This window comes from Mastigoproctus giganteus, chromosome 8, assembly GCF_048544385.1.
Source record: "Mastigoproctus giganteus isolate SK-2022 chromosome 8, ASM4854438v1, whole genome shotgun sequence".
Taxonomy (NCBI): Eukaryota; Metazoa; Arthropoda; class Arachnida; order Uropygi; family Thelyphonidae; genus Mastigoproctus; species Mastigoproctus giganteus.
Window position 1 is genome coordinate 210618941 of NC_143582.1, and position 1153433 is coordinate 211772373.

Below are 1153433 nucleotides of genomic sequence, written 5' to 3' on the forward strand. Positions count from 1 at the left end.
TTATGCAGAATATTAAATGTATTTCTGTTTTTAACACTCCTTGATAGAGCAATGAGCATTTTACTTAATCATGTGACTTCCAAGCTACATATCAGATTATACAACACGAAAAAAATGAAGAGCACATTTTGTCATAACCCATTAAAAATCATTTTAGATGTTAAATTAATATTTCCAAGTTGCAGCTGAAGACTGACCCTGTTATGTTTTGCACATTCCACTTTCATCTGGTTGAACTAATTAAGATGAACAGAGCTTCCGTGTTGAAGAATTTGCATTTTAATAAATATTATTTTAAAGAATTATTATAAACATTAAATGAAAGAAGTTAAGACTGTTCTTATAAACATAGTGAATTATTTAGCTTCTTTAATGGCAGCTCTGTAATGTGCGGCATAAGTTGCCACCCTTAATTCAATCAAGTAGCTGCCGATACTTTAAGTTTGATGTGCTGTTAGTGCCCAGTTTCCCCATGATCATAATTTACCAAAGCGCTGCTCAAACTGAAGGTGGGGTAGCAAAGAGAAAAGCAGCTGTATTCAGGGAGATGTGGCTAATTTTTTGAACTCTGTATACAGAAAGAAAATTTCTAGAGATAGTCATGCTTTTTGGACTGTATTCTGTTTTGCAGTTATGCATCTTGCATAAAGTAAGATTCTAATTGCATTCTGTATTAAAAAGACTAAGTTAATCATATGAATAGAAAGTTTGTATGGTTAAATGTGGCTTCTCTGTTGCAGGACATGTTTTTTGTATTATTTTTATTTTTATATTATTATTTTGTATTATTATTGCATTTTAATGTTATTTTAGAGGATTATTATAAAGAAACTGATTAATAAAAGAAACTACTGCATGAATCATTTAGTTTCTTTAATTACAGCTCCTTAGTAATGTCTGGCATTCTAAGTTGCTACCCTTAATACAAACAGGTCGCTGCCAGTACTTTTAAGTTTGATATGCTAGTAGCGCCTAATTTTCCCACAATCATAACTTACCAAAGCACGGTCCAAACTGAATGTGGGGTAGCAAAGAGAAAAGCATTGTATTTAGAGAGATGTGACTAATTTTTTTGAACTCTGTATACAGAAAGAAAATTTATAAGATAAGTCATTGTTTTTGGACTGTATTCTGTTTTGCAGTTATGCATCTTGCATAAAGTAAGAGTCTAATTGCATTCTGTATTAAAAAGACTGCAAGTCAATCATACGAATATAAATAGCTGATTTGTATGGTTAATTGTGGCCTTTCTGTTGCAGGACACGTTTGTTATTTTGTATTATTATTATTTTTTGTATAAATAGAACAGCCTAATAAAGTATTCATGACTGTAATTTGGCTTTTATTCCTTTGATAGCTAAATTATTAAGTATTTCATATATTAATATTCACTTAGTGTGAGAATGACATTACATGGGATGTACTGCTAAGAAAGTTTTTAAGAAATCTCACTTTTTACATCCAAAATAGTGTTTCAGTTAGTTTATTGGTAGGAAAGGGATAAAAATTGACTGCATTTGTGAATTCCATACTGAATTTCACCTTCTTGCTTCTGAAGAAAGATCCTTCATGCTGAGAAGAGGCTGTGCAAGTGAGGCTGTCATATAAAATTAGTGATTTTGAAATTACAGATGACTGTTTATTAGAAAAACTTTCAAGCATAAAGGCAAGTAAGGTTCCTGCAGTTGATGCATACACCCAGTAATTTTGAGGGAGGCCACCTGGGAGTGTATTGAACCATTGAAGTTAATTATGAGGGAGTCTTTGGACTTGGGAGAGAGAGATTCCTTCAGATTGGGGAAGTGCCAACGTATTGCCAATACATAAAGGTGGTTCTAAGAGCGAAGCTTGTAACTAAGGACAGGTAAGTCTGACTTCAGTGGTAGGGAAAATCTCAGAAACAGTGATTAAGAGTGCAGTCCAGGGACATTTAGATAGACATGGCATTCTGAATAACACATGGTTTTTTAGGGAAAAAATCATGTTTAACTAACCTAGAGTGTTATTTTGACACGGTTCCTCGTGAGCTGGATTTAGGGAACAATATTGACATAGTTTATTTGGATTTTATCAAGGCATTTGACGCAATCCCTCGTGAGAGGTGGCCGACCGGGCTAGCCGAGTAGGTAAAGTACCTGCCCGGCAACCCAAAGGTCGCGGGTTCGATTCCCGCCTCGGGCTTGGATCAAAGTACTGCAAAAACCTTGGGAGGTACAATATGGCCACAGAAGCCGATGCGCCAACAACTACCAAATCAAAAAAAAAAAAAAAAATCGTGAGAGGTTATTGTATAAGCTGGAACATGTTAGGGTCACTGGAAAAATTCTAAGATGGATTGCTGTGGGGCTGCAGGGCAGAAGGCAGAGGGTTATGATTAATGGATATCTTCAGACTGTTTATAAAATCAGAAGTGGGGTCCCCAGGGATTGGTTTGCAGTTATGTTTTAATGCAGAAAAATGTAGGGTCTTGGGGAAGGGAATAGCAACTCCAAAATAAATTGCACACTTGAGTTGAACTAAAAACAGTAGAGGAAGAAAGGGATCTGGGAGTGATAATATGGACATGAAGTTTTCTAACCAGTGTAAACAAGCAGGCATGAGAGGGGTTAGTAAAATGAATGAAGACAATTTTCACTGTTAGAGAATTTCAGGAGTCATGGGCATAAATTCAAATTACAGGGGAAGAGGTTTAGACTAGATTGTAGGAAGTCTTCTTTTAGCCAGCGAGGAGTTGATCACTGGAACAGGCTGCCTTCACATGTAATTGAGCTTGACAGTTTGAAAAAATTTAAAGGTCAACTGGATAGTTGCCTATGTGAGGAGGGAAGCAAATAATTTCAATTTTCTTATATGCTTTTTTCTTCTTTTTTTTGACCAGTGCAAAAGCCTCTGACTTGCATTATATGGCTATTACCGTTACTATTACTATATCCAGATACACTGTAGACAGATCTTTTGTATATATGTTTAAAAGAGATAACACTTAGAACTAAGTTGAATGAGGGAGAATTCTAGATCTCACTTATAATTTACTTTATACACAGGGTGTTTCAAAAGTGATGGTCAATAATTTAAAATGTGAACTGTACAGACTACAATATGCAAAAAAAAAGTCTAGTAAACATGGGTCCTTAAGTGAATCGTTTTCAAGATATTGCACATTTCCACCACTGACATGTTTGTTTAGGTTATGCTCGTTCTCTCCATTTCTCCTCTCTCAATGCTCTGAGATGTAGCAGGCATACTAGTACTTGTCAAAGGATAGTCAACATGGAAAGAGGTTACAGCAATGAAGAGTATGCAGACATGCACTTCATGTATGGTAAAGCCAACAGCAGTGCACTCGAGGCTGCACATTTGTACCAAGAAGCATTTCCCTGCCGAAGGCAGCCCAACAGGTGCACATTTATCAGGGTACATCAATGCCTTAGAGAACATAGGCACTTTGCACGTGGAATACGAGCAGGTAGTCCCAGAAGCACAACACCTGATGTTGACAAAAGGGTTAGAAAGAACATCCTGTAACATCTGTAAAATCCTGTGGTGTTGAAACTAACAATTAAAAATGTATTATCCTATGTTTAATAAAACCATCCTTAGCAAAGGATTCACAGCTTTTTGCTAAACTAGGGCTCCCATAGTGGCGGATCTTAAGAGAAAATGTGTATTATCTCTAAAACGGTCCATTTGCGGCCCGATGTTCACTGGGACTTTTTTGCTTATTTTAGTTTGTACTTTTCACCTTTAAATTATTGACCACCACACCCTGTAGGTTGCAAGACAATGCACATGTATTTGTCAGTTATTTTTTCCCCCTTAAAATCAAAAACTTTACACTCATAGGATGCGTGTAAAAGCCAATTGAGGAAAACAGTTGAAAATTAAATTACAGGTTCCAGCAATTAACTACACCCTTAAATCTAAATAAAGCTTTTAAGTAATTATTTCTGTTTGAAGAGGAATAACGTGTTCTTTTGTGATCTTTTGAGTTCCTCGTGCTGTTTAATTTTTTTTAATAGTATCCTTCAAATAAATTGATATCCCTAAAAACTAAGTGATTTAGATAAACTCACTTTTAAATGGGAAATAAATATGATCTTTATTATTTTTTTATTATTATTATTATTAGCTATATGGTGCAAGGAAGCCTGAGGCTTATGCTGCACCTGCCAAAAAAAAAAAAATTCCCCAAGTTACCCTGAGAGAGAGAGAAAGCTAGAAGGGAATCGTTTGTTGTTTCCAATATTTACAATTACATAAAAATTTAACTTCAGTTTCAGCACAATAGAACAGTTGTGACTACTGCTAATCTTGGCATTTCAACATAACACAGTAGCCAGATTTTTTATATATATACTGGTGTTCGAAAAAAAGGCATCACCCCTTAAAATTATAATTGTCGTTTGAATAACGTAAGTTTATGGCAATATTTCTTACAGATTGCATCAGATAAGATTGACACGCATAGGTGATGACATAATATGTTACTTTCGGCTATATAAGCATGCTCTGCAAGAGTTGCAGTCATTCCTTGCTTGTGTCAGGATGGCGAGTTACGTGCAGTTGACACCACGAAGAAAGAGTGCTATTGTTGCTTTACGTGAGGAAGGATGTTCTTCCCGTCGTATTGCTTATGGAGTCTTGTAATCAGTCGCCAGTGAATAGATTTCTTTCCAAACTCACGAGTACTGGTTCTGTTGATAGGAAAAAAAGGAACTGGATTCGAACGAGTCTCTACACCAAAACAGAACCGCGTTTTGAAGCGCTTATGCCTTAAAAACCGTAAAGCTTCTTCGTTTAAGCTGAAAATAGAATGGGAAGAACATACAGGACAGTGGTAGCAAGTGCAGTAACGGTCAGAAGATGACTTAAAAAATGGACTTGTAGCCTGTCATCCTAAGAAGAAGCTCCTCCTAACACAAAAAATGAGAAAGGCCCGATTAATTTGGTGTATGAAGTATGTCAAATGGACAAGAGAGCAGCGGAAGTCAAGTTATTTTCTCGGATGAGAAGAAATTCAACCTGCATGGCTCTGTTGGGAGAGAAGCAATTTGCCGTAGATGTGAAGGAATTATACAGACTGTATGGTGTCTACAGTGAAATTCCCTACCAGCCAAATGATATGGGGGTGCATTTCGTATCGTGGAGTAGGTCACCTGCACTTTATAAAAGGTTCCTTAAATGCCAATGGATTCCTGGCTATATTGAAAGGCAAATTGCTGCCGACCATTAGAGACCATTTCAACCTGCCAAGTAACTGTATCTTTCAGGACGATTCATTTCTGCATTAGAGGTTTGACAGTAATGTGTTTACGTTTGTTACAGGTGAAAAAATGGTTGGAAGAACGGTCCATTACAACTCTTAGCTGGCCAGGAAACAGCCCGGACCTGAATCCTATAGAGAACTGTTGGCATAGTGTGGAATCTACAGTTGCCAAAAAGAAACCAAAGACCCTTTGTGAACTTCAGGAAGCTATAATTCATGTTTGGAACCACGAACTATCAGTTGATTATCTTCAGAAATTGATCTTGCCAATGCCTCGACGGTGTGCTGCTGTCATCAGGGCCAGAGGTGAGCGGTTCAACTAAATATTAGTTTGCACCTGGTAAACCTTTCATTTTGTTTTCCATTTAAAATGATAAACTGAATTGAGGGCTGCTTATAACATTTCAGCCATAATTGTCGTGTTTACCAAAACTGTTGTATAAAGGTTGCAAATGCTGATTTTGGAATATTTTGAGAGTACCTGTCAAATATTACTTAGCTTTGCCTTAACTATTAATAAATATCTTTTGTTTATATTTCTGTTTGTGGTGCTAGTCATTAATATAACGTACCATCGTGAAAAAAGGGTTAGAAATGTGAAATTCCTAGGTGATGCACTTTCTTTGAACACCAGTGTAGATATATATATATATACAGGGTGTTTCAGTTAAACGTTTCAGAACTTCTAAGAGGGGTAGGGTACATCCTGACAACTCGAAATCATATAGCAATGTGGGATCGGAAATGCTTTCCTGAAGCGGTGTTGTACACAGAAGCACCATAAAGAAAAGAGACCGTAAGTGACAAATCGTTTTAATAATACATGAAAAGAAGCAAAAGGTACATGGATTAAAGTAAGTGTTCGAAGTTTCTTCCACGGGCTACAATGCACGCCTCACATCTCCGACGCATGGACATCTGAACATTCTGGAATACTCCAGGCGAATTTCGAATTTCTTCGGCAGCTACTGCGATTCTTGCAACCAGCTCCTCAGCATTGTCAACAGGGGTGTCATAAACTAGCGATTTCATATGACCCCAGAAATAAAAATCAAGACATGATAGGTCGGGTGACCGAGCAGGCCAACGCACGGGACCACCACGTCCGATCCACTGTTGACCAAATGTGGCATCCAGGTAGTTACGAACATCTCCGCTATAATGGGCAGGGGCTCCATCGTGTTGGAACCACATTGTCTGTTGCGTCGAGGCAGAAATCTGTTCATCTCTCAAACGTTGTGGCAATACTTGCTGCAGAAAGATCAAGTAGATAGGTCCGGTTAGACGACACGGTAACAGGTAAGGTCCGATGAGGTGATCTCCCATAATACCGGCCCATACATTGACCGAAAATCGAATCTGTGCTGCACGACGTCGCACGACGACTTCTGTGTACAATACCGCTTCAGGAAAGCATTTCCGACCCCACATTGCTATATGATTTCTAGTTGTCAGGATGTACCCTACCCCTCTTAGAAGTTCTGAAACGTTTAACTGAAACACCCTGTATAAACATATTTTATAGAACAGAATTCAAGGTTGATTAAGTGCTGATTAAACCAGTCTGAAGAATATTCATTAATCACAACCATCTGTCTTCTGCCCTGCAGCCACCCAGCAATCCACCTTATTATTTTTTAGAATTATATATATAAACCTATTTTATAGACCAGAATTCAAGGTTTATTGAGTGCTCTTAAATTTTTTTTTCTTTCATCTTTATTAAACTTAGAATGCTGAATCTTGCTTTAAAAATAATAATGTATTCAAATTTTCTGTTTATACTCTGAGACGACTTCATGGTGAGAGGAGGTCACAAGATAGAATACAAAAAACAGCACCGTATTTAGCAGTCACGGGCTTAAACATGGATGCCTTTTGAACATTAAGTTTTTTTTTTTTTGTCTTTCAAGGTTTGTTGCAGTCCAATTTCCAAATAACAATGAAATGTCTTACCCCAGTTTCTTCTTAAACCTCTGCTTCAAACACTTCATAATAATTGTTTCCAAACATTGTATAGTAGCATACATGCCTTTGTAGCTTCAGTATTATATATCGACTCACCAGTTACTCAAGTGTTATTAGAATTTTAAGAGGTGCTACCCAAAAGTTCCCGAAATGTATTTATAAAATAAATTAGACTCGCCCTGGATCTTTTTTTCCACTATCACCTTCGAAGTAATCCCCATTGAGAGAGTAAACACCGATTCCAGCGCTTCTTCCATAATTTGAATGCGTCCTGAAGTCTTTCGTCATAGTGTTCAATACCGCATGTGATTCGGTTTGGATATCCTCTATGCTGTCAAATCTTCGACCCTTCTGCTTGATTTTCATTCTTGGGAAGAGGAAGAAGGGGGCTAAATGTGGTAAATAAAAGAAATTATTTATTTCTTTTTTAATTTTCTTCTTATTATTATCAATTTGTTTTTAATCTTATTATTTTATTTTATGTATTTTTTGTTATTTTATTTTATTATTATATTTATTTATTTATTTTAATTTTTTTGGCTGGTGCAGTATAAGCCATAGGCTTCCTTGCACCATGTGGCCATTACTAATACTAACACTAAATACCAGATAATCCCGTCAATGTCTGAAAAATCAGCATGGACTTCACATTGCTGGGATGATTGTTGCTTGGTTTCTAGGTCATACCCGTGTACCCAACTCTCATCACCAGTGACGACCGTAGAAAGGAAGTTTTGATCACTTCTGACCCGTTCTTGAAGATCTCTGCTAACTTCCATACGATGCTGCTTTTGGTCTTCACTCAATAACTGTGGCATGAACTTGGCCGCAATCCTTATGTTTAACTCGTCTGACAAAATCCACTGACATGTGCCGTGTCGTGCCGTGCCGTGCCGTACGAGAGCCCTACAATGCCACAAATGTGGATGGTCCACTTGCGGTCTTCACGGATCACAGCCCGAACGTTTGCAACATTTTCCGGGGTGGTGCTCGATGATGGACGCCCGGAGTGATCGTCATCAACTGACATTCGACCGTTATTAGAATGGTTAAACCAGTAGTAGGTCTAGTAGGTTTGACCTAAAGCATTGTCCTCAAAAGCTTATTTCAACTTCTTATGGGTTTATGCTGCTGTATCGTTAAGAAGGAAACAAAACTTGATGCGACCACGTTGCTCTCTCACATCAGCCATCGCAACAATCGCAAACTACACGAAACACATCGCCAAAGAACTGCGTATAAATATTCAATGACTATCCAAACCCAATGATACGTGGCACACTGATTCACAAAGGATACATGCAGTGTTACATAGCACCACTAGTCCGTACTAGAAGCAGTTCCCGCGCAATATTCAAATTTCGGGAACATTTGGGTAGCACCTCGTATACTTGCAAAATTGTATTAACTTTGCAGACAACTAATTTGTTCATTAAGAATTACTATTTCATGCTGTTTATTATTGCTGAGTAGACACTCTCACTTGCAGCACTGAGCAAAAACATCAGAGGAAGTTTTTTTCTGATTTGTGGGAAAAAAAAACGCCTATTGAAAAATCTGGAAATAATGCTGCAAATCCAAAAGCTTATCATACAATTTCGTTAGTGGTTAGTTTAGGAAAAATTTTAAAAAGATTGCCTTTAGGATAATAAATTTGAGATTAACGACTTAAATTCGCTCAGCAATTCAGTTTTAAGTTTAGAAAATGCTGTGAATATGCAGCAGTTGATGTTTCGTTTTGGGTGAATGATAATTCATGTTGAGTGGTTGATATATTTCATGTTGAGTGAAATGCTGTGAAGATTCAGTGGTTGATATTTCATGTTGCGTTCTCTCATACCAAATACGATCTAGCTATTTTTGTGGGTATCGAGGGCATTGATTATGGCGGGAAAACAGATCTCGATCGACTAAGTAGGGCTCTACGTTGTACAAAATAGTCAGAAATGACTAATAATAGTTCTTCCAAGTACTATCAAGATATTTTCCACAAGGTCTCTCTAGAGGATGTCCCCAAGAATCTCTTTGGGGACCCATATGCGAAATTTATTTCTGAACTGATAACTTTTCAAACAATTTGACCAAGTCCACATCATTGCATATGCAGACTACCTACCTACTCATCATTGTATCAGGTTGGTCTCGTTCTAATTTAGAACACGCCAACTGATTTACATTAATGGTCTGTATTGAACAAACAACATTTTGCCTTGGAAATCTAAAAACAGTGTTTAACAATGGATCTCCAATTATAAAAAATGGTACCTTAATCTCGTTGGTTTAGGGAATTAAAATACTTAGGAATAATAGTGCTGAACAGCTTGTTAAGAAATTCAGAAACATAAGCTCTCTTATCAAGATCTCTGAGCTAAATAGGACATTAATCATCAGACAGTTTTTGTCCCTATGGACGTAGTGTGTTGATGGGTTTTTCCATAGGGCCACATATCCTAAACTCTACAATTAGGGCCACATTCCATAGGGCCACATATCCTAAACTCTACAATTAGGGCCACATTCCATAGGGCCACATATCCTAAACTCTACAATTAGGGCCACATTCCATAGGGCCACATCCTAAACTCTTAAATATTACAAAGAGCCATGCTTCTGGCCATTTCGAGGACTTTCAGGGCACTGTCATCGGTTGCGCTGCAGGTTATAGCAGGCAACCCCTCCGTTAAAACTTGCATTTAATATATAAAGGCCTCATATACAGAATTAATCATTAAATATCCACACACTTTTTAAAAATTATAAATAAAAATGGTGATGTTATAATGAGATGAATTGATAGATGCTGAAATGAGTAAGTTAATGTATGACAGACGAGATGGGACACCAATACTGATATCCCACCTCGGTACGAGATTTCATATCCCAGATTTTTCTGTCACTTAATCTGACACAAAATTTTGGTTTATCCTGGTTTGTTTACTTCGTTCTGTTTTTAATTCCTCAATTAAATTCGAATTGGTTAATTCTGATCAGTGTGTATATTGGAGTTTAATAAAATTTCTCTCTTAAAATCAGGATTCCAAGAGAATTGCAATTTGTTGACAATAAAAATACATTCAAAATCTTTCAAACCTTTCAGACCTTCAAAAGAAGATAACAAACCTCTACCAGCTGGATATATCCATGGTTCTTCTACCATGACTACTACTTCTGCATCTTCTCCTGCTTCTAGATGACTTTAAAGTTTCCTCATGATCAGATTGAGATTGGATGACCTGAAATGGAACGACTTGAAATTCCTGACTGTGCCTACAACCGTTTGAAGACTATAACAAATTACACTAAAATGACATAAAAGTTTAGAACTATTTCGGACCATCTGCTCACCATCTTGAAAATGCCTAAATATTTATGAGATACGGACTCCTTTATAATGACCACTGGACTACACCACTTATTGGATCATTTACTGGATTTTATTTGTTTTGATTCTTTTATTTTAGTTTCCAAGATTTGAGAACCAGAAAGGACATCTAGCGTTCGACTTCCAGAATTCACTTAGCACTAGATGCTTTTATAGATTTTTCTGTTTTATGAAAATTATAATTTACTTATGCAGTTTATGAAGAATTGTTTAAAACGATCTAGACATTCCTAATGAAAATTCCTCGTACCTTCTTCAATAGCGGACCTGGCGGTATGGTAGTTTTACTATTAATTTAGGCTTTTTGATTTGACCAATGTACTTGACCACTTGTTGGACCATGTATTGGATTTGAACGACTCAACTGCTTTCTTTCAGACTATTAGAGTTGGTAAACAAATAGGACTTTCAGATTTCATACTTGATGCTCTCATGGATTCTTCAGTTCCGTGAAGAATACGTCCTTTTTGTGCTCTCTTACACTCCCATTTTCTTTCTTATTTTGATTTTTCCGTCATTTGTATTTTGTTTGTGATTTTATTTATTACTTTTATTTTACTGTATTTTACTATTCATTTTGAATAGTAAAATACAGTAAAATAGTAGGCGGGATTGCTGATATCCATGGTCTTGCAGTATTATTTATGCTGGTGCCTATAGGATTTGCACCGCTACCTATGAGTGCGTGACTTAGTTTATTAAGGATAGTATGCATGTAGTGGCCCACCTCCTCGTAGAGTTGACACAGTAGTCGAAGTAGCCTTCCTGCTGATCGCTACCTCTGGGTAACAAAGCGACTAGAACCAACTTAAGAACAGAACAACACAGTAAACAAATATAGCATTGCCTACCTTTGTGTACTCATGTCGCCATTTTAAAATATTCTGTATCAACACAGTATACTACAGCAGAGTTGAACTAACGTTCTGAATACAAGCCGCTGTATACAAAACACAATGCATGTCCATGTCCATCTGTGATATTAATAGTTAATTGTAGCACCAGGGTAGGATCTAGGCGCGGTACTCCAGGCCTCAACATACAGGGGAAAAGTCGGGACAACCTATTAACTGTTGAGCCAAGGAGGCCCCAATGCCTTATTATCAGGACCTTTAAAAATATGTGCACCCAGGCCCCAGACTATTTAAATCTGGCTCTCAGTAGTACCATTATTTATTTTTCTTGAAAATACAAGTTTGAGGTTAAATCCTACAGGTCAATAATATTAGTTATAATATACACTGTGCTGCCACTTTATTAGATACACCCCTGCTGTGCACACAAATGGTTTGCCCTACAACGCTGCAAGTCACATGACCATAGTTTTGGATATAAATGCAGCAGAACAACCTTTCTAGTATCAGTTAAGTGTACAAAGCGTAGCAAGAATGGGGAAAAGGAGTGATCTAACGGACTTTGAATGTGGCATGGTAGTAGGTGCAAGATGTGCTGGACAAAGCATCACTGAAACGGCAGTTCTCCTGAAATTTTCACGCACCACAGTTTCAAGGGTGTATCGAGAATGGTGAAACTAACAGAAAACATCCTCTCAATGGCACTCCTGTGGAAGAAAATCGCTTGTTGATGAGAGAGGTCAGAGGAGGATGGCTAGAATTGTAATTGTGTAAGTAAACAGACGGGCCACAATGTCGCACTTACGGCAATACAACCTTAGTGCGCAGACCAAAATATCGCAACGGACCACTAGTCGCACTTTGTCGCGAATGAGCTACAACAGCCGAAGGCCACATCGCGTACCTTTGTTATCAATGAAGAACAAGAGAGCAAGCCTCCTCTGGGCACAGCGACACCAGCACTGGACTATCGAGGATTGGAAAACAGTTGCTTGGTCTGACGAGTCGAAGTTCCTGGTGCACCATGTTGATGCACCAGGAACAAGGCTCAGAATTTGGCGAAAACCGCATGAATCCATGGACCTGTCATGTCTGACGACTACTTTCAAGGTGGTGGGGGCAGTGTTATGGTGTGGGGAATGTTTTCTTGACACACGTTGGGTCCATTGATACCCGTAGATTCACGTGTGAATGCCACATCGTACCTAAACATCGTTGCTGACCAAGTGCATCCATTCATGTTGACAGTTTATCCTCAGTCAGATGTTTATCCCAGCAGGATAATGCACCGGTGCACAAAGCCCGAATCACTATGGAATGGTTCCAGGAACATGACAATGACTTTTCTTTGCTGCAGTGGCCCGCTCATTTTTTCGGATCTCAATCCTATTGAACATCTTTGGGATGAGCTGGAAAGGGCTGTTCGCTGCAGGCCTACACCTCCGTCGAATCTCAAGGAACTGTGTCCACACATTCATGTCTGCATGGTATTCCATTCCTGCACAACGTTTTCAGCATCTTGTTCAATCCATGCCTAGACGAATTCAGGCTGTTTTGAAGGCTAAAGGAGGCTCAACACGCTACTAGGTAGGTGTACCTAATAAAGTGGCAGCACAGTGTATTATAACTAATTAATTATACTAATTAATCGATTAATTATAATATAGGTCAGTAATATTAAACATATTACTATGGTTCCAGTTGAGATCTCTCCAGTTTTATCCCAAAATTTCCATCTGTATATTCTGACGTCTTTGTTACAACTACTCGCCTTGGTTGCTCTTCTGTCTTGGGAAGATAACGTTTTTGGCTCTAGATGGCCGGAGTACAAACAAAAAATTATTTTTTATTGATAGATTTAGGCGATTTCTTCTTTGGCACGCAGCAAATACGCCCTCGTGGGTAACACCGTTGGTATAATCACCGTGCTCTCCACACTGGGTGGAGAAGACCCGAATTCAAATCGCGTCAATGATGCCAGGAATTTTTATGAGCCTTTTTTTACAACGTGGCTGAGTTACTCGGTCTCAGGCGAGGGTAGCATGATTTTTTCTCCCGGAAACTCGGGTTTTTCTTCCAACAAAACAGCAAATCGACCGCAGACCATACGCAATTTAAAGACATATATACGACATATAAAGACATATATACCATATCAACTTTTTACTAGTCGTATTTACATCTACGCGAATTTTGAATCAACCCATATTAAGGAGTTGTGTATATCTTTACTTAAAAATTTCATAACTTCATACAACATGTCTTCCCCACTACACAATTTTTACCAAAAAGCAGGAGTGCTAAATTATCGCTCAACTGTACTCAATTAACGCTCAACTGTACACAATGCTTGCAAGTTTTGCTACACAAAATTTCAGTAGTAGTTACAGCAGTGGCAGACCATGACGACCTTACAAAGTCTTTATCTCTTTTCTTTTTTGGACCCCCAACGAGCTCAGAGCTCTGGTACAGCTGCCCCACCAACACTGCTGAATGATACCCAACTGAGTTACCGCCCATAGGCCAGCCAAACCTATCCTACCCTTCCGAATTTTTTCAAATTTCCGGAGAGGCAAATCTTCCCTTTTGTCACTGAATTCATATACTTATCAAATATACAGAAAATATTTGTGTGACACTAATTATTTATATTTCCAACAATATTAATTTCAGTAATGAGCCAATTCATATTATAATTAAAAACTTAATAAATTAATTTTACATTATTGTTCTTAATTAATATTCACTCTTCAAAGATCACATACTAATTGAAGTCAGTGCAAATTAAACTTACATCTACTCGCGAAAATTAGATGTGCACTAAGACCCATCTACTCCCGCAAGTTTCAGTAATAGCATCGTTGCTATAGTAACAGAAATATCCCCTGACACACCCTATGATTTTCTTACGTGAACTAGTTGACGTTTTATTACGAGAATTTTTTCTGCATTGCTACTTCTAGCAATGAACTGAGCAGCCATTAGAAGTAAGCTATGTGTGTGCACTGCAATCGTGCTATTTTAGTTCTTAATTACCTCTACGTTGTCTTACATCCAATACAAAGCTGAAGAGAAGTTTTCATAAAACCGAACCTCAGTCATTTCCCAAGCAGTGCCAAAAAACGCCATTACACAAGCACTGTTAGAAGACATCGTGTAAAAGTCACTGTGAAGTCGTAGAAATGCCTGATGTAGTATTGTCACTAATTAGCTGCATGGTTTGAATAACTAGACATCCTTTAAGAAATCCAATGACCTTCGTACACGTACACAACGCTACAGTTCATTTGATTATACTAAAGATTCTTTATTTTAAAGTAATGCCTGAAACTTCTTCCCATTAAGACGAATCTCGACATGCAAGTAGGTGCCATTTCATATTTTAACGTCAATTTGGCTCTCTAGTTCCAACTCAACTGAACTTGCCTAAAACACTGACCAAAACCACATCACATGAATGGAAATTAACTTTTTAAATTAATTTTCTTATGTTAGTTCCTAATTCGGACACAAACAAAATATCGAAACCTCGCATTTTCAGTGAAACCAGTCGTCTTATTTGGAATTACTTGAAAAGTCTTTCCAACTACCTGGAACGAATTTTCAGTTATCGATGAAGAAGAAAACCCAGTGAGAGATCGCAGTTATATTTCATAGAGTAGTAACAAGTAGGACCTTTGGGTTCAAGTCCAAAAGAATGGAATTTACCAAGTAAAGTAATTTATTTGTTCAAAATGAGAACTAAATAACTGTCTACATTTTATGGTGAGTCATGGGACACACCTCTCTGCAGGTACTGTCTAACTACGAAGTTCATTGAAAATGTGGATCAACGATGAGAACACGGAAAGGGCTAATTGAGTTCCGGTGGGGGAATGATAGTTGGATGTTATGTTGGGAAAATGTTTGTGTGCTATTGCAACTTCCAATTCGACAACGCTCCGTGCACAAGGCACGGATTTCGAACTTATTATTTGACGAGATAATCGCAGTCGCCGGCACAAGAAACCTAAACCCAATTGAACATCATTGAGATGAAGCGAAACTCTGAATTCGGGCAATGCCAAGTCGGACTTCGTTAGTGGAGCTCACGAATGCTTTCAAGAAATGGAGAAGCTGTAACGGTCATAGATGGGCCAACATGTTTCTTTGAATTGATGCTTAGGAGCATTATCATGCAACAAAAACCAATTCTCTTCTTGTTTTCATGAAAGTCTGGTCTGACCCGCGAATTCTTTGCAACAATCGTTCCATCACTTCTAAATGCAACTGTTGCAAAGAATTCAACGGGTCAGGCCAGACTTTCATGAAAAAAAGGACTGGTTTCTGCTGCATGAGCCCTCGTGGGGCTCGTGCAGCAGAAATCAGCACAACTGGAAGGATTGCCGTCCTCCCCACACTGAGTGGAAAAGACCTGAGTTCTAGTTCCGTCGATTAGGTGAGGAATTTTTATGGGCCTTTTTCACAATGTGGCTGAGTTAGTTGGTTTCATGCGAGGGCACCATGGTTTTTTCTGCAGGAAACTCGAGTTTTTCGTCGTACACAGGGCAATATGGCCATAGTTGCTGATGCCCCTAAAACCCTACTACTGCTACTGTTGCACGAAAACGCACATGCGCATACCGCGTTAATTGTTCGAAGATTTCTTTCTCAAGAAAAAAGGGGGTTACGGAGATAAAGCCACCCATTCACCTGATTTGGCTCCGGGTGAATTCTTACTTTGCGAAGTTAAAAATGGAGATGAAAGGGAAACGATTTCACATCATCAAAAACATCCAAAAGAATGAAATCGACCATCTCAAGGAGATAACTTTGGAAAAATCTAGAAATGCTTTCAACTATTAAAATGCAGGTGTAAGAAGTGTACAGAGTTCCATGGGTGATATCTTAAAGGATTTCCATAATAAATTTTCTTTCTGAACACTTGCATTTGTTTAGAATTTTTGTCATTACTTTCTGACACACTGCTACATATTTTGTTCATAGCTACCATTTACGTTTGATAGATAGTATAAGCTTAAATTTTATTAGATAACGGAAACACAAAGCCTTCAATACTTGTAACGAATTCTGTTGCTAGGAAGGGAACCAATAAGAGTGTCCCAAATACTGTAATGCAATCAAGTAACATCGGTGTCACAGCACCGATTAAAAGAAAAAAGAAAACTGTAAACAACTGAAGAAAGATCTGTTACGTAACTACGAAAATTTAGGTTACCGGATGTCTAAAAATACCCTTTTTAGATTCGCAACTGGAATTTTCCTCGATAACCTCGGTGCTGTTGGTAGCGAACAAGGTGAAAGGTTTCACCAGGACATAAGTAAAATAAAACAACGCTATCCAGGAAGGTGGGACCCAATTGTTGTTGTAGGATTTTTAAAAGCATCAGCGACAAAGGCCATAGTTCTTCGTGTATATCGTTTGTAAATTGCGTGAGTTCTGTGGTTGATTTTCTGTTTGCTGAACGAAAAACCCGAGTTTTTGGGAGAAAAAAAAAGGTACCCTCGACTAAGACCGACTACCTCAGCCACGTTGTGAAAAAGGCCCATGAAAATTCCTCACGTCATCGAAGGGTCTCGAACTCAAGTCTTTTCCACCTGGTGTGCGGAGGACAGCGATTCTACCACCTGCTACCCAGCAGGAGGATCCAGCCATGACGGGTGGCTGTTCTATTTTGCAGAGGTGGTGAAACTTTATATAAGAGAAATAAATAGCTTTTTTTTATTGAATATTTAGCCGTTTTTTATTTTTTGACTTAATATTAGTACATTATGTAAGAATATGATATTTTCGCTAGAACTACACGAACTCTTAATGTGACTTAATTTTTTCTCAATATAATGTCTTTTAATGAATAAAAGTTTATTCTCTTTAAATTAACGTTATTATTTCAAATTGAATAATATATATATATGCAAGGACATTTGTGCTTGCCTATATATATATATATATATTATACATACATATATACGTAAGTCGTGTGCACGTACAGGGTTGTTAAAATTAAAGTATCCCTATGTAGAGGGCTCTGGAGCGAGTTCTAAGGCTCGTACTGAAAATAAATTTAGACAACAGGTACAATAAAGAATGCGCTCGCCATTTATTGGGGGAAAAAAAATTACAAAAAGTTGCAAATTTTGTCACTGTATGGCGCGTAACTATCTTAGTTACGATATGCAAATACAAATAACATAAGTTATTTGCATAATCGTAAGTTATTGCCACTACTCAGCTCTACTGTACTGTATAAAAGCAAAGCAGTCTCTTCAAAATCATACAGTAGATGTTGGCCTGCACTACAGCAGCAATGCCAACAACGTTGCAGAAAAAGGCACTATTAGTGAAGCTGTACTATCAGAATAGCAACGATGCAGTTGTGGTTATCAGAGAATTCCGGTGTCAGAAACGCATAAGGAGACCTATGACTGTGCTGTCCGCAAAATGATTGCGAAATTTGAAGCGACGGGATATTTGGTGTTCAACCAGGTAGAGGTCGAAAACGAGTGGACTCCTCTCGTGTTGAAGATGTGGCTATGGCTGTCGTGGATTTATCAAGTCAATCTCCATGTGGTAGTGCAAGTGTGCCAGCTGTTTCTCGTGAAGTGGACATGCCGTATTCCACTGTAAGGCTAGTAATGCGTCAGGTGTTGCGGTACTATCCTTAGGTGCACATGTTACAGCAGCTAAAGCATGGTGATGCAGATATTCGTTTCACATACGCACTTCAGTTTCTGACGCAAATGACAGTGGATATCACTGGCCATGGAACATCCTTTGGAGTGAACTTCTGATTAAACGGACAAGTGAATACGCACAACTGTCGCATATGGGCAACAGAAAACCCTCGAATTATACAAGAGGGGACCTCTTGTATAATTCGTTGCATTTTCCAAAAGTGACAGTGTGGTGTGGATTTACGGCCACATTCGTGATTGGGCCATATTTTTTTAACAGGTAACACCGATTGGACCCCGCACCTGTTCCGTCGCTGGAGAGCGATATTATGAAATGTTGGCAAATTTCGCAATATCAGAGCTGCATCAACGTGGGTGTCACATTCATCCAAGATGGTGCGCCACACCACATTCACCGTTGTGTCCAAAGATTGCTAAGGCAACACTTTACAGACGAACAGGTCATCAGCCGTTCTTTTCAGATATCTTGGCCACCCCGATCACCGGACCTCACCCCATGCGACTTCTGGTGGTTTTGGGGTTTTTTGAAGAACCAGGTGTATCGGGAAGGATGTCAAACTCTGGCATATCTGAAGGACAGCATTAGATGTCATGTGCTGCTATTCCAGTTGACATGTTACGTTCTGCTGTAGAAAATGCTGTTCTTCGAATGGAAACTTATTGACGAAAATGGAGGACACAGTGAACAATTGTAGCGCTGTTCAAGTGGTTTGTATTGCCAAAGCGCCATATAGTGACACATCTTGTAACTACTTTTTTTTCCAATAAATGGCGAGGGCATTCTTTATTGTACCTGTTGTCCAAATTTCTCTTCAGTACGAGCCTTAGAACTCGTTCAAGAGCCCTCTACATTGGGATGTTTTAATTTTAAAAACCCTGTATATTTATTGTTAAAGCTGCCATGTTTTTTTTTTTTTTTTTTTTATGAAAACCCCAAACACGAAAGGTATCAAAACCTATAGTACTTAGTACCGTGCATGGGTTGAAGGAGAAGTATGGGGAGAGGGGGATGCCGGAAACTTTGCTCTAAAGACTAAACATGGGTTTCACCACTTCAAGCCTCCAATAAGCAAAGTGGTGGTATTTCACCGGTTGATGAAAGTCATCTACCACCTTATCAATGTTGACCAAGAAATGATCAACCTGGCGGTTTTAGCACTTTTCGTGGTAGAGGTATATTTTACATGAGCTTCCAAAATAGATAAATACTAGTAAATAAATTACTTAAATAAATAAATATAATCCCAGGGGCTCACATCTGGTGAAGTATGGGCTTAGCACACCCAGGGTCCTGAGCTGGATATCATCATTCTTCTCTTTCTTGGTGATTACTTTCTACTTCTGACTCTTGTTTTCTCTCTCTCTCTCTCTCTCTTTTTCTGAGGGTAATTCAGAATACACATAAATATATATATATGTTTTTTTTTGGCTTGTGCAGCATAAGCCTCAGGCTTCCTTGCACCGTATGGCTAATAATAATAATAATAATAATAATTTTTTTTTCTTACTTGTGCATTCATTGTTATTTCGGAATGAACAAATAATATCTGTAAGAAAAATACCATTTCTTTTTAGGAGTTCCGATATTGGTTCCCCTGGTTTGTAAGGTCTTAAACTAAATTTTATGTTGTCACAATTAATTGAATAAAGGTGCAATTTTCAAATGTGAAATACTTTATTTGAAAGAACCGTTGAGCCTTTGGAGATACAAGTATTAAGTGCCTGCAATTTTGAATTTTGAAGAGAGGCTTTTGAATAGATGATTACAGTTGTCGCTATAGAATTTAGGTCGATTACTTATTTGGTTGGAAGACCGAGGACTGGAAATTCCCCAAGGAGAGATACTTATGTTCTCTGCTATTTTTGCTTCAGTTTTTTAGAATTACGCGAAGCGTACTTGGCTGCCTCTTAATGCAATACACAGGTGGAGATCACAAAGCTGGACTGAATTTGTTATGAGCATATATTATGTGTTAAAAATAAAAGCAAAAGGCAGCACTTTGTGAGACAAACAGTTCTTCTCAGGATATCAGGTTTAAATACGAATAATATTTCCTATGAATGTTTTACTCAATCTAAAAAAGTTCTCAGAGAAATTAGTCACTTGTTTTTAGATTATTAATAAAACGAGGATTCACAGAGTGAAATGCACGCACGCGCACTATGATTGATCGGAATTCAAGCCCGCTTGACTGCTGAATACGGTGCTTTCCCCCATTCCCTACCTCTCTCTCTCTCGCTCTCTTTCTCTCTCTCTCTCTCTCTCTCTCTGTATCTTGTGTACTCCTCTGACCGTGTGGCGTCCCAGAATATAAACAGAAATATTTATTTTATGCAAACAGGTGAGAATGAGTGGGCATCTTTCCCGAGTGTAGCGTTGGAGAAGACAAATACGACACATATCGGTTCGAATTGAAAAAGGGCCCACCCTTCTAGCAATTTATCGACGGCATAGATAATGATTTATTCTAAAAATCAGAAGCTTGATTTCATAAATTTTGGGTAATCGTAATTTTCAGAGAATTTCACACACACACACACGAAATTCATTGTTAAACATGATCTTTCATGCCGATCTCAAAATATGAGTGGATAATTTATCGATCGTTCTATCGATCTATCTGTGAATTATTGGTTTTCTTGACCACCACTCATTTCAATTTTACTAATTAGTCACTCTAGGATTTATGCTTTTCTGGTGATACTTGTTCAAAGTAAGGATTTAAACAGAAGCAGCTTAAGTGACTGCTTAGGATGTCAGAATTTAGTGGACCCCCACCAACCAACTCCAAAATTATTATATCAATGCAATTTGCGAATCTCAGCCTTGTTTAGAATCCAAACATTGAATTTTCTGATCCAATTCACCTTAAACTCTAATTTTTTATCTAAACCTGAGTTAAAAAAAAAAAAAAAAAAAAGAAGTGAACGAAAGCTGTTCTGAAGAAAGCTTCCGTGACTTTTTCTGCTTGAAGCAATGCTCGCAATTATATGAATCCTGATGGCATTTATTTTGTCCTAAAGCCTGTGCTTATGAGTCAACTCATGTTTTGTGTTGTCTTTTGAAACTCTTTTTGTCCTATTATTTAACGTTTTACGTCGAAATTTGTCCATGCTCGCTCGATAAAGTTCTAAGAAGGATGACGAATACTGGGTAATCCAGTTATGATTCTATAACTCATACCTCATCTCTTTCTAAAGTCATGGTGAAATCCTTTAATTATCAACTCAAACTATCGCAAAACCTTCCATAAGATTAACAGTCAACATTATGGATTCTGTCAGTGCCGATTCAGAGGCAATAACGACTTATTTCACTCATCCTTGGGAAAGTTGCACTGAAAACTTTGGGGAAAGCTTTTATAGTAGACGTTTGGTCAGGTTTATTATAAAATTCTTCTAAGCAGGTTTCCATCGATAGTCTTTCTTCTGATTTGGCAAATAGGTGGCTTGTTTACTGTCTAGGATTTGATGGTAGAATTTTTGAGAAGCTTTTTTGTAGCAAACCTCAAAAATTCTGGTCTTTCACTTACTTTTCCCCCCTGCTGTATATCTATGACCTTCTCCCACTGACTGCAAATCGAATTCGTGATTTTACTGATAACAGTATACAACAATCCACTTTACGGCCTACCAAAAGTGCACAAAGGAACTTTAGGAACTTCAGAAACTTAGGTTGTATTATATCTCTAAGTTACAATCGTGTCTGTGGTTGATTGCCTGTTTTCTGGACGTAAAACCCGGGTTAGCATTGGCATTAGCATTAGTAGAGGCATATGATGCAAGAAAGCAAGCTTATGCAGCATCAGCCAAAAAAAAAAAAAAAAGAAAAAAAAAACACGCTCCCATTTCACCCCTCCGTTCGTTCCAAGTACCTGTCCAGCTCAGACTTAAATTTATTTAGGCTATCAATTTCCACAACAAAGGATGGAAGTCTGTTCCACCAACCAACCACCCGCTGGCTAAAGGCAAACTTCCGCACATCTATCCTACATCTGTCTTTTCTCAATTTGAATTTATGACGTCTAAAATGATTATTCTGAATAAGAGGAAGAATTCCATCAGCATTGAGCATGCTCAAACCATTCAAGGCTTTGTACACCTCTATCAGATCACCTCGCAGGTGCATAGTCTCCAGACACTGTAATTTGCAAAATGTAAGCCTTTCTTCGTAAGAGCAACCCTTTGTTCCATTCGCTAATCTTGTTGCCCTTCTCTGTACTCGTTCCAGCATCTCTACATCCTTCTTGAAATGAGGCCTCCAGACCTGTATACAGTACTCTAGGTGTGGCCTGACCATTGCCTTATACAAGGGGATAATCACCTGCTTATCCCTGCTAGAAAAATTCCTGTATATCATTGACAGGACACTATGAGCTACTCTTGCACACTGTCTGCACTGCTCAGAAAACTTCACATCTGCCTGCACAATTACCCCCAGGTCCTTTTCGTTCTCTACCACTGTCAGTATAGTACCACAGAGTTGATACGTCACTCTGGGGTTGCTGCTTATCATACGTAGTACTTTACATTTGTCAATGTTAAACTTCAGTTGCCACTTCTCAGCCCATTTTCCAAACTTATCTAGATCCAGTTGGAGTAGCATACAGTCTTTACTGTCATTAAAAACCTTGCCAACCTTTGTATCATCTGCAAACTTCGACACTAAGCCTGATATGCCTTCATCAATGTTATTGATAAATATACAAAACAACAGTGGACCCAACACCGAACCCTGTGAGACTCCACTAATAACATTAGTCCGCAATGAGCAGTATTCATTGATTACCACTCTCTGTCTTCTCCCTTTCAACCACCCCTTTATCCATAGCAGCAATTTGCCTCCAATGCCATACTGCTCCAATTTGTGCAGCAGTCTCCCATGTGCAACAGTATCAAAAGCCGTTCTAAGATCCAAATATAGGATATCAAAATTATTCTTTACAAACAGTTCCTTTGTGACCACATCATAGTATCCAATCAAACTGGTTAGGCAAGACTTTCCCTTAACAAAACCATGCTGTGTCCGAGCTATAACTGAAGTCTTGTCTAGATGATCCTGCAGTGCTTCTTTAACCAGTGCCTCCATTAATTTTCCTGGAACAGAAGTTAAACTAACAGGTCTATAATTACTTGTGTTGCCCTTTGATCCTCCTTTGTGATTTGAGGTTACATTTGCACATCTCCAGTCCATGGGTACTTCCCTTGAGTCCAAAGAAGCTCTCATAATTATGGGTTTGCTTACTTCCTTGCTGCCTCCTTTAATATAACTGGATAGATTCAGTCCACCCCGGTTGCCTTTTTTATGTTTATCTTCAACAATTTCTTCTCCACTTTCCTCTCAGTTATTACAAAATCATCCAGCTCACTGCCAGAGTTTAACTCATCTCTGGAATTCCCCTCCCTGAATAACTCCTCATGGGTGAATGTAGATGTAAAATACTCATTTAGTTTGTTAGCCACCTGAGCAGGATCATCAACAGTTGAGCCATCAATATCCAGTGGACCAATCTGATTCATCCCTTTACTTCTGGAGTTTACATAGGTAAAGAACTCTTTTCTGTTTTTCTTTGCATCCTTTGCCAAGGAATTCTCATAATCTGCCTTTGCCTGCCTAATCACCTTTGTGACTTGGTTACAGACCAGCTTATATCTATCGTAGGCTTCCATGTCACCCATTAATTTATATGTATCCCATGCATTTTTCTTCTCTGCCATATGTCTCATTAGTTCATCTGACATCCATTTAGGCCTAAACCTTGAACAATATTTCCTAGTTGGTATGTAAAGCCTAGTAGCTTCCAAGATAAGTTCTTTGAATGCTTCCCATTTTGAATTTGGTGTTGGTAACATCATCAGTTGGTCCCACTGTATAGAATTTAAATACTGTCTCAGACCATCGTAGTCGCCTTTACAAAAGCAATAACACTTCCCTTTATCCCTAATGGTAGTTACCTCTTTGAGTAAATCCCACTTCAACACACTGTGATCACTGCCACCTAGTGGTTCATTTATCTGCAGATTCTTAATGCATGAAGAATCACTGCTGATAATCAAATCAAGAGTATTACTCCCTCTTGTTGCCTCCCGAACATGCTGATGTAGAAAACAATCATCCAATAAATCCACAAAAGCCTTGCTAGTGTGTGAGTGACCAGCCCCCAAATTCCAGTCAATATCTGGGAAATTAAAATCCCCCATTATAAGACTCTCTGATTTACTGGCCCACTCTATTTCCCCGTACAGTTCCTTATTATACTCATCAGAGTCATTAGGCTTATAACACACTCCTACTCTCAATTTTGATCTCCCAGTGCTTATGTCACACCAAACTGACTCGACACTGCATTGTACAGCGATGTTGACTGGCTTCACTTCCTTGGATTTTATGTGTTTCTTAACTAATAGTATAACCCCTCCTCCCCTCCTGTCCTGTCTATCCTTTCTGTACACATTGTATTCCCCAAATTCCAGTTCTGCATTCCTTATATCTGTGTGATACCACGTCTCTGATATCCCAACATCCACATAACAACTGTGTGGTACTCCACTGAGGGTTGTGGAAAATAAAAAAGAGCTCGGGTAGTTGTGCAGTCAGATATGAAATTGTCTGACAGTGCAGACATGCTGCCAGAACGGGGTTTTGTTAATAATACGAGGGGGCATCAAACAGTTCGTACCTTTACCTAGAAATAATAACCCTAGAAAGGTGAAACTTCACAGGAACTTTAATCCTTTCTATGTACTCTCCATGTATAGTAACACATTTCTTCCATCTATGGATCAGTTGTTTAAGGCCTTGATCATAGAATCCGCACTTTTGCCTGAAACAACGATTCCACTTCATTAATGATTTCCTGAGACGAATCAAAGCGGCGTCCACACAAATGGACGGCACCCACCCTATTCTCCTGGCGGTGCTAGGTCAGGAGAATAGGGTGGGTGCCGAAGTAGTTTGAAGCCGCACTGGGCAACAAAGTTGGTGGTGACAACGGCTTCTGCAAAAGCGTCATCAGTCTTGGAATGCATCGACCGGAGACCTTAGACATGTGCAAATGGTCATATAAAATACTGTGGGCAGACCTATAACTAATTCCCACTGCATTTGCCATGAAATAAATTGTCAGACGTCTGTCACTCAGCCAGCTGGTCAACCTTTGCAACCGTCTCACTGTCTGTGGATGTTGATGGCCCTCCTTCTTTTGGTTCGTCAACGATACTTGTACGACCGCAATGGAACTCCCGTTTCCACTTTTTTACAGTGTCACAAGATAGACAATTCTGCCCAAACACAGCTTTCATTTCTTCATCAATTTCCTAAGCTTTCTTGCCCTGCAAATGCAGCAACTTGATCACTGTTCGATACTCCACTTTGTCAATCATAGCGTCCTTCCTCAGATTCCAGTCTCTACCTCTGGTGTACGATCACCTACGGGAATGAAATTTCACGTGTTAGTTATTGAATATGTAGACAACTTATATTAAAAACGGCATCTTCATACTGATGTTTTATCTAGGTCAGGGTACGAACGTTTTGATACCCCTTCGTATACAGAAACTTTTCTAGCAGGGACAGGAGATAATTATCCCCTTATACAAGGCCATGGTTAAGTTGCATCTAGCGTCCTGTATAGATGCCTCATTTTAGTAAAGATGTAGATCTATTGGAACGGTTCCAGAGAATAGCAATCAAATAGGACAAGGGAAGAAAAGGGTGCTCTTACCAAGAAAGGATTAATTTCTACAGATTTCAGCGTCTGGAGACTAGGTACCTGCGCGGAGATCTGATTGAGGTGTTTAAAGCCCTAAATGGATGGAATAAGCTAAATGTCGATGGCTTTCTTCCTCTTCCTGAGAGTCATGAAGGGGCATAAATTCTAGTTGAGGAAGGATGGTTGCAGGTCTTCGCCGTCAGTCAGCGGATGGTTGATTGTTGGAACAGACTTCCATCTGTTGTTGTGGAAGTGGGTCGTTTGAATAAATTCAAGGAGGAACTAGACAGATTCTTATTCTTACAAATTCTTATTCTTATTCTTATGGGTGGGTGAAATCTGTAGTTTTTTTTGTTTTTTTTGGTTGATGCTTTATAAATTTGCTTTCTTGCATCATTTGTCATTAATATTAGCATTGCTAATGCTAATATTAATACTAACTCATACAGATTTGAAGGAAGCAATCCATCGGGAGGAGGGGAACATTCCATTGGAAATTTAGAAGGCATCGGTGAAGAACGCAATGCCTCATTGACACATGGACACATTGAGATTTATTTTTTCTAAATTAATTACTGTGCTTGCTCTTCTTGTGGTTAAATTTGTAACTAATTTTTATTGATAAAAATCCCATATACAGGGTGTCTCAAAAATATTGGCACAAACGTTTAGGGGAGGTAGGTAACATCTAAAGGAATGTGAATCGCATAGGAACCCATAACCGGAAACGTCACGGGAAAGTAGTAGCAGAGGCACAAGAAGCAGAAATGACACAAGACAGTAATTAGTGGCAAACATTTATTTGATATAATATTAACAATGGAGTACGAGATGGATGCATTTCATGATGTTACAACTGATGCTCGAAGGTTCCACCATGAGACGCGATGCATGCGTGACACCGACGCAGCATGGATTGGCGGACACGGTCGAACACACCTGGAGTTTCTTTGACAGTAGCAGCAGCGCAGACGAGTCTCGCCACGATATCAATTTCTGTTTCCACAGTCGAACAAACCACCCCACCTGCCAAACTCTTATCGGCCAATAGCCCTACTGCCGGTTGCAAGCAAACTGCTTGAAAGACTACTCTGCACAAGGATACATCAGCATTACCAGGCAGCGAAACTCACAGAGACATCGCAATACGGATTCAAGAAGGGTTCGTCTACTGTGGAAGCCTTGCGTAGCCTATCGGAATTAGCAGCAAACTGCAATAATAAATATCTTCTAGCCATCTCCGTTGACTTCGCTGGAGCGTTCGACACCATCTGGTGGCCGAGCGTACTGGCAAGACTAAGGCTGGCACAAGTGCCGATCAACTTATACTCCATAATTAGGTCATATCTCTCCGAGAGACGCATCATCGTGGAAGCACCTTATGGTAGAGTGAATCGTGATGTCCACAGGGGCTGTCCCCAGGGTTCTGTTCTGGGGCCGCTCCTGTGGAATATGGTTTTGGATGGGTTCTTGGCTTTGCACCTCGGTGATGTGCGCTCCCAGGCCTTTGCTGATGATTTGGTCCTCACCATTGCTGCAGATAGCCGGGCCCAGCTAGAGGAAAAGGCCAATCAGGCAATGCTGATATTGCAAAACTGGACCAGAACCCACTGCCTGACGATATCAACAACAAAGACGTCCTCCGTCCTGCTAAAAGGCAAGCTTGATATACGTAGACCGCCACAAATAAAGGTGGGACCTACCACAATAAAATTAGTGACCCAGTTAAAATATTTAGGAGTTATACTGGATGGTAATCTTACCTTTAAACACCATCTAACTTATATCAGAGCCAAAATCAAAAGATACTCTGGATTGGTGGCTAGGATCGTCAGGCGGGACTGGGGGTTAAACCAACGCACCCTGTCATTGTTTTATAAAACAACCTTCCTACCGATCATCACTTACGCCTCAGCAATATGGTTTTCCAAAACAGGAACTGTAGTAAACCGACGCATCCTTGATGCAACGCAGAGAACAATCCTACTGACAGTTACACGTGCTTGTAGGACAACCAGTACCCACGCGCTGCAGGTCTTGGCCGGAGCTCTTCCCCTTGACTTAGAGATCATGCGTAGGGGAATGAACTACCACATAGAGAAAGGAATACCTTGTACATACCATGGCTATACTGTGGACGTTAATGCACCACAAAAAAATGAAAAGACAAGGCTGCAAAAACACCTGATGCAAGTTTGGCAGGAGCGTTGGGCCAACTCAAATAAGGGAAATATCACCAGGAAATTCATTCCGAACATCGACAGGATGTACCCCAGTCCCCCAACTTGGTTTCAACCTGGCTTATACACCACCTATTTATTGACTGGTCACGGGGCCTTTAAAGCCAAGCTGGCAGCGCTGGGGATTGAGGTGGATCCGAGATGTGCCTGTGGGGAGCTTGAGTTCTGGGAGCACATTATGTATGATTGCACCCATTATGAGGACCTCAGGTGCAGACTGATCACTGCAATACACTACCTCCCCAAGAACTTGGAATCACATCTATTGGACTCACTTGAGGAATACAGGGAGCTAAAGGAATATGCCCAAAAACTATTTGGTAGGCGTAAAACACTGATAGCCATCTACAGAAGAAGATAAAAAAAAAAAAAAAAAGGAGACACGGAACACGCGTGGAGAGGACTCAAGGAGAACCTCGCCCAGGAACCTGCTTACTACTAATCATCTAAAACCAGCGATCGCAAGAATAACCCCATGGAGCTGCGGATCTTCCCATGATGAAGAGAACCACAGCCATAGCTAACAGACCAACAATGGACCTGACCAGTGTTCATAGCTGAGGAAAAATATGGCTATCAATGACAGAGAAGACCAACGAAGATAGAGAAACTCCAAGTTGCTGCCTCAACGGAGCCATATTGGCTCTATGCTCTGCACTCTCTTGTGCAGTGCAATTCTTTTACTCCCACTCCCGGCAGGGGAAAGAGGTGACGGCTTGCTGTCGCCTCTCTTCCCTGCCACACCATTTCTTCCCTCTGGTGGGGCATGGGCATGCCTCACTGAAAAATTGGGGGTCACCTACCCTATCGACCCTCTTCTTCCTATTTCACCTCCCAGCCTTCACTCTCCCCTCCCAGCACTTTTTCTTGCACAGCGTATAGCCCTACACGTCCAAATTTAAAATACACCAAAAAATTTCGCCCAACCTTTTAGGCACTTTAGAAACAGGCTTTCAGCGTCAAACCCCATATTAGTGCTTTAATGTAAGTGATTTAAAATCAACCGCGGTCGTTCCAATTTTATTTTAGGTCCTAGCCACTAAAATCCCAGGAAAGTAAGTGGCAGGACCTGCCAGAGTACAATTGACTCAATGGTAACACCCGGCTAGCCTCCACGTGGCGAGGTATGGGCAACGTCTGGTCCCATTAGGGGCCTGGCGGCCAATAAGCCGGATAAACAATGGGCACAACATATAACACTACTCATGACCCACACACTTCTAAATCTCTGGCTTTGACAGGGTACTGTCACCGATACATAGAACATTCGCGGAGATGGGAGAAATCCCAGGAGCCGCTAGACCCTCAATACCTCATACCTCATACCTCATAGGCGATTCATACACGATAGATTTGAGGCCCCCCAGAGAAAGAAATCAAGGCTCGATAAATCAGATGAGCGTGGGGACCAGGAAACGGGTCCACCACGGCCAATCCATCGACGCCCAAAACGCCTGTTCAAATGGTCACGAACACACCTTCCATAATGGGCAGGCAACCCGTCATGTTGAAACCAAATGTTGCGTCTCACATTTGCTGGAACATCGTCAAGGAATATCGCCTGGTAGAACTTGTTCAAGAAAGATCCGATATTTAGCGGGGTTCGTGCGGGATGGTAACAGGTATGGGCCGACTAAGCAGTCACCGACTGCTTAGTTGGTGACTGCTTAGTCGGCCCATACCTGTTACCTGCCCACACATTTATTGCGAAGCGATGTTGTGCCGCATGGGGGCGCACACCGTGCGGGTTGTCGTGAGCCCACACATGAGCATTGTGCTGATTGAATAAGCCTTCCCGAGTGAAGCCTCATCCGTGAACAAAACATAGGCTGGAAAATTCAAGTCTTGAACACTTTCTTGGAGAAACCACTGCGCAAAAGCCACACGTGCAGGATGATCTTGGGGGGGGGGGGAGCAGTAACTGAACCCTTTGGAGATGAAAGGGGTGTAAGGAATCGTCGCTAGACACGCTGTACACTGCAACGAGACACTCCTAAGGCAGAGGCAACGGCATGTGTGCTGGTAGTAGGATTATTCTGGACGGCATTCAACACACTTTCTTCCATGGCGGGAGTTCGCGTCGAACGTGGTCTGCCCACACTACTCCTGTTACCTCTAAATGACCCATAATCGCACAAATTTTGATGCACACGCGCAAACGGTGGTCCGGTACATGTCTGTCTGAGAAGCATTCTCCATAAATTCGTTGAGCGGCTCGTCCATTGCCCTCTACAAATCCATACACTAGGTGCATGTCTGCCAGCGCACAGTTCGTATATCGATGCATACTCTTCGTGCGGCGACTACCGCGCCGTCTACCGACTTACGGTGACGTTTCCGGTTAGGGGTTCCTATGTGATTCACATTCCTTTAGATGTTACCTACCTCTCCTAAACGTTTGTACCAATATTTTTGAGACACTCTGTATATATATATATATATATATATATATATATATATATATATATATATATACTGATTGAAATTCAAGAAACTTTGTTTCGATACTGCCTATACTTTTCCAATTGTTAATTTTGAAAAGCGGAAAAGAATTTCATAGGCACAATACAAATATCGCATATTTTGCATCCAAAAGAAGAAGAAGAAGGAGAAGGGAAAAAATTAAAAAAAAAAAAAAAAAACTAGGCTTTTTTTCGCTCTGTTTCCAGTATTATTTATTCACTGAGCAGCTGCCAATTTTGTACAAATCACAAATTTGTCCTACCAAAGAATATTGTTTCCTCATGTCAGAAAGTCGCTATCCAAATGAGAGTCATCAGATTAGATATTTTTTTCCTCTTTCCTTCCCTTACTATAAACTCATTCCACTCCCAATGATACGTACTGTTTCTGCTGCATGCTTTTTCTGCTCTAAATAACGTTTAATTTTTATAAAAGAGGTTTGTGGACACCCTTTACTGAACTGGGATCTTGTTTTCCAGTCTTCAACAAGCGGACCACTCACGATATTACAGTACTATAGATTCTAATAACCCTTCCTACCCGCGCGAGTTGCACGGTTATTAGAATCGCCATCCTCCCTATAGCGGGTGGTAAAGTTCGAATTCCATCGATGAGGTGAGGAATTTTTAGGGTCTTTTTTACAACGTGGCTGAGTCAGTTGGTCCCAGGAAAGGGTAGCAAACAGGCAAATCGACCACAGAACACGCAATTTACAAACATAATATATAAGGCGTAATGTGATCTTAATCTTTGATGTTCCTAAAAACCTAATACAACAAGAACTTGTCTGCAGCCGTTCCAAGAGATACAAATCTTTCCTAAAATTATGCTTCCGGACCTGTATGCAGTGCTCATGACGTGACCTAACTATTGCTTTATACAACGGGACAACCACCTCCCTATCCTTGCTGGCAAAATTCCTGTATATCATTGACAAAACCCATATGAGCTGTCCTAACAGTGTATACTTCTCCGAGAGCCACAAACAACAACAACAACTGAGAGCCACATGTCCGTACACAATAACCCTCAAGTAACTGTTTCACATGTGACTGTTTTCATGTGATTCAAATGTGCAGCAGAAGGTACACTTTTGCTGAAAGAACGTTGAGCTGGCTTCTCTCAAAGAAATCTCTAAGAAAAAATCACAATTATTGTTTAGAGATACTTGTTTTGACTCTGTATATCCATTTTATTTATCTATTTTGGGAAATAATGTACATACCTGAGTAATTCCTTATTAAACCTTAGATCTTATTACACTTGAAATATTTCGCTTACATTAGAAGAATAATCAGTTATATTTCTTAATGTTAGCACAAATGAATTGTGTTTGGGTTGGAACATTGTTGGTGTAACATGCCAAGTAGTCTTCCGTAAAATTCGGAAACAGTAGCAGATGACGCAACCCTGCCTGGCAAGTACACTTGCGTAAACGATATGCGCATCGTGTGACTCGACGCTGCTAACCGATTTTTCTGTCTGAGGCGAGGGAAGGGCGTCCCTTCAAACTGATGAACGTGTTTATGAACCGCTTCAACGCGAAATTTTGAGACGTGTTGGGGTGGCGTGGAGGCGTCCGTGTGTTATTACGTGCCTGTGTACAGTGTGTGTGTGGCTGTCCTCGCTTAATAAGTGCCCACTCTGACCCGGTGACCTCTGCGTGACACACTCAAAGGTAAGGCTCTCTTTTTTTTTTTTTTTCTTTTTTGTCACGGGTGTAGCGGACTGCAGAAAGAAGGTCATGGCAGCCAAGAAGAGTGAAAGACCTTCCATGGGTCAGGGTTAATGTCGAAAACAACGCTATAAAGAAATCAGCTTGAAAGTGGGAGTGCTGATGTCATTTAGGGAAAATATTTCATTTTGAGGGAAACTGTAAATAGTTTAACCCTTTTTCAAAATGGGTCAGCTAAAGTACGTGTATTAGTTTTATATTTTCTTCAATACTTTGTGTACTGATGGTTTTTCTTTTACTTTACCCCTTCAATCCCTTGATAATTAAGAATAAATGGCTAACCCAATTCGAGACAGAAGCAATTTCAGAAATGTCAATAAATTTATTCTTTGCTAAGCTTCGTCTACTTTTTGTCGCCAATCAAAACATCCTTGTAATCATCCTTCCTTTTCTACTCTCCATTTGAAACGAATAAAGACATAACGAGCTCAAATTAAGTTTACAAGCTGAAAAATGAGGGTAAGTTTGGAGGCCATTTCTTCCGGCTTACAACACAAGACCTACTTTTCTATATATAACCTGTACATCCGTCTCACTGCCAACATCTTTACGTAAAATTCATAAATGACAGCTTCTTTCACCTGACACTCTCTACCAGTTATGAAACATGTTTACATGATCTCAAAGAGATCGTCACCAGCAGCTAGATCGCCTTCAGATAATACGATGCACGTGATTAAGTTTCGAGATCATTATTTAAAAATTGCTTCGAATAAGCAAAAGAAAACTGACATGATTTATTAATCGCGAGACGAAATATAAATCCATCTCCAGGTGGCGCACAACTTTAGTTGCCAATAGCAACAATGTTTCACGGCTAGAAAAGGTACAGAATAGAAAATTGATTAACTGGCTATAAGATGGTGTGAAGAGCGACACCTGGCCTTTCTGAGTTTATTCACTTTTCTCGTAGCCGTTTAAAATAAACGACAATTTGAATCGTTCGATTTTTCTCGTATTTAGATAGGAAACTTGGAGCGTTGTTTTATTCGCGAAATTTATTACAATTCCTCTGTCTTATTTCGATGCCAAACCTTGAAATCTATGTAGAGTTTTATCAGTTACGTGAAAGTTGCTTTGGAGCCAAATTGTTCTGCTTCTCTGCAGAGGGAAGAGCAGAGATTTCTGATGAAGGTGTGACGCTGCGGGGAAACTATTTCAGTTCGAAGAAGGCACTTTTTCAAGGCCTCTTCAAACGTCGGATGAGTCAGCTGTTAAATATGCCTCAGTGAGCTCCATTGTATAACACAACATCTTTAAAACTCGATATGATATTAAGTTGCATGTGATGCTGCAGTGTTCTACTCACCAATACGAATGTGGTATAAACTTGGCAGTGGTGAACAGTTCGCTGAGAACCGAATGAAAAGTGAAACACGCAAGTTCATGGGACATGCAAGAAAACAAAAATAATTTCAATAGCTCATATTTATGTAATGGCTAAAAAAATTCAGAAAATTTGGAAAGCCAAAAGTTGGCCTAACAGTGATGATGCATTCGTCCATCTTATATTAGTTCCCTTAAAGTTGTGTGCTACTAAATCAACTACTTGAGTTATTTATAGCGTATTGGGTTCACGATTCTCCTGAATTATACACCTGGCAGGGGTTTCGTAGTTCGTTACACCCTCACTCCCTTATTGTCATTTTCTATGTTTATCCACGTGCGTTTTTGCTGTTCATTTGTCTCTTTGCGAGAATATTGCGGTTCTTGTGACCTCGTGCTAGTTACACATCGAAATTTGATACGCATACTTTCTTGATGTTCGGAGAATGATGAGCTTTCCATTGAAATATCTGAAGTTTTATTTCTGGGTCATACGAAAACTCCTAGATTTCTTCACCATTTATAGTCCCTCGTAGTTGGCATGTTGGTTAAAAAAGTTGTTCTTCAATATCGTGTGAAAACGGCCTGAGTTTGAATCCCTTCAGAAGGGAAGGCATTTATATGGCATTTGAACAAGTAATTTCTTCCAAAACTCGGATTTTATCCAGCAAAGAGGGAAACTGACCATACAATATACACAATTCACAGACACAAAAGAACCGAGGACCCGTTTTCATTTTGACTTCAAATTTGTGGGACCATCTCGGCAAGACATTTCGTTATGTTCGTGTTCCGTCAAAACGAGTCGTCTCTCAATATATTAACACTTCACCAATTCAGTATAAAGCTATCTAAATAAGTATCCTCTTTCACCTTATGAGTATTTCATTGGTCTTGAGTTAATTAGGTGCCCACTTCCTTCATCATAAGATATTTTAATCTTTGAACCTTTTAAATCAATCAGAAACACTTTCTGTTGTCAACTAGAGTTAACAAATGAATTTTATTATTTACTGATTTTTTTCAGCTTCCTCCGAAATCTGAAACAATATTAATTCTTTTCACTTATTTAGAGACATTATACGGCGTATTAGGATTAAAGAATTTATTAAAATGTCACAATGACAACATTTTAACCATCGGGTAAATTAATTTCTGATAATAGCTATTTTATAATTCCCTAGAGACCTGAGAGTTTATTGTAATCCCGAAACATTGCCAACTTGTATTAAGTGTGCATATTGAGGTGCTATCAGTTTTCACCGTGAAACTTCAGTAAACATCTTAATCATAGTTGTGCTGTTTAATTTTAGAAGCATTAAAGACTAAGGCCATATTGCTCCGTATATACTGTCTGTAAATTGTGCGTGTTCTCTGATCGATTTTCTGTTTGCTGGACGAAAAACCCGAGTTTCCGGGAGGAAAAACCATACTACCCTCGCCTGAGACCGACTAATTGAGTCAAGTTGTGAAAAAGGCCCATAAAAATTCTTCTCGTCATCGACGGGGCTCGGACTCACGTCTTTCCCACCCGGTGTGGGGAGGACGGCGTTTCTACCAACTGTGCTACCTAGGAGGGTAGCACAGTTAGTAGAATCGCCCTATAATGAATAATCACATAACACCCCCCCCCCCCTTTCGATTTTTTAGATTCGAAATTGGTGTTCGGAAGATCAGAAACGCATCATGAAGGACAATGAGTCGCAATCTCGTACATATTATTGTTTGCATGCGATGACTGAATCTCGCTTTTACTTATTGTCTAATATGCTTTTGCATACTGTCCTGTTACTTTTGGTAATGTGGTGCAAATAATTGGAATGATTTCGGGCCAATGATCTCACTTGATACTTTTTAGAGGGAAAAAGCTTTGCAGCGGAAAAAGGTCTGAAGGGAAAGAAGAGAAACTTTGAGGGAAAAAGCTTCGTTGCATTCCCTGTTCCAGAATCGTTACTGAATTCATCTGCTACTATTTTTCTGCGGGCAGATTCGCCATCTTGAAGGGAGGGTTTCCGAAAATAAGCTGCTTCCCACTACATTCTAGAACAACACAGTTACCACCCTTCGTATTGCTAAAACAACATAAAAACACAGTCTCACAAACTGGGGTTACTGAACAGGAATCATATTGTCTCGAAGTTGTGTGACCACTTTTCATGTCGCATGTAACTAACTGTCTGGAAGAATTATAATGGTGAAAGAACGCGATTTTGTTCTTAGAATTTTAACTAAACATTTTTTCCATTATTTGAAAATCAGTTTATTTTTTATTCTTTATTGATAAACCACAGATTGACACTTTCTAACTCCAGCTGACAGAGCTTCATAAATAGCAATTTAATTTTATTGTATATAATAAAATCCGCCCCTTCGATTTTTAATCCTGAGAAACATATAAACCTACTTACAGTATTAGTATCTGTATAATCCATATGGTGAAAGGAAGCCCCAAGTGTTTGCTATACCGGCCAAAAAATAAACACATAAATAAAAAAAATAACCTATATGATTTCCTCCTCACGGAGGTAAATATCCAGCTGTCATTGTCAACAACCCATGGAAGCAGCTTATTCCAGGAATTTCCCGTTTGCCGACTAAAAGAAAACCTTCTACAATCCTATCTAAATTTCTTTTCCCATAATTTGAATTTATATTCTCTAATTCTAGTATCATGTTTAACCATGAACAGGCCCCCGTGGGTATCACTGTTGGTATAATCACCGTCCTCCCAACATATTTGAAGTCTTTCTTCATATGGATGGCCTTTTGACAATCCTCAACGTTGTTGCCCATCTTTGAACTCTCAAAAACTCGTTTTTTTTTTTCCTTTTTTACCTTTTTGAACACATTGGTATAAAGATATTATATGAGGAAAACAAGGCCTCAGTTGTTGGTAGACTTATAGCCGACTCCCAATTATCCGGGGTAAATGGAAAACAACTTTGTTCGGATAGTCGAAATCACGAATAATCCGCAAAATGAAAGAACGACTCAAATGAAACAGCCAAATTTTTATGAATCTGTATTCATATGAAGTATACTTTATATACATCATATTTGAAGTGTACTTTGACATAAAATTTAATACGAAAATATTATTTTCTGGAAAAGGAAGGAATCGAAGGTCCCTTTCTTGTTTGTGAATGGTACTACGTAAATTTCGAAGCATAGTGTTGTCAGCGAAAGCAGTGTCGCCATGTTACTTGTAATCCGGAAACACATATTAAAGTTAACGCCTTACCGCATGTCTATGTTTATTGATGATTTGAAGTGTTTTTCCAACAGAAACAACAGTCCCTCTCCACCTTAACATGATGGACGCAAATTAAAATTTCAGAGAAGAAATGTTAAACTTAACCGAAATACTGTGAAACCGAAGTATTACTGAAAAATGATGTAGAGTGAGTTCTAGACAGAAAGCAAAGTCGGGAATGCAGTTTCTAAGAAATTCAAAGGCCTTGTCTACAGAAGCATTAAAATTTTAAACAAACTGCAGTGAAGAATTTCCACGTAAACGAACCACTAGATGGTGATGATAATGCATTGATATGGGATTTACTTAAAAATATAACTACTGTCAAAGGTGAAGGGAAAAGATTTTGCTTTCGGGTGACTACAATGGTCTCAGACAAATTTTAAATTCTTTCAGTTGGACCAACAAGAACGCCACTTCCAGATCACAGGGAACATATTATACTTTCTCTCCTCTCTTCTGCATAACAGAGTTATAAAGCTTCATACAGGAGATCGCACCCTTACTAGATCCGTCAACGCAGGAGTCCCACAAGGAGGTGTCCTTTCGGGCCTTCTGTTTTCATCTATTATCTTCCCACTGGTTGCACATTCTCGATGTCTACTGAGCTATGCGGATGATATCAAGATACTCACTCCCATCATCCCCGGCAAGATCTAGATCTGGTAAAAGCGGAAATTACCAACACTCTCATTGCAGTCACATTTTACCTCTGGCAGTTTGGACTCAAGATCAATCCTGCTAAGTCCGAATTCATGGTGTATTCATTGCAGCAAACTCCTTCTTCTCTCCAGCCTTCGGTCGGCAACACCCTCATCCCAATTGTGTCCAGCCATCGTGATCTGGGCGTTGTATTCGACTCCAAACTTCGATTCAGCGCCCACATAGACATGCTCCTCACACGTGCTTCAAGACTCCGGTGGATAGCAAAACAGCATCTCCTTCATATCACAGATAAAAAGACAACCGTGAGGTACATAAGAACAGTTATCTTTCCACCTTTACTCTATGCTGCTGAAATTTGGACGTCAGCGGCACCGTCAATAAAGAAACCACTCTTTGCCACAGAATTCTGGCTCCTAAAGTGGGCCAACAGGAAGCACAACCTTCCAGCTCTGATTCGCACCACACAGCTTGCGGACTCTCTCGGGATTCCACGGCTTCCCACCTTAGTTGACGACCAACGCCTCCTACCAACAGTCAAGATGATAACAGGCATAATTGCAACACCTTCCTTCTGGGATACCTGTGGCTGGAGGATTCCCCCTGCTGCCCTTAGGGCCAATCCCGAGCTCTACTCGCATTCAGCACGACTCCATCTCACGGACAGGTTCCTCCCTCAGCAAATGCTCAAGAAAACCCAGGCACTTGACGCCGACCTGAACAAATTCGCTGTTGACCGGACTTACCGGAAAAAAAATTATGACTAGTAGGACTAATCAGCAATGACTGATGTGGACCTTGCATCTGTTCCTGTCTGATTGAGTTGGTGCTCTCTCGTAAGGAGTTCTCTGCTTTGTATTAAAATATGTTTTCATTTGTAAAATTACCTTTTTTTGTAAATAATTTTTCGATTTTCCCGGAAGTTTCGGGAGGCTGTAAACCCCTGGCTTTATGGCCGTGAAGGGCAATAAAGATTATCTCTCTCTCTCTCAACTTCAAATCCAAAAGGGGAAGCGTTCAAGGTAGTAATCATAGAAACTACTATGATATGAGTAATCATAGAAGCTTTTTATGCCAACTAAGAAATGTTCAAGGTTAAGACCTATATGGACGTCAGATAAAGTGATTAGACTAGTGGTAGAGATGAAAAATGCGTGGAAATGGAAAAATTATAAATTACCAGAGGATATGGATCCTACAGAAGTACAAACTAGTCTGCAAATCGGATCACTAAGGTTAGGCAAATTAAGGCAGATTATGAGAAGTCTTTGGTAAAGAATGAGAAGAAAAGTAGCAAAAAATGAGAATTGCTAATGCTCTTAAAAACATATTGCTCCGGGGATATGCGGTGGTCATTCCCTGACATTTCCGCATCCTCCGTATTTGGTGGTTATGGGCTCGAACCCCGGTCTAATCAGGAAGCGTGTGGTACGCACTCCATCTCCTGCTCACCTGGCCACGGAGGTGCCCAAAGAATGAGAAGAAAAGTAGCAAAGAATTGTTTGCTTACACCGATGAACAAAACAGTATGACTGGCGAATCGTTATTAAAATCGAAGCAACTGCAGGTAAACTACGGCGCGTGTGCGGGTCGGGACACGGTATAAAAAACAACTGATACTGAGCTCCGTTAATCAGTGTTACTCTTATTCTTCAGATGGGAAAGGCAGCGGATTTAAGCGAGTTTGACAAAGGCCAAATTGTGATGGCTAGATGACTGGGTCAGAGAATATCTGAAACGACGCGGCTGGTGGGATGCTCATGGTCAACCGTGGTTAGTACCTGCCGAAAGTGGTCCGAGGAAGGGAACCCACGAACCGCCGGCGAGGTGTTGGACGACAACGGCTCATCGATGCTCGAGGTCAGTGAAGGCTCTCCTGGATGGCACGTGGCAACGGAAGGGCGACTGTGGCGCAACTCGCCGGTAATTGGAATGCTGGTGACGGGAGTAATGGGTCACAACACACAGTACATCGAACCCTGCTGAAAATGGGGCTACGTAGCCGCAGGCCGCTCCGAGTGCCCATGCAAACCACGGTTCACTGGTGACAGCGCCAACAATGGGCACGCGAGCATCGAAACTGGACCTTGAGTGATTGGAAGAAGGTCGTCTGGTCTGATGAATCACGTTTCCTGTTGCACCGTGTGGAGACAGGAAAGGTGACAAGAGAGTATTTGCCGAATGTAAGGGAATTCAGGAAAAGGGAACTATTGTGGTTTGCTCCTGGACTATATGGAACATACCTTTTGTCAGGTCACGGCAGCCTCAATAGCAAGCTGTATAAACTTGGACTGTCTCCTTCCCCTCTTTGTCTCTGTGGAGGTGAAGAGGATGCAGATCACATCCTCTTGGAGTGTCACTATTATACCGACTTACGGAATGAACTACAACTCATTACTGGTTCTTATGACAGGGAGAATAAGCCTTCTCTGATCCAATCACAAGATGCATTTGAAGCTTTTAACTTATTTGCAACACGAGCATTTAAGCGACGAGAGGAAACGAGAGCTGCTGCCCTGAGATAGCCTGAACCCGGATCAAGAGAAAGACTTGAACAACGACTGAAATTATCTCTGAAGACTTGAACAAGGACTGTATTATTTCTGAAGACTTGATCAAAGACTGATATTATTTCTGAAGACTTTTAGACTTTCACAAGAACTGCTAACCAGAAAGAATTCATTAATATAAAGTATTTCAATATTTCAAAGAAGCTTCAACTGCTACTTCCTGCATTTTGTCTCACGAACTTGAGGTGATACATCGGGATGGAAACTAAATCCTTATTGATTGGAATGACGAACCTACTGTGTTAGAAATCGTAAATAGTGTTTATAGTATGTCGTTTGACTCTACTTCTAGTGTATTTCTAGTGCTTCAGCTGTGCCATGCCATTGAATACCTATCTAACAATGAAATTAAGCGATTGCTGCAACTACCGAACCTTCTCCTGGTCCGTTGTAGAGTTCTGATATGCCTTTGTTCTAACAGGATTTCCTATCAAACGATGGGAGTGCCAAAGAAATCTTCAACGTTGGAAGAGCTACACTTGAAGCTGAAGGATCTATTGAGAATGCGCCTCGACATCTCCTAATCCTGCTCACAGGATAGGAACTGCTAATCCTAAATTAGGATAGGATTGCACCGCGACATGTGGCTACTACAAAGGCTGAAAATTGCCTCCACCTTTTTTTTTTTTTTTCTTTTTTTTCTCTCACTTTTATCTTTTCTCAATTTCTCTTAACTTCCTTTTATTACGGCGGGTCCCTTCTCTGACCCCCCGCTGCACTTCTTTACTTCCGCACCACCCTAACTTTTCCAGCTATTCTTATTTATTTTTATTTTATTATTTTTGTTTTGTTTTATTTTATTATTATTATTATTATTATTTTATTTATTTATTTTTTTATTATTTTATTTTTTTTATTATTTTTTTTTATTTATTTATTTTTTTTTTATTATTATTATTTTTTTTATTCATTTATTTATTTATTTTTTATTATTATTATTTTTTTTTATTCATTTATTTATTTATTTTTTATTATTATTATTATTTTTTTTTATTCATTTATTTATTATTTTTTTTTTTTTCCGAACTTTGCCTATCCTGGAACTTTGTTCCGGTATAGACTAGCATGAAGGTAGTAGATCCTGGCCGCCTCCACGTGGCGGGGATGGGGGGTGGGAAGCTGTGACCAGGTGTTGCTGCTTCCCACTTGCTAAGAGCCAGGTACCGGCCGACTACATAACAACAGAACACATCATAACATTTACACACCCAACACACTACATACAAATGGCCGGTTCTGGCGTGAGCCTCAAAACAAGAAATAGAAGCGGCTAATGGGGGAAACCCTGGGGTCCGCCACAACAACACATGAATATCCCCTGAATATATATCCCCTGCACCGTGTGGACGGTCTGTGCAGTAGCACAGTGGTATCGTCACCGTCCTCCCCACACCGGATGGAAAAGGTCCGGGTTCGAGTCCCCTCGATGACGCGAGGAACTTTAGTGGGCTTTTTTCACTCCGTGGCTGAGTTAGTCAGTCTCAGGCGTAGATAACAAGTTTCCTCCCAAAAACTGCGGTTTTTTTCGTCCAGCAAACAGGCAAATCGACCACATGCAATTTCCAGACAAAATAAATATAGGTCGATCATGTAATCATTTACAGGGGACCCTAATATCATAATTTTATTGTTTTTGCACCATGTGGACGGCCGGGTACGTGTGCATTGTTTACCTGGGAAACTGATGGCGCCTGGATGCACAGTGGGACGAAACCAAGCCAGTGGCAGTGGTGTCATGCTTTGGGCGATGTTCTGCTGGGATACCCTGGGTCCAGTCATCATTGTACCGGGCACTGTAACGTCTACAACCTACCTAAACATCATTGTAAACAGATCGCGCCTAGGAACTATCCAGCGCTCTCTAATCCTACTGTTCTTACATGCCTGTCGCACTCTCAGCACCCATGCGTTCCAGGGCCTCACTGGATCCCTTCCCCAGGACCTGGAGATAGTTCGTCATGGGTTGCTCTACCAATTGGCTAAAGGAAGAGCAGTTACCTGTGCCCGTTTCGCCACTGACCCAGCAAATAACAGAAACACTGAAAAGAAAACTTAATGAACGCCTAACAGACACCTGGGAAGAAAGATGGCAGACCTCAACTAAAGGCGCTGTCACCAAAAGATTCCTCCCAGACATCAGGGCCTCTTACCCCCAAATACCTGGCTGGTTTTCACCGGGACTCTAGCTACCTACCTCCTCACTAGACATGGCTCCTTCCAGAAAAAACTACATGACTTCGGAATTACAGACACCCTGCTGCCACTGTGGAGAGGATCAGACGTGGGAGCACACTGCCCACAGTTGTGAAATCTACGAAGACTTAAAGAGGATCCTAATAACGAAACTACGCTCCAACTACCAAAACCAAGAACACCTCACCATAGAGAATGAAGAAATTTACCGAGCCCTCACTCAATTTGCAATGGACCTATTCACCAGGCAGAAAGCGCTACCATCACCATAGTATGCGAATCAATAGGTCAAAACAACCAAGGCTGCCAATTATTGCTGTGCATCGCTGAGCCATGGATGGTAACGACTTGGACCAACTTACACAAGACTTGATCAACAAATCATTAAGAGTACATAACCCAACTTGACCCCTCACATCTCAGTAGTCGACTGGTCTCCCCACTTGGTTTGGGCAACTCTAGCGGTGCAATCAAAGACAGGGTCCTCACAAACCTTGACAAATTCCTCATCATTGACTCCTGAACCAACTTCTCCCCGCCGGAAGTTACACATCTCATTACGAAGAGACCTAACATCAGTCCCTGGACTTGACCACCCTATCTTGGACTCCCAGTTTTGACCTCCCCACTATTCATTTACATGGACTACTGGACCAGCCTTCAGTCTGGATGCGACACAGACTCACCGAATGGAGTTCCAATGACGACACCTGGACAAGACCTTCCCGAACATGACCCATCCACCATAGCAGCACTCACGCTGCTGGATTTCCACTAAGTTGTCGGCTCCTACCGATTGGCCATGCAGGATATCTCTCTTTTTTTTGTGTGTGTGTGTGTGGGAGTGGTTTTTCGCCCTGCCTTGCCACCCCACTGTTCCCTCTGGTGAGGCACTGGGCATGGCGCACTGTAAGCAGGGGCCATCTTCCTTGTCGGCTCCTTCCTTCTGTTTCCTACTCTCCAGTCTTCTGCCTCTCCCCTTACTTTTCTCTTACACAACGGGGTTTTTTAAATTTTATATGCCCCGTAGCCGAGTGGGCAGGAGCGGGAGTGCAGTAGCACACGCTCTTTGAGTAGACCGGGGTTCAAGCCCCTGACTGCTGAATACGGTCGATCTGCCAACCCGCACTGGACCAGCGTGGCAGATTATGGTCCATTTCCCTCAGCATGAATTTTTGAGGAGGCTTCCACCCTGCAGTGGGTTGATAATGGCTGCACTTTACCTTTTTTTTTTTTTTTATGCCCCACAGGTCTAAATCGAAATACAGTACATCAAAATTATTGCCCGATCTATTTGGTCCTAGAACAAGTTATCAGCGAACAACCCTACGCTCTGTTAAAATTACAAAAAAAAAACAAACCAAACTATTATATTTAGGCCACTCGAATAATTAAATTCATCTGCCGTGCTGTGTGTCTTATGTCTGTTAATTTCGTGTGTTCTATGGTCGATTTGTCTATTTTTCTGGACGAAAAACCCGTTTCTTTGGGTGAAAACTTTGCCATGTATAAGTTATCATGGTAAAATATGCTTTGCAAACCACGCAAAGCACCAAAAATTTGAGAGAATTTTAGAATTTTGAGAGAAATACTTTAGACAACGTAACATGTACAGATTTGTCGCATTTGAAAACTGGCATTGTTTCTTGCAGAAGAAAGCCGCCGACATTTATTGTAAAACCTTTTGAATCATGATCAAATGAAGCCTGCTTAATGGTACCTGTAATTGTTATGACAACCGTCATGCCACGCCGGTTGGAAAAGACCTGAGTTCCAATCTCATCAATGACGCGATGAATTTGTAGAAGCGTTTTTCACAACATGGCCGAGTTAGTCGCTCTCAAGGCGAGTCGAGGAGTGCATTTTATTTTTACCTCAAAGAAACTGTGGTTTTCACCCAAAAAACATCAAAACCAACCGAAGAATAACTTTTTCATTTCCGAAATTCCTATAGCCTTAGTTGCATTGTACCGCACATAATGGAACTATTGAAAAACTATTTTCAGAAATAAATGCTCAGTTGTTAAATGAACGAAACTGTCTAGATATTTTAATCCAATGTTTGAAAACTAGGCACCTGCGAGGAAGCCAATTTTCAGATACTGTAATCTGCAGAAATGAAGTATTGGCGAGAGGACCAAGAAAGACGTCAAATACAGGAGGAGTACCAAGAAGTACTTTTGTGCCCCTTACTAATCTGGTTGCTCTTCTCTGCACCCTTTCCAATGGATCCACATCCCTCTTAAAAGTAGTCTTACAGACCTATATGCAGTATTCAAGATGTGGCGTAACAGTTGTCTCATACAACGGGATAATCACCTCTTTGCCCACTCTGACAAAATCCATGTATATCACTGACAGAAACCCACAACCTGTCTGCACTGGTCACAGAATTTCATGTCGGACTATACAATTATCCCGAGGTTCTTTTCCTTTTCCACTTTCTTGAATGTGGTACTACCCAATTGCTATGTTGTTCCGAGATTACTGCTCTCCATACGTAATACCTTGCATTTATCAAAGTTCAACCTCAGTTGCCACTTTTCAGCCCATCTCTCTGTTTCTCTGGGTCTTTTTGGAGTAGCATACCCTGATTCCTGTCATTAACCTCCGTTAATGAATAGAGAACAATACTGGGGCCCAGCAATGAACCCTGAGGGACTCCACTAATAACATTAGTCGAAGACGAGTAGTACCCATTAATAACCAGTCTTTCTCTTCTCCGACTCAACCATCCACAGCAGTGACTTATCCCTAATATCACTCTGCTCTAGTTTGTACAACAGTCTTTCATGTAGAACAGTATCAAAGCTTTACTGTAATCTAATCTAAGTATATGAGGTCAAAATCATTACTTGCATCCAGACCCCCTGCTAAAGCGTATTGGTCTTCGATCAGATTAGTCAGAAAGATCTTCCCTTAACAAATACGTGCTGTGGTTTCTTTATAACTCCATTTCTGTCAAGGAATGGAATTATAAGAAAACCACAGTTCATCACTTCTTTAAACATTGACTCCATTGTTTCTTCTGTATGTGTTAATCGTCTAACCTAATGCCTTATGCAAAGAAATGCGAAATTCCTTTTATGGAATCAGGCATTTCTGCAAATTACCAGAACCTGTTGTTGTAGTAGGGTTTAAGAAGCGTTAGCGACTAAGGCCATATTGCTCTGTGTATATTGTCTGTAAATGCGTGTATTCTGAGGTCGATTTTCTATTTGCTGAACGAAAACCTGAGTTTCTGGGAGAAAAAAAAAAAAAAGCATACTACCCCGCCCGAGACCGACTAACTCAGCCACGTTGTGAAAAAGCCCATAAAAATTCCTCACGTCATCGACCGGGCTCGAAATCAGATCTTTTCCATCTAATGTGTGGAGGACGGCGATCCTACCAACAGTGCTACCCACAAGGGGTGTGTGGTAGATGATTAAGGAATTTGATTCGACAGATTGCAGTGATTGCAGCCTTATTAAATTGAAATTGCAATTAGACGACGTCACACCTTCACTTTTAGATTGGATAATTGATTATATCTGTTGAAGACTATACCAAGCAGTCTATCAAGGTAATCTCTCGAGACAAATTAAATTTCATACTGCAGTGCTTCAGGGTTCGGTTTTGGAATCACTATTATTCAATATATATGAGATATGTCCATTTTCCCGAAATACTGTGGTAAGGTTATTTTTTTATGAAGAACGCAAGAGTGTCTTGCCAAACTCAGACTGTATAGTCTGAGTTTGGAAGTTACAGAAGGCCTGACTTTTTTTTTTTTTTTGTAACTGCACCTCAGTAAATAATTTTTTTTGTTGATATCGATAAATGTAAGGTCATCTTTTTCGGGTGACCATAGAGAAAATATAATTCTATGTGACCATAACGTAGAAAACCACATCATACGAAGACATAACTGAACTTCCGATATAAGAATAACTTATATCTAATGTTCTTTTGCATCACACGTCAGCCAAGTAATAAGCAAATATATAATATAATAATAAGCAAATAAGTAAAAATATATACACGTATCGAAGTTGTTGTTGTTGTTGTAATAGGGTTTTAGGAGCGTCGGAAACTAAGGCCATATTGCTCCGTGTATACAATCTGTAAATTGGGTGTGTTCTGTGTTCGATTTTCTGTTTGCTAGATGAAAAACCCGAGTTTCCGGGACAAAAAACCATGCTACCCTCGCCTGAGACCGACTAACTCAGCCACGTTGTGAAAAAGCCCCATAAAAATTCCTCACGTCATCGACGGAACCCGAACTCAGCTCCTTTCCTCCCCGGCGTGGAGAGAACGGCGATTCTACCAGATTAGATGATATCAAGTAAATGTTTCCACAAGAATCACTCAAAATTCAACCACATTCGGAATCACATTCAGAAGAAACACCAATGGAAGAAACAGTCTGCTTAATTCTTTGTTACCGTTACTGGAGGAATACAAAATCAATCCATTTATTACATACCCATGTTTATATTACAGCAAAAAATATTTATTTAGGCCCTATAAAAAGCATTTTTATGCAGTAGATCTAGAATTATGCAGTTCAATTGTCACTATTTTAAATACACAAAATTTCTTTTTGTATATAATATATAACATTCTTCTATATAATATACAAATTTGTACAAAATTATTTTTGGGGAAAATTAATTTTAATATAGTTTTCAGACAATGGCAATTAAAGTACATATGGAATTAATTATTCTTGTGTACGTTGATGAAATATGTTAAAATTGGCATACTTTTTGCACTCTGTATACCAGATTTTGATCCTGTTATCAATTTGAGGCCGAAAATAAATAACATAAAAAGAGAAACCAGAAAAAAAAAAAAAAAAAACAGCCCTCGTGGGTAGGACAGTTGGTAGAATCACCATCCTCTCCACACTGGGCGGTAAAGATCCGAGTTCGAGTCCAGTCGACGATGGGAGAAATCTTGAGGGGCCTTTTTCACAAAGTGGCTGAGTTAGTTGGTCTCAGGCGAGGGTAGCATGGTTTTTTCTCCCGTAAATTCGGGTTTTTCATCCCGCAAACAGAAAATTGACTACAGAACACACTCAATTTACAGTTTTAGGAGCGTCGGCTTAGTTACTGACGCTCCTAAAACCCTATTAGAACAACAACAACAACAGCAATAGGACAAAACATTAAAAATGGAAGCATATGGATTATAATGTCATACAAATCAAGAAATGGATGTCAACGTTAGCTGTTCAAACTAAAGATTGTATGTGTTACACATCAATAGGTCGTATATAGTCTACCTCTACCAGAATATATCCTAGGTATATCTTAATTAACCCTCAAAAAGTCCCTAAGCTACACCCCAGTCAGTGGCATACTAGATGTGGGGTAACAAGGGTCAGTCGCCCCCGGCACAGCTCGAGGAAGGGGAATATGCACAGCACGCACAAGATGATGTGTAAATTTTGGCAGTAATGTACTTCTAGGGACTTATCCTGTACACCGATACATATAAAATAAATTGTCCTAACAAAAGTCATGGAATTAGTGTCCCTTGTCTTTTTATAGGACAGTGCACTTAGTTGCGTCTCTGGTCTCCAGTAAAAAAGCCGATAAAATATACGAATTAAAATGGATAATATTTCAAGCTTTTGGTAATGATGTGCTATTCTACTCTTATTAAGATCTATTATAGCCGAAATTCATATGGTTTTATGTAATGTATTAGGGTCTGTCTTCAGTATATTCGTTAAGCCTAAGTTATCCTAATAATTCCTCGCTGCTAACGATGTAAAATCATTCTTCGTTCAGGGTACGTGAATGAATAATCATTATGTTAATAGTTAAGTAAGCTAATGCCACTAACTAACACACAGCCACAAATGGCAAACAACACAAAGCCAACACCATTAGCATGACGCTGATGTATGTGGTATTCTGTCAACCATCTCACTGCCACTTTGCAGGATCCTTTGTTTAGTTTCTGGCAAGCAGCAAAGTTTCTCATCTACCTGTATTATTTTCGCCTTAGGAACAAGGTTAATGAACTGTCCAACAGAATACAATAAAATACCCGGTTGAGATAATCCTTACGACGTAAACACTTAATTAGAATGAACTTGTGGATCGCACTATACGCACAGTTGAAGGATTCCTAATGACCTGCACCGTATTAATTTGATGCTATTTGTGAAGCCAATCCGGGCTGGAACTGTTTCTTCCAGTTAGATCTGTCCCCACTAAATGTCGTCTAATTTAAAATGTAAACACCTCCGTAATGCAGCTTCAAAAATCTACAAATTCTTCTCATCATTATCATTTTTAAAACAAATTCTTTTACTGTATGTTTGAAAGATTAAACCCTCCAATTCTGTAAGCACTATGTGCATATGCCCGCGCACATTGTCCATGTAATTACAGAAAACTTTAGAATTACTCTGTATGCGCCTGTCATTGTCGATCCCACTACAGGAAACTGCAGCACTAAAGACATGCACCAACAATTCCCACTGTGAAAAACCTTGAGAAACTTGATGGGAAAAGATTGAGTTCTGTTAATGACTTTTCGCACCACTGATTTATTCAGTCACCTTGCGGAATCAGTATGGTAATTAGTTAGATTAAAAATGAAGAGCGCTGCAGAAAAAATTCTTCTCTTCTCTGAAAGAACCAGTTCGGAGAAATACCAAGCGAATCTTTCGTAATTAGTAAATAATATGACTCGAACTTGATCATGTTATTAGGTAAGAATGTGAAGAGAGGGATCAAACTTTGCCCTGATCGCAGGATTCGACTTGAATCAAATCCAGAGAACCTGAATCAAATTGAATCGACTTGAATCAAATTGAATCGACTTGAATCAAATTGAATCGACTTGAATCAAATCCTTTTTGAACATCGTTAGATCATTGCATCTTCTAATTTGATTTTTGGTAATCTGGTCTACCAAAAATCAGATTCGTTCAGATATATTAAGTTGAATTAAATAAATTTTATTCAAGAATGTGTTAAAGAATGTTGCACCCTCCATTGAAATTGTAGCTGGGCAATCTGAAAAAAATACTCGATCCAACAACGTAGGATGCGTCTTGTCGATTAGGGTCCCTTTGCTTTCCCAAATTCATATACAGTGCATGAAGTGTGAAAATGAAACAAGGTTGGTAAGTACAGCCCTCTTTGGCATCAAGCCATGCTGCTATTCGGGTATGAATGGGAGAAGAAAGTTGCTCATTGTCTACCAGGATCTCGGAGACATATCTGAAAGAGTTTATTATGGATACCAGACGATAATTATTCGCACCCCTTCTGAAAACTGTCGTCAGGTTGGCTAGTTTAAAAGAGTATAACGGTTTCTTTAAAATAGCTGCCGACGAGCAAATGTCTCTTTTACAATTAAGACAGCAATATTAGGACGATAGCTTTGCTGCCTTTGACAACTTTGGAGGACGGCGATTGTACTAATTGGGCTATCCTAGGAGGGCATCTGAGAAAGGAAATTATAAACACATTTTCATAAATCGTATAGATATTATTACAACCCAAGATATTACAGCTAAGTTTATGTACAGTTTAGCGTGGGGTGATACTGACACCCAGAACCATCGTGAAACACGCTTCCTAAGTCCTGATAGAATTATAGTAGAGAGAGAATTTCTATAGCGGATCAAAGTTATTTCACGACGCATCTATGTTACAATTCAGCCCCTTCTCATCAACCAATTACTTGTCTAAGAAACGCACTACTTACGTTAATAGTCAGTACCATGAATTATGTGAGTGAAAGGTATAAGGAATGAGAGAGAGAAAACTGAACATTCTGTAGAATTATGTGAGTGAAAGGTATAAGGAATGAGAGAGAGAAAACTGAACATTCTGTAGAATTTCCCTCCGCCATAAACTACAGTTATTTCATTTTGGATATTTTTCAGCGCTCTCAGATTTAAAAAGAATAGAAAAAATAAAACATCTTTTAAAAACACGATATATTAAAAAAAAAACAAAAGCGCTGAGTGCATCATTTTCACTGTCAAGATCCCAAAACTTTTCGTCATTCTGTTTGGCAAAGAGTGCAGGTGGGCGATGTCATACGTTGCCAAATGTCATAGTTTGCTATAAAAAGTGATATAATTTTATAAAATGAACAACATACCCACTTTGGCTGGCCATTTTTCAATGAGCAAATATCCGTTTATAAACCACGTTAAATGTTTATCAATGAAAATTGTAGAAGTTCACACCTCTGATTAGTTCTAACAGTAATATTAAGAGTTTACTATACCACATTATACTATAGTTGGAAAACGGCTAATTGCACAAAGCTGAAATTTAGAATGACTAATAATAAGAAAGAGTGATCTTTCTGCACAAATTTCAGTGAATTTCTTATGTTATCACATATTCTTAATAAGCGTTAATAATAACTGATATTTTACTAGTTTTAATTATTTGGGAAAAAAAGAACCCTTATAAAATTTATCAGCTTCAGAGTTGATATTTCAACAATAACCTGTTCCCAATTTCTGAAATTTTGTATATACCTTACTGCCCTCGTGGGTAGCACAGTTGGTATAATTTACACCCTCCCCACACCGGGCGGAAAAGAACTGAGAAATTCACTGAAATTTGTGCAATAAAGAGTTCTTCTTCTTCATGTCCCATGAGTTCGATGACGTGGGAAATTTTATTGGACTTTTTTACAAGGTGGCTGAGTCAATTGGTCTCATTGAGGGTAGCATGGTCCCCCACCCCCGTAAACTCGGGTTTTTCGTCAAGCAAAACAGAAAATCGACCACAGAACACACGCAATTTACAGGCAGTATACAGGGGACAATATGGCCTAAGTGGCTGACGCGCGAAAAGTCTACAACAGACAAACATACGTGTGCCCAATATGTTTCCCTTTATTATCCATGAGATATTTGATTCCATGAGTGACAGACAAATTGGCAACAACATGGATGTCATCTGGTGTTTTTTACCTCTGTTGAGTAAGTAGGGTTTTTAGGAGCATCAGCAACTAAGGCCATATTACATCTCATATAATGTATCTGCAAACTGCATATGTTCTGTGGTCGATTTTATGTTTGCTGGACGAAAAACCGGAGTTTTCGGGAGAAAAATGCTACCCTCGCCTGAGATCGATTAACTCAGCCACTTTGTTATAAAGGCCCATGAAAATTCTTGACGTCATCGACGGGACTCGAACTCAGGTTTATTTCAGAGGTTTTTACCTCTGTGACAATAGTACAGTACTGCCAAAGATATCCGAACGCCCTTGGGATTTGAGGAAAATGAACTGAGCTTGGCGACTGCCAATGGGATGCCACATTATAGTAAAGAACAAAACAAAGGCGGCTCAAGCTCACTTATGCTTTCCATCTACTCACTACACAGGATGAGTAGGGTGGATAAACCTAGTGAATGATCTTGAGCCTGCTATAGTTTTTCACCTTACTATAGCTATCAATCTGCTCGTGCTGTTGCGACACTCTATAGCCAGAAAACGTTCGGGAAGAATTTAGAAATCGACGTAAAAAATACCGGAGATGGCCCTCAGAAGAGTGGTATGTAGATCCCGTCAATTATCATCGAATACTGTAAACCAGGAGTTCAGGGAATTACTGATAATATTACAAGTGATTATTATATGCACTAAGTTGACTAATTTACAGTTCAATATGGGAAACTTCTACTTGTTTAATAATTAATTCAAAAATTAACAAATACAAACGTTTGAGTTTACCGTGAAAGTAATTAAATAAGTACAAGTTTTACGCTTATTAAATTACAACAGATAGTATATGTCGTAATTATAAATTAAAATTCAGATTTTTGTTTGTTTTAATTAAAAATAGCCATTTCGAGTATAGTATTATTGTATTCTGCGCAATACTAATATGACAAAGCGAGTAGCAACCATAGCTGTTGTTGCAGGAGCATCAGCAACTAAGGACATATTGCTCCGTGTATAGTGTTAGTAAATTGCGTGAGTTCTGAGGTCGATTTTCTATTTGATGGGCGAAAAATTGTAACTGGACTGGCAGATTAGCTGAGGATCTCTTTCATCTCGCCTAAGAGAGAGAGAGAGAGAGAGGTACAGCGCGTTGATCGCCAACCTCCAATAAGAAGCCGGCATCAAAAGGAGACAAAAAGCCGGACTTTCTGGGAGAAAAAACCATACTACCATAACCTGAGACCGACTAACTCAGCCACGTTGTGAAAAATAACCATAAAAATCCCTCACGTCATCGACGGGATTCGAACTTAGGTCTTTTACATCTGGTGTGGGGGGAAGGAGGGTGATCCTACCAACTGTATTACCCACGAGCGTACAACCATTGCATTTGTGTTCATCAGATATTTTGTCTTTAGGGAAAAAAAAAAAAAAAATCAGTTTTCTTTCTTTCTTTATTATTTTTTTCCATAAAAAATATTATAATGTAATTCTTTAATAAAAAATATTAAATATATTATATTTATTTATTATTTATTTTTTCATAAATAAAATATTATAATTCTATATCTTTTTCATGATTTATGAGAGGATTTTAGATGGTGTTTCGAGTGTAATTTTCGTGATTTGTAATGTATAGTTCCTTTATCCGCCAAGAGATGGCAATAGTGAAGTCGACACTTGAAAATATTCCTTAAATAAAATTTGAAATGCCATTTACAGTTAAAATTAAAACACTTATTCCGTTCAAAAAAATTTGAAATATTAGCAATGAATATATATATATATATATGTATATATTATATTTATTTATTTTAATTTTATCACAATGTAAATTCAATTGTAATAAATCTGAAAACGGTGTAACAAAATAAAGCTGAAATGTCAGCTGAATCGGTATGCAGTAAGGTCATAATAACCGATATTTATTTAATTGGAAAAATAGGTAATCAAATTATTATTATTTTTTTTTATATAGATGCCGATGCCACCAGAATTTATAAACTGCATTCGAACCGAGACGGATGCCACTGATGGCGACATCGTTACTTTCCAGATTAGAGTTGAAGGGGATCCAACTCCAGAAGTCACGTGGTACAGATGTGGAGAATTAATCTCCCATTTACCAGGGAGGAGAGAAATAATCACTCATGGAGACGGATGGCATGAACTCATTATCACCAACATTTTGGAGGAAGATGAAGGAGAATTCGAATGCAGAGCAGAAAACACCTACGGAAATGTGTCCTGTTTCGGTGAGCTGTATTACTACAGCGAAGGTAAGTAAGAATAGAACAGAGAGAGCGTGTTTGACTGTTTTTAAGTTGAAGTTGCTAGAGTTCGTCACTAGATGGCAGATTGCGCTCGCATACAGAAACTTGCGCGCAAGCTATTTTGAACATTGGTCAGTATTACAAGATGGTTCTCGAAATTAAATAGCCTAAAATTTGTATTTAATTAACTTAGATTTTAAGATGTTTATGATTGAAAGCTTAGGAGGCATTTTGTAATTTCTTATATGCATACCTTGTCATTTGATTTCTTAATAATGTACTGTACATCTTGAATTGGATTATGTGTTGATGTACGTAAAAAAAATGAATTTTATTAAGAAACATTACTGTTACATGTAAATTCAGAGTTGAAAGACGTCATGATAATGCATCATTATTTTATGTAAACACAAAAGTAGTAGCTGTAAACACAAAAATGTGTGTGCAACTGTATGTAGCTGTAAACACAAAAATAATTTTACTTTTTGGAATCTCTCATATTGTAGAAGTTTATCACTATTAAGTTAGAAGCTCCTACAGTGAGGGCGTCTGGTTATCAGTTGATGAAAGGGGTGTGGCGGGGTGTTGGGAAGGGGCAGTAATTATCCGGAACGGACCATTTCCTAAAATGGTCCGTTCGGGATCACTGCACTCACTGAAAATAAATAGCCAGGACAGACTCTAGGCAGTGCGCGAAATGCATCGACCCGGCCCACGCACCCGGCCCTCTGAAAGCAGACAGAGAGAGAGAGAGAGAGACTAAGTTTAAATTTCGAGGGCTGAACAATTTCATCTAACTTCCTGTTTTCAGATAAGCACACATTCTTTTATATAGTAAAAGAACTGTCTTTTGTATTTTAAATACAATACTCGAGTTTATAATCGTATAATGTTCTTATGTCTTAATGACATGAATTTATTTCATTTTATTTTTCTAAAAATAAACAATAAAAAAATCCTAACAAAAAGCCTTCGAATATTGTCCCTGTTCAGTTATTTGGTACTGAGCACAGACCTTAGAGCCGATCATGTAAATAATATACAGTACTTTCCTTTCAAAAATTTTAAAGTGCTGATTTTTCAAAGTAAAAAGGTGAGGCAACTCTTTGTGATTTGCTTCAAGATGAGAAGTATGATGCTTTTTCGTACATCAGTACCAAATATTAATGTGCACCATGGTAATAAAAATAAATTTATTCAACGAAGTTTGTACATTACTTAAAACACAGCTTCCTATAAATCTTACTTTCTATAGAATCCTCTTATTGTGTCAATTCGAGTTGAATTGGACGGCAAACCCAAAAACTGTTAGGGAAGAGACAGACCCATACACACTGAGTTGGCTTTGCATTAGCAACGCCTCCTTCTGTAGGAATGAGCTGGTCTGTGACTCTGGTGAAAACTAAAATTCGGGAACGACTGATATAAGATTGTGTTAGTACACGTGGCGATCGGTTTTTAAGTGTCTGCGAGGAAGAATGTGTTGGCGTCGAGATCTTTCCGACTTCGAACGTGGAATGATTGTGAAGCACACCACAGAATCACCAAAGACAAAACATATCACCAACCAGCATTTCTCCTCTTTAAACGAAAGAAGATTAAAACCGAAAAACTTGATGACAGACTGCAAGCGCAACCTCAACAACTTGAACTGCAAGTACAGGACTTGTCCCAGGCATGACCTACAACCCTAGAAGTTGACATCTCTTTAGAAGAAGTATAACTTAAATAGAAGACCTACCATGGACTTGACCTCATTGCAGCTCTGCTGCCAACGCCACAGGCTATACCTGTGCTCTCTTGCACGGTACTTTATTTCCACTTTCCTGGGGAGGGAAGGAGATGGTTTCACTGTCTCTTCCCCTCCTCGCCCTCCTTTTCCTCCTGGTGGGACATGGGCCTGCCCCACTGACCACAGGGGTCACCTCCTCTATCGACCCCTTACTTCCTATTTCCTCCCCCTAGCCTTCAGTCTCTTCCCTACTCTGTTCACTTTCACAGCTTAACCCCACATAGTCTAAATTTAAATTTAAAACTTTGACCTGGGGTCGCCTTCCCTATAGGCTCCATATTTCTGACTTTCCCTCCTGTCTTCAGTCTCCTTCCTACTCTGCCTAAACACTAGCGAATGCCCCATACGATGTCAAAATTTTAAAAAAATTGTCAAAATTCCAAATGCATACGAAAACCCCTTTCGGCCTAACCTTTCAGCGACTACTTCCCAATACTATTAAATGATTATTATTATTTATTTTATTATTTTATTTTATTATTTATTTTTTTTATAGGTCCTTGCCACTGAAATCTCAGGAAATTAGGTGGCAGGACCTGCCAGAGTAAAACTTAAAATTACTGGGTACCTGGTCTGCCTCCACGAGGCATAGTGTGGACAACGTTTGGCCCCAGCAGGGGTCCAGCGGCTAAATGGCCAGAAGAACAACGAAACATAACACTACACTTACAAAATCCATACACTTTTAAATCCCTGGCCTTCCCAGTGAACTGGTACACCTACAATGAAAGCAACGCGGAGATGGGGGAAACCCTGGTGCCGTTAGACACGAACACACTATACTATACTATACACAGAATCACCAGGCTCACCACGCTCGTGGTGAGCGTGGTGTGTCTCGTCTCGAAACACAGCAGTGATGCAGCACAGTGGCTCAGCTAGCTACTCAGTACAACATAGGAACAGCAAGACCAATATCCACATGGTCTATGCGTTGAACATTAGCTCATATAGGCTATGGCAGTCGACGGCCGTCACGGGTACCCATGCTCACTGAGAGGCATAAGAAACTGAGCCTTGCATGAGTACGTCAGCACAACACTGAACCACCGACATGTGGAAACCTGTAGCCTTGTCTGACAAATCTCGTTTCGAACTCATCACGCTGATGGGGATGCCTCCGTAGCAGGTGGGAAGGAGCAGCAGTGCGTAGCACACGCTTCTTGATTAGACTGGGGTTCGAGCCCGTCACCACCAAATACGGAGGATGCGGAAAGGTCAGGGTATGACCACCGCATATCCCGGAGCAATATGGCCTTAGTTGCTAATGCTCCTAAAAACCAAATAAACAACAAACAAACAAACAACGCTGATGGGTTTTGCCAGCATTTGGAAAAGGCATCACGAAGCCATGAGATATCACCATGCACTTCTGGTGTTCGGCAGGCAGGGAGTGGTGTTATCGTTTGGGGATTGTTTTCGTGGAATGCCCTGGGTCTTCTGATCACCGTTAATCAACAGCTCGATGAGAATGCCTAACTTTGTATTGTCACCGACCAAGTATACTCCTTCATGATGACAGTGTATCCAGACAACTCCGGAGTCTATTAACAAGACAACGCGCCATGCCACAAGGCCTGGCAGGTTGCTAACTGGTTTCACAAACATGACAATGAATTCTCCGTCCTCCTTTGGTCGACCAACTCAGCCGATCTCGACTCAAAAAAAGGAGGTATTCATAAAAAGGAGGTATTAGAACCTATAGTACTTAGTGCCGTGCTTGGGTTGGAAGTTGAGAAGACGAAAGAAGCTATTTGTTGACATTGGACTCGAACTTCTGTAGACTGTAATTTACTGTAATTAAAATATTGAATACGAGGGATAAATGCAAACTGAGTTCGAATTTTAAGATAACCTAAGAATGCGTTCATTTTTATTTGTTCAGCTTTCATCATTAAAATTATCTGCATTAAAAAGTGTAAATCTTTCATAAAATGTGCTATTTTCTTGCAGGTCGGCCGTCTGCCACCCCCTCTGGCACCGCTGAAGGTCAATACGTGGACACAGACGGTAAGATCCAAAACAGGTGATCATTAACGAAAAAATAATAATCACTAACAAATCATTTACAGTTATAAGCGCATGCATTAAGGCAGTGGTTCCCAACCGGTGTGCCTCGGCACACTGTTGTGCAACGACCCTTTTCAAATATGCCGCGAGATTAGGAAAAATTCCATTGAGTTCGATGGCAATCACTATTTCCGTCTTTTAAAAAAGATTTTGTCACACTTTTAAAAAAAAAGTGTGACAAAAGGATTGGGAGCCACTGCATTAAGGTAAAGAAATAAATTTTTCTGTTACTCTAGAAGTATGCAGCATGTTTTATGCTTTTAATTGAGGGTTATTAACTTTTTAATAAGCACAGCTTTTATTTTAATATTGATTTAAATTAATTTAGTGTATTCTTCCTCGTGGGTATATATATATATTTTTATTTTTATTTTTTTTTTTCCTGGTGAAAGAGGTTTTTACGATAGCTTTTTCAAAAGAACAGTTCCAAAGAAAGAGCTAGTTCCAAATGACCGGACATATTAGTTCTTTGAACATGTTATGGTCAAGTCCCAGCCCTTTTGGACTTTCATCTGTTCGATCTTCTGAAAAGACATCTCAGGGCAAAGTTTTTCAACAGATGAAGGGTTGATGCACGAAGTTCCTCCTTATGCCAGAGGGATAGATACGCTTCTATGACATTGGAACAAATGCCCAAAGAGATGATAAAGACTATGGGATATGAAGACTATATGATAAAAGAGCGGACATACACAGCTCATTTCTGTGCAATTTCTGTTTTGTTGAGTAAAGATCTGTCAAAATAAAGTCTCCCTTCTTTTGAAAGTGTCCTATGTAAAAATAGTCATTTTGCGCTCAGAGGATAATATTTTTATCCTGCGTAATCCATATCGTGTTACAGATTTATAAACTGTCCATAATTTATCAAAAAAAAAAAAGGGGTATCCATTGGAAATTGATGTAACTCTGATAGTTTCACGACCTCGAGAAATATCTGCGGTCGAATTACGAGAGTTATCTCAATAGCTACAAATATGAGCAATTCATAAAAGAATATAGCACGACAGCTGTCCTACCGCATGCAATATAACCACGGCCAAAGTCCAGACACTTCTCCCATCGGTGAAGCAGACGAGCAATCACAATACTGTAATCGGCAACATAATAACCCTGTGATCACCATGTTGATGATATCTTCTGATTCAAAACCAGTGGCCCTGAAGTAGGTCTTCACCCGAAAGAACGAAAAAGAAAAAAGAACTGGCATGAAGGTAAATTAAGAGGGTGTGCAGCACTTACAACTTAACAGCAATTGTTGAACATCCCATGGCGATGTGGTATTGCATTGTTTTGAAGTTAAATGAAGCCACATTTCAAAAGTTCAGGTTGCTTCTGAAACGCTGGACGTTGCGAAACTACTACTGTATAACTTGTTGCAAAATGACAGAGAAAATACTGTTGGCATAAGAAAAAAAAAAATAATAATAAATAATAATAATCCCACGCCCTCTAGAGTGGGATTTTTGCAAAAACTTTCATATCTTAAGGTCTTATTATCAAATCATAACGTTTAAAACACTTAGTTAATATACTCAGTGCATTACATTTCAGGCGCATTAGCAAATAGTAATAATTCAAAATTTATAACAAAGAAGAGCAAAAAGCAACAATTTTATGCACAAATTTCCATTCATTGCTCCAACCAGCGCATGGCAACAAACATAATATCTACTGTTTCAGCTGCAGTATACGGTATAAGGATAGCCTGTGATACGTATGACAAAATAAATAAATAAATACGGAATAACTATTGGTCCGATTTTAAAGAAATCTGGGAAGGCTCAACAAATCGTACCAAAGGAGAGAAATAAAAAATTCCATGAAAATCCATCTACTGGGGATCGAGTTATTGCATGCAGGTGGATGGACAAAGAAATAACAATTGCCGGATTTATTTTGGTCCAGTGCTAATGAAATTTGGGACAGCTCGACAAACCGTTTTATAAGGAACAAATATAAACTCGCATTAAAAGCGATCCTATAGGAGCGAAGTTAATACATGCGGACAGACGGACGGGCATGGTGAAGACAATAAGCGCATTACGCAGCTAAAATGTAGAGTAATAGATGTTTAAGGCGGAGCCCCGCCTTTCCCAATTGTGAAATGATGTTCAATAAAGGAATAATAATTTTTTTCTGGATTTTTTTACATGTATATATTTCCATAAGGCAAGTTCCAACTGCCTATATATTTCTATACAAATAAAACTTAGAAATAGTAAGTTAATTCTTTGAAAGATGATAATTGCTATTAAAATCACTAGATATTCGGTTGCTATTCGTGCTGAAGTGACTATACATTTATTTTTTAACTTCCTCTTAAGCAAGGTATATTAATAGGATATTAAAGGTATATCAATGATTTAACGGCACAAGAAGTAATTTGTTTCATTTTGGGAAACAAAGTAGTAAATATACGCTGAAGTTACTATATTTATTTCCGCTGAGAGACATTGTATTCAAAATGTCCATTTTTTCCCTGGTAATTCTAAAAAACCAAGTAACAGTACGTCTTTCAGATGTTCACTGTATAAAGAAAGTATCAGATTGTCTGATACTTTCTTTAACACACCGTAAAAAGTTAATTTTCAATGAGAAGTGTCACTGCCACTTTCGCATGTGGTGATTTTTTATTAATTAAGATTTGGATCCGTTATTAAATCAAATATAGTATTACGTTATTACGTATTTAATTATGAACATGTATTTGTTTTCAAAGTCATGCATGTAACTAACGGAATTCATCAAGCAATGTATTTATAATTGCCCCGATATTTAAGCCGGCTGTTATAATGAATAGAATAAATAAATAAAACTAAATATCAGTTTTACTGGGGATTCCGTAAAGCCCCTAGTTAAACAGATGTAGAAAGATATAATCTATTAAAGTGTTTTAAAATAAATTTTCACAAATAGTATCATTTCATTTTATATTCTGTGATAGTTCTGTGTTAAAATTTTTGTGAGAATTTATTCATATCATTAGTTAAACGCAACGTATATTAAGCACTACTATACTTCGCTGTTATCTAATTTTTCATCCTATTTATTTATTTTTTATTTTTTTTTAGGAGATGGTAGACAATCTGCCCTTCTTATTCTGATTGATGATGGATCGCAAACTGAGGAAGATGATGGATGTAGTGGTAAGTGATGCTTTAAGGTGAACTGATAAAATCTCTTAAAATAACATATGAAATCTTTCTCAACCAACCAATATTATCGAAACAAGTGTCAAATTATAGAATAGAATCTATAGAATCTTTAATTGCAGCAATGATAGACATACAATTAGTCCCGTCACGGCATGGTGGTGCCAGGGGTTTACAAAACATATTTACAAAAGATACATGAGAAAAACATAAGTTACATCAGATTATTAACAAAGCACAGTTTTACATTTTCAGTTCGACGAGGATCCCTTCCTGTATTTTTTATTATTGACCACTTCTTGGAGGTCCCCGTCGATGGCTTGCAGTGACGGGGACCTCCAAATATGAATTGGTGAATTCAAATATGAATATTTTTGATACCAATTGGTATTCTATCACTCAGTACAAGTGAAGCTTCTTGAGGTTATGATAGGCATCGTGGCGAGTACAATATATTCCTTACATTTTCAAGGTACAGCTTTACAATTTTGACAGGCTGGCCGCTAGATAGTCCATCGGACCGTTGTGGGGTCCCACCAGGGGGCTCTGCGGCCAAATGCCAGGACACACTACAGAACCCAACGCAATACTACACATTCAACACACAACACTTTTCTAGCATTTGCAGTACTACTGTATTTCTTCACAGTGTACATATGGCGCAGATGTGGGGAAATCACAGATGGCCCCTGACCCTAATACTATGCTCACTATGCACACTATGTTGTTGTTGTTGTAGTAGGGTTTTAGGCATATCAGCAACTAAGGCTATGTTGCGTCATATATAATATGTCTTTAAATTGCGTGTGTTCTGTGGCCGATTTGCTGAACGAAGAACCTATATGGTTCTCCCAATTAAAGCAATCACTCAGAACTCGTTGTTTTCCTTCTTTAAAACTCAGAGTTCTCCAGTCTAGCTTTCCTATCAGTGACGTAATTTTCCTTGATGATTTTAATGTTCACATTAAAAAGCCTCAGCATCTTGACCCAGCTGGTCAAGATGCTGAGGCTTTTTTTGATTACTAAATGACTTTATGCATCTTGGTCATCACACAACCTCCACCTTTTTCTTACCAACAACCCTTCAAAGTACACAATCACTGCTAGTGGTCCACTAGGCACCTCGGATCACAACTTGGTGAAGTTTTCTTCTCCAATGGAGCCGCTCTCATGGCCATTCTCAACATCCTGTCGTTTGATATTACAAAATTGCGAAATTGAGTGATATGCGTAATTTCTATTCCTCTTTTCCTTGGTTGGATTTCTGTTTAAATATTCCTATCCCAATGTTTGCTCAGATGGTGTCAGTGAAATTATCCTTGTAGGGATGAAATCCTTTATTCCACATTTCTTCTTAAAATCTCGTCCATTATCTAAACTTTTGCTTTTACAACAAAAACTTCAAAAACTCCAAATGTACTAATATCGTGCAAATAGAACAAAAAAGAATTAAAAAGATTCAAGACAAGAATTCGTGTATCGCAATTGGCTTATAACCAAATCTACAGTTTCATTTTTTGCCTGCCCTGAACCTCATAACAGTTGTAAAACAATTATTATTCAATCCAAAGTCGATTTTTAAGAAGTGTAGACAATCTGCTTCTTGTCCTACTAGTAGTTGAACGTTCAGGTTTCAGGCCATAGCTAGTGGACGGGCACAACTTCTGTACATCTATATTTCCACCTGTGTTACACCTGATGGTTCTTATTCAGCTAAAGATAAAAGCTGACTTATTATCACCCTGCTTTTATTATACCTCTCGCATTAATGAGCTTGGTAAACTTACCATACCAGAAATACTCCACTGAACACCTGCCATGGTCTTTAAAAAAAGGAAAAAAGATAATACAAGAATTTTAAACAATTTTAATACCAAGAAAGCTCTAGTTCCTAATGGCATTTTTCGACTTGTTCTCAAATCCTCTACTCCAGGTTTTCCTCTAGTTTTATGTTGCCTTTTTACACTTTCTTATTCCATCCGAGTTTTCCTTCTGCGCACGGAAATTTGCCCATGACTAACCAGTTCCAAAAAATGATGACACATCCCTCCCTTTACAACTATCGTCCCATTGCACGTCCATCTGTCCAACGACCGCCAATATTGTCTACGTCAGTGTCGATCCCCCTTGTTATATAGTGGCTTATGTTACCCATTTTCGGACAAATTCGATTAAAAAGTTAGTGAAATTCAAGCAATTGTTTCTGATATTTTCAAGTCTTTTTTTATCGTGTTTGGCATAAAGGTCTTCTTATTTATAAGACTCATCTTATGGAGTGCTGTCTGTTTTTTTAAATTGTGATAGTGCAATAATTATAACAGATTTCGGTATGGATTACAGTGATAACATAAGATTTGGGAAAGCAACCCATTTCAGTCAAGTTTGTGCCATGTATCACTGAAGATCACAGACAGCGGCGCGCTCTCACATGTCAGGATCTTTGTTAACGTGCTGCTGACACGCACTTTTTTCCCCATTATTACTAATGGCGAATTGTGGGCATATGGCTATGACCCGGAAACAAAGGCACAGTTTTCTCACTAGACGACTCTGTCTTATCCAAGGCCCCAAAAAGCAAAGCATTCTCGATCAAATGTGAAGATAATGCTTATCTGATTTTTTGACTCACAGGGTATTGTCACTATGAATTTGCTCGCATGGTTAAATAGTGAAAACCGAAATACTACAAAACAGTTGTCTCCAACAGCTAGTTTTTTCTGTGAACGATCACTGCGGATGATGGTAGATCGTTCTGAATATTCTAACTTCTCAACTAGTGTTGGTGTTAGTATTATATTAGCAGGGGCAAACGACGCAAGAAAGCAAGCTTATACGACATAAGCCAAAAAAGCAACCACTTCCAATATTACCTCTCCATCCCTTCTAATAATCTGTTTAGTCCTTCTTTGAATTTATTCAAACTACTCATTTCCACAACACCAGACTTAAGTTTGTTCTTCCAACAATCCACTTCCCGCTGGCGGCTAAACCATCCTGCAACCATTCGTCTTCGATTAGTCTCGTTGGTTATAAATTTATAACCAACGAGGCTAATCTTCTATTCTGTGATACATATCCATCATAAAAATATTGGTCAGTGTGCAAACATAACATATTTTTTGCAGTGTATAAACAATCTAACAGTTTCCTATTTCAAAATTTTAAGTCAAATCTTTTAATGCAGGTCAAAGTAGAAGAAAATCAATGACAGCCTCGGAACAGATGCAGGTGAGTAAATGTAGCAGTTAATTAACGTGTTTGATAGTTTTCCTAATTTCAAATCATTTGAATCTGCTGCTCGCAGCGGTTAGTATTCTGTATCGTAAATTTGGCGAGTCCAATATTTCACATGCAAGTAAATATTTCGAATTAGTCCATGAAATTACAATAGTCAAAATAAGATAAAATAAACTCAAATTGGACAAAAAATAATCTTAACCAAAAACTTCTTTACGCTTTCAGAACTCTTTGAAGAAAACTACAGTTCCGATTGAAGAGGCAGTTACAAATTCTTACAAATTTTTTTACCGTACGTAATTATAGGAGATTGCTGCACCCATACGACTTGAGTTTCTTCCTATGGGTAATAATATATTTAGTTTAGTACGTGTATAGTTGGGCCCGCCTCCTCGTGGCGTGGACGGGTACTAGGAAGCAGCCTTCCTGGTGATCGCTGGTTCCTGGTAGCTAAGTGGCCAGAAACAACTAAACAACACAACAACAGACACACACACACACTGCGCAAACATAGCACTACACTCATTTCTGGCCATTGTACAGAGTTTGTATACTATCAGAGAGAACCATGGCCGAGTTGAACTAACATTTAGGGGCTACTTTACATAAGACACAACACTTGTCTACATGAAAAAAATAATAATAAAGTTATTATAATAAAAGTATGGAATTCCTCGTTTGGAGAGGTCTGGGTTCGAATCCTCTCAAAGGCTGAAAGAATTTTTAACAGTCTCTTCAATCGGAACTGTAGTTTTCTTCAAAGCTGTGAAAGTGTAAATAACTTTTTGGTTAAGATTGGCCATCGAATCAAGGCCAATGTGCCTTTCATTAAAGTGACAACATAATCGGCTACACAATACTACACAGAGTGATAAACTAGAGCGACTGGAGACGTCTTGTATCAGCATGGACATTAAGTAGGGTACTATTAAACTTCCAGAGATAATTTAGGTACCGATAAACGCAGTTGGGATCGCATCAGTGGAATTTTTATGATATAAAACTTATAATAATAAGTTTCTAATAGGTTTGAATCTTATACCTGTTAATATTACACCTTAGATATCGATTTGGATAAGTGCATAATATTTTTGGGCACATGGATTTGTAGATTGAAAGTAGGACAGTGTAGTGGACTTTCTCAATACACTATTGGCTATTTTTGAGAGCCACAAGTTGAGGCTCTCAAAATTTTATATTCCAGCTCTTACGCAACTGCATAAATTTATTTGGAGGTTGCTAACGGAGTTCTAGACACTTGATTATGCTACTTTATGATCCAGTATTTCAACATGAGAAATCGGCTGTAGTAAAAGGATAGGAAGAAGATCAGATAATAGACTCGTATTCATCACTTACGACGGATTGCGTCTCGCTGCCGTTTTAAAACTTCTCGGCAGTAGGTTGTATTAATAGTGACACCTCGGGGAACGAATTCTGATAACATCATCCCTTCGTTATCAAAAGATAAAATCAGCATGGCCGTCACACGTGATCTTTACTGCAACAGCTTTTTTTTGGCTTTGTAACTGACTTTTCAAGTTTGCAACAGAGTTTAACGTTAAAATTTTCATTTTAAATACACGCTAAAAATGGGAAAAACAAGTGTTAAATCAAAAAAGCTTCTCGTTAGACTAGGGCTAACGACAAGTTAAAACTTAAACAAAAGATGTCATTGTAAACTGCGCTCACAATCTTTTAGCTACTGTAATGCGTTAAAAAATTATAAGATCAGTCACTGAACTTCTTGATCAAACTTTGTATCAGGCGACCAAAACGTTCGTGCGGTTTTTAACGTCAATGTTAATATTTTTTGACAAAAATTATGTGGAAGCCATTGTAGATGGCAATTATCCGGTGGAAACACTTCGAGAGTACAAGTAGTATCGAGTCACTTGATGCTTAGCAAGCCTAAGGTGTGGTTCGCTAAACTAGAGAAAATTGACGAAAAGATGGCATGTTTACTTTATGAGTATAAACTGAGTACAAACGCTACACAAAAGGCCGTAAGATATGAACGGCATTAGAAGAAGATACAGTGAGTTAATGTACAACCCAAAAATGGTTCGAAAAACTGAAATCTGGTGGAGTCACTTGATGAGGTACGCAATCAGAGATGACCGATCGCCAATAATGACGACAAACTGCAGTCCACCATCGAGTCGGATTCAAGATAAACATGTCAGGTGCTTGCAGAAAGATTCAATGTGAGTAATGGAACCGTTCGCTTGTAATTTCATGGCCCGGGAAGGTGTGCAAACAGCCAATGAATTCACATAAACATATAGCCGACAACAAATTCCAGAGACTACTCGTATCAATTTGTTTGTCACAATAATGAGCCATTATTAGACCTGTTGTTGACGTGCGAGGTAAAAATGGCTTATATCAGCAACAGAAAACGATCACGTCATTGGTTATCATCCGATTAACCTGCGCAGCATACATCAAATCCCCCATTTCACCAATAGAAGATTTTGCTTTGTCTGGTGGAATACAGCTGATACTGTCCATTACCAGATGCTACCCTCTGTCCGAAGGATTACGGGGAGGGGGAACATGAAGTGTTTTTGTTCATTTTTTTACGTGAGACTTAATTTCATCAAAAATCAGTAAGAACTGTTTGATAACAATATTTATAATACAATGCAAGACAGCAAACTGAGCAGTTCTTCTTTGGATTTTAACATCCTGCTCTAGAATGGTTTGAAACAGTGCTTTAAGGCTCCGTATAGCTTATTTCTAAATTTAGGCTCTAGTCTCTCCTCTTATTTCTAGAGTGTACTTCATGTCTGGGTATCTTTCCTTCAGAATGAGTAATTCATTGTTTAAGAAGTTCGAGAGCCAAATTAGCTGGTTATTTTGGCTTGGTTTCGTGAATGAAATACAATTTGGCATACTACAATGAAAACTTCTAGTATTATTGTTCATAGCTGGAATAAAATTGTTAAGTAGAAAATATAATTCATTAACAAAAAAAAAAAAAACAAACTAAAATCATGTTGCGGTTTTCTTGTAATTTCAATTGTTGTCATGGTAAACGTTTTGGATCCATTCAGGGAAGACAAGAGCTAACGCAGCCTTCTGCAAAGTGAATGACGCGCCTTGGCTTTGTACATGTGGTTGTTTACTCACATGTACGTAGATGCGAAGGTTTGAAAAGTAACAAGTCAATTATAACATATAACAAATCAATAAGATTAAAAAAATGGTATTAGTAAGGCCAAAACAGCATACAAAAAAAAAATAATAGTAATAAAATAAAAAAAAAACATGATAGCATACTCCTCCCAATCCTATAAGTTAACCATTCAATTCTAAACCATCCATACAATTCAAAATAATAAAAACCTTTTTATTATTTTAAGTTTGTAGATTTTTTTCACGATTAAAATTAATTAAATTATCTAAATTTGTAATGTCAAGTTCTCGGTTGGGCCTCGTGAATAATTGCGGGCCCCGGTACTGTACACTCTTAATCCTCTTTTCTCCTCCTTCGTCAGTTTCGGCCCATTCAAACACTATCCTTTGTAACAGACAGAAATTTTGCCCTCGTGGATAACGCAGTTGCTAGAATCGCCGTCCTCCCCACACCGGGTGGAAAAGACCTGAGTTTGAGTGCCGTCAATGACGTGAGGAATTTTTATGGGCTTTTTTCACAACGTGGCCAAGCTAGTCGGTCTCAGGCGAAGGTAGCACGGTTTTCCCTCCCGAAAACTTGTGTTTCGTTCAGAAAACAGAAAATAGACATCAGGACACACGCAATTTACAGACAGTTTACAGTATATACGGAGCAATATCGCGTTAGTCGCTGATGCTCCTAAAACCTGACGACAACAACAGAAAATTTTCTCCATGCACACTACAGTGCAGATAAATTCTACAGGGGCTTCAAGGTTTCCTCTGTTTCACTATGTACTCCTTTCACCCACGTAATTCGTCGTGCTGGCTACTGGAAGAAAGCATTCTTAAACCAACAGTTTGTTGCTGCCATCGATTGTAACCTTCCACCATCACCACCTGTATATTTTAAATATGTTTAAACTGCTGCACTAATTTCTATTAATTTAGTCACAAACGAACACAAATATAATCATAATTAACAACCTGAATTCAAAAAATTACAATATTGAAATAACTTAAAAATTTACGATATTAAAAAATTACAAAATAATGTTGATAGTGACATATTCATAAAGAATGTGAAATAGTATAAATAATTCAAATTCAAAAAATTATATTTCATCATTGTTTGAAAATTATCGAAGCTATCATACCATCACCGTTTAAATGATCCCGAAGTTCCTCTGCATGGCAGACGCTATTATTTTGAAAGCATTATTTTTAACTGAAACTTCTCCCTTCATTTGCGCCCAGATCAGTTTCTACTGAATCATATTGACACTATGATTCAATAGAAATACTGGTATATGTTTTATAGAAGTAGTACAGATGAATCCGAACAACTTCATACCTCATTTCTGTTGCAATTTCATCAAGTTCATATATTTTATATTTTGTTCTGTTGCCTGTTGTTCTTGTTGTTGTAGTAGGGTTTTAGGAGCAGCAGCGACTAAGGCCGTATTGCTCCTTGTATATTGTCTGTAAATTGCGCGAGTTCTGTGATCGATTTTCTGTTTTGCTGGACAAAAATTCCGAGTTTCCGGGAGAAAAAAACCATGCTCCTTCCCTCGCCTGAGACACTAACTCAGCCACGTTGTGAAAAATACCTACAAAAATTCCTCACGTCATCGATGGTACTTGAACTCAGGTCTTTTCCACCTGGTGTGGAGAGGACGGCAATCCTACCAACTTGTGCTGCCAACGAGAGCTTCTGTTGCCTGACTAAAGTGTGCAATCCAGCCACAGTGTGCACTGGATCATGTGTTTGAGTCCCGTTGATGACGTGAGGAATATTTATGGGCTTTTTTCGCAACGTGGCCGAGCTATTCGGTCTCAGGCGAAGGTAGCACGGTTTTTCCCTCCCGAAAACTTGTGTTTCGTCCAGAAAACAGGTACAGAAGCTGGAGAAGCATGGCTACGCACTCTTACTGCGTAGCCATGCAACAGTTTCTGCTTCTCTCCAATTACTCATCGGAATTTTTGCTTTCATGGTGGAATAATTACTCGCGTTATTCGTGACAATAATACAGCCTTCTTCAAAACCTATCAGAAGTTCTACAAGCTATTCTTTAAATCCGGCAGTACTTATCCCACCGTGGTTATGAGCAGCACACTTCGATTGAAACACTAATTTTGCAGTTCCAATAGATCCGTGCTGTGCTGAATCTCCATGGTAGATAATCAAATGCATTCTCTTTCCAATGAGAAATTCAAGACCACTAGTGAATGTGAAATTATATCAGACATATTTTTTCGAATAACTTTGATTTATCCACGTTCCATCCAAATGACTAAAACCAATTTCTTATTGGGTTTAGTTATTTGGATGGAACGTATTTTCAATTTCTCAATTTTCCATAATTCTTATTGAGAATTATGGAAAATTGAGAAATTAAATAAAATGGCAGAGAATAAAATATTTTCGGCTTTTATGTACTGTATTTAACAAATTTATCAATGTAATATATATAAATGCGTATTAAATTAAATATGCATTTAATAATGCGTATTTAATTTAATAAATACTCTCCCCCCCCCCCAAGAAACTAAGGTTTTTTCGTCCAGCAAACAGGCAAATAGACCAGAGAACACACGCAATTTACAGACACAAATACGGGTTTATGTATTAAATTACTAATATAATAATTTGCTTTTTTTTTGTACAAATATTAAAAGTCGTTGTGCCAAACTGCAGTACTATAACGATTTTTTCTAAGCAAAAACTTTATCCACTGTAAAGTATAGTGGTTTTGCCACTTCTCACTCGTTTGGAGAGGTCTTGGTTCGAATTTTATCGCGGACTGAAGGAATTTCTAATTCCTCTTCAATCGGGTCTGCAGTCGGCTGATCTCAGGCAGAGAGAGTATTGTATAGATAATACACAATGACACAACAGGGTCTAAAAAAACTGCAAAAATGTTCTTGCATACTCAAACATGATTAAACTCATAAATATGGCTCTTAATGCAGTCCCTCTATTGTATTTTGCAATAAATATATTTTTAGTTTAAAATCGTGTTAAAAAAGTTTTAAATTTTCCTGTAAGGACATATATCTTGCATAAATCGTATGGTGAATTCCGTTTTCTCCCTAAAAGGGAGTGAACATGTTATTTTCTGGAACACATCCTCTCGTTATAACCATTATAACTAAGGGAAAATCGCTCACGATTTACGAACTACTTTTCAGGAAAGCATGATGTTTGTAAATCGGAAGTTACTGTACCAGCAGTTGCACATACTGGATTTTTACAGGATGCTGCATTCTTGGAACGCCTGACCGATGAGAAACGAGATATTCAATTTGTCGACAAAGAGCAGTTCATCGAAATGCTCTTCAACAACAGACACAACTGCAATGGGTTTTGATGGTCTCCCGCTTCTTGAACATCAGGCGTCTTGTTTCTTCGAAACACTTAACTAGTTGGGATAATTCTGGGGTGATACTGGTCTGGCTCCGCCTGTCGTGTGTCTTTCCGAAGTACCATAAAATAACTGTCACAGACTCGGAATTCTTGTTGTACAACTTAATCGGCAGAGCATGGTCAGCAAGATAACATGGTGTCTAATGGCCAACGAATGACCGTCATTCCTTTTAAAGTAATCTGTGCACCCTCCTGGAGTCGCTTTGCGTAGCAGCGTCCCTTTTAGTGATATTTAAAACTAAATTGTTCTGACTCCATAAAATAAAATAAAAAAAACTCATAATTTGCAAAGTATTAATATAAAAATGGCATTCCTCTATAATAATCTATTTCGGGCTTCTCCTGTAATAAATTTTTAATTTCTGCTAGACGTTTGGACACCTGTACTTTTGTTAAGATAACACGGTTATTAAATTTAAAATATACAATGACTGGTCTGGTGAAATTTAAATATGCCAATTTTTAATGAATTTAATGAATTTTTAATAAAATGTTAATAAAACTAATGTAAAAATTTGCATATTTAATAGCCAACTCCCTGTTTACATCTTCACTCTAACGAGAATGGTAATAACATGGGATGTAATCCATTAACAAGGTACGTTAAGCTAATAACTTTTGACATTTAGGAGAAAACTGTGTTTTCCCTTATAAGAAACAGCATCCACAAGAAAATTATTAAAATACAGCACAGAGACACCACTGATATCAATATGCAAAAATAAATAAAACTGACTTCGACTGGATACATTGATAGGGAAAAGTCAACTATAAGACGAATTAATAATTGTAATGTTATAAATTCCTAGTCATAAATGATGCTGTAGGCGTCGACAAGTTTGATAAGGCCTGTTTAATATACCTTCCGGTAAGTGGATGGTATTGCAAAAAGAATTCATAAATGGCATTACGGTATTATAAAAAGAATTAATAAAAATTAGCATTAGCAGAGGCATATGGTGCAAGAAGGGAAAAGGGAAGCTTATACAGCATCAGCCATCAGCCAAAAAAAAAAAAAAACTTCCCATATCACCCATCCATTCGCTCCAAAAGTTTGTTTAGTTCTTCCTTAAATTTATTTAAGCTATGAACTTCCACAACGACAGATGAAAGTTTGTTCCAGCAATCAACTACCGGCTGGCTAAAGGCAAATTTCCGCACATCTATTCTATAACTGCCTTTGCTCAATTTGAATTTATGCCCCTTCAGGTGCGTAATCTGAGCAAGAGGAAGAATGCCATCAGCACTGAGCTTGCTCAAACCATCAAAGGCCTTATACACCTCAATCCGATCAACTCACAGGTGTATAGTCTCCAGACACTGCGATTTGTAGAACTTAAGCCTTTCTTGGTAAGAGCAACCCTTTGTTCCGCTCACCAATCTCGTTGTACTCATTCTCTGAGAATTGTACCCAATTCTCTGTACTCGTTCCAGCAGCTCTACATCCTTCCTAAAATGAAGCCTCCATACCTTTATGCAGTACTTAAGGTGTGGCCTGACCATTGCCTTATACAAAGGGATAATCATCTCGGTATCCCTGCTAGCAAAATCCAGTATATTATTGACAAGACTCCATGAGCTGCTCTGGCAGCCTGTCTGTACTTCTCAGAAAACGTAATATCTGGCTGCACAATTACTCCCAGGTCTTTTTCATTTTCTACCGCCCTGAGTGTAGTACTGCACAATTGGTACGTTTCTCTGGGGTTACTTCTACCCACATTGCGGAGATGGGGGAAACCCCTGGTGCCGCTTGACACCAAACACACTTTACACTTTACACTTTACCCACATGCAGTACTTTGCATTTGTCAATGCTAAACTTCAGCTTCCACCTCTAAGCCTATCAGCCCAACTGTTCTAGATCCTGTTGCAGTAGCGTACTATCATTAACAACCCTGCCAACCTTCGTATCGTCTGAAAACTTAGACATTAAGTCTGATATACCTTCATCAATATCATTGACAAATATAGAAAACAACAACGGGCCCAAAGCCGAATCCTGAGAGATTCCACTTATAACATTAAAATGTAAAACGCTTCACGATTTTGCGTGTTATATTTGCGCCGGGGCCATGCTAATCTTCTCTGTATAATTCCAATTTTAGTATATGTACTGCCGAAACAAATACTAGAAAAAAATAAATAAGGCTTGTCCTGGATTTGAACCCGGAACCTCTCGCACCCAAAGCGAGAAGCATATCCCTAGACCAACGAACCATTACGAGTAGTAAAAAGGAAGTTTCTGAAGCCCAATCAGCAGAAAAATAATCATATCTAAAATACTCTAATAGAGCTTTTGGTTACCGAAATCTGAAAGTACAACGTTAAGGTAACTTAAAATATTCTTATGTTATTCTTAATCATTTCTTAATTTTCAGATTACCAACCATCTGTTTATTATTATTAATGAAAAGTTCTTGTTTAATGATGATTGCTATACCTAACTATTGCTATAACACAATTAACTGCTATTAATATTTAGGGAATTATTGAGGACTTAGCCCATGATACCCAGGAAGATAATACAGGGAGCATAACTCTAGAGAAAGATGATGAATTTAATTCTGTAGGTGATTTGAGGGACGACCTTTTAGACCAAAACTATACCGAGGTGAGTAGATTGATAATATTCGTCGAAATTAGCTGCAGTGCTCAAATTATAGGTCCCTTTACTCTTTTCTATAGATATTTGACAAAGTACTTTTTTTGGCTTTGTATGTTTATGCAAAAAGTTTTGAAACTATTTAAAATCCATAAAAACAATTTAAAACACTGAAAAATCAATAATTAATTATTGATTAATACTTGTTTTAAATTTCATGCTGGAAATACGAGTGATATAATGCTAATATAATAATGAAAAATGTTCTGGATATAATGGTGTTCTGTTAACTACAAAAATCATTGCGCTAATTTAGCTTGAAACACGAAAAACCTCTCATAGTGTTATTACCATTAAAAGCACTGAGTTCGATTATGACATCAGCTAATGCCAAAGTGTACTCTGTGTAGATTGATGATGTGTAGATGCTAATTGTTGAAGTCTTATTTAAAAAAGACTAATATTAATTGTATCGGACTTACAAATCGTTTTAATGTCGGAGTTGGCGACATTAATTGAATTAATCTGTGTTAAAATGGTTTGTATTCTACTTAAAGAAATACTCAAGCTTCTTGAGTACGAGTACTGGGTTCAAGTAGATTGAAAGTCAAAAGAATATGCTAACCAGTCAAAACATTATGAATAACCCCTATGTTTTAGCAATCGGCTGTTCCTTCCCTGCCTGGTGGCAAACGTGTCGCGGTGAGAACTGGTGGGAGCACAGTCGGTATAATCATCGTCATCCCCACATCGGATGAAAAAGACCTGAGTTCGAATCCTGTCAATGACGCGAGAAATTTTTATGAATCTTTTTCATAACATGGCTGAGTTAGTCGGTTGGAAAAATTCTAGCAGCCATGAAGCGTTCTAAGAGCTAGTCTCGGTTTGCTAGTAGTGAGATTGGTGTGTACGATTTGGCATCGGTACAGGGCTGATCTTGTTTCAAAATAATTTTTAATAAAGCGGATTTCCAAACAGTTGGAAAAACTCGTTCTTCGAGGCATTTATTGTCATTAGGCATATAACACACTCCTACTTTCAGCTTGGTTTTCCCAGTGTCACACCAAACTGACTGAACACAGCACTTTCCATCCAGGTCAACTGAATGCACTTCCTTAATTTTTATGCATTTCTTTACTAGCAGTATCACCCCTCCTTCCCTTCTATACTGTCTCTTCTTTCTGTACGCATTGTACTTCCCAAATTCCGATTCTGCATTCCTTATATCTGTGTGACACCATGTCTCTGATATCCCAACATCAGCCTTTGATGTCTTCACCAGCACCTCAAATTCATCAAATTTATTTACTATACTCCTAGCATTGGTGTTCATGCACAAAAGGAGCAGCACCTGCGGCTTTAGTTCGTGAAAATTAAAAAATAAACACATTTTCCAAAAGTTGAAGTCCAGGGCATTTATTGGAATGAATTTTTGTAGCTGCAAATGGTGCAGTGGATTCATAGATAAAGTATTTGGCATTATCAAGGCGAATAAAGGCAAGTTCAGAAGTATCAATGGATGGATCGTCAGTAGGTTTTAGTAAGTCAAGAATTGCTTCAACATAAGAATCAGTCCAGATAATAGTCTCAATATTACTATGGACAACACTGCTACATATTTCTCCGAGCAGAAAAGATCTGAGTTCGAAACCGTCAATGACGCAAGTAACTTTTATAGGTCTTTTGCGCAACGTGGCTGAGTTAGTAGGTCTCAAGCGAGAGCAGCATGGTTTTTTTCCCCAAAAACTCAGATTTTTCGTCCAACAAACAGCAATTCGACCTCAGAACACATGAAATTTACAGACATATTAGAGACGGTGCAATATGGCCTAAGTTGCTGATGCGTCTAAAACGCTATAACTACCAGCAAACCAGCTACATATTTTAAGTGGGTGAGATTTGTTTCGTGATCTTATAAAAATAAACCAAAGAGTTGAACAAGTTCTTGGGTTGCACAAGTTCTTTCCAGAATTACATCTTGGACAAAAATGGCCTAGACATAGGATCTCTTATGTTCTTCATAGATATTTCTGAGTCTATCCGAAAAGTTAAGGATCCGCCTTATTCATTTAGTGTCAAACAACCCATTGAGTCTTAAAAACCTCAATCGGGTCTCTTCTGGTACCTAGTTTTCATGCGCTACAATTTGCAGAACTCTTAAGTTTTTTTTTTTTTTAGTAAGAAAACTTTTTTTTGCTTCTGACTAATCTTGTCACTGTTTTCTCTGCTCAGCAGATCCACATCCTTCCTAAAATGACGCTTCCAGATACTCAAGATGCGGCCTAACAATTGCTAGAATGTTACCTTTTTTGTCCCGGCTGGAAAAATTCCTGTACTGGTATATCAGTGATGACCTCAATGGGACAAATTGAAAAGGTTGGCTGGTTTTTGATTTTTTATGGCACATCGGCAGCTTAGCCCATAATGGGCCAAATCGAACTTAAATAGGATTGGCAATTCATTTTAATATCGGAATCGATTACTTGGGCAACCTTTATCCATAGGTTGTTCAGGCAACCGACTGCACTGCTCAGAGAACTTCATTCTCCCACTGATTCTCTCACTACCTTGATTCTCCCACTACCTTGAATGTGGTTCCATCCAACTGGTATGGTATGCTGGGATTACTGCTGTCCAAATGCTACTACCTTGCATTCGTCAATGTTAAATCTTGATTGCCACTTTTAAGCTCATCTACTTAATTTATCCATGCCATGTTGGAGTAGCATATCCTTATTACTATCATTAACCACCCTGCTAAACGGTGTATCATCAGCAAACTTAGAAAATAAACTGGACACGATTTCTTCAATATCGTTAATAAATATTGGAACTAGTAAGGGGGCCCAGCACTGATACCTTAGAAAATCTACTAATAACTTTATCCCATGAAGAGCAGTGGCTATTAATAACTACTCTCTGTCTCCTGCCACTCAACTATCCCTTTATCCATCTCAATAACTTTTCCCCTAATGTCATGCTGTTCCACTTTATACATCAGCCGTTCATGTGGAACAGAATCAAAAGCAAGCTGTACTGAAATCTAAGTATATGATGTCAGAATTACTTTGGCACCCAGTTCCTTCGCAACTACCTCATAGTTGCTAATCAGGTTAGTCAGACAAGATATCCCCTTAAGAAATCATGCTGTGATTGCCATAACTGTGTTCCCATCAAGATGATTCTACGTTACTTTTTTAACTACTGACTTCATTAGTTTCCCAGTACAACTGTCACTGTCTTATTCCTGAACAGATCACAAAATTCAGACTTCCCATACTATAAGTATGAATGAAGAAGATATATTGTATTATAGTGGTTTTATGAACAGTCCATGCAGTGAATTACATTATCCTCCCGAAAGTGTCTGAACATCCATCGATAGGTTGGAAGAGGTGATATCACCGTCGGGGTTCTTTCTTATGGCTTGGATTTTGACCACTGGTCATTGTTCCTGGAAGAACAAATGCAATGCAGTACGCTGACAGTCTGGACAATTTCGTTCTTCCTACACTGTGGTAGCAGTATAGTTAGGGATTTTTTGTGTTTCAGCATGCCAGCGTACCATTTCATACTGCACAGCCTGTAAGAAATTGGTGTGAAAAACTTGATTGGTCTGACGAATCTGCAGTCTCGACATCATCGAACACATCTGGGATAACAGGAATGTCGGCTTCTGGCCAGGCTACCTCATCCGCAATCAACAGTCGAAATGAAGCTGTGGTGAAGGAGGACTTGGACCAAAATATTGCCTTCCAGTTATCAAAAATTGGTGTGACTCTCGATCGAAATTGGAATAGCCTTCTAATTTTGTTTTATCAAAGCTGCAGAATTGGTGCGATTTGCATAGACTTCAATTTTCAAAAACAAAGAATAAATCCTTATTACTCAAGAGCCATTTATCAGTGACAAGGAATCTAAGGGTCGTGCTAGGGGGAGCCAGCCTTCAATCAGTTAAAACTAAAATATCTTGGAGTGATGATTGACAGGCAGATGCACTTCATAACCCACATCACATACATTGCGGACAAAATTCGAAAGTTTGTGGGCATGATTTCTCTCGAATTACAAGGAAAGAATGAGGCATCGGGATAAAATATTTGCCTTATTTTATGACTGCATTTTCCTGCCAATTGTGGGATAGCATCACATATCTGGTTGATCTCCGCTTTGCAAAAATTCAATGTGCGAAAGATCTTTTCAATTCAGCGATCTAATCTATTGAAGATGTGTATGGCCTGTCGAACTGTATATACCGATGCACTACAAGTTCTGACAGGTCGTATACCACTGGATTTAACTTGGTGTTTCTATCAATGACTTATCTAAGGAAGGGGCTGCCACAAAACTGTTTTTCACTTAAAATAGAATTTGATGCGAGTTACAAAGAGGAAAGGAAGCGTCTATGGACAGAGTTAGTAAAATGGTGGCAAGAATGGAAAAATTGTGTGAAAGAAGCGGTAACGAAAAAAAAATTTTCCAATGTTAAATGCTAAGGGTAAACTGTGGGAAACTTGGTTTAATCCCAATCTCCATAAAACTTATCTTTAGACTGGACATCGTTCCTTTTTTGCAAAGTTAAGGGAATTTGGAATCACTGAGCGTGCTCTATGCACTTGTGCATGATCCGGAAGATTGGAACCAGCTTTTCTATGAATATGTTGAGCCTTGTGACTTGAAGTAACAATTAACCGAAGAATCTACTAATATGTACTCCCTTACTCCTGGATGCGAACAACTGTTAGTCCCTATAAAAGAAGATTTTTACGCACTTGGAAATTCTGAAATCTAACTATTCAAAAGAAGGAGGATCTTGTTGCAGTTGGAGGAGCATAAGTCAGATACTGAATGAGAGTTAAAAGGGCATGATGTGCTAATTAGAATGGATTACTATTATTCATCAAACACTCCTGTACAGAAATCATCTAGGAGGATGGCCCTACATTTATCCATAAAAACTAATTAGGTTGTAACGTAAAATAACAGAAAATAAATAAATAGAAATAATTACACAGAAACATTTACACTATTAATTGAATCATAAAGTAACTCTATTGTACGGTATTTCCTCCATCCTTTATGAATCTTTTTCAAGACACTGTTAAGCGTTCTTCACATATCACTCAGAGTTTATAGTACCTTATAGTTTTTGTTATGTTAACCCTTCTTTTGTGAATTAAATTCTTCATTAAATTTGTAGTTTGATATAAATTTCAGCTGAAATCAGATTCCCGTAGGTATTGCCATGTACAGTACATTCCTGTATGCAGTACCTGTTCGGTTCGATTTTAAAGTCTGTAAAGAGTTCCAGAGTATTAGCAGAAAACAGCCGCCTCAGTCCCTCTGTGTTATGAAGAGCACTACGAAGGCTATGAAGGTAGTTGAGCCTGGCTTTTGGACGTCGGCTGACCACAAAGTTTTAATTTGAGGGGAATCTAACCTCACAGTCAGAAGTTTTGCAAAAGTGGAGATGTTAAGTAAGGCGACCATCTGAATCCACGGGGCTACGTTCGAGTTTGTGTATAATGTGGCTTTTAATATTGTAAAAGGGCTTGCTTGGCATTTGGAATCCTATTAATTCACCGGAGCATGCAGTACTCAAGACCGAGAAATTTCCTAATAGGTATGTGTGGCAGAGGGCCAAATTGTTGAAGCATATAGGAAAAAGAGAACTATACATTTTTAAATGTATTGGGTGACTAGTTTTTGGTTACATATCCCAGTTATCTCCTGTTTTACAGCCCATATGGCAGCGAAAGTTTTTGTTATGGTGTTTTGAAAGTGCCTTTCAAGGGTGAGGCACTAGCCCCTCATCACTTCAAGGTGTATGAGCAGTGTATGGGTTAACTTTCTTAACCTGTGCTCCATTAATAGATAACTCTGTTTGTTTTTTTATCTTATTAGTTATGGTCAATTGTGCTGACTTGTCAGGGTTTAGCCATAAATCAATTTTACACAAGTATGATAGTAGTTTAAAAAGCTGCCTTCGTGGGTAGCACAGTTGGTAGAATGGCCGCCCTCCCCACACTGAGTGGAAAAGACTTGGGTCTAACTGCCGTCGATGACGAGAGAAACTTTTGTGGGCCTTTTTCATAACGTACTTAAGTTAATCGGTCTCAGGCGAGGTAGCATGGTTTTTTCTCCTCCCGGAAACTCGGGTTTTTCTATCAGCAAACAGAAAATCGACCACAGACCACACAATTTACAGACAGTATACACGGAACAATATGGCCTTAGTCGCTAAAGCTCCTAAAACCCAACAACAACAGTTCATAAAGCTTGGCGTTGGTGTGCATATTGACGTCGGACACAAGAGCTCTTTCTTTAGAGAAATTGTTAAGTTAAACATAAAAAAGGCACCTGGGGCAGATGGAATCTATCCAGTTATATTGAAGGAGGCAGCGAGGGAAGTAAGCAAATCCTTAGGCATAATTATGAAAACATCCTCAGATTCAGAGGAGGTCCCCATGGACTGGAGTTGTGCAAATGTATCCCCAATTCACAAAGGGATTCAACGGATGACACAAATAATTCTAGACCTGTTAGTTTAACTTCTGTTCCGGGGAAAATACTGGAGTCACTGTTAAAGAAGTGATGCAGGATCACCTAGACAAGACCGCAGTAATAGTTCAGACACAGCATGGTTTGTTAAGAGGAAGTCTTGGCTGACCAGTTTGATTGGATACTACGATATGGTCACAAAGGAACTCGATGCAAAAAATATTTTTTATATCATATACTTGGATTTCAGGAAAGCTTTTGATACTGTTGCATGTGGAAGACTGCTGCGCAAATTGGGAGCGGTATGGCATTAATGGAAAGTTGCTGCAATGGATAAAGGGACGGTTGAGTGGGAGATGACAGAGAGTGGTAATAAATGGACACTGCTCTACGTGGACTAAAGTTACCAGTGGAGTTCCCCCAGGGTTCGGTGCTGGGCCCATTGTTGTTTGTGTATTTATCAATGATATCGATGAAGGTATATCAGGCTTAACGTCCAAGTTTGCAGATGATACAAAGGTTGGCAGGGCTCTTAATGATAGTAAAGACAGTATGCTACTGCAACAGGATCTAGAAAAGTTAGTCAAATGGGCTGAGAAGTGGTAACTGAAGTTTAACATTGACAAATGCAAATACTGCATATGAGTAGCAGTAACCCAAGAGAAACGTACCAACTGTTTTGTACTACACTCAGGGAGGTGAAGAATGAAAAAGACCTGGAGGTAGTTGTGCATCCAGATATGAAGTTTTTTGAGCAGTGCAGACGGGCTGGCAGAGCAGGTCATGGAGTTTTGTCAATGATATATAGGAATTTTGCTATCAGAGTCAAGGAGGTGATTATACCTTTGTATAAGACAATGGTGAGGCCAAACCTTGCGTACTGCGTACAGGGCTGGAGGCCTCATTTTCGGAAGGAAGTTGAGTTGCTAGAACGAGTACAGAGAAGGGCAATGAGATTGGTAAGAGGAACAAAAGGGTGCTCTTACCAAGAGAGGCTTAAGTTCTGCAAGTTGCGGCGTCTAGAGACTAGGCACCTGCGAAGTGATCTGATTGAGGTGTACAGGCCTCAGTTTGAGCAGGTTCAATGCTGATAGGATACTTCCGCTTCCTATGATTAAGAACCTGAGGAGATTCATATTGTGGAAAGACAGTTGTAGAATAGATGTGCGGAAGTTTGCCTTTAGCCATCGAGTAGTTGATTGCTGGAACAGACCTCCATTTGTTGTTGTGGAAGTTGATAGCTTAAATAAATTCAAGGCCGAACTAGACAAACATTTGGAGTGATCGGATGGGTGAAATGGGAAGGTTTTTTTTTTTTTTTAGCCAGCGGAGGATCCGGTATTAGGAGACATTTAAGCCAGATCGTTGCCAGGGCTCATACACAGATGCATATAGGGCTACTGGGGATACATATCTAACAATGTATTGCGTGACAAGCGATGGGTGGGAGACACCACGTGAGCCCTTGTTTGGCTCATCACAATACATCTAGGGCCGCGGAGATGGGGGAAACCCCTGGTGCCGTCAGACAATTAACACATTTTACATTTACATTTTACATCTAGGGTTTTCCCCATCTTGGCAATGGCAACGAGCAATCCAAAGGTCATTCATTGGCCATCCCAAACTATTCTGAAATCAAGATTCTGTTGTACTTTTTTGATGATATGTTTTTTTTTTTTTTTTTTTTTTTTTTATGAATGCCATTTGCAATGCTTTTTGATGGGTTTAGATTCAATCCAGTAGTTTTAAATAACGAATTCAGTAAGCTCTGAAATATGCAGAGTGGAATCCGTGGAGACCTTTAATGCATTTGTTGAGTTTCAGAAGTAGATGAACAATGTCAAATTATCTTCATATGACATGAATTCCAATGCATTGACATTGAAAGGATCTAGGGCGACAGCGAAAGAAAAGAGGAGTGTACTCCACCTTGGGGGAACGTCTCTCTTTAGGTAATGTTGGAGGACTTCTCGCCACATGTTACTTTGATTGGCCTGTTAGTTAGCAATGCACTGAGTATATCAAGAATTATGAAAGTTATATAATTCTGTAGAATGATTGATGATTGATAAAGCTGTTCAGTGAGATCCTATCATAAGCTGATCGGATGCCTAGGAAGTCGACGTCCGTCTAGTCCTTGTTGTTCAGTGCAACTTTGCACGCGCACCCAAAGTCTCAAGTTGGTTATTACGGTTTATTGACCTTTTAATATAGAATGAATGAAGATAACTGGCGCGTCCAAAACAGTAGTTCAGGCTTTCACAAAGAGCTTTAGTATGTGGCACCCACTGGAGATCGGCCTAAAATCTTTGGCTGATTTGGGCTTCAATCAGGTCGAAATATCTTCACGTCCAAAGCAAATCAATGAATCAAGCAGCGGTTAATATGATATGGGAAAACAAGGTGCCCCATAACTGCTTGTAACCCAGAACAAATGTCCATCATTGACGATGCCCCATCTGTAAGTAATCCGGCTTACTTTGTCCACTCCATATCTTTGTCAGAGGTGAAATCCTGCTCTACCTTGGTTGGTTGTTGTAGAGTTTTAGGCGCATTAGTAACTTAGGCCATATTGTGCCATATATAATATGTCCGTAAATTGCATGTGTTCTGTGGTCGATTTGCTGTTTTCTGGACGAAAAACCCGAGTTTCCGTGAAAAAAATCATGCTAACCCCACCTCAGAGAGACCAACTAACTCAACCACGTTGTGAAAAAGATCCATTGACAGGATTAGAGCTCAAGTCTTTTCCATTCGGTGTGGGGAAAATGATAATTATATCAACTGTGCTGCCCACGAGAGCCTACGCTATCTTATACACATCTCCGAGAGTATGTTCAGTAGTCCAGAAAAAATATATTTCTCTTTCATAGTCGCGTCGAGCATGAACAAGCAACTTTGCACAGAAGACAACATCCATAGATCCATCTAAATGATGTGAAATAAGGCTTTTTGAAACTTAATACAGGTCCACTCCACTTCATCTCAGAAATACCATTTGGCGCAGAAGTTTCACAACTGTCGCTTATTGCTCTGCAAGAAGAAGTATTGCTAGTAGAAGCAGAGCAGAGCTCTGCTTTGCTTCTACTAGCAATTTTGCTCACTGCTTCTACCAGATCCTCTCCGATTTGATGGTACATTTTACATTAATCAGTATTAACAGAAATGCGAGAAGAAATCTTGAACAGCTTCGTCTGTCTGATCAGTGACCAAGAATCCAAGCCGACAGATTTCAAGATGCATTCCTTCTTAGAGAATTCAATATCTTTTCCTGCAGACTCTGTTCAGTGACTCATAATTCATTTCAGCCGATTTTCCCTTAAGAGAGTTGTAAATCATCATATAATATTATTTCTTGATACACCGAGAAAAAATAAAATAAAATATAAAATTCATAACACATGAAGTATAAAGCAAAAATAAAATATCACCATTAAGAACACAAAGATTTAATGCGTGCGCCTATAGCTACCATACCTCTTTAGTAATTCCCTAATTTCATGTAAGGGAGAAGCTGCTGTTGCTTTGTTTTAGAATTTTTCATCCCAGGTAACTAAAACCACGAAATTTCGGTAAGTCGTGTCTGAAAACTGCATGTATTCTGTGATGAATTTTCCTATTTTATCCGCCTCACCCTCGAGATGGACTAAAACAATAACAAATATAAAAATTCCTCTCGTCTCTCGAGAGAAAGAGAAATCAGATCTTTCTGCATTGTATAGCACCGATTTTCATCCATCAAATAAACAAACTGACACATAATGGAACCTGGGTGGGTAAATTGTATGAAAATGAAAAAGTTTCACTCAGACCCTATTCAGATTTTATCTGTCATCTAAGCATTGTTTCCCAAGTTGACATCTATGCGACATATGCACTGAACCAACTTGTAAAAATAATATTATTATCTACAGAGCCCTTCCTATATTGGGAGGCCAGTCTTTCTTATAGATACCACATGCTCCATATATTTTATACAAGCTGTATATGACCAGCATCACCATCCCCTTAATTTATATAATCGGACAGGTACTTCTGTAATCCTTAAGTATTACTAGAAGCAAGTTAATCCCCCGAATATATTGTTAATCATCTATTAACAATGAATGAATGATTATTGTTAATATGGAACACTCACGACTTCCTTGATTACGCTTCTTATAATAATAATACAGATATATCACTTATGTTCGTTTCTGCTTTCCCCTGCAGCCCTTATTTTTCGACGAAGTCCACGCCAGTCAAGGCACGCTTGTCCCCGAGGTGACATCTCCGGAGGGAGACTTATACAGTGAGCTCACGAAGTCGGAAGGTGCTACTGACCCCTCTGATCAGCCTTGCGGAGACCAAGTTCAAAAATGGATGTCCTCCCCCTCTAACGTTTCCGCCACGAACCAGCCGATAAACAGTACGACAAATGTCGACGGGGTGGTTACGGAAGTCACAACATTTGATGCCGGCCTAGACACGAAGGACAATTTTGGCACGTGGACCGGAGCTGAGGAGCACAACTCTAGGCAAGCCGCCGAGCTCAGCACACGGGTTGCCAACGGGAATGTGTATTATCGCTCCGAAGACGACGACTCGTCACGTGCTCATACAATACATGGCCTTTTGGAAACAAGGATCCCAGATTTGTCTCAGCTCGGTCATTGTGGTTTAGCAGAAAAGCCCATCTCGGAATCAGAATTCTACAAGAGGCATCCTAAAAACAAGGTAAGTTTTCATTTTTTTCTTATTGGATGTGATAAAATTAACTTCGGAATATTATTAATACGATCATTTGGATAAATATTAAAATAAACCACTTTTTACAAATTTCTCTGCTGTTTTTGAGTGACATAACGTACATTATTAATCACGCTATGCACTGTGTTAAACGTTGCTACATTGCCGTGTTTAATTATATTAATTAAACAAATTAAAACTGTATTAATTAATTTACTTAATTAACATTGACCAAATTGTAGTGTTTCGTCGATCGATTTGTGAAATTTCTTAAGGATTTCGTTTCTCTCAGTACTTTGAAAATTCTTTAAGCTGAGAATTTAAAACAATAAGTTAATATTATTTGAGGTAATATAGTAATTTGAAATATTTTATGCACGATATATTTTCTAGAAGCAGTGGGGTTAATAAAAAAAAAGACTAAAATATATCGATACTTTCCATTGCCTATCTCTGACACATTAATTATGATTAGGGGTAGTTTGGGTGATAACTAAATCAATTATTGCAGATTAAGGAATTAAATTAAGAGATATATTGTGACTCTTTGAATTAGGCTTAATATTTAACATAAATGAAAAAATAAATTAATTAAAACTATCCGTTTAATGACATTCTTAGAATATTATCAGTCTTTTCTAGAATATTGTGCAGCTTTAATTACTGAAGTTGTCTTTATATCGTACGAAATTTAGTTGGAAGTAGCTAAAATTTCCAATTGATTCTAGTCGTAACTCAGCGAAATTTCATTGGTGTTAATCACCACACAGACATAGAGATGACTCTGTACGTTAACTACTACATAAAGAGATTTTCTATAATAAACTTTGGTTACAGAATGCCAGAACACGTTGAAAGTAATGTCTGGAAGTGGTACATAAAGTTGAAGGATGCAAAGATTGTATTACTTCTACTTTTAGAAACCCAGTTGGGGGTGGTAGTAGTTTTGGACGCTGTTTCTTGACTCGGTGCCGTAAAGATACTTTGACAACTCCGTTAGACCCACGAGGGCTGAGAGTATTCTGAAATACGACTAATTTTATAAATTGTAAATTTGTTTAATTCAAAAAAAATTTCTAGAGGGCTAATTCATGGCCTTTGCGACTGTCTTCTGCTAGAAAGCATTTTACTGATTATTCAAATTTATTTTATTTATATAAGAAGGTGGGGGATTAGTGGGGTTCACAAGATGGAGACTACAAGGATATTTTGGTGGATTCGTAACTCGTACTGCGTAATTCTTCCGTAATTCGAAATGTGTCATCACAACTATTCAGAGAGAAAACTCGTGTCTTTAGTCTGAATTATTTGAGCATTTTGTGGATTGTGGTTGATTAATTGATTGGTCTCATACTACAGAGTCGATTATTTTCAAAGTGTTTGTGTTTTAGTCTGACAAAATAATAAACCGGATTTAACTTTAGCCTCACTAGACTACCTATAAATACGTATCTATGACAAAGAAATTATTCAACTTGGATATCAAGTCATTTAAAATGACGGATCTGACTCCAGAGTTGATAGAATGGCCATTACCCGGCATAAAACTCTTATTTTTCGCGAATTTTTACTGATCTTTTACTAATCTAACACTGATGTTTTACTCTTAGACATTAGTGAGAGTATACGTGTGCTGACAGAGTAAAATTCTCACTTTTCGTAATAGTAGCAATTTGCTCACTCCTCCAGTCACTAAACCATTACTAGTTAAATTTAAATTACATTTAGTTTAATTAGTTCACTGGATTCCCTTTACCAACACTTTATCTTGCTTGATTACTAGAGTAGATTATTCAATCTACTCTAGTTGATTTTTTTTTTTTGCTGCGATAAAAATATTATCAGGCTTATGAACTTTTTCTATAGATTATTAGTTCCAAGTTCTCTAGTTTCAGTGGCGAAACTACCATACCGCCAGGTCCGCCACCATCGAGCTCCCACGGCTAAATTGGTATAGTTGTTAAAGATCTGGCAGATGGGTGCAGAATGTATTATCTCTGATGTCTTATTTTTTAAGGCTTTCCCATTAATCAGCAATCTTCTAGTCGCTTCCATTCAAGTTTAACTGTGATCCAGTGTTCTTTTCTTTCGTAGAAACGCTGCTTTCTGGTAAACTTTCGTTATATTTCATTTTTACTAAATTCTATTTTCCATTTGACACAAGTTTCCTTCCATGTGTTCGTGTTCTAAAAGAGAAAAAGGACTAGTTCAAGACTGATTCAAGAAAGATAACTAGTCCTAAATTTGACTCATGTAGATGAATTATCATTATTAACAGCTTAACAAATATTATGACGGTCATCGTTTGTCATCTGTTAATTAGCTTTTAAAGTGCTCTGATTGGCGGAAATCATCACGGATTTCTTAGGAGCAGATTGGCGTTGTTATCTTCAAAAGTTTACATTTACTAGAATTGCTCCTCAAGGTTCTCTTCTTTTAACATTTTCATTTCTGACCTGTTGGTTATAGCTAATAACAATGGAGTAAGTTTTGTCTCTTGAGCTGATGATAAGAAGAGTTTTTACATCTGTGACAAATAAAATTAACTGTCTACAACACCAGATTGGTCTTATTAACTTTGGGGGTCAAATACGACATTTGACTCATATTCTTAGAATATCCTAGAATAGATGGTTGGCTGCTAGGCGGTCATTTAAGGATTTCTTCGATCACCTTGTTATGATCAAGATCGATAAAGTGATAGTCATCCGCCTGTGTGAGTATTGCGCCACAGTTTGGTGCCCGTCTAAAAAGACAATATCAAACTCTTTGGAAGCAAAACTTTACAACCAACTTTAACACCAAATCGAATTTTCTGTTTAATTATTGATACTATTGAGAGTCACTTAATTATTGATATTATGCAGATTGTACTGCTGTGTTGATAATTGTCGAAAATTAATCCAAGGGAAAATTATACTTTCTGATGTCACCCATCAGTGAATAAATGATAATTGTATTATATTTTAATATAAATTTGTCTATATTATAACGAAGATTTTAAATAACTATTTGGACATATGGAGGTCAGGTGTTATGTGGAGATGTAGGTTATTCCCACGTTGATCTGAACCGTCAAGGAAGTGACAGATAGTGTTACTCACATATGGTGTGCACATATTTAATTTTACGTCGTTAAAATATTGTAATAATATAGAGAACTTCAAAAATTAATCTGAGGGCATGATTTAGACTTTCTTTCATTTAGCGATATCAGATGGTAAACAAAAATATAAAACGTTTGTATTCCTTTTAAGTTCAGTAACGCAACTGTTCATGATGTACCGTAGAATAAGCCGCGTTTGCAGTTTCTGCTGTTATTCCGTAGCTTATTTATGGTGAAAATTTTGTTGACGTTAAGAATTCCTCTGAGTCAAATTCGGATTTGTTGATGTTAAGAATTCGCTTGAGTTAAAATTAGTTTTTTGATGTTAAGAATTCTGTTTGAGTTAAATTTGGTTTCGTTGAAATTACGAATTCTGAAACATGAAAAAAAAACAAATACTAATTCATAAAACAACAAAATGTGTGCATAATATGCAGTGTTCGTTTTTCTGATCACGAATACGATGCATCTGCATTATATAAGGTACAAAAACAAATAAATAAATAAATAAAATAATCTCTCCCATTTGAAATTTCTTATTTGCAATTCCTTAGCTTAAAATTCCAGAATGTAAAATGAATGAGGACAATTATATGCACTACGCAGACCTGATGCGTACACCATACTGAGGTTGCTGTTTGTCGAGATAAATCAGCGATTTTCTTTTAAAACTGGAAATTAATAGGGCAGACCTATTAAGAGAAGACGTGCAGAATATCTGCTTCATTAAATGGAATCTCTCTCCTATTAAGAAATTACACGGGGTTGTAGAGTTACAAGATTATTTTAGATTATTGCGAGAATTATTTATTATTACTCTTTCAATTTTTAATTAAATAGATATATTTAATTAAAATTCAGCAGATTTAATAAATGAAACATAGAACTATTTTCACATACAGTAAACTCTGTAAAATACAGCATTTTACAATCCGTAAATTTTTAAAATCGGAAAATATTAAATAAGCAATCCAGCACTCGTACCAACGATCGCATTTGTCTTTCATAATCCATTCAAAAAAGGACGACATTTCTTTCTTTACAAGATGTTCGCAGTATTTTGTCCTATAAATCTTGCTAGCCGCAAAACAGTTTAAACTGCATAAATAATGCAATGGTCTTAATTCTCACAACAGAACAAACTTGATTTTACAACGAGTTAGCCTTCGTGGATAGCACAGTTGGTAGAAACGCCGTCCTCAGCTCGAACTCACCACACCGGGTGGAAAAGATCTGAGTTCGAGTCTTGTCGGTGACGTCAGGAATTTTTATGGGCCTTTTTCACAACGTGACTGAGTTAGTCTGTATTAGGCGAGGGTAGCACGGTTTTAACTCCCGGAAATTCGGATTTTTCGTCCAGCAAAACAGAAAATCGACCACAGATAGTATACACAGAACAGTATGGCCTTAGTCGTTGATGCTCCTAAAAAAAGAAAATAAATAAATAAAAATAAACGAGTTGCACTGATACTGTAATGCTTTCAAACAGATGGCCTTACCAACATTTTTTTTTTTAAAAAGGAGACTGCTATGACAGCCTGTTTCAGGGCTAACTTGTCCCTCATCAGAGAGTAGGTGGTCTGTAGTGGCATCACACAGATAAAATAGTTATAAAGAAGTTATTCGATGTGAGCTGCCATACGAAATCAGAGTTTACAAAGTTATTTGTTTTTCTCTGTGTGTTAGAGACTACCTGCTATGTGATGAGAGACTAGTTAGTCCTGGAACAGACTATCAAGCGCCCCATCTTTTAAACCAATAATCAATTAAACTTTTGACTATATCATCTGTTTGAAAGCAGTGCAATACTAGGGCAACTCATTACAAAGGCAAGTTTGTTCTGCTGTGAGAAATAAGACCATTGCCTTACCAGTGATGTGTAAATCTTGTTGGTCGCAAAAGAAGATGAAAAGGCAAGGTAGTCCTGCAAACATCTTATAATTTCTCTGCCATATAACTTTAGCTATATTATAATTTTCAATTTCTCTCTTTTAGTGCTATCTTTTATTCAGTAAACTTTTATTTCGTTTTATTTTATTCAATAATCTTAGAGCGAACTGCACTGACAAATTACAGATATGCGGTTAGTCATACATTTATATTACATTATACATATTTATTGTATTTTGACTCTCCGAGCAGCCTTTGGTATCCCCACCGTCTATCGAACAGATCTAAGGCAGCATAATGAGCTACCATCTAGATCAAAAACAAAAACACAACAATGAATCACATCCAGATTCAATCACTAAGACAACACAACAAGCCACCATCCAATATCAGTCACTAAGGCATTACAATGAAGCACCATCTACAGTGCTTGAGTGAGATGGTGAATTCGACATCACTTTAAAACAATTTAAGAGCAGAGTTTGAAAACGCCCAGTGTGGATACAGCTGGAAACATGTATGCTTCATTAAATCGAAGGTTAATTTCTTCCATAAGCAGCGACTTACTGACACGCGCAAACAATACATTTAAATCCACACAACCAGTTTTTTGACGCCATTATAATTATTCATATAGCTCGTCAGACGCATGACTAAAACAGGGAGAAAAACAACAGGCAACTCAAGGGAGCTCGACCGCTTATTGTTTTCCCTCTGCTATAGTTATAATGGCAGGAAAAACGAAACTTAGTCATAGTCATTAAAAGCAAAATGTCATGTAAACGTAGAGATCTTCTCGTAATAATAATTATTCATTAAGAAGAAAAATAGTTAATTTTTTCTTATACTCATTGCGAAAGTGTTTTTTCTCGAAGCACATCCATTGATATTCTGAAACATTTGCTGTAACTATGTTACAGCAAATGTTTCAATTGCTGTAATTTGTTGATTTATTGATTGTCATTTATTGTCATTTGTTCACGTTTAGAACTGTTATTTACATTTTAGCCACTAGAATTATCGTATAGTCATTATAAGCGTTTGCAGATGTAAATAAATTCAGTTGTTAGTGCTAAATATTCATTCAAATGTGTGCTCTTTCAAAGGAGCCCCTAGGTTGAGCTCGGGGCTCTCTAAATACTGGAATCTCTTAATCCCTGAGAGTGCCTGATTTTAAAGAGTTCACTGTTATTAGTTCTAAAAATATAACCAATAATTTAAAATAACTAATATTAAAGCTTAGAAATAATAAGGTAGTAATGAATTGCAGCAATGTTTGCTCTTAATGACTCTAAAAGCTTACTCGAAACTTAACGCTTGTACTTAAAGCTATTCTATGGACCGAAATGGTATTTTATCTTCTGAAACAACGGCGATAACAGTGTTTTCCACGAAAACCGACTCCTTCAGTGGATGACAAGTAAATTCTGTCAACTTCAAAGATAAAGGACTACCTGCATAGTCGAAATCCTTGGCATTAGCAAGACACTTGACCTGATATACGAGACAGAGATCTTATTCACTGTGAACATGGACGTAAGCCAATTTGTGAACCGAATACTTTTGGAGGATTCTTCCGGTCAGCTCAGGTCGGCGCCTGCCCTAATAGCGATCTCAAATAGGAGTGATCGCTTGGAGATATTTCTTCCCACCAAAATGTTACAAACTGTCCAAATCCTGAACCGTAATCTCCCAAGGTTCCCTAAGACTTGCAGTTCACCCAAATGCTTTAACAACGCCTTCCTTGGCCCTATCCCCAAATAGTTGGATCACTGTATGTACACGACTTCTCGAACAGTCTCCTCATTCAGTGGAACGAAACTCAGTTTTTAATGCCAAAATAATTTGATTATGATAGTGTAGGGATACCTTCTTTATGGGGTGTATAAAGAGAATAACCTAGTGCCACACGGAAGGCCAATAAGACGAACAAGTCTTCCACTTCAAACCTCATTGGAAGTTTACACTAAGTTTATACTTCACATTTTAATTTTTTTACGTTTATATTGCTGCTATTTGTAAAACCTCTGCCAATTACTGTGGCAAGATTGTGTACCACCTTATGTGAATAATGGGCATATTAATAAATATTTATTTAAATTAGCGAGTGAAAACAGAGCAAACACAAGAAACTTACAATGAACTGTAGTAATCATAAAGAATTCAAGTATGAGAGATCATTATGATTACATTTCATTATAAAGAAATGAACTTACAGAATATAAACACGACTGCAAGGGAATATTTCAATGCAATAGTTGATATAAAATAAAATTGGTACAATTTACTCCAATGAATTTTCGATCATTGGAATCATTTTGCTCCCAGTAAAGCCAGAGAACGAGTTTTCGCTGTGGCTTGAACTTATGTTCAACTTGGAAACAAATACCGTCGTCTACAGCCAGTTCTATCATAGTTACCAATACCATTTTAAATTTAAAAGAAAGTGATATCATTATATAGCCAAAGTATCCGGATACCTCTGGGATTTCGAAAAAATGGATCGTCCCGGCAATCTGCGTTTCAGGAATAAGCAGAAAAGCTAGAAGTAAGTAGATGAACGAAATAGAACAGATAGGCCAAGCTTAGCTTAGCTACTTCTAACGGGTAGTCATCATAGGAAGCCATATTAGCAATCGATCTGTTCTTGCCATTGCAACAAAACTGATCAGGGGCCCTTAAAGTGTGGGGTTGCGCGTTGTTTGCATAAAACACCTTTTAACAAAATATGGCAGACATTTTTTTAAAAATTCTTTGCTTGGTTGACGTAGTTCAGTTATCACACAGTACTGTACTTAATAATAATTAGTTTATTTGTTCCTTTTTTGCTACACTTGTTGGGAGGCAACATTAGAAAACGGTGGAGAACTCATAAGCTGAAAGCTTTTTAGGAGGTGTTTTAGGAGATACAAATAACAATATAATACTTATGCAGTTCTGAAATTACAGATATTATAAAAAAACAGATATACCACTAATAAGTTAGAAAAGTATGTACATTTAAATACAGAACAAATTCATACCCCTGAAAAGTTGGAACAGTTTGTTGTTGTAGGGGCTCAGACCATATTGCGCCATATATAATTTGTCTGTAAACTGCTTGTCTTCTGTGGTCGATTTGCTGTTTTCTGGACGAAAATCCCGAGTTTCCAAGAGAAAAAAAACCATGCTACCTTCACCTGAGACCGACTAACTCTGCCATTTTGTGAAAAAGACCCATGAAAGTTCTTCGCGTCATTGACAGGATTCGAACTCAGGTCTTTTCCATCCGGTGTGGGGAGGACGATGATCATACCAACCGTTCTACCCACGAGGGCTATGAAAAGAAATAGGATAGGTCCAAAAAGTGAGACTTGGGGTACTCCCCTGGAGAAATAACACATATCTTAAGAAGACTAATTTGTTTTTACAACAAATGGATGCGCAGTAAGGTAATCTTCAAAGCGAAGGTTAATTTTTCCTCTCAAGCCAAGATTGTAGAGGAGCAGATTATGATTTATGCAATCGAAAGCTTCAGATAAGTTAGGAATAGTGCTATTGCATAGTCGCCCTTTTCAAGGATATAAGGATCTTGGAGCAAAGTCAGCAATTGCCAGTGAGTGAATCTTTTTGAACGGTAGGTATACTGTTGCTGATAGATAATCTTATTTGCTTCAAGGAAATATATGTACATGGGTCTTCCATGAAGAATGTTTTCAAATAGTCTTGCAAAAACTGAGTTGAGGGCTATTGGACGAAAGCTGTTGACAGAGTTGCGATCTACTCCCTTTGGAAGAGGGACAATGACTGCTTTTTTAAACTGAAATTAATCAGATTGAAAGGAAAGATTAAATATATATTTAAGTGATACAAGAATTGAGACAAGGATATTTTTCAGCACAGCAGCAGATATATCATCAAAGACAAAGGCTCCTTTTTCTTTTAAGTGATACCCTGCTTCTAAAATTTCCAGATCAGAGAGTGGAGCAAAGAAAAAGAGTTTCTTATTGGATATTTGGCACATTCTCTTGTGTCATTGTCTCTGGTGTTAACTTTACTTTGAATAAGCTTATCCACACATGAGATAAAGTGGTTACTAAAGGTTGAGGCTTCTTTGAACATTCTCTGAAGAATGTTAAATGTTGTTGTCTCCATCAGTAAAAGACTAAGGGATATGCTTGCAAAGTGAGAAACAAATATCGTCCAGGGTTACAAAACATTTTTTAACAGAAGATGAAGGAGGGCGATATTGACAGCCAGCCACCAAAGCAGCAATGCAGATAAAAATGAATTCACAAGCCTGACCTGGCTGATTTCGGAAAGAAAAGTCAGATCAACACAGATGATTGTGAACATACATAACAACTTCCCCACCTTTTGAAGCATATCTACAATTGTGAAAAAGTAAATAGTCAGTAATTTGAATGGAGACTTCAGGAGAGAAGCAGGTTTCTGTAAAAACCAGCAGATCTGGATGAATATTCCATGTTGTAAGTTGAGCAAGAATTTCATCATAATGTTTCACAAGGCTACGAACACCTATCTTGAACACAGTAATTGCACCTTTTGATACAGCATTAAGACATATGTTTTTTTAGGCTAATGGTTGGCACTGTTCAAATTCTGGTAGGAAAAAGAGAAAGATAAATCATGCGTAGACATCCTTCCTAGTGGGGGACCCCAAAATCCCTGAAAATTGTGTGGATTGTCAATCGTGCCTACTTTATTCGATAGCTCACGCGTTGACAGATGAGCTAGATCCAGGAAGAGGAGGTCTTCCATAGAAAAGGTGAATAATAGCTCACAGAGAACAACAGTAATCCTCCAGTAACTAACTAAAGTCTTAGTGTGTTAGTGTATTAGTCCACTTAGAGTAGTGATTTCAAAACTCCAACCTCGGTATGACAAATCATGTTTCTAGAGTCAGCCGCGTCCGTCCCACTAATCCAGGTATGAAGCATATTTTCATCTGTCTTTAAGATTAAGTTTTTTTTAAAAATTAAACTCACAAATACGAAAGGTATTAAAACATATATTACTGAATACCGTGCATGGGTTGAAGGCTGAGAAGTGAGAAGATACTTGTTCTCGTTAGGATGGAATTTCTGTAGATTGTAATTTTCGGAAAATACATGTGAAGGAAGGTTGTTCCAAAAAAAAACAAACAAAAAAATAGAAGGAATAAATAAAGAAGAGAAAAAGTTAGTTCTGTGAGTTGGACAGAGAATGGATGTTCACTGGTTATAGCACGTGTTTGGAGTGGTTTGTTGAATTGAACTGGTGTGTACTAGAGTACAAGTATATATTCATTTATATAAAAAATGTATAATCAAAGCTAAAATTTACGTGAAATCTGTTTATTTGCACCTGTTCTGGAAGGGAGTGTGAAATTTATGAAATATTTTAAGGGGTGCAAGGTATAAATGTTTGAAAACTTCTGGCCAGATAAATCGTGGAGACGTAATCACCAAATGGAACGTCATGGTGCTATTACAGCCGAGAAATGTTTGGGTAGACTACAGAAATTGACAAAAAGAAACCGAAGAGTGCTTAGAAGAGTAGTAGGTAAGATCCTGTTGGTCAATATTAGGTAAAAACATACTCTTCGAGTTGCGAGACAATGGAGTATGAGATCCCTGTTTAAAAACTTGGTTGAGAAACAGTGGCTTTGGTTTGGAATGTGGAAGTCATAGCTACGTGGGCTGTGGTCAGAGATGAATTTCAAGGAGTAATTTGGAGGTTTGAAAAGTTGTGGTATAGCACGTCGAGTCGTGATTAAAGCAGTAATTGCTTTGTTATAATTAAATCTTCGATATGAAATGCACACGCAAAGCTGCTAAATTATATGTACGGTAGCCTTCACGCGATACGGTGTAATACAGTACGGTATCTTTAATATATTATAGTAAATTATGCGAGTAAATACGGCTTTCAGATTGTAAATGTTTCTCTTATAAAAATATATTCCAGATTTTCGCATTTTTTGGAATATTTCGGACACTAAATTTCAGAGGATGTCTCGTAGCAATTATTAGCGACATATATACATATATATATATTTTTTTTTCTTTCGTTATTCTCCCGGTTTTCCCCTAACACATTTACGTAAATGCTCGGAAAAACAAATTCAGTTGTTAGTAAATTGTTGCTGCAATAAATTTACCGTCTCCCGTACTTAAGTTAAATTTGGTGTCTCTGCTGTTGAGTAAGAGATGAGCTGTGAGTACACAAATACAAGGAATAACTTTCTGTATTTACCTGAAACCACCAGCCCCAAAAATATCCAAAAATAGACACACAAAAAAATTCTTACTGGAAGCCTGTTGATACAGTGACCTATTAACCTGAAGATAACGGATTGTTTAACCGCTTCCTATAAATAGTACAGAGAGCAGAATTGCGAAAATTAGTTTAGAGTAAGAAATGAAAGAAAAAAACCGAATGAGTGGAGCAGTTGTGACAGTGAGTATGTACGTAAAGAGACTAAATATGCAATAGTAAACAACTAAATGGAATGAAGCCGATTTTTTCCCTTCGAAATGTTGTTTCTGTTTATATGAACCTTTCTTGAATAACCTCATCATATGGACTGTTTTTTTTTTGATAATAACGAATATGAGAAATCATTAAAGATCGGAAGTTAATACTTCAAAATGCTTCTCGTTGTCTTTGTACAGATGAAGAAAGATATTCGCTGATAGCGTTTTAGCACATTGCCATTCAGTTGACGAGAGTAATAAATGTGTTCTTGCTGTGGTCAGAAATAGATGCAGTTGTTCCTAGGATTCAAGGGTAGAACTTCAGACAATGCTTTCCGTTATGGAGTTCACTGGCAGTGTTATTTCGGGATGGGGTGATTACTCTCAGAATTCAGACTTCTCTTACGAGGAGGGACGGACTTGTTTTTCATTGTCCGCTCGGTATTTCTGCATAACCTTTTATGTAAACTTGCTTTCAAGTTGGGTAACGTAAACGACAAATAAAAAGATCTCGTATCGTAATAATTTTTAGTGATCCTATCCAGTAGCATAATCTCACGTTCACAAATGCGTGAACGTGCGATTATGCTACTGGATAGGCCACGTCCATCCGCATAACCTTTTCCCATTGGACGGACTTTCATAAAACCTTATAAACATAGGTCTTTAAGAAAGGTTTACCTAGCCATCCTAAAATAAACTGAAGTCTGGCCAATAGAAAATGCGATTTTTTTCTCATAAAATTTATTTCCAGCTGTCTTGTTTCAATTAAAAGGGCAACGGAGTCTCTCTCGCTTATTTTTAAGTTTAGACTATTTGTCGTCTGAACCTTTTTTTTACCCTATCATATCTTTGTCTAAAATTTTTGAATTTAATGTTAAAACTGATCTAAGTATTACCGTTTGAATTTTACGATTTACTAAATTAATTGCTTTGCCTGATCACTGTTTTTTTTTATAATGGGAAAGTTATCTCAGTCTTCAGTTTAGTCCAAAAACGTCATTGATATACTCCTGAAACGAATATAACCCGGCATAGCGAAGAGTGAATATCACATACAACTGTAATGTTTCTTTTTTATATACCAAATGTTATCCCTAAAGGTTAACCCATAACTTTTGTGCAACCCCTCTCATAGAAGAACTGCTACAGAAATCTCGGGTCAATTTTTCTTTCTTTCGATCAAAATAATTAATAATAATAGCCTTAATGCTTTTTTATTTACATAATCATATTTATAATCCTATGGTAAGACATTTCCTTCAGAAATTAATTTGTTAATCCAACCCATTTCTGAAATGTAGGTCATGTCCTGCTTATATCTTTGTTACTTCAGAAAAATCTGTGTAATAACCCTATTTGTAAACCTCTGATTTTGAAGGGCTTTGCATAAGATTATATATGCATATAGCCATTCCATGTGAAGAGATTGCAATAAAGATACTCTCACTCTCTCTTTTGTAGACAATTTATAATTGTAGTGACACACACACAAAGGCAGCCAATTAGCGAACTCAAAGCAGGTGGATCAACTCCAAATTAACCATCACATTGCAAAGGTAATCAGGAGTCACAATATATTTCCTTTATGTATTTCTCGGTAGTTTTTTTATTCTCTTAAGCTCTAATCGTTCTGTTGGTCTTTTATTCCATTTCCAGTTGTTCGATTATTTTTTACTTTGTTACTAAAGAGCGTGTACAGTAACCTGGATAAACTACGCCAATCGTGTGGAGATACACAAAAAGACTCGCGACCACTATTCTTTGATGTACACCAGGTTCTCTGTGGATTAGATCACTTGAGGTGTTCCAGATGAAACACGTAATTCAATAAAGGTTAGGGTCAAAGCTCTACCTTAGCCAATTAGACTAACTTTTGATTCGAAGTTGCTTTTTTTAATGGTCATGTAGCCAATTAAAACAACTCCAAGCTTATATCAAAGCAGACAAAGAAAATCTGATCTTTTCATTTATTGTATTCAGTCTCAACACAGGAAGTAAACGAACGTTTTCCTTTCAGATTCGTCTTCTTTCACTGCATCTGGGTTCCTCTTTCTCTTGTGAGAATTTGCATATTTGGCTGTCGAAAGACAATCTTGCAAAAAATTATTTGTAAGTGAAAAGTAAACCTCGAAAAGATTTGAAAATTTTTTATCGTCACTTAAAACTAATTTATACTCAATGAAATATTCACTACTCCAATTATTGAGCGCGGTATCTAACTTTAAAAGCTAATTATGTAAATAAATCTAAAAGCCGTTACCTTTTAACATTTATGATACTGTAAGTCTATAATGGCGTCCTCTTACGGAAGCTCCTAATACCAATTTGAAATTTATATAGCTTATTCACTAAGCTATATAAATTAATGGATTCATAATGTAACACTTAGACTTAAAAAAAAAAAAAACATAATTAAAAATAAAATAAAAATGACACCTAATAATTCCAAAATTTACAGACATGATACTTGTACACCGACGCCTCATAACCTTAGTTCCTTAGGCACAAAAACAAACCAACTCTTTCGTGACGGCTTCCGGTCTACCATTCACTTGGATTTTAATAAGGTTCAAGCATGACTGAACACCTGTGCGAGATGGGCAAGGTAGGACTTAAATTTTTTCAAAATAATCAAATTCACAAACATGACTCACGATTGGCGATGTCGTACTGTATTTTAATGGTAATTGGTCGATAACTAGAAATCTTTCTTTAACTGTATATCTTCTGAACAGGGAGGGGGGAATGGAAAGAAATAAAGGAATGAAAATGAATTTTTCCTTTCATTTCATTTCATCGTTTTATTGTATTCAGTCTCAACATCAGCTTAGGGGAGGTCCTGTCTCCAAGAATGGACTCTCTTGCTTGCCTTAACGCTGAGAATAGAAGGCTCAGAGCTCAAAATACAGAAATCCTGGATCAAGTTCTCTTGCTGAACGATCAACTCAGAGATTTGAAAATATTTGTTAGTGAATGCTGTCTTCCTTCTAGTCAGACGTCAGTGATGAACCATGGGGAACCCCAGGAGTGTTTAAGTGAAGTGGATGAGGCCACCTCTCGCGATCCTCAGCCCAAACTGTTCGATCCCAGAAAGGGACAACTGATCCAAAAAAACTACTGAACCTCTAGTTACAGAGAGATTGACTCAACAGATCTTCACTCTTGCCGTTCAGCTGAACCCACTGGATACGCACCCCTCGCATTCTGACCCTGTTGAGTTTGATCTGCCCATGGTTGCTGATAGTCAACGTACCCAGGATCAATGTTGGAATCTGGGTGAATATCCCAACTCGTATCAACCCTGCAGATTACAACAGAAGAAGCATGGTCGCCTGGTTTCGAATCCGCCAAACCATGGTAACAACATGATGGAGATGAGGGAACCCCCACGCCAAAACAGGAACGGACGGACCTTTGCTCAGGTGGTTGCCTCGAGTCATCTTCATCAATTGAACCCTCAAGCACAATCTTATAGCCATAACCCCCAAATGGCTATATTCAGCCAAAACATTTTGACAGTGGAACCCCAAGGGAACAGATTACCAATACAGGAGACACAAGTTTCTGCTCTTCGCCAACTGGTTTCGGCCACTCAGTCGAGAAGATTGGAAGAGATTTATAATATATCAGCTGTACAGACCAAAGAAAGAATATTTGTTTCGAGACTGGGTCCTTCAATGCAAGCAGAAAGTATCAAGGCCCTCTTTGCGCATGAACATGGAATTAAGATTGATGCAAAGGCTATCAAAACGAGGTTTCCGACCTACTCTTCCTTTATCATCTCCTGCCCAGCGAATGCGAAGCATATTGTCTTGGATTCTAGCTGCTGGCCCCTATACTCCTCATTAAGCTGTATCAAGAGAGGAGTAGACTGATCGCGTACAACGAATCCAGACAGGACATACAGGCATAACAACAAAAGGGCCATATGCAACCAAGTTCACAAGGCGGAAAGCTTTTGTGGTTCATGCAGAATGTACGCAACATAAAAAACAAGCTCCACTCCCTCCATACCCTTCTTTTTCTTGACGAGTTTGACATCATTTGTCTTACTGAAACATGGCTATCGGCGGATAAGCAGCTTGATCTTGTGCCTCTTAACGCTCCCTACAAGCACATTGGGAATGTGCTTGTAGGGAGCGTTAAGAAACAAGAAACACCAGACGAGGTGGTGGTGTAGAAATATTTTTTAATGGTCGTTTTTAGCCAATAAGGACAAGAGTAAGCCAGTCGAACAACTTTGATGCAATCTGTACAACGCTAAGGAGTCCTCTTATTCAAATTCAGTGCTGCCTGGTTTACATCCCCCCAAATCACAATGAAGACTCTAGATCTGAGCTGCTCACCTGGTTGGCAACAAATTTAGTACCTAAAACTCCAACTAAAGTTGCGGGTGATTTAAACTTGCCGATCCCTAAGCACGAAGATGCCCTTGTGGCTCTTGAAGTCACTCTTCGGACCCTTGACCTTACACGGTTCTTAGCGCCAGCTGCTAGAGGAGGCCAAGCGCTCGACCTAATAATCCATAACCTACCAGACATCAAGCTCCTGCCCAGAAATTTCCAATTTCAATCGGATCACCTGCCAATTGCATGCATGGCAATTCCCTTGAGTTACCTGATGAGTATGCTGCTGAACTGCCTAGGGTTGCCTTCTCTACGAAATATCTCAAGCCGGACATCATTTTACAGTGTTTGAGCGGATTTGACTGGGGGCCTCTATTCTGAATCGATAGAGAATACCACTGTGGCCTTGTCCAAACAATTGAAGTTAACTGCATTCCGTGGTGCATCCAAGAAAATTAGGACTTGTAGCAAGTCGAATCGGTGTTTTAATAAGGAAACCAAATTGGCCTTCATCAGGAAGCAGAAGGCCTACCGGAAATGACAGAAATCTCAGCTTTCCTCAGACCTCACTATATTTAAGAAAGAAAGAGCTTACTTCCTAAAAAAGAAAAGACAAGTCCTAAACCAAGCTGTTCTTGATAGGTTGAAGAGGGGTAGAAAGATTCTACCACACCAAACAAACCATCATATCATTGATCAAAAGTTTGTCCAGGAATGGGTACAGTGCAACCTCCTGCAGGCAAATTTTCCAGATCCAGATTCCCTTCCCTCACAGGAGGACTGGTTACCTAGGGCACAGATGAATGATATAGAAATATCTAGGGAGACCCTGATTGATGTCATCAACAAATTACCTAACAAAGCTACTGTAGGATCAGACGGTTTCCCATTATTCATAGTAAATATATGCAGCACGCACATTGTTGACCTTCTAATCCACATTTTCAGCCAAATCTTACAATCTGGAAGAGTTCCATCAATTTTGAGATCTTACTATGTCAAGCCCATACCAAAGATTAGGAAACCTAAATCTTCGAAAGATCTGCGACCAATTTCCATCAGTTGCTCTTTACTTAAAATCTTTGAAAAAGCTATTCAGCCAGCAATTGCTCAGCACTGCTTTGGTCACAGGCTCGAGTATCTTCATACCGTTCTGCACAATAGATCAATAACTACAAATCTTCTAGATACCCTCTTCAGAATCCAACAGGCCATCAATAACAAATCCCAGATTGACATCATCTTCCTGGACATTAAATCGGCATACGATAGAATATACCTACCAGCTCTCTTTACTATTCTGAAGCACTACTTCGGCCTAGCAGATACCTTGCTACAAATCTTGAAGTTCATCCTACTTCTCAGTCATCTGTCTGTTACTGTCAACGATTTACAGGTAACTTTCGACGTCACAAGAGGCATCCCGCAAGGGAGTGTGCTTTCAACAATTCTCTTCGCAGAAGTTTTGGAACCTTTCCTAGCATGTAATCCTAACTTTGTCTCCTATGCCGATGATCTGAAGTTCTACGTGAGTTCAAACCATCCTGATCAGATCCTCGATATTAACCAACAGGCCTCTACACAGATAATGAAACTGGAAAACTATCTAGCTATAATTGGGTTGCATCTGAACCCTTCCAAATCTGCACAACTACCGATAACCAAAAAAAAAAAAAAAAAAAAAGGAGTTAAAAATGATGTTCAAATCTTCGTTGGCGGGGAAAGGGTGCAAAGGGTAACTTCTCGCACAGACCTATGCCTCACCTGGGATGTTGGACTCACCTTCCAGCCTCACTTTATCAGGATGAGACAGAAGGCATACGCGGTACTTTGGGCAATGCGTCAGGAGCTCGTTGGTGTGCATCAGCCAGCGCTGCTTTGTCGGTACATCCTGAGGTGCATTACCCCTATCCCTCTCTACGCATCTGAAATTTGGTCATCTGCTCCTGTCTCCCACCTAAAAAGTACCTCAGTCTGGAATATTGGTTGCTCAGATGGATGATCAGGGTGGTGGGTCACCCTTTTACTATCTCTCGATCCATCCTCCAAACTAATCTAGGGACCACTCCCTGGAGACTTCTCATTACCAAAAGAAACGTACTCATGCTAGCTCGGCTTATCACAGGCCGAATAGATGCTCCATCTGTATCCACGTTAATCTCTGGCACAAAGAAGACAAGAGGTGAACGCTGCGACTCCTGCCACCCTCTCCGGTTTACACTTACAAACATTGATTCCCTTAGGGGCATGATTCCGGCAAACTGCTTCCAAATCTATAATAAACTAGGCATCAACCCTGATAAGTTCTGTGAGGACAAGCTCTACAGAAAGGAATGCCTCAAGAACTGTTATCAACTATTGAACCTGTGACGACCGCCTACACCTGGACTTTTTGCTGCTGAATTTTTATTTTTATTTTTTTCTATTTATTTGTTTATTTTTTATATTTTTAAAAATTCAGATGTATATTGCTATAAACTTTGTTTTATTTGAAGCGTATGTAAGTTCAATTATGTAAATATCTCGGGTCGAGCAAGCATGTATCGCACCTCAGTATGTAAATCTCTCACCCTTCTGGCACACTGCCGTCCCGGGGTGACCCACAGTTTCAACAATTCTTTTCGCAGCAGTTTTGGAACCTTTCCTAGCATGTAATCCTAACTTTGTCTCCTATGCCGATGATCTGAAGTTTCGTGTGGTTAATAAACGGATAATAATAATAATCGTAATTGCAGAAAAGACCATCGGTTGTTGTTGAGTATGCCGGTGGAGATTTATCTTACAAAAGCAATGCAATGCCAAAACAACTCGTTGGAAAGGGTAGTTGGCATCGAGTGAAAGAACTGACACTGCCGAAAAGAATTTTATGTTTTATGTTTTTTTTTTCCAGAGTAGAAATAAAGACGGGAATGTACCTGCTCTTTTGCATATTTTCGTCATATTGATTCGAGCTTTTTTAAAAAGATCATTTGCAGATAAAAAAATTAAATTTTCTGTTTACTCCGGGACGACCATACGGTCAATAAGCCAGCCATTAATTGATATAATTAGAAGAATCTATAACAATATATGCTACGTTAAAATTGGTTCAAAATTATCAAGAAAATTTAAGACTTCAAAAAGACTACTTCAAGGATGTTGTTTGTCACCGACTTTGTTTAAGCTATACCTAGAAGTTGTTCTAAGACCGTGGTCACAGAAGTGCAGTTCAATGGGTATTATTCCCCTTGGTCAAAATAAGTACCTTTACAATCTCTGTTTGCAGACGACCAAATTGTGGTAGCACAGGACGATAATGATGCAAATTACACGGGCAGAAAGTTAGTAGAGGAATATAAAACATGAGGACCGACAGTAAATTTTAATAAGACAGAGTACATGAATCGAAGTGAGGATGTTCTGGATTTAGATGGAATACAAGTGAAAACTGTACAGCAATTTAAATACTTGGGTGCAGTTATTCAGGCTGACGGATCACATGCGCAGAAAATTGAGAGAAGACTGGGTGAAAGTAGAAAGGTCATAGGAATGCCCAATTCTGTGCTATGGAATAAAAATATTATTAACAAAACTAAACGTCAATTATATAATGCAATATTACAAAGTGTTTTATTATATGGATGCGAAACTTGGACCTTAAATGAAAGACAAAAAATAAACTATTGGCTGTTGAGATGAATTTCTGACGAAGATCGGCAAGAAAGTGTAGGACGACTGAAAAGGTTTGTGATAAGGAACACAAAAGTCCAAAAAACATCATTGATAAAATAGAGGAGAAAAGATTAGAGTGGTTTGGCCATTTGAAGAGAATGGAGGACGATAGATTGCCTAGAGGAGTCATGGAATGGATGTCATGGAGAAGGAAAAAGAGAGAAAGACCAAGAAGGACTTGGATAGAGGGTGTGAGAGCGGCTATGAATAGAAGAGGACTGATGGACGGAGATTGGGAAGATAGAAGAAAATGGGAAAAAAAAAAAAGAATAAAGGAATGACTTTTCGATGTTAGGTTGAGGAGAACCGTTGTAATAACGGAATAAATCCTAAAAAGAAGAAGACGGTTAAAAATGGCAAAGTTTCATTATATTTACTCAGTTCCGGCTATTATATCACAAAAAGTAAGGAAAGACAGCAAATACAACCTTTGCTACACCCTGTCAACAAAATAAAAGGATTCCTACACTTATTATTTATGAACTAAATGTGTATAAGGAAACTCTAATGAGATCTTACTTCAGGTGCTACACTTCCTCACTGTAGCACTAACGTACTTAGCTATCGGGCATGTTTAAGAGCTCCAATCCAAACAGACAACTTAACATGAATGTTCTATATGTTAAGACATTTTTATTATTGCAATACCAGTTATATACGTTTCGCATGCATTTCATTATTCTTATTTTCAGAGGCGTTACTGTAACTTAATAAATAAATATTGATATTATATATTACAATGATATCATTGTTTCACTCAAGTTTTTAGTAATGCACCTCATACAAAGAGGTGCTTCCCCTGTTTTTAAATAAATGAACTTTCCTCCACCCTTGCTCAGATATTTTTAGTCACAAGCACCAACTAGTTTGATGTAGCAACTTCCGGAGTCTGTGTTCTCTTCCCACCACACGGAATCCTCTCCTTATTCGTACACTTAGAAATATCATATGCTCAGTTGTGACGTCGCAGAAACGTCACTGGTAGCGGAAGGCGCATGCGCCATAATCTGCGAACGTTTACTCTCGTTTTTAAATGCTTCCTGTGTTGTCAATTCTTCACATAAGACATAAGAACATAACATAAGACTTTTATTCAAAACATGACTTTCATTAAAAAACAAAAAACTGTCATCAAGCATATGACAAATTCTTATAATTTAACAGGAAGGCTTTTGATATTATGTGGGCGGATAATTAAAATTAAATTGTAACTCCAATTTTTAAAAGGCTTTAGATATGCTTTAGTGCATTTACAATGGAAAATCCTCTATGCAGAATAACTGAATAAATAAATAAAAGTTTCGTGTTAGCCCTCTGATTTCCTCATTGAATCCGTGTTAGCCCACTGATTTTTAAAATAAATAACTTTTCTGTTTATACTCCGGGACTTCACACGGTCAGAGGAGTTCACAAGATGGAGAGAATACAAGAAATAACACCGTATTTAACTGTCACGGGCTTGAACTCCGGTCACCCAAGTCACGTGTACTTATGTACACGTGACTTGGGTGACCACTCGGCTCATAAGTAATTACACTTTTTTCTTATTTTAAATGAAACATCTGTTACAAATTCCATTTTTATTTGGCATATCTAAAATTTTTGTATGTATATTAACCATAGTATTAATCGAAATCGATATATAAATACTAAGTATTCAACTATTTATGCAACTTTCTTGTTTACATAAACAAAGAACACTTGGTAACAACGTATACAGTATCCACTTGCATTTACATATCTTAGTGACCCAATACAAACAGCCATTTAAAAAAAAAAAGATTTATTGAACATTACTCTGAAAAATATGTTAGCGCTCTTCCAAATGCCACTCAAGATGGAATAAACGTAACAGCAACAGAAAAATGAAAACCCTAACCCAGCGCGAAATCCTTCAGAGGGTAGTGCACGTACCAAACTACGCTGTAATGTAAGAAGATTTCTTATCTACAATGGCACCTCCGCTCCCGGCTTTCCGACGCTTGCTGACTACCCTGTTTATATCTGGCTCACAGCTGGCGTCGTATCTGTCCTCTGCTTGTCTTCGCATGCGTTGCATACCAACGCACAATTTTCCCCCATCCTCCCCGCGTCCCTCTAAAAACGGCAACCTACGGCGGTGCACGCGTGCACTAGATGTGTTTGCTCGACGCCTGTTGACGCGGTTGGCTTCCCTCTGACCCAGTACGGACAATCAGTTGGCAGTGACGTAAACGCCAGGTAATAATGTTAATGGTCTTAACATGGGGTGGGTTCTGTTGTTCCATTGTCTTTTCTAAAGTTGACAACGACTTTTCACTTGTGGGTGCGATTCAGATTTTAAAAGGCTCTTCAAATAAAGATCGTTTTTGTGAAGAAAGAGATGGTACAGTTGCATCCCTTGTCGAAAGCGAACCGCAAGCTCAAATAAATGGCTGCCGAATGAACTTTAAATTAGCATCATTACGGATCTTAGCAACAGAGAGATTATAACTACGTAATTCACCTCAATGTCACCAGAACTGCTAGCGCCTTCTGCTATTCAGTTAGCACTCAAACTACTAAAGAAAATTAAACAGATAATCCACGAAATTTTAAAGTTCAACAATTTTAAATAAGATTAATTCTTGTCAGCCCCGAGCGCTTTCGTTTATCAACAAAAGAAGTTAGGTTTTATATATATACATACATGGATTGGATTTCTAGGATCTTCCTGCTTCATTATCTGAACTGGCCATCATTTCAGACTAGTTGAGATAAGATCGCTATTTACTTCAACTATTTAGTATCTAATGCATCATGTATGGTGTGTGTTGTCTTTTTCACGGATATAAATATTTTTTAACTAGATCTTCATACATTAAATAAAGTAGCGTGTTCCTAGCACTTAATTTATAATTATAGCGGCTTATAAATCGGTGCTAAATTTTAAATACTTTATAAAATATGCTAAGAATTTTATTAGAAAGGTGATTCAGAAAGCAATGATAATTTGTTTTAGTTAAAATTTATGGTAATAGAAATTTTTTATATAGTTTCATAATTAAATATTTGTAGTGAACTTTTAAATTGTCCATAGGTGGCGCGAGAAGTTCATTTTTTAAGAATGTCTCTCTTACGAGATTGTACAAAAATCGAACAGCGCCCAATTTTATTCATTTTTTTTTAATGCTGAAACTTGCAAAAATCGACAGAAGAATAAAACAGCACTTTCGTGAATTGCATACTCAAAAAAAAAAAAAAAGAAAGAAAAGTTTACGAATGGCTAGAAATGTTAAAATCAATATATACAAAAAAAAAAAAAAAAAATTATATCTTAATGGTAAAATTGTATGCAGTGTATTTAATATCACTTTAATTGAATAGATTTATAGGATAACTTGTTCACAACTAATCTAAATATTGTTCTAATTAATAAAAAAAGCTTTTTATCGTGTAGTAAATTGTGTGTGAAGGAAACGAGCAATATATGCATTGCAATAAATAAAATTGCTTAGTAAACATTACTTGTAACGTAATTTTCTTATTCGGAATGATTCAAATATATGGAAAAATTATAACGATTTATGTAATTATACATATTTTTCTAAATTTAATACAGTGGATATATTACACTTTTATATATAATACTAATTTATAAAATTCCAAAAAAAATTTGCTGGAGCGTTTAATTCAATATTCACTCATAAAAAAGAAGTGCACAGAGGGCGCTACTTCTTAAGAAACACGATATTGCTGTAATAGCATTAGGGTTAAAATTGGGAAAAATGTGTTTTAAATACTTTGTGCTTTTTTACGTGGCTTAATTAACAATTACAAGTAATTAGTAATAACTTCATCTTACGCCTATAATTACCCTGAATTAAAAATGAACTAAAATTTTGAAGTCATATTTACGTCGTTTTAAAATTGGTTTCGTAATTCAAATATAAACTCGATATTTAATTTCAAGTGTACTCTTTTATCTACTTTATTACATATCCACTTTAATTAAAGTGCGTGTACAATCGAAAATTTATTTGTAGTACTACTAAATTTTGTAAAAAATATGTTATTGCCAGTTGCTTCGTTTCACAGCAGTTTTTAGTGTATAGTAGTAGCAATCTATCATTATATGCGTATATTCAATGATACTTCCTTATAAAACATACGAGGATAATTTTAACTTTTCCGATAAGTTTTAGTTAATTTATAGTGTGTGTTTTTAATGTTTTTTTTTTTTTTTACTTATAAAATCATTTTAAAGGGCGCTCTTATTACAAATGTATGGTGAAACACAAGAGGTGATTCACAAATTACGTAATACAGAAGGGTGAGGTCAGTAACATGTTACAAAGCATTACGGGTGAGAGGAGGGCTGAAAATATAACTTATTGGAATCTTTCATTACATAATAATGGAGGAGGGGATCAATGCTATTTTTACGAAGTGTTACAGGGAGATTGCAAAAAAATGTTTTATAATACGATGTTACGCTATGGGGAAATTATTTTTATTCCTGAAGTAGAGTTATTAATCTTATAAAAATTCGTAACGCGTCATTCTGCGTAAGCACATGGGTTAAGTTATTTCTTCCGCGATTGCTGGATGTATATTTTGAATATTCCGGTGTCATTCATTCACTCATGTTTAGGAGTAAATAATTAATATAGTTAGCGCTTCCGTAGCCAGGTGGGCAGGAGCAGCAGTGTGTAGCACGCGCTTCTTGATTAGACCGGGGTTCGAGCCCGTGACCACCAAATACGGAGGATGCGGAAGGTCACCGCATATCCCCAGCCTGGATAAAGGGTGAGGGTTGGCGTCAGGAAGGGCATCCTGCTGTAAAAAATTTCTTGCCAAAACACTGACCTCAAATATAAAATGGGAAAAATGCGAGGACAAGAAAAAAAAGTGCCTTAATGCCTCTGGATTTCATGGTGATCGTCAGTCACAGTTATCAATTCGACGCGTATTGCAAGGCATAATTCTGGTTCGGTATTGCGATGTTAGTTACATGGATTCAAGACAAAAACCAGACGAATGTTCCTATCAGTGGCCTAGGTTTAAAAGTCAACATCGACGAAGAAAGTTGAAGTTTTATTAAAGGATAGTTTTTGATATTAATGAGATTGGCTTATTTTGGAAATGTCAGCGAGCGAGGAGAAGTTGTTACTTGGATTTACATTTGCCAAACACATTCTTCTCCATGAGGGGAAGCACTCAAAGAGAAGAATCAGTTTGTGCAGTTGTAACATTCAGAGAACCTGAATGATGCACAATTCAGTGCTCTGAAGAGCAACACAAAAAATCCTTTCCATTACATAGTGTTCTCACAAAAAGGCTTATGTTAAGAAAATCTCACTCGAAGAATGGACTACCAGTGTTGCTGGCTCCTCACTGAAAGAGTATTGCATTAGGGGAAAGTTTCTACTCAGAAATTCTCCTGATTTTAAATAATTCCATTCTGTTAATCTCAACGATTGCTGTTAGAACATAAAATTTATGTTCGTGCCATCGAATACAGCTTCTTGATCCAACCTACGGACCAAGCGGCAATTGATATATTCAAAAATTACTATATTTGTCGAACTATTCCCAATTCACTTGGCATTCTTCATTGGAAAGAACAAGAGATAACACTGACCTCAACATCACACCACATAAGACAGATGAAACAAGCTAAGGTTCATTTTATCCCCATGCAGACAGCGGAAAACTACAAATTCATCGTTTAATAAATCATTAGAAAATACGCTAATTTAGAGGTCTACAATTTTTTCTTCTGATAAGGAGGAATACTATTCCTCTTGCTGGCCTACCATCGAACGATGAGGCGCTCAGTTCAGCGTCTTTGTTTCTATAATTTCCACATTCGTTTCTTAGCTTACCTTGACTTAGGTAGGCTATAACGCCCACCATGAAAATTGAATAATTTTATTTTTGTTACCATATTATTTTACTGTAAATATTTATATTTATCATAAATTATAGATACATTCACTTTCACTAATTATGCACTATTTTCCAATTAAATTGTATCACTGTGGCTCAATAAAAATAACTTGTTTCTAAACCCGTTAAAATGTAAATTATGTCTCTTTAGCTCGAAACGTGTTGTTAGCCCCTCCATCCTTACTAATTATTATATTGGAAACTCTTTAATTGCAAATACTGATTCGTTCAAGGATTTAGGTGTCCTACTTCGATCTGACCTTCATCTCTCTTCCCACGTTGATTATGTAATATCCCACACATCTAAACTTCTTGGATTAATCAAGCGTTCTTCTTCTGTTTTCAAGAGTGACAAAGTTATAATTCTTCTCTACAAGCAGTTTATACTTCCCATTTTTGATTATCGTGATATTATCTGGTCCCCACAACAGGAATATCTTTCTCACAGACTTGAGAGAATTCAAATTAAATTCATTAAATTCTTATGCTATCGAAATCACATTGCCTTTCACCGTCGAAATTATAGAGCTCTTTGTGGTCGCTTCAGAATCATTCCTCTTCACTCTACACGACAACTCTATGGGTCTCTTTTTGTCTACAATATCATAAACTCTGTTATCGATTCTCCATATCTTCTTGAACAAATACCTTTCGCTATACCCCGTTTGAATTCTCGTTATAAAATTCATTTCTCACTGCCTGTTCCTCGTACTCATCACTTACTTAGTAGTCCTCTGTTTCGTTTCCTTCAGGTAATGAATTATTACAATATTGATTTTACTCTTAATCCATCTATCTATAAGAATTTGCTCCTTACTCTGTTTTCTTAATGTAAATTTTGTATATATTTTAATTCTAGTTCTATATTAATTACTACCGTTTTGTATTTTATGTAATTCCTAGCGTTCTCTCCTTTATTTGGAGTCTGTGCGTGAGAAACGTGTATATAAATAAATAAATAAATAGTTTCTAGACGCAATTTTTTTTTTTAGGAAAACCCCAAATAGAAAAGGCATTAGAACCTATAGTACTTAGTACCGTGCGTGGTTGAAAGTTGAGAAGATGAAAGAAGATACTTGTTGATATTAGACTTGAACTTCTGTAGACTGTAATATTCAGGAAACACGTGTGAAGGGAGATTGTTCCAGAATACGGAAATTGAAGGGATAAATGAGGAAGAAGAAAAGTTGGTTCTGTGAGTTGGAGAGTAAGTGGATGTTGATGGCAGGTTCGGAATGATTTAGAAAAGAGAGAGAGAGAGAGAGAGAGAGAGAGAGAGAGAGAGAGAGAGAGAGAGAGAGAGAGAGGGAGGGGGGGTTATTATAAGAGCCAATTCAGAAAAACATCTATAAAAAAGTAAATAGAAAATATAAAAAAGTAACAATGAGAGAGAGAGAGAGAGAGAGCGGAGAGACTTTGTAAGAGATGAGTCATTAATTAGCCTAACTGCCCTCTTTTATTATTATTATTATTACTATTAATAGCCATATGGTGCAAGGAAGCCTGAGACTTATGCTGCACCAGGAAAAAAAAAATTCCCAAGTTACCCTGAGAGAGAGAGAGTCAAAAGTAGAAGGGAATCACCAAGAAAATGAAGAATGATGATATCCAGCTCAGGACCCTTGGCACACCTAGGGTCCTGAGCTGGATATCATCATTCTTCATTTTCTTGGTGATTCCCTTCTACTTTTGACTCTCTCTCTCTCAGGGTAACTTGGGAATTTTTTTTTCCTGGTGCAGCATAAGTCTCAGGCTTCCTTGCACCATATGGCTATTAATAGTAATAATAATAATAATAAAAGAGGGCAGTTAGGCTAATTAATGACTCATCTCTTACAAAGTCTCTCCAAGCCTGAGGGAAATATAAAACCATCCCACATGTGGGAACAATATTCCATGTTAGGGCTAATTTGAGATTTGTTCAGAATGAGTTGCTGTGTAGAAGAATAGTAACGCCGAGAGTGAAAGCGAAAACAAATTTTTGTAGATGCAGAGGACGCAATATTAGTCATAGTATTCGTCATACAGTGCAAGGAAGCCATAGGCATTTGCTGCCCTAGCAAACAAAAAACCCCAAGTATATAAGAAAATACAAATATGTTCTTCCCTTCTCACACAGCTGACCTTTGAATTTATTCAAACTGTCAACCTCAACTACCTGCAATGGCAACTCGTTTCAACAATCAACGACTCTCTGGCTAAAATAAAACTTCCTGTAGGTGGTAGATGTCTTTCATCAACCGGTGAAATACCACCACTTTGCTTATTGGAGGCTTGAAGTGGTGAAACCCATGTTTAGTCTCTAGAGCAAAGTTTCCGGCATCCCCCTCCCCCCATACTTCTCCTTCAACCCATGCACGGTACTAAGTACTATAGGTTTTGATACCTTTCGTGTTTGGTGGGTTTTCATAAAAAAAAAAAAAAATCTAATCTAAACCTCAACCACTGTAATTTGAATTTATGGCCACTAGTTCTGGAATTCTTTATAACAGTGAGAATTCCACCTTTATTCAGTTTAATAATCCATCTCAGAGCCTTCTAAACCTCAATTAGGTTGCCGAGCTCTGTAGTCCACATAATGGGAGCCTTTGCTCATACGGTCGTCCTTCTGCCGATCTCACCATTCGAGTTGCCCATCTTCGAACCCTTCGAAGAAGCTCAATATCTTTTTTTCAGATGAGGTCTCCATAGTTGAACACAGTATTTAAAATGTGGTCTAACAATTGCTGTATACAGTTGGATTATGACCACCCTATCTCTACAGGATAACGTTCCATAAATCATCGGTACGTACCGTGGATTTTCCTGCCTGCCTGTCTGTTTACACTGTTCAGAAAACGTCATATCTGTCCGTATTGTAACTCCCAGATCCCTTTCCTCCTCCACTGTTTTTAATTCAATCCCATCAAGTGTATAATTTATTTGGGGGTTGCTGTTCCCCAAGTGTAAGACCTTCCATTTAGCAACATTAAAACATAGCTGCCACTTCTCTGACCATCTTTGAAGTCTGTTCAAGTCATCCTGAAGAAGCGCTGCTTGGCGCTGATCATTAACGACTCTGACAATTTTTATGTCATCTGCAAATTTTGACATCACGCCTTCTATCCCTTCGTCGATGTCATTTATGAAAATGAGAAACAACAGTGGCCCAAGAACCGATCCTTGAGGGACGCCACTCCTTACGTTACACTAATCTGCCTTCTGCCCTGCAGCCACTCAGCAATCCATGTTATAATCTTACCAGTAATAGCAGCATGTTCAAGCTTATACAGTAGCCTCTCATGAGGGACAGAGCCAAATGCTGTGGTAGAATCCAAATAAACTATCGAAATTGTTCCCTAAATTGTTCCATAAATCCAGCTAATGAGTAACTGTGTAAAAATAGCCTACTAAGTTAGTTAAACATGATTTTCATTAACAAAGCCATGTTGTGTGTCCTTCAGAATGCCATATCTATCTAAATGTCTCTGGATTGCGCCATTACTCATTGCCCGAAGATTTTTCCTACCAATGAAGTCAGACTAACCTGTTTGTAGTTGCAAATCCACTCAGTGTATTAGCGATACATTGACACTTCTCCAATCCAAAGGAGTCTCTTCTGAGTCCAAAGACGCCCTCATAACTAACCTCAACGGTTCAATACTCCCTCGCGGTCTCGCTCAAAACTACAGGGTATATGCCATCAACTGCAGGAGCCTTACTTTGCTTTATGCTGAAAAGTTTTTCTAATAAACAATCATTTGTAATTATGACATTACTAATTTTGATATGGCTCGGCCTCACTCGCACAGCCTCTTTTCTGCGTGAGGGATCTTTCGTTAATAAATACTGATGCAAAGTACTTATTCAGTTCATCCGCAACATCAGCTGGGTTATCTAAGGCATTCCCATAACCAGTGTGCAAGGGTCCGATCTGATTAGCTTTTTTCTTCGTTGTATTCACACATACATGAAAATTCCTTGTTTCTATTCTTTGCTTTCTAGCCAAAGTTTCTCATACGCAGCTTTTGCTTCACTGACCTTATTTGTAGTATTATTACAGATCAACTTGCACCTGTCGTAGGCTTCAGTAATTTTCATTCCTCTGTAACTGTATCATGCTATCTTTTTCTGCTCTATTTGACCAGCGAGCTCCGCAGTCATCCATTTCGGCATCCTCTTCCTGCAATAATTTTTTAAAGGTATGTTGCGTTCATGGTTTCTGTGATGTTTGCTTTAAACGTATTCCATAATTCAAATGTATTCACCATCCTCGGCAATCCCCCAATTCACAGTGCCATACAGCGTCATAAATTGTAAAAGTCCTCTCTTCTGAAGTTAAAACCGTACCTTTACCTTTAACTACTGCAATATCTTTCTTCATCTTCCAATTGACGATTGCATGATCACTTCTGAACAACGGTTCTTATACTTTAAGCTCTGTGACGTCATCTGATTCGTTAGTAATGATAAATTCAAGGATATTCTCACTCCTATTACTTTCTCTGACATACTGATACAAATCATAATCATCTAATTTATTAATAAAGGTTTTTTATTAATAAATTATGGCGAGTTTCCTCCCACTTATTCCAATCAATCTGGGGAAGATTGAGTAACCCATAATAAAATATTCTCGCTTGCTTGCCCGTTCCATCAGCATGTAAAGATTCTTGTCATATTCACCAAATCTTCTGGTCTGTAGATTATTACCCTCTCATTGGTCCTTTACTTTAGACTAACTCACACCACACAAATTCTATGCTGGCAGATGTAACTTCAGACTCCGAAAAAGCTCTTTTCGCGCTCAGGTTGCTTTTGATAAGAAGCATGACACCTCAACACCTTCTGTCTTCCCTATCTTTCCTAAATACATTATACATACCGTAGTGCAACTCGTCATCACCAATTTTCACGTGGTACCTTGTTTCTGTTAGCCATTAGAAGTCAGGTAATCCCTAATACACTGATGTGCAAAACTTAAGGACCAGTCAGGTTTTCACCTGTAGCTTCTCATAGGAGTGGCCTGAATATGGAAAAAGTATACCAAAGGAACCTCGTGAGCTACAGAAATGATGAAGGAAACAACACCGACACAACAACGGAAACAAAACGGTACAGAGGGAATTTATTCAAAAATGGCAACATAGCACTGGCTGCCATGATACAGATGTATCACTGCCAAAGATGGAACAAAGGGAAGAGGTGGTCCTCAGTAGGAGATATGGCCACCCCTAATGTCGATCCAGGCTTTGCACCGCCTGTCTATACTTAGAACAATGTTGTTGATAAGTTCTTGCGGTAATATCGTCCATTCCTCTGTCAGCGCCATTTTCAGCTGGTTAACATTTTCTGGTGAGTGTGGACGTGCCGCTAGGCGTCTCCCCAGAGCGTCCCATATGTGTTCCATGGAATTTAGATCGGCGAGAGAACGGGCAGGCCAATCCATATGAACAATGTCCTCACTTTCCAAAAGCATATCAACAGCTGCAGTGCGATGGGGTGTGGCGTTATCATCCATAAACACGAACTCAGTGTCAATGGCACCTCGGAACAAATGCACATGGGGAAGGATTACTTCAGTACAGTAGCGTGTACCGGTTACAGTACTGCCTTCCAGTATCTGGAGTTGTGTACGTCCATCCAAGATAACGCCTCCCCAGACGAGAACACCTTGACCGCAATATCGATCCCTTTCAGTGATGTTTGCGGGGTTATACCGTGTGCCAACCTCTCGCAAGATCAGCTGACGTCCAGTATCGCTGCTGAGACTGAATCTACTCTCATTAGGAAAGAGTACCTTACCCCATTGCGCTGCTGTCCAGTCCTTGCGTTCGATGTACCCCTGTAAACGGTGTCTCCGATGGGCCGATGTTAACGGGACACAGCGTACTGGCCGTCGGGCAAACAGTCCACCTTTGTGGAGTCTCCTGGCCAGAGTAAACCGCGATATCCTGCGTCCTGTGCGGCTGCTGGTTTGCATTGGATCCCGCTGTCTGGTGTACCGTCCCTCTTGGCCTGTAGGAGTATTAGCGGTCATCATTGGGCGTTGTTTTTCGTGGATGACCACCACTGGTCCTTCGAACAGCTGTACCTGTCGTTCTGAAGGTCGATCACGCACGTGAGACGATGCTATGGGCGATACCGAACTCTGCAGCCACACTACTCGCACTTCCACCTTCCTCGAGCTTCCCAATTATTCGACCCCGGGTAAAGTCATGTTTTGTCTACTGGCCATTTCGTTGTCTGTAGCACTGTATGAGACCAATGGAACATCTGTAACAATCGTGCTCACCATTCGGTAATTTGCACTTAACTGCTGAACTGCTGCTTTTATTTGTTTAAATGAGCCCTCGCATCACGATTCAAATTTTTGCATATGCACCAGCTTTCTTCTGAACGGCACAGTAATGCAAATCGCCACAAGCTGTTTCGTTTGATTTTGTGGTTGTAACCTTTATAAATAGTGCTGGTCCTTAGGTTTTGCACACCAGTGTAGGAATGGTGATCTTGTCTAGAAATCTGAGTGTCACCAAAGTTAAACACAGGAGCGAAATCTTTTTGTGAGTTACACTGTGCTGCCATTTTATTAGGTACACCTGTACACAAATGATTTGTCCCACAACGTTGCAAGTCACATGACCACAGATGTGGATATAAATGCAGTAGAACACCTTTTGTAGGATCAGTTAAGCGTGCAAATCGTAGCAAGAATGGGGAAAAGGAGACTTCGAACGTGGCATGGTAGTAGGTGCAAGAAATGCTGGACAAAGCATCTCTGAAACGGCAGTTCTGAACTTTTCACGCACCACAGTTTCAAAGGTGTATCGAGAATGGTGCAACGAACAGAAAACATCCTCTCAACGGCACTCCTGTGGAAAAAAAATCGCTTGTTGATGAGAGAGGTCAGAGGAGGGTGGCTAGAATTGTGCAAGCAAACAGATGGGCCACAATGTAGCACATCTCGTCAGAATACAACATTGGTGTGCAGAACAAAATATCGCAACGGACCACTAGTCGCATTTTGTCACGAATGGGCTACAACAGCCGACGGCCACATCGCGTACCTTTGTTATCAATGAAGAACAATAGAGCATGACTCTTCCTGTGGGCACAGCAACACCAGCACTGGAATATCGAGGATTGGAAAACAGTTGCTTGGTCTAACGAGTCGAAGTTCCTGGTGCATCATGTTGATGGAAGGCTCAGAATTTGGAGAAAACAACATGAATCTATGGACCTGTCATGTCTGATGACTACTGTGCAAGGTGGTGGGGGCAGTGTTATGGTGTGGGGAATGTTTTCTTGGCACACGTTGGGTCCATTGATACCCATAGATTCACGTCTGAATGCCACATCATACCTAAACATCGTTGCTGACCAAGAGCATCCGTTCATGTTGACAGTTTATCCTCAGTAAGATGGTTATTTCCAGCAGGATAATGCACCGGTGCACAAAGCCCGAATCACTATGGAATGGTTCCAGGAACACGACAATGACTTTTCTTTGCTGCAGTGGGCCGCTCAGTCCACGGATTTCAATCCTATTGTTAAAGAAGCACTGCAGGATCATTTAGACAAGACTTCAGTTATAGCTCAGACACAGCATGGTTTTGTTAAGGGGAAGTCTTGCCTGACCAACTTGATTGGATACTATGATGCAGTCACAAAAGAACTGGATGCAGGGAATAACTTTGATATTATATACTTGGATCTTAGAAAGGCTTTTGATACTGTTGCACATGGAAGACTGCTACACAAATTGGAGCAGTGTGACATTGGAGGCAAATTGCTGCTATGGATAAAGGGGTGGTTGAGCGGGAGAAGACAGAGAGTGGTAATCAATGGAAACTGCTCATCGTGGACTGATGTTATTAGTGGAGTCCCTCAGGGCTCAGTGTTGGGTCCATTATTGTTTTCTGTATTTATAAATGATATTGATGATGGTATATCGGGCTTAATGTCCAAGTTTGCAGACGATACAAAGGTTGGCAGGGTTGTCAAGGACACTACTGACACTATGCTGCTGCAACAGGATCTGGAAAGGTTGAGCAGATGGGCTGAGAGGTGGCAAATGAAGTTTAACATTGATAAATGTAAAGTACTACACATGGGAAACAGCAACCCCAGAGCAACGTATCAACTCTGTGGTACTACACTGACAGTGGTAGAGAATGAAAGGGACTTGGGGGGTGGTTGTGCAGGCAGATATGAAGTTCTCTGAGCAGTGCAGACGGGCTGCAAGAGTAGCTCATGGAGTATTGTCAATGATATACAGGAATTTTTCCAGCAGGGATAAGGAGGTGATTATTCCATTGTATAAGGCGATGGTCAGGCCACACCTAGAGTACTGTATACAGGTCTGGAGACCTCATTTCAAGAAGGATGTAGAGCTGCTGGAACGAGTACAGAGAAGGGCAACAAGATTAGTGAATGGAACAAAGGGGTGCTCTTACGAAGAAAGGCTTAAGTTTTGCAAATTACAGTGTCTGGAGACTAGGCACCAGCGAGGTGATCTGATAGAGGTGTATAAAGCCTTGAATGGTTTAAGCATGCTCAATGCTGATGGGATTCTTCCTCTAGCTCAGAAAAATCACCTGAGAGGGCATAAATTCAAACTGAGGAAAGACAGATGTAGGATAGACGTGCGGAAATTTGCCTTTAGCCAGCGGGTGGTTGGTTGGTGGAACAGACTTCCATCCCTTGTGGTGGAGGTTGATAGCCTAAATAAGTTTAAGGCTCAGCTGGACAGGTATTTCGAACGAACAGAGGGGTGAAGTGGAAGTTGGTTTTTTTTTTTTTTTTTTGGCTGATGCTGCATAAGCTTGCTTTCTTGCATCAAATGCCTCTACTAATGCTAATGCTAATGCTAACTTTGGAATGAGCTGGAAACGGCTGTTCGCTGCAGGCCTACGTCGAATCTCAAGGAACTGCGTGAGACACTCATGTCTGCATGGTACTCCATTCCTGCACAACGTTTTCAGCATCTTTTTCAATCCATGCCTAGACGAATTCAGGCTGTTTTGAAGACTAAGGGAGGCTCAACACGGTACTAGATAGGTGTACCTAATAAAGTGGCAGCACAGTTTATAAGACAGGTTGAATTTTAAAAATGACTGAAATTAACTAATTATGTTTTCCAAATTGGAGAATTACCTGGACATCAGCATTTAAGGAACTGATAGTAATAGAGGCATGTGATGCAAGAAAGCAAGCATATGAGCTTATGTAGCATCAGCCAAAAAATAAAAAAAATAATAAATAAATAAAAATTCACACAACCATTCCCTCTAAATGTTTGAATTTATTTAGGCTTTCAACTTCCACAACAAAATATGGAAGTCTGTTCCACCAATCAACTACCCGCTGACTAAAGGCAAATTTCCGCATATCTATTCTACAACTGTCTTTCCTCGATTTGAATTTATGCCCCCTTAGGTTCGTAATCTGAGTAAGTGGAAGAATCCCATCAGAATTCAGCGTGCTCAACTCATTCAAGGCCTTATACACCTCAATCAGATCACCTCGCAGGTGCCAAGTCTCCGGCCGCTGCAATTTGTAGAACTTAAGCCTCTCTTGGTAAAAGGATCCCTTCCTTCCCCTGACCAATCTTGTTGCCCTTCTCTGTTCACGCTCAAACAAATCTACATCCTTCCTAAAATGAGGCCTCCAGACCTGTACGCAGTACTCAAGGCGTGGCCTGACCATTGCACCATTGCCTTATACAAAGGGATAATCACCTCCTTTTTTCTGCAAGCAAAATTCGTGTATATCATTGACAAAACCCCATGACCTGCTCTGGCAGCCTGTCTACATTGCTCAGAAAAATTCATATCTGACTGCACAATTATTCCCAAACCTTTTTCATATTCTACCATCCTAAGTGCAGTACCACACAGTTGGTACATTCCTCTGGGGTTACTTCTACCCATATGCAGTACTTTGCATTTGTCAATGTTAAACTTCAGTTGCCACTTCTCAGCCCATCTGCCCAAATTTTCTAGATCCTGTTGCAATAGCACACTGCCATTACTGTCATTAACAACCCTGCCAACCTTTGTATCATCTGAAAACTTCGACACTAAGCCTGATATACCTTCATCAATATCATTGATAGATATACAAAACAACAGTTGACCCAACACCGAAACCTGGGGGACTCCACTAATAACATTAGTCCACGAAGAGCAGCGTCCATTGATTTCCACCCTCTGTCTTATCCCACTCAGCCACCCTTTCATCCATTGTAGAAACTTACCCTTAATGCCATTCTGCTCCAATTTGTACAGCAGTCTTCCATGCTCAAAATTATTTTTGCATCCAGTTCCTTTCTAACGACATCATAGTACCCAATGAAATTTGTCAGATTCCCTTAACAAACCCATGCTGTGTCTGAATTATTGCTGTAGTCTAGTCTAGATGATCCTGCAATTCATCTTTAACCAGTGACTCCATTATTTTATCCGGAACAGAAGTTAAACTAACTGGTCTGTAATTACTCGTGTCACCCTTCGATCCCCCTTTGTGATAGCCGATATTCGAGAAGTTTAAGATGTTTGAGCATAGCAAGAGTTCTCAAACTGGAAGGTGGAATGCAATTTGCTATCATAAGCAAAACTATGGATAATATGTCTAGTCAATGGCAGAAGGTCTTATTTATATAAGAGGAAAAGAGTGGGATTAACAATTAAACCTTGGGGAACAACAGCATTTTCGAGAAGTTAGAAGACGGCGAGCTGTTCAACCACACTCACAGCGAGCGGGAAGAGAGAGAGAGAGAGAGACAGAGCTGGATACTCAATTACAAAAAACAGTCGGAAATCCATAAGATGGAAGCTTATTTAGAAAACCTTTATGCTAAAAACGATTAAAAGCTTTTGATATGACAAGAGAACTGCTTGAGTACTTTTTCATTGAATTTGTCCACAGATAGATAACATATCACCAGCGCTGACGGAATCTATATAGGAGATCATTGATCAGATGGAATATTTTAAGATAGTTTGGGATTTGGTGGTTAATGGATTTCTCCATTACATTATAAAGAGTAGTAATGAGTATAATGAGTGACGATAACTGAATGGAAGGGATTTGTCACTCTTTCTAGGAATTGGCTGGACATGAGCAAATTTTCAAGTAGAAGGAAAACACCAGTGGAATAAGAAAGTGTAAAGAGGTAACACGGAACAGGAGAAAGCTCAGATGCACAGGTTTTAAGAACAAATGGAAAAATACAATCTGGATGTGGAGCTTTATTAACATCAATATTTTTCAGAATTCTTCTGGCATCTTTTTGATGGAAGATCACAGGAGGCAATGCGTACAGTATACTGGAAATGGTAGGTAATGGTTTACCAAGATCGTCAATACAAGATTTAGAAAAGAAGTACAGCAATGCTAGCAGTTAGGATTTATCTTTAGCTGAAGTGACAATAAAAGAATCAGGTTTTAAGAGAGTTGGAAGTACAGAGACGAGCAAAAGTTAGGGCCAATAGCTTTGACATGAGAAAAAAGATCAAGAATGTTGCCTCTATGGTAAGGATTGTGGCCATTCTTGTGGGTAAATGAACAATCTGTGCGAGTTCTTTAATAACTGCAAAAGCCTCCGCATCTCGACAAGCTGGGTCCGTATGACTAGAAAAATGAAGCCAGATGAAGTTATGAATAATAAAATCATCAAGAAAAATTACTTCACTGTTAGGAAAAGTTGAACTGAAGAAAGTCGAGCTTCGAAGAGAGGAAGTCAAAGAGTTCCAAATGATCAGTGGAAATGGGAGATCGATAGAGGCAACAGATGAATTTGATAGAATGTGGTACAGAGATTTTAAGCCAGAGAAGATAAAAAAAAGGAGATTCCAAATTACTAAGTCTTTGAGAGGGAATACCAGAGCGAGCATATGCACGAGTTCTACATATGCACAAGTTCTACCTTTGAAGCGAAAGGAATCGCATAGCGAATAATTAGGGCAACTGATATGAGCAATGGTTGAATCAACCGATAATTGGGATTTCCTCAGGAAAAGTAAGTGGGGCTTGGAAGACTGTAAGCGAAAATGGACATCATTGAGATTGGAACTGAAACCAGGAATATTTGTGAAATGAAGGAGGAAGTGTTTGGGAGGTTTAGACCTTTTCGCAAATAAGTTTGTTCTATTAATTTGACTTTTCATGATGCATTTAGTAGTAAAGAAAAGGTGAGGAGAACATGTTGTATGAAGTAATAACATTTTTGACATGGCGTACACACAGAATATAATATCAAGCTCCTTGACATATTGTGGCCTTAACAATGCTACCCGATTACACACTTCTGACTCCCTCCAGTCACTATCTAGCATCGCTACCTGGCAGCTCCAGTCACTACTTGGCATCGCCAAAACAGTATGGCTTCCGTCAGGGGCTGTCAACGGTGGATGCCCTGAGAAATCTCTTGGTGCAAGCAGCAGCCACTGATCAAAAGTACTTCCTAGCTATCTCTGTTGACTTTGCCAGGGCGTTCGACACCCTCTGGTGGCCAAGCGTCCTGGCCCGGCTCCGGGAGACCAGCATGCCAGAAAATTTATATAACGTAATAAAAAGCTACCTGTCTGACAGACGTATCACGATAAACACCCCATATAGAACGCTTACAAGACAAATACACAGAGGCTGCCCACAGGGCTCTGTACTGGGACCAATACTGTGGAACATCACAATGGATGAACTCCTTAATACGGACATTGGTGAAGCATCCTCGCAAGCCTTCGCAGATGACCTCATCCTTATGGTCGCCGGAAACAGCAGACTACAACTTGAAACAAAGGCAAACCATGCCCTACAAATTCTTCTGAAATGGACCGAAAAGCACAATCTCAGGATCTCCAAAGAAAAAACTAATTCTATCCTCCTAAGGGGCTTCCTTGATCCGAGGAGACCCCCTCAGATCAAGATTGGTACCACCACACTGAGACTATCAAAAGAGCTCAAGTACCTGGGTGTAATACTTGACGCCACTCTTTCCTTTAAAACGCATCTCAACTACACCAGGAAGAAAATTAGGGGCTACACGGCCCTCATCACCAGGGTCGCAAAAAGGGACTGGGGGCTAAACAGCAAAACCCTCAAGCTCATATACAAAGCAGCCTTTATACCGATAGCAACCTATGCATCGGGAGCATGGTACTCTAAAGTCACCATGGCAGTAAACCACAGGTTACTCGACTCCATTCACAGAGCCATGCTATTAGCCATCACACGGGCCTGCAGCACAGTAAGCACACATGCGCTGCAGGTGCTGGCTGGAACCCTTCCACTCGACCTGGAAGTGGCCAGAATCGGTATCCTCTATGAAATTTCTAAGGGGAACGCCTGCACCTTCATGGGCTTCAATGCAGATCCCACTGCTAACCGAGCGACCGAAAAGAAAAGGCTCACTGCCCACCTCACGCAAATATGGCAATCTAGATGGGACAACTCTTCCAAGGGAGAGATCACTAGGAAATTTCTCCCCAACGTGGAGAAATTGCATCCGAAGGCCCCGCTGTGGTTCTCACCGGGCCTCTATACAACCTTTCTACTTACCGGACACGGAGCATTCAAGGCAAAACTCACAGCCCTGGGCATCACAGAGGACCCTGCCTGCTGCTGTGGAGAGTCTGAGAGCTGGCAGCATCTCATGTACGATTGCCGGCTCTACGATGACCTTCGCTGCCAGCTCATCTCCAGGATCACCTTCTTGCCCAGAGACAGAGAAAAGCACCTACTCGACAGTAAAGAGCAATACATTGCATTCTCCAAATTCGCAGAAGACCTCCACAAGAGGAGACGTACCCTCATTGTACAACAACCAAACCGTGACCAACAGCAATAAAACTAATTCAAGCTGAGAACTGAAAACGACAAAGTGTCATGACTGCCGCATCGTGGACCCTACAAGGAAACGGATTCTACCAAGAATAAAGGACACGGCTTACAACCATTAGAATGACTACAACCCTGGACTTTTCAAAGGAACACACCAACCTGGATCGTGCAGTTCACTGCCACCAAGCCATTTTGGCGAACAAAATCGAGCACCTGACTCGATTACTTTAAACCCAAACCCAGGCGGGAAGAGGGGAGACACCCTGTCCCCCCCTCTCTCCGCCGACCCTCCTTTTCCTTCTGGTGAGGCATGGACATGCCTCACTGACCACCTGGGGACATCTACTCTGTCGCCCCCATACTTCTACCTTTACCCCCCAGCCTTCTGCCTCTCCTCCCCGACTCTATCTATACACGATGTAAACGCCCTACATCCTAAATTAATCAAATAAAAAATAATTTTCGCCCAGTCTCGGTCTATCATATCCACTGCCCTGCTCTTGCCGTTTGAATGCATGGACGCTATGCGCTGTATGCAAACATTCAAAAATAAATTACAACTGCATGTGTATATATATATATATATACACACTTACATATCTTCAATTTTTTTTTTTTTTTTTTTTTTTTAGGTCCTAGCTGCCGAAATCTCAGGAAATTAAGCGGCAGGACCTGCCAGAGTAACTTAAGTCAAGTGAGTTCCTGGTCTGCCTCCACGGGGCGAAAGTGGGGCAACGTTGGGCCTCAATAGGGGTCCAGCGGCTAAATGACCAGATGAACAACGGTACACGACACCACACAAATACAATTCCCACACACTTTTAAATCTCTGGCTTTTCCAGTCAACTGGTTCACCCACAATGTAAACTACGCGGAGATGGGGGAAACCCCTGGTGCCGTTGGACCCTAAACACACTTTCACTTTCACTATCTAGCATCCCGTCGATGACGCGAGGAACTTTAATGGGCTTTTTTCACTCCGTGGCTGATTTAATCGGTCCCAGACGTGGACAGCACGGTTTCCTCCCCACAGAAACTGGGGATTTTTCGTCCAGTAAAACAGGCAAATCGACCAAATAACACAAGCAATTTACAGACAATAAATAAATGGGTATAAGTAAAAAATTACGGGTGGCCCTAATATGATAGTTTGAGTCACTATCTAGCAGAGTAGAGGCAGCGACATCATACACTAGCTGATCCCGATGCCTCCTAAGAGAGATTCTAATTAGGTTCCATCCAATAGACTATCTGGCGTCTACCTGCGAACACCGTTTTAGAGTTGTACTTCCGAAATGTAAATGGGCTGTACTTCGCCATGATGCTCATCGTAATCTCAAAAGACATCAATCGTACTTCATGATGGAAAAGACTGGGGTTTGCCAGAGCGTTTTTCTGGAGACTAAACATGACTTTCACTACTTCAAGCTTCCAGTAAGCAAAGCGTGGTGCATCCGCTGAGGAAAGTCCACCTAGTAAAAAAGTAAAAAGTAAAGTGCAGCCATTATCAACCCACTGCAGGGTGGAAGCCTCCTCAACAATTCATGCTGAGGGAAATGGACCATAATCTGCCACGCTGGTCCAGTGCGGGTTGGCAGATCGACCGTATTCAGCAGGCAGGGGCTTGAACCCCGGTCTACTCAAAGAGCGTGTGCTACTGCACTCCCGCTCCTGCCCACTCGGCTACGGAGTACCGTGTCCACCTAGTATTGCCTGGTAACACATAAGGGCGGCAATACTCTGTGTGGTGTGGATGCCACACCTCCACCCCTGCTTACCTTGGTTCATACCTGGGTGGTCACCTCCAATATACTAGTGCCGTTTTTTGGTACTTACACACGGGTGTTTGACCCATCATTTTGAAGGTGCAAACAGAGGATTTGGTTGTCACAGAAAGATCCGGACTTCGGAGTTACATATCTCAGCTGTTTTAGTTAATCGTTATAGAAATACCCGATCATTTAACGCATTTCATATCTTCCAGGAATGTAATCTCCTGAGGTTAACTGATCATTGCATTATTCCTGAACAAGCACCTCAACAAATTTCATTACATAGTTCCTGTGGTTTCCTTCTTAACAGTGGCACCATGCTGAACATACTGAAATGCCAAACCTTAAAAATTCTTCTCATAAGCAATTAGTTCTAATGTTTCAAGGGAACTGTGTAATGATTTTTTTCTAATTGGTTGAGGGGCGTGCTCAGGGATTAACTTCAATATTAACTTTAAGAATGCAAACATTTTTTTACAAATATTACATGACTTAAAAGACCAACTAACTTACCCTTTAGTTTACTACTCATGCAAAAGCCATCATGGAAGATTAATTGTGAATTTCCAACAGATATTACCTGGAGAATAAGATTCAACACATAATGAACTATAGCATTCTACTTATGAGCAATCAGTTATAAAAAGGTTATATAATGAAAATAATAATAATTAAATAAATATGAAATAGAGCCATATTTCATTGTTGATTTTAAGTTTGTAATACGCCAGATTAATTTAAACTACACTGCACTCGATTTCAATAAAAAAAACTTCTCTAGTTTCTTGAAAATCTTAAAAATTCATTTATAAATGAGCCTGATTTCTTCATTAATTTATTCATTTCTCACACATCCACACTATAAAAAGAATCAGCAATTTCAGTCTGATTAAATTAAGATTAAATTAAATTAAGATCCATTAAAGCAAATAATATAGCACTACTATGAGTTCTAATGTTTTCTTGAAATTTTTATGAATTGAAGAATTAGATCTGATATCATAGGCCAGTCGGGAAATGCTCGTCTGGATTTCAATTTTGCGGAAACAACTCGCTTTCTTTTGTCTTCCTTTGAGATAATTTATTAATTACAAAATTCGGAAATAGTTATCATTGGATGATAACTGATGTACTTCTTGTTTCAATTTCTCTTTATTTAATTCTATTTGATTTGAATCTTTGGCTACATTCATTCCTCTTCTTATACTGGATTGTTCAGAAGTCACGGTGTGATGTCATTTGACATCAAGCGGGCCTTCATGTTTATTCTGTGACAGGCTAACCTGAAAGCTCAGAAAAGCTTTCGTTGTTGCAAAAATAGTGCTAAGCATGATACACAAAAGTATATATTCGGGCGCTTTTATGGTAATAATATTCCGTAGAAGTTTCTTTCGAATGGTTTAATTTCTTCCGGAATTAAACCACTACGTATTCATATTCAAATACGTATTCGTCCTGAATTAAACCACTAATAAAGCTAGCAAAAGTCTTTTCGTAATAATGTAATGTATTACGAGATATTATGGAGCATTTATGATTAGTCCAAGCTGACCGTGTACAGTTCAACGATGATAAAGAGAGAACCTTCGCACTCGATCCTTATATCGGAGAGCTCGGCAAGGGTCTATAATGTTATAAAAGTGCTTAAAAATTACTACCGTAACAATTTAAGGAAAATATTTAATGACACCGCTCATTAACCTTTCTCATAACGAAATGATTAGTTTCACTGCATGCCATCTGTGTATTGCAGTACTGTATGAATCACATCGCGGATAATTTATATATTCGTGGTAGGATGGTCAGGACGTGGTGGACCGTGAAACGATTTTGAGTGGATCACCAAAACGTAAAAAATGTTAATATTATGCAAAATAATGCATATTATTTTGCTTACTATTCGTCTTTAAGACGTTCAAATGCATTTCTTTAAATATACGGGAGATGTCCTTTTGTTAAAAAGTTATAAAAACGTTCTTTCATAAGCACTTAATCTTTTCCTTAAGACATTAAGAAATATATAAATACAAGTGTAACTATGCGTGTTTTTGTGAAGAGCCTATATCTTACTGAAGTTTAGTAGCCCTATGCAGTTTTAATTAACCTGCATTCATTTTTTGTGACATTTAATTGGGACGCTCCCTTGTTTCTTTTTGAATTACCTTATTGAAAAATGAAAAATTCATATGTAGCATAAAAACTCAAATTACTGATAAATGTACCATAAAAAGAAAGACAAGAAGTTATTTACATCGCAAAATGCAAAAACTGTGCGATTAGTAAAATTAATGGAAAGAATACAAACGACAATTAACTAAAATTCTTTCTCCAAAGCAGTTAATAATTATTCAGAACAAATATTTTATTAATTATATTTATTAGTTATATTTCTATGTAGAAATGGAAATGAAGATGCTCTTTGCACGAGGCTATGAGTTAATTCTATTTCAATGATGTTTACTCGCCTGCCCATGGCCTACTAGAGTATAGGCCCCAGCACGAAATCAGGACAGAGGCAATAGTAGAGGTTACTTGAAAGGCTTCTGGGCTAAGGAACATTAAGACAATACGATTTCGAAGTTTCTAATTTACAATTAAAAAAAAGGATACTCTTTTCCAAATTTGGAAAACTCTTTTCCAGATCTTCCAAAGAAATTAAAATGCTAATACATGAAGTACTTTTTTTAAAGGGAAAAATTATTTTAAATTTACGAAGTCATTAATAAATAAATGTAATCGTTCACTGTCACGATATCTCCGCTCATATTATAAATTTCGAATTAAGTAATGCAGAATGAAATCTAAGCAAAATAAACAGTTTTGATAACCAAATATTTATTTATGGTGTACATGTTCAGTTCTTACATTAATTAGAACAAAATAACAGAGACATTCATAAAAATATAGCTCGTAATTTCTTCTTTATGATACAATATATTGCTCATAATTTAAAATATATTTTGCTGAAATTAATGTAAGTGGCTCACATCTGGTGAGTATGGGCTTGGCACACCCAGGGTCCTGAGCAGGATATCATCATTCTTCTCTTTCTTGATGATCTCTCTCTCTCTCTCTCTCTCTCTCTCTCTCTCTCTCTCTCTCTCTCTCTCTCTCTCTCTCTCTCTCTCTCTCAGGGTAACTCAGAATTTTTTTTTTTTTTGGCTGGTACAGCAAATGCCTCAGGCTTCCTTAAACCATATGGCTAATTGTAATAATAAGTTCTGAACATGTACACTATAAATAAAAATTCGTTCAAAACTGTCTGTTTAGCTCAGATTTCATATTATTTCATTCTGCATTAATTAATTCGAATTTTATAATGTGAGCGGAAATATCATGACAGTGGAAGATTACATTTGCCTATTACTGATTTGTAAATTGAAATGAATTTTTCTCTTTATAAAAAAAAGTTCATATATTAGCATTTGATTATCTTTAGCAGCTCTGAAAAAGGGTTTTCCAAATTTGGAAAAAGAGCACCTTTTTTGACTGTAAATTGTAAACTTCGAAATCGTTTTGTCTTAATATTCCTTAGTCCAGATCGCCCTTCTAGTAACGCCTACTACTGCCGCCATCTTGATTTCGTGACGCGTTCTGTTCTTTAGAGTCTAGCTTACCTGTGTATGACGTCACACTCTAACTTATGAGATAAGTAAAAATATCGCATTAGGTTATACAAGAAAAACCTCATTATCTATCCTCATCCATATTATATCCATAAATTGCATGTGTTTCTGGTCGGTTTGACGTTTTGCTGGACAAAAAATCCAATCCGAGTTTCCGGGAGATTAAAAACAATATGCTACCAGAAGGGGCCTGCTAATGATACATAATACTTTGCTGAATAAATACTTTATTTTTTAATTAAGTAGCTTATTGCACACTTCTCGTGAATATATGCTATATCGATCTAACGCGCGAAGAAAATTGAACATTTACAAACGTGATTATACGAACTCCCATTGGCCACTTACCTACCTTCGCTATAAAAAAAAAAGAAAATTTAAAATTAGCATTAATCTCAGTACAGTTATAGATATCTTAATACAGTATACTAAATATTCAGATTTTTTGTAAATGCAAAGGCAATGATATATACCTACAGTTTCTGATCTAAAATTATATTTGGAAAAATAAATGTTATTCTTATCTGTGGCAAGTCTGTGGCGACATCTAGTGAGTATTTTAAAAAACAATACTTTTAAATATGGCAAAATAAAATATTTAAAATAATTACAGAAATGTATTAAAATAGATAGGCTGTAGATCAACCTCAAATAAGTTTATTTGCACTGATATTTCTTAATAACGTACAATATGTTCGTTTTAACTTTAATTATTAGCTCAGAATCGTCGCCATTAAAAGTATCTTTAAACATTGCAATGGATTTTTTTTCTTCTATAGTGTGTTTTGCTACTTTAGCAAGTAGGTCAAGAATTTTGACTCGTTGCCAACAGAAACACAGCTTACGTCGCGCATTCGGTTCAACAACGGGCAACTGAAAGTTTGCTGACATCTTAGATACCTCCTTATCTATTATTGCTCAGACACTCTTTCCAGTTTGATATAAATCTCTGAAGGCTCTTATTAGTTACAGTTCTCAAGCCTACCTACCCACTTAATTACATTATTATTGTTTCCTGTGTGGAATTACATGAGAGTGCGTGGCTATCGTTCCACAACTCAACCCAAATATCTGTTGGCAACTTGTCTGGTCTGCCATGGACGAACTGGTAGTTTTATCTCGTTAGTCGAGAAACTTTATTTATGTGGAAATATTCCAAAAATTTCAGTTGGAGGAAAGGAAGAGTTGTAAAATCAGTAAAACTGGATGATCGAAATGATTCATTTGACATTGTGCCAGATCGTTTTATGCAGATATGTGACATTCATTAAAATAAAATTATTGTTAAGGTAAAACAGAAGAAATATATTAGACGCAGTTATAAGGACCAGTACATACTGATCCTTATAACTGGAATATACTGGACCTACTGAGACCAGTAATCTTGTATATCAGTTACACTTAGCTCCATTGCTGGCATCGATCACTCGATAAGGCGTATCTTGACCATTGAAAGAAAAACCAGAAAGAATTGACGAAGGATGTTCTTCCCGTCATATTGCTTATAGAGTGTCTTGTAATCAGTCGACAGTGAGTAGATTTCTTTCCAAACTCAAGAATATTGGTTCTGCTGATGAGAAAAAAAGAACTGGACGCAAACAAGCCTCTACGCCAAAACAGGACAGCGTTTTGAAGCGATTATCTCTTAAAAACCGTAAAGTTTCTTCGTCTGAGCTGAAAAGAGAATGGGAAGAACATACAGGAGTGGAAGCAAGTGCAGTAACATTCAGAAGACGCCTGTTCAAAAATTGACTTCTAGCCCGTCGTCCTAAGAAGAAGCCCCTCCTCACACAAAAAATGAAAAAGGCCCGATTAATTTAGTGTAAGGAGCATGTCAAATGGACCCCCGAGCAGTGGAAGTTAGTTATTTTTTCGGATGAGAAGAAATTCAACGTGCATGGCTCTGATGGGAGACAAACGATTCACCGTAGAGGTGGTGAAGAATACCATCCAGACTGTATAGTGTCTATAGCGAAATTCCCAACAGCCAAATGACATGGGAGTGCATTTCGTATCACCTGCAGTTTATAAAAGGTTCCGTAAAGGCCAATGGATACCTGGCTATATTGGAAGGCAAATTGCTACCAACCATTAGAGACCATTTCAACCTGCCAAGTAACTGCATCTTTCAGGATGACTCCGCTCCTTGTCATCGGGCGAAAAGTGTAAGAAGGCACTTCTGTAGTTACTTTAGCTTAATTTCTGCATTAGAGGTTCGACAGTAATGTGTTTACATTTGTTACAGGTAAAAAAAATGGTTGGTAGAACGGTCCATTACAACCGTTAGCTGGCCAGGAAACAGTTCGGACCTGAATCCTATAGAGAACTGTTGGCATCGTGTGGAATCTGCAGTTGCCAGAAAGAAACCAAAGACCCTTCGTGAACTTCAGGAAGCCATAATTCGTGTTTGGAACCACGAACTATCAGTTGATTATCTTCAGAAATTGATCTTGTCAATGTCTGGACGATGTGCTGCTCTCATCAGGGCCAGAGGCGGTTCAACTAAATATTAGTTTGCACATAGTGAACTTTTCATTTTGTTTTCCATTTAAAATGATAAACTGAAGCAAATTGAGGGCTTCTGATAACATTTCAGCCATAATTTCTGTGTTTACCAAAACTGTTGTATAAAGGTTGCAAATGCTCATTTTGGAATATTTTGAGAGCACCTGTCAAATATTACTTAGCTTTGCCTTAACTATTAATAAATATCTTTTGTTTATATTTCTATTTGTGATGCTAGTCATTAATGTAACATACCATCGCGAAAAAGGGTTAGAAATGTGAAATTCCTAGGCGATGCACTTACTTTGATCACCAGTGTGTATATAGCTATGTGTTCCCTCCATAAAATGATAGATGAACACCTCATATGCACATTTTCTGTTTGGGCAAAAAGGAATTCTGTGTTAGAATGGAAGTTTTATTTGTAATGGCACTGGGATCTCATATGAATCACTCTCCACCCTTACAACGAGTTGCCTTGATATTGCACTACTTCAAATGAACATCACTTGTCTATTACTCTAAATAAAAGCACATTCCTAATGATATAAGTTCTCAAAGTTTTGTTTATCGGAATACGCTATGCTTTCACCTCCACAACGAGTTTCCTCGCTGTTACACTATTTAAAAGAGTACTTCCTCTTTGAAAAATGGATGCGCTGCTCGAAATAGCACAAGGCAACTTATTGTGACGGTAATGAATTCGCCATATGAGTGACATGTATCATTTATATGGGAAAAATTAATCGTTTGTTCATCTGAAGTGTCCTCTCAGGTAACACAGTGGTTAAATCACCGTTCTCCCCCACACTGTTTGGAAAAGGCCCAGGTTCGAATCTTGCTAATGACGAGAGGAACTTTTATAGGCGTTTTTCGCTCAATGGCTCAATTAGTCAGTCTCATCGAGAACAGCATGGTTTTCTCTCCCCAGAATTCGGGTTTTTCGTCCAGCAAATCAGGCAAACCAAAAAGAGAACATACACAATTTATGAACATAAATACATATGGGTGGATAAGATTCTTCTAGAATAACTCAAATATGACCGGTTTTTTGTTCATTTGAAGTAGTGTAATACCGAGGCAACTCGTTGTGCAGATTAGACGTTTTCGTATGAAAGATTCGTACAATTTGTAGAGAAAAACCTTTTGCTTTTATTTATATATGTTTTCTTTTTTTTTTAAATAAATTGTTGCAGAAAGCAACAATTTATTTTAAATTATTGCTAAATAGGAAGAGGATCATTTTTTACCAAAGAACAAAGTTTTTTACAAGTTATTTAGAATTTTTATTTGCTTGTGCACGTACTTTTCTTTAGGTTTTGAGTACTCGTTATTACGTTAACTGTAGAATTAACTGATTGCGTTAGCTATGTAATTGCACTTGTTAACAAAGCCTAAGTAAAATCCGCTTTGAAAGAAGATTCCCCTTATAAAGAGAATTAACTTCTAAGACTAAAAATGCAAAAATCCTAGAAAAACAAAAGCGTAGTGCACTGTAATATTGGTGCATTAATGATATTATTTAATCTGTAATTCACCCTTACGTTCATATTCCGAAGGAAATTCCGTCACTTTAGCTACAACAACTTGTTTCAATCAGACAATGTTAACAAATAAATCAGTGTCATTTCTACTTAAACGCTATTAGTTTAAAGGATTGGAAAAATCATTAGAACGTATGGACAAATAACGCAGGCAGTTTTTATGACTGATGCTATATGAACTTTGATTCTTAGCATCAGTTTGCCAATACTGATATCGTGCACACTTGACTTCTAAGCACGCCAGAACTCAAACGCTACATAATTAAATTTATTATTATTATTATTATTATTAGCCATATGGTGCAAGAAAGCCTCAGGGTTTTTTTTTTTTTTTGCATATGGTGCAAAAAAAAAAATTCTGAATTACCCTGAGAGAGAGAGAGAGGGAGTCAGAAGTAGAAGGGAATCAGCAAGAAAAAGAATGATGATATCCAACTCAGGATCCTGGGTGTGCCAAGCCCATACTCACCAGATGTGAGCCCCTGGGGTATAGATGTTTTTTGCTCTCTCATCTCAACAGATTTATTACTTGCTAGGCCCCGACCGGGCTAGCCAGGTGGATAAAGTGCCTGCCTGGCAACCCAAAGGTCGCGGGTTCGAATCCTGCCTCGGGCTTGGATCAGAGTAAAATGCAAAAACCTTTGGGAGGTGCATTATGGCCACAGAAGCCGATACGCCAACTAACAAAAAAAAAACTTCTTGGGATTTCTTTTAAACTTAATAACTATAATACTTAAACTTTAATTATTATACTACAATTAAAATTATTCAAGTAGAGAAAGATTTGTACTTACGTATGTAAGAAATATAGTGGCATGTAGTTGAAGTTAATTTTTTTATAATTAAAAAACAGGAGCAGTGTTAAAAGAAAGACAATACATTATTGTATCAATTAACTTAAACTTTCTAACGACAGTATGCCTTGTTATGTTTTAATTAAATTAGTAAAAACAATAAATTAGTATTAATATTATTAACGTGCCATGCTTAATTTTATTTTATAAACATCCTTTTTCTATTTGAGCGTTACAGTTCAAAAAGGAATTCTGTGTTAGAAGAGAAGTTTTCTTTGTAATGGTACTGGGATCTCATATGAATCGCTCTCCACCCTCACAACGAGTTGCCTTGATATTGCACTATTTCAAATGACGATCACTTGTCTATTACTCTAAATAATAAGCATTTCCTTAATGACATAAGTTCACAATCATAAAAACTGTAGTTTGTTTTTTCCACTTTATTTTCATCTATAAAAAATTAAAGCGGTTTTATGTGATATATCTTTTTGTGTTAGATTACCTTTCTAATGGATATAATTAAATAGATAATTCTAAAATTTCATTTATACAAAAATTCGTCTTTTTATCGACTATTTAAAAAAAAGGGAAGTAATGGATCCTTCTCTTCTGAAAAAGCGTCAATTATTATTATTGTTTTTTTTTTTTTTTTTTTTTTTTTTTTTGCTTGTTTGTCGGTTTTGTTTGGTTTGGGTTTCACTCTCAAAAAGAATACATATTTAGGATTATAATTTTATTTTTCTTTAAAAAGTAAACAAAAAATTTTCAGATAAAAATAAAAAATAAAATTGACGCCACCAGTAACTGTCATCAGAATGCATGACGTCACAGAACAAATCCAGTACGCATATGCAAATACCTGGCAGCAGTATGGTATGCTGTGCGACATTTGGCAACTCGTCTTATGACAAGCTGTCATCAACCACGCAAGATCTATCCTCTTCGCTTATGGTTGGCATGTTTGTCAAAAGTTTCCAAACTTTTATTAACTTGCTTTAAAAGGAATGATTCTAGTCAGATATTAATTAAAAATAAATAACGTTTATTTTTATTTAATACTGCAGTACAGCAATATCCTAAATTATTGAAAGTTTTCAGAAATGAAAACATTGAATGTTTTCAGAAACATCACAAAATTTCCTTAGATATTTCATTTTATTTTTAGCGAATATAGCAACGACAAAATCATACCACTGCATATTATATAGCCATAAAGAAAAATAAATAAATAAATAATAATTTCTTATCGAAAATTATTCCAATTTTCGTTCACATCAACCGGATCGAATTTCTGAAAAATAAAAATAAAACTTTATTTTAGCTTCGGTAAGATAATTACACACTGAAAACTGTTCAGATTTTTGTACTTGATCCGGTTTAGAAATTACTGGTTATAAAGCACGCGGTCATTAGTTGTGTAAGGATCTCTACCCTTATGTAAAATGTCTAGATGTTTTAATAAACTCATGCTGCACTTTTAACCATTTTATTTTTTGTTTCAGGCAGTTTTCGCGTCTGAGGAAGACCACGAGCAAGCTGCTATGTCCTATTCTCGGTCTTATCGATCATCTTCCTCGTCGTATAAATACAGAGATGGTAAGAATTGAAAGTAGTGTAGTGTTTGTGTGTGTGTGTGTACGCACGCGTGCGTTTTAACTCTGACTGGTCTTATACACCATGACAGAAATCAGGAGTCGCCTAAATCAGATTTATTTATGTCAACAAATATATAAATGATAAAATAATGAAAATAACAAAATAAAATATAAATTATGTATTTATTTGGGGCAAATTTCTCATTCGATTTAATAGCGCTTTCCTTTTTTATATTATTAACTATACATAATGGTACCCCAAAGCAATGACTATCGAATACATTAAAATCAAAATAAAGTTAAAATTGTTCAATATTATAATTGTATCCAATAGATTTAAGTATAAGAATCGTTCATATGAAACAGACCTTTAGATATGAGAGGTGGGAGCGGCTCCTAGAAGGTCAGTTTGACTGCGCCTCGTATCTTTGTGAAGAACAGCAACACTGCTAAAGGGCCAGTGAGTAATATAGATTTGTGTGTGTTCTGTTGTTGTGTTTGAAATGATGAAATATTTCTCTCGACTCTGAAAATATTCTTCTATCATCTGTAGGCTTCTAATAAACAAATCTTTATGATTGTAGCAGGCAGGCACTCATAATCTACAGTAATACCCAATACGGCGCACAGAATGGAGATTAACATTATGAAAATGTGATAATAGACTATAAAATATTTAAGGGCAAAGGCCTCATGCTACGAGGTAGAATGACTAACATATAGGTTAGTGCAAAAGCATCATTTTAACGTAGCCATCTACCAAAGTAGTTAAATTAATTAATTTAATTGGCATCGTTTTGGTTATATCTCATATTGTGAAACCTTCACAACGAGTTGCCATGGTATTGTACTACCTCGAATAAGTAACACTTCACCAGTGGAGAAGACTACTGTTCGTCATTCTACCTCGTAGCATGAGGCCTTTGCCCTTAAATATTTTATAGTCTATATCACTGCACACCATCAGGCATCTCTCATATTGTGAAGTTATACTTCATAATTGGGTTGTCACTATTGCAACACCAGGGTACCTGCCCACCCACCGAAGAGAAGCCAACAAGCTTGGAAACGGTGCCGTCTGGGGGGCCCTGATGTCCACTGAGTTTCCTCGAATAGGTAACAACAATCTTTTCTACTGGGGAAGTGTTGCCTATTCGAGGAATATATGAGCTTTGAGTGTGAGTTGAAGGAGCAACTGTCCCTTTCTTCTTTCTACGGCATTTCCTTCCTCTACCTCTCCTACTATCACCTTCCTACATCTTTATCTCTTTCCTAAGTCTAATAGGGATAGTATGAGGATAACCGAGAACTTTATCCCATACCATATTTCAAAACGGTGCCGTCTAGGTGGTGGTATCCGCTGAGAATAAATAACGGTAGTCTTCTCCACTGGTGAAGTGTTACTTATTCGAGGTAGTACAATACCATGGCAACTCGTTGTGAAGGCATTCATAATATGAGATATAACCAAAACGATGCCAATTTAATTAATTAATTTAACTGCTTTGGTAGATGGCTATGTTAAAATGATGCTTTTGCACTAACCTATATGTTAGAAAATGTGATAAGTAAGTGGAAATATAAATATTACAGTTAAAATAATATGAGGTTAATCCCATGGATACCAGTCGGAAAGACTGCTGAATACCTAATGAAGTATACAAAACTGCACCTGCTTTATCAAGAATTTGAGTACATCGTCAAAAATAGAGAAACTTGTTGAGGCACTAGAAGAAATCCGCAACTAAGTAAAAGACAGTCCCGGATAATTAATGGGGTTGGCTTAGTGCTAAGTCGGGGTTGTGGATCTTTGATTGTTATTCATCCCAAAACACAAGAGTGTCCCATTGAGTTATTCCAAGTGTTTCAGCCTGCACATAATATCAATTGTCTCGTAAACACACACACACACACACACACACACACACACACACACACACACACACACACACACACACACACACACACACAGGTCAATATAGTCTTAGATGCTAATGTGCTATACAAAGACAAGTGTTCTACCATCCAACAAATCATTTAAGAGTGCTGCCAAGCGAATATGGTCAGGTTTTTTTCAGCGGGACCTAAGAGAGAGAGAGAGAGAGAGAGAGAGAGAGAGAGAGAGAGTAGCTATTATGTTATTAGTGTGTAGCGTGGAAAAGAATTCACATTTGTGTATTAACCATTTAATTTAATAAGCCTCTGCAGGACAGAGATGCAGTCGAAGCTTAGATTTTCACACAGTAGGACTGTTGTCTCAATTATAGAGGACATGTAAGTAATGGCAGCTTTGAGAATTTGTTAAGTTCTTATAGGACCAGCAAAGTGAATAGGCAGCTTAACGTGTAACAGTGTTAATTAGGGCTAGTTGTGGTCCCGAGGAAGGTAACGTACGCGGACGCAAATTCACACTTTGTGAGATTTGCCCATACGCTGCCAAACAAAAAAAAAGTGCACGGTCCATTGTTCGCTATTCCACAGGGAAATTGGCGGCAATAAAATAGTTATAATGAAGTTGTAAACTCTTCTGGCCTTCGCTGTCCACAGTTACAAGTTAGCAGAAGGATCATACTGAAGTAAAAAATATAACTGAATGCAAAAAGCAACAACTTTTATGCTCGAACCGAAAACATTTCGTTTCTGCACATCAGCCATATTTCTCGTTTATTCCTCCAATCAGTACATGGGAACAAAAATAATATCCAGTGCTTCAGCTACAATATGCAGTATACGGATAGCCTGTGTGATATGTAAGAAAAAATATATTTGACAGATTTCTATTGGCTCAATTTTAACGAAATCTGCAAGGTTCGACAAATCATTCTAAAAGTGCCAAATATAAAATTTCATGAAAATCCATCCACTGGGAGTCGAATTATTACATGCGGCCGGACGGACAAAGAAATAATAATTTCCGAATTTCTATTGGTCCGATTATAATGCCCGAATATGCAATGACTCGAAAAATCTTTCTAAGAGAGCCAAATCACTTAGGAAGGAAATTCATAACCAAAACAATAATTACAGCACCCAAATACCTCAATCCTGAAAAGCGAGTTTATGCGGCTCAAACAATCCTATGGGATGTCTTAGAGAAATGCAACTCGGGATTAACCTGATGACAAGATGGATAATCACTCTCTCTGTCTCTGCTGCAACGAAGAAACTAACCATCACAGAGCATTCAAAGGCCTGGTGAAATCCAAAAGTCTGTGAAAGCTTCCGCATCAAACAGGATATGCACAAGGGGTGGAAAAACTCTGGCTCACCCTCGGACAAAAATGCTTTCTCCCGAGCTAGGGCGCTTTTCATTAGGAACAAGAGGGAGGTGATTAAACTTCACCTAGAGGATACCATAAATAAGGGGAAGCCCTTCCATAGAAGTCAATCAGAAGACGCTATTCGCTCACTCAATCTGAGCAGTTGACTCGACAATATAACTAAATTCACCGCTCAGATAGATTCCATTACACCAATGGAATTCCCAACCAATCCGATTTCAACAAAACTCCTTAAATAAATCCAATATAGGGGAATTACACTACTTTTATAGTGTAATTTTTGGTGAGATGTAAGTAATTACATTACTTACATCACACCAAAAATCAGCTGATCGACTCATTAAATAGCGTAGCAACTACGGCCGCGTCTGGTGCCGAAGGGATTCCTCAGCTTATGTTGAAATTCCAGTGTACATTTCTTGTTGATGCTACCCTGTCTTTATTTAACAAGATCCTTCATCAAAAATTTTTCCTCCTACGTGGCATGTCTATCTAGTAAGACTGCTGCCGAAAATACGCTCTGCTTCTCAGAGCCCAGTAACTTTCGTCCAATTTCTTCTACATCAAGCTTATTAAACCTCTTTGAGAAATCTCTTCTGAGAACGTTAACCACTCAAATAATTCCACAACAGCCACCGCAGATCACTATGCTAACCGGTGAAGATTCATCACTATAAATCTAGTCACCACCATTACCAAGATCCTCGGGGCATTTTAGCACGGTTCGGAAATCACCACTACGTATATCGACGTCCAGGCAGCATTTGATTCCAAATCCGTTCACGCATTGGCAAGGCTACTATGTGAGTATTACCTCGTTGGCGGAGACGTCAATGCTCGAGAACAGGACTATTATTGTTCGTCGCAATGGCAATCTGCACTACACCAGAACTATTACAGGTAGAGGACCACATCCAGAGAAGATCGAGAGTGTGGATGTGTAATTTGGTGCTCCGTTTCTATGTGTTTTTAAAAGTAGTGTAATTCCCCTATGTTGGATTTATTTCGTGATATCCAAGATCCCTAGGTGACGGTGAGTCCCCAGATATTATTTTGTGCCGAACTTCTAAGGTGTTTTGGAAATATAGCAGTTTTTAATTTTTGTCTTGTACTGTCAACTCCAACGTAGGACAGCAAGCCAGCGCAATATAGGTTCGGCCGTTGTTTTGCATTGGAATTAACTGCATTGCATCAAAGGCAGATATTGTTGGGATATCAGATACATGGTGTCACACAGATATAAGGAGTGCAGAATTGGAATTTGGGGAGTACAATGTGTACAGAAAGGATAGACAGGGTAGTAAGGGAGGAGGGTTTGTGCTGTTAGTTAAGAAACACAAAATCTAAGGAAGTGCATCCAATTGACACGGGTGGACAGTGCAATGTTTAGTCTTTTTTGGTGTTACATAAACACTTGCAAAGGGAAAATGAGAGTAGGAGTATGTTATAGGCCTAATGACTCTGATTAGTACAATGAACAGTTGTGCAGAGAGATAGAATGGGCCAGTAAATCAGAATGTTTTGTAATGGGGGATTTTAATTTTCCAAATATTGACTTGTTGGTTGGTCACTCACACCGCTAACAAGGCTTTTGTCGATTTATTGGAGGATTGTTTTCTACAGAAATATGTTCGAGAGGAAACCGAAGGGAGTAATACCCTTGATCTGATTATCAGCAGTGATTATTCATACATTAAGAATTTGCAGATAAAGAAATCATTAGATAACAGTGATCAGTGTACTGATGTGGGATTTACTTAAAGATGTACCGGTAACTACCATCCCTTGGTAGTAGTAAAGTAAGGGTTTTTGTTTTCGTAAAGGTGACTACAGCGGTCTCAGAGAGTTTGTAAATTCTATACACTGGGATCAACTGATGATGTTACCAACTGTGAATTTTAAATGTGAAGCCTTCACGGACTTAATCTTGGAGACTACTAGGCTTTTCATACCAACTAGAAAATACTGTTCAAGGTTCAGGCCTAAATAGATGTCAGATGAATTAATGAGGCTCGTGGCAGAAAATAAAAATGCATGGGATAGATATAAATTATCAGGAGACGCAGAAGCCTACGGCAGATATAAGCTAGTCTGTAATCAAGTCACAAATGAGGTTAGGCAGGCGAAGGCAGATTACGAGAAATATTTTTGGAAAAGGACGCAAAGAAAAACAGCAAATAATTCTTTACTTAGGTAAACTCTAGAAGGAAGGGGAACAATCAGATTGGTCCACTTAACATAGATGGTTCGACTGTTGATGATCCTGCTCAAGTAGCTGATAAATTGAATGAGTATTTTGCATCTACATTCACACATGAAGAGTTATTCAAGGGGGTGAGTGCCAAACGTTTATCAAACTCCAACAGGGAGATAAGTGAATTTATAATAACTGAGAGCCAAGTGGAGGAGAAATTGTTGAAGTTAAACATAAAAAAGGCACCTTGGGGCAGACGGAAGCTATCCAGTTATAATGAAGGAGGCAGCAAGGGAAGTAAGCAAACCATTAGCCATAATTATGAGAGCATCCTTAGAGTCAGATGAGATCCCCACGGACTGGAGATGTGCAAATGTATCCCCAATTCACAAAGGGGGTTCAAAGGGTGACACAAATAATTATAGACCTGTTAGTTTAACTTCTACTCCGGGAAAAATAATGGAGTCACTGGTTAAGGAGGTGATATAGGATCACCTAGACAAACAGCAGTAATAGTTCAGACACATCATGGGTTTGTAAAGGGGAAGCCTTGTCTGACCAATTTGATTGGTTACTAAGATGTGGTCACAAAGGAACTGGATGCCAAAAATAATTTTGATATCATATACTTGGATTTCAGGAAAGCGTTTGATACTGTTGCACATGGAAGACTGCTGTACAAATTGGAGCAGAATGGTATTAAGGGTAAGTTACTGCAATGGATAAAGGGATGGTTGAGTGGAAGACGGCAGAGAGTGGTAATAAATGGACACTGCTCTACGTGGACTAATGTTATTAGTGGAGTCCCCCAGGATTCAGTGTTGGGCCCATTGTTGTTTTGTGTATTTATCAATGATATCGATGAAAGTATATCAGGCTTAATGTCCAAGTTTGCAGATGATACAATGGTTGGTAGGGTTGTTAATGACAGTAAAGACAGTATGCTACTGCAACAGGATCTAGAAAAGTTAGGCAGATGGGTGAGAAGTGGCAACTGAAGTTTAACATTGACAAATGTTAAACATTTGTTAAACAACAATTGTTAACCCCAGGGGCTCAACATCTGGTGAGTATGGGTTTGGCACACCCAGGGTTCTGAGCTGGATATCATCATTCTTCTCTTTCTTGGTGATTCTCTTCTACTTTTGACTCTCTCTCTCTCTCAGAGTAACTCGGGAATTTTTTTTTTTATTTGCTGGTGCAGCATAAGCCTCAGGCTTCCTTGCACCATATAGCTAATAATTATAATAATAATATAATAATAAATGCAAAGTACTCCATATGGGTAGCAGTAACCCAGGAGAAACGTAGCAAGTGTGTGGTACTACACTCAGGGAGGTGGAGAATGAAAACGACCTGTGGGCAATTGTGCAGTCAGTTACGAAATTCTCTGAGCAGTGCAGACGGGCTGCCGGAGCAAGTCATGGAGCTTTGTCAATGATATATATAGGAATTTTGCTAGCAGAGACAAAGTGGTGATTATCCCTTTTTATAAGGCAATGGTCAGGCCACACCTTGAGTATAGTGTACAGGTCTGGAGGCCTCATTTTAGGAAGGATGTAAATTTGCTAGAACGAATATAGAGAAGGGCAACAAGATTGGTGAGAGGAACAAAGGGGTGAGCTTACGAAGAAAGGCTTAAGTACTGCAAGTTGCAGCATCTGGAGACTAGGCACCTGCGAAGTGATCTGATCGAGGTGTATAAAGCCTTGAATGGTTTGAGCAGGCTCAATGCTAACGGGATACTTTCGCTTGCTCAGACTAAGAACCTGAGGGTGCTAGATTCAAATTTACAAAAGACAGTTGTAGAATAGATGTGCAGAAAAATGCCTCTAGCCAACGGGTAGTTGATTGCTGGAACAGACTTCCATCTGTTGTTGCGGAAGTTGATAGCTTAAATAAATTTAAGGCTGAACTAGACAAACATTTGGAGTGACCAGATGGGTGAAATGGGAAGTTTTTTTTTTTTTTTTTGGCTGATGCTGTATAAGCTTGCTTTCTTGCATCATATGCCTCAACTAAAGCTAATGCTAATGCTAATCACTGCCATGGATCCATCATTCCAGTGTTCAAACCTTTCTGTGCCTGCTCAGATGACTGTTCTGCACTATAAAAGGACTTCTCCCTGGAAATAATGTCACTTGATAACGCGCTGTTGAAAATATATTTTCATGTGTAAATTTGTCATTTGTGTGCTCCAGGCTTTAATCGTGTTATGTAGTTGGTCATTATGCTGGTTTTTTCCCCCGTCATCTTTGTTTATTATGCTGTGTTTGTAAAATCTGTTGATTCGTTGATTTTTAAGATTCGAGTTATGCATGCGGACGGACATTATTATTATTATTATTATTATTATTATTATTATTACAAGGAATATATAGTACAAGGAAGAAAAAGTCAAGGGGAAACCAAATTAAAACACTAGTAGAACAGATTTCTGGTGCAAACAAACAATATGAGGCTGCAAATAGGTTTGCCAAAGCTGTATTGGATCTCAACAGATATTTAATACATTATTGCCAAAATTCCTTTACTCAACAAGATAGGCTTCCTCAGATAATGAACTCTTGTGTAGTCTTAGCTCCACATTATACTGAGATTCTTAAAATTATAGAACAATTAAAGAACAAGAAATCTTACGGACTGGACTGTATTACAGTAACCGAAGTAAAGAGAAACAAAGAACAGTTCTCTGTTCTCTTGGTAGAGCTAATAGCACGGATGTTAGAGTTGGGAAGCTATCCTACAAACTTACTGTCATTTAAGATAATTCCCATATATAAAAAGGGACCACCAGATGACTTTTGCAACTACAGACCAATAACAATACAGTCAGTTTTAAATAAGATAATAGAAAATTATATATTTTCCCATATAAGCAAATATTTACATCAATATGGACTGTTAAACAACTCTCTATTCTCATATCAGAAGGGCAAGAGCACACAGACATTATTAGAGCACTTAGTAGACTCTCTAAACTTACATTTGAACAACAATAACTTCATATTGATTTTATTTATAGATTTGACCAAAGCATATGACCTAATTGATATCCCAATATTGCAACAGAAATTACTGAAATATGGAATAAGGGGAAGACTCAATCAACTACTAGCAAATTATTTAACCAAGAGAAAAATAACAGTAGAAGTAGAAAATACAAAGGGGAAATCTTATAATGTAAAGAGAGGAGTACCTCAGGGCACTCATGCTGGGCCAATCATGTTCAACATCTATATAAATGACATATTCGAAGTAATTAAGAACTCCTTTATAAAAATTTATGCAGATGATATAATCTTATATACAATAGGAAAGGACCTAACAAAAATGGCGAATGATTTACAACAGGATGCAATACATTTACAATCTTGGCTGCACGATAATAAATTAGCACTCAGCTTTGAAAAAACTAAATTTTTGGTAATAAGGCCTCCTCATCAAACCTTGGACATTCAACCCTCTATCAAATTGCACAAACATGATTGCCTACATGAACAGAATTTCCAGAATTGCGAATGTCTAACTGTGGAAGAAGTCTCAAATCATTGTTACCTTGGGTTATGGATCGACTACAGTCTAAGTTGGATAATGCATATAACAAACTTGTACAAAAAAATGAGATTTTATGTGTACTTTTTCTACTACATTAAGAATAAGTTAAATCTTAGAACAAAAGTAACCTTATATTATGCATTAGTGGACTCCCAACTCAATTATTTAGTAAATATATGGGCACGAGCAAATAAAACAGAAATAAGGGCAATAGACAACTTAATGAATAGGATTCTGAAACTTTTAATGGGGACAAACTCTTGGAATGACCTGAATAAGAGAAGGCAATTTTTGTTGAAACATAAAATATTGTATCCAGTTCAAAAACTGAAGTTAATCTATTCTTAAAAAATCTTAACACTATTTTTGAAGAGTCGAATCTGCAAAGAAATGTCACACATAATTTAAGGAACCCAAAAGCAATTACTTTGCCTCACCCTAGGGTACTAAATAGATTTGGAGATAGGCACACAATGAATGTAATAAACAACTTGTTGGCTAGCATTGATTTCAGGCTCAGGAGAAGTTATCCCATCTCCAAATTAAAATTCCTAATAAGAAAATTCTTGATACTCAATGACACAGTAGATTAGAATTGATATGCAGATAAACTACCTCTGTTTACAGTGTGGAATATACTATGTGTAGTGACTTCATAGTCTTTTCTGTAAGATAACAAATTTGTACAAAACTTGTAAAGGAAGAACTACAACTTGTTGTCAAGAAATTTACTTTTCTTAACAAGTTCATTTATTGTAAACGAATTCTCTTGATAAATAAAATTGTATTGTATTGTATTGTATTGTATTTGCCATATGATGCAAGGAAGCCTGAGGCTTATGCTGCACCAGCCAAAAGAAATTCTCAAGTTACCCTGAGAGAGAGAGAGAGAGAGAGAGAGAGAGAGAGAGATGATGATGATATCCAGCTCAGGACCCTGCGTTTCGTGAAGATAAAATCTGTTCATTAAGATTCGAGTTATGCATGCCGACGGACGGACATCGTGAAGATAATAGACGCTTTATTGCTAACGGGCCTAAAAAAATCTGTATTCTCGATAAAGTTTCTTGTACAAATATAGAATATTTCGATTATAGTTACTATTTGTATTTACTTATATTTAATCAGGAATTCATTCCTAACACCTTCTTTGGTGTCTTTTCAGAGCCCACAGAAGAATACAGTCGAACCTCCCACCGCGCTTCGTCGAGAGTGTCTTCCTCACATTACGATATCGAAGATTCTTTCTCAAGGACCAGTCGGACTTCAATCGGTGACGAAACTTTCTCTTCTCTCCGTCGGTCCGAAACCTACAGAGGTGAAGGGGATGACCTTCTCTCGTCAACAGGACGCAGAACTTCTCGAACTTTGACAGCAAGAGGCGATGATGACAATATTGGCGAAACGAAATCATACCGAAGATCAAAAGTTGCCTACGAAATGGACAATTCCAGTTCGTTCTCGGCCAGTAGAACGGCTGAGCGGTTGACAACGATGACTGCTAGCGACAGTGGTATCATGAGGTCATCGAAATCATACTCGGAAGGTTATACAATTGGCGCTGCTGAACCAAAGGTAAGAAATTGATATTGATATCTATGCCAATATAGTGTATATTAATATACAATATATGTCGATATTGATATTGATATTAAAGCCGCTTTCGATTTTGTTAATGTGCCAGCTCTTCTCAAGTTGCTGGCATACTACTATCACATTAGAGGATATGCGCTCAGTTTTCTATCTTTGCTTTTACGTCACAGAAGATCAAGCTCCATGCTGACAACTGCAATTACATCAGACAGACCTCTGCTCATGTTCCAAGAGGAAGTGTTCTCTCTGGGCTGGCTCCCTCTTCGCAGTTCTCTGATTCCACTCATTAAAAACAGATCTAATCTCACTAGCTATGCCGATTATTTGAAAGCCTTAACCCCGATCTCAGTAAATGGTAACCCTGATGTAACTCTGGAATGCTCAGCAACCCCTCATCTCAGGTCTGCACGGGTAGCACAGTTAGTACAGGGACCGTTCTACCCACGCTAGATGGAAAAGTTCTGAGTTCGAATTCCGGTCAAGGACGCGAGCAACCTTATATAGGTTTTTCTCACTCCGCGACTGAGTTACTGACTTTGATTACTTCCCTGAATACTTCCCATTTATCCCCCATTATGAGATATTCTGATTTGCTAGCCCACTATTTTTCTGTGTGGCTGTTTGATATACTCATGACATTCATTAGGCCTATAACACACTTCTACTCTGAATTTTGTTTTCGCACTAAACTGACTCAACATTCCACTCATCACCCAAGTCACCTGGATACACTGCCTTAGATCTAATATGTTTCTTAACTAAGAGCATAACCCCTCCACCTCTCCTGTCTGTCCTTCCTGTATACATTGTACTCCCCATATTCAAATTCAGCATCGTTTATGTCTGAGTGACCCCATATCAACACTATACCTAGAGTATCTGCATTTGATAGCTTAATCAGTACTTCAAATTCATCAAATTTATTTACAATACTCCTAGCTTTAGTGTACATGCAAGTATACATGCACATGTTCTTACTTTTACTTACCATAACACAGCCCATGTATTCATTTGTTCCATGATAACCCACAACACGGCCGAAGTTCTAGACATCTTGCTTTCCAGGCTGCTGCTGCATGTACCAATAGTAGCAACGCAAGATTCACTTTCACCTCTGCCTGCGTCTCTAGTTAAACCATTAGGCTGTGTCCCCCACAAGCTAGTAGTCTTCCGACACTGCCTCGATATAATCAACAAATAGTCTTGCACCCCCTTCTATTCAAGTGTATCCCATTCCTGTAAAAAGAGTCTCTCCTGCTAAGAAGCACAGACCACGCTGATAAAAACTCTACCCCATGAAATTTGCACATTCTCTTATGGGCCGATTTGACAGAAAAGGCTCTCAAAATATATTTCCACCTGTCGTGTCTGGACAGAATTGCAGGGGCTTTCAAATTCAACCTAACTCGCGACTTTTTTTCCAACGTTGCCCTGTACTTGTTAAGTAATTCCTCAGATCTCCTACTCTTAATATCATTAGTGCTCATGTGTACAACAATGTCACCTTTTGTGCCCTTAAAAGATGATCTGCTCTACAACGTCATCGCCCTCGTCGGTTTCACAGTTGGTAGGATCGCCCTCCTCCTCACACCGGATGAAAAAGATCGTATTTCGAGTCCCGTCGATGACGGGAGGAATTTTTATGGACGTTTTTCACAACGTGGCTGTGGTAGTCGGCTTCAGACGAGGTAGCGTGGTTTTTTCTCCCAGAAACTCGGGTTTTTCATCCAGAAAACAGAAAATCGACCTCAGAACACACGCAATTTACAGACAGTATATACGGAGCAATATGGCCTTAGCTGCTGATGCTCCTAAAACCCTACTACAATAACTACAACATCATCTACTTTTGCCCCTGGCAGGTCTGAGTACCTCCTCATCTTTTCCTCGTATGTTTTCTGGAGGTTGCTCGAATGGGGCACCCGTATGTCGATAAATTAGGTAGCCATTTCCTTCTTGTCGATGAGGGTTATGTCCGGTCTGTTGTGCCAGTACAGTCTGTGAGTAGAGGTCTCTAGTACGGACTGAAGCTCGTACTTGTAATACGGTAAACTTTCTTTCATAATCTATTATTTTTGCGCTAGCTTCTGATGTATTATCCCGACGACCTGGTTATGTCTATGAGTGTACTCCATTTGGGTGATCATCCTACATCTTGCGGTGTTGTGCTGGATTGTTTCTGGGGCCAGGTGGCATCGCCGATATGTGTCATCTGTTATTCCGGGGGTCCTTAGCGATGTATTTCCTGCAGTTCCTAATGTTTATTACCAGGTCTTGGATGGCGAGCATTGATCCTTCGGTCTCTGGGAAGAGCCTTCAGTTCTTGAGCCAAGCGTTGGAAGCAATCTTATCTATGTACTCTTGATGGAGGTCATTATAGTGTCTGCAATGGAGTGTCTTCTTCGCTCATCTTTCTGTCTTTGTTTCTTCTGTCTATCAGTGTGGTCTCCTTGTTGAGGCATGGCTTGGTAGATTGGCGCTGTGATTTCCTGGAAGTAATCGTGCAAGTTCTTAATCGCCTTCTCTGTTCAATGAGGTCAGTCAATCCCCTCCCTCCTTCTTTACGGACGATGGTCAATCTCTCGATGGCCGACTTCGGGTGGTGTTGGCAGATCTTGGTCATCATTATCCTGATCGATCTCATAATCTCCTTCAGCTCGGTGTTGGTGCAATCTCCGATCCCGAAGGAGTATATTAGTACTGGGACTGAGTAAGTGTTTATGGCTGTAACCATATTCCCGCCATTCAGCTTTGATTTTAACAGGCTTCTCAGTCTCTAATGGTATTTATCAGTCAGGCGGGCCTTGATCACCTTGTGTTCTAACTAGTGGGTCTGCATCATCCCCAGATATTTGTGTCTTTTTATAATAATTATTGCTTTATTATTATTAATGGAAATAAATATTGATTTTTACAAATAAGTTGCCTTTACTATTATGCTTTCGAAATTTAAATTTAGATATACTGTATATATATAAATCTTCATCATTTTAATATCTAAATGTCTGTTTAAAAATCTATAAAATTCTAAGGCATTAGGGCTTAAAGCCTCACATAAATCTATAAAACTTAAATGTTTTAAGATATAATATGCATTTTTAAACGAAACCGCAATAGCATATTATAGATTACAGAAAGATATGGAGTTATGAATATTGACGTCAGATGGCGACACTGCAGGATATGAATGGTACCACAAAACCTTGACGTTATTAGGATAAATGGGCCTGTTGTATGAGGATGTTGTGTTTGTTATCCTTGACGTTATTGTTAGGAAAGGTGATTCTTGTTATACAGCTTTTTAAGATATATTTTAAACAAGATTATTAAATAATTTTTCTTTGTTTCTAAAATCTCTCAAACGTATTTTTCTTATCCAATATCTTAGGACTTTGCTGTTTAGCAAAGAACTCTTTGCTAAACAGCAAAGAGTTCTTTGCAAAACAGCTAAGAGTTCTTTACTTATGTAAACTCTAGAAGGAAGGGGATGAATCAGATTGGTCCACTTGATATTGATGGGTCAACTGTTGATGATCCTGCTCAGGTAGCTAACAAACTAAATGAATATTTTGCATCGACATTCACACATGAGGAGTTATTCAGCGAGGGGAATGCCAGAGGTGTATTCAACTCTAGCAGTAAGCTACAGAATCTTTAAATAACTGGGAGTAAAGTGGAGGAGAAACTGTTGAAGATAAACACAAGAAAGGCACCTGGGGTGGATGGGATCTATCCAGTTATATTAAAGGAGGCAGCAAAGGAAGTAAGCAAACCCTTAGCCATAATTATGAGAGCTTCCTTGGACTCAGGGGAGGTACCCATAGACTGGAAATGTGCAAATGTGACCCCAATTCACAAAGGAGGATCGAGGGGAGACCCAGGTAATTACAGACCTGTGAGTTTAACTTCTGTTCCAGGAAAATTAATGGAGGCACTGGTTAAAGAAGCACTGCAGGATCATTTAGACAAGACTTCAGTTATAGCTCGGACACAGCATGGTTTTGTTAAGGGGAAGTCTTGCCTGACCAATTTGATTGGATACTATGATGCAGTCACAAAAGAACTGGATGCAGGGAATAGCTTTGATATTATATACTTGGATCTTAGAAAGGCTTTTGATACTGTTGCACATGGAAGACTGCTACACAAATTGGGGCAGTGTGACATTGGAGGCAAATCGCTGCTATGGATAAAGGGGTGGTTGAGGGGGAGAAGACAGAGAGTGGTAATCAATGGACACTGCTCATCGTGGACTAATGTTATTAGTGGAGTCCCTCAGGGCTCAGTGTTGGGTCCATTATTGTTTTCTGTATTTATAAATGATATTGATGATGGTATATCAAGCTTAATGTCCAAGTTTGCAGACGATACAAAGGTTGGCAGGGTTGTCAAGGACACTACTGACACTATGCTGCTGCAACAGGATCTGGAAAGGTTGAGCAGATGGGCTGAGAGGTGGCAAATGAAGTTTAACATTGACAAATGTAAAGTACTACACATGGGAAACAGCAACCCCAGAGCAACGTATCAACTCTGTGGTACTACACTGACAGTGGTAGAGAATGAAAGGGACTTGGGGGTGGTTGTGCAGGCAGATATGAAGTTCTCTGAGCAGTGCAGACGGGCTGCAAGAGTAGCTCATGGAGTGTTGTCAATGATATACAGGAATTTTTCCAGCAGGGATAAGGAGGTGATTATTCCCTTGTATAAGGCAATGGTCAGGCCACACCTAGAGTACTGTATACAGGTCTGGAGGCCTCATTTCAAGAAGGATGTAGAGCTGCTGGAACGAGTAAAGAGAAGGACAAGATTAGTGAATGGAACAAAGGGGTGCTCTTACGAAGAAAGGCTTAAGTTTTGCAAATTACAGTGTCTGGAGACTAGGCACCAGCGAGGTGATCTGATAGAGGTGTATAAAGCCTTGAATGGTTTGAGCATGCTCAATGCTGATGGGATTCTTCCTCTAGCTCAGAATAATCACCTGAGAGGGCATAAATTCTAATTGAGGAAAGACAGATGTAGGATAGACGTGCGGAAATTTGCCTTTAGCCAGCGGGTGGTTGGTTGGTGGAACAGACTTCCATCCCTTGTAGTGGAGGTTGATAGCCTAAATAAGTTTAAGGCTCAACTGGACAGGTATTTTGAACGAACAGAGGGGTGAAGTGGAAGTGGGTTTTTTTTTTTTTTTTTTGGCTGATGCTGCATAAGCTTGCTTTCTTGCATCAAATGCCTCTACTAATGCTAATGCTAATGCTAATGCTAAAACCGGGATATCACCAAGTTGAACAAATTCCGTATTTCCGATTTTAAGGGTTTTTGCTAATAATGATCAATGGAAGGAAAATCGAAACTATATATACTCCCTTAAGTTTGTTAAATAAAATTAGTAACACGAAAGAATTAGTTAAATTATTTTATTGGCTATATATTAATCTTAATATATAATGTAGCTCATAAGCAGTGGAGTAAACAATTTATCACACAAAATTAAGGAGAAGGTAGCAGAAAGTCCGCAATTTTTCCATTGCATAAATTGATTTTGTCGAAATTTATTTATTTATTTACAAATCTACAGAACAGGAAAAAACACTAACGCAATACCGATACATAAAAGTTCAACGGGCACATTGGAAGACTTTAAAGCATATCAAAATATTTACCAAAAGTTTAAAAATTGCTTGGTTTCATAAATTATCATATTTCATATACGATAATAATTATAATAATACTAAGCTGTCAGCTACTACTACTACTACTAATAATAATAATAATACTAAGCTGTCACTTAATAATAATACTAAGCTGTCAGCTACTACTACTACTACTAATAATAATAATAATACTAAGCTGTCACTTAATAATAATACTAAGCTGTCAGCTTCAAACATCCATGAGGCAACATTCCACTAATCAACAACGCGCTGCCTATAATAATAATAATAAAATCTTGTAGTTCATTCAACTCGAGTTTTGTGTGAGCTTTTTAATACTTTTTTAAATTGCGTCTACGGATTTTCTATGAAGTTCATATCTTCTAAATTACCAGATCAGGATAATGTTTTAACATTTTAGGGCAACAAAAAGTGAGTTCTCGTTACTGAACAGCTCTCTCGCTGTGGGAATATTATGTATACACTGAGTGATAACTGAATTATGACCACCTATCTGATACTTCGTAGGTCCTCCTTTTGCCCTCAGTACAGCAGCTATCCGACATGGCATTGATTCAATAAGATGTCGGAAGAGTCCGAGAGGTATGGCATACCAAGCTGTGTGTAACGCGGTCAGCAATGCAAGTATGGAGGTGATTGGTGTATCCAGACGCCTGATATGCCTTTCCATAACGTCCCACATGTGCTCTATGGGATTGATATCGGCGGAGTTCGGAGGCCAATCAATATGCTGGAAGTCAGAACTGTGTTCCTCAAACCATTCCTGCCCAACAAGTGCCCAATGGCTCGGCGCATTGTCATCTTGGAAGACACCATCGCCATTCGGGAAAAAGTGTAACATAGCGGGGTGTACACAGTGAGCAAGCAGTTGACGATAGCGGAGACCACTGATACGTTGTTCCACATGTACCAGGGGTCCAAGTTCCTGCTAGTGAAACATGCCCCACACCATACAACCTCCTCCACCAGCCTGCACTTTTGATACCATGCATGATGGATGAAGAGCCTCATGTTGTTGACGCCAAATTCGTACACGACCATCCACGGTGTGGAGTAAATAACGTGACTCATCCGACGAGCACACCTTCTTACAGTCTTCTGACGTCCAACTTGCATGTTCTTTGCACCAGGCGAGTCTTTTACGCCGATGAACCTTGTTTAGGGGAGGATGCCGTAGGGGTCATCTGCTGGTATAGCCCATACGTGCCTGGGTGCGACGTATGGTTATGCCAGATATTGTTCCGGATTGGCCCATGTTGTATTGGGTAGTCAACTTTTCAACAGTGCTGCGCCTGTTCGCCTGTACGAGTCGTCGGACCCGGCGCTCACCTCTAACATCAACCTTTCGCAGACCTTTGCAGTTTTGCCGTCGGGTCGTTGTTTGACCATTTTGACGCCAGTCCTGGTACACTTTAACTACAGCGGCTCTCAAACACCCCACCAGTTCAGCCGTTTGGGAAATCGAGGCACCAGCTCGTCGAGCTCTCACAATCTGTCCTTTATCAAAGTCCAATAAATCTTTTCTTTTACCTATCCCGCACCGAATTTTACTACCTACTGAACCACTGACACCTTATCTATGCTACGTAGGTCGACTAACTCCGCACTCTCGTACCTCACGTGGTCAACGGGTCGCATTCAGTTTTCATAGGGTTGGTCATAATTCAGTGATCACTCAGTTTATACGGCGCAATACGGTATAAGTCGTTGATCCCAATAAAATCATACTACATCAACGGCAACAAAGAATTTATATATTCCCACAGTATGGTTAAAAAGACATCCCCAGAAAGGTTCAAGGTAACTGAGTAAAACTCAACGTCAGCAGCTTCTAAAAATTAATTTTATTTCCATCACTAAACAAAACTTTCAGACCAATGCTGTTGCTAAAGAGCACCAGCATTGGTCTGTGTAACTTACACTGCTCGCCTGATTTCATCATTCTGTTCAATTGTGGTCTAAATGCTGCTTTGTGTACACCAATAATTTCGTAATTTGTGTTTTCACATTCCTTCAGCATCTTAATTTTAGAAGCTTTTCTAGAAATAACATCTTCCCCATCTTCACTGCTTTTAAAAGGTTAAATCACATAGAACAGTAAAATTACAGTATCTCTCTTGGAAACAGAACTACGATGCCAATGCAAGCAATTCATATTGGAATACCTACCACTTATGCACAGAATTAAGTCTTAGAAAGTGATTGACACGTAATAATTCCCCAACCAATCCGTGCCGATGGCCTACGAGCTTAAGACAAATTCCAAGGCCGTTTTGTCCATTAGTAGTACAGTTGAAGCTCTTTACAGTGACCTATCTTTTTAGCGTCCCACCCGTTATAACGTCCTATATGGGTGGTACAGGACAATTTCTCATTAACCTAATGCTACTTTATGAACAATCGATATAACGCCCTCCTGATATAACGACCGTTTTCTCATTCCATAGATGAATTGTTATATAGAACTTCGAACGCATACGCCTGAATTTTTTTTTTTTTGCCAAAATCACTATTTTCTAGTCAATATTACCCTGACGTTTACATCTATCCGCGTAGTAGTAGTAGTAGTAGTGGCATGTGATGCAAGAAAGCAAGTGTATGAGCTTATGCAGAATCAGCTAAAAAAAACACACCATTCCCTCCAAATGCCTGTCCAGTTCCTCCTTAAATTTATTTAACCTATCAACTTCCACAACGACAGATGGAAGTTTGTTCCAGCAATTAACCACCCGCTGGTTAAAGGCAAATTTCACTGGTTAAAGGCAAATTAACCACCCACTGGTTAAAGGCAACATCTATTCTACATCTGTCTTTTCTTAATTTGAACTTATGTCCCCGTAGGTTCGTATTCTGAACAAGTGGGAGGATCCCATCAGAATTCAGCGTGCTCAACCCATTCAAGGCCTTATAGACCTCAATCATATCACCGCGCAGGTGCCTAGTCTCCAGCCACTGCAATTTGCAGAACTTAAGCCTCTCTTGGTAAGAGGATCCCTTCATTCCCCTCACCATTCGTGTTGCTCTTCTCTGTACACGCTCAAGCAAATCTACATCCTTCCTAAAATGAGGCCTTCAGATCTGTACGCAGTACTCAAGGCGTGGCCTGACCATTGCCTTATACAGAGGGACAATCACCTCCTTTTCCCTGCTAGCAAAATTCCTATATATCATTGACAAAACCCCATGACCTGCCCTAGCAGCCTGTCTACATTGCTCAGAAAACTTCATATCTGACTGCACAATTACTCCCAGGTCTTTTTCATTTTCTACCACCTTAAGTGTAGTACCACACAGTTGGTACGTTTCTCTGGGGTTACTTCTACCCATATGCAGTACTTTGCACTTGTCAAGGTTAAACTTCAGTTTCCACTTCTCAGCCCATCTGCCCAAATTATCTAGATCCTGTTGCAGTAGCACACTGCCATTACTGTCATTAACAACCCTGCCAACCTTCGTGTCATCTGCAAACTTCGACATTAAGCCTGATATACCTTCATCAATATCATTGATAAATATACAAAACAACAGTGGACCCAACACCGAACCCTGCGGGACTCCACTAATAACATTAGTCCACGAAGAGCAGCACCCATTGATTACCACCCTCTGTCTTCTCCCACTTAACCATCCTTTTATCCATTGTAGCAACTTACCCTTAATACCATTCTGCTCCAATTTGTACAGTAGTCTTCCATGCGCAACAGTGTCAAAAGCTTTCCTGAAATCCAAGTATATGATATCAAAATTATTTTTTGCATCCAGTTCCTTTGTGACCACATCATAATAACCAATCAAATTTGTCAGACAAGACTTTCCCTTAACAAACCCATGCTGTGTCTGAATTATTGCTGCAGTCTTGTCTAGATGATCCTGCAATGCATCTTTAACCAGTGACTCCATTATTTTACCCGGAACAGAAGTTAAACTAACTGGTCTGTAATTATTCGTGTCACCCTTCGAACCTCCTTTGTGAATTGGGGATACAATTCACAAAGGAGTTATGGAAGTTGTTAGTTTAAATAAATTCAATGAAGAACTATAGAAACTATTGGAGGGAATGAATAGGTGAAATGAGAGGTTCGTTTTTTGTAGTTTTATTTTTATTTATTTTTTTTTTTCCTGATGCTGTATAAGTTTGCTTTCTTGCATCATTTGTCGCTGCTAATGCTAAATGGTCCCTCCCGAATTCTGTTGTAGATTCGGAAGTTTTCTGCTGATTAAAGGTCGTAGATTGTATTGCTGTTTCATTCTTTGTGCTTTAAGAAGCATGAAGAATGAAACTGCAATACAATACACGACCTTTTGATTTTAAAATGATTTTACTTCTTTTTCGAAATCGGAATGGAACTCTTGTAGGCTTTTATCAATTCGAAATCTACAACTGACTCCAAAGGTTTCTTATTTTACTAGCTTTAACATTAACTGATTTATAATCATCCTGTTTGTATGATGTTTTATAAAAGAAAAAGTATAAATACTGCTTTTCTACTTTAAAGATAGCAATGTCATTGAAGTTGAATTTTACTTCATCAGTATTTTCATTAAATTTCATAGAAGTGCGTCGGCCAAATCTTTTAGGTCGTAAAAATTGCAATGACTCATCTCTGTCACCTTGAAAGTGTTTCCTGTCTTTCTGTCAGTTCTAGCTAATGTAACATATTGTGATGGGACGAATACAGGACCAGACTTTAGCGATCTTTCAATATTTTTCTATAATAATGAGTGTGCACCCTCGTTTTGCGTATGACCTAGAACAAGAAATTTGTGTGTAATGGTTTTGATTCGAAAGTTCGCCGCAGCATACAAATAGGTTGTTATAATAAATTTGAGTACAATAGTGGTTCAACTAAAATAATGCCAACTGATATTATAAGCAAGAAGGTTGCATTACACTCCAATACTGGCACAACTCAAAAAGGATCACTGTTGCACACAGACCGCGCTCCATTCAGTCCCAAGATTGGGGCACACTGAAGAAGTGCCACTATTGACGCTTCTGGATGCAGTAAAAACTCATATGGCATAATAACACTTGTGTCACCTAGCGAGGTAATACTGAACTCACTTTGTACTCTTATTGCATAAATGTAGAGTCCACTATCCCAACCTCATTAGTTGTATTAACTTAAAAATTAAGAATTTTGAGTTATGCCACTATTGCAGCCAGTGAGCGATATGATCTGACGATCCTCAATTTACTTTTTTTTTTTTTTGCACCAATTGTCGGATGAAAGTGTAGACAGTCTCGTATCCAACACTCAAGCAGCTGAAGGCCATATCATGATATGGAGTATGTTTTATTGGTGTGGACTGTGACTGCTCATACAGTAAGAAGGGCGTGTCACCGCCAATGAATATGTTTCGGTCGTATCGGATCAACTTCACTCTGCAATGCTTCCTTTTTACCCAGACTGCGATGGATTATTTCACGACGACAACTCAACCATCCTCCATGCAGAAACTGTTATGTGAATGGTTGGGGGGAACATTCCCAAGGTTTTCAACATCTACCCTGGCAGCCTGATTTTTCCAGATCTGAATCCAATTGAAAATGTCTGGGATATGCTGGAAAGCACAGTTGGGCTTGGCAGTTCTCTACCGACCACAATATGATAGAAAAATGGTGATATCTGCAGCTAAACTCTCTCAGACACCTATTTAAATTCATGCCACTACGTGTAAGGGCCGTAATACGCAAAAGATAACCCTACTAGATATTGAATAAAAGTTTCTAATTTTTTGGCCAATGAGTGTATCTCATAGAAGTTCCAACGTATGTATCCAGATGTAAGCGTACCAGCTTAAGAATATGAATTTCATAGTACCGAAGCCTTTTGTTCATAAAAAAATGACGTAATTTTGAGGCAAAAAAAGTACGTATATTGCATTTTCTTTTATTATTATTATTAGTGGCATATTATGCAAGGAAGCAAACTTATAAAGCATAAGCCACAAAAAAAAAAAAAAAAAAAAAAAACCCTCCAAAATAATTTGTCCACCTCCTTCAATAATTTGTTTTTCTTTGAATTTATTCAAACTACCCACCTCCATAACACCAGATTGAAGTTTGTTCCAACAATCAACCATCCTCTGGCTGAAGGAAAACCACTTCACGTCTATCCTGCAACCATCCTTCCTCGATTTGAATTTATGCCCCTTCATGTGCGTAGTCTGAGCAAGAGGAAGAATACTATCAGCATTGAGCTTGCTCAATCCATTCAAAGCCTTCAAAACCTCGATCAGATCACCTCGCAGGTGCCTAGTCTCCAGCACCTGCAATTTGCAGAACTGAAGCCTGTTTTGGTAAGACCACCCTTTCATTCCGTTCACCTATCTTGTTGCCCTTCTCTGCACCCGTTCCAGAAGATCTATATCCTTCCTAATCCGAGGCCTGCAGACCTGTATGCAGTACTCAAGGTGCGGGCCATATACAACGGGATAATCACTTCCTTGTTTCTGCAAGCAATGTTCCTTTTTCTTTTTTTTTTTTTATTTCGTATGATGTGATCAATACACGAAGGAATCAGTTTTTTCTTGCTTCCTTCGTGTATCGTGGCCGGGATATCCAACCAACCGGTTGGTTCGGCACCATCGTGATATCCAGCCCGAGGCGGGAATCGAACCCGCGACCTTTGGGTTGCCAGGCAGGCACTTTACCTACCCGGCTAGCCCGGTCGGCGCAATGTTCCTGTTTATCATAAACAAAACTCCATGGCAGCCTGAACCGCAATATTAAACTGAGCCAATTAACTGAGCCGCAATATTAAAAAATCTCTTAAAATTTTAAATTCTTCCCATCCCAACTAATGTATTTATTAATTTCGGCTCGTAACCAGAATCAAACTAAGTGCTTTTTCCGGTTTGTGGGGGTAGCAGAGTGGTTATAATTCTTTTCCTTCTTACAGAGGGTCGAAAAGGTCGGGGTTCGTATCCTGTTAATGACGCGAATTTCTATGAGCTTTTTTATTCACTCCTTGTCTCAGTTAGTCGGTCTCAGCAAGGTTTTTACCCTCGGAAACACAGATAAACAGGAAAATCGAAAAGAGAAAACAAGCAATTTTTTTTTTAACATATTACATACACATGGGAATATGAGCTAGTTCACGGGTGGCCCTAATATGACAGTTTAAGTCCTTTTCCACAGAGACAGAGTAGCACTATCCGTGAGATACAAAAAACCAGAATATGTTAATAAAAACGAAAACTTTGACTATTTACTGAAACAATATAATTTTAGTTTAACGGTCTACAACATTTTTATCAACATTTCACTGTGTGACAGCAGCACATGGTGAAACCATTTACACAAGGAACATGCAATTTGTCATAATGTCTTATTTATTTACCAGTACGACCAACAACGCCCGGTCCGCATTATACTGTCTGTTGCTCTGTATAATGCTCCCATCGTGCACTTCGCTTCAGAAAAGTGTGCATATCTTTTGCACCTATGCAGGGTGTTCGAAATTCCCATAAAAATAAAACGTGATAAATGTAAATGAAGAATAAGTTAGTTAATGTACACCGTGCGTTACATTTCAGGTGCGCTCAATTTTTTTTCTTAAATTAATTGAATTTTTAAAATTTTTCTGTGATTAATAGAAGTGAACAGTAAATTTAGTCATCTCCTTATTAATTAATTACTAAAGTTATAACTTTATAGAACACTTAATAAAGCTCTATAGTTTTACGTTCTCTAACCTTAGCCGTTCAATAAATCAAACTGTATGATATTTATTACTCCCCCTCCAGTATTACTCTTTTATGTTTCTTTACATCTCTTCACAAGAGACAATACGTTCGCAAATATTGCATAACGATACATGCGAAGTGTCCATGGACTGTCTAAAGCTAACAAATACTTCATTAAAACTACATTTAATCTATGGATTTCTTTTTTTTTTTTTTTTTTCATACAAATGGTATGAAAAATATAAATATCAACTGCTGGATTGATATTATTCCGATTTTAATGAAATCTGAATGGCTCGTCAAATATTTTTAAAAGGCTTCTTAAATATAAAATTTTATGAAAATCCTTCCACTGAGGATTCCTCTGCTACAAGCGGACGAAGGCACAGACAGACGGATGGACACGGTAAAGACAACAGGCGCATTATGCATATATACACTGGTGTTTAAAGAAAGTTCGTCACCCCTTAAAACTGTAATTGTCGTCCGAATAACGTAAGTATATGGCAATATTTCTTACAGATTTCATCAGATTAAATTGACACGCGTACGTAATGACGTAATATTGCATCAGCTGTTACTTTCAGCTATATAAGCACGCTCTGCGGGTCGTATACAACGGGATGATGACTTACTTGTTTCTTCTAGCAGTGTTCCTGTATATCATTTTGATTTGCAGTTATTCCTTGCTTGTGTCAGGATGACGAGTTACGTGCAGTTCACGCCACAAAGAAAGACTGCTATTGTTGCTTTACGTGAGGAAGGATGTTCTTCCCGTTATATTTCTTATAGAGTGTCTTGTAATTAGTCGACAGTGAGTAGATTCTTTCCAAACTCAAGAATACTGGTTCTGCTGATAGGAAAAACAGGAACCGGACGCAAACGAGTCTGCGCCAAAACAGGACTGCGTTTTGAAGCGCTTATGCCTTAAAAACCGTAAGGCTTCGTCTGAGCTGAAAAGAGAATGGGAAGAACGTACAGGAATGGTATCAAGTGCATTAACAGTCAGAAGACGCCTCTTCAAAAATGGACTTGTAGCCTGTCGTCCTAAGAAGAAGCCCCTCCTCACACAAAAAATGAAAAAGGCCCGATTCATTTGGTGTAAGGAGCACGTCAAATGGACCCCAAAACGGTGGAAGTCAGTTATTTTCTCGGATGAGAAGAAATTCAACGTGCATGGCTCTGATGGGAGACAAATGATTGGCCGTAGACGTGGTGAAGAATACCATCCAGACTGTATGGTGTCTACAGTGAAATTCCCAACAGCCAAATGATATGGGGGCGCATTTCGTATCACCTGCAGTTCATAAAAGGTTCCGTAAATGCCAATGGATACCTGGCTATATTGGAAGGCAAATTGCTGCCAACCTTTAGAGACCATTTCAACCTTCCAATTAAATGCATCTTTCAGGATGACTCTGCTCCTTGTCATCGAGCGAAAAGTGTAAGTAGGCACTTCTGTAGTTACTTTAGCTTAATTTCTGCATTAGAGGTTCGACAGTAATGTTCTTACATTTGTTACAGATGAAAAAATAGTTGGAAGAAGTAATAAAACTATTGAAAAACAGGAAATGGAGGTGTAAATTACACAAATTTCCAAATCTAGTAGGAGAAGGATAGAAGAAAAAGGAAGAATTGAAGGTGGAAGATAGACAGAAAGAATGAGAATAACCTATATGATATGACGAATTAAATCAAATTATAGGCTGAATTGGTCAGCCAATTAGAAGGCAGAGAACTGCAAAGCAAATTTAATTAGCTACATATATAAAGGAATAGCAAGCATCAGATAAAGGTGGAATAATTTAGCTAAATAGTCTAAAGAGGTGGGGAAAGAAAATTACAAAATTTAAAATCTGATGTAAGCTAAAATATATTGATACATAATACAGGTATTTCATCCGGGGACTACACCTGATTATGTACTTAGGACTACCTTACCTATCTTTGCAGAAATCCGCTTCTTCTTTGATCTCCTTTTAGTTATTTTTTTTTTCAGACTCATTTTTAAATTCCCCTTTTTTCCACAAATACGGGTAGGCATAGAAACGCAGGCTTTGATGCATAATCAGGTGTAGTCCCCTGATGAAATGCCTGTATTATGTAGCAATATATATTTTTAGCTTGCATCAGATTTTAAATTTTGTAATTTTCTTCCACCCTCTTTAGATTATTTAACTAAATTATTCCCCGTTTATCTGATGCTTGCTATTCTTGACACATTTAATTAATTACATTTGCTTTACAGTTCCCTCTCTTCTAATTGGCTTACCAATTCAGCCTATAATTTTATTTAATTCATCATATCATATAGGATATTCTTTCTTTCTATCTATATTCCACCTCTTCTTCTTCTATCCTTTCCTGCTATTTTTGGCATTTTGCGTAATTTACACCTCCATCTACCTGCTTTTCAATAGTTTTATTACTTCTACCTCATATATATACTTATTTCATATCCTTTGTCGCTGCTGCTGCTTTATGCGCTTAGGTACAACTGCCATAACTTTTCGCCTCATATTTTTCATTTTATCCATACTTTATATATATATATATATATATATATATATATAAACATTTCTTTCAACTCAGTCGGAGAACTGCCCTCCCCCAGCACTCAAGAACGAAAGGTCTATAATCCCATTTTAATCTGTTTTTATTTTGCCTATAGTAGACGGATATTTAACTGTAAACCATCTAATTAGACAAATATTCATTACCCAACAAAACATAATTAGGCTTCTTTTGTTATGAGTTAGAAAAAAAATGGGGGAAGAAGACGCATTGTCCTGTGTAGCCAGGCTCATGGAGGTTTTTGGCACGACTCACAGTCTAGACAGTAAAATTAAATTTACTCACTTCTTTTTTTCAATAATTTAAAGGTGCACAATTTCAGACACGTCGAGTTCAGCGAACTTTGGAGTTGTAATTCATAATCTGTTCAGCGCATGAGTGCAAAGTATTCAGCTTTTCTGCGGGGCGTACCCCGACTTACAAAATGATCTTGTTTCTCGGAGCTCTAAGTTTAGCATTTTGTGTTCTTGATGTAGAAAAAAGGTTAGAGAAAAAGTTATAACGTGAATGGTAAGAAAAACACGCTCACTGAAGTACACCGGTTTTACTAATTATGATAGCTAACGCTTCTGAAAGGCCCACCTTAAAATGTGCAATTTTTAAAACCGTTAGCAATGTAGTGTTGTAAAACACTTGTAAGACTGAGTTCAAGAAACACGAATATGGCTCAGTGGAACTAAATTAATGTTGAGGTAAATCTTTTCGAAATGTACTAATTAAATCTGTGATGTCTTGTCTCGTTTGAATATAACTTAGTCATAGTCAAACAGACATATGGATATCATGCCTTTGTTTTAGAAAAAAAACAAAGGAGACTAAGGAACAATCCTCAAGAAACGAAGATAAGTTTAAACATTCTAAACCGAAAGACTATACTACAATATATCTCTGCTAGCTATACAATTCATTTGTTACTTTGTGTTGTGCTCTCAACATTGAATTTCGTGTTAGAATTCCTAATGCTGATGATACTCGAGAAGGTATTTAGTTCTCGAATGATCTTATCCCAAATTATGAAGATTTTATGAGCATATTCACACCAAAGTTTGGGTTTCAATAAGTCCATCATATTTTCTTCAAATTTTGACATGAAAATTTGAAGCAAATGGAACTGGATGAGAAGTTTTCTCATGCCGAAACTTTCTTACCAAAAAAAGAAATTGCTTTGTCAGGTGAAATAGGGATTTATTATGCCTTGTTGGAAAATGGGTTATTGCATTACTTTAAGGTACTTCGGACAATGGATTCTTTTAGGATTAATATCATTTCTTGAAGAAGGATGCAAGCCAGTACAGATTCGACTTCTCAGCGCAGAAAATTGTTAACAGCGGAACTCAGTTTCCTGCAGTACTTTTAAGCGCGAACACACACACACACACACACAGTGAGACAATTGGGACACATATCAGCAACAGCACAGTGAGCAAGACGATGCATGGTATTGATTACCACGGTCATGCAGCTGTCCACAAGCCGCTCATCATCCCAGCTAATGCTAGACGCCGTCAAGCTTGGTGTAAGGCCCGCTGTTCTTGGATGGTCTACAATGGAGAGTGTGCTTTGGACTGATGAGTCAGGAGACATGGTCTACCAGTCTGATTATTGTGCTTGGGTGCGGCGGATGCCTGGAGAAAGCTACTTTGCAGGACTGTATTGTCCCAACAATGAAATCTGGCGGAGGCAATGTGATGATCTAAGGCTGTTTTTCATGATTTTGCCTGGGACTACTGGTTGTTTTGGACAAAATCATGAATGCTGAGGTCTATATAGATGTCCTGGACAACAATACGTTACCTACGGTATGGCAGCACGTCGGGGAAGGTCCTGCTGATACAAGTATGGACATACTTGTATCAGCAGGAAAACGCTCTATGTCACAATGCTCGCAATACAACGGACTGGTTTGAGGATATTAGTGGCGGCAAAAAGTCGGACTGGCAAGTCTAGAGCTCTGAATGTAATGTTATAGACTTTATAGCATTAAATTCAGACCTTGCAGAGCTAGGCTTGCTCTAGCCTCGCTACGCTAGGCTTTCAGAGGTTCTCTATAGTATGAAATGGATTGTCGAGTGCGTGTGAGAAGACATAAAACAGAGCTGAACTGGTCGTCGCTTTGAAAATCGAATGGCAGAAAATATCTGAAGACATTTACAAAAAAAAAAAAAAAACCTGATTGAGCGTGTTCCATGGATACTAGACTGTCAAAACAGCAAAAGGTTTCAGCATACGTTATTAGTTTCCCTGTAAATAAAGGCTATTTGTAGATATGTACGGGTGTCCAGATATTAATGGTAGGAAAATAAAAGAGATTAGTGAAGGAACAGCCAAAGTTGGTTAAACACAATAGCAAAACCTACTTTTGTGTATCCCTGAATCTCAAACTCGGATGGAAAATGGCAGTTGAATTATCGAATGGGGACCAAAACTGAATTTAGTCAATGAATTTTATTTCGTTACGCTGTGCGGAACTCAAATTTCTTCAAAATTATTTCAATATTGTGGTGGTATGGCGTTATATGCCTACAGACAGACGGATATTGTAAAGCTAATATATGCATGTTGCAAAAGTGCCTAAAGGAACCTAGAGCATATTAAAGGCGTCAACTATATTAAAGCGGGAGTGCGACTCCCGCTTTAATATAGTTGCTTTAAATATAGCTTTAATCAATTAGAAAATATCTCATTGGCAAAATATGCTGTTGTCATTGGAAATGAGTGTCAGCGAGTTCTTTGTATATAACAGAATTCGTTAGCGTTACTAACATCTGAAAGCTTGAGAAATCTCCAATATCACAAAAGTTTTATTTCATTTTAGTGTAGAAAAAGAAATAAGTGTTTTTGAATTAATAAGCAACTTATGTCATAAACTATTAATGATCCGTATTTGATTTCTGTTCTGAGTGATGGGCTATTAAAAAGCTAATCTCCCCTCTTCACCGTCACTTTTTTAAGCTAACTATTTGTGCATACTACTCTGAAATTCTGGCAACCACAGTTCGAGAAATTTTGTCCGCAGCGAGTGCAAAGATTATTTAAAACAAAATTCAAAATATGGCCTTTACACATATCGAAACTGCAATTAGCAACTCATTAAATTACGTAAAAAGGAAGAGGAGGGATCCTCTTTTCTATATAAATACGGAGGTAGCAAACATCCTTGTTTATTACTTGTAGTTAGGCATTGTATAATTAAGCCTCATTACAAGTCTGATGCTATATAAAGCTTGCTTTCTTCCCTCATTTGCCACTACTAATACTAATAACTTTTGCTACCGAAATTAAACTCAAGCAATGAATTCATTTTAACCCTCTACTCGCCGTAGTGATCCTATGCATACAACAAGAAGACTCATTGCCTTCTTGTACCTTGTGTTGATTTTGGACATTTTCTCATCTCCTACACACTATTAGCTGTACACATGACAGGAGTTGTCGTCTTGGGAAATTATATGATTCTCACTTCTTGCGCACAAACACATACCAAGGATATTACACTCTTCCACCCATCGGTTTGGAACTGGCAACGAAAAATGATACCACTGAAGGTATTATTAAGGATGACGTTATTTAGAATGTTTTCTTATTCTCTGGTACTCCAAATACCACTTTCTACGTTATTCCGTTCCTCAGTGGTTCCGGTATTATCTGGAACTGAATACCTTCTTTTATTCAATTAAGTTTAGCTAACTGAGTCTAGCCGTCTTGTTGTGTAACAAAAAAAAAAGTTCGCTAATAGCATAAATACACAGCCACGTGGAGTTGTCGTCTGCCAAATTATTCTATTTATATAATTCGAAAGCTCACCGCCTAGTGGGTGGGTGGAGTGGTTATGAAACTGCAGTTGCTCATTTCTCTGAACTGAATCCATGCCAACAAAAAATGATTCACCATCTCCGGTAGACTAGACAGACCGTGTCACGTTAAAGGCGATGAAGAAGTCTAAACAGAAAAAGAATGTGGAGGGATGCAGAAAGAGCTCGTGATCCTTCACTGATCAAAGTTGCGATAAAGGGGGGTACCGCAATAGAACAAAGAAAAAAAATTGTGGTATTTTGGAACAGTTTTCAGGGTAATTGATGGTAAAGCAACGAACATTCTGTAGACTATTTCGTCGAAGTCAGCCATATGCAGAGACTTAAGATTTAGAATATTTTCTTATTCTCTTGTTCTCTAAATACCAGTTTTCGTATAATTGCACCCTCTTACAGATAGCGGAAACTTGTACAAATTAAAATATTTCTTTTATGTATTTCAAGAAATATTTTCGTGTATATGACAGAGTAATTCCCAAATAAAAATCACAGGAAGATATGGAAACACCGATTCCCCGTCTGGTTTCTATTCATAGAGATGGACTTTTAAAAATGCTAATCTCCTCTCTTCCTCCTTGTCGCTTTGGACTTTTTTTAGCTAACTATTTGTATATACCACTCTGAAAATCAAGAAATCACAGTTGGAGAAATCCTGTCCTAAATGGAAAAGAAATGGACCTCCTATGAACAAAAAAACGCTTCTTTGTTCATAGGAGATCAATCATGGCATGATACTTACGTTCATTCTGTAACCAAGAAATATTAGTCTTGGTCACAAGTACATTGATTACAACTACTGTTCTTTCATGTCAAATAGAATGGATCTGGGTTCGATTTCTATCGGGATGGAGAGGATGGACCTCAATCTTCCTTTTTTGAAAACTGTGACAGTTTTTCTTAGTCTGTCTCAGTAAACTTTCTTTTCATCCAAAAACCAGCCAAACCAACCAAGGAATCTTACTAAAAGAATCTCCAGGATCGGGAACATGATCCATAATAAAGTTTAACAAACACCGACCAACTAAACATATTGCCTACAGCTTAAAGTTAAAATACTAAGCTTTCATATTTTAAATTTTATAATATTATTTATATTTAGTCTATATTATAACTTTTTAAACATTGATAAGAGTAATAAGCTATAGGCAATCAGTTTATTTGGTAGATATTTATTAGTAAAAAATACAAGCAATTTTACGGACATGAAATCCTGCCTCCTCGTGGTCCAAATCTGAAAGATGACACCACAAGTTTAATCTTTTCTGATCTTCACGATGGAAAATTTCAAGAAGCCAAAAATCACAAAAATCAATTTGAACGAAAGCTAAGAACTGAACGAATGAAGTATTGGACAGTTAGCGTTAAATTCCGGACATATGACAAAAACCATTAAGGATTTTGTTTTCCATTCCTCTTTCCTCAACATTTGATACCAAACTTTGTTCTTCTTAGAAACTATTGCTGACAGCTTTTATGGCGTTTCTGAGCTGTTCCCTTGGCAGTTTTTCACTTTTATTGTAACTTTCAAGTTTCTGCAAACAACTTTCAAGGTCTAGTATAATATCTCTGATGTCGAACTGGCTCTTGCCTTTTGTTCTCACAGAAGTCCTGGGCTCTGCGCCTATCAGATTGACATTTAAATGTGACTATGGAAACACAGGAGCGAATTCCGCGAATGTCAAGGTTGAGTGACACTTTGGCAGGAAACTTTGAAAAACCATTTGGTAATCTTCGTTCGCTCACCGCAAGTTCTGCAAGAAGTGACAGTTACCGAAATAACTTTGCACTCCAACGATAACACCAGCAATCAAGTTGTTTCGCCACCACCGATTCTTTTGTGTTCAAATCATGATATTGAATAAATGGGTTTTCGCCGTGCACTGTAGACATCAAAAACCATTTAGTTTTAATTTGAATTTGTTGAGAACAAGAGAATGTTAATCTATATCTATAAGATATCATTCTATTTATAAGAACAAATCAATATACGCTAGAAACTTAAACGTCTAGAGAATATTCTCTCCATCAGAAACGATACTTATTTAACAGATTCAGTAAACGGATTTCTGCAAGAATTTATCACTAATGGCTCTTCTTTTCAATACTATGTTTTAGGCGAGTTAGCATATATGCGTCAAGTGCCTTCATCGTGTCTGTTTGTCAGTGTCGTCCACATGTAATGCATCGACTCCGAGCGGATGGATTTTCATGAAATGTTATATTTGACTCTTTTAAAAGGACGTCGAGCCATTGCAAATTTTATTAAAATCGGATCAAAATAAATCTGGAAATTCTTATTCTTTTTTTTTTTTCGTACATATCACATAGGCTATCCCTATACCGTACATATTAACTGAAGCACTGCATATTATCTTTGCTGCCGTGCGCCGATTTTATGAATTAAGTAATATGGGTCAGGAAAAATTGTTCTCGTTTTTGTTATCAGTTTACTAAATATATAAATCATGAATTACTATTATTTACTTATTGTTTTAATCACAGTAGAAGCGTTAAATATATGCTACATTTTATTCTTTTATTAAAATCCAGGAAGAAATAAGTAAACTGCATTAAAAGAGTTGATTGTATACCACGATCGTTTAATTTATTAATCACCGAGCTGAACTACGTGTTGCATTTCACGGACTGTTGATTATAACGTATTACAAAACATAGAGGGAGTATTATGTTCTAAGGTATATGCAATGAAGCGAAAACAATTGTTTTTATATATTCTTAGTAATCAATTACTAATTTATTAGTAATTAATTGTTAAAAAATAATTAGCTATTTACTTTTCGACTTTTCGCTTCTATTAATCACATAAAAAGAAAAAAAAAATTCAATTAATTTAAGAGATAGTATTGTCATCTGCATTTTGAAGCCATAACGCTACTGGAAGAGTATTATTTTCATTTCATAAATTTCGGTTGTTAATAAATTTATTGACCACAACGTCGCTGATATTTTTTTACTCTAATACCCACTTAAACAAACATGAAATTGAATTTAACATTAATGTAAAATGAAAATATACAAAATAACGCAGTGCTATGTGACTAGCTGGTTATGTGATACCAATATTTTGTCACATTACATCGTCGTACATGTGTGCACTTTTCTATGTAATATAATGATATAGGATGACAGCCACCTAATTTTTTTTTTTTTTGTTTCAACTCCTGCGTTGAATTATTTCCCTCGCCATCCAAGTATCGTATGAAACTTTGTTTACTGCTTCATGATGACTGCGTCTGCTTGTGTGCACAAAGCTTACTACCCATAATGCCAGTTTAATGTTGATTACAGTTGAGTTCCTATCGAAACGAGTGGAAGATTTATGAACTTTTTTCATGTGGCGAGTTAGCCAGTTACTAGCAGGGATTGTATGGCGTTTCCCCCTAAAAAATTGGTTTTTCATCCGACAAAACAGGAAAATTGATCATACACACATCGGATTTTTTGTCGCCTTTTCACTCTTGTGTTGGGGCAGAATATTTTGCCGGTACCATTGACTGGGCATCAATGATATGGTAATGCTGGCACACATAGGACTTGCACTGCTGCCTGTGGCTGCTTTATTTAGTCCACAAAGGACGGTACGGGTACACAGTTGTGGTCCACCTTCTCGTGGCGTGACGGGTACTCGGAAGCGGCCTTCCTGGTAGCAAAGTGGTCAGAAATAACTAAATAACACAACAAACACACTGCACAAACATATCACTACACGCATTTCTGGCCATTTTACAGAATTTTGTACATCATCACAGAGAAACAAGGTGGAGTTTGAACTAACGTTTAGGGGCCGCCCTACATAAGGCACAACACATGTTTACACACACTGGCCCAAAACTTAGACACTTTAACATTAGTAGAGGCATATGGTGCAGAAAGCAAGCTTATACAGTATCAGTAAAAAAAAAAAAAAAAAAAAAAACCCTTTCCATTCACCTATTCTTTCGCTCCAAAAGTTTGTCCAGTTCTTCCTTGAATTTATTTAGCCTATCAACTTCCACAACAACAGATGGAAGTTTCTTCTGGCAATCAACCGCCCGCTGGCTAAAAGCAAATTTCTGCACATCTGTTCTACACATCTGTAATCCGAGCAAGAGGAAGAATTTCATCAGTACTGAGTTTGCTCAAACCATTCAAGATCTTATACACCTCAATCAGATTACCTAGCAGGCCTAGTCTCCAAAAGCTGCAATTTGTAGACTTTAGCATTTCTTGATAAGAGAAACTCTTTGTTCCCCTCACCAATCTCGTTGCCCTTCTTTGTACTCGTTCCAGCAGCTCTACATCCTTCCTAAAATGGGGCCTCCAGACCTGTATGCAATACTCAAGGTGTGGCCTGACCATCGCCTTTATTCAGTATCTAGCAGGGCTGATTTTTCCCGAATTACAGCTCATACATGTCGAGGCATGGTTTCCCTAGGTGTTTGAGGGAGCCGAACTCCAGATTTGACCATTCTTCCATCAGGATATTTGTTTAGCTGCCGTATTGAGGTCGATAGAGAACTTAGAAGCCGAACTGTCCTTTCCAACATGTCCCAGATATTCTCAATTTTATTCAGACCTGGAAAATTACGGCCTTGGTAGCTGTTGAAATTTTGGGAATGTTCCTGTAACCATTTATATAATTTTTGCAAGGTTAGTTATCGTCTTAGAAGACGATAACTCAACTATCCGCTTCTTGGGTTATCATCGTAATATGCATAAAAATGAAGCACTGCAGAATAACGTTGATCCAGTACGATAGAAAGATATTCATTAGAGGTAACACAACCATTTAACAATATGAGAGGACCTACTCCATACCAACAGAGCATACCATGATACCGCCCCCAGTCGCTGGAGTGATGGGCACAAGATAGTCTGTATGCATGGCTTCATGTCACACTTTCACTCTACCATTGGTGCAAAAAAAAGTGTAAGTCGAGATACGTCAGCCCACATGAGCTCTTCACACTCTCCTGGCTTGGCATTGGCAGCACCAATCCAGTTGAATCTTTCGCTTTTTTAGAGAAAGAAAGAAGCAACTTTCGTATAGGCATAAGACTACTAAATCCTACACATTCTTCAACCCCTGCCTTACAATTCGTCTGGAAATGGACCTTTCTTTGACTAAATTGATTTTTTCAGTAATTTTATGCACACTGGACCGTCTATTCTGAGGTATAATTCGCTTTGAATTGCTGCAGTCTCGTTCTTGGATTACCAATTTTCTTCTGCATTTATTCCTTTTACAGCTACATTTTCCTTTCACCTTCCGCTAATTGTGTACTTCTGAGATGTTTTTTTTTTTTTTTGACACACCAGTGATTTCCTTTGTTTTCTCAGTTGTGACTCCTGCTAAACGTGCTCCAACAATAACACCTTTTTTCGAAAATCAGGAAGATCACCCACCCATCTTCCCCATGACCGGATCGACATGAAACTCGAGGAAGCATACAATAGTTATAATGGACATAGTGTTTTTCTCAAACGGTTCCTGTGGTTCCCCACAAATCCGCGTTGAGTACTCTGTGATGTATACAACATTGCAAGGCCAGTCAGTGTGGCTTATGTGTGAGTAGTGTGTTGTTTGTCTGGCCTCTTAGTTACTGGAAGGCACGATCACGATGGAAGGAGCCTTTCAACATCCGTCCACCGGCACGAAGAGCCGGGCCAGGAAGGTAGAAGGAATGCCTGATGGGCTCACTCCCCACTTGTAAAGCTAGAGAGGAGAGAGGCTAAGTTAGAGGAACGGAGTGAGTTGGACAGGAAAGGTAAGAAAAGAGGAAGGAAGCAAGAGTAGACAGAGCGGAAAGCTACCCCCAACAGAGGGCCAATCGGCCAGATGATCCCACGCCTGTCAGTTAACCAGCGTCAGCAGAACCCCTTCAATGAGGATTCATCGAGGGTGGTTAAAATCCCGCCTGGGGAGTGTTCCAGGCCAGCAAAAGAGCCCGAAAGCATCTAATCCCACGCCGATGGAGAGGCGGCGTCAGCAAAGGAGCTTCACGGAGAAGAGGTGAATGCAGCAATCCGATTGGTTTATTCCCTGCAGAGAGAAGTGTCGGCGTCGGCAAGAATCTCTGGTGGAAGCTGTGTCAAGGGAAGTTGAGAATCACCCGGCGAAGTCTTCTAGGAGCAGCCATACAATAGTTATCTGATACTAAGGAACTTGTAAACGTGTGATAACTGACATTTGCATACTGTGTGTGCCCTCGTGGCAGCACAGTTGGTAGGCTCGCCGTCCTCCCCACACATGGTGGCTAGTCGGTCTCAGGCGAGGGTAGAATGTTTTTTTCTCCAGGAAGGTCGGATGTTTCGTCCAGCAAACAGAAAATCGACCTAAGAACACATGCAATATACAGACAATAAGCACGGAGCAATATGGCCTTAGTTGCTGACGCTCTACTACAGGCTGACCGGGCTAGCCAGGTGGGTAAAGTGCCTGCCTGGCAACCCAAAGGTCGCGGGTTCGAATCCCGTCTCGGGATTAGATCAAAGTACTGCAAAAACCTTGGGAGGTGCATTATGGCCACAGAAGCCGATGCGCCAACAACTACAAGAAAAAAAAAAGCTCTACTACAACAGCATACTGTGTGTTTAATTCTCTGTTGACGCCAATCGCAAAAGTTTTCTAATTTTTGGCCAGTCAGCGTAGATTACACACAGTTTAAAAACATATGCATTGACTACTCATGGCACTGGCACAATTGAAAATAAACAAACTATATAATAATATCAAAACGTTCATCAATCCGCAATAAACTTTCTGAGATACTATTAAATACAATTTAGAAAAATATGGCCGAGTCTTTCCTAAAGAAAGTAATCTGTTGTGAAGAAAAGTTTTTCAGGGTTACTAAGCGAGGAATGCAGACTTAAAGAACAGATCTAAAACAAACGAGTGAAGTGACTCACTTTCTGATTGTGGTTACCAGGCTAGGATTGTTTCGGAAACAAAGAGCCCTTAGAGAAAACGTTCCATACTTTCTTAAAGCGTCACGTTATGTGGAAGGAGCAAGAAGCAAACAAGTTAGAGTCCACCTCAGTCTGACAGACACGAATACTCCTTTGTCACGGAGAGTGACAAAAAAGAACAAGAAAATGTTTAAAGGTCACTCAAATAGACAGCTATACAGGCTTCATATATGCTGTATAATAATATGATACGACAAAAATATTTTAAACACAAAAGTATACTTCGATAACAAAACAGTATACTGAATACTGAAGTAATCACTGCAGCCTTGATTTTTTGTAACAGCTGGATTACGTAATGCTAAAATTACCAGTTATTATTATTTTATTATTTCTATAAAAAAATTAAAAATGGAACAAACCTATTCATTTTTCGGAAGCGATTAATCAGAGCGATTTACAAAGGATAGGCCTGAGTCGTTTAGTTGTTATTTGGGACATCGAGTTCTATGGCACTCTACTTCATATGGTTTGTAGTAGGGTTTGCATAAAACCGAGTTTAACCAAGTTTACTCTTAAAACCGGTTTTAAAACCGATTTTCTCAGACTTAGGGAAAATAATTAAAAGCTTATAACACAGGTATTTATTTTATCTTGGGTAGATTGTACAAATCGTAATCAAATCTTTTAAACAAAATCTATCACCTCTTATAGTAAAAAAAATAAAAAAATTAAAATGCTCCAAAAAAGTAACCAGCTTGAGATTATACAAAATTACAAATTGTATTCAAATCCTTTGAATAAAAACTATCCTTTCGTATAGTAAACAAAAAAATAATAAGCCCTATAATAATAATAATAAATAAATAAAAATAATGTGAAAAAACAGCTTGGGGAAATTACTTTAGTATTTATTGCTCAGCTTTTTTCTGAAAATGATCCTTTAAAAAACACAGTATATTAAGCATTTTTCCTGATAGACTAGACCTTACTTTTGTGTTAAAGAGACCAGTGATCGAAAACACTCTCTCAGATTGGACAATTGGTGGTTTAATGGTCAGCAGTGCTCTATAAACTTTCTCTAGCTTTTCACTTCTACTGCTAGTTGCCTCCAAAATTTTAAATTCTTTGCTGATTTCCAATTCACTCGGATATTTTGAAGGCTCTTCAGTTAATCTCTTTATTACACTATCATACTCTCGCATGAGTGTATCTCCAACATCGGAACTAGACGAATCTTTGTTTTCTTCTAAAAGAACAGTTCGTTTTATTTCAGTTTCTTCATTCAACGCTAAGACTCCTTCGGAATGTTTTGCAAATAATTTCTGATAAATCTCTTCAGCATGCTTTTTCAAAACTTGCTTACTTGGAAAATCAAAAGTTCTTGAAAATCAAATCTTCTTTCCTAAACTTTTTGGAGTTGTGTAGATAGCTCAGAAAAGCCACAGTTTGGCAATTTCGTCTTGCATTGTAACGCTGCAAAAGGCTTTGGCGAAACTTTAAAGCAAATGGGTTTTCTGCTGTATCAAGCTTAGCAAGCAGAAATTCTATTGAAGACTCTGCTTTAAGTAAGTCTGTATCTTCTGAGGTTATAGCCTTCAGATTCATTTCAACTGGTCGCAAAGTTTCACAGAGCAATTCAAGTGTTTTCCAGTCATCGTCAGACAAGTACTGACTATGTACAGTACTTGATAGTACTGCACATAGAGCATTTAGAATGCAATTTTTCAATTTCACAAATCTCTCAATCAAACAGAATGTGCTATTCCATCTAGTCTTGCAATCTAATATAAGTTTATATTCTTTCCCATTAAATTTTTCTTTAACAAAATTTTGTAATATGTCATTTTTGGTAGGCGATTTTCGAAAAAACTTGCAAATTTTTCTGACTTTGTTAATAGTTTGCGCAATATTGGCCATTGGATTGAAGAAATAAATGAGCTCATCGGTAAAGTCGGTTTGATAAAGCATGCCTTGCTGTCTTTCTTCAACTTCTTCATCATCACTACTTTCTTCATTATTTTCATTTTCTTCATTGTCTTTGGGAGACTCAGAGACTGTGGCACCATAATTGATTGCTTTTTCATAAAGTACATCTATAACTGACAGACGTATACAATGGGCTATACATTGTTGATGATTAGGCGTAATTTGCTTGCCAAACTTAATCATCATTGCTGCTCCATCAATGGTGCAGGCAACAATATCCTCATCCAAGTTCAAACCAAATTCCTTCAAGCGTCCATTCACAATTTGCTCAGTTCTTCTGCTATCAAGTGAACCATTAATCTCAATAAGACCTAATGACCAATGATTGTCTTTTGAATGCACATTTATATTCATATACCTTTTATTTTGTATAGACGTATATTCGTCTAGAGTCAGTGAATACAGTGCACCCAAAACCAATGAATTTTTGAAATGCTGAATGAGTTCTTCTTTCTTAGTTTTATAATAACTCAGAACCATATTTTTAATTCCATTCACTGAGGCTGGTGGTAATTTATCGTTTTTATTTCTATGAAGGTGAAGGCTTGATTGTATAAACTCACTCTTGGCAATTGAATTAAAAGAAAATCCATCTAAAGCAGCTAATTTTGAAATCTCTTCTTCCATAGGTTTTTTAACGATAAAGTTTTCTAATGTTCTTACCATTTTTACGGGAGGTTCACTGTTATCTTGTTTAATGTCAATCTGATGCATTTTCTTTAAATGCAACATCAAAAATGATGTAGATCCTTCAGACGACTTCATTATCTTCTGAAATTTCGAATACTGTGCTTCATCTTTGCTTTTTCGAGCAAAATAATTCCATACATTTGATTTCATCTTAGAAATATTAAGAGTAATAAATATTAATTAGTAGGAATTTATATCACCGACAATTTTAAATAAAACTATTGAAGATAACAAAGGCACAATACTATGCGTCACTCCAGCAAACGCTGAATGAAGAGTCTAAACGAGGCAAGTTTCAAAATTTTCACGAAAGAAATTTTTTATTTATTTACTCGCAATTTTTTCCCCAATTAAATCTATTGTATTTTCAAAATTACATAAAAGCTAAATTTGGAGAAGCTGCTTTTTGGAGAACATTTTATCGCAAATTTAATAGGAATAAAGAAGCAAGAAACTTTCTACGATTGAAATTTGATGCAATATTCAGCGAATCTGTTTCTAGTGGGTAACCATCAATAAGGCACGTTCCATAACTTGCCTGGCGAACAAGATAGATGGAACGGAGAAATGTTGAGCATTTTCTTTTACGCTATCGCTCCGACTCACTCATTCGTAAATGAGTACACCTGCATCGTGCCATGATACAGGTGGGAAGATAAAAGGTACCCCTCCTAGATTTGGGCCACTTGCCCGTGAGGTTCGTACCTAAACATAAAATAAAATAAAAAACATGTTTAAAACATAAAACAGTTGAACGATCCAGACAAACGAACAAACAAAAGAAAATGTGCGTAACAAAAAACTATATTCGAGGGCTAACTAAAAAAATATTCGAATCCGGTTTTAACAACTCAATATGAAAACCGGATTTAACCGGTTTTATAAAACCGGTTTGCAAGCCCTAGTTTGTAGTGTATTATTCCTAAACAAAAACTTGTTCACGGGCCAATTTGCATATTTTTCGCGCTGAAAAATCTGATTAACTTACAGGGGAATATTCCTTACTCCCTCCATCTGAAATCGGCTAACTATACCCCCGACTGAAATATGTTTTTTTAAGAATTCCTCCACTCTTCGAGAGGATTCCACGCAGACCTCTCCAAACGAATGACAAGTGGCGAATCCACTATACTGTCATGGAGGGCTACTTTATACTCTTTACAGTGATTGTCAGCTGCCATACCATCTCATGTTAGCACATTGCAAACCTTCAGAAGTTTTCTTCTTCACCCACTTTGGCTTTCTTCACTCTCTGACAAGAGAGAGAGTGCTGAAATATGTCGCGGTGGTAAGAAAACCCACGTGGAATGAAAGCTTCCTTTATGGAAAAGTGAGCAATATAAGCACTCCTTTCTGAAACTTGGGTGTGCCTGCAAGACAACCTTCGGTCTGATTTTCTTCCTTTTAAAATATAAGATCTTTTGATGTTAGTAAAGGTTGTAAATAAGTAAATGCGCAAAGAAACTTAATCGGGAAACTGCCATGATAAATGAAAATGTAAAATAATTTATATCCAATTAATGTCTAATTATACTAGACTAGATAATACAAAAATCTACAATTAAAAATCCGTAATAAAGTTTAAAATATGCTCAGATTATCTTATTAAAATTTAGAATATTTATTATATATATCCGCACTACATTTATTCCTAACGTAGGTGTAAAAAGCATAGGCAAAACGAAAATGGATTTATAAGGTAAATCCATTTTCATTACATAGCAGTTATTTATAAATAAAGTTTGCGATGAATAGAAATATTTGTTAAATTTGATTACTTCATCATTCAACGTCTGCATTATATTGAAATATTGCCAAAATCACTATTATCTATTTCAAAAAAAAAAAAAAAAAAAATTATTACTCCACAGAATAAAGAGAATTTCTGGTATGTAATAACAGAATAATAAAAAAAAACAGAAACATTATTCTTAAGCTATCTTACTTTAAAATTAATTTAAGCCAACCAGTCTTCTCTTTTTACAAACACTCTAACGACGTATCAACCTTCCTGTTAGCACGATAAAAAAAAAAGACAAATTAACTTCGTTTTGTCGTCTGAAACAGTTCATTGCTGCTAGGGGCGCACGTTGCTATAATTGATGTCTATAAAAACAATTTTCATTTGGAAAATGAATTTTCCAAATTAATAATTATTTTAAATTTCGAATTATCATAAGAAATATGAGAATGCTAATTTTAATACGAATCAAAACCTGAATTTTGTTTATAATTTGAATTATTAATTAAAAATATTTCTATGTTATTTGAAATTATAATAATTATTATAAATAAAAATACAAAAAATGTCATGTAATGGTATTATTTCATTCCAAAATTCTCTCTCCATTAATTGAAATTTTAATTGTAATTTTGCTTTAATCTGATAATTATTATTGCACTAAATCTTATGACTGCTGGGCGTTAAGCTAGAACGTTACTGATTTTACTCTCTCGTCTTCCCTGGTTCATCTTTGTCACTTCTTTTTCTATATATTGCTCTCTCTCTCTCTCTCTCGCTTGCTCGCTCGCTCTCTTACGTCGAACATGTAAACACGCAACTCATGGCTAGTTATATAACTTGAGAGACATTTTGGTGCAGTACGCATCCTTCGCAGAGAACTGACCGCCTAAAATTCAATTGGTCCTACAGGAATGTGCTAAATATAGGCCTAGAGCCCCGTAGCCTATTCTAAAGTATCTCCCACTGTGAAGAGTGTTTCATAACCCCCCTACCCTATTTGACTTACCCTGATGAACAGAGATCCCATCATCCATGTGTGTGTATATGCGCGTGAGAGAGAGAGAGAGAGAGTCACAGTGACAGCAGTAGTTTTACCTCGGCGGGGATGTACCCTACACTCAAATTCCGCTTCCCGCGGTCTGCCTGTAGTCTTTCCATATTTGTGAATACTCTCAGGTGGTGCTAGCCAATCAACGTAGCCGACTAGGGAAAGAGACACTTTCCGTCACTGCACAGGTGACAAGTGACACACACTTAGGGGCAAAGTGTACGTTAACCGTGTGTTGTTGGTAGTCAGCTCCGAGACCACGTTATTCCATGACATATTTCTTGTCGAAATTATTCACGCTTTAATGCCTTTGCCACTGCGCGCGTTTATGTGATATTTCAGGAAATGGTAGCATTAGTTCGTGGTTAGTTGCGGAAATCTTGTATTTACTCCAGAAGTGTCCTGTTTCTGGTGCCAGTTAAGAAGGATGGCTCGAGATTTTGGTGCTCTATTTAATAATGACTCACGTGCTCACTAATTGTACTACTACCAACGCTTTATCGACAACAAAAATGTAACGTAAGCTAATAACTGCTTTCTTCTCTTCTAACCAATGTAATAGTGGGAAAGTTTAATCAAATACTAATAACGAATTAACATCTAATTCGTATAACTCAGTTAAACTAAAGATAGATACTTAAAACAGAGAGAGAGAGAGAGGAGAGTGATAGAGCTGGAGAATATAATAAAAGTTACAATATTTCTTACTTTAGGTGTAAATTTCTGATATTTTTTAAATTTAATATTCGCACAAACTAATTTGAGTAATTCTTTTTTGATAAATGTCACATTCGAAACTTTTATAAATATGAAAGTTTGTAATTTCTATGTAGATAGATAAAGAGCAAGGGTGAGAGAGAGAGAGAGAGAGAGACTCAGTTTCGTTCATTTAACTTTAAACCACAATTCTACTATCGCTCACTTAGTGAAATCGTGATTTTTTTTTTTAAATTCGTTTTTTTTTGTAACCATGGAAGCAACCCCTAATAAGCCACCACCTGCTCGAGCCTTCCGTGCTCACTCAGAGAGAAGAAGTAGTAGCTCGCTTGGACGTTCACTATGTAGAATCACTCAAAAGAGTCATTCAATGGAAGATCATCATTATATCCCCGCTTTCGAACCGCCGAACTTTGACAAACGAGGTAGTTGTCGCATTACCACTAAAAATGCTTACATGGGAAACTATAGATACCTTTATCCGATTATCGATAAAGATGGAACACCACGGATGGTGACCGAAAACGACTTCCATTGCAGAATCACAGCAAAATATCGAGCCATGGCAGGATACAGATATGTGTTTCCCCTTTTAGGGATTACTAAAGAACCAGATAAGGAGAGTTTAATTTCTGCATGCGAAGATGATCAGCTAGGCAATGTACTAGTACTGCAAGAAATAGAAAATATCGTACGTGGAGGTATTGAAGATATATTGACTACATCAAATGGTGAAGAGATATTCATATCAAGCAAAGATGGGGCATTGTTTCCAGCATCGATTAGCACAATTACGCCGAAAAAGAAATCTGTAAAACTTAAAAGAACCAAAACAGCCCCAGCTTGTTTAGATGCAGAGATTAACACTGAAAACTCTGTTACAGAAGAAAAGGAAATAATGGAACCAAAAGTGAAAAAAATCAAGGAGTTCAAAGCACTTGTGGAAGAGCAAAGGATTCTCTTTAATGAGAGGAAAGATACTTGCAGCAGTTTATCGAACCACACACAGGAAGATACAGGCAGTGAACAGTATGAGACCGAATCCATGGCAACGTCTGACAGCGGGACAACAAGTGAACTTTCTATGTATCCTGATATCCCCCTTCAGAATCTCAATGAAGCCGACATCCTTCTTTCAGAGAAATCGAAGAGTGAAGATGGAGAAGAAGAAAAAGAAAATGCATTAAATAAGCCAGATGGAAAGGGAGAAAGAATGAGTAGGCTTGATCGCTTCAAAGCTCAGTTTTCATTATTTACTCCTACAGATCGCGAAAGTGGAAACAGACTCATGCTTGTCGGTGCCTATGACAGAGATGAAGAGGTAGAACTGGACTTTTCTAACAGTCCAGAACAGGAAAATTTTCTACCAACTTACATTAACAAGCAAGATTTTACGACATCAGAAGTAATGGAGGTTATAACTCCCACAATAGTTTCAGTAGATGAGCAACTGGTAGCCGAAGGCAATATAACAAAAACAACTGAAAATACCAGCATAATAGCGACTGAGTCAGCAATGGATTTGGTAAAAGAAAGAAAACTGGCAAATGATCATGGGGTAATTTGCCCAAATGAAATTACTGAGGAGAGTGGAAAGATATGTGAAAGCGTTAAAGATTTTGGAAATTCTCTTACAATAGAAGAATCTCTCAACGATCAAAGGACAATATCCACAAATGAATTTAATGAGGAGGGTAGACAGGTACGCGAAAGTGTGGCAGATTTCCAGAATTCTACTGAAAAACCATTAAATGATATGCAAGGCAACTTTTTATTTGACAGATTTGCTGAGAGTTCTTTAGATGACATTAAAAAGATGACAGATTCAAATGAAAATATCTCAAACCTTACCCAAGTGCCTTCATTAAAAGAGCAAGGTCAAAAAGCTGTAGAAAAATGTCAAAATTTGTTCGATTACGAGAATAATGTTGGAAGAGAATATCAAAGCGAAATAAATGCGAAGTTTGAAAACGTTATTTTAGATATTCACCATAACGAGAGTAATGAGAAGTTTATTGAGAGTGAAGTTGCAGAAGTGGCACCTTTTACCATACTTACTGGAGAACCTGCAAACCAATCTCAAGAATTTTCAAAATTGATAGTAAATAAACATGATTTTGAAATCAATCAGAACTTTCTTGAATTCACACAAACAGTTGAAAGTGGTCAGAAAGACGCTAATATGTATTTTGTAAAAGATATTCAAAATATTCACAAAAAAGTAAATGAACAGAGTACAAACATTTCTGAAAAAGTTGTAGAAAAATTATTGTCCACAATTACAGAGGAAAGTAAGAATCAATATCAAGAACTTTCAAAATCATCAGTACATAAGGACAATATTTGCAATGGTAAGGTGCCAGAGGAATCATCCCAAACAGGCTTAGAAAGGGAAGATGGCAACAATTTCTTCTCTTTAGAAAGTACTCTCCTAAATAAGCCGAAAATGATTGCTGATAACAATATTAGAAGTACTGTCAGAGCAACTACAAATTTTTTCTTAGAAAACTCGGACGAAAAGGATAATCAATTCGCCGTTTTGTCTCATCATGAAAATAGATTCGGAGATTGCTACGCAAGTGTAGTTACTGAAGAAAATTATGAGCATAATAATTCTTCCTCGAATATTATTGAAACAACTGAGAAAGTCAGCTGTTGGTCTGTAGCCCATCTCAAGAATAATAAAGAGTACGAAGAGAGTGTTAAGGATAATAAAAAGGTTAGTTTCCTTTCTTCTTTTGAATAAGACAATACTTACTGCTTTTGTCACAATAATTTAAAAATATATTAATGATATAAATTTTTCTTTTTATATCAGAAATAATATTAGTAAAACCAAGTGATGCAAGGAAACGGGCTTCATCTACATCAGCCAAAAATAATATTAAATTAAAAATATATATTCAAATCATTCTGAATTGCACAAGTTACCCATCCAATTCCGCTTTAAACTTAACCAGACTCATTCCTTCTCCCACTTTAGTAGGCAAGTTATTCCAGCGTTTGACAACGCTGCCCATAGGTGACCCACATGAGATCCAGTCTTCTGTTATTCCCGGATATTTTATATTTGTGTCTCCTAGTTCTTGTCTCACCTACAAGGGAGAACAGACCTTCTTCATTCATTTTACTCAATTTTTTCAGCACGTTACACACCTTAGTTAGATCTCCCCTCATGCCTATTTGTTAAACTTTGCAGTCCACCCCTTCATATATGCATGACTTGCACTCATCACTAATTTGATGTACCTTCCTTGAACCGTCTCCAGAAGTTCTGTCTTTTTAGATGTAGTCACCAGACCTGAATACAATATTCCAATATGGGTCAATGTCTTGTAAAGAAGGATAATTACGTTCTTCTGTCTATTAGCAAAGGCGCTAGAAGTCATGGTCAATCATAGACAAGATATCACATTCCTTTCTAGCTGCCTGTTTAACTGCATGGAAAAGTATGCACTACATTTTTTGTTTTTCATTAGCCACCACATATTTGATCTTTGAACATATGCTAATATTTTATTTTATCACCTTTTCACCTATGTTCACTTCTGGTGTATAAAGAGAAATTTCATTTTATTTAATATTTTATTTTCCTATTTTCCATTATATTATTTTTGTTACAAAGTTAATTGCTTTAAACGAAAATTTAAACGAATCTCTTTAGGTTACGAAATTAATCGCTTTAAGCACTTTTCAATGGCACGGTTATAAAGTAATTTTATTTATATATAGTTTATTTATTTCCTAAAATAATAATGTGGCGTCGCTTTAGATCTCACTTTATGAAAGCCAACAGATACAAATGCATGCTACTGTTTTTATTTTTTATTTAACCAGCCAGTTATGTAGTTTTGCATCTTGTCAGTATAGATTAATATAGGTAGGTAAAATTTATTTGTTTATCACATTATCTGCACAATCCTTTTTATATATTTCATAAACAAAATAATCTTGGAATGTAAAGGGAAGTTTTTGGCAAAGAGCCAAATGTTATATGTAATTCCGATAAAATCAGTAATGACACTAATTTTAAACCGCTAAGGTTATTACTTTTTTTTTTTGATTTGGTAGTTGTTGGCGCATCGGCTTCTGTGGCCATATTGCACCTCCCAAGGTTTTTTGCAGTACTTTGATCCAAGCCCGAGGCGGGAATCGAACCCGCGACCTTGGGGTTGCCGGGCAGGTACTTTACCCACTCGGCTAGCCCGGTCGGCTAAGGTTATTACATTACATGCAAGTAAGGAATTTTGGACGCTTAAATTTCCTTTTAAATTTTTCATCAGCAGTCATTAATGTATGTAACACAGGAATAATTATTAAAGTTGATTAATAATTATTCCTGTACAATAATTAAATGAATAAATGTTTTTATTAATAAATAAATATTATTATTAATAATAAATGTTAATAAATAAATGCTAATGTTAATAAATCTTAATAAATAAATATTTATTGCTACTGCTATTTTTTTTTTTTTTTACTGAGAACGTTTATCTAGCTTATTTTGATATCCTCTTGTATCACTGTTATAATTGAAATTCATGCTTTTGCGTTAATTACAGGTGCTTTAATTCATTCGATAACGAATTTTTCCACTATTTGTTCCACCGGCGCCATGATCTTTGTGTAAAGTGTCTACCTCATTTAGCTATTGACGGGCTTAAAAGACTTCCTTTGATTCATTCGCAACTCATTCATTACCTGTAGACAGCTGTGCTCTTTGCTTTCGGATTCCATACATATCAGATTTAAAGAGGGCGCGTATTTAGAAGGTCAGCCAAATCTAAGCGTGTATTATGGTATGTTGTAATCACGTGTCCTGGAACATGCTTATGTAATGATAATAACAAAGCAATTTGCTGTGATGGACGTTTTCCCTTTGAGTATTACATTTGCATTATAAACGTAAATCATGCTAGTTTTGAACTCACATAATCAAAGGATTGTTGAATGATACTTAAGATTCATCTTTGGTGTGGTTTTAAATTAAAATTTAAAATGCTTAATAACTACCAAGCTGTTACTATACTGAATGCAATTGCAAAAATTTTTGAAGTCCTACTTTATAAATACCTTAGTTCCTAACTTCACCCTTTATCGATAATCACCAGTATGCTTTTATTCGCAGGATATCAACTGTTTCAAACCTGGCCTTTTTTCTCATTTCCTACAAAGTAATTTAGACAAAGTAAATCAAACTGATTCGCTTTTCCCTAATATTTCACATGCATTTGACTCTATTCAAGCTTTCATCTTGTGGTATACTGTCTCCCCTTTACTGGATTTGCTTGATTCACTGCTTAGAAATCGTAAAATATCCGTAATAATTGATGATACTTCATCAACTTCGTTTACTATTTCGCAAGGTGTTCCTCAAGGCTCACTCTTGGGTCTGCTCTTCTTTATTGTTTACGTTAATGATCTGTCAACTTTATTTCAGTCCTTTAATGTTGAGTGGCAACTCTATGCAGATGGTATTAAGCTTTACAAAGTTATTTATTCTTCAACTGACAGCGATGAACTCCAGTCCTGTCTTGACTCCCTCTCACTCTGGCTCAATAAAAATAAGTTATTATCTAAATTATGTCGCTTTCGCACGAATAAAGCAGTTAGACCCTTCGTCATTACTGATTATTAAATTTGAAACTCTCTAATTGCAAGTACTGATACATTTAAGGACTTAGGTGGCTTATTTCGATCTGAACTTCATCCCACCCATGTTGATCATGTAATTCTCAGACTTCCAAACTTCTTGGGTTAATTAAGCATTCTTCTTTGGTTTTCAAGAGTGATAAAGTTATAATTCTTTTCTACAAACAGCTTTTACTTCCCATTTTTGATTATTGTGATATTATTTGGTCCTCACAACTGGAATATCTTTCTCACAGACTTGAGAGAATTCAAATTAAATTCATTAAATTCTTATGCTTTCGAAATCACCTTGCCTTTCGCCGTCGAAACTATGGAGCTCTTTGTTTTCGCTTCAGAATCGTTCCTCTTCTCCAGACAACTCGATGGGTCTCTTTTTGTCTACAATATCATAAACTCTATTATCGATTCTCCAGAGATGTTCTTGAAGAAATATCTTTCACTTTACCCCGCTTGAATTCTCTTTATAAAGCTAATTTCTCACTGCCTGTTCCTCGTACGCAACACTTACTTGGAAATTCTCTGTTCCGTTTCCTTCAGATATTGAATAATCATAATATTAATTTTACACTTAAACCGTTTATGTATAACAAACTACTATTTTCTCTGTTTTGTTAATCCAGTTTTGTATATATTTTAACACTAGTAGCTGTTTTGTATTGATTCTCTATAATTCTCAGCGTTCTCACCATTATCTAGGGTCTACATGTCCTGTGAGTGAGAAGTTTGTAAATGAATAAATAATTTTATTATTAATTCTATAATGAATGTATAAAAAATAAAACGTCAAGTAAATAATATTATGCTAATATATTTTTATTTATATACACTTGCATATTATTACAGAACGCGAAGAAAGGTGCATTCAGTATAATGATGATCGATTTTATAAATGTCACATGTTATATTAAGGGATATCGTTCAACTGACGTTAGAAAGCATATTTTAGTACTGTATACTGATATGGGAGAATTCGCTGCATTCAAACAACCACCGTTCACCTCTGGGCGCTACAAAAACAGGGACTCTGGTTATCATAGGATTGCTTAAGTCTACAATATACAGAATTTACAAGAAAGAGGATAATATGGGAGGAGGGTTGCAAAAAAGTGCGAGTTTGAATCCCAATCTACTGCGGAGCATTTTCGGGATAGGATACTTTGAACCAAGACCCACATCACCTCATACCTGTTCAAAATATATGCAGAGATTTGAGGCGACCTGATTGGACTGCAGAGAAATGGAAACGGGTATTAAAATCTAATGAAACCCGATTTACGCTATGTTGTAAATCGGAACTGATGAAGTGATAGATCCATCATGTATGGTCAAGCTGCAGGAGGTGAAATAATTGTGTGTGTGGAATGTTCTCGTGTCATGGACTGGGTCCATTGGTATATCTAAAAGAATGACAAAAGGTTGTTGTTGGTGGTAGTTTTACGACGAATTCGTATCTTAGGTTATACTGTGATAGTATATTATATCAGTATAAATGTGTTCGCCGGACAATTTGCATGTTTTGTGGGCCGGAAAGCTCAGAATAACTCACTGGACTGAACTCCCTCTATCTATGATTAACTACAGTCGTGATTAGAGGCCTTTAAGGATTTCTCTAGTCTCCGACGGAATTCGGACTCAAACCTCTCCAAAGAAGTGAAAAGTGGTGAAACCATCGTACTGTCACGGGGACGATGATCTGAAAGCAGTTGCATATTAAAGAAATTTTTTAGGTCACGTGCATTCTACACTGATTCGTTTTTTACTCTAAAGGAGACGGCGACTTTCAAAATGATAATTCTGGAGTGCACACGATCCGTTGTCTTCATTGAAAAAACTATTAGAATTACGGCAACAGCATTGATCAACAACTACCCTATATGTTCTGTTTACTGGTGTAACCATATTAGTTTAGTTTTAGTTTTAATGTTTTAAGACTCGGTTTGTTTGACCACGTCTCCTTTCTCTGTTTGGGTCACATAAACTTATGGGGTTTTTGACCTCCCGTTTTTTTTTTCTGAGTACAGGATATCTGTCTTATTCTTGAGAACATACAGGCCTGGTTGTTGAGACCTCCCTCCACGCGGACAGGATGAGATGCTATGAAGGCTTTTTGGTTTTGCCTCTTCTACATTATAAATTGAGAGTGCCCTGTATGAAAGCTACAGATTTAAATGGCGGAGTTGAACAAACATTCCTGGTGCCGCCAAACCTATGACTTACATACATGCATACAACAACTACACTAGGTACCTTCACGTAGCTGAATATCCATGTCGAATTCAGACAAGTGGAGGCCCTATAAATAATGAGGTTCGGTTTCTAATGTTTTGATTGGGCCCTCTACTGTTCATCGTATATTACAATAACCCCGCAAGAGCGCGCCAACCTTTCCACGTCAAATGGCAAATGCTTGCTGGTGACCTTGATGTCTACAAGGTTATCGATTCAATCTCCGATGCTCATATTTTACAGTCTTAGCTCAGTGAAAGCAATGTCCCCAAATATAAGCAAGTGTAACTATGTCAGTGTTTTCCCATCGGCTTAAACCTTTAATATTATTCTATTATCATGTTGATCAGGAAGAGGTCGGTGTTATTGATCACGTCAGAGATGTTGGTGTTATCATACGTCATGATCTGCATCCACCGGCTCATATAAACAGCTTTAACGTTGTAGAGTTTCAGTTGCATCAGCAACTTAGTCCATATCGTGACGTGTATAATATATCTGTAAATTGCGTGTATTCTCTGGTCGATTTGCTGTTTGCTGGACGAACAATGCAAATTTCTGGGAGAAAAACTATGCTACCCTCGCCTGAGACCGACAAACTCAGCCACGTTATGAAAAAGATCTTTAAGAATTTCTCGAGTCATTGACGTGATTTGAACTCGGGTCTTTTCCACCTAGTGTGGGGAGGACGGTGATTATATCAACTGTGCTACCCACGAGTCCAGATAAATAGCATTGTTTCGAAAGCTTTTCGGCTTCTTAGTTAACGCACTACCTTCGCTTTCAGTAATGAGGCTGCAATCGTGACCCTTTTTAAGCAACTAATTTTACCATTATTTGATTCCCGTCCCAGCAATTTTTTTCGGCCTACTCGAATGTATTCAAATAAAATTTATTCGTTTCCATTGTTTCAAGAAACACATCGAATTCAATCGCAAAAATTACAAAAGTCTTTGCAACAGGTTTCGTTTAATTCTTAATTTACGACGTAATCTTCAGTCTTGTTGTTTCATTTATTATTTAGTTCATAATACAATTTTATTGACTTTCCTGCTCTTCTAATTCTTATTCCTTGGTACAATCCTCGACCAAATTTCTGTCATCAATACACATTCTCCTTGCCCCTTCTTAGAACGAATTATTCATGTATGAGTCCAGTATTTCATGGTATGAGATTAATTAATCTTCACAGGATTGATATTTTTGTTCGCAAAATTTCGTTCAGGAAGCTAACTCTTGGTGTGTTAAAGTAATTTATCGTTTTTTTTTTTAAATTCTACTATTAAAAGATTATGTTCAGTTAGAACTAAACAAAGGTATTTAGCTTCTCAATTCTTTGTGTTATTATTCATATGTCATTATATGTTGTTCAAAGTTGTAAATAGTTGCAATTATTAATGATTATTCTACATTCATGTTAATTCTTATTTTGTATTTCTGCAGTTCAATTAAAATAGTGTTTAAGCGCAACTGCCATCGGCATTTGAATATTTTTATTCTGTATAGCCACAAAAGTACCATCATTATTTTTTTTAAATAGTAGTTTTACGTTCCAAACGGTATCCAATAAACAGAGCCCATCTATTATTCCTTCTTTCGAATTTTAATGAGGATAAGTTGAAAGAGATAATTTTATTATTAAATTATTAGCAGAATATTTATTGCGTGGCGGAATTTTATAATTTTACCATTATTTATTAGTAATGGAATTTCCTAATTTCATTATTGTTTTACCACCACAAAGTGACGACTGTTTCCTATGATGGTAAAAGTCCACCATCACAACTATTGCGGAGCAATTTGTAATAAATTTCATAGCGAGAATGCTGCTTCTCAACAGTACTTGTGGTTATGCGGAGAAACATCCCACACCAATGGAGATTTGATCAAAGATAGTTCTATGATCGAGGGGATAATTTGAAAGAAATGGAGACTAATTTGATGTTGGGCCCATGAAGAAACTGATGCGTAATATAATTATGGATCGCAATTTCGTCACGTAATTGTATCATAATTTCTCTAAATATGTATAATAATATTATGATAATTTTATGAGTTTAAATGCTTAAATATCTCAAAGAATTGTATCTTCGTTTAGAAATAAACAACACAAGGCGAGTTCCCAACTTCTCACGGAATAAAGGAAAACGTTTTTCAGATTTTCTCGCAATTTCTATTTCCCGGAACACTTCCTACAACGAATGATCACGTCACTCCAAAACCAAAAAATTCAAAAGTGGACCTCTTCTTAAAGGGAACAAATCATGTTGACAACAAAATCATGTTGACGTTTTGGAATTTTCACGTGCTTATTCTGGAAAATTATCGGGAACGTGGAGAGATTGTCAATGGTGCAAGATATTGTGCCATGCTGGAAGAGAAACTTAAACTTGTTATTTGCAGTAAACTGAGATTCGCTGTCAAAAGGTGTTCTGTTGCAAAATGATAATGCTCAATTCCCCCCACCCTTCAGTCATTGCAACCGTTGAAAGAATTCAAAAACTTCATTTTGATCTCCATCAGCCATTGTGCAGTCCATATCTCGCCCCCTCAGAATATCGCTTCTTTTGGCCTTTTGATAAAATAGCATTACGTGGACGCCCATTTTGAGGTGATGACGAAATCAAAGAAACGTTGCACAGGTAGCTCCACGAACGACCCAAAACGTTTTCCTTAGACGACATTAAGAAGCCAGTGGACCAGTGTAAAAGTATTTACAAAAAGCAAGAGAACTTCTTCGAAAAGTAATACTAAAGTATTTGCATATTTTCCTTTTATTTATTTAATAAAAAAATAAATTTCCTTTATATTTTGATTTACAACACCCTATCACTTATCCTGCTTTTTATATGTGAACTGTTGGAAACGCATAACTCGTCTATATAAGTTACCTTGTCTGGCAACGACTACTTGACATTGATTACTTGTCAATATAATCAGACGGACACACACACAGGCTTACCTACATAAAACACACAACGGTGTTCTTTATACTTTGGAACCAACAGCTACAATTTTATTTATTTTGAGGTTCACAGCCTTCGAGCTCCCAGAAATAGAACGAAGTAATCCTCCTGACATTTCTGACTGTATTTTAACGTGTTTCACTGTAAAAGAAGTGGTTTATGACATGCAACTAGTTCAACAGTTGCTTGCCATAAACAACTAATAGCTACATAGCTGAATCCCCGGAATTGTGGACTGGAAAATCACCGCTTATTACAGACCATTTCAAATAAGTTTGTTATTGGATGCTTAAAAAGGATTATGTTTATTTACCTCTATAAAACGTATTCACTGCGTATATTTTTTTCACTTGAAGCCCGTGAGCTCCAAATTTATACCAGCTACTAAACTAAACTGTTACTTACTAGTTGTTAATTTTAAGACACGAATGTTGAGTGCTTTTGAAAAATTGTGCATTGTGCGTTATTTCATGGAGCTTAGCTAAAAATGGACCATCCATTTTTTGTGTGCAGTTGTGAGGATTCGAATAGAGAATATGTGTACATTCCAGCACATGCGAACACAAGGCCACTGCCCTCCGTTTTTCATTTTTCATTACTGCATCCTGTTATCAGAAATTTTATCCAGCAGGTGCTTTAGTAGTAGTAATCAATGCAAAATTGTAACATCGCAGTGTTTCAATTTGAACTAATATTGTCCTCGCGTGTAGCACAGGAGTTATAATCACCGTTCTTCCCACACCAGGTGGAAAAGAGTCTCCACAATGATGTTATGAGCTTTTGTGGGCTTTTTTTTTTCATTCCGTGGCTGAGTTAGTCGGTCTCAGGTGTTTAAGGTCCCCCCCCTCCGGGAATCAGTTGTATTTCATCCAGCAAACATGCAGACCGATCAGAGAACACACGCAATTTATAGACTTAATACACATGAGTGGATAGGGTTGTCCTCAGGTAACCGTAATATGACAAGGTTTTGACCTAATATTACTAATATAATTTCTTTATGCCTGTATATGTTACTCTTTGAAAGCAATATTAAAAATAATAATAACCTATTCAGCATTAATGGTAACTCATTTAGTATATTGGTTAATATTTAACTGGCTAATTAATACGCATTACGTTGAGAGATAGCTTATTCGTTGCTTTAATTAAAAGTCAGTTATGTTATACATAATACTTTTTTTTTATAAATACAAAATGCTTTCGTTTGTTTAAGTTTCTCATTTAGTGAAACGTGATTTTATTTCAAAGTAAATGCAATTTTTTTCATATTCCTTATTTTTGTTTAAATAACTATTTTTCGAATGAGAATTTCAAGTAGATGTATTAAAAATCGTGTTTCCACGTTTGGCTTGAGGATTCCCTCGTGCATAGTTGGTAGAATCGCCCCATCCCCACACCGGTTGGGAAAGGACTGAGTTCGAATCCCCTCAATGACTCAAGGAATTTTTATGGGCCTTTTTCACAAACATGACTGAATGAGTCGGTCTCATGGAAGGATAGCACGATTTTCTCCCCTGAAAGTCGAATTTTTATTGCAGCAAGCAGCAAATCAACCACGGAATACACGCAATTTACAGACATATTAGGTATGGCGCAATATGGTTTAAGTTGCTAATGCGCCTCTAAACCTTGACTTGGAGTTCAATAAACAGTAGAATAGAATTTTTATTGAACAGTTGAAAATTGTATTCTGAAGCAGTTGCATGTTTCCTTAATAGGATTTTATGTCATCCGCGTAGTGTTCGGATATTTCTTGGAAGCAGTGCTAGGGGCAACACAAAAACTCTTCTTGGGTCTTACATTAGTATTTAGACAGCTCATACAAAAAAATTGCCAGAAGGGTATTTACGGACTCATAAAATAACTATAAAATTCATATATGATCAAAAATTGGAGCAGCTATTTATTTTACATTTTCACCAGATAGCATTAAATCAAAAGCATTATATTGCATAATTGGAGCAGTGCCTTTTATTTTAAGTAGTGCAATACCAAAACAACTTTTGAATTTCCCCCACAATATGAGATCGATGCGCTAAGTAACAAACACAGTATGCTCATAGCGATGTACGAAAAGAGACTATGCCCGACATGTACAGTGACTAACCTTTCCCTTAATTCAGTTTCCATTCTCCCTGTAAATATCTAGTCTCTTTTCAAACACTGTCTTACCTACTGTAATTCTAGTTCTTCATCGTCAGACTCTTGTAGCCTCATTCAAATCCTTGAGGAGAATGCAAGCGTAATCTTCACCCATACCATCAGCCAAATGCATATCTGTGGCTCTCCTATCTTTTCCTCCCCCCTCAAACACACATAAACCAACATTTCCTCTCGATTCCTAACCATTACATAGCTTCTATTCAAATCTATGCCATTCCTGTAAAATAAATTTCTTTTGCCATCTAGAGCAGGTCACGCTGTGCGTTTCAGGAGTAATATGTTTCACCTGAACATTAAACATATTACCTCTACAACGTACAAAATAAATTACGGTTTTTTTTATTACATCATAGAGTTTTTTCTCACTTTGTTTTTGCTTTTTCCCAATTACTAATTTATTTATTTATTTGTATCAGTGGTTCTTAATGTTTTTCATTCTTGTTCCACCAAATTGAGAGTGAAAAAGTTTGAATACTTTTGAGGATTTAAGTATGCGGATTTGAATTTAAAATATGTTGTAAAAAAGTTTGCTTACAATATACTAAAAATTTAATACGAGGAGTGGCCTTATTTCGTAACTTTGTGACATCCGGAGTAATTTTGGTTAATTTTGCAATTGTGCCAAAACAGAAGATTTGGTTCTATATTTGCTTTTAATGATACACATGGCTAAAATTTTGATTTCCTACAAATATATCTCCATTCGAAAGGGAATGGAAATTTCAAACATTTTAAGTTTTACCAGCTTCAAAGCCCTGAAATAAATGTCTTCACGGTAGCACAGTGATCATAATTACAGCCCACACCCGGTGGAAAAAGTCCAGGTTCGAATTCCGTCAATGACGCGAGGAAATGTTATGAGCTGTTTTTTTGGTCTCTAGCGATGATAGCAAGGCTTTCCTCCCGGAAATTCGGATTTTGTCCCAGAAAAACAGGCAACTGGACCAGAGAGCAGAGCATGATACACAAGGGTAGATGGTAATTCTCGGGTAGCCCTAATATGACATTTTTGTCCGAAATAAATGTGAATTCATTTCTTGTTTTTAATTGGAAACTATGTAAATATTCTTTCTTGTTCGTTTTGAAGTTTCCATCGCATGAAAGTTCTTTTAGTTGATCCACTTCCTTTATTTGGTTTATTCGCTAACATTTTACCACTGACTATACACGTGCTATAGTAGACGAGGCACACCCCGTCTACGCATTATGGGCTGAGTGTTTTTCATTACTTTCTCTCCTTGTTTTTTGTTATAACTCCAAGGTTCTAAAGTAGCACTCAATCAGCCTGTGACTTCATTTACGAATACTCCTACATGCATCGGTAACTTGATGTAATTATTTTAAACCACAGTATTAAGGTTAGTTGCTCATGAGTTGTAAAGACCACAGGAGGCTGCAGTAAACCAAAGTCGGCGTTACAAAGGAACTGTCATTCGTTAATGAGGTCGTTGACAAACAGCAACTGCACAAATCAAATTTTATATAGTAATTAGTCACATTTTTATAGGGTAGCGGTTCCCAAACTACTGAGATCTATGGACCCCTTCAAAAATCAAAAAACGTTTGCGGACCCATATATACATATATATATACAGGGTGGGCCAAAGTAGATATACAGTACTGATCGGGTCATGTTTAGTCTCTTAGGTGCTCAAAATGTCCTCCTTCAATGTTGCAACATTCCTGGAACCTGTCCCCGACACTGTGACACACAGTAACACACAAATTCTGGTTAGCACCAATTTCGATAAATGCTTGAGAGGTGAACTCCTTCAATTCGTCCACTGTGTGGGGGCTTACTCTCAAAAACCTTCTCCTTTACTACGCTCCAATAAAAGAAGTCCATAGGTGTGAAGTCGGGTGAACGTGGCGGCCATTCAATGCTGCCACGTCGCCCGATCCAACGTTGTGGGAAGGTCGTGTCAAGGTAGCTCGATACCGTCAAAGCAAAATGAGGAGGGGCCCCATCCTGTTGAAAGAACACTTCGGCGAAGTCAGCCCTGGTTGCGAGTTGTGGCACCACCGCGTTGCGCAACATGTTTAGATAATTGTTACCATCCACAGTTGTATCAAAAAAAAACCGGCCCCATGAAACCATATCGCTGGACAGTCCACCCCACACAGTGACGCCTGGCTGGTTCAGTTCAGTTGTGATAGTCACATGAGGATTTTCATCTGCCCAGTACACACAATTATGCCTGTTCACGTGGCCTGACAACTTGAAACAGCCTGCATCTGACCAGATGATCTTATCAAGAAGGTCTGGTTGGTGAGAAATTTGATTACGCATTATTTCACAGAATTGCAACCGACAGTCTGAATCGTCCTCTAAAAGGCCGTGTAAGAGTCTTGGACGGTACGGCTTCAATTTCAATTTACACATTAAGCGTCGCAAGGAGGTTCTCGGTATGGATAGCTCCTGAGACGCACGTCGCGTTGACTTTTTCTGACTGTTCACGAATGTCAGGGCGACTCTCATCTTATACTCCTCTGTCACAGATGTCCGAGGAAGTCCAGATTTCGGCGCATTAACCACTGAACCCGTTGCATCAAATTTATCTCTTATATGATAAATTGTCAGACGTGTTGGTGGAGCAGTGTCAAATGCCTCCTGCCACGCTCTGCGCAACTTTTCGGCATTTTCAGTCTTCCAATACTGCTCCAGAATCCACTTTCTTTGTTCTTCACCAAGACTCCCTGCCATCGTTCTAAATACCTGTAAAATAAAAGAAATCATAATGAAAAATAAAAATAAAATATGCATGTTATTACCTGTAATAATGAAAAATAAAAATAACATGACCCGATCAGTACTGTATACCTAATTTTGGCCCACTATATGTGTGTGTGTGTGTGTGTGTGTGTGTGTGTGTGTGTGTGTGTGTGTGTGTGTGTGTGTGTGTGTGTGTGTGTGTGTGTGTGAACACTGGGTTTTCTGAAAAGAAAATTCAAAGTTTGATGTATAAAACAACTCACATTTATTCTTATTTTTACACAAATATGTAATAATAACTTTATTTATCATCAATTTGCTATACATAGGACGAATAATTTGACCGGTTCCAGAGGGTTCGTTTCGCGGACCCCCTGAAACTGGTCTACGGACCCCAGTTTGAGAAACGCTATTATAGGGCATTATTTTCATACCGCCTGTTGAATTCATTGGGTCATTTTTTCTAGTATTCCAAATACATAATACGTTTCTTATACCGTCTATTATTTCGAAAGTTTGGTCTTCAATTAGACTATGTAACAATATAGGCAAGGCTGCCCAATCCGCGCCGCCTCCTTCAAATTGAGTGGCGCGCGGCCACAAGTTTAAAAGTAAGGTGTCATAGAATAAAGTTTCACTGATTTGAAAAATGTTTTTAATGCTGCTCTGTTTTTCTAGGTTCTACACTCACTTCATTCATATAATGTTTTATGTATTTTCTTCAGCATTTACCAATATTATTATAATTGCATAATAAGAATGTTGTTAGGGTTATGTAATAGTTATTGGATTTTCGTATTTAATTATTTAATATAAAAAATTAAAATTTGCTTCGAAACATTAAGAATTTTATTTGTTTTGGGCCATAGCCAAAAAATACTGGACGCCTCTGTTATAGGGCATCCGTATTCTGGAAAGATTGAATTCACTGAAAAACTTATATACTGACAAACCTAACGTAACTACAGCACTGCTTGCAGTTACAAGAAGTGACACAAAAAAAAAAAAAAAGAAAAAAAAAATTACTTAATGTGCGGTTTGCGTTACTTTCAGGCGCGCTACATTTTAATTTCTTAAATTATTTTTTTTCTTTTTCTGTGAAAAATAAAAAACAAATTTAAAAGCGAAAGTAAATAACCAATTGTTTTGTTACCAATTAATTATTAATTGATTGACTAATAATAACAAAGGTAATTGTTTTCACTACACTGTACATGCCTTCTGACACTCCTCATTTTGCAATACTGTACTTTTGTAATATAATACTTTCCGGCCTTGTGATTAAACAATCGCTGTATGCTGGCTGTCAACGCTTTCATAATGTACTTTGTTTAATTCTTTCTGTATTTTATAATAATTGAAATATAAGACATATTTAAGGTTTCTATTCTGATTAATATAATAAGAAAATAATAATAATTCATGATTTATTTAGTATTAGTATTAGTATTGGCCGCATGGTGCAAGAAAGCCTATGACTTATACTGCACCAGCCAGAAAAAACCCGAATAAAACAATGATAAAAATATAATAATAAAATAAATAAATAATAATAATTAATAAAAGAAAAGGAAATTAAACCTATCATCCTATGCGCTTCCCTCACCCGAAAGTACTATCTAGATGACCTTTGAATTTCCCCAAACTGTCGGCCTCTACCACCCATGTAGGCAACTTATTCCAGTAATTTATAACTCGCTGGTTAAAATAAAACTTCCTGCAGTCTAATCTAAACATTTCCCCCCGTAACTTGAATTTATATCCCCTAGTTCTAGCATCATTTATAATCTTGAAAATTTCGTCGTCATTCATTTTACTGATGCCTCTCAGAGCCTTAAACACCTCAATCAAATCTCCTCTAAGGTGTCTAGTTTCCAAACTCTGCAACCCACATATTCGAAGTCTTTCTTCATAAGGACGCCCTTTTGCCGATCTCACCAGGCGAGTTACCCGTCTTTGCACCCTTTCAAGAAGCTCGATGTCTTTCTTTAGGTGCGGTCTCCATACTTGAACTGATAAGTAAATTGATAAGAAAAATCGAGCTAAAAACAATTTCTTCTATTTGCTTATCCACCATATTGCCCATTCATTCTTTCAATCAGCGCACAGTAACAAACATAATATCCCGTGCTTCAGCTACAATAAAGGTATATGAATAGTCTATGTTATATGTATGAAAACAAGAAATGATAATTACTGGATTTCTGTTGGATAACTACAGGATTTCTATTAGTCCGTCCGATTTTAATGAAATTTAGGATGACTCGACAAATCTTCTTAAAAGAACTAAATTAATATTTTATGAAATTCCATCCACTAGGAGTTGAGTTATTACTCTTACATGCGGACGGACGGACATGGCGAAAGCAATAGGCGCTTTACGAATATATGCTAACGCGACTAATAGGCCCTTTACGCATATGTAATTGGTGACGCACCTGAAAAGGTGTCTGTATAAATTTGCGTTTAGTAATTGTCACTAATTTTAGTAATGCTACTTCTAGCCTTTTTATCCAGCAGCATCTTCAGTTAACTGTATGAAGGTCACGATGATCATTAAATCGTCCACATTCCAAACTTTCTCTACAGAGAAAGTTTGGAATGTGCACGTATTGAGTTCATTATTACACATCACGTTTAAGGATTTCATGATCAGTTTTTGTGGTATGCTTTCCATAGTGATTATAATGCATAATTTGCACTTTTTATCCCCAATCTCTCATTTTGAATCAGATCAACACAGCTGTCCAGCACATATTGAAGACACTCCGCACTCTCCCTTGTTTTCCTCAGTTTCCCAGACAAAGGCGACATTAGCAGTGGCCTAATTGCTACGTGAGGAAAGTGAATAGCTTGCCAAGCTGTCGTGTCCTTGAGGAACCACTGGATAAGTACACTTGTGTTCCAACTTGATCGTTACGCATCCTGATTCATTAATGATATAAAGACTCTTTCATGACAAATATAGGATGCGCGAAAGGGATATGTAATTTATAGTCTCTTTTAATAGAAAATCCTTATTCGGATTTCTGGAAAATGATCCAATTATACTTCTTGGCACACAATCTGGTTTATCATTTTGGTTTCAGAAGAATACTTATTTCCCGTTCATAACATATACAGCGTTTTTATTACAGAATTTATTACTTTGAACTTATTTGTTTCTAAGCGCATTTAGATGTAAACATTTCGTGTTTGATATAATTATATCCGAGCAGATCTCAATAAACTCTGATATATTTATATTAAGGTTTATTTTGGTCTCTATTGAGTGGGTGCATTATAAACATCCCATTTCATATTAAAGCTTCCAATGTAAATACAAAATGCAGTTGATCGACCAATGAAAACAAATACTGAAATGAAGCAATAAAAACAGTTTTCATGAATTGAAATTATGCACCGCAGCAGTTAAGACTACGAGGCTTTATTACCTGTATAAATTATATAAATAAATAAATAAATAAATAAATCTTTATTGTGAAGTAGATTTACAGCACAATATCCCATCACGGCGACGAGCGCCAGGGGTTCACATATAGATAACATAAGTACAAATTCAAATGGCTACAAAATATAGCGAACACATACAAAAGGCTACAAAATACAGATTACAAATGCAAAAAGAAATACAAATACATCATCAAAACAAGGAGCTGAACACAAATAAAGAAAAACAAATACAAGTTGGCAGTGATTCAGGTTTCAAGAGCTTTGATAAACTTGTGTCTGTCCTTCTTTTTACTTATTATGGTGTCGATGTCGGCGTCCACACGGTTGAGGGCAGCGAGCATCTGCTTGGGCAGAAATCTTTCGGTGAGTACAAGCCTGTTGTGGTGAGCCACAAGTGCTGGTACCGACCTTAGGCTTGGCTGTGGAATCCTCCAAGAGCAAGCATTCCAAATATTTGGAGATGATATTTGGCCTGAGATGAGTTTGGCTGTGAAGACCAGCCTCTTTTCAACGATCAGGAACTTCAACCTCGGGATGTCGAGTGCTTGTGCCATCATGGTAGTTGTGGTAGCGGGAGGTAGCCGAAGCTTGTTATTCGCCCATTTCAGTAGCCAGTATTCAGCAGTGTACACCCGCTTAAGGTTTGTATGTGCAGCAGAGGCCCATATTTCTGCACCATAGAGAATGGCAGGGTAGACGGTGGAGGTGATGAACCTTTTAACAGTGGCAGGATGTCGGACGTGTAGCAGCTGCTGCTTTGAGATCCACCGTAGACGAGAAAATCTGGTACTGAGTTTGTCGATCTGGTGGACAAAGGACATCTTTTGGTCGAACAGAACGCCAAGGTCTGTGTGCGAGGGTACGTTTGGTATTCGTACCCCTGCGAGTGAAACGTTGAGTACTGTCGGCATGGATTTAAGGGAGAATATAACCTGAGCAGACTTCAGAGGGTTGATTTTTAGATTGAAGTTTGCCAGGTACAATTCTAGATCCTTAAGTTGGGAATTGATCCTGTTGCTAAGCTGGGCGGGGTCGTCGCCAGGGTTAATTGGAGTCAGCAGTTTGAAGTCATCGGCATAGCATAGGAGACCATTCGTTGAGGCAATAATGGGCACGATGATGGCTGTGAACAGGACACCAGACAGGACACCCCCCTGCGGTACTCCAGCAGTAATGTCGCAGGATAGGGTATGTTGCTGCCGATGGAGAATAAGTATTCTGTGACTGAGAAGTGATTCCAAAAAGCACAGCATATCACCTCGAATGTGAAAATTCTCCTTAAGTAGGAGGAGCAAGGCCGGAATCGACACGGCATCAAAGGCTGCGCTTATGTCGAGGTATGTGGTTGCTAGCTCAGCTCTTTGTTCGAATGCTGAGAGAATGCGTTCTGTGGTGGCTGCCAAGTTAGTGATTGATGATTTTCCTGCGATAGCATAATGGATTTCAGGTGGTTTCGTCTGGAGGATTTGTTGAGTGATTGTGGGTAGCAAAGCCTTTTCAAGAGTTTTTAACAGACAAGAGGCAACTGATATGGGTCTGAACTGGCTGACGTTTGAGGCAAATTGGTTTTTGGGGATGGGGTACACTCTGTATTTATTCCACTGGGGTGGAAAATAATGCTCAGCGAGGCATCTGTTGTAGATCGAGAGAAGAGGGCCTATGATGAATGTGCTTAAGCATTTGATCATAAATTGTGGAATTCCATCCTCCCCAACAGTGGCTGTTGTGGGAAGGGAATTGATGGCACGTATGAGCTCCTGTTCCTGTTCCGTGATCTGGATAGTCCCTAGGACATCTGAAGGGTTTTCATAGTCAGGCTGGACAACTGTAGATGGGACTGTGGTTGTATTTGAAAATCTGGCGATGTATTTGAGCCATTCTTGAGGATCAAGCATGTGATTGAATCCACCATGTGGGGCAGCATAGAATGGCTTTCCTTTCCTCAAAGTGCGGTTAAGGTTCACTTGGATTGCGTCAGCTTTCTTTCGATTAAAGTGGGCCCTGGCACGGGAAAAGGCGATTCTGTCTTTACTGTCATTTGTATGCTTCCATTTCTTATGTAGGACTTGTTTCATTTTGAAGCTGTTGTTAAGATCAGCAGTCCACCACGATCTGGAACGGGGAGTTACTGTTACTCGTTTGGTGGCAGCATAGTCGGTGACGGATTTAATCCAGTCAGACAGGAGTGTCACTGCAAGGCTGAGGTCGCAGTCAATGAGGACATCCCAAGGAATGCAAGATGCTGCTTCTACACAGAGTTGAGGATTAAGGTATTTAGGTGCTGAAACGTATTTGACTATTTTGTTGTCAGGGATGTTGAAGTTTGGCACCTGCAATGACCATGTCAACACTATGGGCTGGTGATCAGACAGGAAGAATGCGATGGGATCATCCTCAGCTGTGCATGGTGTTGAAGCAAAAGCGAGATCCAGTAGGTTCAATCCCCTGGTGGGGTTCTCATTGACCCGTATCATGTTGATGGATTTGAAGAACTCGCAGAGCCTGATAAAGAGGTGATGTCGATTTGGAGGCAGGTTAAAATCATTACAAACAAGGCGTTGTGCAGACGGACGAAGATGGTTTAAGTGCCAATTCCCCAAATCTTCAATAATTTCAATTGTAGGCCCTGGGGGAATATACACAGATGCGATATCAATGTGGCTGGAGTGGAAGCGTAGCGAGACTATAATCGCTTCGAAATCTTCAGTTGTAGTTGAGGTCGAATTCTCATATGAGAACAGGGAGGAGTTGTACAGTATGGCTACTCCACCTCCTCTAGATTGCTCCCTGGATGCAGACAGCATGTTGTAACCAGCAATAGCTGAGCAGAAGAGTGTATCTTGATTAGGTTGAAGCCACGTTTCTGCGAGGCAGACCACATCAGCGACCTGGGAGAGAAAGATCTGTTCTGCTGAGTCTAGTTTGTTCCTAATGGACCTGATATTTTGGAAGTAGACCCTGATGACAGGTGTTCGACGAACTTCCGTCCTGATTGGAGGTGTTCTGAGTTGGCGTGTTCGAAAGCGAACGGCTCGACGTCCTGACGAAATATGGACTGGTATTTTATGGGGTCCATCACCTAGGGGACTCAGGATACTCTTATCATGGCGGAGTGGTGCCTTAACTGTGGGGTTTGGCAGAGCAGTGGTACGAAAGGAGGACTGTTGAGATCTTTGGAAGTTGTCCGGGAACAAGTCCAGTCAGCTGTGGGTAGTGATGTTGCTGACTTGGTTTTGGAGGTCGGGGAAGGTGACTGGTTCTCCTATTATAGTAGGGTCGAATAATGGTGCCAATAGGCCAGATAGATTCGGTTCCAATTAAATTTAACAGGTCCTGTGCGCATTCAACCCTGAACGATGCGCAGCGGGGGTTCCTGGTGTGAAGTTGCTGCACCTTTAGTCGAAGGTTTAGTTGATCACGTAGAACTTCAGCAACATGATTTGCTGTGGTAGTTGGGGCTAAGCGAGATACGAAAAGTCCGCTAGAGGATCTGGACTTCTGCCGTCTGGGAGGTGTGTGGGAAGGCTGCAGTTTGGAGTTGGTCGATGTGCCAATTCGAAGCCATTCACGTGAAGCCGTACTTGTTCGTTGGCTCACTCTGAGGTTCCTACTTGTACTTTCCTCTGGTTGCATAGGATAGGATGGATATGCAGTGGGGTGAACTGGGAGTGGAAATTGTAATGTGGAGGAATCCGCTGGTTCGAATATTGAATTCGCTCCGACACTTAATCCCAGGCCTTGTGAATATGAGAATTGCGAATGAGGTATGACAGGACAGGCATTGCCAAGAGTTGGGTATGAAGGTGGAAATGATGACTTTTGCCTCATTGGCATAGAGGTAGAGAATTCGTTATTGCAAGTAAGAGAGTTTATGCATGCGGTGCCATTGACCGTAGGTGGAGCCTGCTTCTGTAATTGTGGAAACCTCTCATTTGTTGAGTGGTGATTAATATCAGTTGCCCTTTTCAGGTTCTTCTTGAGCGCACGTGAATAATGCGCTTTTGTGGATGGTTTTTGTCCTTTCCCATCTGTTTTTAGAAGCTGGCTGGAGTGAGGAGATGGCGCTCGACGAAATCCTATGTTTAGCCGTTTTTCAGATTCGTTCCTACCTGGAGCTTCTGATGGAGGACTGGGGATTGATTTTTTGCTACATTCGTGGCAGACTGATACTGTAATGGCCTTTGGATAATTTTTATATAATCTACGAAGTTCGTCTGAGTTCAGAAGGTTAGTGAGTTTGCTCGGATCTGCTAGCTTACTCAGTTCGATCTTATTATAGATATCAAGGAGTATAAATTTCATCTCCTTGTTTTCTTTGTGTAGCACTGTGATGTCGTCTTGTAGCTCTGCCAGTTGTGCTTTTGAGATTTCATTTCCATGATCTATTTTCGCTATTGCTTCTGATGAGGGTGTCCTGAAGTTTAATAATTTATTTTCAAGCTGATTAAATCTGGAGATCAGCCGCTCGGTACTCTCAACAACTGCGTCCTTGGTTCCAGAATATGACACACCGGGTTCAGGTATCCTCAGTTCTAGAAGTTCGTCAGGTTTCGCACCTGTGATGTCGGTTCTCTGTTGCCCTGAGTCCTTTAACTGTGTAAACTCAGCAGAAAGTTGAGAGATTGCGGTCTGAATTTCGTTTACAGAATCACGTAGCTGAATAAAATCCCGAAGGGATACGCACTCCGGATCGGTTTGTAAGTTAGGTGAAGTGTCATCGATATTCCTCGAGTCATTTTCTGCTTGTTTGCAAAGTTGACATTTCCAAGAATTTTTAATTTTCTTTGCGAGTCTTTTCAGATTAGCGTATGGGCTACATGGCCCACAGAGGCGAACGGCTTTGCACGAAGTGCACACGAGGACATAGTCAACTTGATAACCACACCCTGTGCAAGTAGTAGGTTCGCTCATGGCTGCAGAAACCAAAGGTAATTACGATTTAAAGGATTAGCAGCGTCCTTGAAGACAGTGAAATACTGAACGGCAAATACAGAAAATCCCCGGGGAGTTGGAAGTATCGTATCGTATTGATAAAATCAGCCAAGAAATCATATAAAATAAAACATTACCTGAGGAAGATGCAAGCCATTATTACTGGACAGATTATCAATTCAAAAATTTATATACGTATCGTATACACAGCAATATCCACTAGGCCTAACTGTCAACAATGCGCGTGTGGCTACAGCAAAGCGTTAGCAGACTGCTAAGCCTAAAGGGATTTGGTAAATGACGAGAGAGTGCAGACAAGATAACCCTCGTAATAACAAAATTTTTTTACCCACGTAATCCTCTTGCGAAGTTCTTTTAGCTGGTACACTTTTTCAGTGGAAGAAAACACTTTAAACACATTAAAATAACTCAACATTCAGGAGCTCCAGAACACGTGGCTACACTGAATGACGGCCATAATTACTAAGTGAATTACTATATGAATACTGAGTCGAGATTTTGTTTTGCGGTTGAAAAAAACTAAAGTTTCCGTTACAATAATAAAACATGCAACTCTTGCCCACTGCTGACTAATTGGACATGATATGAAATGGTGAATTCATAGTTCCCAGTGATGCTTAGTTTTCTCTGCCGCCTGCCACCAATTTCGAAATGGTTCAAACCCCCTAAATGACAAAAGATATTTGAAGCTTTTTATAAAGTGGATTAAATTACAGATACAACACCTCATATGTCTTAAGGAAAATGATAAGGTTTGAGTTACTGCGGCTCCAATTAGAATTGTCCAAATTCGATCTCCTGTGGCAAGAAACAGTTACTTTTGCATTGTATGGCTGTTCGGATACATATATAGTGAAACAGTATGAATTAATGAATTCTCTATAACATTGACATTGGGGACACTGTAGTTGGCGACAGTGATATGATACTCTTCGTAATGTTTTATTGGAAACAAAACATTACGAAGTATATAGACCACTCGGATACGTATGAATCGTTTTTTAGTTGTTTTCCAGCAGGAGACTACACCATTCTAATGGGCCAGAAATGCTTATTTGTTTGGAAAATGTTGAAAAGACTTTGTGCCTCTCCTCTGGTTGACGAGTTCCCAAAATCCAATCCAATCAAGCAATTAAGGTGTGGTCGAAAGTCTCTCCGAGGGGCTAATTAACCAACATCCACAATACCAATAGGGGTTTTGTCACCTCGAGGTTTTAAAGCTGCTTATTTAAATAGGGGGAAGCTAGGATATTGTTTAGGTAAATATTCATATTTCATTTGCAGATCAGGTTTGTGCTGTAATCAGACTGATATCACCCTCCCAGTTTCCTTTGTTTCGGTCAGGTGAGGTTCCCATTGGGAACACAAGTAAGTACGAGCATGGTTTCGCGTTTCAGGCTCAGTTCTCCTCTCGGGTAACAACACCAAAATGCACCTCCTTTGAAAATGTAAATTAAAACTTAAGTTTGAAACTTATTGTTAGCCTACACCAGGGGAACTATTAACTTTTGTTAAATAAATGGAATAGCAAAAGTTAAATACATTTAAAATTTATTTTGTTAAAAAATTCCCAGTTTTTTCAAGAACGAATTTATAAAACAGTGCAGCCTAATAGGATTTTTCATATAAATAAATCTCTGAAGAAGATACAGGAGGGAGGGGTACCGAAACGTCAGATGCCGTCTGACGTTTTTGTACACTATGGTAAAATGTTATGAATCTTAGTTCAGTACAATAACACAAAGAAAAGTTTTATGAACAGTGCAAACAGGCAGCCAGGAAAATCCATGGTGTCCTATCAATGACTTATCAAACGCTATCAGGCATTGTTAGGCCACATTTATTTATTTAATCAGGAATACTGTGTGTGTGTGTGTGGAGACCTCATCCGAAAAAAGACATCGAGCTTCTTGAAAGGGTCCAAAGACGGGCAACTCGAATGGTGAGATCGGCAGAAGGACAACCGTATGAGGAAAGACACTGATTATGTGGGCTACAGAGCTTGGCAACTAGGCACATGATTGAGGTTTATAAGTCTCTGAGAGGGATTAGTAAAATTAATGAAGGTGGAATTCTCATTGTTATAAAAATTCCAGAACTAGAGCTCATAAATTCAAATTACAGGGATTGAGGTTTAGATTAGATTGGAGGAAGTTTTCTTTTAGCCAGCGAGTCGTTGATTGCTGGAACAAGTTGCCCTCGCAATTGGTTGGGGCTGACGGTTTGAATAAATTCAAAGGTCAACTGGATAGTTACCTGTGTGAGGAAAGATGTATACATATAATTTGTGTTTCCTTATCTACTTGGTTGGTTTTTCTTTTTTTGCCAGTGCAGCAAAATCCTGTGGCTTCCTTGCACTGTAAAGCGAATACTATTACTGGTGCATGAAAACCTGCCATTGCATATATCACAGTTAAACATGTTAAAAATGTATATGCCTCTATACATTACGATTTAAGGATATTTTCTCTTTATCATAACGTATATTTTATAATCTACTCATTTCAAATATCACAGGCTTACTACCTAAAGCTCTTTTACTTGCAGACTCGCGAGGTATATGTGGCTATTATGGACTTCAGGCCTATGGAAAGTGACAAAGATGCCATACCAATGAAAGAGGGTCAAGAGGTAGAGATTATCGATGCCAGTAAACCTCGCAGGTATTCTATTTAATTAAAATAAAATCTGAATGTAACCCTTATTTAGTTTTAATGTTCAATTGTTCAATTAAATTAAAATCACGAATAACTTCAAACCGCAGCACCATGAAATCATATAATTTCATCATATTCATAAAGCAGTGTGAAGCTCACTAGGTCAACAGACATAACTCACTTCGGCATTAAAACTGATTCTTATTTGTGGCCCCTATAAATCTTGTGTTGCTGTTTTCTGACTCTCGAAGCTAACGGAAACTGCAATAGGAAGCACTTCTCAGAAGTCAGTTGTATTTAAAAATAGTTCGGCCGTCACCTGGCGTGCATGAGGTCGATGGCTATGTGTTCCTAAAAATAACTTCTCCCGCAACACTTTGCACCGTCGGTTAACTTTGCTCTTACACGGAAGAGAATGCGTGTAACCATGACAACAGCAGGAGCGGCATCAGTGGCAGACAGCTCTACATTAAAGATAGCATCAAGCTTGATATCGAAGAAGGTTCTTGACCGTGAGATTTGATATTTCTAGGAGTGTTTTTCATATCATTTTGGAAGCCACTCGGTCTTTATTTCTTCTTAGTGAGGCTTCGATTACTGTCTTTGGCTGCAGTGGTGTAATTCTAGATTTCAATGTGCTCGAAAAAACTAAATAAATTCCTAAGTTCTCAACCGGTGTCAGCATAATGAAATAAAACTACTTATTGTCTTCACTTTAAAACTAGTGCACTGGGAACAAAAACCAGTTTCTTAAAGACGAAATGAAATAATAAGAAAAATTTACCGAAAACGCTTTCATACATTTGGCTTATATGGATTTTCTTTAAGAAAATAAATCTGTTTTTCAAGAAATTGTAAATAAAAGTTACAGTTACGTTACAATGAAAGAAGAAAAAAAGGAAAAAAATCGATTAATAAATAATTAGTTTAGATTTTTATAAATCACAGCATGGCATTCTATTCCAAAAAAGAAAGAATCTATTGTAAGGACTTACAACCATATTCATTATTAGGGATTACGATTTTTTTGTTCATTGTATAATTGCTTAATTTCATTATAGACTCTAGTTTAGCTATTTTACCAGGAAGAGGTAAGTTCAAAAGTTAAATAGCATGTAATTAGGTGAAAAAGAATAAATATTTTTATAAATATATGAAAAATAAATAAATGAATGTCTGTCATTAATAGATACATTTTAATAATAAATTAAATAATAATTCTATACATATCGCAAACCTATCATGGCATGTAATACTGTTCCTACGTTCTCACACCTGAATAAGGTGCTCCTTTTTAATATAAAAATCCCAAGCACGAGATGTATTAAAACCTATGGTACTTAGTATCGTGCATGGGTTGAAGGTGCATGGGTAGAAGAGACAACCCAGTTTTTTTTAAATGCAGAGGAAGCAATATTTGTGATGTGCTTATGCCAAGAGAGATTAGAAGTCAGGGTAATCCCTAATCGAAATATGTGATCGTGTTTAGAAATTTGAGTGTAATCAAAGATAAGAATAGGAGCAGAAGAATCCTTTTTGCGAGATATAAGATAGGACTGAGTTTTTGAAGAATTGAAATCAACTAAGTTATCTTTGCCCCACCGTAGAATTACATGGAAATCAGAATTTAGGGAATTGGTAGAGGATATTCAAGAAGTTAAAGCTGTTTGTGCAGGGCAAGGTTTCTTTTACTGGAAGATGGAATGCAATGTGCTATCATCCTAAAATAACTCTAAGTCTCTTTTTGGCTGGTTACTGACAAAAAATCCAATTTTCAGAGAGATAAGAAGTACAACTCTCGCTCGAGACTGACAAACTCGGCCACGTTGTGGGAAAAAATCCCATAAAAATTCCTTGTGTCATTGACTGAATTCGAACCCGGACCTTTTCCATGGAGTGTAGGAGGACGGTGATTATAAGCACTGCACTACCCACTAGGAAACCCTGTGTTCTCTAAGAATCAATTACATACGATTGTAGTTGCAACCTCTATAAAAGTATGGAATTTTGGAGAATGATCTATATGTCTTTCCGTTTTCGTACATAGCTACAAGTAGAAATATATTGTGAGATTTGTGAAGACATTAAATGTGTGGTGGTTAAGTCTAGGCTTTCTTTAATGTATATGGTAAATGATATACAATAGGCACATTTACCTTTATCCTAATCCCTCCGCTACCAGATTCGAGTTCTACCCTTATAGCAGCAAAATTCTGGTTACCATAGTTATCCTTCCACACAGTGAAAAAAAAAAAAGAATCAATTTCCTTGCTGCATGAGCCCACATAAATTCGTTGCAAGACAATTCATTGTACGGCAGTTCGATGCATAATAATTCGCTGTATGCGACAATTCGGCATGACAGCTCGATGTACGGGACAGTTTGGTGAAATATAATAAAATTTGTGTATGCTGACAATTCGGTATATCGCAAAGATCAGAAAGTAACAAAATCAATGAAGTAAAAGGTTTAAAAAACAAGAGAAATTTTGGCGACTTAGAAAGGAGGAATGCAGAAATTTAGAAAAAAAAGAGAATAATATGTTTTTATCCATTTATTTTGTATAAAAAGGATTCGCGCCGATCCTTCTTGTAGGCAGTTTGGAAAGTGAGTACATGCTTATTTTATATGGGTACGTGCAGTCCATATTGTAACGCCTTTAATTCAAATAACATTAATTATTTTAAAATACCTATTCAGTTGAATCCTGTGCTTTTCCAGAAACATGAATTGGTTGAAGGTTGGGAAGCTAGAAGAAAATTACAGGCGCAGAAACCAGGTAATAGGAACAGACCATCGTACCATCCCTTAGTCAGGAGCGTCGAGAACCGTCACCTGCTCTGGTGAAAACGCCTCACTGGGGCAGAACGCTTTTCCATATATGGGAGGACTTCGACTCTAATTCCGATCCTACACAATCTTCAAGGAAGCTTACAAGCCTACCCTTAACAATCCATGGTATTAGCCTACTACTAACTTCTTTCAATAAAAACTATAGTTCGGGTTGCAAACAGAGCATCAGAAAATGCGCATTACCCAGCCGGCATCCATTAATGATCTCTACTTTTGGTCTCTGGAATAACCCCCCCCTCCTCCAAGTGTATTTTCTAAAAATATGCAACTTACAGAAGTGAAAGTAAAGTACCAAAAAGGTTCTTTTGCGTCCGTATCTCTAACCTGTCCTTGAAATTTTTAATACGATCTCCTAAAAAAAAGTAGGTGGATTAATAAACGAAGGTGGATAGTACGCTCCACAGTCTGCGCGGTAGTACAGTGGTATTGTCACCGTCCTCCCCACACCGGATGGAAAAGGCCCGGGTTTGAATCCCGTCGATGATGCGAGGAACTTTAATGGGCTTTTTTCATACCGTAGCTGAGTTAATCAGTCTCATGTGTAGATAGCAAGGTTTTCCCCGCAGAAAGTGGGGTTTTTCCTCCAGCAAAACAGTCTAATCGACCATGGAACATACGCAATTAACAGACATAAGACACTCAGCACGGCAGATGAATCTAATTATTCGGGTGGCCTAAAAATAATAGTTTAGTTTTTTTTTTTTTTTTCAGTACGCTCCACACAAAATATAAAATATCAAAAACGGTATCATGATCACTAAATTCACCATTTACAGAGCACGACATGTTAAAAATTGCATTTTCTCTCTTGCTTTGCCATACACCGAATTCTTCCAAAGAATTCACCGAATTCGTACTCACCACATTGTTGCAGCCACTAATTATCTTTCACCAAATTGTAAGGCTCAGCGAAATGTCGTTCACCAAATTGTCTCGTACACCGAATTGTCATACACCGTATTGTCGCATACAGCGAATTGTCATGTACTGAACTCTCATACAACGAATTGCTTTACAACGAATTGACATCATCCCATCGTGACCAAGTTAGTCAGTCTCAAGCTTGAAACGTATGGTTTTTCTTACCAGAAACTCGTGTTTTTTTTTTTTTTTATTCTCATCAAATATATACAGAATATACGCAGTTTGAAGACACAATTCCAAATCTGCCCACAATGGAATATCTACTCACATCTAAAGTGAGTAAGCCCCCTAAACTATTCAAACTCCTTGACGCTATTCAGAAGAGGATAGGCATGTTAATTAATGACTCGTCTCTTACGAAGTTTCTCCACACTGTCTCAGAGACGTTCAGTTTCTTTTGCATACCCGTTTTTGTAAATAGAGATTGTTCTTCTGAATTGATATCCATTGACTTCACTGCTGTCTTCAAAACCAGTCCTAACACGTACCTCAACTATTTACTGTCCAACTCCAGACTCACGGAACTTACTTTTTCTCTTCCTCATTTATCCCTTCTACTTCGGTTTTTCGCAAATCACCTTCCTTCGAAAGTATTGCCCAAAAATTGTAATCTGCAGAAATTCAAGTCTAATGTCAACAAGTACCTTCTATGTTTTCAAGCTTTAATGCATCCACTGTGCTAAGTACACTGGTGTGCAAAACTTAAGGACCAGTCAGGTTTTCACCTGTAACTTCTCATAGGAGTGGCCTGGATATGGGAAAAGCATACCAAAGAACTTCGTGAGGTACAGAAATGATGAAGGAAATAACACCTACAACGGAAACAAAACTGTACAGAGGGACTTTATTCAAAAATGGCAACATAGCACTGGCTGCAATGATACAGATGCATCACTGCCAAAGATGGAAAAAAGGGAAGAGGTGGTCCTCAGTAGGAGATATGGCCACCCCTAATGTCGATGCAGGCTTTGCCCCGCCTATCTATACTTAGAACACTGTTGTTGGTAAATTCTTGCAGTAATATGTCCGTACCTCTGTCAGCACCATCTTCAGCTTGTGAAAATTTTCTGGCGAGTGTGGACATGCCGCTAGGCGTCTCCCCAGAGCGTCCCATATGTGTTCGATGGGATTTAGATCGGCGAGAGAACGGGCAGGCCAATCCATACGAACAATGTCCTCACTTTCCAAAAGCATATCAACAGCTGCAGTGCGATGGGGTGTGGCGTTAACATCCATAAACACGAAATCGGGGCAAATGGCACCTCGGAACAGATGCACACGGAGAAGGATTGCCACAGTACAGTAGCGTGCACCGGTTACAGCACCGCCTTCCAGTATCTGCAGTTGTGTACGTCCATCCAAGATAACGCCTCCCCAGACGAGAACACCTCGACCGCTATATCGATCCCTTTCAGTGATGTTTGCGGGGTAATACCGTGTGCGAACCTCTCGCCAGATCAGCTGACGTCCAGAATCGCTGCTGAGACTGAATCTACTCTCATCAGTAAAGAGTACCTTACCCCATTGCGCTGCTGTCCAGTCCTTGTGTTTGATGCACAGCTGTGAACGGCGTCTCCGATGGGCAGGTGTTATAGGGACGCAGCGTACTGGCCGTTGGGCAAACAGTCCACATTTGTGGAGTCGCCTGGCCACAGTAAACCGCGATTCGCACTGTCTGGTGTCGGTCCCTCTTGGTCTGTAGGAGTATATTGCGGTCATCACTAGGCGTTGTTTTCCGTTGACGACCACCACTGGTCCTTCGAACAGCTGTACCTGTCGTTCTGAAGGTCGACCACGCACGTGAGACGATACTATGGGCGATACCAAACTGTGCAGCCACACTCCTCGTACTTCGACCTTCCTCGAGCTTCCCAATTATTCTACCCCGGGTAAAGTCATTCAGACGTTGTCTACTGGCCATTTCGTTGTCTGTAGCACTGTATGAAACCAATCGAACGTCTGTAATAATCGTGCTCACCATTCGGTAATTTGCACATAACTGCTGGGCTGCTGCTTTTATCTGTTTATGTGAGCCCTCTCATCACGATTCAAATTTTTGCATGTGCACCAGCTTTCTACTGAACGGCCACAGTTATTCAAATCGCCACAGGCTGTTTCGTTTTATTTTTGGTTGTAACCTTTAAAATAGTGTAATCTTAAAAAAATCCTTAGGTTTTGCACACCAATGTACTATAGGTATTAATACCCTTCGTGTTTGGGGTTTTGATTAAAAAACTACTAACACCTCATAACATTAGTTTCCTTGATGTAAAATCTAAAGTACTTAACTTTTTGCTCAGCAAACTGGATTGTGGATTCTTTTTGCTTATTTCAAGATATGTCATTTATAAATTTACTGAAGACATTAGATATTTAATTTAAAAATAAATAGGTAGTGTATACAGTGAAACTGAACATGGCTGCAAGAGAAATGTAGAGGCATGTTTGAATCCTTGTTGTAAATTGAAAATTTCTAGTCTGATAAAGCAAAATCATTTAATTATTATTTCATAATTTGATACCATTCGATTATTGGTATACATTTTACATTTACAGGTGGTTGGTTCGAACGCGCCCATTTTCCGAGGATGAAACAAGTCAAGAAGGCTGGGTTCCTTCCTGCTACTTGGAGAAAACAGTAGTTACTAAAACAACCGCAATTGAATCCTACATCGATCCCAAAGAACGCGAAATCGCATCAAATAGAGAGTAAGTATCGGTAAAACCATTTTAAAACTTCTCTATCATAGGTATCATAGAGGCTAAGTTATAGTGACAAGAAGTCGCGTGTTTAAGTGAAGTGTCCTCTTGTCCCTACAAAGATGAAAATAGTTCCGGATTTTCCTGCAATACCATTTTATTTAGAAGTTATATGAAAATGTTATGTTACACGCACATTTCTTAAGTGGTACTTTTCTTTCATTATCAGATGGTAAAGTTGACTGCACAACAGGAAACAATCTTTGACTGTTAGGATTAAAAAAAAATTATAATCTCTTTTATCTTTACATTCGGTTTTGTAAGACTTATTATGTGGATAACTTTTTGGACTAAAAGATGTAACGAAAATAGTCAGAATTAAATAATGTTTACTGATTACTATCTGTTTCCAATAGACATCAGTTTATAACGCGCAACGCCCTCTTGGGTTACACAGTTTGTAGGATCGCTGTCCTCCCCACACCGGGTGGAAAAGATCTGAGTTCGAATCTCGTCGATGACGGGAGGAATTATTATCGGTCTTTTTCACAACGTGGCCCAGTTAGTCGGTCTCAGGCGAGGGCAACATGATTTTTTCTCCCAAAATGGGTTTTTTTTCCAGAAAAACAGAAATCGACTACAGAATACACGCAATGTACAGAAAATATACACGGAACAGCATTAGTCGCTGATGCTCCTAAAACATTACTACAACAGCAACAACAACAACAACAACAAAGAAACTTGGGGATTAGGCGGGAAAAGGGCTAGGAGTGCATTTTTACGAAATTGGGAAAACAAAATTAGGCTAGCAAGTGAGACGGTTTTGAAAATATTGCGAATACGTAGAACGTTTGGGAGCCGACTCCGAACAGCCCTAAGCAGCTATAATCGAGAGGGGGGGTAGTAAAATAAAATACATTTTTAGAGAATGAACAATTTTTAATTAATAAATTTCTTTTTTGTATAAGGCCAGTGAGTAAATTAAAAGTTATTGAGGTTAAATGAATTACAACTAATAGCATAGAAAAGATAGAAGGAATATGTAAATAAATAAATGTATTTAGATTAGCCAGATAGTTTAGTGCAAGTTCGGAAATATTTCTTACGAAATTATTTTATTTTAAATTTTTGAAGTCCGGAAATAACAAAAATTATGGTCTGGAATATTATTTTAGCACATGTCTGGTAGGAAAAATGAATAGTTTTGGGCTAGTTCGTATTGATAAGGTTAAGTAATATAGCAAGTCTCTTAAAATAATAATCTCACGATCGGAATTAGTAGGCTAGTATTGATAGGTTTAACTATCATTCATTTAATATTAGAATTAAAATTGTAACTTAATTTTTATAAATCTTCATTTACAAATTGATTTTTATAAATCTTCATTTACAAATTGATTTGAAATTTAATTGTTTCTTGTCATCATTAAGATCACAATAATTTTGGAAATTTTTTCTGATCTGCAGAGCCGTGGTCAAAGAGCTCATCGAAACAGAAGAAGACTTTGCACGTGACATGCAGTATGTAGTAGATAATTATTACCGACAAATGGATAATCCTCGAATCCCTAAGGAAATGCGTGATAAAAAAGAAATATTATTTGGGAACTTCAAAGATATCTGCGACTTTCATAACAAGTAGGTATTTTTATATTTCAATAACTACTCTTTTATTCCTTTCTTACCCTCTTTTCTTCCTTCTTTATTCTCGTAAGCTTTCTTCCTTATTTTCTTTAGCACTCAGTTTTAATAATAAAATGGCATTTGCACTAAGTGACAGGAATATTTTTCAAAAGAGTTGCAATCTAGAAAATATTTATATCGATTTTTATTTTCAATTGGCATATTTATATCGATTTTTATGTTGAAATCGACATGCTTTTGTCTTTAAAACATAAAATTTATTCATTTTTAATTAAATTGCTTAAATACCTGAAAACGAAAGCGGTAAACTTCTTGAAACGTATTACCTGCTGATTTCTTTCCCGCTTAAATAGAATTAGTGCGAATGACCTTGAGTCAATGATGAACCGCTGTATTTTCCGAATGTAGTGCAAAGTGTATGGAAGTCGGTAAATCGATTTAATTACCACGAATTAAGAGAGAACCATGAATATACTGGTTCTCTGTTAATTTGTTTATAATCCGGGACAGACACAGCAATTCATGAAATACGGAAAATACAAGAACATCATCATCTTTAACAGTCGTGCGAGCTTGAACCACGTTCAACTCAAAAGGCATGACTAAGGTTCCCTTGCGTTTGGCCACTCGGTTACTGCTGTGTGATATAACCAATCGAAAGGGATCACGTGGTATTATAGATGAGAGGCTGCACGGGTAACATAGTGGTTATAATCATTATCCTCCCCACACCGGATGGAAAAGGCCCGGGTTCACACCCCGTCAGTGGAGTGAAAAACCTTTATCTGCTTTCTTTTACTCCGTGGCTGAATTAGTAGGTCTCGCGCGTGGACAGCAAGATTTTTCCTCTGGGAACTTTGGTTTTTCGTCAAGCAAAACAGGCAAATGAATCAGAGAACATACGTAGAACTTATGGACATATTGCATATGGGCCGATAACTTCATACTCGGATGGCCCTAATATAACCGGTTTTTTTTTTTTTTTTATTTATTGATGGGAGGCTTGTGGTATTAATAACTTGCTGAAGCATTCTATCCAGGATGATATTCAGTGTAATACCAGCCTTGATAGTTCCGAGATATATCGTATTTCAAATGTATATCGAGGTGTGTCTTTGCAAATTTCTCTGATAAATTGATTTCATGAATACGTTGGATAATTTATTAATTTGGGGGGGGGGGTTAAATCCTTAGTAAAATATTTCGATATTTTAAACAAATTTTCGGTGAAAATTTGATCTACGTACTGGATCACTACGTAGTATTACAATACCAATATGTAAATATTGCCAATGACCTCTCTCTTTCTCGTGCCATTCACTATCTGTTGCATGATAGAAGTTATTAAGGCAAGCGATTTTACTAATATAAATAATTCAGCTAGTAATTCTGAGACTTTTAATTTATTTTCCTTAAAGATGAATGAATTTTCGTTCTTCTCGTTTCAGCGTTTTAATCAAGGGAGTTCAGTATCACGCAAAGGAGCCAACGAAACTCGGAAAAACGTTCCTTCGACTGGTAAGTAAAGCAGTCCAATAGTATAAATTTCTCTAAGAAGGGGAATTGACTATAAAACGTTGACACCTGATAGTTTCTAATTTCAATGATTAGTCGAATATCCTGGTCAGAATAGGATGATAGGCGATTAGTTAAAACTGAAAACTCTTCAGTGAGAAATATAAAGCTCACGTAAATGTACCTAATGCGAATGATATTGTGTGAATTTTTATTGGTTTTAGTATTTTCACTGACTGTGTATTTAATTTTTGTTGAGACTTCGTTTTCAGCTCACTGTAGATCTTTTTTGGGAGGTTTTAAATGACGTTTAAATATTCCTGTCAAAAGAGGCATGTACTTAAGAAATTTAATTTGAAATAGCAATGGTCTTTAAAAGCAAGCTTCGATGCAACTGTCAAACATAATGATGGACGTGAGTGTCGCGGTTCATTAGGGTTTATAGCCCTTTGGAAGAATGCCTGTTTGGCCATCTGCGGAGTCATCACCGTTGTATCCAACTATGTTTCAAAATACGAACTGAATGTGTCATCTCGCAAATTCTACAAAGACCATCCCAGACTATGAGTGACTACAAGACGCAGAGAAAGATCTTAGCTCCAAAAGTAGTAAACGTCCTTTGAAAGTGTCATACATCAAATTCCGTACATTCCCAGAAGACGACGGAAGGAAGTTATTCGTAACGCTTAACGAACGTATATCTGCACCTTAATGCGATAGATACCTTCTCGTCTAATAAATAAGTCAAAATAGTATTCTAAGGCCATTAACTGTTATTTGCATTAAAGACAGACATTCTTTTGTCGAAAATAATCGATTTTCGCAAAGTAGCCATGAACATCAGGTGCTATAGTTGTTATTAAGGAGAGTCTTTATAATGTTTTTTTATTTTAAATTGTAACATGGCCAAATTAATAAAGAAGAAACTTTTTTTTTAAACTAGGATTTTCGTTATGACGTTTTAAATTGCCTAATTTCTTCCTAAATCAACGAATTTCAATGTCTGCGAATTTTATGCGAAGTGCAATTAAAAATAAGAAAACTCCGAATTTTGGTATAATTAATATAAATCCTTTTTTAGTATTGTGTACCAATTCATGAAGGTATCATCAGGTGACCAGAAAAATGTAGAAAACTAAATTACAATTAATAATCAATTTAATCCAAAAAATAAACAGACCATAGTTATGAGGGACTTTTGAAAATTTCGTGGCCTGAATATGAAGAATTTATTTCAGGAGTGTCTGGTAACATGTTACTTTTCAACATAGCCCCTCTAGATTCAATATACTTATGCCACCTATGCTGCAATGCCTTGATTCCATCGGCAAAGAAAGTTTTCTCTTGCGCCTCGAGGAATGCATTCACTGCAGCAATGATGTCACTGCTAGTGGGAAAATGGATGCTAGCCAGGAATTTTTTTTAAATTAGGAAATAGGTGAAAATGCCTTACAAGGTCTGCGTAATATGTCTCTGTAACTCTCTGGCCTTTTAGAAGATAATCCACTAGCCACACTCCGTCAGCATCCCAATAAAGGATGCCATCACCTTGCCAGCAGAAGGAATTGGCTGGACTTTCTTTAGAGGGGAAAGAACTGTTCCACTGTTTGGACTGCTTTTTTGTCTCTGGTTGAAAGTGATATACTCACATCTCATCCATTTCAGAAATTTTGCAAGGAAATTTGCTGGATCTGCTTGAAAAATATGCAAATATTCACTTGGCTTGACAACGCTTGTGCTGTTTTGATCTGCTGTCAACAACTTAGGGACCCATCGTGCTGACACCTTTTCATTGCAAGAATCTCTATTATTATGTGGGACACAGGGGTTCAGACGAAATGCCCAAGACTCCGGCAATGTACCGAAGAGTCGCTCGTCGATCACTCATCACCAGATCATGCACACTGTCAACAACTTCTGGAGTGATGGACGTTGTAGGTCTTCTAAAGGGTGGATCATTTTCCAGGCTGTCCTTTCCTCGTTCACATTCTGCTACCCACTTCTTAACCATGGAAGAGGAAGGAGCACCCTCCTCCCCCACTATTGCAACCATATCCTCATGAATTTTCTTTAGCTTTAGTCCTTTTTTTCCCAAATATTGGATGATTGCGCGGTGACTGATTTTGTCCATCTTTACTCATTTTCGCAAGTTTGTTGACTTCAGCACCTAGAATTAAAAAAAAGACGTTATTGAAACTGGATGAAACTTGGTGGTTTACTATTTGAAGTGTTATTAATTAAATACAGAAATGTTTAACACTTTTCCACTACCCTTTAAAACTTCGTAGGTGGGCCATGGGCCACGAACTTTGCAAACGCCCCTCTTACGGACAAAGTAATCTCGTTTTTTTTTTTTTTTTTTGGAATGCTCAGGTATTGTTACTAAATTTCTTAGTGAGAGAAAGGTTCTGCAATTGCAGACGGCTATTATTCCCATTTCATGAAAAAAATACCGTTTAAAGCTATCAAAGGAAAAAAAGCCGCGAAAGTTTTGGTAAAGTGTTCCCCAAGGCAATACACCCAACCATAAGTTTTCAACCTGAGATGGACATTTTAAGCTGATCTGAACATTCGCTCACTTCTCATGATCTCTCCCTCCTCGTCTTCTATTTGTTTCCAAAACAAGTAGAAGACGACGAGAGATGGACCCACGGAACGCTTTAGGGGAGGGAAATATCAATTTAATAGGTCTGTATCAGTGATATTGCCAGATATACACTGGTGTGCAAAACTTAAGGACCAACACTATTTCTAAAGGTTACAACCACAAAATCTTTACTTAAGGTACTCTTTACTGATGAGAGTAGATTCAGTCTCAGCAGCGATTCTGGACGTCGGCTAATCTGGCGAGAGGTTGGCACACGATATTACCCCGCAAACATCACTGAAAGGGATCGATATGGCGGTCGAGGTGTTCTCATCTGGGGAGGCGTTATCTTGGATGGACGTATACAACTCCAGATATTGTAAGGCGGTGCTGTAACGGGTGCACGCTACTGTACTGAGGTAATCCTTCCCCATGTGCGTCTGTTCCGAGGTACCATTGGCCCCGAGTTCGTGTTTATGGATGATAACGCCACACCCCATCGCACTGCAGCTGTTGATATGCTTTTGGAAAGTGGGGACATTGTTCGTATGGATTGGCCTGCCCGTTCTTTCGCCGATCTAAATCCCATCGAAAACGTATGGGACGCTCTAGGGAGACGCCTAGCGGCACGTCAACACTCACCAGAAAATTTTCACAAGCTGAAGATAGCGCTGACAGAGGAATGGACGATGTTACCGCAAGAACTTATCAACAACATTGTTCTAAATATGGACAGGCGGTGCAAAGCCTGCATCGACATTAGGGGTGACCATATCTCCTACTGAGGACCACCTCTTCCCTTTGTTCCATCTTTGGCAGTGATGCATCTGTATCATGGCAGCCAGTGCTATGTTGCCATTTTGAATAAAGTTCCTCTGTACCGTTTTATTTCCTTTGTTGTGTCTGTGTTGTTTCCTTCATCATTTCTGTATCTCACGAGGTTCTTTGGTATGCTTTTCCCACATCCAGGCCACTATGAGAAGCGACAGGTGAAAACCTGACTGGTCCTTAAATTTTGCACACCAGAGTACGAACACATTTCCGTACCCGCAGTCTTAAATGGAATTATCTCTCCAGATCTATTTACTGCCAATATGGGCCTTTTATGAACGCTTTCATCCACTGACTTCAATGATAATAGGTTACATTTAAAGAAAAGTGGATATGTTTAGATTGTTCATCAGCAGGTGTCAGACTAAAGAAAACGCACGATTTATTTTTTTTTCCATGAGTGTTTTTAAAAGCAGTTTCGTAAACGGGACAAGAGGACAAAAAAATGAATCAGTGGGTTTGCTTATGCCAGTAACAAAAGTCGGTGTACAAGAACTGATTAACTGATTTATCTAAATATCTTATCATAATTTAATTAGCAGTAATAATAATAATAAAATTCTTTAATAAATTAACTGGTATACATTTTTGATTTCCAGCACAGATAACCAGAGGAATCTTACAAAACATTCACTATACAAGTGACCAATCACAAAAGTACAAAGTTCAGCTACAAAGTAAACATTAAAGACAAAATATCTGAACAGGGAATTAATATTAATAAAAACAAGACTACAAATTAAGCGTAATATAAAATGCCATCGGCATACTAGGACCGGCACTTGCAAACCTGTCCTTACATATAGTAAAATAGTCCAAGATGTCATCTCGATATGACTTGTAAATCGACCGTAAATGTGTCCAAGTCGATGTTGATTGAGTTGACAGTGTCCAAAGATACATTTGGGAAGTGTCTATTGGAGCTCTGTAGTCTCTGGAGGCTTGAGCACACACAGAGCGGATACTGCGAAAGTGTCTTCCTGGCAAACACCAACCAGCCGTGTTCCAGATGTTCATATGATCATGCTTAGATGAACACAGATAAAGGAACGCCTTTATTTTCCGCATGTGGGCTCTGTGTTACTGCGGGCGTGTATTACAGGTTGGAGAATATTACAGATTTGGATGTCGTGTAGATCTGGTGAGACCACCCGTTGGCCCACTTCAGCACCCAGAATTCTAGACCCCATAGTTTCTTGAGGCTGGTGGGAGGTGCGGCCCACCAAACTTCCACGGCATAGGTGATCACGCTACTGAAGTACGTTTCGAAGTATTTCCTGATTATTTGTTTATTGTGAGTTCTGCATAAATCTATTTTCATTCCCCAGACGTCTCGCAAGGCTTTGGAATGCTGGTCTTGGATTTGATGTTTAAAAGTGAGATTCGCGTCTGTATTACCCCTAGGAACTTTACACTGTCTGGGGGAGTCAGAACCTTTCCTTCTAATTCCGAAAGTAAGGTATCAGCGGATGTCATGAGACTTGGAGAAAATATGAGATAGCTCGACTTCTGGGGATTAAATGAAAGACCAAAAAATTTAGCATATTGACAGAAAGTATTAAGGTAGTTGTTTAAAATTTCCGAGAAGGTTTGTCTTTCTTGTAGATCAACAACCCGGCGTTTGCATGGCAAGTAACAAACAATATCATCAGCATACGACAAGAACGCCGGAACTTGATCCATAAGTGGAATGAATATTGCAGCGAATAGCAGAGCTGAGAGAGAACCACCTTTTGGGATTCCTACTTCTGCGCTTTTACAGACTGTGCTGTTATTACATGTGAAGTGAAGCATTCTCCTAAGTAAAAGACTTTTGAGGAGCTTGAGTGTATTGCCGGATATCCCGTAGAAACTATTAAGTAATGCAAGGAGGCGTGTGATTTGGACTGAGTCGAATGCAGATTTCACGTCCAGAAAAATGGTGTGTAGGTCTTCATTGTCATTCCAGGCGTGAAGTATTTTCTGCGATAAGGACTGTAGACAGGTTATAGCAGATATATTCGGTATGGCATAATGGGTATGATCTGGCCTATGCGCGAAGAATGCGAGTGCAACGTCATTATAGGTGCACTTCTCGAGGCATTTTAGGAAGGGAGTGGCGATTGATATTGGCCTGAAGTCCGCAGGCGTTTTCGCACGGGACTTTTTTGGAACTGCCACGACTCTGTACGTCAACCAGCTTGCAGGCGCTTGTCCCTGTTTGAGTGTTTTGTTGTAGAGGTGGGTGAGCTCTCTGCTGATAAAATAGGAAGCAATTTTGAGACTAAACAGAGGTATTGCGTCAGGAACATCAACATTGCGTCCTACGGTGGACTTGTCAGGTAGTGAGTTTATTATCTTCATTAGCTGTTCTTCGGAAATTTCGATGTTGCTAGTAGTTGAAGAAACGTTGAGCTCTTCATCCCAAGGATATACTACAGACACTCTGTGACCTCTCTTAAAACGCAACACGTGGTCACACCATTCCTGGACATCCAAAAGCTATGGGGGTGCAGGTATGACTTGTTGACAACACACGTTTGCCTTTGGACAGCCGGCCGTTCATGAAAGTGTCAATAGCTGATTGTTTGATATTCTGGAAATTCATCCTTGCTTTGCAGAATTTGGCATATGACTCTTCTGAAGGCGACTTCTTGTAGGAGGCGTAGGTTGCCTGATTTTCCTCGAAGGCCTTAGTCAGGAGGCCATTCCACCATGGCTTCGAGTGGGGGCTAAGGATACAAGTTTTGGACATTGCAGACCTTGCAATGAATTCTATCCATCTCGAAAGCCAGTAGGCAGCCTCGTTGATGCTAAGCTCTGCCAGTTCCATGGGTAAAGTTTAAAAAAGGGCGGTAACTTTTTCAATATTGGTGTATTTAGGATTGTACACTCTCCTGACAGTGTTTGTAGCTTGTACTGGCGAACGTTCCTCCGTAGGTACTTGCAGTGATATTTTGGCAGCGATCGGATCGTGATCAGACGGGAGGAAGTTATCGGTTATAGTCAGGGTTTCTTTTACAGTACTGTTTGAGAAGATGCGCTGAAGGGTGGCATCGCCATGTGAGGGAGGAACATCAATAAGACCAATGCCAATTTCCGACATGTTCAAATGACAATGTATCTAGGGGCTTCTTGGTGGCTGGCAGTGGTAGGTTAAAGTCTCTGAGGATGATGAGCTTTTGACGATGATTGATTGTGGATGACAGCCATGCCGTCAGATTGAGGACACAATCCTTAGAAACCGGCGGAGTGAAATAAATGGCACACACCGAGATCGAAATTCCAGACACTGTAAATTACCAGAACTGCTTTGTCTCCTCCTGGGTAAGTGCATGCCTTAATTAGAGGGAGTGTGCTCCTTTGACAGATTGCTAGACCGCCACCTCGTCTTTCTGTTCTGTTAGCAGCTGGAGTGTGATAACCAAGGTGAAGGTAGCAATTTCCATCTCATATCTGAGCCAGATTTCGATCAGAATTATGAAATCGTACTCTGCGCAGGAAAGTAAATCGAGTAGGCCACCTAGTTTGCTTTTGACACCCCTGAAGTTTTGTAGGAAGAATCTGATATTTGCAGAGCGTTGTACCAGGATGAAATTTCTATCTGAACAGTATCTGCTGGTCCTACACTGGTGGGCAAAATTTAAGGACCAGTCAGATTTTCACCTGTAGCTTCTCATAGCAGTGGCCTGGATATGGGAAAAGCATACGAAAGGAAACTCGTGAGGTACAGAAATGATGAAGGAAACAACACCGACATAACAACGGAAACAAAACGGTACAGAGGGACTTTATTCAAAAATGGCAACATAGCACTGGCTGCCATGATACAGATGCATCACTGCCAAAGATGGAACAAAGGGAAGAGGTGGTCCTCAGTAGGAGGTATGGCCACCCCTAATGTCGATGCAGGCTTTGTCCATACGTAGAACAATGTTGTTGATAAGTTCTTGCGGTAACATCGTCCATTCCTCTGTCAGCGCCACCTTCAGCTGGTGAACATTTTCTGGTGGGTGGGCACGTGCCGCTAGGCGTCTCCACAGAGCGTCCCATATGTGTTCGATGGGATTTAGGTCGGCGGGGGAAACGTGCAGGCCAATCCATACGAACAATGTCCTCACTTTCCAGAAGCATATCAACAGCTGCAGTGCTCATCCATAAATACGAACTCTGGGCCAATGGCACCGAGTTCTTTGGTAGTCTTCAAGCTGGCTCAGATGTTCTCTTAGAGAGCTTTTTTCCGGGTACAGCTTTCTTAGAATTCCTTCAATGATTTCCAGTTTCTCGGAGTTACAACCGCAAAAAGAGCAGGCGATTGGAGCTCGTGATTCCGTTTGAGTACAGTTATCGGTAATCTGAGGCAAAAGCTTGCTGTTCGTAGCCAGTCGTCGTCACCGTAATAATATTACGGTGGCGACGTGGCGACGAGCCAGTTCACTAAGAGTGGAATCGTTATGCATGTTGACGTCATTAACCTCTTTTAGCATTCCAGAGATAGAGGATGTGGGTGAGGGAGGGAAATTATACAATATATCTGACAATCCCTTTTTTGCTTGTGGCAAAGTGAGCATTTCCATTTCGATTTCCTAATTTGTGCAGCCCGTTTTAAATCTCTTATGCCACTACAAAATTGAAAAAAAAAAAAAAAGCTGCTGCTGTAAATTTAATCAGGCAGTCGGAAAGTTTTGTGCAGCTCGAACAGGATTGCATAATTTTCGACGGTATTGTATTAAAACTGCACTATACAACTGTGGTAGAAGTCTGGCAAGTTGCGGGAAAAGTAAAAACAAAAGAGTACCTACTGACCAAGGAAACATCCTTCAGGCCAGGATTAAGTCAGGTGGATAGACGTGACCGTGTACTTGACACAGTAGGTGGGCTTCAACTAGTAGAAGAGTGTGGCTGTAGTCTAACACTGTGCTCACAATGGCGAACTACGAGGTCTGGTTTACAAATAGCAATACTGCCAGGAACTTCCGAAATTACTGAACGAATTAGTAGCTAGAACCACTTCAATAAACCTGCATCACAAACTGTGAATATTAATCTAAGTCACTCGATGAGAATTTAGATGGTTACACTGGTTTAATAACCTAAAACCATTGAAATTAGCGGAGCGTGTAAATCACCCGACTCAAACAATCACGCGTACGGGTATTCATTCTATGAATTTTAATAGTAAATATAAGCATAAAAATTGTAAATTTAAGTTTATTAACTATCAGTATCACTTTTTAATTCTCATGCGTTTTTTATACGCGCCTGACTCAAGCCTTTATGATGTTCATTTTAGGAACGGGATTTCGATATGCACACCACTTATTGTCAAACCGAGCCACGTGCACAAAGGCATCTTCTTCAAGGCCAGATAAAGGAATATTTCGATGTAAGTACCTTTTAACTAAGCATTAAATGTATAGATACATGTACATCCTTTGCTTTTATTATAAGATCGTTTAGCTTTTTCGCGCGTTTTGATGACGGTATCATCTTTGGCGTCCACTGATTCACTAGACATCATTGTCATTAATTCATTAGAAAAAGAAAATAAATAAAATTATTTCAGAAAATACCTGTGGAGGAAGGCTGTTTTTTCAGCTTTCCTGTTTGAGGGAATGAATGCAGAATAAAACTCAGTTCACCATTTTAAGTTGGCTTTCGTGAATCGATGCTGGCTAGTTTAGAAGACCGATTTACAGATGTCAGTTCGGAAGAACAGTGCTCTTGGTTAAATTGATTTCTCTTTCGGACAGGGTTCAGCTGAACAGCTAGAAAGATTTTAGAAAACCTTCGAAATATGTAACTTGTTAGAGGAAGTGCAAATTTAAGATTTTATGAAAACTTGGTCATTATATAAGATGAGAGCAGATAAAGTGGATTATTTTTTCGAGATGTAAAACAAATTGGTTTAGAAAGGTTAGAAATTAAACAAGTTAATCCTTTTCATTGGAGAAATGACTTGAACAGCTGCGATCAAAGAACAGGCAGTAGTACATGAAATAAAATTGTCATGTAATGTTGGTAATATATGTTGTGGTAAGTCCCTTGATGACTGGACGGACCCCAGTACATGAATTAAAGTTATTACATAACGTGGTTTCTGTGTTAAGTCCATTGGTGACCGGATTGCAGGGTGAACGAAATGTGGGATCATGAGGAAACTGAATATACCTTTGGTAAAGCATAAAGATGCAAAAGCTGAGATCGACAGTACGCTGGAAACACTTGGATTGAAAATACCAACACCGGAAACAGGAAGGCTTCAATATCTAGATTTAATATAATATAACAGTCACGATGTCAATTCGTCTTTACCAAAAAAAAAAATAATAATAATAATAATAATAAATAAAAGAAAAATCAAATTAGTTTTTGTGAATAGCACCCCAGTGCAAAAAGTTCGCTAGCATGTCAACTTTGGGTTTAAGTGGGATGAAGGACTAAACTCCATGCAACATTTTGAATGTATAAGATAAAATACATGCGCATCACTTTGGATGACTAAACAAGAGCTTATTGAGCTCATAAATCCTAACTAATGATACAACACGTTGTAAAACATGTTATCCCAATTTTGTTTTATGCTTCAATTATTTTTTAATCAGCCCCAGAGAGTTTTATTTTATGAAAACTCCAAACCCCGAAGGACATTAGAACCTATAATACTTAATGGGTGGGGTTAAAGGTTTTTTTGACATTAGACTTGAATTTCTGTAGATTGTAATTTTCACGAAATACATATGAAGTAAGGTTATTTGTGAAAACAGAAGTGGTCATTACTAAAAGTATAATTCTATGGAAAATCACGTCCTTCCCCAGCTATATCATGTCATCTCAACCAATCCAGACGTTTTTCACTGCCGGTTTGCTGAACCATATAGTTTCGATAAATATTATAAAAGGGGTCTTGGCCGTCGGGGGTATTCATATTAAAATAATATTGCATCGACCGACGAACTGTTAACAAACTTTAATCGGAAATTCGAAATACATAAAAGTGTGAGTATATAAAAATTAAAGGGTTAAAACTTTGTATAACGAAGTAAAATAGAATAAAACACACAGAAATCAAATAAAGCATAAACTATGGGAAGCTTTCAAGGCGTTGTGCCTCTTTCTCAACCCAACCAAGAAACACGACAACAAATCTGTACCGAAGTTTAACCTTACACATGTGCAAACATTATCTGACGTGGATCGTGGACAACGAAAACCAAAGAACAGAAGAAAGGGGGAGATTAAAAAAAAAAACCGAGGGACGTTAATCGTCAGACTCCAAAAACCCAGTGCGGCGTATATTATTTATGTTATTAGTCTCTCATCTCTCGTGGCACTGTAAAATGACAGCCTCCATAATAGGATATACACTGTGCTGCCACTTTATTAGGTATACCTACCTAGTAGCATGTTGAGCCTCCTTTAGCCGTCAAAACAGCCTGAATTCGTCTAGGCATGGATTGAACAAGATGCTGAAAACGTTGTGCAGGAATGGAGTACCATGCAGACATGAGTGTGTCACGCAGTTCCTTGAGAATCGACGGAGGTGTACGCCTGCAGCGAACAGGCTTTTCCAGCTCATCCCAAAGATGTTCAAGAGATTTGAAATCTGTGGACTGAGCGGGCTACTGCAGCAAAGAAAAGTCATTGTCATGTTCCTGGAACCATTCCATAGTGATTCGGACTTTGTGCACCGGCGCATTATCCTGCTGGAAGTAACCATCTTACTGAGGATAAACTGTCAACATGAACGAATGCACTTGGTCAGCAACGATGTTTAGGTACGGTGTTGCATTCAGACGTAAATCTATGGGTATCAATGGACCCAACTTGTGCCAAGAAAACATTCCCCACCACCTTGCACAGTAGTCGTCAGACATGACGAGCCCATGGATTCATGTTGTTTTCGCCAAATTCTGAGCCTTCCATAACATGATGCACCAGGAACTTCGCTCGTTAGACCAAGCAACTGTTTTCCAATCCTCGATAGTCCAGTGCTAATGTTGCTGTGCCCACAGGAGGCGTGCTCTCTTCTTCTTCATTGATAATAAAGGTACGCGATGTGGCCGTCGGCTGTTGTAGCCCATTCGTGACAAAGTGCGACTAGTGGTCCGTTACGATATTTTGTTCTGCTCACCAATGTTGTATTCTGACGTGATGTGCGACATTGTGGGCCGTCTGTTTGCTTGCAGAAATTCTAGTCATCCTTCTCTGACCTCTCTCATCAACAATCGATTTTCTTCCAAAGGAGTGCCGTTGAGAGGATGTTTTCTGTTCGTTGCACCATTCTCGATACACCCATGAAACTGTGGTGCGTGAAAAGTTCAGGAGAACTGCCGTTACAGAGATGCTTTGGCCAGCACGTCTTGCACCTACTACCATGCCATGTTCGAAGTCCGTTAGATCACTCCTTTTCCCCATTCTTGCTACGGTTTGTACGCTTAACTGATACTAGAAAGGTTGTTCTGCTGCATTTATATCCACAACTGTGGTCATGTGACTTGCAACGTTATGGGACAAACCATTTGTGTGCACAGCAGGGGTGTACCTAATAAAGTGGCAGCACAGTGTATGCTTAATGGGAGAACCCGCCACAGCTATATGGAGGGCTTCCATCCACGAGAGATGGCGAGAAACATGCACGTAGTCCAAAACTTCTACATTTTTCTCCCTAAAAGTGTTTTGCAGTGACTGAGTCAGCGACGTCGGCCCCGCGGATAGCCGCCTCATGTTCAGAGAAAAGATAACAAAATGTGCGTTTAGTTTCCCCAATGTAACACAACACACAATAAGTAGTTTATTAGTTTTTGATTTTTATTAACTTTCATTTGTCTAAATTTAAATTTACTTTTATTTTTAATTTAATTTTATTACTTTTCAATCAATTTTTTCTTTGTTTTTTATCACTAAAGATGTTTTTTATTTCCCATAGGACCACAGTTTTATGATCGATGATGATAAAAAGCTATCAGAGCATTTGAAGCTGCCAATACAGCGAATAAACGACTACCATCTGCTACTTCAGGTTCATAAGTTTATTATTATCACCATTATATTATAATAATAGTGTTTATAATAATACCATTATACTAACCATTATATTTTTTTTCCGAATGGGGTTTTTGAACTGGCAGTCCGTCAAGAATCAAAGCCGTAAAAACATCCTAAATTGATACCAACACATTTGAAAATACCATTTGTTCGTTACAATTTATGCCTTATAGTCCAATATGTTCCTGTGCTTCAGAATCATACCTTAAAAAGTTTAAGCCAAGAATATTGGATATTAAGATGTCTAAACAGATTTTGTTGGGAACTATTCTTACAATATTTGTATTTCCATGAAACTTTTGAAGAGAGACTAATTTGAACGAACAATGAGTTATAAGGGATAAATGGTTGATATTTCGTGATTTTCAGCCAAAATATTGACTAATTTGCACCAAGTGCAAATTAGTCAACATTTTCTGTGGTCAGCCTATTTCTTAACACATTATTTATTAGTAGAATATAAATTCCACTGGGAAAGCTAGAACCAAATGTTTTACATAATATCAGATGCAATTTTCTTAACACAGAAAATTTTGGTCGAAATTACTTCCAACAAGAAGAAATTAAATTAAAATACCATAAATATATTAGATCCCTGTTTGGCGATCCCGTGCCAGTATCTTAAATTTATCTCTCCATTAACTAGAATTTCGTTAATTGATTATTTGATTAATTTAATATCCCTCTCTCAAGTTCGAAGATTTACGATATACAGTGTGTGTTGTAGGCTATGAGGGTCCAGATATGATTATTACTTACAACGAAAAGACAGAATTCATGGGACACCCGGTTCCTGGGCAACCCGACGCTGTCACCCCACCCTCTCTAGTGGACGAACCCACCGCTTGGCAGGTATATAGGTACACTGCCGTAAAGATTCTTATCAGTGTGGATAAACGTCGTGAGTTAACCGACTTTGAAAGAAGGATGATAGTGGGTGCCCGACGCATGGGTCACGCTATTGCGGAGGTGGTAATGTGTCCTCTTCCATTTCTATATAATGACTTATCAGCATTGCTTAAAACTTCTTGATTTATTTTGTTATTTACAATTAAAGCTACTGCAAAGACGCCGGTATGTTTTGTGCATAAATTGCTTCTGTTCCACAGTCACTTTACATTCTTTCCAGGCGCCTCCGTAGCCAGATGGGAAGGAGCAGCAGTGCATAGCACACGCTTCTTGATTAGACCGGGGTTCGAGCCCGTCACCACCAAATACGGAGGATGCGGAAAGGTCAGAAATGACCACCGCATATTCACGGAGCAATATGACCTTAGTTGCTAATGCTCCAAGTAACAAACAAACAAACATTCTTTCCTTAATGAAAATACCGAGTTTTTAGAAATAAAACAGTGCAGTCCTCCCCACACCCAGACTGTCGTAGTGAAGCTACAAAAAGTTATGCCCACTTCAATAATTTTTGCATGCGACATATTTTTTTTTTATAAAATTAACAATTTCCAAAAGGTTTGCATTGTATTAGTGGCAAATGATACAAGAAAAAGCAAGCTTATAAAGCATCAGTCAAAAAAAAAAGAAAACAAAAAACTTCCCACATCACCTGTACATTCCTCTGCAGTAGTTTTTTCAGTTCTTTGAATTCAAACTATCCACCACCACAGCAACACATGGAAGTGTTTAGTCCAACAATCAACTACCCGCTGGCTGATAATAAACCTTCGCACACCTGTCCGGCAACCATGCTTCCTCAGTTTGAATTTATGCGTAGTCTGAGCAAGAGGAAGAATTCCATCGGCATTGACTTACTCAATCCATTCAGACCCTTAAACACCTCAATCAGATCATCACAGATGCCTAAGTCTCCAGATGCTGCAATTTGCAGAGGTGTTCTCCTCACCAATCTCATTGCCTTTGTCTGTGCCCGTTCCAGCAGCCAAATCGTTCTTAAAATGAGACCTGCAGATCTGTACGTATTACTCAAGGTGTGGCCTTGAGTAATCCACACTCCCTCCGACGATAGGAGGGAGTATATGATGAGAGCCTTGTCGATCAATTCGGCCCTGGAAAGATTGTGCAAGGCTCAAGGGGTAGAATTTTTTTCAGCCTGGTCTGTACTTGTTAACAGGAGAGATTGCTTCTACAGGGATGAGATACACTTAAATAGAAAAGGTGCAAGAATATTTGCTGATGCTATCGAGGCAGTGTTAGGTGGGTCGGAAAACTGCTAGCTTGGGGGGAGACAAAGACCAATAGATTGACAGTAGCCACTGGCAGAGGCGAAAGAGATTCTTGCACTGCTTCTATTAGAATGAGCAGAAGCCAGAAAAACAAGATGCATGGTATTTCAGAGACTGCTGGGAGCCATTGCGGTACAAGTAAACACATGGGTTGTGTTAGGGTAGCTAAGAATAGAAACAGGTGCAGGTATACTTGCATATACACCAATGCTAGGAGTTTAGTAAATAAATTTGATGAATTTGAGGTATTGCTCAAAACATCAAAGGCAGATATTGTTGGGATATCAGAGACGTGGTGTCACACAGATATAAGGGATGCAGAACTGCAATTTGGGGAGTACAACGTCTACAGAAAGGATAGACAGGATAGGAAGGGGGGAGGGGTTATGCTATTAGTTGAGAAACACATAAAAACCAAGGAAGTGAAGCCAGTCGACATCGCTGGACAGTGCAGTGTTGAGTCAGTTTGGTGTGACATAAGCATAGGGAAATCAAAATTGAGAGTAGGAGTGTGCTATTGGACTAATGACTCTGATGAGTATAATAAGAAACTGTACAGGGAAATAGAGTGGGCCAGTAAATCAGAGAGTCTTATAATGGGGGATTTTAATTTCCCAGATATTGACTGGAATTTGGGGGCTGGTCACTCACACAGAAGCAAGGCTTTTGTGGATTTATTGGATGATTGTTTTCTACATCAGCATGTTCGGGAGGCAACTAGAGGGAGTAATACTCTTGATTTGATTATCAGTAGTGATTCTTCATGCATTAAGAATCTGCAGATAAATGAACCACTAGGTGGCAGTGATCACAGTGTGCTGAAGTGGGATTTAATCAAAGAGGTAACTACCATTAGGGGTAAAGGGAAGGGTTATTGCTTCCGTAAAGGCGACTACGATGGACTGAGACAGTATTTAAATTCTATACAGTGGGACCAACTGATGATGTTACCAACAGCAAATTCAAAATGGGAAGCATTCAAAGAATTTATCTTGGAAGCTACTAGGCTTTACATACCAACTAAGAAATATTGTTCAAGGTTTAGGCCAAAATGGATGACAGATGAACTAATGAGGCATATGGCAGAGAAGAAAAATGCATGGGATACTTACAAATTAACACATGACACAGAAGCCTATGATAGATAGATACAAGTTGATATGCAACCAAGTTACAAAGGAGGTTAGGCAGGCGAAGGCAGATTAGGAGAAATCCTTGGCAAGGGATGCAAAGAAAAACAGCAAAGAGTTCTTTACTTATGTAAACTCTAGAAGGAAGGGGATGAATCAGATTGGTCCACTTGATATCGATGGGTCAAGTGTTGATGAGCCTGCTCAGGTAGCTAACAAACTAAATGAATATTTTGCATCGAAATTCACACATGAGGAGTTATTCAGCGAGGAGAATGCCAGAGGTGTATTCAACTCTAGCAGTAAGCTACAGAATCTTGAAATAACTGAGCGTAAAGTGGAGGAGAAACTGTTGAAGATAAACACAAGAAAGGCACCCGGGGTGGATGGGATCTATCCAGTTATATTAAAGGAGGCAGCAAAGGAAGTAAGCAAACCCTTAGCCATAATTATGAGAGCTTCCTTGGACTCAGGGGAGGTACCCATAGACTGGAAATGTGCAAATGTGACCCCAATTCACAAAGGAGGATCAAAGGCTGACACAAGTAATTATAGACCTGTGAGCTTAACTTCTGTTCCAGGAAAATTAATGGAGGCACTGGTTAAAGAAGCTCTGCAGGATCATTTAGACAAGACTTCAGTTATAGCTCGGACACAGCATGGTTTTGTTAAGGCGAAGTCTTGCCTGACCAATTTGATTGGATATTATGATGTAGTCACAAAAGAACTGGATGCAGGGAATAGCTTTGATATTATATGCTTGGATCTTAGAAAGGCTTTTGATACTGTTGCACATGGAAGACTGCTAATGCGGCATATGGCAGAGAAGAAAAATGCATGGGACACTTACAAATTAACACATGACACAGAAGCAGTGCCTCCAATGTCACACAATTGGAGCAGTGTGACATTGGAGGCAAATTGCTGCTATGGATAAAGGGGTGGTTGAGGGGGAGAAGACAGAGAGTGGTAATCAATGGACACTGCTCATCGTGGACTAATGTTATTAGTGGAGACCCTCAGGGCTCAGTGTTGGGTCCATTATTGTTTTCTGTATTTATAAATGATATTGATGATGGTATATCAAGCTTAATGTCCAAGTTTGCAGACGATACAAAGGTTGGCAGGGTTGTCAAGGACACTACTGACACTATGCTGCTGCAACAGGATCTGGAAAGGTTGAGCAGATGGGCTGAGAGGTGGCAAATGAAGTTTAACATTGACAAATGTAAAGTACTACACATGGGAAACAGCAACCCCAGAGCAACGTATCAACTCTGTGGTACTACACTGACAGTGGTAGAGAATGAAAGGGACTTGGGGGTGGTTGTGCAGGCAGATATGAAGTTCTCTGAGCAGTGCAGACGGGCTGCAAGAGTAGCTCATGGAGTATTGTCAATGATATACAGGAATTTTTCCAGCATTAATAAGGAGGTGATTATTCCCTTGTATAAGGCAATGGTCAGGCCACGCCTAGAATACTGTATAGAGGTCTGGAGGCCTAATTTCAAGAAGGATGTAGAGCTGCTGGAACGAGTACAGAGAAGGGCAACAAGATAGTGAATGGAACAAAGGAGTGCTCTTACGAAGAAATGCTTAAGTTTTGCAAATTACAGTGTCTGGAGACTAGGCACCAGCGAGGTGAGCTGATAGAGGTGTATAAAGCCTTTAATGGTTTGAGCATGCTCAATGCTGATGGGATTCTTCCTCTAGCTCAGAATAATCACCTGCTGAGAGGGCATAAATTCAAATTGAGGAAAGACAGATGTAGGATAGACGTGCGGAAATTTGCCTTTAGCCAGCGGGTGGTTGGTTGGTGGAGCAGACTTCCATCCCTTGTCGTGGAAGTTGATAGCCTAAATAAGTTTAAGGCTCAGTTGGACAGGTATTTTGAACGAACAGAGGGGTGAAGTGGAAGTGGGTTTTTTTTTTTTTTTTTTTGGCTGATGCTGCATAAGCTTGCTTTATTGCATCAAATGCCTCTACTAATGCTAATGCTAATGCTAATGCTTGACCATTGCCTTATACAATGGGATAATCATATCCTTATCCCTGCTAGCGAAATTCGTCTATATCATTGACAAAACAACCCCGTGAGCTGTCTGCACTGCTCAGAGAACTTCATATCTGACTGCGCAATTACACCCCAGATCTTTTTCATTTAGTTTTTATCAAGTTACATTAGTTTTAAATATTAGGAAGAAAAAATTTAAATTGATTATTTTTGGTCATTCCAATTTGTTGAATTTAAATTGATCAATTTTGGTTATTCCAAAAGTCTAAGATTGACTAAAGTTATTAGAAACACACGCTATACATTACACTTAGTAATGTGTTTTTGTAACACGATTGTCATAAACGCACTTCTGTATTCATTCTGTATAAGAACCACCTGTGACTTTGAAAGTACGTAGAGGTGGGGGACTAGGTTGCCCTGACAGATACAATTTCTGGTTACCTGTTTTTGGCACCGCTTATTGCAAAACTAGTTATTGTTCAATTTTTAACAGAGACTTAACAAACATCACATCGATTTTAATCTAAGCTTCTCTTTATGCAAGAAATAATTTTGTTCTTCGTTTTTTTTCTGATTTTTTTTGTATGTAGTTATGTTACCAGAATATGTCTACACTTAGTACTAAGATCTCCATAAGTCATGCGTATGAAGATCTCTCTCTCTCTCTCTCTTTCTCTCTCTCTCTCACACACACACACACACACACACACGCGCGCGCGCGTATTTGTACCTTCGTAGATAGCACCGTTGGTAGAATGCTCGTCATCTTCGCATTGGGTGGAAAAGTCCTAACTTCGAGTCTCGTCAATGATGTGAGGAATTTTTATGAGCCTTTTACACAACTTGGCTTAGTTAGTCTGTCTCAAGTGAGGGTAGCATGGTGTTTCGTCCAGCAAGCAGAAAATCGACCATACAGTAGAACACACGCAATTTATAGCAGTATATACAGAGAAAATGGCCTTAGGCTCAGATTCTCCTAAAACTCCATTACAACAACAACAGATATTTGCAAATAGTAGCTAAACGACAAATTTTGGCTTCTCCACCAAATTCACTTACGCCCCCCCCCCCCCCTGTGCACTTTAACAAGCACCTCAAACAAATCGTCCAGTTCCCCTGACCCTTTGTGGCACCACGCGAAGGTGGACCTGGAGGCATGGTGGTGTCGCCACTGAATTGGGGCTTCTTTTAATTCAAAAACCTAATATGTACATAGTCGGGTCACCTTTGCACAGCATGACCTCAACCCATCTGGTCATATTTTCTACCAATTTCCTGGACGTGTCAGCTAGAATTTGCCTTAATTCCTCCAGAAAAAGCGCCTGGTAGAGCTGGTTTGGAAGAACAAGAAGAAGGAGAAGGCTGTTTGGTCGGTCACAGCCGAATTCTGGCACTGCAATTCATCCCACAAGTGTTTATTTCCTTTGAGCTCTTGCCTCCTAGTCGGCCAGTCTATCTTTTCGACGTCATTTCCTACATACTAGTCCTGCGTGATCTTCGCTGTTTGACATGGAGTACTTTCCAACTTCAAATCCCGCGGCTGCCTCAAATAATCGGCATGAGGAGAACTGTGACCACAGTCAAAATGCTGGTTGGCAAAATCAACTACCCTGACTTCTGGGATATATGTCAGTGGCATGTTCCACTTCCTTCCCTAAGAGCCACCCCCTCTTCTTCAGCTACAGCGGAACAGGCTGAAGATCAGTGACAGATTCCTACCTGGCCAAGTACTCACTACAATACAAGCCCTGCTAATGATCGGAGTTGACCTCCAGAAATTCGCTTCGGATCGCAATTACAGGCGCTCGATGGCCGAACTTCTTGGTTTGGCCCCTGATGTCGACTCATACTGATATCTCCACCTGCTATCTGCTATGAGGTGCAGAGCTACACTTCGCAGGCACATCGACGAACTGTTTCACAAGAAAATGCGATACCGAACATCAATTTGGCACTGTGAAATATTGTGACTTGTGTGAATATCCTGAAATACCGGTATGTGCTTTGTACATATGAACGTGTACATACCTTGGTGTACTGTCTGCCTTATATTCATATCTATTGAATGGTTAATGGTACGTTTTTAAGTTAATTTCATGTTATGTTATATATACTGTACATATTTTTATATTACCCTATATCATTGTCAAGCCCCTGGCCTCCTGGCTGTGGCGGGCACATTATTGTATCTTTAGTGTACAATAAAGATTTTCTCTCTCTCTCTCTCTACTGCCGTGATGACGTTGACAGGACCGACCATTTCCGTAATAGTGTCATAGAGCAGATAATGTGCAATCATTCGAAACGTTCTAATAGGTCGTGGACTTCCTAGTTTTAGCCCCTAACGCTAACGGATCAAATCTGAACCAGGTGAAACAGTGCCATACTATCACGCTTTCTCCACCAAAGTTAATGGTCGAGGCGATATACTGCAACAGAAAGCGCTGTCTGCAACCAGTCTTCCCAAGCCAAACGTCCATTCGTCATGCCAAGCACTTCTGCCACTGTTCTAAAAGTAGTTATGTTTTTCATTTCGATTACTTAATTTTAAGCCCCGCAAAACAGACACGTTCACATTGTGGACACATCCCGCAAAACAGACACATTGTGGGTATTCTTGCCTATACGGCTAGAATACCCACAGGTTACAGCTATAATATACTGAATCATCATGACCTTAACTGCTTGCCAAATATCACTGTAAATAGTGTTGTAAATAGCCCAATATAATTTGAGTGTGAAACGTTTTTCATGCATTTCACATATAAAAGATATTTTATTTTCTTGATCTCATTTGTTTAAGTATTTTCAAATATATCCAGAATATTCCAAAATTAACAAAATTTTGTTTATATTTTAGGAAATCATCAAATACAGTAAAAAGCTAAAAGATGATACCTCTGACCTTCAAAAAGCGTTGGATTTCTTACAAAGCATTCCCAGACGAGTTACCGATGCCAAATACATTTGTGCAATAGAAGGGTGTAGTGGAAATCTATATAAGATTGGAAATCTTCTGAAACACGTGAGTTCTTTTGGACTTTGATTTAATTTAAAGATACTTCCTTTTACTACGTTTCGAAATTAATAACACAAGACATAACACAACTCAAAATGTAGTAGTAGTAGTAGTGGCATGTGACGCAAGAAAGCAAGCGTATGAGCTTATGTAGCATCAGCCAAAAAAAAAAAAAAAAAAAAAATTTACAAAACAAATCCCTCGAAATGTTTGTCCAGTTCCTCCTTAAATTTATTTAACCTATCAACTTCCACAACGACAGATAGAAGTTTGTTCCAGCAATTAACCACCCGCTGGCTAAAGGCAAATTTCCGCACATCTATTCTACATCTGTCCTTCCTCAATTTGAATTTATGCCTCCTTAGGTTCGTAATCTGAACAAGTGGAGCAATCCCATCAGAATTCGGCTTGCTCATTCTCAATCAGATCACCTCGCAGGTGCCAAGTCTCCAGCCGCTGAAATTTGCAGAACTTAAGCCTCTCTTGGTAAAAGGATCCCTTCATTCCCCTCACCAATCTTGTTGCCCTTCTCTGTACACGCTCAAGTAAATCTACATCCTTCCTAAAATGAGGCCTCCAGACCTGTACGCAGTACTCAAGGCGTGGCCTGACCATTGGCTTATACAGAGGGATAATCACCTCCTTTTCCCTGCTAGCAAAATTCCTGTATATCATTGACAAAACCCCCATGACCTGCCCTGGCAACCTGTCTGCATTGCTCAGAAAACTTCATATCTGCCTGCACAATCACTCCCAGATCTTTTTCATTTTCTACCACCCTAAGTGTAGTACCACAGAGTTAGTACATTCCCCTTGTGTTACTGTGACCCATGTGCAGTACTTTGCATTTGTCAATGTTAAACTTCAGTTGCCACTTCTCAGCCCATCTGCCCAAATTTTCTAGATCCTGTTGCAGTAGCACACTGCCATTACTGTCATTAACAACCCTGCCAACCTTTGTATCATCTGCAAACTTCGACACTAAGCCTGATATACCTTCATCAATATCATTGATAAATATACAAAACAACAGTGGACTCAACACCGAACCCCGTGGGACTCCACTAATAACATTAGTCCACGAAGAGCACCACCCATTGATTACCACCCTCTGTCTTCTCCCACTCAACCATCCTTTTATCCATTGTAGCAACTTACCCTTAATACCATTCTGCTCCAATTTGTACAGTAGTCCATGCGCAACAGTGTCACAAAGACATATGTGTCATATGTCTTTGTGATCATTTTCATTGCGAGATTTACAGTGAACACAAAAGCTAATTACAATTAGAGTACACCTTAGTTTAATTTATAACAAAATGAATAACTGTGTATTTAAAATATTTTGGTTGTGGGTTCTTTAAATACGGAAATTGTAATCCTCTGATCAGAAGCGATTTAGACTACTGGACTTAAGGACGATGACCTGCCAGAGTGTTCGACTGCCGTTGGCTAACAAGGTGTTGAAAAGTGACAAAGTTCTTGAGATCCTATCCATTTACCATTGCCAGTAAACTGACTTGAGAGTTGGCCCAAACGGCTTTATAGTGCTTTCTTGCGCACTATGCTACCCCTCTGATTTATATACACTCAGTAATCATTGAATTATGATCACCTCATCCTTAATGGACTATGCTGCATACGCGCGCAGTATAAAAAGCCAAATAGTTTTGTACGCTAGAACAGTGGTAATTTGCATCTCATCGTACGAGTCAAAGTGATGCAGTAACAAATATGTGACGTAATAAACATATCACGCAGTTTCAAAAGGAAGGTTTGTAGGAGCTCATGTGTGTCAGGTGCTTCCACATCGGAAACGGCATGTCTTGTCGATTTCTCACCGCCCACTGTGGTCAAGGTGAACGAAGAATGGTGTCGAACCACCTCCCGCCGACAGAACTGCTAAGGATTACGCAAGGTGGATGTTCGTCGTAAGCGAAGGGTGCAGCGGGTTATCAGGGCTCAATACCAGGTCACTGTTGACATTTGGCATCGTATTACAATATGAGGAATTCAAGAACAATATCCCGAATGAGGTGCGCCGCACATTCAGATATACGAAGTTCCACAGCAAACGACCCAAGAGACACCTTCTCCTCACCGCTGATCATCGTCGACAATGAATGTTTGTTGTTGTTTGTTTGTTATTTAGTTTTTAGGAGCATTAGCAACTAAGGCCATATTGCTCCGAGGACATGCGGTGGTCATTCCCTGACCTTTCCGCATCCTCCGTATTTGGTGACAGCGAATGATCTGGTGTCAGTAACATGCTGGTTGGACACTGAAAACGAGTGTGCTGGTCGTATGAGTCCAAATACGTAATTACTGTCATAAAGTATAGACATAACTACTGTCAGGGGTAAATAGACCAACTGATGATGTTACCTACAGCAAATTCTAAATGGGAAGCATTCGAAGGATTAATATTAGAAGCTACTAGGCTTTTCATACCGACGAAGAAATACTGTTTAAGGCTTAGACCTAAATGGATGTCAGATGAACTGTTGACACAAGTTTTTTTTTTTTTTTTTTTTGTTAGTTGTTGGCGCATCAGCTTCTATGGCCATATTGCACCTCCCAAAGTTTTTGCATTTTACTGTGATCGATCCAAGCCCGAGGCGGGAATCGAACCCGCGACCTTTGGGTTACAAGTATGCGGCTTGCCCCATGAGTGACAATGAAGAGAAACAGACGTGAGACAAAGGCCATTTTGTAGACCTGAAGAGGGCACTCTAGCCCTCTTCACCTATAATTCCTAACTCCCCGGGAGGAGGGGACGGCCACACGGCCCCCCTTCTCGCCATCCCTTGTTTCCTCTCTGGTGGGGCATGGGCATGCCTCACTGAAACTGGGGCCGCCTTCTCTATTGGCTCCATACTTCTGCCTTTCCCCCCCAGTCTTCTGTCTCCCTCCCCTCTATCTTCACGCTAGCGAAGTCCCACACATCAAAATTAATACATCAAAACCGCCATACGCCCAGCATTCGGTCTAAGAAATTAAAGCGATAATATCCCCACGTCAACGCAAATAACAAAAAACACTTTATTTTATTTTCTTGATAACCATTGGAATATGCCACCCAAAGTTTTTTTTTTTTTTTTTTTTTTGGTCCTAGCCGCCGAAATCTCAGGAAACTAAGCGGCAGGACCTGCCAGAGTAAACTAAGTCTACGGAGTTCCTGGCCTGCCTCCACGGGGGAATGAGTGGGGCAACGTTGGATCCCAACAGGGGTCCAGCGGCTAAATGGCCAGAAGAACAACGATACACGACATTACACGATCCAAGATCCATACACTTTTAAATCTCTGGCATTTACAGTGTACTGTAATACACCACAACGTAAACTACGCGTAGATGGGGGGAACCCCTGGTGCCGCTTGACCCTAAAAACACTTACACTTACCTTTGGGTTGCCAGGCAGGCACTTTACCTACCTGGCTAGCCCGGTCGGCTGTTGACACAAGTGGCAGAGAATAAAAATGCATGGGATGCATATAAGTTATCAGGCTACACAGAAGCCTATGGTAGATATAAATTAGCCTGTAATTAAGTCACAAAGGAGGTTAGGCATGCTAAGGCAGATTATGAGGTGTCTCTGGCAAAGAATACAAAGAAAAGCAGCAAAGACGTCTATGCGTATACTAGGGATTTCCGAAAAGTAAGGTAACACATTTTTTTTCTTAATAATGGTGAAAGGGAATGAGATGAAACGCGGTGGACAGATAGACCAGTTAATAACGTTCAAAAAGACCGCCAGTGCAGTATTGCGTACTGTCGCCTCACAGTAGATTCTAGTTGCAAAATGGCGGTTACCGTGCGAGTGTGGTCCAAAACAGGTGTTCGTGAAGTTATTCGTTTTTTGCAAGCAAACAGGTCTTCACCAAGTGACATTCACCTTAAACTGGTTGCTGTGTATAGCGAAAAGGTGATGACAAAGAAGTAGGTGTGTTTTTGGTGAAATGAATTTAAAGCGGCCGTGTTGACATTGAGGATCGACATCGGGAGGGCAGGCCTTCATCGAGCCAGACAGAAGACAACATTTTGCGCATTAAGGGCATCGTTCTTGAAAACAGGCGAGTGAAACTGCGTGGAATTGCACAAATAGCGAACGTGAGTAAGTCGACTGTTCACGATGTCCTTGACTTTCGAAAAGTGTGCTGCCGCTGGGTGCCCCGACATTTGTCAGAGGGTCACTACCCGCACCACTCGTGAGTGGTTGCGCCGTAATCGTTGGGAAACTCTGCTACATCCCCCCTACAGGCCAGATTTAGCGCCTTCAGACTGCCATTTGTTTGGCCCTCTGAAAAAATACCTTTGAGGAAGTTCATCAGGCGGTGCGATGTTGGTTACTGCGTGTGGCCGCACTGATTTCTTCAGTACTGTTATTAATAAACTGATCCATCGTTGGGACAAGCGCATCAATAAAACTGGAGACTCTGTGGAGAAGTAGTGCATGTTCACTTATTTCTTGGTGTGTAATTTCAACTTCGTATTATTAAACATCATCATCGAGAGAAAATGTGTTACCTTACTTTTCGGAAACCCCTCGTATTAACAGTAGAAGGAAACGATTGAATCACATTGGGCTACTTGATGCCAGTGGGCTAACTATTGATGACCCTACTCAGGTTGCAGACAAATTGAATAGATATTTTTCACCTACATTCACAAATGAAGAATTCTTTAGGGAAGGGGATGCCAGAAGTTTATCAGACTACAACGAGGAGCTTTATGACTTTGTGATAGCTGAAAGGAAAGTGGAGGAGCAGTTGTTGAGGATGGACATACTAAAGGCACCTGGGGTGGACGGGCTCTAGCCAATCATATTAAGAGAGGCAGCAAAGGAGGTAAGCAAGCCTTTAGTCATAATTTTCAAAGCATCCTTGGATTCAGGGGAGGTACCCATGGACTGGTGATGTGCGAATGTATCCCCAATTCACAAAGGGGGATCAAAGGTGATGTGAATAATTACAGACCTGTTAGCTTAACATCTGTTCCAGGGAAAATAATGGAGTCACTGGTTAAAAAATTGATCCAGGACCAGCTACACAGGATTACAGCTATACTTCAGACATAGCATGGGTTTGTTAGGGGGAAATCTTGTCTGTCCAATTTAATTAGATAACATGTGGTCACAAAGGAAATGGATGCAAAAATTAATTTATATCATATACAGTACTTGGATTTCAGAAAGGCTTTTGATACTGTTGCACATAAAAGAATTCTGTACAAACTGGAGAAATATGTGGCATTAAGGGTAAGTTGCCGTTATGGCTAAAAGGGATGGTTAAGTGGAAGAAGACAGGGTGGTTATCAATGGGTACTGCTCTTCGTGGAATAATGTATCAGTAGAGTTCCCCAGGGTTCAATGCTGGGCCCACTGTTGTTTTCGATATTTAACAATGATATTGATGACGGTATATCAGGCTTAATGTCTAAGTTTGCAGACGATATCCAGGTTGGCAGGGTGGTTAACAAGAGTAGTCTGGATGAGCTACTGCAGCAAGATCTGGGGAAATTGGGCCGATGAGCCGAGAAATGGCAGCTGAAGTTTAACATTGACAAATGTAAGGTACTACACCTATGGTAGTAGAAAATGAAAAAAGACCTGGGGGTAATTGCGCAGTCAGATATGAAATTTTGTGAGCAATGCAGACACATTGCCAGAACAGCTCATGGGTTTTGTCAATGATATACAGAAACTATGCTATCAGAGATAAGGAGGTAATTATCCTTTTGTACAAGGCCATGGTTAGGCCTCATCTTGAGTATCGTACACAGGTCTGAAGGACTCACTTTAGGAAGGCTGTAGAAATGCTTGAACGAGTGGAGAGGAGGGGCAACCAGATTGGTAAAGGGAACAAATGGGTGCTCTTACCTTGAAAGGCTTCATGTCTGCAAATTGTACCGTCTGGAGACTAGGCGCCTGCGAGATGAACTGATTCGATGTTTAAGAATTTAAATGGATTGAGCAAGTTCAATGCTGATAGTGTTCTTCCTCGTGCTCAGACTACATACTTGAGGGGGGGGTATAAATTCAAATTCAAGAAAGGCGGTTGTAGGACAGATGTGGGAGACTGGCCTTCAGCCAGCGGGTATTTGATTGTTGGAACAAACTTCCATCTATTTTGTTGAAGTGGGCAGTTTGAATTAAGTTGAAGGAAGAACTCAACAAACTATTGAAGGGGATGGACGGTTAACGAGAGAATTTTTTTTTTATTGATGCTATATAAGCTTGCTTTCTTGTATTACTTGCTGCAACTTATACTTATACTAATAACACACTAAAATCGGCAATTAGCAAAGGATCCAAAGCTGATCCTTGAGGAACTACACAATTTTAGTTGTTCAAATTCGAGAACTTACCATTATTTATAATGATGAGACTCCTCTTATGTTAAAACTGTGTAGCCAAGTAAATGCAGATCATTACACTCCACATTGCTTAAGTATTTCCAATAAAAGATTTTTTTTACAGAGTGTAAAGCTTTTCTAAGGTTAAGTTATAATTGTAAAGTGTAAATATTGGCATTAACGCTCACCAAGCGTGCGCTCATAACTATATGTGTATTATGTCTGTAGAAGCGTGTTCAAAAGCCGGTTTGTTATGCGGTCTCTAAAACTCAGAATAACGCACTGGGGGCAGTTCTGCAACTTTCGCCCGAGATCGGCTAACTACAGTCGCGATTGAAGAGGACTTTAGAAATTTCTCCAGTCACAGCCAGCAATCGAATTCAGAACTCTCCAAATGAGTTCAATCAAGATGTAGAACATCCATTTGTAGTCCTTAAATTAAATATTTCCACAAATCAGCGTTAGATATAAGTAGATTTGTTAGTGTACATCTGCTAAGAAAACCATGATATTCTTCACTGATAATTTTATTAATAAAAGAATTCTGATAATTGACCAAAAATTTCCTTCTGTGATCTTATTCTACGAATTAAGAGTTTGTGTTTTATTTCAGGACTGGTTCGAAGTAACAGACGTTTCTAACGTAACTGCCGAAAGGTACGTCTTTCTTTTCAAGGGCCGTTTGCTTATAACGGAAGTGAGGAAACTCTATCCTGAGGTAGACAGTTATCATGCTAAGAATGCCATTAAGGTAAGACGCATAGTTTTACAATTATTAATAATAAAAAGTTTCTTTATTAATTTAAAGCTAATACAGCAGTGATTATCGAGACATTAGAGGATTCTTTAGTACGTTATTATGGTGAAAAACATTTAATACCTTTAATTGAAGGTCCTTGGGTGCATTTGAAAAGACCCCGAAATCATCTGAAAAAAAACGGTCTTATCAATTACAAAAACACAACACAGAGTAACATGAAATTTTAAAATTAACCTTAAGAAAACAAGAAAATTAACTGTGTATTGCGTTTTTGTAATCGATAAGAATGTTTTGTTATCGATTATTATCGATTACAAAAACTTGTCGTTTTTCTAATCGATAAGACAGTTAGATTTAATGAAAAGATCATGTTTAAATCGCTAATAAGTTTGGGCATTCGCGTTAATATGCTTATTCTACTAAACCCTTTAAACTTTGTGTTGTTTCTTTATTTTTGAAGGTAGAAATGCAGCTCAGATAGACAGGCTATTTATGTGGCATGGATCTGTTATGACCATTACGGAAAGTTAATACACTACATTTTGAAATGTTGGGGAAATTAATGAGGCAAAATGTAGACGATCGGAAGCTTGCAAAGATTTTGTTCAAAAAACTGAGGAGACAAAAAGAAGTCTATCAGTTGTAATCATTCTATCATTCACTATGTTGAATGATAGAATGATTTGAACAAAATCTTTTGCAAGCATTCAGCTGTCTAAATTTTTCTTCATCACGCAATGTGGAACAAATTTATTTATTTATTGTTATTATTACTTTTTATCCTTATGGGATTTTTTTCACCCTGTGACGGTACTCGTAGCAGATGCACGGGATGGTTGGTTGTGTTTGGTAACTATTATTATTCACACCATTTTTCTGGACATGAAATCTGCTTTCGACTCAATCCAAATAACACCCCTTCTTGCCTTACTTGAGAGATTCTACGGGATATCCGGAAATATGCTCGAGATCCTCAATAATTTGCTATCTAGGAGAATGCTTCACTTCAAAGGCGATGGCATTACAGTCACTAAAAGCATCGAAGTAGGGATCCCACAAGGTGGTTGTCTCTCAGTCTTGTTATTTGCGGCAATATTCGTTCCACTAATGGATCAAATTCCAGCTTTCCTATCTGATGCTGATGATATTGTTTGCTACTTGCCATGCAAACGCCATGTTGGTGATTCACAAGAAAGACAAACCGCCTCTGAATCTGTAAACAGCTACCTAAATACATTCTATAAGTATGCTAATTTTTTTGGCCTGTCAGTCAATCCAGAGAAATCAAACTATCTCATCTTTAAGCCAAGTCGGATGACTTCTACTGATACTGCATCTTCTCTACTTCCGGAATTGGGAGGAAATGTTCTGACTCCCACAGACAGTGTCACATTCCTAGGAGTAATCCTTGATGCCAACCTCACCTATAAAAAACAAATCCAAGCTCAGTATTTCAAAGCCCTGAGAGCGTTCTGGGGAATGAAAATTGATCTGTGCAAAACGCACAATAAGCAAATAATCAAGAAATACCTTGCAACTTACTTCTGTAGTGCACTCTCCTGTGCCGTGGAAGTTTGGTCGGCGGCACCACCCACCAGCCTCAGGAAACTATGGGGCCTCGAATTCTGGGTGCTGAAGTGGGCCAACGTGTGCTCGCACCAAATCTACACAACATCTAAATCCACTCTCTGCTGCAACCTGCAATATACGCACATAGTCCATAGAGCCCATGTGCTAAAAATAAAGTCATTCCTTCATTTGTGCTCAGCTAAGCAGGATCACATCAACATCTGGAACACGGTTGGTTGGCGTTTGCCAGGCAGACATCTCCGTAGTACCCCCTCCTTGTGCTCAAGGCTCCAGCGGTTACAGAATTTCAAGAGACACTTCCCTAATGTAACTCTGGACACTCTCAACTCGCTCGACATCGACATCGACCTGTGGACTATACACAAGGCATATCGAGATGGCATCTTGTCCCATCTTGCTGTTTGTAAAGGACATTTATGTAAGTGCCGATGTTAGTTAGCCGATGTCATTTCATGTTCTGTTCAACTTGTAGTCCTTTTTCGCTGTAATTACTACTTCATTTTTACATTTTGATTATCATCAAAAAATTTCCTATTAAATTACCTATTGACGCCAAAAGTTTTCTAATTTTTTTGGCCAGGGAGTGTAGTTTTTTTTTTTTACATCAGTTTAATTCTATGAATATACAAAGCTTGAAACCTTCGAACAACTCTTGTTGTCCAACAGCATGGATGTAATCTGTTTATCAGAAACATGGCTTGAACCTGACCAGGAGTCAATAGCCTATGCTCCGGCCGCTGGATTTTCATCGTTCTTCACGTCAAGATCTCAATCTAGAGGTGGCGGTGTTGCCATCTTCGTCAAAGATTCCAACCTGAAATTTGTGCACGTCACATCTAGCAACTCCTTATTTTATGAAGCAATACTCGTGACTGTGAAGTTTAATGCCTGTTTAATCGATTTATCGGCAATCTACATACCCCCAGCTCCAGATATTGCAACAATTGACGATGCTACCGGCTGGATAATGAGTAAGTTACACCCTTCTGCTACGCACATACTCTGCGACGATTTTAATCTTCCACCCCACCTGAGCCCTCTCTTTCAACGACTAATGTACAATCTTTCTCCATTAAAGTTGACGATTATCAATGAGGAGCCAACGAGAGGCACCAATCGCCTTGACTTGATTCTATGTTCTGGAATTTGCAGAGTCGACATTCCACCAGAAACGTCCTTCAATTCAGATCACGACCCAATTGCATTACTTCTTGTTCTGCCTATGCCCAACTTCAATTGCCATAATACTGTTGAAAAGAAAATCATATTCTCTCCGAATTTTCTGGATCCAAAAAAGTGCCTCGAGGCAGCGCAGTCTATTCCATGGCATGTGCTTGATGGATGTGACCCAATCCTCTCAGTTGATCTAATCACTAGATGGATAAATACAGTCACCCTCTATGCGTCAGCTAAAACCGTACACATTTCTCCAAGAACTAGAGCTTGGTGGACCAAAGATCTAGCGTGCAGTTTCCACAACAAACAGTACCTTCACAGGCAGTGGAAAATCTCTGGCACAACCCAAGATCGAATCCTATACTCCAGAACAAGAGCTATGTTCAACAGACTCAAGGCATCAGCATTAAAGAGATACACTGATGCTACCTTGTCTAAAGGAAAAGCGCCATACCCATCAAGACACAGTCGCATTAATTCAAATCTTGATCTAGATAACTGGATGGACTACATTTCAAGATTCAAAACCAATTCCGCCTCTGCTGAAATTCCTCTCCAAAACTCCCAATTTGCTCCTACTGATGACCTTTCCATAATTTCCATCACAAGACAGCAACTGATATATGCTATTAACTCCCTGCGACCATCTAGTACCGCAGGCCGAGATAAGATACCTCATTTCATAATTAAATGCCTTAGCCCCTATATCCTAGATTCATTACTCTCAATCTACAACTCTATTCTTTCCACACGAGTTTTCCCTACTCAGTGGAATGAATACTCTGTGAGACCACTGCCTAAGGTCAAAGCACCAACAAGCCTAAAAGATTTCAGACCAATCTCAACTTCTTCCACCCTCCTGAAACTTCTAGAAAAGGTACTCCTTCCAGCATTAAACAAACAGCTGATGCCACAGAAGCCGAAACAGTTCCATTTCGCAGTCGAAAATAGATCCACCATAACAAACCTCATGGCCGCACAGACATCAATTCTTCAAGCCTTCGAAACTAAATCTGAATTAGCTATAGTGTACGCTGACATTGAAGCTGCTTTTTACAGCCTAGACGTCACAGCCCTTCTCAGACTCCTGCAATTCTTCTTCAGGATTAATGGAGACCTACTAGCTTTCCTCACCGCCTTATTGAAGAATAGAAGTGTCCACCTCACTTTGAAGAAAACCCACTTTACAAGAAAAATTAATGCAGGAGTCCCACAAGGTGGTGTCCTGTCTGGCCTTCTCTTCCCAGCGATTCTGATTCCTTTCATGAGTCCTCGTGATGATGCTCTAATATATGCCGACGATATAAAGTTTCTTACCTTAATTCCACCATCTGCAAACCCAATGGCAATTACGTCTTCCATCACAGAGAACTTGACCACTCTTTCAACTTACTTGAAGATGTTTGGATTAAACCTTAACCCGTCAAAATCTGCAATAATGACTTACTCATTAAAACAGCAACCAACAATAATTCAACCTTCAGTTTTAGGTACTCTAATTCCAGTGGTTACCTGCCATAAAGATCTCGGGGTCTATTTTGATCCGAAGCTGAAATTTAATGATCACACAGAATACCTCCGGAAGCGTTTTAACACCCTACGCTGGAAAGCGAAACAACACTTACTTCATTCCAACGATGCCGCTACCACTACCAGATATCTTCAAGCCACTGTTTATCCGGCTATTTTATACGCTGCTAAAATTTGGGCATCTGCGTCGCCTTCACTTCAAAAACCGGTGTTCTCGTGTGAATACTGGACCTTGAAATGGGCCACAAATAAGCATCGCCGACCCCCTCAATTGAGAACAACTGACATGGCTGAGCAGCTAAATGTACCCAGGCTCCCGAGGTTAATTGACAGCAGGCGTTTAATGACTTCAGTAAAAATGTACACAGGAGTAATAAACGCCCCAAACATCTGGGATTTCTGTCAGTGGCACAATCCTACGCCATCCTTGAGGTCAGAGCCCACAGTAATCCTCAAATACAACCGGTTGAAACTCTGTAGTCGGTTCCTACCTGCCCAGGCACTCCCCAAAATTCAGGCACTGCTCCGTCTTGGAGTCGACCATCAGAAATTAGCTACCGACTACAAATACCGTCACATGCTCCTCGAGTGGATTCCATCTGTGGAACTGGGATAATTTCCTCCATATGACGTTTAGTCCTCATTTTTCATTATTATAATTTACATGTTTGTAACTCATAATTTCCATGTAATGGTATTTTTTTTCCTTTTTGCCAATTAATTTCATTTATAATTTCATTTATAATGTAAAACTCCTGGCCATATCGCCGTGTTGAGTATTATTGTCTCTAGTACATGTCCTGTACTTATTAGCAATAAAGAATTTATTTATTTATTTATTTATATATAAATTTCTGAATTAGGTAATTAACAGTAAACTCATATAAACCATATAACTAATTGAAATATTCACGGGAGTGATCATTTAATTCGCCGACTGGTGCAAGATCTTATCTTAATTGTCATCATCTGAATCTTCTGTGGATTTCTTCTTGAAATACTCTCCCTTGAACTTTATAAACTTTCGCCATCGTCGTACCCACGCATTAAATGCTTCTTGCAAGCCATTTTTCGAAAGACTGTGAAGTGCTTTTCAGAGCTTTCTTCAGACGTGGAAACAGGAAGAAATCACACGGGACTAAGTCTGGTGAATAAGGGGAATGTGGCAGAACCTGGGCACCTAGGGCTGTGATCACTGTCTGCACAATATTAGCCTATAAGGTCTGGCCTTGTCTTGATCGAGAAACCACTTCACACCGGAAAGTTCGGTCGTACCAGAATATGGCCGTCCTACCAAGACACTCATTACCATACACTTCATTCATCTCTTTTACTGTTTCCGATGCATTTAAGCCCCGCCTGACACAATAACGAATCACACATCGCTGTTCAATCTGTATATCCGACATGATACTTGCTTCAAAACGACCGTCAGTGACACGCGGATAAAAAAAAAAAACTCTTCACGCAGAACTAGCCCGGCAAGTACTGGCATGTATACACAGAGTCTGCTCAGTGGCGACTAGGTAGAGCGCCTCTAGCGGTAGTTATGGAAAGTTCGCGCGATAAACATAAAATCTTGCACCAGTCTGCGAATTAAATGATCACTCCTCGTATATAGTCCTAAATTATCCTATAACAATTTACAAGGTGCTGCTAAAAAGGAACGAAAAATATCTTTTAAATCATTTATTATTTTAAATACAACAATTTCAATGTTTATCCCCTTCAAAGTCCTCTCCAGCCGCGCCTTTGCAGCGCTCCATTCGCGATTTCCAGGTTCTAAAACAGCGGAAGTTCTCGGAAGATACTGCCTTTAATTGCTGCATTGTGTTCTTCGGAATGTCAGCTAAGTCCTCAAATCGTTTTCCTTTGAGGTGGATTTTCATTTTCGGGAACAGAAAAAAAGTCGCACGACGCCAGATCTGAATAATAAGGCTGGTGCTCCAATGTTGTAATCTTGTTTTTCGTTAAAAACTCTCTCACTGCGATAGAAGAATGACACAGCGCATTGTCACGATGAAAAACCGTCTGTCAAAATTGTTCGTACTGTTTCTTTGTCAACGTGTAAAAGTTTTGCGATTAGTCAAATGCTCATACGACGGTCTTGGCGCACGATCTCTCGAATTTTTTCAACATTCTCGTCTGTCGTTGAAGTTGGCGGTCTTCTTGTCGTCGTGGACATCTCCCCGTCCCTCGTGAACCGTTTGTGCCATTTGTACACACGTCGCTGAATCATAGTTTTATCACCGTGCACTTTTCGCAACATTTCCAACGTTTCTGCACCATTTTTACCAGGTTTTACTAAAAATTTAATAACAATCTAAAATTCTAAATTACAATCACTCATTTTTCCTCTGAAGGGCAAAAGCACTGATTCACCGTAGTTCAATGAAAACTTAACCGATTTCAACAAAACAAAAACTTATTTGTATAGGAAATATTCTTGTACAGATCAGATTTTCATATTTCACTTTAAACAAGCTACAGCGGAATATGAATGTTGTTGATATAAGCAGTAGTAATTCATTGGTAAACAACAATTCTCGTTTCATTTTAGCCACACCTTGTAGTAATCTCTTCATGCCTTTTTATTTTTAATTACCTATATGGTAAACTTGTTTGTATTAATCATATGTTCGGGTTAATTCTTCAGTCGTCATCCTTATTGTAAGCAGATATATCTTTAAAATGTATTTAGGGGTGCAGATTTCGTAGAAAAAATATAGTGGGGGAGATACAATAAAAGTTGAAGTGTAAAGGAAGCGTCAACAAAAATATTGAATAAAACTTTAAATAGTGAATTGTGTGCACTGTTTAAAATTTTATCAAACCATACTTTTCATGTGGTCTAATCAACAGCTTCAAGAAGTAGAAATAATCGAAAATATCCCAGAGGACCAACAAAAAATCGTTCTTCGACATCTAAGACACGACGAAAAGGGCTATCCTATAACTTTGAGGGCAAGAAGTATTGAGCAGAAGAATGCCTGGATTAAAGAAATAACTACCACTCCTCAAGGTAAGGAAAATTAATAACCACAAAGACAAAATCAAGTTTTAGTTTTTATATCATTCAAAAGAAAAAGAATAGAATGGTAAAAGAACTTTAAATAAACGTAATTTGGTAATTTAATTTGTGAAAAACGTAATTTAAATTAATGACAAATTTAAATTTATTTATTATGAAAGTGTAGCCAGGTTGCTTTAAAACCTTGGTATGTTTTATTTATCACATTATAAAATCTGTTCTCAATATAATGATAATCAATAGTTGATTCTTTGGAAAATTCTAAACCTTTTAATGTTTTAACATTAATTTGTAAGCTTGGTGCGCGTATATAGCCAACATGGTGGTGTCTGTTGATTTACCCTCACCTTTCCTTTTTTTACTGTGCTATTTCTGAACCGCTTACTTTAAAGTGTTTCCATCACGCACGTGTTTGTTTATAATCTTGGTTTTTGGCTCAAGGATAAATAGATTGCTTCGCTGAGCAATCTTGTGGTAATGCAGTGAAGCGTGCTTTGCCAATAGATGGCGAAGTGTGTTGCTAGCAGCGCCTCAAAGCGTACATTTTTGTTTCCTCTTTCTGTTTAGGAAAAGTTATTGAAAACAATATTGCGAATCTAGAAATTATTAAAATAATAATTCATGTTTATTTTTAATTGATTTCAAATACATTTCAGCTCTGTTAAAACATTTTTAATTGTTTTGTGATTATATTGAATAATGTGGTAATTCGGCAAAATTGCTTGATTTTTCGGTTTTGCAGGTCAAACACGTAAGGTTTTGGTTAAAATTTAAAACTGTTTCATCAATTTCTGATATGGTTTTTGAATGAAGACATTACTTAGTTGTATATAACGCAAACATACAGGTACAAAGAATAAGAGAAAAGATTTTTGTATTATTTCTTTGTCGTATTTTTTGTATCTGTATGGTTGTGTTAGGCACAGAAGAAGAGTCATAGAACAAAGATCTGAAGCGTCTGCGCCACTCTGTTTTAGATTATTTATCAGTATCGAATAATTATTTTAAACTCTTTACCCTTTTAGAGTTAGTATCATTATTTCTATTTTCATTACTGCTGCCTAGCATGAATCTCTTTACGAGCACAGAATTATAGTAAACTAAAGCATTTAAAAACTGCATCTAAGTATCCAAATATGGAGGGAATTAAACGATTTAATCTGAAAGATTAAATGATTTTGGAGACTCACCAGAACACAAAGCCAATTATTTAGATTGGCGTTTATTGGGAATTAAAATATATTTTATCAATTGTTAACTATTCTTATTAATACTGTAATTAATTATTAATTCTTCGAACTAGAACATTGATTATTCCAGATTCAGCACTGAAACGATGGCACTCTGCCAGAATAAAATTGCAAACTTCCTACGGCAATCATGACTGACCCTAGTTACTGGCGAGAAGAGCGACAGCTCAAAGCGCCTAGGTTTTAACTGCATCCTCCTAATTATCTATTTGTTCATTCATTCATTGTGATTGTTCTACTGAAGGCAAATTCTGGTTATTCCCCAGTGTCTTTCGAGCCTTTGTGTGTACAGGTCTGTAGTCATGTGTGTTCAAGGCTAGTTTGCCTGTATGTAGGGAAGGGAAAAGTAAATAAATTGCATGTTTTTCACTCATACCATCAGAAAATTCCTCTGTCTCTAACGAAACTCGAATCCAGACTTTACAGAAAGGATGCCAAGTTGACTAAGCCGCTATAAATGCCACGGGAGGTCTAGTTATTTGTGCATATATGTTATTAAGGGTGTGGGTGGTGCTAGAATGTGTGGTTGTCTCGGGTTCCAAAAATTCTCTATCTCGGCACTCACTTGTAATATTAATAATTTTATTATTATTATCATTAACATCATCGTCCAAAAACTGGGACTTTTCACTTAACAGATTATCTATTTTTTTTTTCTGAAAAACGGGACACTAACCGAAATTGATTTTCCCATATATGCAATGTTATTAATCGGAATTTATCTCTGGGACAAAACTTCGGATGAGCAGATAAGACCAAAAACTCTTCATTATGGATGATTTATGATCGAAATTTTCTTTATGGTTGTGAGAAATGTTTGTTTCATATTTTCATTATCAAGTTGCTCAGGGTTTGGTAATCTGTCGTACTGTGAATTTTATTTTCGTAAGCGACTTTGCACATTTGGTAGTGTGAGAAGGAAGATTTTTCTGAAAACATTCACGAGTTGCAAGAAATCTTTGGACAGAAGCTTGTAGAATTCCGATGAAGAAATATCACCTATCTCTTTTTTTAAGTCATGGTCTTGAAGTTTAGTCAACTCCACTTGCATATATTGAGATTCGAATCATCATAGGAGAATTTTAACTTGTACGGAGATATTTTGCAACAATAGTGTTAATAAAAAAAAAAAAAAAAAAGAAATCACAACGATTTCATGGACAATATAGTGTTAAAACATATCCCGAGATGCATATTAGTCAGTCAGTTTTGGAGGAAACCCTTGTATATTAAAGGATTTGTAGAAATGACTCTTTGGGTTAGGTATCGACTACTCCTTACTCAATAACCTGAAATGTTTTAGTTAACGTACTCAATACATTTGGCAAGTAGATCAGTGTCAAGAAGCATAGCAGTTTTATAATCATTTTTAAAGTAGCGAAAAGAATGTTAGCCATTTTTGAGATAAAAATGTTCTAAACGATTCTGTACATAATGCAAAGAAATTTGCTAACAACGTTTTCGTTATATTCTTTGATGAAGGACAATTTGAAGAATCCGCGATATATATTGACGTAACTTGAAAGTCACTCGTTGAGTCAAATGAATTTGGCCGAAGCTTTGAGTTATGTTGCATCCTTGAGATCACATATCGTTCCTTACAAGCTCCTCTTATCTTTGGGAATAATTACGGAAGTATACTATAATTCGAATATAAGAACGAGACGGAACAAGATCGGCAATTATTTTAATTTTTAAAAATTTATTTCCCTTTATTTCATTTTTTCAATCGGCCATGCAGAAAGAGGAGTTTATATGTGAGCTTATACTGGGTTTCGTAGGCGGTCTCTGGATAAAACTTCATTCCTTCTAAGACTGTCTAAGTGTTTAAAAAAACGAAAAAAAAAAAAAAAAAAACGTTTCTTCTGCCACAGCCTGGATTCGATATAGATTTTTTTCCCGAAATGGATGGCAACCGGCACATATTTTATGAAGAAATAAAATATTACTTACTGGTATTATCGATAAAGTACTAACGCAACACTTCCACTTCAATAGCACTCCAATTTGGATTATTTTTCAAGTGGAATAGTGCAGTGCTAGGATAAAGTACGTTTCACGATTGATAATCTCGTCGTCATTATTTGAAACAAGCAGGCTTCATGAATTGGCACCTTCAAGCTTTAGTGAAAACATTTAGTAAAGATGTGTTCGATGGCGAATTTTTTCTAGATAACACGTGCTCATTGCATGCAAAATTGGCAAGTACCTCCGGAACTCTCTGCGTTTAGATATATAAGACTATGTAGTTGGAATCTTTCCAGGACATCTTCAGACTTTTTTTTTTCTTTTTTTTAATGAAGTTGAAGGAAAATCTCTTCAGTTGATTCACATTATGAATGAACAGAAGACACTTCCAGGAAGTTTGTACGCTTAAATGAAAACTACTGCGAAAAAAATTGCTGTTTGATTTCCAGGCCACTATTTTTATGCTTTGCGGTTTGAATATGACCAACTTAGTTCAGCAGAATTCAGTGGCGTAACTATACCAATGCGGTGCATTGTGCATTGGGGCCCACTGCCCTCCTGGCCGGAAAAAAAAAAAAAAAAAAAAAAAAATTTGAGTAAAAATGTTAAGTTTTTTAGTTACGTTTATGATAAAAGTTACGGTTTACGAACAATAATTTTTTTAATAGCCGCTGCTTCCATGGCAATTTTTAAGGATTTGTTTTAAAGGAATTTTTTATTTTTACCAAAGCAAATATTTTCAGGAGGGGCCCACAGTAAACTTTGCATTGGGGCCCACTTTTTCTTGTTACGACACTTGCAGAGCTCCTTAACTCACCATTACTTACAAGTTTACTATATATTTTGTCATCATTCATAATGTTTATGATAATATCTTATAATTAGTACTAATCTAAAGAACGTTTAACAGTAAACTGTACTTGATCGAATTCATATGAATTACAAAGCTATTATAGCTATTAAAGCAATATTTTAAAGTTTTCACTCTCGATAATGTTCACAACTATCATAGTCACTGAGGTTAAACGGCATATAATACAGAAATTATTTCTGCTCTTCGGTGGAAGTTCATTTATTGTAACCCACTTAAAGAAGCTACTGAACACGTTTTTATTATTATTATTATTATTATTATTAATATTAATATTATCCCATTGCAAGTTTACTTCTGTAAAATTAAGTTCAAAGCATTCTGGTCGTTAAACTTCCCAAGAAAGTTTTACGAAACGTTAAAATAGTTAAGGGATTGAATTATTATAAACGACGCTAATCTACCACATGTAAAGAAAATTTTATTATTTTATTTATTAAATATTTTCTCTTTATTAATATTTAATTTATTTAATATGAAGATCTAACTTGTTTGAATACAACCTTCATAGAAACACTTTAAAGTCTCGCGACGTTTCAGGAAGTCACTGTTTCTCGTCGCGACTTCTCGAAATGTCACCAAAATGTTTAATTGTTTCTTTTAGGATATATTTAATTAAACTGCAACATTTTCGATATAACAACTTAAACTTTACATATGGTAGATTAGTGTCGCTTATTACAGTTAATTTCCATAAGGATGAACAACCATTTAACATATTTAACATCCCTCTTCCAACTAAGATAGTTAAGATAAAAAGATACTAAAAAAGGGTTTAGGGCTGAAAGCCTAAAACTATGGGAACTAGACGAACAAGTTAGTGAAAAGCTTCATTTTAGTTCGTAGTGAATCGCTGAAGTAGGTGACAGGGCCGGCTTCAGGGTCACAGGGCGCAAAAATTTAGGGGGCCCAAAATTCCCCGCAAATTCACTGATTTGCTGTAAATCTCAAGTCACCATCTTCCGAAAGTCGCAATATGAAGTCAATCTTACGTTCCGATTCAAGCTATTCGGAAGAGTTCGGATTTCAGTTATCGTGCATTCGAATGAATAAATAATATATTTGATACTATCCTTCAGGGGCTCTCATACATTGTTTCTTTTTTAAAATAAAAAAGTAAGTATTTTTCAGTTAAATAGTAAAAGTATAATGCATAAACTTAATAGGAAGTTGGAGAGGGCGCACCAAAAAGTCTCGCACAGGGCACTGATAGACCTGCGGCTGGGGCTGGTAGGTGAAATGGAATCGTTTTGTTACATCTCATATTGTGAACACCTTCACAATGAGTAGCCTGTTATTGCACTATCTCGAACAGTAGAGAAGAGGTAGTGTTCGAGGTAGTGCAATAACAGGCTACTCGTTGTGAAGGTGTTCACAGTATGAGATGTAACAGAAACGATGCATTTCACCTGCTCAGTGATTTACTACGAACTAAAATGATGCTTTGAACTAACTTCTTCATCTGATCAAAATATAATAAAAGTGATAAAATGATAAGAAAAAATAATAATAAGCACAGATGTGCCCAATAAAATGATTATTCATACTAGGTACCGTCTCTTCTTATTCTTATTTTTTTTTATTATTTTTATCATTAAAAACTCAGCAGCCGTTTTTTAAAATTCAAACACCATATTTCCGTAATTCTTCAGAATCATATACATGTTTATATAACTTAATTTTGATATAAGTTCCAGAATTTTTTTCACATACTTTTGAAGCACCCTATATATAATTCCCCATAGCTTTCATGTTGAAGTTGTTAATGAGTTGTTCACCATGTTGCTACGTGAATGGCATCAGGTCAAAGTTGGCAAATTTGTGGGCATGCACACACACACAGCAACTATCGAAATCTGGCGGGTTTCAAGTATAGGAGTGACTGCGACAAACGTTAAAAAATATATTCCACTTCTAGTACTTTTTTTTTTTTTTTTTTTTGCTTAGAGTCATCGCAGTACATTTTTATCTGAGAGAAAAAAAAAACAACAACATATGATTAAACAGTTATGCAAAATAAAATGGACAGAGATTCAATGACTTAGGATTCACATTTCCACAAACTTTCCAACATGCGCTTTTCCAAGTATAAAATTATTTCGAGGTTACTTCAGTCCTAATAATGACTTTGTTTCGCCCCCTGGTTAGCTTTTGCAGAATTTATCCCGAAACTTTATCCACGACTTTGCAGTAAATAAGCCCCTAATGAACACTGATAAACGATTACTGAATATATTAGGACTACTTCGTTTAATTATTATTATTTATTATTTATTTTTTTTGATGATGCTGAAGCTTGCATCATTTGCCACTACTAATGCTAATTCGCGGAGAGCAAATTTACCTGCAAGAAAAAAATATAAGGAATAAATTATCACTTACACGAAATACATATATCCAGGTTGACCTGTATTGAATAATATTGTACACTGAATAGTCAGTGGCTTGATCGTTTCTTCGTTCTTCAAATTGCTGTTATGTTAATAACTTCCAGCTTCGACAAACAAACAAAGAAGTTTCGATTTTCTCGGAAGTAATGCTATTTTCTTGCAAGTGAAGCCACTCATTTCTTTATTGAATTATGATCAGGAATAATGAAACAAGTGGAGTCTCAAGTGGCATCTTTAATCAAGGGCAAAGTGTCACAATCTCAGCCTTGAGAAACCTTTGCTCCCAACGAATGATGATACATTGCCAAGGAATTCCGGCGAGCTTATCTAAGTGTTCGTAGGGAAAACAGCAACGCACCTAAAAACAGCATCGTCGAAGGATACGTATTTAGCCGCTCTGGGGCAGTAGAGTGTTGACGGGGAAAAAAAGGGGGGTTTTGCTACACTCAGCCTCTTTCTCTAGGGGCATTTGCAGCTTTCAGCTGCTTACCCTTGTTAATAGTTTTGGATCCAGCCTGCATTCTCGCTGAATCGGGCTACAGCTGAAAGAACTACTCTGCGATACTATTATTTGCTCTTAATCGTTTCTACCCTACGGGCTTCCTTTGGGTGAAAATTAGGCTGCGTTATTTGCCGATGTAATGAAATAAGTAGCTGAATAATATAAGAAAATGCTAACTAAGCACTAAATACAGATTTCCATTTGGATACCATGTGCGTGTGTGAATTTGTGCTAATGTTGACCTTGGTTTGTTTCTCTTGTAGCTGTAGAAGATCTTGGTGAAGAAGAGCCAGCTGTAGTTTATGAAACTATCGAAGAACCTCAAGAACCTGAACCGAAGAAATTAAAGCTCGAGCAAGAACCGGAATCAAAAACAGTCGACGAATCTAAAACAGATCTTCCGTCTTCCGAAACAACAGCGCCGCAGCCTGTACCGATACCAGAATCGAGGACAGAAGAAAAAGAAGCCGAAAGTAAGCCGCAACCGGTAGAAGTAGAACCGAAGAAAGCAGAAACAGAATCCAGGAAAACCAAATCCGAATCCACATCAGAGGAACAAGAACCGGAATCAAAGCGATCAAAAGTTGAATCACCGCCCGAAAATAAAGGTGAGGCAGAACAAAGCGAAGCGTCAGAATTGCTTGTGGAAATGCAAGATGAAATATCAGATCCTCAACTCCAGTCTGATTCCGATGCCCGATTGGATATTTTGGATGGTTTGGATGCCTGTGAGGATGTGACTACCGCAATTTCCGAAAGTTTGCCTTCCGGAACCCTCTCCCCTATGGATGGTATGTGGTATGACACGTGCATGACCTGCATGACTTAATACCCATGACGCAATCTATAGAATATGTTGTACTATCAAATAGCATGAATTAAATGTAAAATAGTTTAGTTAATTATAAGTCACTCTAAGAAGATATTTTTATTTATAATTTTTAATAAAATTATTTATGATTTTCCCCAGTCATTAATATTTTGTATGATTTATCTGAACGTAAAATTCGGAAGTTAAAATAAATTTTGATCAATTGATTTATTAATTAAAATAAATCTTGGTAATATATTTTCTCGTTATTATGTGTTCATGACGAGAATAAAGGAACATGGTTGCGGTTACTTTTTAGAATTCAAGAAGATCAGGATAAAAAATATATAAAAATACATTTTATAATATTTTACAAACTTTTATTATAAAGGTAGATAAATGTTTTCTGCATGTAAAACGTTAATTCATAAAGATTTATTCATGTTGATTGTTATTATTTTTTTTAAGATTGCAAACTACCATTTGTGACTTCTTTTTTTTCTTCCTACCTCCTCCATTTAGAAAATTGGTTTGTTCCTACCACAGAGTAGTATTGTATCTTACTTCTCTGTGGTTGTTACATAGAAAATTTTCATCGTTCGGTTAATATTTGATAGGTTAATTATTTCAAATGAAACTAGATAATGCCATAAGATTACTCTTTATAATAATTGGGGCTTATTTCAAGCAAACTATGTGCCGCTACTTCTCCGCGTTGCATTTTATTTCTCCAGCCATTACTATTGTTAATTAAACAACATTGCATATATACTAATTTTTATATTAAGCTGAAATGTATTAACCGGTACCCCCGTGTTACGTTACGCGACGAACACAAGGTTGTGTGAAGTACGTGAACTGAGCAAAATAGTTGTAATTAGAAGGGGGGGGGGAAGACTTATAAGTGGGGTCATGTTTTTAATTGACTTTCATTTTTGTTTAGTGAAAAAAAGGTTAGATTTTCACGCAACTTCGGGAGAGATTCACGCAAAAACCGATCGTTGGTCACGGCCAGGGGTATTGGATACTAAAGTTTTACTTTATATTATATTATACTATAATTTCACTATATTATAATGTAACAGTGGCATATCCAGGTATCATCATAAGGGGGGGCAATTTTTGGTTAGGGGGCGTATGCCCTCTCTGCCCACCCCTGAATACGCTCCTGTAATGTATGTATATGAGGTACGATTTTTACGACTTCAAGAGGATGATTGAGTGCATTGCCCTGCAAAAACATGTTATGACATGTTTCATTCATGCATGAACCTGGTTAATGCAAATATTAGGCATTTTTGTTACGCTGCTTTGAATATGGCCATGCAATAGGCACTGAGTTACTGTAGATGTTGATTGAAAGCAAAAGAAAAAATTCAGAATAATTGAAATATGACTGCAGTTGTTGTTACTTAAATCGATTATTATAAAAACCTATAAATTTCTATAAAATATATAGACTTTTGGATAATAATTTATTTTATAAATAATAAACATCATATTGTGAAATCCTTCACAAGTTGGCCTACTTATTCTTCAAATAAGTGAAGCTTGCCCATTAGAGAAGACTACTGTTAATTATTTTCGGTTATGTACCACCATTCCAGACAGCAGTGTTCTGAAACTGTTTGGCTTTTCATCAGTGAGCGGGTAGGTACTCAGAGGTATAAGCGTGACAATCCAGTTGTGATTTTTTACACGATAAGAGAGGTGCCAAAAGATGTACCCACTTACTAATGAGAAGCGAGACAACTTTGAAACAGTCTTTCTGAGTGGTAGACTTATCTGAAAATAAGTAACAGATGTCTTCTCTAATGAGGAAGCATTACTTATTTGAAATATAAGTAGGGCACTTTTGAAGGAATTCACAAATATGAGATGATATAATAATGATGCCAATGTACAAACTTCGGTTTGTCTAAAACATTCAACTATGTAGTAATGATGCAAATGCACTAACTAACATCAAACTTTGAATTTTATATAGTTTGAGGCTTTCTGCCCTAAAATATTGTTAGTAGTACATGGATTATGTAATTTTATAGAGCCAAAAATTTAATAGAATTGTATTCATGTCATGTATTTATCAACCTTTGTTAACTTCTCTTTGTAAAGGTTTGTAACTTTGCCTACCTCTTTTGCTGCTTATTTTAATATAATTAGATAGATTCCATCAGAAGGACTGGTATAATGGAAAAGGTTAAGTAGATAGATGACTTACTTAACACTTAATTTCTGATGGCTTAAATTTAGCCAAAACACAGTTGCATTTTGATAACCTCTAGCCACTAGGTGTGTGTGTGTTTATGTGCGTGTAAAGGTAGAAAAAAGAAAACCATGTCATATCAAATACTAATGCATCTTTTGCCACATGGGAAACATGAGAGCAATCAGAAACATGGGAAAAATCAGAGCAATCACTGAAAACCAATGTATCACCACATCAGGCAGATATAAAACCAAGGCACAAAGTATATTGAAATTATTTGAGTTTTTTTTTTTTTTTTTTTTTTGTGAGAACCACAAGCACAAGAGGTGTCAGAACCTATAGTACTTAGTACGGGTTGAAAGTTGATAAGATGTAAAGATATGTGTTGACATTAGACTTGAATTTCTGTAAATTGTGATTTTGGGGAAATAATATGAAGGGAGGTGTTGTTCCAGAAAATGGAAGTTGAATGAGTAAATGAGGAAGGAGGAAAGTTGCTTCTGTGAGTTTAAAGTCGGACAGTAAAAGGACGTTGACTGGTTGTGGCATGTGTTCGGACTGGTTTGGAATAGAGAGAGAGAGTGGGAATTATAGAAGACAATTAAGAAGAACAGTGCCCATGAAAGTATCTATAGAAAAGGCATGCAGCAGAAACAGGACATCTATGAGACAAAGAGTAGAGAAATTTTGTTAGAGATGAGTCATTAATTAACTTAACTGTCCTTTTGAATGGAATCTAGAAGACTGAGAGAAGTTTTGGGGACACTGCCCCAGATTTGCAAACAATATTCCATGGTAGGATGGATTTGTACAGAGTGAACAGCTGTTTGGAAGAAAAGTAGCACTGAGTGAATGAGAAAACCCAGCTTTTTAGATGCAAAGGAAGCAATATTTGTAATGTGCTTGTGCCAAGAGAGATCAGAAGTCAGCGTAATCCCCAATAGAAATATATGATCTTGCCTAGAAATCAGAGTGTCATCAAAGATAAGCATAGGAGCAGAAGAATTAAGAATCCTTTTTGCAAGATATAAGACAGCACTGAGTTTTAGAAGGATTGAAATCAACTAAGTTATCTTTGCCCTACTAGAGAATTACCTGGAGATCAGCATTTAAGGAATTGGTAGTGGATATTTGAGAAGTTGAAGCTGTTTGTGCAGGCAAGATTTCTCAAAATGGAAGGCAGAATGCAGTGTGCTATTATCAGCAAGACCATGGGTAGGATTTCTGGTCAATGGAAGAAGGTCATTAATATACAAGAGGAAAAGAATGGGAGAAAGAATAGAACCTTGGGGAACACCAGCATAAATGGTATTCATGAAAGTACACACCCACAGTGAGTGATCAGAGAGAAAACTAGATACCCAATTACAAAAAACAGTTGGCAAATCATAAGATGGAAGCTTATTTAGAAGACCTTTATGCCAAACATGATCAAAAGCCTTTGAAATGTCAAGAGAACTTCTTGAGTTTCACCGAACTTTTCCATTGAATTTGTCCATAGATTGGGTAACATAAGCCAGAATATCACCAGTGGATTGACATTGATGGAATGCATACTGGCAATCATTGATCAGATGAAAGGTCACTAGATAATTTAAGAGTTGGCGGTTAATTGATTGAGTTACATATGAGATAACTTTAAACTTTAAAGATGTTAAGGGTTTAGACATTACAGGAGAAAAGAGAACTTAAAGATGGATTCTATATTAATGATCATTGCAAGTTGGTTATTGCTTCTCATTGTCTTTAACCACTTTATAACAAAATAGCCAATGATGTAGTCAGTTAACCTTCTTGAAGGTGGGTATCAGATAAAATTCCATTCACAAACCAGGAGATGGATATTTTTTACTATAAAGAGTATTCTTCATAACATAGTCGAGTGGTCAGGAGTGTGAGTGCAGTAGCATACACTCTTTGAGTGGTCCGGGGTTCAAGCCCGTGACTGCTAAATACGATTAACAATTTGTATCGATTGATTTATTGTAAACTCTACTGACCTGGTGGTTGTGCTGGGGTATAAACAGGAATATATATATATATATATATTTTATGGGGGGCAGCAGAGATGGGGAAAACCCCCAGTGTCATCAGACAACTAACTAACACAAGTACTTTATGGGTACTTTTAACTCTTTATTACTGGAGTTTGTCTTGATTTGTCAAGTAAGATACTTAATGCAATATTGAAGTTCTTAACTAGAAAGTGATCTGAAAAATGCTGTAATTACTAAAGCGGTACACACATATCTTATTACATTATAACAAGGCATAGTATTAAATATGATTATATCATAAGAAAGTCCCAATCAGGGGCTTGTCAAGGCTAGTTGATGCCTGGGTGTCAGCCCTCATTTGCTGCCCCCATGTATATATATACAGTATATGTATGTAAAATTTCATATTAGAAAGTACTGTATAAGAAATAGATAAATACATTTAAAAATGTTCGTTTTATTTCCATCCAATTAACAATTGTTATACAAGATAAATATCTCATACAAATACCACATAAAAGCTATATACATAATATAATTGAATTGTATAAAAGAAAAATTAACATTCTGAAATAACTAAATTTTATATTAAATAAAAATATCTATTTTTCTAAACTATAAATGAAGGTACAAAAAATAACATAATAATAATATATAATTTCAGGTAAAATTAACTTTCTTAGCTTTTTTTATTGCAAATGCATTTACAACAACTGAAATTTCTGTGTCTGCAGCAGTTTTATTTTCAGTACTAATAATAATTAAATTCCAAATTATTTCCTGTTTCATATTTGATTATAACTAATTTTTTTTTACCTTAAGTCTGGAAAAAGATCTTTTCCCAGATATCGCTGTTAAGCATCATCAAAAACATTCTTATAGCCGAAACGTTTGGAAACATGTTTATAAGATTATTGGAAAATACATACTCTAAAATGCTTAAGGCATTCATATTAGACTTAATGTAAGTAAAAATAATTTCTGTTTCCTCACACATATCAAAAGCATTTATATCAGATTCTTTTCGTGTAATATCTGATAATTTAATTTGTGAATCCATACAAAATTTAATTTTTGTTTCTCTACTCGTTGTTAATAATGAATAAATTTTATTTAAAAATTAAAAAGGTTGAATCCAAAATAGTGAAATGAAAATTTATTTTTTAATGCCTTTCTGGCAAATCAATAGCGTCATCCAAATTTTCATATATAAACATTCTTTTTTTCCTTGTGTGGTCTAACTACACCAACAGCTGGAAACGTTTTCACAATCTATTTCTTCAGCAGTTTTTTAGTTTTATCTAACATGCCATTAAAACTGTCCACTGTCCTAATTCTTCCTACTTGCTTTAACATTTCTATTATTATCGGTATAAATATATCAGATTTTTGCAAATTTACTTACAACATTCATTTTTGCTAAAATATTATACCAAATCACTATGGAACATATAAACTTTTATGATTTTATTTTTAGTAATAAAGACAGCTAAATTTCTTATATCACTATCTCTAGATGTATCATTAACTGGAATATACAATGCAGTACAGATTACATCCAAATTATATCTCAATACTTTTATAGCATCAATCCTACTTTCCCACCTCATATCAGAGAGCGGTTTTACATTCATTGTTGGGAACTCTTTCTTTAAAATTTGCCAACAGTATATTAATGCCAAAAAGAAAACGTATTCTTGAAAAATGCTGAAAAAGTTTGCAATTTCTAGAGATGCTTTTGCGGCATCGGTTATGACCAAATTTAAGAGATGAGCAGTGTAGGGTGCATAAAATTCTCTAGGGTTCAAGTTCAAAAATTTTTTGAAGCCCATTGCGTTTTCCCTTCATATTAGTCCTGTTATCATAGCCCTACCATGCATATCATGAATGCTAATATTTTCACGATTTAAAACATTTATCAAAAAAGTTGTTAATCCTTCTCCTGTTATATCTGAAATCGAACAAAACCCTAAAAAATGGCCTCCAATTTCAGTTTTGTTTGTATTGTTATTTAAATTTTTGTTTGTTATTTGGTTTTTAGGAGCATTAGCAACTAAGGCCATATTGCTCCGGGATATGCAGTAGTCATTCCCTGACCTTTCCGCATCCTCTGTATTTGGTAGTCACGGGCTTGAACCCTGGTCTATCAAGAAGCGTGTGCTATGCACTGCTGCTCCTGGCTACGGAGGCACCTTTATTTAAATATACAAATCATACAACTATTGTTACTTGTTCTTCATGACTTAAATTGGGAGTATGGTCTAATATAATTGCATAATATTTGCTTGATTTTAATGTATCGTTAATTGTATTCTTTAATTTTTCACCAATTACAAAAATAATTTTGTTCTGTATTTTATTGCCTAAATAATATGGCATATAATTGTTGTTATTTTGAATATGGTTTGCGTGTTCAGCCATGATATTATCAAATTGAACAATTGTTTCTATCAATTTGGAAAAAAATTCTGTTACCATCTTGGTATGATTTATTGTTACGAATCTTTTAATGCTAAATTTTTCCATGCCAAATATTGATAAATACCTGTTTTTTCTAATTTTATCAAGAAAATTCTCCTCTTTTTTTTCTAATTTTATCAAATTTTCATTGACTGCATCAATTGTTTTATCATTTTTTATTGATTTACTGGGTGATTCAAGTCTCCATACATAGGGAAATTGGTCACCTTTTTTTAACAAACTGTCACTTTATTCACAAAATCTGCTCTTCATGGTTGCCATTCCTTTGAAAACACATACGGATGTGTCTCTCCCACTTATGTTGAACTTTTTTTTTTTTTTTTTTTATGAAAATCCCAAACACGAAAGGTATTGAAACCTATAGTACTTAGTACCGTGCATGGGTTGAAGGAGAAGTATGGGGGGGAGGGGAGGGGGATGCCAGAAACTTTGCTCTAGAGACTAAACATGGGTTTCATCACTTCAAGCCTCCAATAAGCAAAGTGGTGGTATTTCACCGGTTGATGAAAGTCATCTACCACCTAGCATTAACATATTTGGTGTTATGTGCGTAATTGCATTTCGAATGCATTCCTTTATGTAATTCATGTTTCATATCTTTTCCTGGTACACCATGACCTTCAAGTGTCCCCACAGGTACAAATCGAGTGGGCTTAGCTCTGGGGACTTCAGAGACCAATCCACGAACTTGGAAACTGCTGATCCAACCATCGGTGCATGCAGATACCGTAATAGGGTGGTGCCCCATCTTGCTGAAAATATGCCAGAAATTATCCATCCTCATTTAGCAGGGAGGGCATGATCATGTCTTGCAGCATGTTTAGGTACATTTCAGCATTCAGATTTATGTCAAAGAAAACAGGTCCAATAAATCCAAAAAAGTCTTACTAGTGTATGAGTGACCAAACTCACAAGTTTCAGTCAATATCTGGAAAGTTAAAATCCCCCATTATAAGACATTGTGATTTACTGGCTCACTCTATTTCTCTGCACAATTGCTAATTATACTCATCAGATTCATTAGGCCTATAACACACACCTACTCTCATTTTTCCTTTTCCAGTACTTATGTCACTCCAAACAGACTCAACATTGCATTGTCCACCAACATCAATTGGATGCACGTCTTTAGATTTTATGTGTTTCTTAACTAACAGCATAACCCCTCCTCCCTTCCTATCCTGTCTATCCTTTCTGTACACATATCTCCCCAAATTCCAGTTCTGCACTGCTTATATCTGTGTAACACCACATCTCTGTTATCCCAACAATATCTGCCTTTGATGTCTTGACTAGTGCTTCAAACAAGCTCATTAAATTTTCAGTTGTGCCTTCATTGGTGGATGTTCATGGATGACCACTTCTTGGTTGGTCAGTAACACTTACAGTCTTTCTGAACTTCTCGATAAGTTTGGCAACAGTGTTGTGTGTGATGTGCTTGCCATGTCTCCTGTTAGATTCCATTGCAACCTTGTGACAGCCTCCTGATCCAGCCATGAGAATGATTTTTATACGCTCTTCTTTAGACACAGGCATTTTAGAAGGGCACCTAACAACAGAAAAAAAGAAACATTATTCCCTAGATATGGAGACGTTCGAATCAACCCATGATTTAAAACTTTTAAAACATGCACTACTTTTTTTGTCTTTCTGTGTTTCTGGATAAAGGTTTCCAGTTGTTGTAGCCATTATCATCATTAAAAGCGTTAATAAAATTTTTAATTGTTATTAAAAATTTTCCAACTGAACAATATGCAATTTTTTTTTTATTTTGAATATACCAACCAACTCCTATGAATTTTTTCTCTATTACTTAATGTTTTGTGAAAATATGCTATAGCAAATGATCTGCTATTATTATCCAAAGGAAAATTAAAATTTTCAATTTGATTTGCCCCTATTTCAATTAGTTATTCTAATTTTATCTGTTAAAAATTTTAGGCCAAAAGCTTGGATTATGAAAATTATTTTCAAGATATTCACTATCTGAAGTATTTTCATTTTCACTTATGTTAAGAGTACATTCTGTATCTTTAGCTGTAGGTGAATGAACCACCACATTGTGTGGTGGTGTTTCCAAAGAAAAATCTTTTGAAGATACAGAATGTTGACTGACCTCATCCTTTTTTTCATCACTGATATTTGATAGTTTTGACAATTTTTTTTGTAGACCCTTTGTATTATGTGTACTTGTTGAAGATGACAGCATAAAACACTTTGTAATTGAGCTAGTTGCTTTTTTAACATTTTCTTATTTTTTATAATTTTTTTTCAATATACAACCCCTGATAATCGTTCATCCATCAGACATCTAATAAGGTGACAAAAATTAAATTCACTAAAACTTTTCCAGTTGTTGTAGTTGTTGTAGCCATTATCATCATTAAAAGCGTTAATAAAATTTTTAATTGTTATTAAAAATTTTATTAACGCTTTGTTTACTTTTAAATTTTACTTTTAAAGACTTTATTATAAATTAATTGAACAAAAAAGTTTAAAAAGTTTCTTTGCTGTCTTTAAAATGCATATCTTAAAAAAAAATGTACAATGGTGCATATCTTAGTTCTTACAAATATGAAATAATTTCTCAACAAGATAACAAACTTACATTTATTTATTAATGCTCATTGTATGGATTCGCCAGCTTTATGTACAAATTTTTAAACTTGTATGAGCACGATTATTCTTTTTTTTAATTAAAAATGTGTGAAGAAATGCTAAATTTTGGAAGGGATGAAAATTATGCAATTGACTGAAATTCCAAATACTGATTGGTTGTCTAATTTAATGTAAATTTGTATTCTGAGAGGTCTGAAATGAATTTTGTCGTAAAATACAAAATTTTAAAAATATTTGCTAGTGTAATAATGTTTACAGTAGTTGCAATAATGTGCAGTTTTACAAAGTATTGAAGTGTACTGCTGCAAAACTAAAGTAGGGAATTACAGACTACAGATGTTGGCCCTTTGTACTGTCACATAGAAACTTACGAAATGTGAATCTTATGAAACTGTTTTTCCCTTGCACCCCTACTTGTCACACCCATGGTCACAGTGTCCAACACATTAGTTTTTTAGGTAACAATAATGGTATCATAATAGTTGCTAAAACATATATAGCTTTACATATTAACCCCAGGGGCTCACATCTGGTGAGTATGGGCTTGGCACACCCAGGGTCCTGAGCTGGATATCATCATTCTTCTCTTTCTTGGTGATTTCCTTCTACTTCTCTCTCTCTCTCTCTCTCTCTCTCTCTCTCTCTCTCTCTCTCTCTCTCTCTCAGGGTAACTCAGAAATTATCTTTGGCTGGTGCAGCATAAGCCTCGGGCTTCCTTGCACCCGCATGCCTAATAATAATAATAATAATAATAATATTGATATTGATTTACTGATTTGATTACTTGTAACCTGTGAAAGAATATATTTGGTTAAAATTCTTTCATGATTATAGATGATATCATTAGTAACAAAAACACTTTTTTTTTAGATTTTCCATATCAATAAGGTAAATCAATAGAGATATGGATGCATTTTAGTGATTGATTTACCAATGCAAATTAATTAATGAGGCCTGATGTAGCTGAGTGATCAATTCAGGGGTACAGTAGTATATGTGTTTGAGTCAAACATGGTTCAAGCCTATGTGATTGCTAAATATATTAATAGTCATATATTCTTTATGTTGTAAACCCCTGTGATCTATATGGCCATGCTGGAGCATAAAAAATAGAACAACAAAGAGAAAAAAATATATCTGGATGGATTAAGATGGAATTGAATAAAGGAAGAGGTGTAGAAAATGAAAGAATGAGAAAATACCAGTGGAAGAAGTCCAAACCAAATTATGAAATACAATACTTGAAATTGCTCATCACATAACGTTCATAAAATGTTGTCCAATAATGTTAAAGTAACTTTTGTGGGCAGTACAAAAATTCTATAAGTATCAAATGATTCAGTTCAGTCAGTTATTATGAGATCCAATCCATCGTGATTTTTTTTCTGCCAGTAGCAGATTAACCCAGAGGCTAATATGGTTTTTTAATATGAAATATTCATTAAATATTAATATTGAAATATTTAATGAATATTTATGTTACTGAAATTTTTATTTCTGAATTATGAGTATTTCAGTAAGACAATCTTACTTAATATTTTATTAGTATTAGTAATGGCAAATGATGCAAGAAAGCAAGCTTATACAGCATCAGCAAAAAAAAAAAAACCAAAAAAAAAAAAACCAACACTTCCCATATCACCATCCATTCCCTCTGATGGTTTGTCTAGATCTTCCTTCAGTTTATTGAGACTAACCACTTCTACAACACCAGATTGAAATTTGTTCCAGCAATCTACTTGCTGGCTGAAGACAATTTTCACATGTCTATCCTGCAACCATCCATTTTCAGTTTGAATATATCCCCCCCACATGTGTGTAGTCTGAGCAAGACGAAGGATTCCATCAGCATTGAGCTTACTCAATTCATTCCATGCCTTAAACACCTCAATCTGATCTCCTCACACGTGTCTAGTCTCCAGGCACTGCAATTTGCAGAACTGAAGCATTTTCTGATAAGAGCCCTTTTCCAGACCTGTATGCAGTACTTGAGATATAGCCTAACCATTGCCTTATACAGTGGGATAATCACCTCCTTATCCCTGCTAGCAAAATTCCTGTATGCCAGGGGTCGACAACCTGCAGCTCTTTGAACGTGTAACTGTGGCTCTTTAACTTTTAGCCCACATATACGACAAGGGACATATTTCTGCGAGCAATTATTTTCAAACATGAACTGTATTAAAAATAAATCAAGAAACTGTCTGAAAACTGCAAATCTCTCAACATTTTTAAAGATGAAAATTATGACATACTTGCCTGATGTTGAGAGACTCGCTCAAGAAGTTCAGCAGCAAAAGTAACATAAATTTGTACCTAATTGGAGATTTGTTACGTTTTTTCAGTATCAATAAATAATATTTCAAAAAATATTTTTTAGTAGAACACCTTCCCACTCTATTCCATTTTATAAAAAGCTCCCACCCCTTCATCCCAGCTTGAGCTGAGGTGTGGTCTTCGGATTCTTTTTTTTTTTTTTTAATTAAATCAAAAATGGCTCTTTCATTCAAAAAAGGTTCCCAATCCCTGCTGTATGCCATTGACAAAAACCCATGAGCTGTCCTGGCAGCCTGTTTGCATTGCTCAGAGAACTTCACATCTGACTGCACAATTGCCCCCCAGTTCTTTTTCATTTTGCACCCTGAGTGTTAGTACCACACAGCTGATACACTAATCTGGGATTACCACTATTCAATTGCCACTGCTCAGCCCACTGTCTAATTTGCCTTTTTGTTGAAAATAATCTAATAAATATAATTTTTATTGAAATACTCTCAAGAAACTCCATTAGAAACTTCTAATATTATTCATAAATTATGAATAATATTAGAACTGGCTACATTCAAAGTTTTAGGAACAGAACCTGTTCTTACTTAGTTTTACCATATGTTATAGCTGTAAAATGGCAGCACAAGTGAAAAAGCAGTGCAATGTATTATAGGTTATTCATTAACTTTTATGCTGATTACTCTGCCTATTTATAGTTGTATATTATTTTTTACATATTATATTTATAATATTTTATAATATAAAATTATTACTGTAAAGATTATTTAACTGTATAGATTCCATTAAACCATTTTTTTTAACATTATATTATCTCAGTAGTAATTGAATTTGAATATATTGTTATTTGTTTACCATTACAATTAGATTTTTATTAATTCATTAAAATGTTAGTAATTCTCTCAATAGTAATTTTATACTTTTCTTAAAAATATATTAATAATAGTGGGTGATTTTATCACTTCCTCATTTCTTTTGTTCATGCTGTCACTAAAAAGCATGCTAACTAACCAGTTGTTGTGGCACCATTTCAAGTGGAGTGAACTAATCATATTCAGCTAATTTTATGCATTTTGTCTTGTGTTTTTTTCTGAAGCATTTATTGTATACTAACCATAGCCTAATCAGTATTTGTATTTGTAGCTTTTCTCTCCTTTTCTTTCTTTCTTTATTTTGTATTTTTAGTTTTTGAGAGAGAGAATGCTTCATTGTTGAAATAAAAATAAGTAAGGTAAGTACATTTCAGTACTGAATTAAGCAGTATCTTAAACTTTTTCATAAAATATCATTTTTATATGTGTATGTAAACCAGTGATTTTAATTGCCAGTTGATAAAAATTAATTGCCATTTAGTTTATAAATTAGGTTGTTCAAAGGAGAGGTATGATCTATATAAATATGAAGAATACATTAACTTTAAGACAAAAAATGTATTTTTTATTAATTTGAATATGTAATGTTGTTGTAAGGATTCATTAAATGCTCTAAATTGGGTTTTCCAATAAAATAAGCTAATGCTTGATTCAGATGAGATATAAAGACAGGAACATGTTAGCATACTTTATATTAAAATCTGATATTATTTTTTAATCATATAAATTCAACACTTTCTTATTTATGAAATTCCTTAAATGTAAAAGTTTGTTTCAATATTAATTAGATTAGAAAGATGTCTGAATAAAAATATGACCTATGAATAATCTTTTTTTTAGCATCTGAAATGGATACTAAACCTAGATTTACTAAACCTATTCGAGGAATTACATGTTCACGTAAGTAATTTTAGATAGTTCTTTTTCTGATATTTTAAATTTTTTCCGGACCATTTGTTTATTATCTATTTTGGATTAAAGGTGCATATATTCAAGAACACAATTTTATATGTAACAAAAAATCATCACAAAACAAATGAAATTGGTGAATGCATTATACAGGGTCATCGAAAAATGTGTCCATGATTTCTCTTTTAATTATCTCTGGAAATATTTGATTGGTTGCTGTGATTATAGCAGCAAACAGTGTGATAACTCACTAAGTTTTACTTGACACCTCAACAATGACCTTGGCTGTGCCATGAATATATGCAGAATGACTCCTACGCGCACTGCTTCAGTCAGTGTCAGTAAGATGGCCACTGCCAGTTTCCATAAACTGATTAAACCAATGTATTATAGTCTTGTCTGTAAATACGTTGGTATTGATGTCGCACTGTTATGACAGATTTAAATTCAGTGTACCACAACACATGCTGAGTTTTGTGTTGCTTGGTCACCGTCTTACTGACACTGACTGAAACAGTGTGCATAGGAGTCATTCTGTGCACACTCACAGTGCAGCCAAGGTCATTGTTGAGGTGTGAAATAAAACTTAGCGAGTTACCACACTGTTTGCTGCTACGTTCACAGCAATCGATCAAATATTTCTGAAGATAATTAAAAGGGAAATCACGGACACTTTTTTTGATGATCCTGTATTATAGCTATGACCACTTTTGATTGATATTTCATTATGACTCTTACTGATAGACCATATTTATTTAATGATGGAGTTTACTTTTCATGCCAAAATGCACTTCTTCCAAAAGTAAGAACCTTTTTAGGATTCCATCTGTGATAAATAAAGAACAAACTACTTACTGAATTTAGCATATTAAGCTTCTTAACCACCAGTAGTACATTCTGCCCTTGGATCTATTGGTGTAGCTATTCTATAGCTAAATATTATAATGCAGTGGTACCTTCTATGACAGTATAGTGGTTGAGTGGAGTATGCTTGCCACAGTCTTTGCAGGATGCTCTGCCACCAGAGCATATCAAATTCTCCAGTAAAATCTGTTGCAATTACCAGTTAATATTTATGTATTGTCGCTGCAGTGACTAATTAGCAGAGAACATCCTCTGTGCAGCATCCTGTGCAAAAACTGAATTGAAGGTCAGCATTGATATAATGTGCTTGGAGCCATGGTTGGAGGAGACTTTTGAAGAGCTTGCTTATCATGGATAAAATATGGTAAGAGTTGGCTGGTTTGGATGGGTTCTTAAGTATGAGTCGAACATTTGCAGTTCTCCCTTCTTCTAGGAAGTAACCAAAATTTAAGCATTTGTTGAAAAGATCCAAGAGGAACTGAGAGTTGATTGTGCTGCTTTCTTAAGGATTTCATGTTTTATGAGGTCTGTTCCAGGGCATTTTTTGTCCTTCATATGAGTGAGGGCCTGCTGCAATTCTTCGATGGTGAATGGAGCTTCAGTTGCCTCATTTTAATAAGTGCTGTTGGATTGGCAGATTTTTTGTTGCTGAGCTGTTTGGGGTTTCACTTTGCTAATAAATAAGGTTTCAAGGATGTTATGTATTGATTCTTCCCAGGACACGATCATAACACTTTGGGGTTGGATAGTAGAATTAGTTATCTCAACCTTAGAGAGCCTGTTAGTGGTGATTCCAGTAGTGTATAGAAGTCTCTCCTAGGAGGAGGCTCTTTTCTGTTGTCTTATTAATGAGTTATAGTTATTCCTAGCACAAATCATGGAGAGCATTGACTTCACTGAGAGACCACAATGTGCGAGCCCACTGAAATGCTTTCCTCTTGGTGTGGACAGAGTGACGGAGGCACTCAAGCTCAGTTCCACCACGGGACGGCAGTTGGCTTACGGTTTTTCCTCCAGATCGACTGGTTGCAGGCATGAGTAATTATTTTCGTTATTAACTTCTGATGTTTGTCGGCACTCATATCTGAGAGAACAGCTGAATTTAGTTCTTGGGAAGATGACTGGAGTGAACTATCAAATAAATCCTAGTTGGCCTTGGTAAGTGCATATCAGTTGATGATATGATGCTGTGGTGGGGTTTGGTCGATGGATCTGTGGAGATTATAAGTGATTACCCTGTGGTCCATGCTTCATTTACATGCCACTCTGACATCTTACCAGAAATAGATCTTGTTGCAATTATTATGTCGATGGTGGATTCCCACAGGATACTGGAGTCTGTAGGAAGTTTATTAGGTCTATTCGGTATAAAAAATAGCATTGTGGCCAGGAAATCTTCTAAGAGTCTCCCGTTTTGGATACCTGTACGATCAGCAGTGTTACTATACCAGGCTGGGGAGTGGCAGTTAATGTCTGCACTCAATATAATTTTACTGTTTGAGAGTGCTTCAAGAACTGCTTGGATATAGGCAATTGTTGCAGTGATGTCCTGGCCAGGTCTACTGTATAAGGAAATTAGGTAGAAGTCACTGAGAAGTCCAATGACATGAGCACCATCGCCCACACTGTGCAAAGTGAATGTATCTTTGTTACCGTGATATTTGAGTCACGACAACTATGGCATCCAAGGGGGTATCTTCGTCAGTTTGAACAATTTTATAAGTTAATGGATAACCTCCGACTTTTTTTGTGTGGATGTAAGGCTCCTTGTAGTAAAAAGATATCTATATTTTCCTCATAAACTTTGAGTCGGACTTGATCGGCAACTGCGCATGCTCGTTGGGCATTTAGCTGCAGTAATATGAGGACATTGTAGTTATATTGCTTAAGCCATGCTGCCATAGTCGGTCTTCAGCTGTTAGTTGTGCTTAGCTTTAATGTAAACATGACATTTGTTATCTCTAATTGAGTGAGCTGCATCAATTTTAGCCGTCTTGAAGTTTGAGCATACTGCAGCAGAAGACTTGTTAGGACAATTGTTGTAGTCATGCCCTTTCTGAGTACAGTGACCACATATGGGCTCTGACTGAGTGCAGGTGTGGCTGGTGTGCCCGAACTTGCAACACCTGAAGCATTTGAAGACTGCCACTTGCTCCCTGAAGCGATAGCTTTGCTACCCCATGAAAATTCGATCTTGTTGCTGGAGCACATTCCAGGCTTGTGGAGAGAGCTCTATAACCTAGTACAGTATTGTGGGGACTTAGAGTTAGTCTGCTACTTAGGCCTGAAGTGGTCTTTGGCATCAGTGATGTCAGAGTCTTGGAAGTTGCAGTGAACTAACTCATCCATGATGTGGTCTGGAGTGAGATCTTTGTCCATGTTGAATATGAGTATAGATGGTTCTTTCCTCTTGGGAAACTCTGTGGTCAGGCCAAGGGAGACGTAACTGTCAGGTTGGAAATGATTGATTGTGCCTCATGCTTTGTGACTGTCCAAATAATTACCCCAATGTTGTGAGTCTTCCTGAGGGACTTTATTCTCGCGGTTTTCAAGTCTTGAGATAACTTCTGTACAACAGTATTTTTCACAGCTTCGCTGGAGCCAAAGGTCGAATTCTCAGTAGGCTTTAGTAGTATGAGGTGTGGTTCATGTAGGAGAGTTTTTTCTTCTGGACTGGAGGTTTGCTGGTATATGGAGCTACACTAGGTGTGTGGTCCTCAGTGCATCAGCATAGGAGAGGGGATGCTGTAGCATTTCATTTCCCCTTCCTTCATGGTAGGCATCTAATTTGGCCTTTGTTCATTCATGTTTTATGTAGAGGTTGAGGAGGAGAAGTTCCATCCTCGACCAGACTTGGACTATCTCTGCTCTGACGGCAGAGGTGATCCTATTACTTTGTTCTGACATCAGGGCCTCCAGATTGAGGTGCAGTGACAGGATTTGATCCATTATTAACCCTACTGGTTCTTGAGTAGTGTCTTTGTCAGTGTTTAGCTGGACTGTACACTCTTCTTAACTTAAGGGTATTGAGTTTCGTAACACAGAAGGTTAAAACTGTGTGAGAAAAAAACATTAGTTTTCATGTACTAGAACAGTAACATTTAGTATTAGCCATATGATTTGAATAAGCCCCAAGCTTTTGCTGTGTTAGCCAAAAAATAATAATATAAAATAAAATAATAATAATGAAAAATTAAATAAACTACATATGTGTCTCTCCTTGTGTAAGTACCATTCCTATTGCCCTTTTATTTTTCCCAAGCTGTTAATCTCAACTTCCCATGAAGGTTACTTATTTTAGCAATTAACAACTTGCGGGTGCCTCCGTAGCTAGGTGGGCAGGAGCAGCAGTGCATAGCACACGCTTCTTGATTAGACCGGGGTTCGAGCCCGTGACCACCAAATACGGAGGATGCGGAAAGGTCAGGGAATGACCACCACATATCCCCGGAGTAATATGGACTTAGTTGCTAATGCTCCTAAAAAAAAACCAAACAAACAAACAACTTGCTGGCCAAGTTGTTAATCGCTAAAATACTTGCTACAGTCCAGTCTAAACCTCTTTCTCCATAATTTAAATTTATGTTCCCTAGTTCTAGTATAACCATGAACATTTTATTTCATTCATTTTACATTCATCTCTACTCAGAGCTTCATAGACTTCAATCAGAGCCCCTCTAAAGTACCTAGTTTCCAAACTCTTTAGCTACTTGTTCGGTCTTCCCATGTATGGGTGCTTTTTGCCAATCTCATCAGGCACATTTTCCATTTTTAGACCCTTTCAAGAAGTTTTTCTTCTGTCTGTTTTTAGGCAGGGTTTTCCTCTGTCTGTTTTTAGGCAGGGTCTCCACTTGGACACAATATTCCAAATGAGGTCTTATAATTGCCTAATATATTGAAATTTGACCTCCCTTTCTCTATAAGCCAATGTTTAGTAAATCATAGGGCACCATGGATCCTCCTTGCCACTCGTCTACACTGCATATAGAACTTCATGTCCACCTGTATTATGATTGCTTACATTTCAGTAGTGGAACCCCATTTAAACCAGTAGTATTCAAACTATGTTACGTGGAACACCGGGGTTCCGTGAGAATCATCCAGGGGTTCTGCGGAACACAGTTTGAATTCACTAATAAAAATTGATTGTTTTGGTTGCATCAAATAATTTAAAAAATATCGTTTTTGAATTCGTGCCTTTTTCAAAACAGGTAGGTATTTCTGACCGTAATTGACCTTGAAGGTTGATTTAATTTTGTTCTCCCACATCTCTCTACATATTTGCCTTTTGTAAAAGCAGTTGTTGCTGGTCAGCTCAACATGGCAGTTTACTGTTGTTTTGTATATTTATCAATGATATTGATGAAGGTATATCAGGCTTAGTGTCGAAGTTTGCAGATGATACAAAGGTTGGCAGGGTTGTTAATGACAGTAATGGCAGTGTGCTACTGCAACAGGATCTAGATAATTTGGGCAGATGGGCTAAGAAGTGGCAACTGAAGTTTAACCTTGACAAATGCAAAGTACTGCATATGGGTAGAAGTAACCCGAGAGAAAAGTACCAACTGTGTGGTACTACACTTAAGGTGGTAAAAAATGAAAAAGACCTGGGAATAATTGTGCAGTCAGATATGAAGTTTTCTGAGCAATGCAGACAGGCTGCTAGGGCAGGTCATGGGGCTTTGTCAATGATATATAGGAATTTTGCTAGCAGGGAAAAGGAGGTGATTGTCCCTCTGTATAAGGCAATGGTCAGGCCACGCCTTGAGTACTGTGTACAGGTCTGGAGGCCTCATTTTAGGAAGGATGTCGATTTGCTTGAGCGTGTACAGAGAAGGGCAACAAGATTGGTGAGGGGAAAGAAGGGATCCTCTTACCAAGAGAGGCTAAAGTTCTGCAAATTGCAGTGGCTGGAGACTAGGCACCTGCACGGTGATCTGATTGAGGTGTATAAGGCCTTGAATGGGTTGAGCACGCTGAATTCTGATGGGATCCTTCCACTTGTTCAGATTACGAACCTAAGGGGGCATAAATTCAAATTAAGAAAAGACAGATGTAGAATAGATGTGGGGAAATTTGCCTTTAGCCAGCGGGTGGTTAATTGCTGGAACAAACTTCCATCTGTTGTTGTCGAAGTTGATATGTTGAAATAATTTAAGGAGGAACTGGACAGGCATTTGGAGGGAATGGTGTGATTTTTTTTTTTTTTTTTTTTTTTTTTTGGCTGATGCTGCATAAGCTCATACACTTGCTTTCTTGCATCACATGCCACTACCACTACTACTACTACTCTTATGATTACAGTGAAGTTGTAAAATCTTTATTCCTTTGTTTTGTTTAAAAGAGAGAAGTCTGCTATATTTTTATTTTAACTATCCTACAGGATATTCTTTTGTGCAAGCCTCCTAAGGATAGAACTACAGGTGAAAACATTTTTGATGTTATAAACATATATATGGAGAAGCATGGACTATCTTGGGATTTATGTTTTCACATTTGTACTGACGGAACAAAATCTTTACTGGGCGCAAAAAAATGAGTCATATCAAGAATAATAAATCGGTAAACTACTGAGTGCCGGGCACTCAGGATGAAGGGTCCATAGTCACGAATGGTTATTAGTGTAGTATCTCAAATAGAGAACTTTATGTTAACTGAAAAAAGTTTCTATTATCCTGGCTTGGCCTATAACTGAGGAATTAATGAAAACGTCAATTTGAGTCTTTCCAGTTGTGAATGACATGGGTGGGAGAAGCAACTCTGACTTCTTCCTGAAGAAGCGATTAAAGCCTTGGGAGGCAGGTAGGGCCATGCAAGACGCCATGCAGGTGCCTCCCCACCACCACCTCAACACTGTCTCTCTGAGTACCTCCTTGCCAGGACAACTCCAGCTTACGACTGGATTAAAAACCCATTTAATCATTGCCAAAGTGAAAATTTATCAATGAAAGAACAGTTAATTTATATATCTACAGATTGGACCTTAAAAATTAAGTACCAACAAGAAGAATTTCTTGGTTTTTGGTTGCAAATTTACAGTAAATATTCTAAAGTGTCTGATTATGCAATAAAGTTTCTTATGTCTTTCATCACAACTTATTTATGCCAAAAGGCTTTTTCCACATATACAGTGACAAAAACAAAATACAGGAATAAAATGGATGCAGAACCGGAAATGTGCTTGCAACTGTCATCAATAATATCAAATTTCGATTTTCTTTGTGGAAAAATACAAGCACATCCAAGTTACTAAAATGAAGTATAATTTTTATATTATTTGTTAATGATGTTATACTAAAATTTAGTATGTGTTCAGTAAATTTAGTATTATTTAGTTACTAAATAATAAATGGGTTCATTAATGCATTTATAAATAGTTCCTGTTTACATTGTACGAAATGTATTATTGCAACTTTAATTGTAACATTTTGTTCAAATAAAATGTATTACATGAAATGTATTTATTAATGGGTTATGCACTGATTTTTCACATTGAGAAGGGTTCCTCGGGTATCTAAAGTTTGAAGACCACTGATTAAAACCAACCCACCCACACATGTATATCATCCTTATCTTTCTTTTAGCCAGTGAGTTGTTGATTATTCTAATAAATTGCCTCTGCAAGTAGTTGAGGCTGACAGTTTGAATAAATTCAAATATGAACTGGATATTTATCTATACATGGAAGAAAGCACATAATTGGTCTATTTTCTTATCTACTTTTTATATATCTTTTATTTTTATACCTTCCCTTATATTTTTCTTTATTTATTTTTATTTTATTCATTTGCTATTATTGTTAATTATTATTATTCTTTTGTTTTTTTATTTAATGTTATTATTATTCTTTTGTTTTTTATTTAATGTTATTATTATTCTTTTGTTTTTACTATTTTTATTTATTTTATTATTTTTTATTTTTTGGCTAGTTGCAGCAGAAGCCTGTGGCTTTCCTGCATTATATGGCTAATACTGTTACCATTTAATTTTGATAGGAAAACATGTTTTGATTTATGTTGATTTGATTTGTCTTGCACTTTTCAGGAATATGTTCTTGACATAAATTGGCATGATCATGTATATTACAACATGCACTTAAGTATACTAAGTTAATAAAATACTTGTTATATTTAATATGAAAATATATTTTCTCTTTTGCTTAAGCAAAGTAAGAAATCTTATTACAATTTATATATATTGTTTTTGTTAAGTTATTTTAAAGTAATCTGTTTCTTTTGATAAAAATTTTACAGAATCTGAAAATGCCACCTTTGAATGTGAGGTAGAGGCAGTCCCTCCTGCTGCAGTCAAATGGCTGAAAAATAACCAACCAGTAACCAAGTCAAGCAGAGTGAAGACTCATACTCAGGGTAATCGGTATTCCTTGACTATTAAGGAGACATCTTTGGAAGATGCTGGTCTGTACACAGTACTTGCTACTAACTCAGGAGGAAGTGCTTCCTGTAGTGCTCCGCTCAACTTGAAAGCATGTAAGCTAACTAATCACCCAAGTTTCTGTAGACTAAACTACTTTCAAGCAAAACTGTATTTTTACTTTAACTAATACTAATACTAGATTGGAATCTAAATAGAAATACTTACATTTCTCAAAAATAATGGAATAATGCCGTATTTTCTAAAATAAGACCTCGAAGTATATCTTTTTATACTGATATTTGCTTGAATACAGAATTATAAATCACAATTTATGCTTGCGATAAAACAAGAGGAGATATTTGTAAACATTTGTTTAATGTCTACATTTTTTTGATCATTTTCTTTGAATATGTTATTCAATTTTTAGAAACAGATTCCTTTGAAAGTGCATACATATTTTTTTATACTGATATTTGCTTGAATACAGAATTATAAATCACAATTTATGCTTGCAATAAAACAAGAGGTTTTTCTTTTATTTACTGAATCAGCTCTTAACAGTTTTGTGACTGATAACTGTTTTTAATCTAGCTTAGATAGCTTATAATAATATATACTGCATTAAATAAGTAATAAATTAAATGGGTGTTGTCTTTTTTTCTCTTCTCTGTGTTATACATAAAAACTTGCTATTCAAGTTATTGATTTAAGTTAGTTATTTTTTCCTCTGTATTTTATTTCTGCCTCATTAAACTTCATATGTTCTTTTAGCTTTGGGAGTTCCAAAAGAAGATTCTAGACCAACAACACCAGGTGGCACAGTGTTACCACATGCTCCTGTTTTTAAAGTAAAACTGAAAGATACCCAACTATTAGAAGGAACATCAGTCCGATTTGAGCTTGTAGTAAGAGGACATCCAGAGCCCAAAGTAACTTTGTATGTTTTTTTACATTTTTCATTCTTACTTCTTAAAAATTAAGATCAGGTTTAACCTACATGCTTGTTAGTTGCACATAACAGACAAGCTAGTATAGTTATCAGTGATAAAAATCTTTTTTACCATTTTGCTTCTTTTCTTTAAAGTGAAATTTCAGTATTCTAGGACTGAAAGATGTGGTTTTTATTTGATATAAAACTGCATTAAAGTTTAAACCTTGTGAGATATGGCTACATTATGTTGTAATTTTAAAACTCATGAATTTAACTAGAAACTATGTTCATTGATGATTGTTTTTGAGGCAGAAAAGTAATAAATATTAATACAGATAGAATATCCAAAATCTGGCTGCTCAAAGCTATTTGTAATGCATGTGTTGAGCACATAGTGGAAATGTAAGCCACAGTTATCCAATTTATTGCTAATGCCAGTACAGTATTAAAGAAGAAAATAAAATATATTTTTGTGACTAAATTTTTGTTACTTTATATTTTTATACTGTATTTAATGTTTTGATAAGCTATATGAATTTAACTAAAAGAGCAGAGCAGAAGTAAATCTTTACTTCTGCTTATCTACTCCACAGCCAGCTGCCATCTACTTTTTGCTAGTTTCTCTTCCTGGGTAGCTTTTATTTTTATATGCAGGATATGTTATGTTGTTGGTAATAATATTAGCATTATTAGAGGCATATGATGTAAGAAAGCAAGCTTATGCAGCATCAGCCAAAAAAAAAAAAAAAAAAACCCTCACATTTCACCCCTCCTTTCTTTCTAAATGCCTTTCCAGCTTAGCCTCAATTTTATTTAAGCGCTATCAACTTCCACAACAAAAGATTGAAGCCTGTTCTACCAATCAACCACCTGCTGGCTAAAGGCAAATTTCTGCACATCTATTCTACAACTGACTTTCCTCAATTTCCTCATCTATGCCCTCTCAGGTTGTTAATCTGAGCAAGAGGAAGAATCCCATCAGCATTCAGCTTGCTCAACCTATTCAAGTCCTTATACACCTCAATCAGATCACCTCGCAGGTGCCTACTCTCCAGGTGCTGCAATTTGCAGGACTTAAGCCTTTCTTGGTAAGAGCACTCCTTTGTTTCCCTTCTTTGTACTCATTCTAGCAACTCTACATCCTTCCTAAAATAAGGCCTCCAGATCTGTACACAGTACACTAGGTGTGGCCTGACCATTGCCTTCTACAATGAAAACTCCATGACCTGCCCTGGCAGCCCGTCTGTAAACAAGATACTATAAACAAGTTTATATCTGCCATAGGCTTCTGTGTCACCTGATAACTGTTTCCCATGTTGCTGTTTCCCATATGATTGCACGATTACCCCCAGATCTTTTTCACTTTCCACTTCCCTGAGTGTAGTACCACACAGTTGATATGTTTCTCTTAGGTTATTGCTACCCGTATGCTGTACTTTGCATTTGTTAATGTTAAACTTCAGTTGCCACTTCTCAGCCCATCTGCCTAACTTTTCTAGATTCAGTTGGAGTAGCATACTATCTTTACTGTTGTTAACAACCCTGCCAACCTTTGTATCGTCTGCAAACTTGAACATTAATCCTGATATTCATCAATATCATTGATGAATACACAAAACAACAATGGGCAGAGCACCGAACCCTGGGGAACTCCACTAATAACATTTGTCCATGAAGAGCAGTGCCCATTGATTACCACTCTCTGTCATCTCCCACTCAACCATCTCTTTATCCACTGTAGCAACTTACCCTTAATGCCATACCGCTCCAATTTGTATAGCAGTCTTCCATGTGCAACAGTTATCAAAAGCCTTTCTAAGATCCAAATATATGATATAAAAATGATTCTTTCCATCCAGTTCCTTTGTGATCACATCATATATCCAATCAAATTGGTCAGACAAGACCTCCCTTTAACAAACCCATGCTGTTTCGTAACTATTGCTGTAGTCTTGTCTAGATCCTGCAATGCTTCTTTAACCAGTGACTCCATTATTTTTCCAGAAACACGAGTTAAACTAATAGGTCTATAGTTACTTGTGTCACCTTTTGAACCACCTTTGTGAATTGGTGAGATATTTGCACACCTCCAGTCAATGGGGACCTCCCATGAGTTTCCATGGAAGCTCTCATAATTATGGCTAAGGGTTTGCTTACTTCCTTTGCTGCCTCCTTTAATATAACTGGATAGATCCCATCCGCCCCAAGTGCCTGCCTTATGTTTAACTTCAACATTTTCTCCTCCACTTTGTTCTCAGTTATTACAAAATCACTTAGCTCCGTGTTAGAGTTTTATAAACTTTTGGCACTCCCCTCATTGAATAACTCCTCATGTAGATGAAAAATACTCATTCATTTTATCAGCTACCTGATCATGATCATCAATATTCAACCCATCCACGTTAAGTGGTTCAATCTGATTCATCTCTTTCCTTTTAGAGTTTATATAAGTAAAGAACTCTTTGCTATTTTTCTTTGCATCCTTTGCCAAAGATTTCGCATAATCTGCCTTCGCCTGTCTAACTTTCTTTGTGACTTTACTATAAACAAGTTTATATCTGCCATAGGCTTCTGTGTCACCTGATAATTTATATGCATCCCATACATTTTTCTTCTGTACCATGACTCATTAATTCATCTGACATCCATTTAGGCCTGAACCTTGAACAGTATTTCTTAGTTGAAATGAAAAGCCTAGTAGCCTCCAAAATTATGTCCCTGAAGGCTTCCCATTTAGAATTCAATGTTGGTAATATCATCAGTTGATCCCGCTGTACAGAATTTAAAAACTGTCTGAGACTCCTGTAGTCACCTTTACGAAAGCAAAAGCCCTTCCCTTTAGCCGTGATTGTATTTACATCTTTAAGTAATTCCCATATCAGTATATTGTGATCACTGTCACCCAGTGGTTCCTTTATGCATGAATAATCACTGCATGAAAATAATCAGGGCATAAATAATCACGTTTGATAATCAGATTAAGGGTATTAAGAGTAGGAGATCGGCGGAATTACTTAACGAGTACAGGTCACTGTTGAAAAAAAGCATTAGTAGAGGCATTTGATGCAAGAAAGCAAGCTTATGCAGCATCAGCCAAAAAAAAAAAAAAAAAAAAAAACCCACTTCCACTTCACCCCTCTGTTCATTCAAAATACCTGTCCAGGTGAGCCTTAAACTTATTTAGGCTATAAACCTCCACTACAAGGGATGGATGTCTGTTCCTCCAACCAACCACCCGCTGGCTAAAGGTAAATTTCTGCACGTCTATCCTACATCTGTCTTTCCTCAATTTGAATTTATGCCCTCTCAGGTGATTTTTCTGAGCTAGAGGAAGAATCCCATCAGCATTGAGCATGCTCAAACCATTCAAGGCTTTATACACCTCTATCAGATCACCTCGCTGGTGCCTAGTCTCCAGACACTGTAATTTGCAAAACTTAAGCCTTTCTTCGTAAGAGCACCCCTTTGTTCCATTCACTAATCTTGTTGCCCTTCTCTGTACTCGTTCCAGCAGATCTACATCCTTCTTGAAATGAGGCCTCCAGACCTGTATACAGTACTCTAGGTGTGGCCTGACCATTGCCTTATACAAGGGAATAATCACTTCCTTATCCCTGCTGGAAAAATTCCTGTATATCATTGACAATACTCCATGAGCTACTCTTGCAGCCCATCTGCACTGCTCAGAGAACTTCATATCTGCCTGCACATCATCATCATCATCATCAGCCATTTTCAATCCACTGCAGGATGAAGGCCTCTCCAGCAACTTTCCAGTTCCTTCTGTTTTGAGCACTGGCCATCCATTTACTACTCAAAAACTCATGAATTTCATCTATCCATCTCCGCCTTTGTCTTCCAGGTTTTCTTCTAGCTCCTCTTGGGTACCATTCTGTTATTTTCTTAGTCCATCTGTCATCATGTCTTCGAGCTATGTGTCCTGCCCAAGACCATTTTAGTTCTTTAGTTTTGATAAGAATGTCCTTTACTTGAGTTTGCTGCCTAATCCATGTGTTTCTCTTCTTATCTAACAGTCTGATTCCCAATATAATTCGTTCCATTCTTCGCTGTGTAGTTCTTAGCTTCTCTTCCATTCTTTTGGTGAGTGCCCAAGTTTCACTTCCATAAGTCATGGTGGGGAGTATACATTGATTCATTATTTTATGTTTCAGACAAACTGCGATATTGCTCTTCAGTATGTGACTATATTTCCTGAATGCTATCCATCCAAAATTTATTCTTCTCTTGACTTCCAGCCATTTATCATTGTAATAATGATAAATGGCTGGAAGTCAAGAGAAGAATAAATTTTGGATGGATAGCATTCAGGAAATATTAGCTGTAATAGCTAATAACTTGTCCCAGATAAGTATATGACTCCACCTTTTCAATTACTGCTCCTTCAATCATTATTTCCCTTTCCGTGGCATACTTGTTCATCATTACTTTTGTTTTAGCCATATTCATCTTTAGTCCAAAATGCTTACTAACTGTGCATAACTGATTAAGATTTTCCTCTAATTCTTTGGAATCGTGGCTTATGACCACAATGTCATCTGCAAATCGTAAATGGTTTAGGTACTCTCCGTTCACATTGACTCCTTTCTGCGACCAGTCTAATCTTCTGAAAGCTTCCTCAAGGGCAGCAGTAAACAGCTTCGGAGATATTGTGTCTCCTTGTCGAACTCCTTTCTCGATTTTAAATTTGCTACTGTCTTTGTCTAGTCTAATAAAGGATGTAGCACTCTCATATATTTTCTTCAAAATCATAATATATGGAGTATCTATGCCTTGTCTTTCCAGTGCCCGAAACATTGCCTTATGCTGTATGGAGTCAAATGCCTTTTCATAATCCACAAATGCCAGGCATAATGGTGTTTTATATTCATTTGCTTTCTCCATTAGCTGTGATATTATGTGAAGGTGATCCATAGTTGAGAATCCTGTCCTAAACCCAGCTTGCTCTTTCGGTTGATTCTCATCAAGTATTCTTTCTAATCTGTTAGTAATGACCCTTGTGAACAACTTGTAGATATGGGATAACAAACTAATTGGTCTATAATTTCCAATTTCTGATTTATCTCCTTTCTTATGCAGCAAAACTATGATTGCATTATTCCACTGCTTAGGCATCTCACCTTTTCTAATGCACTTTGTGAAGAGCCTTGCCAGTTTTTGTGTTATGTCTCTTCCTCCCAATTTTAACAACTTTACAGTAACTTCATCTTCCCCCGGGGCTTTCCGATTCTTCATTTTCTTCAATGCATGTTCTACCTCATCAGGAAGAATATCGGGTATGTCGTATGTGTTGCTACTTTGCAATCCATCTTCCCCACTGCTGGTATCATTCCCTCGCTCCTTGTATAATTCTCTATAGTAGTCTTCTGCTATTTGAATTATGCCTTCTCTGCTGTTTATAAGTACACCATCGCTATTCTTCAGTTTCAGTATCATTTGTCTTTCTGTATTACTGCTCATGGCTGCTGATTTAAATCCTTCGTTTTCCCTTAATGCTTGTTCTACTTTTCTTGTGTTAAATCTTCTTATGTCCTCTCTGAGTCTCTTTCTAATGGCTTTGCATAACTCAGTATACTCAATTTTCTCCCTGTCAGTGTTTTTCTTGCTCTTCATTTGTCGTCTTTGGTTCATCATGACAAGTGTTTCTTGACTAATTTTTTCTTCTTTGGATTTCTGTTTCCCTATAGGTTTCTTGGGCTTTATCACTTTCAAAAAGTTGTAATATTCCTCGTCGATATCTTGGTCCTCAGCAGTCTGCAGAAGCTCATACTTGTTCTTAAGTTCCAGTACATACTGCTTTTTCTCCTCTTCTGTTATCTCAAAGACCTTTGTATTATTTACTCGAGTCAGTTTTTTCCTTTCCTTTCCTACATCTATATCAAGTGTACATCTTACCATTCTGTGATCACTTCCAACATTTACCTTATTCAGGATGGTAACATCAGTCACAATATATCTTCTGTTAGTGAGGATGAAGTCGATTTCATTAGTTGTTAATCCATTTGGACTCTTCCATGTCCACTTTCTGTTCACCCTTTTCTTGAAAAAAGTGTTCATTACTGACATTCCTTGAGATTCTGCAAATTCCACAAGTCTTTCACCTCTTTTATTTCTTTCACCAATTCCAAAATTTCCTATAGTTCCTCTTTCTGCACTGTTTTGCCTTTTTCCAACCTTAGCATTGAAGTCCCCCATAATAATAGTGTAGTGGGTTTTCTGTTCATCTAGAAGACTCTCAATTACAGTGTACATTTCTTCGACCTCTTCATCATCATGGCTCGATGTTGGTGCATAAATCATTATAATCTTTAGCTTGTACCTCTTAGAAATCTTGAGTATTAGTCTTGACACCCTTGGTGATGTACTTTTGAATTCCAAAATGTTGTTTTTAAAATATTTATGGACCAGAAACCCAACTCCACCTTCACTCCTTTCATTGTTTCCATTGGTGTACAGCAGATTTCCACTTGATAAACTTATAAGTGATTCATTTCTTCTTCTTGTTTCAGCCAAACCAATGATATTCCAATTCACATTTTCTAATTCCTTTTCCAGCTCTAGTATCCTGTCTTCACCGATGAGTGATCGTACGTTATAACAGGCCAAGTTCAATTTCCGTGCATGGCAGCCTGGTCGTACCCAGAGATTCTTAGCACCCTCTGCTTCCACTCTGATCCTCTCGCTGCCGTAAGAGGGAGAGTGAAAGCTGCTGGGGACTGAGGGCCATTTGTATTGTTGTGCTCTCATTGCTGGAGGGTTTGGTCTTTTCCTCTTCACGCTGACCAGGCGTCTTGAAGAGAACAACTCTACACGTTCGTTGCCACCTAAGTGACGTAACAGGGCTTACCATCGAGAAGGTGTGCATGAGTGGATTTTAGGGAGGCAGGCCAACCGGACTTCTCCTAAATCTTCTGTAATAGAGAGATATTGGATCCATCAGTGTTTTAGGCTGAGTGTCTGATAACACACAGGATACCTGTTCCCCTCTAAGCCCAAACACACAGGATACCTGTTCCCCTCTCTGCCTGCACAACCACCCCCAAGTCCCTTTCATTCTCTACCACTGTCAGTGTAGTACCACAGAGTTGATACGTTGCTCTGGGGTTGCTGTTTCCCATGTGTAGCACTTTACATTTGTCAATGTAAAACCATTTGCCATCTCTCAGCCCATCTGCTCAACTTTTCCAGATCCTGTTGCAGTAGCATAGTGTAAGTAGTGTCCCTGACAACCCCGCCAACCTTTGTATCGTCTGCAAACTTGGACATTAAGCTTGATATACCATCGTCAATATCATTTATAAATACAGAAAACAATAATGGACCCAACACTGAGCCCTGAGGGACTCCACTAATAACATTAGTCCACGATGAGCAGTGTCCATTGATTACCACTCTCTGTCTTCTCCCCCTCAACCACCCCTTTATCCATAGCAGCAATTTGCCTCCAATGTCACACTGCTCCAATTTGTGTAGCAGTCTTCCATGTGCAACAGTATCAAAAGCCTTTCTAAGATCCAAGTATATAATATCAAAGCTATTCCCTGCATCCAGTTCTTTTGTGACTGCATCATAGTATCCAATCAAATTGGTCAGGCAAGACTTCCCCTTAACAAAACCATGCTGTGTCCGAGCTATAACTGAAGTCTTGTCTAAATGATCCTGCAGTGCTTCTTTAACCAGTGCCTCCATTAATTTTCCTGGAACAGAAGTTAAGCTCACAGGTCTATAATTACTTGTGTCAGCCTTTGATCCTCCTTTGTGAATTGGGGTCACATTTGCACATTTCCAGTCTATGGGTACCTCCCCCGATTCCAAGGAAGCTCTCATAATTATGGCTAAGGGTTTGCTTACTTCCTTTGCTGCCTCCTTTAATATAACTGGATAGATCCCATCCACCCCGGGTGCCTTTCTTGTGTTTATCTTCAACAATTTCTCCTCCACTTTACTCTCAATTATTTCAAGATTCTGTAGTTTACTGCTAGAGTTGAATACACCTCTAGCATTCCCCTCGCTGAATAACTCCTCATGTGTGAATGTCGATGCAAAATATTCATTTAGTTTGTTAGCTACCTGAGCAGGCTCATCAACAGTTGACCCATCAATATCAAGTGGACCAATCTGATTCATCCCCTTCCTTCTAGAGTTTACATAAGTAAAGAACTCTTTGCTGTTTTTCTTTGCATCCCTTGCCAAGGATTTCTCGTAATCTGCCTTCGCCTGCCTAACCTCCTTTGTAACTTGGTTGCATATCAACTTGTATCTATCATAGGCTTCTGTGTCATGTGTTAATTTGTAAGTATCCCATGCATTTTTCTTCTCTGCCATATGCCTCATTAGTTCATCTGACATCCATTTTGGCCTAAACCTTGAACAATATTTCTTAGTTGGTATGTAAAGCCTAGTAACTTCCAAAATAAGTTCTTTGAATGCTTCCCATTTTGAATTTGCTGTTGGTAACATCATCAGTTGGTCCCACTGTATAGAATTTAAATACTGTCTAAGTCCATCGTAGTCGCCTTTACGGAAGCAATAACCCTTCCCTTTACCCCTAATGGTAGTTACCTCTTTGAGTAAATCCCACTTCAGCACACTGTGATCACTGCCACCTAGTGGTTCATTTATCTGCAGATTCTTAATGCATGAAGAATCACTGCTGATAATCAAATCCAGAGTATTACTCCCTCTAGTTGCCTCCCGAACATGCTGATGTAGAAAACAATCATCCAATAAATCCACAAAAGCCTTGCTAGTGTGTGAGTGACCAACCCACAAATTCCAGTCAATATCTGGGAAATTAAAATCCCCCATTATAAGACTCTCTGATATACTGGCCCACTCTATTTCCCTGTACAGTTTCTTATTATACTCATCAGAGTCATTAGGCCTATAGCACACTCCTACTCTCAATTTTGATCTCCCAATGCTTATGTCACACCAAACTGACTCAACACTGCACTGTCCAGCGATGTCGACTGGCTTCACTTCCTTGGTTTTTATGTGTTTCTTATCTAATAGCATAACCCTCCCCCCTTCCTATCCTGTCTATCCTTTCTGTAGACGTTGTACTCCCCAAATTGCAGTTCTGCATCCCTTATATCTGTGTGACACCACGTCTCTGATATCCCAACAATATCTGCCTTTGATGTTTTGAGCAATACCTCAAATTCATCAAATTTATTTACTAAACTCCTAGCATTGGTGTACATGCAAGTATACCTGCACCTGTTTCTATTCTTAGCTACCCTAACACAACCCATGTGTTTACTTGTACCGCAATAGCTCCCAGCAGTCTCTGAAATATCATGCATCTTGTTTTTCAGGCTTCTGCTCATTCTAATAGAAGCAGTGCAAGAATCTCTTTCACCTCTGCTAGTGGCTACTGTCAATCTATTGGTCTTTGTCTCCCCCCAAGCTAGCAGTTTTCCGACCCACCTAACACTACCTCAATAGCATCAGCAAATATTCTTGCACCCTTTCTATTTAAGTGTATGCCATCCCTGTAGAAGCAATCTCTCCTGTTAACAAGTACAGTCCAGGCTGAAAAAAAATTCTATCCCTTGAGCCTTGCACAATCTTTCCAGGGCTGAATTGATCGACAAGGCTCTCATCATATACTCCCTCCTATCGTGTCTGGGCAGAATTGCAGACACTTTCAAATTCAACCCTAATTCTCGGCTTTTGTTCAACAGTGACCTGTACTTGTTAAGTAATTCTGCCGGTCTCCTACTCTTAATATTATTAGTGCCAACGTGTACAACTATATCACCTTTTGTGCTCTTAAAAGATGATATTCGCTCTACAACGTCATCAACCTTTGCCCCTCAGACATACGCTGGTCCTGTTCCACCTATCCTTTTTACAAAGCATGTTCCCCGTTTCCCTGACAATAGAGTCACCAACAACTACTAGTTCCTTTGGGACCAGCGCATTCTGCCTTGGGGGTTGTCTCTGTGTGAATTAGGGCTGAATTTGAAAGTGTCTGCAATTCTGCCCAAACACTATAGGAGGGAGGGAGTATATGATGAGAGCCCTGTCGATCAATTCGGCCCTGGAAAGATTGTGCAAGGCTCAAGGGGTAGAATTTTTTTCAGCCTGTTCTGTACTTGTTAACAGGAGAGACTGCTTCTACAGGGATGGGATACACTTAAATAGAAAGGGTACAAGAATGCTTGCTGATGCTATCGAGGCAGTGTTAGGTGCGTCGGAAAACTGCTAGCTTGGGGGGATACAAGGACTAATAGATTAACAGTAGAAACTGGCAGACGTGAAAGTGATTCTTGCACTGCTTCTATTGGAATGAACAGAAGCCTGGAAAACAAGATGCAGGATGTTTCAGAGACTGCTGGGAGTCATTGCAGTACAAGTAAACACATGGGTTGTGTTAGGGTAGCTAAGAATAGGAACATGTGCATGTATACTTGCGTGTACACCAATGCTAGGAGTTTAGTAAATAAATTTGATGAATTTGTGGTATTGCTCAAAACATCAAAGGCAGATATTGTGGAGATTTCAGAGACGTGGTGTCACACAGATATAAAGAATGCGGAACTGGAATTTGGGGAGTGCATTGTCTACAGAAGGGACAGACAGGATAGGAAGGGAGGAGGGGTTATGCTGTTAGTTAAGAAATACATAAAATCCAAGGAAATGAAGCCAGTCGACATTGCTGGACAGAGCAGTGTCGAGTCAGTTTGGTGTGACATAAGCATTGGGAGATCAGAATTGAGAGTAGGAGTGTGCTATAGGCCTAATGACTCTGATGAGTATAATAAGAAATTGTACAGGGAAATAGAGTGGGCCGGTAAATCAGAGAGTCTTATAATGGGGGATTTTAATTTCGCAGATATTTACTGGAATTTGGGGGCTGGTCACTCACACACTAGCAAGGCTTTTGTGGATTTATTGAATGATTGTTTTCTACATCAGCATATTCGGGAGGCAACTAGAGGGAGTAATGCTCTTGATTTGATTATCAGTAGTGATTCTTCATGCATTAAGAATCTGCAGATAAATGAACCACTAGGTGGCAGTGATCACAGTGTGCTGAAGTGGGATTTACTCAAAGAGGTAACTACCATTAGGGGTAAAGGGAAGGGTTATTGCTTTCGTAAAGGCGACTACGATGGACTGAGACAGTATTTAAATTCTATACAGTGGGACCAACTGATGATGTTACCAACAGCAAATTCAAAATGGGAAGCATTCAAAGAACTTATCTTGGAAGTTACTAGGCTTTACATATCAACTAAGAAATATTGTTCAAGGCCTAAGTGGATGTCAGATGAACTGATGAGACATATGGCAGAGAAGAAAAATGCATGTGATACATACAAATTAACACGTGACACAGAAACCTACGATAGATACAAGTTGATCTGTAACCAAGTTACAAAGGAGGTTAGGCAGGCGAAAGCAGATTACGAGAAATCTTTGACAAGGGATGCAAAGAAAAACAGTAAAGAATTCTTTACTTATGTATACTCTAGAAGGAAGGAGGATGAATCAGATTGGTCCACTTGATATCGATGGGTCAACTGTTGATGATCCTGCTCAGGTAGCTAACAAACTAAATGAATATTTTGCATCGACATTCACACATGAGGAGTTATTCAGCTCGGGGAATGCCAGAGGTGTATTCAACTCTAGCAGTAAGCTAGAGAATCGTGTAATAACTGAGAGTAAAGTGGAGGAGAAATTGTTGAAGATAAATACAAGAAAGACACCTGGGGTGGATGGGATCTATACAGTTATATTAAAGGAGGCAGCAAAGGAAGTAAGCAAACCCTTAGCCATAATTATGAGACCTTCCTTGGACTCAAGGGAAGTACCCATGGACTGGAAGTGTGCAAATGTCACCCCAATTCACAAAGGACGATCAAAGGGCGACACAAGTAATTATAGACCTGTTAGTTTAACTTCTGTTCCCGGAAAATTAATGGAGGCATTGGTTAAAGAAGCTCTGCAGGATCATCTAGACAAGACTTCAGTTATAGCTCAGACACAGCATGGTTTTGTTAAGGGGAAGTCTTGCCTGACCAATTTGATTGGATACTATGATGCAGTCACAAAAGAACTGGATGCAGGGAATAACTTTGATATTATATACTTGGATCTTAGTAAAGCTTTTGATACTGTTGCACATGGAAGACTGCTGCACAAATTGGAGCAGTGTGGCATTGGAGGCAAAATTGCTGCTATGGATAAAGGGGTGGTTGATGGGGAGAAGACAGAGAGTGGTAATCAATGGACACTGCTCATCGTGAACTAATGTTATTAGTGCAGTCCCTCAGGGTTCAGTATTGGGTCCATTATTGTTTTCTGTATTTATAAATGATATTGATGATATCATGATATTGATGAAGGAGGTTAGGCAGGCGAAGGCAGATTACGAGAAATCCTTGGCAAGGGATGCAAAGAAAAACAGCAAAGAGTTCTTTACTTATGTAAACTCTAGAAGGAAGGGGATGAATCAGATTGGTCCACTTGATATTGATGGGTCAACTGTTGATGATCCTGCTCAGGTAGCTAACAAACTAAATGAATATTTTGCATCGACATTCACACATGAGGAGTTATTCAGTGAGGGGAATGCCAGAGGTGTATTCAACTCTAGCAGTAAGCTACAGAATCTTGAAATAACTGGGAGTAAAGTGGAGGAGAAACTGTTGAAGATAAACACAAGAAAGGCACCCGGGGTGGATGGGATCTATCCAGTTATATTAAAGGAGGCAGCAAAGGAAGTAAGCAAACCCTTAGCCATAATTATGAGAGCTTCCTTGGACTCAGGGGAGGTACCCATAGACTGGAAATGTGCAAATGTGACCCCAATTCACAAAGGAGGATCAAAGGCTGACACAAGTAATTATAGACCTGTGAGCTTAACTTCTGTTCCAGGAAAATTAATGGAGGCATTGGTTAAAGAAGCACTGCAGGATCATTTAGACAAGACTTCAGTTATAGCTCAGACACAGCATGGTTTTGTTAAGGGGAAGTCTTGCCTGACCAACTTGATTGGATACTATGATGCAGTCACAAAAGAACTGGATGCAGGGAATAACTTTGATATTATATACTTGGATCTTAGAAAGGCTTTTGATACAGTTGCACATGGAAGACTGCTACACAAATTGGAGCAGTGTGACATTGGAGGCAAATTGCTGCTATGGATAAAGGGGTGGTTGAGGGGGAGAAGACAGAGAGTGGTAATCAATGGACACTGCTCATCGTGGACTAATGTTATTAGTGGAGTCCCTCAGGGCTCAGTGTTGGGTCCATTATTGTTTTCTGTATTTATAAATGATATTGATGATGGTATATCAAGCTTAATGTCCAAGTTTGCAGATGATACAAAGGTTGGCAGGGTTGTCAAGGACACTACTGACACTATGCTGCTGCAACAGGATCTGGAAAGGTTGAGCAGATGGGCTGAGAGGTGGCAAATGAAGTTTAACATTGACAAATGTAAAGTACTACACATGGGAAACAGCAACCCCCGAGCAACGTATCAACTCTGCGGTACTACACTGACAGTGGTAGAGAATGAAAGGGACTTGGGGGTGGTTGTGCAGGCAGATATGAAGTTCTCTGAGCAGTGCAGATGGGCTGCAAGAGTAGCTCATGGAGTATTGTCAATGATATACAGGAATTTTTCCAGCAGGGATAAGGAAGTGATTATTCCATTGTATAAGGCAATGGTCAGGCCACACCTAAAGTACTGTATACAGGTGTGGAGGCCTCATTTCAAGAAGGATGTAGAGCTGCTGGAACGAGTACAGAGAAGGGCAACAAGATTAGTGAATGGAACAAAGGGGTGCTCTTACGAAGAAAGGCTTAAGTTTTGCAAATTACAGTGTCTGGAGACTAGGCACCAGCGAGGTGATCTGATAGAGGTGTATAAAGCCTTGAATGGTTTAAGCATGCTCAATGCTGATGGGATTCTTCCTCTAGCTCAGAAAAATCACCTGAGAGGGCATAAATTCAAATTGAGGAAAGACAGATGTAGGATAGACGTGCGGAAATTTGCCTTTAGCCAACGGGTGGTTGGTTGGTGGAACAGACTGCCATTCCTTGTGGTGGAGGTTGATAGCCTAAATAAGTTTAAGGCTCAGCTGGACAGGTATTTTGAACGAACAGAGAGGTGAAGTGGAAGTGGGTTTTTTTTTTTTTTTTTTGGCTGATGCTGCATAAGCTTGCTTTCTTGCGTCAAATGCCTCTACTAATGCTAATGCTAATGCTAATGGTATATCAAGCTTAATGTCCAAGTTTGCAGACGATACAAAGTTGGCAGGGTTGTCAAGGACGCTACTGACACTATGCTACTACAACAGGATCTGGAAAGGTTGTGCAGATGGGCCGAGAGGTCGCAAATGAAGTTTAACATTGACCAATGTAAAGTACTACATATGGGAAACAGCAACCCCAGAGCAACGTATCAACTCTGTGGTACTACACTGACAGTGGTAGAGAATGAAAGGGACCTGGGGGTGGTTGTGCAGGCAGATATGAAGTTTTCTGAGCAGTGCAGACGGGCTGCAAGAGTAGCTCATGGTGTATTGTCGATGATATATAGGAATTTTTCTAGCAGGGATAAGGAGGTGATTATTCACTTGTATAAGGCAATGGTCAGGCCACACCTAGAGTACTGTATACAGGTCTGGAGGCCTCATTTCAAGAAGGATGTAGAGATGCTGGAATGAGTACAGAGAAGGGCAACAAGATTAGTGAATGGAACAAAGGGGTGCTCTTACGAAGAAAGGCTTAAGTTTTGCAAATTACAGTCTGGAGACTAGGCACCAGCGAGGTGATCTGATAGAGGTGTATAAAGCCTTGAATGGTTTAAGCATGCTCAATGCTGATGGGATTCTTCCTCTTGCTCAGAATAATCACCTGAGAGGGCATAAATTCAAATTGAGGAAAGACAGATGTAGGATAGACATGAGGAAATTTGCCTTTAGCCAGCGGGTGGTTGGTTGGTGGAACAGACATCCATCCTTTGTCGTGGAAGTTGATAGCCTAAATAAGTTTAAGTCTCAGCTGACAGGTATTTCGAACGAATAGAGGGGTGAAGTGGAAGTGGTTATATTTTATTTATTTATTTATTTATTTTTTTTTTTTTTTTGGCTGATGCTGCATAAGCTTGCTTTCTTCCATCAAATGCCTCTACTAATGCTAATGCTATTGCTATTCTGGGGTTACTGCTTCCCATATGCAGTTGTTGTTGTTATTGGTTTTTAGAAACATCAGCAACTAAGGCCATATTGCTCCGGGGATATGCGGTGGTCATTCCCTGACCTTTCAGCATCCTCTGTATTTGGTGGTCACAGGCTCGAACCCCTGTCTAATCAAGAAGTGTGTGCTGTGCACTGCTGCTCCTGGACATATGCAGTACTTTACATTTGTCAATGTTAAACTTCAGTTGCCACCTCTCAGCCCATCTGCTCAACTTTCTAGATCCTGTTGCAGCAGCATACTGTCATTAGTGTCATTAACAACCCTGCCAACCTTCGTATTGTCTGCAAACTTGGATATTAAGCCTGATATACCAGCATCAATATTATTAATGAATACAAAAACAACAATGGACCCAACACTGAACCCTGGAGGACTCCACTAATAACATTAGTCTACGAAGAGCAGTGTTCATTGATTTCCACTCTCTGTGTTCTCCCACTCAACCATCCCTTTATCCATAGCCGCAGTTAGCATTAGCAAGGGCATATGATCCAAGAAAGCCATCTTATATAGCATCAGCCAAAAAAAAAAAAAAAAAAACCCTTATTTCACCCATCCCCTCGATCCAAATTTTTGTCAAGTTCTGCCTTTGCCTTGAATCTATTTAAGCTTCAACTTCTACAATGACAGATGGAAGTTTGTTCAAGCAATCAACAATGCCTCCGTAGTCAGGTGGGCAGGAGCAGCAGTGTGTAGCACATGCTTCTTGATTAGACTGGGGTTCAGGTCCGTGCCCACCAAATATGGAGGATGCAGAAAGGTCAGGGAATGACCACCACATATCCCCGGAGCAATATGGCCTTAGTTGCTAATGCTCCTAAAAACCAAATAACAACAACAACAACAACCAGCAATCAACCACCCGCTGGCTAAAGGCAAACTCAAACTTCCGCACATCCATCCTACAGCCATCTTTCCTCAGTTTGAATTTATGCCCTCTCAGGTGATTATTCTGAGCAAGAGGAAGATGAGTAATTTGCCTCCAGTGCCACACTGCTCCAATTTGTGCAGCAGTCTTCGATGTGTAACAGTATCAAAAGACTTTTTAAGGTGCAAATATATTATATCAAAATTATTCTTTGCATCCTGTGAGCGATTGTATGGGAATATGTGTAAATTAAAATCATTATAGCTTTTTTGCTCGTTACAGTTATAACCAAGTTCGACTGTATATATTCAGTTCTAATTAAAAAAGACTGAATATGAGTGAATCCAACCACTAGGAATAATAATAAGAGTGTCATTGGACTCAGAAGTGCTAATTTCACCTCAATCCACAATTGTCATATGGGAGAATCTCAACAAGAATGGTATCTTGAATTAATCTCAGCATGGATTTGTAAGAACACTTAATGAGATCCATCCTTCTGTATTCTTCTCTCTCACGAATTTTGTAAATTGTGTCCTCTAGTTTTTCCCTCTTCTTACAGTGAAAATATACCTTTCTTGTTTATTTTACTAATTCAGTTCCGACCCTTATATACCTCAATCAGGTGCCCCAAAGATGTTTAGTTGCAAAGTTTTGCAGCCTGCACCTAGGTTTTATAGTTATCTGCTTGTTTTTTGCACAAAAAATGCTCACAAACGTCCTTGAAAATTTTCCAAGCATCCAGTTCCAAACACTGTTTCAAAATCTTCATTTTTCAGTTACCCTCTGATCTGTGGACCGATTAATACTCATTCTTTGATTTTGGCATCACTAATGCATACTAATGTAATGTAACTTTAGTTTTAAATATTGAAAGCCTTCTCAATTCCTGTTCATAGCTTTTACAAAATTCTTCATTAGACCTAACTTTCTGTGAAGCAGTGGTAAATATATGTTTATTCTCCCATCCAGTGGCATATAGATAATATTTTTCTTTCCAGGTGCAAGATTCATGTAAAGTATGTGTGGGGAGGGGCAAATCTTAGTTTCGTAATGAATGGTTTTAGCTCAGCTGTCCCGCTCACACACAAAAAAGCAACAATATTTTGTATAGCCAGATTGTAGACCTAGACCATTCATATCTATAATCTGGCTATGCAAAATATGTCAGAAGTTCTCAACCAGTAGTTCAACTCAACTAATATGAACAGGTTCATATTAGTTGAACTGAATATGTGAAAACTAAAATATGTAATATCTTGAACTGAGGGGTGCTAGAAAAAAATGATCTCCACTTCAAAATCAGCATTAAAAAATTCATTGTCTATCATATGTCTATCATATCAAATTTTTATCATATGATAAAAATTTATCATATTATGTTAAATTTTTTTCATTGTTGTTCAATATGATTAGTATATCAGCTGATTCTTTGAGTGAGATTCACTTTTTTTCTAATAAATTTCAACCTAGAAAAAAAAACTACAACATTTTATAGATATATATATACACAAGGTGTGGCTATTAAATAACAAGACTGCACACACAGCCACTACACACTAAATGCCATCTGTGAAACAAAGACAACAGTTGACCTTAAACCTTTCACTAGTTGTCTGCCAAGCCACGTTCCAACATGCATATTTGCTTTGCAGTGACACAGGTTTTCATTACCTTGTTTTTGCAGTTTGCCGGAAAAATGACAGACAAGAAAATCGAACAAGTCAACTTCAAATTTTTACCAAAACTAAAGAAAACATCAACTGAAAGTTATGAGTTATTATGAAAAGTTTATGGGGAAGATACTATGTCAAGAGCTCGCATGTTTGAATGGAATAAAAGATTTTTAAAAGTAAGAGAGAATGTAGAAGACAGTGAACGACCAAGATGTCTGATATCCATGAAAACTGATGAAAATGTGGATCAGGTGAGGACATCAATTAGAAGTGATCATCATTTAAGCATTAGAATAGGTGCATCAGAACTCAATATGGACAAAGAAACAGAAAAATTTAAACTGAAAATTTAGGCATGAGAAAATTTTTGGCACTAAGATGGTGCCAAAAATTTTGAATGAAGATCAAAGAATAAGGAGACTCCAAGTTTGTGAAGATGTTTTGAAAAAAAATGAAGAAGATCCAGACTTTCTGAGTAATGGAACTACGTGCAATGAAAGTTGGCTCTATGCAGTGGAAGACAAAACAGTCCCTCAGACCAAAAAAGCAAGAATGTCAAAATAAAATAAAATAAAATCCATGCTTCTTGATTTCTTCAATATTAAAGGAATTATTATGTTATAATATGTCCCACCAAATCAGACTATCAATCAAACATAGTACATTGAAGTTCTGACAAGGCTGCATGAAAACATTTTAAGGAAGAACCTGAATTTTGGATGGATGGTTGGATGCCTCATCAAACAATGCTCCAGCATGCATGCATGTACACACGTGCACACACACACACACACACACACACACACACACATGCAACATGCTCTCTGTTTGCCAATTTCTGGCCAAAAAACAAACCCCCGTGTGTGAATTCTGACTTTTTTCTCTTCCTTAAACTGAAAAGTGTACTTAAGGGTACTTGAAAAGTGCATTTACAGTCCATTGAAGGCATTCAGAAAATACCAACCAAAGTGTTAAAAGGGCTTACAGAAGATGACTTCAGAAACTTATGGAACAGTGTGCAAGCCAAAGGCAATTATTTTGAAGGGGATAACATAACTTGTAAGGTATGAAATATTTCATTATATTTATTTTGTTTTGCAACAGTCCCATTATTTAATATAACCACACCTTGTATATATATGTTTGTGTGTGTGCACATGTGTGTGTATGTATGTATGTTAGAATAATAATTTTGATACAGTGGTAAATGATTAGCAAGTATAGAAAACACGTTTGATTTCATTTTTTTACATAGTTATAAAAACAATAAAGAGCTCAAACAAGATGACAGGGTACGAGTATCATTTGAGAGTAAAGAGGTCTTTGAATTAATTATTGACCATGTTACATCTGAAGATGCAGGTAGTTACTCGTGTACAGCTGTTAACACTGAAGGCAAAGACACTACATCAGGAAATATTACTGTTACCAGTAAGTATATCTTTTTTATATGAAAAAGAGAATAATACTTAGAATGGGACTACTTTTGAGAAATAAAAGTTGCCAATTTTTCTTACTATTATGCAGACTTAAATCTCACAATAGAATTAAAACCATTTCCCAAAGCTGCTAAAAAAAGTTAGGTAAATGTATGCTGTATTACATTTCAGGTGCGTTTGATTTTTTATTTCTTAAATTAACTGCATTTTTCTTTTTCACTGATTAATACAAGTAGTAATAATAATTGTGGGTCTAGCTTTGTAGCTGGGAATTGCAGGAAAATAATTAATAGAAATGAAAAGTAAATAACTAATTATCATGTTACTAATTAATTAAACAGTAATATATAAAAAGCAATTGTATTCACATCACTGAACATACCTTACAGTTTAATATTCATGTGACACTTTATTATAATACTCATTTCCTCCTTGATTTTCATATATTTTATTGATCTTTTGTGATTTAATAAAATAAATAGCATATCTCATATCAAATACATATCTCAGATCACAGTATGTAAAAATATTTTTATGGTGTTCCTTACTTATACACACTGGCCAAAAAAAAACCAGATACCAACCTTTGTATTAAGACAATCATAGACAGAAGAAATGCAGAGAGAGAGAGATGCAAAGAAAGCTGTGACATGGGGTGATGATGTGTTGCCTCGTTGAGTATAAAGACTACACAGGTAGTTCAATTACAGTAATCTAAAGCCAAAATGGGGGAAGCACATGATCTATCAAACTTTAAAAAAAGGGCCTTATCATGAGAGTATGTTTAGCAGGAGCACGTGATTCAAGAAATGAAAGACATAACTGGTTAACTAGTTTCTCAAAAGCATCCATCTCAAAGGTTTTTAATTTTTTAATGACTGGAAAGAAAGCAATTCTTCTGCATCTCAAAGGTGTAAATGTGGCAGAAAACAGTACATCAAGAGCGAAGCTGTCATACTCTAAAGAGGGCTTTATGGAAAATAGGACATCCAGTATGCAGAAAATAACATCTGAATTCAACCAAGCCCAGGACAGCCTTATTTCAACCCATACCATGTGCCGGGAATTGAAAAAATTGGGTATTGGCAATTGCCTGCTTATTTGAAAGTCAGAGAAAAGCAGAAAAATAAAAAATAATCCACTTGCAGTGGTGCCAATAACATTATGATTGGAAAATGGAACAGTGGAAGAAAGTCATGTGGTCAAACCAATCATGATACACTTTGATTTGGACTGATGGCAGGCAAAGATTGTGGCAAGAACCTCACAAAGTGATGGACTCTGCTTGCTTAAGATGACCTAAGCATCTGGAAGTGTTTATCATGGTATGGGGAATGTTTCGTTGGCACAGACTGGGTTCGTTGATACCAGTGGAAGGTCAAATGTCATCCAGGGAGTACCTGAATTTTGTATCAGATCTACTGCACCCTGCAATATTACACTTTTATCCCAAAAGTGATGCCCACTTTATGGATGACGTTGCAACAGTGCATCATACCAGAATCATGCAAGAATGGTTCTGAGAACATGACAGGGATTTTCACCATCTGCCGTGGCTCCCACATTCACCTGATCTCAATCCTATTGGGAATGTGTGGATATGCTAGACAGAGCTGTTTGGCAACAAAGTCTTTTTCCTTCAATATTGTCATAGCTACGATATTTTGCTGGAAGAATGGTTACACTTAGACCATAATGAACTAAAACATCTTATAGAATTCATGCTACTCCACACACTTGCTGTTATTTGAAACAAAGGCAGCCCAATTCAATACTGAATAAAAGTTCTTATTTTTATTGGCCAGTGTGTGTATATCCTCCTGGATTTTAAATGCAACTGAAAGATAATATGTATTTCACATTTCTGTTGATTAATTTAATAAGCAAATAGTAATAATTTGTTATTTTATATATTTATTAAACTGATAACCATCCTGACCTCCTATTATTACATTCCAGTCATTCTAGTCTTCCATTATTATTAGGAAGTGAAAATCTAAATAATAATGGAAGACTGGAATACAATAATAGAAGATCATGTAGGAAAAACTGTAGAACCGTATATCCTGGTAAGAAGGAATGAGAAAAATAAAAAAGATTGATGGAATTTTGTGAAACAACATGAACTGTTATTGCTATTATATAATATTCAAAGAACATAAAAGGTGATGATATACTTCAAAAATGTCAGGAGATATAGGAAGATATCAAATTTGACTGTATTCTAGTACAATGTAGATTTATAAATCAGATAAAGCAGTGAAAAGACCAACCTGGTACAGATGTTGATAGTGACCATAATATGGTGGTAATGAAAAGCATTCTTAAATATAAAAAGATAGCTAAAAAAATGTAACAACCACGATGAAACTTAGAAAAATTGAAGAATTCAACAGAAAGGCTGAATTATGCCCAAATAACAGATGAGAGGACAAAAGATATCAGAACTACAGATATTAAAGATAGATAGGCTCATGTAGGGAATATAATTGTAGAGGGAAGAAAATATCTAGGAACAAATCAAAATAAGCCCAGAAAACCTTGGATAACAGAGAGTACCATGGACCTGATTGGACAGAGAAGGACATACATATATACAGCGTGTTTCAGTTAAACGTTTCAGAACTTCTAAAAGGGGTAGGGAACATCCTGACAACTCGAAATCATATAGCAATGTGGGATCGGAAATGCTTTCCTGAAGCGGTGTTGTACACAGAAGCACCATAAAGAAAAGAGACCGTAAGTGAGAAATCGTTTTAATAATACATGAAAAGAAGCAAAAGGTACATGGATTAAAGTAAGTGTTCGAAGTTTCTTCCACGGGCTACAATGCACGCCTCACATCTCCGACGCATGGACATCCGAACATTCCGGAATACTCCAGGCAAATTTCGAATTTCTTCGGCAGCTACTGCAATTCTTGCAACCAGCTCCTCAGCATTGTCAACAGGGGTGTCATAAACTAGCGATTTCATATGACCCCAGAAATAAAAATCAAGACATGATAGGTCGGGTGACAACTTTTGAGAGATGAACAGATTTCTGCATCGACGCAACAGACAATGTGGTTCCAACACGATGGAGCCCCTGCCCATTATAGCGGAGATGTTCGTAACTACCTGGATGTCACATTTGGTCAACAGTGGATCGGACGTGGTGGTCCCGTGCGTTGGCCTGCTCGGTCACCCGACCTATCATGTCTTGATTTTTATTTCTGGGGTCATATGAAATCGCTAGTTTATGACACCCCTGTTGACAATGCTGAGGAGCTGGTTGCAAGAATCGCAGTAGCTGCCGAAGAAATTCGAAATTCGCCTGGAGTATTCCAGAATGTTCGGATGTCCATGCGTCGGAGATGTGAGGCGTGCATTGTAGCCAGAGGAAGAAACTTCGAACACTTACTTTAATCCATGTACCTTTTGCTTCTTTTCATGTATTATTAAAACGATTTCTCACTTACGGTCTCTTTTCTTTTTATGGTGCTTCTGTGTACAACACCGCTTCAGGAAAGCATTTCCGACCCCACATTGCTATATGATTTCGAGTTGTCAGGATGTACCCTACCCCTCTTAGAAGTTCTGAAACGTTTAACTGAAACACCCTGTATAAAAGTGGCCCATATAAAGAAGGAGAATAAAAATATAGAGAACTGTGAAATAGAATCAACAGAGAAGCTAACAAAGCAAAGGTGGATTGGAAGGAAGCCGTCTGTAAAGAAATAGATGAAAAAACAGATCAGGGGAAATATGGGCAGGCTTATAGACTGATAAGTAAAATTTTCCAATAAAAAAAAAACAAAGAATAATACAATAAGATACAAAGAAGGTAACATACTTGTTTTTTTTTTTTTTTTTTGGTAGTTGTTGGCGCATAGGCTTCTGTGGCCATAATGCACCTCCCAAGGTTTTTGCAGTACTTTTATCCAAGCCCGAGGCGGGAATCGAACCTGCGACCTTTGGGTTGCCAGGCAAGCACTTTACCCACCCGGCTAGCCCGGTCAGTAACATACTTGTGGAAGACCTTGATATTGCATATAAATGGAAAGAATATCTTGAAGAATTATGTGAAAAACAACTTGATGAGAGTGCCCTAGAACTAGAGGAAATGGTTAAAAAGAGAAAAAGAGATGAGGTATGAATGAGCATTTTCAGAGCAGAATTTGACAAAGCCTTAAATGACATAAAGAATTGTAAAGCACTAGGATGTGACAATATTTTCACATAGCTTATAACCTGAATGAAGTATAGAATAATAAGTTTAACAACACATGCCTCCAAGATTCTAACAAAAATTGTTACAAGAATAATTGAACATAAAATAGAAAAGAATCTTTCTAAGGACCACTTTGGGTTTAAAATAAATAGCAGCATGAGAGGAGCAATCTTGAACCTTAGAATACTGAATGAAAAACTGATAAAAAATAATTGATCTGCTTTCTCAGCATTCATTGGTATAGAAAACACATTAATATTGTTAACTGGAACATGAAGTTTTCAGTCCTAAAAAATATATGCCTTAATTTTAGTATAGAAGAGTAATACTAAATTTATACAGATGTCAAACAGCAGCAATTAAAATAAAGAATGAAATCTAAGTTTGCAGATGATACAAAGGTTGGCAGGGTGGTTAATGATAGAATCAAAGTAACAAGATATTAGCATTAGTAGAGGCATTTGATGCAAGAAAGCAAGCTTATGCAGCGTCAGCCAAAAAAAAAAAAATAATAAATAAATAAAAAATAACCACTTCACCCCTCTGTTCATTCGAAATACCTGTCCAGCTGAGCCTTAAACTTATTTAGGCTATCAACTTCCACGACAAGGGATGGAAGTCTGTTCCACCTACCAACCACCTGCTGGCTAAAGGCAAATTTCCGCACATCTATCCTACATCTGTCTTTCCTCAATTTGAATTTATGCCCTCTCAGGTGATTATTCTGAGCAAGAGGAAGAATCCCATCAGCATTGAGCATGCTCAAACCATTCAAGGCTTTATACACCTCTATCAGATCACCTCGCTGGTGCCTAGTCTCCAGACACTGTAATTTGCAAAACTTAAGCCTTTCTTCGTAAGAGCACCCCTTTGTTCCATTCACTAATCTTGTTGCCCTTCTCTGTACTCATTCCAGCAGCTCTACATCCTTCTTGAAATGAGGCCTCCAGGCCTGTATACAGTACTCTAGGTGTGGCCTGACCATTGCCTTATACAAGGGAATAATCACCTCCTTATCCCTGCTAGAAAAATTCCTATATATCATTGACAATACACCATGAGCTACTCTTGCAGCCCATCTGCACTGCTCAGAGAACTTCATATCTGCCTGCACAAGCACCCCCAGGTCCCTTTCATTCTCTACCACTGTCAGTGTAGTACCACAGAATTGATATGTTGCTCTGGGGTTGCTATTTCCCATATGTAGTACTTTACATTTGTCAATGTTAAACTTCATTTGCCACCTCTCAGCCCATCTGCTCAACCTTTCCAGATCCTGTTGCAGATCCATATAGAAAAATTAGACAGATGGGCTGAAAAATGGTGGTTGAAGTTTAATATTGACAAATGCAAAATACTACATATGGGTAGCAATAAGTACTACATACAGGTTTGGAGGCTTTATTTTAGGAAGAATATAAATCTGCTGCAGTGGGTGCAGAGAGAGAAGGATAACGAGATTAGTGAAGGGAACAAAAAGATGGTCTTACCATGAAAGGATTCAGTCCTGCAAATTGCAGCATATGGAGATTGGGAACCTGCAAGGTTGATTTGAGGGCATAAATTCAAATTGAGGAAGGATGGTTGCAGGATAGATGTGTGGAAGTTTGCCTTCAACCAGCAGCTTGTTGATTGTTGGAACAAACTTCCATCTGTTGTAGTGGAGGTTGGTAGTTTGAACAAATAATAAATTTTATGAAGAACTAGTCAAATTATTGGCAGGGACTGATGGGTGATGTGGGAAGTTTTTTTTTTTTTTTTTTTTATCAACGCTTTATAAGTTTGCTTTCTTGGTCATTGGCCACTACTAATACTAATACTAAATTAAGGAAACAAAAATGAGAAAGGGTGTAAGACGAGGATGTGTCCTTTCTCCAATACTATTTAAAATATACATTGACGAGGTGATGGAAAAACTGAGAGAGAAGATGGATGGTGGAATAAAAATTATTGGGGAACCAATTACTATGCTTCGATTTGCAGATGACATAGTATCTGTTAGTGAAGACTACCTACAGAGAATTAGCATTAGCATTAGTAGAGGCATTTGATGCAAGAAAGCAAGCTTATGCAGCATCAGCCAAAAAAAAAAAAAAAAAAACCCCCACTTCCACTTCACCCCTCTGTTCGTTCAAAATACCTGTCCAGCTGAGCCTTAAACTTATTTAGGCTATCAACCTCCACCACAAGGGATGGAAGTCTGTTCCACCAACCAACCACCCGCTGGCTAAAGGCAAATTTCCGCACGTCTATCCTACATCTGTCTTTCCTCAATTTGAATTTATGCCCTCTCAGGTGATTTTTCTGAGCTAGAGGAAGAATCCCATCAGCATTGAGCATGCTTAAACCATTCAAGGCTTTATACACCTCTATCAGATCACCTCGCTGGTGCCTAGTCTCCAGACACTGTAATTTGCAAAACTTAAGCCTTTCTTCGTAAGAGCACCCCTTTGTTCCATTCACTAATCTTGTTGCCCTTCTCTGTACTCGTTCCAGCAGCTCTACATCCTTCTTGAAATGAGGCCTCCAGACCTGTATACAGTACTCTAGGTGTGGCCTGACCATCGCCTTATACAATGGAATAATCACTTCCTTATCCCTGCTGGAAAAATTCCTGTATATCATTGACAATACTCCATGAGCTACTCTTGCAGCCCTTCTGCACTGCTCAGAGAACTTCATATCTGCCTGCACAACCACCCCCAAGTCCCTTTCATTCTCTACCACTGTCAGTGTAGTACCACAGAGTTGATACGTTGCTCTGGGGTTGCTGTTTCCCATGTGTAGTACTTTACATTTATCAATGTTAAACTTCATTTGCCACCTCTCAGCCCATCTGCTCAACCTTTCCAGATCCTGTTGCAGCAGCATAGTGTCAGTAGTGTCCTTGACAACCCTGCCAACCTTTGTATCGTCTGCAAACTTGGACATTAAGCCCGATATACCATCATCAATATCATTTATAAATACAGAAAACAATAATGGACCCAACACTGAGCCCTGAGGGACTCCACTAATAACATCAGTCCATGATGAGCAGTGTCCATTGATTACCACTCTCTGTCTTCTCCCCCTCAACCACCCCTTTATCCATAGCAGCAATTTGCCTCCAATGTCACACTGCTCCAATTTGTGTAGCAGTCTTCCATGTGCAACAGTATCAAAAGCCTTTCTAAGATCCAAGTATATAATATCAAAGTTATTCCCTGCATCCAGTTCTTTTGTGACTGCATCATAGTATCCAATCAAGTTGGTCAGGCAAGACTTCCCCTTAACAAAACCATGCTGTGTCTGAGCTATAACTGAAGTCTTGTCTAAATGATCCTGCAGTGCTTCTTTAACCAGTGCCTCCATTAATTTTCCTGGAACAGAAGTTAAGCTCACAGGTCTATAATTACTTGTGTCAGCCTTTGATCCTCCTTTGTGAATTGGGGTCACATTTGCACATTTCCAGTCTATGGGTACCTCCCCTGAGTCCAAGGAAGCTCTCATAATTATGGCTAAGGGTTTGCTTACTTCCTTTGCTGCCTCCTTTAATATAACTGGATAGATCCCATCCACCCCGGGTGCCTTTCTTGTGTTTATCTTCAACAGTTTCTCCTCCACTTTACTCCCAGTTATTTCAAGATTCTGTAGCTTACTGCTAGAGTTGAATACACCTCTGGCATTCCCCTCGCTGAATAACTCCTCATGTGTGAATGTCGATGCAAAATATTCATTTAGTTTGTTAGCTACCTGAGCAGGATCATCAACACTTGACCCATCAATATCAAGTGGACCAATCTGATTCACCCCCTTCCTTCTAGAGTTTACATAAGTAAAGAACTCTTTGCTGTTTTTCTTTGCATCCCTTGCCAAGGATTTCTCGTAATCTGCCTTCGCCTGCCTAACCTCCTTTGTAACTTGGTTGCATATCAACTTGTATCTATCATAGGCGTCTGTGTCATGTGTTAATTTGTATGTATCCCATGCATTTTTCTTCTCTGCCATATGCCTCATTAGTTCATCCGACATCCATTTTGGCCTAAACCTTGAACAATATTTCTTAGTTGGTATGTAAAGCCTAGTAGCTTCCAAGATAAGTTCTTTGAATGCTTCCCATTTTGAATTTGCTGTTGGTAACATCATCAGTTGGTCCCACTGTATAGAATTTAAATACTGTCTCAGTCCATCGTAGTCGCCTTTACGGAAGCAATAACCCTTCCCTTTACCCCTAATGGTAGTTACCTCTTTGAGTAAATCCCACTTCAGCACACTGTGATCACTGCCACCTAGTGGTTCATTTATCTGCAGATTCTTAATGCATGAAGAATCACTGCTGATAATCAAATCAAGAGTATTATTCCCTCAAGTTGCCTCCCGAACATGCTGATGTAGAAAACAATCATCCAATAAATCCACAAAAGTCCTGCTAGTGTGTGAGTAACCAGCCCCCAAATTCCAGTCAATATCTGGGAAATTAAAATCTCCCATTATAAGACACTCTGATTTACTGGCCCACTCTATTTCACTGTACAGTTCCTTATTATACTCATCAGAGTCATTAGGCCTATAGCACACTCCTACTCTCAATTTTGAGAGTAGGAGTGTGCTACCAAACTGACTCCACACTGCACTGTCCAGCGATGTCGACTGGCTTCACTTCCTTGGTTTTTATGTGTTTCTTAACTAATAACATAACCCCTCCTCCCTTCCTATCCTGTCTATCCTTTCTTTAGACGTTGTACTCCCCAAATTGCAGTTCTGCATCCCTTATATCTGTGTGACACCACGTCTCTGATATCCCAACAATATCTGCCTTCGATGTTTTGAGCAATACCTCAAATTCATCAAATTTATTTACTAAACTCCTAGCATTTGTGTACACGCAAGTATACCTGCACCTGTTTCTATTCTTAGCTACCCTAACACAACCCATGTGTTTACTTGTACCGCAATGGCTCCCAGCAGTCTCTGAAATACCATGCATCTTGTTTTTCAGGCTTCTGCTCATTCTAATAGAAGCAGTGCAAGAATCTCTTTCACCTCTGCCAGTGGCTACTGTCAATCTATTGGTCTTTGTCTCCCCCCAAGCTAGCAGTTTTCCGACCCACCTAACACTGCCTCGATAGCATCAGCAAATATTCTTGCACCCTTTCTATTTAAGTGTATCCCATCCCTGTAGAAGCAATCTCTCCTGTTAACAAGTACAGTCCAGGCTGAAAAAAATTCTACCCCTTGAGCCTTGCACAATCTTTCCAGGGCCGAATTGATCGACAAGGCTCTCGTCATATACTCCCTCCTATCGTGTCTGGGCAGAATTGCAGACACTTTCAAATTCAACCCTAATTCTCGGCTTTTGTTCAACAGTGACCTGTACTTGTTAAGTAATTCTGCCGGTCTCCTACTCTTAATATTATTAGTGCCAACGTGTACAACTATATCACCTTTTGTGCCCTTAAAAGATGATATTCGCTCTACGTCATCAACCTTTGCCCCTGGCAGACATACCCTGGTCCTGTTCCACCTATCTTTTTTACAAAGCATGTTCCCCGTTTCCCTGACAATAGAGTCACCAACAACTACTAGTTCCTTCGGGACCAGCGCATTCTGCCTTAGGGGTTGTCTCTGTGTCACGCGATGCCCAAGTGCAAGCTCTGTCGTTGATGTGGGCAGCTGAGAGCTTGATGGGCCCCTCAATTTAGTTTCTTCGAGGGCATCCACCCTGAATTCTGAGGGAATGAGCACAATTTTAAAAACAAAACACAATCTGATAACTATGAATAAAACAAAAGTGATGAAGTGTAACAAAGAAGTCTGAGCAGTAAATATTGATAGAGAATTGGAAGATGGAACTAGTGGTTCCATCCTCCTATTCTCTATCACAAGCTTTATTTATTTATATACAAACTTCTCACCCACAGAGCATGCAGACCCTGGATAATGGTAAAAATGCTGAGAATTATAGAGAATCAATACAAAACAGTATTAATCAATAAAAAAATTTGTCTTAAAATATATAAAAAATTTTGATTAACAAAACAGACTAAAGAGCAAGTTCTTATACATAGACAGTTTAAGTGTAAATAGTGTCAATATTGTGATGTTCAAGACCTGAAGGAAACAGAACAGAGGACTTCCAACTAAGTGTTAAGTACGAAGGACAGGCAGTGAGAAATTAGTTTTATAACGAGAATTCAAGTGGGGTATAGTGAAAGATTCAAGAAGAGATGGAGCATCAATAATAGAATTTATGATATTGTAGACAAAAAGAGACCCATGAAGTTGTTGTCGGGAGTGAAGAGGAATGGTTCTGAAGCGATGGATGACAAAGAGCTCCATAGTTTTGATGGTGAAAGGCAAGGCGATTTTGAAAGCATAAGAATTTAATGAATTTAATTTGAATTCTCTCAAGTCTGAGAAATATATTCCTGTTGTGGGAACTAAATAATATTACAATAATCAAAAATGGGAAGTTTAAGTTGCTTGTAGAGAATTATAACTTTGTCACTCTTGAAAATCAAGGAAAAATGCTTAATTAATCCAAGAAGTTTGGAAGTCTGAGATATTACATGGTCAAAATGGGATGAAGGACAGATCGAAATAGGACACTTAAGCCCTTGAATGTAACAATACTTGAAATTAGAGAGCCTCCAATATAATAATCAGTAAAGACAGAGGGCTACATGATTCAAGCAAAAGCAACATGATTTACATTTGAATGGGTTTAGAAACAAGTTATTTTTATTGAGCCAGAGTGAGAGGGAAACAAGACAGGACTGGAGTTCATCACTGTGAGTTGAAAATAAATAACTTTGTAAAGTTTAATATCATCTGCATAAAGTTCCTACTCAACATTAATGGACTGAAATAAAGTTGAGATAGATCATTAATGTAAACAATAAAGAAGAGCAGACCCAAGGGTGCACCTTGAGGAACACTTTGCAAAACAGTAACCAGAGTAGATGAAGTACCATCAATTATTACAGATATTTTACGATTTCTAAGCAGTGAATCAAGCAAATCCAGTAAAGAGCACAGAATACCACAAGATGAAAGCTTGAAGAGCAGAAGATTGATGTGGACAGGATCAAATGCATGTGAAATATCAGGGAAAGTGAATCAGTTTGATTTCTTTTGTCCAAATTAATTTGTAGGAAATGAGAGAACAAGGCCAGATTTGAAACAGTTGATTTCCTGGGAACAAAAGCATACTGATGATTATTGATAAAAGGGTGAAGTTGGGAACTAAGATATTTTATAAAGTAGGAGTTCAAAAAATTTTGCGATTGTATTCAGTGTAGTAATAGGTTGGTAGTTATTAGAAATAGCTTTCTCACCGTTTTTTTTTATATATGGAATGATATAGGCCTCTTTGAATGCTGAAGGGTAACAACCATGAAGAAGATAGTAACTGAAGATATTTATAAGGATTGGAGTTAGAGACAAACTACGTTTCTTGAAGAAAAGAGCAGGGAGGGTATCAGGATCAGGAGCAGTGAAATCGTTAAGCTGAGAAATGACTAAGTGGACATCATAAGTAGTGAGAACTAATCTATCAAAACAGTCATTAGTATTATATTCAAATGGATAACAGGGAATAAACCGGTGCCGTTCAGGAGAACAAAGTTTCGAAAAATGGGTAGCAAAAAGATTAGCAATGCCAAGAGGACAGTTGATTGAGATGTTCAAATCATTAGTTAACATAATAATTGTGGAAGACCTTGATAACTGTTTGAGATAGCACCATAATGGTGTGGAATTGAAATTCCAAGTAAGTTCAGATTCAACTGAGCGAAGATTGTAAGAATATTGAGATTTCATAACTTTCTTAATGTGGTGTCTAAGGGAAGGAAAAGTAGCTAAAGTTAGTTTTGAGTTTTTTTAAATACCATTCTTTTACTATTCCTATAAGTACTTGGGAAGCAAGATAACAAGTGGAAAAAGCAGAGGAGAAATTATCAAATAGAATAAACTAAGTAAAACAAGCATTTCTTAGACAAAACCAGCTCTTAATATCTAATAATATATATCTACAAACAAGAAAGAAATTTTTAAAAGCTACTTATGGAGCATAGTATTACATGGATGTGAGAGCTTTGGACTTGTAGATAAGAGAAGACTGGAGGCTTTTTAGATGTGGTATTTTAGAAGACTACTGAAGATCCCATATGGTGATAAAGTTAAAGATGAGGAAGTGCTAATATGGACCAACAGAGAAAGATCCTTATGGAAGACGAGAAAGAAAAGATGGGTTAATTGAGCACACATTAAGATTATGAGAGTCCATTGAGAACAATTTTTGAGGGAAGCAGAAGCAGAAACAGGGGAAGGCCCATGACTTTCATGACCAAAAGATGTCATTACTATTACTAATTCCGAAATGAAGAAGGACTAGCAAGAAGAAAAAATGAGTGGAGGACTGCAGCAGACCAATCTGCAGATTGAACTGCAAGAGAGGAAGAGAATCATAACAAAAAAAATGACCTCATCAAAAAGTAGCCACTGAGAACCAAAAACATTTCTTTTCTGTGCATCCACCATATTGTCCATCCATTCCCTCAGTCAGCAGACAGTAACAAACAATATCCAGTACTTCAGCTAAAGTATATGGTATATAGATAGCCTGTGTTATATATATGAAAAAAAAAAAATTGCCAGATTTCCATTTTTATGATTTTAATGAAATTTGGGAGTGGTGAAAAAATCTTTCTAAAGGTCTCAAATATAAAATTTCATGAAAATCCTTGCAGTGTTTCAACTACAGTATACAGCATATACATAGCCTATGACAGTGGTGTATCAAGGTATCATAAGGGGGGGGGGGGGGCATGGTGACCAGGCTTTTGAGTTTTTTTAGAATGCCTCCTGCATTCTGTTTCTTTAATTTCAAATTTTTGGTTAAGTGGGAGGGGGGGGGAATATGCCCTCTCTACCCACTCCTGAATACACCCCTGGCCTATGAGATATTTATGAAAAAATAAAAAAGTAATATTTGCCAGATTTTTGTTTGTCCAGTTTGAATGAAATTTGGGATGGCATAACAGATCTTTCTAAAAGACCGAAATATACAATTTCATGAATATTTGTTCACTGGAAGCTGAGTTATTATATTTAGATTGATGAACAGACTGATGAATGGACATGGTGAACAGTAAGTGCTATATGTATATACGTGAAAACACCAAAAAAAAATTCAAAATCACATAATTAAAACTGGAAGCTTGATTACTATAATCAAGGACAAATAGCCTGCATATAATATTTGCATAAAATGGATATATATATATATATATATATATACTGATTTATCTTTTTATTGACTTACCAAATAAACTAAACTTATGAAAAAATACAAAGTTTTACTTTTTTAATGAATAAGAAAAAACATAGTAGCATTATTTTCTACATTTCTACAAGTATTATCAGCATTAATAGCAACGGCCTTAGTGCAATGCAGTTTCATTTCTGAGCAAATATTTGCTCTCATATTTCTCTCTCTCATAACTAGAATTATGTTGTTATGGAATGATATGAGGAAAACATTGAATTTGTTTAAAGACGAACCTGTTTATTACTTACATATTAATTAAGGATTCTTTTCAATGTGGGTTCTTTGTGTGTAGTGTAAATATAACTTAAATATATGGCTATCTCAGATTGGCTAAACAGGAGTGTATTTCTGCTGACTAAAGTGATGGTAAAATTTTTTTATGTTCCAGCAAATCAGACTATTATCATTTTTATTGTCCTAAGCTAGTCAAAGTAAATTATTACACAACTTATAAATATGAAGAAAATTATTAGTTGTGGCAAATGAAGCAAAAAGGCTTGTGCATACAGCATCAGTAGCAAAAAAATACACTTCCCATACCACCTGTCCATCTCCTCCCCACAATCAACTACTCTACTGGCTGATAGCAAATTTCTTACATCTATCCCACGACCACCTTTCTTCAGTTTGAATTTTTTACCCCTCGAGTAAAAAATGCTGATGGCATCCTTCCTGAGCGAGAGGAAGGATGCCATCAGCATTGAGTTTACTCAATCCATTCAAAGCCTTAAATACCTCAGTCAGATCTCTTTGCAGATGCCTAATCTGCAGAACACTGCAGTTTACAGAACTAAAGTCTTTCTTGGTAAGAGCACCCTTTTGCTCCCCTCACCAACTTGTTGCTCTTCTCAGCACCTATTCCAACAGATTCATGTCCTTCCTAAAATGAACCTTCCAGACCTGCATGCAGTACTCAAGATGTAGCCTAAACTATTGACGTATACAATGGTGTAATCACCTACTTATCCCTGCTGATAAAATTCCTGTATATCATTGAGAAAACCCCATGGGCTGGCCTGGCAGCCTGTCTGCACTGCTCCAAGAACTTAATATCTGACTATACAATTACCCATCAGGTCTTTTTCATTCTCCACTATCCGAGTATAGTACCACACAGTTGGTATGTTATTCTGGGATTGTTGCTACCCATATGCAGTGCCTAGTTTGTCAATGCTAAACTTCAATTGCCACTTCTCAGCCCATTTGCCTAATTTTACCAGATCTTGTTACAGTAGTATACTCTGATTACTGTGATTAACCATCCTACCAACCTTCATATCATCTGCAAACTTAGACATTAAACCTGCTATGCCTTCATCAATATCATTAATAAATATTGAAAACAACAATGGGCCCAGCACTGAACTCTGGGAGATGTCACTGATACCAGTACTGCAGGAAGAGCAGTGTCCATTGATAACCAAAGAACTCTGAGGGCTAGGGGCAAAAAGTTATTATATGCAAAGAAGTTTGATAATATGGTTTTGAAGTCTTGGGGCTTCATTTCTGGTTGATTAACCAGATTATCTGCTGTTTAGAGTTCCAATGCATTGTTCAATTTTTTCTGTCTTTGTTGTTGTGCATTGCAGTTCATTGGATGAACTGTTTTTAAACAGGCTGAGGATTTCTTCTTCTTGGTAGGCTTTGCTGCTTAGGTACTGAGAACATTCAATTATGAAGTGATTTCTGAGCTTCAGCTCATAAATCCCTAATTCAGCACTTCAGTGCTAAGCTGGGGAACAATCTCTCCATCTGGTGGATTCTTGTGAGGTTTGTTCTTAAAGACGGCAGCTTTGTGAATTGTCTCTGGCAGGTACTTTTGTGGTCTTCTGGCTGAGATCTGGTGCTTTGATTATCTGAAATATGATATTAGCAGGATGATGTTAGCTTCCTTAATTCTTAGTTTTGGTAATTTAATTTTGAGGTTCTTTTATAGAATATGGGGGGCCAAGTAAATGTTATAAAATTGTCTAACAAACATTTGCATAAATCTTCTATGGTTCTCCTGCAATACCTACAGTACCCCTGAAATACCTTTTTAAAAATAGGTAGTGACTTTTAATCCTATAGATGGAATTAAGTTGGATGGTTACGAGAATATGCAAAATTGTTGGCAGTGGATCACAGAAAATTCCATTCCAGAGCTACACAAATTACTTTTCTTTCAAGGTTACTTTGTACATATGGGATTTCACTTAATGGAATAATCATGTCTTACTTTGTTTTCATCTTCAAAAAAAAAAAAAAAAAAAAATTTCTTTTAGTCTAACTGTGTTGGAGAGATTGGCCTATTGAACACCTAGTTCCAGTAGGGCATAACACCTGTCATACTGTGAGAATTCCATAGTACAGCAGGAGTCATAATGCAAAAATTTTATGAAAAAGAATGTTTGTTGATAAAATATCTTATTTTTAATAATAAAGTATAATGATAATACTGATTATAATTATAGCCCAATGGCTGCTAGCTACTGTCTTGACTGTGCCAATTTTAATATTAAAATAAAGTTCTATTATATCACACACATTGGTAACGTGTGTGACAAACCAGAATAATGTTCCAGTGTGCTACAGTCTACTCCAAGTCCTACAGTACAGATATTCCAGATTATTTTCAAACAGGAGTAATTGCTGTCAAAATATCACTAGTTCTTTTTATATATTTAGAAGTAAAATGTATTTATGATCTCTACGAACACCTTACACTTCTATTGCTGTACATATCAAATCAAAGTGGTATCACTGTAAATGTTACAATGACCTTGACCTTGTAGTAGAATGAACAACAGTTTGTATTAATACACCTATACTGGTTTATTGATTTACAATAATGTTTGGAGTTTGGCTTTGAAAGTAAATTATTTTATATTTATGTTGTATTTAATTAAGAATTTCTTTTATCAATCACTTTTATAAATCAAGCTCTTTTTAAAAATCTTTCTTTCTTAAGCTGGAAATGCACCTTAACTCACCGTAAAATGATCCAAGGCTAAATCTTATCTACTTCCATCCTCTGTAGCAAATGCTGTACATTTTTTTTTATCAGCTGGTGATATTTGTAATGCCGTATGGATTTCTCATGAATATGACCTCTCATTGGTTTGTTGAACTTTACAGTGAGGTAACAATTGATAGGCAAATTGTTGTGAAAATCCTCTAGAACTAGAGATGAGAACTAGTTTTCTGTTATAGCTGGAGTTACAGTGACACTGATCTTTCAGGAACATTTGGTAGTCTCTTGCTTATAAGTCTCTTACTTGCAAGTGGTGGTCCTCTGTTGCAGGCTATACACACCGGACATCTACTACCTTAAGTTTTTCATCACTTTGTGCATTTTGTTTTGGTGGAAAAGGTCACTTAATACTGCTTAAATGTATTCTCAGTACAGTACTGCTTAAATGAGAATAAGTTTCAATTGTCTCTAATTGCAGAATAGCTAGTAGTTTGAAGTATATGAGGTAATAGCATCATAGGTCGTAAAATAAATGCAGTTACACTAGGTGCCTCTGTAGCCACGTGGGCAGGAGCAGCAGTGCGAAGCACATGCTTCTTGATTAGACCCGTGTTTGAGACCGTGACCACCAAATGCGAGGATGTGGAAAGGTCAGGGAACGACCACCGCATATCCCTGGAACAATATTAGCATTAGCATTAGCATTAGTAGAGGCATATGATGCAAGAAAGCAAGCTTATTCAGCATCAGCCAAAAAAAAAAAAAAAAAAACACACCACTCCCATTTCACCCCTCCGTTCGCTCGAAATACCTGTCCGGTTGAACCTTAAATTTGTTTAGGCTATCAACTTCAACAACAAGTGATGGAAGTCGGTTCAACCAACCAACCACCCGCTGGCCAAAAGCAAATTTCCGCACATCTATCCGATATCCATCCTTCCTCAATTTGAATTTATGCCCTCTGAGCTGATTATTCTGAGCAAGATGAAGAATCCCATTGGCATTGAGCATGCTCAAACCATTCAAAGCCTTATACACCTCTATCAGATCACCTCGCCGGTGCCTAGTCTCCAGACTCTGTAATTTGCAAAACTTAAGCCTTTCTTCGTAAGAGCAACCCTTTGTTCCATTCACTAATCTTGTTGCCCTTCTCTGTACCTGTTCCAGCAGCTCTACATCTTTCTTGAAATGAGGCCTCCAGACCTGTATACAGTACTCAAGATGTGGCCTAACCATTGCCTTATACAAGGGAATAATCACCTCCTTATCCTGCTAGAAAAATTCCTGTATATCATTGACAAGACACCATGAGCTACTCTTGCAGCTCGTCTGCACTGCTCAGAGAACTTCATATCTGCGTGCACAATTACCCCCAGGTCCTTTTCATTCTCCACCACTGTCAGTGTAGTACCGCAGAGTTGATACGTTGCTCTGGGGTTACTGTTTCCCATATGTAGTACTTTACATTTGTCAATGTTAAACTTTATTTGCCACCTCTCAGCCCATCTGTTCAACCTTTCCAGATCCTGTTGCAGCAGCATAGCGTCAGTGGTGTCCTTAACAACCCTGCCAACCTTTGTATCATCTGCAAACTTGGACATTAAACTTGATATCCCATCATCAATATCATTCATAAACACCGAAAACAACAACGGACCCAACACTGAACCCTGAGGAACTCCACTAATAACATTAGTCCACGTTGAGCAGTGTCCATTGATTACCACTCTCTGTCTTCTGCCACTCAACTATCCCCTTATCCATAGCAGCAATTTGCCTCCAATGCCACACTGCTCCAATTTGTGCAGCAGTCTTCCATGTGCAACAGTATCAAAAGCCTTTCTAAGATCCAAATATATAATATCAAAGTTATTCCCTGCATCCAGTTCTTTTGTGACTACATCATAGTATCCAATCAAATTGGTCAGGCAAGACCTGCCCTTAACAAAACCATGCTGCGTCTGAGCTATAACTGAATTCTTGTCTAGATGATCCTGCAGTGCTTCTTTAACCAGTGCTTCCATTAATTTAGCATTTACCTGGAACAGAAGTTAAACTAACAGGTCTATAATTACTTGTGTCAGCCTTTGATCCTCCTTTGTGAATTGGGGTTACATTTGCACATGTCCAGTCTATGGGTACCTCTCCTGAGTCCAAAGAAGCTCTCATAATTATGGCTAGGGGTTTGCTTACTTCCTTTGCTGCCTCCTTTAATATAACTGGATAGATCCCATCCACCTCAGGTGCCTTTTTTATGTTTATCCTCAACAATCTCTCCTCCACTTCCCTCTCAGTTATTACAAAATCATCCAGCTCACTGCCAATGTTTACTTTACCTACATCATTCTCCTTCCTGAATAACTCCTCATGCGTGAATGTAGATGCAAAATACTCGTTTAGATTGTTAGCCACCTGAGCAGGATCCTCAACTGTTGAACCATCAATATCCAGTGGACCAATCTGATTCATCCCTTTCCTTCTTGAGTTTAAATAGGTAAAGAACTCTTTTCTGTTTTTCTTTGCATCCTTTGCCAAGGATTTTTCGTAGTCTGCCTTTGCCTGCCTAATCTCCTTTGTGACTTGGTTACAGACCAGCTTATATCTATCATAGGCTTCCATGTCACCCATTAATTTGTATGTATCCCATGCATTTTTCTTCTCTGCCACATGTCTCATTAGTTCATCTGACAACCATTTAGCCCTATACCTTGAACAATATTTCTTAGTTGGTATGTAAAGCCTGGTAGCCTCCAAGATTAGTTCCTTGAATGCTTCCCATTTTGAGTTTGCTGTTGGTAACATCATCAGTTGGTCCCACTGTATAGAATTTAAATACTGTCTCAGACCATCATAGTCGCCTTTACGAAAGCAATAACCCTTCCCTTTACCCCTAATGGTAGTTACCTCCTTGAGTAAATCCCACTTCAACACACTGTGATCACTGCCACCTAGTGGTTCATTTATCTGCAGATTCTTAATGCATGAAGAATCACTACTGATAATCAGATCAAGAGTATTGCTCCCTCTTGTTGCCTCACGAACATGCTGATGTAGAAAACAATCATCCAATAAATCCACAAAAGCCTTGCTAGTGTGCGAGTGACCAACTCACAAATTCCAGTCAATATCTGGGAAATTAAAATCCCCCATTATAAGACTCTCTGATTTACTGGCCCACTCTATTTCCCTGTACAATATCTTATTATACTCATCAGAGTCATTAGGCCTATAGCACACTCCTACTCTCAATTTTGATTTCCCTATGCTTATGTCACACCAAACTGACTCGACACTGCCCTGTCCATCGATGTCGACTGGCTTCACTTCCTTGGACTTTATGTGTTTCTTAACTAATAGCATAACCCCTCCTCCCCTCCTGTCCTGTCTATCCTTTCTATACACATTGTATTCCCCAAATTCCAGTTCCGCATTCCTTATATCTGTGTGACACCACGTCTCTGATATCCCAACAATATATGCCTTAGATGTTTTGAGCAATACCTCAAATTCATTCAATTTATTTACCAAACTCCTAGCATTGGTGTACACGCAGGTATACATGCACCTGTTTCTATTCTTGGCTACCCTAACACAACCCATGTGTTTACTTGTACCGCAATGACTCCCAGCAGTCTCTGAAATATCCTGCATCTTGTTTTTCAGGCTTCTGCTCATTTCAATAGAAGCAGTGCAAGAATCACTTCCACCTCTGCAAGTGGCTACTATTAATCTGTTAGTCCTTGTATTCCCCCCAACTAGCAGTTTTCCGACCCACCTAACACTGCCTCGACAGCATCAGCAAAAATTCTTGCACCCTTTCTATTTAAGTGTATCCCATCCCTGTAGAAGCAATCTCTCCTGTTAACAAGTAGCCTTGCACAATCCCTCCAGGGCCGAATTGATCGACAAGGCTCTCATCATATACTCCCTCCTATCGTTCCTGGGCAGAATTGCAGACACTTTCAAATTCAACCCTAATTCATGGCTTTTTTTCAACAGTGACCTTTAATTGCTAAGTAATTCCGCCGGTCTCCTACTCTTAATATCATTAGTGCCAACGTGTACAACTATATCACCTTTTGTGCCCTTAAAAGATGATATCCGCTCTACAACGTCATCAACCTTTGCCCCTGGCAGACATACCCTGGTCCTATTCCACCTATCCTTTTTGCAAAGCATGTTCCCCGCTTCCCTGACAATAGAGTCACCAACATCTACTAGTTCCTGTGGGACCAGCGCATTCTGCCTAAGTTCCTAATGCTCCTAAAAAAAAACCAAATAACAATAACAGCAGTACACTATGCTCTGTTGGATGGATATAATAGTATAGAAAAATTAACAGTTACATATAAATTGAACCAATCATAACCTGTTTATTGGGTATTGTTATGCAGCTATGCATGAAGAAGTTTATCACAGATGAAAGATATACAGCAGATTGAATTGCAAAACTTATGCCTCAAATACACAGTAAAATAGAACAGCCTTCCCTGATACAGTCCATGCAAGGATAAAATGGCATACAATTAAAGATTCATATCCGACATACAAAAATCTTAACAGAAACTGTATAACACTGATAAAAAATGAATTATATATCATGTGTAATGTATATATTTCACAATAAATAGAAAAAGATAACAGTGAACATTTTCAGAGGAATTCTGAATGGAATTCTTCCACCTGAATGGAATATGGAATTCTTCCACAATCATTGGAAGAATTCCATATTTCCATGTGCATATTAGGCTTAGCTGTGAACTTCAGAAAAATAGATCATTCCAGTTACTTGTCAGACAAAAAAACCCATATTATAATTATTTTGGTTGTTATGCTGTTCAAGAAATGGCTCAACACTGGGCTCAACACCAAACCCTGGAAGACTCCACTAATAATATTAGTTTCAAGAAGAGCAGTGTTCATTGATTACTGCTCAACTGTCCCTTTATCCACTTTAATACCACACTTCTCCAGTTTGTACAGCAGTCTTTTATGTGCAACAGTATCAAAAGCTTTTCTGAAATCCAAGTATATGATATCAGTTATTTTTTGCATCCAGTTCCTTTGTGACTACATTGTAGCATCCACTCATATTGGTCAGACAAGATTTCTCCTTAACAAATCCATACTTTATCTGAACTTTAACTGCATATCTATCTATATGATCCTGCAGTGCTTCTTTAACCTGGAATAGAAGTTAAAATAGCAGGTTTGTAATTACTCGTGTCATCCTTAGATCTTCCTTTGTGAATTGGGGATTCTTTGCACGTCTCCAGTATGTGGGGACCACCACTGAATCCAAGGATACTGTCATAATTATGGCTAAGGATTTGCTTACTTCCTTTGCTGCCTCCTTTAATATAACTGTATATAACCCATCCACCCCAGGTGCCTTTGTTATGTTTAACTTCAACAATTTCTCCTCCACTTTACACTCAGTTATTACAAAATCATTTAGCTCCCTGTTAGAGTCTGATAAATTTCTGACTTCCACTACTGTACAGAATTCCTCATGTGTGAATGCAGATGCAAAATACCCATTCAGTTTATCAGCTACCTGAGCATGATCATTAATAGTCAACCCATCCATGTTAAGTGGTCCAATCTGATTCATCCCTTTCCTTCTAGAGTTCACATAAGTAAAGAACTCTTTGCTGTTTTTCTTTGCATTCTTTGCCAAAGATTTCTCATTATCTGCCTTCGCCTGCCTAACCTCCTTTGTGACTTGATTACATACTAGCTTATATCTGCCATAGGCTTCTGTGTCACCTGATAATTTATATGCATCCCATACATTTTTCTTCTCTACCATGACTCTCATTAATTCATCTGACATCCATTTATGCCTAAACCTTGAATAGTATTTCTTAGTTGAGAGGAAAAACCTACTAGCTTCCAACATTAATTCTTCAATGCTTCCCATTTAGAATTTGCTGATGATAACATCAGTTGGTTCCACTAAATAGAATTTAAAAACTGCATGAGACCACTGCATTCGCCATTATGAAAGCAAAATCCCTTCCCCGTTCATTATCCTTGTTAGATACATCCTTAAGTAAATCCTACATCAATATGCTGTGAAAACTGCCACCAAGTGGTTTCTTTATCTGCAGATTCTTAATGCATGTATAATCACTGCTGATGATCAGATTAAGAGTATTACTGCCTCTGGTTGCCTTTCAAACATGCTGCTGTAGAAAACAACAATAAATCTACAAAAGCCTAACTAGTATGTGAGTGACCCACCCACAAGTTCTAGTCAATATCTGGGAAGTTAAAATTTCCCATTATGAGAAATTCTGTTTTTTACTGGCCCACTCTATTTCTCTGTATACTTTTTCATTGTATTCATCAAAGTCATTAGGAATATAACACACTCCTGCCCTCATTTTTGCTTTCGAAGTGCTTATATCACACCAAACTGAATCAACATTGCACTATTCACCAGTGCCTCCATAGCCAGGTGGGCAGGAACAGGAGTGCGTAGCATACGCTTCTTGATTAGACCGGGGTTTGAGCCCATGACACCAAATACAGAGGATGCGAAAAGGTCAGGGAATGACCACCGCATATCCCCGGAGCAATATGGCCTTAGTTGCTAATGCTCCTAGAAACCAAATAATAAATAAACAAACAAACAAAAGCACTGTCCACCAATATCAACTGGATGTACTGCCTTAGATTTTGTGTTTCTTAACTAACAACATAATCTCTCCACCCATCCTATCCTGTCTATCCTTTCTGTACACATTGTACTCCCCAAATAATAATAAGGGCTCAGTGGTTACAACACTGGACTACCCGCCTGATGGACATGGGCTCAAGTCCCGTCTTTGCAGATGCGAACGTGACTCCATCATGCTGGGAGACTGGTATAATAATAGTAATAAATTAGAATAATAATAATAAATAAATAAGCATCGTGAAAGTTGCTCCTGTGGACCTACCTACCCCAAGGTCAGAGTGGCAGCTAAAGCAGATTGTTGCGCCATCTGGACCGGAGCAATATGGCCTTAGTTGCTAATGCTCCTAAAAACCAAATAACAAACAACAAAGAAACAGCGCCATCTGGTGTCACTCCTGATAACTTCCACTGGATATTAGCCAAAGCTAAACAGGTCCACCTCCATAGATGGATTGGAACTTGCGTTCAGGCCTTAGGCAGAGGGGTTAGTTCGAAAAGTCAGACAGTCTCCCGAGGAAGACAGTGGAGCAAGTGGTGCTGTCTGCTGTATGGCTACCACAAGAGAAGGACAAGACCATCCAGCCCCACCAACTGGAAGTGCTTCCTGCACATTTGCACTAGTGACCATCCAGGAAGGAAGAAAATGCCAATGCATGAAGTGGAGCATTGAAATGAATATGTACATCATGCAAGCATAATACAAAATAATGAAACTAGAGACCAATATGACCAATGTACAGGGCAAGACTACATAATAAGTGGTTGGAATGATTCCTGGATATTCAGGTCACCGAACAGTGAATAGCAGACCAGAGAAGGACCATCATCATGAAGCTCTTGCAATCTTGGAAAAAATCAAGCAGGATGTGAGCAATCAACTACAAAGTATAATGGTTTGAAGTGCTGGTCATGTCTTGACCAGCACTTCAAACTCATCAAATTTATTAACTATACATCTAGCATTGGTGTTCATATAAGTATACATGCAGCTGTTCTTACTCTTAGTTACCCTAACACAGGCCATGTATTTATTTGTTCCACGATGATTGCCAGCAGTTCTTGAAATCCCCAAAAACTTGCTTTCCAGGCTGCTTCTCATTCCAGTAGAAGCAGTGCAAGAATCACTTCCACCTCTGCCTGCAGCTACTGTTAATTTATTAGTCTGTGTATCTCCCCAAGCTAGATTTTCTGACCCACCTAACACTGCCTCAATAGCATCAGCAAATATTCTTGCACCCTTTTTATTTAAGTGTGACCCATCCCTATAGAAATAGTCTCTCCTGTTAACAAGCACAGGCCACGCTGGGAAAAATTCTATCCCATGAGGCTTGCACAATCTCTCTAGTGCCGAATTGATTGACAAGGCTTTCATCATATACTCCCTCCTATTGTCCTGGAGTAAAATTGCAGACACTTAATGCCAATGTGTACAACAATATCATCTTTTGTGCCCTTAAAAGATGATATCTGCTCTACAGCGTCATAAACTTTTGCCCTTGGCAGACATACTCTGGTTTCCCTGACAATTGAGTCACTGATAATAACTAGCTCCTGTGTGACCAGCTCATTCTGCCTGAAGATTGCCACTGTGTTGTTTGATGCCCAAGAATGAGCTGTGGCAGTGAGTTGGGCAGCTATGAACTTGATGGTCTCCCATTTTAATTCCTTTGAGGGCATCTACCCAACTCCTCAAACTCTCATAGATGCCCTAATTTCTTCACACTCTCTGCACCTACACACACAAAGACATTTTCCTTGGCTAGATCATGTCCTGTTCCAGAAAGGTCTGCATACATTTCAGAAGTTGCACATTTTTTTAGACTGTGATGCATTGGAGAATCGCCACCCTCAGTTCTCCCCTGAGCCACAGCATTCCCACTGCTTTGTGCCCATTACTTTGCTGCTCTGGTCTGGGGCATAATTTCAGTTTAAATTCAATTTAGTTGATTAACAATGAAAATTAATAAATTTAATTGATCAATTGACAACACTACACTATGCTAATAGATTCTAAATACAGTAATACATATTACGTTATCAAGGTTTACATTATAACCTATGCTATGAAGTTCAAGGTATGCACTATGATGTACTGTACGATTTGATTCTTCTTCTTCTTATTATTATTAGCCATTTGGTGCAAGGAAGCCTGACGCTTATGCTGCACCAGCCAAAATATATTTCTAAGTTACCCTGAGAAACAGAGAGAGAGAGAGAGAGAGAGAGAGAAAGAGAAAGAAAACAAGAGTTAGAAGTAGAAGGGAATCACCAAGAAAGAGAAGAATGATGATATCCAATATCCAGCTCAGGACCCTTGGTGTGCCAAGCCCATACTCACCAGATGTGATGGTGGAAAGTTTTGAATGGATAAAGGTTCTACATATATTAAGTAGTAACCTACAAAATCTCTAGCTAAATTCAAAATAAACTAAGGAGTGTGACTAGGACTATTTATAGTCCTAGTTATGCTCCTTAGTTTTATATATTCTATAAGTAGCTTTAGCTACTTATAGAATATAATTTAATATGACAATTGAGTTAATAAAATGCAAAAGTTTATGAAAAACTTATCCATCTGTGGGAGCTGAAAATTCTTTGCTTACATGTGCTTAACCTTGTTCCCGAGAATCTTCAGATTGGTCATCAGGAATGCGGTCCCTCGAGGATCGGTTCTTGGACCACTGTTGTTTCTCATTTTCATAAATGATATGAACAAAGGGATAGAAGGCACAATGTAAAGGATGGTAGAGTTATTAATGATCAGTGCCAAGCACCACTCCTTCAGGATGACTTGAACAGACATCAAAAATGGTCAGAGAAGTGCCAGCTATGTTTCAATTCAGGCTAAATTCAAGGTCTTACACTTGGGGAATAGCAACCCCCAAATAAATTATACACTTGGTGGGGTTGAATTAAAAACAGTGTAGGAGGAAAGGGATCTGGGAGTTACAATATGGGCAGATACGAAGTTTTCTGAACAGTGTAAACAGGCAGCCAGGAAAGCCCATGGTGTTTAGGATTTATATTGAGTATTTATAGAATGCTGTCCTGTAGAGATAGGAAGGTCCTAATCCCACTGTATGAGGCAGTTGGAAGACCACATTTGGAATACTCTGTTCAAGTATGGAGACCTCATCTCAAATGAAGGTGGAATTTTCACTGTTAAATAATTCCAGAATGAGGGGCCATAAATTAAAATTACAGGGGGGTTGAGGTTAAGATTTGTTTGTAGGAAGTTTTCTTTTAGCCAGCAAGTCATGGATTCTGGAACAAGTTGCCCTTGCAGGTAGTTGAGGCTGAATAACTTAAAAGTTTGAATAACTTCAGAGGTCAACTGGGTAGTTACCTGTATGAAAAGGAAAGCATGTAATTCATACATTATCTATTTCTGCATTTCTCAAACTTTTTTAGTCACGGAACACTTTTCATCTCATAACATATTCACTGAACACAAGTTTAGCGGGAGCCAAAGAACTGTTTGCTAATATTTTATTAAATATGACACACTGTGCATCAGGAGCATCTTTATTTCCAACACATGTAAAGCCAAAATTCAAATAACTGTCATCATACTTTTGTTTTGGTCTTTTATTAGTTGGTTTCTGTTTTTTTTACTTCAGATTTTTGAGGAACAAAAGGCTGCGATTGTTCATCCTCACTTTGAAGTGTGACAATATTGTGTTCGTTTTCATTGACCAAAGTTGCACTACTAGAAGCAAATGTGGAGGATGCGGAAAGGTCAGGGAATGATCACCGCATATCCCAGAGCAATATGGCCTTAGTTGCTAATGCTCCTAAAAACCAAATAACAACAACAACTACTAGAAGTACGTTGCTTCTTTTAAATTTCCTTTTTTTTAACCACTAATCCATGGTCACATATTTTAATAATAATATTTCAAAATACTAATAATTATCAAAAAAAATTTATACAAGGAAGTGAGTTTAGTTATGATATTGGTTCGCTTCTTCCTCTCCTTCAACCCATGTACTCCAGGCTAAATTGCATACGAATGGCATACTAGAGTAACTAGATCACTACATTGCTACTTTTTCATAGATGCCATTACCTCTATGCAAAGCCCGCCAATAAAGTGTTCTGCGGTCTATTTGATTATTAGTCTGTGTCAGTATATTAATAACTGAAAAAAAATTATGCTAAATATTATAATGATACAACAGTAGTGTATGCTACAAATATGCAAAATTTATTTTATTTTATTTTTTTAATTATTAATTACGATTTTTCACGGAACACAGTTTGGGTAATGCTGTCTATGTGGTGGTTTTTTTTTTTTTTTTTTTTCGCCAGTGCATCAAAAGCCTGTGACTTCCTTGCACTATATGGCGAATACTATTAATATTACTAATTTGCTACTGCTACTTTGGGCCAATGCTGTCCAGTACTGCGAATTATAGTTGCACATAACTTTCATGATGTGTTATTATTATTATTATTAGTCACATGGTACAAGGAAGCCTGAGGCTTATGCTGTACCAGACAAAAAATACTTTCTGAGTTACCCAGAGAGAGAGAGAGAGAGAGAAAGTTTATTCAGAAACTTTTTTCCATACAGAACTTGGCTGCTTATTTAAATTTGAATTATTATTACCATTTGGCATCATTCTAATTGAGGTCGCTCACTAACTGATGAGATTCCAGTAAGGATCAAAATTTTGTAATGGATAATGGCTTCATGTTATTCTTTTATTTGATTAAAAATGAAATTAGCAATTTATTTTCCTGCTTGTTGAATACAGTGTCACTTTTCTTAAAAAAAATTTTTAATTTATTCCTTTCTGCATGGACTGAATATTATTCATTTCTAATTTAGTGCTGTCCAGTTATCCATTGTTTGTCTACAGATCTTCAAAGTGCTTCATTTTAATTATAATCCACCTCATATATTTTTATTTTTAATATTTAAATTTTATTAGTATCAGTTATGAGCTTTGTTTGATAAAATGATAATAGTAACATTGTTTCTGTTTTTGTATATTTGAATTTAAATGATTTATATAGAATTTTTTTTTAATCCCTTTGGAAAGAGCACAAAGTTTTATTCCAAGGTTTGGAGGATGAAGTGGAGGAAGAACGAGTTCCTACACCACGACTCAAAAAGCCTGTGTTCAAGTGGTAATATGTTTACAGCTTTTTTACTTTTTATATATTGATTTTCAAAACTTGAGCAATATGCCCCTACTTTGTAACATATTTTCTACATGTGTTTTAAACATGCAGTTAATGGACCTTTACATACTCAAAGATAGTGCTGACATCAATTACTGCATGTATTAATGTGGTCTGACTCCACACAGCCTATCCAATACCTGCACCTCAGAAAGGGGTGGGCAGTATAGAGCCTATTCCTTATTTGTAGTAGTAGTAGTATAGTGGCAAATGATGCAAGAAAGCAAGCTTATATAGCATCAGCCAAAAAAAAAAAAAAAAACACTGCATATTTTTCCATCCATACCCTCCAAGAATTTGTGTAGTTCTTCCTTGAATTTATTCAAACCATCCACTTCCACAATAACAGATGAAAGCCCATTCCAACAATTAGTTTGGTGAACAAACCAATCATGTCAGATTTGCTAGTGTGTTCAGGTTTGCGTGTTATCTGAAAGGAACCACCTACAAAAATGTTTGTGCCAGAGAGCTGTTGGCAGGAATGGATCAATAGGTGGTCTGTCTCAAGCAGATATATCCAAATGATTCAGTGTCAGTCATATGATTAGAGAGACCTGTATATTTGCATTTGTTTGTGATGTTGCATTATTATAAATACTCTTAGTAATGAATGGGCCTGGTGTACTGGGGTCCATGGTTGAGAGAAATAGATACGTATAATTATAACCCAGTTTAATGGGTTATAATTATATGTATCTATTTCTCTCATAAATACTCTTCTTTATGTTCACTCTTGTACTGCCAGGCTGGACAGGGATGAACCTAGAGGTAAATAAAGTGATTTATAAACAATAATAACATTAAATAATAAATGTAATCTGGACATTTCTTGAATTGTTGGTTGTATCAAAACAGTGTTTATTACAAAATATTTTTACTTTTCTTTGAAACATTTTCTGATCCATCCAGAAATGTAGAAGATATTTGTTACAGTTGGTGGTGTTGTTCTTCAGGTAAAGTACTAATTTTATTCATTTGATTTTCATAAAACTTGTTCAAATATTTATGTTCCAGCAGTGGTGGCACTCCTCATCAGTGCCACTCCAAATATTGATTTCATGTTAATTGTCAGTGCAAGATTAAAGATTGCAATTTTCTCTACCTTCCTAAATATAGATATACTTTTACTTGAGTAGTTTTTGAAGTGATTTTTATGCTTTTTACAGAGTAATTGCATGAAAATTCCTGGCAAGTGCAATGATTTTTCTTTGGTCTAGAAAAAAATAAAACAAAATATATATAGAGCATTTCAAAATTGCACAGAACAAATGTAGAAGCATATTCTACTACTAAAAACAAGAAAAAGGTTCCCATAATGGAATGGGTCAGTAATTGAGAATGTCTAATAATGGGGGATTTTAATTTTCCAGATATTGATTCGAACTTGTGATCTGGTCACTCACAAAGTAGCAGAGCCTTTCTGGATATATTGAATGGCTACTGTTTTCTGCTGGTGCAGAAAACAGTACAGGCATACCTCGAATAACGAATAGGATGCGTTCCACGAAATTACTTCGTTAAGCGAAACTTCGTTTTCAGAGGTAAAAATACTATGGCCAGAATAGGGATACGTTCCTACGTAAAGAAAATGAAAAGCTTTTTTTTCGAACAAAGAAAAGCTTTATTAAATAAACATTCAACTTATATACAAAGTGAAATCACATTTTAAAATATGAGTCTAAAGTTGATTGCTTATGCTTTTTTTCTCTTTCATTTAACAATTGCCTATACGGAGTTAGTGCATTTAACACTGATCACTTAACAATAACACTTCTTCCTAAATCAGGATCATTTTCACTAAAAAAATTTAAACGTTTTCAATGTCATTTAAGCAGCTTTTTAAATCTTTGTTTGTTAACACTTTTTCGGCAGGAACTTCTTTAACTTCGTCTTCATTATCTTTGTCTTCGTTGCTAACACGGTTTTCTAAATCTTCCACTGAAAAACCATCATCTTCTGCATTCAATAAATTTCTAACATCCTCTTCATCGACATTTTCGAAACCTATTGATTGAGCCATCTGGATAACTTCATTTCTAATTTCTTGGATGCTATTTTCTTCTTCTAGTACAACTTCTGGCCATATTTTGCGCCAAACTCCATTTAAGCATTTCTTAGTGACTTCTTTCCAAGAACTATCAATGTTTTCAATTGCCTTTTTAATGGTGTAGTTTTTCCAAAAAGTTTTAATTGTCATTTCCTCTTTATCCTCTAGTGCAGTTAAATTGCTTAATGTTCGACGCAGATAATAAGCTTTAAATGATGCTATCACTCCCTGATCCAATGGTTGAATCAGAGAAGTTGTGTTTGCTGGAAGAAACACAACTTTGACAGGAATGCATGTGTCCAACGTGTTAAGATCAGTAGGATGTCCCGGAGCATTGGCTAACAACAAAAGAGCTTTTTCTTCAAAGTTGTTTTTTTGACAATACCGTTTTACTTCAGGACAAAAGTGGTTAACAAACCAATCAGTAAATAACTCCTTGGTAACCCACGCTTTTCTATTTGCTTTCCATATTACAGGTAAATTCATTTTTATGTTACCTTTTAACGCCCTCGGATTTTCTGAATGGTAAACTAATAACAATTTTAATTTATAATCGCCAGAGGCATTTGATCCAAAGAGTAACATTAAACGGACTTTAGCTGCTTTGAACCCAGCAGCTGGTTTTTCTTCAATAGAAATGAAACTTTTTGTTGGTGGCCGTTTCCAAAACAAACCGCTTTCGTCAACACTGAACACCAAATTTGGTGGAAAATTTTCACGTTCAATTATTTCCTTTAGTTTTTCTGAAAACTTATTTGCGGCTTCTCCTGTTAATTTTACACTATGAACCCTGGCCCGTTTTTTAAATTTCTCGAACCAACCACGAGAAGCCCAAAAGGTTTCCGTAATTTCGTCAGTTTGTTTAGATTTCAGGTGATTAAACTGGAATATTTTTTTTATGTTAAATGGGGCTTGAAATTGCGGACTTCGTTATATCGAAGCTTCGTTATCAGAGGTAACGTTAACCGAGGTATGCCTGTATTCTTGATTTGATTATTAGTAGTGACTCCTTGTGCATTAGGAATCTCCAGATAAAGAAAACCACTAGGTAGCAGTGATCATAATGTTGGATTTTCTTAAACTACTGTCAAGGGTAAAGGGAAGGGAATTTGCTTTCATAAAAGTGACTACAATAATCATAGACAGTTTTTTAAATTCTTTTCAGTGGGAACAACTGAAAATTATAAATGGGAAGCATGCAGGAAAGTAAATATAGAAGCTACTAGGCTTTTTATACTATCTAAGAGATACTATTCATGGCTTAGACCTAAATGGATGTTCGATCAACTGATGAGACTATTGGCAGAGAAATAAAATCCATGGGATGCAATAAATTTTTGGGGGATACAGAAACCAACAGTAGGTATAAACTAGTTCCCAATCAAGTCACTGAGGGGAATTAGGCAAGGTAAGACAGATTGAAAAGTCTTTTGCTAAGAATGCAAAGAAAAGTAGCAAAGAATTCTTTGATTATATTAACACTAAAAGGAGAAGTATGAACTATACTGGGACACAAGAAATGAATTGCAGTAACTGTTGATGATCCTGCACAGATGGCTGACAAACTGAATAAATATAGTTGATAGTGTAAATAAATGCAAGGAAGAACTGGACAAACTTTTGGAGTAAACGGATGAGTGAAATGATGATTATTATTTCACCACATATATATTAACTCACTAGAGGGATTATTATTTCACCACATATATATTAACTCACTAGAGTGATTATTATTTCATAACGACTAGTTGTTACATTATGTCCTGGATACGGTAGATATGCCTTACACTTTGCATTTGTTCTTATTTCAATTATTAAATTGCGTTCTCTGTCGGGTCAACGATGATCAATATATGCTTACATTTATAATATCTTTCTTTTGATTCTAAAAAAAAATGTTTAACCATCTTTAAGTTGTTTAGATTCAAATTACTTAATTTACTTAATCGCGGAATTTTTATATATCTTAGCAGATATTGATCATTACAGAAACAGAGAACTCCTTGTCATTTTTTGCCTTCAGTGTGGGTGGTTGGCCCCAGTTGAAGTCGTCTAGATTGTGGGTAGACAACGATAAGTTTTATGTGTATATATATATAATTTTTTTTTTTTTTTTTACTTATTTTATTATTTTTTTTTTTAATTATTTTTTTTTAATATATATTTATATACCTTGCATTTCTTTAAATCCAGCTTGGTATTGTCTGCTTGAATTAACTTCTATATTATTATCTTCAATATTATATATTATACAAAATATTTTATACACATTATGGTCGTAATGCATAATTGCTCTAGCAACTACATTGGCCCATAAGTATTAGTTACAGCTTGATACAATTTATTAACTTTCTTTCCATATTACTCGGCGCCTCCGTAGCCAGGTGGGAAGGAGCAGCAGTGCGTAGCACACGCTTCTTGATTAGACCGGGGTTCGAGCCCGTCACCACCAAATACGGAGGATGCGGAAAGGTCAAGGAATGACCACCGCATTTCCCGGAGCAATATGGCCTTAGCTGCTAATGCTCCTAAAAACCAAATAACAAACAAACAACAACATCCATATTACTCATATATATATATATATATATATATATATATTATTTTATTTATATTATTTTATTTATATTATTTTATTTATTTATTTTTTTGTTATAAAACCCCCAAACATGAAAGGTATCAGGATCTATAATACTTAGTACTGCGCATGGGTTGGTGAGAAGACAGAAATACCCATTGGCTTCCTGTATTGACTTGAATTTCTATGGATTGTAATTTTCAGGAAGTGTATGTGAAGGAAGGTTGTTTCAGAAAGCAGAAGTTGAAGGGATAAACGAAGAAGAGGAAAAATTAGCTCTGTGAGTTAGAAGTTGGACAGTAAGCAGATGCTGACTTATGTTACTGCACATGTTCAGACTGGTTTGAAGGATAGAGAGAGGGGAATTATAGATGCCACTTCAGAACAGTGTCCATAGAAGTATCTATAGAAAAAAGCATGCAGCAGAGATGCCTATGAGATATAGACTGGAGAGACTGTAAAGTGGAATTGGATTGTTGCATTTTTTATAAATGGGCAAATTTTGATTAACTGAGATTTTTTTTTTTTTTTTGGCTGATACAAAATAACTTTGCTTTCTTGCACCATTTGAACTGATTAATACCATTGCTAAATCCAAATTTTGCTACTGCTAATTATTATTAGTAGTAGTAGTGGCAAATGATGCAAGAAAGCAAGCTTATATAGCACCAGCCAAAATAACAAATTAAAAAAATATATACTACATACTTCACCCATCCATACCCTCCAAGAATTTGTTTAGTTAACCATTCACTTCCACTACAATAGATGGAAGCCTTTTCCAACAGTCAAGCACCTGATGGCTGAAGGCAGACTTCTGCACATCTATCTTGTAACTTGTTAGTGTAACTTGTTAGTTTGTTTGGAGCATTAGCAACTAAGGCCATGTTGCTCCGGGAATATGCGGTGGTCATTCCTTGATCTTTCCGCATCCTCCGTATTTGGTGGTGACGGGGTCGAACCCCGGTCTAATCAAGAAGCGTGTGCTATGCACTGCTGCTCCTTCCCACCTGGCTACGGAGGCGCCCGTACACATCTATCTTGCAACCATCCTTCCGCAACTTAAATTTATACCCCCTCGTGTGTGGTCTCGGCAAGAGGAAGAGTGCCATTTAACTGTAATTGCTTAGAGTTCCCAGTTCATACAGCTGTTCTGAAACTTTAGCAAACAAATATATTACCAATTGATAGGAACTTTCCACAGAAATGTTACTGTAATAAGACACATTTCAAATTTGGTGTGTGAGGTGTGCAATCACAAAGAACTTTCTGCTCCCTTAAAAGATTGATGCCAAGAACTCAATACTGAAGTTTGGTCTTATATCCAACTTAGAGATAAATATCATTATCCATGGTTCCACCTAATTTTCTAATATCTTTTTAAATTGTATAGCATCATATAAAATTTTCTGAATCTTTCAAGGGAATGGAAAATTTCTTGTGATTGTGCACTTCACTCAGTAATGTGCCCCAAATTAGTAGGTTTGGACTTGTGTTGAACCACCATTGCTTACCTTCAACAACATCCATATGTCTAGTTGGGTACCTATTTCTTCTCTTGGTTTAACCTTAACATCTAGACTTTCGTAGCGTAAGCATAGCTTTTCACTTAGATAAAATACAGTGTTCACACAGTTCAGCATATATTTGCTATAGAGGCTACTTTTCAGCTGATGAGATCCAATACCATCATAGTGGATTCACCTATTCAGGTGACTATACAATTTAAAAAGATATTAGAACTTAGGAAAACTGTAGATGGTGGTATTTGTCTGCAATTTGGACAAACACCATTGTAATGTAGAGAGAGAGAGAGAGAGAGAGACACATAAGACCGAGTCTCAGCACAGATTTCTTGGTGTCAATCTTTTGAGGGAGCTGGAAGTTCCCCATGTTCATGCATCTCATGTAGTAATGTTCTCCAGATTTATTGACTTTGACTTCAGTGCTGAATTATCATCTGCGAATTGCAGATCTTTCTAAATCTTTCAAGGGAATGGAAAATTTCTTGTGATTGTGCAACTCACTCAGTAATGTGCCCCAAATTAGTAGGTTTGGACTTGTGTTGAACCACCATTGCTTACCTTCAACAACATCCATATGTCTAGTTGGGAACCTATATTTTAACTTAAGTTTTCTTGGTGATAGAAATGTATAACTTAAATATGTTAATATTTAAGCCCTTTTCTTTTTTATTTTAAGGTTCAAAGATGGGAAAGACTTTGAAGCTAGTGAAAGATTCAAAGTGGCTTTCAATGAAGAAGAAGATACTCTTGGTTTGCTATTCCAACGGGTCACTCCTGATGATGCAGGTCTTTATACCTGTGTTGCTAGTACCGGTGCTGGTGGTAAAATTTCATGTAGTGCTGAGCTTACAGTGCAAGGTAGTCTTTTTCTTCTGTTTTGTATATTATAAGTCCTATGTCTGATCACCTTTTTGTTTCCTTCCTTCCCCCCACCTATTTGAAACCGTAAGAGAACTTTATACTAGAATCTGTTTTCTAGAAGAAACATGCGTGGTTACTTACAGGTTAGGTAAACTAGGATAAGATAAGAAATGAGCCTGATCTTAAGAAATATCTAGTCATAATTCTGAATAAAAGCACTTCCATCCAAAATGATGAGATATTCTTTCTTTTTAAAGCATATTAGTTTAGTCATGGAGAAAAGATGCACAATTCATTTTTAGTCTATATATGAGATTAATAAAGAAAAACAGTTCCAGATCTCTTGCATTCCATGCAACTGTCATTATGAGAGTTACTTGTGGTTATAAGTGAATCAATATGTACATTATTTTGTATACAGTAATGCAAAACATATATAAAAGAAAATTTGTGTTTTTTTTGTTTTTATTTTAGCTTTAACTTAAGATAGTATAATAATCATTTAGGTGTTCTTCCATTCTTGTATTTGAATATAATATCTTTATCAGTAATATAGCATGCCTAGCATTCAGCATTTGTTATTGCTTTCTTGTGATAATGTGCATACTTACAATTAACTTTCCTTTGAAAAATTTTTTAGTTCATTTTGATTATTTAACATTAACATAACAAAACTTTACTGATTCTAATTGAAGCTTGCTGTTGCAGTGTTTTCTAAACAAAGTTTTGATTAGTTAAAATAATTTTTAGACTATATTTTTAAGGCTTTATATATAGATTATGAAATGTAGCCATAGTCATTATAATGTGTAATATAAAAAATATGCCAGGACAAGTCTTCTTTATGATAGGTTGAGTAATGGGTGGAATGGGGAAGAGAGAGAGAGAGAGAGAGAGAGAGAGCATATGTTCATGTAAGCATGCATTGATTTGTTATATTGTATACTAAAGCTGAAGGTATTTTTGATTTATAGGTGGTGTTAATCAGTTATTACGGGAACCTGAAGCTCCATCAATTAAGGCCCAACTAAGTGATGTGGAAGTTAGTGAAGGTGCTTCAGCAATGCTAGAACTTAAAATATCTGGTTATCCTAAACCCAGTGTTACCTGGTTAGTTTTTTATTAATACTTTTTTTTTAAATGAAACATTCTTAATATGTATACGTATGCATGCATAACACTTAAAAAGAAATCCCAAAAAATAAAATAAAAATATGGATCTTAAATAGTCTTTTAGTGGCATGGTGCCCAGGTATATCAAGAAATGGAACTTTGGTGAAATAACGAGCACTTCAACCTGCACGTACTGTAATCTCAAGCATTTCAAGGTATTTCCTATACCACTTCTTCAGTTATTGTAAAGACAGAGTAACTGGTAAATAATGGTGACTTCATTTACATAGCGTTGTTAATTGGATTACAAATTTCTTACTTGGTAATATTTATCCTTTAGTACTTATATGTGTAATAGATCCTGAGTTAGTCAACAGATGGCTATTAGTAAACATCTGCTAAGGATTAATTTTATCAGTTTAAATCATTTTTAAATCAGTTAATAAGATTAAATTTAATAAAATTAAACTTAAATAAATAGATAGCCATGAATACATACATTCCTGTAATACCATCGTTATGACACCATTAGCCTCACATACCAAGACAGTGGTTTACAATTTGTTATATTTATATGTTCTCTACTGTACTCTCAAACTAAGAATTTTTTTAATTAAAACTCGGGTTAAAGTCTCCTGGGGCCAATCATAGTTTGTACCTGAAAGTGAGGATATTCAGAGAGATTATAGGGGTTTGGATTTTGTAGTATTAGACTTCTGTTTGGCGGCTAATCTTTGTGAGCATCTTAATTGGGTGGGTGAGTTCAAGATTATGTTGGGGGATGGGGATTCTTTGTTTGAGGTATAATTGTTATGGTTTCTATTTTTGTTTTTCATCTGTTCCAATGCTCTGCTCTTGAAAACATGCATCTGGTTAATGTCCATCTGCATGCCTTTGTTTGGCTAAATTATTAACTGATTTAAAAATTATTTATACTGCTAAAATTAGTCTTTTCCCAATGTTCACTAATAGCTATCTGTTGACTAATACAGGATGTATTACACATATAATTACTAAATGATAAATATTACCAAGTAAGAAATTTGTAATCCAATTAACAACTCTATAAATGAAGTCACCATAATTTATCAGTTATGCTGTCACTACAGTCACTGAAGAAGTGGTAAAGGAAATGGCACCTGAGAATAATCTGCAATTCTTTAAGAAATTAAAGGCATATTATACTCCATGCAGGTTGAAGTGCTCATTATTTCACCAATTTCCATTAAAGTAAAAATAATCGAGGCTTTTTGGACATTGCATCTTTATACTGACTTAAATTAAAGTTGTCGATTCCCTTTGTTTGTATATTTATATTTAGCTTTTCTTTTATTTCTAAAAAATAAAATGTAAATTGTATTATGTGCTTCAAGAATATAGAACTGACTTTTCCTGTAAATCTTAAATATTAACTCCTCTGAGCTTATAGGTATAGAAGGGTAATGGCTGCATGTCAAAAAAAAAAAAAAAAAAAACCTACTTCCATATTTGTAGGACCACAGTTCCTCTCTTCTCATAGGAAGAAGAAAAACAGCAGTTCTTTTTAATTTATACAGGCCATTGAATTTCCCATGTTTTTGGCCTCCGTTGCTCATAGAACCAAATTAGTATTGGTGTTATTTGTAGCAAATGATGCAAGGAAGCAAGCTTATTAGCATCAGTCAAAAAAAAAAAAAAAACTCCGTCCATTACTCAAATAATTTGTGTAATTCACTAGATTTATTCAAGCTACCACTTTCAACAGTCACTTACCAAATGTCAGTAATCAACTACCTTTTGGCTGAAAGCAAATATGCAAATAACTATCCTGAAATAATCCTTCCTCACTTTAAATTTATGCCTACTCAATCCACTCAAAGCCTTAAACATCTATTTACAGACACTGCAATTTGCAAAATTGGTCTTTAAGTGAGAGGAACAAAATGGTAAAAGTACCATTTTGTTCCTCTCACTGATCTCATTGCTCTTCTCTGCACCCATTCCAACAGATGCTTATGATTCCTAAAATCAGGTTCAAGACCTGACATATACTGTTATCTGTAGTTCTGCCTAAGTTGTTGATATCTTTATAAATTGTATAGCATCATCAGGATAGTTGAATCTGTTATACCTTTAAAAATCTGAGGCATCTGGACAGATATTTAAGCTTTCTGGCTTCTCATCTGCTGGTCCCTATTAGCAAACAGTATGCGAAATCTGAATAGTGTATTTTTTCTAAGTGAACAACCAAGTTTTGAATGGAATTAAAATTTCCATTTAAAAACATAACTATCATATTTACTTTCAACCTCTAAAGTTGGGTTGTATTTACTTTGTGCAGTACAATACTATAGTATTGCAGAAGTATTTCAGCAATAGTTGAAATTGAATCAAGATTCATTCACCTAGTGCTCTGTCTTCAGTGAGAGCAGAAAGTCTTTTCATGATTGAAAGAGTATGCAGGTAAAACCTATCGATTTTGATTTTATAATATGTTTATTTTTTTAATAACATTGGAGTTGCATCTTCCTATGCACTCTGTTCTAAGGTGATCTAATGTGTTTTTTTGCATTTTATTTTTTTATTCTTATATAAAACATATTCCTGTATATATATATTTTTGTTGTGATAAGCATAGTAAATACAAATATTACATTAATTCATCATGACTGTTCACCTTGATTTCTATAAGAAAGGTAGTAGTAGTAGTGGCATGTGATGCAAGAAAGCAAATGTATGAGCTTATGCAGCATCAGCCAAAAAAAAAAAATCACACCATTCCCTCCAAATGCCTGTCCAGTTCCTCCTTAAATTTATTCAACCTATCAACTTCCACAACGACAGATGGAAGTTTGTTCCAGCAATTAACCACCCGCTGGCTAAAGGCAAATTTTCGAACATCTATTCTACATCTGTCCTTTCTTAATTTGAATTTATGCCCCCTTAGGTTCGTAATCTGAACAAGTGGAAGGATCCCATCAGAATTCAGCGTGCTCAACCCATTCAAGGCCTTATATACCTCAATCAGATCACCGTGCAGGTGCCTAGTCTCCAGCCACTGCAATTTGCAGAACTTAAGCCTCTCTTGGTAAGAGGATCCCTTCATTCCCCTCACCAATCTTGTTGCCCTTCTCTGTACACGCTCAAGTAAATCTACATCCTTCCTAAAATGAGGCCTCCAGACCTGTACGCAGTACTCAAGCCATTTCCTGACCATTGCCTTATACAGAGGGATAATCACCTCCTTTTCCCTGCTAGCAAAATTCCTATATATCATTGACAAAACCCCATGACCTGCCCTAGCAGCCTGTCTGCATTGCTCAGAAAACTTCATATCTGCCTGCACAATTACTCCCAGGTCTTTTTCATTTTCTACCACCTTAAGTGTAGTACCACACAGTTGGTATGTTTCTCTGGGGTTACTTCTACCCATATGCAGTACTTTGCATTTGTCAAGGTTAAACTTCAGTTGCCACTTCTTAGCCCATCTGCCCAAATTATCTAGATCCTGTTGCAGTAGCACACTGCCATTACTGTCATTAACAACCCTGCCAACCTTTGTATCATCTGCAAACTTCGACATTAAGCCTGATATACCTTCATCAATATCATTGATAAATATACAAAACAACAGTGGACCTAACACCGAACCCTGTGGGACTCCACTAATAAGGGGTTCACTTACCCCTTTTCCCATAAGGCTTTGGTTGTAATAGATAAGGTTTTGATATGCGTGGTAATTTCCAAGAAGGTTTCTCTCTCTCTGCAAATATCGAGGGTTTATTGTAATTGCAAACTCTTCTATTTTCAGAAGTATAAACATTGTATTTATTAATTAAAATAAATAAAATGTTTATAATCTTATAAAATTAATAATTTTATTTAAAAGCTTGCAAAAGTTAAAGCCTGCCAACTGACAAGAAGAAGCAATGTTGACAGTACTGTTGAGGACATTGTTTACCTGACAAGTAGATGATTGATGATGCAGATTACTTCAAAACTTTTATTATATATATATATATATAACAGAGTTGTTAAGTGTATTCTTATCCAGTGTTTACAGTACAGGAACTCCTCGACTTAAGTAATACTCGACTTACTCAAATTCGACTTTACATAAGTTTTTGCCGGCTGGTGCAAACTGAAAAAAATATGGAAACATATTTTGCATCTGTAGGGATAAATGAAGGTATTGTGAAAATATCGTAATGAAAACTCAATTTATGGGTTATTTATTTATTTTTTTTTGTAATTCGTTCCAAGTCCTTGGAAGTTGAAAATTTCGTTATATTACTAAGCTATTTATCTCTCTAAAAGGTCATATTTATAACGGAAATTGCACTACACTTTCATCGTTATCATATGCTCCCGTTATAAAAATCAATTTTGGATGCCTTTGTTATATTTTTCAAAAGCATGTTTCTGGAGGTCACAACCAAAAAACAAAAACAGTGTGCACTTTCTGTTTTATTGTACTTTTCTGTTAACTCAATCTATTATAAACAAGTAGTAAACTCGATCTTATTGCATTTGCGATAATCCCGATAACTGGAATTCTGTTTCTATGTTATGGTGAAATGTGTTCCCCTTCACTGAAATCTTCAAAAAAAAAAAAAAAAAATTTTCAGAAACTTCTCTTTGTTCCTATTTACGTATTACAATAATGAAGGGAAAGGGACCAACAGAAAGTACAAGTGCTGGCAGTGCCAGGAAATAAAACAAAATTGATTTCGAAATGAAGGTGATTAATTAAGAAGTATGAAGTAGAACAAAGTTTGTCATCTGTTGCATGGAATTAGGTCCCGCTTCTTTAACAGTGAATGCTATTTTAAGGGACAGTGCACATATAAAAGAACATGTTAAAAGAACAACGCATTTAAGATTGTTTGTTATTTGGTTTTTAGGAGCATTAGCAGCTAAGGCCATATTGCTCTGAGGGGATATGCGGTGATTATTCCCTGACCTTTCCGCATCTTCCGTATTTGGTGGGCATGGGCTCGAACCCCGGTCTAATCAAGAAGCGTGTGCTACGCACTGCTGCTCCTGCTCACCTGGCTACGGAGGCACTGCATTTAAGATAGTGATCACAAAACAGCATTCAGGTGCTATATCGAAGATGGAAAAGCTATTAATAATATGGACGGAAAATCACATTCAGAAGCAAGTGCCCGAGTCCAATGGCCATTCAAGCAAAAATAAGAATTATTTATGAAGATATTAAGGATAAGTACGGTGAACCCCAAGCCAAGTTCGTGGCAAGCAGTGGGTGGTTTAATAGGTTCAAGCATTGCACTGGTTTCCAAAACGGCACCTCCGTAGCCAGGTGGGCATGAGCAGCAGCAGCAGCAGTGCGTAGCACACGTTCATGCCCGTGACCACCAAATATGGAGGATGCGGAAAGGTCAGGGAATGGCCACCGCATATCCCCGGAGCAATATGGCCTTAGTTGCTAATGCTCCTAAAAACCAAATAACATAACAAATAACATAATGTTTCCAAAACATTAAAGTATGTGGTGAAGTTGCCAGTGCCAATTCTGCAGCTGCAGAGAAATTTTGTGATGTGTTGGAAAAAATTATTGATGAAGGTGGCTATTCAATGCAGCAAATTTTTAACGTTGACAAGACTGCTCTGTATTGAAAAAAAATGCCGGATTGAACATACATTGCCAAAGAGAAAAAGACAATGCCAGGTTTCAAGGCTTCAAAAGATAGGGCCATACTCTTGCTTGGGGCTAATGCAGTGGGAGATTGCAGATTAATACCACTGCTTGTGTACCGTTCTGGAAATCCTTGTGCATTTAAGGGCATCAATAAAGCCACCTTACCCTTGCATTTCCGATCGAACCAGAGAGCATGGATAACAATATCTCTCTTTGAGGATTGGTTTAAATGTTGCTTCATTCCCAAGATTGAAAAATATTGTAAAGACAACAACATTCCTTTCAACATTTTGCTTCCGTTAGATAATGCTCCTGGACATCCTATGCATCTAGATGATTTCAATTCAAATGTGAGAGTCATATTTCTACCACCAAACATGACTTCATTCATCCAACCTATGGATTAGGGTGTTATTTCAAATTTAAAAGCATACTGTTTACGCACAACATTTGCTCAGGCATTGTCTGTGGTAGATAGTGAGAAAAATTTTACATTAAGAGACTTTTGGATATCTTACAGTATTTACCATGCCATCTTAAACATTAATAAGGCCTGGGTGGAAATTAATAAAAGTTGTTTAAATGGCGCATGGGAAAAAATATGCCCAAGGCATGTAAAAGGCTTCGAAGGGTTTGAAAAAGACAAATCATATGAAGAGGTTACAGATAAGATTGTAAAGGTTGCAGAGCTACTTCAGTTGGAGGTTGTTGCCAAAGACTTGGAGGAGTTAATAGAGAAAGAAGAGAAGGAATTATATAACGAAGAACTTATTGACTTACAGACAGCGATAGTGAAAGAACAAAATGCTGACGAAGCTCAAGGTGAACCAAATGAGGAGCCGAGATGCTTCATCACCAGAAAGATGGCAATGGCATTGCGTGAAATTGCATCAGCAATGGCCAGGTTTTTTGAAGATGGATCCTGACAGTGAACGATTCTTAAAAGTTAACAGAGGGATGAATGATATGCTTGCTTGCTACAAAGAAATTACAATGAAAAGAAAAAAAGCCACTGTCCAGTCATCCATTAAAATGTACTTTCGTAAGGTTGAGCAGCCGACCCTTTCTAAATCTCCACAGCTTCTGCAGCGGTGTACTTATCAGCTGAAGATGCTGATTCTGGCAATGATGCTTGAGAGGCGAAACTTACTGACATTATGCCTGTCTCCTCTCTTTTTTTTTTGTAATTTTATAATTTAAAAATTTTTTAAATTGCACGCTTTTGTAATTTTTTCTGCGCATGAGATAAAAAATTGAATAAATACAATAAATAATTCTATTCACATGTTCGTCAAACATTTCTTTTTTGATTCAATCAATTCAGTGAGCACAGTTGCGAGTGCTGCACAAGCATGAGTGAAATTCCAACTTACGTTGAGTTCCACAGAATGCAACCCTTACGTTAATCGGGAAGTGGTTGTATTTCATTAATTGTCAGTAAAAATTAGTGCTGAAATGTGTATTTGATATCACTTTTCATTGCAAAAAAATTATGTCGAATACACTTTTCAATATTATTATTATCATTAGCCATATGGTGCAAGGAAGCCTGAGGCTTATGCTGCACCAACCAAAAAAAATTCCCGAGTTATCCTGAGAGAGAGAGAGAGAGAGAGAGAGAGAGAAAGAAGTAAAGGAGTTACCAAGAAAGAGAAGAATGATGATATCCAGCTCAGCACCCTAGGTGTGTCAGATGTGAGCCCCTGGGGTTATTAATGTGAACAATTTGAAGCTAAGTTACACAGGAACTATATTGTTTGCATAGGTATATGCCTTCCCATAGCATCTCCAATGTTAAATTTGGTTTGCTGAAAGTATAATGACAATCTTTAACAAAGAAGAGAGATTAGACATGGGATTAAGCAGAGTATAAAGTTTAAGGAAGCCTGTTGAAAAATTGATTTGGAGAAAAAAGAGAAATTAGTCTGAATACAAAGTTAGCTGTTTATGAAGTTAAATACTTCATTTACAGAGCTGAAACTATAAATATTACACCCCTATGTGATCTTCAAAAACCATACCAAGCCAGCTATCAGATTCAACTGTAGGCAGTCAAAGGGAACAGATATCTCTAACTATATTAGAGCAGATATGTTTTAAGTTGGCTCTAGCAGATTAACTGAAGAGGATTAGGATCAGGTGACTGGTAGACAAAATATTTTGTTTAAGATTTGTTTAACTTTAATTTCTCTAATTGTTATATCTTATTTTAGTAATTTTGTAAACTTTATTTTAATAATTTTGTGAATTAGTGTCTCCAATATTATGTAAATTTAATTCTTAAGTTTTTTTAAGTATTTCTGCTAAGTTAAATTTTTTCTTGTAACTTCACTAGCTTAATTTTAAATTCATTTGTGGATAAAGTTATGGTGACAGTTTAATTTCTGTATTACTTTGTTAATTTAAATTCTCTAATAGATTGTATGTAAAGTTAAATTTTGTAATTTTTCTGACACAAATTTTACCTAAATAATGGTTGTTACAAGATCCACTTTCAAATACATTGTGCAAGGACATAGTGTTAATTGTAATGCAGCTCCGAGGGTTCCCCCCATCTCCACATTGTCCAAGGACATTGTGACCCGGACTGAATGCCTGCAGGCATTTACTGTTTCAGTCATGAGTTTGTCAGTTGTATAACTGACACACTCATGACTTAAACATATTAGTAGTAGTAGTAGTGGCATGTGATGCAAGAAAGCAAATGTATGAGCTTATGCAGCATCAGCCAAAAAAAAAAAAAAAAAAATCACACCATTCCCTCCAAATGCCTGTCCAGTTCCTCCTTAAATTTATTCAACCTATCAACTTCCACAACAACAGATGGAAGTTTGTTCCAGCAATTAACCACCCGCTGGCTAAAGGCAAATTTTCGAACATCTATTCTACATCTGTCCTTTCTTAATTTGAATTTATGCCCCCTTAGGTTCGTAATCTGAACAAGTGGAAGGATCCCATCAGAATTCAGCGTGCTCAACCCATTCAAGGCCTTATATACCTCAATCAGATCACCGTGCAGGTGCCTAGTCTCCAGCCACTGCAATTTGCAGAACTTAAGCCTCTCTTGGTAAGAGGATCCCTTCATTCCCCTCACCAATCTTGTTGCCCTTCTCTGTACACGCTCAAGTAAATCTACATCCTTCCTAAAATGAGGCCTCCAGACCTGTACGCAGTACTCAAGCCATTTCCTGACCATTGCCTTATACAGAGGGATAATCACCTCCTTTTCCCTGCTAGCAAAATTCCTATATATCATTGACAAAATCCCATGACCTGCCCTGGCAGCCTGTCTGCATTGCTCAGAAAACTTCATATCTGCCTGCACAATTACTCCCAGGTCTTTTTCATTTTCTACCACCTTAAGTGTAGTACCACACAGTTGGTATGTTTCTCTGGGGTTACTTTTACCCATATGTAGTACTTTGCATTTGTCAAGGTTAAACTTCAGTTGCCACTTCTTAGCCCATCTGCCCAAATTATCTAGATCCTGTTGCAGTAGCACACTGCCATTACTGTCATTAACAACCCTGCCAACCTTTGTATCATCTGCAAACTTCGACATTAAGCCTGATATACCTTCATCAATATCATTGATAAATATACAAAACAACAGTGGACCTAACACCGAACCCTGTGGGACTCCACTAATAACATTAGTCCAAGAAGAGCAGCACCCATTGATTACCACCCTCTGTCTTCTAGCATGTAACCATCCTTTTATCCATTGTAGCAACTTACCCTTAATACCATTCTGCTCCAATTTGTACAATAGTCTTCCATGTGCAACAGTGTCAAAAGCTTCCTGAAATCCAAATATATGATATCAAAATTATTTTTTGCATCCAGTTCCTTTCTAACCACATCATAATATCCTATCAAATTTGTCAGACAAGACTTTCCCTTAACAAACCCATGCTGTGTCTGAATTATTGCTGCAGTCTTGTCTAGATGATCCTGCAATGCATCTTTAACCAGTGACTCCATTATTTTACCCGGAACAGAAGTTAAACTAACTGGTCTGTATTTACTCGTGTCACCTTTCGATCCCCCTTTGTGAATTGGGGATACATTTGCACATCTCCAGTCCGTGGGAACCTCCCCTGAGTCCAAGGATGCTCTCATAATTATGGCTAAGGGTTTGCTTAGTTGCTTTGCCGCCTCCTTTAATATAACTGGATAGATCCCATCCACCCCAGGTGTAGCCAGGTGGGAAGGAGCAGCAGTGCGTAGCACATGTTTCTTGATTAGACCGGGGTTCGAGCCCGTCACCACCAAATACGGAGGATGCGGAAAGGTCAGGAAATGACCACCGCATATCCCGGAGCAATATGGCCTTAGTTGCTAATGCTCCTAAAAACCAAATAACAACAACAACAACCACCCCAGGTGCTTTTCTTACGTTTAACTTCAACAATTTCTCTTCCACTTTGCTCTCAGTTATTACAAAATCATTAAGTATCTTGCTACAATTTGATAACCTTCTGCCATTTTCAAACCTTAATAAGCATGGTTTAGCATGGTGTAGACCATGCTAAACTGAAGATTCTTTTCTTTGTGCTCATCGTAAGGAGTGACTGATCTCAAATTAAAACATGGTGCATTACTGAAAAATTTTGAGTAACTGAAGAAATGGGTGCTTGTCATAAGAAGTTTTCTTTTAGCCAGCAAGTTGTTGATTACTAGAACAAGTTGTCTCTGCAGGTAGTTGAAGCTGACAGAAGAAATTCAGAGGTCAAATGGACAGTTTAGATGGGAAGCACATAATTTGTATTTTCTTATTTACTTTAATTTGCACTATATTTTTAATACTAATACTATAACATATTTTTAAACATTGAAATTGTAGATCTGGGAAATGAATACAGGGATTGATGAAAAATTATAATCCTCAGAAATGATATTTTTAAATAATAATAAAATTCTTTATTCACAAAATTTTACAAGGATACAATTCTCATCACAGGCATCCAGAGGAATCTAACGATCTAATTGGAGACATTATATTTACTTACATACAAACTGATAAAACATAGAAAAACTGCATAGAATACATAGAACATCTATTGAATACACACAACATCCATATAATACATTGAACACCAATATAATATAACAGTCATAGAATACATGAATCACAGCGAATATATTGCTTATCCAACATAAGATTAACCTAAATAGCTTTGAGTTATCGATAATTGCATTTGAACTGGATCTTCTGAGATACTGATGATATAAGGCTGTACCATAGAGTAGGATACGGGTATAATCTGATAGGCCGGTTGAACCAGTCTAGACATCTTTCGCTTGGAGTCAGTTTTAGTTTTAATGACAGTTACAGGAATGGTGACAGCATGTGAATATGGATTTTCTCTTTTCTTCCCTGTAGGCCAAATCACTAGACCACAGATCAAAATCAATGTCGGCAGAGCTCAGTGTGTGGATGATGCTGTTGGGAAAGTGCCACTTGAAGGTCGAGAGCTTCTGCAGGTTTCAGCAGAGTACTGGAGGGTTTCTGAGAGCTCTACCTAGGATTTTCCAGCCCACGAATTCCCAGATGTTGATGAAGTCGTGAACTGCAGAGCACAGGTTGAGTGCCATTGCAAGCTTCCGTGAATATGGCAAGTGCTGGGCTGGGGTGTAGCTTAGATTTTTACAGAGCTGTGATCTTGATGTCATATAGGAAAGGTGAGCCCAATTGTTGGTCCACTTCAGGACCCAGAATTCTAGACCCCTAAGCATCTTCAGGCTGGTCAAAGGAGCTGTGGACCAGACTTCAATACCGTAACCAACGATTGAGCTGAAGTAGTAGAAGAGAAATTTCCTGACTGTTTCTTTATTATGTGATCTACAGAAGTCAGTCACATAATAAATGGTATGAGCATGTAGAATGGAAGGAAAAAGGGAGATTAGCTAAACAGATATTCAAAGCAAAAAATAAATGTTCATTATATAATTAGCTTAGTAGCAGAATGAGAGGGAGTTGGATTGATAGTGTCAGGCGATCATCAGAAGAAAGGGTGCTTATTTTGGTCACTGCTGAGGTCTAATAGCAAACAGTGAATAGAAGTCCACTAGTCGGGGTCTAATTCATACTGTTTTATTGATTTAAAACCCAGTGGATGTGATGATTATTAAATGGAAGTTTATAGTTAATTTTTTTCTGCATGTAAGCAAAAACCATTATAAACTGCAGTGCTTTAGAGGGTTTATTTCTGTCATCAATTAGGCATTTGTTATAGCTGCCAAATTTACTAACTGAATTATGATTTTCTTTCTTCATTTATTATTTATTTATTTTACAGCTCAGTAAATTACTTGCTTTTAAATAAATAGTTTATCCAGCTACAAAATTCTGTTTACCCCAAACTGAGATTAATATGTTTTTTCATATTTAACAGCCAAAAATCAATGTTTACTTGGGAACAAGAATGCCTCTACTTGGCAAGATGCCCTAAGTTAAGGCGCCTCCGTAGCCAGGTGGGAAGGAGCAGCAGTGCTTCTTGTAGCACATGCTTCAAGGTGGGAAGGAGCAGCAGTAGCACACGCTTCTTGATTAGACCGGGGTTCGAGCCCGTCACCACCAAATACGGAGGATGCGGAAAGGTCAGGAAATGACCACCGCATATTCCCGGAGAAATATGGCCTTAGTTGCTAATGCTCCTAAAAAAAAAAACCAAATAACAAATAACAAATGCCCTAAGTTGTTTTTCTGTGTTAAGGTACTATATGCCTTATACTGTTATTATATTTAAATATAGTATATGTGAATAAATGCACACATGGATATCCTGTTTTTTATATGTAGGAATAAAGATGGAAAACAAGTTGAAATGGGAGGACGGTTCAAGCTTTTATTTGAAGATGAATCAGCAATTACACTAGTTATTAAAAATGTCACAAAAACTGATGCAGGAAAATATGGTGTTAAAGTTGCAAATGAACTTGGTGAAGCAATTACTTCATGTCAGCTTATAGTTACATGTGAGTTAAAGGCTATTTTTTATAATTTCCTACTTTGCTAAAATTTAATTAAAATAATTAATGAAATATTATTACTAACTGTTATTATTATTATATTTTGCTTTTTTAATGAATATTAATGAGGTTTTAATTGTGAAATGTACCCCTGCAATCCTATAGTATTTTAAAATATTAGGGATTGCAGGAATATATTTGAATGTAGTAGTTGAAATAAAATAAATTTTATATGCTTTTCTGCATTCCATTTTAATCATGGAGAGATCTGTGCTCTGAGAGCACTGAGGACTAAGGGTTAAGTTTTCAGTCTGAAGGCTTGAACTTGCATTGAACTTAAGAGAAAAATACCATTATTCATGATTCTACCTAGGTGGTAATAGCTTTTTAAATTGCATCACCAGAATAGGAAAATCTGAGATACTGCCATTTTGAGCTTAGGGAGGCCAAGGCTGATTTTAGAAAGCACTGGCTAAGAGAGAAAAGAATATGGACAAGGAGTTTTTTATGTATATGAATAAAAATAAGAAGAAAACAAATCAAATTGGACCCTTGTATACTGGGTGTAGAAATGTCTTAGGTAACCCACCTTCCCATCAGCTGACAAGTGGTATCTATTATCAAATGTATGTCAAACTGTGAACAATGTGTTTTCTCTAAGTGAACATCCAAGCAGTGTACAGAAGTAAAACATTTCATTTGAAAATATAACGTTGTGTGTACTACCTTTAATCCCTAGAATAAGGTACTGTTTTCCCTACTTGTTTCCCTGTGCTTCAGATGAGCAATGTTTTTTTTCAGATTGAAAAAAAACATTGGATGCAGTGTGAAAATGATCATCTGCCGAATCCAGAAAGTATGCTTTTGAAAGTAATGTTGAAAATATGCTCAATAAAATTCAGAAATTAGGATATAAGATGAGCTTCAAAGTTCACTTCTTGCACTCCATGTACTTTTTTACCAGAAAATCTTGGCTCCATCAGTAATTCCACTATGTTATCAGGGAAGGTGGCAAAGTGATGGAAGATCACTGCAAGGTTGCAAATGATGAAAAAACCACAAAATGTTCATTTGATACAAAAGATCAGGATGGGGATCAATAAATCCAAGTTCTCTTTCTTTTCTTGTCACAAAAAAGTGACTATCTAATTGTGCCCTGAACTGTATAAAACTTGCTACCTCAACTACCTTGGGAGATTGCCCTACATTACTGCCCAAAGGTAAACATGAGATCCAATGTTTTCTTTTTGTTAATATTTTAACAAAATTAGATCGTATGTATAGATTAGCTTAACTAGATAACTAGATCGTATGTATAGCTTAGCTTAATTTTCAGCACTCACTCATGAGTGCTGAAAATTAAGCTAAGCTATACATACGATCTAGTTATTACATTACAGCACATAAGGACTCCTTAAAAATCCAAGAGTTATTTTAACAAAATTAAGATTTTATATTTGTGTTCTCTTGTTGATGTGAAACATCCTTGTGGGCACCTACAAAAATTTCAACGAAGTAAATCTGATTGGTCATGAAAACATGCATTACAGAGTGGTTACATCTGCAGCCTCTGTCAGAGGCATTTCCACCACTAGTCTGTGCCGAGCACTTGTTGCAGCGGTAGTGTAATTAGAGTGCATGGTGCATATTTTTGTGACCAGTATGATATCTCAAGTTCTAGAGAACCGATTTACAAAACTCCAATGCCATTTGTCTGAAATTTGTTGAACTACATTAGAAAAACAGTAAAACAAATAAATTTCAAAAAAAAAATTTGAGCTTTCAACTATGCTGAAGTCAAGTGCATTCTTGAGAGTATCGAGCAAGAATAAAAACAACAAGACCTAAGAGAAACTTAAGAAATATGGACAAGGAGTTTTTTATGTATGTGAATAAAAATAAGAATAAAATGAATCAGATTGGACCCTTGTGTACTGGGTCTAGGAATGTCTTAGGTAACCCAGCAATGAGTGTGGAGAATGAAAGATTATTGAGATTGTGTAAAAGACAAACAGAAAATCAAGCGTTAGATTTAGCAGTGCCTTCAACCAGCAATGCTGCTCCATCTAAAATTGATGTACCCGAAGTGACTATTATTTATGTATAACAGAACATTTCTCCAATTGCGGAGCAGATGAGTTTTTAAATGATCAAAATGATCAAGCTCCTTTTACTTACACCAACTACTATTTACATAACAGTGTGCATCCAACTGATTTCATTGGCACTCCAGAGTCAAGGACACTGTAGGTTTACCGAGCTGTCTAATCATAGTGAATCCAGTTAGGTCGAGTTTGGAATTGTCCTTAGGAAGGTGACTGTTCAAGCTCGTTGCAGTCACAAGTATACACCTCTTACTTTAGCTATCACAAATTCATTGTACCTTGTCTTCCAACTGAAATTATGGAAATTTGTTAATGATCAATAAAATATTTACAATATAAAAGCTCTTTTATTTTGTAATCAATATATACAAATCAAAATACCTAAAAGAAACGCGAAGGATGTTTCACATAAAACCATCTACCATGCATGCTTGGCACATGCACCATTTTTTTTTTTTTTTTTATCTCTTTTGCCAGTGAAAATATACCACCTCATTCATTTTGATTATCCCTTCAGTGCTTTATGCACCTCAGTCAGTTTTCCTCTAAGATGTGTTGCCAATCTCTACAGTCCACACCTTCTAAGCCATTCCTCATAGGCACCTCCGTAGCCAGGTGGGCAGGAGCAGCAGTGCGTAGCACACGCTTCTTGATTAGACTGGGGTTCGAGCCCATGACCACCGAATATGGAGAATGCGGAAAGGTCAGGGAATGACCACCGCATATCCCTGGAGCAATATGGCCTTAGTTGCTAATGCTCCTAAAAACCAAAAATAACAACATAACCATTCCTCATAAAAACACTGATTATTACCCCTTACCAATCCAATTTCCCTTCTTTGAACCTGCTCTAGAAGTTTTGTCTTTTTTGTAGGCCTCTGGACTTATATACTACTACCCAAATTGCTCTTATCATTACAGCATACGTCAAAAAAAAGTACCATAATTCATCAAGAGGATACCATGTGTCTTTCAGGCTACCTGCTTACACTGCATAATAAACTTCATATTTGATTGTATTGTAACTCCTAAATCTTTTCCTTTCTGAAAGAATTTAGTAAAAGGTCAAAATCCATTTGAAGCAACATACTCTGACTCTGGTGGCGAGCATACTTTGACAGCTTCCTTTGTATTTTCCCTCATACAGTCCACACTCGTTTCATTAATGAAGATTTTGAACAAATAGGTCTGGCACTGATCCCTGGAGAACTCCACTTGCTAGAATAGTTCAGAATGAACTAGTGTAGCATTCAATTCCTGATCCATTGCAATTTTCTCCAGCTTATGCACTAACCCTCCTTTTTGGGTACAGCATATGCACTAACCATCCTTTGGGGGGGTCCAGCTTATACACTAACCTTCCTTGGGGGGTATATATATTGTGTCTGGGCAATTCTGCCCAGACACAATACAGTGGAGTATATTTTGAGAGCCTTATCAATAAATTTGGCCCTGGAGAGAATGTGCTAATGGGATAGAATTTTTCTCAGCATGGTCTGTGCTTATTAACAGGAGAGACTGTTTTTACAGGGATAGGCTACACTTGAATAGAAATGGTGCAATAATATTTGCTGATGCTATCAAGGCATTGATAGATGGGTCTGAAAACTGCTGGCTTGGGGGGAGATGCACAGAATAATAGCTTAACTAGAGCTGCAAGCAGAGGTGAAAGTGATTTTTGCATTGCTACCATTGGTACATGCAACAGCCTGGAAAGCAAGGTGTCTGGGATTTCATTCCCTTGTTGTGAGTCATCTTGGAACAAATAAATACATGGACTGTGTGAGGGTAACTAAAAATAAGAATATGTGCATGTATACTTGCATGTGCACTAATGGTAAAAAAAAAAGTAAAGTGCAGCCATTATCAACCCACTGCAGGATGTAAGCCTCCTCAACAATTCATGCTGAGGGAAATAGACCATAATCTGCCACGCTGGTCCAGTGCGGGTTGGCAGATTGACCGTATTCAGCAGTCAGGGGCTTGAACCCCGGTCTATTCAAAGAACGTGTGTTATTGCACTCCCGCTCCTGCCCACTTGGCTACAATGGTAGGAGCAGTGTAAATAAATTTGATGAATTTGAAGTACTGATTAAGTCTTCAAATGCTGACATTGTAGGAATAGCAAAGATGGTGTCACTCAAACATAAGTGATGCTGAATGTGAATATGTGGAGTACATTGTATATAGGAAGGACAGAGAGGACAGGAGAAGTGGAGGGGGCGTTGTGCTACTTGTTAAGAAGCATATTAAATCGAAAGCAATGCAACCAGTTTACATGGGTTATGAGTGCAATGTTGAGTCAGTTTGGTGTGATGTAAGCACTGGGAAAACAAAATTGAGAGTGGGAGTGTGTTATAGGCTTAATTACTGTGAGGAGTATGCCAGATAGGTATACAAAGATATAGGGTGGCCAGCAATTCAGAATGTCTCATAATGGTGGATTTTAACTTTCCAGATGTTGACTGGAATTTCTCGATTAGTCACTCACATTCTAGCAAGACTTTTGTGGATTTCTGGGATGAATGTTTTCCACAGCAGCAGCATGTTAGAAAGGCAATAGGAGGAAGCAACATTCTTGATCTGGTTGTCAGTGATGATTCTTCATGCATTAAGAATCTGCAGGTAAAAAACCCATTGGGTGCCAGTGATCACAGTGTAGTAATGTGGAATGTAATTAAAGATATAACTATTGTCGAGGGTAAAGGGAAAGGATTTTACTTCCGTAAGGGTGACTACAGTGATCTCAAGCAGTTTTTAAATTGTGTGCAGTGGGACCAACTGATGATATTACCAAAAGCAAATCCTAAACGACAAGTATTCTAGGAGGTAATCAGTGAAGCTACTAGTCTTTTCATACCAACAAAGAAATATTGTTCAAGGCTTAAACCTAAATGAATGACTGATGAACATTATTATTATTAGCCATATGGTGCAAGGAAGCCTGAGGCTTATGCTATACCAGCATGAGAGAGAGAGAGAGAGAGAGAGAGAGAGAGAGAGAGAGAGAGAGAGAGAGAGAGAGAGAGAGAGAGAGAGAGTCAGTCAGTCAGAAGTAGAAAGAAATCATCAAGAAAGAGAAGATTGATTATATCCAGCTCAGGACCCTTGGTGTGCCAAGCCCATACCTACCAGATGTGAGCCTCTGAGGTTGTTTTTAAACATATGGCAGAGAAAAAAGTGCATGGGATGCATATAAATTAATTTATATTTGGACCATTTAGACAAGCATGCAATTATACTACATTTGTAGTATAATTAGACAAGACCACCCATGATTTGTCAAGGGTGGTCTTGTCTAACCAATCTGATGTGTTACTATGATTCAATGACCAAGGAACCAGATGCAAAAAATATTTTTGACATCATATACTTAGATTTCAGGAAGGCTTTTGATACTATTGCACATAAAAGATTACTATACAAACTGGAGCAATGTGGCATTAAGGGCAAGTTACTTCTATGGATAAAGGGATGGTTAAGTTTAAAATACAAGAGTGGTTATCAGTTGGCACTGATAACCACTTCGTGAACTAATATTATTAGTGGAGTTCCCCAGGGTTCAGTGCTGGGCCCATTGTTTTCAATATTTATGAATGATATGTGACTGTACAATTAGCCCCCAGGTCGTTTTCATTTTTCACTACCCTGAGTGTAGAACCACACAGTTGATAAGTTACTGCTACCTATATGCAGTACCTTGAATTTGTCAATGTTAAACTTCAACTGCCTTCAACTGCGCATATATGCAGTCACAAAGATATTGATCAATGATTCTTCCTCTTCCTCAGATTATGAAACTGAGGGGGCATAAATTCAAATTGAGGAAGGGCAGTTGTAGAATAGATGTTCAGAAATTTGCCTTTATCCAGCAGATGGTTGATTGCTGGAACAAACTTCCATCTGTAGTTGTGGAAGTTGATTGGTTAAAAAAAATTCAAGGAAGAACTGACAAACTTTTAGAGTGAATGGTTGCGTGAAATGGGATTTTTTTTATTTTTTTTTTATTTATGGCTGATACTGTATAAGCCTGCTTTTTTGAATCATATGCTACTAATGCCAATGCTAATGTAGGTATATCAGATTTAATGTCTAAGTTTGTAGATGATACAAAGGTTGGCAGAATGGTTAATGGCAGTCATCAGGGAGAGCTACTGAAACAACATCTATAAAATTGGGTCAGTGGACTAAGAAATTGCAGTTGAAGTTTAACATTGACAAATGCAAGGTACTGCATATAGGTAGCAGTAGCTTATCAGCTGTGTGGTACTACACTCAGGATAGTGGAGAATGAAAAAGACCTGGGGGTAATTGTGCAGTAACATATTAAATTCTCTGAGCAGTGCAGACATGCTGCCAGGATACATGGGGTTTTATCAATGATATACAGAAACTTTGCAGGCAGGGATAACGAGGTGATTATCCCTTTGTATAAGGCCATGGTTAGGCCACATCTTAAGTACTGTATACAGGTCTGGAGGCCTCACTTTAAGAAGGATGTAGATCTGAAGGAACAGCAACAAGTTAGTCAGGGACACAAAAAGGTACCCTTATAAAGTTCAGTTCTATGAATCGCAAAACTGAAAACTAGACACCTGCAAGGATTGAAGTGTTTATGGTCTTAAATGGATCAAGTGAATTAAATGCTAGTGACATCATAATGTTTGCTTCAATGATACACATAAGGGGACATACATTCATTTAAATTGAAAATAAATGTTCTTTAAATTAAGCCATAAAGTGAATGATTTGTTGAACAGACTTCCATCTGGAGTTGATTAGAGAGGTGGGTAGTTTGAATCAATTTAAGGAAGAATTAGACAAATTATCAGAGATGATGAAATGAGGTGTGCAGTGTTTTTTTTTTTTTTTTTTTTTTTTTTTGGCTGATGCTCTACAAGCTTGCTTCCATGCATCTTTTGCCACTGCTAATACTAATATTAATGTTTTGGTACACCCATGTGCTACCTTTTTAGTGTAATTGGATTCATATCCCTCAGCCTCCTAACCTTAACAGGCATATTACTAATTTTACAATGGACTGAGTCCTCCTCTTCACTGTTCTCCCCTGTTGTACACTCTCAGTTGAAATATCACTGCCAAATAGCTGTTTGATTCATCTACCACATTGTCAGGGTTGTGTGATTCACTTCTATTTTTTTAAAGGGAATCTATCTGATTTACTCTTTTCTTTTTTACTTTCACATATGCATCTCCTTTCATAGCTTCTTTGTCTGCTCTCTTGGCTGTCTTTGCCATGGATTTCTCATACTCAACTTTCACATGTCTTACCCCATCAGTGGTTTTTGTTACAAATATGCTTATAATTGTCATATGAAATGGTGTCTTGCCAATAATCTAGAACTGTTCCATGTTTTTCTTTTTCTCACTTAAACCTTTCAGCTCTCCAATAATCCAGCTTGCTTCTTTATTTTGTGGGACTTTCAAAATGGAACTAATATATTAGTGGCTTCTGTGATAAATCCTGCCAATGACGTGAACTTGGTGAGTTCTCCTGTAATTTATCTTCTTCTGCTTTTTAACTTTGTGTTGCTTGGATATGGTGATGTTTTGTTATTAATTTATAAAATACTGACATATCAGAGTACAAGCCACTGGAAATTGCAGACTCAAGAAAAGTTCCAATAAGACAGTTATGGTTTTTAGGTCCAACTGAACTTTTCTGTAGTTTCCAAAGCAGTGTGTTTGCTGGTATCAGTTAGATTCATGTTGTGATGTGATTGGATTGTCTGCTGAACATCAAACTCTATGTCTCTCAAATTTTGACTAATGGCCTACATGGATACATAAATAAATTAAATAAATACTATACACTACTCATATAAATAAATAGAAAACCCTCTAATTTTCATGTGTAACGTAACAAATGAAGATTGTTTCATTGTTAATTGAGTTGTGTATACTGTACATTACTCATATAAATAAATTGAAAAGCTTCTGATTTTGAGAGTTTGTAATGAAGATTGTTTTGTTGTTAATTGTGTTATGTATTTTACAGTTTTATGAATTTTCTATCATATCAAATAAGTAACTCAAAATTGTTGAATCATCCTTCTTTCTACGTTCTAAGCAGCTCTACATCCTTCTTGAAAACAGGCCTGGAGGCCTCATTTCAAGAAGGATGTAGAGCTGCTGGAACGAGTACAGAGAAGGGCAACAAGATTGGTAAATGGGACAAAGGGGTGCTCTTATGAAGAAAGGCTTAAGTTTTACGAATTACAGTGTCTGGAAACTAGGCACCAGCGAGGTGATCTGATAGAGGTGTACAAAGCCTTGAATGGTTTGAGCATGCTCAATGCTGATGGGATTCTTCCTCTTGCTCAGAATAATCACCTGAGAGGGCATAAATTCAAATTGAGGAAAGACAGATGTAGGATAGATGTGCGGAAATTTGCCTTTAGCCAGCGGGTGGTTGGTAGGTGGAACAGACTTCCATCCCTTGTCGTGGAAGTTGATAGCCTAAATAAGTTTAAGGCTCAGCTGGACAGGTATTTCGAACGAACAGAGGGGTGAAGTGGAAGTGGTTATTTTTTATTTATGTTACTTTTTTTTTCGGCTGATGTCTGCATAAGCTTGCTTTCTTGCATCAGATGCCTCTACTAATGCTAATGCTAATGCTAATGCTAATCACTTGAAGGCTTCATAAATTTTTTCTTTCTTTTATTTTTTTTAAATGAAAACATCCAGTAATCTGAAATATCTGATAATCTGGCACTGCCATGAGCCAGTGGATGCTAAGTTATCAGATTTCTAATGTTTTATGAATTTTACAATTCATATTTTTATGCCTGCCAATTTTCCTTGTATTCCTGAAGAGTCTAAATATCTTTTGTCTGGTTTCTTTTGGAAAGTTTACTTTCCCTCCAATTCCAGTAAAATTTGTTATATGTATTTCAAATGTTTTTCAATTATAGACCTACCAAACATATTTATGTGGGTTTAATAGCTAACCTTAGCTGACTTTGTTCATATTTAGTGTAGAGAATAGCACATACTGAACTTGTAACTTGGGTTTTGCTTTATTATTGGCCAGTAATAACATCTCCATGTTTTTTTGTGATTTGTGCCCTTTATAGACACACAGATTTTCTTAACTGATTTTTTTTTTTGTTCTAGTAAAAGATAATAGGGATGGGCGGCTTACTTGAGGAGTGGTTTATTTTCTGTTAAGTATTGTTCTCTCCAAGTTTACTGGATTTGGAATGACTACTCCAGAATGAAAAAAATGTTTCTATTTTATATATGAAAAAAGTGTTATTTTTTATTCAGACTGTTCTTTTCCACAATACTCTAAAAGTGATTTGTTATATTGCTCATTATTATACTTTGTTTTTCGTGGTCATAAAAAAGTGTGTTTTTTTTTATTAGTTATAATAAAATGGTGACAGTGTAATTTAATATGGATTTCAACATATTTGTGATAGTAACTTAAGTATTATGTTGATTTAGCGCCTCCATCTTTCCGTAAGAAGTTAAAAGATATGGCTGTAATGACAGATGAGCCTGTTCGATTTGAAGTTGATGTTGATGGTACACCAACTCCAGAAATTAAGTGGTAAGTTTGATTGCACATAGAAACAATTAAAAACTAAATGACTGTATAAGCATTCAGGTATCCCTTAATGAATGCCTAGTATAATTATTTGATATTTCTTAGAATGAATGCCTATTGACAGTATTTTATATTTGGATGTCAACTAAACAAATTATATAATTCTCAAGTTTGTGTTACTTAGAACACACTGCAAGTATAACAAGTACTTGTAGAGCTTCAACAAAAAACATAATTGGCACTATTCAGAAAGATAGAAATAACAAGAATGTTTTACTTGTTACATATATACAAGTATATACTGTTTTTCCCAGGCCATAAGGTGCACTTTTTTTTTTTTTAACCTGGAAAATATTAGCTAATCTTTCCTGTGTCTTATGATCCAAAGGTATACTAGATGCACACTGTATTGTTTTTTATCTCTACCTGTCTTGAGAAGGTATGGTCAGAATGTCTATGTAGCATTCTGGAAAGTGTGTGACCCTTTTAGTATGACCAGCTCAGATCACATGTAATGGAGGCAGAAAAAAAAAGGATAGTTCTGAATTAATCAGAGAGTTAGCTGTAATTCCAGCAGGCATTAGCTAACTGCAGCCACTGAGCATCTCAATTAACAAACCCTTTAAAACATCTGTGCATGAGGATTGAGTCAAATAGATGGTGGCACCAAACCATGATTTGACACCAACCAGGTGAATAAAGCAACCAGCAATTTCTTAGATATGTGAATTGGTTAAAAATTCATGGAAATTAGTGAAAAAGGACATAGTTGACAAGTCTTTTAAGAAATGTGGAACTAGAAATAGCTTTGATGGCAATGAAGTTTATATACTCTTTGAAGAAAATTCAGACTATATTATCAGTAATGATACACTTTTGCAGTTCTACAAGTAAATTCTGCTGACATTTTGTGTAGTAAGCACTTTTAAATTTGTGTTATATGCAATAAAATACTACTTATTTAGCAGTAATAATAAAATGAAAGATAATAAAATACGACCATCGCATATGCTACCAATAGCATATGTAGTGATATTTAGTTTTACTCTTTTCTGCATTTTTATCAAACAGCTTATTCCTTGATCCTTGGCTGTCTAACTTATTACACTCACTGGTATGTGTGAACACTTTTCTCTTGACTGACTTGACTTAAAAAGAGTGGAAGTTAAGACAGGACTGAGTTTTGGAGGGATTAAAGTTAACTAAGTTTTCTTTACTTCACTGAAGAATTACCTGGAGATCCACATTTAAGTTGAAAAATTGAAGCTGTTTGTGCAGGACAAGGTTTTCAAATTGTAAGGTGGAATGTAATGTGCTATTATCAGCAAAAGTATGGATAGGAATTCCAGTCAGTGGAAGAAGCCCCTTAATATACAAGAGCAAAAGAGTGGGAGAAAGAACTGAAGTTTAGGGAACATCAGAATTAAATTAAAAAGTTAGAAGACAAGTAGCCATCACCTGCAGGGAGTGGTCAAAAAGAAAACTGGATAGACATATTATACTGGAGTTTACTTATTTCGCGCTCGGGCTTCTTTGGACGACACGGCTGTGTTGTGGGAGGCGTTTCTTCCTTGGGTACTTGTTCCTGAGCGTAACCCCAGTATACTCATGTGACTGCCTAGTGGCTTTTTATATTAGGACAATGGTCTCGACTCTCAATAAAACTATCCGTCGGATGGGAATAGAAATCGCGGCTTTGACCAGTGCTGTGTTTTCACTACAAAACCCTTTCAGACATAGTCGGATCTTGAGTGCCACAGTATAAGTTCTTTTATTCTAATCCTCTACTTACTGATCATCATGTGAATGGAGAACAGGTCTGAGGCATAGATGTTTAAACAAAACATAGTTTAATACATGGATTATATTATAGAAATGGTACATATATGGTAGATACAGCTCGAATGGCAGTGACAGGTAAATAATAAATCATTTAGTTACAACAATTTAAACTGACTCTATAGAAGTAGTTAAGAGTTTTTAACATTGTTGATAATTTGGTAATTAATGAGCCCTTCGTGTGGACCACTCATCTCTGGCACGAACTGGCAAGTGACATACTGGTTACATTCACTGTCAGTGAAACATAATAGGTATCAATACTAAATGTCGCGCTATTTAGGATAGCACTCATAAGATAAGTTTTAACCTGTTATACATCATGTTATCTATAGTGAATTTATGATAGACGACAATACTAAGTGGTGTGCTATTTAAGATAGCAGCATTAGGATAGTCTATAACTTAACAGTACTAACATAATTAATCATATTACTGAGGAGTAAGGTTTATGTATAGCTGTAGGGAGTTATTATAACTTACCGAAATGAGGACGACTCATTCTACAGGGTGCGGAACTCGGCAAGGGGATTCCGTGCTTTCTCAGTTTTTCAATATGTGAGTGAGAATAGCAGACTTTTTAATTTTTTTTTATATCTTCTTATGCTGTCCATTAAACTTCCATCTGTAACTGGCACTCTGTAACGTCTTGTGCTGTTCCTCTCTCTCTCTCTCTCTTTCTTTTTTCTTGTATTCTTGCCGTTCGTATATATGCTCTTTGTCATTTGAACTTCCACCAATCTGGTGTTTGGAAACAGGGAGGGGAAAAGATAATCTGCGGTGCTTAGCGAGAAAACAGCACAAAGTAGTTTCTCTGAGAGCAAGTGGTGCTCATATTTTTGGACTCACAAACTTACTTCTTCGAAAGTGACTGTTATCTCGAGTTAAGACAGTAGTGACCAGGGGAATTTGTAACCGTGAAAGCTACTAAGTTCAGATAAGGAATTGACACTACCGACTTTAGAAATCTTATTATTTGTCGAAGAGTGGATACGCAGTTAGTCATTTTAGATTAGTATTTATGTTTTCCGCTGGAATGGCCAAAACAACTCTTTAGCAAAAGGGGCACTGCAAAGGGGGGGAGAAGAAATGTATGGGAAATGCCTGCAAATTAAGACAAATGTGGGCATTTTACAGACAATTGCAAAAAAACAACCAGTAAACACTAAGATGTAAGCTTATTTAGAATCCCTTTGTGCTAAACATGATCTAAAGCCTTACAAAAATCAAGAGCAACTGCTTGAGATTCACTGAACTTTTCCATTGAATTTTTCCATAGTTAGTTAACATTAATCAGCCAATATATCACCATTGGATCAACACTAACGGAATACATATTGGTGATCACTTATTTGATGGAAAGTTTCTGACAGTTGGTGCTTAATAAACTTCTCCATTATATTGGAAAGAGTAGAGGCAAGCACAATGGGACAATAATGGGATGGGAGGGATTTGTCACCCTCTTTGGGACTGACTAGATATGAGCAAATTTCCAAGCAGAAGGGAAAAAACCTGTGGAATAAGAAAGTTTAAAATGTGAACTTAGAGAAGAGCAAGCTCAGCACAAGTTTTGAGAACAAGTGGAGAAATGCCATCAGGATCTGGAGTTTTTTGGCATTGAGATTGTTCAGATTTCTTCTAACATACTTTTGTTGGAAGCCCACAGGAGGCATTGAGTCAAATCTACTCAATATGGCAGGAGGAGCTTTGCCAATATCATTAGTGCAAGAGTTATAAGAAACATAGGATGCTAATAAATCGGCTTTATTTTTAGCTGAGGATGTAATAGAATCATCAGGTTTTAACATAGGCGAGAGTATAGATGGAACAGAAGTCATGGCCAGTAGTTTTGGCAAGAGCATAGAATGCTTGACTATGATTTGGACAAGAGCAAGTTTTCTGCTCTTAGCCTGTTCAGATTCAAATTTGGAATGATTAATAACTGTTTTGCAATTATTGTGAGCTTTGGTGTAGGTATAAAAAGCTGGAGATTTTGATGCAAGCTGATTGCAATATGCAGCATTCTTATCTTGAATAGCTTTAGTGCATTTATTGGAAAACTGAGGTTTAGATAAAGAACAAAGTTTTAAGGTGGAATGTTGGAATAAAAGATTTCATCCCTGCAAGAATAATTTTTCTGCTAATGTTTCTCCCGAGTATGAGTGATGTCATTTGAGGCTATGATAGGCATCATGGTGACATCCATTATTCCTAATTTTGAGGATACAGCATTAAAATGGTGTTTGCAACCCCCACTAGATAATCCATCATACTGAACCTGATGGTAATTCTGTGGGAGGCATCTGGATCAGCCAGTATTTAATCTTGCTGCCTCTTGAAAGGAATCTGAGTAGTGTGTATATGAGGGGGACACTGTTGAGTCCACAATATGTAAAGGAGGAGCTGGGTATATACTTTCTGTGTCTATGCTATATCCAAAATTTCATTAATTCATACAAATCCCCCACTCTACTTTTACATCATCTACTGAATGCATCATCACGAATAGTCAAACTAATAGAACAATTTAACCTCCAAAAAACTTCCTTACTCATTTCACAAATATAAGTGGTCTTAGTTCCAATCTCAGTGACATCCGTTTCCACCTATTGTCTGCCAAACCCCAATTACTTTTCCTGATAGAATCCCAATTGGTGGTTGCTTCAACCACTACTCATCTCAGTTTCCCTAATTATTCACTGCATAATTCCTTTCAATTCAAAGGTTATACTTGTGCATATTTCTATTCAGATATTCCTTGTCAGAGACTTCTAATTTGGAATGACCTCTTTTTTTTTTTATCTCTTCTTGCTTAAAATCTCTCTCTACCCTTTTTTGTCGAATTCATCTCTTGCCTCTATCATTCTCTGAATTTCCACTAATCAATCTGACCTTACCAGAATACCAGAATACCAGACAACCCTGACCACACCCAAAATCTCTTGATTTTCAGTCAACTTTTAAGTGATTTTAAATTGATTTAAAGTGTTGTGTTTAGTGTGTGTGTGTGTATGAATCTATCATTCTGATGTAGAAATTTAACAGTCAGTTATATTGAACAGATTTAACTTGGAAAAAATTGCCATTTTGTGAGGAATTATTATCTCATTACCAAAAAACTATCTCTAAAATATGTGTTTACTTGCAGACTTCTAAAGATTTTAAAAAAATAATTAAAATTCTAAAATTATGCTTAATAAAAAATGTGTTATTTTTTTTTTCCTAATTTAATGTGAAAATAAGTAAAGCTTAAGAAGCTGAAAGTGAAAAGGCTATGCTGCATCCTTCTTGCCATTTTCTGATTTATTATGGATCTTTCACACTACCATAAAACTTATAGACACATCCATATATAAGTGGTTGGTATTCAAGTGCAAAGTTATGTACACTGCAAGTTCAAATTGATGTGATACCATAAAATGCAGTAATAATTATGTCTCTACCTTATGAACTCCTCTGACACTATGTGATCCTCCCAAATTATAAACAGAAAATTGATTTTGTTTGTACATATATCTTTACATATATAATTATATTATATCATATTATCTTTGTATTAAAACCTTCCCTGTTTTAATTACCTTAATTCTCTGATGTACCATATTCATAATGACTGTTATAGCCCTTTTTAAAAAAAAAACAAAAAAAAACCATAAATATTATGTTTGTAGATTAAACTGACATTTTTTTTTTTATATTTACATATTATACTGGTTAATACTCCCCCAAACTACCATTTCACCCTTTGAGACCATTTGTGAAATCGCAAATGGAGAGATTAATAAAATATATAAAAATATATATACTACATGTTTATTGTTGTTGTTTTAGTATTTGTCAGTTTCCTATTTGCTAGATTAAAATCACAAGTTGGCAGGAAGCAAAAATGATACACCTGAGACCAACTGATTGAGCCGCAGTGTGAAAAAAGCCCATAACAATTGCTTCCATTTCAATTGGATTTTAACTTGTTTTGCACAGTGTGGAGAAACGCTAGTTGTAACTTCTCTGCTATCTGAAAAAGCATTATATAGGTAAATAATAACTTGAAAACTGCTGTTCATTTTTGTTCATCATGAGCTGACCAAAAATGCCTCCATTTTTGTCAAATTGCATAGCATTTTATGTCAGATTGTGAACATGTTAATACAACATGCTGTTTTCTTTTCTTTGTTGATGTTTTTAATAAATTCACTTAATATAAAGAATAATTAAAGAATAACCATATAGTTTTTATTTTTACATCAGGTAAGATATTTTAAAACATTTAACTTGCAGCTAATTAAGAGAAGGCTGGACCTTTGGTTGAATAATAGCTGGTGGAAAAGCCCAAATGTGAAGTGTTTCTGTGCTGATTTATCTATTTACTGCAGTTTAAAAATACGGATGTGACATATGATATGCAAATATTTATGTGTGAGGGAGTAATTTAGATATTAGATATCTGTAGTTGAGACATATCCTTCATAGACCAAAAGTGGTACTGAACACATAAGCTAGATTCTTCTATACAAATCAGCCTTCTAAAATTTGAATCAAATCAACAATCCTGATTTGTATCAGATCAGGATTGTTGAATCAGGGCTCTGTGCTGGAACCTCTTCTTTTAAATTGCACTAAAATTTAATTTTTGTATTAATATGCAAAAAACTAACATATTAATATTTGTAAATTAGCCATAAGTTAATGTCTATGGTTCATTCTGCAGTTCTTAATGTGTGGGTTATTAAAAATTCTGTACAGTACTCTATTTCTTAAAAATAAAATATGCTTTCAAAATGGTAATCTCTATTCAAATATATTTACTTTTGTAATATGTATTTTTGTTATTTTAATTACCCATTATTCATTTTGAAGTCTATATTTAAGTAAAATAAAGGAGAAATTACTATTTTTTTAATTTAGAAAAAGTGCAGCAGAACTTATTTGAATAAATAGTGGGTCTTATAAAATAATATTGGAGCAATATTCCTTAGAACAAAATTTTGCTGAAAAGTTAGACATTTGAAAACTATTACAATAAAATGATATATACAACTAGAAGTTTTGTTGCAACGAAGCTTTACTGTAATATTTTTCCAGTGTATAACCAGTATATCCCAGATCAGTAACACAAGCTGTATTCTGCTGGTATTATTACTTGTTTTATAGGTATAAGGATGGCCAACAGCTTAGTCCAAGTGACAGACTCAAAATGATCCATGAAACAGATCATATATATGCCCTTGCAATTGATAAGGCTAAAGTCGAAGATTCGGGGAGCTATTCCTGTGTTCTAAGTAATTCTAGTGGGAGCCAAGCTGGTTTTGGAAATCTTGTAGTTAATGGTAAGACATTTTAATTTCAAGTTTTCAATTATACATGTTAACAAATTTTAACTTACTTTTTTTATTGATTGTATAAGTTTTTTTTGGCAGATGGGGAATACGTTTTCTTTCTTGTATCATTATGCCACTTTAATACTAATAAGTGAATTGAGTGTATCGTTATTGATGTAGAAATTAACCTGGTGTACTGTGGGTAGGATTAAAAGTTATTGCCTTGCACATGGATTTTTTAAAATAAATATGTAAATACTAAACTTATAGCTATAGTACTAACTTCTAACATTACATTCTTTCAAATATCTTTCAATAAAGTCAGATTTTTAAAAATTCTTCTTACCAAATTAAAGATATCAATAATTATTGATTAATCAGTAAAACAAAATAAACAGTTATTTAAAAATAACAATTTGCAGTACCCTTATATACAGTGCTTGAATTTTAGTTTAGTTTTGTTATTAATAACATCTTTTGTTAGAATGCATTACTTTATAAAACTTTGTGATAGACAGTATTTTCAGTGTAGACTTATTTTGATGAGATCTGAATCTGCCTTGTAATGGATATTTCTAAATTAACTGTTCATATTCTTTACTTAATCAATAATATTTATTCATATCTTTAATTTGACAATAAAGGCTAACTTGTGAGGTAGAGATTCTTGACCTTATAATGAATGTTGATTTTATATAGTAATAAATGTTTTTGAAAAGCAACTATATTCAAAGATATTTGATAATTTGCATTATAAATGTTAAAAGTTAGAAATATGATTACTTACTTAGTTTACTTCTTTGTAGAGTAAAATGATTACTTTGCACATATGCAGAGTAGTTATTTTACTTTACTTGGAGTATTCTGCGATTTACTTGTCTGTGATATTTGTGATTCAAGTGGATCACAAAATGCAATGGAGATTAACTATAAAGGCACCTCCGTAGCCAGGTGGGCAGAAGCAGCAGTGCGTAGCACACACTTCTTGATTAGATCCGGGTTCGAGCCCATGACTACCAAATACAGAGGATGCAGAAAGGTCAGGGAATGACCACCACATATCCCTGGAGCAATATTGCCTTAGTTGCTAATGCTCCTAAAAACCAAATAACAAACAAACAAACAATTAACCATAAAGACCAGAAATAAAGTTCTAATTTAATATTCAGTAATTACTTTAATTTAATCAATGGTTAGTAAATTCCCTCCCTGGTTTCATTTAATCAATGGTTAGTAAATTCCCTCCCTGGTTTCATTTAATCAATGGTTAGTAAATTCCTCCCTGGTTTCATGCTTTTTATTTATATCTCTGATTTTATCACTTTTATTTATACCATTTTTTTGTAAAAAATCAGAATAGTTAGCGAGGAAAAAGAAAATATGCCTATATGTAGATGTGATCATGTATAGCTGATTTAATAAAAAGGCAGATTAAACTATTCTCAATTCATCAGTAATAGTCTTCCTCAGTCTCTCTCTCTCTGGGTCTCTTCCCCTCAGCTTTTCCCTCCCTCACTTCCTTCATCAATCCCTCACCTTGAACACATTCAGTCCAGTGTTTCTTCTACCTTTTGATTATTTCAGTTAAACAACTCTTCTCACCCACCCACCTTTCTGAAAATCTCTTCATTTCTCACTTTAGTAACTGATCTTATCTTTTCCATCTTCCCCTCCATACCCACATCTCAAAACTTTTAGTCATGTTGATTTCCTCCATTCTTAATGTCCATGTCTCTGCTCTATAAATTACCACACTCTATACCAGACATCGTACCAGTTGTTTCCTTAAACCAGTTCTCATCTTACCTATAGCATGGGACAGTTACAGAGTGATGAAAAGTACTGAAGCCTACAACAGGTACAAGTTGATCTGTAATCGTACCACAAATAAGGTCAGGGAGGCCACAGCTGTGAATGAGAAAGCATTGGCTAAGAGAGCAAAGAATGGGGACAAGGAATTTTTCATGTAGTAGTAGTAGTAGTAGCAGTGACATTTGATGCAAGAAAGCAACTGTATGAGCTTATGCAGCATCGGCCAAAAAAAAAATAATCACACCATTCCCTCCAATTAACCACCCACTGGCTAAAAAGGCAAATTTCCACACAACTAATCTACATCTGTCTTTTCTTAATTTGAATTTATGTTCCCTTAGGTTCGTAATCTGAACAAGTGGAAGGATCCCATCAGAATTCAGCGTGCTCAACCCATTCAAGGCCTTATACACCTCAATCAGATCACCGCGCAGGTGCCTAGTCTCCAGCCACTGCAATTTGCAGAACTTAAGCCTCTCTTGGTAAGAGGATCCCTTCATTCCCCTCACCAATCTTGTTGCCCTTCTCTGTACACGCTCAAGTAAATCTACATCCTTCCTAAAATGAGGCCTCCAGACCTGTACGCAGTACTCAAGACGTGGCCTGACCGTTGCCTTATACAGAGGGATAATCACCTCCTTTTCCCTGCTAGCAAAATTCCTATATATCATTGACAAAACCCCATGACCTGCCCTGGCAGCCTGTCTGCATTGCTCAGAAAACTTCATATCTGCCTGCACAATTACTCCCAGGTCTTTTTCATTTTCTACCACCTTAAGTGTAGTACCACACAGTTGGTACGTTTCTCTGGGGTTACTTCTACCCATATGCAGTACTTTGCATTTGTCAAGGTTAAACTTCAGTTGCCACTTCTTAGCCCATCTGCCCAAATTATCTAGATCCTGTTGCAGTAGCACACTGTCATTACTGTCATTAACAACCCTGCCAACCTTTGTATCATCTGCAAACTTCAACATTAAGCCTGATATACCTTCATCAATATCATTGATAAATATACAAAACAACAGTGGACCTAACACCGAACCCTGTGGGACTCCACTAATAACATTAGTCCAAGAAGAGCAGCACCCATTGATTACCACCCTCTGTCTTCTAGCATGTAACCATCCTTTTATCCATTGTAGCAACTTACCCTTAATACCATTCTGCTCCAATTTGTACAATAGTCTTCCATGTGCAACAGTGTCAAAAGCTTCCTGAAATCCAAATATATGATATCAAAATTATTTTTTGCATCCAGTTCCTTTCTAACCACATCATAATATCCTATCAAATTTGTCAGACAAGACTTTCCCTTAACAAACCCATGCTGTGTCTGAATTATTGCTGCAGTCTTGTCTAGATGATCCTGCAATGCATCTTTAACCAGTGACTCCATTATTTTACCCAGAACAGAAGTTAAACTAACTGGTCTGTATTTACTCGTGTCACCCTTCGATCCCCCTTTGTGAATTGGGGATACATTTGCACATCTCCAGTCCGTGGGAACCTCCCCTGAGTCCAAGGATGCTCTCATAATTATGGCTAAGGGTTTGCTTAGTTGCTTTGCCGCCTCCTTTAATATAACTGGATAGATCCTATCCACCCCAGGTGCTTTTCTTATGTTTAACTTCAACAATTTCTCCTCCACTTTTCTTTCAGTTATTACAAAATCATTAAGTATCCTGCTACAATTTGATAACTTTCTGCCATTTTCAAACCTTAATAATTCCTCATGTGTGAATGTAGATGCAAAATACTCATTCAGTTTGTTTGCTATCTGAGCAGGAGCATCAACAGTCGAACTATCGATGTCAAGTGGACCAATCAGATTCATCCCCTTCCTTTTAGAGTTTATATAAGTAAAGAAATCCTTGCTGTTTTTCTTAGCATCTTTTGCCAAGGATTTCTTGTAATCTGCCTTCGCCTGCCTAACCTCCTTTGTCACCTGATTACAGACTAGCTTATATCTGCCATAGGCTTCTGAGTCGCTTGATAATTTATATACATCCCATGCATTTTTCTTCTCTATTACGAGTCTCATTAGTTCATTAGATAACCATTTAGGCCTAAACATTGAACAATATTTCTTAATAGGTATGAAACTTTTAGTAGCTTCCACGATTAATTCCTTGAATGCTTCCCTTAGAATTTACTGTTGGTAACATCGTCAGTTTATCCCACTGTATGTATGTGAATACAGCAAAGAAGAAAGCTAATCAGATCACACCCTTGTGCACTGGGTGTGGAAAAGTCTTAGATAACCCAGCTGATGTTGCGGATGAATTGAATAGGTACTTTACATTTGTCTTTACTGATGAAAGACCTTTCATGCTGAGAAGAGGTTGTGCGAGTGAGGCTGAGCCATATGAAATTAGTAATGTTGTAATTGCAGATGATTTTTATTAGAAAAACTTTTGAACATAAAGACAAGTAAAGCTCCGAGTTGATTGCATATACCCTGTAGTTTTGAGGGGGAGCTTGAGGGAGTGTATTGAATCATTGAGGTTAATTATAAGGGCATCTTTGGACTCGGGGGAGATTCCTTTGGATTGGAGAAGTGCCAGCGTATCACCAGTACATAAAAGTGGTTCTAAGAGTGAAGTCAGTAACTACCGACTGGTTAGTCCGACATCAGTAGTAGGAAAAATTTTAGAAGCAATGATTAATAGTGCAATCCAGAGACATTTAAGTAGATACGACATTATGAAAGACACACACAACATAGTTTTGCTAAGGAAAAATTGTGCTTAACTTACTTACTAGGCTATTTTTACGCAGTTACTCATGAGCTGGATTTAGCGACAAATTTCGACATATTTTATTCGGATTTTAACAAAGCATTTGGCTCTGCCTCTCACAAGAGGCTACTGTATAACCTCATGAGAGGTTAGTAATAGTAGAGGCATGTGAAGCAAGGAAGCAAACTTATGTAGCATCAGCCAAAAAAAAAAAAAAAAAAAACATTTCACACATCCGTTCCCTCTAAACATTTGTCCAGTTCCTCCTTGAATTTATTTAAGCTATCAACTTCCACAACAGCAGATGGCAGTTTGTTCCAGCAATCAACTACCCTCTGGCTAAAGGCAAATTTCCACACATTTATTCTACAACTGTCTTTCTTTGAATTTGAATTTTTCTCAATTTGAATTTATGCCCTCACAGGTTTGTAATCTGAACAAGAGGAAGAATCCCATCAGAATTGAGTCTGCTCAACCCATTCAATGCCTTATACACCTCGCAGGTGCCTAGTCTCCAGATACTGCAGTTTGCAGAACTTAAGCCTTTCTTCGTAAGACCTCCCATTCCTTCCCTCACCAATCTTATTGTCCTTCTCTATACTTGCTCAAGCTACTCTACATCCTTCCTAAAATGAGCCCTCCAGACCTGTACACAGTACTAAAGGCATGGCTTGACCATTGCCTTATACAAAGGGATAATCACCTCCTTTTCCCTACTTACAAAATTCCTGTATATCACTGACAAAACCCCATGACCTGCTCTGGCAGTCTGTCTGCATTGCTCAGAAAACTTCATATCTGACTGTAAAATTACTCCCAGGTCTTTTTCATTTTGTAAAACCCTAAGGGTAGTACCACACAGTTGATACATTTCTCTGGGGTTACTTCTACCCATATGCAGTACTTTGCATTTGTAAATGTTAAACTTCAGTTGCCACTTCTCGGCCCATCTGCCCCACTTTTCTAGATCCTGTTGTAGTAGCACATTCAATATCATTGATAAATATACAAAACAACAGTGAGCCCAACACAAAACCCTGGGAGACTCCGCTAATAACATTAGTCCACGAAGAGCAGCATCCATTGATTACCACTCTCTGTCTTCTCGCACTCAACCACCCTTTTATCCATTGTAGTAACTTGTCCTTAATACCACACTGCTCCAATTTGTACAGTAGTCTTCCATGTTCAACAGTATCAAAAGCTTTCCTAAAATACAAGTATATAATATCAAAACTGGCGAAGGTAAAGAAAGCCTGCACGATAAGCATGCAAAAGTTCAATGAAATTTACTGGTAAAAGTACTTTGCTGTAATGGCATTTGTATTGTTGCTCGCTTGGAAACAGACGGTGGGTGTTATCGGTCAGGAGTATTGAAACCCTCCCGAAGTGGAGGGGGTAACCTGACCTTTTTTCTTTAGAATCACTGGTGGACTAGTGGATAAATTGTTTATTAAGAAAAAAAAAAAGGCAAAGGAAGCCCACATGAGAAGCACAGAAAACTTCGAAAAAGTTTACCGGTGAAACTACATTACGAACATTTTTTACAACCCCAGAACTTCCAATATGACTCTGTTCGTGATTCAGTTAGTTAATTCATTCAATTAGTGATTCTAAAGAAAAAAGGTCAGGTTACATCCCTGCACTTCAGGAGGGTTTCAAGCTCCCGTGGGATTCAACTTCTACTCCAGACTGATAACACCCACCGTCTGTTTGCTGAGCAAGCTACAATACAAATGCCGTTACAGCAAAGTACTTTTACCAGTAAATTTCATCGAACTTTTGCATGCTTCTCATGCAGGCTTTCCTTACCTAAGCCTCAAAACTATTTTTTGCATCCAGTTTCTTTGTAATCACATCATAGTAACCAATAAAATTGGTCAGACAAGACTACCCTTAACAAACCAATGCTGTGTCTGAATTATTACTGTCGTCATGTCTAGATGATCCTGCAATGCTTGTTTAACCAGTGACTCCATATTTTCCCTGGAACAGAAGTCAAACTAACAGATCTGTAATTACTCGTGTCAAAATTAGTTCTCCCTTTGTAAATTGGGGATACATTTGCACATCTCCAGTCTGCCGGGACTTCCCCTGAATTCAAGGATGCTCTTATAATTATGGCTCAAGGGTTTGCTTACTTCCTTTACCGCCTCCTTCAGTATAACTGGATAGATCCCATCCACTCCAGGTGCCTTTCTTATTTTTAACTTCAAAAATTTCTCCTCCACTTTGCTCTCGGTTATTACAAAATCATTTAGCTCCCTGTTAGTTTGATAAACTTCTTGCATTCTCCTCCCTTAATAACTCCTCATTTGTGAATGTAGATACAAAATACTCATTCAGATTGTTAGCTATCTAAGCAGGATCATCAACAGTTGAACCATTGATATCAATTGGACCAATCTGATTCATCCCCTTCCTTCTAGAGTTTATATAACTAAAGAAGTTCTTTCTGTTTTCTTAGCATCCTTTGCCAAAGATTTCTTGTAATCTGCCTTCACTTGTCTAACCTCCTTTGTGACTTGATTATAGACTAGCTTATATCTACCATAGGCTTCTGTGTCGCCTGATAATTTATATGTATCCCATGCATTTTTCTTCTCTGCTAGGAGTCTCATTAGTTCATTTGACATCCGTTTAGGCCTAAACCTTGAACAGCATTTCTTAATCAGCAAGCCTAGTAGCTGCCATGATTACTTCCTTGAATGTAATTTCTCATTTAGAATTTGCTGTTGGTATCATCATCAGTTGTTCCCACCATATAGAATTTAAAAACTGGCTGAGACCACTATAGTCACCACTATGCAAGCAAAAACCCTTCCCTTTACCCTTGATAGTAGTTACGTCTTTAAGTAAATCCCACATCAGTACACCATGATTACTGCCACCTAGTGGTTCCTTTATCTGCAGATTCTTAATGCACAAATAATCACTGCTGATAACCTGGTTACTCTATAAGCTGTATATCATTAAGATTACTTAATGATTACAGGTTAAGATTACTTGTACGATTATAAGATGGACTGCTGGGTGGTTGATAGCAGAAGGCAGAGGGTCGTGATTAATGGATACTCTTCAGATTGGTGTAGCATCAAGGGTGTGGTCCCTCGAGGGCCTGTTCTTGGACCACTGTTGTTTCTTATTTTCATAAATGATATTGACAAAGGGATAGAAGCTGTGAATTCAAAATTTGTAGATGATGTAAGGATTGGCAGAATTGATAATTTTCAGTGTCAAGCAGCATAACTCCTTCAGGATAACTTGAAAAGACTTCAGAGATGGTCATAGAAGTGGCAGAGGCGCCTCCATAGCCAGGTGGGAAGGAGCAGCAGTGCGTAGCACACGCTTCTTGATTAGACCGGGGTTTGAACCCGTCACCACCAAATACGGAGGATGCAGAAAGGTCAGGGAATGACCACCGCATATTCCCGGAGCAATATGGCCTTAGTTGCTAATGCTCCTAAAAACCAAATAACAAAAAAAAAAAAAAAAAAAAAAAAAGTGGCAGCTATGTTTTAATGCTGCTGAATGCAAGGTTTTACACTTGCGGATTAGCAGCCCACAAATAAAGTATACACTTGGTGGGGTTGAATTAAAAACAGTGGAGGAGGAACGGGAGCTGGGAGTTACAATACGGGCAGATATGAAGTTTTCTTAACATTGTAAACAAACAACCAGGAGAGATAGGGAGGTCATAATCCCACTATATAAGGCAATTGTAAGGCCACATTTGGAAAACTGTATTCAGGTATGGAGACCTCATCTGAAAAAAGACTGAGCTTCCTGGAATGGTCCAAAGACAGACAACTCAAATGGTGAGATCGGCAGAAGGACAACCGTATGAAGAAAGACTGATTGTGTTGGCTACAAAGCTTGGCAACCAGGCACCTTAGAAGTGACCTGATTGAGGTTTTTAAGACTCTGAGAGGGATTAGTAAAATGAATGAAGGTGGAATCCTCACTGTTATAAAGAATTCCAGAACTAGGGGCCATAAATTCAAATTACAGGTGTTGGATTACATTGTAGGAAGTTGTCTTTTAGCCAGCGAATTGTTGATTGTTGGAACAAGTTGCTCTTGCAGGTAGTTGTGACCGATAGTTTGAACAAATTCAAAGGTCAATTGGATAGTTACCTGTGTGAGGAGGGAAGCATATAAATTTTATTTTCTTATCTATTTTTTTTTTTGCCAGTGCAGGCAAAAGCCTGTGGATTTTTTGCACTATATTGTGAATACTATTACTATATGATATTTTTCTTCAGTTCTTAAAAGCTTCTTTTTTTTTTTTTTGTCCACTCTTATTCTTATTTCTTTTCTGCTCTTATCTTCTACCACCATTAGACTTCTCAAATACCTATACTCACTCACCTTTTCTGTTTTCTCTCTCTCTCTTTTAACTCACACTTGCATTTAACTCACACCATTATCTTTCCACTCTCATAACATTTGTCTTCTCAGCATTTATTCTTATTGCAAACCTTTAACAACTTTCCTTTAACCTATTAACTGATATCTGCAGTCCTTTTCTCCGATAAGTGCATTTCATCTTTAAATCTAACACTCTCAGTGACCTTTCTCCATCTTCACTCCAAACAATTCTTCCTCATTCATATTTCCTTTATCAAATGCCTCTTTATTCTCTTTTACATTTATATATATATTAATGTGAGGGACAGATAACACCCCTATTTTGCATGCCTTCCTCTCTTTACACTTCCAGTGTCACCTTGTCCTACCTTTACTATTATTTTTGTCCCCAGTATGATTTACTGATCATTCTTCTGTCCTTCGTATCTACTTCTGTTCTTTCAAATGCATTCAATTGTTTAGCTTAGTCTACCTGATCAAAAAATTCTTCTCCAAATTTATATAAAACATACACGCATATCATACATCTTTGTTCACCTCCAGATGGCTTTCTCTCAACATTCTGTGCATGCCTATTGCATCCATTGTTTGTCCTCTCCTCCTGAAACCAAACTATCTTTCACCCACATTTTCCTCCATCCTTCTTATGAAACACATTAATAACAAATTAACAAACACATTAATAACTTAATTTTTCATTTAAAAGTGAACTCATTAAATTCTGTTTAATATCATAAACTTGATTCCTGTTGAGACTTTTGTTGAATGATATGTGATTTATCTTTGTAAATGCATGAGTCCAGGCCAATAATGTGAACAAACATATATTTAAGAATAGTTTTGATAATATATAAGAAATTAAAAAAAAGACAAAAATAGAATAGGGGTTAATATTTCAATAAATGCTTTGAGTGGTATTATTTGTGAGTCACCATGACCCATCTTAAAAAAGATTAAAAGTTATTGAGTTTGTAAATAGATCAGTTGGAGAGGAACATTCCCCTTAGTGGACCAGTAATTTGGGAATAGGCTTTGCATCTTTATGAACATCTATTGCAGCACAAGGATACAGACAATGTCAGTATGTTTGAAACCTGGTTTAATAATTTTTTTTGAAGAGATTGTTTGCACAGAGTAAAGTTGGTAGGAGAATTGTCATCAGCTGACTGTGAAGTTGCAAAAAAGTTTCTAGCTTAAATTAATTGAGGAGAAAGGCTACAAAATGGAGCAAGTTTTCAATACTGACAAGACTAGTGTTTTATTTTTTTTTTTTTATGTGAAACATCCTTGGGACACCTACAAAAATTTCAACAGAGTACATCTGATTGGTCACAAAAAATGCATCTGGAAGTGATTATGTCATCTGTTGCTTCTACCAGAGGTGGTTCCCACACTCTCAATACTAGTCTGTGCTGAGCACTCATTAGTAGTGTGATTAGAGTGCATTACACATTTTTTGTGACCAGTACGATATCTTGAATTCTAGTGAACCGATTTACAAAATTCAAATTGCCATTCATTTGAATTTTGTCGAACTGCATTAGAAAAACACAACAGAACAACAACAACAAAAAAAACATGGTTTGTGCCTTGTATGCAAGAAAGATGTTTTATTTTATGTGAAAACGCCCTTGGCTTGAAAGAGGTTAGCAAAATCCAAGCCAATAGCCTAATTACCCATTTATAGCCATTTCTTGAATAGTATGATATCACAATCCTGCAATAGTAACTGCAGGATTGGGATATCATACTATGATACTGATGCTACTGCAACAGTATCTAGAAAAGTTAGGCAGATGGACTGAGAAGTGGCAACTGAAGTTTAAATTGACAGATGCAAAGTACTGCATATGGGTAGCAGTAACCGAAGAGAAACGTACCAACTGTGTGGTTGGTACTACACTGAGGGAGGTGGAGATTGAAAAAGACCTGGGAGTAATTGTGCAGTCAGATATGAAAGTTCTCTAAGCAGTGCAGATGGGCTGCCAGAGCAGATCATGGAGTTTTGTCAATGATATATAGGAATTTTGCTAGCAGAGACAAGGAGGTAATTATCCCTTTGTATAAGGCAATGGTCAGGCCACTCCCTGAGTACTGCATGCAGATCTGGAGGCCTCATTTTAGGAAGGATGTAGAGTTGGTAGAATGAGTACAGAGAAGAGCAACAAGATTGGTGAGAGGAACAAAGGAGTTGTCTTACCAAGAGAGGCTTAAGTTCTGCAAGTTGCGGCAGCTGGAGACTAGCATTAGCATTAGCATTAGTAGAGGCATATGATGCAAGAAAGCAAGCTTATTCAGCATCAGCCAAAAAAAAAAAAAAAAAACCCACTCCCATTTCACCCCTCCGTTCGTTCGAAATACCTGTCCAGTTGAGCTTTAAATTTGTTTAGGCTATCAACTTCAACAACAAGTGATGGAAGTCGGTTCCACCAACCAACCACCCGCTGGCCAAAGGCAAATTTCCGCACATCTATCGGACATCCGTCCTTCCTCAATTTGAATTTATGCCCTCTGAGGTGATTATTCTGAGCAAGATGAAGAATCCCATTGGCATTGAGCATGCTCAAACCATTCAAAGCCTTATACACCTCTATCAGATCACCTCGCTGGTGCCTAGTCTCCAGACTCTGTAATTTGCAAAACTTAAGCCTTTCTTCGTAAGAGCAACCCTTTGTTCCATTCACTAATCTTGTTGCCCTTCTCTGTACCCGTTCCAGCAGCTCTACATCCTTCTTGAAATGAGGCCTCCAGACCTGTATACAGTACTCAAGATGTGGCCTAACCATTGCCTTATACAAGGGAATAATCACCTCCTTATCCCTGCTAGAAAAATTCCTGTATATCATTGACAAGACACCATGAGCTACTCTTGCAGCTCATCTGCACTGCTCAGAGAACTTCATATCTGCCTGCACAATTACCCCCAGGTCCTTTTCATTCTCCACCACTGTCAGTGTAGTACCGCAGAGTTGATACGTTGCTCTGGGGTTACTGTTTCCCATATGTAGTACTTTACATTTGTCAATGTTAAACTTCATTTGCCACCTCTCAGCCCATCTGTTCAATCTTTCCAGATCCTATAGCAGCAGCATAGCGTCAGTAGTGTCATTAACAACCCTGCCAACCTTTGTATCATCTGCAAACTTGGACATTAAACTTGATATCCCATTATCAATATCATTCATAAACACCGAAAACAACAACGGACCCAACACTGAACCCTGAGGAACTCCACTAATAACATTATTCCACGTTGAGCAGTGTCCATTGATTACCACTCTCTGTCTTCTTCCACTCAACCATCCCCTTATCCATAGCAGCAATTTGCCTCCAATGCCACACTGCTCAAATTTGTGCAGCAGTCTTCCATGTGCAACAGTATCAAATGCCTTTCTAAGATCCAAATATATAATATCAAAGTTATTCCCTGCATCCAGTTCTTTTGTGACTACATCATAGTATCCAATCAAATTGGTCAGGCAAGACCTGCCCTTAACAAAACCATGCTGCGTCTGAGCTATAACTGAATTCTTGTCTAGATGATCCTGCAGTGCTTCTTTAACCAGTGCCTCCATTAACTTACCTGGAACAGAAGTTAAACTAACAGGTCTATAATTACTTGTGTCAGCCTTTGATCCTCCTTTGTGAATTGGGGTTACATTTGCACATCTCCAGTCTATGGGTACCTCCCCTGAGTCCAAAGAAGCTCTCATAATTATGGCTAGGGGTTTGCTTACTTCCTTTGCTGCCTCCTTTAATATAACTGGATAGATCCCATCCACCCCAGGTGCTTTTTTATGTTTATCCTCAACAATCTCTCCTCCACTTTCCTCTCAGTTATTTCAAAATCATCCAACTCACTGCCAATGTTTACTTTACCTACATCATTCTCCTTCCTGAATAACTCCTCATGCGTGAATGTAGATGCAAAATACTCGTTTAGATTGTTAGCCACCTGAGCAGGATCCTCAACTGTTGAACCATCAATATCCAGTGGATCAATCTGATTCATCCCTTTCCTTCTCCAGTTTAAATATGTAAAGAACTCTTTTCTGTTTTTCTTTGCATCCTTTGCCAAGGATTTTTCGTAGTCTGCCTTTGCCTGCCTAATCTCCTTTGTGACTTGGTTACAGACCAACTTATATCTATCATAGGCTTCCATGTCACCCATTAATTTGTATGTATCCCATGCATTTTTCTTCTATGCCACATGTCTCATTAGTTCATCTGACGACCATTTAGGCCTAAACCTTGAACAATATTTCTTAGTTGGTATGTAAAGCCTGGTAGCCTCCAAGATTAGTTCCTTGAATGCTTCCCATTTTGAGTTTGCTGTTGGTAACATCATCAGTTGGTCCCACTGTATAGAATTTAAATACTGTCTCAGACCATCATAGTCGCCTTTACGAAAACAAAAACCCTTCCCTTTACCTCTGATGGTAGTTACCTCCTTGAGTAAATCCCACTTCAACACACTGTGATCACTGCCACCTAGTGGTTCATTTATCTGCAGATTCTTAATGCATGAAGAATCACTACTGATAATCAGATCAAGAGTATTGCTCCCTCTTGTTGCCTCACGAACATGCTGATGTAGAAAACAATCATCCAATAAATCCACAAAAGCCTTGCTAGTGTGCGAGTGACCAACCCACAAATTCCAGTCAATATCTGGGAAATTAAAATCCCCCATTATAAGACTCTCTGATTTACTGGCCCACTCTATTTCCCTGTACAATATCTTATTATACTCATCAGAGTCATTAGGCCTATAGCACACTCCTACTCTCAATTTTGATTTCCCTATGCTTATGTCACACCAAACTGACTCGACACTGCCCTGGCCATCGATGTCGACTGGCTTCACTTCCTTGGACTTTATGTGTTTCTTAATTAATAGCATAACCCCTCCTCCCCTCCTGTCCTGTCTATCCTTTCTATACACATTGTATTCCCCAAATTCCAGTTCCGCATTACTTATATCTGTGTGACACCACGTCTCTGATATCCCAACAATATCTGCTTTTTATGTTTTGAGCAATACCTCAAATTCATCAAATTTATTTACCAAACTCCTAGCATTGGTGTACACGCAGGTATACATGCACCTGTTTCTATTCTTAACTACCCTAACACAACCCATGTGTTTACTTGTACCGCAATGACTCCCAGCAGTCTCTGAAATATCCTGCATCTTGTTTTTCAGGCTTCTGCTCATTTCAATAGAAGCAGTGCAAGAATCACTTCCACCTCTGCCAGTGGCTACTGTTAATCTATTAGTCCTTGTATCCCCCCCCAACTAGCAGTTTTCCGACCCACCTAACACTGCCTCGACAGCATCAGCAAAAATTCTTGCACCCTTTCTATTTAAGTGTATCCCATCCCTGTAGAAGCAATCTCTCCTGTTAACAAGTACAGTCCAGTCCAGGCTGAAAAAAATTCTACCCCTTGAGCCTTGCACAATCCCTCCAGGGCCGAATTGATCGACAGGGCTCTCATCATATACTCCCTCCTATCGTGTCTGGGCAGAATTGCAGACACTTTCAAATTCAACCCTAATTCACGGCTTTTTTTCAACAGTGACCTGTACTTGCTAATTAATTCCGCCGGGCACCTTAGGCACCTTAGAGGTGATCTGATTGAGGTTTATACGGCCTTGAATGGTTGGATCAGGCTCAATGCTGATGGGATACTTTCGCTTGCTCAGATCAAGAACCTGATGGGGCATAGATTCAAATTGAGGAAAGATAGTTGTAGAATAGATGTGCAGAAGTTTGCCTTTAGCCAGTGTGTAGTTGATTGCTGGAGAGTTCCATCTGTTGTGGAAGTTGATAGCTTAAATAAAGTAAATTAAGGCTGAACTAGACAAACATTTGAAGTGACTGGATGGGTGAAATGGGACAGGTTTTTTTTTTTTTTTTGACTGATGTTGTATAAGCTTGTTTTCTTGCATCATATGCGTCAACTAATGCTAATACAAATATTTGTCAAAAATTTGCTTTTTCGTCTCAAATTTTTGTTACATTCCATTGTTAAATGTTTTAGATGCTACTATACATGTTTTCGCATCAATAATTTTCAAAAATAAAATTTGAGTGTTCAACGATGCCGAAGTCAAGTGCAGAGTGTTTTCAGGAGTATCAAGCAAGAATGAAAGTGACAAAACCTAAGGAAATAAAGACCTTCGTCTTTATTTTCTTAGGTTTATATGTATATGTTGCAATCATAAAAGATGTAAAAGATGCAATCGCAAAATCGTAAAATATGTATGTGTTGCAATCGCAAGTATATATCTTTTATTTTAGTTATCATAAATCCATTGTAGGTGCCCCCAAGGATTTTTTTTACATAATACCATCTACCACACGTGCCTGGCACAGACAAATTTTTTTTTGTTTTTGAAGAGAATGCTAACTAGAATATTTCTCTTGAAGTAAGAGAGAATCTCACCTGGTATTGAAGTAGCTATGCTATCAAACCACTCATATTTTTGGTTAAAAGGTTTGGATGACTTCTTAGTTGATGTACTTAAAGAAAAAAAAAAATTTTAATTTGGGGCTCTCCTTATCTTCAAAAATGTACCAAGGTACTCAGAGAACAAATAGGATGCTCATATGCATATTGAATTGCTATTGCCATGAAATATGATGTTACTCTTGCAGCCATTAAACCAGAAAGTAATAACAACATTCAAATTCCTCTACAACAGAAGTACTCTATTTTACATTGTGGATGTTCTGGAAAGAGTGGCACAAGTCAATTTCAAGTCACCCATGACAACATTTGGGATACACTTGTCCCAAATGTTGGAATGTTCTTTATTCAAGCCTTGTTGGAAACTAAGAATTCTTAAAGGTCTCTTTACTCAAGGCTGTAATTAGTTGATCTCAAGTAGAGGGAGTAGGATTACCCTATATGTTATTCTAGATTTTTCAGCTTGAATAACATGCAATTTGCCTGTAAGCATCATTTGTATAAACATAACACATAGTAAATTATATGAATTGGTGCACTTACCAGCTGATATGCCAAAAAATTCTCAAACATAAACAATTGCCATTTAAAAATGTTAGTATAGAAGAGAAACTTTAGCTTGCTGACTAGCCTGAAATAATCTGACTTAATTTTTTTTTTTTTTTTCTGTGGGGATGTGTAAAGCTGGGTGTACTGTGTGCCAAATTTACTAATACTGAAGATCTGAGTCACTTGTGTCATTGTCAGTGACACCTGATAGGTTGTCTAATGTGTATTATGAGATTGACTAGCAGCATCTCACATCTTTATTCATCATCCATATGCATTAACACTGAAATAATAATAAGTGGTAAAAACAAATAATGATTAAAAAACTTGAGTTTTATCTTCAATCAATGCTGTTGATTGATGATAAAACTCAAAAAGTTTTCTAAATGTTAATTTCTGTGAATGATAAGTGTTTTTAGGATTGTAAATATGGGTAACCCTGTTAAATAATATAATAAAACCTCATTGAGTCTGTGTGAGCAGCCAAGCAGTTTATAGAAGAAAAACTTACAGTTATTCTTTGTATAAATTTAATTCCTAATTCTGAGCTGTATTTGTCCTCTGCAGTAACATAATAAAGGTTGGGATTATATTTAAAAACAAGCATTTAAAATAATTTAAGAATTATATGCATTTCTGTATTCAGTTTCTATCTTGTAGATGCTTCAGTCCCTCAAGTGAGAGGCCAGCTTTTAATCTCCATTGACTCATGGATGTTGTTATCATCTCTACCCTTTACTTTTTTGCTGTGTAAGACAAATGTAGCTTGGTATTAGGGATTCATAACTTTTGTTATGTGTTTAATTGGAAGTTTTTCTTCATACTTGGCTGTTCACTTAGACTTGATACATTATCCACAGGCTGGCATAAGTTTGGTAGTAGAGGACACCCATTATCTGATGAGAGACTTATAATTCTTTAAAGAGCTTTAATGATTGTATCCTGAGTTTTAGACAAATAGCAGATTCACCTTTTTGGCAATACTATTTGTATAACATAACCCCAGGGGCTTATGTTATACAAATAGTACCTCACATCTTTATTCATCATCCATGTCACACCTGGAAATATCACCATTCTTCTCTTTCTTGGTGATTCCCTTCTACTTCTGACCCTCTCTCTCTCTCTCTCTCTCTCTCTCTCTCACTCTCTCTCTCTCTCTCTCTCACTCTCTCTCTCTCTCTCTCTCTCTCTCTCTCTCTCTCTCTCTCTCTCTCTCTCTCTCTCTCTCTCTCTCAGGGTAACTCGGAAATTTTTTTGGCTAGTCTAGTGCAGCATAAGCCTCAGGCTTCATTTCACTATATGGCTAATACTACTACTACTAATAATAATATTAACAGTTTTGATTAACTCATGGATAATCTCTAATTTTGAGCATCAAATCCTAAACTTTGTGTCCAAAAGTTGGTCTCTGTCACTGGAATGACTAGAGCATCCACAAAAACTGAACATAAAAATGCTTAAAAACAGAAACTGGACACAAAAATTATTAAAATTCTTGGAGTTTCAAAAATCTGTCAAGGCTCAATCTCACTGTTGTTATGTTTATGAAGTTCTCCTCATTTCTGTTGTAGGCTCATGTATACAGAGTGATGTATAGTATATAATATCTGTAATATACAGTGAAAAAACCACTACCAAAAGAATAAGTAATAATTTTTGCAATGCAAAGTATCATATAATATACATTTCAGTGATTTTTTTTTAGTTTAGCATATATTAATTTATTTGATACATATGAGTACATATGATTAATGAATCTCTTCATTTTTATGTTTTCGAAATATAGCCCTGCCAACCTTTGTTCGAGAACTGAAGAACATTGAAGGTAAAGAGGGTGATTCACTTAGTTTTTCTGTGAAATTTGCAGGAAATCCCAAACCTTCAATGAAATGGTATGTCAGAATTTTTATTATAAAATTTCATTATAAAATATATATATACAGTAGAATCCAGATAAGAAATTCCTGCATAAGAAGTTTTCCCCTGTACTTTAGTTTCTTAATTTCCAATTTCAACTCTATATATTTTAATTTATTATTTTCCCACCTAAGAAGTTTCACAGGTAAAAAACTTTCCTGCATAAAAAGTACATCATAAAGGATACACAATGTATTATTATGATGTTTTCTCACTTAATACTTTTTTAAATATAGAAATTTATTTTTATATTAAAAAATATTAAGCAACATAAACATTTTGATATAATGGAAGTGACATATTGCAATTGTTTTCATCAATACCCACACTTTTCAATAATATGAAAACACTTTCATGTAAATACAGCAACAATAAAATAGCATGGATGACCTGTGCTCTTTTTTGATGAGTATTTAAGAGCTCTAGATTCAAAGATGGCAGAAAAGAACAGAAAAATTCTTTTATTTGTTGATAACTGCCCTGCTCATCTGAAAAACAATGAGCATTTAAATAATATCCGTGTAGAGTTCTTCCCTGGGGATTCCATGTCAGTTGTGCAACCAGTGGATCAGGGAGTGATCAATTTTTTAAAGTTGCATTTTCATAAGTACCTTGTACTAAATTACTTACCCTTGTAAAACTGAATGGAAAAACCTGGAAAGTTCAAAATTTCTCTGTTAGATGCAATGCATTATTAGCAACATCATGGGATACAGTGAGCCCTACTGTTATGATTAATTCCGAAATAGTACTTAAAAATCATTTTTAAATTATGTACAGCAGGCCCCCGTTATAACGCGGTTCGCTTTACGCTGATTCGCTATAATGCTGTTCTTATATTATAACCCGTATCTGACTATAACGCTGTCACAGATCACTATAACACTCTTTTACAGATTGCATTTTTGACATATTTAACGAAATCGTTTCATTTGATGGAGTCAATAGCTTGAAAATGAATAGCAAAACGGCATTAAAACATTTCCCACGCCGACTTGAGAAATTTTCCCACGCTCAGTGAAATTTTCTCGCATGCTAATTTAATTGCAGTACAGTGACTTGCTATAGTTCTGAGATCAATATTTTACAAAATGATAAAGGATATTGCTTGTAATATTTGCGTTATATGCATTTATCTGAAGTCTAGTCATCACTCAGTACAGTATTAGACATCGTGCGTAATGGACAGTTTACTTGAACATTGAATCATGATTAATGCAACCAACACAGTTACATTTTCGAACAGTTAATAATGGCCAATAAGAATGAAAAAGCAACAACGTCTGGGCGCAGTACGAAGACTATAAATGTAAAAAAAAGACTGAATTTGAAAATTAAATTAGACGTTTTGAAGCGAATCGATTCTGGTCAACGACAAGCGGATGTGTGCCATAATTTAGGACTTGCAAGTTTAACTGTAAGAAAATTTATAAAAAAATAAAGAATTAATTCTTTATTTTTTTATAATTGTTCCACCGCTAGCAACTAGGGCTAGGCCGACTATTAGGGTTGAAATGGAAAGACAACTAATTTTATTGAAGATAATGTCCAATGCAAAATTCAGTTAAGTTAAATATTACAAAAAAAGAGAGAGAGAGAGAGAGAGAGAGAGAGAGAGAGAGAGAAATTAGCCAATATGATGATCTGAAGAAAACTCACCTAAAAAAGAAAAAAAAAAGCGGAATCATTTAAAACTGGTAAGGGCTGGTTGAATAGATTTAAAATCTAGGGAGAAGCCGCAAGTGCAGATCAAGGAACCGAAACTTTCAAAAAAGAACTTGTTAAAATTATTGAGGAGGAGTATTGTGTGTTATACTTCTCAACAAGTTTATAACATAGATGAAGCAGGACTTTTGTGGAAACGAATGTCTAAAAGAAGTTTCATATTGAAAGAAGAAAAAAAACATGCCAGGTTTCAGAGCGGCGAAGGATTGGGTGACTTTATTGTTGGGTGGTAACGCTGTGGGGGATTTAAAATTAATACCCCTTTTAGTTTATTTAGAAGAGAGCCAACCCAGAATCGACACATTTTTCATGATTAACTTCATCAATTAAATTAAATCAATTTAGATCAATTAAATTCATGATTTTAAGTTTAATTTTGATGTGTAAGTAGTTACCACACAATGTTAAAATATTCTGCATTACGTATGTAATGCAGAATATTTTATATGTACAAATATTTGAATATTAAATATTTTGACCGACATTTGTGCATCTTTTCACTACCGTTTATTATTGATTAGGAAATATCCTATGGCACCGACCGCAACTTACAAATACATATGTTACCTTATGGGAATGTGGCACTCGCTTAGCATGGATTAACTTAGCACTCTGTTTTTCCGGAACGAATTATCAGCGTTAAGCGGGGGTCACCTGTATATGTATCTTTTAATTTTTGTTATTGTAGTTAATATTTCATACCCTTAGGTCATTTTTCCTTTTAAGAAGTTTTCCCTCGTCAGAAGTTCTAAACCTTCACTCCCTTGGAAAACTTCTTAATAGGGTTCTACTGTACATATAAGATAAATTCTGTATACAGTAAAAAATAAAATTAAGAAAAGTAGAATACCGAAGCAAACATTTCTTAAAATTAAACTTTATGATGTTGAATTTATATATATAAAAATGAATATATAATATGACAACTTAGGAACATGTGAATTTAATATTTTAACATCCAAATATCTCCAGCCACAAGTTACCTAAATATTTAATGAATAATAATAACAATATATAACAATACAAGACAGACGCTGATATGAGGATTTCCTTAGTTTTGCAAATATGTACATTATACACCATAAAGTCAGATTGGTGAGAAAAAAAAAACTGCAAAAGGAAGAAAGGATGAAAAAGAATAAAATAAACATGTGAATAAAGACCATGGCAATTAAATATACATTACACAACACTGATAACATTCTCAAGGACCAGCATCCAGCATTTTGCAATTCATAATTAGCCCCATTTTTTATATAATAGTACATGTACAATTATATAATGTACATGTGTTGCATTAAATTCTCTGTTCACTCACATGTTCTATTCTCTCTCCTGTTTCGGTATTTCTCTTCCCACTTTCATAATCTTTGTCTTCTCAATATTTATTCTAATTGCAAACCTATCACAATTTCTGATTAATGCAGTTATTGTAAAACAAGAATTTAAAATTACTATTTAGAATTTAAAATTAGTAACATTCTCATGTCCAGTTGTTTGAGTGTGATGGCTTTTCATTTTCTAACAGATGCCCCAATTGTTTAGATGTGCTGACTTTACCTTCTACTGAATGCCCGACTGGCATCCAGTTGTTGAACATGTGGACTTTTCATTTCATGGTTTACATGAGCTAGAGGGAGCAGCTCTGCATAACAGTACATTCTTCTTCATGTTGCAATAGTTATGAGATATGCAAATGGGCAGGAATCTGAGTCGCAGGCAACTGTGCATGTCTCATGACTTGTTATTCTCTTTAAAGTTGCTATTCTAAAGGGAGTTTATTTTAAAAAATTAATTAAAAAATATATTTTCAATATAAGAAATTAATTTCACAGTTGTGTTCATAATCAATTGAAAATAAAGGTGCCACCAAAAAAAAGGGGACAATTTTAAATTATTTCTTAACGGTTTTTAAGGTTATAAAATGGGGTTTCTTTTCCAAGTGTGTGAACTACTTTGTGAAAAGGGTGTGACTATTTCATGAATTGAAAAAAATTGATGCTCCTGTTAGATGATATTATTATGAAAGAGTGTGCAAAACTATAAATTCTGTCCCCCCTCCTCCAGATTATTAAGTGGCCCCATGTGAGATCTCCATGTGCTGTCTCCTAATGGAGGTCAGTGACCACCACAGCAACTGTCTCTTGGTCTCTAGTAGCTCTGCACAGCTGCTTGGTGTTTAGTCCTGTCCAATTCTTGATGTTATCTAGCCACAATATGCATGTTCTCCCAGGCTTTCTTCTTCCTTCCATTCTTTCCCTCAATAATTAGCTATGGAATTGCATATTTGTTGTTCCACAGCAGATGTCCAAGATACACTGTTTTTCTTTTCTATATGTCCTTCAGCAATTCACAGGTTTTTCCAGTTCTCTGCAGGACACTCTAATTGGTCACTCTTGCTGTCTATGGTATATTTAACATTCTTCTGTACATCCACATTTCAAATGCCTCTAATTTTTGGAGGTGTTAAGTTTTCAATGTCCATGTCTCAGCACCATACAACGAAACTGACCAAACATAACATCTCATCATCCGAATCCAGGTTCCCATTGCACAATGCAGATCTCATTTTAAAAAAATACTGCCTGGCCATTTCAATCCTTGCTTTTATTTCCATATCTGGTTTGTTTTTGTCATTGAACCAACAGCCTAGATATTTGATTTTGTCAACTCTCTCTGTCAGCTTTCCATTTAACATGAGGGAAAGTGTTGGCATTGCCCCATTAAGGACGTGAGCTTAGTCTTGTTGACATTAATCCCGAGGCCCATTCTTTCACTTTCCTCTTTCATATGATCGAGGAGTATCTGTAAGTCCTGCATGTTAGTTGTACAAATAACAGTGTCATCTGCATAGTGATCGCTCTACCATTGACAGATATTCTTTCAATTCTTCCATCTAATGCTCCCTTGAAGATGATGTTTGAGCAAATGTTAAACAGGAGGGGCGAGTACACATCCTTGCTTCACTCAGTGTGCAATGTTGATTTTTTTTGCTTTCTGCCATCAACTACAACAGATGCTGTTTGGTTCCAGTAGAGGTTTTTGATTATTCTGATGATCTTTTCATCAAGGCCAGACTCCTCAAGGATCTCAATGGGCTTGGTGTGTTGGACTCTATCAAAGGCTTTCTCAAAGTCAATAAAACAAAGATAGCCATCGATCTGCTGTTCTTTGCACCATTGCATCATGACCTTTGCACAAAATAGTGCTTCTCTTGTACCCAGTCCTTCCCTAAATCCAAACTGTGCATCATTAATCAACTCCTCACAATTCCTGAAAATTTAATTTTGAATTATTTTTAGGAATATTTTTAGGACTTGGCTCATCAAGCATTAGTCTGAAGTTTCCACAAGTCCCGGTGTTTAGTTTTTTGGGAAGAGTGATAAATGTTGATGTCAGCAAGTTCCGAGGGTTGTTGCCCATGTTGTAAATTCTGTTAAATAATTTAGAAATTATGTTGGAGTTTTTGTAGCCAAGCAATTTGATTATTTCCATTGTGATTTCATCAGGTCCTTTTGGTTTTTCAATTCTTCATTGATTTAATTGCCCTCTCCACCTCGAATTTTCAGTTAGTAACCCTACCACTGCATTGTTTTTGTCATCTAACTCATGTTCACTGTCAGCAAAGAGGTCTTTTATGTATTTAGTCCACATGTCCAGTTTTTCTAATTCTTCCATAATAATTTCACCTTTGTCATTTTGGATTCAAGTTGGTTGTTTCCTTCTATTAATTCCTGAAATCTTTTTAATCTTTTTGTGAAGATTGAAGTAATCATGCTTTCTTGCAGTGCTTCTATTTTAGCATTAGTAGAAGCATACGATGAAAGAAAGCAGGTTTATGCAGCATCAGCCAAAAAAAAAACCTATTTCACCCATCTATTCACTCCAGATCAGCCTTAAATTTATTTATTATTTTTTTTTTTTTATGTAAACCCCAAACACGAGAGGTATTAGAACCTATAGTACTTAGTACTGTGCTTGGGTTGGAGGTTGAGAAGACGAAATAAGATATTTGTTGACATTGGACTTCAACTTCTGTAGACTGTAATTTTCAGGAAATACGTATGAAGGAAGGTTGTTCCAGAAAACGGCAGTTGAATGAATAAACGAGGAAGATGAAAAGTTGGTTCTGTGAGTTTGAAGTTGGACAGTAAATGGATGTTGGCTGGTGGCGGCACGTGTTCAGACTGTTTTGAAAGAGAGAGTGGGAATTATAGAAGCCAATTCAGAAGAACAGTTCCCATGGAAGTATCTGTAGAAGAGGCATGCAGCAGAAACAGTACGTCTATGAGACAGCGAGTGGAGAGACTCTGTTAGAGATGATTCATTAATTAACCTAACTGCCCTCTTCTGAATGGAATCAAGAAGCCTGAGAGAGGTTTTGGGGGCACCACCCCAGATGTGGGAACAATATTCCATGACAGGGCGGATTTGCAATTTATACAGAGTGAGCAGTTGTTTGGAAGAAAAGTAATGCCGAGAGCGAAAGAGAAAACCAAGTTTTTTAGATGCAGAAGAAGCAATATTTATAATGTGCTTGTGCCAAGAGAGATTAGAAGTCAGGGTAATCCCCAAAAGAGATATATTATTTTGCCTAGAAATCGGAGAGTCACTAAAGATAAGCATAGGAGCAGAAGAATCCTTTTTGCGAGATATAAGACAAGACTGAGTTTTAGAAGGGTTGAAATCAACTAAGTTGTCTTTGCCCAACTGGAGAATTACCTGAAGATTGGCATTTAAGGAATTGGTAGCAGATTTTCGAGAAGTTGAAGCCGTTTGAACAGGACAACGTTTCTCAAAATGGAAAGTGGAATGCAATGTGCTATCATCAGCAAAACTATGGATAGGATTTCAGTGGAGAAGTTAGAAGACAGAGAGCCATCTACCATCACCCTCAGTGAGCGATCAGAGAGAAAACTGGATAACCAATTACTAAAAACAGTTGCCTAGAAATTGGAGTGTCACTGAAGATAAGCATAGGAGCAGAAGAATCCTTTTTGCGAGATATAAGACAAGACTGAGTTTTAGAAAGGTTGAAATCAACTAAGTTGTCTTTGCCCAACTGGAGAATTACCTGAAGATCGGCATTTAAGGAATTGGTAGCAGATTTTCGAGAAGTTAAAGCCGATTGAGCAGGACAACGTTTCTCAAAATGGAAAGTGGAATACAATGTGCTATCATCAGCAAAACTATGGATAGGATTTCCAGTCAATGGAAGAAGGTCATTTATATACAAAAGGAAAAGAGTGGGAGAAAGAACTGAACCTTGGGGGACATCGGCATTAGTGTAGAAGTTAGAAGACAGAGAGCCATCTACCATCACCCTTAGTGAGCGATCAGAGAGAAAACTGGATAACCAATTACTAAAAACAGTTGGCAAACCATAAGATGGAAGCTTGTTTAGAAGACCTTTATGCCAATCACGATCGAAAGCCTTAGAGATGTCAAGAGCAACTACTTGTGTTTCACCGAACCTTTCCATTGAATAGTCCATAAATAGGTAACATAAGCCAGAATATCACCAGTGGATCGACACTGATGGAATCCATACTGGCAATCGTTGATCAGACAGAAGGTTTCTAGGTAGTTTAAGAGTTGGCGGTTAATTGATTTCTCCATTATTTTAGAAAGAGTAGAAGTAATTGCAATGGGATGATAATTGGATGTGAGAGATTTGTCACCCTTTTTAGGAACTGGCTGGATATGAGCAAATTTCCAAGCAGAAGGAAAAACACCTTTGGAATAAGAAAGTGAAAAAAGGCGGCAAAGAATAGGAGTAAGTTCAGGAGCACAGGTTTTTAGAACAAGTGGAGAAATACCATTGGGACCTGGAGCTTTCTTAGCATCAAGATTCGTCAAAATCCTTCTGACATCCTTTTGACAGAAGACCACAGGAGGCATTGAATGGAGCGTGTTGGGAATGGTGGGAGGTGTTTTACCAAGATCATTAATACATGAGTTGAAAGAAAAATGGGATGCTAGCAGGTCAGATTTATCCTTGGCTGAAGTGACAACAGAACCATCTGGTTTGGACAGAGGTGGGAGCAGAGATGGGCAAAAGTTGCGGCCAATAGCTTTGGCAAGATACCAGAATGCTCAGCTACCATTAGGGCAAGAAGCAAGTTTTCTACTCTTAGCCTGTTCAAACTCTAGTTATGACTGATTAATAACTGCTTTACAATTGTTGCGAGCTTTGGTGTAGGCAGAAAATAAAACTGAAGAATTAGAAACAAGCCAATTATGATATGCAACATTCTTCTCTTGAACAGCTTTAGCGCATTTATTGGAAAACCAAGGTTTAGATAAAGGACGAGATTTTAAAGTGGAGTTTGGGATAAAGGAATTCCATTCCTGCAAGAATAATTTCACTGACACGATCTGAGCAATCATTAACATCAGAAGTTTTGAAACAGTAATCCGACCAAGGAAAAGAAGAAAATAAATCTCGCAGGTCATCCCATTTTTCATTCTTGTAATGCCAAACAACACGAGGTTGGGAATAGCCATGAGATAAAGGTTCTATTGGAAAAGAGACAATCACTAAGTTGTGATCTGAAGTGCCTAAAGGACCTCTCGCTTCGACCGTGTACTTAAAAGGGTTGTTTGTGAGAAAAAGATCAAGTGTATTGGCTGTATGATTAGGATTGTCCAGTATTCTTGTAGGTAAATGAACAATCTGTGCAAGGTCATTAATAATTGCAAAAGCCTCAGCATCTCGACCAGCTGTGTCGGTGTGACTAGAAACTGGAAGCCATCTGGAGTTGTGAACATTAAAATTACCTCACTGTTAGGAAAGTTGGGACTGGAGAAAGTTAAGTTGCAAAGAGAGGAAATCAAAGAGCTCTAAGTGATTAGTGGAGTTGGGAGAACGGTAGAGACAACAGATGAATTTGACACAATGAGGTAGAGAGATTTTAAGCCAGAGAAGATCAAAGAGAGGAGATTCCAAATTGCCAAGTCTCTGACAGGGAATAGCAGAACGGTCATATGCACAAGTACCACCTTTGAGGCAAAAGGAATCATACAGCGAATAATTTGGGCATCTGAGATGAGCAGTAGTTGAATCAACCGATAACTGAGATTCTGTCAGAAAAAGTACATGGGGTTTGGCAGACTGCAAGTGGAAATGGACATCGTTGAGATTAGAATTGAGACCACGTATATTTGTGAAATGAATTAGGAAGTGCTTGGGAGGTTTAGATCTTTTCGCAGATAATCTTGCTCTATTGGTTTGACAATTCATGGTGTATTCAATAGTAAGAAAAAGTGGGTGGGACATGCTGTATGAAATAATGAAATTTTTGGATATGGCGTACACATGGTAAGAATATACCCAGATCCTTGACATAACATGGCCTCGACAATGCTCCCCGCATACACACTACTCGGAATCCCTCCAGTCACTATCTGGCAGAGTAGAGGTAGCAAGATTATACACTAGCTGATCTGGAAGCCTCGTAGAGAGTTACCAATAGGTTCGATCCGGTGTACTAACTAGCGGCCGGCCTGCGAACACCGTTTTAGAGCTGTACCCTTGAAATGTAAGGAATATTGGATCTCGCCACGATGTTCATTATAACCTCAACAGTCATCAATCATACTGCATGATGGAAGAGATAGGGAAGGGTTGACCGGAACTTAGCTCTAGAGACTAAACATGGGTTCCACCACTTCAAGCCTCCAATAAGCAAAGTGGTGGTATTTCACCGGTTGATGAGCGTCATCTACCACCTAGTACTGCCTGGTAACATAGAGGGGCGGCGTTCCTCCATGTGGTGTGGGCGCCACCCCTCGACCCCTGCTTACGTTGGTTCACACCTGAGTGGTCACCCGCCATGTACTTGTGCATGGAGGTTGTACCCAGGATTACTAACAGTCCCACCATCGTGAAGGTGCAAGCAGAGGATTTGGCTGTCACAAACCGTCCGGACTTTGCCGAAATTGGGTCCACTTGACTTGAGTGTCAACCGAATATCAGTTCCATCAGCATTTTAGACTCCCAGGTAGCAAGTACCGCTTGTCTGGCATATCTGAGAGAATGTCTGTGACAATCTTAAGGACCAAATTATTTAAGCTATCAACTTCCATAACAAGAGATGGAAGTCTGTTCTAGCAATCAACTACCTGCTGGCTAAAGGCAAATTTCCACACATCTATTCTACAACTGTCATTCTTCAGTTTGAATCTATGCTCCCTCAGGTTCTTAATCTGAGCAAGAGGAAGAATCCCATCTGCACTGAGCTTGCTCAACCCATTCAAGGCCTTATACACCTCAGTCAGATCACCTTGCATGTACCTAGTCTCAAGGCACTGCAATTTGCAGAATTTAAGCCTTTCTTGGTAAGAGCACCCCTTGTTCCCCTCACCAATCTTGTTGCCCTTCTTGGTACTCATTCTAGCACTCTACATCCTTACTAAAATGAGGCCTCCAGACCTGTACACAGTATTCAAGGTTGCCTTTGTACAACGAGATAATCACCTCCATGTCTCTGCTGGCAAAATTCCTATATAACATTGAAAAGACTCCATGACCTGTAATGGCAGCCCATCTACACTGCTCAACGAACTTCATATTTGACTGCACAATTACCCCCAGGTGTTTTTCACTTTTTACTTCCCTGAGTGTAGTACCACATAGTTGGTACATTTCTCTTGGGTTCGTGCTACCCACATGCAGTACTTTGCATTTGTCAATGTTAAACTTCAGTTGCCACTTCTCAGCCCATTTACCCAACTTATCTAGATCCAGTTGCCGTAGCATACTGTCTTTACTGCCGTTAACAGCTTTGCCAACCTTTGTGTCATCTGCAAACTTGGATATTAAGCCTGATATACCCTCATCATCAATGAAGCCTGATATACCCATATCATTGATGAATACACAAAACAACAATGGGCCCAGCACTGAACCCTGAGGAACTACACTAATAACATTAGTCCACGAAGAAAAGTGTTCATTGATTACCACTCTCTGTCATCTCCCACTCAACCATGCCTTCAACAGTATTTCTTAGTTGGTATGAAAATTTCCAAGTGAATAAAACATTATTCGCTTGGAATGTGGCACAAAGTTGAGGATGCTTTTGGAGACTTTCTTGGTGACTAGGATCCCCACTCCATTCTGGTGTTTGTTGTTTTCATTTCCAGAGTAGTACAAGGTTGTGTCTTTGGAAACACATATTCCTGAACTAGGCAATTTAATTTTGCATAGCTCCATCACCTGTACATTAAGTCTTTTCATCTTCTGGGTTGCCTTTTTAAGTTTTCCTGCAGCTAACAACATTCTGGCATTCCAGGTTCCAATTTACAAAAGATTCACTGTTTAGAGCCCAAGGATTCTTAGCATCTTAACTTTAGAGCCCAAGGATTCTTAACTGTCCCATTAAAATGACAGGGGTGCTAAGGAATTTCTAAAAAAATTTCTGTGAATTTTGTGATCCAATTCCTTTAATTTTATTTTATCAGTCTATTCATCTCCTTGTATTTTAGTGCATTGCATTTCTTAAATGCTCTGTTCTTCTTCATGAGTGTTAAAACTTCAGCTGTCATCTAGTCCTTCAGACATTTCTCATAGCCTAGAACTTCTGAGCTCATTTCGCTCAGAACAGATTTAAATCTCTTCCAAAGATCTTCCACCCCCCCCTCTCCTCCTGCCTATGGATGTTTTGTTTTATTTCATTAAGGCATGTCTTTATTAACTGATACGATTCTGGATTTTTTAGCTTCTCTAAGTCAACCTTCTTCATCAGTTGCCTTCTTCTAATAGCTTTCAATCTCAGCTTGATCTCAGTTATTATTGGATTGCGGTCAGAATCAATATCTGCACTGGGGTATGCCTTAGTGCTTTTAATACTGCTCTGAAAACATTGATTAATCATGATATAGTCTATTTGGTTTCTGACCAATGTTTGTATGCTGTCTAGGAGCAACTTCCATGTATAGAGCCTTCTCTTGGGAAGTTGAAACCAGGTGTTGGCAGTCATCAAGTTTTCCTCTTGGTAGAATTGCATCAGTTGATCCCCTTTTTCAAACCTTGCTCCAAGACCAAATTCTCCTACAGTTTCACCAGATCTGCCTTTTCCAACCTTAACATACAGATCTCCCATAACAATATTTGTCTTGTTTCTTTGTTAGTTTGACTACTTCTTTCAGCTCTGTATAAAAATATTCAAGTTCCACATATTCCTTATCAGCCGTCAGAGCATATACTTGAATTATGTTGACATTTAAAAATTGTCCCTTCAGCTGAGTAACATTATTTGCTCAGAATGTGGCTCAAAATTGAGGACGCTTTTGGAGACCTCCTTGGTGACTACGATCCCCAATCCATGCTGATGTATGTTGTTGTCATTTCTGGAGTAGTACAAGGTTGTGTCTTTGGAAACACATGTGCCTGAACTAGGCCATTTAGTTTTGCATAACCCCATCACCTGTACATTAAGTCTCTTCATCTCCTGGGTTGCCTTTTTAAGTTTTCCCACAGCAAACAGCATTCTGACATTCCAGGTTCCAATTTACAAAAGATTCATCATTTAGAGCCCGAGGATTCTTAGCACCCCTGTCCCATTAAAGGGACACTGGGAACTCAGGGCTGGTTGTTGTAGTTTTCTTGCCATAGTGATTGTTCTAGGGATAGAATAATGCAGTAGTTTTCCTGCTGGCTTTCTGCATCACAGTGCTGTAATGACAAAATCTATCACTAAGCTGTCATGTCAATGACTGTTCAGGTAACTTCTATCCCCACTCATTGCCTGTACTGTAGGAGCTGCTGCGGTCAACCATAGATGTTATTTAGAGCACCTTCTCCTAGGTATGTTGCCTTACTAGCAGGGCCGGCGCCCTAGGCAAATCATGAAGTCAACCCTTTCAGACTCCAAGGGAAGTATAAGCTGGGGTCAGTCCTGTGCTCCTCTGAGGTCTGCATCCTAGGCAGCTGCCTAGGTGGCCTAATGATAGCACCTTCTAGGCTAAAGAGTAATAGCTATGCTACTGCTGGCATGGCTCTTGAGGTTGTTGGAGCACGCAAGCCCCATCACTGTGACAAGGTGAAGATACCATTAAGGGGCATATGAGATGATAACCTTAAAACCGTAAAAAATCAGCCACTAGGTTCACTGACTTCTCAGCCCCTGTGGTGGTTGACCTGGTAGTTTCACTATTGTTGTGAAAGTATACAGAGAAAGCTGTCAAAGTGTGTGCTGATGATTTCAAGGTAGGTAAGAAGGATGGTTAAATACCAGAACCAGGCCATATTGTTTCAGAAAGACTTAGATCAGTTTCAGAGATGTGTCTAAAAAATGGCAATGTATAGCTTGCACCTGGGGTACAGAAATCCATGAGTTACTTGTAAACTAGGGAAAGAGGAGTTAAAAGTGGCTCAGGATAAAAAAGGGGTTACGTATAAAAATCCTTAAGTATTTTAATCAGGTACAAAATTTATCATGCAGTGTAAACAGGTAATAGAAAGGCACGTGGTGTCCTATTTTATAGGACCTTTGGAAGTAAAGAGATGCATATCATTGTCCTTTTGTATATTTGTATATAATAATGGTGTGACCTCCTTTGGAATATTGTTTTCAGGTCTGGAGATTGTACCTGAAAATGTATATAGAGCAGGCATAGCCAACCTGTGGGCTGCTTCCGTTTGGCTCATACCTCTCCAGTGTGAGACCTACAGCCATGTAGGCAGCCTTAAGTATTATGTCTCCCTCCCCCCACTACCTGAGTTTAAAACTAGCATGTCATAAAGTATAGTTTCACGTTGACTTTTGGAAATATATATTTTTTTGTATTGATTTCTTATTATGTTTTATGTATCTTTCTCAGTATTTCACAATTTTACTACATTGCAACAGTAATATCTAATAACAACAGTATATGCTAATCACAAAAGGATTAGTAACTACAAGAGGGTCAGAGAAGTGTTTCTGTGGCCCTTCACTTTATTAAAGTACAGATATCTCTCATTGATTATGGGTGTCAGGAACCAGCCAACCCTCATGAATGGCAAACTGCAAATTTGAATTTCTGTAGGATGTAATTTTTGAGAAATATGTGTGATGGAAGATTGTTCCAAAGAACAAAAGTAGAAGGAATAAATAAAGAAGAGGAAAAGTTAGTTCTGTGAGTTGAGTTATACAGAGAATGACCGTTGGCTAGTTGAGGCACGTGCTTTGATTGCTTTGGAAGAAAGCAGTGAATTACAATGCCAGTTCAGAAGAACAGTGCCATGACACCCTTGTCCGATGTGAGGGCTTGCGCTTGAAGACAACAGTCTACCGCAAACCAATGTGTGCTGGCCAATTTACCAACTGTCAATCAGCACACACGTTCAGCCATCTTCTTGGCACTGTGCAGACCTTGTTAACTCGTGCCTGGACCCACTATAGTTCTATAGATGAGAGGCCAACCGAGATTGCTAGGGTAAAGACAGATCTTGCGAGGTGTGGCTATCCCACCAGTACCCTAGACAAGTGTGACCTGCAGGCACATGATCACATAACGATCAACAGGAACATTCAAGGTAATGACTCCACCGCGAGTGCTTTATCCCATACTACCTGAACCTATCACAGCAGGTTTCTAGGTTCCTGAAATCTCATGGGGTAAAGTGCGTACAGCTGCCAGGCAGGAAATTGTGATCCCTCATCTCTAGAGTGAAAAAACTGGTTCCCACCTTACTACAAAGTAGACTAGTCTACTGCATTTCTTGCCATGCCACTACATCAGAGAAACTGGGAGAAGGCTTGGCAAACGTATCTCAGAACACAAAACAGCCATTTGCTTAGTGGACATAGAACACTCAGCCATTGCTGAGCTCTTCTGGTCAACCCGACATGACATTGACCCACACCTCGATGTCATGGTTATCGATCGGTCCTGCCATTACCGATGCTGTGCCTGGTTTGAGTCATTGCACATCACGTGCTCTAATACTTCGGTCAACAAAAGCAGAGGATGTCATGTCCACCCTATTATTGAAGCAACCATCCTCATGACTGACAAATGTTGGCAACATACGCATATGTCACAACCACAGGCTTCAACATCAAACAGTTAACTATTACATCATGCGGTTTACTGTGCATGACTGGCACTACACGCCCTTATGTTCTATGTTCTTAAACTGTCAGTTTGACTGATGAAAGTTACCATAATAACCGAAAGCTTTTTTTACTGTATGTATTTAACATATTGTGTTTACAATTTAACATTAAACTTGTCATTTATTTTATTTTGCCTTCCATTTTGCTCTGTGCTGCATAATAACTTACCATTATATCTTTTTACGAAAATTTTTTCTTTGATTTAAGAATAACACAAGATATAAATTTTAAAATTTAGTATTAGCTTTAAAATAGCTAAACAATGGAAGGTAGTGGATTGATTTCTCTTTCTTCATCCATCTGCATGTGCCAAAAAAAAATTTCCTCAATCATCTATACTTTCCTTATCTTCATAAAGTGACTGTCCAATTCTGCTTTGAACTTTATCAAACTTTCTGCCTTGGCCATCTTGGCAGACAATTTATTCCAATGATCTACAACTTTTTACTCTAAGGTAAACTTCATGAAGTTCAGCCTTCTTTACTCCAATATTTTTCTTGTCCTTACCCTTCCTACCAGTGAGAATATACCTCCCACATTCATTTTACTGATCCCCTTCAGGGTCTTATACACCTCAATTAGATAATCCCCCCAACATGTTTATTTGCAAAGCTTTTCAGGTAGTACATTCTAAACCATTCTTCCTAGGAACAGTGATTAATATTCCTCACTAATTTTGTCATCCTTTGTACCATCTCTGACTAGGGGCCAAAACAGATAAAATGCTTCAGGTCAAGGGCTGCATGGTTTCTTACAGGCAATGGACCACAAAAGCAGTTCAAGTCATATTGTTTTAAATTCTTCTGTGGATTTCACTGACTTTCTAACTTTCAGCAAAAGTGAGAAATCCCTCAGACTGTGGGTACAAATGCCTTTCCCTTTTCTGCAGGTTTAATCCATGCAACAGACTTAGCCTATTTCACCTAATGAAAAAACCTCAAGCAAAGATACTGCTCACTATCACTGTGTACATTCACAAAAAGCTCAGCATGTTTGGTTGAAAAACATCTCTTTTATTTTAGGTGGCTCATGACCACATATTTAATAACACATTAGGAAGAGCTCCTAAATAGTCAACTCTGTAGTTCAATATGTGAGCCAAGTCCTATATTTTCTGGAAAATATTTTGGACAGTTGCATTTTATTTTGTGAATGGTTGACTTTTAGTGACAGTTCTGTGGCAAATGTTCACCTTGTGTTCAGATTAAGATGTCCGCAAATCTATCCTAATTTTTTCAGATCAAAATTATAGAAGAATCTTTGTAGAAACATTGAATTTATTATGAGCACAATACATATTGTCACTGCATTCCCTCTACAGCAGTTGGCCAGAGGTTTAACTTTGAAACAGAATCAACAATGTCTTAGTAACACTTTTTGATTTTACATAATAATGAATATATTTTAAATAAATTAATCAAAATGTTATTTTAAAATAAAAATATTATTTCAATGTGAAATGTATTTAATATTAATAGTGTTAAAGAATTGCTTATATTTTAATGTACACTCAAAACGTTATAGGCTAAAGGATGGTGAGGAGCTGAAGCTTGATGGAAAACATATAAAGTTGATAGAAGAAGGTGAAAATTCCTACACTCTTACAGTTGATAAAGTAACAGCAGCAGACTGTGGGAAATATAGTTGTGAGATTAAAAATCAGTATGGTTCAAAAGCTAGCTCAGGATCACTGGGAGTCAGTTGTAAGACTTGTGCTAATTTTTATATTATTTAAATAATATGATGATTGTAAATCAAGAGATTGAAATTAATTCCATTCACTTTTTTCGGCATATTAAGTTTTTTCTTGTTTAAAATTAAATAAGTCTTTATTGAATAGTTCTTCTTTTATTGATGATATGAAATGCCACTGTACTCTGTCTACAATTGCATATATTCTGTATGAAAAACCATAGTTTCTTAGTAGGGAAATTTATTTTTCTAAATAAAAAAATCTTAATACTTATTTAGAAAAATAATAACATTTAATATTTTAATTTATATCTATATAAAGAGTAATTTTACAAAGGGAAACTAGGACAGTGCAACCATATTTCACACAAGTTTACTTTTAAGTAAACTTGTGCAAAAAGAAATGAAAATATACCTATTTATAAAGTATAATTTTTAGTTTTTTTTATGAAGACCACAAGCACAAAAGGTATTAGAACCTACATTTTTTAATTCTCTGATTGAATGAGAAGATGAAAGAAGATTCTTGTTGACAATAGACTTCAATTTCTGCAGATTTAAAAAAATTTCATCATACTTCATACAGCATGGCCCCCACCTTTTCTTTACTAATGAATACATTGTGAATAGTCAAAATTAAAAGAACAAACTTATCTGTGAAAAGATCTAAACTTCCCGAACACTTCTTCATTCATTTCACAACCCCAGGGGCTCACATCTGTTGAGATCTCTCTCTCTCTCTCTCAGCCACCAAATACGGAGAATGTGGAAAGATCAGGGAATGACCACTGCATATCCCGGAGCAATATGGCCTTAGTTGCTAATGCTCCTAATAACAAACAAACAAACAAACTCTCTCTCAGGGTAACTCGGAATTATTTTTTGGTTAGTGCAGAATAAGCCTCAAGCTTCCTTGCACCATATGGCTAGTAATAATAATAATAATATACATAGTTTCAGTTCCAATGTCAGTGATGTCCATTTCCACTTAAAGTCTGTCAAGCCCACTTTTCTGAAATCCAAATTATTGGTTGATTCAGTCATTGCTTAGCTCAATTGTTCTAATTACTCACTGTATGATTTCTTTCATTCAGAGGTGGTACTTGTGCATATCTCTGCTCTGATATTGGCAGTCAGATACTTAGTAATTTTAAATATCCTCTTTTTGACCTTCTCTAGCTTAAAATCTCTCTGTCCCATTATGTCAGATTCATCTGTTGACTCTACTGATCTCGAAATTTCACTAATCACTTGGAACTCTAACTTCCTTTCTCTGAAACTTGACCCTTTCCATTCCAACTTGCCTAACAGTGAGGCAATTTCTCTTGGTGAGTATAATGTTCACAACTCCAGATGGCTTCGGTTTTCTAGTCATACAGACCCATCTGGGCTGGATGTTAAGGCTTTTACAATAACCAACGATCTTGCACGGATTGTTCATTTACCTACCAGAATACTAGACAGTCCTAATCACGCAATCAGCAGTCTTGATCTTTTTCTGCCAAACGTGGTGTCACACAGATATATGCAGTGCAGAATTGGAATTTGGGGAGTACAATGTGTACAGAAAGGATAGACAGGGTAGGAAGGGAGGAGGGCTTATGCTGTTAGTTAAGAAACACATAAAATCTAAGGAAGTGCATCCAGTTGACATGGGTGGACAGTACAATGTTGAGTCTGTTTGGTGTTACATAAACACTGGGAAAAGGAAAATGAGAGTAGGCGTGTCATAGGCCTAATGACTCTGATAAGTACAACAAACAGTTATGCAGAGAAATAGAGTGGGCCAGTAAATCAGAATGTCTTGTAATGGGGGATTTTAACTTTCCAGATATTGACTGGAACTTATGGGATGGTCACTTGCACACTAGCAAGACTTTTCTGGATTTATTCAAGGATTATTTTCTACAGCAACATGTTCAAGGGGCAACCATCGGAGTAATACTCTTGATCTGATTATCAGCAGTGATTATTTGTGCATTAAGAATTTGCAGATAAAGGAACAACTAGGTGACAGTGATCACAGAGTACTGATGTGGGATTTACTTAAAGATATAACTAAAATCAAGGGTAAAGGAAAGTGTTTTTGGTTTCGTAAAACAGCAAAGAGTTCTTTACTTATGTAAACTCTAGAAGGAAGGGAATAAATCAGATTGGTCCCCTTAACATAGATGGTTCGACTATTGATGATCCTGCTCAAGTAGCTGATAAACTGAATGTGTATTTTGCATCTACATTCACACATGAGAAGTTATTCAAGGAGAGGAATACCAGAAGTTTATGAAACCCTAACAGGGAGATAAGTGATTTTGCAATAACTGAGACCAAAGTGGAGGAGAAATTGTTGAAGTTAAACATAAAAAAGGCACTTGTACTTGTGGTGAATTCAATCTGTCCAGTTATATTGAAGGCGGCAGCGAGGGAAGTTGGCAAATCCTTAGTCATAATTATGAGAGCATCCTTAGATTCAGGGGGAGGTCCCCATGTACTGGGGACCTCCTTCTGTTCCTGGAATAATAATGGAGTCAATGGTTAAAGAGGTGAGACAGAATCATTTAGACGAGACTGCAGTAATAGTTCAGACACAGCATGGGTTTGTTAAGGGGAAGTCTTGTCTGGCCAATTTCATTGAATACTATGATGTGGTCACAAAGGAACTGGATGCAAAAAATAATTTTGATATCATATACTTAGATTTTAGGAAGTTGCTGCAATGGATAAAGGGATAGTTTAGTGGGAGACAGCAAAGAGTGGTAATAAATAGACACTGCTCTTCTTGGACTAATGTTATTAGTAGAGTCCCTCACGGTTCAGTGCTGGGCCCATTGTTGTTTTGTGTATTTATCAATTATATCGATGAAGGTATGTCAGGCTTAATGTCCAAGTTTGCTAATGATACAATGATTGGCAGGGTTGTTAATGACAGTAAAGACAGTATACCACTGAAACAGGATCTAGAAAAGTTAGGTAGATGGTCTGAGAAGTGGCAACTGAAGTTTAATATTGACAAATGCAAAGTACTGCATATGGGTAGCAGTAACCCAAGAGAAATGTACCAGCTCTGTGGTACTACACTCAGGGAGGTGGAGAATGAAAAATACCTGGGGGTAACTGTGAAGTCAGATATGAAGTTCTCTGAGCAGTGCAGATGAGCTGCCAGAGCAGGTCATTGAGTTTTGTCAATGATATATAGGAATTTTGCTAGCAGAGACAAGGAGGTGATTATCCCTTTGTTTAAGGCAATGATCTGGCCACACCTTGAGTACTGCATACAGGTCTGGGGGCCTCATTTTAGAAAGGATGTGGAGCTGCTGGAACGAGTACAGAGAAGGGCAACAAGATTGGTGAGCAGAACAAAGGAATTCTCTTACCAAGAAAGGCTTCAGTTCTGCAAATTGCAGCATCTGGAGACTAGGCACCTGTGAGGTGATCTGATTGAGGTGTGTAAGGCTTTGAGTGGATTGAGCAAGCTCAATACTGACAGGATTTTTCCAGTTGTTCAGACGACACACATGATGGGGCTCAAATTCAAATTGAGAAATTGCAACTGCAGAATAAATGTGTGGAAGTTTGCATTTATCCAATGTGTGGTTGATTGTTGGAACAAATTTCTATCTCTTGTTGTGGCTGCTTATAGTTTAAATAAATAAATTCAAGGACAAACTATTTGAGGGTATGAATAGGTTTATTGGGAGGTTTGTTTGTTTTTTTTCTTTTTTGGGTGATGCTTTATAAGCTTGCTTTCTTGCATCATTTGCCACTACTAATGCTAATATATTTAATAAAAATAAATTAATAAGATATAATATTTTAAATATCTGTGAAAAATAATTATACCATGAAAACCAGTAATTTCTCTGCTGTGATTATGATATTTTAATGCACTGATATAGTCATATTGTTAGATGGAGCTCTACTTTATATTAGTTTGTATCAGGGGCATATTCAGGGGGTGTGGGGTTATATGCCCCTTAACCATGTGTATAAGAAAAATAGAATGATACCGTAAAATGTACAAACAAAATAAAGTCCCAGTGTTTTCGGTTTCACAATATTTAGGTATTTATATGCCCCCTTAACCATGTATATAAGTGTTCCTTGCTAAAAAAAACACTCAAAAACCTGGTCGTCATGCCTCCCCTCCTTATGATGATGACTGGATATGATAGTGGTTTGTATTAATGTTGCATTATATTATGAACTTGCTTATTATAACAAAATCCTGAACACTTAAAATAATAAAACCTTTAAGTTAGGCACATAAACTATCGAAAAAAAAAACAGAAAAATAATATCACAGCTTAAAGGGTTTTATTATTCCAAGTTCAGGATTTTATTATAACAGATGTAAGTGCACAGCTGTAAATAAACATTGTAATTATGAACCCTCCTGGCTTTTTGTGGTTGTAAAGAATGTACTACACTAAGAAATTCACAATTTTGGATTTTATGAAAGAAAAATAAAATGATACCGTAAAATGTACAAACAAAATAATGGACCAGTGTGTTTAGTTTCACAATATTTAGGTATTTATTTATTTTATTATTATTTTTTAATAATAATAAAATTAATAAATTTATTGATGTCCTTTCCTGAGGGAAAGGACATTTAGGAAATATTAAGTTGTTTGCTCTTTTGTATGTGAAAATTATCTACATTCTTCTCTCTCTCTCTCTCTAAAATTTTAATGTTTCTTTCTAGCTAAACCTGTATTCACAAAAAAATTATCAGACCTAGAGGCAAAAGAAGGTGATATGAATGCTGAGCTTTCAGCTGTGGTCCAAGGTTCTCCATGGCCAACCATAAAATGGTAGATTAAAGTTGCATTTTAGTCTTCTTGCATAATTCCAATTTTTTTTTATTTCAGTTATTAACCAGCTTTTCACCAAGTTTTTAATTTTATCATTTACAGATATATATATATATAAAGTGATGAGCCATAAACAGTTTTTGAGGACATTTTCTGTGCCTATTTTGTAATATGAAAATGAAATAATATAACTTTAAATATTTAATAAAACAGAAGTCATATGAATTTAGAAAAATTCAATCAATTGAGGACTAGCTTGTCTTTTGTGTTTTACATACTGCAGACTTATGACTGCCACAACTAATGATGATTATGATGTACTCACAATAGAACAACATTCCATATTCACAAGTCACCTCATTTCACCTTTTAAAAGTTCACTTATGGAAATAACTTTTGGATACAGAAGTTATTCTGTTATGAGTACACCATAAGACTAATGGCAAAGTCCAAAGGCCACAAAACATAGTAAGGTAAAGTAGTAAGGTGAGTTATTTCAGGTTTTTCAACCCACACAACCTGCATATCAGCCCATGAACACACAGCTTTACAGGTATAACACACAATGGACACAGGCATAATACACAATACATAGACATGGTACCAATTGTCAGACCAGTGGTACCTGGTCTAACACTGATACCATTGTAACAGTATAGTAAATTTGGGGTCTGTCAGACCAGTGTTAGACAAGTAGTCTGACAGACCCCAAATTCTCTTGATTTCTGAAAACAATTTTTTTATTTATTTATATATTTTTGAATTCTTGTTTGACCACTGCTAAACCTTTTACTAATTGCTTACAATACTTATTAAATGTAATTTTTTAATTTTTTTTAAATATTGCATTTTTTATACCTGTTATTCCATCAAAACACTTTTATCACTTCCACTAAAAAATTAAGAAAAAAGCATTATAAACGTAAAATATAAATGTAAACTGTTAGTCACTTCCATGTTCAAGTGAATGAAAATTTCAGTTTCATGTTTCAGGTGAATAAAAATTTAAAACTTAATTTACAAATGTGCCCATATTAAATGTGTATTTTAAAATAAATGAATAATAATAATCAAGACGGAAACCACTTATATAAAGAATTAAACACAAAGGGTACCTTACTTCTGTAGCAGGAGTGGCAACCATCCAGCGAGAAATATATTTCTTTACATTATAGCAAAAATGAAAGTAGCAACAAAGAATAAGACAATAGCGACACAGGTGGTGGTACCTCATCATTCAGGCGCCTCCGTAGCCAGGTGGGAAGGAGCAGCAGTGCGTAACACACGCTTCTTGGTTAGACCGAGGTTCGAACCCATCACCACCAAATACAGAGGATGCGGAAAGGTCAGGGAATGACCACCGCATATCATGGAGCAATATGGCCTTAGTTGCTAATGCTCCTAAAAACCAAAATAATAACAACAACAACCTCATCATTCAGTATGTTTCATGTAACTACACTTAAATCTTAGCTTAATTGTTTAGTTGTTATATTTAAATAGCATAGTAAATGTAGTATTTTGCATCCTCCATGACAGTATTTAAGTGTTTATATAAATTAAAACTTGTGACTTAAGAACTACAAGATTATGTGTATAGTCAGGAGGTAAAGAGAACAACAGCCACAACTGGTGATAAACATGCATAGATATTGCACAGGAGTTGGGAGGAAGGGGGGTCATCAGATCAGGAAACACTGTTGCAAGGTTAATAGGATAAGTGTAGTATTGGACTGTAACATTTTTCCCCCATTTGTTTACAGTCTGTAGTTAGTGGTTTTTGCTACTGTGCCTGTTATTGTTATTTGACTTCTCTTCAACAGAAATCTATCTGAGTGTGTACATAAAAACATGATTTACAAAAACTTCACTAAGATTACTTACCTCTGGAACATAGGTCCAGGAACAAATGCTTCTTAGACCAGGGTTCGAGCAATATCCCGGAGCAATATGGCCTTAGTTGCTAATGCTCCTAAAAACCAAACAACAAACAAACAAATGCTTCTGAAAAATATATATGCAAACATAGCTGATTGATTTCAGTCCTTTATAATTTAAACTGTTAGTATCAGCATGAAAGTCTGCAATCTGAGTGTTAGCATGAGAGTGAAAAACTAGACATATTTAAATTTTATAGCGTGAACAGTTTTGAACATATCACTGAATTTTTTTCTCTATAACACTAAAATATTATACTTTTAATAGTTTAGGTTTATTTGTGTATTTTTTTACTACTTAATCTAAATGGTTGAAAATGGTGATGTTCATGTAATACTTCAAAAGCTTATAACATTGCTGCATGTAAAGACAGGAATGAATTGTTTTTCTCTTCATTAATTTATGACTGCTTTAAAAATAAATTATCATACTTATTATAATAATAAAATGTTTAATAAATTTAAAAAGTGTGTTTTGGTCACTATACATGTCAGTTTACTTGTGTTCTAATTATTTTTCTGAAATGATAACTTTAAAACACACACACACACACACACACACACTGACAAATTTCTAAAACAAAGGTGAAAAAGAAAATTAAACTGTGCTAATAGCAAAGTTTAGTATTTCACTGCCACAAGAATCAGAAACCATCATGTTTTATGCCTTCTTAACCTTACAGGTAGGTTGTATCCTTTCGGAAGTATGCAAAATACGTGTAATTTGTATACTTCCCAAAGTTATCATCATTGCATCAAAGGCCGTTGCACTACACTGCACTGCAAGAAGTATAGTTAAACTTATTCACAAAAATTTCCATAAGGGAAGGTATGTGGTATAAAACTGGCCCAAAGACCCTGTTACTAAAGCTCTGTTCACAGTTGCTCAATATAGTTCAGCGACTGTGAAGTTTATTACTATTAATCCATCCTTTAGAAATTCATTGAAAGATACTCAATAGTACAGCAGAATTGGAAATTTTTTTCAATATGAAATTTTATTGCACTGGGATATAGTTTCATGCCAAAAAACGTTGAGTAAAATGTGTCAGATAGCTCCATCAATAAACTCGCCTGCTAGAACTGTACCCCAAGACTAGACTGCTGATATTCGGTTTCCAAGCATGGGATTACTGGGTCTTTGACCCAGCCCTTACTAACCCCTTTCTGAGGTAGGACTGTGGAATCAACCTGATGACTCTCTCCCGTATTTTTATTTATTTTTTTTTAATTCTGTCTAACTGCCCTACTGTTTTCCCCCACTTTTTACTAACAGCCCTTGTTATTTGTTATTTGTTTTTTTTTTAGAAGCATTAGCAACTAAGGCCATATTGCTCCGAGATATGCGGTGATCATTCCCTGACCTTTCTGCATCTTCCGTATTTGGTGGTGACGGGCTCGAATCCCGGTCTAATCAAGAAGCGTGTGCTATGCACTGCTGTTCTTTACCACCTGGCTACGGAGGCGCCTTAACAGCCCTTCTGTAGAGCTCTTTACCCACTAGTGGTTTCACACCCCTGCTTGCCTGGGGATGCCACCCTGTATGTTCCCTCCTTTCCTTTCCTTCCCTTTTACATCCAACTTTCTTCCTCCCCCATTTCTTTTCCTGGGCTCTCTCTCCTTCCTTTCTTTGTTGGAGGTGAGGCTCTGTTAGATATCCCTCCTACTGTCCTGGACCAGCTCCTTGTACAGTGAATGAATGCTGGCAGGTGCCTTCCTTGGTGAGTGTGTCTCCCAGTAACTAAATGGCCAGATGAATGATACAAACAAAAGACCAACACATAACTCACAGTATTTAACACAACTCACACTCATCTGGCTTTGCAGAGTCTTGCATATTCACAGCATCACCAAGTGTGGTTTTGTGGGAAGTTGCTGGCACTGCCCAACAAACACTATATGTCCACTATCGCTACATATCTGCCAGCTGCTTTGCAGTAGTACAAACATGTGATGCCGTTACTGAATGAGTGCTCTATTTCATAAAAGGAGGAGGTGTACCCAGTAGAGACTCAGACCTACAAAAGAAAAAAAAAAAAACATCATATCTTTTTGTCTTTGGTTTCAACATATTTTTTCTAGTTTTATTTTCCTTACAAGGCTTTATCTTTTTAAAGCATTGTCTGCTTATTTTATGTTGTTGCTTTTCTTGTAAATTCCTCTAGCTTCCCGTTACTTAGGGTATTGCCCATATTTTATTTGACTGGCGGTAAATGATTTTATATATAATATATTAATTGTTCCTATTTTGCATTCAATTATGCAATGAACAACAGTAGTTATTGATGTTTAGACATGTGCAGTTAAATTTTGAATAAAATTGACATTAGCATTAGAAAGGGCACATGAAGCAAGAAAGCAAGCTTATATAGCATCAGCCAAAAAAAAACACACATATACACCCTTCTCATTTCACCGATCCACTTGCTCCAAATGTTTGTCTAGTTCTGCGTTGAATCTGTTTAAGCTATCAACTTCTACAATGACAGATGGAAGTTTTGTTCCAGCAATCAACCAACCACTGGCTAAAAACAAACTTCCGCACATCTATCCCACAACTGTCTTTCCTCAATTTGAATTTATGCCCTCTCAGGCGATTATTCTGAGCAAGAGGAAGAATCCCATTAGGATTGAGCATGCTCAAACCATTCAAGGCTTTATACACCTCAATCAGATCACCTCGCAGGTGCCTAGTCTCCAGACACTGTAATTTGCAAAACTTAAGCCTTTATTCGTAAGAGCAACCCGTTGTTCCATTCACTAATCTTGTTGCCCTTTTCTGTACTCATTCCAACAGCCCTACATCCTTCTTAAAATGAGGCCTCCAGACCTGTATACAGTACTCAAGGTGTGGCCTGACCATTGCCTTATACAAGGGGATGATCACCTCCTTATCCCTGCTAGAAAAATTCCTGTATATCATTGACAAGACACCATGAGCTACTCTTGTGGACAGTCTACACTGCTCAGAAAACTTCACATCTGCCTGCACAATTACCCCCAGGTCCTTTTCACTCTCTACCACTACCAGTGTAATAGTGGTAGTGGTAGAGAGTGAAAACGTTACTCTAGGGTTACTGCTTACCATATGCAGCACTTTACATTTTTCAATGTTAAACTTCAGTTGCCACCTCTTAGCCCATCTGCTCAACTTTTCTAGATCCTGTTGCAGCAGTGTACTGTCATTAGTGTCATTAACAACCCTGCTGACCTTCGTATCTTCTGCAAACTTGGACATTAAGCCCGATATATCATCATCAATATCATTAATGAATACAGAAAACCAAAATGTATCCAACACTGAAGAGCAGTGTCCATTGATTACCACTCTCTGTCTTCTCCCACTCAACCATCCCTTTATCCATAGCAGCAATTTGCCTCCAATGCCACACTGCTCCAATTTGTGCAGCAGTCTTCCCTGTGCCACAGTATCAAAAGCCTTTGTAAGATCCAAATATATGATATCAAAATTATTCTTTGCATCCAGTTCCTTTGTGACTACATCATAGTATCCAATCAAATTTGTCAGACAAGATTTCCACTTACCAAATCATGGTGTGTCTAGATGATCCTGCAATGCTTCTTTAACACGTTCGCTGCCGGTCATGGGTCAGCATGCTATCGTCAATAGCGCGGCACAGAAGGCGGAGACTGTTGCCAGAAGCCGACTGTGTTTCCATAACCAAAAAGCTTGAAAATTGGTAATAAGGGATTGTTCGGTATACCATATCAATATTTAAGTGTCGTATAAGCAGTTTCCAAAAAATTTTGAGATTCACGCGCCAGCGCGTGATAAGCACTGGAGGTCAAATTTGGCTTTAAATGCCGCATCACGCGCTGGCGCGTGACATAAAAACATAATAATATAGTTTGTAAATAATAAAACAAAAAACATGGTAACATTAAGAAATACGTTTTATTTCATACCGAACCAATACAGATTATAAATACTATGTGTCAGAATGTTACTTATGTATAATTTTCGCACAATCTAAGCAATAGCCGGGTGATCCTTCACAAACACTGCAGATATAGATTGTATCCTTACGTTTCCCTTCGGAATAGCAACGTTTGCATTGCTTCCTCAATATCTTTCCACCTTTTCTTTCTTCCCGTGGTTTGAGCACATGTTCCAGTTCAGGTACATGATGCACAGTATGAGGGAGATCAGATGGCTGTTTTAATAAAGATCTGATCACTGATAAACGGAAGTCATAAAGTTGCACCTTGTTATGTGAATATTTATTATAGATATGGTGTGCATTTATCATTATTAGTTGCAAAATATGCATAAATATTTTTGTAGGCCACCTAATGGTTTTCCTTTCGCAAGGATAATAGGCAAGCATTTGATCTTGCTTGTCAATGCCTGACATAAACCTATTATACTCAATTATAGGCAATGGTTTTGATTTCAGTTTGCCTCGTTTGTTCTGCATTTCCACCATATCATTTTGGTATTCTGTAGATATGTAACTGACATCTCTTCTATCCTTCCACTTAGCAATCATTACACCACGGGCACACCTTGATAAAGTTTCTCCTTTCTTCAGCTTTTTTTCTCGAACCTCTTTCGGAAATGTTTTCCTATTACTTCTGATTGTCCCAGTACAATGTGTTTGTCTGTCAGCGAGACACTTAGCGAGTTCATAGCTATTGTAATAATTGTCCATAAATATGCTATGCCCGACATCTAACATCCCATCAAGTAAGTTCATGACGACTTTTTGTGCATGTCTTTTTCCACCAGAATCATCCAACATACCGGTATACACTTGAAATTTGATAACCATGCCAGTAGGTGTTGTGATCATATACAATTTGATGCCGTACTTATGGCGTTTGTTTTGAATGTACTGTCGAAAAACAAGCCTTCCACGCCACAATATCATAGACTTATCTAAGCTAATCTCACATCCTGGATAATATATTTCCGACATTCGTTCATTGAACAGATTCACCATTTTCCGAATTTTATATAGGCGATCCCGTGGACATACCTCTTTCTTTTCTGGATTTTTTGCAAAATGCAAGGCCCGCAGTAATAATAAGAAACGATTCCTGCTCATGTTGTCTGCGAATACATGTAATCCGAACAGCTTATCTGTTTTCCAATAATCTTGTATGCGGTTCAGTCGAATGGTTCCCATATGTAAAATTAATCCTAAAAATACCAGCATTTCATCTCTAGTGGTGTCCTTCCATGCATTTATTCGAGAATGTTCTTTATTTTCTCTGGGAAGAAGTATTTCATGAGCATAAACATTTGTTTGTGTAATTATTTCATCCAAGATATTGTCGGTTAATAAATGACGAAAGTAATCTATTGGATTCTCACCTGGCATGGGTTGCAGCAAAGACTCGGATTTTGTGAAACGAAACTGTTTCATCGATGTTACGTCATTTTCCCACACGACGTTTTCCAACTTACAGGGATCCTGCAGTGAAAGTGTAGCCTCTTCCACAATACCTTCTTCATCTACACTTTCCGAATCCGAAGCGTCCTTTGGAGGGATAAAATCTTCATCATCGTCGTAACTGACGTCACTGGAATATATGTCAGATAAATCCTCCAATATTTCAGCAATTTCTTCATCTGTAAGGGATTTTTTATAGTGCACTTTTCTTCTTTTCGGGCCCGACTGGCCTGCTAAACTGTCATCTGCACAACTCATATTACAAGGCTTTTCCTCACGTCACGTAACAAAATATTCAACACCACATACAATTACATATAGTTTAAACCCTTTACTTGACGCCAAAACAAATATAAACAGCAGAAACACAATGCCAACTGAAGTTGACAACTTCATACAAAAGTCTAGTGAATCCCGCGCCCGCGCGTGATTGGCTACTGGGTAACGATGCCACATCCCGCGCCAGAGCGTGATCGGCTCTTCAATACTGCTGCGACATCACGCGCTGGTGCGTGATCGGCAGCGAATGTGTTAACCAATGCCTTCATTAATTTCCCTGGAACAGAAGTTAAACTAACAGGTCTGTAATTAACTGTGTCTCCCTTTGATCCTCCTTTGTGGATTGGGATCACATTTGCACATCTCCAGTCCATGGGTACCTCCCCTGAGTCCAAGGAAGCTCTCATAATTACGGCAGGGGATTTGCTTACTTCCTTTACTGCCTCCTTTAATATAACTGGAGGGATTCTATCCACCCACCCCAGGTGCCTTTCTCATTTTTATCTTCAACAATTTCTCCTCCACTTTGCTCTCAGTTATTACAAGATTATCTAGCTTACTGCCAGAGTTTAATACACCTTTGACATTCCCCTCCCTGAATAACTCCTGATGTGTGAATGTAGATGGCGTCTCCATAGCCAGGTGGGCAGGAACAGCTGTGCATAGCACACGCTTCTTGATTAGACTGGGGTTCAAGCCCATGAGCCACCAAATACGGAGGATGCGGAAAGGTCAGGGAATGACCACCGCATTAGCATTAGTAGAGGCATGTGATGCAAGAAAGCAAGCTTATTCAGCATCAGCCAAAGGAAAAAAAAAAAAAAACCACTCCCATTTCACCCCTCCGTTCGTTCGAAATACCTGTCCAGTTGAGCCTTAAATTTGTTTAGGCTAACTTCTCCTTCCTGAATAACTCCTCCTGCGTGAATGTAGATGCAAAATACTCGTTTAGATTGTTAGCCACCTGAGCAGGATCCTCAACTGTTGAACCATCAATATCCAGTGGACCAATCTGATTCATCCCTTTCCTTCTCGAGTTTAAATATGTAAAGAACTCTTTTCTGTTTTTCTTTGCATCCTTTGCCAAGGATTTTTCGCAGTCTGTCTTTGCCTGCCTAATCTCCTTTGTGACTTGGTTACAGACCAACTTATATCTATCATAGGCTTCCATGTCACCCATTAATTTGTATGTATCCCATGCATTTTTCTTCTCTGCCACATGCCTCATTAGTTCATCTTACAACCATTTAGGCCTAAACCTTGAACAATATTTCTTAGTTGGTATGTAAAGCCTGGTAGCCTCCAAGATTAGTTCCTTGAATGCTTCCCATTTTGAGTTCGCTGTTGGTAACATCATCAGTTGGTCCCACTGTATAGAATTTAAATACTGTCTCAGACCATCATAGTCGCCTTTACCTCTGATGGTAGTTACCTCCTTGAGTAAATCCCACTTCAACACACTGTGATCACTGCCACCTAGTGGTTCATTTATCTGCAGATTCTTAATGCATGAAGAATCACTACTGATAATCAGATCAAGAGTATTGCTCCCTCTTGTTGCCTCACGAACATGCTGATGTAGAAAACAATCATCCAATAAATCCACAAAAGCCTTGCTAGTGTGCGAGTGACCAACCCACAAATTCCAGTCAATATCTGGGCAATTAAAATCCCCCATTATAAGACTCTCTGATTTACTGGCCCACTCTATTTCCCTGTACAATATCTTATTATACTCATCAGAGTCATTAGGCCTATAGCACACTCCTACTCTCAATTTTGATTTCCTTATGCTTATGTCACACCAAACTGACTCGACACTGCCCTGTCCATCGATGTCGACTGGCTTCACTTCCTTGGACCTTATGTGTTTCTTAATTAATAGCATAACCCCCTCCTCCCCTCCTGTCCTGTCTGTCCTTTCTATACACATTGTATTCCCCAAATTCCAGTTCCACATTACTTATATCTGTGTGACACCACGTCTCTGATATCCCAACAATATCTGCCTTTGATGTTTTGAGCAATACCTCAAATTCATCAAATTTATTTACCAAACTCCTAGCATTGGTGTACATGCAGGTATACATGCACCTTTTTCTATTCTTAGCTACCCTAACACAACCCATGTGTTTACTTGTACCGCAATGACTCCCAGCAGTCTCTGAAATATCCTGCATCTTGTTTTTCAGGCTTCTGCTCATTTCAATAGAAGCAGTGCAAGAATCACTTCCACCTCTGCCAGTGGCTACTGTTAATCTATTAGTCCTTGTATCCCCCCCCAACTAGCAGTTTTCCGACCCACCTAACACTGCCTCGACAGCATCAGCAAAAATTCTTGCACCCTTTCTATTTAAGTGTATCCCATCCCTGTAGAAGCAATCTCTCCTGTTAACAAGTACAGTCCAGTCCAGGCTGAAAAAAATTCTACCCCTTGAGCCTTGCACAATCCCTCCAGGGCCGAATTGATCGACAAGGCTCTCATCATATACTCCCTCCTATCGTGTCTGGGCAGAATTGCAGACACTTTCAAATTCAACCCTAATTAACGGCTTTTTTTCAACATTGACCTGTACTTGCTAATTAATTCCGCCGGTCTCCTACTCTTCCCCAGAGCAATATGGCCTTAGTTGGTAATGCTCCTAAAAACCAAATGACAACATAACAACATGAATGTAGATGCAAAATATTCATTTAGTTTGTTAGCTACCTGACCAGGATCATCAACAGTTGAACCACCGATATCAAGACCAATCTGATTCATTCCCTTCCTTCTAGAGTTTACATAAGTAAAGAACTCTTTGCTGTTTTTCTTTGCATCCTTTGCCAAAGATTTCTCATAATCTGCCTTTGCCTGCCTAATCTCCTTTATGACTTGGTTATAGACCAGCTTATATCTATCATAGGCTTCTGTGTCACCTGTTAATTTATATGTACACCATGCATTTTTCTTCTCTTCCACATGTCTAATTAATTCATCTGACTTCCATTTAGGCCTAAATCTTGAACAATATTTCTTAGTTAGTATGAAAAGCCTAGTAGCTTCCAAGATAAGTTCTTTGAATGCTTCTGATTTTGAATTTGCTGTTGGTAACATCATCAGTTGGTCCCACCATATAGAATTTAAATAGTGGCTCAGACCACCATAGTCACCTTTAAGAAAGCAAAAACCCATCCCTTTACCCCTGATGGTAGTTACCTCTTTCAGTAAATCCCACTTCAGCACATTGTGATCACTGCCACCTAGTGGTTCCTTTATGTGCAGATTCTTAATGCATGCAGAATCACTACTGATAATCAGATCAAGAGTATTACTCCCTCTAGTTGTATCCCGAGCTTGCTGCTGTAGAAAACAATCATCCAATAAATCCACAAAAGCCTTGCTAGTGTGTGAGTGACCAACCCACAAATTCCAGTCAATCTTTGGGAAATTAAAATCCCCCATTATAAGACACTCTGATTTACTGGCCCACTCTCTTTGCACAATTGCTCATTATACTCATCAGATTTATTAGGCCTATAACACACACCTTCTCTCATTTTTCCTTTCCCAGTGCTTATGTCACACCAAATAGACTCAGCATTGCATTGTCCACCAACGTCAATTGGATGCACTTTCTTAGATTTTATGTTTCTTAACTAACAGCATAACCCCTCCTCCCTTCCTGTCTATCCTTTCTGTACACGTTGTTCTCTCCAAATTCCAATTCTGCACTGCTTATGTCTTTTTGATGCTACATCTCTGATATCCCAACAATATCTGCTTTTGATGTCTTGATTAGCACTTCAAGCTCATCAAATTTATTAACTATACTCGTAGCGTTGGTGTACATGCAAGTATACATGCACCTGTTTCTACTCTTAGTTACCCTAACACAGCCTATGTGTTTACTTGTTCCACTATGACTCCCAGCAGTCTTGGAAATCCCTATTGCCTTGCTTTCCAGGCTGCAGCTCAATTGCATTTCAATAGAAGCAGCGCAGAAATCACTTTCATCTCTGCCAGTGGCTTCTGTTAATCGATTAGTCTGTGTATCCCCCAAAACTAGCAGTTTTCCAACCCACCAAACTCTGCCTCGATAGCATCAGCAAATATTCTTGCACCCTTTCTATTTAAGTGTATCCCATCCCTGTAGAAGCAGTCTCTCCTGTTAACAAGCACAGACCAGGCTGAGAAAAATTCTACCCTGTGAACCTTGCACAATCTCTCCAGGGCCGAATTGATCGACAAGGCTCTCAGCACATACTCCCTTCTATCATGTCTGGGCAGAATTGCAGACACTTTCAAATTCAACCCTAACTCATGGCTTTTTTTCAACATTGACGTGTACTTGTTAAGTAATTCCACCGGTCTCCTACTCTTAATAATATCACTTGTGCCAATGTGTACAACAATATCACCCTTTGTGCCCTTAAAAGATGATATCTGCTCTACAATGTCATCAACCTTTGCCCCTTGTAGACATACCCTGGTCCTTTTCCACTTATCCTTTTTGCGCAATATGTTCCCATTTCCCTGACAATAGAGTCACCGACAACAACTAGTTCCTTTTGGACCAGCACATTCTGCCTTGGGGGTTGCTGCTGTGTTGCGTGATGTTCAAGTGCAAGCTCTGGCATTGATGTGGGCAGCTGAGAGCTTGATGGGCCCCTCAATTTAAATCCTTCAATGGCATCCACCCTATCCTTCAAGCTCTCATATAGGCCCATAACAACGCTGAGTTGGCACCTGATTTCCTCACACTCCTTACATTACGCACACACAAAGACATTCCCCCTTGGCAATATCATGCCCCATTTCTGATTGTTCCACAAACATCAAACAAAGAGTGCATTTCAAAAGGCTGTGATTCAGAGGACAACTGCCCCCTCAGTTCTCCCCTGAGCCAAAGCACTCCAATTAGTTTGAGCCTTTTGCTTTGCTGCTCTGGTCTGAGTCATAATTTCTATTCAATTTCAAAAAAAAAATTCTAATAGAAAATATAACCCTAAACTTATATTCTAATGAGTTATAACACTATATATATATATATATATATATATATTTCAGTAGTGAATATTATCTCCGAGTTACGTTATATGACTTTCTTATCTCCTGTCAAGTTATATGTATTAATTTATAATGTTACGGCTGTAAAAACTAGATCGTTATATGTATATTGTTAAAAAAGTACAATTTAATTGACAATGAAATTTAATAAGATTAGTAAATATTACTGATTAATTGATACTACTATACTTGCTATCTAGTTTTCTATTAAACCTTATGCTATCTAGTTTGGGGTACACGTATCGTATAACCATGGCAGCAAGTTACGAATGGTAAATCTACAGACACGAGGTATTAATTACTTTCAAAATCACACTATCTGAATTCAAAATAAATCACTGAGATAACTATTATTTTAATTAGGAAATAACTAATATTTTATATAAATTGTTCAGTTTCATTTGCTTGCTTTTGTTCTTTAATTTATTATCGTTATTAATACAACTGCAATAAAAAGTTTCCTTTTATAATGTGTCCATTTTTTTATAGGATGCATGATGGTAAAGAAATAACAGCTTCCAAAAGTTATCTGATAAGTGAAGATCAGAATTCAGGAGTCTGTTCTTTGAAACTAGCTAAAGTAACAACAGATATGTCTGGAAAATATAGCTGTGAAGCTTCAAACTCTTTGGGCAAAGCAGTTTCTGCTGGTATTCTCACTGTTCATGGTAAGTTAGTAGTATTTGTAAATGCTAACTTGCGATTTTAGGAATATGTGAAGAGAATATATGCATGCATCATTCAGTTGAGTCTGAAATAAAATACCAATATACAAATGATTCAACACTGTTTATATTTTTTTGGGATAAGAGACTAATGTTGCATAAGTTGATAAGTTTTGAAGAAGTGTGCTATCCGTACCACTCACCGACTTGTTGCTGAACACCACAGTGATAGCTATGCTTACATTTGATTACATTTGATATTCAGGTCCCATTTGCAAGTCAAGAAAGTCAGATTTCAGCAATGTTTGATCATTTTGGAACACCCAAATCCCCTGCTTTCACCTTCACGATGGTGGGGCTGTTAGGAACAATGTTCCTAACAGCCCCACCATTGTATTGTCAAGTGCAAAAATACTAAGCCTAATATGCAGGAGGTGACCACCCAGATATGAACGAGTCTAATTAGAAGATACTGTGGCAGTCACACCACAAAGGTGAAGATGAATGGCTGACTTTTGACACTAGGCAGTATTAGGTGGTACATGACTCTCATTATTATTATTATTATCATCATTAGCCATATGGTGCAAGGAAGCCTGAGGCTTTTGCTGCACCAGCCAACAAAAAAAAAAAAAAAAAATTCTAATTTACCCTAAGAGAGAGAGAGAGAGAGAAAGAAGTAGAAGGAAATCACCAAGGAAGAGAAGAATGATGATATCCAGCTCAGGACCCTGGGTGTGCCAAGCCCATGCTCACCAGATGTGAGCCCCTGGGTACAGTACTGCAACTTTGCTTAATGGAGGTATGGACTCTGTAGACAATGTTTAGTCTGAGACTTAAGCTCAAGCATCTCACAGAAACAAAAAAATTCAGTGCATATCTTCAGTTTAATAAAGAAGTGGAGGTACAATTTCAGTGAAGGTATTCAAATAATTTCAGGAAATAATGCTACACTGCATTATGTTTTTCTGTTGTGACTGGGGACATTATTGTCCAGTGACATTGACTTAGGTTGCCTCTCCAGAAATAACTACTGAACCAGAGAATAACCAGAAATAACTAACTTCGACAGTCTGCTGACAAGGCTAGTAGGGGCCAGACGTGTTCAAAGCCGCTAAGTGGATTTTTCTTATTTATTGATTTGAAATTATTGTTTTACTAAAACTTTTGATTTAAATTTAGTAGTATAGCATTATTTTGGGATTTTCTGACTAATTTGGTGTATTTATTCTTTACTCGGCCTTGCAATTGTATCGGCAATTGCATAAAAGTATCGGTAAGGGTATCCACGTGTTAGAAGTCGCAACTCCGCTGAACGAGAAGTTTTTTAGCCATATTTAGCTGCTTATTGAATATTTTTACATCAAATTATTTTTTGTAAGTAGTTTATAGACCTAGTAAGGATCGTTAGTTTATTCAGAATTGAGACAGCGAGATTTGAAAGTTAATTAATACTTAAGTGTCCATAGATTTACCGTCGTAACTTCCCGCCGTTGTCTTTGTCATACGATCATTATATATCGAACCTAGATAGCATTAGTATAATATTTTCAGTGATCGGTAAAATCTATTAAACTTGTTGAACTTCGTTGGCATTAAATTGTACTTTTAACTAAATACATATACCGACTTAGATTACAACGTCACATAATTAATTAATACATAACTGATACGGAAGTTATATAAAGGGAACTCAGAGATAATTAATACTTGACACTAAAAAATATATATCCCGTTATAACTGTGTTGGGAGATAAGTTAGGGTTATAAACTGAAATTGAAATTTTATTTAAATTAAAAGAAAACATGACTCAGACCAGAGCAGCAAAACAAAAGGCTCAAGCTAATGGAAGTGCTGTGGCTCAGAGGAGAACTGAGGGGGGCAGTTGCCTTCTGAATCACAGCCTTCTAAAATGCACAGCTTGCATGATGTTTGTGGAGCATTCAGGTACGGGACATGATATTGCCATGGGGGTGTCTTTGTGTGTGTGCGATGCAAGGAGTGTATCGAAATCGGGCAACAACTCGGTGTTCTTATGGGCTTATATGAGAGCTTGAAGGACAGGGTGGATGCCCTCGAAGGAACTAAATTGAGGGGCCCATCAAGCTCTCAGCTGCCTACATCAACGCCAGAGCTTGCACTTGGCCGTCGCGCAACACAGCGGCAACCCCCAAGGCAGAATGCGCTGGTCCCAAAGGAACTAGTAGTTGTTGGTGACTCTGTTGTCAGGGAAACGGGGAACATGCTTTGTAAAAAGGATAGGTGGAACAGGACCAGGGTATGTCTGCCAGGGGCAAAGGTTGATGACGTTGTAGAGTAGATATCATCTTTTAAGGGCACAAAAGGTGATATAGTTGTACACGTTGGCACTAATGATATCAAGAGTAGGAGACCGGCAGAATTGCTTAACAAGTACAGGTCACTGTTGAAAAAAAGCCGTGAAATAGGGTTGAATTTGAAAGTGTCTGCAATTCTGCCCAGACACGATAGGAGGGGGTATATGATGAGAGCCTTGTCGATCAATTCAGCCCTGGAAAGATTGTGCAAGGCTCAAGGGGTTGAATTTTTTTCAGCCTGGACTGTACTTGTTAACAGGAGAGATTGCTTCTACAGGGATGGGATACACTTAAATAGAAAGGGTGCAAGGATATTTGCTGATGCTATCGAGGCAGTGTTAGGTGGGTGTGAAAACTGCTAGCTAGGGGGGGAGACAAAGACGAATAGATTAACAGTAGCCACTGGCAGAGGTGAAAGAGATTCTTCCACTGCTTCTATTGGAATGAGCAGAAGCCTGAAAAACAATATGCAGGATATTTCAGACACTGCTGGAAGTCATTACGGTACAAGTAAACACATGGGTTGTGTTAGGGTAGCTAAGAATAGAAACAGGTGCATGTATACTTGCATGTACACCAATGCTAGGAGTTTAGTAAATAAATTTGATGAATTTGAGGTATTGCTCAAAACATCAAAGGCAGATATTGTTGGGATATCAGAGACGTGGTGTCACACAGATATAAGGAATGCAGAACTGGAATTTGGGGAGTACAATGTCTACAGAAAGGATAGACAGGACAGGAAGGGAGGAGGGGTTATGCTATTAGTTAAGAAATACATAAAATCCAAGGAAGTGAGGCCAGTGGACATCGCTGGACAGTGCAGTGTCGAGTCAGTTTGGTGTGACATAAGCTTTGGGAGATCAAAATTGAGAGTAGGAGTGTGCTATAGGCCTAATGACTCTGATGAGTATAATAAGATACTGTACAGGGAAATAGAGTGGGCCAGTAAATCAGAGAGTCTTATAATGGGAGATTTTAATTTCCCAGATATTGACTGGAATTTGGGGGCTGGTCACTCACACATTAGCAAGGCTTTTGTGGATTTATTGGATGATTGTTTTCTACATCACCATGTTCAGGAGGCAACTAGAGCGAAGAATACTCTTGATTTGATTATCAGCAGTGATTCTTCATGCATTAAGAATCTGCAGATAAATGAACCACTAGGTGGCAGTGATTACAGTGTGCTGAAGTGGGATTTACTCAAAGAGGTAACTACCATTAGGGGTAAAGGGAAGGGTTATTGCTTTCGTAAAGGTGACTACGATGGACTGAGACAGTATTTAAATTCTATACAGTGGGACCAACTGATGATGTTACCAACAGCAAATGCAAAATGGGAAGCATTCAAAGAACTTATCTTGGAAGCTACTAGGCTTTACATACCAACTAAGAAATATTGTTCAAGGTTTAGGCCTAAATGGATGTCAGATGAACTGATGAGGCATATGGCAGAGAAGAAACATGCATGGGATACATACAAATTAACACATGACACATGAAGCCTATGATAGATACAAGTTGATCTGTAACCAAGTTACAAAGGAGGTTAGGCAGGCGAAGGCAGATTACGAGAAATCTTTGGCAAGGGATGCAAAGAAAAACAGCAAAGAGTTCTTTACTTATGTAAACTCTAGAAGGAAGGGGATGAATCAGATTGGTCCACTTGATATTGATGGGTCAACTGTTGATGATCCCGCTCAGGTAGCTAACAAACTAAATGAATATTTTGCATCCACATTCGCACATGAGGAGTTATTTAGCGAGGGGAAAGCCAGAGGTGTATTCAACTCTAGCAGTAAGCTAGAGAATCTTGTAATAACTGAGAGTAAAGTGGAGGAGAAATTGTTGAAGATAAACACAAGAAAGGCACCCGGGGTGGATGGGATCTATCCAGTTATATTAAAGGAGGCAGCAAAGGAAGTAAGCAAACCCTTAGCCATAATTATGAGAGCTTCCTTGGACTCAGGGGAGGTACCCACAGACTGGAGATGTGCAAATGTGACCCCAATTCACAAAGGAGGATCAAAGGCTGACACAAGTAATTATAGACCTGTGAGTTTAACTTCTGTTCCAGGAAAATTCATGGAGGCACTAGTTAAAGAAGCACTGCAGGATCATTTAGACAAGACTTCAGTTATAGCTCGGACACAGCATGGTTTTGTTAAGGGAAAGTCTTGCCTGACCAATTTGATTGGATACTATGATGCAGTCACAAAGGAACTGAATGCAGGGAATAACTTTGATATTATATACTTGGATCTTAGTAAGGCTTTTGATACTTTGCACATGGAAGACTGCTGCACAAATTGCAGCAGCGTGACATTGGAGGCAAATTGCTGCTGTGGATAAAGGGGTGGCTGAGGGGGAGAAGACAGAGAGTGGTAATCAATGGACACTGCTCGTCGTGGATTAATGTTATTAGTGGAGTCCCTCAGGGCTCAGTGTTGGGTCCATTATTGTTTTCTGTATTTATAAATGATATTGATGATGGTATATCAAGCTTAATGTCGAAGTTTGCAGACGATACAAAGGTAGGCATGGTTGTCAAGGACACTACTGACACTATGCTGCTGCAACAGGATCTGGAAAGGTTGAGCAGATGGGCCGAGAGGTGGCAAATGAAGTTTAACATTGACAAATGTAAAGTACTACACATGGGAAACAGCAACCCCAGAGCAACGTATCAATTCTGTGGTACTACACTGACAGTGGTAGAGAATGAAAGGGACCTGGGGGTGGTTGTGCAGGCAGATATGAAGTTCTCTGAGCAGTGCAGACGGGCTGCAAGAGTAGCTCATGGTGTTTTGTCAATGATATATAGGAATTTTTCTAGCAGAGATAAGGAGGTGATTATTCCCTTGTATAAGGCAATGGTCAGGCCACACCTAGAGTACTGTATACAGGTCTGGAGGCCTCATTTCAAGAAGGATGTAGAGCTGCTGCAACGAGTACAGAGAAGGGCAACAAGATTAGTGAATGGAACAAAGGGGTGCTCTTACGAAGAAAGGCTGAAGTTTTGCGAATTACAGTGTCTGGAGACTAGGCACCAGCAAGGTGATCTGATAGAGGTGTATAAAGCCTTGAATGGTTTAAACATGCTCAATGCTGATGGAATTCTTCCTCTCACTCAGAATAATCACCTGAGAGGGCATAAATTCAAATTGAGGAAAGACAGATGTAGAATAGACGTGCGGAAATTTGCCTTTAGCCAGCGGGTGGTTGGTTGGTCGAACAGACTTCCATCCCTTGTGGTGGAAGTTGATAGCCTGAATAAGTTTAAAGCTCAGCTGGACAGGTATTTTGAACAAACAGAGGGGTGAAGTGGAAGTGGGTTTTTTTTTTTTTTTTTTTTTCTGGCTGATGCTGCATAAGCTTGCTTTCTTGCATGAAATGTCTCTGCTAATGCTAACTACAAAATTTACCCATGAGTCAACCTAAAGGATCTAATACTGCCATTATATGAACAACAGCACTCAGTAGGTGAATCCACTTTCATTAAAAACTCAAGGGCACTGTTATCACCAGTTTTGGACCTATTCGGTTCGCTCCTCAGATAACTTGTAATTTCCTTTGAGCAAAGCAAAGAGCAAATGTAGAGTTAGGAAAGCAGATTATGAAAAGTCTTTGGTTAGGAATGAGAAGAAAAGTAACAAAATATTCTTTGCTTATGTTAATACCAGAAGGAAAGGTATGAACCACATTGGTCCACTAGATGAGAGAGAGAGGTGCCTCCGTAGCCAGGTGGGAAGGTGCAGCAGTGCGTAGCACACTTCTTGATTAGACCGGGGTTCTAGCCCGTCACCACCAAATACGGAGGATGCGGAAAGGTCAGGGAATGCCCACCGCATATTCCCGGAGCAATATGGCTTTAGTTGCTAATGCTCCTAAAAAAAAAAAAAAAAAAAAAAAACACTAGATGAGAATAGCATAACTATTGATGATCCTCTTCAAACTGCTGACAGACTGAATAAATATTTTGCATGTACATTCACATTTGAAGAAGATTTTAGGGATTCAGATACCAGAACCACTTCAAGTTGTAACTGGTAGCTAATGATAACTGAGAGGAAAGTGGAAGAAAAATTGTTGAAATTAAAAGTGAATAGGACACCTGGGGTCGACAGAATCTATCCAATTGTATTAAAAGAAGGTGCAAAAGAGGTAAACAAACCTTTAACCATAATTATGAGAGCATCTTTGAGTTCAGGGAAAATCCCCAGTGGAGATGTGAAAACATTCCTTCTATTCACAAAAGGGGACCAAAGGGCAAAGCAAATAATTACAGACCTGTAAGCTTGACTTCTGCTCCAAAGAAAATAATTAGAGTGAGTGATTAAATACATTTTGCAGAAACATCTTGATGGATATGTAGTTTTATGGCTTTGCTAAGGGGAGACATTGTGTGACCAATCTGATTAACTACTTGAATGAAGCTAGATTTAGGTTAGATTTTAGTAATGCTTTTGACACTGCTATACTCATGAAAGACTGCTATACTGACTGAAGCAATGTGACATTAGGGACAATTTACTGCTGTGAAAAAAAAAAGGGGTAGGTTAGTGGCAAAAGACAGAGGGGTGATTGTAGTGGGCACTGCTCTTCTTGTTCTAATGTAATTAGTGGAGTTCCTCAGCATTCAGTGCTGGGCCCCTTACTGTTTTCAATATGATATTGAAGGAGATATATCAAAGTTATTGTCTAAGTTGGCTTGCTGATTAATAATAGAAATCAAGGCATACTACTTCAACAATATGTAAAAAAATTGGACAAATAGGCTAATAAGTGGAGTTGAGTTTTAACATTGATACTAGCAGACTGCTGGTAGGACAGCTCAGAAGGTTCTATCAATAGTACACAGGAATTTTGGCAGCAGGAACAAGGAGCTGATTTTTCCATTTTATAAGGCAATGGTTAGGCTGCATATCTTGAGTGCTACATGCAGGTTTTGAAGCCTCATTTTAAGGACACAGAACTGTTGTAACAGGTGCACAGAAGAGCAATAAGATTATTCAGTGACACAAAAGGCTATCCTTACGAAGAAGGACTTCATTTCTACAAATTTCAGCACACGGAAACTGGGCACCTGTGAGGAGATTGATTGAACTAAATTTGAGCAGATTGATCAAACTAAATGCTGACGGCATACTTACTCTTTCTTGGACAAAACATATGAGGAGGATATAAACTTAAATTGAAAAAGGATGATTGCAGGATAGATGTGTAAAATTTACTTTCAGCCAGAGAATAATCGATTGTGGTAACAAACTTCTGTCTGGTGTTGTGGAAGTGGATAGTTTAAATAAAGTTAATGAAGAATTAAACAAATTATTGAAGTGGATAGATAGAGGAGGTGGATAGTTTTTGGCTAATGCTGCATAAGCTTTGCTTCCTTGCATCAATTTTTTGCAAATACTTAGGTTCTTCCAGTGATAGTGCCAGCTTTTGGCTATCAAAAAAGAAAATTGCACCATCAAGAGATGCAGCTATCATTTTTTTTTTTAAAGTCTCACTGCCATGAAGCTGTTTCAAATCCACTGGTCTCTCATCAGATAATTGTTGGGATGTCCCCATTAGTGAATGTATGCCAACACTGGCATTCCTCTTCTTATGTACAAACGACTTGCGTGCAACTCACAGATATGTACAAAGCACAAAGCTGTTGTTATGTTTGGTTATAAGAATGAGTTTTGAATGCCTTTGCGATATTTTTCTAAAGCAGATTTCTGGAGGTCACTACCATAAAACAATTAGCAGTTTCTGGTTTATTGGGTTTTTCTGTTAGTGCAGTCTGTTATAAACGGCTAGTAAACTCGATCTTATTGCATTTGCAATGATACTGATAGCTGGAATTCTGTGGGATTTTACGTTACTGTGGTGAAATGTGCTTCCCCTTCACTGAAATTTTCAATCATATAAAAATCATAAATAAATTTTCAGACTCTTCCCTTCATTCCTATTTTTTGAGCTTTATAAAGTTATTACTCCGTATCTCACTTGCATGTATTGTGTGTTAGTTGCAATTTGTGTGTGCTGTTCTTTGTTATTGATTGCTTATTTTCTTACTGTTTTAAATTTTATGACAAAAAAAAAAAATGTCAGTGAACAGAAATATCAGTTATTTACACTATTAATTAAGCTATGTAAGTAAGCATAAATTTATTTTTATATTGCTAACCTGTGGGAAATATTCTTCCGATTTTCACGCATCATTTAATGTTGTTAATTGGAGGAAGTAAAGTGTAAATTTGTGCTCAATATCTTTACTTTTATAGCCTGTGGATAATATTCCTCCTATTTTCGCTTATTAGAATAGCCATTTAATACAATTAAAATTCAGTTCGCAAACGTGATCACAATGACCAGTGCTTACTACATATAGTGAACGGTATTTTATTTTGGAGAGTCCATCATATAGTCTTTTGATCATAGATTAAATTAATTTACGTATCGTATTTAGATTAAATTAGTTTTGAATAAATACTGAACTCTACATTATTATTCATTGTATGTTTTTTCACCCTCATTTAACTCGATTACAAATCGTAAAATGCTGTACATGTTGAAGTTGTTTGGGGGTTATAATCTCAGTGCAGTGCATTGTATTGTACTGTACTGTACTGTACATGTATTTTGTATCTACAAGACCGAAGTTGGACTTGCATACAAAATGGACTTACGTAATGAAAAAAAAAAGATTCAGTAAATAAGTCGAGGAGTGCCTGTATATGAATAATGATAGATTATTCATGTGCTGATTTTTAAATAATAATGATGCATTATCCACAGATCAGCATAGTAATAGCCATCCGTCTAATGAAATACTAATTGTTGCAAAACAGTTGTAATGCTGTTGCCTCAGTTTTAGACAAATGGTAAATTCACTTTTTAGTGATGTATTTTGTGTTAAATGATATTAGCAATTTAGGTCAATCCATGGATAACAGTGTCATTTCTAATATAAGTCCAAGCCTTGATGGCCCAAAGTGGGACACTGTCACTGGAGGGGACCAAAGAAACCCCAAAGATGGAAATTGAATGCAAAGTTGAATATAATGTTTGTAATAATAATAGCATAAGAGAAATCCTAAGTCTGGCAAAACTACCAGCTGTAGGCTGATGAAGAGATTGAAGCTATGACAGAGGGAGAGACCTATAAATATCTGGTGAAGATACAGGCTCAACAGTAAGAACACAAGGAGGTCAAGGCCTGACCGAGAAATACTATCAGAGACTGAGGAGCCTGCTAACAACAAAGCTGAATGATGAGAACATGGCTAGTCATAAACACCTACACACTTACTCCTTTGGGAATATATCAATTAGACCACCATTGAGTTGAAGGAGATTATGAGATCAACTAAGATAATGATGACCAAGATGCACCAGTACCACCTGAAGTCAGCCATCGAGAGACTGATCACAGCCTGGAAAAGAGGAGGGAGTGTTTTGATAGACTCATTGAAAAACAGGAGCTTAAGAACTTGAGGAATTTCTGCCAGGAAAACACAGCACCAATCTATCAAGTCATAAGAAAGATAGATAAATGGCATATGCTACTCAACCTCAACAAGGAGACTGCACTCACACAGACAGAAGGCACTCCATGGCAGATATTACAATGACCTCCATCAAAACTACATAGGTAATATGGCTTTCAATGCATGACTCACAAGCAGAAGGTTCTTCCCCTGAGACTGAAGGATTCATACTCTCCATCCAAGACCAGTTAATCAACACCAGGAACTACAGGAAATACATTGGAGTGGCAGATGTTATGTATCAGTGATGCCACTTGTCCCCAGAAACAATCCATCACATCACCACAGGATGCAGGGTGATCACCCAGGTGGAGTACACTCATAGACACAAACAGGTCACCAGGATAATATATCTGAAACTAGTGCAAAAATACCTGTTGATCAAAGGAAGTGTACTGTATTACAAGTATGAACCCCATGCCATACCAGAGATTCCTCACCATAATAACAGACAAGATAATTTTACACAGCAGACCAGGCATAACCCTTATTGACAAGAAACAAAAAGGAAATGGCTACCTACCTGAACAATATAGCACTGCCCAACACTAGCAACCTCCAGAAAACCTATAAAGAAAAGATCAGATATTCAAAGAAATGTGGCATACAGAAAGAACAAGTAATGACTATCCCAATCACTGTATCACTCACCAGGGTGGCGCCAAAGAGCCTCCATAACTGCCTTGCAGCAATAGGCCTCTCAGAGAACATATACACAGAACTTCAGAACACTGCAATCCTGAACACCTGTAGATAGTCAGAAAATTCCTTGATTAACAATAATAATAGTATTCAGACACAACCATCCACCCCATGTGCTCCGTACCAGTACCTGTCACAGGCTGTAAAAATTCCTATAAGGAGAAAAAGTCATAATAAAAGTCAAAATAACATTATTAGCATTAGTATTAGTAGAGGCATTTGATGCAAGAAAGCAAGCTTATGCAGCATCAGCCAAAAAAAAAAAAGTAGTAAAATAAATAAATAAAAAATAACCACTTCCACTTCACCCCTCTGTTCGTTCGAAATAACTGTCCAGCTGAGCCTTAAACTTATTTAGGCTATCAACTTCCACGACAAGGGATGGAAGTCTGTTCCACCTACCAACCACCTGCTGGATAAAGGCAATTTCCGCACATCTATCCTACATCTGTCTTTCCTCAATTTGAATTTATGCCCTCTCAGGTGATTATTCTGAGCAAGAGGAAGAATCCCATCAGCATTGAGCATGCTCAAACCATTCAAGGCTTTGTACACCTCTATCAGATCACCTCGCTGGTGCCTAGTCTCCAGACACTGTAATTCGCAAAAATTAAGCTTTTCTTCGTAAGAGCACCCTTTGTTCCATTCACTAATCTTGTTGCCCTTCTCTGTACTCGTTCCAGCAGCTCTACAACCTTCTTGAAATGAGGCCTCCAGGCCTCTATACAGTACTCTAGGTGTGGCCTGACCATTGCCTTATACAAGGGAATAATCACCTCCTTATCCCTGCTAGAAAAATTCCTATATATCATTGACAATACACCATGAGCTATTCTTGCAGCCCATCTGCACTGCTCAGAGAACTTCATATCTGCCTGCAAAGCACCCCCAGGTCCCCTTCATTCTCTACCACTGTCAGTGTAGTACCACAGAGTTGATACGTTGCTCTGGGGTTGCTGTGTCCCATATGTAGTACTTTACATTTGTCAATGTTAAACTTCATTTGCCACCTCTCAGCCCATCTGCTCAACCTTTCCAGATCCTGTTGCAGCAGTATAGTGTCAGTAGTGTTCTTGACAACCCTGCCAACCTTCGTATCGTCTGCAAACTTGGACATTAAGCTTGATATACCATCATCAATATCATTTATAAATACAGAAAACAATAAAGGACCCAATACTGAACCCTGAGGGACTGCACTAATAACATTAGTCCACGATGAGTAGTGTCCATTGATTACCACTCTCTGTCTTCTCCCCCTCAACCACCCCTTTATCCATAGCAGCAATTTGCCTCCAATGCCACACTGCTCCAATTTGTGCAGCAGTCTTCCATGTGCAACAGTATCAAAAGCCTTACTAAGATCGAAGTATATAATATCAAAGTTATTCCCTGCATCCAGTTCTTTTGTGACTGCATCATAGTATCCAATCAAATTGGTCAGGCAAGACTTCCCCTTAACAAAACCATGCTGTGTCCGAGCTATAACTGAAGTCTTGTCTAGGTGATCCTGCAGTGCTTCTTTAACCAGTGCCTCTATTAATTTTCCGGGAACAGAAGTTAAACTCACAGGTCTATAATTACTTGTGTCAGCCTTTGATCCTCCCTTGTGAATTGGGGTCACATTTGCACATCTCCAGTCTGTGGGTACCTCCCCTGAGTCCAAGGAAGCTCTCATAATTATGGCTAAGGGTTTGCTTACTTCCTTTGCTGCCTCCTTTAATATAACTGGATAGATCCCATCCACCCCAGGTGCCTTTGTTGTGTTTATCTTCAACAATTTCTCCTCCACTTTACTCTCAGTTATTACAAGATTCTCTAGCTTGCTGCTAGAGTTGAATACACCTCTGGCATTCCCCTCGCTGAATAACTCCTCATGTGTGAATGTCGATGCAAAATATTCATTTAGTTTGTTAGCTACCTGAGCAGGGTCATCAACAGTTGACCCATCGATATCAAGTGGACCAATCTGATTCATCCCCTTCCTTCTAGAGTTTACATAAGTAAAGAATTCTTTGCTGTTTTTCTTCGCATCCCTTGCCAAGGATCTCTCGTAATCTGCCTTCGCCTGCCTAACCTCCTTTGTAACTTGGTTACAGATCAACTTGTATCTATCATAGGCTTCTGTGTCACATGTTAATTTGTATGTATGCCATGCATTTCTCTTCTCTGCCATATCCTCATTAGTTCATCTGACATCCATTTAGGCCTAAACCTTGAAATAATAATAATTATTATGAAATAATAATTATTATTATTTCTCGTTGATTTGTGGGGGGGTTCCCCCCTCTGATGGGTATTGCTACCACGCACACAGGGTTGTTGTTATGTCTGGTGTTACTGTTGGTTGAGGAATTCTCTTACTATCCCAGAAGTGTTCAGACTGACTTTCTGGAGTTCCTTGTCGGTACTAACATACTTACTGGGAGGCCTATTGCTGCTAGGCTGTTATGTAGGGTCTTTGGCACCATAACCACTGGTTGACACGGTGTCGGGATGGTCATTACTTGTTGCATATGCCACATCTCTTTGATCTCCTGTCTTAGGTTTGTGTACTTCCTGATTTTTTCCTCTACAGTTTTCTGGAGGTTGCCAATGTTAAGCACCACTGTATCAATCAGATAGGTAGGCTTTTCCTTCTTGTCGATAAGGATTATGTTTGGTCTGTTGTGGTTATTGTCTTGTTCATTATTATGGCACAGTCCCAGTACAACTTGTGAGTTGGGGTCTCTAGTACTGCCTGGGTTCATACTTGTAATATGGTACACTTGCTTTGAACAACTGGTATTTCCTTACTAGCTTCTGATGTATTATCCTGGCTACTTGGTCGTGTCTACAAGTGTACTCAGTCTGGGTGATCACCTTGCATCCTGTAGTGATATGTTGGATCGTTTCGGAGGCTAGGTGGTATGATTGACATGTGTCATTTGACACTCTGGGCTCCTTGGCAATGTATTTTCCATAGTTTCTGGCGTTGATTACCTGGTCTTGGATGCGAGCATAAATCCTTCAGTGTCAGGGAAGAGCATCCCACTTATGAGCCATGCATTGGAAGCCATTTTATCTATATGATCTTCATGGAGGTCATTGTAGTGTCTGCCATGGTATGTCTTCTTTACCCATCTTTCTAGCTTCATTTGTGCCATCTTTGTGGGAGGGGACTCCTCACTTAGGTTGAGTGAGGTAGGGTGCTTGTCTGGCTTCTTATTGCCTGGTAGAGTGCTGCTGCATTTTTCTGGAAGTAATCCTTCAGGTTAGATATCACTGTTTTCTGTTGCTCAGTGAGGTCTGTCAGGCCCCTTCATCCCATTTTCTAAACTATTGGTAGTCTCTCCTTGGCTGACTTTGAGCGGTGTTGGTAGCTGGTATCATTGTCCTTGTCTTTTTCATGATATCATCCAGCTCTGAGTTAGTCCAATCTGTGATCCCAAAAGGAGTATGTTAGTGCTGGGACTGCATAGGTGTTTATGGATTTAATTGTGTTCCCTCCATTCAGCTTTGCTTTCAGCAGGCTTCTGAGTCTCTGATTGTATTTTTTGGTCAGGCAGGCCTTGATTTCCTTGTGCTGTTACTGCTGAGCCTGCATCATTCCCAGGTATTGGTAGATCTTTCTTTGTCATGGCTTCGATCTCTAACCAGTCTGCAGCTGGTAGTTTTGGTTGACTAATTTTCCCTGATGCAATCATTCGATGTTGCATTTGTCTAGAACAAATTCCATCCTGATATCATTGCTGAATCCTTTGGTGATCCAGAGTAGCCACTGGCAGAGGTGAAAGAGATTCTTGCACTGCTTCTATTAGAATGAGCAGAAGCCTGAAAAACATGATGCATGATATTTCAGAGACTGCTGGCAGCCACTGCGGTACAAGTAAATACATGGGTTGTGTTAGGGTAGCTAAGAATAGAAACAGGTGCAGGTATACTTGCGTGTACACCAATGCTAGGAGTTTAGTAAATAAATTTGATGAATTTGAGGTATTGCTCAAAACATCAAAGGCAGATATTGTTGGGATATCAGAGATGTGGTGTCACACAGATATAAGGGATGCAGAACTGCAGTTTGGGGAGTACAACGTTTGTTATTTGTTATTTGGTTTTTTTTTTTTTTTTAGGAGCATTAGCAACTAAGGCCATATTGCTCCGAGAATATGCAGTGGTCATTCCCTGACCTTTCCGTATCCTCCGTATTTGGAGGTGACGGGTTCGAACCCCAGTCTAATCAAGAAGCGTGTGCTACGCACTGTTGCTCCTTCCCACCTGGCTACGGAGGCGCCGGAGTACAACGTCTACAGGAAGGATAGACAGGATAGGAAGGGGGGAGGGGTTATGCTATTAGTTAAGAAACACATAAAAATCAAAGAAGCGAAGCCAGTCGACATCGCTGGACAGTGCAGTGTTGAGTCAGTTTGGTGTGACATAAGCATTGGGAGATCAAAATTGAGAGTAGGAGTGTGCTATAGACCTAATGACTCTGATGAGTATAATAAGAAACTGTACAGGGAAATAGAGTGGGCCAGTAAATCAGAGAGTCTTATAATGGGGGATTTTAATTTCCCAGATATTGACTGGAATTTGTGGGTTGGTCACTCACACACTAGCAAGGCTTTTGTGGATTTATTGGATGATTGTTTTCTACATCAGCATGTTCGGGAGGCAACTAGAGGAAGTAATACTCTGGATTTGATTATCAGCAGTGATTCTTCATGCATTAAGAATCTGCAGATAAAGGAACCACTAGGTGGCAGTGATCACAGTGTGCTGAAGTGGGATTTACTCAAAGAGGTAACTACCATTAGGGATAAAGGGAAGGGTTATTGCTTCCGTAAAGGCGACTACGATGGACTGAGACAGTATTTAAATTCTATACAATGGGACCAACTGATGATGTTACCAACAGCAAATTCAAAATGGGAAGCATTCAAAGAACTTATCTTGGAAGCTACTAGGCTTTACATACCAACTAAGAAATATTGTTCAAGGTTTAGGCCAAAATGGATGTCAGATGAACTAATGAGGCATATGGCAGAGATGAAAAATGCATGGGATACTTACAAATTAACACATGACACAGAAGCCTATGATAGATACAAGTTGATATGCAACCAAGTTACAAAGGAGGTTAGGCAGGCGAAGGCAGATTAAGAAAAATCCTTGGCAAGGGATGCAAAGAAAAACAGCTGAGAGTTCTTTACTTATGTAAACTCTAGAAGGAAGGGGATGAATCAGATTGGTCCACTTGATATTGATGGGTCAACTGTTGATGATCCTGCTCAGGTAGCTAACAAACTAAATGAATATTTTGCATCGACATTCACACTTGAGGAGTTATTCAGCGAGGGGAATGCCAGAGGTGTATTCAACTCTAGCAGTAAGCTACAGAATCTTGAAATAACTGGGAGTAAAGTGGAGGAGAAACTGTTGAAGATAAACACAAGAAAGGCACCCGGGGTGGATGGGATCTATCCAGTTATATTAAAGGAGGCAGCAAAGGAAGTAAGCAAACCCTTAGCCATAATTATGAGAGCTTCCTTGGATTCGGGGAGGTACCCATAGACTGGAAATGTGCAAATGTGACCCCAATTCACAAAGGAGGATCAAAGGCTGACACAAGTAATTATAGACCTGTGAGTTTAACTTCTGTTCCAGGAAAATTAATGGAGGCACTGGTTAAAGAAGCACTGCAGGATCATTTAGACAAGACTTCAGTTATAACTCGGACACAGCATGGTTTTGTTAAGGGGAAGTCTTGCCTGACCAATTTGATTGGATACTATGATACAGTCACAAAAGAACTGGATGCAGGGAATAGCTTTGATATTATATACTTGGATCTTAGAAAGGCTTTTGATACTGTTGCACATGGAAGACTGCTACACAAATTGGAGCAGTGTGACATTGGAGGCAAATTGCTGCTATGGATAAAGGGGTGGTTGAGGGGGAGAAGACAGAGAGTGGTAATCAATGGACACTGCTCATCGTGGACTAATGTTATTAGTGGAGTCCCTCAGGGCTCAGTGTTGGGTCCATTATTGTTTTCTGTATTTATAAATGATATTGATGATGGTATATCAAGCTTAATGTCCAAGTTTGCAGACGATACAAAGGTTGGCAGGGTTGTCAAGGACACTACTGACACTATGCTACTGCAACAGGATCTGGAAAGGTTGAGCAGATGGGCCGAGAGGTGGCAAATGAAGTTTAACATTGAGAAATGTAAAGTACTACACATGGGAAACAGCAACCCCAGAGCAACGTATCAACTCTGTGGTACTACACTGACAGTGGTAGAGAATGAAAGGGACTTGGGGGTGGTTGTGCAGGCAGATATGAAGTTCTCTGAGCAGTGCAGATGGGCTGCAAGAGTAGCTCATGGAGTATTGTCAATGATATACAGGAATTTTTCCAGCAGGGATAAGGAAGTGATTATTCCCTTGTATAAGGCAATGGTCAGGCCACACCTAGAGTACTGTATACAGGTCTGGAGGCCTCATTTCAAGAAGGATGTAGAGCTGCTGGAACGAGTACAGAGAAGGGCAACAAGATTAGTGAATGGAACAAAGGGGTGCTCTTACGAAGAAAGGCTTAAGTTTTGCAAATCACAGTGTCTGGAGACTAGGCACCAGCGAGGTGATCTGATAGAGGTGTATAAAGCCTTGAATGGTTTAAGCATGCTCAATGCTGATGGGATTCTTCCTCTAGCTCAGAAAAATCACCTGAGAGGGCATAAATTCAGATTGAGGAAAGACAGATGTAGGATAGACGTGCGGAAATTTGCCTTTAGCCAGCGGGTGGTTGGTTGGTGGAACAGACTTCCATCCCTTGTGGTGGAGGTTGATAGCCTAAATAAGTTTAAGGCTCAGCTGGACAGGTATTTTGAACGAACAGAGGGGTGAAGTGGAAGTGGGTTTTTTTTTTTTTTTTTTGGCTGATGCTGCATAAGCTTGCTTTCTTGCATCAAATGCCTCTACTAATGCTAATGCTAATTCTTCCTCTCACTCAGAATAATCACCTGAGAGGGCATAAATTCAAATTGAGGAAAGACAGATGTAGAATAGACGTGCGGAAATTTGCCTTTAGCCAGCGGGTGGTTGGTTGGTGGAACAGACTTCCATCCCTTGTAGTGGAGGTTGATAGCCTAAATAAGTTTAAGGCTCAGCTGGACAGGTATTTTGAACGAACAGAGGGGTGAAGTGGGTTTTTTTTTTTTTTTTGGCTGATGCTGCATAAGCTTGCTTTCTTGCATCAAATGCCTCTACTAATGCTAATGCTAATGCTAGTTGCTTTTTGGCTGTCATGTAGAGATTGATGTCATCAATGTACATCAGGTGGGTGAGAGTGTACAGGTTTTTCCTTCCTTCTTTGAGGTTATATCCATACTTGCTGCTGTTGAGCATGGTGGATAGCGGGTTGAGTGATAGATAGAACCACAGTGAGTTCAGGGCATCTCCCTGAAAGATTCCTCTCTTGATGGGGATCGGTCTGGTTGTGATGTTCTCAACCTTAACAGTGGTACTCATTTTGCCATGGTTGCTTCTAGGATGTTTGTTACTATCAGATTGACTTTGTAGATCTTCAGCATCTCTATTAGCCAGCTATGAGGCATGAGTCAAAGGCCTTGCAGTAATCAATGTAGGCTGTGTACAGGTTGTGGCACTTCTTGTAGGCTTGCTCTATAACTGTGGCATTTATGGTTAATTGCTCCTTGCATCCTGTGCTCATCCACTTGTATCCTTTCTGCTATTCAGCCATTATGTTCTGGCTTTCCAAGTGGTCTGATATCTTCTTGGTTATGCAGCTGGTCAGGATCTTGTACATTGTTGGGCGACATGTAATTGGCCTGTATTTCACTGTGTTGTTTCTTGTATCTTGGTCTCTAGGCTTCAGATATATGATTCCTTGAGTAAGAAACTTCGGGATTGTCTCTGGGTGCCTTATCACTTCCACGAACTACTCTGCTAGGTGCTTATATGTGCAAGTGAGCTTCTTGTACCAGTAGTTGTGGATGTTATTCCTGGGTTTGCCAGTTGTGAGAGTTCCTTGATTGTTTTACTTCTTCGTCCCCAATCTCCTACTCTCTCATCTCTTGTACATCCTTGGTTTTCTTCTGTTCTAATTCTATTCAGGGGGCCTGACTGTTATGGCTTAATTCACTGCTCCATGTGTTGCCCCAGAACTCCTTGGTAATCTTCTGCTTGGGTGGTCCATTTCCATCTTTCCCATCTTCTCTGAGACTCCTGTAGAAGGCTCTTTGGTCCTCATTGAAGATTTGGTTTACTTTCCTCTGGGAGCTCTTTGTATCAGCATAGTTTCTTGTTGAATGTGAGGAGGTACTTCAAGTATTCTCCCTTTCTCTGATTTTCGGTCTCATGTTTCCTGTGAATGCTGTCTCTCTTGAGGATGCCCTTTAATTTTTCCAATCAATTTCTTACTCCTTTTACCCTGTTGGTACTGGTCAATTGAATTAAGAGTCAATATCTTGACTCTTAATTCTTCTATCTTCTGCTAAGGTCTTCTTTCCCATGCTGGCAGTTCCTTGTTTTTTTCAGTTTTGCTGATAGTCTCTCATTTCTTTTCCATTAATCCTAGTGGCTGCTATGGTAGCACAGTATACAGCTGTGTGGATGGCCTCCAGTGTTGCACCATTGTTCTTGAGGTGATGCAGTATTATTTTTCGATTGAGGTGGTCTGTGACTCTCCACAAGATTCTATTGGGTCTCTGCTTTGGTTTCACATGGATCTTTGTGGGGTTCATTCCTTCAAATTCTCTTAGGTCCTTCTTCTTGTACCAGTAGTTGTAGATGTTATTCCTGGAGTTTGCCAGTTGTGGGAGTTCCTTGATTGTTTTACTTCTTCTTCACACCCCTATTATTATTATTCTGGATATCATGACCTCGTCTGTTTCCACTTCAGCTGCCCTGGATTGTATTTCTTCTTGCTCTTCCTCCTCTGATTCCATGTTGTCCATATTCTTTGTTCTTTGTAGTTGTTTGCTCATGTCCTGTTTGATTTTTTCCAAGATTGCAAGAGCTATCGGGTTCTTTATGAATATAGTCCTTCTCTGGTCCACTATTCGCTGTTCAGTGACCTGAATATTGAGGAATCATTTCAACCACTTGGTATGTAGTCTCGACATGTACATTGTCATTTCAGTCTCGAGCTTCGTTATTTCATAGTATGAAAGCATGATATATGTATTCATTTCGATGCTCCACTTCATGCGTTGGTGTTTTCTTACTTCCTGGGTGGTCACTAGTACAGTTGTGCAGGAAGCACTTCCATTTGGTGGGGCTGGATGGTCTTGTCCTTGTCTTGTGGTAGCCATACGGGGGACAGCACCACTTGCTCCACGGTCGTCCTTGGGAGACTGTCTCCAACTTTTTTGAGCCAACACCTCTGCCTAAGGCTTGAATGCAAGTGACTTCATCCTGTGCCACACTTGATGCAGTATAATTATTTCTGTTTGATATCATCCATCTATGGAGGTGGACCTGTTTAGCTTCTGCTTATGTCCAGTGGTAGTGTTAGTTCTTGGGAGTGACACCAGATGGTGCCACTATCTGTTTTAGCCGTCACTCCAACTTGTGGGAGGTACGTCCACTGGAGCAACTTTTGCAATGTTTTATTTATTATTATTTATTTTATTATTATTATTATTATTCTAATTTATCACTATTATTATTATACAGGTCTCCCAGTGTGATGGAGATGCATTTGCTTCCGGCAAAGCACGACTGAAACACGGGTCCATCAGGCTGGTAGTCCAGTATCGTAACCACAGGGCCATCGCACCACTATTATTATTATTATTATTATTATTATTATTATTCCTCCTCCTCCTTTTCTTATTCTGTGGCAGGAATATTCCATGAAAGTAATTGGTTATAGGCAAGCAACACTGAACTGAAGTGGAACACAATTGCTTTTTGAAGTTCTGGATTGGGAGAGGATGGATGTGTACTCTGAGTGGAGGTCATCTCATTAAAAAATGAATATTGTATTATATTATATTATTTTACATACAGGTAGTCATAAAGTATTTTTCCACTTTTAAAAATTAATAGTTTATTGTTTAAAAAATTATTTGAAATTTGATCACCAGGAGGCTAAGTGATTTATTCAACCCAAAGAAACAAATTAGCTTTTGTATTCCTTATAAAAAAGAATGACTCTGTGATCAGAGAATTCAAGTGCGGACTACAAAATGGGAGCCATAACTTAAGTAACCAAGTTCAGCCAAGTTCTTTTAAAATGTTCCCTATTGATAAAGAACTTTTAATTAAACTTTATTGCAAGAATAGTGATAGTGTTATTGCAGCCCTCAGAGTGTATTAAAGAGAAAAAATGCCTCCTTGATCAAGAGGAACCATATTAAATATTGTAAGATGATTTGAAGAAGGCTACCTAAGCCTAGAAATGGTCATCTGTCAGCATTACAAGAAGTGATTTTTAAGAATTAATGAGGTACAACAAAAACAAGCCCAAACAAATTTGTTGGGATTGAAGTAATATTATATCAGCATCCATATGGTATCACAACATGATGTAGTAGTAGTAGTAGTAGTTGTAGTAGTAGTGGCATTTGATGCAAGAAAGCAAGTTTTTGAGCTTATGCAGCATCAGCCAAAAAAAAAAAAAAAAAAAAATTACAAAACAATTCCGTCCAAATGTTTGTCCAGTTCCTCCTTAAATTTATTTAACTTATCAACTTCCACAACAACAGATGGAAGTTTTCTCCAGCAATTAATCACCTGCTGGCTAAAGGCAAATTTCCGCACATCTATTCTACATCTGGCTTTCCATAATTTCAATTTATGCCTCCTTAGGTTCGTAATCTGAACAAGTGGAAAAATCCCATCAGAATTCAGCGTGCTCAACCCATTCAAGGTCTTATACACCTCATTGTGATCACCTCGCAGGTGCCTAGTCTCCAGAAGCCTCTCTTAGAAAGAGGATCCCTTCATTCCCCTCACCAATCTTGTTGCCCTTCTCTGTACATGCTCAAGCAAATCTACATCCTTCCTAAAATTAGGCCTCCAGACCTGTATGCAGTACTCAAGGCATGGCCTGACCATTACCTTATACAGAGGGACAATTGCCTCCTTTTCCCTGCTAGCAAAATTCCTGTATATCATTGACAAAACCGCATGACCTGCTCTGGCAGCCTGTCTGCATTGCTCAGAAAACTTCATATCTGACTGCACAATTACTCCCAGGTCTTTTTCATTTTCTACCACCTTAAGTGTAGTACCACACAGCTGGTACGTTTCTCTGGGGTTACTTCTACCCATATGCAGTGCTTTGCATTTGTCAAGGTTAAACTTCAGTTGCCACTTCTCAGCCCATCTGCCCAAATTTTCTAGATCCTGTTGCAGTAACACACTGCCATTACTGTCATTTACAAGCCTGCCAACCTTTGTATCATCTGCAAACTTCGACACTAAGCCTGATATACCTTCATCAATATCATTGATAAATATACAAAACAACAGTGGACCCAACACCGAACCCTGTGGGACTCCACTAATAACATTAGTCCACGAAGAGTAGCACCCATTTATACCTTGTAGCAACTTACCCCTAATACCATTGTGCTCCAGTTTGTACAGTAGTCTTTCATGTGCAACAGTGTCAAAAGCTTTCCTGAAATCCAAGTATATAATATCAAAATTATTTTTTGCATCCAGTTCCTTTGTAACTACATCAAAATATCCAATCAAATTTGTCAGACAAGACTTTCCCTTAACAAACCCATGCTGTGTCTGAACTATTGCTGCGGGTTTGTCGAGGCGCCTCCGTAGCCAGGTGGGAAGGAGCAGCAGTGCGTAGCACACGCTTCTTGATTAGACCGGGGTTTGAGCCCGTCACCACCAAAAACGGAGGATGCGGAAAGGTCAAGGGAATGACCACCGCATATTCCCGGAGCAATATGGCCTTAGTTGCTAATGCTCCTAAAAACCAAACAACAACAACAACAACAACAGCGGGTTTGTCTGGATGATCCTGCAATGCATCTTTAACCAGTGACTCCATTATTTTACCCGGAACAGAAGTTAATCTAACTGGTCTGTAATTACCTGTGTCACCCTTCAATCCCCCTTTGTGAATTGCTGATACATTTACACATCTCCAGTCCGTGGGGACCTCCCCTGAGTCCAAGGATGCTCTCATAATTATGGCTAAGGGTTTGCTTACTTCCTTTCCTGCCTCCTTTAATATAACTAATGTTATATTAAAGGAGGCAGCTCCTTGCTTCAGCTTTGAAAATGATGTCCACAAAGATTTCAAAACTTCATCAAAATTGGCTTTTAAATGTTTGGGTTTTGAAATGTTTTCTGTAAATTTTTTTCCAGCTTGTTTCAGTAAACTCAATCATTTCTTGCCTTTAAAAACTTACTTGGAGTGCAGTATTGTCCAAACTTTTATTATAATTATAAAATATTTAAATTACTAGAAATTTATTTTAAAATAAATTATAGTAAACATTTAAACAACATAAAAATTAAATTAGGACTTTTTTTTTACAAGTTAGTAACAGTATGAAGAATTTTAAAATAAATTGCACTTTGAACTATAATTCATTTCTTTTACAGAAGATACCAGCAATCATGAACCCCCAAAATTTATTCGCCGCTTAAAAGACCAGGTTGCAGTAATTAAAGATGCAGCTCAATTAGAAGTGAAAGTATCTGGAATTCCAACACCTACGATTACTTGGTAATGGTTTATTTTTGAAATATTGTAAATAAAATGAAATATATTTGATATAGTTGCAGAAACGAAAAGCATAGGAAATTATCTGCTATTAGAAGTTCACACTATGCATTACATTTTAATGGAGTAAAATACAGCAAGACCTTGACAACTGTGAGTTTATCATTTATACATTATGGGCCAGTTACCTAGTCAGTAATCTCCAGGACAAATTAGTAGTAATAGTAATACACAACAAAGCTAGGGTGGGGCATTTGGTGTGAGACTCAAATAGTTTTTCAGAAAGATAAATAAATACTCTTTATTGTACATTGAGAAAAACCTTCTGTTCAAGGGTTCAAAGTACTTGTTTGTTTATACTCTGCCGTAACCAGCAGGTCAAAGATATTTACAATAAATTGGAAATGCAATTGTTAATCATATTTAGCAATCACAGGCTTGAACCAATGTCCATTCAAAGGATGTTTGCTACTGCACTCCTGCTCCTGACCATTCAGCTATGTTTTGAATCCATATATGTGTACTCAGAAAAGTAACTCACATTTATAATGGTAAAAAGGAGCAAGAAATAATTCAGAATTGTTCACTTTTTAATACTACACAACTGTGAAAAGTCTATTTTTATATTGAAAGTATATTTTTAATTACTTTTTTAGAATTACCCACTACTAATTTTAAGTTCTCATTTCATAACACTTGATAATTATATGCAAGAATAGGCTTAATAAATCCTAAAAAACATTTTCTTTTATTTTTTTATGACCAGACTTCTTCAATAACAAAACAATTAATACAGGTTGAAAGTCAAACCAATAATGAAGGAAAACTAAAATTCGCATTGATGTCACTTTAATAGATATTTTAATTTTTAATTTGTTAAGTTGTTTTGGTGGACATTTACCACCAAAGTGTCCTGTAGGGAGTTAATAACACTGGAATGAGTGGATCGATTTCCTTTGGAATCTTCAGCGTTTGCTCTGGTGAAGCAAAATTTGCAAATTCTAAAGAAAATTGATCTGCTGATTCTAGAAATAGCAAAATTGTCTCTCTCACATCTCCTTTGAAAGATATGCTGAACTTTTAGTAACTTAATGAATGACCTATTTCAAATATCATACAATAATAACTTATGCTATCTTATCCATTCATAGCTTGCTGATAATAGAGATCTTCAGAAATGTAAACAATTAGTAAATCTGTACTTCTAACACTAGAGTGAAAAATTCACTGTTTCAAACTTTTCCTTAGCTTGGGGTACAAAGAAACAACTGAGAATGTACTAAACACTTAAGATTAATTATACTGTTGGCCAAGTACTTTGTATTTCCTATTTAGATATTAGCATTAGCATTAGTAGGGGCATATGATGCAAGAAAGCAAGCTTATACAGCATCAGCCAAACACGCACACGCACGCACGCACACGCACGCACGCACGCACACGCACGCACGCACACACACACACACACACACACACACACACACACACACAGTTCTCATTTCATTCATTCATTCAGTCTGAAAGTTTGTCTAGTTCTTCCTTGAATTTATTTAATCTATTAACTTCCACAATGACAGATGGAAGTTTATTCCAGCAATCAACTACCCTCTGGCTAAAGGCAAATTTCATCAACATTTCATTACACCAGTGTGATACATCACACTTATGTAATGTTGGTCTGTTTTATATAGGTGGCTTCATAATTAATGCATACTGTACCATTGTTAATGCAATACATTTTTATTATTAAAAAAAGTTATTTCAAAACATCAATATAATTCCCCTCCTTGTGAAGTACTACTGGCATTATTGTGTAAGCTTTTGAATATATTTTCATTAGCTATCAGATTCTTTGGGTCACTACTTCTAAAAGTTGCCTAAAATTCTTATTTGATATAAGATTCTTAATCATTGCCTCCCTGCTCTTCCTATCATTGAAGTCACACTGATTGATCTGTAATTTCCCACTTTTCCCTTAGATTAGGTTTTGTGGATTGGAAATACATTTGCACTTCTCCAATCCACAAGAGTCTCACCTAAGTTCAGTGATGCCTTCATAATTAACATTTTGACCACTATTAGTAATCATAATAGTAGTGGCCACAACTAAGATAGCTGGTTCACTGGATTATGTACTTAGGCAGAATTATGGAGCATCTTTGAAAATCTCGTACAGATTGGAAACTTTAAAAATATAGTGGATTCTTGCTATTTGGAACACACTGGATTAATGCGCTTTGGCCCGATTAAGCGACTGCCCCAATTATGCAAAGTTTCACGTAAATAGTTAAAAATAAAGTGGACCACTACTTTACGATTGATTCACTGTACGATAAAATCACTTTACGATGGATACAACATAGTAAAATACCGTTCACTATTCAATATGTAGTAAGCGCCGGTCATTGTGATCACGTTTGGGAACTGAATTTTAATTCTATTAAACAGTGATTCTAATAAACAAAAATAGGAGTAATATTATCCACAGGCTATAAAAGTAAAGATATATTAAGTGTAAATTTACATTTTATTACCTTGTCAATTAAAAACTTAAATGATGCGTGAAATTTGGAATAATATTTGCCACAGGTTAGCAAAATAAAAATAAATTTAAGCTTATGTCCATAGCTTAATTATGATGTACTGTAATATATACATACTAACTACTTGATATTTCTGTTGATATTTTGGGGGGGGGGGGGGGGGTTAAAATTTAAAACAGTAAAAAATATAAGCAATCAATAACAAAGAACACGGCACCCACAAATTGCAACTAACACGATACGCACAAGTGAGATACGGAGTAACCAGTTTATGAAGCTTTAAAAATAGGAATAAAGAGAAGATTCTGAAAATTTATTTTTATATGATTGAAGATTTCATGGAGGAGGAAACATATTTCGCCATAATAATGTAAAACTCACAGAATTCCACTATCGGTATTATCTCAAATTTATTATGAATTTGTATTATCGGTATTATGAATTTATCTCAAATGTAATAAGAGCGAGTTTACTACTCGTTTATAGTAGATTGCACTAATAGAAAAGCCTAATAAACTGGAAACTGCTAATTGTTTTATGGTTGTGTCCTCCAGAAATCCAACTGAACCGTGTGGTCCGGTTGGATTTCTGAAGGACAATCGTAGGGCAATCTCGAGTGCTGCGGTCTCCTGCCCCAATTAAATGCCATGTTGTCTCATTTAAGCGAAGAAAACCCTGGTTATTTTCTCCATTAGATTCTATTCTTTAAGATTTATCCCAAATAAACAGCTGCCCCGATTAACTGGTGGCCCAAATAACTGGAATCCACTGTATCTGCATTTATTAATTTATTCATCTATTCTTTTTGAGAAATAAAGACTGATTTTTACCTATTCAAGGAGAAGTGCTTCAGTTATAATTCCAATTTACCTGCATACCATGCCACTTGAAGAACAACTAAATATTAGTTTAGCCATAACATGGCTACTACATTAAAAACTAAAATTATTGTAGTGATTTGTTCTTTTTTAGACTTAGGATTAAACTTGGATAATTTGTTTTCAAAAAGTTTAGCTTAACTAGGTAATTACAATGTTTACATTATGTTTTTTCACAACTATTAAAATTTACTATAGTTAATGATGCTAGACTAATTTCATTGTTTTAATATATAATGCATATCATATTGTCAGAATTCATTATACAGTATAGTGAAACTGCCTATGCTTTCTTTAATAGAATTTAATTAAGTCTTCTGCATTATTTCTACTTGAAGAGACATTGTAAAAGTATAAATATAATGTAAATTTTCTTGTATTTCATGGGGTTTTTTAGATTCTAATAAAATTAATTTTTATATTAGGTATAAATAGTATAAAAATAGTTTTAAAATATCTTTTTTATTTCATTTAATTTTTAAGGTACAAAGATGGAAAAGAATTAACTTCTATTGGAAAAATTAAAATTGCTGCTTTACCAGAAGAAAAATGCTATTCCATGACTGTTCGTGATTTATCTATGGATGATGGTGGGAAGTATACATGTAAGGCAAAAAATAGCAAAGGAGAAGAAAGTGATTCTGCTTGTCTCGCTGTGAAAGGTGTTGTTCCTTCTACTAATTCCATATTTTATATATATTGAGGATTTAGTGTCAAACAATGTTAACTACAAAATCATTTTGTAGTTGATGTTTTTGTAATTAACCAAAAAAAGTAATTTGGCATTTTCTTGGTTTACCAGAAATGTACTTACAGCCTAAGCTAACTTGTAAAGTACTAGAGAGATACAGTTCTATGACATGATATGCATTGTTATTTTTATAAAGTAAAACTAGTTATTGCAAAAAGAAAATGCAATTTTGTAGTTAATGTTGTTTGACACTAAACCCTTGATATGCTGTTGATTTTTGATTTGCTAATTTCTTATAATATGAATTTAAATTTTCTTATAATTTGCAGATTGTACACCCCATTTTCCATTTTATTTGAACTTTATCATATTACACATTTAGTATTAGTATTTTTAGTGGCAAATGATGCAAGAAAGCAAGCTTATACAAAATCAGCCAGAGAAAAAAAATTCCATTCCACCTATCCTTTTCTCTTCAATAGTTTGTATAATTCTTCCTTGAATTTATTTAGGCTATCAGCTTCCACAACAACAGATGGCAGTTTGTTCCAGCAGCCAATCACTTGCTGGCTAAAGTCAAACTTCCTCACATCTATTCTGCAACCATCCTTCTTCAGTTTGAATTTATACCTCCTCATATGCATAGTTTGAGCAAGAGAAAGAATCCCATCAGCTTGCTCAATCCATTCAAAGCCTTAAACACCTCAATCAGATCACCTCACAGGTGCCTAGTCTCCAGATGCTGCAGTTTGCAGAACTGAAGTCTCTCTTGGTAAGAGCACCCCTTTGTTCCCTTCAGAAATCTTGTTTCCCTTCTCTATACTCATTCTAGCAGCTCTACATCCTTCCTAAAATGAAGTCTCCAGACTTGCATATAGTACTTAAGATGTGGCCTGACCATTGCCTTATACAAAGGGATAACCACTTCCTTATCCCTACTAGAAAAGTTCTTGTATGTCATTGACAAGACCCCAAGAACTGTCCTGCCAGCCTGTCTGCATTGCTCAGAGAACTCCACATCTGACTGCACAATTACCCCAGATCTTTTTCATTTTCCACTATGCTGAGTGTAGTACCAACATTTCGTACATTTCTCTGGGGTTACTACTACTCATATGCATTACTTTGCATTTCTCAATGTTAAACTTCAATTTCTATTTTGCCACTCATCCGCAAACTTTTCTAGATCTTGTTACAGTGGCATATCATTGTTACTATCATTAACCACCCTGCCAACCTTTGTATTATCTGCAAACTTGGACAGTTTATGTCAAAATGACTATAAAAAGACAGTCACTCCCCCACCAGTTCAGTTGTCCCAGTCTAGAAGTCTACTTTTAATGTTCACTTTCTCCAGAATTCAGGTAAGCCTTTCCACAATCTTATTTATTTAATAATTCTTCTTTAGATTTTACTTCTATATTAGAGTTAACCCACCATAATTTTCTGCAATTTTTAGGCATCTCCTTTCTCTAACAGAAAGTCCTTGTTTTTTCCAAATTTAAATTCAGAACTTATCAATATTTCTTGTGGACAATTTCTCATAAACTATTCTTTTGATTTTTTATAAGTAATTTAATTTAAAGTAAGTTATCTTAACTTAACTTAATGCTAATGTCGTATTAAAATTCATTAATGTAACTTCATAATGCAATCCTGTTGAAACCTTACAATTGCTAATTTTATTTCTTTCTTTTGTTTTAACTTTCCCTAATGGTCTGATGATGGGGTTCAGTTGAGCTTTGAAATGTTGGAAAAGTAAATTGGTGTACTTCACTTCAGTAAATGTTTAAAACTCTATCACATGGGTGTAACAGTTTTTAATTTCCTTTAAAACAAAAGAAAATGGTTTTTAGGCGTGTTAGCATATATGTGTGCAATGCACCTATTATCTTCACCAGGTCTATATGTAATAACTCAGATTTTAATGGTTAGATTTTCATAAAATTTATATTTTTCTTTATAATAAAAATTTGTTAAGCCAACCCAAATTTCATTAAAATCAGCCTATTAGAAATCTAGCAGTTGTTATTTCTTTGTCCATCCAGCTGCATCTTATAACTCAACTCTCAGTCAATGGTTTTTCTTGAAATTTTATATTTGGTTCATTTGGAATGATTTATTGATTCTTCCAAATTTTATTAAAATTGGACCAGTAGAAATCTGACAATTATTATTTCTTTTTTTTTCACACGTATCACACTGGATATTCATATACATTGTAGCTGAAGCACTGGATATTGTTTTTTGCCATGTGCTGTTTGGAGGAGTGAATGGTTAATGCACAAGAATATATGCAAGAATTCCTGTTTTTTTTATATAATTATAATTGTTACAAAGTGTTGCATGTTACAAATGTTACAAATAAGTGTTGCATGTATACTTGTGTGTACACCAATGCTAGAAGTATGGTAAATAAATTTGATGAATTTGAGGTATTGCTCAAAGCATCAAAAGTGGATATTGTTGGAATATCAGAGACGTGGTGTCACACAGATATAAGGAATGCAGAATTGGAATTTGGGGAGTATAATGTGTACACAAAGGAGAGACAGGATAGGAAGAGAGGAGGGGTTATGCTATTAGTTAAGAAACACACCAAACGAGTCAGTTTGGTGTGACATAGTGTGCTATAGGCCTAATGATTCTGATGAGTATAATAAGAAACTGTACAGTGAAATAGAACGTGCCAGTAAATCAGAGAGTCTTATAATGGGGGATTTTAATTTCCTAGATATTGACTGGAATTTGTGGGTTAGTCACTCACACACTAGGAAGGCTTTTGTGGATTTATTGGATGATTGTTTTCTACATCAGCATGTTCTTGCGGCAACTAGAGGGAGTAATAATCTTGATCTGATTATCAGTAGTGATTCTTCATGCATTAAGAATCTGCAGATAAAGGAACCACTAGGTGGCAGTGATCACAGTGTGCTGAAGTGGGATTTACTCAAAGAGATAACTACCATCAGGGGTAAAGGGAAGGGTTTTTGCTTTCGTAAAGGCGACTACGATGATCTGAGACAGTATTTAAATTCTATACAGTGGGACCAACTGATGATGTTACCAACACCAAATTCAAAATGGGAAGCATTCAAAGAACTTACCTTGGAAGCTACTAGGCTTTACATACCAACTAAGAAATATTGTTCAAGGTTTAGGCCTAAATGGATGTAGTAGTAGTAGTAGTAGTAGTAGTAGTGGCACTTGATGCAAGAAAGCAAGTGTAGGAGCTTATGCAGCATCAGCCAAAAAAAAAAAAAAAAAAATCACACCATACCCTTCAAATGCCTGTCCAGTTCCTCCTTAAATTTATTTAACCTATCAACTTCCACAACGGCAGATGGAAGTTTGTTCCAGCAATTAACCACCCGCTGGCTAAAGGCAAATTTCCGCACATCTATTCTACATCTATCCTTTCTTAATTTGAATTTATGTCCCCGTAGGTTCGTATTCTGAACAAGTGGGAGGATCCCATCAGAATTCAGCGTGCTCAACCCATTCAAGGCCTTATAGACCTCAATCAGATCACCGCGCAGGTGCCTAGTCTCCAGCCACTGCAATTTGCAGAACTTAAGCCTCTCTTGGTAAGAGGATCCCTTCATTCCCCTCACCAATCGTGTTGCTCTTCTCTGTACACGCTCAAGCAAATCTACATCCTTCCTAAAATGAGGCCTCCAGACCTGTACGCAGTACTCAAGGCGTGGCCTGACCATTGCCTTATACAGAGGGACAATCACCTCCTTTTCCCTGCTAGCAAAATTCCTATATATCATTGACAAAACCCCATGACCTGCCCTAGCAGCCAGTCTACATTGCTCAGAAAACTTCATATCTGACTGCACAATTACTCCCAGGTCTTTTTCATTTTCTACCACCTTAAGTGTAGTACCACACAGTTGGTACGTTTCTCTGGGGTTACTTCTACCCATATGCAGTACTTTGCATTTGTCAAGGTTAAACTTCAGTTGCCACTTCTTAGCCCATCTGCCCAAATTATCTAGATCCTGTTGCAGTAGCACACTGCCATTACTGTCATTAACAACCCTGCCAACCTTCGTGTCATCTGCAAACTTCGACATTAAGCCTGATATACCTTCATCAATATCATTGATAAATATACAAAACAACAGTGGACCCAACACCGAACCCTGTGGGACTCCACTAATAACATTAGTCCACGAAGAGCAGCACCCATTGATTACCACCCTCTGTCTTCTCCCACTTAACCATCCTTTTATCCATTGTAGCAACTTACCCTTAATACCATTCTGCTCCAATTTGTACAGTAGTCTTCCATGCGCAACAGTGTCAAAAGCTTTCCTGAAATCCAAGTATATGATATCAAAATTATTTTTTGCATCCAGTTCCTTTGTGACCACATCATAATAACCAATCAAATTTGTCAGACAAGACTTTCCCTTAACAAACCCATGCTGTGTCTGAATTATTGCTGCAGTCTTGTCTAGATGATCCTGCAATGCATCTTTAACCAGTGACTCCATTATTTAACCCGGAACAGAAGTTAAACTAACTGGTCTGTAATTACTCGTGTCACCCTTCGAACCTCCTTTGTGAATTGGGGATACATTTGCACATCTCCAGTCCGTGGGAACCTCCCCTGAATCCAAGGATGCTCTCATAATTATGGCTAAGGGCTTGCTTAGTTGCTTTGCCGCCTCCTTTAATATAACTGGATAGATCCCATCCACCCCAGGTGCCTTTCTTATGTTTAACTTCAACAATTTCTCCTCCACTTTGCTCTCAGTTATTACAAAATCATTAAGCACACTGCTACAATTTTATAACCTTCTTCCATTTTCAAATTGTAATAATTCCTCACGTGTGAATGTAGATGCAAAATACTCATTCAGTTTGTTTGCTATCTGAGCAGGATCATCAGCAGTCGAACCATCGATGTCAAGTGGCCCAATCATATTCATCCCCTTTCTTTTAGAGTTTATATAAGTAAAGAAATCCTTGCTGTTTTTCTTAGCATCTTTTGCCAAAGATTTCTCGTAATCCGCCTTTGCCTGCCGAACCTCCTTTGTGACCTGATTACAGACTAGCTTATATCTGCTACAGGCTTCTGCGTCGCCTGATAATTTATATGCATCCCATGCATTTTTCTTCTCTGTCACAAGTCTCATTAGTTCATTTGATAACCATTTAGGCCTAAACCTTGAACAATATTTCTTCATCGGTATGAAAAGTCTAGTAGCTTCCACGATTAATTCCTTGAATGCTTCCCACTTAGAATTTACTGTTTGTAACATCGTCAGTTGATCCCACTGTACAGAATTTAAAAACTGTCTGAGACCACTGTACTCCCCTTTACGGAAGCAAAAACCCTTTCCTTTACCCCTGACGGTAGTTACCTCTTTGAGTAAATCCCACTTCAGCACACTGTGATCACTGCCACCTAGTGGTTCCTTTATCTGCAAATTCTTAATACACGAATGATCACTGCTGATAACCAGATCAAGAGTATTACTTTCTCTGGTTGCCTCTCGAACATGCTGCTGCAGAAAACAATCATCCAATAAATCCACAAAAGTCTGACTAGTGTGTGAGTGACCAACCCACAAGTTCCAGTCAATATCTGGGAAGTTAAAATCCCCCATTATAAGACATTCTGATTTACTGGCCCACTCTATTTCTCTGTACAATTGTTCATTGTACTCATTCGAGTCATTAGGCCTATAACACACTCCTACTCTTATTTTTGCTTTCGCAGTGCTTATGTCACACCAAACTGACTCAACAGTGCACTGTCCATCTATATCAACTGGATGCACTTCTTTTGATTTTATGTTTTTCTTAATTAACAGCATAACACCTCCTCCCTTTCTGTCCTGTCTATCCTTTCTGTACACATTGTACTCCCCAAATTCCAGTTCTGCATTCCTTATATCTTTGTGACACCACGTCTCTGCTATCCCAACAATATCCGCCTTTGATGTCTTGACCAACACTTCAAATTCATCAAATTTATTTACTATACTTCTAGCATTGGTATACATGCAAGCATACATGCTCCTATGCCTATTCCTTGTTACCCTAACACATCCCATATACCCAACTATTCCAGGATGACTGCCATCCGTCCCTGAAACCCCCAACACCCCTCGCTCCAGGTCGCTTCTTATTCTAATAGAAGTTGTGCAAGAATCACCTTCACCTCTGCCTGCGGTTACTGTTAAACTATTAGTCTTTGTATCCCCCCAAGCTAGCAGTTTTCCGACCCACCTAACACTGCCTCGATAGCATCAGCAAATATTCTTGCACCCTTTCTATTTAAGTGTATCCCATCCCTGTAGAAGCAGTCTCTCCTGTTAACAAGTACAGTCCAGGCTGAAAAAAATTCTACCCCTTGAGCCTTGCACAATCTTTCCAGGGCCGAATTGATCGACAAGGCTCTCATCATGTACTCCCTCCTATCGTGTCTGGGCAGAATTGCAGACACTTTCAAATGCAACCCTAATTCTCGGCTTTTTTTCAACAGTGACCTGTACTTGTTGAGTAATTCTGCCGGTCTCCTACTCTTAATATCATTAGTGCCAACGTGTACAACTATATCACCTTTTGTGCCCTTGAAAGATGATATCCGCTCTACAACGTCATCAACCTTTGCCCCTGGCAGACATACCCTGGTCCTGTTCCACCTATACTTTTTACATAGCATGTTCCCCGTTTCCCTGACAATAGAGTCACCAACAACTACTAGTTCCTGTGGGACCAGCGCATTCTGCCTTGGGGTTTGCCGCTGTGTTGCGCGATGACCAAGTGCAAGCTCTGGCGTTGATGTGGGCAGCTGAGAGCTTGATGGCCCCTCAATTTATTTCCTTCGAGGGCATCCACCCTGTCCTTCAAACTCTCATATAGGCCCATAACAACGCTGAGTTGTCGCCTGATTTCCTTACACTCCTTACATCGCGCACACACAAAGACATCCCCCATGGCAATATCATGTTCCGTTCCAGAGAGTTCGGCAAACATTTCACAAGTTGCACATTTTTTTAGGCTGTGACGCGTTGGAGAATCGCCCCCCTCAGTTCTCCCCCGAGTCACAACGCTCCTGCCACTTTGATGAACTACTGAGACATATGGCAGAGAAGAAAAATGCATGGATACATATAAATTAACATGTGACACAGAAGCCTATGATAGATATAAGCTGGTCTGTAACCAAGTTACAAAGGAGATTAGGCAGGCGAAGGCAGATTACGAGAAATTTTGGCAAAGGATGCAAAGAAAAACAGCAAAGAGTTCTTTACCTATGTAAACTCTAGAAGGAAGGGGATGAATCAGATTGATCCACTTGATATCGATGGTTCAACTGTTGATGGTTCTGCTCAGGTAACTAACAAACTAAATGAATATTTTGCATCGACATTCACACATGAGGAGTTATTCAGCGAGGGGTGTATTCAACTCTGGCATTAAGCTAGATAATCTTGTAATAACTGAGAGTAAAGTGGAGGAGAAATTGTTGAAGATAAACACAAGAAAGGCACCTGGGGTGGATGGGATCTATCCAGTTATATTAAAGGAGGCAGCAAAGGAAGTAAGCACACCCTTAGCCATAATTATGAGAACTTCCTTGGACTCAGGGGAGGTACCCATAGACTGGAGATGTGCAAATGTGACCCCAAATCACAAAGGTGGATCAAAGGCTGACACAAGTAATTATAGACCTGTGAGTTTAACTTCTGTTTCAGGAAAATTAATGGAGGCACTGATTAAAGAAGCACTGCAGGATCATCTAGACAAGACTTCAGTTATAGCTCGGACACAGCATGGTTTTGTTAAGGGAAAGTCTTGCCTGACCAATTTGATTGGATACTATGATGCAGTCACAAAAGAACTGGATGCAGGGAATAACTTTGATATTATATATTTGGATCTTAGAAAGGCTTTTGATACTGTTGCCATGGAAGACTGCTGCACAAATTGGTACAGTGTGGCATTGGAGGCAAAGTGTTGCTATGGATAAAGGGATGGTTGAGGGGGAGAAGACAGAGAGTAGTAATCAATGGACACTGCTCATCATGGACTAATGTTATTAATGGAGTGCCTCAAGGTTCAGTGTTGGGTCCATTATTGTTTTCTGTATTTATAAATGATATTGATGATGGTATATCAAGCTTAATGTCCAAGTTTTCGGACGATACAAAGGTTGGCAGGGTTGTTAAGGCCACTACTGACGCTATGCTGCTGCAACAGGATCTGGAAAGGTTGAGCAGGTGGGCTGAGAGGTGGCAAATGAAATCTAACATTGACAAATGTAAAGTACTGCATATGGGAAACAGCAACCCCAGAGCAACGTATCAACTCTGTGGTACTACACTGACAGTGGTAGAGAATGAAAAGGATCTGAGGGTAATTGTGCAGGCAGATATGAAGTTCTCTGAACGGTGAAGATGGGCTGCAAGAGTAGATCATGGTGTCTTGTCAATGATATACAGGAATTTTTCTAGCAGGGATAAGGAGGTGACTATTCCCTTGTATAAGGCAATGGTCAGGCCACACATTGAGTACTGTATACATGTCTGGAGGCCTCATTTCAAGAAGGATGTAGAGCTGCTGGAATGAGTACAGAGAAGGGCAGCAAGATTAGTGAATGGAACAAAGTGTTGCTCTTATGAAGAAAGGCTTAAGTTTTGCAAATTACAGAGTCTGGAGACTAGGCACCGGCGAGGTGATCTGATAGAAGTGTACAAACTTGAATGGGTTGAGCATGCTCAATGCTGATGGGATACTGCCTCTTGCTCAGAATAATCACCTGAGAGGGCATAAATTCAATTTGAGGAAAGACAGATGTAGGATAGATGTGTGGAATTTGCCTTTAGCCAGTGGGTAGTTGGTTGGTGGAACAGACTTCCATCCCTTGTTGTGGAAGTTGATAGCCTAAATAAATTTAAAGCTCAGCTGGACAGGTATTTCGAACGAATGGAGGGGTGAAGTGGAAGGTGTTTTTTTTTTTTTTTTGGCTGATGCTGCATAAGCTTGCTTTCTTGCATCATATGCCTCTGCTAATGCTAATGCTAATAAAGTCTTGAATGGTTTGAACATGCTCAATGCCGATGGGATTCTTGCTTTTGCTCAGAATAATCACCTGAGAGGGCATAAATTGAGAAGACAGAGAGTCTTCTCTGTCTATAAATTGAGAAGACAGAGAGTGGTAATCAATGGACACTGCTCATCGTGGACTAATGTCATTAGTGGAGTCCCTCAGGGTTCAGTGTTGGGTCCATTATTGTTTTCTGTATTTATAAATGATATTGATGATGGTATATCAAGCTTAATGTCCAAGTTTGCAGACGATACAAAGGTTGGTAGGGTTGTCAAGGACACTACTGACACTATGCTGCTGCAACAGGATCTGGAAAGGTTGAGCAGATGGGCTGAGAGGTGGCAAATGAAGTTTAACATTGACAAATGTAAAGTACTACGCATGGGAAACAGCAACCCCAGAGCAACGTATCAACTCTGTGGTACTACACTGACAGTGGTAGAGAATGAAAGGGACTTGGGGGTGGTTGTGCAGGCAGATATGAAGTTCTCTGAGCAGTGCAGATGGGCTGCAAGAGTAGCTCATGGAGTATTGTCAATGATATACAGGAATTTTTCCAGCAGGGATAAGGAGGTGATTATTCCATTGTATAAGGCAATGGTCAAGCCACACCTAGAGTACTGTATACAAGTCTGGAGGCCTCATTTCAAGAAGGATGTAGAGCTGCTGGAACGAGTACAGAGAAGGGCAACAAGATTAGTGAATGGAACAAAGGGGTGCTCTTACGAAGAAAGGCTTAAGTTTTGCAAATTACAGTGTCTGGAGACTAGGCACCAGCGAGGTGATCTGATAGAGGTGTATAAAGCCTTGAATGGTTCAAGCATGCTCAATGCTGATGGGATTCTTCCTCTAGCTCAGAAAATCACCTGAGAGGGCATAAATTGAAATTGAGGAAAGACAGATGTAGGATAGACGTGCGGAAATTTGCCTTTAGCCAGCGGGTGGTTAGTTGGTGGAACAGACTTCCATCCCGTGTAGTGGAGGTTGATAGCCTAAATAAGTTTAAGGCTCAGCTGGACAGGTATTTTGAACGAACAGAGGGGTGAAGTGGAAGTGGTTTTTTTTTTTTTTTTGGCTGATGCTGCATAAGCTTGCTTTCTTGCATCAAATGCCTCTACTAATGCTAATGCTAAATTCAAATTGAGGAAAGACAGATGTAGGATAGATGTGCGGAAGTTTGCCTTTGGCCAGTGGGCAGTTTGTTGGTGGAACAGATTTCCATCCCTTGTTGTGGAAGTTGATAGCCTAAATAAATTTAAGGCTCAGCTGGACAGGTATTTTGAACGAACGGAGAGGTGAAATGGGAGTGGGTTTTTTTTTTTTTTTTTGGGCTGATGCTGCATAAGCTTGCTTTCTTGCATCATATGCCTCTACTAATGCTAATGCTAATGATGCCTTTGCTTGTGGTTATCCTGGCTGATTTTCTATAATGCTATTTTACGTTTATTATAAAAAACTTGAAAGACAAACAAATTCTCTATAACAATTTTCACCACGAAAACTGTTATAGAGAATTTGGAGTGGTGAAAATTCTCCAAAAATTTTCACTACTCATTTATGCTTTTCACTTATTTTAGTACAATATTTACATTTCAAAATTAGAGCATATTGAAGGTATTGACAAGCTTGCATTCTGACCATGAGAAATCACTCATTACCAATTTTCCATTTTTATTGGCAATTTCTCATGCTTGTTGGTCTAATGAAATTAGCTGTGACTAGAAGTTTATTTCTTTATACAGTATGTATAGACTGTATTTTTATTAGTATGGCTCCTACAAACTGAGTAGCTTTGCCAATTGCAATCAAAATTAAGATTTTACAAGCTGTGTATAATGGTGTGCATTCTAAGACTGAAATCACTAAACAGTTTAACATTCCTGTTCATCATGAAAGGCAGGGGCGGCTCGTCCATAGGCACTGCGGCACCCACCGCTATTTAAATTTAAATATACAGTGAACTGAGTTATATGAAATTTTGTGAAGAACAATGCAATGAATATTTTTATTAACAGGACCCACATATTGTATGCACATCCTATATTTACAGTAATCATTTCAATAATAAATGAATAAAAACACGAAATCGTTTCCAACTTTGAAGTTTAATTAATTGTAGGCCTCACTGTGTGTCAGGCAGTGACACATTTTGCATTCCAATGAATATCTGGTAGTTGGTTGCCATTGGCAACTTGCCAATATACATTTGTTATAGGTGAAACGGATCAAAGTCACTATAAAGCTCACAGTGCAGATTTCATCGTTGACCATGATGGGTGTGTAGCCACAATGTCGGTGTATTTTTGTTATTCACCTGAATTCCCATTATGTAACTAAATAATATCAGTGTTAAGTCAATACTCAACATTCAACAGTGTAATTATGTGATTACAGCTTAATTGCAAATTGAGCTGAACTTGGTTTGTTTGTTTGTTTGTTATTTGATTTTTAGGAGCATTAGCAACTAAGGCCATATTGCTCCAGGATATGTGGTGGTCATTTCGTGACCTTTCCGCATCCTTCGTATTTGGTGGTGACGGGCTCGAACCCCGGTCTAATCAAGAAGCGTGTGCTACGCACTGCTGCTCCTTCCCACCTGGCTACGGAGGCGCCTCCTGCTGAACTTGGTACGTTGATGTTAGATTATGAGGTGATGTGTATGTAAAACATTATTTCTACGACACACGATTTTGTGAAATTTGATTCAACATGGCCTCCATGTTTCCCCATGAAGTAAATCACGTGACAGTGAATAAACTTCAGCAACTTAGTTTTTCACAATTATCTCTCCAAGAAAAAAATGCAATTAAAAAAAAAAGGCTGCCCCACACCAAAGATGCAAATTTCTCAGTGGGGAATAAGTAATAATAAGAAATATATTTGTGGTTGTTTTAAAACTGAATGGTACCAAAGGAAAAGTTGGCTTTGTGGTTGTGAAGTTAAAAATGCATTGTTTTGTTTTCCATGTTTACTGTTCAGAGGTGACTTAATGTGGACAAAAAGTGGCTTTACAAACATAAACAGAATGAAAGAAAAAAACTCTAAAACATGAGAGAGTTCGAAGAAACATATTGATAATGTGATTTCACTATCGCTTTTAGGAAGTGTTAATATTAAAGAACAGCTTAGTGAGGCCTACAGACTTTCGATCTGCAAACATAACAGAAAAGTTACCAAGAATCATGAGGTATTATCTAAAATAATAGACTGCATTCAATTTTGTGGACAGTTTGATATTCCTTTACATGGACATGACGAAAAAGACAATTCTAAAAATCCAGGAGTATTCAGAGGATTAATAAATTTTGCCTGTACATTAGATTCCAATTTAAAGAATCATTTAGAAAGTAATGCAGCATTTAAAGGCATTTCAAAAACTATTCAGAATGATATTCTTGACTGTTTGCTGTAAATATGCTGGGATGAAATAAAAAGAGAAATTAAAGAAGCTTCATTCATAGCTGTCATGGTTGATGACACAGCAGATGTTTTAGAACATATACAAATGGTAATTGTTCTGAGATATGAACTGAATGGAGACATTTTTGGGGTTTTTTTCACTCCGGAAAACCAAATGGCAGACAGAATATCGAAGTGCATTCTAGATCAGTTGGACATAATCCTCTAAGGAAATACTCAAAAACTGGTTGCTCAGACATTTGATGGTGCAAGTGTGATGAAAGGCAAGGAGTGGGGAGTTCAGGCTAAAATAAAAGGAGTGTACAAAAATGCACATTTTATTCACTGCTATGCACACCAACTGAATCTGATGATGAGAAATGCAGCAAGTAGTACTTGAGATTCAAGAATATTCTTTTCGAACTTCATGTCGATATCAAAATTTTTCTCGAGATCACTACAGTGATCTCTGTTCTCAGAAAGCATATGGACAGCCGTGTTGCCCGACCTTCCCCTACAAGATAGAACTTCAATATACACACCGTGAACAGCATTTATGAAAATTTTGAATCCTTAAAAAAGTGCATGGAGGAACTACAAGAGACAGCGACCGTAGATAAGATGAGTTCAGAAGTAACTGGAATTTTGCACATCTTGAGTAATGAAAAATTCAAGTTCTGGTTAGAACTTTTCCATCAGATAATGCCTCGCGTGGAAGTTATTTATAATCAAATGCAATCTCGAGAAATTGAGGCAGTTAAAATACATGAATTTATAGGAAACTTTAAGAATGCCATTCTAAAAATCAGAATTCAGTGTACTGTGAAAATCCTTCAAAAACACTCATGATTGAACCGAAGGAAGTGTGCGACTATATAAGTGTTGACATAGGTGAGAGATATTCTTTTATAAAGCAATTAATTGCTACTGAATTGTTTAACAAGGAGAACTTTGTTATTTTTCATACGAAAATGCCCATGGAAGAGGTACGGGAGACTACTGAGGCATATCCCATGATTGAAAGAGAAAAACTTCTTATGGAATTATAAGTTTTCTATAGCAGACATGATCTACACAATTATTGCAAATGAACTGACTTGCTGAAATTTATCTCAGAAAATACACGAATTGTGTATTTTCAGGATAGAATAGTGTACATAGAAAGGTGAATATGGAATTTTATTTGACTGTACTTCAAGAAAGTCAGCAATAAAAATTAAACTGTCAAAATGTTTCTAAAATTCCCTATAAACCATTAAAAACAAATAGAGAAAATATTAAAATAAAGAATTAGAAAAGGTTTAATGCTCTGCTGTAATAAAGCAGCCAGATTGGTAGAAATACAGATATGGTACTTTTTATTGTGGAGTAATGACACCGAGAACCAAACAAACTGCATGAAGCAACAGCAGTAACTAGACACACAAAATGTTCAAGTTCAAGTAAAATCAGGATGTTACATAATCACTTCCATTGTACATTTGTAAACCATGATAATGCAAAAAAGTAATAACAAAAACCAAGCTTGATTACAATAAATGTTTTTTTTTTCTATGTATTAGTATACATCTGATCGGGACATCATAAGATTACATTATATGAATAACATTAACCATGATCACAATAACTGGCATGTATGATATATAAAATTAAATTGTTAAGATTATTCTTTTATGAAAATTTTCATAATTTCCATTATGTAATAATTATTCAATTATTTAGAACCTCAAAAGCCAGAAATACAAGGAATGAAAAATGTGGATGTTGAAGAAAACAATTTGGCAACATTTGAGGTGAAAATAATTGGGTTCCCTGTTCCAGAGATTAAATGGTATGTAAATAATTGCCAATTTAAAGTATGTACAGTAGAAAAATTTATGCTAAATATTATTAGTTCTACATTAGTCAATAAACAGAACCCTTAAAACTAACAAGAAATCTTGTGATTTCTTTGTGGTTTGCAGCCTAGTTACTGTCAAGTCTGATATTCATTCTTTAACAATATTAATTACTTTTTGTTTGTATCCTAATAGTTTTAAAAATGTATATATATCAAGATTGGTGACTATTCTACACTATATGACAGTAATTATGACACACACCAACGTTATTTAGTGTTAGTACTAGTAGTGCCAAATAATCCACGAAAGCAAGCTTATACATCGTCAGCCAAAAATAATGATAATAAATAATAAAATAAATAAAAAATATAAAATATAAAATTAAATAAAATAAAAACAGAACACCACATTTCTTCTGGAAAGATTTTAGGATGGACTGCAGGGTGGCTGTAGGTCAGAAGGCAGAGAGTTATATTATTGGATATTCTTCAGATTGGTATAATCAGAAATGGAGTCTCCTCCCCTTCCTCCAAGGATTGGTTGTTGGACCACAGTTGTTTCTAATTTTCATAAACAACATCAGTGAAGGAATAAAGGGCATGATGTCAAAATTTGCAGGTGACATAAAGATTGGAAGATTGGTTAACAATTTTTGCCAAGCAGTGCTCCTTTGGGATGACTTGAATAGGCTTCAAGAATGGTCAGGAAAGCAGTAGCCATGTTTTAATGCAGTATAAATGAAGTTCTTACACTGGGAAATAGCAACATGAAAATAAATTATACATTTGGTGAGGCTGAATTAAAAACAGTAGAGGAAGAAAGGGATCAGCAGTTACAATATGGGCAGATATAAGTTTTCTGAGAAGTGTAAACAGGTAGTCAGGAAAGCACGTGGTGTGCTATCAATGGTTTATCAAACTTTATCCCATAGAAATAGTGAGAAGTCATAATCCCACTGCATAAGGCAATTGTAAGACTGCATTTGGAATAGTATGGAGACCTTGTTTAAAAAAAGATATTGAGCTTCTTGAAAGGGTCCAAAGATAGGCACTTCGCATGGCAAGATTAGCAAAAGGGCAACTGTACGAAGAAAGGCTTTGATTATGTAAGCTACAGAGCTTGGCAACAAGACACCTTAGAGGAGATCTGATTGAGGTTCATAAGGCTCTGAGAGGGGTTAGTAAAATGGATGAAGGCAGAATTTTCACTGTAATAAAGAATTCCAGAACTACAAGCCATAAATTTCAATTACAGGGAAAGAGGTTTAACCTAAATTGTAGAAATTTTTTTTTTTTAGTCAGCGATTGTTTATTACTGAAACAAGTTGCCTCCACAAGTTGAGGCTGATAGCTTGAAGAAATTCAAAGGTGAACTGGATGCCTACATGAGGAAAGAAGTGTCATTATTGGTTCCCCAAGGATCAGTATTAGGACCATTGTTGTTTTTGATTTTCATAAATGACATCGATGAAGGGATAGAGGGTGTGACGTCTAAATTTACAGATGATGTAAAGATTGGTAGAGTAGTTAATGATTGCAGCCAAGCAGAGCTTCTTCAGAATGACCTAGATAGACTTCAGAGATGGTCATAAAAATGGCAGCTATGCTTTAATCCAGCAAAGTGTAAGGTATTGCACCTGGGGAACAGTAACCCCAAAATAACTTATACACTTGGCAGAGTTGAACTAAAGCCGGTAGTGGAGGAAAGGGACTTGGGTATTATGATACGATCAGATATGAAGTTCTCCGAGTATTGTAGACTGGTTGCAAGGAGGGTCCATGGTGTCCTATCGATAATTTATTGAACAATCGCTAGTAGAGATAAGGATGTTGTAATCCCATTATATAAAGCTATTGTTAGACCACACTTGGAATACTGTGTTCAAGTATGCAGACTGCACCTAAAGAAAGATGTTGTTCTTCTAGAAAGGGTCCAAAGACAGGTAACTCGCCTGGTGAGATTGGTAAAAGGGCATCCATATGAGGGAAGAATTCGAATATGTGGGTTGCAGAGCTTGGAAACTAGGCACCTTAGAGGAGACTTGATTGAGGTGTTTAAGGCTCTGAGAGGCATAAGCAAGATGAATAAGGATGAAATTTTCACGGTTATAAATGATTCTAGAACTAGGGGCCATAATTTGAAGTTACAGGGGGAGTTGTTTAGACTGTATTGCAGGAAGTTTTATTTTCAAGTTATAAATTACTGGAATAAGTTACCTACATGGTGGTAGAGGCTGACAGTCTGAGGAAATTCAAAGGTCAGCTGGACAATTACATAAGGGAGGAGAGAAATGCATAGGTTGTCCATTTCCTTTTCTCTTATTAATTTTTATTATTATTATTTATTTTTTTTAAATTTATTATTATAAATTATTATTATTATTATATATTATTATTCCAAGGAAGCCAAAGGCTTCTGCCTTTGGCTTCCTTGTTCTATATGGCTATACTAATACATATCATCTGTCCATCCCCTCCAATAGTGTATCTAGTTATTCCTTAATTTTATTCAAACTACCATTTTCTACAACACCAGATGGAAGTTCGTTCCGGCAATCTTTAGCCAGCAGGTTAGTATTAGCATTAGTAGAGGCATACGATGCAAGAAAGAAAGCTTATGCAGCATCAGCAAAAAAAAAAAAAACCTCCCATTTCACCCCTCCATTCGTTCCAAATGCCTGTCCAGCTCAGCCTTAAATTTATTTAGGCTATCAACTTCCACAACAAAAGATGGAAGTCTGTTCCACCAATCAACCACTCACTGGCTAAAGGCAAACTTCCACACATCTATTCTACAACTGTCTTTCCTCAATTTGAATCTATGCTCCCTTAGGTTCTTAATCTGAGCAAGAGGAAGAATCCCATCAGCATTCAGCTTGCTCAAAGGCCTTACTCAAAGGCCTTGCCCATTCAAGGCCTTATACACCTCAATCAGATCACCTCGCAGGTGCCTGGCGAGGTGCCTGGTACTCTCCAGGCGCTGCAATTTGCAGAACTTAAGACTTTCTTGGTAAGAGCACCCCTTTGTTCTCCTCACCACTCTTGTTGCTCTTCTTTGTACTCGTTCTAGCAACTCTACATCCTTCCTAAAATGAGGCCTCCAGACCTGTAAACAGTACTCAAGGTGTGGCTTGACCAGTGCCTTGTACAATGGCGTAATCATCTCCCTGTCCCTGCTAGCAAAATTCTTATATATCATTGACAAGACTCTATGACCTGCCCTGGCAGCCCGTCTACACTGCAGTTGGTACATTTCTCTTGGGTTATTGCTACTCATATGCAGTACTTTGCATTTGTCAATGTTAAACTCCAGTTGCCACTTCTCAGCCCATTTGCCCAACTTGTCTAGATCCAGTCGGAGTAGCATACTGTCTTTACTGTCGTTAACCCTGCCAACCTTTGTATCATCTGCAAACTTGGACATTAATCCTGATATACCTTCATCAATATCATTGATGAATACACAAAACAACAATGGGCCCTGCACCGAACCCTGGGGAACTCCACTAATAACATTTGTCCATGAAGAGTGGTGTCCATTGATTACCACTCTCTGTTGTCTCCCACTCAACCATTCCTTTATCCAATGTAGCAACTTACCCTTAATGCCATACATCTCCAATTTGTACAGCAGTCTTCCATGTGCAACAGTATTAAAAGCTAGGCTGAAGACAAATTTGAGGTTGCTGGCTGAAAATAAATTTCTACATCTGTCTCACAACCATTCTTCCTCAATTTTAATTTGTGCCTCCTCATGTGAGTAATCTGAGCAACAGGAAGGATGATATCAGCATCAAACTTATTCAATCCATTCGGAGCTTTAAACACCTCAAAGACCTCCTCACAGGCGTCTAGTTTCCAAATGCTGCAATTTGCAGAAATGAAGCTTTTCCTTGTAAGAGCATCCTTTTGTTCCCATCACTAATTGCTGCTGTTCTCTGCACCTGCACCAATAAATCCAGTCCTTCCTAAATGAGGTCTCCAGACTTGTATACAGTACTCAAGATGTTGCCTATCCATTGTCATATAATAGGATAATCATCTACTTATTCCTGTTGGCAAAATTGCTATATATCACTGAAAAAACCCAACAGGTTTTCCTGGCAGCCTATTTGCACTGCACAGAAAACTTCATATCAGACTACACAATTATTCCTAGGTCTTTTCCATTCTCCACTGCTCTGAGTGTGGTACCACACAGTTGGTATGTTATTTTGGGATTGCTGCTACCCATATACAGTGTCTTGCATTTGTCAATGTTAAACTTCAGTTTCCATTTCTCAGCCTGTCTGCCTAATTTTACCAGATCCTGTCATCTGCAAACTTGACTAATATGCCTTCATCAGTATCATTAATAAATATTGAAAACAACAATGGGCCCAGCACTGAACTCTGGGCAACTCCACTAATAACATTTATCCAAGAAGAGCCATACCCATTGATAACAACTCTCTGCCTTGTCCCACTCAACCAGCCCTTTATCCATAGAAGTAACTTTCCCCTAATGCCACACTTCTCCGATTTGTAGAGCATTCTTTGATGTGCAGTATCAAAAGCTTTTCTGAAATCTAAGTACATGATATTAAAATAATTTTTTTCCATCAAGTTACTTTGTCACTCATCCAATCAAACTGGTGAGACTAGACTGCTCCCTTAGCAAATCCATGTTCTGACTGCAGTATAAATGCATTTCTTTGTCTAGATGGTTCTGCATTACTTCTTTAACCAGTGGCTTCCATTATTTTTTCTGGAACAGAAGCCAAGCTAAGAGGTCTGTAATTACTCATGTCACTTTTTTATCGCTCTTTGTGAATTTGGGATACATTTGCAAATTCTCCAGTCCCAGGCACGCTACTATATAACTATAGGTTCTAATACTTCTCGTGTTTGGGGTTTTCATAAAAAAAAAAAAAAATCCATAGGGCTCACCCCCTTGAATCCAAGGATGCTTGCATAACATAATTATGGCTAAAAGCTTGCTGCCTTCTTTAATATAATAGGATAGTTCCCAATACCCTAGGTGACTTTTTTGCATTTAGCATCAACAAATTCTCCTCCACTTTCCTCTCTGTGATCACAAAGTTGTTGAGCTCACTATTAGAATTTGATACACTTCTGTTGTCTCCATCCCTAAAAATTACCTTTGTGAATTTAGATGTAAAATACTTATTCAGTTTGTCAGCAACTTGAGGGGGTCCATCCACTGCTAAACCATTTATATTTAGTGGACTAATGGGATTCATCCTCTACCTTTTAGGGTTTACATAAAGAAGTCCTTGCTGTTTATCTTTTGTCTAGCTTTTGACCTAAGTTTCTTTAAGTTTAAAATGATATATACATTCAGAAATCTGGCTTAAGTGTGAGCCTGATTTTCATTTCTCTTGAAAACTTGGGGAAAAAAGGAAATAGACTCAGTGCTACATTGGGAAATGTCCTTAGTTGATTAACAGAATATCTATTGCTTTAAACTATTAACATTTTACTCAAAACTGTAATAAAAGGTGGTCTCTACCAATATAGTGCTGAGTCCATTTATTTCACTTTCATTCATTATATGGCTTATTAACATTAGATGTATAGTGAAGAATGCCACAGGCTTTTGCTGCACTGGCCCAAAAAAAGTAGCATTTCAAGCTTTCATATGAGCTTTTTAAGAAAAAAAATATGTAATTGAAGTTTGTTTGAAACCATGAGTCTTTAAAAAATTAGTGTAACTGTATGCCTTCCCACAAGGCAGTAAGACCACATGCAATCTGCTCACTTATATATAAGGTGAGGAAAAGGTAGGTATATAGTTGCCTCTTTTATTTCAGGTAAATAATACATATGGTGACTGAGAATTTGATAGTTGATGAATACAAACAACAGTGAAAGACCAAGAGTGTAGAATTCATCCATAAATGGTGAGGGTGAAGTCTTCAACACCAATTCCCCAAGCTGGTTATCCAACTAAAGACTTTGTGACAGATTCAACCAGATAGGATCCATGATTAATAAACCAGCTAGTGGTTTCAACCAATAATTATTACCACCCATGAAAATGAAATTTTAGTCATCTGCACATTCTTTATTGCAAAGTCCAAAGAAGTCAACCAGGAGGGCTTCCTAAAGAGTTAGAAATTTAATACAGAACTTTTTGTTGTATTTTGGAACCTTTTCATATGAAGCTGTGTCAACGAAGGCTGATACACAATTTGCTAGAATATGATCAAAAATGATCTTGCAATTATGCAAGGTCATAATGAGTAAGTTAAGATAGAGCACTATACTCCTGGATCTTATTTGGTGTGACAAAACTTGCTGTAGATTGTCAGGCCGTGTTAACAGGTACTGTGTTTACTGGTCATCTAAAACCCTTCGTATCACATTAGAAGTGCAACTGAACCAATGTGGTACTACAATTTGGGGTGTAATTTTATGTTTTGGAATCATTAGACCTGTTTTCTTTTTTTATAACAGCCATAGAACCCAATCATGCAGAATTGTTTTTCCAAAAGGATAGTTCTCTGCTTCATTATGCTAGAGAGGTGCATACTTTACTAGACCAAGATTTTTTTTAAAGGTGGATTGATCAGTAAGGGTCAGTTGGATAGCCATTATGGTCATCGGACCTTTCTTTTGGGAAATCATTAAGGACAAAGTGTACAGCTGGAAACTCTTTACCATCAGTGATTTCAAAAACTTCATCACTGACATCTTTTAGGAGGGGGAGGACAAACAAAGATCTTTGCCAGAGTGTTTCACAGTGTGGTAGATAAACTCCAGGAATGTGTAAACATTAAGTAAATATTTTGAGTACCTAAGGAATTATCATATATGTGCTTATTTTCGTCTTACACATTTCATACATAATAATTTTGTAACCTATAAAAATTAAATAAGCGACTGTATATTTAGTTTTGCCCCACCCTGTAGTATAAGTTCTGCAGAAGATAACTGTTGAATGAAGCCAATAAATACACACAGATTATGTAAAGTAAACAAGTATTTTTTTAACAAAAGAATAACAATAACACGTGAATGTTATATTCACTTAAAATTTCAAAATTTTAATGCTCAACTACTCAAAATTAATTCAAAGAATATACCAATTTCCCTTACTCTTATCTCAGGTAACCACCTTCTGTGCTATAATTTATTTATTCATTTATCTTATTCCACCTTCATTGTTATTTTGTATTATTAATCCTGCTTCTCACACAGTTGCTCCTTTAAATTTAATTTCTTTCTTCTGCTTACTGTATTTTATCGCTGTTTTATATTGTTAAATAATGCCATTCCTTTCCTATCTTTTACAGCCACTTCTGTTCATGCAATTAATTAGCATTAGCAAGGGCACATGATGCAAGAAAGCAAGCTTATATAGCATCAGCCAAAAAAAAAAAAAAAAAAAACCACACACACACACACACACACACACACACACACACACACACACACACACACACACACACACACACACACACACACACACACAGAGCCCCTTCTCATTTTACCCATCAATTCCCTCCAAATGTTTGTCTAGTTCTGCATTGATCTGTTTAAGCTATCAACTTCTACAACCACAGATGGAAGTTTTTTCCAGCAATCAACCACCCGCTGGCTAAAGGCAAACTTTTGCACATCTATCCTGCGACTGTCTTTCCTCAATTTGAATTTATGCCTTCTCAGGCAATTATTTTGAACAAGAGAAAGAATCACATCAGCATTGAGCATGCTCAAACCATTCATGGCTTTATACACCTCAATCAGATCACTTCACAGGTACCTAGTCTCCAAACACTATAATTTGCAAAAATTTAAGCCTTTCTTCGTAAGAGCAACCCTTTGTTCCATTCGCTAATCTTGTTGCCCTTCTCTGTACTCTTTCCAACAGCTCTACATCCTTCTTAAAATGAGGCCTCCAGACCTGTATACAGTACTCAAGGTGTGGCCTGACAATTGCCTTATACAAGGGGATAATCACCTCCTTATCCCTGCTAGAAAAAATCCTGTATATCATTGAAAAGACACCATGAACTGCTCTTGCACTGCTCAGAAAACTTCATATCTGTCTGCACAATTACCCCCAGGACCTTTTCACTCTCTACCACTTTCTGTGTAGTACCACACAGTTGATATGTTATTCTGGGGTTATTGCTTTCCATATGCAGTACTTTACATTTTCAATGTTAAACTTCATTTGCCACCTCTCAGTCCATCTGCTCAACTTTTCTAGTCCTGTTGCAGCAGCGTACTGTCATTAGTGTCATTAACAACCCTGCCAACCTTCGTATCATCTGCAAACTTGGACATTAAGCCTGATATACCTTCATCAATATCATTGATGAATACACAAAACAACAATGAGCCCAGCACCGAACCCTGGGGAACTCCACTAATAACATTTGTCCACGAAGAGCAGAATCCATTGATTACAACTCTGTCTTCTCCCACTCAACCATTCCTTTATCCATTGTAGCAACTTACCCTAAATGTCATACCACTCCAATTTTTACAGCAGTCTTCCCTGTGCAACAGTATCAAAAGCTTTCCTGAAATCCAATTATATGGTATCAAAATTATTTTTTGCATCCAGTTCCTTTGTGACCACATCATAGCAGCCAATCAAATGATTCAAACAAGACCTCCCTTTAACAAACCCATGCTGTGTCTTAAGTATTACTGTCGTCTTTTCTAGATGATCTTGCAGTGGTTCTTTAACCAGTGACTCCATTATTTTCTCCGGAACCCAAGTTAAACTAACGGATCTATAGTTACTTGTCACCTTTTGAACCCACTTTGTGAATTGGTGATACATTTGCACACCTCCAGTCCATGGAGTTCTCCCCAGCATCCAAGGAAGCTCTCATAATTATGGCTAAGGGTTTGCTTACTTCCTTTGCTGCCTCTTTTAATATAACTGGAGAGATCCCATCCACCCCAGGTGCGTTCTTTATGTTTAACTTCAACAGTTTCTCCTCCACTTTGCTCTCAGTTATTACAAAATCACTTAGCTCCCTGTTAGAGTTTGATAAACTTCTGGCATATCCCTCCTTGAATAATTCCTCATCTGCGAACGTAGATGCAAAATTCTCATTTTGTTTATCAGCTACCTGAGCATGATCATCAATAGTCAACACATCTATGTTAAGTGGTCCAATCTGTTTCATCCCTTTCCTTCTAGAGCTCACATAAGTAAAGAGGTCTTTGCTGTTTTTCTTTGTATCCTTGGCCAAAGATTTCTCGTAATGTGCCTTCGCCTGCCTAACCTCTTTTGTGACTTGATTACAGACTAGCTTATATCTGCCGTAGGCTTCTGTGTTGCCTACTAATTTATATGCATCCCATGCATTTTTCTTCTCTGCCACAAGCCTCGTTAATTCATCAGACATCCATTTAGGCCTAAACCTTGAACAGTATTTCTTAGTTGGAATGAAAAGCCTAGTATCCTCCAAGATTAAGTCCCTGAAAGCTTCCCATTTAGAATTCAATGTTGCTAACATCATCAGTTGATCCAACTGTATAGAATTTAAAAACTGTCTGAGACCCATATGGTCACCTTTACGAAAGCTAAAGCCCTTTGCTTTACCCTTGATGGTAGTTACATCTTTAAGTAATTCCCACATCAGTACATTGTGATCACTGTCACCCAGTGGTTCCTTTATCTGCAAATTCTTAATGCACGAATAATCACTGCTGATTATCAGATCAAGAGCGTTACGCCCTCTGGTTGCCTCTCGAACATGTTGCTGTAGATAACAGTCATCCAGTAAATCCACAAATGTCTTCAAGTGTGTGAGTGACCAACCAACCCACAAGTTCCAGTCAATTTCTGGAAAGTTAAAATCCCCCCTCTATTTCTCTGCACAATTGCTCATTATACTGATCAGATTCATTAGGCCTGTAACCTAATGAAGAAAGGCACCTGGGCTGGATGGGATCTATCCAGTAATATTAAAGGAGGCGGCAAAGGAACTAAGCAAACCCTTAGCCATAATTATGAGAGCATCCTTGGACTCAGGGGAGGTTCCCACGGACTGGAGATGTGCAAATGTATCCCCAATTCACAAAGGGGGATCGAAGGGTGACACGAGTAATTAGAGACCAGTTAGTTTAACTTCTGTTCTGGGTTAAATAATTGAGTCACTGGTTAAAGATGCATTGCAGGATCATCTAGAAAAGACTGCCGCAATAATTCAGACACAGCATGGGTTTGTTAAGGGAAAGTCTTGTCTGACAAATTTGATTGGATATTATGTGGTTACAAAGGAACTGGATGCAAAAAATAATTTTGATATCATATACTTGGATTTCAGGACAGCTTTTGAAACTGTTGCGCATGAAGACTACTGTAAAAATTGGAGTAGAATGGTATTAAAGGTAAGTTGCAACAATGGATAAAAGGATGGTTGAGTGGGAGAAGACAGAGTGTGGTAATCAATGGGCGCTGCTCTTCGTGGACTAATGGTATTAGTGGAGTCCCACAGGGTTCAGTGTTTGGTCTACTGTTGTTTTCCATATTTATCAATGATATTGATGACGGTATATCAGACTTAGTGTCAAAGTTTGCAGATTATACAAAGGTTGGCAAGGTTGTTAATGACAGTAATGGCAGTGTGCTACTGCAACAGGATCTAGAAAATCTGGGAAGATGGGCTGAGAAGTGGCAACTGAAGTTTAACATTGACAAATGCAAAGCACTGCATATGGGAAGAAGTAACCCCAGAGGAATGTACCAACTGTGTGGTACTACACTTAGGGTGGTAGAAAATGAAAAAATCCTGGGAGTAATTGTACAGTCAGATTTGAAGTTTTCTGAACAATGCAGACAAGCTGCAAGAGCAAGTCATTGGGTTTTGTCAATGATATACAGGAAGTTTGCTAGAAGGGAAAAGGAGGTGATTGTCCCTCTGTATAAGGCAATGGTCAGGCCATGCCTTGCTTACTGCATACAGATCTGAAAGCCTCATTTTATGAAGGATGAAGATTTGCTTGAACGTGTACAGAGAAGAGCAACAAGATTGGTGAGGGGAATGAAGAGATTCTCTTACCAAGAGAGGCTTAAGTTCTGCAAATTGCAGTGGCTGGAGACTAGGCACCTTCGAGGTGATCTCATTGAGGTGTATAAGGGCTTGAATGGATTGAGCTTACTGAATTCTGATGGGATTCTTCCACTTGTTCAGATTACAACAAATACGGAAAATACAAAGGATGCGGAAAGTTCAGGGAATGACCACCGCATATACCCGGAGCAATATGGCCTTAGTTGCTAATGCTCCTAAAAAAAACCAAATAAAAAATAACAGTAACGGAATACGAACTTAAGGGGGCATAAATTCAAATTGAGGAAAGACAGCTGTAGAATAGATGTGTAGAAATTTGCCTTCAGCCAGGGGGTGGTTAATTGCTGGAACAAACTTTCATCTGTTGTTGTGGAAGTTAATAGGTTAAATAAATTTAAGGAGGAACTGGACAAACATTTAGAGGGAAATGGTTGTGTGTTTTTTTTTTTTTTTTTGCGCCTAATGCTATGTAAGCTGATATGCTTCCTTTCTTGCATCACATGTCACTATTACTATTACTATAGCATTAGCATTAGCATTAGTAGAGGCATATGATGCAAAAAAGCAAGCTTATGCAGCATCAGCAAAAAAAAAAAAAAAAAAAAAAAACCCTTCCATTTCACCCCTCCGTTCGTTTCAAATACCTGTCCAGCTGAGCTTTAAATTTATTTAGGCTATCAACTTCCACAACAAGGGATGGAAGTCTGTTCCACCAACCAACTACCTGCTGGCTAATGCCAAATTTCCGCACTTCTATCCTACATCTGTCTTGCCTCAATTTGAATTTATGCCCTCTCAGGTGATTATTCTGAGCAAGAGGCAGCATCCCATCTGCATTGAGCATGCTCAAACCATTCAAGGCTTTATACACCTCTATCAGATCACCTCGCCGGTGCCTAGTCTCCAGACACTGTAATTTGCAAAACTTAAGCCTTTCTTTGTAAGTGCAACCCTTTGTTCCGTTCACTAACCTTGTTGCCCTTCTCTGTACTCGTTCCAGCAGCTCTACATCCTTCTTGAAATGAGGCCTCCAGACCTGTATACAGTACTCAAGGTGCGGCCTGACCATTGCCTTATACAAGGGAATAATCACACACCTACTTTCATTTTCCCTTTCCAGTGCTTATGTCACACCAAACTGACTCAACATTGCATTGTCCACCAATTTCAATTGGATGCACTTCCTTAGATTTTATGTGTTTCTTAACTAACTGCATAACCCCTCCTCCCTTCCTGTACTGTCTATCCTTTCTGTACACTTTGTACTCCCCAAATTCCAATTCTGCACTGCTTATATCTGTGTGACACCGTGTCTCTGATATCCCAACAATATCCACCTTTGATGTCCTGACCAACACTTAAAACTCATCAGATTTATTAACTATATTCCTAGCATTGGTGTATATGCAAGTATACATGCACCGTTTTCTACTCTTAGTTACCCTAACACAGCCCATGTATTTACTTATTCCACCATGACTCCCAGCAGTCTTGGAAATCTCCAGCACCTTGCTTGCTTTCTGGGCTGCTGCTCATTCTAATAGAAGCAGTGCAAGAATCACTTTTTCCTCTACCTGCGGCCACTGTTAACCTTTTAGTCTGTGTATCCCCCAAGCTAGCAGTTTGCCGACCCACCTAATACTGTCTTGATAGCATCAGCAAATATTCTTGCACCCTTTCTATTTACGTATATCCCATCCCTGTAGAAGTAGTCTCTCCAACATGCACAGACCATGCTGAAAAAATACTACCCCTTGAGCCTTGCAGAATCTCTCCAGGGCCGAATTGATTGACAAGGCTCTCATCATATACTCCCTCTTGTCATGTCTGGGCAGAATTGCAGACACTTTCACATTCAACCCTAACTCCCGACTTTTTTCCAACATTGACCTGTACTTGTTGAGTAAATCTGCAGATCTGTTACTCTTAATGTCATTAGTTCCAACGTGTACAACATTATCACCTTTTGTGCCCATAAAATATGATATCTGCTCTACACCGTCATCAGCCTTTGCCCCTGGCAGATGTTGCCTGGTCCTGTTCCACCTATCCTTCTTGCATAGTATATTTTCCATCTCTCTCTCTCTGACAATAGAGTCACCAACAATAACTAGTTCCTGTGGGACTAGCGCATTCTGCCTTGGAGATTTCCTCTGTGTTGCTTGATGCACAGCAGTGAGCTGGGCAGCTGAGAGCTTGATGGGCCCCTTATTAATTGTTTTGAGGGCATTTACCCTACACCTCAAACTCTCATAAATGCCCATCAGAAAGCTGAGTTGGTGCCTAATTTCCTGACACTCTAGACACCTAGCACACACACAAGACATCCTCCTTGGCTAGATCATGTCCCGTTTTAGAAAGATCTGCAAACCTTTCACTTTTCGCACATTTTTTGAGACTGTGATGCATTGGTGAATCGCTCCCTTTGTTTCTCCCCTGAGCCACAGCACTCTCACTAGTCTGTGAAAGTTGCTTCACAGCTCTAGTCTGGGTCATGATTTCTATTTAAATGTAATTTAAATAACAATGAAATTTAGTAAGATTAATAATATGTAGGTTAATGCAAATGTATCATTTTAACATAGCTATCTACCAAAGTAGTTAAATTAATTAATTAAATAAATTAATTAATTAAATTGGCATCATTTTGATTATATCTCATATTGTGACTTCCTTCACAACGAGTTGCCATGGTATTGTACTACCTCGAATAAATAACACTTCACCAGTGGAGAAGACTATTGTTATTTATTCTCAGCGGATTCTACCACCCAGACGGCATCGTTTCAAAGCTTGTTGGCTTCTCTTCAATAAGCGATATAACAATATGTAAAAAGTAAAGTGCAGCCATTATCAACCCACTGCAGGATGGAAGCCTCCTCAACAATTCATGCTGAGGGAAATAGGCCATAATCTGCCACGCTGGTCCAGTGCGGGTTGGCAGATCGACCGTATTCAGCAGTCAGGGGCTTGAACCCCGGTCTACTCAAAGAGCGTGTGCTACTGCACTCCCGCTCCTGCCCACTCGGCTACGGAGGCCGTTTTATAACAATATGAGATATAACCAAAACGATGTCAATTTAATTAATTAATTTAACTACTTTTGTAGACAGCTGTGTTGAAATGATGCATTTGCACTAACCTACACATTAGTCATTCTACCTCGTAGCATGAGGCCTTTGCCCTTAAATTCTTTATAGTCTATATCACTACGCACCATCAGGAATCTCTCAAATTGTGAAGTTATACTTCATAACTGGGTTGTCACTATTGCAACACCAGGGTACCTGCCCACCCACCAAAGAGAAGCCATCAAGCTTTGAAACGGTGCCATCTGGTGGCGGTATCCGTTCAGAATAAATAACGATAGTCTTCTCCACTGGTGAAGTGTTATTTATTCGAGGTAGTACAATACCATGGAAACTCATTGTGAAGGCAGTCACAATATGAGATATAACCAAAACGATGCCAATTTAATTAATAATTTAATTAATTAATTTGACTACTTTGGTAGATAGCAATGTTAAAAGGATGCATTTGCACTAACCTACATATTAGTCATTCTACCTCGTTGCATGAGGCCTTTGCCCTTAAATACTTTATAGTAAGATTAATAAATATTTTTGATTAATTGATAATACTACACTAAGCTGATAGATTCCTAATACAGTGCTATGTATTATGCTATCGAGTTTTACGTTATACCTTATGCTATCAGTCAGGGCCGACCGGGCTAGCCGAGTGGGTAAAGTACCTGCCCGGCAACCCAAAGGTCGCGGGTTCGATTCCCGCCTTGGGCTTGGATCAAAGTACTGCAAAAACCTTGGGAGGTGCAATATGGCCACAGAAGCCAATGCGCCAACAACTACCAAATCAAATCAAATCAATCTTATGCTATCAGTTTGAGATATATACCTTATGCTATTTCTTATTGAGTACAATATGGTGGCTAATTCAACAATATTGGAGCCAACAACACCGGTGAGTCGTAACTTCCAAAAATCAATAGTTAAATTCAAAAAAAGAAGCTAATGAACGCTACTAAACCTATTTACTATCTTTGTAGAACACAGTGTAGTTTGTTAATTAATGAAGAATACAGTAAAATATCAAAACTACTTATCCATTTACAGCAGCCAAAAATCCATCGACTGTTCTCTTCCACGACCAGAGTGCCCTCAAATTTGGAATACTGTATCAAGGTGTGGACTTAAAAAAAAAAAAAGACATTAAGCTTCTTGAAGAGCCTAAAGATAAGCAACATGCCTGGTGAGATCAGCAAAAGGGTACCCATATGAGAAAAGACTTGAAATATATGGACTACAGGTCTTAGTAACTAGGCACCTTAGAGGGAATCTGATTGAGATCTGTAAGGCTCTGAGAGGAGATAGTAAAAGTGAAATGTTTACATATAGTTATGATACTAAAACTAGGGGACATAAATTCATATTGCAGTGAATGGGTTAAGACTTAGTTCATATTTTATTTCTTACAGCAGAGGGTGTCTCTCCAGGAGAAATTCATAAGCACATGTAGAAAGGTGTGTGTATCAACAACTCTCTCACACCCGCAAGACTGTGTGTATGAACAAATCATTACTCTGAAGGATAACTCTCACTTAGGACAAGCTTGCATATTGTTAGAGAATAAAATATTATTTTAGATTTGCCTACACCATCATCCCTGAGAGATTGCAGTACAGGAGTGTCTAAACAAAATGGGTTCACATGTATGATTAAGAACAGAAACATTTGTGAATCAGAAATATTTGGAATGTCTGTACTGCCAAACACAATACAAAGAGGAACAAATCATTCTTGAATTGTATAGTCACTGTGACTGGCAGTGGAAACATCAGTGATCGTTATTGCAAAAGAAATTTAAGACTTTTGAAACACTGGAAAAGTTATGCTCATGCTGTTTTTCAATTCATAGGGACTGGTGTGCTATTTTATGACTCTATAAACTGCTCCTGCGTTTCTACTACATAAGTTTGCATTTGGTAGCATTTAACTACAGCTACCATATTTCAGACCATACTTGCAGTTGTTCCAAATCTTTTTGAACCAGCATAGCCTGGTTCTCATTGTTAACCACCCTCCCAACTTCTCAGTCACTAGCAGACTTTGACAGCTTCTCCTGCTGTATTCTCTGAATACCACTCCTTCTGTATTCCTGTATTCCCTCATTAATATTATTTAGAAAGATAAGAAACAAGAGCAATCTGAGCACTGGTCCCTGAGGAACTCCACTTACTACTTCAGTCCACTCTAAAGAATTCCCATTTATGACTAACCTCTATCTCCTTTCCTTCAACCAACCCATAATCCACTGATAATACTCTGTGGTACTACACTGACAGTGGTAGAGAATGAAAAGGACCTGGGAGTAATTGTGCAGGCAGATATGAAGGTTTCTGAGCAGTGCAGACTGTCTGCAAGAGTAGCTCATGGTGTCTTGTCAATGATATACAGGAATTTTTCTAGCAGGGATAAGGAGGTGATTATTCCCTTGTATACGGCAATGGTCAGGCCACACCTTGAGTACTGTATACAGGTCTGGAGGCCTCATTTCAAGAAGGATGTAGAGCTGCTGGAACGAGGACAGAGAAGGGTAACAAGATTAGTGAATGGAACAAAGGGTTGCTCTTATGAAGAAAGGCTTAAGTTTTGCAAATTACAGTGTCTGGAGACTAGGCACCGGCGAGGTGATCTGATAGAGGTGTATAAAGCCTTGAATGGTTTGAGCATGCTCAATGCCAATTGGATTCTTCCTTTTGCTCAGAATAATCACCTGAGAGGGCATAAATTCAAATTGAGGAAAGACAGATGTAGGATAGATGTGTGGAAATTTGCATTTAGCCAGTGGGTAGTTGGTTGGTTGGTGGACCAGACTTCCATCCCTTGTTGTGGAAGTTGATAGCCTAAATAAATTTAAGGCTCAGCTAGACAGGTATTTTGAATAAACGGAGAGGTGAAATGGGAGTGGGTTTTTTTTTTTTTTTTTTTTTTTTTTTGGCTGATGCTGCATAAGCTTGCTCTCTTGCATCATATGCCTCTACTAATGCTAATGCTAGATAGTTCTACCCTGTTATCCTGACATGATCTTAATTTATACCATAACTTCTCATGAGGAACTATATCAGCAGCCTTACTAAAATTCAGATATACAAGTTAAATGTATAAGCTAAATATAAGTTTAATGTATAAGTTAAAATTGTTTTTAACATCCAGCTGCTTTATAGGTTAGTCACGCAAGATCACCTCTTCATAAAACCATGCTTTTACCCATATAGATAACATCCTTTTTGAGATAGTGCTATATTTCATCTTTAACCATAGACTGCATTTTGTTAACAAGGTATCAGTTAATCTGAAATATACACTTATGCCCAGAAGCTTTTAATATGATATCTGCCAGTTCAATAAAAATCATTTTTTAATATTTATTTTGATAGCATCAGAAAATATGAGTCAGTTCTCACTCAGATCACGCATATATTTTTCTTTGTTTCATAAAATATAACTGCAAACTTATCCCATTATCATTTCAGTCATCAGAACATTTTACTTTTTATTACAGGTGTAAGGATGGTCATCCTGTAAAAACTTCAGAAAATGTTGTAATTTCTTCTGATGCTAGTAATCAAATGTATAAATTAGCAATCAGAAGAGCAAAAAAAGAACATGAAGGAGTATATTCTATTGTGGCCTCAAATATTGCAGGAGAAGTGCAGCAAGAAGCAAAGTTAGTAATTAAAGGTTTGTAAATTTATTTTTAAATATTAAAATAATTTTGTTGAGAGAAAGAATAACTGGGTTGTTCATAATGGATTAATTAAATGTGGATAACACTAATTAAACTATTAGATATGTTGTTAAATAAATTTTGTGTGAAAAAGCTATAGACTGTCATCATAAAACTTATTTATTTCTTGAATTCTCAACATAAAAATACTTTCTCATTGCTTGTTCTTCATAATCATAATTTTTTTGTTGTCCTCTGTTTTGTTTTGCTTCAGATTATAAATAAACATAAAATTTATTACCCACTTAGCCAATCTATGTATAAGAAACTACTGTTCATTAAAATTGTAAAATATTTCATAAATTCAGTTATATTTTATCTGTGAGTGAGGAATATGTAAATAAATAAGCATAAGATAATTTAAACTCTCACAACAGAATTACTTAATAATTGGCAATGTTTCTGGATTCCTTATTAATTATTTTCATCAGTGAGTGCTTGGGGCCGACAGTTTGGGGAAATTCATGAATTGTCAAACTAATAGAGCAAACTTATCTCTGAAAAGATCTAAACCTCCAAAACACTTCTAGTTCATTTCACAAATATACGTGGTCTCAGTTCTAATCTCAGTGATGTCCATTTCCACTTACAGTCTGCCAAAATCCATATACTTTTTTTTGACAGAATCTCAGTTATCAGTTGATTCAACCACTTCTCATCTCAGTTGCCCAAATTATTCGCTTTATAATTCCTTTCGTCTCAAAGGTGGTATTTGTGCATATGTCTGTTTCGATATTCTCTGTCAGAGACTTGGTAATTTGAAATCTCCTCTTTTCAATCTTCTCTGGCTTAAAATCTCTCTACCTCATTCTGTCAAATTCATCTGTTGCCTCTACCATTCTCCCAACTCCACTAATCACTTGGAACTCTTTGACTTCCTCTCTTTGCAACTTGACTTTCTCCAGTCCAACTTTCCTAACAGTGAGATAATTTTCCTTGGTGATTTTAATGTTCATAACTCCAACTGGCTTCCGTTTTCTTGTCACACAGACCCAGCTGGTCGAGATGCTGAGGCTTTTGCAATTACTAATCACCTTGCACAGATTGTTTATTTACCTACCAGAATACCGGACATCCTAACCATACTGCTAATGCACTTGATCTTTTTCTCACAAACAACCCTTCTAAGTACATGAACAAAGTGAGTGGTCCTTTAGGCACCTAAGATCACAACTTGGTGATTGTCTCTTCTCCAATGGAGCCTTTATCTCATGGCTATTCCCAACCTCGTATTGTTTGGCATTACAAAAATGCAAAATGGGATAACCTGCGAGATTTATTTTCTTCTTTTTCTTGGTCAGATTACTGTTTCAAAACTTCTGATATCATCATTTGCTCAGATCATGTCAGTGAAATTATTCTTGTAGGAAGGAAATCCTTTATTCCACATTTCACCTTAAAATCTTGTCCTTTATCTAAACCTTGGTTTTCCAATAAATGTGCTAAGGCTGTTCAAGAGAAGAATGTTGCATATCGTAATTGGCTTATTTCCAATTCTTCAGTTTCATTTTCTGCCTACAGCAGAGCTTGCAACAATTGTAAAGCAGTTATTAATCAATCCAAACTAGATTTTGAACATGCTAAGAGTGAAGAAAACTTGCTTCTTGCCCTAATGGTAAAACCGGTCTCCTGCCAAAGCTATTGGTCCCACCTCTGTCAAAACCAGATGGTTCTATTGTCACTTCAGCCAAGGAAAAAGCTGACCTGCTAGCATCCCATTTTTCTTCCAACTCATGTATTAATGATCTTAGTAAAACACCTCCCACCATTCCCAGCATGCTCCATTCAATGCCTCCTCTGGTCTTCGGTCAAAAGGCTGTCAGAAGGATTTTGATGAATCATGATGCTAAGAAAGTTCCAGGTCCTGATGGTATTTCTCCACTTGTTCTCAAAACCTGCACTCCTGAACTTACTTCTGTTCTTTTCTGCCTTTTTTCTTTTTGCTTGGAAATTTGCTCATATCCAGTCAGTTCCTGAAAAGGATGACAAATCCCTCCCATCCAATTATCGTCCCATTGAAATTACTTCTACTCTTTCTAAAGTAATGGAGAAATCAATTAACCGCCAACTCTTAAACTATCTAGAAACCTTCCGTCTGATCTACAATCGCCAGTATGGATTCCGTCAGTGTCAAGCCACTGGAGATATTCAAGCTTATGTTACCCAATAATGGACAAATTCAATGGAAAAGTTCAGGTGAAGCACAAGCATTTGTTATTGACATCTCAAAGGCTTTTGATTGTGTTTGGCATAAAGGTCTTCCAAACAAGCTTCCATCTTATGGTTTGCCAACTGTTTTTTGTAATTGGTTATCCAGTTTTTTCTCTGACCGCTCATTGAGAGCAATAGTAGATGGCTCTCTGTCTTCTAACTTCTCCACTGATGCTGGTGTCTGCCACTCTTTTCCTCTTGTATATTAATGACCTTCCATTAACTGCAAATCCTATCCATAGTTTTGCTGATGGTAGCACATTGCATTCCACTTTCCAGTTTGAGAAACCTTGCCCTGCTCAATCAGCTTCAACTTCTCGAATATCTGCTACCATTTCCTTAAATGCCGATCTCCAGGTAATTCTCCAGTGGGGCAAAGACAACTTAGTTGATTTCAATCCTTTTAAAACTCAGTCCTGTCTTATATCTTGCAAAAAGGATTCTTCTGCTCCTATGCTTTCTTGACACTCTGATTTCTAGGCAAGATGATATATCTCTTTTGGGGATTACTCTGGCTTCTAATCTCTCTTGGCACAAGCACATTATAAATATTGCTTCCTCTGCATCTAAAAAAACTTGGTTTTCTCTTTCTCTCTCAGTGTTACTTTTCTTCCAAACAGCTGTTTACTCTGTACAAATTGTAAATCTGCCCTACCATGGAATATTGTTTCCACATCTGGGGTGGTGCTCCCAAAACCTCTCTCAGGCTTCTAGATTCCATTCAGAAGAGGGCAGTTAGGTTAATTAATGACTCATCTCTAACAGAGTCTATTCACTCTCTGTCTTGTAGACGTACTGTTTCTGCTGCATCTGTTTTCTATAGATACTTCCATGGGCACTTTTGAATTGGCTTCTATAATTCCTGCTCTCTCTTTCAAAACAGTCCGAACACGTGCTGCCACCAGCCAAAATCCATTTACTGTCCCTCTTCAAACTCACAGAACCAACTTTTCATCTTCCTCGTTTATTCATTCAATTGCCGTTTTTTGGACAACTTCCTTCGTACGTGTTTCCTGAAAATTAGAGTCTGCAGAAGTTCAAGTCTAATGTCAACAAATATCTTCTTTCATCTTTTCAACCTCCAACCCATGCATGGTACTAAGTACTATAGGTTCTGATGCCTCTTGTGTTTGGGAGTTATCATAAAAAAAAAAAAAAAAATTTCTGGTGTTCTGAGAAGTCAATTCATTCATTCTATACCATCCATGAAGCACGTAAAACATTAAGTCTTCATTCTTTCAGTTCTGGTGTTAAATTTCAATTCTGCTGTTTGATCTGAATGGCACAACTTTTTCAGGGGCTGCTAAGTGGAACTTTCTTTATTGCTTAAGAATTGTTTCATTTTTTGTAACTTTTGATTTAAAATTATTAGTGTAATTATTATTTGTAATTCTCTGATTAAGTTGATGAATTTATTCATTACTCACCTTTGTAATTCTTAAGAAACCACAGTCTGCTGCCATTGCATTATATAAATAAGAAGTTTGAATTTTGTTGTCATTGCATTATATCTATAAGAATGTTCAAATTGTACTGCCATTGTTAAAGTATTAACATAGGCAATTATTGGAGGTTTTCTATGCAGTATTGTAGTGTAATTTGTATCGGAAAAGGCCTATAAACTATAATTTATAGCAATACAAACATATTTTAATAACATGACTTTATCATGTAGTATGTAACATAATTTAAAAGAGTGTAGTTTGTATTGGCATTAAATAAGTGAGATTAGCATAGTGTTATTTTTTTCAATCTCTTAGTTTCATGTATTGTTTTTAAATTAATTTTAGACTAAAATCATGCCTCAGATTGGAGTAGCAAAGCAAAGGGTTCAAAGTAGCAGGAATGCTTTGGTTGTGAGAGAACTTCCAAAGGAAGTTCTACAAATTGATGTGAGATTTACTAAAAGATGGAACTACTGTCAAAGGCAAATGAAAGAGCTTTTGCTTTTGTAAAGGTGACTTCAGCGTTTTCATACAGTTTTTTTAAACTGCTTTTTTAGGCAGTTTTTATAAACTGTCTGAAACTGCTGATGAAGTTACCCACAGCAAATTCTAAATGGGAAGCATTCAGGGACATTATCATAGAAGCCACTATGCTTTTTATACCAAATAAGAGATACAGTTTAAGGAATAGACCTAAATGGTCTATTCCTTGATCTATTCCTAAATGGAAGGCATAGACCTTCTATTTAGGAATAGATCAAGGTGATCCCCATTTCACCAAGGAAAAGAAAGGGAGACACGAGTAATTAAAGACCTGTTAGCTGACCTCTGTTCCAGGGAAAATAATAGAATCAATGATTAAAAAAGTAATGCAGGATCATCTAGACAGTTATACTGCAGTGACAGCATGGATTTTTTAAATGGCAATCTTGTCTGGCCATTCTGAATGAATACTATTACAATAGTAACAAAACTACGGTGCAAAAAATAATTATGACATCACATACTTAGAGTTCAGAAAAGCTCTTGATATTGTTGCACATAAAAGAATGCTGTACAAATTGGAGCAGTGTGGCATTAAGGGCAAGATACTTCTATGGATAAGGGGATGCTTGAGTGAAAGAGAGAGAGAGAGAGAGATTATCAGTGGTGCTGCTCCTTGAACTAATTTTATTAGCAGAGTCTTCCTGGGGTTCAATGCTGGGTCCGTTTTTATTTTCTACATTTATTAATGATGCTGATGAAGGCATATCAGGTTTAATATCTAAGTTTGCAGATGATACAAAGGTTGTGAAGATAGTTAATCACAGTAATCAGGGTTTTCTACTACAATAAAGTCTAGAAAATTAGCAGATGGGCTGAGAAGTGGCAATAGAAGTTTGATTTTGAGAAATGCAAAGTACTTCATATGGGGAAGCAGTAATTCCAGATTAATTTATGAACTGTGTGTTGCCACACACAGGGCAGTGGAGAATGAAAAAGATCCAGGTGTAACTGTGTAATCTGATATGAAGTTCTCTGAGCAGTTCAGACAGGCTGCTAGAACAGTTCAAGGGGTTTTATCAATGATATACAGGGATTTTTCAAGCAGGGATAAGCAGGTGATTATCCCATTGTATAAGCAATGGCCAGGTCACATCTTCAGTATTGCATACTGGTCTGGAAGGCTGATTTTAGGAAGGATGTGAATCTGTTGGAACTGGTGCAGAGAAGAGCAGTTAGATTGGTGAGGGGAGCGAAAAGGTGCTCTTACTAGGAAAGGCTTCAGCTTTTCAAATTGCATTGTCTGGAGCACTAGGCACCTGCAAGGAGATCTAATTGAGGCCTTGAATGGATTGAGCAAGCTCAATGCTGATGGAATTTTTCCTCTTTCTTAGGCTACACATAAGGGGACATAAAGTCAAATTAAGGAAGGATGGTTGTAGGTCAGATATGTGTAAATTTGCCTTCAACCAGAGAGTGGCTGATTGTTGGAACAGGTTCCAGTCGAGTGTTGTAGAGGTGAGTAGTTTTTTAGTTGTAGAGGTGAGTAGTTTGAATAAATTCAAGGAAGAACTAGATAAACTTTGAGAGGGCATGGACAGGTGAAATAGGAAGTATTAACTTTTTTTCTTTTTGTTTTGAGTGATGCTGTATAAGCTTGCTTTCTTGCATCATTTTTACTACTACTAATAATAATAATAATAAAAAAAATTCCATGAAATTCATCAACGTACAGTTTTCAGAATTACAATTCTTCACTAATGATGGTATGAGTCAAACCAATACTAATCTTGCATGCCATGGTAGTTTATTCAATAGTAATATGTTGTTTTTTCTCATATGAGTTCTTTCACCACTGCTATAACTTCTGGTGTAATGACACATTATGCTTTCCTGGTCAAGGAGACTCCTCAGCACTTTCAGTACCATTTTTAAACTTATTCATCCACCCATAAATTTGCCACTGACTTGTGCATGTTTCACCATACTAGGTTCACATCCTGCAATAAATTTCAGCAAGTTTTATTCCTCTACATTCAAATCTCAGATTACAAATCACATCTCTGCTTCAGTGCATGACTGCAATGGTGCTTCTATCATTTTTATTAACTCTTTTTAAATAATGCTGGACAGTGGTGTCATGTGGGTGCTCAGTGTTGCCAACAGGCTTCAGTCAACTAAAACTAGTTATCATTAATTTTTGTTGATTATCATCAGTTTTTATTGAACATATTATGCAAAAACTGATAATCAGTTTATCAATTTTTGCATATGAATTTTATGTTGGTTTGGCATTTTTCATTTGAATGACTTTTGTTGTTCTGTTGTGTGGGAATTTAATTTACTTTGCACAATGCTTTGTACACAGTAAAATTCACTTAATAGAAAATCATGTGGTTTAATTACTTTTTTCAAAACAGTTATAGTTACTATTAGAATTGAAAAAATGATGCAAGGAAGCATGCTTTTCATTTTTTCAGCACACATTACATACTACACTAACATAACCAGTATCTTTCTTCCTCATACTCTTTCCTTTAACAATTCAAGTGCTGAACTACCAAAGGATAACCACTTATTAATCATGACAAAAATGAGTGCAGTTAAATAACTGCAATCACCCTTCTATTAAAACTGGCACGTATTAGAGCATAGGTTGCTCCAGAAATTTATTCTATTCTTAAACAGTTGTCTTGGCAAAATCTCTTTATAAAATGAGAAATTGTAATTATAACTGAGGAAGCCTATATTCCAATTGTTTAAATGTCTGAACTAATGGAAACTATTTCAGTTATGTTTCAAGATGACAAATTAAAATAAAAATACTTGTCTCAATATATCTCTGTAAGATCTCCTCCCTAAAACAAATTGCAAACTTTATTTGGAATTGCCTTCAAAATGCAAGGGTTCTAAATGAATGTTGCTTATAACCAATTGGTAGTCATATTGTTTCCAGATGGTAATTTAAATAAAAATACCTTCCTTTAGGAGACTCTAGTGCTCCCCCCCCCCAGTCTGTGCTATAAATTTGGTTTGGATTGTATTGTAAACATAAATTTATGCTCGGTACTGACACCATCACTTGGGAAGTTTACAACTTCATTGTAATTATTTTATTGCTGCCAATACAAGCCACCACTTAACAATTGACCACGTAATTTTTATGGTGTTGGTGTCTGGGCTCAGTCTTGCAGTGTGCACATTTGTGTCCATGTATATTACTCTAGTAGGACACACACACACCCAAACAAACAAACAAACATGGGAATCTCATAAGCCTGCTTTCTATTTTGGAGAGTAGGCACTGAGTTTTATTTTCTGGTAATATGCATGCTGACGTTCTTGCTTATAAACCAACACAGTATACCATAATACAGTGTACTATATCATGATTTTATGTTTCATAATAAATTAACTAAAAATGAAGTTAATTATAAGTTTAAAAGTTGTGATAAATTGATTTTTATTGTCATCCACCTTTTATAATGCCAAACAAAATTATTTTTTGTCTTCATTTTTTGTAATAATCTCTTAAGATATATAATATCTTAATTCATGAAACAATCAATCATTTATTTTCATAAAGATTTCTCACACTAGTTTGCTTAAATGTGGAAAGCTAGACACAGTTGAAATTTCCTAAGAATATTTACATTATTTTTAATCATATGCTGTTGGCATTCCTTTTGAGAATTGTCTTCTTTGACTTAAGAGAAAGCAAGACTCATTGTCTTTAAACAGAAAGACCTTTCCTCAGATCTAATTTGTTAATCCACTTGAAAAAAATAGCAGTTTTTGAGGGACAGTAAACTTCATAAAAAGCTATCTGAATTGTTGCTTGAAATTCTGCAGTAAAGCTACTGCTACTTCCTGAAAGCTACTGTTTAAAGGTAGCTTTTGGGAATTAAATTTATGGTCGCCAATGTACATCTGGTAATTTTCACTTGCTTCAACATTTGAAGAAACAACTGTGCTTGACATTTCTCAAATACTGCCAATGTCTAGCTTTCCCTAAATAAAATGGCTTGAAGGCCAAATATAAAGCTTTTATTGGACAGAACACATTTATTTGAGATAGACATATTGCATTGAAAAGAACCAAAAGTATATTGTTTGTTGTTTGCATTCAGCTAAATATACTTTGGACAAACCTAGATATCAAGACTGCTAAATTAGGGATACCAAGTAATCAGGTTATGAATTACTGACTATTTATCAAAAACATGGAAACCAATTGCCATTCTTTGTATTGCCATTTTGAACCTTATTAGGTTCTCATCAGTGATGAGATAGGCAGAACAAAAAGACCAAATGAACAGATATTCTTACATACATTTGGTAAGGGGCTCACATCTGGTGAGTATGGGCTTGGCACACCCAGGGTCCTGAGCTGGATATTATCATTCTTCTCTTTCTTGAAGATTTCCTTCTACTTCTCTCTCTCTCTCTCTCTCTCTCTCTCTCTCTCTCTCTCTCTCTCTCTCTCTCTCTCTCTCTCTCACAGGGTAACTCAGAATTTTTTTTTTTTTTGGCTTGTGCAGCATAAGCCTCAGGCTTTCTTGCACCATACAGCTAATAATAATAATAATAATAATAATAATAAGTAAGCCATTTCAACTCCAGGTAAACCATATACTAGAATAAAACACCAAAAGAATATGGTTACTCTTTTAGTAACCAAATTCTGCAATTATTTTTTTTTTTTTTGACTGATGCTGTATAGTAGTAGTGGCAGATGATGCAAGAAAGCAAGCTTATAGAGCATCAGCCTAAAAAAAAAAAAAAAAAGCCATCACTCTCCATTTCACTAGGCCATCCCCTTTAACAGTTTATCTAGTTCTTCCTTGATTTTGTTCAGATTACCCACCTCCACAAGGCGCCTCCGTAGCCAGGTGGGAAGGAGCAGCAGTGCGTAGCACACGCTTCTTGATTAGACCGGGGTTCGAGCCCGTCACCACCAAATACGGAGGATGCAGAAAGGTCAGGGAATGACCACCGCACATCCCGGAGCAATATGGCCTTAGTTGCTAATGCTCCTAAAAACTAAATAACATAACATAACACATAACCCACCTCCACAATGCCAGATACGAGTTTGTGCTAACAATCAGCCAACCTTTGGTTGAAGGCAAATTTCCACATATTCAACCTGCAATCATCCTTCCTTCATTTGAATTTATGCCCTCTTGTGTGTAGTGTGAGCAAGAGGAAGGAGTCCATCAGCATTGAGCTTACTCAATCCATTCAAAGCTTTAAATGCCTCAATCAGGTCTCCTCACAGATACCTATTCTTCAGATGATGCAATTTGCAAAACTGAAGCCTCTTGTAGTGAGAGGCTTCTCTTAGATTTTCAGATATGTATGCAGTACTCAAGATGTGGCCTAACCATTGCCTTATACAATGGGATAATCACCTTGTTATCTCTGCTGGCAGAATTCCTGTGTATCATTGACAAAAACCCCATGAGCTGTCCTGGCAGCATGTCTGTACTGCTCTGAAAACTTCATATCAAATTGCACAATTATCCCTAGGTCTTTTTCATTCTCCACTGCCATTGAGTGTGGTACCATGCAGCACATTAATTTTGGATTACTGTTCCCATATGAAGTACCTTGCATTTGTCAATATTAAATTTCAGTTGCTACTTTTCAGCCATACTTCCTGAGATAGTTAAAATAAATTTAAGGTAGGATTAGATAAATTGTTAGGTTTGATTTTTTTTTTTTTTTTTTTTTGGTGGCTAATGTTATATCAGCAAGCATATCATCCTTTTGCCACTACTACTAAAACACTAACATACTCTGATTATTCTTGTTGATAAAAAAAACCCTGCATCCTTTTGCCACTACTACTACTAAAACACTAATATACTCTGATTATTCTTGTTGATAAAAAAAATCCTGTCCATGTTAATATCATCAGATCAGCAAATTTTGGCTTGAAAGTTCTAATACCAAATAGAAACAATGATGGCTCTAACAGAAGGATCCCTGCTCATAACATTGGTCTACTCAGAGTAGTGCCCATTTATAGCCATATTATCTTCCATCAGTTAACCATCCCTTTATTGCTGTAGCAACCTATTTCCAGTGCCATACCACTCCAACTTATTTTGTAGTGTAACACATGCAATGCAATGTGATAACCTCAAGTCATATAGATTGATATCATTATGAAAAGGTTTTGGTATTTTCTGTAGTATAATTTTATTTTAAAAAAAGACACATTTTCGCCTAATGATAATTTGAAATAGTTATTATTAGGCATAAAATAAAATATCTGTGTTTTATTGCCTCAAATGAATAATTTAACTATTACTCTTCATAACATCTCTCATTGCTTCATTAATTGATCTCTGTAATTATCTAAGAAATAGGAATAGAAATAATTGAGAAAGAAATGCATTTCACGTCATATAATTAACACTAGCTTATGAAATTTTCAGGCCAAAAAAAAAAAGAAATACTAGGATAGAACATTTGACAGTCCAGCTGCAGACTCTATGGTTCAGAAGCATGCTAGTGACATCACTTTTATACTCCATTAATGAAAATCACTGGTTTCATCTGAAGAGCCCACACATCCTTGCTTTTGGGTGGATTACCTTAAAGTGGATTACATAGCCTTAAAGAAGCTTGTTCACTCAAACATTGCCCAAATATAAACAAAGAAGGAGGGGAAATACCCCCCCCCCACCAAGTTAGTCTTATTTCTCAGTAAAGTTCTGGCCTCTGCTGATAGTCAGCCATGCATTAATTGGGGGGGGGGGGAAATACAGATTAACAGCAATAGACTAATAGATTAACAGTAGCTGCTGGCAGAGGTGAAAGTGATTCTTGCACTGCTTCTGTTGAAATGCAATTGAGATGCAGCCTGGAAAGCAAGGCACGGGGATTTCCAGGACTGCTGGGAGTCATAGTGGAACAAGTAAATACCTGGGCTGTGTTAGGGTATAAAAGAGTAGAAACAGGTGCATGTATACTTGCATGTACACCGATGCTAGGAGTATAGTTAATAAATTTGATCAGCTTGAAGTGCTAGTCAAGACATCAAAGGCAGATATTGTTGGGATGCTGACCGGGCTAGCTAGGCGGGTAAAGTGCCTGCCTGGCAACCCAAAGGTCGTGGGTTCGAATCCAGCCTCGGGCTTCGATATCACGATAGTGCTGCACTATCTGGTTGGATCTCATGGCCATGATACACGAAGGAAGCAGGAAAAAACTGGTTCCTTCATGTATTGCCACATCGTATGATAAAAAAAAAAAAATTCTGGGATATCAGAGATGTGGTGTCACACACATAACCAGTGCAGAATTGGAATTTAGGGAGTACAATGTGTACAGAAAGGATAGACAGGACAGGAAGGGAGGAGGGGTTATGCTGTTTTTTAAGAAACACATAAAATCTAAGGAAGTGCATCCAATAGATGTTGGTGGACAATGCAATGTTGAGTCTGTTTGGTGTGACATAAGCACCAAGAAAGCAAAATTGAGAGTAGGAGTGTGTTATGGGCCTAATGACTCTGATGAGTATAATGAGCAATTGTGCAGAGAAATAGAGTGGGCCAGTAAATCAGAGTGTCTTATAATGGGGGATTTTAATTTCCCATAGATTAAATGGAATTTGTGGGTTGGTTACTCACACACTAGCAAAGCTTTTGTGGATTTATTGGATGATTGTTTTCTACAGCAGCATGTTCAGGAAGCAACTAGAGGGAGTAATACTCTTGATCTCATTATCAGTAGTGATTCTTCATGCATTAGGAATCTGCAGATAAAGGAACCATTAGGTGGCAGCGATCACAGTGTGCCGAAGTGGGATTTACTCAAAGAGGTAACTACCATCAAGGGTAAAGGGAAGGATTTTTGCTTTCGTAAACATGACTGTGGTGGTCTGAGACAGTATTTAAATTCTATATGGTGGGACCAACTGATGATGCTACCAACAGCAAATTCAAAATGGGAGGCATTCAAAGAATTAATCTTGGAAGCTTCTAGGCTTTTCATACCAACTAAGAAATATTGTTCAAGATAAGCCTAATACGCCTAATTGGATGTCAGATGAACTAATTAGACATGTGGCAGAGAAGAAAAATGCATGGGATACATATAAATTAACAGGTGACACAGAAGCCTATGATAGATATAAGCTGGTCTGTAGCCAAGTCACAAAGGAAGTTAGGCAGGCAAAGGCAAATTACGAGAAATCTTTGGCAAAGGATGCAAAGAAAAACAGCAAAGAGTTCTTTACTTATGTAAACTCTAGAAGGAAAGAGATGAATCAGATTGAACCACTTGATATCGATGGTTCAACTGATGATGATCCTGCTCAGGTAGCTAACAAATTAAATGAATATTTTGGATATACATTCACACATGAGGAGATATTCAGGGAGGGGAATGGCAGAGGTCTATTAAACTCTAGCAGTAAACTAGATAACCTTGTAATAACTGAGAGTAAAGTGGAGGAGAAATTGTTGAAGATGAACATAAGAAAGGCACCTGGGGTGGATGGAATCTATCCAGTTATATAAAGGTGGCAGAAAAAGAAGTAAGCAAACCCTTAACCATAATTATGAGAGCTTCCTTGGATTCAGAGGAGGTACCCATGGACTGGAGATGTGCAAATGTGACCTCAGTCCACAAAAGAGGATCAAAGGAAGACACGGGTAATTACAGATCTGTTAGTTTAACATCTGTTCCAGGGAAATTAATGGAGGCACTGGTTAAAGAAACATTGCAGGATCATCTAGACAAAACATCAGTTATAGCTCGAACACAGCATGGGTTTGTTAAGGGGAAGTCTTGTCTGACCAATTTGATTGGATACTATGATATAGTCACAAAGGAACTGGATGCAAAGAATAATTTAATAACTTTCATTATCATATATTTAGATCTTAGAAAGGCTTTTGATACTGTTGCACATGGAATAGTGCTGCACAGATTGGAGCATTGTGGCATTGGAGGCAAATTGCTGCTATGGATAAAGGGGTGGTTGAGTGGGAGAAGACAGAGAGTGATAATAAATGTACACTGCTCTTCATGGACTAAAGTTATTAGTGGAGTCCCCCACGGTTCAATGTTGGGTCCATTGTTGTAGTCTGTATTGATTAATGATATTGATGATGGTATACCAGGCTTAATCTCCAAGTTTGCAGACGATACAAAGGTTGGCAGGGTTGTTAATGACACTAATGATAGTACGCTGCTGCAACAGGATCTAGGCGCCTCCGTAGCCAGGTGGGAAGGAGCAGCAGTGCGTAGCACACGCTTCTTGATTAGACCGGGGTTCGAGCCCGTCACCACCAAATACGGAGGATGCGGAAAGGTCAGGGAGTGATCACCGCATATCCCGGAGCAATATGGCCTTAGTTGCTAATGCTCCTAAAAACCAAATAACAAACAAACAAACAAACAAACAGGATCTAGAAAAGTTGAGCATATGGGCTGAGAGGTGGCAACTGAAGTTTAATATTGACAAATGTAAAGTACTGCATATGGGAAGCAGTAACTCCAGAGTAACGTATCAACTGTGTTGTTTTACACTGACAGTGGTAGAGAGTGAAAATTACCTGGGGGTAATTGTGCAGGCAGATATGAAGTTTTCTGAGCAGTGCAGACTGTCCCCAAGAGTAGCTCATGGTGTCTTGTCAATGACATACAGGAATTTTTCTAGCAGGGATAAGGAGGTGATTATTCCCTTGTATAAGGCAATGGTCAGGCCACACCTTGAGTACTGTATACAGGTCTGAAGGCCTCATTTCAAGAAGGATGCAGAGCTGCTGGAATGAGTGCAGAGAAGGGCAACAAGATTAGTGAATTGAACAAAGAGTTGCTTTTACGAAGAAAGGCTTAAGTTTTGCAAATTACAGTGTCTGGAGACTAGGCACTGGCGAGGTGATCTGATAGAGGTGTATAAAGCCTTGAATGGTTTGAGCATGCTCAATGCCAATGGTATTCTTCCTCTTGCTCAGAATAATCACTTGAGAGGGCATAAATTCAAATTGAGGAAAGACAGATGTAGGATAGATGTGCGGAAATTTGCATTTAGCCAGTGGGTAGTTGGTTGGTGGAACAGACTTCCATCCCTTGTTGTGGAAGTTGATAGCTTAAACAGATTCAAGGCAGAACTAGACAAACATTTGGAATGAGTGGATGGGTGAAATGAGAAGGGTGTGTGTGTGTGTTTTTTTTGGCTGATGCTATATAAGTTTGCTTTCTTGCATCATGTGTGCTTGCTAATGCTAATTGTAATGCTAAAACTAAACTCAGGTGGAGGAGAAGGTATTTAGTATTAGTAGTGGAAATGATGCAAGAAGCAAGCTTTTGCAGCATGATGACTAGGCTTGGGGGGAAGAACAAAGGAAGCAGTCAGAATGCATCTGTGCATTCCAGTAATCTACAATCAAATATGAGCCAAACTCATTGCAAAGGACTAAAAGCTAAATTGGTCTCTTTCTCTCAGCACCTGTGGATCCAGTGCTCACCAATAACTGCTTCTTCTAGCATTACTCCTCAGGTTTATATGCAGTGAAGTGCTTTTCTTTCTTAATTCAATTTTACTTAGTAATACCCGTCAGCTCTCACAGAATTGTTATTTATGTTGCAGGCTTTTGGCAACACGTAATTATTATGGCCTGTGATGTTTATTGCCTTTAATAGCTTATTATGTATAATGTTATAATATACCAAAACTTTCTTATAGTTGCTTCAAATTTCTAATTTGCTCTTTGATTTGGTTGCAGGAATTCCTTCTCAAAAGCCAAATTTCAGTCATGGTTTGAAGCCAGCTGAATTGGCTGAAGGAAAACCAGGTCGACTAGAAGCCAAAGTGGATGGTAAACCGAAACCAAACATAACATGGTAAATAATTTTTGTTTAATGAATAAATTTTTAACAAACTTGTGTTTTCACTCTCCTTTAGCATTCCCAAAAATATAACCGATTATTAACTTCTGGAAAAGAATATTATAAATAAACTTTAAACCTGTGTATAATTTAATATAAATACAATTGCTAACATATAAGGCAGCCCAAGCAGTGCTAGGCCCAAATAGTGACTTAAGGAGATGTGGTCTCCCCTTGTAATAAAAATAATGTGGATTTTTTCCCCTGCTAAATGATTATTAAAGCTAAACGGTTCCCCAGAACAGCACTTTTGTTCCCAAACATCCCAACTGGAAAATCTTGTAACTGCTAGAATTATGAAGTTCTCAGAACATTAGTTAATATTATGATATTAACCAATATTAACCAATGTTCATAACAAAAAATTATGTTAATATTTTGTGATATTCATATATTGGTTAATAATGAAGAACACTGTGATAATTGAACTTATTAGCCACACAATTAACTTATGTTCATATATACAAGCAATCAGTATTACTATAATAAATATTGCTTTGTATATCATAAAAATATAATAAGTTGTTTTTAAGTCTTTCTGTAAACAAATATCCATAAAAATATCTATACAATGGAACCTTAATTATCCATGTGGCTTCTTTTTTTCTTTTTTTTTTTTTTAACTTTTATGTTTTTGCAGAATTGTTTATTTATTTATTTTATATTTTTTTCCCTTAAAATTAGTGGATAGGTGAATGCTGGCTTGCTCTTAGGGACAAAACACTAGAAATTACAATATTTATTTGTATTTATAAAATAAATATACATTGGGCTTACAAATATGAGAACTTCATCTCCCTACACCTTCACCTCCCTACACCTTTACTACCCTTACATTGAAATGGCAGTAAATTACCACATTGTTTTCTGTCCTCTACAGATCTTTTCTTTTTAATATGTTACCTAAATGTAATAAACATGTAATTTTAGTATTATTATTAGCAGTAGTAGCAAATTATGCAAGGAAGCAAGCTTATGCAAGTCTTCTTTCTAAAATTGATTGAAACTACCCACTTCCACAACATTAGATGAAAATTTGTTTCAACAGTCTACTTCCCTCTTGCTAAAAACAAATTTCTTCACATCTATCTTCTGCCATCCTTCCTCAATTTATACCCAATTATGTGTGTTTTCTGAGTAAGAATAAGGTTGCCAACAACATTTAGCTTACTTAATCGATTCAGAGCCTTGAACCCTTCAGTCATATTCCCCTCACAGGTATGTATTTTCCATACATGCAATTTCCAGAATTGAAGCCTTTTTTGGTAAGTGTATCATTTTGTTCCCCCTCACTAATCTCATTTCTCTTCTCTGCAACTGTTCCAACGGATACACATGCTTCCTGAAGTGAAGCTTTCAAACCTATATTCAGTACTTTTGATTCTGTCTAATCATTGCCTTATATAGCAGAATAATTACTACTTCCTTCTTCCTGCTGAAAAAATTCTTGTACATCATTGACAAAGCCACACGAGCTGTCCTAGAAGATCATTTGTACTGCTAAGAGAACTTCATGTCTGACTGCACAAGTACCCCTAGATCTTTATCATTGTGGCGCCTCCGTAGCCAGGTGGGAAGGAGCAGCAGTGCGTAGCACACGCTTCTTGATTAGACCGGGGTTCGAGCCCGTCACCACCAAATATGGAGAATGCGGAAAGGTCATGGAATGACCACCGTATATCCCGGAGCAATATGGCCTTAGTTGCTAATGCTCCTAAAAACCAAAATAACAAATAACATCTTTATCATTGTGTACTGCTTTGAGTGTTGTACCACACAGTTGGTATGTTATTATGGAATTACTGCTACTCATGTGCAGTACTTTGCAGATCGTTTTCATTGTCTACTACTTTGAGTGTGGTACCACACTGTATGTTATTCTGGGATTACTGCTACCCATATGCAGTACCTTACATTTGTCTTTTTTTTTTTTTTTTTTTTTAGGAAAACCCTAAACACGAAAGGTATCAAAACCTATAGTACTTAGTACTGTGCATGGGTTGAAGGAGAAGTATGGGGGGAGGGGGATGCCGGAAACTTTGCTCTAGAGACTAAACATGGGTTTCACCATTTCAAGCCTCCAATAAGCAAAGTGGTGGTATTTCACCGGTTGATGAAAGTCATCTACCACCTGCTAGAACTTCAATTGCCACTTCTCAGCTCAAGTGCCTAATTTTTCTAGATCTTATTCCAGTAGCATACCTTAATTATTGTCATTAAGCACTCTACCAGCCTTTGTATCATCTGAAAATTTATATGTTAAGCCTGATATGCCCTCATTAATATCATAAATAAAAATTGAAGACAGCAATGGCCCAGCACTGAATCCTGGTGACTCTATTATTTACAGAAAATTAGAACCAATATATGTGAAAAAAATTAATATAAAAAGCAAAAGCTAATGTTAGATTACTTTGTGTTAGTTAATTTTATCTTCTGTAATTGTTTTTAAAAAAATTTAAAATAAGTTACACAGAAATTTTCTTGTTAGTCCCATAATCAAGAAGTTAGGGACTGACAAAAGGGTGCATAAGTATACACGCTTTGAGTGATGACCATAGTTCAAACCCATGTGGTTGCTAAATATTGTACTGTCTTGTATTCTCTCTTAATCTTGTGAACTCCTTTGACCATGTGATTGTCCCAGTGTATAAACAGAAAATTTATTTTATTTAAGCATATGTATAATACTGTACATACAATTCATGCATTTCCTGTGAATATATTAAATGTAATTTAAAGTCACATTAAGGTTGATGGAAAAATAAAAATAAAAAACAAAAAAAATGAATAAACAAGGTATGACAAATGCGCAAAGCAGCAGTAAAGGATTCAAAAGTATATAAGCATGTAAGAATAGCTAAGTCTGATAAAGTTAGCATAGGTGGAGGTGAAAATTACACAAAGTGCCAAGGACTAGAAGGGTAAGGATAGTAGAAAATAGAAGTAATGTAGATTTTAAAAAGGCTAAAGAATGTTAATATCCTAAAGGTTATGATGAATTAAGAAAATTATGGGCTGAATTGCAAAGCCAGTTTGGAGGTGAAGGAACTGTAAAGTAAAATTCCTGAAAAAAATTCTACCCCTTGAGCCTTGCACAATCTTTCCAGGGCCGAAGAATTTCTTTTATTTAATTATAATAGTTCATGCTCTCCATCTCATAATTGTCCACACATTTTGAGAAATGTTGCAATATTTGCTAATGCTATAAATTTTTAATCACACATATATGTAAATGTGAATATTTCTTAAAATACAAATTAAAATGTTTTTTTTTTTTTTTTTTTAATTATAGGTTAAAGGGTGGTAACGAAATTTTCCCTAGTAATCATTACACAATTATGGAAGAACCTGATGGCACAACAGTTCTGCTTTTTGATAAAGTAACACCAGAAGATGCTGGAAATTATGCAGTAGTTGCTGTTAATGATCAAGGTGAAGGCAGAAGTGAAGCTCCAGTGAAGAGTAAGTAAAGAAATTAGTATCAAAAAGTTTAAAAACATTTTTATAATGCTGAACACACCAAAATAATTTAATTTATATATAAAAAGTATTTATAAACTTAGTACAAACTATATGCATGTGATTACAAGTATATCCGAGAAATCAAAATCTATAGCATTGCATAAACAATGGTATTCTACATTTGACCTTCATTTGTCTACTTTGATATTCATCTAATGGAAAAGAGGTATTTGAGATTCTGTTAAATATTAACATCACCAAAGTACCAATGCAGAATCCCTGTCAGAAGTATATATAAGTACTCAGTCAATATAGTCATTTTAATTTTCAGTCTGTCTAATTTTAATAAAGTAAACAATTTTTCTTTTCATAGTCCAGGAATGTCATGTTGGGTCAGATGAGTTTACAAGATAGGTAGATACAATACAAGGATGGCACCATGTTTTTGTAGTACCATATGAATCTGCAGTATATACAGTTGATTCCGGTTAATTGGGACACATCGGGACTAGTGCATTTTGGCCCAATTAAGCGGCTGCCCCGATTATCTGAAGTTTCACGTAAAAAAAGTTAAAAAAAAATACAATGGAGCCCCACTTTACAATTGGTTCACTGTACAATCAAATCACGTTATTATGGATTCACCATAGTAAAGTACCATTCACTATACGATGTGTAGTAAGCACCGATCATTGCGATCATGTTTGCGAACTGAATTTTAATTCTATTAAACAGCAATTCTAATGAGCGAAAATAGGAGGAATATTATCCACCGGCTATAAAAGTAAAGATATATTAAGCGCAAATTTGCCTTTTATTACCTTACCAATTAAAAAATTAAATGATACGTGATAATCTGAAGAATATACGTGATAATCGGAATAATTAATATGTACTGTAATATGTACATACTAACTAGTTGACATTTCTGTTCACCGACATTTGTCGGTGGGGGTTAAAATTTAAAACAGTATAAAGATAAGCAATCAATAACAAAGAACTTGGCACACACACAAATTTCAAGTAACGCGATATGCGCAAGTGAGGACGGAGTAACAAGTTACGAAGCTTTAAAAATAGAAATGAAGAGAAGATTCTGAAAATTAATTTTTTTATATGATTGAAGATTCCATGGAAGTGTAAACACATTTCACCATATTAACCCACAGAATTCCAGCTGTCAGTATTATCGCAAATTCAATAAGATCGCTTTTACTATCCTTTATCATAGATTGCACAAACAGAAAAGCCCAATAAACAGGTGACTGCTAATTGTTTTTATTGTTTTATGATTGTGACCTCCAGAAATCCGACCAAACCGTGTGGTACGGTCGGAGACAATCATAGAGTGCTGTGGTCTCCTGCCCCGATTAAACGGCATTTTGTCCCAATTAAGCGAAGTAAATCCTGGCTATTTTGCTCGATTGGGTTCTGTTTTTTAAGATTTGCCTCAAATAAATGACTGCCCCGATTAACCGGTTCCAAATAACTGGAATTCACTGTATTAGCATTAGTAGAGGCATACGATGCAAGACAGTAAGCTTATTATTATTATTATTATTAGCTATATGGTGCAAGGAAGCCTGAGGCTTATGCTGCACCACCCAAAAAGAAATACCCTAGTTACCCTGACAGAGAGAGAGAGAGAGAGAGTCAAAAATAGAAGGGAATCACCAAGAAAGAGAAGAATGATGATATCCAGCTCAGGATCCTGGGTGTGCCAAGCCCATACGTACCAGATGTGAGCCCCTGGGGTTGTTTAGGCAGCATCAGCCAAAAAAAAAAACACCTCCCATTTCACCCCTTCATTTGTTCCAAATGCCTGTCCAGCTCAGCCTTCAATTTATTATTATTATTAGCCATATGGTGCAAGGAAGCCTGAGGCTTATGCTGCACCAACCAAAACAAAAAAATTCCCAAGTTACCCTGAGAGAGAGAGAGAGAGAGAGAGAGAATCAGAAGAAGAAAGGAATCATCAAGAAAGAGAAGAATTTCGACTATCAACTTCCACAACATAAGATGGAAGTCTGTTCCACCAATCAACTACCCTCTGGCTAAAGGCAAATTTCTGCACATCTATTCTACAACTGTCTTTCCTCAATTTGAATCTCTGCCCACTCAGGTTCTTAGTCTGAGCAAGCAGAAGTATCCCATCAGCATTCAGCTTGCTCAGCCCATTCAAGGCCTTATACACCTCAATCAGATCTCCAGATGCTGCAACTTGCAGAACTTAAGCCTTTCTTTGTAAGCACCCCTTTGTTCCTCTCACCAGTCTTGTTGCCCTTCACTGTACTCATTCTAGCAACTCTACATCCTTCCTAAAATGAGGCCTCCAGACCTGTACGTAGTACTCAAGGTGTGGCCTGACCATTGCCTTATACAAAGGGATAATCATGTCCTTGTCTCTGCTATCAAAATTCATATATATATCATTGATAAAACTCCATGACCTGCTCTGGCAGCCCACTTGCACTGCTCAAGGACTTCAGATCTGACTGCACAGTTAGCCCACCAGTCTTTTTCATTCTACACCTCCCTGATTGTAGTACCACACAGTTGGTACATTACTCTTGGGTTACTGCTACTCATATGCAGTACTTTGCATTTGTCAAAGTTAAACTTCAGTTGCCACTTCTCAGCCCATCTGCCTAACTTTTCTAGATCCTGTTGCAGTAGCATACTGTCTTTGCTGTCATTTACAATCCTGCCAATTTTTGTGTCATCTGCAAACTTGGACATTACACCTGATATATCTTCATCGATATCATTGATAAATGCAGAAAATAACAAAGGGCCCAGCACCGATCTGGACTCCACTAATAGCATTAGTCCATGTAAAACACTGTACATTTTTTTACCACTCTCTGCCATCTCCCACTCAACCATCTCTTTATCCATTGTAGCAACTTACCCTTAATGCCATACCTCTCCAATTTGTACAGCAATCTTCCATGTGCAACAGTATCAAAAGCTTTCTGAAAATCCAAGTATATGATATCAAAATTATTTTTTGCATCCAGTTCTTTGTGACCACATCATAGTATCCAATCAAATTGGTCAAACAAGACTTCCCCTTAACAAACCCATGCTGTATCTGAACTATTACTGCTGTCTTGTCTAGATGATCCTGCAACACTTCTTTAACCAATGACTCTGTTATTTTACCCTGAACAGAATTTAAACTAAGATGTCTATAATTATTTGTGTCGCTGTTTGAATCCACTTTGTGAATTGCGGATACATTTACACACCTCCAGTCCATAGGGACCTCCCCTTAATCTAAGGATGCTCTCATAATTATGGCTAAGGGTTTGCATACTTTCATCGTTGCCTCCTTCAATATAACTGAATAGATTCTGCCTACCCCAGGTGCCTTATGTTTAATTTCAGCAATTTCTCCTCCACTTTGCTATCCATTATTATAAAATCATTTAACTCCCTGTTCACCCCAGGGGCTCACATCTGGTGAGTTATGGGCTTGGCAAACCCAGGGTCCTGAACTGGATATCATCATTCTTCTCTTTCTTGGTGATTTCCTTCTACTTCTCTCTCTCTCTCTTTTAGGGTAATGCGGGAATTTTTTTCCCTTTTGGCTGGTACAGCACAAGCCTCGGGCTTCCTTGCACCATATGGCTAATAATAATAATAGAGTTTTATAAACTTCTGACTCCCCCTTCCTTACATTATTCCTCATGTGTGAATGAAGATGCAAAATACTCATTCAATTTGTCATTTGAGCAAGATTATCAGCCGTCGAACCACCAATATCAAGTGGACCAATCTGATTTATCCCCTTCCTTCTAGAGTTTATATAAGTAAAGAAGTCTTTGCTGTTTTTCTTTGCATCCTTTGCCAAGGATTTCTCATAATCAGCCTTCACTTGCCTAATCTCCTTTGTGACTTGATTACAGACTAGCTTATATCTGCTATAGGCTTCTGTGTCACCTATAATTTATATGCATCCCTTGCATTTTTCTTCTCTGCCAAGAGTCTCATTAGTTTGTCTAAATCTAGGTCTAAATCTTGAACATTTAGGTCTAAATCTAGGTCTAACATTCATTTAGGTCTAAATCTTGAACAGTATTTTTCAGTTGGTATGAAAAGCCAACTGAAATTCCCATTTAGAATTTGCTGTTTTTAATATCATCAGTTGATCCAACTGTGTAGAATTTTAAAACTGTTTGAGACCACTGTAGTCACCTTTACAAAAACAAAAACCCTTCCCTTTACCCCTCTTTTTTTTTTTTTTTTTTTTTTGTAGTTGTTGGCGCATCGGCTTCTGTGGCCATAGTGCACCTCCCAAAGTTTTTGCAGTACTTTGATCCAAGCCCGAGGCGGGATTCGAACCTGTAACCTTGGGGTTGCCAGCCAGGCACTTTACCCACCTGGCTAGCCCGGTCGGCCCCTTTACCCCTGATGGTAGTTACATCTTTATGTAAATCTCACATCAGTACACTGTGATTACTGTCACCTGGTAGTTCCTTTGTCTGCTAGTTCTTAATGCATGAATAATCACTGGTGATAATTAGATCAAGAGTATTACTCCCTCTGGTTGCCTCTTGAACACGTTGCTGTAGAAAACAATCATCCAATAAATCCGCAAAAGTCTTGCTAGCGTGTGAGTCACCAACCCACAAGTTTCAGTCAATATCTGAAAAGTTAAATCAATTTTTGTATTTTGTAATATCCAATTTAATTTAGGAAATTTAATCAATTTGACTTAATCATTTTTACTTTACAGATCCTCTCTAATTGACTTTTCAATTCAGCCTATTATTTTGCTTAATTCATTATAACATATAAGATATTTACATTCTTTCTTTCTTTTTCTCCCTGCGATATCTCCTATTTCTGGTATCCTTTTCCTATTAGCTTTTGGCATTTTGTGTAATTTTCACTTCCATCTTTATACTTATCTAACTTATTAATTCCACCACCTTGCATATATATATGTGTGTATGGACCATAGACGTGACCTAAAAGGTTCCAGTGGGGGAGGTGGGGATGATCGCTAGGGTCAGATTGGTAGGGACAAGTATCTTGGAAACTGCTGCCTTTGTCCAGCATTCCAGCAGTGCATTACTAACCAAAAGAGCAAGAGGATTATCCAATGTGCTGTCTAGTGGAAAAGACATACCACAGTGGAGTAACTGATTATTTAACGCAGCACAAATGGTACCGTCCATTTCAATTTAGACCATGTGTCAGATTTTCCCAATGTGATGAATCACATGTTCAGGGCACTATAGCCAGACAGATGCTGGTGTACTTAACATGAAGCTCTCAAACTGCACAGCACAGAGGGGATAACACTATCCTTCCCCAGGCTGGGGAAGGATAGTGTAATGGTCAAAGGCATGTTTAGGATGGTCTTCTATCCTAAACATGTCTTAAAAATTAATTAGTGGCTCACTGAAGATTCATACAGGTCTATCATATCTAACTCTGTGCACCCATTTATGGTGACAATCTAGTCAGATAGGACAGACCTGTATGAGTCACAGTTGTTGGGTGTTCAATGACACTGGATCCAACCATTGAATGGCCCATTACATGAACTCCCACACATGTTCAACTGGACTGAGATTGGATGAGTTTGGTAGGTATGGAAGTAGTGAGAGCTTCTTGAAATGCTTGAACCAGTCCAACACCACTGCTTCCACATGACATGAAGGATTATCTTGTTGAAGGCAGTGTAGTCAGTTTAATTTATGATATTTGTGTACACCCTCAAGAACCTCGTGAAATCTATGCCACAACATATCCAAGCTGAGCTGCACACTAAAGGTAGTGCAACCAGATACTAGATAGGCATCCCTAATGTAGCACTATCTAAGTGTATAGCATAGCAGGTTCAGGCTGCAAAGTTGCCAGGTGCTGGCACTCAGCACTCAACATAACAATACACATACTTACACACCTACATACATACACTTGTTGGGCCTTGGCTTTGCCTTTCAGATGCTACTGCGGCTTATAGGAGAGACACTGCAATCAAAACAAACACACCTTGTAGGAGAATAGAGTAGATTAACATGTTTATGCATTCCCAGAAAGCACACATTCCTAGATCTATTCTAATTAACTAGTTTTGGTGATAATCTCATTTCCTAGACCATCACCTTTTGTTTGGAGTTAGTATTCTTCAAGTCAGTTGCTAACAGCCTTGATTACCTCTAGAGCTCTAGCAGTGTGTGGATCACCAAATCTACAGCTCACATCTCTCCTCTGGGTGTCACTATATCTTTCAATGGCATAATAAACAAATGGTTTGCTAATTCCTAAATGGCTGAAGGAATTCAAAAATGTTGGATGAAGATTATCCTGCTTTTGTTCAGTGCTATTACAGCTACTTGATTTTCTTTGCTAGATATCCCATTTCATGTTAACCTGTGCAAAGAGAGAGCAACATTACAGCTACTGACTTTGGTGTGCATCACACAAAGAATATACTAAATATTACAATTAGAGATTTTTAATGTTGTTTAGGTTATTACATTGTCCAAAGTTTTAATAGTATTTTGGTGGTTCTGTGTGTGTCTCTAGAAAAGTAAGACATTTCACAGTATAATGTTTTGGATAGAATTTTAATGCGAAACCTACTAGATTTTATAATTGATGATGTATTATGCATTATTTTTCTATAATTTCTTTCTTACTAGCTATATCAGGTGTAAAGGAGCCAAAGTTTACCAAAGAGTTGGAAAAATGCAACCTGTTGGAAGGACAGCCTCTGAAGTTGGAAGCAAAAATAGATGGGCAGCCATTCTCTGCAAAATGGTAAGAAAATAGTTGCAGCCAATGTAATGATACAGGATGGTCCTTTTCTCACAAAAATCAGTAATTTAAGTGTACAATATCCAGTGAAGGCTGGTTTTCAAAAGGAAGTTGCTAATGCTGCAAGTAATTGTAAATTTTCACTGCAGTCAAATGTTGCATCATATGATTGATCAACCCTAATAATGTTTGTTCCTTATTAGCATTTGTAATTGCAATTTGTCAGCACCTGTCAACTAAAATTATATGTGAGATAAATTATTTCACAGTCAAAGTGAAACTGTTGTAGTAAAAAGCTGTTGTTATGGATTATTAAGGTAAAATGCGGCAACAGTATATTTTTATTTCTGTCATGAGAGAATATCCTGCATTTAGAAACAAAAGAAAGAGATTTTATTTTGGACCTTTAGTTAAGATTTTCTGGGTTATGTGTGAACTTCTTCCTGCAGAAACAAGAAAAACATACAACAGGTTTTAACCATTGGCCAAAGGGGTATACCTCATTTTTAGAAGGAAGAACATTTTAAATTTACCAAATGTTATTCCCATTCTAGCAGGAAAGGAGAGAGAGAGAGAGAGAGAGAGAGAGAGAGAGAGAGAGAGAGAGAGAGAGAGAGAGAGAGAGAGAGAGAGAGAGGGGCCATATACAATGTGCCCTGGTAACAACAAGTAACACATGCACCACAATTATGAAGTTTCTGCATTAGGTTTAAATTATATGATATACAATTTGATTAGTATTAGTAATGACAAATGATATAAGGAAGCAAGCTTATACAGCATCAACAAAAAAAAAAAACACATTCTTCCTCAAATTTATTCAACTACCTACTTCCAAACCACTAGGTGGTAGTTTTTTCGAACAATCAATTACTCTCTGGCTGAAAACAAATTTTTACATAACTATCTTTTCTCAATTTAAATGTATGCCCCCTCATGTGTGTAGTCTAAGCAGGGGGACACATTCCATCAGCATTAAGTTTACTCAATCAACTCAAAACCTTAAACACCTCTCTCAGATCTCCATGTATGTACCTAGTGTCCCGATGCTGCACTTTTCAGAATTGAAGCCTTTCCTAGTAAAACAGCCTTTTGTTCCTCTCGCTAATCTGGTTGCTCTTCTCTGCACCCCTTCCAAGAGATTCACATCCTTCTTAAAATTAGTGCTATATGCAGTACTCAAGTTGGGGCCTAACCATTGCCTTAAAAAATGGGACAATCACCTCCTTGTCCCTGCTGGCAAAATTATTGTATATCATTGACAGAACTCCATGAGCTGTCTTAGCACCTTATTTGCACTCCTCAGAGAACTTCATATCAGAATGTGCAATTACTCTTAGGTCAGTCTTGGGTGCCAAGCATTCCACAGCCAATTGATTTCTGTGCATTCTCAAAGTATCTCCAAAGAGCCTTTAAATAGGTAGATTGCATTTTGTTTCAACTAGCTTTTTCTTTATTTATAAATTGGGTAGCTCTTTTGTACTACAAGAAGTAGGCAGAAGCCCAGAAAGGAAATCCACCTTTCTGTTACTTTTTCTAACAGTGCTAACAAACTAACTCAGCCACTTAGTCACCTTGCAGTTCTACTCCTGCCTCCCTGTAGCGAGGCCTAAAACATGGGTGGTAAAACTAACCCACATGGCCAAAAGGACCAAAACATGGATCACAGCAATTATTCTCCAGTTAAGACTGCAAATTCAAATTCTTTGGATTTGCATTAACCCAATAATGACATAATGAACAGACTGAAAACAGATGCTCCCCTAAATAGAAAATCAAAGTTTCCTGTTTCTGCATTCTTTAACAAACCAGTCGATAGGCAACCTACCACCTTTTCTCATATAGAAATGTCTTGAAAGTGTAGCTCATTCCCCGGAAATTGTGTGAAAACTTAAGCTGGAGACCTGCTGGTTGAGACCACCAGCCACAAACACTCCAAACTTATCCCACCTTGCAGCATCATACCGACATTTAGTTCACCAAACCTATCTTTATTGGTGAAAGCCGGCTATTTGAAAAGCTGCATTCATCCGTACATTCCAAACCTAATAAGATATTATAAATGTCAGAAATTTGGACACTTTCAAACAGTCTGTTAAGGTGATTCAGTATATCTGAACTGTGGATCAAAGGAGCATGCCCAAGCTAACTGCAATACCCAGTTTTTGCTTTGCCTCAGTTTTAAAGGCAGTCATCCTACATTCTTTAAAACTTGTGAACTGTGGAAATATGAAAAAAAAAATCCAGAAATTCATGATAGAAAAGGAAATCTCATATTTGGAAGCAAGAAAGCAATTTCAACAATACATGCCAAGGTGTACTTATGCTGGAGTCTCCCAGATATTTCAATCAGTATCGGTTCAAACTGATAATACTAGCCAACAAAAAATATTTTTTGTCATACCTCTGCAATAAAAATATGTGATTCTGGATGAAATAAACACATTGATTCTGAAAATCACCATAAAAAGTCTCTATCACATCTACATCAAAAGATGTACCAACGTTTAACGTTAAAATAAAGGTATATATATGTATATTCAAGTTTGTGATACAAGTGTAAAAATATATTATACGTTCTCTATAATTCATTTAACTTTGGAAAAAAAAATATCATAAATCACAGTGAAATACTTATATTTCAATAATATATAATCAGCATACCTGTAATTGTCCTTAAACATGTTTTCTGCTTAGGGATTTCACTTGTATCCCTGCTTACTCTCCCTCACAAGGAACCAGTAATCTCCCATCATTAGGTGCCTCCGTAGCCAGGTGGGAAGGAGCAGCAGTGCTAGCACACGCTTCTTGATTATACCGGGGTTCGAGCCCGTCACCACCAAATACAGAGGATGCGGAAAGGTCAGGGAATGACCGCCACATATTCCCAGAGCAATATGGCCTTAGTTGCTAATGCTCCTAAAAACCAAATAAAAACAACAACTCCCAACATAACAGGATCCCAGCAACCTTGTATCGCTTTTCTATTATGGAAATATCTTGATGAAACTGCTCCCCTTGTTCATCACTCGCATTAGTAGAAGCATATGATGCAAGAAAGCAAGCTTATGCAGCATCAGCCAAAAAAAAAAAAAAAAAAACTTCCACTTCGCCCCTCCGTTCGTTCGAAATACCTGTCCAGCTGCACCTTAAATTTATTTAGGCTATCAACTTTCACAACAAGGGATGGAAGTCTGTTCCACCAACTACCCGCTGGCCAAAGGCAAATTTCCACACATCTATCCTACATCTGTCTTTCCTCAATTTGAATTTATGTCCTCTCAGGTGATTATTCTGAGCAAGAGGAAAAATCCCATCAGCCCACCTCGACGCCAGAGCTTGCACTTGGTCATCACGCAACACAGCGGCAACCCCCAAGGCAGAATGCGCTGGTCCCAAAGGAACTAGTAGTTGTTGGTGACTCTATTGTCAGGGAAACGGGAAACATGCTTTTTAAAAAGGATAGGTGGAACAGGACCAGGGTATGTCTGCCAGGGGCAAAGGTTGATGACGTTGTAGAGCGGATATCATCTTTTAAGGGCACAAAAGGTGATATAGTTGTACACGTTGGCACTAATGATATTAAGAGTAGGAGACCGGCAGAATTACTTAACAAGTACAGGTCACTGTTGAAAAAAAGCAGTGAATTAGGGTTGAATTTGAAAGTGTCTGCAATTCTGCCCAAACACGATAGGAGGGAGTATATGATGAGAGCCTTGTCGATCAATTTGGCCCTGGAAAGATTGTGCAAGGCTAAAGGGATAGAATTTTTTTCAGCCTGGTCTGTACTTGTTAACAGAAGGGCCTGCTTCTACAGAGATGTGCAAGAATATTTGCTGATGCTATTGAGGCAGTGTTAGGTGGGTTGGAAAACTGCTAGCTTGGGGGGGATACAAGGACTAATAGTTTAACAATAGCCGCAGGCAGAGGTGAAGGTGATTCTTGCACAACTATTAGAATACGTAGCGACCTGGAGCGAGGGGTGCTGGGGGTTTCAGGGACGGATGGCAGTCATCGTGAAATAGGTGGGTATATGGGATGTGTTAGGGTAACTATGAATAGGAGCATGTATACCAATGCTAGAAGTATAGTAAATAAATTTGATGAATTTGAAGTGTTGTTCAAGACATCAAAGGTGGATATTGTTGGGATAGCAGAGACGTGGTGTCACACAGATATAAGGAAGGGAGAACTGGAATTTGGGGAGTACAATGTGTACAGAAAGGATAGACAGGATAGAAAGGGAGGAGGTGTTATGCTGTTAATTAAGAAAAACATAAAATCAAAAGAAGTGCACCCAGTTGATATAGATGAACAGTGCACTGTTGAGTCAGTTTGGTGTGACATAAGCAAAAGCAAAAATAAGAGTAGGAATGTGTTATAGGCCTAATGACTTGAATGAGTACGATGAACAACTGTACAGAGAAATAGAGTGGGCTAGTAAATCAGAATGTCTTATAATGGGCGATTTTAACTTCCCAGATATTGGCTGGAACTTGTGAGTTGGTTACTCACACAATAGTCAGACTTTTGTGGATTTATTGGATGGTGATTTTCTGCAGCAGCATGTTCGAGAGGCAACCAGAGAGAGTAATACTCTTTATCTGGTTATCAGCAGTGATCATTCGTGTATTAAGAATTTGCAGATAAAGGAACCACTAGGTGGCAGTGATCACAGTGTACTGATGTGGGATTTACTTAAAGATTTAATTACCATCAGGGGTAAAGGAAAGGGTTTTTGCTTCCGTAGAGGTGAGTACAGTGGTCTCAGACAGTTTTTAAATTCTGTACAGTGGGATCAACTGACAATGTTACCAACAGTAAATTCTAAGTGGGAAGCATTCAAGGAATTAATCGTGGATGCTACTAAGCGTTTCACACCTATAAGTATTAGTAATGGCTGCATGGTGCAAGAAAGCCTATGGCTTATGCTGCACCAGCCAAAAAAAAAAAAAAAAAAAAATTCCGAACAAAACAATGATAAAAACAAAAAAAAAAATAAATAAATAATAATAATTAATAAAAAAAAAGGAAATTAAACCTATCATCCTATGTGCTTCCCTTACCCGAAAGTACTATCCAGATGACCTTTGAATTTCCTCAAACTGTCGGCCTCTACCACCCATGAAGGCAACTTATTCCAGTAATTTATAACCCGCTGGCTAAAATAAAACTTCCTGCAGTCCAATCTAAACATTTCCCCCTGTAACTTGAATTTATGTCCCATAGTTCTAGCATCATTTATAATCTTGAAAATTTCGTCCTCATTCATTTTACTGGTGCCTCTCAGAGCCTTAAACACCTCAATCAAATCTCCTCTAAGGTGTCTAGTTTCCAAACTCTGCAACCCAAATATTCGAAGTCTTTCTTCATAAGGACGCCCTTTTGCCGATATCACCAGGCCAGTTACCCGTCTTTGCACCCTTTCAAGAAGCTCGATGTCTTTCTTTACATGCGGTCTCCATACTTGAACACAGTATTCCAAGTGTGGTCTAACATAAGCCTTATATAATGGGATTATCACGTCCCTATCTCTACTTGCAAAAGTTCGATAGATCATCGATAGGACACCATGGGCCTTCCTTGCAACCTGTTTACAGTGCTCAGAGAATTTCATGTCTGACCGTATCGTAACGCCCAAGTCCCTTTCCTCTAGTACTGGGTTTAGTTGAACTCCACCAAGTGAATAAGTTATTTTGGGATTACTGTTTCCCAGGTGTAATACCTTACACTTTGTTGGATTAAAGCATAGCTGCCATTTTTCTGACCATTCCTGAAGTCTATCTAGGTCTCTCTGAAGAAGCTCAGCTTGACAGTGATCATTAACTACTCTACCAATTTTAACATCATCTGCAAATTTAGACATCACGCCTTCATTAATGTTGTTTATGAAAATTAAAAACAACAGTGGTCCTAATACTGCTCCTCGGGGAACCCCACTTCTTACATCAACCCAATCTGAGGAATAGCCATTTATCACAACCCTCTGCCTCCTTCCCTGAAGCCATCCTTCTATCCATCTAAGGATTTTCCCAGTGGTTCCAACCTGTTCCAACTTATAAAGCAACCGCTCATGTGGGACTGAGTCAGAAGCTTTGCTGAAATCTAAATAAACAATGTCGAAATTATTCCCTAAATCCAGCTCGTGAGTGACCCTTTCGAAATAGCGAACCAGATTTGTTAAACATGATTTTCCCTTTACAAAACCATGCTGAATATCCTTGAGAATTTCAGTTCAATCCAAATGATCCTGAATTCCACCCTTGATCATTGCCTCCATGATTTTCCCTACTACTGAAGTCAGACTGACAGGTCGATAATTTCCAACTTCACTTTTAGAGCCACCCTTATGTATGGGAGATACATTTGCACTTTTCCAATCCAAGGGAATCTCCCCAGAGTCTAGTGATGCTCGCATAATTAGCCTCAATGGTTCAATGCACTCGCTTGCCGCCTCCCTTAAGATTATAGGGTATATTCCATGAACTCCCGGAGCCTTACTGGTCTGTAGGCTCAAAAGTTTTTTTCATTAAATAATCTTGCGAAATTTCAATATCATTAATTACATATTTTTTAATTTCGCTCCCACAATTTCCCATTGCCACAAAAGGTTTTTCATTTGTAAATATCGATGCAAAATAACTGTTGAGTTCATCTGCAACGGCAGCTGGTGTGTTTAATACTATCCCCTTTCCCTTACGTAAAGGTCCGATCTGGTTTGTCCTGCTCTTCTTGGCATTTATATATGTGAAGAATTCTTTATCCCCCCTCTTTGCTCTGTTTGCTAGTGATTTCTCATAAACTGCCTTTGCCTGTCGAACCTTTTCTGTGGCTCTATTACACATCACCTTGTAGCTGTTATAGGCTTCAGTACTTTTTATTGCTCTGTAACCTTTCCATTCCACCCTTTTCTGCTCAAGTAATGTGGCAACTTCACTATTCATCCAACTTGGAACCCTCCTCGTGGAGTATTTTTTTAATGGTATATACGCATTCAAGGCATCTGTGATTAATGTTTTAAAAGCGTACCACAGTTCAAATGTATTCATTTTCTGCACGATATCCACCCAGTTAATAGAGGCCATGTAGTACCTTAAGGCACCGTAATTTCCTTTTCTGAAATTAAAACCCATTCTTTTGCCTTTTACTTCTGCTACCTCTCTCGTCATCATCCACCGTAGGACTCCGTAATCACTTCCTGCTACTGTTTCCTCTACTGTCAGACCTGTTATGTCATCTGATTCATGTGTGATGATGAAGTCTAGGATATTCTTTTCTCTAGTACTTTCCCTGACATGTTGATACAAATAACAGTCATCTAGTTGATTTTAAAATTTTGTTCCCCATGTCGAGTTTCCTTCCCATTTACTCCAATCAATTAGAGGCAAATTGAAATCACCCATAATAAGGCATTGACGCTTACTTGCCCATTCCATTTGCATGTAGAGGCTTTTGTCATAATCTTCACAATCACCTGGTCTGTAGATTACTCCTACTCGCATTATACCTTTGTTTCCAACTATCTCACACCATACAGACTCTATACTAACATGTGAAATGTCTGAATCCGGGAAAGCTATCATCGCACTCAGGCTGCTTCTGATAAGAAGCATTACCCCACCACCCCTTCTATCTACCCTATCCTTCCTAAATACATTATACAAGCTGTACTTAAACTCATCATCCACAATTTCCGGGTGGCACCACATCTCTGTAAGCCCTATTATGACCGCGTTACTTGTTTTAACCAGCAGTTCGAATTCGCTCATTTTATTGACGACACTTCTAACGTTACTGTATAAACAATTAAGATTTACTGTTCTTGTATATTTAACAACCCTAACACAACCCTTGAAGTTTTTTAGGTTCTCTTCCCTGATATTAGCTACCCACTCATGTGAAACGTTTCTGCCCCCAGAACATCTTGATAATACGTCCAGTTGGGGTAACAGATAAGAACTCTTAAGGTATGTGCAAGAGTTACTTTGACCAATATTATCAGATAAATGCATGTCAGTATTACCCACATCCCCCTAACTAGCAGTTTCCCTGAACCTTTAAGGTATCCTCAATAATACTGGCAAAAACTTTTGCACCACCTTTGTTTAAGTGTATCCCGTCTCTACAAAACAAATTCCTTCTACCTACAAGTGTGAGTATTAAGAAATATTGTTCAAGGTTTAGGCCTAAATGGTTATCAAATGAACTAATGAGAATCGTAACAGAGAAGAAAAATGCATGGGATGCATATAAATTATCAAGCGACTCAGAAGCCTATGGCAGATATAAGCTAGTCTGTAATCAGGTCACAAAGGAGTTTAGGCAGGCGAAGGCAGATTACGAGAAATCCTTGGCAAAAGATGCTAAGAAAAACAGCAAGGATTTCTTTACTTATATAAACTCTAAAAGGAAGGGGATGAATCTGATTGGTCCACTTGACATCGATGGTTCGACTGTTGATGATCCTGCTCAGATAGCAAACAAACTGAATGAGTATTTTGCCTCTACATTCACACATGAGGAATTATTAAGGTTTGAAAATAGCAGAAGGTTATCCAATTGTAGCAGGATACTTAATGATTTTGTAATCACTGAGAGCAAAGTGGAGGAGAAATTGTTGAAGTTAAACATAAGAAAAGCACCTGGGGTGGATGGGATCTATCCAGTTATATTAAAGGAGGCGGCAAAGCAACTAAGCAAACCCTTAGCCATAATTATGAGAGCATCCTTGGACTCGGGAGAGGTTCCCACGGACTCTAGATGTGCAAATGTATCCCCAATTCACAAAGGGGGATCGAAGGGTGACACGAGTAATTACAGACCAGTTAGTTTAACTTCTGTTCCGGGTAAAATAATGGAGTCACTGGTTAAAGATGCATTGCAGGGTCATCTAGACAAGACTGCAGCAATAATTCAGACACAGCATGGGTTTGTTAAGGAAAAGTCTTGTCTGACAAATTTGATTGGTTATTATGGTTACAAAGGAACTGGATGCAAAAAATAATTTTGATATCATATATTTGGATTTCAGGAAAGCTTTTGACACTGTTGCACATGGAAGACTATTGTACAAATTGGAGCAGAATGGTATTAAGGGTAAGTTGCTACAATGGATAAAAGGATAGTTAAGTGGGAGGAGACAGAGGACTCTTCATGGACTAATGTTATTAGTGGAGTCCCACAGGGTTCGGTGTTGGGTCCACTTTTGTTTTGTATATTTATCAATGATATCGATGAAGGTATATCAGGCTTAATGTCGAAGTTTGCAGATGATACAAAGGTTGGCAGGGTTGTTAATGACAGCAGTGGCAGTGTGCTACTGCAACAGGATCTAGATAATTTGGGCAGTTGGGTTAAGAAGTGGCAACTGAAGTTTAACCTTGACAAATGCAAAGTACTGCATATGGGTAGAAGTAACCCCAGAGAAACGTACCAACTGTGTGGTACTACACTTAAGGTGGTAGAAATTGAAAAAGAACTTTGCTTGAACTTTATCCACCTCAAAGAACAGTACTGCTGCTAGTCCCACCGGAATATTTTACATAATGCTTAGATAATAAATCATTATCATTGCTACTGGTATTCTACAGTTGCATCTTCATTGAACATTCATTCCCAATTACTGGCATCACTCCTATATGCTGATAATTCCCAAACCATGGAAAAATCACTCTGTTCCTCATAACTATAGACCCCTTTCTTTTACCAGCTGCTTGAGTAAAACCCTAGAAAAAATGATACGCTGTCGATTGACTTGTTATTTTGAGTCCTAAAATCTCTGATAATCAGTTTTGTTTTAGGAAAAATTGATCATCCCTGGATCTCATGGTCAAAGCTGAATCAAACATCAGGAATGAATGTATCCAAAACAGTCACCTCATTATGGTATGCCATTACATAGAGAAAGCCTTTGACACCACATGGCATTTTGGTACCTTGAGAGATTGCCATTCCCATAACCTGAGAGGCCACTTACCATACTTCATCCGAAACTTCTTTTAGCATAGATCCTTTCAAGTTTGCTATCAGAAAGTCCTCTTACACATCTATATACAAGAGGAAAGAGTCTCACAAGGCTCTTTCTCAGTGCCACCTTATTTGCAATAAGAATGTCATATGCCCAAAAATATTCTGAACACTGTTAACTCCTACCTCTATGCTGACCTTGCAGTTCTCAGAATGTGAGCCTTCATTAAGAAGCAACTCCAAATCTCAGTTAATAATATTGAGCCATGGATGGCACAGAATAGGTACTTTCTTACTCTAGTGTCATATACTTTTGTAAAAAACAGAAGATGCATCGTGATCTATAATTATGCTTAACAAACCATCCTTTTACAGTTGTGAATAGCATACATCTCCGTGATTTGATTTTCTATAATAAGTTTTACTTCTTAGAATTCTCAGAGTCTGTGGTCTTCTGCTCTCCTTTTCTTCTTCAAATTTAGATAGTATGCTTCCTTTATTGCTGACTGAAAGCAGCAGATGACAAATGGATTTTGAAAGTCATCCTGTCACCTGTTGAATCACTGAACATTTCATACTTAAGCAGACTTAATTATAAATTTTTTGGCTAATGTAAGAAAGCCAACACAAGAACGACGAGAAACGTCGGATAACTTACGCGGAAAATTAGTTTCCCAACACCGGACTCTAGTGCTGCTCGCTTGGTAAACAGACAGTAGGTGTTATCGGTCTGGAGCTGAAATCGAGAAGGATATATTGATTAACAGGTAGGCGTGGCAAACAATGAAATGATTGGTGGTGGGTGCGACAGATGACAAGCTACTGTGTAGTCATTATAATGTGTATTTATGAGTAAAGAACAGTGCATAATAGCTTTGTGATGAACGGTAAACAGGTAATAGTAGCAATGAACCTTTTAAAGCTGTAAGAAATTTGTAAGGAAAATAAAACATTGGTTTGTTTTTTGATGAAAACTAAATTAATAAAAGTTTTGTTCTGTTCATTTTTATGTTCTTCATTATGTTTTTTTCTCATTATTAAAAGCAGATTTTTGGAGTTCATGAGTGTTTTTACTATACTGTTGATTTAGGTTTGATTATGAAAAAAGGAAAAGGTTTCTTTATTTTTCATTATATTTCGTAACCTGACCCTAAATGGTAGGTTAGGAAATAATAGAAATGGTTTCCTTATATTTAGTGACCTAATCTTAAATGTTAGGTTAGGAAATAATATAAGAAAAGAAAGAAAGATTCTATATATAGTGAATATATAGAATATATATATTCTATATATTCACTATATATAGAATCAATGGGTACTGCTCTGTGTGGACTATGTTATTAGTGGTGTGTCCCTCAGGATTCGGTATTGGGCCCATTGTTGTTTTGTATATTTATGAATGATATTGATGAAGGTATATCAAGCTTAATGTCAAAGTTGAGGTAACCTGACCTTTTTTACACCATTAGGGCATATTATTGAACAAGAAAATAAAAATACAGTCATAAAAAATTTTATTTTTTTATGAAAGTATTTCTGAATATGACTGTGATTCTAAAGAAAAAAGGTTAGGTTACCCCCTCCATTTTGGGAGGCATTCAAACTCCCATGGGATTCAAGTGGAGGTAAACTGACCTTTTTTCACCATTATGGAAAGCGTTCATTAGGGCAAGTTACCATTGGTGCTTCTGAGTGCTACTAAAATGATACTAACCCAATGTTATCATGTCTTATGTTTGTGCACCAATCAGCACAATTTTCCACGCCTATCTGTCAATCAATATATCGTTCTTGACTTTGCTCCAGACCGATAACACCTACCATCTGTTTACCGAGCGAGCAGCGCTAGAGTGCCGTATCAGGAAACTAATTTTCCACGTAAGTTATCCGATGTTTCTCGTCATTCTCGTGTTGGCTTTCTTTACCTTTGCCATTTTTTTGTTGTGTGTATGTGTGATAAAAGATAAATATATAAATAAATATATGTATAAATATATAACTAAATAAATATACCCTATGCATATTTAGTTAAATTAAATTAAATATTTAAATTTTTAATTAAATCGAATTTGAATACCATAGATATGTGTCTAAATACTATTCAAAAGTAGTAGTAGAAGCATATGATGCAAAAAAGCAACCAAAAAAAAAAAAAAAACATTTCACACATCCATTCTCTCTAAACGTTTGTCCAGTTCCTCCTTGAATATATTTAAGCTATCAACTTCTGCAACAACAAATGGAAGTGTGTTCTAGCAATCAACTATGCACTGGCTAAAGGCAAATTTCCACACATCTGTTCTTCAACTGTCTTTCCTCAATTTGAATTTATGCCCCTCAGGTTCAAAAAGAAGCATTGCAGGATCATCTAGACAAGACAGCAGTAAAAATTCAGACACGTCATGTGTTTTGTCAAGGGGAAGTCTTGTCTGACCAATTTGATTGAATAATACGATGTGGTCACAAAGGAACTGGATGCAAAAAATAATTTTGATATCATATATTTCGATTTCAGGAAAGCTTTTGATACTGTTGCACATGGAAGACTACTGTACAAATTGTAGCAGTATGGCATTAAGGGCAAGTTGCTACAATGGATAAAAGGATGGTTGAGTGGGAGAAGACAGAGAGTGGTGATCAATGGGTACTGCTCTATGTGGACTAATGTTATCAGTGGTGTGTCCCTCAGGATTCGGTGTTAGGCCCATTGTTGTTTTGTATTATTATTATTATTATTATTAGCCATATGGTGCAAGGAAGCCTGAGGCTTATGCTCTACCAGCCAAAAAAAAAATTTCTGAGTTACCTTGTGTGTGTGATATTGATGAAGGTATATCAAGCTTAATGTCAAAATTTGCAGATGATACAAAGGTTGGCAGAGCTGTTAATAACAGTAATGATAGTATGCTGCTGCAACAGAATCTGTAAAAGTTGGGTAGATGGGCTGAGAAGTGGCAACTGAAGTTTAATATTGACAAATGCAAAGTACTGCATATGAGTAGCAATAACCCAAGAGAAATGTACCAACTATGTGGTGTTACGCTCAGGGTAGTGGAGAATGAAAGAGACTTTGGGGTAATTGTGCAGTCAGATATGAAGTTTTCTGACAGTGCAGACAGGCTGCCAGAGTAAGTCATGGGGTCTTGTCAGTGATATACAGAAATTTTGTGAGCAGGGATAAGGAGGTGATTATCCCCTTTTATAAGGCAATGATCAGGCCACACCTTGAATACTGCGTACAGGTCTGGAAGCCTCATTTTAGGAAGGATGTAGAGTTGCTAGGACGAGTACAGAGAAGGGCAACAAAATTGGTGAAGGGAACAAAGGGGACAAATTCATTTTAGGAAGGATGTAGAGTTGCTAGGCACCTGTGAGGCAATCTGATTGAGGTGTATAAGGCCTTGAATGGATTGAGCAGGCTCAATGCTGATGGGATTCTTCCTCTTGCTCAGATTACAAACTTGAGGGGGCATGGATTCAAACTGAGGAAAGACAGTCGTAGAATAGATGTGCGGAAGTTTGTCTTTAGCCAGCGAGTAGTTGATTGCTGGAACGAACTTCCATCTGTTGTTGTGTAAGTTGATAGCTTAAATAAATTCAAGGCGGAACTAGACAAACATTTGGAATGAATGGATTAGTGAAATGGGAATGGGATTTTTTTTGGCTGATGCTGTATAAGCTTTCTTTCTTGCATCATGTGCCTCTACTAATACTAATGCTAATAACCTGAGCAAGAGGAAGAATTCCATCAGAATTGAGCCAGCTCAACTCATTCAAGCCTTATGCACCTCAATCAGATCACCTCACAGGTGATTAGCCTCAAGATGCTGCAATTTGAAGAACTTAAGCCTTTCTTGGTAATTGGACCCCTTCGTTCCCTTCATCAATCTTGCTGCCCTTCTCCCTAGTCACTCAAGCAACTCTGTATCCTTCCTAAAATGAGGCCTCCAGACCTGTACGCAGTACTCAAGGTGTGGCCTGACCATTGCTTTATACAAAGGGATAATCACCTCCTTTCCCTACTAGTAAATTTCCTGTATATCATTGATAATACCCCATGACCTGCTCTGGCAGGCTGTCTGCACTGCTCAGAAAATTTGATATCTGTCTGCACAATTACTCCCAGCTCTCTTTCATTCTCTATCACCCTAAGTGTAGTGCCACACAGTTGGCACATTTCTCTTAGGTTACTTCTACCTATATACAGTACTTTGCATTTGTCAATGTTAAACTTCAATTGCCACTTCTCCACCCATCTGCCAAACTTTTCTAGATCCTGCAATAGCACACTGTCATTAAAAACCCTGCCAACCTTTGTATCATCTGATCTGCAAACTTGGACATTAAGCTGATATACCTTCATCAATATCATTGATAAATATATAAAACAACAGTGGGCCCAACACCGACCCTTGGGGACTCCGCTAATGATATAGTCCACGAAGAGCAGCATCCATCGATACTCTCTGCCTTCTCCCATTCAACCACCCTTTTATCCATTGTAGCAATTTGCATGCTACTTTGGGTTTAAATTTGGGATTGGTATTAATGTTTTTATGATGAGCCCTAGGGCATATTGGCTGTCCTGTGTATGCAGCAGCAGAGTCACTGCTGCTGCCTACTGATATGCTGTTGCTGATATGCTCATCAACAATTGAATACCAAGCCTGTGAGTGTACAAATGGGCAATTTATTACTGTGAAAGTAGAAAAATTCTGGAGGATGAGTCCTGCTGAGAATAGGGTCTCACATTTGTTACAGAAGAAACTGCTGTCTTGGCAGGCAACATCATCAGGGGAATCAGTCTACAAAAGTTTATGATATAGTAAGAGAGAAATGATGTGGAGATCAGTAACGAGTTGGAGTAAAATGATCAGTAATCATTTTACTCCAATTATCAGTAATCATTTTACTCCAATTGATCAGTAATGATCAATAAAAAATGATCAGTAATCATTTTACTCCAATTCATGACAGTTTGCAATTCAACAAAATCTGAGCAATTCAGCAAAATGGATTCCCAAGTGTCTCAACGATGAAATGTTTGCAAATAGGATTTTCTACAGCACCCAATGTAATATAAAGAGAAAGGAAATTACTTCTTTGATTGTTTAATGACTGTAGATGAGCCATGCAGGTGCTTTAAACCCAATGTAATATAAAGAGAAAGGAAATGACTTCTTTGATTGTTTAATGACTGTAGATGAGACATGCAAGTGCTTTAAACCAGAAAATAAGCAATACAGCCCTCACCACAGCTGAAAACAATTCACTTTTAAAAGGCAGGGTTATGGTCAAGCTGTTCCTCAAAACTGAATTAGTTATCTTGTTAAATAAACAAAATTAAAAACTCTGTATTATGATTACAGGAATTTTAAATATAATTATTGTGTAACGTGATATATTGGCACCTCCATAGCCAGGTGGGAAGGAGCAGCAGTGCGTAGCACACGCTTCTTGATTAGACCGGGGTTCAAGCCCATCACCACCAAATACAGAGGATGCGGAAAGGTCAGGGAATGACCACCGCATATCCCGGAGCATTAGCATTAGCATTAGTAGAGGCATTTGATGCAAGAAAGCAAGCTTATGCAGCATCAGCCAAAAAAAAAAAAAAAAAAACCAACTTCCACTTCACCCCTCTGTTCGTTCAAAATACCTGTCCAGCTGAGCCTTAAACTTATTTAGGCTATCAACCTCCACCACAAGGGATGGAAGTCTGTTCCACCAACCAACCACCCGCTGGCTAAAGGCAAATTTCCGCACGTCTATCCTACATCTGTCTTTCTTCAATTTGAATTTATGCCCTCTCAGGTGATTTTTCTGAACTAGAGGAAGAATCCCATCAGCATTGAGCATGCTTAAACCATTCAAGGCTTTATACACCTCTATCAGATCACCTCGCTGGTGCCTAGTCTCCAGACACTGTAATTTGCAAAACTTAAGCCTTTCTTCGTAAGAGCACCCCTTTGTTCCATTCACTAATCTTGTTGCCCTTCTCTGTACTCGTTCCAGCAGCTCTACATCCTTCTTGAAATGAGGCCTCCAGACCTGTATACAGTACTCTAGGTGTGGCCTGACCATCGCCTTATACAATGGAATAATCACCTCCTTATCCCTGCTGGAAAAATTCCTGTATATCATTGACAATACTCCATGAGCTACTCTTGCAGCCCATCTGCACTGCTCAGAGAACTTCATATCTGCCTGCACAACCACCCCCAAGTCCCTTTCATTCTCTACCACTGTCAGTGTAGTACCACAGAGTTGATACGTTGCTCTGGGGTTGCTGTTTCCCATGTGTAGTACTTTACATTTGTCAATGTTAAACTTCATTTGCCACCTCTCAGCCCATCTGCTCAACCTTTCCAGATCCTGTTGCAGCAGCATAGTGTCAGTAGTGTCCTTGACAACCCTGCCAACCTTTGCAATATGGCCTTAGTTGCTAATGCTCCAAAAAACCAAAAAACCAATGTGATATATTTCTTTCTGGCCAATGCTTTTTTTCCAGTATGATTAACTGAATAAATTAAAATAGCAAAACCTTTATATTGCTGTGTGCGTGTGTGCGTATGTGCACAATTGGCTGTTTGATTCATATGCTTTAATTTTAATAAACTTATTTGTGTAATGAATTACTCTCTTATCAAAGCTCTATACTGGGATTGAAAAATACTTTTTCGGTTGTAACATACTGTTTAATATATCTTACCTATTTGATTTCAGGCTCAAAGATGGCAGGGAACTTATGCCAGATGATCACATATCTATATCTCAAGAACCAGATGGTACTGTATGCCTTAAAATTGATTCTGTTGGTCCTGAGGATGCTGGCAAATATACCCTTGTTGCAAGTAATTCGGCTGGAAAAGTGCAAAGCAGTGCTCCTGTAGATATTAAAGGTAATACCTACTTCTTTTTAATAATAAACTATTTAATTTAATTTTTATCCAATATAGCTTTATTAAAATAATATTTTTATAAATTAAATTTTTGATCCTTTACTTGCTTTTAGAATATGAAATGCTTACTCATATCAGAAGACCTCAACTGCCGATTTCATTATCACTTTATGGTGTTATCACTATATTTTTCTGTTAAATAATATTTCCATATCTATTACAGCAACACCTAGAGAAAAGGCAAATATAATTGAAGGATTACAGCCCGTGTCTTTTGATGAAGGACAACCTGCTAAACTGGAAGTGAAAGCAGCTGGAGAACCAAAACCATCTGCAAAATGGTATTATATGTATATTCTATATCAATTAAAAAGTGAATTCAGCTAGTTGCTTTCAAATAATATAGCAAACTAGTATTATTTTATTATTAAAATTTATAACTTTTGCACAACAAAAAAATATAGGATTTGCTCTTATTAGCTTTGTAATTCTAGAAAATATGCTATCACATTTTTTGTATTTCATCGGAAAGAACAACTGCAATACAGAGACAAGAATATAATAAATGTGCAAATAAAATATAAAAAAATAAATTATTACCAATAATATATTAGAATTTATATAGAAATAAGTACATTAAGATGTATAATTTTAGGGCTGTAAGTTTCAAGCTATAATGGATTTAAGTTAGTATAGGTAATCCTTATGTTTACCCTTAAGCATAATTTCTATACATGGTTAAAGCATACAAAGCAAAACAAATTTTATATAAAAAGGTATTCTTACACTATATCTCATATTGTGAAGACTTGGTAATCATTGTGTAACCTCACACAATGATTACCAAGTAATCACCTAAAATAAGTAACATATTTTCCAAATAGGCAAGTATATTGTCTATTTGGATCATATAGGGAAATGTTTTAGTATTAGTATTTTTGTGGCAAATGATGCAAGAAAGCAAGCTTATAGAACATCAGCCAAAAAAACCTATCCGCCTCGCCCATCTCTTCCCTACCTCCAAGAATTTGTCTACTTCTTCTTTGAATTTATTCAAACTATCCACTTCCCCAACAACAACAGATGTTGGGGATGGAAGTTTATTTCAGCAATCAACCACCTGCTGCTTGAAAGCAAACTTCCATACATATATCCTTCAACCATCCTTCCTCAATTTGAATTTATGCCCTCATGTGTGTAGTCTCAGTGAGAGGAAGAAGGCCATCTATTCAAGGCCTTAAATATCTCAATCAGACCTCCTTGCAGATATGCGAGCATCACTAGACTCTGAGGAGATTCCCTTGGATTGGAAAAGTGAAAATGTATCTCCCATACATAAGGGTGGCTCTAAAAGTGAAGTTGGAAATTATCGACCTGTCAGTCTGACTTCAGTGGTAGGGAAAATCATGGAGGCAATGATCAAGGGTGGAATTCAGGATCATTTGGATCGAATTGAAATTCTCAAGGATACTCAGCATGGTTTTGTAAAGGGAAAATCATGTTTAACAAATCTGGTTCGCTATTTCGAAAGGGTCACTCACAAGCTGGATTTAGGGAATAATTTCGACATTGTTTATTTAGATTTCAGCAAAGCTTTTGACTCAGTCCCACATGAGTGGTTGCTTTATAAGCTGGAACAGGTTGGAATCACTGGGAAAATCCTTAGATGGATAGAAGGATGGCTTCAGGGAAGGAGGCAGAGGGTTGTGATAAATGGCTATTCCTCAGATAGGGTTGATGTAAGAAGTGGGGTTCCCCAAGGATCAGTATTAGGACCACTGTTGTTTTTAATTTTCATAAACGACATTGATGAAGTGATAGAGGGCGTGATGTCTAAATTTGCAGATGATGTTAAAATTGGTAGAGTAGTTAATGATCACTGTCAAGCTGAGCTTCTTCAGAGAAACCTAGATAGACTTCAGGAATGGTCAGAAAAATGGCAGCTGTGCTTTAATCCAACAAAGTGTAAGGTATTACACCTGGGAAACAGTAATCCCAAAATAACTTATTCACTTGGTGGAGTTCAACTAAACCCAGTACTGGAGGAAAGGGACTTGGGCGTTACGATACAGTCAGACATGAAATTCTCTGAGCATTGTAAACAGGTTGCAAGGAAGGCCCATGGTGTCCTATCGATGATCTATCGAACTTTTGCAAGTAGAGATAGGGACGTGATAATCCCATTATATAAGGCTTATGTTAGACCACACTTGGAATACTGTGTTCAAGTATGGAGCCCGCACCTAAAGAAAGACATCGAGCTTCTTGAAAGGGTGCAAAGAAGGGTAACTTGCCTGGTGAGATCGGCAAAAGGGCATCCTTATGAAGAAAGACTTCGAATATTTGGGTTGCAGAGTTTGGAAACTAGACACCTTAGAGGAGATTTGATTGAGGTGTTTAAGGCTCTGAGAGGCACCAGTAAAATGAATGAGGACGAAATTTTCAAGATTATAAATGATGCTAGAACTAGGGGACATAAATTCAAGTTACGGGGGGAAATGTTTAGATTGGACTGCAGGATGTTTTATTTTAGCCAGCGAGTTATAAATTACTGGAATAAGTTGCCTTCATGGGTGGTAGAGGCCGACAGTTTGAGGAAATTCAAAGGTCATCTGGATAGTACTTTCGGGTAAGGGAAGCGCATAGGTTGATAGGTTTAATTTCCTTTTTATTTATTTTTTATTTTATTTTTTTTTTATTTATTAATTATTATTATTTAGTTATTTATTTTATTTATTTATTTTTTGTTTTTATCATTGTTTTGTTCGGATTTTTTTTTTTTTTTTTTTTGGCTGGTGCAGCATAAGCCATAGGCTTTCTTGCACCATGCGGCCGTTACTAATACTAATACCTGGTCTCCAGATGCTGCAATTTGCAGAACAAAAGGATACTCTTGACAAGGGTATATATCCTTTTGTTCCCTTCACCAATCTTGTTGCCCTTCTCTGTACCCAATTCCAGTAGCTCTATAACCTTCGTTTCCTGGCGCAATATAACCGTAGTTGTTTTTGCGCCATTAAAACCAAAATCGAATCAAATCAAATCAAACTATAACCTTCCTAAAATAAGGCCTTCAGAGCTGTATGCAGTACTCAACATGTGGCCTGACCATTGCCTTATACAATGGAATAGCTACCTCCTTATCCCTGAATAAGGAGGTGATTATTCCATTGTATTTCATGGTTGATTATTCAAAAGGGTTTTGTCAATGAGATACTGGAATTTTCCAAAATTCTTGTATATCATTGACAAAACCCATGAGCTGTCCTGGCAGCCTGCCTGCACTTCTCAGAGAATTTCATATCTGACTGCACAATTACCCCCCAGGTCTTTTGCATTTTCTGCTGCATTGAGTGTAGTACCACACAGTTGGTATGTTAATCTAGGATTAATGCTTACCCATATGCAGTACCTTGCATTTGTCAATGTAAAACTTTTACTGCAATTTCTCAGCCCATCAGCCTAATCATAACCACTCTGTAAACCTTTGTATTATCAGCAAATTTAGATATTAAGCCTGATATTCCTTCATTGATATCATATAAAAAACAACAGTACTGAACCATCGGAAAGCTGACTAATATTAGTCGGCTCTCTCATAGTCCATGAAAAGCAGTGCCCATTGTTAACTATTCTCTGTCTTCTCCCACTCAACCATCCCTTTATCCATATCAGTAACTTGTCCTTAATGCACATTGCTCCACTTTGTGCAACAGATTTTTATGTGCAACAGTATAAAATGTCTCCCTGAAATCCAACTATATGATATCAAAATTAATTTTAGCATCCAGTTCCCTTGGCACTGTATCATAGTATCCGATCAGATTGGACAAACAAGACTGCCCATTAACAAATCCATGCTGTGACTGCAGTATAATTGCATTCCTGTCTATATAGTTTTACATTACTTCTGTAACCAGTGACTTCATTATTTTCCCTGGAACAGACATTAAACTAATAGATCTATAATTAATCATTTCACCTTTTGATCTCCCTTTGTGATTTGCGGATACATTTGCACATCTCCAGTACATAGGTACCTCTCCTGGCTCCAAAGATGCTCTCATAATTATGGCTAAGTGTTTCCTTACCTCCTTTGTAGCCTCCCTTAATATATAATTGGATAGATTACATCCATCCAAGGTGTATTTTTTATGTTTATCTTCAACAAATTTCTCTTCACTTTCCTCTCAGTTATCACAAAATCATTTAGCTCCCTCTTAGAATTTTATAAACTTCTGGTATCCCATTCTTTAAAGAATTCCTCGTGTATGAATGTAGATGTGAAATATCTATTCAGTTTGTCATCAACCTGAGCATGGGCATAAACAGTTAAACCATTGACACAGGGCCAGCCCCAAAATTTGCAGCACCCTGTTCAAGAATTACTTGCAGGGCCCTGTACAAAAATTACTTGCAGGACCTGGGGTCCTCTGCAAAACTTAGAATGTTTTTGTAATAGTGATTTTTTTTAATTTTTTATTTTTTTCAAATTTTACAGTAACTAAGAAGTAGTAACATTTAAAAATAATTAATTTAATTTTTAAGTTATTACGGTGAAAATAAAATATTTTCATATTATATAAATTATTAAGTCTGTATTTCTGTTATTATTAAGATACTTATATCATGTAAATTATTCGCATAAAATTTTTTTTGTTTTTAAAGTACTAATGAAAAAAGTATTAAAATATTACACATTTTAGTATTTATAATATCACTTTAGTAAATGATATTATACAATAGTAATGACTAGTTATTCTTTATAACGATTTTAATATTTTACAAAACATAGGGCTGCTGGGAACCCTATGTGCTGCCAGTAAGTGAAATCAAATTTGCTGCCCCAAAATATTTGTATTAAAAAATAAAATATGGTGTAAATAATAATTATTAATTTATTGAAAAAGAAAAGAATTACAACATATATCATATCTAATATAATGAAACAACAAATATCATATCTAATATAATGAAACAACAAAATAATTCTGAAAAACTAAATTCTAAATCACAGTAAAAGAGTGCACTTTTTTGGCCATGGGAAAAAGAAATTGAAACAGAAAAAAAAAAAAAAAAAATTTCCCATTTTAATTTCTTCATCATATTTTAACGATACGGATTAGGAGATAACTTTCGTGATATTTAAAAGCAATGCTAAAAAAATTGAAATCATATAGAGAATCAATCGAAGCTATAAGCATATTAAAATTTTCTTTGTTTTATGGAAACTATTTTAAATGTTCGATATCAAACGAAACATACACATTGAGAATGAAGTATATGCTCAGAGTAATTTTCAAGTCGACTTGTGCAAATGCTCTTGGAGTGACAATAATGCGGGTAACTAGACATTTAGATGGCAGTAGGCTTGTTGATAGAAATGCGCAAAAGACGCAGATGATGTTATTATTTAGACCATTTGTGTACGGGGCTGTTTTCAACAGAACCAGGCATGGGGCCCTGTTCGACAGAACCAGTTGAACATGCTTTTGGTCGGCGCTATATTGACATCAAGTGGCCCAGTGTGATTCATTTCCTTCCTTCCTTCACTGTTAATATTTGTGTAGAAGGCTTTGCTGCTGTTTTTTGCATTATTTGCCAGAGACCTCTCATAATCTGCCTTAGCATGCTTAATCTACTTTTTACAGGCTACAGACTAGTTTATATCTACCATAGGCTTCTGTATCACCTGGCGCCTCCGTAGCCAGGTGGGAAGGAGCAGCGGTGCGTTAGCACACGCTTCTTGATTAGACCGGGGTTCGAGCCCGTCACCACCAAATATGGAGGATGCGGAAAGGTCAGAGAATGACCACCGCATATCCCGGAGCAATATGGCCTTAGTTGCTAATGCTCCTAAAAACCAAATAACAACAACTGTATCACCTGACAATTTGTATACATCCCACACATTTTTCTTCTCCGCCACAAGTTTCTTCACTTAATCTGACAATTCATTTAGGTCTAAGCCTTGAACAGTATATTTTAGTTGGTATGAAATGCATAGTAGCTTCTATGATTATTTCCATCAGCACTTCCCATTTCAGAATTTCTGTTGGTAACATCATCAGTTGGTCTCTGATGATCATCTTCTTCATCGACAGATGCAGCCTCTCCAGTAATTTTTATATTTTTCAGTCCAAACCTATTCCTGAATCTGTGTAACCCTCCCTTACTTGCAATAAATGGCTTGGTGTTACTAGTTTCAGAGAATCCCTTGCTGAAGTCTTCATATAGGCTCAATGCTTTCTGGCACAACATGTTGCCATCAATCAGAACACGTTTTCTGTTCACATCTTCCACCCACAAATTTAATGCCTTTTCCATCTTAACTAAGCACTTATCATGCACTGGCCATAACGTTTGCAGTTTGAGGTGTGACGGCAAAACTAGCACGAATTTCTTTTTCCTTCTTCACAATTTCACGAATAGAAGATTCATTCTTACCATAGATCTCAGCAACCTCGGCATACGATTTTTTTTCTTTCCTTATTAAGTTGAGAACTTTCACCTTTTCACTTAAAGGAAGCACTTTATGTTTTCTCTGTGGCATATCAGAATTGCCAGCATCACTACTCTTGCTTTTTGGGGCCGTTATTAAGTAAAATAAGGGTTACTTGAACACAAGAACTGCAATACCACAACAGTCGATTGATAACCGAGAAGGCTACTAAGTAACTAATGGGTGGGTAGTGTATGCAGTGTGGATATACGGGACAAAGGGATGATTCATGTCCCGGACGGCACAAGATTTCATCATACTATTCAGAACGGTGCACAATTTAAAATTTATGAATTGTTTATTTCTGGAATTTTCCATTTAATATTTTTAGACCACGGGTAACTGAAACCGCTGAAAGCAAAACCACGAATAAGGGAGGACTGCTGTACAATGTGTGCAGAAAGGATAGACAAGACAGGAAGGGAGGAGAGGTTATTCTGTTAGTTAAGAAACACAAAAAATCTAAGGAAGTGCATCCAATTGACATTGGTGAAAATGCAATGTTGAGTCAGTGTGGTGTGACATAAACATTGGGAAAGGGAAAATGAGAGTAGGTGTGTGTTATGGGCCTAATGAATCTGATGAGTATAATGAGCAATTACGCAAAGAAAAAATTGGGCCAGTAAATCAGAATGTCTTATAATGAGGGATTTTAACTTTCCAGATATTGACTGGAACTTGTGGGTTGGTCACTCGCACACTAGCAAGACTTTTGTGGATTTATTGGATGACTGTTTTCTACAGGAACATGTTCGAGAGGCAACCAGAGCAAGTAATACTCTTGATCTGATTATCAGCAGTGATTCTTCATGTGTTAAGAATCTGCAGATAAAGGAACCACTAAGTGGCAGTGATTACAGTGTACTGATGTGGGATTTACTTAAAGATGTAACTACCATCAGGGGTAAGGGAAAGAGTTTTTGCTTTCATAAAGGTGACTACACTGGTCTCAGAGAGTTTTTAAATTCTGTATAATGGGATCAACTGATGATGTTACCAACGGTGAATTCTAAATGGGAAGCCTTACAGACTAGGCCTTACATACCACCTAAGAAGTACTGTTCAAGGTTTAGGCCTAAATGGATATCAGATGAATTAATGCATGGGATGCATATAAATCATCAGGCAACACAGACGCCTATGGCAGATATAGGCTAGTCTGTAATCAAGTCACAAAGGAGGTTAGGCAGGTGGAGGCAGATTATGAGAAATCTTTGGCAAGGGATGCAAAGAAAAACAGCAAAGAGTTCTTTACTTATGTAAACTCTAGAAGGAAAAGGAAGAATCAGATTGGTCCACTTAGCATAGATGGTTTGACTATTGATGATCATGCTCAGGTAGATGATAAACTGAATGAGTATTTTGCATCTACATTCACAAATGAGGAGTTATTCAAGGAGGGGAATGTCAGAAATTTATCAAACTCTAAGAGGAAACTAAGTGATTTTGTAATAGAGAGCAAAGTGGAGGAGAAACTGTTGAAGTTAAACATAAGGAAGGCACCTGGGATGGATGGGTTCGATCCAGTTATATTAAAGGAGGCAGCAAAGGAAGTAAGCAAACCCTTAGCCATAATTATGAGAGCTTCCTTGGACTCAGAGAAGGCCACCATGGATTGTAGACATACAAATGTGTCCCCAATTCACAAAAGGGGATCAAAGGGTGACACGGGTAATTACAGACCTGTTAGTCTAACTTCTGTTCCAGGGGAAAATAATGGAGTTACTAGTTAAGGAAGCAATGCAGGATCATCTAGACAAGACTCAGTTATAGTTCAGACGCAGCATGGGTTTGTTAAAGGGAGGTCTTAGCTGACAAATTTGAATGGATACTATGATTGGTCACAAAGAACTGGATGTAGGGAATAACTTTGATATCATATTTTTGGATATTAGAAAGACTTTTGATATTATTGCACATGGAAGACTGCTGCACAAATTGGAGCCATGCGGCATTGGAGGCAAATTACTGCTATGGATAAAGGGATGGTTGAGTGGGAGTAGACAGAGTGGTTATCAATGGACACTGCTTTTCATGGACTAATGTTATTAGTGGGGTCCTGCAGATTTTTGTGTTGGGTGCATTGTTGTTTTCAATATTTATCAGTGATATTGATGAAGGTGTATCAAGGTTAATGTCTAAGTTTTCAGACGACACGAAAGTTGGCAGGGTTGTTAATGACAGTAATGATAGTGCACTACTGCAACAGGATCTGGAAAATTTGAGCAGATGGTCTGAGAGGTGGCAACTGAAGTTTAACATTGGCAAATGTAAAGTACTGCATATGGCTAGCCGTAATCCCAGAGTAACGTATCAACTGGTTGCTACTACACTCAGGGTAGCGGAGAATGAAAAGACCTTGGGGTAATTGTGCAGTCAGATATGAAGTTTTCTGAGCAGTGCAAAAAGGCTGCAGGAGTAGCTCATGGTGTCTTGTCAATGATATACAGAAATTTTGCTAGCAGGGATAAGGAGGTGATTGTCCTCTTGAAAGCAAGGTCTGGAGGCCTCATTTTAGGAAAGATGTAGAGCTGCTGGTACGACTACAGAGAAGAGCAGAGAGATTAGTGAGGGGAACAAAGAGTTGGTGTTACCAAGAAAGGCTTAAGTTCTGAAAATTGAGTTGTATAAGGCCTTGAATGGATTAAGCAAGCTCAATGCTAATGGGAATCTTCCTCTTGCTAGATTACTCACCTGAGGGTGCATGAATTCAAATTGAGGAAAAATAATCCCAGGGGCTCACATCTGGTGAGTATGGGCTTGGCACATCCAGAGTCCTGAGCTGGATATCATCATTTTCTCTTTCTTGGTGATTTCCTTCTACTTCTGAATCTCTCTCTCTCTCTCTCTCTCTCTCTCTCTCTCTCTCTCTCTCTCTCTCTCTCAGGGTAATTCATAAATTTTTTTTTTTTTTTGGCTGGTGCAGAAAAACCTCAGGCTTCCTTGCACCATATGGCTAATAATAATAATAATAACAATTGTAGAATACATGTGCGGAAATTTGCCTTTAGCCAGTGGGTGGTTGATAGTTGGAATAAACTTTCATCTGTTGTAGTGGAGGTCAGCAACTTAAATAAATTCAGGGCAGAACTAGACAAACATTTGAAATGCATGGATGGGTAAAATGGGAAGGGTGTGTTTTTGTTTTTTTTTGGCTGATGCTATATAAGCTTGCTTTCTTGCATCTTATGCCATGCTAATGCTAACATTATTGTGTACATCCAAATATACTACTGGTGCCTCCAAGCCAGGTGGGAAGGAACAGCAGTGTGTAGCACACGCTTCTTGATTAGACCGGGGTTCGAGCCCATCACCACCAAATACGGAGGATGCGGAAAGATCAGGGAATGACCACCGCATATCCCGGAGCAATATGGCCTTAGTTGCTAATGCTCCTAAAAACCAAAATAACATAACAACATCCAAATATATATGCACCTGTTCTTTCTCTTAGTTATCCTTATACAGCCCATGTATTTACTTGTTCCATGATGACTCACAACTTTTAAGGCTGGAGCACGTTCCAATATGTTGGAACGTGCTGCAGCTGCGTGTGGCTTTGTTAATTTATTCTGCGCATCCTCCCACCAAGCTAGCAGCTTTCTGACCTGCCTATCAATGACTCATTAGCATCAGCAAATATTCTTGCATCCATTCTATTTATTTGTATCCCAACCCTTTAAAAACAGTCTCTCCTGTTAACAAGCACAGACCAAACTGAGAGAAATTCTACCCCATGAGACTTTCACAGTCTCTTCAGGACCGAATTGATTGACAAGACTCACAACATGTACTCCTTCCTGTCTTGTGTTCTTGGCAGAATTACAGACACTTTCAGATTCAATCCTAAAGCATGACTTTTACCCAGCATTGCCCTGTACTTGTTAAGAAAAAGGTGCAAATTAGGATTGAATTTGAAAGTGACTACAATTCTGCCCAGACATGAAAGGTGGCAGTACACGTTGAGAGCCTTGCCAGTAAAATCAGCCCTCCTGGAGAATATGTGCATTGCTCATAGGGTAGAATTTTTCTCAACATGGTCTGTGTTTGTTAACAGGATTGTTTGCTCATCAGTGAGATTTTACACTGTGAGATAAATTGCAAGAATGCCTTTTTATTATCTTTATATGCTAAATTACATAAATCAAACTTTGCTTTGCTTTTTCTGATTTAGCTAAGTGTAGATAGTGCTTAGCACTAATTTATACATTAGTTAAATCTAGGGATGTTCCTAAGGCATGTAGCACCCAGGTGCCAATTGCAATTTGACACCCCCCCTTTAAAATATTCTTCATATGTGTATGATAGTTTCAGGTTTTCACAGGCGCCCCTTGAACATTGCCGCTTGGGTGCAGTGCACCCCTTGCACCCTCGAGACGACCCGCCCATGGTAAAATCTGTTGCAGCTTGAGGCTTATATTCCCAAAATTTATACAACTTTGAAATCTTATTTTATTATTATTAATCTTAATCCTATATTATTATCTTATTTAATCTTATTTATTAACTTTTTCTTTTGTTATTAAAAGCCATGAGATTTTACACCCATGAGCTGTTTTAGTGGCCTATCTACACTGTTCAGGAAACTTTATATCAGATTCTATAGTTACTTCCAAACCCTTTTCATACTATTTTATATTTCATATTTTACCTGAGAAAAGTGCTAAACACAATTTTATTACTGTCTTAATATTAATTATATTGATAACATAATAAAAACCTTAATAAAAAATTTAGCTTCAAGCTGTGGTGGGTATTACCACTTACTGTATACGTTCAAGTAATGGTAAAGATTAATATAATAATAACAGTAATATAAATCAGTATTATCAATATTTTTATGAGGGAAAATCAAATGAAAAGAATTTCTGTTTATCATTAAATGGCACGTTATTTTACAAAAGATATCCCACTCATACAAGTCTTTTTGTTGCTGTTGGCACCAAGTTTTGACAGTTTCTTTCACTTCATCTGTGTGAAATTGGTGATAGCTTCCATAATGTGCTGAGCTGTGCATAGTTTTGCATTGTTATGTTACAAAATGACACCATCAGTCAGTCTTCTGGATTCATGCATAATTTTGTGAAGTGACTGTTTCACCACTGTACATGAAGAATGTCATGAATATAACCTTCCGACTGCTTTTAAAACTCTAGAATTTTTTCATATGTGGTGATGATTGACGTTCACACTGTATGCTTTATCTTTTCTTTCTTGTTCCACTGCTATACTTTTCTCTCTTGTTCCACTGCATGTTGCATGTTTTCTCTCTGATTACACTGTGTGCTGTTATCTTTTTTCTTTCTAATTCCACTACATGTTGCATTGCTTGCTCTCTGATTCCATGTGCCTTCACCTCTGCCACTGTGCAATGCAAGAAGACATTTCTTTCCTCTTAATATCACAAAATGGTGGTATATTGCAATCTGTCATGGATGATAGTGTACCCATGACTGATAACCAGCTCCCTGACCCCATCACCAGCTTTTATTTTACGCCAGTCCACCCTGATAACATTGTCTGCCATAACAATTCTTCTGTGACAACTGTATGAGTTTGTTCTGAGTGAGGATAATTATTGAGTTTTCTTCCTTATAATAATGGTTTTTACCATTTGTTGATTTGTGGATATTAGTATTAGTATTAGCAATGGCCACATGGAGCAAGGAAGCCTATGTATAGCTTATGCTGCACCAGCCAAATAAAAAGAAGAAAATAATAATTAGAAGAAAATTTTAAAAAATAAATAATTAATAAAAGGAAAGGAAATAGATAATCTATGCATTTCCCTCCTCCTGTAGGTAACTATCGAGCTGACCTATGAATTTCCCCAAACTGTCACCCTATAAGTAACTTATTCCTGTAATTTCTAACTTGCTGGCTAAAATAAAACTTCCTGCAATCCAGTCTAAACATCTTCCCCTGTAACTTGAAATTATGGCCCCTAGTTCTAGAATCATTTATAACTGTGAAAATTTTGTCCTCATTCATATTTCCTATGCCTCTCAGAGCCAAAAATCAAGTCTCCTCTAAAGTGCCTAGTTTCCAAGCTCTTCAACCCACATATTCAAAGTCTTTCCTCAATGGACGCCCTTTTGCTGATCTCACCAGGCGAGTTACCCATCTTTGGACCCTTTCAAGAAGCTCTATGTTTGTCTTTCTTTAGGTGCGGTCTCCATACTTGAACCCATTATTCCAAGTGTGGTCTAACAATAGCCTTGTTTACTGAGATTATGATGTCCTTATCTCTACTAGGAAATGTTCAATAGGACACCATGGGCCTTCCTTGCAACCTGTCTACAATGCTTGGAGAACTTCATGCCCAACCATATCATAACACCCAAGTCCCTTTCCTGCACTACTGGCTTTAGTTTAACTCCACCAAGTGTATAATTTATTTTGGGGTTACTGTTCCCCAGGTGTAATCCTTACACTTTTGCTGGATTAAAGCATAGCTGCCATTTTTCTGATTATCCCTGAAATATATCTAGGTCACTCTGAAGAAGTTCTGCTTGGCGTTGATCATTGACTACTCTACCAATCTTTACATCATCTACAAATTTAGACATCACACCCTCTATCCCTTCATTAATGTCCTTTATGAAAACTGTTGATATACATATGCCACTATTGATGTACACCTTTTCCATATGTCAGTGGATTTCTGCTGGTGAGATGCCTTATGCTGTACTGCACTTACTTGGATGCACCCATCACTATGAATGTCATATCATCTCTGCTGCTGCAGATCATTTCTCCAATATAGTATAGTAGTTTTACTATTTGTCACTCATTTTGTGAGGTCTGGGTTCCAAGTCATATCATAGACTGAAAGAATTCTAAAGACCTCTTCACTTGGATTGTACTTAGCTGATTTCAGGCAGAAAGAATCTGTCCCCCCTCCCAAAACATGAGTTAATCCAGCTTTATGGACCTGCACTATTTGCAGATTTCCCCATGAGCACATATTTGTACTGACATAATACAAAGTGGTGCAGTGTGGTTTAAGTCACTGATTGTCCAAAAAACCAACAACACTACTCCTTGCACATACAGGATGACCATTGTGCCCTGTTATTCAGTATAAAATTAATTCCAGTACCTCAATTTACACCCATAGTGGCCCATAATTTGGATGGTTGAAATTTTGTTTTCATTTTACTCACCCACATATTAATTAGTTCTGTGGGCACTATTATTTTCATGGACATGTAATATGAAAATAATGTGTCTTGTGTAAAATTGTTTTTCTTTTGGTATTAATTTTTTTAAATGCATCTGAATACTTCAGGTTAAAGGACGGACAAGAAGTTGTTCCAAATGAAAGAATTAAATTAAAGGAGGAACCAGATGGTACACTAGCTCTTATTATCGATAAAGTGAAACCAGAAGACATTGGCAAATATTCTGTAGTTGTTGCTAATAACAGTGGGGAAAGCAGAAGTTCTGCACCAGTTACTGTGAACCGTAAGTGATTTAAAAGTGTCAAGTCATACACTTATTTCATAATATTTATTAAAATTTTAAAAGTGATAAAGTTATAAATATTTGTTAGAATTAGAGGTTATGTATATTTGTTTGCTATCTATGCAAGTTATGACTAACTAGGTAATTGATTGTGTGTATTATTCATATCAGACCTTTTAACATTATGTTGCAGAGAAGATGTTATATTATATATACACTCAGTGGTCAGTGAATTATAACTGCCCCATCTCTAATGGAATATGCTGCATATCTTGCAGTATAAGAAAGCAGAACAGCTTCCTACGTTAAAGCAGATAATTTGCATCTAATATGCAAATCAAAGTTATAAAGTTTCAGTTATGGGAAATTTGGTCCTTGAGGTTGTCACAGATGTTCTCTCAGATATACCAGACAAGCTGTACTTGCTACCTGGGAGTCTAAAACGCTGATGGAACTGATATTCGGATGACACTCAAGTCAAGTGGACCCAATTTCGGCGAAGTCCGGACGGTCTGTGGCAACCAAATCCTCTGCTTGCACCTTCACGATGGTGGGACTGTTAGTAATCCTGGGTATAACCTCCATGCACAAGTACCTGGTGGGTGACCACCCAGGTGTGAACCAACGTAAGCAGAGGTTGAGGTGTGGCACCCACACCACATGGAGGAACGCCGTCCTTCTATGTTACCAGGCAGTACTAGGTGGTAGATGACTCTCATCAACTGGTGAAATACCACCACTTTGCTTATTGGAGGCTTGAAGTGGTGGAACCCATGTTTACTCTCTAGAGCTAAGTTCTGGTCAACCCTTCCCTATCTCTTCCATCATGCAGTATGATTGATGACTTTTGAGGTTATGATGAACATCATGGTGCGATCCAATATTCCTTACATTTCGAGTACAGCTCTAAAATAGTGTTCGCAGCCCGGCCGCTAGTTAGTACACCGGACCGAATCTATTGGTAACTCTCTAGGAGGCTTCCGGATCAGCTAGTGCATAATCTTGCTACCTCTACTCTGCCAGATAGTGACTGGAGGGAGTCCGAGTAGTGTGTATGCGGGGAGCATTGTCGAGGCCATGTTATGTCAAGGATCTCGGTATATTCTTACCACATGTACGCCATATCCAAAAATTTCATTACTTCATACAGCATGTCCCACCCACTTTTTCTTAATATTGAATACACCATAAATTGTCAAACTAATAGAGCAAGCTTATCTGCGAAAATATCTAAACCTCCCAAGCACTTCCTAATTCATTTCAGAAATATACGTGGTCTCAATTCTAATCTCAACAATGTACATTTCCACTTGCAGTCTGCCAAACCCCATGTACTTTTTCTGACAGAATCGCAGTTATCGGTTGATTCAACTACTGCTCATCTCAGATGCCCAAATTATTCGCTGTATGATTCCTTTCACCTCAAAGGTTGTACTTGTGCATATGTCCATTCTGATATTCCCTGTCAGAGACTTGGCAATTTGGAATCTCCTCTCTTTGATCTTCTCTGGCTTAAAATCTCTCTACCTCATTGTGTCAAATTCATCTGTTGTCTCTACCGTTCTCCCAACTCCACTAATCACTTGGAGCTCTTTGACTTGCTCTCTTTGCAACTTGACTTTCTCCAGTCCAACTTTCCTAACAGTGAGGTAATTTTCCTTGGTGATTTTAATGTTCACAACTCCAGCTGGCTTCCGTTTTCTAGTCACACCGACCCAGCAGATCGAGATGCTGAGGCTTTTGCAATTACTAATGACCTAGCACAGACTGTTCATTTACCTACAAGAATACTGGACAATCCTAATCAATACACTTGATCTTTTTCTCACAAACAACCCTTCTAAGTACATGGTCAAAGTGAGAGGTCCTTTAGGCACTTCAGATCACAACTTGGTGATTGTCTCTTCTCCAATGGAGCCTTTATCTCATGCCTATTCCCAACCTCGTATTGTTTGGCATTACAAGAATGCAAAATGGGATGACCTGCGAGATTTATTTTCTTCTTTTTCTTGGTCAGATTACTGTTTCAAAACTTCTGATATCATCATTTGCTCAGATCATGTCAGTGAAATTATTCTTGAAGGAATGGAATCCTTTATCCCAAACTCCACTTTAAAATCTCGTCCTTTATCTAAACCTTGGTTTTCCAATAAATGTGCTAAGGCTGTTCAAGAGAAGAATGTTGCATATCGTAATTGGCTTGTTTCTAATTCTTCAGTTTCATTTTCTGCCTACACCAAAGCTCACCACAATTTTAAAGCAGTTATTAATCAGCCATAACTAGAGTTTGAACAGGCTAAGAGTAGAAAACTTGCTTCTTGCCCTAATGGTAGCCGAGCATTCTGGTCTCTTGCTAAAGCTATTGGCCACAACTTTTGCCCATCTCTGATCCCACCTCTGTCCAAACCAGATGGTTTTGTTGTCACTTCAGCCAAGGATAAATCTGACCTGCTAGCATCCCATTTTTCTTCCAGCTCATGTATTAATGATCTTGGTAAAACCCCTCTCGCCATTCCCAACACGCTCCATTCAATGCCTCCTGTGGTCTTCCGTCAAAAGGATATCAGAAGGATTTTGATGAATCTTGATGCTAAGAAACTCCAGGTCCTGATGGTATTTCTCCACTTGTTCTCAAAACCTGTGTTCCTGAACTTACTCCTATTCTGTGCCACCTTTTTTCACTTTCTTATTCCAAAGGTGTTTTTTCTTCTGCTTCGAAATTTGCTCATACCAAGCCAGTTCCTAAAAAAAGCATGACAAATCCCTCCCATCCAATTATTGTCCCATTGCAATTACTTCTACTCTTTCTAAAGTAATGGAGAAATCAATTAACCGCCAACTCTTAAACTACCTAGAAACCTTCCGTCCGATCAACAATCGCCAGTATGGATTCCGTCAGTGTCGATCCACTGGTGATATTCTGGTTTATATTACCCATTTATGGACTAATTCAATGGAAAGGTTTGGTGAAACACAAGTAGTTGCTCTTGACATCTCAAAGGCTTTTGATCTTGTTTGGCATAAATGTCTTCTAAACAAGCTTCCATCTTAGAGTTTGCCAACTGTTTTTAGTAATTGGTTATCCAGTTTTCTCTCTGATCGCTCACTGAAGGTGATGGTAGATGGCTCTCTGTCTTCTAACTTCTCCACTAATGCCGGTGTCCCCCAAGGTTCAGTTCTTTCCCCTACTCTTTTCCTCTTGTATATTAATGACCTTCTTCCATTGACTGGAAATCCTATCCATAGTTTTGCCTATGATAGCACATTGCATTCCACTTACCATTTTGAGAAAAGTTGTCCTGCTCAATCAGCTTCAACTTCTCGAAAATCTGCTACCAGTTCCTTAAATGCCGATCTTCAGGTAATTCTCCAGTGGGGCAAAGACAACTTAGTTGATTTCAACCCTTCTAAAACTCAGTCTTGTCTTATATCTCGCAAAAAGGATTCTTCTGCTCCTATGCTTATCTTTAGTGACACTCCAATTTCTAGGCAAAATGATATATCTCTTCTAATCTCTCTTGGCAGAAGCAAATTACAAATATTGCTTCCACTGCATCTAAAAAACTTGGTTTTCTCTTTCGCTTTCGGCGTTACTTTTCTTCCAAACAGCTGCTTACTGTATAAATCGCAAATCCACCCTGCCATGGAATATTGTTCCCACATCTGAGGTGGTGCCCCCAAAACCTCTCTCAGGCTTCTTGATTCCATTCAGAAGAGGGCAGTTAGGTTAATTAATGATTCATCTCTAACAGAGTCTCTCCACTCACTTTCTCATAGACGTACTGTTTCTGCTGCATTCCTCTTCTACAGATACTTCCATGGGCACTGTTCTTCTGAATTGGCTTCTATAATTCCCGCTCTCTCTTTCAAAACAGTCCAAACACGTGCCACCACCAGCCAACATCCAGTTACTGTCCAACTTCAAACCCACAGAACCAACTTTTCATCGTCCTCATTTATTCATTCAACAGCCTTTTTCTGGAACAACCTTCCTTCATGCGTATTTCCTGAAAATTACAATCTACTGAAGTTCAAGTCCAATGTCAACAAATATCTTCTTTCGTCTTCTCAACCTCCAACCCAAGCACTGTACTAAGTACTATCGGTTCTAATACCTCTCATGTTTGGGGTTCACATAAAAAAAAAAAAAAAAATAGTAAAGATATCACGGAGTTTCAAAGGAGCATGACTGTGGGAGTTTGTGCGTGGGTGCTTCCATATAGGAAATGGTATGTCTTGTTTGTTGTTCATGGCCCACTGTGGTTAAGGTGTACAAAGAATGATGTCGAATGGGTCAAACCACCTCCTGCCGACAGAACTGTAAATGATTATGAAAGGTGGATGTTTGTTGTGAACAGAAGATGCAGGATGTTGTTTCGGCTCAATGGCAGGTCACTGTGCAGTGGTTGATATTGCAATACAATATGGTGAATGCAAGAACCCAGATGATGATGTGCTGCTCATACTTAGACTTATGGGATTCCACAGCAAACAACATAAGAGACATCCTCTCTTCACCACTGATCATTGTTGATGGTGACTGCTTGTTGTCAGCAACATGCTGGTTGGACACTGTAATACCGGAAACAAATGTGCTGATCAGATGGGTCCAAATACTTGGTGCAGTATGCTGACAGGTGCCTTTATGTGTGGTGCAAGCAACACAAGTCCATGGGCCGATCATGCATGGATGCCCACTATCCAGGAAGGAGGCCGTGGTCACATAATATGAGGCATGTTTTGCTGGCAAGAACTAGGACCCTAGTGTGTATAGGCAAACATTTCACTGGTGAAGTCTACCACCTACTATTAGGAGACCATGTGCACCCTGCCATGTTACATTTTTTCCAAGACAAAAACGGAATCTTCCAAAATGATAATGCGCTGTGTCATCAGGCCCTCACTGTGCACGAATGATACAAGGAACACAGTCAGTATATCAATACCCATCTTGATTGGCCTCCAAATTTGCCCAACCTCAGTCCAGTTGAACATACTATGTGGGATTTGGAATGTGAAGCGAGGCTTGTGGACACACAACTGTCATCTGTTTGACACTGTAGAAAGCCTTGCAGTTAATGTGGCTGGAGTCAATGCCTAGGTGAATAGCAACTGTTATCTGTGCAAATGGTGGGTTTAGGTATTAAATAGGTGATCATAATTCAATGATGTTATTATTTAGGAGCATTAGCAACTAAGGCCATATTGCTCTGGGGATATGCGGTGGTCATTCCCTGACCTTTCCGCATCCTCCGTATTTTATTTGGTGACTCACGGGCTCGAACCCCAGTCTAATCAAGAAGCATGTGCTACGCACTGCTGCTCCTGCCCACCTGGCTACGGAGGCGCCCATAATTCAGTGTATGTTAAGTGTGTTAGAATATCAATTCTTCACTAGTGATTTTTGTGGACTGATCTCATGATGCCAACATCCTAGTTATATTCATTTTACTATTACGTTTTATTTTCTGCCATGAGCAAAAGTCTCTTCTTATATCTTCTAAATGAAATTCCTTTTGGAGGAAATGAATTACCTTTTGGAGGAAATGAATTACTCCTTACAGAAATTTTATTCTCCTGAGAAATATGTGCATTTTTATATATCATCCACTATAATATTTATGCCATTGATATTCAAAATTCAGTGCCAAAAAAATGAAATTAACTCCAAGGTCAGTGTGATTTGGCATTATTGATAATTGTTATATGCTATTCTCACATATCTGATATTTCTATTTTACTTCATTCTACTTTCTGGCAGTAACCTTTCTGAACATTCCACTCTATATAAATTCAAATATCTATTAATATATAGGCCTCTGTAGCTGAGTGGTCAGGGGCATAAGTGCAATAGCACATGCTCTTTCAGTAGACTGGGGTTCAAGCCCCTGACTGCCAAATACAGTTGATCTGCCAACTCACACGATGGACCATCGTGGCAGATTATGGTCCATTTCCCTCAACATAACTTATTGAGTAGGCCTCCATCCTGGCAGTGGATTGACAATGGCTGCAGATTTATTTTATTTATTATCTTTATTAATAATAATTAATGATCTTAAAGTTTATTAAGACAAAAAGAAAATTTCTATTATATTATTAATTATTGATTGAGAGAAAAGAGAAATCAAAGAAAAAAAAAAAGGATTTTACTTGACAATGAATGACCTTTGCTTGACATTCAGTTTGTTAGATTTCTACTTTATATTGTATTTCTTTCTATGTTATATTGAAAGTAACCATTGATTACATTCACTTTCCCTTATGCTAAGACTTGAACGAAAGAAAATGTGAAAAATACATGACTTAATCTGTCTTAGAAAAAGCAAACATGATATATTGAAATCTAATGTAGTATTTTTTTTTTTTATTTTTGACATTCAAATTGGGTTTGTCGTAGAATTATGACCATTGTTTATTTGGGCCGAAAACTTTAATTTTCAGACTTGAGATTTCAGTAGTTTTTGTAGAATCATAATTATCCTTATAAAAAATACTGTTTTTTTTTTAAATAATAACTAGTATTTTTTATTTGTGTAACACTCACAAATAATTGCTGACATAAGGTCATCTTTAACTCTTCAAGCAAAACTCTCTACCAGATTGTTTCATCACCCATAGCACAATATCATACTTGTCCCCTTTATGTTAAGTGAATATAATTAAACCAATTTCCTTCCAGTGTTCGCATCCAACAGGCAGGCACAACTCATGGTTGAAGATGCCTTGGCCCTAATATCAAACAGCCCAACTCAGATAGCTCCTTGCTTCCAAATATGCAAATCTGTTGCAAAAAAGCACATTTACTTTATATATCTTTTGGTATATGCCATTTACCAAAAAACACATTTACTTTATACATCCTTTGTTGTATCCCTGTTGCTAAAAAACATTTATTTTATATATCTTTTGGTATATCCCTGTTTTCAAAAAACACATTTCTATTTGAAATGTATAATGTTTGTTTTTTATTGATGTTTGTATTTTATTGTTGTCCTTCTGGTATATAAAATCATCTATTCATTCTGATCTCATATGCATGATCAGTCACATGGATTATAATACAATATATTAGTCACAGACTATAATACAATACAATCTCATTATTATTTAAACTAATTAAACTAATGTATGCCCTACTAGCACATAATGTACTGTTGAAGCGCACATACCTTTTCATCTTGTAATTAGTAAAGTAAGTAAATTCGTTATTATTGTACAACTTTCACATATATGTGCTGCAAGTTGAAACAATAAAGTTTGTATTATATTATTATTAATAATTCCAAACAAGTCTATACACTGGCTGCCAGAGGGCCAGTGTATAAGGGCGCCTCCGTAGCCAGGTGGGAAGGAGCAGCAGTGCGTAGCACACGCTTCTTGATTAGACCGGGGTTCGAGCCCGCCACCACCAAATACGGAGGATGCGGAAAGGTCAAGGGAATGACCACCGCATATTCCTGGAGCAATATGGCCTTAGTTGCTAATGCTCCTAAAAACCAAAATAACAAACAAACAAACCAGTGTATAAGATTTATTTGGAATTCCTTTCTAGTATAGGAAGATTATGCAATTTTGTATTAACTCCTTATTTTCTTTATTTGTTTGTATTTTATTGTAATGATGGCAAGTAGCTTGAAGAATAGGAAATGTGGCTTTGTAAAGCATATTCAAGAGGTTTTTTTGTCATAGTTGTTCCAGGGATATTGCTTAGTTGCCCTCTGGTAGAGAGTAGTTATAAAAGTATGTTGAGATAAAAAAAAAAAAAAAACTTGCTTGGAGATATTTATTTTGCAAATAGGCTACGAATAATATGAAAAGGATTGTGATGAAGCCTTTTTAATTGAGAGATCTGTAGATGACACAGGGTTAGAAAATATCAACAATGTTGATATATCTGATCCACAACCAAAAGTTACTACATTCAGTAGTGAGAATACATTAAACAAACTTTTTTTTTTTCTTTCTTTTTTTTGTTAATGAAAACCCCAAGTGTGAAAGGTATAAAACCTATAGTTCCTAATACCATGTGTGGGTTGAAGGTTGAGAAAGTGAAAGAAGATATTTGTTGATATTAGACTTGAATTTCTGTAGATTGTGATTTTCAGGAAATATATATGAAGAAAGGTTGTGCCAGAAAATGGAAGTTGAAGGAATAAATGAGGAAGAAAAGTGTTGGTTCTGTGAGTTGGAAGTAGGACAGTGTAATTTAATATATTACACTTGTTAGACTCTCTGTAAGAGATTATATCCATGAAAAATTAACTATTGGAATTAAAAACGGAATCAGGTGAGATTAAAGTCTGTCAGTTTTGGTAATTTTGTTAATCAGATGATCGAGACCAACAGCTGTAGGCAATATAGAAATAGCAACAAAAGATCTTTAATGTTGGGAGTTTACTAATATGACTGCTGAAAAACACAAACCTAAATTACATAAATCAAATGTAGAGATAAATTGTATAGATTACACAGAAACTTCTCCAGTAATACAAGCCGCTATATTAACTAAAAACAACTTAGAAGTAAAATCAGTATTCTAATTAGGAAATTTAAAAATAACTATTATAAATGTATAGGAATATGTCTCAAAAGGCTAAATTGAAACTATTGAATAATTTAGCAAACTAAATTATTCAATAGTTTAAATTTCCAAAATGCTTTTATAAGCATTTTTCAGACTAGTAGATATGTTTTTGAAAAGAAGTTTCCTATCAAAAAGATTATGTAAGAATTTCAAAAAAGATGTGTACTTGTTAACAGTAATCTGATCAGTACAGATAAAAAAAACTGGGATTTTAGCCAACTTAAAATTGATGTATTTTGACTTCAGTGGATTAATCTTTAAACCAAACATAGCTAAATTACTCTTTTTTTTTTCTTTTTTTTTTCTCTTCTTCTTCTTATTTTAGACTACATTACAGAAATTTTTGTACATACATTTGAACATGTATATAAACTGTATATTTATCTTTTAGAAAAACCTTCCTTTGTAAAACCATTAAGTCCAGTAGAAGCAATTGAAGGAAGTCCAGCTAAATTGGAAACTCAGGCAAGTGGAACACCATCACCTGATATCAAGTGGTAAGTCAGAGGACAATTCTGTGACAGTGCCTTCAAATTATTAAAAAAAAAAAAAAAAAAGTGTGAAATTTTACAATGTCACAGTAGAGAATAGTTTTATATTCTCTATATAATTTTACAATTAAATTTCCTTTTCTGTGTTGTAGCAGACATTCGCTGTTAATTACTTGCCGAATAAGTATTTCATTTACCCATTTATAAAATATAAATATTTCTAATATATTGGCAATCCAAAGAAAGTATAATCCAAAATTGTTTTTAGATATTTGCTATTATATTAGATATTTGCAATATTTCAATAATTACATTACAAATCTTTTGTAATGTAATTTGCAAAATAATCCTTAAAAGGCAGTATACAGGAATTTTTCTAGCAGGGATAAGGAGGTGATTATCCCCTTGTATAAGGCAATGGTCAGACCACACCTTGAGTACTGTATACAGGTCTGGAGGCCTCATTTTAAGAAGGATGTAGAGCTGTTGGAACGAGTACAGAGAAGGGCAACCAGATTAGTGAATGTAACAAAGGGTTGCTCTTACAAAGAAAGGCTTAAGTTTTGCAAATTACAGTGTCTGGAGACTAGGCACCTGTGAGGTGATATGATTGAGGTGTATAAAGCCTTGAATGGTTTGAGCATGCTCAATGCTGATGGGATTCTTCATCTTGCTCAGAATAATCGTCTGAGAGGGCATAAATTCAAATTGAGGAAAGACGGTTGTAGGATAGATGTGCAGAAGTTTGCCTTTAGCCAGCGGGTGGTTGATTGCTGGAACGAACTTCCATCTGTCATTGTAGAAGTTGATAGCCTAAATAGATTCAAAGCAGAACTTGACAAACATTTGGAGCGAAGGGATGGGTAAAATAAGGGTTTTTTTTTTTTTTTTTTTGGCTGATGCTATATAAGCTTGCTTTCTTGCACTTGCATTATGTGCCTTTGCTAATGCTAAATGCTAATAGTACAAATTGACTTTGGATACTCTGTTTATTTAAAACTAAGTAACCAAAATTAGTTTTTCATCACGTATGGAATTTTTTTTTTTTTTAATAAAACAAAAATAAAGTTACCAAAAGATTAGTTTGGCACAGGTTTTATTTTGAAAGCAGACATAGCTTCCAACTCTTGTCTTATTGCCATAACAGAGTTCATACATTTTGATTTACCTTCACACCATGCAACTAAGAATAATTTAACACCAAAATAACTTATTCATTGGGCGGCGTTAAATTAAAAATGGGAGAGAAAGAAATGGATTTGGAGATTACAATGCAGGCAGACATGAAGTTCCTTGTGCAATGTAGATCAGCATCAAGGAAAGCCTGTAGTGTCCTAGCAAAGATTTATTGAACAATTGCTTGCAGAGATAGGAAAGTTGTAATTCTGTTATGTGAGATCAAGTGTGAGACCAATTGAAATACTGTATCCAGGTATATAAAAGGCCATATCTGAAAAAAAGACATTGAGCTCTTGAAATGGTCTAAAGATTGACTAAAAGGCATGACATGAGGAGAAACTTTGAATAGCTACAGAGCTCTTGGTATTTAGGTACCTTAGAAAGAACCTAATTAGGTTTATAAAAGCTCTGTAAGAGTGGGGCATCCAGTTGAGCTTTTATAAGACTCTTAGAGGAGGAAATCTAATTGAGGATTTATAAAGCTCTTGGGGAGGGGAATCTAATTGAGGATTTATAGGGCAGGGCTCTGAGAGGGACAGCAAAATGAATGAAGGGGATGGAGTATAAATTCAAACTATAAATGATGTTATAGAGCGAATATCATCTTTTAAGGGCACAAAAGGTGATATAGTTGTACACGTTGGCACTAATAATATTAAGAGTAGGAGACCGGCAGAATTACTTAACAAGTACAGGTCACTGTTGAACAAAAGCCGAGAATTAGGGTTGAATTTGAAAGTGTCTGCAATTCTGCCCAGACACGATAGGAGGGAGTATATGATCAGAGCCTTGTCGATCAATTCGGCTCTGGAAAGATTGTGCAAGGCTCAAGGGGTAGAATTTTTTTCAGCCTGGTCTGTACTTGTTAACAGGAGAGATTGCTTCTACAGGGATGGGATACACTTAAATAGAAAGGGTGCAAGAATATTTGCTGATGCTATCGAGGCAGTGTTAGGTGGGTCAGAAAACTGCTAGCTTGGGGGGAGACAAAGACCAATAGATTGACAGTAGCCACTGGCAGAGGTGAAAGAGATTCTTGCACTGCTTCTATTAGAATGAGCAGAAGCCTGAAAAACAAGATGCATGGTATTTCAGAGACTGCTGGGAGCCATTGCGGTATAAGTAAACACATGGGTTGTGTTAGGGTAGCTAAGAATAGAAACAGGTGCAGGTATACTTGCGTGTACACCAATGCTAGGAGTTTAGTAAATAAATTTGATGAATTTGAGGTATTGCTCAAAACATCAAAGGCAGATATTATTGGGATATCAGAGACGTGGTGTCACACAGATATAAGGGATGCAGAACTGGAATTTGGGGAGTACAAAGTCTACAGAAAGGATAGACAGGATAGGAAGGGGGGAGGGGTTATGCTATTAGTTAAGAAACACATAAAAACCAAGGAAGTGAAGCCAGTCGACATCGCTGGACAGTGCAGTGTTGAGTCAGTTTGGTGTGACATAAGCATTGGGAGATCAAAATTGAGAGTAGGAGTGTGCTATAGGCCTAATGACTCTGATGAGTATAATAAGATACTGTACAGGGAAATAGAGTGGGCCAGTAAATCAGAGAGTCTTATAATGGGAGATTTTAATTTCCCAGATATTGACTGGAATTTGGGGGCTGGTCACTCACACACTAGCAGGGCTTTTGTGGATTTATTGGATGATTGTTTTCTACATCAGCATGTTCGGGAGGCAACTTGAGGGAATAATACTCTTGATTTGATTATCAGCAGGGATTCTTCATGCATTAAGAATCTGCAGATAAATGAACCACTAGGTGGCAGTGATCACAGTGTGTTGAAGTGGGATTTACTCAAAGAGGTAACTCCCATTAGGGGTAAAGGGAAGGGTTATTGCTTCCGTAAAGGCGACTACGATGGACTGAGACAGTATTTAAATTCTATACAGTCGGACCAACTGATGATGTTACCAACAGCAAATTCAAAATGGGAAGCATTCAAAGAACTTATCTTGGAAGCTACTAGGCTTTACATACCAACTAAGAAATATTGTTCAAGGTTTAGGTCAAAATGGATGTCAGATGAACTAATGAGGCATATAGCAGAGAAGAAAAATGCATGGGATACTTACAAATTAACACATGACACAAAAGCCTACGATAGATACAAGTTGATATGCAACCAAGTTACAAAGGACGTTAGGCAGGCGAAGGCAGATTACGAGACATCCTTGGCAAGGGATGCAAAGAAAAACAGCAAAGAGTTCTTTACGTATGTAAACTCTAGAAGGAAGGGGATGAATCAGATTGGTCCACTTGATATTGATGGGTCAAGTGTTGATGATCCTGCTCAGGTAGCTAACAAACTAAATGAATATTTTGCATCGACATTCACACAAGAGGAGTTATTCAGCGAGGGGAATGCCAGAGGTGTATTCAACTCTAGCAGTAAGCTACAGAATCTTGAAATAACTGAGAGTAAAGTGGAGGAGAAACTGTTGAAGATAAACACAGGAAAGGCACCCGGGGTGGATGGGATCTATCCAGTTATATTAAAGGAGGCAGCAAAGGAAGTAAGCAAACCCTTAGTCATAATTATGAGAGCTTCCTTGGACTCGGGGGAGGTACCCATAGACTGGAAATGTGCAAATGTGACCCCAATTCACAAAGGAGGATCAAAGGCTGACACAAGTAATTATAGACCTGTGAGCTTAACTTCTATTCCAGGAAAATTAATGGAGGCACTGGTTAAAGAAGCACTGCAGGATCATTTAGACAAGACTTCAGTTATAGCTCGGACACAGCATGGTTTTGTTAAGGGGAAGTCTTGCCTGACCAATTTGACTGGATACTATGATGCAGTCACAAAGGAACTGAATGCAGGGAATAACTTTGATATTATATACTTGGATCTTTGTAAGGCTTTTGATACTGTTGCACATGGAAGACTGCTACACAAATTGGAGCAGTGTGACATTGGAGGCAAATTGCTGCTATGGATAAAGGGGTGGTTGAGGGGGAGAAGACAGAGAGTGATAATCAATGGACACTGCTCATCGTGGACTAATGTTATTAGTGGAGTCCCTCAGGGCTCAGTGTTGGGTCCATTATTGTTTTCTGTATTTATAAATGATATTGATGATGGTATATCAAGCTTAATGTCCAAGTTTGCAGACGATACAAAGGCTGGCAGGGTTGTCAAGGACACTACTGACACTATGCTGCTGCAACAGGATCTGGAAAGGTTGAGCAGATGGGCTGAGAGGTGGCAAATGAAGTTTAACATTGACAAATGTAAAGTACTACACATGGGAAACAGCAACCCCAGAGCAACGTATCAACTCTGTGGTACTACACTGACAGTGGTAGAGAATGAAAGGGACTTGGGGGTGGTTGTGCAGGCAGATATGAAGTTCTCTGAGCAGTGCACACGGGCTGCAAGAGTAGCTCATGGAGTATTGTCAATGATATACAGGAATTTTTCCAGCAGGGATAAGGAGGTGATTATTCCCTTGTATAAGGCAATGGTCAGGCCACACCTAGAGTACTGTATACAGGTCTGGAGGCCTCATTTCAAGAAGGATGTAGAGCTGCTGGAACGAGTACAGAGAAGGGCAACAAGATTAGTGAATGGAACAAAGGGGTGCTCTTACGAAGAAAGGCTTAAGTTTTGCAAATTACAGTGTCTGGAGACTAGGTTGTTGTTGTTGTTGTTTGGTTTTTAGGAGCATTAGCAACTAAGGCCATATTGCTCCGGGATATGTGGTGGTCAGTCCCTGACCTTTCCGCATCCTCCGTATTTGGTGGTGACGGGCTCGAACCCCGGTCTAATCAAGAAGCGTGTGCTACGCACTGCTGCTCCTTCCCACCTGGCTACGGAGGCGCCGAGGAGACTAGGCACCAGCGAGGTGATCTGATAGAGGTGTATAAAGCTTTGAATGGTTTAAGCATGCTCAATGCTGATGGGATTCTTCCTCTAGCTCAGAAAAATCACCTGAGAGGGCATAAATTCAAATTAAGGAAAGACAGATGTAGGATAGACGTACGGAAATTTGCCTTTAGCCAGCGGGTGGTTGGTTGGTGGAACAGACTCCATCCCTTGTAGTTGAGGTTGATAGCCTAAATAAGTTTAAGGCTCAGCTGGACAGGTATTTTGAACGAACAGAGGGGTGAAGTGGAAGTGGGTTTTTTTTTTTTTTTTTTGGCTGATGCTGCATATGCTTGCTTTCTTGCATCAAATGCCTCTGCTAATGCTGATGCTAAGTGGTGAAGAATTAGACTGTGTTGCAGGAAGTTTTCCTTTAGCAAAAGAATTAATCATTGAAACAAGCTGCTTCCATGAATAGTTAAAGCTGACTGGAAAAATCTGATCATTTGGATCATCACTTATAGGGAAGAGGGAAACAAGTGCATAGAGTAGCATTTGAAAGTTGGTTCTGTGAGTTTGAAGTTGGACAGTAAATGGATGTTGGCTGGTGGCGGCACGTGTTCGGACTGTTTTGAAAGAGAGAGCGAGAATTATAGAAGCCAATTCAGAAGAACAATGCCCATGGAAGTATCTGTAGAAGAGGCATGCAGCAGAAACAGTACGTCTATGAGAAAGCAAGTGGAGAGACTCTGTTAGCGATGAATCATTAATTAACCTAACTGCCCTCTTCTGAATGGAATCAAGAAGCCTGAGAGAGGTTTTAGGGGCACCACCTCAGATGTGGGAATAATATTCCATGGCAGGGCGGATTTGCGATTTATACAGAGTGAGCAGCTGTTTGGAAGAAAAGTAACGCCAAGAACGAAAGAGAAAACCAAGTTTTTTAGATGCAGAGGAAGCAATATTTGTAATGTGCTTGTGCCAAGAGAGATTAGAAGTCAGGGTAATCCCCAAAAGAGATATATCATTTTGCCTAGAAATCGGAGTGTCACTAAAGATAAGCATAGGAGCAGAAGAATCCTTTTTGCGAGATATAAGACAAGACTGAGTTTTAGAAGGGTTGAAATCAAATAAGTTGTCTTTGCCCCACTGGAGAATTACCTGAAGATTGGCATTTGAGGAATTGGTAGCAGATTTTCGAGAAGTTGAAGCTGATTGAGCAGGACAAGGTTTCTCAAAATGTAAAGTGGAATGCAATGTGCTATCATCGGCAAATGGAGCCTGTAATGATATAGAGTACAGAATCTATATATTTAGCAGCATTTTACTGTTAATTTATTTTTGATTATTTTCTGCATCAGTGAAAACTTTTGGGTCACATACCTATGTATACAAATCAGATAACTTTGAATTAGCATTAAAAAGAGCATGGTGTAGAGGTTTGACCTCTTCCTTCAAACAATTACTCTGAAGCTATATAATAAAAGTAAGCCTAAAACCTCCCTGACACCAAAAGGACAAGTTACTAAATGACTTCTTTCTCGGTTTCTATCATTATATCACCTATCTCAGTTTGTATCACCTAGAAATGATAACTGAATCTCTCAATGTTGGTCTCTGTCTGTTGTTTTATGTTATAACTTTCATTTATCTCACTTCTGAGAGGGACATTCATGAATTTCTTATAATTCCCTGTTTAAAAAAAAGACAGTTGTCTTTTTTTTTTATGTGAAACATCCGTGGGACACTTACAAAAATTTCAACACAGTAAATCTGATTGGTCACAAAAAATGCGTTACAGAAGCGATTATGTCATCTGCGGTTTCTGCCAGTGGTCCTTCTCACACTCCCACCACCAGATGTGATTAGAGTACATGATGCATTTTTCGTGACTGGTCCGATCAGGGCCAGCCCTAAAATTTGTAGGGCCCTGTTTGTTATTTCCTTACCTCCAGAAGTTAAAAACAATACACATATTATTGAAAGTGAGTATAAACATAAAAATTAAATTTTTAAATAACGTCCTATGTTCGATATAAAATGAAACATACACATTGAGAATGAAGTATACACTCTACTTCTAGCAATTTTCAAGTTGATTGCACAAAAAAAGTGCTCTTGAAATGAATATAATGTGGATAACTAGATATTATTAAGATGGCAATAGCTCTTTGATATAAATGCAGAAAAGATACAGATGATATTATTATTTAGACCATTTGAGTGCGAGGCCCTGTTCTACAGAATTGGGTGAACATTCTTGTGGCTGGCTCTGGGTACGATATCTCGAGTTCTAGTGACCCGATTTACAAAATTCAAACGCCATTCGTTTGAATTTCATCTAACTGCATTAGAAAAACACAATAAAACAAACAAAAAAAACTGGATGTGTATCTTGTGTGCACAAAAGATGTTTTATTTTATGTGAAACATCCTTGGCTTGGAAGAGGTTAGCGAAATGCAAGCCAATAGCCTAATTACTCATTTGATTGTTGCCATTTGTTGAATAGTATGATGTCATAATCCTGTAGTTACTACTGCAGGACTGTGACATCATTGTAATCATACTTCCTGCATTTACTACTGCAGGAAGTATGATTGCAACAATACAAGCATTTGTCATATGACTATAATAATACAAATATTTGTCAATAACTTCATTTTTCTTCTCGCATTTTTGTTACACTCCATTGTTAGGTGCCACTATAGAAGTTTTCACATCAGTAATTTTGGAAAAAGTGTTCAGCAATGCTGAAGTCAGATTCAGGGTGTTCTCGGGAGTATTGAGCAAGAATGAAAGTGACAGGACCTAAGAAAATAAACATGAAGGTAGCAATGGGTGCACTAGAATGAAAAAGACTAAAGATTGCTTAAAAGACAAACAGAAAATCAAGCGTTGGATTTAGCAGTGCCTTTAACCAGCACTGGCACTCCATCTAACATTGATGTACCCGAAGTGAGTATTAATTATGTACAATGGAACATTTCTCCAATTGCAGAGCAGATGAGTAGGGTAATCCACTAGTGTTGATATCTGACATCAGTGGACTTTACATCGTCTCACTGACCGGCAACAAGAAATTCCACAGCTTGAAAAATGCTACATCCACCATCGAACTAGAAAATGAATTTGCCAGGCTCACAACTAATCGGTTACAAACAAGACAGGAAAGCTTGCTTTCCTGTCTTCCCGTCTCATCCACGATGGGAAGGAACTCTCAGTTCTCTCACTCAACTGCCATTGGTGCATTATAGCCCTAGTTGCTGATGTGTCATTAAAACCCAAACAGCGAACCAACCTCACTCAGCTGTCAAAGCCTACAGCACACCATGCCATCCTCACTGACATTGTTACACAGCAATGCCAAATCTTGCTGCTACCTGAGACTTGGTTAGACAATAATGAGAGTGTCAGCATCCTGAACTTTCGTTGCTGATATCACATATATCACATATATCACAACAAGATGGATGAGATGCACATTGTTATGCCATACTTAGATGTTATCTATCGACAAACAACTGGTTCAACAGTGTTCAGCCCTTTGGCAATATATGTACAGTGGAGTGCTTGTTATCCAAGGGCCAAGTGATACTTGCAATGGTTGTCTATATTTCTCCTAACAGTGACATACAGGATATAATTAACTTCATTCATTTCATTTTGCTGCTGTACTCAATTCAAGGTGCATACTGCTGTTAAAGAAAGATTTAGATAAAATACCCACAATTATGAATGCTGATTTCATCTTTAACTTCAGATTGGAAAACACTAAACCATTAATTACTTTCCCGCGCAGGTGCCTCCGTAGCCAGGTGGGAAGGAGCAGCAGTGCGTAACACATTTTTGATTAGACCGTGGTTTGATCCCGTCACTACCAAATACGGAGGATGTGGAAAGGTCAGGGGATGACCACTGCATATTCCCGGAGCAATATGGCCTTAGTTGCTAATGCTCCTAAAAACCAAATAACAAACTTTCCTGCAAGAGACATTTGATCTAACTCTAAACACTAATCCCTCAATTTCAACTACATGATCTGGTACCTCAATCGACACTGTTTTCCAGTAACATTTAGATACGTTGCAGACACAAGTATATACGTCTCTTACTTTAGTTATCATAAATCCATTGTATCTTGTCTTCTGAAATTATGGAAATTTGTGAATGATCAATAAAATATTTACAATACAAAAGCTCTTTTATTTTGTAATCAATATATGCAAATTAAAATACCTAAAATAAATGCGAAGGATGTTTCACGTAATACTATCTACGATGCGTGCTTCGCACACACACTAATTTTTTAAGGTATATTCAGATTGGAATAGCTATAATCCTTAAAATTATGCTTAAAACTAAACTAGCAACTAAATTACTTGGTCTGACAAAAGATCTTTGCAGACTAGATGTGACCTGTGAACAGCAGTTTTTCCACACCTCAGAGACTGGTGAGAAATGATCACTCAGACTTGTACAATTAGTGTTCATTATAGGCCATTTTATATATTTATTTTTATATATGATTTAATATGTCTTAGTAAAAATAATCAAATTGCATAATATTTATTTTCAAATTTTTCTTTACAAAGGTTAAAAGATGGTGCTGATTTCAAGCCTAGTGATCATAATGCAAGATCTGTTAAAACTCCAGATAACACTGTAGCTTTAGTTTTTGAGCAGTGCAAACCAGAAGATTCTGGCAAATACACATGTAAAGCAAAAAATCCACTAGGAGAGGACTCAACTGTTGGTGATCTTTCTGTGAAAGGTTAGTTGTATTATTAGCATTAGCAAGAGGCATATGATGCAAGAAAGCAAACTTATACAGCATCAGCCAAAAAAAAAAAAAAAAAAAACTTTCCATTTCATCCATCCATTTTCTCCAAACGTTTGACCACTTCTTCTTGAATTTATTTAAGCTATCAACTTCCACAATGACAAATGGAAGTTTGTTCCAGCAATCAACTACCCACTGGTTAGAGGCAAAATTATTAAAATTATTAGTACCCATGACAAAATTTCACATATTTTGTAACTTTAATCTTATAAACACCTATCAGCTTTTAGTCTTACAGAAAACTTACTTTTTTTTTTTTTTTTTTGTAAATTTTGGTCACATTTAGTTATGGTTTTGAAAGAGGTAACACAAACAGATACTAAACACTGAAGTCCAAATCAGTATGGTATTAAACATCTCTGACTCTATTGATCTTTTATAAAGAATATATGCTTAGCTAGCATAGGTTGCACTGATATTTTTGAGCTTGTGGTACACAAGGCCTTTGCACAAAAATTGGCTTTGTATGTCAGGAATGAGCATATAAAATAAATCTTATCATAACCAATGAAATTGAAGAAGCTTTATTAAAAATTGTATGGTAAAATAAAATAACTAAGAACTTGTGGGAAAAGGATTAAAAGCAATAAGAATACACATAAAAATAATAAAGGCAACAAAATATATCACTTTTATTACACAATAGAATATACTCATAAAGTAGCTTTCAGAATGATATGCTCCTTAACCAGCTCTAAGAAAAGTAGTATAATAACCACATAACAGAAAATTTTTGTAATCTATGTGACAAAAAGCATACATGATGAGAGAAAACAACTGTGTAACATGAATGGTGAATATAAGAGAAATGAAAGAATGAATAAGGAGATAGGAAGAGAGAAAGGGGTTAAACAAAAGATAAATCTAAGATAAAAAGGGTAGAGAAAAGAAGGGAAAGGAAAAGGAAGGCATCATCTGCCAGACTCAGGAAATCAGGCAATTTGTGTATTAGTCAAATTATACGAAGTTTGCTTGCTCCTTATGCTGTAGTTACCATCTCCATAATAGAGCATTAATGAAGTCAGGTTACAGTTGTTATTGCATTATTTACTTCAAAAACAGTGCTTGGTAATGTAAACATCATTGTCATCATCCAAATTTGTTATATCCAATGAGTATAATATTTGAAATCAGTTTATTATTATGATAGTATAAAGCAGTCCTTGACTATATACATGCATATATGTGTATATATGTATGCCCAGGTGCTCGTTTAAAATGCCCCAATCCCTTTTTACAGTGGTATAGTCCTGTATGCAAGGAATTTGCAGTTCCTAATTTAGTATGCAGACACATTGCCACAAACCGTATTTAACTTTAGGGTCATTACAAAAGTATATAAAGAAATGCAGCATAGCAAGCCCTGTCGCTAGGGTAGGGTGTTGTAAGAATCAACACTGCTTGTGTGTCTGCAATTCAGAAGCGCACTAATGTTATCAAGATTGCTTCAACTTAATATGTCCTGCTTTGTACAGTTCTCACACAAATGTGATGAATGTACTTCTCCCGCTTATTCGAAATGAGGGACATCCTCATCATGAGTAATGGAGGCATTCATGACAGGGGTGCTACATATTTTCTTTCCTAATTGTTCTCTGTGAATATAAGTGCTTTCTGTGCATCATCATCGAATTTTGTTGTTTGATTTAGGAAACATGGATTTCTAAAAGATACTGTACATTTTGTACTAGTTTATTTCTAGCACAATTTTTAATTTCTTTAATTTTTGCTAGTTTTAATATTATTCCTTAATACTCCTTTCTGTTTTGTTTATATTTAAAGTAATTATTATGGTGCCTCTGTAGCCAGGTGGGAAGGAGCAGAAGTGCGTAGCACACGCTTCTTGATTAGACCGGGGTTCGAGCCTGTCACCACCAAATACGGAGGATGCGGAAAGGTCAGGGAATGACCACCGCATATTCACGGAGCAATATGGCCTTAGTTAATGCTCCTAAAAACCAAATAACAAACAAACAACAAACAAAGTAATTATTTTATTTATTTAAATAACAGAATAAGAAAGTTTCAACATTTTTTTATATTATTTTTTTTTATTAAATTAGTCAGCAAACTATATAATTTAATTGGTGTGTTTCAGAAATCTTAATATATTTCTGTTTGTGAGTGAATGAATGAATGAATTTTAATGATTTAAAAAACATTTATGTCAATTAAAATTTGAAATTAAGTAACTTACAGTGAGTTATATGGCTCACTTAGCTTTAATTTCACTAGCTAAAGCAAATACCATTAAGTTAGACAAATTGTTTTTGGTCAACACAACTATGGGCAGCCATTTCACAGAAGTGTGTATCACATATTAAATTCACCCCAACATATGCATGCATGCGTACACCCAAACACGCACACACATACACAAAATTCTGAGCTCTTTGTTGAAAAAGAATTAGAAGATATTCCTCTATTGATTTGCAAGTTGTAAGAGTACTCATTCTGGAATTCGCTCCTTCATGTTTACTTTAATTAACTGCATTCTTCATTCATGGTGAATTTAATGCAAAGCTTAAATGTTATGATTCTATAAGCTAAGCTCATCATCATCATCATCATATTTGCAAAAATTATATGTTCAGTTAATTTCTTAATGTTAAATTTGGTTAGTAAATATTAAAAATGACAAGTTTCAAACTGCAAGTAGAGAAACAGAGCAGAACAAAATACAAGTGAGTGCCATAACACAGATAAAAAATAGTAATAATACTAGTAGTAAATATATAAATAAAATTCAATATTTACAAAATTAGAATCTTTAGTAATTCTCAACAAAGATACTTATATGCTACCATTGTCTTGATTTGAAGTGAGAAATGATGTGAATGTTCAGTTAGTAGACCACTAATTTTCCTAAATTATGGCCTTGGCCTTCCATGACCTTATTTTCCAAGGGAGGATTGTAGAGAGCCATGGCCAAGAAATACAGAATCTCATTAAATGATCCCTGGCAAGATCATTTGTCTTCAATTAGCCACCTGGTCTTGCCAGGGATATCACAGTAAGTACATGTAAGCAAGTTTTTCCAAAACTGTTGATTAATGCTACCATTCATTTGGTGAATGGTAACCATGGCTGAGTATCATAAAAAAAAATACTATAAGACTAGAGGCCTTAAAAAAGTAGTGACAACCAAGTCATTCCCAGTGGTAATTTGGTTATCATCGATGAGGATTTCCAAGTGGCCATTTGTATTTTATGGTAAAATAATGCTAATTATTTATAGTTGATATCTGCTACAGTATTCTTGATGTATGAATCAAGATATTGAAAATCATTGACCCTAATCAAGAAGATTTCCCTCAAAATGATTAGGCCTATTAAATTGATAGAATCACTTTGCACTTGAATTAATTTTCAAGCCAGTATCTTGTGCATGTTGATCTAGCATATAAAATTGACTCTGCACATCTGGGAGGGTATTGTCAATGACAACGTCATCTGTAAAGGAAAGATCCTATATTGGTATAACTCCAGGGGCTCTCATCTGGTGAGTGTGGGCTTGGCACACCCAGGGTCCTGAGCTGGATACCATCATTCTTCTCTTTCTTGGTGATTCCCTTTTACTTCTGACTCTTGTTTTCTCTCTCTTTCTCTCAGGGTAATTCAGTTTTTTTTTTTGTTTGTTTTTTTTTTGGCTGGTGCAGCATAAGCCTCAGGCTTCCTTGCATTACATGGCTAGTAATAATGATTCTGAAGATTCAGTGTTAGTAAGAAAACCTGTTCTTCCAGGTTCTGAAAAATGTGATAATTTGCAATTATAAAGAGGGGTGAAGCCAAAATGAGTATACCCTCAGTACACCATTTTATCCTGAATTAAAACTTGCATTTACGTATGGGGCCTTGATTGCCTTACCATTATTCTTGAGCTAAGCTAATATTGCATAATGGAAACATTCTATCATAACCTTAATTTAAAAAAAGAAGCTTAATTGGCTTGTAAATATGTATTCCTTTCGATTTTAGCAAAAGTAATGTGCCCTGTTGTCAGCTAACAGTAAATATCATATATAGTAAAGAAAGAGTCAATAGCAATAAGTAAGAATCATTATTAAGTGGTAAGAATTCCATCCTTAGTGCATATTTAATTTAAATTATATTTACATTTTTTGCTTTTACTTAACAAATTCAGAATATGTTTTTTTCACCTCACCTTGTTTTAATATAATACAATTTGTCTATTACAGTTGAGTAAAACACTTTTATCTTGTATGCAAATCTTTGTCTAAAATTTAGTTTTATCACAATTTTTTTGTCACATTTAGTTTAAATAAATTACAATATTAGTGTTAACATTATATCAATAGTATATTAATTATAATATATTGATAGTAATCTTAATAGAATGTAATATTAATATGATTAATAGTAAATATATTAATGGTGCCTCCGTAGCCAGGTGGGCAGGAGCAGCAGTGTGTAGCACACGCTCCTTGAGCCCGTGACCACCAAATACGGAGGATGCAGAAAGGTCAGAGAATGACCACCGCATGTCCCCGGAGCAATATGGCCTTGGTTGCTAATGCTCCTAAAAACCAAATAACAAACAAAATATATTAATAGTAATAATGGCAAATGATGCAAGAAAGCAAGCTTTTATAATACCTATCACCCATCTGCTTCAGTAGCTCTCCTGATGACTGTCCTCAGCCACCCTGCCAACCTTTGTATCATCTTCAAACTTAGACATTAAGCCTGATATCCTTCATCAATACCATTGATGAATATTGAAAACAACAATGAATCTAGCACTGAAGCCTGGAAAACTCCACTGATAACATTAGCCCACAAATCTCATAATCAGTGCCCATGCATCGATAACCATGCTCTGTCTTCTTATACTTAACCATCCCTTTAACCAAAGAAGTAACTTGCCCTTAATGCCACATTACTCCAGTTTGTACAGCAGTCTTTTATTTGCAACAGTATCAAAAGCCTTCCTGAAATCCAAGTATATAATGTCAAATTTATTTTTTTCATCCAGTTCCTTGGTCACTGCATCATAGTAACCTATCAGATTGGTTAGACAAGATCACCCCCTTTAACAAATCGATGCTGTGATTCAGTAGCGTAGCTACTATTTTTTAGGCCCGGAGGCAAAGAACATGTTCAGGCCCCTACTTAATTAATGAAAATTGCAAAAAGAGGAGACAGCCAAAGAGGCCGGTCCCAGAAGCAATTTTCTTGCCTGTCTACATGGTAGCTACGCCACTGCTGTGATTGCAGTATAATTGCATGCCTATTCAAATGGTCCTGCATTACTTCTTTAACCAGTGATTCCATTATTTTCCATGGAACAGATGTTAAGCTAACTGGTCTGTAATTACTCATGTTGCCCTTTGATCCTCTTTATGAATTGGGGATATCTTTGCACTTGTCCAGTTCATAGGGACTTCCCCTGAATTCCAAGGATGCTCTCATAATTATGGTTACCTCCTTTGCTGCCTCCCTTAATATAATTGGATAGATTTCATCCACCTCAGGTGCCCTTTTTTTTTGTCCATCTTCAACAAATTCTCTCTAGTTTAGTTATCAAAAAGTCATTTAGCTCCTCATTAGCATTTGATAAACTTCTGGAATTCCCTTTCCTAAAGAATTCCTCATGTGTGAATTTAAATGCAAAATACCTATTCAGTTTATTTGCAATCTGAGTAGGGTCACCAAGAGTTAACCCAAGGCCATCAAGTGATGCAATGTGATTCAACCCCTTTAAAATTTTGTGTTTAGTCAGTTCCACTGCACAGAACTTAAAAACTGTCGGAGATCACTGTAGTTACCCTTGCAAAAGCCTTTTTTTTTACCCTTAACAGTAGTTATGTCTATAAGTAAATTCCACATCAGGTACACTGTGATCACTTCCATCCAGTGGGTCTTTTACCTGCAGATTCTTAATGCATGAAGATTCACTGCTGATAACCAGATCAAGAGTATTGCTTTTTGTCCTCTAACAAGCACTTGTAGAAAACAGCCATCCAGTAAATCCACAAAATTTTTGCTGGTGTGTAAGTGACCAACACACAAATTTCAGTCAACATCAGGAAAGTTAAAATCCCTCATTATATGACATTCTGATTTACTGGCCCACTCTATTTCTCTGTATAGTTGTTTGTTATATTCATCACAGTCATTAGGCTTATAGCATACTCCTATACTCATTTTCATTATCATAGTGTAGTCACACCAAACTTACTCAACATTGCACTGGCCACCCATTTTGACTAGTCTAGTTGTACTGCCTTTGATTTAATATGCTACTTAACTAAGAGCATAACCTCTCCAACACTCTTGTCATGTCTGTCCTTCCTATATACATTGCATTCCCCATATTCAAATTCAGCATCACTTATGTCTGGCACCATGTCTCTGCTATTCCCACAGTGCATTAGCAGAGGCATACAATGCAAGGAAGCAAGCTTATGCAGCATCAGCCAAAAAAAAAAAAAAAAAACCCCTCCCATTTCACTCATCTATTCACTCCAAATGTTTATCCAGCTCAGGCTTAAATTTATTTACGCTATCAACTTACATAACAACAACAACAGATGAAAGTCTATTCCAGCAATCAACTCCCCGTCTATTATACAACTGTCTTTCCTCAGTTTGAATCTATGCCCCCTCAGGTTCTTAATCTGAGCAAGAGGAAGAATCCCATCAGCATTCAGCTTGCTCAGCCTGTTAAAGGCCTTATACACCTCAATCAGATCACCTTGCATGTGCCTAGTCTCCAGGTGCTGCAATTTGCAGAACTTAAGCCTATCTTGGTAAGAGCACCCCTTTGTTCCCCTCAACAATCCTGTTACCCTTATTTGTACTCGTTCTAGCAACTCTACGTCTTCCTAAAATGAGGCCTCCAGACCTGTACACAGTATTCAAGGTGTGGCCTGACCATTGCCTTGTACAACGGGATAATCACCTTGTCCCTGCTAGCAAAATTCCTATATATCATTGACAAGACTCCATGATGTGCTCTGGCAGCTCGTCTGCATTGCTCAGAAAACTTCATATCTGATTGCACAATCACCCCAGGTCTTTTTCACTCTCCACTTCTCTGAGTGTAGTACTACACAGTTGATACATTTCTCTTGGGTTACTGCTACCCATGTGCAGCACTTTGCATTTGTCATTGTTAAACTTCAGTTGTCACTTCTCAGCTTATTTGCCCAACTTATCTAGATCCAGTTGCAGTAGCATACTGTCATTAACAACCCTGCCAACCTTTGTATCATCTGCAGACTTGGACATTAAACCTGATATATCCTTGGACATTAAACCTGATATATCCAATATCATTGATGAGTACACAAAACCGCAATGGGCCCAGCACTCAACCCTGGGGAACTCCACTAATAACATTAGCCCACAAAGAGCAGTGTCCATTGATTTATCTCCAGGGGCTCACATCTGGTGAGTATTGGCTTGGCATACCCAGGAGCCTGAGCTGGATATCATCATTCTTCCTTGGCGATTCCTCTCTCTCTCTCTCTCTCTCTCTCTCTCTCTCTCTCTCTCTCTCTCTCTCTCTCTCTCTCTCTCTCTGGGTAACTTGGGAATGTTTTTTTGGCTGGTTCAGCATAAGCCTCAGGCTTCCTTGCACCATATGGCTGATAATAATAATAATAATTATCACTCTCTGTCTTCTCCTGCTCAACCATCCCTTTATCCATTGTAGCAACTTGCCCTTAATGCCATAGCACTCCAATTTGTACAGCAGTCTTCCATGTGCAACAATATCAAAAGCTTTCCTGAGGTCCAAGTATATGATATCAAAATAATTTTTTGCATCCAGGTTCTTTGTGACCACATAATACTATCCAATCAAATTAGTCAGACAAGCCCTCCCTTTAACAAACCATGCTGTGTCTACAGCAGTCTTGTCTGGATGATCCTGTGCTTCTTTAATGAGTGACTCCATTATTTTTCCCAGAATGCAAATTAAACTATGAGGTCTGTAGTTACTTGTCACCTTTTGAACCCCCTTTGTGAATTGGGGATACATTTCCACACCTCCAGTCCATAGGGACCTACCATGCATTTAAGGAAGCTCTCATAATTATGGCTAAGGGGGTTTGTTTACTTCCTTTGCTGCATCATTTAATATAACTGGATAGATCCTATCCACTGCAGATGCCGCAGTTATTACAAAATCACTTAGCTCCCTGTTAAAGTTTGATAAGCTTCTGGTCTTCCCCTCCTTGAATAATTCCTCATGTGTGAATTTAGATGCAAAATACTCATTCAGTTTATCAGCTACCTGAGCATGATCATCAATAGTCAAACCATCTGTTAAGTGTACCAATCTGATTCATCCATTTCCTTTTACAGTTTACATAAATAAAGAACTCTTTGTTGTGTTTCTTTGCATCTTTTGCCAAAGATTTCTCGTACTTTGCCTTCAACTGCCTAACCTTCTTTGTGATTTGATTACAGACTAGCTTATATCTGCCATAGGCTTCTGTGTCACCTGATAATTTATATGCATCCCATGCATTTTTCTTCTCTGCCAACGAGCCTCATTAATTCATCTGACATTCATTTAGGCCTGAACCTTGAATAGTGTTTCTTAGTTGGTATGAAAAGCTTAGTAACCTCCAAGATTAAGTCTCTGAAGGTTTCCCATTTAGAATTCACTGTTGGTAACATCATCAGTTGATCCCACTGTATAGAATTTAAAAACTGTCTGAGACCACTGTAGTCACCTTTACAAAAGCAAAAACCCTTCCCTTTAGTAGTTACATCTTTATGTAAATCTCACATCAATACACTGTGATCACTGTCACCTATTTCTGCAATTTAATGCAGAAATTATCACTGCTCATAATCAAATCAAGAGTATTACTCCCTCTGGTTGCCTCTCGAACATGTTGCTGTAGAAAACAGTCATCCAATAAATCCACAAAAGCCTTGCTAGTGTATGAGTGACCAACCCAAAAGTTCCAGTCAATATCTGTAAAGTTAAAATTCCCCATTACAAGACATTCTGATTTACTGGCCCATTCTATCTCTCTGCATAACTGTTCATTGTACTAATCAGAATCATTAGGCCTATAACACACACCTACTCTTATTTTCCCTTTCCCTGTTCTTATGTCACACACTGACGCAACATTGAATTTCCATCAATGTCAGTTGGATGTACTTCCTTAGATTTTATGTGTTTCTTAACTAACAGAATAACCCCTCCTCCTGTCATGTCCTGTCTATCCTTTCTCTACACATTGTATTCCTCATATTTCAATTCTCTTCTACTTATATCTGTGTGGCACTACATCTCTGATATCCCAACAATATCCGCCTTTCATGTCTTTACCAGCACTTCAAACTCATCAAATTTATTAACTATACATCTAGCATTGGTGTACATGCAAGTATACATGCACCTGCTCATACTCTTAGTTACCCTAACACAGCCCATGTATTTACTTGTTTCACTATGACTCCCAACAGTCCTGGAAATCTCCAGCAACTTGCTTTCCAGGCTGCTGCTCATTCCAGTACAAGCAGTGCAAGAATCACTTTTGCTTCTGCCTGCGGCCACCATTAATCTTTTACTTAATGCTTGCATTATATAACAGAATCAGTACTTCAAATTCATCAAATTTATTTAACATGCTCCGAGCATTAGTGGACATGCAAATATACATGCACATGTTCTTATCTTAGTTTCCCTAACACAGTCCATGTATTTATTTGTTCCAAGATGACCTACAGCAGGGCCTGAAATGCCAGCTGCCTTGCTTTCCAGGCTGCCGAATGTACCAATAGTACCAGTGCAAGAATCACTTTTACCTTTGCCTGCTGCTCTAGTTAAACTGTTATTCTGTGTATCCCCCAAAGCCAGCAGTTTTCCAATCCAACTATCGCTGCCTCAATAGCATCAGCAAATATTGTTGAACCACTTCTATTCAATTATATCCCATCCCTGTAAAAACAGTCTCTCCTGTTAACAAGCACAGACTAGGCTTAGAAAAATTCTACCCCACGAGCCTTGCAAATTCTCTCCAAGGCCAAATTGATTGACAAGGCTCTCAATGTGTACCCCATCCTATTTAGTCTGGGCAGAATTGCAGACATTTTAAATTTAATCCTAACTAGTGACTTTTTCCAAACATTGTCCTGTTCTTTTTAAGTAAGTCCTCAGATCTCCTACTCTTAATATCATTAGTGCCAACACATATAACAATATACCTTTTGTGCTCTTAAAATGCGATATCTGATCTACAACATCATCTACTTTTGTCCCTGACAGACATACCCCGGTACTTTTGTGGATTTATTCGATGATTGTTTTCTGCAGCAGCATGTTCGAGAGGCAACCAGAAAGAGTAATACTCTTGATCTGGTTATCAGCAATGATCATTCGTGTATTAAGAATTTGCAGATAAAGGAAACACTAGGTGGCAGTGATCACAGTGTACTGATGTGGGATTTACTTAAAGATTTAATTACCATCAGGGGTAAAGGAAAGGGTTTTTGCTTCCGTAAAGGGTAGTACAGTGGTCTCAGACAGTTTTTAAATTCTGTACATTGGGATCAACTGAAGATGTTACCAACAGTACATTCTAAGTGGGAAACATTCAAGGAATTAATTGTGGTTTCTACTAAAAGTTTCATACCTATTAAGAAATATTGTTGAAGGTTTAGGCCAAAATGGTTATTAAATGAACTAATGAGACTAAGGTAACAGAGAAGAAAAATGCATGGGAGGCATATAAATTATCAAGCGACTCAGAAGCCTATGGCAGATATAAGCTAGTCTGTAATCAGGTCACAAAGCAGGTTAGGCAGGCGAAGGCAGATTACGAGAAATCTTTGGCAAAAGATGCTAAGAAAAACAGCAAGGATTTCTTTACTTATAGAAACTCTAAAAGGAAGGGGATGAATCTGATTGGTCCACTTGATATCGATGGTTTGACTATTGATGATCGTGCTCAGATAGCAAACAAACCGAATGAGTATTTTGCATCTATATTCACACGTGAGGAATTATTAAGGTTTGAAAATGGCAGAAGGTTATCAAATTGTAACAGGGTACTTAATGATTTTGTAATAACTGAGAGCAAAGTGGAGGAGAAATTGTTGAAGTTAAACATAAGAAAAACATCTGGGGTGGATGGGATCTATCCAGTTATATTAAAGGAGGCGGCAAAGCAACTAAGCAAACCCTTAGCCATAATTATGAGAGCATCCTTGGACACAGGGGAGGTTCCCACGGACTGGAGATGTGCAAATGTATCCCCAATTCACAAAGGGGGGGATCGAAGGGTGACACGAGTAATTACAGACCAGTTAGTTTAACTTCTGTTCCGGGTAAAATAATTGAGTCACTAGTTAAAGATGCATTGCAGGATAATCTAGACAAGACTGCAGCAATAATTCAGACACAGCATGGGTTTGTTAAGGGAAAGTCTTGTCTGACAAATTTGATTGGTTATTATGATGTGGTTACAAAAGAGCTGGATGCAAAAAATAATTTTGATATCACATATTTGGATTTCAGGAAAGCTTTTGACACTGTTGCACATGGAAGACTATTGTACAAATTGGAGCAGAATGGTATTAAGGGTAAGTTGCTACAATGGATAAAAGGATGGTTAAGTGGGAGAAAACCGAGGGTGGTAATCAATGGGTGCTGCTCTTCGTGGACTAATGTTATTAATAGAGTCCCACAGGGTTCGGTGTTGGGTCCACTGTTGTTTTGTATATTTATCAATGATATTGATGAAGGTATATCAGACTTAGTGTTGAAGTTTGCAGATGATACAATGGTTGGCAGGGTTGTTAATGACAGTAATGGTAGTGTGCTACTGCAACAGGATCTAGATAATTTGGGCAGATGGGTAAGAAGTAGCAACTGAAGTTTAACCTTGACAAATGCAAAGTACTGCATATGGGTAGAAGTAACCCGAGAGAAAAGTACCAACTGTGTGGTACTATACTTAAGGTAGTAGAAATTGAAAAAGACCTGGGAGTAATTGTGCAGTCAGATATGAAATTTTCTGAGCAATGCAGACAGGCTGCCAGGGCAAGTCATGGGGTTTTGTCAATGATATATAGGAATTTTTCTAGCAGGGAAAAAGAGGTGATTGTCCTCTGTATAAGGCAATGGTCAGGCCATGCCTTGAGTACTGCATACAGGTCTGGAGGCCTCATTTTAGGAAGGATGTCGATTTACTTGAGTGTGTACAGAGAAGGGCAACAAGATTGGTGAGGGGAATGAAGGGATCCTCTTACCAAGAGAGGCTAAAATTCTGCAAATTGCAGTGGCTGGAGACTAGGCACCTGTGCGGTGATCTGACTGATTTGTATAAGACCTTGAATGGGTTGAGCACGCTGAATTCTGATGGGATCCTTCCACTTGTTCAGATTACGAACATAAGGGGGCATAAATTCAAATTAAGAAAAGACAGATGTAGAATAGATGTGCGGAAATTTGCCTTTAGCCAGTAGGTGGTTAATTGCTGGAACAAACTTCCATCTGTCGTTGTGGAAGTTGATAGGTTGAATAAATTTAAGGAGGAACTGGACAGGCATTTGGAGGGAATGGTGTGATTTTTTTTTTTTTTTTTTTTTGCTGATGCTGCATAAGCTCATACACTTACTTTCTTGCATCACATGCCACTACTATTACAACTACTACTATTCGAACTATCTTTCTTGTGCAAAATATTTCCCATTTCCCTGATAATAGTGTCACCGTCAATAACTAGTGCTTGTGGGACCAGTGCAATTTGCCTTGGAGATTGCCGCTGTGTTGTCTGATGCACAAGTGTGAGCTCTGGCATTGAGTTGTGCAACTGAGAGCTTGATGGACCTCCATTTTAATTCCTTCAAGAACATCTACCCTACTCCTCTAACCATCATAAATGCTCATCTGAATGCTGAGTGAGTTTGTGCCTAATTTCTTCACACTCTCAGCACCTAGCATACTCAAAAATATCCTCCTTGGCTGGATCATATCTTGTTCCAGAAAGGTCTGCAAATGTTTCACAAGTTGCACATTTTGGTAGGCTATGATGTGTTGAAGGATTGCCCCCCCCCCCTTTGTTTCTCCCCCGGGTCACAACACTCCCACAACTTTGTGCCCATTGCTTTGCTGCTCTAGTCTTGGGAATTATTTCCATTTAAATACAATTTGATTGATTAACAATGAAAATTAATAAGTTTAATAAATTTAATTGATTAATTGACAATACTACAATAAGCTAATAAATTCCTAAATGCAGTGATACGTATTGCGCTATCAAGTTTTATGTTATACCTTAAACTATCAAGTTCAAGATATATATTATACTATACTGTTATGATCAGTGTTAAATTAGTTATATCCTTACTAAAAAAATAAAAATTCCTTAGCTGAACACAAAGATATGTGACCAGCAAGTGATTAGAACCTTCCAGCAACTTATTTATCACAATTAAAACCCTACTATTCCACTGCACTACTCATTATGTGCTACGATATTCTACAGTCATTACATCCTATGATATTATAATGGTACATAAATGTATTATTATTCATCAAGCTACTGGTCACACTAATCTAGCCAGACAGGTCAAAGGATAGGGTGAAATGAAGTGTAGTCGATCACTGAGAAGTGCTAGCAACTCACCCTTTTAGGTGTAAAATTAAAAATGGCAAAAATTAATGTAATATTAATGCTAATTTTATTTCAATTTATTTCCACTGACTCACATAATAATTTACCTACTGTTTATTTTTTCTAACACATTCATGTAATGGTTAATTATGTGCAACAGACTGGATCTAATTGAATATACCTAATCAGCTAGTCAATCAGAGTTCCTGTTGAACTCCCTTAATGAGCATCCTTTGTTAAGGGAATTATTTGTCAGATTCTTACATATTTTGCCATATATTCTAAATATCCATAAATTTTGAGGTTTTATTTTCACTTATTAAGGTAAAATATATTTTAAGTAATTAATAGAGTCTTTGCTTTGACATTTCTGCACTTCACACACCTGTGAGGTGATCTGATTGAGATGAGTAAGGCTTTGAATGGATTGGGCAAGCTCAATACTGATAGGATTCTTCCTCTTACTCAGACTACACACATGTGGGGGCACAAATTCAAATTGAGGAAGGACTGTTGCAGAATAGATGTATGGAAGATGTATGTATGTTGCAGAATAGATGTATTTAGCTGGTTGTCGCTGATTGCCAGAACAGACTTCCATCTGTTGTTGTGGAAGTTGATAGCTTAAATAAATTCAAGGAAGAACTAGACACACTAATGAAGGGAATGAATAGGTGAAATGGGAGTTGTCTCTCTTTTTTTTTTTTTTTTTTTAAGCTTATGCTGTATAAGCTTGCTTTCTTGTATCATTTGCCGCTCCTAATGCTAAGTCCTTTGAATTTAATTCCTCTACAAATTAACTTAATTCCTTTATAATTGTTTTTTTTAAAGAAATAACACTAATTTTATTTCTTCAAAAATGTATTTTAATTATGAAATTGATATCTAATTATTTGAAATTATAGAAAAGCATTAGTAGATTTATTTTAAAACAGGCAAAACTCGTACTGATCAACCAGAATCTGGCCCAACATTCCTCAGCCCAATTCAGGATACATCAGCAAAGGAAGGAGAATCACTCATCGTTGAGGCTTCTGTTACTGGTAATCCTGTTCCTGATGTTCAATGGATATTAGATGGCCAACCTTTGAAAATTGATGAAAATGTTCATCAGACATTTGATGGCATGAAGGTAAGAACAATCACCTGATTATATTTAATATGTTTTACAACATACAAGTCAGTGCAGTGCAGTGAATCAGTTCTGTATGTAGTAAATCAATAAAGTTGGTGAAATGGCATCGTTTTCATTACATCTCATTTTGTAAATACTTTCACAACAAGTTGCCTGTCATTGTACTACTTCGAATAAGTAATGCTTCCCCTTTAGAGAAGACTATTGTTACTTATTTTCAGTGGATACTACCACCCAGATAGCTGTTTGAGGGCTATTTGGACCTTTATCAGTAGGTAGGTACCTGGCAGTATAATGACTGGCAACCGAGTTATGAAGGACCAGCTGGGTACCTTGAATAACTGAGAATAATCTCTGTTTTTTTTTTTTTTTTAATTGTTCCTTTGTGGTTAAGATGTAGTTTCTCACTTCAGTAGATAATGAGAGTTGGTTCCAAGAAACACTATGGACAAATACAGAACAAAATTCTGAATAAATGGTTATAACCAGGGGTATGCTAGAGGGGAAGGGGGCTGGCGGGCTTGCATGAGCTTCTTTTTAAATCTTTGGGGATTATCTGAGCCTTTAAAAAATTAGTTTGATAAAATTTAAACAGATGATTTAATCAGGTGCAGTTCTTACCTGAAATTCTTGCGCAAGCCCCTTGTTAACAAATTGGGAGCACATCTCTGATTATAACAGAAAAATAAATGCTTGTAACATAGAAGAATTGTTTATATGAACAAAATCTGTGAACATAGTATATGAGGATAAGTAAGCTGAGGCACTGATGAATTTGTTGGCTATACAGTAGCGAAACATTAGAAGAGAATTGCTCTTCTAATGTTTCACTAGAAGAGAAGAGAGTTGCAAATAACTGTCAGTTATAATGAACAAATTCTTCATAAATATATTGTCTGCAGCCATATTTCTACATGTGGGTGTTTGTTTTTGATAATCTTCATCTCTGACAAAAAGAACAATGGGACAGTTTTTTTTAAATATCAATTTAGGATATATTCTCAAGGCCGACAGAATGTGGTAAGCAGGGATAGGGGCACCAATGTATGAATGCACAAATTCAAAATTTTTATTATAATAATATTTAATAAAAGTATCTTAAGGGTGCCAAATACATTTCTGCCTATGGGTGCCAAAAACCCTAGTGCCACGCCTGTATATTCTGCATTAAATGACAGTTATTCTGCTGGTATAACTACTTATTTCTCATCTGTCTCTCTTCTGTGGCACATGAATGTTTCATGAGCTGCTGATCACTGCAGTTCTTTAGCCTAACATTATCAATCATATACTATATTCATGTATTTGATTCTGCAGAACATTTATTTTACATTACTGGTAGTAATACTCTTTTACATGTTTATCCATCATACTAGTGCTGTGAATAGGATTGGGCAGCAGCTTTGTACCAGGTTCATCATTACATGACGTGGGAAGTACGAAAGGTAGAGCACTGATATATGTGAAATAAGTAAAAAACTTTATTTAAATGGCACTTATTGTTCAGCTTGCTCTTTGAAGCATAGGCCAAATAAGAGAATATAATATATACACATACTCTAATAAATTATTAATGATTTAAAATGATATAGAAATAAATTGTCTCCTCTCCAGAATAAAATTTTTATGTCATAAGCTTCTCTAATTTGATCATTGTGTCATTAATGCATTACTAGCATCAGATCTTGATTTTTGGATGAAATAAGAAGAGCATGTATTTCTTTATTAAACTGTTTTATAGCAATTTTCCAATATAATTTTTGGCAGTACAAGAGGCTAAATATAATTAAATTTTTCTTTTGGTTTCTTTTTAATACATATTATTCTATTCCTCTAGAAAATATAGACTTTAGCTAAAATAAATATATTAATATCTTAAGAAAAACCTCTTTTATTCATGCTGTAAAAGCAGAATAATGAAAAGAATTCAGGTAATATTGTTAGTATATTTAATATGTTTCAATTTCATCACAGGCAGTTCTGGAAGTTAGGAATTCAACTCCTTCACATGCTGGCACAATTGAATGTCATCTTGTCAGTCCTCTTGGGGAGACGAGTTCCAAAGGAGTTATAACAATTGATCAACATACACCTCCAAGGTTCATTCAGCCCCTCACTGATGCCATTGTAAGTATCTGCGTCTCATTTCCACTTTACCTCCACTATACTTGTACTAACAGAAAATATGTATATTTCAGCATCATCATTTAGGTTTTCCCAACCTTGTCCAGACAGAATCCATATTTTTGCTACTCTTCCTTCAATTTGCTCTTTTGTACAGTCTTCTCACCCCTCTTATTTCTTGCATCCCTCTTTTTCTTTGATTTTTTTCCCTCCTCCTCTTTTTACTACCACAGATGTCCGAGATACATTTGTATCCATTTCCACATTTTATTGTCCTTTCCATTTTCTTCTTATATGGTCATACCTTTTGTTATTTTTCTTCACTGTTACTATTTTCTTTATTTCAGTTTCATTCCTAATTTCTTCATTTCTAACCATTATTTATAAAAATAGTTTCAATCATAACTATAAAATTACATGCTTATTTCTTTTTGAGACATATTTGTTCTACAAAATTGAGTTTAAAAAGCATTCTCTCTCTCCCTCTCTCTCTCTCTCTCTCTCTCTCTCTCTCTCTCTCTCTCTCTCTGTCCCTTTTTTTTGTCTTATTTTGTCCTGATCTCATCAGTAAGAAAATCAGCTCAGCATATTAGTGATTCTAAATCCAAGTTTTAATTACTCCTTCTGTTTTAATATACAGGTAACCCTCATATAACACGGTTATTAGGTTCCTATAAAATGTTGTGTAGTGCAAAATTGTGTCATACGGGACTAATAAAAAGTACAAAAAGGGGAATTACATTCCAAAAGCTAACAGAAATACACTGTTTTGTTAACAGAAATGTACCATTCTAGTATCTTCTGTTATCTTAAAAAAATCAGTAATCTGGTTTTGTTAGCTTTTGCTTCATAAATCTTTGGGCTCCTTTCATTCAAGAATCTGCATTCAAAAAATAAGATCTAATTGCTCGGCTAACTTTATGCCTTCCCCTATGCTTTTTAGTGTAAAAAAAAGTATTTTTTTTACACTAAAAAGTATATTTGGAAAATTCTGAAAAGTATATAAGAAAATTCTAAACTTCCAAAGTATATTTGAAAGTTTAGAATTTTCATCTGCATTATCATCCTCTGAATTGATTTGGTTTTACCTCCGATGCCATTTGCACCAAATCCGCTACGCCAGTCTTTTTCTACCAGTAATTCTTGAACGTCTTTAATAATCACATCTTTTATTATCAAAGTTTCTTGCGATGACCGACTAACTGGTTAAAATAAATTTATTAAAATAAAAATGATATATACATAAGATAAAACAGAAATAAAATAAGATAAAAGCTTTAACATACAATAAGATAAGAGTTAAAATATATATAATAAAAGCGTTAAAATACATAGATAGTAGCTTTCGAAGCGAAGTGCCTCTTCATCAGCTAGACTGTGAATGGTGTACTTCAGTATATATTGATGGTTTATACTGAAGTACACCATTGACAGCCTAGCTAATGAAGAGGCACTTCGCTTCGATTATCCCTTTATGGAGGCAAATTGCCTCCATAAAGGGATGGTTGAGTGGGAGAAGACAGAGAGTGGTAATCAATGGACTCTGCTCATCGGGGACTAATGTTATTAGTGGAGTCCCTCAGGGATCAGTGTTGGGTCCATTGTTGTTTTCTGTATTTATAAATGATATTGATGATGGTATATCAAGCTTAATGTCCAAGTTTGCAGATGATACGAAGGTTGGCAGGGTTGTTAAGGACACTAATGACAGTATGCTGCTGCAACAGGATCTAGAAAAGTTGAGCAGATGGGCTGAGAGGTGCCAAATGAAGTTTAACATTGACAAATGTAAAGTACTACATATGGGAAGCAGTAACCCCAGAGTAACATATCAACTCTGTGGTACTACACTGACATAGTGTGCATAGTATTAGGGTCAGGCGCCACCTGTGGTTTCCCACATCTGCGCCATATGTTCGCTGTGAAGGAATACAGTACTACTGTAAATGCCAGAAAAGTGTTGTGTGTTGTATATGACATATTGCGTTAGGTTCTGTTGTGTGTCCTGGCATTTGGCCGCAGGGCCCCTAGTGGGACTCCACGTTGCCCGCACACACCACTAGGAGGTAGCCAGTCTGCCCATTATTCTGTGGCTTGTCTCTGCCAGGGTCGCCAGAGCTTCCTGGATGGAGACTAAAAAAAAAAAAAAAAAAAGGTAGAGTCAGGGAAGTACAGAGTGTACGCAAGAAAGGAGGGTATAGCTAGAAATATGGAGGATGTAGGCGAAGGTATCCTCCAGGTTATCAATGGAGCAATAAGCGCCATCAGTTGAAAGGGGAACCCGGGAAGGAATAAATAAGACAGCAAGAGAGCCGTGTGCAAGTTGCCACTGAGGAATGAGGTGGTCCATACGCCAGTTGATCCTATCCAGGTTAAGATCGGTTTTGCCAGTTAGGTTAGGATCAGATGTTTGGGTTGTTCCTATTTTGTATTGGCAATAGGGTGCTTCGGTACTACACTGACAGTGGTAGAGAACGAAAAGGACCTGAGGGTAATTGTGCAATCAGATATGAAGTTTTCTGAGCAGTGCAGACGGTCTGCAAGAGTAGCCCATGGTGTCTTGTCAATGATATTCAGGAATTTTTCTAGCAAGGATAAGGAGGTGATTATCCCCTTGTATAAGGCAATGGTCAGGCCACACCTTCAGTACTGTATAAGGTCTGGAGGCCTCATTTTAAGAAGGATGTAGAGCTGTTGGAACGAGTACAGAGAAGGCCAACAAGATTAGTGAATGGAACAAAAGGTTGCTCTTATGAAGAAAGGCTTAAGTTTTGTAAATTACAGTTTCTGGAGACTAGGCACATGCGAGGTGATCTGATTGAGGTGTATAAAGCCTTGAATGGGTTGAGTATGCGCAATGACAATAGGATTCTTCTTCTTGCTCAGAATAATCACCTGATAGGGCATAAATTCAAATTGAGGAAAGAGAGATGTAGGATAGATGTGCAGAAGATTGCCTTTAGCCAATGGGTAGTTGGTTGGTGAGACAGACTTTCATCCCCTGTTGTGGAAGTTGATAGCCTAAATAAATTTAAGGCTCAGCTGGACAGGTATTTGGATTGAACGGAGGGGTGAAATGGGAGTTTTTTTTGGCTGATTCTGCATAAGCTTGCTTATGCAGCATCAGCCTGGATTTCCAAACAAAATAAAATACAGGGATTTCTCAATAATTTTTTTTTGACTAGCAAGTCAACAGCTGGGATTCAAAAAGAGTGGAAATGTTGAAAAATTACATCCAACATAATAGCAGGGTTTTCCCTGCACAAAAGCTCAAAAATATCCTGTTATGTGAGGTTTACTGAAATTCTCTAACTGTGTTAGAGCAAAATCATGTTATATAAGTACCATGTGTGAGGATTGCCGCAATTTTATCAATCATGTTAGAGTGAAAACTGTGTTGTAGAAGTACCATATTATTATTATTATTATTTAGCCATATGGTGCAAGGAAGACTGAGGCTTATGCTGCCCCAGCCAAAAAAAATTCCCAAGTTACCCTGTGAGAGAGAGAGAGAGAGAGAGAGAGAGAGAGAGAGAGAGAGAGAGAGAGAGAGAGAGAGAGAGAGAGAGAGTAGAAGGGAATCACCAAAAAGAGAAGAATGATGATATCCAGGTCAAGACTCTGGGTGTGCCAAGCCCATACTCACCAGATGTGAGCCCCTGTGGTGATATGTGGGTTGCCTGTGCTTATTAGCTCTCTGTTATTCTGTCATTTTTTTTACACTCATTCTGTTATTTCCTTGTGAAATAATTTATATCTTCCTTGTCATATACTATTATCATCTGACCATATATGCAAATAACAAGTTAATTATATTTGCATTTTGATAGGTTCTCCTATCCATTTCTCTTTCTCTTCTGTTCTTCCACTGCTTATACAGAGGGACAATCACATGCTTTTCCCTGCTAGCAAATAACTTCTAATTTGGGATGATGATATGCAACAACCTTGTTTGTTCTTTAGTTGTATTAAAATCTCTTGATATTTTCTCCCAGTCTTCAGACAGTGCATTTATTTTTGCATAAGGGTTTGAATGTTTTAATTAGTTCTTCCTGTATTCTGGTCTTTACGAGTCGATAAGTAGGTGGGTGAGACACCTGCTGTTGGGGGGAAAATTAAGGAATGTAAAAAATAAATAATATAGAATAAATCTTAATTTTTTTTTTAAAGTTCTGCATCGATCACCATAAAGGGATTTGGAATAATTAAGGAAATAATCTATAGTCATGATTAATACTGGGTAAGTTTTTTTTAAAGATTTGTCCAAAAAGATTGTACATTTACATTTCCTTCATTCATCATGTGATGTTTCAATTCATTAAAGTTTTAAAATGTTGTGGTTTATGTCGCATTTTAATAGTTTGGACTGGAGATATAAAACCATAATAAAAAAAACTAGTTTTATTTATTTTTTCTCAGACTTGCGAAAAAGTGCCATTATTCTGTGGGGTGTTACAAATTCATTGTGATCCTAACATTTTTTTTCCAGATTCGTATTATTTTTGTGTTGCAAAAACGGTGTTTGATAAAATAAAATATGCGAAACATAAAAAGGATGTATTAAGTATGATTACTGTGAATATAAAAACATGTTGCACTAAGGATGCAGTACGTGGTTTTGAAAGCCTGTTGCTCAATTATTTGATACCTAGCTCTGTGAGACACTAGGGAACATTCGCATAGACACATTCAACTTCCAATAATCGTATATTTCGTTTCCTTTTTTTTTTTTTTTTTTTTTTTAAATATATACACAGACAACTTTTTAATAAATAATTTTTTATATTTGCACAAGTTCTGTATTGTGAGTTAATATTAGTAGTGGCAAAATGATAAAAGGAACAAGCCCATACAACAACAGCAAAAAAAAAAAAAAAAAAAGGAGAGAAAAGCTTATCCATATCATTCGTTCATCCTCCATAATAATTTTTTTAATTCTTTAACTTTATCCAACTATCCACTTTCATAACTGCTACTACCCCTATGCAGTACTTTGCATTTGTCAGTGTTAAACTTCAACTACTATTTCTTAGCCCATTTGCCTAATTTTTCTAGATCTTGTTGCAGTAGCATACCTTTGTTAGTGTCATTAATCACCCTGCTAATCCTTGTATAATCTGCAAACTTAGACATAAGCCTGTTATGTTTTCACCAATATCATTAATAAATATTGAAAACAACAATGGGCCAGCACTAAATGCTGGGGGACTACACAAATAGCATTAATTCAAGAAGAGCAGTGTCCATTGATATCTCCTCTGTGTCTTTTCCCAATTACCCATCCCTTTATCCATAGCAGTAACATTTCCTGTAATGCCGCACTACTGTTTTGTACAGCAGTCTTTCAAGTGGAACAGTATCAAAATATATTCTGAAATCTTAGTACATGATGTCAAAATTATTTTTTGCATACTGATTGATTTTTAACCAGTGACTGTATTATTTTTGCTGGAACAGGAATGGACTTACATTTAGTGAGTATGGGCTTGGCACACCCAGGGTTCTGAGCTGGATATCATCATTCTTCTCTTTCTTGGTGATTCCTTTCTACTTCTGATTCTTCTTCTTCTTCTTCTTCTTCTTCTTCTTCTCTCTCTCTCTCTCTCTCTCTCTCTCTCTCTCTCTCTCTCTCTCTCTCTCAGGGTACTTCAGAATTTTTTTTTTTTTTTTTTGGTTGGTGCAGCATAAGTCTCAGGCTTCCTTGCATCATATAGCTAATAATAATAATAAAGCTTATATGTCTGTAATTACTCACTTCACTCTGTGATTCCCTTCCCCTTTGTGAATTGGGAAGACATTCACACATTTACAATCCATAGGGACCTTCCCAAATCCAAGGATGCTCTCATAACTGTGGCTAAAGGTTTGTTTATCCCTTTTGCTACCTCATTGAATATAATTGAGTAGATTCCATCTACCTCATATACAATATTTATTTTTAGCTTCAGTAATTTCTGTTTCATTTTCCTCCCATTTATTTATTCACATAGTCATTTAGCTCTATTATGTTTTGATATATTTCTGGCATCCCTGTTTCTAAAAATATTCCTCATGTGTTAATGTAGATGAAAAATATCTATTTGGTTTGTCAGCAACTTGAACAGGACCAACAGTTATACAATTCAGGGGCCCATATCTGGCGAGTATGGGCATGGCACACCCATACTGATTGATTTTTAACCAGTGACTGTATTATTTTTACTGAAACAAGAATAAAGGGGCTCACATTTCGTGAGTATGGGCTTAGCACACCCAGGGTCCTGAGCTGGATATCATCATTCTTCTCTTTTTTGGCGATTCCCTTCTACTTCTGACTCTCTCTCTCTCTCTCTCTCTCTCTCTCTCTCTCTCTCTCTCTCTCTCTCTCTCTCTCTCTCTCACACACACACACACACACACACACACACACAGTAACTCAAATTTTTTTTATTATTTGCCTGGTGCAGCAAAAGCCTCAGGCTTCCTTGCATCATATGGCTAATTATAATAATAATAATAAGTATTTCTACTTTCTTTAGCACTTTCCATAGGTTTTGTCTTGGCTCAACACCATTGCCATTTTCAGATTATTAATAATCATATGCCATTTTGTTTCTTTACAAATGTTTTTATTTTGGAATTTTACAAAAATATTTTCAGTATGGGATCTATAATCAGTACAGATCCTCCCTGGGATAATATCTGGATAACAACTATATTATTAAGGTATTTAACTTATATCAGTGAGTTTTTCCATTATTCCCACAAAGCTTTGTATGTTTTTTATCCTTTATTGACACTTTTGATGTGCAGTTTGCAGAAGTCAAATCCTAATTTTATTACATGTTATGAAAACTCAACTTTAGTCCATGTCTGTCAAATAAAATATCTCATGTCACTGTGATGTTCAGTAATAGTAATAATAATAGTAATAGTAATCGTGGCAAGTGATGCAAGAAAGCAAGCATATGACCTTATGTAGCATCAGCCAAAAAAAATTTACACAACCATTCCCTATAAATGTATGTCCAGTTTCTCCTTAAATTTATTTAACCTATCAACTTCCACAACGACAGATGAAAGTTTGCTCCAACAATTAACCACCCACTGGCTAAAGGCAAATTTCCTCACATCTATTCTACAGCTGTCTTTCCTCAATTTGAATTTATGCCCCCTTATGTTCGTGATCTGAACAAGTGGAAGAATCCCATCAGAATTCAGCATGCTCAACCCATTCAAAGCCTTATACACCGTGCAGGTGCCTAGTCTCCAGCCACTGCAATTTGCAAAACTTAATCCTCTCTTGGTAAGAGGATCCCTTCATTCACCTCACCAATCTTGTTGCCGTGCTGTGTACACGCACAAGCAAATCTACATTCTTCCTAAAATGAGGCCTCCAGACCTATAAGCAGAACTCAAGGCATGGCCTGACCATTGCCTTATTCAGAGGGACAATCACCTCCTTTTCCCTGCTAGCAAACTTCCTGTATATCATTGCCAAAACCCCATGACCTGCTCTTGCAGCCAGTCTATATTGTTCAGAAAACTTCATATCTCGCTGCACAATTACTCCCAGGTATTTTTCATTTTCTACACTATAAGTGTAGTACCACATAGTTGGTATGTTCCTCTGGAGTTACTTCTACCCATATGCAGTACTTTGCATTTGTCAATGTTAAACTTCAGTTGCCACTTCTCAGCCCATCTTCCCAAATTTTCTAGATCCTGTTGCAGGAGCACACTACTGTCATTACTGTCATTAACAACACGACCAACTTTTGTATCGTCTGCAAACTTCAACACCAAGCCTGATATATCTTCATCAATATCATTGATAAATATACAAAACAACAGTGGACCCAACACTGAACCCTGTGGACTTCCACTAATTAGCATTAGCATTAGTAGAGGCATTTGATGCAAGAAAGCATGCTTATGCAGCATCAGCCAAAAAAAAAAAAAAAAAAAAACCACTTCCACTTCACCCCTCTGTTCGTTCAAAATACCTGTCCAGCTGAGCCTTAAACTAATTTAGGCTATCAACTTCCATGACAAGGGATGGAAGTCTGTTCCACCAACCAACCACACGCTGGCTAAAGGCAAATTTCCGCATGTCTATCCTACATCTGTCTTTCCTCAATTTGAATTTATGCCCTCTGAGGTGATTATTCTGAGCAAGAGGAAAAATCCCATCAGCATTGAGCATTCTCAAACCATTCAAGGCTTTATACACCTCTATCAGATCACCTCGCTGGTGCCTAGTCTCGAGACACTGTAATTTGCAAAACTTAAGCCTTTCTTCGTAAGAGCACCCCTTTGTTCCATTCACTAATCTTGTTGCCCTTCTCTGTACTCGTTCCAGCAGCTCTACATCCTTCTTGAAATGAGGCCTCCAGACCTGTATACAGTACTCTAGGTGTGGCCTGACCATTGCCTTATACAAGGGAATAATCACCTCCTTATCCCTGCTAGAAAAATTCCTATATATCATTGACAATACACCATGAGCTACTCTTGCAGCCCATCTGCACTGCTCAGAGAATTTCATATCTGGCTGCACAACCACCCCCAGGTCCCTTTCATTCTCTACCACTGTCAGTGTAGTACCACAGAGTTGATACGTTGGTCTGGGGTTGCTGTTTCCCATGTGTAGTACTTTACATTTGTCAATGTTAAACTTCATTTGCCACCTCTCAGCCCATCTGCTCAACCTTTCCAGATCCTGTTGCAGCAGCATAGTGTCAGTAGTGTGTTTGACAACCCTGTCTACCTTTGTATCGTCTGCAAACTTCAACATTAAGCTTGATATACCATCATCAGTATCATTTATAAATACAGAAAACAATAATGGACCCAACACTGAGCCCTGAGGGACTCCACTAATAACATTAGTCCACGATGAGCAGTGTCCATTGATTACCACTCTCTGTCTTCTCCCCCTCAGCCACCCCTTTATCCACAGCAGCAATTTGCCTCCAATGTCACACTGCTCCAATTTGTGCAGCAGTCTTCCATGTGCAACAGTATCAAAAGCCTTTCTAAGATCCAAGTATATAATATCAAAGTTATTCCCTGCATCCAGTTCCTTTGTGACTGCATCATAGCATCCAATCAAATTGGTCAGGCAAGACTTCCCCTTAACAAAACCATGCTGTGTCCGAGCTATAACTGAAGTCTTGTCTAAATGATCCTGCAGTGCTTCTTTAACTAGTGCCTCCATTAATTTTCCTGGAACAGAACTTAAACTCACAGGTCTATAATTACTTGTGTCAGCCTTTGATCCTCCTTTGTGAATCGGGGTCACATTTGCACATTTCCAGTCTGTGGTACCTCCTCTGAGTCCAAGGAAGCTCTCATAATTATGGCTAAGGGTTTGTTTACTTCCTCTGCTGCCTCCTTTAATATAACTGGATAGATCCCATCCACCCCGGGTGCCTTTCTTGTGTTTATCTTCAACAATTTCTCCTCCACTTTACTCTCAGTTATTACAAAATTCTCTAGCTTAGCAAGAACTCTCAGTTATTACAAAATGCTAGAGTTGAATACACCTCTGGCATTCCCCTCGCTAAATAACTCCTCATGTGTGAATATCGATGCAAAAAAGTCATTTAGTTTGTTAGCTACCTGAGCAGGATCATCAACAGTTGACCCATCGATATCAAGTGGACCAATCTGATTCATCCCCTTCCTTCTAGAGTTTACATAAGTAAAGAACTCTTTGCTGTTTTTCTTTGCATCCCTTGCCAAAGATTTCTCGTAATCTGCCTTCCCCTGCCTAACCTCCTTTGTAACTTGGTTACAGATCAATATGTATCTATCATAGGCTTCTGTATCATGTGTTAATTTGTATGTATCCCATGCATTTTTCTTCTCTGCCACATGTCTCATTAGTCCATCTGACAACCATTTAGGCCTAAACCTTGAACAATATTTCTTAGTTGGTATGTAAAGCCTAGTAGCTTCCAAGATCAGTTCTTTGAATGCTTCCCATTTTGCATTTGCTGTTGGTAACATCATCAGTTGGTCCCACTGTATAGAATTTAAATACTGTCTCAGTCCATCGTAGTCGCCTTTACGGAAGCAATAACCCTTCCCTTTACATCTAATGGTAGTTACCTCTTTGAGTAAATCCCACTTCAGCACACTCTGATCACTGCCACCTAGTGGTTCGTTTATCTGCAGATTCTTAATGCATGAAGAATCACTGCTGTTAATCAAATCAAGAGTATTCCTCCCTCTAGTTGCCCCCCGAACATGCTGATGTAAAAAACAATCATCCAATAAATCCACAAAAGCATTGCTAGTGTGTGAGTGACCAGCCCCCAAATTCCAGTCAATATCTGGGAAATTAAAATCTCCCATTATAAGACTCTGATTTACTGGCCCACTCTATTTCCCTGTACAGTTCCTTAGTATACTCATCAGAGTCATTAGGCCTATAGCACACTCCTACTCTCAATTTTGATATCCCAATGCTTATGTCACACCAAACTGACTCGACACTGCACTGTCCAGCAATGTCCACTGGCTTCACTTCCTTGGATTTTATGTATTTCTTAACTAATAGCATAACCCCTCCTCCCTTCATATCCAGTCTATCCTTTCTGTAGACGTTGTACTCCCCAAATTCCAGTTCTGCATTCCTTATATCTTTGTGACACCAAGTCTCTGATATCCCAACAATATCTGCCTTTGATGTTTTGAGCAATACCTCAAATTCATCAAATTTATTTACTAAACTTCTAGCATTGGTGTACACACCCAAGTATACATGCACCTATTTCTATTATTAGCTACCCTAACACAACCCATGTGTTTTCTTGTACCGCAATGACTCCCAGCAGTCTCTGAAACATCCTGCATCTTGTTTTTCAGGCTTCTGCTCATTCCAATAGAAGCAGTGCAAGAATCTCTTTCACCTCTGCCAGTGGCTACTATTAATCTATTAGTCTTTGTCTCCCCCCAAGCTAGCAGTTTTCCGACCCACCTCGATTTAAACACTGCCTCGATAGCATCAGCAAGTATTCTTGCATCCATTCTATTTAAGTGTATCCCATCCCTGTAGAAGCAATCTCTCCTGTTAACAAGTACAGTCCAGTCCAGGCTGAAAAAAATTCTACCCCTTGAGCCTTGCACAGTCTTTCTTGGGACGAATTGATCGACAAGCCTCTCATCATATACTCCCTCCTATCGTGTCTGGGCAGAATTGCAGACACTTTCAAATTCAACCCTATTTCACGGGTTTTTTTCAACAGTGACCTGTACTTGTTAAGCAATTCTGCCGGTCTCCTACTCTTGATATCATTAGTGCCAACGTGTACAACTATGTCACCTTTTGTGCCCTTAAAAGATGATATCTGCTCTACAACGTCATCAACCTTTGCCTCTGGCAGACATACCCTGGTCCTGTTCCACCTATCCTTTTTACAAAGCATGTTCCCCGTTTCCCTGACAATAGAGTCACCAACAACTACTAGTTCCTTTGGGACCAGCGCATTCTGCCTTGGGGGTTGCTGCTGTGTTACGCGATGACCAACTGCAAGATCTGGCGTTGATGTGGGCAGCTGAGAGCTTGATGGGCCCCTCAATTTAGTTTCTTCGAGGGTATCCACCCTGTCCTTCAAGCTGTCATATAGGCCCATAAGAACGCTGAGTTGTTGCCTGATTTCGATACACTCCTTGCATCACGCACACACAAAGACTTCCCCCATGGCAATATCATGTCCCGCACCTGAATGCTCCACAAACATCATGCAAGCTGTGCATTTTAAAAGGCTGTGATTCAGAAGGCAACTGCCCCCCTCAGTTCTCCTCTGAGCCACAGCACTTCCATTAGCTTGAGCCTTTTGTTTTGCTGCTCTGGTCTGAGTCATGATTTCTTTTTATTTAAATAAAATTTCAATTTCAGTTTATAACCCTAACTTATCTCCCAACACAGTTATAATGGGATATATATTTTTTAGTGTCAAGTATTAATTATCTCCGAGTTCCCTTTACATAACTTCCGTATCAGTTATGTATTAATTAATTATGTTACGTTTGTAATCTAAGTCGGTATATGTATTTAGTTAAAACTACAATTTAAATTCCAACGAAGTTCAACAAGTTTAATAGATTTTACCGATCACTGAAAATATTATAACCTATACTATATTAACACTATCTAGGTTCTGTATATAACGATCGTATGACAAGACAAAGGCGGGAAGTTACGAACGATAAATCTATGGACACTTAAGTATTAACTAACTTTCAAAATCGCTGTCTCAATTCAGAATAAACTAACGATCCTTACTAGGTCTATAAGCTACTTACAAAAAATAATTTGATGTAAAAATATTCAATAAGCGGCTAAATATGGCTAAAAAACTTCTCTTAGTAGTAGTAGTAGTAGTAGTAGTGGCATGTGATGCAAGAAAGCAAATGTATGAGCTTATGCAGCATCAGCCAAAAAAAAAAAAAAAAAATCACACCATTCCCTCCAAATGCCTGTCCAGTTCCTCCTTAAATTTATTCAACCTATCAACTTCCACAACGACAGATGGAAGTTTGTTCCAGCAATTAACCACCCGCTGGCTAAAGGAAAATTTCCGCACATCTATTCTACATCTGTCTTTTCTTAATTTGAATTTATGCTACCTTAGATTCGTAATCTGAACAAGTGGAAGGATCCCATCAGAATTCAGCGTGCTCAACCCATTCAAGGCCTTATATACCTCAATCAGATCACCGCGCAGGTGCCTAGTCTCCAGCCACTGCAATTTGCAGAACTTAAGCCTCCTTGGTAAGAGGATCCCTTCATTCCCCTCACCAATCTTGTTGCCCTTCTCTGTACACGCTCAAGTAAATCTACATCCTTCCTAAAGTGAGGCCTCCAGACCTGTACGCAGTACTCAAGCCGTGGCCTGACCATTGCCTTATACAGAGGGACAACCACCTCCTTCTCCTTGCTAGCAAAATTCCTATATATCATTGACAAAACCCCATGACCTGCCCTGGCAGCCTGTCTGCATTGCTCAGAAAACTTCATATCTGCCTGCACAATTACTCCCAGGTCTTTTTCATTTTCTACCACCTTAAGTGTAGTACCACACAGTTGGTACGTTTCTCTGGGGTTACTTCTACCCATATGTAGTACTTTGCATTTGTCAAGGTTAAACTTCAGTTGCCACTTCTTAGCCCATCTGCCCAAATTATCTAGATCCTGTTGCAGTAGCACACTGCCATTACTGTCATTAACAACCCTGCCAACCTTTGTATCATCTGCAAACTTCGACATTAAGCCTGATATACATTCATCAATATCATTGATAAATATACAAAACAACAGTGGACCCAACACCGAACCCTGTGGGACTCCACTAATAACATTAGTCCAAGAAGAGCAGCACCCATTGATTACCACCCTCTGTCTTCTAGCACTTAACCATCCTTTTATCCATTGTAGCAACTTACCCTTAATACCATTCGGCTCCAATTTGTACAATAGTCTTCCATGCGCAACAGTGTCAAAAGCTTTCAGCGGAGTTGTGACTTGTAACACATGGATACCCTTACCAATACTTTTATGCAATTGCAAGGCCGAGTAAAGAATAAATACACCAAGTTAATCAGAAAATCACAAAATAATGCTATACTACTAAATTTAAATCAAAATTTTTAGAAAAACAATAATTTCAAATCAATAAATAAGAAAAATCCACTTAGCGGCTTTGAACATGTCTGGCCCCTACTAGCCTCGTCACACAAGATTTCTCGTAATCTGCCTAACCTCCTTTGTGACTTGATTACAGACTAGCTTATATCTGCCATAGGCTTCTGTGTCGCCTGATAATTTATATGCATCCCATGCATTTTTATTCTCTGCTACGAGTCTCATTAAGGTGCCTCCATAGCCAGGTGGGAAGGTGCAGCAGTGCGTAGCACACGCTTCTTGATTAGACCGGGGTTTGAGCCAGTCACTACCAAATTCGGAGGATGCAGAAAGGTCAGGGAATGACTACCGCATATCCCGGGGCAATATGGCCTTAGTTGCTAATGCTCCTAAAAACCAAATAACAAACAAACAAACGAGTCTCGTTAGTTCATTTGACAACCATTTTGGCCTAAACCTTGACCAATATTTCTTAATAGGTATGAAACTTTTAGTAGCTTCCATGATTAATTCCTTGATTGCTTCCCACTTAGAATTTTCTGTTGGTAACATCATTAGTTGATCCCACTGTAGAGAATTTAAAAACTGTCTGAGACCACTGTAGTCACCTTTATGGAAGCAAAAACCCTTTCCACATCAGTAAATTCCACATCAGTACACTGTGATCACTGCCACCTACTGGTTCCTTTATCTGCAAATTCTTAATACACAAATGATCACTGCTGAAAACCATATCAAGAGTATTACCCTCTCTGGTTACCTCTCAAACATGCTGCTGCAGAAAACAATCATCCAATAAATCCACAAAAGTCTTACTAGTATGCGAGTGACCAACCCACAAGTTCCAGTCAATATCTGGGAAGTTAAAATCCCCCATTATAGGAGATTCTGATGTACTAGCCCACTCTATTTCTCTGTACAATTGTTCATAGTACTCATTCGAGTCATTAGGCCTATAACACACTCCTACTCTTATTTTTGCTTTCGCAGTGCTTATGTCACACCAAACTGACTCAACAATGCACTGTCCTTCTATATCAACTGGATGCACTTCTTTTGATTTTATGTTTTTCTTAATTAACAGCATAACCTCTCCTTACTTCCTATCCTGTCTATCTAATTGGAATTTGGGGAGTACACATTGTACTCCCCAAATTCCAATTCTGCATTCCTAATATCTGTGTGACACCACATCTCTGATATCCGAACAATACCCGCCTTTGACCAACACTTCAAATTCATCAAATTTATTTACTATATTTCTAGCATTGGTATGCATGCACCTATTCTTATTCTTAGTTACCCTAACATGTCCCATATACCCACCTGTTTCACGATGAGTTCCATCAGTCCCTGAAACCCCCAGCACCCCTCGACCCAGACCACTGCTTATTCTAATAGAATTATAACTGTTCTCATGATTGATCTCAATTATAATTGTTCAAATGAGCTGCAGTAGGCACTTGGTACTTGCTCTAATTAGTAGTTGCATCAGTATACTTCAATCTGAAAATTAGTTTTCCATCAGTATTGTTTTGACCTTTGACTTTTATTGTCCTTGTGTTAGAATAAGAGCACTGTACTGCCATATAAAAATGAGATAATAAATATTTTCCCATTGTTTATATACTGTCTGTGTTGCTAATCCTTAAAGACCATTTAAAGGTTATGTGATTTTAGCATACTGCCATAAATCATGTATCAGTCTGCAAATTTGAAGTGCTTTTATTTTCATTAAAAGGGTAATTTTTTGGACAGAAAAATAGAGTTTAATGAAATGTCAGTGCCAGAAATAAACTTTTTTTTTTTTTTATCTTTTACAGACAGAAGTAGGAATCAAAATACATAATGAAAGGATTAAATCAGTTTTTCATTTGTAGCTTGATGTTTCATTTAAAGCTGCTTATCTGTTATTTTCTACAATTCCTACATTTATATTAGCATTAGCAAAGGGCACATGATATAACAAAGCAAGCTTACAAGCTTATATGGCATCAGCAAAAAAAAAAAAAAAAAAAAACACACACACACACACCCTTTTCATTTCACCTATCCACTCGCTCCAAATGTTTGTCTAGTTCTGCCTTGAATCTGTTTAAGCTATCAACTTCTACAACGACAGATAGAAGTTTGTTCCAGCAATCAACCACCCGCTGGCTAAAGGCAAACTTCCGCACATCTATCCTACAACTGTCTTTCCTCAATTTGAATTTATGCCCTCTCAGGCAATTATTCTGAGCAAGGGGAAGAATCCCATCAGCATTGAGCATGCTCAGACCATTCAAAGCTTTATACACCTCAATCAGATCACTCACAGGTGCCTAGTCTCCAGACACTGTAATTTTCAAAACTTAAGCCTTCCTTCGTAAGAGCAACCCTTTGTTCCATCACTAATTTTGTTGCCCTTCTCTGTACTCATTCTAACAGCTCTACATCCTTCTTAAAATGAGGCCTCCAGACCTGTATAAAGTACTCAAGGTGGGGCCTGACCATTGCCAGGGAATAATCACCTCCTTATCCCTGCTAGGAAAATTCCTGTTGTTGTTGTTGTTTGGTTTTTAGGAGCATTAGCAACTAAGGCCATATTGCTCCGGGAATATGCGGTGGTCATTCCCTGACCTTTCCGCATCGTCCGTATTTGGTGGTGACGGGCTCGAACCCCGGTCTAATCAAGAAGCGTGTGCTACACACTGCTGCTCCTTCCCACCTGGCTACGGAGGTGCCTGAAAATTCCTGTATATCATTGACAAGACACAAATGAACTACTCTTGCGGACTGTCTGCACTGCTCAGAAAACTTCATATCTGCCTGCACAATTACCCCCAGGTCCTTTTCACTCTCTACCACTGTTAGTGTAGTACCACAGAGTTGATACATTACTCTGGGGTTATTGCTTCCCATATGCAGTACTTTAAATTTGTCAATATTAAACTTTATTTGCCACCTCTCAACCCATCTGCTCAACTTTTATAGATCCTGTTGCAGCAGTGTACCGTCATTTGGGTCATTAACAACCCTGCCCGACCTTCGTATTGTCTGAAAACTTGGACATTAAGCCTGATATACCATCAACAATATCATTAATGAATACAGAAAACAACAATGGACTGAACTCCTGGGGGGGGGACTCCACTAATAACGTTAGTCCACGAAGAGCAGTGTCCATTGATTACCACTCTCTTTCTTCTCCCAATCAACCATCCCTTTATCCATAGCAGCAGTTTGCCTCCAATGCACACTGGGCTTCGAACAGACAATTGCAAAAGTGGGCATGCAAGATGACACGTTCAACAGAATTAACAGACTTCCAACGTGGAATGTTAGTAGGATGCCACATAAGCAAATGTTCTGTATGAGACATTGCAGTCACTCTGGGGATCCCTAGGTCAGTGGTTAGTGACATCATGTGCAACTGGAAGAGGAATGGGACTGAATCTGCCAAAAAATGGCCTGGTAAACCCCGAAAACTTACAGAATGGGACAAGAGAATTCTGTAAAGAACTGTTTGCCAAATCATAATTTGCCATTGTGTCAAGTCACACAAACCCTCTGTGAGTCAAGTAGAATACGAAGGACACTCCATGATATGGGTTGCAATGGTCGTGCAGCTGTTCATAAGCCATTGATTACCTCAACAAATGTTAGACTGCGATTAATACTGTGTAATGAGTGCGAATCCTGGACGGTAGAGCAGTGGAAAATAGTCCTATGGACAGACGAGTTGAGGTTCACACTCTACCAGTCTGAGGGCTTTCCTGGGTGTGGTGAATGCCAGGTAACAGTTCCTTCCTGATTGTGTCCTCCCAACAATGAAGTTTGGCGGAGGCAGTGTCATGGTATGGGGATCCTTTCATGGTTTGGCTTGGCCCATTAGTCGGTATGGACAAAACCATGAATGCTGTGGAATACCAGGACAGCCTGGACAATTATGCACTTCCAACATTATGGCAATACTTTGGGGAAGGCCCATACTTGTATCCGCAAGACACCACACCATGCTATGCTTCTTGGGTTGTAACAGAATGGTTTGAGGACATGGGTGTGGAAAAGTTGGATTGGCCAGCCCAGAGTACTGATCTGAACCCTATCAAACATCTTTGAGATGTATTGGATTGTCGGGTATGTACACATCAAGATGGCTCAAAGAACAAGGCTGAACCAGTGGCTGCATTAAAGGCCAAGTGGAGGAACATATCACTTGACATTTATAAAAAGCTGGTTGAGAATATGCCACGAAGATAGAAAGCCATCATAAAAGCAAAAGGTTTCAGCACAAAATATTAATTGACACAATAAAAGCTCTTTTTTGTCTAAAGGCGGGTGTCTAGATATTAATGGTAGGGCATTGTATAACGAAGCATATTTCTATGCATTATGGACCCTTGATCAAGAAGTTGATTACTAATAATGATTGAAGAAACAAAGTTAAAAAAAAATAAAATGTCAGAATGCTTTCCTCATCCTCAAATAACCTAATAGCTTGGAAAGTAGAAATTAAGAGCCCAAGAAGTGAATGCACATAAATGCTAATGTCTTTTAAAGTTTATGCAAACTCTTATTTGAACAAAATGCTTCTATATCACAACTGACTGACCTTCATTGACTAATTCCTGCACACTGAACAAAATGAGACAGAGGCCCATCTTTTTGAAACAACACCTGGCCAAGTAGTCCTAAAAATTCCACTTGAGGTGCAAAACATTCCTATAACATGCTATAGGAATAACTAAGAACTAAGCTCGATGTTACACTCTTGTAAAGGCCTCCTTGTCTAAATTATAGGGGCTTCTTTATAAGTAAGTTTGTGGCTTGCCCATAGGATAATCTCCAGTGGATTGAACACAAAATATTAAATCTTGTAGAAGGTTTTGAAGGAGAGCCTTACATAATTCTCCTTATAATTTATGTGCATGTGAATGATTTGTCAGTAATGTGGAGTTGTAGTTCACTGTAGAGTTGGAGATGAACTAGATTTTGCTATTTCTTGATGTGCTATGCATAGAATAGACTGATGAGTAACTACCTCAGTTTACAGGAAGGATATGCAAGCAGGAAAATTTGCTAAGTATGCTTGCTGCACCAACATATGGGAGGTAGCACCATACATGATATGTAGACAGAATTTTAAAAGTAGTTGAAGTTAAAGCATATTCAAGCACACGCATCACAATTTCAGTGGTACATGGACATGCTGATCATTAATAACATTTGCCACTTACAACTTTCTTGTAAGAAATTATAATCAATATCTTTGTTAAGCAGAAAGTATGCTGCTGATGTTTATGATGATTGTAGTGACATTCAGAAGAGTTAGCCTGGACTGTGATGTTAGTTAGAGAGGACTTAAGAATCACACATTAGGTGGGGGGGGGGGCTTGCTGCCAAATTTGGAGTGGAGATTTGGCTGTAGCAACACATTATTAACAAAAGTGTCATCATTAAAATCCAGGTAATGCCCAGATAACTGACTGTGCAACAATCAACAGTGCTTTCATTGGGCTGAAGCATTATGTATCTGCAGCACAAGACCTTCTCCCCCCCCCACCAATGTCTGTTAATATTAATTAACAAACATGGTGGGGGAAGAACTTTAGCCCTGTGTGCAGCATGCCATTTTGTTTGACAGTCTCATTATTAATTGCTGATGATCACATGTTCTTAATAAACTCTTCTCAGTGGGCAACTTCTTAAATTCAAACCACCGTATCTTTTTTCTTTTTTCTTTTTTTTTTTTTTTTCAAGAAAACCCCAAACACATGAAGTATTATAACCTGTAGTACTTAGTACTGTGCATGGCTTAGAGGTAGAGAAGATGAAAGAAGATATTTGTTGACATTAGACTTGAACTTCTGTAAACTGTAATTTTCAGGAAATACGTATGAAGGAAGGTTGTTCCAGAAAATGGCAGTTGAATGAATAAATGAGGAAGATGAAAAGTTAGTTCTGTGAGTTTGAAGTTGGACAATAAATGGATGTTGGCTGGTGGTGGCATGTGTTCGGACTGTTTTGAAAGAGAGAGCAGGAATTGTTTTTTTTTTTTTTTTTTTTTTTTTTTTTTTTTTGGTTTTTAGCAGCATTAGCAACTAAGACCATATTGCTCCGGGATATGCGGTGGTCATTCCCCGACCTTTCCGCATCCTCCTTATTTGGTGGTGACGGGCTCGAACCCCTGTCTAATCAAGAAGCGTGTGCTACGCACTGCTGCTCCTTCCCACCTGGCTACGGAGGCGCCAGCGGGAATTGTAGAAGCCAATTCAGAAGTACAATGCCCATGGAAGCATTAGCATTTTTTAGCATTAGCATTAGTAGAGGCATTTGATGCAAGAAAGCAAGCTTATGCAGCATCAGCCAAAAAAAAAAAAAAAAAAAAAAAAAAGTAACATAAATAAATAAAAATAACCACTTCCACTTCACCCCTCTGTTCGTTCGAAATACCTGTCCAGCTGAGCCTTAAACTTATTTAGGCTATCAACTTCCACGACAAGGGATGGAAGTCTGTTCCACCCACCAACCACCCGCTGGCTAAAGGCAAATTTCCGCACATCTATCCTACATCTGTCTTTCCTCAATTTGAATTTATGCCCCCTCAGGTGATTTTTCTGAGCTAGAGGAAGAATCCCATCAGCATTGAGCATGCTCAAACCATTCAAGGCTTTGTACACCTCTATCAGATCACCCCGCTGGTGCCTAGTTTCCAGACACTGTAATTTGCAAAACTTAAGCCTTTCTTCGTAAGAGAACCCCTTTGTCCCATTCACCAATCTAGTTGCCCTTCTCTGTACTCTTTCCAGCAGCTCTACATCCTTCCTGAAATGAGGCCTCCAGGCCTGTATACAGTACTCTAGGTGTGGCCTGACCATTGCCTTATACAAGGGAATAATCACCTCCTTATCCCTGCTAGAAAAATTCCTATATATCATTGACAATACACCATGAGCTACTCTTGCAGCTCGTCTGCACTGCTCAGAGAACTTCATATCTGCCTGCACCACCACCCCCAGGTCCCTTTCATTCTCTACCACTGTCAGTGTACTACCACAGAGTTGATACGCTGCTCTGGGGTTGCTGTTTCCCATATGTAGTACTTTACATTTGTCAATGTTAAACTTCATTTGCCACCTCGAAGCCCATCTGCTCAACCTTTCCAAATCCTGTTGCAGCAGCATAGTGTCAGTAGTGTCCTTGACAACCCTGCCAACCTTCGTATCGTCTGCAAACTTGGACATTAAGCCTGATATACCATCATCAATATCATTTATAAATACAGAAAACAATAAAGGCCCCAATACTGAACCCTGAGGGACTCCACTAATAACATTAGTCCACGATGAGCAGTGTCCATTGATTACCACTCTCTGTCTTCTCCCCCTCAACCACCCCTTTATCCATAGCAGCAACTTGCCTCCAATGCCACACTGCTCCAATTTGTGCAGCAGTCTTCCATGTGCAACAGTATCAAAAGCCTTTCTAAGATCCAAGTATATAATATCAAAGTTATTCCCTGCATCCAGTTCTTTTGTGACTGCATCATAGTATCCAATCAAATTGGTCAGGCAAGACTTCCCCTTAACAAAACCATGCTGTGTCCTAGCTATAACTGAAGTCTTGTCTAGATGATCCTGCAGTGCTTCTTTCACCAGTGCCTCCATTAATTTTCCGGGAACAGAAGTTAAACTCACAGGTCTATAATTACTTGTGTCAGCCTTTGATACCCCTTTGTGAATTGGGGTCACATTTGCACATCTCCAGTCAATGGGTACCTCCCCTGAGTCCAAGGAAGCTCTCATAATTATGGCTAAGGGTTTGCTTACCTCCTTTGCTGCGTCCTTTAATATAACTGGATAGATCCCATCCACCCCAGGTGCCTTTCTTGTGTTTATCTTCAACAATTTCTCCTCCACTTTGCTCTCAGTTATTACAAGATTCTCTAGCTTACTGCTAGAATTGAATACACCTCTGGCATTCCCCTCGCTGAATAACTCCTCATGTGTGAATGTCGATGCAAAATATTCATTTAGTTTGTTAGCTACCCGAGCAGGGTCATCAACAGTTGACCCATCGATCTCAAGTGGACCAATCTGATTCATCCCCTTCCTTCTAGAGTTTACATAAGTAAAGAACTCTTTGCTGTTTTTCTTCGCATCCCTTGCCAAGGATCTCTCGTAATCTGCCTTCGCCTGCCTAACCTCCTTTGTAACTTGGTTACAGATCAACTTGTATCTATCATAGGCGTCCGTGTCACGTGTTAATTTGTATGTATCCCATGCATTTTTCTTCTCTGCCATATGCCTCATTAGTTCATCTGAAAACCATTTAGGCCTAAACCTTGAACAATATTTCTTAGTTGGTATGTAAAGCCTAGTAGCTTCCACGATAAGTTCTTTGAATGCTTCCCATTTTGAATTTGCTGTTGGCAATATCATCAGTTGATCCCACTGTATAGAATTTAAATACTGTCTCAGTCCATTGTAGTCGCCTTTACGAAAGCAATACCCCTTCCCTTTACCCCTAATGGTAGTTACCTCTTTGAGTAACTCCCACTTCAGCACACTGTGATCACTGCCACCAAGTGGTTCATTTATCTGCAGATTCTTAATGCATGAAGAATAACTACTGATAATCAAATCAAGAGTATTACTCCCTCTAGTTGCCTCCCGAACATGCTGATGTAGAAAACAATCATCCAATAAATCCACAAAAGCCTTGCTACTGTGTGAGTGACCAGCCCCCGAATTCCAGTCAATATCTGGGAAATTAAAATCCCCCATTATAAGACTCTCTGATTTACTGGCCCACTCTATTTCTCCGAACAGTTTCTTATTATACTCATCAGAGTCATTAGGCCTATAGCACACTCCTACTCTCAATTTTGATCTCCCAATGTTTATGTCACACCAAACTGACTCCACACTGCACTGTCCAGCGATGTCGACTGGCTTCACTTCCTTGGATTTTATGTGTTTTTTAACTAATAGCATAACCCCTCCTCCCTTCCTATCCTGTCTATCCTTTCTGTAGACATTGTACTCCCCAAATTCCAGTTCTGCATTTCTTATATCTGTGTGACACCACGTCTCTGAAATCCCCACAATATCTGCCTTTGATGTTTTGAGCAATACCTCAAATTCATCAAATTTATTTACTAAACTCCTAGCATTGGTGTACACACAAGTATACATGCACCTGTTCTTTTTCTTAGCTACCCTAACACAACCCATGTGTTTACTTGTAACCCAATGATTCCCAGCAGTCTCTGAAATATCCTGCATCTTATTTTCCAGGCTGCGGCTCATTCCAATAGAAGCAGTGCAAGAATCACTTTCACCTCTGCCAGTGGCTACTGTTAATCTATTAGTCCTTGTATCCCCCCAATCTAGCAGTTTTCCGACCCACCTAACATTGCCTCGATAGCATCAGCAAACATTCTTGCACCCTTTCTATTTAAGTGTATCCCATCCCTGTAGAAGCAGTCTCTCCTGTTAACAAGTATCTCTTGAAAAGTATCTCTTGAAAAGGCATGCAGCAGAAACAATACATCTATGAGGTAGAGAGTGGAGAGACTCTGTTAGAAATTATTCATTAATTAACCTAACTGCCCTCTTCTGAATTTAATCTAGAAGCCTTGGAGAGGTTTTGGGAGCACCACCCCAGATGTGGGAACAATATTCCATTGTAGGGCGGATTTACGATTTGTACAGAGTGAACAGCTGTTTGGAAGAAAAGTAACGCCGAGAGCGAAAGAGAAAACCAAGTTTTTTAAATGCAGAGGAAGCAATATTTGTAATGTGCTTGTGCCAAGAGAGATTAGAAGTCAGGGTAATCCCCAAAAGAGATATGTCATTTTGCCTACAAATCGGAGTGTCACTAAAAATAAACATAGGAGCAGAAGAATCCTTTTTGTGAGATATAAGACAGGACTGAGTTTTAGAAGGATTGAAATCAACTAAGTTGTCTTTGCCCCACTGGAGAATTACGTGGAGATTGGCATTTAAGGAAATGGTAGCGGATATTCGAGAAGTTGAAGCTGATTGAGCAGGGCAAGGTTTCTCAAACTGGAAAGTGGAATGCAATGTTCTACCATCAGCAAAACTATAGATAGGATTTGCGGTCAATGGAAGAAGGTCATTAATATACAAGAGGAAGAGTGGGGGACACCAGCATTAGTGGAGAAGTTAGAAGACAGAGAGCCATCTACCATTACCCACAGTGAGCAGTCAGAAAGAAAACTGGATAACCAATTACAAAAAACAGTTGGCAAACCATAAGATGGAAGCTTGTTTAGAAGACCTTTATGCCAAACACAGTCAAAAGCCTTTGAGATGTCAAGAGCAACTGCTTGTGTTTCACCAACTTTTCCATTGAATTTGCCCATAAATGGGTAACATAAGCCAGAATATCACCAGTGGATCAACACTGACAGAATCCATACTGGCGATCGTTGATCAGAGAGAAGATTTCTAGATAGTTTAAGAGTTGGTGGTTAATTGATTTCTCCATTACTTTAGAAAGAGTAGAAGTAATTGCAATGGGATGATAATTGGATGGGAGGGATTTGTCACCCTTTTTAGGAACTAGCTGGATATGAACAAATTTCCAAGCAGAATGAAAAGTATCTAACTGACTCATGTTGAATAGTATATGCTTATTAAAATTTATCATGTATTTCTTGGTTTTTACTGTTTATTTCCAGGTTTTTATCTTTGTACTATGTTTTATATTTTTTCTCTAAATAATATTTATTTTTCCATCTGCATAGCGTATTTTAATTTCATGAACCGGTTTATTCTTGAATATCACATTATTTCAGCCTTACTCCATTGACTGTTTTTTGTTAATGGAGTAAGGACTTTAAATCTCTTATTATTGTTGTCAGTTAAGTATTTCTTCAGCTGGAAACCACTTTTCAATAGTTTCTTAGTTTATTAAAACACATATTAAAACACTGTTTTCCAGCCTTATCACCCTCTGCTTTTTTTATGTTATTTTAAAAAGATAATGATCAAATAAATCCTTGTTTTAGAAATTACAGCATCATATTTTGATATAACAGAGTTGTGTTTTTAATTATTTGTATTAATAACTGACTCATATATTAATAATTCATAAAGATCACTTGTTCTATACAGAGAGTGGCAATGGTTCAAAATATTGATATTGAACACATAGGTTTTACTTGTATGTTTTGTGTGCATGTCTGTACAAATTGGAGCAGTATGGCATTAAGGGCAAGGGGTTTTTTTTTTTTTTTTTTTTGACTGATGCTGTATAAGCTTGCTTTCTTGCATCACATGCTCCTGTTAATGCTAATGTGTGCATGCCATGCATGCATGTCTATGTGTGTGTGTTTATTCTCCTAATTTGTCATTGGTATTTTATTTTAATTTTCTAATTTGTTATAGGTTCCAGTGACTAAGCCAATAAATCTGTCTTGTAAAGTGAAAGGACATCCAAGTCCAGATATTGAATGGTATTTCAATAGTGACTTAATAGAACCAGGACACAAATACAAAATGCATTTTGAGAATGGTTTTTGTTCACTAGTTATAGACAGTCCAAAAACATTTGATGCTGGAATCTATGAATGTAGAGCCAAAAATTTGACAGGAGAGGATCGTTCAAGAGCTACTGTCACATTTAGGTATGTCATAGGAAAGCTCTCTTTTAGATATGTCATTATTAGAATTATTTTATTTATTTACATTTAGCACATAACAGGTTGTTGCCTACAACAATGTGCAATATTGTATATTACAACAATAAAAGTTTTTTAACACAATAGATAGTTTAAATTAAATAATAAAACTAATTCTAAAATGATAAAAGCAATCAATGAACCCAAAGTTATATATATATGCAGCACATTATAAAATGATAAAACAAATTATATTTTTTATTAAATTGTTAAATAACAATTCTAAGTAAGAGTGAATGACAGTATGTTGGCATATATTTTTTTTAAAATGCTGTATTAAGGTAAGTTGAATATAAACAGTTTAATGATGATGACAGTTTACAACAATAGTAAAGAGTGGAGGTAGGAAAAAAATTACAACAGGAATTTCAATGCAATTATAATTATAAAATTAGGGTAGTTATTGAATGGATCTATTTTGTATTTGTCTATTAGACACAAGTTGTACAGTGGGCAGTGATAATCAGTTCTAAAACTGATTTTGGAGAGGGGATTGCTGAGTTCTTTTATTTGGTATTCTGAAGTAAATCTCTGTTAGGAGGTTAAAGTTGTTACATTGACTATTTAGAATTTTATAAATGTTTTAGACCTTGTATTGGTCTGTTTTGAAAGCAGTTTGATGTTACATTTAACTAGATAGGAGTAGTGGAGGTTATCATTATAGTGAAATGTCATGGCGTGGGATGTGTGAGGTGTGGCAATAAAGTTCCCAGACCAGTGCAATAAGAAGAACACAAAGTGAATGAGCTCAAAAATGGTTTTATTTTTATTCAAAGTAATCACCACCTGATTGAATGCACTTATAACACCATTCTAAAAGTTTCTGAAAAGTGTCAGTGAAGGCATCCAAAGATATGATGTTCAGTTTGATGGTTATGCTTTTCTTTATGTCCTCAACATCTTGAAAATCTCTTTTCTTTGAGAGCAGTTTCCACTTTGGGAAAGAGGAAGAAGTCTACTGCTACTAGATCGGAGGAGTAGGGTGCATTGTTGATCTGTACAATATCAGAAATGTCTTCACAATAAATGCAGACTGAGTGGGGCATTGTTTTTCAACAAGAACCAGTTGCCTTTCTCTTGAAATTATGGCCTCACCCAGGAAATTTGCTTCAATGGGCTTTGAAGCACTTGTACATAGAATGCAGCATTGACTCTCTCCCCTTCAGATACAAAATACTTTTGTAAACAAAACTTTTTTTGTCTTGGAGATGATTTTGAAGCTTGCTGTGACACTTTGTCTCTGGGTTGTAGTGAAACGCCCAACACTCATCTCCAGTGACAGTATAGTCGAGAAAATTAGGGTTGTCTTGACATGTCTGAATGAAGTCTTCACATGATGACACACTTTGTTGCTAGTGCTCCTCATCCATAAGGCTGTGCAGTGCAAATTTTGCACAGACCTTCCTTTTCCATAAATCCTCATGCAAAATTTGATGAGTTGTCTTCTTATTGATATCCAACTCATCAGCCATCATTCTGAGTGTCAAGTGACGATCCCTTGCCACAATTTCCCAAAATTTTGCAACTCTGTCCTCATTTCATGACATTGACAGATGCCCATTTCTTGGGTGATCACATCCATTTTTGAATTGCTTATACCATTCAAACACACTGGCACAACTTAATGTTTCATCACCCTAAACAGCTATTAACATTCCATACATTTCTGTTGCAGATTTTCCCAGTTTAAAACAAAATTTGATATTCGTTTGTTGCTCCATTGCAAAATCATGACATGGAACTCTAATGCTACTAACAAAACTGATTGTTACTTGCAGCCTGTCAGTCTCTGCTGGACAATTTCTGTACCACTATGCACTGGAGAAACGGCGCCTCCGTAGCCAGGCCTCGGGCTTGGATCACTGTACTGCAAAAACCTTTGGAGGTGCAATATGGCCACAGAAGCCGATGCGCCAACAACTACCAAATCAAAAAAAAAAAAAAAAAAAAAAAAATCTGTAGCCAGGTGGGAAGGAGCAGCAGTGCGCAGCACATGCTTCTTGATTAGACCGGGGTTCAAGCCCGTCACCACCAAATACGGGGGATGCGGGAAGGTCAGGGAATGACCACCGCATATCCCGGAGCAATATGGCCTTAGTTGCTAATGCTCCTAAAATCCAAAATAACAACATAACAACAGCACTGGAGAAAGTTTGAGCTACAATATACCACTTATGTTTATTTTCAACTCATTGAACATGACCGCAACAGCACCATTCTGGGAACTTTATTGCCACCTCTGTTATTTTAATGCTCTGGTGTTTGTATCTTTCCAGTTTTATTGATAATGTTACTTGAGTATAGTGACCTCGTGGGTAGCACAGTTGGTAGGATCTCCATCTTTCCCACACCAGGTTTTTCCACCTGAATTTGAGTCCTGTTGATGACAGGAGGAATTTTTAATGGTCTTTTTCACATTGTGGCTGAATTAATCAGTCTCACTCAGGTAAGGGTAGCATGGTTTTTTCTCCCAGAAACTTAGATTTTTCATCCAGCCATTGGTAAATTGACCTCAGAACACATGCAATTTACAGGCAATGCACAAGGAGCAATATGGCCTTAGGCACTGATGCTCCAAAACACCCTACCACAACAACAACAACAACATTGGGAGCATGTGAGAAGTATATAGCATTAATGTTAGTTTAGAAATTTTCAAAGGGGAATCAAATGATTTGATGAATCAATTTTAAGCTTGTTTTATTATATTATGTACACTGATGAGCCAAAACATTATGATCACCTACCTAATATGATGTCGATCCTCCACGTGCAGCCAAAACAGCTCGTACCCGGTGAGGCGTGGATGCTACAAGATTTCTAAATGTGTCTTGTGGTATCTGGTACCAACACGTTACCAGCAGATCCTTTTAACTCCTGTAAGGTCCATGGTTGAGACACTGCAGATCAGAGTTGCTGTTCCAACACAAACCACGGATGCTCAATGGGATTGATGTCTGCTGAATTTGGAGGCCAGGGCAATACCTGGAAGTCTTCCTCATGTTCCTCGAACCAGTCTCGAACAATCTGAGTTGTGTGGCATGGCGCATTATTCTGCTGAAAGATGGCACCGCCAGAGGGGAAGACCATTGCCATGAAAGGGTGTACTTGGTCAGCAATGATGTTTAGGTAGGTAGTAGACATCAGAGTGCCCAGCACATGGATGACTGGACTCAGGGTATCCCAGCAGAACATTGCCCAAAGCATGACACTGCTGCCACCGGCTTGTTTTCATCCCACAGTGCATCCAGGCACCATCACTTCCCTAGGTAAACAACACACACGTACCCGGCCATCTATGTGGTACAACAGGAAACGTGATTCATTGGACCAGGCGACCTTCTTCCAATCACTCGCGTGTCCATTGTAGGCGCTGTCACCAGTGAACCATGGTTAGCTTGGGCACTCAAAGCGGCCTGTGGCTACACAGCCTCATTTTCAGCAGGGTTTGATGTACTGTGTGTGTTGTGACACATTACTCCCATCACCAGCATTCCAATTACCAGCAAGTTGTGCCACAGTTGCCCTTCTTTTGCCATGTACCATCTGGGAGAGCCTTTGCCCACCTCAAGTATTGATGAGACGTAGTCATCCAGCACCTCGCTGGCGTTTTGTGGGTTTCCCCTCCTCATACCACTTTCAGTAGGTACTAACCACAGCTGACCGTGAGCACCCCACCAGCTGTGCTGTTTCAGATATGCTCTGACCCAGTTGTCTGGCCATTACAATTTGGCCTTAGTCAAACTCGCTTAAGTCTGCTTCCTTTCCCATCTGAAGAACAAGATTAACACTGATTAATGAAGCTCAGTATCAGTACCATGTCCCGACCCACGCACACACCGTAGTTCACCTGCAGTTGCTTCACTTTGCATAACGACTCGCTGGTCATAATGTTTTTGCTCATCGGTGTATGTGTTATTGCTGGAGCAGTTACTTGAGAAAGTGATTCGCAAATCTTGTATAGTGGTTACGTGATGAGAAAAGTTTAATATTGTCAGCCTAAACAAGAAGTTTAACAGAGGGAATGAAATATAAGTCAGATCATTTACATATACATTGAATAATAAAGATATCAGAGCAGCAGAGTTCTGGGACACACCTGTATGGACTGAGAATACCAGAATAATTTTGTTAAATTTAATCTGATAAAGTCAATTAGCCAGGAAAGTAGAGAATCTGTAATTCTATACAATTGTAGTTTAAGTTTTAAAAGGGTACAATCAACTGAATCAGAAGCCTTAGACAGATCAGTGTAAATTATGTCACCCAGTTCCCATCCCCCATCAATTACTTTAGGAAAAAACTGCCAGAAGGCTAGTTGTTAGTTGTCACTGATCTATGCAGGTTAGATCTATCTAACCTACTCTATTTTAATAATAAATAAAAAACAAAGAACAGTAATCTATATTTACTTTCTCTATACATGGTCTTTCTTTGATAACTAAGTTTCTTTCTTTATTCAACCTATCATGGTAATCGCATATCAATAGCTTTAACAGCATTTCATAAAAAACAGCAATCTTCTTTTTATCATCTTTACATTTATTATCTGTGACTACAAATTTTTTGGCTTTCCAACTCTCAAACCAACCATCTTATTATAATAGTATGGGCTCTGTATCATAACAAAAACCTTCTCATTTAATCTTTGTGTATAAAAGTTTCTTTTGGCTTCCTCGCTCTGGTAGCTAACAGAGTGGTTATGATTGCTATTTTTTCCCCACAATGTGGAAAAAGGGACTGATTTCAAGTCTTGTATAGGTGGAACTTTTATGGGTTTTTTTCAAAACATTGGGGTTAATCTATCTGATGGAATGTTGTGAATTCAGTGATTAGGTTGCATGGTTTTTTCTCACAGAAACTTAATGTTTTGATCATGCAAAAACTTATAAATTGATTACAATATACACTCTTTACAGGCACAATGGTGTGGTGCAAAATCTATAACAGCCACACCTGGCCTCCTGTTTCTTAATTCATCAATCCTAATGGAGTAATGCAGGCTTCAACAGCCATCCATAAAAAAGAAGGAAAAAATATGCCTCATTTTTTACTTGTTTCTTCTAAAGAGCATCCAGCTCTGTACAAAACAAATCACAAATTACAAATGTGTCTTACTGAGAAATATTGTTTTCACATCTGGTGTGATGACCCAGTGCTTCTTTAAAACTCAGATCTATTCAAAATAGAGCAGTCAGGTTGACCAATGGTTACCAGGAGGATACCCCAAGAAAGAAAAACTGAATAATAGATAATATTTAATGGAGACCAGTAGCAATATAGGAGCTTGGATAGGAAGATCAGACAAGACTGTAGAAAGGAAAAAAAAAAAAAAAAAAAAAAGGATAAATAATAAGTGGAAAACCTGAACTGAAATTTTAAATTCCTACAAGGGAAATTTTCTGAAAATTAAATGAAATATTCCTGAATAAAAAGGAAGCAATTGTTAAAAGATAGCTATCAAAATGTTTTGTGAACAAGGGATATCTTCAATGGTCATGTTGGATATAGGCGGAAACTATATGATAATGATAGAGAGAGAATTATCAAAGAGCAATAAATGAGCAAGTATTAGGAACTTGCAAGACAGGTTGCAAAGAAAGAAAAGTGAATATTTTCCACTTTTCTTTCTTTGTAGAAAAGAAAGTGGCTCCTCTTCGGTGGATGAGCAGGCACTCACCAAAGTTACTTATTTGAGATAGTGCAATATCATGGCAACTCATGAAGGTATTCACAATATGAGATGTATATAATGATTCCAATCGTATAACTTTTTAATAGTTAGCTACAAGCAGATCTGATGCATTTGCATTAACTTGTAAGTTTGTTCTCTCTGTATTAATACTGGGATAACAAGTCATATTCTCTGCAGTCATATCATCATGCAATTATTAGTAATTTATGTAGTCCTCTATGGCAGCTTAGTCAGCATGATACATTACTTGTGTGCGTGGATGCCTCTGTAGCCAGGTGGGCAGGAGCAGCAGTGCATAGCACATGCTTCTTGATCGGACTGAGGTTCGAGCCCGTGACAACCAAATATGGAGGATGTGAAAAGGTCAGGAAATGACCACCGCATATCCCCGGAGCAATATGGCCTTAGTTGCTAATGCTCCTAAAAACCAAATAACAACAACAACTTGTTTGTAGAGATCTGAGTACAGTTTCCATTGACAACTAGAGGAATTTCTAAAGTCCACTTCAATTGAGGCTGTAGTTAGCTAGTTTCAGATAGAGGAAATGAAGTTTGGCAGCCTACACAATATGCAAATAAGCTTCTGAACAACCCTCTGTGGACAGAATATATTGCTGACCTCTTTTTCTACCAGTAATTCTTGAACATCTTCAGTAATCATATCTTTTTTTTTTATTTTTTTAGGAGTATAGGTGACTAAGGCCATGTTACTCTGTGTATATTGTCTATAAATTGCATTTGTCCTGAGGTCGATTATCTGTTTTGCTGGACGAAAAAATTGAGTTTCCATGAGAAAAAACCATGCTACCCTTGCCTGAGACTGACTAACTCAGTCACATTGTGAAAAAAAAACCCATAAAAATTCCTCCCATCATCCTCGGGATTCGAACTGAGGCCTTTTTCACCCAGTGCCGGGGGGGCAATTCTATCAACTGTGCTACCCACGAGGGCTTCAGTAGACATATCATCAAAACCTCCCCCCTCCTACCGACATGGCAAGTTCTACTATCGCACCGATTCCGTTTTCTGCCTGTCTGACTATATTTCCTGAATGAACTGACTCTGGCCATATGTTTTTCCACATGCATTTAACGTTGACAGTTTTACTTCTTTCAGCGATAAAGCTATGATTCTGATACAGTCCACAATTGAGAAATGTTTCCATGCCTCCATTACTTCAATAGATTCAGAATCGATTTTTTTCCAAAATCCATTTTAATGATTTTCTGATGTAATGAGCTTTAAAGGTAGATATAATGCCTTGATCTAATGGCTGAATGAAAGAAGTTGTATTAACCTATTACAACTGTGGTGGTAGGAACATAACTTCAACATTTGGATGTCTTAAATCTTTTGGATGGCCTGGTGTGTGCTATCCAATAGTAATAAAACTTTGAAATCTAGATTTTTCCACAAGCATAGAAAGTAACACGGGAATATCCCAACAAAATAAATACAGGGATTTCTCAATAATTTTTTTGACTAGCGAGTCAACAGCTGGGATTCAAAAAGAGTGGAAATGTTGAAAAATTACATCCAGCATAATAGCAGGGTTTTCCCCACACAAAAGCTCAAAAATACCCTGTTATGCGATGTTTACCAAAATTCTCTAACCGTGTTAGAGCGAAACCGTGTTGCGTGAGGATTGCCGCAATTTATCAATTGTGTTAGAGCGAAACCGTGTTGTACAAGTACAGTGTTATATGGGGGTTGCCTGTATAATTATGTTAAGAACTAGTTATGTATAATTATTAGCAATAAAAAATGCTCAGCATCTCTACCAGCTCTGTATAACTGGAAAATTGAAGCCAGCTGACATCATATGAGTCTTAAAATCACCAAGGAAATTTGCTTCCCTAATAGGTAAGTTAGACCAGAGGAAGCAGAATATCAAAGAACAAAAATCAAGTTCTGAACTGAATTATTGTATTAGGAGAGCAGCAAAGAGAAAATTAATTTGGCAGAATGTTGCCAGTTTAAGATTAGCAGCTCTTCCTCTGTCTGTCTTCCTAAATAAAATTTTACTTCAGTAATTTTAGAATTAATCTGTGTTGTAAAATGCAGAATTATTAAGTAAAACTGGCAAAGCATAGTAGTACAAGCATGTTTGAAGTGTCACATGTTTAATTGTTCAGTGAACTTGAAACTGGAAGTATTTCATAGTGTTTTTTTAATAAAATTTTTGCTATTTTAAAAAGAAGATGTTGTTGTTGTTGTTGTTGTTATTTGGTTTTTAGGAGCATTAGCAACTAAGGCCATATTGCTCCGGGAATATGCGGTGGTCATTCCCTGACCTTTCTGCATCCTCCGTATTTGGTGGTGACGGGCTCGAACCCTGGTCTAATCAAGAAGTGTGTGCTACGCACTGCTGCTCCTTCCCACCTGTCTATGGAGGCGCTTAAAATGAAAAGTTGTAAAAAACACATTTTTGAATTTAAGTCGAGATTAAATTTTATAATTTTAAATATTTTTATTTATTTTAAAAATTTAATTAATTTATTTTTTTTTATTTAAAAAACTAAATAATTATATTTAATAAGTGTTGCAGTTTGTTAAGAAAAGGTCAGCATTGGTATACTGCAAACAGAATTTTTAAAAAAATCAAAAACTTTTTTTTTTTTCAGAAATAAAAAAGAAATAGCTGGATCCAACAGGCCCACCTATTTATGTTTAGTGTAAGTTATTAGTGGTGGCTAAAGAAACTAGTAGTTGAGAATCTGTTAGAAAAGTACATGACATATGGAGGATTATAGCGGAAACTGGACGTCATTGAAATTAGAACTGAGTTGACATATATTCATGAAATTAATATATGCCAACTCAGTTTTCAGTTTGGTTATTCTTTTTGATGATCAGTTTATATTGTGTATACTGGCAAGGTATGCCCAACTCGTTAGCATTAGCATTAGTAGAGGCATTTGATGCAAGAAAGCAAGCTTATGCAGCATCAGCCAAAAATAAATAAAAAATAACCACTTCCACTTCACCCCTCTGTTCGTTCGAAATACCTGTCCAGCTGAGCCTTAAACTTATTTAGGCTATCAACCTCCACCACAAGGGATGGAAGTCTGTTCCACCAACCAACCACACGCTGGCTAAAAGCAAATTTCCGCACGTCTATCCTACATCTGTCTTTCCTCAATTTGAATTTATGCCCTCTGAGGTGATTATTCTGAGCAAGAGGAAAAATCCCATCAGCATTGAGCATTCTCAAACCATTCAAAACTTTATACACCTCTATCAGATCACCTCACTGGTGCCTAGTCTCCAGTCTCTGTAATTTGCAAAACTTAAGCCTTTCTTCGTAAGAGCACCCCTTTGTTCCATTCACTAATCTTGTTGCCCTTCTCTGTACTCGTTCCTGCATCTCTACATCCTTCTTGAAATGAGGCCTCCAGACCTGTATACAGTACTCTAGGTGTGGCCTGACCATTGCCTTATACAAGGGAATAATCACCTCCTTATCCCTGCCCCTCGACGTGGGCACCTGTACGTGGTGAGGGGACCTCCCAGTGATGCTGCTGGTTTTCCAGATTAGCATCACTGGGATCCAACGCCCATACCTTGGTTCCAGGGTTGCATCTTTGGAATCCGGCGTGTGCAGCCGTGCGCCGCGACCCGTGGAAGCGGAAAGGGGGATCCTGGTGGTTGAGGGGCCCAGCCTTAATACACCACTTTGGCCCCTGCTTCGACAAGACGGGCGGTCCCGGACCGGCTCGACTGGGATCAATCGGCGGGTGGTTTTATACTGCTAGGGTCAACTGCATTCCAATAAGTCTCCCTCCCTTTGGTCCTGGGACGGGATAAAGACTTATTGGTAATGTGGGTATGGTGTTCTAAGCGAACTCGGCGTCCCATTCGTGTATGCAGTACCTGCTAGTTCACGAGTGGGCATCCCCTCGTAGGGCTCCGTGGTGGGTGAGGTACTTAGGCATCAGACATTTTTTCTTTACTCTCATGAGTAATTTAAATCCTTCTTCTGGGGCCCCAACAAGGACCCTACCTAATCGATCAGATGAGAGTGAGAGCAATTCTGCAAAAAGAGCCAGAACTGAGGATAAAACACCATCTATAACACCGCTTTTCCTCATTCTCCATTCTACCGGAGAGCAGTCAATTGGGAAGATGTCACCCTTCTTTATCCAGAAAGGATTAGAAGGGCTGGCAGGATCACCAAAATCTGTAAAACGTCTGCGTTCTGGCGATCTCTTAATTGAAGCTTCAAGTACAAAGCAAGCAGAAAGAATCCTGAATGCGACATCCAAAGGGGGAATACCGATCATTGTAACACCCCACAGAACTTTGAACTCTTGACGAGGAGTCATTTCAGAGTGGGATCTTCTTCATGTCTCTGAGGAAGAGATCTGCTCTGAACTAAAAGACTAAGGAGTGACAGCTGTCAAGAGAATATCAATGCGGAAGGATGGGAATCTCTTCCCTACCCGAGTTCTCATCATAACATTTAACACCCCACGGCCTCCAAGTTCGATCAAGGCAGGCTATTTAAACTGCCCAGTGAGGCTTTACATCCCAAACCCACTGAGGTGTTTTAAATGCCAAAAATACGGCCATTCACAAACGGCTTGTCGTGGTAACCCTGCCTGTGCTCGATGTGGTTTGAAAGATCACGAGAGCAAGGAATGTTCAGCTTCTAAACCGATCTGTATAAATTGCCAAGGAGAGCATCCTGCCTACTCCAGAGCATGCCAGCGGTGGAAGGATGAAAAAGAGATCCAAAAACTAAAAACAGAGCTGAATATCTCCTACCCAGAGGCCAGAAGACGCATGCAACCAATAAATAGCGGGAAACCTTCATATGCCCAGAAGGTTTCTGCGAAGTGCACTATCGGTACACAAACAGAGATGACTGTACCACCAAAAGAGTCATTCACTCCGATTGCACGCTATTTATTGAGTTCACAAAAGTCCACCAAAAAAACGCAGTCAGCTGCCACTCCTATATCCATACCTCCGAGTGCTCCACCACTACCAAAACCAAGTGGTAAAGAGCTAACAGATAAAACAGAAACAATGGATGTCGAGCACAAGGAGGTACCATATGAATCAGTCTTGGAACTCTTTGCGGAGGAAGAAATGGACACGGGACAGCGTCCATTCTTCCCCAAAAAAGATAAAGCCAAGACTGATAAAAGTAAGCCCTCAGCACCCCGGAAGCCGCCTGATGGACCCACCAAGCCAAAATAATGGCTAAATTCCTACAATGGAATTGTCTTGGATTCCGGCGAAATACTGACGACATCAAGGCCCTCCTGCAAAAGCACGAGCCAGTTTGCTTTTGCTTGCAGGAGACTTATCTAAAAGCAAATGATGATCCCACCATTTATAACATCACAATCTTTCGTAAGGATAGAATTGCGGATGGTCCTGCTCATAGAGGAGTGGCTATCCTTGTGAGTAATCAGACCCCAGTTCAGCCCTTGCTAATTACAACCAGCATAGAGGCTGTTGCAATTCGCCTTACAGTTTGATTTTTATTAACAGTCTGCTCTATTTATTTGCCACCTGGGACTGACATCTCCCAGGAAGACCTTGATGATCTTGTAACGCAGTTGCCTCCCCCTTTCTTACTTCTCGGGGATTTTAATGGACATAACATCCTGTGGGGTAGTGCTAACATCAATGGAAGGGGACAGGTCATAGAGCGTATGCTCAATGACAATGACCTTTCCATTCTAAATACTGGAACAAACACCTTCTTCCACATGCCTATCCGTACTTTTTCTGCCATTGATCTCTCTATCTGCTCCCCTTCTCTACTCCCTTCACTCACTTGGGAAGTGGAGGAGAATCCATATGGAAGTGATCACTTCCCTGTGATAACCTTGTTACACAGTGGGAGCCCATGTCTTCCTTTTAGGTTACCACGGTGAAAGTTTGATCAGGCTGACTGGAATGCCTTTCAACATCAGGCAAATTTTGACCCCAGTACAGTCAGTCAGGAGCCTATCAATGACGCAGTAACGTACATCACAGAAATCATTGTCCAAGCATCTGCGAATGCTGTTCCAAAAACATCTGCCCGGTTTCCACCATTTCCCAAACCTTGGTGGAATTCACAATGCACAGCAGCAAAAAAGGCTCAAAATAAAGCGTGGGGGATATTCCGTTGATATCCTACCACTGTTAATCTAATAGCCTTCAAGCGTGCACGAGCCAAAGCACGCTACATTCACCGTCAGAGTCAAAAGGAATCATGGATCCGTTTTACTTCATCTATTAACCAGGCTACCAATTCTAAGGTAGTGTGGGATAAAATCCGGAAAATGAAGGGAAAATATACATCCCACCCTTCTTCAATCCTAGATTATAATGGATGCGCTATTGCAGATCCAACTGCAATAGCCAATGCTCTTGGGGAAACATTCTCTAACATCTCCGCAACATCTTCGTATTCCCCAGAGTTCCTGGTCCTGAAACATAAACTGGAAAAACAGGCACTTAATTTTAAGTCTAAGAGCATCTATCCCTACAATGGGTCGTTCACTATTCAGGAGCTGAAAAGAGCCCTCGCCCTTTCCAAAGCAAGTGCTGTTGGACCAGATGGCATCCATTATGAAATGGTTAAACATCTTTCACCAAAATCTATGGATTATCTGCTCTCTCTCTGTATAACAGAATCTTTATTGAAGGGCAGTTTCCGGATTCCTGGCGCAAGGCAATCGTTCTTGCTTTTGCTAAGCCAGGAAAGGATCCAAAAGTCACTCCCAATTATCGTCCTATTGCTCTGACTATCTGTCTGTGTAAAATCCTGGAGAGAATGGTCAATTCTCGTTTAATATGGCACTTAGAATCAAATGACCTTCTCTCCAATATCCAGTGCGGCTTCCGAAGGAACCGGTCCACTTTGGACCATCTTATTAGACTGGAAACATCCATCCGGGATGCTTTCCTAAAACGCGAACACTTGGTGTCGGTGTTCTTTGACAAGGAGAAAGCGTATGACACAACTTGGAGACTTGGCATCTTAAAAGATCTGCATAGCCTGGGTCTTAGGGGACAACTCCCCATTTTTATTAAAAACTTTTAACCAATCGATCTTTCCAAGTCCGTGTGGGATCCTCACTCTCTCGTTCCTTTAGCCAAGAGGAGGGAGTACCACAAGGATCAGTATTAAGTGTCACGCTTTTTGCCATCAAAGGAAATTCCATCACAGAACAACTTTCTCCAACTGTAAACAGTGCCCTCTATGTTGATGACTTTAGCATATCTTGTCAGTCATGCAACATGAGGGTTATTGAAAGACAACTGCAGAAAGCCATTCATCGCCTCAACTCCTGGGCACTTGCAAATGGCTTCAGGTTCTCGCCGGAGAAGACCGTTTGCGTACACTTTTGTTGTAAGTGTAATCTTCATCCTGAACCTGAATTAAGGCTCGGACAAAATGCTATTCCAGTAGCAGAGGATACAAAATTCTTGGGACTCGTATTTGACAAAAAGTTGACCTTTCTGGATCACATCCGTCAACTCCGTACAAAGTGCACAAGAGGGCTGAATATTCTGTGCTCTCTTTCCTCTACATCTTGGGGTGCGGATCGATGCACCCTACTACGCATCTACCGTGCACTTGTACGATCCAGACTAGATTACGGGTCCCTGGTATACAATTCGGCCAGAGACAGTGTACTTCGTTGGCTGGATCCTGTTCATCATCTGGCTCTCCGTACTGCTATTGGAGCATATCGAACATCTCCAGTCCAGAGCTTATACGTCGAAGCAAACGAACCGCCGTTATTGCTTCGACGTAAGCAGTTGTCTCTAAACTACGCTCTAAAACTGAAATCCCTGCCAGACCACCCTACGTGGCTATCCGTTTTTGAGCCACGATGGGAAAATTTGTACAACACCCGTAAGACTGCCAATCGTCCTTTTGGTATTCGTGTCCAAGAGCTACTCAAAGAACTTAATATCAAGGTAGACAAGGTTGCCCAAACATCAAAGCAACCCCTTCCACCCTGGCATGCTCATGTCCCGGCATGTGACTTGTCCCTTAGAAATTGGGGAAAGTCGGACACTCCATCATCTGTCTACCTGCAGCTTTTTTTCAGCACACCGAGCTGAACATTCTGACTTTGCGCCAGTCTACACAGACGGCTCGAAGGCGGAATCATATGTGGGACCTGCTGCTGTCTTTAGAGACAGCACTACATCGGAGCAGATTCCCTCTGAATACAGCATATTTACTGCAGCTGCATGCTATAGAGTTAGCCTTGGATCACATTAGTGAATGCCAATACCAACGGTTCATTTTATATTCTGACTCTCTCAGTGTGTTACAGACTTTAATATCTGTGAGATATAATCCTCATCCGGTTCTGTCTAACATTCAGCAGAAGATTCACGTTCTCCATGAACGTGAATATGATATCCGCTTCTGCTGGATTCCCAGCCACATTGGGATTAGGGGAAATGATTTGGCTGACACCGCAGCCAAATCAACAATTCCCGGTAATAATCGCTGCCTGTCAGTCCCCTATACAGACTACAGGCAAATAATACACGAGAAGATACACTCCCAATGGCAGGATTCATGGAATAGACAGACTGCGAATAAATTATATCATATAAAGCCTGTAATTGAACCATGGCAGTCTAGTCTGCGCAGGAATCGTAAGGAGGAAGTTGTTCTTGCCCGGACCCGCATAGGACATAGTCATTTGACACATTCGTTTTTGCTGAGGTCTGATGACCCTCCTATGTGTGTGTCCTGTGGCACAATTTTAACAATCAGACACATTTTAGTTGACTCTACCAGTTTTAGAAATGCTCGTTTTACCGCTTTTAACCATCTGACTGAGCCATATACACCAGTCAGATTTTATCCGACAATGACCATGTGTCTGCTATTTTTAATTTCCTAAAATCAGTAAACCTTTTTACTCATATTTAAAAAATCTTATTTTTTAATATTTACTATTGTTACTTGTTTACTGATATTTGTCTTTTACAGTTTATACGTGTTTTATAACCTGACGTAGTGACCTAATTCAGTAGGTCACTGAAAGTTTTTACTTTTTATGACAAGGTTTTGGCGCATTATAGCCATAGTTGCTGATGCGCCAATAAAACTCAATCAAACAAACAAACAAACCTTATCCCTGCTAGAAAAATTCCTATATATCATCGACAATACACCATGAGCTACTCTTGCAGCCCGTCTGCACTGCTCAGAAAACTTCATATCTGCCTGCACAACCACCCCCAGGTCCCTTTCATTCTCTACCACTGTCAGTGTAGTACCACAGAGTTGATACGTTGCTCTGGGGTTGCTGTTTCCCATATGTAGTACTTTACATTTGTCAATGTTAAACTTCATTTGCCACCTCTCAGCCCATCTGCTCAACCTTTCCAGATCCTGTTGTAGTAGCATAGTGTCAGTAGTGTCCTTGACAACCCTGCCAACCTTCCTGCCAACCTTCGTATCGTCTGCAAACTTGGACATTAAGCTTGTTATACCATCATCAATATCATTTATAAATACAGAAAACAATAATGGACCCAATACCGAACCCTGAGGGACTCCACTAATAACATTAGTCCACATTGAGCAGTGTCCATTGATTACCACTCTCTGTCTTCTCCTCCTCAACCACCCCTTTATCCATAGCAGCAATTTGCCTCCAATGTCACACTGCTCCAATTTGTGTAGCAGTCTTCCATGTGCAACAGTATCAAAAGCCTTTCTAAGATCCAAGTATATAATATCAAAGTTATTCCCTGCATCCAGTTCTTTTGTGACTGCATCATAGTATCCAATCAAGTTGGTCAGGCAAGACTTCCCCTTAACAAAACCATGCTGTGTCTGAGCTATAACTGAAGTCTTGTCTAGATGATCCTGCAGTGCTTCTTTAACCAGTGCCTCCATTAATTTTCCGGGAACAGAAGTTAAACTAACAGGTCTATAATTACTTGTGTTGCCCTTTGATCCTCCTTTGTGAATTGGGGTCACATTTGCACATCTCCAGTCCATGGGTACTTCCCCTGAGTCCAAGGAAGCTCTCATAATTATGGCTAAGAGTTTGCTTACTTCCTTTGCTGCCTCCTTTAATATAACTGGATATATCCCATCCACCCCAGGTGCCTTTCTTGTATTTATCTTCAACAATTTCTCCTCCACTTTACTCTCAGTTATTACAAGATTTTCTAGCTTACTGCCAGAGTTGAATACACCTCTGGCATTCTCCTCGCTGAATAACTCCTCGTGTGAATGTTGATGCAAAATATTCATTTAGTTTGTTAGTTACCTGAGCAGCAGTTGACCCATCGATATCAAGTGGACCAATCTGATTCATCCCCTTCCTTCTAGAGTTTACATAAGTAAAGAACTCTGCTGTTTTTCTTTGCATCCCTTGCCAAAGATTTCTCGTAATCTGCCTTCGCCTGCCTAACCTCCTTTGTAACTTGGTTCAGATCAATTTGTATCTATCATAGGCTTCTGTGTCACGTGTTAATTTGTATGTATCCCATGCATTTTTCTTCTCTGCCATGTCTCATTAGTTCATTTGACATCCGCTTAGGCCTAAACCTTGAACAATATTTCTTAGTTAAATATAGCATTGCCTCATTGCCCCTGCATATCCACTTAGACTCCCTCTGGTTGTTTATGAAACAAGCTTGAAATAATATTACAAGTCCCTCTGCAGTTTTTTTTACAGAATTACAAGATTTGTAAATACCTGCTATATCTACTAAATGTAATGTTATCTGCTTGAAAGGGTGTTATATTTACTGCCATGTATATTTTTGCATTATTAATATTTTTTACATTTTATTATAGACAATATTAATGCATCTGTTTCTCTTTATTCTTAGTGACAAAGCACTAAAGGCAGAGGCTCCAGTATTTCTTAAGAAAATTGGTGACTCTGAAGTACCAGATGGGATGACAGCCAAATTTACTGCATGCATTACTGGCAACCCCACTCCTGATATTACATGGTATTATAATCTCTCTCTCTCTCCCTCTAATTTTTTTTTATCATTATTCATTCTGTTAAATAAGAAAACTTAGTTATATTAATGAATAGTAGTTAGTCAAATAATTTTATGTGTACAGACAGTCCTCGCTTTACGAGTTTTCGCTTTACAAGTTCCTGGGTTTATGAGTTTTTTTTCCAAAGTATCAAGTATCAACAAGAAATTATGAACATTAATTACAAAAAATGAATGTTAATCATTCATAAATATCACATTCCAAACCAGTTGCATAGCTATACAATACAGTGTACCCCGCTTTACGATATTAATCAGTTCCAGAGACACCATTGTAATGTGAACCCAATAACACATTGTTTTTTGGTAATTCATTTCAAGATCTCAGAAGTTGAAATTTTCGCTGTATAACTAAGCTATTTATCTCTCTAAAATGTCATTTTAAGGTCACGAGCATAACCTTAAGGCCATATAAAAGGTTGTGAGCGTGGTTTGTAAATTGTATTAGTTACCAATTCAAATCATTAAAATGCATCATCGTTATCATATGTTCCGTTGTAAGAATCAATTTGTGATATTTTTCTAAAGAAAATTTGTGGAGATCACAACCATAAAAACAATTTGCACTTTCCGGTTTATTGGGCTTTTCTGTTACTGCAAGCAATTATAAATGGGTAGTAAACACGATCTTCTTGTATTTGCGAAAATACCAATAGGTGGAATTGTGTGGTTTTTTAAAGTTATTATGGTGAAACTGTTTCCTCTTTACTGAAATCTTCAATCATAAAAAACATAAATAAATTTGCAGAATCTTCTCTTCGTTCCTTTTTTTTAAGCTTCATAAACTTGTTACTCCACACGAATCATGTTAGTTGCAATTTGTGTGCCCCGTTAAAAAATGCTTATCCATGCAATCATGAAATTTATAATTAAAAAAGATTATCTTGGAAACAAATGCCTCTTGAAACATTTCTGAAGAAGACAACTCCTTGTGCAACAAACCAACGAGTGCTGAGCCAATAATGAGTGATCAAAGTCGTAAATAATTTCTCTATTATTATAATTTGCTTAATTTTACAGGCTACATTTTCATTTCTTTCGATAAATCAATCATCATTTAAACATAAGCTAATTAGCTAACTAATTTCATTGTTGAGAACGTAACACTTATTTTTAACCTTATGTCTATGGGATATAAATTCCTGATTTACGAGTTTTAGCTTTACGAGCGTGCACTAGGAACAAATTAACTCGTAAAGTCGAGAACTACCTGTATATACGGTGCCTAGAGAAAAAAATGGAAAATCAGCACTGTATACCAGAAATTGGTCTGGTCCCACTTGCAGCACATGCTTTGCTATATCACCTTTGCTGTATCACTTGCAGCACATGCTATGTGCTTCAAGTGATATAGCAAAGAGTACTCTTAAAATGTATGTAAGTGCATGCAGTGGCAAATTTCCATTCATGGTGAACAGCATAGGTAAAGCATGTGATATCAGTGACTTCCATGGGAATCTAATTTGTGGTGTTTGCTCATCTGAGACTGCAGTAATTTATCTAGTATATCAGTAGAGGCAATCTCTAAGATATTCCTCATGTGGAAACAGGAAGGTCAAACATGCACACACCAGCACAGCTGTAGCCAAAAGACAAAGCTCTGGTGACAAGGACCATCAGTGTCTTACACAAATTTCCTTTAGAAATAGACAAGCTATAGCAAATGTTCTGGCCACTTAACTCAATAGAGGTTCTGAAATCGTATTTTGACAAGAACATTGTGTTGAGAACTGCATAACCAGGGAATTTACAGCAGTTTACATATTTGGAAACCTCTCATCTCATAAATAAATAAGAAACATCTCTTATGGGGTTTCTGCACAGAATTTGGATTGCTGATCAATGACAAAAAGTTGGCTGGTCCAATAAATAAAATTTATTATAATTCATGCCACTGTAGGCCTAACCTTTGGAGAAAACTACATGTAAATTTGTATCCAGAATTGATACTTTTGTGGTTCAAGCAGGTGATGGCTCTATAATGATTTGGAGCACCATTTGTTGGGAAAGACAATCTGCTGCAATACCTGTACCTGGTCATGTGACTTCCCAAACACACTTGAATATCTTATATAATAACCACTTCCTATTTCACAGGTGATGAAATCTTTCAGGACAATGATGTTACTATCTCCATTGATACAGCAAATTATTTGAATGGTTTGACATCATGGTAGTGAACTGTAACATATGTCCTAGCCCCTGCAGTCTTCTCGTCTCAATCCCATCTAACACATGTGAAACATGCTGGAAAGAAGAATCAGACAAATGAAAACCTCTCCTACTTCAGTCTCTTATTTGCATGATGTTGTAGCTATGGTTTCGAATCTTCTAGGACAATGTTCAACCTTCTAGTGATTCAGTATCATGCCCTATATAGCATGACTCTGAATCACTAGGAGGTCAAAATTATCAAACTTTTATCAATCAAATACGTTATTTATTAGTAATCTCTCTATTTTTTTTTTTTTTTTTGTCTAGGCACTAATATAATTTAATTGACTCTGTGTATATATATATATATATATATATATATATATACAAAGGGTACCAGGAAAGTTTTGCAATATGATGCAACAATGAATCACAGGAAGCTGCTTGTTGCTGCCTGTTGAGACATGTTCATACGTGCATAGTAGCCGCCACGCCAAGTCAATGGGCTCAGTTATTCATTAGTAGTGAGAGTGTAAAGTGCTTGCGATGGCATCGTGGTCACGAAATGAGATAAGGACAGTTTTGCGGTATAATTTCGTGCGTGGTTTAACCATAGACCAGTGCTTAGAAGAAATGACTCTTGCACTAGATGATGATTGTCCACATCGTACAACGATATTCAGGTGGTATAGAGAATTCCAAAGGGGAAATTTCACTCTGGAGGATTCTGAGAGGCCGGGAAGGCCACGAACGTCAGTTACGGAGGAAAACGTTACTGCTGTGAGGAAAATGCTTGACGAAAACTGCTCATCGTGGACTGATGTTATTAGTGGAGTCCCTCAGGGCTCAGTGTTGGGTCCATTATTGTTTTCTGTATTTATAAATGATATTGATGATGGTATATCGGGCTTAATGTCCAAGTTTGCAGACGATACAAAGGTTGGCAGGGTTGTCAAGGACACTACGGACACTATGCTGCTGCAACAGGATCTGGAAAGGTTGAGCAGATGGGCTGAGAGGTGGCAAATGAAGTTTAACATTGACAAATGTAAAGTACTACACATGGGAAACAGCAACCCCAGAGCAACGTATCAACTCTGTGGTACAACACTGACAGTGGTAGAGAATGAAAGGGACTTGGGGGTGGTTGTGCAGGCAGATATGAAGTTCTCTGAGCAGTGCAGACGGGCTGCAAGAGTAGCTCATGGAGTATTGTCAATGATATACAGGAATTTTTCCAGCAGGGATAAGGAGGTGATTATTCCATTGTATAAGGCGATGGTCAGGCCACACCTAGAGTACTGTATACAGGTCTGGAGGCCTCATTTCAAGAAGGATGTAGAGCTGCTGGAACGAGTACAGAGAAGGGCAACAAGATTAGTGAATGGAACAAAGGGGTGCTCTTACGAAGAAAGGCTTAAGTTTTGCAAATTACAGTGTCTGGAGACTAGGCACCAGCGAGGTGATCTGATAGAGGTGTATAAAGCCTTGAATGGTTTAAGCATGCTCAATGCTGATGGGATTCTTCCTCTAGCTCAGAAAAATCACCTGAGAGGGCATAAATTCAAATTGAGGAAAGACAGATGTAGGATAGACGTGCGGAAATTTGCCTTTAGCCAGCGCGTGGTTGGTTGGTGGAACAGACTTCCATCCCTTGTGGTGGAGGTTGATAGCCTAAATAAGTTTAAGGCTCAGCTGGACAGGTATTTTGAACGAACAGAGGGATGAAGTGGAAGTGGTTTTTTTTTTTTTTTTGGCTGATGCTGCATAAGCTTGCTTTCTTGCATCAAATGCCTCTACTAATGCTAATGCTAATGCTAAAAAACAGACGAGTGACCTACCAACAGATAGAGGATACTTTGGGCCTAAATGCACCAGCAATTTGTTCGATTCTGCAAGATCATTTGCACGTGAAGAAACTTTGTTCTCTCTGGGTGCCGCATCAACTGACTGAAGAGCAGATGACACGATGTGTGACTTGGTGCCCCAGATGTTAAAAAAGTTTGATAAGGGACAATCTCGGTATGTGAACAACATTGTGACAGGTGACGAGACTTGGCTGTACTATTACGATTTGCCTACCAAGGCTCAAAACAAAGTTTGGGTCTTTGATGATGACGACACACCCGTAATTGTCAGAAAATCCCGATCTGTAAAGAAGAAAATGATAGCTGTATTTTTAAAATCGAGTGGAATTGTGGAACGTGTCGTTTTGGACACGCAGAAGACAGTCACAGCTAAGTGGTATACTGAACAATACCTGCCTAAAGTCATTGGATCTATGAAGAACCTGCGGCCAAAGCCAAGAATGGACACCTGGTACCTCCATCACGATAATGCTGCAGCTCACCACGCCAAAGCCTGCACCGAATATTTGACCACGACAGGACTGAAACTTCTCGAGCACCCTCCCTACAGTCCAGACCTTGCTCCCTGCGACTTTGCACTGTTCCCGCATGTGAAAATGAAGCTAAAAGGGAGGCGGTTTTCCAGTGATGAGGACCTTCTACGGGCTTGGGACAACGAGTGTGCTTTACTCCCTAGTGAAACTTGGCAGAACTGGTTTAAAGATTGGTTTCGGAGGATGGAGAGGTGTATTGAATGTAGAGGAAATTACTTTGAAAAAATTAAATAAACAAAGCTGTATTGCAAAACTTTCCTAGTACCCTTTGTATATATATGTACACATAGGATATTTTATAACACGTGTGCCATACTTTCAGAATTGATTCAGGATCTGAAAACAATGAAAAATACATTTGTATAATCATGTGTCCAATTTTACTGAGTTACAGAGCTATATCTGTTTTTATCTGAATAAATGGCTACCAAGTTTTCAATGATAAAAAAATAATAAGTAAACAGACACATACCTAGTAAAATGTTTATTCATACTAAGTAGATATTTCCTTATTATTTTTTTTTTATTATTTGTACTATTTTTATACTATTGAAAACTATTGATGGACAGGAAAACCAAAGTTTTGGTTTTCCTATCCATCATGCACTTTTCTCCTAAATAAGTTCAGTTTCAGTTAATTCTTGTTTTTTTTTCTTTCAGGTTAAAAGATGGAAAACCATTGGAACTATCAGCTAGGCATAGGACAGAATTAGAACCAACTGGACTTTTGCGTCTCACTATCCGTGATATTGAGCCATCTGATTTTGGAAAATATAGTGTCAACATTTCCAATTCTCATGGTAGTGATACTTGTAATGCACATCTATATCCCGAGAGTAAGGAATTATTATCTCTGTCTTCTTCCACTTTTATCGTCATGGGTTCATGTGTAATAATAGCAATATTGATATTACTGTCTGCTATGACCCCACCAACTATATGTGAACCTGATAAAAATTTAGAGGGAATTGAACAATACATATATCGCTGTTGCACAGCACCCAAGTGTAACCTATAAATAGATTTTAAGCTAATAACAAAACTCTAGGGGAAACAGTTATTTAAAATCTTTTGCCACTTGTGGTCAAAAATCAGTAGTATAACTTCAGCTTCATGAAGTTGTACCTGATTTGAAATATTTTCTTTAGTAAGATTATTTAAATAATAATACAAAATTTTACTTTCTGTTTAATGGTTTTGTCAAAGCAATATCATTCAGTCACAATATTGCTATTTCCTAGTTTGTCATGCAGTTATCCAGTACAATAATTATAATGCAACTACTATGCAGTTTATTGGAGTTATACATTTTTCAGTGTTGAGAGCTACAGAACCCCAATAAGCCAGAGCCAATTTTATGGTTTTTAATTGATTGTCTAAAAAAAAAAAAATTTTCAACATGTGAATGCTCTTAGACACATTCACTTTGTTATGTTTGATGTGCTGATCTCTCTCTCTCTCACTCTCTCTCAAATGTAGAAGAAGAAAAACAGATAATACAGTCCTAAATTAGCACTATATTCAATTCATTATTTTCAACTTGCTGTTAAGAGTTTTCAGTGGTCCTAATTTTGCAATTGTAAGTAACAAAGTGTGCAAAGAATCTGGTGGTTGTAAATATTAATTTTGTCAGTATTAATTATAAGTAAATAGTAAAGGCCGCTCTCTAATCAAGATTCCCCAAAACTTTATGAATTGATAAATGTATGAGTGAATGAATTGAGTCTTTGTTTTTTTTTTTCAAAACTACAAAAGAACAAAGTTTTATAAAAATGTTTATAAAAAGTTTGAAAGCAGTGAGACTAGAATACATTTATGGATACTTGCAGTAAAAATATAAATTAAACATGTAATCAACATTAATACTATAACTAAAAAAAGAACAATAGATTTTAATAATAATAAGGACAATAAGGCAGACATACCTTATAAGAGATATCATGTGGTTTATGGTGGAAAAATGTTGAAATACAATAGAACTAAATGTTGCAAAGCTACAGAGGAGAGGACATTAGTAATTACATTAATGGGAGTCATTAATGTAATTATTAAGTCAATAGACAAGAAAGTATCTCAGACAACAATGTACAAAGAACTATGGTGACTATGAACACCAATAATAGACAACTGTTAAAACATTAACATGACCTCCTGGAAGCCGAATGGCATGTACAGTGGCACTGCAATTATGGAAAATCCAAAGAAGAGAATAAAATGAGGGTGTACAATATGAAAAAGGTATTATCATTATAAATGATATGCTGGTAGATAAAAGGAGCAATGATCTTATTCTCAAAAAAGTTAATCCAAGGGTATATATATATATATATATATGGCTTCCATAATTTATATTGGCAGTACAGTTCTGAATAAATCTGAAAAAAAGAATTCAAAGCATCTTTCTAGAAATAAGAATACTTTCTTCTTTGGCTTAAATGTCTGTAGAAAGAAATTTGGCTTAAATGTCTGCAGAAACTATAGTAAAGTCACAGAATGAAGTGATATTTTTCTTCTCAGATGTGTAGAGGGTAGGTTTTACCTACACGAGCATATTTTAAGTCCTTTTTGGTGATACAAAAATGTAGTGAAATGTGTGTTGCCAAGGCATAAAACCATCTGTTTGCATTAACAAATCATCCTAGGAGTAGATAATTAGAGCTTGGTCACCTGTTGGAGTTTTCAGTTATGGTTAAGGTGTAAATGTAGTTTGTCTGTTAACTCTCATTATCCTGTTGCTGTAGGAAGGACAATATATATTAGGGTATATATAATTTAGGAAGGGGTGGACCATCTGTTTGCTGGTGTGCTCATAGATGGTCCACCCCCACCCAAATTCTCTTGGTCGATACATTATCATAAAAATAAAAGAACTGAGATATTCATTGCCAGCAGTGATACATTTTAGCTATATAAGCTCAGCATTGAGGTCAGGATCCCTGCATATACAGAATGCCCTAATTGTGAAAGATGCTAGAATTCTTTTTGTTTCTGATAGTGGTTGAAAGAGAAATGAAGTATCATCCCAATATATATGTTTAACTATAAATAAAATAATGGAAAATGGAAAGTGTTCTGGTGTCTTTTTAATCTGTTATCTAACAATGGAATTGACCCACTTTCCTTAAACTAAATTTTGAAGGAGCTCTTGGTGTGGACATTACTAGATGGAGATGCAAAACGGAGCGGTGGTCCAATTAGTGGCTCCAGAAAACAAAAACAGCCTATATATCTCAACCGTAATTTGGGCTTAAGGGAGAACTGTGGAGTTCTTCATCTTCTAGCTAGGCCATGATGATCTCTGCCGTCAGTTAAGAAAGGAATACTGAGGTTCACATTCTGAAAGTAGACCTTATCCTGATATGTTAAATATGCATGACCAACTGTAACTGGATGAGATCACTAGCATCTCTAGAGAATGAATCTGCTGTTGCCTATGTGTAGTTTGACTAGAACTCAGTTCAGTGGCATTTCAGCTGGAAGTGGCATTTTGTCCCCTCCTCATCCTTCTCTTACAGAAAAAGGACATACTTGCAGGTTACTTCATTTCTCATTCAATCACCTAAAAGAAAAAGAGAAATAATCAAATCTTTGAGCCTCTGAAAAATGAATAATTTTCTATTTATGCTCCTGGATGGCTACATAAAGCCAGAGGAGTTTACAAGATAGAGAATACAAGAACTGCACTCTGTTTAGCAGTCATATGAACTTGAACCATGATGAAATCAAACACACATGTACTGCTGTACATGTACGTGTATTTGACCACTTGGTTATAACAGCCATAAATAAATTTTGTTTATACTCCAAGGCAGCCACGTAGCATCAGAGGAGTTTATAAGATAGAGAATAAAAGAACAGCACCATTTTTAAACACTACAATCAACTCAAACACCTGTAATAGTGTACACTTGTATTTGATCATTCAGTTGTGTATGCCAAAATCCTGACCTGGATGCTAAACTGCTCCAACTAAATTCTGTCTTTGAATGGAATTTGGGGGAAGGGGGTACTCCTAAGAATGTCACAAATGGAACCTTGCTAATTTGTTTGAATTTTCAGGTTGTAACAAAGTGAATATGAACAATAGCATTATGAGAGAGAGAGAGAAAGAGAGAGAGAGAGAGAGAGAGAGAGAGAGAGAGAGAGAGAGAGAGAGAGAGAGAGAGAGAGAGAGAGAGAGATGTTGAACTTCATCATGTTGCTTAGAAATTAAATATGCTCAAATAGATGTCTGATCTTTCCTGCTGTCTCACAAACTGACTAAAGGATACACACAGTTTACACACATGATGTGTTGATACCTCATGGCTTTAGTTATCTCATTATTTATGCTAAGTAACCCAAGTAAACTTACCTTACATTTATGAAAGGACCTCTGCTTCAGTATGAACCTTGATAAAAGGATTTAGTCATTCTACATCAGATTCCATTGCAACTGTACCATCAGTATAAATCCATAAAACAGGGAATTTGCTGGAGTTAGAACCCTGTTAATAAAAAATCCTATTTACAAAAAACACAATAGGATTTTGCAAACCTGTTGATCTAATGCAGGATCCAGATATTTTTTCTCTGAGTTAAAATAAATACAAATAAATTGAGTTTTTGTTTCCAAAATGAGCAAACTTCTTAATCAAAAAATAGCAGCTTATCACTGCATATAATCTGGCCTTGGATTAGTCTTTAATCCATTGGCAGTCACAGGAAATTATATGTGATATATTTCCAACTTAGTACCACATTTATTTTCCAGTGGGGCAAAAATAACTTAGTTGATTTCAAGGTGCCTCCGTAGCCAGGTGGGAAGGAGCAGCAGTGCGTAGCACACGCTTCTTGATTAGACCGGGGTTCGAGCCCGTCACCACCAAATACGGAGGATGCGGAAAGGTCAGGGAATGACCACTGCATATCCCCGGAGCAATATGGCCTTAGTTGCTAATGCTCCTAAAAAAAACCAAAACCAAAACCAAAAAAACCAAAGTTGATTTCAGTCTTTCTAAAACTCAGTCCTGTTTGCTCCTATTCCTCTGCTCCTATCTTCAGTGACACTCTGATTTCAAGGCAAGATCATATATCTGTATTGAGATTACCCTGACTTCTAATCTCTCTTGGCATAAGCACATTACAAATATTGCTTCCTATACATCTAAAAAATGGGTTTTTTCTTTCGCTCTCAGCATTACTTTTCTTCCAAACAGCTGTTCACTCTGTACAAATTGCAAATTTGCCCTACCATGGAATATTCCCACAGCTGGGGGAACAATACCATCATTCCACTGCTGTGCACACTATTTAGTCTCCAGGAGCAGTTGACTAATCCAAGAAGTAGTCTCTAGGAGCAAATAACAAATCCAAAAGGCAAATTTATTAAGAAATTTATGGGAAAATTATTTGGGACATTGCCATTATTTGTTTAATTTTGTCATAGTGCTACTTTCCTATTTCATGTCAATTCTGAAGAGAAGGTGAAGGGAGATACAGGGAAACATGGTTGTGTAAGTTGATAAGCAAAAAGTTAAAACTAAAAATTCATGTTTGGAGCTGGTATCAATTGCCAGTGAGCTGTCTGAAAGCTGATGAGACACTAACTCTGACAGAATGGAGAAGATTATATCTGATCGATTGTGTATTGGGATTAGTTCAGTAAGAATGGCCTTATTCTTGAAAGTGTAAACCTGAAAAGATCTGTATAGATTTTATGGCAGATACATACTTGCCAACTTTTCCAGTTTTTTTTTGGAAGATTTTTGGAAATTGCATGTTTTTTTATAAAGTTTACTTTTCTTCCAGATTTCAGTCAGTCAAGTTATTGCTAAATATTTCACTTATGTACCTACCACTACCAAATTTCTTGTTGTAGGCTCTTCTTGATCTTTCTTTTTGAGAATTTTTGCTTCATTACATACTCAAGTCATAATGCATCAGTTTCACTGGTAATCTAGTTCATATGGGTTTTTTGTGTGTCTGTAGTAGTGTATATTTATGAGCTGATTTGTATGTTGTGTGGACTGAAAAATCCAGAATATCATGGGGGGGGTTACTCCTTCCTGTTGAGATTGGCTAACTACAGTTCTGATTGAAGAGGTCTATAACAATTCCCCTAGTCTTCAATGGGATTTAAATCTGTGCTAAATATCAGCAGAGCCACAGCCACCTTTGGCTCTGGTCATATTTAGCACAGAGAATAGCATACCTATGCTACACGAATGCCAAGTGATAAGAAAAGCAGGAAGTTTCCAAGAAAAAAAGTAGAAATTTTTAAGAATGAAACAAAATGAAATTCAATTCGTCCCCATCATAAAAATAGGTATGTATAACATACCTGTTTTAATAAGCACATAATGCCTCTATGTTAGATTTATTTTATCTTTTAATTTCATTGTGTTTTTTGTAAATAGTATTAATTGATTGTTTTGTCCTTTTATATACAGTATATACACTCAGCCCCCATGAAAAGAGGTCCTTAAATGCAATATTCAATAGCCAATACTATTTAATGGAAGAAAATGGGGAAAACTAATAAAATGAACACTTTTAGAACATATGAATGAAGATAATAAGTTTAAAATGCAGTTGATTACATTTTACTGTGACACATAATCTTCCCATTGCATTGTCTTATGTAAATTAATTTATCTATTACTGTTAGTTTAGAAGAAACATTCCAAATTACAATTCTGGTGTATTCCAACTGGAAGATGGATCTGGACTTCATTTTTTTTAGATTCCCATTTATAAAAGTTAGATGGTATGCAGCAGATAACTTACACGGAACTGTGGTAAAGTCCAGCTTGAAGTGGAACTCCACTTCCCAGGTGTGGCAGACTTATTTGTATTTTCTTTTTCTTGGTAATGGAATAGATGCCAGCATGTCTACACAATAGGTTTGACCGCATTAGAAAATCAGATTATAGATTGGGGCTCTGGCCCTGTTAGGAATTGGTGAGTGAAACCTGGTCATCTGTTTGAGTTTATGGATACATGAAAAAGAAAATATCTGTGTATGTTAGTAACATAGAGGCCTTTAATATAAGAAATTAATATATAGTGGAGTGTTGGAAGAAGTGGAAAACAGCAACATTCACCGGTGTACTAGAAGCACTGGATTATCTATACTGTAGCACTTATATCAATAAAAGTGCTGGGAGTCCCAGAAGACAGATATAAACTGAAGAAGCTCACCATTCAGGACATGCAGAGGGCCCTAATGACAAAAAGTACCTGACTGTCCCTTCTTTTATTTTGGGTAGGTGGATGAAAAAGAAATGAGACACTCCCAGTGTCTTTTTGGTGATTGGAGCAATAGAGAGTGTCTAGCTGCCACCTGAAGTGACAGCTCAGCCTGAGGTGGTTTCTACTCACAACTACACGTGGGAAACAGCAGATTCATTCTTCAGAGATGTTAGTGGTCCCATCCAGTTATCAGTTAGTCATACATATTTAACATATCAGGATAAGGTTTACTTTCAGAATGTGAACCTCAGCGTTCCTTTCTTAACTGGTGGCAGATCTCACTTAAGCCCAAATTATGGTTGAGGTGTGTAGGCTGTTTCTGTTGTCTGGAGCCACTAATTGGACTACCTCTGTTTTTCATCTCCATCTCAATAATGTCCACACCAAGAACTCCTTCAAATTTTAGTTTAAGGAAAATGGGTCACTTCCATTGTTAGGTAACAAATTAAGAGGACACTAGAACACTTTCTAATTTCCACCATTTAACACTTTATTTTTAGAAAAAAATATATATTGGGATGATCTTCATTTCTTATTCAGCCACCTTGCCCAGAACTAAAAAAGGATCATCAGGTCTTTCACTTGAGGTCCTCTGTATGTACAAGAACTCTAGCCTCTCTGCTTAACTGGTCCAGCTCAAATCTGTCTTGTGTGAATAGCAGCTGTTCATCACTTTTATCAATAAAATACTCACCAGTAAAGTTCACTGCTTTCATTGACAGAATAGCATCAATCAAAACCAAGAGAGATTAAATTCATACTTCTCAGTTCATCAACCTAAGACAAGCATGCCAAAGGTATTATGCTGTAAGTTGATTTAATGTATTTATCCCAGTAAGGTATTATTATGCCTGTCATGCAGACACTGAAAACACAGGTTTGCCTGCATTTTCAATTTAATTTTAAAGTGAGAACCTTGTTAAATGCATTTTAAAAATCTTAAAGTTGTGTATTTTTTTTTTTTTTTTTTTTTGATTTGGTAGTTGTTGGCGCATCGGCTTCTGTGGCCATATTGCACCTCCCAAGGTTTTTGCAGTACTTTGATCCAAGCCCGAGGCGGGAATCGAACCCGCGACCTTTGGGTTGCCGGGCAGGTACTTTTACCCACTCGGCTAGCCCGGTCGGCCATTAAAGTTGTGTATACTCATTTTTATAGAACTGTAAGTTAGTAACTGACTAGAAATTTAATTAACTGTAACATTTTTCATTCACTTTAAAATTCAAAAGCTTTGTGTGATATCATTTGAAATTCATTTTAGAATAACTGGAAATAGTTTCTGTTATATTTACGATCATTTGAAATTTAAAATTTATTACTGGTATTCAAGAATGCATTTGATTGAATTTGGCATATGATATCCTACCTTTGGGTAAGTTTGGCATGCCATTGTTGAAATGATTCCATTCCCTATTCTTGTTTTTTATTTACCAGCTGTTGCTGTTTTAGGGTTTATGAAGTAATGGCTACTTTTGTCATACAATATCAGTTCATATGGTATGCTAGGTCATGTAAACCATATTTTGCAATATTTTGCATTATATCTGTACAAAAGTGTGCTCCCTGGCTAATTTGCATGTTGTGCAGGCAAAATGAAAACATGCTAGAATAACTTTAAAGCATGTGTCAGGGTAGTAAATTATATAAGTACACGTAGTCATAACTGTGTATACAGTAATGTCAAGAGTGTTATTATTAAAATGAATGAGTTTGAAATCCTTGTTAGGACAAGTAATGCTTACATAATAGGGCTAAAACATGGTGAAATCTAGAAATAGGAGATGAGATTCACTATGGTATGTACAATGTATTTATGAATGACAGGAAAGTTAGAAGGAGTGGTAGAGTTGTGTGTCTTATCAAAAGCAGCCTGAGCATGACAAAAGTTTTCCCTAATTCTGAAGTTATGCATGCTAGTATAGAATCTGGTATGAGTAAGTTGAAAGCAAAAGTATATTGAGATTGGGAGTGATCTACATACAAGAAGCTTGCAAAGATTATAGTGTGAGACTTTACATGTAAATGGAATAAGCAAGCAAGTGTGAATATCTTATTATGGGTGATTTTAGTTTACACCTAATGGAGCAAGTGAGAGGGAAACTAACCATGAGAAGAAAAAATTTTAAATCAACTCGATGATTATTATTTGTATTTGTATGTGAGGGAATGAGAAGAATTCCAAGATGGATGAATACAGAACTGGCCAGTAAATAAAGCAGAAAAAGGTGGCATGGGACAATTACAGTGCAATGAAAGTACTGAAGCCTATAACAGCTACAAGTTGATCTGGCACCTCCATAGCCAGATGGGCAGGAGCAGCAGTGCGTAGCACACGCTTCTTGATTAGACTGGGATTCGAGCCCGTAACCACCAAATACGGAGGATGCGGAAAGGTCAGGGAATGACCACCGCATATTCCCGGAGCAATATGGCCTTATTTGCTAATGCTCCTAAACACCAAATAACACACAAACAAACAAACAGCAGTCCTTTCTACAGACATTTACTAAAAAGATAAGAATGCCAAAATCATTTTTACATCAGATATGTTCAGAACCATACCATCGGCCATTCACATTAATCTACTCCTGGATTAACTATTTTAAGAAAAAATTATGAGCTTCCTCCACCTTGTATACTAACTGATTTGCATGTTGTGCAGGCAATAAATTGTTTAATCAGTTTCCTTACTTTTTTTTCTGTCTTTAATTCTTAATGGAATGACATTTTTGAAAGAACAATTAGTCAGCATAATTTTTAGTGTATCTGTAATTGTATGTGATTCCAAAATTTCTTTTGATTTCACAGCACAGTGTTATGTGAGTGGATTGTATTACCTGTATACTTGTTCTCTTCTCTTGCACACTTTTGAAACAGTAATGTTTAAGTCTGCTGTTTGACACCAGCTTTAACTTTACTGTGCAGATTTCAGTGGTTGCTTACTTAAATAATTTGATTTCTCTTTTCAGCGAAAATTCAAATCTATACCACAGTAATATAGTGAAACTATATTTTCCATTTTGACTCCTTAGGGGTCAAAATGGAAAATTTTATCAAATATAAGAATGCCTGACAGTAAAATGAGTAATTTTTAATGATGAAGTATGTCCATGACATTACTAAATGCATATGTTGAACTGAAATGGTGTTTGGGTGCACTCAGTCCATTCTGAGTTCTGTTCCTTCTCAATCATTTTAAATAATTTAGGATTTTCTGACAAATTTCAATTAATATTAAAATTTCTTACCTCTGGAGAACTGCAAAATGACAATAATCTAAAATATAAATATTTTGTCTATTGTCTATGAACTTGTCATGTTCTGAATTCATTTTCCCTCCTAACATTCATTAATAGTTGGGGAAGGCACAGCAATTTTCCAAACTTATAATTATAATTTATTGAATATATTTTTTTGTTAAATATATTGGTGTATACCAAAACATTCATGATGTCTATAGTAATAACAGAAATTACGGCAAATTATATATTTATAAATAATTTTGCATTAAATCAATATAAAAACATTGTATTATATTGATATCTGTCATAAAATATATAAACTAAAATATCAATGTATGACAATATAAGCATTTTAAAAACACTGTTTATAGAGAAAATATAAATCACTCATACATACACAAAATACCGTAAGGCTAGATAAAATAATATTTTATATTTTGAGAGAATAATATGTAAATAAGAAAGTAATGTGTTAAGACTGTTGCCATTGTATACCCAATTAAACTTTATATCTATAGATAACATAAGGATAAGTATAAGCTAATATAAGAACAGCTAGGTTATAAATATATTACATTAGTACATTGTTCCTTCACTCTGTTTGTTCCTTCACTCTGTTGGTAAGTGAGGGAAGGGAATACATGCATATCCATATACATACGTGCACAAAAGTTTAACTTTCACAATAAAGTTCAGTGAATGTCACAAAAAATTGATGTTATTCATTAATAAATGTTTACATTGTTAATATTCTTCAATATGATCTCCTTCTACAGCTCTACACTTGTTTCATCATGCCTGCCATCAATCAAAATAGCTTTGTGAATGCTTTTAGGCAGTTCATTGTGCTTGATTTGATTTCTTTGTTTATATGTGTATGTGATTCCAAAATTCATTTCTTTCCATTTCAACTCACATCACCTTCCTTTCATGTCCTGTTTCAATTCTGAAAATAGCCAAGAGTCACATGGCATTAAAAAAGGAGATAAAGCAGGTGCAGCAAAGCAGGAATGTTAATTAATGGAGGAAAATTAATGGAGGCACTGGTGAAAGAAGCACTGCAGGATCATCTAGACAAGACTTCAGTTATAGCTAGGACACAGCATGGTTTTGTTAAGGGGAAGTCTTGCCTGACCAATTTGATTGGATACTATGATGCAGTCACAAAAGAACTGGATGCAGGGAATAACTTTGATATTATATACTTGGATCTTAGAAAGGCTTTTGATACTGTTGCACATGGAAGACTGCTGCACAAATTGGAGCAGTGTGGCATTGGAGGCAAGTTGCTGCTATGGATAAAGGGGTGGTTGAGGGGGAGAAGACAGAGAGTGGTAATCAATGGACACTGCTCATCGTGGACTAATGTTATTAGTGGAGTCCCTCAGGGTTCAGTATTGGGGCCTTTATTGTTTTCTGTATTTATAAATGATATTGATGATGGTATATCAGGCTTAATGTCCAAGTTTGCAGACGATACAAAGGTTGGCAGGGTTGTCAAGGACACTACTGACACTATGCTGCTGCAACAGGATTTGGAAAGGTTGAGCAGATGGGCTTCGAGGTGGCAAATGAAGTTTAACATTGACAAATGTAAAGTACTACATATGGGAAACAGCAACCCCAGAGCAACGTATCAACTCTATGGTACTACACTGACAGTGGTAGAGAATGAAAGGGACCTGGGGGTGGTGGTGCAGGCAGATATGAAGTTCTCTGAGCAGTGCAGACGAGCTGCAAGAGTAGCTCATGGTGTATTGTCAATGATATATAGAAATTTTTCTAGCAGGGATAAGGAGGTGATTATTCCCTTGTATAAGGCAATGGTCAGGCCACACCTAGAGTACTGTATACAGGCCTGGAGGCCTCATTTCAGGAAGGATGTAGAGCTGCTGGAACGAGTACAGAGAAGGGCAACTAGATTGGTGAATGGGACAAAGGGGTTCTCTTACGAAGAAAGGCTTAAGTTTTGCAAATTACAGTGTCTGGAAACTAGGCACCAGCGGGGTGATCTGATAGAGGTGTACAAAGCCTTGAATGGTTTGAGCATGCTCAATGCTGATGGGATTCTTCCTCTAGCTCAGAAAAATCACCTGAGAGGGCATAAATTCAAATTGAGGAAAGACAGATGTAGGATAGATGTGCGGAAATTTGCCTTTAGCCAGCGGGTGGTTGGTGGGTGGAACAGACTTCCATCCCTTGTCGTGGAAGTTGATAGCCTAAATAAGTTTAAGGCTCAGCTGGACAGGTATTTCGAACGAACAGAGGGGTGAAGTGGAAGTGGTTATTTTTATTTATTTATGTTACTTTTTTTTTTTTTTTTTTTTTGGCTGATGCTGCATAAGCTTGCTTTCTTGCATCAAATGCCTCTACTAATGCTAATGCTAATGCTAATGTTTTGTTGGTCAAAAATTGCTGGATTATGAGTGACAAATGACATGGCACAGTTTTGTCATTTCAGCACATACAACAAATGGTAACAAATATTTATTCAAAGCCGCTTTCTACTAGACTGATGCATAACAGTAAATTAAAGTTTCGTGTGTGCATGCTCAAAAAATGTAAACCCCAATCGTCTTGAATATTATTTCAAGACGATATTAGCTGTCGTCTTGAATACAAGAATTATATGAAAATTTGCCAAACTTTTTTTTTTATATCAAACCTCATGTGTGTGTGTGTGTGTGTGTGTGTGTGTGTGTGTGTGTGTGTGTGTGTGTGTGTGTGTGTGTGTGTGTGTGTGTGTGTGTGTGTGTGTGTGTGTGTGTAATCTTTTTCCTACAGGGAAAGACATTATATTTTCACAGGGCATGTTTGACTAGTTGCTCTTATATCAACTTATATTTATTTTTTATATATAGATATAACTGAAAAATAATGTTCATATCCAATATATATCTTAAGAATGGATACTGATAAGATATTAATGCTTACGGTTTGTCATAGCAAATTCATAGTGAGAAGCTTCACTGGTATGATTGCAGCATAACCATGTCAATTTTCAATGGATTTTGTGAGTTCTCTGTATTGCAATAACAGAAATTCATTCACAGAGTTTTAGAGTAGGAAGAATTTATTATGAAACTGTTTTTCATTTTAAAATCATAAGACCACAAGTTTTAAACAGTATATTGAAAATTAGCAGTGATTCCTAGATAAGTATACTCCCCATTTGTCCTTCAGCTACATCGTAGGTCTATGTAACTAGACCCACGTAACTACATCACCTCACCAGATTCTTACTAGGATCCAGTAAATGAAACTTTTTTGGACCTTCTATAACTACTCATTAAAAAAATAAATAAAATAACAAAATATTCTATAGAATGATTGTAATTTTCCTTCGACAGTTGATGAATATGTAATATACACCATATGAATGCCCTGCCATGGAACTGTCTTCCATGACAATAAAGTAGGCAATTACTCATTACTTGTTTGGAAAGACTGAAATTCTTTTGGAGATCAGGGGATTCTTAAAACATCTTCAGTCATAGATGTAGTTAAGCTACATCACCTATAACCAACCAACCAACCATCCACCATAAAGCCTTCACTGCAGTTATGGTGTGGCTGATTTTCACTTGCAGTCAATCATATATAATGGATTAGTGGTGTGGTTGTCTGATTTGTTTAACGATTCCTCAAAGGGTGCATGAAATCCAAATTTTTATTCCACAGAATCTGCAGAGCCTCAAAATAGCATACAATTGCAATATGCAGCAATATTGGTATGATTTAATGCTTCTATTTATGTATCTTATCTTTGCACTCTATATGTTGGTGTTGCATTATGAAAATAAGGTTATTGTTGATAGCATTATTTTCCATAGACAGCTATGGAAAGAATTTTCAAAATACAGGCAGTTCTCGCTTTACGAGTTTTTTTCCCCAAGTATCAACAAAATCGAAAATATGAACATTAATTGCAAAACGAATGTTAAACATTCAAAAATACCACATTCCAAACCACGTGCATAGCTATACAATACAGTGTACCCCACTTCACAATATTAATCAGTTCCAAAGACACCATCTTATCGTTAAAATATCGTAATGTGAACCCAATAACACATTGTTTTTGGTAATTTGTTTCAAGATCTCGGAAGTTGAAATTTTCACTGTATAACTAAGCTATTTATCTCTCTAAAATATCATTTTAAGGTCAAGAGCGTGGTTTGTAAATTGTATTAGTTACCAATTCAAATCATTAAAATGCACTACACTTTCATTTTTATCATATGTTCCGTTATAAGAATCAATTTTAAACATCTTTGTGATATTTTTGTAAAGCACATTTCTGGAGCATAAAACAATAAAACAATTTGCACTTTCCATTTTATCGAGCTTTTCTGTTACTGCAAGCAATTATAAACGGGTAGTAAACTCAATCTTCATGCATTTGCAAAAATACCAATAGCTGGAATTGTGTGGTTTTTTACGTTATTATGGTGAAATGTGTTTCCCCTTTACTGAAATGTTCAATCGTATAAAAAACATAAATAAATTTTCAGAATCTTCTCTTCATTCCTTTTTTTAATGCTTTGTAAACTTGTTACTGCACATGAGTCGTGTTAGTTGGAATTTGTGCGTGCCGTTAAAAAATGCTTATGTATGTAATCGTGAAATTTATAATTAAAAGAGAAGATTATCTTGGAAACAAATGCCTCCTGATACATTTCTGAAGAAGACGACTCCTTGTGCAACAAACCAACGCGTGCCAAGCCAGTAATGAGTGATCAACGAGTGTGCATTTAGTCGATGATGATGAAGAATTCTTTAACATTTGTAAGTCGTAAATAATTTCTCTATTATTATAATTTGCTTGATTTTACAGGCTACGTTTTCATTTCTTTGGATAAATCAATCATTGTTTAAACATAAACTAATTAGCTAACTAATTTCATTGTTGAGAACGTAACCCCTATTTGAAAATTCGTAAATCCCCACTTTACGAATTTTCGCTTTACGAGCGTGTGCTATGAATGAATTAACTCGTAAAGTCGAGAACTACCTGTATAAATCATCCTTACAAACCATCCTTACTCAACTTGAATTTATGCCCCCTCATGTGTAGTCTCAGCAAGTGGAAGGATACCCTTAACATTTAGCTTACTCAATCCATTCAAGGCTTTAAACACCACAATCAGATCTCTCCACAGGTGCCTGGTCTCAAGATGCTGCAATTTGCAGAACTGAAGCCTTTCTAGGTAAGAATATCCTTCTCCTTCTGTTCCCTTCACCAATCTAGTTGAACTTCTCTGCACTCATTCCATCAGATCTGCATCCTTCCTAAAGTGAGGCTTTCGGACCTGTATATAGTACTCAAGGTGAGGCCTAACCATGGCCTTATACAAAGGGATAATCACCTCCTTATCCCTGCTAGCAAAGTTTCTGTATATCATTGACAAAACACCACCATGAGCTGTCCTGGCAACATGTCTGCACTGCTCAGAGAATTTTGTCTGACTGCACAGTTACATAACCCCAGGTCTTTTTCATTCTCCATTACCTTGAGTGTAATACCACACACAGTTAATAAGTAACTCTGGGGTTACTGCTACCCATATGCATATGCAGTACCTTGAATTTTTCAATGTGAAACTTCAACTGCCATTTCTCAGCCCATTGATCCAATTTTCCTAGATCTTGTTGCAGTAGCTCACCATGAGGACTGTTGTTAACCACCCTGATAACCTTTGTATCATCTGCAAACTTAGACATTAAACCTGATATACCTTCATGAATATCATTGATAAATATTGAAAATAACAATGGACCCAGCACTAAACCCTGGGAAACTTCACTAATAACATTAGTCCACAATGAGCAGTGCCATTTGATAACTACCCCTGTCTTCTTCCACTTAACCATCCCTTTATCCATGGCAGTAACTTGCCCTTAATGCGACATTGCTCCAATTTGTACAGCAGTCTTTTGTATGCAACAGTATCAAAAAAAGCCTTCCCGAAATCCAAGTGTATGATATCAAAATTATTTTTTGCATCCAGTTCCTTCATCATTATATAACAGTAATACCTCAGATTGGTTAGACAAGGCTGCCCCTTGACAAAGCAATGCTGTGATTGCAGTATAATTGCTTGCCTGTCCAAATGGTCCTGTGTTACTTCTTTAACTGGTGATTCCATTATTTTTCCATGGAACAGATGTTAAGCTATCAGGTCTGTAATTAGTCATGTCACCTTTTGATCCCTCTTTATGAATTGGGTATACATTCTCACTTGTCCAGTTCATAGGGACCACCCCTGAATTTCAAGGTGAAGGATTTGCTTACCTCCTTTGCTGCTTTCCTTGATATAATTGAATAGATTCCATCTGCCTCAAGTGCCTTTTCTATGTCCATCCTCAACAATTTCTCCTCTACTTTCCTTTCATTTATCACAAAGTCATTTAGATCCTCATTAGAGTTTGATAAACTTCTGGCATCCCCATCCCTAAAGAATTCCCCGTGTGTGAATGTAGATGCAAAATACCTATTCAATTTGTCTGCACCCTGAGCAAGGTCAGCAACAGTTAACCCACAGACATCAAGTGGCCCAATGTGATTCAACCCTTTCCTTCTACTGTTAATATAAGCATTGAAGTTTTTGCTGTTTTTCTCTGCATTATTTGCCAGAGACTTCTCATAATTAGCCTTAGCTTGCCTAACCTCTTTTATGACTTGATTACACACTAATTTATATTTACCATAGGTTTCTGTATCACCTGATAATTTATATGCAAATGTTGTTTGTTCCTTATGTTTGTTTTTTGTAGCACATGAGCATCTTAGGCCATCTTGTTCCAGGGTAAAAGCACCTCCGTAGCCAGGTGGGCAGGAGCAGCAGTGCGTAGCATATGCTTCTTGATTAGACTGGGGTTCGAGCCCGTGAGCCACCAAATACGGAGGATGTAGAAAGGTCAGTGAATGACCCACGCATATCCCCAGAGCAATATGGCCTTAGTTGCTAATGTTCCAAATAACAACAAAACAAACAAAAACAAACCAGGGTAATTGCTTATAGAAGTGTGTGTGTGTGTGTGTGTGTGTGTGTGTGTGTGTGTGTGTGTGTGTGTGTGTGTGTGTGTGTGTGTGTGTGTGTGTGTGTGTGTGTGTGTGTGTGTGTGTGTGTGTTCACACAAACTGATTTGCATGATGTGCAGGCTGAAAAAAATCCAGAATTTGATTAGAGAATTTTAAAGACCTCTCATTATTCAAGATTGCAGTTAGTTGGATCTTATGATGAAAGAAGCAGGGAAAATCATGGGGAGAGAGAAACCTACTACTTTCACCTTACATCAGCTAATTACATCCTAGATTGAAGATATAGTTAGTTACATCACCTCCATCTAACTACATCCTCTAGTCTCTGATTAAATTCAGACTCAGATCTTTCCAAACATGTAACAACAGGGTGATTTTGCTGTACTATCACAGAGGGTAAAAATATGGCTTGTGACATACCTTTTTTCAATATGGAACATTTGATGATCCTACCCAATAAATGGCAAGAAGAAAATGAAGTTTTAAATCTAGTTTTTCAATATGAAGTTATAAATCTAATATTGCATATTTTCCAAATGATAGCAGCAAAAAATACCAAATATACTTTGTGTTGCATAATAGTTGTTTCTGCTGTAAAATAAATTACAGACTTAAAGTCATCTGCAAGCAGTTTTTACATGTGTAGTTGATGAAATAAAAAAAAAAAAAGGCTGCTATTTAATAAAGCTTGAAATGAAAGAAAGATACCTATTTATTAGAAATCTACATCATCACTTAAAACACTGATTTTAGACTCACTGTTATCACCTATATCATTTTGATGTTTGCCAATTTTTGGTTCCTTCTGAGATTCCAGAAATGGTTTTCGAAACTTTGATGATCCTGCCCTCATCAGTGGAGTTCATTTCTTACCAGCCATATTGCCCATCTATACCACCACTTGTTATACCATAAATACCATATTGCTTTATGCAGTAAATATAATAACACTTATTTTCACATGGTTCCATACAAAAACAATTTGATAGCTTTAGCAGAAGTTCAAAAGTGATGTTCAAAAATGGGGCACGTAACAGTGCCCCATTTTTAATGCAATTATTATGTGTGAACTAAAAATTAACAAAATGACACTGCAACTCTTTTATATGGGGAAATTAAAATTAATTTTTTTCTGCCAGAAAATCTTGTGGCTTTATCATTACATGAGGGTGGTGAATATGCATGTAAATACAACAGTTACATGTCCAAGCCTATAATATATCTGAAGGGAAGGGGTGGGTCATGTTAAGCATATGCTTCTATAACTCAGTTCATGTTCTTAATTACTCTGTTTAACATCTTTAAACTTGTAATTTTCTGATGTTGGAAAATAATATTCCTTATAAAATCACTCTTACTTTTTGATTGAATTTTATCTGTTTTCTTATGTAGTTAGAGAGATATCTCTTTGATGGCCCTCAAAAACTAATATCATAAAGACTAAAATTTTTACAGTTAAACTGGCTAATTTTGGCAAACCACATTATAACCCTATCATGTTTCATTCTTGAGATATTTCAGTATGACTATTATGAACATTTTGAATCTGGGTATGGAATTTAGTTTCTTCCTGTATATATTTCTTTTCTAGCCAGTTGAATATACTTTATATACTTAAGTATAATGAATTGTTTTGTAAGAATATTGGTTATATAAAAACTGTATTGTCCTCATTTTGATGAATGTATTTTATTTCCATTTATAACTGTTAATTTAAGATCTTAAAAATAAGTCATAATTTTGTACATATGTTGTATATTATGATAGTCTTATATTTTGTATTAAACTCACAAATACAAACTTTAATTTTCTTAACTTAAGTTTATACTGCAGTTGTTACTTATCTACAACCATTATGAAACTTGTCTATCATTAACTGTGATGTTTGTTTTAGTTATGCATAGGTATTGGTTAAATTCAGTAGCCATTGGTACCTTCAATACCTTTTCTTCACTTTCATAAAAAAAATTTGTTTAAATGGATCATTATAAATTTTGATTAAGATATCAGTTGTAAGATGAGTATAACGAAACAGACATCCATGAAAGATAATTATTGCTGTGCGTTCAGCATACTACGTGAGCAATTAATAGAATCTCTTCTGAACTTCTTTGGTAAGTAAACTGGCACTGTGAGTTAATGTTTCATGTATAAAAACCCTAGATTTCTTTCTCAAATTAACCATTTCTGTAGAAAAATTACTGTTTCCTTTATACTCAAAGAGCTCACAGAATGTTAAATAATTTGCTTTCCTTGATATGCATGAATCATCTGTTATGTTTATGCATGTTTAGCTATAATGGATGCTGTACATATGCAAATATGCTGCAGTAATATCAGTTTTCAATTTGATTTAATGTAAATTTCTCAAGAAAAAAGTTATTGAACTGTATAAAATGTTATTTTACTTTGTAATTTTCATTTCTCTCTCTCTCTCTCTCTTGCTCTCGCCATTTAAATATAGATGGAATGTTATTTCTGTAATTGTACAATACAGCTAATTAAACAGAACTGTAAAATCATTTAAATGTCTATTGTCTCTTTTGGCTACTAGCAGTGTTGTCATACTTTGTATGACACTGCTTTTTTATTATTATTTTAGATCATGTAAAACCAGCTATATTAGTTATCAATTTTTTTTTTGCTAAAAGATGCAGTCTTTATGTTTTTTGTTTTAACGAAAATATTACTGAGAGCTCTTTGAGTATATTTAGCATAATTTTAATTAAAAGCCATTAAATTCAACTCACAGTGTCATCTGTATGGCAACACTGCCACAATCTGCATTTCAAGCATGTACTCTTTCTATACTTATTAAAAATTATTTTGGTTCTGCTTAAATTTTGATCATAATATGCATGTTTTTGCAAAAATATGCATACAAGGATTATTACTTCAGAGCACAGATTTAAGTTTGCTTTGTTATTAATTTGCTTTTATCTTCCTATAAAATAATTTAGGGAAAATATTAAATTGTTTAAAAATAATACACAGTATTATTTTTAAGAAAATTATTATCTATTGACATTTTATCTTTGCTCTCTCTCTCTCTCTCTCTCTCTCTCTCTCTCTCTCTCTCTTAAAATAGCGGTTCACCAATTTATTAAGAAGGCAGATATTAAAATTAAACTTACTTGATTTTTGGTGAACAGTTAAAGGCGCAAAAGGTAATATTGCAAGTTTGCTAAATTACATTCCATGGCAAATGGAATGTAATTTAGCAAAATTACACATGATGCAGACCACATGATGAATATTAACATTATGGAAGCAAAAACCCTTTCCTTTATCCCTGATGGTAATTATATCTTTAAGTAAATAAAATCTTATACTACTTCTATTAGAATAAGCAGTGGTCTGGAGCAAGGGGTGCTGGGGGTTTCAGGGACTGATGGCAGTCATCGTGAAACAGGTGGGTATATGGGATGTCGAACCATTGATATCAAGTGGACCAATCTGATTCATCCCCTTCCTTTTAGAGTTTATATAACCATTCCATTTAGAGGGAATGATTGTGTGAATTTTTTTTTTTTTTTTTTTTTGGCTGATGCTGCATAAGCTCGTACACTTGCTTTCTTGCATCACATGCCACACAATTACTATTAGTAAAATAATAAGAGACGTTTACCTCAATATAAATACCTCCCATAGTATGTGATATGGGGTAGAAAAAGCATCAAATGTATATGCTTAATCATTGAGAGCATATCTAAATACCTCCCATAGTATGTGATACAGGGTAGAAAAGGCATCAGTTGTTGAGAGCATCATCTAAATACCTCCAATAGTATGTGATATGGGGTAGAAAAGGCATCAAATGTATATGCTCATTCATTGAGAGCATCATCTAAATACCTTCCATAGTATGTGATATGGGGTAGAAAAGGTGTCAAATGTATATTCTCAATCATTACAGCTCTGATTCATACTATCAGATGAATATTAACAAAATTAAATTAAATTTTATTGCCAACAATCAAAAGGAGACACTTCATACCATGTTTAATGATGGAAATTAAGTATATTCAAAGTACCCTGCGAAGTTTCAAAAGCCTTTACACCTAATACATAAAATCACTACATTTTCATTGATAAATGGCAGTGTTCCTAAGTTCACTATGGAAACATTTCATCAAGCCAACTTGAAAGGATGTTGGAAAATAATAAGGGCGAGGGAGGGATTTTGAAATGTAGGTCTAATGATAACATGCCATAATGAATATTGTCATTATTTGCATATGGATATTTAGTGATTGGAGTTGTAAGAATTTGTAACCTCACAGTCTGTAACAAATAAACTTAACTTTCATCATTAAATATGGTATGAAGTGTCCCCTTTAATTTAATTTTAATAATATATATTCAAAAATGCATGCCCTTCTCACAACTTCAACACATCAGGTAAATTTTAAATAAAATTAAGTGAAATTTTCATGTCCCAGTTACATAGTAAAAATAGAAACTGCAGACCACAGCAGTTATGCCCTGTTTTTGCATTGGCTAACTTATCTAATGCAAAACAATTATTAATGAGCTTGTGATATAATAGTATCAAAAAATTTTGTTCTGAGAAACTGAAATGGTCTTTAGTTATACTTACTTCCCAGTAGTAACTAGAATTTGTAACCTCACAGTGTAACAAATAAACTTACCTTTCATCATTAAATATGGTATGAAGTGTTCCCTTTAATTTAATTTTAATAATATATATTCAACCATGCGTACCTTTCTCACAACTTCAAGACATCAGGTAAATGTTAAATAAAATTAAGTAAAATTTTCATGTCCCAGTTACATAGTGAAAATAAAAACTGCAGACCACAGCAGTTATGCCTTGTTTTTGCTTTGGCTAACTTACCTAATGCAAAACAATTATTAATGAGCTTGTGATATAATCCTAGGGTCCTTGAGGTTGTCACAGACATTCTCTCAGATATGCTAGACAAGCTGTACTTGCTACCTTGGAGTCTAAAACACTGATGGAACTGATATTCGGGTGACACTCAAGTCAAGTGGACCCAATTTCAGCAAAGTCCGGATGGTCTGTGACAGCCATATCCTCTGCTTGCACCTTCACGTTGGTGGGACTGTTAGTAATCCTGGGTATAACCTCCATGCACAAGCACACAGTGGATGACCACCCAATGTAAACCAACATAAGCAGGGGTCGAGGTGTGGTGCCCACACCACATGGAGAAATGCCGCCCCTCTGTGCTACCAGGCAGTAATAGGTGGTAGAAGACTCTCATCAAACAGTGAAATACCACCACTTTGCTTATTGGAGGCTTGAAGTGGTGGAACCCATGTTTAGTCTCTAGAGCTAAGTTCCGGTCAACCCTTCCCCATCTCTTCCATCATACAGTATGATTGATGACTTTTGAGGTTATGATGAACATCATGGCGAGATCCGATCTTCCTTATATTTCGAGGGTTCAACTCTAAAACGGCGTTTGCAGGTTGGCCGCTACTTAGTACACCGGACCGAACCTATTGGTAACTCTCTAGGAGGCTTCCGGATCAGCTGGTGTATAATCTTGCTACCTCTACTCTGCCAGATAGTGACTTGAGCGAGTCCGAGTAGTGTGTATGTGGGAGGCATTGTCGAGGCCACATTATGTCAAGGATCTGGGTATATTCTTACCATGTGTATGCCATATCCAAAAATTTCATTACTTCGTACAGCATGTCCCACCCACTTTTTCCTACTATTGAATACAGCATGAATTATCAAACTAATAGAGTTAGCTTATCTGCAAAAAGATCTAAACCTTCCAAACACTTCATAATTCATTTCACAAATACACGTGGTCTCAATTCTAATCTCAACAATGTACACTTCCACTTGCAGTCTACCAAATACCATGTACTTTTTCTGACAGAATCTCAATTATCGGTTGATTCAACCATTTCTCATCTTAGTTGCCCAAATTATTTGCTATATGATTCCTTTTGCCTCAAAGGTGGTATTTGTGCATATGTCTATTCCGATATTCCCTGTCAGAGACTTGGTAATTTGGAATCTCCTCTTTTCGATCTTCTCTGGCTTAAAATCTCTCTACCTCATTGTGTCAAATTCATCTGTTGTCTCTACCATTCACCCAACTCCACTAATAACTTGGAGCTCTTTGACTTCCTCGCTTTGCAACTTGACTTTCTCCAGTCCAACTTTCCTAACAGTGAGGTAATTTTCCTTGGTGATTTTAATGTTCACAACTCCAGCTGGCTTCCATTTTCTAGTCACACCGACCCATCTGGTCAAGATGCTGTGACTTTTGCAATTACTAATGACCTTGCACAGATTGTTCATTTACCTACAAGAATACCGGACAATCCTAACCATACAGTCGACACGCTTGATCTTTTTCTCACAAACAACCCTTCTAAGTACACGGTCGAAGTGAGCGGTCATTTAGGCATCTCAGATCACAACTTGGTGATTGTCTCTTCTCCAATGGAGCCTTTATCTCATGGCTATTCCCAAACTCGTATTGTTTGGCATTACAAGAATGCAAAATGGGATGACCTGCAAGATTTATTTTCTTCTTTTCCTTGGTCGGATTACTGTTTCAAAACTTCTGATATCAACGTTCACTCAGATCATGTCAGTGAAATTATTCTTGTAGGAATAGAATCCTTTATTCCGCACTCCACTTTAAAATCTTGTCCTTTATGTAAACCTTGGTTTTCCAATAAATGTGCTAAGGCTGTTAAAGGGAAGAATGTTGCATATCGTAATTGGCTTGTTTCCAATTGTTCAGTTTCATTTTCTGCCTACACCAAAGCTCACAACAATTGTAAAGCAGTTATTAATCAGTCCAAACTAGAGTTTGAACAGGCGAAGAGTAGAAAACTTGCTTCTTGCCCTAATGGTAGCCGAGCATTCTGATCTCTTGCCAAAGCTATTGGCCGCAACTTTTGCCCATCTCTGCTCCCACCTCTGTCCAAACCAGATAGTTCTGTTGTCACTTCAGCCAAGGATAAATCTGACCTGCTAGCATCCCATTTTTCTTCCAGCTCATGTATTAATGATCTTGGTAAAACACCTCCCATCATTCCCAACACGCTCCATTCAATGCCTCCTGTGGTCTTCCGTCAAACGGATATCAGAAGGATTTTGATGAAACTTGATGCTAAGAAAGCTCCAGGTCCCAATGGTATTTCTCCACTTGTTCTCAAAACCTGTGCTCCTGAACTTACTCCTATTCTTTGCTGCCATTTTTCACTTTCTTATTCCAAAGGTGTTTTTCCTTCTGCTTGTAAATTTGCTCATATCCAGCCAGTTCCTAAAAAGGGTGACAAATCCCTCCCATCCAATTATCATCCCATTGCAATTACTTCTACTCTTTCTAAAGTAATGGAGAAATCAATTAACCACCAACTCTTAAACTGCCTGGAAACCTATCAACTGATCAACGATGGGCAGTATGGATTCCGTCAGTGTCGATCCACTGGTGATATTCTGGCTTATGTTACTCATTTATGGACTAATTCAAATGAAAAGTTTAGTGAAACACAAGTAGTTGCTCTTGACATCTCAAAGGCTTTTGATCGTGTTTGGCATAAAGGTCTTCTAAACAAGCTTCCATCTTATGGTTTGCCAACTGTTTTTTGTAATTGGTTATTGAGTTTTCTCTCTGATCACTCACTGAGGGTGATGGTAGATGGCTCTCTGTCTTCTAACTTCTCCACTAATACCGGTGTCCCCCAAGGTTCAGTTCTTTCCCCCACTCTTTTCCTCTTGTATATCAATGACCTTCTTCCATTGACTGGAAATCCTATCCATAGTTTTGCTGATGATAGCACATTGCATTCCACTTTCCATTTTGAGAAACCTTGTCCTGCTCAATCAGCTTCAACTTCTCGAAAATCTGTTACCAATTCCTTAAATGCCAATCTCCAGGTAATTCTCCAGTAGGGCAAAGACAACTAAGTTGATTTCAATCCTTCTAAAACTCAGTCCTGTCTTATATCTCACAAAAAGGATTGTTCTGCTCCTATGCTTATCTTTAGTGACACTTCGATTTCTAGGCAAAATGACATATCTCTTTTGGGGATTACCCTGACTTCTAATCTCTCTTGGCACAAGCACATTACAAATATTGCTTCATCTGCATCTAAAAAACTTGTTTTTCTCTTTCGCTCTCGGCGTTACTTTTCTTCCAAACAGCTGTTCACTCTGTACAAATCGTAAATCCGCCCTACAATGGAATATTGTTCCCACATCTGGGGTGGTGCTCCCAAAACCTCTCACAGGCTTCTAGATTAAATTCAGAAGAGGGCAGTTAGGTTATTTAATGAATAATTTCTAACAGAGTCTCTCCACTCTCTATCTCATAGATGTATTGTTTCTGCTGCATGCCTTTTCTAGAGATACTTCCATGGGCATTGTTCTTCTGAATTGGCCTCTACAATTCCCGCTCTCTCTTTCAAAACAGTCTGAACACATGCCGCCACCAGCCAACATCCATTTATTGTCCAACTTCAAACTCACAGAACCAACTTTTCATCTTCCTCATTTATTCATTCAACTGCCATTTTCTGGAACAACCTTCCTTCATACGTATTTCCTGAAAATTACAGTCTACAGAAGTTCAAGTCTAATGTCAACAAATATCTTTTTTCGTCTTCTCAATCTCCATCCCAAGCACGGTACTAAGTACTATAGGTTCTAATACCTCTCGTGTTTGGGGTTTACATAAATAAAAAATAATAGTATCAAAAAATTTTGTCCTGAGAAACTGAAACTGTCTTTAGTTATACTTACTTCCCAGTAGTAACTAAATAACACACATGCCATTATTACCTGTGAACACTACATACATTATTCACTTTCAACAGTGGAATGTATATTTTTATGGTATTTTAGTGATGTATGGAAACTTGTAGCTTCAGTCCATTTGGCCTTGATCATATGACATGAACCTTTTATACAAACCTTTTCATATGAACGTTGGTGATTTTCAAAGAATTGTTAGTATTATACTGTGGTTTGTTTTTTTTTTTGTTACTGCTGAAGTGTGCCTTTTGCACAAAAGAATTTTAATACAAGCTTGATTTTATGTCCCTAAGTCAGGAAAAGTCTTATGGGAAATGACCATAGGCAATCAAAAAACATGACAAGAAACAATCCAATGAAACTACACAGGGCAGTCTAGAAATTTTCTTTTCATATGGAAACCAGCTTAAAAATGTAAAAGAGCCTAATTATTAATAATATATAAGCATTTCTATAGTTGGATCAGATTATATTGTTGGCCTCACCTAGTCTGCAGGGTATAATTTACACCCCCACCTGCAGTAGAAGGGCTTAGAAAAAGCAAACTCTAAAGATATCAATCTTAAAAGAAAAGAATGCAATGAACTCTACCAAGGGGCAAAACACTTAAACTTAATAAAACCCATGTCGGGCACTTTTGTAATTATTACAAGTGCAATATCAAAAAGCATAAAAAAAAAGTGGATATGGAAAATGGGAGAAATAAAATCTGAAAAATCTTTGCAGTATCAAAATGCAAATTTGAGATAACACGGTCACATAAATTTGGTTTTACTTATAGTTTCTTCGTTACATCAGGAACTGTAAAGACAACTTAGATACTGCATTTCAACAAGTTACAGATGTGATTGTTGTGCAGATGAGATTGTTATCATATTAAGAAAAAAAAAATTGGATATGAAGACAGGAATAGTTCTAGGCATTTGATGACCCAGAAAAAGCCTATTATGTGGTCCTATTTAAGAGTATTAAGTATTAGTTTAAATTGTAGATATGAAAAAACAACAAATGAAAAGCTTTATTTTTTTATAAAATACAGTTTAATTTTAATACACAAACATAATTGAATTTTAACTTACAATAGCAAAATTATAGCAATCAAAATATTATTTTTCTTGTTTTAAACTTTAACTAAATTTTAAAATGAAACATTTAGCCACTTAAAAGCAAAGATTTTAAAACCTTAGATTTTAGCAAAAACCTTAGAATTTATGTTTGAGGTATTTAGCAGTGATGCTACAGAATATAAGATGAAATAATTGAAAGATCACCAACCTTTCTTTTGGCATTATATGAGATGTGCTAGAAATTTCCAGGAATGCTCATGATTAAGCTTACTAAATAATTGGTAAGTTCAGTATTAGCTTACTTAAAAAGTCATTACTGGAGCTCTCCAGCCACACCTCATAGAATGCAGTTATGTTTTTATTAGTTTTAAATTAGAAAAACTAGGCACATTATCAAAATGGAAACAGAGGATCAGTTATAACAATAGAAAACAGAATGTTACACATCCTAGATTTTATGCTTTTACAAGGATATTTAATCACCAAGTCAGATTATTAAAAGGATAAAATGTGATAGATTTTTTATGTATATGCATTTCATAGCAACGAGATCATAGTTTGTCTAGTAAATTGGAGAACCATAACAAGGCCAGTAGTCCAGGTCTTTGACCCCTAAGTCAAGCACCTTATATAAAAAATATATTTTCATGAAAAATTAGAGCCACTTTTTCATGAAAATTTGGTCTTTGTAATTTTGTGTTTTTAAATGTGGAACCATGCCTATTCTTATATAGAATATACAACAAAATTTAACAGTCCCCTAAAATCAGCAGCAGCTCTGAGTGACTCTCCAGTGTGCCTGCCCCCAAAACATGTTCTGTTTGAATGCAGTAATGTAAGCTATTTTTTAAATTATTTGAATTAATAAAAATTTTAAAATTGCATTAAAAAATTTGAAATTAATATGAAATTTCATATTAATTTCACCTTGTTTTTATGAAACTCATGCTTCATTTTCAATTCAATTTTTTCTTCAGTTGTGCAAATTTTTTTCTTCCTTTTTTTTTTCTTCCATTTACAATGCTCACCTGTTTTGGAGTGGTTATTTTAAACTCTCAGCTATTACACTATCTGAAATATTCTGTATGATTAATAAAGCCAGTGTAGATTCCATCACTGTCATTTTTTTTTTTTTTTTAAATGTCTGAATAGTTTTATTGATTAAAATAATACATAACACATCATGATTTGAAAAACTTTGTGCTAAATAAACCACCACCAAATCTTAAATACCAGTTTCAAGATCACTTTCCACTGGCAGGGGCTAAAATAAACATTATCTGAGCAACTTTTTTTTTTATTATTATTATTTTTTTTAAATAAGACAAATGCTGGTTGTGTGCACACTTCCATATGAGGAATTTTTAAATTTTATGAAAGTGTTTTAGGTAATGCTTTTCCACTAAATTAATCAATTTGGAAGAGGTATGCTTCATGAACAAAAAATAATGTTTACCATATTGGTCAAAACCATTACTATAATAGATAGAAGAATTTGTAAATTGAAAATTTATCAACACTAAAACTAAAATAGTTCATTTTAAAAAATATAATTTCTTCTTGAATTCTATTCAAAGTGAACTAAACTTGAATTTATTTTATTTATCTTTTTTTTATTATTTATAATATACATTCAGTTAAATGTGTAGGAACCCATTTGCATCCATAATAGCAATAATTTGCCTTGGTATTGTAATGGCTACTTCCTGCTACATGAAGAGAAGAGGCATAAGTTCTGCCATTCAAGTCATTGACTAAACTGATTTTTCTCCTTTGAATAGAGTCAAAGATTTTTTGAATAGTTTAGCATCTTTGAGATGTGAGAACAATATTCCATGGTATGATATAGATAGATTTCAGATTTGTGTAGAGTTAATAGCTGTTCAGAAGTAAAATAACACCAGAATCAAAGTATGCAGAGGAAGGTGTAGTTGTGCAAATTAATGTTAGAAATGCATGAAAGATATTACCTCTCATATATTTCTAACATTTAAGTTAAGATTATTCCAAGTATAAAAATCTGCTCTTGTCTAAAAACTTTATAGAAGATAAGCATGCCTAAAGCAATTTGTTTTTATTATGGATAAGACAGGATTTAATTTTAAAAAGAACGATGGTAATTAAATTATCTGCATCCCATTAGAAAATAAGCTAGAGGTCAGTGTTCAAAAAAGCAGGTGGTGGATATTCAAGTAACTTAAATTTTTCTATACAGAAGGAATAAAGGTTAACGAAGTTATTTTAGCCCCTGCCAGTGGAAAGTGATCTTGAAACTGGCATTTAAGATTTATTGATGGTTTGTTTAGCACGAAGTTTTTCAAATCGTGACATGTGTTATGTATTATTTTAATCAATAAAACTATCCAGACACTAAAAAAAAAAAAATTGATAATGATGGGATTTACACTGGCCTTATTAATCATACAGAATATTTCAGATAGTGTAACAGTTGAGAGTGACACAGGCCAAATTTACACATAGGATCTGCGTTAGCGATTATTGATCTCATGCATAATGCAACAAGATAGTATTAGAGTTATATTACGTTCTTAGCGTTTTTTCACCAACCTTTCATGGAGTAAAATAAAATTAAAATAAAATAAAACAAAACAAATCTTGATAACTATATTTACAATAACCTGTATTTACAAAATTAATATACGTATTACAATATTAAAAGTATTAAAACACAAGATTAAAATATACTAAGTTAAAAGCGATAAAATCCCGTAGCTTTCAAAGGTTCCAGCCTTCTTCTTCAGCAGTACTCTCTATTATTCAGTACACCTTTAAATATCAGCAGGGTAATGGTAGGCATCACATGTTTCCATTCTCACGTGTTCCGCTCTCTTGCATTGTGGAACCGGAAGTGGCTCGAACGGAAGTCGTACGGAACCGTTCATCCTTTTTTAGGATAATAGTCTCTAAAAGGGGGTGAATCCGTACACCCCTATCCCTATTAATGTTGGTTGTAGAGCTGATCCGCAAACTCTCGAGCCACTTACGGTCCCAGAACCTATGCGCCCGATCGGTGATAGTGGCATCGTCTGGGGAGATCTGGTGCTGCTTCTCCCAAAAATGTTCGGCCACGGCGGACTTGTCATATTCCGCATTTCTTATTGCTTTTTTGTGTTCCCCCAGACGATCTTTGAGACGACGTTTTGTCTCCCCTACATAACATTCCCCACAATCCGGGCATCTAATATTATATACGACCCCACTAGCATCCTCTTTTTGAATGGGGTCCTTAACTTGAGACACAACTGTGCGCAGTCTTCGTCCCGGAAGCTGCACACAGCGTGTCTGATATTTTCTTAATACTCTAGTTATATAATCCGTCAAGCCCGGATAATAGGGAATGTATGCAGTAGATACTGGTATAAAAGATTCATCTCTCCTCTGATTTTCATTAATAAATTTATCTATAATCCTCTGGGGGTAACCACATTTAGTAAGATCCGCCGTGACACGTTCATACTCTGCTTTCCTATCATCGGAGTTACTGCAATGTGATTTCGCTCTATTAATTAGCGTTCTTATCACACTGTTCCTATGATGGCTGGTCAGGGCTGAATTATAATGCGTATATTGCCCTTTACACATCGTTTTTCTAAAGACTTTTGTCTTTAACTGCTGGTCTTCCCTACAGACCAACACATCCAGGAACGGCAGAACTCCTCCATCTTCAACTTCCGATGTAAATTGTATGAATTGGGAGAAGCCATTTAAGATATTCAACACATGATCTTCACTCCCCTTCCGAACAAATGTAAACGTATCATCCACATACCTTTTCCAGGGGCGCATAGGGAGAACACTAGCATTAATTCTGGTCTCGAGCTCCTCCATAGCTAGATTTGCTATAATTGCGCTAATGGGGGAGCCCATAGCTGTACCATTAACCTGCTTATATAGGTTCTGGGACCGTAAGTGGCTCGAGAGTTTGCGGATCAGCTCTACAACCAACATTAATAGGGATAGGGGTGTACGGATTCACCCCCTTTTAGAGACTATTATCCTAAAAAAGGATGAACGGTTCCGTACGACTTCCGTTCGAGCCACTTCCGGTTCCACAATGCAAGAGAGCGGAACACGTGAGAATGGAAACATGTGATGCCTACCATTACCCTGCTGATATTTAAAGGTGTACTGAATAATAGAGAGTACTGCTGAAGAAGAAGGCTGGAGCCTTTGAAAGCTACGGGATTTTATCGCTTTTAACTTAGTATATTTTAATGCATTTTAATCTTGTGTTTTAATACTTTTAATATTGTAATACGTATATTAATTTTGTAAATACAGGTTATTGTAAATATAGTTATCAAGATTTGTTTTGTTTTATTTTATTTTAATTTTATTTTACTCCATGAAAGGTTGGTGAAAAAACGCTAAGAACGTAATATGAATATACCCAACCTCAGAGGCCTATTTGAGTAGTATTAGAGTTGACGGTTTCCCATTGATGATTGGCTGATAACATCTATAATCTCAAAAAAGGAAACATAAAACTGGAGTAAATTTTGAAATGCAGGCTTTAAGAACAACTTGTGAAATGCTGTCTTCAAAAACCAAAGGTGACACTGAGTTGATCGTATTTGGTATGGTAGGTTTTATAAAAAAATAATCACACTTTATTCTGTTGCCAGAATGAACTATCTAGAAGTCCTAATCCAATGAGATCATAGTCTGTAAACTTTTGGAGACAAGGTCATATAACTGAAACATTTTGAAACCTGGATTTGTTTTTCATTAGTAGGCGTAAAACTATCCCTATTAACAGTGTATTTTGTACACTGTTTACATGAATTTATATACAACTGGAGAAAAAAAGCCAAAGGTAGCAAGCACTGAGTTGAGTGTATTTGGTATGGTAAGATAATGTTTTATAAAAAAGAATCACACTTTAAATATAGACTAGAAATTCTTTGTAGCCAGAGTGAACTATATGAAAGTCCTAATATAATGTGATCATAGACTAGAAATTTTTGAAGACAGGATCATATAACTAAAAATTTTAAAACCTGTGCCTGGATTTGCTCTTTATTAGTAGGAATAGGTAGGAAGAAAGAAAGAAGAAGCTTTATTTTGTCCACTGTTTACATGATTTATGTATACACTAAAAAAAAAAAAAAAAAAAAAAAAAAAAGGGCAAATCACAAAAATAAGGGTGCCTCCGTAGCCAGGTGGGCAGGAGCAGCAGTGCATAGCGCACGCTTCTTGATTAGACCAGTGTTCGAGCCCGTGACCACCAAATATGAAGAATGCGGAAAGGTCAGGGAATGATCAGAGCAATATGGCCTTAGTTGCTAATGCTCCTAAAAAAACCAAATAACAATAACACAAAAATAAACAAAATAAAATAAAAATAAATATCCAAAGCAAAGTTAAACAGTGGGTATCAAAAAAGGTCAGAAACAGCTATAAGCCATTCCTGCTGCTGGCCAGAGGAATGGCTTATAGCTTATAGCTCTTATTCTACAGATGTGCACTGCTTCTTATTCTAGGCTTCCTTGAACTCTGCAGTAATGTCGAAGATAGTTGGTAATTTTAAGTATAACCTTTAAAATTTTTAAGAAATTTCACAAATTTCTAATAGTGATTTTTATAATATTTTTGTCTTTTTTTTAATATGATCATATTTACAGTCTAAAAAAAAAAGAATAGGTAGTTCATATTATAAAGATAATTAAACACTTAATGCTAAGTGAGAATTTATGCACTTAAATTCACTTTCTTACAGAAATAAGGACCTTTGAACAAATTGTAACTTAATCCTTGATTTAATTTTTTTCTAACATAGCAATTGAGGATAAATATCCCAGAAGACCAGTTGGTGACCAGTATATTGATTATGACAAATTTAAAAAAACAGGTATGTTTTGTACATTTCTGTTTGAAAATATTTTCATCCATATGTTTGCTTTGATTTACAATAAAAAGAATATGATGATAATTAATTATATAACTATGAATCATTTAAATTAAAAAGCAGTTTAATGGTGATCATCAATTTAATCAGTTTATAGTGTAAATAATGCAAACATTGATTTTTTGCATTTTTCTAATCATGACTTGAAATGAATTTTTTATATCACATATTATTTCCATCTAGAATTAACTCTTCATTAAAACATTCATATGCCATGATAATTTAGTTTATTGACCAGCATCATGTCAGAAAACCTCTGCTGGTCTCTTGGTCACATGCACAACTAATCAGTTTATTGTGATCAAAAAACCAACAGAGATTTTGTAATGCCATTTTTTTTAATAAAGGTAATTATGATGTACTCTGTATTTTAATTAGCAGTTGTTTACATTGTTTGAACATTGCTGTATTATTTTAATTCTCAGTCACTGTTTTGGGACTAAAACATACCAATAAAAAATTCTAATGGGTCTCTTTTTTTTTTTTTTTTTTTTCTTAGTTGTTGGTGCATCGGTGGCCATAATGCACCTCCCAAAGTTTTTGCATTTTTACTCTGATCCAAGTTCGAGGCAGGATTCAAACCCACGACCTTTGATTTGTCAGGCAGGCACTTTACCCACCTGGCTAGCCCGGTCAGCCAATAGGTCTCATGAACAGCTTATTGTCTCCTTCACCTTTTCCACTAAAAAAAATTATTACTGCAAATCAAGGGAGCATTCCAGAATCTAAGGAGTACAAGGCTTCAACCCATTATGCTATTAAACCATGTTATATAATCATGTTTTATAACTAGACTACATCTGTACAGTAAATTCTATATTTGAATTTATTATTCTGTCACCTGACTAAGTACTCTTATGTCATTTTTTGACAGAAACTTGAGGAATATCCAAAAAGTTTTGTATATTTGTTCCTGATAATTTGGAGGCACTATCTTTAGTTTGCAAAATATAAAATTTTCTTTCTAATTAATAAAAATTGGTTGAGTGAATATCTTATACATTTGTATGCCTCATTGCCTGAAAAAACAGCTAAGATTTCTCTCTCTCTCTGCACATATCGAGTAAAGAGATAATGACTGCTACTTTTATTATGTGATGATTTATGAAAAAAACATTGCACTGAACTTAATGGTGAATAACAAAATTTCAGTTTAATTGGTTATAACAAATACAAAAAAAATTTCTTAAATAATAAATTTCTTATAGAAGGGGCAAGACATGTTAACAACTTTCAATCATATGAGTATGCTCCTGTCATGCTGTTTGTATGTGACATTAGAATTTAAAAGAAAAAAGTGCATGTTTTAAGTTATGATTATGTAAAGCAGCATTTGTTAACCTTTCTAATAACACATCCTGACTAAACTTCAAGATACATATAAAATATTTTAAACAACCTTAAAATTTTATTGGGATCATCTCAAATTCCTTCATAAGGATTCCTTTGTATAGGAAGGCAACTAACTGCTTTGTAATGATTTAAACTTCAGTGTAATTTTGACATTCTATGCTTGTTTTATATTCATATACTGACCTGGAGGAAGTTTATATACTGATTAGGATACATCTGTTTGGATTTAATTAGGAATTACTAAAAAAAATCAAATTAATCTTCCTAAGATTAATTTCATTCTGTTAGCAATGAATGATAATCTGGTATCACTGAAATGCTAACTGAGGACAGGGACAGAGTCCTACTTAGGCTATTTTATCTTGCATGTTGCAGTTGTTTCATGATTTTTTTTTTCTTATTCAGCAGAATTAATAAAAGTTTTGTTTAATTGAAAATAAGATCTAAAATGTATAAAGCATTTTTAAAATTTTTAAATTTTCATTTAAAAAAATTATAAACTATATTTAATTACAATCCATTAATAAAAGATCAAGCATTCTTTTACTCAAAGCAGAACGTTAAAAAAAAAAAAACACACTCTTCAGAAATAAAAAAGATATTGAGATCTGTCAGCCTCCAAACCACTTTGTTGTTACATGTCTAAAAATATATATAAATTCATACACCGACCATTGAATAAAATTTAATATGACAACAACAAAAAATTTTATATTATTTATATATAAAATTTTTTATATATAAAATATAAATTTTATATATAAAATTTTATTCAATGGTCGGTGTATGAATTTATATATATTTTTAGACATGAGTTTTCCCGACCTCAGAGGCCTCTTTCAGGATTTTGTTGTTACAGTTTGTAGTGCCATTGCTGTTGGGTAAAAAGCATACCCTACCCCTTAATTTTATTTTTTCTGTACACATTGTATATTCAAATTTAGTTAGTATGAATCAGAGCTGTAATACTCAGTATGTTCTACGTTGATAATAATATTAGTAAATTAATAAGAGGAGTTTACCTCAATATAGTATGTAGAACACTTCCGTATGATACCCTCCAGAAATTAAAACGAAAAAACAAAAAAAAAAAAAAAACACAACTTACCGGTACATTAAAGTAAAATATAAATAATTAAATAATCAATTTAACACAATTCAAAATCAATTTAAAACAGTTAAAATTCAAATTAACGCAATTAAAAGAATCTAACGAAAATATTCAAAACGATCGTTTTGAATATTTTCGTTAGATTCTTTTAATTATTATTCAAAACGAAATATAAGAAATATTCAAAATGATCGTTTTGAATATTTCTTATATTAACACAATTAAAAGAATCTAACGAAAATATTCAAAACAATCATTTTGAATATTTTCGTTAGATTCTTTTAATTATTATTCAAAACGAAATATAAGAAATATTCAAAACGATCGTTTTGAATATTTTCGTTAGATTCTTTTAATTGTGTTAATTTGAATTTTAATTGTTTTAAATTGATTTTGAATTGTGTTAAATTGATTATTTAATTATTTATATTTTACTTTAATGTACCGGTAAGTTGTCGTTTTTTTCGTTTTTTTTTTTTTTCGTTTTTTCCGTTTTAATTTCTGGAGGGTATCATACGGAAGTGTTCTACATACTATATTGAGGTAAACTCCTCTTATTAATTTACTAATTCAAATTTAGTATATCTATACCATACTTCTGATAATTCTATTATGTTAGTGTTAGTTGAGTTAAACGGTATGTCCAACTCATCAAATTTGTTAACTGTATTGCACATGTTTGTATAATTTGCATTAGTATACAAACGTGCAATTCTACCTTTCATGTTCTTTCTAAACCTAACACATACTACATAGTTGCTTATGGCAGTGCCTTCCCTAGGAATTTTACAGTTGGATATTCAGTTAATTCTAGCACTCTCTTCAGCTGTTTGAAAATTCTCTGTTAGTCTTGCAGCCAGTTCCTACTCTTGAAGTGGTCAAAGACCAAAATTTTTTGGTCTTTGTATTCCTCACCCTTAGGTAGCTGTTTTCTGAAATAGTTACCAATCTTACCTTGATATTCTTCATAATCTCAAAAGACATAGCTCATACTGCATGGTAGAAGAGATGGAGAGAGAGAGAGGTTGGAGCTTTACATTGGAAGAAAATAGTTTTGACCACTTCAGGTCTTACTTAAGCAAAGTAGTGGTATTGCATTGCATGACGAGAATCATATACCACCTAGTATTGCCTAATGTTACATAGATTCTACCATTCCTCTGTCTGTTTTGATATCACACCTTGATCCCTGCTTAAATTGGTTTACACCTATTTGATCACTTCCAGTATACTAGGAATTGGCACAGTTCCATACGTATTTATTACTAGTATTAGTATTAGCCATATGGTGCAAGGAAGTCCTTGCACCATATGGCTAATACACAGTATTTCAAGCATGGTCTGACAATTTCACAATTGCCTTATGCAGTGATATTATGGCCTACCTATCTCTACAAAAAAAAATTTGATTATTCATTGATAAGACACCATGGGTCCTCCTTGCTGCCTGTTTATAATTCTCAGAGAATTTCATTTCCCACCATATAATAACTCAAATCTTTTTCTTCCTCTACAGTTTCAAGTTCAACCCCTCTACCAAGAGTATGAATTATTTTTGGGTTGCTATTCCCCAAGTTGAAAACCTTGAATTTTTCTCCATTAAAAGGTAGCTTTTCACTTTTCTGACCATCTTTGAAGTCTAAGTCACCCTGAGGAAGCTGTGCTTTGCACTGATCATTAACTACTCTATTGAACATGATATCATCTGCAAATCTTTACATCACTCCCTCAATCCTTTTGTTGATGTCATTTAAGAAAATCAAAAACAAAAGTGGTCCCAGTACCAATCCTTGAGGAACCTCACTCCTTACATTAGCCCAATCTGAAGAATAACCATTAATCACAACTCTCTGCTTCCTGCCCTGCAACCATCCAACAATCCATCTAAGAATTTTCCATGTTTCAGCTAATACAGTAACCTCTTATGCAGGACTGAGTTAAATGCCTTGCTAAAATCCAAGTTATTAGATGATGCCCAAAATCTTAGCATCAGTAATTATCTATTTTCTTTATCTTTTGATTTTTGAAAGCATTGGTGGCTTAGCAGATAACTTTGCCTGTCAAATAAGAAGGTCTCAGTTTGAATACCATGAGTCACAAGAAATGTTTTCCGTGATGCTTAGTTAATAGACCTCAAGCAGAAATAATAGAATTAAATTCACCAGGAAATTCATTTTTCAACCTCAAACTGACTTTTAAGATTAGCACACAGTTTATGCATATTTCATGTTGATACATCAATGCCTGAATTATATTTTCTCTAATCAAAATATCCAAACAAACCAGCTTTGTTTTTGTTATCTCATAATACTTATATTAGATATTGATTTTTCTTGAAACTTTCGTAGTCTGCATCAGCTTTATGATATTACTATTAGTATTGGCAATATTATGCAAGGGAGCAAGCTGATATAGCATGAGACTTATACAACATATATTTTCCTGCTAATCATTTATAATCAGCATAGCCCCACCTTTTAAAATTTATATCAGTATCTTTCTACAAGTAGAAGTGTGATATGTATGTTTTATTTAATTTTTAACTTTATTTGATTGCTTTATACCACTATCATGATGTTTAAATCTTTTCTGTTTTAGGTGCTCCAGTACCTTTGCCATCAAAACCACGTATTGTTCGCATGGATGATCACTTCCTTACTCTTGCTTGGAAGCCTTTAGTTCCATCTTTACACAGAGTGCCAGTTACTTATCAGATAGAAATGGCTACACATCCAGATGGTGACTGGACACTGTATAAACAAGGTATTTTTATATTTTTATTTAAACGAAATACTATCATTGTTTTATTTTATAATTAAAAAGTGTGCCATTCATTTTGCTTAGATTTCTACTTGTGCTATAACGTATCCCCTTAAAAATAACCTAAGGTATCTCTTTCATTATATTTAGAATAAAAACAGCCATAGCATTAGGATTATCTAATGAATTGAAAAAAGATTAGCTAATGTGAATTTAACTAAAGCCTTTAAAATATATTATTTTATTCAGTCGAGAATATTTATTGCATTTATGTATTACAAGAAAAGTTTAGAATTTGTATTTCTAAGAAAAAGTTTAGAATTAGTATTAGCAGTGGAAAATGATGCAAAAAAGAAAGCTTACAGCATCAGCCAAAAAAAAAAAAAAAAAGCACCTCCCATTTCACCTATTCATTTGCTCAAATAGTTTGTCTAGTTCTTCCTTGAATTTAAGCTATCAACTTCCACAGCAACAGATGGAAGTTTGTTCCAGCAATAAACCACTTGCTGGCTAAAGGCAAACTTCCACATATCTATTCTGCAACCTTCCTTCCTTCCTCAGTTTGAATTTGTGTCCTCTCATGTGGGGTCTGGCTAAGAGAAAGCATCCCATCAGCATTGAGCTTGCTCAATCACATTCAAAGCCTTAAACATCTCAGTCAGATCAATTCACAGGTGCTTAGTCTCCAGATGCTGCAATTTGCAGAAGTAAAGCCTTTCTTGGTAAGAACACCCCTTCGTTCTGCTCACCAATCTTCTTGCCCTTCTCGTTCCAGCAGCTCCACATCCTTCCTAAAATGAGCCCTCCAGACTTGTATGCAGTACTCAAGATGTGGCTTGACATTTGCTTTTTAAAATGGGATAATCATCTCCTTATCCCTGTTAGCAAACATCCTGTATATCATTGACAAAACCCCATGAACTGTCTTGGCAGCCTGTCTGCATTGCTCAGAGAATTTTATATCTGACTGCACAATTTTCCCCAGATATTTTTCATTTTCCACTACCCTGAGTAGTAAAAAAGTACTACACAGTTGTTATGTTACTCTGGGGCTACTGCTACCCATGTGCTATGTAGTATTTGCACTTGTCATTGATAAACTTCAATTACTCTTTCTCAACCCATCTTCCTAACTTTTCTAGATCCTGTTGCAGTAGCATACTGTCATTAACCACCCTGCCAACCTTTGTATCATCTGCAGACTTGGACATTAAGCCTGATATGCCTTCGTCAATATCATTGATAAATATAGAAAACAACAATGGGCCCAATATTGAACCCTGGGGGGACTCCACTAATAACATTAGTCCACAAAGAGCACTAACATTATTAGTGGAGTCTAAGGTTCAGTGTTGGACCCATTGTTTTTGACTCAATCATATAGAATAAGGGATAAGCTGAAGTTTTCAATGTGCCCCTGCCAACAGTGAAATTTTTTCTCTGGTTTTTAATATATTTATTACTAAATACTGTTAACCTTTAGTTCAAAGGCAGTGTTCCATTCCACAGTTGGCTTAAACTCCTTTTAACATTCACACCTGCCTATGTTCATGCTTTCCATGTGGAACTTAACAAACATGTTATTTATTGGATGTACAGTAGCTGCCTTATAAAATTACTTCAATTTAGACTGAATTCTTTTTTTTAGTTGTTAATTCTTTGGTTAGTCTTTACAGCCTGGTAACCCTTCCGATTGATGTTGCAAATAGCATTGATTGACATGCCTAGCCAGCTATGGTTAGTCTTAGGGTGTTTATCCCTCCTTGCCATTGTTTTAAAATTGGAAAATGACTTCCCGATTTAAAAACAGCAGCAAGGGGGCAGATAAATACCCTAACTAAGACTAACCATAGCGGGCTAGGCATGTCAATCAATCCTTGCAATGATCAGTTGGAAGGGGTACTAGATTGTAAAGCCTTACCAATTCTTTTTCTAATAATATAATATTTAAGTTTAAAATGAACATTTCTCTCCATGTAAATATTGGTAAAAAATTGTTTATTGATTCTAAATAATAACTATAAAAGCAGCCCAATAATTGAAAAATTTGCAGCACGCTCTACATTTTTAACCTGCTTTGGGATTTATTTTCAAGTCTAAGAGAACCAAAGAGAAAGATATTTTAATTTGATCATGCAAGTAATAGAGAAAAATTTTAAGAGATAATTTTGAAATAAACCTGGCTAATCACTGATATAAATATGATGTATAAACAAAAAAAAAATTCCTACCTAGAAAGTTCAGGAAACACTTCTTTCCACTCGGTAGCTTAACACATGCAATACTGACAAAATTATCTGCTCATACTGACTGTCTGCACAAGAAAGTAGTAGCTGAGTGATTATGGCAATATTTACTTAAATACCTAATTCTTGGGACTTACAGTATGCTTAGAAGACAGTGGTGACAACAGCAGGAAAAAACTGAGGCTTATTTAGCCAAATATTTGTGACTGTAAAAATGCAACAAGTTGGGATATGAGCAATATATCTAAATCAAATTACCTTACTCAGATAAGGCTAAAAATAAGGTCTACTCTAAGAAGTGTTGTCATAGGAGCAGACTGTTGTGTTATTATGAAAATGAAAATACTGTTGTATTTTGAGGAATTTATTATAGTTACACACAGAGCGTACAAATAAAGAAGAAATATATGAGCTTTCGGCTATATGGTAGCCTTCATCAGAATTAAAAATACATGAATGGCAGTTGGAATGAAGATGTGCACTGCCAGGTGCGTGAGACGCGAGGTTTAATTGTTTGTTGACGTCTGTGGCTGTGACGCATGATGACGTGGCCAGCGTTTGTCCAATGATAGAACTACTGACTCTGTGATCGGGTTGACTTGGCAACCACTGTTCCTGTTCAAGGATTTATCCGAAGATTTTATATTTAACGATTCCAACCAGGTACTCTTTAGGTAATGGTGGGATCTGTCTACCACCACGACATCGCGGTGTGGGTCGATGTCGTGGTGGGTTGTCCAGACATGTTCGGCGATAGCTGAGTGTTCTATATCCGCTAAACGGATCGCTCTTTTGTGCTCCGAGAGACGTTTCTCGAGTCGACGTCCAGTCTCTCCAAAGTAGCAGCTAGTGCAGTCACGGCAAGAGATGCGGTAGACCAAACCGCTCTGCAGAAGGGTGGGGACAGGTGTTTTCACGTTGGAAATGAAAGAACGCAGTTTCTTGCCTGGGAGTTGGATGCACTTTATTCCGTGCGTTCTCAGGATTCTACCGATCTGTTGTGACAGGTTGGGGTAGTATGGGATGAATGCCCTCGTGGATGGCTCGTCACTGTTGGTGTTGTAGCTGGTCGTCACGATGTCACGTGTCTGTAGATCACACCTGTCGAGGACGTCAATGGGGTAGCCACACCTCGTAAGGTCTACTTTGACCCTAGTGACCTCTTTGCGTCTTTCATCAGCGGAGCTGGAGTGTGTCCAGGCGCGAGTAAGCAAGGTTCGGGCAGTGGAGAGGAGGTGGCCTCGCGCGTGTGCTGACCGGAAGTTGGTAAACTGGCCAGCACACATGGGCTTACGATAAACTGTAGTCCTCAGGTATGTGCCTTCACGTCGGACAAGTGTATCTAGGTATGGTAAAGAATTGTTCGACTCCAGCTCAATCGTGAATTTTATGAAGGGCGATAGTGAGTTGAGGTATGATAGAAGTCGCTGACCTGAGTCTCTAGGGATGACCACGAACACATCGTCAACATAGCGACACCAAAAGGCGATGTGATCTGGTGCGTGTGCAAACGCACGTCCCTCTAACTTCTCCATCACGATGTTTGCTGTGACTGAGCTGACAGGGGAACCCATGGCCGTGCCATGTATCTGCTGGTAGACTGAGTCATTAAATATGATCGCACCCCCTGTTAAGCACAGTCTGAGGGCGGCGGAAATGTCATCGGGTGTGAGACCAGTTCTTTCGTTGAGGGTTCTATCATTGTCCAAGAGTTGTTTTGCACAAGAAATGGCAAGTTCCACAGGGATGGAGGTAAAGAGCGATATGACGTCGAACGATGCCATAACTTGATCCTGCGAGATGGATACAGTGCGAATCCTCTTTATGAATTCAACACTGTTGGAGACGGTGTGGGTGGTCTTGCCAACTAGAGGAGAAAGAAGTCTCGAGACAAATTTAGACAGCTCGTAAGTCGGTGATCCACAGCAGGATACAATTGGTCTCAGTGGTGTGTCTTCTTTGTGCACTTTCGGTAGGCCGTAAAACCGTGGGATCTGACATCCGGAAGCACGGAGGTGATTACGGGTTGACTGTGTGATCTTCCCTTGTTTCAGCCAACTGTTGATGAGGATATTCACCTCTGATTCCCATCGTTCTAAAACTCTGTTGGGGTTGATGGTCAGGGGTTTGTATACGGTAGTATCAAAGTTTGGATACTACCGTATGTAGTATCAAAGTTTGGATACTACCAAACGTTTGGGTGACACTCAAGTCAAGTGGACCTAATTTCGGCAAAGTCTGGTTGGTCTGTGACAGCCAAATCCTCTCCTTGGACTTTCATGATGGTGGGACTGTTTGTAACCATGGGTATAACCCCCACATGTAACTCCTGAATGGCACTTAGTATACTGGAGGTGACCACCCAATTTGCAAACCAATGTAGGCAAGGGTTGAGGTGTTGTGCCCTCAACAGCTCAAGTTCTTGGAGGTAAAAATCATGTTGGTTAGTGTTATTAGTTGAAGATTCTATTTCACTGATTTCAATTATCATCACCCTTAAAACGGCTATGTTCATGCAAATAGCTGAAATCTAATCTACTGTGAATTGCTAATGATATGGATAAATGATTTAATAAATTTTTTCTTATATATTTGATATGGTTAAGTAAATTTCTAACAATATTTCAGATAAAATTCTATCCAGAATAAAGGATTCAAGTATTTGGCAGTTTTATTTCTTTTTTTAGTTGTCTTTATTGTTAATTATTGGAATTAATTTAATGATTTTGTTAATGTATTAACAAAATCACTAAAAAAAGTATATGAAATAAATAGTATGTAATGATTGGTAATATAAATAATTTTGTAATATATTATATTTCATTGTTATCAGGAATTAAAGACTCGTTGTGTGATGTGAGAGGTCTTCGTCCTGGTCAAGATTACAAATTCCGCATCCGTGTTGAAAATAAGTATGGAGTTAGTGAACCATCACCATATGTGACTGCACACCGTAGTAAGATATATGAACCTCCTCCTAAAAGACAGCCTCCTGTTCCAGCTGAATTTATTCCTAGAGAATATGATATTGAACATCCACCTCTTGAAAAGCATGGTAATTTTTTTTCTGTCATAATGTATAAGAAACATTTGATAACCAAAACTTTTTTTGTAGTTTTAATCAAATAAGCTTTTTTTTTAAATAAAATTTAACATAAAAAAAATAAATTCTGTCCAAAATAATAAAAATTGTTTAAAAGGTATGCCATATTACCACATACAAGGTGTGATCAAAAAGTTTGTGCAGTGTCATTGTATCTTGAAATTGTAGTAGTGCAGCAAGTTGCAACTTGCTCTACTGTTACAATTTCGTGTTTAATACATGTGCAATCAGGCTGAAGCACAATAGATGTTTTATATGTTTCATCACATTTTAAAATCCATTATTTTACTGAGTAGTGCATTTGCATCAAATTTTGTTTCAAATTAGAGAAAGGTGCAACAGAAAACCACAAAATGTTAAAAATGGATTTTGGAGAAGATTCTATATATCATTTGAAGACTTTTCAGTGGTCAGTGGTTTGTAGAGTTATAGATGTCCCTCAAAGATAATTCTCGCTCTGGCCACCTTTCAATTTCAAAAACCACTGATTTAGTCACTTGAATTTGTGATCTGGTCAAGACTGATTGATGTTTAACTATCTTGAAACTATCCATGAAGTTGTCAATAAAATTGCTATTTCCTATGGGAGGTGTTAATCAATTTTAACACAATATTTGGAAATGTGATGCATTTCAGCCAAGTTTGTGCCTTACATATTCACTGTTGATCACGGAAACTGAGGTCTTGCATGTTAGCATTAGCATTAGTAGACGCATATGATGCAAGAAAGCAAGCTTATGCAGCATCAGCCAAAAAAAAAAAAAAAAAAACCCTTCCACTTCACCACTCTGTTCGTTCGAAATACCTGTCCATCTGAGCCTTAAATTTATTTAGGCTATCAACTTCCACAACAAGGGATGGAAGTCTGTTCCACTGGCTAAAGGCAAATTTCCGCATATCTATCCTACATCTGTCTTTCCTCAATTTGAATTTATGCCCTCTCAGGTGATTATTCTGAGCAAGAGGCAGTATCCCATCAGCATTGAGCATGCTCAAACCATTCAAGGCTTTGTACACCTCTATCAGATCACCTCGCCGGTGCCTAGTCTCCAGACACTGTAATTTGCAAAACTTAAGCCTTTCTTCGTAAGTGCAACCCTTCATTCCGTTCACTAACCTTGTTGCCCTTCTCTATACTCGTTCCATCAGCTCTACCCTTCTTGAAATGAGAACTCCAGACCTGTATACAGTACTCAAGGTGCGGCCTGACCATTGCCTTATACAAGGGAATAATCACCTCCCTATCCCTGCTATAAAAATTCCTGTATATCATTGATAAGACACCATGAGCTACTCTTGCAGCCCATCTGCACTGCTCAGAGAACTTCATATCCACTTGCACAATTACCCCCAGGTCCTTTTCATTCTCTACCACTGTCAGTGCAGTACAACAGGATCATTATCATGCTGCTAGCAACCCACACTTGTTTCTTTCATCATTACTGGTGGTAAATTGTGGGTATATAACTATGATCTGGAAAGGAGGGCTCAGTTCTCTCAGTGGAAGATTTTGTATTCTCCATTGCTCAAAAGTGTAAGACAATTTCAGTCAAATGTGAAGATCATGCTTATCATATTTTTGACTTACTTATGTGTCCCATATGATCAAATATTAAACAAAGAGTGCTACAAAACAGTTCTAGTGATCAAGTGATGTTGTTTGGAGAAGACAGCCAGAAAAGTGGGCTTCAGGGAATTGACCTGCATCATGACAATTCCACTGCATATTCAATGCTTTCCATTAAAGAATTTCTTGAAAAGCACTTCACTGTTGTCCTCAACTGCCATACTCACTGAATTTAGCTTCCTGGGATTTTTTCCCCCACCAAGCTTTAAGTCCCCTTGAAAAAATGTCATTAATTGCAATGACTGCTGTTATTATTCAGAACACAACACAGGGGCTATTAGCAATTCCAAAACAAGTCTATCAGGAATGCTTCCAGAAGTTGTAGAAGTATTGGATTTGGTGCATTCAGTGGAACTTCAAAGGAGATCTGCCTGAACAGCCAGTTTCTTCTTCATTTCTTGAATGTTATTTCCCCAAATTTTGGTCATTCTTCTTATACGTTCAAGATAGTAGCCAGAATGATAAAACACAGACAATTCATATTTCACACAATTTGTTAATAATGTAAATTAAATTTTTTTCTTTCTTTTAATAATTAATAATTTTAATTAATGATTGAAATTTTCTATGAAAAAATACTGATAAACATAAATAGAATCTTAAGAATTAAATGCAAAGGGAAATATGAAAAGCAAGTATTTTAACAGCAGGATATGGGGGGAATAACCAATCCCAGTATTATATAGCAACATCTTTTGAGACTTTACTGTTAGAATATTTTGGATCATTGTGTGTGTGACACTTACATACATAGTGAAAAACTATTATTGCCTCTTAAGTGAGAGACTGCAGTAAGTATGATTTTTCTGCATCTATTATTTGTTTAATGGACCAGATGAAGTTTTAAATAATATTAAAAGAAAGCAGTTATTTTATATAGGTATTGCAATATTGATATAGTAAAACCTGTCTAAAAAAATTTGTTGTTTTTGCCAGTTTTCCATTTCACAGAGGTACTTACCACTACTGTAACTAACAGTTAACTCACAGTTGCTTACCCAACGTATTTATCCAATGATATATATATATATAAACTAGAAAAATTTTAAATTACTGGTAAGACCCTACTCTGGTTTGAAGGCTGGCTAAAAGATAGGAGACAGAGGGTTCATAAATGGTCAGTCTTCAGGGTGCACCAGCATAGAAAGCAGAGTCTCCTCCTGTTTCTAATTTTCATGAATAATATTTGAGGGTGTCCGAGGTAAGCTGTCAAAGTTTTCTGATGATTTAAAAGGTGGGAAGGATGGTTAACAATTCGAGACTGGCCATTTTACTTCAAAAAGGCCTGGATTTATAGCATAAATAGTACAAAAAATGACAACTAAAGTTTAATAATTCCAAATGTAAGGTTATGCACTTGTGGAACAAAAATTACGGAGTCATGTGTAAACTGGGGGGGGAGCCAAAAGTGATTCAAGATGAAAAAGACAGGTGTTATGATTCAATTTTATGTGAAATTTTCCATGTAGTGTAAACAAGCAGCAAGGAAGGCACATAAGCCTATCTGTGATTTATGAGGCCTTTACTAGTGGTAAGAAGGACATAATTATCTCTCTGTACAAGGTGATGGTTAGACCACATTTGGAATATTGTATTCAGGTCTTGAGACCACACCAGAAAAAAGCAGTAGAACTTCTGGAGAGGGTAAAGAGAAGAGTGACCAGGTTGGTGATGAATGCAAATCAGTGCACATAAGAAGGACAGCTTAGGTGTCTACTGCAAAGTTTAACAACCAGACATCTGGGGGGGGGAGTCTAATTGAGGTGTATAAGGCAGTAAAGGGAATGAGTAAAATGAACATGGTAAGTCTCTTTTACCTCATCGTGAGACACAAGCCAGGGAACACAAATATAAAATATCAAGGAATAACAGAAAATTTGGTCTTGTAAAGATTTTTACCTATAGGCAGTGAGTTGTTGAACATTGGAAAAAAGTGCCTCCCAGTGTTGTGGAAGCAGTGAGTCTAGCTGAGTTTAATGTAGAATTGTATGAAACCCTTATGGGAATGGTGTAAATATTCTGTTTTATCTTAATTTTTATTATCAGTCTTCTATTACTAATAACTATTAATTGAACTTTTTTCCAGAATGCAAATCAGAGGTAAACATTACATTATCGCTGAAGTAACAGACTTTCAGTTCTGTGTTTTTCAATAGTCTCAATTAAGAACATATCCAAAATATACAATATCATATACTTTGATTTAAAGGTTTTCTTACTTTTTTCCAATAGCATTTTGCATTTTGCCAATATACTTTCTTGGTTCTCAACCAGAATTCATACTCAGTATATTAATACAAATAATACAGAATCATTTCTAGTGAGTGAAAAGTACTGAGATTATTTTTTCAGTGTTTCTAGATATTTTTTCACAGTGAATTTACAACTACATTTTTTTTTATACTTTTTATAACTTATATAGTAAAAATTATAATAAATGTAATTTTAATGTAATTTAATTAATATTTTTTTTAAATTTAAAAAAAAAAAATTTTTATGAAAACTCCAAACATGGGAGGTATTAGAACCTATAGTACTTAGTACTTTGCATGGGTTGGAGATTGAGAAGACGAAAGAATATATTTGTTGACATTAGACTTGAACTTCTGTAGACTGTAATTTTCAGGAAATAAGTATGAAGGAAGGTTGTTCCAGAAAATGGCAGTTGAATGAATAAACAAGGAAGATGAAAAGTTGATTCTGTGAGTTTGAAGTTGGACAGTAAATGGATGTTGGCTGGTGGCGGCACGTGTTCGGACTGTTTTCAAAGAGAGAGCTGGAATTATAGAAGCCAATTCAGAAGAACAATGCCCATGGAAGTATCTTAAGAAAAGGCATGCAGCAGAAACAGTATGTCTATGAGACAGCGAGTAGAGAGACTCTGTTAAAGAGGAGTCATTAATTAACCTAACTGCCCTCTTCTGAATGTAATCTAGAAGCCAGAGAGGTTTTGGGGGTCCGGCCCAGATATGGGAACAATATTCCATGGTAGGGTGGATTTGCGATTTGTACACAGTGAGCAGCTGTTTGGAGGAAAAGTAACGCCGAGAGCGAAAGTGAAAAACGAAGTTTTTTAAATGCAGAGGAAGCAATATTTGTAATGTGCTTGTGCCAAGAGAGATTAGAAGTCAGGGTAATCCCCAAAAGAGATATATCATTTTGCCTAGAAATCGGAGTGTCCCTAAAGATAAGTATAGGAGCATGTCATACTTGGAATACTTAATAGGCATAAAAAGTGCACAAGCATTGGCTGTTCCATCCATTGATGAAGTGGCCAATTTGCTGAATTGCTGAATTCATTTCTTCATACACATACTGTATGAAGAAATGAAATTTTTGGATATGGCGTACACATGGTAAGAATATACCCAGATCCTTGACATAACATGGGCTCGACAATGCCCCCGCATACACACTACTTGGACTCCCTCCAGTCACTATCTGGCATTGTAGAAGTAGTAAGATTATACACTAGCTGATCCGGAAGCCTCCTAAAAGAGTTACCAATAGGTTCGGTCCAGTGTATTAACTAGCGACCGGCCTGCGAACACCATTTTAGAGCTGTACCCTCGAAATGTAAGGAAGATTGGATCTCACCATAATGTTGATCATAACTTCAAAAGTCATCAGTCATACTGCATGATTTTGGGGAAAATTTAAGAATTTTAACAAGTAGATTCAGCAAAAATCAGCAAGATTACACAAAGTCTCTTTATCATGGGACACCTTATATTAACAGCCTTGCTTGGAATGGTTACAATAATTCTTCTTTTTCTTTTTGATGTTTATTGTTTGTAAGCTTAACAGTAAATTTAGTTGGTGTTAATCTACAGCTAATTGAAATTAATTGTAGATCAATAGCCATTGCTATGCTTGAGATGGATATTCAGATTAAGACTCACATGATGCTCTTTCATGTGAACTCATTTAATGCAGTAATTCCAGTAACTGAGACAGTCTAACAATGATAAAAAATGAAGCTCTCCAACCTCAGATCCTTCAAATGGGGAAATCTCTGTCCCCCAGTCATTTTGCCACTCAATATTAGTTATGAAAAAAAGTTTAGGTTTGAATCCCTTTTAACATTTTCCAGTAAGTGAAAGTATTTTATAATATAATTATGTATATTTTTGCTTTCTGTCATTTTGGTACATATAAAATATGTGCCTTTGGCACATGAAAAGTTGTTAATAACCATTAATCCAAAAATGATATCTTTTATGCGATTTTTTTTAATCTAAAATATTGCCTAGCTACCAACAATTTTGGATATAAAAGTTTTGGCTGTACTTGGTTTTCAGCAAACTGACATAGAAAAGCAGATATAAAAATTGGAAAATGCTTCCTTGACGGAGAGTTAGCAGATAATCTTTGTAGAGAAACATTAGAATAATCTTGCAATAAGGGAAGTCATGGACTGAAATGTGCATTTAGTTTTTTTAAACTTTGGCTTCCCTTAGCCTTGAATAAAGAAAATGATTTTTATCAGCTTATCTTTGTATTATTTAGAATCTCCTTACTAAATTATTATTAATTTTACACCTTTAAACATAATTTTTGTGACTGAAATTGAGAGGTGATTTCTGTATTATATCATAGCTGAAGCCCCAAGATTCCTGCGCAAAGAAGAAGATACTATGTATGGAGTTTCTGGACAACCTGTTAGCATCGACTTTTGGGTATATGGTTGCCCTCAACCAAATGTTACTTGGTACCATGATGGAAATAAGGTAAATGGATTGTTATCATAACTTTTGAAAATCAAATTCAGCCTTAAAAACCATATTATTTATGCCTGCATTTTTTCATTTCAGTAACTGTTAACCTGAGGATTAAACTTTCCCCCTAGAGTTTTAAAGGATGTACATTAAGGTCATAACTTACCATTAATAAATTAAAAATGCAAAATAGAGTCTCAGACAAAAAGGAAAATTAAGGCTGTTATGATCAGTAAGTAGATCACTCAAAATCCAGAAGTAGTGGAGTGGGAAACACTGGTTTTTGATCCCTCTGGTTAATACGCTGTCAATCTCTCTGAATCAATACAAAATACTAATATAAGCATACCTGTATTAGCATTCACACAAGACAGTTATTAACAAAATTAGACCTTTTATCACAGGAGACGTAATGTCAATTTATTTTTAATTATAGTTAAGAAGATTGATAACTATAAAATGACTATTTTCAGTATACTTTTTAATCTTTTTCTTGAACTCTATTAAAATACAGCAGTAATAATAATTATTATTATTTATTAGTAGTAGTATTCATCACATGACCAGAAATTGAACCCTTTCCTGCTCTTTAAGCTTACTTGCAATTCAGGTTGCTATTATACCTGTTTGTGTAATAGTAACTTTCAATTACCTGCTCCTATAAACTCTGCAGTATATGCATTCTCACTTGCTCTCTGTATAACACAAACAATCCTGTACATAAACCCCAGGGGCTCACATCTGGTGAGTGTGGGCTTGGCACACCCAGGGTCCTGAGCTGGATTAGTATTAGTATTAGTAGAGGCATATGATGCAAAAAAGCAAGCTTATGCAGCATCAGGTTAAAAAAAAAAAAAACACTTCCACTTCACCCCTCCGTTCGTTCGAAATGCCTGTCCATCTGAGCCTTAAATTTATTTAGGCTATCAACTTCCACAACAAGGGGTTCCACCAACCAACTACCTGCTGGCTAAAGGCAAATTTCCACACATCTATCCTACATCTGTCTTTCCTCAATTTGAATTTATGTCCTCTCAGGTGATTATTCTGAGCAAGAGGAAGAATCCCATCAGCATTGATCATGCTCAAACCATTCAAAGCTTTATACACCTCTATCAGATCACCTCATTGGCGCCTAGTCTCCAGACACTGTAATTTGCAAAACTTAAGCCTTTCTTCATAAGAGCAACCCTTTATTCCATTCACTAATCTTGTTGCCCTTCTCTGTACTCGTTCCAGCAGCTCTACATCCTTCTTGAAATGAGACCTCCAGACCTGTATACAGTACTCAAGGTGTGGCCTGACCATTGCCTTATACAAGGGAATAATCACCTCCTTATCCCTGCTAGAAAAATTCCTGTATATCATTGACAAGACACCATGAGCTACTCTTGCAGCCCGTCTGCACTGCTCAGAGAACTTCATATCTTTGTTCATCATTGGATATCATCGTTCTTCTCTTTCTTGGTGGTTCCTTTCTACTTTTGACTCTCTCTCTCTCAGGGTAACTTGAATTTTTTTCTTTGGCTGGTGTAGCATAAGCCTCAGGCTTCCTTGTCCCATATAGCTAATAATAATAATATGTTTTTCAACTTTTTTTATCTATCTTGTATATATTTAAACGTTTTTTTCTTTAAACGGAAGAAGGGATTTTTGTTTATGAGCATGTGCTTGATTCATAAATAGTAGTTGTGCATGCCCATGCATGAGAAATTCTTGGACCTGCTAGCTAGAGTTTGCAATAGTTCTTCAGGTTTTTTTTTTTTTTTTTTGTATTTGTGGTTGATTGCAGTGTCTGATTTATGGTTTTTTTTTTTTTTTTTTGTGTTCTCCAGGGTATTACTTGTTACACTATATTTAAGTACTTGTAATTGTAAATTAACAGTTTTTTTTTTTTTTTTTTGATATGAACTTTTACTGCTCTGTTCACAATATAGTTAGACTGCTTTGTGTTTTATAGTTAAAAATATGAATTCTAGAGGAGTATGTGCCATTTGATACATTTCTTCACTTTTCATTCTTTCATTCACCACATCACCAGGGACAGAAACTTTATCGCTATAACTATTGTGACTGAACATGTAGTCTTAGATCACATTTGTGGATGGATATAAAAATGGAGTGTTAGTTCAGTTTGTTATATGTGTCATGCTGAAATGCATTTTTAAAATAATACTCTACAAGTTATAGAATTTTTTATGGAATTAGAACTTCATTTAGTCCCAAATATTGCTATAAGAATGCTGTGTTGCACAAAGTGAGATCAGGAGGAATGTATAAACCCCTTGATGTCACTTCTTGGTGAGTGCTTAGGAATATGTTATGCTTTGATTGCTTTAAAAGGCATGTTGACCATTCATTTTCGGTTAATCACCTTGTTATTGTTGGATGTCCTTGAGGTCACCCAAGGACATCCTTTGATCCAAGCAATGATAATTAAGCTGTACTACAAGGATTCTGACTCTGCAACAGTTGCTTTACAGAAGTTTCATTGAGAAAAATACTCGAAAGATACAAACTGAACCAGTATCATTTTCCAAATTATCCTGATTTTTATCCCCAGTTATCCCGACTAGTTAAGAATCTTGAAGAAAGTGGACACCTGACATCATCCACAAAGTTGTGTCTACTGTTGAAGAGCAATTCAGCAAATTGGCCACTTCATCAATGGATGGAACAGCCAATGCTTGTGCACTTTTCATGCCTATTAAGTATTCCAAGCATGACATGCTCCTATGCTTATCTTTGGTGACACTCCAATTTCTAGGCAAGATGATATATCTCTTTTGGGGATTACCCTGACTTCTAATCTCTCTTGACACAAGCACATTACAAATATTGCTTCCTCTGCATCTAAAAAACTTGGTTTTCTCTTTCGCTCTTGGTGTTACTTTTCTCCCAAACAGCTGTTCATCTGTATAAATCACAAATCCACCATACCATGGAATATTGTTCCCACATCTGGGGCGGTACCCCCAAAACCTCACTCAGGCTTCTAGAATCCATTCAGAAGAGGGCAGTTAGGTTAATTAATGACTCATCTCTAACAGAGTCTCTCCACTCTCTGTCTCATAGATGTACTGTTTCTGCTGCATGCCTTTTCTACAGATACTTCCACGGACACTGTTCTTCTGAATTGGCTTCTATAATTCTCTCTCTCTCTTTGAAAACAGTCCTAACACGTGCCGCCACCAGCCAACATCCATTTACTGTCCAACTTCAAGCTCACAGAACCAACTTTTCATCTTCCTCGTTTATTCATTTGACTGCTGTTTTCTGGAACAACCTTCTTTCATACATATTTCCTGAAAATTACAGTCTACGGAAGTTCAAGTCTAATGTTAACAAATATCTTCTTTCGTCTCATCAACCTCCAACCCATGCATGATACTAAGTACTGTAGGTTCTAATACTTCTCGTGTTTGGGGTTTTCATAAAAAAAAAAAGAAAATAAAGACAACATGGTGAGTACTAAGGAATATGGTATACTGGTATTCTGTTAATATCTAGCATGTGCAGCAACTGCTACTATACTTCTTTAATAGGCACTTCACTAGGTGGGACTTTGTAAAGATTGAACAAGCAAGAACTACTTGATTCAGCTTATTTTGGATGGATAAGGTCCATTTGTTGCTTAATGGAAGAGAGAAAAGCAACAGCTGCCATATGGGCAACAGACAGTCCTCACTCACAAGGCACAAAAGTAACAGTGTGATAATTTTGCAACATTATTCAGAATTTAATTATTTTTATTTAAAGGATGTTGTGCCACTGGTTTGAAAACCTGCATGGGCAATGTTCAGCAATATGTCAACCTTTTATGGGACACTGTAAAACCTGGCCTTCAGGAAACGAATATAGTCAAAACCATAACATTCATGCATGCTGATGCATTAACCCATTTTGTGTGCCTAGTAAATACAGTTGCTCATGTCAGCCTTTCACACAGACCATCTACTTTCTAGACATTGTCCACATGAATGCCCACTCTCCCAGTTCCCTAGAATCACCAGCTCATTTTTTGTTATGGAACTATCTGAAAACTCATGTGTACAGAGGTAGTCTGACACCTCTGGCATTGGAAGATGCCATGTGCTGAGAAGTTGTAGCAATTTCAATGGATTTGTTGCTCTCCATTTTGAAGAGTTGTGATAATACCACACCTTCTCAGTACCGGAATGTGGCAAGCAGTTGCTGCAGTAAATTTTTTATGAACTGTATGTCTCACTAACATGACTTTGTATATTAGTGCTCCTTTCTGGTGATAATTTGGAACTAAAAGTTTCGATTCCATATCCCATAACTTGTAGAGTATTATTTTAAAAACGGCATTCCTCTGCAACCAAGAGTTCTCTATAATTAATTATTTTTCACATGTTTAAAACACTCTGTATTTTAAAGCAACAGAAGCAAGACATAAGACTCTCAGATTTTGTGTTTCATAATTAATATCGTATTGACCACTAGCAGAAGGCTTTTATTAGCCACAAAGTTTAATTAACCCCTAAATCGTCACACAAAGTATAACTTAGTAATGGTGTGGATAAATAGTTGCATTGGATAGCCCTAAGTGTTTATGGTGCAGGCATTTTTGAATATTTCTCATCAATTTTTTATTGTTATCAACAAATTCTTTGTGGACTGCTAGAATAAAATACCATTTTCATATCATTAGAAATTGGCGCCTCCGTAGCCAGGTGGGAAGAAGCAGCAGTGTGTAACGCACGCTTCTTGATTAGACCGGGGTTCGATCCCGTCACCACCAAATACGGGGATGCGGAAAGATCAGGGAATGATCACCGCATATTCCCGGAGCAATATGGCCTTAGTTGCTAATGCTCCTAAAAACCAAATAACAAACAAACATCATTAGAAATTAAAAAAAAAATTAAAAAAAAACCTTAAACCTTAAAGCTGTTTTCGAACTGTTTATAGAGTGTTGTTTGATATGGTATAGCCTGGTCAGAGGTAGGTAATTCTCTTTGATTTTTTTATTGATCAATAATACTATGGTCTTTGTGGAAATGAAATATGGAATTCACAACTGTAATAGGTTTATGAATTTTTAAACATTTGTAATTTGTATTAATATTTTATGTTCATTTCTTCATTGAAAACTCTAGTATTGTCAGCATTACAAATATAAAATTTCATATTCCTAACTACAGTAGATATCTTTTTATGATTTTTTTGGAACTTTGGTCTTTTTTATTTTGATAAAGGCAATACTACTGTCATATTAAATAGAGTAGCTTATGTTTCCAAAGTAATGGACCATATTAGATAACAAGGAACATACAAAGATATTAAGAAAGACCCAACTATAACTAGAGAAAGGCATGAAAGTCACAAAAATGTTATTAGATAACAACAGCATCAATGAAAGAATAACAGTTTCAGTAGGCACATAAATAGCAAAGCCCCCATCCTATTTGGTAACATCAAAATTCACAAAGAGGATAATCCCATAACGCCCATTGTAAACAGTAAATTTGGCCCAGCAAAGAATTTAGCCAGATGGCTGGTAAAATTTCTATCACTATTCATAATCACTAATTCAGAGCAATTCATCAAAGAATGAATTGCAATGAAACAAGAATGCATAAAAAATGAGGACAATCTAGCAAGTTGGTGTTTAATCTAGCATTCTGGTAGATCAAGCTATTAAAGCTATTGTCAGCATTACAAATATAAAATTTCATATTCCTAACTACAGTAGATATCTTTTTATGATTTTTTTGGAACTTTGGTCTTTTTTATTTTGATAAAGGCAATACTACTGTCATATTAAATAGAGTAGCTTATTAACATTATAGAAAAAAAAAATTGCAGGTCGGGAAGTAAGAGTGTCATAAACCAATAAGATATTACCTAATAAAACCCTTATACATTTCATAAATTCACTTTCAAATCAGATTATTTCAAGTCCAAAGATAAAATATACACAAAAAATAGAGGTCTCAGCATGGGAAACCCATACTATTCAGAAGAACTTTGAGGGGGGCAGCACTTTAAGACCTTCCCTATGGGTCCATTTTGTGGATGGTGTGTTGATAATTTGAGACATTAACAGGAAGAATTACATAAATTCAAAGAATATCTAAACAGCATTTATCAGACCATTAAGTTTAAGCTTGAGATTGAGGCCAATGATAGCTTGCCTTTCTTGGATGTCCTAGTGACTAAAAAGAAAGGCAGATTATGATCTCAGGTGTACAGAAAGCTGACAGATTCAGGCTGATACATAAACTTTGCATCTGATCATCCAAAAAAAGTCAGAACAGGTATTATCAAAATGTTAATAAATAGATGTTTGAAAATTTGTGATAACTTCAAAAAAATGGTAAGGAAATCAGCATTATTAAAAGATATTATTAAGCAGTGAGTACCAAAGTAAGTCAGTCAACAAAACCATAGAAAAATATTTGAACAACATAAAGAATAACACAACATGCAATATGAATTATGAATTACAAAAGAGCAGTAGTAATTCTATGCATAAAAGGTATTGACAAAAAGAATCTGTAAAAAGTGCAGGCTTGAAGTGACCTTTAAACTGATTAATAAGATAGGTAGTTGGTTCAAATCTGACACCTGAGCATAATAGAAGGCATATAATGTACAAAAATATATGCAAATGTGACAAAGTATACATTAGCATTAGTAGTGGCATATGATGCAAGAAAGCAAGCTTTTAAGAGCATCAGCCGAAAAAAAAAAAACACTTCCCATTTCACCTATCCATTCACTCCAAAAGTTTGTCCAGTTCTTCCTTGAATTTATTTAAGCTGTCAACTTCCACAACAATAGATGAAAGTTTGTCCCAGCAGTCAACCACTCGCTGGCTAAAGGCAACATCACATCTCCACACATCTATTTTGCAACTGTCTTTCCTCAGTTTGAATTTATGCCCAATCAAGTGTGCAATCTGAGCAAGAAGAAGAAGAGTCCCATCAGCATTGAGCTTGATAAAAACATTCAAAGCCTTGTACACCTCAATCAGATCACCTCACAGGTGCCTAGTCTCCAGACACTGCAATTTGCAGAACTTAAGCACTACAGATAAGTTTAAGGATGAAATTACTTTGTCATGTGCTGTTATACTTCTATTTCTCAGAAATTTCTGGGAGCAAAATATGCAGCACATCTAGATTAAAATTATAGGTGTTTTTTTTTTTTTTTTTTTTTTTTGTTTTTTTTAACCTTTTGTAATTTTTACTATGAGAATTTTAAATGTATAAAAAATATTTTTAATTTTCTTAAAAATGAAGATTTTTAATACTCGCTATGAATTTCATATTTACAGGTTGGACATGAAATTACGATTTTTAAAAAATTTTCTTTGCAGATTGAGAAAGGAAAGTATGACTTTTTACAAGATCGGAATGGCCAAGTATCTACATTTATTGGTTCTATGTCAGATGAATATGTTGGTGTCTATACTTGTCATGCTGTTAATGACCTTGGAGAAGCTCGCATGAAGATAAATTTGTTAATTGCTGGTAATTAATATATATATATATATTACCACTGCTGAGTTACCTTTGAAATTAATTTAATTTTGTTTTCTTGCTACTCTAATTCTCACTCTTAATTAATTAAAATGCTTATATAACTGAGTAAAACATATTCAAAATGGGACAAGAAAAATGCAAATTTTCCTGAATTGTAGTTGACTGTGTCATTAATCTGTTGGACAAGAACATGTTTTTTTGTCTGTAGTTAAGTGGTTATTTTGTTAGGAAATAAGGTTAAGAATGTTAATAGTAGTCACTGTAAAATAGTAATCAGTAATTACCAATTGGTGTCCCATAGGCTAATTTGTTCCCCAGAGCAATTCTATCAGTCCCATGGCAGTAGAATTGCTCCAAGGGCAATTCACGATGTAATTTTAACTCTTCTCATTTCATTTAAACAGAGACTCAGTAATTGAGTATTGAGTATTTTCTTATCAACTAATGCAGGCAAAGCCAAAGAACAGGAATTGACTGACAAATGAAACATTATATCATATTATTGCATGCGGTATCTACTGAGACCAATGTCCACTTTAAACCTACATCAAATATAAATATTTGTGCTGGTGTCAACTGTATTGCTTTGGGAAAATGGCAGATGTTTACGAATTGGGTGTTGAGAAAAGAAGTTCTCACTGATAATCAACAGAATATATTTATGAGATTTAATATTCATGTTAGATAGAGTCAAGATCTTTGTCAACATTGTCTTGTCATATGTAAATATACAAAAGCTCTTGTGGACCAGAAGAGGGTGTAATACATATTTAACTGCCTTTTGAGTGTTGATACATATAGTAAAATTGAATCAGTGGTCAGTTGTGCACTATGTGTTTTCCACAGTAATGCTTTTTTAAAAACAGCATTGCTGTAATTGTAATGTTGTAAATATTCAAGTGACATTTTAACACTGGAAATGTTCCAGATCACAGTATCATCAAAAATTTTGCTGATAGGCTTAGAATCATGGTCTCTCCAAACAATAAAAAATCTTGAGGCAGTACTAGAACATTTTGGATGCTAGAAAACATTCATAGCAGCATATTAAGTGTGATCAAAAAAGTTTGAGGACTAGTTTTCTATTTTGAAATTGTGGCATTGTAACAAGTTGCAACTTACTGCAATGTGTTTGGTGACTCATTTAGACGTAATAATACCAGAATCCTCTATTTATCCGTAGTCAGTCCGAATTAGCACACATTGAATAGAAGGTGTTTTATTGCATTTTAGCCGACCGGGCTAGCCGAGTGGGTAAAGTACCTACCCGGCAACCCAAAGGTCGCGGGTTCGATTCCCGCCTCGGGCTTGGATCAAAGTACTGCAAAAACCTTGGGAGGTGCAATATGGCCACAGAAGCCGATGCGCCAACAACTACCAAATCAAAAAAAAAAAAAAAAAAAAAATTGCATTTTAAAATGAGTTGTTTTACTGAGCAGCAAATATCTATCAGATTTAAATTCAAATTAGAGAAAAATGCAATAGAAATCCATGAAATGTTACAAGCAGCTTTCAGAGAAGATGAAGTGTGTCATTTAAAATCTTTTCGGTGGTTTGCAAAGTCAAAGTTGTTCCTCAAAGATTTTCACTCTGCCTGCCCTTCAGCCTCAGAAACTAATAATTCAATTGCTTGTGATCTGATCAGGTGTGATTGATGTTTAACTATCCATGAAGTTGCTTGTAATATTGGTATTACTTATTGGACATGCCAATCAATTTTATCATAAAACTTGAGAATACAACATGTTTCAGCCTAGTTTGTGCCTTGCATGCCCACTAATGATCACAGAAAGTAGCTGGTTCTTGCATGTCAGGATCTTCATCAAAATGCTGTTGCTGATGCACATTTTTTTGCTTCTATCATTACTGATGATGAATCATGGGCATATGGATCCAGAGGTCCGATCCTCTTAGTGGAATGTTCATTATAAATTTATTATAGTATTAATATCAGTAGTCCCACACAATCAAAGAGTGAACCAGGAATACCACAAATTTGAGAATTCAAGTTTCAGCCTAGTTTGTGCCTCGCATGCTCACTGATGAGCATAGACAATAGCTAGTTCTCGCATCTTAGGATCTTTGTCAAAATGCTGCTGCTGACCCATATTTTTTTTTCTACTATCATTACTGGTAATGAATCGTGGGTATATGGATCCAGAGGTCCAGTCCTCTCATTGGAAGATTGTCTTCTCCAAGGTTCAGAAAAGCAAGACAATCTCAGTCAAATGTGAACATCATGTTTATCATATTTTTTTACTCACAGGACATTGTTCATTTTAAATTTATTACAGTATTAGTATTAGTAGCCCACACACAGTCAAACAGTGAACCAGGAATACCACAAAACAGTTCTGTTTTGTTTAGAGAAAACATCTGGAACCCTCCCCCTCAAAAATGTCTTGCGGGGCACTCATCTCTGCTTTTGGCACACTCCATCTCTATAAAGCGGGATTCCACTGTAATGCCTTAAACTGTCAATGTATCCCCTTCTGAAATTAAAACCCCTGTCTTTACCTTTAACTACTGCAACATCCTCTCTTCATCTTTCAACTGATGTAATTGTCAGTTGGAAGATGAAGAAATAATTTAAAAACCATAAGACTACAATGGTTTTAGACAGTTTTTAAATTATTTTCCTTGGGACCAACAGATAATGTTACAAACTGCAAATTCTAATTGTGAAGCATTAATGAAAGTAATTATAGAAGCAACCAAACTTTTCGTACAACTAAAGAGATACTGTTCAAGGTTCAGACTTATGTGAATGACAGATGAATTGATGCAATTAGTGACAGGGAAGAAAAAATGAATGAGATGATTTTAAATTATCATACAAAAACATATAGTAAATACAGACTAGTCTGCAATGAAGTTAAAAATGAGGGGGGGGGAAGTTAGCATTAGCATTAGTAGAGGCATTTGATGCAAGAAAGCAAGCTTATGCAGCATCAGCCAAAAAAAAAAAAAAAAAAACCAACTTCCACTTCACCCCTCTGTTCGTTCAAAATACCTGTCCAGCTGAGCCTTAAACTTATTTAGGCTATCAACCTCCAAGACAAGGGATGGAAGTCTGTTCCACCAACCAACCACCCGCTGGCTAAAGGCATATTTCCGCACGTCTATCCTACATCTGTCTTTCCTCAATTTGAATTTATGCCCTCTCAGGTGATTATTCTGAGCTAGAGGAAGAATCCCATCAGCATTGAGCATGCTTAAACCATTCAAGGCTTTATACACCTCTATCAGATCACCTCGCCGGTGCCTAGTCTGCAGACACTGTAATTTGCAAAACTTAAGCCTTTCTTCGTAAGAGCACCCCTTTGTTCCATTCACTAATCTTGTTGCCCTTCTCTGTACTCGTTCCAGCAGCTCTACATCCTTCTTGAAATGATTCCTCCAGACCTGTATACAGTACTCTGGTGTGGCCTGACCATTGCCTTATACAATGGAATAATCACCTCCTTATCCCTGCTGGAAAAATTCCTGTATATCATTGACAATACTCCATGAGCTACTCTTGCAGCCCGTCTGCACTGCTCAGAGAACTTCATATCTGCCTGCACAACCACCCCCAAGTCCCTTTCATTCTCTACCACTGTCAGTGTAGTACCACAGAGTTGATACGTTGCTCTGGGGTTGCTGTTTCCCATGTGTAGTACTTTACATTTGTCAATGTTAAACTTCATTTGCCACCTCTCAGCCCATCTGCTCAACCTTTCCAGATCCTGTTGCAGCAGCATAGTGTCAGTAGTGTCCTTGACAACCCTGCCAACCTTTATATCGTCTGCAAACTTGGACATTAAGCTTGATATACCATCATCAATATCATTTATAAATACAGAAAACAATAATGGACCCAACACTGAGCCCTGAGGGACTCCACTAATAACATTAGTCCAAGATGAGCAGTGTCCATTGATTACCACTCTCTGTCTTCTCCCCCTCAACCACCCCTTTATCCATAGCAGCAATTTGCCTCCAATGTCACACTGCTCCAATTTGTGTAGCAGTCTTCCATGTGCAACAGTATCAAAAGCCTTTCTAAGATCCAAGTATATAATATCAAAGTTATTCCCTGCATCCAGTTCTTTTGTGACTGCATCATAGTATCCAATCAAGTTGGTCAGGCAAGACTTCCCCTTAACAAAACCATGCTGTGTCTGAGCTATAACTGAAGTCTTGTCTAAATGATCCTGCAGTGCTTCTTTAACCAGTGCCTCCATTAATTTTCCTGGAACAGAAGTTAAGCTCACAGGTCTATAATTACTTGTGTCAGCCTTTGATCCTCCTTTGTGAATTGGGGTCACATTTGCACATTTCCAGTCTATGGGTACCTCCCCTGAGTCCAAGGAAGCTCTCATAATTATGGCTAAGGGTTTGCTTACTTCCTTTGCTGCCTCCTTTAATATAACTGGATAGATCCCATCCACCCCGGGTGCCTTTCTTGTGTTTATCTTCAACAGTTTCTCCTCCACTTGACTCACAGTTATTTCAAGATTCTGTAGCTTACTGCTAGAGGTGAATACACCTCTGGCATTCCCCTTGCTGAATAACTCCTCATGTGTGAATGTCGATGCAAAATATTCATTTAGTTTGTTTGCTACCTGAGCAGGATCATCAACAGTTGACCCATCAATATCAAGTGGACCAATCTGATTCATCCCCTTCCTTCTAGAGTTTACATAAGTAAAGAACTCTTTGCTGTTGTTCTTTGCATCCCTTGCCAAGGATTTCTCGTAATCTGCCTTCGCCTGCCTAACCTCCTTTGTAACTTGGTTGCATATCAACTTGTATCTATCATAGGCTTCTGTGTCATGTGTTAATTTGTAAGTATCCCATGCATTTTTCTTTTCTGCCATATGCCTCATTAGTTCATCTGACATCCATTTTGGCCTAAACCTTGAACAATATTTCTTAGTTGGTATGTAAAGCCTAGTAGCTTCCAAGATAAGTTCTTTGAATGCTTCCCATTTTGAATTTGCTGTTGGTAACATCATCAGTTGGTCCCACTGTATAGAATTTAAATACTGTCTCAGTCCATCATAGTCGCCTTTACGGAAGCAATAACCTTTCCCTTTACCCCTAATGGTAGTTACCTCTTTGAGTAAATCCCACTTCAGCACACTGTGATCACTGCCACCTAGTGGTTCATTTATCTGCAGATTCTTAATGCATGAAGAATCACTGCTGATAATCAAATCAAGAGTATTACTCCCTCTAGTTGCCTCCCGAACATGCTGATGTAGAAAACAATCATCCAATAAATCCACAAAAGCCCTGCTAGTCTGTGAGTAACCAGCCCCCAAATTCCAGTCAATATCTGGGAAATTAAAATCTCCCATTATAAGACTCTCTGATTTACTGGCCCACTCTATTTCCCTGTACAGTTCCTTATTATACTCATTAGGCCTATAGCACACTCCTACTCTCAATTTTGATTTCCCAATGCTTATGTCACACCAAACTGACTCAACACTGCACTGTCCAGCGATGTCGACTGGCTTCACTTCCTTGGTTTTTATGTGTTTCTTAACTAATAGCATAACCCCTCCCCCCCTTCCTATCCTGTCTATCCTTTCTGTAGACGTTGTACTCCCCAAATTCCAGTTCTGCATCCCTTATATCTGTGTGACACCACGTCTCTGATATCCCAACAATATCTGCCTTTGATGTTTTGAGCAATACCTCAAATTCCTCAAATTTATTTACTAAACTCCTAGCATTGGTGTACACGCAAGTATACCTGCACCTGTTTCTATTCTTAGCTACCCTAACACAACCCATGTGTTTACTTGTACCGCAATGGCTCCCAGCAGTCTCTGAAATACCATGCATCTTGTTTTTCAGGATTCTGCTCATTCTAATAGAAGCAGTGCAAGAATCTCTTTCGCCTCTGCCAGTGGCTACTGTCAATCTGTTGGTCTTTGTCTCCCCCCAAGCTAGCAGTTTTCCGACCCACCTAACACTGCCTCGATGGCATCAGCAAATATTCTTGCACCCTTTCTATTTAACTGTATCCGATCCCTGTAGAAGCAATCTCTCCTGTTAACAAGTACAGTCCAGGCTGAAAAAAATTCTATCCCTTTAGCCTTGCACAATCTTTCCAGGGCCAAATTGATCGACAAGGCTCTCATCATATACTCCCTCCTATCGTGTCTGGGCAGAATTGCAGACACTTTCAAGTTCAACCCTAATTCACGGCTTTTGTTCAACAGTGACCTGTACTTGTTAAGTAATTCTGCCGGTCTCCTACTCTTAATATTATTAGTGCCAACGTGTACAACTATATCACCTTTTGTGCCCTTAAAAGATGATATTCGCTCTACAACGTCATCAACCTTTGCCCCTGGCAGACATACCCTGGTCCTGTTCCACCTTTCTTTTTTACAAAGCATGTTCCCCGTTTCCCTGACAATAGAGTCAACAACAACTACTAGTTCCTTCGGGACCAGCACATTCTGCCTTGGGGGTTGTCTCTGTGTCACGCGATGCCCAAGTGCAAGCTCTGGCGATGATGTGGGCAGCTGAGAGCTTGATGGGCCCCTCAATTTAGTTTCTTCGAGGGCATCCACCCTGTCCTTCAAGGTCTCATATAGGCCCACAAGAACGCCGAGTTGTTGCCTGATATCGATACACTCCTTGCATCGCGTACACACAAAGACATCCCCCTTGGCAGTATCATGTCCCGTACCCGATTGCTCTGCAAACATCAAGCAAACAGTGCATTTTATAAGGCTGTGAGTCAGAGGACAACTGTCCCCCTCAGTTCTGCTCTGAGCCACAGCACTTCCATTAGCTTGAGCCTTTTGCTTTGCTGCTCTGGTCTGAGTCATGATTCTATTAATTTATTAATTAATTATAATTAATTAATTAATGTTATTAATTATGTTAAATATAACATAATTAATAAGGCAGGGCTAATGCAGATCCTTAATGCTAACCCTTGTTTCTTTATCATGACATTAACATTAGAAGAAAAGGCATGAGCCACATTGGACCACTAGATATAAATGGCATAACTGTTGATTGTTCTTTTTTGGTTGCTGACAAACTCAATAAATGTTTTGTAAATACATTCATGGACTGAAGAAGTGTTTAGTTTTAACTTGTATACTTCTGATATTACCAGAAGTATACCATGTTAAAACTGAAATGAAAGTGGAAGAGAAATTGTTGCTAAAAGTAAATAAGGCAACTGGGGGATGTGAACTCTATCTAGTTATATTAAGAGAGGCAGCAAAAGAGATAAGTACACCTTTAGCTATAAATATAAGAGCATCCTTGGATTCAAAGGAGTTCCCTAAAGATTGGAGATAGGCAGACATCTCTCCTGTTCATAAAGGGATCCCCTGTTCATAAGTGAGTAATCATAGTCCTGTAAGCTTGACTTCGGTTCCAGGAAATATAATGGCGTCAGTAAACAGAGAAGTAATGCATAATCATCTTGATGGAATGCAGTTATGTAGCAATCACAGAATGGATACATTAAGAGAAGATCTTGTCCAACCAGTATGATTGGCTGCTACAATGTAACAGCAGAAGAACTGGATGCAAAAAATAATTTTGACATCATATACTTAGATTTGAGCAAAGCTATTGATACTGTTCATATGAAAGCCTGCTGTACATATTGGATCAGTGTGACATTAGGGAAATGTTACTGCTATGGATATAGGAATGGTTGAGTGGCAGAAGACAGAGAGTGGTCAGGGGCGCTGACTGTCTTTAAAAATTACAGCTGTTAATTACAGGCTCTGAAAAAGTGATAAGTGTTTGCCTTTTTATTTACCTAATTGTTATTTTATATTGTACTTTATACGTAGTCTTATAGTTATTGTAATGCTGGTTATTTTTAATTTTAAGATAAAGAGTTTTTGTAGATTACTACTTAATATACGTAAAACCGTTAGTTCGTTCGAATCTTGCAGCCATTGTTTGTGTATAGAGTAGTAGGGAATTCAAATTTTTAATTGTGGTAACTAGGCAGCTCTAACATATAATTATATAGCGTAATACGCATCACTGCATTTAGGATTCTATTAGATAGCATAGTATTGACAATTAATTAATTTAATTTATTGATCTTATTAATTTAAAATATCATGCCCCAGACTAGAGCAGAAAAGCAACGGGCACAAAGTGGCAGAAGTGCTGTGACTCGGGGGGAAACTGAGGGGAGCAATTTTCCAACGCATCACAGTCTGAAAAAATGTGCAACTTGTGAAATGTTTGCCGAACTCTCTGGAACAGAACATGATCTAGTCAGGTCACAAAGGAGGTTAGGCAGGCGAAGGCAGATTACGAGAAATCTTTGGAAAAAGATGCTAAGAAACACAGCAAGGTTTTTTTTTACTTATATAAACTCTAAAAGGAAGGGGATGAATCTGATTGATCCACTTGATATCGATGGTTCAACTGTTGATGATCCTGCTCAGATAGCAAACAAACTGAATGAGTATTTTGCATCTACATTCACACACAAGGAGTTATTAAGGTTTGAAAATGGAAGAAGGTTATCAAATTGTAGCAGGGTGCTTAATGATTTTGTAATAACTGAGAGCAAAGTGGAGGAGAAATTGTTGAAGTTAAACTTGAGAAAGGCACCTGGGGTGGATGGGATCTATCCAGTTATATTAAATGATGTGAAAAAGCAACTAAGCAAACCCTTAGCCATAATTATGAGAGTATCCTTGGACTCAGGGGAGGTCCCCATGGACTGGAGATGTGCAAATGTATCCCCAATTCACAAAGGGGGATCGAAGGGTGACACGAGTAATTACAGACCAGTTAGTTTAACTTCTGTTCCGGGTAAAATAATGAAGTCACTGGTTAAAGATGCATTGCAGGATCATCTAAACAAAGCTGCAGCAATAATTCAGACACAGCATGGGTTTGTTAAGGGAAAGTCTTGTCTGACAAATTTGATAGGATATTATGATGTGGTTACAAAGGAACTGGATGCAAAAAATAATTTTGATATCATATATTTGGATTTCAGGATAGCTTTTGACACTGTTGCATATGGAAGACTATTGTACAAATGGGAGCAGAATGGTATTAAGAGTAAATTGCTACAATGGATAAAAGGATGGTTGAGTGGGAGAAGACAGAGGGTGGTAATTAATGGTGCTGCTCTTCGTGGAATAATGTTATTAGCGGAGTCCCACAGGTTTCGGTGTTGGATCCTCTGTTGTTTTGTATATTTATCAATGATATTGATGAAGGTATATCAGGCTTAGTGTTGAAGTTTGCAGATGATACAAAGGTTGGCAGGGTTGTTAATGACAGTAATGGCAGTGTGCTACTGCAACAGGATCTAGATAATTTGGGCAGATGGGCTAAGAAGTGGCAACTGAAGTTTAACCTTGACAAATGCAAAGTACTGCATATGGGTAGAAGTAACCCCAGAGAAACGTACCAACTGTGTGGTACTACACTTAAGGTAGTAGAAAATGAAAAAGACCTGGGAGTAATTGTACAGTCAGATATGAAGTTTTCTGAGCAATGCAGACAGGCTGCCAGGGCAGGTCATGGTGTTTTGTCAATGATATATATCGAATTTTGCTAGCAGGGAAAAGGAGGTGATTGTCCCTTTGTATAAAGCAATGGTCAGGCCACGCCTTGAGTACTGCGTACAGGTCTGGAGGCCTCATTTTAGGAAGGATGTAGATTTGCTTGAGCGTGTACAGAGACGGGCAACAAGATTGGTGAGGGGAATGAAGGGATTCTCTTACTAAGAGAGGCTTAAGTTCTGCAAATTGCAGTGGCTGGAGACTAGGCACCTGCACGGTGATCTGATTGAGGTGTATAAGGCCTTGAATGGGTTGAGACGCTGAATTCTGGTGGGATCCTTCCACTTGTTCAGATTACGACCCTAAGGGGGCATAAATTCAAATTAAGAAAAGACAGATGTAGAATAGATGTGCCGAAATTTTCCTTTAGCCAGTGGGTGGTTAATTGCTGGAACAAACTTCCATCTGTCGTTGTGGAAGTTGATAGGTTAAATAAATTTAAGGAGGAACTGGACAAGCATTTGAAGGGAATGGTGTGATTTTTTATTTATTTTTTTTTTATTTTTTTTTTTGGCTAATGCTGCATAAGCTCATACACTTGCTTTGTTGCATCACGTACCACTACTACTATTAATGGGCACTGCTTTTCTTGGACTAATGTTATTAGTGGAGTCCCTCAGGATTCAGTGCTGGGCCCATTATTATTTTCAATATTTATTTACAATATTGATGAATACATATGAAGTTTGATGTTGTCAAAGTTTGCAGATGATACCAAGGTTGGCAGAGTGGTTAATGATAGAAATCAAGGTATGGTGCTGCAACAAGACCTATAAATATTATCCAGATGGGCTGAGAAGTGGCAATTGAAATTTAACATTGGAAAATGCAAAGTACTGCATATGCAAAGGACTGCAGTATTCCCAGAATAACATACTAATTGGGTGGTTGTACCAAACTAAAGGTAGTGGTGAACAAAAAAGATCTAGAAGTTATAGTACAATCTGACATGATGTTCTCTGAACGGTACAGATGGGCTGCTAGGACAGCTCATGAGGTTATGTCGATATACAGGAATTTTGCCAGCAAGGATAAGGAGATGAATGTTCCATTTTTTAAGGTAATGGTTAGGCTACATCTTGATTACTCCATACAGGTCTGGAAGCCTCAGTTTTGGAAAGATGTGGATCCATTGTAATAAGTGCGGAGAAGAGCAATAAGATTAGTCGAGGACACAAAAGGAAACTCTTACAAAGAAAAACTTCGGTTTTGCAAATGGCAACATCTGTAAATTAGGCATCTACAAGGAGACCTGATCAACGTGTTTAAATCCTTAAATGGATTGTGTAAATTTAAATGCATGTCATCCTGACCCTTGGCAACACACATAAGGGGACATAAATTTAAATTGAAAAAGGATTGTTGTAGGATAAATATATTATTTGCCGATACTAATTCTAATACATTTCATGCTGTGAGACAAAATCAATCACTGATATAAGTCAACTACAAAGGATGCATTTTAATGAATGAGTAATTCTTCAAATGTAATTCTCCAACACATGCATGCACACTCCATTTCTTGGGGAAGGTGATTGTTTCACACTTGATTAAATTAGTGACAAAGGAGAACCCTAATTCTAGTTAATAGCTATATCATTTTTTGTGATTTTTAGGATAACAATAAATTGCTTTTTGTAGTTCTGTTGTTTTTGTGTTGAATACTGTTTTGAAAGCATAAGCATTTTTCCCTTGTTTACATTCTTTATTTCCTTATCGTGACATTAAGAATTTTGTAACTGCTTATTTACTCAAGGAGACAAATTTTATGTACCCATCTCAATATACTGTAGAAACATACTAGGCAGGCAATTTTAATACTTTGATGGTTAGAAGAGGTTAACAGATGCAGAGTTAAAGGCTTATCCAGGTTTTAGATGATGCTCTTCAGCCATTCTTAGCACATTGTTATCACTCCTGAGCTAGCAATTACCATGACTTGCCAGCTAATTTTGTTTTACCATCTTCATCACCAGAAAAAAAAAAAAGTTCTTGCAGCATCATCATTTTCCATAACCTATTTAATATTCATATTTCTCTCAGATCAGTACACTACTCCAAACTTCATGACACGCACACAAACACACACACTTTTTACTTTAAAAATAATAGCACCTAAAGTTTTATGTTGTCACATCTTGTTTTTCGTCATAGACAATCATAAACTTTATAAAACAATAGGTATTTTTTGCAAATTCTAAATATAAGTAAATAAATAAAGTTTTAATTAAAAGAACTCTATTTGTAAAAAAATAAATAAATACAACTGTACCTCCACTAAAGTAAGTGCTTTCAAGAGAATACTACTTGCATTACTTCAGGTAAGGAGTGCACCATGACTATGCAAAACTACTGACTAGGCCATATTGCATAGTCAGTAGCATTTCCAAATGAACTTCCAAAGACAACTTTGATTAGCTTTAATATCGTTGCGCACACTGACATTCATTTTAAATATGAGTAACATGCAGGAAATGCTGTGGCTAGAGCTGCAGAATACTGGTAGTAAATTTCCAAGACGTACAAATGTTTTGCATTCTGTGTACGAATGCAAAACATTTGTATAATGCAATAGTGTTAGCAAATATGGTTATACTGCCTTCACAAAAAAAGATATTCTTCATGGAGTGATTGGGAATTCATTAACCAGGTTTTCCAAAGATCTTCCCAAGCAGAGATTTCTTTTATAAAGTATGTGTAAGACTGGCATCTAGAGAAAAGTTCAACAGCTGGCTGTACTAATTTCTGATGCTTACTATTGCACAAAGCTGTGGATGATCTTGAAATATGCAGTAATTTCTCTAGTCTTCACAATTATGTGCTTTGGATGGACCAAACCCAGTTCAAAGCAGGGACTACTAATTTGCATAATCTCAGTTGCAGACATTGTAACTCTCTCACTATTATACAAGCATTTTTCCAGCTTGAGTTCGGCATCACCATTTGGTAAATTATTCTAGAAAACTATTTGATACATATATTCTTCCAGTTCACATAAATGCACATTTGTGTGGACCATTTTTCAGGAAAACATGCTATTCCCAATGATGTATTGGCAGAGGAGATTCAATTACCCAGTCATCACAGTGCCCAGATATCAATCTTAATGATTTTTAATAGTATTAGTATTAGCAAATGATGCAAGAAAGCAAGTTTATACAGCATAAGCCAAAAAAAAAACTTCCCATATTATTATGTATTTTTGTATAGGACAGCACGAAGGAGAAAGTTTATGCTAAAGAAATAGTATAAACTTGTGGTGCATGAGACAAGTCAATAGATTGCATTCAGAATGTTCCACTGAAATCTGTAGCAATTCCCATTAACTATTGTGTCTCTGTCCATTTTTCCAATGTTGCTAAGCATACCATGAGGCTCAAGGTGAACACTTTGGACATTTTCTATAAATACAGTAGAACCTGGATAAGAAATTCCTGCACATAAGGAGTTTTCCCCTGTACTAGGTTTGGTTTCTTAAGTCCCAATTTCAACGCTATATGTTGTAATGTATTATTTTCCTGTGTAAGAAGTTTCCTGGGTAAAACGTTTTCCCTCATAAAAAGTTCATGATAAAGAATACACAGTGTAGTATTATAATGACATTTTCCCACTTAATACATTTTTTAAATAGAAAAATTATTTATTTTTAATATTAAAAAATATTAAACAATATAAACATTTGGTAATCGAACAAGTTAGTGCCCAGCATCGTTTTAGTTTGTAGTAAACCACCAAAGTAGATGAAATGGCATAGTTTTTAATATATATGTATTTCATATTGTGAATGCCTACACAACAAGTTGCCCTGATATTGCAGTACCTCCAATAAGCAATGCTTTGCTAATGGAGAAGACTAATGTTACTTATTCTCGGCAGATACCACCACCCCGGGTGATGGCAATAATCCATTTTCGAAGCATTGTTTATTTGAGGTAGTTCAATATCAGGGCAACTAGTTGTGAAGGCATTCACAATATGAGATATAACAGAAACGATGCTATTTTACCTACTTTGGTGGTTTACTGCAAAATAAATGATGCTTGGCACTAACTTGTTCAATTAGTGAATTTTCCGTAGTCTGAGACTTTCAGCGCTAATACCTTTTTAGTATAAACATTTTGATATATAATGGAAGTGACATATTGCATTTGTTTTCATCAATATCCATAATTGGATACATGGACTGCATTAGGTTCTGATGGTGTGAACAGTTCTGAATTGTTGGATTGTTCCTCTGTCTTATTATAATTGTGACCTTTTAAGGTAGGTTGAAACTCCAAAGGAGCTCATTCTTCTAACTTTCTAACTTGGTAACGAGTTTAATGAACAGAATGTTAAGCAATTAGAAATCCTCAGTTTAAAAATTTTTCCCATAGGCAGAGTAAAATATTTATAAATTCTGAAATAGTACTTAAAAGTCATCTTTAACTTATGTATGTGTACCTTTTCATTTTTATTTGTTTAGTTAGTATTTCATACCCTTTTTCCAAAGGTCATTTTCCCTTCTAAGAAGTTTTCCCACATAAGAAGTTCTAAACCTCCAGTCCCTTGGAAAACTCCTTATCCGGGTTCTACTGTATTTTTGAGGATATCTATGCTACTTTCTCAGTTATGTTGTTATATTATGCAGTAGAAGTTTCTTATTTTAAATACCTTGGTTTAAAAGTATCATAACACTGAGCAAAAAAGTTAAGATGTTTTTTATAAATTTTTATTCATTCATTTATTTACATTGTCAACATCATGTTAAATATGTTGCTAGAATTTCCAAAAATACATATTGTGTTTTACAACTTTTTTTTTTATCATCTCTTATAAACAGAAAGTGGTGTCACAAAACTTTAAATGCCATTATGTTCTAAAACCAAGCTTCAAAAAAAAAAAAAAAAAAAAAAATCCAAAAAAATTACTATTACTGAAAAATTATCTACCAGATCATCCCAACTTATGCAGTAGATTAATAAACACCATGTGTATAAAAAGGAAAAAGGAGATTACTACTTGTGGCGCTTCATTAAGTTAAACATATTCATTTGAAGTTACCACCCTGTATAATACAGGGAATTTTATTTGTAAATTGAGCTGTTCTTTTTTGTTTGCTGTTTGAAAAACTTTCCCCAGCAAAATTTTTTCTTACCCCCTTTATCAGATCTGTAATTCATGATTGGAAGAATAAGAATCAAAAAATATCTAAACTTTATATTTGTGCATATTAATATCTAAATTGTTGTAATCTGATTTTTAGAATTGCAATATAAAGAATTTTTAAATTTAGATCTTTTAAGCTAATCATATCCATTTATATACAGTTTGAACTGTAAAAGATAAAAAAGCCAAAAAAAAAATACAGTTGCAAGTTATAATATTTATTCACTTTACATCTTATAAACATTTAAGTGTCTTATATTATAAGAATAAAAAGAGTTTTTTTTACAATTTGTTTATTTTATCTTTTTTCTGTTGGTTGGCAGAATTTCCTGTCTTCACCAAAAGATTAGATGAAACTGAAGTTATGGTGAGAAGAAGTGGAAGAATGGAATGCTGTGTTAAAGGTGTTCCATATCCCAAAATTAAATGGTTTAAAGACTGGCATCCACTTTATGATTCTGATCGTGTCAAATTATTATGGGAAGAACCAGACAGGTGTACCTTATTCATTAATGGAGCCATCACAAGAGATGGAGGTTTATATTCATGTTCTGCAACCAATTTGGCTGGAACTGCATCTTGTTCTGCTATGTTTAATGTTGAAGGTATGGCAAATTGTTTATAAAAAAAACAAACTTTTTTTCTCAAATTTTACTTAACTTTACTGCTTTGTCTAGGACTTCTACACTGCCTGTTCAAAATAGAACCTGAACATTAGTATCCTGTATCACTTCAATGTGCTTGAAATACATACAATTCAAGTTCCACATAGCTTGCATTCATCTAGTGGCTGAAAGGTATCTGGTGTAATTTTAAGTTATTGTTATAACAATAATTTCTTTAGTTCCTTCAGTTATGAGGATACAGAACTACATGTCCGTATACCATGTTCTGATGTATCCCTAATTTATAGACTAGGAGTGTTGGGAAAAGTGATTGAATTCCCCAGCATGCCTCAAACTACTCACAAAAAGAATTAACTCAATGGATAGTTGCATCATCATTTTGAAAGTGGTCATCTCATTCAGGATAAAAGTTAAGTACACTTGGTCGTCGACTTACGACCTATGCGACTTACGACCGGCCGCGACTAGGCGTAGAAACGAAGGTATGTACAGTATCGCTAAATAAAAGATGAAAACGTTACTGTATTTAAAATGAAAAATAAAAGATGATAAAAAGATTAGAAAGGTTAAAAAATACTGTTAATAAATATATGGCCGACATACGACCAGATCGACTTACGACCTGTCAGTCAGAACAGAAGTCGGTCGTAAGTCGACGACCAAGTGTATTACAGGATGTATATAGTCTTGGAAATTTTTTAAACATACAGCAGCCTTTTAGGTCCACTAATATATTCCTTCAGACATAAAAATGAGCCCAAAAGGTGACACTGAATAGTGACCAGTTCATGTCATGAGAACATTCTCCACAATTATTCTATCTTCTACAGCTTGTACAGTAGAAAACATTCGATCAATCTATTATCTCATGTGGTTGCCTCCTTCCTGTAGCCCTGTTATCTGTACAAAAGAGTGGAAGTCAGGATTAGTGAGACCTGGTTTCAATATTCTCTGGTAATTGCCTCAATTCAGTAACCACTTGAGCCTTAGTTTTCAGTTTTTGCTGGAATGAGTGGTTTACAAAATCTAGGTTTACTTTTTGCAGTTCCTTCTGCATTTGTTCAAGCAGATGTGCTTTGATCTCAGCTTAGTTTGAAAGCAGCCTGCTCCTTTTTTTTTTTTTTTTGGTCATATTCATAGTTTGCCTGGAAGTAGTAACTGCAACTGCTTGATATAGATCAGCAGTTGTACTCTGGTTGTATATAACGCTTTGCAGTCATCTTCCTACTAGAGCTGCTTCCTCCTATTCAAAGTAGATGTCCCACCTTCTGACCACTTGTTTATTATCTAAATCAATCAATATAAGAGCTACAGACTTTTTATATTGTAGTATAGAGCATGGATATTGTAAGCTTACACAATCCTGTAATTTTCATATTTCTTGCATCACACAAACCATACTAAATAAATACTATTATTGGCGAAGGTAAAGAAAGGCAACATGAGAATGACGAGAAATGTTGTTTAACTTACGCGGAAAATTAGTTTCCTGATACGGCACTCTAGCGCTGCTCGCTCAGTAAACAGACTGTAGGTGTTATCAGTCTGGAGCAAAGTCGAGAACGATATATTGATTGACAGGTAGGCGTGGCAAACGATGTGCCGATTGGTGTGCGAACACAAAACACAATAACATCAGTTTAGTATCACTCAGAAGCACTAATGGTAACTTGCCCTAATCACACATGCCCTAATGTACACTTTCCATAATGGTGAAAAAAAGTCAGATTACCTCCACTTGAATCCCATGGGAGCTTGAACCCCTGCCGAAGTGGAAGGGATAACCTAACCTTTTTTTCTTTAGAATCAGTCATATTTAGAAATATATTCATAAAAAAAAATTATTTTTTTTTTATGAATGTATATACAGTCATAATATACAGTATATATACAGTCATAAAAAATAAATTTTTTATGATTATTTTTATTTTCTTGTTCAATAATATGCCCTAATGGTGAAAAAAGGTCAGGTTACCTTCACTTGAATCCCATGGAAGCTTGAACCCCTCCCGAAATGGAGGGGGTAACCTAACTTTTTTCTTTAAAATCATGGGTGGACTAGAACATAAGTTGTTTATTAACAAAATATTAATTTTTTATTACTGTACCTTTAAGACTTTTAAAGACACTCATGCAGATACACACGTATCATAACATCAATCAACACCTCAATAGCTATTCACTATATATATATATATATATATATATATATATATATACAGTAAACCCCCGCTTTTTGCGTATTCGCGGTCGCTGATTTAATATAAAATGAAACCTAAAAAAATGCGAATTTTAAAGCGCCGTGAACATTTACCGCCATAAAAAAACATGGGTGTGGCTAAAATTATCTTTCCCGGTCAAAACAGTGCTCAGTGGGTGGGGGAGAGGGGTGACAAAATCGTGAGCGTGGATGTTTCTCGCTAATCCTTGTTCAGTATGTGTTATGTGCTTGTCATAGAAGATTTCGTCATTTGCTTTTAATTTATATTCTTATAAATTGAATAAATTTATCAATTTATAAATTGATATGCTTACAAAAGTGATAAATCTACCGTTTTGCAGTGTAAAACAGACTTTTTCGAGAGTGTTAACGGAAGAAAGTGACTATTGTGGACAAGTTCTTTCTAACCCGTACAAAAATATGGCTACGAATAACAAGGGAAATGTGAAAATATCAAAGAAGGTGATGACATTAGCGAATAAAATTGACTTATTAGTCAAAATTTCTAATGGTGAGTGTCTCCCCTCAGTGGCAAAACATTATAAAATCAGAGTCAACCATACGATCAATCAAAAAATCGGAAGAAAAAATCCGCCGTAGTGTCTGTGAAAACACGCTAATTGCTTCAAAAATTTGCTCTGTAACTCGTGATGTTAAATTAGAAAAAATGGAAAAGGCTTTAAATCTGTGGATAGAAGACTGAACCCAAAATAAAATTCCATTAAGTTCACTCATCATTCGTAAAAAGGCAAAACTCCTTTGTCAACACTTTAGCCAAACTGGTGATAGCACTGGCGGGATAAGTTTTTTAGCTAGCAAAGGCACTGGTTTGAAAGATTTGTTTGAAATTTCTAATAAATATTACATTTAATATTAAATTGTTTCTTATTTTCATTTCGATGCCATATGCTTGCATTTCACTATGTACTGTATATGTACATAGTCATATTATGAAGGTACATATAATACAAACATAGAAAAAATTTTAGACTAGTTTTTCTTATATATTTCATACTTTGGAACGGAACCCCTTTATTACTATGGGAGCCATAACTCAGTATTTGCATTTTCGGTATTCGCGGCATTTCTCAGGGGTTTACTGTATATATATATATATATATATATAAAGAATCTTTCTTTCTTTTCCTATTATTTCCTAACCTAACGTTTAAGGTTAGGTCATGAAATATAAGGAAACCTTTTCTGTTATTTCCTAAATAAAGAAACCTTTTCCTTTTTTCTTAACCAAACCTAAATCAACAATATAGTAAAAATACTCATAATCTCCAAAAATCTGCTTTTAATAATGAGAAAAAAACATAATGAAGAACATAAAAATGAACAGAATGAAACTTTTATTAATTTAGTTTTCATCAAAAAATCAACCAACATTTTATTTTCCTTACAAATTTCTTCCATCTTTAAAAGATTCATTGCTGCTATTACCTGTTTACCGTTCATCACAAAACTATTATGCACCATTATTTACTCATAAATACACATTATAATACCAACCAATGACTACACAGTAGCTTGTCGTCTGTTGCACCCACCACCAATCATTTCATTGTTTGCCACGCCTACCTATCAATCAATATATCCTTCTCGATTTTGGCTCCAGACCGATAACACCTACTGTCTGTTTACTGAGTGAGCAGCGCTAGAGTCCGGTGTCAGGAAACTAATTTTCTGCATAAGTTATCCAACATTTCTCGTCGTTCTCGTGTTGGCTTTCTTTACCTTAACCCTATTATTTAAATTATAAAGTTTGACGTGCAACCATACTTGTAATTTCTTGACACCATGTCAATTCAAATGGGTAGATTTTCTATTATTTTAGCCTGGCAGTGTATGTTCCCTATGTTATTTTATTGCTTTTAACTTCTCAGTTTAAAATTTACTCCAAAAATGGCTTGGGACACACACCTTCCTTTGTTTGTTGGGAATCTCATTCCTTATAAAAATAAAAATTCCTCAGTTTAAGATATTAGGAAACAAATCCAAAGGTAAAATTGATACACTGTCTGAATAAGCAATTAAACAAAAGGGTGTTGCTTCACAAAGGTCAATTGATGTTATTTAACTTCATATATGATTAATATAGCCAAACTTAGAGGCTTTAAACCTCTAAGCTTTCTATATGGTGCTAGAATTTTAAATTTACAATTAAGTTATATAATGAGACCTTCAATCCAACTGCATTACTAGGTCACATTACTACCAGAACTGTTAGAACTAGAATTTTTGCAAACATTACTTTACATAAACAGTCATTAAATTCATAAAAATTCTTGTTTAGCTCTTACCAACTAAATACCAGAATGCTGTAAACATTATTTAATAAACATAAATTTTGCATCAAATTTATTTTTACTTCCCTAGAAAATGAAGCCGATTATGACCTTCTCACATACACCAGACCTCATTTGGTTAAATCAAGAACAAAACCATTTGAAGACTTCTATGATATTGGAGATGAATTGGGGAGGTAAGTGATTTAGTTCACTCTGATAATATATTTTGATGGTTTATTATAATTCAAAGGGAAAATTCCAACTTGTTTCTTTGTTGTTGATAATTTCATGTCAGTAAAATTCTTCTCTTTTCTTTTCTTTTCTGAGTTATGAATACTACACATCTGTAGCCATTGTTGAAGAAACATGAACAATACCAAATTATCAATTAACTTTATGTATTCAAATTTGATATTATTCTTTGATGTATCTAGTTCTCATCAGGCGCCTCCGTAGCCAGGTGGGAAGGGGCAGTAGTGCGTAGCACACGCTTCTTGATTAGACCGGGGTTCGAGCCCGTCACCACCAAATACAGAAGATCCGGAAAGGTCAGGGAATGACCACCGCATATCCCCGAGCAATATGGCCTTAGTTGCTAATGCTCCTAAAAACCAAAACAACAAAACAACAGTTCTCATCAACCTTACAATTTGGAATAAGATTTTTTACTTGTTAATATTAGCACAAGGAGTTCTATTAGCATTCTCAAAAGTGGTAGTAAAACTTAAACAGAAGAGATTAAAATTATTTGATATTGAGGATGATTGCTGGTTTAAGTAAGATGCAGCAAGTGAACAATTGTTGCTAGTTTCCACAATGTGTGCAGCAACAGATTAAGACCCTCTGGGCACCTAGAAACTGAAGCGTTGGGCTAATATCACCTGCAACCTATGATGTTCACATAAACAAACCTAGATGCATCAGCAAGCAGTGGCCAGGCTTCCAATAGGAAAAGTTAAACACGGATGAGTAAATATATGGATCAATTGAACTGTATCAGTTAAATAAGATGTCAAAATTGCATTCAGAAATTTTTGTATTTTGATTCCTTTGAATAAAAATAAAAAATGGTATTTTTATTTATTTATTCTCTTTTCTTTCAATTCATACTGCCTATATAAGTCAAGCTACAAGGTACCTCTAGGCACATGTCTATTATGCCTGTTGAGTAATCCATGCTATGCATATGCATGTTACTAGATACTATAACATTATTTCTACAACTAATACACATACAATGTGATAAGCAATATTATAGTACTACTGTCAGATCATTTCCACCATGCCAACCGGGCTAGCCGGGTAGGTAAAGTGCCTGCCTGGCAATCCAAAGGTCACAGGTTCGATTCCTGCCTCGGGCTGGATATCATGATGGTGCCGAACCAACCGGTTGGTTGGATATCCCGGCCCCGATACACGAAGGAAGCAAGAAAAACTGGTTCCTTCGTGTATTGATCACATCATACGAAATAAATAAATAAAATTTCCACCATGCGTTTTATGATACGTCACATTGTGTCAGCGGTAGAAGACTCTTTCAGCTGATGGGAGAATTATTGCATAAAGTGATTCAAAGCAGACTTTTAGTTGATAGTATAAGACTTTTTTCTAAAAAAATGTATTGAATCTAGAGACCTGTCATCATGATGGTCAAGTTTCAGATAGTGGTAGTAGTTATTAAAAGCTTGTTTCTCACAAGAATGGCACTAAGTCAATGATTTCCCTTCAAAAATGCTCATATATTAGTACTGCCAAAGACAAGAAACAGAAAGAGGTGATAGTTTTGTTCTCAAAAATTCAGCTTTATCAGCTACTTATTTGCAATGTGGTGCTATTCTCTGAAAGTCCATTTTGACATTTATTGGTACTTAAGCAGTAGGAGGGAAGTGCCCCATCAGTGCAGCACTAGTCTAGCAGTGCTGCACTGACAAGACAGCACATTAACAAATCGATGTTGTGACTATAATACAACTGCACTCCTGTCTAGATGGTCCTGTGTTACTTCTTTAACCAGAGACTCCATTATTTCTTTGGAACAGAAGTTAAGCTAACAGGTCTGTAGGCGCCTCCGTAGCCAGGTGGGCAGGAGCAGCAGTGTGTAGCACACACTTCTTGATTAAACTGGGGTTCGAGCCCGTGACCACCAAATACGGAGGATGCGGAAAGGTCAGGGAATGACCACCGCATATGCCCGGAGCAATATGGCCTTAGTTGCTAATGCTCCTAAAAACCCAAATAACAACAACAGGTCTGTAATTATTCATGTCACCCTTTTATCTCCCTTTGTGAAGAGGATATATTTGCACATCTCCCATCCACAGGGACCTCCCTTGAATCCAAAGATGCTATTATAATTATAGCAAAGGGTTTGGTTACCTCCTTTGCTGTCTTCCTTAATATAATTGCATAGATCCCATCCACACAAGTGCCATTTTTATTTTTAGTTTCAACAATTTCTCTTCCACTTTCTTCCTCTCAGTTATCACAAAACCATTTAGCTCCCTATTATAATTTGACAAACACCTGTGCATCTCCTTCCCGATTTGTACATGTGTGAAGGTAGATTCGAAATACCTATTCAGTTTGTCAGCAACCTGTACAGGATCATCAACAGTTAAGCTATCGATATCAAGTGTACCAATGTGATTCATCCCCTTCCTTCTAGTATATTAAAGAAGCCTTTGCTGGTTTTTTTGCAACCTTTGCCAAAGACTTCTGATAATCTGCCTTGACTTGCTTAACCTCCTTTGTGACTTGATTGCAGACTAGTTTATATCTACCATAGACTGCTGTATCACCTGATAATCTATATACAACTTATAGATTTTTTTCTCTGCCACATTTCTCATTAGTTCATCTGACATCCATTTAGGCCTTGAATAGTCCTATTTAGGTATAAAAAGCTTAGCAGCTTCTACAATTATTTCCTTGAAAGCTTCCCATTTGAAATTTGATGTTGGTAACATCATCAGTTGGTCCCACTGTATAGGATTTAAGAACTCTATAAGACCGCTGCAGCCACATAATAAAAGCAAAATCCCTTTCCTTTGCCATCATTCCTTCTGCAGAACTGCAACCAGATGAGCCACCGATGTGAAACTTGTTTGTTTGTTTCTCTCACCTGAAGTTTCAGAGAAACATATACACAACTGTACGTGTTTCATATGGTTCAGATCAGGACTCTGTGCCAACCATTCCAACTTTTTGTCTATGAACCATTCTAGAACAGAACTGGCGGTATGCTATGGGGCATTAACCTGTTGAAATAAACATGGGTCCATACTTAATAGACAATTAAGCTACAACATTAGTGAGTTATGCTGGCAGACTGAGCATGTGAACATAAGTGACAAACAATTTGGGCTTTAACAACCGACAAAAGGGTAGCTCATGTGCTCCTGGCTAATGAGCTAGAATGTGTAAGTGTTCTTCATGTGGAGGGCTCATCTCTAGCCCGTGCAGGTCCGTAAGAAGTTTTGGGCAGCCCCTTTAGGGGATAAACTAGTTAGATCCAAAATGATCATGATGGGTGACATTATTAAGTGTTGCACTATTTCAGATAGCATTAATAAGGCATCATTTACCTTATTGACAATGTTATAAAATCATATTGATGAATTATGAAGGATGACAATACTAAATGTCGCACTATTTAAGATAGCACTTATAAGACATCATTTAACTTATTAACAATGGTATAGAATCATGTTACTGAGGAGGAATGCTTATGTATAACAGAGGGGAGACAACATGACTTACCCGAATAAAGGAACGAAGCATTCTCCGGTGTGATGAATTCTGCTTGGGGATGCCATATCTCCTCTTGGCTGTTTTCCCTCTGTACCCTGTTCCGCCTTGTCTGCACTTCTCCAACTCTCTGTCTCTGACTCCCTTCTTACTGACTCTTCTCTTACATATATCGTTCTTATCATCCGACCTTCCATCGGTCCCATGCTTGACCTAGGGGGGTTACCTTTGAAGCTGCGAGAGCGAAGCTCATGTTTTTCTGGACTCGCGGACCTAACTCCTTCAGAAGCAACTGTTATCTCGATCTAGGACAACAATGACCAGAGGAAGTTGCTACCGTTTGAGGACGAAACTTGTATGCCTTCGAGGCAAGAGTTCAACAATATCTGATTTAGAAATCTAGCTTCGGAGAGAAAGCTGATAATACAGTGGCTATTGTGTTAGTTCGATAGTTACGAAAATGATATATATATATTTAAAGTGACCAAAACACCTCTTTTGTGAAGGGAGCATAGAAAACAAGAAAAAAAAAGGGGGGGGATGTATAAGGGGTGCCAGCGAATTATTAAGTAAAATGCAGGCATTTTACAGCACTTCTGGGTGACCCAGCATGACATTGACCCATGTCGCAATGTCATGATTATTGATCGGTCTCACCATTACTGTTGGCTCGCCTGGTTGGAGTCTCTGCATATCTCATGCTGTAGTGATTCCTTTAACCGAAACAGAGGACGTCATGTCCATCCCATTACTGAGACGACCATCCTCTTGGCTGATAAACGTTGGCATTTACAATGTTCTCAAGCATTACAGCTACAACTACAAGCTTTTCCTTCTAACAGATAATTGTTACATACACGTAGTTCACCATACATGACTGCCATGGCATGCACATAGAGTTCTATATTTCTATATTTTAGATTAACTGTCACAACTGATGAAGGACACCTTCCAGTCCGAAAGCTATGTATTACTTTCCTGTATTATTTTTACTTGTGTTTTTTGTTTGTGTGAACATCAACATATTTTTACTTAACATTAAACATATTTTTAACTGCAACCTGTCATTTTCTTTCCGTTTTTGCTCTGTGGCACAATAATTTATTAATACTAATATGAATCCAGAGCACAAAGGCCTTTTTGTTTATATGTGTGGTACACAGGGTAGTAGAAAATGAAAAACACCTGGGGGTAATCATGCAGTGAGATATGAAATTCTCTGAACAGTGCAGACCGGCTGCCAGGACACTTCATGGAGTCAATGATATACAGGAATTTTGATAGTAGGGAGGTGATTAGCCCTTTGTATAAGGCATTGGTTAGGCCACATCTTGAGTACTGCATACAGGTCTGGAGGCCTCATTTTAGGATGTAAAGAAAATTTAATTTTTAATTTTTAGAAAACATTTTAAGGGATATATTTTTTTTAAGGGATATATTTATATATTTGAATGTTTTTGTTTTGTTTTTTTTTTATTTTGAATTTTTTTATTTTGAATGTGCTGAATTCTGATGGGATCACTTGTTCAGATTACGAACCTAAGGGTCATAAATTCAAATTACGAAAGGACAGATGTAGAATAGATGTGCGGAAATTTGCCTTTAGCCAGCGGGTGGTTAATTGCTGGAACAAACTTCCATCTGTCGTTGTGGAAGTTGATAGGTTGAATAAATTTAAGGAGGAACTGGACAGGCATTTGGAGGGAATGGTGTGATTTTTTTTTTTTTTGGCTGATGCTGCATAAGCTCATACGTTTGCTTTCTTGCATCACATGCCACTACTACTACTACTATTTCTGCTTATTATGTATATAAATATTATTAAAAAAATTGAAAACATACTATTTATTTTTAATACTATTAGTTACCTCTATTTTCAGACTTATTTCAAAATTGGCACCTTTCACAGTATGCAAAATTAGAAACTACTTAGTTTCTAAAAGTGTAGCCATTTTGAGAGAATGCAAGGTCTTGCGTTACCACCGTCTTTCTGCAGTGAAAAATAATAAATCTTGGTGCTTGTCCAGTTCTTTCAACTTTCCACACTTTGGAAAGTTGAAAGAATTTCAGAATTTTAATCATTGATAAACAATTAATGTAGGAACGTTATTTTTGAGGGATCTTGTGGGGTGCCCTGCCCTCACTGCTGGATTAATATTGTACATAAAGGGCATTGCATGGGTATCTAATGATGTTCATTGAAAGCAAGAAAAAATACTTTTACATCATGTAAAAAATAATTGTCCTTTGATGTATTGTGTTCCTAATTTTATTTGTTAAAAATTCCTAATTTTAGTAAAGTGGATTACATACATACATTAGCTGACCAATCTAGTATTATAATTTTTGTATAACTCATCTGTTTTTTTTCATGGTTGTATTTCATTATTAAGAGAACTAAAATTCATCTGAATCAAAACTTAAAGCTGTATTATTTAACTAGAGATACAGGCATAACTCTATACATAGTTAATTCCATGTTTAAATGATGTTCTTTTGCTTAAGAAAACATTCCATGCTTTGCATGATTTGTTAGTTGCTCTACTATATATAATAAAAATATTAGGATGAAATTATAACTTAATTATTAACCAAATTAAATTTTAACTAATTCTTTTCATGATCACACAGAGGCACTCAATCCATTGTACACCATGCTGTTGAAAGAGCTACAGGGAAGAGTTTTGCAGCCAAAGTAATGCACGGCAAAGGAAAATTTAGACAGTATATGGATGCTGAAATGGAAATCATGAATCAGCTTTGTCATCCTCGATTGGTTCGCCTTTGGGATGCTCTTGAAGCTAAAGCATCTTTGTCTCTCGTTACTGATATGTATCCTTTGGAAGTAAAAAGAAATAATATGCTTTCTGTATAAAAATATTATATGTACATATATTTAATTTTTTGTTTCAACTTATTGTTTTTGTAGAAAAAGATTGAAAGTTAGGACACATTGAAATAAGCTTCTTAGAACAGTCCAGATTAATAAGCAAGGATAAATAAAATTGAATGATATTTTATTACTCACTTTTATTTGTTTTATTATATTAAGTTATTATTGAAAATTTAGGTTCTTAATTATCATCAATACTGTACACAATTTTATGTTTTGTAACATCTGGTACATTATCACTATAAGTGGTGTATGTTATTGTATCTGAAAACTTGGTCATAAAATTTATTTTCCTCAATGCATACCCTAAGATGTGGTGGTGGTGAGTTACTGGACAACATCCTTAAAAGAGGAACTTTGACAGAAAGAGAAGTTGCTCATTATATTAAACAAATTCTAGAAGGATTAGAACATATGCACAATAGATTTATTGGACACTTAGGTCTCACTGTAAGTTTTTCTCTCTCTCTCTTCCCCCTTCTTCTTTTTTGAAATAGTTTCTTTGAATTTTAATTCATTCATATGGAATGATAAAAATTGCTCAAATAACTAAATTATTTAACACCTAATTTAAATCTTAAAGGGCAACAAGATTAGTGAATGGAACAAAGGGGTGCTCTTATGAAGAAAGGCTTAGGTTTTGCAAATTACAGTGTCTGGAGACTAGGCACCAGCGAGGTGATCTGATAGAGGTGTATAAAGCCTTGAATGGTTTGAGCATGCTCAATGCTGATAGGATTCTTCCTCTAGCTCAGAATAATTACCTGAGAGGGCATAAATTCAAATTGAGGAAAGACAGATGTAGGATAGACGTGCGGAAATTTGCTTTTAGCCAGCGTGTGGTTGGTTGGTGGAACAGACATCCATCCTTTGTCGTGGAAGTTGATAGCCTAAATAAGTTTAAGTCTCAGCTGGACAGGTATTTTGAACGAACAGAGGGGTGAAGTGGGTTTTTTTTTTTTTTTTTTTGGCTGATGCTGCATAAGCTTGCTTTCTTGCATCAAATGCCTCTACTAATGCTAATGCTAAAGATCCCAACCAACCAATTAATTGTTTTGTTTTGTTTGTAGTGCATTAATAATTTATGTAAGTTGTTTTTTAATTAGGTTTAACATTCACCTTCTGTTGATTGACTCCTTTTATTTGTTTCAAATAATAACCAGTTTTTGTGGCAGACTGTTATTTTCTGAATGTAACGGGGGAAAAAAAGCATTACATATGCTTGGGATTGAAGCTAAACAAAATCAGACTTATTTCAATCTTTTAAAATTAGCTCTGTGAACATAATTAACACAATCTAGAAATCTTAAAGAAAGTCAAAGTAAAGCATACTTCAACTTACCCTGAAAGTGAAAAATGATTTGTAAAGAAATTAATAAGTACTAAAATTTAATGATATAATGAAGCAAAGCTTATGTAAGAACTGTAATAAAAAAAAAATAAAATGAAGTGTATACTTAGTGTTTCATTTTATCACCTTCCAAATATTTATCTAATCAATCTTTAAATTTATATAAACCCCAGACTCTACACGGCTAGGTGGTAGCATTTCCCTTAGTTAATTACTCTTTGATTAAAGGTAAATTTTTTTACATACAGCCTACAGCATCATTCCTTAATTTGAATCTGTGTTGTCTTGTTTATTGCATTCTGTAACAGAAAATGTGCCAACATCATTGTTTGTTCATCCCTTTAAGGCCTTAATCACCTCAATCAGATCACCACACAAATACCTTGTTTCCAAACATTGTAGCTTAAAGAACTTAGCATCCACATAAGTAGATGTCTTTCCTTGACCTGTATACAGCTTTCAAGATATGGTTACTACTGATAATTTGTACAACTAGATGTTAACTCTCTCTCCACTGATAAAATTTCTGTACATCATTGGCAATATGCACTACCCTGGAAGCCTTACTACACTGCTGAGAGATCTTAATATCAGACTTCATACCATTAAACTATTAGTCTGTGTATCCCCTCCTCACCAAACTAGCAGTTTTCTGAACTGACAAAAGCATGGATTTATTAAGAGATGATCTTGTCTGACCAATCTGATTAAAATTAGGATGCAGTAACAAAGGAACTGAATGCAAAAAATTATTTTGATGTCCTAATACTTGGATTTCAGAAAGTTACTCTTATGAATAGAGGAATGGTTGAGTGGGAGAAGACAGAGAGTGGTTATTAATGGACACTGGTCTTCGTGGACTGTTATTAGTGGAGTCCACCAGGCTTCAGTGCTGGGCCCATTCTTGTCTTCTATACTTATTAATAGTAGTAGTAGTAGTGGCATGTGATGCAAGAAAACAAGTGTATGAGCTTATGCAGCATCAGCCAAAAGAAAAAAAAAAAAAAAAATCACACCATTCCCTCCAAATGCCTATCCAGTTGCTCCTTAAATTTATTTTACCTATCAACTTCCACAATAACAGATGGAAGTTTGTTCCAGCAATTAACCACCTGGTGGCTAAAGGCAAATTTCGGCACATCTATTCTACATCTGTCTTTTCTTAATTTGAATTTATGCCCCCTTAGGTTCGTAATCTGAACATGTGGAAGGATCCCATCAGAATTCAGCATGCTCAACCCATTCAAGGCCTTATACACCTCAATCAGATCACCGCACAGGTGCCTAGTCTCCAGCCACTGCAATTTGCAGAACTTAAGCCTCCTTGGTAAGAGGATCCCTTCATTCCCCTCACCAATCTTGTTGCCCTTCTCTGTAAACGCTCAAGCAAATCTACATCCTTCCTAAAATGAGGCCTCCAGACCTGTACGCAGTACTCAAGGCGTGGCCTGACCATTGCCTTATACAGAGGGACAATCACCTCCTTTTCCCTGCTAGCAAAATTCCTATATATCATTGACAAAACCCCATGACCTGCCCTGGCAGCCTGTCTGCATTGCTCAGAAAACTTCATATCTCACTGTACAATTACTCCCAGGTCTTTTTCATTTTCTGCCACCTTAAGTGTAGTACCACACAGTTGGTAGGCACCTCCGTAGCCAGGTGGGAAGGAGCAGCAGTGCGTAGTACACGCTTCTTGATTAGACCGGGGTTCGAGCCCGTCACCACCAAATACGGAGAATGCGGAAAGGTCAGGGAATGACCACTGCATATCCCGGAGCAATATGGCCTTAGTTGCTAATGCTCCTAAAAAAAAAAAAAAAAACTAAACACAGTTGGTACGTTTCTCTGGGGTTACTTCTACCCATATGCAGTACTTTGCATTTGTCAAGGTTAAACTTCAGTTGCCACTTCTTAGCCCATCTGCTAAATTATCTAGATCCTGTTGCAGTAGCACACTGCCTTTACTGTCATTAACAACTCTGCCAACCTTTGTATCATCTGCAAACTTCGACACTAAACCTGATATACCTTCATCAATATCATTGATAAATATACAAAACAACAGAGGAACCAACACTGAAACCTGTGGGACTCCACTAATAACATTAGTCCACAGAGAGCAGCACCCATTAATTACCACCCTCTGTCTTCTCCCACTCAGCCATCCTTTTATCCATTGTAGCAACTTACCCTTAATACCATTCTGCTCCAATTTGAACAATAGTCTTCCATGTGCAACAGTGTCAAAAGCTTTCCTGAAATCCAAATATATGATATCAAAATTATTTTTTGCATCCAGTTCCTTTGTAACCACATCATAATATCCTATCAAACTTGTCAGACAAGACTTTCCCTTAACAAACCCATGCTGTGTCTGAATTATTGCTGTAGTCTTGCCTAGATGATCCTGCAATGCATCTTTAACCAGTGACTCAATTATTTTACCCGGAACAGAAGTTAAACTAACTGGTCTGTAATTACTCGTGTCACCCTTCGATCCCCCTTTGTGAATTGGGGATACATTTGCACATTTCCAGTCTGTGGGAACCTCCCCTGAGTCCAAGGATGCTCTCATAATTATGGCTAAGGGTTTTCATAGTTGCTTTGCCGCCTCCTTTAATATAACTGGACAGATCCCATTCTACAAATTAAGAAAGGACAGATGTAGAATAGATGTGCGGAAATTTGCCTTTAGCCAGCGGGTGGTTAATTGCTGGAACAAACTTCCATCTGTCGTTGTGGAAGTTGATAGGTTGAATAAATTTAAGGAGGAACTGGACAGGCATTTGGAGGGAATGGTGTGATTTTTTTTTTTTTTTTTTTTTTGGTGAGGCTGCATAAGCTCATACACTTGCTTTCTTGCATCACATGCCACTACTACTACTACTACCTCAGGTGCCTTTCTTATGTGTAACTTCAACAATTTCTCCTCCACTTTGCTCTCAGTTATTACAAAATCATTAAGCACCCTGCTACAATTTGATAACCTTCTGCCATTTTCAAACCTTAATTACTCCTCATGTGTGAATGTAGATGCAAAATACTCATTCAGTTTGTTTGCTAATGATATTGATGAAGGTATATCAGGCTTAATGTCTAAGTTTGCAGATGATACAAGGCTTGACAGAGTGGTTTTAACGACAGTATGTTACTGCAACAGGATCTAGAAAAGTTAGGCAGATGGGCTGAGAAATGGCAGTTCGAGTTTAACATTGACAAATGCAATATTACTGCATATGGGTATCAGTAATCTCAGATTAATGTACCAACGGTGTGGTACTCTCAGGATAGTTGAAAGTGATAAGGAGCTGGGGGTAATTTTGCAGTCAGATATGAAGTTCTCTGAGCAAAGCAGGCAAGCTATCAGGACAGCTCATGGGGTTTTGTCAATGATATATAAGAATTTTCTAGCAGGGATAAGGAAATGGTTAGGCTCAAGGCTGGCCTGAGGTATTTTGATGCCCTGTGTGAGGAGATCTACCCAGGGGCTCACATCTTGTGAGTATGGGCTTGGCACACCCAGGTGTCCTAAGCTGGATATCATCATTCTTCTCTTTCTTTGTGATTCCTTTCTACTTCTCTCTCTCTCTCTCTCTCTCTCTCTCTCTCTCTCTCTCTCTCTCTCTCTCTCTCTCTCTCTCTCTCTCTCCTCTCTCTCTCTCTCAGGGTAACTCAGGAATTTTTGTTTTGGCTGGTGTAGCATTAGCCTCATTCTTCCTTGCACCATATGGCTAATAATAATAATAATATTCCTGTGTCCCCTTTCAGTTCTTAATTCTGACAGTCACGAATCCCTGACTTGGTCTGATTCCACGAATGTAATACTTGATGAGTTAATCAGGCAGGATTCCTCTGTTCTTGAAAGTGATGCTCAAACTGTGCTCAGATTGCAACATCTGACTTATGTTGGTAATTGTTCTGAAGATCAATTCTCCCCTGCTAAAATTGATTCGGCTATCTTGCTATCTTTTCTATGTGAGATGGAAAAATGTCCTGACCTGGATTTAATGGAAGTGTCAGTTTTAAGGCATTTCTGGAAGTGTTTTCCTCAGGTCCTTGTTGACCTCTTTAATAAATTTCTTGCGGTTGATTGGTTTCCAAATTCATGGAAGCAGGCTAACCTTAAAATTTTGATCAAAGTCCTGAAAAAACCTGTGAATCTTGCCTCCTCTTACAGACCCATTGCACTTCCTCCAGTACTTGGCAAGGTGTTGGAGAAGCTTATTGTCTCTAGATTTTTTGACTTGTTACCTTGGTAAAGGTGTGCAGTCTCCTTACCAGTTCTGTTTTTGTAAAGGCTGCTCTGCGGTTGATGCTATTAGATATACTATGTGTGCAGTCTCCGGCTGTCATTCTAAATATGATTCTCAGCCTCCTTGTGGACTTTAAAGGGGCCTTTGACACCGTTTGGTGGCAAAGTGTCCTGGCGTGGTTCCGGGAGGCTGAGGTTTCTATCCCTCTTTATCAGTTGATCACGGATTATTTTTTCTGATAGATGCCTTGTTGTCTCCTCTGGCCTGTGGGCTGTTCGGAGACCGATTACTTGTGGCTGGCCTCAGGGATCCGTTATGCTGCTGGTGCTTGGGGTCTTAGTGTGTCCAAATTCTTAGTTAATAAATAGTTGACTCAGGCCCCAACGTTTCTTTCTGCTGACTACTTCTCACACTTGTAGGACTATTGCTTCCTCTGCCCTCCAAGTCATTACTGGTAAAGTTCTATTAAATTTGAAGTGATTTTTAGTTACCTTCAATATTGTAGAAGACAAGGTATTCCCTCTGTGCTGGATCGATATTATTTAGCATTAGCATTAGCATTAGTAGAGGCATTTGATGCAAGAAAGCAAGCTTATGCAGCATCAGCCAAAAAAAAAAAAAAAAAAAAAAAAGTAACATAAATAAATAAAAATAACCACTTCCACTTCACCCCTCTGTTCATTCGAAATATCTGTCCAGCTGAGCCTTAAACTTATTTAGGCTATCAACTTCCACGACAAGGGATGGAGGTCTGTTCCACCTACCAACCACCCGCTGGCTAAAGGCAAATTTCCGCACATCTATCCTACATCTGTCTTTCCTCAATTTGAATTTATGCCCTCTCAGGTGATTATTCTGAGCAAGAGAAAGAATCCCATCAGCATTGAGCATGCTCAAACCATTCAAGACTTTGTACACCTCTATCAGATCACCTCGCTGGTGCCTAGTTTCCAGACACTGTAATTCGCAAAAACTTAAGCCTTTCTTCGTAAGAGCACCCCTTTGTCCCATTCACCAATCTAGTTGCCCTTCTCTGTACTCTTTCCAGCAGCTCTACATCCTTCTTGAAATGAGGCCTCCAGGCCTGTATACAGTACTCTAGGTGTGGCCTGACCATTGCCTTGTACAAGGGAACAGGAGCGGATTAAGGTCGGTTGAGGCCCCGGGCGCAGAAGAAAATATTGGGCCCCTTAAAAAAAGAGAGAGACAGGGAAAATAAAAATACACCTTCACCATTTTTTTAAATAAATTAAAACTATTATGTACTATTAATGTTTTATTTCCAATAAAATTTGAATATAATATATGTATAATATAATTAATAATAGCATAATAATAATCACGAAGTTTTGAACTAATAGTTGAACTAATATGTTCAACTAATTTGTTGGGGTTTTTCGTGGGCCCTTCAGAAGTCGGGGCCCCAAGGCGCGCGCGCCCGGTGCGCCCGCCGTTAAATCCGCCTCTGCAAGGGAATAATCACCTCCTTATCCCTGCTAGAAAAATTCCTATATATCATTGACAATACACCATGAGCTACTCTTGCAGCCCGTCTGCACTGCTCAGAGAACTTCATATCTGCCTGCACAACCACCCCCAGGTCCCTTTCACTCTCTACCACTGTCAGTGTAGTACCACAGGGTTGATTACGTTGCTCTGGGGTTGCTGTTTCCCATATGTAGTACTTTACATTTGTCAATGTTAAATTTCATTTGCCACCTCGAAGGCCCATCTGCTCAACCTTTCCAAATCCTGTTGCAGCAGCATAGTGTCAGTAGTGTCCTTGACAACCCTGCCAACCTTTGTATCGTCTGCAAACCTTGGACATTAAGCCTGATATACCATCATCAATATCATTTATAAATACAGAAAACAATAAAGGACCCAACACTGAACCCTGAGGGACTCCACTAATAACATTAGTCCACGATGAGCAGTGTCCATTGATTACCACTCTCTGTCTTCTCCCCCTCAACCACCCCTTTATCCATAGCAGCAATTTGCCTCCAATGCTGAACTGCTCCAATTTGTGCAGCAGTCTTCCATGTGCAACAGTATCAAAAGCCTTTCTAAGATCCAAGTATATATCAAAGTTATTCCCTGCATCCAGTTCTTTTGTGACTGCATCATAGTATCCAATCAAATTGGTCAGGCAAGACTTACCCTTAACAAAACATGCTGTGTCCTAGCTATAACTGAAGTCTTGTCTAGATGATCCTGCAGTGCTTCTTTAACCAGTGCCTCCATTAATTTTCCTGGAACAGAAGTTAAACTCACAGGTCTATAATTACTTGTGTCAGCCTTTGATCCCCCTTTGTGGAATTGGGGTCACATTTGCACATCTCCAGTCCGTGGGTACCTCCCCTGAGTCCAAGGAAGCTCTCATAATTATGGCTAAGGGTTTGCTTACTTCCTTTGCTGCCTCCTCCTTTAATATAACTGGATAGATCCCATCCACCTCAGGTGCCTTTCTTGTGTTTATCTTCAACAATTTCTCCTCCACTTTGCTCTCAGTTATTACAAGATTCTCTAGCTTACTGCTAGAGTTGAATACACCTCTGGCATTCCCCTCGCTGAATAACTCCTCATGTGTGAATGTCGATGCAAAATATTCATTTAGTTTGTTAGCTACCTGAGCAGGGTCATCAACAGTTGACCCATCGATCTCAAGTGGACCAATCTGATTCATCCCCTTCCTTCTAGAGTTTACATAAGTAAAGAACTCTTTGCTGTTTTTCTTCGCATCCCTTGCCAAGGATCTCTCGTAATCTGCCTTCGCCTGCCTAACCTCCTTTGTAACTTGGTTACAGATCAACTTGTATCTATCATAGGCATCTGTGTCACGTGTTAATTTGTATGTATCCCATGCATTTTTCTTCTCTGCCATATGCCTCATTAGTTCATCTGACATCCATTTAGGCCTAAACCTTGAACAATATTTCTTAGTTGGTATGTAAAGCCTAGTAGCTTCCAAGATAAGTTCTTTGAATGCTTCGCATTTTGAATTTGCTGTTGGCAATATCATAAGTTGATCCCACTGTATAGAATTTAAATACTGTCTCAGTCCATTGTAGTCGCCTTTACGAAAGCAATACCCCTTCCCTTTACCCCTAATGGTAGTTACCTCTTTGAGTAACTCCCACTTCAGCACACTGTGATCACTGCCACCTAGTGGTTCATTTATCTGCAGATTCTTAATGCATGAAGAATCACTACTGGTAATCAAATCAAGAGTATTACTCCCTCTAGTTGCCTCCCGAACATGCTGATGTTGAAAACAATCATCCAATAAATCCACAAAAGCCTTGCTACTGTGTGAGTGACCAGCCCCCAAATTCCAGTCAATATCTGGGAAATTAAAATCCCCCATTATAAGACTCTCTGATTTACTGGCCCACTCTATTTCTCCGAACAGTTTCTTATTATACTCATCAGAGTCATTAGGCCTATAGCACACTCCTACTCTCAATTTTGATCTCCCAATGCTTATGTCACACCAAACTGACTCGACACTGCACTGTCCAGCGATGTCGACTGGCTTCACTTCCTTGGATTTTATGTGTTTTTTAACTAATAGCATAACCCCTCCTCCCTTCCTATCCTGTCTATCCTTTCTGTAGACATTGTACTCCCCAAATTCCAGTTCTGCATTCCTTATATCTGTGTGACACCACGTCTCTGAAATCCCCACTATATCTGCCTTTGATGTTTTGAGCAATACCTCAAATTCATCAAATTTATTTACTAAACTCCTAGCATTGGTGTACACACAAGTATACATGCACCTGTTCTTTTTCTTAGCAACCCTAACACAACCCATGTGTTTACTTGTATCCCAATGATTCCCAGCAGTCTCTGAAATATCCTGCATCTTATTTTCCAGGCTGCGGCTCATTCCAATAGAAGCAGTGCAAGAATCACTTTCACCTCTGCCAGTGGCTACTGTTAATCTATTAGTCCTTGAATAAATTTAAGTTTTCTTAGCAGTTTTCCGACCCACCTAACACTGCCTCGATAGCATCAGCAAACATTCTTGCACCCTTTCTATTTAAGTGTATCCCATCCCTGTAGAAGCAGTCTCTCCTGTTAACAAGTACAGACCAGACTGAAAAAAATTCTACCCCTTGAGCCCTGCACAATCTTTCCAGGGCCGAATTGATTGACAGGGCTCTCATCATATACTCCCTCCTATCGTGTCTGGGCAGAATTGCAGACACTCTCAATTTCAACCCTAATTCACGGCTTTTTTCATCAATGACCTGTACTTGTCAAGTAATTCCGCCGGTCTCCTGCTCTTAATATCATTAGTGCCAACGTGTACAACTATATCACCTTTTGTGCCCTTAAAAGATGATATCCGCTCTACAACGTCATCAACTTTTGCCCCTGGCAGACATACCCTGGTCCTGTTCCACCTATCCTTTTTACAAAGCATGTTTCCCGTTTCCCTGACAATAGAGTCACCAACAACTACTAGTTCCTTTGGGACCAGCGCATTCTGCCTTGGGGGTTGCCGCTGTGTTGCGCGATGACCAAGTGCAAGCTCTGGCATTGGTGTGGGCAGCTGAGAGCTTGATGGGCCCCTCACTTTTAATCCTTCGAGGGCATCCACCCTGTCCTTCAAGCTCTCATATAGGCCCATAACAACGCTGAGTTGTCGCCTTATCTCCTTACACTCCTTGCATCGCACACATACAAAGACATCCCCCGTGGCAGTATCATGTCCCATACTTGACTGCTCCGCAAACATCAAGCAAATAGTGCATCTTAAAAGGCTGTGATTCAGAGGACAACTGCCCCCCTCAGTTCTCCCTTGGGCCACAGCATTCCCATTAGCTTGAGCCTTTTGCTTTGCTGCTCTGGTTTGAGTCATGATTTAGATTTACTTTCAATAAAATTTCAATTTCTGTACAAAATTAAATCCTAAACTTGTATCCAAACACAGTTATAACGCTATATTTATGTTTCAGTAACGAGTGTTAGCTACGAAATATTTATGTTTCAGTAACGAATGTTATCTACGGAATATTTATGTTTCAGTAACGAGTGTTATCTACAAAATATTTGCGTTTCAGTAACGAGTGTTATCTACGAAATATTTATGTTTCAGTAACGAGTGTTATCTACGAAATCCCTTTATATAACTTTCGTATCAAGTTATGTATTAATTATTTGTTTTTACTAATTATTTATGTTTCGTAACCTAAGTGGTTATATGTAAAGTTAAAAGTACAATTTAATTGCCAATGAAGTTCGACAAGATTAATAGATTTTACTGATTAATTTTCCCGTAACAATGGCGGATATTTACGAACGGTAAACACGTGTATTTGATACCCTTTCCGATACTAAGTAATACCTACAAAATCTCTATCTAAGTTACTTTAAACTTAAGTACCGTAATAGGAATATAAGCTACTCTAGAAAATAAGTTAATATGTCAATTTAAACTAATAAAGCAGAAAATAAATCAGAAAAAACTTCTCTGTTCGAAGAGCAGCAGAAAGGCACGTCCGCACCGGCAACCTCGTCCTCAGTACTTCCAAATATTTCTTGGAATATTTGGAATAAAAAAAACTTTAAATATAGCTCTTCCCGTAAAATTAGATATTCAACGTATAAGGGATAAATTTATTTCTGAATGGCAGCTTAACTGGATTAATGAGTTACAGGTCTTATCACTTTTCTATTCTTCCCAAAGGTCATTGAAATTAATAAGAAAAATTTAGCTCAGTTTTCTCCTGGTCTTTATGCTACTTTTTTGTTTTCTGATCATGGAAGTTTGAATGAAAAATTGTTCTCCTTGGGTCTTGCTTCTTCCCCAAATTGTTCCTGTGGTGCGGTAGAATCTGCCACTCACTTAATTTTTGATTGTATTCAGTACGTTGATTTTGGTCTGAATTTCAACTGATCACTGGAGTTTTACATGTTGATGATCTTCCAAAATTGGTGGAGACTTTAGAAAACTATAATGCTTTTTCCACTTTTGCAGAAAATATCTTAAACATCGTAAGAGACTGGCTTCTCTTGATTTATAGTTTTGTCTTTTCTTTGCTTTGGACTCTGCGGTTTCTTTGGTTTTTCTGCACTGTTGCTTGTTTGATAAAATTTTGGTTGCCCTGGCTGGTTGCTTGGGGAGCTGTTTTTCTTTTTTGATGTTTTGGTTATCCCATCTTTTTTTTATTATTATTTTTTTATTTATGAGTAGTTCTGGTTATTGTCAACGGCTCTAGATTGAGTTTTTCTGTATATGATGATTTGAATTAAATCTTGTTATTATGATTAATGAGTTCTTAAACTAAGCTTCTTGGTAATTAATGTAAAAATTTTTTTTTGTTTTTGTTGCCTACTGTGGGTGGCAATAAACTTTTATCTTGTTGAATTATTGTTTAATGCTAAATTATCTTGTACAGTTATTTAAATGTATTTTGATAATTACTTGATGTTTTGTGTGGTAAATCTGGCTTATTATTAGTAGTATCTATGTAAGCTTCTTTTGCATACTTCAATTAGTGTTGTGAATTTTTTTTCTGGTAGTTGTTGGCGCATCGGCTTCTGTGGCCATAATGCACCTCCCAAGGTTTTTGCAGTACTTTGATCCAAGCCCGAGGCGGGATTCGAACCCGCAACCTTTGGGTTGCTAGGCAGGTACTTTACCCACCCAGCTAGCCCGGTCAGCGAATTTTCTTTTATGAGGATTTAAAATTACTGTGTTGTTAATAATGTAAATTGAATTTTGCAGTCTCTGCGCCTTACATGGCTCCAACTGTATATTATGATAATGTCGTGAACTGTCTTCTAAGGGATATAAAATTACTATGTTGTTAATGATGTAAATATTATTTTGTTGTTTCTGCGGGTTGCAAAGGGCCAGTTTGTTTTTTTGGCTAATTGTATTTTGTTAATTCACCTCGTTTCATTGGTGAATTATATATGCTACATTACTTTAAATCGTTATGTTCTTAATAATGTAAATATCATCCTGTTGTCTCTGTGGATTGCAGAGAGCCATTGCATTTAGTTGGCTAACTGTATTTTGTTAATTCACCTTGTTTTGTTGATGAATGTTGTTCATGCTAATTATTTTTAGCTGATGATTCGTGGTTTTAGTGGATTTTTCACCCATAGCTTGGGTCATGTCTTTGGCAGCAGGGGTTCTGTTGTCTTAATAACCTTAATATTTGTTTAAACCTGAACTTATTTAAAATGATTTTATGCGAGTTGCTGCATAAAGTGTTTTAGATTTTATGACCTGTTTATCGTTTTAACTTCCATTTGTTTGTTCGTGCTGATAGTTTCAGCTGAACTTGTATATTATAGAAGTTGTCGTGGCTGTTTAGTAAATTGCTATCAGTACTGGTTGAGGATTCTCAACATTAGTGTTTTCTTCTTGTTTTGTTTGGATGTCTCTGTCGTGACAGCCTGTATTTGTTTTTGCTGGCTTGATCCTGATCCCAATTTTCTGGTGTCAGGGTTTGGTTCAGACTATCACTTGTTAAAATGTAAAATATTGCTTGATTATTGTTAAGTTAAATTTTAAGTTGTCTATTTGGACTTTCTCTCTGATTGTGTCTTGGGTTTTGGAAGTGGTATTAGACTAATTACCTTGTTATATGTTGTTATTTTGCATTAATCATGTTGTTGAGGATTTTTCTGATTGATTGGCTGTTTTAGTTTTAAGTTTTCCAAGGTTTTGTAATCTTATTGATTTGCAGTCTTTCGATTGCTTATTGGTATGATTCTTGCCTTGTTGTTTTTGGAGTTTTAAATTTGATTTTAAGTTATCTGCCCTAATGGTTGATATGACTGGGTTTATTATGATTACTGGGTAAAATTGATTGTATGTGTATTTGCATAGCTGTTGATAATTAGTTTTTAATTACATGTTCCTTGTAGTCTGCTTACTTTTCTTTTTTATATTCTTCTACTTATATTTCTAGAGGCTATCTATATTCCTCTTCTCTTCTGTTCCTTTTTCTTCATCCTCTCCCCTTTTCCCTTCTTCCTTTCTAAATTATTTTGAGGTCCTCCTTTTAACAACCTTGGTATGTGTCTCTTGGTAGTAGAACCTGGCTGCCTCCTCGTGGCTTGGAACAGGAGTTTGGGGTGTAGGGGAGCTGTTTTGTTTTGTTATTTGGTTTTTAGGAGCATTAGCAACTAAGGCTATATTGCTCCAGGGATATGCGGTGGTCATTCCCTGACCTTTCTGCATCCTCCGTATTTGGTGGTCATGGGCTCAAACCCTAGTCTAATCAAGAAGTGTGTGCTACACACTGCTGCTCCAGCCCACCTGGCTACGAAGGTGCCGGGTAGGGAAGCCTTTGTTCTCCTGCCCCCTGACTGCTAAATGCCAGGTGCCGGCTTACAACATACAACAAAACACATATTAATATACACATAAAGATACAAACATTTCATTGGATTTTTTTTTTTTTTAAATGCCAGCCTTGGAACTTTGCCGTTATGTGACTCGGCGACATACAGGGGAAACCCTGGTTACCGCCTTTACATACAAGAATACTTTGAATACTTTGTGCCCCTTTCAGTAATAAAAAGATAAAAGTTTAGTATTTTGATAATAAATTTATTTTTGAATTGACAAATAAAAAACCATAATGACTAGGATGTGTACTATTTTTATTGTGATCGATATCAACATTACCAAACGTAAACCTATAAAGCAGTCAAATTTTGATTAGAATAATTATAACAAATTGTTATACATTCAATTTCACCATATTTTATTTTTAATGTGCTATTATTTAAAACAAAATTTAATAAATTAAATTTGCTATTTCATACAAGATGCATATTTTTAATTGAGTATCAAAAATTTTTAGGCAAGAAATTGTTTTTACTTGTGAATCCAGAAAGGAAAATTCAAAGATTGAAAATTAGGAAAAATATTTTCAAATACCGTTTTCGATCTGCTGTTAGATCATGGGATTATTTCACTAACAGAAAGATTTAAAAATTAAAGAGTTTAATAAATATCCTTTTCCTTGATTTTAAATTAGCGAATTTATTAATCATATCAGTGAAATCCAATTTTGCAAGTATGTTTTGATAAGATTCAGTTTACAAAATCTTCTTTCCCCATTTGCTATAGTTAGTGGAATTGTTAACATAATTCACAAAGCTACCCATAAATTTGGTAACATATCTTGTAAACTGTTAGTATATATAAATTTCAAAATACTTATAGAATTATCCGGTACATTTTCGAGCAACAGCCTTATCACATTCTCAATTTCTTGACTTAAATCAACAGCATTTAAATCACATTCATTTTTATTGCTAAGTTTCATTTCAAGTACATTACATTTTTTCAACAAATCAACATGATTTACAGTTTTCTTTATGCTATACAAAAAACCATAAATATCATTAAACTCTTTAATTTTTAAATCTTTCTGTTAGTGAAATAATCCCATGATCTAACAGCAGATCGAAAACGGTATTTGAAAATATTTTTCCTAATTTTCAATCTTTGAATTTTCCTTTCTGGATTCACAAGTAAAAACAATTTCTTGCCTAAATCTAACAGTTTTAAACTCTGCTTTTAAGTTTAATTTTATTGCTAACTTCTTTGCCTATTTTATTTATGTGATATAACTGAAATCTTGGTATTCCTTTAAGAAGTTTGTGCAGTTTTCTAATAGCATTACCACTGAGCCTAGTTCAATTCTAAAACTCTGCATCAATTTTCTGGCCAAATTAACTTGAAACTAAATATCATTCTACACACAAAGGGTAACTTAAAACTGAAATCCCCAACCTTTTCCACAAGAGATTCTGCTTTTGAAATGACAACAGGTTCAGCAGGAGGCTTGTCTGCTAACTCAATTAAGGCATCTCTCAAGCCTAAATTTTCATTTTTAATAGCGTTAACACAGTCAGTTTTACGTTCCCATCTGGTATCACATAATGGGTTATGAGTTAAGCATTTAAAATATTTTTTCAGCAGTTGCCACCATATCTATTGATATGCTGAAAATAACATGTAAATTCTGGGAGGTGGTAGATGACTTTCATCAACCGGTGAAATACCACCACTTTGCTTATTGGAGGCTTGAAGTGGTGAAACCCATGTTTAGTCTCTAGAGCAAAGTTTCCGGCATCTCCCCCCCCCCCATACTTCTCCTTCTACCCATCCACGGTACTAAGTACTATAGGTTTTGATACCTTTCGTGTTTGGGGTTTTCATAAAAAAAAAAAAAAATCCTCTAGAAGAAGCTGAAATGGAGACACTGTCTCAACTACTAAATTTAGAGAGAATAGCATCCGGAAGGCATAAAAAATGCTCGTGGGTAGAATTTAATATTCTCGCTTGTAGTCCTCTGTTTTTCCTTTCATGTTGACACCACTGTCATGTCCATGACCTCTTCCATTACTTAAATCTAATTGAAAATCATTTAGCATATGTGTTATTGATTCATAAATTCTCTTTCAGATGAATCAGTTATTGGCTGGTAAGCAAAGAAATGTTCTCTTATTTTAGTATCATCAGTGTCAACATATTTTATTGTTGACTGAAGAACGCTGTGAGGTTGGGAGTTGGATGCATAGTAATTTCTTGCTTGCACCGACCAAAAGCATAAATTGAAAATTGATACAAGGAACAGATATTCAAGAGATAACATATATTAACATATAATATAGAAGCTTTTGGCTACTGTATGTAGCCTTTGCCAACTAATTGAGCACTGCATTTTTTCCTATGGTTTTGACCACTGGTTCCTTAGACTATACATATACAGGCAACCCCTGTATAACACAGTACTTCTACAACATGGTTTTGCTGTAAGATGATTGATAAATTGCACCATGTTGTTGTTGTTGTTGTTATTTGGTTTTTAGGAGCATTAGCAACTAAGGCCATGTTGCTCCGGGATATGCGGTGGTCATTCCATGACCTTTCCGCATCCTCCGTATTTGGTGGTGACGGGATCGAACCCCGGTCTAATCAAGAAGCGTGTGCTTTGCACTGCTGCTCCTTCCCACCTGGCTACGGAGGCGCCATAATAAATTGCACCAATCCTCACACAACATGGTAATATAACACAGTTAGAGAATTTCAGTAAATCTCACATAACAGGGTATTTTTGAGCTTTTGTGACTGGGGGGGGAACCCTGCTATTATGTTGGATGCAATTTTCACTCTTTTTGAATCCCCGCTGTTGATTCACAAGTCAAAAAAAAAAAATTGAGAAATCCCCGTATTTTATTTTTTTGGAAAATCCACGTATTACATTCTGTTCTATTGAACTTGTGGAAAAATCTAGATTTCAAAGTTTTATTACTACTGGATAGCACACTAGGCTATCCAAAAAGATTTAAGTCATCCAAACGTTGAAGTTTTATTCCTACCACCACATTTGTACTAGGTTAATACAACTTCTTTCGTTCAGCCATTAGATCAAGGTATTATATTCACCTATAAAACTTATTCCATCAGAAAATTGTTACAATAGATTTTGGAAAAAATTGATTCCGAATCTTTTGAAGTAATGGAGGCATGGAAACATTTCTCAATTATGGACTGTATCAGAATCATAGCTTTATCGCTCAAAGAAGTAAAACTGTCAATGTTAAATGCGTGTGGAAAAATGTATGGCCAGAGTCAGTTCATTCAGGAAATATGCTCAAACCAGCAGAAAATGGAATCGAAAGTAGAACTTGCTATGTCGGTAGAAGGGGAAGGTTTTTATGATATGAATACTGATGCCCTCGTGGGTAGCAGTTGATAGAATTGCCCTCCTCCTGTCAATGACAAGTGGAATTTTTATGGGTCTTTTTCACAACATGGCTAAGTTAGTCGAACTCAGGCAAGGGTAGCATGGTTTTTTCTTCCAGAATCTTGGGTTTTTCTTCCAGCAAAACAGAAAATTGACCTCTGGACACATGCAATTTATAGACAATATATACAGAGTAACATGGCCTTAGTCGCTTATGCTCCTAAAAAAATTTTCAAGAATTTTTCAAAAACGTTCAAGAATTACTGGTAGAAAAAGAGACTGGCGAAGTGGATTTGGTGGAAATGGCATCGGAGGCAAAATCAAATCAATTCAGAGGATGATAGCTCAGATGAAAATTCTAAACTTCCAAATTTTACACTAAAAAGCATACTGGAAGGCACAAAGTTAGCCTTAAGTTCAAAAGTGAGTTTCAAAAAATGTTTTGTTCCATACGATGAAATTCACAAAGATTTATCAAGCAAAAGCAAACAAAACCATATTACTGATTTTTTAAAAGAGTTGAAGATACATGAAATCTAGAATGGTGTATTGTTGTTAGTTGTTAACAAAATTGTGTATTTTTGTTAGCTTTTGAAACGTACCCCCCCCCCTTTTGTACTTGTTATCTTAGTTCTATATAACATGGTTTCACACAACATGATATTTTATAGGAGCCTAACTACCATGTTATATGAAGGTTTCCTGTACAATATTATTATCTACATTCCTGCTGGGTTCTTTCTACTATCAGTATAGTAACCTAGAGCCATAATCCTTTTTATAAATTTCAAACACTTGTTTTCAAATTTCAAAATATTATAAACACTTGTTTATAAATTTCAAAAACTGTGATTATCTTCACACAATAGATATGGTGTGATTATTGTGTGACTATCTTCACAACTGGGTCATCATGTCTGCAATACCAGGGTACCTGCCCATCCACTGATGATAGGCCAATAGCCTTGAAACGGTGCCGTGTGGGTGGTGGTACTCACTGAGAATAAGTAACAATAGTCTTCTCTATTAGTGAAGCGTTACTTATTCAAGGTAGCATTATATCATGGCAACTCGTCGTGAAGGAAAAGCACAATATGAGAAACAGAGCAAATGATGCCTACTACAACAACTACTTCGTAGTTTTTTAAGAGTTGTCTATGGTGTATCTACACCGATATTATGTAGAATTTAGTGTAGAATTTAATTTTATATAAATAGGAATTCAATAAATAAATTTGGAACAAGCACGTGGTATAGGGTGAGGTATTAAATTGAGGATGGGGAAGGAGTATTTTAAATAAATAAAGATGAAAAATAGCAATAGAAGTAGGAACATTCGTGTCACCCTCGTATACACTAATAGTTTTACAAATGGGAAGAACAGTAGAAATAGATAGCAGAAAGATAGAAAGCAAAGAAAAAGTTATTAAATAACACTAAGCTTGCTGGGGTTGTGAAGCCCAACCTTATAGTAAAGGCTCTGGCTTTTGTAAGTGTTAGTATAAAAGGGAGCTAATACCAAACGCTTGTATAGAAAGGAAAAATATGTGTATCAAAACATGCCAAGAAATGAATCTAAAACGAAACCGAAAGTACTGTATAATAAGAAAGTGAAAGTGAACAATTCCTGGAGTATTTCAAGAAATGCATAGCGGACAGGAAAAAGGTGGACAGATGAAGTGCACGTATTCATTAGGGTAGATGAATGTTTGTTTGTTATTTGGTTTTTAGGAGCATTAGCAACTAAGGCCATATTGCTCCGGGATATGCGGTGGTTATTCCCTGACCTTTCCGCATCCTCCGTATTTGGTAGTGACGGGCTCGAACCCCGGTCTAATCAAGAAGCGTGTGCTATGCACTGCTGCTCCTTCCCACTTGGCTACGGAGGTGCCTGGTAGATGAATGCACGCAAACTTCAACCACATTGGCAATATATCTACATGATAAAGAAATTTATAGTAGTGTAGCAGACTTAACAGTAAGCTGCAAAGAAATGCAAAATAGTGGGAAAATAGTGACCTCTATTGTTGTATTTAGAATACAAGTGTATGGAGATAATTTAAAATTAGCATTGGGAAAATAAATGCAATTGGAATAGTATGACTTTACTGTGATAAAGTCATACAAAATTATAAAAATAAACACTACCATTAATAGATAAATAAAGAGTGTTGAACAATACAGTGGCAAAACACATATACACATTAGACAAAATGATGAGGCTACGTTATATTAAGCTGAATAGTCTCATATAAGGGAATGATTATAAACATATCAGAGTATAGAAAACAAGAGTCATCAAATGTTTTGAGATATAAATAGATTAATAATTATAATCTATAATCCAAAAAAGTGTAGTAAGAATCCAATTTTGCAAGAAAATACATCCAAGGAAAAAGAACTAATTTAAATCCATAGGTGAAAGAATGTGATATAATTCCAGGGATATAAGTAACACGGTGACTTTAGATCCAAAAGTGGTGTAGTTAAGGATCCAATTATAAAAGAACAGGAAATAAGTCCAGGTATATGAAACAATTCCAAGGAAACAACAATAGTATGGAACAGCAGGAAATAAATCCATGTATATAAAATTAGATTAATCCACAGGTAGTATAAGGTGTGGATTCACTGTGGAAAGAATAGTAAATTATTTCAAAGATAAAGAACCAGTTGACATAACCAATGGTAGTGTAGTTAAGAATCCAATTATGAAAGAACAGGAAACAAGTCTATGGACATGAAACAGTTCAATCTTAAGAAGGAAGAACAAGAAGTAATTCCAAGGAACCAAAAATTTGGATGTCTATATACCTAATAGTGATGTAGTTAGGAGATTGTATGAAGTTATTCATACAAAGTTTAGTGGTAAAGACCAAAGTCACTAAAATCCGAAGGTTGCTATATAATTTTAGTAGAAAATCTAGAAATGGATTTTCAAAGGTGTAGTATGTTAATACATGCTTGAAAAATTCAAGACCCCAAAAAAAAAAAAAAAAAAAAAAATCTACATATAATATAAACCGTATCTTAAAACAAATTAGTAGAAGTCAGCATGGCAGCATGGGCAGTTAATTATAAGTAATTTCATGAATGATTATTAAAACAAATCTAATGGATACATGAGAAAATTGAAAACTTATTTTTACCTAAATAAATTACACTGAGTTGGGACTACCTTATCCATAGTGTATTAGAATGTGCTAATTTCATTTTCGTTGCTTTTTGGCCTTTCACTTTTCTTCTACTATTATGGACAAGTATAGAAACGCAGTTCCTGATACGTGGTCAGATGTAGTCCCCTGATGAAATACCTGATCATGTAACAATATTTATTTCAGCTGACATCAGATCAAGCATGTTTGCCTTACCTATGTTCGACCATTTTCTAAATATGTTTCCCCACATATCTGATGACAGCTATACCACTTTCATTCTTTCATTTTTTTTTTTTTTTTTCATTTTATTTGCATTTTTTTTTTTTTTTTATTTTATTAGTATTTCGATGTACTAATTTTACTTTACAGTTCTCCCACTTTCTATTGGCTTGGTAATTCAGCCCATAATTTTCTTAATTCATCATAACCTTTGGATATTAACATTCTTTCACCTTTTACAAATCTACTACACTTCTTTTTCTACTTTCCTCACCCTTCTAGTTACAGGCACTTTGTGTAACTTTCACATCCATTTATGCATACTTTATTCAATATATTAATACAAACTTATATATATGTATAATGTTATCAAAATAAGTGGTAAAGTGTTTGAAATTTATATATACATACACACACCCACATCTCTTGTAATTCAATCAGAAATCCTGATCTTGAAAATTATAATTAAAATTTATAACCCTGGATTATAATGCCCTATATTATAATCTGTTTAAAATTATGCTTATCGTAATCAACTCAGATTAAAATAAATTACTTATAAGAATCAGATTTTTTTATAATATGCTGAAATAAAAAAAAAAATTTGACAGTTGTCTCTTTTGTTGTTTACTATTAATTTCAGATTGGTGATGTTTTAGTGGCCAGGGTAAATAGTGATACTATAAAAATTGGAGATTTTGGCTTGTCGGCAAAATTAATACCAGGTAAAGACTACCATCTGGAATATGGTCATCCAGAATTTGTTGCACCAGAACTAGCTAACAAACAGCCTGCTACTTTATCATCAGACATGTGGTAAGAAGACATACTTGAAAATGTATTTTATTATGTGTTCATAAAATCATTTGACAACTTATTACTTGTTAAAAGTTTTTACAATATGGAATTACATTTAAAATTTTTATTAAAGAAGTGGGATATGGTTTCAACATAGATATGGAAATAGTTTGAGAAAAGAAATATTCTGCATTATATTTTTATGTCTTTATTGTTGGGGGGGCACACTATTCTTCTTCTAGTGACAGAGCTTAGGCTTATGCTCCCTTTAGAAATGACTACATTTCTAAAGGGAGCATTTCTAAAAAAAGACATTAGCAAGTCAACTTACTAATGTAATTTTTAATTGAAGAATTTCACCCAGAAGGCAAATCTTAATCAAGTTAATTAAATCATTCAATGACTTTTCTTTTCTTATTAAATTTTTCCTCATTAGAACTCAAAGGTGTTGTTGAGACCAATTTCAAAAGTATCTGGCTTTTCTTCAGATAATATGCAGTCTCAATTAGCAACCTTGTATTGAATGGTGAGCAGCCAGGCAGTATGCAGAAAAAAAGTTTGTGAAAGTTACATTTATTTGAAAGTTTTTCTTCCACACACTGCATGGCTACTCGTTTAGATTCAATACATTTATTCACTGTTATATCAAAAACTGTACAATAGCATGCTGACCCTCTGTGAATGATAGTGGAATTTTGTACACTAGGCTCACATCTGGTGAGTATGGGCTTGGCACACCCAGGGTCCTGAGCTGGGTATCATCATTCTTCTCTTTCTTGGTGATTCCCTTCTACTTTTGACTCTCTCTCTCTCTCTCTCTTTCTCTCTCTCTCTCTCTCTCTCTCTCTCTCTCAGGGTAACTCGGGATTTTTTTTTTTTTTTTCCGGTGCAGCATAAGCCTCAGGCTTCCTTGCACCATATGGTTATTAATAATAATATGATCTCTCTCTTAGGTTCTGTTAATTGAGCCTTCTTGTTGCCTGATGAGGATCTGATTAATTCTAATACCACTCACAGCAGTGCACTTTTTTATTGAACAACAGCTGTGGTGATGCCTTCTTGGGGATGTTATTCGACAAAAAATTATACTAGTAACTTTAATGGCTCAGAAATCACATAGTTATTTCCAAGATGAGCATAGGCCCAAACTCTGTCCACTCTCACTGGAGGAACACTAGTGTGCCCAGACAATAAATACAAAAAATCATAATGAAGATTAGCATTCTTTTCTCAGACATAAAATTTTTGTTTATCTAAAAAGATGATGAAATAACTAGTGTTAATTTTAAAAAAATGAAACAGAGATAAGTCAAAAATGTATATGCATTAATTAAATGAAAGATTGCAGTTAGTAAAAAAAAAAAACTCTGGTAGAATTGCATTTACTTTAATTTGTTTAGTTCATTTATTTTGAGAACACATGAATTGCCTTAAATTCTGCATCTTACAGTGAATCTCCACTGCTCCTTTATATCAAAAACTGTACAATAGTATGCTGATGCTGTGTGAATGATAGTGGAATTGGTATGCTGCAATTTATGATCTCTCATAGGTTATGCAGCTGGTCTCCTACTCTCAAATAAGTTTACTTGTGATCTACACAGCAGCATATATCTGTTGACAGATGTATTCTGGGATGCCACTCTATTTTTGAATGCCATACAAGCAGGTTTCATCTGAATTTACCTTATGTAAAAAATGCATTATATAGTACATACAAGATGTTACAGAAGTCTGGAAAAAATTTAAAATTGATTACAGATGAACTGGGATTTTTTATGAAATCAAAACTTTAGTTCCAAATATCATGAGAAGGGTATTCTGATGTACAAAGTGGCTTCAGTGAGACATTTAATTTGTAACAAATTTTAAGAGAAGCTGTCCAATGCAGATAAAGGATTAGAAAACAGGCCTTGTGTGTCGGGTTGCATTATATCATCACAGTTTCTTGCGACAACCAACTAACTGGTTAAAATAAATTTATTAAAATAAAAATATAATATATACATAAGATAAAACAGAAATAAAATAAAAGCGTTAAATACAATAAGATAAAAGCATTAAAATACAATAAGATAAAAGCATTAAAATATATATAATAAAAGTGTTAAAATATATATAATAAAAGTGTTAAAATACATAGTAGCTTTTGAAGCGAAGTGCCTCTTCATCAGCAAGTACACCAGTCACAGACTAGCTAATGAAGAGACACTTTGCTTCGAAAGCTACTATATATTTTAACTCTTTTTACCTTATTGTATTTTAATGCTTTTATCTTATTGTATTTAAATGCTTTTATTTTATTTATATTTTATCTTATGTATATATTATATTTTTATTTTAATAAATTTATTTTAACCAGTTAGTCAGTCGTTGCAAGAAACTTTGATGATAGAGGCAGATAAAGGAACCACTAGATGGCAGTGAGCACAGTGTGCTGAAGTGGGATTTACTCAAAGAGGTAACTACCATCAGGGTCAAAGGGAAGGGGTTTTGCTTTTGTAAAGGTGACTACGGAGGTCTGAGACAGTATTCAGATTCTATATGGTGGGACCAACTGATCATGTTACCAACAGCAAATTCAAAATGGGAAGCATTCAAAGAATTAATCTTGGAAGCTACTAGGCTATTCATACCAACTAAGAAATATTTTTCAAGATTTAGGCCTAAATGGATGTCAGATGAACTAATTAGACAAGTGGCAGAGAAGAAAAATGCATGGGATACATATAAATTCACAGGTGACACGGAAGCCTATGATAGATATAAGCTGGTCTGTAACCAAGTCACAAAGGAGGTTAGGCAGGCAAAGGCAGATTACGCGAAATCTTTGGCAATGGATGCAAAGAAAAACAGCAAAGAGTGGATAATATGATGCAGTAACAAAGCAACTGGTAGCAAAAATTAATTTTTATATCATATACTTGGATTTCAGGAATGCTTTTGATATTAGCATTAGCAGAGGCATATGATGCAAGAAGGCAGGCTTATGCAGCATTAGCCAAAAAAAAAAAAAAAACCTTCCCATTTCACCCATCTATTCATTCCAAATGCTTGTCCAGCTCAGCCTTAAATTTATTTAACTTTCACAACAAGAGATGGAAGTCTGTTCCAGCAATCAACTACCTGCTGGCTAAAGGCAAATTTCCACACATCTATTTTTTATTATTATTATTATTATTAGCCATATAGTACAAGGAAGCCTGAGGCTTATGCTGCACCAGCCAAAAATAAAAATTACCGAGTTACCCCCTGAGAAAGAAAGAGAGAGAGAGAGAGAGAGAGAGAGAGAGAGAGAGAAGTACAAAGGAATCACCAAGAAAGAGAAGAATGATGATATCCAGCTCAGGACCCTGGGTTTACCAAGCCCATACTCACCAGATGTGAGTATGGGCTTGGACTGTCTCTAGTGCCCAGCCTGCGAATACTATTTAGAGCTGTACCCTCGAAATGTAAAGAAGTTTGTAACTCACCATGTTGCCATCATAACATCAATCATTATACATGATGGAAGAGATGGGGGGTTACTAAACATGGGTTTCACTGCTTCAAGCTTCCAAAAGCAAAATGGTGATATTGCACCAGTTGATGAGTAATCTATCATCTAGTAAATAATCAAAGAATTCTTTGTTGCTTTTCTTTCTGTTCTTAACTCAAGACTTTTTGTTTGAGGCATGATTTTAGTCTAAATTTAATTTTAAAATGCCACAAGCACCAGAAGATATTAGCAAAAGAATGCTGCATTAATCTCAGTGATGTCAGTACTTACTATGCTGCCATGTTTCTAAATAGTGCTACTGACTTTCTAAATGCTTATTTTTGCAGGTCCTTTGAACTATACATTTAGTACAATTGAACATGCTGTAATTAACTACCACAATGTGCCACACTACAGTTTACCAGTTATGACATATTCCTGCCAAAATTAATGATAACAAAGGCTCTGTGAATATTAAGTTATAACCTATTAAATTCTTAGCTGAATTCAAAATAAGCTAATGTATGTGTTTATAACAACTAAAACAATTTATTAAACATAATTTAATATAGTAATTAAATAAAAAAATCAAAATTTTCCAAAAACTTATTCATATTCAGGAGCGGGAATGTTCAGCAGCCACACAGTAGTCTCCAATTTAGTGATAGATAATTAGAAACAGCCTCCATATCTGAGTGGTCAGGAGCGGGAGTGCAGTAGCACATGCTCTTTGAATAGATGGTGATTCAAGCCCCTGACTGCTGAATACAGTCGATCTGCCAACCTTCACTCTACCAGCATGGCAGATTATGGTTCATTTCCCTCAATAGGAATTGTTGAGGATTGTTTAATCCTGCAGTGGGTTGATAATGGCTGCAGTTTACCTTTTTTTTAAATTGTGTAGATAATAGTGTAAATAATTACATGTTGTAGATAAGCATGAGTTTATGTGGAATATCTTTGGGGATTTTTTAAAACTAACATATTAACATATTTGGGGATTTTTTAAAACTCTGTTGCATTACAGCACTCACCGCTTCAGTTGTTTCCAGCATTTTCACTGAAAGTGGATAATGAAAACTTTTTCTTTCTATACTTGGGTGGCTAGTGAGAGCCATCTTAGTGTGCCTTTGTCTTAGCATTAGCATTAATAGAGGCATATGATGCAAGAAAGTAAGCTTATGCAGCATCAGCCAAAAAAAAAAAAAAAAAAATTTCCACTTCACCCCTCCGTTTGTTCGAAATACCTGTCCAGCTAAGCCTTAAATTTATTTAGGCTATCAACTTCCACAACAAGGGATGGAAGTCTGTTCCACCAACCAACTACCTGCTGGCTAAAGGCAAACTTCCGCGCATCTATCCTACATCTGTCTTTCCTCAATTTGAATTTATGCCCTCTAAGGTGATTATTCTGAGCAACAGGAAGAATCCCATCAGCATTGAGCATGCTCAAACCATTCAACGCTTTATACACCTCTATCAGATCACCTTGCCGGTGCCTAGTCTCCAGACACTATAATTTGCAAAACTTAAGTCTTTCTTCGTAAGAGCAACCCTTTGTTCCATTCAATAATCTTGTTGCCCTTCTCTGTACTTGTTCCAGCAGCTCTACATCCTTCTTGAAATGAGGCCTCCAGACCTGTATACAGTACTCAACGTGTGGCCTGACCATTCCCTTATACAAGGGAATAATCACATCCTTATCCCTGCTAGAAAAATTCCTGAATATCATTGACAAGACACCATGAGCTACTCTTGCAACCCGTCTGCACTGCTCGAGAACTTCATATCTGCCTGCACAATTACCCCCAGGTCCTTTTCATTCTCTAGCACTGTCAGTGTAGTACCACAGAGTTGATACATTGCTCTAGGGTTGCTGTTTCCCATATGTAGTACTTTACATTTGCCACCTCTCAGCCCATCTGCTCAACCTTTCCAGATCCTGTTGCAGCAGGATAGCGTCAGTACTGTCCTTAACAACCCTGCCAACCTTTGTATCATCTGCAAACTTGGACATTAAGCTTGATATACCATCATCAATATTATTTATAAATACAGAAAACAATAATGGACCCAACACTGAAACCTGAGGGACTCCACTAATAACATTAGTCCATGATGAGCAGTGTCCGTTGATTACCACTCTCTGTCTTCTTCCCCTCAACCACCCCTTTATCCATAGCAGCAATTTGCCTCCAATGCCACACTGCTCCAATTTGTGCAGCAGTCTTCCATGTGCAACAGTATCAAAACCCTTTCTAAGATCCAAGTATATAATATTTACTGCATCCAGCTCATTTGTGACTGCATCATAGTATCCAATCAAATTGGTCAGGCAAGACTTCCCCTTCACAAAACCATGCTGTGTCCGAGCTCTAACTGAAGTCTTGTCTAGATAATCCTGCAGTGCTTCTTTAACCAGTGCCTCCATTAATTTTCCTGGAACAGAAGTTAAACTCACAGGTCCATAATTACTTGTGTCAGCCTTTGATCCTCCTTTGTGAATTGGGGTCACATTTGCACATCTCCAGTCTATGGGTACCTCCCCTGAGTCCAAGGAATCTCTCATAATTATGGCTAAGGATTTGCTTACTTCCTTTGCTGCCTCCTTTAATATAACTGGATAGATCCCATCCACCCCAGGTGCTTTTCTTGTGTTTATCTACAACAATTTCTCCTCCACTTTACTCTCAGTTATTACAAGATTATCTAGCTTACTGCCAGAGTTGAATACACCTCTGGCATTCCCCTCACTGAATTACTCCTCATGTGTGATTGTTGGTGAAAAATATTCATTTAGTTTGTTAGCTACCTGAGCAGGATCAGCAATAGTTGAACCATCGATATCAAGTGGATCAATCTGATTCATCCCCTTCCTTCTAGAATTTACATAAGTAAAGAACTCTTTGCTGTTTTTCTTTGCATCCTTTGCCCAAGATTTCTCATAATCTGCCTTTGCCTGCCTAACCTCCTTTGTGACTTGGTTACAGACCAACTTATATCTATCATAGGCTTCTGTGTTACGTGCTAATTTATGTGTATCCCATGCATATTTCTTCTCTGCCATGTGTCTCATTAGTTCATCTGACATCCATTTAGGCCTAAATCTTGATCAACAATTTCTTAGTTGGTATGTAAAGCCTAGTAGCTTCCAAGACAAGTTCCCTGAATGCTTCCCATTTTGAATTTGCTGTTGGTAACATCATCAGTTGGGCCCACTGTATAGAATTTAAATACTGTTTCAGACCATCATAGTTGCCTTTATGAAAGCAATAACCCTTCCCCTTATCTCTGATGGTAGTTACCTCTTTGAGTAAATCCCACTTCAGCACACTGTGATCACTGCCACCTAGTGGTTCCCTTATCTGCAGATTCTTAATGTATGAAGAATCGCTACTGATAATCAAATCAAGAATATTACTCCCTCTAGTTTCCTCCCGAACATGTTGATGTAGAAAACAATCATCCAATAAATCCACAAAAGCCTTGCTAGTGTGTGAGTGTGAAAAAAAAGGTAACATGCAGCCATTATCAACCCCCCTGCAGGATGGAAACCTCCTCAACAATTCATGCTGAGGGAAATGGACCATAATCTGCCACGCTGGTCCAGTGCGGGTTGGCAGATCAACCGTATTCAGCAGTCAATGGCTTGAACCCCGGTCTACTCAAAGAGCACGTGCTACTGCACTCTAGCTCCTGACCACTCGGTTACGGAGGCCTCCAACCCACAAATTCTAGTCAATATCTGAGAAATTAAAATCCTCCATTATTAGACTCTCTGATTTACTGGCCCACTCTATTTCCCTGTACATTTTCTTATTTTACTCATGAGAGTCATTAGGCCTATAGCACACTCCTACTCTCAATTTTGATCTCCCAATGCTTATGTCACACCAAACTGACTCGACAGTGCACTGTCCAGTGATGTCGACTGGCTTCACTTCCTTGGATTTTATGTGTTTCTTAACTAATAGCATAACTCCTCCTCCCTTGCTATCCTGTCTATCCTTTCTGTAGACGTTGTACTCCCCAAATTCCAGTTCTGCATTCCTTATATCTGTGTGACACCAAGTCTCTGATATCCCAACAATATCTGCCTTTAATGCTTTGAGCAATACCTCAAATTCATCAAATTTATTTACCAAACTCCTAGCATTGGTGTACATGCAAGTATACCTGCACCTGTTCCTATTCTTAACTACCCTAACAGAACCCATGTGTTTACTTGTACTGCAATGACTCCCAGCAGTCTCTGAAACATCCTGCACATTGTTTTCCAGGCTTCTGCTCATTCCAATAGAAGCAGTGCAGGAATCACTTTCATGTCTGCCAGTGTCTATTGTTAATCTATTAGTCCTTGCATCCCCCCAAGCTAGCAGTTTTCTGACCCAACCTAACACTGCCTCGATAGCATCAGCAAATATTCTTGCACCCTTCCTATTTAAGTGTATCCCATCCCTGTAGAAGCAGTCTCTCCTGTTAACGAGTACAGACCGGGCTGAAAAAGTCTTTTGTTGGTTGGTATGGTGTAGCCTACAAACCATACATATTAGCCCTCTTGCTCTTAACAGTTGGAAAGTCAACTTTAGCTGTAGGCATTTTGGAGGAAAAAAGTGTCATTTTTATCACTTGACATTGCTCTTTATGTTGTAATAATAGCATTAGCATTAGTAGATGCATTTGATGCAAGAAAGCAAGCTTATGCAGCATCAGCCAAAAAAAAAAAAAACTCACTTCCACTTCACCCCTCTGTTTGTTCAAAATACCTGTCCAGCTGAGCCTTAAACTTATTTAGGCTATTTAGGTGATAAACTTATTTATCACCTTCCACGACAAGGGATGGAAGTCTGTTCCACCAACCAACCACCCGCTGGCTAAAGGCAAATTTCTGCACGTCTATCCTATATCTGTCTTTCCTCAATTTGAATTTATGCCCTCTCAGGTGATTATTCTGAGCGAGAGGAAGAATTCCATCAGCATTGAGCATACTCAAACCATTCAAGGCTTTATACACCTCTATCCGATCACCTCACTGGTGCCTAGTCTCCAGACACTGTAATTTGCAAAACTTAAGCCTTTCTTCGTAAGAGCACCCCTTTGTTCCACTCACTAATCTTGTTGCCCTTCTCTGTACTCGTTCCAGCAGCTCTACATCCTTCTTGAAATGAGGCTTCCAGACTTGTATACAGTACTCTAGGTGTGACCTGACCATTGCCTTATACAAGGGAATAATCACCTCCTTATCCCTGCTAGAAAAATTGCTATATATCATTGACAATATACCATGAGCTACTCTTGCAGCCCGTCTGCACTGCTCAGAGAACTTCATAGCTACCTGCACAACCACCCCCAGGTCTCTTTCATTCTCTACCACTGTCAGTGTAGTACCACATAGTTGATACGTTGCTCTGGGGTTGCTGTTTCCCATGTGTAGTACTTTACATTTGTCAATGTTAAACTTCATTTGCCACCTCTCAGCCTATCTGATCAACCTTTCCAGATCCTGTTGCAGCAGCATAGTGTCAGTAGTGTCCTTGACAACCCTGCCTACCCTTGTATCGTCTGCAAACTTCGACATTAAGCTTGATGTACCATCATCAATATCATTTATGAATACAGAAAACAATAATGGACCCAACACTGAGCCCTGAGAGACTCCACTAATAACATTAGTCCACGACGAGCAGTGTCCATTGATTACCACTCTCTGTCTTCTCCCCCTCAGCCACCCCTTTAGCAAATTAATAATAATGAAATTTTCTCTTTCTCTCTCTCTTTCTGCGTGTGCATCTGTACAAACCTTGAAAGAATTTATTTTGATTCTAGAAAGTTTAAAAGCAATAGTTTAAAATTTCTTATCGTTAAAATCCACTTACAATAGTAATTATGAATAACTTTTTTTTTTCAGGAGTGTTGGCGTCATCACTTACCTTTTGTAAGTATTTAGAAATTTAATATTAGATTTATCATAAATTAAATGGTAACTGCAGTGTAATGAACTATTAAAATAAAAAATACAGTAAAGTAATCCACTTGCCATCTAAACTTTATTTAAATGTTTGTTGCTATCAGCCATTTCATTCCACCTTTTCAAAAGTCAAAAAATAATCATAAAGTTTGTACACTTAAATATTATTCATATGTGATCCTTAAAATATATTTTTACATTTATTTTTTTTAATTTATCAACCTTTAAATCATTATTTACTGACTAAACAATCATATTAGGCCACTTTAGCTGGTAGTAGTAGTAGTAGTGGCAAGGAAGCAAGCTGTTGTTGTTGTTTGTTATTTGGTTTTTAGGAGCATTAGCAACTAAGGCCATATTGCTCCGGAAATATGCGCTGGTCATTCCCTTGACCTTTCCGCATCCTCCTTATTTGGTGGTGACGGGTTCGAACCCCGGTCTAATCAAGAAGCGTGTGCTCCTTCCCACCTGGCTACGGAGGCGCCAAAATGAAAGCAGATGACATTTGGGGCTAGTTATTCACATTAGGTGCATGTATACTTGCATGAACACCAATGCTACTAGTATAGTTAATAAATTTGATGAGGTTGAAGTGCTAGTCAAGACATCAAAGGCAGATATTGTTGGGATATCAGAGATGTGAGAGGAGTTATGCTGTCACACAGATATAAGTAGTGCAGAATTGGAATTTGGGGAGTACAATGTGTACAGGCAGCATAGACAGGACAGGAAGGAAAGAGGGGTTATGCTGTTAGTTAAGAAACACATAAAATATAAGGAAGTGCATCCAATTGATGTTGGTGAACAATGCAGTGTTGAGTCTGTTTGGTGTGAAATTGGGAAGTGAAATTGAAAATAAGCACTGGGAAAGAAAAAATGAGATTAGGTGTGTGTTACAGGCCCAATGAATCTGATGAGTATAATGAGCAGTTGTGCAGAGAAATAGAGTAGGCCAGTAAATCCGAATGTCTTATAATGGGGGTGTTTAACTTTCCAGATATTGACTGGAACTTATGGATTGGTCACTCGCACACTAGCAAACCTTTTGTGGATTTATTGGATAACTGTTTTCTACAGCAACATGTTCGAGAGGCAACCAGAGGGAGTAATACTCTTGATCTGATTATCAGCAGTGATTATTCATTCATTAAGAAGTTGCAGATAAAGGAACCACTGGGTGATAGTTATCACAATGTACTGATGTGGGAATGACTTAAAAAGATGTAACTATCATCAAGGCTAAAGGGAAGGGCTTTTGCTTTTGTAAAGGTGACTACAGAGGTCTCAGACAGTTTTTAAATTTTGTATAGTGGGATCAACTGATAATGTTACCAACATTGAATTCTAAATGGGAAGCCTTCAGGGACTTAATTTTGGAGGCTACTAGGCTTTTCATTCCAACTAAGAAATACTGTTCGAGGTTTACGCATAAATGGATGTCAGATAAATTAATGAGGCTTGTGGCAGAGAATAAAAATGTGTGGGATGCATATAAAGTATCAGGTGACACAGAAGCCTGTGGCAGGTATAAACTAGTCTGTAATAAAGTCACAAAGGAGGTTAGGCAGGCAAAGGCAGATTACAAGAAATCTTGGGCAAAGAATGCAAAGAAAAACGGCAGAGAGTTCTTTGCTTATGTGACCTCTAGAAGGAAAGGGATGAATCAGATTGGTCCACTTCACATAGATGGGTTGACTATTGATGATCATGCGCAGGTAGCTGATAAACTGAATGAATATTTTGCATCTACATTCACACATGTGGAGTTATTCAATGAGGGGAGTGCCAGAAGTTTATCAAATGCTAACATGGAGCTAAGTGATTTTGTGATAACTGAGAGCAAAGTGGAGGAGAAATTGTTGAAGTTAAACTAAAAAGACATCTGGGGTGGATGGGATCTATCCAGTTATATTAAAGGAGGCAGCAAAGGAAGTAAGCAAACCCTTAGCCATAATTATGAGACCTTCCTTGGACTATGGAGGTCCCCATGGACTCGAGGTGTGCAAATGGGGGCACCAATTCACAAAGGGGGCTCAAAAGATGACACAAGTAACTCCAGACCTGTTAGTTTAACTTGTGTTCCAGGGAAAATAATGGAATCACTGGTTAAAGAAGCATTGCAGGATCATCTAGACAAGACTGCAGTAATAGTTAAGACACAGCATGGGTCTGTTAAAGGGAGGTCTTGTCTGACCAATTTGATTGGATACTGTGATGTGGTCACAAAGGAACTAAATGCCAAAAAGAATTTTGATAACATATTCTTGGATTTCAGGAAAGCTTTTGATACTGTTGCACATGGAAGACTGCTGTACAAATTGGAGAGGTATGGCATTAAGGGTAAGTTGCTACAATGGATAAAGAGATGGTTGAGTGGGAGACAACAGAGAGTGGTAATCAATGGACACTGCTCTTCTTGGACAAATGTTATTAGTGGAGTTCCCCAGGGTTCTGTGTTGTGCCCATTGTTGTTTTGTATATTTATCAATGATATTGATGAAGGTATATCATTGACAAATGTTAAACTGCTGACAAATGTTATATGGGTAGCAATATCCAAAAAGAAACATACCAACTTTGTGGAACTTTACTCAGCGAAGTAGAAAATAAAAAAGACCTGGGGGTAACTGTGCAGTCAAATATGAAGTTCGCTGAGCAGTGCAGATGGGCTGCCAGGGCAGGTCATGGAGTCTTGTCAATGATATATAGCAATTTTGCTAGCATGGACAGGGAGGTGATTATCCCATTATACAAGGCATTGGTCAGGCCACACCTAGAGTACTGTGTACAGGTCTGCAGGCCTCATTTTAGGAAAGATGTAGAGTTGCTAGAACAAGTACAAAGAAAAGCAGCAAGATTGGTGAGGGGAACAAAGGGATGCTCTTACCAAGAAAGGCTTAAGTTCGGCAAATTGCAGTGCCTAGAGAGTAGCCACCTGCGAGGATGATCTGATTGAGGTGTATAAGGCCTTGAATGGGTAGAGCAAGCTGAATGCTGATGGAATTCTTCCTCTTGCTCAGACAAAGAACCTGAGCGAGGCACCAATTCAAATTGAGGAAAGATAGTTGTAGAATAGATGTGTGGGAATTTGCCTTTAGCCAGCGAGTAGTTCATTGGTGGAACAGGCTTCCATCTTTTGTCATGGAAGCTAATAGCCTAAATAAATTTAAGGCTGAGGTGCACAGGCATTTGGAACAAATGGAGGGATGAAATGGGAGAGGTTTTGTTTTTTTTTTTTTGGCTGATGCTGCATAAGCTTGCTTTCTTGCATCATATGCCTCTACTAATGCTAATGGCTAATACTAATGCTAATTATGCTAATAGTAATAGAGGCATGTGATGCAAGAAAGCAAGCATATGAGCTTATGTAGCATCAGCCAAAAAAAAAATTCACACAACCTGTCCCTCTAAAAGTTTGTCCAGTTCCTCCTTGAATTTATTTAAGCTATTGACTTCCACAACGACAGATGGAAGTTTGTTCCAGCAATTAACCACCCGCTGGCTAAAGGCAAATTTCCACTCATCTATTCTACAACTGTCTTTCCTCAATTTTAATTTATGCCCCCTTATGTTCGTAATCTGAACAAGCTGAAGAATCCCATCAGAATTCAGCATGCACAATTCTTTACAAACCAGCTTATCTGCATTCATAAGGTGTTGCACGATGGATAATTTGTAAGCCTTAAAATATAAACATTGTCGTAACACTCACCACACAGTCACATGTGCAATACCACTTTCCCGAGATGCATGTCGCATTGACTTTTGTGTACTTTGAATGAAGTCCACAAAACCTAACCCTTTCCACAACATCATCAGGAACATGTGGCGATGGGTGACTTGGCATGCTGCACAGAACATCCAGTCTCAACAAAATTCTTGTGCCACATGTACATTGTAGGCCTACTGGGAAGTTCCTTGTGATCCTGAGTGCAAAACTTCCTTTGCATTTGTGTAGCAGACTTTGTTTCTTCGAATCAAAACATGCAGCGAGCCAGCTCTGCACCTGTGAAAGTCCCCATCTTGATCTCAACTGTCCGGGAGCATTCGCAGTGGTAGTATTGGGTACTGCAGTTGACATGCATTACACTTGAAGTGTATTGCTACATTCTGACATTTCAGAATATTATGTATATCCTCTAAATAAATTTATATACTCTTTCAAAGTTGTAAAGCTGTTTTTGAAACACCCTGTGTAAAGAAGGAATTTACCCACTGGGGTCCCATCTCATGAGACACCATGAGGCATTAGTGAATGAAAAACCGGATAGCCCATATCATTTCATCATCATCATCATCATAATCAGCCATTTTCAATCCACTGTAGGATGAAGGCCTCTCTACAACTTTTCATTTCATTCTGTTTTGTGCAATGGCCTTCCATTTACTACTCATGAACTCCATCTGTCCATCTCAGTTGTTGTCTTCCAGATTTTCTTTTATCTCCTCTTGGGTACCATTCTGTTATTTTGTTAGTCCATTTGTCATCATGCCTTCAAGCTATGTGTCCTGCCCAAGACCATTTCAGTTCTTCAGTTTTGATAAGAATGTTCTTTATTTGTGTTTGCTTGCCTAATACACATGTTTCTCTTCTTATCCAACAGTCTGATTCCTAATATAATTTGTTCCGTTCTTTGCTTTGTAGTTTCAGTTTCTGTTCCATTCTTTTGGTGAGTGCCGAAGTTTCAATTCCATAAGATGGGAAGTATAGTATACACTGGTTCATTATTTTACGTTTCAGACAAATTGGGATACTGCTCCCCAGTATGTGACTATATTTCCTGAATGTTATCCATCCAAAATTTATTCTTCTCTTGACTTCCAGCTATTTATCATTATTACAGCTGATGACTTGTCCCAGATAAGTATATGAATCCACCTTTTCAATTACTGCTCCTTCAATGATTATATCCCTTTCTGTGACATACCCCCTCGACGTGGGCACCTGTACGTGGTGAGGGGACCTCCCAGTGACGCTGCTGGACTTCCAGACTAGCATCACTGGGATCCAATGCCCACAGCCCAGGTTCCAGGCTTACATCAATGGAATCCGGCGTGTTTGCCGTGTGCTGCGACCCATGGAAATTCGGAAAGGGGGATCCTGGTGGTTGAGGGCCCAGCTTCAATACACCACTTTGGCCCCTGCTTCGACAAGACAGGTGGTCCTGGAAGGCCCGGCTAGGATCAATCGGCTAGTAGGCTCGCCTGCGAGGGTCAACCGTGTCAATGCCACGCCCCTACCCTCATGGTCCGAGGGACAGGATTCAGGCTGGCGGCGGTGCGGGTATAGTGTCTGGGTAGCCCTGGCGTCCCATTCCCGAGCGCATTTATTGCATGCCGGGTAGTGGGCGTCCCTTTGGGCTCCGTGGTGGGTGGGGAGCCCGGGCACTGAACCATTTAAAAACTCCCATGAATCCTGATAAACTAACTTCTTCAGGGGCCCCCAACCCGGTCCCTATCTGAAAACATAGACAACGATCCAGATTTAGCATTATTGCTAAAAAAAGGCAGATAACTGAAGTACCATCAGGGCCTGTTCCAAGGTTCCTAATTATACACTCCACAGGAGAAAAACCAATTGGTAAAATGTCGCCCTTCTTCATACAGAAAGGGTTAGATGGGTTAGCAGGGTCACCCAAATCAGTTAAGAGGCTCCGTTCTGGAGACCTCTTAATTGAAACCAAAACTGACAGGCAGTCTGAGCAGCTACTCCGTGCAACATCAATCGGAGGAATACCCATAACAGTGACACCACATAGAACACTCAATTCATCGAGAGGTGTCATTTCGGAATGGGACCTTCTCGACGTCACTGAGGAGGAAATCTGCTTAGAACTGAAACCACAAGGAGTTACTGCCGTCAAGAGAATTACTGCGCGAAGGGATGGAAAAAATTGTTAAAACCAGGAGCGTTATCCTGACTTTTAACACTCCTAAACCTCCTGATGAGATCAAAGCTGGATACATCAATTGTTCAGTGCGTCCATACGTTCCGAACCCTTTATGGGGTTTTAAATGCCAGAAGTATGGACATTCTCAAATGGCCTGCCATGGAGTCTTTGCATGCGCTCGATGCGGTGCAAAGGACCACGAAGCAACAGCATGTTCAGCCGCAAAACCCACCTGTATTAACTGTGAAGGCGAACACCCGGCCTACTCACGAGCATGCCAGAGGTGGAAAGAAGAAAAAGAGATTCAACGGCTGAAGGCAGAGCTTAACATATCATATCAGGAGGCAAGGAAATCGGTCAAACCCCTGAATATCAACAAACCTACCTACGCCCAGAAGGTAGCAGGGAGATGTTCTGTCGGAACTCAGACGGACATGACCATTCCTCCAAAGGAGTCTTTCACTCCCATTGCGCGGTATCTATTAAGTTCTCAAAAACCTGCACAAAAGGACCAATCAGCTGCCACTCCTATATCGGTACCTCCTAATGCTCCACAAATTACAAAGGTAGTTATGAAAGAAAAGAATAAGAAAGGGTAAGTCCCCCCTAGTACCCAAGAAAAGATGGATGTCGAGCAGAAGGAGGTACCGGAAGAATCAGTCTTGGAACTCTTTGCGGAGGAAGAAATGGACACGGGACAGCGTCCATTCTTCCCCAAAAAAGATAAATCCAAGACTGATAAAAGTAAGCCCTCAGCACCTTGGAAGCCGCCTGATGGACCCACCAAGCCAAAATAATGGCTAAATTCCTACAATGGAATTGTCGTGGATTCCGGCGAAATATTGATGACATCAAGGCCCTCCTGCAAAAGCACGAGCCAGTTTGCTTTTGCTTGCAGGAGACATATCTAAAGGCAAATGACGATCCCACCATGCACAACGTCACAGTTTTTCGAAAGGATAGAATTGCGGATGGCTCTGTACATGGGGGAGTGGCTATCCTTGTGGGTAACCAGACCCCAGTGCAGCCCTTGCTAATTACAACCAGCATAGAGGCTGTTGCAATTCGCCTTTCAGTGGGATTTTTATTAACTGTGTGCTCCGTTTATTTGCCGCCTGGAACTGACATCTCCCAGGCAGACCTTGATGATCTTCTAACGCAGCTGCCTCCCCCTTTCTTACTTCTCGGGGATTTTAACGGACATAACACCCTGTGGGATAGTGCTAACATCAACGGAAGGGGACGAGTCATTGAGCGTATGCTCAATGACAATGACCTTTCCCTTCTAAATACTGGAAAAAACACCTTCTTCCACATGCCTACCCGTACTTTTTCTGCCATTGATCTCTCTATCTGCTCCCCTTCTCTACTCCCTTCACTCACTTGGGAAGTGGAGGAGAATCCATACGGAAGCGATCACTTCCCCGTGATAACCTTGTTACACAGTGGGAGGCCATGTCTTCCTTTTAGGTTACCACGGTGGAAGATTGATCAGGCTGACTGGACTGCCTTCCAACATCAGGCAAATTTTGATCTTAGCACAGTCAGTCAAGAGCCTATCAATGATGCAGTTAAGTACATCACAGGAAATATTGTCCAAGCAGCTGCGAATGCTGTTTCAAAAACATCTGCCTGTTTCCACCATTTCCTAAACCTTGGTGGAATTCACAATGCACAGCAGCAAAAAAGGCTCAAAATAAAGCGTGGGGGATATTCCGCCGATATCCTACCACGACCAACCTTATAGCCTTTAAACGTGTACGAGCTAAAGCACGATATATCCGCCGTCAGAGTCAAAAGGAATCGTGGATCCGTTTTACATCATCTATTAACCAGTCTACCAACTCTAAGGTAGTCTGGGATAAAATCCGGAAAATGAAGGGAAAATATACATCCCACCCTTCTTCAATCCTAGATTATAATGGATGCGCTATTGCAGATCCAACTGCAATAGCTAATTCTCTTGGGGAAACATTCTCTAACATCTCTGCAACATCTTCGTATTCCCCAGAGTTCCTGGTCCTTAAACATAAACTGGAAAAGCAAGCACTTAATTTTAAGACTAAGGGCCTCTATCCCTACAACGGGGCATTCACAATAGAGGAACTGAAAAGAGCCCTCACTCTTTCCAAAGCAAGTGCTGTTGGACCAGATGGCATCCATTATGAAACGATTAAACATCTTTCACCAAAATCTATGGATTGTCTGCTCCTTCTGTATAACAGAATCTTTATTGAAGGGCAGTTTCCGGATTCCTGGCGAAAGGCAATCGTTCTTGCCTTTCCTAAGCCAGGTTGTCTTGGCGCATTATGGCCTTAGCTGCCAATGCGCCATTAAAAACCAAACCAAACCAAACCAAATCCTAAGCCAGGAAAGGATCCAAAAGTCACCACCAATTATCGTCCTATTGCTCTGACTAGCTGTCTGTGCAAAATCCTGGAGAGAATGGTCAATTCTCGTTTAATATGGTATTTAGAATCAAATGACCTTCTCTCCAGCATCCAGTGCGGCTTCCGAAGGAACCGGTCCACTTTGGACCACCTTATTAGATTGGAAGCATCCATCCGGGATGCTTTCCTAAAACGCGAACACTTGGTGTCGGTGTTCTTTGACATGGAGAAAGCGTATGACACAGCTTGGAGATTTGGCATATTAAAAGATTTGCACAGCCTAGGCCTTAGAGGGCATCTTCCTGTGTTTATTCAAAACTTTTTAGCCAATCGATCTTTCCAAGTTCATGTGGGATCCTCACTCTCTCGTTCCTTTAGCCAAGAGGAGGGAGTACCACAAGGATCAGTTTTAAGTGTCACGCTTTTCGCCATAAAAATAAATTCCATCACAGAACAACTTCCTCCAACTGTAAACAGTGCCCTCTATGTTGATGACTTTAGCATTTTTTGCCAGTCGTGCAACATGAGGGTTATTGAAAGACAACTGCAGAAAGCCATTGATAATCTGAATGTCTGGGCACTTGCTAATGGCTTCAGGTTCTCGCTGGAGAAGACCGTTTGCGTACACTTTTGTCGCAAGCGTAATCTTCATCCTGAACCTGAATTAAGGCTCGGACAAAATGCTATTCCAGTAGTGTCAAGCACAAAATTCTTGGGCCTTGTGTTCGACAAAAAGTTGACCTTTCTTGAACATATTCGTCAACTTCGTACAAAGTGCACGAAGGGACTAAATATTCTTCGCTCTCTCTCCTCTACTCGTTGGGGAGCAGATAGGTGTACCCTACTACGTATTTATCGTGCACTTATACGATCCAAATTGGACTACGGGGCCCAGGTATACTCCTCAGCTAGAGACAGTGTCCTTCGATGGTTGGATCCCGTCCACCATCAGGCTATCCGTATCGCTACTGGAGCATTCCGAACATCTCCGGTCCAGAGCATATACGTCGAAGCAAACAAACCACCGTTATCCCTTTGACGTAAGCAGTTGTCTTTAAGCTATGCTTTAAAGCTGAAATCCCTGCCAGACCATCCTACGTGGACATCTGTCTTTATGCCACGTTGGGAAAACTTGTACAATACCCGTCAGACTGCCAATCGACCTTTTGGCATTCGTGTTTAACTAAGAGAGTTTAACGTCATGGTAGACAAGGTTGCACAAACACCAAAAGAGACTCTTCCACCCTGGCATGCTCATACTCCATCGTGCGACTTCTCCTTTCAGAAATGGGTAAAATCTGAAACCTCGTCATCTGTCTACCATCAGCTCTTTTCCGCACACTGAGCTGAGTATTCCGACTTTCTGCCCGTCTACACAGATGGCTCGAAGTCTGAATCGTGCGTAGGATCTGCTGTTGTCTTTCGGGACACTATAATATCTCAGCAGATTCTTCCTGAATCCAGCATATACACTGCAGAGCTGCATGCTATAGAGTTAGCCTTGGATCACATTCGAACTTCTCAATGCCAAAGGTCAATAATATATTCTGATTCTTTAAGTGTATTACAGGCTTTATTATCTTTGAGACACAACTGTCATCCAGTTCTCTCTCGGGTTCAGCAGAAGATATATTCTGTTCATAAATACAAATTTGATATCCGCTTCTGCTGGATTCCTAGCCACATTGGGATAAAGGGAAATGATTTGGCTGACACTGCAGCCAAATCAGCAGCTCCCACTAACGATTGTTGCCTGTCAGTCCCCTATACAGACTACAGGCAAATAATACACCAAAAGATATATTCCCAATGGCAAGAATTATGGCACAGAGAGAGAACAAATAAATTATACCAAATAAAGCCTCTAATACAAACATGGCAGTCCAGTCTGCGCAGGAATCGGAGCAAGGAAGTTGTTCTTGCCCGACTCCGCATAGGACATAGTCATCTGACACATTCATTTCTGCTGAGGGCGGATGATCCTCCTATGTGCGAGCAATGCGACACCATTTTATCCGTTAAACATATTTTATGTAACTGTTCCAGTTTTAGTAATGCTCGTCTTATCGCTTTTAACCATCTGACTGAGCCTTATACACTCAGTCAGATTTTATCCGACAATGACAATGTGTCTGCTGTTTTTAGCTTTTTAAAATCAATAAACGTTTTTGCTCGTGTATAAAATTTATATTTTACTGTGATTTTTATTGATTTATATTTTATACCTTCTATACATTTTGACATAGTGACCTAACTAATTAGGTCACTGAATGTTTAAAATTTTTTATATATGACCTGATCTTGGCGCATTATAGCCTTGGAAGCTAATGCGCCAATAAAAAATCAAAACAAACAAACAAACAAACAAACCTTATACAATGGAATAATCACCTCCTTATCCCTGCTAGAAAAATTCCTGTATATCATTGACAATACTCCATGAGCTACTCTTGCAGCCCGTCTGCACTGCTCAGAGAACTTCATATCTGCCTGCACAACCACCCCCAAGTCCCTTTCATTCTCTACCACTGTCAGTGTAGTACCACAGAGTTGATACGTTGCTCTGGGGTTGCTGTTTCCCATGTGTAGTACTGTACGTTTGTCAATGTTAAACTTCATTTGCCACCTCTCAGCCCATCTGATCAACCTTTTCAGATCCTGTTGCAGCAGCATAGTGTCAGTAGTGTCCTTGACAACCCTGCCAACCTTTGTATCATCTGCAAACTTGGACATTAAACTTGATATACCATCATCAATATCATTTATAAATACAGAAAACAATAATGGACCCAACACTGAGCCCTGAGGGACTCCACTAATAACATTAGTCCACGATGAGCAGTGTCCATTGATTACCACTCTCTGTCTTCTCCCCCTCAACCATCCCCTTATCCATAGCAGCAATTTGCCTCCAATGTCACACTGCTCCAATTTGTGTAGCAGTCTTCCATGTGCAACAGTATCAAAAGCCTTTCTAAGATCCAAGTATATAATATCAAAGTTATTTCCTGCATTTAGTTCTTTTGTGACTGCATCATAGTATCCAATCAAGTTGGTCAGGCAAGACTTCCCCTTAACAAAACCATGCTGTGTCTGAGCTATAACTGAAGTCTTGTCTAAATGATCCTGCAGTGCTTCTTTAACCAGTGCCTCCATTAATTTTCCTGGAACAGAAGTTAAGCTCACAGGTCTATAATTACTTGTGTCAGCCTTTGATCCTCCTTTGTGAATTGGGGTCACATTTGCACATTTCCAGTCTATGGGTACCTCCCCTGAGTCCAAGGAAGCTCTCATAATTATGGCTAAGGGTTTGCTTACTTCCTTTGCTGCCTCCTTTAATATAACTGGATAGATCCCATCCACCCCGGGTGCCTTTCTTGTGTTTATCTTCAACTGTTTCTCCTCCACTTTACTCCCAGTTATTTCAAGATTCTGTAGCTTACTGCTAGAGTTGAATACACCTCTGGCATTCCCCTTGCTGAATAACTCCTCATGTGTGAATGTTGATGCAAAATATTCATTTAGTTTGTTAGCTACCTGTGCAGGATCATCAACAGTTGACCCATCAATATCAAGTGGACCAATCTGATTCATCCCCTTCCTTCTAGAGTTAACATAAGTAAAGAACTCTTTGCTGTTTTTCTTTGCATCCCTTGCCAAGGATTTCTCGTAATCTGGCTTCGCCTGCCTAACCTCCTTTGTAACTTGGTTGCATATCAACTTGTATCTATCATAGGCTTCTGTGTCATGTGTTAATTTGTAAGGTATCCCATGCATTTTTCTTCTCTGCCATATGCCTCATTAGTTCATCTGACATCCATTTTGGCCTAAACCTTGAAAGTATTTCTTAGTTGGTATGTAAAGCCTAGTAGCTTCCAAGATCAGTTCTTTGAATGCTTCCCATTTTGAATTTGCTGTTGGTAACATCATCAGTTGGTCCCACTGTATAGAATTTAAATACTGTCTCAGTCCATCGTAGTCACCTTTACGGAAGCAATAACCCTTCCCTTTACCCCTAATGGTAGTTACCTCTTTGAGTAAATCCCACTTCAGCACACTGTGATCACTGCCACCTAGTGGTTCATTTATCTGCAGATTCTTAATGCATGAAGAATCACTGCTGATAATCAAATCAAGAGTATTACTCCCTCTAGTTGCCTCCCGAACATGCTGATGTAGAAAACAATCATCCAATAAATCCACAAAAGCCCTGCTAGTGTGTGAGTAACCAGCCCAACCAAATTCCAGTCAATATCTGGGAAATTAAAATCTCCCATTATAAGACTCTCTGATTTACTGGCCCACTCTATTTCCCTGTACAGTTCCTTATTATACTCATCAGAGTCATTAGGCCTATAGCACACTCCTACTCTCAATTTTGATCTCCCAATGCTTATGTCACACCAAACTGACTCAACACTGCACTGTCCGGCGATGTCGACTGGCTTCACTTCCTTGGTTTTTATATGTTTCTTAACTAATAGCATAACCCCTCCCCCCTTCCTATCCTGTCTATCCTTTCTGTAGACGTTGTACTCCCCAAATTGCAGTTCTGCATCCCTTATATCTGTGTGACACCACGTCTCTGATATCCCAACAATATCTGCCTTTGATGTTTTGAGCAATACCTCAAATTCATCAAATTTATTTACTAAACTCCTAGCATTGGTGTACACGCAAGTATACCTGCACCTGTTTCTATTCTTAGCTACCCTAACACAACCCATGTGTTTACTTGTACCGCAATGGCTCCCAGCAGTCTCTGAAATACCATGCATCTTGTTTTTCAGGCTTCTGCTCATTCTAATAGAAGCAGTGCAAGAATCTCTTTCACCTCTGCCAGTGGCTACTGTCAATCTATTGGTCTTTGTCTCCCCCCAAGCTAGCAGTTTTCCGACCCACCTAACACTGCCTCGATAGCATCAGCAAGGGCAGCAGTAAACAACTTCGGAGATATTGTGTCTCCTTTCCTAATTTTAAATTTGCTACTGTCTTTGTCTAGTCTAATAAAGGAGATAGCATTCTCAATAAATTTTCTTCCAAATCATAATGTTTGGGGTGTCTGTGCCTTGTCTTTCCAGTGCCCGAAACATTGTCTTATGATGTATGGAGTCAAATGCCTTTTCATAATCCACAAATGCCAGGCATAATGGTATTTTATATTCATTTGCTTTCTTCATTAGCTGCAATATTACACGAAGGTGAACCATTGTTGAGAATCCTGTCCTAGAGTCAGCTTGCTCTTTTGATTGATTCTCGTCAAGTATTGTTTCTAATCAGTTAGTAATGACCCTTGTGAACAACTTGTAGCCAAATGGTCTATAATTTCCAATTCTGATTTATCTCCTTTCGGCACCTCCATAGCCAGGTGGGCAGGAGCAGCAGTGTGTGGCACACGTTTCTTGATTAGATTGGGGATTACAAGGACAAGGGGATGCAAGGACTAATAGATTAACAGTAGCCACTGGCAGAGGTGAAAGTGATTCTTGCACTGCTTCTATTGGAATGAGCAGCAGCCTGGAAAACAAGATGCAGGGTATTTTCAGAGACTGCCGGGAGTCATTGCAGTACAAGTAAACACATGGGTTGTGTTAGGGTAGCTAAGAATAGAAACAGGTGCATGTATACTTGCATGTACACAAATGCTAGGAGTTTGGCAAATAAATATGATGAATTTGAGGTATTGCTCAGAACATCAAAGGCAGATATTGTTGGGATATCAGAGACGTGATGTCACACAGATATAAGGAATGCAGAAGTGGAATTTGGGGAGTACAATGTGTACAGGAAGGATAGACAAGATAGGAAGGAAGGAGGAGTTATACTATTAGTTAAGAAACAAATAAAATCCAAGGAAGTGAAGCCAGTCGACATCGCTGGACAGAGCAGTGTCGAGTCAGTTTGGTGTGACATAAGCACTGGGAAATCAAAATTGAGAGTAGGAGTGTGTTTTAATCCTAATGACTCTGATGAGTATAATAAGGAACTGTACAGGAAAATAGAGTGGGCCAGTAAATCAGAGAGTCTTATAATGGGGGATTTTAATTTCCCAGATATTGACTGGAATTTGTGGCTTGGTCACTCACACATTAGCAAGGCTTTTGTGGATTTATTAGATGATTGTTTTCTACATCAGCATGTTTGGGAGGCAACTAGAGGGAATAATACTCTTGATCTGATTATCAGTAGTGATCCTTCATGCATTAAGAATCTGCAGATAAAGGAACCACTAGGTGGCAATGATCGCAGTGTGCTGAAGTGGGATTTACTCAAAGAGGTGACTACCATCAGGAGTAAAGGGAAGGGTTTTTGCTTTCATAAAGGTAACTATGGTGGTCTGAGACAGTATTTAAATTCTATACGGTGGTACCAGCTGATGATGTTACAAACAGCAAATTCAAAATGGGAAGCATTCAAAGAATTTATCTTGGAAGCTCCTAGGCTCTACATACCAACTAAGAAATATTGTTCAAGGTTTAGGCCTAAATGGATGTCAGATGGACTAATGAGACATGTGGCAGAGAAGAAAAATGCATGGGATACATATAAATTCATGGGTGACATGGAAGCCTATGATAGATATAAGGTGGTCTGTAACCAAGTCACAAAGGAGATTAGGCAGGCAAAGGCAGATTATAAGAAATCCTTGGCAAAGGATGCAAAGAAAAACAGCAAAGAGTTCTTTACTTATGTAAATTCTAGAAGGAAGGGGATGAATCAGATTGATCCACTTGATATCGATGGTTCAACTGTTGATGATCCTGCTCAGGTAGCTAACAAACTAAATGAATATTTTTCACTGACATTCACACATGAGGAGTTATTCAAGGAGGGGAATGCCAGAGGTGAGTTAAACTCTGGCAGTGAGCTGGATGATTTTGTAATAACTGAGAGTAAAGTGGAGGAGAAATTGTTGAAGATAAACATAAAAAAGACACCCAGGGTTGACGGAATCTATCCAGTTATATTAAAGGAGGCAGCAAAGGAAGTAAGCAAACCCTTAGCCATAATTATGAGAGCTTCATTGGACTCAGGGAGGTACCCATTAACTGGAGATGTGCAAATTTCACCCCAATTCACAAAGGAGGATCAAAGGCAACACAAGTAATTATAAACATGTTAGTTTAACTTCTGTTCCAGGAAAATTAATGGAGACACTGGTTAAAGAATCACTGCAGGATCATCTAGACAAGATTTCAGTTATAGCTCGGACACAGCATGGTTTTGTGAAGGGAAAGTCTTGCCTGACCAATTTGATTGGATACTATAATGTGGTCACAAAGGAACTGGATGCAGGGAATAACTTTGATATCATATATTTGAATCTTAGAAAGGCTTTTGATACTGTTGCACATGGAAGACTGCTGCACAAATTGGAGCAGTGTGGCATTGGAGGCAAATTGCTGCTATGGATAAAGGGATGGTTGAGTGGGAGAAGACAGAGAGTGGTAATCGATGGACACTGCTCATTGTGGGCTAATGTTATTAGTGGAGTCCCTCAGGGTTCAGTGTTGGGTCCATTGTTGTTTTCTGTATTTATAAATGATATTGATGATGGTACTACATATGGGAAACAGCAACACCAGAGTGACGTATCAACTCTGTGGTACTACACTGACAGTGGTAGAGAACAAAAAGGACCTGGGGGTAATTGTGCAGGCAGATATGAAGTTTTCTGAGCAGTGCAGACGGTCTGCAAGTGTAGCTCATAGTGTCTTGTCAATGATATAGAGGAATTTTTCTAGCAGGGATAAAGAGGTGATTATCCCCTTATATAATAAGGGGATAATCACCTCATTTATTAATAAAAGGAATTCTTTTTCAAATTTAACACCAAAGAGTTACTCTCATGAATTAACTCATAACTCGGGTGCGAGGTTAGCCTGTGCAGTCTTTGCTCCTTAAAGCTCTTCAAACAGAGAAGTTTTTCCTGATTTATTTTCTGCTTTATTAGTTTAAATTGTCATATTAACTTATTTTCTAGAGTAGCTTTATATTCCTAGTTACGATACTTAGTTTAAAGTTTAACTTAGACAGAGATTTCGTAGATATTACTTAGTATCGGTAACGGTATCAAATCCACGTGTCACAAATTGAACGAGAGGTCTTTTAACCAAATTTAGTCGATTTATTAACCAATTGTTATATCAAATTATCTTCTATAAGTAGATTATAGACCTAGTCAGGATCCTTAGTTTATTCTAAATTGAGATAGCGAGATTTCGAAGCTAATCAATACTTACGAGTCCGTAGAAATACCGTTCGTGAATTCCTGCCATTTTTACACGATAGCATAAGCTTAGTGTAGTATACTGCATAATATAATATTGTCAATTAATCAGTAAATCTATTAATCTTGATAAACTTTATTGTCAATTAAATTGTATTTTTAACTCTATAAATATATATAACGACTTAATCGTAACAAATAATTAATACATAACTATAGTGGTACACGTGATACGGAAGTTGTATAAAGGGAACACTAGATACCGAAAAAAAAAAAAAATAAATATATATATATATATATATATGTATAACATAACTGTTTTGGGATATAACTTAAGGATTTAATTTTTGTTTTAAATTTTATTGAATTAAATTGGAATCATGACTCTGACCAGAGCAGCAAAGCAAAAGGCTCAAGCTAATGGGAGTGCTGTGGTTCAGGGGAGAACTGAGGGGGGCAGTTGCCCTCTGAATCACAGTCTATTAAAATGCACTGTTTGCTTGATGTTTGCGGAGCAGTCGGGTACGGGACATGATACTGCCAAGGGGGATGTCTTTGTGTGTGCACGATGTAAGGAGTGCAAGGAAATCAGGCGACAACTCAGCGTTGTTATGGGCCTTTATGAGACCTTGAAGGACAGGGTGGATGCCCTCGAAGGAAATAAATTGAGGGGCCCATCAAGCTCTCAGCTGCCCACATCAACGCCAGAGCTTGCACTTGGTCATCAGGCAACACAGGGGCAGCCCCCTAGGCAGAATGCGCTGGTCCCACAGGAACTAGTAGTTGTTGGTGACTCTATTGTCAGGGAAACGGGGAACATGCTTTGTAAAAAGGATAGGTGGAATAGGACCAGGGTATGTCTGCCAGGGGCAAAGGTTGATGACGTTGTAGAGCGGATATCATCTTTTAAGGGCACAAAAGGTGATATAGTTGTACACGTTGGCACTAATGATATTAAGAGTAGGAGACCGGCGGAATTACTTAGCAAGTACAGGTCACTGTTGAAAAAAAGCCGTGAATTAGGGTTGAACTTGAAAGTGTCTGCAATTCTGCCCAGACACGATAGGAGGGAGTATATGATGAGAGCCTTGTCGATCAATTCGGCCCTGGAGGGATTGTGCAAGGCTCAAGGGGTAGAATTTTTTTCAGCCTGGACTGTACTTGTTAACAGGAGAGATTGCTTCTACAGGGATGGGATGCATTTAAATAGAAAGGGTGCAAGAATTTTTGCTGATGCTGTCGAGGCAGTGTTAGGTGGGTCGGAAAACTGCTAGTTGGGGGGGATACAAGGACTAATAGATTAACAGTAGCCACTGGCAGAGGTGGAAGTGATTCTTGCACTGCTTCTATTCAAATGAGCAGAAGTCTGAAAAACAAGATGCAGGATATTTCAGAGACTGCTGGTAGTCATTGCGTTACAAGTAAACACGTGGGTTGTGTTAGGGTAGCTAAGAATAGAAACAGGTGCATGTATACCTGCGTGTACACCAATGCTAGGAGTTTGGTAAATAAATTTGATGAATTTGAGGTATTGCTCAGAACATCAAAGGCAGATATTGTTGGGATATCAGAGACGTGGTGTCACACAGATATAAGTAATGCGGAACTGGAATTTGGGCAATACAATGTATATAGAAAGGATAGACAGGACAGGAGGGGAGGAGGGGTTATGCTATTAATTAAGAAACACATAAAGTCAAAGGAAGTGAAGCCAGTTGACATCGATGGACAGGGCAGTGTCGAGTCAGTTTGGTGTGACATAAGCATAGGGAAATCAAAATTGAGATTAGGAGTGTGCTATAGGCCTAATGACTCTGATGAGTATAATAATATATTGTACAGGGAAATAGAGTGGGCCAGTAAATCAGAGAGTCTTATAATGGGGGATTTTAATTTCCCAGATATTGACTGGAATTTGTGGGTTGGTCACTCGCACACTAGCAAGGCTTTTGTGGATTTATTGGATGATTGTTTTCTACATCAGCATGTTCGTGAGGCAACAAGAGGGAGCAATACTCTTGATCTGATTATCAGTAGTGATTCTTCATGCATTAAGAACCTGCAGATAAATGAACCACTAGGTGGCAGTGATCACAGTGTGTTGAAGTGGGATTTACTCAAGGAGGTAACTACCATCAGAGGTAAAGGGAAGGGTTTTTGTTTTCGTAAAGGCGACTATGATGGTCTGAGACAGTATTTAAATTCTATACAGTGGGACCAACTGATGATGTTACCAACAGCAAACTCAAAATGGGAAGCATTCAAGGAACTAATCTTGGTGGCTACCAGGCTTTACATACCAACTAAGAAATATTGTTCAAGGTTTAGGCCTAAATGGTTGTCAGATGGACTAATGAGACATGTGGCAGAGAAGAAAAATGCATGGGATACATACAAATTAATGGGTGACATGGAAGCCTATGATAGATATAAGTTGGTCTGTAACCAAGTCACAAAGGAGATTAGGCAGGCAAAGGCAGACTACGAAAAATCCTTGGCAAAGGATGCAAAGAAAAACAGAAAGGAGTTCTTTACATACTTGAACTCGAGAAGGAAAGGGATGAATCAGATTGGTCCACTGGATATTGATGGTTCAACAGTTGAGGATCCTGCTCAGGTGGCTAACAATCTAAACGAGTATTTTGCATCTACATTCACGCATGAGGAGTTATTCAGGAAGGAGAATGATGTAGGTAAAGTAAACATTGGCAGTGAGCTGGATGATTTTGTAATAACTGAGAGGAAAGTGGAGGAGAGATTGTTGAGGATAAACATAAAAAAGGCACCTGGGGTGGATGGGATCTATCCAGTTATATTAAAGGAGGCAGCAAAGGAAGTATGCAAACCCCTAGCCATAATTATGAGAGCTTCTTTGGACTCAGGGGAGGTACCCATAGACTGGAGATGTGCAAATGTAACCCCAATTCACAAAGGAGGATCAAAGGCTGACACAAGTAATTATAGACCTGTTAGTTTAACTTCTGTTCCAGGTAAATTAATGGAGGCACTGGTTAAAGAAGCACTGCAGGATCATCTAGACAAGAATTCAGTTATAGCTCAGACGCAGCATGGTTTTGTTAAGGGCAGGTCTTGCCTGACCAATTTGATTGGATACTATGATGTAGTCACAAAAGAACTGGATGCAGGGAATAACTTTGATATTATATATTTGGATCTTAAAAAGGCTTTTGATACTGTTGCACATGGAAGACTGCTGCACAAATTGGAGCAGTGTGGCATTGGAGGCAAATTGCTGCTATGGATAAGGGGATGGTTGAGTGGCAGAAGACAGAGAGTGGTAATCAATGGACACTGCTCAACGTGGACTAATGTTATTAGTGGAGTTCCTCAAGGTTCAGTGTTGGGTCCATTGTTGTTTTCGGTGTTTATGAATGATATTGATGATGGGATATCAAGTTTAATGTCTAAGTTTGCAGATGATACAAAGGTTGGCAGGGTCGTTAAGGACACTACTGACGCTATGCTGCTGCAACAGGATCTGGAAAGGTTGAACAGATGGGCTGAGAGGTGGCAAATGAAGTTTAACATTGACAAATGTAAAGTACTACATATGGGTAACAGTAACCCCAGAGCAATGTATCAACTCTGCGGTACTACACTGACAGTGGTGGAGAATGAAAAGGACCTGGGGGTAATTGTGCAGGCAGATATGAAGTTCTCTGAGCAGTGCAGACGAGCTGCAAGAGTAGCTCATGGTGTCTTGTCAATGATATACAGAAATTTTTCTAGCAGGGATAAGGAGGTGATTATTCCCTTGTATAAGGCAATGGTTAGGCCACATCTTGAGTACTGTATACAGGTCTGGAGGCCTCATTTCAAGAAGGATGTAGAGCTGCTGGAACGGGTACAGAGAAGGGCAACAAGATTAGTAAATGGAACAAAGGGTTGCTCTTACGAAGAAAGGCTTAAGTTTTGCAAATTACAGAGTCTGGAGACTAGGCACCGGCGAGGTGATCTGATAGAGGTGTATAAGGCTTTGAATGGTTTGAGCATGCTCAGTGCCAATGGGATTCTTCATCTTTCTCAGAATAATCACCTCAGAGGGCATAAATTCAAATTGAGGAAGGACGGATGTCGGATAGATGTGCGGAAATTTGCCTTTGGCCAGCGGGTGGTTGGTTGGTGGAACCAACTTCCATCACTTGTTGTTGAAGTTGATAGCCTAAACAAATTTAAAGCTCAACTGGACAGGTATTTCGAACGAACGGAGGGGTGAAATGGGAGAGGGTTTTTTTTTTTTTTTTTTGGCTGATGCTGAATAAGCTTGCTTTCTTGCATCATATGCCTCTACTAATGCTAATGCTAATGCTAATAAGGCAATGGTCAGGCCTCACCTTGAGTACTGTATACAGGTCTGGAGGCCTCATTTTAAGAAGGATGTAGAGCTGTTGGAACGAGTGCAGAGAAGGGCAACAAGATTAGTGAATGGAACAAAGGGTTGCTCTTATGAAGAAAATTTTGCAATTTACAGTGTCTGGAGACTAGGCACCTGCGAGGTGATTCTGATAAAGCCTTGAATGGTTTCAGCATGCTCAATGCAGATGGAATCCTTCCTCTTACTCAGAATAATCATTTGAGAGAGCATAAATTCAAATTGAGGATAGACAGATGTAGGATAGATGTGCGGAAGTTTGCCTTTAGCCAGCGGGTTGTTGGTTGGTGGAACAGACTTCCATCCTTTGTTGTGGAATTGATAGCCTAAATAAATTTAAGGCTGAGCTGGACAGGTACTTGGAACGAACAGAGGGGTGAAATGGAGCGTTTTGTTGTTTTTTTTTGTTTTTTTTGCTGATGCTGCATAAGCTTGCTTTCTTGCATCATATGCCTCTACTAATGCTAATGCTAAAATTATGATTGCATTATTCCACTCCTTAGATGTCACTCCTTTCCTAATGTATCTTGTGAAGAGCCTTGCCAGTTTCTGTGTCATGTCCCTTCCTCCCAATTTTAACAACTCTAGAGTAACTTCATCTTCACCCAGAGCTTTCTGATTCTTCATTTTCTTCAGTGCATGTTCTACCTCATTGGTAAGGATATCAGGTATGTTGTATGTGTTGCTATTTTGTGATCCATCTTCTCCACTACTTGCGTCATTTCCTCACTCCTTATATAATTCTTTATAGTAGTCTTTTACTATTTGAATTATGCCTTCGCTGCTATTTATAAGTACACCATCACTATTCTTCAGTTTCAGTATCTCATGTCTTTCTGCATTACTGCTCATGACTGCTGATTTAAGTCCTTTGTTTTCCCTTAATGCTTATTCTACTTTTCTTGTGTTAGTTCTTCTTATATCGTCTCTGAGTCTCTTTCTAATGGCTTTGTATAACTCAGTATACTCAATTTTGTCCTTGTCATTGTTTATCTTGCTTTTCATTTGTCGTCTTTGTTTCGGCATGACAAGTGTTTCTTGACTAATTTTTCCTTCTTTGAATTTCTCTTTACCTATAGGTTTCTCGGGCTTTATCACTTTCAGAAGTTGTAGTATTCCTCTTCGATATCTTGGTCCTGAAAGGTCTTCAGGACCATGATATCGATTCTTCAGAAGCTCAAACTTGTTCTTAAGTTCCAATACATATTGCTTTTTCTCCTCTTCTGTTATCTCAAAAAACTGACTCGAATAAATAATACAATATTATTTATTTCAGTCCGTTTTTTCTTTTCTTACATCTATATCAAGTGTGCATCTTACCATTCTTCAATCACTTCCAACATTTACCTTGTTCAGGGCGGTAACATCATTTTTTAAATTAGCCACGATTCTTAATCATGGCTAATTTAAAAAAAAATTAGCCCGGAGGAGGGGGAGGTGCACCAAATCGTCTTCTAGTTGTCAATTACAATACTGTATAAATAAAATATCTTAAAATTAAAAAAGGAATAAGGCCAATAGTCATGAATGATGGTCTTTCGATAGATTCATCTTCAGTTGGCATTAAAATGAAGAGCAGAAGGTTGCTGTAGATCTTAAATACCCGAAATGTTTTGCTGTACACATGGTAATTTAATTTGCATGAGATTCCAAATGGAAGGCAAGGAAACTGGAAGTTTTGTGTTTTAAGACGTCAAGATCGGTGTTTTTTTTTTTTTTAATTACCCTTTCTTAATCACGATTCTTAACTTTCGATTTTAGTTTCAGTCAAAGATTTCCCACACCACTGTTTCATAATTCATATAACCATAATGGATTATTGAGGTGAGTGCTGTCTTTTTATTAAGCTTTGACTGAGTACATATTCCTTTTTGTTAGTTGTTAATCCATTTGGGCTCTTCCATGTCCACTTTCTGTTCACCCTTTTCTTGAAAGAAGTGTTCATTACTGACATCATCGAGATTCTGCAAATTCCACAAGTCTTTCACCTCTTTCATTTCTTTCACTGATTCCAAAATTTTCTATAGTTTCCCTTTCTGCACTGTTTTGTCTCTTTCCAACCTTAGCATTGAAATCCCCCATAATAGTGTAGTGAGTTTTCTGTTCATCTATAAGTCTCTCAATTTTGGTGTACATTTCTTCAACTTCTTCATCATCATGGCTCGATGTTGGTGCATATATCATTATAACCTTTAGTTTGTACCTCTTAGAAACCCTGAGTAGTAGTCTTGACACCCTTGGTGACGTACTTTTGAATTCCAAAATGTTTTTTATATATTTATGGACTGGAAAGCCAACTCTACCTTTGCTCTTTTCGCTGTTTCCATTGGGGTATAGCAGATTTCCACTTGATAAACTTATAAGTGATTCATTTCTTCATCTTGTTTCAGCCAAGCAGATGATATTCCTTTTCCAATTATGATATCCCATCTTTACCGATGAGCAATCTTATGTTGTAACAGGCCAAGTTCAGTTTCCATGCATTGCAGCCTGATCGTACCCAGAGATTCTTAGCATCCTCTGCTTCCACTCTGATTCTCTCCCTGCCGTAAGAGGGAAAGTGAAAGCTGCTGGGGACTGAGGGCCATTTGTTTTGTCACATTGTCATGTGCTGGAGGGTTTGATCTTTTCCTCTTCATGCTGACCAGACATCTTGAAGAGAACCACTCTACATGTTCGTTGCCACCAAAGTGACGTAACAGGGCTTACCATCGAGAAGGTGAGCATGAGTGGATTTTAGGGAGGTAGGCCAACCAGACTTCTCCTAAATCTTCTAAAATAGAGAAATATTAGATCCATCAGTGTTTTAGACTAAATGTCTGATAACAGACAGAATGCCTGTTCCCTTCTAAGCCCCTAAAGGTAAGGGTAAGCAGCAGCCATTATCAATCTACTGCAGGATGGAAGCCTCCTCCACAATTTATGTTGAGGTAACTGGACAATAATTTGCCATGCTGGTCCAGTGCAGGTTGGCAGATCCACCGTACTTAGCAGTCAGGGGCTTGAACCCTGATCTACTCAAACAGCGTGTGCTATTGCACTCCCGCTCCTGACCACTCAGCTATGGAGGCCATTCTTTATCATTTCAGTAACTCCTAAACCCTGCCACAGCTGAGCTGAGCAGCTCTTTCAGCCTTGATTACAAAGTGCTTACAAAATTAACAATTCAAAAACTTAAAAAGAAGCCTTGGAACAAACTATTAAATACTCACATTTAGCACCTTCAACATTTCAGATGAAAACAATGAAAGAAACAGTGAACAGACATTTTCTTTTGTTAGAGTAACACTGCCATGTTTCTGATTTTCTGTAGGAGAAAGACAGAATTGTACCACATCCTCCTCCTGAAGTTCAGAATTGGCACCCTGCATCTATTGTATCTTTTCAGAATTGAAGATCATTTCGGAGGTTGACTGTTTCTATCAAATAAAACATAGGTAAAAGCAACAGTGAAAAAGGTATTGTCAATGAATGGTTTGGACCATGTATTCCAATCATTGTTCAAGCAGTGGGATAAGTGGATAATATGAAAAGGAACGTGTTTGTTTGATGATTAAATATATCACATTGCTGTACTTATACTTGTCTTATTACTTTTTGAATAGCCTATGTATAATTAATACTTAGAATAAATTGCTTATATTTAATTTTTTATTGCTTTTCAGATTAAGTGGCGTCTCACCATTCTTAGCAGAGAATGATCGTGAAACACTGAAACAAGTACAGCAAGGAAAAATTAATTTCTCCCCAGATTCCTTTGCAGGAGTATCAGATGAGGCCAAAGATTTCATGTCCAAATTACTAGTGTTTGATCCAAGGTAAATTGTCATACATTCATTCACCTTAAAAATAAAAAGTATACATGTGATGTGTGTTTGAGCATATGCTCACATTCTAAAAGAGTGCTGCTGTTCATTTTATCCCTATAAACATTTTAAAAAATCCAAAAGCAGAAGCATGACATACTTTACACATCATTTAGTTTTTTTGGGGGGGGGGGGGGATAAAAACAATAAATAGTTCAAAGTTATATGCTTTATATATTTTTTTCTTTATTCTGATGCTATACTAGATAATAAGGACAAATAATATCTTTAGTAACAGTAGTATTGTTATCTGAAAAAATTTAGTTTCTGACAGGTTGTTGAACAAAATTGAAATGAAAACAGAATTCAAAATCAACAAAGGAATTAGTGCATAATGCGTTTTTTACACATACACAGAATCATGAAGAATTTTTGCAGCTGCACTTCTCCAATTAAAAATATGACTGATGATGCAGATCAGAACTAAATACAATACTGGAGGAATACTAAAATTCATAACAATGTAATTCCAATATATATTTTAATTTTTAAGTTTTTCTGTTTTTAGTTGATGACATAAAGTAACTCTGGATTTGACTTGTATAACTCTTCATTTTGTTTTTTAAAAAATAATGATTTTAACATCTACTATTGATCTTAGTTGATTTCACAATAAACTGGTCATTAGCATGTTTGCTGCTGCTTATATTTGCAAGGCTCCTTTATTTGTGCCTTGGCGCCTCCGTAGCCAGGTGTGCAGGAGCAGCAGTGCATAGTACATGCTCCTTGATTAGACTGGGGTTCGAGCCCATAACCACCAAATACGGAGGATGTGGAAAGGTCAGAGAATGACCACTGCATATCCTCAGAGCAATATGGCCATAGTTACTAATGCTCCTAAAAACCAAAATAACAACAACAACAACATATTTGTGCCTTGAGGCACTTCCCTTGGGAAGTTTCTCTGGGGTGCTGGAACAAGTAGGCAATGCTTTTTAATAAATGGATTTCATCTATGAAGAATCATCACTCCAAGTAATGCTGACATCTGTTATTTGTAGCATTCTAACATCAACAGATGCATTTCAACTAGATTCAGAATCTGCATCACGTGAATAGAATTCTATTCCAGTATCAGATGACTTTGCAAAGATCTGATTCAATATCAACAGCTGCAACATACTGTTCATTACTGTTCCTTTTCAGTTCTGATGTCCTAGGCTGTGGATCCATTATAATAATCCTTTAGGGAAAAATTTTATAGGAAAACACTTTTTACACAAATGTTTTATCAGCAGTTTTATGTTTTATCAACACGCTAAGGATGACGTTTTTTTTTTTTTCACAGACTAAACAATTAAAATTCAGCAAGCATAATCTTCAAAAAATTTACCTTTTCTTCTTGTGGAAAATACTAAACTAGATAAAATAACTTCGACATAAGCAAAGAATATATGAAACTGTGACCCAAGTGTACACCCTTTATAGTGTGTACACTTGGTACCTTTATAGTGTGTACTCTAGACAGTGCAATTGATGCTATATTTTGTGCCACCACTGAACAGTCATTCTTTTTGTGTGCTTTTTCTTTTATAGTACTCATTCATTGACTGCAATTCAATGGATGCATATTTGTGTTGAGGAACAAAACTTGCAGTTTTTGTTTTGACACAAGTTTGCATTCCAGCAGCAAATGTGTTAAGGAGTGGTCCTGCATTGTCGCTGTAATGGCTATTGCATCAGGTATCCGTGCAACTATTCACTGAATTCAATAAAGATAGAATTACTACTGTCTAGCAATAGTAAATGCATGCTACAAAACAGATATTAAAAATTTTAAATTATTTTAGCCAACGAGCAGTCACTGGCTAGCTGTCCACAACAACCTCAATTATTCTTGAGGTTGCCATTGATGGCCACCCAGTTTTGATAGCCAAGTAGAGTGAATTCATCACAAAGATTATATCTGTGACTTGATATCATGTCATAAAGGTGAGTTAAGCTTGCAAATTTTGGCAACGTCTGGTTGTCTTGCACAAACAAAATCTACTTACACTCTTGTGCTAGGAGACTGTTGAGAAACTGGCTATCTCCTCTGTATGATAAGTTTCAAAGTACAATTAAATATCTAGTATACTGGAGGTGACGATTCAGATATGAATCAATGTATGCAGATGTTAAGGTGTGACAACATTTTACCAGCATCTCACAGAAGAATGGCTAATCTTAAGGGCCATTAACCTTTCCTAGTGTTAGTATTAGTAAAGGCTAATGATTTAAGAAGGCAAGCTTATACAGTATCACCCAAAAAAAAAAAAAAAAACCCACCTAATCTTCCTAACCCCCCCTCTAATAATTTGTCTAATCCTTAAATTTATGCAAACTACCCACTTCAACACCACAAGATCAAAGTTTGTTCCAACAATCAATTAATCTCTGTCTTGCAACCATCCTTTTTAAATTCAAATTTATGGTCCTCATTCTTGAGTGCTAGAGCAAGAATGACTTCAGCATTTAGTTCACTCAATCCATTTATATCCTTAAGTACTTTGATCATGTCTCCTCACAGGTGCCTACTTTCCACATGCTGCAATTTGTGGAACTGAATTTTTTCTTGGTAACAGTACCCTTTTCTGCCCTTCTGTTTTGCTTCTATTTGAAGGAAAATAATGGGGGCACTGGTTAAAGAAGTAATGCAAGATCATCCTGACAAGGTTTGAGTTATAAAGAAATCAGAGTGTGGATGTGTTAAGGGGATGTCTTGTCTGACTAACTTATAATGCAGCAACAAAGGAACTGGGTGAAAAAATAATTTTGACATCGTATGCTTAAATTTCAATAAAGCTTTTGACTCTTCATAGACTAATGTTGTTAGTGAAGTCCGTCAAGGTTCAGTGCTGGTGTCCCTGTTTGCTTTCATTATTTATTAATGAAGGCATATCAGGCTTAATGTCTAAGCTTTCAGATGATATGAAGGTTGGCAATTTAGTTAACAACAGGACTCAAGGTATACTGCAACAAGACCTAGAGAAACTTGGCAGATGGGCTGAGAAGTGGAAATTGAGATTTAACATTGATAAATGCAAGGTACAGCAACTCCAGAATAACAAAATATTGGATGCTACCACTCAAGGTAGTGCATAATGAAATAGTTGTACGATAGCCATAAAGTCCAACATGAAATTCTCTGAGCCATGCAGAAGGCTGGCTGCTAGAAGTACAGCTGATGGGATTCACTCAATGATATATAGGAACTTTTCTAGCAAGGACAACTTGCTAGAAAAGTTCTAGCAAGTTGTCCTTGGTGATTCATTAAATGGATAAAATTAAGGAATAATATAAATAACCTAATAACAATATAACATTAATTAAAAATTAAAAAGGCAGCATAGCTTCAGTTAATAATATTATTATAAATAAAAAATTATCCTTATGAAATATCTAAACACTCTGTAAATTCAGATGACCCCTTTTTCAACTCAGTGTAGGCTTTCATCTGGAAAAGCTAATGGCCAGTCACCCTGTATAGAAGAAAAGTATATCAATATTAAAAGTTAATCTATAGAAAACTATTTTGTGAGCCAGGAGCCTAACTTCTCTTATCATGTCAATCATCTTCTTTCGTCTTCTCAACCTCCAACCCAAGCACGGTACTAAGTACTATAGGTTATAATACCTCTCGTGTTTGGGGTTCTCATAAAAAAAAAAAAAAAAAATCTTTAACCTTGCTATTTGCAGAAAACTTCTGAAACATAACCTACTTAAACAGTGAGATTGTGGTGTGTTTCTTATTTTCTTAAATTTTTGTGTCTTTTTTTACATTTTTTTTTGTTTTTCAGTTAAAAAATTTAACTGAATATCTATTAAATTAATATTAAAAAATAACTATATTCAAATATTTCATTTACAGTGGAAGAATGGATGTAAAAACTTCTTTGCGTCATCCCTGGTTTAGAGTAAGCTATTTAGTTTTGATATGTAATTTTTCCATTTCGGTGAACATTATAATGTTAATTACATTTCCATTACAAAGAAAATCTTTGACACTTTTTTTTATTATTAGTACACAGATGCTGGGAGAGAGCCATTAGCTAATATTGAAAGGCTTAAAGAATATTACAGGAAATGGAAGGAATGGGTGAGTGAATTACTGAATTTGTTTCTGTAATATATTTCATTCTTTGTGTCACAAAGAAAGTTTCACACTTCATTATTCCATGTATACGAAAGAGCTGATAAAGATCAAAACTTCTGGCATTGGTTTATAGTGATAATATTACAGATATCCTCACTGATTATTGCCTATGCTGATCATTGTTTTGATAAACTGTTGTTTACTATTTTTAATCCAATATCTGTTAACTATCATTGATTTGCAAAATTGTCATTTGACACAAGAAACTGGAATATTTTCAAAAAAAACAAGAAGTTTATATACATTTATGGTGCCGGTTTTAAGTATTCACTGTTTTGATGGTTGATAGTGGGTACTCCTGCATATTGTTGCACTTTTAATATATTTTTGCTTTAAATTTAAAGCCATGCCCCAAAAATGAATCTTACAGCAAGTTGAAATTGTTTAAGGAAAGTAGCTACTACTGCAGATGTAAAATTAAAAGTGATTTAACTATTTGAAAGATATATGAGGGATAAATATTGGTGGAGAGTGGAAGATCATATCCAATTGTCTGTCATAAAAACAATTGTTTGTGATGCTAAGAAATATAAAGAAACCTTAGAAGTTGCATTTAGTTGCTTACCTAAATTTATTAAAACTGCAGAGTGAGGAGAACGTTATGCTGAGAATGGAAAATTTGTCAGTCTTGTGGATTCGTGACAGATGTGGGCTATCCTACGGATGAGTGGTTGGTTCAGGAGTCAGATTGGGCTGTTTTAGATTTAAATGCAAGAGCAACTAAAGCCATGAGGAACCGTAATTTATCTGTAAATTGCATGTGTTCTGTTGTCAGTTTAGCTGTTTTTATAGATGAAAAACCAGGATTTTGGGGAGAGAAAATAGATACAACTCTTGTCCAAGACTGACTAAGTTACCCATGTTCAGGCATCACCTGAGTTTTGCACCTCCAGCCCACCCACTGTACACTATGATTCTGTCCTTTTAATTTATTCTTAATTTATATTGCATCTTTTATATTCATCATGAGTTTTAAACATTGTAGCTAGTGTTCTCATCTTGTGGTGTTTCTACCCATGAGGTGACAGTCCATGAGTAATCTGTCTACTGATGAGATAGCAACTCAGAATTCTAAATGGCTGCCTGCACAACCACGCACCCATTTAAAATTTGGTAATTGGCTTGTGCATTTATTTTAAGTTTTGGATACTTCTTATTGCGTTAACTACGCAGATGGAGAATTAGAGGAAATCAGATTTCAAGAACAGCTGAAGAAGGCTGTGGTAAGATTGGAGAGAATTGAAGAGGAGGGAATAAAAGGATAATGGTGATATTAGCATTAGCATTAGCAAAGGCACATGATGCAAGAAAGCAAGCTTATATAGCATCAAACTATCAACTTCTACAATGACAGATGGAAGTTTGTTCCAGCAATCATCCACACGCTGGCTAAAGACAAACTTCTGCACATCTGTCCTACAACTGTCTTTCCTCAATTTGAATTTATGCCCTCTCAGGTGCCGACCGGGTTAGCCAGGTGGGTAAAGTGCCTGTCTGGCAACCCAAAGGTCGCGGGTACGAATCCCACCTCGGGCTTGGATCAAAGTACTGCAAAAACCTTGGGAGGTGCATTATGGCCACAGAAGCCGATGCGCCAACAACTACCAAAAAAAAAACCCTCTCAGGCGATTATTCTGAGCAAGAGGAAGAATCCCATCAGGATTGAGCATGCTCAAACCATTCAAAGGCTTTATACACCTCAATCAGATCACCTCGCAGGTGCCTAGTCTCCAGACACTGTAATTTGCAAAACTTAAGCCTTTCTTCATAAGAGCAACCCTTTGTTCCATTCACTAATCTTGTTGCCCGTCTCTGTACTCGTTCCAACAGCTCTACATCCTTCTTAAAATGAGGCCTAAAGATCTGTATACAGTACTGAAGGTGTAGCCTAACCATTGACTTATATAATCACCTCCTTATCCCTGCTAGAAAAATTCCTGTATATCATTTACAAGACACTATGAGCTACTCTTGCAGACCGTCTCCACTGCTCAGAAAATTTCATATCTGCCTGCACAATTACCCCCAGGTTCTTTTCGTTCTCTACCACTGTCAGTGTGGTACCACAGAGTTGATATGTCACTCTGGGGTTGCTGCTTCCCATATGTAGTACTTTACATTTGCCAATGTTAAACTTCATTTGCCACCTCTCAGCCCATTTGCTCAACTCTTATAGATCCTGTTGCAATGGCGTACTGTCATTAGTGTCGTTAACAACCCTGCCAACCTCCGTATCATCTGAAAATTTGGATATTCAGCCTGATATACCATCATCAGTATCATTAATAAATACAGAAAACTAGAATGGACCCAACACTGAACCCTGGGAGACTCCACTAATAACATTAGTCCACCAAGAGCAGTGTCCATTGATTACCACTCTGTCTTTTCCCACTCAACCATCCCTTTATCCACAGCAGCAATTTGCCTCCAATGCCACAATGCTCAAATTTGTGCAGCAGTCTTCCACGTGCAACAATATCAAAAACCTTTCTAAGATCCAAATATATGATATCAAAATTATTCTTTGCATCCAGTTCCTTTGTGACCACATCATCGTATCCAATCAAATTGATCAGACAAGACTTCCCCTTAACAAACCCATGCTGTGTCTGTGCTATAACTGAAGTCTTGTCTAGATGATCCTGCAATGCTTTTTAACCAGTGCCTCCATTAATTTCCCTGGAACAGAAGTTAAACTAACAGGTCTGTAATTACCTGTCTCCCCCTTTGATCCACTTTTGTGGATTGGGGTCACATTTGCACTTCTCTAGTCCATGGGTACCTACCCTGAGTCCAAGGAAGCTCTCATAATTGTGGCTAAGGATTTGTTTACTTCCTTTGCTGCCTCCTTTAATATAACTGGATAGATACCATCCATCCCAGGTGCCTTTCTTATGTTTATCTTCAACAATTTCTCCTCCACTTTACTGTCAGTTATTACAAGATTATCTAGCTTACTGCCAGTGTTTAATACACTTCTGGCATTCCCCTCCCTGAATAACTCTTCATGTGTGAATTTAGATGCAAAATATTCATTTAATTTGTTAGCTACCTGAGCAGGATCATCAACAGTTGAACCATCGATATCAAGTGGATCAATCTGATTCATCCCCTTCCTTCTAGAGTTTACATAAGTAAAGAACTCTGTGCTATTTTTCTTTGCATCCTTTGCCGAAGATTTCTCATAATCTGCCTTTGCTTGCCTAACATACTTTGTGACCTGGTTACAGACCACCTTATATCTATCATAGGCTTCCATGTCACCCATTAATTTATATGTATCCCATGCATTTTTCTTCTCTGCCATGTGTCTCATTAGTTCATCTCACATCCATTTAGGCCTAAATCTTGAACAATATTTCTTAGTTGGTATGAAAAGCCTAGGAGCTTCCAAGATTAATTCTTTGAATGCTTCCCATTTTGAATTTGCTGTTGGTAACATCATCAGTTGGTCCCACCGTATAGAATCTGAATACTGTCTGAGACCACTGTAGTCACCTTTATGAAAGCAAAAACCCTTCCCTTTACCCCTGATGGTAGTTACCTCTTTGAGTAAATCCCACTTCAGCACACTGTGATCACTGCCACCTAGTGGTTCCTTTATCTGCAGATTCTTAATGCATGAAGAATCACTACTTATAATCAGATCAAGAGTATTACTTCCTCTAGTTACCTCCCGAATATGCTGCTGTAGAAAACAATCATCCAATAAATCCACAAAATCTCTATTTCTTTGTACAGTTGTTTATTATACTCATCAGAGTCATTAGGCCTATAACACACTCCTACTCTCAATTTTGCTTTCTTGGTACTTATGTCACACCAAACTGACTTTACACTGCACTGTCCAGCCATGTCAACTGGCTGTACTTCCTTGGATTTTATGTGTTTCTTAACCAATAGCATAACCCCTTCCTCCCTTCCTATCCTGTCTCCTTCCTGTATACATCGTACTCCCCAAATTCCAGTTCTGCATTCGTTATATCTGTGTGACACCACATCTCTGTTATCCCAACAATATAGGAAAAGATAGAAGGGCACAGAAGTGGATAAGAGTAGAAGAGGAAATAGATCGTATGGGTTCAGACCAAATAGGGATAGAAAAAGAAATATGGGATGAATTCTTGGAAATATGGAAGATAAGGACCAGCATGTAAAAATTTATTTATTGCGATTCAAATAAGGCAACTAGGGCTGCCATTAACAAAATACTTTCTATGTGGTATCTTAGAAGACAGTGCAATAAAATTATATGTAGGAAACAGAGTTATGAATACTAGACTGAGAGATTGTAGAAAGTTAACCCAGGAACAAGAACATCAGTTTGAAACTTATGCCTCTGTGTTAGAAAAAGGGAAAGATAAAGAGAAGAAGAAAGACGGTGAGATTGTAGTGGCCTTAATTAAGGCAAATAAAGAAGATATAGCTTCAAGTAAACAAGTGGAGAAAGTAGTTAATAAAGAAATAAGACTGTGTATAAAGAATGTGAAAGTGAAAAGAACAAGAAAGATAAGGGACAGAGGACTATTATTTGAAGTAGATTCTGAAAATGATGTAAAGGAATTGCAAAAAAATGAGAGATTGAAGCAGACTGGCCTTAAAATAAAGATACCAAGGAAGCCAGGATTGAAAATAACTGTGTATGATGTGACAAAGGAGGTGCAAAAAGAGAACTTTATGCAGAAAATATGGGAAAAGAATTTGAAAGAACATGGATATAAGTTAGACAAGGTTAAAAGAGATATGGTAGTGAGATTGATTTCCTCAGGAAAGGCGGGGAGCAATTGGATATTTGAAGTGCCTAAGAGTTTCAGAAAAATATTGATAGAAAAATATTATCAGTGGATCTCGTTTCAGGTGAAAGACATTGTACTCATTCCTAAATGTTTGGTGTTTGTCATATGGACACATTGCTTATCAGTGTAAGGGGAAGACTACATGTGCACATTGTGGGGTAGAAGGATATGTGTATAAAGGTTGTAGAAAGAAAAGTGATGATCCTATTTTCATAAATTGCAAATGAATGAATAAAGACTACTGCCATTGAATAAGAAGCCGAGATTGTAGTGAGTGCAAGAAATTCTATGATCAATATGAAAACAGAATTGATTATGGATAGAAGGAATAATGAGTATGGAAGGCTTAAGGTAATACAAGTGAATGGGCAAGATCATATAGTGTTGCTCTACAATTAAGTCAAAAAACGGATGAAAATAGTTATGAAGTCCTTCTCCTGCAGGAGCCATATGTGATTGGTAACCAGTGCTGTACCTAGACTTCCGTCTGCCCTGAGTGAAACATTCATCTAGGGTCCTCCTCACAAAAATTTAATGTGGAATTCATACAATTGAAAAATAAAGGAAACTCCCATAAATTATTCAAATCATAATCATTTATTTAAACTTTAATGACTAGTACATTATTTCTATAAAATTAAAAGCTTTCACATCATTACCTTATGATATTTACTTGATATAAATTTGTCTATAATGTCTAATGGACGAAAGTAAAAAAGCCAACATGAGAACAACGAGAAACATCAGATAACTTACGCGGAAAATTAGTTTCCCAATACGGCACTCTAGCGTTGCTTTCTCGGTAAACAGACAGTAGGTGTTATCAGTCTGGAGCAAAGTCAAGAACGATATATTGATTGACAGGTAGGCGTGGCAAACGGATGTGCTGATTGGTGTGCGAACACAACACACGATAACATCGGTTTAGTATCACTTTAGTAGCACTCAGAAGCACTAATGGTAACTTACCCTAATGAGCACTTTCAATAATGGTGAAAAAAGGTCAGGTTACTTCCACGTGTATTCCATGGGAGCTTGACCCCCCTCCCGAAGTGGAGGGGATAACCTAACCTTTTTTCTTTAGAATCACAGCCATATTTAGAAATATATTCATAAAAAAAAAATTTTTTATGACTGTATTTTTATTTTTTTTGTTCAATAATATGCCCTAATGGCGAAAAAAAGGTCAGGTTAACTGAATCCCATGGGAGCTTGAACCCCTCCTGAAATGGAGGGGGTAACCTAACCATTTTTCTTTAGAATCATGGGTGGACTAGTGCATAAATTGTTTATTAACAAAATATTAATATTTTATTACTGTACTTTTATTTTTAAGGTCAGGTTACAAAATATAACAAAAAATAAAGAAACCTTTTCCTTTTTTCGTAACCAAACCTATATCAACAGTATAGTTAAAACACTCATGAACTCCAAAAATCTGCTTTTAATAATGAGAAAAAAAACATAATGAAGAACATAAAAATGAACAGAACGAAACTTTTATTAATTTAGTTTTCATCAAAAAATCAACCAACATTTTATTTTTCTTACAAATTTCTTCCATCTTTAAAAGATTCATCGTTACTATTGCCTGTTTACCATTCATCACAAAACTATTATGCGGCATTCTTTACTCATAAATACACATTATAATGCCAACCAATGACTACACAGTAGCTTGTCATCTGTTGCGCCCACCACCAATCATATCATTTGCCATGACTACCTGTCAATCAATATATCCTTCTCAATTTCGGCTCCAGACCGGTAACACCTACCGTCTGTTTACCGAGCGAGCAGCGCTAGAGTCCGGTGTCAGGAAACTAATTTTCTGCGTAAGTTATCCGATGTTTCTCGTTCTCGTGTTGGCTTTCTTTACCTTAGCTGCCTAATGTTTTTATATCTTTTACTACATCTTGTTCTATTGACATAATGGCCAATCCATTAATTCTTTCTTGGCAAATTGTTGCTCGTGAATATGTTTTAATCATTTTGAGCCTTAAAAACTCCTCTCTCCTGACGCAACCGTAATTGCCAATGTTAATAATTCTGAAGAGAAATGGTGATATTGGGCTATAATTCAACTAAGTTTTTTCTTGAATAAATGTCAATAATTCTAAGTGACCAAAATTTTTTCACTGCTCCCGTTGTCACCATTAAAATTCTTTCAAGGTATTGACATTTCGTTTCTATTGCATTTTTAATAAATTCATGAAGTATTCTGATTTTAGAATAAGATTAGAAGCTGAGAATATTTCATTCACCTGATCAAATCTTTCTTGTAAGCTAACAATAGCTACATTGATCATTATATTAAAAAAATCCGTTTCAGACCTTTTTTGGTTGGATCAATAGAGCATTCATCTGATGAAGCTTCACAGGTAAACTCGCACTTCTGGTAACAGTGACAGTACTTCCAACTCAGTTGCAATGTCTATAGATTTACCCATACACAATTTAAATCCTGATGTTCTAAATTTATTTAGTTGACTAAGGGCACCTTCTATCGATATAATTGCAGTGTTCATATCATTTGTACTACATTGCATGGCTTTATGACTTTATTTATAATACAGTCAGCCCTCGTATAACACGTGTATAATACGAACCAAATTTGCTTATGCACGATTCGCCTTTGTGTTTACAAGAAATGGCAGTCGAACGCGTAATCACCGCAACTGAACACAACACGATAGGAATGAAGAGAAGATTCTGAAAATGTATTTATGTTTTTTTTTATATCAGTGAAGGGAAACACATTTCACCATAATAACATAAAAACCCACACAATTCCAGCTATTGGTATTATCGCAAATGCAGTTAGATCGAGTTTACTACCTGTTTATAACAGATTCCATTAGCAGGAACGCAACTGGAAATTGTTTTTATTGTTTTATGGTAGTAACCCCCAGAAATGTGCTTTAGTAAAATGTGAGCTAGTGAGGTGTTAATAGTGTGTCTCTTCCTTTACGGTGTTGTTTATTCAGTTGCTATATGCGTGTAGCTTTGTTTATGTGTATTAAGTGTGCCTCCACATTTTGTAATTGTGCTTTATTCCCTAAAAACGAGTAAAATACTTAAATGGTGTAAAAAGAAAATCAATATCAATAGACAGAGGCGGACTGGGTCAAAAATTCTTACCCGGGAAAATTTGTAGCAACCTCATACTAGCATTTATGGCCAAAATCACACCGGCCTCCATCGTCTTTTGGCCTCCGGCCCACTGGGGTTTCCCCGGCAAGGCTTATGGCCAGTCCACCTCTGTCGATAGAGAAAAAATATAAAATTGTGAAACACTTTGAGCGAAATGAAAGAACATGTGATATTGCACATCTACAGGCCTAAATGAGGCAACGTCGAGAACTAGAAAAAATACAGAGAAAATAAAAACAACTTTCATAGCAGGAACAACTCAAAGTGTAATAAAATCCATTGGATCAAGACACAAAGAATTGGAAGAGATGGAACGGCTGTCATCTGTTTGGATAGAAAATCAAACAAAGAACAAGTTTGCTTACGATAGAAGCAAAAGCATTAGCAATATTTTATTACGTAATAGTCATAATAAAATACATAAGTATTTTATTACGATTATTTATTGTGTTTGGTAATGTTTTGGTTTCAAATGTGTATTCGGTCTTGGGTGGTCAGTGCCTAACCCTATTTTTCCCATAGGGCATATTATTTATATTGCACGAGAGTTTCTAGGAACTCAACTATCGTGCTATGTGAGGACTGACTGTACTCAATATTTCGTACCAAACAACTACATTTATAATAAATTTAAAAGAAGTGATTTCTGTTAACAGACTTGTGTTTCAGATAGCAGTTTTGCATCTTTTTCTTTGGCCTGTTCTTTGATTTCATTTAATGCAGTTGTAATATCCCTTAACTGATATCATACTTTCAACAGCATTTATCTTTCCTTCCCATCTTGTTTCTGGTAGAAATTTCACAGTAATTTTTATGTGCCTTTTTGAAATATCCCAAGTACTTGGTGAAGCAGCGCAAATCACTGATAATCCTTGTAATGTTCCAAAAAATAATTCTCCTCTAGTTGAAGAATGTGCATCAGATACAACTAAATTTAAATTATGTGCAACACACGGAACATAAAAAGCTCTCTTCTGTTTTCTTGTAAAATTCTTGCTTGTACTCTATTTGTCCTAAAAATTTTCCAATATTTGATTCAAATAATTTTTCATTGCTTTCTCTCAGTGCCAAATTTTGCAAAACTAAAAATTTAATTTATCTCAATTACTAATTCCAAAATCATTCTCCAGTTTTTTTTTTTTTTTTATTTCTCTATCAAATTTTGATTTTCAACATCCATAATTTTATTGGATTTTAACTGATTCCTTCCACTGTTGCATGCATGTTTCATGATTTTGAGAGTTTCTCATGCAAGCTTAAACCATCTTGTGAATGATGCCAAGAATGGAACCAAATAGTTTTCAGGAGAAGTCCTTTTTTTCTGAGTATAACAACCAAGTCCTTTCAAGCTTTTCACCATTTTTAAGGTCCTGAAATGATGCCCAGTTGAAATCGTCGGTGATAAGCATCAAAGGGATAGTATTTTGATGAAAGTGAACAGTTTTAAATGTGTATCTGCATTATTGTAGCTCTTTGTTGCATTAAAACTAGGTTTAAATAATAAAAATAGGCAAAAAATTTATTTCTTTTAATATCCGATTATAAAATAAATAAATTTACTGTAAAATATAAATAAGCCAATATTGAATGCTTTTTGTACAATAAAAGTATTATATTAAGAAAACCATTTTTTATATATATATATTTCAAAAATTAAAATATCATTGGAATTCAGGCCCTCTACATTATGGGGGCCCCAGGTGACTGTCCAGTTTGCCCATACCTAGGTATGGCACTGTTGTTAACCTTGTGAAGGATTATAAAGTAGATAATAAGGTTATACAGTCGAAAGAGAACAGCCAGACTGCTACTGTAGTAAGGAATAAAAATCTTGTGGCGACACAGATAGAAGAGTTAGGTTATTCTCATAGTATATATATTGAAATTGTTAGTGAGATGAAAAGTTTGTATTTAATGAGTATGTATTGTCAGTTTTTAGGAGGGACTGCAACCCTACCTGTATTATACAGAGAAAGTAATGAATGTGTTGAGAGGAAAAAGAATTGTGATTGGCATTGGCTTTAATGCACACTCAGTGACATGGGGGTAGTATGGAGTCAGATGCTAGAGGAGAACAATTGGAGAAAGTTTTAATTACAATGAGATTAAATATAGTAAATAAGTTAGGCCGGTCCTCTACCTTCCATAATACACAAGGTGAGTCAAATATTGATTTTACAATTGTGTCCAATGCAATATTGGGAAGGGTTATGAATTGGAGAGTTAGAGAGGGCTGGTCAACAAGTGATCTTATATGTTATGAAATTCAAGGTATTGATATAGAAAGAAGGGAAGAATTTGAGGAGGGGCTTGCAGTGAAATCCATATGCTGGAAAAAGTTTGAGGATATTGTAAATAGAAGATTATGTGAAAAAGAAATAGTTTAGATTGCAGTCTGGCTGAAAGAAGATTTTAAGTAAAATAATTTATGAGGGTTGCTGCAGGTCTATGAGGAAGAGAGTAAAGTTAAGAAGAGTTATACCTTGGTGGAATACAGTTCTGATGGATATGGGGGGGGGGGGGGGGTGAACAGATCGAGGAGGAGTTACCAAAGACCAAAGAGGGGTATATTGGAAGAGGTAGAGTTTTTGAAAAGACAATATTTGCAGTATAGGAAGGAGTATACTGTTAAAATAAAATATGAAAAAAGAGAACATGGTAGGTATGTAAAGGAAGAAATTAATAAAGATGTTTGGGGGGGTTGCCATACAAAATATTGTTTCGTAAATTTAAAGTGGAACAGGTATGCCATACTATGAAAGTAGGAGATCAGTATACTGTTTATTGGGAGTCCTCTGTGAGGTGTTTGCTCTCCTCTTTGTTTTCAAGGGATTGTATAAGTATTGAGAATAGAGAACAAAGAAGAATTAGGAGTTTGAATAATAGTTATGAGGGAAAACAGGAAGAGAAAAGAAAGTTTGAGCAGAAATAATTGAGAAAAGCCTTTGAGAAGACGAAATTAAAGAAAGCTCCTGGAAATGGTTTGTTGTCTGATGTGATTAAGTGGTGGTTAAGAGAAATGGGGAAATGACTTTTAGAACTATTTAGTGTTTGAAAGAAAAGGTTTTCCCAAAGAAATGGAAAGAGGCCCATATAAAGATATTGTTGAAAAATCGAGACAAGGTAGTAACAGACCCTGGCTCATATTGTCCAGTGGCTTTATTACCAGTAATGGCAAAATTATTGGAGAGATTGCTGATGAATAGACTGGAGGAATATTATGAAAAAAAGTGGAATGAATAGCTCCAGGCAGTATAGTATGGCTTTAGATGAGACAAGTCTACTGAAGATGCCGTTGATAAAAGGGTGACATATGTTCTTGTATGTTCGTGTACTTGGTATATTTATTGACTTTAAGGGGCATTTGACAGAATGTGGTGGCAGAGCTTTTTGGCAAGGTTGAGAGAAATTAAGTGTTCTGGGCAGTACTGTGGTGTCTTAAGAGTCTCACAAGAAGTGGATAGAAGATCAGTTATTGGCCCGTACAGCTGGAATATGATGATGGATGAGCTACTGGTTCAGGAGTGAGAAGGATGTGAACCAGTGGCTTATGCAGATGACCTATTAATAATGGTGAGAGGATATTCAAGAAAAGAAATTGAGAATTGAGAATAGATCGAAGAAAGCTATGGAGCAATTAGAAAGATGGGTGGGTCATAATGCATAAGATGGGGATATCTACTGATAAGACTAAAATGGTGCTACTCAGAGAAAAGTTAGTGAAGAAAGAAGGCCTACAAGAAGATATTAGGAACATCTGTAGCATATGCCCCCCTTAGTCTTGGAGTGTTTGTAGACGAGAAAATGTCCTTTTTGCCTCATGTGCAGAAGTTAAAAAAAAATTTGGGTTATATACTCTAAAATAAGAAAAATTAGTAGAGCGGAATGGGGAGTAAAAGGGAAATCCCTGGATCTTCTCTATAAGTGTATTTTTGTGCCCATTATGACATATGCATGTGGGGCATGGGGGCATAGAGTGACTAATAGTCATGTAAAAAGGAGCCTAATTTCAGCCCAGAGATTTGCCCTTCTGGCTGTGACACAGTCATGTAGAACGGTTTCAAATGATGCCTTACAAGTTGTATCAGGAAAAGAACCAATTGATTTGGTGGTATTTGGTTAGGTTTTTTTTTTTTTTTTAGGAGCATTAGCAACTAAAGCCATATTGCTCTGAGATATGCGGTGGTCATTCTCTGACCTTTCCGCATCCTCTGTATTTGGTGGTGACAGGCTCGAACCCCAGTCTAATCAAGAAGTGTGTGCTACGCAGTGCTGCTCCTTCCCACCTGGTTATGGAGGTGCCGATTTGGTGGTGATTAAAAGAGTAATGGAGTATGCACAATTAAGAAAAACAGGAGGATAGAAATATTGGTGATTAAATCTAATATTGAGGAGAATAAGGTATATGGGAAGCAGGATTTAAAGAGAGAAAAAAACAATTAAAACAAGAAATAGATTGTATTTGGCAAGAAAGGTGGAACCATTCGGACATGGGCCATGTCACATATGCTTTTCTGCCTGGAGTGAAGATAATTAGAGAAAATGATGGATGGCTGGGCTTGGGTCTTATGGCTACAATGATGGCAACATATGATAACGATGAAAATGTAGTGCAAGTTCCATTATAAATATGAAATTTTAGAGAGATAAATAGCTTAGTAATATAGCGAAATTTTCAACTTCCAAGGACTTGGAACAAATTACAAAAAAAAAATAAAAAAGCAATGTGTTATTGGGTTCACATTACGATATTTTCACGATACCTCCATTTATTCCTATGGGATGCAAAATATGTTTCCAACATTTTTTTAAGTTTGCACCAGCCAGCAAAAACTTACGTAAAGTTGAATTTCTGTAAGTCAAGTATTACATAAGTCGGGAAGTTCCTGTAGATAGTAGAGATCGGCCTCACTGGGGCAGAGGCAGTAATGTGTCCTGTGTTCCCTACTTGACTTGTCAAGTAGGAAACACAGCTATGGATCAATAAAGTTAAAATTTTAGGTTAAAGATCTAAAGTGTGGATGAGCTGTTTCTCAGATAGTGCATTATACAAGTAGTATAGGTGTTAGTGATGATGATGATGTGGGGAATAACTTTATTGAAAGTTCATTGTTCCATCCGTCATTGTAGAAGTTGATAGCTTAAATAGATTCAAGGCAGAACTATACAAACATTTGGAGCGAGTGGATGGGTGAAATAAGGGGTTTTTTTTTTTTTTTTTGGCAGATGTTATATAAGCTTGCTTTCTTGCATCATGTGCCTATGCTAATGCTATTCATAATATTCATGGCTAGTTATGAGGGTTATTTAAAATAATAAGAATTGGAATAAACTGTATATCTGCAAATTCTTATTTCTTTCAATTTAATGCTTCATATAAAATTCTTTGAATTTTTATAGCATGCTAATGCTTCATGTAAGAGGTTTTATCGTCGCCGAAAAATGGAATCCTGTTTCACACATCCAAGTCGCATGATCTATCCACCTGATGAATTATATACTCCTCCAAGCAGTCCTGAACCTGAACTGGACCGACCAAGTGTTAAGCCTTCAGTTTTTGATGATGTCACATTCCAACAAAAAATCTATAGAGAACCCATTGATGTCACATCAGAAAGCAAGTATGTTTTCCAGTGCTTAAATTTGGTTATTTACCTCTCTAAAATGAAATATATGTATGCAAAAGACTATTTAAGCAACTTCTATATATAATTTCAGTTTTGTAATACTTTTAATAGATCTAAATTAACGGTTAAGGTCCCCCAAGACAATTTAGTAGTTTCACCATTTGTCATAATTTGGAAAGGATTGGGTTTGAGACCCATCAGTGCCTGGAGGAATTTCTAAATGTCTCTTCAATGAGGCTGTAGTTATCCAATTTGAGGTGGAGAAAAGAGGTTCCCATGGAGTTATTCCCGGTTTCTCAGCCTGCACAATGCAAATTGACTTGTGCACGCACAGGCAAAATTGAAAATTTATGCTTTTCTCTGATTAGACTTCTGTAAGCAAATCAATCTCAGCATTTCTGAAATTAATCTCACTGCTTATTTGTTGCTGACATTTTAGCTATTAATTGTTGTTCCACATTCTCTACCCCTTCATTGTCTACCTTTTCCTGTTGACAAAGTTCAATTGGATCTGAACAGCTTCTCCAGCTTGAACAGCTCTTCCACTTCTACCTCTGGATTTTTGAATTGATTGACAAGGCTCTAATCGTATATTTCCTCCTATTGTGTCTGGGCCGAATTGCAGACACTTTCAAATTTAACCCTAACTTGCCACTTTTTTTCAATGTTGACCTGTACTTAGCATTAGTAGAGGCATATGATGCAAGAAAACAAAACCCTTCCACTTCACCCCTCCGTTTGTTCGAAATACCTGTCCAGCTGAGCCTTAAATTTATTTAGGCTATCAACTTCCACAACAAGGGATGGAAGTTTTTCCACCAACCAACTACCCGCTGGCTAAAGGCAAATTTCCGCACATCTATCCTACATCTGTCTTTCCTCAATTTTAATTTATGCCCTCTCAGGTGATTATTCTGAGCAAGAGGCAGTATCACGTCAGCATTGAGCATGCTCAAACCATTCAAGGCTTTGTACACCTCTATCAGATCACCTCGCCGGTGCCTAGTCTCCAGACACTGTAATTTGCAAAACTTAAGCCTTTCTTCGTAAGAGCAACCCTTCGTTCCGTTCACTAACCTTGTTGCCCTTCTCTGTACTCATTCCAGCAGCTCTACATCCTTCTTGAAATGAGGCCTCCAGACCTGTATACAGTACTCAAGGTGCGGCCTGACCATTGCCTTACACAAGGGAATAATCACCTCCCTATCCCTGCTAGAAAAATTCCTGTATATCATTGATAAGACACCATGAGCTACTCTTGCAACCCATCTGCACTGCTCAGAGAACTTCATATCTGCCTGCACAATTACCCCCAGGTCCTTTCCATTCTCTACCACTGTCAGTGTAGTACCACAGAGTTGATACGTTGCTCTGGGGTTGCTGTTTCCCATATGTAGTACTTTACATTTGTCAATGTTAAACTTCATTTGCCACTTCTCAGCCCATCTGCTCAACCTTTCCAGATCCTGTTGCAGCAGCATAGCATCAGTAGCCTCCTTAACAACCCTGCCAACCTTTGTATCGTCTGCAAACTTGGACATTAAGCTTGATATATCATCATCAATATTATTTATAAATACAGAAAACAACAATGGACCCAACACTGAACCCTGAGGGACTCCACTAATAACATTAGTCCACGATGAGCAGTGTCCATTAATTACCACTCTCTGTCTTCTGCCACTCAACCATCCCTTTATCCATAGCAGCAATTTGCCTCCAATTCCACACTGCTCCAATATGTGCAGCAGTCTTCCATGTGCAACATTATCAAAAGCCTTTCTAAGATCCAAATATATAATATCAAAGTTATTCCCTGCATCCAGTTCTTTTGTGACTACATCATAGTATCCAATCAAATTGGTCAGGCAAGACCTTCCCTTAACAAAACCATGCTGTGTCTGAGCTATAACTGAATTCTTGTCTAGATGATCCTGCAGTGCTTCTTTAACCAGTGCCTCCATTAATTTAACTGGAACAGAAGTTAAACTAACAGGTCTGTAATTACTTGTGTCAGCCTTTGATCCTCCTTTGTGAATTGGGGTTACATTTGCACATCTCCAGTCTATGGGTACCTTCCCTGAGTCCAAAGAAGCTCTCATAATTTTGGCTAAGGGTTTGCTTACTTCCTTTGCTGCCTCCTTTAATATAACTGGATAGATCCCATCCACCCCGGGTGCCTTTTTTATGGTTATCCTCAACAATTTCTCGTCCACTTTCCTCTGTTATTACAAAATCATCTAGCTCACTGCCAATGTTAACTTCCCCTACGACAGTGCCCTTCCTGAATAACTCCTCATGTGTGAATGTAGATGCAAAATATGCGTTCAGATTGCTAGCCACCTGAGCAGGATCCTCAACTGTTGAACCATCAATATCCAGTGAACCAATCTGATTCATCCCTTTCCTTCTTGAGTTTAAATAAGTAAAGAAGTCTTTTCTGTTTTTCTTTGCATCCTTTGCCAAGGATTTCTCATAATCTGCCTTTGCCTGCCTAATCTCCTTTGTGACTTGGTTACAGACCAACTTATATCTATCATAGGCTTCCATGTCACCCATTAATTTGTATGTATCCCATGCATTTTTCTTCTCTTCCATATGTCACATTAGTTCATCTGACATCCATTTAGGCCTGAACCTTGAACAATATTTCTTAGTTGGTATGTAAAACCTGGTAGCTTCCAAGATTAGTTCTTTGAATGCTTCCCATTTTGAATTTGCTGCTGGTAACATCATCAGTTGGTCCCACTGTATAGAATTTAAATACTGTCTCAGACCATCATAGTCACCTTTACAAAAGAAAAAACCCTTCCCTTTACCTCTGATGGTAGGGTAGTTACCTCCTTGAGTAAATCCCACTTCAGCACACTGTGATCACTGCCACCTAGTGGTTCCTTTATCTGCAGATTCTTAATGCATGAAGAATCACTACTGATAATCAGATCAAGAGTATTAGCATTAGCATTAGTAGAGGCATTTGATGCAAGAAAGCAAGCCTATGCAGCATCAGCCAAAAAAAAAAAAAAAAAAAAACCACTTCCACTTCACCCCTCTGTTCGTTCAAAATACCTGTCCAGCTGAGCCTTAAACTTATTTAGGCTATCAACCTCCACCACAAGGGATGGAAGTCTGTTCCACCAACCAACCACCCGCTGGCTAAAGGCAAATTTCCGCACGTCTATCCTACATCTGTCTTTCCTCAATTTGAATTTATGCCCTCTCAGGTGATTTTTCTGAACTAGAGGAAGAATCCCATCAGCATTGAGCATGCTTAAACCATTCAAGGCTTTATACACCTCTATCAGATCACCTCGCTGGTGCCTAGTCTCCAGACACTGTAATTTGCAAAACTTAAGCCTTTCTTCGTAAGAGCACCCCTTTGTTCCATTCACTAATCTTGTTGCCCTTCTCTGTACTCGTTCCAGCAGCTCTACATCCTTCTTGAAATGAGGCCTCCAGACCTGTATACAGTACTCTAGGTGTGGCCTGACCATCGCCTTATACAATGGAATAATCACCTCCTTATCCCTGTTGGAAAAATTCCTGTATATCATTGACAATACTCCATGAGCTACTCTTGCAGCCCGTCTGCACTGCTCAGAGAACTTCATATCTGCCTGCACAACCACCCCCAAGTCCCTTTCATTCTCTGCCACTGTCAGTGTTGTACCTTCGCTAAAAGTTATACAACTCAATTGTCAGAGGTCAGCTTCGATTACTAATGACTTAGCAAAAATTGTAATTGATAAAAAGATTTTGTTTATGGGTTTACAAGAATTATATTCAGTAAAGGGTTTGGTTAAAGGCTTTCCTTTTTCGTTTCGAATAGTCTCTTCTCATATACAGCATATTGGTACTGGGGGGAATGCCAGAGCTATGGTTTGGGCAGCCCTGGTGGTGGCTGACCCCTCATTGGTTGTTACTAAAATTAATACCTTGTGTTCTAATTTTGCTGCCTGCGCCTGCATAGAGGGTCCGTTTGAAAAGTTTTATGCTATATCATTGTACATGCGTTGTTCACAAGATGTACAGCCAATTGAGCCTTTTTTAATCTATCTGGACCACGTATTATCGCATTTAGCTGGTTAAAAACTACTAATTATGACAGATTCTAATTCTTCTTCGTCGCTCTGGTCTTCTTTTCCTCCAAATCTTAAGGGTGAGTTGTTTGAGGAGTTAATTATTTCTAAAGGTTTAACGGTTTGGAACATTCCGAATTCACCTCCAACTTTTGTTTCTGCTTCCGGACAGTCCAGTGTTGATGTAACTCTTACCAACAGAGCCTTTGGCAGTAACATTCATTCTTGGTCGGTTCAGCCCACGTGGTCCGGTAGTGACCATAATGCCATTGTATTCCACATTAAATTTAACGTTTCCTTGGGCCCTTCCAGACACACAGCTGATTTTCCCAGATATAGAACAGTTAATATAGATTGGTCACTTTTTGATGCAAAATTTTTGGATACTTTTACTCCTACCTGTATTGCTTTTCTGAATTCTCTGGACACTAATTCCCATCTTGAAGAATTTATGAAGTTATTCTTTTTTGTTTGTGACTCTACATTGCAGAAATGTTCTCGTTCCCCTTCTTCTGTCCCTTGGTGGACGTCTGAGCTTTCGAACCTGAGAAAAGCTTTTAGCTCTGCAAGGCGAAAATTTCAAAGGGCTAAGCGTTCACACAGACCCCAGGTGGAAATACAGACTTTTTACGAACAGTATAAAACATCAAGGAGAACTTATTTCAATACTATATATAAATGTAAGAGAAAAGCTTGGGATGATCTAATTTCAAAAAACTTAAATTCTGACCCTTGGGGTTTTGTGTTCAAACTGGTTACTGAGAAGATTCACCCTGGTCTGATCCATTCTTCAATCCTAAAACCAGATCTCATGGAAACTCTTTCTTGGAAGGAATCCATCACTCTCATTTTACAAGAAATAATAAAGGATGATATCACCGTTCCTGAGAGTCCTTTGCAGACTTCCTTAAGACTGAATCATCTTTGTTACTCTGCTTCAAGTGTTGAGGAACCTTTTTCCATTTTTGAAATCGACAACTCCATCAGTTCACTTAATTCGGGCAAATGTCCCGGTCTGGACTTGATGGAGGTGTCCATACTGAAGCGAATCTGGAAGCTTTGCCCGACTTGCATTAGTGACTTATTGAATTCTTGTTTGGCTGGTGGTTGTTTTCCTGATTCTTGGAAGGTAGCAAATTTGAAAATATTATTAAAACATCAAGACAAACCGGCAAATTTGGTTACTTCATATAGGCCTATTGCTTTACTTCCTGCTTTAAGCAAAGTACTAGAAAAATTAATCTCACTTCGTTTTCAGATTTATTATAACAATCATTCTCTTTCGGCACGTAATCAATTTGGCTTTCGGAAAGGGTACTCAACGGTGGATGCCATTAATGCCACCCTTGATTTGACAGCTGCCTCTAATAGCAAATATGTCCTTGGTCTCTTTGTAGACTTCAAGGGGGCCTTTGACACCTTATGGTGGCAAAGTGTCCTTGCGAGGTTTCGGGAGGCCGAGGTTTCCATTCCTTTATACAGGTTAATATCAAATTATTTCTCAAACCGTAACATTGTTGTCTCCTCTGGCTTTGAAGTTGTAAAGAGACAGGTTACTCGTGGCTGCCCCCAGGGCTCTGTTCTGGGACCAATTTGTTGGTCCGTTGTTCTGGATGGGCGGCTCACTCAAAATCTACCATATACACATAAAGTTGCTTACGCCGATGATTTGGTCGTTCTCATCCTTGGTAATTCCAGGTTGGAATTGGAGGAACGTGCCAATGAGGCACTCCTTGATCTTGACTGCTGGTGCCAACTGCATAAGCTCGAGGTCTCAGTCTCAAAGACAAACAGATGCTGTTGAAGGGGCGGCTAGCTGTTAACAGACCACCAACCGTAAAACTTAATGATAATTCTATTGGCCTTGTAACTTCTTTCAAATATTTAGGAGTCATGCTGGATAATAAGCTCAATTTCGTCCAGCATGCGAAATACTTGCTAAAGAAAATTAAAATCCTCACTGGCGAAATACTTCATATAGCAAGATGTACTTCTGGTTTAAAATCCAGTGTGCTTCGAACTTATTACAGATGCATCTTTATCCCGATTATTGTCTATGCTGCTGGTGCTTGGGGCCGTAAATGTACTACAACTGTGGTTGCAAAGTATCTTATACAAGCGCAACGTTTTTTCCTTTTAGCAACATCACGTGCTTGCAGAACCATTTCTACCCCAGCCCTGTTAGTTTTAACTGGGAAATTACCAATTCAATATGAGGTTATTCAAAATTTTCTTATGTTCCATAAAAGTCGAGGTATTCTTGTCCAATTGAACCAGTATTCTAACAATTTGGATCTTACCTATAAGGAGGAATGTAAAAGGTTGACAGCACTCTTTAAAGATTCCTGGCAACAGGATTGGAATCTTAATACAAAAGGAAGAGTAACTTATAGTTTTAAACCTACAGTAGAAATTTTTACTAGGGATAACTTTCCCTGGTTTACGGCAGGTCTATATCTCACCTTTCTTCTTTCTGGGCACGGTAGCATTAATTTTAAGCTTTTTCATTTCGGTCTTGCTAACTCTCCAAACTGTTTGTGTGGTGAATTGGAAACAGTTCCACACATAATATTAGACTGTCCTTTATATGTTGATTTACGGCTTCCTTTTCAATTAATAACAAACGTGTTTGATGTTTCTGAGTTTCCTCTTTTGGTTTCCTCTTTGGAATTGTTTGGGGCTTTTTCAACTTTTGCGGATAAGGTTTTCAAACGTCGAAAAATCTTAATGTCAGATAGTTCTTAGCTAACATCGACACCATTAGGAATCTAACTCTTGTGTTTTAGGTATAATAATGCACAGTTTTTGTTTTGCCCTGGTTGGGGTGGAGTCTTTCTTCTTGGGCCTCAGTAGCCGAATCGTCAGGAGCGGGAGTGCAGTAGCACGCGCTCTTTGAGTAGACCGGGGTTCAAGCCCCTGACTGCTGAATACGGTCGATCTGCCAACCCGCACTGGACCAGCGTGGCAGATTATGGTCCATTTCCCTCAGCATGAATTGTTGAGGAGGCTTCCATCCTGCAGTGGGTTGATAATGGCTGCACTTTACCTTTTTACCTTTCTTCTTGTACTTGTGTTGTAAATGAGATGTCTTAGCTCGTAGTTAAATGTAAATATGTAACAAAGTTTTAACTTTTCTAGAACTTTTGTATTATATTGTAACTTACAGTTATTACCTGGTTTTGTTTTTGGGCTTCTGAGTCTGTTCTGTGTTTGTTTTCTAGTTTTGTATATATATGTATATCTCTTCTCAGAAATTGAGATTTTGTAAATTTCAGCCCCATTCGGGCTGGTGGCTGATTCATTAAGTTAAATGGTAAATGTAATTATTTACTTAAGTGTTGTTCCAATAGTTGCTGAATTTTGTCGTAATGAGTTAATTGGTGTTATTGAATCAAATTTAACTTAACTGTAGTTGAATATACTTACTTATTTTTGCTTTCAATTGGAAGATTTTATATAACAAAATATAAATAATATTTTGTAATAGTAAGAGTTTTAAAGCAATATTTGTTGAAATGTTTTTAATTATTTGCCACTAGTGTTGAGGAAATTCTTTTTTCCTCTTCTGTTTCCTTTTCTAACCTGTTTCTTCCGTTTCTTTCTTCTAACTATTTTCCTACTAAGTCCTTCCCATTTATTCTTGATGTTTTGCATCAGTATGAAGTATAGTAGTTCCTAGCTGCCTCCACGTGGCTAGGGACGGGAGTCTGGGGGTAGAAGGAAATTGCTTCTGCCCCCAGACTGCGAAATGCCAGGAGCCGGCACACAACATACAACAGAACACACACTTACACACAGTAACGGGTTCAAACATTTTATTAGTTGTTCTTTCCTTGAAAAGTTTTTTTTTTTTTTTTTTCCTGCCGGCTCAGCGATATGCTTTTAGAGTACACTGCGGTGTATAGGGGAAACCCTGGATCCCACCTAACAAACACAAATACTTGAATACTTGTCAGTGTTGTACCACAGAGTTGATACGTTGCTCTGGGGTTGCTGTTTCCCATGTGTAGTACTTTACATTTGTCAATGTTAAACTTCATTTGCCACCTCTCAGCCCATCTGCTCAACCTTTCCAGATCCTGTTGCAGCAGCATGGTGTCAGTAGTGTCCTTGACAACCCTGCCAACCTTTGTATCGTCTGCAAACTTGGACATTAAGCCCGATATACCATCATCAATATCATTTATAAATACAGAAAACAATAATGGACCCAACACTGAGCCCTGAGGGACTCCACTAATAACATCAGTCCACGATGAGCAGTGTCCATTGATTACCACTCTCTGTCTTCTCCCCCTCAACCACCCCTTTATCCATAGCAGCAATTTGCCTCCAATGTCACACTGCTCCAATTTGTGTAGCAGTCTTCCATGTGCAACAGTATCAAAAGCCTTTCTAAGATCCAAGTATATAATATCAAAGTTATTCCCTGCATCCAGTTCTTTTGTGACTGCATCATAGTATCCAATCAAGTTGGTCAGGCAAGACTTCCCCTTAACAAAACCATGCTGTGTCTGAGCTATAACTGAAGTCTTGTCTAAATGATCCTGCAGTGCTTCTTTAACCAGTGCCTCCATTAATTTTCCTGGAACAGAAGTTAAGCTCACAGGTCACAGGTATTGCTCCCCCTAGTTGCCTCCCGAACATGCTGATGTAGAAAACAATCATCCAATAAATCCACAAAAGCCTTGCTAGTGACCAACTCACAAATTCCAGTCAATATCTGGGAAATTAAAATCCTCCATTATAAGACTCTCTGATTTACTGGCCCATTCTATTTCCCTGTACAGTATCTTATTATTCTCATCAGAGTCATTAGGCCTATAGCACACTCCTACTCTCAATTTTGATTTCCCTATGCTTATATCACACCAAACTGACTCGACACTGCCCTGTCCATCGATGTCGACTGGCTTCACTTCCTTGGCTTTTATGTGTTTCTTAACTAATAGCATAACCCCTCCTCCCCTGTCTGTCCTTTCTATTTTACTCTTAATAAGGCTAATACAGCCCACAATGTTCCACGAGTACCTCCAGAAGATTTGTAATTGCCAACACCTTACTTTCTAGGCTGCTGTTAAATCTGTCAGTGTGTGTATCCACTCCAAGTTAAAATCTGGCAGTGTGTGTATCCACCCCAGGTTAAAATATGTCAGTGTGTGTATCCACCCCATTTTCTGACCTACCTAACACTGCCATGACACCATTAGCAAATATTCTTACATCCCTTCTGTTTGAGTGTGTCCCCATCCCTGTAAAAATTGTCTCTCATGTTTATAAGCATGATTAGAAAAATTCCTCTTTGTGAGCCTTGCAAAATTTCTCAGGGGCCAAATTGATCCCTCATATCATGTCTAGGCAGAATTACAGACACTTTCAAATTTAATCCTAACTTGCTTTTTTTAATATTGCCCTGTATTTGCGAAGTAAATCCTCAGATATCCTATTTATTAGTATCAACATGTACAACAATATCATCTTTTGTTCTCTGCTATCAACTGTAATCCCTGGCAGACAGTGTTGCCGATAATAGCTGTTTTCTTTGGGATTAGTGCCTTCTGCCATGGAGGATTTTGTTCTATTGTGTGATGTATGAGTGTAGTCTTCAGCATTGTGTAATGGTTGAGTACTTGATAAGACCCTCATTATAATTTCTTCTAGGGCAGCAACCCTGTTCCTCAATCCCTCATATAAACTCATCAGAATGCTGAATTGGTTCTCAATTTCCTCATACTGTCTGCAACAAAAGCACACAAAGACAGTCCTTTGGCCATATCATGACCCACTACAGATAACTCCTCAAAAAGGCAATGGCTAACACACTGAGTGTAGCTCTAATTGCAAGAGAATTGCCATTGATGGTTCGCCTGGAGAGTAGGCACCTGCGAGGTGATCTGATTGAGGTGTATAAGGCCTTGAATGGGTTGAAGCTGAATGCTGATGGGATTCTTCCTCTTGCTCAGATTAAGAACCTGAGGGGGCACAGATTCAAATTGAGGAAGACAGTTATAGAATAGATGTGCTGAAATTTGCCTTTAGCCAGTGGATAGTTGATTGGTGGAACAGACTTCCATCTTTTGTTGTGGAAGTTGATAGCCTAAATGAATTTAAGGCTTAGCTGGACAGGCATTTGGAATGAATGGAAAGGTGAAATGGGAGGGTTTTTTTTGGCTGATGCTGCATAAGCTTTCCTTCTTGCACCATATGACTCTACTAATGCTAATGCTTTCTCAAGTCACTGCAGTCTTGCTACTTTGAGCTTTTTGCTTTGCTCTTCTTGTTTGAGGCATGATTCTAGTCTAAATTTAATTTAAAATTACTGCATAAACCAGGAGATAAGAGTATAATAACATTGTGCTATTCCCAAATTATGCTATGCTGTCCATACCATGGTATTATTTTTCTAAATAACTGACATTCTAAATGCTTAGCTAAATACAAAAATATGCTAACCTATATAATTAGGACCTCTGAACCACTTATTTACTACTGTTTAAAACACTGCAGTTACTATTATGATATACTCACTACAAATTACTATTTGCTTACTAAACTGTTACTTAATTGCTTTAAAGATATGGGTGGAGAACAACCATAAATGATTAATTGTAAAAATGAAAACTGAACTCATTAATGACTGAGCACTATTGTATCCAAACAGAATAGCCCTTTCAACAATATAAATCAGGATCAGCTATAGACAAGTGAATTCATAAATGGCGCCTCCGTAGCCAGGTGGGAAGGAGCAGCAGTGCGTAGCACACGCTTCTTGATTAGACCGGGGTTCGAGCCCGTCACCACCAAATACGGAGGATGCGGAAAGGTCAGGGAATGACCACCGCATATTCCCGGAGCAATATGGCCTTAGTTGCTAATGCTCCTAAAAACCAAAAAAAAATAAAATAAGAATTCATAAACCAGTCCATTTGCAGGAGAGTGTTTCATGACTTCAAAGCATTTATAGTTCATAGAACAACTGTTCATCTAAAATTAAAAATAGCCATAAACATTTTGGTGTGGTATGCATAACTATTTATTGAGCAGTTAGTAATTTCATCAATATAACATTGCTGCAGTATCAGTTTTCTACTGAATTTTTATATTTTTATTTTAAAAATAATTTTATGTACATGTACATAAATATATACAATATATTTTTCCAATTTTACAAATACATTTTACCAAAAGTAATTACTTAATAAATGCTTAATAATAGTTAATACATATTCATTGCATGTTTTGCATTGTTTTTCAATATGAAAATAGGAAGGGCAATGATTATACAGAAAATTTTCTTACAGTAAATGTTTTTTTTTTTTTCTTTTAGCTATCAATGTGGACCTGATACTTACTTACTTCAACATAGAGATCCAGACTTTCCTCTTCGAATTCGACAGTATTTGCGTGTTGGAGCCAGGACTAGCCCAAGTTTAGCAGCAAATCTCAGGGATAAACATTGGGGAGACAGTACAGTAAATGTTTATTTTATTTTTCCCCCTTCTTTCTTTCTTTCTTTCTTTCTTTTTTTTTTTTTTTTTTTTTTTTTTTGTAAAACGTATTGAATTTGTGTTTATGCCTATGAAAATGTGCATACAGATATTTTTAATAATCTCTAATGACTAAATTATATTGGATTTAGATTTTATTTTTAATAGAAAATATATACCTTGCACTTGATACCTGGTTTGACTTGAAAAATTGAAGAAGAATCAAAGAAAGGCTATAAACTCTAAATCACAGGAAAGTGATTTAGAGTTTATAGTGTTTATATTAGAAAATATCCACAACTAGTCAATACAGTGAAGATATATTGGATATAACTAATGGTCACAACTGAAATATTTATTAGTTCCTCAGCCAAGATTTACACATTTAGGCAGTTTAATTTTAAAACTAATAGTTTTATATTATAGCACTCCAGTAATCGTTATTTCCAGTTTATTTTATAGCATTCCAGTAGTTGTTATTTTCAGTTCAGTTTATTATATAACATTCCAGTAGTCATTTCCAGTTTATTTCCAGTCTGAGCATCAAATATACTTAGCAAAGCTTGTATTTTATGAGAAAATGTCAGTGATTTGAAAAGTATGGAGCAAAAATTAAACAACTTCTTGTAATGAACTTTTATATTATAAAAAATGATGTTTATTAATTATCTTAAGAGAATACAAAATATTGCAAGATCTTTTTGGAAGCAAAGTATCCATAACAGGATGGTTACAATTTAAACCACACTAACACCATGGTAATTACCTTCATAAACAGCATCATGTTCTAGAACCTGTACTAATCTTTTGGTCACATGCATTATGCTCAACAGTCAGGATGTCTAGTCAAGTGAATGAAGAGAAGTAACATTATGAGAGAGCAGATAACTTCCATTTGGTCAATCAGAGAGACTCATTAACTTATCTTACCCATTGAAGGATCAATTCTCTTGTGATTATGATTTTAAACATAATTGTAAGAGAAATAACATTGATTTTAAACCTTGAGTTTAAAAAAAAAAAAAATGGGAAAAATGGAGAAGAAAATTATTTTTATTGTAAATTTTGTATTCTGTTGCTGAATAGATGCATCCAATGTATCTGTATCCCTTCTCTGTTTATTCTCTTATCTTTACATTTTTTATATATACATAGATTTAACTTTTAACTTGATCCCTTCTCCCCCATTAATAATTTCAAAATTTTTTATATTAAAAGCATGGATCTCATAGACATGCTTTACTATCTCAGATTTTTCTGGTATTTGCCCTTTCTACATGTGTTTTTGTATATAACATGTCTATGTCTAGTCTGGAAAATTATATCTCTCAATTTCCCTGAGTCCAGCCAGTGAGATTATTGCAGAATGTATTCTTGAGAAGACAAAAGCTGCACTTCAAAGGAAATGAGGTGGTTCTCCATCTTGTTGGAATATAGTTCTTTCAGACACTTCATTCACCTAATTCAAACAAAAGCAAAATAATACTGACAATATCCTGACATATCTTTCCTCAGTTACTATAACAGTTTTGAATGTCAGTCTTGAAGCCGAACTGAACCTTTTTCAAAAGCATTTTCATCAGTTCAATAAATAGGTATCCTAAAAAGGAATCAGTGGAATCATTTCTAAAGCTGTTTACTAATTTCTCATATCTACCTTAGTAGTCTCTTCAACTTACTCAGTCTCCTGTACATGTTATTGTCATAATACTTAACATCACAATTATTTGTGTGTGTGTGTGTGTGTGTGTGTGTGTGTGTGTGTGTGTGTGTGTGTGTGTGTGTGTGTGTGTGTGTGTGTGTGTGTGTGTGTGTGCGCGTGCGTGCGTGCGTTCAAAGATCTAAAAACTAAATGCATTTAACGTTGATGACAAAAATAAACCTATCTACTGAAGAGAATTTGGCTGTGTATAAACTGTTCTTGTTTATCCTAGAGATGAAAGTGAAATTATCTCAGTTTCAGTAGTAATATGATAGGAGTGATACATAAATTAATGAAGGAAGTTTTAAAGTGGTAAGCTTTTCATTTTAACATGTTTGCTACCGAAACACAAACTTTCATCAAAATTAACCATAATTTTTGTGCCTTAACACAAATATATGTCTATTCAATTGCAGTCAATAAATGAGCACTATAAAAGGAAAGGCACATGAAATGAACAACTGTTTAACAGCAGCACCATGGGCTGTTTGCATTATGGCTAGGATTTTTCTTAGCACTGTCTAGAGAGTATTAGTAATGGATATGGTGCAAGTAAGCCTAAGGCATATGCTACACCAGGCAAAAAAAAAAAAAAAAATAGTAAAATAATAATTATAAAAAAATTAAATAAAATAAATAATAAAAGAAAAGGAACTTCCTAAATTTCTATGCCACCATATGTCTCTAATTATACTCTATCTGCCCTCAGTTCTGTTTCATTCCATTTTTTTATGACAGCGAGGTGTCTACATGATGTAGTTGTTTTAATACAGTGCTGTATGTGTGCTTCCCATTAATGGTGCATTTAATCATATTAAAGGTATTATTCAGGCTCAACTAATGATGGTCCATGCTTTTCTTAGAAATTTCAGAATTTTTTTTTTTAATCTCGTCACCATTTCTGTATGGTTTTTTTTATTAATATGCATTCCTAGTAATGTGTATCTTCACCATCTGCATGTCACTCTTTGAAGTGATTGATGAAAGGGAACCTTGTCAGAAACATTAGCCATCATTGGTTTACATTGGTTCAGAATTTGCCACCATTCTAGCATATTAGATTGATACAGAATAGCGTAACGTATATCTCGAACTTCATAAAGCAAGGTATAATGTAAAACTAGATAGTCTAATATGTAGCACTGTAATAGGAATCTGTTAGCTTAGTATAGAGTTGGCAATTTATCAATTAAATTTATAAATCTTATTAATTTCGATTGTTAATTAAATTGTATTTAAACAGAAATCATGCCCCAGACTAGAGCAGCAAAGCAGTGTGCACAAAGTAGCAAAAGTGCTGTGGTTTGGGGGAAAACCGAAGGGGACAATTCTCCAACACGTCACAATCTAAAAAAATGTGCAAAATGTGACATGTTCATGGACCTCTCTAGAACAGGACATGATCTAGCCATGGAGTATGTCTTTGTGTGTGATAGGTGCAAATAATGCAAAGAAATTAGGCACCTGCTTAGCGTTCTGATGGGTGTCTATGAGAGTTTGAAGAGTCGGGTAGATGCCCTCAAAGGAATTAAAATGGGGGCACATCAAGCTCTCAGCTGCCCAAATCAATGCCAGAGCTCACTCTTGTGCACCAGACAACACAGCGGTAATCTTCAGGGCAGAATGCACTGGTCCCACAGGAGCTAGTTATCGTCAGTGACTCAATTGTCAGGGAAACGGGAAATATATTGAGCAAAAAGAATAGGTGGAATAGGACCAGGTAATGTCTGCCAGGGGATAAAGTTGATGACATTGTAGAGCAGATATCATATTTTAAGGGCACAAAAGGTGATATTGTTGTACATGTTGGCACTAATGACATTAAGTGTAGGAGATCTGTGGATTTACTTAACAAGTACAGGTCAATGTTGAAAAAAAGTTGAGTTAGGGTTAAATTTGAAAGTGTCTGCAACCTGCCCAGACATGATAGGAGGGAATATATGATGAGAGCCTTGTCAATCAATTCGGCCCTGGAGAGATTTTGCAAGGTTTATGGGGTAGAATTTTTTCAGCATGGTCTGTGCTTAACAGGAGAGATTGCTTTTACAGGGATGGGATACACTTGAACAGAAAGGGCACAAGAATATTTGCTGATTCTATTGAGGCAATGTTAAGTGGGTCAGAAAACTGCTAACATGAGGGGATTCACAGACTAATAGATTAACAACAGCTGCAGGCAAAGGCAGAATGATTCTTACACTGTTTTTATTGGAATGAGCACCAGCCCAGAAAGCAAGTTGCTAGGAATTTCAGGAACTGCTGGGGGCCATGAAACAAGTAAATACTCGGGCTCTGTTAGAGTAACTAAAAGTAAGAACAGATGCATGTATACTTGCATGTACACCAATGCTAGGAGTATAGTAAATAAATTTCATGAATTTAAAATGCTGGTCAAGACATCAAAGGCAGATATTGTTGGAATATCAGAGGGTGTCACAGATATTAGGAATGCAGAATTGGAGTTTGGGGAGTACAATGTGTACAGAAAGGATAGAGAGAATAGGAAGAGAGGAGGGGGTTATGCTTTTAGTTAAGAAACACATAAAATCTGAGGAAGTGCATCTAGTTGCCATAAATGGACAGCGCAATGTTGAGTCAGTTTGGTGTGACATAAGCACTGGGAAAACAAAAATGAGGGTAGGAGTTTGTTATAGGCCTAATCACTCTGATGGGTACAATGAACAATTATACAGAGAAATAGAGTGGGCCAGTAAATCAGAGTGTCTAATGGGGGATTTTAACTTCCCAGATATTGACTGAAACTTGTGGGTTGGTTACTCTCACACTAGCAAGGCTTTTGTGGATTTATTGGATGACTGTTTTCTACAGCAACATGTTCGAGAGACAACCAGAGGGATTAACACTCTTGATCTGATTATCACCAGTAATTATTCATGCATTAAGAATTTACAGTTAAAGAAACACTAGATGGTAGTGATCAAAGTGTACTGATGTGGGATTTACTTAAAGATGTATCTACCATCAGGGGTAAAGGGAACTGTTTTTGCTTTTGTAAAGGTTATAGTGGTCTCAGAGATTTTTTTAAATTTTATACAATGGGACCAACTGATGATGTTACCAACAGCAAATTCGAAATGGGAAGCATGCAAGGAAGTAATCTGGGAAACTACTAGGCTTTTTGTTCCAACTAAGATATACTGTTCTAGGTGTAGGCCCAAATGGATGTCAGATGAACTAATGAGACTCGTGGCAGAGAAGAAAAATGCATGGGATACATATAAATTATCAGGTGACACAGAAGCCTATGGTAGATATAAGCTAGTCTGTAAGCAAGTCACAAAGGAGTTTAGGCAAGCAAAGGCAGATTATGAGAAATCTTTGCCAAAGTATGCAAAGAAAAATAGCACAGAGTTCTTTACTTATGTAAACTCTAGAAGGAAGGGGATGAATCAGATTGATCCACTTGATATCAATAGTTTGAGTGTAGATTATCATTCTCAGATAGCTGCCAAACTAAATGAGTATTTTGCATCCACATCCACACATAAGGAGTTATTCAAGGATTAGAGGCCAGATGTTTATCAAACTCTAACAGGGAATTAATTGATTTTGCAATAATTGAAAGCAAAGTGGAGGAGAAATTGCTGAAGTTAAATATAAGAAAGGCACCTGGGGTGGAAGGGATTTATCCAGTTATATTAAAGGAGGTGGCAAAGGAAGTAAGCAAAACCTTAGCCATAATTATGAGAGCATCCTTGGACTCAGAGGAAGTCCCCACGGACTGGAGAAGTGCAAATGTATCTCCAGTTCACAAAGGATGACACGAGTAATTACAGACCTGTTAGTTTGACTTCTGTCCCAGGGAAAATATGAAGTGACTGGTTAAACAAGCATTGCAGAATCATCTAGACACGACTGCAGTAATAATTCAGACAGCATGGGTTTGTTAAGGGGAAGTCTTGTCTGACCAATTTGATTGGATACTATGATGGTCACAAGGGAACTGGATGCAAAAAAATAATTTCGATATCATATACTTGGATTTGAGGAAAACTTTTGATACTGTTGCACATGGAAGACTGCTGTACATATTGGAGTAGTATGGCATTTAATGGCAGGTTGCTACAATGGATAAAAGGATTGTTGAGTGGGAGAAGACAGAGACTGATAATCAATGGGCACAGCTCTTCGTGGACTAATGTTATTAGTGGTGTCTCCCAGGGTTCGGTGTTGGGACCATTGTTATTTTGTATATTTATCAATGATATTGATGAAGTTCTATCAAGCTTAATGTCAAAATTTGCAGATGATACAAAGGTTGGCAGGGTTGTTAATAACAGTATGCTGCTGCAACGGGATCTGGAGAAGTTGGGCAGATGGGCTGAGAAGTGCCAACTGAAGTTTAAAATTGACAAATGCAAAATACTGCATATGAGTAGCAGTAACCCCAGAACAACATACCAACTGGGTGGTGTTACACTCAGGGTAGTGGAGAATGAAAGAGACCTGGAGGTAATTGTGTAGTCAGATATGAAGTTTTCTGAGTAGTGCAGGCAGGCTGCCAGAGTAGGTCATTAGATTTTGTCAATGGTATACAGGACTTTTGCAAGCAGGGATAAGGAGGTGATTATTCCCTTGTATAAGGCAATGGTCAGGCCACGCCTTGAGTACTGCATACAGGTCTGGAAACCCCATTTTAGGAAGGATCGACAGTTGCTAGAATGAGTACAGAGAAGGGCAACAAGACTGGTGAGTGGAACAAAGGGGTGCTCTTATGAAGAAAGGCTTAAGTTCTGCAAATTGCATCTTGAGACAAGGCACCTGCAAGGCGATCTGATTGAGGTGTATAAAGCCTTGAATGGATTGAGCAGGCCCAATGCTGATAGGATTCTTACTCTTGCTCAGTTTACAAACCTGAGGGGCATAAACTGAAATTGAAGAAAAACAGTTGTCGAATAGATGTGTGGAAATTTGCCTTTAGCCATCAAGTAGTTGAGTGCTGGAACAAACTTCCATCTGTCGTTGTGGAAGTCGATAGCTTAAATAAATTCAAGGCAGAACTAGACAAGCATTAGAAATGAATTGATAGGTGAAATGGGAAGGTTTTCCTTTATTTTTGACTGATGCTGTATAAGCTTGCTTTCTTGCATCATTTACCTCTACTAACACTAATATCAGTGCTATTTCTTCTGACAGGTGACATTACTTTTATCAACTTAACATCCTTTTTTACAAGTTATTTCATGCTGATCTACTTCTTGATAATATAATTTATGTGTTTTGTTTAATTGTGTTTTCATTCTCAGTTAGTATTTATATCCCATATAATAGCTTTTAAAAAATTATATTTGATAAATAATCTGTTGTGTTCTTGATGAACCAAGCAAATGAGCTTAAAGTGCAATTCATATTATTTTTACAGTTAGTAATAAAAGAGCGAAGGAAGTTTGTGGATATAATGGATGAAGAAATTGATGATGAAAGAAAAGGTCTATCCACAAGAACCATTCCAATGCGTTTGCACCACGAAACTGGGACCATGGGATATGCTCATGAACAAATGGAACTACTTAAAAAAGAAGTTTGGAAGGATAAAGGTCCACGTGAACTAGAAATAGGTAATTATATCTCTTAGTTTATCAGAACCTTTTGCTGCCTTGTCTTGTAATTTCAATTGCTCTTCAGTTCTTTTTCTCATCTTGAGATCACATATTTCGGTTCTTTAGGATCCCTTTGGGCTAACCTGGCTACCTTTTTCACTATGAATTATCTGGATTCTTTGATGCTCATTTTAATATAATATATCTATGAAAAAGTTGTAAATTAAAGTCATTGTTTCTTTGTAATAGTGATAGAAAGAGGACAAACGCAAAACCTGTATGGCACAAAAGTTAGCTCCAAGAAAGAATCAGTACAGCTTTTCAATCCGCAGACTCTTTAAACTTAGATATATCTACCATACAAAAGTAGCAGTCAATGGGTTCTGGACTTTCTCCATATTCGAGGTATAGTAAAAGTTACAACTACCATGATACCATCCCTTTAATGTTGACTGCAGCTACTGCAGCATACATGTGGTGTCCACATCTTCTCTTGATTGCCTATATGCATTCCAAAATAGGCTTAATGTGAACTGCAGAAGTTGATGCCACCAACAATGTTATGCTTCACCTGCTTCTGACCTGTATGATGTCTGCAAATATAGCAGAAGTATGGAAATAACTTACACCTTTGTTTGGTAGCCATAGCAAACTGCAAAAAAAAAAAACTTGTTATATATAGTCCTATACAGGAATTTCTTGAAATCAGCTAATATCATGTGCTTTTAAATTCAGATTAAATTAGGGTTTTGAAATTACCCAATATATTTACATTAGGTTTTTGTAATTACTTGATGTTATATTAGTGTTGAAATATCATATTGCTGCAAAGAAGCAAACTTATGTCATTAAACTGTACCTGTCCATTTCTTCCTTGAATTTTGCCAAACTCTCCACCTCAGCCATTCTTGCAGGGCAGGCAACTTATTCCAACAATCCATTAGACACTGCCTAAAAGTAAACTTCCTAAGGTAGGGGTCAGCAACCTGTGGCTTGCGAGCCGCATCTGCCTCTTTCAGCATATAACTGCGGCTCTTTAACCTTTAGCCCACATGAAGCACAATTTGAAATGGAGTTAGAGGACTTAAAAATCAAGGACATATGGAGTGCAAGACTAAAATGCCATAAAACTTAAATTGAAGATTTGGAGAGGCAAAAGGCTGCCCTTGTAATTCTACACAAATGGACCATGATGGATGAGTTGAAAAAGCAAGACCAAATTGTGTTCGATGCATGGAGTAGCTTACCAGACACATATATAAATTTGAAAATACTTGTGTTTGGACTTCTCTCAGTTTTTGGTTTGACGGATTTTTGCCGACAAATATTTTCGAACATGAACCATATTAAAAATAAATCAAGAAACTATCTGAACAATGTGAGTCTCTCAGCATGTTTAAAGATGAAAATATGGCATACTCGCCTGATGTTGAGAGACTCGCTCAAGAAGTTCAACAGCAAACGTCACATTAATTCATACCTAATTGGATGTTTGTTATGTTTTTTCAGTATTAATAAATAATATTTCAAAATATATATTTTTTTAATAAAACACCTTCCCACTCTATTCCATTTCTTAAAAAACTCCACCCATCCCCCCTCCTCGAGCTGAGGTGCAACTCTTCAGATTCTCTCTCTTTTTTTTTAATTTGATCAAAAATGGATTTTTGCTCAAAAAAGGTTGCCGACCACTGCCCTAAGGCTAGTATACTCTTTTCCCGAAGATCTTATAGTTGTGTCTGTGGTTCTTGTCTCGCTCACCAGCTATACATTTCAATCAAATCTCCCCCTCCTATTGTGTCTAGTTCTAAGCCCCAAAAAGCCCATCTTCTAAACAGTTCCTCATAGCACTGCTCATCAATCTAATTGTCTTTTGCATCTTCTCTAGAAGCTTTATGTTCTTTAGATGTGGCTCCAGACCTGGATACAGTAGTGTGGTTCACATCATCATCTTATTGAGAGTGATAACAGCCTCCTTTCTATTTACAAAATTCTAATAACTCATAGATTAGAACACCATGTGCCCTTCTTACCATCTGCTTACACTGCATGTTGAACCGCATGTTGTTCTGTATTGTAATCCCAAAGTCATTCCATCTTAGACATACTTTAATATCTCTCCCCCAATCTATAAGCTGCTCCTGGGTTTCTATTCCCCAAGCTATGTAGGATTTCTATACTATCCTCCCAGCCTGAGTTATCAGCAAATTTTGACAGCTTCCTCTGTATTCTCTCATCACTATCATTTAGGAAGATAGCATTAGCATTAGTAGTGGCAAATGATGCAAGAAAGCAAGTTTATACAGCATCAGCCAAAAAACATGACACCTCCCATTTCATCTATCCATTCCCTTCAATGACCAAAGAAGAAGAAGAAGAAGAATTCCCTTCAATAGTTTGTGTAGTTTTTTTCTTGAATTTATTTAAGCAATCAACAACCCACTGGCTAAAGGCAAACTTCGCACATCTATTCTACAACCATCCTTCCTCTGTTTGAATTTGTGCCCCCTCATCTGTATAGTCTAAACAAGAGGGAAAATCCCATCAGCATTGAGCTTGCTCAATCCATTTAAAGCCTTAAACACCTCAATCAGATCGTCTTGAAGGTACCTAGTCTCCAGACATGGCAATTTGCAGAACTGAAGCCTTTCTCAGTAAGAGCACCCCTTTGTTCCCCTCACCAATCTTACCCTTCTCTGTACTTGTTCCAGCAGCTCTACATACTTCCTAAAATGCGGCCTCCAGACCTGTATGCAGTACTCAAGAAAAGAGAGGTCCAAGCACTGATCCCTGAGGAATTCCACTTACTACTTCAGTCCACTCTGAAGAATTGCCATTTATGCCCATCATCTGTCTGCTGTTCTTCCTAACCAAACCCTAATCCATTGATGGATCTTCTCTGTTATCCCAGCCTACTCCAGTTTATATAATTACCTTTCATGGGAAAACCATATAAAAAGCCTTACCAAAATCCAGATATATAATGTCAAAAGTGTGTCTTTTGCTTCCAACTGCTTTATAACTTCATCATAGTAATTAACAGTATTTGTTGGCAAGTTCTCCCCTTCACAAAACTGTGCCGAGACCCGTTTAAGATGCTATTCATGTTGAGCTGTTCCTGTATTTTGCATCTTTAACCGAGACTGCACAATCTTACCAATCTTGGATTATATTATTTAGTTATAGCTTCAGGTTAGTTGAGTTTTACTCAAAAACAAGAATTTTTTGAATATTTGGAAGTGTGAGGTAGTAGTAGTAGTAGTAGTGGCATGTGATACAAGAAAGCAAATGTATGAGTTTATGCAGCATCAGCCAAAAAAAAAAAAAAAAAAAAAAAAAAAACACACCATTCCCTCCAAATGCCTGTCCAGTTCCTCCTTAAATTTATTCAACCTATCAACTTCCACAACGACAGATGGAAGTTTGTTCCAGCAATTAACCACCCGCTGGCTAAAGGAAAATTTCCGCACGTCTAATCTACATCTGTCTTTTCTTAATTTGAATTTATGCCCCCTTAGGTTCGTAATCTGAACAAGTGGAAGGATCCCATCAGAATTCAGTGTGCTGAACCCATTCAAGGCCTTATACACCTCAATCAGATCACCGCACAGGTGCCTAGTCTCCGGCCACTGCAATTTGCAGAACTTAAGCCTCTCTTGATAAGAGGCTCCCTTCATTCCCCTCACCAGTCTTGTTGCCCTTCTCTGTACACGCTCAAGTAAATCTACATCCTTCCTAAAATGAGGCCTCCAGACCTGTACGCAGTGCTCAAGGCGTGGCCTGACCATTGCCTTATACAGAGGGATAATCACCTCCTTTTCCCTGCTAGCAAAATTCCTATATATCATTGACAAAACCCCATGACCTGCCCTGGCAGCCTGTCTGCATTGCTCAGAAAACTTCATATCTGCCTGCACAATTACTCCCAGGTCTTTTTCATTTTCTACCACCTTAAGTGTAGTACCACACAGTTGGTACGTTTCTCTGGGGTTACTTCTACCCATATGCAGTACTTTGCATTTGTCAAGGTTAAACTTCAGTTGCCACTTCTTAGCCCATCTGCCCAAATTATCTAGATCCTGTTGCAGTAGCACACTGCCATTACTGTCATTAACAACCCTGCCAACCTTTGTATCATCTGCAAACTTCGGCACTAAGCCTGATATACCTTCATCAATATCATTGATAAATATACAAAACAACAGTGGACCCAACACCGAACCCTGTGGGACTCCACTAATAACATTAGTCCACGAAGAGCAGCATCAATTGATTACCACCCTCTGTCTTCTCCCACTTAACCATCCTTTTATCCATTGTAGCAACTTACCCTTAATACCATTCTGCTCCAATTTGTACAATAGTCTTCCATGCGCAACAGTGTCAAAAGCTTTCCTGAAATCCAAATATATGATATCAAAATTATTTTTTGCATCCAGTTCCTTTGTAACCACATCATAATATCCTATCAAATTTGTCAGACAAGACTTTCCCTTAACAAACCCATGCTGTGTCTGAATTATTGCTGCAGTCTTGTCTAGATGATCCTGCAATGCATCTTTAACCAGCGACTCCATTATTTTACCCGGAACAGAAGTTAAACTAACTTGTCTGTAATTACCCGTGTCACCCTTCGATCCCCCTTTGTGAATTGGGGATACATTTGCACATCTCCAGTCCGTGGGAACCTCACCTGAGTCCAAGGATGCTCTCATAATTATGGCTAAGGGTTTGCTTAGTTGCTTTGCCGCCTCCTTTAATATAACTGGATAGATCCCACCCACCCCAGGTGCTTTTTGTACGTTTAACTTCAACAGTTTCTCTTCCACTTTGCTCTCAGTTATTACAAAATCATTAAGCACCCTGCTACAATTTGATAACCTTCTGCCATTTTCAAACCTTAATAATTTCTCACATGTGAATGTAGATGCAAAATACTCATTCAGTTTGTTTGCTATCTGAGCAGGATCATCAACAGTCGAACCATCGATGTCAAGTGGACCAATCAGGTTCATCCCCTTCCTTTTAGAGTTTATATAAGTAAAGAAATCCTTGCTGTTTTTCTTAGCATCTTTTGCCAAAGATTTCTCGTAATCTGCCTTCGCCTGCCTAACCTCCTTTGTAACTTGGTTACAGATCAACTTGTAGCTATCATAGGCTTCTGTGTCACGTGTTAATTTGTATGCATCCCATGCATTTTTCTTCTCTGTTATGAGTCTCATTAGTTCATTTGACAACCATTTAGGCCTAAACCTTGAACAATATTTCTTAATAGGTATGAAACTTTTAGTAGCATCCACGATTAATTCCTTGAATGCTTCCCACTTAGAATTTACTGTTGGTAACATCATCAGTTGATCCCACTGTACAGAATTTAAAAACTGTCGGAGACCACTGTACTCGCCTTTACGGAAGCAAAAACCCTTTCCTTTACCCCTGATGGTAATTAAATCTTTAAGTAAATCCCACATCAGTACACTGTGATCACTGCCACCTAGTGGTTCTTTTATCTGCAAATTCCTAATACATGAATGATCACTGCTGATAACCAGAACAAGAGTATTACTTTCTCTGGTTGCCTCTCGAACATTCTGCTGCAGAAAACAATCATCCAATAAATCCACAAATGTCTGACTAGTGTGTGAGTGCCCAACCCACAAGTTCCAGTCAATATGTGAGAAGTTGAAATCCCCCATTATAAGACATTCCGATTTACTAGCCCACTCTATTTCTCTGTACAATTGTTCATTGTACTCATTCGAGTCATTAGGCCTATAACACACTCCTACTCTTATTTTTTGCTTTCGCAGTGCTTATGTCACACCAAACTGACTCAACAGTGCACTGTTCATTTATATCAACTGGATGCACTTCTTTTGATTTTATGTTTTTCTTAATTAACAGCATAACACCTCCTCCCTTCCTATCCTGTCTATCCTTTCTGTACACATTGTACTCCCCAAATTCCAGTTCAGCATTCCTTATATCAGTGTGACACCATGTCTCTGATATCCCAACAATATCCGCCTTTGATGTCTTGACCAACACTTCAAATTCATCAAATTTATTTACTATACTTCTAGCATTGGTATACATGCAAGCATACATGCTCCTACTCCTATTCTTTGTTACCCTAACACATCCCATATACCCACCCGTTCCACGATGACCTCCACCCGTCCCTGAAACCCCCAACACCCCATGCTCCAGGTCGCTACTTATTCTAATAGAAGTTGTGCAAGAATCACCTTCACCTCTGCCTACGGCTACTGTTAAACTATTAGTCCTTGTATCTCCCCAAGCTATCAGTTTTCCGACCCACCCAACACTGCCTCGATAGCATCAGCAAATATTCTTGCACCCTTTCTTTTAAGTGTATCCCATCCCTGTAGAAGCAGTCTCTCCTGTTAACAAGTACAGTCCAGGCTGAAAAAAATTCTATCCCTTGAGCCTTGCACAATCTTTCCAGGGCCGAATTGATCGACAAGGCTCTCGTCATATACTCCCTCCTATCGTGCCTGGGCAGAATTGCAGACACTTTCAAATTCAACCCTAATTCTCGGCTTTTTTTCATCAGTGACCTGTACTTGTTAAGTAATTCTGCTGGTCTCCTACTCTTGATATCTTTAGTGCCAACGTGTACAACTATATCACCATTTGTGCCCTTAAAAGATGATATCTGCTCTACAACGTCCTCAACCTTTGCCCCTGGCAGACATACCCTGGTCCTGTTCCACCTATCCTTTTTACAAAGGATGTTACCCGTTTCCCTGACAATAGAGTCACCAACAACTACTAGTTCCTGAGGGACCAGCGCATTCTGCCTTGGGGGTTGCTGCTGTGTTGCGTGATGACCAAGTGCAAGCTCTGGCATTGATGTGGGTAGCTGAGAGCCTGATGGGCCCCTCAATTTAGATCTTTCGAGGGCATCCACCCTGTCCTTCGAACTCTCATATAGGCCCATAACAACGCTGAGTTGTCGCCTGATTTCCTTACACTCCGTACATCGGGCACACACAAAGACATCCCACATGGCAATATCATGTTCTGTTCCAGATAGTTCAGCAAACATTTCACAAGTTGCACATTTTTTAGGCTGTGATGCGTTGGAGAATCGCCCCCCCTCAGTTCTCCCCCGAGTCACAGCACTCCTGCCACTTTGTGCCCGTTGCTTTGCTGCTCTAGTTTGGGGCATGATACTTTAAATTAATAAAATCAATAAATTAAATTAATTAAATGTCAATACTACGCTATCTAATAGAAACAGTGAAGCGTATTACTGTTTCTATAATTATACGTTAGATCTACCTAGCTACCTCAATTAAAAATTTGAATTCCCTATTACTATATACAAAAACAATGCCTGCAATAACTTGATATAACCTGATGTATAGTCAAAAGATTACATGAGATTATGAAATACTTTCTAAAAAAGTGGTGTTTTTCTAAAGAAAACAGTTAAGATTTTTTTAACTTAATTTTTTTTGCTTTGCTGTCTCTGTTCCTTGATGCTTTACTGATGCTTAAACAAACATCAATGAAACTGCAAATTTCATCATTAACATTATGATTCAGATATGAAGTGGAGAATCTCTAAGTATCAAGAAACTGCTGCTTCGGGAAACAAAAATAATTTGCCTTCCATTCCCTTTTTCTTCACATTTGTCCAATTATTTTATAAAATAAATATTCCTCAAGGATTTTTTTTTTAGTTTCTCTGAAAAGAAATTATATTTTTTTCCTAAGGCTGCCACCACTCTAACCTTAAAAATTAGGACATTTGGGCAGAAAAATCCAGACTTTTGAGGATGCCTTTCCCTATTGTACTAAAACACACCTTACATTCTCTTACAGTCTTTTCAAAAATGCCTATGCCTTTAATGACAGTTTATTATGATAATAAGGTAATAGCACAGTCACTGGCAATGTAATAACATGTTAAATATTTTAATTGAATATCTCAAATCCCTTATATTAACAGAATTCACACTTATCATTCTTATGCAGATTGCTTAACTTGTAAAAAATGATACACAAAAAATTTACTTATGGTATAAATTAAAAAAATACTTTTATTTTTCTCATCATAATTTATTTGCTGTTCTCTACATTTCTTTTATATTTTTCCACTGATGCAATTTTTCTCTGTAAATCTGTGTTTTTGGATAAATATGAATGGAAATCTTTATACAGCATGTCACTGAAATTGAATTTTATAAGCATTAGTCCCTTAATAGAATCCACAGTAAATGAGTTTCTATCCTTAGACCACTGCATCTCCATCATTGAAAGCAGTCTTTCAATAAATGCATTATGTGGTGCTATAGAAAAGAAAAATTGAGCAATTATTAACAGCTCTGAGAAAAACTTTTCATTCTTACAGTGGCTAAAATAATTAGCCCATCTTACATTACAAGGAACAGAAACATCAGTATCCTTAATTTCCACTACAAATTTTTTGAAATTACAAAACTGATCAAAGCACTTCACATCATCCGCACACACTCCTTTTGTATAAAGGTACCTAATTGTTGAAACCACACTATCTCATTCAAGTGGCTCTCTTAAAGACATCTACCTGAATGAAGAAGCTTCTTTCAGTGGTTTCAACCATATGTCCAAGTATTCAGTGCATGATGAATATAAGTTCTGGATATTTCTTCTGTAAACTCCACATTTCTCTGTACATCCCTCTTCTTGCCTCTTCTCCAACATTTCCTTCACTTTGAGGGAAGTGAACTTACATTTACTTCTTTTTGACAGAATATCCCTTATGGAAGCAAGAGCTTCAATAACTTCTATCACATAATTGTCATTCCTTTCAATGCTCATTATATGTGAATTGAAGACTGACATTACAGTTTGGCAATGAACAAGATACGCTTCACTAAACTTTAAAACTTTTCTTTGAAAAGTTTTAAAATCTTGGGGGATTTTCTTGAGACAAAAAGAAAGACCTTAGGACTGGATAAATACTTATAATCCTTTCAATTGCAGGTAACAGAGAAAGCCAGCTTGTTCTGCTATGATACAGAAATTTTTTTATAGATAACCTCTGTAAATTTGCAGAATTTTTTTTTTGATTTTCAACATGTACAATGAAACTGTACACTGAAATAATTAAAAATTTTAAGAACAGTGGAGTCAATATCTACATCAATTGCAACTGCTCCATGCTGGATACAGTTATGCAGAATGTGGGCAGGGCAGCCCACTCCTATTAGCGATCGACCAAATAAGCTTTGTAAATTTGAAAATACATTATTCCCATTATATCTCCGCACTCCTCCAAACATGGTGTTACAGTTATCTCCACCAAACGCAATACATTTCTTATCCAGGCCACTTTTACACAAGGTCTCATAAACACAGCCAGAAATAGTAGCTCTGGTCTCATCTGGCTTGCTATTTAATTCTATTAGCTTAACCTTTGAGCCACCATTTTTCCAGTCAGAATAATGCACAAGAATGGAGAAAATTTTCAGAAATCCATGATTAGTGGCATCAGTGGAAACTCCAAAAAACTGTACATTCTGCAGGGACTTAACAACATCTTCAACTGAATGGACTGCTAAGACAGAGTTGATTATGGCTTCAGTCTTTGTTTTTGCACATGATAACCTCCTAGCAATGTCTGAATCAGAACATATTGACTTTAACAATTCTGCTGTTAAAAGACATTGATTTATAACTGTGGTGATGTGCCACTGTATGAAAGGCAAGGGTTTCTTCAGCAACAGAAACTCTTGCATCAAGCCTTTTAGAGGCATTTACTAAAAAGTCCATTACCTTGCTGCAAGGTTTTTCAAATCTACTGTTCTTATGTTTCTCTAAATTCATGTGGATGTCTAAATCATCTGAACCCTTGTTAGCAACTGAGATGTAGCTTTCTGGACTGCAAACGATGCATTCTGCCTCCTCATCTACTCTTCCCTTTCGAAAACCTGGATATTTCATCCTCAAGTCGTCTGTAAACTTGCACTTCCTTTTCGGCATAATGGGTATTCCTGAATTTATGTAAATTAAAGAATTATTTTAATTTAAATAGTAGGAATAAAAAATTATTTGAAGAAATGACTGATTACTTCATCAACTGATAATTAAGAAATACTGCATACAAAAACTATGCTTACTCATAAATAAATATGATGAATTGAAGCTGGACATATCAAATTATTGTTTATATGAACTGCTGAAAGAAGAATAGAAAATGTGAGATCTCTTAAAAAACATGGAATCGTAATTTTAATTTAGAATAAATTCACTTAATTGGAATGAATTTCAAGTAAAATAAATAACAAGAGAAAATTTATTTTGAATTGTCTACTCACCAAGAATGTAAAAGAGAATAAAAAAAAAATGGAGTGAAAAAGTCAAACTGCATGAACAAAATGTCAGTAACTCCGAATTTTTTAAAAGTTTCTCCCTGAACATTCTGGAGGGGATGGAGAAAAATTACCAAAATAATAGTTATAAGATTAAATAATTGAATGTGAGAAAAAATTAATTTTCTTATTATTATTTTTTTCTGAGAGGTTCTGCTTAAGATCTGCAGAGAGAGAGAATAAAAGCACATTTCAGATTATGTCAACTCTTCTTTGACATCCAAAATATATGTAATCTTTAATAATGCTGCATATAAGCCATTTCAGTTTTGTTATGTTTTTTATTCTCTTACCACACTTTTCCTTGTTAGATCACAGTAAGAAAGACTTCTAAAGCCCATTCTTAATGGTTCCAAAAGCAACTTTCTGAGGAATGCATTCAGTTATAAAATTTATGTTTATACTTTTAATTTAAAGTTAAAAAAATTATTAGCTTTTCATATTCTAAATCACTGCTTTGGTAACTTTTTTTATCTCTTGATGCTTATCATCCCTTCCTAAATTCTATCTACCACAAGCCTCTCAGTTCTTGTGGTAGATGTTCTTAATTAAAGGTGGCAAATAATTTTAAGCATATATCCATTAGACAGTAATTGAAAGGCTAGAGTTTTTAATTTTTGAATCTTTAAGCTAATGCTTTTACAATGATTTAATGCAAGGGTTCTTAACCTGGTGCTTGCGAGCGTCATTGTGCTCTTCAAAAAAAAAAATTTTTGCTCCTGACTTATCCTAAAATAGGTGTTTACGAGCACCTTTTTGCTTAAGCTAAAAAATTTACATATAAATCTTTGTATTTAAAAATTTGCTTTTTATTTCTCAACTTTCTGCAATATTCTACAAAAATCCATGGCAATCTTCACTAGAAAATCCTTTCTTTTGTTAGTGATTGGAGGAATATTATATATTTTGTGACTAAAACATCTCAAAAACGGTCAAGGTTTGACACTTTTACAGTATTCTTAAAATTTTTTCTTATTAATTATTGTTAATTTGACATTTATTTAGTAAGAAAAATTTTTACAAAATACTTTGTTGAGAGTACGATCACTGTTGCTGCAGTGTCGCGACAGACCAAAGATAGTATCTCATGCAATTCTCAGTTTTTGTTTTAACAGGTTAATACAGGTTTCAACAGGTTTCTGCTGGGTTTTGCTCAGTTGCAATGCTGCAGTAGGTACTGTATATGTGCTGGCTTTAAAGGTGATGAAAGTGTTATAGTAAGAAATCTTTCGATTTTGTGTGCAAATGCTTAAATGTATTTTCTTTTAACAGATTTAACTAAAGTTACTAAACCTTTCAAAATTTTTAAATTTAAGTTTTTAAAAATAATCTGAAATGAACATGATGAGAAAAAAATGATGCATTAACACTACCTTCGCAGTCATCTGATTTAGACCTACACATTTCAAATGCAAAGAAACAAAAAATTAAAAAGTATTCATTTCAGTCCTCTTGGTAAGAGATAATAGTAATGGAACTGGTATAATTTGCTTATTATGTCAGGTGTGTTTGGCTGGCTCTCAGAAGTCGAATTGCGAAAGACATTAGCAAACATGCTATAAGAATTTTCATGAAGCTTTACCCAAATTTAGTGATGTTAGAAAACTTCGAGGAACAAAAAAGAAATTTAAAAGACAGAAAAATATTTTAAACTTAGGTTAAGCTAATAGTAGTAAAATGTTAGCAAATGAAGTTTCATTTATTTTTCAAATATAATTGCAAAGAATTCATTGCCTTAACACTAGTGGTGAAATAATAAAAAATTGTATAGTGTTATTATTAGAAGTGCTTGCTAGCATCTTACTAGAAAAACAGAAACCTACCTTGATTAGCTCTGCCAAAAATATTCCTTTGAGCAGTGATACAGTTTCAACTTGAGTTCATAAAATGGCAGATGTAATATTCAATGAATTATCAGGTAGAATCAAAAGTTGTGTATTTTTTTCACTGGCACTTGATGAGTTGATTGATGTTTCGGGCATATCACAACTCACATGCTTTGTTAATTTGATTCAACATGATGGCAACTGTGAAGAAGATTTTTTGGCTATTTTGCCGCTTACTGGCCATACACTGGAAAAGATTCATATGACACACTTATGAAATTCCTCACAGTGCACAAAATTGATCTGAGTAAACTTGTATCAATTGTTACTGATGGCATGCCTTCCATGATAGGTAAAAACAAAGGCCTTATTGCTTATCTTAATAGAGATGAAAGGATATCTAATTTTGTGCATTATCACTGTTTGATTCATATTGAAGCATTGTGTTCACGAATGAAAGATCAAAAAGAAATTATAGGATGTCTTGAAGTCATTGTTAAAGTTATTAATCATGTTATTGCTAAATCCCTAAATAAGCGACTTCTAAAAATATTTTTGGAAGATCTTCAAGAACCGCTTTCTGATCTAATTACCTATACAGAGGTTCATTGACTCAGTCATGGAAAGGCGCTCTCCAGAATTTGGGCAGTGTTTGAAGAAGTAAAAGCTTTTCTAATAGAAAGCAATAAAGAAAACCTTTTTAATTAAATTTTTACTGAAGATTTCAAAATTACACTTTCACTCATGGATGACATCTTCGGCCATTTAAATGAGTTAAATTTGAGGCTACAAGGAAAAGATAAATTTGTGGTAGTTTTATACGAGGAGATTATTGCATTTGAGAAAAAACTTCGTAAGTGTTTCAGAATCAAGTTTTAAAAGAAAATTTGCTTCATTTTCCTACTCTTAAAAAATGTCTAGAGGAAACTGCTGTGGAGTGCCAATCGTTTGTAATGGTTAGTCAAATGGTTAATCAAAGACCTTAGTGACTAATTCCAAGAAAGATTTGAATATTTAAAAGAGCACCTCCCAAAATTTGAATTAAGGATAAATTACAGAAATTTTGAAATCATTAACTTGTCGATATGCAGTCGTCTTTAGCTCTGAAACTTTCCAACACAAAACTATTTTAAAATTCTGGGGTCCTTCCAACTGCAAAAAATTTCCATTATTACAAAGAGAAGTGTTCAAAGTACTTTCTATGTTTAGATCAACATACTTCTTCTTCTTCTTCTTTATCTTTGCCTTCTTCCCACGTTTATATGAGGTTAGCAGCCCTAGTCATTCCACATCTATTTTCCGTCATTCTATCATTTTCTTTTGTTTTGGCATAGTTTTTTTTTTACAACCGGATGCCCTTCCTGACGTCAACCCTCACCATTTTATCCGGGCTTGGGACCAGCATCTATTGAGGCTGGCTTGCCCCCCCCCTCAGTGGCTGGCTTTGTTTAGATCAACATACACACATGTGAAAGTGCTTTTTCATTAATGAACAATATCAAAAACAAAAAAAAAGGACAAGATTATTGACATCACATTTGGAAGAAAATTTGCAATCTTCATAATGGAGAAATTAATTTCAAAAGTTTGGCATCATCTCTTAAACTTTCACAGTGATAAGGTAATAAATATTAGTGCCTAAAAATTTTAATCTTTAAGCAAATCTTTTTAATTTTTAATCTTTAAGCAAAAAAATTTATATTTTAATATATGGTGCTTGCAAGTATTGTAAGCTGCAAAATCTTGCTCACTTAAAGCAGAGGTTAAGAACCCCTGATTTAATGAAATGTTTTCTTTGCAAAGTGTGCAGAAAGAGAGAATTTGTTGATAAAGAAACAAACATTTTTGAAGAAAATAAAAAGGAAAATTGTGACCTTGATTAATTGAGTAATAAAGAAAATTAAAATAAGATTTTATAATACTAAGAATTTGTGTTATCTTCTGTAGTTCCATTCTCTTTTTCTTTAATTAGAAGTATATAGCTAAATTTGTTAAAATTTTAAATTTACTCATTTTTCATGGAGACCCAAATTCTCAAAAATTCACATATCTTTTCCTAAATACTGAAGGTAACATTAGCATATTTAGCTCAGAAAGTGAAAAGATAGCTTTCCATTTTACACAGTTCTGGAGAGGAACTATGTAAATTTAAATATATCCATAGCAGATTCACTGATTGACAATATTCCAAACTTCAGAAGCCAATATAGCACCTGGCTTCTCTGTTAGTAAGCCTTGTTCTTAAATTCTAGTTCTCCCCCCCACAACCCTTTCCAAAAAAACTTATCATATGATTATAATATCCACAAAATTTTTCAGAATTGTTTACTATGCCTTATCAGCTTTGGAGCAAATAATTTTATGATCACCTGTTTTGTTATGCTGTTAAGCTGTTTTGAAATATTACCATGGCATTGAGTATGCACATTTATGTGGGTGTGAAATATCTATAAATTGTGTATTCTAAGATTAGTCTGTCTGCAGGATTAAAAAAATGAGAAAATCCAGCATATCTTGCATAGACCAGCTAACTCAGCTTCATTTGTAAAAAGCCTAAATAAATTCATTAACAGAATTCACACCCACCCAGACCTTTCCAAATAGATGGCAAGTGATATAGACATTATCCTATCCCAAAAGCCACAATTTATAGATGCAATGTAATGACGTCTAATGGACTGAGTTTCTGTGGAACTAAATTAGTCCAGTTTTGGCTTATCTCCTTTTGTCAAATCCATGTCATAAGTGCAGACTCGTCATTCCATGTTAAAGCAAATTATCCTAATAGAAGCAAAATATTTAAATTGAAGTATATAATAAAAAATAAAGCCTCTGGATACTATCTTATGATAGTATCCAGTTTATGAAGAGCTTTGTCATCTTTTTAAGCTTAAGATGTTCTTTCCCTAGAAGGCCAGCCACGACCTTCTCGGTGTTCTGCTAGTTCAGAACAGTGAATCCATGGAATTAACTAGAGGATTACTCAACCTTGGTGTTCCCCATCAAAAAAAAAAAAAAAAAAAACAATCAGAACAGAGGGAGAAGAAAGCTTAAGCAGTTTAATGACACTATTGAGCTTATCTGGAAGGCTAAAATATCTTTTGTATAAAATATATAAAATATCTTATGTTGTATTCTTGCAAGTTATTACTATAAAAAATTTTTGGTTTTGTATTCATAAAGCAGCTGTATTTCAACAGCATACCACATAATTCAGTTTTATTTTTATATTTCTCATTTACATTTTTAATTTGCATGCAGTTTATTTAATTTTTTACTGAACCATTTTTTGGAACATTCTCTCTCTCTCTCTCTCTCTCTCTCTCTCTCTCTCTCTCTCTCTCTCTCTCTCTCTCTCTCTCTCTCCTCTAGTATTCAAATGCATTGAATGACAAATACGGTTTAATTTTACTTGTCATATCACTAATTCAGTTCCATGGATAAAATGCTCAACTTTGTTTACCTTGAATACAAATTAGTTTGGGGATGAGATAAAAATCCTGCTCTAAAGTGTTGCTGCTATAGTGCATAGCAAATGCATTTATGGAATGATATTTCCACTCCTTCTCTTTCTACCAGATAATTTTGCCAGAGCTTGATGACCTTTAAAATGTGAAAAAACATCAAGGATTATCCACAAATTAATTGGCGATTTCTGTCACTGAATGCATATTACACAATTATTTCCAAGTGGGAATTTCCAACAAACAAAACTATAACTTATTTTCATTACATTTTACATAAAACACATTAAAGTACATGTTTTGAATATTGTTTCTTTTTTTTTTTAATAAGTAGATGAATTCAGTTCCAAATTTTTTATTACTTTAAATTCAAATAGAATAATTGAGAAAATTAATGTGTTCATGATTTCTACTAGGATTAAAAAAAATTATTTATCATAATGCAACACAACCTTTCTTTCAAGCTTCTGTTTGGTATATTTCAATCCTTTTGATTATTAGGAATTCTTCCTTACTTCCGTGAAAAAATTAGGGATGTTGTAATACAAGAAGACCAGGAAGCTGTATTCAGATGTTGTGTAGTTGGTGTACCAAAGCCACATTATGCATGGTTTCGTAATGATGGAATTCTGTTAGAAAGCAGTAGAGTTGTTGTAAGTTATGTATGGTAAAAGATTAAAAAATGTATTTTGTTTTCATGTAAATGTCATTAGGATATGTCTTTAGGATATTTTAAAAGGCCCAGAAATACAGGGCCATCAAAAGAAATTATAAAATTCACAAGTTTGAATTGCCTATAACTAAAAGTATTTAATTTGGTATCACAGAACATGTAAATCATTGCAGTTTATTACAGGTCTGTGAAATCCTCAAATGGAAAATTTCTACTCAGCTGCATATGTTGCTTAGTGGTATATCTTTTGTATGAATTTGATATAAGAATATAAGAAATGCAGAACTAGAATTTGGGAAGTATAATGTGTACAAGAAGAATAGACAGGATAGGAAGGGAAGACGGGTTATGCTATTGGTTAAGGAACACATAAAATCCAAGGAAGTACAGCCAGTCAACAGGGCTGGACAGTGTAGTGTCAAGTCAGCTTTTGGGGGCTGGTTACTCACACACTAGCAGGGCTTTTGTGGATTTATTGGATGATTGTTTTCTACATCAGCATGTTCGGGAGGCAACTAGAGGGAGTAATACTCTTGATTTGATTATCAGCAGTGATTCTTCATGCATTAAGAATCTGCAGATAAATGAACCACTAGGTGGCAGTGATCACAGTGTGCTGAAGTGGGATTTACTCAAAGAGGTAACTACCATTAGGGGTAAAGGGAAGGGTTATTGCTTCCGTAAAGGCGACTACGATGGACTGAGACAGTATTTAAATTCTATACAGTGGGACCAACTGATGATGTTACCAACAGCAAATTCAAAATGGGAAGCATTCAAAGAACTTATCTTGGAAGCTACTAGGCTTTACATACCAACTAAGAAATATTGTTCAAGGTTTAGGCCAAAATGGATGTCAGATGAACTAATGAGGCATATGGCAGAGAAGAAAAATGCATGGGATACATACAAATTAACACATGACACAGAAGCCTATGATAGATACAAGTTGATATGCAACCAAGTTACAAAGGAGGTTAGGCAGGCGAAGGCAGATTACGAGAAATCCTTGGCAAGGGATGCAAAGAAAAACAGCAAAGAGTTCTTTACTTATGTAAACTCTAGAAGGAAGGGGATGAATCAGATTGGTCCACTTGATATTGATGGGTCAACTGTTGATGATCCTGCTCAGGTAGCTAACAAACTAAATGAATATTTTGCATCACCATTCACACATGAGGAGTTATTCAGCGAGGGGAATGCCAGAGGTGTATTCAACTCTAGCAGTAAGCTACAGAATCTTGAAATAACTGGGAGTAAAGTGGAGGAGAAACTGTTGAAGATAAACACAAGAAAGGCACCCGGTGTGGATGGGATCTATCCAGTTATATTAAAGGAGGCAGCAAAGGAAGTAAGCAAACCCTTAGCCATAATTATGAGAGCTTCCTTGGACTCAGGGGAGGTACCCATAGACTGGAAATGTGCAAATGTGACCCCAATTCACAAAGGAGGATCAAAGGCTGACACAAGTAATTATAGACCTGTGAGCTTAACTTCTGTTCCAGGAAAATTAATGGAGGCACTGGTTAAAGAAGCACTGCAGGATCATTTAGACAAGACTTCAGTTATAGCTCAGACACAGCATGGTTTTGTTAAGGGGAAGTCTTGCCTGACCAACTTGATTGGATACTATGATGCAGTCACAAAAGAACTGGATGCAGGGAATAACTTTGATATTATATACTTGGATCTTAGAAAGGCTTTTGATACTGTTGCACATGGAAGACTGCTACACAAATTGGAGCAGTGTGACATTGGAGGCAAATTGCTGCTATGGATAAAGGGGTAGTTGAGGGGGAGAAGACAGAGAGTGGTAATCAATGGACACTGCTCATCGTGGACTGATGTTATTAGTGGAGTCCCTCAGGGCTCAGTGTTGGGTCCATTATTGTTTTCTGTATTTATAAATGATATTGATGATGGTATATCGGGCTTAATGTCCAAGTTTGCAGACGATACAAAGATTGGCAGGGTTGTCAAGGACACTACTGACACTATGCTGCTGCAACAGGATCTGGAAAGGTTGAGCAGATGGGCTGAGAGGTGGCAAATGAAGTTTAACATTGACAAATGTAAAGTACTACACATGGGAAACAGCAACCCCAGAGCAATGTATCAACTCTGTGGTACAACACTGACAGTGGTAGAGAATGAAAGGGACTTGGGGGTGGTTGTGCAGGCAGATATGAAGTTCTCTGAGCAGTGCAGACGGGCTGCAAGAGTAGCTCATGGAGTATTGTCAATGATATACAGGAATTTTTCCAGCAGGGATAAGGAGGTGATTATTCCATTTTATAAGGCGATGGTCAGGCCACCTGTATACCTAGAGTACTGTATACAGGTCTGGAGGCCTCATTTCAAGAAGGATGTAGAGCTGCTGGAACGAGTACAGAGAAGGGCAACAAGATTAGTGAATGGAACAAAGGGGTGCTCTTACGAAGAAAGGCTTAAGTTTTGCAAATTACAGTGTCTGGAGACTAGGCACCAGCGAGGTGATCTGATAGAGGTGTATAAAGCCTTGAATGGTTTAAGCATGCTCAATGCTGATGGGATTCTTCCTCTAGCTCAGAAAAATCACCTGAGAGGGCATAAATTCAAATTGAGGAAAGACAGATGTAGGATAGACGTGCGGAAATTTGCCTTTAGCCAGCGGGTGGTTGGTTGGTGGAACAGACTTCCATCCCTTGTGGTGGAGGTTGATAGCCTAAATAAGTTTAAGGCTCAGCTGGACAGGTATTTTGAACGAACAGAGGGGTGAAGTGGAAGTGGTGTTTTTTTTTTTTTTTTTTTTTGGCTGATGCTGCATAAGCTTGCTTTCTTGCATCAAATGCCTCTACTAATGCTAATGCTAAAAAGCACTGGGAAAGCAAAATTGAGAGTAGGAGTGTGTTATAGGGCTAATGACTATGGATGAATATAATAACAGCTGTACAGAAAAATAGAGTGAGCCAGTAAATCAGAGTGTCTTATAATGGAGGGTTTTTAATTTCCCAGATATTGACTGAAATTTGTGGGTTGGTCACTCACACACTAGCAAAGCTTTTGTGGATTTATTGGATGATTGTTTTCTACATCAGCATGTTTGGGAGGCAACTAGAGGGAGTAATACTCTTGATCTGATTATCGATAGTGAATCTTCATGCATTAAGAAATTGCAGATAAAGGAACCACTAGGTGGCAGTGATCACAGTGCACTGAAGTAGAATTTACTCAAAAAGGCAACTACCATCAGGGGAAGGGTTTTTGCTTTTGTAAAGGTGACTACGGTGGTCTGAGACAGTATTTAAATTCTATACGGTGGGACCAACTGATGATGTTACCAACAGCAAATTCAAAATGGGAAGCATTCAAAGAATTAATCTTGAAAGCTACTAGGCTTTTCATACCAACTAAGAAATATTGTTCAAGGTTTAGGCCTAAATGGATGTCAGATGAACTAATTAGACATGTGCCAGAGAAGAAAAATGCATGTGATACATATAAATTAACAGGTGACATGGAAGCCTATGATAGATATAAGCTGGTCTGTAACCAAGTCACAAAGGTGTTTAGGCAGATTACAAGAAATCTTTGGCAAAGGATGCAATGAAAAACAGCAGAGTTTTTTACTTATGTAAACCCTAGAAGAAAGGGAATGAATCAGATTGGTCCGCTTGATATGGATGGTTCAACTGTTGATGATCCTGCTCAGGTAGCTAACAAACTAAATAAATATTTTGCATCTACATTCACACATGAGGAGTTATTCATCGAGGGGAATGCCAAAGGTGTATTAAACTCTGGCAGTAAGCTAGTTGATCTTATAATAACTGAGTGGAGGAGAAATTGTTGAAGATAAACATAAGAAAGGCACCTGGTGTAGATGGTATCTGTCCAGTTATATTAAAGGAGGCAGCAAAGGAAGTAGGGAAACCCTTAGCCATAATTATGAGAGCTCCCTAGGACTCAGTGGAGGTACCCATGGACTGGAGATGTGCAAATGTGACCCGAATCCACAAAGGAGGATCAAAGGAGGAGACAGGTAATTACAGACCTGTTAGTTTAACTTCTGTTCCAGGGAAATTAATGGAGGCACTGGTTAAAGAAGCATTGGAGGAATATCTAGACAACACTTCAGTTATAGCTCGGACACAGCATGGGTTTGTTAAGGGGAAGTCTTGTCTGACCAATTTGATTGGATACTATGATGTGGTCACATCATAGAATCCAATTATTCTTTACAAACTGTTTGTAAAGAATAATTTTGATATCATATATTTGGATCTTAGAAAGGCTTTTGATACTGTTGCACATGGAAGACTCCTGCATAAATTGGAGCAATGTGGCACTCGAGGCAAATTGCTGCTATTGATAAAGGGATGGTTGAGTGGGAGAAGACAGAGAGTGGTAATCAATGGACACTGCTCTTAGTGGAGTTCCCCAGAATTACGTGTTGGGTCTATTGTTTTCTGTATTTATTAATGATATTGATGATGGTATATCAGGTTTAATGTACAAGTTTGCGGACAATACAAAGGTCGGCAGGGTTGTTAATTACACTAATGACAGTACGCTGCTGCAACAGGATCTAGAAAAGTTGAGCAGGTAGGCTGAGAGGTGGCAACTGAAGATTAACATTGACAAATGCAAAGTACTGCATATGGGAAGAAGTAACACCAGAGTAACTATCAGCTGTGTGGTAATACACTGACAGTGGTAGAGAATGAAAAAGACCTGAGAGTAATTGCGCAGGCAGATATGAAGTTTTCTGAGCAGTGCAGACAGTCTGCAAGAGTAGCTCATGGTGTCTTGTCAATGATATACAGGAATTTTTCTATCAGGGGTAAGGAAGTGATTATCCTCTTGTTTAAGGTAATGAGGCCACACCTTGAGTACTGTATACAAGTCTGGAGGCCTCATTTTAAGAAAGATGTAGAGCTGTTGGAACGAGTACAGAGAAGGGCAATGAGATTAGTGGATGGAACAAAGGGTTGCTCTTACGAAGAAAGGCTGAAGTTTTGCAAATTACAGTGTCTGGAAACTAGGCACCTGCGAGGTGATTGGATTGAGATGTATAAAGACTTGAATGGTATGAGCATGCTCAATGCTGATGGGATTTTTCCTCTTGCTCAGAATAATCGTCTGAGAGGGCATAAATTCAAATTGATGAAAGACAGATATAGGATAGATGTGCAGAAGTTTGTAAATCAGCAAAATAAGTCCTCAATATTTTGTTGTTCCTCCTTGAGCTGCAATTACAGCCTTGCAAAAATCTGGCATGGAGTTAACCAACTTCTGGATATACGGTTGCCCAATTTCATGGTACCATACCCTTACAATGCTCTCCTGCAGCCAAATCTTAATTTGTGCTTTCTACAGCATCAGCTCTATTGCCTAAAGGCCAGATATCCAGGCCTTACAATGCATATCCAGGTCTCTCAAAATCTGTTCATTATATGGAAATTTTCTTCGTTATACGGAAACTATTTTTAATGTAATGACCAAGGGGAAATCAAAAAAGTCCGCTACATAGAAAAATTCGCTGTATGAAAGTTCGTTAAAGAGAGGTCTGACTGTATATGACCAGTTTTGTAAATGTCCCATGTCAAATTAAGAACTTATAAAAATACAAAACTACTTTAACTCTTTTGCAGCTCGAGGCATAAGCCCTTAATGCATTAGAGTCCTAACATATATCATACACCATCAGGCATCTCTCATATTAGCATTAGCATTAGCATTAGTAGAGGCATTTGATGCAAGAAAGCAAGCTTATGCAGCATCAGCCAAAAAAAAAAAATAATAAAAAATAAAAAATAACCACTTCCACTTCACCCCTCTGTTCATTCGAAATACCTGTCCAGCTGAGCCTTAAACTTATTTAGGCTATCAACTTCCATGACAAGGGATGGAAGTCTATTCCACCAACCAACCACCTGCTGGCTAAAGGCAAATTTCCTCACGTCTATCCTACATCCGTCTTTTCTCAATTTGAATTTATGCCCTCTCAGGTTATTATTCTGAGCAAGAGGAAGAATCCCATCAGCATTGAGCATGCTCAAACCATTCAAGGCTTTATATACCTCTATCAGATCACCTCGCCGGTGCCTAATCTCCAGATACTGTAATTTGCAAAACTTAAGCCTTTCTTCGTAAGAGCACCCCTTTGTTCCATTCACTAATCTTGTTGCCCTTCTCTGTACTCGTTCCAGCATCTCTACATCCTTCTTGAAATGAGGCCTCCAGACCTGTATACAGTACTCTAGGTGTGGTCTGACCATTGCCTTATACAATGGAATAATCACCTCCTTATCAATATTGTGGAGATATACTTCACAACTGTTTTTGTTATCATTTCATCACTTGGGTACCTACCCACCCACCGAAGAAGGGCTAAATAGCCTTGAAACTGTACCGTCTGGGTGGTGGTATCCACTGAGAATAAGTAACAACAGTCTTCTCCTTCGGGTGAAGCATTACTTATTCGAAGTAGTGCAGTGTCGTGGCAACTTGTCGTGAAGGTATTCACAATGTGAGATGTAACTTAAACTATGCTGCTATTGCAAATTTGCTAATCTATAATTGGCTGTGTATAAATGATGCAAGTGCACTAAGATATATATAACTGCTTTATGCAAACATTGCCTTAGGTTTATTGGCATAATTATTGTTTTCCCCCCTAACCCCGTCTTTTCTATAGGATCTTGATATTTACAATTGTAGTTTTGCCAAAGGCAGTACTTTTCAGGAATGTATCTCCCACATTGGCAAGGGATGCTTGCATAGCCATATGCTCAACTGACGGACTTTGAAAGAGGACAAATATTTGGCCTATGAGAAGGTGGAATGTCACTACATGGTATTACTAAACAAGTTAAATAAGGTGTCTTCCCAGTTCACTGACGTTGGACATAATGGGAAGATGAAAGCATGTGTCCAAAGCTCAGGCAGAGGAACATCCAGAAGCAATGACAAAAAGCAGTACTGGCTTATTCAGTAGATGTCTTTGGTGAACAGGTCAGCCACTTCTGCCCAGAGTAGGAAGTGTTGTACGCCATGTCACCCACCCCTTGCACAGTTGGAAATCATTTTCTGGAAGTAGAGCTATTATCTGGGCTGGGAAGTGGAACTGAAGTTTAACATTGACAAATGCAAAGTGCATATGGGTCGAAGTAACCCCAGAGGAATGTACTAACTGTGTAGTACTACACTTAGGGTGGTAGAAAATGAAAGAGACCTAAGAGTAATTGTACAGTCAGATATGAAGTTTTCTGAGCAATGGAGACAGGCTACCAGAAATTTAGAAACACATTTAGCATTTATAGATTATGAAAAAGCATTTGATCGAGTAAACAGACAAAAACTATGGGATATATTGAGTAATAAAAGATACCCAAAGCATCTTACAAAAATAATACAGAGTTTATATCAAGGAACAAAATAGTAATAGATACAGGTAATAAATTAACAGAAGAAAGTATAATAAATCAAGGAGTTAGACAGGGATGTAGCTTGTCACCAATGCTGTTTAACATATATATTGAGGATATGATATGTAAATGGAAAGAAGAAATTAATACAGGTATATATATATTTAAATACAAAGAATAGGATTAATACACTGTTATTTGTAGATGATCAAGTAATTATTCAAGATAGTGAAGATAATTTACAAAGAGCAGTATTTAAATTAAACTAAATAACAGAAGAATATAAAGTTAAAATATCAACGATGAAAACTAGAACAATGGCTTTTAAAGGAAAAAATATGGTGAGAACAAAAATAGTTATAGACAATAAAATATTAGAACAAGTCAAACATTTTAAATATCTAGGACGTGATATAACATATGATGTCGAAGAAGATATGAACCAGAAATTGGCGAAATATCAAAATATATGTGGAATAGTAAAAAGAACTCTGGCTAAGAAAACAAGGAAAGAAACACAATTGAAATTTTACAAAGTAATGGCAGTACCAACACTTCTTTATGGTTCTGAAACATGGATACCGAAACAAAGAGACATTAATAGAATGTCTCTGCAGAAATGAAATTTTTAAGATATGCTAAAGGATGTACAAAATTAGATAAAATACCAAACGTAAATATTATAAAGGAATTAAAGATTTACTCAATTAATGGAAAAATTATAGAATATAGACAAAGATGGAAAGAACATGTAGAAAGAATGGAAGCTAATAGATTCCTTAAATTAGCTTATACATATAGAGCAAAAGGAAAAAGAGACAGAGGAAAACCAAAGAAAAGATGGGTAGACCTCTTCGAGATCAGAATAGGCGGATCGCCTAATCCATGAAAGAAGATAAGATAAGTCAAAATCTAAATGTTATTATTATGCGCCCCACTGCATATGCTTATTAAAATCCGTTGAACCACATGACTACGCTTGTTGCTGCGCAGCTGCTAGGCTTGTCTAGTGAAAATTCACACAGTTACGTTGTCGAGAGCATGGTGTATGCATCAAATTCTTATTTAGCTTACTTACTATTAATAACTGGATAGTACTTATATGTTAATTTAATAGCCTTTGATTTAAAATGAATACTACGAAAAAGAGTAAAAAGTATCATTTTCATCAAAGAGTAAAACGTATCATTTAATGATAAAAGAAACATGTTTGATTTGCAATGCTTCCATGGCTATAAGGCACTTTAACGCACTCCATGGTAAATACCAATCGGATTTTCTGCCTAATAGTGACCTTAGAAAAAATAAATTAAAATAACAAATCCAGATTATTTGCACAACAAAATTTATTCATGACATCTAATCTACAGCAGTAACTGTAGCATCATTTAAAGTGAGTCATCTTCTTGCAAAAAATGCAAACCATTTTCCGATGGTCAATTCATCAAAGATGCATTTTTAGAAATAACAGATTCCCTTTCTGAAAATTTTAAGAACAAAAATGAAATTAAAAGTGCTCTTCAAGGTCTGCAATTATCTCGAAATACTGTGATGCAATGCATTGAAAAAATTAGTAAAAATGTGAGCGAACAATTGCATGCTCATATTGCTAATTGGAACTAAAGCAATGACAGGGAATCTTAATGGATTCATCGCATTGTGCCAAAAGGATGATGAATTCCCAGATTTTTAGAGTTCCCACTGTATCATCCACCAACAAATGTTAGCCAGCAAAAGATTAAATTTTAAGTGTTATGGACATAGCTTTCAAAATTGCGAATTCCATCAGAGGACAATCTCTTCAAAGGAGACTTTTCAAAATGCAATTTGATGAAAATGAACCAGATATGATATTACACGCAGATGTGAGGTAGATGAGTCGGAGTAAGTTTCTACAGAGATTTCGAAATTTGTTGATCAAAGGGGAGATTATTATCAGTAGCTACAAGATACGGAATGGTTGTGTGATCTGGCTTTTTTGGCAGATTTTACCAGTAAATCAAGTGATCTGAATTTGGAATTACAAAGAAAAAATAAAAATGTGGGTGACATGATTAGTAGTATTTTTGCATATAAATATCAATTTTTGGCAATGGCTAAGGATCTAAAAGAAGAAAAAAATTTATCATTTTGCAAATATGCAAGATCATTTGCAAAAATATCCTGTTTTTGAATTTAATAGTGAGAAATATGTTTCTGAAATTGAGAAGGTTGTGGATGATTTTGAAACCAGATTCAGCGATTTTAAAACAATTGGAGACATTGTTCAATATATTTCTTATCCAGAAATTGCAGAAAAAATCGACGAGATTTTTCACATGGAGAAAATATTACTTGAAAATGAAATTATTACATTGCAAAACAATATCTTCCTAAAAGTCAGATCATCAGAAAAAGACTTTTGGAAATATGTTTACTGAGAAAAGTACCCAGATGTAAAAAAATGAAGTGAAGTTTTAAATTCCTGTTTTGGTTCCACATATCTATGTGAATTGGCCTTTTTGTATTTGAAACAAACGAGGACGAAGAATCACTCTACTCTTACTAACTTGCATACAGAAGATTCTTTACGGTTGACCTTATCACAGTATATCCCCGATTTTGAAAGCTTGGCAGATGACACTAAGACACAAACTTCACATAAATTAAAAATTTAAATACATATGAATTTAAAATAAGAATTCTGAATTGTATTTAATTTTAAAATTTATAAACAACATTTTTCAATATGTGTTGATTAAATTTTTTAACCATTGTGCAATGATATTCTTGAGATGGTAGATCGTGGCACATTTTGAAGAAAAAAAGTAGATCGCATCACAAATTAAGTTGGCCACCCCAGGTATAAGGCAATGGTCAGGCCATGCCATGAGTACTGCATACAGGTCTGGAGGCCTCATTTTAGGAAGAATGTAGATTTTCTTGAGCATGTACAGAGAAGGGCAACAAGATTGGTTAGGGGAACGAAGGGGTCCTCTTACTAAGAGAGGCTTAAGTTCTGCAAATTGCAGTGGCTGGAGACTAGGCACCTGCAAGGTGATCTGATTGAGCTGTATAAGGCCTTGAATGGGTTGAGCACGCTGAATTCTGATGGGATTCTTCTGCTTGCTCAGATTATGAACCTAAGGGGACATAAATTCAAATTATTATTATTATCCATATGGTGCAAGGAAGCCTGAGGCTTATGCTGCACCAGCTGAATTACCCCAGAGAGAGAGAGAGAGAGAGAGAGAGTGAGAGTGTCAGAAGTGGAAGGGAATCACCAAGAAAGAGAAGAATGATGATATCCAGCTCAGGATCCTGGGTGTGCCAAACCCATACTCACCAGATGTGAGCCAGCCAGCTGTAGAATAGATGTGTGGAAATTTGCCTTTAGCCAGCTAGTGGTTAATTGCTGGAACAAACTTCCATCTGTCATGGAAAGTGATAGCTTAAATAAATTCAAGGAGGAACTGGACAAACCTTTAGAGGGAATAGTTGTGTGAATTTTTTTTTTTTTTTGGCTGATGCTACATAAGCTCATATGCTTGCTTTCTTGCATCACATGCCTCTATTACTATTACTATCTCAAGTCCTTTTGAAATGTTTGCCTTTCACTCCTTTTCACCATTGTAAACATCAATTAGAGGCTGGAATGGCATTGAGTAGTATTTAGTGACAAGGACTATTTTGGCCTTGGTGTGAGTGATGGACAAATGAGCATCAGAAGATATACAAATTGCAATCCATATAAGAGAGAGATACACATTGCAAACTCCCTAAGTAATGATTTGGGGGAGCGATTGGGTATGCATGAAAACAAGTCTCATGTTTTTGGAGGACATATTACACTCCATTTTAACATTGAAATATCATAAGCCAAGTACTCATCCCATTTAATGCAGTGTTCCAACAGGATTACACCTATCCACATACTACCAACATTTATCAGATTGACTCTAAGACATGAATGTCCTTCCATGGCCTGAGAGATCACCAAGTCTGTTCCCAATCAGACATGTCTGGAACATAATTAGAGTGCCTGACCTCACATTCAGTACTTGTGCTTTCGATACCTACATTTAAGAACTCAAGTAGAGCTCAAGAATAATATACTGCAAGATTTGCTTATATTCAAGCATGTGGATGTTACACCCAGTATAAATTTTCAGCAATGTAAAAATGTTTCATTGATATCTCAGATAAAACTTATTGCAATCATTTCAAAATTTAATAATGTTTTCTATAATCTCTCTCAACATTATCACCAACTTTGGTCAAAATCAGATCACTCTTTCATGGTGTCCAGTTTCTGTTTCCTTTAATGGTATTTTATTTACTTGATGAAGCAGGTTTATTGTTATATTTTATTTAATGTTTATTTAATTAAATATTTAATGTTTAAATGTTTATTTCATTTTACTAAATGTTTATTGTTTAATATGTACAAGTATACATTTTTTTGTTAAATTCCAACCAAAAAATATATATTTTTACTTGCACTCTATCTGTGAAGTATCCCAAGTTGAGTACACATAAGTGTATAGAAAATTACATTCCACATGTAATATGGAATGTAGTGTTCCATATTCTTCATACTGCATTATAGTGCTTCATTGTTAATGCCATATTATGCTCAGTTTTCAAGGAATGCATCATGAGCATAAAGCAAGGGTTGCCTGATCTTTTCTTTTTATTTTTGAAATGTAACTTAGGTATTTATCTTAGTAGTTAGTTCACCTGTATAGATTATTGTATCAGAATATAGAAGGGACCAAAACTGCTATATTTTTTTATTTTTTTTTTAATTTACTATTTATTATACTTGTGTTATTATACTTGTGTTTCTGGTTTATATAACATAATGTTACCACTTGCCACAATGATAATGCTTAATGGGAATCTTTTTCTAATTATGTAAAGAATCTTTATGAGGAATGAGTGTATACAGGTTATGCTTCTAGACCTAGTACAAAAAATTGCCTTGTCTGCTATGGTCATAGGGTCACTTAGAGATCTCTTATTAACTGTACTCTGCCCCCACCATTGTCCAATCTTATAACTTTTGGTCTGTTGCAAAGAACCTGGGGATTTATGACACTGTTCAGTATTAATTAATTAAATTATTGCACTGTCCCTACATTGATGAGGATCTAATAATTTCATGTCAAAAGATGAGATAGCTGATCATAGGAAAGGTATTTAAAACATTCTCTATTTTAGTAAACCTAAAGTATACTTTTCTTCTCTTCATTATGTAGGTTACAGAACTGCCTGATAATCACTGTGAACTGAGATTAAAGCCTGGAAAAGCATATGATACTGGAGTTTATAAGTGCATAGCTAGAAATTCCCATGGTTTAACTACGTGTAGAGCTAGATTAAAAATTGGAAGTAGGTACTAACTTCTTACATACTGAATTACTAAAATTAAATGAGCTTACTTAATTGATACCCACAATGCATACCATATACCAGAAAAATAAATACTTGGAGGATGATTAAATGATTCATCCTATGTAGAAAAGAATTTCGTAAAAACATTTGTTCCAGAACTTGCTACCAGGTGATGCAAATCATGCAGAACAACCATGCAAGTAATCAGTTAGTTACAAAATATTCCACCGAATGATGAATACTATAATAATCATTGTGCATTATGAATTTTTTTTATTATTATTATTGCTGCATAAAAGTGAATTTTTATGGCAGTAACAGTAAAGGTTGCAGTTTTCTTGTCATGCTTTACTGTCAAAACAGTAATAATGCAGAAGATCTTTTCCAGGACTACTACCTGATTAAAGCAATAATCAAAGTTGGCTCTCTTCTAACAGACAAAAAAAAAACCCTATATAACCTAAAAAATTTGAAAATGTATAAATAAATCACTAAATTAATCAAAATAATCCATTGTACAAAATACTCTCAGGTGTGTGCAGGGGGAGGGGGTGAAGGGCTTATTTCAGAATAATAAAAAGGGCTCTGGAATTAAACTCCTGATGGCTGATGTGGAAATTAACCACCTCTTCTGCTAAAGAAACAAGCATATGCTGTACTATATACAATACAACAGTACAAATTTTTAACTACTCTTGACAAATGTAAGGAATGTACTTTTATAGTTCTTACCATTTTTGTTGATTTTATGATGCATCAGCATCCCAGTGTTGTGTGTGTGTGTGTGTGTGTGTGTGTGTGTGTGTGTGTGTGTGTGTGTGTGTGTGTGTGTGTGTGTGTGTGTGTGTGTGTGTGTGTGTGTGTGTGTGTGTGTGATCGAGCCAGTTTGTATGTTGTGTGGGCTGAAAAACTCAGAACAGCTCACTCACTGGGGGAAACTCCTACTCCCTCTGACTGATATCAGTAACCCCTCATTGTAGAGTTCTTTAGAAATTCCTTAAGTCTATGACTGGATTCAAACCCAAACCTCTCCAAATGAGTAACATGTAGTGAAACTATTGCAATTATCACAGACAATTGTACTGTTTTTAGTTTATTACATTGGTTTTAGTTGCTCATGAAAATTACCAGAACATGATTTATCAATAATTTTCATTGTCATTTAAGAACATTAGATTAATAATGCCTTTGCTAAAAAAGTTTCTCAAATTCTTCCAGGATTTACTGGAACTATCATACAGTAGAGACTGTATGATAGTTCCAGTAAAAAGCTGAAGAATATTTCTGTTATATCACACCTGTGGAAGCTCTCATTCCAGTATTAAAACTTTTAAAATATCACATTACATGTATGTAATGTATAAGTTAATTAAGAGTCACCACATATTACCTCATGACTATTTTTAGTCCCTTTCTCCCTCACTACACATCACCACAAAATCTCATTTTTAACACTCATAAAATTATATCATAAATTAATTCTCCACCCTTAATTTCAGGTGTTAAAATAGCACTGAAATGAATGTTAAAAGCATTATTTGAAAAGATAAGATTTGGTTTTCTACATATATATTACAGTAACATATATTAAAATTGCAATTTTTTTAAGAAAAATTCATGAAAACTAAAAATGTTCAATGTTTTATGATCATAATTGAATGGTTGGTTGATTATTTATGCACTTATTACTTTTGTTGTAGTGTACCAGTTACTGTGACATGCTAATTCCTATAATCTTTATCATGTATTATGTATTTACAAGTGTATTTATTTAGGGGCCAATTTGCATATTGTGAGGGCTGAGAAACCTATTATAAGTCACTGTATTGGTGGTGGAGGCAGGGGAGGGAGAGTATTCCTACTTCTGCTGATTGAGATCAGCTAAATATAGTCTCACTGCTCAGAACCATCAAGAATTCCTCCTATCTTTATTGGATCATAATATAAAAAAAATTGTTCCTCATATAAATCTGGTTAATTCATTTTTGTGGATTTATTGTTGAATTTGTTAGATAGTTTATAGAATAAATTGGTGGATTCCACTATAATTCACACATTTCCAATAATCTAATTTTCTTACCACTTTTATCAAAGTTTTATGGAATTATAAGTACAAACTAACATTTTATATATATACAATATCACAAATACTGCAAATATAGTATAGGAATTTCAACACATAATTTTTTATATCATCACTATTCATTGACTGATCATAATACTGCAATAAGAAGATTTGCAAAAATTATAATCATGTGACTAAGCACACATACATGAACATTACCATGTTGTGGACGATGGAAAGAGAAGATGCACTTACCACTCCATGAATTTTAGACAGCTGTTTCTTATATTATGCCATACATTTTACTTGGCTTCAAATGATAGACACTCACTTCCATAACATAGTTCCCCTAACCTTGAGTTCTCATTTAATAATGCAAAAAATAAGGACCAGTTTTCGATGTAGCAAGTAATGGTATGGGAAACTGATATTGTCACTGAAGTCATTTTATATTTCCCACAGGAAACATTAAATCACTGTGTGATAACTATTTGCAATATGTGAATAAAAACACTGAAGTATTTCTGATAATTTTGATTGCCCCCACTAATTATATATTAAAAAATTGAATGCAAGGTATTGTGGATTTAAATAGATGGACAACAAGCTCTTATAAATTCAGCTATTTAAATTTCCAACATCTTGTGAATTAAATCATTACCAGGTTATCAGCTGCTGCACTGATGGATTGACTGGCTTCAGAACATGAGAGATCAGTGCCATTTAAAAAGGCTTTTATCTTTTCTTTTGCAAATGTTTATTCCTGTAAATAAATCTCATTTGTGCATTATGGCCTTGTAGCCCTTGCACCAATAAATCCAACAAACAACAACAGCAAATCTCATTCTTATTATCATCTTAGGTTTGAAATTGAGGTTTGTAATGGTCCATGAGGTTGTCACAGATATTCTCTCAGATATGCCAGACAAGCTGTACTTGCTACCTGGAAGTCTAAAACACTGATAGAACTCATATTCAGGTGACACTCAAGTCAAGTGGACCCAATTTCAGCGAAGTTCGGACAGTCTGTGACAGCCAAATCCTCTGCTTGCACCTTCAGGATGGTGGGACTGTTAGTAATCCTGGGTATAACCTCCATGCACAAGTACATGGTGGGTGACCACCCAGGTGTGAACCAACGTAAGAAGTGGTCAAGGTGTGGTGCCCACACCACATGGAGGAATACCAATCCCCCTCTATGTTACAAGGCAGTACTAGGTGGTAGATGACTCTCATCAACTGGTGCAATACCACCACTTTGCTTATTGGAAGCTTGAAGTGGTGGAACCCATGTTTAGTCTCTAGAGCTAAGTTCCGGTCAACCTTCCCTATTTCTTCCATCATGCAGTATGATTGATGACTTTTGAGGTTATGATGAACATCGTGGCGAGATCCAATATTCCTTACATTTCGAGGGTACAGCTCTAAAACGGTGTTCACAGGCCAGCCGTGAGTTAGTACACCGGACCGGACCTATTGGTAACTCTCTAGGAGGCTTCCGGATCAGCTATTGTATAATCTTGCTACCTCTACTCTGCCAGATAGTGACTGGAAGGAGTCTGAGTAGTGTGTATGCGGGAAGCATTGTCGAGGCCATGTTATGTCAAGGATCTCGTTATATTCTTACCATGTGTACGCCATATCCAAAAATTTCATTACTTCATACAGTATGTCCCACCCACTTTTTCTTACTATTTGAATACACCATGAATTGTCAAACTAATAGAGCAAGCTTACCAGCGAAAAGATCTAAACCTCCCAAGCACTTCCCAATTCATATACGTGGTCTCAATTCTAATCTCAACGATGTCCATTTCCACTTGCAGTCTGCCAAACCTAATGTACTTTTTCTGACAGAATCTCGGTTATCAGTTGATTCAACTACTGCTCATCTGAGATGCCCAAATTATTCATTGTATGATTCCTTTCGCCTCAAAGGTGGTACTTGTGCATATGTCCATTCTGATATTCCCTGTCAAAGACTTGGCAATTTGGAATCTCCTCTCTTTGATCTTCTCTGACTTAATATTTCTCTACCGTTCTCCCAACTCCACTAATCACTTGGAACTCTTTGACTACCTCTCTTTGCAACTTGACTTTCTCCAGTCCAACTTTCCTAACAGTGAGGTAATTTTCCTTGGTGATTTTAATGTTCACAACTCCAGCTGGCTTCCATTTTCTAGTCACACCGACCCAGCTGGTCGAGATGCTGAGGCTTTTGCAATTACTAATGACCTTGCATAGATTGTTCATTTGCCTACAAGAATACTGGACAATCCTAATCATACAGCCAACATGCTTGATCTTTTTCTCACCTTTATCTGATGGCTATTCCCAACCTTGTGTTGTTTGGCATTACAAGAATGCAAAATGGGATGACCTGTGAGACTTCTTTTCTTCTTTTCCATTGGTCGGATTACTGTTTCAAAACTTCTGATGTCAACGTTTGCTCAGATCGTGTTAGTGAAATTATTCTTGCAGGAATGGAATCCTTTATCCCACACTCCACTTTAAAATCTCGTCCTTTATCTAAACCTTGGTTTTCCAATAAATGTGCTAAGGCTGTTCAAGAGAAGAATGTTGCATATCTTAATTGGTTTGTTTCTAATTCTTCAGTTTCATTTTCTGCCTACACCAAAGCTCGCAACAATTGTAAAACAGTTATTAATCAGTCCAAACTAGAGTTTGAATAGGCTAAGAGTAGAAAACTTGCTTCTTGCCCTAATGGTAGCCGAGCATTCTGTTCTCTTGCCAAAGCTATTGGCCGCAACTTTTGCCCATCTGTGCTCCCACCTCTGTCCAAACCAGATGGTTCTGTTGTCACCACCAAGGATAAAGCTGACCTGCTAGCATCCCATTTTTCTTCCAACTCGTGTATTAATGATCTTGGTAAAACACTTCCTACCATTCCCAACACACTCCATTCAATGCCTCCTGTAGTCTTCCGTCAAAAGGAAGTCAGAAGGATTTTGACGAATCTTGATGCTAAGAAAGTTCCTCCAGGTCCCGATGGTATTTCTCCACTTGTTCTCAAAACCTGTTCTCCTGAACTTACTCCTATTCTTTGCCGCCTTTTTTCACTTTCTTATTCCAAAGGTGTTTTTCCTTCTGCTTGGAAATTTGCTCATATCCGGCCAGTTCCTAAAAAGGGTGACAAATCCCTCCCTTCCAATTATCGTCCCATTGCAATTACTTCTACTCTTTCTAAAGTAATGGAGAAATCAATTAACCACCAACTCTTAAACTACCTAGAAACCTTCTGTCTGATCAACGATCGCCAGTATGGATTCTGTCAGTGTCGATCCACTGGTGATATTCTGGCTTATATTACCCATTTATGGACTAATTCAATGGAAAAGTTTGGTGAAAAAAAAAGTAGTTGCTCTTGATATCTCAAAGGCTTTTGATCGTGTTTAGCATAAAGGTCTTCTAAACAAGCTTCCATCTTATGGTTTGCCAACTGTTTTTAGTAATTGGTTATCCAGTTTTCTCTCTGATCGCTCACTGAGGGTGATGGTAGATGGCTCTCTGTCTTCTAACTTCTCCACTAATGCCGGTGTCCCCCAAGGTTTAGTTCTTTCCTCCACTCTTTTCCTCTTGTATATTAATGACCTTCTTCCATTGACTGGCAATCCTATCCATAGTTTTGCCGATGATAGCACATTGCATTCCACTTTCCATTTTGAGAAAGCTTGTCCTGCTCAATCAACTTCTCGAAAATCTGCTACCAATTCCTTAAATGCCGATCTTCAAGTAATTCTCCAGTGGGGCAAAGACAACTTAGTTAATTTCAACCCTTCTAAAACTCAGTCTTGTCTTATATCTCGCAAAAAGGATTCTTCTGCTCCTATACTTATCTTTAGGGACACTCCGATTTCTAGGCAAAATGATATATCTCTTTTGGGGATTACCCTGACTTCTAATCTCTCTTGGCACAAGCACATTACAAATATTGCTCCCTCTGTATCTAAAAAACTTGGTTTTCTCTTTCACTCTTGGTGGCACTTTTCTTCCAAACAGCTGCTCACTCTGCACAAATCGCAAATCCGCCCTGCCATGGAATATTGTTTCCATATCTGGGGTGGTGCCCCCAAAACCTCTCTCAGGTTCCTTGATTCCATTCAGAAGAGGGCAGTTAGGTTAATTAATGATTCATCTCTAACAGTCTCTCCACTCGCTGTCTCATAGACGTACCGTTTCTGCTGCATGCCTCTTCTACAGATACTTCCATGGACATTGTTCTTCTGAATTGGCTTCTATAATTCCCGCTCTCTCTTTCAAAACAGTCCGAACACGTGCCGCCACCAGCCAACATCCATTTACTGTCCAACTCCAAACTCACAGAACCAACTTTTCATCTTCCTCATTCGTTCATTCAACTGCCGTTTTCTGGAACAACCTTCCTTCATACGTATTTCCTGAAAATTACAGTCTACAGAAGTTCAAGTCCAATGTCAACAAATATCTTCTTTCTTCTTCACTACCTCCAACCCAAGTACGGTACTAAGTACTATAGGTTCTAACACCTCTCGTGTTTGGAGTTTACATAAAAAAAAAAAAAAAAAATTACCTTGATTACACTACCAGAGATTCATACCAGAATAACTATTATCAAGCCTTGTTCTAGTGTTACTAAAAACTTACCCAGTGCTGTTACATATTAATGCGTTTTCAACAGGTAGTATCTATACATGATAACTTAGAGGAAAGTGGAAGAGAAATTGTTGAAGTTAAACATAAGAAAGACACCTGGGATGGATGGATCTATCCAATTTTATTAAGGGAGGCAGCAAAGGAAGTAAGCAAACCCTTAGCCATAATTATGAGAGCACTCCTGGATTCAAAGGAGGTCCCCACAGACTGAAGATGTGTGGATGTATCCCCAATTCACAAAGGGGAGATCAAAGAGTGGCAAGATTAATTACAGACCTGTTAGTTTAACTTCAGTTCCAGGGAAAATAATTGAGTCACTGGTAAAAGAAGTAATGAAGGATCATCTAGACAAGGCTGCAATTACGCTTCAGACATAGCATGAGTGTGTGAAGCCGAACGCTTGCCTGACCAATTTGATAGGATACTACAATATGGTCACAAAGGAATTGGATGCAAAAAATAATTTTGATTTCAAGAAAGCTTTTGATACTGTTCCACATAACAGACTGCTGTTCAAATTGGAGCAGTGTGGCATCAAGGACAAGTTGCTGTATGGATAAAGAGATGGTTGAGTGGAGAAGACAGAGTGGTAATCATCGGATGCTGCTCTTCATGGACTAATGTTATTAGTGGTGTCCCCCAAGGGTTTGGTGTTGGGCTCATTGTTGTTTTCTATATTTATCAATGATATTGATGAAGGTGTATCAGGCTTAATGTCCAAGTTTGCAGATGATACAAAGGTTAGCAGATTGAAATGAAAATGGAAAAGACCTGTAAGTAATTGTGCAATTGCATATGAAGTTCTCTGAGCAGTGCAGACAGGTTGCCAGGACAGCTCACAGGGTTTTGTCAATGATATACAGGAATTATGCTAGCAGGGATAATAAAGTGATTATCCCATTGTAAAAAGCAATCGTCAGGCCATATCTTGAGTACTGCATACAGGTCTGGAGGCTTCATTTTAGGAAAAATGTGGAGCTGCTGGAACAAGTACAGAGAAGGGCAATGATATTGATTAGTGGAACAAAGGAAGACTTTAAAGTTTGCCTTTAGCCAGCAGGTAGTCGATTTCTGGAACAAACTTCCATCTATTGTTGTGGAAGTTGATAGTTTAATAAATTCAAGGAAGAACTAGACAAACTATTGGAGGGAATGAATAGGTGAAATGGGAAGTATCAATTTTTTATTATTTATTTTTTTTTGGCTGCTATTGTATGCTTGCTTTCTTGCATCATTTGCCACTACTAATGCTAATAGACTGTTTAAATATAACTGATTACAGCAATTAACAGCATATAACAAGTGCTGGCATATAGCAAATGCTAACCACTGGACCACAGACTGGTCTTTATCCAGTCAATGGTAGCATGCATGACCACAAGTAATGTGAGATTCAAGCCCATATATTACAACAAACAATGCACAGTCCATATTAAACTGTGTTGCCAGAAAATTTCTGGCTCCTTAATTCAATTTAAAATATGTACAGTCACAAGGAGTAAGTAAATTCTTTACCCATATTGATTTAAAATATTTTAAAAATAGTCCAAAAATACTTTGGCATTATATCTATTAAACATAATTGGTATGGTTGTGTTATTCATATTTACATATAGTATGAACCAGAACTATAATGCTCAATACGTTCTACGTTGATATCAATATTTGTAAAAGAATAAGAGAAGTTTACCTCAATATGATATGTAGAACACTTTCGTATGATACTCTCCAGAAATTAAAACGAAAACAATTAAAAAATCGAAAATCTTACATTACAATAAGAAATAATTAACAATAATTAAAAATCGAATGAACACAATTAAAAATCAATTTAACGAAAAAAAAAAAAAATTGCAAAACGATTTTCCTTCCTGAAGCTGACAATGCTTTTCGACCGTTTATCATGATCACAGGAATGAAAATTACTGAATGGGGTATTTCATCCTTGAGCATGGAACTTAAATAGGAAGGAAAATCGTTTTGCAATTTTTTTTTTTGTTAAATTAATTTTTGACTTAATTTTTAATTGCGTTAAATTGATTTTTAATTCTGTTAAATTGATTTTTAATTATTGTTAATTATTCCTTACTGTAATGTAAGATTTTTGATTTTTTAATTGTTTTCGTTTTAATTTCTGGAGAGTATCATATTGAGGTAAACTTCTCTTATTCTTTTACAAATATTGATATCAATGTAGAACATATTGAGCATTATAGCTCTGGTTCATACTATCATTTTTAATCTCTTATTGACTATTTCATTCACTTCCTTTCTCTCCAGGTATAACCTATCGATACACACAATTATGGAGAATTTTTTGAATACCTTGGTGCAAAATTACATTAGATTAACACTAAGATACTCTGCCCAAAGTTACCATATTTCTTTATTAAAGTATTGCCTTCAAAACGACATCGTTCTGAAGTTTGCCAGGGCCAATTTAAATCATAAAATTTTGGGCGTTAAGCAACTAGCACTTACCACATCATGTAATATAGTTAAGCTTGCTTTAAGATCTCAGCATTCTAATAAACAAAAATACCTTTCCCAAGTTAGGAAACTTTGTGACAAATTAAAAACTTATTTGCATCCTAACGATTGGTCTATATTGAAGACCTCCAAAGATTTGCGACGTGAAGCACAGGCCTCAGAAATAAAAAACAGATACGTTATCAAATTGAATACATTTTCGGGAGGGTCAAGACATGTTCATACAAGTTCTAACACATTGTCACGAGCTTGCGACCAAATGCATACGAGTTGTGTGATGACCCCCTCCCCCCAACATAATCGCAATGGTCAACTGCAGAATACTTCAGCTAGTTCGTGAACACCCCCTTGCCGAACATTCAATGAACCGACATATCAACAGGTTACAAGTCTTTTCTCGTATACACTATCGCAGGACCAGATTTCACTTTTATCCAAATAATTAAATTACAATTTACCACCTCGAAAACTACCTAAAAAACAGTGTGTAATTGATATTGAATTTAGACTTAATCATGTTCCACAAAAAGATTTATTTATTCAACAAGTTAACCAGGTGGTGAATAAGATAAAAGAAATGCGACTTCCTAAATTGAATACACGTGACAGTTCAGCTTTACGTGAACTTCGTGAAAATAAAGACATTATTATTCAGAGAGTTGATAAAGGAGATACAGTGGTAATACTCAATAAACCTGATTATATTAATAAGTTAGTCAGTTGTATCAGATACCTCCACTTAGCTTGAAGTAGACCCATCACTATTTACCAATTTGGTCAATCAATACAATAAAACTTTAACCCTGTATCGAAAAAACGACTACTTTACTATGGCTCAGTTAAGGGAATTGAAGGCCAGAACATACAATATACCTGCACTTTTCGGTCAGGTATAATTACATAAGACCGGATTTCCTATTCGGCCTATTGTTTCCTACAGAAACTCGGCATTTTCATCCTTGGCCGCAAATGCATTAGCATTAGTACAGGCATACGATGCAAGAAAGCAAGCTTATGCAGCATCAGCCAAAAAAAGAAAAGCTCCGATTTCATCCCTCCATTTGTTCCAAATACCTGTCCAGTTCAGCCTTAAATTTATTTAGGCTATCAACTTCCACATTAAAAGATGGGAGTCTGTTTCACCAATCAACTATCCGCTGGCTAAAGGCAAATTTCCGCACATCTATACTATAAATTGTCTTTCCTCAATTTAAATTTATGCCCTTTTATTAATCACCTGAATATTCACCTGATGTTGAATCATCACCTGATTATTAATAATCAGGTGATTATTCTGAGCAAGAGGAAGAATTCCATCAGCATTGAGCATGCTCAAATCATTCAAGGCTTTATACACCTCAATCAGATCACCTTGCAGGTGCCTTGTCTCCAAACACTGTAATTTGCAAAACTTAAGCCTTTCTTTGTAAGAGCAACCCTTTGTTCAATTCACTAATATTGTTGCCCTTCTCTGTACTCATTCCAACAGCTCTACATCCTTCTTAAAATGAGGCCTCCAGACCTGTATACAGTACTAGAGGTATGGCCTGACTATCGCATTATACAAGAGGATAATCACCTCCTTATCCCTTCTAGAAAAATTCCTGTATATCATTGACAAGACACCATGAGCTACTCTTGCAGACTGTCTAGACTGCTCAGAAAACTTCATATCTGCCTGCACAATTACCCCCAGGTCCTTTTCATTCTCTACCACTGTCAGCGTAGTACCACAGAGTTGATATGTTACTCTGGGGTTACTGCTTCCCATATGTAGTACTTTACATTTGTCAATGTTAAACTTCATTTGCCACCTCTCAGCCCATCTGCACAGATCCTGTTGCAGCAGCATACTGTCATTAGTGTCAACTACAACTCTGCCGACCTTCGTATCGTCTGCAAACTTGGACATTAAGCCTGATATACCATCATACATATCATTAATGAATACAGAAAACAGCAGTGGACCCAACACTGAACACTAGGTTATTCGTTTTTTATTTGGTTTTTAGGAGCATTAGCAACTAAGGCCATATTGCTCCGGGGATATGCGGTGGTCATTCCCTGACCTTTCCGCATCCTCCGTATTTGGTGGTCATAGGCTCAAATCCCGTTCTAATCAAGAAACTTGTGCTACGCACTGCTGCTCCTGCCCACCTGGCTATGGAGGTGCCATTGAACCCTGGGGACTCCACTAATAACATTAGTCCATGAAGAGCAGTGTCCATTGATTTCCACTCTCTGTCTTCTCCCACTCAACTATCCCTTTATCCATAGCAGTAATTTGCCTCCTGTGCTGCACTGCTAAAATTTGTGCAGCAGTCTTCCATGTGCAACAGTATCAAAAGCCTTTCTAATATTCAAAAATATGATATCAAAGTTATTCCCTGCATCCACTTGCTTTGTGACCACATCATAGTATCCAATCAAATTGGTAAGACAAGACTTCCCCTTAACAAACCCATGCTCTGTCCACACTATAACTGAAGTCTTGTCTAGATGATCCTGCAGTGCTTCTTTAACCAGTGCCTCCATTAATTTCCCTAGAACAGAAGTTAAACTAACAGGTCTATAATTACTTGTGTCGCCCTTTGAACCTCCTTTGCGGATTGGGGTCACATTTGCACATCTCCAGTCCATGGGTACCTCCCCTGAGTCCAAGTAAGTTCTCATGATTATGGCTAAGGGTTTGCTTACTTCCTTTACTGCCTCCTTTAATATAATTGGATATACACCATTCACCCAAGGTGCCTTTCTTATGTTTATCTTCAACAATTTCTCCTCCACTTTTCTCTCAGTTATTACAAAATCATCTAGATCACTACCAGAGTTTAGTTCACCTCTGGCATTCCCCTCCTTGAATAACTCCTCATGTGTGAATGTAGATGCAAAATACTCATTTAGTTTGTTAGCCACCTGAGCAGGATCCTCAACTGTTGAACCATCAATATCTAGTGGACCATTCTGATTGATCCACTTCCTTCTAGAGTTTACATACGTAAAGAACTCTTTGTTGTTTTTCTTTGCATCCTTTGCCAAAGATTTCTCATAATCTACCTTTGCCTGCCTAACTTCCTTTGTGATTTGGTTACAGACAATCTTATATCTATCGTAGGCTTCCATGTCACCCATTAATTTATATGTATCCCATGCATTTTTTTCTCTGCCACATGTCTCATTAGTTCATCTGACATCCATTTAGGCCTAAATCTTGAACAATATTTCTTAGTTGGTATGTAAAGCCTAGTAGCTTCCAAGATTAATTCTTTGAATGCTTCCCATTTTGAATTTGCTGTTGGTAACATCATCAGTTGGTCCCACCATATAGAATTTAAATACTGTTTCAGACCTCCGTCACCTTTACGAAAGCAAAAGCCCTTCCCTTTAGCCTTGATGGTGTTATCTCTTTGAGTAAATCCCACTTCAGCACACTGTGATCACTGCCACCTAGTGGTTCTTTATCTGCAGATTCTTAATGCATGAAGAATCACTACTGATAATCAGCTCAAGAGTATTACTCCCTCTAGTTGCCTCCTGAACATACTGATGTAGAAAACAATCATCCAATAAATCCACAAAAGCCTTGCTAGTGTGTGACTGACCAACCCACAAATTCCAGTCAATATCCAGGAAATTAAAATCCCTCATTATAAGACTCTGATTTTCTTGCCCACTCTATTTCCCTGTACAGTTTTTTTTTTTATTGTAGTCATCAGAGTAATTAGGCCTATAACACACTCCTACTCTCAATTTTGATTTCCCAGTGCTTATGTCACACCAAACTGACTCAACACTGCACTGTCTAGCGATGTCGACTGGCTGCACTTCCTTGGATTTTATGTGTTTCTTAACTAATAGCATAACCCCTCTTCCTTTCCTATCCTGTCTATCCTTCCTGTACACATTGTACTCCCCAAATTCTAGTTCTGCATTCCTTACATCTGTGTGACACCACGTCTCTGATATCCCAACAATATCTGCCTTTGATGTTTTGACCAACACCTCAAATTCATCAAATTCATCAAATTTGAGGTGTTGGTCAAAACATCAAAGGCAGATATTGTTGGGATATCAGAGACGTGGTGTCACACAGATGTAAGGAATGCAGAACTAGAATTTGGGGAGTACAATGTGTACAGGAAGGATAGACAGGATAGGAAGGGAAGAGGGGTTATGCTATTAGTTAAGAAACACATAAAATCCAAGGTTCCTGTTTACCTGACAATAGAGTCACAGACAACTACTAGTTTCTGTGGAACCAGCACATTCTGTCTTGGGGATTGCCGCTGTGTTGTGTAATGTTCAAGTGCAAGCTCTGGTGTTGATGTGGGCAGCTGAGAGCTTAATGGGCTCCTCAATTTAGATCCTTCGAGGGAATCCACCCTGTCCTTCAAGCTCTCATATAGGTCCATAACAATGCTGAGTTGTCGCCTGATTTCCTCACACTCCTTACATCACGCGCACACACAAAGACATTCCCCTTAGCAATATCATGTCTCGTACCTGATTGCTCCACAAACATAGCAAGCAGTGCATTTAAAAGGCTGTGATTCAGAGGGTAACTTCCCCCCTCAGTTCTCCCCTAAACCACAGCACTCCCATTAGCTTGAGCCTTTTGCTTTGCTGCTCTGGTCTGAGTCATGATTTTGATTCAATTTCAGTACAAAATTATAACCCTAAACTTATATCCCAATGCAGTTATAACACTATATATATATGTGTTGCCGCCTCCGTAGCCAGGTGGGAAGGAGCAGCAGCAGCAGCAGCAGTGCGTAGCACACGCTTCTTGATTAGACCGGGGTTCGAGCCCATCACCACCAAATACGAAGGACGCGGAAAGGTCAGGGAATGACCACCGCATATCCCGGAGCAATATGGCCTTAGTTGCTAATGCTCCTAAAAACCAAATAACAAACCTATATATATATATATATTTTTTTTTTCAGTATCTATTATTATCTCTGAGTTTCGTTATATAACTTCCGTATCAAGTTTATATAACTTCATGTTTATATAACGTTATATAACTTCAGTAACATTATTAATTAATAATATTACATTTGTAAAATCTAAGTCGTTATATGTATTTAGTTAAAAAAAGTACGATTTAATTTATATTATAAAATCCTTTAGACAAGAGATACAGTTTGGAATTAAGAACTACGATGCACTATTTAATAACCTTAAGGACTCTAGACTTGGTGGTAATGATAATTTATTCTCACTAGATGTAACCTCGTTATATAAGAATGTAAATGTTGAATACACATTAGATATTCTTTGGGATATGTTAAATAATAACTCAATACTGTTTAATTATACAAAGCTTCCTATTAAGGAAATTTTTCACTTAATTAAACTCTTAGTTGAAGCCAACTATATCACCTTTCGAGACAAAGTATACAAACAAATTTTGGTTTGCCAATGGGATTAAACCTGAGCGGTCTGATATCAGAGATCTATCTCTCAATGATTGAACGCATACATATGATGCCTTTTCTACCCCTTATCACATATTATGGGAGGTATTTAAACAATGTTCTAGTCATTACCGATAGTAGCACTATTCAAGACATTTTACATTTGTTTAATAATATTCATTCTAGACTCAAATTTACATTGGAGAGGGGGAATACGGATACTAAGTCATTAAATTTTCTAAATTTCATGCTTACTCAGACACAAATAAAATCCAATTTAACATCTATCGAAAACCTACAAACACCGGTATGCTTCTGCATTATAACAGCTATCACCTGTTCACCTACAAACGATCAATTATCTTTAATCAATTTCTCAATGCTTATAAATATTCAACGACGGAATCTGCTTTGGGCTCAGAAATACAAATATTAACCAGCAGATTCTTAAATAGGGGTTACCCACTTGCTACAATAGACAGAATTGGGGTACAAGCTAAAGATAGAATACAAAAAAATACACCAACCAACAATAGTAATATAAAAAAATACTTTATTTTTGTGCCATATGTTGAACAGTGGCACAAACAACTTAACAGATTCTTTAAAGATACCGAATTTAAAATTGTAGCCAGGCCAATATGGAAATTACACACTATACTGAACAATGACTCGGTCCTTTCCTCGTTCGCAAACACAAATAAATGACCTAGTATACAACATTTCTTGCAGTGATTGCGACTCGTCTTATCAGGGTTCTACGCGGTTTCCTCTAAATTTTTTGTGTTAATCAACACTCAGCTTCAGTTCATGCTTCTCGTTCAGCAGCATCAGAATTAGCCTTTCATGCCGTTAATGAAAAACATACGTTTTTATTTAACGAGGCCAAAATACTTAGTGCCCAACATAATTATACGAGACTATTAATTGCAGAAACCATCAAAATTAAATTACATGAGAATTCCGTTAATGTTCTCTGGCCATATCTAATCTCTGACTCGTGGTCCTTTTCACACATGCACGAAGACAAATAATCCCTATTTAAGTTCCATGCCCACTCCTATTTGGTAATTTTGATTCCTGTGATCACAACATACAGTCGAAAAGCATTGTCAGCTTCAGGAAGGAAAATCGTTTTACAATTTTTTTTTTTCATTAAATTAATTTTTGACTTAATTTTTAATTGCATTAAATTGATTTTTAATTGTGTTCATTTGATATTTAATTATTGTTAATTATTTATTACTGTAATGTAAGATTTTCGATTTTTTAATTGTTTTCGTTTTAATTTCTGGAGAGTATCATATGGAAGTGTTCTATGTATCATATTGAGGTAAACTTTTCTTATTCTTTTAAAAATATTTACATATAGTATTGTTGATTTATAATATGAAGGGCATTTAAAAAGTATGTTTGCCTGAGTATGAAGGGTTTATTTGAGGAGTCTGATTACATATTACTTGTCAATATAGTGCTCTTTGTGGGCATTACACTTTTTCTACCGATGCTACAATGCATTGATTCCAGCTGCAAAGAAAGTTTTCTCTTGGATCTCCAGGAAAGCATACACTGCAACACTGATGTCACTGTTGGTGGTAAAATAGATGCCAGCCAGCACATATTTTTTTTAATTTGGAAATAGGTGAATGTCAGATATTTCTAGATCTGATGAATATGGGGATGGTCCAAGATATCAAAGCCACACTCATGCAGTGCAGTGCAGTCACTGCAGTGAGACATCTAAGCATGTGCATTGCCAGGTGGGAACAAGACTCCTTTGCTGAGTTTTTCTTGGCATTTGTCTTTGATGTTTTCACACAAATGCCTCACAAGGTCTGTGTAATATGCCCCTGTGTCTGTCCTTTCTGAAGGTAATCTACTAGCAACACTCCATTAGCACCCCAAAAAAACTGATGCCATCATTTTGCTAACAAAAGGAATCGACTTAGCTTTCTTTTGAATGGGAGCTGTCTTTCCACTGTTTGGACTGCTACTTTGTCTCTGGCGACCCATGTCGCTCACACACTAGCAGGGCTTTTGTGGATTTATTGGATGATTGTTTTCTACATCAGCATCTTCGGGAGGCAACTAGAGGGAGTAATACTCTTGATTTGATTATCAGTAGTGATTCTTCATGCATTAAGAATCTGCAGATAAATGAACTGGATGGCAGTGATCACAGTGTGCTGAAGTGGGAGTTACTCAAAGAGGTAACTACCATTAGGGGTAAAGGGAACGGGTATTGTTTTCGTAAAGGCGACTACAATGGACTGAGACAGTATTTAAATTCTATACAGTGGGATCAACTGATGATATTGCCAACAGCAAATTCAAAATGGGAAGCATTCAAAGAACTTATCTTGGAAGCTACTAGGCTTTACATACCAACTAAGAAATATTGTTCAAGGTTTAGGCCTAAATGGATGTCGGATGAATTAATGAGGCATATGGCAGAGAAGAAAAATGCATGGGATACATACAAATTAACACGTGACACAGACGCCTATGATAGATACAAGTTGATCTGTAACCAAGTTACAAAGCAGGTTAGGCAGGCGAAGGCAGATTACGAGAGATCCTTGGCAAGGGATGCGAAGAAAAACAGCAAAGAGTTCTTTACTTATGTAAACTCTAGAAGGAAGGGGATGAATCAGATTGGTCCACTTGAGATCGATGGGTCAACTGTTGATGACCCTGCTCAGGTAGCTAACAAACTAAATGAATATTTTGCATCGACATTCACACATGAGGAGTTATTCAGCGAGGGGAATGCCAGAGGTGTATTCAACTCTAGCAGTAAGCTAGAGAATCTTGTAATAACTGAGAGCAAAGTGGAGGAGAAATTGTTGAAGATAAACACAAGAAAGGCACCTGGGGTGGATGGGATCTATCCAGTTATATTAAAGGAGGCAGCAAAGGAAGTAAGCAAACCCTTAGCCATAATTATGAGAGCTTCCTTGGACTCAGGGGAGGTACCCACGGACTGGAGATGTGCAAATGTGACCCCAATTCACAAAGGGGGATCAAAGGCTGACACAAGTAATTATAGACCTGTGAGTTTAACTTCTGTTCCCGGAAAATTAATGGAGGCACTGGTTAAAGAAGCACTGCAGGATCATCTAGACAAGACTTCAGTTATAGCTAGGACACAGCATGGTTTTGTTAAGGGTAAGTCTTGCCTGACCAATTTGATTGGATACTATGATGCAGTCACAAAAGAACTGGATGCAGGGAATAACTTTGATATTATATACTTGGATCTTCGAAAGGCTTTTGATACTGTTGCACATGGAAGACTGCTGCACAAATTGGAGCAGTGTGGCATTGGAGACAAATTGCTGCTATGGATAAAGGGGTGGTTGAGGGGGAGAAGACAGAGAGTGGTAATCAATGGACACTGCTCATCGTGGACTAATGTTATTAGTGGAGTCCCTCAGGGTTCAGTATTGGGTCCTTTATTGTTTTCTGTATTTATAAATGATATTGATGATGGTATATCAGGCTTAATGTCCAAGTTTGCAGACGATACGAAGATTGGCAGGGTTGTCAAGGACACTACTGACACTATGCTACTGCAACAGGATTTGGAAAGGTTGAGCAGATGGGCTTCGAGGTGGCAAATGAAGTTTAACATTGACAAATGTAAAGTACTACATATGGGAAACAGCAACCCCAGAGCAACGTATCAACTCTGTGGTACTACACTGACAGTGGTAGAGAATGAAAGGGACCTGGGGGTGGTTGTGCAGGCAGATATGAAGTTCTCTGAGCAGTGCAGACGGGCTGCAAGAGTAGCTCATGGTGTATTGTCAATGATATATAGGAATTTTTCTAGCAGGGATAAGGAGGTGATTATTCCCTTGTATAAAGCAATGGTCAGGCCACACCTAGAGTACTGTATACAGGCCTGGAGGCCTCATTTCAAGAAGGATGTAGAGCTGCTGGAACGAGTACAGAGAAGGGCAACTAGATTGGTGACTGGGACAAAGGGGTGCTCTTACGAAGAAAGGCTTAAGTTTTGCGAATTACAGTGTCTGGAAACTAGGCACTAGCGAGGTGATCTGATAGAGGTGTACAAAGCCTTGAATGGTTTGAGCATGCTCAATGCTGATGGGATTCTTCCTCTTGCTCAGAATAATCACCTGAGAGGGCATAAATTCAAATTGAGGAAAGACAGATGTAGGATAGATGTGCGGAAATTTGCCTTTAGCCAGCGGGTGGTTGGTAGGTGGAACAGACTTCCATCCCTTGTCGTGGAAGTTGATAGCCTAAATAAGTTTAAGGCTCAGCTGGACAGGTATTTCGAACGAACAGAGGGGTGAAGTGGAAGTGGTTATTTTTATTTATGTTACTTTCTTTTTTTTTTTTTTTTGGCTGATGCTGCATAAGCTTGCTTTCTTGCATCAAATGCCTCTACTAATGCTAATGTCTCATCCGTGGTCGCAAACCTTTGCAAGGAAATTTGTTGAATCTGCTTGAGAGAAATGCAAATGTTCACTTTACTTCACAGTTCTTGTGCATTTTTGACCTGCTGTCAACAACTTTGGGACCCATTATGCTGACACCTTTTCATAGTACGGATGTCTATTATTATGTGGTACGCACATTCAGATGAGATGCCCATTGTGCCAGCAGTTTATCAAACTGTCACTCGTCAATCACTCATCACCAGATTGTGCACACTGTCAGTGACTTCTGGAGGTTTTCTGCTGCCTATTTCTTAACCATGGAATAAGAAGGAGCATCCACCTCAATGTTGTAGTAACCATATCCTTTTTTCCAAATGTTGGATGATCGCATAGTGACTGATTTTGTCCATCTTTTTTTCATTCACAGAACTTCATTCACTTCAAGACCTGTAAATAAAAAGAGGACAGTGAAACTGCATGAAACTTAGTGAGTTACTATTTGAAGTGTTATACATTAAGTACAGAAATCTTTAACACTGTGTCACTACCCTTTCATACTCAAGTCGCAAACATTTCAAAACATCCCTCATATATAGCACAATTTCTACTACATGATGCACTTTTGTTTCCTACTCAAATTGCATTAATCTTACAAAAATAAATTGATATATTCCAAATATTTCTGCACATTAAGTCACTGAACTTGACACAATCATATGAGGAAACGAGAGAGTGAGAGAAAGCGCAAATTATTTTTCCTTTTCCAACTTGCACATGATGATTATGATGTATGACATATTAGTATTAGTAGTGTGAAATGATGTAAGGCAGCAAACTTATACAGCATCTGGCCAAAAAAATCTACACAACTCATCTGTCCATCCCCTCTAGTAATTTTTCTAATTCCTTAAATTTATTCAAACTACCCACTTCCACAACGCCAGATGGTAGTTTGTTCCAAACAGACAACTGTTTAGCCAAATGCAAATATTAACACATCTATCCCACAACCATCCTTTTTCAGTCTAAATTCATATCCCCTTATATGTGTTATCCAAGAAAGAGTAAGGATACCACTGGCATTTACACTGAAAGGACAAAATTCATGGGATACCTGGTTTCTGGGCACTGTGACTCTGTAACCCCCTCTCACTAGTGAAGGAACCCACCACTTGGCAGGTATACAGGTACACTGCATCCATGTATACAGTAATTCGATGTCAGTATGGATAAATGTCGTGAGTTAACCGACTTTGAAAGAGGGATGATAGTGGATGCCCAATGCATGGGTCACTCTATCACGGAGGTGGTACAGAAATTGCACTATTCCCTTTCGACAGTATCAATGATGTATCCGGAATACGCAATTTCCAGAATAATATCTCATAGTGGACAGTGCTGTGAGTGGAGAAAAGTGGTTTATGAACGTGGCTGTTGATGTCTGTCTCGCATTGTTTCAACCAACGGAAGAGCAACAGTGGCACAAATCACTGCCAACTTCAACGAGGGAGGTGCCAGAAATATCTCCACCAAGACCATCAGGTGATCATTAGCTGCAATAGGTTATGGGAGCCGCCGACCCACCAGAGTCCCATTGCTAATGCCATGACACAGAACTCTATGCCTCAACTGGGTGAAAGAACATCGGCACTGGACCTTGGATGTTTGGAGACAGGTCTCCTGGTCTGATGTCCCATTTCCAGTTATTTTGAGCGGACAGGATGGTGTGTATATGGCAGAAAGTGCACAAAGCTATGCACCCATCATGTCAACAAGGAGCTGTTCAGGCAGGTGGACAGTCGGTAATGGTCTGGGGCATGTTCAACTGGCACACGTTGGGACCTCTGGTATGTCCAGATGCATCTCTGAATGGTGCAGACCATTTGCATCCCTTCATGGTCATCGTGCATGCACAGAGCAATGGACTCTTCCAGCAGGACAATGCACCTCCCCATAGAGCCGTGGTGACTAGAAAATTGTTCAAAGAGCATTCTACACATTTTACTTTTACCACCATGGAATGGACTCCCCGTTCACCAGACATGAACCCTGTGGAGCATCTTTGGGATGCTGTGGAAAGGTCCTTTCGAGCTTTGGATCCTCCACCCAGGAATGCAACGGAATTATGGACAGCGGTGCAGCAAGCATGGATGGAAATACCTGTGAACCAGTGGACTCAATGACTTACCATGTGACTGCCCTTACCCAGGCAAAGGGTGGGGCTTTCTGTTACTAGGTATGTATCCCATTTTTTTTTTTTTTTTATCCCATGATTTCTGTCCACTCAGTGTAGTTTATTCAATCCATTTAAAGTCTCGAACACTTCAGTTAGCTTTCCTCACGTGTCTAGTTTCCAGGTGTTGCAGCTTGCAGAACTAAAGTCCTTCATGGTAAGAATATCTGTTGTTTGTGTCCTTGACTAATCCCGTTGCTCTTCCCTGCACCCATTCCAGCAGATTCACACACTTCTTAAAAGTAGGCTTCCAGACCTGTATCCATCTTTACTCAAGGATGCTTACTGTATTCAAATGCTCTAGATGCACCATTTAATTGGTATGTTATTCTGGGATTAATGCTGTCCATATGTAATACCTTTCATTTATTAACGTTAAACCTCAATTTTCACTTCTCAGCCCATCTGTCCAAATTTTAGATAGATGGGCTGAGAAGTTTTAGTATGCCTTGATTCCAGTCATTCACCACCCTGCTGACCTTTGTATCACTGAAAAACTTAGACAACAAGCTTGATATGCCTTCATCAGTATCATTAATAAATAAATAATATTGATGAATAAAAAAAAAATTAATGTGTGGAAAGTGTAGTATGACATTCAAATAGCAACATCCACTTGCTAAGCATACTGATGTAATACACTCAGAGAAGAAAGAGTTCCATTGTACTGTATGTGGAAAATTGTTCAAAACCAAAGTTTACGTAGACATGCATATTAATAGTGTTCATATGGCTAGAAATCCTGTTATTTTCCCTGAGTGTAACGAGCAGTTCAAGACAGCAAAAATTCTTAAAAATCACATACAGACAGTTCACACAAAAGAAAGACAGTGAAGGTAAATATGTACAGGCAACCCCCGTATAACATGGTACTTCTGCAACAAGGTTTCACTCTAACATGGTTTGAAAATTGCTGGAAATCTCACATAACACGGTATTTTTGAGCTTTTATGCTGGGAAAACCCTGCTATTATGTTAGATGTAATTTTCAATGTTTCCATTCCTTTTTGTGAATCCCTGCTGTTGACTCGCTAGTTGTTATCGCCTTCATGGTATTTTTCTAAAGCACATTTCTGGAGGTCACTACCATAAAACAATTTGCACTTTTCGATTTATTGGTCTTTTCTGTTAGTGTAATTAATTATAAATGGGTAGTAAACTCGATCTTCCTGCATTTGCAATGTCTGTTGAGTATGCGCTTGGCACACCCAGGGTCCTGAGCTGGATATCATTATTCTTCTCTTTCTTGGTAATTCCTTTCTACTTCTGACTCTCTCTCTCTCTCTCTCTCTCTCTCTCTCAGGGTAACTTGGGAATTTTTTTTGGCTGGTGCAGCATAAGCCTCAGGCTTCCTTGCACCATATGGCTAATAATAATAATAATAATAAATGTTACTGATAGCTGAAATTCTGTGGGTTTTCACGTTATTATGGTGAAATGTGTTTCCGCTTCCATGAAATATTCAATCATATAAAAAACATAAATGCTCAAAATCTCATTACTCCATATCTCACTTGTGCATATTGTGTTCTTTAATTAAATGAACGTACATAATCTGACATATAAGTATCACAGTTTGTAAGGTAAGATTCAGTTATTCAATTCAGTTATTACTAATTAAGTGACTACTATTATAAAAATAAAGTTAAAATATTAAGTTATTACTACTACAAAAATTAAGTTTCCGATAGTTATAAAAAAAATGGTGTATTTTTGTTAGCTTTTGAAACGTAACCCTCCCTCCTTTTGTGCTGGTTCTTAGTCCCATATAACACGGTTTTGCATTATACAATATTTTGTAGGAACCAAACTACCGTGTTATACGAGGGTTACTTGTATATCTCCAAAGGATATCCAGCGTCACGAAAAAGTTCATATTTGTGAAAGAGATCATGTTTGCTCTTACTGTGGGAAAAGGTTTTAGCAGAGCTGACTACCTAAAAACTCACTTGCGGACACACACAGAACCCAGAAATGTAGAAAGTTAACTCTTGAAGCACAAATTAGTCATCGGAAAATAAGGAAGTATATTTTTTTATCTTTTCCTTATCATTTCTAGTGAATTGTAACTATGTCTATATTCACAATGAAAAATGATGACTTCAAATGATTATAGAAAACCAGTGTAAGCATATTTCAAAGAAAGACTTAGAAGGTATGTACTATTTTCTTCAAATAAACAGTAAGAGGCCCAGCTCTGAGTCCTGAAGCACTCCCTAATAACATTAATCCAAGAAGAGTAGTGCCCATTAATAACCACTCTCTGTCTTCTGCCACTCAACCATCCCTTTATCCATAACAGCAACTTATCCTAAATGCCACATTGCTCCAATTTGTACAGAATTCTTTCATTCAGAATAGTGTGAAAAACTGTACTGACATTATGCCATTCATATTTAATGGGCTAATGTGGTTCATCTCTTTCCTTCTAGGGTGTTGTTGATGATTTTGAAGTTAATGTTACATAAAGCTGTTACAAGTTGATTTAATTATTATAAACTAATAATGTTTGTTTTTCCCCAACAGTTATTCATTAAGTGATTAATGTTTTACTACCAAGCATCTGATATCAGTGGTGCCAATGACAGCACCTGAACAGTACTACAAGATAATTTCATTTAATTACTCTGTACTGCTACTACTGTAAAAATCTACAAATACAGTCTGTTCCCTTCAGAGTGGAGCTCCCTAAATGCATTTCAAAATTCCATACTCACCCTCTCTGTACACTCATTTTTTCAGTATAATGGTAGATGGTTTTACACGGAGATTCTCCGAGTTGAAAAAATTCACCTATCCCAAAGTAAATCTGGCACTCAAACTCCTACTCCAGATGGAACTCGACACACCACTCTTGAAAAGTTGCCAGCTCCTATCTTGTATGCTATTTTTACTCATGTATGGTCTGTGTATTCTGTATTCATGTAACATGTAATTTTATGACAAAATAAATAAGCCAATAAGCAATGGACTGCCTCATGCCTGTTTTGTGGATATCTTACATTTAGGCTTGGATATTCTTAACTCTTCTTTCCCGAGTGTGTTTTTTTTTTTTTTTTTTTAGAAATTTAGTTTTAAAAATTTAAAAACTATGTACATAAATGCATTTAAATATTAATTTTTTTTTCCTATTTTGACTGTGTAGCCAAACATTAGAGCCAGATTATTGTCAAAAATGAAATCAAAATTTTATTAAAAACTGAAAAAATAATAACCTTTTTAATTTAAAAAAATTAAAAATATATAAAAATCATTAAAAATTGTAATTACTTAATTTTTACTTTGAAGTAATATTCTCTGTGTTTATGTGTGCATACCTACCAACTCTTCTAATTTAGTTGGAATTTTTCTGATAATTGGGTGTTTCCTGATTTTCTGATAAATTTAGTTTTCTTATGATTTTTGGTTCTTTTTTTTCATTAATAAGCATTTTTTTTTTTAATTAGTTACAGAAATGCCAAATTTCAAAGTGTAATATATACTTAACAGTGTAATATGTACTTAAAAACCAAATTTCATAGTGTATTATGTACTTAAAAACTGATGTTAGGTGGCTCTGCTCATGTTTATCTTAAGTATAGCAATCATATGCATATGTTTTCAGTTTTGGTTTGAATCATATTAGATGATTTTTACAAAGAACTTTAAAAAGTAGTCATTGCATTCACGATGACACAAATAATGTATCTGATGCAGCATATTACATGTATTAAATAGTTATAATTAATTTGGAAGTAAAGTCTGGGAATGCTGTTCTACTACATTGCAATGCAGTGCCAGTGTGTTCCAGCTAAAACTGTATCTCTTAAAAAAGCTTTCCTATTTTTGATTTCTAAAAGTTAGTAGGGCATATACAGTCAGACTTGGTTATAACGAGCATCAAGGGACCGACAAAATTTCCTTGTTATAACCATTACTTGCTATATCAGTGATAGTGGAGATGGCAAAACCCCTGGGGCCATTAAACAATGAATACCTTATATCAGTGATGAGTTAAATCTACCTCCTATTTTTTTAAATTCTCAATAACTTGATAAAAAGATAGATTCAAAAATCAAAAGAAATATTAGAGAGAAAAAAATAATATAAGTATATACCTGCATATTATTTGTATTAATATGCTTGTATAAACTACAATAAACTTAATACTAAACACAATTTATTTCTCTGTAATTAAAAACAATATTGTTTAATAATAAACACAATTTCAATTAGTCTTTATTTATGAATCTTAAAATTGATGTTTGTTTTAAAGATTTCACTTTGATATTTCTTAAGTTTCCCCTTAAAACACTCAACACGTTAAAAGTCTCATTAAAAATTGATGTCACATTGGGAGGCAGAAACATGTTGGACTAATTTTCAATCTGGGGATGTGCAGGACAGTTATCAACTAACAATAAAATATTTTTCTTCTTTTTGAATGGCTCCTTATTCCAACCATTTATGTATTGTATTGCCGAAAAATATCCAAAATCATCCGAGCTTTCTTGTTTGCAGTGTAATCCACAGGAAGTTTCCTTACATTTTTGAAACACCGAGGTTTTAACAATTTTGTGATAAAACAGTTTTTTTTTTTTTTTTTTATCAGTTCTTGTCATATTTGCACATATGACCACCATCAAGCGAGCCTTTGATTTTTTTCCCCTTTGAATTTAAATGTATTGTCAGGTGTCGTCAAATTATAAAAAAGTCCTGTTTTGTTGGTGCTGTAGATGTCTTCATCATTGAAATATTTCCTAATTTCTGCCCATTCCTGATTTCTACCCAAACACGGTCAATCCATTCATTTGCCATTATTGGATCTGCAGATCGAGATTCTCCACTAATTTTTTGCATAAACAATGTTATGTGGGTTTTTAAATCCATCTAGCCAACCATTATTACATACAAAAGCATTGCGCCCAAATTGTTTAGCAAATTTTGCCGCTTGAGCCTTCAAGATCAGACCATCTGTTGAAAATCCCGCACTTCTTTGTGTGACAAACCATTGAAGCAATGTTTCATCAACATTTGTAACTTCGCACTTTCTAAATTTTTTTTTTTCTGTTGTGTTCTTTTCCAGTGCCGATATGTAAACATCTTTATTCTTCCACAATGTCGATACACTTGAAGAGGACAAAGAAAACTTTTTACACACTTCAACATTTTTTGTACCATGTTCCAACTCACGAATAATTTCCACTTTTTTTGCGAATCGAGATACACTTTCTTTTGTTAGTAGACATATTTCCGAAGGAAGGGTTCGTTTCTAACTGATTTTACTTTAAAATGATAAAGTGATCTGCACAGAAGTTCCGAAATGCATACACCATTCTTAGAAGTCCCGAAATGCATATAAAGTTCTTAGAAGTCCCGTTGACAAAATTCTTAGAAGTCCAGAAATAAATTTATGGTTCAGTGAATACAAGACAATCTGTAAATAGGGTAATGCAACAAGCTCTAATGCACTATTGCAGTGGTCTCCAAAGTGGGGTGCGCAAGATAATCTGCAATAAATCAATATTTATTAATTATGAAAACTTTAGTTTTTCAAAACATAATTGAAAATAAAAATTATAAATAAATGTTTTTTTAATAATTCAATATGCGGCTTTGTTTGACTGTGTGGCTTTATTTGATCATGCCATCGATCATGCACATTCACATACATGTATTTTGTATTTGAACTTCAACTTAATTTTTTTTTGTATTTTTTTATTTGTGATCTTTTAAAATTATATGTGATTTTAGATATAATGCCTTCCATGTAAATGATTTATAAATAAAAAAAAACACTTATATATTTAATTTTTTATTCTGGGATGCACACTAGTCCTTTTAAGTAAAATAAGGGTGCTCGACCAAAAACGTTTGGAGACCACTGCTTGTTATTTGTTATTGTTTGTTATTTGGTTTTTAGGAGCATTAGCAACTAAGGCCATATTGCTCCGGGATATGCGGTGGTCATTCCTTGACCTTTCCGCATACTCCGTATTTGGTGGTGACGGGCTCGAACCCCGGTCTAATCAAGAAGCATGTGCTACGCACTGCTGCTCCTTCCCACCTGGCTACGGAGGCAGGAGACCACTGCACTATTGTATAGTCTCTGAAAGGGCAAGATCAAAAACTGGCCGCCAATCCGATGCGATGTGAGTGGTCATAAAAGTTAAGTCACCCTTTTCCTTTTTGTCTATTCCAAGAATTGGGTTTTTTTTTAATCCGGGACTCTACCTAACATTCCTCCTTAGTGGTCATGGCAGCCTGAACTCGAGGCTAAACGCACTGGGATTATCAGCTACCCCGTGCTGTAAGTGTGGGGGCCTGGAAACGGTCCAACATATCATCCTGGAGTGTCCCTACTACACGGATTACAGGCTTCCCCTTCAACTCGAAACCAACGTCTTTGATACAAGTGACTTTCCACGGTTGGTTGCTACTGAGGAACACTATAAACAGGTATCGACTTTCGCGGAGCGCGTTTTCAAAAGAAGACAGGCGATACAAGGGAACAATCAGAACTGACTGGTTGGACTGGACGAACTGGGACTCAATCCACACTGTGATGTGCGTCATTAAACTGGAACCACGTGGTGGTCCACCACAAATGGACATGCCACTCTGGGCAATACTCACGCTTAAGTGTCATCAATATGTGTCTTCAATATGTGCCCTAAACTACCATCAACTCACCAGACCAGCATGGGCTTGAAAATGCCAGGGCCTTTGCCAAAATGGATATTAAACCATGTAAATACAGACTTTCACTCACCATGAGGCACCGCACTAGGTCAGGATTGAGCCCTGCGAGAGTGGATCCATCACAATTGAACAGTCCAAATCATGTGTCAACACTAGTATCTTCCTCACTAGGTCAGGATTGGGCCCTGCAAGTGTGGGATCTACTACATTTGGACGGTCCATAAACACGTAATGACTAAGTGACATACCTAGATATCCCTCACACTAGGTCAGGATTGGGCCCTGCAAGTGTGGGATGGCTTACCACGTAATACTAAGCTTATAACCATGTTAAAGGAAGGGAGAAAGGAGGAAAAAAAAAAAAAAAAAAAAGAGAATCTGGCTGCCTCCTCGTGGCGCGGTACGGGAGCGGGGGGTCGGGACTAGTTCTCCGCGGCCCCCTGCTGCTAAATGCCAGATGCCAGCCACAAACAACATACACAACACATTACACACACTAATGACAATTATAAATAGTAACCGCGATAGATAACTTAAATTCCGTAAAGGCTCGCGTACTTATCACTCACTAAATACTTACTATAATTATAAATCACACTCAAATCTTAAATCTTACATTCAACCTAAACTTAAACTAAAATTAAATTAAACCTAACTCTACCTCAAACCCGACTTAACTTCAGCTTAACTTAAAACTAAATTAAATTAGGAAACATCAACCATAAATTAAACTTATAACTTTAATTAAACAGTAACTCAAATCTAAGCTTAAACTTAAACCTAAACTACAACCTAAACTTAAACTCATCTATAACTTAAATTTAAACCTAAACCGAACCTACACTAATGTCAAAACCAGCTTCATAATTACTTAACTCAAACCCAAACTTGCCCACTAAATTAACTAACACTCAACTTAAACACACAACAGAACTTAAACTTTACTCAAACTTAACTTAACCCTAACCTAAAACTAAACACTAAACATTAACTTAAATTAACTAAAACACATTCAAACGATTTGATCTAAACTTCAACTTTAAACTTAACTTTAAACTTAAATTTTAATTAGATGAACTAAAAAAACGATTCTGCTGGCACACAATTAAGCTTAACGAACGGCGGACATAGGGGACACCCTGGAAACCGCCAGTAAACTACAAAAAAAATACTTTGATACTTTGATACTGCCTGAGTTACCATATTTGTTCAGTATGTCTGTGTAGTACACTTATAGCAGTGAGCGATTGTATGGGAATACTTATAAATTTAAATAATTATGGCTTTTTGCTCATTACAGCCATTATCTTGTTATTTCTATGCTTGCAATAACCAAGTTTGACTGTATATATATTATCTGGTTCAGTTTTGTCAACTTCTGGATCTGAATTCCAGGAAATGTGTAAGCCCATGTTTGCTGAAAGCTTGTTAATTGGGCCACACCTTCCTATGCAAATTTTTGAAACTATCATATATATAAACATGGTTACTATTACTTGTAAGCATAACTAATATATGGCAGCATGTCTCTGTTGAGTTTCAATATCGAGTTTCAAATTTGTTGATACTGCTTGACAGAACTTTAAACACGTGCATACTTGCATAAAGGTTAATCTTTTATTAGCTTTATATTACCGTATTACCTTGATATTGTTGAATATAGCAATATTCAATTATAATAATATATAGCAAATCCTGGAAGGGTTGATGTACCCCAGATCCGCCAGTTTTCTGATACTGAAGTTTACCTCTCTTGGAGTCCTCCTAAATTTGATGGAAATGCCTCTATTCTGTGTTACTCTGTTGAGTATAAAAAGTCAGGTAAGCTATTGTTTTCATTTATTAAGAATACTATTATTATAACACTGTTATTATTTAGTGATGGTTAATGTTCACTAAATAATCCAGATAGGTGGCCTGTCTACCCATCTGTATTTGCTGGCATTTGTATTGCATGATTCTTTTTTTTGTTTAATATATTCTAAAAAGTTTGGTTGGTTGTTTTCTTTCAGTTTGCAATCTTGTCATTTAAACTAAATTTTAAGCATTGTAACTTCAAGAAAATTTCAAGCATTGCAAATATCGTACATTTTGTTCATGCTTATAACATTTTTATAACATTTGTTCATGCTAATATTACAGTTTCTGAACTGTAATATGTTCAAATGTCAAAAAAAGTTTTGTCTATCAGAAATAGTTGTATCAAAATATTACAATTTTTAACCATAATAATTTTCGAAAATGTGTCTTTCCAGCTACATAAACATTTCATTCATAGACAAACTGTAATTATTTCTAATATCTAAAATGTTAAAAAAGTTATACAGGGTGATTCACTACCAGTGCGACAAACTTGCAGGAGGTGTAGGGGACACAAAGACGAATCGGAATCACATAGCATTGCAGGGTCCGAAATGCCTTCGTCATGTGGTAGAGGACGTTGAACGGGAGGTAGCGTGAACAGCGATCCCGCTGGAAGTCGGCATTTGCGAACCGGTTCCCGGGGCAGTAGGATGGACGAGTATTCAAACATTGAACTGGCCGACATGCACCTCGCGTATGCAGCTGTGGACTGTAACGGGCGCGCCGCTCTGCGCTTGTACCAGGAACATTTCCCGCACAGGCGTGCCCCTCATCATACGATTTTCGCACGTGTGCACAGAAGGTTACGTGAGACTGGTTGTTTCACAAGAGGTACCATGAATCGAGAGCGAACGACGAAGACACCAGACAATGAGGAGAATGTCCTACGTCTTGCAGAAGGCAATCCGAGTACGAGTACTCGAGCGATAGGCCAACGATTGGGTATTTCCCAATCCACTGTATGGAGGATACTGTCAACAAACCAAATGAGTTCATACCATCTGCAACATGTCCAATCATTGGAGCCTGCGGATTATCCACTCCAGACTTTTGCTACTTGGTTTCTTCAACACAAACGGTTCACAAATGCTGACTTCCAGCGGGATCGCTGTTCATGCAACCTCCCGTTCAACATCCTCTACTGCATGATGAAGGTATTTCGGACCCTGCAATGCTATGTGATTCTGATTTGTCTTTGTGCCCCCTACACCTCCTGCAAGTTTGTCACACTGGTAGTGAATCACCCTGTATATAAGTTGTCATAAAGCTTTAAATACATTAGGTTTCATTTTTTTATTAGAACATCTGACTAAACATTTAAAGTCCAACGTTCAATGATCTTGGTAAAACACCTCCCACCATTCCGAACACGCTCCATTCAATGCCTCCTGTGGTCTTCCATCAAAAGGATATCAGAAGGATTGTAATGAATCTTGATGCTAAGAAAGCTCCAGGTCCTGATAGTATTTCTCCACTTGTTCTCAAAACCTGTGCTCCTGAACTTACTCCTATTCTTTGCCGCCTTTTTTCACTTTCTTATTCCAAAGGTGTTTTTCCTTCTGCTTGGAAATTTGCTCATATCCAGCCAGTTCCTAAAAAGGGTGACAAATCCCTCCCATCCAATTATCATCCCATTGCAATTACTGCCGACCGGGCTAGCCGGGTGGGTAAAGTGCCTGCCTGGCAACCCAAAGGTCGCGGGTTCGATTCCCGCCTCGGGCTTGGATCAAAGTACTGCAAAAACCTTGGGAGGTGCATTATGGCCACAGAAGCCTATGCGCCAACAACTACAAAAAAAAAAAAAAAAAAAAATTGCAATTACTTCTACTCTTTCTAAAGTAAGGGAGAAATCAATTAACCACCAACTCTTAAACTACCTAGAAACTTTCTGTCTGATCAACGATCGCCAGTATGGATTCCGTCAGTGTCGATCCACTGGTGATATTCTGGCTTATGTTACCCATTTATGGACTAATTCAATGGAAAGGTTCGGTGAAACACAAGTAGTTGCTCTTGACATCTCAAAGGCTTTTGATCGTGTTTGGCATAAAGGTCTTCTAAACAAGCTTTCATCTTATGGTTTGCCAACTGTTTTTAGTAATTGGTTATCCAGTTTTCTCTCTGATCGCTCACTGAGGGTGATGGTAGATGGCTCTCTGTCTTCTAACTTCTCCACTAATGCCGGTGTCCCCCAAGGTTCAGTTCTTTCCTCCACTCTTTTCCTCTTGTATATTAATGACCTTCTTCCATTGACTGGCAATCCTATCCATAGTTTTGCCGATGATAGCACATTGCATTCCACTTTCCATTTTGAGAAAGCTTGTCCTGCTCAATCAACTTCTCGAAAATCTGCTACCAATTCCTTAAATGCCGATCTTCAAGTAATTCTCCAGTGGGGCAAAGACAACTTAGTTGATTTCAACCGTTCTAAAACTCAGTCTTGTCTTATATCTCGCAAAAAGGATTCTTCTGCTCTTATACTTATCTTTAGGGACACTCCGATTTCTAGGCAAAATGATATATCTCTTTTGGGGATTACCCTGACTTCTAATCTCTCTTGGCACAAGCACATTACAAATATTGCTCCCTCTGCATCTAAAAAACTTGGTTTTCTCTTTCGCTCTCGGCGTTACTTTTCTTCCAAACAGCTGCTCACTCTGTATAAATCGCAAATCCGCCCTGCCATGGAATATTGTTTCCATATCTGGGGTGGTGCCCCCAAAACCTCTCTCAGGTTCCTTGATTCCATTCAGAAGAGGGCAGTTAGGTTAATTAATGATTCATCTCTAACAGTCTTTCCACTCGCTGTCTCATAGACGTACCGTTTCTGCTGCATGCCTCTTCTACAGATACTTCCATGGGCACTGTTCTTCTGAATTGGCTTCTATAATTCCCGCTCTCTCTTTCCAAACATTCCGAACACGTGCCGCCGCCAGCCAACATCCATTTACTGTCCAACTTCAAACCCACAGAACCAACTTTTCATCTTCCTCATTTATTAATTCAACTGCTGTTTTCTGGAACAACCTTCCTTCATACGTATTTCCTGAAAATTACAATCTACAGAAGTTCAAGTCCAATGTCAACAAATATCTTCTTTCATCTTCTCAACCTCCAACCCAAGCATGGTACTAAGTATTATAGGTTCTAATACCTCTCGTGTTTGGGGTTCACATAAAAAAAAAAAAAAAAAAATTATGATTAAATTGTCTCTGAAGAATTTTTAAAACACTTTTAAAGTCTATTGATCAGTCCTGACATTTTACTAATCTACAACTTCAGAGTGATTCCTGTAGTGAAATTTTTGCTAAAAGATTTCTTGTGATCCCCTTCAGGTGTAACTTCAGGAATTTCTTGGCATCATGAATTGCAACAAGATCTAAGAAAATTAGATCAATGGGCTGAGAAATGGCAATTGAAATTTAACATTGACAAATACAAGGTACTGCAACTGCACATGGGTAGCAGTAATCCCAGGTAAAAAAAAAAGGTAAAGTGCAGCCATTATCAACCCACTGCAGGATGGAAGCCTCCTCAACAATTCATGCTGAGGGAAATGGACCATAATCTGCCACGCTGGTCCAGTGCGGGTTGGCAGATCGACCGTATTCAGCAGTCAGGGGCTTGAACCCCAGTCTACTCAAAGAACGTGTGCTACTGCACTCCCGCTCCTGACCATTCAGCTACGGAGGTAATCCCAGGGTATCTTATCAACTGTGTGGTACTACACCCAGGGTAATGGAAAATGAAAAAGACCTGGGGTAATTGTGCATTGAGATATGAAATTCTCCGAGCACTGCAGATATCCTTCCAGTTCTTCAGAGTGATCCCTGTAGTGAAATATTTGCTAAAAGATTTCTTGTGATCCCCTTAGGAGTAACTTGGTCACGCTTGGCATCATGAAATGCAACAAGATCTAAGAAAATTAGACCAATGGGCTGAGAAATGGTAATTGAAATTTAACATTGACAAATACAAGGTACTGTACATGAGTAGCAGTAATCACAGAGTACCTTATCAACTGTGTGGGTACTACACTCAGGGTAGTGAAAAATGAAAGAGACCTGGGGTAATTGTGCAGTGAGATATGAAATTCTATGAGCACTGCAGATATCCTGCTAGAACAGCTCATGAGTTATTGTTAATGATATACAGAAACTTTGCTACTATATATCATTAAGAATAAATTACCGGGGATAAGTAGGTGATTATCCACTTGTACAAGGCTATGTACAAGGATATTCTTGCTGGAATTAGTACAGAGAAAAGCAACCAGATTGGTGAAGGGAAGGGATCAAAAAGGTGCTCTTACCTACGAAGGCTTCAGTTCTGCAAATTGCAGTTTCTGGAAACTAGGCATCAGCAGAGTGATCTGATTGAGGTGTTTAAGGCCTTGAATGGATTGAGTAAGCTGAATGGCATTCTTCCTCTTGTTGAGACTACACACATGAGGATGCATAAATTTAAGTTGAGGAAGAATGGTTGCAGGATAGATGTGCAGAAGTTTGCCTTCAGCCAACAGGTGGTTGATTGTTGGAACAGGCTTCCATCTGTTGTTGTGAAAGTGGATGGTTTGAATAAATTCAAGGAAGAACTAGACAAATTCTTGGAGAAGTGTGTAGTGCCTTTTTTTTTTTTTTAATTTGCTGATGCTATATAAGCTTGCTTTTTTGCATCATTTGCCACTACTACTACTAATTAATTCATAATTCACTTCTTCCTTGGAGTTCATCATTGGTACAATTTTGGACAGACAACTTATGTAGTCGAGACCCACGAATTTTCGTAAAATCAGACAAATGCTAACTTATTGATTTTCTCTTGTAGAGGATATGTATCCTCATTTTGAATTTAAAATCAATGGTATGAATTTAAACCTTTACAAGAGAAAATCACAATAAGTTAGCATTTGTCTAATTTTACGAAAATTAGCAGGTCTCAACTACACAAGTTGTCTGTCCATCGTGTCTAATAAAGTTTCGATACTATAGGATTCCCATAATGTTTTTTACACTATATCATTGATACAATTTCTGAATAAATTTTCTATTATATTTGTTTTGTTTTTTTTTCCCTGGCAAACAGCCTTATTCTTAAAATGTACTTTTGTGTCTCTAATGACAGTTTCACAATTCTGCAATTTCTTTTCTTCATGCTGGGTATAAACAAGGATGAGTTGCAGTCATCTGTACTGATATAAATTGGATGACCCAACAGCAAGTCAACTCCTCTTTTAAGATTTGAAATACTCTTGACAAATTTACCCTTTCTCTTTATTTTCATGAATTTTTTAAATGTTTCATGACACTAACAGGAAACAACATTGGTGAATTACTATTTAAAGTTTAAACCTTGACATGTTCTACTATTAAAAAATAATGTTTTGTGCCAATTTAGGTGAAACAGATTGGACAAAAGTAGTTTCGAACGTTGGTCATGAATTCTTCGTAGTACACAACTTATCTCCAGCTACTGCTTATCAGTTTCGTATTACTGCTATGAATAAATTTGGCTGGGGAGTTTCAGGTTCTCCAACTGATTATATTACTACATTAGAGGAAGGTTTGTATGTTTCTTATTACTCTGTGATGTATATATGCAATTCATATTATATATTTTAGATCTCCAGGATGTTAGTTTTCAAAATGGAGAAAGTTATATAAGTAAAAAATGAGTCCAAAATGTTATTAAGCAATCAAAATAATTTTAAAATAGCAAAAAGCTTAATTTACAGTACTCACCTCATATAATCCGTTTTGGTGTGATCAAAATTAAGGAAGAAGCATGGTTGTGCAAATTAGAAACTTAAATAATATGAATGGAACATATTATTTAAGTTTTATCTTAAAATAATTAAGATACTTGCTCAAAAAAAGGGAAAGGCACATCCTATTTCTTGGTTGTCATATATAAGACCTGTGTGTTAACACTGATCAGGTAAGTAATTTGTGAAAAAAGATAATAGTTGTGAATGGGCGACTTTCGAACTTTTCGTCTTCAGTTAGCATTGCATGGTATAGAATGCGAAGTACAGGTAGCTCCCGACTTTGAGTTAATTCGTTCCTAGTGCGCGCTCGTAAACCGAAAACTCATAAAGCGGGAATATTTTTACCATAGACGTAAGGTTAAAATCAGGGGTACGTTCTCAACAATGAAATTAGTTAACTAATTAATTTATGCTTAAACTAATTGATTTATCCAAAGAAATAAAAACATAGCTTGTAAAATCAAGCAAATTATAATAATAAAGAAATTATTTCTGATTTAAAATGTTAAAGAATATTTATTCTTCATCATAACCCCAGGGGCTCACATCTGGTGAGTATGGGCTTGGCACACCCAGGGTCCTGAGCTGTATATCATCATTCTTCTCTTTCTTGATGATTCCCTTCTTTCTGACTCTCTCTCAGGGTAACTCGGAAATTTTTTTTAGCTGGTGCAGCATAAGCCTTAGGCTTCCTTGCACTATATGGGTAGTAGTAATAATAATAATAATAATCATCGACTAAATGCACACTCATTGATCACTCATTGTTGGTCTGTTGTCTCGGCACTCATTGGTTTGTTGGAGGCACAAGGAATCGTCTTCTTCAGAAATGTGTCAAGAGGCATTTGTTTCCAAGATAAGTCTTCTCTTTTCTGTATAAATTTCATGATAACATGTATAAGCATTTTTTAAATCCGTAGTAACTTTCCTAGTATGCTCCAAATTTGAATCTAATTTAAACCGTGATAAGAAACTAGGATTTCACCTTGTCCTTCCCTTTCATAATCAATACGTTAAACGACTTTGTCAAGTTTTCATGAATACTGATATAACGCTGACGTTTTCATTATACAACAAACTAGGTTCTAAGTTCAACACATATAAAGAGACACACAAATATTTGATGCGAGACTTTAATAACACCATATATTTGATAAGATGCCAATCAGAGTGCAGTGTGTTACATAGGAAATACTACAGCAAAATTCAGCACTTCCAAGATGACATCTAATACACGTGCGTATTATCACTTCAACAGTTTAAAAACCAATGAAACACATACAGAATTCACACAATATGTCCATTCCTGTGATCACGATCCATTAATTGATTCAGCAATTACAGTTATTAAATTGAATTCCAATTACAAAATCCTTCAGCACGAAGCTCTCGTTATCGAATGGTTTTGGCGATACACTTTATTAAATGTGTTAAACATTTAATGAAGTGTATTGCCTAAACTCCCCATAAATATGTTCCCCATTTGGAACTTAACACACGTGAAATTTCGGCATGTACTGAACTGCATCACAGGAAATAAACATCCTTTAAATACTTCGTGTTCTCTACCACGCAGTGCTAACTGAAGATTCTCTCTCTCTCAGGGTTACTTTGGAAGTTTTTGGCTGGTGCAGCATAAGCCTCAGGCTTCCTTGCACCATATGGCTAATAATAATAAAAGACAAAAAGTTTGAAAGTTGCCCATTCATGACTATTAGCTTTTTTCATCAACTACTTACCTTATCAGTGTTAACACACAGGTCTTATATATGACAACCAAGAAATGGGATGTGCCCTTCCCTTTTTTTGAGCAAGTATCTTAATTCTTTTAAATTGTAATCATAATTACAACCATGCAACAGCCATGTTCCATTCGTATTATTTAAGTTTCTAATTCACACAACCATGCTTCTTCCTTAATTTTCATCACACCAAAACGGATTATATGAGGTGAATACAGTAAATTAAGCTTTTTGCTATTTTAAAATTAAGTATTCAAATTACAATACATAAGGAATTCCTAAATTCACCATAGGCAATTGAAATACTAATTATATTGTTCATGTACCTGCTATATTGATGAGGAAGATTTTTTGTGAAAATCTATGATATTGATGTTAACGAACGTAGTACATACAATGCAAAACAATTTTACATAAATATCTAGGGATATATGTCCAAATTTAGAAATTCAAAATAAATCTTTGAACCCTAAGATAAAAATATTCTCTGAATTCGTGACTTGTATAAACCACCCTTTTTGAAGATAAACTTTATTTTATATGAAAATATACCTAGTTATTGTTGTAACCTATTGTGTGGATAATAAAGACTTTACCAAATTCAAAAACTCTAATAGTAAATAATTTTAAAAGACAAATGAACATTCAGTAGTCTGCACTTCCTTGGCATGCTATCAGTAAAACTACTGGTACCCCAATAAATGAACAAACAGAACCTTTGAAGATTGGTAAACAAATCTTCTTCTTACAAATGGATAATGTGCACTCAACATTGTTTTTTAGCACCAAATGTGTTTGATGGAATTTAAGTCTGTTTTAACAAACCATTACAGAATTGAATTTTTCTCTTACTCCAGTGCTTCCAGAGTAGTCTGAATGGCATTGAACTATATATTATCATCACTGCTGATAATCAGATCAAGAGTATTACTCCCTCTAGTTGCCTCCTGAATATGCTGCTGTACAAAACAATCATCCAATAAATCCACAAAAGCCTTGCTAGTGTGTGAGTAACCAACCCACAAATTCCTGTCAATATCTGGGAAATTAAAATCCCCCATTATAAGACACTCTGATTTACTGGCCCACTCTATTTCTCTGTACAGTTGTTTATTATACTCATCCAAAGTCATTAGGCCTATAACACACTCCTACTCTCAATTTTGCCTTCCCAGCGTTTATGTCACACCAAACTGACTCGACACTGCACTGTCCAGCCATGTTGACTGGCTGTACTTCCCAACTGTATTTTCCCAGCTCAACTTGCAGATGAGCTGGGAAAATATCATACCCTAGCATTCAGTGTGCATGGTGCATTATTTCATGCATCTGGCCTGTGTCAAGTAATGACCTTTATATCATAAAATCCTTATAGAATTCTCATAGTTGTGTATGCAAAATATTGGCATAATATTCTCATTCCTGAATTGATATTATTTCTTCCTGTGCTGCATTCAAAGCTGTGATAGAGCGATCTTGTCTAAGAATTATTTCTTCTTGCCTGAGTTATTAATCCACATTTTGTGTGTGTATGTCATTTAGAAACATCTTCAGTGCCTTTTTATCACTGCCAAAATCACCTGATAATGCTTTCAGGTGGGCTGAGTTCATATACAGCAACCAACTGTCAACTGCAACTTTGTAATATTATTTGCAATATCCCCACACATTAAATGTTATCGTTTTATTATTAGTGTTAGGCACAGAGTACAAGGAACCATGGTTTTTGCTGCACTATCAAAAAAATAAATTAGTTAATTTAATTTAATTAAATAACTAAATAAAAATAACATATATAAAAAAGAAAATAAACAACTTATGTTTCCTTCCTTGCGTAGGTAACTATCCAGCTGACCCTGAATTTTCCTAAGCTTTCAACTTCAACTACCCACAGAGCTAACTTATTCCAGTAATTGATAACTCACTGACTAAAAAAAAATTTTCTGGAATCATTTATAATGTTGAAAATTTCACTGTTATAAATTCCTTCATTTATTTTACTGTTCCTTCTCAGAGTCTCATAGACCTCAATCAGATATCCTCTGAGACAAGCACCTCCATAGCCACGTGGTCTGGAGCAGCAGTGCATAGCACACGCTTCATGATTAGACCGAGTTCGAGCCCGTGACCACCAAATACGGAGGATGTGGAAAGGTCAGGGAATGACCACCGCAGTTTCCCGGAGCAATATGGCCTTAGTTGCTAATGCTCCTAAAAAAAAACCAAATAACAATAACCTCTGAGACACCTGGTTGCCACATTTTGTAGCTCACATGTTCAGTCTTTCCTTATTGGGGCACCCTTTTGCTAATCTCACCAAGTAGATTGCTGATTTTTGAACCCTTTTAAGATGCTCAATACTTGGATGCAGTATTTCAAGTGCAGTCTTACAATGCCTTGTACAAAGGGATTATGATCGCTCTGTCTCTATAAACAAATGTTTAATAAATCATTGATAGGATGAAATTTGCCTTTCTTGCCACCTGTCTGCACTTGGACGACTTCACATCTTGTAACTCCCGCATCCCTTTCTTTCCTAATTTTTAATTCAGCATTACCAAGTGCATAAGTTGTTTTGTGGTTGCTGTTTCCCCCTTGCATACTGTTGTATTAAAACATAGCTACTACATCTGACCATCCTTGAAGCCTATCCAAGTCATCCTGAATGAGCACTGCTTGGTGCTTATCATTAATCATTCCCAATGTTCACATCATTGCAAATTTTGACATCATGCCCTTACCATTAGTAGAGGCATATGATGCAAGAAAGCAAGCTTATGCAGCATCAGCCAAAAAAACCCTACCATTTCACCCCTCCATTTGTTCCAAATGCCTGTCCAGCTCAGCCTTAAATTTATTTAGGCTATCAACTTCCACAACAAAAGATAGAAGCCTGTTCCACCAATCAACTACCCGCTGGCTAAAGGCAAATTTCCGCACATCTATTCTATAACTGTCTTTCCTCAATTTGAATGTGTGACACGTAAGGTTCTTAATCTGAGCAAGAGGAAGAATCCCATCAGCATTCAGCTTGCTCAAGCCATTCAAAGCCTTATACACCTCGCAGGTGCCTACTCTCAGGCGCTACATTTGCAGAACTTAAGCCTTTCTTGGTAAGAGCACCCCTTTGTTCTCCTCACCAATCTTGTTGGCCTTCTTTGTACTCGTTCTAGCAACTCTACATCCTTCCTAAAATGAGGCCCCCAGACCTGTATACAGTAATCTAAGTGTGGCCTGATCATTACCTTGTATAACAGGATAATCACCTCCCTGTCCCTGCTAGCAAAATTCCTATATATCATTGACAAGACTCCATGACCTGTCCTGGCAGCCCATCTGCACTGCTCAGTGAACTACATATTCGACTGCACAATTACCCCCAGGTCCTTTTCACTTTCCACTTCCCTGAGTATAGTACCACACAGTTGGTATGTTTCTCTTCGGTTATTGCTACCAATATGCAGTACTTTGCATTTGTCAATGTTAAACTTCAGTTGCCACTTCTCAGCCCATTTGCCCAACTTATCTAGATCCAGTTGGAGTAGCATACTGTCGTTAACACACTGCCAACCATTGTATCATCTGCAAACCTGGACATTAAACCTGATATACCTTCATCAATATCATTGAAAAATATACAAAACAACAATGGGCCCAACACTGAAACCCTGGTATCTCCATTAATAACATTTGTCCACAAAGAGCACTGTCCATTGATTACCACTCTCTGTCATCTCCCATTCAACCATCCCTTTATCCATTGTAGAAATTTACCCTGAATGCCATATCTCTCCAATTTGTACAGCAGTCTTCCATGTGCAACAGTATCAAAAGCTTTCCTGAAATCCAAGTATATGATATCAAAATTATTTTTGGCATTCAGTTCTTTTTTGACCACATCATAGTATCCAAGCAACCTCAGGTGCTCACGTCTGGTGAGTATGGGCTTGGCACACTCAGGGTCCTGAGCTGGATATCATCATTCTTCTCTTTCTTGGTGATTCCCTTCTACCTCTCTCTCTCTCTCTCTCTCTCTCTCTCTCTCTCAGGGTAACTCGGAATTTTTTTAGCTAGCGCAGCATAAGTCTCAGGCTTCCTTGCACTATATGGCTAGTAATAATAATTTGGTCAGACAAGACCTCCCTTTGACAAACCCATATTGTCTTAACTATTACTGCAGTCTTGTCTAGATGATCCTGCAATACTTCTTTAAACAGTGATTCCATTATTTTTCCCGGAACACAAGTTATACTAACAGGTCTGTAGTTACTTGTGTTACCTTTTGAACCCCCTTTGTGATTGGTGATAAATTTGCACACCTCCAGTCCATGAGGACCTCCCCTGAGTCTGAGGAAACTCTCATAATTATGCCTAAGGATTGGCTTACTTCCTTTGCTGTCCCCTTTAATATAACTGGATAGATCCCATCTTCCCCAGGTGCCTTTTTTTATGTTTTACTTCAACAATTTCTCCTCCACTTTGCTCTCAGTTATTACAAAATCACTTAGCTGCCTGTTAGAGTTTGATAAACTTCTGGCACTCCCCCTCATTGAATAACTCCTCATGTGTGAATGTAGATGCAAAATACTCATTCAGTTTATCAGCTACCCGAGCAGGATGATCAATAGTCAACCCATCTATGTTAAGTGGTCCAATCTGATTCATCCCTTTCCTTCTAGAGTTTACATAAATAAAGAACTCTTTGCTGTTTATCTTTGCATCCTTTGCCAAGGATTTCTTGTAATCTGCCTTCGCCTGCCTAACCTTCTTTGTGACTTGATTGCAGACTAGTTTATATCTGCCATAGGCTTCTGTGTCACCTGATAAGTTATATAACTTATCAGGTGGCATCCCATACATTTTTCTTCTCTGCCACAAGCCTCATTAGTTCACCTGACATCCATTTAAGCCTAAACCTTGAACAGTCTTTCTTAGTTGGATTGAAAAGCCTAGTAGCCTCCAAAATTAAGTCCCTGAAGGCTTCCCATTTAGAATTCAACATTGGTAACATCATCAGTTGATCCCACTCTACAGAATTTAAAAACTGTCTGAGACCTCTGTAGTCACTTTTACGAAAGCAATACCCCTTCCCTTTAGCCTTGATGGTAGTTACTGCTTTAAGTAATACCCACATCAGTACATTGTGATCACTGTCACCAGTGGTTCCTTTATCTGCAAATTCTTAATGCATGATTAATCACTGCTGATAATCAGATCAAGAGTATTACTCCCTCTGGTTGCTCTCAAACATGTTGCTCTAGAAAACAATCACCCAATAAATCCACAAAAGTCTTGCTAGTGTGTGAGTGACCAATCCACAAGTTCCAGTCGATATCTGGAAAGTTAAAATCCCTCATTATAAGACATTCTAATTTACTGGCCCACTCTGTTTCTCTGCGCAACTGCTCATTATACTCATCAGATTCGTTAGGCCTATAACACACACCTACTCTCATTTTTCTCTTCCCAGTGTCAAGCAATGTTGAGTCTGTCACACCAAACAGACTCAACATTGCTTTGTCCACCAACATCAATTGGATGCACTTCCTTAGGTTTTATGTGTTTATTAACTAACAGCATAACCCCTCCTCCCTTCCTGTCTTCTCTATCCTTTCTGTACACATTGTACTCCCCAAATTGCAATTCTGCACTGCTTATGTCTGTGTGACACCACATCTCTGATATCCCAACAATATGTCTTTGATGTCTTCACTAGCTCTTCAAGCTCATCAAATTTATTAACTATACTCCTAGCATTGGTGTACATGCAAGTATGCATACACCTGTTTCTACTCTTAGTTACCCTAACACAGCCCATGTATTTATTTGTTCCACTATGACTCCCAGCAGTCCTGGAAATCTCCATTGCCTTGCTTTCCAGGCTGCTGCTTATTATAACAGAAGCAGTGCAAGAATCAGTTTTGCCTCTGCTTGTGGCCACTGTTAACCTTTTAGTCTGTGTATCCCCCCCCAAGCTAGCAGTTTTCCGACCCACCTAACACTGCCTCGATAGCATCAGCAAATATTCTTGCACCCTTTCTATTTAAGTGTACCCCATCCCTGTAGAAGCAGTCTCTCCTGTCAACAAGCACAGACCAGGCTGAAAAAAATTCTACCCCTTGAGCATTGCTCAATCTCTCCAGGGCCAAATTGATCAACAAGGCTCTTATCATATACTCCCTCCTATCATGTCTGGGCAGAATTGCAGACACTTTCACATTCACTTTATTGCACAATTTTGTGTTATCTCTGTATAAGTGTGTGTTCACAGACCAATTTTTCATGTTGTGCTATCTGAAAACTCAGAATAATTCATGTGGAAAGACACTTATTCCTCCACTCACAAAATGTGGCTCAAACACAGACATCTCTAAATGAGTGACAAGTGGCAAAACCCCCATACCATCACAGAGAACCTCCATTCTTTGCTCTCCTAGATGGAGATTATTAATACTCAACCTTTATCAACTTAACCTGTTCTGTGGTACTATTACAGGTCAACTTGTAGCTGTTATAGGCCTCAGTACCTTTTACTACTCTGTAACTCTGCCATGCCATCTTTTTGTGCTCTGTTTGAATGGTCAGTTCTGTATTCATCCATCTTGGTATCCTCCTGCTCGATTTTCTTAATGGTATTTATGCATTTATGGCAGCTGTGACTATTGTTTTAAAGCTGCTCCATAATTCTAATATATTCACCGTTCCTCTGCTACTTCCTGAGTGGATAGAGGCCACATAACATCTTAAACTGTCATAGTTCCCTTTCCTAACTGAACCTCCATGCCTTTAGCTTTCACAGTTGCAATCTCTTCCTTGATCTTCCAATTAATGACTGCATCATCACTTCCTGTTAATGGTGACTGTACTGTGAGCCCTGTGATTTCATCTAGTTCATGGGTAATGATCAGGTCTACAGAATTATTGCCATTGGTGTTTTCTCTAACATTTTGAACATGGCAAATAATAATCATCTAGCTTATTTAAAGATCTTGTCTCTCATTGTAAGTTTTCCTCCCACTTGCTCCAGTCAATTGGGTAAATATTAAAATCGCCCATAATAAGACATCTGCACTTGCTTTCTCATTCTTTCTCACTCTGTCCACACGTAGAGGCTTTGCCATACTCTGCACAGTCTTCTGGTCTGTAACATACCCCACTCTTACATTTGCATCCAACTACTTCATACCACACAGCTTTTGTGTTGGCATGCATAAGTTCCGAATCTGGGAAAGCTTTTGTTCTTCTCAAGCTGCTTTTGATAAGCATGACTTCTTCCCCCCAACCCACCCCTTTTGGCTTGTCTATTCTTTCTATATATATTATACATACTGTAGAAAAACTCATCATCCTCTATTTCTGGGTGACGTGTTTTCATTAGCTCTGTTATGTCAGCATTAGTTGTTCTGTCCAGAAGTTCAAATTCATTCATTTTATTGATGATACTTCTGACATTACTGTTGATTTTAATTATCGATTAAATGCCAGTATAATTAAAATATTGTTTCCTATGGAATGCTGTATACTGTGACATTCTTTTTACTAGTTATACTAACTTTCCTAGGTTTAGGAAATGCTATTAGAAACTGTAATAGAGTAAAATGAGTTGACATTATATGAATAAACTTGTTTGCTTGTATAAGCATTTTATGGTGCATCAGCATCTGAGGCTATAATGGACCAAGTCAAATATGAATAAACAGAACTGTATTTGTTTGTAAGTGTCAACTGTGAAGGCACTTCATGTGTTCATACGGGGATTTTGTGATTTGAAAAAATGATGGGTATTTGTTTTAAAGCTGTTAAAATTATTATATACTACTTAATAATTTCTTGTATTAGTATATATATATTCTGGGATTTGGCTGTATTAAGTTAAGACAAGTATTCATTTTTGAAGGTGCACAGAAAGTAAAAGTTAGTACAGCACGGAAATTCCAACAAGAGTTAACAGAACAAAGTTCTGATATACCCACAGAAGAACCTACACTTCCAGAATTAGACATCACAAAAGAAAGCAATCCAGTTCCAATAACAGAAGGTGATCCCATGGACCTGTATAGATTTGTAGCTGAAATAGCAAGGTAAAAGTATTCCTACATTTTTAGTATTTGTTTGATTTAAAATTTTATTGATTTCAAATTTAAAGATGCTAGGTAAGAAATTTGAATAGCTACCTGTGAATGATGCTTAGAAGTACAGAAATGTAATATTTAAAAAGAAATAATGGTGAGATCTAAAAATATATATTTTTTTTTATAAAAGACAGTATGTAGAATGCCAAAAGTTTTCTTCTTTATATATAATTTGTATGATATTACGCAGGTATTGAACAATTAAACTTTACACCAGCCGGTATTCAAATAAACAAATTTCAATCCTGCAACTAAAACACTTTATTTACAATAAAATAAAATACAAGTGTATAAAATGAAATGAAATAAAATAAAATAAAATATATAGTAGTCTAAAGCTGATGTGATGTAATTTACAATAAAATAAAAATATATATATAAAATAAAATATGATGATAAAAGCGATAAAAACAGTTAATAAAATACCGTAACAACTGTAGCTTTTGGAAAGGAGACAGCAGTCTCCTTTCTCAACAGCATATTTCTGCTGTGTGGCACATCCTTAAATAGCAGATCCACGGCACTCGTCACATGGTTCCTTGGGAATATGGCTGGAATTTCCCATTTATGCACCGGAACCGGAAATGGCTCAGGAGCGCACTATCTGAAACCTTTCATCTCGCCCAAGAACAACAGTTTCAGAGAGGGGATGTAAGTGTACACCCTTGTCTCTATTAATGGAATTGCTAGCTGCCCCAATACGAAAACTCTCAAGCCATTTACGGTCCCACAACCCCTATGCATGATCCGTGAAGACAGCATCCTCCGGGAGATTTGATCCCAGAAATGTTCTGCTACGGCAGACTTCCCATTGTTTGCGGACTTTATTGCATTCATGTGCTCCCCCAGATGGTCTTTCAGTTGTCGTCCCGTCTTCCCATATACCATGGGAAGTCTGCCGTGGCAGAACATTTCTGGGAGAAGCAACATCAAATCTCCCCGGAGGATGCTGTCATCACAGATCATGCACAGGGGTTGTGGGACCATAAATGGCTTGAGAGTTTACGTATTGGGGCAGCTAGCAATTCCATTAATAGAGACAAGGGTGTGCGCTTACATCCCCTCTTTGAAACCGTTGTTCTTGGGCAAGATTAACGGTTTCAGCTAGCGCGCTCCCGAGCCATTTCCAGTTCCGGTGCATAAATGGGAAATTCCAGCCATATTCCCGAGGAACCATGTGACAAGTGCCGTGGATCTGCTATTTAAGGATGTGCCACACAGCAGAAATATGCTGTTGAGAAAGGAGATCGCTGTCTCCAAAAGCTACAGTTGTTACGGTATTTTATTAACTGTTTTTATCGCTTTTATCATCATATTTTATTTTATATATATTTTTTTATTTTATTGTAAATTAAATCACATCAGTTTTAGACTACTATATATTTTATTTTATTTCATTTCATTTCATTTTATATGCTTGTATTTTATTTTATTGTAAATAAAGTGTTTTAGTTGCAGGATTGAAATTTGTTTATTTGAATCCCGGCTGGTGTAAAGTTTAATTGTTCAATATGAATTGTCCCAGCCTTGTAGTCCTATTTGGAGATATTACACAGGTAATAAATGCTTGAATTTAAGAATAAATGCTGAACACTGCATTTGTTAGTATTAAAGTGCACTATTCTAATCTACCAAAATAAGAAATAATTAATTAACACTAGTTTAAACCTTAAAATAAGTAAAGTACAATACAACAACAGGTCAATATCTTAAGTTATAGGTGTCTATGAAGGGACTGTCTCATTTTCTTTGGAAAGTCTGGGAAAGCCTTTTTTTTTTTTTTTTTTTTGAATATTGTATTTATGAAAGATAAATTAAAAAATTTTAATACTAACTGATGCAGGTTTGGTGTTTCTTCTCGAATTTAAACAGAAATTTCTTCCTAAATTTATTAAATTTATTTATTATATATATAAATTATTCTTCTTCTCGTCTGCCCTAAGGTGAGTCGAGTCCACTTTGAATACATCACTGCTCACTGTTATTTGTCAGGCAATATACCTTGAGTGTTATGAAGACAATGTAACTCTTTGTTTTCTAGCTAGGTTTTCCTTGGTCATCCTTTCCTTTTTTTTTACCCTGCATCCTCTCTCTGTTATGATTATTTTGGCAATTTGTCCTAAATCATCTTGCATACATGTCCAAATCATTGCTATTGTTTTTTTATAACTTTGATAATGTATTCTGTTTATTTCAGTTGTCTTCTTATTTTGTCATTAGTTTTTTTTTTTTTTTCTCAGTCTAGTTGGTTCTGTGTATTGTTCTGTGACATTTTTCCTCAAAGGTTATTTTCTTTTTTTGCCTGCAATATTGTTTTCTTTTATTTCATTATCCAGTATTCTAACCCATCAGCTGTGTTGCCTTATGCACAAGGTAATATAACCCACTGTAGAGTTTTAGTTTCAGTTTTATTTTTTTATTGTTCTAAGAATCAGTTCTATAGTTATTCTGTCATTCTTCCAGATTTGAAAGTTGCCCATAGCCAACCCTCTCTAACTCTGGCTTTGACTAACTTCACATATTTGATGTTTTTCTGTTATTAGAGTTCCTAGGTAAGTGAAGCTGCATACTTGTTTACCTGTTGTTTGGTTATTAACCATGAAATAGATATTTTCCCAGTTCCTATTTATTTTAATGATCTTGTTTTTGTTAGAAAGTCCATGTACATATCATATTTGGTAAATGTTTAGTTGAAGCTATTTAGTGATTTTTCCAGATCATTTGGGTTTTCTGCCATAAATACTATAATGTCTGCATATTTTATGTGATTTAAATATAAGGAATGAATGCCTTTAATAATTAAAGGCATTTGTTTATCCATCAGATCATATTATTTTTATTATTTTGGTGAATAAAACTCAAAGAACAAATTATATAGTTTGGTATATAAGAGATGTTGAAAATCAGAATATTATAAATAACATATTATAAATCAAATGATTCAAACAAACACTGCATTGTTAAAACACAGTTTAGAAGCATATTTTGTGAAATATTTGATTTAATCCTGTAGTTAAATTGAGAAATTTTTAATGAAATGTTATGGAATATTTTTCTTTTTGAGAACTTTTAATATCATGCATAAATTTAAGACCTAAAAGAATGACAGTATAAGACTGAGAAAATGCAGTCTATACAGAAGTATTCCTTGTTTTACAATCTGTGTGCTTCTTAACCAATAGTATACCTCCCCCCCCATCTTTTCTGCATACTTTGTATTCAAATTATTTAGTTGCATTTGTTCAGTTTTCCAGCCTGATTCCATCCTTCTACCTTAATTTAGGTCTTCCTGCCTAGGCTTCTCTTGCCCTTTGGTGTCCAGTAAACTAATCTTATGTTTTCCATACAGTCGATATATTCATTCCATTATAGTCTTCTATCTTTTATCCAATTTTTATGAGTTAAATTTACATTCATCTCTTATTGCAGAGCTCCTTTGTCCCATAAAGTTTTTTGTAATCTTATGCAGTACCTTCATTTCTGTGATGTGGTTTCATTTATTTGTTTAATTTTTTGTGTTTTAGCTCTGCTTTCACATCTGTACATCAAAATAGACTTTGCAACTTTATATATTCTTGTATTTGTTTCTTTTCTTAGGTTCTTATTGTTCTTAATAGTATTATTTAAACATCCAGCTATTTTGTTAGCATTAGCATTAGCATTAGTAGAGGCATTTGATGCAAGAAAGCAAGCTTATGCAGCATCAGCCAAAAAAAAAAAAAAAAAACCCACTTCCACTTCACCCCTCTGTTCGTTCAAAATACCTGTCCAGCTGAGCCTTAAACTTATTTAGGCTATCAACCTCCACCACAAGGGATGGAAGTCTGTTCCACCAACCAACCACCCGCTGGCTAAAGGCAAATTTCCGCACGTCTATCCTACATCTGTCTTTCCTCAATTTGAATTTATGCCCTCTCAGGTGATTTTTCTGAGCTAGAGGAAGAATCCCATCAGCATTGAGCATGCTTAAACCATTCAAGGCTTTATACACCTCTATCAGATCACCTCGCTGGTGCCTAGTCTCCAGACACTGTAATTTGCAAAACTTTAAGCCTTTCTTCGTAAGAGCACCCCTTTGTTCCATTCACTAATCTTGTTGCCCTTCTCTGTACTCGTTCCAGCAGCTCTACATCCTTCTTGAAATGAGGCCTCCAGACCTGTATACAGTACTCTAGGTGTGGCCTGACCATCGCCTTATACAATGGAATAATCACCTCCTTATCCCTGCTGGAAAAATTCCTGTATATCATTGACAATACTCCATGAGCTACTCTTGCAGCCCTTCTGCACTGCTCAGAGAACTACATATCTGCCTGCACAACCACCCCCAAGTCCCTTTCATTCTCTACCACTGTCAGTGTAGTACCACAGAGTTGATACGTTGGTCTGGGGTTGCTGTTTCCCATGTGTAGTACTTTACATTTATCAATGTTAAACTTCATTTGCCACCTCTCAGCCCATCTGCTCAACCTTTCCAGATCCTGTTGCAGCAGCATAGTGTCAGTAGTGTCCTTGACAACCCTGCCAACCTTTGTATCGTCTGCAAACTTGGACATTAAGCCCGATATACCATCATCAATATCATTTATAAATACAGAAAACAATAATGGACCCAACACTGAGCCCTGAGGGACTCCACTAATAACATTAGTCCACGATGAGCAGTGTCCATTGATTACCACTCTGTCTTCTTCCCCTCAACCACCCCTTTATCCATAGCAGCAATTTGCCTCCAATGTCACACTGCTCCAATTTGTGTAGCAGTCTTCCATGTGCAACAGTATCAAAAGCCTTTCTAAGATCCAAGTATATAATATCAAAGTTATTCCCTGCATCCAGTTCTTTTGTGACTGCATCATAGTATCCAATCAAGTTGGTCAGGCAAGACTTCCCCTTAACAAAACCATGCTGTGTCTGAGCTATAACTGAAGTCTTGTCTAAATGATCCTGCAGTGCTTCTTTAACCAGTGCCTCCATTAATTTTCCTGGAACAGAAGTTAAGCTCACAGGTCTATAATTACTTGTGTCAGCCTTTGATCCTCCTTTGTGAATTGGGGTCACATTTGCACATTTCCAGTCTATGGGTACCTCCCCTGAGTCCAAGGAAGCTCTCATAATTATGGCTAAGGGTTTGCTTACTTCCTTTGCTGCCTCCTTTAATATAACTGGATAGATCCCATCCACCCCGGGTGCCTTTCTTGTGTTTATCTTCAACAGTTTCTCCTCCACTTTACTCCCAGTTATTTCAAGATTCTGTAGCTTACTGCTAGAGTTGAATACACCTCTGGCATTCCCCTCGCTGAATAACTCCTCATGTGTGAATGTCGATGCAAAATATTCATTTAGTTTGTTAGCTACCTGAGCAGGATCATCAACACTTGACCCATCAATATCAAGTGGACCAATCTGATTCACCCCCTTCCTTCTAGAGTTTACATAAGTAAAGAACTCTTTGCTGTTTTTCTTTGCATCCCTTGCCAAGGATTTCTCGTAATCTGCCTTCGCCTGCCTAACCTCCTTTGTAACTTGGTTGCATATCAACTTGTATCTATCATAGGCTTCTGTGTCATGTGTTAATTTGTATGTATCCCATGCATTTTTCTTCTCTGCCATATGCCTCATTAGTTCATCCGACATCCATTTTGGCCTAAACCTTGAACAATATTTCTTAGTTGGTATGTAAAGCCTAGTAGCTTCCAAGATAAGTTCTTTGAATGCTTCCCATTTTGAATTTGCTGTTGGTAACATCATCAGTTGGTCCCACTGTATAGAATTTAAATACTGTCTCAGTCCATCGTAGTCGCCTTTACGGAAGCAATAACCCTTCCCTTTACCCCTAATGGTAGTTACCTCTTTGAGTAAATCCCACTTCAGCACACTGTGATCACTGCCACCTAGTGGTTCATTTATCTGCAGATTCTTAATGCATGAAGAATCACTGCTGATAATCAAATCAAGAGTATTACTCCCTCTAGTTGCCTCCCGAACATGCTGATGTAGAAAACAATCATCCAATAAATCCACAAAAGTCCTGCTAGTGTGTGAGTAACCAGCCCCCAAATTCCAGTCAATATCTGGGAAATTAAAATCTCCCATTATAAGACACTCTGATTTACTGGCCCACTCTATTTCCCTGTACAGTTCCTTATTATACTCATCAGAGTCATTAGGCCTATAGCACACTCCTACTCTCAATTTTGATCTCCCAATGTTTATGTCACACCAAACTGACTCCACACTGCACTGTCCAGCGATGTCGACTGGCTTCACTTCCTTGGTTTTTATGTGTTTCTTAACTAATAACATAACCCCTCCTCCCTTCCTATCCTGTCTATCCTTTCTGTAGACGTACTCCCCAAATTGCAGTTCTGCATCCCTTATATCTGTGTGACACCACGTCTCTGATATCCCAACAATATCTGCCTTCGATGTTTTGAGCAATACCTCAAATTCATCAAATTTATTTACTAAACTCCTAGCATTGGTGTACACGCAAGTATACCTGCACCTGTTTCTATTCTTAGCTACCCTAACACAACCCATGTGTTTACTTGTACCGCAATGGCTCCCAGAAGTCTCTGAAATACCATGCATCTTGTTTTTCAGGCTTCTGCTCATTCTAATAGAAGCAGTGCAAGAATCTCTTTCACCTCTGCCAGTGGCTACTGTCAATCTATTGGTCTTTGTCTCCCCCCAAGCTAGCAGTTTTCCGACCCACCTAACACTGCCTCGATAGCATCAGCAAATATTCTTGCACCCTTTCTATTTAAGTGTATCCCATCCCTGTAGAAGCAATCTCTCCTGTTAACAAGTACAGTCCAGGCTGAAAAAAATTCTACCCCTTGAGCCTTGCACAATCTTTCCAGGGCCGAATTGATCGACAAGGCTCTCATCATATACTCCCTCCTATCGTGTCTGGGCAGAATTGCAGACACTTTCAAATTCAACCCTAATTCTCGGCTTTTGTTCAACAGTGACCTGTACTTGTTAAGTAATTCTGCCGGTCTCCTACTCTTAAAGTAGGAGACCGGCATTGTTAAGCATTGTTTGCCTGGTTTATGACTTTGTCCACTGTTCTATTGCTACTGTTAATTTCTGTCCAAATATTTAAATTCTATTACCTAATTCACTTTTTTTCTAATTGGTAGTTCTTTAGATAATGTGTTTTCACGCAAGTATACCTGCACCTGTTTCTATTCTTAGCTACCCTAACACAACCCATGTGTTTACTTGTACCGCAATGGCTCCCAGCAGTCTCTGAAATACCATGCATCTTGTTTTTCAGGCTTCTGCTCATTCTAATAGAAGCAGTGCAAGAATCTCTTTCACCTCTGCCAGTGGCTACTGTCAATCTATTGGTCTTTGTCTCCCCCCAAGCTAGCAGTTTTCCGACCCACCTAACACTGCCTCGATAGCATCAGCAAATATTCTTGCACCCTTTCTATTTAAGTGTATCCCATCCCTGTAGAAGCAATCTCTCCTGTTAACAAGTACAGTCCAGGCTGAAAAAAATTCTACCCCTTGAGCCTTGCACAATCTTTCCAGGGCCGAATTGATCGACAAGGCTCTCATCATATACTCCCTCCTATCGTGTCTGGGCAGAATTGCAGACACTTTCAAATTCAACCCTAATTCTCGGCTTTTGTTCAACAGTGACCTGTACTTGTTAAGTAATTCTGCCGGTCTCCTACTCTTAAAGTAGGAGACCGGCATTGTTAAGCATTGTTTGCCTGGTTTATGACTTTGTCCACTGTTCTATTGCTACTGTTAATTTCTGTCCAAATATTTAAATTCTATTACCTAATTCACTTTTTTTCTAATTGGTAGTTCTTTAGATAATGTGTTTTCAGTTTTAATTAGTGTTTGATTTTCTGTATGAGTAATATGTACAAGGCTTCAACAAATAAATTACATTTTATATATTATGCACTTAGTAGGTAGATGGAAGGCTTCACTTGGATTTGTGTCATAATCTCATTGGTTGCAGTAGGGAATAAATGTGTTTCTTTTATTATAAGTTGTTAAAAATTATTTGTGTAAAAAAATTAAATGCCTGGTAACTTTTATGTGTGCTACATGTGTAAATTAACAGTAAGAGTTAGCAGATTTTCAGAAGGGAGTGGTTCCAAATTAACATATATATGAGATGAGAGAGTTAGTGTAATAAAATGGGAAGAATAAGTTACATTGATATGTGAACACATCAAAAAGCAAGGGAATGTTAATAGTTGTGAATAAACACAAGCAACAATCAGCTGATACCGCCTAAGTTAGAATTAAAAGGTGATCAAAAAGTTAAATTTGTTCACATGCATAAGTATTCTTGGCAAAATAATTCTTGATATAGTGATTCTTAAATAAATTACATTTTATATGTCATGCACTTAGTAGTTAGATGGGAGCCTCACTTGGATTTTTATCATAATCTCGTCGGTTGCAGTAGGAAAATAACTTAGGCTTACAGAAGACTGTATACTTATGTATAAATTCAGATACTTAACATGCCAATGTTTATACAGGCTAAAAGAAAACAACCATATCAAAAAGTAGAGGCGAGAAAATTGCACCAGCAATACTCTGCAGTTTTAAATCCTTCTATTTAAGAAAAAATTGTGGGAAAATATAATTTCCTTTCCTTTCCTTTCCTCTCCTCCTCCAAGTCACTATAATATTCTTTTGTTTTTATTGCAGAGGACAGTTTTCTATAATAGTGAGAGCTTGGGTTAAAGAAACAGGATCAACGAGTGCAGCAAAAATTATTCAGTCCCACTCTGATACATCAGCAGGACGTCAAGAATATGATATCATGAAGTCCCTTTGCCATGAAAGGATAGTAACATTAGAATCGGCAAGTTGTTTTGGTGATAAAACCATCCTAGTTATGGAAAAGTTATCAGGAATCGATATCCTAACCTATTTTTCTTCGTATCCTGATTATACCGAAGAAGCAGTTTCCAGGGTGATAAGGCAGGTATGTTAAAAAAAAAATAAATAAGCATTGTGGTAATGTGATAATATTATAATCAACTGTTTAAAGAGAAAGCCCTAATCTTGGATTCAATTTTATGTTCAAATCATTTAGCATGTGAGAATCATTCAAAATATTCCAAACCCCATAGCTACAGGGTGCCAGGAAAAAAACCTTTGTTATTAGAAAAGTCTATAAACTTTTTATCATGTCTTCTCTTTATGGCCTACCTTTGAACCAGTGATCTGTGAAGTTTGTTTTCCATGTATTTCAGAGATCACTGGTTCAAAGGTAGCCCCACAGTAGACCATAAAGAGAAGGCATAATATCATTTTGTGGCTGCTACAATTATTCAACGTAATTGTCATCAGATGTTTAAGAAGGATCCACCAAGTGTTCCAGCCTTTGGGCATAGATGGAAAAGTTCAATAAAACTGGAAGTTTTCTGTATGATGAAGGTAGCAGACAGCCTCAAACATATAAGTTCAGAAGAACATTTGTAATGCATTCCACTGAAGCCCAAAAAAATCAATTCACTGCACTTCATGAGAACCGCAAATTTTGAAATCTACAGTACATGATGTTTTTCATAAAAGGCTTTGATTATGTGACTTAAAAGCTCAAGTGGTGCAGCAAGTTGTTACCAACAGGCAGGCTACAACATGAATTGTTTGCTACCACAATGCTGCAGTTAATCGAAGACAACAGCTTCTTACAAAAGTGTGCTTTTCTGATGAAGCAACTTTTCATCAACTTTTCAACTGTGTCAGGACAAGTAAATCGATAGTATTCATATACTGTATGGGGGATCTGAGAACCGACATGCAGCATGTGCAAAAATGCCTGATAGTCCGAAGGTCAGTGTGTGTGGTTCAGTGCTTTGTTGTAATCAGATTATTGGTCCATTTTTTTTTTTTGTTCTGAAAAGTCAGTTAATGGAACAGTCTGTCTTGACCTTTTAGAGAATTATGCTTCCAGCTGATATTCTACCAGTTGTGCTTCCACAACTTAAGGAATATCAGCCAAACTCTTCCCCCACTTTATCCCAACAGGATGGGACCCCACCTGTTGGGATGTTGATATTCTGCTGTACATAACAATCTTGATGCTGTTCTCCCAAATCACTGGATTGATCATGGAACCGATTGAATGGCTGCTTTGGTCACCTGACATAAATGCACTCAGTTTTTTCTTGTGTGTTATGTTAAGGATAAGGTATTTGCAATAGCAGTTCCTGATTTGTCAAGATTAAAGGCAAGAATAATTGAAGCGCTATCTTTGATTTCACCTAAAATGCTAAGCACTGTATCATAGATCGAATATAGATTTAACATGCTCAGAGCCACAAGATGGGCACATTTAATGTGTGCACATTAAAGTTTATTGATGTACATAAAGACATTTTGAGCTATTATTTGTAATTTTGAAAACAGCTAAATGTAAATATGCATCTGTTCAAAAGTTGTGGACTTTGCTAATAATAAAGATTTTTTTTTTCCAGACACCATGCACTTCATTAATTTGGCTATAAAATTTCTGCACTCTACTTGCATTAGATAGATTATAGTAGTTTATATCACTGATTTATCAACAAAACATACTGGAAGGAACTAATTTTTGATTTGTCAGTTTTAGAGCAATTCTAATATTGCTCCCATTTTTCGTTTTCTTAATAGCTGGAAAGCAATGTTTGAAAAATAGTTCTTGTAGTTTTTTACAGTACTGAAAAATGAAATCCTTTCATACCATGAAAAGTGATTTTGTTGATATTAATAAAGCTCACAACTTAACATAATTTTGTAACTTAATTTCATTATTCATAACTTAGAAATATTTTTCATGTTTGTATAAACTCAAAATATAACAGTTGTAAGTCCAAACTAGCAAAACATGATCTACAATGCTTCAAAAATGTATCAATCAGTACTCTTCTGACTGCCTGTACACTCAGATTATTGTCGTCTGTAACACAAAATGTCATGGTTTCACACCATGATATCCTGTGTTACAGATTCCATTCATACCCAACATATCGATTATCCACATTTCAAGAACACAGTTTCTCTAAAAGTATATGTGGTAATTAAGGTACATGTTGACTATATAGACATTTACACTGTAATTCTCTCTAAACTCAAGAGACACTTGTATTTGAGGATATTAGCTAGCTTTCTATAGTAGCTAACTTTCTGTTAAAGTTAGACTTTCACTTTTTCAGTGACATCAACTACTGTCAGTGCATTAGCCTTGCATCAATTAAACAACTAATAGATGAACAACATTCTTTTACTGGTTATTTTATGGGATTTGTTTTTAAGAAATCCATTTCAGTTTTAGTTTGCCGCATTGGTAGCTTTTTGTTTTATTATCATCTTATTAAATTAATGAGTATAACCACATGCGCCTAATTTTTCCTTGTTCATTTGTATATTACGTACAACACAACTTGCAATATCCATTACAAAATGCAGCAATTTTAAATTATTTTCATGTTTTATCTCCTGCACCATTATTATAAATTGGCATTCTGTTTTTAATCCAAACAGGTACTGGATGCTATAGAATATCTTCACTTTCGAGATATTTGCTACATTCAGCTTCAGCCAGACAACGTAGTCCTAGTGGACCACAGGCATCCTGATATAAAACTTATTGACTTCGGCTCATCACGTTTCGTTCCAAAAACTGGTTGTAAAGTCAGTGTTCAAGGAACAGCAGAATATTTGGGTAAGTTAAGTGTCTCCAGAAACTTGAAAATTTTTAGTTAATTAGAAACTAATATTTCTGGTATTATGATGTTATTAACGGCGGCACCTACTAGAAGAGAATTTCTTAAAAGCAGAATTTTTTTAACTGTTTCCATTATTTTAATTTCGGTAGAGCTATGTTTTTGTTCCAGTGATGTTAATCAGTCTTTATGGGCTGCAGTTAACTTTTATATTGCAGACTTATTAGTCATTTAAATAAATAATAAAAGAATTAGAAAAAAATTTATACTTTAGACTTATTCCCTGACTGCAGACTGTTGCCAGTGTTACACTGAATGTTCTCAGTAGTTTAAAAATGCTCTGTTAGCTGAATAAAGATACAAGGGGTGATCATTTAATTTGTGGACTGGTGCAAGACTGTTTATCATGTGAATTTTCCATAACTGCCACTAGAGGTGCTCTCCCTGATAACTACTGAGCAGACTCTGTATGCACTTGCCAGTACTTGTCAAGCTAGTGTTGCATTAAAAGAGTTTTTGATGTGTAGACATCTTTGGTGGCACTTACTAAATTTTGGATGGTAGTAAAATTGATTTATCACTATTTTGTAACGCGGAAATGATGTCATTTCCGTTTCGTAACAAATAAAATGGAGTCAGGAGAGGAGATCATGCAAAGGATCATGGGAGGTGACCTTGGATGAGCTCATAAACCAGCTGGTTGCAGAAAAATGCTTATGATTCAGGGATATACCACTTGGGTGGCTTTAGGCTAACCACTGTCACCCCTGGCAGAAAGCTTTTTGGTAACCAGAGAAATGGATATCTTGTAAAATTTAAGGTAAAGTAAAGCATTTAAAGCAAAGGATCATGGGAGGTGATCTTGGATGTGCTCAGACCTGGCATAAATCAGCTGGTTGCAGAAAAACTTTTATGATTGTGGGCATATCACTTAGGTGTTTTTGGGCTAATCATTGCCACCCATGACAGAAACCTTTTGGTAACCAGAGAAATGGATATCTTGAGGGCAGTGATCTTCGATGTGCTCAGAGCTGGCATAAACCAGCTCTGAGCACATCCAAGATCATTACATTACATGCACTTCAGCCTTGCCAGTTGAAGCGCATGTAATGTAGGCATTACAGTACCTGTCTGTATTACTGAAACAGTTGTATATTTCCATCAATAGGTGAATCATAAACATTTTTCCAGCTGGGCCGGTCAAGAATATTTGAATTGGGAGATAACAGACTCTAAATTACATGCATGAGTAGAATCTTTTGCTTGTCATTGGCCATTCTCATTAAGTTTCAGAAGTCCTCATTGGTCATCAAGTTTTCACGTGTCTTTGCAATTGCACTGAGTGGGTTGAACGTGGCGAGCTTTAGATCCTCATTCATCTTGCTGTTTGGATGATTGTAAAAGTTTCAAAAGGGGTCTTCTCGCGATTGCTTTACAAGGCTATGCAGGTCATTACCGCATGCTTTGTCAGGGTCACCATTGTTATTGTCTTGACACATCTTCTTACATATTTCAATCGTTTTGCGAATGTTCAAGTTCAATTCATACAATTTATGATCTAGCATGGGCTCTTCATTGTCACCGTAGATCTTGACATATTTCATCTCTGTTTCCTCGTTGTGAAATGGAATGTGCGGCATTACCATCTCGTGCTTGTACTCGTTGAGATCCTAAGTCAAGTCATAGTTTTGACAGTGTATACTGTCGAAATATACATGGATAGTGTAGTTTCTTGCAGATCTCGTTAGCGCTGCATGTTAATTTGCAACAAAGCATGACAGAGTAACATGATCCAACATGATAGTATGATTGTAACAATACAAATACTTGTATTGTTGCAATCATACTATTCAACAAATGGCTAAAATAAAATGGGTAATTAGGCTATTGGCCTAACCTCTTCCAAATGTTGGTTTGGTAGAGTAAGTAGCAGGCTTGAGCATAAATTACGTTGTTCATGATTTCAGTTCTAGCTGTTCGAAATTTAGTAGGTGTCATCAAAGATGTTTACACATAAAACATCTTTCATATGTACAGGGTACACACACGATTTTTTTAATCGCATATCACTGATGATTGTTTTGAAGAAAGTATCATGTCAGACATACAGATTGAATAGTGATATGTGATTCATTATTGTGTCAGATGGCGCTTAAATGCATCGGAAACAGTTAAAGAGAAGAATGAAGCATATGGTATTCAGTGTCTTGGTAGGATGGCCATATTTAAATGGCACAAGCGATTCAGTAAAGGCTGTGAGCCTGTTGCAGATGATCCAAGACCTGGTGAGCCTTCCTTCTCAACCACTCCTGAGAAAACCACAAAAACCCAGGAAATCTTGGATGAAGACAGGTGAATTACACTTCATGAATTAGCTTTTAGAATGTCCATTTCATATGGTAGTGCTCACAATATTGTGAAAGATCACCTGAAAATGTTGCAAATCTCTGCCTGCTAAATTCCAGAACAAAAACAGCAAAGAGTAGACGTGTGCAAGGAAATACTTGATCGTTTTGAAACATAGGGTCAAAACTTCTTAAATCAAATGGTGACTTGTGATCAAACTTGAATTTTTCATTATGATCCAGAGACAAAACAACAACTGGGTGAGTGGAAACATTCTGATTCACCAAGACCTAAGAAATTTTGAGCTTCTCGTTCAGCTGACAAACAAATGGTTCTTGTGTTTTTGACATAAAAGGCATTCTTGTTGCACATTTTGTGCCTTATGGAACAACTATGAATAAGGAAGCATACTCTGAGGTTCTCAGAGTCAAACTTCACAGCACCATTCATGAGAAACGTCAAGAACATTCTGATGTGAAGCAGTTTCTCCATCAAGACAATGCCAGGCCCATACAACTAATATTGTGCCACCAGTGATCACTGCCATAGGTGCTGAGGTCCTGCCACATCCCCCTTATTCACTAGATTTAGCCCCACATGATTTCTTCCTGTTTGAAAAAAAAGCTCTGAAAGGCAAGCTTTTTATATCAGTTTTACAATGAAAAAAAAGCTCTGAAAGGCAAGCTTTTTATATCAGTTTTACAATGCTCACAGAGCCAGAATGGAAACACTTCGCAGTCTTTCAAAAAATTGCTTGCAAGAAGCATTTAATGCGTGGGTACGACGGTGGCAAAAGTATGTAAAGTTCAAGGGAGAGTATTTTGAGAAGGAGAAATCCACAGAAGATTCAGATGATGACAATTAAGATAAGACCTTGCACTACTCTGCAAATTAAATGATCACCCCTTGCATAAAAAGATCTCAGTGGTTGAAGAAGGGTTTCAGTCCATAACAAGTGTCAAGAGAGCCATCTCTAAAAGATCATATCTTCTGAGTGCATAAAGAAAGCTCACACTCTAATCTCAGAGCTAAATCTTGATCTTGCTAAGTAGCATACCAACTCAGCCAGCAGCAGCAGTTCAGTGCTGTTCTCCTCCTCCTTCTAGAATAGCAGTTCCCAAACTGGGGTCTGTAGACCAGTTCCAGGGGGTCTGCAAAACGACCCTCTGGAACTAGTCAAATTATTCGTTCTATGTATAGCAAACTGATGATAAATATAAAGTTATTATTATATATTTATGTAAAAATAAGAATAAAGTTGAGTTGTTTTAAACATAAAACTAAATTTTCTTTTTAATTTTTGTAGGGGTCCGTAAATGTTTTTTTTTTTTTTTTTTTTGAAGGGGTCTGTAGATCTCAGTAGTTTGGTAACTACTGTTCTACAGGATTAGTATACTGTACTGTATAAAACTCAGTTTTTTTCTGGTTCTTTTGCTTATTAGGAAAATTTTAAATAAAAAATATTAATACTAAAAGGGCAGTGGTATTTAAACTAACAAATCTTAAATATATCAGGTAAGGGCTTTACTTTTGGGAATCACCAACTAAAGCTTTTTTTTTCTATTTGCAATAGAGTTTATTGTTAATAATCATATGAATTTGCTGCTGGTTTTTTTTTTTTTTTTTCATTTTAAATATTTTTTGATATATCTCCAGCAAATCTGAAATGAATTGAAGTTTAACTTCATTATTCTTAACATCATCAGAGATTTACTAATTGAGAATGCTTTCTGACTGATGAGAGACTGGTGTCTCAAAACAGTCTGTTATAGCACTGTCTCATATTTTAAACAAATAGCAGAATAACCTTTCAGTAATGCTATTTATTTAAGTTTTATAATTTGGGATGACTTGTAGATATGAAAGTTGTGAGTACTAGGGTCATCTCTGAAATTCACTATTTGAAATTTTAGAAATATGACAAGTAAAAAAATATATATAAATTCTTATATAAATAATAAGAAATATGATAAGTAAAAATATATATAATGTAAAATATATATATATAAATACAGCTTAAATAAACACTATTACTTATTATGTTATTTATTCCTTTAGCTCCAGAGGTTCTGAAAAATGAAATTGTTACAGCAGCTGCTGACATCTGGGCAGTAGGAGTCCTTGCATACATTCTGTAAGCTTCATGTTTGACTGTTGATAGTTCAGCTATGCTAATCATAACCAAAGCATTTAAGAGAAACATTTTAGAAAAATAATTAAAATGCAGTGTGAGAACATTATGAGAATTAGTTGGATGAAAACAATATTTTGATTGTATAAATTTAAAAATATTCTAAAATTTGTCTAAATTTTATGCTGCCATGGGTGTAAATTTAGGGATTAATTATTAATGCTTCAACTTAACAATACAGCTTCAAGCATGCACATATTGAACAATGCAGTATGTGCTTGAAGTGATGCAGAGCAGCAGATATGATATGACATTACATTGAACAGTGATGGATGTGTCCAAACTAGCATAATGCAGTGCTGCTCCGTTTCTTACTAAAGAGAGCATCTCTTCAACAGAAATTCATCAACGTATGGAAAAGCACATGTTCACAACTGTATGTCATGTGCACCAGTGGGCACATTGTTACCATGACGGAAGAAAAACTGGAGGATGACACTCACCCAGTTGTCACAAAAGAAAATGTTATCTGCCATGCTGATATCTAGAGCAGACGATGTCATAAGAACAGATCAATGTATAATAGTTGATATGACCAGTAGCTGGATATTAGTCATGGGTTTGCCTTTGTCATCATCCTCAACGGATTGTAATGTAGAAAGGTCTGAACAAATGGATTTCTAAGTATCTCACCAATAAACAGAAACATTTGCTAAGAGTGCATCTGCAGCCCCTAACACAATACAAAAGGAAGGAAATTACTTCTGGCATCAAAGAGTGATTTTGGATGATACATGATGCTGGCACATTGAACTAGACAGAAAATGACACAGCATGCATTAGAAATATCACCCATTAACATTAAAAAATAAATTCAAGACTTTAAAATCACTGGGAAGGTTACATACTGTTCTTCAGCCCACAAAATTATACACAAATCCTCAAAGTTAATCTGCAATGTGCCATGAAAAACAAGAGACCTGGATGTGAGTCACTACTCGATTACACAGAATAATAAGGATACACCACTCTCATTGACAATATAGAGCTTTGAATTGTACTTAGTACCATTTGTAGAAAGATAAACGAGAAAAAAAATGAACCTCATTCTTTTCCTTTTTTCAAAAAATATGTGTATTAAATTTTGTCAAACCGTCTTGTGGAGTCTACTATATGGGGAGCTCTGTTCACATTCAGCCTGAATATAGTATTTTTGCTAGTATACATGTGTTTACAACAGGTAAACAAATATATTTGGACCTCATATAACATATTTTTATAGGTGTTTATATATTTAATTTTTTTATAAAGATTTAACTTTTACTATAAAATGTCAATGCTTGTTTTTTGTATGTAGCATTACAGCTCAGTGCACTTGTGTTACCAAGTAGTTTGTTCTGTGTTGTATGTTGTAGTGTTTGTTGTTAAAAGAAGGTTAGTTTAAATAAGCAGGTATTTCTTTTTTTAAGTGAAGTTGTTTGTGAAAGTAGATTAGGCTACTATGAATTTGTTGAGTGATGCAACTGTGCTGTGGCAGTTGATTCACATAAGTTGACATGGTGAACTACAGTCAACTTCGGTTAGATGGCAAAACCAAAATTTTGCATTAGCCAATGCTGTGTAATTAAACAGAATGGAAAAAAAATAATAATAAATAAATAAATGAAGCAAAGAACTGTACAATGTAGGATATAACATGGATTAATTAGTTATCATTAATTTGAAAGAAAACTCAGGGACTTCTGTTTGGATAGTGCCAGAATGCAATTTTAAAGTGTTCTAGCTTTTCTAGTTCTCTATTAAAAGCCTTCTTGATTTTTGAAAGTTGGAAGGATATGATTAGGATTATATTAAGTGATAAAGCCATTTTTCTATTTGAACCAGAGCCAGAACTAGGGTGGGGAGATCAGGGTGCCAGCCCCAGGTGTAACATTTTAAGGGTGCATTTATATATGACCAGTTATATATTTTAAAATTGCTTCATTTTTCATTTAATTACAGTTGGACCTATGTTTAACGAACTTCTTTATAGCGAATTTTTTGAATTCCTTTTGGTAATTACATTTAAAAGTTTCTGTAGAATGAAGAAAATTTCCATATAATGAATGGATTACGAGATACTTAACTTTTTATGCTTTATTTCCACCTCTGGCCTTCAGGCAATTTAAGCAATTAGAAAACACAAATTAAGGGTTAAAGGGATTACCATTCCACAATGTAAGTGGAACGTAAAACATATGCAGCCACCATATGCAACATATCCCACATACCGAGAAGTCATGCTAGTCAACTGTTTCTATAGCCAATCAAAAGATTAAGATGTATTCCCAACACAGATAATAGCTTCTGGTCAACTTGTGTTCTTTGTTTAAAATACAAATTTTATTAAAATAAATACTGCATTATTTTTGTACGTGCTACTTATGATTCCAGAAATTTTTGTGATTTTGTGAGAGTGAAAAAAATTGTAAATTTGGGATATATAATCATGAAAAGAATATCAGGGAGGAACAGTGTTTTACAAATTTCGAAAATAACAGAGAAGCTCCAATTACAAACTTCTATAAAGTATGGCCTGTTTTGTGACGTCACACCTCTGAGCTTTTTGGTTTGTCCTCCAGAGCTAACCACTGGAGGACAAACAAAATTTTTCAAATATCTGTTGATATTTCAACAGATATTTGAAAAATCATGTTTTATCAATTCTGCAGTATATAAAATCTGTAACCCCTTTACAACTGCTCCAATTCGTTCATGAGTATTGTCTAATAAAATCTTATCCAAATATAGAAATAGCGCTATGAATTTTTTTTAACCTGCCTGTAACAGTAGCTTCTTGTGAAAGGTAATTCAAAGCAAGAAAAATTCAATTAAAATAATACACCCTTCATTGCATATTTTTAGTTTACGTTGTAATGTTAAAAGTACTATATTTCTCAATACTTTGTTTCTATGATTTTATACTAGATATATAAACAAACTATCTGGTTTTCTAATTTTTTTTGTAGTTATATGAACTTTCTTTGTAGTTTATACAGGGTGTCTCAAAAATATTGGTACAAACGTTTAGGGGAGGTAGCTAACATCTAACAGAATGTGAATCGCATAGGAACCCATAACCGGAAATGTCACAGAAAAGTAGTAGCAGAGGCGCAAGAAGCAGAAATGACACAAGACAGTAATTAGTGGCAAACATTTATTTGACATAATATTAACAATGGAGTACAAGATGGATGCATTTCATGATGTTACAACAGATGCTCGAAGGTTCCACCACGAGACGCGATGCATGCATGACACCGATGCAGCATGGATTGGCGGATACGGTCGAACACACCTGGAGTTTCTTTGACAGTAGCAGCAACGCAGACGAGTCTCGCTACAAGATCCATTTCTGTCTCCACAGGCGATTCATACACGATAGATTTGAGGGCCCCCACAGAAAGAAATCAAGGCTCGATAAATCAGGTGAGTGTGGAGGCCAGGCAACGGATCCACCACGGCCAATCTATCGACGCCCAAAACACCTGTTCGAATGGTCATGAACACACCTTCCATAAGGGCAGGTGCCCTGTCGTGTTGAAACCAAATGTTGTGTCTCTTTTGCTGGAACATCGTCAAGTAACCCTGGTAGAACTTGTTCAAGAAAGATCCGATATTTAGCAGAGTTCATGCGGGATGGTAACAGGTATGGGCCGACTAAGCAGTCACCGACCATACCTGCCCACACATTTATTGCGAAGTGATGTGCCGCATGGGGGCGCACACCGTGTGGGTTGTCGTGAGCCCACACATGAGCATTGTGCTGATTGAATAAGCCTTCCCGAGTGAAATAAGCCTCACCGTTAACAAAACATAAGCTGGAAAATTCAAGTCTTGAACACTTTCTTGGAGAAACCACTGCGCAAAAGCCACACATGAAGGATGATCTTGGGGGAGCAGTAACTGAACACTTTGGAGATGAAAGGGGTGTAAGCAATCATCGTGGCAGACACACTGTACACTGCAACGAGACACTCCTAAGGCAGAGGCAATGGCACGTGTGCTGGTAGTAGGATTATTCTGGATGGCATTCAACACACTTTCTTCCATGGCGGGAGTTCGCGTCGAACGTGGTCTGCCCACACTACTCCTGTTACCTCTAAATGACCCATAATTGCACAAATTTTGATGCACACGCGCAAACAAACGGTGGTCCGGTACATGTCTGTCTGGGAAGCATTCTCCATAAATTCATCCATTGCCCTCTGCTAATCCATACACTAGGTGCATGTCTGCCAGCTCACAGTTCGTATATCGATGCATGCTCTTTGTGCGGCAACTACTGCTTGAATGAGTAAACCAGAAATTTTCCCTCTCGCGAACTGATGAACAGCGCCGTCTACCAACTTACGGTGACGTTTCCGGTTATGGGTTCCTATGTGATTCTCATTCCTTTAGATGTTACCTACCTCCCCTAAACGTTTGTACCAATATTTTTGAGACACCCTGTATAGAATTAAATTCTCCATAGATATAAACAAATATTTGTAAGTTTCTTTTTCATTGATATTTTTGTTCTGTTATATTCATTGTGTTATTTAAATTATTTTATTAATAAATATATGCAAATCGTAGAACATTACAGTAGTAATTTTTATAAATTCATAAACGTTACAGGGGGATGCAGAGGGAATAATTTCCTCTGGCCGCCGAGCTTCAGGGGTGCAAACTGAAGGAATTATCTATCACAATGAGGGGCACTTGGAAGACATATTGCCCCTAGGTGTCGACAACCCTAGCCACACTGCTAAAAGATTGACTACCTGCATTTAATGAGGGCATACTTATAACACTTTTGCCCCAGGCATAGGATTGCCTAGTTCCGGCTCTGATTTGAACTAAAGATGCTTCAGAATAACATAGTCTGTTTTCAAAGTAAAATTATATCCCCTTGATGTAAAAGAGTATTACAATTTTCATTTTGATTAAAAGTAGCATACTAATTTTATTGGAATTATTGAGCTGCATCACTTGTTTGTGTATATAATACCGATTTCATCACATTAAAGTAGTATTAGTCGATCAAAAAATTTTCCTATTTCGCCTATCCTTCCTCCTCCAATAGTTTGTCTAGTTCTTGAATTTATTCGACTATTGACTTCCTTAACAATGGATGAAAGCTTGTTCCAGCAATCAACCACCCATTGGCTGAAGGAAAACATTTATTCTGCAACCATCCTTCCTCAATTTGAATTTATGCCCCCTTGTGCGCATAGGCTGAGCAAGACAAAAAATTCCATCAGCACTGAATTTGCTCAAACCATTCAAAGCCTTAAACACCTCAATCAGATCGCAGATGTCTAGTCTCCAGATGCTGAAATTTGCAGAACTGAAGCCTTTCTTGGTAAGAGCCCTTTGTTTCCCCTCACCAAACTTGTTGCCCTTCTCTGTACCCGTTCCAGCAGCTCTACATCCTTCCTAAAATGAGGCCTCCAGACCTGTATGCAATATACAAGATATGGCCTGACCACTACCTTATACAATTTAATAATCACCTCCTTATCCCTGCTAGCAAAATTCCTGTATATCATTTACAAAACCCTATGAGCTGTTCTGGCAGCATGTCTGCACTGCTCAGAGAACTTCATATCTGACTGCATAATTAACACCGATGTTCTTTTTATTTTCCATTACCCTGAGTGTAGTAACACGCAGTTGGTTGGTATGTTACTCTAGGATTACTGCTACCTTTATGTAGTACCTTGCATTTGTCAATGTTAAACTTCAATTTCCATTTCTAAGCCCATCTGCCTAATTTTTCTAGATCTTGTCGTAGCAGCATACCTTCATTACTGTCATTAACCACCCTTGTATCATCTGCAAACTTAGACATTAAGCCTAATATACCTTTATCAATATCATTAATAAATACAGAAAACAACAATGGACTCAGCACTTAATCCTGTGGAACTCCATTAATAACATTAATCCACAAAGAGCAGTATCCATTGATAGCTACTCTGTCTTCTTCCACTCAACCATCCCTTTATTCTTATCAGTAATTAAGTTATCCTTAATACCAAGCTGCTCCAACATTTGCACATCTCCAGCCCATAGGGACCTCCCCTGCATCCAAAAAGATGCTCTCATAATTATGGCTAAGGTTTGCTTACCTCCTTTGCTACTTTAATATAACTGGATGGATCCCATCCACCCCAGGTGTCTTTTATATGTTTATCTTTGACAATTTCTCTTCCATTTTCCTCTCAGTTATTACAAAATCATTTGTTATTGTTGTTATTTTTTGGTTTTTAGGAGCATTAGCAACTAAGACCATATTGCTCCGGGGGATATGTGGTGGTCATTCCCTGATCTTTCCACATCCTCTTATTTGGTGGTCACAGGCTCGAATCCCAGTCTAATCAAGAAGCGTGTGCTACGCGCTGCTGCTCCTGCCCACCTGGTTACGGAGGCGCCCACAAAATCATTTAGCTCTCTGTTAGAGTTTGATTAGCTTCTGGCATCCACTTCCCTAAAGAATTGCTCATGCATGAATGTAGATGCAAAATACCTATTCAGTTCGTCAACAACCTATTGATAAATCTTAGTTTGAAGCAGATTCAGCTAGACTATTTTTTTTTTTATGTTGAAAACAAACCACTTGTGTCTATTTACCTTTCAGCACTATCTTTTGTGCATAGTAAAATTTAAAATAGCAGATGATCTAGTATTTTGCAGTAAATATTAAAAAATAAAAAACCTTCAAATTGTTTGAAGAATTTTTTTTTTTTAATTTTCTATAAATTCACCTTTAGTTGTCTTAAATGTTATTCAGCAATTTAATGTTAGTGCTGTGTAATATTTTCTTTTATGTAAAGTATTTGAAAAAGTTTTATTGTATTTATTTGACAGTTACCATTTTACTTCTTTTTTTTTTTTTTTTTTTCAGTCTTAGTGGTACATCACCATTTAAAGGAAAGGATGATGAAGAAACAGCCAATAATGTAACATTTGTTCGTTTCCAGTTTGAAGGCTTATACAAGGAAGTAACAGTTGAATCCACAAGATTCCTGATACAAGTTTTTAAACATCATGCACTGTGAGTATTTTAAAAATTTTGATTTTTTTTCACAAAAATATTACCCTCTAAAATGCTAGTAAATTTAATGGTTATTTATTATTAATTACAAAATCACTGACATTTAGTATATGTATCTCCTTAAATCTGATTATGGTTATTTCTGTTAATAGTAAGCGACCGACTGTTCAAGAATGTTTAGAGCACAAGTGGCTTGTCCCTTCAGAATTCATGATAAGAAAAAGAGAAAGTGCTATATTTTCTTCTCAGGACCTCAAAGAATTTTCAAAACAGTTTCATACAAATAAAGCAACAGGAGGGATTGCAGAAGATATTCTAAATTCCATTGGAATGTCCTCAAGGTAATTTAAATTTCTAAAATAAACTCTTAAAGTATTTTATTACAGTATTGACAGTTGAAATAAAAATATTGCACCTTACTGATAATTTAAAAAACTAAAGAAAGAAACTTTTTGCACTACTTGTTCTCCACTTCCAAACCCAAAAATCTTAAGCTGCTACATCTCTTCAAAAATACTTATACATCTTTTCTTGCAGATACTATTAATGTGTGACTTACTAATAGATTTAAGTTCATACAATATTTTTGCTGAATCAGTATTCTTTAATAAAAAAAAAGTTTAAAATTCATTGACAGATACAATGGAGAATCCATCTTTTTGAAAAAATGTAATTTTTCCTCTGGCTTTCTTTTTGCAAAAAATAGTAAAGCTGCATTAATATCTGAATTTTCAAAAAACTTCTGTGAATCGTGAATTTTTCTTGAGAATAGGAGAGTAGTTTACTATAATTGTTCAGTTCAATAAAAAAAAAATTTCATTTTCATTTTTTCTATTCTGCCCAGAAATGATATCTTCTCTCAATTTAGAAAGCAGTAAAGATTAATTAAAGATTTATTTTTAAAGAAAATAAATGCATTTTCGAGTCCTAACTTACGTTTCCAAAATGCTGAAATACAAGCTAAAACTGCACCCCATCAATAAATTAGTAAAGGCCATCTTTCTTGTCAATCACAAATGAAAAATACCAACAAGGATAAGTGTAAAGACAATGTGTTGAACATCAAAACAGGTTGATACATAAAACTTTATCATAATGTGTTTTATTCATATAGTTAAAAAAATAACATTAGTGCAATTTTGCTTAGTGTACTGTTGAAGTGATTTCTATGCCGATATGATCCACTGAAGTGTTACAACTGCAAATATTTAATACACCCATAGCAGAAGATGTATGACCATAGATAAATTTGATAAATTATCAAATAATCTAGTTTAGTAGCCAAGGACTTTGTATCATGAATTCCCAAAACAAAAGCATGTTTCCTTATGTCAGTTGAAAGTCTGCTAGCACCAAAGAGGATTTATATTATGTCTAACAAGCAATTCAAACAGAAACCCACAGACAGAAAAATGTTAGATAAGATAATGCTTAAAATCATCACTATAACAATCCTATGGCTATATTTTAACATAAAATGTGTATGTTGTCAGGAAAATTTAATTAATTTCTAGTGTAGTGTGAACTTTAAAACCTTCCAATTTTTTCTTCTGCCTACAACTACCTAATCTCCAGCTTTCCAACTATGTACAGTTTAGGAAATAGTTTCCTATCGATTTTTTTTTCTGATCGTATGAACAGATCAATGCAATTTGGATATCTTTTAAGAAGCCCATTAAAATAAATTAAAATGTGTTGGTGATTAAAACAATGCTCCAACTCCAAATAAATGGTTCTTAACCATGAGAGTGGAGTACTAGTGTAAGATTTAAAAGGATGCTTAACTTAAAAATGCCACACCTATAAATCAGTAATCATAATTTTAAAGTGTGGTGCATAAGGATACCTTGAAAGCTATGAAGAATATGTAGGGGAAAAAAAAATTAAGAATCACTTCTCTAAATTTGTTGTTCTGGCTTGCTCTTCTCAAGAGTTCAAGAAGGGAATAAGGTTTTAGAATACCAGGACAAACCATGGTTTCAAACATCCACAAATAATCAGTAATATGTGAAAGGATACAATGAAAGCAATGTGCAGCAGGCTAGCTATGGCACAATGTGCTTCAGTAATTGCAAGGGATGTATCAGAAAAGTGAATAAAAAATAATAATAATAAAAGTTTAAGCTGTTTACACAGTAATTTCAGTATTACCACCAATAATATGAATGAATTAGAGCTACTGATTAGCTCTAGATGCAGATATATATAGTTAGATGAGGCTAGGTGTTACCCCAACATAGAGGATAATGAGTTCCTATTTGAAACATATAATGTGATTAACCAAGAATGATCATAATGAAGTTATTGCTGGACTCAAGGAATTATCCCTGTCTCAATCCAGAAGGGAGAGAGAGAGAGAGGCTAAGGTTAAAAGAGGTAAGCATAAACCAGTTTAATCTTAGTGGTAGGGAAAGTCATGGAATCTACAGTCCAAGTGCATTACAAGATCATATTATTATTATTATTAGCTATATAGTGCAAGGAAGCCTGAGGCTTATGCTGCACCAGCCAAAAAAAAATTCCCGAGTTACCCTGAGAGAGAGAGAGAGAGAGAGAGAGAGAGAAAGAAAAGTAGAAAGAAATCACCAAGAAAGAGAACCACTGATGCACAGTTCGTGCTGATTTAAATTATTTTATTAATAAATATATGCAAATCGTAGAACGTTACAATAGTAATTTTTATAAATTCATAAACGTTACAGGGGGATGCAGAGGGAATAATTTCCTCTGGCCGCCGAGCTTCAGGGGCGCAAACTGAAGGAATTATCTATCACAATGAGGGGCACTTGGAAGACATGTTGCCCCTGGGTGTCGACAACCCTAGCCACACTGCTGAAAGATTGACTACCTGCATTTAATGAGGGCATACTTATAACACTTTTGCCCCAGGCATAAGGGAATAATTCATTTAAACAATACAGAAATAAATACTCACCGGATCACCTCCTCCCATTATTCAACGATACAAAAATGTTCTTGGATTAGTAAATTTTGTTTTCTATTTTAAAAATCCGTGAAATGAAAACACAAATGACATTGTTCCATTCCTCGTAATGATATTAATCATGCCAAGAATAAAGCCCAAGTTGGCTATAAAATAGCAATTTTTGTTTTACAGTGCAGCAAATATATAAAATGGAAAAAATGAGAGATAAAAAATATTAGCATTAATAGTGGCAAAGGTGCAAGAAAGCAAGCTTATACAGCATTGGCAAAAAAAAAGGAAAAATTGACAAAGTTAATAATAAAACAGACTATAATTCCGATTAGCATATTGATAAGTATATCCTAAATGGACAAATCACAAATGTGGTCATTCCATGCTTCATAAAAGGAAAATTTTCTTTAACCAGCCTGATGACCTTCAAGCACTTTCAGCACTAAAATATCCAATTTGATTGTTTCTGCATTCTTCCTAAATCCTATCTTACAGCCAGTATGAAAGGGGGATGGGATATCTGAAATTTGTATCAGGTTTCACAGAAATCTGAAGTGTGGAATGACTTTTTGACATAGAACCTGGTACACTCCTCAGATTTGTCGGATGATGGGATTCAGTAAGAATCTAAAAATATAAACAAATTGTACATTTTAGTGTCAAAAGTGCTTTAAGGGGGTTTGTGCCACATAATTGTTTCAATACACTAAATTTTATAAATAATTTCACACGGGGTTATATTTTTAAAAAATAACACTACTCTAATTTGTTTTTCTGTTTGGAATGCTACTGTCCCTTTAGTGACAGCACTTAGGTTTTGAGTCTTTAGAAATGCCTATGTTTATCCACAAGTTGACCTGAAGTAACTAATATCACTTTTATCGAATAACATTACCCAGTAAGAAAAAATGTTATCATTAAGAACTGAAAGGTCACTATGACTGATTTTGGAACTATTTGGTCCCATTGTCAGACAGCCGGTAGGCTCAATTAATGACCTTGTGTTAGTGGCAAATGAATGTGTTGAATCTAAACAAGCAATGTTAGAAGAAAACTTCCAATTTGAAATGTAACTTTTATGTGTATAATAAATCACCATTAATAGGTTGCCTAATGCAATGATATAATAAAGAAGTGGAGTACTATTTCAATGTGTGTAGTTTTAGAAAATAATGCTACTCAGCATTATGTTTTCTCTCATGACTTCTTCTAAACACTGCTTGGCTGCTCATTCAGGTTTGATACATTTTATTTGTTCACTGCGAGACACAAAGTTGCTGATTGAGGCTACCTGATGATGGAAACAAATAGTCAATTCTAAAAATCAAAGCACAAGCACTTCAGTAAATTTCATTTTCCATTTATACAACATAAAAATGATGATAAGGTTGACAATACAATAAAAAAAGACAATAGAACCAAATAGGCATTAACTTTCAGCACTTACTGAATGTTTAGAGGGCATAATAAAGGGTAAAATTAATGTTAATATACATTCATGTATAACATACAGTAAATATAACAAAGTGTTATGAAAAGAAGTCCAAAATACGTGAAAGAAAAATGTAAATATTAGAAACAAAAATCTACAGAGAGAGGCGGTGAAACAATCATGTGAAAACTCAATATATCGGTGGACCACATCTGGATTGCCAGTGATTTTTCACAAACCAAAAAAATTAATTAAAATAAACCTGATGTTATGCAAATCTTCAGTGGTACTAAGCTAACTTGTGTCGGAATAATTTTGACCTAACAATAATAGTTTTCCTTCTATCATAAGAATTATTACAAATAGAACCATAAACCCAAGTCAGTAATTTCCTCATAAAGTAATTATTTCATTTTTCCATTTTTGTAAATTCCCTTACTTTAACATGTAACATTTAAAAAAAAAATTTATTAGAACTTTTTGAATGCACTTTTTTGTGCTCTGGAATAAAAAAATGTTATCATAATATTTACTTGACAATTTTTTAAAATTTTATGTCACAAAGTAAATGTAATAATTTAGCATGGTTTGTAATATTTTAGTATGCAAATAAGAACCCACATTATCTGAAAATCTGCAGTTGGCAAACCCATGGGTGGGTAGAGGTTCCTTTATTTCAGTTATCTGCATTAAACTAATATCCTGTCTCTATTATATGGTTATAGTCTTTTCCCTTCAAATTTATTACGTGAGGATCACCAAATAATGTCTTTCCTAAATTGTATATTTTGGACAGCACAGGCACAACAGATCACATTGCCCTCTACTTACAACACAGTGTATGCTTAAGTGGTGCATCTCAATCAGGTTCCATGATAAAAAGAACATCTTATGTAAAGGTAAAACTGGGAATGACAGAAAATACTAATTTTAATTTTCAAATTCTGGCATCTCGTCACACTATACTGCATCTTATATCAGTCACAGGAAGATCTTTGATTCCACTAATGATCAAAGGCTAAGATTTCAACTACTGTGTTGAAACATAGTATAACCATATAATATACTTGAACACCTTATACTATTGTCAAGCATTTCTTCTTTTAAATTTTCTTCCTTTTTAATTAATTAAATAAACCTAATGTTATGTAAATCTTCAGTGGTATTAAGCTGACTTGTGTCTGAATAATTTTGATCTAATAATTAACAATAATAGTTTTCCTTCTTTCATAAGGTTTATTACAAATAGAACCATAAATTTATTGTATAGAAACTAAACTCAGTTTACAAAAGTGATTCAAATTGTTGGGGAGAGTCCATAAAACTTCAACAGGAAGTTTTATGGACTCTCCCCTTCCCACTGGTCAAGTTAATCAGTCCTGGGCAAGGATTGCCTTGTTTTTTCATCCCACAAAACAGGTAAATTTCCCATGTAATACAAACAACATAAGAGACATATTTATGGCCTTTGTTATCTAGGTACAAATTCTAAAACAATTCAGCCCAACCTCTCATCACATAAATCAGAGATGACATTTTATTATTATGTTGTCTTGCCATTTCTTTGAAAAAGGTCTAAAATTCAATTCCTATCCCAAACTGGAAGAACATTATATTCTGTTTTTTGTTTTCATTGAGTTATAGAAAAGTCTGTAGCAAGAAGCAGAGTTCCTTCATGGAATATTCTCTTGAACATGCTACTACAGATACAGTACACAATTTCTTGAGCTGGAGTGCATGCAGAGGAATGGGTAAACCATCAATCTCGTCAACTTTTTTTTTCTGAGATGATGATGGTTTATCCATTCCTAATGAAAGAAGACTACATGCCCAGCACTGAAACTGAATATCAGTCAAATTTGAATTATTCTTTTATAAACTAAAAGAATGATTCAAATTGTGTCTTCTCCTATTTTTGATATTATTTCTATTTCACTTGCTAAGAAAATGTTCTATTAACAATAACTATAATTTGAATACTTTCAGGTGGGAAGCTGATTCACAAGAGGATTAACCAAATTAAATTACATGTATGTACAGAATTTGTGTTTAAGTAAATTCAGTTCTTTGCAGAACTTTGTACTGTAATTTGTGTTTGTTCCACGACTTCCGAGATGCCGTGTTGTGGAGGACATCTTCACATGTGAATTTGTATGTGAGCACACTAACTAAAATAAATAAAAAAAAATTCTGTTTATAACAAGTTGTTAATAATAGTTTAATGCCATTCATTTAATGCATTTAGAATATGGAATATGTAAATTCCATATTCAGAGTATTACTGTTCTTGGTAAAGTACTGAACTTCAAACTGCTTGTAAATATAATTTTTAAAAACCTCTTTAAAAAATCTTAATAAAAAATTTCAGAGAAAATAACTAAGTTGTAAGTTCATAATGTTGAATACTTTATTTTTCAAATTCGTTAAGTGAAGTGAAAGAAAAAACATGAGGTAAACATGAAGCAGTTCAAACAAAACACGAACATATAAAATTAAGTGATTATTATATACTCTGGATATATTATCATTTTTTCCCATCATTTTGATTATTCAAAACACATAGCTACTTTCCTGGAAAGGGTTGTAACCTAATAATAATCTACTCAGTTTGTAAAATGTACAGGATTTTCTATTTAAAATTTAAAAAAAATTAATTATTAATCCAAATGGAGGCTGAAATAGTAAGTATGAACAAAAAGTTCCCAGATTAAATAATTAAAAATTAAAAAAAAAAAAAGTCACTGGTTATTCCATACTCTCCTGGGATAGTATGAAGTAACCAGTTTGATAAAATAAGTCTGATACCCAAAAGAGAACTTGTTTATTATCAAAGTACATTGCACTGGAACAAGGAATAATAAAATCAAGTTCAGTTCCCTCAAGAATCAAGATTTGATAGCATTATGTTTAGAACAAATGTACTATATGATAATATCAGACCTCAAACATATGGAAAAAGGGAGTTTTGGTGGTTGGAGCAAAAGTACCAGATATCCCTTCATGTCCTTTGAGGACATGAAGGGATATCTGGTACAGTGACTTCCAGAGCAGTGACTGCTTGAAAGTGTAAAAATTAAATCTTAAAACAATCTACCATTCCAGGGTGCATTGGTCCTCATTTCTCTTTATTGATAATAAAAATGTGCTTCCCCCAAAAGGACTTTGGTGGTGAATTTTTGGAATTGTTGGCAGCAAGAGGGATTATCGTAACAGCTGTATAGCAATGAGGAGTGATCACATCCCCTATTAATCCTGTGTAACCCCCTTTATTCATGGTGTGATTTTCACACATCTTTCGTGGGAATATGTTTTTTTGTGAGATTTGTGATTTATCCATTTACAAAAGTTTACACAAAATTGAGATCTCAACAGGTGGTGATATGCTAAAAATGGATAACATTCTTAACACAGTGGTGGCAGTACCCTAAAGCATAGCAAAAATCGTGGCAAGTCACCCGACAGGTACCCAACTTTCTTTTTAATTTCTGAAAAATGTTTTTGCTTTTGTTTTTTTTTTTTTTAAATTCTGCTTGAACATTGCCATAATGGATTGCATTACTTATTGTAACTTTAAGTTTTAATTAAGAATTTAAAAGCATGCTGTATTTCACACCTATTTAAAAAAAAAAAATTAATTAGAAAATTGCAAAAAAAAATAAATAAAAATACAGCAATACCCCACATAGCGCTGATAATTGGTACCGACACTTCCGTGTTATGTGAAACCATGCTGATTGAGGTATAATTATAATGGGTTTTAATTGAATGCATACCAACAAACAGTCTAAAAACAAAGTATAATAAATCTATAAATAATTTGCACTTGAAAGCCAATTAAAAGGATTTAAAATAAAAAATATTGAAAAATTTTATTAATGAAAAGTTAACATCATGAGAGATGAGAAAAAAGCTTTATTGTTTATTTAGGTATTTCAATAATGAAGTCATCTCTTCTTTTTCTCAGCATACAAATCTTTGTAGCATTGAATCCCATCTTGTAAAATTTGCCGTATCTTGATGTTACGTTCAACATTCGGATCTCCATTCATAATCGCCTTGCAGGCCATGTCAACCCCCCAAAAAACTTTCTCCAATTCTTCTGTTGAAAATTCTTTTGAAAACACTTCAGAATTGTTTTCCCCTTCTTCATATGCAGTTTGCACATCAATTTCTATGAGAGTTGCATCATCTAAGTCATTTGCATGTGAGTCAATGCAGTCACGTACATTGGCAGTGTCCAAAGTTTCGAACCCCAAGTGTTTACCGATCTTCACAATGTCTTTGGCAATTGTCTGAACTTGCAATTCAAAACCAGTGAAATCATTTGCCAAATAGGGCAAAACATGCTGCCAAAGAGAACGGCACAGAGTTGGCAGTGATTTCTAGCCAAGATGCAGATATAGTTTCAATCGCATTCCTGATGATATAATTTTTCCAAAACATTTGTAAAGATGATGATCCCACTCCTGCTGAAGCTTCAATTGCTTGGGAAAAAGTTTGCTGCAGATAATACGCTTGAATGTGGCAATTACACCTTGATCCATGGGTTGTAAGAGAGACGTTGTGTTAGGTGGAAGAAGCATATTTTTATATTTTCATTGAGATCATAAATTTCAGGTGGACAGCCTGGTGCATTGTCTAAAAGCAACAAAATTTTGAACTCCATCCCTTCATCTTTGCAGTAACATTCAACCGTCGGATTGAAATAATTTGTGAACCATTCTGTAAACAATTCTCTTGTAATCCATGCTTTCTTATTGGATCATCAAATTACAGGCAATGTGCTTTTGACACAACGCTCTTGGGTTTTCTGCTCTGAACATGAGTAGAGGCTTCAATTTAAAATCCTCAGATGAGTTTCCACCCAACAAAAGTGTTAAACGATCTTTTGATGCTTTATATCCAGGTTGGGCCTTTTCATTTTCAGCTAAAAAAGTTTGAGGGTTTTTTTTTTTTTTTTTCAGAACAGCCCAGTTGCGTCGACGTTGAAAATTTGTTCGTCCATGCAACCACCTTCTTCGATGATGTTTTTCAATTCACTGGGAAATCTTGCAGCAGCATCTTTGTTTGCAGTTTCACCTGAGATAAGAACACTGTGGAGCCCAACATGGTTTTTAAATAGAAAAAATTCTATTTTCGTCATTTTCTTCTTTTTCCTTCAGTGTGTTATAAAGGCTTAAGGCTTTCGCTTGAACGATGTTTTGACTCAAAGGAATTCTCTTTTGATTACAATCTTCTATCCATATTAATAAATAGCGAACTTCTTTGCTTAGCTATCACTTTCATCATGTAAGATGCTGTAGAAATTCCCTGCTCTTTACACTGATCCTTCTTTCAAATGATCGTTCACACTGATGCTTCAATCATTCAGACACAGCATAGGTTTGTTAAGGGAAAGTCTTGTCTGAGAAATTTGATTGGCTACTACGATGTGGTCACAAAGGAACTGAATGCCAAAAATAATTTTGTATATTTGGATTTCAGGAAAGCTTTTGATACTGTTGCACATGGAAGACTATTGTACAAATTGGAGCAGAATGGTATTAAGGGTAAGTTGTTACAATGGATAAAAGGATGGTTAAGTGGGAGAAGACAGAAGGTGGTAATTAATGGAAGATGCTCTTCGTGGACTAATGTTATTAGTGGAGTCCCTCAGGGTTCGGTGTTGGGCCCACTGTTTTGTATATTTATCAATGATGTTGATGAAGGTATATCAGGCTTAATGTTAAAGTCTGCAGATGATACAAAGGTTTGCAGGGTTGTTAATGACAGTAATGGCAGTGTACTACTGCAACAGGAACTAGATAATTTGGGCAGATGGGCTGAGAAGTGGCAACTGAAGTTTAACACTGACAAATGCAAAGTATTACACATGGGTAGAAGTAACCCCAGAGAAATGTACCAACTGTGTGGTACTACACTTAGGGTTACGGCGCCTCCGTAGCCAGGTGGGAAGGAGCAGCAGTGCATAGCACACTTCTTGATTAGACCGGGGTTTGAGCCCGTCACCACCAAATACGGAGAATGCGGAAAGGTCAGGGAATGACCACCGCATATCCCGGAGCAATATGGCCTTAGTTGCTAATGCTCCTAAAAACCAAATAACAAACAAACAAACAAACACTTAGGGTGGTAGAAAATGAAGATCTGGGAGTAACTGTGCAGTCAGATATGAAGTTTTCTGAGCAATGCAGACAGGCTGCCAGAGCAGGTCATGGGGTATTGTGAATGATATACAGGAATTTTGCTAGTAGGGAAAAGGAGGTGATTATTCCTTTGTATAAAGTAGTAGTCAGGCCAAGCCTTGAATACTGTGTACAGATCTAGAGGCCTCAATTTAGGAAGGATGTAGAGTTGCTTGAGCGTGTACAGAGAAGGGTAACAAGATTAGTGAGGGGAACGAAGGGGTCCTTTTACCAAGAAAGGCTTAAGTTCTGCAAATTGAAGCAGCTGGAGACTAGGCACCTGCGAGGTGATCTGACTGAGATGTATAAGGCCTTGAATGGGTTGAACATACTGAATTCTGATGGGATTCTTCTGCTTGCTTAGATTTCGAACCTGAGGGGGTATAAATTCAATTTGAGGAAAGACAGTTGTAGAATAGATGTGCAGAAATTTGCCTTTCACCAGCAGGTGGTTAATTGCTGGAACAAACTTCCATCTGTCGTGGAAGTTAATAGCTTAAATGCTTAAATAAATTCAAGGAAGAACAGGACAACACATCTATTCCATCATGTTTAGATGGAATAGATGTGGGAAATTGTTTTTTTTTTTTTTTTTTTTTTTTTTGGCTGATGCTACATAAGCTCATGCTCTTGCTTTCTTGCATCACGTGCCTCCATTACTACTACTACATTCCATTTTCCCAGTGCAATTTTAGCTTACGATGCACCATCCTCGTGGCACTTGATAATATCAAGTTTTTTTCCTAATGTAAGCCATTACGTTTAGTAGCTCCTCCGCTTTCATTACTTTTCCTTTTTTGACTCATCGTTTCATATTTAAAGGGGTAAAAAATAAATTGTGAAATGAAAAGCTTGAAAGTTATCACCTCATCAGGATGGAACACTGTTGCATGTTTCTGATGGCTGCCTGAGGAGAGCTATTGGCACATGTGCATGAGAGACAACAGAGTTGGCACAGCAGCATATATGTATGCGTACCTAGGCTACAACGATGCAGCATATATGCAGTATATGTCTAGGCTATTACTGTAAATTTGACTTAAACTTAGTCGTAAAGTTTATTGCTTCCTCTGAAAACTAATAAATTTATTATAAGTTAAGACACAAAAATATAAACAAACAGGAACTTCCAGGGAGAGGGAACATTATAGTCATAAAGCAATAAACTTTGACTATTATGAAACATAATACCAAAGGCCTTTTTGCAGACTTAAATTTAATTGAAAACTGTGTTATAGTGACACCTGTGCTGTTTGAAGCCATGCTAAGCGAGGTATTGCTATAATATATTTTATACACAAAATAGAAACATTCCTCCATTTTTCAGCTTAAAAGACCATTAAGTGTTCAAAATTTCAAACATGTACATGTATTTGTTTTTATATATATACAGTGGCGGATCCAGAAAAAAATGACAGGAGTGGCACCATTTTGTGCCTTGTTTGTGCACAAACATGTACAAAACTTGAAATTAAATATTTTGCTTCCTGTAGAGTAGTGTCAATCTTGAACAGTTTCGTGTTCTTGTCCTTACTATGCGACAACAATAATAAATCTTGCAAAAATAACTAAGGTAGGACTCTAGAAATTTATTGAACCAGTGGGAGAAAGGAACACGAGTAACCTGAACCTATAAAAAAACACAGCATTGATACTTGCCAAGTACCATGTCACTCTTCAGGCAAAAAGCCAAATAGTTGCAAAGACAGAAGCAGCTCACTTGAGCACAGGTTCTTGCAGGCAATTTCTGTATTAAAACTGTAAAAAATCACTTCAAAAACTATTGCAGTCGATAGTAGAAAAAATTCAGATTTTCAATCATTGGTTAATGCAGGAATATTATTTTTGAGGACACCTGTGAGATGACCAGCCCAGCCACTAGGTTAATTTTTGCATTGTGTATATGTATATATGCACACAAGTGCACTTTGTCTTTGTAAAAATATGCAATCCTAAATGAATTAAAAAAAAGTAAAAATACTTTTATTTAATACAAAATTTAATTTTAGCTCAGTTATAACTAGCAGGTTGATTAAAAACAAATAATAATAATAAATAAATAAATAATAATGAGAATAAGTCTTCTGATAAGAATTCCCAGTGTCCAAAACCTTATATTTCCATTTCATCATGCTCATTATTTTAAAATTGTAAAATTTTAAAATTAAATGTGTTCAGTTTTTCACAACATCTTAATTAGGATAATTATTTTACAAATAGACAAGCAAACATTACAAATATTGATTATTTATTTTAACAAGTCAAAGTATTACATAAATATATATATTATATACATACATGAACACACTGGAAAATTATCTCCTCACAAAATTTCTATCCATATCTGTTTTATCACGTTGGATGTTATACACATTTCGTTTAATTCTGTCTTCTACACTCCCTTTGGAAGCAGCTGCAGAAAGCATGGGCCTGAAAATATTCAAAATTAATTTGCCTTTCATATATAGTTATAAAACTATCATATTTTGTTTTATGAGAAAGTATTTTATGAAGAAACATCTAAAAATTTAAATTCTGCATTTATTCACGGTAAATAGGGTTTTGCTGACTGCATATAAGCAGTACAGTAGCAAAACTCTTGTTAATGTACACTGCCTGGGCTACTTTATTTTGATCACAAGCTATAACAACATATATATTGAATTTCCACTGACACTAATCACTGCTCTGACACATGCACTATAAAAGTCAAAGTGACATAAGGAATATAAGACCCATGGGTGTCCGCAGAGGGTGCTCTGACACGTGTACTATAAAAGTCAAAGTGACATAAGGAATATAAGACCCATGCAGAGGGGGGGGGGGCAAATGGGGCACTTGCTCCTCCCTGGGATCGAGTAAAAAATTCCACAAATTATAATCGTAAAAGTGATTGAGATATGTAACCTTAACCTTACACCCTCGACCATGGGATGCTTTGTCTGCTTTAAAATTTTATTACGGGTTGGCCAGTTTCGGCCCTCGGCGGGGTAACCATTGAACACGTGTTTCATCTATTGCAGCAATAAAACAGAGTTCCTGTTTTTGGTTCATCGACTGATATTCCCCAAACATTACCAGAAGTTTTGGAACATTGCAACTATTTCCCTTCTATTAATTCAGCAATAACTATTGGTATGACATTACCTGTTACAACCTGTACCATTGAAAGAAGTTTTAGCACCTTGAGACGTTATTTATTGTTATTTGGTTTTTTTTTAGGAGCATTAGCAACTAAGGCCATATTGCTCCGGGAATATGCGGTGGTCATTCCCTGACCTTTCCACATCCTCCGTATTTGGTGGTGACGGGCTCGAACTCCGGTCTAATCAAGAAGCATGTGCTATGCACTGCTGCTCCTTCCCACCTAGCTACGGAGGTGCTACCTTGAGACGTGTGAAAACATGGTTAAGGTGTCCACTATCTCAGAAACTCGCCTATAAGGTTTATGTATGATTAGTGTGCACAGGAAGAAACTAGAAGAGGAAGCAGTAAAGAAGAAATTTATCGAAAATGTCATCAATAGGTTTGCAAGCAACTGACGGAGAATTCAATTCTTATATGATACGTGATTATTGAAATTATTATTATCTATATATATGTGAAGTTATGTAAAAGAATATAAGAAACAGAAAAGGAGAAAGAGTGACAGAACAGATTAATGCCATCAAATTTATGACTGTACATTACATCTGTCTGTATATAACAATTTTTTAGTTAATTGTAATACCAACTAGATAAATTGGAGAATTTAGCATAAATGTATTAGGGGTGCAAACTATACTCATTAGTTCAAAGGGCCAAGTTTAGGTAACCTAAGTTGGACTTCTTTGTTGTACCCTATAAATAAACACATAAAATAATATAAAAAAGTAAAATTAAAATGATAATATAGCTAATTATAGATATAGGGATACATTTAATGGAACGTTAAGGCTAGCTCCACTCAATATATCCCATCAATAATTAGCTGAAGCTATCTGTTTCTGTTTGCCATTTGCCAGATGGCAAACAGAAATGAGTATAGTTTGCATCCCTAATACGTTTATGCTAAATTCTCCAATCTATCTAGTTGGTATTAAAATTAACTAAAAAAAACTGTTTTATATATACAAAGGGTACTAGGAAAGTTTTGCAATACAGCTTTGTTTATTTAATTTTTTCAAAGTAATTTCCTCTACATTCAATACACCTCTCCATCCTCCGAAACCAATCTTTAAACCAGTTCTGCCAAGTTTCACTAGGGAGTAAAGCACACTCGTTGTCCCAAGCCTGTAGAAGGTCCTCATCACTGGAAAACCGCCTCCCTTTTAGCTTCATTTTCACATGCGGGAACAGTGCAAAGTCGCAGGGAGCAAGGTCTGGTCTGTAGGGAGGGTGCTCGAGAAGTTTCAGTCCTGTCGTGGTCAAGTATTTGGTGCAGGCTTTGGCGCGGTGAGCTGGAGCATTTTCGTGATGGAGGTACCAGGTGTCCATTCTTGACTTTGGCCGCAGGTTCTTCATAGATCCAATGACTTTAGGCAGGCATTGTTCAGTATACCACTTAGCTGTGACTGTCTTCTGTGTGTCCAAAACGACACATTCCACAATTCCACTCGATTTGAAAAATACAGCTATCATTTTCTTCTTTACAGATCGGGATTTTCTGACAATTACGGGTGTGTCGTCATCATCAAAGACCCAAACTTTGATTTGAGCCTTGGTCGGCAGATCGTAATAGTACAGCCAAGTCTCGTCACCTGTCACGATGTTGTTCACATACCGAGATTGTCCCTTATCAAACTTTTTTAACATCTCCCGGCACCAAGTCACACGTCGTGCCTTCAGTCAGTTGATGCGGCACCCAGAGAGAACAAAGTTTCTTCACGTGCAAATGATCTTGCAGAATCGAACGAATTGCTGGTGCATTTAGGCCCAGAGTATCCTCTGTCTGTTGGTAGGTCACTCGCCTGTTTTCGTCAAGCATTTTCCTCACAGCAGTAACGTTTTCCTCCATAACTGACGTTCGTGGCCTTCGCGGCCTCTCAGAATCCTCCAGAGTGAAATTTCCCCTTTGGAATTCTCTATACCACCTGAATATCGTTGTACGATGTGGACAATCATCATCTAGTGCAAGAGTCATTTCTTCTAAGCACTGGTCTATGGTTAAACCACGCACGAAATTATACCGCAAAACTGTCCTTATCTCATTTCGTGACCACGATGCCATCGCAGGCACTTTACACTCTCACTACTAATGAATAACTGAGCCCATCGACTTGGCGCAGCGGCTACTATGCACGTATGAACATGTCTCAACATGCAGCAACAAGCAGCTTCCTGTGATTCATTGTTGCATCATATTGCAAAACTTTCCTAGTACCCTTTGTATATTAATTCTTGTTTCCTTTATATTGTAAATTTATATACATTATGTATGTGTTTTTGTATTGATGCAATACTGTATTCTATAATCTACTTGTTTAATTAAATAATTATTTAAAAAATTAAATAAAAATTTATTGATGTAATTATTTGTCTCCAAGCTTTGCCGCCCCCTGAAAAATTTTCTGTGGATGCCCATGATAAGACCATTTATGTAACAAAGCTCTCCTTAGTTCCAAGAGTGATGTGAGGCAGAGGACTGTGTTCACTAACAACACCTTTCTGGTTCATACCACAGAAGCTCAATGGGACTGAGATTCAAAGATTAGGCTGGCCAGAGAAAATGCTCAAAGTCTTCATGTTCTTCAAACAATTCTTGCACAATTGGCATGGTGGATGGTTGCACTGTCTTCTTGAAAATACCCATATCCAAGGGGATAAACATGCAACATTTTTTGGGGATACATGATCCACAATGATGTTCATATAAGCTCTGACATTCACAGTGCCGTGGGATCAGAGAACCAAGGATGTGAAATGAAAACATATCTTACACCATTTACACCTCCATATGTGCATTCTTCCATTGGCACCTAAAAATGTATTTCAGTAATTCAGGACTCACTGAACATGACTTGCTTCTTGTCCTCCTGTGTCCATTATTTGCATTCCTGACCAATGCAGCCTTATTTGCCAGTTAAGTGTTCAGGATCAATGGCCTCCATTAATGGCGCCTCCGTAGCCAGGTGGGAAGGAGCAGCAGTGCGCAGCACACGCTTCTTGATTAGACCGGGGTTCGAGCCCTTCACTACCAAATACGGAGGATGCGGAAAGGTCAGGGAATGACCACCGCACTGGAGCAATATGGCCTTAGTTGCTAATGCTACTAAAAACCAAATAACAACAACAGCCTCCATTAATGCCTCTTACTCCCACAGCACAAGTAATAATGTCTTGATTAAACCGAAACTAATTGTTTCCATCAGATGGCAATAATTACACTTAATAATCTGTCTCCTTATATTAAGAACCTTGCTCAACCACCTTACATTTTCAGCCACATCAGCATCTGTTCACAAGTGTTTTTTGAAACATGGGTCAGGCACAATTTGCCATTCATTAAAAACTCAAATGATGCCAGTCTTTGAATGCTCAGCGAGTGCAGCCATCCTCTCTGCTGTAGCATCGTCTACACATGCATCAACAATCAAACCTCTCTAGAGGTCCTGCCCATTCCTGGTGAACTGATCTGGGAATCAGTCGGGTCACACATCATTTCTGTACATAGTCCAAACCACCAAAGCAGGGTATATGCCTTCTTTAATATCACTTATAAATAGCTAAATACAAACATTGGCCTAATCTGTAAAAATGTTCCTATTTATACTTTGGAATGGCTACACATAGGCTCAGTGGAGTTTAACAAAAATGGCACCATATTTAGCTGTCACAGAGATTACATCCATGATCAATTCAAACACTGCCATAGCTGAGTGGAAATGCAAGGGTCAAGTAGTACACAAATTTGAGTTGATTGTGGTTCTATCCCAGATAACTCCTATATGGCTGTCCAAGAGCATAAACAGTAAATCTACGTAACAGAATATCCTGACAAGTGAAAAGTGAATTTATTCTTGCATGGCATGATTAAACTATAACTTGGGCAAGTTGATGCATATTTCATCTTGATCTTGTATGAAATATAACTTAGCTATAAGCATAATATTTTGGATATTGCAAAATAAAATTATTTTACTTTTTCAGTAATTCATAATTATTAAACTTTACAAAAGAAAAACAGAGAGCTTGAGTAAAGAATCGGGATATAATAGGCAATTCTGCCAAAGCATATGTGATTAGAAAAATTACTCTATACTTATATCTATATAAGCATTACTGAAAAAGAGTATAATCATCAAATGTTCATAGTGGCAGTCATTGAAATATATATATTAAATGAACTGCATTGATGTGACCCACATTTTTTGGCTTGGCAGTTCTTGATCTCCAGAAATCAGTCTTTGATTTTTGAATGAAATGGCATTCAACACTCACTTAACATGGCAGGAGTGACTGCTGAGAAATGATAGAGACATTAAGCTCATAATGGGACTCCAGAACTAATTAGCATTGCAAAGTATTAACAAGGGCATATTATTTTAGCATCAATCTTAAAAATAATAACAAAATATAGCTCCACAAGGTTAGGGTGTATGCTGTCCCAGCATTAACCCTTTGATTAAAACAAAATTTTCTTATATCCAGTACTATTCTTCCTTAATTTATAGTATGTATCACCTATGAAAGAAACTAGAATCTATCGTTTTGATACTAATATTTTCTGATAAAGATTTTACTCATCTGTTATAACACATCATTCTCTTTCTAATTCTGGATTGAACAAGCAAACTTAACTTCTCTTGAAAACGCTACTTTATCAACAATTTCCCTTTATTTTAATTTCCCAGATATTGACTGGAATTTGTGAGTTGGTCACACATACTAGCATGGCTTTTGTGGATTTAGTGGATGATTGTTTTCTACATCAGCATGTTCGGGAGGCAACTAGAGGAAGTAATACTCTTGATCTGATTATCAGTAGTGATTCTTCATGCATTAAGAATCTGCAGATAAAGGAACCACTAGGTGGCAGTGATCACAGTGTGCTGAAGTGGGATTTACTCAAAGAGGTAACTACCATCAGGGGTAAAGGGAAGGGTTTTTGCTTTCGTAAAGGCGACTATGATGGTCTGAGACAGTATTTAAATTCTATACAGTGGGACCAACTGATGATGTTACCAACAGAAAATTCAAAATGGGACGCATTCAAAGAACTTATCTTGGAAGCTAGACTTTACATACCAACTAAGAAATATTGTTCAAGGTTTAGGCCTAAATGGATGTCAGATGAACTAATGAGACGTGGCAGAGAAGAAAAATGCATGAGATACATATAAATAACAGATGACACGAAAGCCTATGATAGATATAAGTTGGTCTGTAACCACGTCACAAAGGAGTTTAGGCAGATTACGAGAAATCTTTGGCAAAGGATGCAAAGAAAAACAGCAAAGAGTTCTTTACTTATATAAACTCTAGAAGGAAATGGGATCTATCCAGTTATATTAAAGGAGGAAGCAAAGAAAGTAAGCAAACCTTTAGCCATAATTATGAGAGCTTCCTTGTACTCAGGGGAGGTACCCATGGACTGGAGATGTGCAAATGTGACCCCAATCCACAAAGGAGGAGACAGGTAATTACAGACCTGTTAGTTTAACCTCTGTTAATTACAGACCTGTTAGTTTAACCTCTGTTCCAGGGAAATTAAGAGGCACTGGTTAAAAAAGCACTGCAGTCACATCTAGACAAGACTTCAGTTATAGCTCGGACACAGCATGGGTTTGTAAAGGGGAAATCTTGTCTGACCAATTTGATTGGATACTATGATGTGGTTACAAAGGAACTGGATGCAAAGAATTAATTTTGATATCATATATTTGGATCTGGGAGGCAAGCACCAGTGACGTGCAAAACACAGCCTCTCCTAATAAAATGCCAACTCCACCTTCTTGTGGTGCATCCTGTTTTTACAAATGGGGATATGGCAACCGAGTATAGTTGCGATGTATGAGATGCTACACAGTAGCATCTACCTCCATGTCAGGAGCGGGTACAAACAGCGTCTGTTCTCCATGTTATGAGTGGCTGACTAAAACACCTGGCTGAGGTATAAACAGCATGCAGAAGGCAATGGAAAACCACTGCATTATTTTTCCCAAAACAAGGAACCATGCAAAGGACACAAAATCATATTTCGTTTACTGATCATGTGGTGGAAATCCCAAAATCCGGCAGGAGAACAAGCAAGGATTCTCAGGTCGTCAGCCAGCGAAACCCTTGCAACAAACAGGAAATGAAAATTGGGATGTGGAATGTACGAACTCTACTGAGATTGGGGAAGCTAGAAGAGATGAAAAGGATGATGTGTGATAGGGAAATGGACATCTTGGGCTTGAGTGAAACCCGATGGCAAGGTAATGGCAATTTCTTCAGTGATGAGTACAGAATGATCTACAGTGGAGGTACAGAAACTGGACGAAATGGTGTTGGTATCCTAATCCAGAAAAACTGGGCAAAGAATGTTATGAATACCTACCATGTAGATGACAGACTACCGATGGTGAAAATAAAAATATCACTGAGAAACCTAGTAATTATCCAGGTGTACTTCCCAACATCTAACAGTGAGGACCAGGAAATAAAAGAGATGTATGAGAAAATTGAAGATCTTTTGAAATTGACAAAGGATGGTGACAACGTTGTAATCATGGGAGACTTCAATGCTGTGGTTGGTTCGCAATATGATAGAGTAGAAGTTTGGACTGGGAAACAGGAATAGCAGAGGCGACAGGCTGCTCGACTTCTGTGAACAGTATGATATGGTAACAACCAATACCTTATTTGAAGTACCACAGAGAAGGTACACCTGGAGAGCACCAGGTGATATACAATGCTATCAATGCTAACAAGATACCGCAACCAAATTAAGTTGAGCCACAGTTATCCTGGGGCAGAAGTTGACAGTGACCACTGTCTCATGATGGCAAAGTGCAATCTTAGATTTAAGAAATTCAAACGAATTGGAAGGACTAGCTGGGATTTGGATAAATTAGAATATGAACATGCTAAGAGATATTACGAAGAGAAAACGAATGAAATCATAGCTAACATAACAGGAGAAATCAACTGGGATTTGATAACGCAGGAGACATTAGGAAGGAGGAGCTTTGGTCCAAGGAAACCATGGATCATGGAAGAAATACTAGAACTCATATAAAGACGTAACAAATATAGGAAAGCACCCACAGAGGAAGGTCAGGAGAACTACAGATATACAACTAAATGTCGGGAAGCAAAACAAGACTGGATGAATAAAATGGCCGAAGACATTGACGAGGACTTGACAAAGAGAAGAACAGACAAAGCGTATAGAAAGATTAAGTCATTACAATACAATCCCAAAACAAGGAGCACGATGATTAAAGACAAACAAGGGAGCCTACTGATGGACCCAGAGGAAATTGGTGAGCGTTGGAAGGAATATCTAGAAGAACTCTACTGTGGAGAAGAAACAATTGATGAGAACGACTATATTGAAACAGAAGACAAGGTGGAAGAGGATACTAAAGGCCCAACAATTACAAGGAGTGAATTTGAGTTAGCATTAAGTCAATTAAAGAACAAGAAAGCAGCAGGACCAGACAATGTCCAGGCAGAGCAACTCAAGAATATGGGAGGAGACATGAAAGATAGGCTTTATCAGGTGATACAAAAAAATCTATGAAAGTGGTGATCCCAGATGACTTCAATAAAAGCAGAACAATCACTCTTCCAAAGAAAGGAAATGCTAATGACTGTGCCAATTACAGGACTATAACCCTACTGTCCCATGCATCCAAAATCATCTTGAATGTAGTGAAGAACAAGATCAAGAAAAGAATAAAAAGGTCATCGATCAAGATTAGTTTGGCTTCAGAACTGGATGTGGGCAAGAGGTGCTTCTAGCAATGAGAACAATTCTTGAAAGAAGAATGGAAATTAATAGGAGAACATACATTGCTTTTGTTGATATACAAAAAGCCATTGATAACGTAAATTGGAAGAAATTGTTCAGAGTCATGAAAAATTTTGGCCTGGACTGGAGAAAAAGAAGGCTTATCCTGCATCCGTACAAGGCACAACGTACTGAAATAGATATTAATGGTACCATAAAGGAAGCAAGGATCAGGAGAGGTGTGAGGCAGGGTTGCTCTTTATCCCCATACCTATTCAACATATTCATCAAGGAATCCATAACAAAAATGAAGCAGGAAGCAAAGGGTATCAAGATTAATGGACAACAGATTCACTGCATCAGATTGGCAGATGACAGCATTATTAGCTAACTCAGAGCAGTAGCTGTGTAAGATGTTGGAAAGGCTATCATAAAAGCTACAAAGATTCACATCAAAAGATAAAAATGCACAAAAGACTAAAATACTTGTCATCACCAAGAATGATGAACAACATCAAAATGGGGAACAACAAAGTGGAACAAGTGAAACAGTTTTGTTATTTGGGGAATTTCATTTCCCAGGACAACTGGTGCACTACAGATCAGAAGAAGAATCACCCTTGCCAAGCAAGCTTACAGTAACAAGCAAAATATTCTAACCAGCAGACACATTGACAGGGAGACCAGGAAAAAGTTTGCTGTCATTCGTTTGGAGTGTGCTGCTGTATGGAAGTGAAACCTGGACATTACAAGCAAGATATCAAGAGACTGGAGGCATTGGAGATGTGGGTCTGGAGGAGGATGTTGAGGATTAGCTGGACCAAGCAACGATCCAACGAATCTGTCTTGAACGAGATGCAAAAAAGCAGCAGCTACTCACAATGGTGGCAAAAAGACAATCTAAATTTTTAGGACACACCTTACGACATAACAAATTTTTAGTGAATATCTCAGAAGGAAAAATATTGGGAAAGAAAGGAAGGGGACAACCAAAGAAGAAAATTTTGGAAAATCTAATGAGGAAAATGAACTTTAGGGGACATGAGGAAATGAAACATTCAGCAGTAGACAGAGATGTATGGTTGCAGCTACAAGGCAAAGCCTTTAGAGTTTGATGATGATGATTTGGATCTTAGAAAGGCTTTTGATACTGTTGCACATGGAAGACTGCTGCACAAATTAGAGCAATGTGGCATTGGAGGCAAATTGTTGTTATGGATAAAGGGATGGTTGAGTGGGAGAAGACAGAGTGGTAATCAATAGATACTGTGCTTCGTGGACTAATGTTATTAGTGGAGTTCCCCAGGGTTCAGTGTTGGGTCCACTGTTGTTTTCTGTATTTATTAATGATATTGATGATGGTATATTAGGCTTAATGTCCTGGTTTGTAGAAGATACAAAGGTCAGCAGGGTTGTTAATGACACTAATGACAGTACACTGTTGCAACAGGATCTAGAAAAGTTGAGCAGGTGGGCTGAGAGGAGGCAACTGAAGTTTAACATTGACAAATGTAAAGTACTGCATATGGGAAGCAGTAACCCCAGAGTAATGTATCAACTGAGTTGTACTACACTCAGAATAGTTGAGAATGAAAAGGACCTGGACATAATTGTGCAGTCAGATATGAAGTTTTCTGAGCAGTGAAGACAGGCTGCAAGGGTAGCTCATGGTGTCTTGTCAATGATATACAGGAATTTTGCTAGTAGGGAAAAGGAGGTGATTATCCCTTTCTTTAAGGCAATGGTCAGGCCATGCCTTGAGTACTGCGTACAGGTCTGAAGACCTCATTTTAGGAAGGATGTAGATATTCACAAAAGATCTAAGAACTGTCATATGTAACAGTACAACCTTTTCTAAGTGCCAGAAATTCTACACAAACATCATGAACAGTATCCAGCTCTGAAAATTAATTTAATTTTATCTTGTCGCTGACTTACATTGTTGAACAACTGTAGTCAGAACCTTCAGTTTTGTACCCACGAAATAAATTAACCACTGCAGTTTCCTTAAAAAAAAAAAAAAAAAAAAAATCTGTGTTTAACTGCCACAAGGAACAATATTTAACGATTCATACTCAAGATCACTTACATGCAAAGAATTAGCTAACAAGTCAGTGAAAATGTACCGTGTTATATAAATCTCTCTCTCTCGCTCCACTTCATGAGTGTTTCAAGTGTCAGAAAGTGTTGTCAGCCCATAATTTTTTTTTAAAATTCAAATTTTCAAAGTGAATCTCAATTGTTAAAAAAGTAATGATCCTGTTTATTTATAATGTTAAAAATAACATGAATCTTCAGCAACTCACATAAGGGACTGTAAGCAATTAACAATACAAATTAAGGAGTTCCAACTTCAGGTGAATATGAAAAGATATAGAACACTTATCAACTTTAGACCATAAAATACTTCTCACAAACACATTTTTAAAAGTTTTATGTTCAACAGCATTCTACCTAACTTTTGAGAGAGAGAGAGAGAGAGAGAGAGAGATTTTAAATATGAACCAGAATTAAAAGTAAAAATGCAGAAAGATACCTATTATTTTTTTAAATTTCATAATTCAAAGCATCAGTGAGAATGGATACATTATCACAGCAATTATCATTCAAATAAATCAATAACTCAGTTATATTTCTACATCTTAATACAAAACTTTGCATTAGTTTTTAATTCCTAATATGGCAATATCGTAGTAATTTTCTCTCCCCTAGTTGCTGAAACTAGAAACAAACCAACAAAAATTGTACACTATACTATACTGTAATCAGTTTTGATCAAGGTTCAGACTCTGCTCCCACCAAGGGCCAAATTATTGACCATCAAGGCTTGGGCTTATGTTCAACTTAGAAATAAATGCTGTTTATCACACAGCACCACCAGACGAATTTGCTATATATTGAAAATTTAAGACACTGGCAAGAGAGCTGTTTTGAAGCTTACTAGCTTCTCATCAGCTATTGCAAGGTTTCCAATTCTAGGGATTTACAGGTACACAATTATTATGTATACCTTTTTCCTCTGCAGTACAATAACACAGAAGTTGAAATAAAAGGGGGTTATGTTTCAAAATAAAAGGGAGTTCTATTTCAACATAGTAATTGAAATAAAAAAGCCATATGCTTTATGTATGATTTTGACCACAGAGAAATCTTTTCTTCCACTAAATATCAAGGGCCAAGTTTTAAACCACCAATGCTATTCATGGTTCAGCATGTTGAGAGAGAAACCACCTGCTAGCTGATGAGATGCCAGTAAAGCTTCAAACCAGCTGTTCTGGTAGTGTCTCAGATTTTTAAATGCATAACAGAACTTTTTCTGGTGATGCCATATGTTTAAAACAATATCAGTAATTCAGAATGATAATGGTATTTATCTCTAAGCTGAACATAAACCCAAGACTTGAAGGTCAAAAATTAGCTCTCAGTCTTTAGCAGAAATGTAGATCTACAAGATCAGATGCAGCATACAAGAACGCAGCATAGGATTTTTATTTGACTTCAACTAATATGCTGAAATATAACCTCACAACCTTATATTATAAAAACAAACTAGAAATGAGAATTGTTTTCAGGTGAAATGTGTTATCAATTATGTAGCAACCAAAATAATGAACTTACTTTAAAAAATTAGCTTTTGTTTTCTTTTGCAGCTGCTGTTCTCTTTCATCTTCCTCCTTGTAGCGCTGTACATTCTTCTCTCTTTGTTCTTCTCGCCATTTTGCATTATCAAGCATTTCTTGTCTCAAACGTTCCATATCTTCTGCACTTAACTTTCTATGGACAAAAGTTTTAAATTAAATAATAATGTAAGAAAAATTCAAGTACAAAGTGCTAAAATCTAGCAAAGTAGCATTACAGCAAAATACAAATTACAGTATTTTAAATAATGTCAATTTACAAATAATTAACACAAATTTTAGTGCTGAAATTTCAGGTGAAACGTACAGCATCATAATGACAGTGGGAAACAAAGTACAAACTCATAAATGAAAGATCTATAGAAACAATCCATATCTAAATGATAAATCAAATGACACATCTTGTGGTAGTAGTAGTAGTGGTGGAATATAAAAAGTTGTACATCGTGTTTGTAGAAAGTAAACCAGATATATATTGTTACATAGTTATATAATAGAATCTGCATCCATTTTTTGGGGAAAAAAAAAATGGAAGATGAAAGTCTTCAAACAAGTTAGTTAATGTAAAAAGTGCATTACATTTCAGGCACATTAGGAAACAGTAATGATTCATGATTTATAACAAAAAAAGATAAAAAGAAAACTGAGCAAAAAGCAAAGCCTTTTATGAGTGAACCAGGAACATTTCATTTCTGCACATCCAAGTTTGCAGACAATACAAAGGTTGGCAGGGTTGTTAATAACAGTAATGACAGTACACTACTGCAACAGGATCTAGAAACGTTGAGCAGATCGGCTGAGAGGTGGCAATGGCAACTGAAATTTAATACTGACAAATGTAAAGTACTACATATGGGTAGCAGTAACCCCAGAGTAACGTACCAACTGTGTGGTACTACACTCAGGGTAGTGGAGAATGAAAAAAACCTGGGGGTAACTGTGCAGTCAGATATGAAGTTTTCTGATTGGTGCAGACAGGCTGCAAGAGTAGCTCATGGTGTCCTGTCAATGATATACAGAAATTTTTCTTGCAGGGATAAGGAGGTGATTAACCCCTATATAAGGCAATGGTCAGGCCACCTTGAGTACTGCATACAGGTCTGGAGGCCTAATTTTAGGAAGGATGTAGAGCTGCTGGAATGAGTACAGAGGGAAACTAGATTGGTGAATGGTACAAAGGGTTGCTCTTACAAAGAAAGGCTAAAGTTCTGCAAATTGCAGGGTCTGGAGACTAGGCACTTGCAAGGTGATCTGATTGATTTGTATTAGGCCTTGAATGGTTTGAACAAGCTCAATGCTGATGAGATTCTTCCTCTTGCTCAGATTATTCACCTGAGGTGACATAAATTCAAATTGAGGAAAGCCAATTGTAGACCAGATGTGGAAATTTGCCTTTAGCCAGCTGGTGGTTGACTGCTGGAACAAATCTGTCGTGGAAGTTGACAGCTTATATAAATTAAAAGTAGAACTAGACAAACATTTGGAGTGAATGGATGGGTGAAATGGGAAGTTTTTTGTTTTTTTTTTGGCTGATGCTGTATAAGCTTGCTTTCTTGCATCATATGCCTATACTAATGCTAATCTGCCACATTGCCCATTCATTCCTCTACCTAGCCCATGGCAACAAACCTACTGGTCTGATTTTACCAAAATTTGTGAAGGCTGAACAAAATATAAAATTTCAAGAAAATCCATCTACTGGGAGTTAAATTATTACATGTAGGCAGACAAAGAAATAATAATTTCCAGATTTCTATTGGTCTAATTTTGATTAAAATTTGGGACAGCTTGACATGTCTAAGCTAAATACAAAGGGTACTAGGAAAGTTTTGCAATACAGCTTTGTTTATTTAATTTTTTCAAAGTAATTTCCTCTACATTCAATACACCTCTCCATCCTCCGAAACCAATCTTTAAACCAGTTCTGCCAAGTTTCACTAGGGAGTAAAGCACACTCGTTGTCCCAAGCCCGTAGAAGGTCCTCATCATTGGAAAACCGCCTCCCTTTTAGCTTCATTTTCACATGCGGGAACAGTGCAAAGTCGCAGGGAGCAAGGTCTGGACTGTAGGGAGGGTGCTCGAGAAGTTTCAGTCCTGTCGTGGTCAAATATTCGGTGCCTTTGGCGCGGTGAGCTGGAGCATTTTCGTGATGGAGGTACCAGGTGTCCATTCTTGACTTTGGCCGCAGGTTCTTCATAGATCCAATGACTTTAGGCAGGCATTGTTCAGTATACCACTTAGCTGTGACTGTCTTCTGCGTGTCCAAAATGACACGTTCCACAATTCCACTCGATTTGAAAAATACAACTATCATTTTCTTCTTTACAGATCGGGATTTTCTGACAATTACGGATGTGTCGTCATCATCAAAGACCCAAACTTTGTTTTGAGCCTTGGTCGGCAGATCGTATAGTACAGCCAAGTCTCGTCACCTGTCACGATGTTGTTCACATACCGAGATTGTCCCTTATCAAACTTTTTTAACATCTGGGGCACCAAGTCACACATCGTGTCATCTGCTCTTCAGTCAGTTGATGCGGCACCCAGAGAGAACAAAGTTTCTTCACGTGCAAATGATCTTGCAGAATCGAACAAATTGCTGGTGCATTTAGGCCCAAAGTATCCTCTATCTGTTGGTAGGTCACTCGCCTGTTTTCGTCAAGCATTTTCCTCACAGCAGTAACGTTTTTCTCCGTAACTGACGTTCGTGGCCTTCCCGGCCTCTCAGAATCCTCCAGAGTGAAATTTCCCCTTTGGAATTCTCTATACCACCTGAATATCGTTGTACGATGTGGACAATCATCATCTAGTGCAAGAGTCATTTCTTCTAAGCACTGGTCCATGGTTAAACCACGCACGAAATTATACCACAAAACTGTCCTTATCTCATTTCGTGACCACGATGCCATCGCAAGCACTTTACACTCTCACTACTAATGAATAACTGAGCCCATCGACTTGGCGCGGCGGCTACTATGCACGTATGAACATGTCTCAACATGCAGCAACAAGCAGCTTCCTGTGATTCATTGTTGCGTCATATTGCAAAACTTTCCTAGTACCCTTTGTATGTCTCTAACTGAACAAAATATATATTACAGCCAGGCCTCAAATAACACGAGTTCGATTAACGCGATTTTCAGTTAAAGCTATTTGAAAAATTATACCACTTTTCACTTTACACGATGCAAATTTCCAGTTAATGCAATCTTTTTTTTTTTTTATACGATAGTTGAAAAAGATTTGAATCGCGCTTTAAGCTTACTGCGAGTCGTACGGTCAATAAACAAACGTTTGCCTGCTGCCCGCCTCGGTGTGTTCCATCAACCATCGGAAGAAGACATGTTACTTGTTTGTCTCCTGCTAATAAAGTCAATGCACACTTGCATAAAAATTCAAATTTTTAAATGAGCAAGATGAAAATGTTACCGCGAAGGAGATAATGGTAAAAGAATTAGATGAAATCTTTCGTATTGCAGAGAACCTCAAAGAAAAGGTTTGAAGTTCTCTGCGATATTTATTTCGCCAGGGCCCAGAGAAGATTGTTGTCGGCTATCGGAAATTGATTGATGAAAAGAGAAAGTCAACACTGTTCAAATATTTCTGCAACAGTCATTTCTTCATTGTGTATTTTATGTCAGAGGTTCCCAAACTTTCTTGGTTCACGGCGCCCTTAGTGTCTCAGTAATTTTTTCAAGGTGCACCGAAACCAAAAGAAATACCTAACAGTTCCGTTTAGTAGTTAGGTCCAAACAACTTAATAAGAAATGCTGAAACTGTCAACTACCTCGAGCTAGTAGTTCGCGCGGTGTCCAACATATGTTGAGTATCGCTGTGTTTCCCTTGAAAATTTTAAATATTCCGTGGCGCACAGTTTGGGAACCGCTGTTTTATGCAATAAACATTTAATTCCATAATTATTTTCATTATCTTTTACATTGTATACATTAAAAAGTTATTTAAAAGGTATTTTTAAAATTCTTTATGGACATTCCAGAAGGTCAAGGACCAATTATAATTTTCCTATTGATTATTATATTCGATTAATGCATTTCCGTTTAGCGTGATGCACTCGCGGGACGAATTAATTGCGTTAATCGAGACCAACCTGTATATCAAAATCTATCTACTGGGAGTTGAATTATTATATGCAGACGGATAAAGAAATAATAATTACTACATTTCTATTGATCCATTTTTAATAAAATATGAGATGGCTTGACAAATTCTTTTAAACAAGCCAAATATAAAATTTTATAAGAATCAATCCATTAGGAGCCAAGTTGTTACATTTGTACAGACAGACAGATGGACTGACAGACATGGTGACAATAGGCATGTTTCAATAATGCTAACAAAACTAAAACAGTTGCTTAAATGCCACACTAATGAATAAGGGAATTTCTCTAAGAGAAACGTATCTCTAAGAGGAAATGTATAATTCTGCTTATTTGTAATGTGGTGTCATTCCTAGATGGCTGTTTTGGAGCTTACTAGCACCTCATTTAGGTAATACCTAACAACTCAGTGATAAGTTAACTTAGATGGGAAATGCTAAAAGTTGCAGAAACAAAATTTTGAAATTTGAGCTAATAATTGCTTGCTAGCATGTCATAAAGCCAATTAAAACAGCATTTTTCTTCTCTTTTACAGTGTAGTATTTATGCAACTCATGGTGGCCTCACTCACAATTAAAGCCTTTTTAGAAAGACTTTTCTTTTAAATTTTGACTGCTCTATAAAAAAAATGGACAAGTCCTATTATAGAAATAATGGTACAAGCAGAAGGCCAGCTTTGAGGAGGGATTCTTTTTCTGTTACACAGGTTAAGCATTATTTATCTCCCCAGCTGAGTGGTCAGGGGTGGGAGTGCAGTAGCACACGCTCTTTGAGTAGACCGGGGTTCAAGCCCCTGACTGCTAAATATGGTTGATCTGCCAACCCGTACTGGACCAGCGTGGCAGATTATGGTCCATTTCCCCTCAGCATGAATTGTTGAGGAGGCTTCCATCCTGCAATGGGTTGATAATTGCTGCAGTTTACTTTACTTTTTTTTTGCTATTGCAAATCAGTGAATTTTAAAATAATATAAAAAAAAAAAAAAATTTCTCACTTACTAGTCACTGCTACCATAGTGAATGTTGACTTATTATGAAGCGACTTGAAGACCAGAGTCACTTTTCTGTAATTGCTCGAGTGAGTTAAGTTAGCCAAATTACTCATTTTTCCCATCACTACTCTGTAAGAATACATACATAGGTCTATAGTTTAAAGGTCTTTTCAAACAATAATGTGTTCATTAATGTACGATTTGTCTTGAAATTTTTCAGTATGTGCTGTCATTTCTTATCTGTGTTACCAAACAATCGCAGACAGTTTATAATAACCTGATTTTTAATCAAATTTTTTTGGACTTAAAAAGCCAAAACTGAAATTCTCAGGAACTTTGAGATAAAATAGTATAAATTAATACACAGCATAGGAGTAGTAGACAGAAAAGGATACTACTGCATCAAATAAAAAAGTAACTGAATTTTTTTTAAATTCTCATTTGAGTTTTGAATAATTGTATTCTAATGTCAGGCATTTGAGTCAAAACAAGAACTGATATAAGCATGACACAGCTGAGAGGTCATCAGCGAGAGTGCAGTAGCACATGCTCTTTAAGCGGATCATGATTCAAGTCTACATGACTGCTAAATACGATTAATTATTGTATTCATAAGTTACTGTAAATTCCTTTGACACGGTAGTTGTGCTGCAGTATAAACAAGAGCATTTAAAAATATTTATGTCCCGAGTTTTCATTTTTTAAAAAACTTTAAAAATTCCATGAAAAAACTTACCACACACACACACACAAATATTCAGAAAATTTGTTCACAAAAGAGTTAAAAACAATTTGGATTTGACAAATATAACAAATTTCTATTCTATTAGAAAAACTAATGAAATAAGAGTATAAAAAGTCAACAAAAAATAACAATTAACTCTGCAGCAGGCACAGATTTTAGTAACTTACATAAATAAAATTAAGAGAAAAAAAAAAAACATCCTGGTTTCTCTTCTTATAATGTCTGGTGAAAAAAAAAAAAAAAAATCAAATGAACATTGGGTAGGATGTGACCAGTGTAAAAGGATCAAATTTGTTGATATTATCATAGCAGCATGCTAATAAATCAGCTTTTAACTTTAAGAAATGTTAGAAAATAACCATCTTAATTCCAGAGAGATAGAAATAAGAATGGATAAAAGTTGCAACCAACAGCTATAGCTAAAGATCAAGACACCCATTCTGTCACTTGGTCATAAGGCCTGATTTTCTACATAAACTATTAAAAAATTATTCTGGATGCATTAATAATATGCTTTCAATTATGAGATTGCGTACACACTAAAAATAAGGCTTAAGATGTTAATACAAACCAGTTATACTAGAATTCATTATCTCTAAAAGCCCTAACAGTTCTCTAGGTTCAGATCTAAGGTTCATATAAAGGTAATGAGTTGAAAGCAGGATGAGAAATAAAGGTTTTAACTGCTAAAAGAATCACATCAATTATTTGATCCAAGGAAAAGGAATTTAAACAACCCAAAGAAATTATCCAGATCATCCCATTTGGCACTGTTATGATGCCAAAACGAAAGAAGACTTCATGAAAGAAGAGATTATAATTTCACATACCTACAAAAAAGCAAACAACTAAATACAGTATTAACTGATACACTGGGCAAGCCAAGCACACAACTGGAAAAAAAAAGAATCAACATAGTCAAAACTTTTTCAATAAATACACAAAATAGTAATTCTCTCTCTATTTAAATATGTATTACCTCTTGGTTGTCATTCCATTTGAAACAGATGCTTTGCTTCTTTCGTTGTGCAAATGTCGGGATGATTTTATAGAGGTATCATATTTTAATTTATGTCTAACATCAGGAGACCTGGAACGTGAATGTGATCTATTTCTCTGTCTGCTACTTTTATCTTGATGTATATTACTTATTGTACCATTGGATGCATGTGATGGCTTGTGTCCTCCCTAGTAAAACAAGATAATAAAAGCTCTATTATAAATCTTATAAATATATATACTAGCATAACAATATCAGGTAATGTTTTAAATTATGGAATAATTTTTCCATTAAAATATTTCTTTAAATACGATTTTATAATGGAAATTTGGTCATTTCAATTTTTGTTTCCAGTAAATGGATCTAGTCAGATATCTATAATACAAAGCGAAGAGCACAAAACTACTTAGCTCTGTACTCTTCCACTGTAATATGAGATTGAGGCATTTTGTAACAAAATGTATCGATCTCACATTACAAAGGAAGTCACCAGGAACTGCTTCAATCCCACACTTGCACTTCAAATAAAAAACATTACTACTAAGAAGTATGCTGCTATTCACTTGAATGCATACCATTACTTGGACAGCTTTTCAATGGTTACTGACACCTTTCAGTGCCACTCACTGTGATTGGTTAGCCATCAATGAGATGCCAATAAGCACCAAAACCACTAGATAATAGTGCACATTTCAAATAAATAGTAACATATTTCTCATTAGATAGCAGTACTTTTTATCTGAAGCACAAGGAAATAGTACTTTATTAGAAGCAGAAGTGAAGGAGTAGCACTTTTTATTTGAAGTATGAGTGCAGAAAGAAGACAACTCTTGGTGTCTTTCTTCGCACTAAAAACATAAATTTTTAATTAATGTATAATTAATGTTTTATAGTTCTTGTATGACTGAAGCTTTTGCTCTGAACTTATTTGAGTTTTAAGCTATTAACACCACTTAACATCTCTCATATTATGGAAATTTCCATCACTAGGCTGTAAGGTCTCTTATTAACTGCAGGTGGTTAAAAAAAAAAAAAAAAAGGTAAAGTGCAGCCATTATCAACCCACTGCAGGATGGAAGCCTCCTCAACGATTCATGCTGTGGTTACTCGCCAATAAACATCAAAACAGCTGCTGTCTTGGTAATGGCAGACATTTCAAATTAAAATAAAAAATAAAATTTTCTGTTTATACTCTGGGACGACCAAATGGTCAGAGGAGTTTACAAGATAGACAGAATACAAGAAAGAGCACCGTATTCAGCAGTCATGGGCTTGAACCCCGGTCATTCAAGGCACATGTACTTATGCACCTGCGCACCTGACCACTAGGCCACGGCGGCAACATACCTCTCCTTAGGGTGCAATGCTGTATACCGTGGTGATTTTCTTTAAAATTTGAAACTGATGCATTTCGTAGCAAACTTTGTTTGCCCTACACCATGCACACAACTGAAGCTCTTGACCATTCATGTTCAGTAATGTTTTATAATTCCCGTATGCTTGAACCGTTTACTCTAGATTTAGTTGACTTTGGTTGTTTATTTTATTATTAATGTATTATTTTATTTATTACTGATATACTTTACATTTTTAAAAATATTACTTTCAAAAAATTTAAAATAACTAAACCTTACTTTAAAACTTTAAAAATAACAATGGAAAATGATTTTAACTTTTTATCATGTTTCTACCATTAAGATATTTTAACCAATTTGCTACATAGTTCAACTATACACTGGACTAAAATGTTCACATTAGCACCATACAACATTGGTATATCAATGTCTGCAAACCACATGCATTTCAAGGCTAGTTTTTCTGTAAAATGAAAACTCTGTCCTCTGCCAAACTCAGTTCTGCTTGAAATGGCTTCAAATATGATCCCTGCCAAATCGGTAATTTAACTACACTGATTATAGTCAAAGTGTCAGTTTTACTTAGCATAAATAGCTGCTAAGAAATAAGTAAAGCATTGTTCCAAATGATAATATCTAATTTTAAATTTGGAAAGTTTAAAACAGAAAGAAAGGCTAATAACATGACAGATTTACTCAAAATTCTCTAGATCCAGGTATCAAACTCAAATAGGAATGGGGGCCACTAAACCTTATATGAGGATCAGTGCGGGGCGCATATTGACTTGACTTACATCTCTTTGGTTTTCAAGACATTGGTTTTCAATATTTATTAACAAATACATGCATACAATCAGATAAGAACAACAGATAAAAATAAACACACAATTTTATGTTTTAATATCGAATAGATTAAAAAATCACTACAAAAGATATCACAACAAAAAAATTCAATATTAATTTAATACTGTTTGCTAGAAACTTGAAAATGTAGTTTTCAATATGGATGATAAGTGCTCACTTGTTAATCTTGCCCTATGTAAAGTTTTAATTATCTTCAGGAGTAAAAATAACTGCTCACAAAGGTATATACTACCAAACATAGCTAAGATTCTCTAGCAAACATGCGCATTTCAACAAAATGCCTTGGCAAGTAAGAATAAAAGTCAGGAACACCAAATTCACTACACACTTCTCTTTTAGCACTGTGTTACACTGAATTTCAACAAGTTCCATTTGAATGTTACTTTTCACTTTCTCAACATCAAAAGAAAATGGAGTGCTAAATAGTAAAAAATTACTTTCACACATCTTGAATCTTTCGAATAGTAATTCTTGAATATTTGAGGTATACTTGCTGAAATTACAAGAACCGAATGAATCTTGATAATTTTTACATGTAGAAAAATGAGTCAAATCACAATTTTTCAGTTGCCTTTAACAAAGTCCGAGTTTTATCTTAAAAGCTTTAACGCAGTCGTATATAAACATTACAACCTGAATTCAACCCTGAATGTTTTAAGTTCAATTTATTTAAATGCCCCATAATATCTATACAACAAAAGTCAAATCCTGAAACCAGTTCTTATCATTAAGTTGTTCTGGTGACTCTCCTTTCATTTCTAAAAACATTTTGATTTCTTGGCGTAGTAGGCAAAAATTGCTTCAAAACCTTATGACAGGAAAGCCAGCAAACTTCTGTATAATAAAGTAAACCTTCCTGCTCAATTTCCAAGAGTAATAAAAACTGCCACTGATTTAAACCTCGGAAACATATAAAATTCACTGTTTTCTTAACAAAGTTCAGCACGTGTTCCATTCTCACTACTTTTGAGCACAACACTTCCTGATGTATAATGCAGTGAACATGATGAAACTTACTATCAGGAGCAATTTCATTCTGCTTAGCCAATAATTCAGCTATAAATCCATGCCTTCCCACTCATTGCTGCTGCACCATCTGTAGCCACACAGACTAGGTTTAATAATGGAAGGTCATACTTTTCTAAAAGTTCATATACTCCCTTATCAAACAATTCTTCAGTCACAGTAAAATTTTCATCACATGCATGAATAAATGTGGCTACTTGAGCCAGTCCACTAATATCGGTACTTTCATTGACCGCAATCAAAAAAGTCAGACAATTTTTTTCTTAAGTTTTCCACCGATGTCAGCAGCAATTTCATCAATTCTTTTTGCAACAGTGTCGTGATAATGAAATGCTCTGAAAAGTTTTAACTTTTTCAGAGCAAATAATTTCAGCAGCTTTCATCATACACTGCTTTGCAACTTCACTATCACTAAAACACTTTGAATTTTTAGCTACGAGTTCTGAAATAACATAACTAGCTTTGACCACACTCTCACTATCTTCATAGATTTTTGTAAATACTTTGTTTTTTTTTTTTAAGTGTAGATTTTAAATTTCTTAATTTATCTTCTCTTATTTTACCCACATATTGATCATACTCAGAACGGTGTATTTTATAATGCCGTTTTAAATTATATTCCAAGGGGACACTAATATTGCGTTTACAAATTAAACATAAAATCTTGTTGTTTACTTCAGAAAAGAAATAATCTTGCTCCCATGTTGTCTGAAAAATTCTGTGTTCTTGTATGGATCTTTTTTTACTGCTCTTAGAATGTGACATGATTAATACTCTTCCTATAAGATAAAATTAAAAATAAATGAAAATTGGTAATGGAAAATAATTTCATATTTCTAGCTTTAAAGAAATTTATAATTTTCTTACCTTACATAAATTGCAGTAAAGACTCGCTGAGTATAAAACCTACAAAATATCGTTGCCTGCATACTTTTTAACATAGAATGGATTTCTGAACTGAAGAAAAATTGTGCAAAGCCTTCCCCCGTTACTTCACTTATCTACCGCTAGTCTACTATTTTGTTGAATATTTGAATAGTCTATTATTTCTTTGAATATTTCCCAATTAAATTTTAATCCTATTCGGGCAGACTCAAGTGTTGTGGGCCACATGTTTGACACTTCTGCTCTAGATGGTTTTTCTTGCAGTGATCATTAGGCCTTTTCCTCAATGATATCCAATAGCACATCACCAGCCTTTTCCATTATAGCAAAGGTACATCCAAATTTTTCATAAGCCAGTAAATCAACTACCAAATGATCACAGTTTTGAGTTTTCTTCTTCATCTTCCCAAAATGGTCTCAGGAGAGCAATTCAGGCAAAATGTTTGGTTTCATTTAAAGCTTCAAAGTCACAATTCATCAATTCTTTGATTTCTTTGTTATATTTAAACAAATGTAACTATGTCTACTAAGACTATTATGAAAAAAATATTTATCATGAAACAAGTTCTTCCTCCCTTCTGTGTTCTTCTGTCCCATTGTTTTGTTTGAATGCTTATGACCACCCCTTGCTTTCTTCATTATGTTTTAATTTGTCATTCGGTTAATGTTAATTTGCATATTTTCTTTAGACCTGTCAATTGGTTGGGTCAATGTTTAAATTTAAATTTCATTCGTTATATTTCCATATTAATCTTGGATGCGGTGGCCATAACTTATGATTTGAGTTTGTTACTTCTGTGTTTGACTGCTGTCAACATCTTAAATATGATCCTGTTTTGGAGTTCGCAAATGCTGATGTCCCTTGAAAAGGTGGTGCTCGTGAGTTACCTGTCTTTGGTTTTTATTTTATAGGCAAATAGTACTCATACTCCAGTAGCTTTGGGGTGAATTCCTTGGGTGGGAGAGTCATATACTTGCACTACTGGGGATGCAACTCACTTTGCATTTCCTTAATTTTATTTTATGGTTTTATTTTGTTTGAATATTGTGATGTCTTAGTACAGGTAGTGATATAACACCATTCTAAGAATTTAACTTAATTGTAGCATTTACATATTTCAGGATAAATAGTATTTCTTTTTCATATAGTCCATTTCTGTCAAAACACACGCACATATATATACTTTTCAGTCTTGCTTGCTTTTACAAATCTTCTCTACACATACTGTACAAAATCTTTCGTCACTCTCTATTTGATTTAATATGGAGATTTATGTAGATTAATGTCCAAACAGTGAGAAATTATTGATATTCTTGTGTCAGCGAATATATAAAATGAAGTGCATCCCTCCTTAGCCAGTGAAGTGAGAATATTCAACAAAACCCATTCACAAAATAATACTTTTATAATAGATCCCATTCATGAAGTAATACTTTTATAATATATCCCATTCGTGAAATAACACTTTTACAGATTATTCTGCTTATTATTACTGCAATAATCACTGCACATTCATAAATGTTATGAATTTGCAGAGATTTTGTAGCAAATGGATAGAAAATAATTTCAACAAGATCAAAAATACAAGATGGAAAAGAATTTCACTAAGAAAGAAAACAAGAGAGTGTATATGTTAAATGAATAAGAAAGATTTGGGGAAGTTATAATAATCTATGTTAAAATCTTTCCAGATTTCCCATATAGCAGAATAACAGTAATTCTGTATCATTCTGATATCCATAACCATCATCTCATAGTTCCAGTGGTTACTGCTTTAATATATATTAATAATATAAAGTAACTAAGTTATATTATTTATAAATTATCAAGTTAATAACTGACTCATTTATTATTCTATAATAACTTGATAATCACGTTGCTTTTTTCTCCATGATCATTCATATGACATATAACATTTATGTTATATGACATATAACATCCTACACTTTGATAATTCCATTTTTCTGTTAAAAATTAGGTGCTGTAATCTCAAAAATTATATTACATAAAACTACAATAATACATTGTTCTTTCCTATGGTCCAAGTAAAAAATTTTGGAAATTATAATACTACCATAATACATAACAATGCTCTATATTCTTTATTATGCAGCACAGAGTGAACAGAAAGTAAAATAAAGACAGGTTGTAGTTAAATTAGGTTTAATATTAAATACATACAATAAACAGTAAAACAGAATATGTTAATTACATACAGTAATTAACATATTCTGTTTAACAGTAATTCAAAAGCTTTCGGGCTTTATGTTGCCCTTCACCGGTTAACCATTGAACTGAAAGTTTTAGGAACACAGAACTTAAGAGCATGCAATGGCAGTCATGCACAGTGAACCGCGTGATGCACAACTAACTGTGCCGACCGGGCTAGCCGCGTGGGTAAAGTACCTGCCCGGCAACCCAAAGGTCGCGGGTTCGATTCCCGCCTCGGGCTTGGATCAAAGTACTGCAAAAACCTTGGGAGGTGCAATATGGCCACAGAAGCCGATGCGCCAACAACTACCAAATCAAAAAAAAAAAAAAAAAACAACTAACTGTTGGAAGTTAAAGCCTGTGGTTGTGACATTATGGAACGTTGCCAACGTTTGTCAGTCATGAGAATGGTTGCTTCAGTAATAGGATAAACACAACATCCTCTGTTTCTGTTGACAGAAACAGAGGGTGTTGTAGATACTGTGTAATATCACAGTATTATAGCATGTGATATGCAGTGACTCCAACCAGACATGGCGTCGGTAATGGCGGGACCGATCGACAACCATGACATCACGGCGTGGGTCAACGTCGTGTCAGGTTGACCAGAAGTGTTCAGCACTTGTTCCTAAAATGGCTGAGTGTTCTATGTCCACTAAGCGAATGGCTCTTTCGTGTTCTGGAATACATTTGCTGAATCTTCTGCCAGTTTCCCCCAATGCAGCAACTAGTGCAGTCACGGAAATAAATGCGGTATATTAGTTCATTCTGTAGTAAGATGGGAAATGGTGTTTTCACTTTAGCAATGAGGGATCGCAACTTCCTGAATGGGAGATGTATGCACTTTATCCCATGAGATTTCAGGACCCTAGAAAATTGCTGTGAAAGGTTTCGGTAGTATGGGATAAAGGCACTTGCAGCAGAGTCATTACCTTGAACAGTCCTGTCGGTCGCTATGTGGTCACAGGCCTGCAGGTTGCACCGATCTAAGATACTAGTGGAATAGCCACATCTCGCAAGATCTGTCTTGACCCTAGCAATCTCAGTGCGCCTCTCATTCGCAGAACTAGAGTGGGTCCAGGCACGAGTTAACAAGGCCTGCATAGTTCCGAGAAGATGGCTGCGCATGTGCTGACCGGTAGTTTGTAAATTGGCCAGCACACATTGCCTTGCAATAGACTGTTGTTCTCAAGCGCGTGCCCTCACGTCAGACCAGGGTGTCCAATTATGGTAGGGTATTGCCCAAATCTAGTTCGATAGTGAATTTTATGAAAGATGACAGAGTTAAGGTAGTCTGAGTCAGTTGCCAAAATCTCTGGGAATAACTACAAATATATCATCCATGTAGTGACACCAAAAGGTAATGGGATCTGGTATACTCGTAAATGCCCGACCATCTAATTCTTCCAATGTGATGTTTGCCATGACTGAACTAACTGGGGAACCGATGGCCGTGCTGTGCACGTGTTGGTAAATGGAGTCACCGAACGTGATTGTGCCACCAGTTAAGCACAGTCTGAGAGTGGTGGAAATATCATCTGAAGTTAGTTGGGTTCTGTTGCTAAGGGTCTGGTCACTATCCCAAAGATCACAATGGAAGAATTAGAGGGGCGGGCATTTACGAGTATACCATATCCCATTGTTTGTATTAATATTATATTGTATTTATTTAATATTAAACCTAATTTAACTACAACCCGTCTTTTTATTTTATTTTACTTTCCGTTCTGCTCTATGCTGCATAATAAAGAATATAGAATAATGAATCCAGAGCGCATAGGCCTTTTTACCTACATAATATTGCTGCTGTCATTATCCTGTGAAAAACTGTACACAGGATTTTCATCAATTTATGTTTAACTTATAAACTAAGTGGTTTCAAATATTATTATTTTTTAAAAATAAGTATACTTATTTAAAAAGTTTACAATTAATCCATATTGCCTTCTTCTGTGTCTTCTTTCATCGTCAGAATCAGAATTACTGGAATCTTGCTGATACTTTTTAGCTTCTACTTTCACATGTTCTTTTGATGGCTGCCTGTGTTCTGAATGCCTCAATGCTTTTAAATCCAAAATCTGTTCACTTTCTGATTCACTTCTAGTACTATCACTATTTTTCCGTTGCTTTTTATGTTTCTTTTTGTGCTTCTTCTTCTTTTTCTTTTCCTTTTGTGATATACTTTCTTTCAACTGCAAAGCAATGAAAGTTCCATAATTTAGTTTTCAATAAGAAACTGTTGTTAAAAATTAATTGGAAAAATTAATAATAATAAAAATAATAATTCTATTGCACTAGAAGGCAAAATATTCAATATAAAAAAAATGTAGTGGTAGTAATACCAATAGCACAAAGAAAATGGAATTAGAATAAAAAACTCGCAAAACTAGCAAAGTGTTCTGAGTATAATGCAAAATATATTGAAAATATTCTGTTTTCCTGGATTATTATATCATAATACTCCAGGAAATACAGATATATATATATATAATTTGGAAATAAACTGGACCACCTGCTCAACTGTTGTTGGCTGCTATGTTTTATAACTCATTTAATTCAAAACATTTATCTCATTTAATTCAACACTTTTGTGAAATAAAATCCCCCTCTTCAACATTTATGTTTATAAACTACATTGAGTGGCCATTTTATTAAGTAAACCTAACCTTTCATTAAAGAGCACTCCTTCAGTAACAGCATTACGTGTTTGTACCATGTAATATAAAGCAAGTGTGCAGATATGCAGGGATTCCATATGTGTGCAATTCAGTACAAAAATGAGCAAGATGAAAGATTTAAGTGGCTCTGAATGTGACATAGTAGTTGATGACAGAAGTGCTAGTATGAGTATCTTTGAAACAAGAAACATGCTGTGGTTTACACATATGACTGTGCTTCAGTGTATCAAGATCAGTAGAATAACCAAATAACATCCAACCAAACAGTAATGTCAGAAACAGCTCATTGATGTGAGTAGCCAACAGAAACTGAAAATACTAGTTCACAATAACAGAAAAAGGCTACAGTCAGCCAAATAACAACCAAAAAACTATTACCATTTTAAAAACTAATCAAAAATACATATCAGAATGCACAACTTATTATACCTTGTCGCAAACAGGGTGTTGCAACTGGCAACCAAACTGGGTTCCACCCTGTCAGCGAAACAAAGATGGTATAATTACAGCAGGATCAAGAACACTAACACTGGACAGAGGATTGGAAATATGTTGCCTGGTCTGATGAATCACAGTTCCTGCTGATTCAAACTGATGAGAGGACCAGACAATAACGAAAACAGCACAGGTCCATGGACCCATCCTTTCAGGAGTGAACAATGCAGGCTAGTAACAGCAATGTAATAGTGTGAAGCATGTTTTCTTGGTGCACAATGATACCAGTGGAGCAACAATTAAATACCATAAGTTATCTGGACATAAATTATTTCCAACCAAATGCATTCTTTCATGGCTGCAGTGTCTTCATAAGGCCACAAAGCCAGAATTGTACAGAACTGGTCCCAGGAACAGGAGAGTGAATTCAGCTTAATGTGGTGGCTTCCCCAGTCACTATACATGAATCCAAATGAATACCTACAGGATGAGGTGGAACAAGCTTACTGGAGTAGAGGGAAAAAACCATCCAATTTGCAACAATTGTGGGAAGCAATAGGGTAAAAGAGACTTGTCATCCCTATGGCTCGCTTTCAACACTGCACTGAGACCACACCACAACAAATCCAGGCTGTCACGAGAGCTAAAGGGAATCTACTCAGTATTAGGCACACCTACCTAATACTGAGTACCCAGTTGTAGGCATACACTAAATGTGTTACTATCTACTTTATTGTACTCTCAGTGTATATCTACAACTCCATACTTCTGCATGCTTTGGTTTGCTGCATCATTTGGAGAATACAGGAATTCTATTCTGATACCATAATTAACATTTGTTGGTTTCATTTTTCAATACAAAGTCACTGTAATCTACTGTACTGGTTTGTGTTATACAAAGGTGATTCAAATGAGAACCACAAAACAAACATCATACAAAAATTGATGATGATCTTATGCAAGATTACTGGATCAAAGTCTGCTGGTAATTGAGTACCCACTTGGCACCATCTACTGGCATTATTAGAAATAGTCAATTTTCAAGATGGTGGCACCCTTGCAGCCATGCACCAAGGTAGAGATGTAATCTGTAATACAATTTTTGAAAACAGAAGGAACCAAAACTGCCTAAATTTTTTTGCAAAATGTTGGTCAGTATGTGAAGTGTGCAAAAGTAACAGAACTTGAGGAAATGTTGCATTACTATTGAAAACATTGCCACTGTGTGCAAGATTAGCATTGGATTCGTGAACTCAGTGTATACTATTTATAGGGAGGAGTTGCACTTTCAAAAAATGTAACTCCTCCCTATCAGTATTGCTTGATGGATTCCTTGGCATTTAATACCAAAAGTGAAAACAGCTTAATGTGTATTCTGTACTTCTTTTATGGTATTGAGCATGAGGGAGACACCTCTTTGGAATATACAATGAGTAGGGTTGAATCCTGGCCACACTATTATACACCAGAAAGCAAATGCACAAGTTCAGAGTGGCATAAGCACACTTCGACTGAAGAAAATCCAAATCCAAACATCAGTAAAAAAAAAACATTATCACTGTATTCTGAAATCATAAAGGAATGATCCTGGAACATTATCTGAAGAGAAGAGAAAAAACAGTGATGAGTGACAATTATCATATTAAAAAGTTAAATACAACTTTTATTTAACTTTTCAGTTTTCATTTGAATGAACAAGTGTAACTTATAAATCACATTATCACAAATAATTACAACAAATGTAACTTAAAACACACTATTACCATTTTAAAAACTAAAACAAAATTTTATCCTGTGTAATTATTCTCTTGACTGCCTTAAGATCAAATTTTGTCAAGAAGCAAATGAAAACAAAATGAAACTCTATGAAAAATAATAAGGCAGGTGCTCTTTTACTCTAAAATGGGACCTTAAAGAATTATTTGTGGTTATAACAGATTGTACAAAATTCACAAAAATTTTTATTTTTGGTTGATGATTTTTACCAGGACAGCATGCCTACCTGACATTTAATAAAGTAGGAGACATTTTTCCATATGCAGTTAGTTTACTGGATAAAATGTATAAAATTTTACAGTTAACTTGTTTATTTATTCTAAGGGCAAACTCTAAAATAATTTGTGCTATAACAATGTAACCAATCAGGTCAGGAATTGCTTAGATCAGTGGTTCCCATTCAGTGTGCCGTGACCCTTTCCAAACATGCGCCGAGATTAGGAAAATTTCCATTGAGTTCAATTTTGGTGTGCAGTTAATATTCGCCTTTTAAGTTAAAGTGTGAATTCAGTGACAAAACATTGGGAACAGCTGGCTTAAATGTTACCTAATTACACCAATCAAAAGTAAACAAGTGTGCCTGGTCTGGGGTTTGCTTTTTTTTGTGTAATTCTATACTTTTGGCCAAATAAACTAGTTTTTAGGTTTAAAAAAGTTCTATTTTATTAATTCACTTCTTCCTCCACTGATCAACTGCAAAAAAATATATTTCAATGATAACTTCCTTTCTGGAGGACAACAATCTTCCAAAGAGATATTTCTTTCTTCTAATACCATAATGCAAAATAAGCAGAATTCTATAATTATGTACAGCAAAATAAAACTTTGCTTTAATTCTTAATGCAGTGACAGTGTTTTCAATAAGTTTTTTTTTTAACAATAATCTCTTCAAGGAAATAAAATGAATTCCTGAAGCTCTAATTAACACGTTGACTGCCAAGCTAGTTTAAGAAAAAAAATTCCCTGGGGTCAAAAAATATTTAGTAAATAATTTGATTAGTAATTCTAAAATAAATATTGAAATGTCAGTGTTATGCAGTTTTTTCACTTAAAATATCAAAAAAAAAGTCTTTTTTTTTTTTTTTTTTTTTTTGTGCCACATATGTGGCCGACATGGCCCAGTAGGTCACTTTATTTCTTGAGATGCCGTGTCAGCCACGTATGTGTGACACTATTACAGCATACATATGAAGGTCTTTTGTGATTAGTTTATTGCACACGCAGCGCATGCTGCAATAAAACTAATCGCAATAAAATAAACTCTCAAATGTCACAATTAGTTTGTCAGTATTGTTAGAGATTTTGTGAAAACAAGTTCATTAGCGCACTGTATTATCCCCATTATTATTGTGTTGTGTTTCTCCGCAAGTTTCTAAAATTGTGTTGTTAAAAAAAAAAAAATCTAAATAGCAATGGCTAAAAGAAAATTACTAAAAGAAGAGGAACTAAGAGAAATTGCTGAAAATCTTAGTAGTAGTTGTGAAGATGAAAAAGATTTCGACTCTGATGATTCGGTAAAAGGTCCTGACTGGGATATTTTTTCAAATTAAGGAGCTACTGAAATACCAGAAAATATTGAAGAAGTGCTTCAAGACTGGATGGAAGAAGAAAACACTGAAGAACCTGAGATTGAAGCAACTGAAACAAATGACGCTATTGAATGGACTGAATACGAAAGACGCCAAAAAAGATTTGATTTTACAGGCAACTCGGAACTGCAAATAGACGTATCAAGAAACATTACTCATCTTGAGGCGTTTTCATTATTTTTTGATGAAGAAGTAATAAATCTTATTGTAATGGAAACAAACAGATATGATGAACAGAAAATTCAGAGTACCTGAGCTTTGCGGCAGAGTCATCTAAAAAAGTGGGTTTCAACAACTGCTGATGAGATGAGAAATTTTTTTGTGGATGGGACTAGTAAGATTGGGCAGTATTGCATCTTACTGGTCAACCAAACTATCTATAAAAATAACTTAGAAACAAAAATTATGTCTCGCAACAGATTTGAATTGTTGCATCTCGTTCACTTTTCAGACAATGAAACCACTATTCCAGGGGACAGGTTCAGTAAGATACAACACCTGACAGATGTTTTGCGGCTGAAATATCAGAAAATATTTTTCCCCAGTGAAGATTTCATCATTGACAAAACTCTTATTCCTTGAAGGGATAGGCTGATATTCCGACAGTACATTCCAAATAAAGCACACAGGTACGGAATCAAACTGTTCAAGTTATGTTCCACTAAAGGATATACCTGGTCGAGCAAGATCTATTCAGATAAATCTGAAAATTATACAAAATCCGTAGGTTTAGCTGCAAAGAGTTATCACAAGGACTTCTAAATGAAGGTCGCACCTTGTACATAGCAACTCTTATACCAGCTACCATCTGGTATCGTTTCTTCATAAAAAAAACTCATGTTGTTGGTACATTACAAGCGAATAAAAAAATTATGCCCAAAGAAGTTATGTAAAAAAAAAAAAGGTAAAGTGCAGTCATTATCAACCCACTGCAGGATGGAAGCCTCCTCAACAATTCATGCTGAAGAAGTCATGTACTCAAAGCTAAATAAAGGGGAGATGATTGCCAAGAAAGAAAAAAGTGGAATTGTTGTTCTAAAGTGGTGAGATGTTCGAGATGTGAGACTACTAACAACAAAGCATGCCCCCAGAAATGGTTGATGGACCCTCCACCAGTAAAGGAAGACGGAAAAAAACAAAAAAAAAAAAACACCACTTCCTATTCTAGCTTATAATAAGGGAAAGGCAGGCATTGATCTATCAGATCAAATGGGTTTGTGTGCCACAACGCTAAGAAAGGGAGTAAAGTGGTACCAGAAATTAGTGACAGAATATATATTCAGAATATCAGTTGTCAATGCGTATGTGGTATACAAGAGTGCTATGCGAAAACAAATAAAAATAAGCTTTCGAGAAGAGGTAGTTACGGATTTGCTAAATATAGAACGGAAAGAGAAACATTATTATTGTTATTATTTGGTTTTTAGGAGCATTAGCAACTAAGGCCATATTGCTCTGAAGAGAAACGTGGAAAGCCAAAATGTGATAACATTCATATACTAAAGACAAAAATCAACACAAACAACAAGAAAGTTAGAAGGATGTGTGTTTTTTGATATGCAAAACTGAAAGAGTCGGAAGGAAAATCAGTTGCTAGCAGAAAGTGGAAAAGAGTTTCGACGCACTGCCCAGACTATTCATCAGCCTTTCATGTGTTTGGAGTGTTTTGAACAACACCATAAATCTTCATAATTTTGTAATAATAAATAATTTTTAAATAATGACCAATTACTTGCTTATTTTTTCTAATAGCGGCATGCAAATTTCATCACATGTAACATCAGACACCACACTTTTCAAAAATAACATAAATTTCCAACAATCGTCAGCACTATACAACCAATGCAGCTCCCACTGAAACAGTGGGTGTTAGCAATATATGTCCAACACAGTGCCTGAAAAACGTAATGGTGTCAGACATATACAGCCGACAAGGCAGTAAACATGTTAAACACTACAAATAATTTTTAATTTCATTTTACTCTATGGGGAAATATAATGATTCTCACAAACTGAAGTAATATGCTACTTGTAAGAAATAATTATATCAATTAAACATTAAAATCAAAGTAAAGCTTATTTATGTGAAACATCACATAGTGCTAACACATAAGACTCTTACTGTCAATTTATCTCATACTTAGGATTCTCAAATCTCTAATATGGACAGAGCAAGTGGCCTTCCCTCTGAACATAGCAAAGAAAAAGATTTTGATCAGCAAAGTACAAAAGTATACATCTTGTGATGGTGATTCATGTCCATGTTGATGCACTTATTGATGATAGCTTTCCATCAGGTATAATAGTATTCTATAATAATGCAAGGTAGTAATTCTAGGCTTAACTACTCCTTATGTATATGCTAAATGCTCTACATATACAGACTGGTAAAACAGTTCTGTACCTCTCTCTCTCTCTCTCTCTCTCTCTATCCCTTCATATATTTTGTGTATAGAGATATAAAAATACCCATGTAAACATCTCACTTTCTTTTCAACATATTAGCAACAATGCCAGACCATATGATGAACTTGAGGAAAAGCTATCATCAATAAGCTCATCAACATGGACATAATCACCATCACAAGATGTATACTTTTATACTTTGCTATGTTCAGAGGAAAGGCCATTTGCTTTGTCCATATACTGCAGTTCTTATCCCAAAAATGCTGGGCTTTGGGCCAGTCACTTATTAGGATCATATTTCTTTGACAGGCTTCAAAAATATGTTATAGGCACAGCCATTGCCCTAGCCAACCATTAAACAAACTGGTGTGTACCGCAGTATGATTGAGGCTGGCACATTTAATGCCAGCTTTGAATATCTACATAAACAAGAACAATAAAAAACTAAGAACAAATTGAAAAATCAAAAGAAAGAAACAGAGAAAAAAACAATTTTATATATAAATAAAAATAATTTTTTCTTTATGTGTTTTCTTTCAATGCCTATATATTACTAGAGAAATATTCCAGTATTTACCAATTGCTGCAATTGCTTCATTTTGACCGGATTATCCAGTAATCTCTTTCTTTGTTCTACTTCTTTCTTCCTAACAAATATAAAAATAGATTTTAGTAATGTGTTATTATCACTTAAACGTGAAATTGAAAAATAATAAAAAACTAATAATGAACTATATCAAATGAATAAAATAAAAAATTACACTGATAAATTAACTATTCAATAAAAAAATTAAATATGAGTACAATATCATTTGACTTACAAATTATCTCATCCCCTCCAGCTTTAACATAATATTAAACAAAAAACTATTACTTAAGATGTATCTTTAAAGATACATCTTAAGTAATAGTTTTTTGTATCTTAAGTAACAAAATATTAATGGTTACAAAACAATAATAGGCATTGATTAAACTGCTCTCTTACAACAATTAATAGTTATATAGTTTTAAAAATCATAAACATCGATTTTCATATATAGTATATTAATATCCAAATTTATTCAATATTTCAGTTAACTTACACACACACACACACACACACACACACACACACACACACACACACACACACACACACACACACACACACACACACACACACACACACACACACACACACACACACACACACTTAGTCAAGAAAAAATTTGTCTTAAATTTACATACTACAAAACTGAACAGCTCATGTTTTTGACAACTGGAAACATTATCCAAATCTTAATAATTTGGAATTTTCTATCTTCACCTAAGAATAACATTATCATCCTAACTTTATTTGTCAAGAATTTACCATATTTATATTAAGAGTTATCATTAGGTGAAACCAGTAATATATGCTTCCTGCTTCTTACAAATAAAGTTATGCTGTGAGAGTACCAGACAAAAAAGAAGTCAAATATTTCAGCAGACATGCCACAAATGTCATAAAACTTATTTAACAGAGTATTTATGATCAAAAAATAGGAAGTTTTTATACAGTCAGTCCTCATATAGCACGATAGTTGTGTTCCTAGAAACCCTTGTACAATGCAAAATCGTGCAATATAAACAACAGGCCCTATGAGAAAAATAGGGTTAGGTGCTGACCACCCAAGATTGACCACACATTTGTACAGTAATACTTCGACGTTACGCGATAAGTGGGTCCGACGAAAATCGCTTAAGTCGAATTCGCATAAGTCGGGTACAACTTTGCATATAAATACATATAATTTTTTTTTTAACTGGGACCAAGGACTAACAAAAACATTAGTTTAGAAGAAAAATATTTAATAAAATTGCAGTTCTTTATACATATTAATACAAAATATGCATTAAAAAAATAAATGAGTTATGTAAAAAAGTTATTTCGATGGCTTCATAAAATCTAACAAATTCGTCTGACGACACAGCACCTTTTTTTTCACGCAGAATTTCTTCGTAGCAAGTTAATAATTTTTTTATTCCTTGCTTTGTAGCTATAACGCATTCTTCATTGGAGTCTATGTGTTCTAAAATTTTTAAGCCCTTTTCAATTGAGCTGAGACCTTCTGTCAAACTTGCAATTGTCATGTGCTTTTCTGGTGGAACTGGGTCTGAAGTGTCGGATACTTCAGTGACGTTTTGCTCACGCATCTCTATGAGCTCATTCATTGTCAGCTCCTGACTATGTGAATTCAACAGCTCGTTGACATCATCACCACTGACTTCCAAATCTAATTGCCTGGCAAAATTAACAACAACTTCTATCACATGAGCGACATGATCAGTTTCTGGCGTTGTTTTCGTCTCGTTTTTTTTAAAAAAAAATGGACAAAGTTTCTTCCAGACACCATTCGATGTTTTTTTGTGAATTTCATCCCAAGATTCTTCAATGATTCTTATGGCATCTAAACTAAAACATTGAATTGTTTCCAAAAGTCTTTAATAGATATCTCACTATTTTGTCTCATTATTTTGTTTCATTCAGACGTGCAAACGAACGCCTCGTATAGTAAGCCTTGAATGTTTTGATGACTCCCTGGTCCATCGGTTGAAGCAAGCTGGTTGTGTTTGGAGGCAAAAACACAACTTTCACATGTGGGTTGAAATTAATTAGGGTGGCAGGAGGGTGACCGGGCGCATTGTCAATAAGAAGCATCACTTTAAATGGAATCTGTTTAGACTTGCAATAACGTTCGACTTTGGGTATGAAGTGGTAACCAAACCAATCCTCAAAAACGGAAGCTGTCACTCAAGCTTTATGATTTAACTTCCAAATCACTGGTAAGCTAATTTTAGATATACACCAAACGAAAAAATCAAGAACCGCGTAACTCCGAGTTTGCATAAGTCAGGGTATTACTGTAACCAAAAAATTACCAAACACAATAAATAATCGTAATAAAATACTTACGTATTTTATTACGATTATTTATTGTGTTTGGTAATGTTTTGGTTACAAATTACATAATAAAATATTGCTAATGCTTTTACTTTTATCGTAAGCAAACTTGTGCTTTGTTTGATTTTCTATCCAAACAGATGACAACCGTTCCATCTCTTCCAAATCTTTGTCATGATCTAATGGATTTTAATTACACTTTGCTTTGTTTCTGCTATGAAAGGTGTTTTTATTTTCTCTGCATTCTTTCTAATTCTCGGCGTTGCCTCATTTAGGCCTGTAGCACATGCAATATCACATGGTCTTTCATTTCGCTCAAAGCGTTTCACAATTTCATATTTTTTCTCTATCGATAGAGGTGGACTAGCCATAAGCCTTACCGGGGAAACCCCAGTGGGCCGCAGGCCAGTGTGATTTTGGCCATAAACACTAGTATGAGGCCCCTACAAATTTTCCCGGGTAACAATTTTTTGACCCAGTCTGCCTCTGTTTATCAATATTACTTTTCTTTTTCTCTCTGAATCTGTAGTGTCTTCACCAGGATGCTTCCGTTTCACACCTTTTAAGTATTTTACTCATTTTTAGGGAATAAAGCACAATTACAAAATGAGGAGGCACGCTTGATACACATAAACAAAGCTGTGTGTGTGTGTGCGTAGCAACTGAATAAACAACACCGTAAAGGCAGAGACACACTATTAACACCTCACATTTTACTAAAGCACATTTCTGGGGGTTACTACCATAAAACGGCGCCTCTGTAGCCAGGTGGGCAGGAGCAGCAGTGAGCAGCACACGCTTCTTGATTAGACCGGGCAGGCGCCTCCGTAGCCAGGTGGGAAGGAGCAGCGGTGCATAGCACAGGCTTCTTGATTAGACCGGGGTTCGAGCCCGTCGCCACCAAATACGGAGGATGTGGAAAGGTCAGGGAATGACCACCGCATATCCCGGAGCAATATGGCCTTAGTTGCTAATGCTCCTAAAAAAAAAAACCAAAACCAAGATTAGACCGGGGTTCGAGCCCGTGCCCACCAAATACGGAGGATGCGGAAAGGTCAGGAAATGACCACCGCATATCCCCAGGGCAATATGGCCTTAGTTGCCAATGCTCCTAAAAACCAAATAACAACAACTTCCATAAAACAATAAAAACAATTTCCAGTTGCGTTTCTGCTAGTGGAATCTGTTATAAACTGGTAGTAAACTCGATCTAATTGCATTTGCGATAATACCAATAGCTGGAATTGTGTGAATTTTTACGTTATTATGGTGAAATGTGTTTCCCCTTCACTGATATAAAAAACATATATACATTTTCAGAATCTTCTCTTCATTCCTATCATGTTGCGTTCAGTTGGGGTGATTCCGCATTCGACTGCCATTTCTTGTAAACACAAAGGTGAATCGTGCTGTTGTTGTTGTTGTTGGTGTAGAGGTTTTTCGGCACAAGGGCAACTGTGGCCAAAATGTGCCTATTCAAATATTTGGAAAGGTACCGGAGTTTGCCTTATTTGTTATTAGATACATTCATAAAGTCTAGCTTGTTTGAGATAAGCGAAAAGCTCATCGAGATTGGCATTATTTCCCAATAGGTGGGTTAGGGATAAAGGTTCTTGCATTTGTGTCAGGGAAAGGAAGGTAGTACTTCTGATATGGGAGTAATACGAACAATCTAACAGAATATATCGAACTGTGAGTTGTGATGAACAATGCATGCATACAGGAAGGTCATCGCCCATCAGCAAGAACAAGTGGGTCAGGTGTGTGTGCCCTATGCGCAATCTTGCCAGTATTACTTCTTCATGCCTGTTTTTCCTCAAGCTCGAGCTCCATATTTGTGGTTCTTGTTTAATTTCAAATAATTTATTGTTTGTCTGTGTTTTCCAAATGTTTAACCATTGTTCCCTACAGATACTTCGGATATGTTTTAATAAATCTATATAGGGTACTTGGTAAGATGGAGGTGCGTTGCTCTTTGGGTGCTTAGCTGCCTGGTCTGCTGTTTCGTTACCTGTGATTCCAGCATGCCCTGGAATCCAACAGAAACTTACGGTATGATTCAGATTCCTCAAATGATTTAGACGAGACCGGATTTCTTTTATTATGGGGTGTGGGGTTGAGAAATTGTTACTTATTGCGGAAAGCGCACTCATGGAGTCTGTATAAATTAAACTATTAGTGTTGAGACAAATATTGATATTGTATATAGCTAGGTGGATTGCATAAAGTTCTGCAGTATAACTGCTACATTCAGTCGGGAGAGATACAGATACTGTAAATGTGGGAAAGACTGCTGCAGCACCTACGGCATTATCTGATTTTGAGCCATCAGTATATATTAAGCAGCTCTGCGCATTGCTAGCGGCATGTGCTTCGTGCAATTTCTTGATGTAACAGCTTTCCATGGACTTTTTTCCCCATTGTTGGAAATAGGTATCACAGTAAGGTGGGTTTGAGGACCAAGACGGATCAGATATTTTGGTTTCTTTGAGCATGTTTTCAAAATGAACATTCCAGCAATGCATCAAATCTTGTAGTCTAATACCAGTTGGTCTATTTTCAGTAGGTTTATTGTTATAGAAAGTTACCCTTTCAGGATTGAAAAGCAGCGGTTGATTCGGATGATCTGGAAGGCTTTTAATCCTGGCTGCATAGGTGAGGAGTAACATTTTCCTTCTGAGATGGAGTGGTGGTTCGTATGCCTCTATATAGAGACTTTAGACCGGAGATGTTCGAAAAGCTCCAAGAGCAGTGCGAAGAGCACTGTGCTGTATTGTATTCAGTCTTGTAAGTACAGTTTTCCTAGCTGAGTCGTATACTATTGAACCATAATCTAGACGAGACCTGATGAGCGAACGATACAAATGCAGGAGAGTGCATCTATCTGCACCCCATGCCATGGCAGAGATGGCTCTGAGTATATTGAGTTTTTTCAAGCAGAGAGTTCTGAGATAAGTTATGTGCATGACAAAATTGAGTTTAGTATCTAATATTAAACCTAAAAAGCGGATATTGCTGGCAAGAGGGATTGGTTGGTTTTTTATTTTAAGTTCAGGCTCTGGATGTAATCTGCGCTTTTTACAGAAATGAACTGCAATTGTCTTTTGTTTTGACAGGCGATAACCATTTTCTACAGTCCATGTCTCTAACTTATTTATGGTAAGTTGTAACTGTCTCTCTATGCTGTTAATGGTTGGTGAATGGCATGATATAGCAAGATCGTCGGCATACATATATATTTCTACGGTTTTGGGGATATTCTGCGTCATGGTATTTAGTCTAATTGCGAAGAGGGTAGGACTAAGTATGGACCCTTGAGGCACCCCTTCTTCTTGGATAAAATATTGTGAAAGTACATTCTGGTGACGAACTTGAAAGGTTCTGCACTTGAGAAAGTTCTGGATGAATTGAGGTATGTGTCCTCTCAACCCTAGGGTATACAGCTCTCAAAGAATGCCATATCTCCATGTGGTATCGAATGCCTTTTCAATATCTAGACTCACCATTACCAGATGTTCATTTTTAACATATGCATTCTGAATGTTAGTTTCGGCTCTTACCATAAGGTCCAAACAGGATCTGTTTTGTCTGAAACCATATTGGTTGATATTTAGTAGCATTTTGCTTTCTAGTATCCATTTTAATCTCCTATCTATCATTTTTTCTAGTGTTTTACTCAAACAGCTGGTTAGGGAAATTGGTGGGTAGTTTTGTGGAAGCGATTGATCCTTTCCTGGTTTTGGAAAGGCAAGAATTACAGAATGATGCCATGAGGAAGGATAAACACATTCAAGAAATATGCGGTTGTAGAATACTAGTAATAATCTTAAAGCTGTATTATTTAGGTGTTTAAGCATTATATAGTAGATTCCGTCCGGTCCTGCTGAGCTGTTTGCTGATCTGTTCAGAGCTTCTTGGAGTTCAGCTAGGATGAATGGTTGATTATAAGGAAGGGATTGGTTGGTGTTGAAATTTAATTTATATTTTTCTGCAGAGGTTTTGATTTTCAGGAAAGGATTGTCGTACGCAGAAGCTGATGATATTTGACTGAAGGTCTCTCCAAGGAAATCGCCTATTTCCTTTGGAGAGGACAGTTCTCGTCCATTCTTAATCAAGATTGGAGCAGAAAAGGGAATGTACTTATTATTTAATGTTGGATTTTCTTCCATATTAGCCGACTGCTGGTGTCCTTCGTGATGGTACTGGCAAATGTTATCCACGCTTCTTTTTTGGCTTGTTTCCTGATTTGTCGTGCCCTTGCCTTTTGTTTTTTATATAAAATGAGGTTGGCTGTTGTAGGAAATCTATGAAATAGGTTCCAAGCTTTATTTTTTTCTCGTTTTGCACTCTTACAGGCCTCATTCCACCAGTGTTTTTTGCATGTCTTTTTTGGTTTGCAGAGGATTGAGGAATTGCCTCAGAAGCTGCTGCCAAAATTTGTGCGGTGATGTGCTCTGTGACTTTATCTATTGGTTGGGTTTTAATAAATTGATCATCAAAATTAATACAGAATGAATATTTTGTCCAGTTCGCTTTTGTGAATTTCCATTTTACTCTGTAATCTGGAGAGTGGGATTGTTTTGTTTGAATTTTACATATAATTGGAAAATGATCGCTGTTGTGTGGATCATATAAGGTTGACCACTCCATACTGGGGAACAGTATGGGAGAACAGATTGACACATCAATTGCTGAAGTGGAGCCTGTGGGTAGATGGACATAAGTGTGATGGCCAGTATTTAGCAAGGTTAACTGCTGTTGATTCAGTAATGCCTCTATCATATATCCTCTTTTATCCATGCTTGAAGATCCCCACAACGGGTGATGCCCATTGAAATTTCCAAAAAGGCAGAAAGGTTTTGGCAATTGTGCTATAAGATCTTCTAGTTCTTTAAGCATGAAAATTCTGTTTGGTGGGAGGTATATTGAAACAAGAGTTAGTGTTATTCCAAGCGCAATACGCACAGCAACAGCTTCTAAGTCAGTCTGTAGAGAGATATGTCGAACTGGGATTTTAGAGTTAACTAGTATTGCTACTCCTCCATGTGCGGATTTTGCAGTATTTCTGTCTTTTCTGTATATTGTGAAGTTTCTAATTGAGAGAGTTACCTGTGGTGTTAAATTTGTTTCTTGCAGACAAACACTCACTGGATTGTACTTATTAATCAGGTCATATATATCATCAATATTGGCTCGTATGCCTCTGCAACTCCATTGAAGTATGTGCTGCATTACTTACTTTTAGGAGTTGTGTTTTGATCTGTCTGTTTTTTTGAAGCAGTTTGTTTGTAACGATCTGATTTATTTCTGTCTTTTTTGGGGAAAACCGGTCTCTCTGTATCCATGTGTTCTTCTGCATGAAGTTCTAATATGGTTTCTTCTTGGTCAGTTTTGTTGTCAACATCCATATGTATAGGGAATTGTTTCTTGGTCTGAGCATGATCTGTAGGTACTGTTTTTTCTGCTTTTTTTATAGTTTCAGGCACATTAGGAGGAACTGAAATTGGTGTATTAATTGCTTGTTCCAGTTGCTTGTGTTTGGCAGGTTGCGGCTTAGCATTAAGCACGGACCTGGCCCAATCTGCAAAAGAAATGTTTGGAGGGACTGCAATGTCAGTTTGAGTAGAAATAGAATGATTGTTTTGGGTTGCTTGTGCATACGTGCGTTTTGGCATAAACTGCATGATGTGCTTTTTGGCTTCCTGATACGTTACTTTGTTTTCTGTTTTGTATTTTTGTATTTCTTTCCCTACTTTCCACATTTCACAATTTTTTGAATATGCCGGATGATTACCTTTGCAATTAGGACAAGTGAATGAGGTTACGGTACAATCAGCTTGGGTGTGTTCTGTTGAACCACAGTTTGGGCATATCATACTGCCACGGCAAGCTACCTGGGAGTGTCCATATTTCTGGCATTTGTAACACCTGATGGGATTCGGTATATATGGACGTATACGACAATTCAGATACCCTGCTTTAACCATTGTTGGTAAGTTTGGGGTACTAAAAGTCAGTATTATGTTCCTTGTTGGCTTTAATTCTCCATCTTTCCGGATTAATATTCTTTTTGCATGTATTACTCTTTGATCTGTCAATTCTTGTACAATTTCATCCTCTGAGATGTTAACCAGATCCCACTCTGCTATAACTCCTTTTGATGTATTCAGAGTAGCATGGGGCGTTATTTTCACGGGAATTCCACCAAAAGTAGTCAGTTTCAATAAAAATTCCGAGTGTTTTGGCTTCATTGTCTCTACCAGCAGATCTCCAGACTGTAATCGCTTTACCATCTTTGGTGATCCTGCAGCATTTTCCAAGCATTTCTGGATTAGAAATGGGGATAATTTGCTAACGGGAGAATCTGATACAGAATGAATAAGGAGAAAGGCTGGGTGATCTTGTTGACATAGATCTGTTTTTTGTCTTTTATTTTGATGTGTCATGATCGGGTTGGTCTTGATCAGTAGGTGATCTCAACTGATCAAGTGAGGGAAAAGTTTCTTTGTCCATTTTATACTCCTTTTGGCCCTGAGGGTTGGTTTTCCCACTCAGGTTACCGGCCCCGCCACGGGGAGGCAGGAGTAATGCCACGAGTGGCCAAGCGGTTGTTAGGTTAGTTGGGTTAGTAACTCTAATAAATTTAAAAGGAAAGTTGTCTTTTCTTTCCTGACTTAACTTACAACTTGTAAGATGAAGTCTACAGTGCTTTTTTTAAGAACTTAAGAGAAACTAACATGGAACTTAAAAGAAGAGTGATTCCTTTAAAGGAGAACGCTTTAAATCGCTTTATAGAGCTCAGAGAAATCGCTTGGCCACGGAAAACGCTTGGCATCCGGGGCCGTGAATCGTGCATGAGCGAATTTGGTTCATGTTATATACAATATCGTTCCCCTATTTATAAATCGTGTATGATCGAATTCGTGTAGTGTAAACACGTGTTATACAAGGACTGACTGTATATGGAATAAGATCATAAGAAAAGCACTTTGGGTGAATGGGATCTATCCAATTATATTGAAGGAGACAGAAGGTTGTAAGCAAACCCTTACCCAAAATTATGAGAGCATTCTTGGATTCAAGGAAGGTCCCTGCAGACTGGAGATGTGCAAATGTATCCCCAATTCACAAAGAGGATCAGAAGGTAACACGAATAATTACAGATATGTTAGTTTAACTTCTGTTAATAATGAAGTCGCTAGTTAAAGAAGTAATGCATAATTATCTGCATTACTTCCTTTATTTTTGTCTAGATAAGATTATATTACTCATCAAGATGAGATCTCATCTAAACAAGCATGCAAATACAGTTCAGACAGCGAATGAGTTTGTTAATGGGAAATCTTGTCTAACCAATATGATTGGATAATACAATGTGGTCACAAAGGAACTGGATGCAAAAAATAATTTTAATATCATATACAGTAGACTTTCAGAATAACGGCACCTTCAGGGATTCAAGGAGTCATTATTTTGATTTTTCCATTATCTAGAAAGTTTTATTTTTAATATATTTAATGCAGAAACAATGAGGCAAAGTAAGAAATAGAAAGATTAAGAATGCAATTTTATTGACTGCACATAAAAAACATAAATATGTTGACGATCGAATGTTATATTCTGCCATTAATACACCACGTTCTATTTTCATTATTGTATCAATTTTAGTCTGTGCAGGTAGCACAGTGGTAGCGTCATCGTCCTCTCCATACCGGGTGGAAAAGACCCAAGTTTGAATCCCATTAGTGACGCAAGGAATTTTTATTGGCTTTTTTCACTCAGTGGCTGAGTTAGTCTGTCTCATACATAGACAGCAAGTTCCCCCAACAAAACAGGAAAATCAACCACAGAATACATGCAATTTACAGACACAATGTCCCCAATTCACAAAGGAGGATCAAAGGCTGACAAGTAATTATAGACCTGTCAGTTTAACTTCTGTTCCAGGAAAATTAATGGAGGCACTGGTTAAAGAAGCACTGCAGGATCATCTAGACAAGACTTCAGTTATAGCTCGGACACAGCATGGTTTTGTTAAGGGAAAGTCTTGCCTGACCAATTTGATTGGATACGATGATGCAGTCACAAAAGAACTGGATGCAGGGAATAACTTTGATATTATATACTTGGATCTTAGAAAGGCTTTTGATACTGTTGCACATGGAAGACTGCTGCACAAATTGGAGCAGTATGGCATTGGAGGCAAATTACTGCTATGGATAAAGGGATGGTTGAGGGGGAGAAGACAGAGTGATAATCAATGGACACTGCTCATCATGGACTAATGTTATTAGTGGAGTCCCTCAGGGTTCAGTGTTGGATCCATTATTGTTTTCTATATTTATAAATGATACTGATGATGGTATATCAAGCTTAATGTCCAAGTTTGCAGACGATACAAAAGGTTGGCAGGGTTGTTAAGGACACTGCTGATGCTATGCTGCTGCAATAGGATCTGGAAAAGTTGAGCGGATGGGCTGAGAGGTGGCAAATGAAGTTTAACATTGACAAATGTAAAGTACTACATATGGGAAACAGCAACCCCAGAGCAAAGTATCAACTCTGTGGTACTACACTGACAGTGGTAGAGAATGAATAGGACCTGGGGGTAATTGTGCAGGCAGATATGAAGTTCTCTGAGCAGTGCAGATGGGCTGCAAGAGTAGCTCATGGTGTCTTGTCAATGATATACAGGAATTTTTCTAACAGGGATAAGGAGGTGATTATTCCCTTGTATAAGACAATGGTCAGGCCACACCTTGAGTACTGTATACAGGTCTGGAGGCCTCATTTCAAGAAGGATGTAGAGCTGCTGGAACGAGTAGAGAAGGACAACAAGATTAGTGAATGGAACAAAGGGTTGCTCTTACGAAGAAAGGCTTAAGTATTGCAAATTACAGTGTCTGGAGACTAGGCACCAGCGAGGTGATCTGATAGAGGTGTATAAAGCCTTGAATGGTTTGAGCATGCTCAATGCTGATGGGATTCTTTCTCTTGCTCAGAATAATCACCTGAGAGGGCATAAATTCAGATTGAGGAAAGACAGATGTAGGATAAATGTGCGGAAATTTGCCTTTAGCCAGCGGGTAGTTGGTTGGTGGAACAGACTTCCATCCCTTGTTTTGGAAGTTGATAGCCTAAATAAATTTAAGGCTCAGCTGGACAGGTATTTCAAACAAATGGAGGGTTGAAATGGAAGTGTTTTTTTTTTTGTTTTTTTTTTTTGGCTGATGCTGCACAAGCTTGCTTTCTTGCATCATATGCCTCTACTAATGCTAATTCCAATATCAATTAACTTTCCAGGTGACCCTAATGTAACAATTTGGATTATATAAAATTTGTCACTCAGCCACTCAGCTTTAATGTCGTTCTTTTTTTTTCTCTGTATGAGGTTTATTAACTTTAGGAGCCATAGTGAGGTGTTTTTAATTTAAACTAAATGTAAAACAGTGGTATAATCAGTGATATCAGTATGGAATTCACTTTCAAAATGGCAAACATAAACAAATACAGCAAGTGACTTGCCATTTTCTTTTTTCAACAAGCAAGACATCCGTGCTGTATATAAACATCCGTGCCTTAGCTCAAATGTTCCTTATTTAGCGTGCTGTTATTTCGACAGTCTATTGTACTTGGATTTCAGGAAAGCTTTTGATACTGTTGCACATAAAAGACTGCTGTACAAATTGGAGCAGTGTGACATTAACGGCAAGTTGCTGCTATGGATAAAAGGAAGGTTGAGTGGTAGAAGACAGTGAGTGGTAATCAATGGGCACCGTTCTTCATGGATTAATGTTATTAGTGGAGTCCTCCGGAGTTTGGTGTTGGGCCCCATTCTTGTTTTCTATATTTATCAATGATGAAGGCATACCACATTTAATGTCCGAGTTTGCAGATGATACAAAAGTTGGCAGGGTGATTAATGGCAGTAATGACGGCTTGATACTGAAACAGAATCTAGAAAAGTTAGGCAGATGGGCTGAGAAATGGCAATTGAAGTTTAACATTGTCAAATGCAAAGTACTGCATATGGGTAGCAGCAACCCAAGTAACGTACCAACTGTGTGATACTATACTCAGGGTAGTAGAAAATGAAAAAAGATGTGAGGTAATTGTGCAGTCAGATATGAAGTTCTCTGAGCAGTGCAGATAGGTTGCCAGAACAGGTCACTCACTCACACTCTCCCACCCCTCCCAGCAATGAACAACTGTGTGTAAAATAAAAAATAGGTTAAAGAAACAAACAAAAACACTATTTACATAGAATCTCTTGTTTATTTTCATCATAAACAAGGCCAAACTATGTATGTTTAAAGTAATTTTTAATATGACTGTTTTAAACATCAAAGCAATGCACATTTTTAAACTACTACGATTTTACCAGGAAAAAAAAAAAAAAAAAAAAACAAGAACATATATAAGAAAGAGAGTTTTAATATAACTTGAGTTTTTTGTGAATAGTTATGGCTAAGTGTTGTAAATGCTTTCAATGCTACTACTCAGACAGCAAATTTATAAAACAATAAATAAATACAGTGCATTTTTAATGTGCTTAGACTGGCATAACCAGAAACAAAATATCATGTGAAGTCCACAAACAGGAATATTATGAGTTACTGCAAAAAAAAAAAAAAATCTGCCCAGTTACTCCCAACATATAAATTTTTATTCCCAAAAATGTCAACATTATTTTATTGCATGAAACATTACCCAGTACTAGAAGGCAGCCAATAACAGCTGATGATAGGCTGGGAATTAACTCAACACTGAAGTGCTATTAGGTAGGCCAGGAGGTTAACACAAATGTTTTTGAAACTTTTAATAAGAATTTGCATAACCAGTTACACCCAGAAAAATTGCATGACCAGTTATAGGTTTAAAAAGATAAAAATACATCTAGCCATATCTGCCTCTAGTTTATAATTTGTGCTGCCTCCAGTTTATAATTTGAATGCAAAGCCTAAGGGAACCAAAACTTTCACTTACTATATAACAGCAATAAAATTATGAAGCAGAAAAGTAGTAGGAACTGCAAACAACATCCCAAACTATTCTTTACTTACCGCTCGATTGATATCCACTAAGCTAATTCTTTCACTAAACTAATTCTTATAATGCTCCTCAAAGGTATTAAAAGGTTAATATGACCAGCAACTTCATTTGTGCACAGGAAATGCATTTAGACCAATGGAAGGTGTGGCACCACCTACTTCCATGTCAAAATTGTTTCACACTAAAACCTAAGTTATACTAATAACAACTATAACTTAGTAATAACAACTAACAATGGCTATAGTCTGTTGATGGATACTGGGAAAGTTTATTTGACCATTTATTATAAAAATGAATTATTGACAGCTTATTATTTCATTATACTATGGGTCAGTTGTCTTCTCATCACAGATGAGAAGGCAACTCAGCAAAGATAAGAAGATGAATGCAATAAAGATAAAGATCTTATCACCATACTATCTTTCTTCAAAATGCATTTTATTTTTGAATAATAAAGCACTTATAGCATGGGATCAAGTCACATAAAGCAAAGTCTGATTAACTTTACTTGATATAAAATGATTTAACAAATACATCAAGGGTTAATGCAGGTTTATTTTATATAAATCAAGTTACAGACATGAACACCAATATCTCCTACTTAGCAACAGAGTAACAAATGCTATTATATATTAATATCCAAATATATATTACTTGATTGCAAAAAGAGGATCCTCTCTAATTTTGTTTGCTAAATCCACTGTAGTATTTAAGGAAGGTTGTTCAAAAATTGCTCCCAATTTGCCATTATCTAGAAAAAAAAATTCATATAGTATTAAAAAAATATATGTTTAATAAAAGTTGCACTTAGTAGAAGATACAGAGGAATTAACTAAGACAAATGATGTATATAATGTAAGTTCAATAAGAAAATCAAAAACAAAACTGCAAGGGCATGGAAAGGGAGAAACTAAAGCAAAATACTAGTCAATTAATGAACACAGTGCATTACATTTCATGTGCATTCGATTTTTTTCACTTTATGTGATTAAAAATAAAAAGTAAATATAATTACTCCTTATCAATTAATTAGTGAGATAATAACTTTACAGAACACTTCATAAAGCTCTATAGGTTTATATTCTCTGAACATAGCCATTTAGTTCAATTACAATTGTATAATACAGTAAACCCCTGCTATTCGCGGGGGTTACGTTCCTGAGAAATGCCGCGAATACTGTAGTTATTAATGTTTATCACATGATATTAAAATTTATTGCTTAAAAATATTGTATTCTCCATATGTTATATCTGATATGAATGCTTTGTACTCAATTTTGTTTTAAATATAAATATTTTCATAAAATTTTCATTTTTAAAGTTCATTTTTCTCATATTAGCATTAGTAGAGGTATATGATGCAAGAAAGCAAGCTTATGCAGCATCAGCCAAAAAAAAAAAAAAAAACCACTCCCATTTCACCCCTCCGTTTGTTCCAAATACCTGTCTAGTTCAGCCTTAAATTTATTTAGGCTATCAACTTCCACAACAAAAGATGGAAGTCTTGTTCCACCAATCAACTTCCCGCTGGCTAAAGGTAAACTTCCACACATCTATCCTACAACCGTCCTTCCTCAATTTGAATTTATGCCCTCTCAGGTGATTATTCTGAGCAAGAGGAAGAATCCCATCAGCATTGAGCATGCTCAAACCATTCAAGGCTTTATACACCTCAATCAGGTCACCTCACAGGTGCCTAGTCTCCAGACACTAATCTGCAAAACTCAGCCTTTCTTCGTAAGAGCAACACTTCATTCCATTCGCTAATCTTGTTGCCCTTCTCTGTACTCATTCCAACAGCTCTACAACCTTCTTAAAATGAGGCCTCCAGACCTGTATACAGTACTCAAGGTGTGGCCTGACCATTGCCTTATACAAGGAGATAATCACCTCCTTATCCCTCCTAGAAAAACTCCTGTATATCATTGACAAGACACCATGAGCTACTTTTACAAACTGTCTGCACTGCTCAGAAAACTTCATATCTGTCTGCACAATTATCCCAGGTTTTTTTCATTCTCTACCACTGTCAGCAGTATGGATTCCGTCAGGGGCGCTCGACAGTAGACGCACTAAATAACCTGATAACATCTGCTCAATCCACATATGAAAAATACTTCCTTGTAATTGTAGTCGACTTCGCCAGGGCGTTCGACTCACTTTGGTGGCCGAGCATCCTTGGCAGGCTCAGGCAAGCACAGATCCCTCAAAATCTCTACTCCTGCATTAAAAGCTATCTATGTGACAGATCTGTCAGTGTAAAGACTCCCTACTCCAGGGTGATCAGAAAGATCCACAGGGGATGCCCACAGGGCTCAGTCCTAGGACCAACTTTCTGGAACATGGTCCTGGATGAGTTCCTAAATCAAGATCTTGGGCATGTTAAGTCCCAAGCCTATGCAGACGATTTGATCCTTTCCATGCCTGCCAGCTCAAGAGTCCAGCTTGAAATTTCTGATAACCGAGCACTCTGGCTCCTCCAGGAGTGGGCTACCCAGCACAACCTGACAATCTCGGCTGAGAAAACGTCCAGCAGCCTCCTGAAAGGGAATCTAAGCTCAACTAGACCACCGCAGATTAAGATCAATGCCACAACCATCAAGCACTGCATCCAGCTTAAGCACCTTGGTGTAATCCTGGACTCAAAACTGTCCTTCCTCCCACACCTACAGTATATCCAAAAGAAGATAAGAAATTACACAGAATTGGTGGCAAGGATCACCCGCAGGGACTGGGGTCTAAACCAACCTACCCTAGCCCTGTTTTACAAAGCAGTCTTTATTCCAGCCATCTCATATGCTGCAGGGGTCTGGTATCATTGGGCAACTATTGTCACAAATCAGAAGAAATTAGCCACCATTCAAAGAACAATACTACTTACCATCACCAGAGTCTGCTGCACGGTGAGCACTCCTGTTCTCCAAGTCCTCGCTGGAGTCCTCCCTCTAGATCTTGAAAAAATAGATGCGGCATGTTGTATCATCTGTCCATAGGTTGTAGTCTCCACTACCACCATTGGATTCACCACCAACCCAGCAATCAATCGCAAGACAGAGAAAAGGTGTCTTCTCACTCACCTGCAGCAAGCCTGGCAAGACAGATGGACAACATCCACTAAGGGAGCAATTACAAAGAAATTCATCCCCGAAGTAACGTTCCCATTCCCAAAAGCCCCAAGCTGGTTTTCCCCTAGCCTGTACATAACGTATCTCCTAACAGGCCATGGGTCGATACAAGAAAAATTAACATCTCTGGGCATCACAGATGATCCACGCTGCCATGTGGCACTGATGAATCTTGGCACCATATAATGTATGACTGTCCTGACTATGAAGACTTGAGATCTATTCTGATCAAAAAGATTATTAATTTTCCAAAGGACCAAGAACATATATTAATTCATACCCATGACAATTATAAATACTTTTGCCACTTTTATAAACCACTTTTGCACAGGATGTCTTCAACAGACGAAGAACATTAAGGAGCCTAAACCACCAAGAGCAATAACTTGAGACAGATTCTGGGCACCCTCTCCAGTAGCATCAACCACAGACCTCATCGAAGCTCAGTTGAAATGAAATTCACTTCCTTCATCCAAGTTCCATCAGGCTGATATCTGCAACTGAATCTCCAAGCAAGATCAACCGGTACCTGATCCCACTGAAGACTCTAAAACCCAGACACTGGAGACACCAGCAGCTTTTCTGCCACAAGCCACATTGGCAATCAAACCGAGCACTCTAGCCTGGTTTTCTTTTACTCTCCTCCCCAGCCGGGGGGGAGGAGATTGGTTCCTGTCCCCCCCTGCCACCCCTTCTTCTGTCTGGTGATGCCTGGGCTTGCCTCATTAACTTCAGGGGTCACCTTCTCTATCGTCCCCATACCTCTGTCTTTTCCCCCCAGCCTTCAAATCCCCCCTACTCTGTCTAACTTGCAGTGTACACCCCACACAACTTATCAATTAATAACGTCCAAATTTAAACCACACTTACATATTACTCTTGACCTTTTATGTTCTAGTGTTAACCCCCTTCTATATTTTATTTATTTATTATTTTTTTATTTATTTTATTTTTTTTTTCACATAGGCCCTTGCCACTGAAATCTTTGGAAACTAGGTGGCAGGGCCTGCCAGAGTACAAAAATCTACTGGGTACCTGACTTGCCTCCCTGGGGCCAAGTGCGGTAACAGTGGGTCCCAACCGGGACCCAACGGCTAAATGGTTAGAAAAACAACGGTACACAGCACTACACATCCTTCCACTCCCCACACACTTTTTAAATCTCTGGCCTTCACAGAGTTCTGTGCTACACAAACAGAGTACACAACACATAGATGGGGGAAACCCCTGGTGCCGTCAGACAACTAACACACCTGTCAGTGTAGTACCACAGAGTTGATACATTACTTTGGGGTTATTACTGCTTCCCATATGTAGTACTTTACATTTGTCAATGTTAAACTTCATTTGCCACCTCTCATGCTCATCTGCTCAATTTTTCTAGATCCTGTTGCAGAAGCATACTGTCTTTAGTGTCCGTAACAACCCTGTCAACCTTCATATCGTCTGCAAACTTGGACATTAAGCCTGATATACCGTCATCAATATCATTTATAAATACAGAAAATAACAATGGACCCAACACTGAACCCTGAGGGACTCCACTAATAACATTAGTCCAAGAAGAGCAGTGTCCATTGATTACCACTCTCTGTCTTCTCCCACTCAACCATCCCTTTATCTATAGCAGCAATTTGCCTCCTATGCCACACTGCTCCAATTTGTGCAGCAGTCTTCCATGTGGAACAGTATCAAAAGCCTTTCTAAGATCCAAATATATGATATCAAAGTCATTCTCTGCATCCAGTTCCTTTGTGACCACATAGTATCCAATCAAATTGGTCAGACATATTGCACACATGTGTGCAATATGATAAAAATGAAGTGTCACATATGCCACAGGACTGAGAATAAATTTGTTTATGAACTATGACTTGAAAATATTATATGAGAACTCTAATTCAGATTTTTTGTAAATTTGATTACCCTCCCCCCACTTCCATTAATCTGAATTAGTGAGATCATGCTATAATGGGGGAAAACTAATAGACTGGGCCACAGGAAGTTTATGTTTGGTCTGCATGTTGCTGACATGGAATAAACTGCCTTCCTGGGTGGTTGAGGATGACAGTCTGCTGAAACTTAACAAGCAACTAGGTTGGTGAGAAAGGTATGGTAAAAAGAAAACAGATTGTATAGATAAAGTTTCTTTATTTTTACTTTTGATTTTGGCTGAAGCAGCCAAAGACTAGCTTCCTTGGATCTTTTGGCATTTACTAATACTTACATAAAACTTTAATTAAAAATCTTACACTTGCAGAAATTATGAAACACTGAACATTAAACAGGAGAAAATTACCTTGCACATGCAAACTGTTCAGCTGCACAATTTAGGTGTGCAAGTTTTTCTTAATGGCAGCTGATGGAGTAGTAATAGCACTTCTCCAAGACAGTAGTAACAATGAAATAAAACTAAATTTGCTCTTTTATAAGTTGCACACCTTAGGTAAAAAATCTTACCATCATTTTCTAGCTCTTTGCCTTCTTCTTGTTGCTGTAACAATTCAAAGGTTTTATCAACCCGACGACCAAGTAAATACTGCTCTTTATCTACCAAGGCTGCTGGACCCTGATACATCCAATCTAACCGTTCAGCTTTCTTTCTGAAGATAACATTTCATGATTAGTTAAAATTCAGGCTAGAATATATCAAAAAAATATGAAAAATTAATAATTTTAAAAATCATAATAAAATTTACAAAGAAAAATACGTAAAATATTTTTATTCTTATGGCCAATACATAACGATTTACTATTTTGTCAAACATAATCAGACTGCACGTGTTTCAAGGAACCTTTCATTAATATATACAATAATAAGTTGTTTGTGTCTCTCTGTCTGTCTGTGACACTATCAGAAATTTAACCAATTTCTGATAACACAAAAGCACTATTTTGATCCATTCCTCCTTCAACACAGTGGTCAATTGAGCTATTGCATGTAATTATGTTGGCCAGACCCAAAGCTAACATTCCAGTTCATCACAAATGTATTCAATAAGGTTTAATATCAGGGCTCTGGGCAGACCAATGAAGCTTTTGCCCACCTATGTCTTCAGACAATGTCACTACAAGCTGAACAGAATGTCCAAATTGTCCAAGTATAAATCATGAGAAACAATCACAGGAATGACAGAACCACAAAATTCACAGGTGGAACAACAATATAAGGTAAACTGTATAATGGGTCATAATTGACAATAAGTTGTGCTAACTAATATTAAAGTTTGATTTTTTCTTACAATAGTGATATTTATCTTTTGAAATGCTCATATACTGACTCAATGAAATAAACATAACAATTAACAAACATTCTGCTAGAAATATAACAGCCATCAGTTTGTATTTTAAAACTAACTATGAAATCATCTATCTAAATATTGAATACAACTAATCATTAATCATTAATCAGAGAAATAAAAACCTCTCAACTATACAAAAACAGGATTCCAAGCAAAAGCCTCAAAACTGTACCAAAAAGCATTCCAACCCTTTATTTATTGGCCAATTTTATTAAATTTTCAAAAAACTCAAAACCCACAAGCCAAGGAAGACCTCAACAAGAAAACCATCAAGGTATTAAAAAATGCTGACTACAATAAGATAATAAGAAAACATAACCTATCCAGAGAAGAAAGGCTAAAACCAACCTCAAATAAGACATTATTTCAAAAGCTGATAAAAGCAATACAACTGTGATATTAAACAGAAAGAACTATATAGCCAAAATTGAAGGATTACCCCAAGAAAATACAATACAATTCTATACAGCCAGGCCTCACATAACGCAAGTTTGATTAACGCATTTTTCAGTTACTGCTATTTGAAAAAATTATACCACTTTTCACTTTACACGATGCAAATTTCCAGTTAACGTGATCTTTTTTTTTATGCGATAGTTGAAAAACATTTGAATCGTGCATCAGACGGGCAATAAACAAACGTTTGCCTGCTGCCCGCCTCAGTGTGTTCCATCAACCATCGGAAGAAGTAGGCCGCCGTGGCCTAGTGGTCAGGCGCACGGGTGCATAAGTACATGTGCCTTGAGTGACGGGGGTTCAAGCCCGTGACTGCTGAATACGGTGCTGTTTCTTGTATTCTGTGTAACTTGTAAACTCCTCTGACCGTTTGGTCGTCCCGGAGTATAAACAGAAAATTTATTTATTTTATTTATTTAAGACATGTTACTTGTTTGTCTCCCATTAATAAAGTCAATGCAGACTTGCATTTAAAAATTCAAATTTTTAAACCTCAAACAAAAGGTTTGAGGTTCTGCAGTATTTATTTCGCCAGGGCCCAGAGAAGATTGTTGTCGGCTATCAGAAATTGATTGATGAAAAGAGAAAGTCAACACTGTTCAAATATTTCTGCAACAGTCATTTCTTCATTGTGTATTTTATGTCAGAGGTTCCCAAACTTTCTTGGTTCATGGCGCCCTTAATGTCTCAGTAATTTTTTTCACGGCGCACCTAGACCAAAAGAAATACTTAACAGTTCCATTTATTAAGTAGTTAGGTCCAAACAACTTAATAAGAAATGTTGAAACTGTGAACTACCTCGAGCTAATAGTTCGCGCAGTGTCCGACAGATGTCGAGTACCGCTGTGTTTTCCTCGAAAAATTAAAATATTCCGCGGTGCACAGTTTGGGAACCACTTTTTTATGCAATAAACATTCAATTACATAATTATTTTCATTATCTTTTACATTGCATGCAGTTAAAAAGTTATTTAAAAGGTATTTTTAAAATTCTTTATGGACATTCCAGAAGGTCAAGGACCAATTATAATTTTTCCTATTGATTATTATATTCGATTAACGCATTTCCATTTTGCACAATGCACTCGCGGGACGAATTCATCACGTTAATCGAGGCCAGCCTGTATACCAAAGAAGAGAAATAGATCCCACCAGCAGCATAGAGGAGAAAATAAAATCAAAACTGAAACAGCTATTCAATAAAAAAAAAAAAAAAAATTGATGAAGACCAATATATATATATCTCAATCTGAATAATCCAGAATCTCCCTACATTTTTGCAAATATCAGAATACGAAAAAATACCACAGCCAGGCCAATAATTAATGGATACTTCCATCCAGGCAGAAAAATAGTAGACTAGCTTGTCTGGCTACTATAAGAGCTATCATAAACAGATGACCTTTACTCAAAACTGGACTAAATCACCTTCCAACCTCAAAACTGGACCAAATCACCTTCCAACCTCAAAACCATTTTTTCTTTTATGTGAACCCAATGTTTACTACCAGCATCCTCCTAGATACCAAAACATGCCTAAAAAACAATGTAGAGATAATCCATTTGAGCTTTTAAAAAAACACCCTTCACATCTCAATAACCTCCTAGACAACACTGACCTCTAAGTAGGAGAAACCCCCTTCCTCATCTAGAAAAACTTCTACATCTAAAAAACTGGCCTGAGATGGGAAACCTTTGTCTCTGTGATTAGCAGGGGCCTTTGTGGAAAAATTAGGTCAGCTCCTTAATTTTAATGTTGCTTCCACCTCAAAATTATGGGAAAGATAAGTGTATGGCATTTTAGCAGTCTACAATGATGACGAAAATAATTTACAATCATTCTTCAATACCTTTAACCATCGACACTCCCATTAACTTTCAAGAAGGAAAAAGAAACCAATAGAAAACTCCATTCTCAGGCTGCTTAATTACAAGACAAAACCATAATATCTCAAAAATTGTATGCAGAAAAACCTACAGATAACAGCCATTATTCTGAATTTAAAGTTGTCTCACCCCCACTAAGTGGGAGTAATTCAGCCCTATGAAATACATTAAAATAAATTCAACCATTAAGCCCCATTAAAATACATTCAACAAACAACCAAGAGGAATGGGTACCCTAATTCTCTTGCCAAAATTACAGGTACCACCAAATCTACATACAACAGAAGAGAAAACCCCCAAAATGCAGGATTCTCACCATCCCATTAATTTCTATAATAGAATTGCTAGGGTGACCAAAACCTTTCAACATCCTAAACAGACTCGGCCTCACTAAAAATCTGCAACTCTAAATAAAGTGAATACAATCCAAAAGGTCCTATATATAAATTATTCTGCAAATGTAAACACGTATATATAGGTAAATCTTACAGAAGACTCTAAAAAAAAAAATGAATGTAAGAACACAATAAAGACATCCAATATGGAAGAGTGGTCAAATTCAAACTGGCCTCATATGCTTTGAAATGTGGCATGACTTGTGATTTTAATAAAAAATTCTAAGCCTCCAAACCAGAAGGGGGGTGCTCTATAATACTGGAACTGGTCATAATGCATCTTGGCCCTAGTGAAGACCGTAAATTTTTTCTGAATTTTTATGGTTTTCATGTATTTGTGACACCTAAATTATATTATATTACAATTACTAAATTATATTACAATCCACAGAAATTCAAGTCCAATGTCAACAAGTATCTTTCACCTTCTCAACCTTCAACCCATGCATGGTACTAAATGCTAGAGGTTCTAATACATTTCATGATTTCATTGAGAGAGAGAGAGAAAAATCGCTAATGGTCATCTCCATATTCCTAATAAGATTCTTCATCTAATTCAAATAACCATTTTAATTAAAAATAAAAATAACACAACATTTGTTGTAATTAACTTTACCAAGCATTTTATTACTTCTTCCAGACTTGACAAGGATATCCACAAACATTTGAAATACTGTCAAAATTACTATATAAAATTAATTTGGTTATCGGAACTTGGTACTTCTATAAAATTTTTTACTTTTCATCTGTTTATAATAAACTCAATCATCTTTTCCCAAAAAAGTTATATGGAGTGCATTTTTTTCAATCTGTAATTAGAATTAATTATGAAAAATAAAACAAAACACCTCAATTTAATAGCACTTAACAAATAATGCATATCAAAATTATTTACTTACTTGACAATGCCTTGGTCTTCGGCATACTGCCTAATCTCCTCCTTAGCTCTCTCATCTGCCAACTCTCGTTGCAGCTGCTCAATTTTCTTTTGCTCTGCTTCATGTTTCTGTTCTGCTTTCCATACCCTTTCAATGTTTCTTAAGGTAGAAGGGTGCCATGATTTCTTCAAGTTCTGAAACATTAAATTGAGTCAATTCATATGGCATCCAATACTAATACAGCTTGAGTATAGGTGTGGGATAATTTCTAGCATAACAACACTTTAAAACAGGGGCAGACAAATAGTCAATCATCGACTGATCAATCAGAAAGCATATTTTGTGCCTGATCAATCATAGTGCACAACGATAAAAATATAATTTTCTAGGGAACATCAATGCCTGAAATCTCATTAATTACTTGCCTGGATTTATTTTTAAGTTTACTTAATTTTTATATTCCTACTTGATGTTTATTTTAAATAAAAAATTATCATATAATTATTATAATTCTACAACTAATGAGTTTTATTTAAAATGTAGATACAGATACACTTCTTGAAAACTGTGATAGGTCAATTTTTTGAGACCTGGTTTATAACTAAAGTAGCTCATGCTGGAGAGGTTGCCAATTACCTTTTTTTTTTTAACTTCCTACATGAAAATTATTAATAGTAGTAAAAACAATCCACTGTATAGGTAATAATAAAAAAATAATAATAATAATATTTAAGCTAGGTCAGTCATGCCCTCATAAGTATTCATGTGGAATCTATTAGATTCTTTTTTGTATTTTTTTATAAAAATTAATTTTTTTTTGTTGTTGAATTGGAAATTGTCTTTTATTATGATTTACATAATTTATCCAATTTTTTCAACCCTTCAAAGAAGATAAGTGAAAAAATGCTGTATGCATTTTTTCATTTGTCTTGTATGATACTCCGCTTCCTTCAATATTCCAGTTTTTCAGCTGGAAAGCCACAACAAAATGCAATTTTCAGAGAAAACTTGGATCAGTTTAAATACATGATCAGTTTGGATACTTGGATCAGACTTGATACATGTGATGAGTTCAATGAGAAAATTTACAGAATGTGGCTGGTTCTGAAATACTGCCCATATCCACCTCCCATTCCACCCACCCTTCAGGGTAGGTGAGTGGGAAGGCGAATTATAATTATTGAATGAGAGGCATCTGTACACTTAAAAGTAAATACAAAAAAGATAGATACCATCACTCACATAACATCTATTAGATTCCAAACAAACAATAAAACTTTTGTAATCCAAAGTAAATTAAAATGAAAACAGAAAATACTGACTCATCATCATTTAGAAAAAACTGGAGACCAAAACATGTAATGACATTTTTCCACTCACAAATCGCACATTTCTGCTAGTTGCATGCAGTCTGTCAGACAAAATGCAACTGGCAAAAGAGTTAGTCTTTTTACCAAATGTTTATGTGTATTACTATGCCTTTCAGTATTTATTATTATACCAAAGTTACTTATCTAACAATATGAGAAGCATATTATCACACAAATATAAGATTATTACTGAGTATTGAAAAGCATGATACATAAATAGCAATACTACTAAAAGGAATGCTTCTACATAATTTGACAAAAATACTTAATTACATATACTTATGTTTCATTCTGCTAATGTAATATACAGTTAAGCTCACAATATATTGTCATGGAGACCCACTGTTCCTCTAACTGTAACTGTTAACCAGCTAGTCATGAAGATGTTTACTGTTCATTTCACCCCACAAGATGGTAATCATGGGAGTAATCAGTCAATATCAATTTATTTTATATTATATTGGTATAATTTATTATATATTATAACAGCACCCAAGTAAGCACCCATAACCATAAGTCTATAGCAGTGTATGTTCATGGACCAATTTGCACATTGTGCAGGCTGAAAAACTTGGAATAACTCCTGTGGGGATGGTGGAGGGGACCTACATTCTCCACCTGATATTTGTTACCTAATAATGAAATTACTTGGAACAAATGAATGTACGTTATTTATGATCTTTTTTTTTTTTCATTTTTTTAATTAAAATAAACAGGAAAATATAAGTAAAAAACATAAATAAAAATAACAAAGAATATACTAAAAGCAACAAAAAATATAAAAATAAAAATACACAGAGTAAAATAAGTTAAAATTCACAGAACATGAGTAAGGATAAAATAAGTTATAATCATATTTTATCCTCATTTATGTTCTGTGATTTTAACTCATTTGTTAACTTGTTATCAACATGATAATCAGCACACATGACCTTTTTGCTGGCTACCTACAATCTAAATTAAAAAGAACTTGAGAAATTTCTTCTCTCATTGATGGGAGAGAAGGCTTCTCCAAAAAAGTGGCAGACAGTGGCATATCATGCCACCTAGGATGCCATAGAGGACTCCAATTTATTGTCAAAACTTGAAATTCAAGTACAGTGCCAGAACAGGTAGGGTGGTGCACATAACGACAAATGTTCCCAAAGAAACAGTCACAAATAGAAAAGGGGAACAAAGGGGTGCTCTTACCAAGATAGGCTTAAGTTCTGCAAATTCCAGTGCCTGGAGAGTAGGCACATGCGAGGTGATCTGATTGAGGTGTATAAGGCCTTGAATGGGTTGAGAAAGCTCAATGCTGATGGAATTCTTCCTCTTGCTCAGATTAAGAACGTTAGGGGGGCATAGACTCAAACTGAGGAGAGACAGTTGTAGAATAGATGTGCGGAAATTTGTCTTTAGCCAGTGGGTAATTGATTGCTGGAACAGACTTCCATGTCTTTTTGTGGAAGTTGATAGCTTAAATAAATTTAAGGCTGAGCTGGATAAGCATTTGGAGTGAATAGATGAGTGAAATGAGAGGGGTTCTTTTTTTCGGCTGATGCTGCATAAGCTTGCTTTCTTGCATCATATGCCTCTGCTAATGCTAAATACAACAGGAACGCATACCATAAAAAGTAGAAAAATGTATGTCTCGAAATATTGTTAGTTTAAAAGATGAAAGCCTCCAAAATTGCCAAAAGGGCTGTTTTAGGGGATGATATCTTTAAAAATAACAATAAAATCCCAATCATCCCTTTATCCACAAATCTCATACCCAATCATCCCTTTATCCACAGCAGCAACTTTCCCAAATGCCAAACTGCTCCAATTTGTAGAGTAATCTTTTATGTACGACATCAAAAGCTTTCCTACAATCTAAGTATATGATATCAAAATTATTTTTTTCATCCAGTTCCTTTGTTATTTCTTCCCAGCATCCGATCAAATTGGTCACACAAGACCTCCCCTTAACAAACCCATGCTGTGACTGAAGTATAACACTCCTGTCTAAAGGTTCCTGCATTACTTCTTTAACCATTTCCTCCTCTATACCTTGGAACAGAAGTTAAGCTAACAAGTCCGTAATTACTCGTGTCACCTTCTAATCTCCCTTTTTGAACTGGGGATACATTTTCACATATCTAGTCCACAGAAACCTCCCCTGAATCCAAGGATGATCTCGTAATTATGGCTAAGGGTTTGCTTACCTCCTTTGTTACCTCCCTTAATATGATTAGTTAGGTCCCATCCACACCAGATTCCTTTTTTTTTGTTTAACTTCAACAATTTCTCTTCCACTTTCCTCTCAGTTATCACAAGATTATTCAGCTCACTGTTAGAGTTTGATAAAATTCTGGCATCACAGTCTCTAAAGAATTTCTCACGTGTGAATGTAGATGCAAAACACCTTTCAGCCTGCGTCAGCAACCTGAGCAGGTTCATCAACAGTTAAACCATCGATATCAAGTGTCCCAATGTCTTTCAACCCCTCCTTCCTTCTACTGTTAATATAAACAAAGAAGGCTTTGCTGTTTTTCTTGGCTTCCTTCGCCAGAGATGTCTTGTAATCTGTCTTGGAAGACTGCTTTATATCTACCACAGGCTTCTCTATCACTAGATAGTTTATATACATCCCACACATTTTTCTTCTTTGCCATGTGTCTCAACAATTCATCTGACATCCATTTTGATCTAAGCCTAGAAGAGTATTTCTTAGTATGAAAAAACTAGTAGCTTCTACGATTATTTCCCTGAATGCTTCCCATTTAGAATTTGTTGTTAGTAACATTATTAGTCAGTCCCTCTATATAGAATTTAAAAACTCTGAAACTACTGTAATCACCTTAGGAAAGCAAAGACCCTTCCCTTTACTCTTGATGGTAGTTACACCTTTAAGTAAATCCTACATCAATACAATGTGTTTGCTACTGCCTAGTGGTTCTTTTATCTGCAGATTGTTAATGCATAAAGAATCACTGCTAATAATCAGATCAAAAGTATTGCTCTCTCTTTTTGCCTCTCTAATATTACTCGGTACAAAACAGTCATTTAATAAATCCACAGAAGTTTTGCTAGTGTGTTAGTGACCAACCCACAAGTTCCAGTCAATATCTGGAAAGTTAAAATCCCCCATTATAAGACATTTTGATTTACTGGCCAACTATATTTCTCTGTACAGCTGTTTGTTGCACTCATTACAGCTGTTTGGACTCTAACATACTCCTACTCTCATTTTTGTTTTCTCAGTGTTTATGTCATACAAACCTGGCTCAACATTGCATTGGCTACTCATGTCAACTGGATGCACTGCCTTAGATCTAATATACTTCTTAACTAAGAGCATAACCTCCTCTCCTCTGTATCCATTGTACTCCCCATATTCAAATTCTACATCCCTTACATCCGAGTGACAGATATAAGGTATGCACTAAGCTGAGAAACATTCTATCCCATGACCCTTGCACAAACTCTCCAGGGTAGATATATCCCCAATAAGTGACATGTGAGATGGTGCAGTAAATAAAGTAGATATAGTTAAGTTTAAAGGGGCAAAAGCCTCAAGCTGTGAAAGCTATATAAAGTCATTGTAAATCAAGCATAGCTTCCTTCTGTATATAACTATGAGCAAAGTGGGTTTGCTACTTAGTGCATCGATCTCAAACTGTGGTGGCCCTTCACCATGAGTTGCCTTGGTACTGCTCCAATAGAAACGTATATTGTTTTTTATTTAAAGTGTATGCCACTACCAAGAACCAGGTTTTGACTCTGACTGCAGCTTCATCAGTGGGCAGGCTGGCATCATGAATAAGATCAATGAATTAAGTAGCAAACCCAGTTTGCTCATAGTTATGTACAGAAAAAGGCTCTATACAACGAAATTATACAACTTTCATAGCTTGAAGATTTTGCCCTAGACTTAATTAACTAATCAGACTAAAATATTTCCACACAGAGAAGATTATAAAATCAAAGAAACCTATCAAAGAAAAGCATCTAACATGGTATGGACATGTAAAACGGATGCAAGAAAACAGATATCCAAAGGCTATCCTGGAATGGATACCTCCTGGAAGAAGGAGAAGAGGAAGACCTAGGAGGACATGGATGGATGGATGGAGTACAGGAGTGCATGACAGCCCGAGGCTTAACTGACCAAGACACCCTGAACCGCACTTTATGGCGGGAAAAAATTCCTAACAAGAAATAACTTGTAGGCTGAAGAAACCCATTGTAAATGGAAACACTCCTCTTGAAGAAGAAGATTATAAGAAAATTATGCGATAAATTATATTAATATAATTAATTTAAGTGTAACCCCTGGCACTGCTGCTCTGAAGGGTATACTATATATTACTTTTGTGTACAATAAATATGCTAAATATTATGAAATATTTCTGAAATTTCATTTACAAAATGAAATGACATTTATATACTCCTCAAATGTGCTATTACTGTTAGGTTTACCTCTCTCTCCAAGCTTCCATGATTTGCTATTTAAATCTTCAAGTATTACTGTTTTTTCTAAGATATTAACTCTTGTATTATTTTTCTTTTTTTTGCATCTTCAGCTGGGCCATATATGCATGAATTTCATATCTCAGCTTTCATTTTTAAATCCCCCAGTTAAACTTTCTTCCAAACTATTTCATGAAGCTAGTGATGGGCATAATCAACTATGGTATTTGCATAATCGATTATGGATTTTTAATAATTGAATGTAAAAGTATGATTGTAAATGTCGCTGATGTGTGTGGGGGTTAGCCTTTGTATAAGGCAATGCAGAACTTACACTTCAGATTTGATAACTTTAGTTCCATTCACTGGCATTTCTTTTTTCTCAGCTTTTTTTTCTTTAATTTCTGAAAATTTTAATAATGGAAATAATCGATTATGGCAATTATTCATTATTGGAATCATTAGATTATACAGCAAGTTACTCCTAAAGTTATTTTAAAGGATAAAACATTACAGTAATTTAAAAAAACGATGACATCGTCATATAAGTGAATTTGTACACCTCGACCAACAGTTTTTCTAAGTCCAATAAAAATGACATTTTATAATATCGGCAATGTTTATGTTCTGACCACTGATGCACAGTTCGTGCTGATTTTCACGCTCATTTAAACGATACAAAAATGAGTACTCACCAGATCACCTCCTCCCATTATTCAACGACACAAAAATATTCTTGGATTAGTAAATTTTGTTTTCTATTTTAAAAATCCGTGAAATGAAAACACAAACGACATTGTTCCATTCCTCGTAACGATACTAATCATGCCAAGAACAAAGCCCAAACTGGCTATAAAATAGCAATTTTTGTTTTACAGTGCAGCAAATATACAAAATGGAAAAAATGAGAGATAAAAAATATTAGCATTAATAGTGGCAAAGGTGCAAGAAAGCAAGCTTACACAGCATTGGCAAAAAAAAAAAAAAGAAAAATTGACAGAGAAAGTTAATAATAAAACAGACTATAACTCGGATTAGCCTTTGTACGCGGAATGATATACAGCACCCTAGCAGTTCTAGATGTTAATGATTACTTCTGCGCATGATAGAAAAGGCCTGCGCTCGAATTCCATCTCAACATGAAGAAATTTCATTGAATTTAACCGCAAGATGGAAGAGTTGGTCGTTGTCTAGTGAGGGTTACAGGTCGTTGTCTAGCGAGGGTTAATCTCTGTGGAAAAGTCTAGTAAAAAACTCCTACCAAAGAGACAAAACTCGGGTAGGAAGTTTTCTCTGTTTCTTCTTATCTAAAAGAGTAGCATGGAAACAGTGCTAACTCTTAGCATTATCAATAGCAAAGGATGGCTCTCGTGGATACCACAGTTGATATAAACACCTTTCTCCTTGTATCGGGTGGAAAAGACCTGAGTTCGAATCCTGTCAATGATGCGAGAAATTTTTATGGGTCTTTTTCACAATGTGGCTGGTTTGGTCGGTTTTAGGTGATCATTTTTTCTTTCAGAAACTGTGGTTTTTTTGTCCAGCAAACAGAAAATTTATCACACGCAATTTACAGACATAGTATATACAGCGCAATAGGGCCTAAGTTGCCATACGACTTAAATCCCACAACAACCAACCAACAGAGGGTATTGGATATGTTCTGCATTCACTGAACAAAATATTAGAAACCATTTTCAATGACGTCAACAAATAATTGAATATGCGGTACGCAAATGTAAGTTGTCACACAGTATGAACACAAGTTAAGTTCCTTGGTATAATATAAATAAATGGTATAAAGCTAAATAATGTACTTTCCTGAGACATCTTAGTAAGTTCGGTCATGGAGAGACATTAAATCTGTCCGATTTTCAGAAATCAGTTATTATTGGAGCAGGTTTATCAGGAATAACAAGAAAAAAAAACAGAGGAAATAACTTGTGTATCTAAAGCAACACCAGTTGCTTTTGATACACCAGTCATTCCCTCAAGAAGCCTATCTGATGTGTCATGCCCAAAACTAAAGGAGATGAGATTCTATCATGCTTCAGGATATGTTCTAATTGCTTCAGTTTTTATCTTGTCACTTGTGCTGCATGGTCTTGCCCTACTCCTGTGGTAGCCTTACTGGGGACAGCGCCACTTGCTCCACTGTCTTTCTCGGGAGACCGTCTCCAACTTTTCGAGCCGACCCCTTTGCCTAAAGCCTGTACGAGAGTGACTTTATCCTGCGCCACACTAGATGCAGTATGAATCTGCGACATCATCCGTCTATGGAGGTGGACCTGTTCAGCTTCGGCTTATGTTCCGGGGTTTCTTTATTTAGTTCTCGCGAGTGTCACCAGATGGCGCCACTATTTGCCTCAGCCCTCCTTCAGGTTGTCTCAGACATTCGAGGTCCTTGAGGTTGTCTCAGACATTCTCTCAGATATGCCAGACAAGCTGTTCTTGCTACCTGGGAGTCTAAAACGCTGATGGAACTGATATTTGGGTGACACTCAAGTCAAGTGGACCCAATTTAGGCGAAGTCCGGACGGTCTATGACAGCCAAATCCTCTGCTTGCACCTTCACGACGGTGGGACTGTTAGTAATCCTGGGTATAACCTTCATGCACAAGTACATGGTGGTCACACCAGGTGGTCACACCTGGGTGGGTGACCACCCAGGTGTGAACCAACGTAAGCAAGGGTCTAGGTGTGGCGCCCACACCACATGGAGGAACGCCGCCCCTCTATGTTACCAGGCAGTACTAGGTGGTAGATGACTCTCATCAACCGGTGAAATACCACCACTTTGCTTATTGGAGGCTTGAAGTGGTGGAACCCATGTTTAGTCTCTAGAGCTAAGTTCTGGTCAACCCTTCCCTATCTCTTCCATCATGCAGTATGATTGATGATTTTTTAGGTTATGATGAATGTCGTGGCGAGATCCAATATTTCTTACATTTCGAGGGTACAGCTCTAAAACGGTGTTCGCAGGCCGGCCGCTAGATAGTACACCGGACCAAACTTATTGGTAACTCTCTAGGAGGCTTCCGGATCAGCTAGTGTATAATCTTGCTACCTCTACTCTGCCAGATAGTGACTGGAGGGAGTCCGAGTAGTGTGTATGCGGGGAGCATTGTCGAGGCCACGTTATGTCAAGGATCTGGGTATATTCTTACCACGTGTACGCCATATCCAAACATTTCATTACTTCATACAGCATGTCCCACACACTTTTTCTTACTATTGAATATACCATGAATTGTCAAAATAATAGAGCAAGCTTATCTGCGAAAAGATCTAAACCTCCCAAGGACTTCCTAATTCATTTCACAAATATACGTGGTCTCAATTCCAATCTCAACGATGTCCATTTCCACTTGCAGTCTTCCAAACCCCATGTACTTTTTCTGACTGAATCTCAGTTATCAGTTGATTCAACTACTGCTCATCTCAGATGTCCAAATTATTTGCTGTATGATTCCTTTCGCCTCAAAGGTGGTACTTGTGCATACGTCCGTTCTGATATTCCCTGTCAGAGACTTAGCAATTTGGAATCTCCTCTCTTTCATCTTCTCTGGCTTAAAATCTCTCTACCTCATTGTGTAAAATTCATCTGTTGTCTCTACCGTTCTCCCAACTCCACTAATCACTTGGAGCTCTTTGACTTCCTCTCTTTGCAACTTGACTTTCTCCACTCCAACTTTCCTAACAGTGAGGTAATTTTCCTTGGTAATTTTAACCTTCACAACTCCAGCTGGCTTCAGTTTTCTAGTCACACCGACCCAGCAGGTCGAGATGCTGAGGCTTTTGCAATTACTAATGACCTAGCACAGATTGTTCATTTACCTATAAGAATACCGGACAATCCTAATCATACAGCCAATACGCTTGATCTTTTTCTCACAAACAACCCTTCTAAGTACAAGGTTGAAGTGAGAGGTCCTTTAGGCACTTCAGATCACAACTTGGTGATTGTCTCTTCTCCAATGGAACCTTTATCTCATGGCTATTCTCAACCTCGTATTGTTTGGCATTACAAGAATGCAAAATGGGATGACCTGCGAGACTTCTTTTCTTCTTTTCCTTGGTCTGATTACTGTTTCAAAACTTCTGATGTCAACGTTTGCTCAGATCGTGTCAGTGAAATTATTCTTGCAGGAATGGAATCCTTTATCCCACACTCCACTTTAAAATCTCGTCCTTTATCTAGACCTTGGTTTTCCAATAAATGTGCTAAGGCTGTCCAAGAGAAGAATGTTGCATATCGTAATTGGCTTCTTGCTAATTCCACAGTTTCATTTTCTGCCTACACCAAAGCTCGCAACAATTGTAAAGCAGTTATTAATCAGTCCAAACTAGAGTTTGAACAGGCTAAGAGTAGAAAACTTGCTTCTTGCCCTAATGGTAGCCGAGCATTCTGGTCTCTTGCCAAAGCTATTGGCCGCAACTTTTGCCCATCTCTGCTCCCACCTCTGTCCAAACCAGATGGTTCTGTTGTCACTTCAGCCAAGGATAAAGCTGACCGCTGACCTGCTAGCATCCCATTTTTCTTGCAACTCATGTATTAATGATCTTGGTAAAACACCTCCCACCATTCCTAACACGCTCCATTCAATGCCTCCTGTGGTCTTCCGTCAAAAGGATATCAGAAGGATTTTGATGAATCTTGATGCTAAGAAAGCTCCAGGCCCTGATGGTATTTCTCCAGTTGTTCTCAAAACCTGTGCTCCTGAACTTACTCCTATTCTTTGCCGCCTTTTTTCACTTTCTTATTCCAAAGGTGTTTTTCCTTCTGCTTGGAAATTTGCTCATATCCAGCCAGTTCCTAAAAAGGGTGACAAATCCCTCCCATCCAATTATCGTCCCATTGCAATTACTTCTACTCTTTCTAAAGTAATGGAGAAATCAATTAACCGCCAACTCTTAAACTACCTAGAAACCTTCCATCTGATCAACGATCGCCAGTATGGATTCCATCAGTGTCGATCCACTGGTGATATTCTGGCTTATGTTACCCATTTATGGACTAATTCAATGGAAAGGTTCGGTGAAACACAAGTAGTTGCTCTTGACATCTCAAAGACTTTCGATCGTGTTTGGCATAAAGGTCTTCTAAACAAGCTTCCATCTTATGGTTTGCCAACTGTTTTTAGTAATTGGTTATCCAGTTTTCTCTCTGATCGCTCACTGAGGGTAATGGTAGATGGCTCTCTGTCTTCTAACTTCTCCACTAATGCCGGTTTCCCCCAAAGGTTCAGTTCTTTCCCCCACTCTTTTCCTCTTGTATATCAATGACCTTCTTCCATTGACTGGAAATCCTATCCATAGTTTTGCCGATGATAGCACATTGCATTCAACTTTCCATTTTGAGAAACCTTGTCCAGCTGAATCAGCTTCAAGTTCTCGAAAATCTGCTGCCAATTCCTTAAATGCCGATCTTCAGGTAATTCTCCAGTGGGGCAAAGACAACTTAGTTGATTTCAACCCTTCTAAAACTCAGTCTTGTCTTATATCTCGCAAAAAGGATTTTTCTGCTCCTATGCTTATCTTTAGTGACACTCCGATTTCTAGGCAAAATGATATATCTCTTTTGGGGATTACCCTGACTTCTAATCTCTCTTGGCACAAGCACATTACAAATATTGCTTCCTCTGCATCTAAAAAACTTGGTTTTCTCTTTCGCTCTCGGCGTTACTTTTCTTCCAAACAGCTGCTCACTCTGTATAAATCGCAAATCCGCCCTGCCATGGAATATTGTTCCCACATCTGGGGTGGTGCCCCCAAAACCTCTCTCAGGCTTCTTGATTCCATTCAGAAGAGGGCAGTTAGGTTAATTAATGATTCATCTCTAACAGAGTCTCTCCACTCGCTTTCTCATAGACGCACTGTTTCTGCTGCATGCCTCATCTACAGATACTTCCATGGGCACTGTTCTTCTGAATTGGCTTCTATAATTCCTGCTCTCTCTTTCAAAACAGTCCAAACACGTGCTGCCACCAGCCAACATCCATTTACTGTCCAACTTCAAACCCACAGAACCAACTTTTCATCTTCCTCATTTATTCATTCAACTGCCGTTTTCTGGAACAACCTTCCTTCATACGTATTTCCTGAAAATTACAATCTACAGAAGTTCAAGTCCAATATCAACAAATATCTTCTTTCGTCTTCTCAACCTCCAACCCAAGCACGGTACTAAGTACTATAGGTTCTAATACCTCTCGTGTTTGGGGTTCTCATAAAAAAAAAAAAAAAAGACGTCACACCGACCTTGAGGAAGGTAAGTCCAATGTGGTAACTTTCGCAATGTTTTTTTTTTTTTTTATCATTTAATATTATTATTATATCGGTCTCCCAGCGTAATAGAGTGAGAGACCGATATTGGTGGAAGCCGCCTTTGCTTCCACCAATGCGAGATTCGAACCCGTGTCCATCAGGCTGGTAGTCCAGTGTCTTAACCTTTGGGCCATCGTGCCCTTTAACATTATTATTATTATATTGCTGCTCTTATATTATTTCTCCCTGATTAGAGGTTCCACCTCGTGACGGGTATTGTTACCAAGTACACAAGGTGGTTATTATTATTATTATTATTATTATTATTATTAGCCATATGGTGCAAGAAAGACTGATGCTTATGCTGCACCAGCCAAAAAAAAATTCCCAAGTTACCCTAAGAGAGAGAAGAATGATTATATCCAGCCCAGCTCAGGACCCTTGGTTTGCCAAGCCCATACTCAACAGAAGCGAGTCCCTGGGGTTGCACCGCAGAAGGCAGAGGGTTGTGATTAATGGATATTCTTCAATTGTTATAACGTCAGGAATGGAATCCCTGAAGAATCATTTCTTGGACCACCGTTGTTTGTCATTTTCATTAATAACATCGACGAAGGGATAGATGAAATAGAATTTCACTTTTCTTCGTATTTCTCTGTGGATCTGGAAGGTTTTGACTGCTTCTGACCACAAAAATCTGATCACTACGTTATCAGATTTTTTTGACCAGATAACTCCCCTCAGCTTTACAAGGGGCTACAGCAGTTTCACCCAATCCTTGGTGTGCTGAGGAATTATCCAGCCACTATACTTACTTCACCCGCTGGAGTGTTTTTTACTTTTTTCCTGAAGCATTGCCGGCCGAAGTTCCCCTTCTTTTTTCATCCCAGGTATTTTCCATTGTTCATTCTTTATACTCGAAGTAGAATCTCCATCCTCACCCAATTTGGACAATTTATTCTTCTCTAAATTCATTTCACCTTATGATAGCTTTAGACTAGTTAATGGGGCATATCGTCTCACTGACCTCCCCAGTTTTTCACTTCTGAATTTCTTCCAATCATTTTGTGTACTTCACTTCTGATAACTGATGTGTCACCTGTCCTCTCACTATCAATATGTAGTTTGCTCTCTCTTCTGTTGCTCTACTTTTATATGGTTGATCTTTATTTATTTATTTCCTTAATATTTCCGAAGTTGGCGTTTATGGGCGAAAAGAAAATGAAAACCGCACCGCAAGGAGCTGTTCCGTGTAGAGATTATAGGGGACACCACAGAGAAGTAAGATAGGGGGTGCTTGTCGTTGCAAAGTAATATTTTGTACGATGGAGATGTACCAGGTGGTTCTTGTTGTAAACAGTTAAAATGTCATTGTCGTAAAACAGTTTTAATAGCTGTGATTTTGAAAAAAAAAAAAAAAAAAATACCCAATAGGCAGTACTGTATTTACATTGTGTTCATGTGAGATATTTCTCCTTTTTTTTTTTTTTTTTTTTTTTACGCCGTAGTTGGTAGTGGTACATAATTTTCTAAATGTTGGGGGAGAATGAATCGGTGTTCCGCTGAGGCTTTAATCGTCCTACATGTTTAATTTTCATTAACTTTCTGTTATTTTTCTTTTACGAAACTTCCGTCTTGTTTTTAGAGGTGGGTAGTTTGAATAAATTCAAGTAAGAACTACACAAACTGTTTAGAGGGGATGCCATTTTGCATCATTTGCCAATACTAATTAATTAATTTTAAAAATTTCTTTGACTAATACCATTTTCTTCATATTGTGTTAACATCCTTCTGTGAATCTGGGAGGATCTGAGCCCTTCAGACCACAAAAATCTGATTGCTAGAGTGATCAAATTTTTGATTAGATAATCACCTCAATCTGGCATGGGGCTACAGCTCAGACCTTCCTCGGTTAAGAGTTAGTTATTGAAACGCCACATTCTTCCTTTACCAGCTGAAGTGCTTTGTAGATTAGAAAGATAGTAATAAAACTAAGCATTTGTAATAACTTCAGCTGATAATTGTAAAAAATATAAATGAGGGATGGGATAAATCACCCCCAAGATAGTTCATCCATAAATGGAAACAGTTATTTAAAATGACCTTCAAAAATGTATGTGTACTTAACTTCCCCCACCCACCAGGGTTTGTATGCCACATATCCTGCTTTAAATCAGACAGTCTGGGATTTTAGGATGGGCTTCAGACATCAGTTGTCTGGCTTTCCAAGTTAATGCAAAATAAATTGAAGCAAACCTGTGTACAGCAATCTTTCCAAATTCAAATAAGTTAGGCTTATTCCAAGTGTGTTCTTTCCATTTGAAGTTTGCCCTCATCCAATTTCTTTTTGAGTACATACCAACTACACTGTCTGTGACACTTACACATACACAGCATAGCCTTCTTTCTTTGAGAACCACAGCAATGGCATACACTGTCATATGTCATTGGAGACTATTGGCGGATATTGTTGGGATAGCAGAGACGTGGTGTCACAAAGATATAAGGAATGCAGAACTGGAATTTGGGGAGTACAATGTGTACAGAAAGGATAGACAGGACAGAAAGGGAGGGGATGTTATGCTGTTAATTAAGAAAAACATAAAATCAAAGGAAGTGCACCCAGTTAATATAGATGAACAGTGCTCTGTTGAGTCAGTTTGGTGCGAGATAAGCACTGCGAAAGGAAAAATAAGGGTAGGAGTGTGTTATAGGCCTAATGACTTGAATGAGTACAATGAACAATTGTACAGAGAAATAGAGTGGGCCAGTAAATCTGAATGTCTTATAATGGGGGATTTTAACTTCCCAGATATTGACTGGAACTTGTGGGTTGGTCACTCACACACCAGTCAGACTTTTGTGGATTTATTGGATGATTGTTTTCTGCAGCAGCATGTTCGAGAGGCAACCAGAGAAAGTAATACTCTTGATCTGGTTATCAGCAGTGATCATTCGTGTATTAAGAATTTGCAGATAAAGGAACCACTAGGTGGCAGTGATCACAGTGTGCTGAAGTGGGATTTACTCAAAGAGGTAACTACCGTCAGGGGTAAAGGAAAGGGTTTTTGCTTCCGTAAAGGGGAGTACAGTGGTCTCAGACAGTTTTTAAGTTCTGTACAGTGGGATCAACTGACGATGTTACCAACAGTAAATTCTAAGTGGGAAGCATTCAAGGAATTAATCGTGGAAGCTACTAGACTTTATATACCGATTAAGAAATATCGTTCAAGGTTTAGGCCTAAATGGTTATCAAATGAACTAATGAGACTCGTGACAGAGAAGAAAAATGCATGGGATGCATATAAATTATCAGGTGACGCAGAAGCCTGTGGCAGATATAAGCTAGTCTGTAATCAGGTCACAAAGGAGGTTCGGCAGGCGAAGGCGGATTACGAGAAATCTTTGGCAAAGGATGCTAAGAAAAACAGCAAGGATTTCTTTACTTATATAAACTCTAAAAGGAAGGGGATGAATATGATTGGTCCACTTGACATCGATGGTTCGACTGTTGATGATCCTGCTCAGATAGCAAACAAACTGAATGAGTATTTTGCATCTACATTCACACGTGAGGAATTATTACAGTTTGAAAATGGAAGAAGGTTATCAAATTGTAGCAGTGTGCTTAATGATTTTGTAATAACTGAGAGCAAAGTGGAGGAGAAATTGTTGAAGTTAAACATAAGAAAGGCACCTGGGGTGGATGGGATCTATCCAGTTATTTTAAAGGAGGCGGCAAAGCAACTAAGCAAACCCTTAGCCATAATTATGAGAGCATCCTTGGACTCAGGGGAGGTTCCCACGGACTGGAGATGTGCAAATGTGTCCCCAATTCACAAAGGTGGATCGAAGGGTGACACGAGTAATTACAGACCAGTTAGTTTAACTTCTGTTCCGGGTAAAATAATGGAGTCACTGGTTAAAGATGCATTGCAGGATCATCTAGACAAGACTGCAGCAATAATTCAAACACAGCATGGGTTTGTTAAGGGAAAGTCTTGTCTGACAAATTTGATTGGTTATTATGATGTGGTCACAAAGGAACTGGATGCGAAAAATAATTTTGATATCATATACTTGGATTTCAGGAAAGCTTTTGACACTGTTGCGCATGGAAGACTACTGTACAAATTGGAGCAGAATGGTATTAAGGGTAAGTTGCTACAATGGATAAAAGGATGGTTAAGTGGGAGAAGACAGAGGGTGGTAATCAATGGGTGTTGCTCTTCATGGACTAATGTTATTAGTGGAGTCCCACAGGGTTCGGTGTTGGGTCCACTGTTGTTTTGTGTATTTATCAATGATATTGATGAAGGTATATCAGGCTTAATGTCGAAGTTTGCAGATGACACAAAGGTTGGCAGGGTTGTTAATGACAGTAATGGCAGTTGAAGAGACTTAAAACAATCAGTGCTGTGCTGTGCTGTGATGCTGATGCAGATCCAATATGAGATCAGTTATTGATTAGATGTGTGCAGGGGGGGCCTTGTATTAAAAGGGCACTGCCTATTAAAAATATAAATGTCTTTAATATATTAATAAAATTTTAAATTTCTCTAAAAAAGGGAACAAAGTTTTATCTCATACATTTGTGTTCATTTAGCAATGAATTTTCAAAGATAATTTGCAAATTCATTGCACTCCATTTGTTGTTGTGAATAGGCTGCTGAATTTACATACTCCATCATGATAGTTGAATAAGTTTTAATGCTTGTGCAAAGAGTTAATAGATTAAACCTGCCTGGAACTACGGTTATGGGAATGTAGTATCCACATAGATAAACTTCTGCCAATTCTATCTCTAAAAACCTCATTTGTGAGTAGATGCAAAATATTTATTCAGTTTATCAGTAGTCTGTACAAGATCATCAACAGTTATATACTGATGTCCAGTGGACCATCCATCCCCTTTTTTTTTGTATTAGCATATGCAAAGAATTTCCATTCTGTTTTGCACTCTTAGCCAAAGAATGTCTAGCTCTCTGAGTAACTTAATTATTCAATAGTTTGTACTTATTATACAACTTTGTATTCCCTAAAATTTATATTCATCCCATGCATTTTTCTGCTTTGCCACTAGGTAGAGCGTAAAAATGCATGGGATGAATATAAATTATCAGTTCATCTGACATCCATTTTGGTCTAAATCTTAAACAATATCTCTAACTGTTATAAAATGCTTGGTGGCCTCTATGATTATTTCTCTGAACACCTTGCATTTGGCATTTACTTTTTTCACAATTTTTTTTTTTTTTTTTTTTTTTTTGATCCACTGAAAAGAATTGTAAGAAATGTCTGAGCCCATTATAAGCACCTTTGTGAAAACAAAAACTTGTACTGTTTTTGTTCTGTGTGCTTCTTAACTAAAAGCATCACTCCTCTCCTCCTGTCGTGTCTGTCCTTTCTGCACAATTATAATCACCATATTACAGATTTCTATATATATTAGAATGTTTTTTTTTTTTTAATCATTTGAGAAAATTATTTGTTTTTCCATTGTAAAGTATTTTGAAATGTCCTTTTTTATCCTTATAGAATTTATGAGACCCAGTTTCAGTTTGGAGAAACCATGCTGATTAGATTATTCTCAAGAATAATTTTGGCACCAGTAGAGTTATCCAGTTTTTTGACATTCTCTCAACCAAAATTATTAAATAAATACAGATCAAAAGTTCTCAGGTATTATTCAGTTCATCCAGAGTTAATTACTACAAAACTTGATACCCCACAGTTTAAAGCTATCTTTACACCAGAACTAAAGCAACTAGTGGATATATTTCATCGTTATGGATATGATTTACGCATTGCTGGAGGAGCTGTACGAGATTTGCTCATGGGCATACAGCCAAAGGATATTGACTTAGCAACTCCTGCAACTCCAGTTGAAATGAAAGAAATGTTTGAAAGAGAAGGTAAATCTTATTTTGTTGTCAGCTGATTTTGTTAAGTATTTTTAACCCTATTGTTATAATGCAGAGTATTTTATATACCACAACTAGGATTTTTAGTAACTGAAAATTTCCTGTACTTAATTGAGTGACCACTTTATTAGGTACAGCTACCTGATAGTGAGTAGGGCCCCTCTTTAATCATTAAAGCAGCCTAGATATATCATGACAAGGACTTGACTAGGTATCAAAATTGTGCCACATGGATGCTGATTCATGTTGACTCAAATAATTCCCATAATTGTTACAATTTGGATGGTTGTGAAACCCTAAAGAGCTTGTTTCACTTCATCCTACAGGTGTTTAGTTGGATTAAGATCTGTTGACTGGGCAGACAAGTGCAGTAGGATGAATTTGCTCTGTGTTCTGGAACCATTTCTGTGCAATTCTGGCCTTGTGATATGACACATCCTTTTAGAAGAACCCATTTACAAATGGGTACACCATCCATGAAGGGATACACCTGCTTTGAAACAATTTCCAGATAACTTATGGCATCCAAATGTTTCTTCATTGGTATCATGGGCCACCAATGTGCATCACAAAAAACACTCCCCACACCATTGCACTGCACTACCGGTGTGCATTGTTAGCACTTGGCAGGATAAGTCCACAGTTTCATCCTGTTTTCTGGATCAGCATCCTATTCTGGTCTTCCTATCTGTGTAAAACAGTTGTAACTGGGATTTATAAGACCAGGAAAATCCCAGTTCCTGACCTCACTAAAACCATACTTTGTTTTTTGCAAAATTAGTGGAACCCATCAACTGTGATACCACAGCAGTGGCAAACTAATGTAGAGAATTATTTTAAGATCTAGGCTGATTTATTTTGTGCTATATATATTACACACATTACAAATAGCATTGTAATATGGTATCATATTTGATATTGTGTAGGCTGCTTCTAATACTCAGCAGAACAATATATGAAAATAAACTTTTGGTTTTCTGCAAATATTGCTTAACAAGAGTTATCAATTATCAGGGCAGTATCTTCATTTGGACTGCCAATGATTTTTCATGGACTACAAATGTCAATAAACTATACACAAAGTAATTATTTTAGTTTTGCATTTTTGAAGTTCCCTTAATTTGACATGTGAAATTTAAAAAATCAAATGCGTTATATTGAATGCTTTTCTATGCATTTTATGATGTAAGTATTCTGTAATAAAAGGAAATAAAAAAATTTATTATAATATTTACTAGATGTTTTATTAATTTTATGCCAAAAAGGGATCCAGATCACAATGAATTACATTTTTTAAAATACAGAAAAAAACAACAACTAAATCACATTACATTTGCAGTAATAAATAAGTTAGTTAAATGTTTAGCTTACCAAGAGGAGAATTGATTTAACACAATGCAAAATTAGTAAAAAGATGAATTACTAACCTTAGTAAAAGGTTAGTAATTTATTTTGGAAAGATAGGGTCCAAAAATGGATTCAGAAACATCCCCTATAATCTATTTAATTTGTTGGATTGATTTTACAAGGTATGGAAACCTTTATAAATCTATCCTTTTAATATGGGTTCACCAACTAAATTTTTATTTCTTAAACGTAACCTTATTATTCAATAGGGTGAGAACCACCACCCAAATGGGTGATGGTTCTCTACTGAGAATAAGTAACAGTAGTTGTCTCTGTTTGAGAAGTATTACTTATTCTAAAGTTTAAGGCTTGGCAACTCACTGTGAAGGATTTCACAATATGAGATGTTATAGTAATGATGCTGTTTTGAAAACAGCATCATCCTTAGTTCACTATTCAATACATGTTATAAAATATATCTCATGAAGTAAAAGAATAAAAGTGCTCTCTCTCTATCTCTCTCTCTCGCTCTCTCTCTCCCCCCCCCCCCGAGTGGGTAAAGTACCTGCCCGGCAACCCAAAGGTCGCGGGTTCGATTCCCGCCTCGGGCTTGGATCAAAGTACTGCAAAAACCTTGGGAGGTGCAATATGGCCACAGAAGCTGATGTGCCAACAACTACCAAATCAATCAATCACTCTCTCTCGTAACTTTACATTGAATTAGTACTCTCCCATTAATGTTTTTCAATCAACATCTTTTAACTAAGCAGTTTTCAGATTCTGTATTATTAAATCCATCTCTATAAATGGTCAAAACCATGAATACAGTCTTGTTTATAATATTGTGCCACATTAAAGATATTAACCTGAAGTTGATTGTGTAGAGATCCTTTAGACCTGTAATTTAGCCCTTCCATATGTTTGGCCCACCCATCTACTAAGGTAAAACTCATCCTACTTTCAAAGTTTTTAAAATAAATAAGTTATAAAAAAAAAAGTTACAATTTTTCTGTTGAAAATTTAAGAAGTCTGTTAATTGCTGAGCACCCAGGCAGAATGCAAAAACAAGTGACTGCAGAAGAGTTAATAAATAGCTGATAAAAGGCTCAAAAAAGTTTTAATGGCTGTCAGAATCAGGCTCCTCTACTCAAGTGTAGTTAGAATTCTTAATATCTTCACAAATATTAATATTGGCTTCATATAATAATAATAATAATAATTAATTAATTAATAATAATAAATTATACCATAATTATATGGTATAATTGATTAAAATTATAATTTTTCACTAATATATTTTTATCTGCATTTTTAATATTAACATTATTTTATAAAAAAAAAGTTACCTACACTATTTCAGGTATTCGTATGTTTAATGAAAAAGGTGAGAGGCATGGTACTATTTCTGTTCGTATTAATGATAAAGAAAATTATGAGGTCACAACACTTCGAATTTTGATACCATCCAGTGGACAACATCCAGAATTAAAGTTTGTTACAGACTGGCAGTTGGATGCAGGAAGGAGAGATTTTACCTTTAATGCCATGTTTCTAGGTGACTATGTCTTTATTGTTATTTTGATTTAAAAGTATACGAAAAATGTTTTCCCAAAATATAATCTGTTAAATTATATTTAATTGGAATGAAACTTTGAAAACTCATTCTCTCTTCAAAATATTTAATTCTTGTAACTTGTCTTTAATATTCACTTCTTATTGACACTCATTCTGCTTTTGCCAAATAACAGTTTTCTGATATCATTTATATAATGATATATGTGTGGTATAGCCCAGTAACATTACTCTCCTTGTTTAATTTTAAAATCAAAATTTTTTTTAATTAAAAAAATAGCAATAAATAAATGATTTTGTATTTTTACTTTTTCTTGTCTGTTGAATTCATCAAGATTAAAAAATAATCTTTCTGAAGAAAATACAGAAAAACTTTGATTAGTTGCAAAGATGATGTTTCAGTTCTAAAATGTTGTGTATTATTAATCATGTGTAATTGTGCAATATTAATCGTGTATAATCGTACAATAATTGTGTATTTATTTCTAAGTCATGGAACTCAGTGCCATAGGCCTCTTTTCCACTTCTTGCCAACTCTTGCACTATTTTGAAACCTTCAATCTGATCAACAATCAATATGGATTCCACTGGTGTCAAACAAGTGATGTATTGACTTAAGTTACTCTTCCTTTGGACAAATTTGAAGGAAAAGTCCAGCAAAACTCAAGCAGTTGCTCTTGACATTTCCAAGGCTTTTTTTTTATCATGTTTAGCATTAAAGGTTTTCTAAACAAGCTTCCATCTTATGGTTTGCCTTCTAATTTTTGCAACTGATTAGCCAGTTTTCTCTCCAAGTGCTCACTGTGGGTAATGGTAGATGGCTCTCTGTCTTCTGACTTCTCAATTAATGCTGAAGTTTCTCAAGGTTCAGTTCTTTCTCCCACTCTTTTCCTCTTGTATATTATTGACCTTCTTCCACTGACTGAAATCATAACCATAGTTTGGCTGATGACAGCATGCTACATTCTGCCTTCCAGTTTTATAAACCGTGCTCTGCAGTAACTTTAACTTCCAAAGATCCACCACTGATTCCTTAAAAGCCTCCAATAATTCTTTAATGGGGAGAAAAAATAGCTTAGTTTCAGCACTTCTAAAATTCAGCCCCATCTTATTTTTCACAAAAAAAGTGTACAGCTCTAATGCTTAATTTTGATGAAACTCAAGATTTTTTTGACAAGATCACATATCTCTATTGACTAATTTTTCTTGGCACCAATATTGTTTACACGTCACCAATATTGTTGACTCTGAATTAAAAAAATTGTTTTAATTTTCACTCTCAACATTTCTCACTCCTACCAGAAAATAATGTTCCTACATCTAAGGTAGTGCTTCCCCTCCCCAAAACCCCTTTCACACTCCTGGCCTATGTCCAAAAGAGGGCAGCCATGCTAATTAGCACTTTCACTGCTCTCTTATACAAATATGTGTCATCGGGTTTTTAATCCACTTGGAGGGGGGAACCACCTTACTTTTAGAACTTTTTTTTTCGACTTGACAGGAGAAAAAATTGTTATTTTGGTATGATTAATTCAGTCCTAGTGAGAAGCAAGTCCAAAAATGTCTTTGCCCTTTCCAATCCAGATTGACTCAATCCTGTGGTTTTCAGTCCTTGATCAAAAAAAGTCATCAGAAAAGTCAGCAACAAAAGTGTTAATTATGAACTTTTCCTTCTCCACTGCTCTCTTTCTCTCTCCCACTCTCATGCATGCGCGCACACATTCAGTTTCTGCTGCATGCTTTTATCTAGATACGTCCATAAGCTCTGTCCTGACTTGGCATCTATAATTCCACCACTCTCTTCCAAACCTGTTTGAATGCATGCCTCAACTAGTCAACATCCATTCACTGTCCAACTCCAAACTTGCAGAATTAATTTCCCTTCATCATTTATCATTTCTACTTCTGTTCTGACATGTATTTCCTGAAAATTATAATCTACAGATCTTCTCAACCTTCAACTCACTAATGGTACTGAACGTACTATAGATTATAATACCTTTCAAGTTTTCATTTGAAAAAAAAAAAAAAAAAAAAAAAAAAATACAACCTCAATTTTTTAGTACATAGGTAGTTTAACACATCACATAATGAAACCATAGGCTGCAGGGTATAAGTTTTTGCTATTCATTTAGACAAATAAATTTAATACAAATGTCAATACATATTTGGTATGTTCAAATTATTTAAAAAAAAAATTGTATATTCTGGTCTGGCAGTAATTGATAATTCTAATATATTGATAATCTTCTATTTGCAATAAATTGAAAATATTTATTTTCCCTATATTGTAGATCTAGATGGCACAGTATATGACTACTTTCATGGTATAGAAGATTTAAAGAAAAGAAAAGTTGTATTTGTTAGTAATCCCTCTCAGCGCATCAGAGAAGATTATATACGAATTCTTAGATATTTCAGGTTAGCCTTTGGATTTTTCCTATTTTAATTGTTTATTAATAAATTTTTATTCTAGTATCAGAATAAATTTGAGAAAGAGAAAAATGAGGTCTGTTTGGACTTTAAGGAAAAATGCATATGAATTAACTGAAAAGTGAGGCCAGAGTTAGCATAATAAAAAAGACTTCAATTATTTCAATCAAATACATGTGATATTTTTGACAAAATGGGAAATAAAACTTGAAAAAGTCAACCAATAGAGATAACTGTTCAAGGTCAATTCAAAGTTTGATATTAGTAATAAAATTTTTAAGAAAATAAAATAAATTCCAGCTGTATATTTTAATACATGGAATGACTGTATGAAAAGGAAAAACTTCGACTTATAGTTTATTTGAATCACTTGTTATTATTCATAACACTAATAACAAGTGAAATCCCCCTCCTCCCACCAAGCAGAACCAAATGTCAAATTTATTCTACTTTCAAACTGATGTTTCTGCTTATGAATTAAATTAACCAACAAAAATCTTTATAAAGATTGGTAGGAGTATATAATCAGTATTTATTTGTAGAGGATAAGGGAAATTTACCTCAATATGAAACGTAGAACACTTGCGTACGATACTCTCCAGAAATTAAAATTTCTGGAAAGTATCATATTTCTGGAAATCCATCTACAGATATTGATATCGACATAGAATGTATTGAGCATTATAACTCAGTTATATACTATCATAATTAGTATTAGTACTGATAAATGATTCAAAGAAGCAAGCTTATACAACATCAGCCAAAAAAAAAAAAAAAATTCCAACATCACCTGCCCATTTCCTATAATTTATTTATCCTTCCCTAAATTTATTCCAGCTACCCTCTGGCTGAAAGAAAATTTACACACACATATGCTGCAACCATCCTTCCTCAATTTAAATCTATTCTCCCTTATGTGGGTTGTCTGGGCAAGAGTAAGGATGCTATCAACATTTAGCTTACTTAATCTGTTCAGAGCCTTAAACACCTCAATCATTCTCCTTGCAGCTGCCTAGTTTTCAGATTCTGCAATTTGCAAAACTGGAATGTTTCTTGTTAAGAGTACCCTTTTGTTCCCCTCACTAATCTTGTTGCTCTTTTCTGCACATGTTCTAACAGATCCTCCTCCTACCTAAAATGAGGTTTCCAGATCTGTTTGCACTACTTAAGACGTGGCCTAACTATTATCTTATACAGAAGGATAATTACTTGCAAAATTCCTGTATATCATTGACAAACCCCCATGAGTTGTCCTAGAAACCCATCTACATTGCTCAGAGAACTTTGTGTCTGACTGCACAATTACTCACAGTTTTTGTAGTTCTGTATTATCTTGAGTGGGTACCACAAATTTGGTATGTTATTCTAGGATTACTGCCACCACATGCAGTACCTTGCACTTTTCAATGTTAAACTTCAGTTGCCTCTAAAAATCCTTGAATATAAGTTACATCCTCAAAATTTTATGACCCTGAAAGGGAAATAAATAAAAAATAAGTAATTTAATAATTTAAATAAAAAATAATAATAATTTCTAGTTATACTTCTAATATCATCTGACAACATGGCAGTGATAGGAAACAAATTTTTCAGAGAAAACTTGGCAACCTTTGTGCTAATCTTGTTTTCGGTTCATGTGCTAAGCTGCTTCCTTGCATAAACCTTCTGCACCAGTCAGCACTTGCTTTGGACTTACTCTGAGGTTAACCAAAGTGGTCGGTAGTTGTTAATGCCTTTAACTGATGGTATAGTTTAGGGCTGAAGCCTCGGGTTATGTAAATAGTTTAACTAATGTACAAGTTAGTGCATTTGCATTATTTCTGTACATAGTCAACTTCATAAGTAGTTATAAATTGGCATCATTAAGTATATCTCATATTGTGAACACCTTCACAACGAGTTGCCATGGTATTGCACTACCTCGAATAAGTAACGCTTCACCATAGGAGAAGACTATTGTTACTTATTCTCAGCGGATACCATCACCCATACGGCATTGTTTTGGAGCTTATTGGCTCCTCATCAATGGGTGGGCAGGTACCCTGGTGTTGCAATGATGACAACCCAGTTGCGAAGTATAAATCCACAATATGAGAGATGCCTGATGATGATGTGGAGTAATTTAGATTATGGTATAGTTTAGGGCTGAAGCCTCAGGTTACTTAAATAGTTTAACTAATGTACAAGTTAGTGCATTTGCATAATTTCTGTACATAGCCAACTACATAAGTAGTTATAAATTGGCATCATTAAGTATATCTCATATTGTGAATACCTTCACGAGTTGCCATGGTATTGCACTACCTCGAATAAGTACTGCTTCACCATAGGAAAAGGCTATTGTTACTTATTTTCAGCTGATACCATCACCCATACGGCACCGTTTTGGACTTATTGGCTCCTCATCAGTGGGTGGGCAGGTATCCTGGTGTTGCAATGATGACAACTGAGTTGCGAAGTATAAATCCACAATATGAGATGTACATTATTCCATTAAGTTCCCGTTTTCAGACACCCATTCCCTGGACCGAAGTCCATCCATGGTTAATGTCATGAAAATGGTAATTTATTTTTGCTAGTCTTTATTAAAATATTTTGTTAAAATAATATAACACAACTCAACACAATTTAATTAAAAACTTTAAATCGGCCACTTAGCCTCCCATAAGAAAGATTAATCTTGAATAATCCATTCATCTTAATTATGGGAGTTCCCGTCCCTGCCACGAGGAGGCAGGCCACTACTATCTTCCCGTATCCTTTTCCTTCTATTAAATGCCGTAACTACAAATTTATTAAAATACGAGAAGGGACACTTATTCATAAACATAATCCACAGACCACTTTTCTCCAAACTTCCAAGAGACATCTCTAATTTGTGCCTCAAATCAGCATATGTTATGCATTCAAACATAATATGCAATGATGTCTCTGGACTACCACAATGACAAAGTCCACTGTCCACCAGCCCCAACTGATTTAACCGCAAGGCGAGTCCATGTCCAGTCAATAGAAACATTGAGCTCAAACCAAACTGTAGCCATGGTTTCTTCTTCATATCCATAATTTCTACACTCGGAAAGAACTCATAGGTCTGTCGTCCTTTATCAGACATTTCATAATTCTTTTCTTTTCTAATTTTACGTCTAATTTTGAATAAGTCTTTGTATTATCAGGACAAGATGTTATACCTAAATATGTTCTGTGAATATTTCTTTTTGTAAGGAACAGCAGACCCGCCAACAAAACCATTAACTGAACAGGGACCCTGCCCGAAACCACCTGCAAGGCCTCCGAGGAGACAGTTCGACACGCTCGAGTTATTCCTAATAGTGCAAATCTTTGCGCTTGGATCAAATACTTTTGGATTATTACGTTTGGTGCCCTGTGCACCCAAGCCCCAGAGGCGTTTGTTATGATTGGAAGGAACAGACATTCATATAATAAATTTATGGCTCTGCCCTTTTTCCCTCATTCAGTACGCACCAACCTCCGGAGCTTAGCATACAGTGTCCGAATTTTCTCTTTTAAATACTTAACATGTTCGGTAAAATACAACCGTTCTTCCATTTTAAGTCCAAGATATTTATTCACTCTCGCGTAACAAACTGCATCACCCAGAAGCCTCACAATAGGAGCCCGATTCATACTCAGTTTTCCCTTTAAATATGAGATGTACATTAATTTAATCACGCTAAACCAAATGGCCACCTGAGCCGCAGCTCATCTGCCACTTACAATCATAACTGTTTTATTTGTTAACAACCTTGGTCAATCAATTTAACAAAACAACAACAATTACAAAAGTCTAACTTGACTAATTATAGGCCGCCGTAGCCTAGTGGTCAGGCGCGCGGGTGCATAAGTACACGTGCCTTGAGTGACCGGGGTTCAAGCCCGTGACTGCTGAATACGGTGCTGTTTCTTGTATTCTGTATATCTTGTGAACTCCTCTGACCGTTTGGTCGTCCTGGAGTATAAACAGAAAATTTATTTATTTAGGCGCCTCCGTAGCCAGGTGGGAAGGAGCAGCAGTGCATAGCACACGCTCCTTGATTAGACCGGGGTTCGAGCCCATCACCACCAAATACGGAGAATGCGGAAAGGTCAGGGAATGACCACCGCATATCCCGGAGCAATATGGCCTTAGTTGCTAATGCTCCTAAAAACCAAAAATAACATAACATAACTTGACTAATGACAAATCAAAAAATAGCACAACCTTTAGCCTCGCGGCGGAGTCGGCATCTCTGCTCCCACCACGAGTTTCCGTTCCCACCACGAGGAGGTAGGTTGCCCTATCTAGTGAAACACAGTCTGATATCCATCAGACTAAATAATAATAACAATTGATCTTTCATAAATTCATAATAACAATTGATCATTACAATTAATCATACAATACTCACACCGGTCCAGTCCCTGCGAACCCCAACACAGACGCTACTGTGACCGATGACCCCCAGCCACCACCGGGAGAAGTCTTCCTACAACTGCTGAGAAAGAGGTACCCCGCCATGATACCACTAATCCTGTTCAGTCCTTCTCTTTAAAGTGTCAACCGCCTTTAGATATTCAGGACAAGTTCGATTGTTAGCACCATGTGCAGAGGGCACCTTCCTCCTCCATCAATTTACACATTTTGGAGCATCTGCTCTTTGTGTACAGGACTTAAAGGTATGACCACTCCCGGCACAGTGACTGCAGAACTCGCCCGCATCACAGTACCGGGCCACATGGCCATACGCCATACATTTATAACATTGTGTCGGAGTCCACAACTCCCGAACACGGTGTGAGCTCCAATTCAGAAACACTCTTGAATATTTTAAAAGATATCTCCTTACACGTGGGGAAACCTCCACCACTACATTGTACCCAGGAGAATTCCTTGCCTTATTTTTAGCGAGTATTTTTATCTCAGAAAGAACTTGGTCTTTATTGACAAATCCATCAACCAAATTCCTTTCCCACAATTCAGTTTTTAGGGACTCTCGATCTACATCTGAATCAACATCAAAAATTACTAGTCTTGGTAATCGACGAAGGGGCCTTTCAACCTCCATCCCAAGCTTTTGCACCTCCGTACACTCTTCAATTTTCTTGGCGTCGACTTCAGAAGCAGTTTCGATCATCACCCTTTTATTCCTTATAGGTCGAACTGATACTATCTTGACGTCAGTTAAGACAGGGGCAACTCGTCCCATCAACTCACTCTTAACTTGGTCACTAGTACTATATTTGTCCGCCTTTGCCTTCACTATAATCATTTTATTCTTGGACTTTACCTCACTGGAACTGACAGTCTCTGCATATGATCTTTGAACAGCCACTTCTTGTTCTTTCTGTTCCGTTAAAGTGTTCAACTTGGTCTCTAGGAACACATTCCGAACTGCCAAAGACTGCACCAACTCGGCCATCTTATCCCAGTATCCCATTATGATATCCAAATCATATATACTTGGCTTTTTCAAAGCCGATACAAAAAGTCTTAATTTACTTCTAAAATGAACCAAATTCTCCAAGGTGGTAGGTTCTAACATACACCGTGCAAATTCCGAGGAACTCTCCTGTGAATCTAAAGGTGTCTTCTGTCTTGAACTCTTCCCATCTGGAATTCTTTTCTTTTTAGGTGGTCTACTCGAGACCTCTCCTGTAACTTCTTCAACTGACGACTCCGAGCTTTCCTCCGAAGATTCTTCCGATTCTTCCACTGGAGGGGCCAGAATCTTTTTCCTAGTTCTTGGCATTATACTCTACTACTTCCTTAACCAATCACAAAATTTTGATTACACGAAATTACAAAAAGAATCAGTCCTAAACAAGCTCTATCTGCCAGCTGAGGGATCAATCACCTCAGCTGCCCAGCCCAGATCACTAGGAGGAAGAGCCTCTTCAAACAATTTGTTGTTCAGGGATCCAAACAAACAAACAGCCACACTATCACAAGACCAACAAGTCGCAATGATAAAGTTTTGACCAACTAATCAACAAATCATTTGGCACCTGGGCCTATATGAGATGTACAGAAATGATTGATGCAAATGTACAGAAATGATGCAAATGTACTAACTTGTACATTAGTTAAACCATTTAAGTAACCTGAGGCTTCAGCCCTAAACTATACCGTAATCTGAATATCTGAATTACTCCACACCATCAGGCATCTCTCATATTGTGGATTTATACTTTGCAATTGGGTTGTCATCATTGCAACACCAGGGTACCTGCCCACCCACTGATGAGGAGCCAATAAGCTCCGAAACGGTGCCGTATGGGTGATGGTATCCACTGAGAATAAGTAACAATAGTCTTCTCCTATGGTGAAGCATTACTTATTTGAGGTAGTGCAATACCAAGGCAACTCGTTGTGAAGGTATTCACAATATTGAGATATACTTAATGATGCCAATTTATAACTACTTATGTAGTTGGCTATGTACAGAAATGATGCAAATGCACTAACTTGTACATTAGTATGCCTTTAACTGAATAATTTCTTGATTGACTGATAAGCATACCATCATTTCTATTTTTCTCTTTTGTCACATAAACAAAAATATTTGTTTGTCATCTGGATGCCTACCATGTTTAGGCTTTTTAAAACATTTGGTGTAAAACTGTTACAATAGTTATCTTTCATAAGCAACCAATGCTGTACATGTTATTCATCAACTCAAACTTCCCAGTAGCTTCTTTGTTAGTGATCATTTACATATTTCACATGATGACTATTTTGAAATGGATGTTGTAGACACATTACATTCCTTCAATTTTTACACCTATGGAGTCACTTATGTTCATAATTTTTTCCACAGCACTAATATATAGACTTGTTAAAACATGTTACTAAGTCTAACTACAGTAATAAAAAAATTCACATGTGCAACACTAATCCTGTGTTTACTTCATTGCCAAACTCATTGTGAAACCTTTAAATGTAGAATAGTACTTGAAAAGTAAATTAATACAAAAGCAGGGAACTACAAATGCCCTAAGACTACTGACTCTGAGAATGTTAAAATATGAATCTCTCATGATACAGCACAGCCAAAATCATTACATTAGAACACAACACTGTCATTCAAAAATTTTGTGTGCAATGTTCAGAACAACTCTAAGTAAGCAAGCTTCGCATTACTCCCTGTAGTTAAAAGTTTTTAGTCTCTAGATTGGTGATACGCTCTAATAACAAGATGGTAACATTTAATCCAAGAAGCTAAAGCTTTGTCTCTCAGTAATAACAACAGTGTATCTGTACTGCATCTAGACAGTCCAATTGTTTTTTTTTTTTTTTTTTAATGTATTTTTTTTTTTTTTTTTAATAACTGCTTATAAGCTGTTCCCAACTTTAAAGACACTAATTTTGGGTTAAAAAGAAAGTATGGCTTATATTCCAGCAAGGTTGATATTACAGTAGTCTGCATTTTATATTTCAGTAAACATTCATGTTAACATCATAATAGTTCATAATTACTTGAAATCAAACAGTCCCAATTATAAAATTACAAGGGACCTATTTAAAAATGAAGATCAGTTATGCTTAGTTTCTGAGCAATTAAACATAAATTAAATCAAAGAAGAAAGTGTTTGCGTTATTCAAAGTAGTATAATAAATACTATTTAATATGGCAGTCTAAAATATTTGAAGAATTGATATTGTGCTGTTCTTAACAGTAGGAAAACAAAATGATGTGAAAATTATTTGTATTTATAATGAAAAATTTTATCAGACTTGTAATTTTCTGTAACCACATTATAATTTTCTTAACAAATTCCCCTATATAAGACAACTGCAACACAACCCATTTGTATATACAAATTATTGAAATGCTACTGAAGGTGAATAGGGCTAGAGTTGTTGCTGGGAAGAAATCATTGCATACTGTGAAAAGCATCTGTACTTGTTCAAAAGCCAAAGGAATCTGTTAATTTGAAGATACACTACTAGTGTATCTTCAAATTACAAAAATTAGTGTTGTGACTGATGAAATTTATCTGAGAAATAGATCTGCTAACCAGATCTGGTTAGCAGAACACACATTTAATTAGATCTGTTTAACAGAACACACATTTCTGCTTCAATGATACAGATAAGCTCTATATTAGTTTATCAAAAAAAATGTGCAGCTTAAATCTTAAAATCAATGTTATGTCCATATTACTTTATTAATTATAAATGCCTCTTTTGGGGGGTCTTTTTTTTAAGGAAATAAAATAAAAGTTACACTATATATATAGTAAAAATAGGACAATTGGAATAAAGCTAGGAGTTTTTCTCTTTCTTAGCATTAATAGAGGCACATGATGCAAGAAAGCAAGCTTATGCAGCATCAGCCAAAAAAAAACCTCTGCAATTTCACCCCTCCGTTCATTCCAAATACTTGTCCAGCCCAGCCTTAAATTTATTTAGACTATCAACTTCCACAACAAAGGATGGAAGTCTGTTCCACTAACCAATTACCCGCTGGCTAAAGGCAAACTTCCGCACATCTATTTTACATCTGTCTTTCCTCAATTTGAATTTATGCCCTCTCAGGTGATTATTCTGAGCAAGGGGAAGAATCCCATTAGCATTGAGCATGCTCAAACCATTCAAGGCTTTATACACCTAAATCAAATCATCTCACAGGTGCCTAGTCTCCAGACACTGTAATTTGCAAAACTTAAGCCTTTCTTCGTAAGAGCAACCCTTTGTTCCATTCACTAATGTTCTTGCCCTTCTCTGTACTTGTTCCAACAGCTCTACATCCTTCTTAAAATGAGGCCTCCAGACCTGTATACAGTACTCAAGGTGTGGCCTGACCATTGCCTTATGCAATGGTCACCACCTCCTGCTAGAAAAATTCCTGTATATCATTGACAAGACACCACGAGCTACTCTTGCAGACCGTCTGCACTGCTCAGAAAACTTCATATCTGCCTGCACAATTACCCCCCAGGTCCTTTCTGTTCTCTACCACTGTCAGTGTAGTACCACAGAGTTGATATGTTACTCTGGGGTTACTGCTTCTCGTATGTAGTACTTTGCATTTGTCAATGTTAAACTCTGTTTGCCCTCTCAGCCCATCTGCTCAACTTTTCTAGATCCTGTTGCAGCAGTGTACTGTTATTAGTGTCCTTAACAACCCTGCCAACCTTCGTATCGTCTGCAAACTTGGACATTAAGCTTGATATACCATCATCACTATCATTTATAAATACAGAAAAGAACAATGGACCCAACTCTGAACCCCGAGGGACACTAATAACATTAGTCCACGATAAGCAGTGACCATTGATTACCACTCTGTCTTCTCTCACTCAACCATCCCTTTATCCATAGCAGCAATTTGCCTCCATTGCCACACTGCTCCAATTTGTTCAGCAGTCTTCCATGTGCAACAGTATCAAAAGCCTTTCTAAGATCCAAATATATGATATCAAAGTTATTCCCTGCATCCAGTTCCTTTGTGACCACATCATAGTATCCAATCAAATTGGTCAGGCAAAACTTTCCCTTAAAACCATGCCGTGTCCGAGCTATAACTGAAATCTTGTCTAGATGATCCTACAGTGCTTCTTTTACCAGTGCCTCCATTAATTTTCCTGGAACAGAAGTTAAACTAACAGGTCTATAATTACTTGTGTCGCCCTTTGATCCTCCTCTGTGAATTGGGGTCACATTTGCACATCTCCAGTCCATGGGTACCTCCCCTGAGTCCAAAGAAGTTCTCATAATTATGGCTAAGTGTTTGCTTACTTCCTTTGCTGCCAATTCTTCTCCCATTTAGAGAGCTCATTATGCAATGTGCAGAATATTGACCTTGTAAAAGGTATTTCATATATGTGACGATTTGCAGTTCTTTTGAGTCACCTTTCCAAGAACACATTCTAAAAATATGGGACACTCCAGGGACCTCTGGTAACTGTAATCAATATGGAAACACATTTGCTTTTAGAAATTGACTGTCTTGAAAGTGTGCTTTTAGTAAACAGTATTGTTGTTTTAAAACCATATGTTAGTCTAAAAAAAGAACAATATGTCAATAATAATGTATCCAGCATTGGTTCTTGTTAACGAGAAAGGTTGGATGGGAGAAAGAGCCAACCTTAAAATTTTAATCGGATTATATGCTAGAATATACAGTATTAATTATTTTAATTTGATATTTACATACTTTACATCATGGATATATATATTTTTGGGGTGTATAAACTGCATTCCTGATCAGTGTTCTCTCTCTCCCCCCACACACAACCCATTTGTATTTGCTACAAATGATGTCTTCAATCAAGGAATTTCAAGAAAACTTGTAAGATTAACTTTCTGTGTGATTTTTTTTAACAAGAAAAATTAACAACCACTTATATTTTGGAGTATTGTGATTATTCAGCTAATATACTAAATGATTCTAACCCATGATTAAGACAAGGTAATCTCTTTAATGGTAGCTGCTAAGAAACCTGTCTAAGACTCATTATGCAAACATAAGCAACTAGTCACCTTGAGTGTGTGAGAAATTCAATGAACCTTTCAAAAGTTGCTTCTCACAAAAAGGATTTGATTGTTTTTTGACACTTTAAGGTACTGAATATCATAATTTGAATGACACTCCATTTTTGTATAGAAAAGGTTTTAAAATCACTGGGGGAGGAGTGCCCGACATATTCAGATATCTAACATAGTCAAATCATCTTGCACTGCAGACAGGTTCGCTTATTTCCACAGGTTTATGAAATCAGTATAAACTGTTGTAGCAGTAAATATTATCCATTGTTTTGTTTAAATTGTGGCAATAAAACCAGGAATTCATTTTTCTCTTGGATATATTTTTTGATTTCATATTGCTTATTTTTCCCACTGTGTTGCAAAATATAAAAAATAGTGAATAAAGATTGGGGGGAAGTGTGTGTATATGTGTGTGAGTTTAATATATTCATTTAATTTTATACAGGTTTTATGGAAGAATTGCCATTGATCCTGATAGTCATGATGAAGCCAATTTGACAGCAATTAGAAATCATGTAACTGGATTGCAGGGTAAGTGTAGTGCTTTAATTTTTTTCCTGATATTCTGAAGTTTTTTGTTTCTGTAATTTGTCTGTTAGCATATGCCAAGAGGCTATTGTGAAGATATATTTATTCATCTGCTATACATTACATTGTGTTGTCCTTGATATTATGAATGTCAAGGACATGAATATTATGAATATCATATTCATATTAAATATTCATTATTGAATATTGAATTGAATATCATATATATCCTTGATATTATGAATATGAGTATGCACTTGTTTATATACAAATTAATAATTTTGTTTTTAAATTGTTATTGATGATGTGCATGTAAATTGCAACCTCAATAAACTGACTTGTCTCATTTGCATCTATTTCTTGTTACTAGCTCCATAAAAGTAGTTGATTTTGCTTTTGGAATGGATATACATTGGTTATTGTGTTTCCATTAAGTTTTTTTTTTAGTCTCAGATGGAAAACAGTTTTTGTTTATTAGCATTAAATGCTTTTCAATATTTCTTAGTATTTGGAAATGCTTTATAATTATTTAAAATTTTATTGAAATTATATATATATATTTTTTTTTTTTTTTATGAAAACCCCAAACACGAAAGGTATCAAAACCTATAGTACTTAGTACCGTGCATGGGTTGAAGGAGAAGGGGAGGGGGTTGCCGGAAACTTTGCTCTAGAGACTAAACATGGGTTTCACCACTTCAAGCCTCCAATAAGCAAAGTGGTGGTATTTCACCGGTTGATGAAAGTCATCTACCACCTACTATATACATTTCATTGTAGTGCTGCAAACAATTTTGTACGTTAAGGCAAAGGTATAAATCATATTTTGCTAAATAGTGGTTTGTAAGAAAATTCTAAAGGTTCCTTGGAAAAATATGGTAATAGTGACCTTTTCAATTGCTACTTCTATTTTTTTTACTATTACACTGGTCAACACGTAAAATGTTATGAAAACAAAAATACCCAATCTTGACTAATTTTATGCTGCTGAACACGAAAATCACATTAAAACTTGTCGATTTCCTCTTGTTTTCAAATTACAGTTAGGATCTCATATTAGTGAGTTATTCTACATATGGCTCTCGGATAAAATGCATGGAAACACCACAGTTTCAGTACCATCATGCTCTTATCACGTGATTGGCAACTACCACCTCGCTCTGCATTGTGTGATAAGTTATCACCTCACAAAAAAAAAAAAAAAAAAAAAAAAAGGTAAAGTGCAGCCATTATCAACCCACTGCAGGATGGAAGCATCCTCAACAATTCATGCTGAGGGAAATGGACCATAATCTGCCATGCTGGTCCAGTGCGGGTTGGCAGATCGACCGTATTCAGTAGTCACGGGCTTGAACCCCGGTCTACTCAAAGAGCGTGTGCTACTGCACTCCCGCTCCTGACCACTTGGCTACGGACACCTCAAATGTATCTTTAACTCTGTTGCAGTAATCCTTGAATACAGCTAGGTACTGGGAGATTTGTTCTCAGTTAACAGTTGTTCTCTGTGAGATTCCTACTCTTTGCACAATATTTGTGTCGTGTAAAATTAATATGCCCTAATTGTGTGAATAGTCCAGATGACTTCTGTTACATATGTGGAGACGGCACATTAGCTTCAAAAAAGCATCCCTTAACTCGAGCCATAAAAAAGGCCTACTTCTTGTACTTTAGGTGTAAAGTAGGCAACCCGGACAAGAACTGGGCTCCACACATATGCTGCACTATCTGTTCATCAAAACTCAATGCATGGGTGAATTTAAAGGGTTGTTTTATGCCTTTTGCTGTGCCCATGATATGGAGGGAGCCAATAAATCATGCCACAGACTGCTACTTCTGTATGATGCCTCCTATTAGAAAAGGGAAGACAATAAAGAAAAAGTGGGCAGCGACGTACCGAAATATACCATCTGCAATTCGTTCTGTGCCTCATGGTGAAGTACTACCTATTCCTGAACCACCCAATCGTTTTGTCAAAACTTTTATCCTTCTGAACCACATAAGATCACAGAAAGTGAGCTTAATGACCTCATCAGGGATCTCGAACTGCCGAAGAATAAAGCAGAACTTTTGGCCTCAGGGCTAAATCCAGGGAATCTTCTAGGATCATTCTGTGAATTTGACAACATTTTGTATTTGAAATAAAGACTATGATAAATTCTATCAAACAGAAGGTGAACTCCCTGTTTGTAAGGATTTTGATGGACTAATGGCAGCAATGAACATGAGGTACATTCCGAAGATGCCGACTATTTATACATGCCTCTAAGATTAGTCTTAAGACTGTGTTATTACACAATGGAAATATGCTGCTTTCAATACCTCTTGCATATGCCGTCCACAAAAAAGAAACATATGCAAATGTGGTGGACATCCTCTTGGGTGTACACTGTTAGAAGTAGGAGTGGCAGATATGTGGTGATTTAAAGGTAATCGCCATTTTATTAGGACCACAAAAGGGTTACACTAAGTATTGTTGCTTTCTCTGCAAGTGGGATAGTCGTGCCAAGGATATGCACTACAAGAAGAGGAGTTGGCCTCAGCGAAAATCATTAACACCTGGGATGAAGAACGTACCATTTGAACCTCTGGTAGATCCAAATAAAGTTTTGCTTCCACCACTCCACATTAAACTGGGGCTCATGAAAAATTTCATGAAGGCTTTGGTAGTGAACAGTCTTGCATTCACATACTTGCAAAAGAAATTCCCAAAACTTAGTGCAGAGAAAATTAAGGCAGGAATTTTCGTTGGTCCACAAATAAGGCAACTTTTCAAAGGCGAACAGTTTGAATGTGTCCTTAGTGATAGTGAGAAATCGGTGTGGAAAGCCTTTTGAAATGTTTCAACTAGTTTTCTAGGAAATGTTAAAGATGGCAACTACAGGCAGTGTGTGGAAGATCTCATTACTTATTATGAAAAACTGAGCTGCAACATGTCATTGAAGATGCATTTCTTCCCGCCAAACTGTGATGCTGTCAACGACGAACATGGTGAGTGCTTTCATCAAGCCATCTTAGTAATGAGACAAAGATACAAAAGCAAGTGGAGTGCTGCCGTATTAGACAATTATTGTTGGATGGTGAAAAGGGATTTTCCTGAAACTGAATACAAGCAAAAGGTGAATAGGTCCCGTGTTTGATACAGGTACGTTCGTAGCTACATCTTACTGCCATATAAATATAAAAAACTACTTTTTTTAAAAAACTGCCAATCTGCCATTTTAAGCACTGTTTCCGTGTTTAGCATCCCAAAGTCTATAAAGTAAATTTACTTTCATGCCTGTAACAAGATATGACCCAAAATTTGTGTTCAGTGTTATTTTAGTTTCTTTTAATTTCTTAAAATGTAATAAAAGTCCAATAATCCCAGCATATGTTCAACTGGGAAATTCAATAAACCAGCAAGCCAACCAGAACATTACTAGTTTTTTTTTTCTTATTCTTTTCCCTTGAATGATTTAGGCACATCTTTGAATTCTGTAATTTATGACATAGGGGAAAATTTGTTAGAAGGCCATATGATTAATGTGTTACGTTACACATTTTCTAAAATGAAAGCACTTCACATGTGTAAAGCTTAGAATCAATTTATTATTAAGAGTCTAAAAATCGTATGCTCTTTTGGATATTTTCCACTCCACTTTGTTTCAGGAATTGTAATGCTGCTGTTGACTCTCATCAACCAGTACAATACCATCACTTTGCTTATTGGAGACTTGAAGTGTTGAAATCCATGTTTAGTCTCCAGAGCAAAGTTTCTGGCTTCTCCTCCCTCCCATGCAGGGTACTACACCGAAATCTCCTTCAACCCATGGAGGGCACTACACTGAAAGGATAGAATACATGGGATACCTGGTTCCTGAGCAATGTGACTCTGTCACATCTCTCACTAGTGGATAAACCCACTTGTCACGTATATAGGTACACTGCATTTACATAGACTGTAATTCACTGTCAGTATGGATAAACATTGTGAGTTAACCAAGGTTAAAAGAGGAATGATAGTGAGTGCCCAATGCATGGGTCACTCGATCACAGTGGTGGTACAGAAATTGCACTAATGACAATATCAAGAGAAATTGTCATTAGTGCAATAGAAATTAAGACCTCTGGTACATCTAGACATATCTCTGAACAGTCAGTCCAGGTTACATGTCCTTCCTTGCAGCAATACGCCGTTTCTAGAATAACCTCATTGTAGACAGCGCTGTGGGCAGAGAAAGGTGGTGGATGAACATGGCCATCGACGTCTGTCTCGCATTTTTTCAGGCAACAGGAGAATGATGGTGGCACAAATCACCACTGATTTCAACAAGAGAGGTGCCAGAAATGTCTCCACCATTATCTGCAGTAGGTTATGGGAGCTGCTGACCCACCAGAGTTCCATTGCTAACACCACAACAAGGACCCTACTCCTCAACTGTGCAAAAGAACATCAGCACTGGACCTTGGAGACGGGTCTCCTCCTGGTCCAATGAGTCCCACTTCCAATTATTTCGAGCGAATGGGAGGGTTCATATCTAGTGGAAACCACTGTGCACCTGTTATGTAAACAAGTAACTGTTCAGGCAGGTGGACAGTCAATAATGGTCTGGAGTGTGTTCAACTATAATTCAATGTCAGTATGGATAAACATTGTGAGTTAACCGAAGTTGAAAGAGGAATGATAATGGGTGCCCGATGCATGGGTCACTCAATCACGGTGGTGGTACAGAAATTGAGACCTCTGGTACATCTAGACACATCTCTGAACAGTCAGTCCAGGTTACATGTCCTTCCTTGCAGACCATCTGCATCCCTTCATGGTCATCGTGCACTCACAGGGCAACAGACTCTTCCAGCAGGACAGTGCACCTCTCCACAGAGCTGTGGTGACTAAAACATGGTTTGAAGAGCATTTAAGGCCTCACCATTCATCAGACATGAACCCTGGAATGCACAGGAATGCAACAGAATTATGGACGGCGGTGCAGCAAGCATGGATGGAAATACTTGTGGAATGCTTTCATGAACTAGTGGACTCAATGCCTCGTCATATGACTGCACTTATCTGGGTGAAAGGTGGTCCTACCTGTTACTAGGTGGGTATCCCATGATTTCTGTGCCTCCGTAGCCAGGTGGGCAGGAGCAGCAGTGCATAGCACACGCTTCTTGATTAGATCGGGGTTCGAGCCCGTGACCACCAAATACGGAGGATGCGGAAAGGTCAGGGAATGACCACCGCATATTCACGGAGCAATATGGCCTTGGTTGCTAATGCTCCTAAAAACCAAAATAACAAACAAACCCATGATTTCTGTCCAATAAGTGTGAGTACTATAGGTTTTGATGCCCTTCGTATTTGCCGGTTTTCATTTAAAAAAAAAAGTTTGGTGTTTTTTGTGATAATGATGATGGTAAAAACAGTATATTACAATCACTGAAAAAGTGGAGTAGAAAACATCTGCAAAACATTTGATTTTTAGACTATTAGTATTAAATGGATTCTAAACTTGCACAGGTGCAAGTTTAGAATCCAGGTACTTTCATTTTAATGTTAGTATTAGCAGTGGCCACGTGGTGCAAGGAATCCTATGGCTTATGCTGCACCAGCCAAAAATATTAAAATAAATTTTAAAAAAATAATAATAAGAAGAAAATTTTTAAAAAAATAATAATAAGAAGAAAATTTTTAAAAAAATAAATAATTAATAAAAGAAAAGGAAATAGATAACCTGTGCATTTCCCTCCTCACTTAGTTATCCAGCTGACCTTTCAATTTCCCCAAACTGTCAACCTGTACCACCCATGTTAGGTAACTTATTCCAGTAATTTATAACTCATTGGCTAAAATAAAACTTACTGCAATCTAGTCTAAACATCATCCCCCCCATATCTTGAATTTAAGGCCCATAGTTCTAGAATAATTTATAACTGTGAAAATTTAAATATTTATATAACCTGTGCAACATGGAATTCAAATATTATATTAGTAACACATTTTGATTGTATGTTTGTAAACAATTAAAAACACAAATTCAATTTTATGTTGATAAACATTTAATGCTTATCAACATTTCTTAAGTGTTTTGAAATAATTTATAATTATTTCAATTTTTATTGAAATTATCTTTATTTTATTATGGCAAATGTAAACAGTTTTATATGCTTTAAGTCATGGGGTAAATCAGCTTTTGCTAACCAGTGATTAGCAAAAAAAGTTCTGAGATTTACAGGAAAAATATGATAATAGTGATTTTTTCAATTCCTAATTCTATATTTCTTACCATTATTTTAATTTCCTTCTAACTTCTGTACAGCAGCCTCTTTCCATTTGTATTTGATCAAGGGAAAAAGAAATAAATATTCAAAGATCCTTCATTCATGGCAGCAGTATACTGTATAATATCTTGTTGAGTTTTGTTTGTTTGCATAACATTTCTAAGTTGGAGAGTTTAATTCCAGGAGAGACCCTGTAATTTATCATCATGTTTTTTTTTGTTGCTTTGACACCAGCTACGACAATCAGATACCATTTCCCATGGTATCTGACTGTCGTAGCTAGTAATCATTAATTATTATAATTAATTTAACATATAAATAAAAGCAAATCTCAACTTTTTAATTTTCACACAATTTAATTATCATTAGACTTTCACACCACATTGTAGTATAAGTTAGCACAGATGCTGCTTCAAAAATCTGTGGCAAAGTTTTCCAATAGGACCAAAGCACTGTACACAAGTGCCAAAAATCAGTATTGTCATGGCTGAGTTTAATTTTGGCTCTTCTTCTGTGCATGACATTCGAATAACCTCTTTATCTCTTTATCCCCATCACTACAGATCAGTAGAGTTGACCTGTAGTGATGGGAATAAAGAGCTTATTCGATTATAACAAGTCAGTAATTATTGGTTTAACATAGTTGTTGCTGGGTTCAATTATAATAATTGGATGTTTTAAATTGTGCAAATGCTTCCTTACTGGCTATGGAAATCTCCATTAGCTAGTATTTTAAGCTCCTTGTCTTTTCTTCACTGCACGGTCTTGTGTTAATATTAAGACTGGGGTGTCTTTCAGTTTTAATCAATTGAAAATCATGTCTTGGTATCTGATTTTTGCAGTTGTGACATGTTAATTTTCTTGATACTGCTGCCAGGTTGACAGTTATTGTTCTAAAATTAAGATTAATTATCTTAATTTAATAATTGATTGTCTTTTCCACTTATACCTATTCTCTTTTCTGCCTACTTTGCTTCTTTTCTGACGATCTTTTTCTCTCATCCCTTTGCTTTCTGTACACTTTCTTTACCCTCCATTTCCCATACTTCTCTCTCTATATCCCATTTCCTTTCTTTAAACACCTTGGGGCTCCCAGGCTTACCTGATAGCCCCAGTAAGACTCAGCTAGAAAGTGGTCCCTGGATCATCTCTCTATGGCCAAGGTTGGGAGTTGTGGGAACGAGGAGTCCCCTGCCCCTTGGATGCAAAGTCACCAGATGCCAGCACTCGACATAACAAGACACATACTTACACACATACAATTGCCGGCCTTGGCCTTTTCAGATGATACAGCAGCATATAGGGAAAACCCTGCGGACTGAAATTAAAATAAACACACCTTGACCTTGTGTATGACATTAAGAGCAAAAAGAACAATTGAGATCCAATACGTTGATGCTGATCGATATCACTGGATTATTTTTGAAAATTTGAATAACTCAAAGTTGTTTCATTAACTTTCTCTTGCTGTGCAGTTTTATGTAATTTTATTATTTTATTATATAAAGTAATAGCTAGATAAAATGTAAAATAAATAGCACAGAGATTCATCAAAAATTTCAGTGGTAGTGTAGAAATTTTTACCACCACTCAATTAGCATGTGTTATTATTTTGACAGATTCACTTAAATTAATGTGTATCAGTCACAGACGAAATGTTTTGCCGTGTATACATTTTATATATACATTAAAAAATCTGCCAAAACCTACTTTCTTAATCTCCCTATAACATCTGCAAAGGTTTGATTTTAAAAATGCAATGGCTTCTTTGGCTATTAGTAAATCTAATCTAACATTAACCTAAGATGGCTTTGAATAAACATAGCAAATGACAGACAGGTTGCTTCTGCCATAATAAAATAGCATTCTGTTTTATGCACTTGTCAGTCCGTAACAGAATTGATCAAATAATACTTTGCTGTTGGGATGGTAGTACAGACAGTATTATTTAACATCACAGAAAAAAAAATATCTTGTGACATCAGATACTCTGCTGCTCACTTCCATTTTTCTGTTGCTGAAACCACTTTCTAACATTATTATATCTGTGTCATTTACTTATATCGTATGTAATGTGTTATGACTCCTCATGGTCCTCTAAATCTCAGTAAATTTTTTTTGTGCATTTTCAACTTTTACACAGTAAAACTATATTGAACCACTTCACCATAGCTTTTCAAGCTTCCTTAGCGATTTGACTTTTAGTTCAGTTATGAGGATTTTATACTGAAATTTCAAAAAAATACTATATGTGGAGCGGTTTCTGCTTTCTTTTTGAAGCCATTGCAAAATAAAAGTACAAATTAATGTACATTACCAAAAAACACATATATCCAATGATTTAAACAGCTGAATGAATACTGCTTGCCATAAGTGACACTATGAACCATTTAGAACAAGTTCTTAGTGAAGTATGGAATTTGTAGAGTAATTTCTAGATTAGTGGGATATTTTTTATGTCACATTTTTTAAAATCCCAAATTTTTAAATGCTGGATTTTTGAGGTTTCACTGTAAGTTATATACTGTATAATTATCTATATATAACTTCCATTATATCATATTTATCTCCTGTGAAAAAATTTTCATGGCTCTAACCTAAGAAATATTGCAAGAAGATCTACTGTCTTTCTAAAAAAGACATTGAGCTTCTTGAAAGGATCCAAAGATGGACAGCTTGTCTGTTGAGAATAAAATTAGAAGAGACTGTGAAAATGTGTTGTGGAGCTTGGAAATGAGGCATCCTTGAGGGAGAGGGATCCAATTGAGGTATATAGGATATTGGGGGGATGGAACAAGAACATTGGGGAACATAAACTATTGTTTCAAAAACTAACAGAATGGACCTAAGGAAGTTTGTACTATATTTGATTGTCATGTTGTTAGCCACTGGAATAAACTGTTTTCCTGAGTTGTTGAGACAAATTTTTTTTTTTTCTTTATGAAAACCCCAAACAAGAGAGGTATTAGAACCTATAGTACTTAATACCGTGCTTGGGTTAGAGGTTGAGAAGACGAAAGAAGATATTGGTTGACATTAGACTTGAACTTCTGCAGATTGTAATTTTCAGGAAATACATATGAAGGAAGGTTGTTTCAGAAAACAGCAGTTGAATGAATAAATGAGGAAGATGAAAAGTTGGTTCTGTGAGTTTTAAGTTGGACAATAAATGGATGTTGGCTGGTGGCGGCACGTGTTCGAACTGTTTTGAAAGAAAGAGCGGAAATTATAGAAGCCAATTTAGAAGAACAGTGGCCATGGAAGTATCTGTAGAAAAGGCATACAACAGAAACAGTACGTCTATGAGACAGTGAGTGGAGAGACTCAGTTACGGATGAGTCATTAATTAACCTAACTGCCCTCTTCTGAATGGAATCTAGAAGCCTGTGAGAGGTTTTGGGGGCACCACCCCCAGACGTGGGTCCAATATTCCATAGTAGGGGGAGGATTTGCGATTTGTACAGAGTGAACAGCTGTTTGGAAGAAAAGTAACGACGAGAGCGAAAGAGAAAACCAAGTTTTTTAGATACAGAGGAAGCAATATTTGTGATGTGCTTGTGCCAAGAGAGATTAGAAGTCGGGATAATCCCCAAAAGAGATACATCAACTTGCCTAGAAATCGGAGTGTCACCAAAGATAAGCATAGGAGCAGAAGAACCCTTTTTGCAAGATATAAGACAAGACTGAGTTTTAAAAGGATTGAAATCAACTAAGTTGTCTTTGCTCCACTGGAGAATTACCTTAAGACCGGCATTTAAAGAATTGGTAGCAGATATTCGAGAAGTTGAAGCTGATTGAGCAGGGCAAGGTTTCTCAAAATGGAAAGTGTAATGCAATGTGCTATCATCAGAAAACTATGGATAGGATTTCCAGTCAATGGAAGAAGGTCATTAATATACAAGAGGAAAAGAGTGGGGAAAAGAACTGAACCTTGAGGGACACCAGCATTAGTGGAGAAGTTAGAAGGCAGAGAGCCATCTACCATCACCCTCAGTGAGCAATCAGAGAGAAAACTGGATAACCAATTACAAAAAACAGTTGGCAAACCATAAGATGGAAGCATGTTTAGAAGACCTTTATGCCAAACACGATCGAAAGTCTTTGAGATGTCAAGAGCAACTGCTTATGTTTCACCGAACTTTTCCATTGAATTAGTCCATAAATGGGTAACATAAGCCAGAATATCACAAGTGGATCGACACTGATGGAATCATACTGGCGATCATTGATCAGATGGAAGGTTTCTGGTAGGTAGTTTAAGAGTTGGCAGTTAATTGATTTCTCCATTACTTTAAAAAGAGTAGAAGTAATTGCAGTGGGATGATAATTGGATGGTAGGGATTTGTCACCCTTTTTAGGAACTGGCTGGATATGAGCAAATTTCCAAACAGAAGGAAAAACAACTTTGGAATAAAAAAGTGAAAAAAAAGGCAGCAGAGAACAGGAGTAAGTTCAGGAGCACAGGTTTTGAGAACAAGTGGAGAAATACCATCAGCACCTTGAGCTTTCTTAGCATCAAGATTTGTTAAAATCCTTTTGACATCCTTTTTAATGGAAGACCACAGGAGGCATTGAAAGTTGTTGGGAATGGTGAGAGGTGTTTTACCAAGATCATTAATACATGAGTTGGAAGAAAAATGGGATGCTAGCAGGTCAGCTTTATCCTTGGCTGAAGTGACAACTGAACCATCTGGTTTTGACAGAGGTGGGAGCAGAGATGGGCAAAAGTTGTGGCCAATAGCTTTGGCAAGAGACCAGAATTCTCAGCTACCATTAGGGCAAGAAGCAAGTTTTCTACTCTTAGCCTAGTCAAAATCTAGTTTGGACTGATTAATAACTGCTTTACAATTGTTGTGAACTTTGATGTAGGTAGAAAATGAAACTGAAGAATTGGAAACAAGCCAATTACGATATGCAACATTCTTCTCTTGAACAGTCTTGGCACATTTATTGGAAAACCAAGGTTTACATAAAGGACGAGATTTTAAAGTGGAGTGTGAGATAAAGGATTCCATTCCTACAAGAATAATTTCACTGACACGATCTGAGCAAATGTTGACATCAGAAGTTTTGAGACAGTAATCTGACCAAGTAAAAAGAAGAAATGAAATCTTGCAGACCATTCCATTTTGCATTCTTGTAATGCCAAACAACACTAAGTTGGGAATAGCCATTAGATAAAGGCTCCATTGGAGAAGAGACAATCACCAAGTTGTGATCTGAGATGCCTAAAGGACTACTCACTTCGACCGTGTACTTAGAAGGGTTGTTTGTGAGAAAAAGATGAAGCATGTTGCCTGTATGTTTAGGATTGTCTGGTATTCTTGTAGATAAATGAACAATCTGTGCATGGTCATTAGTAATTGCAAAAGCCTCAGCATCTCGACCAGCTGGGTTGGTGTGTCTAGAAAACAGAAGCAAGCTGGAGTTATGAATATTAAAATCACCAAGGAAAATTACCTCACTGTTAGGAAAGTTGGACTGGAGAAAGTCAAATTGCAAAGAGAGGAAGTCAAAGAGTGCCAAGTGATTAGTGGAGCTGGGAGAACGATAGAGACAACAGATGAATTTCACAGAATGAGATATAGAGATTTTAAACCAGAGGAGATCAAAAAGAAGAGATTCCAAATTACCAAGTCTCTGACAAGGAATAGCGGAATGGACATATGCACAAGTACTACCTTTGTGTCGAAAGGAATCATACAGTAAATAATTTGGGCAACTGAGATGGGCTGTAGTTGAATTTGATGAAATGTTTGAAAGGTAACTGGAACAGTACTTCTGGAAGTAGGAGTAGGATGAGAGCAATAATGGCTGGTATAGTTTGTTTATTTTTATTTATTTATTTTGTGACTGATAAATCAAATGCTTAACTTCTTGCATCTTTTGGCCTTTATAATATGACAACTTTGCGTCAACAGAAATGTAATGGAGTTTTAATATCTTGAACTGAAGAATGACTTATTTCAAATTATCCATATCATAAAGCACGTTTAGTGCTCTACCTCCAGTTGAAAATGGCAAAATTTTCAGAATAACCAGTACTTCATTATTATTGTGTTGAATAGGCATGGTTGGTTTTTTTTTTTTTTTTGTTTTTTTTCATTGAAATCTCTACATTGAAATCAATGTGTGTTTTTTTTTTTTTTTTTTAATCATTCTCCACACATGGTGGTAGCATTTAGCCATGGGCTTTGTTTAAATCAACAGTATTTATATTCATACTGTTTCCATAATGCATTGAATTCTAGAACTCTATACTTATTATCGGATAAATAGTGGATACAGATAGGACCAACATGCATATATTGTATAAATAGTGAAAATGACTCAAAAAAAAAAAAAAAAAAAAAAACTATCATAATACACAACAGAAATGGGGAAAGTATATAACTTGTTTGAGGGATTGAGAAGTGTTTTGTTTTGTTTTTTTCCCCCTTCCTAAGTTTTTTTTTTTTTTTTTTTTTTTTCAAAATGTGCTACAAAATTTCCAATATCTATTTTCCAATTTCACATTCTAATTTCCAATACAAAAATTCCAATATTGATCATATGCAATTATTAATGATTTAAATAAATATAATTATAGATTATCAATATTTTGTTTTGTTTTTCCATTGGCTATATCATGTCTGTATTTAAATATGTTTGCATAAAGCAATAAATAAATTACAAGGGAGATTTAAAGTTCATTAGTGACAGACAAGATTTTTATTCATATTAAGCGTTTCTTTTTATAATTTTGCAGTAATTTCAGGTCAAAGAGTCTGGATAGAGTTAAAGAATATATTTATGAGTAACCACTGTAAATATATTATACTCAGATTGCTTGATTTAGGAGCTGCCTCTTTCCTTGGTAAGTAAGAATATATTTATAATAGCAGGCATTGTAAATTGAAATATGCTGTATCATTCTGTTCGGTTCATCTTATTAATGTGCAGTTTACTTTATAAATTTGTAAATTGGATGCAGAGAGAATTGCATAGTTGGAGCTACATACTAAACACTTGATAAAAGTTTATCACATCTGACATCTGGGACATGACATTCTTAAACCCCTCCCCAGCATGCATACAATACCAGACAGCTTCCCTTCAGTCTAACCCTCAATGAAATGCAAGCTGTCCTGAACAATGTTAGAGAATGAAAATCATCCTTTTCCTCATCCTCTGAAGGAACTAGACAAGACTTCCAGATTGATGCCAGAAGGTCATTTCAGAGCTATACACAAGCCCTTCAGACAGCAGTTTCTGTTTGTACAAATGAAAACCTATTAACTTGCAAAAGCATTACCACAGGTAGCAAGGCAAACCCAGGTGGATTAAAGATCATCATCATCATCATTCCTGTTGTCAGATTTATCAGAAAGGTAGAGATCTATCAGAAAAGTAGAGATCTGTAATCATTTATCTGTGAATACCTGTTCACTGATCCAGGAACCAATTTAAGAATAAGCATTTTCACCTAATAAGGATTATCTTTGCTTCAGTATTGGTAATTCTGTTTAATAAATAAATTTTATGTTTATACTCTGGGATGACCATGTGAGGTCAGAAGAGTTCACAGGATAGAAAGAATATATAAACATTATAACCTGTTTAATACTCATGCAAGCGTGAACGATGGTCACTCAAAGTGTGTGCACTTTTGTATCCTCACACTTGACAACTCAGTTTGTTAACCATTTCAATTAAATGGAAGCATACTTCATCACTTGAGCAGTTATCAGAAAGAATAATCAGGTTTTGTATCTGATATGAAAAAATAGTTGTTTCTCTGTGTATTTCTTCAGCTATACATAATTTGGAGTAATGAAATATGTGGCATTTTAATATGTACAACACACCCATAATTAGTATCAGTATTAATAGTAATAAATGATGCAAGAAAGCAAGTTTATACAGTGTCAGCCAAAAAAACAAACAAAAAAAAAAAAAAAAACCATGCCTCCCACATCACCTGTCCAACCCCCTCTAATTGTATGGTTCTTCCTTAAAATGTATTCAAACTACCCACTTCCACAACACCAGATGGAAGTTTGTTCCAACAATCAATTCACCTACTGGCTGAAAGCAAATTTTTACATATTGATCCTGCAACCATCCTTTCTCAGTTGAAATTTATGTCCCCTCATATGTTTTGTCTGAGTAAGAGGAAGGTTACCATCAACATTTAGCTTAATTCATTCAAAGCCTTAAACACCTCAATCAGATCTCATAAGTTCCTAGTTTCCATACACTTCAATTTTCAGAACAATTTGCTGCAATTTGAAGTCTTTCTTGGTAAGAGCAGCCTTCGTTCCCTTCACTAATCTTGTTGCCCCTCTCTACACCTATTCCAACAGACCATATGCTCCCTAAAATGAGGCTTCCAGACCTCTGTATAGTGCTTAAGATATGGCCTAAGCATTGTGTTATGCAATGGTATAATCACCTCCCTATATCACTGTCAAAACATGTCAAAATGTCAACCTGTTTGATTTGTTCACAGAACTTTATGTTTGACTGCGGTTATCCCCAAGTCTTTTTTATTATCACTACTTTCAGTGTGGTACCACACAGTTAGTATGTTATCTTGGGATTACTGCTACCTGTATGCAATACCTTGCATCTGTCAGTGTTAAACTTCAATTGCCACTTCTCAATCCATCTGCCTAATTTTTCTAGATCTTGTTGCAGTAACGTATCCTGATTACCATCATTTATCACCATGCCAACCTTTGTATCACTTGCAAACTTTATATCATTTACAAACTTTGTATCATCTGCAAAATTAATTTCAAACTCTTGAAAGAAATTTCAAACATATTAATTCAGCTATACGTTTTAACTAAAATAGCTGATTTATTTCCATCTCCCAAGAATATTTAAAGCAACTAAAATGACACTCATGTGCAATTCTGTAGAAAATCCATGTTGGCTTGGTGTTTTAGAATAAAATTGATTTCTTATTGACTTATAGCAGAAGAATGTAGTAACACTACACTGCTCAACAAAATTAACAGAACAAAATGTTTTTCATGAATATTTTATTGTGAATAGTGTCGCTGAAGGCAAATATTTGATATAATACATTCTGGCAAGCAAATTTTGAGTATCCAATAGAAATTGATCTACCACCTTATAGAGCCTCACATTATGCAAATTATTCATGCCTATAAAAATACGGGTTGAGACCACATCACTTCATTTCCTGTTTTTTTGTTTTCTCAGCGGGATAGCCACATCTCCAGTACTCAGGATGGTAAGCCATTGTTGTTTACATGATTCTTTGAAATGGTGGGCCATTGGAGAACTTTAAGCTAGGCAGTCGCAAGCAGAGGTGGCACATTGGCTTAATGTGTCACACAGTTTTATCTCTGCACTATGGAAGTAGTTTCAGGAGGCAGGAACCATTACAAGAATAGCTGGCCAAGGTCGCCCAAGGGCTACGTCAAGGAGAACAGACCACTATCTGGCTCTAACAGCAAAACGGAACCCTGCAATGCCTTGTTATCAATCTCTTGAGGTTGCTGTGGCCACAGGTAAGAACATTTCCAACCAGAGTGTGTTAAGAAGGCTCGATTCAAATGGACTCTATGCAAGGAAGCCAGTGGCTTGTATCCCATTAATCCTAGAAACAATAGAACACTTTAATTTTTAATTGTAACTTGTACGTAGATCTAAGACAGGAATTACAAGTCCTGACTGATGTTTACCTGGACATTGAATTACCTCGTTTGGTGGAGACAAAGGAAAATTATATAGTCTTCTCTAGTTTTGCAGATAAGGTGTATAAAATACTTTTGGGTAGAAACCACTAGAGTTACTAAGTTAGTGTGGTTTTGATTCTCACCTTGTTCTGGATAGGGTACGAGTTTGCTTTTTTTAAATTAGGTTATTGTACTTAGGCTAAAAGATAGATATAACAAATTGATAATGTTGTTAATGGTTTTGATTTGGTTTGAAAACAAAAGTATAAATGAATATATTTGGGTTGCCTTGATATATGTCTACCGATAGAACTGATTAGGACTGGGAAATATTGAAATGATTGTCTTAACTTCACACATACAATTTGTGGTTACTTGAGGTTCTTGAAAGACTGACTATAATAACACAGTTGACGGGTTGTCCATAAGAAGTTACCATGTAAGCAAAGAGGTAATTTTGTATGATAATTTGCAAATGAAGTTAGTGCAATTAGGATTCTGTTGCATCAAGGAGTTTAACAGTAAGGGAACTGTGTTGGTATTGCGGTGAGTCTATGTTAAGTTGGCGGTAGATGTTGGAAGTAGACCAAGGTTACATAATGGTTCTCATCCAAATGTAAAAGTGTAATTTTATATATAGTTATTCTTTAATTGAAGTCAAGATGTAAATGAGTGCAAATTTTAATTAATTGGTATTTAGCCATACAAAGGAAGTATTTTTGGCTAAGCCCCCTAATTCAGATGAGCTATTTAACTTTGATATATAAGTATAATGTGTATGTTGCTGTTGTGTCAAGGAGTTTAATGGCAAGGGAATTGTGTTGGTATTGTAGTGGTCTGTGTTAAGTTAGCGGTAGATGTTGGATGTAGACAAAGGTTACATATTGGTTCTACATCCAAATACAAAAGTTTAATTTAATGTATATAGTTATTCTTTAATTTAAATTAAGATGTAAATGAGTGCAATTTTCAATTAATTGGTATATAGCCATACAAAAGAAGTATTTTTGGCTGAGTTCCCTGATTCAGATGAGCTGTTTAACTGTGATGTATAAGTATAATGTGTATGATGCTGTTGTGTCAAGGAGTATAATAGTAAGAGAATTGTGTTCATATTGTGGTGGTCTGTGTTAAGAGGATCTAGTCAAGGTTACATGATGGTTCTACATCCAAATGCAAAAGTGTAATTTTATTGTATATAGTTATTCTTAAATTGAAGTTAAGATGTAAATGAGTGCAAAATTTGAATGATTTGGTAGAAGAAGAGCTATTTAACTTTGATGTCTAAGTATAATGCGTAGAAATTGCTATTTTAGCATCATATAGTACTGGCCATTCCAGTGTGGTTCGTATCTGGTTGGAAAGATGTCCTACTGTCTGTCCTCTTTCTTCCCCCCCCCTTTCCCATACTTCTCCTTCTATTTCCCTTTCTCCATTCATTCAATCTTTGAGATTTCAAGTTTTCTTGAAATCTCAATAAGAGTCTCAACCTGGTTGCCTCCAAGTGGCTTGGGATGAGAGTCAGGGTGTTCCATGCCCTGACTCTCATCCCAAGTGACCAGATGTTCCATGCACCCTGGCTGCGAAATGCCAGGCACCGGCACTCAACACCCAACATTACATAACACACACACACACACACACACAGTTGCAGGCCTTGGCCAAGTGCCTTCAGAAGCTACAGTGGCATATAGGGGAAACCCCGGAGGCTGCAACAAAGTACAAAAATAAATAAAATAAATAATCCCATTAATCCTAAACCCTACAGAGCTCGTCTAAACTGGTGGCATGAACATGTGACTTGGAATCCTGACAAATGGGGTATAGTTCTGTTCTCTGATGAGTCCCGTTTTAGCCTACAAACAGATTTTAGACATTACTTCATCTGGAGACAACAAGAGGCACTTACAATGGAGGCAGTGTTCTTGTGTGGGGCATAATAATGATCAGCGGCTTCACCTGTCTTCGATATAAGTGAGCTGTAAACAATGACTAAACAGGCCTGAGTAGGGATCATACACCGTACTGATGTCATGTGACCATATTTTTGAGCATCTTGTATCGACTTCTGTAATGTGACCCCTTTGGTAATTCTTATGCAACTCCTATAAGTTTCTCACTGTCTCATGATTTCATCGTTATTCTATGTTACCTTACCGTACCAAATTTTGTTCTGCTTCATCGGAAGCTGAACTAGTTACACCATGTTTTCTATATGTTCTGTTAATTTTGTTGAGCAATTGTAGATGTAGTTTCCCTTGCGTTATTTAGCATGGCATTTTTACTGAGTAATCTGTACTGAAAGAGTGAGACATAAGTAATAATGAAATCGTGATGCCTGACATGATTTTGTATGAGCCATACAAAATCTCATAACCAACTAACTGCGGTTAACATGACATTCCATTACTGTCACTGCATCCTTCTTACCAGTGGTTTTAGGCTTTATGCGTAGCACATTGATAACGATCACCATTTTTCCAAACCATGTGTGGAAGAATGGGTCCGAGTTCAATTACCGAAATGGGAGGAATTTTTGTGAACTTTTTTGAAAATGCAGCTACTTTGCTAGCCTTTCTCGTTTTGTATTATTTTTTACCTCCTACCTAACCATAGAATACACATAGTTTGAAAACACAATATGCTGATGTCGCAAGGCCTTAATTTCCTCTGCATAAACTTTAAAAACAATCCAACAGCAAGCAGTTGTTCCTTTACGAGTTCCTGGGTTTACGAGTTATTTTTTTCAAGTATCAACAAAATCGAAATATATGAACATTAATTTCAATAAATAAATGCTAAACATTCATAAATACAGAATTTCAAACCATGCATTTAGGTATACAATACAGTACTACTGTATATAGTACTGTATACAATACTACTACTACAGCAGAGCTCATACAAAATAAAACAGAAGCGGTCGTTAATATTGCTAACTAATTGCAGCTCGAGGTTTCTACAACTGAAGTCACTGATCTGCTTTAAGCAAACAGTGGAGAGCTTACAAATGAAGACCTATTTTAAATGACAAAATGTGAAGAAGATGAGGAAAAGGAAGATTTACTAGCTGAAATTCCTGTTCATTCCTTCACTGTCAAGGGGCTTCACGAAACTTTTCAATGCATAGAAAAAGCAATCGAGATTTTTGAGTCACAAGATTCAAATTTCAAGTGCACTAGAAAAGTTGCTACAGATTTAAAAAATGCTATCGCGAAATTTATATAGAAAAGAGAAAACCGTCTTGGAAATAAATTACTCTTGAAGCATTTCTGAAGAAAATGACTACTCCGTGTGCTTCCAACAAACCAGCAATGATTGCTGAGCCAGTGGTGAGTGACAAACCATCAACAAGTGCACATTTAGTGATGATGATGAAGAATAAACAACCTTTAACATTTGTATGACATAAATAATTTCTTTATTATTATAATTTGCTTTATTTTAAAGTTCATGTTTTCATTTCTTTGGACAAATAAATCATTGTTTAAGCATAAACTACTGTTTTGTTGACCTTAATTTAACATTACTAGGGTCAAATTTCATCTAACCATAGTAATGAAATTAGCATGTGCTAGGAACAAATTAACTTCTAAAGTCGGGGACTACTTGTAATATTATTATTTTTATATTCATTTTACACTTATGTAAATGCATGACAAAACCTGCACTTTTTATTTCTGACTATTGTAGAAAAATGTTTTGGCTCTAGCAGTTACACAATTTACAAAAAATTAGTGATGCTAGTAATATCCTGCCTGATAACCTTGAATACGATGTGGGAGACTCCATAATCCCTGGCCATGTTAGATAATGGTCATCAGGTTCCTCTGGGCTTTAATTTTTCTAATGCTCATCTAAAATAACCTAAGATATATAACAGGTGATCAAGTTGTTCTACCCCTAATATTGAACTATTAGTTTCAAGTTCTTTTGAAATATGTGTTATGTGTTTGCATGTCTCTAGTGCACATACACAAAATTAGAGGTACTGCATAGTAATACTTTTTTTTTTTTTTTTGCAGGTAAGCAACTGGCTGAAGGAGTACTACCTCTGTAAGAAATGGAGAAAACTGAAGTTAGAGTTGTTCTCTGTCTCTCTCATTTACCCATTCACCAGATTTGGTCCCCAATGACAGCAATCTATTCCCAAATCTAAAGAAATACCTTTGGGTAAGAAATTTGCAAATGATTCTGCTGTGAATAGACGACCACACAAATTTTTTTTGGCAAGAATTAAATCCTTGGAACATCATTAGAAAGAATGTATTAATGTTGCAGGAGAATATGTTGAAAAATGACGATGACAACAAAAATACATTTATTGTCGTCATCCTGTTATTTCTACCTGAGGGGTAGAGCAACTTGGTCATTCCTTTGCTTAACCTGTTGAATTAACTTTATTTGACAGCAGTATTACAACTATAGTTTTCATCTCCACTGCACTAACATAATTACTAGTGCATTTCAGAAAGCCAATAATATCAGTGTTAACCAAACTACTTAAATATTGAAGTTTATATTTCATTGACGTGGGTTTTTTTTTACCCGTTTTGTGGGCACCTCTGTAGCCAGGCGGGAAGGAGCAGCAGTGCGTAGCACACGCTTCTTGATTAGACCGGGGTTCGAGCCCGCCACCACCAAATACGGAGAATGCGGAAAGGTCAGGGAATGACCACCACATATCCTGGAGCAATATGGCCTTAGTTGCTAATGCTCCTAAAAAACCAAATAACAAACAACAAATTCATTTTGTGTGTGTGCATGCATGCACTTGTATTCCAGAATTAATTATTTTAATTTTATAGAATGGTTTGGTAATTATGTAATGCTCTAACTTGGAATAACTAAGTTTTTCATGAAACCTGGTTCACATTTTACGATTAGAACAGAAACTCTGTGTACATATAAAAACTAATGTAATTAAATCACAGAACTCAAGCACCTATACATTTTTTTACTTTTGCAATGAAAATTTTTGGGATATAGCAATTATATTCTTTAGATTTTGCCATCTAAATTTTGTTTATTTTAATTTAGGGTTTCCAGAGCATCCTAACACTTCAGAATTTCAACAGGTGTGTGACAGAGCAATTCCACTTCATCCTCAACCAGTAACCTTGTTGACTGCATTGCTCCACAACACGACAGAGGTAATATTTGGAAAAATAGATTAGTAAATAAATATACATATGAGAGTCATTCAAAATATAATTTACAAAAGTTGCCATCTAAAACTTTCTGTCATTTCATCACCTACCAGTTTTGGTATATCTTACCATTAAATACTTCATGAAAGATAATTGCTCATAACCAAATAAAGATCAGAAGCAGAAACAAAATGGCTGGTTTTTGCAAGATTGAATAATCAAGGACCTATGGTTCAAAATTTAATTTTAGCATACCAAGACTTTCCTTGTGATTTATTCCAGGTTTTTAAGCCAGCACAGCATGCAAAACAACCTGTGAAACACACTTATACCTGTTTTTTTTTTTTTTTTAATAAACATGAAAAGTAATAAAAACCCCAAACCTACAATACTTAGTACCATGTGTGAGTTGAAGGTTGAGAAGATGAAAGAAGATACTTGTTGACATTAGATTTGAACTTCTGTAGCTTATAATTTTCAGGAAATACATGTGAAGAGAGGTTGTTCCAGAAAATGGAAGTTGAAGGAATAAATGAGGAAGAAGAAAAGTTTGTTCTGTGAGTTTGAATTTGAACAATAAAAGGATGCTGACTGGTTGCAGTGTGTTCAGACTGCTTGGTGGTGAGAGAGGAGGAATTATAAAAATATAATATAAAGAGGGGGAATTATAAAAGCCAATTCAGAAAAACTGTGCCCATGGCCATATCTATAATAAAAGGCATGCTGCAGAAATGGAATGTCTATGAGACAGAATGGAGAGAGTTTGTAAGAAATGGATTATTAATTAACCTAACTGCCTTCTTTTGAACAGAATCTAGAAACCTGAGAGAGGTTATGGGAGCACCGCCCCAGATGTGGGAACAATGTTCCATAGTAGGAGTGAATTTGAGATTGTACAGCACGAGTAGTTGTTTGGAAGAAAAGTAATGCTGAGAGCACAGGTGGTAGATGACTTTCATCAACCGGTGAAATACCACCACTTTGCTTATTGGAGGCTTGAAGTGGTGAAACCCATGTTTAGTCTCTAGAGCAAAGTTTCCGGCATCTCCCCTCCCCCCATATTTCTCCTTCAACCCATGCACAGTACTAAGTACTATAGGTTTTGATACCTTTCGTGTTTGGGGTTTTCATAAAAAAAAAAAAAAAAAAAAAAAAAAAAAGAGAGAAACCTCAGTTTTTCGGATGCAGAGGAAGCAGTATTTATGGTGTGCTTCCTAATAGAGATATGTGACCTTGTCTAGAAATCAAAGTATTGTCGAAGATAATCATCAGAGCAGAAGAAACCTTTGCGGGATATAAGACAGAACTGAGTTTTAGAAGGATTGAAATGAACTAAGTTATGTATACTCCACTGGAGAATTATCTAAATATCAGCATTTAGGGAATTGGTAGTGGATATTCAAGAAATTGATTTCCAGTTAATGGAAGAAGTTCATTAATATACAAGGGGAAAAGAGTGGGAGAAAGAATTGAACCTTGAGGAACACCAGTATTAGTAGGGAAGTTAGAAGACAGAAAGCATCAACCACTGTGAGTAGTCACAGAGAAAACTGGATATCCAATTACAAAAAGCAAATCATAAGATGGAAGCTTATTTAGAAGAAATTCTTACCAAACACAAGGTCAAGGTGTGTTTGTTTCAATTGCGGTCTCCGGGGTTTCCCCTATATGCCACTGTAGCATCTGAAAAGGTGAAGGCCGGCAAGTGTATGTATGTAGGTGTGTAAGTATGTGTCTTGTTATGTTGAGTGCTGGCAATCGCAACTTTGCAGCCAGGGAACACCTGATGGACCAGGAGGAGGTGCGCTAGAGTCCACTTTCTAGCTGAGACTCTTACTGGGGCTATCAGGCAAGCCTGGGAGCCACAAGGTGTTTAGGGAAAGGAAGTGGGGATAAGAATTGAAGTATGGGGATTGGAAGGGATGGGGAGGTTGGATAGAAGATAAGGAGAAGAGATAGATCCCCCATGAAATAGAAGAGAAAAGTTTACAATAGTGCATAGAGTGAAAAAAAAAAATAATAATAATAATAAATAAAATAATAATAAAAAAATAAAATAAATAATAATAATAATAAATAAAATAATAATAAAAAAATAAAATAAATAATAATAATAATAAATAAATAAATAAAATAAAAATAATAATTAAAAATAATAAATAAAATAAAATAAATAATAATAATAATAATAAATAAAAAAAAATATATATATGAAAAAAAAGTACCTATATACAATGTTTACTATTAGCTAAGTGAGTACGATCACCACTCCTGGGGGACTTAATCAGAAAACCAAAACTATAAATAACACTTCAGTCCAGTCATTATACAGGATTCAGCCACTTTGCCTCTTAATAACTTTTTTTTCCCCCTTCTTTCTCTCCTCTTTTTTTTTTTTTTTTTTTATTTTGCAGATGCTATGATTATCTGATCTGACACTACCAGATTTCAGCATTAAACTCAGAAGTCAAATGGCAAGGTGCTATTTATGTACAAACATAGGTACCACCTTGTCAGCATTTTGCAATTCAATATCATATTTACAACATGCATAGCCAACTTTTCCTCTGTACACAAAATCGCTATTAATATCTTCAAACAGGCCTACGGGGCTGGGAAATTCCATACTGCAATAATTAAAGACAAACACCAGCCAAGGAATAAAAAATTTTTACTATAAAAATAATGTGATACACTATCGGAAATATTACAATAAATTACGATAAAACGTTAAAAATATACCGAAGCAATAAAATTATCTAAAATAAACTGGATTAAAAGCGATAAAACCTGAAGCTTTTGGAGACTGCTGTCTCCTTCTTCAACAGTATACTATTACTGCAATGAAACATCCTTAAGTAGCAGACCCATGGCACTCATGCACGTGGTCCATCAGACACATGGTCGGCATTCCCCACGCGCGCATCGGAAACGGAAGTGGCTCGGGAGCGTGTCAAACAGAACCGGTCATCCCATCTGAGGACAACCGCCTCAAACAGGGGGTGTATTAAGACTGCTAATTATGCGAGGTCTGCTGTGGCAGAGCATTTCTGGGAGAAGCAGCATCGGATCTCCCCTGAAGACGCGGTCATTACGGACCGTGCCCATGGATTTTGGGAACGCAAGTGGCTCAAGAGCTTGCGAATCGGTTCATCCAGTCGTAATACTATTAACAGGGACAGGGGGACACGTTTACACCCCCTGTTTGAGGCGGTTGTCCTCAGACGGGATGACCGGTTCTGTTTGACATGCTCCCGAGCCACTTCCGTTTCCGATGCATGCATGGGGAATGTCGACCATGTGTCTGATGGACCACGTGCATGAGTGCCATGGGTCTGCTACTTAAGGATGTGTCATTGCAGTAATAGTATACTGTTGAAGAAGGAGACAGCAGTCTCCGAAAGCTTCAGGTTTTATCGCTTTTAATCCAGTTTATTTTAGATAATTTTATTGCTTTGGTATATTTTTAACGTTTTATCGTAATTTATTTTATCGTAATTTATTGTAATATTTCCGATAGTGTATCACATTATTTTTATAGTAAAAATTTTTTATTCCTTGGCTGGTGTTTGTCTTTAATTATTGCAGTATCGCTATTAATATCCTGATAGTCTTTACAAGTCACATCTTGACAGAAACCACACTCAGCTCAAGAACCACTAACACAACCAACAGACAACCTTTCTGTTAATTCTACTAAATCCAATTTTATATTTATAACAAATAATCTACAAAACACAACATCATTACCATCGTGGACCCAACATATTTACTTAAGAAAAGAAAACTAAGGACTTATTTACGTAAAACATATTTAATGGACAAAAAACAATAGTTCTTGTCTTTGAACACAAACTGTGGATTATTTGGCATTACTCTTTACAGATCAACCCCAATTAGTCTCTTCCTACATGCAAACAATTTATCTGCAAAATTACAAAAAACTAGGAAATTTTCTTTATCATTGACAAAACATGGTAGGTCATCTTCATTGTACACTTCTGTAAGAAGCTGTAGATTATTTCTTAAGTCTATATAGAAATAGCAGTTAAATATTAAATTCTCCATGGTCTCAGGAGCACCACACTTACATAATGGAGAGGCAACCAACCCCAGAGTGAACAATTTGGAGTTCAAGCTGCCATGCCCTGTTAGAAGAAAAGATACACTGAGACCTGGGCAAAACCGGGCCAACCGTTGCTTGGTAAATTCTGATATGTTAGGAAGGTAACTAAAAGTAACTCTACCAACTTCTGCATTGGACCAAGTTAATTGCCAACTATTAACAAACTCTCTTCTAATTCTACAATTATCATCCTTAGTTGGTATGTCTAAATTAATTGGATAGTTGCTCACCCTTGCATACCAAACACATTCAAAAGCCTTTGAAATGTCAAGAGCAACTGCTTGAGTTTTACTAAACTTTTCCATTGAATTTGTCCATAGATGGGTAACATAAGCCAGGATATCATCAGTGGATCGACACTGATGGAATCCATACTGGCGATCATTGATCAGATGGAAGGTTTCTAGATATTTTAGGAGTTTGCAGTTAATGGAGTTCTCCAAGAAAGAGTAGAAGTAAGTGCAATGGGATGATAATTGGATGGGAGGGATTTTTCACACTTTTTAAGAATTGGCTGGATATGAGCAAATGTCCAAACAGAAGGAAAAACACTAGTGCAATAAGAAAGTGTAGTAATGCAATACAGAACAGGATTAAGTTCAGGAGCACCGGTTTTTAGAACAAGCGGAGAAATATTATTGGGACATGACACTTTCTTAACATCAAAATTGTTCAAAATTCTTCTGACATCCTTTTGATGTAAGCCCACAGGAGGCATTGAGGTGAGAATCGTAGGATGTGGTTTACCAAGATCATCAATACACAAGTTAGAAGAAAAGTAGGATACTAGCAGGTCAGCTTTATCTCTGGCTGAAGTGGCAATAGAACCATCTGATTTTGACAGAGATGGGCAAAAGTTGCTGCCAGTAACTTTGGAAAAAGACCAGAATGCTCGACTACCATTTGGACAAGAAGCAAATTTTCTGTTCTTAGCCTGTTCAGACTCTAGTTTGAATTGATTAATAACTGCTTTACAATTGTTGCAAGCTTTGGTGTAGAGAAAATGAGCCTGGAGATTTGGATGCAAGCCAATTGCAATATGCATGATTCTTATCTTGAACAGCTTTGGAACATTTTTTGGAAAGCCAAAGTTTAGATAAAGGACAAGATTTTAATGGAAATGTGGAATAAAGGATTTTATCCCAACAAGAATAATTTATAATATCCTTTATAATAACATATAATATTCTGGTGCAATATGGCCTAAGATGGTAATGCACCATAAAATCAGTAATTTAACCTTGTTGTTGAAACTAAAGTGTATAAAATATCTGAGGCTGATGGAATCCATCCAATTATACTAAAGGAAACAGCAAGATAGGTAAGAAAACCTTTGGCCACAATTATGAGAACATCCTTTGATTCGAGAGAGAGAGAGAGAGATCTGCAAATCTCTCCTATTCACAAAGTATACACCATAAAATCAGTAACCTAACCTAGTATGCCAAAATCCACTATATGACCCTTGAATCAAGAAATTTATGAGATCCCTCCCCCCAACACAACTATATGCAGACTAGGGCAGAAATTTTCTAGATTTAAGATTACCATGTTTACTGTCATATTTTTGTTGATGGATATCCCAAACAAGCAAAACTATAATTGCTCAACAGTACAGCCAACAAAACCCTTATCCAGTTTTTTATGCTGCGAAAGACAATCTTTTGCATCCTCTCCTCTTCTGTGCATTATAAAATGCAACAGAAACAGATGGTGTTATATCTTTTTGTCAGTTGCACCTATGTCTGGGCATTGGTTGCACATCCTGTCATCTGCAGAAGCTGGTCATTCTTCATGAAAATATCACAAATGGCACAGCTTCTAAAACACACAAATGACTTAGTCACCATGAATGGTAAAACACATCTGAAACCACATAGCAGAAATAAAAGGATGAATGCCTCTCTCAAATGCATTTCCAATTTGCTAACAAAGTGATGATTTCAATGTGGCAGTGAAAACATCATTGTGATACTCAGTTCTAGGGCAAGATCAGACAGGAGCTGATTTTTCATGAATAGGAAACTACTCTCAATTCATATGAACTACTTGAAAAAGTGACAAAAGTTAATAAGGTAAGAAAAGTAAAAATACTATAATTTATACAAGTGGAGACCAAAGTTTCTTATCTGAAAGATGTTTGCCTTTGTATTTTGAAGAAATTAATGGAATTTTATCTGGATTCTAAACCTATATGGCTGAATGATTGACCACTCACATTCCCAGTTACTGATAATGTATGGGATATGTTAGTCCCAACATACACCAAAGCTGGCATTATTAGTCCATCACCTGTTATCATCTCCCTTATGGAGGAGAAACATTATCACTTTCTGATGCCTTACCCTCCCTTAATTTCAGTAATGTTTCCAATAGATCCCTCTCAGAAATCATTATATATAAGGGCCACCATTATTCAAATCCATTGCATTTTCGGTTCGAAAATGCTTAGGTTTGTCTAATGTTCAAAATGCAGTGATTCCCTGACCATTATTGGCCTTGTGGTCCTCTGTCGAGATGAGTATAATGGTCAGTCTGTTTTATATTTTATTTTTAGTTGGTCATATATTGTAGTATGGTTTTCAATTCCATCTAGTGATATTTCAGGTGCATTCTGGGCGCCACTACATTTCTTTGAATTGGCATTTCCTAAATTTCTGATATTTGGTACTGTATGTTTCAGCCTTTCTAAATTATTTTGGAGTGTATCTTCTACAATATCCTTATCTTCATTCTTTCCCCCCCCCACCTTTTTTTTTATTTTATTATGTATTGGTTTAATTTATTATTCACTCTACTGGTTTGCCTTTCTGCTGGCATATTTATTTATATTTTATTATAAGCAGCATGTAGTGGATAATGCATTGCAGTCGCTAATGCTTGCTATACTAATTTTCTTCCCTTGTTTCTTTCTGTTTTTCTGTTCTTTTACCTGCCATTTATTTGATTGAAGATTTTAATTTATTTTACATGTCAGTAGTGAGATGATATGCTAATGCAGCACTCATACTGCCATCTATATCCTGGTTTTTTTCTTTATATATTCTAGTTTAACAGTGGCTGTGCCACTGGTGTGGTGTTGCCTAAGGAGTGCTAGGATCTGTTCTATTATGATTTTTCACTGCATTAGGGCCACTGTTATTCAGATCCATTGCATTTTCGGTTCAATCGATGTATCGGTTCGATAATGCTTGGATTTGTCTGATGTTCGAAATGCAGTGATTCCCTGACCATTATTGGCCTTGTGATCCTCCATCGTGATGGGGCATAATGGTCGGTGCTTTTTTTGAAAATAAATAGGTGCCGGTACTCATTCTTTGCTATCAGAATAAATGTTAAATTAAAAGGATATGAAAAGTAAACTAAAAAATTATTTCCTGATATTGTTACTTCACTAGTAATGTTTTTGGAATATATTAACACAACAGTTTGAGCATAAATTTATTATACAAGTATATAAAAAAAAAGTGAAATGTGTAAAAAATAAGTGAAATAAGAAAAATGTGAGTAAAATAAGTAATAATTAAATAAGCACTAGGAAAACAAAAATGATAGTAGGCATATGTTATAAGCCAAGCCAAATGACTGTGATGATTATAACAAACAGTTATACAGACAAACATAATGGGCTAGAAAATCAGATGTCTTATTATACTTTGTAATGGAGGATTTTAACTTTCTATATATTGCCTGGAACTTGTGGGTAAGTGATTTGCGCAGAAGTAGAGTTTTCTGAATGTTCTAGATGACTACTTTCTACTCCAGAAAGTTAGAGGGACAACAAGAGAAAACAATACTCTTAATCTAAATATCAGCAATGATCCTTCATGCATTAAGAATCTCCAGATAAAGGAATAACTAGGTTCTTAATGTATAACAGATCATAATACATTCATGTGGGATTTACTTAAAGATATAACTGCTGTCAAGGGTAAAGCGAAGGGATATTGCTTTCGGAATATCACTACAATAGTCTTAGACAGTTTTTAAAATCTTTTCTGTGGAATCAACTAATGGTGTTACAAACTGAAAATTCTAAATGGAAAGAATTTAGGGAATTCATCATAGTAGCTAAGCTTTTTATACCAACTAAGAGATATTGTTCAAGGATTATGCTTAAATGGATGTAAACTGATGAGACTAGTAGCTGAAAAGAATAATGCATAGGATGGTTATAAATTATTGGAGGACACAATAACCTACAGTAAATACAAACTAGTCTGCACTCCAGTCATAAAGGGGGTTAGGCAAGCTAAGGTAGATTATGAGAACTCTTTGGCTGGGAATGCAAAGAAAATTACAAAGAATTCTTCATCAATGAATGCCATAGCTTTTGATGATCCTGTTCAGATTGCTGACAAACTGAATAAGTATTTTGCACCTACATTTATGCACAAAGAAGTTTTTAGGGACAAGACTACCAGAAGTATAACAAGTTCTAACTGGGAGCTAAATAATTTTTTTGATTTTGCTAAATGATATTGTGATAACTGAAAAGAAAGTAGAAGAGATAAAATATCTGATGCTGATGGACTCTATCTAATTATACCAATAAAAGCAGCAAGAGAGGTAAGAAAACCTTTGGCTACAATTATGAGGACATCCTTGTATTCAGGGGAGGTACCTCTAGATTGATGGTGTACAAATGTCTCTCCTATTCACAAAGTATTACTGCTACATACTGTAGCAGTATACTTTTGTAAATTAAATATTGGAATACAGTGACGTGAAGAATGATGAACGATGACGTGAAGAATTTTTATGGGCCTTTTTCACAACTTGGCTGAGTTAGCCGGTCTTGGGCAAGGGTACCGTGGTTTTTTTCTCCCGAAAACTCGGGGGGAGGGGGTTTCCAGCAAACAGAAAATTGACCACAGAACATGCAATTTACAGAAAGTATATACAGAGCAATGTGGCCTTAGCCACCAATGCTCCTAAAAAAAAAAACCCCAATAATTGAAATACAGTTCAGGGTTTTCAAAGTAAATTATAATTACAAAAATTGGAATAAGTTACCTATTAAAATTTTGTTGTAAACTATTACATTTTTGCCAAGTACCTGCAGTCTTGTGATGAATAATTAAAAGCAGAGCTTATTTAAATTGGGATCACCTCTCAGTCTCTGTGGTTTAGAGTATGAAGGAACTAAAATTAAAAATAGTAATTATGATCAAACTTTGAAATATTAACATGCCATTTGAGGAGTGCACCCTTCTCACATGGGCTTGTATATATCCTAATAATGATGTTATTCATCATACTGAAAAAAAAAAATTGTGAAATAATTACATAGTACAATAAAATTATAAATTATTTTGAAAATATTTCAGCTTTTCAACATTCAGTTTTTGTTTTTTTCAGGTCATGCATTTGAACAGTCGATTAAAACTATCACTCTATGAACTAGAACTGCTCTGGTTTATTTTAAATTATAAGAATGAGAAACTGTGTGACAAGTCCCTTAAGTTCCACATACAAAACATACCAGAGAAGATGAAAATTCATCATATTAAGGAGTGGGTGTGTGAGGTTTTGAAATACAGAGGCGACTGCAGTTCATTGAAAGAATTGCAAGATTGGAATTTACCAGACTTTCCACTCAGGAATATTGCTGCCCAGTGTAATTCAAAATATAAGTATAAGTTAATGAAAATTCTTTATGAGCATTGGCTTCAGAGTGATTTTACATCAACAGCAGAAGAACTTTTAGAACTGTTTAAAGCACAACAGAAGTGGAGGCAAAGTGAAAAAAATAAGCAAAAGAGAGAAGATAAAATATGGTTCAATGAACAAAAACAATTGTGAAAATAAAATATTACCGATAACTAAAAGTATTCTAAATAAGATCTGACACTGATATATTCATCGAGTAAAATTTTATGCATCAGATATTTCACATTCTTGGTGCCATAGCTGTATAGTCAGGTGAAAAGATGCATAAGTACAGATGCATTGAGTTGATGTTTCATGACTGCTAAATACAGTGCTTTTTCTTGTATTCTCTTTCTATCTCGTGGAATCCCCTGACTGTGTGGTTGTCCCAAAGTACAAACAGAAAATTTATTTATTTTTATTTTTTATTATTAATTTTTTATCTCTGTACTGGCTTTTAGGTATTATGATCAGGATATAGATTAAACTAATTTTTTTTTATTTTAATTAACTTTAATGTTATATTTTTAAAATTTAATATTAAATTTAAAAGTACAAGCATTTTAAATCTAATTCAGATTTTACATTAATGTTTGATACTTTGATTATTTGCACTCATTTATATATTATAGTGCATTTATATTGCATTGACACAGATTCATTCTGAACTCAAAGAAGGCTTAGAGTTCAGAATGAATTCATCGACCAGCTAACTTCCTTGAATTGATTCCGCATGTATTGCAATGATTAACTACTACTTGGGATAATCAACCCCAACCATCTGGAGATTGACTAGCTTGAATATTGATTTGTTTGCTTAAAAATGTACAGGTAATTTTTAAAACTGAATATTTTTTTTGCCAGGTATTGCTGAATGCTCACTATACATTTTATTACCAAAGTGGAACTGTTAATGTGCTTTTCGGTATAAAGGAAATGCAGTGCAGTGATGTAAAGAAAAGCTTCAGTTAACATTGCTTACTTAAATATTTTTAAAGACTAAAAAGAACCAAAGGAGAATATAAATTAAATGTAACTATCCCTATGAGAGCACAGCTTTCATGCAAACTAATTCTAAGATTAAAAAGCTTCCTACTCTAAATAAATTATAAATTACAGTTTAATAACATAAATTGCAAAATATTCATTATACAGTATTTTAAAAACAGTTAACGTTGCAGGGCTTAAAATACTTCACATAAATATTTGTAAACGAAAGGAAGCTTTCTCTTTAGCTGTAAATTAAATTTCCTTTATTATCAAATTACTTTAACGATATATGCACAATACATGTAGGTGGTGGTGACTGCTAGTACTTTGATTGGATTGGTAGTCAACATTTTCAGTTAATCAAATTTGTGCTTATTAAAAGGTAGAACCATGTACTAGTACCACCATCAGTTTTTAGTAGCTTATATTATGTTCCCAGTATCATGATTTAGTTTAAGCGAATCAGACTTATTTCCTGTTTGATATTATATAAAACATATAAGATTTGCTCAGTTAATGCACATTCAACAATGATAATTCTCAGAAGGGTGGGGAAATTAATTTCTTTGCCAACTAATACACAATGTCAACATTGCAAGTCAGTTGGCTATGTTAAATTATAGTTTAAAAAGATACCAACTGGTGTCTGATTGTTTAACACATTTCATTTACTCTGTTGAGCTACTTTTGTTGTAAGGGTCCCCATTTTGCTTTATTTATAATCAGAGAACTTTAAGCAATATGAAAGTATTACCTGTTTGATTTGTGATTAGAAGTATGAATGCACCAAGTTCTGTTTTGCTTTTTTGTGATAGAATGCTCATACACCAGCAGACAAATGGATCAGTTGGCCCATCATCCTGGGTCTTTCAACTCCCAACAGTGAACAAGGCTTGAAACAAAAAAAATTTACATCAGGAAACATAAGGCAGTTAATGTATATACTTGACATTACTGATGCATGTGGCGCCTCCGTAGCCAGGTGGGCAGGAGCAGCTGTGCGTAGCACATGCTTCTTGATTAGACTAGGGTTCGAGCCCGTGACCACCAAATACGGAAAGGTCAGGGAATGACCACTGCATATCCCTGGAGCAATATGGCCTTAGCTGCTAATGCTCCTAAAAACCAAATAACAAACAAACGGATGCATGTGATTAACTGGGAGTGTTCCAAGCAAATTGAGGGAAACAAAAATTCCATTTTTGTTTCCCTCTTTTCCTAACCCTGACAGTGACTAAAGTCCACACGTTGCTGTGGAATAGGTTATCATATGAAATGTATGTTTGAATGTATTAAATGTATGTTTGAATGAATGCATGAAATGTATTGTTTGAATTGTCACAGCTATGCAGAGATTGAAAAAGGAAAATTTTGCAAAATAGAAATGTCCATTAATAAAAATTGCTGGAACAGCAGCATTTTAGTCCATTCCAGGCCTTGCAGCCATGGCAAAATGCTGAAACCAGGTTCATATGCTGCAATCAATTTCTAGAGAAAACAGTCCCTCTAACTGTCAATATTTATTTGACATGCTGGAATTCCTGTAATTTATATATCTTTTTCTAGCACACCATCTGATCTTCACGCATTATCTACTCTCTAAACCAAAATATTGTATTGCTAGATTATATAAAATATATATGTGCGTAAATTCTGAAGCAGGCCTGCTTCAGAATTTACGCACATATAAATTTTATATAATCTAGCAATACAATATTTTGGTTTAGAGAGTTTAGAGAGTTGGTAACAATCTCAATGCACTAAACTGAGCGTCGGCGGAGTCTTCCGCCTAATTGTCAACATGGAAATTCGAATTGAAGAATCATCTCCTATTCCAAAAAAGATTCTGTATAACGTAACTCGGTAGTTTTCGTCAAGCTTGCATTAAAAAAATGGCGTATAATATAAAAATCCGGACATTTAGACAAATTTATAAAAATCCACCCGGACAAAAATTTTAGACAAAAAATCCGGTTTAAAAGAGGACGGATGGTAACCCTAGTTAATTACAAAGTCTGCAAGGGTAGCACAGTGGTATCATCACCGTCCTCCCTTTTGATGTGAATGCAACATTACTTTCTCCCTCATAACTAGCAGTTTCCCTGAACCCTTAAGGTATCTCACTGATACCACTAAACTATTATATTAGGATCCCCTTGAAAGTCGCTTCAACTATTCATGTATATTGTGTCTGTAAATTGTGTTCTCTGGTCAATCTGCCTGCCTTGATTGACGAAAAACTAATTTTTCCAGGGAAAACCTTGCTATCTACACCTGAGACGACTAAGGCAGCCATGGCGTGTGAAGCCCATAAAAGTTCCTCGCGTTATCAATGGGATTAGAATCCAGGCTTTTTCCACCTAGTGTTGGGAGGACGGTAATGATAGCTCTATGCTACCATGCAGATTCCTCAATGATACTGACAAAAATCCTTGCACCGCCTTTGTTCAAATAAATACTATCGACAAAATAGATTCCTTCTACCTACGATTGTGGGTGAGCCTCGCTGATAAAAGTCCCTCTCCCCTGTAGCTTTTCCAGATTCCATCAAGTCCCGAGTTAATTCACAAGGCTTTCAGCATATAATCCCTCCTGTCATGTCTGGGCAGGACTGCATGCCACACATTCTGAATTAACACATGGCAGTTTTCAGCATAGTGCTGTATTCATTCAATGGATGGTCGGGTCATGTAGGTTTAATATTGTTCGTCCCCAAATGATAATGCTCTCTTTACCTCCCTTAAAACTGACAACCTGTTGATCCCGACAAACGCAGTCTGGTTCTGGACTGCCTATCTTTAATACAAAAAATTTTACCTGCTTCCCGTAGACACAGGACTAAGTAATTCTGTCAATAGTCTCCCAATAAAACTAGATCACCTTGGAGCAGCGCAGTCTGCACTTCGCTGTTCTTTTCTGTAACCCGAATCGTGGATGCATCACTTGGTCGCGGGATACATGAGTCCCTGACGAGTTCCCATTAAATTTGCTTCAAGGGCAAGGACTTGTTTCTTCAGTGACTCAAATTCTTCTCGTGATGAACCAAGTTGCAATTTGAGATGGTTACATTCTTTGCATCGGTTGCAAAGAAAATAATCGTCAGTTGAGCTAGGTCTGTCTATTAGACCAGCTTTAGAACACATGCCACAGACTATACAGCCGACATAGTTGCGACTCATACTTGAAATGCCCGCAGGCATTTCTGCGTGACTCGTGGTGTCCTTGGACTTTGTAATTATATAAAAAAAACCAAACTATTATATTTAGGCCACCCAAATAATTAAATTCATCTTCCGTGCTGTGTCTTATGTCTGTTAATTGCATGTGTTCTATGGTCGATTTTTCTGTTTGCTGGACGAAAAACCCCAGTTTCAGGTGGAAAAACCTTGCTATCTACGCTTGAGACCGACTAACTCAGCCAATCAGTGAAAAAAGCCCATTAAAGTTCCTCGTGTCATCGACGGGATTCGAACCTGGGCCTTTTCCACCTGGTGTGGGGAGGACGGTGATCATACCACTGTGCTACACGCACAGACTTTGTAATTATATAATTGAACACCCTGTCATTCAGCAGGGCTGCCACAAGTGGGTAGGCGAGGTAAGTGTTGCTTAAGGACGGCGTTTCAGGAGGGTGGCAAAATTTTTTTTACATACAAGTGAGACCTCTTTAACGAACTCCTTTATAGATAAATTTCATATTTAGCGGGTTTTTTTAATTCCCCTGGGTAATTACATTTATAATACTAGTTTCAGTAAAACGAAGAAAATTTCCATATAACAAATGGATTATGAGAGACTACTGGGAACGCATTATTCGCACCTATTGAGTCAGTGCTGCTGCTAAGCACGAATTAAGAGCCAAAGGGATTACCATTCTGCAACTTAGTATTACTCTTAAAACCTATCCAACTGCTTAACCCACATACCAAGAAGTCGTGCTGGTCATCTGATTGGTTTTATACAATCAGCGCGACTTCCATCGTTTACCAGTATTCAACACGACAGGCAAATAATTCATTTGAAATAAATGCAGTACATAAAATTGCAGGCACATTAATTTGCTTATCCGGATCTGTGTTTCATATTTATATTTTGCAGTTATAAAATCTTTTTCTTCAAGTTTTCTGGCAAGTTCAGGGCTTCATTGATGCCATGTGTCTCTATCTTGTGCTATCCTTTTAATTCCTACATAATTTCCTCTTGCCGTCCAATCCATCATTCCAATTCTCCTTCTCCCAACAGTTCTTTTCCCACACATCTACCCCTTAATCCCTTTCCTCAGCATGCTTTCTCTTATCAACACATATCCTTAAAATTATTTTGTCTCCTTAATTCTTCCTTAATTCTTTAAAACGTTCTCTCTTCTACTTTCCACAAAATCTCATTCTCACTCTGTCCACCCATTTCACCCTTTCCATTCTCTTCCAGTTTGCCTCCTCTATCACAAAGGATACTAGCAGTCTAATTATTTGGAAAAAAATTCAACTAAATGGAAAATATCTACCGGTTTCTGTTCCAATCTTAACCAAGAATAGATAAGAAATAGCTAACGCACTTGCAGAGACTTTCTCTGAAACGTCTGCCACTACAACTTATGATGCTTCCTTACTACAAATCAAAGCCTCAGCAGAAAGATACAAGATAAATTTCCAAAGTACTCGGTCTCTGGCCTACAATCAACTTTTTTGTCTATTTGAACTCGTAACAGTATTAAATAGATCACCTAATAGCGCTGATGGAGCTGGTGGAATCTTTTATGTAATTCTGAAACATCTACACAACAGATTTGAATTTACTAATAACTTTCTTTAACCGAATCTTTCTTGAAGGTACGTATCCCTCTACCTGGCATCATTCCATTATTTTAGCCTTTCCCAAACCAGGAAAAGATCACTCACTCCCGCAAAATTACCGACCAATCTCCCTCACCAGTTGTCTGGGTAAAACTCTAGACAGGGTGATACACAGACGACTTATCTGGGTTCTTGAAACTGAAAAGCTGCTAAACAATCAATTTGGATTCCGACAAAATAGAGCCACTTTGGATCTCATGGTGAAAGCAGCGGCTAACATCCGTAATGCTTATGTGAAAAACGAACATCTTGTAATGGTAAGTTTGGACTTAGAGTTATGGCATATTGCGATAATTTTACTCCCTAGGATTACGAGGACATCTACAGAAATTCATTCAAAACTTTCTTCAACGCAGAACCTTTCAAGTACGTTACCAAACAGTGCTTTCTCGTACCTTTACTCAGGAAGAAGGGGTCCCACAACGATCAATACTTAGTGCTACTCTTTTTTTTTCACTTAGGCTGAACACTATAACTCAGAACATTCCTAATACTGCAGAACTATATATGTACGCCGATGATCTCACTATATCTTGCAGTTCAAAAAACATTCATACCATTGAAAGACAGCTACAACTGTCCCTAAATAAGCTAGAAATATGGACACTGCAGAATGAATATCGTATGTCTGAACAAAAATACAGTTGCAATTCACTTCTGCAAAAAAACGCATGCTGCATCCAGAACTTCCGCTAAATAATCACCATATCCCTCTCACCAGTAACCTTCGTTTCCTAGGTATAATGATAGACACCAAACTCAACTTTGTCTCACATATAGAATACCTCCGAACAGTATGTCTGAAGAAACTTTACATGCTCAGATCTATTTCTGCCATGAAATGGGGTGCTGATACATACTCTTCTACATCTGTATCGTGCCCTTATCAGGGCTCGTCTATATTATGGTGCTGTTGTCTATAACTCAGCTAGGAAAAGCACACTGACTAGACTCAATACTATCCAACACAGTGCCCTACGAACTCCTATAGGAGCGTTCAGAACAACTCCTGTCCAAAGTCTTTATGTAGAGGCACATGAACCTTCACTTCACCTTAGAAAGAAAATGCTTCTCAATTATGCAGCCAAAATTCAGTCTTCCAGCCCATCCTCTTTGCCCAATGCTTTTCAACTCTGAATGGACCGCATTCTACAACAGCAAACCGTCAGAAAATAGACCCACTGATATTCGTCTAAAAGATTTATTGCATGCCTCGAACATTCCATTTGACAATATACATCAAGAGACCGATGTAGCTGATCCACCCTGGTCTGTAAATCTCATTCATTGTGATAACTATTTTCATCAGTGTAGTAAGAAATGTCTGGAAAATGAAAGTATTAAACAACTTCATAAAGGCCATGCACTTGACAATTCTCAAAGTTCTGTAATATATACAGATAGTTCAAAAACAGACTCTGCCGTTTTTGCCGCAGCCGAATTTTCTTCTTTTACAGTTTCAATATAACTACCGGTTGAATGTAGCAGTTATACCGCAGAACTATACGCAATAAAATTAGCCATAGAGAATATTAACACTTTCTACAATGCTAGCAGTGTAATATATACCGATTCCACGAGTGCGGTATCTGCATTAAATAATAAGTCTTCAATATCGCATCCCATCGTAAAACAAATCTTATCCCGTTTAAATCATATACGAAATAAAAATCACTCAGTGAAATTCTGCTGGATCCCAGGGCATTCTGGTGTCCCAGGTAATGAGAGAGCAGATCAGGCAGCCAAACAACCGAACAGTACAACACCACTACAATACCAAGTGCCATATATAGATTATTTAAAGCTTATTAAAAAAATCTGTACTTTTTAGTGGTCCAAAACTTCGAAGTGATAATTAAACAAATTGCTCCAAATCAAAGAGAAACCAGAATTATTGAATTCTAGCTACAGGCAAAACAGACAGGAAGAGGTTGTACTAATGAGATTACGCATAGGGCATACACACCCAACCCATTTGTACCTGCTCATGGGGGGGATGACTCACCACTATGCATGCACAGTTCATTGCCACTTACTGTCAAACATATACTCTTACATTGTACGCATTATGCTCATATCAGAAAAAGTGTTTTCCATTCACTGTCAAGATAACAAGAACCTATATTACGTGTCCATATTACTGGAAATAATGCAAATCCAAATGAGCTATTTAACCCATTTAGATTTAACCCATTGGGCTTGCTCAATGGGTTAAGCAGGATCAATGTTGATGGGATTCTTCCACTTGCTCGGATTTCGCACTTGCGAGAACATAAATTCAAATTGAAGAAAGACAGTTGTCATCTGTTGTTGTGGAAGTTGATAGCTTAAATAAATTCAAGCAAGAACTGGACAAACTTTTCGAGTGGATGGGGCAAGAACTTCTTTTCTTGGTTTCCTGATTTCTTTTCCTTGGTCAAATTACTGTTTCAAAACTTCTGATGTCAACGTTTGCTCAGATCGTGTCGGCGAAATTATTCTTGTAGGAATGGAATCCTTTATCCCACACTCCACTTTAAAATCTCGCCCTTCATCTAAAACCCTGGTTTTCCAATAAATATGCCCAGGCTGTTAAAGAGAAGATTGTTGCATATCCTAATTGGCTTGTTTCCAATTCTTCAGTTTCATTTTCTGCCTACAACAAAGCTCGCAACAATTGTAAAGCAGTTGTTAATCAGTCCAAACTAGACTTTGAATAGGCTAAGAGTAGAAAACTTGCTTCTTGCCCTAATGGTAGATGCAGAGAAAGCAATATTTGTAATATGCTTGTGCCAAGAGAGAGATTACATGTCAGGGTAGTCCCCAAAAGAGATATATCATCTTGTCTAGAAATCGGAGTGTCACCAAAGATAAGCACAGAAGCAGAAGAATCCTTTTTGCGAGATATAAGGCAACTCTGAGTGTTAGAAGGATTAAAATCGACTAAGTTTTCTTTACTCCACTGGAGAATTACCAGGAGATCGGCATTTAAGAAACCGGTAGCGGATATTCGAGAAGTTGAATCCGATTGAGCAGGGCAAGGATTCTCAAAATGGAAAGTGGAATGCAGTGTGCTATCATCGGCAAAACTATGGATAGGATTTCCAGTCAATGGAAGAAGGTCATTAATATACAAAAGGAAAAGAGGGGTGAAAGAACTGAACCTTGGGGGATACCAGCATTAGTAGAGAAGTTAGAAGACAGAGAGCCATCTACCATCACCTTCAGTGAGCGATCACAGAGAAAACTGGATAAAAAATTACAAAAAACAGTTGACAAACCATAAGATGGAAGCTTGTTTAGAAGACCTTTATGCCAAACACGATCGAAATACTTTGAGATGTCAAGAGCAACTGCTTGTGTTTCACCGAAATTTTCCATTGAATTTGTCCATAAATGGGCAACATAAGCCAGAATATCACCAGTGGATCGACACTGACGGAATCCATACTGGCGATATTTGATCAGACGGAAGGTTTCTAGATAGTTAAAGAGTTGGTGGTTAATTGATTTCTCCATTACTTTAGAAAGAGTAGAAGTAATTGAAATGGGACGATAATTGGACGGAAGGGATTTGTCACCCTTTTTAGGAACTGACTGGATATGAGCAAATTTCCAAGAAGGAAAAACATCTTTGGAATAACAAAATGAAAAAAATACCATAAGGACCTGGAGCTTTTTTAGCATCAAGATTCGTCACAATCCTTCTGACATCATTTTGACGGAAGACCACAGGAGACATTGAATGGAGCAGGTTGGGAATGGTGGGAAGTGTTTTACCAAGATCATTAATACATGAATTGGAAGAAAAATGGGATGCTACCAGGTCGGCTTTATCCTTGGCTGAAATGACAACAGAACCATCTAGTTTTGACAGAGGTTGGAGCAGAGATGGGCAAAAGTTATGGCCAACAGCATTCTAGTCTCTTTGGCAAGAGACTAGAATGCTCGGCTACCATTAGGGTAAGAAGCAAGTTTTCTACTCTTAGCCTATTCAAAATCTAGTTTGGACTGATTAATAACTGCTTTACAATTGTTGCGACCTTTGGTGTAGGCAGAAAATGAAACTGAAGAATTGGAAACAAGCCAATTACGACATGCAACATTCTTCCCTTTAACAGCCTTAGCACATTTATTGGAAAACCAAGGTTTAAATAAAAGACGGGTTTTTAAAGTTGAGTGTGGAATAAAAGATTCTATTCCTAATAGAATAATTTCACAGACACGATCTCAGGGAATGTTGATATCAGAAGTTTTGAAACAGTAATCTGACCAAGGAAAAGAAGAAAAAAATCTCGCAGGTCATCCCATTTTGAGTTCTTGTAATGCCAAACAATACGAGGTTGAGAATAGACATGAGATAAAGGCTCCACTGGAGAAGAGACAATCACCAAGTTGTGATCTGAGACGCCCAAAGGACCACTCACTTCGACCGTTTACTTAGAAGAGTTGTTTGTGAGAAAAAGATCATGCGTATTGGCTGTATTGTTAGGATTGTCCGGTATTCTTGTAGGTAAATGAACAATCTGTGCGAGGTCATTAGAAATTGCAAAACCTCAGCATCTCGACCAGCTGGGTCTGTGTGACTAGAGAATGGAAGCTAGCTGGAGTTGTGAACATTAAAATCACTAAAGAAAATTACCTCACTGTTAGGAAAGTTGGACTAGGAAAAAAAAGTTGCAAAGAGAGGAAGTCAAAGAACTCCAAGTGATTGGTGGAGTTCGGAGAACTGTAGAGACAACAAAAGAATTTGACAGAATGATGTAGAGAGATTTTAAGGCAGAGAAGATCGAAAAGAGGAGATTCCAAATTACCAAGTCTCTGACAGGGAATATTGGAACGGACATATGCACAAGTACCACCTTTAAGGCGAAAGGAATCATACAACGAATAATTTGGGCAACTGAGATGAGCAGTGGTTGAAACAACCGATAACTCAGATTCTGTCAGAAAAAGTACATGGGATTTGGAAGACTGCAAGTAAAAATGGACATCGTTGAGATTAGAACTGAGACCATTTATATTTGTGAAATGAACTAGGAAGTGTTTGGGAGGTTTAAATCTTTTCGCAGATAAGCTTGCTCTTTTGCTTTGACAATTCATGATGTATTCAATAGTAATAAAAAGTAGGGGGGAACATGCTGTATGAAGTAATGAAATTTTTGGATATGGCGTACACATAGTAAGAATATACCCAGATCCTTGACATAACGTGGCCTCGATAGTGTGTACGCGGGGAGCATTATATCTGGCAGAGTAGAGGTAGTGAGATTATACATTAGCTGATCTGGAAGCCTCCTAGAGGGTTACCAATAGGTTCGGTCCGGTGTACTAACTAGCGGCCGGCCTGCGAACACCATTTTAGAGCTGTACCTCCGAAATGTAAGGAAGATTGGATCTCGCCACGATGTTCATCATAACCTCAAAAGACATCAGTCATAATGCATGATGGAGGAGATGGGGAAGGGTTGAACAGAACTTTACTTTGGAGACTAAACATGGATTTCACCACTGCAAGCTGGAATAAGCAAAGTTGTGGTATTGCACCGGTTGATGAGAGCCATCTACCACCTAGAGGTTACATGTTGCAGATGCTGCTTGCATATCCATCTCAATCTGGCGGCTTTCATGAGAAGCAGGTCGATATGTTGGCTGAAGAGAAGCTCTGAGTCGAATCTGACCCCTAGGTCAATGTGGTTTTGAACAAGTGGGATGACTAGAAGAACTTAAGTACCTCAAATTTATATTAAAGACAATATTACCCCATTGGAAGTTTTACAATATATTTTTAAAAACGATTTTACAGGTACTTTTCCAAATGTAGCAGTTGCTTTAAGAATTTTTCTAACTTTTAACAGTTTCAGTTGGCTGAGGTGAACGGAGTTTTTCAAAATTAAAATTATTGAAATTATTTACGATCGACAATGTCTCAACAACAACTCTCTAATGCGACAATAATTTCAATAGAAAATTATCTTTTTGGAAAAATGAACATAAATGAAATAATTAATAAATTCGCACATTTTAAAGCAAGAAAACATACATTTTTTAACATTATAATTTTCCTTTTATTTTATTATTGTGGGTACGATTACTGTGATTTAGAATTTTTTACTTAAAGGTGTAACTACCATCAAGAGTAAAGGGAATGGTTTTGCTTTCATAAAGGAGACTATCGCTGTCTCAGAAAGGTTTTAAATACTACACAGAGGGGCCAACAATAAATTCTAAATAGGAAGCATTCAGGAAAATAATCTTACATGCTACTAGGCTTTTCATACCAACTAAGACAGTCTCTGGCAAAGGATGTAAATAAAACTAGCAACGACTTCTTTACTTAGTCTATAAGAAATTATAGAATCACTAGGGTCAAGGGGATGAATCACATGGGTTCACTTGATATCGATGGTTTAACTGTTGATAATCCTGCTCACGTTCTGAAAAGCTGAATAAGTATTTTGCATCTATATTCACACAGGAAGAGTTCTTTAGGGAGGGGGGATGCCAGAATGTTATTAAACTCGTAACAGGAGCTGAATGAGTTTGTGATGACTAAGAGGAAAGTGAAGATAAATCGTTGAAGTTATACATAAAAAAAAGCAACTGAGATGAATAGGATCTATCTATTTATATTATTAAGGGAGGAAGCATGGAGACCTCATCTGAAAAAATATATTGAGCTTCTTCAAAGGGCCCAAAGAAGGGCGACTCGAATGGTGAGAACGGCAGGAGGACGACCGTATAAGGAAAGGCCCTAATTATGTGGACTACAGAGTGGGAACCAGGCATTTCAGAGATTACCTGATTGAGGTTTACAAGGCTCTGAGAGGGACTGGGACTAGTAAAATGAATGAAGGCGAAATTCTCACTGTTACAAAATATTCCAGAACTAGGAGTCATAAATTCAAAGTACAGGAGTTGAGGTTTAGATTAGATTGTAGAAGCTTTCCTTTAGCCAGCGAGTTGATTGCTAGAACAAGTTGCCCTCGCCGGTAGTTAAGGCTGACAAGGTAAAATGGATAGTTATCTGTGTGAGGAGTGAGGGTGAGCATTTCAAGAAGGAGATTTCTCCTTCTCGAAATGCTCACCCTTGAACTTTTATTTCCTATGGAATTTGGCCTGGTTTGTCTCTAGCTAATGTTTTCACATATTGTTGTTGTTGTATAGCTCTATACAAGTGATTTTGGAATAAACAGTGAGAACAGCAGTCTTCGTGGTTAGCACAGTTGATAGAATCTCTATTCCTCCCCACGCTCAGTGGAAAAGATCTGAGTTCGAGTTCTGTCGATAATGTGAAGAATTTGTATGAACCTTTTTCATAACGTGGTCTCAGGTGAGGATAGCATGGATTTTCTTCTTGATTTTCGTCCAGCAAACAGAAAACTGACTACAGAACACGCAATTTACAGACAGTACACACGGAGAAATATGGTCTTGCCCCTAATGCCCCTAAAACCCTACTACTGCAATGAGAATCGCACTTGCGTAAAAGCCACAAAGTGAATTTTATCTCCAAAGTAGCTCAATATATCGGTTATTTTATCACAGCCGATCCCTGGGTACTTAAAATACTCAGAAGCACAGCTAAACTTTCACAACATGTCGTTGTTTCCAGGTTGAGGAAAAAATCCCCTGGAGAGTAAGTTTAACCGGCAACAGTTTTAAAATATGGAATTTAATTAGATTTGGGATCGATATCAAAGTATTACTACAATAGGTCAAACTAAAGCGGATTACTTGGAAATAACGATATAACGTGGAGATAAAGATCTAAAATACAAGTAGTCATAACGTTTAAGCTTCTACCACTCCTTGATGCCCATCTGCACATGGAGGATAAGTGTGTTTTGTTTTTTTCAGGAGCCAGAAAGCTAGTCATTCGCACACGCCATTGTAATGTAATTTTTCATAAATTTTCTGTTATCGGCTGAAAGTAGAAATTTGACGTCACAAAAGTAAACTTCAGAGCCCCAATAAGTACGGTAGGAAAAGCCTACTGAATAGCTTCCATATAAGAGAAGGCTGGGCAACTTCTGTGTGAATGAGTGGCCGTAATCACCCTCGATAGGTCATTGATCCCTGGAATAATAGTCATTTCCAAATACAAGATTTCAAATCCGCTATGTCTAAAGACTTCTTTTTGAACATTTTATTTTTTCTACTGAAATTCTCCAGGTGCAACCTATTCTTCCCCAACCTTAAACATCCTTCCGTATATTTCATTGTTTTGTTTTCTTGAATAAATGCTCTGAAACAAAATCCGCAAACACAAAAAGGAATTTGGTCCGCAGGATGTTGATGACAAACAGAACTTGTAATAAAAGGTTCCCACACATTTCCTGGACCTGCAGTGTGCTGGTTGACAACGACTATATTGTACAATCTGATGCAACAAGAATAGGGTGGGTGGCAAGGTTGAAAGAAAAAAGAAGAAAAGAAAGAATGAAAAAACACTCCTCTTGCCAGCAGGTGATTTCAAGTAGCAAAAAGACTGCGACCAAACTTCAACCACTTTTTAAGGAAATGAAAGGAAAAGTGTTCTTTCAGCCTACGCAGAGTACTTCTCAAAAATTAGAAGTGAATGCATTAAGGCTAACAATTGGCCCCTGACGTTCCCACGCAGCCCCCCCACCCCCTCCTCCTTAGGTAGCTCAACCTTCCCTGTGGTTATTGACTCCAACAGTTGAGGGGGAAAGAGGGATGTTCAATAAAAGCATCGGACTAAAGCATTATACTCTTCCGGGAGTCCCCAGTTGTGTCCATGACAACGTGAAGAAAACTTTGACACCTTACGTAAATTTCTTTGTGCCCTACTCAAGTGTGAGATGGAAAGCAAGTAACAGAGAAATGGTGGTGGTATGGAAGAGAGTTGTACAGGAATAATAGTTCTAATATTAAAAATATACATGAAAGGAAAATTAAAAATTAAACACGGAAATGACAATATAAATAATTATATAATCTAAAATAAAGAACCTTATTTTGGCATATATTTTTATTTAAATAAATACAGTAATTTAATATAGTTTCACGTTTCTTTAGATAAATAATTTATGATAACTTCAGTTTGTTTAAGTTTAAACTAATCCAAAATAACTTCATATTTGTGACGAGAAATACATTTATGTGTTTAAATAACCACCCTAAAATACAGAGAGATATCTAGAATTCAGTGGACCGGGGTGCAAAAGATGAACCCTCTTCTTTCCTTACCTCCCCTTGTATTCGTGAACATTGAGTTCCCTCTTGAAGTTTACCAAATTTTCTGCTTTTGTCATCTTGGAGTAAACTTCATGATATCAAAACTGTTACTCCCTAAGATTTTATATTTATGTGCCTGTTTGTTGTTCCCTACCAGTGAAAATATATCTTCCTCATTCATTTTACTGTTCCCCTTCGGGACCCTATATCTCAATCTGGTTTTCACTGAGATGTTTAATCGTCAAGCTTTGCAGTCTGCACCTTCCAAGCCATTTTTTATATGTACATCGATCAGCGCTTTTCTCGTCATTGCCTTATATGGATAAGGAATCATAACTAATAAACAAATAATGACATCCTTCTTCCTACTTTGAAAGGTCCAATAAATCACTGATAGGACACTATGTGCCTTAGTGTAGAATTAAAAGACCTGGCAGGTGGGAAATTGTGCAGTCAGACAAGAAATTTTCTGAGCAGTGCAAACATGCTGCCAGGAAGCTCGTGAGGTTTTGTCAAGGATATACAGAAACTTAGCTAGCAGGGATATAGAAGAGATTGTCCCTTTGTGTAAGGCCATGGTTAGGCAGCATCTTGAGTATTGTATACATGTCTGAGGCCGCACTTTAGGAAGGATGTAGAACTGCTGGAACGGGTGCAGAGAAGGGCAACCAAATTGGTCAAGGGAACAAATGGGTGCTCTTACCAATAAAGGCTTAAGTTCTGCAAATTGCAGTGCCTGGAGAGTAGGCACATGCGAGGTGATATGATTAAGGTGTATAAAGCCTGAATGGGTTGAGCAAGCTGAATGCTGATGGGATTCTTCCTCTTGCTCAGATTAAGAACCTGAGGACGCATAGATTCAAATTGAGGAAAGCCAGCCAGTTGTAGAATAGATGTGCGGAAATTTGCCTTTAGCCAGTGGGTAGTTGATTGGTGGAACAGACTTGCATTTTTTGTTGTGGAAGTTGATAGCCTAAATAAATTTAAAGCTGAGCCTTGCTTTCTTGCATCGTATGCTTCTACTAATGCTAATAGTAATGCCAATAACAAAAGAATAAAAACACGAAATCGTTTTCATCTTTGAAGTTTAACCGTAGTTGGAACTGTGCGCTACACTGTTCCACATTTTGGTCCCAGTAGTTGAGTCAATACTTAGTTGGCAGATTGCCAATAAATTTTTTAGAGGTGATAAAACGAGTCAAAGAAACTGCGGAGGGAGCATTGCCGATTTGAACAGTGCACCAAACTTGAATGAAAAAGTTATTAATCTATTTTCAACAAAAAAAAAAAAAAAAAAACCGAAGAATGGATTTTATTTTTAAATAAAATTTCTAGATTACCCAAGTCTGTTAATGATGAGTGTCCAGTTAATGTTTTGTAGTATTTTTAACTTGCTTTTAAGATGTGGGCGTGCTGGAAGGCTATTACCATCTGTGTCTACATGTCTTGTAACCATGGCAATTTAATGTAACTTTAAGAAACAGCACCCCCATACATCAGAGTCACGAGCCGCCAGTGTAGCTTGCTTTCTTACATTATTTGCCATTACTGCTATTACTACTAGCCACCTGTTTACATCGCATGATAAACCTCACGTCTTCTTGGTCCTGAACCATCTTTAACCAATCCCCATCCCTGGTCTCTAAGTTACTCCTGGATTTCTGGTCTCTATGTGCATGACGTTAAACCCTGTTTCTCAGACGAAGAGTGTCTATTTATGACTATTTCTACAGTCCTTCACCGATCTCCTAAATCACATAAGGATCTTCCCTATAATCCTAATAACTTCCTCTAGTTTAAAAAATAAGCTCTAGTGGAGGGCCATGTCAAAAGTTTTACTAAAATCTAGATTATCATCATAATGTTCACTACCATGTGATAGAGAACATATGGTGTTCCAGACTCTAATCATAGCACTGAAAGTGGTCCTTTCCTTGTCTCTAATCTTCGCCTTCAGTCCACAATACACATCAGCCACCAACAAACCATCTAGCATTCTAATTCTTCTTCTCGGCCACTTGCCCATCATTTTCTCTTCCAAATACAATTTCTTAACAAACTATCTTTCTCCATTAATGCATGTCCAATCCAACTTTTTTTCTAACCTTCTCTGTTCCATTTCTCTCCTGTAAAGCCTCCAACGCTCCCACATCTTAAAGGCATCAATTCTAGTGTACTCTATTCTCCTTCGTTAGTGCCCATGTCTCAGCCACATAAATGATGACACTCCACACAAAACGTTCAATTAACCCCTTTTTTAAGTCAATATCCATTCTCCCTGCAAATTCTGCTTCCTCTTCTCAGGTCCAGGTATAATGCAAGGGTGGTTGGCTATAAAGAACTGAAAAAATAAAAGTGAAGAACTTTAAAATCGTAGTTTTACATTTATTATTGATATTTATATTTATTTTTTATTTATAATAACCGATGATATAAATGATTAAATGCTATATAACCTAGTTGTATTCATAAGTCAACGGCTAAAAGAAACGTACCACTCTAGAACTGGCTTACATATAGATAATGTCTCGCGCATGCGCATAGCGACACCTTTGGAATGCTTTTTTTTTTTTTTTTTTTCCTGTCCCAATGGACGAATGACTGTGACAGAGAAAAACTTGTTCTCATTTCTGATTTAACAAAAAAAAAAAAACTGCTTGAAATGAAATAAATGATTAGGAAGATCTGTACCTAGAAATATTTTAACGAAAAAATACATGTTTTTTTTTTATTTTTGGTAAGGTTAAAACTTCAGCCATTATCAATCCAGTGCAGGACAGAAGCCTCCTCAAACATTTATGTTGAGGAGGCTTCCTAGCTGTCTTGCTAGCTATATGATTATGGGTCCATTTCCCTCAACAATTCATGTTGAGGGAAATGGCATAATCTGCCACGCTGGTCCATTGAGGATTGGCAGATCGACCATGTTTAGCAGTCAGCAGCTTGAAACCCGGTCTACTCAAAGAGCGTGTGCTACTGCACTCCCGCTCCTGACCACTCGACTACGGAGGGCTTTTTATTTTGGTACTACCACCCAAATTCAGCAGCATCCACTACTGATATAATGTCGAAGTTACTTTCTTGCACCCCATTGTTGTACGACGTCATCAGGACAGTTAACCATATTTGTCAGGCAAACGCCCCCTTCCCGAGTTGAGAGACGCCCCCTTCCATAGCTCTCTTTGGGAGACCATTCTTATTGAAGTGGTCCTAGATTGTCCTTAACCATGAGCTCCACGATCTTGCCCACCACAAAAGTCAAATTCGTCGGTCTATAGTTTCCCATCACTTTATTAGATCTTCTAAAGACGATCTTATTTTTTTGGTTAAAATATTACTAGGTACAGATCTTCCTAATCATTTCATTTCAAGCAGGGTTTTTTTTTTTTTCTTTGTGGACTAGAGAAACAGCGCTATCTCTAGTCCAAGGGGGTCATCACCGGGACCGTGAAAAAACAGCAGGAGGGTCACTGGATGCATCACACCTAAGACCCGACACAGAAGGATGCCCCATAAGCGTTTCTTAAATGCTTATATGATTTAACAAAGAAACGGGATCCCAAAACCAACCATCTATACTCGGACCCCCAGATACTGCTGCACACTCCTGACGATCACGGGGTATACATGTATAAATCTTCTTATTTGGAACCAAAATACTGTATTGTAGTTTTTTTAAACCTTTCACTTGTTTTCAAAGTTCTTTTTATATTTATTTATTTTTATCTCTCTCCCTCTTCTTTTTTATTGCCCCTTTATGTACATCCTGCGTCTCATTTCTTCACTTTCTGGTTCGGAATTTATGCGGTATACGTGATACAGTGTCCGGAACTGAAAGTAAGATCGTGACTGAGCATACTCTGTACTCTATAAACCACGTCTCCTAGTAAATATATCCCTTTTTTAGCTGGGAAAGGAAGAACATTTTGTAACAACCAGTTCAAAGAGATGCCATTGTGGTGGCCTTCCCTGCCATTAGAAAACACAGACTTAAAGAGATCGTGATCGCTCTAACAACGATGCTTTAGCACGCACCTGATCGTTTACCGAGCTCAGCTATTCGTCTACGCTTCGCCGACGATGGCTTTTTGCTTTCATTAAAGTCGTAAATTAAATTACGGATCTGTTTAAATTGAAGTCAATAAAGTAGTTATTTGTTGCTATTATAGCTTTGCACTAAAATCTGACAAGGTGAACCATCTTGACAGCAAAGATAATGGGATATTCCTGCGCCACTATTTTTCCTAATGAGCCACTTTACAGTTTTTACACTTGCCATTAAACAACCGAGAAAAATAGGGTTAACAACCACAACAACAACTTTTTTCTAGATTTCCTTTCTTCGCAATGACGTTATAAAGTCAAGCAAAAGACTATGTTATTATATTGACACCAGAGGGCCAACACGAACAAGCTATCGTTATTAATAGGATTTAGAAAAAAGTGGTTATTAAATAATTTCTTCTTTCATACAATTCCTGACATAAAAATAATAGACAGGGTGATTTAAAATTATATACAAAAGCTAGGCACTTATTTTTTTTTAATTCCCATTCAACTGCATGGTTGTTGTTGTGGTTGTAATGTGGTTTTAGAAGCATCAGCAACTAAGGTCATATTGCTGCGTATATATTGTCTGCAAATTGCGTGTGTTCTGATGTCGATTTTCTGTTTGCTGGATGAAAAACCATTCTACCCTCGCTTGAAACCATCATGTACGGACTCAGGTCTTTTCCACCCGGTGTGGGGAGAACAGCGATTATACCAACTGTGCTATCCAGACGGTCAACTCCATGGAAGGATTTAACACATCGATTTACCGCGAGAAGTAAGAAAAGAAGTGGTTCTTGCAAGAGCACTCATTGGATACTCTCATATAACTCATTTTTACCTTCTCAGAAACGAAGGCCCTCCACAGTGTACTCGCTGCCATACTGTTCTCTCAGTAAAACATATTTTACTTGACTGCCCCTATCACTGGCGGATCCAGAAAAAAAAAATGACACCAATTTGTGCCTTGTTTTGTACATAAACAAGGCACAAAATAATGCACAGGACAATACAAATATGACACTCAAACGTAATGTGACTGGCGGACACAGCTAAACTCTGAATTACTTTGAAGAAACATTATGCGCGACCAAACTGCATGACGCCTCGAATTAGAATGGTGATCACATCAGCATCAATGTTGTGTAGTCAGTTGAAAATTGCTAAGCCACAATGCAAAAATAGCTAAATTCCTATGTTAACAAAGAAAAAAAATTTTTTTGTAGCTAAAGGGAATTTAAACGATTGGTGTACACTGGTGTTCAAAGAAAGTGCATCGCCTCTTAAAATTGTAATTGTCGTCCGAATAACGTAAGTACATGTATATGGCAATATTTCTTACAGATTGCATCAGATAAGATTGACACGCGTAGGCGATGATGTAATATTGCATCAGCTGTTACTTTCAGCTATATAAGCACGCTCTGCAAGAGTTGCAGTCATTCCTTGATTGTGTTAGGTTGGCGAGATATGTGCAGTTGACGCCACGAAGAAAGAGTGCTATTGTTGCTTTACGTGAGGAAGGATGTTCTTCCCGTCATATTGCTTATAGTGTCTTGTAATCAGTCGACAGTGAGTAGATTTCTTTCCAAACTCAACAATATTGGTTCTTCTGATAGGAAAAAGGAACCGGACGCAAACGAGTCTCTACGCCAAAACAGGGCCGCGTTTTGAAGCGCCTTGAAAAACTGTAAAGCTTCTTTGTCTGAGCTGAAGAGAGAATGGGAAGAAGATACAGGAGTGGTAGCAAGTGCAGCAACAGTCAGAAGACACCTCTTCAAAAATGGACTTGTATCCCGTCGTCCTAAGAAGAAGCCCCTTCTCACACAAAAAATGAAAAAGGCTAGAATAATTTGGTGTAAGGACCGTGTCAAATGAACCCCCGAGCAGTGGAAGTAAACCTGCATGGCTCTGATGGGAGACAAACGATTCGCCTAGACGTGGTGAAGAATACCATCCAGACTGTATGGTGTCTACAGTGAAATTCCCTACCAGCCAAATGATATAGGGGTGCATTTCGTATCGCGGAGTAGTTCACCTGCAGTTTATAAAAGGTTCCCTAAATGGCAATGGATACCTGGCTATATTGGAAGTCAAATTGCTGCCAACCATTAGAGACCATTTCAATCTGCCACGTAACGGCATCTTTCAGGACGATCTGCTCCTTGTCATCGGGCGAAAAGTGTAAGTAGGCACTTCTGTAGTTACTTTAGCTTCATTTCTGCACTAAAAGTCCGACAGTAATGTGTTTACGTTTGTTACAGGTGAAAAAATGGTTGGAAGAACGGTCCATTACAACTGTTAGCTGGCCAGGAAACAGCCCGCCCGGACATGAATTCTATAGAGAACTGTTGGCATCGTGTGGAATCTGCAGTTGTCAGAAAGAAACCAAAGACCCTTCGTAAACTTCAGGAAGCCAATCGTGTTTGGAACCACGAACTATCAGATAATTATCTTCAGAAATTGATCTTGTCAATGCCTCGATGGTGTGCTGCTGTCTTCAGGGCTAGGGGCGATTCAACTAAATATTAGTTTGCACCTGGTGAACTTTTCATTTTGTGTTCCATTTAAAATGATAAACTGAAGCAAACTGGGGGCTTCTGATAACATTTCAGCCATAATTGCCGTGTTTACCAAAACTGTTGTATAAGGGTTGCAAATGCACATTTTAGAATATTTTGAGAGCACCTGTCAAATATTACTTAGCTTTAACTATTAATAAATATCTTTTGTTTATATTTCTATTTGTGATGCTAGTCATTAATGTAACCTACCATTGCGAAAAAGGGTTAGAAATGTGAAATTCCTAGGTGATGCACTTTCTTTGAACACCAGTGTATATATTCCGAAAAATGACAGGGGGGGAACACGTGCCCCGGTTCCCCTGTCCAGAATCGGCCCACGGCCCCTATTATCAGCAGGAAAGGCCAAAATCGTTCCTTTCTCACAGAAGTTTACAGGAACCTATAACAATGAAGCATATCTTGGGAAATGAAGCAAAAAAATGTTGTTGTATGGTTTTAGCATCAGCGACTAAGGCCATAATGCTCCGTGTATAAATTATCCATAAACTGCGTGTGTTCTGTGGTCGATTTTCTGTTTGCTGGACGAAAAACCCGAGTTTCGGAGAAAAACCATGCTCCCCTCCTGAGCTCGATTAACTCAACCACGTTGTGAAAAAAGCCGATAAAAATTCCTCCGGTCATCGACGGGACTCGAATTCAGGTCTTTTCCACCCGGCCTGGGAAGGACGGCGATCCTACAAACTGTGCTACTGACGAGGGTAAATGAAGCAAACCTAGATGAATTTTTCTTTTTAACTCAAGAAGGTAAGGGTGCCCTCTCACTTCGAAAAACTTACAAACATGAAACTATTATATCAATTTGGAAGGCACAATATGGCCACTGTAGCCCTTGTGCCAAACCTTCAACAACAATCTCGAGAAGCTGATAAATGATAAAGCCTACAGATCTGCCACTCTGTAGTCTGGTTACTGACTCCCTCACCAAATTCCAACAAGCAAAGATTACATCAGGAGAAGGCAAAAACGTCCACCATCTAAATATGCCACAGATGACTGATTCTGGTTAGAATCATACATCAGGCGAAGCCTCTTGGGTGTAAAAGTTTCTCATCCAACACTGAATTTGAACTATAGTATATTCATGAAATAAATACAGTAGTTAAAAAAAAAAAGAAGTTATGCGTGTGAATTTAAATGCTTAAAGCAAGTGCGCAAAGTGTTACGATAACGATACTGTTGTGCAATTTACCTTGTTCTAATATTGATTTTTATTTTTTTTATGTAGTAGGAAATATGAATTTAATATTAAAAGTTTGAATCTTTAAACTGCGCACTTCATTGACGAAGACACAAGCCTCTTCGACAAACCTCGCTAAGGATGACGATATGCTGTGGAGACAACAAGGCTCTGTATGCCTTGCTGGAGGAGCAGCCGAATTACAGTAGCCGTGACTTGTCGATTGCACTTGGTCCTTCCAGAGATAGAATCAATCGCCACTTGCACAAGCTTGGTTTTGTCAGTGTAAGACCTCAACATGATCTACATGAATTGAATAAAGCACAGGCCCAATGACATGACATCTGCAAACAACTGCTGGACAATCTCCTTGACGACCGGTTCTGGAAGCGGATCGTAACGTGTAATGAGAAATGGGTATTTCTACATAATCCTGAAAAGAGAAGGCAGTGGGTACTCTATGATAAAAAGCTTCAACCGGTGGTTCGACAAGGTTGCTTCGGGCATAAGGTGATGTTGTGTTTGGCGAAACTTCGAGAATATTCTGTATTTCGAACTTGTTCCTGAAGGTTATACTGTGTATGCCGAATACAGCCAACAATTGGACCGCTTTCATGAAGTTTTATAGCATCGATACCCAGCTTTGATCAACCGAAAACACACGCTCCTCCAACACGATAACGTCCCAACTCAGCAAGCACGACTGATCAAGACGAAAATCCAGAAAGTGATGACATCGAAATTCTGCAAGATCCAGCATACAGCCATTGCGTCATCCGATTTACACGGGCGGTGGTTCGAGACATTTAACAAAGTTGAAGAGCCTGTCAGAAGTTTTTCGCCTCCAAATCCAAGGATTGGTACCATATCCATCGACTACTTGAAGACAGATGGATCAAAGACATCGAAAATGATGGCCTGTATTTTTCAGATTAATTTCTTCTTGTAGTTTTATTTATAATCATATAAATCTCACATTGTGGGAGACAACTTTTAAGACAGCCTGGTATCATTAAATTTAATTGTTAAAACTATTAATTAAATTAATTAATGTAAATTTGGTGTATTCTGCGGTCGATTTGCGTTTGCTGAAGACAAAAAACCTGAGTTTCCATATAGAATTGTAGGTTAGGAGATAATAAGCGATGGCAGGATATACAGTAGGAGATCATAGGTGGTCCAGCAGATCCTATGATTGCCTATAGCAAGGGTGACCAACCTTTTCCAGCAGCGGGCCACATATTATGTTGAAAGTGTCTCGTGTGTCACCTAGGGGCAGGAATTGGTATCGGAATCAATAACTCTCTCCTGTCCCTTAAAGCTTAACCGATCCGTGCTTGGCTTCCATCAAAACCATTTGATCAATCTCTAAATGAATTCCAACAAGGTATACCGCGAGATCCTTTGCTTCCTTATCTGTATGCTTGAAATATTGCATTTTGTATTATTGAATGAAGAAATGTAGTTAAGGTTTTGTCCACAAGATGGCAGCAGGCACTATTTATTTCGCCAGAATGGGTTTATTGATGAATGGAATTCAATGAATCTTCTGAGTGTTTTGATTTCATTATTTTGCTGGTGTGTGCGTTGATTTGAACCCAACTATGTGTGTTTTCAATTTAGTGGGTAGGAACTGCCTCTAGGTAAGGAACATATAGATTAAGAGATTTATAAAATGTACCAGTTTTGTATTATGCTATTTGGCTAATAGTTTTCCTGGTATTGTTTTTGAAATTATGTGGATAAATGCTCTGATGCTGTGAACTGTTTATAGATATAAGTTTTTGTCTTATTTAATTTAAAAGTTTTTAAAATGACTAAAGTAAAAATTTCTTGTATGCTGTTTGTAGAAACGTTTTAAAATCGCAAGACCCAAAATACATTCAGAAAAATAAAGGATATCTTCTGGAATTGGTCAATTAGAAACAACATAACTAGAAGCAACTTCCTGATGAGGGGCTATCTCACTGAGAAATATTTTTATATCCAGAAGGGAAATAGAAGTCGTGATAATAACCTTATTTAGGTCATACCTTACATGCAAATGGCTACGGAAACCACAAGAGTTGACACCACTATAAGCATCCTGTTTTTTCTCCTCCCTCATGGCTTTCAATCCTACAAAATCTGACTTACCTGGGACTTAATTAGTGTTGGCAGAAAAAGAAAAGAAAAAAAAAATAGCAGGAGTAAGACACTAACTGTGTCGTGATGCTAAACAAGCGTGGGTCTGTGTGGGAATGTCAGTACCTGGTAAGGGAGTGGAAAACGCTACTAGCCAACAGATTTACGATGCACTTCTAATCATCCTCCGGGGGTCCAGAGGAGGTATAATAGTCCGTCTTATCTCCTGATAAGCCAGTCCGCTATTATACCGGAGCTCCCAGGCTGCTGGCGACCGTCACTTCAGAGGCCAGTAGCCGGCTCTCCTTACACCGACCTGATCGCAGCGGGCGATAAAGAGAAAGGCGGTGACCTGAAGATTGAGCCTCAGCATGTTGTGCGACCTCCTCTGGCTACCATGAGGGGGTCACATGGTCTCTCCTCCCCCTCGTGATAGAGAAGTAATCAAGCCACACACGAATTCTACAAAAATAGCTGTCCAATGATGGTGTCCACTGTATGCTGAAACCTTTCTTTACGGATTCAACACGAATATTCGATTCCAGAAATTTGTCCAATACTGAAAAATCCTCAATCGACTTATAACAACATACCATGCGAGTATTTCGTCTGTTAATTGTGTATTCATTCCATGCTGCCGGATGTTTACTAATGGTCAAGTATTATTTTTAGGTAAGGTCTATTCTTGGATAAGCCAACGTGACCTGTTAAGGGCGTGGACTTCCCTGAGAAAACTGCAAAGTTGTCAACGTGTCAGGTTATTAATAACAATTCGATCAAGCCGTCTCTTGATAGTTTTTAAATAAGAATTAGTGAGGGGGGCGGTGGTTCGAAAGGAAAGATTCAAATTGAGATATATAAATTTGCAAATCCGGCATGTTTACTTGTTACTGGGGCAATAACAAAAAATATATGTTTATATGGACCAAGGTCATTGCTTCAAGGATATCTATAATTGTATCTAAAGGAGAAAAGTATTATGTTAAAGTTTGGTTAAAGTTTAGTTAGCAATTCTCCGCCCCTACTTTCCCATTCTATAGATAAGAAAGCAAACTAATTTTGAGGTTGCCCGTAAACTGATTTTTATCATCTGTTCCAGTCGAAATTTTCCTGGAAACTGTCAGCATTTCGAATTAAAATCGCAAAATAATATCGGAATATCTTTCATATCATTACTTCTAAATACAGTTTTAAATCGCATAAAAAGGGTCAGAGAGAGAGAGAGACCTTTAAAACCGTTGTAAAAATAAATAAAAAATTTTCTGTTTATACTCCGAGATGACCACAGGAGTCTCGAAAGATACAACACTGCATTTAGCAGTCACGGGTTTGAACCCCGGTCACTCAAAGCACGTGTACTTATGCACACTCGCGCTTGGCCACTCGGCTACAACGCCCATTAAAAACAAAAATGTTTTTTTATTCCTGGCGGGACTCGAACCCGCAATTTTAATCTGGTGAATAAGTCGCTCACCTTTTAAAACCTAAGAATCTGTTCAACTTCCACACTAGATGATAGCAGGTCATTGAATCCATCAGGAGTTACGTTTTTGGGTTTAATTATCGAATTCTCGCAACTTATGTGTAGCTCCATAACCAAAATTTCTAAACTAAAAATAATTAAGAAATTAGCTACCACAGCTAGATGTGAATCCTAATTCGCAAGCAACCCTCATGCGGGCTTTGTGCTAAAATGCTATTTGTCATTTTTATCTCCAAACCAATCAAACCGACCATAAAGTATATGCGATTTACAGACAGAATACCCTCATGTTTCATAATCCTATCCTCTCATATACACAGTGCTCTATGAGAAGACTTCATTCATACGAGGATTCAAAAAAGATTTGTATTCACCCAAAAGTAGTTGTGATAGAAGGTTGAAACAAACACCATGTATTAAACTTTTTCAACATGGTCACCACACAAAATGACACATTTTTTCCACCTCTCAATACACTTCCGCAGGCCAATTTTATAGAAATCCTCTGACTGTCCTTCAACCTACAACTCGGCAGCAGAAATCATCTCATCATCAACAGCAAACTGTCCACGAAGAAAGGACTTCAAAGCAGGAAAGAGGAAGAAATCTGAGGATGCAAGGTCGGAGGAATAAACAGGGTGTGGCAACATTTCAAACCCACATTCATGGGCATACCTAGCTGCAGCATGCGAGGAATATACGGGAGCATTATCGTAGAGTAGGTGCACCTTTTAACAGCTTTCCCCATATTTTTTTCGTTTATAGCAGCACTTAGCTTTATGAAGAGGTTGATAATAATATTTCGTACTCAGAGTACAACCATCTTGAAGATAATTTGTTAGTCTTACACCATGCTGATCCAAAAAAAAAAAAAAAAACAGCATTACTTTGCTTCCATTTTGTTACACCTTTGCCTTTTTGAGGGGTGGTGATTCTGCATGCTTCCATTGTTTTGATATTTATTTAGTTTCCGGATCATAGTGATGGATTCAAGTTTTATCCATGGTGACTAGCCATGAAAAAACTCTTCTTGCTTTTCCTCGCACACCGACGACATTTCATGTGCACATTGCGCCGTTTCCTTCTTCGGAAAGGGGTTAGAAGTCTGGCAGCCCGTCCAGCAGACACTTTACTCATATGCAGCTTTTGATGGATGATGTTCTCCATAGACCCTACACTAATTTTGAGCTCTGAAACTAGTGATGGATGATGTTCTTTGACGGAATTTCTTTGACGCTAATACGGCGATCTTCCAAGATTAATGCCCCAATTTTTGCAACACTCTCTTCTGTTACAGCAGTTTCTTGGATTGCTTCATCACGCACTGAGGTTCTTCCACATTTGAACTGTTTATACCAATATGCAATAACATCATTGTAAACTGGGCAGTCGTCTCCATAAACAGCCACCATTTCTTCGTGGGTGGATTGTTTTGGGTGATTTCCCTCACAGAAAGAGGAACTGAATCACTGATCTGTATTCCACTTTATCCATTGTGCCACTTCACTTCATTCAGCGCTACAAAGAAAAAAATGAATTGTCAACATTCGAAACCAGAATTTGTGTGGTTGCTAAGGATATTTCATGGAATTAAACAAAAAAAAATTCATCTTTCTATCACAACTACTTCTGGGTGAACACAAATCGTTCATAATTACCAAAAGGAAAGCATAGTTGTTCAATAAAACAAAGCAATGGGCTAGCAGGCACATTCATTTTGAAAACAAAGCAAATGCATAGTGAATATTATTACCATATTCTCCTCATCAAACAGTGTTTAAATATGATAACTTTCTTGATTACACCATGTACTAATATTTTCCATAATTTCCTTATACTAGTAATCATATTAGTGGTTGCCTCTGTTTGACAATTATCATAAGGACAGAGCCACTGCCATTTGTTGATAATGGGAGTATGCTGGTCACGAATTAATCATAGCTCTGAAAACATTAATTAATTAAGGCGCAGCTTGATTGTAGGTTGTAGTAACTAAGGTGCCTACTTTAGGGCAAGAATTAAATGATTTAATGATGTAGGAAGTTCATGTGATATTCATGTGTTGTTCGTTGATAAAAGTTACCAAAAAATACTGTCCTATTAGCGCCATCCAAGAACTAACTTACACAATATGCCCATGCGTATTATGTTAATAAATTGTCTGTGTTTTCTGCTAGATTAGTCTATTTTGCTGGACAAAAACCCAATTTTCGCGGGAGAGGGAGGAGAAACTTGCTCTCCACCACTGAGACCGACTAACTCGGCCACGGAGTGAAAAAAACCCATAAAAGTTTCTCGCGTCATTAACAGGATTCGAATCCGGGCCTTTTACACTCTGTTAAAGGATGTTGTAGGATTTTAGGAGCATGGGCGACTAAAGCCATATTGCTTTGTGTATATTGTCTGTGTTCTGAGGTCGATTTTCTGTCTCTGGACGAAAAACCGGAGTTTCCTGGAGAGAAAAAAACATGCTACCCTCTCCTGAGACCGACTAACCCAGCCACGTTGTGAAAAAGGCCCTTTAAAAATTCCTCCTGTCATCGACGGGATTTGAACTCAGGTCTTTTCCACCTGGTTTGGGGAGGACGGGGATCCTATCAACTGTGCTACCCATGAATGCTTTACACTCAGCGTGGGGAAGGACGGTGATTATAACACTGCACCCGTGGTTATAATCACCGTCATTGTAACCACTGGATTGCAACCACCGCAGAGTCGATAAAAGTTAGATTAATTTTGATTTTCCTCAAAGGCAAAGACAGAACCCCCTGAACAGCCTGTCTGTAGACTGTTGGGATAGCAGTGTAGTTGTGCCAATGATAAACTGGAACTTTGCTAGTAAAGACAAATATGATCATTTCATTGTATAAAGAAATGATTTGGTCACATTCAGAATTGCATATAGGTTTCGAAGCCTTATTTTAAAAAAGAATGTGGACCTGTTATGAAGTGTCAGAGAACAACAACAAGATTACTTATGAGCACAAAGTCGTATTCTTACGAAAGAAGTTTGAGTATTCTAAATTACAATATTTAGAAACCAGACATCTGAGTGCTGAACTGATCAAGATGTTTAAGTCATTAAATGGGTTCAGAAAACTAAACGCTGGGAATATTTTTATTCCTTCTCAGGTGATATACGCAATTGGACATGTAGCAAACATAATGCAAATCATTTGCATTATATTTGCCGGGAACCAATGGTACAAGGGAAAGAGTTTTTCGATAGTAAATAAGCTGTGGATGTCAACAAAAACATAGCTGACCGTAGAAACGCTGAAAGCAATATTACAAGTTAAGTGCAATTTTGCTAATTCTTGTGAAGAATGGTTGTTGTTATGTCTGGTGTTACTGTTGGTCGAAGAACTCTGACTATCCTACAGGTGTTCAGGGTTGCTACTTTCTGGAGTTCCTTGTAGGTGTTCGCTGGGAGACCTATTGCTGCTAGGCTGTTACGTAGGGTCTTTGGCACCATACCTGTGGTTGACACGACGATCGGGATGGTCGTTACTTGTTGCATATGCCACATCTCTTTGATCTCCTGTCTTAGGTTCGTGTACTTCCAGATTTTTTCTCCATGGGTTTTCTGCAAGTTGGTAGTGTTGGGTACCACTATGTCAATCAGATAGGTAGCCTTTTTCCTTCTTTGCCCACAAGGATTATATCCGGTCTGTGGTGCGATATTGTCTTATCCGTTATTATGGCGCGGTTGCAGTACAGCTTGTGGGTTAGGTTTTTGTAAGGGGCGGCTCCTAGAACGTTAGTTCATCTCCGCCTCATATCGCTGTGAAGAATAGTACCACTGTAAGAGGGCCAGATATGAGAGTAGTGTAGGTTTGCGTGTGTTCTGTTGCTATGTTCTGGCCACTTGGCTACCTAGAACGTTGATCAACAGGTATTTCCTTGCTAGCTTCTGATGTATTATCCTCACTACCCGGTCGTGTCTACGAGTGTACTCAGTCTGGGTGACCTTGCATCCCGCGATGATGTGTCCGATCATTTCTGAGGCCAGGTGGCATCGTTGACATTCGTCATCTGACACTCCGGGCTCCTTGGCGATGTAGTTTCTATAGTTTCTGGTGTTGATTACCTGGTCTTGGATGGCGAGCATAAATCCTTCAGTCTCAGGGAAGAGCGTCCCGCTCGTGAGCTATGTATTGGAAGCAATTTTATCTATGTGATCTTGATGGAGGTCATTGTAGCGTCTGCCATGGAGTGTTTTCTTTGCCCACCTTTCTAGCTTTGTTTGTGCCTTCTGGATGGGAGGGGACCCCTCGCTTAGGTTGAGTGGGTATACCGCTTGTCTATCTTCCTTATGGCCTGCTGGAGTGCTTCTGTGGGTTTCGGAAGTAATCCTTCAGGTTAGCAATCGCTGTTTTCTGTTGCTCGATGAGGTCTATCAGTCTCCTTCCTCCTTCTTCCCGAGCAATTGTCATTCTCTTCACAGCTGACTTCGGGTGGTGTTGGCGGCTCTTGGACATCATTGTCCTTGTCTTTCTCATATCCTCCAGCTCGGTGTTACTGCAATCTATGACCCCGGAGTATTTTAGCAGTGGGACTGGATAGGTGTTTGTGGCTTTAAATGTGTTCCCTCCATTCAGCTTTTCTTTCAGCAGGCTTCTGAGTCTCGGATGGTATTTTTCTGTCAGACAAGCCTTAATTTCCTTGTGCTGTAACTGCTGAGCCTCCATCATCCCCAGGTATTTGTAAGCCTCTCCCTCTGCCATGGCTTCGATCTCTTTACCAGTCTGCAGCTGGTAGTTTCGGTTGACTAATTTTCCCCTGGTGAAATCCGTGGGTCTTGCATTTGTCTAGACCAAATTCCATTCTAATATCATTGCTGAATTCTTCGGTGATCCGAAACAGTTGCTGGAGTTTCTTCTCGGTTGCCGAGTAGAGCTTTATGTCATCTATGTACATCAGGTGGGTGAGGGGGTGCAGGTCCTTCCTTCCTTCTTTGAGGTTAGTACAGGTTCTTCCTTCCTTCTTTGAAGTTATTATGACCGCCATTATTATTATTATTATTGTTATTATTATTATTATTATTATTATTTCACAGAAAAAATCTAACCTTTTTTTCACTAAGCAAAAATGAAAATCGATTAAAAAAATATTTAGTTATAAGGCACCAGTATACTGTATATGTAACTGCGCAAATTATCCAATCGGTTTGCCGGACGAAAAACCCGGTTTCCTAGAGATAAAACCATGAAACGCTTGCCTGAGACCGACTAACTCAGCCATGTTGTGAAAAAGGCTCATAAAAATCTCTCGCATCATTAACAGAATTCGAACTCAGGTCTTTTACATCGGTGTGGGAGTGCGGTTATTATAACCGATGTGATGCTCGTGCGCCCTTGCGTTAGCACAATGGATCAATCATCGTTTCCCTACATATACAATATCTTTATTGCAATCAGTGACTAGTTACATGGATGCCTGATGCAATGCCTATTACAGAGACAATGCTAGGTGTTCATCGCGTGGAAAAAGCATGAGTTTAAATCCTGTCAATAATGCGAAGAATTTTTGTAAACTTTTTGCACAAGGTGGCTGAGCTAGTCGGTCTCAGGGAAGGGCAGCATGGTTTTTCCTCCCTGTGGTCAAATTTCCACTTTATTGGATAAAAAACTCGGGTTTTTCATCGAGTAAAGCGGCAATTTGACCACATGGATATGTGTTTTTGTAAGGGGCGGCTCCTAGAACGTGAGTTCATCTCTGCCTCGTATCACTGCGAAGAATAGTACCCCTGTAAGAGGACCAGATATGAGAGTAGTGTAGATTTGTGTGTGTTCTGTTGCTATGTTCTGGCCACTTGCCTACAAAGCAATCACCTGGATAGATGATTCTGGGTAATCGTCCACACCACGAGAAGGTGGGCTAGTCCCAACGGAGCACATACGTCTCAATAATGATGGGTACTCTGCAATTTGACCACAGATGACATACAATTTACAGCACGATATACTGACGCCAAATTACCTTACTTACTATGGCGCTTAACATCTTTCCTCTCTCCTCCACGCTACCCGCGAGGATATAGTGAATTGACGCTAATTCTTAACTTTAATTTGGAAAAAGGAAATCAAACGGATTCTCTATTCCTTGATATGTCGAACGCATTTGACCTTGTTGATGTCGACCTTCTGATCTTCTCTTGAAGTTTTCATCCTATTGGGTATTTCCCACTATTTATTGAATCTGCTTGATAAATTCTTTGTAATCATTTGCCTGTTATAATAGAAGGTACTACAACACTTTTTTACCGTTTAAAAAGACGTCCCTCGAGGCTCAATATATGTTTACTGTAAGGATATGTTAACCGTTTTGTTAATAATGAGCGACAACACCATGCTGACGATCGCAAATCTTACAAAACTCATCAATTCTCTGAAAACCAGTAACGAATTCCAATCCTGTCTTCACTCTCTTAACTTTGGCTCAACAAAAATAGCATACACTATCTTCCAAATAGTATTCGGACACTCGTTGGTTTATACTGAGGTCAGTGCCACTCATTTCAATAGCGCATCGCTTTCCCCTTTGGTCTCTATGACACAATTCATTTTATTTTCATTCTATAGGCTTCAAATAGTTATTCTAAGGTGGCCATTCCAAATTTTGTATCATATCCATGAACCATTTCTATTGAAACAAACCATGGATTTGTTCCAAAGGACTGTCACATCGTAAGGACCATGGAATTGTCCAAAATGTTAGGGTAAGCGTTAGCGTTCACGAATCCCCGCAAAATCACCGAAGGTCTAAGACCATATCACGAGAAACAGCAGGACACCAAACCCTCCACCTCCTCTAAACTTCATTGTTGGCACAATTCACTCCAGGTGCAAATGTTCTAGAAGCATCCTCTATATCCACGTTGGTCCATTTGATAAGATTAAGGTGTAACTAGACTCGTCACTCCAAAGAACTGATTTCCGCTGCTCTATGAACCAATACGACATTGGTTGCACTACGCAAGGCGTGACCACTGATTGCGGTTGGTAATGTTTAGCTTGTGCACCACTGCTGTCTCAAGAAAGGTGACACTGTGAAGCACTGTACCTAATGTGTTCGTAAGACCTCAACTCCTGCTGACGCCTTAAAATCCCAGTTGATGTTTTGCAGTAATATCTGATAAATTGTCGTACAACTCTTTCTAGTATCAGGTAGTCACATGGTTTGAGCTTTCGTGGTCTTTCTGTGAATTACTAAACACTGATGATATCGTCAACATTGCATATCATAATACCATCACCAACGGACGACTGCAAGCTGTCAACAATTGCACGAATGGGCAAGCTGTGACATCCAACAACAATACTCCTCTCGAGGTCAATCAACTCAACTCTAAGTGCCATGACGAGAACTGCGTGGCTCACAATCCTTCCTTATATATAAGTCTGGGTCACTTATTTATCTGGGAAGGCATGCAATATACAGACAAAATACACTTTGGATGTATGAGCTAGAGCTCGGATAACTCGTAACTTGAACATTTTTTGTTTACGGATTATTCTGTTGGAAATTCGCTCAGTATGTCTCAGACTTATCAAACTTCTCAATTTCTCTTCGGCATAGCCTCTTCAGCCATAGCTTCTACAGACAGCTTATACATCCGATTTTTCACCTATTTGATATCAACTGGTCTGTATAATGTCAATACTTACCTTTCTTAAAGACTAGTGCTATTTAAAATCATATTAATCAAATTACTGTGCGTTCGAAATCATTTTGTCTGTCATCAACGAAACTATGAATCATTGATTCCATTTCAAAATATTCCCTCTTTTTTTCTGACAGAAATTTGTATAAACTTCAATGTATTTTCTCGCCTTTTTCACCTCAGATTTATGGTCTGCGTGCTTATCGAGCAATATTTACATAAATAAATAAATACACGTCTCAGTGTGAGCTAGCACATCACGGACTATTTCGTTTACCTACGGTGAGAGAAGTGCGGACGTCAGAACTTTTTATTGTTTTTATATTTTCACAAAAGGCAAATAAGGCTGGAACACCAGTGTACTTGTAGGTAAATCGCATGCATGCAATGTATGATCAAGTTGCCTTCTTTTCTTTGAATGTGAATGAGCCTTTATATCATCAGTCTGGTAGCCGATTTCATTTGCAGGAGGGAGAAAGGGTCAGGAAGAACTGTTGTTTCACCTGGAATTTGTTTTGTGGTACTATGGTATTATTTTACGTTGCAATTTTTAAAAATGCACCATATATACCTGCTATATAAATTGACTTCACCTCAGAGAAGTAGCGGTGCGAGCCACTCTGAATACGGGGACTTTCTCCCTCCCAACGAGGATTCAATAGTCGAAATATTCGATTTCTACACAAGACGTAAAATTGGCTAGCTGCAGCTCAGTGGAAAGTTTTCTATGGACACTCCTGTACTTAAAAATCTAAAAATCACCAAGAAAGAATGTTGGATTTATAGATTAGTACCATCGTAACTCAAGGGACAAGGCATGTACGCAATTTACTCTGTAAATTGCGTATGTGTTTGAAGGATAAATTGCCTATTTTAGGATGTAACAAACCGATGAAAATCTTGAACCAATCAGTATTGCAGTTGTAGGATTCTCCCGAGAGTTACTTTCTCTCTTCGTGAGAGGAATTGGAACTGGAATCTTTGAAACAGGAGTAGATAATGTGAAATTCGTTCAGCCATGGCGTCCTCCCCAACCTAGGCGAGAAGAGAGTATACAAATCACGAAAGCCTAACTCTGTGTTTTTTAAAACCATATTTGAATGCTACTGCCACTAAGTCATGGCTTCCAACAATTGGTTCACTATAAGTCAATTTGATAGTTTAGGGCTTTAAAAAATAAAATACAATAAAAGATGTTGTCTGGTTTATGAAAGCCAAACAACTTTGTCGTGCATTGCAATCTATTGCAAATGAAGATGAAATGGATTCCTATAGATGTGCTCGATAAATGCTTATTTTTCAACTGACAGCACTGAATATCACTATTAGCTCCAGATAATTCCTCATGTGGAAAGGAAGGGTAAAAGTTGGGGAGACTCAAGAATTACATAGGTCTGTAATTGAAAACGTTCAAGAATACAAAAATAAACATCCCATTCTACAATTGACAATAAATATCAATATTCGCGCGGTCAGGCCACTCCGAAAAAGCCGTTAAACTTCCCAGATTTGTAGTTTTACTAAAGGAATCCAAAATGATGTATAACTGGGCAGTCTGCATTGATCCGGTTCGGTCCCACGATCCTCACGAGCTGTGGGATTGTCAGATGGTCCGGAAAGCTGTTCGTTGTTCCGTAGATGGACCGGAAGTCCTTTATGCCTGGCTATTCATCATTACGTGAGATATTGCCTCACCTCAAGCACGAGGAGACCCCTCTTGCCGCACGGTATCATATGACCAAGGTGCCGATGGTGTGTGTTGCTTGGCGATCGCCGCCTGTTCTTAACATGCGCGCGCCTGACTCCGGAATCGGAGGAGGGCTAACTTTCCCACACTTTTACTCCTACTTGCGCGTGGAGTCCAACCATTGGAAGCAAGTTTCACGAAAAATAGTGCCTTGGAAGGGGTGGGGGGAGGAGGCGGGACCTGGACGGTAAAGGCCAATTGAAGGCCAAATAGACAGCCTTGTAAGCTAATGACGCATTGAGAAAAGGTCGCCATTCACTCGTTTTAGGCACGCTCTAACGAACGCCACGACTCTGTGTTTCTCCTACTCAGGTGAACCCGTGAGAAATCTTACCTCCCGCTGCACTCACGAAGCAAACCCCCCTCTTTCTCTTTTCTCCTCTCTCCCCGAAGTCTTTTGTTGGGGGAAATACGTCTTTGAAACCGTTGCACCAAACGGAGCAAAGCGGAAGCTGGAAGACTTCCGATTCTTACGTAACTGTGACAGGTTGTGGGCTCTGCAGGGACCTAGCGCTCCCACGCTTACGACCATCTGCGTTTTCGCGAGGAAAGCCCCACCCGCAACCTCCGAAACTCCTCTGCAACCCGCTCCTACTGTAATCTTCTAACATGACTTCGGAGGTCTTTGTGTCCCAGTAACGGCACGTCCGTCTGTTTCCGCAATACGACAAAGAGCTTGCTGTTTGGTAAGGGTGCTCGGACATCCCTATGTTTAGAGAAATTATGTAGCACCTCCAGGTTGGCGCAATGGAACCCACCCTGAGTGTAACGGGATGTAGCGGAACAAACCCAGACGAACCAGACTTGTTCTGTAGGGTGAACGAATCAGAAGCTTTAACGTTCCTTGGGTTGAAGTCAAGCTTCTTTTTGAGAGAAAGCATAAAAGGCAACGCAATCATTCAGACACATGATTCTGCATTGTACGTTCAGTCTCTCTTCGACTTTATATTCTGCAAATGCTACCGCATGAATTGCAGAAGAAAACGTGAGAAGTGAATCCATAAAGTACAAATAGTAAAAATTTATTTTCATTTTCAATGAAAATTGCGAATGTTTTGAGTTGTTACTTTAAGTGAGGTAACAATCCTGCTTTGTAAACCTGTTTTTTTTTTTTTTTTTTTTTTTACAGTGTCAATAATTTCCGTGTATTCTGCGAGTCTGCACTCTTGGCTGAATGAAAAACTCTGTTTTTCGAGTGGAGAAGTAACTGAGACTGAACTCTTTTCGAACTTAACAAAATATATGGATTAATATGAAAAATATAAAAAAAATTTAAAAATCGAAATATTAGAAACCTTTTTAAACTGATACATTTGTATGTAAATGTAACGATCAACGTTAAATAAAACAATAAATGCGCGTTGAGATCAACGCGCATTTATTTATGCAGAATTGGATACGTCTAGCTCTAAGTGGTATTAATAGTTTTTTTTTAATATATATATATATATATAAATTTCAAATTATTACTTCTAATTTACAACTTAATTTATTAGCTTTCAATTATTACTGCTGTAGAAACGGTTACGGTTTCATTTCTAATTATTATTAAATAAATAATATAATAAATAAATTAATAATTTAATAAATAATTATTAAATTATTTATTTAATAATTATTTTTAAGCATTTCGATACACAAAAATAGAGGGCGCATCTTAGAGATCACGTGCATTTATTTATGCAGAATTGGATAGGAATGAAAATTAACATAAATTTCAAATTATTATTGCTTTTAATTTACAACTTAAATTATTAGCTTTCAATTATTACTGCTGTAGAAACAGTTTCATTTCTAATGAATATTATCATTTGAAATAAATTATTTTTATCATAAAATGCAAACATATTTCTCTTTGAGTATTTCGATACAGAAAAATAGAGGGCGCACTTAGAGATCAACGAGCATTTATTTATGCAGAATTGGATACGTCTTGCTCTATGAGCTATTAATAGTTTTGGTGGGTTTTTTTTTTTTGGTTTTTTTTTCATATATAAATTGCAAATTATTACTGTTTCTAATTTACAACTTTCAATTATTATTGATGTAGAAACAGTTAAGCAGATCTCACAGTTCTTACCAGACCTGATAGCAAATGCCATCTTTAGGCTTATTCTCATTTATAGATTACTTTATATAACAACTGCGTATTTTATCTTTTGCTTAATGCGAAAGATTTCTTTAAGTATCGACAGGTGGCGGGGCTTACCGAAATCCACACTGCGAAAAATCATCGATAAGTTCGCACGTAATAAGATGGCGGACGCGTGGGCGGAGTACCAAATTTGAAACTGCTTATGGCGATCTGGCAGTTCCAGTTCATTGTGACAGTGCCAAAGTCACTGCGAAAACATGTCAGGTAAGGATCACGATTATGTCTTATTAGTGGTAATTATCGTCGCAAATGTCAGCGCGTTTGATGCATCTTTTCTTATTCTCTTTAGGACTAACGTAAGACGGCGCATTTACATTAAAGCACACGTGTATACGAAATTTCTTTATCGTTATATGTGCATAATGAATGTTACGATGTCTGAGTGACGAGGCGAATCCTTTAGTCACTTTGAAAATATCCGGAACTGATTCTTTAACCTCTTTGTTAATTTACTGCCGCAGCGATGCCGAAGCGATTACGTAACAGGCAGCAGAAGTCTGCATTACACACTCCGCTACGAACATGTGCCGGTAATTCGTAGTTCAACTGCGGGGTAAACGGAGTTACCGGAAAAGCAGACGTTACACTGCTTGCTTTTTTTTTTTTTTTTTTTTTATTATTATTATTATTTTTAATTCTTTTCTTTTTATAGTCGTATGGGGGGGTTGTCGATTATATGTTAATTATAGTATGCATTAATATCGCTTCCTGTCTGCGGTAAACATTGCACAAGTAACACTCTCGTATGCGATTCTATTGCGTCACGACGTCACAGTTTGACCACCGTTTACGTTCTATAGACACCTGACAGTCACGCGCGCCGCTACTCCCAGGGGTGCTTGCGTTGGTTGTACACAATGGCTGACGAAACATTGACAGATGCTATCGACGTCGTCGATAGTTACCTATCACCGTTTGTCATATCAACAGGCCTATATACCGTATATGGTATCGATTAGTAGATTGGTTCTTTTTTTTTTTTGTTGGGCTTGTAATTTGCAACTTTTCTTTATAAAAGCAGGTTGCCAATTATTTTAGCAAAGGTTATTATTGACTATTTGTTTTACCTTATGTATTTGTATTCAGTAAAACAAAATGCCATAATAAAATAAAATACTACACACATCTGGCAGTTTAGCTGCAACTAAAGTAATAACTTTGTCCCTCTAGCGGTGAATATCGTAGAGTTTGAAGAAAATAAAACGCCCAAAAGTATAAAATTATCTCATAAAATTAGAATATTCTTAAATTAAAAATTATGCAGTAAAAGTTATTAAATTATATTAAATGTATATTATTAAATTATACGAAAGGTATATTATTAAATCTATATTAAAAGTATATTATAATTGTAATATATTTTTACTATAATAACTTTTGATATTTTAATATGAAAATTGGATGGGACATTGTCCCTCTTGTGGTGAATATCGTAGAGTTTGAAGGAAATAAACGCCCAAAAGTATAAAATTCTGTCATAAAATTAGAATATTATTAAATTAAAAATTCTGCAGTAAAAGTTATTAAATTACATTAAAGGTATATTATTAAATTATATTAAAGGTATATTATTAAATCTATATTAAAAGTATATTATAATTGTAATATATTTTTACTATAATTTAATAACTTTTGATATTTTAATATGAAAATTTAATGGGACATTGTCCCTCTAGCGATGAATACCGCAGAGTTTGAAGGAAATAAACTCACAAAAGTATAAAATTCTGTCATAAAATTAAATATTATTAAATTAAAGATTATGTAGTAAAAGTTACTATATTATATTAAAAGTATATTATGATTTAATAACTTTTGATATTTTAATATGAAAATTGAATAGGACATTGTCCCTCTAGCGGTGAATACCGTAGAGTTTGAAGGAAATAAACGTCCAAAAGTATAAAATTCTCAGTTATAAAATTAGAATATTAAAAAATTATTGAATTAAAAATTATGCAGTAAAAGTTATTAAATTATATTAAAAGTATATTATAATTGTAGTATACTTTTAATATAATTTACTAACTTTTGATATTTAATATGGCAATTGAATAAACTTTAGGATTTTTTCTCCCACATTTCCTGATCCAGAAAGGTGAATGACATGAATAAAAAGTTTGTCACCGGCTGCAATGTTTATGATAATATTATCCAGTTTAATAAATTTTTAAAAAGAATTAAATAATAAAGAATAAAATAGAAATTATTAAATAGAAAAAGAATAAAGAAAGGATATTGTTTAAATAATTTATACAAAATTGTTCAGAAACGGTAATTACATTTGAAATATTGCTTGCATTGTATTACTTTTGTTCAACTTGACCATATAGAGATGTGATCTCTTTGGATAAACAAATAATGTGCAAATGAATGGTTTGCAATAAAAAAAAATTACAAAACTATTACGGTAAAACAATGTATCATGAACTTATGACGTTTCCCCTCCCCCCCAACATCTGTGATGTTTAAAATTTATTCGCAGGTTAAAGGTTAGTTGCGAGTACAACCTGTATAGCCGTTTTAGGGTGCTGGAAATCACGTGATATGACATGCTTGACGTCTTGCGTTTAAATAACTTAAGAGTTCATGAGGGACGCTCTGGCAAGAAAAGGAACACAGGCCATTCTTCCGTGCGAGGGTGGAGGGTCCGTGTGGCTGTCATGGACTACAACAATAGTAAGGACCGAACCCCTCTTTACCCTAATGGGAGTTTAATGGCTTGGGGGATAGAGACGACAGCGTAATAAACCTGCCGGAGTCGGTGTTTTCGTGATGATGTGTTATGGTCTCAGACAACCCAAAGCCAACCGCTGTAGGGTAATTAGGAAGATTGTTCGTGACCCCCACCTACGGAACTGCCCTTCCTGCCTGCTTGCTGTAGCGTTCTTCTGACGATCGTGACGTTTTGGCGGGTTTTGGAAACAGCAGCAGGAGCTGCCCCGTCCTTAGTGCGTTGTCGTGAGGTGGCAAGGTTCAGGGCACAAAAATTGGCTTTTGTTGCCGGGGTATAATTAGATCAGGGGTGGTGAATTGCTTGTCCTTTACTGTGTTAAGGGAAATATCTCGCAGGCAGGGAGGAGTGAAAACATGCTTTTCTAGGTGTTTTGTTGGTCTTCTGTAGTCCGCACAGGCAGTCACAAAATTGGTTTCGTGGGAGGATATTCCACAAATGAAAAATTTTTTCCACGGCAGAAGTGTCTAATTTTGTGACAGTGTACCACAGTTTCGATAAAAAAAATGTCAGTAACGTCCAACCTTTTTGATGGTCGTTACCAGGCAGCTAGGGCGCGGGTTTTATAGTGCCCCTAGACATTTTATGTTCTGGCTGTGCTGAAAGAGCTAGACGAAGATAAAATTCTTTGTTATTTCTCCGGATGCTCCGTGGATTAGAAACGGTACATCGCCATCTGTCGCTCATATGGACAGGTCTGAGTTCGATTCCCGTCGACGATTGGAGGGATTTCTCAAATCCTCTTCAATCCAGGCTATAACGCTCTCAAGCGGAGGGAGAAGGTTACAGTCAAGAGTTACATTAGGGCCACCCGAGAACTAAATTCATATGCCCATTAGTAATATGTCCATGAATTGCGTGTTCTCTGGTTGATTTTCCTGTTTCGCTGGACGAAAAACCGGTACAAAAAACCTCGCTAAAAAAGCCCATAAAAGTTTCTCGCATCATTGACGGGACTCGAACCTACCTGTGCTTTTTCCGCAAGGTGTGTAGCGAGGAAGGTGATTATAAACACTGAACAGGCTGAGGTAGTAGGGCTTTTCAGCCCCTCGAAAAACGCATCTGGGCCCTTGAACACGCATCTACAGAAGAAATGCACTTGCACTTTGTACGGATACAAACGATCGCTCCAGAGCCGTTAAAAAAATAATTCAAATTTGGATGCTGCGCAGTGGTACCTTGAGACGGATTGGTTGATTTTGGAGATTCCAAAATCTTTTATTATAACATTATATTATAAAAAAAAATGTTTTAAAAAATTTAAAAAATAGGGCTTTGCGTTGAGGCTCGGGTGCTTTGCACCCAATGCCCCCTCCCCTTGTATAGCCCTGACTTTATTCTATGAAGAATAAAGACCGTCATAAAACTGACACTTGCCATTGAATGGCTATACCGGAATGCGTTAAAGCAACATTCATCCCCTCCCTACCGACCACAGAAAAGTTGATAATGCAGCTGTCAACCTTTATCCAAGAAGCCTTAGACATGAAGATAATATATAAAAGAAGATTGTGTCCATTGGCTTATATCATTATGCAGAATCTGTTGCTGCGTAGTCGAATTTTTCATAATCTGAAAAACACAGTTTTGAGGAATGCAGCAGAAACGTTATTTTCTTAGCATCTATTCTCATATATCATTCTCGGAGTAGAAGACGCCTTGTCTGTCATACAGAACATTTAGGCAGAAGCAAAATACAATTCAACAGTAAACTTCAATTCTGTTTTGTTCCCGGGCAACAAAGTAGAACTGAGGATATCTGCTATTTGCTTTGCGAAGAAGCTCAGATTCTCAGCCTTTTGAACTTTGCTCTAGCTACAAACCACCCAAAGTTGTCTCACTAAGCGACGCCACAGCGACAAACGCTGCACTGGCCTAGTTGTGGGTCGCCCTTGACATTGAACCATCGATATCTATCGGAGGGCTTTTCCTACCGTCTCCCTAGCAACTCCATCTCGCCTTGCGTCATTCGGCTACCATGGCAACGAGTTCCCGGGCAAGGGTGATTACGTAGAAGGGTAGAAGTAGTGTGTCGGAGTCGTGCTGGAAAGCCCAACCGCAATAGAGATTCGGGTTCCAAGTTGAATTAATTGTTTCGGAATCTTCTGTGTTTGCGAATTTCACCATCGGCTCCCTTCCAGCGGGTGGACAGTGGTCAACAAGGAACGCGCGGAGTCACCATCCCCACCAAGTGTACCTGTCAGGTAAGGTAGCAAATAAGGTAGCGGTACAGGGCGATTACAGAAGTAGGAGGCGGAAGTCGCGAGCTTTTTTAACGGTCGGAGGAGAACTACCAACACATCGGGAATTGTTTCGTGCTGTTTTGGACGTGTCAGTTAACTCCGGGCCTACAGACTGGAGGACGGAGGTGTTCAATATCAGGAGTCACGTGGTTTCGTGTTGACGCACTTGTGACAGCTCTTTGCATTGACTATATAGCCAGAGGGCGAGGAATTAAGGGAGGGGATGAAGTGACAGCTGTGTGATGAGCAATAGATAACCAGACCCCCTCCTCTCCCTAGGCAATCTGAGTATGAATTGCTCAAAGAACATAAATGGTTAATTTGTTAACCAGCTGTGCCCTGTACCAATACATAATTAGATTTTTTTTCTTTCAACTTGTGACTGAATTTATACTTTTGATTTGGTATCGGTTTCGTCTCTCACTTGCATCTGGGCAGTTACTCTAGTGACATAATCACGTGGATAGCCTCGAAATAACGTACTGAACCCCAGGTTATACGTGCATTTTGATACTTGGTCTGGTTTTGGCAATGATTCAGTGACACATCCTCAAATGTTGTTGTTGTTGCACGTGGTTCTAGGAGCATTAGCGACTATGACTATATTGCTCTGTATAATACTGTCTGTAAATTGCGTGTGTTCTGTGGTCGGATTTTTTGGTTTGCTGGACGGAACCTCGAGTTTCCGGGAGAAAAACCATGCTATTCTCGGCTGAGACCGACTAACTTCAGCACGGTGGGAAAAACGCCCATAAAAATTCGAGTCCCATCATCGACGGGACTCGAACTCAGGTCTTTTCCCCACAATGTGCATTTTGATAACTTATCTGACTGTTATGACTTGGTTTCACCATTTTTAATGATGGCTACATTTCCCACACAGAGTTCTGTAGATTTTTGACTGATTCAAGATTTTAGATGGAGCCTGGAAGATTTGTTATGTATCCGCATGAGGAACTCTTGAATATAACTTGTAATAATATAATATGGCCTATCAAATTGCCTTTTTGAACCCATTGCAGTTATATATTAATTAATTTTTGTGTATTATTTTATTTATTTATATTTTTTAATTATCTGTTTATTATGTTCATGTTATTTTATTTATTATTTGTATCGACAAACCCACTATAAACGAGAAGTTTGTAAAAACGTGTGACATCTAACTGCGAACACCACACAAGAGGTACCTCTCATTTCACAAAACACATGAATCATGCCACGGAATGTGAATCAGAGTTTATAATGGCGTAACCACATATTATGAGGGGAAAGAAATCCTTGAGATTGAACTAGATCAACAAGTAGTACAAAGACAACACATAATTATAATGCCGTGATTTTCTTACCTCCAAGGGACATTAAGGGCAGGTGGGGTTCTTGATTTTCGATGGACAATGTGCATAACCTCATTCTTTTCCTAGATGACAATTTCAGATACCATCCCAAAAGGAGAACGCTTTTGAGTTTCTGTCTTAAACGTAATGTTTAAGACAAATGCAAGACAATACCTTAATGATCACTCGAAATGTTTTTATCTACATGTTTAGCGTATGAAGCAGAAACAGGCAAGGCTGGTAAATCCAGCCTTGCCTGTTTCTGCTTCACTGAGCCATCCAGTAAATTAATAATCTTGTATGTATGTTCTGACCATTGAGGCAGAACTATTATCACTATTATCGCATCGACTATTATCACTCTTCACGCCCCTGCTTTACCTAATACCACTTTCCGGTATGTCACCGTACATGCTGCTATCGCTGTTGTTATCTTGTTGTTGACAATGTCTCCTAATCTTCTTCCTCCTTTGACTGTTTTTTTTTTTGTTCAAAAATTCTTAGCCGTGGTTTGCATAATAGGAAGAATAGATAGTAATTAAATATTGATTATATAACGTACAGTGTATGTCTATTTTGTGATAAACGTGTATGGAATATGAGCACCATGGCTAGGGATTCATGTGGTGTGCTATTCATGCTCAAAGAAAAATGTTTAAAAAAGAAAACTCTCATAAATGGTAAACTGTATGTTACCTAATTACACCGATGAGCCAAAACATTATAACCACCTACCTAATATGATGTTGGTCCTCCACGTGCAGCCAAAACAGCTCATACCCGGCGAGGCATGGACCCTACAGGATTTCTAAATGTGTCTTGTGATATCTGGTACCAACATGTAACCAGCAGATCCTTTAACTCCTGTAAAGTCCCTGGTTGAGACGCCGCAGATCGGAGTTGCTGTTCCAACACAAACCACATATGCTCGATGGGATTGATGTCTGGAGAATTTAGAGGCCAGGGCAATACCTGGAAGTCTTCCTCATGTTCCGCGAACCAGTCTTGAATAATCCGGGCGGTGTGGAAAGGCGCATTATCCTGCTGAAAGACGGCACCACTAGAGGGGAAGACCGTTGCCATGAAAGGCAACTGTCAGCAACTGTGTACTTGTCAGCAATGATGTTTATGTGTGTTTGGGTTGCCTGAGCGGAGCCCGGAGTTTCCCCCCCATTGGCCGCTTCGTGTCTTGTTTATAGGACTTCTTTCTAACCGTCAACTTAGCGAGTGGGGGACAGAGACACGAGTTCTCAACCCCCACTCCCCATCCCTGCCATGAGGAGGCGTGTGTGTGTCGGATTCTACTATCATCTGGCTGAGTGTCCCTGAGAGATTCAGGGGCACTCAATTTAGGGAAGAGTAATAGAATGTGGGCAAATCCATGTGTAGGACCGCCCTAAGAAGAAGCGATGAGAGTTTTAGTAAGGATAAAATATCTCTCACTCAGAGTGGTGCGAGAGGAAAGTTTGTTGTCTTCAGTCAGGATCAAGGTTGGTTGTTATTTGTCAAATCCGGTTGTCCTCTCTCGCAATGGCCTCTCTTCTCTTAAAGGCCTTAGTCGCGAATGTGTTGAATGCCTTGAAATTATCCTCGCTTTTTGTGAGTTTTTTCTTGTCAATTGGTGGTGTGGAGTCTACTAAGGAGGAGAACTCCTGCCTTAGTAACAGTGACAATCGTTGTATTGGTCAGCAGTTTCAGACTTGCTGCATGTTTAGATATAGGTATAGGTATATTTGGGTCCAACGGCTCCTGGGATTTCTCCCATCTCCGCGTGTGTACACTGTATCGAACAAGCCAGGGATTTAAAAGTATATGGGTCAGGTGGTATGTAGCATGTTGTGTCCTTGTTCATCCGGCCTGTTAGCCGCCGGCCCCCTAATGTAACCCGACGTTACCATACCGTGCCGTGGGGAAGCCGACCGGGTGTTACCTGTCATATATAGTACTCTGGTAGGTCCTGCCACCTGGGATTTCAGTGGCTAGGACCCAAAAAAAAAAAAAAAAAAAAAAAGTGCTCGCGGTTTGTCATTAGCGTTTGTTAGAATAATTTAGAAGCTTGCGAGAGGCTATACGCTGATATGATATTTTCTATATGCCTAAATGGGTTGGGCAAGAAATTTTGACGTAGTTAAATTTGAACGCGTAGGGCTGAAAATGCTGTGAAAGATGTTTAGGTAAGACGTTAATGAGATTAGGAGTCCAAAAGAGCGATGCACGGCTAAGCAGTTTAATTTTGAATTTAAATTTTGGTTGTGTGGCGCATACGCTGTGGTGTTTAGAAGTAGTGAGGAGAGAGACTGAAGGCTGGGGGGAAAAGACAGAAATATGGGGTCAATAGAGAAGAAGACCCCAGGTATGTCAGTGGGGTATGCCACTGCCCCACCAGAAAGAAAATAGAGGGAAGCGGGGGGGTGAGGGGAACATTCCTGCCCGCCTGCCAGGATAGGGAGAGAAAGTGGGCCAGGAAAGGTGCCCAGTCCAGATCGCCAGCCGGCAGTGTGGCAGCAGAGCTGCAGTCATGATCAAAGAAATGTCCAATCCAGGTAGGCCTCTATCCAAAGAGAAAGAAGATAAGAAGACATTGTCAGGTAGATAACGACATGTACCGTAACATACCTGAAAATGGGGAGTGAAAAGTGATAACAGTAGATTATGGAAAATACAAGTTGTGTGATAACGAAATTATAATTGGCTTTGTGATGGTTTCCAGTTATAGAAATCAGAACTGTTATAACTGTATACACCGATGAGCCAAAACATTATGAACACCTATCTAATATGATGTTGGTCCTCCACGGCAGCCAAAACAGCCAGCTCATACCCGGCGAGGCATGGACGCTACAAGATTTCTAAGTCTTCTGGTATCTGGTACCAACACGTAACCAGCAGATCCTTTAACTCCTGTAAGGTCAGCGGTTGAGACGCCGCAAATTGGAGTTGCTGTTCCAGTAGAAACCACAGATGCTCGATGGGACTGATGTGTAAGTCTTCCTTATGTTCCGTGAACCAGTCTCGAACAATCCTGGCGGTGTGGCATGGCGCATTATCCTGCTGAAAGACGACACTGCCAAAGGGGAAGACCGTTGCCATGAAAGGGTGTACCTGGTCAGCAATGATGTTTAGGTGGAGTGTAAAGTGTATTTAGGGTCAGACTGCATCAGGGGAGGCGTTTCCTCCATCTCTGCGTAGTTTACATTGTGTGGTGATACAGATCACTGTAAAGGCCAGAGATTTAAAAGTGTATGGATCTTGAAGTGTGAGGTGTCGTGTACCATTGTTCTTCTTGCCATTAGCCGCCAGACCTCTACTGAGGCCCGGTGTTGCCCCACTTTCGCCCCGTGGAGGCAGACCAGGGACCTAGTAGTTTAAAATTTACTCTGGCAGGTCCTGCCACCTAATTTCCTGAGATTTCAGTGGCTGGGACCTATAAAAAAAAAAAAAAAAAAAGAGATCGCATAGCGTATCGGGGAAACGCTAGAAGAAAGCCAAAAATGGTGGGCGGAATTGATTTTAGCTTGTTGAATTTAGTTTGTGTGGGGCAATCACTTGCGTGCAGGTAGAGTAGGGAGGACTGAAGACTGGAGGGGAGATAGACAGAATATGGAGCCAATAGGAAAGACAACTCCAGTTAGAGTGGGGCTACCCACGCCCCCACCAGACGGGAAAGTGGGAGAGGTGGAAGAGGCAGGTGACAGCGAGACCGTCTATTCCCCAGGAAATCTTCCTGACCTAAAATCAGTGGCCACTGTTCCTCCCCTTCCCCCGCCCAGGGAAGGGGAGGAAAAGTGGCCAGCAAGGGAGCTGACTCAAATCGCCTGTATGGCACATTGGCAATAGCTGTCGGTTGACAGCCAGTAGAAATATCGTGGCTAGGACAGCATCCCAGTCTTGATTTCCAAGATATTAGGATCATTTTTGGGAGGAATCCCATCCGAGATTCATAGTCATGAAGGCGTGGTTAATTTCCACGGGTTAGTTTGGTATGGTTAGTTTCTTTGGTATGTGAGTGGTGACTTTTCCTTTGGCAGAGTCATGTTATTGTGGTAGGCTTGTTCTTCGTCTCTCAAACAGGTCATGGGCGAATTTTGTGAAGGCGTATGTTTCCTTTGATTCTAGAAGATAGTGCTCCTGGTCCTTCGGGTTGAAATGGATGGTTGCGATCAGTATGTAGTGGAGGGCTTCATATAGCGGACAGTGGTACATTGTGTTCCCAGGATTCCAGGAGGCCACAGGAGCAAAGCGGGTTGTCAGTCAAGCCTAGGGTAATTAGTTTTCCTTTGATGGCACCATGACCATTCAGGAGTGAAGGGGCCTGAAGAGAACCAGGATGGTTGTACTGGGTTGGTTTTGTCAAGCTCTGGTAAGAATTTCATGGCTATTGCACCTTTGGTTGTGTCATTCCAGCGTTGTTGCCAGGTCTATTTGAGGAATGTGGAGAGTCGCCGTTTTTTCATTGAGTGGTTATTTTCTGGGTCAGTGGTGTAGTCGATCTTCATTTTGTCAGATTGTAGAGCATGCCACACCACACAACCTCCAGGTCCAGGGGAGAATGCCCACCAGGCCCTGGAGGGCATGAGTGCTGACAGTGCGGCAAACTCGGGAGATGGTCAATAGGATTGAGCGTTGTATGGTCTCGAGTTTTCTTTGGTTGGCTGCCATCGTGGTTTTTCTGAACCATACCGGAGCGACGTAGGTTATGGCAGGTAGGAATACTGTCTTGCAGAAGAGATTGAGGGTTCTCCGTTTGAGACCCCAATCGACTCTGGCTATCATTGCTGAGTAGCCTTTTATTTTTCACTGGATATAGGTGAGGTGTGGCTTGAAGGTTAGATTTCCATCGAGTATAAGTCCCAGGTGTTTTGAGTTGCATGGCAAACTTGTGGTGGTATTATGGATCTTGATTTGCGATGTGGGACCAGTTCTTCTTTGGGTGGAGATGGTCTCTCAGTAAGATAGAGCAGGTTTTTGTGGGTGATATTTGGAGGTTGTTTTGGGCAGCCCACTCTTGTAGAGTCGCGAGGCCCGGTTTCCCAATGCCTCCAGCTGTGGCATCTAGGGCATCTAAAAATAGACTTCCTTCGAGCATCTAAAAATAGACCCGGCGTCCACGGCCAGCAATAAGACAAGATCGTCGGCGTAGGCCTTGGAGGGTACGCATCCAAGATCCTGGTGGATGAAGTCATCCATGACTACGTTCCAGAGCAGTGGGCACAGTACAGAGCCCTGCAGACAGCCTCTATGTATCTGGCACGTCGTTTGACAGAAAGGTGCTCGGAATGTGATTTTTCTATTTGAGAGATATTGCCTTACACAGTTGTACAGGTTTATGGGCAGGTTTGCCTTCTACATACCTACCTGATGTTTAGGTTTTTTATTAAAAATAAAGGCGGCACCCAGAACATAAGTTCGAATCCACCTAAAAAAAAAGTAAAGTAAAGTGCAGCCATTATCAACCCACTGCAGGATGGAAGCCTCCTCAACAATTCATGCTGAGGGAATGAACATCTTTCATAGAATAAATAAATAAATACAGCATTGTAAAAACATAAAAAATATAAATTAATTTAAAAAAAATAACAACGAATAAAATTTACACTAGCAACTCATCCATATCTTAAAAAATTGTGGCTATCAAGAACTCTAACGTCAAAAACAGCCTTTTAAACTAAGTATTGTCCAGGTCTTCTTGGTTAACGAATCATATTGTCCAATTTTATCTTTAGACTTGATTGAGTTGGGGCAGAACATGGTTTGCCCCCAGAATAAGCCTCTTCCTTCGAGCAAAAATACTTTTGCAAAGCCCTGGAGTGCTGCACGATTATTTGCTGTTTGAATTGGCGGTTCCACTGCAGATGAGGAGAATCCTTGGACGTTATTCCTCAGATTATCTCTGGATTCATTATATATTGCACAGTCGAAGAGTATTTGGGACCAGTTCTCCTTCGCTCCACAGAAACAAAGTTCTGATTCTGAAAGCCTAAACTGAAACAATTTCGCATTGAGGGCCCCCATGTCCTGTGACTAGATAGGAGGTTTCCATCGTAAGAGTAAATCATTTCGTAACAGATTTTGCCATTGCAAAGGTAACATCCGGTATGACGTTTTTCATGACTAGTCCCGTGTTAGTTGTGTCCCATCGCGTCTGCCATATATGAACTAGCTCATTATAGCAGCGCAGCTTCTCTCTTTTCACGTTCGTGTCTAAATTAAGGTGGATGCCTAGGATTGCTGCAGGAATCTTCCTCCATATTCTGTAGCATAGTCCCTATAAACTACAAAGAGGTCTAGTAGAAGAACTCCTGCAATGACTTGTGTTGCTGCTGTGGAGACTGTTCTGCAGATTCAGTGGGGGGCCAGGAGAAGTCTCCGTTGGACAGAGTTCAGCTTCTCTTTAATTTTACACTTAATTTCCCGGTAAAACCACGCCTCTGCAGCGAACGTGACTATGGGGTGGAACACCGCCTTGTAATAAAGGAGTATGTGGGCTTGGGGAGCCCCCAGTCACTTCTGGAGATCCTGACTATTAAGGCTGAGAAGTTTCTTACTTTCATGCGGAGATTCTGAAGGTGAATCTATGGTCAATGATGACCCATAGGACTCGGGTCACAAGAAGTAATTGCGTGCCTTGGATTTTAAGCTGGGGAGGCCTTCGAAGGTCGAGTTTGGCTCAAAAGATGCATATTGGAGTCAATATCCGGCGAGCATCGTCTAATTTCGATGCTCGCGTGCCCATTGTAGGCGCTGTCTCCAGTGAACTGTGGTTAGCATGGGCATTTGGAGCGCCCTGCAGCTACACAGCCCCATTTTCAACAGGGTTCGATGTACTGTGTGCTGTAACGCATTACTCCTGTCACCAGTATTCTAATTACCAGCGAGTTGCGCCACAGTCGCCCTTCTGTTGCCACGTACCATCCGAAAGAGCCTTCGATCACCTCGAGCATCGATGAGCCGTGGTCGTCCAACACCTCGCCGACGGTTCGTGGGTTTCCCCTCCTCTCACCACTTTCGGTAGGTACTAACCACGGCTGACCGTGAGCATCCCACCAGCCGTGCCGTTTCAGATATGCTCTGATCCAGTCGTCTGGCCATTACAATTTAGCCTTTGTCAAATTCGCTTAAGTCTGCTGCCTTTCCAATCTGAAGAACAAGAGTAACACTGATTAACGTAGCTCAGTATTAACCCGCGCACAAGCCGTAGTTCACCTGCAGTTGCTTCGATTTGCATAACGACTCGCTGGTCATAATGTTTTGGCTCATTGGTGTATATAATCATTTAATACTGGTGTGGGTTCCACTCACACCCGGTGGAAAAGTCCTGAATTCGATTCCCGTCGATGACATGAGGAATTTTATTGAGCCTTTTTCACAACGTGGCTGAGTTAGTCGGTCTCAGGTGAGGGTAGCTTGGTTTTTTATCTCGGAAACTGGGGTTTTTCGTCCAACAAACAGCACGTTGACCACAGAACACACGCAATTTACATACAACATACACTAGAAATATGGCCTTGGTCGCCAATGCTCCCATAATACCTCTACTAAAGCCAGCGGTTAATGAGACGACTGTGAAAACAGTAAAGACATGAATGATACAGTATTATTGGATCCTCCACTGACATATCCCAAAATATAGAAATGTCGATCCACGCAACAAATCATTTAAGAGTAACTTCCAGTCGGATGTGGTTAATTCTGCGATAGTTTATCTGCGCAGATTCCAACACTGTGTAACACTGTGGGATGAATTAGGGAGAATGCATATGAAATAGAGGTGTTTAGACGTATTAGGTAAAAACTTGCAATTAGTACAGGTACTGGGATGTTGAGTCTCATGAGCTGATGAGGGAAAGAATTTTCTTCAGAACACATCTTGACGGCGGATTTCTGAGAGCTGCTTAAAAGAGATGCCATCCGAAGATACTGAACAAAATGCGTGATATCCCACTGAAGGTCAAGGTCAGCCAGCCAGCCAGATGTTGATGTCAGGTTTGATAATTGAAGATCTTTTTGTCATCAGCATAGGATAACTAGTTTGGTTTATCAATAAGAAAGGGGAGCAGTGCTACTATGAAGAAGAGTCCACAAAGGGCACCTCCTTAGGGCACACCCATTTTAACAGATTTATGATAAGGTGATCCCATGCTATCGAGATGAAGAATGCTTTCAATCAACAAGCTAAAGAGAAACAAGTGGACTTGGCGACATATGGAGTAATATTCATATTGGATCCTCCACTGACAAATTCAGTGGAGGGAATTCTTGCAGGGAATGTATAAAAGCAATCTTCATGCTACAAGTAAGCAGATCAACGAAACACAGTAGATGGATCGTGGTGTTGAGCTTAGCGACTTCCACAGTAAAATTATCATAGGGTACCATATTTACAATCCATTTGGTCTCATTACAACAAAACTGCAACACTTTAGATCTGATCATTGTATTAAATATTTATTAGGGGAAGATTCAACACACTTTTCTGATGGGGAGGCAAGCATTTCTTGTATAATTTTATTTTATTATTGATCATATCGGATTGAAATTTAATACTGTAAATTATTTTCTTTCATGGCTCATACTGTAGGAAGAATCAGAGTATGACTGGCAGTAGTGACCTCTGAGGACATGTCTATCGCCCCTCTCAAAAATATGATCCCTCCTATAGGAATCTACAACTCCAGCTTTGTAGACAATGTTGAGAAAACTACCTGGTTTGATTCTGTTAATGGCATTCTTGATGTCCTTACTTCGGGTCGCTTGGATGAAGATCTTCCTATTCATAAACAGATAAGGACGTTGAAAAACTCAAAGTTATCTTCTGAGATAACTCTCTATTCTCTCAAGTTGATCAGGCAGTCTCTAAAATTACAAATCTTAAATGTCCTCGCCTATTTTCTCCAGAGACACCCAAAAGTTTCATAAGCTTCGTCCTTCTGTTCTCTTTGTCTTAATAAATATACTATAATAAATGCTTGTCTGGAGGTCTTTTTTCTGATATCTGGAAAGTTGCGCTTCTAAAACTCTTTCCTAAACCTGAAGGTTAAATTCCGAATTCCATAGCCATCTCTGAGATTTACACCTGTCCATCTTTTCCAATATAGCAAGGTTTATATACCTATTGCTCTTTTGGCTATCTTCGCTGGGTAGCAAAGTGGATATAATCAATTACTCGCCATTATATCCAGGATATAATGGCGAGTAATTGATTATATCCACTGTGTCACACTGGACATAATCACCATCCTCCTCCATACCGGGTGGAAAAGGACTGGGTTCTAATCCCGTCAATGACGAGGGGAATTTTTATGGGCACTCTTCACAACGTGGCAATATTAGTGAATCTCAAGCGAGGGTAGAATGTCCTTCCTCTCGGAAACCCTTGTTTTTTCGTCCAGCAAACAGGCAAATCGACCACAGAATACATACAATTTAAAAACATATTAAATTGACGCCTCATAGCCTTAGTTGCTTTGTCGCTTAACACTCACTTAAACCCGGTAATTCTCTCCCCTATGTGGGTGCATATGTATATGGTGTACCTATTCCCCATACAAAAATCCACAGACAAGAGTCTATACTTACGCCACTGCTTACAACTAAGCCCTCTTGGGTTGTATAGTTGGTATAATCACCATCCTCCCCAGCACTGGGTGGAAAAGACCTGAGTTCGAATCCCGTCGATGACGCGAGGAATTTTCGTGAGTCTTTTTCACAACGTGGCTGGATTATTCTGTCTCAGGGAGGACAGAATGGTTTTTTCTCCCATAAACTTGGGATTTTCGTCCAGTAAACAGCAAGTCCACCACAGAATTTATAGACATAATATATACGGTGTAACATGGCTTAAGCCACCAACCAACTGCTTACCACTAATATGCAATTTTCAAAATTAAAAAACGTTTAATTAAAGAGTGTTATATACTAGAGTGTGGTCTCCTAATTGTAAAGACTTACAGAGGTGCTGTCACTGTCTCGGTTGTTTTTCGTGTTTTGGGCTTGGACCACATTGTCATTCCTGGCATAGTAAACGCCATTTGCTACATTGACATTTTGGATAATTACGCTCTTCCTACATGACAGCAATAGGGGAAGGACCCTTTTCTGTTTCGACAATGCATTATGTGATAGCGCACAGCCCATAATTGGTCTTAAGACATGGCCCTACAGAAGCTTCATTGCCCTGCTCAGAGCTTCCCGGAATCAATATCCTGCCAGATCATAACCCGTTGACCACATTGGAACGAACGGGAACATCGACTTCGGTCAGGCCATCATGCCGTAGTTAGTATTTGAATTGACCGAGGTGTTCAAGTAGCGACCCTAACAAATCCTTTCGAACTCTTTCTGTTATATCAACGATGATACGTTGTATAATTAAGACCAAGGTAGCCTTGCACGTTAATACTACACTGGCGATCAAAGAAAGTGCATCACCCCTTAAAATTGTAATTGTCGTCCGAATAACGTAAGTATATGGCAGTATTTCTTTCAGATTGCATCAGATAAGATTGACAAGCGTAGGCGATGATGTAATATTGCATCAGTTATTACTTTCCACTATATAAGCACGCTCTGCAACAGTTGCAGTCATTCCTTGCTTGTGTCAGGATGGCGAGTTACGTGCAGTTTACGCCACGAAGAAAGACTGCTATTGTTGCTTTACGTGAGGAAGGATGTTCTTCCCGTTATATTGCTTATAGAGTGTCTTGTAATCAGTCGACAGTGAGTAGATTTCTTTCCAAACTCAACAACACTGGTTCTGCTGATAGGAAAAAAAGGAATCGAACGCAAACGAGTGTCTAAGCCAAAACAGGACCGCATTTTGAAGCGCTTATGCCTTAAAAACCGTAAACCTTTTTCGTCTGAGCTGAAAAGAGAATGGGAAGAAAATACAGGAGTGGTAGCAAGTGCAGTAACAGTCAAAAGACGCCTCTTTAAAAATGGACTTGCAGCCTACCGTCCTAAGAAGAAGCCCCTTCTCACACAAAAAATGAAAAAGGCCCGATTAATGTGTTGTAAGGAGCATGTCAAATGGACGCCCGAGTAGGGGAAATTATTTTCTCGTATGAGAAGAAATTCAACCTGCATGGCTCTGACGGGAGACAAACGATTCGCCGTAGACGTGGTGAAGAATACCATCCAGACTGTATGGTGTCTACAGTGAAATTTCCTACTAGCCAAAGGATATGGGGATGCATTTCGTATCGCGGAGTAAGTCACCTGCAGTTTATAAAAGGTTCCGTAAATGCCAATGGACACCTGGCTATATTGGAAGCAAATTGCTGCCAACCATTAGACACCACTTCACCCTACTAAGTAATTGCAACTTTCAGGACGACTCTGCTCCTTGTCATCTGGCGAAAAGTGTAAGTAGGCACTTCTGTAGTTACTTTAACTTCATTTCTGCATTAGAGGTTCGACAGTAATGTGTTTACATTTGTTACCGGTGAAAAAATGGTTGGAAGAACGGTCCATTACAACTCTTAGCTGGCCAGGAACAGCCGGACCTGAATCCTATAGAGAACTGTTGGCATCGTGTGGAATCTTCGGTTGCCGGAAAGAAACCAAAGACCCTTCGTGAACTTCATGAAGTCATAATTCTTGTTTGGAACCACGAACTGTTAGTTGATTATCTTCAGAAATTGATCTTATCAATGCCCCGACGGTGGGCTGCAGTCATCAGGGCCAGGGCGGTTCAACTAAATATTAGTTTGAATCTGGTGAACCTTTCATTTTGTTTTCCATTTAAAATGATAAACTGAAGCAAACTGGGGACTTCTGATAACATTTCAGCCATAATTATCGTGTTTACCAAAACTGTTGTATAAAGGTTGCAAATGCTCGTTTTGGAATATTTTGAGAGCAGCTGTCAAATATTACTTAGCTTTGCCTTAACTATTAATAAATATCTTTTGTTAATATTTCTGTTTATGATGCTAGTCATTAATGTAGCATACCATCGCGAAAAATGGTTAGAAATGTAAAATTCCTATGTGATGCACTTTCTTTGAACAAAAATGTATATCAATAAAAAGTTCTTTGAACATGCAACATCCATTTACTTTTGCAATATAGTGTATATTCCTATAAGGCACTATACAATCAGTTTTAATACAGTAAAATGGGCAAACTGACCTAGAATAATTATTTAGGGACACGATAAACTTAGGCTCATGGCTTTAGTTGCCTTGAAATTCAAAACAACGACCTCTTTTTCCTCCTAACCAGCTAAATGCAAAACGTCTGGAAAGTTTGGGATCGATAACTTTTTTTTTTTTTTTTTAAGTGAGATTATTTCAATAAAAACCTCTTTGGAAGTGCTTTGCATTATGATCTGTTCGTCTAATTGGAACAAAAAAGTACCTGACAACCTCACAGAACTCTACTGGTTGCTGATAGGAATATGACAATTCCCCTATTACATTCGCATAAATCTTGGAAGCAGGACATATTGATGAAACGTTACCTTGAAGGATATGATACACAGACTGCTGTTTCTCGGCGTCACTGTATATGGATGGTAACTCCAGGTTCCTTAAAATTCATAAGCATGGCCCCTTGGTAATTAAAGAAAAAGTTAAGCATCGCGATAAACGGTTGGGATTGTTGAACCTTGTTGGGTTTCAGGTACATTACCAATTTAGGCAATATTACACCATATATGTCTGTAAATTGCGGCATATCTTCTGTGGTCGATTTTCCAGTATGGTAAACATAAAATCAATGAAAAAGACCCATAAAAATTCCTCGCGTCATTCGAACCCATGTCTTTTACACCCGGTGTGGAAGGAATGCTGATTATACCAACTGTGTTACTCGCAAGGGCCTTGTTGAATGTCTAGGATTTTAGTCCAAAGGACATCTACATTTCATTTCTAGATAATTCTAGATACAGGAAATCAATTAATGCTGTAGGAATACGAGGATGAGTCAAATAAATACGGGAATAATTTTTTTACTAATAACTGGTACTTTATTTTTAAAGAAATAACCACTCCACATTTTAGACACGTATCCTCTTGACTGTCCCATACGAGGAGGCCCTACCAATGGGGAACCCTGAAGAGGAGACTTGTAATTTGTTGGCATTCACCAATTTCGTTAAAGCGAGTTCCGGTTTTAAGTGTCCTGCTTCTTTAAAGTTTAAAATGCTTCTTTTTCATTTCTTTATTTAAATTTGAATTAAATTTACATGCGCGCACACGCGCACAGAATGTTATTACTCACACGAACTGTAAAATTCCATAAACGGGCACCGATCCAGCATGGAGGTTGCCGGATTTCTCTTAATGCTTGTTAGATCGTGATTGATTATAATCAGGGCCGTAAGCAGGATGGGTGTGTAACGGAGAGGGAGGAAATCACAGGGGGTTCACTCTCTCCTGAAATTCCGCCCAGATAGAATCAAGATAATCTTGTATTCACTTCCGTCGTTTAAACTGAGCTTTTTCTCTGTGAACCGGGTTTTGTGACTCTTGTGCCTGGTTTGACCTGTTTATTCTGTTTATTAGTGCACTGTAGTGAAAGAGGCTATACGTGCGCATAAAATATAGTCCAAGTTATATAGCTCAGGATAGAATGCCACTTTCAATTTAGCTTTAATTAATTTTTGGAGTATCCTTTGAAGTAAATTCACACACATAATTTCGGAGGATTTTTCTTTCTTTTTTCATTTATTGAGTAAGGTGGCTAGCCAAAGAAACCTGGCAAATCCTCCATACGTATAGATGGCACAGTATACAAATATTAACAATATTCTTATACACATGAAACATTGTATATCAATTCAATTATCACGTGACGCAATGGTCGTCCCCTCAGCTACAGCACAACAAGCTTGACAAGTAAGCTACAACAGAAACCGATGAAGAGGTCCTGGGAGTTTAAAACGCTGATTGAACTGATATTCGGGTGACACTCAAGTCAAGTGGACCCAATTTCGGCGAAGTCCGGACGATCTGTGACAGCCAAATCCTCTGCTTGCACCTTCAAGATGGTGGGATGTTAGTAATCCTGGGTATAACCTCCATGCCCAAGTACATGGTGGGTGACCACCCAGGTGTGAACCAACGTAAGCAGGGGTCGAGGTGTGGCGCCCACACCACATGGAGAAATGCCGCACCTCTATGTTACCAGGCAGTACTAGGTGGTAGATGACTCTCATCAACCGGTGCAATACGACCACTCTGCTTATTGGAGGCTTGAAATGGTGAAACCTATGTGTAGTCTCTAGAGCTAAGTTCTGGTCAACCCTTCCCTATCTCTTCCATCATGCAGTATGATTGATGACTTTTGAGGTTATGATGAACATCGTGGCGAGATCAATATTCCTTACATTCCGAGAGTACAGCTCTAAAACGGCGTTCGCAGGCCGGCCGCTAGTTAGTACACCAGACCGGACCTATTGGTAACTCTCTAGGAGGCTTCCGGATCAGCAATGTATAATCTTGCTACCTCTACTCTGCCAGATAGTGACTGGAGGGAGTCCGAGTAGTGTGTATGCGGGAAGCATTGTCGAGGCCACGTTATGTCAAGGATCTGGGTATATTCTTACCACGTGTACGCCATATCCAAAAATTTCATTACTTCATACAGCATGTCCCACCCACTTTTTCTTACTATTGAATACACTATGAATTGTCAAACTAATATAGCAAGCTTATCTGCGAAAGGATCTAAACCTCCCAAGAACTTCCTAATTCATTTCACAAATATATGTGCTCTCAATTCTAACCTCAACGATGTCCATTTCCACATGCAGTCTGCCAAACCTCATGCACTTTTTCTGACAGAATCTCAGTTATCGGTTGATTCAACTACTGCTCATCTCAGATGCCCAAATTATTAGCTGTATGATTCCTTTCGCCTCAAAGGTGGTACTTGTGCATATGTCCGTTCTGATATTCCCTGTCAGAGACTTGGCAATTTGGAATCTCCTCTCTTTGATCTTCTCTGGCTTAAAATCTCTCTACCTCATTGTGGGAGATTCATCTCTTGTCTCTACCGTTCTCCCAACTCCACTAATCATTTGGAGCTCTTTGACTTCCTCTCTTTGCAACTTGACTTTCTCCAGTCCAACTTTCCTAACTGTGAGGTAATTTTCCTTGGTGATTTTAATGTTCACAACTCCAGCTTTCTTCCGTTTTCTAGTCACACCGACACAGCTGGACGAGATGCTGAGGCTTTTGCAATTACTAATGACCTTGCACAGATTGTTCATTTACCTACAAGAATACCGGACAATCCTAATCATATAGCCAACATGTTTGATCCTTTTCTCACAAACAACCCTTCTAAGTACACGGTCGAAGTGAGAGGTCCTTTAGGTACTTCAGATCACAACCTGGTGATTGACTCTTCTCCAATGGAGCCTTTATCTCATGGCTACTTCAAAACTTCTGATGTTAACGTTTGCTCAGATCGAGTCAGAGAAATTATTCTTGCAGGAATGGAATCCTTTATCCCAAACTCCACTCTGAAATCTCGTCCTTTATCTAAACTTTGGTTTTCTAATAAATGTGCTAAGGCTGTTCAATAGAAGAATGTTGCATATCCTAATTGGCTCGTTTCTAATTCTTCAGTTTCATTTTCTGCCTACACCAAAGCTCGCAACAATTGTAAAGCAATTATTAATCAGTCCAAACTAGAGTTTGAACAGGCTAAGAGTAGAAAACTTGCTTCTTGCCCTAATGGTAGCCAAGCATTCTCGTCTCTTGCCAAAGCTATTGGCTGCAACTTTTGCCCATCTCTGCTCCCACCTCTGTCCAAACCAGACGGTTTGGTTAGGTCACTTCAGCCAAGGATAAAGCTGACCTGCTAGCATCCCATTTTTCTTCCAACTCATGTATTAATTACCTTGGGAAAACACCTTCCAGCATTCCCAACACGCTCCATTTGATGCCTCCTGTGGTCTTCCGTCAAAAGGATGTCAGAAGGGTTTTGACGAATCTTGATGCTAAGAAAGCTCCAGGTCCCGATGGTATTTCTCCACTTGTTCTCAAAACCTGTGCTCCTGAACTTACTCCTATTCTTTGCCGCCTTTTTTTCACTTTCTTATTCCAAAGGTGTTTTTCCTTCTGCTTCGAAATTTGCTCATATCCAGCCAGTTCCTAAAAAGGACGGCAAATTCCTCCCATCCAATTATCGTCCCATTGCAATTACTTCTACTCTTTCTAAAGTAATGGAGAAATCAATTAACCGCCAACTCTTAAACTATCTAGGAACCTTCCGTCTGATCAACGTTCGCCAGTATGGATTCCGTCAGTGCCGATCCACTGGTGATATTCTGGCTTATGTGTACCCATTTATGGACTAATTTAATGGAAAGGTTCAGTGAAACACAAGTAGTTGCTCTTGACATCTCAAAGGCTTTCGATCGTGTTTGGCATAAAGATCTTCTAAACAAGCTTCCATCTTATAGTTTGCCAACTGTTTTTAGTAATTGGTTATCCAGTTTTCTCTCTGATCGCTCGCTGACGGTGATAGTAGATGGCTCTCTGTCTTCTAACTTTTCCACTAATGCCCGTGTCCCCCCAAGGTTCAGTTCTTTACCCCACTCTTTCCCTCTTGTATATTAATGACCTTCCATCGACTGGAAATCCTATCCATAGTTTTTCTGCCGGTGATAGCACATTGCATTCCACTTTCCACTTTGAGAAACCTTGCCCTGCTCAATCAGCTTCAACTTCTCGAAAATCTGCTACCAATTCCTTAAATGCCAATCTTAAGGTAATTCTCCAGTGGGGCAAAGACAACTTAGTTGATGTCAACCCTTCTAAAACTCAGTCTTGTCTTATATCTCGCAAAAAGGATTTTTCTGCTCCTATGCTTATCTTTAGTGACACTCTGATTTCTAGGCAAAATGATATATCTCTTTTGGGGATTACCCTGACTTCTAATCTCTCTTGGCGCAAGCACATTACAAATATTGCTTCCTCTGCATCTAAAAAACTTGGTTTTCTCTTTCGCTATCGGCGTTACTTTTCTTCCAAACAGCTGCTCACTCTGCATAAATGGCAAATCCGCTCTGCCATGGAATATTGTTCCCACATCTGGAGTAGTGCCCCCAAAACTTCTCTCAGGCTTCTTGATTCCATTCAGAAGAGGGAAGTTAGGTTAATTAATGATTCATCTCTAATCGAGTCTCTCCACTCTCTCTCTCATAGACGAACTGTTTCTGCTCTATGCCTCTTCCACCATTGGCACTGTTCTTCTGAATTGGCTTCTATAATTCCCGCTCTCTCTTTCAACCAGTCTGAACACGTGCCCCCACCAGCCAACATCCATTTACTGTCCAACTTCAAACTCACAGAACCAACTTTTCATCTTCGTCGTTTATTCATTCAACTGCCGTTTTCTGGAACAACCTTCCTTCGTACGTATTTCCTGAAAATTAGTCTACAGAAATTTAAATCCAATGTCAACAAATTTCTGCTTTCGTCTTCTGAACCTCCAACCCAAGCACGGTACTAAGTACTACAGGTTCTAATACCTCTCGTGTTTGGGGTTTACATTAAAAAAAAAAAAAAAATTAAAAAAAGGAGACGCTGTCCACAGACGCGCACAAGCATCACATCCTAGAGACTGATCATCGCCGGTAATCTCCTAAAGATAAACAGTTCAAGGAAAAGCAATCCACCAAGAGTCAGAGAGCCCAATAGAAGTTACTCATATGAACCAGCAGAACCAAGCTGGAAGAAGGTGTTATTGCAGGATCAAACCCATTAAAACAACAACTAAGGCTTTTTGCCAACTGCGTTGGTAAGTGAACACCCACCCATTAAGGAAACAGAGTGCCAGCATCCTGCTCACCACTGCAAAGAAATTTCTCTATTCCTATATAAAAATTAACATATTATTCCAGGTAAATAAATGGGCACAGTCCACCAATTCATCCATTATTCAATCTTCACTCTTCGAATTGCAAAAGAATATTCTTTCTCACTTAAACAGAATGTGCAAAATGTTCCCTTGTTTTAATAAGTAGTGGTTCAATCCCAACCACCAAACGAGTTACATTATTCAGTAAATCCAAACGTAAATCAACATATTTCAAACGATTAAAAACAATATGTTCCCATGTTTCCAGATCACCACCGTACAGTTGCATCTTTGGATTCCAAGACAACGTAGATTAAGTACTAACCATATCGGTTTAATAAAATTTACACCATATTAACATAAGGGTAAAATTTCGGAGGAATGGAATACGTATAGAATTCGATAGCAAAGTTCCGTGATGACCCCGTGTGCTATTCATTCGCTTCTCCAAGAGTTGGAGGCGTTGCTGATGACGTCACATACGGGGGAGCTTTCTGCTGAGAATCACCTGCAGTACACGCTGTACTGCCACAAAAGAAAGAAGTGTTTTTTAAAGTTTGGTACAACCGTGACGATATATTTTCTTCTTCCCCGTCACTCGATGAAGGAAGCAAAGTGTCACGAGGCTGTCTGGTACAGTCGACTTACGGTAGCTACTCATGATAACCTGCTCCAGTCTAGGGCACCGAAATGGCTGTAAAGATAAGCAACACCTGTGCCTGTCAGCTCCTTCGGGGCTCCTGCATTTCTACGCCGAATGGGCGGGATTCATTATGGATGAGTAACCTGTCCATCCACTTCTGTCGGCGATAAAACAAAGAGAAATCTCCCCAACGCTTACTGCTAAACCACCCTCCTTACAGCTTACTGTTCTATTTTACGTATGTTTGGCACCTTGCACTCAATCGTGCAAATTCTTTCTGTTGATTCCCACTTCTCTTGAAACAGATTTTTTTGGCATATTTCAGAATCGAATTGGTTGATAATATACCTGTGGAATTCAAGTGTCCTCCAACAGCCGTTCTCAATTCTTTAGGTTTTCTTCCGGATTCTCCTGTGTTTTTCTATTAAAGAAATATTCTGTTTCTTTTTTATAACAATCTTGGATGTGTCTTTCCAGGAAATTCGGAATAAACGCACGTAGCAAGCGTGATTTGTGGCCTCGTGCATAAAAGTTGGTGGATTAATTGGAAAGTGTGTAAAAAAAAAAAAGTCTGTAGCGTGTTTGCGTTAACCAGCATTTCTAATTAAACTTCACACACTTTCAGCAGAAATCCTGGTAGGAGATTGGTTTTATTCATTGCATAGGGTGGAGTAGGTGGACCCATTAATGGATCGGTACGTTTTTAGAATTCCAAAAAACACTTCCCACCCTCCCTCTTTTCCTCACCGTTAATGGAAATTCATTCTAACCACATCGCTCCCTTTGGCCCTTGCGTGGCTATGAAAATAAGACCACGCACAGAATCCACAGCTGGGGAAAATATCAGAGTGGTCAGCAAGTACGTCAATTATTCTGTGCCAACTGCTAACCCACTCTGATATCCACACACCTCACGAAAACCTAAATTCGCAGGAACGTCAGTTAAACATCTGAATTACTCTGTGCTGAGAATTCTGTCCTTGATAGGCTAGTGAGAATTAATATTAACTGGCTTCCATTTCCCGGTATTGAGCCCGAGGGATGGATCGTTGTAATGAAAATGTTAATCTCTTTCTAGAAGGCTAAATAAAGAACCCAGTGACACATGCTGTTTAAAATACAGTAATTGGTAAAACCATGAAGAGACACGCTTGAAACGACATCTGGAGAAGTAGCAAACGTTTGTCGGGTGGGAGAGTGCGAAGAGGAAATTAATTATAGTATACACCTAATTCTGCTTGTCTGTCATTGTTTTTTATATTTTAATTCAGTACTTTACTACGAAAAATTCTTTCGTAGTAGTACTGATTTCCGTTATATGGCCTGTGTCCTTCTCATCCTTTCTAATGAGCTAGAGGGGCATAGGGGCACAGGGAATATACGTTACAGTAAGGTAAGGCATCTCTAGATATACTGAATTGTAGAGAAGTGTTGTAAATTCCAACAAACTCCTGTTGGATGTGCCCATTGTGATATAAGTTTTTGATTTGTTCTTCAACTATTCTTAGAATGACAGATTATCGTCCCAGGTCAGTCCAGTTCAGCACTGGACCTCGCTTTCCTAATGCAAGTGTCTCCTTACTTTTACCATGATGTCGTTTTGAATCTTCTTTTCTTGAAAAGGTAAGCCGAGCTGATTTTTGATGTTTGATGTCTGATCCATTGCAGTTGTAAGGTTTGATTATCATCAGCTAACACCCTCATGAATAGCACAATTGGTGAAACGAACGTCCTCCCCACAATCACGCAAGGAATTTTTAAGGGCATTTTTCACACCGTGACTGAAGATAACATGGTTTTTCTTCCAGCAAACAGCAAATCGAAGACAGAACACACGCAATTTACAGAAATATTATATACAAGCACAATATAGCCTAAGTGGCTGATGCACCTAACACCCTATCAACCCCAACCAACTGACAATCACTTGGCAGTCAGTCTTTTCGATAATCATATTTCCAGTAGCCCAACGCTTGTTCAAGCTCTGGTGACTAAAGAGGAGTTGCGTGGATCGAAGGACATTCATTCAGGAGGAGCAATCGATGCTTCTAATGTTGAAGTTAGTTTTCAGAATGCGAATCAGACCTGGAATAGAAACTACCAAAAGCTGATTTTATATCAAGAAATACACTCAGTGATCACTGAATTATGACCACCCCATTAGTAATGGACTGTTCCACCTAGCTTACAGTATAAAGGGCAGAACAGCTTCGTACGCCAGAGCAGTGGTAATTTGCATCTGGTCGTGCGAGTCAAAGTGATAAAGTATCAGTTCTGGGACGTATTAAAAATATCACGAAGTTTCAAAAGGGCATGATTGTGTGAGTTCGTGCGTAGAGTGCCTCCATATTGGAAACAGTATGTCTTGTCGGTTTCTCACGCTCACTGTGTTTAAAGTGTACAATGAGTGGTGTAGAACGGGTCAAACCATCTCCCACCGACAGATTGGGAATGTAAGAACAATGTCCCAAATTACGATTCGCCGCACACCAGGACGTATGGGATTCCACAACAGATATCCTCTCTTACCGCCGAAGGAGAATGCCGTGGTGTCAACAATACCCTGGTTGAACTGGAGAACTGGAAACGAGTGTGCTGGTCGGATAAGTCCAAATACCTGGTGCAACAAGCCGACGGACACCTTCGCGTGTGGCGCAAGCAACACGATGCCATGGACCCATCGAGCATGGTGCCCACTGTCCAGGCAAATGGCGGTTGTTGCATAATATGGGGCACGTTTTACTGGCAAGAACTAGGCCCTATGGTACGTATGGAACAACGTTTTACTGGTGAGCTATCGGCAGCTCGTAGGAGATCATGTACACTCTGCCACGTTACATTTTTTCCCGGACAGAAATGGGATCTTCCAAGACGATAATCGGGCCCGCACTGTGCACAAGTGGTTCAAGGAACACAATGAAGACATCACCGATGTTGATTGGCCTCTGAATTCTACTGAGGCGTATGGACTCACAACCATCATCTATTCCGACACTGTGGAAAGCCTTGTAGGCAGCATGGCTGCAGATCCCTACGGAGGTCAGACATCTAGTGGAGTCAATGCCTCGCAAATAGCAGCCGTTATTCCTGCCAACGGTGGCCCAACACAGTATTAAGTGATCACTCATTTATATTGAGCTGAGATGTATCAAGCATTTGCTGGATTTAAAAACAGTGCCCAAGAGTTAGAACAAATGAAACTAACGTCTCCATATTAAGGTGTGTTCTTTGGTCGGCTTGCCTATTTTTCTGATAAATGGTAGTTTCTGGGAAGAGCTTTCAACCCTCGCTTGAGATGACTAACGCGAAAACAGTATGAAAAAACATTCCAACACGGGCCGTTTCCACATTGCGTGAAGCACAATGATTATAATCACTGTGCAGCGAGGGCTTGTACAGAAGTTTAATAGCTGTTGATCTATTTCGAATAACTATGTGGTGATAAGGGGGTTGATAAATGAAGCAGTGTTTGACGGTATTTATAAAATCTTAAAGATCTTAAGGAGTGAATATTTTGAAATGGTAGTTAGGGTTTTTAGGGTGCTTTACTTTTGGAATTGGTTATACATAATATTGGCAAGGAGCTTACCATCTTTTACAATCTGCTTAAGCAATCGAATTGAGGGAATGACACTACAAAACACACTACAGAGTTGCACAATAAAGATCGGAAATACACCTGGACCCCATGTACATTAATTTGGTAATGTTCCTGAATTAAGTGGCCTTGGGTTATTTCCACTGTAAAAATGATCTCTATGATGCACATAGTAATGGAAGTGAGCCGACATCATATTCTCCTGATGGGCAATTAAAGTTTATCTTTGTCCATTTGTGAAATAGGTTCTTCAATGTATTCTGCTTTTCAAGGATTCTTTTAAATTGTTTCACTGTGGTAAATGCCATGGCATAATGTGAGCGTTTCTTTAAATTGGAGAAACCGAGCTCTTTGCTTCTTGTAGAAAAACTAGGAATCACACTATCAGTGTGATTCCTAGTTTTCTTCCATTCGCGAAATTCCTTCTGTTTGTTAATGAAGGCAGTATTGGTATCTTTACAGAATTTTGAACTATTTTGAACGTATCCACTGTAGCTGGCGCTGAAATTTGAAAGTATCCGTATTATTTCTTTCTGATTTGGAATTGATCATCCATGAATGAAATTAGAAATTAACTGGCTCTGTGTCATATGTTTCTGTGAGAATTGGTACAGTTTATGAGCTGGTTGTCACAGTAGCGTGTAATTAGAGCCTGAAACGAACTCAATGAAACAACAGGAACATGGTTAGATAGGAGCTTATATGTTTACGATAAAGTGCAGATCAAGACTCTGGTTGCCAACCCTGTTGTGACATGTCTCGTGTTATTGGTTGTTGTTGTTGGGTTTTAGGAGTATCAGCGATTAAGGCCATATTGGTGCGTGTATAGTGTCTGTAAATTGCGTGTGTTCTGACATCGATTTTCTGCTTTGCTAGGAGAAAAACCCGAGCTTCCAGTAGGAAAAACCTGATACCCTCGCCTGATACCAGCCACGTTGTGAAAAAGGCCCATAACAATTTCTCCCATCATTGACGGGACTAAAACTCAAGTCTTTTCTACCCTGTGTGGGGGAGGACAGCGATCCTACCAACTGTGCTGCCCATGAGGGCGTGATATTGGGAGTACTGGTTATAAGATAAAGCTGCTTACCATCTGATAGCCATTATTCAGTCTAACATATCAGATCAAAGTCAATAATAATCAGGAGAGTTCGCAATAATTTTCTGTGACAACTATGTTCTATAGTTGGTTGATGCATTGTTTGAACTATTTGAACGAATCTTAGACCCTCTTGGGCACATTTCTAGTAAGAAATATCTTGGAGGTTAAGTTGAGTGTGAGGTTACAGCGTATTGTGTCTGGAATTGCGTGCATTCTTCGGAAGGTCTGGACGAAAAACCCGAGTTTCCTAGAAAGAGCACGCAACCCTCGCCTGAGACTGACTATCTCAGCCACGCTGTCAAAAAATCCCATACAAATTCCAGTCTTTGTTTTTGATTTTGCACCGTAAAGCAATTACAACAATAACCTCAATTAAAAGCCTAGTAATAACTTCCAGTACCTTTCAGAAACTGAAGCCTCTTGCAGCAGGAAATAGCAAAGCCATCCTTGCCAATCACACAAGATATACGCCAGAAACTGGGGGAAGGGAACAGTTGGAGCAACCATCGAAATTCATTATACGTATAATATTGGATACCATGGCTATGCAGCTGTCCACAAATCCAAACTGTCACCTCACATAGTCTGCACATCAGACATACACCGAGATAATTGCGTCCCCAATTTGGCAATATTGGAATTTATGAAGAAAAGCTCTACTTAATGTGCAATCATTCCAAGCTGTAATCATATATGTAGATTAGCGAAATCTTATTATGTTCGTGAGCTTGACCAAATAAGTTTTTAAAAGCTACTCGGTCTACATAGGACAAACAGAACATTTAAAGCCAGTGTCGATGAGCCAATTATTTCATTTATTTTTAACCCACCGCTTGGGAGGCATATAGGTACACTGCATTCACGTAGAGTTTAATTCGATGTTAGTATGGATAAACGTCGTGAGTTAACCGACTTTGAAAGAGGGATGATAGTGGGTGCTCGACGCATGGGTCACTCTATCGTGGAGGTGTACAGAAATTGCACCATCCCCGTTCGACAGTATCACGAGTGTATCGGGAATATGCCATTTCCAGAATAACATCTCATCGTCGACAGCGATGTGGGCGGAGAGAAAAGTGTTGGATGAACGTGGCGGTCGACGTCTGTCTCGCATTGATTCAGCCAACTGGAGAGTGACAATGGCACAAATCACCGGCGACTTCAACGAGGGAGGTGCCAGAAACGTCTCCACCAGGACCATTAGGCAATCATTAGCCACAATAGATTATGGGAGCCGCCGACCCACCAGAGTACCATTGCTAACACCACGACACAGGACTCTACGCCTCAACTGGGCGAAAGAACATCAGCACTGGACCTTGAATGATTGGAGACGGGTCTCCTGGTCCGACGAGTCCTATTTCCAGTTATTTCGAACGGACGGGAGCGTATGTATCTGGCGAAAACCGCACGAAGCTATGCACCCGTCATGTCAACTAGGAACTGTTCAGGCAGGTGGACGGTCGATAATGGTCCGGTACGTATTCAACTGGCACAAGTTGGGAGCTCTGGTACGTCTAGGCGCATCTCTGAACGGTCCAGGTTACGTGTCCATCCTTGCAGACTATCTGCATCCCTTCATGGTCATCGTGCACCCACAGGGCAATGTACTCTTCCAGCAGGACAATGCGCCTCCTCATAGAGTCGCGTTGACTACAATATGGTTAGAAGTGCATTCCGCAGATTTTACCACCATGGAATGGCCTCCCCGTTCACCGGACATGAACCCTGTGGAGCATCTTTGGGATACTGTGGAAAGGTCCGTTCGCGCTTTGGATCCTGCACCCAGGAAACCGACGGAATTATGGACAGCAGTACAGCAAGCATGGATGGCAATACCTGTGGAACACTTTCGTGAACTAGTGGACTCAATGTCTCACCGTGTGACTGCCCTCATCCTGGCGAAAGGTGGGCCTACCCTTTACTAGGTAGGCATCCCATGATCCACTCAGTGTATACTGTCAGAGAGGCCAAGCACCTGCAGAATCAGAACATAATCATAGAAATTAAAATTTAATAAAAAGTAATGTAGCAGTGAACTCAATAAAAAAACTAAGCACAAAAGTCATCTTCTTCCATATAACAGAAAATTTATCCATAGTGTTTGCACTGACTGAATTCTTATACACACATTATAATCTCAAAATTCTGACGTCACTGGACTTCTCGGCTGGATTGAATTTACATTAAAATCTGGTACGCGATTTAGAGGTGTTGGATTATAAAATTTTGGAATTTTAGTTAGAGAGATAAAGCAGTAGTGACAAATGATGCAAGAAAGCAAGCTGATCAGTCAAAAAAAAAAAAAAACACTACCCACTTCTCCCATCCATATCCACCAAGAATTTGACTAGAATTCTTCCATCTGTTGTTGTCTTCCACAATAACAGATGGAAGTCTGTTCCAACAATTGACCACTCGGTGGATGAAGGCTAACTTCCGCACATCTATCCTGCAACCATCCTTCCTCAAATTAAATTTATGTTTCCTCATGTGTGTAGTCTCAGCAAGAGGAAGAATGCCATTTACATTCAGCTTACTCATGGGTCTTTTATGGGTCTTTTTCACAACGCGGCTGAGTAGTTGGTCTCAGGCGAGCGTATCATGGTTCCTCCCAGGGTTTTTCATCCAGAAAACAGAAAATCGCCCACAGAACACGCAGTTTACAGACATAATATATGTGGCGTAATATGGCCAGTTGCTGATGCGCATAAACCCCAACAACAACAGCGTCTCATAAAGACAGAAATACTACTCTTTCTTTCATGGTTTCTTAAAGATAACTGCTGCCGTTGATATGAGTGCCGTTGTAAAATGCCGCATTTTATAGAGTTTACTATAGTTGTTTTAGCATACGCGTTCAGGCAGTTAAGACCATGAGGAGTTGGTACGTGCTGTAAATCGGGTGTATAGTTGGTTTGCATTAATTCCAGAATGATAAAGTTTGAAAAATGACTGACCATGTTAACAAGTATACCGGACAACTTACTTTTCTCATTAAATTGTTTCTTGCCTATCAATAACGTTTCTTTATCAGACTTAGTCATGTTTTAACATTGATCAAATCCTTTTTCCAGTTCCTTAACACGATAAGCAGTTCTGGTAATAAAGTAGTTACTGGGGTGCATTGAATCTTGTCAATATCTGCACACAAAAGGCTACCGCAAATCTCTTCAAACCTCTCCATTTCCCGTTCGTTGTTTTAGGTGTGTCTCCGGCTGACGAAGCAGTGTAATCGACAGACGAACAATGTATACACATGTCGTTAACCCCGCGGGTGGCTTCTATCAAACAGCTGCGATGTGAGCATCGGCTAGCACGCATTCACCCTTACGAGAGAGAGTGGGTGGATATTGAGCAGCCACTAGCACTTGTGCCATTAGCCACTGCACGCTTTTACTTCCAATAGCAAAAGCACGCCGATTTTTTTTTTTTTTTTTTTTTGGTGTTTTATTGCATACCTCGTTTGCTGTGTACTTAGCTTTGTATTTGTTTACAGCATAGCAGGACAAACAAGCAAGATTACTCCTTAAGTAAGTAATGAACAGAGCCTTGCTTTCATCATTACCATAACAAAGAGGCAATAGATTGTTATTCGTTAATGTACTCTAGTTGGGTGGATGAATTACTCTAGTGTGGACGTAGATGACGCTATTGTGTATTTGACCTTCCTCTCCAGTCTTCAGATTATGGAGATAATGTCTTAATAATTTGTACCAACTGTTGCTTAATCTTGATGAAGTCGATAATCCATATTTGGGTTGGACTGTTTAGAATAAACACCGAAACGGCTAAGGGCTGTTTGGTTTTAGGTGCATTTGAAACTTAGATACATTACGCCATTGAGTATTAGGTATGTACTAGTGGCATTCACGGGCCCCTCTGCCTGAGTCCTCGTGGGTAGTATAGTTGGTATAATCACCATCCCCCCATCGAGTGGAAAAGACCTGAATTCGAATCCCGTCGATGATGCGACGACTTTTTATGACCTTTTTCACAACGTGGCTGAGTTAGTCGGTCTGAGCAGAGGACAGCATGGTTTTTTCTCCCAGAAATTCGGCTTTTTTGTCCAGCAAACAGCCAAATCGACCACAGAACACACGCAATTTATAAACCAATACATAGGGCGCAATATAGTCTAAATTGTGATTAACTGATATTCTTCAGATTGCTGTAATGTCCGAAATGGGGTCCCTCCCTCCAAGGATCTGTTCTTGGACCATTGTCTTTTAGTGGGGGACCACTGGTACCGCTGACAGATACATAAACTGTTGTTTCTAATTTTCACAAACGACATCGACGAAGGGATAAAAAGGCGTAATGTCAATATTTGCAGACGACGTAGAGATTGGGAGAGTCGTTAGTGGTCATGCTCAAGCAGTGATCCTTCGGGATGACTGTAACAGGCTTCCAGATAAGTAGTAGCTTTGTTTTAATGCAGTTTACAGACCAACTGTTAAAGCGACCACAAATACCATATAACTCCTCCTTCACTATATCTTGCCCCATTAATTGTGAAGCCCAGCTACTGAACAGAAACATATGGCCCAGTGGCACCCTCGTTAAACGATACAGAGAACAATCGACAAGGCCCACTAGTAGTGCAGTGAACACCCTAACAAAGCAATAGCAATTAACGAACACCTAGCCAGTCTTCAAAGGAGATACAAAAGTCTCCCTTTTTTTTACAGCATATCCAATAAACTCCACTCCAAAAAACTGCTATATTTAGCAGGATACTTACTACTTATTCAGCACTGGTTGAAAAATCTCAGAAAAATATCCATCCTTTCTCTTCAGGGTTTGAACCATTAACACTTAAGGTGGAGTCTTACAACAATGCTAGTACCATATGGTCCTAGCATCCTTACATCAATCATGAAAAGGATAAATGCTTCTAATAAAATGGCCGCTCAGTGTCATTTATTATTATTTTGACTCTGCACCTTGTCGATGAAAACATGTCAAGAATAAAGAAATGGCCCATTTCGAAGGAGAATTGCCTATTCCAGAAGAAATCAATACTCTGATACATCCCTGCAGTACAAGCTATAAAATGTAGCTTAACTTGTTCCCGGAAATCTGTCAATTGGGTAATTGACAGGCAGTCCAAGAAGGAAGGAACAGCCAGGCCTGTTCCTCTCCTAAATTATGGGAAGGTGGAAGATAAGATAAAATAAAGGAACTATTCAGTCTCGTCCTCATACAACGCTAAAGAGTTGATACAAAATGTTTTTGTACCAACAACAGAATTAATGTTATTATGAAAGCTAATTTGGCTAGCATTTCATAGTTGAGTTTTCCTCAATTAGCACTTCAAATCACTTTAAAAACATCCCTCCGACAATCCGCTTCTAAATGATCGTGTGAACGTATGACCTCAATAAATAATTACGATGTTCCCATAAAGTACCCACCTGCCTACGACAAAGGAAGTTGCACTCATAGATGCAGCCAAAAGAATATGTCCGTTATGTTAAAAACATCTGCGACTCTTCTAATACTGATGACGAAGTAGTGTCTCCAGCTGCAGGATGTTGAACGTGATATGACTCCCAAATGGCAGAGTTGTAGAAAGAAAGTCGTAAAATGTTTTTCTCATCTTGGCCGGAATACACCTGATGTGATATCTTTAAACTCTTGTCAAGGTGGAAATACACTTTGTATATAAAAAGAGATGTTTATGTTTTCTTTCCCATCATTACCGATTCGTCACCTGCACTTAGTTGGAGTTATAGCTTAGCAAAGTTCTCGTTACTAAACACTAAATGACCAGGATGTGACATGCATCTTTATAAAGGCAAACTGTTAAAGCTTTGCTACCTGAAAACAGGCTTAAGCCAAACTAGATCTCTTCCCGGTCATATAAAAGTGATTAAATGGCAGATTAAAAAAGTATGAGCATTGCCCCCTGTACAGATAAAGTATCCACATCAAACAGGATAGATGGTATTACGGCTCCTGCTTCCTGTTGTATGAGGCCCTCGCTACTAGCACAGCGGCTACGCAGTTTGATTGCTGTTCTGTGGCCAAAGTTAAAAATTACTTCCCGTTAGGGTGAGAAGGAACTTTTATAAGTATTTTTTAGAGCGTGGCCTAGTTAATCGGTATCGGGAGAAAACTGCATATTCCCCTCAGAAGTTCGAGTTTTTTGTTTGGCAATAGGACAAACCATATGGCATGAGCGTATTGATGCTTTCCCCATCGAAATCACCCATCCACCTCATAACCGATTTAGTCGGTCTTCAGCAAGGGTTACGTGGTTTTCCATCTTGCAAAAGATATGACACGGATTGTAGAATACACACATAATTACATACATGATATTAATTCTAAACAGCCCAACCCAGCATTTTACTACTCCTTTCATAACTTTGTTTGAAAAGTAGCGGATTATAGGTGGATGTTTTATGGTGTTCTGTATCTTGACAGGGGTACGTATATCACAAGGTCGAGTCCATTCGCTGAAAAAAAAAAAAAAAAATCTGTCCCTTGTTAACTGTCCCGTTGAGAAATCAGCTGTAATAAAAGAGTTGTAGTGAATTTATAAACTCTTCTGGCAGCAGTGACCATGACAGCATAATCGGAAATTGATTCTATACTTATTTATTGTTGGAAACAAAGAGGCCACATGGTGCAAGTTTGGGGTTTAGGATTCTATAGCTGTTGCGAAAAAAATTATATACATTCATGTGCAAAACTTAAGGACCAGCACTATATCTAAAGGTTACAACCACAAAATCTTCTTAAGGTACTCTTTACTAATGAGAGTAGATTCAGTCCCAGCAGCATTCTGGACGTCAGCTAATCTGGCGAGAGGTTGGCACACGGTATCACCCCGCAAACATCACTGAAAGGGATCGATATGGCGGTCGAGGTGTTCTCGTCTGGGGAGGCATTATTGTGGATGGACGTACATAACTCCAGATACTGTAACCGGTGCACGCTACTGTACGGAGGTAATCCTTCCCCATGTGCGTCTGTTCCGAGGTGCCATTGGCCCCGAGGTCGTGTTTATGGGTGTTAACGCCACACCCCATCGCACTGCAGCTGTTGATATGCTTCTTGAAAGTGAGGACATTGTTCGTATGGATTGGCCTGCCCGTTCTCCATCCGATCTAAATCCCATCGAACACATATGGTAGGCTCTGCGGAGACGCCTAGCGGCACGTCCACACCCACCAGAAAATGTTCACCAGCTGAAGGTGGCGCTGACAGAGGAATGGACGATGTTATCGCAAGAACTTATGAACAACATTGTTCTAAGTATGGACAGGCGGTACAAAGCCTGCGTCGACATTAGGGTGGCCATATCTCCTACTGAGGACCACCTCTTCCTTTGTTCCATCTTTTGCAGTGATGCATCTGTCATGGCAGGCAGTGCTATGTTGCCATTTTTGAATAAAGTCCCTCTGTACTGTTTTGTTTCCATTGTTCTGTTGGTGTTGTTTCCTTCATCATTTCTGTACCTCACGAGGTTCCTTTGGTATGCTTTTCCCATATCCAGGCCACTCCTATGAGAAGCTACAGGTGAAAACCTGACTGGTCCTTAAATTTTGCACACCAGCTTATATGTATATATAATTCTGTTAGAAGCGTGGAATTGAGCCCTCGTGGGTAGCACAGTTAGTTAAATCGACATCCTCCCCACACCGGGCGAAAATACCCGAGTTCTAGTCTCGTCGATGACGGGAGGGATACTTATGGCTGAGTTAGTCGGTCTCAGGCGTGGGTATCATGGTTTTTTTCTCCATGAAACTCGGATTTTTCGTCCAGAAAACAGAAACTCGACCACAGAACACACGAAATTTACAGACAATATACATAGAGCAATATGGCCTTAGTCGCTGATGCTCCTAAAACAAAAACGTGGAATTGGGCAACCTCCATAGCATTAGGGTCTGACATTATCGTCACGAACAGGGTTGGGTACAGGCTGTTTTTTTAGGAAGGGAAACGATATAACAATAACCATATACTGTATGTGATTGATAATAATTGAATTAACGTAATCCGCACAGTACTTGTCCTAGGTTATTAGATTATTTCCTCAAGCTCTGGGGTGAGCGCCCCTACTGGGTCCACCACTGTTTGCGATGCATCCAAATGCTCTTTAGGGATGGCATACGTACTTTGTATCGATCTATTTACAGTTGCAGTCGAGTATGTAGTTCCTCAAATATTCTGGTTCCCTAGGGCCTGTCTTCACAAAACACTTTATTACTGGTTTTCATGGAGTTAGCGACTGATGATATTGTAAGGAAACAACGTAAGCTTGTAAGGTGCTGAAAAGATAACTATCGAGTTGATGTTAGATTTATCAAGTCTATTTGCCAGTAGCTTTGAGACTGCCAGGATATTTCAACAGGGACTCCAAGGTGTAATTTCGAATGCCGTAAAAGGATACTTCTGCAGACAGTGAAGGGATTTCTTGCTGCTTTGTTTAGCCTCAATAGGATCCAATATTCCGGGTGGATGAAATGAATAAGATATGATAATGGTACTGATGTCCAGATGACTGAAGTATGTACTACCCTTCCAAAAGGGACAGCATCACGTTTGGAAAAAGTCGAGGTTTAATTAACAAATTGATGAGGTGTAGGAACAACATTCCAAATGACAGCATCGATGTGCGAGTATAGGGGAACCACTTCCAACGGGGAGACGGGTTTCATGGTATTGTGGGATCTTTTCTTCTCTCTCTCTCTCTCTCTCTCTCTCTCAGCCACAGAGTGGTAAAAAAGTCCATAGAAGTTTCTGACGTCATTGACAGTATTCGAATCCGGGCCTCTTCCATCCGGTGAATGCGCAGAGAAAAAAAAAAATATATATATATAGGGCCACTCGAAAATTACCTCATCTACCCTTGTGTATTATTGACTGCGAACTGCCTGTTCTCTAGTCAGCTTTCCTATTTTTGTGGGAGGACAAAAAAAAACCAAGTTTCCAAGGGAAAAATGAACACCTGTCATACGCAATTTATGGTCATAACCACATGAGCAGATGAGGTCGTTCTCGGGTGGTCCTACACTTTTTTGTATGAGTGGAGCGTCTTCGCCGGTAGCACAGTGGTTACACCCCTTCCTCCTCAAAGGGCACAGGTTCGAATCCCTTCAACCACATGCGAAAAACTTTGGTGGGCATTTTTCAATCCGTGGCTGACTTAGTCGGTCTCAGGCGAGTATAGCAAATTTTTTTTCTCCCGTAAACTCGAGTTTTACCAGAAAAACAGGAAAACCGACCAGCAAAAACACGCAATTATTCAGTGTGCTAGTACCTGGATCTGCCAAAGTGCGAGTATCACGGTAATGAACACTATATCGGTGTGCTACTTCGTTTGATTGTTTTTGGCAGTGCAGTCAATGGCCCGAGTCCGAATCAAGGAAAAGCATCTTCACAGCATGCGCCTACCTCCTTCACACTTTATTGTAAGTACAGTGCACCATGTTATGACATTCTGCAAACATTCTCCGCCTCTACAATGTGATTCGCAGGTTGTAACGCAATTTGTGGCTAGGCCCTGTTTGTGCTGTTTCTTGGCCCTGGTGGATAGCTAGCACATGATAGAATTGCCATCCCTACCGCACCGGGTATAAAAGACCTGATTTCGAGTCCCGTCGAATGACGTGAAGAATTTTTATGGGCCTTTTTCACGACGTGACTGAGTTAGTCGTTTTTCTCCCGGAAACTCGGGTTTTTAGTCCAGCAAACAAAAAATCGACCTCAGAACACGAAATTTACAGACAATATACGCGGAACAATATGACCTTAATCGCCGATGCTCCTGAAATGCTACTACAACTACGACAACTATTCCGGGGTGCAAGAAATGGGACAAATGTAGGGTTTGTAACAGCACCTCTGCATAACTCATCCTGTGCAGTCCCAACGTAACATTTTTCAATGTTCGTTTGGCTTTATTTGCGACGTTTGGCTTTATTCTTGTGGCTCTCAACAGTGAGCGCCACAAGAATAAAGAGAAGAAATCCTTTGAAGTGATGGTTGAATGCATGTCGTTCATCTAGAATGGCTGTGAATTCCGCATTATGTTGCACATTTCTGAAAGAACTTATTTCGCAGTTGGAGGCGGCCTATCTACTGTTGACATATGGAGTACTGCTACTGCATGACAACTCGAGGGCGCATACAGCGCGTGCAACCCAAGAGACTACTAAGGCTTCAGCTTCACCTCCTACGGTGCCTCCAGCACCTTCAATAATGTCAGCCTCAACAGTGAGCGGTGTCTTGCAAAGATAAAATATTGTCACTTTGAATAGCTCTTAGAAGATCACATAGATCCAGTTTTTTATTATTTTTTTTTATTATTATTATTTTTATTTATTTATTTTTTTTTTTTTGACTTTCATCCCCTCAGGCCTGGGCAACCCTAGGAAGCTGGCACCCACTGGTATTGCACTGCCTCTAGTGGGTGCGGGATTTGTCCAATCTTAGACAATTCACTTTAATTTTTTTTTTATATATTTTTATTTTCTTTTAAACTTATTTATATATATTTTTCTCTCTCTTTTCTTTTTTTTTTCTCTTTCTCTCTTATTTTTTTTTATTTTATTTATTTATTTTTTAATATATTTTATTTTTACTTTTGCTTAATTTTTTTTTCTTTTCTTCTATTTTCTTTAGACGTTTTAATTTTTTTTTCTTTTCTTCTATTTTCTTCTATTTTCTTTAGAAGAAAGTCAGGGCAACTGGTTTTTTTTTATTTCTTTATCTTATTTTATTTTATATAATTTTACTTCACCATCGTTTTATTTATTTATTATTTATTTTATTAGCAATTTCCTTTTTTTTTTTACTTTTACTTTTTTTAATTTAATTTTTAATTAATTTATTTTTTTCCCTACTCTTCTCTATAAATTTTTATCTTAGTTTATTTTATTTTACTTTTCTGTTTTTTTAACTAACTTTTTTTTTTTTTAATTATGATTTTATTTATTAATTTTTTCCTCTATGCTGGTACCCTAAGTTTGGGTAGCTATGGATACGGGATTTGCTGGCACCCACTGGTATAGCACTATCTCCAGTGGGTGCGGGACTTTGCCCTCTTCAGGGCAGACAAAGGTTGTAATGGTCTATCTCCACTTGGCTAAGAACATATCTAGTTGTGGCCCACCTCCTCGTGGTGTAGACGGGCATCGGGCACGCTTTCCAGGAGATCGCCTGCCCGGTGGCACAGAGGCCAGAAACAACTAAACAACACATAATATACACAAACATAACACTACACGTTTCTGGCCGCTCTACAGAGTTTTGTATCATCACAGAATAACAGGTCGGAGATGAATTTATGTTCCTGGAGCCGCTATACAGAAGATACTATACATGTCTACATACATAAGGACCTGGATCTATGTATATGTGTATGCGTACATAAGTTATTACGCGGCAGGACCTACCAGAGTAACTTAAGTCTACTGGGTTCCTGGTCTGCCTCCAAGGGGCGAAGGTGGGGCAACGCTGGCCTCCAGCGGCTAAATGACCAGATGAACAACAGTACACGACATTACACAGGTATAATACCCACTTACGTTTAAACCTCTGGCATTCCCAGCAAACTGGTACACCCACAAAGAAAGCAATGCGGAAATGGGGGGAACCCCTGGTGCTGCATGACAACAAAAAACCTTACACCTTAAGGACCTGGATTGTCTGTGCTGGTAGCACAGTGGTATCCTTACCGTAATCTCCACAAATTTTTTTGTTTTTTTTTTTTTGTTGTTGGTACTTATGATACAATTGCGGTCAGATCCTGGAACGCGAAGAAACTACTAATTGGCTCGTATCCCTTCGCATTGACCAATTCAGCCTGGTAGTTCTCATTCATTTTTCGAAGTCTTTGCAGGGTTTTTCAGGTGCATCAGCGACTGAGGCCAAGCGACTGAGAAATAATAATTTTTATTGCTTAAGTTACATTACACACCCCTTAGTATATAAAAATAATAAATAAAACACTTCAGATATCACAAGACAGGAGGATTGCCCTGTATAATGGACTTAGTACCATGGATAACTCGACAGTCAGGAATTAGACGGAATTTGTTAACAAGTTCCTTCTACATCCTAACCTTCGGGGAATAAGCTGTAATTTTCAGAAAATACGTGGATCAGATGGAACTTTTGAAAGAAAGTGATGAAATTACAGAGTTCATGGAAGTATCTGTAATAAGCAGTACTAAATTAACCCTGCATCATTAAGGGAGTAAAGCGAATCTGTAAGAGAAGGATTATTGATTAACTTTACTGTCCTCTTTAAGAGGAATTTTAGAGTTTCGGGATATCTCTCCAGATGTCGCAATGATATTCTGTGAAGTATCGAGATATGCATAAATTACTGAAGGAATTTTTTTCTGCATATCTAGAAGCATAAAGAAAAGACCAAGGGCGGGTCTGTAGTTATAAAGTGGCCGAGGAAATGTTGTAAGGAACTCCTCAATTTCTTTACAGGTTTTCCTGTCCGCTTCATTCGGAAAAAAACCATAACATATGGAACAATCTGTCATTGCCACCATTTCTCAATGTACTTTACTTAGAGTCATTTCTGCCATCGATGTAAACGTTCTCTTCTCCTGTTATATGTAATTCTTTGAGTAGGATGCATATCAGCGCTTTCAAAGTTTTTGGGCAGCAGAACTCTTTAGCTAATCTAAAACTGCTTGTATGTATGGTCTATTTGCCTGTTTGCTGGATGAAAAACCCTATTTTACGGAAGGACAAATCCATGCTACCCTTGCCTGAGACCAACTAACTCAGTCACAGTGTGAAGAGGGTCCATAAAAATTTCTCACGTCATCGACAGGATTCGAACTCGTGTATTTTCTACCCAGTATGGAAAGGACAAAGACTCTACCAGCTGTGCTATAAGTTCTTAAGCCCAAGAAGGCTTAAGAACTTGAAGAATCCATGTTAATCATTGATAATCATAAGAAGATAAACCTGAGGAGTAGGAAGAATGAGTACATTTTTGACAAAGTCTCAATGATCATGAGCGCTTAATTCGGGTAAGCAGCATTATCGTTTTTTTGAATATCAAGTGGAATTGATGATATTACTTAAACTGATTAAAAAACTAATACTGATAAAAAAAAAAGTTATTTTTATACATCGATAAAACTACATAAGCCCGAGAAGTTTGAAACTAAACATTTTAAAGATAAATACAATCATTAACCATATTTAGCAATCAAATGAGCTCGAACCACAGTCAACTCAAACACGCGTTCTACAACACTCCCCCACTGGCCAATAGGCTACGTTAATCGGTAAAGCAGCTAAGGCTATCTATGGGCCTTTAGTATATTGTATATGTCTGTATATTGCGTGTGTTCTGTGGTTGATTTGCCTGATTACTGGACGAAAAACTCGTTTCCGGGAGATAAAACCAGCAACCCTCGCCTGAGACCGACTAACCGTGCTACGTTGTGAAAAAAGCTCATAAATATTCCCCGTGTTATTGACGGGATTCGAACTCAGGGACTTTCCCCACCCAGTGTGGAGAGGACAGTGATTATATGCACTGTGCTATCGTGTGAAGGCTCTGCCTGAAACTTTTACTGTAACCTGAGAGTATTTTATTTTGTTTTTCGTTAAAGCAACAAACGCTATACCTTAATCTGGTTAAACAGACCTTATTTTGTTTTTAAGCAGGAATTTTAGTTCATTGATGAAATTTTATTGAGTAATATTTGTTCTTCTGTGATCGCAGTCTGTTGGGAGTTTAACTACACATTTTCTGTTTATTTTCTTCAAAAGAAATTATCAACATGCATGTGTTATAAAAAAGATATCAAAATAAACGAATCGGTTAGGATTATTTCTCCAGATATATTCTAGAAATATCCATAATCGATCAAATATCTGTAACTAGTCAGTGGTTAGCATCAGGAAGGATGTCTGGTGGGTCTCAGAGTAATTTGAGAACGGTATCTTGGAAAGGAAAAAAAAAGAAGAAGAAATTCCAAGTATGAGTTTTACGGTTAGATATCTTTGACGTCAACTAAGATAAACTGCGAACTTCATTACCTCGGCCGAAGATCGACTCAATACCGAACGGAAAAGTCCGTCCGGAAAAATTCACGTCAAGGCCACAGCAGGAATCGACCCTGCTTTGCTTTCCTTTCCACTTAGCAATCCAATAAGCTTGGATGGTTATGGCTTGTTTGGTCGATTCTCTGTACTTCAAAAATTGTATTGTACTTTAAAAATCTCCCTTTCTGTTCGGCAGTTCGTGTTTATTATATCTGACGTTATGCAAAAGAAGATATCTAATCGAAATATATATAATAAAATTTATATATTTTAAGGCAGTTTCACAGAATTTAAAGATTTTCATAATTAGAACATTTATTTAATCAGAATTTTACAACTTTTAGTATAATTGGGCAGAAATAACCTGAAAAAATCTGTCATTTGATTTACAATACCCAACTACGACGATTGGTACTGTTATTGAGTTTGTTCAGTTTGTAAATGTATCCTAGCCAAATGATGAATTGGTCACATTTGCTAGTGTCTTAAATGTCCACCTTTTAAGCATTTACATTTATCATATAATTCTTAAGATGATTTATTACTTGAAAGAATTCTGTAATATATCGAGATTTATCTGCTTTGTTTTGAAGACTTTTTTTTGTAATTCTAGTAAAAAAATGAATAAATAGGGTAATAAAAAAAGCATTAAATTTTTCTGAAACTTTATTTATTGCTACGTATCAGATTTCTGCTGTTTATTTGAAACTTACTGTTTCCAGAACTCGCCGTTAGGGTTCGCTCCATTCTCGACATGTTTTTCACATTTATCGTTTGGCACGGCCAATACAGATAGAAGTTAGTTTATAATTCCATTCGTGTGCATAAATTATTTAAAAAATAATAATTTAATAAATGTTTAATAATTAAATAATATAAACAACCTTAATATTATATTACTTATATAATATAATATTAAGGTTGTTTATATTATTTTAATTATTTTTTATTCAAAATCAGCGTGATTATGTTTATATCTGATAATTTCGATAATATTGTCTACACTTTTGAATAAAAGTGAGTATTTATTTTTTAATTTTTTTTTTATTTATACTGTATATTTGTTTTTCAAGATAACAGAAGGTTAAAGCAAAATATTAATTCATTTACGAATTTGTCTTTTCTTTGAGCATGTTTCCGTTTGATTTTTATTTCGCTTTAGTCACTTCTTTTGCCGATATGTATATTTATTGAACTTAAAATTCAAATTCACTTTTATGTTTAATCAGAAGTATTTCATCATTCTATTCATATATTAATCACATCCTTGACCCAATGTATTTACAATTTGTTTAGGCCTATCTCCTATATGTTTAGTCTTATATAAATGTTTACATTTGTTTATCAGAAAGAGTTCTTTGGTTGAGATAATTCACAACTTTTATCATTCTGTCCTTACAGTCGATGACTATTACTTTCTTTGCTTCCTTCCTGGTGTGTACTGTATGCACCGTGAATTAACTGTAATGACCTCAAATTTCTGTTTCAGATATATTTTTTTTAGAAAATAATTGTAGAAGCAGAGGACCACATTGATTTTAAGTTAGAATAAGGCGTTAATATTCACATTTTATTTTAAATAAATTGGAATAGTGCAGAGTATGATAAGTGTAAACCAGAAGTCTAGGGTTGCTAGCAACAAGAGGAATTTGAACTGTGTGTAAAATAATTTATGCGTGCTTGTGTATGTGTGAGTGACCATTATTTCAGTAGCGTCGTGTGAGAATGCAGGTATAGTCGATAATGGAGCTATTAGCTGTTCTGTTCGTGCAGTGGGTGGAGATGGAGTTGTAATTATTTCAAATGCACATGCATGTAGTGGACAACCGTTTTCCAAGAGGTAGCTTATTTACAGCTGGTAGCTCCATACCTGGAATTTTTGTTGTGTAAAGTAGGCCAATTAAGTGTCCTGGGGCTTTCCTCTGTGGCCAGTGATCGTTATGTTAGTTGTCACAGTTGAGGAGGAGGAGTGGTGAGATTAGTTCCTCCGCTGTATCAACTTAGTCGGACGATGGCGGCAGCGGCAGGCGGGCGGCCTTGCCATAAGACGTAGCGCCCAGGGGGTGGGAGGAGACACCGCACGCACGTGGAGTTTGGCTGCCAGGAGTGGTGCACCTGAAACCCGCATAAGAAGGCTTGTATCGCTGCCGGCACTTACGAAAGGGGGGGAGAGACATTATCGTTGTTGGGGGGAAAGGTACTAGTGCTACTGGGCCGGGTGGGCGCGCGCGCTTCCAGACGCCACTTTGGAACTTCGTGTGTGCACGTGCTTGCAGATGAGGGAGTTACTGAAGCAGTTGTAGAACCGAAGGATTGGATCCGATATAGAGGGAGGGTAAGTCCCTAAGTTTGTGTTTATAGACTGTTTTGTCTGTATCTCAATGGTCAGAGGTCTTTAGGAGTAGGAGAATGAGGGGAAGTTTCTATCGAAACTGTAGCAACTTTCATTGGGGTTCCCTTTCCGAAAACACTTTTACGTACCTGGATTTTCTGTTGTGATATTACAGCGCCACCTGCTGTTGAAGACGATAGGATCCGGTCCGTTGCTGATTCGTCTATCATCATGGGTCAAAGTAATGTCTGCTTGAAGAATAAGTCTTCAAACAGTTTATAGTATTTTAGTCGTTGATTGGTTGGCTATATTTTGGTTTGAAAGACCGGTGGATTCAAATTTTTATTGGACTGGAAATTCTTTAGTTTAAAACGTACGTAATAGGTTCATCTGGACAGTCTCGATTAATTAACTGAAAAACATATAAACGCTGAACTGAGAAATATTTCTAAAGAAAACTGAACATTTACGACAGGTTGAATTTTGTTTGCTTCTATAAACGTTTAGTGCTGATTAGAAATTCTTTCCTCAGCTCTAAGAAAACAAAATAAAATTAGAACAATATAATAACTGAAACATACACAGTGTCTGATGCATATAAAGAAATTATTAAAAACATTTCTGTTTCTGACGTAGTTACAGAGAAAAAAATATGAAAAGTAGTAAGCAGATCCAGCCATTGTGTGATTCGATTTCATCTATTAGGTTTTGGATTAACATCAGTGGTCTTATGAAATATCATAATATTGTAAATTGTATGTATGTTCTAAGACCACTTTGTGGTGTTAAAAATATCCTGGTAGTACCGAGGAAGAAATTCTATACCTCCTTCCGCAGAATAACTAATTCAGTTTCGTTGAATGTCTCAATAAGTTCCTTCCATCAACCAATAGATTCAATTCTGTATTTGAATAACACGGTTGTTTGCCAGTTTTGAGAATTTGCGACTTAGAAAAATTATGATGGACTTACTTCCCACTTCTTCTATTGGTCATAAAAAATCATAGAAATCGTGAAGAGACTAAAAGTAACCTTGGACCTTTAAGGTTCATTAACGGTGTTTGTATTTAGATCTTGCTTTATTCCAACTGTCATCCTGTTCGATAACATGTAAGACTTACACCTTAATCCATTTGTTTTTGCCCTTACTCGATGCCAGCTAACCTATTTATTGTCCTCCAACTAAATGTGTGGAAATTGGTATCGTCATTCTATCTCCAACATAACCTAGATGTCACTTCACACTCTGAGATACACAGCTGACAATTCTAACAACAGATAACCTCTAAAGGATATCCTGGGGCGTTTTCCCTTACACAAAGTTAAACTTTCCCTATTTGGCGTTCTGGTTAAGTGTGGGTGAACCGTTGACTTTCCTAAGTACACCTCTTTCTTAGAATTCTTTCCTCGCAATACTGCTGCATTGCATAATACGTCATCAAAGTTTCTTCCCGTCAAAAACTGAGAATCACAGACTCTTATCTTATTGTCAAAAATTTGGTAGTAAAAAGTGTAAACCGTGTTTACGAAAGCCAAAGTTTTTTTTTTTTTTTAAATGTTTTACAGGAGGTTTATCTACATATGCCACCTGGTTTGGTGAGTTCTTTGGCATTTTTTTTTTTATTTCCATTATTTTTGCAACATTATATTTGTAACAAATTTTGTGGATACTGTTAAAATATTTACCATGCATCTTGAGGACTGGCTTTTTTTGTTTCCTTAACTTGAAGCGAACTATGGCCATAATTTCCAAAATCTTAAACACAAACAGTCGAACTTGATTTGTTAAGTCAATCAACCACTAAAAACAAGTTGCATCTTACGAATTTAAACTGCTGGATTCGATGGTTTATCAAATCGTCTTTCAGCATCTGAGATGATGGAAAATCGGAAGGCGTACCCAGGAAGGTGGCTGCTTGGCTTCATCCCCCCCCCCACCACCACCAAAACGACTCGATCCGATCAAAAGGGAAAAAAAAACAAAAAAAAAAAAAAAGAGTAATTTTCTCTGGGTAAAAGCAGAGGCTCTAACTCATCTCTGAATACCATCACAAATAGTGTATGGATTGAAAGTGTTTATGAATTTGACAGTCAGCAAATTAGAAAAAATATTTTTATTCCTTACGAGGGTTTGCTTGTTTTATAAGTCTACTAGTTTTTTCCTCCTTTATTAGAAGAAGAGGTGGTTATTAATGGACACTGCTCTTTATGGACTAATGTTATTAGCGGAGTCCTCAGGGTTCAGCGCTGGACCCATTGTTGTTTTTATATTTATTAATGATATTGATGAACCAGTGAATCAAGCTTAATGTCTAAGTTTGCAGTTGATACAAAGGTTGACAGAGTGGTTAATGACAGTAATCAGGGTAAGCTACTGCACAAGATCTAAAAAAATTAGGCAGTTGGGCTGAGAAGTGGCAGTTGAAGTTTAACATTGACAAATGCAAGGTACTGCATATGGCTAGCAGTAAACCCAGATTAACGTACCAACTGTTTGGTACTACACTCAAGGGAATGAAAAAGACCTGGGGTTATTGTGCAATCGGATATGTTCTCTGCACAATGCAGACAGGCTGCCAGGACAGCTCATGAGATTTGTCAATGATATACAGAAATTTTGCTAGCTGGGATAAGGAGGTGACTATCCTATTGTATAAGGCAACAGTTAGGCCGCATCCTGAGTATTGTATACAGGTATGGAGGCCTCACTTTAGGAAGGATGTAGATCTGCTGGAACGATGCAGAGAAGGGCAAGCATTGAGACTGGTAAGGGAACGAAAGGGTAGTCGTACCAAGAAAGGCTTAATTTCTTCAAACTGCAGAGTATGGAGACTAGGCAACGTTCAAGGGGCGCCTGAAAACCTGAAACTTACATACACATATTAAGACAATTTTAAAGGGGGCGCCAAATTTCAATTGGCACCCAGGCGCCACATAACCTAGGAACGCCCCTGCTGCGAAGTGATCTGACTGAGGTGTTTAAGGCTTTGAATGGATTGAGCAAGCTCAGTGCTTGTAGCATTTTTTCTCTTGCTCAGAGTACACACGTGAGGAGGCATACGAGTAAAATTCAAATTGAGGAAGGATGATTGTAGGATAGATGTGCGGAGGTTTGTCTTCAGCCAGCGGATGGCTGATTGTTGGAACAAACATCCATCCGGTGTAAGTGGGTAGTTTTTTTTTTTTTTTTTTTGGCTGATGCTTATAACCTTGTTTTCTTGCATCATATGCCACTAATACTACTACTAATAATAATAATTTGTCAAGTTATTGTCGGTTTGTCCATTCTGAAGCTAAAAACTTAAATTTATAGTTAGGAACTAGGTTCTCATGAAAGTAATTACTCTAACTAACGGATTGGAACCCAGATCTTTCTGGTCAACAAGCCGCTGACCATCCAGGATCGTTCAGAACCAGCACGGGCCGCAGGTGGGACAGGTTCACCAAACCCCACCAGTGGGCACCGAGCCTTCATCTTCTCAATGCCCCTATCGACCACGCAGAGGGTGGCCGACTTACAGGAAGTTTTTTCTTTAGAAAGCCTTCAAATCTCCCGAAAAAACATTAGTGATGCAAGAACAGTGTAGAAGACTTTGTTATGCATCATGCCTTCCCCCCCTCCCCAATTCACCGAAAAATCCAAAATAATACAGTACTCTGAAGATTAAGTGAAAAAAATATAAAAATGTACTTTAGATTCACTGGTTCAGAAAAATGACCTTGTGTAATGTACCCTAGCAAATTATTATTATAAACACTAATAATAGCGTTAATGTGGATACACTGCTAAAAATTATAGTTATTATTTCCAGCTTTCAGTAGTTCTTAGTTAATGACTGGGATAAATGTAAACGCTACCATTGTATTTATTTGAATATATATTTAACATAATTATACCATTGGCTTGGGTGGAGTAAATAGTTGGGTCATTGTCACCGAATGAGAAAAAATCACCTGGTTTACTGGGAAGGACAAAAATTCCTTACCATTCCATGGCCTTGAAATTATTGTGGTTTTTTTGTTTTTGTTTTTTTTTTCTTCTCTGTATGTTTTTTCTCATGAATATATATTGTAATCGTAAGGCTTCTTCGAATGCTTCGGATCTTCATTCACAAGTAGACCTCGTGCACACTTTATAGACCCAAGACACCACAAAATGGGCAATGAGGAAATAGATGAAAGTGAAGAAATACATTTAGAATGGAAGGAAAAGCTGATTAAGCTGATTATGAAGTGGTGGCAAGAATTAGGAAGAAGCCAATCAAAAAGTGAAAGAAAGAAAGAAAAAAAAAGAGAGTTTCATAAGAGATAGCGGGAAGTTATATAAAAACTATATGCAAGGTTAAAGTGAAGAGGAAAATGAAGAGGGATGAGCCGAGTGGCAGGTCCCAGGGTGGTCCGGGAGTGATCCGTCGGACTGAAGGGCGAAAAGTGTTTTATATTATCGGTAGGTTTGCATCTTGGGACTGGCGAACCGTTTGGAATGTGGGTTAAACAATTAACGATCAAGTCTCGGATGTGCGGCCTCCCCTAAAGGGAAGCTTTGCATCTTAATGTATTAAAAGGCTTTAGTTGCTGTAGGACTCATTGGTGGGAAACCGAGATAGCTATCTAAGGAAATAGTACACATACTTGCTGCCCAGAAGATAGAGTAGGTAGAAATCTTGAAAATGTATTAAGAATTGCCATAATTATGGAATCCATTGTTCGTTGGAACTTCGGTTTGTGAACAATATACAGTAATAAGACAAGTTAGGGGCAACTCCAAATTTATGGACTAAGAACACCAGTTGCCAATTTAGAGAAGAAATATTTATCAGCAACGAAAAAGAATCACTCTAACTTTCTTAAAACAGTCCCTGCCGTTGTAACTTGAACGGTCATAAATTAACGAGGTATTTGGAAGCTCTTGAAAAATGTAAGGGAAGGGATGGGAATCTCGTGGAATGCATTCTTTGCATGTTTCATTGGCGAGACGATGATCCGGTTGGAATTTGATGGCGGCGTAACGGCTGTATAAACGACTTCTTTGTTTTATTTTTAAATAATATGTACAACCCAGCCCAGAAGTTTGGAACCACAACGTATGATAACAGTATTCGTTAATTTTTTTTTTTGAAATTGAAGTGTGGCAGTGAAGGTTTAGTATAAAAAAAAGTAATACACTACAAAGTATTTTAAGATTTTTTATTAAGCACTGAAAAATTTTCAGCAAAAAAAAATTGAAATGATTAATATTAACCGATGATAATATTGAAATTATTAATATTGACGGTTTAGATGGTCCCATAAAAGCTCTAATGGGTTTAAGTCAGGCGATTGGGGTGGCCACATCATAATTTGCAATATCCTCTCCTGTTGTTTAGTTGCTAGAACGTCCCTGCACGGCTTACAGCTGTGCTTCGGGTCATTTTCTTGTTATAATATAAAATTTCTTCCCTTAAGCTGAAGTCCAGAGGATGTTCCATTATGTTCAAGAATGTTTTTAAAGCCTTCTTTTCTTAAAATTTCTTCAATTCTGGCGACGTCACTGATTCCAGAAAAACAGAAACAATTCCAGATCATGATGGAACCACCAACATGCTTGACTGTAGGCTTTAAACAATGTGGCACGATTTTCTCTTCAGTTGATCGTCTCATGTAAACTCTACGCTTTGATTCAGAAATTTCAAATTTGGATTCATCCGTCCACAGTACATTTTTCCACTTTTCAGTTGTCCAATGTTGAACTCTTAGCCCAAGCCAACCATTTCTTTCGATTTTTCGGGGTTTTAATAAGGGTTTATGGACTGCTATACGACCATCAATCCTGCTTCTTTAAAAGGTTTTACAGTGAACGTAGACACGGGAGTTTCTCTGTTTTCCTGTTGAACTCAGCTCGGATTTAAGGTGCAGTAAGTCGTCGATTGCGTTTAGAAATCAGTGTTATGGTCTTATCATGTGCTACCGTTGATTGTAGTTTGTTCTTTAAACTACCAGTCTCCTTGGTTCGTTGAATTGTCTTGTATACCTTTAAACGAAACACCTGGTTTTTTGCCAATACTTCTCATGGAATAACTTTCTTTATACAGAGTTATAATAGCACTTCTTTTTTTTCAACGCTCAGTTCCTTATTTCTTACCATGTTTATCTCGAAACACACGTGATAAACATGGTAAGGTTACCTAAAGACGTTTGGCGTCTTTAGGTAACCTGGTCCAGGATACCTAAAGACACCTTCCGCGGTCTCGTGGAGTCAATGTCGCCAGGCGTAAGCGGTTATCACGGCGAAAGGTGGCTCAACGCACTAGTAGGTATGTGGTCATAATGTTTTGGATCATGAGTGTAGTTTACTCAATCTATTTAAAGCCTTAAACACGTCAATCATGTATCCTCGCACGTTCCAATTCCCAAGCGTTGCAATTTGTAGAATTGAAGTCTTTCATGGTAAGGATACCCTTTTGTGCCACTGACGTATCTTGTATTCATTGAACTCATTCTAACGGATCTAAATCCTTCCTAAAATGAGGCTTCCAGGCCTGTATGCAGTTCTTAAGATATTTCCTGACTATTGCGTTATAGGACGGATAATCCACTCAATATCCTTGCTGGCAAAATTCCTGTATATCATTTACAAAACAACTTGAGTTGGCCTAGCAGCCTGTCAACACTGTTCACAAAACTTCATGTTGAGCTGCAAATTACCCTAGGTGTCCTTCCTTCTTCTGTCTTGAGTGTGGGTCCACCTGATTTGTATGAAATCTAGGATTACTGCTGTCTGTATGCAGTACCCTTTATCAATATGTTAAACCTCAAATTCCACTTTTCAGCTCAACTGCCTAATTTTTCTTGACCTTATTGCAGTATTACGCCTTTATTGCTGTCACTAGCCATTCTACTAACCTTTGTATTGTCTGCCAACTTAGTCATATAAGTTTGATATGCCTTCATAAATATCATTAACAAATAACGAAAACAACAATGTACCCAGCACTGAACCCTGGGTGACTCTACTACTGGCATTAGTCAAAGAAGAGCAATGCCCATTTATAACCAGCTTCCGTTTTCTGTCACTCAACCATCCCTTTATTCATATCAGTAACTTGCTCCTAATGCCACGTTGCTCCAATTTGTACAACGGTCTTTCATGTGGAACAGTGTCAAAAGTATAACTGATATCTAAATACACGATGTCTGTAACACTTTTGATACTGTTCCACATGAAAGACTATTCTACAAACTGGAGACTGCGACACTTTAAAGTGTTGGTTTGAAAAATTTTAAAACTTAGAAACTGAAATAAAGATGGATGCATTTAGTAGAAGGTGGTATTAAACTGCGAATAAAAACTTTCATATGTTTTTATTTCCTATCCAGGAAAAGTACTTCCATCTGCCCATATACTCAGGAGAAAAAATAGCATTTCCTACTATATAATTTTCAACTAAAATAATCGACCAGTATCCTTATGGCTTCACTTTGGGAATGAATTCTCCAAAAATCAAATAAGAAACAACATCTTGAAAGTCCTAAATTTTGTATTTTCTTAAACCATACCTTTCCCAGATCTGCAGCCAGTTATTGAGGAATCTAGCCAGTGGTTAATACGACATCGTTGATGGCTTTTTAAATTCTGCATCCACCAATTTTGGTGAGAATTATAAATTAAGTTTTCCTCACTTTTCATCCAGCAATTTAAACATTTTATGTTGCTTCTGCTTTTTCTTGGGAGCAAAAGAAATAAATTTGATAGTTTTTCTGATATATCCGCTTCGGGTTTTCTTTTGAACCAAGAACTAACAATTTTTTGTTTAATTTAAAAAAAAAAAAAATTTTTTTTCAATATTTTTAATCCCTTCTTGAAATTTTGACAGTGAGCTGTTCTTATGTGCTATTCAAGAAAACCTCGCCACTTTTTAACGCTTTTTTAAAATGCAAAATTTAAAGTGGTTCATTAACAATAAAGATTTAATTGGATGTTTTATTGGACTGTCCCGTGATGGAAGTTACCTCTCAATATAGTTGGGGCTGACACTTTGAGGAAATAAATATCACGCTAGGGCCACACAGAATATTTTAATCTACCCATTGTATATTATGTTCGTGAATTGCATGTGTTCTCTGGTCGATTTTCCTGTTTTGCTGGACGAAAACCCGAGTTTCCGGGGACCAAAACCTTGCTATCTGCGCCTGAGACTGACTAACTCAGCCACGCAGTGAAAAAGGCCCATTTTGGTCCTCGTGTAATAACTCGATTCCCAGTGAGTGAATTTTCATGAAAATTTATTTTTGAACCTTTTAGAAAATCTGTAGAGCCACCCCAGATTTCATTAAAATCGGGCCAATAGAAATTCGACAATTATTTTTTGTTTGTCTGTCCGTCCGCATAAGCATATTTGGAAAGAATAGGACAACTCATTCGATTATTCGACAGGTCGTCTAAAATGTTCTGCGCATTTAATTACTATATGACCACTGTTTAATTTTAAAAACTCTAGTTCTTGACTACTCAAAAGCAACAGTAATAATCAGCAATGGCTGAAACCAATGGCAAGTTTTACTTTTGTTCTCCTATAAGTACCTCTAAGAGATTGCGAGATTATAAAATCACTTGTACTATGTTAAAATTCACGCCAATTGTGTGCCTTTTTTTTTATTTATTTTTTTGTTCGTGTACCATGATAGCGCGTCAACCTGTAGAAGTTGACTACCTGTTAAAAATAAGTTTTTAATGAACACGAGAGTTAGAACTAATTTGATGGCACTGCTGTTAATTGTAAGTCATTCACCCCCAAACTCTGCCTCTGGCTACAACTACAAGAAAATTGTCTGTCCACAGAGCAAGGTATATTATGCCCCTCAGTGAATGAGCGAAGATTTATGAAAACCAGGACAACCAACAGCATAATAGCTGACCGGCTACAAATTACAAGTCCGACTTCAGTAAGAAAGATGCGACAACAGAAGACCGGCTTCTACACTACGACAGGTATTTATTAAAGCTCGATGCAAAAAGGATTTAAAAAAAAAGTATTCTCAGATCTCCCTGAACATCAATCCAGGCCCGATTGAAAGGGAATAAAAATAAATGTAACTGAGCTTGACAGTGAAATACAGCAATCAACAAATGGCGGCCAGAGTGGAATCTGTTGCTTATAAGATTCCACCTGATAGTGAAATCTTAACAGATGGCTTTAATTTACATTCAAAGCTCTCCACTTCGCAATTCTCGAGGGCCTAATACCGAACCTAAATAAATAGTATTTTCTTAACGAGAAATATAATGCTGTTTATTTGTAATCTATCTCATCATCCGACGAACGTTTCGAGGATTATTGCTCCCTCATCAGTAGATGGGTACTTACTCATCAATACCCCGCTTGATTTATAGCAATAAATAATTTAACTTGCAAAAGCGGAGATGCACAAAATGGTTGAAATGTCGAGGCGTTTCCAAATTGTTAATTTATTAAATTTCTAGATAATCCTGACATCACCGAAATCCCGATTAATGAGGGCTGTCCTGAAGCTGCTTTGGATGATTGCTCTACAAGCTCTACAATTATAAGTGGGGTTCCATAAGGAACCCCACTTATAATCCTTGTTCTGCAGGTTGATAAACCCGGAATAAATCTCAGTGAATGTTCTACTGCATATTATTTTCATTTTCTGCCCTTAATATTGCGTCATCTGCATAGCAGATTATATTTATTTTTCTATTGTAATTTCTCTGGAGGGCGAATAGGACTCCTTGCCCTCTTTTTACCCTCAGAACAGCTTTGATTCGTCGTGGCATGAATTCATCGAGGTGTTGAGAGCGCGACAGAATGCTGATCCATGTTGACTCAACTGTTTCCCACAGTTTCTGCAAATTGGGTGTTTGCAGGTCACACTCTGAAGAGCTCGTTCCACCTGATTCCATAGGTGCCCAATTAGACTGAGATCTGGTGAGTGGTATGTGCACCTAATAAAGTGGTCATTTAGCTTTCTCCAATGTTTTCTACTGATTGTTGAGAAAATATAAAAGGTAAAAATAACCCAAACATAAAAATTGCTCTTGTAGTAAGGGTTTTTAGAAGCATCGGCAACTACCGATGGGTGTGTTCTGAGGTCGATTTTCTGTTTTGCTGGACGAAAAATCCAAGTTTCTGGAAGAAACCATGCTACCCTCGCCTGAGACCGACGAACTCAGTCACGTTGTGAAAAGGGCCCATAAAAATTCCTCCTGTTATTGATGGAACTCGAATCAGATCTTTTCTATCCTTTCCATTCGGTGTTGGGAGGACGGCGATTCTATGAACTGTGCTACCCACGAGGGCATAAAAATTAAATGCAGGATTCATATAGAGTTAAAATAATAAAACGAAACATTCTATAATGCAGCATACATCATTCACATATCATACGTTTAAAAAAAATACACGATAATACAGTGGTTCAGTGGCGTAGCTACCATCTAGGCAGGCAAGGCAATTGCCTCCAGGTCCGGGCCCTCTAGGGGCCCGGCGTCTTTGACTGTCTCCTCTTTTTGCAATTTTCATTAAGTAGGGAACATGTTCTTTGCCTCCGGGCCCGAAAAAGGGTAGCTATGCTACTGCAGTGGTTTTAAATAATTGGGATACGTAATTATTTCTAGGAAGTGCCTGAAGTATTTCCAAACCACGCGGTACTTTCCCTTATAAACAAGGAGTGTTTTGTTTTGACCACGTGACACTAGCATCAATGCGTAAAGTTTTAAAATTTTTCCCCATTCAATTATTTCAGCTTCAGAGAGTGAGGATATTTTGCATTTAATATCACTTTGTTGTAGTAAGGGGTGGGAGAGAAAGGGCAGCGAAGTGGTTTAACGAAAAAATGAGAGGTTATGTGTGTGACTGTGGTGTTAAGACTCAACTAGAATCAAATGTCGATTATCCGAAACTTCGAATTATCCGATTCATTGGGAGAACTGGGAAATAGCGCTATTCATATGCGCAGTGCATACATCAGCTTTTTTTTTATATCAGTTAAAATATATTATAACAATAAACATATTCACTGGTTTTATATACAGTATATTTAAATAAATCAGGATTATGTGGCAAATCCCAAATGAAAAGAGGGAGAGAGAGAGAGAAGGGCAGGCCCTCGAGTGATCGTGGTTCAAGCCCACCTAACTACTAAATATGGTGATGTCTTGTATTCTATCTATCTTGTGAACTTCCAAAGAGATATGATTGTCTGTTAGCTTTTAGCAGGTGCTAGACGTTGCACTTGAGTATTCAAATACTAGTGTCAATTGCAGTCTTTAATGACTGGACAAACGTCCACCAACAGAAACAACTGTAATCGAAAATGTAAGATGAAGAAGCGAAGTGTTCGACGCGTAGGGAAACGATGGAACAATTAACTTTTGCATTTAATGCGGGCACATCACATGGCATCACTATCTTTACGCAAGTGAAAGTACTAGCATGCCAGTACCTTCACTTATAAACTTTTCTAAACCAAAAATCTAGGCTCTCTTCGGGCCTAGATTTTTGGTTTAGGATAAGTTTATAACTCTACCATGGAAGACCAAACTGTGCTGCAGGAGATTCCAAGTTATGCAACCAGAATGAGGTAGGTATGTGTGCTGTAACAGGGTCACTCGTAGCATAGCTTGGTATCTCCTGCAACACAGTTTGGTCTTCTGTTGTACAGTTATAAACTTATCTTAAACCAAAAATCCAAGCTCTCAAAGACGGATTTCAACACAGAAATCCAAAGCGTAACTGATTTGGTTGTTGGGACAGTTTTGGGTCTATTGTAACAACTCTCATTTCGTTCCAAAAAACTAATCAAATACTTCACGCGATAAAGAGTCTTTGCTAAACCTACTTGGTAGTAATTTCCAAGTAATGCCATCAAATTTAATTCAATCATCTGCTCTGACCAGCCCAACCCAATCCTTGGATCTCGGTCCCAATGTGCATCTGTGCGATGAACTAGAAAGGAGTACCGATCAGCACAATCCTCCGCCCATATCACTCCAGGAATAAAGATCAGTTTTGTTACATGAATGGTCCAATACTCCTTTTCACTTATCAACACGTTGTTTGACTCCATGCCATGTTGTGTCGAAGCAATGGGTTAACGGCCCAACACGCTTTTAGTTCATGGTCCTAATAAAATGGCCTCGTAGTGTATTTTACCTTATTGTAATGGCATTGATGGCATTTAGAAGTGCCATAATTTATGTATTTGAATAAATTAATAACAGCTATGGACCTTCATTAGGGAGACGGGCTTTTGACTTCGTGTCCAGCATGTTCTATATAGAAAGAGATTTTTACCATTGGTTCTTGTTCTGTCTAGACATTCCAAAAGCAGGTGTTGACAATCTGCTCAGTTGGGCGAATATTGCAATGTCCCTAGCTTAATAATGCAGGAAGAATCTAGCAACTCAGTAATTGGGCATATGCGAACTAGTTCTACCTACTTCAGGCGACATTTAGAACTACAAAATCGGCTAATTATACTGATGACTGCACAATAGACTATTAACGAAGTCATGCAAACTCTTCCTAGGATATTATTCTAGGAATCTACATATGCAAATGCTAGTCATCTGGCAGGAGGACATAATAAAACGGCTGCAACACCTCAGGGCAAATGAAGCTTTCTTTTTGATATTTGAAAGATTGTATATCTTATAATGTCATTCGTTGCAAAATGATTTGACGCACGATTTGGCCTGGAGACAAATCGGAAGCATAAAATGTTTGGGGAAAATTCAGACTAATTGGACTGTCTAGTGTGAAATATCTGGTAGTGTCTAGACTGCACAGAATGTGTACAGAGAGTCTGAACGATCAGTAGTAATAAGGCGTGAATTGGTTTCAGGCTCAGGTGTAAGGTTTTCTTTCAATGAAATAATCGGGATTTTTATCCAGAAAACTGCAAACCCGACCCATGAATACGAACTTCTATAATCCTAATATACAGTGTGCTGTTTATTCCTGTATTAGAACATATATTAAATATTTTATTTAATAGTAAGGTAACACATTTTTTCCTCTCGATGATGTTTAATGATACGAAGTTGAAATTACACACCAAGAAATAAGTGAACATGCACTACTTCTCCACAGAGTCTCCAGTTTTATTAATGCGCTTGTCCCAACGATGGATCAGTTTATCAATACCAGTAATGAAGAAATCCGTGTCCACACGCAGTAACCAACATCGTACAGCCTGATGAACTTCCTCATCCGTGGTGAAATGCTTTCCCGAAAGGTGTTTTTTCAGAGGGTCGAACAAATGGAAGTCTGAAGGCGCTAAGTCTGGGCTGTAGGGGGATGTGACAATTTCCCAACCATTACGGAGCAACCACTCATGAGTGGTGTGGACAGTGTGTGGAGTTGCGTTGTCGTGCAACAAAATCACGTCACTTGTCAGGAGTCCTGGTCGTTTGCGTCGAATGTTGCCTTTCAGTTTTTCCAACGTTGCACAGTAAAGCTGTGCATTGATTGTTCCTCCCTTCGACAAGAAATCCACCTTGGCGATCCTAGAACGCTATGGCCATGACTTTTCGGACACTGGGAACAGTTTTGAATTTTTTGCGCACAGGAGATTGTGGATGTTTCCAGGTCATGGAGTCTTATTTGGTCTCCTGAGTAAAGTGATGAACCCACGTTTCGTCTGATGTGACTATGCGAGCGCGAAAATCCTCTCCGTCGCTGTATCGCAACAGGTTCTTCAGACACAACCCCGTGCGTTTTGCTTTGTCCTCCTCTGACAATTGTCGGGGCACCCAGCGCAGCACACCTTTCGAAAGCCAAGGACAAAGTGAACAATTTCGTGAACAGTCGACTTGCTCACGTTCACTATTTGTGCAATTTCATGCAGTTTCACTCGCCTGTTTTCAAGAACGATGCCCTTAATGCGCGAAATGTTGGCTTCTATCTTGCTCAATGAAGGATTCTGTCTTGCTCGTCCGATGTTGATCTTCAATGTCAACACTCTCCGCTTTAAATTCATTTCACCAAAAACACACCTGCTTCTTTGTCATCACCTTTTCGCCATACACAGCAACCAGTTCACGGTGAATGTCACTTGGTGAAGACCTTTTTGCTTGCAAAAAGCGAATAACTTCACGAACACCTGTTTTGGACCACACTTGCAGCCGCCATTTTGCAACTGGAATCTGCTGTGAGGCGACAGTACCGCAACACTGCACTGGCGGTCTTTTTGTACGTTATTAACGGGTCTATCTGTCCACCGCGTTTCATCTCGTTCCCTTTCACCATTATTAAGAAAAAAAATGTGTTATCTTATTTTTTACCTGGGAGCGGGATTGCAGGCACCCGCCAGTATTGCACTACCTCTGGTGGGGTGCGCGAGATTTTCGGTGGTAATTACACCGGTACAGGATGACTGTTGACCCAGCCCCGGTGCTAAGGATGGGCACCAGGCAGCAGCTGCCCATGTGTTGGCTGCACCCTGATGGCATAGTAGCCTGACACAAACAAAACAACACACATTAATATTTTCACACATACACTTACATTTTCTCAGGCCCATTATGCAGAGTTTCTGCACCATATACTCTTGTTATTGCAATTTTGGCTAACACCCTGATATAAGAACACACTACCTTACTTTTCGGAAACCCCTCGTACTTCATTAAAGCAATTTATTCACAATCCAGCGACATAATTTGGATGATTGTTATTATTATTATTATTATTATTATTAAAATCAGTTTATTTCCCAATAAACCTTGGGTCACCCCGGGACGGCTCTGTGCCAGAAGGGTGGGAATATTTACAGACTAAGGTGCGAGGAACACAATGTACAATAAACAAGAGTACATGCGTGCTCGACCCGAGACTTTTACAGGATTAAATATACAATAATGTACAAAATATACAGTAATATTCAAAATATATGATTGCATGAAGACAAAAAGTCTTTGTCATATACAAATAGGCAAGTTAAAAAAAAAAAAAAAAAGTCTGTCCAGGAGCAGGTGAGTATTATAAGTTCATAATCTGGTAGCAGTTCTTGAGGATTTCCTTCCTGTATGGCGTGTCTTCACAGAAACTATCAGGGTGGATCCTAAATTTATTGAAGATCCGAAGACAATTGGCTGGAAACATGTTCCTCAGGGAATCAATGCTTGACAGCGTAAGACGTAGAGGGAGACAGGAGTTGGGGTGCTCCCCTCTTGCCCTCCTAGGGCCAGAGATTAATGTGGATACCGATGGAGCATCAGTTCGCCTCGTTATAAGCCGTGCAAGCGTGAGGACATTTTTTGTCATGATGATATATCTCCAGGGAGTGGTGCCCAGATTTGCTTGTAGGATAGATCTGGAGATAGTTAGGGGATGGCCTACCGCCCTGTTCATCCATCTAAGCAACCAGTACTCTAAACTGAGATACTTCTGAAGGTATGAGGCAGGGGCAGATGACCAAATTTCTGAAGCATAGAGAGGAATCGGCGTAATACACCTCAGGATGTGCCGAACAAGCAGCGCTGGCTGATGCACACCAACGAGCCCTTGACGCACTGCCCAAAGAGCAGCGTACGTCTTCTGCCTCATCCTGGCAAAGTGAGGCTGAAATGTGAGCCCAACGTCCCAGGTGAGACCAAGATCAGTATGAGAGGTCACCTTTTGCACCGGTTCCCCACTAACAAAGATTTGGATATCATTTTTGACTTTCTTCGTGGTTATCGTCAGTTGTGCTGATTTAGAAGGGCTCAGATGCAGCCCAATTGTGGCAAGATAACTTTCCAAGTTCAATATCTGCCTAGAAGCTTGTTGGTTGATATCATGAATCTGATGATTATGATCTGAGCTCACGTAGAACTTCAGATCGTCCGCATAAGATACAAAGTTCGGATTTTGAGCAAGGAAAGGCTCCAAAACTGCTGCAAACAGGATAGCTGACAGTACGCTTCCTTGTGGGATGCCTCTTGAGACGTCAATAGTTACTTGAAAGTCGTTGTGGGTCACAGACAGATATCTAGGGAGTAAAATAGACTTCAAAATTTGAAATAAGGTATCGGCCAGGCCGAAGTAGTGTTTCAGAATGGTAAAAAGAGCTGGGAGGTGTATTCTGTCACATTGTTGTTGTTGTTATTGAGTTTTGGGCGCATCAGCGACTAAGGCCATATTGCTCCTTATATACTGTCTATAAATTGCATGTCTTCCATGGTAGATTTTCTGCTTTGCTGGACAAAAAACCCGAATTTCCGGGGAGGGAACCATGCTATCCTCGCATGAGATTGACTAACTCAGCCACGTTGTGAAAATGATCCCTAATAATCCTCACGTCATGGACGGAACTCAAACTCAGATCTTTTCCACTTAGTATGGGGAGAACGGCGATTCTACCAACTGTGCTACTCACAAGGGCAATCTAGGATACAAATATCTTCATATTGTGTCCAAATTTGTGTCTTTAATTTTTTTTTTAAATAATTATATACGAAAAAAAATTACATACAAAGAATCTAAATTAAATAGGACAAGAATAACAGAATTTTTTAAGCAATAAAATTTAATTATTTTTTTTTGTTCAGAAAAAACAGCCAAACCGACCAAAGGATTCACGCAATTTACGGACATAATACACATGTGTGGATAGGTGGGTTTTTTCTCGAGTACCCTAATATGATTTTCAATTTTGTTCCATTTATGCATGACACAACTTCTAATACTATACTCTTGAAAAAGTGTAGAGGTTCAAGTCTTTGATAAAACTGTATGCATCAAAACTATTTTTCTCAAAACTATATATATATATATGTATGTATGCGCCTATTATCTTCACCATGTCTGTACGTCCGTCCATCCGCATGTAACAACTCGACTCCCAATGGACAGATTTTCATGAAATTTTATATTTGAGTGTTTTAAAAATATTTGTGAAGCCACTTCCAGTTTCATTAAAATCTGACCAATAGAAATACAGAAATTATTATTTCTCTCCCCCCCATACAATCTGTATGGTAAAAAAAAAAATTAATTAAAAAAAACATTTAATTTAATTTAAAAAAATCAAAACCGCCTGAAATGTAAAGCACTGAGCTAACTTGTTATATTGATTTTTAACACTGAGCAATGGTTTTTTTCCTTGTGGTCCTGTTCAAAAAAAAAAAAAGGGAGGGGGATACAGGGACAAGAAAAGGCACTTGATACTGCCCATCGTTCTCTTGATAAAATTTCAGTCGAAATGCATGCAGTTGCATCATCTAATAATAACAGAGCGCCTTATTTTTTATTTATTTATTTTTTTATTTCTTTCCCCCCTCCCCTTTTGAATGATTTTACTTCCTTTTTTAATCATTTTGTAAAGATAAAATGATTGCGCGAAATCATTCTGAAAAAAGCTGGGAATTGCATCATCAAATTCCCTTGGATGAAAAATTTTCCTTTCAATATAAATAAAACAAATCAAAAAGAAGACAGTTCGGATTACAGAGGATCCGAATTAGCGGGGTTTAACTGCTCAATGAAGTGGAAAATTTCTCCGCTTCCCACTACACAGAACATGAACGGAAATTTAAAGTTTGCAACTTAAGCTACGCAGATGACCTTAAGACCTACGCAACCATCGTGATCAGAATGCTCTTAGCCTTCACAGGTCACTAGATAATCTATAATTTGGAGAGAGTTCACACAAGTGTCTTATTGTAGAAACAGAAAATCTTCAGAAAACAAAAACAAAACATCCATGCTTCAGAAATATGATTATCTTCCATCTGCCCTGAGCTTGGAAAAAGTCTTCAGAATTCATGGTGCGTTTGGAGACGGACTGGTGTGCCGCGGCACATCTGTTATGAAACTGATAAAAAAAAAAAAGGTGTTGCGTTTCCATGGCAACGTACTTCTATAAAGTGAGCGTTGTGTGAATGTCTGTTCAAAAAGGGCTCCTTGGAGTACGAGCTCCTTCGCGTGGTATCTGCAGTTATCACAAATCCCAACCGTGTGACACGGTGACACGAAACCGACATTTATTGGGCAGACGAAATTCTAATTTCGGATGTACGTCTCGTGTTCAGTCGAGCGTTTCAGTAGCGTTTTGCACGCGTTTTCTCCGAACATTGCCATCAGGCGTTGCTTTAATTTTAGCGTTTAGTGCCCGGTGAATTTGTTATTAGGAATTTAAAGGAGAAAAAAAGTTTTAGGAGTTTCTTGTTTGAAAATTCTTATTTACGTGATACAAATGTAATTATACCTTAGCGTTCGTTTGCTATCTTTCAGGATTCATGGCGGCCTGCGGCTATACGTGAGAACATCCCACCTCGCCCGAGGAGTTCGAATTCCCTCTCGGGATTACGCCATTATCAGCCACAATCCTCTCTCCCTGAATAAATGACGGCATGTGTTTGGTGACAACGCTACTTATCAGAAGGGTGACAGGCCACGTCCCCACCGTAATGATAACCCGGTCGCCGCTCTATTATGGCTGACTGCACCGCCGACATGACCAGCAGTAATGACGAAGACGGAAAAAAGAGCGAACTATCGGAAAAGACGAGGAAGAGGAAACGGCTCAGTGCTGTGCTAGACAAACTGACCACGCAGATCGAAAGGCGCGGTGTCGAAGGCATCGTCGACGATTCGTATTGTCCGCAAGAGTGCGGTCCAGAAACGGGAGCGTTGCTAGAAACGATAATTCAGTCCGAACCTTCGCGTAAGTTAAGGGTCACGCCGCCCGAGTGTGTGCACATCAATTCGTGCGTTAAGGGGGAGTACCAGCAAGAGGAAGGCATGCCCCCCACCTCAGAAAACACCCCTGCCCTCGCAGAGCCACCTCGCAGCTATAAGCCGTCTCACTCGCCGACCTCCAACCCAATGGAAGCAGCGTTTCACTCTTCCGGAAGGAAAGGAACTTTTCGCCGACTGTTTGACAAGGCCGAGGAAACGCGGGAGTTATGGGGGGCTGATCGACCCCCAGCTGAGGGTCCCACAGGTATCTTTACACCACCGACCTCCGACTCCGCCTCGGTGGCGGGGGGTAGCAGACCAGGGAGCGAAACTCCATGGGAGGAACGCGAACAGTCGTTCAGTCCCGCTCCGGAAGAAGAGGACGCTAGCGACGATCCGTTCACGTCGTCAGAGCCAAGTGTTCGAACAACCTGCCGTCTACGGCTGACCACCGCAGGGCACTTTCCATACCTGTCATCATCACCGGAGGTCGTCTCGCACTCTGGGCCAGTGTCACTCGATACCCCCGTTGTCATGGGCAACGGGGCCTCCTCTACAAAGTTGTCTCAGTTGAACGCCTCTTTCCCGACCTTTCCGATCTGCGATTGCCACCACTGCCGGACTCTTGCGGGAAGAGCAGGCTGCCAACTCGTACCCCAGATAGGGTTCACGTGGGAAGAGATCGCTCAGCGGCGAGCCCTCTTGCATTCGATGAAAGTGATGTCCACTTCGCCCGTGTCGCCCCTGACCCCCGTCTCGCCTGTAACGCCATCGTTCGACACCTTCCTGCAATCCAAGTTTCTTCCAGAGCTCTACCGACGGCGGAGTCATTCGGACAGTGACCTGCACCAGTGGTTGGATGGCGCGGGGGACAATCCATCGCTCATCAACCCGCCGATAGCGCAGAAACAGACGGAACGCTTGCAGGAACCCGTTCACGGACTGGTCATGCGTCACGGAAGGAGCGTTCCGAAACCGTTAAGAATTCCTACAGTGCAAAAGGGAGGAAGTTTAGAATCGGACACTTCGACACCTCAAGACTCTCCCCTGGACTTATCCGTGAAGTCTGGCAGCCCCAAGGCTTTAAGTGCCGTGGACCGACAATTCGGCGGACTCGCGGATTCTACTCCTCCTTCCAACATCCCCCTTTCGCCTCTGACCTTCGGCCGAGACCACACCAACAGTCCGAAACTACAGGCTTCTCTTTCGACCTTTGACATCTCGGTCGGCGGCAACGTCAAGACGCTCATGGTTCCGAAAGTGGATGGGAACCACCGGTACGGAAGCGGCGGCGGTGTTATCGGAATACCCGAAAGCCCACTCACACGCTATAACCTGGACGTTTCTCCCGTGGTGGAAGTGGTGGCCCCGGGATCGGATGTTGCGTACGTGTGTCCCATCTGCGGTCAGATGTTCTCCCTGCACGACAGGCTCGCCAAACACATGGCAAGCCGACACCGGAACCGCCATTCGGACAGTGCGACCAAGACTTACATGTGTGAGGTGTGCAAGCGTTCATTCGCTCGCAGTGATATGCTAACGCGGCACATGCGTCTCCATACGGGCATCAAACCGTACACGTGTCGCGTCTGCGGACAGGTGTTTAGCCGTAGCGACCATCTGAGCACTCATCAGCGTACTCACACCGGAGAGAAACCGTACAAATGTCCTCAGTGTCCGTACGCCGCTTGTCGGAGGGATATGATCACTCGCCACATGAGGACGCATGCTCGCTACGAACTTCCAGACAGCAGTTCTAGTTTTGAGGACGTCAGCGACAGTCCCCGTGACAAGTCTCCGCGTGAAAAAGCGATATCTGGCGGCGACGAACGCCGATCTGCTTCTCCAACCCAAAGACTGAGTGCCTTGACCGTTAGGAGCCCGGCAGCGCCCTCTGACGATTCTCCAGTCAAGGACTGACGATTACAGAAAGAATTAGGGTAAGTGTTTTAAACTAAATTAAATCCACGATCTGGTAAGTGTTTTATTAAGTGTCGAGTGCTTTTACTAAATATTTCCCCCAGGGGGAGCTGTCACAGATAAATGAAAAAGATGTCATTTTTATTACTGAACAAAATCAACGTTTGAAATCATCGAGCAATATGATTATTGTAATTAGCCACTACACAAATTGTGTAATTTTAACTGACAAACTAACAGCCAATGAGAAATTATAAGCAGGTTTTAAAATTGTTGCTATTTAACTGTGCCCGGCAGGGTGCGCTACTTTCACTTCCGATTAATTCTCGAACAATTTGCTCTTGGGTATTGTCACATTAAGAAGTAAAGTTGTAAGTTGCAATTTGTTACCATAGTTACCGAAGAGTCTATAGATCATAAAGAGGGAAGTACTTGTGAAACATTTTTTTTTCTAATTTCAATTGTTTTTTTTAATTAGAATATTAATTAAAATCATGTTTTGTTATTTCTGATGTGTGCGTGTAATAAAAACTACAAAAAATGACAAAAGTTACGCAACCAGAAAAGAGATAATAAATGAAAGTTATGTTCAAGAAATATTATCATTTTAGGCGCTACTTTGTTCATAATTATGTTTTCTTGCCGCCTACAACAAAGTGGTGGGAGTAGGTACTATTGCAGTGATGAGACAAGAAGGTTTATAAGAATTACAGTGTGGAAAGATGCTTACCACCCTCTGTTGTGATGGCTTGGAAAGTATGGGCGTGTTAAAAGATCTCTCCCATCACTGATTGTGCCACCCAGTACAAGGTTGGTGTGCAGTACCTTAGCTGGGGCTTCCGATGAAGCGTGGTTGGGGGGGGGGGGGGGAAGAACATTAAGGCTGTTTGAAACAACCATATTTGAAGATGGGATTATTCAAGGTGGGTTGTTTCATAGTACAATCGCATATTTATTTTCTTAACTGTATTTAGCGGTCACGTGGTCTCGAACCACGGCCAATTTGAGAGAGAGAGGTATTGAGTGCGTTTCTAAAAGCGAGAAAAACAAATTAAGAGATTCATTGTACAAACTCGTTCTAGAGCAGTGATTCATGACCTCTTTCTTCCAAAGCGCACCTCTCCTCGAAGCCCTCAAAGTATCCCTACGTGCTCCTCACTTTAAAATTATGATTATGGGTTAACTGGAAGTATATACAGTATGACCACAAAGTGAAATTACAAAAGCCCATAATGGTTTTGGATGTATAATCAATTATACGCGTCCTCAGAACAAGTCCTGAGCTCATGGACCTGAGTGCAAAAATCCACCTTGCCTGGATTGAGGGACTTTGTTGGGATTTTTGACCCTTTTCAGTGTGGACTCCAGACACTTTGCATCCACTGCACCTCCTCCCCCCTAGGGTCCGTGAATCCTTTATTAATCTTTGTACGCAGAGTTCAAATATAGCATACATATATTTTTGCAAACCTCATGCTCTTTTTATGTTATTGGGGAAAAAAATGCACAAAAATTATTTACATTTTTTTATTATTAAAATGTTGGAAATCACTGGTTGCCAATTTTTATAGGATAATCATGAATAGAGAATCTTCTAGAAGTGTTGAATGCACAGTCTTGGGATGCCATTAATGTATAAGTGGACAGTTCTCTATGGTAGCTTAGCATGATAGATTGCCGTCTGTGACTCTTTTGGAGAGGTTTGGGTTCGATTCTCTTCAACGACTGGAGAAATTTCTTAAGTCTCCTTCAGTAGAGGGTGTAGAAAGCTAATCTCAGTTGGCAGTAGTAGGGTTCCCATTGAGTTATTCCGTGTTTTTTCAGCCCTCACAACATGTAAATCGAAACGTGCAACTTGAACACTGAAAATACATGGATATAAGCGACTAGTTCCGGCTAAAAAATATTTAAGTACAGTGTATTTTCTTATTAATGACTGCCTTATGGGTCCCAGAATATGAATCAAATGGAGACTCCATCAGTTCTTCAGAAACTGTTATGAAAAGCGTTCTCCTTCATAAAGGAAAACATTTATGTTTTGCTTCCAGTTGCAGATTGTGTTCTCTTAAAGGAGAAAGCCTCAAACTCTTCCTAACCGTTCTTCACATCTTGCGATCCATTATCTCTATTATATCACGAATTATTATGTAAGATTTCTTTATAAAATGAATGCGAACATAATTGGCTACTTTGTGAAGACTTCTATATATATATTTTTGGGCCGGCAGTCAAGTTCCACTAAAATGCGATTTCATATATTCAAAAAGTATTGAACAAGAAAAATTAAGAGTTCATTAAGCAACTTGTAAAGGCCTTTGAAAATAATGGTAATTGTTTTAAATATCTATGAGCCAACGAAAGCACTTTCGTTGGCCCACAGATAAGAAAGTTAACTTCAGACGAGCTATGTGAAGAAACGATGACCACAGCTGAAAGAGAAGCATGGATTACTTTCAAAAATGTTCATAACTTCTTAGGAAACCAGAAAGATGCTAGTTAAGAAACTATCTTTGAAAATATACTCAATAAATTTCAAAATGGGACTCTCTGGCCTTTCTTCATTTCCTCTTTGACATGTTTATTTTTTTGTGGTACAAAGATATCAATGAGCTATTTCTGCTGTAGAGCTACACTGGATCCTTAAATGGCTTAATAAAATAATAAGGAGACAGAATACCATCTATATATCGGTGCTGTACTCGAATTTAGACGTGATGTCTTGGAAACAGCAGATTGCCCCAAAATATCCTAACACTAACTAAACTTATAACTGAATGCATCGATGTCCCCAGAATGGACGATATTATCAGGACTCCCAGCCTGATCCCGGTTTCCTCTTCAAGCGGGACTAGACAATCTAGGTCGCCTGGATAACATGTTTCCCGAGAACACAATTTAGCTTATCAATAGACTAGCGATTCACCTAGACAAGTTCTGTGACTCAAAAGTATATAGATTGGAGAAACTGCAGAAAACCTTCATGTGGAAGTTTATGACGGATTGTCCTCCTGGCTGAATGGCCGTGTAAGAGGTGCAGACCATATTTATTGGTTCAATTAACTGATTTTAATAATAATAATCGACTTATTATTTACTTGCAAGTAATATTATAGAAGAACAATTAGAAATGAAGCATGAGGAAGATGAATTTTTAACCCATCTGGAGATTGAAATTTTATATACTCATTACAGTGGATTACATAGATTTATTACGTTGCATCCAGGCACGTATTACTGATTCCACCCAATATTCACCTATAGGTCTTGACCACGCGAATATTGTCTTTTTTTTTCCCCTTCTAGCTTTTAGTTCCTGTTTGGTAACGTCGCCGGCCTGCAACTCTCTGGTCATCTTTTAGCAAAGGTAAAGTTTTGTAAATATGGGTTTAACATTTCTGAATTCAATTTTAAGATGTTTGAATTTTTATAGTTTTTGGTTCTTGGGGTTAAATTTTTCAAAGTACGAGAACGTCTCTACTGCTGCAGGAAAATGAAGGCTTCGTATTTTATAGATCCACAATGAATGACGTAAGGACGATTTTGTAGAGGCCCGTTGTGTCTTGAGGGTGTTTGCTTTGGGTAGTCGCCTCCCAAAGGATCACGTTGTACTCTGTTAAACCGGAAGATCTGCAGTTTTCCGTGCCACCTTCCCTGGGTCGTAAAAGGCTTTCATTGTCCACCAGCAGAGTCACAATTTGATAACTCAATGGGTGGTCAGAGGAGCAGACTTTAAAAAAGCAGAATGTAAAAAGCTTTTAGTATTTTTCAAAGTAATCGCATCGAGCAGCTACACACTTCTGAGGTCATTTTAACTGACCGCCACCAGTTCGCATTTCTTTTAATCTCTATTGTTGCTTCCAGGTTGCTTCAAAAAGACTTGAATCGGGTACACATACGATCAGAAAAATGGCAACTGAAGTTTAATGCTTCTAAATGGAGGGTTATGCATTTAGGGAATAGAAATCCCACAGTCACGTATAAGCTAGAGGGAGACGAGCTAAAAGTGATTCAAGATTATACTAAAGATTACGATGCAGTCACACAAGAAATTTTCTATGAAGTCTAAACAGGGAGCTAGGAAGGAACATTGTGTTTTGTCTATTATTTATAAGACTATGATTAATACGGGCAATAATAATCTAAACACAGTACGTGTGTGCTTTTTATCTTTCACAATTCCTCTGTTATGGTGTGCGATCAGGGTCCGTTTTAGCCACTCTGGTGGTGGTTGTTGTAGGGTTTTAAGAGCATTAGCGACTAAGGCCATATTGCTCCATGTATATTGCTTGAAAATTGGTTGTGTTCTGTGGTCGATTTTCTGTTTGTTGGACGAAAAACCCGAGTTTCCGGGAGAAAGAAACATGCTACCCTCACCTGAGACCGACTAACTCAGCCACGTTGAGAAAAAGGCCAATAAAAAGAGTGTTTTTGATAAAACAAAATGTCTGCGCTGCAAGTATATGGAAATTGAAATTCTTCACCTCATGTTAGAGGAAATCACTGGCATCCTCACGAACTGAATATTCTTCAGGCACTGAGTGAAGATGGTCTTGATCGACGCATGAAGTATTTAGTAGTCACGCGAGCTTGAACCACTCACTCAAGCACGTGTGCTTATGCACACTCGCGCTTGACCGTTACTCACTGTCCGATTTTGGTAGCCACAGGCTCTCAAAATAAGGTGCGGTAGTCCTTGGACCAAGAGTTGGACTGGGGTCTCCGTGGCCGATGGATCCTGGAGCAACTGCGCCATTCCACCCCCAGTAAATACAATCTTGCCGTTACTGGTTCTAATGTAACCCTAACTGAATTAACCTATCTCAAGAGCAAGGTGACAGCTGTCTTATTGTATGGTGTGATCTGGAGCAAAAAAAAATAAGTAAATTCATAATTGCCAATTTTTCTCCAAAACACAACTCATAGGAGTGTTGTAAAAAAAACAAATAATGGTATTAATGACCCTCCAAGTGTGCGTGCATTCATAACCATAAGTGTATTATGTCTGTAGAATGTGAGTTCACGGGTGACGATTTGCATGTCGTGCCGGTCAAAAAACCCGGAAGAAAACTACAGTACTCTCCGCCTAAGATCAACTAGATACAGCCTCGAATGCAGAGGGCTTTAGAAATTCCTCCAATCCTCAACGGGAGTCGAACCCAGACCTTTTCAAACGAGTGGCAGACTTCTATGTGTCGTGCCGGTTCGGCTGACAGGGAATACTATAGACAAGTTGTATTTTGATATGTTGCAGAATGACGCTTTTTAGTATTCTCAATGAAGAAGATGAATATCCTGGAATGGTTCCAACAAGATGGCGCGTCTGCAATTCAGTGACCAGTTTCCTGAACACTGGATTGGAAGAAGGCTAGTGACATGACTTCTACAATTCCTTAAGTTTACATTTCTGAATATTTATATTGTAGAGCAGAGGTACATAAATTCTACATCATAAATACAGTTTAAAAAAGCCAGTTTCCTTCTCGTTATCCACAATCTTTGCATTTTCATTGGGTCACATTATGATATGCCCCTTCCAGCATCAGCACATTTGGACTCGTATTCATTTAATGATAATCGCTTCTGGAGTTTACTTGGGTGCTTTTTAGAATGACTGTTAATTTTATTGCGAGTTACGGAGTAGATATACCGAAACATGACTCCAAGAAGATAATTCAAGAACTCATACAATGGGTATTATGTTGGATTTCCTGAAGGAAACATTTTGAAACAAGGGGAGACAGGGATCAATTGTAGCACTTCAAGCATCTTACTTGCCTTAATGACTGTAGAGGGTAATAGATGTTTGATCAATGCACCACCATGAACTATGGAACGAAAAAATTTATCCTGCAACCATTCTTTTTCAGGTTAAATTTATGTTCTGTATGTGTGTCATCCGACAAAGAGTGCAGAACTGAAGTCTTTCTTGAGAAAAGAGCCCTTTGCATCACTGACTAATATTGTTCGTCCTCTCTGCACCCGTTTCGACATCCACATCCTTTCTAAAATGACTCTTCCAGTATGCTGTACTCAAGATGCGTCCTAACCATTGCATTATACAACGGGGTGATCACCTCTTTGTCCCGGCTGGCAAGGTTCCTTTATATCATTTACAGAACCCCATGAACTGTTATAGCAGTCCGTCTGCACTGCTCAAAGAATCTGTTACTGTACAATTATCTTTTCCGTTCAACAGGTCTTTTTAATTTTCCATTACCTTGAGTGTGGTTCCACCCAATTAGTATGTTATTCTAGGATTTCTTATACCCAAATGCTCTACATCGGTACATTTATCTTCTTCCAATGCTTAATATTGGATTTATTAATGTTAAACCTCAATTGCCACTTCTCAGCCCATTTCCCTATGTCCTGTTGCAATAATATGCTTGACTCCATATCAAGCTTATAATTAAGCTTGATATGCCTTCATCAATATAGTTAATAAATACGGAAAAAACAGTAAGGGTCCCAGCTGGACACCATTAATAACATTAGTCCAAGATAAGCAGTGCTCATTTATAACCACCCTCTGTAGTCTGCCACTTTTACAGCACGCTGGGACCTTATAGTTCCTAGCGTGCTGTAAGAAATATACTTCTCCATTGGAGCAGTGCTTTTTATTCGAAGTGGGTAGTATAATACAAAGACAACTCTTGGTGAAATGCCTCCACAATACATTTTCAAACGTTGTTTACTCAGTGCTACTATACAAATTGAGGCTATGCCTTAAATGCTTATGTAATTATTTCCCTGTTCTGTTTTCTTTTTTCCTCCCCGTCGAGTCAGGGCCCTGGTGCAGCTGCACCATCTGTAACACAGGATGATACGCCACTGATTACATCAAAACATGATGAATTTATGCTTCCCTCTTTTAATATTTAGCAATTTAAATTGGCTTTATGTTGGGGTTTTCACCTGGCGAAATATTTTGTCACTGATGGCCTCGTGGAGACGGTTGTAATATTTAAAACACGGCACAAAATTGCCTCCAGCAACATTTAGATTGAAGATTGACATGTTTATGGATTTTGATCTTAGTTTGAAGGAAATTTTCGGAAGATGCAGAGATATGTTGTTCAACCAAATATAGAAAGAACCGAGACAAGACTGAACTTCATCAGCGTACAAATATATTATATCTAAACTTCTGCTGAGACATTTGCAGAATCATTCGAAGAATAAGAAGAAAAAAAATTATACTAGCAAAATTTCCCCATCATTTTATCTTATACAGATAAGATAAAGATATATAAGATAAAGATAAGATATATATATAAGATAAAGATAAGATATATATATATAAGGTAAAGATAAGATATATATATAAGATAAAGATAAGATATATATAAGATAAGATAAGATAAAGTTCTTTTTTTTTAACTATATTTACAGTCACAAAAAACAACTTTCCTTGTACTTAAATTTTATCATTTATTTATAAACAGCATCATCATAGAAGCAAGTACGAAAATTATAAATGATCGGGTGTCCCTCTTCTCTCAAACTGATTTCCTATTTTTTATGACTAGATTCGAATTCGCCTTTTTTATTTCGGGTAGCAAGGGGTGTACACACTAAAATGACATACAAGGCCTCCGAGCAACGCAGCAGATTCCTTTTTCTCTCTCTCACTAGCCAAACGCTAGAGGAAGGTACGGAGGAGAGTTAGCCAATTGCTACTTCCAGTGCTAACATTCGACACCGAATCAAACTCGATAGAAATTGAGATTCCCAAAGAAAGTCTTGTCATGTTCAATGAAAAATTGTTTATCTTTATATTTTTCATTTACTTACAAGGAAAGTGCAAGATCATGTGATCTCCGATTTGTTTTTAACTTTGTGAGGAGACAAAGGGAAATGAAGTGATCAAGTAGTACAACCAAATATGGAGATAAAAAGTCTGAGAAAATCGAGAGAGAGAACATTTCCTTTGTTCTTTATCAAAACTTATAGTTCACCTCTAGAGGTTAAAGAAAAGATTTACCAGTTCAAAAGTTGGAGATTCTTTCTTTACCTATGTTAAATATATATCCAGTGATCACTGAATTATGACCACTCCATCCATAATGGACTACGCCGCATAGCACGCAGTATAAAGATCTAAACAGCTTCGTACGCTAGAGCAGTGGCAATTTGAATTTGGTCGTGCAAGTCAAAGTGATCAAGTAGCAGTTTTGAAATGTAGTAACGATATCACGGAGTTTCAAAAGGGCATGATTGTGGAAATTCGTGAGTCGGGTGCTTTCATATCGGAAACGGAGCGTATTGTCGGCTGCCCATGGCCCACTGTGGTAAGGTGTGCAAAAATGGTATCGAACGATTCAAGCCACCTCACGCCGACAGAACTGTAAAGGATTGGGCAAGGCGGATTGAGCAACGGTTCGTGGTAAGTGAAGGGTTGCATTCTTTCCCAGGCAGAAACGAGATCTTCCATGCGCCGTGTCATCGGACCCTCACTGTGCACGAGTGGTTCGAGGAACACAGCGAAGATACCACCCATCTTGATTTGTTTCCAAATCCGAACCCAGATCTTTTCCAACACCAGGTGGAAAAGATCTGTGTTCGAGTCCTGTCGATGACGTAAGGCATTTTTATGAGCTTTTTCACAACGTGGCTGTTAGTCAGTGTCAGGCTAGGGTAGCATGGTTTTTTTTCTCCCGGAAACTGGGGTTTTCTGTTCGTCCAGAAAACATAAAATCAACCACAGAACACACGCAATTTACAGAATTAATTCGGCGTAAAAATAATGAAGCATGTATTTTAAATTACTCAACCAGTAGCGAAAAAAATCATGTTCTGGGCTCCCCCGCCCTCTGAGAAACTTTCAACTTCCCCCTCCCCGCAGTGGCAGGCCTAGTGGTATGGTAGTTTTGCCAATGTACTGAACTATAATTACTTATCAGCTCGCTCCCAGACGAGTTTCCCTCGTGGTTTAACGGTGTCTATAATCATCGTCCTTCTAAACAGCGTGGTCAAGTCCTAACTTTCGACTTCATCATTAACGCGAATAATTTTTATTACTTTTTTTGCAACGTGGCTGAGTTAGTCGGTCTCTGATGAGGGTTACATGGTTTGTTTGTTTTTTTTTTAACGAAGACTACACGCAATACAGTCATCAAATGTTGAACTGCGATTCTAATAATAAGATAAAGGTTGCAACATTCGTATAACCAATTAGTTTAGAAATACTATAAGTAAAAGAAATGAAACAGAAGTACCTAATTTTTTAAAACTTAAAAGTGAAAATAAAAATAAAAATTCTGTACCAGGTACATAATGTGTCCTGCCGTTAGCATATTTAACGTTTTTTAAATTTAAAAGTCCTCGGCAGGCGTTAAAAACGTTTCAATTTTCAGATATTAATAAAATTCATGGATAATAATATAACAATGTTTTTATTTTATTAATAATAATTACATATCGATTACTGAAAGTACTCGTCTATGATGACTAAAGTAGGATATATAATCTTTACATTGAAGAGATTTTAATTGTAAAGAAAAAAATTACATTCCATCTGAAAACACCAGGTGACTTGAAACCAGATGCGTTTTCGAATTAACGCATTTCTGAAAATTGTTTTGTATCTTAAAACCTTAATATTTCTGATTCTAAATTGCTTAGCTTTTCAACGATATGCTATACGTCCACATTATCCCATTTATTACGTGAGAAAATTTCCTCGATCACACGTTCATATTTTCCAATATCCTGGAAAAACTACTGCAATTTTCTGAGGTTTGAAAGTTTTTCCTCTAGTATAGAGCTAAGATGAAGCACCGTGCAAAATTTCATTAAATGTGGTCCAGTAGAAGAAACATTAAACTGGAACAAATTTTCGTGACGGTTTTTCGTTACAAAATTTTTGGAATAACGCCAGTAAAAACATTTTTAACGTCAAAAAAAAAAAAAAAAAAAAAAAGAACTAAAAGGATATCACAGTCCAAAACCGAACTACCTTTGGATTAAGAAACAGCCATCTTAACGCCTAAGCCACACAACCTGAAGCAAATTTCAGCAGGGATGAAGAAGCAAACCTTACCTTTCGATTTTCTCGGGGATTTCTGAATATGGGGCCTTACTACTTCGTCGTTTTGTTTCATTTAAGGAATTGGAGAGATAAGATCGTGCACAGATCAGTCAGATGTGAACAGGGCCATACAAAATATGGGAGGACTGCTCCAGATGCCCAAAGAGTGAACTCCAAAAACATTCTTAAAATGGTTATAGCTCTTACAAAAGAAAGGGTCCCTACCCCACCAAAACTAACCATGCATCTGGGCCTCCAGATACTATTGCACAATTAAAATGTAATAAATATAAATCTTGCATTACTCATAAGTATTACTCATCATCCTTCAGAATCCAACGAATTTTACTGGACACCTGGTTTAGTATCCAAGATGGCGGTATTCGAGAAAATAATTTTTTTTTTCATTCTTAGATTTAATCAAAGATAAAGTTAGTCGCTAGAATGGAAGATGTTTAAAAGCCTTCTCTTCGTGTTTATTGCTTTGCAGAAGATGGTAGTAAACAACCTGGCCAAGGAATGTCGGAAATACAGGTTATAATCAGTGTGTGTTTGAAGACACTTAAAAAGGACACTTTCATCACATGATGCCCCCGCAAAACTTCAGGTTCCGTTCGCTTCAGGACCTGTCAACAAGCAACCTCCAAAGTGTATGAAGTACCCGGTAAGGGAGGCGGGCCGCTTGCCCGCTCACAAAGAACTTGTCCCTAACACGGGAGGAAAGATATTTTAATCACTAGTTTGATAGGGCATACACCGGCTCACCGACCCTGCCGAGCAGGGGTAGGGGACGAGGGGCGCTGGCGACGTCAAGCGACGAGCACGCAAGGGAACTGTGGCATACATAGCGATGTCCATCCTGCTGTTTTTTGATGAATTGGTGGAGTCGTTGCGATAAATGCGGATGCTAATAGCTGTTTTCACAGGTATGTTTGATGAGACACCCGTAAGCGTCGCAGTTAGCAATGGGAGGAAATGTGAGGGAGGTTAGCGTTTCCCCCTGAAGAGAGCTACTGCGAAATGACACCTGCGGTAGTCTTCCTAAAACCATTTTTACAAAAGGAAATAAATGACATAAGCGAGCTTATTAGACGAGAGATGTGACGTCATCAGATGGCTGTCATGCATGAAGCTTAATATCTCTTTGAAATCTGTCTTGTTGCGATTACAATTAGGATTGATTCGTAGGCTTTTTTGTGAGGCTTTCAGAGTTTATCCGCTTCTCATTATCTCGGTTTATGTTTTAGTTTTTATCTTCTGAACTAGGCTCAATACAAAATACAAAAAAAAAAAAAATGTTAAATTAGTGCAATTTGCAAGTGGACATTCAGTCAACAGTGACCACTCCCTGTATAATGTATTGTTTTTTTGTTTTTTTTTATCTATAGTAACCAGTGAATGAACTCCTGCAGAAGTTTTCATATACGTCTGAATTTTTTTATATAATTATTTAACTCGTGAATAGGATTTGATACGCTTCGTTTGTCTCGTAAGACAACTGTGGTTAAGACACACCGAGTCAAGCGCTACATTCAATGCCAAACTCGTTCGAACAACCTTCTGACAAATTGCTTCATAATGGAATATATTATTTCACTCCAGTTAATGTTAATTTAAAATTTCGTTCGCTTCCAGTCTATGCAGAGACGCTGTCCACCTTGGCGTGGACTCCACGATATGGTTGTGACGTGTGTCTAATACATTCAATTGTGTTGGATGTATTAGACACACGTCAAATACACTATCCAAATACTGAATAGCGATTCTTTATTTGTTGACAGTTGATAAAAATGGATCCATACGCTTCGATGGTCCTGTTTTCGTTATTCTAAGATTAAGGCCATTACTGAAGAGGTGGAATGCAGTGAGTACAATGCACTCGGATCCCAGATTGAAAAGGACCCCATATACCAAAAAGAGGGGCTTTCAGTCTAGGCATGGATAACCCTTCCTTTCTATCCTTTTTTACTGTGCTACCCACGAGTGCAATGTCGGGGACGCATCTACGAGGGGCGCTCGATAAATATTTACCCTCACCTAGAAATATTTGATTTAGGGATTGGAAACTTGGCTGGCGATTTTATTCCCTCTCTATGTAATCTTTTACACATTTTCCCCATCTATGGATAAGCTCCTTCAGGGCTCTTAAATAGAATTCACTTTGGGCAGAAAACGGAAGAACTTTCATGGGCTTTTTTCACTCCGTGGTTGAGTTAGTCTATCTCAGGCGTAGATAGCAAAGTTTCCCCCCAAAATTGGGGTTTTTCGTCCCACAAAACAAGCAAATCGACTAGAGAACACACGCAATTTACAGATACAATACACATGGGTATATGAATTAACTTTCCGGGCGATCTTAATGAACAGAAAACCATGCTTCCACTTCAATTAATTATCTCCTCATCAGGCTGAAACTTGTGGCTCCAAAATCGCTTATTCAATTTAGAGAAAAAGACTGAAGGTAAGAAGTTGGATTCTCAAAGCCACACCTGACTTCAATGTCTATGGTGAACAGGAGCATATTCGGCTAAGAGGATAGCTTTCCATGTCTGTTGAACTTGATAGCCTTTCTTAACTTTCCCGGAAGATTATTGTAGTACTTCTCAGTGATGATGTTGCCTTTTGGAGGTAATCTGTATGGATGATACCTTTAGCGTCTCGGAAGGCTAACGGCATGACTTTGCTGGCGCATATTTAAGCCTTGCCTTTTTTTTTTTTTTTTTGGTTAAAATGAATGTTTTCATTGTTTGCTCATCCCTTTTCTTTCTGGATTGTAATGATGTATCCGGCATTCATCCATCGCACTAAACCAGAATACAAACTGGAAGTCATGGCAGCACAGAACTCAACAGAGGAGATGCAACTAGGCGAATATCAGACACTGGGAGTTGAGTTGAGGAGAGGAGAGAAGACTCCCACCAGTAATCAGAATGGCGCCCATATCCTACGAAAACCTCGCCGTATATTACAATACCATAAATACAACGTTATAAATACAATTAAGAGTATCGTACAGAGAATGAGATACATTTATTCAAAGTAAGCAAAGATGTCCCAAGTCCATCTACACAAGAACCTTCGAAGATGTCCACTGAAAGATTTGGGCGTCATTGCCCACACAGGATAAGCTCCCACCTATAATTAGAACGGTGCGACACATCCTGCGCCTACCCTGTTGAAATATTGAAATCCATTCTAATGATCAGCAAACATGGTTGCTTTCCAGTCAGCCACAAGACTTCATTACACGATGCAACAACTAATTTCCTTGCTACTCTATTTGTAACAAGATTAACCACCTTCGAAATACCTGGACAGAAACCTCTTGGAAAAGTCAGTTCAGTAAGTTTGGGAGTCAACTGTGAATGCATACTGGCAAGCTGATGCGCGGGTTCGGACTGGTTTTGATAAAAAGGGAGGAATTACGAATACTAATTCAGAACAGCCAGAAAGATGGTCAGAAACGTAGAAATAAAAGGTGTGATGAAACTGTCTTGTAGTAAAACCTCATCGTGATCATTGCAGGGTAAAATGATTATCTTTAATTGCAATGAAGAAAACATATTCTAATGTTTCTTAATGGTATCCTAATGTTTTATTGATAACTGCGCAAAGATGATTTTTCACAAAAAAGACAATTTCCTATAGCCAATGCACGATACATAAGATCTTATATTCTATAATTTGTATTATAGCATATACGAACAATTACAATTATGCCTGTCCAAAAGACTTTTATCTTTCTCTCCACTTAACTCTAACATAGTACAAAAAACTGAAATGCACTGGGTCCAGCAATTTTCCAAAACTTTGACTCCACTTTGAAAAGCCCTCGTGGGTAGCACAGTTCGTAGAATCGCCGTCCTCTCCACACCGGTGGAAAAGACCTGAGTTCGAGCCCAGTCAATGACGTGAGGAATTTTTATGGGCTTTTTCACGACGTGGCTGAGTTAGTCGGTCTCAGGCGAGGATAGCATAGTTTTTTTCTCCTGGAAATTCGGGTTTTTCGTCCAGAAAACAGCAAATCGACCACAGAACACAGCAATTTACAGACACGGAGCAATATTGCCTTAGTCTTACTCTCCTATTTTATAAGCTTAACCTCTGTACCAGATATTTCCAATTTATAAACTTCTTTTTTTTATTTTTAATTTCAGATTACAGCTCGAAGTTATGTGATCTTTAAGGCAGCTCACAGCATCAGTTTAGATGCAGAAGAATCGCAATATCGGACATAAACAGGAATTTACAAACTTGGCACTGCAACAAGCCAATACTGGAGTTATCAGAGACATTCAACTTCATTATTGAAAACAGACATGGACTGGATTACTTTGTGCTCAAAGGAAAACCACCTCTGGTTGTAAAGGTGTACGATTCGATTGGTTAGCAATGCCCTAAACCTAACTATATCTACTTCACCAAGACTATTCAACTGGAATCTAACTGCTTTCAGACTCTGCTTCTAAGACTCACATAAATAACGTCTGCTGCTGCTGCTTCTGCAGAAAAAGTTGCCCATTTTCACGTCACATGCTCAGCTTTGTCGGAAGGGACAACGCTTTTACAGGTGACAGAAAAAAAAAAAATTAGTTTTCGAAAGTTTTTATTGCATGGGTTCTGACTGCCTGTAAATGTGTTGTTACTGTGAAAATATTATTGTTGATTAAAGCATTTATTATAGAAATATTATATATAGATAGATAGATGAAGATTGTATATGTATATATATATGTATTTGCTCTTCCTGTTAAATTTGTGCACAGTTCCAATTGTTTAGCTCGGCGAATACATACATCCACACACTGTTTAAAGGTCTCAGATTGTTGCTCTATTTTTGTGCCAAATCGTATAGATGCACCTATTTTATATACCGAGGTGTTTTATGTGAATTCTCCTGGGATGTGCTCAAAAATTTCTTTTTTATCTTTTTTTTTTTTTTAATTCCCTTTCTCATTGATTTAAGCCAACAAACGAAGCACGATTATTGTAATAAGCTGGAGGCAATGTTGTGAAAAGTTAAAACTATATTTGTAGTCTGTTAAGGAAGATTTATTGTGATAATATATTACCAACAAATTCTCTTGACGATAAAAGCCATATTTACTTTTTGAGTAAAATATAACACGTATCTTTTTCCCCGCTAGGGGGCTCAGCTGTAGAAACTTACATTAAAAAAATTCTGTCTTCCGCATTCGAAATTACCACACACTGTTTTTTTTTTTTTTTTTTTAATGAATTAGATATTCGGAGCTGAATTCTTCCAACCACCCCTCATTTTTTTTTTTTTTGTTATTACCAACCCCATCCCTCAATTTTTCTGCTATTAATAGCGTATATCCACTGCCCATCACCTTAACTTGTATTTCAAGAGTTTCAGATCAATAGACGTACGTGTGTAATGCCACAAATCACTTGTAATTATAATTAAACATAATTTATCTGAAAAGTAATTTAATATTTTATTTTAGTAATATACATATAGTGATAGCTGCCACTTATAATTTCCACAACTGCTTTACTTTATATATATATATATATATATATATATATATATGTTTCTTTGGCTATTTGTTCAGCTCATAGAAGGCGAAACGGTGGAACTAGCCAAACATGCATTTAATGAGCTTAACTTATATTGGCTATTACTGCCAGTAAGAGATAACTGATAATAGTAATAATAATAATAATAGGATTATGCTGGTCATTGAGAGGAAAAAAATTATGTTTAAAAAATGATTAAATATCTTTAATCCGTTTCAGAAAAACTGAAAGTTAATAATAATACATATTACAGGATCTTCTAAACTAGTTATATTATATTCTAATCTAAATTTTCCAATAAAAGAGATTAAAACCTATTAAATTTCATATTTTTAAATAAACTCTAATGATAGATCGTTAATTTCGAAATCAAATGGAGTATTATTGCAATTATTTACTTCTTACATATTCCAACATGATCTCTCTTTTCTCTGCCTATCTCTTATTAACTGAAAATTTTAAAAATTAGTACTTAATAATCAAATTTCAATACTTTAATAAAAATTCCGCTATATAAAATTTACCAATTAAAGCTCTCATTAACAGTTTTATTAGCAGCCGATCTTATATTAACATAAAAATTTCTCCTTTTTGTGATTAATATGCATTCCACTTGATAATACTATTCAAAAAGCCTCCTTAACTTAAAAAGGAAATCAGCAAAAGAATATTCACAAATGTTGCCAGTTAATAATTAAATCTCCATGCTTCACAGTTGATTGAATAATTTATTGTATTGTTGTACGAATTTTACTATTCATATGTAAGAAAATTCACTGTTCATATATAAGAAAGTGACGTACGAGGGACGTTTGAAAAGTAAGTGGCCTGATTATGAAGAGTTTATTTGAACAGTGTGGTAACATGTTACTTTTCGACATAGTCCACTTTGGAGTCAATACGCTTTTGCCACCGATGCTGCAATGCATTGATTCCAGCTGCGAAAAATGTTTTCTCTTGGGCCTCCAGGAATGCATTCAATGCAGAAATAACGCCACTATCGATGGGAAAATGGATGTCAGCCAGGTATTTTTTTCAAATTAGGAAATGGGTCCGATGGTGCTAGATCTGGTAAATATGTGTGATGGACCAAGATTTCAAAGTCGCACTCATGCGGTGCGGGCATGGCAATGACAGATTTATGAGCAAGCGCCTTGTCCTGGTGGAACAAGACTTCTTTGCTGAGTTTTCCTCGACGTTTGTCTTTCACGCAAACGCTCACAAGGTCTGCGTGATATGCCCCTTGACTGTCTGGCCTTTCTGGTAATCCACTAGCAACACTCCATCAGCATCCGAAAATACCGATGCCACCACCTTGCTAGCAAAAGGAATTAAACTTGACTTTCTTTGAAGGGGAAGAAGAGCTGTTTCCACTGTTTGGACTGCTCCGTGTGCGTTTTTGATCTGCTGTCAACAGCTTTGGGACCCATCGTGCTGACACATTTTTCATAGCGAGAACCTCTGTTATTATGTGCTACACACGTTCAGATGAGATGCCCAAGAGGCTGGCAATAAACCGAACTCCCACCCTTCAATCACTTATCACCAGACTATATACACACTGACAGCAGCTTCTGGAGTGATGGACGTTGCAGGTCTTCCACAGCGTGGGTCATCTTCCAGGCTCTATCGTTGTAATCATATCCTCATGAATGCCTTTGGCGTTAGTCCCTTGTTCCTTAAATATTAGATGACTGCATGGTGACTGATTTTGTCCATTTTTCCTCATTCACACAACTTCTTGATTTCCGGACTTGTAATTAAAGAAGACGTTATTGAAACTGCATGAAACTTGGTCGATTGATATTTGAAGTGTTATACATTTAAGTACAGAAATTTTTAGCACTGCACCTATACCCTTTCGTACTGAGGCCACGAACTTTTCAAATCCCTCTCCCCTTTAGTAGGTCCTAAAGGAAAATCTCTTGTTTGGATGAGTCAGTGTAAAATTATATTTAACAGAAGAATTTTGTTGTATAAAATTACTCAATGGATTTCTTTGAATGTTGTTCCTGTTAGATTTGCTGAAGATATCTAGAACGTCTTCTGGTAAAATTATGTTTAAGACATTATTTTTCCCACAGTTTTTGATGTTGTATATAATTTTTTTAAGAAATAACATTTATGTTTTATTTAAAATGAAATTTCGCTTGGTTACCTGAGAGCAGCTATTTCAAACAATCGCAGGTGTTTTGCTATATTAACCAGTGGAAATTTTGTTGAAAGCTTTGCATTTAAAGTTCCTTTGTTTTACATAAGGATTGGCCATAGAAACTGTGGGATATTTAAATATACAAAAAATATCTGATGTCTATTCTTAAAACATGTTTCGGACATTTCCGAAGTTTTGAGTCACGGTGAACTTTACATTGCTCAAATCTGAGTGAGATAACGTCAAATGATTGAACCCTAAAAAATAAAGGCCCTTTCATTGATAGCTATGTTATAAAATTGTCACTGCGTTAAACATATTGCAATAATCCAAACTTTGAGTAAAAATGTGCTAATGGCTATTGGCGTTTCGGAAGATTTTCTCCTTAAAGAAAAATTACCAGCACTGTCACGAAATCTAGAACCATGGTTTAGAAAAAAAATTTCCACGTATCTATTTAGCGAATATAACTTTGTTGTAGGATTTTAGGCGCATCTGCAACTTAGGCCATACTGCGCCGTAAATAATGTCTGTAGATTGCTTGTATTCTGTTGTTGATTTGCAGTTTGCTGGACGAAAAACGAGTTTTCGGGAGAAAAAATAATTCCAACTCACTTGAGGCCGATTAACCCAGCCACTTTGTGTAAAAGGACCTTCGCGTCATTGACAACATTCGACCTCAGGTCTTTTACACTCGGTGAGGAGAGGACGGTGTTATATCCTGTGCTATCCAGGAGGACAATAACTTGCGATTCTTCTTCAGTGTAATACAAGGATAACTTTCATGCTATTGGACACTGCTAATCTTAAAACCGTTTTTAGGCTATTTCACTAAAATATTACAAGCCCTTTTTGGATAAAATATATTTAGTTGAAAAATTTTATTTACAGTGGGAGGGATCTCGAGTCGTCTACAAGTAACGCCTTTAGTACCAGTGCTCTTAATTCAGATTCATCTTAAGTAACGGTCTTTGGGTAACAGTGGTTATAGCATTAGCATTACTAGAGGCATTTGATGCAAGAAAGCAAGCTTATGCAGCATCAGCCAAAAAAAAAAAAAAAAAAAAAACACACTTCCACTTCACCCCTCTGTTCGTTCGAAATACCTGTCCAGCTGAGCCTTAAACTTATTTAGGCTATCAACTTCCACGACAAGGGATGGAAGTCTGTTCCACCAACCAACCACCCGCTGGCCAAAGGCAAATTTCCGCATGTCTATCCTACATCTGTCTTTCCTCAATTTGAATTTATGCCCTCTCAGGTGATTATTCTGAGCAAGAGGAAGAATCCCATCAGCATTGAGCATGCTCAAACCATTCAAGGCTTTATACACCTCTATCAGATCACCTCACTGGTGCCTAGTCTCCAGACACTGTAATTTGCAAAACTTAAGCCTTTCTTCGTAAGAGCACCCCTTTGTTCCATTCACTAATCTTGTTGCCCTTCTCTGTACTCGTTCCAGCAGCTCTACATCCTTCTTGAAATGAGGCCTCCAGACCTGTATACAGTACTCTAGGTGTGGCCTGACCATTGCCTTATACAAGGGAATAATCACCTCCTTATCCCTGCTAGAAAAATTCCTATATATCATTGACAATACCCCATGAGCTACTTTTGCAGCCCATCTGCACTGCTCAGAGAACTTCATATCTGCCTGCACAACCACGCCCAGGTCCCTTTCATTCTCTACCACTGTCAGTGTAGTACCACAGTGTTGATACGTTGCCCTGGGGTTGCTGTTTCCCATATGTAGTACTTTACATTTGTCAATGTTAAACTTCATTTGCCACCTCTCAACCCATCTGCTCAACCTTTCCAGATCCTGTTGCAGCAGCATAGTGTCAGTAGTGTCCTTGACAACCCTGCCAACCTACGTATCGTCTGCAAACTTGGACATTAAGCTTGATATACCATCATCAATATCATTTATGAATACAGAAAACAATAATGGACCCAACACTGAACCCTGAGGGACTCAACTAATAACATTAGTCCACGATAAGCAGTGTCCATTGATTACCACTCTCTATCTTCTCCCCCTCAACCACCCCTTTATCCATAGCAGCAATTTGCCTCCAATGCCACACTGCTCCAATTTGTGCAGCAGTCTTCCATGTGCAACAGTATCAAAAGCCTTTCTAAGATCCAAGTATATAATATCAAAGTTATTCCCTGCATCCAGTTCTTTTGTGACTACATCATAGTATCCTATCAAACTGTTCAGGCAAGACTTCCCCTTAACAAAACCATGCTGTGTCCGAGCTGTAACTGAAGTCTTGTCTAGATGATCTTGCAGTGCTTCGTTAACCAGTACCTCCATTAATTTTCCTGGAACAGAAGTTAAACTCACAGGTCTATAATTACTTGTCCATCTCCAGTCTGTGGGTACCTACCCTGAGTCCAAGGAAGCTCTCATAATTATGGCTAAGGGTTTGCTTACTTCCTTTGCTGCCTCCTTTAATATAACTGGATAGATCCCATCCACCCCAGGTGCCTTTCTTGTGTTTATCTTCAACAATTTCTCCTCCACTTTACTCTCAGTTATTACAAGATTCTCTAGCTTACTGCCAGAGTTGAATACACCTCTGGCATTCCCCTCGCTGAATAACTCCTCATGTGTGAATGTCTGCAAAATATTCATTTAGTTTGTTAGCTACCTGAGCAGGATCATCAACAGTTGACCCATCGATATCAAGTGGACCAATCTGATTCATCCCCTTCCTTCTAGAGTTTACATAAGTAAAGAACTCTTTGCTGTTTTTCTTTGCATCCCTTGCCAAAGATTTCTCGTAATCTGCCTTCGCCTGCCTAACCTCCTTTGTAACTTGGTTACAGATCAACTTGTATCTATCATAGACTTCTGTGTCACGTGTTAATTTGTATTTTTAAAATAAATAAATGCACAAGGCATAATACTTTAAGAGTTTGGTATCTATATAATATCGGTGTTTAGATACACCATAGATAACTCTTAATAAACTACAAAGTAGTTGTTGTAGGCATCATTTGCTCTTTCTCATATTGTGCTCTGCCTTCACGACGAGTTGCCAGTGGTGTGATTAACTTCACAACTGGGTCGTCATGTCTGCAATACCAGGGTACCTGCCCACCAACTCTGATGATCGGCCAATAGCCATGAAACAGTGCTGTCTGGGTGGTGGTACTCAACTGAGAATAAGTAACAATAGTCTTCTCTATTAGTGAAGCGTTACTTATTCGAAGTAGTGCAACATCATGGCAACTCGTCGTGAAGGCAGAGCACAATATGAGAAAGAGCAAATGATGCCTACAACAACTACTTTGTAGTTTATTAAGAGTTAATTTGTATGTATCCCATGCATTTTTCTTCTCTGCCATATGTCTCATTAGTTCATCTGACATCCATTTAGGCCTAAACCTTGAACAATATTTCTTAGTTGGTATGTAAAGCCTAGTAGCTTCCAAGATAAGTTCTTTGAATACTTCCCATTTTGAATTTGTTGTTGTTAACATCATCAGTTGGTCCCACTGTATAGAATTTAAATAATGTCTCAGTCCATCGTAGTAGCCTTTACTGTGTCTTTAATTATAGACGCAATATACTGGTTGCTTCATAGCCTTAGTTGCTTTGGTACTTACACACATTACACTTTACTAACTTGAACAGGTTGCATGCTCACAAACTTTCCATTTAATCTTCACACTCCTATTTTAAACTTGAATTTGATACAAGGCTTGAAAATTAAGGTCCAGCACTGAGTCAATTTAAAGAAGACGAGAGGTTAGAATGGAAGTCGCCGTTTAAAATTTTTTGAAGTAAACTTCTTGAGCAGCTACACACTTCTCAGATTGCTCTTAGAGGTATTTCCGCTATTTTTTCGCATTTATTTTAGTCCTGTGCACAATCAAATTCTTTGATTTAACGATCAGACCGATGTGGCTTTAGAGTTGCGTGATTTATCTCCGCAATCC

General features: G+C 37.5%; 3 protein-coding genes and 1 non-coding gene across 6 annotated transcripts; 2 read left to right on the top strand and 2 right to left on the bottom strand.

The window, feature by feature from the left end:
* Nucleotides 1-32079: 32079 nt before the first annotated feature.
* LOC150082242 (protein Obscurin-like) lies at nucleotides 32080-897430 on the top strand. 3 transcript variants are annotated; one of them, XM_090379203.1, is made up of 78 exons: nucleotides 32080-32259; nucleotides 53222-53522; nucleotides 57262-57318; nucleotides 60450-60524; nucleotides 63715-63758; nucleotides 72797-72925; nucleotides 83633-84136; nucleotides 135140-135233; nucleotides 145431-145840; nucleotides 205385-205500; nucleotides 211829-211981; nucleotides 213443-213613; nucleotides 215068-215137; nucleotides 223825-223917; nucleotides 227461-227553; nucleotides 235785-235949; nucleotides 242911-243048; nucleotides 250216-250375; nucleotides 257629-258156; nucleotides 271481-271540; nucleotides 279667-279903; nucleotides 280562-280727; nucleotides 299770-299945; nucleotides 328166-328253; nucleotides 335135-335316; nucleotides 336294-336429; nucleotides 348879-349054; nucleotides 358624-358729; nucleotides 365717-365892; nucleotides 383619-383724; nucleotides 400105-400283; nucleotides 404975-405083; nucleotides 418256-418434; nucleotides 441605-441728; nucleotides 445630-445808; nucleotides 460035-460143; nucleotides 477780-477958; nucleotides 492892-493009; nucleotides 496350-496519; nucleotides 503182-503299; nucleotides 519989-520164; nucleotides 520388-520505; nucleotides 533958-534133; nucleotides 543112-543217; nucleotides 552816-552994; nucleotides 567609-567805; nucleotides 569783-569935; nucleotides 594965-595203; nucleotides 611783-611908; nucleotides 617178-617353; nucleotides 649679-649750; nucleotides 654870-655034; nucleotides 660111-660332; nucleotides 666607-666737; nucleotides 674074-674227; nucleotides 689286-689567; nucleotides 694192-694297; nucleotides 700482-700682; nucleotides 701055-701193; nucleotides 722109-722281; nucleotides 731650-731676; nucleotides 756279-756431; nucleotides 760330-760375; nucleotides 760483-760557; nucleotides 773967-774187; nucleotides 785600-785744; nucleotides 792845-793040; nucleotides 809199-809350; nucleotides 822020-822152; nucleotides 851796-851927; nucleotides 857367-857531; nucleotides 867376-867559; nucleotides 876302-876581; nucleotides 879125-879305; nucleotides 883711-883786; nucleotides 890715-890864; nucleotides 891017-891205; nucleotides 897221-897430. In XM_090379203.1, the coding sequence occupies exons 2-78, from the start codon at nucleotides 53222-53224 to the stop codon at nucleotides 897246-897248; spliced, it is 12198 nt and encodes a 4065-aa protein (XP_090235329.1). In that variant the 5' UTR covers nucleotides 32080-32259; the 3' UTR covers nucleotides 897249-897430. The 3 variants fall into 3 exon arrangements, with proteins under 3 accessions (XP_090235329.1, XP_090235330.1, XP_090235331.1); XM_090379204.1 differs by having other exon boundaries at nucleotides 257629-257973; XM_090379205.1 differs by lacking the exons at nucleotides 32080-32259; nucleotides 53222-53522; nucleotides 57262-57318; ... (2 more) ...; nucleotides 72797-72925; nucleotides 83633-84136 and adding an exon at nucleotides 105754-105882 and having other exon boundaries at nucleotides 897221-897429.
* Nucleotides 72337-72443, bottom strand: LOC150082243 (U6 spliceosomal RNA). Its single transcript, XR_016547341.1, has one exon. It is a non-coding gene; the product is annotated as a U6 spliceosomal RNA (small nuclear RNA).
* Nucleotides 897431-903717: 6287 nt separating the features above from the next.
* On the bottom strand, nucleotides 903718-968847 carry Cwc25 (CWC25 spliceosome associated protein homolog). Its single transcript, XM_090379206.1, has 9 exons — nucleotides 968576-968847; nucleotides 962095-962267; nucleotides 957616-957758; nucleotides 952685-952781; nucleotides 938633-938702; nucleotides 931100-931363; nucleotides 922809-923017; nucleotides 915956-916111; nucleotides 903718-903849 (listed from the first exon to the last, which is right to left on the bottom strand). The coding sequence occupies exons 1-9, from the start codon at nucleotides 968591-968593 to the stop codon at nucleotides 903735-903737; spliced, it is 1245 nt and encodes a 414-aa protein (XP_090235332.1). The 5' UTR covers nucleotides 968594-968847; the 3' UTR covers nucleotides 903718-903734.
* Nucleotides 968848-979719: 10872 nt separating this feature from the next.
* LOC150082245 (CCA tRNA nucleotidyltransferase 1, mitochondrial-like) lies at nucleotides 979720-1027474 on the top strand. The gene is made up of 7 exons (XM_090380460.1): nucleotides 979720-980062; nucleotides 982779-982973; nucleotides 985285-985411; nucleotides 996361-996446; nucleotides 1009450-1009557; nucleotides 1017434-1017546; nucleotides 1027031-1027474. Exons 1-7 carry the CDS (start codon nucleotides 979720-979722, stop codon nucleotides 1027472-1027474), a joined length of 1416 nt encoding a protein of 471 aa, XP_090236586.1.
* The last annotated feature ends 125959 nt before the right edge of the window (nucleotides 1027475-1153433 follow it).

Bases quoted from the DNA above. Each gene is read 5' to 3' on its own strand.
- LOC150082242 (XM_090379203.1), top strand. From the start codon at position 53,222: ATGCCGATGCCACCAGAATTTATAAACTGCATTCGAACCGAGACGGAT. The intron at 63,759-72,796 runs GTGAGTAAATGT...ATTAATATTTAG, and splicing joins CAGCCTCGGAACAGATGCAG to GGAATTATTGAGGACTTAGC. The intron at 496,520-503,181 runs GTAAGTAAAGAA...CTTTCTTACTAG, and splicing joins AAGTGAAGCTCCAGTGAAGA to CTATATCAGGTGTAAAGGAG.
- Cwc25 (XM_090379206.1), bottom strand. The intron at 931,364-938,632 runs GTAAATACTGGA...ATTGCTTTGCAG, and splicing joins TGAAGCAATTGCAGCAATTG to TTGAAAGAAAGTATATCACA. The intron at 916,112-922,808 runs GTAATACATATT...TTTTGTCCATAG, and splicing joins AATGGAATGACAACCAAGAG to AAAGTTAAGTGCAGAAGATA.
- LOC150082245 (XM_090380460.1), top strand. From the start codon at position 979,720: ATGCTGATTAGATTATTCTCAAGAATAATTTTGGCACCAGTAGAGTTA. The intron at 980,063-982,778 runs GTAAATCTTATT...ACACTATTTCAG, and splicing joins AGAAATGTTTGAAAGAGAAG to GTATTCGTATGTTTAATGAA. The intron at 985,412-996,360 runs GTTAGCCTTTGG...AATTTTATACAG, and splicing joins CGAATTCTTAGATATTTCAG to GTTTTATGGAAGAATTGCCA.